Raw genomic sequence first — 1,140,327 nt, 5'->3', positions numbered from 1 at the left:
TAAAAAACACACACACACAGGAAATTCGGTTTTCCTTCAACAGGTCCTTGGTGAAGCAGTACAAATTATGACTTTTATTAAACCACAACCCTTGAATACATTTTTAAAATATTCTGTGATGAAACGGAAAGAAAGCAAAAGGACTTCTACTGTGAGCTGAAACATGATGGTTGTCTTGAGAAAAAGCTCTTGTGCAACTGAGTTATGAGTTGAACCAGCCGCTTTTTCATCAAACACCATGTTTTAGAGACTTTAAAAAAATGTTTATTTATTTATTCTTAGAGAGGGTGAGAGAGCAAGCAGGAGAAGGGTCAGAGAGAGAGAGAATCCCAAACAGGCTTCATACTGTCAGCACAGAGCCGGATGCGGGGCTCGAACTCAAACCATGAGACCACGACCTGAGCCAAAATCAAGAGTCAGACACTCAGTTGACTGAACCACCCAGGTGCCCCTCAAACACCATTTTTACTTTGTGAGTGGGGCTGGATTTTACAAACTATGGGTGTTCAGCAGACAAAGTCTTGAAAATAGATCACTTGGGGCGCCTGGGTAGCTCAGTCGGTTAAGCATCTTGACTTCGGCTCAGGTCACGGTGTCACAGTTCATGAGTTCAAGTTCCATTGGCTCTCTGCTGTCGGAGCAGAGGCCGCTTCAGAACCTCTGTCCCACTTTCTCTGTGCCCCTGCCCTGCTTGCACTTTCTCTCTCAAAAATAAGCAAACATTAAAAAAAAAAAAAAAAAAAAAAGAAAGCAGATCACTTAAGAGGCCACAAATGACAATATGTGGCTCCATGCAGGGTGTAAAGCCTACTTAAAAAAAAAAAAAAAAAAAAAGAAAAAAGAAAAGGACACTACCAATATGGTCAAGTTTTAGTGAGAAGTCAAAAAAGAATATCCATAATTATCCCAAAAGCTATTAAAATGTTCCTCCTTTTCCAACTAAATTTCCATCACATACTGTAGCAAAGAACCCAAAATCTTATTGTAACAGATTGAATGCTAGAAACAGACCTGAGAATCAGGTATCTTCAATAAGCCAGAAATTAAAGAGATTTGCAAAATTATAAAACAATGCCACTCTTCTCATTAATTTTTTTTTATTTTGGAAAGTACAGTTATTTTTCATGAAAGTGCATTATTTTTGTTAAATTTAATGGGTTATTTTTTTTTAATTTTTTTAAATGTTTATTTATTTTGAGAGAGAGAGACAGAGAGAGAGAGACAGAGCATGAGCAGGGGAGGGGTAGGGAGAGAGGAAGACAGAGAATCCAAAGCAGGTTTCAGGCTCCGAGCTGTCAGCACAGAGCCCGACACGAGGCTCGAACTCAGGAGACCATAACCTGAGCTGAAGTTAGATGCCTAACCCACTAAGCCACCCAGGTGCCCCTTCATTCACCATTTTTAAAAACACTTCTTGGGGCGCCTGGGTGGCGCAGTCGGTTGAGCGTCCGACTTCAGCCAGGTCACGATCTCGCGGTCCATGAGTTCGAGCCCCGCGTCGGGCTCTGGGCTGATGGCTCAGAGCCTGGAGCCTGTTTCCGATTCTGTGTCTCCCTCTCTCGCTGCCCCTCCCCCGTTCATGCTCTGTCTCTCTCTGTCCCAAAAATAAATAAAAAACGTTGAAAAAAAATTTTAAAAAAGACAAAAAAAAACAAAAAAACAAAAATACAAAACCCCCCACTAAATCCAATGAAGTAGCCACTATTGTATCTTGGAAACAAAAAATAGGACGCTCTTGGAAAAACTGGTGAAATCCAAATAAAATCTGGAATTTATTTATTAGTCATGTATTAGTGTTGATCTCTTAGCTTTGATAGCTGCGTCACGGTTATGTAAGATGCTAACAATGGGGGAAACTCAGTGAGGCGTATACAGAAACTGTATTATCTTTGCAACTTTTCTGTAAATCGAAATTCATCCAAAACAAAGGGTTTTGGTTTTTTTTTTTTAGATGTTTATTTATTTTTTAAAGAGAGAGAGAGGGAGACAGAGGATCCGAAGCAAGGATTCCAGTGGGGCTCGAACTCAAGAACCATGAGATCATGACCTGAGCTGCAGTGGAGGCTTAACCAACTAAGTCACCCAGGGCCCCCCCCCCCAAACAAAGTTTCTTTATGACAAAAATTGTTTTAATCAAAATACAAAAGTGAATTGTGCTTGTATATACCGGGACCAAATGGGTAGAAACTGATTTTGTAATTGTATGTTCGTAATCGAATATTTAAAAAATCAAGTTCTGGGGGCGTCTGGGTGGCGCAGTCGGTTAAGCGTCTGACTTCAGCCAGGTCACGATCTCGCGGTCCGTGAGTTCGAGCCCCGCGTCAGGCTCTGGGCTGATGGCTCAGAGCCTGGAGCCTGTTTACGATTCTGTGTCTCCCTCTCTCTCTGCCCCTCCCCCGTTCATGCTCTGTCTCTCTCTGTCCCAAAAAATAAATAAACGTTGAAAAAAAAATGTTAAAAAATCAAGTTCTGGGGCAAATAAAACAAATCGTGTACAAGACTTCTACAGAGAAAAGAAAGAACTTGTTTTCACTGTGAGCCACTAAAAAGGCCTAAAATAAAGATATAGCATGTTCATTGATTACAAGACTCAATAGCAATAAAGGTATCAATTCCTCCCAAATTGATTTATGATTCAGTGCAATCCAAATGAAAAACTACTACAGCTTTTTAAATTTCTTCCTTAATCCCTCCCTCCTGCCCTACATTCTCCTCTCTCCCTCCCTCTTTCTTTCTTTACATCTCTCTCTATCTATCTATCTCCCGGAAGAAATTAACCAGTTAACTCTAAATTTTATGGGGCGCCTGGGTGGCGCAGTCGGTTAAGCGTCCGACTTCAGCCAGGTCACGATCTTGCGGTCCGTGGGTTCGAGCCCCACGTCAGGCTCTGGGCTGATGGCTCAGAGCCTGGAGCCTGTTTCCGATTCTGTGTCTCCCTCTCTCTCTGCCCCTCCCCCGTTCATGCTCTGTCTCTCTCTGTCCCAAAAATAAATAAAAACGTTGAAAAAAATTTTTTTTTAATTTTATAAGGAAATTCAATGCATAAGATCCAGAATGACTAGGGCATTCTTAAGAAAAATGAGGAGAAGGAGGAGGAGAGATTTTTCCACCAAAAGGAACCTGTGGGAGACGAGGCAGGAAGAATGTGTCTTTTAAAAAATAGTTGACTTTTAACAAACGGCGTGCTACAGAAAATAGCTAACATTCACTGAGTGCTTATACGTGCCAGGCACTGTCCTGAGCCTTCTTTGGTGAACATACTCATTCTGTCTTTGCAACAAATCAGGGAGGTGGCTCCCATTATGGCCCCAGTGAATGTCTTTAGGGAGCCCCATGGAAGCTAAGGAACAATTGTGAGAACAAGGTCCCCAAAGAGCTCACACTGTGGAGAGATTCAGACATACCCTGAGCACCCCCTCTGAGCTCACCTGCTGTACAAACATCGTCTCCTGGGGAGGACCCGAGGGAGCCAGGGGACCTCTGGGACCTTCTTTCAGGTTCATATTATCCCCAAGCACCCACGAAGCTAGGGAGAGTCAGGAGGAAGGCAGAAGGTAGGGTGAAGACGATGGGGATGCAGAAGAGAAACTTCCACCCAGGGGTCAAGAGCAAACTGGGAATTCCCAAAATATTTCCTTTTGTTTTTTCCTCTCTAGCGTGTGTGTCCTTCATAAAACCCCTAACAAAAGCTGCCAAAATTCTGTTTCCAAATGTTATGCAAATCAGCCCTCCTGCCCCTGCCTCCTCTTGGGGCTAAGGGAGAAACTGATCTGACAAAGAGGACCGATGCCCTTGCTGAGCAGAGTCCAGAAGATACCGTGTCATGGCGGCAGTTGGGGGGCAGGGACAGTTACAGTGTCCCCCCCATGATAACCTACAACCTGGGCTACTGGGATTCCTGGAGAAGGGGTGACAGATCGGGCTCATTTGTTAGTAGGCACTCCTCCTGACAGTCATTAGCCCAGGGTGACACCACCTTTGGAAACCCACTTCCCCACTTCCCAGGACAAACTCAGGGGTCTGGGACTTCACATCAAGGTTTCTCCTTAGACTTCATCTTGTCCTGAAAGAATCTGGTTGCAGGGAGCCTGGATGGCTCAGTCGGTTAAGCGTCCGACTTCCGCTCAGGTCATGATCTGGTAGTTTGTGGGTTCGAGCTCCACGTTGGGCTCTGTGATGACAGCTCAGAGCCTGGAGCCTGCTTCATATTCTGTGTCTCCCTCTCGCTGCCCCTCCCCAGCTCATGCTCTGTCTCTCTCTCTCTCTCTCAAAATGAAATAAACATTAAAAAAAGAAAAAGAAAAGAAAAAATGTGGTTGCCCTTGAAACTAAGGAACAAGGGGAAATGGTATCTCCCAAAGAGTGTGAGACCTTCTGGAGCCACACAACCCCAAGGGCAATGATATTGACTGCTTACCATATTCTATATACCTTTTCAGCTAGGGGTGTCCTCCTAGAGCACCCCAAGAGAGATACTACTGTGCCTACTGTGCCCATTTTGTATTTGCAGAAACAGAGGTTAGGGTTTGCCCAAAGCCACCCTGTAGATAGAGAAGGAGCCTGGATTTGACCGTGGGGAGGACCCTAGAGCCCACACTCTGCAGCCCCTCATTACGTTGCCTTCCAACAGCAGAAGAGGGCAAGAAAGACAGAAGATCCCAGCCTGCTGTTCTCTGCAGCCTTCGGTCGCTCTCCAGTCTTTGCTTGAACCAGATAACAGAACCCCCACAGCCTTTGGGGTCACAAGGGGCTTCCTTGGGGCAACTGTGCCTCCACTGTCTTACGTGGACCCCTGCTCACTGGGCTCTGGGACCCCAAAGCAGGGGCTCAACGTCTTGCTGCTGATCTGGCAGTGTTGTGTGTGTTCACAGAAAGTCATGTGCTGTGAGTCAGACACACAACATCCTGACCTCCCTAGCCTGGCTTTATCACAGACGTCCCTGTGGGGGTAGTTCTAGAACCTTCCGCTTGGGTGAGTACAAGGTACAGAATTGATAGTGACAGTCGTTCTGTATTTGGGGTAGAGAGCGTCCCCTCCAATCTCTCTCTCTCTCTCTCTCTCTCTCTCTCTCTCACACACACACACACACACACACACACGCACGCACACACAAGCTTTTCATTTCCCGTGCACCACAATGGCTTTCCTTCTTCGACAGAAGAACAAAGCCTTTTAAAGCCCTAGCCTGTACAATCACCACCAGCCTATTTCCAGGGCACTTGTGAGGGTCCCTTCATTACCACTGGCTCCTCTTTCTGCCCTGCCAGTGTTTTAAGGCTTTTCTTTAACCATCCTATTCTCTCCGTGCAGCATGGAAGCGTGCCTCTCGGACCCCTGTCGCTCTTTTCTGCTTTGCGCTCCCCTCTTTCGTCCTTCCTTTCATGGTTCAGACTGATGTGTGCCCAGTAGGTTGTGTGAAGTTTCCCGCTATGACCCTTTCATCTTCAGCCTGCCGTATCTGCGGTGTTTTCATGGTTGCACCCTGCGGTGGGACCCATTCCCTCCTCATCCCCAGACCTGGAAAGTTGTAGCAGGCCTGCTCAATTTCTATAAATGCTGGCCCATAGGGTTCCCTCCCCCCCGCGACTATTTTTGTTGACTTTAACCTCGCTGGAACCAGAATGTCAACCCCATGAGGACAGTACCCTTCCCGCCATATTCCATACTACATCCCCGGTACCTAGGACAGCACCAAGCACCCAGTAGGATCTCCGTCAATATCTGAAGTTTGTTAAATGAACGACTCAACTCACCCACAACTATTCAAGTCATATCCCAACATACATGCATTCATGAGGGAAAGCATAAAGGAGTGGTTCAGAGAGCAAGATGTGAATGCTGTTGTGCCAACCACCAGCCAGATGACCACAGGCAAGACGCTTAGCCCCCTGTGCCTTGATTTCCTCATCTATAAAGTGGGGTTATCGGTAATACCTATCTCAGGGCATTGGGAGGAGTAAATGAATCAATACACGTTAAGCACCTAGAACCATCTGGTGTGAAGTGAATAAACGCTCAGTAAACGTTCGATAAACATTAGCTATGACTGTCATTATCCGCTCTATAAACCCAGTGTGTACAAGAGATAAAAAGATGTGTCCAGCATGTGGGACAGCTGGACAGTGTCACAGAGGCCAGAATGAGGGGCTGTAGGACCCTGGGGATGATAGCAACTATCCCCATGTGGGGCAGATTGGGAAAGGCTAAGCTGGGTCTTTATGGTTGACTTGGAGAAGGTCAGACACAGGGTGGGGCATGTGAGTAAGGTGTGAGGAGGGAGGTGGTCATAAGGCTGGAAGGGTAATTTCGGACCAACCTGTTAAAGACTAAGTACATTATAGTTAGTGTACAATTAAATAAAATGAAAGAAGTGGGCCATGTAGAACTCTGTCCTCAAAATATACCTAAACTAGGCTTTCCTTTTTATTTAATTAATTTATTTATTTTTAGTATTTATTTTGAGGGAGAGAGCATGTGATCAGGTGAGGGACAGAGAGCAAGAGAGAGGGAAAGAGAATCCCAAGCAGGCTCCATACTGTCAGTGCAGAGCCCAATGCAAGGCTTGAACTCACGAATCGGGAGATCATGACCTGAGCTGAAGTCAGACACTTAACCAACTGAGCCACCCAGGCGCCCCGGGGCTTTCCTTTTTTGGACCAATCCCAAAGTCCAGTAGAACTTGGCTGGTAAGTCACAAGGGAGGAGTCACTTTTTCCGAGCCCATTCTCCATGCCTGGTGCCTTTTCAACTCATTTTAAGGTATCTGTTGACATGACAGACCTTAAGACTTATTTTAAAAGACCTTAGAGGAAGCAAAAGGAAATCTACAATCCAACCATATGATCATATCACAGACCTCATTTCTTTTAATTTGCCAAACCTTCTGCTTTCAAACCAACAACAGCCTTTTAAGGCAAAGTCTCAATAATTTGCTCATTCAACACATATTTAATAAGTACCTACTATGTGCATGGCACTGTTCAAGAACTTGAGAATAAAATACTGTGAAAAACAACCAGAAATCCACACCCTCTGTGGAGCTTGATTCTGAGAAAGGATTTCTAAAAAAAAAAAATTTTTTTAGAAAGAGAGAACACAAGAGCGTGAGCAGGACAGAGGGTCAGAGGGAGAGAGAATTTTAATCAGGCTCGATGCTCAGTGCAGAGCCCGACGAGGGGCTCGATCCCACAATCCAGGGATCATGACCTGAGCCAAAACCAAGCATCAGACGCTCAACTGACTGAGCCACCCAGGTGCCCCCCAAGAAAGGATACTTTTAACTTACTACTGATGTAGGCAACGTGTGGCATTTGCCACAACAGTATATTGGATTCCCTATAAAGGGATTTTATGCATTCAAGCTCAGGTCAAGAGGTAGGTACAGTCACAGGTATTAGGGAAAGTCCAGTCGGAAGACAGTCATCAACCAGGCTTCTGACTTCCCACACCCTTGGTTCTTTCCAAGGTCAGTCTCTGGGATCCAACTTCCCACCTCCTTGTTCCTCACTGCCTCAGCCAAGCATAGGCAGACCATACATTAGGAACGTATTTGGCTGCACGTATCAGACAACTCAACGACAAAGGTTTAAATGATGCAGACATTTGTTGAAAGTGGTCTCACTGTTCATCTGGTAGCTGTGACATTCTAGCTCTCTGTATCTTTTTCTTCTTTTCTTCTTAGTGGGTTGCCTCTTCTTCCACATTCTTGCAACATCATGATCCCGGGATGGCCGTCCTAACTCTACGCCTCGCTTCTCTACCCAAGATGTATTAAGGAGGGAAAGACAAGACCATTGAGCTCTCGACTTGCCCCTTATATAAGGGAGACACATTTTCCCAGAAGCCTAAGAGGACACCCTCTTCTTATGAGTGGCCCAAACCAGACCACATCGAACTCCAGGAAGACGGGGACATTCTGCATTGGGATTTCCAGCTTCCATAGTGAGAGGCAGTGAGAGAAAGAGGAAGGCCAGGAATTTCTGGCCAACAACAGTGTTTGCTGGAAAAACCTTCACAGAGAAACCACAAGACATCAGAAACGGAAAGTTACTCAAGCCATTTTAGCCTGGGAAGTTTTTGAAAATGGAGAAAAATGAAACATTTTAGGCTGAGTTCAAAACATGGAGTTGGACAGAGCTAGACCCACCTTAGGAAAAACCTTAGGCTGGAAAGCCCTGTGCTGGAGGCAAAGCTTCTGTGTTCAGAGGCATGGCTCCCAGTTCTGTGGCCCAAGGAAAGTCAGTCCCACAAACCTAGATGATGGGTTACATTGTGGACTAGACAGAAATCAAAGACTTTGCCGCTGATAATACGGTTTCATTAGCTGTTAGGGATTAAAAGCCAGAAGGGGGGTGGGGGGGGATCTCCCACCTCATGCTGATCACACAAGCCCGTCAACCTAGGACATGATTTTGTCAGAAATAAGGAGCCAAAACCACTTTCCCATCAAGAATGTTCTTTTCCGGAGGGAGGAGCCAAGATGGCGGAACAGCATGGAAGTTTTTTGCGCGTTTCGTATCCATGAAATACAGCCAGACCAACACTAAACCATCCTGCACACCTAGAAAACTGATGGGAGGATTAACACAACAATCTTCACAACCTGAACCACAGAACTCAGCAGGTACCTGGCGCGGAGAGGTGAACTGGGGAGAGAGAAGTCGCGAGGGCAGGGAGCCGTTTTGCATGCGGAGAGAGGACGGAGACGGGCGGGGGCAGGGGAATAAGACGGGAAAAGCACCCCCCTCCCAAAGCAGCTGGAGAGAAAGTGGAAAAGTGGAAACAGCCGCAGGGACTGAACTAAAAAGGAGAGAGGAGAGAGGAGAGGGTTTAAATTCCATTCAGACTGTAAACAGGGGGAGGTCAGAGTCTGAAACTCCGCAGCTCGGTACCTGTTGGTGCTCTGGTGGGAAGGGCGAATCCCCAGGAGCAGAGTGGAGTCCGGGGGTCTTCAGGCCACACGGGGAGAGGTGGTTCCCCGGCTGGAAGGGCAGCTGGTAGAGGCTGTGTGGGTCCCCCAAAGGCAAGGCCCCAGTGGATCCGGGAGGACAACCACATTCGCCGGTGCTGGAACGAGGTCGCTGGGGGCGAAGCCTGGTGCCAGACGCATATTGTGATTTTCCATAATCCCAGAAATGCTGCTGCTACACGATCTCGCGGACTTTTTCTGGGGCGGGCTGGCACCCGGCCGCAGTCTCTGGGCATCAGCAGCAGCACAGTCCCGCAAACGTTCCCGGGTGCGGCCGGCACCGGCCATTGCTCGGTGAGACCCTCCCACAGGGGGGCAGAACGGGTCAAAGCCACAGTCCTTCAGAAGTAAGGGGTCGGGAAACACAGCCGCACCTGAGGCAAAACTCAGGAGGGAGGTGCTGCCTGGGGCTTGGTCACAGGTATCTTGCGATACTGGAGACCGGGTAGCTGGATGACCCCATTTTCACCGGCTCCCGCGCATGCGCCTACGCACCTACAAGGAGCACAACGATCAACCCCAGTAAGCCAAGCAGCGCCACCTAGTGGAGGACGGGGCCATTGCACTAGGCCCCGCCTGACTGGGCCAACCTCGCTCTTCAGGAGCTCCACCTGCTTAGTTTATGGACTATAAAGCGCTTCATAGTTTGACTTCTAGGGGAAAACAAAACAAAACAAAACAAAACAAAACAGAGTATTCTTTTCCCCAGGGGCGCCTGGCCGGCTCATTCGGTAAAGCATGTGACATTTGATCTCAGGGTTGTGAGTTCAAATCCCAGGTTGAGCATGGAGCCTACTTAAAATAATAATAATAATAATAATAATAATATCCTTAAAAATATTCTTTTCCCTATGGCCTTTTGTAGCAACGTGGATGGAACTGGAGAGTGTTCGCTAAGTGAAATAAGTCATACAGAGAAAGACAGATACCATATGTTTTCACTCTTATGTGGATCCTGAGAAACTTAACAGAAGACCATGGGGGAGGGGAAGGAAAAAAAAAAGTTAGAGAGGGAGGGAGCCAAACCATAGAAGACTCTTAAAAACTGAGAACAGGGGTGCCTGGGTGGCTCAGTCAGTTAAGCATCCGACTTCAGCTCAGGTCACGATCTTGCAGTCCATGAGTTCGAGCCCCGCGTCGGGCTCTGGGCTGATGGCTCAGAGCCTGGAGCCTGCTTGTGGTTCTGTGTCTCCCTCTCTCTCTGCCCCTCCCCCATTCATGCTCTGTCTCTCTCTGTCTCAAAAATAAATAAACGTTAAAAAAAAAATTAAAAAAAAACTGAGAACAATCTGAGGGTTGATGGGGGGTGGGAGGGAGGGAGGGTGGGTGATGGGTATTGAAGAGGGCACCTTTTGGGATGAGCACTGGGTGTTGTATGGAAACCAATTTGACAATAAATTTCATATTTAAAAAAATATCCTTTTCCCCAACCAGCTGAATTGGATCCTTTATCCAAGTTATGTAAATACTTGCTACCATCATTATTATGGGTCTAAGTATCTCATTTACACGGGACGGGGTCTTGGGCTCCCACGCAGGAGACCTTGGAAAGTGACAATTCAGTCAAAACAAAAGCTTGGCATAACACAGTAAAAAGGAAAAGAAAAACCCCAAAGTTTTATGTGTGTCTCTGCACATGTGTTTGTGAGAAAACACACCCACACAAAACGTTAAAAGGCCACACCGCCCTGATTACCTCCTAAGCCCAGGCATGTCCCTGTAGTTCTGACCACATTCGAATGTCTTAATTCAACATGATTTTGGACACCCACGATTCCTTTCGTTCAGCTGGACAAGAAAAGCCAGGTTGCTCTGCAAAAGGAATACAACTTATCATCATGCTTCTGTGTTGGGAGACATTCTCAGTAAAATTTGAGCCCAGCCTCTGAACTTGCAGATTTATCTGCCTATTCTTTATTCATTTATCTACCTATCCACACACCTATATTATCTATCTATCTTTCTATCTATCTATCTATCTATCTATCTATCTATCTATCTATCTCATCTAACCATCCATCCATCCATCCAACAAACACTAACTCATTTCTTTGGAGCTCATGAGTTTCTTTGGAGCTCATTTCAGTTCACTAGCCTCACTTCCTTGCCCAGAAAGCCTTCACTTTTCCACAGGGAATGCCTTACCTCTTTTCCATTTTGTGAAAGCCCACTGATCCTTAAAATTCAGGTCCAACTCTTTTTTTTTTTTATAATTTTTTTTTCAACGTTTTTTATTTATTTTTGGGACAGAGAGAGACAGAGCATGAACGGGGGAGGGGCAGAGAGAGAGGGAGACACAGAATCGGAAACAGGCTCCAGGCTCTGAGCCGTCAGCCCAGAGCCCGACGCGGGGCTCGAACCCACGGACCGCGAGATCGTGACCTGGCTGAAGTCGGACGCTTAACCGACTGCGCCACCCAGGCGCCCCAAGGTCCAACTCTTTTTATTTAAATAATCTCTACGCACAATGTGGGGCTCTAACTCATGACCCCACGATGAAGAGTTGCACGCCCTACCGACTGAGCCAGCCAGGCGCCCCCCGTTCAATTCTTTTTGGGAAGATCGTTCACAGACTCCTACTGTAAGCCCACACTTTAATCTTCCCTCTTAACTTTATGGTACTAAGGTTCTGTATCCCTCTTGTGTTATGTTATAAATTTTTGCCTTCAAGATCTCTCCAATGTTGAAGTGCATTGCTCTTGTATGTTGCAACTGAAACATTCTGACTTATTTCTTACCTCCCCACGAAAGTTGCAAACTCTTTTAATGGAGAGACTATGGTTTTTTGACCCCTTTGCAACCTCCTTCCACAGCTTGCCTCTCACATAACGTTATGCAAATGGTAGGCACTCAACAAATAGGTTTGGATTGGGTGTGCACTTTCCCCATCTGTTAAGTGGGGATAATACTGGTGTTATAGCGACAGGTGAGGATTAATTGAGACGGTGTCTGTTAAAGAGCTTCTTAAACTGCAAAATCCCGAAGACAGTATGATGGAGAATACTGCTTCATTTTTTAATAAAAAATGAACAACAATCAATAGCCACATGCCGGATTGTCTACAGTCTGAATGAACGAGAACTTTTCAGTAAAAAAATGTCATTAGTACATACGGAATCACTGGGTCTTGTGCAGGGTACCAAAGCTACAATGTGGATGAAAAAGCCCCTGTATTTAAGGAGCTCACTTTTTAGCAAAGGAGAAGAACTATAAGTGCCTATGACTGTGTATGAGGATGGGAAGAGCCCCATAACGCAGACACAAAGTGCTCACAGACACTCAAGCGATTCCTTAATTCTGCCTGGGGATTAGGAAACACTTCAAAGAGGAGCCACCATTTGAGCTGATCCTGGAAGGTGAAAAGAAATTCGGTAGATGGAGAAAGAGAAAAAGAACATTCTAGAGAAGAAAGAGCAGAGACGTTCTGGACGACTTGGGGTGGGGGGAGGGGGGAAAGAGGAATCAGGATGATCTAATCACAACCTAAACGCCAAGGGAAAAGGGTTGGGAGAGTCAGACCCAGGGGCTGATGCATGGATCATGTCCCCGGAAGGGGCTTCAAAAACCACGTTGAGGAGTGTGGACCTGATTCCAAAGGTAATACAAAGCCACAGAGGAGGGGGATTGATCAGTAGATTTGCATTGAGTAACGAATCCCTCAAAGACCCACAATCCCTTTCCATCTCCACTGTGTCAACGCTATCACTTTATTCTTGGGGTGCTTGCAAGATGGCCAAATGGCCAGTAACACAGCCAGGCACAAGCCCATCCTGAAGCATCCTCCCAGGAGATGCGCCTCTCCGGGTCTCTATGGGTCACAGGGCCTGGTCAGATGACACAGTCGTTCGCCATGGTTGGCTTGGACCAGTCTTCTGGGGTTGCATGATCATGGAGAGTCAACCGTGATGTCCACTGAAAAGACCCTGGCTGCCAGCATGCAGATGGGCTCCGGGGCAAGTGTGAAGGCAGGGAGACCACTTGATAAGACAGCGCAAGATGACTGGCATAAAGTAATCAGACCTGGACCAGGGATGCGGCTGTGGGTATGAGGGAGGAGAAGAACCAGAAGACACGTCTTGCGTGTGAAAAAGAACTTGCCAACTCATCATATGGGGAGTGAGAAGCCAGCAGTCACGGACGCTGCAAGCTTCCAATCTTAGGTGACAGATGGGTTTAGTGCACTATCGGCTGAGACGGAAGACTGGGGGGGGGGGGCTCAGCTGGGATGCCCCCCACACCTGCTTGACAAAGACTGAAAGCACGAGAAACAGAGGATTCATCCAACCTTTCACTTTCCCCAAGAAAGAGAGGCGGTTGATTGAAGGGCTGACTCTGATGTCATGCGACCAGTCTCCCATCACTTACAAACGGAGAACCTTGAGTAAGCTTCTATCTCCTCACCTGTGAAATGGCTGTCCCAATGCCTCGCTCGTGGAATCGTTGTGTCCAGGGCTCAACCTGGCTCCTGCCTGGCATGTAAGAGACATCGTGGCAGAATAGACGAGAAAGGACACCAGGGCACTAGCCCACTCACTGCCTGACCCCAGTCTAATTATCTGAACCTCCATTCATTCATCTGGAAGGTGGAGATACCCACTCATGGGGCTGCTGAGATAATCATATTAGAAGAAACGTCAAGGAGCGTCTGGGGGGTTCAGTGGGTTGAGCGTCTGACTTCGGCTCAGGTCATGATCTGACAGTTCATGGATTCAAGCCCCGCATCGGGCTCTGTGCTGACAACTCAGAGCCTGGAGCCTGCTTCGGGTTCTGTGTCTCCCTCTGTCTCTGCCCCTCTCCCGCTCTCTCTCTCTCTCTCTCTCAAAAATAAATAAACATTAAACATTTTTATAAAAAAATAAATGAAGGTGAAGAGAAGAATTGAGGCTAGGAAAGAGAAATAGGGTGGGGAGGAAGGGGGCCAACAGTGCAAACTCTGGCCTCTGGAATTTAATGGTGCTGACATCAACCTCTTTTCTTCCCTTTTCTTTTCTTTTCTTTTCTTTTCTTTTCTTCCTCTGAACCAATTCTGTGGCATGCTATTTGCTATTTTCTGACTGCAAAGCCCCATTTTGTTACTGCCTATTTGCTCTGCCTGGTTATCTAATCTTCCTGAGAATTCTGCGTGCTACCCCATGACCTCAAAATTATGGTTTTTCTGCTTCAATCTGTTTCCGTTGTTCTATGTGCTTCTCCCGGGGACCTGCCCACACAAGCACCCAGTAGGATGCCTGGCGTGGAGTGGGAATTTCAAATTGGTTCCTTTCTCCCTCCGGCCACTTAGTCTCCGTGTCTTTCCTTCCACTCGTGTTTTGTTCTAGTTACGTGATGCTCTGATGAGAGGGAGGAAAACCACTCTCATGTGAAGAAAACATGGAGTCCCTCCATCCCGTAACCACTCACCTCACTGTTGCCCAGAAAAGATCATCCCACGGGCTAACAAAACTGGGGTGGAGAATAGCCCTCTGTTTTTAAAATAAAAGCAGTTTTGAGGGCTAACATGAACTTGTTCACCAAACCCCAAGACATGACACTAGGGGACATCTGTCAATGCTTAGAAGCAGAATCTGGGGAAGTCAGAAGCAGAACTCATTGACATGATCATGGCCTTTCGGGTTTCAAATGCTGACAGATGTAATGAGGTAAGCAGAAGAGGTAGACTGTAACAAAAATATCCGGGCACACAAAAGGTTTGTTTAATTCATGGGTTGTGAAACCGTATCAGATGCCAAAGAGGACACTGGGGAGTTTTAAGAAGTACATCCTTAATATTCTTGGATGAAGACTGCCCCTGGTTTCTGCAAAACACCCTGCGTATGACTCAGAATATTCTTTCATTTTTCCAAGCCTGCTTCCCCAGGCTCTTCCCTATGAGACACTCCAAATCTTCCAATAATCTTTTCTTGCATATGTTAACTGGAGTCTGTTTCTATTATTTGCAACCAAGGAGCCCTGACTGTTTCAACTCATTATGGCAATAGTAACAATCCGTGGTTGTTAGAAAGTTTCTCCCTGTTAGCAAGCTACTGCTCTCTGCTCCCTTTTCTGTTTTCTGCAGCAACTTTGAGCCAATGTTCTCCATGCCATGGGCCTTCAATCATTTAAGGACAAGATACTTTCTCTGTCATTTATTTCCTGGGATAAATAGCCCTGATTTCTCAACAGTTACATAGAACATAATTTCCAGCTTGGTCAACATTTCTGGTACCACTCCTGTGAACCCTAAAAAATGCAACCCCCAACACAGGAGCGTGAAAGTTGTAATGTTTCTCCCGGTCTCCTCCCTAATTACATAAATGACCACTCTTTTTATTTTGTTTTTAAGTTTATTTATTTATGTTGAGAGAGAAAGAGAGAGGCAGAGAGAGAGAGCGAGCACAAGCGGGGGAGGGGCAGAAAGAGAGAGAGAGAATCCCCAGCAGGTTCTACAGAGCCAGATTCGGGGCTCAGTCTCACGAACCCTGAGATCATGACCTGAGCCGAAATCAAGAGTCTGATGCTCAGCCTACTGAGCCACCCGTGCGCCCCCAAATGACCACTCTTTTTAGCAGCAACATCACATTGTTGGATTACATTAAGTGTATTGTCAGCTAAAACTAATTTTTAAAGCTCATTGCTTCATCACATAGGCAACACATAATCTTTGAAAATTAGAAAATACAAATAAAGAAAAGATAAACTTTAAAAACTCACAACCCACCACCTAGTGATAATCACTATAAATACATTCATGTAAAATCTTCCAGATTATTCCCTATATTTATTATCTTGGATTTTCTATTGGTCATACACTACCCCCAATGTATACTATGTATTTAACTAGTACCCTCTTGATAGGTTCCTTAAACTTGTGTTTTGTATCACAATTGCAAACAATGCTTGGATTGACATCCTTAAATAACCGTCTCTGAGTGTTTCTCTGACAATTTTTCCCAGCTTTATCGAGATACAATTGACATTTAACATTGTATACGTTCAAGGTGTACCACGTGTTCATTTGACACATTTATATATTGCGAAATGATTGCCACTAGGGCATTAGCTAACACCTCCAGCTCATGACATAATTACTATTTATAAACGTACTCTCTACTCCCAACGGGGGATTTGAACTCACAACCCTAAGATCACAAGTTGCATGCTCTACTGACTAAGCCAGACCAGACGCCCCATTACCATTTCTTTTTTGCGGTAAGAACATTTAAGATCTACTCTCTCAGCAACTTTGAAATAATAGAGTATTATTAGCTATAGCCACCTTGTGGTAGGGTCCCCTCCCTAAGGAAGGAACCAAAAAACCCTCAAGGCAACCTGACTATATGGGTACATGACAACGTCCCTCACCACCTTGTAACATGAGACCACTTAATCAGACTACAGGTTTGTATGTTACCATACGTGGGAGACAAAGAAGTAAAAAATATATGGAAAGCTACGTCATGTGGCATTCAGGGCTCAGTTCTTCCGGTATGAACCCAACTGAGATGTTCCGGAAGAAATAAAGTTGCTTCCTGGAAAGAAAAACCTCAGTGTCACAACTCTCTGTGCGAGAATCCTGCTACAACCTTGCTGTACATGACATCTCCAGAACTTGTTAATCCTATAACTGGAAGTTTGCACCCTTTTGCCAACATCCCCCCATTCCCCCAACCCACAGTGCCTTACCATGAGGGAGAGAGAGAGAGAGGGAGAGAGAGAATCCCACACAGGCTCCTCTCTGCTAGCACGGAGTCTGGTGCGGGGCTCAAACCCACGAACCTCACCACGAACCCCGAGATCATGACCTGAGCCAGAATTGAACATCGGTTGCTCAACTGACTGAGCCACCAGGGGCACCCTGATTTCCTAAAAATCCCTAGAGGTTGAATTGCTAGTTCAAAAGATATGTGTTTTCTTGGGAGGCTTTTAATTATCTGTCACCAAATTACCCTCCAGAAACCAATTTATACTCCCACCAGCAGATTATAAAAGGCTTTAAGACTCCTGGAATTTTCACATGACAGCCTGCCATGCCGGGTGTCTGTAAGCAGTAAGTGATTTTAAGCTAGATGAAATACTGTATTTACACTTCTTTAATTTTGTTTAATTGGCTCTTGTGTCTCTTTGCCACCTGTTGGGATTATTATTACGTTAGAGATTCAGTCTTACCTCTTGAGAGTCAAGTAGGAGTTTGAAGAGTCTTAAGATTCAGTCAAGCATAGGAATACTCAGCCATTCTGGTTTTGCATCACCTGCAAATCTTACTTAATATCTCCATGGTTTTCATCCAAGTCACAGAGGACACTGTTGAAGAGAAGGTGGCCGTGGTGCCTGGGCGGCTCAGTTGGCTAAGCATCCGACTTCGGCTCAGGTCATGATCTCATGGTTCGTGGGTTCGAGCCCCGCGTCGGGCTCTGTGCTGACAGCTCAGAGCCTGGAGCTTGCTTGGGATTCTATGTCTCCCTCTCTTTCTGACTCTCCCTTGCTCATGCTCTGTTTCTCTCTCTCTCAAAAAAAATAAAAAATATTAAAAGAGAGAGAGAGAGAAGGCAGCTAAGAAGCGGGTCCCCTGGCAATCTACGAAGCACGCCTTCAGCCTGAGAGATAATTACCTATGAGCCTACCTAACAACCCTAGTCGCAGTTTACATGGCATCAGCTCTTTCTCAAGGACCCACCCATGATCCAGCAACTAATGTGGTGGCTGGCACCTCAGGATGGGGCTCCAACATTATGATCAGTGTCTGATCTGGCTGGTCGATACCCAGGGGACATCAGTGGTTAAGTATTTATTATTAATCTCATGCTTGTATCCATGGACCGACTACCCAGATGAGACATGTTAGTAGTTTGCCACATTGTCTTAGAGATCTTGGTTGTTTGTGGGTTTTATTTTTTTGTTTTGAGGAAACGCAGTTAAAAGCTCCCAACCCCTTCCCACCTCCTAAAGGAGGAGTAGTTACTGCTGTGGCTTTTGTGTTTTTAGTACGCTTATATGTATCCATGAACATTTCATCCATGTATCCATGTACATTATGGATGTTTTTAATTTGAAAATGTTGCATGAGTAACATTGCATGCATGTATCTTCCCAGGACTAGATATTGTGCTTTGAACTGTATCTATATTGATACATATAGATCTAATTCATTCGTTTTAACTCCTTTATAGTCTCACATTTATTTTTAAATTTTTAATGTTTATTTATTTTGGGGAGAGAGACAGAGTGTGAGCAGGGGAGGGGCAGAGAGAGAGAGAGAGGGAGACACAGAAGCTGAAGCAGGTCCAAGATCTAAGCTGTCAGCACAGAGCCCAGCGCGGGGCTCAAACTCACAGACCTCGAGATCATGACCAGAGCGGAAGTCAGAGGCTTAACCGACTGAGCCACCCAAGTGCCCCTGGATCCATGCTTTCCAAACCTTATTTTCAGTTTTTCTCTATGCATACACACTTCTTATGTATTTGAGATCATATTGTACATACTGTTGTGTAACTCCCTTTTTTTTTTCATTCCAACAATAGAAGTAAACATTTCCCCCATCCAAAGTATTGCACAATATGCTCTGCAAGAAAGGACATAGGATTCCAGCACGTCAAGCGCCATCATTGATTCAACTGACCCCTGCTATTTGACACATAGGTCGATTCAAAATTCTTCACTATTGCAAGCAACACTACCAACGTCTGATTCAACATGGCGCATGGTGACCCATTTCGATGATCGCCTCTCCAAATTCTCAAAACTTCATTCATGCAACAAATATTTCTGGAGTGTCTCGAATGGCTCCTGCACTGTTCTGGTTGGTAAGGATAAAAAAAAAAATGAACAAAATGGACACACAAAGATACATTACAGTAATAAATTACCAACAATAGAATAATAATGTCGGCAGCAACCACTTATTAAATGCTTGCTGTCTGCAGGACATCATGACCTTTGTGAGCTGTTCATCCACAGACGCTATTATCAGCCCCATTTCTGGGAGAAGGCCACTGGCATTTTTACTCTCTCCTGCCCCACCATTAATGCAGGCAGACTTGGTGCTGAATCAGTTGAATCTGACTTCGCTCCAAAGCCTATGAGAGGAGCAAGAGGAAGATGTCACCTGGTAAAGGTGGGGAGTCCCAAGTGAGAGCCTCTTTTCATCAACGAAGGAGACAACGATCTACTTGGAAGATCCTTGATGAGGAAGGACATGGAACCATGCTCCCCATGAGAATACAGGCAATTTGTCTTCTGCTCATTGACAAACATTAGATCCTATTTTGTTGAAGAGCAAATTAAGAGGTCAAACAGGGGCACCTGGGTGGCTCAGTCAGTGGAGTCCCCGACTCTTGATCTTGGCTCAGGTCATGATCTCGAGGTCTGTGGGATTGAGCCCCGTGTCTTGAGATTCTCTCGCTCTCAAAAATAAATAAATATGGGAATGGAAACTGTGCAGCCACTCTGGAAAACAGTGTGGAGCTTCTTCAGAAAATTAAAAATGGAGCTACCCTACAACCCAGCAATTGCATTACTAGGAATTCATCCACGGGATACAGGTGTGCTGTTTCCAAGGGGCACATGCACCCCGATGTTTATAGCAGTGCTATCAACAATAGCCAAAGTACGGAAAGAGCCCAAATGTCTATCCATGGGTGAATGTGGTGTATATATATATATATATATATATATATATATATATATATATAGAATGGAGTATTACTCAGCAATCAAAAAGAATGAAATCTTGCCATTTGCAAGAACGTGGATAGAACTGGAGGGCATTATGGTAAGTGAAATTAGTCGGAGAAAGACAAAAATCATATGACTTCACTCATATGAGAACTTTAAGAGACAAAACAGATGAACATAAGGGAAGGGAAGCAAAAATAACATAAAAACAGGGAGGGGGACAAAACATAGGAGATTATTAAATACGAGAACAAACTGAGGGTTGCTGGTGGGGCATGGGGTGGGGGGATGGGCTAAACGGGGGAGGGGCATTAAGGAGGGCACTTGTTGTGATGAGCACTGGGTGTTATACGTAGGCGATGAATCACTGGAATCTACTCCTGAAATCATTGTTGCACTATATGCTAACTAACTCAGATGTAAATTTGAAGAAATTATTAACTAATTAATTAAACTTTAAAAAAATATCGGACAAACAAACAAGCAGAAATACACCCATAAATACAGGGAACAAATTGGTGGTTTCCAGAGGGTAAGCATGGGCAAAATGGGGGGGGGGGAGAGGGGTCCAGGCTTCCAGATGTGCAACAAATAAGTCTCAGGGATGAAAAGTACGACATCAGGAATATAGCCAATGGTACTGTAACCGTGTCATGCGGTGACAGGTGGTAGGTATACTTGTGAGCACCGGGTAACGTGTAGCCTTGTCGAAGTCACATCAAACGGGCGATAAAGGAGGAGTATAAGGAAACTGGAAGCAGATTACCACTCTCAGCTCAGAACTGGTGCCACAAAGAAACTTTGTTGGGGCACCTGGGTGGCTGAGCCGGTTAAGGGTCAGACTTCAGCTCAGGTCACGATCTCGAGATGGGTGCATGGGATCGAGCCCCGCGTGGGGCTCTGTGCTGACAGCCCAGAGCCTGCTTGGGATTCTCTCTCTGCCCCTCCCCCACTTACATGTGCACACGTTTTCACCTGAGCGCACGCTCTCTCTCAAAACAAATAAAGGTTAAGGACAAATTTTTTTTTTTAAAGGTGAATATTCACATGTACGGACCGACTTGAAAAATTCTTTCAAACTTTAGAGGAAAAGAACAAAGAAACCAAAAACATGATGAAAGAAAAGCATAGTCATAGAGGGCACCGAATGGCCATAACTGTATCTTTTTTTTTTTTATTATGGTGCAAAGACAGTAGAAACTTAAAAAAAAAATCGTGCCACTTAAAATTAATTTAGGTAAACTCAGACGAGCATGAGAAACTTCTGGAATCAGAAACCATGAAGAAATATTTCTAAATATGAAATGCAAACAAATATAAAACATCAAGGTTATCAGATGAATATATTGGGTTAAATTGGTTGAAGTTTTGCTTTGCTCATGGACTTGAATATTTCCTGAAGCAAATCCTTAGGAATAGGATCACCAACAAATACAGATATTTACAAGATGCTGTTAGAAGCATGAGCCAACAAGGAAGAATCTGCAAAAGTAAACATTCATACAGAAGAAAATTCTATAAAACCGTTATGTCAAGGTTTGATTTTGAATAGTGAACTAAGACATGACTTTTGTCTGCTTTTTTACTTGTCTGTGTCTTTTTTTCCTTTTTTAACACTTAATATGTGTTACTTGTATCATAATAACAAAATGTAGATTTAAATTTTTTTAACGTTTATTTATTTTTGAGACAGAAAGAGACAGAGCATGAATGGGGGAGGGTCAAAGAGAGGGAGTCACAGAATCTGAAACAGGCTCCAGGCTCTGAGCTGTCAGCACAGAGCCTGACGCGGGGCTCGAACTCACGGACTGGGAGATCATGACCTGAGCCGAAGTCGGTCGCGTAACCGACTGAGCCACCCAGGCGCCCCACAAAATGTAATTTAATAAGCAGGTGTATGGAAGGTAATTGCAGCCAAACCATTACTGGGACTTTTCTGGAAAACCTCGTGCATGGTGAAAACAACTTGCTTAATTCTGAAGGGCTAAGTTAAAAGAGAGCTTGACTCCCAGCCAGACCCTCACAATCAATGAGCCTCATCATGGTGGCCAGCCTCCATCGACCCCCAATATCCCTGCCTCCTGGTGTTCTTGCCGTGAGATAGCTCTCCTCCCACACTGTAAGAGGGTTGGTCTGTGAGACCAACAGAATACGGCAGAAGATAATGTATGTCACTTCTGAGATTAAGTTATAAAAGACAACTTCATCTTGGTTATTCTCTTTCTTTCAGGTCAGTTGCTCTGGGAGAAGTCAGCTGCCATGTCATGAGCAATCCTCTGGAGAGGCCCATGCAGCAAGGAATTAAAGCTCTGGCCAATGGGCATGTGAGCACACCATCTTGGAAGTGGTTCCTCCAGCCCCACTCAAGCTTCATATGATGTGTGTCCAGCTGACATCCTGACTGAAACCACATGAGAAACCTTGAGCCAGAACCACCCAGTTAGACCACACTTGGGTTCCAGACCCTCAGAAACGATGTGAGATAATAATAGTTTGTTGCTTTAAGCTGCTAAGTTTGGGAGTAACTTGATCCACAGCAATAGATAACCAATATACCCTTTCAACCTGGATCATGAGCTTTAAGACACCAGGAAGAGGTAAGATAATGGGAAGGGGGGGCAAAGGAGGATGAGGGGGATGTCTTTGAGAGGGAGCAGAGTTCTTCAGGAAGTAATTATATCTTCAACCATCGCTCCCATGCCATGAAGTATGGGGACTCTTGACCTGTCTTCTCAAACTGGTGAGCTCCAAGGGAAATAGGTCTGTGAGGTAGGAGAGTCTGGAATGGGGACACGTAACCCCTTTTTTTCTGGAGTCACTTATTGGCAGTTGGCACCCCACTGGTGTATATGCAGTTGTGGGGTATTGCACTTGGCAGAAAGAGGATGGAGCCTCATGCCTGGCATTTCATACAAGAAGACCCTTAGGAGAAGTTCTGCCATCTTGGGTAAAGGTGGACTGAGTCAGGAAAGCCAGCCTCGGTGACCAAGGAGGGAGTCTCCCCCCTGACAGTCAGAGTGGCTGAGGGTCTGCAAGCTTGACCACCAGTCTTTGAAGGTCCACCCAGCCTGGGACTTTGGACAGACGTACTGTCAGGGTCATTGCCTACACCAAGGATGGCATCACAGCTGAAGCCTACCTGGATTCCCCACACAGGTGGATCCAGACAAGTGAGCCGGACACTGAGGGAGGGACTGGCCAAACAGAGAAGGCTGGCCTCGCAGAGAGAGGAGAGATCCTTGTCACTTCCCACAAGGGGACCCTTGGAGCAGACAGGAGGGGCTGTTAGGAGGAAGGGAAAGGGCACCAATGGACAAGGCTGTCTTCTGCTTCCCGAGCCCCGGGCAGGGGGTCTGAACCAGACTGCAATAGAAAATACCAATATCTGAATGTGCCAGAATGTTTTCTTGAAATGAAACTATTTAAAACTGGAAGTGGCTAGGGGCGCCTGGGTGGCGCAGTCGGTGAAGCGTCCGACTTCAGCCAGGTCACGATCTCGCGGTCGGTGAGTTCACGATCTCGCGAGATATCGAGTGATCTCGCGAGATCTCGAGTGATCTCGCGTGAGTTCGAGCCCCCCGTCGGCTCTGGGCTGATGGCTCCGAGCCTGGAGCCTGTTTCCGATTCTGGGTCTCCCTCTCTCTCTCTCGGCCCCTCCCCGGTTCATGCTCTGTCTCTCTCTGTCCCAAAAATAAATAAATAAATGTTGAAAAAAAAAATAAAAAATAAATAAATAAAACTGGAAGTGGCTGGACATAGCTGATATTTATAAGACTGGGCTAACTTCATGTTTTCCACTGCTGAGCAGGAATCGGTTTTTGTTTTTTGTTTTTTGGGTTTTTTTTTTTAGAGAAAAGGAAGTACGTTTAAAAATAAAGCAAACCTTTTGTTGGCACAGGGCTAGATGGAGACCATTCAATTAAAGCTATTAAATGAGCAGTGAGACCTGAGGCATATATCCGACTTCCTCTCGAATGTTAAGTTGGTCAAGTTCCCTATGCGGGCACGCTGCATTCTTCCAAGAACTTCCGCAATTATAAATGCAGATTTTTTAAAAAAATTGTTTAGAGTCTCTGGCCCCTTGTGAATACCATTCCTTCTCCGACTCTACACCAACTGTCCAACGGAAACTTTTGTGATGGTGTGGGAATGTCTTGTGTCTGCCCTGTCCAATATGACAACTGCTTACCGCACGTCCCTACTCAGTGCTGATGCCAAACAAGGGACTGACTTTAAAATTGTATTTTTTAAAAGATTCTTTTAAAGTTTTTATTTATTTATTTGAGAGAGAGAGAGAGAGAGAAGGATAGGGACAGAGACAGAGTGAGAGAGAGAGAATCCCAAGCAAGCTCCACACTGGCACAGAATCCAACATGGGGCTTGATTTCACAAACGTGCGATCATGACCTAAGCCAAAATCAAGAGTCGTATTAGCATAACCGACTAAGCCACCCAGCTTCCCCTAAAACTGTATTTTCACTAATATAAATGTACACAGCCAGATGTGGTTAGTGCTACCATATTGGACAGAGCAGTGAGAAACGGAGTCAGACATATTTCTTTCTACTGAACTTTTGGAAATCTGGTTTCCGACATCTGGGGAGCGTCTTTGTTTCTTTGCAATCTCGGATTCCACAGAGACAGGGACACATTGGCTCAAGAGTTCTGACACTTCCATACCGCCCACCAAAGTCTTCCCTATGTGTCCTCAGAATCAAATTAAGGAGAGCATTCACAGTAACGTTTACATGGGGAAAATCTGAGCACAGACTGGATTCCGACAACATTAAGAAATTACTTAGGTCATTTCAAAGAGGGATTCAGGGACTAAAACCAAGAGCTCTTCACTCTATGACCAAATATTGAAGTTTTCCATTGGATGTAATTGTTACGCGACCAACAGGGCTGTGGTTTCCTGAGGAGATGGAAGATAAAAAAGAAACAAATTACTAAAATTGCACGCTGCCATATTTACAGATAAAATAATGTGCTGTCTGCAATTTGCTTTAGATAATGGAGTGAGGCGTGGACAGAGGAAATAAGGTTGGTTGATGATTGTTGAAGCCTTGTGATGGGTTCATAGCTTCCCTTAGATTAGTCTCTCTCATTTGACATGTGTGTACTTTTTTTAATTAAAAAAGTTAAGAGCTTTAAACAAAATGGGAAAGTGCCTCTATTATGATATCAAGTAGAAGGGGTTAAAGAGGGGCGCCTGGCTGGCTCAGATGGTGGAGGGTGCAACTCTTGATCTCAGGGTTGTGAGTTCAAGCCTCATGTTGGGTGTGGAGCCTACTAAAACAAACAAACAAACAAACTACTAAGAAAAAGAAAAGAAAAAGAAAAGAAGGGTAATATGCAAGCCACAGAAGTCTAAGCACACAATAAAATGAGGAATTTACACAAATGAAAGGAAATACGCAGCATAATGTAGTGGTTAGGATCCAGATGGCTGAGTTCAAATCCTGGCTAGAACACTGACCTCATTTCGGGAATTTTTTTAGCTTTGCTCAACCTCCATCTCCTTATCCCTGGAATGAGGATCATTCTGGAATGTCCCTCTTAAAATTGCAGTGAAGAGTAAGTGAACCTATTTATGAAACACTTGGCCAGCATCTGGCACGAAAGTCCTATCCCTTATATCTGGGACATGGATTTATAAGTGACCCTGTATCGTGGCCTTTGGGACATGTGTTAGGAAAGCATCGTCTAGAAGCTTCCTCGGGCCCGGTGGGGAGGGGGGTGGGGCAGGTGGAGCGGGGTCTTGTGTCTGTGTTAGTCCTGACCCAAAAGCCTTCCACACTGATGGATAGACCTTCTTCTTTTTATTTATTTATTTTTAAGTTTTTTAATTAATTTATTTTTTGAGAGAGAGCACAAGTCGGGGAGGGGCAGAGAGAGAGGGAGAGAGAGAATCCCAAGCTGGAACTCACGAACCGTGAGATCACGACCTGAGCCGAAATCAAGAGTCGGACGCTTAACCGGCTGAGCCACCCAGGCACCCCTATCTGTTTAAGTAAACTCTACACCCAACATGGCGGGGTTGAACTCATGACCCTGAGATCAAGAACCACATGCTCTACCAATGGAGCCAGCCAGGCGCCCCTGACAGACTTTCTTTGCAGGAGCTGTTACACACTTTGCCCTTTCCATTAGATTTGCATCTTTTAAACAACATGTATCCTTCCGTTGGCCCTGCTAGTCATGAATCCCCTCCAAGTGGCAGTGATGTTTATGAAATTACATTTTGCTTCTTTCAGTAACATGAAAATCTTGCCTTATCCATTCCCTATGCCCTTTGCATTGGGAGATACACCTGTAAAACCATAAAGTTCTAGTCTCTATTTTTGCTCAGGAATAATGACACTGTCTCTGTTATCTGTTCTGGACTCTTGCACCAAGACTGTTTTCCATTTTCTCCTCAAGTATCCGTGGCAGTAAGTCGACTGAAACTACACTAAACCAGAGGGCTGGGAGGGAGAATATTGGCTTGTATAGTTGGAAAGTCCAAGCAATAGGATTAGCTTCAGGCACAGTTAAATCCAGGTGCTGTAATGTTTTAAGGTGTTTCTCTCTCTCCATCATCAGGCTCAGCTTTCTGCTATGTTGACCTCATTCTCAGTCTCCTTAAAGCAAGGTGTCATCCAGCAGCTCCAAACATATAATTGATCACCTTACCTCTCTAATAGAGAAAGAAAGAACACGTCACTGCCAGCCATTTGAGCAAAGTGCCAGTGACAACTCTCATTGGTCCAGATAGGGTCGTGGGGCCACCTCTGAATCAATCATTGAAATTCTGGTGACTTTTTTTGGTGCTAAAAGATGGGATGAAACCTGTTTGGCCACATAGACCATGAGAAAAAGACGGATGGTTTCCCTTCCAAGATAAAGAGGCCGTTGAAAGAAGACGGTAAGTGGATGCCGAACAGACCAAAGCAACAAGTGTCCGCTCCACATCCCATAACAACCTTTTTCGATGCCCTTTGATGCCATTGGGATATCTCCTGCCAAACGCATTCTTCTCTAACTTTATGGCCAGTGGTCCTGTATTCGCCTCTTGCCCAGGAAATGAAATCTTCTTCAACACCATTGACATCACCAGCTGCTCGCTTCCCATGTCCTCTTCTTTGTCTTCCAAAGTCCCAGCCATCCGCTGAGTGAAAAGATAGAATACCACCTGTATCCCCGCCCCTCCACCCATCCTTCGGAGTCCGTTCGGAACTGCAAACCTTCCCGAGACGTGGTTCAGAGTTCCTTTGGCCACACCGTTCCTCTACACGTGCATCAGAAGGAGTCCTGCCTGCACGTTCTGTGCAAATATTCCATTGTGCTCCAGAAACATGTGCCCCCGCCAGCGTGCTGCACCTGGTCTCAGAAGGGAATCTGCTTATTCTGGGAATGCACAAGTTTGTTTGTTTTTCACCCGGCCATGTCTGCTTCTCTGATATGTGTAATCCTACAGTACCTGGCATGGTGCTGAGGACACGCCATATATTCAAGGATTCATGCCCTGTTTTCCTTCTTGCCCTATCCAAGAGCCCTCAAAAAAACCCCAAACAGACCAAACAAAATAAACTAAGCTGAATTTGGAATCAGGAAAGAGATCCTGGGACTTCATCTGTAATGTATTTTTCAAGCGAGGCGGTGGGGTAGGTGACTGCTTATTGTATTATCAACGAGTCTTCTGAAATGTTTCATACATTTAAAAGTTTGCAGGTTGCAACTCAAGCTGACCAACCGAAAAGCTAATCCGATCATGTCACAACCCGCATGGCTCCCCACAGCTCACAGGAGGACAACAGACGTTGTTGGCATGTGAGGTCCAAGATGTGGTCCCGTCTTCCTTTTCCTTATCCATTAAGGATTGAATGTTTGTGTCCCGACCCCACTCCGCCACCAAAAATGTTACTATGTTGAAGCTCTAAGTCCTAATGAGATTTTTTTTTTAACGTTTCTTTATTCTTGAGAGAGAGAGAGAGAGAGAGAGAGAGAAAGAGAGAGAGAGAGAGAGAAAACGAGCAGGGGAAGGACAGAGACAGAGGGAGACACAGAATCTGAAGCAGGCTCCAGGCTCCGAGCTGTCAGCACAGAGCCCAACGTGGGGCTCAAATTCAAGAGCCCTGAGATCATGACCTGAGCCAAAGTTGGATGCTTACCCAACTGAACCACCCAGGTACCCCAAGGAGATTGTTTTTGAAGGTGACAGTGATGAGGATTTTTGAGGTGATGGTGGGGTTCGTGGGGTCTGGAGCCGACGGCCAAAAAAGAATTCTTGAAGACATCTTTGGTGCAAAAATGGTGATTTTATTAAAGCATGGAGACAGGACCCGTGGGCAGGAAGAGCTGTCCCAGACCCTGTGGAGAGAAGGGTTATACATTTGGGAGTTGGGGGAGGTCAGGTCCAAGGGAAGTTTCCAGTGAGATTTTCATATGCTAACGACTCTCAGGATTCTGGAGGCCTGGCTATGGTCAAGCTAAGGTGGAGTGTTAGCATTAAGACCACAGGGAGTTCCTGAGGAAACGTTTTACTCTGCCGGCCTCAAGTATTTGTCAATGGGCTGCAGGTTATAAGGACATTTAATTTAACCTGCCATTTCCTTCTGCCTTTGTCCCCACATCACTATGGAGGGTGATGTTGAGGCTCCAAGGAAACTGAGTCTACAGTTTTCTGGAGATGAGGCTATTGATAAGACTGGCTTTTTCTTGCGATTTACTAAGATGTTTGTAAACTGATGGAGACCCACCCATGTCCCTCAGGACTGTGCTCCCTATCAGTTAACCATGTGTTTTTCCCTTTTCCTTTTTCCTTATAGCACACACATCCCACTTGGGGGCCGGGGGGTGTTTCCGGCCTGTCAGCTTGCCTTATGCTCCCTCATCAATACGGTTAAATGGGGTCAGTCAAATGGAGTCCCCGTGATGGGATTTGTGTCCCTGTGAGAAGATGAAGGGACACCAAAGCGGGGACAGTGAGAAGGTGGCTGTCTGCAAGACGGGGGGGGTGGGGGGGGGGAAGCTCTCACCAGGCACCTTGATCTTAGACTTCCCAGCCTCCCGTGGGAAATAAGTATCTATTGTTTAAACACGCAGTCCAAGGTATTTGAGTAGAACATCCCTAGCCGACAAAGACCCCCACCCTCAGCTGGGGCTTCAGGCGTCTTGAATCATTCCCAGTTCCCTGCCTGAATGGACTATGTTCTCTCTCAACTGGGTGTTTTGGAGTCTGCCTTCTCTCCCTTTTCCCACATAGATACTTCCTATTTACTCATTGCATTTGTTTGAGGAGGCTAACAAAGAGGTCCCGGAATGCAGTAGCTTAAAATGCATTAAGTCTCTCAGATGGCTGGCTGGCTCAGTTGGTAAAGCACGAAACTCTTGATTGCAGGGCTGTGAGTTCAAGCCGCACATTGGGCATGGAGCCTACTTAAAATTAAAAATATATATATATATATATATTTTGTATAAATATATTTTTAATATATATGAATTTCCACAAGCAATTGAAGTTCAGACCTGGACTCCTGAATGGCCTGCTCCGTCCTGACCTCTTAGGGGCGCCTGGGTGGGTCCGTTGGTCAAGCAGCCAACTTCAGCTCAGGTCATGATCTCATGGTTCCTGAGTTCAAGCCCCACGTCAGGCTTTGTGCTGACAGCTCAGAGCTTGGAGCCTACTTTGGCTTCGGTCTCTCTCTCTCTCTCTCTCTCTGCCCCTCCCCCACTTGTGCTCTGTCTCTCAAAGGTGAATAAATGTCAAAAATTTTTTTTTAATATTTTAATTTGGAAAAAAAGAATATAACTTTCTTTTTGCTCCAGTAGTGGTTCGGAGATAAGCTTGTCCAGGTGAGCGGGAAGCTCTGTTCCTAGTGGTCATTCAGAGACCCAGGTTCCTTCCAGTCATTGCTCTGCCCGCCTCCAGGCCCTCTCGGTCCCCTGCATGATTGAAGCTGGGTCCCCTCCCCAGGCCGATTCCACCTGCAGGAAGAAGGCACACAGGGATGCTCTGAAGTCCAGACTCAGAAGTGGCCCCTGCCATTTCCACTCAATCGATTGGTGATAACTAGTCACATGATCACAGCTAACTGCCAGGGATGCTGGGAAATGTAGTCCTTAGGTAAGCAGCCATGTGCCGGCCTAGAGTTCTCCTGTAATGGAAAAATGAATTTCCACAAGCAATTGAAGTTCAGACCTGGACTCCTGAATGGCCTGCTCCGTCCTGACCTCCCTGTCTAAGTCAGAGGTCCCTCTTGCAAACACCTAGAGTTTTACATAGCAAATATTTCCATAGTGCCTACCTCTCCCCTTCGTCCGTTTCCCTGACTAGATTATGAGTGTGTTGTGTGAGGCTGTCTGCAAACTCAATGCCTTGGACTTTCCAGACATTTTGAGTAAAAGTATGGAGGACTGGCCACTTAACTTGTAGGGCCCAGTACAAAATGGAAGCGTGGGGCCCCTTGTCCAAAAGCGACTAAGAATTGTGGTTTTTTGAGATTTACTTATTTATTTTTGAAAGAGAGAGCGCAAGTAGAGGAGGGGCAGAGAGAGAGGACCCCAAGCAAGGTCTGCACTGATTTTCTGGAGCCCGACGCGGGGCTCGAACCCACAAACCTCCAGATCATGACCTGAGCCGAAGTCGGGCGCTTAGCCGCCTGAGCCACCCAGGCGCCCCAAAAGTGACTAGGAATTCTAAGATGACAGAAGAGTGATTACACCAGATGCAGCGACCTTCCGGAGGCAGGTCCCTGTGCACCTGCACAAATCGTGTCCCCATGTCACCGGCCCTGAAGGCCTGAACAAATAACTCAATTGCATCAAATAGCCTGCACCCTCCCCCATAAGAAAAGCCACACGTGTGTTGTGCAACCTCAAGCGGTGAGTCTGGAGATGAGTCGGATCATGCTTGTGAGCAACTAGAAAGTCCATCTTTGCCATCCAGACAGGCTAAGTTTAATAGAGGCCACGGGGATGGTGAGGGAATTTCCCAGGTTCCACTACCTTGTCCCCTGGAAGGTGGGGACACAGCGTCCTGCCTTCCCCTCCCCTGTGGGATCTCCTTGCAGGAAGTCAATGCTGCAGAAGTAGTCATTGTGGCAGTTTTCAAACAGCCTCAGAGACTTCCGGGGGCGGGGGGGAGACTCTGAAGTCATCGGCGAGCAGTTCTCCAGGATCTGCGCAAACACCTCCAGCAACGGAGAACTTCCTACCTCCCCGGCCAGCTCCTTCTGTTTTTGACAGCTCTGCGGATGGAGTTCTTCCTAGAGTTGAGCCAAAACCTCCTTCCTCGTGACTGCCCGCACCCCCCCTGCTGGCTCAGAGCCACGCCAGAATCGTAATACCAGCCCTGTGCCCTTGGGCGTCTAGAGGGCTCCCACGTTCGCCTGAAGGTAGAGGTTGTCAACCAGCAGCACGGAGACGGGATATGGGCCACAGATGTACTGCGTTTGGCGCAGGCAAGGTTAATTATTATTATTATTATTATTATTATTATTTTGTTGTTGCCAACGCTGAAAAATCTGGAGGGTTCATACAAAATGTAGAACCGAAGCCTCTAAAACTTGAAAGTTCTGGCAAGACTGGGCTCATAATCGCACAATGCTACTTGCCACTAAGATGCTAGAGAATGGATATGGACTGGGCCACTGTCACTGTCCATCACAGCCTGCGGCTTTGGTTACATGACACCCGTGCCTGTGCAGGTGACTTACCGTCAGAGACCTTATATTGACAAGGATGTTAATGTGCCCCTCCCCGCCATGGAAGTAGCCCATGGGTTGTAAACCCAGGTTTTTAAATTGGTTCCAGGAAAGGTTATTTAAAGACGTATGGCTCCTTTCCCACCCCCACCCCCATTTTTTTTCTTCTTCCTGCTCATAATGGAGAAGTGATGGCTGGTGTTCCAGCAACTACTTCCTGACCATGAGGCAACCTTGAGGATGGGGGCAACGTATAGGAATGTTGAAACAAACAGATGGCAAGATGTTGGTTCAAACCACATCAGCTGTACCTGCCTCCAAACTAAATAAGTAGAAACGCAAACATATCTTGTGGAAGCCACTCTTTGGTAGTGGTTATTAGCAACTACAGGCAGTTCCCATCTGCTGTATATATATATTTTTTTGTCATTGCCTTTTCTTAAGTTTTTATTGTGGAAAACTTTCAACATATACAAACATAGACTAATATCCACATGCAAAAAAATTAATGGAGATCCCTAACCTCACATCGCATCCCAAAATTAACTCAAAATAGATCATACACCTGAATATACAAACTAAAACTCTAAAACCCTTAGAAGAAAACATGCGAGAAAGTCTTCACGAAGTTGGCTCAGGCCATGATTTCTTAGATATCACACAAAAAACCATAAGCAATAGGAGGAAAAATAAATTACATGTCATTGGAATTTAAAACTTTTGTCCTTCAAACTACACCCTCCAGAAAGTGAAAAGACAATCCGCAAAATGGGGGTGAATATTGGCAAATCATTTGCCTGGCAAGGGACTTGCAACCCGGAATATATACAGAAGTATCACAACTCAATTAAAAGTATGTTTATGGGGCGCCTGGGTGGTGCAGTCGGTTAAGCGGCCGACTTCAGCCAGGTCACGATCTCGCGGTCCGGGAGTTCGAGCCCCGCGTCAGGCTCTGGGCTGATGGCTCAGAGCCTGGAGCCTGCTTCCGATTCTGTGTCTCCCTCTCTCTCTGCCCCTCGCCCGTTCATGCTCTGTATCTCTCTGTCCCAAAAATGAATAAACATTGTAAAAAATAATAAAAATTAAAAAAAAAGTATGTTTTAAAGGGCCATTTAAAAAATGTGCAAAGTGGGGCGCCTTAATGGCTCAGCTGGTTAAGCGTCTGACTTCGGCTCAGGTCATGATCTCACGGTTCGTGAGTTCGAGCCCCGCATCGGGCTTTCTGCTGTCAGTGCACAGCCTGCTTGGGGTCTTCTCTCTCTCTCTCTCTCTCTCTCTCTCAAGTAGATATATTTTTTTTAATGTGAGAAAGACTTGAGTGGACATTTCCCCAAGGAAAATAGATAAATGGCCAATACGCACACGAAAAGATGCTCAACATCATTAGCCCTCAGGGAAATGCAAGTCTCAACCACAAGAAGATATCACTTCACACCCACTAGGATGGCTAGAATCAGAAATAACAAGAGTTGGCAAGGGTGTGGAGAAATTGGAACCCTTGTACCCTGCCGGTGGGAATGAAAAATGGTGCAGCTGCTGTGAGAACCAGTTTGGCAGGTCCTCAAAAAGCTATACATAGAATTACCATATGATTCAGCAATTCCACTGCTAGGTATATACCCAAAAAAGCTGGAAGCAGGGGCTCAAACAGATACTCTTATACCAAGTTCACAGCAGCATTATTTACCAAATAGCCAAAAGGCGAAAACAGCCCAAGGGTCCATCCACGGAGGACTGGATAAACAAAACAGGATCCATCCACACAATGGAATGACATCCACAATAAGAACGAAGCACCGATACGAGCCACAATGTGGATGAACCTGGAAAACATTATGCTATAAGTGAAAGAAGCCAGTCATGAAAGATCACACCCGGTATAATTGCGTCTTTATGTGACGTGTCCAGAATAGGCAAATCGGTGGGGACAGAGCAGAGATTACTTGTTGCTGGGGTTCAGACAGAGTACGAATGGGGAGTAAGTGACTGCTGATGCGGACAGGGTTTCTTTGGGGGTTGATAAAAACATTCTAAATTTGGGGCGCCTGGGTGGCTCAGTCGGTTGGGTGGCCGACTTCGGCTCAGGTCATGATCTCGCTGTCTGTGAGTTCGAGCCCCGCGTCGGGCTCTGTGCTGACAGCTCAGAGCCTGGAGCTTGTTTCGGATTCTGTGTCTCTCTCTCTCTGACCCTCCCCCATTCATGCTCTGTCTCTCTCTCTATCTCAAAAATAAATAAACGTTAAAAAAATTAAAAAAAAACATTCTAAATTTAACTGGTGGTGATGGTGACTCAAATCTGTAAATAGACGAAAATTCATCGGATTGTATGAATATGACGGTATGTAAATCGTATCTCAATAAATCTGTCTTTAGGGGTGCCTGGCTGGCTCAGTGGGTAGAGCAGGCGACTCTTAAGCCCGGGGTCATGAGTTCGAGCCCCAGGTTGGGTGTATAGAGATTACTTAAAAAATAAAATCTTTTAAACAAAATCTGTTTTTAAAAAATAGACTAGTAAAAAGAACTCTCATTCACCTGCTCCAATTTCAACAATTGTTAACTTGAGTCTAGTTTCTTTTCATCTATACCACCACCCCCTCCCCCTGGCCCAGGGCTCTCCCCTCCTCATGTTATGTTGAAGCAGATCCCAGACACCGTTAATGCAGAATTGAAAACAGAAAAGTCCTGTGGTGCGGTTACCAGCTGTGTGGTTCGTGGCCGTGTGATGCCCACACTGGGTTCTCCAGCCTTGTTGGACACGTCGAATGGTACAATACCGTGGGGGTGAATCCCTTTCTGCTTAAACTTTGCTGCACCTAAGAACCTCGACTATTGAATCCAGAGTTGACACTGACCTTTAGCGCATCCTTATCCACAGAAGGAGTTCTGGTGGAGCTGTGGGGTATCTGAAAACCAGTGTTAGAAAATCTCTCATCCTTAATGAAAACCTCCCGGGAGGCTCAGAAGCCTTCTGGAGACCATGTGTGAATTTAAATCTGTTCTAGGTGAAGAAGGATTGCAGGAGGAGGTATTCCTTCCCAAGGGAGACCCCAACGCTATTGAACAGATGCCTAGGGGCACCTGGGTGGCTCAGTCGGTTAAGCTTCTGACTCTTAGTTTTGGCTCAGGTCATGATCTCATAGTTCGTGGGTTCGAGCCCTGCATAGGGCTCTGTGCACTGACAGCAATGAGCCTGCTTGAGACTCTCTCTCTTCCTCTCTCTATGCTCCTCCCCACTCAAAATAAATAAATAAACTTAAAAACAACAACAACAACACTTTAGGCATCTAATTCAATGCCTGACCTGAAACAGCCAATCACCCTTTATTAGTAAATGTGAACCTGGGTCAGATCTTATATTCTCAACCAGAGAACATCAGCTTCCTTAAATTGGTGTCGTTTGGGGATGCCTGGCTGGCTCATTCGGAAGAACATAAAACTCTTGATCTCGGGGATGTGAGTTCAAACCCCACGTTGGGTGTAGAGATTACTTAAATGAACAAAACTTAAAAAAATAAATAAATACATGGGTGTTGTTTCGATTTTAAAGAATGGACTCATTCTCCTTTCTAAATGTGCTACTTTTATATAACCATCTTGATAACATAATAAACCTTTACTGAATGCTATTCAGCAGAACATTGCATGGGTGGGCTTTTAGCATTTCGCCTCATTTTTCTCAGCCTCACTGTGGGTTAGGTATCATCTTAGAGAAGAGAAAACTCAGGTTTGAGGTCAATTCATTCGCCCAGGTTCCCACAACTAGCAAATGGTTGGGCCAGGATGCTAAGCCCACTTGCCTGGTTCCGGAACCTTCTCTGTGCTGCTTCCCTCCTTCCTAAAGAGGGACTCTGGTCCCACCTACAAGGTCCGGACTCATCAGGGTCTAGGATCAATCTTTGTCAGGGAGACCATGCCTAAGAAGCCTCCTGGCTCCGAGAGTCATTACCAAGTTTTAAAATTCTCCCACTCTCCTGACTCACCTCTGCCACCTGGGCTCTCAGAGTCCGGACCATCCTCCTTTACTCGATGCAACACCTTGTTGGAATTCTGAGTCCCACAGCTGCCTGATTCTGCAGTGTCCTCCTGGGCCTGGCCCATGGCATTGCCTTAATGACAGGTCCCCAGCTGCTGGCCTGACGGTCAAGGGGCCACCCTACCTAGACCTCCCCATGGCCTGACCGTTGTGACCTGTTCGCTGATTCAAGCTTGACCACTGCAGTAGGCAGCTTCCAAAATGACTCCCAAAGATCCTGCCTCCCGGTACCCACCCAGGGACTCTAAGGAATAGAGTACTACAAAGGTAACAGGAAGTTGGGGCACCACAGTGGCTCAGTCCGTTGTGTCCGACTTCAGCTCAGGTCGTGATCTCACGGTTGGTGAATTCGAGCCCCGCATCGGGCTCTGTGCTGACAGCTCAGAGCCCACTTTGGATCCTTCATCCTCCTCTCTCTTTGCCACTGTTTTGCTCCTGTTTTCTCTCTCTCTCTTTCAAAAATAAATAATCGTTTCCAAAGAAGGCATTCATATGGCTAACAGACACGTGAAAAAAATGCTCAACATCACTCATCACCAGGGAAATACATATCAAAACCACAATGAGGCACCACCTCACACCTGTCAGAATGGTCACGTTAACAACTCAGGCAACAACAGATGTTGGCAAGGATGCGGAGAAGAAGGAACCCTCTTGCTCTGCTGGTGGGAATGCAAACTGGTGCGGCCACTCTGGAAAACAGTCTGGAGGTTCCTCAAAAAACTAAAAATAGAACTACCCTACAACCCAGCAACTGCACTACTAGGCATTTATCCGAGGGATACAGGTGTGCTGTTTCGAAGGGACACATGCACCCCCATGTTTATAGCAGCACTATCGACAAGAGCCAAAGTATGGAAAGAGCCCACATGTCCATCGATGGATGAATGGATAAAGAAGATGTGGTATATATGTGTGTGTGTATGTGTGTGTGTATATATATGTGTGTGTGTGTGTGTGTGTGTGTGTGTGTGTATATGTGTGTGTGTGTATGTATATATATACATATATATACATATGTATATACATACATATATACATACATATATATACATATATATACATACACATATATATACACATACATATATACATACACACATATATACATATATACATATACATATACATATATACATACATATATACATATATATACATATATATACATACATATATATATACATATATATACATATGTATATACATACATATATATATATACATATATATACACATACACACACACACACAATGGAGTATTAGTTGGCAATCAAAAAGAATGAAATCTTGCCATTTGCAACTACGTGGATGGAAACGGAGGGTATTATGCTAAGCAAAATTAGTCAGTCAGAGAAAGACAAAAATCATATGACTTCACTCCTATGAGGATTTAAGATACAAAACAGGTGAACATAAAGGAAGGGAAGCAAAAATAATATAAAAACAGGGAGGTGGACGAAACATCAGAGACTCATAAATATGGAGAACAAACTGAGGGTTGCTGGAGGGGTTGTGGGAGGGGGGATGGGTTAAATGGGGGAGGGGCATTAAGGAATCTCCTCCTGGAATCACTGTTGCATTATATGCTAACTAATTTGGATGTAAATTTAAAAAAAAAACAAATTAAATAAAATTAAAAATAAAAATAAATAAATAAACAAACATTAAAAAAAAAAAAACCAAGGTAATTGGAAATCACTCCTGAGATTAGGCCACAGAAGACTATGACTTCTGTCCTGCTCACTCGGTACCTCTCCCTCACTCCCTCCCACCCTTTCTCTGTCTCCCTCCCTCTCTGATGAGGCAAGTTCCCCTGTTACAAGCAAGTGGAAAGGCCCGTGAAGCAAAGAACCCCGGGGGGCCTCCCTATAGCAGCCACCAAGGAACTGAGGTCCTTGGTCCAAAGCCCATAAGGAACTGACTCCTGCCAATGATCACGGAACGAGTTTGGAGCCTCAGATGGCCTCATCCCTGGCCAACATCTTGGTTGAAGCCTGTTGGACGCCCTGAGCCAGAGGATGACACAGCTTAGCTTTGCCGGGATTCCTCACCCACAGAAACTGAAATATAATGTGAGGCTTAAGTCGCTAAGTTTCAGAGTAATGGTTATGGAGCGATAGGTAACTTCTAGACCCACGGCTGTCCGTGCGCACCTTCACAGTGCCTTAACCTGCCAGCACCTGCTTAAAGGGTGCTGCTGAACACTCCTGGGCTCTGCTCTGCCCTGGGGTTGCCGAGGTTGCTTTTCTTCTCCAGATCGGTTTGGGCAAGAGGTTTCCCCCCTTGTGGTTCTGTTCCCTGGCGGGGTGGGGGGGTCATGCAGAGTCAGATCCTGTGCTAGGCCCTGAAACTTCAGGCTCTGTGGCCGCACCTAGAATCTCACACCAGGCTAGATTCTCTCCCCGTGGTCTGTGTTAAGGGTCTTCCTTCCTGTGGCAGCCAAAGCCCAGCTTGCTGCTTCCTTCTCTGGATGCGTGGGCATGTAAAGGGATGGGTGGCCAGCAAGACCTCAGAGGTGAGCCGAGCATCCTCTTGTGTGCTAACCTGGGGCCTCAGTCTCCTCCAACTCAGATCAAATGTCCCGTGGCCCCAGCAGGCACCGGGTACGCAGCCGTGGGCGAGTTTATTAACATCTCTGAGCCCCGAGTTCCACATCAGGGAAACAAGGCTAATAGTCACACCTCCTCCTAAGGTTCCTGAGGGGACGGGATGAGGTGGCGCATACAACCCCCTCAGAATGGTGGCTGGCATACAGTAAGTGCTCAATAAATATTACTTCCATTGACTGATGGGTCCCATCACGGTGGGCATTCTACGTACATTACAGCAGCAGGTCAGTGTCATTCTTCTCTCCCTTCTCCCTTCCTGTTAGAAGGGAGAGCTTCTCGTGTTAGCTTTTTGGATATTCCTTTCCCCAGGCTGCCTCCCGGCAAGAGATAGCCATGGCCCAGATCCGGCCAATGAGATATAAAAGGAAATCTGTGGGAGGTGTCTGAGAAATGTTTCCTCCTCGGTAAGAGAGAGGTTTGAAAAGATCCCTCTGCTTTCATGCTTTGGGTGCTCTGGTGTGAAGACGAGACGCTTGGAGCTGAAGCAGCCATCTTGCCACCATGAGGGAAGAGCCACATGGGCTGCAGAGACTGGCACTCAACGCCTGGGATGTTAGTGATCCCCGACACGTTGATCCTACCCTGTAGCCAATCACTGCTCTCTCATTGACTGGAACAATTCAATTCATTTCCTTTAAAGCTACTATAAGTCCTGCTTTCAGTTACTTACAACCACAAGTATCTTAAGTGCCTTAAAAGTCGCTTAGGGGGGCCTACGTGGTTCAGTCAGTTAAGCGTCCGACTTTGGCTCAGGTCATGATCTCACGGTTAGTGTGTTCGAGCCCCGTGTCGGGCTCTGTGGTGACAGCTCAGAGCCTGGAACTTGCTTCAGATTCTGTGTCTCCCTCTCTCTCTGCCCCTCCCCCCCACTGGCACTCTGTCTCTCTCAAAAATAAATAAAAACATTAAAAAAAATTGTTTAAAGTAGCTTAAACAATATCATAAACTAAAAAATCCTTACAGGGGTGCCTGGCTGCCTCAGTTGAGGGGAGCATGTGACTCTCAATCTCAGGGTTGTGAGTTCAAGCCCCACATTGGACACAGAGATTAATTTACTGGAAAGAAGGAAGGAAGGAAGGAAGGAAGGGAGGGGAGAATCCTTACAAAATAACAAACCCTATTTCACAGGGAAGAAGCCCAAAGCAACAACGTGGCAGGAACTCTGAAGGTACATTACCTATTTTAATCCCAGTAAAAACTCACTGAGGCAGGCTTTCTATTTTCAGATTTCTTCACAAGTTTAGAAGATTAAATAGCCAGTTTCACACAATTAAATGGGGGAGGCGGGACTTGAACCCAGGTCTCTCAAATCTAGACACAGCATTCTTCCAGCACCAGAATCCTCTTGGAAATGTCCCTACCCCGCCGCTGTTGAGTCAGTAAAAGTGCGGTAACCCTAATTCAGGTCGTGTCAACCTGAACGTAATTATGTTCATCGCTTAGGAAGTGCATTTGAGAAAGAAGTATTAGCCACAGTAAAAAAGAATAGTGGTGACAGCTGGGTGAAATTCACAGTCCTAAGACCCATGTGCTGATGTGTATTTCTGTCTTTAGGCTCTCAGAGAATTTATATTCCCGATCCGCACTTCAATTGATAATTGCCCTGCGTCTGTTCTTTTTAAATCTTTATTATTTTTTCATTCTCTCCCAGATGTTGAGTTGAGCGGCAGTGATTTCGGGATTTCAGCGAGAGGTCCAGCTGCTGGGTTTGGGAAGTGTCCATATTTTGTTTCTTTTCAGCCCTTCAACTTGAATTTATGATGAGGTTTTGATGAATGGTACCCTTCTCCCAGCCCTGCTCTCTTTGCCTGTGTCTGTGTCTGCAATATCTTTGGTCTAATTATGCGGATGTGTCTCTTGGTAGAAAATTTATGTGATGCCTGTTGCCAGGAACCCGGAGCCGGGACTAGGGATTTGTGGTCTAAACAGCCTTGACTCCACACCCTGCAGTATATCCAAAGTGAAGATGGGGAGACTGGGCCACTTGCTAATTTAGGGCGCCAGCAGGTTGAGAGTTTGGGCAAATGTCATCCCTGCACTAAACTGAAGACACACAACAGGAATCAAGGATTTGGAGAACCAATCAAAATTAGGGGCAGGAGGGAAGGGGTCGTGGAATTAAGGATTTGGGGGGAACCGATCAAAATTAGGGACAGAGAAAGGGATGTGGAATCAAGGATTGGGGAACTGATCAAAATTAGGGGCAGAGGAAGGGGGCATAGACTCAAGGATTGGGGGACAAATCAAAATTAGGAGCAGGGGTTTACAGAGAGGGAAGGAGGCAAACCATAAGAGACTCTTAAATACTGAGAACAAACTGAGGGTTGATTGGGGGAATGGGAGGGAGGGAAAAGTGGGTGATGGGCTTTGAGGAGGGCACCTGTTGAGATGAGCACTGGGTGTTGTATGGAAACCAATTGGACAATAAATTGTATTGAATATAAAAAAAAATTAGGAGCAGGGGAAGGGGGCATAGAATCAAGGATTTGGGGGTCCAAATGAAAATTAGGGGCCGGGGGAGGGGGTGTAGAATCAAGGATGGGGGGACCAATCAAATTTAGGAGCAGGGGGAAGGGGGTGTAGAATCAAGGATTGGGGGGGCCAATCAAAATTAGGGGCCAGGGAAGGGGGCATAGAATTAAGGATTTGGAGGTCCAAATGAAAATTAGGGACCGGAGAAGGGGGCCCAGAATCAAGGATTTGGGGGTCCAAATGAAAATTAGGGGCTGGGGAAGGGGGCGTAGAATCAAGGATTGGGGGGACCAATCAAAATTAGGAGCAGGGGGAAGGGGGCATAGAATCAAGGATTGGGGGCACCAATCAAAATTAGGGGCCGAAGAAGGGGGCATAGAATTAAGGATTTGGAGGTCCAAATGAAAATTAGGGGCTGGGGAAGGGGGCATAGAATCAAGGATGGGGGCGCCAATCAAAATTAGGGGCCGGAGAAGGGGGCATAGAATCAAGGATTTGGGGGTCCAAATGAAAATTAGGGGCCAGGGGAGGGGGCGTGGAGGGGAACAGATAGGACAAGGAGAATGGAGTACTTGGGTGGGGGGATTTATTTTATTCACCTAGGTGGGAACTTACCCGCCTCTAATAAACTTGGCTAAATTCACTCATTTCTTGGCTTTCCAATTTATTTTCAGTTCCTTGAGGTGGAGAGCTATTCTAGGGCTCTCTTGCTATGTAACAAATCACCCGGATTTTCGTTGGCTTAAAGTAACAGTAGTCATATGACTTATCACTCATATTTTCTGGGAGCCAGGAGTTCAGGAAGGTCTTGGCTGGGCAGGTCTGGCCTGGGGCTCGGGCACTTGCATCAAAACAGAGACTAGTGGGTGGAGCACGGGACACTTCATCTCGGGGATTGTGAGTTCGAGCCCCACCGTTGGGCGTAGAGATGGCTTAAAAATAAATTTTTTTTTTAATTTAATTTTATTTATTTTTTAAATAAAATCTTAAAAAAAAAAACAACTGTGACAGAACCGCTGGGGGCTGGTTGGGTAACTTTGTCTTTAAATGTTTTTTTAATGTTTATTTATTTTTGAGAGAGAGAGAGAGCAAATGGGGGAGGGGCAGAGAGCGAGGGAGACAGAGTTCGAAGCAGGCTTCAGGCTCCAAGCTGTCGTGGGGCTTGAACCCACAAACTGTGCGGTCATGACCGGAGCCAAAGGCAGATGCTCAACCCGCTGAGCCACCCAGGCGCCGCTCTTGTTTAGCCTCTCCCCCGCAGAGCTGCTGCTGGGCTGGTGCTGCCATAAGTCTTCTGTGGTGCTGACCCTTTGACACAATCCCAAGCAGCAGAGGATTTTTCCAGTACCTACTATGTATTCGTTTTGCAAATCGCTCCTTGCGAGCCACCAGCACCGGGCTGTGTTTGGGGCGCCGGATGCCGGAGCGCCTGCCTCGTGGGTGCTACCGTCTCCTCAGAGAGGCCAACGGCTACTGGATGACCAGACAGATGCCCTGGCAGGAACCGCATGGCCAGAAACAAACCGTGGAGTCAGGAGTTGACTGTTTAGCGGGGTGGAGGGTAGTGTGCGATGAAGGGCGAGCAGGGCCAGCGGAGGCTTCCCTGGGGACTCTGCTTGAGGAGGGTGACGAGGAGTCTGTGCAGGTGGGGGCACTTAGGGCAGGCGGCAGGCCTGGGGGCAGGTGGACCGAGCACAGGCCAATGCTCTTTTTTTTTTTTTTTAAGTTTATTTATTTCTGAGAGAGAGAGGGAGGAGGGAGAATCCCAAGCAGACTCCCCACTGTCAGCACAGAGCCCAACGCGGGGCTCGAACCCACCGCCCGTGAGATCAAGAGTCGGAGGCTTAACCGACTGAGCCACCCAGGTGCCCCCCCGAGCTGGTGCTCTTTCACGTGGCTCCTGCAGATCTCATTGTCTTCCTGGCGGGAGAGTGTGTCGGTGAGGGGTTCCACCTGGAAAGTAGAAGCCACTGGAGGCAGTTAGGGGGCCGTTTCTCAGAAAGACATGGAAATGTGGGGGGCGGGGGAGGCCGGGGAGGTTGCTTTAGGAAACAGCCCGGCGTGGCGGGGGGGAGTCTCCCTGTGGTCCCCAGCGGCCGCAGCCCTGCAGCGGATGAGCTCTGGAAGGTACCTCGGGAGTGAGGGGTGTTGCTGTGGATGAGCCTGGCCTGTGGGCTCAGTCCAATCCAGAGCCCCAGAGCCACACCCACAGGGATTTGCAGACATGATGTGCCAGGCCGTGGACGCCCCCTTGCCCTGCGGTCCCATGTATGGGTCCACGGCCAGGGCCGGTGCCGGGGGCGGCCAGGGGGGCTCTCAGGGTGCAGAATTTAAGGAGGCACACCCCCCAAGCCTCAACTACACTTGCAAGGCCGTGGGAGTAATGCCTCCTGAAAACTTACACCCCAGTCCCAGTCCCGTGTCGGGTGGCTTTTCCATTGGGAGAGGCACCCCATAAAGGCCTCTCCGTCAAGGATGCTCTGGAGAGAGCCATCCCTGCGCTGCGAAAGGGCTGGCCAGGAGGAGGGAAGACGTTGTCTAAGAGAATAAAGAGAATAGGACAGAGAACACCCTGGAGAGGGAGAGAGCCTGGCTCGTTCATTAGCAGGACTGAGTGAAGAGTAGCAGCTCCCCAGTCACACCGGGGTCTGGCATTTGCTTGCGCCTTCTAGCTGCTGCTCTGCAGAGCCCGTATGCTTCTGTGACCTCCCCTGCAGAAACACGAGCTACCTACAAAGATTGGGGGGTGGTTAACCCCTCCACGGAAAAGGAGAGAGAGACCCATCAACTCCTGGGGATGACGGCTTAGACTTAACTGCAACCAGGAACCTTTTCTTTCACGTTGTGTTGATGGTGAGAGCCACAGATCTCTACTTTATGGTCTCTGGCCTCGTGTGGGGAGCAGTGGCCAGGTTTGGAAAGCAGGCTCAAGAGAGGACAAGGGCCTGATGAAGGGGGGGGTGGAGGGTCTCAACAGCCCCGCTTGGCCCTCGTCTGGTGCTTGGCAGTGGCCGCTAGGGGGAGCTCACGGCCTCTTCCCCTCCTATCACACCTGGTCCTTCTCCACCCCTGGGCAGGAAACACACTGATGAAGCCAAAGCCATGGGCACCTGTGGCTGGAGGTGCCAAAGGGAGGTAGCCCTGCTGTGACAAGCAGAGAGGTCCATGGCTCTTGGGTCCGTGTGACCAGGCTCTTTGAATTTCTCCTGGCAATTCTCTCGAGCCCTTCCTGTACGGAAATCTTTCTGGCTCCTCTGGTCGGATTCCTGCCTGTCACCGTCACAAACCCAAGACTGCACAGCTGTTGAGTAGTGGGATTTGATTCAAAGTCATGGCTAATGCCAGAGCCCATGTTCAGTACTCCCCCCCCAGCCCCCCTCCCCACAGCTCTGCCCTCAAGGAGGGTGTAAGTGAATCAGAAATGCATCAGCCTTGTAGGACCAGAAGGGACCTTCACAATCTCTGAGTGCTGGGTACGTCACCCCATTCATTGGATTTGAGAGATTTCCTTGTTTTTTGGTTTGCTTTCAAATATGCTAAGACAGAAAATAGATCTATTTAATTTTTGCTTATTGTACACACGATGGCCAGTTTGGGGAACACCTATGAAAATTTTGAGGCAAATTCTATATGCCTCATGCATCATTTATAGGAAGATCAATCACCATTTATCATAAGACAATTATATCATATTCATTTTAAGCTTCTTTTTTTTCCCCCCTTGATTTAGTTTTTTGAGACCTTCTATATTTTTTTTCTTTTTTTTTTTTAATTTTTTTTCAACGTTTATTTATTTTTGGGACAGAGAGAGACAGAGCATGAACGGGGGAGGGGCAGAGAGAGAGGGAGACACAGAATCGGAAACAGGCTCCAGGCTCCGAGCCATCAGCCCAGAGCCCGACGCGGGGCTCGAACTCACGGACCGCGAGATCGTGACCTGGCTGAAGTCGGACGCTTAACCTACTGCGCCACCCAGGCGCCCCGAGACCTTCTATATTGATTTTAACTGTTAGTCACTAGGGAAAGGTCCTGTGAATAAAACCAGCAAGGTGTCCCTCCCCTTGTGTCTCTGACTGGCTCTGATTAGTACTTTGTAACTTACGACCCCAGCCTCTGTATGACTTCATCCTCTTTCCTCGAGAAGTTCCTCTCCGTGTTTGGCTGAAGCCTTCCTCTCTTCTCTAACAATGTGCCTTTTTATATAAAAGGAGCCCATTTAGGGAGAAGACCCCACACTGGGATCTGAACCCGGCTCCCTAGGAAGCAGGAGCCAAAGCATGAAAGTGATGAGGTTTTGTTGTTGTGGATCCCAGCCAGCATTTCTGCTTCACCCTGGTGAGCCCCCAGGAGAGGGGTGTCCAAGAAAGGTGGTCAGGTCACACGTTTAGGGGCCCTGACAAGGCTCTGGGGACTTTGCTCTGAGAAGGAGCTGACCTGTCCCTCTGGCTTCCTCTTCCTGTGGGGGCTGCAGACCGCCGTGCCTCTCCCGGAGAGCTTGCTGGCTCCTCTGGTCTGCTCTTGTCTGCTTGGGGCAAAGGAGACATCACATGCTGGTGCCACTGGAGTCAGAGCAGCCACAGGCCAGTGCAGATGTGCGGGTGGGTGGTGGGCAGGGGGGTGGAGAGCAGGCGGGCCTGATCAAAGCTGCTGGGGAGATGTCCCGCTTCTCCACCCGCCCCCACTTGCTGAATTACGTGAGTTCAGCTGATAAACCCTCCTTGCAGAAAGGCTCCCCGGAGAAAGCGGTTGCTGTGAATGCACTAATCAGATTGAGCGAGAAGTTGTTCCAGGCACCTTTCCCTGAAACGCGCGAGAATCCCGTTTCCAATTTACTGATTATGCGATAAGAAAATGTCTTCGTTAATTTCATAGGCAAAGCGCCTTAGCCTACTTCCAGATCTCATGCCTCCTTGTGAAATCACAGAAAATCTCGGTTCCCTTTAATAAACGGAGCCCATAAGAAAATCAAGAATAATTACTTTGTTTATTAACGTCCAGTGGTGAACGTTTCAAAAGCAGTTTAAATAAATACGGTGCAAATCTGAGCTGGGGCCCCAAGGTAGTAATCTGTATGGACGGACGGAGTAAAACAACGCTCATTTGAACCTGTGCAATTTTAAATTTCGCTTTTTCTAAGGTGGCTGTCGATCACCAATTTAGACACCAGAGAATCAAACCGTGTCCAAGAGTCTCAGGGTATGGTGAGCGAATGGGGTCCAGGCTCACTCCACAAGTCTGTCTTCCCCAAAGGCCCGGAGACCCCTGTCCTTCCCCCTGGATCCCACTCCTCCGGTATCTTTGGTGAGAAGATGGTGGGAGCAGAGGGCAAAATCCACTCCGCCAGAGGACGGGGATGCCCTCAGGTGTATGAGCTCTGCCAGTATGAGTCGTACTTCCTAGCCTGCTCTGTGCTTCCAAAACTTCTCGTGCCCCCTGGTGATAGGCTGAATAACACCCCCCCTCCCCCCAAAGATGGCCCACATCCTCATCATCCCCAATACTTGTGAATATGTTACCTTGTTTGGCCAAAACAAACGGACAATTGCCGATGTGATTCAACTAAGGATTTCGAGACAAAGGGATCATCCTGGATTGTCTGGGCGGGCCCGGAATGCTATCTGTCACAAGTATGCTCTTAAAAGGGAGGCAGAGGGAGATTTTACTGGACACAGAAGAGGAAGGAGAAGCCATGTGACCAGCGATGCTCGGATTGGGGTGATGTGAGCACCAGCCAACGATTATCAACGGCCACGAGAGAGGGGAAGAAGCAAGAAACAGATTGTCCCGCACAGCCCTAAGAGGAAGCAGGGCCTTGCCAACACTTTGACTGCAGCCCCGTAAAGCTGATCGTGGACTTCTGGCCTCCACAGCTCTAAGAGGATAAATGTGCATTGCTGTAAGTCAGGCTTGCTCATAATTGCCCCCAGCAGCCACAGGAAACTAACAGAGTCCCCTTCGTGACTCTTGCCAGTTTGCGTATTGATACCGTAATTGTTTGTTAACATTTTCCTATTTTTTAAAATGTTTTAACACATATTTATCTTTGAAAGACAGAAAGAGACAGAGCACGAGCAAGGGAGGGGCAGAGAGAGAGGGAAACACAGAACCCGAAGCAGGCCCCGATAACCACAGAGCCCGATATGGGGCTCGAACCCACGAAGTGCGAGATCATGACCTGAGCCAAAGTGGGACGCTTCACAGACTGAGCCACCCAGGATGCCCCGCTAACACTTTTCTTTAAATTGATTCTGAGCTGGGGTGTCTGGGTGCTTCAGTCGGTTGAGCTTGTGACTGTTGATTTCTGCTCAGGTCGCGATCTCGTGGTTCATGGGACTGAGCCCTGAACTGGGCTCTGCACTGACAGCTGGGAGCCTGCTTGGGATTCTCTCTCTCTCCCTTTCTCTCTGTCTTTTCCCCTCCCCTGTTCCCACACACACACACACACACACTCTCAAAATAAATAAACTTAAAACAATCAATCAGTTCTGAGCTAACATGGCTATTTACTTCCACTTTGTATCAGCCACGATATTCAAGAAATCACAAGTCTGGTACCTACCCAAATGTTTAACTTCACGTCACTTGAAATGCTCATCCCTGCGTGCTCTACAATTATCAAATGAGCCACCGGGACCACCGGTGGGAGTGCCCCTCACTTTGTGAAACACTGACCCAGTTCCATACACGGCTCGGGAAGCATCCATCGTGCAGCTGGGCTTTCAAAACCGCTTTGTTAAGTTCAGATTGCACTCGAAAACGATCAGAAAAAAAAAAGGAAAGAATCAGCCCCTTTAAAAATAGAAGCTGTTCCTCCTGCAAATTTTCACAGAGCCAGATTTTAAAATGCAGAATTTAGCAGAATCTTAAATCGTTCTTGGTAGAGTTACTGACATCTAGATAAGGACCCTCACAGGGGAAGAAGGAGGGAACCATGGCATGTGCTCGCAGGGAGCTGGATCCAGGAGCAGAAGCTTAGGTAACAGCCCCAACCAGAATGGCAGCTCTCCGTGTTTTTCTGTTTGTTCTCTCGCCTCTGCCTCTGGACAGAGGACCGCGGAGGTCAAGCAGGCATTGCTGTGCCAGAGGGGGATTTTTGGAGGCTGAGAGATGGGAGGTGATAGAGTTGGTAAGTCCCCCACCCGGAGGAGACGATGCCCATTATTAACTGGTTTCCCATGACTCAGACAGGGGGATGGACAAAGCCTCAGACCTCCATCTCAAAAGTTAGATCTCATAAAATGGACACAGCTGGGCGGGGGTAGAGGCAGGTGTCCAGCTCCGAAAAGGGGAGTCAGGCTAGTCCCACGTAAGCCTGGGAGTAGATTCTGCCAAACAGCGGGTACTGACGAGAAAGTTCTAGAAGAAGCCAGTCCTGGATTTGGGCTTCTTTCCCCTTCCCCCCGCCCCGCCCCCGCCTGTTTAAACATCGTTTTGTCACAAGCCATCACGCCTATGGGCAGCGCGTCAAACCTATCTGATGGAAAACCCCCGCTAGATGAATAGATTCTCTTTTAGTACATACATTGTTTCTGCTAATGAGAAAAGTAATCTGAAAGCGAAATCCCACTTTTTCTTTTCATTCCAAAAGCTCTAAGCTTAGGTCGCCAGCCTATGATCCGAGGGTCCACCAGCCACGCCTGGGGGCAAACCAAGCCTCTGACCGCACCTAAGCGAGCGGTCACATGGACCCCCTTTACCTCTGTCCCTCGGCATTGATCTAATTGGTGGTGGCACCCCAAGGCCCCAAGAGGACCGCTGTCCCTGCGGTCAGTGGAATGCTGGCCTGGGGCTGGTGGACTGCTGTGGTTTTTTACCTGCCCAGCGTCATCTTTCTTTTTCTGGCTCCGGTATCCCTTTGGTAAAACTTGTTCAGAATTGTTGCACGGAGTTGAGCCAGCAACCCCCCCCCCCCATCTTTCCTAGGGGTGGCCATACATCATGGGTGAAGCAAATCAGCATATCTCCTTGGCCACAGTAAATGTTGAAGGGAGGGGTCAGAGAGAGAGTCAGGCTCTGAACTTTTAGATCAAATGCTGGAAAAATGATTATCTGCACCCAGGCTGTACCCGGTAGTCAGTAAGACTGGTGCTTCTGCATGCCAGGGTAACCAGAGAGCTTTATGAGAGTAAAGCTCTCCCAGAGTTACACCAAATCAGAAGAAAGATTAAGACAGAGAGAGATGTCACAATATTGTTTGAGACCCTGGATCCAGCCTTACCTGAAGCTTCACTCCTTGCACCCTTCATTTATCTGAATCAATACATTATTGTTTCCTTTCTTCCTTCTTCTTCTTCTTCTCCTTCTCCTTCTCCTTCTTCTTCTCTCTCTCTTTTTTTTTAAGTGTTCTGTAGGGGCGCCTGCGTGGCTCAGTCAGTTAAGCGTCCGACTTTGGCTCAGGTCATAATCTCACGGTTTGTGAGCTAGAGCCCTGAGTCGGGCTCTGCACTGACAGCTCAGAGCCTGGAACCTGCTTCTGATTCTGTGTGTGTGTCTGTCTGTCTCTCTCTCTCTGCCCCTCCCCTGTTCATGTTCTGTCTGTCTCTCTCGAAAATAAATAAACATTTTTTAAAAAATCATAAAGCAGGGGCGCCTGGGTGGCTCAGTCGGTTAAGCGTCCGACTTTGGCTCAGGTCATGATCTCCTGGTTCACGGGTTTGAGCCCCACATCCGGCTCTGGGCTGACAGCTCAGAGCCTGGAGCCTGTTTGGGATTCTGTGTCTCCCTCTGCCTGCCCCTCTGCTGCTTGCACTCTGTGTCTCGCATTGTCTCAAAAACAAATAAACATAAAAAATTAAAAAAAAATCATAAAGCAAATACATAAAGTCCCTCCTAGCCCTATGCAGGGCTGACTGCACAACCAAGAAGATATTGTAGACCTGAGATGGGTAACTTCTGAAGCCAGGTCATTAAAGAGAGGGCAGCTCTCTCTTAAGGGCTCATGGGTCACTCCCTCTGGGGGAGACCAGCTGCCATGTCCTGGGGACGCCCAAGCTGCCCGATGGAAGGCACCACATGTTGAGGAACACAGTCCTCCTGCCAACAGCCTCCATGGGCTTACCAGCCACATGACGGAGCCACCTCGGAAACGGGTCCTCCAGCCCCGGTCAAGCCTTCAGATGATACGGGTCCTGCTGACACCTTGCCTGCAACCTCATGAGTGACCCTACGCCAAGAGCACCTGCTCCTGAATCCCTGACCTGCAGAAACTGTGAGATTATATTTAGTGTTGTGTGAAGTCACTACATTTTGCAGTCACTTCTTTCCATGACAGTGGGTAACTCGTACTCTCTCCCTCGTCAGCCTTTTCTTCCCTGGATCCATTTCCTCCTCCTGGCTGCCTTCCCTGACTTCTTTATCAGGCTACCCACCCCTGCTCCAGGCAGGGTGATCTCACCCTCTTTCTTCACCTGCTGTTTTCTCTCCAAGAATCACCCTTTGGTGCTGCCCCCATGCTTCCCCTCCTCTCTCCTTGTCCCTGCCCTCCTCCTCCACCTAAAGAAACGGCTTCACGGGGTGTCAGGGTAGCTCAGTAGGTTGAGCATCTGACTTCAGCTCAGGTCACGATCTCACAGCTCATGAGTTCGAGCCCCGCGTCGGGCTCTGTGCCGACAGCTCGGAGCCCGGAACCTGCTTCGGATTCTGTGTCTCCCCCTCTCTCTCTGCCCCTCCCCCACTTGCACTCTGTCTCTCTCTCAAAAATAAATAAACATTAAACGCTTTTTAAAGAAATGGCTCCCTCTCCTTCCCTCTTGACAAGCATCATGACAACAATTACAGTTGATAATCCTTGCTGTAAGGGAGTAGATTTCTTTAGTGTAGATTAGGAAAATTTTGGTTTTGTTTGAGGCTGCTAAGCTTCTCTCTCCACCACCCCCCCATCTTCCCAAAGCACAGAGGGGGAAAATCGCTCACATCCCCCTCCTGTGGAGAAGTCCAGGCAGCCTAGAAAGCCCCGTGAATGCTGATTTTTCACGGGGCTTTTGCAGTGGCAGAAGGGGGCTGGGGAGCAGTATGCCACGATCGTCATGGCAACACGCTCCCTGGTGGGTCCTGGGCTGCACTCCCAGGCAGGGGAAGTGGATCCCAAGTGTGCGTCCCTCATGGAGTGGGCATCAGAAAGCAAGACTGCCGGGAAACAGACGGGGCTATTAGCAGGTGTCCTATCTCCAGAGGCAGACAGCCAGGTGGGCAAAGCCAGTGAGCCCGGCACTCAGGAATGGGGTGAGCTGGACCCAGGCCCTAACCAGAGCCACCCGAGTGGGTAGCTCTTTGCCCTTACTGGGCTTGTTCTACTCCCTGGCGATGTGGTCGGTTTGGGGCCACAGGTGACTCCTGCCCTTGGAAAAGAAGGTCAGCAAATTCCATCATCCTTCACTGCATCTGTGTTTCTGTGTTCCCCAAACTCGGTGATACCCAGAGATCTTTATTTCTATTTATTACTATTGTTATTATTACTTATTTTGAGAGAGAGAGAGAGAGAGAGAGAGAGAGAGAAAGAGATAGTGCAAATGGAAGAGGAGCAGAGAGAGAGGGAGAGAAAATCCCAAGCAGGCTCTGAGCTGTCAGCTCGAACCCACAGACTGTGAGATCATGACCTGAGTCGAAACCAAGAGTTGGGGGCCACTGGGTGGCTCAGTTGATTAAGCGTCTGACTTCGGCTCAGGTCATGATCTCGACGTTCATGAGTTCGAACCCCGCGTCGGGCTCCGTGCGGACATCTCAGAGCCTAGAGCCTGCTTCCGATTCTGTGTCTCCCTCTCTCTCTGACCCTCCCCCATTCATGCTCTGCCTCTCTCTGTCTCAAAAATAAATAAACATTAAAAAAATTAAAAAAAAAAAAAAGAAAAGAAACCAAGACCTGGATGCTTAACCGAATGAGCCACCCAGGAGCCCCATTATCTTTTAAGATTTAATTTTTTAAAAACTAATCTCTACACCCAACGTGGAACTCGAACTTACAACCTGGAGATCAAGAGTCGCACACTCTACTGACCGAACCAGCCAGACACCCGTGTACCTGGACACCCCTGCACCTGGAGATTTAAAAAAAAAAAAATTTAATGTTTACTTATTTTGAGAGACTGAGAGAGACAGAGTACAAGTGGGGGGAGGGGCAGAGAGAGAGGGAGACACAGAATCGGAAGCAGGCTCCAGGCTCTGAGCCATCAGCCCAGAGCCCGACGCGGGGCTCGAACTCACGGACTGCGAGATCGTGACCTGGCTGAAGTCGGACGCTTAACCGACTGCGCCACCCAGGCGTCCCTGTCCCTAAACAAACAAACAAACATTTAAAACCAAAACAAACCAAAATACTGGTATTTGTAGAGACCAAAAATGATCTGGCGTAATTTTTGTATGTCTCAGTCTAATACCGACAACGGGCCCGGAGCTAAGATACATTTTACTTTCTGGAGTCTTTTTAATGATTCTTCCGGATCTCTGTGCTCCCATTTTCAAACTGTCCGCAGGCACCTCCTCCCGCTTTGCTGTCAAGATACCTTGTTCTATACACTGTAAACTTAAAAACTAGATGAAAAAAACTCGGTTGTTAGAATTATTTGAAAACCTCGAGTGAGTAGGTTCTTCTGAGGCTCTGAAGGACTGGAGCCTGGAGCCTGCTTTGGATTCTGTGTCTCCCTCTCTCCCTGCCCCTCTGAAGGACTTTCGTAAAGAGTTGGGCATACCGAGGGGCGCCTGGGTGGCTCAGTCGGTTAAGCGTCCGACTTCCGCTCAGGTCATGATCTCACGGCCCGTAAGTTCGAGCCCTGTGATGGGCTCTGTGCTGACAGCTCAGAGCCTGGAGCCTGTTTCGGATTCTGTGTCTCCCTCTCTCTCTGTCCTTCCCCCTCTCATGCTCTGTCTCCCTCTCTCTCTCTCTCAAAAAAAAATAAACATTAAAAAAAAGAGTGAGGCATACCAAGTAGGCACAGGTGTATATGCCAAGCCTACAGAAAGTGGGGAAAATAGAAGAATGAACCCCCCATCGTTGAGGTAGCCCAACTTTGACAGTTAGCATCGAACACGCCTTGCATCTTCCAAATTCCTTTTGCCTAGTTGTCGCTGAATTCTGGGTTCCTGAAGGGGCTGGATCTTGGGCTCCAGGAAATCACAGCTTTCCTCTATCCTTGGCATCAACCTTGAATAACCAGAGAGGACCCCCGTCACGTGCCCTTTCATTTCCTGGGGGGGGGTCATCAAGGTGTTCGCTGGCAGAGACAGCTTTGAAGGGCAGTTTGCTGGAAGGTTCTGGTGAAACACGTGCTACCCTGTCTCCAGAATGCCCCATGGGTCTGCGTGCAAGGCATGACCTTCAGGTGACCTTCAGAAGGGCTCTGGAAAGCCTCCTTTGCCTGACTGGGAGATCCTGCCGGGAAGTCGAGAGGAACGTAAAACCAGCATTCTATTTCCTCACTGTGGTTGTTCTGGAAGGTTCTGGCAGGAGTTTTTTTATTAGCCTAGAGAGCAAATAACCATTACTTTCACCTCCTTAGGATACCAGGCCTGGAGGTTTTCCCAAACCACTCTTCTGTGTTCTCAAACCTTCTAGAAGCGAAATCTCTTCTGGTCTGAACCCAGCCCTGTGCAGATGGGTAGAGCTGGGGCCTCGACCACAAACATTCCCCAGGCAGCCCCCTGCGACCGCTCCTTCTCACGGCCTCATGAATCAGGTATCACGGCCTCTTGCTTTGCAGACGACAGAGCTCTGCAGAGAAGTTTCCAGAGGTGAAGGCACTTGCTCTAGGCATGTAATTAGTAAGCAAAAATTTGGGACTCGGACGAGCCTAATAATTGGAGTCTTCGTTAATAAACGGAGAACTAATTATAGTCATCGAAGAGACTGTTCCTTTTCTGTTGTGATTAATTCCGAATTTATTTTTAGTCTTCAAAAGAACGGAGAGTCGTGGCGGGTTTTGTTCTGAGAAAGAAACGCTCCCGTCCTAACAGTCTTCCTTGGCCAGCATATCGTGCTCAACCCGGGTGGCTTCTGGCAAAGCTCAAGAGTCTCCGGGGATCTGGGTCAACCTGAGCTACTCAGAAGGAACATTCCAGAACTATTTTCACACTTTGATAAGAGGGACGAAGCTTAAGGATGAAAAAACTCTAGCTTCAGCCATGCTGTTGGGGAAAGAACTCAAGGTCTGTTTGGCTGGCCTTTGAGGTGAGAAAAGCAGGAATCCAAAGGCGATCCAGCTTTGGGTATGTTAATTGCAGCCCTCAAGCTGGAGGAGAGAACTTCTCTTTCCCTTGACTTTGTCTATTTCCCCTGGGCTCCTTGGTGGATATTTTGTTGTTATTTGCTCCCCAAAGGGCAGTCTTATTGGACTTCCCTGCTGTCTCCAGGGGCAGGAGGGAATGAGGCAGAAAGTTCTTTCTCCGCCCACGGGCCAACACCAGCAAAAAGATGCACGTCAATTTCTGCCTCATACATTGTACTTAGTTTCTCTGAAGCCCCTCTTTTCTTCTCTCCTCCTCTTTCTCTTTCCGGCCCTCCCTGCTTCTTTTGCAAATGGAGCCCCCCCAGTTTTCTCGGGGACTTGGGGTTGGGCCTCTCAGTACATGGGAGGGGGCTTGCCTGGGGGAAAGATCTGCCTGCTTCCCTCTTCCCTCTCTCTTCTAGCCCCAGAACATTTCTCTTACTTTTTTTTTTTTTTAATTTTTTAATTTTTTAAATGTTTATTTGTTTTTGAGATAGAGAGCAAGAGTGCATGAGTGGGGGAAGGGCAGAGAGAGAGAGAGAGAGACACAGAATCCGAAGCAGGCTCCAGGCTCTGAGCTGTCAGCACAGAGCCTGACGCGGGGCTCGAACCCACTAACCGTGAGATCATGACCTGAGCCGAAGTCGGACCCTTAACTGCCCCTGCCCCTGCCCCTGCCCCTGCCCTGGGGTGTCCAAAACCAAACTCTGCAAACTGAATTAAAACAAAGGAAAAAGATGAGTTTATTGCAGTGGTTTTGGTTGCTCACTGGGGAGCTCAGGGCTCCAGGAACAGTGAGTTCGGAGTCGCTCACAGACGAAGGGTGACTGGGGAGTAAATGTGCAAGTTGTTTGTTTGTGGTTTTTTTTGGCTCATTGGTTGCCCAGTGGTCTTCTTTCTTACGTGGGGGTGAGAGCAGCAGAGTCAGGGGAACAAGAAGTCAGGAGAGCACGTGAACAGACTTGGCATTCGGCGATCGGCTGGTGTTCTAAAAAACCAATAAATTCCTGCAAGGTTGGGTTGAGTTTTCCTTTACGCGCCTGCATTTGACGGGTTCCATTTTGCTCCGACAGAAGCGACTCCATTTTTAACTCGGTGCTACGATACTCAAGTTTCAGGATCTTTGGCTGGACCTGTCTCACATTCCAGATGGGAGAACTGGGAAGGAGGTGAACAGATCTTTCCGGCTCAGTGCCCGGTTTCTCCCAGACTCCAAGAGGAGATCTGGACCCAGTTATTTTCTCCAAAGTCATGATTCCAAAAAAGCTTATTTTCAGAATACTAAATTTCTTTTCCGTCCCACTGCCTTTTTTTTTAGTTTATTTATTTATTTATTTATTTATTTATTTAATCTATTTAGAGTCAGAGACAGAGGCAGAGAGAGAAACCCCAGCAGGCTCTGAGCTGTCAGTGCAGAGCCCGATGTGGGTCTCCATCCCATGAACTGTAAGATCATGACCTGAGCCTAAATCAAGAATCAACACTTAACCGACTGAGCCACCCAGGCACCCCACTTTTCTTTTCTTTTCTTTTCTTTTTTTGAATGTTGTTTTTAAGTAAGCTCTACGGCCCAATGTAGGGCTCGAACTCACGACCCAAAGATCAAGCATTACACACTCTACTGACCGATGCCAGCCAGGCGCCCTGTACTGTTTTCTTCGACAAACTGTACTGAAATACAACATCCCTACAGAAAAGTGCAGGAATAGGTATACGGCCTGGAGAACAGCCCTGTGTAACTTGCACCCAGATCAAGAAGCAGATTACCACAAGCATCCCAGATGCCCTGCTGTGGTTCCTCCTGACTTCTAAGAATTTCTTACCCTTCAGTGTCTGGGTTCCTTTCTTCTACGTTACATCTGTGGGGTTTACTCACCTGTAGCAATATTCTGTTCATTCTCCAAGAGTAGAGTTTCCCCCCACATAGGTCATCATTTATCCACTCTATTTTTTTTGTTTTTTTTAAGATTTAATTTTTACGTAATCTCTACACCCAACGTGGGGCTCGAACTCACAACCCTGAGATCAAGAGTTAAGAGCTCTCGCAACGGAACAAGTCAGGCACCCCTTATCCGCTCTACTGTTGATGGACGTTGGGCTGTTTTCAGCTTTGCGCTGTTATGAATATTGCGTCTACAAACATCGCGTAGGTCTTTTGGTGAACATGTGAACCATCTCAGTTGGGCGCATACCTACAAGGAGAATTGATGAGTCACGTGTGCTAAATAAATATCACATGTTCCAAAGGGCTCCAGCCAGCAATGGAGGAGAGCTCCAGGTGTACCCATCCTTATCAGTATGTGGCATTTTCTTTTTCTTTTTTTTAATGTTTGTTTATTTTTGACAGAGTGTGAGCGGGGGAGGGGCAGAGATAGAGAGGGAGACACAGACTCCGAAGCAGGCTCTGAGCTATCAGCACAGACCCCAACGCAGGGCTTGAAATCACGAACTGTGAGATCACGACCTGAGCCAAAGCCGGACGCTTTGGACCTCGTTAGGATTTCAATTTGCTTTTCTTGATGATTAACGAGGTTAAGCACCTTTTGATATGTTATTGGCCATTTGGGTTATCTTTTTTCAGTGAAATGTCTTTTGCCTTTTTCTTCTATGGAGTCACCCATATTTTTCTTACTGACCTACAGGAATTCTCTATTTATATCGCCACATATATCTCTCTAGCCCCAACCCCAGCACACTGTCCATTTCCTCGTCTTAACCATTCGGTTGTTCAAGTTGCTGTTGAATAAACTAGCAAGGAAAGGGAGGCGGGGACTCTTGTGGAATGAATGAAGCTTTTATATATTCTTGTTTACGTTTTGGTTTATGTAACAGCTTTATTGAAGTATAATTTACATACCAAAACTTCTACTTGTTTTAAGTGTACAGCTCAATGATTTCCTGAGTTGTGCAACCATGACCACAATTAAATTTTAGAACATTGTCATCACCCCAAAAAGAAACCTCGTGCCCATTTATTTATTCCCTATTCCCATCCCCAGCCTCAGGCAACCACTAATCTATTAACCGCCTCTTATAGATTTGCCCTTTCTGGAGTTTTCTCATACATGCAATCATACAACATGCAGCCTTTTGTATCTGGTTTCTTATTTATTTATTTGTTTGTTTAGGGAGAAGGAGTGGGGGAGGGGCAGCGAGAGAGATGGAAAGAGAGAAGGAATCCCAAGCAGGCTTCTCGTGGGGCATCATCTCACAAACTGTGAGATCATGACCTGAGCCGAGATCAAGAGTCAGACACTTAACTGACTGAGCCACCCAGGTGCCCCTCTCCACAAGGTTTTTGCTTTTAAATATTTTTTTAAATTTATTTTTGAGAGAGAGAGAGAAAGAGTGTGAGCTGGGGGGAGGGGCAGAGAGACAGGGAGACACAGAATCCGAAGCAGGCTCCAGGCTCTGAGCTGTCAGCACAGAGCCCGACGTGGGGCTCGAACTCACAAATGGTGAGGTCTTTACAGGAGCTGAAGGAAGGAGGACGATCAACGGACTGAGCCACCCAGGCGCCCTTCCTTCTCTGCAAGTTTTTGTGTAGCTGTTCGTTTTGATTTCTCTTACATAGATACCTAGGGTGGAATTGCTGGGTCATATGACAAATTTGTGTTTAACTTTTTAAGAAACTGAAGCCCTGTATTTCTCTGCCATCCATAGGCTGATGATGGAAAGGCACGTAAGACTGTCTTGGGTAGAAAAGAAATACTTGCCAGACCACCGCTATCAATTAAGTGCACAGTGTCAATAGAAGCTAAGAAAAAGACAGACTAAAGCCTGCTTTTCGGAATTTATTATTATTTTTTTAATTTTTAATGTTTATTTATTTTTGAGAGAGAGAGACAGAGAGAGAGAGGGGAAGGGCCAGAGAGAGAGAGGGAGACACAGAATCCAAAGCAGGCTCCAGACTCCGAGCTGACAGCACAGAGCCCAACGCGGGGGTCGAACTCACGAACCGCGAGATCATGACCTGAGCCGAAGTCGGATGCTCGACCGACTGAGCCACCCAGGCACCCCTGGCCTGGTTTTAGGAGTTTATAGCCTAATCCAGATGTTCTAACCCACGTGTTTATGGAGTAACTTGGCAGTATGGAAAATCTGAACACGAGCAGGGGCTCAAACCTGCTCATATTGCAAAATGAATTCGGAAAGTGCCAAATGCCTGCTTTTTGCAAGACTCAGTGTTAGCCTTTAAGAGGTAGAGCTAGAAATTAAAACACACGTGCTGTCCCTCCCCTGGGTTACGAAGAGTCTGCTCAGTGAAATAAGATTTATTGTGAAAAGAAGGTAAATAATCAAAGATTCAAATAAAAGTTCAAGACAGTAATACATCAGGGAGGAGGAAGGCAAAGGGATGGAAATAGATGAAGGAGAAAGTCATCTTCCCTTCGAGATCTTGTGAGAAAACAGAAACCCAGACGGTGTTTTTAAAAAATTTTTGGCATCCCAAAGATACACTTAATATTGCCTTGGAAATCTTAGTTCAAAAGGAAGTGTTAGATAATAAACAACCAGGACCATTGGACTAGATGGATAATAATTGCCAATATCTGAATACTTAATACGTTAGGTATTCCTTAACATTGTTTACATTTTTACTTATTTACTTCTCTTAATAACTAGGATACAAATGCTACTAACATCTTCTAACGATGAGGAAAATGAAGCCCAGCAGAGAGGTTAAGTAAATTGCCCAAGGGCACACAGCGAGAAAGTGGCTTGAGGTGGTTTGAATAGGAGGAATAGAGAGCCCACAAAGTGAGCCACTAAGTACATTTAACCCTCTCAAGTCCCAGATTCCAGCTACTGGATTCAGACTCCAATCACAGATGGGGAAAGAAGCCTGAAGGTGTTAGAGTGTTAGGTATTGTTGAAGTTCCGTCTTTAGTAAGGGTTCGAAGATAGGGGTTCCAGCAGTCAATTGTATACAGACTGGCGGTGGGTTTCCACCAGAGAACCTTTTCTTGAGATGCTATTTGTAGCTGGGCCTACAAGGATACACCTGTCTCCTGACTCAGGCAGGGCGGACAAGAGGAAGCAGCCCCTGGTGTACAAGAAGCCAGATCTGGGGGCGCCTGGGTGGCTCAGTTGGTTAAATGTCTGACTTCAGCTCAGGTCGTGATCTCGCATTTGTGGGTTCGAGCCCCACGTCGGGCTCTGTGCTGAGCAAGTCACTTGGAGTAGGGTGCATGGGACACTGAGTAGGCTGAGATTTCTCCAAGCCCAAACTGGATTATAGGTTGCTCACAAGGCACCCTGGAAGACTCGGGAGTTGCAAGAAGGCTCTGGACCTGTTGTCCTCACTTGAGCTGGGCCTTATCATCAGATATGAAACTTGAGGTCAGTCTGCAAACAGTCACACGTTCCCCCATACAAGGAATGTGAGGCCCTTTTAGCTGATTAGGTCAGTTACTTTTAGTGACTGTTGCCCACATCAAATTTGGTAGTTCTGCTTTAAGGGACTCTTAGTGGGGACTGTGGTCAAGAGGGTTTTTTTGTTTTTTTTTTTTTTTTTCCCCCGTCATGTTTTTAGCCAAGCAAGGGTTTGTGAATTTGCAATCGATGGAGCATTATAAGCAATCTGGATTTGTCAGCTTGCCCGTGGCCAGAGGCCAGACTGAGGGGTTTCAAGGTTAGATAGCTTAAAGGCAGACTATGGCTCAACAGTGATTTTCCAAAGCTAGGGCGGCCTGGGCCCAAGCATTTAAAAGTTACTCAGGGGGCACCTGGGTGGCTCAGTTGCTTAAGCGTCTGACAACGGTTCATGGGATCGAGCCCTGCCTCAGGCTCCGCGCCGACAGCTTGGATGGAGCCTGCTTGCCTGGAAAGCAGGCTGGAGTCCAGATGATCTTTGTAGGTACCCGGCTCATTGCATGGAACGTGGCGGCCTCCTGCTGTTTGTTGATTGAGTATGTGAGTGTAGACCTCTCCGCCTGGCCCACCTGGATTTCAGGAAGACTGGTACCCTGGGTGGGTTGGGGGTGGGGGGGGGGCAGGCAGTCCCTCTCACCTTCCCCGCTTCCTCCAAGTATCCTCATTGGCCTGCCTCCCATTCGACCAACTCCTAACCCCAGTCCTTCCAGTGTTGAACACATGGCCTCCCGGCTCGGGCGCCAGGCTGCAAACCCGTCTTGGTGAGTCAAGTTCAGCCCGAGGTTCAACCCCGACAGCGGCGGCCACAGTCACAGTCCCTCCCAGCGACCGCGGAGCCCGCCGGCGGCGGCCACCAGACCTACAAAGCCCGCACCGAAGGGCGTTGCTAGCGCCGCGGCTCGGGGCGGCGGGGGCGCGCGCGGGGAGACCCCTCCCCAGCGACCTGCCCCCTCGGCGGGCGTGGCCGCCCTGGCCCCGCCCCCGCCCCGCCCCCTCGCCTCCGCGCGAGCCCCAGCTCGGCCACCCCGGCCGCCAGCCCCTCTCCGCGGACCGCCCGGCCGCCCCCTCGCCGCGGAGCCGGGCCCTCGGCGATGCCCCGGATCCCACCACCTCCCCCGGGAGCTGCGCATTTCCGCGCGCCTGGGCGGCCCCCGCTCCGGCCGACCCCGGCGGCCGCAGCCCGCGCCCCGCGTCCCCGGGAAGTTGTCTCCGGAGCCCGCGGCGCCTGGGTCTCCTCCCCCTGAGCCCCGCCCCCCCCGCCCCGCGCCCGAGCTGCGAGCCGCCCGGCCCGGGGGCGTCGCCGCTTTTGCTCCGCGAAGCCAGCGAGTCTCCGCTGCCCTGCGCCGCGCGCGCGTCCCCCGCCTGCCCGGGGACCCCCCGCGCACCCCCCGAGACGGCGCGCGCCCAGAGCGCGGGAGCCCGGAGCGCCGGGCGCCTGGGACCCCGCGGAGCCGCTGCCCAGCCCGCGGGGCTCGGCCGGGATGCAGGCTGCGCTGTGAACCCCGGCGCCAAGGCCATGTCCGGCGCCCGCTGCCGGACCCTGTACCCCTTCTCCGGGGAGCGGCACGGCCAGGGGCTGCGCTTCGCCGCGGGCGAGCTCATCAGGCTGCTGCAGGTTCCGGACGGCGGCTGGTGGGAAGGCGAGAAGGAGGACGGGCTCCGCGGCTGGTTCCCCGCGAGCTACGTGCAGTTGCTGGAGGTAAAAGGGGCGAGGGCCGGGGGGCCGGGAGACCCGGGGCTGCGGGGCTCGGCGCGCTCGCGTACCTGTTGCCCGCACCGGGGACGCCCCAGCCGCTCCCCGTCCGAGGGGGCGCCGCGGGGCGGGCTGGGGGTGCAGCCGCTGCGCGCCCCGACTCTGGGGGCGGTGGAGACAGCGGGGCGCCCCTCCGGGCCGGGCGGCGCGGGGATCGCCCTCGGAGCGCCCCCCGTGCCGGGCCTCCCGAGTACATCGTGGCCGCCCTGAGGAAGGAGAACTTGTTGCCTGTGTGAGTTCTGGAGCGGGCGGGCGGGCGCGCTCCCGGCGGTGGCAGGGGGCCGGCCGAGGGCTGCGGAGTCCGGAGGTCTAGGCATAGAGGCTGGGAGGTTGGGGATCCGGAACAGCGGCGTCATCGGTTGGGCCCCGGAGCCCGGAGCCCGCCGACCCGAGGACGGTCGTGCTGCCCCGGGTCAGGCCGCCTGGGGGCCGCCCACTTGCCGGTCAACTGAGCCGCCCGCCCGATCCTGGGGTTCCTCCCCTGGTCCAGCGCCCCCCAGGCCAAGGTCCAGAACCTAAAAGTGGTCTGTTCCGGGGGTTCTGGCCTGACCCCAGGGCTGCACAGGACCTGCTGAGCCAAGTCGGCTGGCTGTTTATTGTCTGGGTGACAGTTGGGAGGTCTCCTCGTCCTCTAATCGCTGAGCTCTAGGTTACAGCCAGAGTGGCCTCCGAAGTTTCTGAAGTCCTTTGGTTGGGGCGGGGGGGGGGGGTGGGCTGGGGAGGAGTGACTTCATAGGCTATCCCCTTTCCCAAAGGGTTGCCAGATTGTTGCCTGGCCTTAAACAGGCGGTTACCCACAACCGTGTAAGTACATAGTATAAACGTTCTGCTGAAACACCTCCCCAAATCACTGGAGACTGCATTTATTTATAATTTGACCCCTGACCTACTCTGCAAAGAACAGAGTAGGAAGTTTTGAGAGAAATTGCTCCGTGGGACCCAAAGAAAGAAAGAGAAAGAAAGAGAAGGAAAGATGGATGGATGGATGGATGGATGGATGGATGGATGTGGTGAAATGGTTATGGGTGAGTTTGCTGAGAAATATCCTGTGGAAACATGATCAGAACCACGGCTGGATTCACAGAGCCTTCTTCCAGGGTCCAGAGGGCAAGGCAAAAATCCCCCCTCCTCCCGATGAATTAGGAGCATTTGAGCAAAATTTAGGCTGGAAGAGATTTCAGGGTCTGAGCAGAAGAGGACGTTCCAGGACGCTTTTGGTTCTGTATTCTGAGACACCTGTGTACTCAGGGAAGGCTCAGGTGTGTTCCTCAGATCTGTGCCGAGGTTCAGAAGTAAAAGAAAGCGGGTGTCACGGCCTCCCTGTTGGTGGCTCAAAAGCAGCCCTGGGAGAGCCTCCTCTTTTCGAGTTCCCCTGGTGACCACCTTCTCCAGGAAGCACTAATGTGGAAATTTGGCAGTTGTGGGTCTGTCCGGTCAGGAGCGTCCCTGGCTGGGTGCCCAAAAGGAGTGTTTTGGGGTGCGGGTGGGGCTGGTGGGGTTTTAGGCTGCTGTTAGCAAGAGTGGGGGCTCTGCGTTTCCCTCTGGGGAAAGGGAGGCTTGAGCCAGACCCAGGGGGCAAACAGAACGATCAGGCGGGTCGGCGCGGCCTGCGGGAAGATGTGCTGAGCAAATCTCTGGTGCGCGAGTGAGGGGCTTTTGGACAGCTGCCAACTGGTGACGCGCCAGGGGGGGGTGCCCATGTGTGGGAGCTGTACCGCCGAGAGGGGGGCCCGTTGGTGGAGCACCCACTAGGCGCCCGCTCTCCTGACCGCTCTGTGAAGGGGGAGGCGCTCTCCCCACATCCCAGGTGAGCAGAAGTGAAAGCAATTGCCCGAGGGAGTAATGCTTGTGTGTTTGCTTAGCGGCTAAGAGGGCTGAATATCACCTCTGTGCCGGTTTTCAACGTGACAGTGTGGGCTCAACTGCTAACAGGCGAGGGAGGGAATGGTCTGGATGCTGCGGGAAAGGACAAGAGCAGTCCCTGTAGGAAGGATCGGAGATCGGGCCCTTTGTGTCTGGGCACCTCATCGGTGAGCAGGCTGGACCTCAGGGCGGAGGGCTGGGTCGGGCTGCAGGATATGTGGGGAGAGTCCCTGGGGGCTGGGGTGAGCCCTCAAAGGCAGACCCGGTTCGTGGAGAACGCACAGCTCCCAGGGGACTGGCCGGTACACGAAACCACACGTGTGGGGAAGCAGCGGGTTCGTCAAGCCTGGACGTTAGTGCAGGAGCCAGGAGGCTGGAGACGGGGCCTGGAGGTGGGAATCCTCATGGGACGTGTGCCTGCTGGAGGCATGGAGATCAGGAGGCCAGGGGAGCCGCTGGGGAGACAGGTACAGACAGAACGGACGGCACCAGCCTCCTGGCGGAGGAGTGGGGAGGCGGGGGCACCACCGGGAGTGGTGGACAGAGTGATACCAAGAAGCCCCGTCTTGGCGGAAGGGTGCGGCAGGTTGAGAACAGCATATGCAAGATGGACGCTCCTCAAGGATTCCTTGCTTGCGCAGATAAAGAAAGTGGAACTGAGAGGCCCTTGGCTTTGCAAGCCGCACACCCCACGGAGGGGAGCTGGGAGCTAGCTGTGACACAGCTGAAAGATCTGTCCTGGAGGCCGGCCAGCCCCGGGGGAGAGGCCAGCTTGGGGAGATTCTTGTCCTGGTTCCTGGGGGGAGAATCTCTTTGGTCAGGCCATCAAGGAAATGGGAGAAGGGTACAGCACGTCCTTGGTTTCCAGAAAGCGGCCCCCAGGAAGGTGTCAGCCCAAGTGGAGAAGTGTGGGGGGCCAAGGGCTGGGCACAAGGGGATGGTGGAACCTTCTAGAGGAGGAGAGCACTGGAAGAGGGAACCTGTCTTTCCCAAGAACGATGTAAGGTGAGATGTAAGGGCCCTGAGATAAAAGCCGCCAGAATAATCTTTCTTGAGGGTCTCTTCAGCCTTGCATGAAGAAGGGGAGGAGCTGAGAAGTTTCCTGATATGTGGGAGACGCGGTCGAGGAGCTGAGACAGGGCCTGGAGACTTCAGGGGAATGTTCTGTCCGCTCCAAGCCAGGCCAGGATCCCCTGCATAGACTGGAGGCCCTGTGGGGGCAGAGGTTTCTGCCAGACTTGTGGGGTGCCTGGTGCCTGACAAACAGCTCCTGGGGGAGGCAGGCAGAGCCCAGATCCCCGTCCCTGGGGAAGCGCCCGAGAGTTGGACGTGGGCAGGTCCGGTGGCTGGAGGGCCAGGAATTCCCCACCATCTGCTCTTAACCTTGAATGGAGAGAACAAATTGGGGACCCGGAAGATACTGTAAGGCATCTGTGGAAACCCCCAGAGCTTTTGGGAAATAATTCTGGAGGGGGGTATAAGACTGGAACACAAACACCCCAGAGTTTTCCGTGACTGAAGTGCTGTTCTGAGAACCTGCCGTCTGGCCACGAGGTGCGGGCCTCAGGGGCCAGGGCGACGTGACGTTGTTGGCCAGCACAACGAGACGTCCCCTCCTTGAACCCGGTCACCTCTCCGCCTTCTGTTCTCTCGCTTTGGGTTCACGTGCTCCTGCCGGAGCTTCCAAGGTGTGGATGTGAGAGACGTGGAGCTGGGGAGGGGGGCTGTGCCGTGGATAATCGATGGCCGTGTAACAGGCCACCCCGGAACTCAGTACCGCGACACAAGCATTTACCATCACGTCACACATCGCTGGGGACCGACCGGGCTCCGCCGGGTGGCTCTTCTGCTGGTCTCTCTTGGCATCTGTCACGCCTCACGGTGGCCAGGGCTGGGGTCCCGGGGCAGGCAGAGCTGGGCAGGGACTCCAAAGTGGCATCTTCACTCTCTCGCTTGGCGTGTTGGTGTTTTTGCAAGTGACTTTCTTCTCTCCGCTTCGTGTCTCATCCTCCAGGGCCTTTCCGCATGGCCTTTCCCTCTAGCAGGGAGCTGGAGTCTTTCCAGGGTGGCTGGCTTCCAAGAACGCACGTTACAAATTGCCCGGCCCTCCTAAGGCTTGGGCTCAGGACTGGCAGCTCACTTCTGGCATATTCGATTGGTAAACCGAGTCACTGGAGCAGGAGATCCTGTGTGGGAAGGAAGTGCATACGGGGGTGGGTACGGGTATGGACACAGGTCCATTGAAGGCCGTTTTGCACACTGGCAACCTCAGGAGGGGAGGGAGAACACGTCTGGCACGGTGTGCCAGCCTAAACTGATGAGAGAGAGCGCCTCCCCAGAGCGAGGCAGGGTGCAGGAGTCTTAGCTGACTTGCTAGAAAATTCTCCACGGCCATCCTCAGACGAGATTTTCTCTTCTTTGAAAAAAAATTTTTTTTTTAAGGTGCCAGGGATTTCTTTATAAAGGCCACCTGATAAATGTTGCAGCTGAATTTGGAACCAGATTTTCCTGTCCCTAAAGCCTGAGTCTGTCCACTGGGGCATTGGCCGTCCAGCCTTCTTGGGTTGGGTTGGCTTTGTGCTGGTTATTAATAGACACCGTGTATCCTAGCTGCCCAGTATCTAGTGGATGCTTGCTTTGTTACACAAATTGATTTTATGTTATTTATTTTTATTTAAAAAAAATTTTTTTTCAACGTTTATTTATTTTTGGGACAGAGAGAGACAGAGCATGAACGGGGGAGGGGCAGAGAGAGAGGGAGACACAGAATCGGAAGCAGGTTCCAGGCTCCGAGCCATCAGCCCAGAGCCCGACGCGGGGCTCGAACTCACGGACCGCGAGATCGTGACCTGGCTGAAGTCGGACGCTTAACCGACTGCGCCACCCAGGCGCCCCTATGTTATTTATTTTTTAAAAAATTTTAAGTATATTTCTTTTGAGAGAGACAGAGTGAGGGGGGGGAGGGCGGGGAGAGAGAGGGAGAGAGAGAGAATCCCAACCAGGCTCCGTGCTGCCAGCACGAAGCCCGTTGCGGGCTCGAACTCCCGAACCGTGAGATCACGACCTGAGCCGAAACCAAGAGTCAGACACGCCCAACTGACTGAGCCACCCAGGGCGCCCCTACACAGATTGATTTCAATACACGGCTTTTTTTTTCTCTAACAGGAGCGGGAGCGTTACCTAAAGTGGGTGTGACCTTGTCAATTTTCTTTTTCTTTTTTTCTTAAGGCAGTTCATTATCCGGTCTGTTCCCAAAGCTGTAATTAGGGCTGGTGGCTCGCAGAGTATGGCACGGTGACCAAAAAAGACCAGCGTGCTTTGTGCGGTCGTCGCGGAGTCATTCTGCCCTTTGATTTGGGGGCTCGCGGTCCACGGTTGTAGCTCCCGCTGTTTGAAAAATCTACCTTGAGCTCATCCCTCTGTCCGCCTCTGTTCGGGAACCTACCCCCTCGTCCCCGCTGCGCACGGGGCTGGTCAAGTGCCCCCCGCCCCAGGACTTCAAAGCAGTGGGCAGGGCTTACGGATGCCAGGGATTCAGGGCATCTCTACAAAAGTTCCCTTAGCAACACGTCGGCAGGAATCCCTGACATCTGTTCACCATCACGTGGATCCCTGCTGCCCGTGACCACCTAGAAACGTGAATGAGATACTGACCTTCCTGGACTCTTGCAGCCTAGAAACAAACCCGTGTTTTATCTGGCCGTCTGAGTGACCTCCTCTATGAGCGTGGATGCCAGGTGGCACTTTGCTCGGGAGAGAGAATGTTCGGTACATGTCAGGCGTGGGGATTTTTGTGAGGCCGCTCCAGGGGACGTCGGTCTGTTGGGTTTTGCTCCCTTATTACTCACAGGAGCAAGGGAGCACATTTTCTCACAGAATGCCAGCACGGAGCCGCCTTGCAAAATTAGTAGATTCCTCTCTCCCTGCCCCGGCGAGGCTCCTGGGGTGGCGTTTCCACCTACGGAGAGAAGTAGCAATGGCGGCCGGCAGGTGGTCCCGCTTTGCCCTCTGGTTCATCGGATCCAACAGGTGTATGAATTTGTGAGAAGTTTTCGTGGATTCATGAGGACTCCCCTGCCTCCTCCCTGCACGGTTAGTATCTCCCCAGTCTGCTGTCTGATAAAGACGTGCTCTGTTATTTGGGGCGCCCGGGTGGCTCAGTTTGTGAAGCGTCCGACTTCGGCTCAGGTCACGATCTCACGGTTCGTGAGTTCGAGCCCCGCCTTGGGCTCTGTGCTGACAGCTCGGAGCCTGGAGCCTGCTTCGGATTCTGTGTCTCCCTCTCTCTCTGCCCCTCCCCCGCTTACTTTCTGTTTCAAAAGTAAATACACATTTAAAAGAAAAAAAAACAGATGTGCTTTATTAGGTTAGCCTTGGTCGACTGTATTTATCTCACTTGTTGAGCTGGGATTTAGACTCGACCCCCAGGTACTCAATTTCCTACGTCCGGGGTCGACTCCTCACCTGTCCGTCCTCCTCAATGCCTTCTGTCCCCTACCCACCAAACCACGGTGAATGTCCCTACCACCTCTCTCTCCTCCGCCTCGCCTGGCACTGTCTCCCCCCTCCCCCCTTCTTGTCACCCCCCTTACCTTCTCTATTCCTGTTCATTATGTTACCAAACCCAGCCTGCTCTCCGTTAGAAACATTGCTCAAAGACTTCTTCTTCCCTGGTGTCGGCACAATTTTTCTGTATAGGGTTAGGAAGCATTTTAGGTTTTGTGGCCAAGGGGCTGCGTCACCGGGATTTGTGAGCGCCAGAGGTGGTGAGCCAAGAGCGTGCCCCATATGGTCTCTGTCCCAGCTACTCAGCTGTGCCGTTCGACTGTGAAGCTGATATAGATGATCCGAAAACCGATGGGTGTGGTTCAGTGCCAATAAAACTTTATTTATAGATGCTGAGGTTTGACTTTGTTACAATTTTCACGGGCCGTTTGGCATTACTCTTCCTTTGCTTAAATTTTCAGCCATTTCATGGGGCACCTGGGGGGCTCAGTCGGTTGAACGTCGACTTCAGCTCAGGTCGCGATGGTGTGGTTCGCGAGCTCCAGCCCCACATCGGCTCTCTGCTGTGAGGCTGTCCGCGTAGAGCCCGCTTCAGACCCTCTGTCCCCCCTCTCTCCGCCCCTCCCCCACTTGCACTGTCTCTCAAAATAAATGATAAAAAAAAAAATAATAAAAGCCATCCTTAGTTTATAGGCTGAATGTAGTTTAGAAGTTCAGATACGCACAACTTGATTGTTCCGTAAAAGTCCGTATTCTGCACAGTAGAAGAAACGTGCTGTGAAATAATTTGGGGTTCCTTGCCCTTACCCCAGGTTTACATTTCGGTTCTGGGGGGCACTTCACTAAAGACAGCTCCATTGCAGGGGTCCAGCTGCTTCTTGATGTCATTCGGGCATCTCCTGGGCTGTCCTCCCCATGTGGGCCTTTGCGGTCTTTCTGTCCAGGCAGTTGCCAGAGACAATACAACTCTCTGCCGGGTCTCTCGTCTGGAGCTCTCTCCTTCTCAGCAGTTTTTGGGAGGACAGTATCGTTCTCGGACTCGGAGGCTTCTTCCCCGCTCCGCTGGTGCGGATGTAAACGTTTAAGACCAGCTCAGGCGGGGAGGTGCAAGGTCCTGATGAGGAAGCGTTTGCCAGTTTCTGGGGTATCCGAACTGCCACCGTGGCTGATCGCAGTGGACGATATCGGACACAGAACGTGGCGTGCAGTTAAGGCATACGACGTGCTGATTTGATTCGTTTATATGTTGTGTGCAGACGGTGTAGTTTCATTGTACTGGTACGCTGCCACCCGTCACGTGATTGTCCCTTCTTTCCGGCGGTGGTTGGTGGCTGCTTTTCTAAGTGCCGCAGAAAGCCTGTGGTTGGATCAGAGGGGAGGGCGCACTCTGGTGTGTTTTGGAGGGCTCATCTGGGCTGGCGAGTGCAGACTGGCTGTGAGGAGGGTAGGAAGGGAGGCTCGGTGGTGGCCGTGGGTGGTGGCCGCGTGGCTGTGGTAAGGGGGTGGACCTGGGGTGTGTTCTATAGGTGGCCCGAAAACACTTGTCGGTGGATTGACTCTGGGGGGTGCACGTCTCCCCTCTTGTATATTGCATGTGAGTTGTGATAACCCTTTCCTGACTGTATTTTCCTTTTTTTTTTTGAGAGAGAGAGAGATAGAGGGTGGGAGAGAGGGGCAGAGGGGCAGAGAGAGAGAATCTTAAGCAGGCTCCAGTCCGTGAGTTCGAGCCCCACGTCAGGCTCTGTGCCAACAGCTCAGAGCCTGGAGCCTCCTTCAGATTCTGTGCCTCCCTCTCTCTCTGCCCCTCCCCTGCTCACGCTCTGTCTCTCTCTGTCTCTCAAAAATGAATAAACATAGGGGCGCCTGGGTGGCTGAAGCGTCCCAACTTCAGCCAGGTCATGATCTCGCGGTCTGTGAGTTCGAGCCCCGCGTCGGGCTCTGGGCTGATGGCTCGGAGCCTGGAGCCTGTTTCCGATTCTGTGTCTCCCTCTCTCTCTGCCCCTCCCCCGTTCATGCTCTGTCTCTCTCTGTCCCAAAAATAAATAAACGTTGAAAAAAAAATTAAAAAAAAATGAACAAACAAAAAAAGAGTTGGACGCTTAACCGACTGAGCCACCCAGGTGCCCCTCCTGTGAATCATCCATCCATTCTGCCACCAGAGACTCCTTCCTTAAAGCACGAGGGAAAGGCAAATAAAAATTGGGAAGAAGTTAACGTCTTGAATGCAGAAAGCGCTTTTTATAAATTATGAAAACATGCACAAAGGAGCGCATCCGTACGAGAATGGGCAGAGAGCTTGGGTAGATGCTTGATGATAAAAGGTGTGCGAAGTCGTCATCAGCATATTCAGTCTCACTGGTAAGCAAAGAATGGCACGTTTTAAAAAACACACTTCCTTTAATGAAAACTGTCAACGTTAAAAAGGAACGAGCAGTGGCAGGGGTGTGGGAAGATCGTCCTGTGCTCCCTGGAGGGTAATTGGGCAATATACTCTAAAGGCCTTCATAACGTACATGTCCTCTGATCCAGCGGTTCCATTTCTAGAAATCTGGACCCCGGAAGCATCTGAGCGGCAAGCCCCGGGCATCAGGAAGCCCACCGTGGCACCGTGTCTAATGCTGGAGTGTGAATTGGCCACAGCCTCACCGTCCACCAGGAGGAGCTGGCTAAGATAAGGCTCACTTGGGCCGAGCACAAGGTCAGACGGGCAGAAGGGGCTCGACAGCTATATTGAAGCTGAATTTAAAAAAAAAAAATAAGGGATTTGGTCAGTGATGTTAAATATTTCATGGACTCGGTGTAGTTTAGATTCACCGTATGACGAGGCAAAGAGAGCTGGCATGTCCAGGAATGAATTGCTTTTTAAAAGCAGGGACCGTGTGTAGTGTGCATTCTGTAAGTGTCCTTTCGTGGAGTGAACAGGTTGAAGGGATACTTGGTGGCTCAGGACCCCGTTCTTTTAAAGATCCTTAGTTAGCAGCAAATCTCTGTCTTCTGGGGGAAGGGAGGTGGTTTTAATTTTTTTTTTTTTTTTGGAAACTGCCAAAATTCACTTGGAGCCACATCTGGTGTGTCTGTACATGTGACTATCTATCACCTTGTTGCAAAAAAGACTTAAAGCAGCTTACCAAAAAGCGTACGGCACGAAAAGATAGAAGCGTAAATGCGCAAGGAAATCTGGAAAGGAGAAAAGAAGGTAACAGGCACAGTGAAGTCTGAAGAGCAGGGAGGGAAGTTGGATTAAGTGATGCTGTTCAGGGGTTAAAAGAAGTCCTTTCCTGCAGGTAATGATGTGACAGAGCTGTTCTCAGCAGGAAGTAGCAGAAGGGTTGGGCACAGTGGGCTACGTGCTATATCAGTCAGGATGGGTTAGGATATGCTGCCGTAACAAAGAGCCCCCAGATCTCAGTGGGTAAAACAACCTAGGTTTGCCTCTTCCTCGGGCTGCAGGTCCGTTGCAAATTGGTTTGGGGCCGTAAGACCCTCTGGGACCCAGGATGAAGCAGCAACCACTGGAATCCTGCTGGTGAGCATGTCAGTGGCCCCTAAAGCTTCTGCCCGGAAGCGACTTACGATACTTGCTTGTGATCCTATTTCATTGACCAAAGCACACCCAATGTGCTAGGTAGCCGTCCCACCATGTGCGCAGAAGGAGGAAAGGAGCGAGCTGAATATATGTGGACAGCTCTGTTGACCACCACCTGTGTGTTCACTCGGGGGCGATGCCCCAGTTCTTGGCTCTTTAAGGCTCAGCATTGAATGGGCATCCTTACAGCCGTGCTTCTCAAACTGAATTCAGTGCTTCTAAAGAATTTTTTTTATGTTTGTTTATTTTTGAGAGAGAGAGAGAGAGAGAGAGAGAGAGAGAGACAGACAATGAGCGGAGGAGGAGCAGAGAGAGAGAGGGAAACAAAGAATGGGAAGCAGGCTCCAGGCTCTGAGCCATCAGCACAGAGCCCGATGCGAGGCTTGAACCCACGAACCGTGAGATCATAACCTGAGATGAGGTTGGATGCTCAACCAACTGAGCCACCCAGGTGCCCCTGAATTCAGTGCTTCTAGACAAGTTTCTCAAAATGAACTTCCTGGGTCTTGTTGGTTAGCTTCTGGCTCAGCAGACCTGGGATGGGGCCCCAGGTGCTGCGTGTCTGAAGAGCTCCCATTGACGCTAAGTCCTCAGCCACAGTGCAGACCTCCACGGGTCCCCCTAGCTCCTGAGAGCCAGGGTGAACTCTTACTGTTCTCAGGAAGCCGCTCTCCCCTTCCCCAAGCTGTCCCGGCATCTAGCACCCTCCTGGACCCAGGAATAGATATTTCATCTAGAAGTCTTGAACAGATGTAGTCGTTTTCTGACCCTAGACTTTCTGTGATTTTTTTCTCCCCTTTGTGGTCAATACATCTGTCACAACTTCTGGTTCAACCAAAAGCAGGCATTTGTATTTGAGCATCTACTATGTACCATCTCTCCACAAGGCTCAGTGAGCTACAGCCAAGACAGGGAGCTGAGGTTAGTGGCTGTTCTTTGGGGAGCCCTTAGGGATGCGCTGTCCCCTCCAGGGTGACTCTGGCAGGTGACCTAGGAGACTTGAGTTTCACACTTGTTCCTTTGGAATGAAAGCCTTTTTAGTGTCCAGGGCCTTAATCCCTCCTGTCTCCTTTGCTTCTCTGATGTATGGAGAACTCCAGGATCAGTCAATAACAAAAAAACTAATTAGATTATAAAAACTCCTTAGAAGTGGTATTTTAAAAATTCTACAGAAATGAGCCCTTGTCCTAATTTCATCATGACAGAGGATCTTTATTTTAGCAGTGGCTTGGGGAAGAATGTCACCGAGCCATTAGTTTCTGATTCCTAGTATAATTTAGAAATAGGAAATCTGAGTCTAGTGTTCTCATTAACAAGTTCCTTCTTCCTTCCGTTCTCTTCCTTCCTTCCTTCCTTCCTTCCTTCCTTCCTTCCTCTTCCTTCCTTCCTTCCTTCCTTCCTTCCTTCCTTCCATTCTCTTCCTTCCTTCCTTCCTTCCTTCCTCCCTCCCTCCCTCTTCCTTCCTTCCTCCCTTCCTTCCTTCCCTTTTCTTTCTTTTCTTTTCTTTTCTTTTCTTTTCTTTTCTTTCCTTTTCTTTTCTTTCCTTCCTTCCTTCCTTCCTTCCTTCCTTCCTTCCTTCCTTCCTTCCTTCCTTCCTTCCTTCTATACCTGCAAGCCTTTGTTGTGTTCAGAATGAAAAATGAACCTGGGTTGAGTTTTTGATAACCAAGGAAATGCCAAGCACAGACTCTCCTAATCTGATACTCAAGCCTAATACTGTCATTCATTTATTTTTATTTTATTTATGTATTTAAATATTTAAATGTTTATTAAAATTTTTTTAATGTTTATTCATGTTTTGAGAGACAGAGTGTGAGCGGGGGAGGGACAGAGAGAGGGGGAGACACAGAATCCGAAGCAGGCTCCAGGCTCTGAGCTGTCGGCACAGAGCCCCCATATGGGGCTCGAACCCATGACACATGAGATCATGATCCGAACTGAAGTTGGACACTTAACTAAGTCCCCGAATACTTTCATATTCTTAAGAAAGTTATGAGGGTCTGGGACTGTGTTCTGGGTGACGGCACATGCTTACAACCTGCCTGTATGACATGACATTACTGCAGGGCACTGAGACCATGCTTCTCACACACTAAGGCACATGCGGAGCACATGTGCGGAGCACGTGGGGACTTGATAAAATTCTGATTCTGATTCAGTAGGTCAGGGATAGGGCCCCAAGCTCTGCATTTTCTACCTCCAGCTCCCAAGCTAGGATCGTGTTGTTGGCTTTTGGGCTGCGATTAGAGGAGCAAAGCATCTAAATCACCTGAGGGGTTTTTAAATTTGCCTGTAAGTCATGATTAAGTCCTGAGATTAGATTGGATTTTATCTTTTTTTTTTATTTTAGTGGATTCTATGAGGCCACCCAGGGTAATAGAAAGAACACAGGCTTTGGAATTAGACTCCTCTTTGAATCTATTTAATCAGAGGACAGAGAGAGGGAGGTGGCCAAGAGGCAGGTTGGGGAGGGGGGTGGCTGGTGTCCTGTTTGCCCAGAGGGGTCCCTCTGTCACAGGGCGGGCGTGACGATCAGGAACGCTTTGCTGGGGACGGGAGCTGGCCGTGGACGAAGCAGGGCTGGGGAGCACAGTGGTGAGTGACGGGAGCGTGGCCGGCCGGGGTCTTGACTGCAGACTGAACCTCGATGGCAGAGAGCGAGCCAGGATGGTCTCTCGCCAGATCCCAGCAGGACAGTCTTGCAGCGGGGTGTGGCCTCCATATCTTGAAGCCCTTTATCAGTTCGGAGGGGACACTGGATGCCTGGCGTGGTTTGCTTTGTGAGCTGGAATGTGAGCCCTGTGTCTGCCCCGCATGTGGACTGCTCAGAACACACTCAAGGGCGGGGCGGGACTGTGTCCTCCCCCCCCCCCCCCCCACTGCGTCCCCCCACCCGTGTGGCAAGAGTGTGGCAGCTCTGGGTTCCAGTCCTGGCTCAGCCCTTGCTGCCTGTGGGACCCTGGGCAAGCTGCAGAACCTTATAAAGTTTTATGGGGCTCCTGTGAGGGTCGGGAGAGCCTGGAGGGGCTCTGGCACCTTGTATACACCCTGTAAATGGATTTGACACCCCGTGTGCTCTGGGCATCGTGCCAGGTTGCTTGCTGATAGCTGCCTGTTTCCTGGGGCTTCCACTGGGGGCGCTACTGGGGTGGGAGAAACCTTTTCCCAAGGGCCCCTCTGAGGTCACAGCGCAAGACTGTCCCACTGCAGTACTGTGGTCATGGCGTGTGGCCTGCGGGCATGATCGGCCTGGCATCTTACGTAAAAAAAAATTTTACGTTTATTTATTTTTGAGAGAGAGAGAGAGAGCACGCGAGCAGGGGAGGGGCAGAGAGAGAGAGACAGGCAGACAGACAGACGGAATCTGAAACAGGCTCCAGGCTCCGAGCTGTCAGCACAGAGCCCGACGCGGGGCTCGAACCCACGAACCGCGAGATCATGACCTGAGCCGAAGTCAGACGCTCAACCGACTGAGCCCCCCAGGCACCCCTCTGTTTTACTTTATTTTAAAAAAGATTTTATTTTTAAGTAATATTTGTACCCAACGTGGGGCTCAAACTTACAACCCTGGGATCGAGTCCCATGCTGTAATGACTGAGCCAGCTAAGTGCCCCTGTTTCTTTCTCTCGCTCTTTCTAAGAGAGAGCAAGCCAGTGAGTGCGAGCTGGGGGGAGGGGCAGAGGGAGAAAGAGAGAATCTTAAGCAGGTTCCACACCCAGTGCAGAGCCTGACTCGGGCTCCATCCCACAGCTCTGGGATCATAATCTGAGCCAAAATCAAGAGTTGGACGCTCAACCAACGGAGCCCCCACCAGGCACCCCTCTTTCTATTGCAATATTTCTATTGAGTTATAATTCATATCCCCTTGGAAGTGTACAATTCAGTGATTTTTTTTTTTTTTACCGTATTTATAGCATCCTGCAGTCATTACCATGATCAGTTTTGGGCCATTTCATCTGTACCCTTACTTATGAGCCGTCACTCTCCATTTCCCCCCAACATCCCAGCACTAGGCAGTGACTCATCTGTGTCTTAGAGATCTGCCGATTCTGGATAGATCCTATAAGTGGAATCCTACAGTTTATGGTCTTTGGTGTCTGGCTTCTTTCACTGAGCATAATGTTTTCAAGTTCATCCACATGGTAGTGTCAATCAGGACTGCGTTCCTTTTCATGGCTGAGTAATATTCCGCTGTATGGATGTACCATGTTTTATTTATCCATTCTTCCACTGTTGGACATTCGGGTTATTTCTTCTGTTTGGCTCGTATGAACATTACTCCTGCGAACGTTTGTGTACAAGTTTTTGCACGGACTTGGGGGCACCTGGCTGGCTTAGTGGGAAGAGCGTGTAACTCTTGATCTCGGGGCTGTGAGTTCGAGCCCCGTGTTGGGTGTGGAGATTACTAATAAATAAATAGACGTAATTCCCATCACCTATTATGTAAACAAAACCAAGTTTTTGTGTGGCTGTGTGTTTTTATTTCTTCTGGGTATATACTTTGGAGCGAAAGTGCTGGGTCCAGTGGTAGCTCTACATGGTGACCAGAGAAAGTGCTGGGTCCAGCAATTTGAGGAACTGCCTGACTGTTCTCCGGAAGGTGCATCTTACAATCCCAGCAGCGGTGGAGGAGAATGCCACTTTGTCTCCTTGCCGACGCTTATTATTATCTGTCCTTTTAATTATAGTTTGCTAATGGATGTGAAGTGGGGTCTCGTGGAGGTGGTGGTGTGTGTTTTACTGATGACTAAGGATGTTGAGCATCTTTTCGTGTGCTCATTGGCCATCAGTGTATCTTTTTTCATTTATTATTGTTCTTAACGTGTATTTATTTTTGAGAGACAGAGACAGAGCATGAATAGGGGAGGGGCAGAGAGAGAGGGAGACACAGAATCTGAAGCAGGCTCCAGGCTCCGAGACATCAGCACAGAGCCCGACGCGGGGCTCGAACCCATGAACCGTGAGATCATGACCTGAGCCAAAGTCGGATGCTCAACCGACTGAGCCACCCAGGCGCCCTGCCATGGGTATATCTTTAGAGAAACGTCTGTTGAGATTCTTTGACCATTTTTATTTTTATTATTTTTTAAACGTTTATTTACTTATTTTGAGAGAATGAGAGTGAGCAGAGGAGGGGCAGAGAGTGAGAGAGACAGAGAGAATCCCAAGCAGGCCCCACACTGTCAGCGCAGAGCCCGACGTGGGGCTCAGTGTCACGGACCTCGAGATCATGACCTGAGCCGAAACCAAGAGTGGGGTGCTCAACCGACTGAGCCACCCAGGCACCCCTTGGACCATTTTTTTAACTGGTGATTCACTTTTTGTGTTTTTGTTTCTGTTGCTATGGTCTCTTCTGTTTTTCTTTTCTTTTGTAGCCAGATTAACTTCCCATTTGTTGCCTTTGGGTGTTAGCATCCTGGGAAGACCCAGGCAGCACAGTTCCCCTGTGTTCTTCCAGACCTCTCAGCACTCACCCCCCTTATTGGAATTCTCTGTGCCCTTATCGTATTGTCGAGGTTTTGAGGTCAAGGATTGGTTCTCTGATCTTTATAGACTCATCTCTTATTGTACTATCAGGCATAGGCATTTGATTTAAAAACAAACAAACAAAAAAAAACCCCAAAAGAACCACGGTTCAGTCACTTCCACCAATGTATGCAAGATTCGGTTTGCTCTTCATGGGATCTGTGGGCTTCACCCGGGGGGAGAAAACAGTAAAAAGTTTACAGAGTGACGTTCTTACAGAATCTCTGTTCTCCATCCACACACCTTATGCCTAAGGACTGTGGGTGATAAGACCTTGGAGAGAGAGAGTGCACCATTCAGAGCACAGCATCCCCGCTGTGGGATCGAATACCTCGAGTACATGAAGTAGGCTTGTCACCTTGTATATAAAGGGCAACAAACCTTTATTATTTCCTGCTGGCGAGAGAAAACAGGTGTGGAGGAAATTGACCTCCTGCCAGACTGACTTGATTACTGGGTCGCTCGTAGAATCCCAGAATGGGAGTTTTCTTGGTTTTCGTAGTATGTGGGGGAGGCAGTCGGGCGTCACCGTGTTCGCAGCTGAACAGATCTGGGTGTGGGCGCTGGCTCTAGGAGACTTTGGGCACATGGATTACCTGACCTTGGACCTCAGTTTCCCTGTCTTTAAAATGGGGATAATGAGGCCGTCATCAGAGCATCCTTGAACGTTGGAACTGTCTCTTTTGGCATAAATGCCCCACGGACATCGGGGCACAGTGTGACCCTGGGTGTGACCAAGTGCAGCCTTACCTACAGATCAGTAACTAAGGGGAATCTTATCCTGGGGCATGTGACAGATAAAGCATCGTGTAAACACAGATTTTTCTGCAGAAGATTGCATCATCAGGTCCGGAGACATCTCCCTGACTGGTCAGGTTCCTTCTCAGAGTGAGGGTAGATGCCCTCCTCTCTGTTTTAAAGTTGATGGGTTGTGCGACACGGCAAACGGACATTGATTCCTTCTTTCAGCTAGCCAGCTGCAACTGTTAAACACCCTTGTGGGTTTTTTGAGGGGGGCAGAGGGGTACCACAATAGTGGGAAAATGCTGTGCCCCAGTTCCCATCTGCACTGGCTCTATAATCCAGTCCTTCAAGGTGGCACTTTTAGGACTTTTTTCTTTTCTTTTTAAATTTATTCATTTTTGAGAGACAGAGACAGAGTGCAGGCAGGGGAAGGGCAGAGAGAGAGGGGGACACAGAACCCGAAGCAGGCTCCAGGCTCCGAGCTGTCAGCACAGAGACCGACAGGGGGCTCGAACCCACGAACCGCGAGATCATGACCTGAGCTGAAGTCGGATGGTTAACCGACTGAGCCACCAAGGCACCCCTCTTTTCTTTTTTTTAACTTTATTTATATATTTTGAGATAGAGCACAAGTAGGTGAGGGGCAGAGAGAAAGAAAGACAGAATCTCAAGCAGGCTCCGTGCCATTAGCACAGAAACCAACGCGGGGCTCGAACCCATGAACCCGCGAGATCACGACCTGAGCCGAGATAGAGAGTCGGACGCTTAACCGACTCAGCCACCCAGGCGTCTCCACTTTTGGGGTTTTCTGATCATCCTTTCTTTCCGCTTTCCTCTGTTAATCAGGGAACAGAGGAAAAGTCTTTCCACCAGGCTCACAGCAGCCTACCCCGGGGAGAGGGCAGAGTCTTTGTGTGTCTGGCTCCCTGCTTTGAAAAGAGGAGGCGATCTTTGGTCTTTAGAGAAAAAAATAGTAGTGTCTGTTTACCACTGTGGCCAGATGATGCATGCCGATTGGGAGCTTGGGATCAGAGAGATGGTAGTTTGGGGTTTGTGGGTGCCCAGACGGAGACGAGACTGAGAGACCTGATCTGTGTGTGCCCTTGAGGAGCCCCGTGGTGGGGATGGCAGCAGAGATCCTGATAAGGCTTGAAATTTCACAGGGACTTGCTCAGCCTTGCCCGGGAGAAAGTAGCCAGGATGAAAAACCATGAACCAGGCTTCTTCCTCATTCCAAAGTGTGTATTTGGTGGGGGGAGAGCCCAGCCAGTGGGGACATGTGGAAATGGGGCTTGGCCACAGCATTGCCAGGCACTCCGGTGGGGCCACAGAGACCTCTCTGGCCTGAGTCCTTTGCCCTCTGGCCCTGACTAGGACCGTGGCCCCAGAAGAAAGCTATGCTCCAGCACGAATGGGAGGAAGGGGGAGTCGGAGCCTGTGTGAAAGTCTGTTTCCCAGACTCGGTGCTCATGGGCGCTGACTCATGGAGGTCTGTGTGCTGGGGCTGTGCTTCTGCCCACACCCCCCACTCAGTGGACTCCATCACTCCCTTTCCTCTTCGGGCACCTCCTCCAGGAAGCCCCTGGAGCTCTGCTGGGGATTCCGATGGAGAAGCCCAGGATTTTGTGCCTGTGAGGCAAACGCTAGCTCCTGTTCTGCAGTTCCTGGCGGGGCGGGGGGCAGGGGGGGCATTGTTCTAGGCTGCCAAACTCAAGTACAGCCTTCTGGTTCCATTTCCCCCACCCCCACCCCTCCTCCGGGCTTTCGGGGGCTGGCGGATGAGGGTGCTTTACTCTAGGTGGCCCGTCTGCTTTATTATGAGTCTTGGGGAAATGATTTCTCTGAGAGGCAGGAGAAAGTGTAAATTATGCTTCACTGCAAATTATCACGACTGTGTACGTATTCAGCTTCTGCTGTAAGTCTTGTAAATGAGGACCGATGTGAGACGCGGGGGAAGCTGGAGAGGGGAGCCCTGTGGATGCACGGCGGGCCTGATGGATAATCACGGAGCCCTCGGTCTTTGAAGTTCTCATAGTTTCGGGAAGAGGGAGGAGAGGAGGTTGTTCTCCCATGGGTGGCTGCGCCCCAGGTGAGAAGGCTGGAGGGAAGCAGTTTGAAGGTGACAGACACCCCCATCCCCCCCACCCCCGGGAGTGGGCAAGTTTTCTGTGAACTGCATCCTTAGCAAATATTTCTTCTTCTCCTTCTCCTTATTTTTGAGAGACAGAGAGAGACAGAGCACGAGCTGGGGAGGAGCAGAGAGAGGGGGAGACACAGATTCTGAAGTAGGCTCCAGGCTCCGAGCCGTCAGCACAGAGCCCCACGCGGGGCTCGAACCCACGAACAGTGAGATCATGACCTGAGCTGAAACCAAGAGTGACATGCTTAACTGAGTGAGCCACCCAGGTGCCCTGCAAAATTCATTCAAAATCTCTGACCAGGGTTTTGATGGGTCCGTGAGAGTGTGGTGACCCCCATCCCGTGCCTCTTAAGTTGCCTAGAAGGATTTTGAAGGTGACGGACGTGAACGTGGTTTGAGGTTCTGGGTGAAGCTGATGTCCATACGAGGTCTGTTCAGAGATTTTGTGCAGGAAGCTGTCAGCCTTGTCCTACCTGCTAAGCCCTGTGCTGGGTGGTTCGTCCCCCGCGGGCCCCTTGAACTTGCTCCTGAGGCTGCTTCCTGAGACCCCCCTTGTCTGCTGCTCAGGCCAGGGCAGTGGGGGCACTCGGGGCTGGTGAGGGGCTGAACTGTGAACGCCCCCCAATTCCTATGTTGAGTGATAACCCCAAGTACCCCAGAAAGTAACTATTCGGAGGTAGAGTCCTTAAAGTAGTAATTAAGTTAAAAAGAGGTCCTGCATGGGGCACCTGGGTGGCTCAGTCGGTTGAGCGTCCGACTTCGGCTCAGGTCACGATCTCGCGGTCCGTGAGTTCAAGCCCCGCGTCAGGCTCTGTGCTGACAGCTCAGAGCCTGGAGCTGCTTTGGATTCTGTGTCTTCCTCTGCTTCTGCCCCTGTCCCGCTCAGGCTCTCTCTCTCTCTCTCAAAAATAAGTAAACGCTAAAAAAAAAAAAAAAAAAAAAAAAAAAAAAAAAAAAAAAAAAAAAAATCAATGAAAAAATGAGGTCCTGTGGGCGTCCTTCTAAGAGGCGATGAGGACAGGGACACACAGCGGGAGACCACGCGAAGACGCAGGGAGAAGGCAGTGTCTGGAAGCCAAGGAGAGAGACCTCGGGAGAAACCAGCCTGGCCCCCAGCGCGATCTCAGACTTCTGGCCTCAGAATCGCGAGACCGTAGATTTCTCCCGTTGAAGGCTTTGGGCCTGTGGCCCTTTCTTCCGGCAGCCTCACCTGCATCCTGCGGGGCCCGTGCCCTGGATGTAGATATGAGAATCCGCTACGCAGTTCTCTGTGGGATCAAGACCTCGGCGTAAGCAGGGCCACTGTGCTTGTGCCCGCTTTTGTCCTTACCTGGGTCCCTAGTGAACATACTGTTTGCTCCACGGTCCCGTGTCTCCTTGATCAACACGTGAGCCCCACGAGGGTGGAGCCGTGTGTCCCTTTTGTTCCCTGCAGGGTCCCCACGACCGAGCACGAGGAAAGGCCCATCTGAGCATAGCTATGTGTCTTCTGCAAGAATTCGGTCAGAAACAATGGCCTGAAGTCAAATTCCTTAACTCTGGGCCTAAATCCAGAATTTGTAATTAAAAGAGCTGGTTTTCTGCGTGCGGGTCACCGCGTAGAGCTCATGCCATGTCGTGACGGGCTGGCGTTTCTACAGGCCACGTCCCATGTTCCGTCTGACCTCTGCTCGGCCACCAAATGTGATTAAACCACGTGAACGCCAGAGAAGAAAGCTTCATTTATTCATTTCTGGTTTGCACTTGGTGGACCGAGCCACGGATTATGTTAATCCGCCGATGAGGTCGTTAGCCAATGGGTCTGAATGTGGTTGCTTTCCAGGGGGTTAACTCTGTGAGGCCAGGGGTCTGACCTCCTCCTCAGTGTCCCTAACACCGGTGACAGGGGCTGGCCCAGAGATGGGGGCTCAGTCCTCTTTGGGGAACGAAGGATTCCTTCCTCATCAAGAACAGATGAGTCAAGGCTGAGCCTTTCCAGCTGGTCTTTCTGGAGAGATGTCAGCCCCCTGCCTCAGCGTTCTTTCCTTCTGCTTGCTGTTCCGTGTTCCTTTCCAGGCTGCCCTGGTTCTCTCTTTGTCTCCAGGATGGTTCAGTGTGAGAGGAGAGGCCTTCGGTACCCAGCAGACCTCCCCCTGGCCAGACTTGGGGGGGGTCCCCGATTTGGGGACGCTCTTTTCTTGCTTAAGAATCTTTGGCTACCCCCTAATTCTCTTACTCCGTATCCAGTTTTCTCTTCGTGTTTCTCTCTGTCCCCTCCGTTCTTAAAATCTGTGGCGAAGCTCATAGAACAAAACTTAGAGTTGTGACATTTTCAAGTACACAACCCAGTGACATGTTGGTACCCTTACGGCGTTGTGCGACCCAGTTGCAGGTCAGTTTTGTGCACCCCCTCCCCCAAAAGGAAACCCCAGGCCCGTGAAGCAGTCACACCCCGTTCTACCCCGTTTCTCCTCCCCGGCCCCTGCCAACCACGGATCTGTGTTCTGTGTCGATGAATTTGACAGTTCGAGGCATCATTTCATGTAAATGGAATCGCACAATCTGTGGTCCTTTGTGCCTGGTTTCTTCCACCTGGTGCGACCCTGCACCTGCTTGTTGGACGTCAGTCGACGGACGACTGTAGATTGGTTGCTTCCACATTTTGGCTCTTGTGAATCGTACCAGGTTCTTTTTCTGCGTCTCTGGTTCTGCCTCCAAACGCAGCACCTGGTCTCCTGTCCGGGCCGCGGTGGTTGCCGGCAGTGTTTGGAAAGCAACTCGAGAAACGAGAAGCAGGTTCACAGGGTCCATTTCTCTCTCTGTGTGTGAGATTTCCGTCTAGCCTCAGTTTGCTCATTGGAGAAATGGGCATAAAACTCTCTGCCCTCCTTACTCAGCCCTGCGGGGCATTGCACGAGCCACCCTCACCCTAGGACGTGACTGTGAGCCCTTTGCGAGCCGAGGCAGATGTCAGATGATGGTTATTCACGTTCTTCCTTTTTCCTTTGGTTTCTTCACTTTCTCTGCTTCCTCGCTTCTCCTTTTCTGAGTGACTGCGTTTGAATTCCCTCTGACCTGCTTCTCCCTTCCTCCCTCTTCAGCTGGCCTGGGGGATGCGGTGGGTGCTATTCTGTACGGCACCATGCTGCGCGAACTGGGTGATGGCACAGTGTGTGAGCATCTTTGCAGAGATCCGCGTCCGGCTTGGCTTGGGAGACTCAGTTGACACGCAACTTTGAGGCCTTTTGCGGTCCAGGAAGTAGCCAGATTGATGGATACTTAGGCAGATATTAGAATCCAAACAAGCAGACCCCGGGGACGCTTGGAGGAAAGTGGCAGATGGACGTGTGTGCTTTTTCTTGGTGCATTGCCCTGTAACTGCTGAATCTTCTACGGGCTGGTGTGTGTGGTCCCAGCTGAAGTTTCCTTTTTACTTATTTTTTTCTTTTTTATTTTTTTTTTAACGTTTATTCATTTTTGAGAGAGAGAGAGAGAGAGAGACAAAGCGTGAGTGGGGAGGGGCAGAGAGAGAGGGAGGCACAGAATCCGAAGCAGGCTCCAGGCTCCAAGCTGTCAGCACAGAGCCCGACGCGGGGCTTGAACTCACGAACTGTGAGGTCATGACCTGAGCCAGAGTCAGAGGCTCAACTGACTAAAGGCTCAGAGAGGTTAAGGAACCTCTCAGGACGCACAGCAGGCTCTCTGTCTTGGAACCCGTGCTTTTTTTTTTTACAGCCTCCCCCACCCTCTAAGGGGTTTTACAGCAGATAAAAACCATGTGGGCTCCACTTACTTGGGAAGATGAGAAATGAATCCGCGGGCAGTTGGACCTCATTTGTTTTGGAGAGTTTTGTTTTTCAACATCTTAGAATTTTCAAGCCCTAAATTCTGTAGGAGTTGCAGGTGGCCTTTGCTGTTTCTCAATCGGGACCGATTTCCTCTTTTTGCAACCAACTTCAGAGAAGCTTTAAGGAAAACCGATTTTTCTGCTAAATTGGTGTGTTCCTCATTTGCTACCAGAGGGTCTGATTTAAGGAACTGTTGTCATTCGTGGTGACAGGCACGGAGCCAGCTGGGGACGATGCCGGAGCTTGGGATCCGGATCTGGGTTCACTGCGAGAGCTCGGCGGCGTTGGATGGAGTCACTGAAAAGTCTGGCTCCCGCTGGGTCTGGTGGGAGGGGCGGGGGTGTCGGAGTGAGCGAGCCCGGGGAAAGCTTGCCCGGAGGAAATTCGGTCAAGATGTTCCGTTTTAACACCTCTGGTTTTCTTCCAGATCCGAAGAGGAAGCGATCCTGACTTCAGTTTTTAGGGTTTTCCGTGAATGGAGCGCAGAGATGGAAGGATCCTAGGTTCTTTGTGGCTCTCGTGAAGCTAGGGGGAGGAAAAAAAGGGTGCCTGGCAGTTAGGAGGGGCTTTTGCCCCTGGCTGGGCCCTCAGCGAATTGCTGAGCCTTGAAAACATATACAGCACGGCTGGTATGTGCTGGCTCAGCCCCAGAAAGCGGCTGCTAGCCTTTGTGTTGTTTAGGGATCCGTGGTGGCATTGTGTGTGTGTGTGTGTGTGTGTGTGTGTGTGTGTGTTGGGGGGATGGGGCAGGGAAGTGGCATTTCTGAGCTTAGAGACTTCTCGGAGGTGAGAGAAATTGTTGGAAGAAGATAGAAGGTTAACAGGGTACTTTGTCCTCAGTGGAGCTCTTTAGCACATTATCAGGATGAGGAGTTCCTTCACTGAATGAAAGCCGAGCCCCTGCCCTGTGCAAGGCACCGCCCCCAGGCCCGGAGACACAGCAGTGGACGAGATCCTTGTCTCGTAGAGTTCACGTCCTAGCTGAGGGCCAGAGACAGTAAGCAAGACTAAAGAAGGCTGTGTAATGGTTGAAGAGATTTGTAGTTGTAAATGGGATGGGCAGGAGAGGACATCTGAGCGAAGCCCTAGGAGATACGAGGGAACAAGTGTGTGGATTCTGGGACAGGAGCATTCCAGCCAGAAGGGAGAAGGCAGGTCAAGTGCAAAGGCCCTGTGGCCTGGGCATACCTGGAGACCAGGAACAGCAGCGAGGTTGGTGTGGCTGGGGAAAAGTGTGTGTGTGTGTGGCGGGGGGGGGGTTTGGATTGTTGTTCTTTGGGTCTTGGGGATGGTCCCAGGGCAGGAGGACATTGGAGACCCTCGCGGGGACCTGACTTTTACTCCATGTGCCCACAGAGTCATTGGAGAGGCCACTGAACAGAGGATTGATGTGACCTGACTTAGCATTGACAAGGACTTGCACTTTGTTAGGAAGGGATCTGGGGGCTGCTTAGAGCAGGGAGCAGGGATCGAAGGAGGAGGAATAAGGAGATTATCGCGGCAACGCAAATGAGGGGTGACAGCGACTCGACCAGGGCACTAGACGTCGATGTGGTTGACACAGTTGGGTTTTGGATACATCTCGAAGGTTAGACCAATGGGATTTGGTGATGCGTTGGACGTGTAAAGCTTGAGCGATAACTTGATGAGGGCCCCAAGGGTTTTGGCTTAGGGAACTGGAAAGGAGGAGCTGGTATTAATCAAATAATGATACAGAGTAGGCATTTGGAAAGATGAAGCTTGAGTTCAGGGGAGAAGTCGGCTGCAGGTATAATTTTGAAGTCACGTGGTGATTTGGCATTGGTCTTCAGGCTGCCATATTGGATGAGATCATCTGGGGAGACAGAGAAGAGAAGGGGGCCAGGGATGGGGCCCAGAGGCACCCCAGAGGGGGCAAAGGAGAAGGTTCAGCCAAGAGGCGGGAGGAGAACCAGGAGACCAGAACATTCTCGCGGGGCTCCGAGAGCGCAGCTCACAGTCACCGGGACCTGGGGGCTCTGGAGGACCGGAGGGACACTAAGGGACACTAGGTAACACCCCCCAGCAACATCTCAGGGAAGGTCTGCAGCCTCAGAGCGAGTCGAATTTTCTCTGCTGTCTGTATGCTTTCCGTATGAGTGCAGACATATCCGTGTGGCTGGATGCCATGTTTGCATTTCTGCGTAATCCCACCCGGCCTCACTGGCTGACCCATCCGTGGATGGTTTGGGGAAGGAGACACTGTCTTACTCGTTCTCGTGGTGCTGAGGGGGGAGTTTTTTAGCTTCTCCACTTTTAATCACATAAATAACTTATGAATTAAACACTGCGTCTGCAGCGGGGAGGAGTTGGTTCTTGGGCAGCAGAAATACCCCAGCTCTGACCAGCGATTGCCAGTGACCCTCCAGAGGGTCGCGACACACACACACACACACATATCAGCGATTTGTCTGTGGCATTAAAATTTCACGGTGGTCGGGGAGCGATGAGGAAAGACAGGTCTTCAGAGGCTCCTCAGAGAGCGTACTGAAAGAAAGGTTGAGAAGCCAGAATTAGACAAAACCCCTTTGCCCATCTTCCAAGCTCCTGTGAAAATCTATCCTAAGGATTGGTTGGTCACGGAAATAAATAACAAGAGTGTATTCTTCAAGGATTTTTATTTTTTTAACTTTTATTATTACTTATAAGTGTTTATTTTTGGGAGAGAGAGAGAGAGAGACAGAGTGTGAGCAGAGACCGAGGGAGACACAGAATGCGAACCAGGCTCCAGGCTCCGAGTGGTCAGCACAGAGCCCGACGTGGGGCTCGAACCCATGAACCGTGAGATCACGACCCGAGCCGAAGTCGGTTGCTGAAATCGCTGAGCCCCCCAGGTGCCCCTATTGATGGTAGTTCTCGCCCAGTGAAGGGATCATAGGAAGATACAGTTGCTGTTTTGGGCTTTCTGCACTTAACCCCTCTCCTCCATTTCCTTCAGATATTATGTATGAGTATTGTAACTAGAGAAACAAAATACACTATAAAAGGGAAGCATCGGCACATATTTCATTCAGAAGTAAAAGGAAGCTACGTCAAAGAGACGTGTGCATGCCCCGTGTGTGTTGTTCATTGCAGAAATACAGTGGCCAAGATATGGATGCAATCTTAAGTGTCCCCTGATGCATAGAAAAGTTGTGATTTATGTATATATACATATCTTATAAATATAGGAAAAATATTTATAACATTTATAACATATAATTGTTTTAATATTCTATATCAGCATTTTAATATTATTAAGCATTAGTATTGAATAATATAAATTAATATAAATAACATAAATTAATATAATAAAATAATAAGTAAATACATAAGATATAAAAATATGAAAACATATAAGTAAATAATAAATGAAACTATGAGTAATATAAATTAATAGTATAAATATAATATTAAAAATGTAATACTTAACGATATTTAATATTATATTTATAAATATTTTAATATTATATATAAGCTTATATTGTACATATTATATATCCTCCTTCTCCTTCCTAGATATATATATATATATATATATATATATATATATATGCACACGGTGAAGTATTCTTCAGCCGTGAGAAAGAAGGAAATCCCACCATTTGCACCCATAGGAATAAGTCTCCAGGGGATCATGTTATGTGAAGTAAGTTGGCCAGAGAAAGATAAACACAGTACAGATATACCGTATGAGCTCCTATGACTGTGGAATCTGAAAAAAGAAAAAACGAAATGGAACTCACAGGAAGAGTGATCAGATCTGTGGTTACCAGAGGTCCAGGGCATTGGAGGAGGGGGGCCAGAAGGTGTAAGCTTCCCGTTACACAACAGCTATGTACTGGGCCTGTGAGGTACCACTGCTGACCTGAGTTCACATTGCTGTATGGCGTATTTGAAAGTTAAGAAAGCATGGGGGGGCCCGGGGTGGCTCAGTCGGTTGAGCGTCCGACTGGGCGTCATGATCTCGTGGTTCGTGAGTTCGAGCCCCGCCTCGGGCTCTGTGCTGATGGCTCAGAGCCTGGAGCCTGCTTCGGATTCTGTGTCTCCCTCTCTCTTCTCCTCCCCTGCTCACACTCTGTTACTCTCTCAAAAATAAATAAAGATTAAAAAATTAAAAAAAAAAAAGTTAAGAAAGTATATCCTAAAAGTTCTCATTACAAGGCGGCGGGGGGGGGGGGGAATGTTTTCCTTTTTGTATTTGCATGAAATGATGGATGTCGACTAAACCTACCGTGGTGATCATTTTAACCGCCTATGTGCATCCGGTCACTGTGTTACAGACCTTAAACTTACATAGTGCTGCGTGTTAACTGAATCTCAGCAAAACTGGAAAAAGCGTTAAAAGTTAGAGGGATGCTAGAGAGGCGGGAGAGCTGTTTCCCCAGCTTGGTTGTAAATTCTGGTGCCCGTCTGTGCAGCTTACATTTTGCCAGGGAGCCAGATGGAGGGTCCCCCTGAGGGCTGCAGTGACTGGAAAGGAGCCAGTGGTCCTGGGTTTCTGGGTGCTTTTTTCTCTGAGGGCTGTGAGAAGCTGTCTGGGTGGAGGGAGGCAGGGGTGGGCAGGGTGGCCTTCCTGTGTAATAGCAGGGTGTCTGGAAACCCCCGCCGGGCAGATAATGTGGAAGGATGTGTGGCCAGGCCCACGCGGGGGTCCCCTGTCCAGGCCTGAGAGCCACAGAAATGGCACAGATTTTGCCCTCTGTGCACACTGTAGTGGGAGGTGCTGTGTTTGGGGGGCCCTGTGTGAGAGGGGCAGGGGCAGTACCAAGATGCAAGGAGGGAACCCTTCGGTTAGATGTACTTTGGGGGTACACTTCTGCTTGAAGACGTCCGGAGGGAAGAGGAAGAGGAGGGTTCGACCCTTTAGAGCACCCTTGGCAAAAAGCCAATGGTTTCAGACCGGTGGACAGAGCTGGCCTGTGTGGTAAGCCGCCTGTAGAATTTGATGGTAAGGGGCGTTGCTGCATCCAGAAGGGGCTGTGGATGTCAAGGAGGGCGCCATATTGGTATGACTGGCTCTTCAGGTAGGTGAGAACAAAGGCCCCCCCTGGGGGGCGGGTGATGATGGTCAGCCACGGAGCTCTCCTCCTCTGTTTTAGAAGTCACGGTGCAACCACAGGAAGGGCGAGCGAAATGTGTCTGAGGGCGGCTTCCTCCCAAGAGATAGACCAGTCTGTGGGCCATGCTTCTAATCCCCGCTGCGCATTGGGAAGTGTATCCAGGCCAGTGATGTCAGACCAGGTGAAGCTCCCCAGGGGTTTCCAGCGAGCACCCAAGAGTGAGAAGCTGAGACATTAAGGAGGTGGAAGGTGGGTGGCCGTGCTAATGGTTGTTAATGACATCCCTTATGTCCCAAGAACCTTCTTTGCCCCAGACAAGGGGCTAAGAGAACACTGTACCCTCCTTCTGTAATTTAATCCGACACGCAGTGGGGCGAGGGTCTTTAATTTGCTCATTGGACAGAGAGCGGAGGAACCTGCTTTTGGGCAAGTGGGGTCCCAGGTCTGTGCAGCTTAACATGAGCTCAGAGCCTCCCTGTAGAGCAGCAGCGACGTGGGGCCGGGGGGCCGGAGGGTTTGCTCACAGGGTGTAATGGAATGCCGGGACATCGGAGCCAGGGGCTTGTCTTTGCTCACTGCCCAGCCTTTGTGGCTAACCTGGGGTGGAGGGATTACAGCAGGATATGGAGTGATAAGGAACAGGCAGTTAGCAGGTGCTAAGTAAAATGTGGGAGAAAGCAGTCTTTTCCTTTCAACTCTGTTCGTGTCTCTGTATTCCTCTCCAAAGCATTTTTATACCCAGATATTATTTCTTAAAAACTTTTTTTAACGTTTATCTGTTTTGAGAGAGAGAGCATGAGCAGGGGAGGGGAAGAGAGACAGGGAGACACAAATCCGAAGCAGGCTCCAGGCTCCAAGCTGTCAGCACAGAGCCCGATGTGGGGCTCGAACTCACAGACCGTGAGATCATGACCTGAGCCGAAGTCGGACGCTTAACTGACTGAGCCACCCAGGCGCCTCAGCTTCTAAAACATTTGCAACAGGAAAATAATGTAGTCTGTTCTCTTATAACAAGTTGTGGATTCATAGAAGAATATGGACTGATCGTTATGGCTCTGGTTTTTCCTCACTTTATACCTGCCTGCAAAAGCAACGTGCCAAACAGCCACGTGAAACACTTGACTTTTTAAAAAATACCCACAGACCAACCTGGGAGCTTTGCAGTTCCTTGGTTTTTTGTTTTTTGTTTTTTGTTTTTTGTTTTTCCTTCCTCTTCCTTTTTCTTTCCTTTTTCCTCTTTTTCCTCATATCGGAAGATAGGAGGTCCCCCTGAGTGTTTGTGAAGAGTGAGGGTGATGGAGACCCCAGGAAACTTGAAGAATAAATTACGTTCTTCAAATAAATTCAGGAAGGGACAGCCAGGAGCAGTTCACAGCATTCATAAAATATGCAGTTCCCTGCTAGAGAGAGAGAGAGAGAGAGAGAAAGAGAGAGAGACAGGATTCGTGTGATTTTTTTCCCCCCTCTGAAATGAGTCCGTGAGCCCTCTGCACGCAGGCTGCATGAATTTTTTAAAAAAAACTTCAATGTTTATTTATTTTTGAGAGAAAGATGGAGTGTGAATGGGGGAGAGACAGAAAGAGATGGAGACACAGAGTCGAAAGCAGGCTCCAGGCTCCGAGACATCAGCACAGAGCCCGATGCGGGGCTCAGGCCCACGAGCCGCGAGATCATGACCTGAGCGGAAGTCAGACGCTCAACCGACTGAGCCACCCAGGCCTCCCAGGCTGTGTGATTCTAACACTGGGCAGCTCCTGCCGGCTCAGGCCTGGCTGCCAGAGCAGGGATGGTCCTGAGCCAAGACACTGCTCTTAACTGGCACCTCCAGAGGGACCCAGCATGTGCCTGAGATGTTAGCGCCTTCGGAGTGAGAGCCCCTTCGAGGATTCTGCTGGGATGCTGGAAGGGCGTCTGAGGAGCCAGACTGGCAGGTTGACATCTTGTCTTTGGCTTCTTCGTGGATCGTTGGGTGTTTTTGGCTGGGACCGGAGGGCGCGTTCCCTTTACATGTCATACCTAGTCACTGAGTGGAGTGACTGAGATCCGTCCAGATTAACTGTTGAGCGGTCAGCTGAAACGTGTGGGAATGTGAGTGGCAGGAAGCTCAAGTTCAGAGTCTGTGACCTTCCTTCCCGGTGACCTGGTGGCTTTCTGTTACAAAGCCAAAGTTAGGAGACAGGGAAGAAACCTATCGTAGTAGCTGTCTGTTGTTTGTGGTCTCTTATTCTCCTTGTTTTGGTGATAACACCTTGGCTTTTCTATGGAGGATCGAAGGTGCGGTGGGTTCATAGGAAAGGAATGCCTGGGTGGGGTCCGACTTCGGCTCAGGCCATGATCTCGTGGTTTGTGAGTTCGAGTCCCGTGTCAGGCTCTGTGCTGATGTCTCGGAGCCTGGAGCCTGCTTCGGATTCTGTGTCTCCCTCTCTCTCTGCTCCTCCCCCTCTTGTGCTCTGTCTCTCTCTCTCTCAAAAATAAATAAACATTAAAAAACAAAACCAGAAATGGGGTGCCTGGGTGGCTCAGTTGGTTGAGCGTCCGACTTCAGCTCTGGTCAAATCTCATGATTCGTGTGTTCGAGTCTCCCCTCCCCCCCCCCCCCCCCCGCCTCCACAAAACCCCCCACAAAAAACCAGAAACAGTTTGGTTGGCTCTCGTGCCATCGCTGAACTTGTACACACACGACCCAGGCTTGACCTGACTCCCCCTGGCCAGTGTGATCCAGGAATGGACACGTGCCTGCAGCCGGACCCGTGAGAGTCTTCCCTCCCTGGGAGCTTTTGCTGTGTACATTAGGGAAAGAGATGCTCTTTCCCCCGCTTGGGATTGTTAAGATAGTAGAATTATAAAGGTTGAGCTGCCGTGACCGCTTCTGCTAATACGTAGGGAGCATCTGAGAATGCATGTAGTGTGAAAGAAAACAGAACTGGCATTGTTTGAGCACCTGGATCCATCAGTACCTGAAGGCAGTGCACTCCTGAACTCCCAAGTTACAGAAGCTAGTAAATACTGTGCCTCCTCGGTTTTGTGTGTGTGTATGTGGGTGTGTGTGCATCTAAAGCAATTTGGTTTATGGTCTGTGGCTTGCACCCTCTTGTGTCCTGTGTAAAGCAACTACATCATGAACTTTCCACATCGTAGAGAGGGGTACCATACTGTGAACACAGATGTGCTTTGCCCGGTGGCGAAGGTGGACGCAGGTGGGCGGGAGAGGAGTTGGGGTTCACAGGTTCTCGGGGGCCTTTGCCCTCCCTGGCTGGATAACTCAGGTGAGTCTCTAAACCTGTTTGGGCCACAGCTCCTGACATCTGAAAGCCGGGGCGATAAACGAGTTGGTCTGTGAGTTCTCTTTCAGTTCGATAGGATCCTGTAACCGTTTTACTTAATGGATGTTTTCAACAGGCAGCGGGTTGCCAGCGGGGAGATGAGGGCAGGAAGGGGGAGATACAGGTTTCCAGCTATGAAATGAATAAGCCACAGGAATAAAGGGCACAGCATAAGGAATACAGGAATACGGAAATAGCAAAGTAACCAGACATATAGCAGCTACACTTGGGGTGAACATAGTATCATGTATAAACTTGTCAAGTCACTGACCTGTACACCTAAAGCGAATGCAACACCATGTGTCAACTCGACTATACAAATGAAACTCTTTAAAAAAAAAATTCTTTTAACGTTTATTTATTATGGAGAGACAGAGACAGAGCATGAGCAGGGGAGGGGCAGAGAGAGGGGGACACAGAATCCGAAGCAGGCTCCAGGCTCCGAGGTGTCAGGACAGATCCCGACGTAGGGCTCGAACCCACAAACCTTGAGATCGTGACCTGAGCTGAAGTCGGACGCTCAACCGACTGAGCCGCCCAGGAGCCCCTGAACAAATAAAACTCTTAAATAAAATCTTGCTCATGGCAAAAAGCACATTTACAAATCAATGGACAATTGAAATAAGTAAAAAAACCCCAAAGCCAGTCAATAAAAATACTCCCAAACTCCCAAAACTCTACACATTGTTTGAAGATGTGTGTTTTATTTTTTATATAGAGAGGGAGTGGGGGAGGGGCAGGGAGCGAGGGAGAGAGAGTTCTGCGCCTGACTCAGGGCTCCGTCTCAGGAGTTGTGAGATCATGACCTGAGCTGAAATCACCAGTCGGATGCTTAACCGACCAAGCCACTCCGGTGACCCCGTCTTTTGTTTTTATTTTTGATTTTAATTCCAGTATGGTTAACATAACAGTTAATATGTTATATGGGGTGACATGGTTTCAGATGCACAATACAGTGAGTGACTCAGCACTTCTATATATCACCCTGTAATCCTTTTTTTTTTCCAAAGATGAACTTTCAAATCATTAAAAAAAATTTTTTTACAAAGTTTTTTTTTTTGTTGTTTGTTTTTTTTTTTTTAAGTAGGCTCCACACCCAACTTGGGGGTTGAACTCACAACCCTGAGATCAAGAGTTGTACACTGTACTGAGCCAGCCAGGAACCCCCAGTTGTAAGAATTTTAGAGTGTGTGTCCTCGTTCTAGCATCTGGATCCTGCCGTTCACATACGACGCTTGATTCGTCACGTACCTGTCCTTCTAGGCACACATTGGACTTCTTTATTTTTAGGAAGCATTTCAGAGTGAGTTGAGAATATCCGTTCGCCTCACCCCAAATACTTCAACCTGCATACCGTTAACTACTGTACAATGTTTATACTTATTTTATTCTTTCGAGGTTTTAAAGGACAGACCATCAAGTGCCCAGACGTTATGTGTCCTCTGTCGACTTCTGACAAATGCTTACCTCTGGGAGTGGCTCTAACCCTATCAAGTTCTAGAACATGACCCTCACCCACCAGCCTTTTCCCTGTTCATCCCAGTCCCCACCGCCAACAGAAGCAACCATTGCTCTGACTTTTTTCCTGCTCTAGAATTGCCTGCTGATTTTTAAATTTTTTTATTTTTTAATTTTCCTAAGTTTTTTTTTTAAGTAATCTCTACACCTCACGTGGAGCCTGAACCCACAACCCCGAAACCAAGAGTCGTGCACTCTACTGCCAGAGAGTGTCTTCCTGGTGACTGATGATGCTGAGCACCTTTGAAGATGCTTATTGGCCGTTTGGCTTTCCTGTCCTGTAACCTGTCTAAGGATGACTTAAAATTCGGGGGGGCGGGGTGGGGTGAGGGGACGGGTCCAGCTGATTGCTGGGAGGGCCCAACTGTATATTCCTGTGGCCAGTATGTTATTCCAGGGTGCCTGCCGTTAACGGAGACCGCACCCTCAACACCCCGTAGGGCTGATGTGTTAAAAACATCCCCAGACTGGATACCCCAGGGCACTTAGGAAGCACGTCGGTTGAAGCCTTATCTTTTCATCGTTGGCAGCTCTGTAGCTTTCTTTCTCGTGAGTGTCAGTCTAGCAGAAGAACTCGGAATCGTTAGCAGATTGGCAAAGAGATGGGACCAGCAAGCTGCCGGGAAGCATGACTCTCTGGGCTCCCCTTCACATCAGACTTGCCCTCGTCCCAAGAGGCGAGGGCGCCAGAGCGAGGACGGATGTTCTCAGGGCGGTTGACAGAAGTGGATCTTTTAAAAAGGATTTCCCTGGCCAGCCAGGAGGTTGGCTGACCTTGCGTTTCAGGGGGTTAGACCCCTTCCCCAGCTGTCCCCAGCCCCGTTGGAGGTCTGGGACTGTGGGTTTGCAAGCAATGAGTATTTCCTCCTCCCCCCCTCCTCCCCTTCCTCCCCCCCTCCTCCCCCTCCTCCCCCTCCCTGGGGCCCTGTTTGTCTAATCCTGTGACTAGGCCCACGTGGCCTTGTCATGAAGAGTGGGCTCCAGGGAGGGGGGGGGGGCGTGGTGGGGATGATGCTATTGCCCAGGGCCACATTGATCTTTCTGTTTCTTATCAGATGTCATTTTGTGAAGGAGCTACTTGCTAGAGGGAGGTGGTCATCAGGGTGTGATGTCCCAGGTGCCCCCCCCCCCCTCCCGAGAGCCTGCCCTTAGTGGCGGTCGTGTCTGATTTCTGCCGTCGGGCGCACCCATTGGGGGGTGCATCTATTGAAGGGTGCATCCGTAAGGGTCCAGAGGGGAAAGAAACAGTAGTGGGGAGTTTTTAAGGAGGGACTGTTTGCACAGATGTGGGTGAGATGGGGAGGGGGGATCCTTAAGCTGGTGTTGGGGAGACAAGGGGAGGGAGCGGTGACAGGCAACTGGAGAGAGGTGGTGGGGGGGGGGTGTCAGTCACGGCCACACCACAGCCCAGCCTCCCTCTCCTGCTCTCACCTCCTCCCTACCTGCCCTCTGGCTGAACTGACCTGGCAGAAGGTGGACGAGGGAGTCCTCAGGGGCGGTCCATACAGGTCAGCCTTCGGTGCACAGAGCAGGCTGGCCAGGCGTAGACCCCAAATGTCTGCTCTGTGGGAATATATTCTAAAACCCCCTTCGTGAGTTCGAGGGGAGCTGTGGCTGACCTAGGAACTGAACTGAAATCAAGTGTGGGGTATGGACCTCAAAGTGGAGACCCTTCCTCTGCTTGCCTGAGTCAGGAAATGGGGAGAGGGGCCCTCGGGGGGAGGAGCAGAAAGATCTTGGGGGAATCGTGGGTCCGGGAGGTGGGGGAGGCCGGGATGAGCGCCCCGGGGTGGGGGTACCCGACGAGCCAAGAAGGAAAGTGAGCTCAGAGCTGGGAGAAGCAGGTGGTTAGAGGCTGGCTTGTGGGACCAGAAAAGGAGGCAGAGGCAGCCACAAGCCCAAGGCTGTGGAATGAGCTGGGTGTAAGCCAGTTGGTGGTGGCAGGAGAGGGGATGCCCTCCGAACTTGACCTCTGGTGATGCAGTGCTCCCTGACGGTGTGAGATGGGGGTTCAGGGTGTAGACGCTGGAGCTGAGTGGTTCTGCTACATACGAGCTGTGCATCTGTGTGGGCAGCTTACTTAACCTCTCTGTGTCTCAGATTTCTCCTCTGGAGATGGTACCATTATAACATCTGTCTCATGAGGGGCGCCTGGGTGGCTCAGGCAGTTAAGCGTCCGACTCTCCCGTTTCGGCTCAGGTCATGATCTCACGGTTTGTGAGTTCCAGCCCCGTGTCAGGCTTTGTGCTGACAGCTCAGAGCCTGGATCCTCCTTGGGATTCTCTCTCTCCAACCACCCCCCCACCCCCCTGCCGCCCCTCCTCTGCTTACACTCTGTCTCTTTCTCAAGATAAATAAATAGACTTAAAAAAATAGTATCTCTTTCATGGAGTTGTATTTAGACTCAAATGAATACATAAACAGACAAGCTTTAAAATAATGCTCAGCACAGAGGGACCAGCCAGTTGCTGTTATCTGTTAACGTGATCATTATTTTTTTTAAGTTTATTTATTTATTTTGAGAGAGAGAGAGAGTCGCTGAATCACCCAGGTGCCCCTAATATGATTGTTATTCAGGAAATACCCATTGGGGCACCTGGGTGGCTCAGTCCGGTTAAGCGACTCTTGGTTTTGGCTCAGGTCATGATCTCACAGTCTGTGGGTTCGAGCCCCACGTGGGGCTCTTGTGCTGACAGTGGGGAGCCTGCTTAGGATCTCTCTGTCTTCCTTCCCTGCTTATGCTCTCTTTCTCTCTCTCTCAAAATAAACAAAGTTAAAAGAAAATAAACAATACCCATTGCTTGAGCCCCAGGAATTAAACCAGCATCGCCTGGGGGGTGGACATAAATATTAACATATTGTTAAAAATTTTTTCCTTGATGTTTATTTTTTGAGAGAGTGAGACAGAGCATGAGTGGGGGAAGGGCAGAGAGAGAGAGGGAGACACAGAATCCGAAGCGGGCTCCAGGCTCCAAGCTGTCAGCACAGAGCTCAACACGGGGCTCAAACTCACAAATGGTGAGGTCTTGACAGGAGCTGAAGGAAGCAGGACGCTCCCATGAACCATGAGGTGTGACCTGAGCCCAAGTTGGACGTTTAACCGACTGAGCCACCCAGGCGCCCGACATTAGCGTATTTTTAAAGCTCACTGGGTGTTTCTAGGGTGTAGTTAGCGTGGAGAATCACTGCTTTATAGTTTCACCTTCTGACACTGGAAGGGACTTCATGAAGTGGTTTTGGGCGGGGGGCAGGTGGGAGGGAGAGAAGACTGCTCCCACCGGGAAGAGAAGAAGGGGAGGAAAGCCATGATCCAAACTGATCCTTGAGATAGCCATGGCCATTTGTCACAGAGACAGCTATTTGGAACTCACCAGTCATTTACACGTTAGTATGAATAAGTTTATTAGGACCTGTGCGTTCTCAGTAGGGCAGAGCTGGACGAGAGCCTGAGGACGTGGGTGTTGGGAAGGGAGAGTGTTGGTGGAAGGAGGGAGGTGGAGGGAGAAGAAGCCGTTTTATTTCCGCGTTTTGTTTCTCGTCCTGATGAGTCACTGGTGCTCTAGGACCCCGGAAGTGGAGGGTCCCAGGAAGCACTGTGTGGGACCTAGCATGTCTTCCTGTGAGCAGCTTGGGTTGGGGTTGATGGTGGCTCCACCTTTTATGACACGTTCGTCCAGGGCGGTTGTCCTAGAAAAGGGCACCGAACATGTCTTTTCAGCTGTGACAAAGGTGTCTGCTAACTGGCTTAGAGCATCACTGAGAGGCGGGACCGTGTGGTCATGCCATGGGGGACCCACGGGGCCTTGTCCCTGCCTGGTCCTCCTTGCCTCTCAGTGCATCAGTTGTCTCACCTGCAAAATGGGCATCACAGTGGGCCTTATCTCCTAATATGGCTGGAAGAATTAAATAAAAGAGTTAATAACACGTAAATAATTTAGAACAGTGGTTCATGGGGTTTCCCTTTTTTGTTTGTTTGTTTAAAAAATGGGGTGGCGGTGCCTGGGTGGCTCAGTCGGTTAAGCGTCCGACTTCAGCTCAGGTCATGATCTCGCGGTCTGTGGGTTCGAGCCCCGCGTCAGGCTCTGTGCTGACAGCTTGGAGCCTGTTGGGGATTCCCTCCCCCCCCCCCCCCGCCCCTCCTGTGTGCATGCACTCTCTCCCTCTCTCAAAATAAGTAAGTTAAAAAAATTAGTTATTACTAACTTTTTTTTTTTAATTTTTATATATGTCTGTAATCCTACACCCAATGTAGGGCTTGAATTCATGACCCTGAGATCAAGAGTCCTGTGTTTTACCCACTGAGCCAGCCACGTGCTTGGGTTTTCTTTTCTAATTGTCAGCCTCCCCCCACCCCGCGTGCCCCCTCCTCTGCCCCTGCTGATTCTTGTGGGGATTCCTGAAGGTGTCTAACAGATGGCCACCTGCGTACCCTGGCTTGGCCTTTCTGACCCTTCTCTTCCTGCATCCTGCGGAGGCCTCCCTCCAGGAGGTCCAGCTGGCCACCCAGCTCTTAGATTCTCCTTCCTTGGGAAACACCTAAGAGGCACCTGTCACACATTGCCCTGAATCGGTCAGGGTTTAACTGTATGTGTTAAGATAGGTCCTTTATTTTTTATTTTTTTTATTTAAAAATTTTTTTAAGTTTGTTTATTTATTCTGAGGGAGAGGGGAGAGAATCCCAAGCGGACTCTATGCCGATGGGGGGCTCAAACTCACGAACCGTGAGATCATGAGCTGAGCCGAAATCAAGAGTCAGACTCTTAACCGAGTGAGCCATCTGGGTGCCCCAAGGCAGAGAGGTCCACAGTATTGAACATGGTCCCTTGTCTCCTGTGTGGAGGGGAGTGTCCCCACGGGTCACATCTTGGCTGTGGGACCTTGCGTGAGTCACTCCATCTAGGTGGGCCTCACTTTGTCACGTGAGGCCCTTAAGCTGTCACCCTTACAGCTTAAGAGTTCAGTGTACATGATATCCATTTTCCCCTTGGAAGTGGTATTCTAGAAACTCAGCTTACTATTATAAATCCTCCCGTATCCCACCAGAACGCCTTAGCCAGTGCTGAGCCCGTGACAATGAGAGGGCATCGCTGCCTTCCAGGAGGGAAGGGAAAAGGGCAGGGCTTTTCAGTTGCGAGTGGCAGAAATCCAATCCACAAGTTTTAGCCAAGAGGAGAGGGGAGTTTTTAATTTGTGAGCTCAATCTACCGGGTGGAGTTCAGGGATGACCGGTTCCAGGGGCTCACATAATGTCAACAGGGCACCATTACCTCTAGCGGGCCACCCTCTGCAAGTGGATTCTTCCCAATTAAGAGATGACTAGTAACTTCCTCCTGGCTTAGCAACCTACCTCTGCTGGGGGGTGGGGAGGAGGGGGTCCTGCCAAAAATAGGCAGATCAAAACAAAAGCTACAGCAATTCACTTTAGGAGAGCAATCAGCACCCTCAACAGGAACCGTATACCCATGCTAGTCACTCCCCATTCTCCCTCCCTTACCCCCAGAGACCACTGAGCTACTGTCGATGGGTTTACGTGTTCTGGGCATTGTATTTAAATGGGATGATCCAGTATGTGGCCTTTTCTGCTTGGTGTCTTTCACTTAGCATGGTGTCTTCAAGGTTCACCCAGGCAGTAGCGTGGATCGGTGTTTCATTCCTTCTTAACGGCTGAATAATATTTTATTGTGTGGGTAGAACACGTCGGATTTAGCGTTCATCAGTCAGTGGCCAGTGGGGCTGTTTGCATCTTTTGGCTCTTCCGAATAACGCCACTGTGAATGTTTGTGTACAGGTTTTTGCGTGGACAGGTTCTCATTTCTCAGTGGAGTCGGAGGGTCACGTGGTGACCCCGTGCTTAGCTTTTTGAGGAAGTGCCACACTATTTGTGGCTCTTTAGCCGCTGATCCTTAAGTGTCATTTATGGAAGTTGCAAAACCGCTAACTCGATGTGCCTTCATTCCTTGGCCACAGTGTCCTAAAATGGTGTGAGACGGGCTGCGGGGCGCCGGGTGAAGCGTCCAGGCTGACTGAAACCAACGAGCCCCTCCGGTCCCTACAGAAGTGACGCCCAACACCAAAATGCAGTCAAGAAGTTAGAAGACACACACACACACACACACACGAAAGAAATTAGAAAACACAAAACCCGATGATTCTGACTGATCCTTCTTTCCCAGGCTCCTCCAGAAAAGATGCCTGTTCTAGGCAGTAATTAAGGTTTTGTGAATTTCAGGATGTATCAGATGTTCTCACGTGTGATGTGCCACGGGTCCTTACCACACCTCTGTGAGCTCGGGCGAGCGGTTACTTGTTCCCCCATCCCGATTTCATGGGCGAGGACACGGGAGGCTTGGGATTTGGGATTGGCTCTGGGTTAGGAAGGGCCGTTAGCTTCAGGACAGACTGAGCATTCAGAGCTTTTAACTTGGAGCTCTGTACTGTTTTGTTAGGAGATTTGGCAGTGTGTTCATACTAATTCTAAAATCTAGAAAAAGGTACACTGATTTTTTTTGTTAAGTGTATTTATTTTCAGAGAGAGAGTATGGGGCAGGATCAGAAAGACAGAAAAAGAGAGAGAATCCAAGGCAGGCTCCACATTGTCAGCCCAGAGCCTGACGAGGGGCTCACACTGAAGAACCTCGAGATCATGCCCTGAGCTGAAGTTGGACACTTAACGGACCGAGTCTCCCAGCTGCCCCTTATCATCATTATTTAAAAAAAAAAAAAAGTCATGTCAGAGAGTTTGAACTTGGTTTTGGGATGCTTTCATAAAATCACCATTGGATCTCTGGCATGAGAGAGAGGAACGGCCGTGTGACCCCCCCCCGATCGCATCCCGTGTGTACAAACACAATTACCCAGTATATTTTCACAGGTCTGTGATTCTGTGTGTATGCAAATGAAGTTCCTTACCGCGCTCGGCTGGTCTCACTTTGAGCTGGAAGAGGAAATGCAAGGATGTTCCTGTCACTTTAAATAGCGTGTAAAATTCCAAACTGGTAGCTAGGTTCAGCTGTGTGATCGGAAACCATTTACAGAAACTTTGGGGATGTTTCCTTTTGTTGGAGTGTTTTAAAAACCGAAACTTGGGGCGCCTGGGTGGCGCAGTCGGTTAAGCGTCCGACTTCAGCCAGGTCACGATCTCGCGGTCGGTGAGTTCACGATCTCGCGAGATCTCGAGTGATCTCGCGTGAGTTCGAGCCCCCCGTCGGCTCTGGGCTGATGGCTCGGAGCCTGGAGCCTGTTTCCGATTCTGTGTCTCCCTCTCTCTCTGCCCCTCCCCTGTTCATGCTCTGTCTCTCTCTGTCCCAAAAATAAATAAACGTTGAAAAAAAAAAATTAAAAAAAAAACAAAAAAAACCCGAAACTTACTTGAGGTTCCTCTGAGAGTTTTTGCCAGTTCAGAGAAGCAGGTATGTCGTTAACATTTCACTGGGTTGAAATACACGGACACGTACGTCTCTTTTCCACCAAGAAAATAAACACAAGCCGCAGTGCTGTGGCTTTGCCTGGAAATATGAAAACAACTAATTTATTCATAAGCCCAAACCCAGGCACATCCACTGAGTGGATATTATGCTGGTATGCTGAACAAAATACTTTAAGATGTTTCCGAGTGAATTGGGTAGGTGTGGATAAGTATTTTGTCATTAACACATTAAAAAAAACAACTATAACCCGGACGTCTTAACGTTGGTGGAAGATGTCTTTTTGGCTTCCCCGGTACTTATGGAAATTCCTGCCTTAATAGGCACATCTCAGCGTAGCACGCTCCAAGAAGCCTGGGTTCTGGAAGAACAGGTCCTACAGTAAGGAAATGTTACGGTCTCACTGCAGGAAAATTTGAGCTCTTTGAGCCGTTACCCCTTGACGACGGTGTATGCAGCCTGTCTAATATGGAGGTAGTCAGTTTCTAGCCACAGCTCACGAAGCCGACTGAGCCTCAGGGGTCCGCTGGAGGGCTGGTAAGTTCCCAGAGATGCTGGTCTGTGGCCCCCACTTTCAGAAGCAAAGCTCTGGAGAATTCACTCTCTGTCTCTTAAGAAGGTTTTGCTTCATAAGGATATGAAAATCCGTCCCAATTCTGAAGACTTGGCCCGGACCTGTTCCCAAGGCTCACTTTGGGACGTCTTCTCTAGCATTGCTTCTGGGAAGCGGGCTTGGTGGGCTGGGGTGGGCGAAACATCCCATTTCTGATCCGTTCTTTCCACTTAACGCTAGTTTTGGTCACAAAGACCTTATAAAAACCTGCGTTTGTCAGACTTGGTTCCCAGTGGTTTTAGGGTGTCCTGCTGTTGGACAGGGGCGAGTTTGTAAGTGGACTTCTTGAGTCTGGAGGGGGATCTGTCAGGTGCTTGAACATGGATGCTGTTTCGCAGTTGTCCTTTGTGGTCACCATGTCCCTGAGGGTCCCATTGGTACAGGTGCCAGGCTTCTGTGATGAATGCTGGGTAGGTGTGGATAAGTGGATAAGTGGATAAGACTTCTTGAGTCTGGAGGGGGATCTGTCAGGTGCTTGAACATGGATGCTGTTTCGCAGTTGTCCTTTGTGGTCACCATGTCCCTGAGGGTCCCATTGGTACAGGTGCCAGGCTTCTGTGATGAATGCCTGCTGGTTCAAAGGGCCTGGGTCTCGCACACTGGACCCTTTTTAGAATGACCCTGGATTTGGACCACTGTGCAAGGGCAAACTCTCTTCATTGAGATGTTGGTTCTTGCTCCCACGGGGACAGATGAATGTGCCTCTGCCCTTCCCTGAGCCCCAGGACTTTGCTCCAGTCCTTTGAAGCCTGGGAGAGGGCCCTCATTTCTGGGGGGCTCAGAAGGCATTGCTGTAAATGCCTGTCCCTGCCAGGTGCTGACTCTGGCTGCCCATCCTGACCCAGCCCCTCCATCTGCCCAGCAAAGGTGTGGTGGTGGTGTCCCTGGCAGGAACAGGACCCCCAGAGTGCCCCTCTTCTTCTCCAAGGCAGGATCAGGCCACCGATTGGGCTGGCACGCCGGTAATAACTCGGAGCGGGGTCCTGGGGGCCGTGGGCTCTGCTTAATCTCCGTGGTGTAACTGACAGCCCACTGGGCCCTGGGTGGGGCTTCAGTGTCAGGTTCTGAGCCTTGACGGTTTCTTCCAAACGTCTGTGGCTTCTTGCCTTAACCGACCTTTCAAATGAAGGGTCTGGGGTGTCGGGGGGGTCTCCAGTCTTGCAGGCTGCCCGAGCTTCCCTGGACACCATTCGCTTAGACTAACATGGGCGTGACTTACTCCACAGGAGCTGGGGGTTCTCTTTTTCTCTGTCCACATCCTTCCCCGTGCTATCTCTGATGTACAGATTGTTTTCCTTTCTGTTGGGTGTATCTTTGAGCATTCCTTACCAGTACCTGTCCCCGTGTCCCTGGCACACAGCCCCAGACAGAGCATGTTTGCAGCCCTGAGCTGAGTGAGGGGATCAATGCCAGCGATGGGCTGTGGGTTTCCTTTAGGCCTTCCCCCTCTGCCTGGGGGAACCAGCCTTTCTCGTACAATCTCAGTGGAATGGCCCGGCCATATATGTTCCTTTCCGGAAACTACCTTGGGCATCTCTAGAAAACACTCATGATCTTTGCTACCAAGTGGCTTCTGTCCTGTGCCTTCCCCCCCTTCCTCATCAAATTGGGCATCTCTGTTGAGGGGTTTGGTTTCTGGATCTGGCTACTTGTGTCTGCCATACCTTTTTTGGGGGGGGGCACCTGGGTGGCTCAGTCGGTTAAGCATCCGACTTCGGCTCAGGTCACGATCTTCCGGTTCGTGAGTTTGAGCCCCGCGTCGGGCTCTGTGCTGACAGCTCGGAACCTGGAGCCTGGTTCAGATTCTGTGTTTCCTTCTTTTTCTGCCCCTCCCCCGCTCGCACTCTGTCTCTCTCTCTCAAGAAATTAACATTAAAAAAAAAAGGCTATACTTTTTCTTAGAAATTCAACATCCATAGCCATTGATACACATACTCATTTCCAGAATCATTTCTGCAGAGATTGTCTGCCTTGGGCTGATCTCACAATTTTGCGTGCGGTTCACCGCGGTCTGGTAGACGGAGGCCCCCAGCAGCGCATCCTGGGGCCTCTCGTGCTGTGATCATTGTCCTTCCCTGCTGTCCTGGTCTATTCTGGCTGCCAGAATCAAGTAGCACAGACTGGGAGGCTTAAGCAAAACATGCTCAGGGCTCTGGAGGTGGGAAGTTCAAGATCAAAGCGTCGGCAGCCTTGGCTTCTTCTGAGGCTTGTCTCTGTGGCCTGTGAGAAGTGGCCGCCTTCTCCTTGAGTCTTCACGTGGCCTTCCCTCTGCGCCCGTGGGTCCTGACCTCCTTTTCTCGTGAGGACACCAGTCGTGTTGAGTTAGAGCCCACTCACTGTAAGGACTCCGTTTTGACTTAATCGCCTTTTTAAAGCTCTGTCTCCAAATACGGTCACATCCTGAGGGGTGTGTGTGTGGGGGGGGGAGGGTTAGGACTGCAACATACAGACTTTGTGGGGCGACACAGCTTGTATTACTCGGTTATTCTTGTCCGAACCCCTGTGAGTTCAGCCTGTGCCTGCACCCAGAGCTGTATGGCTTTTTTTATGTTTATTTTTTTGAGAGAGAGAGGGACAGAGCGCGAGCGGTGGAGGGGCAGAGAGAGAGGAAGACACAGAATCCGAAGCAGGCTCCAGGCTCTGAGCCGTCAGCATATGACCCGATGTGGGGCTTGAACTCACGAACCGTGAGATCATAACAACCTGAGCTGATGTCGGATGCTTAACCAACTGAGCCATGCAGGTGTCCCAATTTTATAAATTAAGTTTTTAAAAAAAATTTTTTTTTTCAACATTTATTTATTTTTGGGACAGAGAGAGACAGAGCATGAACGGGGGAGGGGCAGAGAGAGAGGGAGACACAGAATCGGAAACAGGCTCCAGGCTCCGAGCCATCAGCCCAGAGCCCGACGCGGGGCTCAAACTCACGGACCGCGAGATCGTGACCCGGCTGAAGTCGGACACTTAGCCGACTGCGCCACCCAGGCGCCCCTAAAAAACATTTTTAAAAAAGTAACAAAATTTATAGAAGTTTGGAGTACATTGGGGACATCCGAAAATCGTTTTCTATAAGAATTACGATTGCTTGTTAGGTTTTTGCTTTTAAACCTTTAAAAATATGTACTTGCCATACACTTACCGTATAGTCTGTTTTATTGACTTCATTTTGCTGCGTATGTTCGTACAGATAATTTGAAGAGTTTACAACCTGCCTGTAGTCTGGTAAGTAGTCGTCTTTGTGACCAGCATACGACTTCACAGTACGCACCATCCCGGTTTCTTTAGATAAACTTACTGACCTACTGCTGTGAGCTGTGAAAATGTTATTCTGCAGAGTGAAAATCTTTTTTTTTTTAAATTTTTTAAAATGTTTATTTATTTTTGGGGCGGCTGGCTGGCGCAGCCGGTTAAGCGTCCGACTTCAGCCAGGTCACGATCTCGCGGTCCGGGAGTTCGAGCCCCGCGTCGGGCTCTGGGCTGATGGCTCGGAGCCTGGAGCCTGTTTCCGATTCTGTGTCTCCCTCTCTCTCTGCCCCTCCCCCGTTCATGCTCTGTCTCTCTCTGTCCCAAAAATAAATAAACGTTGAAAAAAAAAATTAAAAAAAAATGTTTATTTATTTTTGACAGACAGAGCATGAGCGGGGGGTGGGGCAGAGAGAGAAAGGGAGAGAGAGAGCCCCAAGCAGGTGCCACGCTGTTAGCCCAATGAGGGGTTTGAACTCCCGAACCGTGGGATCATGACCTGAGCTGAAATCAAGAGTCAGACGCTTTAACCCACTGAGCCACCCAGGCGTTCCGCCCCCATCCATAGTAAAGGTGAGGAATTCTAGAGAGCTCTCCCAAGGTCACTTGGGTTCGTTCTCAGCAGAACTAACGTTGATGGGGAGCCTCCGTGATTACAAATAGCCCTGCCTCTGACCCTGTCTTGTTAGGCCTGCTTATCTGGCGTGACCACTCCACTGCCCTCTCTCCCTGCCCTTCATTTCCTTGGAGCTGGGCTCTCTGGAAGACAGATTTCAGAGCTTCAGGATGTGGACATGACCTGGGGTATCCACAGCGTCTGTTCAGGGCTCCCTGGATGCTCATTCAAACAGTGACTCTGATGTCCCCTGGATGTGGCCTCCCAAGGCAGGAAATTCCAGGGGTAAGTCAGGGCCAGGGCCCTGGGGCCACCTCTCTGGGTCTCCAGAGGGGCCCAGCTGGGTGCAGGCCAGGGTACGGTCAGTCCAGCCACCAGCAGTACTGACAGTGACCCCTCTGTGTGTGTCCACCCCCGCTTGGGGGACCCGTTATTCGTGTCTGAGCCCCTGTGATTTCAGCCTGTGCCTGCACACAGGGCTGTACTCGCCCAGGTTGCGTGGGATCTTTTTTACGCAGACATATACACGTGTGTAGACAGAAACACACGCACATGTACACACACACACGAGTGTAGACAGACACAGACACACACAGTGCACAAAGAAGTGCAGGTAGGCAGAGGGACATACGCACAAATACATTTGTAAAGAGAGTTTCACGGGGAGTTGGTCTTAGGCTGTTGGGTCCACGTCTGATGCTGGTGCCGGCAGCCCACGGGGTAGGCAGAGTCAGGAAGGGGGGATCAGGAGCTGGAGACCCAGGGGAACGGATTGAAACTGGCTCTGACCTTGGTGGTACGGGCGACCCGCAGAAGCCGGGCCTTGGTCGTGAATGAGCCATACGCACGTCTGGTCCACGAGTCGGAGAAGCTGAAGGAGGGTCTGAGGCACATCGACCGCGGCGTGCGTGAGCTCCGGTGCGGCTGCCGCCTCCCTTTTTCCCTCCAGAACTCCCTGGAACCTTCCTATGGCGCGCACTAACCCAGAACATGCGAGAAAATGAAGTTCGGCCTCGCTGAGCTGACGCCTTAGAAGTCCATCATGCTGCCCGCCAGAAGGTGGGAAGACCGTAGGTTGGAGAGTCAGAATGACCTAAAATTAGGGAGACCCATCTGATCTGTGCCTTTCCCATGAAGGGTGCAGATAATGACACTAATACTCTCTTTGTGCAGGGTTATTAATGGATGTCAAGCGTCCCACTTGACTCCTGGATGGAGGGTAAGAAATCTCAGACTTACACCATTCTTGATGCTCTCCAGGAACATCATATCTCCACATAATTAAGTTTCACTTTATCTCCCCCAATAAGTGGCTTCTTCACAGAGGGCTGGGGTACTCCCTCCATCAAGTTCCTCCCCAGGAAGTGGACCTTCCTTCTGGTGATTGTGAATAAAATTTAATTATGTTTTTAAATTGGTGATTGATGCTCTCGGGTTCCAGAAGGAGGTTCATGCAAGAGTTGTGTTCTGTCTTTAAGTGGGAATTCCCTTGGGGTTTCCTCATAACTCTCATCCTGGCTGTTGGTTTTAGATAGCATGTATGTTTTCTATTTAGCAGTTTAATACCCTTTTTATGTGTGTTTTTCTGGGTCTTTATGGGGAGTGTAAGAATACCAAGAAGAGGGGTTTTTGAAGCTGCGGATAGACATGGAATTTTATCGAAGGATGCCAGAATCTCTCAAGATGACTGTGTATATTTTCATTAAGGAAAATAATAACGAGGGATGCTCGGGCAGCTCGGTCCGTTGAGTGTCCCAGTCTTGATCTCGGCTCAGGTCTTGATCTCAAGGTCGTGAATTCAAGGCCTGTGTGGGGCTCCACGCTGGGCATGAAGCCTGCTTGAAAAAGTAATACAATTACCAATGTTAATAGGTTTTCTAGCAGGACAGAATGTTGACGTTAGAGGCAACTTGTTGGAAAGAGGAGAGGGCAGTGTGTCGGGAAACCTGGGAAACCTGGATGCTAGGTCTGGTTCGGGTTTCGGTTACGAGTTTGACCTTGGACAGCGCGCGGTACGTTTCGTCACTCCCCTTAACGATACCCCACACCCGCGTTCCTCATCTGGAAAATTGGCGAGTTGGAAGGATGGTTGATGAATCCATAGTCCCTTCTGCCACATTGATGTAAGTGCTTTCCTATCTGTAGAAGAACCATGAAAAAAGTGTAAAGTCAGGGGACACCGTGATCCTACTTACCATCAACCAGCAACTCGTTTTTCATTCATTCGCTCATTGACCCAACAGATATTGATTGAGCAGCTGTGATGGGCAATGTGTAGGCATTGTTCCAGACGCTGGGAACACAGCAGTAGACAAAGCAGATGAGTTCCCTGCACAGTGGAACTTACATTCTGATAAACAGGTAAGTGCTGGGAAGATCAGTAAAGCAGGGAGAGGCATGGAGAGGCATGGAGAGGAAGGCAGAGTCTGGGGAGGCCGAGTTTAAGCGGGATAGTCAGGGAAGACCTCAGTGAGGTGACATTTGAGCAGAGAACTACCCGGAGAGTGGGAATGAGCCAGATGGAGGTCTGGGGGAAGAGTCACAGCAAGTGCAAAGGCCCTGAGGTACAACAGCAGTGCCACTGCAGCTTGAGTCGGGCGAGCAGGCAGGAGCAGAGGGAAGGAGTTTGAGGTTTGAGAGGTTGAGCAGGGTCCGGTAATGCGGGACCTCGTGGGCTGTAAAAGGACTCTCCCTTTTTGAGGGGTAAAGGCAAGCCGTTTGGGCTCGCGAGGCGTGGGGGACATGACCCGGTTTCCTGTCTTACACCCGTGACTCTGGCTGCCTGTGGAGAGTGGATGGAAACCAGTGAAGGGTGGAGGCAGGCACACCCGAAGGGGTGCATGACAGCCGCACAGGTGGGGGGAGGTACCAGATTTGGGGTCCGGTTTGAAGAAGGCGCCTGGCAGGGGTCTGCTGACAAGTTGCACGTCTCATCTAGAGACGGCTGCTTGGCCCTTCCTGCCGAGAGAAAATGTGTCCGCCACCCTCCTTCCGGTCTGCGGCCATCTGGCCTGCGTTGCACTATGTCTGGGGAAACTGAGGACCCCAGCCCGTCTCCACAAACGGCTGGCTGGACGGAGAGATGAAACTCACCGTGGGGTTTGGGCATCTGCGGGAGACGTTCTGCCCTGCGGCCGAGCTCAGAAACTCAGGCCGTGGTGTGGCCTGCCCCAGCGCCCCCTGTCCCCGAGGGTCATTGTGGGGTTCGCTCGGCAAGGAAGACAAGCACGCTTCCTGCTTGCTGGGCACAGAGCTCACAAGGTGGTACCTGATAGGAGAGAAAACGAAGGGATTGTGCTACCCCACGTGGCTGGTTTCGACCACGTGGAGGCTGGAAAGCACACGTGAAAAATGACACTAAAAGGCGAAATCGGGACCATAAACGTGAAACAGCAGGGCTTGAAGGCCTGAGGCGCCTGTATTGGTTCGGGATGAGTCTTCCCTGTGGGGAGGCAGTCTGAGTGGTGGGCAGAGGGAGCAGTCTGGAAGGGCGGTTTCAGGAGGAGGAGAAAAAGGACTGATCTCTAGGATGTATGTATGAGGGTCTATCTGTCTTTTGGAGGAGGTTGCCTTCAGGGGAGAAAGACGCAAGCCGTGGGGGGGTGGGGGGGGTACTTGGGAGGAATTGAAACCCACTGGAGAAAGGGAGGAAGGCATTCATTGTGTTGCTGTCACTGCCTGTGAGTCAGACTGAAAGAGAGGGTAAGACTGAGTTGTTTTTTTTTTTTTTTTTTTGCTACGAGCTGGGAGTGAAGTCCTCACCTCCCCTCTCCCCTGCCACCTCCCATTTATTTATTTATTAAAAATTTTTTTTAATGTTTATTTAATTTTGAGAGAGGGAGAGAAAAAGAGAGTGAGAGAGAGAGAGGGTGGGGGAGGGGCAGAGAGAGAGGGAGGCACAGAATCAAAAGCAGGCTCCCGGCTCTGAGCTGTCAACACAGAGCCTGACGTGGGGCTTGAACTCACAAGCTGAGAGATCATGACCTTAACTGACTGAGCCACCCAGGTGCCCCTGCCACCTGCCTTTTAAAGAGACTTAATTTTTTTCTAAATTTATTTATTTTGAGAGAGAGAGAGAGAGAGAGAGAGTGCATATGAGCAGCAGAGGGACAGAGAGAGGGGGAGAGAGAATCCCAAGCAGGCTCCACATTGTGAGGGCAGAGCCCAGGGTGGGGCTCAAGCTCACAAACCACTACATCGTGACCTGAGCCAAAGTCAGCAGTTGGATGCTTAAGTAAGGCACCCCTAACGAGACTTTAAAGATAAAATTGCTTTTGGGGTGCCCGGCTGGCCCAGTCGGTGGGACGTGTGACTCTTGATCTTGGGGTCATGAGTTCGAGCCCCCGAATGGGTGTAGAGGTTACTTAAAAATAAAAAAAATCTTAAAAAAAAAAAAGATCAATCACTTTAAAAAAGTTTTTTTTTAATGTTTATTATTTATTTTTGAGAGGGGAGAGAGACAGAGGGAGACACAGAATCTGAAGCAGGGCTCCAGGCTCCAAGCTGTCAGCACAGAACCTTACGTGGGGCTTGAACTCATGAACAGTGAGATCATGACCTGAGCGGAAACCCAGAGTCGGATGCTTAACCGACTGAGCCACCCAGGCGCCCCTCGTTGTGGTTTTGATTTGCATTTTCCTGAAGTCTCATGATACCGAACATCTTTTCCAGTGCTTACTGGCTGTTCACGTTATCTTGGGAGAAAGGTCTTGTCAGAACCTATGTCCGTTTTTCTTTGAGTTAAATAACCGATGCCCTTTTATTACTGAGTTGTAGGTGTTCTTTATGTATTCCAGGTAAAAGTCCCTTATCAGATCTATGATTTGCAGAAACTTCCTTCTGTTCTCTGTGGGTTGTGTTTTCACTTTCTTTAAGGTGTCCTTTGAAGCACAAAAGTTTTCAATTTAGATGATGTCGACTTCACGTACTTTTTTTTCTTTCGCATGCGGCTTTTGTTATACCTAAGAAACTATTGCCAAATTGAGGCCATAAAGATTTTTACACCTGTTTTCTTCTAAGAGTTGTATATATAGTTTTGGCGCTTACATGTGGAACTTAGATCTGCTTTGCATTAAATTTTTTTTAAGTTTATTTTTGAGAGAGCGAGCGTGAGTGGGGTTGGCACAGAGAGAGGGAGAGGGAGCATCCCAAGCAGGCTCTGCACCATCAGCATGGAGCCCGATGTGGGGCTCGAACCCACGAACCATGAGATCACGGCCTGAGCCACAGTTTAACGCTTAACCGCCTGAGCCACCCAGGCGATGAAGGCTTCTTTTAAGTACGTTATTCATTTAAGTCACTGGGTGAGGAAGCATCCCCTTGTCAGTCTCCTGACCCACAGGGGGAGAGCAAATCAATCAAGGATCACTTACCCTTAAAAAAAAAGTGCTTTTGTTTGGGATTCACAACAAGATTTCAATGAAAACTTGCCCTGAAAATAGGCAACAGACAGGGCAGTTGAGTGGATGAAGTAATGATCTGGGAGTTGGTATTATTCTGGCCCTGTTGTGGGGGGAGCGGGGAAGGGACTTGGCCTCAGTCTGCTCTGGAGCTCCATACTGTCTAGCTTGCAAAGCCGAGCCCAGTGCATCAAGTCTGGGAGCCCCATGTCCTGCCTCCCCCCCTCCCCCAGTGCTTCCTTAGGGGCGGGAGGTCAGTGTGGGGACAGCCCGGGGGGCACAGGGAGCAGCCGTCTGTGGGACTCTGCACAAGTTGTTTCTTGGCCCTGATTCCAGAGACGGATTAGGGAGTTCTTTTTCTCCTAGAAGATTCCACTGCAGAACAGAATCCTGGAGCCCAGAGGCCTCTGCCTCCCACGCATGGGTGTGGGCCTGGAGGCTGCACCCACGGCCTCCCGTGTGACTTGGGGCCCCAGCCCGGGCAGGGCCGTGTGCTGGGCTCCCCAGGCCTGGCCTGGCTCCCGGGAGGCTGGACCCGCACCCCCGGGCCAAGCTGAACACCCAAGAGCGGAGCATTAGCTAAGCCCCAGATGTTTAGAACCCTGACTCTGTGTCTGCTTTCCTGCTCCTGGAGGTGGTTCTGGAATTGGCTCCGATCTTTGTGTGGTTCTGTCTCATCAGCCTTTCCGGGGAGAGGCTTGGGGTTCCAGGATTTCCTCAGAGCTTTCTGCCGGGGTCCACTCAGCCCGGGTTGGAACTTGACCGGTCTCAGGGGCTTATCGGGAGCGGGGGTGGGGGGCGGGGTTGGAGGCAGAGGCTCACTTCTTGGAGGGGAATCCCATAATTAGGACTCGGGGGAATTCTCTGTCCTGGTTCAGGTTCAAGCTTTTTAAAAAGTCAAGTTCTCAAGTTAAGAGTTGTAGCCTCGGGCTCTGAGTGTGTCCCTTGGTGAGCTCACAGTTGAAATGCTTTTAGGGAAGCTGGGTGCGGCTGTTGATGGTGAGGGTTCTGAAACAAAGAAAAAGTGAGCATTGCCTGCAGGACCAAAAAAACCCAGGTCTCTTCCAGACCAGGGAGCCAGCTAAGCAAAAGCCCAGGCCCCTGGCCGGCCACCCCCAGCTGGCCCAGCTTCACACTGCAGACTGTGCCACAGAGAGAGGGCCATGCGGTGACCCCCGCGAACCAGGGGTCTCTCTGATGTAAGCTGGAGCTGGGCCCAAGGAGGGGTTTGAGGTGGCAAAGCTGCCTCCTTCCCTGGTGCCTCCCTGACACCAAGTCACTATTTATTTTTAATTTTTTTTTAAGTTTATTTATTTATTGAGAGAGAGAGAGAGAGAGAGAAAGAGAGAGTCCCAAGCAGGCTCTGCACCATCAGCACGGAGTCCTGCATGGGGCTTGAACTCACGAACCGTGAGATCATGACCTGAGCCAAAACCAGGAGTCAGGCTCTTAACTGGCTGAGCCACTCAGGCGCCCCACCCACTCACCATTTATTAGTTAATTCCAGTGTCCAGAGTGGGGCCGATACCCACAATCACAGAATGTTGGATCGTCCCACGGATGGGGGTTCAGACAGGTTCAGATGTCAGGGGACAGGTAGGCTGCTGAGATCCCAGGGATTTTGGAAACAGCCCATAGTAGCCAAACGTAGGGAACGCATGTCCAGCCGGAAATCTGAAATCTCCCCATCTTATAATGCTGGTATTGATTCACGTTAAAAACAACGGCTGTGTGCTGCTCAGAACCTTCCAGCAGCCTCCTTGTAACCCTTTCTCTGCTTAGGAAATTGGGTCTTAGGGACAGGGGGTGACTCACCCAAGGTGGCCCAATCCAGTAAGCAGCCTGTATTCACTCCCGGGTTTCTAGACTCCTAGACTCTGGTGCTGTGTCCGGTCTACCTTCCCAGTACCCTCCAGTCAAGCAGACCAGAGACCCAATGAGATTAAGGGCAACCATCCAGCATAGGAAGGGGTGGAGTCGGGATTTGAACCCAGAACTGTCTGGCTCTGTCCGATCTGCTGTCGTTGGGAGGAGAATTGATTGGCATCTGCTTGGTTCTGAAACAGATTTTCTTTTTTTCCTTTATATGTATATATACGTGTATATATATATATATATTTGCTTATATATATGTGTATGTATATATATTTTTGCATATATGTATATGTTTACTTTTTGAGGGTGAGAGAGAGAGAGAGAGAGAGAGAGAGTATGAGCAGGGGAGGGGCAGAGAGAGGAAGACACAGAATCCAAAGCAGGCTCCAGGCTCCGAGCTGTCAGCACAGAGCCCGACGCGGGGCTCGAACCCGCGAACTGTGAGATCATGACCTGAGCCGAAGTCCCACACACAACCCACTGAGCCACCCAGGCACTCCCTGGAGCAGATTTTCTAACAGCTCTGCCCTGGGATTGGCTCTTAGCCCTCAAACCAGAGCTGTTGCTTGACTAGTGAACAGCTTCCCTGAATTCTGTGGAGGTTTGGGGAGAGCAGGGGATCCTGAGGGCCCCCGTGTGCATGTGAATTCTCTGTCCCTCTTCCTCACACCCATTCATTCTTCTCGGGTTTCCTCTCTGAGAGCTCTGAGGAGCCCCACAGAAGGAGGAGTCAGAATAGGGGCTTTTCCCTGCCTGAGATTCAGCGCCCCGCCCAGCAAGAAAGGCCCACTTAAACTGTGCCCTCCCTGAGCCACTGGCTCGGTCACTGCTGGGGAGTTGGTGTCCAGGGATCCTGCATAGTGTGTCCAGGCTCAGCCCCTGCTGTGGGTCCCCTGGGGATTGGGGGGCTCTCAGGGTGAGCCAGATGGCACAGGAGTCTGGACCGCCAACACTCTCTGTGTGCAGACCCCAGGAGCTCCCAGAGGACACCTTGTCCAAACTCCCCATGGCTTCATGATCGGAATCCAGCAGCAGAGGGTCCGGGGTGTGTGAAGGTTGGGGGGGGGGGGAGGCAGGAAGTGTTAATAAACAAAGCAGGGTGGAGGGGCTTCGACAAGATGTACTAGCTAAATATTTTCCGGATGTTTTCATAGTCGTTTAAGGCTGATCCGGACAAAACTAAGCGGGACTTAGCCTAACTTCTCCAGGAGCTCCCACCCTCCTGGACCTCTCAGCCCCTTGCACCCTGGCCTCATTCCCAGCACCATGGGGACCCTGCCCCCATCACCCTCTGTAGCACTCCCTCCTTTCATCCTGCTGGGAAAGAGAATAGTCTCCTTTCCCCCCCTCTTTTTAGTCCCATGAGACATGCAGTTGTGCAACCTGGTTTTTTCTTTATGCTCGATATTTATTGAATATCTTTCTACCTTAGTACGTGTATCTAACAGGTGATTTTTGGTTTCTGCTATCCGTTCATTATTTGGATGAACTCGTTATTATTTATAATTCCCTAGTGATGGACGCTGAGGTTGCTTCCTTTATTTGCTGTTAAAATCAGTGGCACATAGGGGGCACCTGGGTGGCTCAGTTGGTTAAGCCTCTGACTTCAAGTTCGTGAGTTCGAGCCACGCGTCGGGCTCTGTGCTGACCGCTCTGAGCCTGCTTCGGATTCTGTATCTCCATCTCTGTCTGTCCGCCCCTCCCTTCCTCGCACTGTCTGTCTGTCTCTCTCTGAAAAATGAATAAACATTACAAAAAAAAAATCACCGACACTGACGATCCTTGTGACGGCATCTCCTTGCACGGAGGCTGCTCTTCTGGGAAGAAAGAAGTGATCTTCTAGTTAACGTGTCTGCCTGCGGCATGCATCCTGACCCGTGCTGTCAGTTGCTGTTCAGAAAGCGTGCACCCGATCCACAGTCCTTGAGCGTGACTGATGCCCCATTTGCTGGCCCAAATGGGGATTTTCAGACCTACAGGAGCACCCTGCTTCTATCCCCCACCCCCCACTTATTTTTAGAGAGAAAAATGTAAACGAAAAACTGGTAGCAACAAATTCAACTGATGCTCTTATGGGTCACCGTGCCTGGGACACTCCCGTGCCTTGTTGCTGCCTGTCCTTCCAGACCCCATGAGCACTGAGATGTGGGCTGATATAACAAAAAGTGCGCTGGACCGAAGGCCTGTGTCCCCAACCCTTGGCTCTGTTAACGACCAAAGGGAAAGGGAAAAGCTCTTACCTCCTTGGTGGATCAGTTTTCTCACCTTTAAAATGGGCACAATGATCCTCGCGTCGCAGTAATTCTTTCAAATGGGAAGACACATGCTTGTACCTCGTACTTGGCGCATGGTGGGTGATGAGTCAATATTTATTTCAAGCCCTCCCCAGGTTACTCCAGCTTCCATAACTTCTCTTCCGTCTCCCCGACCTCCAGCTCTTCTCTGGAACCCCCACTTGTCCCTTAACCTGCCGCAGGGTACTTTCCTACTTGCAGACCCCAGAGGGGAGTGATGTGGGTCCCCAAGGATACGGTGGTAACCCAGGCTCTTATGTGGGTGGTCCCTTTGCCCTGGGACATCTAGAGGTGTTGGATGAACACACGTCCCATCACACGGGTCTCCTGTGGCTCCTTCCGTCAAGTTAAAGGGAGCGCTGGATGAGATCTGGCCAGTGCAGATGGTGATGGGGAGGTAGGTAGGGGGCCGTATCTGTCTCAGGGCCTTGTGCCAGTGTGGGGGGTGCGTAGCATCTCTGGGCTCCTTCCTTTGGGATGCGGTAAGGAGCTGTGCATGGAAGCTGTGTTTCCTCTAGGACCCTGTCCTCTGCGGGTCTCCCTTAGGCCCTGTGTGTGCGGCGGTGTGAGTGAGGGCCAGGCTGCCCGGGGCCGCCCGGTTCCTCGTCTGCCGCCGGCCTGGCCTCTCCTTGCTGGAGGCTGTGCAAGGCCCCGCCACGAGGGGCTGGTCGGAGCCGGGAGCCGCGTGGGGAGCCCTCTTGGGGCACAGTGATGGCTCTGTTTCCTCCTCCGTCTCACCGGGGGCCCCCATTCACTGCAAGGAGAGTCACACATTCCCCCTTGAGATAAGAATAGAGCCCGACTGTGCCCCAGGACAGAGTCCAGCTTCTTCTGCGGGCCCTCGGAGGCCTGGCAAGGGCTCCCAGATGGTACTGGCATGAGTAGACCCTGGCTGCCTGCCCCGCCGGCCCCTTGTGCATTGTGCGGCCAGGACACTGGGTGCAGTGTGCGTGTATGCCCCACCCCCACCCCCCCAGACCACCGTCTCCAGGCTCTGCTCCGCATGGAGGGGTTTGGCCTGGAGTCAGCTGCCCCAAGGCTGTGCCCTGCTCCTTCCCTTCCCTGGGGCCTCGGACTCCGCCCTCCCGGCCTTGAGACCTCCCCTGAGTAGCCACTCCTGTTTGTTCCTGGAAGGGAGGGAGGGATGGAGCCCGGGCTTGAGGGTATGGGTGTTGATGGCAGCTCGGTGGCCTCCCTCTACAGCCCCCCGCCCAGGGTAGAGGAGGCAGGAACCAGCAGGGGCCCCCAGCAGCCCCACCTGTGTCTGAGGTGCAGATGGAACAGCCTCGCGTCATTTTAATAGACCAGGCTCTCTTACCCGGGCGCCGGGTGGAGAGCATTGCTGGGCTCCCCTTGTGATCAGGTTGGGTGATCCTTAGTGTACTTTCTAGCCTTTGGTTCCCGAGGACGAGGCTTCCCATACCGTGGTCCCTGGACCAGCTTCGTGAGCGTCATCACCTGTGAGCTGGCTCGAGATGCCCATCCTCGGGGCGAACCCGGGATCTACTCAGTCGGGCACTGACGGCAGGGCCCGGAAATCTGTTTAACACGCTCTTCGGGGTGGGGGGGTTCTGATGCACGTGGAGCACCAGTGCCACTGCTCCGAGTAGGGTGTTTGAAGACAGATTTCCTGGGGCGCCTGGATGGCTCGGTCGGTTAAGCATCCAGCTTTCGGTTTCAGCTCAAGTCACGATCTCATGGTTTGTGAGTTGGAGCCCCTCATCGGGCTCTGCGCTGATGGCGTGGACCCCGCTTGGGGTTCTCCCTCTCCCCTCTCTCTGCCCCTCCCTGCTTGCAAGCTCTGTCTCTCTCTCCCTCTCAAACTTAAAAAAATTTTTTTCTAAAAAGAAAACAGACTTCCTTGGTTTCCCGGGTCTGTCAGGTGACTCAGAGGAGTGTTGAGCCCATGGCAGCCTGGTGGGGACACTTCCATTCACAGGCATTCAGATCAAGAGATCTAAAAATATTTGTGTGGCTGAACACGGAGTCTCTCATTCAACCTAAAAAAAAAAAAAAAAAATCTCAACATGCACATTTGTACGTATTTCAGTTAATTCTACAACTATGTGAGGCCGTGTTTGGGGTTTCTGGTTGAAAACGCTGAGCTGGGTGTTAGTAAGCTGCCCATGCAGTGGAGGTGGGATAGGAAGCCAGGGTTTTCCGCCGTGAGCTGGGGGAGCTTTCCACTAGCTGTGGGGTGAGGCTGCCCCTGCCAGGGGTTGACGGGGGGCTCCTGGTGAACCTTCCTGGTGGCTCCTTGCCTGTCCTGAGAATTGAGTATTTGAATGGGGCCACACGCATAAATGCAATGTGTTTGGGGAAATGCTTCAGTATCTGGGGCTCTGTCTCAACCTGCGAGGGTTTCTTTTTTTTTTTTTTCTTTTTTCTTCTTTTTCTTTTCTCTCTCTCTCTCTCTTTTTTTTTTTTTTTTTGTAATCTTAACTCCTACTTTTATTTATTTTTTTAAGTTTATTTTTGAGACAGAGACAGTGTGAGCAGGGGAGGGGCAGAGAGAGAGAGGGAGAGAGAGAATCCCAAGCAGGCTCTGCACTGTCAGCACAGAGCCCGAGGCGGGGCTCGAGCTCACAGACTGTGAGACCTGAGCTGAAACCAGGAGTCAGATGTTTAACCAAACTGAGCCACCCAGGTGCCTCTAAATAATGTCTTTTTTTTTTTTTTAAGTTTAGTTATTTATTTGGAAGGGGGGAGGGGCAGAGAGAGAGAATCCCATCCAGGCCCCACACTGCCAGCACAGAGCCCAGTGTGGGCTCCAAACTTACGAACCATGAGATCGTGACCTGAGCTGAAACCCAACAGTCAGATGCTTAACTGACTGAGCCACCCAGGTGCCTCAATATTAATTTTTTTTGAGAGAGAGAACCATGAGCATGAGCAGGGGAGGGGCAGAGAGAGAGGGGGGGACACAGAATCTGAAGCAGGCTCTGTGCTGACAGCAGAGAATCCGATGCAGGGCTCGAACTCACGAACCGTGAGATCATGACCTGAGCCGAAGTCGGATGCTTAACCGACTGAGCCACCCAGGCGCCCCTGTGAGAGTTTCTGAAAGACAGTGGCTTGGGCACCAGCCGCTCTTCCAGGAAGAAAGCACTAGAAGTGTAAGCCCCCCGCCCCCCCCCCCCCCCCCAGGGGAGGCCAGGATGAACGGAAACAGGGCTGACCGTTTTTGAGGCTCTCGGGGTTTCCGAAGCACGGTCCCCTGGGTGGGGTGGGAGAGCATCACCACCTCCATTTGCAGACGAGAAAGCAGACTCTCCAGAGAGAGAGTCCCATGTTTCACCACCTCCCATGTTTTCCCCCATGAGACCCAGTCTCAGTGGCTTCCAGACTTGGTTGGAAGGAAGGGGGTTTGGAGGTCTATGGCAGAGCTTGGCCAGGAACAGGTAAGCAACCTCCGTGGGACCAGATTAGCTCTTCAGTATGTCTGTACCCGCTCCTCACCGTATTTTCTCAACCAGCGAGTGGGCCTGTGGCCTCTCTGGTGGATAGAAGAACGTTCTCGAATAGATCTGTCGGTCCAGAGGTTCAGAGATCTATTATAACAACAGACAACATTTACCTAACAGGTAGCTTTTCTAAACACTGTGCCTTCATTTATTAGCTCATTGGATCCTTACAACACGCTCCAGGTATTACCAGGCCCGTTTTACAGATGGGGAAGCTGAGTCACGGAGAAGTTAAAGACTTTGTTCGGCGTCAGCCAGCAGGGGACGGGGCTTGTACCTGGACCATCCCTGTCAGGAGCCTATGATTGGAACCCCTGGTTGCTGTGTCCGTGGTAGTTCTGAAGCCACGCCCCGCAGAGGGGAGGGGGGACCCCTCAGCCCCTACACTTAACCCCATCCTGAAGGTATCTGCACACCCCGTTCGAAAGCTGTGTGTTCCCCAGCTTGGGGTCCCAGCAGGCCTTTGCTTTCGTGGGGCAGCTGAGTAGGGGAGGAAGTGGAGAGGCGGGGTGGGGTAGGGCTCCCTTTTCTTCACACCTCCTTCCCCCGCACCCAGATTCTGACCCCGAAGAGTATGATCCTTGTGCCTCTGGGACCTTCTGCAGGCGGTCTGGGGGTTGAGTCCCGGTCTATAGCTGGGAGGAGAGTCTGCAGTGGCACCCGAAGGGAAAGCCTGGGTGTTCCAACTTTTCAGGGCCTCACAACTTTGGGAGTAGAGGAGACCGGAAGAGTTTAGGGCAAGGGGCAGAGGGAGGTGGACGGCGGCTGGACCAGCTCCTGGTGGCTGTCTCTTCCGCTGGAGCCTGAGGCCAGCACCGGGCCAGCTGGCTCACAGCTGGATGCGTAGTGGGAGGCGATGGGAGGGTCCACGGGCCAAGACACTGCCAGGGACGTGCACCCAGAGTCAGCCTTGGCTGTCCTCCAAGCAGGAAGAGCCTTGGTGCTCAGCCCAACTCGCACTTCCCCCGTGGTGAGTGCCGCTGGTAAGAGAGTTCCAAGTTGTGGTCAGAGGCGTGGGGACCCTAAGCGTGACATCCTCTCCTGTCCATCCTTCGCCACCAGGCCCCGGGGAGGAGACCCGGTCAGGCAAGAGCAGCTACTCCCGCCTAACAGAGATGCTCAGCTGGGAGGAGATGGGAGCCCTCAGTCCTCAGTCCTCGGGTTGGCACTTCCCGTGGGGATGTTGCGTCTGAAGTGCGGACCTGACGGGTTGGCCGAGAAGGGGCCCCAAACCCAGGAGATGCTTTGGGTCGGTGACCGGGCCACCTGCAGGGACACCCCATTCAGTGGGTGGCTTCCAGAGTTGTGGTTTCTGCTGCACAGTTTTAACTAACCCGGGTCATGGTGGTCATGGTGGTGACGGGGGAAGGAGGCGGGCCGGGGACCAAGAACCAGACGTTCTTGGCAGGGTCCCCCAGTGCTGCCTTCCGGTAGGCTTCGTGTTCCCTCGTGATGGCCACACTTGCAGGAGTCCCAGAAGACACTGAGTTGCTGCTCCTTCACACCCTTCTAGAATCAGTTATCTTTCTTCTTAATGTTTATTTATTTTGAGGAGAGGGAGGGGCAGAGAGAGAGAGAGAGAGAGAGACAGACAGACAGACAGACAGAATCCGAAGCAGGCTCCAGGCTCTGAGCCGACAGCACAGAGCCCGACGCGGGGCGCAAACCCACGAATCGTGAGATCATGACCTGAGCCGAAGTTGGACACTCAGCCTACCCAGGTGCCCCCTTACTTATTTATTATTTTTATTGTCTGCCCCCTCCCCCCTGCTCTGCCGCATGCCGGAATGTGTGCTGTGTTGAACACAGAGGTTTTTGTGCCCCTTCTGTTTTGTTCACTGTTGTGCCCCGAGTGTCCAGAAGCAGGGCCTGGCACCTTAGGTGCTCACTAAACATCTGCGGAACGGACGCGTGGGCGGACGTGTCCGGGAAGCGCCTGGCTTGGGCCCGCCGTCCCTGGGAACACGCTTACCGTCGACACACTGCCGTCTGAGCACCTTGCTAGCGTCCGGCGGGAGGGGAGGACCCGCGTCCCCTGGGAGGTGCCCACACGGTCTGGCCGCCTGCCCTCGGCTCCGTTCTGTCCTCGTGATTTACTGGCCCCCCGAGTAGGGACCACGCGAGGGCTCCCCCGAATCCCCGCTGCGGGCGGTGAGGGCCCCAAGGGCTGGCCAGGTGGTGAGTGAGTGGAGCTGTTTGCAGCTACGGATTCCGGGGCCGTGGCAGGACCGCATTCCTGGATCCCGCCCGCCCCTCCCTGCCCCACAACTCCGTCCCGCCCTGTGGGCTGTGGGAAGTGGAAAAGCCTGGTTGAGCAACTGCGAGGGCTAAGGCGAAATCCCTGTTTACTCAGCCTCTGTCATCTCGCCTTGTAACTGATGCCCGACTCACAAACTTAATCCGGGACAGTCACCGCCGCCTCCGCACCCTGCGAGGTTCCCATCCCTCTCCGGGTCAAGGCCAGACCTGGATTCCCAGCCCAGACCGCCGGCGGGCTCCCCCCGTGGGAGCCTCCAGCTTAGGGTGGGCAAGCTCTGCTCACAGGTTTGCTCTTGACCTCCCGATTCAGCCGCCTGCTCGACATCTCCAGCCGTCACACCGGGTCCTTCCTCCGGGTCTGGGCCCCCTGCAGCCTTTCAGCAACGGGCAAGCCTGTCTTTCCAGCTGCGTGGCTCACAGCCCTCAAAAGCTTTGGCACCCCTGTTTCCTCCCCCTGCTTGGGTTTCGTTTGCCAGGTAAGGCTGTGGGCCCCTCCTTCCAAATAGACTTTTTAAAAAGGTGTAGTAGCCATTTCTCGCCATCCCCACCACCGCCCCCTCTGGGTGAGACGAAGCCATCACCCTTGTGTCCCTGGTTTCTTACAGGGGCTGCCCGGATGCTCTGCTAGGTCCTGGTCTGTTGTTCTTTTTTAAATTCATTTTTGAGAGAGAGAGAGAGAGAGAGAGAGACAGAGCATGAACGGGGGGAGGGACAGCGAGAGAAGGAGACACAAAATCTGAAGCAGGCTTCGAGCTGTCCTCATAGAGCCCGATGCTGGGCTCGAACCCACAAACTGTGACATAGGACCTGAGCCAAAGTTGGATGCTCAACCGACTGAGCCATCCAGGTGCTCCCTGCTCTGTTCTTACATAACAAGTCCTATTGTGTCATTTGGGTCCTCAGGACGTGGTGATGGGTCCCCACGATGGTGGAGTAGAGTTGAGGAAGCCCTCACGGTGGCCGGTGGGGCACTACGTGACCTCAGCGCCTGGACCCCACCCCCTCATCCCGCTCATCCTTCCCTTGTACACCAGCTTCCACCGTGTCCCTGCACACGTCCCAGGCATGCTTCCTCGTGAGGGTCTTTGTGGCCCATGTGGGTCCCCCAAAGATGTCCAGTCTAGAGCCTGGGACACAGCAATCAGGTTTTGCAGGTGCAGTTGAGGCTATCAGGATGGGGAGAGGGTCCTGGACTATCCGGACGAGCCCAGCACGATGACAAGGGTCCTTGTGAGATGAGGCAGGAGGGCCAGGTCAGCAGTAGATGTGACAACAGAAGCAGGAGGTTGAGCGATGCTCCGAAGGGAACATATGCCAGGGATGCGGCGGCCTCTGGGGACTGAACCGGGCGAGGTTCTGCCTGGGGGCTTCTAGCAAGAGCTGAACCTGCTAACACCTTGGCTTCGGCCCAGGGAGACCCCTCTAGGCTTCTGACCTCCAGATCCGTAAGACCATAAATCTGTGCCGGTTTGAGCCCCTTCGTTTGCGGTCATTTGTCACAGTAGCCCCCTCGAGAAGAGTAACCTACCGATTCATCTCAAAATCTTGTCACTCTTGCCATGCCTACTTTTTCCTGTTCTTCTTCCTCTTCTTCATCACTTACTGCCTTCCAGCAAAACCCGACCTCATACCTGTGTGCCGGGCTTGTTGTGGCTTGGGTGTCTGCCCTCATGAGGATGCAAGCCCCGCTGGGATGCGGACCTTTTGTCTTGTGACCAGTGCATCCCAGCACCTAAAACTGTGTCTGGTCTGTAAGAGGTGCTCAGGAAGTATTTGTCCAATGAATGAGTAAATGAATAGATAAATGGATGGATGGGTGAATGAATGAATTAATGGATGGAAGGAAGGAAGGAAGGGAGGATGGATGGATGGATGGATGGATGGATGGATGGATGGATGGATGGGTTAATGAATGGATAAATGAATGGATAGGTCAGTGAATGGATGGATGGATGGATGGATGGATGGATGGATGGAGGTGAGTGGATGGATGGATGGATGAGTGAATGGAAGGATGGATGGATGGATGGATGAGTGAATGGAAGGATGGATGGATGGATGGATGGATGGATGGATGGATGGGTGAATGAATGCATGGATGAGGGAGTGCATGGTTCCATGGCCTGGATTTCTCTCTTCTTCTACCTGGTTCTCTTTGCCACTTGTCCTCTAATAAGACCATTCCTGGGTCACCTCCTCACGAGGACTCTCCCCTCTCAGGGCTTTCTGTTGGTTGTTCTTACTGAGTGCCCAGCGATTGCAAATGGCCCAGCCGTTGGCCATGCTCTCTGGCGTAGACCGTACTGCAGCCAGGCACTTCAGGACTTTTTTTTCTGTGTGTTTCTTACAGGGGATTGTTGTCTGAGGACCCGTTTGTCCCCAACCCTCACCTCTTATTTCACCAGAGCAAGATGAAGATCCTTAGGGGGGTGGTCCTGCTCAGGCCGAAGGGGTCCGGCCCAGCTAATTTCCAGAGCCTTCTGGGCTCAGGCGTCCTGGTGCTACTATGCCCCAACTGAGTGACCTCTTTGGGGGCTCCTGTCACCAGTGTCACCCCCGGACACCAGTGCCTTGCTCACAGCTGACACTCAGAACTTGCGTAGTTGGTGGGTGAGGTGAGGTCTCACAGGAGGGTAAGAGGTTCTTCCCGGGGACGAGGGATGGGAGAGACTGAGGGGTTTGTCTCATCAACAGCAACTTGTGTGTGGAGGTTGGTGTGTTCGAAAGAAGGACAAGAAGCAGAGAGAAGAGATAGCAGTAAGGATGGGTGAGGGGATGGGGCAAGAATTGTGGGCGCCTTGGGCTTGGGGGCCCCCAAAGAGTATGGTGCATGGCAGGGAGGAACAGAGAAGGACAAGGGAGGTGCACGCTCTGGGCTGAGGGTCGCTTCCCCAGGAAGCAGCTGCAGGCTGTAGGGGGTGACCAGTTGGCTGTTAGGGAGACTCCTTCCCGCTGTCTTCCCTGGGGAGGACACATTTTGAAACACTTCCTGAGCCGGGGAGGGAGGTGATGCATTGCGCCCCCCCTGCCCCCAGATTGCTGATGAAGTGTGGTTAGTTAGAAACCTCCAGCTGTGTTTTTGCACCCCCCCCCACCTCCCTGGACACCCGCCCCGTCCCACTGGGGGCTCCCCTCCCTCCCCGGTCCTCCCCCTGCCGGCTGGTGACTCACTCGGCTCTTGTGCAACGGTGCGGGCTCTCGCTCCCCGAGAAGGGCTGTTTTCCTCTGTGCCATAGCTCCCGTTCCTGATTTATGTCTTTTCATTTGGGCTAATGCTTTCCACATTTAGGTCTGAGGATTAGTGCGTGGCTCATGGCTGCAACCACCAAGGTCCCAGTGCCCAGCTTGGGTCTGGCCCCAAGAGGGCAGGCAGCCAGCCAGACGGAGGAGGGACGGGGGTGGGGGGGTTGGGGGGGGCAGGAAGCTTGGAGCTTCACCCCCCCGCCCCGGGCTGTCCTGCCTCCAGCCTCCCTGCCTCCAAGAGGGAGGCAGAGGAAACCACACAGCCTGTTCTCCAGGCTTGCTTGGGACACATTCTTGTGCCTGGCTTTCCTGTGGAGGGCTCACATCTTGGAGTGGTGTTGAGAGGTAATTGTCCCTGAGCCTGGTGACTTCCTGCGGAGGAAGCCACATCTTTGGGAAGTGAGAGGGAGGTGCACGTGGCAGGGTGTGGAAAAAAACGTTATCTTTGTGGTTTTAAAAGCCATTGCACAACCGGGTGTGTGTGTGTGTGTGTGTGTGTGTGTGTGTGTGTGTGTGTGCTTTCTTCTTCTTCTTTTCTTCTTCTTCTTCTTCTTCTTCTTCTTCTTCGAACAATAATATTACCTTGGTTGCTATGGTATTGTTGTGGGGGTGGCTAATTGGACGCAGACCCGATAGAGGCTGGTTTCTGGTGTCCATAGTGATTATCAGACTGCAGCCGTGGCACTTACTTCTAGTTTCTTCCCTAGATTGAGAGGCTGGCAGGGGATCCCTGGGCAGTGGCTGTGGGCGACACGTTGGTTGGACATGGGACCCCGAAGCCCGGACTCAGTCCCGGGGAGCTCATCTCCGGTCATTTCCGTGGCTGGAATACAGCCCAGGTTTGCTGAGGGCTGGGAGCGTGGGAGCTCCTCCTTGGAGGTCCTGGACCACGGGGGAAGCGATGCCCACAGCAGGGAGAAAGAAGTGTCCCTGGTAGCCCCCGGGAGCCATAGCTGGTGTGAGGCTGGTAGCATGCACCCCACGCACCTGGCAAGTGCCGTTTGCGCTGAGATCGCAGCCTCAAAGCAGAAGGGTGTGCTTGGGGTGCGTTTTCGACTTTTTGTGGCGTATACGTACCAGAAGCGTCTATTTGTTAATTCCATGCTTACTGAATAGGTGACGGATAGATCAGGCCTGCTGTTCGAAAGGTACTGAAGAGTCTAAAGAAAAACACGTGGCCTCCTCGCCACACCGGACCTCCGCCTCCGCCTGTCAGTTCCCCTCCCCAGAGGCAAACGAGTTATCGGTTTCCTGCGGGCAGTTCCAGAAACCGAGGGCATTTACAAACACGTGCGCGTCTTTATTTTCCCTCGAGCAGGTGCTCGCTGCTCCTGACCCTCTGCACCTTGCCTCGGCCGCTGCTGTTTTGCAAACCCACAGCCGTATATCATGGAGTTTAGTCGGTAGCAAGGGTGTCCTTTTAGTTGATTGCCTCTCCCTGTCTGGCCCCGTATGTCCCACTATTGCTCTGGGCGGGAGGCGGGGGGCATGTGAGTGGATGGGGGCTCTCCAGGCTCCCGAGGGCCACAGGCAGAGGACCCTTCTGAGCAGTGGCCCAGGGCCTCTGCAGGCTGACAGGTTGTTGTACAGGCTCTCGGGTGTCCGGGTGAGGGGCCTCCTTTTGCCATCTGAATTTTCTGCTCCATTTCCAAGCTGCTCTCCTGGTCTCCCCCTGCTTCTCCCTCTCTAATCTCTACCTTTCTCCACCTCACCCCTGCACCAAGCAGTTTCCTCAACTTGCTGCTTCTGCTTTCTACTCTCCAAAGATGGCATCCTTTCAATGGACAGGTGGACCTGGCTGGGCAGAAATGCCCCTCGGTTTTACTTTTAATTAGTTCTATTTAAATAGTTCTGTGGGGGGGGCGGGCACCAGGGTGGCTCAGTTGGTTGAGCGTCTGATTTCAGCTCAGGTCACGAACTCATGGTTCGTGGGTTCGAGCCCCGCGTTGGGCTCTGTGCTTGACCGCTTGGAGCCCGGAGCCTGCTTCGGATTCTGTGTCTCCCTCTCTCTGCCCTTCCCCTGCTTGTGCTCATGCTCTGTCTCTCTCTCTTTCAAAAATACACATTACAAAAAATTAAAAAAAAAAAAAAGATTCTGTGCCTTCCTCTCTCTCTGCCCCTCCCCTGCTTGTGCTCTGTCTCTGTCTGTCTCTCTCTCTCAAAAATAAATAAACATTAAAAAAAATCTAAACAGTTCTGTGTGCACAGCGGTCACTTGTGTGTCCGCTTCTCAGGATGAGAATAAAAATCTGCGAAGCAGAGTGTATTTGCTATGTGTTGAATCAAGTCAAAATAGCTGGGGTTAGGGAGGGTCCCAAATTCAAACTTGGAATACTGGCCTTCCTCGAGGAATTTTGAAAAAAAATTTTTTTTTCTTTCTTAGGTTTATTTATTTATTTGTTTTGAGAGATACAGAGAGAGTGAGTAGGGAAGGGGCAGAGAAAGAGGGAGAGAAGGAGAATCCCAAGCGGGCTCCACACTGTCAGCACAGAGTCGGATGCGGGGCCTGAACTCACAAACCACAAGTTCGTGACCTGAGCCGAAACCGAGAGTCAGACACTTAACAGACTGAGCCGCCCAGGTGCCCCTCCTTGGGAATTTGATATCCTCGGCTGGACGCGGCAGGCCCTGAGCTCAGCACTGTGGGCACAGAGGTGAGCCGAGCAGGCCAGTCGTGTCCGGATGGGGCATCTCGTGCTGGGTCTCAGCACACGAGTTAAACCCAGATCCAGGAGTTCAGAAAACCATGGTCCTTGCACACGTAGAACTTCCTTGTCGTGTTAATGAAGACGAGGTGTATTTGTCTCCTGTCGCTTCTGTAATGAATTAACATAAACTTAGTATCTTAAACCACACATTTATTCTCCCCTGGTTGTGAAGGCCCAAAGCCTGGAATGAGTCTGTTTTTTTTTTTTTTTTTTTTTTTTTCAGGCTTATTATTTATTTTGAGAGAGAGAGAATGTGAGTGGGGTAGGGACAGAGAGAGAGAGGGAGAGAGAGAGTCCCAAGCAGGCTCTGTGTCATCAGCGCACAGCCGGATGAGGGTTGACCTCCTGAACCGCAAGATCATGACCTGAGCCGAAGGCAAGCGTTGGACGCTTATGTCCAATTGAGCCACCCAGGCGCCCCCCTGAAATGAGTCTTCTGCAGCTAAAATTAAGGCGTCAAAGGGCTGGTTCCTTCTGGAGGCTCTGGGATGCGGAGGGAGTAGACTCTGTTTCTATCCTTTTCCGTGTTCTAGAAACTTCTTCCTTGGCTCGTGGCTACATATCGTAATGCCTTATCTCCCCAACTCTGGCCTCACATAATGTCTTCCCTCTTTGCTCTGTGTCCCTCTTACAAGGACCCTTGTGATTATATTTAGGCCCCACCCGGACAATCCAGTGTGACCTCCCCATCTCAGGATCCTTAACCTCCTCACGCCCACCAAGTCCCTTTTGTCATATAAGGTTAATGCCTGCAGGTTCCCAGATTTGGGGTCTGCCTGTGTTTGGGGGGCCATCTTTGGCCTGTCATGAGGGGTGGCTTTCTTTCTTTCTTTTTTTTTTTAAATAAACTTTTTTAAACACTCATTTTTGAGAGAGCATGAGTGAGGGAGGGGCAGAGAGAGAGAGGGAGACAAAGAATCCGAAGCAGGCTCCAGGCTCCGAGCTGTCAGCACAGAGCCTGATGCGGGGCTCAAACCCATGAACTGCGAGATCATGACCTGAGCTGGTCAGACGCTTCACTGACTGAGCCACCCTGGCGCCCCAGGGGGGGACTTTCAGTACTTGAAAGAGGAAGTTTGGGTGACAGAAGGGCATTTGCTGAGTCGGTCACTTCCCCGGATGTTCTGAATTGGTGGGAAAGGGCAGAGCTTGAGCAAACCATCTTTGCAGGACTGATGTCCCAGAAGCAGTGGATCTCGAATTGGGTGGGTCCTCGAGTCTCCTAGGAAATGTGGGAAAGGGACAGAGGCCCAGACCCTGACCCACTTCAATGAGCCTGGCCCTTTGTGTTCTTTGTGAACTTTCCGGGTGACTCCGGTCCTCAGCAACGCCTGAAAACCGTCGCTCTGGGGAGTCCTCTCCGGGATCATCTGTGTGCGGGCCTGTGGGAGGTGGAACTTCCTGTTTTCTGTAAGCAGCCAGAGCCAGCCTGCAGACAGGAAGTGTGGGAGAAGACCAGAGGAGGGGCCTCCTGGCTGGCAGAGGAAATGCCACCTGTGTCACACCTGGGAGGCGAGACAAGGTGTGGCTTCGAGAAGCAAGAGAGAGAGAGAGCTAGGAGCAGAGAGAAAGGCCTTCCCGGCCGCACTGAGGTAGGAACCAGCAGGCCCCGCTTGGGGACACAGAGGCCATTTATGGGGCCAGATGGGGCAGGGGTGGGGAACTGATTTGACAAGAGGGGTGAAGGTGACCCATTTTGGGAGAGAGAAAGCAGAGGAGGGGCAGAGAGAAAGAGGGAGACAGAGAATCCCAAGCAGGCTCCACACTGTCAGTGCAGAGCCGGACGTGGGGCTCGATCCCGTGAACCGTGAGGTCATGACCTGAGCGGAAGTCAAGAGTCAGACGCTTCACCGACCGAGCCACCCAGGCGCCCCCATAATGCGTTTGTAGTAAGTGAGCAGAGGTGTCGGGCACTGTATGGGCACCGGGCAAGGGGCTGCAGTGCCATGGCAAGCAGGACCCACAGGGACGCTGGTGTCGTGAGTATACTTTGGGGTGAGGTGGCCTGGTGGAGTTAGACAGTCAGCGGGCAGACATAAATAATCAAGAGACATAGCCACAATCACGTGATTGCGCATGACTAACTGGTGGCTTCTTTAGGTGGAATGTTCCGGGAGGGCTTCTCTGAGGAGATGACTTAAAAAAAAAATTTTTTTTTAATGTTTATTTTATTTTTGAGAGAGAAAGATCACGAGCTGGGGAGGAGCAGAGAGAGAGAGAGAGAGAGGGAGACACGGAATCTGAAGCAGGCTCCAGGCTCTGAGCTGTCAACACAGAGCTCGACAGGGGGCTCGAACTCATGAGCCGTGAGATCATGACTTGAACTGAAGTTGGCAGCTTAACCGACTGAGCCACCCAGGCCCCCCTGAGGAGGTGGTGTTGAAGCTGACATGTAGACCAGCCATGGGAAGAGCTGGGAGAAGGGCTCTTTGGGCAGGAGTGACAGCGAGTGCCAAGGCCACGAGGAAGGGCCAAACCCGCCCCATCCAAGGAGCAGCTAGAACAGCACAGTCCGTAGAACTTTCCGCAGAGATGGGAATTCCGTATCTGGGCTGACCAATTGGCCACCAGCCGCACGGGATAGCCGATCACTTGAAACACGGTTAGTAAGACTTAGGAACAGAATTGCACGTTTTATTTTCATTTTGGCTGACTTAAATTTAACTTTCGGTAGCCACAGGAAGCTGGTGCCTTTTCTGTTGAACAGCACAGGGGCTAACGGTCCATGTGTCTGGAGAGAATCGTGTGAAGTAAGAGGAGATAGAGAGAGGCCAGACTTCATTGCTTCGTGCATTAGGCTACCTAGTCTGGGTTTCTTTTTTCTAACACGGCGCAAAGCCTTCGGATGGGCTTACTTGAAAGTTCACATGATGTGATTGATGTTTTAGAAGTTCACTCTGGCTGCCACGTTGAGAGTGAGTTGTAGGGGGGCGGGGTAAGGGTGGAACAGGAGGCCAGTTAGGTCCTCGTGAGGATCCGGGGAGAGCTGCTGGTACCTTGAACGGGGTGGCCACAGTGGAGCCGGAGAGACACGGACGGATTCCGTTGGAAGTGGATCCGGCAGGAGTGGACGGGGAGGGGATGGGGAAGGCGGGAGAATTTGCTAATCCTAGATTTGGGGCTCAAGCAGCCGGAGGGATCATGGCGCCATTTGTTAAAACGAGGTATGGAGAGCACGTGTTCTTTTGGTTTGCTTTGTTTTTGGAAGCGACGAATATAGGCTCTTTTAGGGGGTTGGTTAGAGGTGTCTCTTGAGCATCCGTGTAGAGACGGCAGGTAGCCAGGTGGTCATGGGGAGAGGTCAGAGCTAGAGAGAGGAAATCGAGGGTGGATAAAGCCAGGGGGGACAGACAGGGTCAGGCCACTGAAGAGAGTGCGTTTATGGAGAAGAGGGGGAGGGGCAGGAGACTCCTATCTCGTTTGAGCTGGAGCATCCGAGGAAGATCCAGAAAGACCACTTGAGAAATGTGAGGTGCCCATGGCAGCCAAGAGAAGTCATTCTCTTGGTTTCCAGAAGGAAGAAACGTCGAATGCTACTGATGGGCCAAGGACTCGAGAAGAATCCAAGGTCAGCAGCATGGAGGTCATGGGTGACCTTGGGAGAGCCGGCTCAGTGGAGGGAGTAGCAGAACATTGGGGCTAAGAAAGTAGAGGTCATGACCACAGGTACCTCTTTTGGGGAAAATATTTGCTGTGACCAGAAGCAAAGGAATGGGCGGGACCCGGAGGAGTGGGGATCAAGGGATATTTTTGTCTTTCTTTTTAAAGCTATGTGTTATGTGCTGATAGGTAGAAGGCAGGTAGTTTGCCTTTGATAGGAGGAGGGCCTTTTAGTCCCCATAATGGCGGGGTGGGGGGGAGGGACGGCTGCACATGTGAGCCCTGATGGAGTTTGGGCCAAGGGTTGATGAGCACTTACTGTCCAACTGCTCCTGTCTTTTTAAGTGAAGCGAGAGGCAAGACCGTTATCTGAGACAATAGGTAGTTGTCCCAGTGGTGGAAAACAGTCCACGGGGGTAGCTACAAGAGGACTGCCACATGGCCACATGGCTCGGATTGTGCTTCTCAAACTTGAACATGCAAATGGATCACCCAGGGATTTGTTACGATGCAGAGTCTGTTTTTTTCTTTTTTTTTTAATTAAAACATTTTTTTAATGTTTATTTTATTTTTGAGAGAGAGAGAGACAGAGCACAAGGGGAGGGGCAGACACACACACACACACACACACACACACACACACACACACACAGAATCTGAAGCAGGCTCTAGGCTCCAAGCTGTCGGGACAGAGCCTGACGCAGGGCTCGAACTCCCAAACAGTGAGATCATGACCTGAGCTGAAGTTGGAGGCTCAACCGACTGAGCCATCCAGGCGCCCCAGATTCTGGTTTCTGATGACGCTCCTAGGGCATGTTGATGACGCTGTCCTTGGGTCCCACTTTGAGTGAATGAGACTCCACAGTGCTTTTGCAATGAGAAGCTTAAGAAGACATGTGGTTCCCTGATGTGTCCCAGAGATGCCTAAGTCATTTGCCCATTGAACTTACACTTCAGGCAGAATTGAGCAAGAATTGAGTCCCTATTCGAGATTTGCGGCCGTCCATCGAAAGGCAGGTTCTTTTCAGCCTGCATGTCCATCAACCGATGATGGACAAAGAATACACGGTGTATGTACATATAATGGAATACTACTCAGAGATCAGAAAGAATGAAATCTTGTCATCTGCAATGACATGGATGGAACTAGAATGTATCACGCTAAGCGAAATAAGTCAGTCAGAGAAAGACAAATATCATATGATTTCACTCATATATGGAATTTAACGTACACAGCAGATGAACGTAATGGAAAATAATATAAAAACAGAGAGGGAGACAGACCATAAGAGACACTTAAATACAGAGAACAAACTGAGGATTAATGGAGGGGTGTTGGGTGCGGGGGGGATGGGCTAAATGGGTAAGGGGCATTAAGGAGGGCGCTTGTGGGGATGAGCACTGGGTGTTATATGTTAAGTGACGAATCACTAAAATTCTAATCCTGAAGTCATTATTATACTATATGTTAACTAACTTGGATGTAAATTAAAAAAAAAACAACAATAAATAAAAAATAAAAAGACACCTCACTGTAGATATAAAAAATAAATAAATAAATAAAAGGTTCTCCTCAATGTCAGACCTATCTGGGGGATCTTTTAAAAAAAGAACAGGGCCTGAGTATTTCGATTTTGATTGGGATTCTGAATTAAGGGATGTAGGGTAGATTCCCAGGGTTCCCTGTTTTTCAGAAGCTCCCCTGGTGATTCTAATGTTTATTCAGGCTTGAGAAACATAAAATACCAGGTCAAGGGGATGATCATGGGAGTAAGTGGCCAAGGTGGGGTGGAGGCGGGGAGGCCCCTAGGAGGTGCGGGCTCCTGTCTGTATAAACAACTTGAGTCACCCCAAGTCAGCATGCCGAGGCTGTTGTGGCTGTCTGATTTTACATAGTCCTTTGAAAGACATGCCGTGTCAGCCAGCAGGAGCAGTGTGCCCATCAGGCTCCCCTTCTGGAATCTTCATAGGATCCTGGGATGGCTCCTTGGGGCATCTGGTCTCCCTTACAGGGTTCGTGGGTTGGGGGACCCATTTGGGCGTGAGGAGGGAGTTGCTCAGATGGTTCTGCCAGTCCTTACTGGTCCTAGCCCTTTAGCCAGTTTCAGAGAAGATTCTCCAACAGAGGGGCCCCTTGAGTCCTACAGCCCGGTCATGAGCGAGGCTGGTTGCAAGGCTGAGAGCCCAAAATGTGATGAGGATGAATCGTCCCATTCAATTGCCCAAAGCGATGACAAGAATCACGATAGAAGCCAGGGCCCAAAGCATCTCTTCATGTGGCGAGGAACTAATGCCTCCACAGCCAGCAAAGGGCCTGAGGTCTTCCAACAGCTGTGCGATCAGATTTGGAAGTGGATCCTCTTCCAGTTGAGATGATCATGGGATCACGGGCACCTTGATCACGGCCGCGTGAGAAACCCCACTTGAGGCTCAGGGTCTGGGCAAACTGGACCCAGGTCTCTGATCTGCAGAAACCGAGGCGCTAAATGTTTGTTGTTTGAAGCCATTAAGTTTTGGATTGATTTGTTATGTGACGCTATATAACACACAGAAGGGGCCAAGGCCGCATCGCCAGAAGGTTCCGTCTCTTTACTTTCCTGTCTGCTGCTTCATTTTCTGCCTTAGCGACCTCTTCAGAAGGATTCTACACTCTTGGTGATCCTTAAAAAAATAATAATAAATTAATTTAAAAAGTAAGAAGAAGAAAGAAATCAATGAGTGGGTAGCTTTCAAATGGAGCCTGGGGTCGCCTGGTTGGGTGGCCGCGACAGCCCCATCCCAAAATGGTCACTGGCAGGATGTGGAAGTGAAGGGATCCTTGACGTCGGCCTGGGTGCGATTTGACGGGGAATCCAGATGGTCCGTGTCGTGGAAGTCAGTGGAAAAGCCTCGAGGCCTGAAGGCCAAGGCTTTGGGGAGACCAGAGGCAGCGAGGGCTGCAAAGAAACCGATGGGGAGGGGTGTTCCCGGTTTTACCTGCGTGTGAGAGCATTCGCATCCACATCCGAGCGGAGACAGTACCGAGGGATCACGCTGGCGAGGACATCAAAGCAGGCACGGGGACACCATCCTTTTGTGTAGGCTGGCGGCAAGATTTTGATCACGCGTGCTAATGGGAGGCAGGGTGGCGGGCTGGGCTAGGCAGACAATGAAATTAACCCTCGAAAAAGCCAAGGCTGCAAGGAGCCCCATAAATCACCGCGATTCAACTGTCTGTCAAACCTGAGTAATTCCTCCTGTAAGTCTTTTTTCCACCAGCAGTTTCCGGTTCCTCCTCCTGAGGCTTTAGGACTCCCCAGCGAGGAGGCAAATAAATGGATCTCCGCCTCCCGCTTTCTTCTCTCTCTTTGCCTTCTTGGTCTCCTGTGTAGGCGCTCAGGAGCTGGCCTCATGAGCTAAGAGCATTCCTCATGCCCAGCAGGAGAGAAGAGAAAACTCCTGGCCCTTCTCTGTCCCTGTCGTATGCTTCTTGAGGGGAAGTGGAGGTGGGCGGTCTCCAGTGAGTCTGGGGAGGAAGTGAGCTGATCGTGCTCTGGGGTTTGGGGTATGTTAGGTTTAAGAGAGTCCAGCACTGGGGAGGAGGGCCGGGCAAAGGGCCCTGTGTACCCTGGCATGCTTAGCTGGTGCGCCCAGGGTGGCCAGTTTTGCGGGAGTCACAGAGGCACAGCTCTCTTCCCGATTCAGTGTTGTGTGCATGGGCACATTTCCACTTTTGTACGGGGCTCCGCCCGTGTGGGATCACTCTCCCATCTCACCGGGCAGGCGGAGTGTTAGAGGATTCAGCTTGTGCGTGACCATCCCACTTGGCCGCTTCTGCAAGAATCCCGGCGGTGAGGGGTGGGGGGAATACGATGGAGGAGCAGGTCCGGAAGCGTCTCTTCCTCCGTGCCAGGCATAGAAAGCGATCTGCCACACCCACCCCAGGGCCTTGGAACATGCCTCTCGGATCACTTGACCCCGTGACCGTGTTTAAACTTTTCAGGCCAGACGGACGTACAGAGTGTCTGTCTGCTTGGCAGAGAAGCCAGCGTCGACGGCAGAGACCTCGCAGGGCCACACGGAATGAGTTCCTTCGTGGGGATGAGCGCATCCTGACTCTGTGGCCGGCTGGTCGGGCGGGTGCTGTTTGAAAACAGAGGTGCGGCAGAGGGAGGGCTGGACGGCGCATCCCCGGCTCCCGCTGGGTTTCCCATGACTCACCGAGGTGCTGGACAAGCTTCGGAGACTTGTTGCGCAAGCGCCAGGAGACATGCAGAGGAGGTCGTGGGAGCACTGTGCGGACAGGTGCACGTCCCGGACCTAGCGCTCGCCTTCACGCCCGTGGCCACAGCACGGTCCCTCAGCTTTTTTGGTCATTTGTATTCAGGAGGCGGTGAGTTGCTGGCACAGTGGCTGGCGGGGGAGGGGGACGAGTCTGTGTGACCCCGGTGCCTCCTCGAATGCCACCGTGTTCTCTTCCCCCCTCGGACCTTGGGGTGAGAAGGCCTGGCCCACCTTAGAAATCTTCCTTTCTGCTTGGTGCCTGGGTCACCTGATGGCCCTGCCCTCCTCTTGGGTCCATTCTTTGCAGGGAGGGCTGTCCTACCTGTGGGGGGTGGGTGGGGAGTTGTGGTTTTAGTGTCTGCCTCCCTGGCCAGCCTAGTCCTGGGGTGGGGGTGCGGGTGGGGGGGTCCCTGTGCGTCCCTCTCCTCCAGTTCACGTCTTCTAGCAGCTCTTTTGCCCAGTCACCCAGTGGAGCCCCCCAGGGAGGAGAAGGGGGCAGCGTGAGGTGAAGGGAAGCGTCCTGACGGGAGACGGGGACTCCCTAGGGTCTCGCTGGTGGCAGGAAGTGGGTCCAGTGCACGTTTGTATCCGCCTTCCTCCCTGCCCCGAGCGAGGGCTGGAGTTGCTAAGCACGGGCCTGCTGTGTCCGCCTGCAGATCCGACCTGAGGCACGGAGCCCGAGTGCGTTTTTACAGTGCTGAGGTCACGGGTTGGCAAAAACTTGGAAAGCAGAGCAGCCTGGACCACGGAGCTCGTGGAGCCCACGGCCTGGCGTTTGCACGTGTGCCCTGGACAGCCTTGAACCAGTTTCACCTGACTTACACGCCCGGCGGGTTCTGGGTATCCCAGGGAGCACAGCCTGTGGGGGATCGGGACCCGGCAGAGCCTGGGGTGTCTGAGCACCTGTGCTCTGCCCTCTCCCTCCGGTTCCGGGAAGGAAGTATTTATGGAGCACCTCGTGGGCACGATGCAGAGAGGACATTGGTGGCCGCTTTGGCTTGTGGGCCAGTGGGGGAGGCCAGCCGTAAGCAGGCATCTGCAGGCAATGTGTGCAGGGCATCACAGAGGCTCAGAATAGGGGGACGAGCAGGACGGGGGGGCACCTGGGTTGCCTCGAGTCGCTTGAGTGTCTGACTCCTCGTCTTGGCTCAGGTCGTGATCTCAGTCTGTGAGTTCAAGCCCCGCATTGGGCTCTGAGCTGACAGTGCAGAGTCTCCTTGAGATTCTCTCTCTCCCTTTCTCTCTCTCTTTCTCTCTCTGCCTCTTCCTCACTTTCTCTCTTTGGAACAGAGGTTCCAAAGGGATGCTCGGGAATCAAATCGGGGAGCTTGCTTCCGTACTGTTTGTTTTGTTTTGATTTAGAAGATGTTTGGTCTGGCCCGGCCGAGGGATGGGCAGAGAGGTAAGATGATGAGGGAAGGAAGTTGTTTCTTCTGATAGGACCTGTTCTATTGCCGGGGTTAAAAACCAGCTCAGCGCTGCTGAAGCAAAGGAGGGAACGTTGGGACTCCCCTGTCCCTCTCCATTAGCTCCGAAGGTGTCAGGATATGTGGTTTCTCACTGCACCTGCATTGCTGTTCCCACCCCTTAGGCCGACCTCGTGTTGAGGACTCCGGCAGGGGTGCCTGGGGGGCTCAGTCGGTTAAGCGTCCGACTCTTAGTTTTGTTTCAGGTCATGATCTCACGGTTTCATGAGTTCGAGCCTCGCATCGGGCTCTGCACTGACAGCATGGAATCGTGGAATCTGGTTGGGAGTCTCTGTCTCCCTCTCTCTTTGCTCCTCCCCTACTCACTCTCTCTCTCTGTCTCTCTCAAAATAAGTAAATAAGCTAAAGAAAAAAAGAAAAGACTCCCCTGAGAATGGAGAGGTGTGGCTCCCCTTGGGAAAACAATGGGGTGCCAGCACCCTAACAAGGAGACTGGGGGATGGGCAGGCAGGATCAACACGCGTTCACCACTGGTTCCCGAGAACGTGAAAGAGCCAGGAAGGATTTGTGGCTTTTGTTTTGCGTGACAGAGGTGGTTTTGAGTAGGTGGATGCCGTCCTGGCGAACGGAAGAGGGGCGACGTGGGGGGAGAAAGTTTGGAGAGATCTTAGCGGTTGAATAGATAGGACCTGGGAAGTCCCTTCCTCACCCTCCTCCCAGATGTGATGCTTTCTTTATTTTTACTTCCTCTGCTCCCCAGCCGGTCACTGACACCTGGGTGGTGGGAACCCAGCTGGGTGTGGGTACCGAAGGGATTGTTTCTCAAGGACTTGCTTCCCACCGAGGGTTAAAGTGAACAAGCCGTACGAAACTCATGGTCTCTAAAGGCCACGTTGGAGGTGATTGAGTATGGGGAGTCGGATATGAAATGGAAACATTGAAGAGGGCTGATTTGGGGTTGGGCTTCTGGGGGCTGGGAATACATACATACATAATATACGCATATATTTATATAGATGGGAGGGAGTGGTTGGGGAATGGAATTTGGTTTTGGACATGTTGCATTTGAGATGTCAGTGGCCTGTGTCTTTGAGGAAGAGTGTGGTTGATCCCATGAGTGGGGCCCGTGGAGGGACTGGGGAGTGATCCAGAGAGAGGGGGGCAGGCACAGAATCCGAAGGAGGCTCCAGGCTCCTGGCTGTCAGCACAGAGCCCCGTGCGGGGGCTCGAACTCATGAACCGCAAGATCATGACCTGAGCCGAAGTCGGATGCTTAACCGACGGAGCCCCCCAGGCGCCCCTACAGTGAGCATTTGCCCAAGTCAGCCTGCCAACACCTGCGTGTCACAGTGCCCCTTGGGATAAAAGTGACTCCCTGGTCAAATAATGTTGAACCTTGAACAAACGAATATTCGTTCGTTCTTTCACCACCTTTTTATTGAGCACCTGTTACACGTTAGGTTGGAGGTGCCCGGTGTTTCTAGCAAAAGCCTCTTCTTTCACCGCTCAGGTTCTCTGAGGGAAAGCAGACGATGAAATAACTAGGTGATGTGCTTTCGGGCTCGTGAGGTACTGTTTTCCCGTCGCAGAGCAGAGGGCAGTGGGAGGTGATGTTTTAGATGGTGTTGACAGGAAGGCTCTGTGGTCCCTGATATTTAAACAGACCCAAGTAAGATGAAGAAGACGCAAGGAAAGAGTGTTGCAGGGGGAGGAAAGGTCCACGCACATGGGCCGAGAGGCGGACATACGCTTGACCCCCCCGTCGTGTCTGGAATAGAGGGAGGGAGAGACGGGGAGATCATTCAGGTCGCTGTGGACACGGGCTTTTTACTCTGCGGAAGATGGGGATCCACTGTGGAGATTTGAAGCAGGACGTGATTTTTTTTTTTTAAATTTTTAATGTTTGTTTATTTTTGAGCGAGAGAGACAGAGTGCAAGCAGGGGAGGGGCAGAGAGAGAGAGAGACAGAGAGACAGAGAGAGAGAGAGAATCCGAAGCAGGCTCCAGGCTCCGAGCTGTCCGCACAGAGCCTGATGCGGGGCTCGAACTCACGGACCGGGAGATCGTGACCTGGCTGAAGTCGGACGCTTAACCGACTGCGCCACCCAGGCGCCCCTTTATTTATTTTTTTTAAAGATTTATCTTTCTTTAAGAAATATTTTTCCTTTTATTGAAGTACGGTTGGGACACGATGTTCCACGAGTTACGGCGAACAGCAGAGCGATCTGTCAGTGCCGTTAGAACACCACTGACTGCATTCCCCACGCAGTGGCTTTCATCCCCGGGACTTACTCGTTTCATAACTGGAAGCCGGGACCTGCCCCCCGCCCCCTTCCCCTTGCTTTCTCTGCCCTGTGTTCACTTCATTTGCCGCTCTAGGTGTCTGGTCCAGGAAGAGGGAGCGTGGGGACGTGGATTCTCTTTCTCCAGGCCTGGTGGTGACAGGGAAGCCTCATTTTGTGCTCCCTCCGTCCTGCCACCCTTTTTCCCTGCTCCAGTGTGGGGCCGGCTAGACTTGACTTTCCTCCTCTGGATTCGGTGCCCCCCTCCCTCCCAACTCGGGAAGCAGCCACTGCACGGGTCGGACGGCAGCTTGCCCCGCGTCATTAGGGATGATTTACTTCTCTGGCGGAGACCCCGGCCTGCCAGTCCACACGGACCGCACGCTGAACTTGTGGAACAGCGTTTTGCAGTGCGCGCTGCTGGAGCCGCCCTCTGGCTGGGCCCGCACAGGCGCTGGTGACGCAGCCAGGGGCCAAGGCACTTTGTGCAGCGGGGAGGTGCTTGGGCTGCCCCTTCCTGAACCCCTCATCGCCGCTCAGAGTCCTGCAAGGTCCGAACCAGGAGAGATGTTTGCCAGCAGCCGGGCGGCCTGGGGTCCTCATACTCCCCTTCCCTCCCTCGGGCAACTGTCCCCCCAGTGCTCCAGGCACTGTCTGTGGCCACACGGGCTCCCTAGTTTATTCTCTCCCTCCCTCCCTTCCCCTCTCCTCCCTCTCCCCTCCCGCATCTTTTCTGAAGCACCACAAGTGTTTTACCCCCTTTTGTGTACCGGAACCATCCCCGATGAGATCGTACCTTCCAGCTCTGCTGCTGGGGGGCTTCAGGGTTTCACCCTCCCTCCTCTTCCTGAACCCACGCCCCCCCCCCCCCCCCCCAACAGGCTGATGCCATTTTTAGTTTTCAGTAACTTTCTTTATGGAGGATTCTCAAGATCCCGTGGGTTTGAGCACCCGAAGGGCCCTGGAATCTAGCTCGGATTCCATTTCTCTGCAGCCAGAGGGCCGCAGGGTGAAATCTCCCCGCAGAGACCCCCTCATGGCCAGCCTGAGCCCTTGAGGCATGTGGAGTCTGTCTTCTTTATAATGGTGAAGGCTTCCCAAATGTTTGAGGAAGCTGTTCAGAAAGCCCTCTCCATTCATTCATTCATTCATTCATTCCACATGAGTCAGAGAAGCTTTATTGATTTTCTTCGGTATGTTTGCAAGGTGTGTCTGCTGGGACCTGTGGGTAGTGTAGACACCCAGTGTGGACACTTGGCCCTCTGCGTCCCAGGGGCTTACACGTTTGTGTCCTGGCTGGGACAGACACGGGCCATGTTCCAGCCTACACCGAGGTGGTGGTGGTGATGGGTGCCCCTCCGAACGCATCCTGGTCTGGCACCCAGTCACTGCCCCCATGCCCCGGGAGAGGGCTTCCTGCTTAGCAGAGATTGGGGTAGTTTGGGTGCACAGCCCTCTTGGGGACGCCAGGCTGAGCTCGCTCAGAACCCTGGGCAGGTGGCATATCTCCGTCCCCTGGAGTCTCCTTCTCTGACGGGTTTTCCCTTTTGGGTTTTCCCCATGCACACCCGAGCCTTGGGATCAACTCTCAAGAAACTAAGTGGGAACTCAGTGGGAACACAGGTTTCCCATTTGCTTAGAGGAAAAAAAAGGTAATGTTTTGCGTAACCGCTGGGATTTATGGGCCCTTAGCTGGTACCTGCTGATGCCCCACGGAGGTCCTCTGTGGAACTCATCTGGGAGCTTGGAAGCCACGTCTGGTGGTCCAGCGTGTTCTCGTGGATCTTCCTCTCGCTGGGGTCTCTCTGGCATCTGTGCTCTGTCCCTTACTGCCCTGTCAACCTTTGTCCTCTGACGGTGACTTGGCTAGCCCTGATGTGTTATTCCCAGGAACGAGTGGTCACGCAGTGTCCCAGAAGTCTCCTTTTTGCCCTCTCTACGGTTCTGTGTGATGGAGCCTGAGTCCAGCCGGGGTGATGCCTGGTCCACACAGCAGGATCTCTCAGGATTGTTTTCATCCACACTCCACTCTTCAGGATGTATTCACAAGCTTTGGTGTGAAGTCAGAACACTTAACCTGCCAGCGATTTGTGTGGGTTCCAACAGCCTCTGCAACCCACGTGCATCCCTTTTCCTGTCACCTTTAATTCCCTGTCCTCCGCTTTTGCTCAGACTCGGTCGCCATCCCCTCCGCCCGTGTCCAGAGCCCGGGACGAGCCCAGGTTCCTCACGATGGTTTCGTAGCAGGGGCCGCTCCGGGTAGCGTAAATTTTGTGCCAAGGCAGAAGAGACAGGATCGCTGCTCTCCCAGCCTCGCAGGGACCCTCGGAGACCCTGCCTCCCTCCCAGATAGTGTCAGTGCCAGAGTGCACACATTCCAGGCTGATTAGCTAATGACTTTGGACCGGGCTAGTGCGATGCCAAAAGTGTGATTCACTCAGTTGCAGGTAGGGACAACGGTGAGCATGCTCCGTTGCCATGGGGACGTGAACACCGATTCATCTCCAAGCAGAAAGAATTCACTGCCACTCCTCTGGGATGTGGACGTCTCCCACACCGCTCCCCTGGGCACTCTGCTCTCCCTCGGGCTGCGGTGCACCCCTTCCCCCTGCCCCCACCCCGTGTCCGCCATCCGCTGTCGCTCCCTCCTGGTGGGCGCCCTGGTCCCCCGGGTGCAGCAGACACCCCTCGCTGCTCTGTGGGTTCAGCCACCATCTAGCCACACCTCCGATGCCTCGTCTGAAGCCCCAGTGACCGGGTTGTACTCGACCGAATGCTTTCTTGAGGTGCGGCCCTGTGACGAGGTGACAAGGGCGAGGCTTTAAAGTTGGACAGATGTGGCTCAGGTTTCTGTCGTCATTCATGAGCTCTGTAGCCTTGGGAAAATGTTTTTCTTCCTCCTCCGTGTCCTCCTAGGGAAATTGGGGCAGTCCCTACCTTACCGGGCTGCAGGAGGACGAGACCGAAGCGTGTCAGAGCGCTTGGCCCATCGCTCCGCGTTCGCTTTCGTTCTGTCTCTTCTGTGTCTCAACAGCCCAGGGGGCTCCAGGGATCGGCGTTGGGACATCCTGTGAAGCCGGCTGGGAGGCCAGCACAACCAGGGACGGTTGTCCGGAATGCAGAACTCCGGGCCGCGCGCCCTGTCCGCCTTGCGCCGCTTGGGTGTTCTTGGGTCGCAGACTCCAGAAACGGATTCTGGCTGACATAAAAAGCAAAGCAGAAGCCATGGGAGAGATGCTGCGGCTCGCAGAGTGGGCAGGGGGCTGGGGGAGCCTGAACACCCAACAGACACCGAGGTGCTCGCTTGTTGGAGGCCCTGCAGGAAGGGGTGGCGGGGACGGTGTCAGAGCAGAAGTTAGCGTGGTTGGGTGTGCTTGGTGGTGACAGACGAAGCCCATCCATCTCTCAGGAGGTCGGCCCAGAGCCTGGTGGTGAGCGTGGGCCACACGCACCTGTGTCCCTTGAAAGACCCCTTCGGATTTGGAACGGATGAGCTGGTCCCGGGATTCCCAGTCTTGCAGAAAAAGCACCCGGTGCGTCGGGGGGTGGGGAGAGAACTCCCTACACGGAGCGGGGTGCTGTCCAGATGGGTCGTGACCTCACTGGACCCCGTGGTTTCTTGTTCCTTTTGGTTTTTTAGTGTTTGTTTATTTTTGAGAGGGAGAGGGAGAGAGAGAATCCTAAACAGGCTGCCTACTGTCAGCACAGAGCTGACAGTCGTGAGATCGCGACCTGAGCCCAAGTCAAGAGTCGGGCGCTTAACCGACGGAGCCCCCCCGGGCACCCCCGGACCCTGTGGTTTCTAATAGGACTTCTCTGATGACAGGGAGGAAATACGAATGAGTGTTACTGGGCTTTGTAGCCCTTATTCTCCCCCTGAAACCTGCTCACTGGTATGTGTCGTCAATAACCAAAGTTTCCTCAGATTCAGTCAATTTTGCATGAAATTTGTCCACAGAAAATTACGGAGATTCTAACAAACACGTAGTAGTTTTAAAATCAGCTTTACTGAGCGGTAATTTGCGGTCAAGAAGAATTTACCCATGTTACCTGTACAGGTCAGTGACTTGACAAATGTAAACAGTCATGTGACTGCCAAAGCATAGGGCATCTTTCCAGAATGTTCTCTCTTGTCCATGTGCAGGCAGTTTCTCTCCTGTCCTCCTCATCTCCTCGGGTCACTCTGGAATCTGGCTTCTTTTGCACAGGGTAATAGTTGAGATTTACCCATATTTTTGTATCAGTGGTTCGCGCCTTGGGATTTCCTAGTAGAATTGCATTCACTGGATATACTGTAATTTGCTTCATTTGTCAATTGATGGGCATTTGGGTTGTTCCCAGCGTTGAGCTGTGATGATTAATTCCGCTGTGAACGTTTGTGTTCTAGCCTCTTGGACGTGCTTTCCTCTCTCTTGCGTGAATACTTAGGCGCGAAGGTGCCAGCTCATATGGTGAGTGATGTGTGACTTTATGAGAAATGGCAAAACTATTACTTCCGTGAATTGTGCTTTTTAGGTCTTATAGAAAACTTTTCTTACGCTGAGGTCCTAAAGTAGTCTAAAACTCCTCTAAAAGTTTTATTTTTTAAAAATTAAAAAAATTTTAAAAATTCTTTGTTTTTGAGAGAGAGAGAGACAGAGAGAGAGGGAGACAGACAGACAGAATGCAAGTGGGAGAGGAACAGAGTGAGAGGGAGACACAGAATCCGAAGCAGGCTCCAGGCTCTGAGCTGTCAGCACAGAGCCCGACACGGGGCTCGAACCCACAAGCTGTGAGATCATGACCTGAGCTGAAGTCGGAGGCTTAACTGACTGAGTCACCCAGGTACCCCTATTGTAATTTTTTGATAGTTACAATTTATCAGAAAATTTCCCTTGTGGTCCTAGTTTGTGAGGAGTTTTAATGGTCAGATGCTTTTTCTGCATCTAAGTTATTTTTTTCTTATATAATCTTTTAATGTGGTGTGTTTAACTAATGAGTTTTTTTGATGTTTTAATATCCCTCTCTTCCTGAGATTAAATAATGTTTGTTTAGGATTTTTACAGTTATGCCCTGTGAGGTTAGGAGGTAGGCTTTTAAGTCTTTCATTGTTTTCTTCGAAGGTCAGTACAAGGTAGCGTAAGAGGAACTGAGTGTTTTTTCTCTCCGTTTCTGGAAGAGAGTTACATAAGATTAATGTCTTTTCTTTCAAGGTTTGAGAAAACTTGTCGCAGAACCACAGAGATGTGTTGTAGCTTTTTAAGGTGGAGTTTAGGCCACTGAATCGATTCCTTTGAAGGTTATAGATCTATCTAGGTTTTCTGTTTCCTCTTGAGTCAATTTGGAATTTTTAATTTTTCTGGAGAATGATCAGCGATCAGTGATGAGAGGTAGCAAATGACCGGTCAGTGCCAAGACTTGTGGGGAAAATAGGAGCTTAGTGATTCATGCTCCCAACACCCGAAAGGTAGTAGGGGGGAGATCAAAGTGACCGCGTCCCGGGGTTTTTGTATTATTCAGAAGGAGAAAAGAGCTATCGATTATCTTTATGCTTGGGAGTTGAGAGTACATGTTAAAAATGTCAGTATAACTGCCTAAGTCACCTGAGTAGTATATAAATAGACCAGAATTGCCAAACGTTCAGGGGCAGGAGGGAGAATAAAGAAAATGCATTCACGGGCGCCTGGGTGGCTCAATCGTTGGCACGTCCAACTTCTGCTCGGGTCGTGATCTCACGACGCACGAGTTCGAGCCCCGCGTCGGGCTCTCTGCTGGCAGCTGAGCCTGGAGCCCGCTTCCGATTCTGTGTCTCCCTCTCTCTCTGCCCCTCCCCTGCTCGTGCTCTGTCTCTCTGTCTTTCAAAAATAAACATTAAAAGAAAAATAAAGTAAAATGCAGTCAACCCGGTAGAAAGCAAGACGGGAGGAAGCCAACCAAAACGGCAAAGAGAAGAGTGTGCTAAAGAGAAAGCACGTCATGGCGATGACCTTTGGGTGTTTCTCCTTAGCGCTCCACACACGGGCCCCTGCACCGTGACCGCCTGTCTGCCGTCTCTCTCTTTCTCTCTCTGTCTCACGGGAAGCAGACTCTTCTGGCTTCTGAGCCACTCATCTGCTTATTCTGAGTGCCTGGCATACAGAACGTGCCTAGTAAGTTTGGATGAGTGTGGTGAGCAAATACACCCTGCAGACAGAGCCACTCTAGTAGGTTCTGTGGCTCCAGGGACATTTTAATCTGTGCTTGCCTTGGTTGATCCGTGAGTTAGGGACTGAGGAAGGAGCTACAGCCTTGAATTTGATGGGGGGAGGCAGCGGGGGGAAAGCCACTGAAACCACCATTAAATTCCTCTACTGTGCGTGTAGCTGTTATGTGCTTGGTGGGTACGAGGGGGGCCCCGGGGACCTCTCGTACAGGGGGTGAGGTGGCCCGAGTGCTTCTCAAACATTAACACACTCACGATTCATGGGGGGCTGGGGGCATTTGTGAGGGCACAGATTTTGATGCAGGAGTTCTGGGGCGGGCCCCGGATGCTGCATTTCTGACAAGCCCCGTGGACCGTGCTTTATGGAGTAGGGCTTCAGGTTATTACCTACGCTGATACTCTGCCTGGATGCTTGGGGACAGCACAGTGGCCCTGTACTTGGAGAATAGGCTCAGATGGAAATTATTCTAACTTCCGGGGCTGTTACTAGTGAACGTGAGGGCTCCAAGCCCCTGCCGGTGCAGGGAGGGGTACCCCTTGGCCTCATACTGTGCGACTCCAGCTCTGTGCAGGGCGGGGTGGGGGTGGGGGCTGGGATGGAAGGAGTTTGCCGAGCTCCCTGCACGGCGATCACACTCTTCCTCGGTTTTCTCGTTTCTCAAGCGGAGCCGCATGGCTTGTTCAGACATGTCGCCTCCTGGGAAGCTCTCATCTTGATGATTCACATGTCACTTGTCACTGTTCTCCAGTACCGTCACACTTTATCTGTGCAATCAAAATCCCATTTCCTTGTCTCATTCCTGCGAGCCTCCGCCTGCCTCTCCCTCTCGTCCTCGGATTCTGGTTTCTGTCGTGCTGTCCGCCCTGGGCAAGACAGGCAGCCCTCACTCCCCTCTCTTCAGAAGCACGACACGGGCCAGGGACAATGACGTCCTCACACCCACCTTTTTCTTCCCTTTTAGTCCGTCTGCTTTTAGAGAAATGCACAGACCCAGTGGGCAATGCCCCAAATCGCAGATAAGCCACTAATGCACTGATCCTGGGGCCAGACAGACCACGGGCGCCATCGGGGCTTCGGGTCTCTTTCCCCCGCTTGTCCCGTCACATCTTGGAAATGGTGCAGGCGAGCGGTCTGCCCTCTTCCTCCCCTATGTTCATATCAACTCCTGTGCACTGGAGTCTGGGAGGCTTGTGGATATAAAGATCTTCTATCAGTAAGTGACGGACCCTGGAGTTTTCTCTGTGGGTGTGGTCTGGCCAGCAGGACAGTCTGGAACTGGAATGTCTTCAGGACTGTCCCTAGATAGACCTTGGGCAGCGGAAGCCTGGCTGCGTGCTTCTCCGGCACACTCCCGGACCTCAGCGCGGTCCTTTGTCCCTTTGCTTTCTCTGGGATGGGCAGAGGTGACACAGGCCTACGGCATGGGGCTCATCACCTCCGGCGTAGCTGCTGTGAATGGACTGTAGTTAATGCAGGGGCCGCTGGTGGGGGTCTGCGTGCCAGCTCTGTGGGTTTTTTATTTTTTTTTATTTTTTTTACGTTTATTTATTTTTGAGACACAGAGACGGAGCATGAGCAGGGGAGGGGCAGAGAGAGAGGGAGACATAGAATCAATCAGAAGCAGGCTTCAGGCTCTGAGCTGTCAGCACAGAGCCCGACGTGGGGCTCGCTCGAATCCACAAACTGTGAGATCGTGACCTAAGCCGAAGTCGGACGCTCACCCCCCCCTTTTTTTTAAAATTTTTTTTTTGCCAGCTCTGTGTTAATACGACTCCAGCCTGTCCTTTTTTCTGAACCTTGCCTGAACAAACTGTTGGGCCAGGCAGGTAACGGTGCTGAGAGAGCAGGTGGAGACATCGGAGCCTTTATCAGCTGCCCATTAGAATCGCCTGGCAAGCTTGTAAGACGGCCGTCTCCTAGAGCTCTGTTGACTGGGTCCGGGGATTTCTGGGCATCAGGGTGATTTTTAAGGTCCCAGATGATTACCACGGGCAGCCAGGGTTGAAAGCCACCGCGTCAGAGAGTGGCGGAGAAGGCGGCCCCAATTCCCTTCATCCTGTCAGAGACGACTTTAGTATATGGCCTTCTTGATTTTTCAGGACACGCCTGAAACCTTGAGGTGTTCATGGGAAATTGCTCCGTTTTTATACATCAGCTCCTGGTCTCTGACACGTACTCGGACGGGCTGGGCTGCACCACATGGCCGAGTGTGTTTGTCTTCCCACAACCTGCCCCCCCTGCGTAGGCCAGTTTTCTGTTCTGGTTCTTGGCCCCGGCCTCTGAGCCCAGCTCTGTAAGAATGATGCTACTGAGCACAGACCCCTGGGCGATTCTGTTCTCTGGCCTGCTGCCCGGGGACACCCCACTGGTGGCCTCTGAGAAAGACCGTCTGACTAGGTGGCTCCCCAGAGTCCTGGCTGGGCCGGACCCGGGGGCTGTGAGGTGTTGGGTCGCGATGGGGGAGGTGGGAATCTGGAACCTAGTCCCCGTTTTCGAGAAATGGCAAACCTCAGACATCTGTGTGTTCTGCCCCCACTTCCCAGATTATGACCTGCCCACGAGGGAGCCTCCGCCCCTCTCTCTCTCGAGCAGCCTCCTGATTTTGGAATCGGGCCAGATAAACGGCCTCTTCGCTGGTATTTTCTCTCTCTGAGGTCAGGCCAGAAGCCTGGCGAGCTGGGTGCAGCCCGTGGAGGCAGAAACTGGGGACAGAGAGGGGGCATGGCCAGCTGATCCCGGCTGGCGTCGGGTAGTGACCCTTGGGGAAGAAGGAACTGTAGGCTTTGTGTCCTCGTACCTGACTTTTCCTAACAGACCTTGAGGCCTTAAGGCCCATATGAAAATGGGCCTCTCAAAACACCTGACAGGTCTTGCAGCCACCAAAGGGATCGTCTCGGGTGCTATATGTGTTATGGGAATGGCTGGGCTTTGGGGAACCCCCGTGTTGCCGCGTTGCTTCACGATCCAGGTCTGCAGACCACAGCGGAAGCTTCTGACTCTGGTTTTGGTCCCTGTGTGTCCCTAGAGCTGTCTGCCCTGCGTTGTGCACGTGTCCCGACAAAGCACTTCACGTGCCAGCCTCTTTTGGGGTTGTGGGCAGAGCGGGGAGGAGAGGACTTTCTCCCCACTGCTCCATTCTCTTTGGGGTGACTTATGGGCTGACACCTTTCGCTTGTGGCTGTCTGACTCTGACCCCTGCTTCCCCGATCAGACTCCTCTTTTTTTTTTTTTTTAACATTTATTTATTTTTGAGAGACAGAGAGAGAGAGAGAGAGAGAGACAGAGCGCGAATGGGGAAGGGGCAGAGAGAGAGGGAGACACAGAATCTGAAGCAGGCTCCAGGCTCTGAGCTGTCAGCACAGAACCTGATGTGGGGCTTGACTTGTGAACCATGAGATTATGACCTAGTTAAAGTCGGATACCCAACTGACTGAGCCCCCCCCCCAGGCGCCCCCAGACTCCTCTTCCACATGTAATAAAATCTCTCTCGGCCTCCTTCCTAGAAAGACCCTGGGGATTGCATTTAGGGTACACCTGGACACTGCAGGCTATACCCTCCTCATCTCAAAGCCCTTAATTACATCTGCGAAGACCCGTTGTCCAAATGACATAATATCCACTCCTGGCTGTGGTTCTCAAGCCTGGCAGGACGCCTTTGGAGCCCACGCGGTTTCTAGGCCACCGGATCGGCCACGGCGGGCTTAGAAATGCCAGACCACGCCATCGAGGCTCTCCTTGTGCCCCGGCCTCTGCCACAAGAATCCCAAGCATGGAAGCCAGACTCTCAGACCCCACGGCTCACAAAGCGGGCTCCCAGCGTGTGGAGGTTGAGTGAGAGGGCCGAGAAGCTCTGGTGTCTTTGAAAATCCCATTATCCAAGCATCTTTGGACTTCTGTTGGCATTTACATGACTACCTGGGCTCTGGCAAAAGCTGTGTTTGAGAAGTGAAAAAAGGGAGTGAGGATGAGCCCCTCCAGCCCCCCACTACAGCGGGGCTCTCTTTGGCGATATCTCTGGAGGGAGGTGACTCATTGGGGTCTGAGCGACAAAGAGACTGCTATGGCTCCAGGACAGAAGGCCCTTCCTCCGCCCCTGGCTGCCCGTCTAAAGTGGGAACCCGGGGCTGGGTGTCCTCAAAGAGGCATTTGGCCGAGCCTGGTGCTGCCTGCCATTCACAAGCCTATGAATGCCTGCACACACCTGGGGCACGCTGCCGACAGTTTGAACCTCAGTTTTACTCCCCTTTAAAATGGGTATAATTACAGAACCAACCTCACGGGGCAGAGCGAAGCTCGAACGTGTGTAAACGGATGAGAACAGTCAGGCCCGTGCTAAGCGTCACATAAGAGCTTCCTGCTGTGCTCGCGATGATCTGAAAATAGAGACGATTTCCAGTTACCCGCCTTCTATGTTGGTGTGGATATTAAATGAGATAATGCACGTCAGTGCTCACAGCAGGGTCATTCTTCCCACTTTGGATTTGAGCTCCCTGTGGGCAAGGCCTTCTGTCTTCCAGATCGCGAAAGTTATGCAGCGCGTTGTAAACGGGCAGCAGCGAGCACTGGCTGGACGGACGATTGAACAAATCCGTGTGCTCTGTGGGTGACATTTCGATGAGGTGGTCCCCGGGCCTGAAGTATCTTAGACATGGTTATCAGGGCTTCATGAGGGCATTGTGTCCCTGCTTTGGGGCAGGGATGTGGGTTTGGCAGAGCATCTGGATGGTTGCAGTTGAGGAGTTAAATAATAAATAAATACTTTGCTGTGTCAAGCAGAGAGGGCAGGATAGCAGGGGCTCGCCTGGGGTACAGGGCACAGGGACACACGTGGGTGCACATATAATCATGCCAGGTGCTTCCAAGCCTCTGCTCCTCACTTTGATGGCGGGCGTGGGGGGGAGAGGGGGAATCCTTTTGTCAGACAAAAGGAGGCCCTGCCTACCTGTCCCTGCAGGGAAACCCCTGTGAAACCACCAGAGTCACTCTCTGCTGCCCCTTCTGGATACCCCCTGGGAAACTCAGCCGGCAGAGGGAGCCTTGGGGTTAGGGGGAGGGCACCCTTCCTGGGGGACCATCCTCAGGGGAGCAGGGGACAGCCCTCTGCTGTCTGCAGGCCTCACCCCGAGAGTGCAGGACTGTCCTAGGGACCTGCAGGAGTCTGGGGCTCAAGAGGGCATTTGGTGTGGGGACTGAGGTCTGCAGGGTCATTGGGAATTCTCACCAGCTACTGGTGGGTCAGTTCTTCCGGCAGAAGGAAGAGTATGGGGATGTGAGTGGTGCTGGCTTGCTAATTCAGCAATTTTATTTTATTTTATTTTAGGTTTTATTTTATTTTATTTTATATTTTATTTTATTTTATTTTATTTTATTTATTTTTATATCTTATTTATTTTCTTTTATTTTTATTTTATATTTTATTTTTATTTATTTTATTTTAATTTTATATTTTATTTATTTTATTTTTATTTTGTCTTTTATTTTAGTATTTTATTTTTATTTTATTTTATATCTTATTTTGTCTTATTTTTATTTTATATTTTATTTTATTATTTTATTTATTTTTATTTTATTTTATTTTATATTTTATTATTTTATTTTTATTTTATTTTAGATTTTATTTTATTTATATTTTATATTTTATTTATTTTATTTTATTTTATTTTTATTTTGTATTTTATATTTTATTTTATTATTTTAGTTTTATTTTATATTTTATTTTTATTTTATGTTTTATTTTAGTATTTTATTTTTATTTTATGTTTATTTTATTTATGTTTATTTTATTTATTTAATATTTTATTTCATTTTATTTTATTTTATTTATATTTTATATTTTATTTTATCTTATTTTATTTTATTTTTTTATTTTATTTTAGTATTCTTTTATTTTGCAGGAGTATTCTCCTGAAAACAGTAGTATGTATCTATTTCAGGAGTAGAATTTAGCGATTCATCACTTAACCTATGACTCCCAGTGCTCATGCCAAGAAGTGCCCTCCTCCTTAATGTCCGTCCCCCATTTAGCCCATCCCCCCACCCAACACCCCAGTTCAGCAATTTCTGAGACCAAAAGGCAGCCCATCAGCAAAGCAGAATTAGCCGTGTTATTTGAAGTTAGTCACATAAAGAAGTTTATTAATTTTTTTATTGACTTCTGCCCAGCACACATTTCTGTGTTTCAGGTGCGTTTGATATTTTTATACGTTACAAAACGTTGGCTGCATCGGATTTGCCACCACACGCCATTATTACAGTATTAGTGCCATACTTTATATCCCCGTGACTTATTTATTTTATAAATGGAGGTTCGTACCTCTTAATGTCTTCGCATAAAGGGATTCAGATCATCTGTATCCACTGTGTCTATGTGCCTTCCGGAAGCAAGATGCATGTTATTGTTTTTAAAGTCTGTATTTTCTGTATATCAAATGAGAAGCATTTTGAGGATGATTCTGGAATAGTTACAGACTCTACATTAAAGTATTTAATAGAATGATAAAAACATTCCTCCTTAATTGTGGGTCACAGCTTCCCTGTGATCCCCCAAAACCCTATAGTTGACCTCTCTGTGGGAATAGACTTGAGTCAGCATCCCTGGGACCGGCTAAGGCCCAGTCAGCGTTAAGCTGTCCCAGGGTTTCTCAACCTCGGCACAATTGACATTTGGGGCAGATCGTTCTTTGTTGTGGGTGAATGGTCTTTTGCATGGTAGGCTGTTTAACAGGATCCCTTCCTTTCTCTTATTAGATGCCTAGAGCTCCCTGTGGTAAGCATAATCTTGACTGCCCCCACCCCCATGCACACACATCCAAGATGCCCACGTCTTAGTCCCTGCAACCTGTGAATATGTAGTTACATGGCGAGAGGGAATTGAGGTAGATCAGATGTCTGCATTATCCAAGCGGGCCCAGTATAATCTGAAATGTCCTTATAAGTGGAAGAGGAAGGGAGCAGAGGGAGAGAGAACCAGAGAGGCCTGGACAGACCATTGCTGGCTTTGAAGTTGGAGCAAGGGGGCCAGCCACCAAGGAGTGCACGCCTCCTCTAGAAGCTGACAAAGACCAGAGGACAGATTCTTCCCTGGATCCTCCACAAGGAACAGAGCCAAAGGGACGCCTTGGTTTTAGCCCAGTGAGATTCATCTCTGAGCTCTAGATAATAAATCTAGAACTCTCAGATAATCAATTTGTGTGGTCTTGAGCCACCAGGTCTGGGGTTACTTGTTTCAGTGGCGGCAGGAAACTGGCACACCACCCGCCTCTCCCACCCCCCAAGAGTCTCTGGAATACCCCTGGTTCAGAAACGCTGGCTCTGTGGAGCGCCATATTGTTTCTCTAGAAGCAGTGAGGGGAGAGGGTTTCTCTGTTCTGCAATGAGAATGAGGTTGGCAGTGAGGACGCCCAGCAGGATTAGCTCTGGGGGAAACCAGTGGTATTAAAGGGAGTGGGTGCCATGGCCGCTCCCCCAACTCACCCCCCAACTCACCCCCCAACCCCCCCCCCCCCCGCCCCCCACCCAGAGGCTCCTGGAGCTGTCACACTGTCATTAATGGCACAACGTTCATGTTGGTGCTTGTGCATATTTGGACAGAACTAGAAAAGAAGCTGAGCTGAAAACCATAAAAGAGAATATAAAAACTCCATAAAACATTGAAATGTCAGGCAAAGCAGCATTGCTAGCGGGGGCCTCGGCGAGGAGGGACGGCACGCTGGGCGCCTTTGGCTCTGTGTGTGGGAGTCGTGGGCGGGGAGGAGAGGCCGGGGAGCCCGGCCCACGCCAGGGGCCACCAAGCCCGGGCTCTGGGCCAGACACGCAGCCCCCTGGACCCAACCCTGATGCTATGATTCTGTTTATTTTGCTGAATATGACATTCATATGGTTCTGATTTCTTCTTTGTGATCCGTCATCTCTGTGTGGCTTTGGAGCCAGAAACCCAGAAAAAGCGGCTTTGAAGTTGTTGTTCTGGCCTAAGAAGGAAGTGGTGCCTTTCCAGGGTTCATCGGGACGACCACGAGGTCCCCTTTGATTTGCGAAGCGCTCCAGGAGCTGAGCGGGAAGGAGGCTGGCAAGGTCGGTTCTGGTCCTGGCCCGGGAGCTGGGCCGGGTGAGAAGGGAGGAGTGGATTTGCACGGCCACGGTAACAGCCACTCTTTCTCCCACCGGGAAGAAACAGCAGGTGGTTCCGTGTCACCTGCCGCTTCAGGTGGTCACATAGAGCTGTGGCCCCTTACGTCTTCCTTGCAGGTGCTTCCTTGCAGGTGTAATTTCAGAAAAGAAATTACAAAAAGGAAAAGTCCTGAAGCAAATAGGATGTGGAGAAAAGACATTGTCTGTTTCTACGGTGTTTTGATATTGAAGGGACGCGGGTCAGAGCATTCCGGGTTGGGCTGGCCTCGCTGGACCTAACCGGTATATAGAGGCCGGGGTTCCCAAATGTCAGCATGCGTTAGAATCTTTCAGCAGGAGGGCTTGTTAAAATGGGCAACAGGACCCCTACCCCCTGGAGTTTCTGACTCAGGAGGGCTAGGATGAGACCCAAGGGTTTATACTTCTCGACAAATTCCCAGGTGATGCTGACGTGGCTGGTCCAAGGTTGAGAACCGTTGTTCTAGGACAAGAAGAGGGTCTTTGTAATGGAAATTGGAACTGATAATGAACGGTTCTTAGGATCCTACGGTTTGTGCATGGGGACCCCACGTTTGATCTGAAGACTGCTACAAAGAGACTGTCATCTTCTGGAATTTTTTTTCCCCCCAAGGTGAAAGCAGCAAATTTTTTTTTCAGTTGTTATGCAGTAAAATTGACTATTTTGGGGGTGTTGGGTATTTTAGGGTCTTGGACAACCCCGAGCCTGCCTGAGATTCCTTCACACATTTTCAAATCAGGCATGTTCTCGGGGCGCCCGGGTGGCTCAGGCGGTTAAGCGTCCGGCTTCAGCTCAGGTCACGATCTGGGTGGTTCGTGTGTTCGAGCCCCATGTTGGGCCCTGTGCTGATGGTTCAGAGCCTGGAGCCTGCTTCGGATTCTGTGTCTTCCTCTCTCTCTGCTCCTCTCCCTCCCCCGCTCGCGTGCTCTCTCTCTTTCTCTTTCAAAAATAAACAAACAATAAATAAATACATAAATAAGTAAAATTGTTTTTGAGGGGTATAGTTCTACATATATATGGGTTCATGTAACCACACTCTTACCCAAGATATAGAATAATTCGTCCCCCCCAAGAACCTCCCTTGTGCTCTCCCTATGCTCTCATATCCCATCCCCCCCAACCCCTCATGAGCCATCCAGCCCTATAGCTCTTCTTTTTGAGTGTGTTGTGTAAACAGGATCGTACGGTATGTAACCTTTTGAGACTGACTTCTTAACAGACACCTGTGACATCATCCAGGTCACTGCACGGATCAGTAGTTGGTTCCTTTGTATTGGGAGCCGCGACGCATCGTATGGATGTACCGTGGCGGTTCATCATTCCCTGTTGATGGCCTCTGGGTTTCTTCCAGTTCGGGGTTATGACGAATAAAGCTGCCATATGTACGTTCCTGTATAAGACTTGGTGCGGACATATGTTTCCCTTTCTCCTGGGCGCGTACCTGAGAGCGGGATGGCTGGCTCGTATGGTGGGTGCAGGTTTTAACTTTATAGGAAACGGCCACACGACTGTCCAGAGGGGCGGGGTGCCATTTGGCGTTCCCACATTGGTGTGTAGGAGTTTCAGCCGCTCTGTGTCCTTGCTGGCACTTCGGGTTGTCATTCTTTTTATTTGTAGTCTTTCTAGATCATTCATAATTAAATTAAATTAATTATTTTTAAAAGTTTTACTAGTGTTTATTTTAGAGAGAGAGAGAGAGAGCGTGAGCGGGGGAGGCGCAGAGGGAGAGAGAGGAGACACAGAATCCGAAGCAGGCTCCAGGCTTCGAGCTGTCAGCGCAGAGCCTGACGCGAGGTTCAAACTCACGAACCGCGGGATGATGACCTGAGCCGAAGTCGGACGCTTAACCGACTGAGCCACCCGGGTGCCCCGAGATCATGCCTGATTTGAAAATGTGTGAAGGAATCTCAGGCAGGCTCGGAGTCCAAGGCCCCCCAGCCTCTTGGTGGCTTCTTGGATTCAGATCTTTTGCTTTGAAGGCTGTGCTGAGCAGGAGCTGGGAAGCCGGGGCTTCTGTATGTGATTGGAGCTCCAGCAACATCCAGGGCCCGTGCAGCCGAGCCAGGCTTGTGCCCCGGCACTAAGGAAACAAGACGGAAGTAGAAAGAAGAGATGACAGAGGAAAGGTGCACATCTTAGCATCACAGAGGCAGAAAGCGCTGGGCTGCTTCTCCATATCCCTCTGCCCCCGGCGCCCTTATTTGTAGGCTGAGGCCCCGAGGGGATGAAGCACCCCACCGCAATGAGCTTGTGGCGGGCCGTGGCCGGCCTGTGGGAGGAGCCACTTTTGTTTCCAGAAGCGTCCTTGCTGATGGCACCGCGGCCACAAGTTGCTTCCCCTCGGTGCTTGAGGAGTAGAGCTTTTGCAAATTGATATACCTGGTCAAGATCATCATACTCCCTGGGTGCCTTGGCCTCGGGTCTGCTCCAGGCAGGAGCCGGCTTTAGGAAGGAGCTTGTGCAGAGCGGGGGTCGTGGTCACTGCCGAAACCAGAGCGGGTGACTTAATGGGAAGGTCCTTTCTCGGGAGGCCGTCCCACCCGCCCTCGAGGGGACAGGGCGCAGCTGCCCTGGAAGGCTGTGGACATGCTTTCCCCATTGCAGAATACTTCTCTTTCATTTTGAATATCATTTGTTTGGTTGCCACGGCAACGCCAAGTCTCTATTTTAATGCTAACCTGCGTGGCTGCAACTTTCTATATATAAATGCTGCTTTGCACAGTGAATTAGCTGATGCCACAGGAAGCAGCGGATGCGGAGACGGTGGCAGAAAATGACCAGCGTGTCCGCTTTGCAAGAGGAAGGGCTGTGGGGCTGAGGTGAGTGGGAACCCCCGGGCAGGTGCTCGAAGCGCTCACTGGAGCCCCGTGAGAGCCAGGTGGCCCGCCACACCTGGGGAGAGAAGCCAGCGCTGGAGAGCCTCCGTGGGCAGGTGCTTGGTGCTGCTTTGGAGCGACCCAGGGTGATTCTGCTGTTTGCGCACCTGTCTGCTGTCCTCATGCCTTCCTAGAGTCCGGGTGGCTTGGGGACCCGAGGCTCTGGAAAGACCAAGCCACTTTGGGGCCGGGGTGGTATCTGAGGGTGAGCTCAGTGGAAAGCAAGTTTTTCCTGTTGCCTTCAACTCCCCTTGGCTCCCTGCCCTGGCTCTTTGCCGCCTCTGTTTTGCTTCTTCTTAATTCTTGAGTGTGGCCAGTCCTCGCTGGGGCGCAGTGGTTCCAGATGGCGCTGATAGAATCCTCAGCAGGGGCCCGGAAGGGGCTTCAGGAATCAGCGGGTTCAGCTCCCTCCAGCTCTAGATGAGGGGGAAGCCCAGAGAGGTGCTGTGAGCTGCCAGATGTCACACAGCCAGTCAGGCAGAGAGTGGGACGGCAGCCAGGTCCATGGGGATCTTCTGACTGGCGCACGTGTACCGTGTGGGGGCACATTCTGCCGTGGGGTCAGGGCGGCCGTGGGTATACACAACGGAGCTACAGGGGGTGCAGAGAGGGTGGCGTAAATCGCGGGGGGTGGGGCATGTAACAAACACAGGATTACATAACGGCGCCTGAACCCACTCAGGCTTCTGGAAAGTCCGTGCAGGCGGCAGTCGAGGAAACTCAGATTCACGTGGATGCAGCCACAGGTCTGACGGTCGTGCCAGCCTCTCTCGACTTCCCCACCCGGGCCCTGGGGATGTGCGATCTCTTCCCCAGCTCTGTTGTGGTTAAGTCACGGTCACGGCCGGCGTGAACCTGTCGGGGACCGTGTTCGGGCCCCGACGGGGGTGTCATGCATCTGGGCGCAGAGCTGTTTGGAAAAGAGAGGCATCCACACAGCTCCGTTACCCCCATGGCAGGGAGGTGGGCGGGGGTTGCTGCAGAGAGCAGAGGACTTCTCTGAAGATTGGGTTTCGTGGCAAAACGCAGCATCGTTATTAGAAAGTCTCATTCGGGCCCCCTCTTCTTTGACATCGCACGTTCGACACATATTTTAAGTGCACTGAATCCAGAGACTTGGTCCCTGTTCTCCAAAACAAAAGACTTGGAGGACTCTTAAGTTCTCGGGGGGAGCCCCGTGCAAGCATGGAAGTTTTGGTGCCACGTGCTGCGGGGTAGGTGAGAAAGTGTGAGGTCCGGGGACGGGGAGATCCTAGCTCTTCTCCCGGAGTCTGAGGTCAGGAGGAGAGCTCCCTGTGGCCAGATTGAGAAGGACACCGTGATTCCTGCAGTGACTGTCCCCATCACCGTGCATTCACCCCAGGGGGCCCCAGGACACATGTTTCCAGGCTCCGGAGCCCTGCAGATTTGGGTTGCTCGCTCCTTCCGCGAGGACGGATCCAGCCTTCCTCCCCGCCGGGCACCGACCGTGTCCCAAGGGTGCCGGGTCCCCAGGACTCGGTCTTGCTGCCCCAAGGGGAGTCTCTCTGCTCACGGGGGCAACTGTGTCGTCTTTGGACTCGTGGATGAGCGTCTGTGCTCCGCAAGGTGGCTGTGCCCGGCTCACTTTCTCCTGGGTTCCCCAAATCCCTGATCTTCTATCAGATTGCTCAGTGCACGACTGGTGGCACGTGCCTCACTCCGTAGGCTCTTTCTCTTCCCCACCCCCTCTCCTCCCCTTCCAAACCTTCTCATCAGCTGATGGGGTGCCACCTTCCCATAAACAGAGCAGGACAGACTTTCAGAGTCCCTCGTGCCCCAGAAATCTTGTCCTGTGCTTCCCTTCCAAGGAAGGTCGGACCCAGGCTGGGGGTGGGGGTGGGGGCGTGTAGCTCTGGGGCGAGAGGAAGTTGGCCACGCATTTGCAGCCCTTGGAAACCCCGGAAGCTGGCGGCCAGCTGCACCCAGCAGGGGGTGTTGGCGGTAACAGGTGGCAGCAGAGGGACGGTTAACGGAGGGTGAAAGCGTTGATTCCTACTCTTAGTCTAGGACGGTGCTACTCAATTCTTTAAAGCCAGAGAACCCTCTCTTCAATACGCCGCTTATGCAGATACCCAGCAATTAACGCGAGGAGCTGCGCCCTGGTGGCCAGCGGGCAGAATCAAGTTCAGGACCGTGGGAGGTTGTGTCGCTCTGTTTTGTTTTTGCCCACGGTTTCGTTTTAGAATCGTTGGGTTGGTTCGCCAAAGTCGACGAATCACCTTCACACCGGAAATTCAGATACCCGGCTGCTCTTGCCAAAAATGAGTAGCTTCGGTGACACCAAGCCTCGGCAGCCCGGCGTGGTGTCAACACCCTGGTGACGAGGGGTGGATTTTCCAGTGTGCCGCGGTCCCCACCCCCGGCTCCGCTGCTCACCAGCACTGTGACCGATGATGAAACGGTTGCCATTGTTCATTTTTAAAAACGGGGGTAAAATCGGGATATAGCATCATACAGGTTTTAGGTGCACGACATCGTAAGTCGATACCTGTATGCGCTACAGAGTAATCACCTCCCCCCAGCGTCTGGTTGACATTCATCACCACACACTGAGCCGTCCGCCCTTTTTGCCCACCCCAAACCCCCTTCCCCTCTGGTCAACATCAGTGGGTTTTCTGTATCTACGCGTTTGCTTATATATTGTTTTGTTTGTTCTTTGTTGGTTTGGTTGTTTTTGGCTTTTTAGGTTCCACGTATGACTGAAATGAGATGCTATTTGTCTTTTCTCCGTCTGACTCCTTCCACTTAGCGTAATACTCTCTAGGTCTGTTATTTCTGCTCTGAGCTTTATTACTTCTTTCCTTCTGCAAATGTGAGGCTTCATTTGTTCTTTGTCTAGTTCCTTCAGGTGCAAAATTAGATTGTTGGAGATTTTTCTTGCCTATCGAGGTAGGCCTGTATTGCTACGAATGTCCCTCTTGGAACTGCTTTTGCCGCATCCCATGGATTTTTTTTTTTTTTTTGTCTTGTATTTCTGTTTTTGTCTTCAGGCATTAACTTGCTTTCTCCTCTGTGTGATGACAAACAGGTCATACAGGGACATGTTGTTTCATTTCCTTGCATTTTTGTGCGTGTTTTTTCTGGTTTTCTCCTTCTAACGGATTTTTAGTTTCCTACCATTGTGGCAGAGCAGGAGGCTTGACAGGCTTTCAGTCTTCTGAAATTTATTGAGACTTATTTTGGAGCCTAACAGTTGATCTGTCCCGGAATATGTTTCATGTGCGTTCGAGAAGAATTGTGTGTTCTGCTGCCTTTGGAGGGAATGTTCTCCATATCTGAGGCTCAGGGTGTGGTTGGAATGCCTACACCTGTTACTGTCATTTTCCATCCTTTCAAGACCAAGAGAGGAGGAAAGGGGGGATCCCTAGCCAAAGAGAAGGAGTTAAGGGGTTCACCCCACACCACTCCAGAGTGAGGGCAGGAGGAGTTTTTCCGTTTTTAGGATCTCAGCAAATCTTGATCCCTTTTTGTCCAGCCACCCGCAATTCACTGCTTCCATCTTTGGGTCCCCTCGGTGCACATTGGTGAATAAGCCCTAATGCCTTGGACTGTCTTAGTGATTAAGATGTTCACTGGGTTCTGTTCCTATGGGAGAAGCGGCGTGTGACCCTAGCAGACAAGGCCAGCGGATTGAGTGATGAGAGAGAGAGAGAGAGAGATCAGCTTGGGCGCTCAAGCGTTATCAGAGGTGGCCAGGCATTCATGGGCTGGGAGTCCTTGGGTGAAAATAACATACCCGTTCTGTAAAAAGTATGAGTAAGAGCCAACCACATGCATACATTTCACATCAGGCATCGGTCGCTCAGACTGCTTGTCATAGATGATCATATCTGGCCCCTGTCCGCTTTCCCTCCGGCTAAAAAATCTTTAATTACACTGTGGCCAATTTCAGCGACTGAGAGAGCGCGTCTTTTCTGAATGTATTTATTTGGAGGACCCTAGGCCCTTGAGAGGCTGGTGTCAGAGACCCAGACAAGCCATTGATGACCCTTCCCCTCCCCCCGACCCCAGCCTGTCTGGTTCATTTGTGATGTGGGGGCCCTAGACAGCATTTCAGTATCTAAGTCCTCTCCTGGTGTAGAATAGATAAACACATGGGCTCTGCCTTTACCTTTTTGTCTTCCTCTCTTTCCATACTCTTGAATTGGTGCCCAGATAATCTCAGGAAGGTAAGACACCAGCTTTCTAGGGGGGTGCGCTGTTAAATCCTCCTCAGACACTCGGGGGGAGTCCTTTGATTCCACACGTATTCGTTGGGTGTGTTTTCTGTGTCTGGGGACACACGGGAGTAGGACCTCATTCTTGTTCTCAGGGAGTGAGGACCACTCGGCATAAGCCATGCCAAGAAGGGCGGCCATGGAGGTAGGAATGGACCAGCTCACACGAGAGGGAAGGTGGGGCTGGGGTCAGGGGGCTGCATCCCCAGGGGACGGCAAGAAGTGAGGCAAAGCAAGGTGGGTCCCCATCCCGGCTGGAGCTTTGAACCCAGGCTGAGCTTCCAGGCTGACTCTGCTTCTTTATGCTATTTGCCCTGGCCACGGTCAGGGCTCTTGTCCGTGGAGATGCTTATGTTAATGTTTTCCTTCCCTCTGGCGCCTCTCTCTCCGGTTAGCAAAGGAACCCCTCCCCCCACCCCCTTGGGCAGTCAGCCACCACCTTCCACCATGTGAAGTTGAGAGTTAGGGTCGTGGCTGGTCACGGCCTCACTGTAACTTCCCTCTGGAGTATCTGCCCTTGGATAGAGGATTCTTGGATTCTGCGGAGGAACCTGGGGGGAGCGAGGATCGCGCTGTTCTTGGACTCTGGGTTCTGTGTCTTGTTAGCTGTAAGACCTTGGGGAAGACTTCCGCTTACTCAGTTAGGAGGGGGAAAATAAGCACAGCTCTCTCCACCGTTCTCTTGAGGGTCAAATAGGCACCAATATGTATAAGTTCCCGACCGCACTTCGGCATCTAAGAATAAGGGAAAGGTAAGGTCTTACAGGTGGTGGGGTCGACTTTGGGGATGTAGAGTGGTGGGAAAAAGAAACCTGACCCTTGGCCCTTCCTGTCATCCAGTCTGTCCTGTGTTTTGGAGATTGAAGTTGCGGGGGGGTGGTGTTCTTATGTGGTGTCTTTGCCCATGGCAGCGGAGACACTCTCAGGCCACATCAGGAAGGTTGCCGGGGACTTGTGTGGCTGGGTTGCAGACCCCATCCAGGGCTGTGTTTGTTTCTTGGTCTCGTTGGCTGGGGTCGCCAGCTTTTCCCGCGGCTCTGGTGGACAAGCATGGCTTGGCTCCATGGGTTTTTCTGTCCCCTTGCTGGTGGTCCTCTAAACTCTAATCTCGTCCACTGAGCGTAGTAATTTCATCTCACACACTGTTCCTCGTGCTCTTTTGATGAGCTTGGTCTGTGTCAGGAATGGGAGAAGGTGTCAGCGCAGATCAGCCCAGGCTGTGGGGAGAACCCAGTCAGTGCCATGCGAGTGACTCAGCGCCGGGGACCTCAGCTGACGACTTTCTTCAAAGGTTGCTCGGTGATTTAACGGGGATGGGAAGGTGTGGGGCAAAGCCAACCTTTATGGAGTTGCTAACCGTTGTTTCGGTCGTCCGATCTTTACAAGAATTCTGTGAAGGAGATGGCGGTGTTTCCATTTTTACATGCAGAAAAGAAAAACATGAGGTTCAAAGAGGTGAAGTGTCTTGTCTGTGGTTACATGGCTGGAAAGCTATGGAGCACATACTGGGACTTCCTCTCTGCCTGGCTGACGGTTAGATGCTGGGTTTGGGGACAAGCCAGTGGATGCCTGTGGCTGGTTTCTGGGGGCTGTGTCTGCTTTTTATCCTCACCTACACACCAACACATCCATGCACACCTTCTTTTGGGAATCCCTGTTGCAGAGCGGGAGGTTGTGATTTCTAGAAGTTTCTGGAATGTTCCAGACCCCTTCATGGGAATGGAGCTTTGCATTTCAATGAGTGGAAAAATAGGCAGGAGAGGATTTGCCAAAGGGAAAATCAAGTGCTTTTATTCACTCCCCTCTACTCCCCTTGTGTGCACAGATGTTTCCTCCCTGTTCCCCCTCCCTTCACAGGGGGCTCACTGGTCACAAAGGGATGGGAAGTTATCGTTGTAGAGCAGACAGCTGGACTCTTTAGAGGTCGGCTTGCACAGAGCAGTGTTGGGGTCAGCCTGGGAGCCGACCTAGGTGGGGCTTTGGCTCTTGGTGTGCTGTCTGACTAGAAGAGCCTTCTAACCACGCCAGCAACATCAGCATCAAGATTTAGGGCAGCCAGAGAGCAGGAAGGAGGGGCCTGTGCACTGGGCTGGGGGAGACTTGGCATCCAATCCCCATCTGTCTCTGGGCTCAGTTTCCCAATCTGTAAAATGGTAGCATGGGGTCAAATGATTGGTGGGTTCCCTTCCACCTCTGATTTTCATGTCAGCCTTGCATTGGTTCAGAAAGTTCTTTACTGTTTGTCTTAATTCATTTTTCTCAAAAATAACCCCACCCCCATGTTTCTTTAGCATTTGAAAGGTAGTACAATGAATCCTAATCTGATAGTGTACATTTTAGGGATGGCAACTGAGAAGGGATATATCAAGGGGGGATTTTATTAACAAATACTATCTACCTATTTTAGATAAGGCTGTATTCGTACGTTAGTTCATAATGGAATAAAGATTTTTTTTAAAAAAATGGGTTAAAATCAATTTGCTCATTATGAAAACTTGGAAAATACAGAAAAGCTGAAACAAAAAATATTCAGCATGCTTTTCATTCCTCTTTTTTTTTTTTTTTGCTGTATATATTTGTCTACATAATTGGGATCATATGGTATATTTTAGAATTGTACATGCCGATTTTGGGGGAAGGCAGTGTTTTCCTGATTGTAAAAGTAAATTTATGGGCGCCTGGGTGGCTCAGTCGGTAAAGTGTCCGACTTCAGCTCAGGTCATGATCTCACGGTTTGTGAGTTCAAGTCCCGCGTCGGGCTCTGTGCTGACATCCTGGAGCCTGGTGCCTGGTTTGGATTCTGTGTCTCCCTCTCTCTCTCGGCCCACCCTCCACTCTCACTCTGTCTCTGTCTCTGTCTCTCTCTTGCAAAAATAAATGTTAAAAAATTTTAAAGTGAAAAATAAATTAACATTTTAAATGTGATAAAAGAAATACGATGAAAACATCCAGAGGAACCCCACAGCCCACAGATAACCTGGGGCCACATTTTCTGGGTGCTTCATTGGCAGAGGAAGGAGGGGGCTTGTGGGTCTTTCCTGATTTGGGCAGGAGAGAGGCTTGGTTCATTGAACGTGAGTTTTAAATATCTTCTAGCTCCTTGGCAGACAGAGTGGCCACTGTGATGCTTTACATGTGCTGCGTTGCTTGGGTGCTTGGGTGGAGGAGAGACAGAGACTGTTCAGTGATGCTTCCAGCCAGTGCCTCCAAAGCTCCAGTACCCACCCCAGGGTCAGCGTGTGCTTGGGGAGAAAAGACCGCCTCAGTGAGCGGTGCTCCCCACACGGAGTGGGAGGCTTCATCTGTGCTGGCCTTGCAGGATGTCTCGGGAGAAATATGGAGCCCGGTTCCAGGGTGGGCACAAAGCAGAGGAGGGCCGAGGGAGACACTGGGCACGAGCCGGAAAACTCGTTCGCCTGATTTCTGAATTGGGGGTCTGCACTGAGTAAGAGAGGCCTCACAGGTGCATCGATGTGGTGACTTCCCATCGTCATCGTCCTCATGTTGACTTTTCTCTCAGTGCCTGGAGGGTCTGGGGGGTGCATGCTTGGAGAACCTTTTCTGTCTCTTTCGTGTGAAATATTAATACAATCTGGCTGGACACGTGCATCTTGGAGCTCAGATGTTTGGAACAAAAAAAACTCCTATTTAAAAAAAAATTAATGTTTATTTATTTTTGAGAGAAATAGAGACAGAGCATGGGCAGGGGAGGGGCAGAGAGAGAGGGAGATACAGAATCAGAAGCAGGCTCCAGGCTCCGAGCTGTCGGCACAGAGCCTGACATGGAGTTCGAACTCACGAACTGTGAGATCATGACCTGAGCCAAAGTCAGATGCTTAACTGACTGAGCCACCCAGGTGCCCCCAAAAAACTCTTCCATTTGCAGCTCATTTTGTTTCATCATTCAAGAAAAGTTTATTGAACTCCCATAGTGATGAACAAAACGACCACCACCACCCCCCGAAGCTTTGACTTGGGTAGGATATGCCTTCTAGCATTTTCTAGCACTTTCTAGCACTTTCACAGGGCTGACGCCAGGCCCTGATCAGTCCCTGCCTTATGGAGCATGGGTTCCAGTGGGAAGTGCTCTTAGCAGGAGCAGAAGAAAAGTCTGAGGAGAAACGGATTTCCCAGGTAACCTTTCTCTTTGCTGCTTTGTGTGCATGACTTTTAAAATTATCAGGGCGCTTCGGTGGCTCAGTCAGTTGAGCATTGACTTTGGCTCAGGTCATGACCTCATGGTCCGTGAGTTCGAGCCCTGTGTCGGGCTGTGTGCTGACAGCTCAGAGCCTGGAGCCTGCTTCGGATTCTGCTCACACTCTGTCTCTGTCTCTCTCAAAAATAAATAAAACATTGAAAAGAAGTTTTAAATTATCTTTAGCTATTTGTGCATTTGATTATTGATTTTAGTCTATTTGGTCTTTTTTTTAAATTTTTTTTAATGTTTATTTTTGACAGAGAGAGACCGAGCATGAGCGGGGGAGGGTCAGAGAGAGAGGGAGACACAGAATCCGAAGCAGGTTCCATGCTCTGAGCTGTCAGCACAGAGCCTGACGCGGGGCTGGAACTCATGGACCGTGAGATCATGACCTGAGCCGAAGTCAGACGCTCAACCGACAGAGCCACCCAGGAGCCCCTGGTCTGGTCTTTTTTTAAGTGTTTATTTATTTATTTTGAGAGAGAAAGTGTGTGTGCATGCAGGGGAAGGGCAGAGAGAGGGGGGGGAGAGAGAATCCCAAGCAGGCTCCACCCTGTCAGCTCAGAGTTTGATGTGGGGCTTGAACCCACAAACTGTGAGATCATGACCTGAGCCAATGACAGACACTCAACCGGCTGAGCCACCCAGGCACCCCTGGTCTGGTCTTTTCTAACGAAATGCCTCTTACACTTAGTACATTGCCTTTTTTTTTTTTTTTTTTTAACTTTGCCATTGGGGGATTTTCTTTTCAGTGTAACCTGCACTTTATTGATTTAACTTTTTTTTTTTTTAAATCTTTTTTTGCCCACAAGCACTCATGTGGCTTTAGGTGAGCAATTTTGGCATAATCCTTACCCTCCTCTTCTTGCTTGTGTCATCCTTTCTATTTTGGCTGGCTTTTTCCGTTTATGATTTTCTGTTCCTCTTTCAAAGAGAGTTACGACTGCCTGCTTTCTAGCAGTTTCCCTGTGTTGTCTTCTGAATTGCCTTCTGAGATGTGCTCTTCCTCGAGCCCTTGGGTTCGGTGCTTCCTCACGCTTTTCCCCACGTTCCCGTGCCCCTTTCTAGTCTCAGACAAGGCCACATCTGTGCCCTAACCCTAACCCAGACACGGTACATGTGGCGTGTCGTTGGCCTTGACCCTGTGTGCACGCGGGGGAAGGTTGAATCCCTTCTGAGGTCCCCGTACGTTCGGTGATACGCGCATCTCGCAGCCCAGTTCTGGCTTTCAAACTGGGGGCCCCCCTGTGTCCTACTGTTGGCTGGCTGCCTCCCTCCCTGAGGTTCCCAAGCAGCGGCGTGCGTGAGCGAGCATAGCTTCCCCGGTTCCAGACCTGTGTGCTGCTGCTCGGCGAATTCACTGGGCCTGGCCTGTGGGATCCATGCCTTCAGAATGGTTACCACCACCCCCCCACCCCGAGCCCCCTGCTCACCTGCTTTCTGGAAGTCACTGCAGCTGGAATGGATGGTGGGGAGGGAAGAAGGGTTCTCGGGCAGCCTCAGTGCTCAGGTGGGGGCAGGTCCCACATCTCAAATTAGACACAGAGAGAGAGGAGGGTATAAAATGCTGGTCTTTTCCCACAACCAGTCTCTGGGTTGTAAGACTGTCCCCATTCGCTCCACTGGCCTAATGGTCCTCAAGGTTTCGGGGTTTTTTGTTTGTTTGTTTGTTTGTTTGTTTGTTTTTTGATTCTGATTGTCCACTATTTTTTAAAAAATTTTTTTTAGCGTTTTATTTTTATTTTTGAGACAGAGAGAGACAGAGCATGAACGAGGGAGGGGCAGAGAGAGAGGGAGACGCAGAATCGGAAGCAGGCTGCAGGCTCTGAGCCATCAGCCCAGAGCCCGACGCGGGGCTCGAACTCACAGACCGCGAGATCGTGACCTAAGCTGAAGTCACCGCTTAACCGACTGAGCCACCCAGGCACCCCTTGTTTTTTTTTTTTTTTTAAGCTTATTTATTTTGAGAGAGAGAGAGAGAGAGAACCCCAAGCAGACTCCACACTGTCAGCACAGAGCCCGACGTGGGGCTTGAACTCACAAACCATGAGATCAGGACCTGAGCCAAAAGCAAGAGTTGGACGCTTAACCGACTGAGCCATCCAAGCGCCCCCACCCTTTCCTTTTTTGAAGCTTATGCAAGTTTTATTTTTTCCTTCCCATTCTTTCCCCCTCCTTGCCTCCTTCAATAGGGAAGTGACAGAGGTGCCCGCAGCACTGTCACGTGGCCCTTAACAGGATGTCCTCTCTGCCTTGCCCTTGACGGTCCTCCTGGGCCTCCCAGCGGTGACTTGGGCACACACTCGGGACCTCGCTCCTGCCTTCGTGGGCCTGGGGTTAGCGGAGAACTTAAACTTGGCTTGCCAGGTTTCAAAAAAGAACTCCTATAAACCAACTCACGGCTGTAAAAATAGTAATTTTACACGTAGCCTGAGACGGTGTTTCGCCCAAGTGGGCTCATTGTACCCCCAAGGCTAGGCACGGGGGTCGTAGACCTGTTGTGGTGGCAGTTCTCGAGTGCTGTTTATTTAAGCACGTCATGGGGGGGGAAATCCCATGTTCTGTGGATGTTCTGGCTTAGGACCAGGTTAAAGTCAATCTCGTTATAAGACAGGTTAAAAAAAAAACAACTCTGGGTAAATAATAGTACAGCTGATACATAGCGAAGGCAGATCTGGGGCAGGGGGACGTTGAGCTGGAGTTTGGGAGACATAGAGCAAAGTATCTCTGGGGTCTCGATGCAGCCTGTTAGAGTGGGTGCCGTTTCTGATATGTCGGCTTGACCTTGGGAGTCTCTTATGGGATGGACACACGGAAACCGTTAGAGGGACCTCGGACCCACCCACGTGGAGTGCAGGCACCTCATAAGAGCCATCCGTGGGCCGAGTGGGCCTGGGCCAGCCACCGCATACAGCCCTGTCCTCTGTCCTCACCTTCCTCTACAGTGGCATCCGTCTCAGTCTCTTGCCTCCTGTCCCTGTGTGTCCTCAGGCTCACCAGCTCCTTGCATGCTCGGGACCAGATTTCCACACCCACCTCACTCCCATGCTCCTTTTTCTGGAATCGGCAGCGGGGGGACCATCCTCCCCATAGTCAGGGAGCGTTTTCTTCCGCGTCTCACGTGGACACAGCTACCTATTTCTTCTTCTGATCCCGACCTTATTTGCTTTCTGTGACTCATTCCCAGAACTCCCTTCCATTCGTTTTCCATCATGGGGCCAGCCCCTGAGTGTGAGGCACCGGGCTGCATTGGAGGGAAGAAAGGACGAAGGCCGTCCTTGCCTTGGAGGGTCTCGGAGAGGGGACCGAGGCATGCTGCATGTGCTAATGGAGGGCTCTAGGGAGGAGGGATCGGGCCCAAGGAGTGTCAGGGGGCAGTCTTTCTTTGTTGGTAGTGTTATTTCATTTTATATTTTATTTTATTTCACTTTATATTTAATTTTATATTTTATATTTTTTATTTCATTTTGTATTTTATTTTATTTTATGTTTTATTATTTCACTTTATATTTTATTTTATTTAATATTTTATTTTTTATTTAATATTTTATTTTTTATTTTATATTTTATTTTATTTTATATTTTATTTCATTTTACATTTTATTATTTCACTTTATATTTATTTTATTTTACATTTTTTTATTTTATTTTATTTTTATTTTTGGGAGAGAGAGAGAGAGAGAGAGAGAGGGAAAGAGAGAGAAGCTCAAGCAGGCTCCACGCTCAATTTGGAGCCCAGTGTGGGGCTCGATCCCCACATGACCCTGGGATCATGACCTGAGTCAAAATCAAGAGTCAAGATATTCAACCGACTGAGCCACACAGGCACCCCATGAAGGATCTAATAATTCTGCATAAGTGAGCCCACCTCAGGGCTCCGCGATCCATTCTTTCTTTATGAACTCTGAGTCCACCCGGAAGACTGCACCCCGTCTCTGGGCAGATAGCACAGCTCCGCATGTCAAGGGCCAGACTCAGCCCAGTTGTGCCCCGATCAAGCTCTTGGAACTTGAGTGTATAGGCAGTGAACTCTACCCATATCCCCAAAGTGGCTTCCACCGTGGCCGGATGGGTCTCCCCGGGGACCGGTTCCGGCTTCTCTCGTCCCCTTCAGAACTGACTTTTACTTCCTCCCACATCCCCCACGTCTGCCCAGTTCCCAAGGCCGATTCTACTTCTCACTTAACGTCCTTCTGTTCTGGTCAGGCCCTTCCTTTTCATCCCTGCTGTCAGGAAACTTCTGTGTCTTCTGAGAAGCCTTCTCTGACCGTCCCAGCCGAAAATGGTCCCTCCCTCCTCTGGATTCTGAAAGCTCTTATTGTCTGCCGGCTTCTTGTTTGGCACTTCTGATAGACTCCTTTGTGTAGTTCTTTCTGTTTTTCAGTCGTGTGTGTCTGTGCCGTATCTTCCACATTGCACAAGCCAAGTCCCTTTGTGTTACACCTGCCCTCATCTTCCACAACAGCAGCGGGGCAAAGATCGCCCGATTGATCCTGTGGCCGAGGGGGGCTGCCTCTCGGCGTGGGAGCGTCTTTGAGACCCCGCACCCCAGAGACCGCACAGTCTGGCGAAGGATTTTCCCCGTCATGGCTACAGCGCGTTTACAGAAAGTGAATCGTGGCCATAGCCAGTCTCCCGTATCCGTTATCATTATAAGATGACGAGATGTGTGCTGCAGAGGGTGGGGGACCACAGCGCACGCACGTGGCCTGTGTTGGTTGACAGTCTTCAGACTCGGCTGAAACAAAGAATGGTAACAAGGAGGTTGGCTGCATCTGACTCCGTGAAACTCGGGGAAATGGAGCTCGGTGGAAATGATTGTCGGTCTTTATGTTTGGGGATCATGGGTTTCCCACCATCTCTTATGGCTTCTCATGTAGAAACCTACCCATTTGCAGAGACCAGAAGGGGAAGAATGTTGTGTGCTTTTTATAAGTGACTCAATGATAGAAGACCATCGATAAAGCCAAACTCGAGGGGCCTCTGGTTGGAGACGCTAGGATAACCACAAACAGTAAACCCGTGAGAAGGTATTCATGAGTCTTACGCTCCCCGAGGTATCTCTTTCGGCGAACCCTCACAGAAGAAAACATCTGCAGGGCTCTGATTGGTCTCTGCTTAGCTCAGGTCAGAGCAGATTAGCCTCCTGTTTTATCATGGCCCAGAAAGGCCCCTCGCCATTGGCTGGAGGCCATCCCGGGAGCGGCGATGGCAATTTCTGCGTGTTGCCTATTGGGGTGCGTTATTGTCTGTGATCGTATCCTATTCACGTGTACGATGCAGTGTCAGAGAGGTGGCAGGGCTGAAGAACCTTAAAACTGCCCCCTCTTTGCTGCTATAAAACCAAAAAGTTACGGGCTGCGGGAGTGTGCGCGCGTATTTGAATTCCGCCAAACCTGAAGGAACGAAGAGGAGGGTCTCGGCTGTCTGGGTGCAGATGAAGTTTTTGACGTTAACCTTCTCCTGCGTGGCTGGGAGCCCGTTTCCAGGAGCAGAGAGGAGACAGGCTTCTATCCCTGCATTCTGACGGCAGGGGGCTGACCTCCAAGGTCAGGGTGTGGTCGCCACCAGGACCCGCCTCTCCCCTCTCACATCACAGAGGGGAGAGGCCCTCAGCCCTTGGAGGACTCTTTACTTCTTGGTTTACGAATGTAGACTTAAGCCTCCCATTTAAGAGAGACAGAAAGGAAGGGAGGGATCCCATAACCCCTTTTCTGCCTCTAGTCTCTCCCTGACATTTGATCTTTTTACACCCTGGTGTTCTCCAAAGCACAACATTGGTAGTGTTCCCCTTACTCAAGATGCGTCTGTGTTTTCTGGTTTATACAAGGGAGTCTGAATCCCTAGTCTTGGTGCCCTCATGGCCTCCCACAACTGGACTCCGTGCATAACTACTCCTGTCGCCTTCCATGGCCGTGAATCCTCAAGCCCGCCCACGCTGCTTTCTCTCTGGGCCTTCGCTCCTGTGGCCACGTGGCCTGGAGTATCATCCCCTTAGCTCAGTCTCCTACCCACCCTTCCTGGCCCATCCCAAGGGCCTCTGTTTTCTCCTCTATTAACTGGGGACGATACTGGAAATTTCCTCTTGATTTGTTGGACCGGTTATAGGACACAGGGCACTCGAAGCACTTAGGACGATGTCTGGCCCAGAGCAAGTACTCAAGAGAACTCATTATCATCCCTGCAGCGGATTAGAGCCTGACAAGCGGAGAGGAGATGTTGGGCCCCTGGAGCAGCCACCCTGGGCTTTGAGAAGGAAGGGGGGAGCTCTGTGTCTGGGGGTGTGTGTGTGGGGGGGAGAAGTCCAGAAAGGTGGAACACGGTCGCAGAAAGGAAGGAGTTGATGTGTCCGGGGAGAGGCACGTTGCCATTGGCCCTTGGGGGAGGGGGGGCTCTGAGTGTGCACACCCCTGAGCAAAGAAGCCAGTGATTGACATTAAGATGCTGGCCATGCTGCCTCAGTTTCCCCAAGATCGAACACCAGACGGACCACAGTGAGCCCTGCTTACAGATACCTGGGCCTTGTCTTCTTGTCGGGCTTCACCAACAGGCTGGGGCGGTTTCCCTTTCTGGACACACGTTTCACCTTCCCTGGAGGTTCTGTCCCCCCACCTGTGTCTCCTGTGATATGGCTGATGTCACACTGGCCGGGGTCCCTCGATCTAAATTATCTCTGTGGTACGCAGACGTGTGCGTGTGTGGTGGTAAAATATACATAACATTTTAGCCATTAAAAAACTTGTTTTAATATTTATTTATTTTTGAGAGAGAGAGAGAGAGAGGGAGAGAGAGAGAGAGAGAGAGAGAGAGAGAGAGAGAGAGATGGAATCTGAAGCAGGCTCCAGGCTCTGAGCTGTCAGCACAGAGCGCCACGTGGGGTTTGTCACCTTATTCACGGAAACTCTGTCCCCATTAAACACTAACTCCCAGTCCCCCCTTTGTCCCCTGGCCCTTGGCAACCACCATACTCTTTTCTCTCTCCGTGAATTTAACTATTCTCTTCTATACAAGTAGGATCCTACAGCATTTGCCTTTTCTTGACTAGCTTATCTCACTTAGCCTGCTGCTGGTAGGTCCATCCATACCAGAATCTCCTTTCTTTCTAAGATCGAATTAACATGTCACTGTCTATACACACCACGTTTGGGTTACCCATTCATCCATGAATGGACACTTGCGTCGTTTCCATGTTTGGGGCTGTTACGAACGGTGCCGCGGTACAGCGGGGTGTGCAGGTGTCGGAATCCCTGCTTTCCCGCCCTCTGGGGCGTATACCTGGGTGTGGAATTGCTGGGTCTTACGGTAATTCTGTGTTTCGCTCTTTGAGTTTTTGCTTGACTCTGTCCCGTTATGTCTGTGTCATTCTACGTTCCCTCCAGCAAGGATTTTTCCACCTGCCTGTTCTTTTCTGACCTTCCTGTTTTTATTTGTTGGTTTATAGTAGCCATCCTGATGGGTGTGAGGCGATCCCTCGTTGTGGGTTTTGCTGGCGCTTCCCCGGGGGTTAGTGATGCAGCACCTTCTCACGTGCCCTTAGTGCCGTTTGTCTGTCCCCTTTGGGGAAATGCCCTTTGCCCGTTTTGTTTTTGTTTTTGTTTTTTAATTGGGTTGTTTGGTCTTTGGTTTCATTCACTGTAAACGTCTTGTGGGTCCGGGGAAACCTCAGCTCCTGTTTTTCCAGCCACTGCCCATAGTAACAAAGACAGCAGCGGGCTTTTATCGGGTATCTTGGTCCTGTTTGCCGTGTGCTCCGTGTTTACGTGGATTTCCCCCCGAACCCTCCCAACGACCTTTTGAGAAAAACTCTGTAATTGTTTCCCCTTACACTTGAAGAAATCTGACGCCCTGGGCATCACAGAGAGAGAATAGGTGTGAACCCACAAGGGCTCCCCTGACTCTCTCCGTAGGTAAGCATTCTGATTTCTTCTCCCGCCCCCTGACCGAGGAGTTGGCATTGAAATCTCATCAGAAATACACCAAGTGTTTGAGGGAATGCTATTTCATAGGAGACCATCCAGACCTTGAGCCCTCTTGGTCCCTCTGGAAAACCATATTTACTCCGATATAAAGATTCCTTTCCTAAAATCACAAAGGTTTACATTTAAAGCAGACACAGAAATGTGTGGATTTCCGGGGCGCCAGGTGGCTCAGTCGGTTAAGCCTCTGACTCTTGGTTTCAGCTCAGGTCATGATCTCCTAGTTCGTGGGTTCGAGCCCCACATCGGGCTCTGCACTGACCGCATGGAGCCTGCTTTGGATCCTCTCTCTCTGCCTGTCTCTGCTCCTCCCCCACTCGAGTGTGATCGTGCCCTCTCTCTCTCTCTCTCTCTCTCTCTCTCTCTCTCTCAAAATAAGTAAATAAACTTTAACAATAACAACAAGAAAATTAAAAAAAAAGGAATGCGTGGATTTTAAGTGCTAAACCTTCAGCTGCTCCTAAAAGCTGTCTGAATGGAGTGATTTGATAGATCTACCCAGGATCCAAGTCTCTTGCCTGAACTCATTTAGTTGGTGGACGCCATATTGCACTCAGGGTCCAATCTTTCCTTCCCTCGTAGCTAACGATTCTGTGATCCTAGAGCCCCTTTCCTCTGAGATGCATGGCATTGCCCCTCTTTGTCACTTGCTGTCTGTCCAGGTTTGGAGACAGTGAGGACAGAGCGAAGGCAGGGGACCCTCGTCTTGGGGACACTGGCTTTTCAGCCCTGGAAGGGTCTGACACAATGGTTCTTTGGGGGAGCGTTCTCCATTCTTGTTATATTGGTTTTTATCTGGCCTTGGGTTCACTCACACAGCTGGGGCTTGGGGCCGAGGCCAGAGCCGTGACTTAGGGTTGGGAAGAAGTTGGCGGAACATTCCCCAGCAGGGCTTGGGCAGGCCCAGGGAGTCCTGCCCAAAATCCAGTGGACAAAGGAGGTCTTGTCTACGGGCCTAGGGGGGTGGGAGGCATCTGGTCAGTGACACAAGCTTGGCCATTGTATGTCGTGACCTTGGCCAACTTTTTTTTTTAGCTGAGAAAGGGGAAAAAAGAGAGTGGTGGGGGCGGGGGGGGGAGGGGGAAGCCTCCAGAAACTTTGCAACTGGAAAGTCCAGAATGCGCCCTCGATTTCCTCGCCGGACCTGGAGCAGATTTGGAAGGAGCTGTGGGATGTCGTGTGTTCTTTGTGAAAAAAGAGCAGAGCGCACAGCCACAGGCACACCCTCCGGGGTGCCCTGAGCAGTGACCCCGGGGAGGCCACTTGCATCAGTCTTAGTTCCTGCAGAGGGTACCATGGGGAGGAAGCTGGCAGGGGCCTGGCCTTGCGTCTGGGGACCTCGCATGGGACCCAGGACTCTCCTGTGAGCTAGCAGCCCCTCCGGGAAGATTCGCTCTTCTCTGATGGTAAGGATCAATTCGGCTCGCCCGCAGGTGTGACCTCAGCCTTTTCTGAGTGTTTCTGAAATAACTTTGATATCTTTAAAAAGCGGTTCTGAGAACCTCGGAGCGGGGGCTCTGACGGTAGAGCTTAGAAGGCCTGGGGGCCCCGTGTGCTCGGGGCCGTGCGGGGACCTGTGACGGGCCCAAGGCAGGAGCAGGGGGAGGAGAAGCCAGGGCCCTGGTGCGTGCGAGATGGGGAAGGGAGGAGGAGGAAGGTGCCCAAGGGACTGTTCACGGAGAGAGAGGGAGTCGGCTCCCTGGTTACCTGGCAAGCGGTGTGGTTGAGGCGTGTGACCCCGTGGTGGCATGGACTGTGGGGACTAGAGTCCACATCTTGCCTCCCTTGCTTCTCCCAAATGTGAAGCTTGGCTCTTCCCTGCCTGCCCACCCACCACGTACCCATGGCCACGTTCTAGGTGGGACGCTCTAAGGGGAAAACTCCCGCCAAGGTCATCGAGGATCGGCCCGGGGAACCTGGCGTCTGTGCTGTGGTTCCAGGCTGGTCTGGGCGCTTTCTGTCCTGTTTGCTCAAGGTGGCAGTGGTGGCCGTGCTTAGGGTCATGCACGGATGCTCTCCTGAGATGCAACAGTGGAATAGCCTTATTGCACCCACCTTCCTGCCTCTGGAAGTTAGACACCTGCCTTTCTTGGGAAGACGGACTTCACATCAGCCAAGACTCTAGTGGCCACTCTCTGGAGGCTTTGTGGACAGCTTGGGGGAGGGGGGCGTCCAGTTTGTAGGGGAAGGCTAGTCTGTCTCTGCACAGAGCCTTCTTCCAGGATATTCTCTCCTGCTGACAGGGTCAGACGGCATCTGGAATGTTGGTGTGGCTTCTGATGGAGGTCTGAACCTGTTCCAGGAAGAGGGAGATGGGACTTGTCATCCAGGGGCACCTGGGAAGTTCACGGCTGGGCTTCTCAAAGGTTAAAGTGCATCCGCATTGCCCAGGGACCTTTAAAATACAGAGTCTGGTGCTGGGGTGGAGCCTGGGACTCTGCATTTCTGGCCAGCTCCCAGAGGACAGCTGTGCTCCTGGTGCAGGGGCCCCACTTTGGGGATGATGTTTGTAAAGAATGCAGACTTGCCAGTCACCTTCTGATGGAATGTTGGGGAGCATTGGGGGTTCCGGGGGTCTGGCCCTGGCCGCAGGCCATGGCAGGGATGTTCCTGGGGAAGAAGGGATCAGTAAAGAAGGTGTACCCTAAGGGACCTCCAGGGAGCACGGGGAGAGCTCAGGTAAGCTCTCGGGCAGGGACTGAGGCCTGCGGTGCCCGAGCTGAGGTGGACAGTTCGAGTCCCGGCGTGTGTGGGGAACATCTATCTGCTACCAGGCTCAGAACAAGCCTGAGCTGGATGCGGGGTGAATCCCAGCTTCTGGGGAAAGTCCAGGATGTCAGGAATCTGGTCGCTGAGCACGTAGAACTCAATCGTGTGTGATTCTTGGAATGACTGGGAAGGCGCCGACAGGCCCATCAGGATGGAAGAACTCACCAGAATTCACTGTGCTCTGAGGTCGTGAGGCAGAATCGCAGGAGTTCGGGGCCCAGGCAGCGTGCTGGGTCCGCTCTCGTGCCCCTGAACCTGCGTCTGTACTTGAATGTGACTTTTTTTCCCTCTTGCAAAAGCTGTGTGTCCTTAAAGCAGACAGATTAAGACCAACATCCAGAATCATTGAGTATTAGGATATATAAAGAGAGGAAGGAAAGAAAGGGAAACCTGAGAAACCCTTGGAGACCATCTGGTCCAACTTCTGTATTTTCGAGATGAGGAAATTGAGGCCTCCCGGCAGAGAGGAATTGCTTGCTCAAGATCTCACAGCAAGGCAGCGGCCGCGGCCAGGCACTCGGGCCTCCCTGTGCACCTCTCACATTCTCCGCCCGGAGCTACAGAGCGGTGCAGGGTCGGGGGGGCGGGGGTCCCAGCCTTGGACGGCGATGTCCTCGGCTGTCGCCATCTATCTGGGACCCGTAGCAGAGTTCAGAAAGGTCGGCTGAGCTGGGTTGTTGCAAGGGTGCCCCTTGCTGACCCGTGGAGACCGTCGCCGCCTCTGTTAGCCTTCCTCTGCCTCCAGTGCCTGTGGTTCAGAACCAGCCAGGACTCGCTGGGAGCCAGCCCGCGGTCACAGGTTTTTGAGTGGAGCCACTTGGAGCGCCGTGCCACACGGTGGCTGAGATGAACCTCCTTGGTGACCACACGTGCTGCCCCTGGAGTTTTGGTGCCCGTGAACCTGCACCTGGCGGCCGCCAAGCTGAACCAGCTGGATCGCAGCCACAGGTGGGCCGTCAGACCCCCACCTTTGTGCCCCAATGGGTTCCAGCCTGCCATTTTTTAAAAAATGTTTATTTTTGAGAGAGAGAGAGACACAGAGTTGGGGAGGAGGGGAAGAGAGAGAGGGAGACACAGAATCCGAAGCAGGCTCCAGGCTCTGAGATGTCAGCACAGAGCCCAACGCGGGGCTCGAACTCAACGAGCCTTGAGATCATGACCCCAGCCGAAGTCGGACGCTCAACCGACTGAGCCACCCAGGCCTGCCATTCTTTATAGTGGCACTGACTCCCCGCAGAAGCCGGCTTGTGTCCCTGAGCATCTGGGGGCTACGGTGGTGGCCCCTGCCCTGGGATCCCCTTTGTGGCGGGCAGGCTGCTTTGCGTGAGCTATTGAGCCTGTGACTCCCTGAGCCAGCGGCTTTCAGCTCCTTTCCTCTCTTCTGAACTTCTGAAGTCCATTCTGAAGGCAACAGAATGCTTGGTAAATGTGGGTACGGGGTTTCCTGCAGGGGCAGAAGGACTTGAGAACGTACTAGAAACAGTGGCGTGAGGCCCTGGGGTTTTTGTACCCTAATACTAAAGGAAGGCTGGGGAGGGGGATTCAGTAGTATTTCCTTTTCTCCCCGCCCTGCCACCCCCCCCCCCCCCAATATCGAGTGTTGGCCAGGGGTCCTCTCCCTACCGGGAGCTGCACTGCTGGTGAACGATCGTCAAAATATCCTACGGAAGCATCTCCCAGGGCAGCATAATGGATATCGTTACTGGTGTTAACCAGTGTGGAAAATCTAGGTTACCTTTTGAGATCCTTTGCAACTAAGAGGAGTGCTAAACCCCAGCCCACCTACTTCTTGTGACACATAGGGACATGATCAGCCCTAAAGAGGCCCAGACAGTGACTTGGAATAAAGGGGAAGAGAAGATTGAGTTCGGCCCTCCCGTATGGGCTTGAGGTTCCCGTATGGGTTTAATACAAGTTAGTGTCCTGGTTTGGGCATAAATTTTCTTTCCTTTTCTTTTTTTTTTTTTTGAAACATTTTTTTAAAAGTTTATTTATTTATTTATTTATTTATTTTTTAATTTTTTGTTTTTTTTTTTTTTCAACGTGTATTTATTTTGGGGACAGAGAGAGACAGAGCATGAACGGGGGAGGGGCAGAGAGAGAGGGAGACACAGAATCGGAAGCAGGCTCCAGGCTCCGATCCATCAGCCCAGAGCCCGACGCGGGGCTCGAACTCCTGGACCGCGAGATCGTGACCTGGCTGAAGTCAGACGCTTAACCGACTGCGCCACCCAGGCGCCCCTTAAAAGTTTATTTTTTGAGAGAGAGAGAGAAAGTGCAAGTCAGGGAGGGGCAGAGACAGGGAGAGAGAGAGGATCCCAAACAGGCTCCATGCTGTCAGCACAGAGCCCGACGTGGTCTCGAACCCACGAGCCGCGAGATCATGACCTGAGCCGAAGTCGGATGCTTAACCGACTGAACCACCCAGGCGCCCCCGGGGCATACATGCTCGTGATTTCCGATTTTTGTAAAATCACTTTACTGGCATCTTAGATAGCACATCTTTTCCCCCCGAGTTCCGAGTAGGGTTTGGTTGAGCAAACTTTCCTTCTCTGGACCAAAAAACGTTTTGGGGAAACATGCCGGGGGTGTGTGGGAGGAAGGTAATATTTCATCTTGTTGGGAGGTCTCTGTCCTCTCTTGGGTATGTGCCTGACCCTTTTGCAAGCTCACGCTGGTCATTTAAATGCCTTGAAATTTCCCTTGTGGTGGTTTTGGGCCCCGTTACGAAATGTGTTCCTCGGGTCATAGGACCCTGGTGTTGGAGGGCCGGTTTTAACAGATGAGGAAACGGGGGCCCAGAGAGGCAAAGGGAACTGTGTAAATTACAACTCGCTGTCTGGGAACACGGTCTCCTTAGCCCAGGCCTGCATGCTTTCTAGAAGCTGAGGCTTTCTGTAAGTCCAGAGGTTGGAGGTAGGACATCAGAATGGCCCGTGCTGTTTTTATCTGCCAGCGAGGGGGTGGGAGGAACGGAGCCAGCATCCCTCGAAGTGGAGAGTTGGAATAAAATGGCCTTGTTTGTTACAAGCTGGTGAGCAGAATCATTCAGGTTTTCCTGCTTAGGGGCCAGAAGTTGGAACAGTCTGCCGGGATCATGCTGCCTCGCTCGCCCTTTATAGCTTTGAAACATCAGGGCCAAACAGATCGATCTTAGGAGTAGGGCAAGAAGTTAACGGGCTTTCTTTGGGGTTTCCCAAGCCCCTCCAGGCTCCATGGTACAGCCTCTCGTCTTATCCCTGGAACTGTTCCTTTTATTTTTTATTTTTGAGAGAGAGACAGAGTGTGAGCAGGGGAAGGGTAGAGAGAGAGGGAGACACAGAATCCGAAGCAGGCTCCAGGCTCTGACCTGTCAGCACAGAGCCTGACGCGGGGCTTGAACCCACCAACTGCGAGATGAACCATGGGACCAACGCGGGGCTCGAGCTCATGAACCATGGGACCAAGACCTGAGCCGAAACCGAGAGTCAGACGCTCCACTGGCTGAGCCACCCGGGGGCCCCATAGTGTTGTTTGGTCAGTGCGGAGATGGTTCTGAGAGATGGTGACGAGTGGGTATCTCTTGGATCCCTGTCATGATGTACGGTGTTGCTGGACGGATGGCCACCAGCAAAAAAGGACAAACCCTCTCAGAAAGGAGGTATTGGCCGACATCCAGGGTTCCTCGTTCCTTGCACCGTCTCCTCCAGAACCCTGTACCTCGGCCCCTCTGTCTTGTATCCGGACGGCAGGTGCAGCAGTCACGGAAATGTCTTTCTCCGGCATCAGTCAAGGAAGGGCTCACACAGGAATGTGCGTAAGACCCGAATAGAAGTCACTTCCTACATGATGGATTCCTTCCTGCCCTCCACTGCTTGACCCCAGGCACTTGAGGGCCATGACTTGGCTTCTGACACAGGAGGGGCCGCCTGACTCAGCCTTGGAGTTTTGCAGGATCGTTCGCAGACTTGCCCCACTGGGGACCCCATGTTTTCCAGCTTAGCAAGCTTTCCCGTGAGGGCTGACTTCCTGTACTCTTGCACAGACTAGATTGTAATTGTGTTAATCAAAATTCCTGGTTAACCAGATCACTCTGTTCCTTTTTAGGATCAGAAAATAGAGTGTATTGTTCTGTGTCCTCTCCCCGCCCAGTCCTGAAAAACAGGCCCAGGGAGGCACTGAGGGGCTTATGGATGGATATTCAGGGCGGCCAGGACCGTCGCTGAGTCTTTCAAAAGGATCCAGACACAAAGCGGGGCGGGCTCCAGGCATGTGGCTGGCAGCTTTGTGCTGGGAGAAAGCTCTTATGGCACTGATATCTACCTCTGTTAGTGGGTACCAGTGGCACAGGTGTAAGGCTCCCTCTAGCAGCTTTGTGGATGGAGGGCAGGGATGGGTGGGGTGGGGGGATGGGATGGAAGAAGGTAGCCCGTGCAGGCAAGGGTGAGTATGACAAACACTCCAGGGGGCCTGGAGCTGGGGAACCTGAGTGAGTCACCCTCCGGCCACTTGTAGATAGGATCCAGGAACGCTTCATGGGGGTGGAGGTGTGGCAGGAGTGAGTGAGAAATTCCAGCCACTGAGATGTGCATTACTGCTGCAGGCATGACCCCCCCCCCATCCATTCACCCTGAGCAGTGAGGCCAGAGGAAGAGTCCTGGGGACCTTCGCATCTAAATGATGAAAGCCCGATTTGGAAAGTTCCTTTAAGGGGCTCCAGGAAGCCATGTTAAAGGTGATTTCTTTGCTTTTTTAATGTGTGTTTATTTTTGAGAGAGAAAGAGTGGGGGGAAAGGGGCAGAGAGAGAAGGGGACAGATGATCCTCCGTGGGCCCTGTGATGTCACAGCACAGAACCCGACGCGGGGCTTGAACTCACAAGCCGCGAGATCATGATCTGAGCCAACGTCGGACGCTCAACCGACTGAGTCGCCCGGGCGTCCCCAGAGGTGATTTCTTTTTTTTTTTTTTTTTTAATTTTTTTTTAACGTTTTATTTATTTTTGAGACAGGGAGAGACAGAGCATGAACAGGGGAGGGTCAGAGAGAGGGAGACACAGAATCGGAAACAGGCTCCAGGCTCCGAGCCGTCAGCCCAGAGCCCGACGCGGGGCTCGAACTCACGGACCGCGAGATCGTGACCTGAGCCGAAGTCGGCCGCTTACCCGACTGAGCCCCCCAGGCGCCCCGAGGTGATTTCTTATAAGAGCAGTTTGAGTAGACACATGAAGAGGTCTGGCAAGGCCTTTGATGAGTGGGTCCCGTTCCCTGAGAGCTGGTGCACACGGAGAAGCAGAAGGAAGGAAGGCATCGTGCCAGACAATCTGGCTTCCCGAGCACGGCTTTGGCCTTGGCGATGCTCTGAGGGTGGTGCAGATCAGGACTCGGGGAAGCCTGGATTCCCACTGAGTTTTCCCTTAGCCAGCAAAGGGCTCTGGTGCCACTCTGTCCTCTTTAATGGATTCCGGAGCTCAGGACTCCCTGTGGAAGCCTGTTGCCCATGGGGCCAACGAAAGGTGGCTGGAGGTCAGACTCACGACCCCTGGAACCAAGAAAGGTCTGTGGTCCCCAACGAGTCCTGCCCTTCTGTCCCATTCCTTCTGGCTGGAAACCTGTCATTCCCCAGGAAAGCAGCGAGAGCAGATCCAGATGCTGGAGGATGGGAGCCAATGAGGCAGGTACCTGATGGCCTCGCCATGGGGACTAAGAGGAAGAAGGATGTTCTCTTGTTGGGGTGGGAAGAGAGGTTTGATTTCATGTCTCTAGGTGCCCTCGCTTTATTTTGTCCCACTCCTAGATCTTTTGCACTTTTTAAAAAAAATTTTTAATGTTTATTTTTGAGAGAGAGAGACAGACAGAGCATGAGTGGGGGAGGGGCAGAGAGAATCGAAGCAGGCTCCAGGCTCCGAGCCGTCGGCACAGAGCCCGACGCGGGGCTCAAACTCATGAACCATGAGATCAGGACCTCAGCCAAAGTTGGACACTCCACCACCTGAGAGCCACCCAGGTGCCCCTAAAAGGAGGCACCTTCTGAAATGCAGTTACAGAGAACCCGAAACCAGCTTTGTTTATGCTCCTTTACTGGGGACACCCTTCACCCACTTAAGCGTTGTCAGACTTTCTCTTTATCTTTGTTGTGAAAATACATCGTCCTCCACGCGTCCGCCATCAGGCTTGTAAAATCCATGTCGCCTTCAGCAGCGCAGGACCTTCCTTCCACGATGCACATCTATGTCTTCTTTTAGCTGAGGGATTTTTTTTTTCCTTTCCTCCTATCAACCATGGTTTATGGTTTCTTTTCTCCAGGAGCACCTAGCTCTCTACAAGTCTGCCTCTTGGCTTATTCTTCTGTCCCTCTGTTTCCATTTTTCCCCATTTCCTTTGCATACCAGGAAAAATTCTTAACATTGGCTTTGTGTATAACTGACTCTTTTTTTTTCCCCTTTTGTTGCGAGATTAATTCCATATTCTGTTGCAATCCATGTGGATGTTCCTCTGTCGCTACCTCGTAAATTTCCCTACCATTTTGTTAATTTCCTGTCTCCTTTTTATAGCCTTTGTTTCCTTTTTCCACCGACTTGCTTTGCATTAGTTTGTCCACTTCCTACGATGTGTTGTTGTTGTTGTTGTTGTTGTTGTTGTTGTTGTTTTGGCTCTTGTATTATGGATGCTATATCTTCCTGCCTTCTATCGAGGTTGCTAAACATTTTCCTGGAATCTTCCGTCTGGATACCATATGAGGTCATGATTAGAAGACCGTGCCTGTTCTGAGGCTTCTGGATACCGTTCCTCCATTTATTCTCTACAGCGAAAGAAACTATAGTATCTTGTGTCCTCCCACCTCCCTGGACTCAGGGTTGAATAGCCCGTTCACTGGGATCCGGGAAGAGCTGGGGTTTGTTACGGGTGGGGCACACACATTGCTTAGACCCCCCGGTCTGTCTACTTGGTTGGTGCAGTGGCCTCCTCCGATCTGTTTGGAACCAGTTTCAACTATGATTCCAAGTTTCCATTGCTCCATCCAGTGTTCTGGGCACGGTGCTGAGACTAAAGCTAGGGACAAGATGGACGTGGCTGTGTCTTTCTGAATCTTAGTCTGTTTCTCACTGTTGTATGGTCTCTTCCTCCTCCTCCTCTTCCTCTCTCTGGACAGGTCTCCAAATCCCTTCCTTTCAGAAGGACGGGAAGACACTGCCAGGGTCCATCCTCTCCCCACCAGCTTATAAATAAAACTACTCTCGAGGATTTCACTGTCCGGAATGCACTGATCCACTGGTAGGGGCCCCTTTCTTCCTCCCCAGCTGTTTTCTGTGAGCCGCGCTCAGACTGCATACAAAGGCCACCAGAGCTGGAGAGAGGACTATTTTTACCCGTAAGATTGCAAAGGTGCCCCCTGTTGTGGGTGCAGACCCTGGCAGCATAACTGTGGGAGCGGGTGGCCCTGCTTCACGCTTTGTGTCGCGACCCAAGGGCAGGGCGAAGAGCACCTTTCCTCCCGTAGCTGTCCCCAGCTTTGCGTAGGAGCCTCTCCATCCTCAACAGGTGTCCAGCAGAAAGGTCTGTAGCAGACAGGACTCTCCAGTCCCCGGCCCAGCTGGGGCTTGGTCTTCTTGGCTGCAGCCCCTGTCACTGCTGCTAATTGGTGGACATCCTGTTGACCTGGCCACCAGGTCCTGGACGGCTCAGGACGCACTAGTGACAAAGTGGTTCCTGGGGACCGGTGCCTCCCAGCCACACCCGGCCGTGGCCTGGCTGCTCCTGGGTGTCCCGGCTGGCCGTGTGTCTGGGAAGAGAGAACTTGCTGGAGAGTTCTTTGTGGGGGAGCCTTCAGCACTGCCAATCACAGCACCCAGCTCATTAGCAGTCATTGCCATGGCAACGGGTCTGCCAGAAAGTGGCTCGTTAGGCTGACAACTTGGGAGATGTTATATATAGATCTGGGTGTGGGGGGAGTGGGGGTGTGGGGCCCCGTGGATATGCCTTTCTCTGGAGTTCCTATTGCTTCTGGGCTTGGGGTGTGAGAAGACGCGGAACAGGGGGACCTTAAAACTGTCTGATCTGGCTGCTAGAGCAAATTGACGACCACCCATTACCGTCGCTTTGCTCACGTCTGCAGAAGGTAAGAGTCAGGTGCTCCCAGAAGCCTCCTGAGGGGGGGACTGAGTCCCAGGCTGAACTTGAGGAGGGGCGGAGGCTGTGGGGGGCTGAGGGTGGGGGCTGGCACTGCCTGGAGGCTGCTGCAGAGACCAGATCAAATCTTTCTTAAAATAGTCTTATTTGAACAAGGGTTTGGGCTAGGGGACCAAGCCTTTCTTGTACTAAGTAGCCATGCAGCTAAGCACTGTCTTTTTTTTTTTTTTTTTTTTTTTATAAATTGCACTTATTAAAATTTTATGTTCCAAGTCTTGATGTCAGAAGTGATGTTTTCTCTCTAGTGCTTTCTCTCAAGCTGCAGACCAGCCTGTTCTGAGCTCAGTAAGCATCAGGCTCACCTAGGATGCATGCGGAAAGGCTCCAGGTTGCCTTGGCGGTGGCATCAGGGCCCCGGAATCTGTGCCTTCACACACATCCCAGGGGACCGACTGGGTGTCCCCAGGACCATGCTTTGAGAAACGCTGCTGTAGCAGGGGTGAAGGGGGAGGGGGTGTTTTCAGTCTCTGGGTAACTTTGCTTGCTTGCTCTTTTTTTCCCCCCCAAGGAGGACCAGTAGCCATCGTTAAGAGGACGGTTTCCTTGGTTGCACTATTTTAAATAAGGAAACAAGGAAGTTAGCCTACAGCCGGGAACGTGACGGCGTGGGTGGGGGTGGTGGTATTTCTGCGCGTCTCCTGGGAAGGCATATGCTCATTTGGAGACTGTGAGACGGGCAGGAATAGCGGGTCTGAGTTGTGTCCGTGATGGGAGCTGGGGGGTCAGGTGGTCCAGGTGAACAAACAGCCGCCCGTGGCTAGCTGGGGAGAGATGGGCTGAGGGTAGCCTGGAGGCAGGTAGCTGGACAGAAGTCTCCAGGACAAAGCTAGTGTCTTAAAGTTTGCTTTAACCATTTGATCAGCCGTGCGGCGTAGGATGGGTTTTTTAATTCTCTCAGTCTCTGATTCCTCATTTTGAAATGGGAAACAATTTGTACCTAGTGGCAGGTTTAAATTGTAAAAACTAGAAATAAGTGCATAAAGCATCTGGCCCAGTCCTTGGAGCACTATAAACATTCGGTGCATGATGAAAGTCATTACCGATAGACGGAAATGGGATCTGAGCTCCTGTGTTTCTTGAGTACCGGCTAGATTAGGGCTCTAAAGTCATCTAGAAGCCTCTTGATACTCTATAGGAAATAGAGTGAGGGGGTATATGCACAAACGATTCCATGGTGCGGGGGAGGGGGGCAGAAGATCCATAGCTTCCTTCAGATTCTCCGAGGATGGTTTTCCATATACATTTGAGCAGGTTGTTGACTGAACAAAGGGACAAAAGGGAGGCTGCAATCCAGCCTTGCGCTCAGAGGGATGGCCCATCTGGAGGAAGAGGCAGCATTTTATAATTTCCACAAAGCCATGCTGTGCCTCAGGTTAAGAATTTCTGAGTTGGAGGAAATCGCTTTCACCTCCGATCTTGTTCATTGTAGGTAGGGCCCCAGCCCCCGGGCCTGTGTCACTTCCTCTGCTGGTTCCTATTCCCATGGGAAGGAGCTACCGGGAGGGAAGGGGAGAAGCCACAGGACTAACAAAAGGAAGGAAAGGATTTAACTTGAAGGAAATGAATTAGAAGAAGCAGCTTGAGAGAGACCATAATTATTGGGTAGTTCCTTGCACTACATCTGTCTGGATGGCTGTGGGGCGGCTCTCCCGGGAGGCCCGTCCCTCCATGGCCATGAGCGACGAGGTAATGTGGGTGGTTCGGGCCTCTTCGACCAGGGCCTGTAGGTGGGGAGTCCGACTTCTCCCTCCTCCACAGCTTGACAATGATTTTTTTTTTTAAGTTGTGAAATACACCTAACAAAGTGTATCATGGCTGGTATTTATACACCCATAGCATTGTGCGACCATCACCTCTGTCTGCTTCCAGAACATTTGCATCACCCCAAAAAAGAAACCCTGTACCCATCCTCCCCCCTTCCCTCCCGAGCCCCTGGCAACTGCTAATCTGCCTCCTGTTTCTATAGATTTCTCTATTCTGGGCATTTCATATAAATGGAAGCGGGCAGTATGTGGGCCCTTTTGTGTCTCTAGCTTACGGCACATAGCTTGGTTTCCGGGTTCCTCCGTGCTGGAGCGTGTATCAGCACCTCGTTCCTTTTGATGGCGGGTATTTCTTTGTTTGGAGGCACCCCATTTTGTTGACCCCCGCTCATCCGTCGATGGACCCTTGGGTGGTTTCTGCCTTCTGGCTGTTAGACCGTGCTGCTGTGAATACGGATTTACGGTAAGCGTTAGGTGCCATTTTCAATTCTCCTGGGTACATACCCAGTTGCGTCCGTGTCTTTTGACTCCCGATGTGGTTCAGGAGAGCAGGACTGTGGCTGCCCCGGTGAGCGGGGGCAGAGCACAGGGAGGTGACAGGCAGAGTGGGCAGCTGTGGCCGTGCTGGAGGGGGATAGGGGACAGACACCCTTTGCTACGTTGGCCCATTTTGGAAATAGGCTGAAGTTGGCCCTTCCTGGCTCAGAATCAGAGGTCCTCCCCGACAGGTGTCCTCTGTAGGGTCTAGGCAGGGAGAATCCTGCGTTTCCTAGATGGGTAAGACCTCAAGGCAGTCAGGGTACCTCTGTGGTCATCAGTGTCCTATAATGGAAGCCAAGGCTTAGTCTGATCCCACAGAGTTAGATAAATCCCCTAGAGTCATTCTTTTTTTTTTTTTTTAATGTTTGTTTATTTTTGAGGGAAGGGGAGGGGCAGAGAGAGGCAGACAGAGGATCCAAAGCGGGTTCTGCACTGACAGCAGTGAATCCGATGCAGGGCTGGAACTCAAGGCCCGCGAGATCATGACATTGAGCCAAACTCAGACACTTGACCTATTGAGCCACCCAGGTGGCCCCTAGAGTCATTCTGAAGACGAAAAGCACTGTGTAGCCATGGACACGGGACAGGTGTCATTGTTTGCTGTGTCACAGGTAGGCCATGGAGGGTCAGAAGTTCCCTCCACTCCCTCAACTGCCCCCCCACCCCAAGGAGCTAGCAGTCTGCTCACCACCCGGCCTCCGTGTTCGTCACCCTCTTAATGCGTTAACCTCCCCAGCGGGTGGGTCTTTGCCCTTTGAATTGCACAGTCTTGGACACAGAGGTCTGGGGAGGAGCGACAGTTAACGGTGACATTGTTTCAGACGTGGTAGAGTGCTAGGCTGGACTGTGGGCCCCTGAACTTCACATCCAGGGGGCAGAGGCTGCGTGAAACCGGGTCTCACTGGGCTCTTAAACGCGTCCCTCCCGCCGGGAACCCTCAGCTACGAGGCATCTTGGTGACAGGGACTCTCCTAGGTGCTGAGTGCGTTATCGTTCACGTCCATGGCGCCTTCCGCAGCAGGGCTCCTGTCTTCCCCCTCGGTTTTGTGGATGTACAGATAAAAGCAGTTGGCTGAGTCACTTCCCCAAGTCATGTGGCTGCTCAGGGGCTGAGTCAGGATTGAGCCCCAGGCCGGAGGGCCGTTTCCCCTTTGCTTCTGGGTCCCTCTCTCCTCTGTACCCTATTTCTGGCTGTGTCCGTCTCTGACCCTTGCTTAATACCCTTTAACAATTGCCCATTTCCTCCCCGGGGCTGCTAGGAGAAACACCAAATATGGCCTTCCCTTCTTGGATGCTCTAAGACACCTGACTCCACAGAAGCAGCCTGCCGTCTTACCCCCTGGGTTCTAGAATATTCCTCTCTTACGTGAAGCCTCATAGCCTTCTCATTCCTGTAATACTCCCAGCTCCACTCAGCCAAGATGCACATCTCCTGTATGTGGGATATTTTATCCACACACACGTGTGCACCTGCACACTGGACTCCTCATAAGACTGTTTGCTGTGTGTGTGTTTTGACCACATGCCGATGTGGGAGGAGCCACAGCAGGTGTCTGGAGGTCCAGGTAGATGTGATCAGGTGTGTGTTGGGATTCTGGACATGCCCTGCTGGGGAGGAGGCCGCCTGGCCGCTGTCCGGCACCCGGTGCTGGGACACCTGTCCATACTGAATCGAAGACGCACTGTGGGTTAAAAGCCGTGGAGACGGAAGTTGGCCATGGGGAGGCCGTGTTTACTCAGGGTCCCGGGAGCATCTAGGATTGACCGGGTCCCTGCTGAGGGCGTGCAGGGCACATGTACGCGGTTTTGCAGCCTTAAGAAAATACAGGAGCAGGAGAGCCAAGGAACCATGTGTCTGCACTGCTTGCTTTTTTTTTCTTTTTTAATGTTTATTTATTTTTGAGAGAGAGAGAGAGAGAGAGACAGAGCATGAGCACAGGAGGGGCAGACACAGAGGGAGACACAGAATCCAAAGCAGGCTCCAGGCTCCGAGCTGTCAGCACAGAGCCCAACGCGGGGCTTGAACTCACGAACCGTGAGATCATGACCTGAGCCAAAGTTGGGTGCTTAACCGACTGAGCCATGCAGCCTCCCCTCTCTGATTTTTATTCTTATTTATTTAAAAATTTTTTTTAAAAAACGTTTATTTATTTTTGAGAGAGACACAGGGTAAGCAGGGGAGGGGCAGAGAGAGAGGGAGACACAGAATTGGAAGCAGGTTCCGGGCTCTGAGCTGTCAGCACAGAGCCTGGCATGGGGCTCGAACTCACGAACTGCGAGATCATGACCTGAGCCAAAGTCAGACGCTGAACTGACTGAGCCACCCAGGCACACCTCTCCAATTTTTATTTTTAAGAACACTGCTCCCCCTGGTCAAAAGAATTAAACCCCACCGTAAGCGCACGTGAGCAAAAGGGAGTCGCGTTTTGGCCCGTGAGCCCGGTTCTCTCCAGATCTCCCCCAGAGAGATTTGGATGCAGGACCAGAAAAGCCCCCCCCTTGCCCTCCGTCCGTTCTCGGCGTTGTCTGAGAAGCTTTTGCATCGCGCTCTGCTGAGACTTGCGTTAATTACTTCTGCTAGGTTCACACAGCCGGCCTCGGGGCCTCGTCTGCTGCTGTCCTCGGGGGTCCCGAGGCGCTCTGGCTTCAGGTTCTGCAGCCGGGGGTGTGCAGAGTGATGGCGCCCCGGAGCAAGCACAGGTGCAGGCCCTGTGAGCGCCTGACCCCGACAGCCCCCCGTGCCCGCGGTGTGTGACCTTTTCTCTCCTCTTCCACAGAAACCTGGAATGGTCCCCCCACCGCCGGGAGAGGAGAGCCAGATTACCCTCCTTCCGCCTGGCTGGCAGAGTTACTTGTCTCCTCAGGGTCGGCGTTACTATGTCAACACGACCACCAATGGTGAGTCCTGCTCGGGGGGGGGGGGGGGGGGGGGGGCAGAGGGACCTTGCACCAGCCTCCCTCGGGGTTTCTGTCCTCCTCTGGCGTGTACCGACCGATGCTCAGACTGTTTCTTCGGAAACCTACCTCCGGGGCTGTGGGGGACTCTTGCTTTCCCCACGGTGCCGGGTGGTGGGGGTCCGTGCCGGATGGGGAGGGCCGCCCTTCAGGGTTGGGGGTCATCTCTGGAAACTCACAGCCACCCCCGGCATCTCCGTCGAACCCAGTCTCATGGTCTGGGACCAGTTCCCAAAGCGGGACCTCAGAAGGTTCTCAGGTCAACATCTGGTTTAAGCCGAGTAAGCAAGGTTTAGCTACTGTAGGATCCTCTGGGAGTGTGGCCTGTGCTAATAAGACAGAAGCTTCCACGAACAGGGGTTGCCGGTGTGGGGTTTCCCTAATTTGACTGCAACATCTTCCCCGAAGTATCCCACTGGCTCGTGTTTCTTGGGATGCTCATTGGGAAATTCTGGGGTTACTTGCGAATTATTTTTTTCTAATAGAGGACACGGGTCCCATGTGCAGTTCTGAGCTGAGTTGGGACCACACCTCCTTGCACTCGGTTGTTGTGGACTTCCTGGGCCTCACGGTGACTCCAGGACCCCCCCAGCATGCGGGCTGTAGAGTGGGGCTTGCAAGAAGGCTAGGGAAGGTGTATAGAAGGAGCAGCAGTAGGTTCTAGAACAGGGTGGTCTTGGGCAGGGCAGGGCAGAGCAAATGCAGCCAGAGGGCTCTGTCTCTTGGCCTCCACACCTCCCCAGAGGAGGGAAACACAGAAGGTTCGATGTGGGGCGAATCACAGATGTGCGTGTCAAGGCGGGATGTGAAATACAGTCTATGTCCACGTGTCGGCCCTGCCTTGGTCCTTCACCTCCCGTGTCTGTGCCCACCTGACTTAACGGTCACCTCTTCCGACCCAGTGGTACCGTTACTATGGTCGGTGATTGCAAGGCCACCCTCGGAGGGGTCCTGGTAACGGGGAGCCAGCCTTTCAGAGGGAGCAGCAGAGAAAGCAGCTGCCGCTAGGGGTCGCTGGTTTGTGTTCTCGTCCCCTGCGGGCTTGAGGGGCTTGTTCCAGCAGAGGCGGTAACTGGGGTTTCTAGGAAAAGGGAAGTGGAACTATTTCTGATCGTTCTAATCTCAAGCTTCCTCCAAACACACACTTGAATGGCCTTGCACCGTGGTCGGCCTTTGAGGTTTCAGAGGAAGTTCTAGGCACAGCATGATGCCGACCGAGGTCCTCAGGGTCTCGGATGGATTCTCGTCCTGAATCAGCCCACTCTGTTGCAAAGGGGCTGAGTGAGGGTGGGTGGTCAAGAGAGGCTTGGTAAAATCTGCATTTATTTTATTTTATTTTATTTTATTTTATTTTATTTATTTTATTTTATTTATTTTATTTTATTTATTTTATTTTATTTATTTTATTTTATTTATTTTATTTTATTTTATTTTATTTATTTTATTTATTTATTTTATTTTATTTTATTTATTTTATTTATTTTATTTTATTATTTTATTTTATTTTATTTTATTTTATTTTATTTTATTTTATTTCATTTCATTTCATTTCATTTCATTTTTTTAATTAGAGAGTAGAACGTTCCTGGTTAAGAAACTCACTGGGTGTGAAAAGAAATAAAAAGTAAAAATCTGTGGTTGCCTTCCCTAAAGCTGTTTATCCTGCACGTCGTTGCAGACGTTTGTATCCTCTTACCTTCTAACACATGCGTGCTCATTCTTCTTAACAAATCGGAAGAACGGTCCAGGTTCTGGGAACTGGTCAGACAGCGTCTTTCTGTATGTGTACATGTTACTGGAACTAATGTTGCAACACGGCTCCGTGATGCTCCACTGCGGGCATATGCTACTACTGTTAATGTAACTCTCCCGTCTTCGTTAAGGGGATATTAAAGTCCCATTTTAATTAACTGACAGTGTCTGGGGGCTATTTTTCTGAGGCCCAGGCTTTTCACCTGTGCCTGGCGGTCAGGGCTTTCTTGCGGGTCCGGGGATATACTGATCCCCCAGAGACTCTACACCAAGGGCGGGCAGACTGTCTTCTGTAAAGGGTCAGGCAGTGACACGTTTTTGTTCGTGAGTCTCCTGTGGTCTCCGTCACTGCTCCTCAGCTCTGTCCTCGTCACATGAAAGCTGCCACAGACGACACGGAAACCGCTGAGTGTAGCTGTGTTCCAATAGAACTTTGTTTATAGACACTGAAACGAGACAGAGCACCAGCGGGGGAGGGGCAGAGAGAGAGAGGGAGACACAGAATCCGAAGCAGGCTCCGGGCTCTGAGCTGTCAGGGCAGAGCCCGACGCGGGGCTCGAACCCACGAACCGCGAGATCATGACTTGAGCCACAGTCGGATGCCCCGGGAAATGCCTTTCTGACGGCAAAGAGATAGTCCTATTTGGAGAGATCGTGCGGACCCTGAACATCATAGTAAGGATTTTGTTCTTTAGCCAGAGGGAACAGAAGCCCAGCTATCTTTCTGATTCTGGCTGCTGGGCTTCCGATGACATTTTTGGATCTGATCGCCCTTCTGTGGGGGAAGCACCTGTCGGAACAGCCTCTTGCTCTCCTCCTGACCTCCTGACTCCCCGGGGGCATTTGACTTTGTGTCTCGTCCTGGCCTGGCCAGCCGCGTTCCCCCCTTTCTGCCCCAGCCCTGGGGCCTCTCCTGCCATGTGACCCGGGCCAGGGCCGTGCACCCTGCTCTGGCCCCCACACACCTTTCTTCTCGTCTTCCTGTTCATCTCCCTCTCTTCCAGATACTTCTGGTGTCCCTTAATCCCTGATGGCTTCTCAGAGGGCGCTTGGGCACGGTGGGTGTTCGGTCCCTGTTTCTACACCACATATTGACAGCCAAGTTTACATTTGTATTACCTTTCTCTGGCTCATCTGTTTATTTTGAAATCCATTGAGGATTTTAGGGACAGGCATCGTCACAGCGCTGGCGGCCGGGCTGGGCTGTGGGGATGCCGATTCGGACAGGAAGCCGTCTCCGCCTTGGAACACTGGCGTCCTAGACAGCACATGCCCACAGGCATTGTGAGTGTTAGTGTTGACATCTGGGGGCTCTGGGGTAGAGGGTCACCAGCTTTTGCTGGGTCTTGGAAGAGGGAGGGACCCTGGACTCGGGGATTCCATGCGGGGGTCACCGCGCCACAAGGGCGAGACGGCGGGGAAAAGTCTGACCCACCAATGACCCCACGAGACACCGGGAGGACCTGGGACTTTGCCCTGAGGGCAACAGACAGCTCTAGAAGGCATTCAAGCAGAGGCCTGACGTGATCAGAACAGCGTGGCAAGACTGCTTGGGTAGCAGAGGGGAGGAAGCAGGGGCGGTGAGCATGGGCCCACGCAAACAAAATGAGAATAGAAGGAATGAGGTCAGCGCCACACCTACAGCTGTAGCTGGGGAGGGAGGAGGTAGAATCCGTCGACAGGATGTAGCAGGTGAGGGAAAGAAGGACTCAAGGCTCCTCTGAGTTGTTTTGCTTTGTGTGATGGAGCCGTGCAGGGAGCACCTGGGACGCGAGGGAGGAACGGGTTTGGAGGGGAGAAGACAAAAATCCATGTTGCACGTAGGGTTCCTTGGAGAGCTGGCCAGCCTATGTTTAGACGGATGCGTCTGTGACATGGGGGGGGGGCACCTGGGCCGGAGATGAGGATCTGGGGATCCATGTGGGTGCCTGGCTTGGCAAGCAGAAAGCAGAATGGATTTCACCTCTTCTTACCCCTTTGGCCTGGCAGCATTATGCAGTGACCAACCTGTACGACCACAGAGGGCAGTCCAGAATTTTCATTTCATCGTGAACGGAGGAATGAAGCTGTGAAATTCAGGAGATCATCACCCAGGGCGAACCTCTAGGAGAGAGTCCTGCAGAGAAACATGGAAGGAGGGGCAAGGGAGACTTTGAAATAATTGTCAGAGATCGGAAGAATTCAGGAGAAATAAGGCAATATTGTGAAGGGCAAATGAGAAAAGATGGTTGAGAAAGACACTCAGAAACTGAAATATAGATCAAGTTTATGATAGAGGTGATTTATTTATTTATTTATTTTTATTAAAAAAATTTTTTTTTAATGTTTACTTTTGAGACAGAGACAGAGCATGAACGGGGGAGGGTCAGAGAGAGAGGGAGACACAGAATCCGAAGCAGGCTCCAGGCTCTGAGGTGTCAGCACAGAGCCCGACGCGGGGCTCGAACCCACAGACCGCGAGATCATGACCTGAGCCGAAGTCGGACGCTCAACCGACTGAGCCACCCAGGCACCCCAAAATAAAATTTATTTTTTTTTTAATTATTTTTTTTTCCAACGTTTTTATTTATTTTTGGGACAGAGAGAGACAGAGCATGAACGGGGGAGGGGCAGAGAGAGAGGGAGACACAGAATCGGAAACAGGCTCCAGGCTCCGAGCCATCAGCCCAGAGCCTGACGCGGGGCTCGAACTCACGGACCGCGAGATCGTGACCTGGCTGAAGTCGGACGCTCAACCGACTGCGCCACCCAGGCGCCCCTAAAATTTATTTTTAAGGGAAACACAACTATCTTCTTGGAGCCCCAGCCGAAGCCCAGAGGAGCTAGGAATTGTTTTTGCTTTTTTGATAAAGTATCCATACGTACAAATGTTTTATTATGTTTGTGAGTGAAGCTCGGAGGGCCTCACCAGGTTTTGAGCTTTTTGGATTCATTTGCCAAATGGCCGGTTGTTCTCTTGATTTCTTGTTTTAATTTTTCTTTAAATGAGTAGATTCCCATTTAACTTTATTACACCAGGAATTAATGTGAGTTTGTGGGTAAGTTTTCCAGTAGAACACTTTCAAAAGCATTGTTTGACCTCTTCTTTGTTACAAATAATTGGATGTTTTTCTCGTTCTCCAGATAGAACAGCCCTGATAATTCCCTGTTAATAACAGTTGCCCGGAGAAACTTCTACACTCAGAAACCTCTATGTGTTTTCTTCTGTCCATCTGTGTTGAACAAATGTGAGATGAGAATGTTGCTTTTTCTTGGCACGTTTAGTTGATTTGAGTTCGCTGTGTGTGCGCGCGCGTGTGTGTATGTGTGTTTGCATTCGTACACGTTTCTTGTTTTGGCTTTCTTATTTTTATCTAATGGACTCTTTGCGCAAAGCTGTTAGACCTTAGCACTTATTATTAATCTGTTTCTGTGTGGGTTTTGTTTTTCCTCGCAGAGAATCCATTTTAATTTGTAGCGTTAAGGTAGCATTTAAAGTGCACAACACATTCCTCGAATCTCAGCCTTTTTGAAGGGCAGTAATCTTGGAACTTTGGCAAATGCCGAGTGGGTTAGAGTCCTGCCCACAGCCAGGATATGGAAGACCCGTAAAAAACCAAGACAAAGGAGACAAAAAGGATTGTATTGTTTACTGTGTTCTAGGAAGTTGAGTTAATGTGGAAAAGGCAGCTGATTGGTCCAGAGTGTAAGAACTATCCTCATTGGCTGTTAGGCGGGGTCACCGATTAGCAGCAAATTATCCAGATATGTAAGTGACACATGAAGGAATGTGTGAGGGACGCCTGGGTGGCTCAGTCGATTGAGTGTCCAACTTCGGCTCAGGTCATGATCTTGCGGTTCGTGAGTTCAAGCCCCACATCGGTCTCACTGCTGTCAGTGAGGAGCCCACTTTGGATCCTGTGCCCCGCCCCTCCCCTGCTTGCACCCTCTCTCTCTCTCAAAAATAAACAAACGTTAAAGAAAAAAAAAAAGAAATGTGTGGGATATGACCCAGCAATTCTACTCCTAGATACATACCCAAGAGAATTGGTTATATACACGCGAAAACCTGTACGTGAATATTCATGATGGCATTCTTCATCGTGGCTGGAAACAACCAAAATGTCTGTCACACGATGAATGGATACACAAAATGAGCTGTATCCTTAAAAATGGGATCTTACTCAGGCATAAACAGGAAGGAAATACTTGTGGACACCTGCTGCAACACGGATGAACCTTGAAAACATCATGTTGAGCGCAAGAAGCCGATACAAAAATCATACACCATATGGTTCCATTTACGCAAAATACCCAGGATAGGCAATGACATAAATACAGAAAGTAGATGAGTGGTTTCCCAGGCAGGGAGAGGGGAGGATTAGAGACCTCGGATGGGTACGAGGGTTAGATGATGAAAGTGTTACAAAATTAGATAGTTGGTAATATCTGCACAATTGTGTGAACATAGTAGAAACTATTACGTGCTTTTAGAGAGGATTTTATGGTATATAAATTAACACAATAAAAAGAGGCATATGATGTCTTGGTTGGAGTTTCCTTCTGCCTGATTCCCAAACTTTGGTGGGCATTCGAAATACCTAGGGAGTTTGTTTAAAAATACCACAAACATTAAAGGGCACCCGGGTGGTTCAGTCGGTTAAGCGTCCAACTGGAGCCTGCTTCAGATTCTGTGTCCCCCCCCCCCCCCCGCCCCTCCCTGGCTTACACTCTGTGTGTCTCTCTCAAAAATAAACATTAAAAAATTTTTTTTTGCTACCATAAATATTAAAAAGAAAATTTTAAAAAGGTGGGTGCCTGCGTGGCTCAGTCAGCTAAGTAAGTGTCCGACTTCAGCTCAGGTCATGATCTCGCAGTTGGTGAGTTTGAGCCCCGCGTCGGGGTCTGACAGCTCGGAGCCTGGAGCCTGCTTTGGATTCTGTGTCTCCCTCTGTCTCTGCCCCTCCTCTGCTCTCTCTCTCTCTCTCTCTCTCTCTCTCTCAAAAATAAATAAACATTAAAAAAAATACCAATATGCAGGCAGGTCCCACCACAGACCTATTGAGTCAGAATCTGTTCTTTGGAAAGAGTAAAAACGTCTGCTTTATATTTTTAAGCGCTTTCTAATAGTTCCCACCCATTTTTGACTTGCAAGGAGACCGTGAGATTGATGAGGGCATAGTCAGCAGATCAAATAGCATGAGGTTGAAGAGTAAACTTAAATCCAATTTTCTTTAAAAGAGGTACAGTGGAAAAAACACAATTTTCTTCAAACAAGTAAACACATATTCTAGTCTCGAGGTTAAAGGTTGTATAACCGTAAGCTACTGTAGTTCAGGCGGAATCTCCAAGACGAGCCGCTTCCGAACAGATTACTCAATTTTACGCCGACAAGTCACAGATTGAGTATAAACCTGCCACGAAAGACCCTTCAGCCTGGCTAGCATTTATATTCTTCGGTGTTGTCAAGGTAACGGACTTGTGGACACCTTCCAGTCTTTATCCCGATACTTCTAACCAGGATGAGTGGCAGATCTTTTAATTTCAGAGCATTCGAGTCAAAAGTTCAAAAAAAAATTTTTTTTTTTAATCTCAGCATTTTTGCCACTAGAAAAACCCCTGTGAACGCTTGTGTCGACTTTGCTTCTGGCTGTGGTTAAGTCAGAGCATTTGGAGGCTTCTACGATTTTCATGTTCCCATCGTGACATCTGGACCGAACGAACACGATCCTTGTCTTCAAAGGGAACTTAAGAGTCTAGTGAAATCGTTCAAGCCTTTGATACGGCAAGAGGCCGTAAGGTTTCTACTTTTGTATTGCTCTTCTCTGGAGGTTTTTAGACGGGGCTTGCTAACTCGCCTCAGCTTTGCTCTGGAAGCAAGTGCCAGCGTAGAGTTACTGACCCCTCACCGCACATCACGCAGAGCCCCGTGACCCCGTGAGCGGAGTTTGGTGGCATCTGATGGGCTGGAGTGGCTGATCCATCCCTGTCAGGGTAAACCAACCATATCAGGTGGCGGGATCTCTATCGGTTATTAGCTTGAGCAATATTCATTCATTAAAGGCCAAAATAAGAGTACAATATGGCTGTGAGTTGTGGACCCATAGAAAATGGTGTTTGCTTGGCTTGAACTCATTAAAAAAAAATAAAATAAAACAGTGCTCATCCACGATGACTAAATTTCTAGGGCATCGGCATTAGGGTGCCTCTGTGTCTGTAGGAGACCTGACAGTCACAACAGGGTCAGCACCTCCAGATTCTGCTGAACTGCCCGGAAGAGGTGCAGGTGTGACGGAGGTCATGTGCTGGATTGTCTTGAGACCAGGGGTCGGCATTATTCTGCGTACGTAGCGAGTTAAAATGTTCAGTGACTTGACAACGTTGGCAAATTGGGACGTTTTCCATGAACATCGGTTAACTTGTCTTCTCTTGAAGAATCATGGGGTGTGGCCGCATTGGACCCACCTTCCTGCGTGCACATAAGCCGGGAGGAGCTGAGAAGGTTGCCTCACTCCCCCTGATTTTTCTTACCCTTCGTCGCATGCCTGCGTTTTGTGTGTCCAGTTCCTGTGGGTGTTGGAGTTTTGACCTGCGTTGAGACAGAGCCTCGTGGTTTTATACCAAGTAATGCGTAAGAGAGGTGACATTGGACACCCAGTCGGCAGGATTTATTTATATTTATGTATATTTATATATTCATTTTATAAATGCTCTTGGAAATCGGAGATTAAGAAAGGGGATCCGATCCGGTAAGAGAATCAAGAATCCAGGGAGTGAGGCACGTGGGTGGCTCAGTCAGTTGAGCGTCCAACTCTTGATTTTGGCTCAGGGCATGATCCCGGGGTTGTGGGATCGAGTCCTGTGTTGGACTTCGTGCTGACTATGGAGTCTGCTTAAGCTTTCTCTCTCTCTCTCTCTCTCTCTCTCTCTCTTCCCCTTTCCCTTGGTCAAACGCTCTCTCTCTCTCTGAAATAAAACATGGGGGTGCCTGGGTGGCTCAGTCAGTTGAGTGTCCGACTTCAGCTCAGGACATGATCTCACGGGTCCGTGAGTTCGAGCCCCGCATCGGGCTCTGTGCTGACAGCTCAGAGCCCGGAGCCTGCTTCCGATTCTGTGTCTCCCTCTCTCTCCGCCCCTCCCCCACTCACGCTCTGTCTCTATCAAAAAACGAATAAACGTTAAAAAATTTTTTTAAATAAAAATTAAAATAACTCAAAAGAGAATCCAGGGAGAAATGGCTGACTGGTATATAGTTACAAAGCATCTATTTCAGCAAGGACCTCCGGCTCATCTCATGTGCTGCCTTATTCCTGGAGGTTTTGGGTGCACCTGACTATCAGCGCAGGAAGCATTGCCTTTCCGGGGCTGGCGTGAAGTCTGTGTGTGTGTGTGTGTGTGTGTGTGTGTGTGTGTGTGTGTGTGTGTTGGGGCTCTGGGAACCTGTGGCTGCAGCAGGAAGTTGGGGTCCATCTGGAAGGGCAGTCTGGACAGTGGAAACCGGGTAGCTGCTTAAAGGGTGAGAGTCCACAGAGCCTTGGGAACCCCCTAGCAAAAATGGAAAGGATCTGTAGGTTGCATTCTGATCAGTGAGTGGGCGAGCGCCGCAAGAATTGATTATCAAGCAACAAGTGTTTGTTAATGCCTCTCTGTGCTCAGCTCCAATTATCCACTTGGATGGCTTCTTACGGGGGAGGGCGGTGTGGGCTCACAGTGCACACAGGCTACATGTTTACATGTTTGCAAAGACGGACTGCATCCTTCAGGTGGAGAGGGGATTGTTAAACGGGTCTTTTCCTCGTGGGTTGGATCTCAGGTTTTCTTTCCTGCTTGCATAGACCTCTCTGAAGATCCCTTCTGGCTCTAAGATTCTCTGAAACCAAAGAGTCGCAACACCAGCATGCCCATCACCCGCCACAGTTTGGGAACGCGCCTCCGTCCGTAAAGCTGGCGCGGGTTTCCCGATGATCAGATCTTTGTTATCGGAGGAAGATCTCGGAGTGGGGTAACAGCGTTTTTGTTACTTCAGTCCCAGTCGGATTCCAGAGTAGGCAGAGCTCATCCAAGAGGCGTGGGAGGAGAACAGGGTGAGAAGTTAGTCATGCAGGATGTGTTTACTTCATGCCGCCCCCTGGGAACAGCGTGCTGGGCCGAGCGCAGGGGCACTGAGACCCTGCGCTGGAAGGATCTTGTCCTTTGCACACACCATAAGCCGGGCCTTGCGTACGGCAGCCCCCCGGTCGTTGCTGTTGACTGAATCTCCCGACCAGCTGTGCTTAATGCTTCTCTGCACGCCCGAAGATGCCCTCAGCCCCGGAAGAAACAGCTCCTGTAATGGGGGAGAGTGGAAATGATCCTGCAGTCTGGAACAGGGAGGAGCTGTGGGAGCAATATGCCCGGGGGAGGGGGGAGGGGGTCCTGCCTCTCACTCCCACCCCCCAAATTAACCCTCACGTGGCCATTGTGGGGACCTCGTAGGGGTTCCAGGTGACTGGGGGCACTTGGGTTAGAGAAGTCAGAGCAGAAGCAGTTTGATAGCTCGTATGTTCACAGCCAGCCTGACTGGGCACATGTGGTCTGATCGGAGGCCCCCTGGGGTCTGCGTTAGACTTGGGCTTAGCTGTCTCCTGGTCCCTGGTGGTCGGTCCCCTTGCTGCCCCTCTGGGCGGTGCCACAGACCCAGACCCTCTGGACTTCTAGCCCAGGCTTCACAGCCAGCCCCAGCCCCAGCCCCTTGCTTCCTGATAGGGATTGATGTCTGTGCCCCTGCAAAAGATGTTGAAATCCTAACCCCCAGGAGCTGTGGACGTGACCTTGGATATAAGATCTTCACAGATACTCAAATTAAGATAAGGTCGTCCTGGAACACGGTGGGCCCGATCCAATCCACGGGGGTCTTTACAAAAAGGAGAATTTGGGGCATAGTGGCAAATACATGGCGGGGGAGGGGGAGGGGGAGGTGATACAAAGACCCAGATGACAGATGCTGGAACAGACTCTCCTTCACAGCCCTCAAAAGGAACCAGCCCCGCCAGACCTGGATCTCTGGCTCTTGGCCCCCAAAACTGGGGCGCAACACATTTCTGTTGTTTAAGCCCCCTGGTTGGTGGTGTTCTGTGGGGAAGCCCCGGAAAACCAACACGCTTCCCAGGCCCCGGCATGGCAGGCCACCGGTGATCTCTTTGGGCACTGTGAAGTCAGACGGGTGGCAGCATATCCTCCAGAAGGCCTTGGAGAGGTGTGACCTGTCACCTGTGTTTCTGACACCCGGCCCTCAGGTAAAGTAGCACCAGCAGCCGGAAGGTGGCCTCCTTTCCTGTTGCATTGACAGCCTGTCGGGGAATGCAGGGCGTGGGCTCTGGCTGAAAATAGTCGCCTGGGTCCCAGAATCCTGGTGCTTCCAGGAGAGGGACGTGCAGAAAAGCTTTTATGTAAGCTTCTGGAAAGAGACACATTAAGCAGCTGATTTCCAGATCCTTTGAATTGTTCTCATAACGGTTTTTGAGCGCATCAGAGAGGACCGGGCTGGGGGTCGGGCCCCCAGCTTTGCCCTTTCCTGCTCTGGTCAGTCCTTCGTGCGTCCCCGGCATCCTGAAGTCTTGATTTCCCTGTGTTTGCAACAGTGCATCCGGCTGGTTTCATGCTCCGAATTTCTCCCAGGGGATGAACCCTGGTGGCTGTGCAGATAGCCCTGAGCCCTGCCACCACCTTCCTTCTGTCCCTGATTCCTGCAGGTTGGGGTGGCCCCCTGGCCCCCATGCCACACCTTTGCCTCCAGGTGCTGGGGCGGGGGGCTGGGGGTTGGTCCGTGGTGGTTCTTTCCCAGCGACGGATCCGGGAGGACTTCTGTTTTCTCTCTGATTTTTCCGTGTTTTCCAGCGTTTCCTCTGGGGACCTGTATTAATTTTATAAGTAGGATAAAAGTTATGCCTCTGAGGTGCAAGAGAGGACAGGAGCTGAGAGCCCCAACGCTCTCTCTTTCTTCCCAATCTTCAGATCCCAGCCCACCCTCCTGGACTCCACATTGCTCTCTCAGATGCCATTTTCCCGTTGGAGTCTCTCGTCATATCTTGGGCACTGCTAAGCTTTGGGGTTTCTTCTGGGGTCAGGGTGCACAGTCGGGGAGCCTGGTCTCATTTATCTGGGGGTAAGGAGCACCCAAGGGGGCCGGGCCATGTGCTGTCTCCCGCCAAGGGAGGAGAATGTCGGGCTGAGAGTCAAGAGGGACTCCTGCCTTCTTTTCTTCACCCCTCTTCTTCCCTGGCCCCAGATAAAGACCTCACTTGCTTTCTGCCACTGGTATATAAAAATGACATCTGTTGGGGCGCCTGGGGGGCTCAGTCGGCGAAGCGTCTTGACTTCGGCTCAGGTCACGATCTCAAGGTCCGTGAGTTCGAGCCCTGTGTTGGGCTCTGTGCTGACAGCTCAGAGCCTGGAGCCTGCTTCCGATTCTGTGTCTCCCTCTCTCTCTGCCCCTCCCCTGCTCGCGTGCTGTCTCCTTCTCAAAAAAAAAAAAAAAAAAAAAACCACATTAAAAAAAAATGATATGTGTTGATATGGAGGCCAGTACAGGAAGGGTGCACGGCGGGCAGCAGGAGCAGACCCTTGGGAGCCAGAACAGAATGGGTGAGGGACCACCCAGCGCTTTGGCCTCCCACGTCCCCCCCTCCCCACCCCCTACCCCCCAGCTCAGCTGTTCCCTACAAAGAGTGCGTTCCAGTGACCGGGTGTACAAATGCAGTCTTCTTGGCTGGCGGACTTTCGACATGGAGATGAGGCCCTCACGGGGATTCCACGGCAGCCTGAATATTGGTGGTGCCGGTGGGTTCTTTTTTTGCTCTCACAGCACCTGCCTCTGGGGGGGTTCACTTTTTTTTTTCCTGGATCTCTGGGGCCAAATGGACTCTTTGCTACAATTTTTAACAGCACCACCTGCTTGGAGGGAATACCGGTCAACAGTGGGTCCTTTCAAGTCAGGAGTAATTTGTGGGTTGCTTTGATGGTTGTACCTTTAAAAATTTTTTTGGTTGGGGGTTGGTGCCTGGGTGAGTCAGTCAGCTAACATCCGACGCTTGATTTTGGCTCAGGTCATGATCTCACGGTTCGGAAGATCGAGCCCAGTGATATTTGGGATTCTGTCTCCCTCTCTCTCTGCCCCTCCCCTGCTTGTGCTCTCTCTCTCTCTCTCCCTTTCTCTCTCAAAGTAAATAAATATTTTTTTAAAAAACCCAAAATTTTCCCCTAATACCTGGAGACAGGAGGAAGCAGTTTTATTTTTTAATTTGGTCTTTTTTGTATTTTTAAAAATTCAATCCAAGTTAGTTAACATATAGCGTAGTAATGATTTCAGGAAAAGAATTTAGTGATTCATCACTTAATATGACACTCAATGCTCATCCCGACAAATGCCCTCCTTAACGCCCATCCCCCATTTAGCCCAGCCCCCCACCCACATCCCCTCTAACAACCCTCAGTTTATTCTCTGTATTTGAGAGTCTCTTCTGGTTTGCCCCCCCTCCCTGTTTTTATCTTAATTTTCCTTCCCTTCCCCTGTGTTCTTCTGTTTTGTTTCTTAAGTTCCACATATGAGAGAAATCATATGATATTTGTGTTTCTGTCACTAATTTTGCCTAGCAGAATATACTCCATCCTTGTTGTTTTAAATAGCAAGATTTCCTTCTTTTTGATCGCCGAGGAATGTTCCACTATATAGACATACTATATCTCCTTTACCAGGAGGAAGCACTTCTGCGGAGAGAACTCTGCCCTTCCTTGGCCCCCTCTAGGCCTGTGGTTCTCAAAGTCGGGTTCCTGGGCCAGCAGCATTACCTGGAGGTGGGCGGGGGGGCTTGTCAGAAATGCAGTCTCTCAGCCCAGACCTCCTGACTCCGAAACTCGGTGCCTTTACCAGCCCTCCAGGTGATGGAGAAGCATTACAGCAGTTTAGGCCCACCCTGCAGGCTGCCCCTGTTTGCAGCATTCTAGAATTTCCCTTAGTGGGTGAGGCTGGCAGGCCTCTTGGCAGAGAGGTTTTTTTCCAACCTGCTCGTGCTGTTTCCCAAGGAAATCTTACTTCATCAACTCTCAAGTGCTGCCTGTTTCTTCCCCAGCTTGTGTGGTCCTGTCTATCGTGCACAGCCTTTCTTGATGTTGGAGAGAGGTGGTGATGTCCAGAATCGCTGACTGTACATGTTTTGCACTGTTGGCTCCTGATAAGGACTTCGGTGTGCCCAAAGGAGCGGCCGGGGTCCTTTGTGATTCGGGGGCCGGATGGTCTTCCAGCAGGGCTCAGAAAGTGCCTTGGCGGTCGCCTCTCAGGAGGGAGGATGGCTTATTCCTGTTCCCAAAATAACCATAGCTCTTTCTGACAGTTTCCTGTGTCTTTGTGAAAAGCAGCACTCCGTGATTTCGAGCATTATTTATAAACATAAAGTCACACCTTTTACTGGAAAGTCTTCTAAATAAGGATCAGCTGTGCCGAGCGACTGAGGTTCATAAAGGCTGACTTTCTCAGAAAACAAATCAGAAAGGTGATGTATGGGTGGAAAATCCCACTTGGTGAGAAGAGAAGCTTCTGAACGGTTGAGCGGTGTGATTTCTCCATGGACAGGCTGTGGAGGTCCTCCTGGGGCTGTGTTAAGAGGCCCCAGTGCAGCATGACCACAGAAGAATATTCCAGATGTGGATCTGATGGCCTCAGGGCTGGCCTTGGCTGTTTACCGGGCAGTTTCTGTGGGCAGGAGAATAGAAGCCCGTTCAAACTGGCTTGTGGGGAAAAAAGGGGGCATTGATGAGAAGGATATATGGTGTCTCATAGAAGCTCCAGCTTAAGGACCAGAAATCAGGTGCTGAGCTGTTTGGCCTGTCTCTGGGACCTCGCGGTGTTATGCCTACTTGTTTCTCTGGGCTCGCTTTCCTTCCTACGTATTTCTCTCTGCAGACTTGCTTCTTCTCCTTAGCAGCCTTTTAGCAGAAACTGGCCGCTGACGGTCGAAGATACCCACCCAAGCCGTTCTGTGCTGTGTCCACTGGTCCAGGGAGTGGTGGCTAAGCAGGCAGGTGGGTCTACAAAGAGCGAGCTCTGGTGTTTGCACCCTTCTTAGAGAAGGGCCTTGATGATGTGTAACAAATAGTTCCATTTTGCAAAATGACGTTTCAAGGTTCTGATGATGATTTTTATGGAGAGTAGGGACAGTCTCTAGCTTTTTCCATTCCTTCCTTTTGAGGTCACACTTGAAAAGGGCTTTGCCAGCAAAAGAGGCGAATATATTCTAGTACACTCTCATGGACTGTTTTTTTCCTCCCTTAAAAATTTTATTTTATTTTATTTTATTTTATTTTATTTTATTTTATTTTATTTATTTTTGAGAAAGAGAGAGAGCGTGCATGCAAGCAGAGGAGGGGCAGAGAGAGAGGGAGACACAGACTCCGAAGCAGGCTCCAGGCTCTGAGCCATCAGCACAGAGCCCGATGCGGGGCTCGAACCCACGAACCGTGAGATCATGACCTGAGCCGAAGTCGGATGCCCAACCGACTGAGCCACCCAGGCGCCCCTACGTAGGCCCCTTTCGGAAATGCATCTGAGAACCTTTTGTACCCTTCTGTGCATTTTTGTACACTTCGCCATGTGTTTTGGACACGCCCCGCACCCCAGCACACCCTCATCCGCTTCATACCCTGGAACAACGGCATCATGTCCCCTGGGCATTCCCAGCGTGTCCCTGGAGTTTTCCTCCTCTAACAAAACATGCCCCCAAACATATCTTCGTCCTGATGCCATCACTACACCCCCAAAACTGTTGTTAAGTCAAAAGGCATGTGCATTTGGGATTTTGATCAATATTGCCATACTGCCTCTCCAAGACACTCCCAGCCTGTTTTTCCAGATCCTTGGTAACGAGGGGTTGTCAGTCTTAAAAGACATTATGTGTCCGGTGGGTAAGAAAACAGTGTCTTGCTGTCATCTCTGTTTGGGTTTCTCCAGTTTTGAGTGAGACCGGACGTCTCTTCCGCTTGGTAATCTGCCATTATGTTTCTTTAACACCACCCCCCCCACCCCAGCCACCGTGTATTCTTTGCTCGTTTTAGGTTGGACTGCTTGCGGGATTTGTAATTCATGCTATGTGAAGGGAATGGGAAGTCTGTCCGTTCTGCCTGATCCTTCTTTGTCTTTCCATCCACTCGTCTGTCTTTTCATCTAGACACACACACACACACACACACACACACAGACACACACACACACTTTGTGAAAAGCAGCCTTTGGCCACATAGCCAAACTGAGTTCTCATGTTTGCTCTGAGCTGAGTCTGCGTTCATTCCTCCAACACCGAATGCCCACTCTACCTGGTGCCTGGGAGACAGGGATACATTTATTTGACCCAGTCCCTGCCCTCAGGATACATCCATTGGGAGGGCTGGACTTGAGGGCAGGTGCTGTAGCTGAGGGACGAGGAGGTCATCCGTGCTCCCCATCCAGACCGTCAGCTGCCTGAGAGCAGGACAAAATTGTGGGCTCCTGGATCCCCTCCCCAGGCTTGGCACCTGTTCGTAGCTAGTACTCGGAAAGTCTGAATGGTGTGGACGAGGAGCACGCAGGACCGTGAGGTCACCTGGGCTCTCCCCGTGTCTGAACCGTTGGCCCTGATCTGCCTTCCGCCCTCTGCCAGCTCTGTCCCCATCAAGCAGCCACTGGCACCTTCCCTTGGTGCCTTTTCCCTCTCGGCTTCCTTCACCGCACACTTTCTCCTCTCCATCTCATGGTCCCCTATTCTAGGAAGAGTCTAAGGACTGAGCCGTGCGAAAGGGTTTGTGACAGTCCTACTCTAATTCGTGAGTCTGCCCCTGGAACTAGAATAGATGACAAAGTGCCTCACGTCAAAGCCGTGGCTCTCTGGAGACAGGTGTCGTGAGCCTGATAGTTTTAGAAGGTCGGGTAATGATGATGGGCGTTTGGGGAGTTCCTTAAATTACCCTACATTCCCGCCATGCGTCTTGCTTCAAACCTTGCCTGATCCTAACCCTCAAGTTTTGTCTCATTTATGTGTCTTCTGGTCTGTGGCTGGTTCTTGGGATAGATTACTATGGACTCTACCACTTGCCCCGCCTCCCCCCCCCCCCCCGCAAAATCTGGTTAATCACGGAGACTGGAGAATTTTCAGGTCCCAGGTCTGGGAATCTGTGTTTTTACCAAGTGGTCCCAATGACCCCGATGAGTCACCAGGTTTTGGGGAGACAGGATGGGAGCTCTGGCAGGTACCTGTGCGTAAGTCCCGGATTCCGAGGGTCCAGGCTTCGGTTTTGATAAGGTTTCTTTCTCAGGACCTACCTCCTGTTTGCTCAACCATTAAGTTGGGGGTCATAATATCTGTGAGCTGCTACCACCTGTTTTTTTCCTGCATTGCAGTCAACCCTGGTTATCCCTCGACTCAAGGTCAGGGATTCCTGGTGTGTCTGCCCGGGTGTGCACTCTTTAAGGGGGCTGACACACACCAGGGACCCTAAAGGGTTTAAAGGACAGGCTCAGAGAGTTCCAGGCGCCCCACTGGTGCCCCACGTCTCCACTAGAATTTCTCTGGCCATGGCTGGTCCTCCTTTTCTAGGGCCTCTACGTAGCCTGGAGCCAGCCACTGGTTCAGGCTAATGTCAAAGGGCCAGGGCGCTAAAGGGACTGCTGCTTTATTGCGACGACATCGCCAGCTTCTGTACGGTCTGTGAACCAGGCGTGAGGGTCCCTGTCCTGCCTGGATCACAGGCTTTGCTGAAAGGATCCTTTGAGCTGCTGGAAAGTGGTAGACCACTGATAGTGATGTTTCTTTGGCTGAGGGACACCCTCTACAGCTCAGACGTGCTAAGGAAGGCATTCTAGAACCTTCTTCTCCCTAGCATCAGAGAGGGAGCCCTACCCTCCCTCTCCCTTTGGGAGATGTGCTCTGGGAGAGCATGAACAGGGTCGAAAGCAGGGAGGAGGCTTTTGGGGTGGGAGGCTGGGAAGCAGAGAGAAGGAAGGAACGGAGAGGGTTTTGTTTTATTAATACTGTCGTTGTCGTTACGGGGCTTTGAGGGTTTCCTCTGTGTCAGGCTGTGTGTGGCCCACTGACTGCTCATCCAGCACCCCCGGACTCCTGCAATGTTATCCCTGCTTTGCAGTGAGGAAGCAGGCCGGGTGCCACGCCATTCATTGCCAAGGGGTTGACTTGGGATTTGAACATCTGTCTGGAGGACACCAATGCCTGACCTCTGAGGTGCATAACAGCAACTCTGGGTTGAGGACGGCGTTTGAAGCACCAGGGCAGGTGGACCGTCCATTCCTTTTTTCTCCTGAACAGCAGAGTCTTGGTATCACCCTGTCCTCAGAGCACGGGGGCTCTCAGAGCTCAGGGGAGCAGCCCCGGAGGCCACCGTGGTCACACGTGCACTGCCTGCGGCTCGTAGACACTGCAAATTGGGGGCCATTAGCTAACACGTCCCCACGTCTGCTCCGGGTCTCCTCGGGCTCGACTCCTGCCACGCATTTCTGGCTGCAACTCAAGATGCGGACTCGGGGGCCCCAGTGGTCCACGCTGCCTGAAAGTAAGGGTCTGGCCCAGGCTCAGGAGCCCTCCCTCTGGCGATCAGACGTAGGCGATCGATCCCACAGAACACAGTCCTGCTGACGTGCCCACTGATGGCAGTTTGCAAAAAGACTTTGCATGTTTCCGTTTGCTGAGAGGCCGCCTGATCCGTCCCTGCCGCTGGGAATCCGTGCTGTGTGAGCCGAGTTGAGGGTCGTTGGGGAAGCCCCCGTGGGAGGCGGATCGAGATAAAGCTTCTCATGCCAGAATCTCTTCCGTCAAGTGGCCCTTCCTGGGGGCCGTTAGATCGTCCAGGAACTGCCTTTTCACCCACAGGGTCTGAAACCGGCACGGAAGGGTCTGGTTCTAGAGCTGCGAGTAGGGGTCGTTACCTGGGCACCCCTTCTTGACCCTTCCCGAGTGGGACATCCCCGGATCCCTCCGGCATCCTAGCTGATGGCGGTGGTGCTGGCCGTGCTGTCCTCACTTGCATGGGCCCTGCCCCACTCACGCCACACTCCCCAGCTCCCACTGCTCCTTCTGGAGGGAGTTCTGGAAGAGCCCAAGCTTGTCTCAGTCTCTGGAGGACTGATAGGGTGGACACAGAGAGGCAGAACTCACAGATGACACATCTAGGGCACCAGAGGTGCTGAGGGGCGTGAGCCCAGGAAGCCTGCTCGGAGGCAGGGCCTGGCAGAGTGGCCACCATTGGATCATGTCCCTTCTCTGCCTCAAGCCCCACAGTGGCTGCCCCCACACGTCCAATGTTGCTGATTCCGCAGGTCTGTGACGGGGCCCGAGGGTTTGCATTTCTAGCCGGTTCCCAGGAGACACTCATGCTGCTGGTCCAGGACCCGACTCTGAGAGCCAGTGCCCTGGGTGATCGAGTCTGGCCCTGTGACCTCTGACTCTGGCCCTCCGCCTCCACCCCCACTTTTCAGCCATATAATCTTCCTTGCAGCTCTTTGAAAGGTGACAGATGTGTGCTTGCCTCTCAACCTTCTCACTTTCGGTTCCCTCCACCTGCAGTTCTGTTCCCTCACATACTACGTGCATGGCTTGTTACTTTTCTTTGGCGCTAGCCGGCTTGCAAAAGGGCCCCCAACATACCCAGTGCCTGTCACTCACGCTGCTCTGTGTCCCTCCCACATTCTGTCAGCGTTGCAAGCAGTAGAATCTGGTCGTTGTGATGGAGAGTCACTTCTACGGCTAGGTGATAAAAGACATCATGGTTTCTCCCTGCTCTCTCGGATCTCACGCTTTGGGGGCAAGGAACTTTGGCCCATCCATGTGAGCGGATCCAGCCCTGCTCAAGCCTTCGGATGATGCAGCCCCAGCTAAGATCACACTGTAACCTCATGGGAGGGCCTGAGCCAGAACCGCCCCACTAAGCCCCTTCTGGATTCCTGACCCTCCAGAACAGTATGACGTCGTAAATGCTCATTGATTGCAGCTGCTGCTGAGTCTGGGATGGTTTCTGATGCAGCAATGGAAACTTGCTAAACTACTTTCCAAACTTTACTCAACTGTGCATTTCTCGGGGAGAACTTCCTTGGCTATTCTTATAAATATTTATTTATTTATTTTTGAGAGAGAGAGAGAGAGAGAGAATGAGAGACAGCATCAGAAGCAGGCTCCAGGCTCCGAGCTGTCAGCCCAGAGCCCGACGTGGGGCTCGCACCCACGAACCATGAGATCATGACCTGAGCCAAAGTCCGACGCTTAACCGACTGAGCCACCCGGGGGCCCCTTGGATATTCTTCTAAAATTAAATCCCTTTCTAATACAATTTTTTTATCCCCCTTCCCTGCTTTATTGTCTTTAGCATGTCCTGCCATCTAACCTGAGAGCCTCACATCAGGCTCTGTGCTGACAGCGCGGAGCCTGGAGCCTGCTGCGGATTCTGTGTCTCCCTCTGTCTCTGCCCCTCCCCTGCTCCCACTCTGCCTCTCTCGTCTCTCAGAAATGAATAAACGTTAAAAAAAATGATTCTCAAACAGAGTGGTGCATAGACTAAAACAGGACTGTTTTGTGTAGCTCCTTGCACAGAGCTCAGGGAAGTTGGCATAGCGGGCACTTGGTGGTTCTTGCTGGCAGAGCGAGTCCTAGCTCTGCTGGTTCTCAACCGAGGCCTCAGTTTCTTTAGAAAGAAGGATTTCGTTTCTTAGAAAGTGGAAACGGTTGCACCCATTTCGTAGGTATTTGGGGACCGGGGAAGGAGATGCACAAGTAGATGTGCAGAGAGTTGGTAGTTCATTTCCTGCAGAGAGTGTGTGGTTGGAAGTCAGATTTTATTTAATTTTAAGAAGGGGTTGGGAATGCCCTCATGGGCCAGAGGCCCGTCACTGGGGTGATTACAAAGCCAAGGACCACGGAAACATGGGTGCATGGGAGGGAACCAGAGCGTCTGCTGCTGAGTCCCCGAGGGGGGAGAGAGGTGAGCGGGACCCTCTGGACGCTGACCTGGGTTCTGTGACTTGCTGCAGCTTGCCTTTGTGGGGGTGGCCTGATGGCAGAGGCCAGCCAGGACCCCAAAGGACCCAATTCCCTCTGGGCTGGTACCTGTGGTTATTTCACCTGGTAGCCACTGGGGGCAGCAGAGAGCCACCACCATAGCCAAGCAAGTGGACCGATGGGGAACAGGTGTCCACTGGGGCTGGACAGGGAGTAGGGGTTGGGGTGTAAGGGTGGGACCAAGCGGGACAGGGAGGGTAGGGCTCACACCTTCCCCAAAAGGCAAATCACCAGGACCAGTGGCCTCGATCCAGGGGGTCCTTGTGGCTTTCCCACCGGAAGCCGGTATTTCTAATGCAAGCAGGATGCAGTCTTAACAAGGGCAATGAAGTCCAGAAGTGACTGTTTAAAGTCACTAAGTCGTGCCTCGCTTCCTGTTTTATTATTAGCATTAGGGTTATTCTTGTAAGGAGGGGCCATCTGTGCTTTGAAACCCAGATTTACGTCTCTGTCCTCCTTTGAACTAGACTTTTCTCTGAAGGTTTTATTCTACATGGCAGCAACTGTCATCCACTGACAGGGAAATTAAAACCTCTAGCTCGTAGCATTGATGGCTTAGAGAGCGACTTCCCTGGGCCGGTTTGATCCACAGTCAGTCGATCTGTGTGTGTGGCTCTTCCTGGCTTTCGTGGAGGAGGTCCGAATTGAGTGAGGGCCGCCGTTAGGAAAAGCGTGTTTCTCGTGAATTGCGTTGGACGGACAGTCTCTCCAAGAACACGTCTCACTTCTCCAGGCTGACCTCCCCATATTCCCTAGAGCCTCTGGGGGCTGCGTGGTGACGATTCTGGTAGCAGGAGGAGTCTGGCTGTTTCTGGAACCACCTAAAGCCCCAGGGATAGGTCCCCAGAGAATATAGAAGAGCCTTAATCCAGGGTGACTCGGGCCCCCAACTCCCGCTTCAGTTTTGCTTTGACTTGGTCGATGAGCTCGGTGTGCTGTAAATAGATTAAGGAATCTTATTGGAAAAGATCTAGAAATGGCTTCCTCCCTGTGGGCGGTATGGTCATCTGGGGTGATGTTTCCTGCTGCTGGTGAGGTCACTCAGCCACAGTCCCCGTGGCTCTCTCCAGACATCTGCCAGGCCCGGCCTGGCCACCTACCCGCCTCAGACTTGCAGTGAGTGGCTTTGGGTTTTGGGCTAAGTCACAGCCAGCCAAGGCGAGCATCCTTTAGAAAGCATCCTCTAGAAGTTATGGTGCCCTGATGGCGTTTGGCCGGACAGATGTGGTTCACATGGGAACGAGGGACTCCAGCCTCTGGGGGGGCCTGTATATGACCCAGCCAGCGAGCCTTCTGGCGAGTGGGGCTCAGACTGCAAGCCTGCACCTGCCTGCGATCTCGGGGCCTCCTGCAGACCCTCCAAGCACATGATGCCACGCTGGCTTCTCTGCTCCGTCCTTAGGATTCCCAGTGGGGAGGCGAAGGGGACCCACAGGGGCAGCTGTACCCTGCTCTTTGCTCTCGGCGCATTTTCTCTTGTTGCCCGAGGGTCTCTGCCGCTTGTCGCCCCCTTTCCTGGAGAGCCCCAGGCTGGGGGGAGGAGGGACAAGAAACCGAGGCTTCTCTGCTAAAAGGGCCTTCAAGTCAGGCTGCTTTGTCTCCCCCAAGCTTGGTGGTGTCTCTCAGGTCCCAGCACACAGGTGGATGAATGTAAGAGGACGGAGGGGGCGAGTCAAGTCCTCGTGTCTGTTGCCGTGTCCTCTCTCTTTCCCTCTCTTTCCTCCCTCCCCCCAAGGCCACCAGGTCACATTTTCATGTATTTACTTTTCAGTAAGTTTCAATCCTTGAGGGGTCCCGAATCCCGCAGATTCAGTGGCCTCAGTGGGAAGGTTGCTCCGAGTCTGGCCCGACAACCCCCCCCCCCCCCCCCCCCGCCACCATTCCCGTGCCACGAGTCGCCTCCCCCTGCCGCCCTCTGGGATTCCTCCATTTGCCGCCAGGAGTCATTTGCCACTGTGTTCTTTTCTCCGTGCATGTGTGCTCAGCTCTCGTCCTGCTAGAATCCGAGTTTCATCTTGAGCGTGACCAGCTTCAGCTTTAAGAGGAGCTGGCCCTCCGTCATAGGCCCCACGTGGAGGCGGCCTGGTGAGCTTACAGAGGCGGCCCAGTGACCTTGCCGCCCTGCTCCCAGCCGACTTTCACGAGCCCCGATGTGGCTGCAGGGCCTTCTCTGAAATCAGGTCCATGGCATCAGCCACCAAAGGGGTAGAGGCCACGGTGCAGAGTGGACAGTTCCCTGGGGGACCTTTCCCACATGTAGGAAGAACAGGGCTTGTCTATCCCTAGAGACTGGAAGGGCATATCACATGGGAACCTACATTGTGCCGTCACGGTGTCCGTCCTTCCGTTTGCCCATCTGTCCGGGCACATAGACCCGGCTCTCAGGGAGGTAAGACAGGGGTCAAGGTCTGTGCTGTCTGAGAGGTGGGACAGAGTGCTGATTCCTTCAGAGGAGCTAGATGGAAGGTATGTGGGGGGGGCGGGGGTATGTGGCTGTCGGGGATTCTCAGGCCTGGTTCTCCGATGAACCTGAGACAGACTTAAGTGCAGGAGGCTCGGGGGCAGGGGTATACTCTTGGGAGGAACCCCCCGGGGAAGGGAAGGAAGCAGTAATGTAGTAAAGTCACAGGAAGGGCCCCTGCCAGCCCCTGAGAGCTCTGAGCTGGGTGGAATTGTCTGCCTCGAGGCAAGGGAATTGGTGGGCTTTTTACCCCCCAGCATGGGCCAGCCATTGTGTGGGCAACACCCCCTGCCCCCGATCCCAGATACAGCCTTGTGCCCCAAGAGGGACTCCACTGTGAGCCTCTGCAGCTGGGCAGCATTTGCTCTAGAGAGTTTGGGCATTTGACACCAGAGCAGAAACGCAGTCTGGGAAGGCTGCCTGGTGGAAGCGGCATTTTCGTTGAGACTTGACTAGTGCATGAGATTCTGGCATCCGGGGGGAGGGAACCATGATAGCAAAAAGGCATGTTGCGAGATCGGCAAATGGGCTGGGGTGAAGTGAGAGTTCAATCTGGACAGACAGACAGGGGCGCCCTTTTGCAGGGGGCTACAGGGTTTGGACGTTATTCTGTGTGCCCTGTGGGAGAGGAGCCAGCAAAGGATTGTCCCTGTTCGTGACCTGCAGCCAGAGATGGGCTCTGGGCTGAGCCCACCCACCGGGAAAACGCTGAGCCTGGTCTGCCCGTCCCTCCTTGTTCCTGGTGGCTGTTTCCCTGCTCCTCCTCTCCCTCAACCTCCCCTCTGTATTCTCTCCCTTAAGACATGAAGGGACCATATTCCCACCCGACTGACTCCTGGAGCCATAAACTCCTTAAACCCAAACAATGGGTTTAAAGTTTTAAGACCCCTGATTTGGAGCTGGAGTCGGGAGTTTGGGGGCCTGAAAGACCAGTTAGCTCAACCCTTTCATTTTGGGCGGAGAAGCCGAGGACCAGAGAGGCAGAGTGACTTGGCCAGGGCTGGACAGCAGATAGGCAGCAGAGCCCAGGCAGAAACCCAGTTCTCTCGAATCCTAATTGAGAGAAGCCAGTGGAAAGCTGTGCTTAATTTTGCTTTTGGCATTGGAGACCATTGAGTTCTTAGTAATAGAAATTTTCCTTAAATAATGTCATGTCCGTATATTCCACTGGCTAAAAATAACTCCACGTGGGCATTGGGCACGAATACAATGATTGCCTCGGTGGATCCCATTTTGATCTCATTTTGCAGAGGAGACTCTTGGAAGACCGTTAGCTTGGCCAAGCTTCCACTGGTGGTGGGAAGAGGGCGAGCCGGGATTCAAAGCCGGGCCATCTGGCCCCAGAACCACCACTGTTCATAGATGCTAACCACTGTACTTCCCAGCCGCTTTAATACGTTGGGAAAGATCCAAAAGTCGATACGTGGCAAGAAAGTACCGTATGATGTTTGTTTCATCTTTTATTTTTTATTCTTTAGTAGTTTTTTAATGTTGGTTTATTTTTGAGAGAGAGACAGAGCGCTTGCAGGGGAGGGGCAGAGAGGGAGGGGGACACAGAATCCGAAGCAGGCTCCAGGCTCCAGGCTCCGAGCGGTCAGCACAGAGCCAGATGCAGGGCTCGAACTCACAAACCATGAGGTCATAACCTGAGCTGAAGTTGGACACTTAACCAACTGAGCCACCCTGGTGCCCCTTGTTTCTTTTTAAAGATGTGTATATGGCTTGAAAATAAGTCTCCAGGGGCGCCTGGGTGGCTCAGTCGGTTAAGCGTCCGACTTCAGCCAGGTCACGATCTCGCGGTCCGGGAGTTCACGATCTCGCGAGATCTCGAGTGATCTCGCGTGAGTTCGAGCCCCCCGTCGGCTCTGGGCTGACGGCTCAGAGCCTGGAGCCTGCTTCCGATTCTGTGTCTCCCTCTCTCTCTGCCCCTCCCCCGTTCATGCTCTGTCTCTCTCTCTGTCTGAAAAATAAATAAACTTAAAAAAAAAAAAAGAAAGAAAATAAATCTCCAGAGATACCAAAATGTTGACTTAGAGCTGTGGGATTATGGGTGTCTACTCTTTTCTTTGTGTTTTTCTATGTCATCATATTGTACAGAGTGAGAAGGCATTCTTTTTGTCACTAGGTAACTTTAGGAGAAGTCGCTGCTTACAGTGGCAATGTGGCTCGTGTCGAGTTCAGGGGGCCATCACACGGCTGCAGTGTTAGCTCTGTTCCTGGCTGGGCATCCGGAGAAGGGGCAGGGGGCAGGGGCCAGGCCGACGTAGTGGTTGGAATTCAGACAAGACGTAGGCCTGGAGAGCCGGGAAGGACTTGGGAAATCAGCCTCACTTGACAGGGGACCCGTGTCTCTGCACAGACCCCAGGCCAGGGCTCCTTCCTCTGGCTTTGGGGTTTCAGGTGACAGTGGGCACTTGGGAGAAACACCTAGTTAGCGTCTGGGTTCCAGGGCACGAGACCGAAATGGAGGTACATGGGTCGGCAGCCTTGGGGGATCAGTGGGGGCTGGGTAGGGGGCCAGCGAGGGACGGTTCCAAGGATCCCAGCCGGAAGGCTGCCTCCTGTTCACAGCTGCGTGGAGAAGGGTCCCCAGCAGAGAGGCTCGGTTGTCGTGGCAGGTGGGGAGGGGATGACGTGGGAGCAGAAAGCCAGCTCCCGCCTCCCGGGCTTGGGCAGGACGGTGGCCCGGCCAGGTCCCTATTTTTTCCAGCTCTGCCATCTAGCTCTGCTCTGCGACCCTCTGGGGTTCTGCCCTATGACAATCTCAAAGTGACCGTGTTTCTCTCTTTGACCAGAGACCACCTGGGAACGCCCCAGCAGTTCTTCTGGGATTCCAGCCAGCCCTGGCCCTCACAGGAGCTCTCTGCCTCCGACAGGTACAGTCCACCCACTACTTTGGGGCAGCCGGGAGGGGCCACACACCCGCCTTCATCGGAAAGGCCAAGGCTGTGGGTTCTGGGGTCTGGAGCCTGGCGGGGGATCTTACTGGCCGATCCCAGGGAGCGGTCGGAGGATGGGCTCTCCCTGGCGATCCCGGCAGGACACTCCCCGAGGGTGGGGACCTCGTCTCCCCTTTTCTTCTGTGGGATCATCAGTCCCCAGACACGGCCTGGCTGCAACGAATGTCTCCACAGCCACAGAGGGTGTGAACCTCATTTGATGGTTTTCCAACCTTAAGCATCAACCCAGAGGCCAAAGTCCAGAAGGTGTGGTTGTGGTGGCAGCCTGGAATTTCAAGTTGGCAGCTTTGAAAAAACATGGGGTGTAGCTGGACGGAGGGGAAGGGTGGGGAGGGGGCTGGGGGAGGAACAGCAGCTTATGTGCAGGGTAGTGAGGGCCTGCACTGTCTTCACGGTGGCCCCAGATCAGAGGTCTGAGTAGCTTCCCTAACACATCACAGGTGACCCACGGAAAAGCTGAAATAATGAATGAATGAATGAATGAATGAATGAGTGGCTGTGTGAATGAATGAATGCGTGTGTGCAGACAGGCATAGTAAGTAGAAAGAAGACCCTTAAACCTTGGAACAGAGGAAGGGTCTTGGGTGCAGAGAGTGGGCTGAACACAGCCTGCCTTTCATAGTGGAGAGTCTTTGGACTTGATCGCTGGTGCACTGAGAAGTCAGAACACGATCAAAGTACGTTATTTAGGGAAATGAAAATGGACTACACAGGAAGCTCTGGACAGTCAGCCGAGGCGTGGGATGTTCCGGGCTTTTGAAATGTTTTTACGTACATCTTTTACCTACATTAAAAAAAAAAAAAAAAAAAAAAAAGGATTCAAACAGAAAGGAACCCTTTCTGTTTAGGTTTATGTATTTGTTTTGAGAGAGACAGAGACAGCGGGAGGAGGGGAGGGGCAGAGAGAATCCCAAGCAGGCTCTGCACTGTCAGGACAGAACCCGACGTGGGGCTCGAACCCACGAACCGTGAGACCGTGACCTGAGCCAAACTCGAGAGTCGGACACTTGACCGACTGGGCCGCCCGGGAGCCCCGGAAGGGAGCCCTCTCGGGAAGGAGGGCGATGGGGCATTTACTCCTGCTTTTCTAGGGCTGGGCTGAGGGCTCCCTGATGAGAGCCTGTCTCCAGAACCGGGCTCTCATTCAGCCTTGCGACCTGTTGTAGACGACAGGCTTTTCGGGCACGCTGCCTTCTCCGTTGTCGTTCTCGTGGTTTTGTTCTTGTTCTTTATAACAGGAGAAATGCCAGCGTGCAGAAAGTGAGGTGTGGCCCCTGATCCTGGCCAGCCAAGACGCTAGAAAGGAAACCCAGCTGTCTTTTCTGGCCAGAGCAGTTGGTCTGCGGCCATTGTGGCCTGCAGAGAGTGCTGGTGGGGCGGGTTGGGGGACTTGCCTTTTGAGTCTGTGGGCCCACCTCACTGGGGCCTGTTCTCCCTTGCACGGTCCCTAGCATCCTTCTGTCCCCTCTGTGCGGTTCGGGGGCCGTCTCCCAGGAGAGGGGCTGGCAGGAGCTGGCTCAGGGCCCTGCTCAGGTGACAAGTTCCTGCCTTCCCCTGATCAGCACAACCCCGAGCGCAGAGCTGGGTGCTGGGACTCTGGAGCTGAGAAGGGAGGGGGAGCCGGGAGGGAGAGGGTCAGACCCAATGACGAGAACTGCCAAAGCGTTTAGACAGAACGCGTGGACACCGACTCGCCCTCCTCTGCCCCCACCCGCCGGGGACCAGAGACACTTGTTCCCAAGGCCCCAGGATGCGAGGTCTGTCGACTTCTCTGCATTTGTGGGTGAATGCAGGTGGAAATTCTGCCTACCCTATTGCCCTTTGGCGACTCAGCAGGTGCATCGGCATTCCGAAGGCTCGGGGTCTCGAGTGAAGACCCTGTTTGATTCCGTGCTTCTGTTCTTTTGTCTGTCTACAACACCTGCACGGACTTTTTAAGCTGCTCTGCCCCCAGCAGGGTGGTTCTGAACTCTGAGGGTGATTTTGCCTACCGGTGGGCGTTTGGCAACATCTGGAGATAATTTTCGGGGTGGCCATTCAGTGCACAGAGGCTAGGGATGCTGCTAGACCTCTGCATTGCCCAGCGCAGCCACCCCCCAAAGGGCTATAAGGCCCACCTGTCAGTAGTACCAGAGTTGAGGGGCTCTGTCCTGGGGTGACTCAGAACACGGGTCGTGCACTGTTGGAGGGTCGCTCAACACACCGTGGCCCGTCGACATGAGAAGCCGCGGCGAAATCTGCAGAACCGTGGCTCACGGGCTCTGAGACCCACCTTTTGCAAATACCATGGAAGCCAGAAGGGGCGTCTGCTCGTTCAGTTAGAGGCCCCTTTGTTTCCTTCCCTGGTCGTCACGGCATCTTAGATTTAGAAATCACAGCTTGTCAGATTGGGGCCTCGGGCACGTCGCGTCTCCGTGCCAGGCCTGCTTCTGCCCATTTATACACGAGGGCCTGGAGGAGGAAGGTTGTAGCTCGGGTCCCGTCCAGCCCTCTGTGGATTATGACTCTTGATTCTCTCCCCCTTCCCGGGGCGTGAACGCCGGTCAAGTCTGCATCGTCCCTCTGGGGGACGGGAAGGATCCTACCAGGGAGGCTCCAGGAGCATCTGTGAGGTTTTGACCCCTTTTCTAGCTTTCGCAGGAAACCTCTGATCAAAAGAATAGAAGAGCAGCCACATTGACATTTCTTTCTACGGGGAGCACTAGGGTTTTTTTTTTTCCCCCAGGCATTCTCTCATTCGGTTTTAGAACAGTCAGCTTTCAGGAGGTTGAATTTCATTGTGGGAGAGAAACGGACCCGGCGAGGACACGAGGTTGCTTCAAAGCTTAACCGTCCCCACCCCCCCACGCTCCTGGGGTTGTTGACTCCTCTCCTGGCCACCACTCAAGGTCCTCTTCTTGTGCTCGTGCTTTGGAGAACGCAGCCGTGATAGACTTTCAAACCTTTCCTTCGAAGAATATGCCGGATGCTGTTCTCGGTGCTGGGGACTGCGCCAGAGATAAGCCACACCTCTGTGGTCCCTGCTCCCAAGGACCCGCATTCCGGTGGGGAATTTGGGCAAATAAGCCCAAATGTGAAATGTGTCGGATTGTTCTTGCATGTTCTCTTGGAAGGGGTTAAAGTGAGGGCCGCGGGGCAGCGTGGGACTGGAGAGTCAGGGACGGCCCCAGTGAGGAGAAGATGGTATGTGTGTGGGGTCGTGATGATGTGTTCTGGGTCAGGGAACGGCAGGTGCAAAGGTCCTGAGGCAGGAGTGACCTTGGCGTGTTTGAGCTCACAGAGCAGGCCAGTATGGCTGGAGGGTGGGCAGTGAAGGGTGGGGGGAGTGGTAGGTGATGAGGGGAAGAGCAATCAGCAGGGGCGGAGCCTGCCTCCCCCCACCAGCAAGCCAGAGGAAGGGGTCAGAACTTCATTCTGAGTGCGGTGGTTGGAGGTGAGGGTGACAGTGAAATGCGGCAGAGTTGTCTTCATGAGACATTGCCTCTTTTTCTTTAAGTGGATGGATTTTTTGAGAGAGCGAGCACGAGTGGGGGAGGGGGCAGGGAGCAAGGGAGAGAGAGAATTCCCCAAGCATGGTCACTGCAGAGCCCCACGCGGGGCTCAAACTCCAGAACCGTGAAATCATGACCTGAGCTGGAATCGAGAGTCAGACGCTCTACTGACTACCCAAGACACCGCCTCCTTGAAGCAGCCAGGCAGTACTCAGCTTAATCAGAATTGCTCTCGTTTGGCAGGGACGGGCAGGTCCGTCAGATGCCGTTAGCACAGCCAGCCGGGTTACCCCCCGGGGGGGAGCAAGGCCCAGTGCACCCCCAAAAATGGGATTCCACTCTTTGTGGGGTGTCACGTAGGGTCGGCACTGAGCTGGGGGCTTTTCCTTCACTGCCTCCTTTACGACCACCAGACTTGGGAGGTGTGTTCATTCCGTAGGTTTCCTGGAGACCTTTCGTGCCAGGCTTTCTGGGCAAGGTCCGCGTCGGTAATAAAGTTTAAACCCAAACAGAAGCACCAAAGGCTCCATTCAGTAACTGCTGCAAATATTAAAAACGATCCTTGGGCTGGTTTCATACCCTGTGTGGAGGCAGTGATTTATGGAGAGAGAAATTGTCACAGTGAGACGGAAGGAAAATACCGGGTGAAAAATGAGGTTCTGGGAGTTTCACGGATGAGTCCCTGGGCAGAACGAATGATGCCATAGAGCAGTGTCATCCATGAGAAGTTTCTGTGATAACGGAAATGCGTGTATCTACGCTGTGCACTGTAGTAACACTAGGCATGTGGCTAATGGATACACTGTGTCCAATGTAGCTGAGGAACTGAATGGTTACGTATTTTTACTTTATTTAATATATGTGTTTTTTGTTTTGGAATAATTAAAAAAATGTTTTAATGTTTAATCTTGGTAGAGAGAGACAGAGCGTGAGCAGGGGAGGGTTAGAGAGAGTGGGAGACACAGAATCCAAGCAGGCTCCGGGCTCCGAGCCATCAGCACAGAGCCCGATGCGGGGCTCAAACCCACGAACCGTGAGATCGTGACCTGAGCCACAGTCAGATGCTTAACTGACTGAGCCCCCCAGGCGCCCCTAATTGGCAATAATTTTAGGTTTACAGAAATATTACAAAGCCAGTACAGAGAGTTCTTACAAACCCTTTGCTGACTTCCCCTTGCTGTTAACATCACGTAACTGGGTGCATTTGTCAAAAGTAAGAGATTAATGTCATACGTTACTATTAACTAAATTTTATTCAGCTGTCACCAGTTTTGCCACTAATGTCATTTTTCTGTTCTGGGATCCAGTCCTGGATACCACGTGGCATTTATGTTTTAGTAAAAGAAAAATTTATTGTTTTTATTTATTTTGGGGGGGGAGGGAAGGGGCGGGGGGGGGGGCGGACAGAGGAAGTGGACTCCGAGCCGTCAGCACAGATCCCGACGCGGGGCTCGAACTCACGAACCGTGAGATCATGACCTGAGCTGAAGTCGGACGCACAACTGACTGAGCCACCCAGGAGCCCCTTGTGTGTGTGTTTTTTTTAAGGTTGGAGGTAATCGGTCTTTTACGGACTTGCGGTGGCGGTGAGGGGGTGGGAGTTGTCGGGAAACCCAGGTTCAGATTCGGGCTCTGTCCAGCCTGGGGGATTGCACCCATTAAGGGATCATCCTTGGGTGAAGAGCCTCCCTCCGTCAGCCCCCGGGGGAGCCCGATCAAAGGGCAATGAGCTGGTTCCCTTGCCGATCAGGGAGGGCCTGCCTTTGAGCTGGTGGAACCAGGCAGGAGCACTGTGCCCACAGACAGCTGTCCTTCCCCTGAGCAGGGGCCCCTGGGAAGGGGGCTCCCCCTCACCCACACCCTCTCCAGATCAGGAATCCCTAGCAGCTGTCCTCCCCAGCGTCGCTGCAAAGCAGGACCCTCCATTCACTGCAGAATTAGCAAGTTACCAGGCCTAGAGAGGCCTCCGTGGCGGCCCTCAGCTAGACCTCGCCATCGACTTCAAGGAAGGCGGTTCACACTTCCGGTAGGCAGGAGGGCTCGAGTGTGGTTCCTAACTCCGTGATTTTGTCAGCTCAGGCAAACCAGTTGAACCTTTGGTGCCCTGGAGAATAGCCACAGGCTTTCAGCCATTTACAACCCCGGGGACGGATGTGTTGTGAGTTCTGTTTTGGGGGAATACAGTTTTCATTCTAGACAGTCGGTGAAGACAGTGAGGCCCAGGTGGGCAGACAGATGTTTCCAGACCAGAAGGCCGTCATGTGAAACTGCTCCCCCGGACAGAGCTGGGTAGATGCAGCCTCCCTCCACCTTACAGGGTGTGGTGAGGGTGGGAGGCAGGGGCATGGTGAGGGTGGGAGGCAGGGGTGTGCTGAGGGTGGGAGGCAGGGGGGTGCCTTCAGAGGTGCTGAGCACAAAACTGGCCCCCCGAGTCTGCCTGGGTTGGCCTGCCCTCAAAACCTGCCTTCCTGCAGCCACAGCTCTTCCCAAAGTGGGTTCCATGGTATTCTTGCTTTTTGGCCCAGAATGGGTTCTTCGGCGCCCATGTAAGTGTAGGAATGCCACGCACCGTTGCCTTGTGTGAGGTTCACGGAACACGTCAGCGTCCAGGAGCACACGTGGCGGCTTCACGGATGGGGGAGGTTTCTCCAAATGGAAGGTTTGTGCAAGCCCTGTGTTGAGAAAGCCCGTCAGCGCCATTTTGTTCCAACAGCATTTACTCACTTCGTGTCTCTGAGTCACGTTTTGGTAATTCTCTCAATATTTCCAACTCTTTCACTACAATGATATATGTTACAGTGATTTGCTTTGTGATCGGCGATCTTTGATGTTATTGTTGTGATTGCGTTTGGGGCATCACAAGCCGTGTGCGTATAGGTCAGTGAACTTCACTGATAAATGTTGTGTGTGTTCTGACTGTTCCAACTGGCCACTCCCCTGTCTCTCCTGCTCCTCAGGCCTCCCTCTTCCCCGAGACACAGCAAAATTGAAATTAGCCAGTTGAAAACCTGTTATGTGTTCAAGGGGAAGGAAGAGTTGAATGTCTCTCGTTGTAAGTCAAAAGCTAGACATGATTGAACTCTATAAGGAGAACATGTTGAAAGCTGAAATGGGCCAAAACTTGGGCTAAAGTTGGCCAGGTTGTGAACGCCAAGGAGAAGTTCTGGAAGGAAATGGAAAGTGCTTCTCCAGTGGACACAGGAAGGATGAGAGAAACAGCCTTATTGCCGATGGGGAGAAAGTTTGGGTGGTCCGGATGGAAGGTCACACCAGCCCCACCATTCCCTGAGGCCAAAGCCCAATCCAGAGCAAGGCTCTAACTCTCTTCAATGCCATGAAGGCTGAGAGAGGTGAGGAAGCTGCAGAAGAAAAGCCTGAAGCTAGCAGGGGTTGGTTCAGGAGGTTTGAGGGAAGAAGCCGCCTCCACAACGTCAAAGTGCAAGGTCAGGCAACAGGTGCTGATGCAGAAGCGACAGCAGGTTCTCCAGAAGGTCGAGCCAAGAGAGTTCATGAAGGTGGCTCCCCTAAGCAATAGACTTCAAGGTGGACCACACAGTGTTCTGTTGGAAGAAGATGCCATCTAGAACTTTCAGAGCTGGTGAAGAGAAGTCAACGCCTGGCTTCAAAGCTTCAAAGGACTGGCTGACTCTCTCCTTAGGGCCTAATGCAGCTGGTGACTTCAAGGTGAAGCCGGTGCTCGTTGGCCATTCCAGAAATCCCAGGGCCCTTCAGAATGATGCTCCTCTACTCCATCTGGGCTCTATCAGTGGAACAACAGAGACTGCCTGACTACGCGTCTGTTTACATCCTGGTTTACTGAATATTTTAAGCCCACTGTTGAGACCCACTGCTGAGAAGAAGGGATTCTTTTCAAAATACGACTGTTCGTTGATGATACACCTGCTCACCCAAGAGCTGTGATGGAAATGGACGGTGAGATACATGTTGTTTTCAGGCCCGCTAATGCAACATCTACTTTGCAGCCGTTGGGTCAGTGAGCCATTTTGACTTTCAAGTCTTACTATTCAAGAGATACATTTTGGAAGGCTCTAGCTGCCATAGATAGTGATTCCTCTGATGCAAACGGAAAACCTTCTGGAAAGGGTCCACCATTCTAGGTGCCGTTAAGAACATTCGCAATTCACGGGAAGAGGTCGAAACACCAACACGAACAGGAGTTTGGAGGAAGTTGATTCCAACCCTCATGGAGGACTTTGAGGGGTTCAAGACTTGAGTGGAGGACGTTACTACAGATGTGGCGGAAACAGCAAGAGAGCTAGAATCAGAAGTGGGGCCCGAAGATGTGACCGAATGGCTACAATCTCATGATGAAACTTCATTGGCTAAGGAGTTGGTTCTTACGGATGAGCAAAGAAAGTGATTTCTTAGATGGAATCCAGTCCTGGCGAAGATGCTGTGAAGATTGTTGACATGACAACAAAGGATTGAGAATATTCCATGAACTTGAGTTGATAAAGCAGCAGCAGGGTTGGAGAGGACGGACTCTGATTCTGAAAGAAGTTCTTCTGTGGGTCAGATGCTCTCAAACAGCATCACCTGTTATAGGGAGATTGTTCGTGAAAAGAGTCCACTGATGCAGGAAACTTTACTGTTGTCTTATTTCAAGAAATTGCCACTGTCCCTCCAGCCACCACCCTGCAGAGTCCGCAGCCATCAACGCTGACCCTCGACCAGCACAGAGATGAGGGTTCGCTGAAAGCTCAGATGATGCCTGATGTTTCTTGGCAATAAAGTGATTTTTTAATTTTTTAAATGTTATTTATTTTTGAGAGAGAGACAGAGTGTGAGTGGGGGAGGGTCAGAGAGAGAGGGAGACACAGAATCCGAAGCAGGCTCCAGGCTCCGAGCTGTCGGCATAGAGCCTGACGTGGGGCTCGAGCTCACAAGCTGTGAGATCACGACCTGAGCTGAAGTCACTTAACTGACTGAGCCACCCAGGTGCTCTGCAATAAAGTATTTTTATTTTTTTAATTTTTTTAACGTTTTTTCCTTTATTATTGAGAGCAAGAGGGACAGAGCATGGGTATGGAAGGGGCCGAGAGACGGAGAGACACAGAATCCGAAGCAGGCTCCAGGCTCTGAGCTGTCAGCACAAAGCCCGATATGGGGCTCGAACTCACAAACCACGAGACCGTGACCTGGGGCCGAAGTCTGATGCTTAACCGACTGAGCCACCCAGGTGCCCCAATAAAGTATTTTTAAATGAAGTATATGCATTTTTTTTTGACATACTGCCCTTAGGCTACTCTTAATAGAGTAGGATGTAAACATAACTTTCACGTACATCTGAGAAACCAAAGCATGCGTTTGACCCACTACATGGTGACGTTTGCTTATTGTGGTGGTCCGGAACCCAACCCGCAATATCTCTGAGGTGTGCCTGTATTTAAACAGGCCTCGGGTAATAAAGCAGTGAATAATGGGGGCCACTTGTCCCAAACTCCTTGGACCATAAGACACTTCCCTTTCCCTTCATTGCCTCACATTTAGAACAAATGCCGCCGAGTTGCATGCCTGGGGAAACCCTGCGTTCCGCCATGTTGACTGTGTGAGGAGGGGTGGGTGTGCGGGGGTCATGAACAAGACCCCGGGGCTCCTGGGTTCCTTAAACTTGAGGAGAGAACTCAAGGGAGTTAGAAAGAAAGGGAGGGAGATTAGAAGGGGGGCTGTCCAGGGCTGAGTTTCTCACTTGGAAGGGGTAAGTCTACTCGTTGGGGTGCTCTAAGGGAACAGTGAGGCATGGAGGAGGGAACTTCCTCTGCTGGGGGTTGGAGCTGGAGGGAAGCAGGGCCACTGACCCCATGGATTCTGGGCGACGGATGTTGCGGACTCTTTTCTGTTGCTTGGCGTCTCTCGGGAACTCTTGTCATGCCCCTCCTTTCTGTCTTTATCCACTTCCTCTCCGACGCCCCTGAAGGCCTCTTTCTTTCCCTTTCTACCCAAACACCCTCTTCTAATGCATCCCTCAAGCCCCCCTCTTTGTTTTTAACCGCCCACAACGAGGGATGAAACCTATACGTGCGTGTGTTTATATCTGTGCTGGAAATTATGAAAGTTACTACATAAGAGCTTCTGTTCCCTTTTTCTTCTCTTAAAAACAGCTGAAATGGGCATTTTCCTTTTTTCTTGTATCCCCAGAACGAATTGTGTCCCTTATGGTTATGAGTGATCATTGACCAATTTTATTTTATTCCACCTGCCCCCTGCTGCCCGGAGGCTGGAGGCCTCAAAAGCACCCACTTCTGGCCTCTAACTCTTGGTCAGCTGAGAGCCCAGAGGACTGGGAATAATCAGGAATGCTCGTGGGTAAGCCGTAACCGTTCAGATCTCCACCAAGCACTTTTTCTGAGTGTGCCTGGGACTGGGGGCCTGAAACATAGCAACACCAGGTCAGGGCAGAGCTGCCGGATGGAGAGAAATGGTTGGATGCAAAATTATTTTTTCTTTCCCGGTAATTGTTTTGACATGGGGAGTAATTAGCCAGCAGCTGACAGCTCAGAACCGAAGTGAGAACAAGAGAATGGATTAGGGACAGAATGCCCCTGCGTTAGGCAGTTCCTGGCTGGCGTTAATGTGGCAGACGGGGTGCCTGGGGGATGCTGGAAGCAGAAGACAGACGTATACTGAGGGTGCACGTTTAGGTGCTGTGAGGGGGTCAGTGGGGGTCAGAAGGGCAGCCCCTGGCCTCCAGGAGGCCCCCTGTAGGGACCCAACATCGTCAGAGGTGGTGACTGCTTCCAGGCTAAGACCTGCTCAGGTAAGAGTATACATATTTCGTGTTTGTAGTCAAACTGAACTGTGGCTCAGTTCTTCTGTTGTTTTAGGGTCAGGGTAATGCTGGCTTTGTGCACTAAACTGGGAAATTTGCCCCATGTTCCTAAAGCCAGGTGCGTTTTTTTTCTAGGATTTTCTTTGTCGAGCGTTTGAATGCATTTGCCCGTAAAACCATCTGGGTCCAGTGCCTTTTGGAGGGAGGTCATTTTTCAAAAGTTTTACTCATTTTGGTGTTTCTAGGGTCCTTTGAAGCCATTTTTAATCATTTGGGTGTTATGGAAGGTCGTGTATTTATTAGCACATAATTACAAATCATATGCTCTTGTATTTATAAAAAAATCTCTTACGAGATCTGCTTATGTATTCTTTCTAATTCCACCTTCTGAGCATTCGTGCTCTCTCTCTGTCTCAAATTAGATGGGCTGACCTGCTTTTTTATTGCTGTGATTCCTCCCCCAGGCGCACACAAAGAGAACTTGCCTGAGTTGTGAATGTCATCCTGCTTCCTAACCAATTCATTTCTGTTGCTGTATTTACACCCCCTCCTCATGTTTTCCTTTGGTTAATTTTACTGGCTTTAAAAATTTTTTCTAAATTATTATTTTTTTATTTTTTTAATGTTTATTTTATTTTTGAGAAAAAGCACGAGCAGGAAAAAGGCAGAGAGAGAGAGAGAGACTCTGAGGCAGGCTCCAGTCTCTGAGCTGTCGGCACAGAGCCCGACGCGGGGCTCGAACCCACAAACCTTGAGATCATGACCTGAGCTGAAGTCAGATGCTTAACTGACTGAGCCACCCAGGCGCCCCTGGAAGGCATTTACTTAAATTTCCAAGTGTTTGGGAGTTAGAGGGATGGGGAATTTGATATTTGTTCTTTTGCTATTATCTGCTTTTACTCCTTTCTGGTCAAAGAATGTGGCCAACGTTCTTTATGCCTTTTGCGATTTACTGACACTTTATTTGTGGCTTAAATATGCCCAAATCATCTTTTTTTTAAGTTTCTGTGGCTTGTTGGCAAAAGACGGTGCCTTTCTTTGTAGCGCATGATGTTTAATATCTAGTTGATTAAATTGCTGGGATAGCCTCACTTTTGTCCACTGCTCAGTTGCATACGGAAAGCGGTCCAGTTTTCCCCTGTTGTCTTAGTTTCTTTTTTTTTTTTTTTTTTTAATTTTTTTTTTTCAACGTTTATTTATTTTTGGGACAGAGAGAGACAGAGCATGAACGGGGGAGAGGCAGAGAGAGAGGGAGACACAGAATCAGAAACAGGCTCCAGGCTGTGAGCCATCAGCCCAGAGCCCGACGCAGGGCTCGAACTCCCGGACCGCGAGATCGTGACCTGGCTGAAGTCGGATGCTTAACCGACTGCGCCACCCAGGCGCCCCTCCCCTGTTGTCTTTAGATGCTGTGCCACGTGAGTTTTATCCATTTCAGTCCTGTGCTGTTTGATAAGTAATAGTTCTCAAATGTTATGCCTTCATCGTGGGTTATATTTATCAGGGTAGGGACCTTCTTGGCATGGCTTATGCCAACTCGAGTGGATTCTCCTCGACGGCCCCCCAGCACCCTCCGATGCTCTTGGAAGCCCACCCCTTTAAGCTGGGGACTCATGGATAGCATCAGCATGTAACTAGCTGCCGAGGGGCATGTGTGCAGACCAGGACTGTGGCTGGCCCAGCGGGTTAATTTGTTTCTTGCTTCCCCAAGCCACCTCCCTGGGGGCCACCTCCGTGCCCAGTTTTCGGTAGCCTTCCTGTGTCCGTGCCCAGCATTCTTCCAGGGGATCAGACCACCCTGCAGATCAGAGAGAAGCCTAGCTGTCCACGGGGGTCTGCCGAGTGGTCTGTGTTTCTGGTCGCAGGGGGTTATGGATTTGTTTTGTTTCTTACTGCAAATGTTAGAGAATGGGAGGCATCCCCCAGCGTGAAAAGGTCCTGCTTGGGGGCAGCCTCCATCACCCCATTGCTTGCTTCCAGCAAATCAGTAGGTGTCAGTGGCTTTCTGCCAGTCTCTCTCTTGCTTCTGGCCACATTCCAGGGCTCTCTCCACAAGAACCACGTGTTGGACCCCACTTTGTAGGTCTTTGGTTCGACCCGCATGGTGGATATGTTGTTCCAAGCCCAGGGCGTAAGGGAGGCACGCTTCTCTGGTCTCCAGAGATCACACAGGCTTGGGGTTCAGGGTGACTGGATTCGGGGACAGAAGCAGTGACCTGCTGTCTCTCCATCTATACCCCTCTCTCCTTTTCACAAGTTACTCCATAACACACAGCTCCTTTCGGCAAATACTGTCTCATTTGATTTTCTTTTTTAAAAACTATTTTGAAAATGTTTATTCATTTTTGAGAGAGAGAGAGAGAGAGAGAGAGAGAGACAGAGCACGAGCGGGGGAGGGGCAGAGAGCGAGGGAGACACAGAATCGGAAGCAGGCTCCAGGCTCCGAGCCATCAGCCCAGAGCCCGACGCGGGGCTCGAACCCACGGACCGCGAGATCATGACCTGAGCCAAAGTCGGACGCCCAACCGACTGAGCCACCCAGGCGGCCTGTGTCTTGTGTGATTTTCATGCCAACAGGGTAGGTTTGGAGATTGGGGAGAATTGTCCCGATTTTCCAGATCCAGAAACTGAGGCTCACCGAGCTCAGTAAGCTCCACGTAACCACGAACCGCAGGCAGGTAGTGGACGGGCCACCTGACTCTGTGGAAGGAGGCTGGACCCTTGATGGGCACCAGTGGCCACAACTGATGCGGCACTTTCGGTGACGGCTGTTAGACTCTCGTGACCCCACCTCCCATTTCAGCACATCCCCTGCTGGTTCAGGAAGAAATGTGGTTACCCCAAGAGTTCCGCCATTGGGTGCTGGGGATTAGAGAGATGTGTGTCAGCCTTTTCTGGCTCCGTGAATACCGGTAAGATCCCGAGAGATGGTCCCAGCCGTGCGAGACGTCTCAGAGCCAGGCAGGAGAAGGAAGGGGCTGTGGCTACAGGCAGCCGGTGTTGCCCGCCTGTGGCCAGCGCAGCTTCTGAGCCGTGTTTCTCTCCCGCAGTGAATGGATACCACGCGGCAGGGACCCCAGCGCACCCTCCCGAGACTGCCCACATGAGTGTCCGAAAATCCACCGGTGATTCCCAGGTAAGGGGTCCTGTGACGGGAGGTAGTGGGGGGGGGGGGTCAGTCATGCAGGGCCAGGGGGCTGTCGTCAAGACGGTGCGTCCCGGGGGTCCGGGGGACGGCAGTGCAGGTCTGGTTGGTATAGAAAGCGGTTGGTGTATCTGGGTCGTTCCCACGTGCCATGATTGGAGGAAAGCGGGTGATTGTGCCTTGCTGGTTTTCTCTAGGACTTGCAGGCGGCTGGGGGCGGGGGGTGATTTTGGTGGATCGTAGGGCACAGGGTTCCATCCTGCCGTCTGGATTCCTGTTACGTAGAGTCTAGGTTTCCGTCGCTTTGCGAGTATGGATGGGGCCGGGCGATTTCCCTTCCCCACCCCTACGTGAAATTTGTTCTCATACTTAATAATCTAGCACAGAGACCACAGTAGGATGGGAGCACATGGGGGAAAGGCTTAAGATTCCCATCCTGGCTTCTCCATCACCACATCCGTTGGCATTTATGCAGACACACGTCTGTACCTTTCCCGTGTCACAGGTGAGGCCACGGAGTCTTAGACCGCTCAGGTGACTCAGGCAGGTTCACACGGTTACCAAGTGATCAGACCGGACTCTGACGCCGAGCCCCGGGGTGCTCCTAGTTTGCGTTAAGCTGTGTCCGAGGAACGAAGGATTGGCTTGTTCTAATCTGTCCGTAAGTTCTGTCCAGAAGATGTTCTGAGTGAAGGCCCCAGGGTCCACCAGTCCTTTCCAGGAGCTCCTCTGCCAGGCCCCAGGGGTGAAGATGGCAGTGGTGATACCTGTGTTGGCTGCTGTGCGGGATGACCGTGGCCGCTTACCCCAACAGCGGGTGCCACGTGCCCTTCCGAGCAAGGCCTTGTGATCTGTTGCTGAGCTCAGCCGAGCTGTGACACTTGGCAGTCACACAGACAGGAGTGTTCATTTTTGGAAACTTTGTTCGGTCGGGCCCAGGTTAATTCAGCTAACGCTCTGGGAAAGAAATCGGACGTCCGTCTGGGCCAAGGCTTCTCCCCTTTTGACGGACTTCCTCATCACCCAGGCCTCTTGTTAAAAATGTAGGTTCTGGGGCGCCTGGGTGGCTCAGTCGACTTCGGCTCAGGTCATGATCTCGCGGTTCGTGGGTTCGAGCCCTGCGTCGGGCTCTGTGCTGATGTCTCAGAGCCCAGAGCCTGCTTCGGATTCTGTGTCTCCCTCTCTCTCTGCCCCTCCCCGGCTCGCGCTCTCTCTCTCTCTCTCAAAAATGAATAAACATTTTTAAAAATGTAGATTCTGATTCAGAAGGTCTAGGAGGGACCCTGAAGTTCTGTGTTTCCAACCAGTCCCCGGATGATGCTGATGATGTAGGTCAGGGGACCGCGACTTTAGCCGCGAGGACCCGGGCACAGACGATAGGACACAGCATGTGAACGTAACCGCTTTGCTCCCCTGCTCACGGCACACGTCCCTCCCAGCCCTGGCACTGTGTGTTTTCTGCTGAGCCCCCAAACTGCCTCTGCCGATCTATGTGGGACGAACCTGACTTTTACCACCCGGCTGCATGGTGATTTCTGAAGACCTCAGCTTAGGTCCTTCTCCGCTGTAACAGAACGGAAAAAGCTGGTGTTGGCTTGGGTGCATCAAGAAGAATATTGGAAACATCCCCCCCCCCCCGTCATTCTTGCTTCTTTCTCTGACAGAACATAGTACCCCCCACCCCCAAATACAGTGACGTTATTACTAAACCTTTTTGTTTTTTAACGTATATGGATATAACCATCTCAGAAGCTGACTTTTGACCCAGGAATTTCCCCCTCCAGTATCTGTGCTCGGAACACATCCCGGGATTCTGATTTGTGTGCAAAGCATCATTTACGGCACTACCCGTGTTGGGCCCAACCTAACTATCTAACAACACGGGACGGGTAAAAATGGATTTTGGCACTGAATATCCATCCATCCTGCTATGTCATGCAGACATGAGAAAGCCCTTTTCTGAAGAATATATAATGATTCAGGGAAATGCAGAGAGAACATGATAGTTGGGGGGGGGGGGGAAGCACGCACACGTCTCAAAAATAAATAACTAATAACTAATAACTAATAACTTTAAAAAAAATTTTTTTTAATTTTTTTTTTTTTAACGTTTATTTATTTTTGGGACAGAGAGAGAGAGACAGAGCATGAACGGGGGAGGCGCAGAGAGAGAGGGAGACACAGAATCAGAAACAGGCTCCAGGCTCCGAGCCATCAGCCCAGAGCCCGACGCGGGGCTCGAACTCACGGACCGCGAGATCGTGACCTGAGCCGAAGTCGGACGCTTAACCGACTGCGCCACCCAGGCGCCCCCCAAAATTTTTTTTTTTAAAGGGGCCCCTGGGTGTCTGTCGGTTAAGCGTCCAACTTCAGCTCCGGTCATGATCTCGCACTCACAAGTCCGAGCTCTGTGCCGACAGCTCGGAGCCTGGAGCCTGCTTGGGATTCACTCTCTCCCTCTCTCTCTGCCCCTCCCCCCGCTTGCATATGCACACACATGCTGTCTCTCGAAATAAATAAATAAAGTTAAAAGAAAAGAAAAGAAAAAGAAATGTCCAGTTAGAAAATACACATGGTGTTGAGGTTGAGAAAGCCTAAGGTACTTTTTGTTTTCTCTGCACTTTGCAGTATTTTTCGCATTGCCTAGAATGAGTATGTTTTACTTTAATGGAAGGCAGACACAGTGAGCAGTGGTAGAAACCAGGTTCTGGTCCCTGGGGACGCAGAGCAGGCCAGCTCTGGAGACCCCGGCCTGGACGGGCCGTGACTGCTGAGGGGCAGGTGGAAATTGAGTGTGTATTCTTTTTTGGACGGTAACGTTGAGCGTTGATGTGTCATCAGAGTAACAAAAATAGGGGGCGCCTGGGTGGCTCAGTCGGTTAAGCGTCTGACTCCATTTTGGCTCGGGTCATGATCTCACGGTTCATGAGATCGAGTCCCGTGGAGGGCTCTGCACTGACCGCACAGAGCGCTTGGGATTCTCTCTCTCCCGCTCTCTCTGCCCTTCCGCGCCCCCCCCCTTCAAAAATGTTAAAAAAATGTCTTTAAGTAACAAAAATAAAAGTGCGTGGAGAGAGCAAATACGCAGTGGTTCACCGCTTCCCACGACTGGAATGTAGCGTGTTGGTTTTTTTTTTTAGGCAGTGGAAGGATTCTAGAAGGCGCTGGTTTCCCACAAAGGTGCTTGGGGCCAATCACAGAAAGAGGATGAGTTTTATTGTTTACAGAGCCAGCAAGCTATCCCCAAAGTAAACAGGGCGCTCTTTGACATGCAAAGTATTACTCACGCTATCCCTGTGAATTATAATGAACAGCAATTAGGACTTTGTAATACCTGGAGAGTGAATGAATGAGCAAAGGAACGCATGGCTGGTGGAGATACAGGGTAGGGGGCTGGGCCAAGCAGCTTGCCCAGGGTTTGCTCAAAGCCCTCTATGGTTTGGTTTTGTTTTGTTTTGTTTTGTTTTGTTTTTTCTGTTCTCTGCTCCTCCTTAAGCAGGCTAATCAGGGAGATTAGCATGTTGGGGGTGGGGAGTGCATACCTGATCTTCCCAGGCCACCAGGAATGTGTCCCCCACCGTGCCCCCGTCGTGGACAGGACTGATGCAGGCTGGGTGCCTGCCTGGTCCTCCCCAAGTCCTGGGAGACCAGATGGCCCGGCACAGGTGGTGGTGGCCTGGTGCCACCTAGTGGAAGTTTTCCAGCCTGCAGCCTTGGGATGGGCTGCCGGGGTATTGGATAAATGGGGTCCACCTGATTGCGAGGCTGGGGTGTCAGAGGCTGATAGTCTTACTGGCCTTTGTTGGAAGCACATCCTGGTCTGTCCCCTGCCTGCCCGCCTGTGATGGGCTCCCTCTCGGATCCCTGTGCAGGTGGGGTGGGGGTCACACAAGGGATCTGCCCCTGGAGCCCAGGCCCTTTGGTGGCCAAAGTTGTTCTGGCTTCCCATGAGCATCCCCCAGGAAGACCCAGGAGAGGAGACAGGGGCTGGGACCAAAGGCTTGGAAACTGAAGGGTCCCACCAGAGAAGGGAGTTTGAGGTAGACTCCTCTACCCGGTGGGGCTTCCCTTGAGCCCAGCAACACATGTTGCATTGAGTGTCTCCTCCTTGGCCAGGCATTGACTCGCAGGCACATAGCCCAGCCCCTGCCTTGCTGGAGAAGGCACGAGATAAACAAGTGTTTCGTGTCAGCAGTGGTACGGGCTGGAGGGAAGTGTGTGTCCCTGGGACCTGGCCGGTGGCGGTCAGTGATGGCAGAAACGTCAGTGATGGGCTTTGTAGGAAAAGGTGCGTAAGCTAAGACTGGGCAGATGAGTGAGGGTTTAGCCTGGCACAGGGTGGTGGTGGGAACAGCCTTCCAGGTGGAGGGAACAGCACATGCGGATAGCCGGAAGGGGAAGGAGGGCAGTGGTTTCAGAGAATCCACAGCGGCCGAGTGGGGCTGTGGTTTACAGGCTCAGCAGGTGTCAGGAGGGCGGAAGGTGGGGCCGGCCGAGTCTGCACAGGCCTACTGTGAGGGGCTTGGGTTTTATTCTGACGGTACAGGGAAGCCATCGAGAGGCTTCATTCTGGATCCCGCCTGCCGAGGAGGTAGGGCTGGGAGACGGGGTCAGAAGACGTGCAAAGTCTGGGTTTGCATGGCAGTTGTGAACGTACAATGCAGTCCACCCAGCTCTACCTTTGTGGGTGACCACCCTTGTGGGTCCTCACCGCATGGTAACAGCAGAGTGGCCCCGGGCCAGAGAGGAGGAAACCAGGCTGGGGAGGGACTCTTAAAAAAGGAGAGAAACTTTCCAGAATCCTAGGCAAAGGACATTTAAAAACAAACACACTTTTATTGGAGTGCCTGGGTGGTTCAGTCGGTTAAGCATCCGTCCCTTGATTTCGGCTCAGGTCATGATCTCGTGGTTCGCAGGCGCTGAGCCTGCTTGGGATTCTCTGTCTGTCTGTCTCTCTCTGCCCCTCCCCTGATCTCTCTCTCAAAATAAATAAACTTTAAAAATAAATAAATAAATAAATAAATAAATAAATAAATAAACTTTTATTATGGACACTGGTAACATCCCAAGGCTAAAGTCCATTCCACTTTTACAGGTGGATACATTGGTTGCTGTATCTTTTTACTCTGTTCCTCTCTCTCCGGAGATGTAATTCATCCAGTCATTTACAACGTACAGTGTTGCGCGACCATCAGTAACAATCCATTTGAGAGCCCTTTGATCACCCTGGAAAGAATCCCCAAAAGTCTTGGGCACCCACTAATCTGCTTTCTGCCTGTCTCTCTGTAGGTGAGCCCCTTTTCTTCTGGACATTTCATAGAAGTGAAAAGGCACCATGCAGGGCCTCCATGTGTCTGGCTTCTTTCACTCACAACAATGTTTCAAGGTCTGCGAATGTTGCAAATGGAGTGACACTGTGTTCCTTTCCCCGGGGCCACGTAGTATCCCATCCTGTGGACTCACCATTTTATCTCATCTACGGCTTTAGCTCCTTTTAATCTAGACTCTATTTTCCCCACACATTTGTTCTTTCTCTCTTGGCCCACGGTAGCTGTTTGTGGGAAGAGCCCAGGTCAGTTGCAGAGTGACCCTGATGCATTATCTACTTCCTTTCTTCTGCTTAGATTCAGGGTTAGCAGTTTTGGCAAAGGTTTCTACCTCCTGGGGCTTCTCAGGTTAGCACCCCTCCAGCGATGCTGAGTTTGGGCTCCCGGTGAATGCGATGGCCCCTTTGCAAGGGCGCATTTTCCCTTTCTGATTAGCCAGTAATCTGGGGGTGGGGGGACGGTAAGGGCGATACTGTTCCTCAGTGCTTCAGCATCCTTGGTGACCGTGGCCTGGATCCGTTTTGGCTTTGGGGTTTGCAAATGGTAATTTTCTGATTCCTTAACCATTTTTAGGGGCATTCTTCCATAAAGAAATACCGCATACACCCCCCGCCCCCTTTGCTGCCTTTTAAGTTACTCGTTTTCGGTCGTTATTCACAATCATGCCCAAACTGTCCCAAATTTGGCTTGTTGGACCCTCTCTCTGCTGGCACCTGGGTCCTTTGGTGAGACCACATTGTTCTTTGCCCTGTTTCTTCCCTCCCAGAACGACTGAATGTGCCAGATGTGTCTGGCATCTGGAATGAGCCATTTCTCCAAGGGACTCGTTTCCTTTTAGTATGGAATAGTATTTAGAAGCCAGCTTCTGGCTAGTAGGTGTTCTCCCTGTGATGGAGGTGTAATTCCTTCCGGGCCCTTTTGTGAAGTGCTACAGGTGTGTGTGTGTGGATGTGTGTGATGTGTGGATGTGTGGACACGTATGTGTATATAGTGCGTGTATATGATGCATGTGTATGTAGGTGATGTTGGGACAGTAGGCACAGACCACTGGCAGCAAGGACAGAGCCTGAGCTGCCTGGAAGGGCTTGGCGTCACCCTGCTCAGCCCTGGCTGAGACTGAGTATCCAGGAGGGCAGAGAGGGCGGGGGAGGGGGGGCAGAGGACCCCTCCCCCCCATTGTCAATGCCATTACTTGCACTCCTGTCCTGGTCCCAGTTACAGGGAGGAGGGCCACCTCTGTGTCCGGCTCCATTCCACAGAGCCTTGGACACGGTGGTCCCCAGGTCAGTGACTGTGGATGATGATCTTTCTTGACCCCTGTGGAGCCACCTGGAAAACAAGAGATTGTCCCTGGTCTCAAAGTGGGGAGCCGGCAGAATATCGAGAAAAGCGAGACTCAGCCGTAGGCTCCAGTGTCACTTGCCTTGTGACCCTAGACAAATGAGTTCGTTTCTGCAAGCCTCAGTATCCCCATCTGTGCAACGGAGGTGGTGCCTCTGAATTCGCGGGGTCTGGGAGGATTACGCAGGTTTGAGTATGTCTGATGCCTAGGCTGGTGTCTCCCTCCTTCTGAGTTTCCCCCCTCGTCCCCGTCGTCAGCATCGATACGGAGACTGGTTGCTAGTGCATTAGCTGACATCCTGGTGGGTGAGAGCTCGGAGTGTGGTGGCAGTTGTGTGTCGATGGTGGGGAGAATCCATGCTGGGGTGTCCCCTTCCCCTTTCCCCTCCCCGGCATGGGTTTGTTTGGCCAGTGCCTCTGCGTGGATGAACCTGCGAGAGACCCCCGCACCTGCCCCAGGATAGTGGCACTCGAGCTCCAGCCACGTGGCCTCGGTCTTCCTCCCAATTTGGGCACATGCCCTGGGCGACCACTGATGGCTGGAGACGATTCGGGGGAAGGTCGTGCATCGTTGCTCTGGAAATGTCTGGGGAAGCTGTGGCTGGTCACACGCTTGAGCCTGTGCGGCTGCCATAGTGAGGGAGCCTGGATGAATGACACCACGTAGATCAGTGTGTCCCCAGGGGAGGCCCCCAGACTCTGCTTCAGAGGCGCTGGCCCACCTAATTGCTGCCGGCTCAGCTCCGGGGGGTGCGGCCGGGATCCAATTTGGGGCCAATGCCTGTTAATTCTGATGTCCTCCAAAGCTTGTGGACCGTCGATAGCAACCGGTGAAATCGAGGCTCAGAGGAGGCCCGTGGCTTGGCAGGGTGTCCAGACTACTGAGTTTATTTCCTCGCCCGGGACATGACCGATCTATAGAGTTCTTTTAGCTGGACGGTCAGAGGGCATCCGCTTCCATTAACGGACTTCCCTTACCAGCCCGGGTCGATCTGGACGGGAGTAAAGGAATGAGGGAACCACAAACAGGGACTAAGTCAAGCTCCCTGTTTTGTGTGGTGAGCAGCTGAGATCCTGAGGCAGAGCTGACCCCTACCCCCGCCCCGCCACCCCACCGATGCTCATCCTTGCCGGTGGTCCGGGCTTCGCTGGCCCGGGATGGGGGGCTGCTGGTTCCCTGAGGCTGCGTGGAGGGACCTCTCTCTCTGAGCCTTTTCTAGGAAGTGTCAACAACCACGTCCTTAAGTTTCACTAGAGAAAGAAAGCCGTGGGTCCCACATCATGCGTGCACCCCACGCACCGTGTGGCTCAGGACAGTCTGGGACCCTGTTGACTCGTTAATGTAACTGCTGATCGTGGGGCAGTGACGACCCAGGATCGACCTGCCCCTTTAGGCTCCTGTGTGACCCATGTCGTGTTTTCAGCTTAGGAATCCTTAATTTTCTGCACCAGGACCATCCTAGGACCGGGGCAAGATGTTGAGGACCTGGGGACGGAGGCATTTGGGACCCTAGTTTGCTTGCAGGCAACAGGAAAACATAAAGAGGCAATCCAGAGCCTGAATGAATAAGAGCCTCAACTCGCCTCTGCCGAGAAATCCCTCCTGCCTCCCTCCCACGTCACGGAGGTGGCCGAGCCCGCCCCCCCTCACCCCGCCAGCCATGCACGTTCCGCGGCTTGAGGATTGGACATGTCGGACCCTGGGGATTCAGAATAAGATGTCATGGAGGTGGTGGCCTGCTTTAACTCTCTGTTCTCGGGTGGCTTCTGCGGGTTCGGGCAGCAGGCGGACCGGTCTGCCAGCAGAGGGCAGCTGAGGGGTTAACTGCCCGAATCAGGAACTGGGAGAAGAGGAGGGAGACCTGGTTTGGAGCTGTGCGGGAGGCTTCCTCCTGTTTGCCTTCAAAGCAGGGGGGCCCCCCCGGAGCAGTGTGGGGTCCGGGCCACCCCTGCCTGCCCTCTTCCAGAACATGGTGACTTAAGGGTTAATGGCAGCTTGAGCATCCGCCCCCCCCCACAACTTCCCCAGCAAGGGGCCTCCACTCACCGCCCCCCTGCCTTCGGGGAGCCCGAACAGAAAGCGCAAACGTCCAGGATGGAGAACAGCTTTGATGATGTTTCTTGCCTCTCTCCCCAGAACCTGGGATCCTCGTCACCAGGCAAAAAGCAGAACAAGGAGAACACCATCACGGTAAGTGACTCCCCGCTGGGTGCTGCTCCCAGGTTGGGCAGGTTGGGCGAGCTCTGGGGCTTTCTGCCATGCTGGGTGGTTGCCATGGCAATGTGGACCGCTGAGCTGAGCGGAAGCCCAGCCTGGAAACTGGGGAGTTCCAGAGCTTGGATGTAGCCGAAATGCCCCCCTGCCTCCCCCACCCCCGCCCTCCACCCTGACCCTTCTGTTGATTTCACTCCGGATGACCGATGATGACCGAGCGCAGGCGTGGTGGGATCGATGCAGAAGCCGTGGCGGGCGGGGCGGGGGGGTGGTTGGAAGGGGAGTGGGCCATACTCCGCCTAAGTGACATGACATGTAAATTACACCCACTGGGGCTTGCTTTCACGCAGGGTGACTTTTAGGAGGTACCAAAGTTAAAAACAAGAGAAAGCACCCTAAGAATAGAGTTCCTGATGGGAGCAGGCGGCTCCTGCCTGGGGTGGCCAGACCGACTCTTGGGGCTCTTGCAGAAGCCCACCAAGCTCCCACGTGCAGGCTGAGGAGGGCACCCCTCTACACACACACACACACACACACACACACACACACACACACCAGCCGCATGTTGGGGGCAGATGCATCGTCTGGCTGCTCAGACAGCCAAGGGCTCGGAGACGTGAGAAGTGTGGTCCTGGGTTTGCTGTTTGGACACAGGTGCCCCGGAGCCGGGAATGGGGACCTGCTCTCCTGGGCTCCGTCTGTCACAGGCAGCTCTGAGCCGTTCTGACCACCCCCACGGAGATGACCCCGACAGTGGGTATGCCTTCCCTGGCTGGTGGAGGCTGCAAATCCTGCTTTGGAGGAAAGAGAGGTTTGCATGCACAACGACATCAGTAGCAACAGTTGCTGCCCCTTTGGTGTGCACTTACTATGCACCAGTAGTGTTCCGAGCGGCTCATTTCGCTCTCCGCTCACTGTGTGAGGGGGAGGGGACAGAACCAGTGTTGTGAACAAGGGGTCTGAAGCCAGAGGGTCCGTTACAGCACCTGCGAGCTGCACGGCAGCCCGGGACAAGTGTCTCTGCCCCTTTGGGTCTCAGTGTCCACGTCTGTACAATGGGGAGATGGTGGGTGTCTGAGCCTCGGGGATCGTGTGCAGACTAAATGAGTCTGTACACAGAAAGCACTTAGAACAGAGCTTGTAGTCAGTGCTCTGTGTCCAGTCGCCTTCTCGACCCGGTTTACAGATGAGGAAACTGAGGCACACAGCCATATACCTCTCCCGGCTGGGAAGCATCGGGATTCGAGACCTGTGCTGTCACCTCCTGAGAGCGGGGCCTGAGTCCAGGGCAGATCTCCTGAGGGTATCTTCCTGCCACTTTAGGGTGCCATCAAGTGCCCCAGAGCAAGGCAGAAGCCCCTAAAGTTCCCTGAAACGGGGAAAGAGGAAGAAGGCGGGGAGCGTATGTGGGAATTGTGGGAGAAAATTCCAAAGCAGAAATGGAAAGCGGAAAGCAGTTGCCTGGAAGGGGGAGACAGTCTCAGGCCCCAGGGTGGGGCCCCCGTCACCCACCTGCTGTGCCTTGCCTTTGAGCCTTTGAGCCTTTGAGCCGGAGCGTGGGGCATCCCCTGAGCGCCCTGGGCCTCGCCCCAGGGTCTCCTCTCCAGCACACCTTGTTCACCGGCCCTCCCAGCCCGTGTCCTCCCTCCTCCTTCCACTGACCTACATCGGTGCCTCTCCGAGCTAGCCTGCAAAGTGCAGTCGGCCGCCACAGCCTCCGGGGAGCTTACTTAAAACGCGGGTTCCTCAAAGGATTCCTGGACCTACGACCTGGTTGGTCTGGGACCCCAGCCGGAGTCTGCCAGTTTTTGCTGGAGAACCTGAGGATGGGAGGGATTGGCCAGAGGGTGCAGAGCAGCTCCCCGGTCTTGGGGCTGGGTCTGCCGGCTGCGTGCCCCCAGGTGTCCAGATGGGTGAAGGCCTGTGTGCCTCCCCTCTTCCCTGTCCCTACAGCACTCGCTCCCTCCCTGCCCCGTCCCCAGCCCTTCCTCTGGGCTCTGATCCTCCAGAGCTCATGGTTTTCCAGGGAGGAGACCCGCAGGGCCACTGGGACGGGGTGGGGGCAGGGGGTACGGTCCAGCTCCCGGGGTGCAGGAAGCCCCTCCTGGTGAGTGGGGATGATGGGGTGAGCAGTCTCCCACCCTGTCACCCTGTCGGGGTGCAGATCCCATGGAGCAGACACTTAGAGCGATTTACCCGGATGCTTGCTGGGGAGCAAAGGGTCGTGCGTCCAGGTCCTGGTCCGGGTCTGCGTCTTCGTGGGGGCTACGGAGCCAGGATTGAGCTCGATTCTGAGATTCCAGCCTCCCCCTCCCGCTGGTGGCCCGGAGCACGCCTTGGGCAGGGCCAGCTGTGGACCGGATTGCTTGATGAGGAATGACAGGCACTAAGGGCAGCTCGCAGCCCTCGGCACAAACACGATGTGTCAGAATCTAGACGATTCCAGAGAAGATGACAATTACACCACCACACTCCCGTCTTGGAAGGAAGGTTCTGGGGACTCCTGTGGTCCTCAGCCTCCGCTTCCTGATGTGACCTGGCGGGCACCCTGGAACCCTGGGTGGGAGCCCGAGGGCGGGAGGTGAGCCCTCCGGGTCACTTCTTCTCTGCTCCCACAGACCTCGGCTCTGACTTTCCCCCTTCCACGCCCTCCCAGATCAGCCTCCCTCCAGAAGCACAGTCAGAGCCAGCTGCCCAGATGGGTGGGTGAGGGACCGTGGCCTCTGCCCTCCAGCGCAGCCTCCGCATGGGGCCGGGACTGGGGGCCGCGGGGGATGCGCTCAGGGACTCCCCGCATCGGGGCCCGGGCGCCGGTCGAACCTGTGCTCAGCAGGGAGGGGAACGGCTTCCTCCATTTATCTGAGGGTTGGAGAAAACGGGGTTGGTGTCAGCATAAAGATGCTGCAGGTCGAGGATGGTGATTTCAGGAGGAGCGAGGGTGGGGGGAGGTGGCTCCCAGAACTTCTCGCAAACAGTATTCATGGAGAGGCAGACCCCCGGTCCTCCATGTTGAGCACCCCTTCCTGCCCGAGCCCCTGCCTTGGATAGGAGCGTAGAAGGCGGTGCGACTAACGTGGAAAGCCAGACCGTCTGACTTCAGACCGTGACGGCACCGTCAGTTACACACAAGCTGTGTGATCTTGCATAACTTACCTAACCTCTCTGTGCCTTTGTTTCCTGCTCTGTAGCATGGGGATAATAATAGCACCCGCCTTCCAGGGTTGCCGTGACAACTGAGTGAGGCGATAGGTGTAAAGCAGTCAGAACGAGTTACTAGCTCTTAGCAGGGGATGGTTCCTTAGGACGCCCCCCCCCCCCACCCCGCGCCCCGTGTCTGCTGGGAGGAAGACGATCCGTGGAGCTCTGGCGGTGCCCGAGAGGCCTTGGGAGGAGGGCTGGTCCCTGGGGAGCCTCACCTGGTGGGTGTTCTCCCTCCAGTGCGCCCCCTCTGCCGCGGCCAGTGTGTACACCCCGCGAGTAGCCCAGTCAGGTCACTGTGCTTCAGGGCACTTTCCGGGCTGCCGTGCCTGCAGGGTGCCCCTCCGGCCTCAGTTTTGACTGCTCCCTGCCTCCCCAACTGTGGGGCGCATCCTGAGACCTCGGGCCTTCCCCCCACCTACAACTCTCTGTACCTCCCACCCCCTGTCTGCCAAACCCTAACCCTCTCATTACCTAAATCTCTCTCTCTCTGATTCCTCCCCCAGTCCCTCGCTCTTCCTGCAGTCCCAGCACCCATGTTTAAGCCCAGTGGTCTATTTATCCCAAAGTGGTGCCATTACTTTCTCACTTGTCTGCCTTCCTCGTGAGGCTATAAGACCGTTGAGGACAGAGAGCATTCTGTCCGTCTCTGGCCCTTGAGTCATTGCACCAAGAGACCCTTCCTGAGCTCCTGTCGGGGGCTGTGCTTGCCAGGCAATAGGGCAACAGCGGGGAAAGGGTCTCCCTCCCCTCGTGGGGCGGACTGTCTGGCAAGAAAAGAGATGCTAATTAAGCAGTCATGAGAAGTGTAATTACAAATGCGTGTGTGCAAAGGGCTGGAAGCATCTAGCAGGGTAGCCACTCAGCAGATGTTTGCATGGGAAATGGCCGAGCAAGGGGTCCGCCGAATGAACGGCTCTGGGTGGAGGCCTTGAGCTCTGTGGTCAGCCCAGCTCTGATTCGGATTCTTGCTTTCTGTGACCCTCGGGTTTTCTTCTTGCAAAAATGAGACCCGTGTTAACCCAGCTGGCGGGGTTGCTGGGATGACGACCTGGGAGTGAATGCATGCAAGGCCCCTGGTGGGGTGTCCGAGTGAGGGCTGTCCACTGATTCCCCCCCCCCGCCCGTCCCCCCAGGGGTGGAGGGGGGTGTTAACAGCTGCCTCCTGGGGCGGTGGTTGGGGGGGAGGGAGGCCGGCAGGGTGCAGTTCTCCAGTCGCCCACCAGGAGGCGCAGGGCTCTGTGAGCATTGGGGAAATGCACCCCCCCCCCCCCCCCGGAAAGCTGGGAGCCAGCCTGTCCCCAAACCAGAGTTGGTACAGGCGGGGGACAGGCACCCTGGGGTCCCCAACCAGTCTGTCCAAGGACCTGTGTCCTCACCGAGTGGTAAGAGCAACAACAGGGATGAGCCCTTACCCGCCCCTCCTGTCTCCCCCAGCCCAGACAGCTCCCTTTCAGTGGTTGTGATGGGGCCACGTGTGGGACCCCTTGCCTCTACACGCCAACAGGACACCCTAGAAGACACTTGTGTCCACTTCTGGGTACCACCATGCCCCCCCCTCCCCTCCTGGTTCCGTGATCCTTAAGGCCCAGTCTAATGTCACAGTTAATTTGTCATTAGATTTGTTTGAAATTTTCACGGACCACATTATTAAGCAAGACAAAATGCCTCGCGATCGCTGTTATCTTTGGACATAGGAGTAGCCAGAACATGAAATAAGGAACACGTGAAGCTTTGCAGTCCAGCCCCCCGTTTCCACGATTCGACGGGAGATGCGTGTGGCCGTCGGTCATTGAAGCCCCGGAAGGAGACTCCCCTCTGGACACGCCTTGAGCGGCAGCCTGGAGAGAGGGTGTGGGGAGACCGTTGTCTGCTGTGGGGATTGAGAGGTGGCCCTCCCTCACCGCCCACAGCAGGCTCCTGCAGGCCAGGGACACCTTGGGGCGGAAATTCCCCACCCCAGGGGGTCCCTCGCACCTGCACTTTGACCTTGGTGGAAATCCGTGCTCCCTGTTTCTGGGGTTCTCTGGGTCATTCCTGCCACTCTGTCTTTTCCTTCAGAATGGGAATCTCAGCCCTTCCTTCCACCAGATGTCAGGGTCCGGGAGGAGGGGGCTCCTGTCCTCGGCTGGGACTTCTCCCCTGCTCTCCTCCCAAGACTACAAGGAAGACCTGTGCCCCTGGCAGCAGAGGGTGGGGGCCCCGAACCCCAGGACACGGCTGGGGGCCCGTGAGCCCGACTCAGCTGGCAGAGGAATTTGGTCGTCCTTAACTTTGAATCACTTGCCAGCATTTAAACATTGAGACGCTTCGCCTAAGAGTCCTGATTTTTGGCTTCTCTTGAGTCGGCTCTTTGTGCCGGCTTGACACCAGTCGGGAGGAGCTAGGAGGAATCCGCTGGCTACCCGCATCTCCGCAGACCCCACCTCTTCCCAAGGGGGAGGTTGCTCGCCCCCCCCTCCCCTCTGCCCCCACGCTAAAGTTTCTGACCAAGTGGCGCCTGTACCTTGTTTGTTTGCATGGCTGCTTGGCTTTGGAGTTGATGGCCTCTCTCCAGAACCCCTGGGGTTTTCTTTTTCTTTTAATTTTTTTAAAGTTTATTTATTTTGAGAGCGAAAGAAAGAGAGAGAGAGAGAGAATGCTAGCAGGGCAGGGGCAGAGAGAGAGGGAGAGAGAGAATCCCAAGCAGGCTCCGTGCTGTCAGCGTAGACCCTGACATGGGGCTCGAACTCACGAACCGGGAGATCATGACCTGAGCCGGAACCAAGAGTCAGACGCTTAAGCGACTGAGTCCCCCCAAGCAACCCCAGGACCCCTGGGTTTTCTGCACAGCTCTTGCCTTGATCATCAGACGGCCCCCAATGCAGCAGCTCCATGCTCCGTGGTGAGAGTTAAAGTCTGCAGGGTGAGGCTCTGTGGCTCCCACAAAGGACACAAACGAGCAGGTTCCCCAGGAGCGGATCCCGGGCTGGAAACAGGCCCGGCAAAAGCAGTGGTAAAACCACTTCCCCCTGGCGGACAAGCTTGGGCAGGAAAAGTGTGAGACAGGTCCCAGGAATGTCTGCACTGCCCTCTCCTGGGCGAGGGCCAACCCCGAGCACACATCCCGGACCATCTTTTCAGACGCTCTTTGTTCGTAGAATAAATATTGTGAAATGAAACGCACAAGGTAACCTGTCGCCCTGACCCTCAACCACAGAATTCCTTTCTCTGGAAGCAAACGATGTTATCGGCTTCCAGAAGTATTCCGTACGTAAATAACCAAATGTGTGCGTATTTTCTCTCTCTCTCTCTCTCTCTTTCTTGTTTTTTTTTTTCCCTATGCAAATGGTAGCATACTCTTAAGTACCGTTTTGCAGCTCATGTTTTTCTTCCCCACTTAATAACATGACCCGGCACAACATCTGTAGCCACACGTTAGAACTTTCTCCCCGTGTCCTCTGCTCTCGATGCACACCCCACAGATGCCCCTCTGCCCCAAGCTTTGTGTAGCCGCTCCCCTGCTGGAGGACAGTGGAGTTGTGTTTTTGCTGCTACAAACCTGTGTGCTGGCAGACAAGAGGGTTTAGACACACGCGATCCATCCGTAGGGGGTGGTCTTAGACGAACAAGTCGCCGGGTCAGAGGCTCACGCTGTGTGTGGTTTTGGTGGATGCTGTTACTGTACTGCCTTCCAGAGAGTTCCGGCCGATTCCAGCCCCTCTGGGGGCGTGGGTGTCCTTTGCCCCTCATTCGAAAAACACGTGCCTCCCAGGATTGCCACGCACGCTCTATTGAGCGGGCGCTGAAGGGAGGCCTCTGTAATGCTGTGTCCCAGGCGCAAAGCCTTCCCGTCCAGGCAAGTCACTTCCTGCCTTGTCCTGTGCCCTGCAGATAAACTGCGTGACGTTTCCTCATCCGGACACGATGCCAGAGCAGCAACTGCTGAAACCTACAGAGTGGAGCTATTGTGACTACTTCTGGGTAAGTGGTGCCTCGGTTTCCCCTGCTCTGTGACCGCCCCTCTCCCCCCCCCCCCCGACCCCCCACCAAAGGATCAGGAGTGGACAGCCGGAAGGGGCATGAGGGGCCTCGAGCTCGAAGAAGGAGGGTTCTCTCTTTAGGTCTCAACAGGAGATTTAGCATCCGAGGCAGGAATTTAAGCCCCTCTTGGGAGTCCAGATGATTCCGTAAATCTCAGAGAATCCACAGGATTTTCCTTCAGGGCCACATGGAAACAAACCCCTGGACAGAATGCAGATAAGCCCGAGTCACTCCTTTGCTGCTCCGTAAGGGCAGGGGACTGGAAGCACCTTTAGTGGAGGAATCTGCTCTCACGACTTGGTGGGGCACACTTGAAAGGGACACCTTGTACAAACGCTTTACCTCTTTGGGCCTCCCTGCTTCCATCAGTGATGAGGTTGGGGGCAGGGATCGGTAGAGAATTCACCTTTAGTAACTGTGGTTCTAGAACTTGCCGCATCCTGTTTACTGAGTGCAGAGTTTCAATTTTGCAAGATTAAAAAAAAACGGTTCTGGAGAAGGACACTGATGATGGTTGCATATGCCCAGGGACTTGTTACCACCGGGTGGCACCCTTAACAGTGGGTAAGGTGGTGAATTTTATGCTAAGTGTGTTTTCCCACAATTAAATAAATATCTTTTGACAAATGCACATCCCACCTGCTCAGAAACTCTGGGAATAGCCGTTGGCATTTGCATCTGAAAATCAGCAATGACTTTCACACCGAGAGGGCCTCATTCTGGATTCACATAGTGGTGATGGGTGCACGACCTTGGGAACATATTAAAAAACCACGGAATCGTATACTTTGGGGGAAAAAAAAGGTGCAGAGACCCCGAGGAACAATAAATAAACAGAATACCGTGCAGAATGGATTACTGCCCTTTTTTCAGATTTGCTGATAACCAAGAGCTAGACGAAAGCACTTCTGTTGTGTTAATAAGTCACTTGCACTCTCGAAGACACCCAGTGAGTCGTCTTGGCCCAGCTGTGTTTCTCCCAGATGCTGGGGGTGCGTGCAGGGGCAGCAGACATTGTGGGGAGGGCTCCGTGGGGCATCAGAGGCCTGGGGGGGCGGTGAGCTCAGAGGTGACTCACGGTGAGCAGGGGACAGAGTGTATGAGACTCCTTAGGCGCTGGGAGCCCGGCGGTTTTTATTCCAACTGTGTTCGGAAGACATTGGGGGGCTGCGTGGTCTGGTTTAGAAGCATCGCTCGGGAAGGACTGTGAGTGGGCAAGGGCAGGGGTCAGTGGCAGGTGCGGGAGCCCCAGGGACATGAGGACAAATGGCTGAGTTTATGGACGCCAGCCCTAAAGAGGGACTCGGGAAGCAGAGCATTCAGGGGAGACCCTAGGAGCGGAGGTCAGCCTGCGTGGGGTACCATGTGGGGGCCTCAGGGAGCCCTGGGGAGCCAGAGGGGAGTGTGTGGACCTGCCCCTGGCCAGCATCCAAGAGCAAAAGTTGCATGTTCTCATCCTCCTTCAGGCTCTGCTGGGACTCTGTTCCTTACTCTAGGGCTTTCTTTCTCCAACGATCATCTCTCCCTCTAACGGAAATTTCCCTGCTGTGAACGGCCGCTAAAGCCCCCCTCTTCTGGCCGGTTTTCCCGAGTGTGGACGGATCGGTCGGCACACCCACCTTATGTGGGAGGCACACGGAGGCCTGGTATTTGGGGGGGATTTTTCTTTTCCTTTTTCTTTAATCATTAAGTTTATTTATTTACTTTGAGAGAAAGCGTGCATACATGTGTGAGCGGGGGAGGGGCAGAGAGCGAGAGGGAGAGAGAGAATCCCAAGCAGACTCGGTGCTCCAGCCCACGAACCCCGAGATCGTGACCCGAGCTGAAATCAAAGAGTCAGATGCTCAGCTGACTCGGCCACCCAGGCACCCCTCTTTTGCTTCTTTATCAGGGTGTAACATTCAAACCACAAAGTACTCGAATCTTAAACATACCTGGAGAAGGGGCGCCTGGGGGGTTAAGCGTCTGACTTCGGCTCAGGTCATGATCTCACAGTTTGTGGGTTCGAGCCCGTGTCGGGCTCTGTGCTGACAGCTCGGAGCCTGGAGCCTGCTTCGGGTTCTGTGTCTCCCTCTCTTTGCCCCGCCCCCCACCCCGCTCCTCCTCTCTCTTTGAAAAATAAATAAACGTGAAAAAAAGCAAAGAAACAAACCTGATGTACCTGGAGAAGCTTTTAAAGGTCAGAGCCACTCTGCTGTGATGTGGTGCGTTTTGCGTGGTAGTGATCTCCCTGTCACAAGAGGTATTAGCAATGTGGCCCAGAACGCTTCAGTTGAGGGTGGGAGAATCCCGCATTGGGAGAGAGTTCTAGGGGAGGGGGCGTCCGTAAACTTTTCGAATGCTTGACGATGGGAGGTGGGGTCTCTCCAGGCGTCACCCACCCCTTTCTGAAATTCCCTTCCCCTAAAACGTGTGCTCTGGACTGGGTGTTGTATGGAAACCAATTTGACAATACATTTCATATTTAAAAAAAATAAACATTTAAAAAAGAAAAAAAAAGTCTGCTCTGGAAGGGATCTTAGAGATGCAGCCCAGTCCTATTGCAAAGTTAGGGGTGTGGGTGCGGGGGGACAGAGCCCAGGATTGGAAAGACCTGGCCGTGTCACCCGGTGGCTGAGCTGAGACAAGGACCAGGTCTTTAGGAACTTGGGACACGGTCCTCATCGATGCACCTGTCTGATATCAAAGGATGTGGTTTTCGCTCCTTCCATGAAGTACCAAAGCACTGAAGTCTGGATTCCTGGTGGGGAAAGGCTGTAACAGCAGAGGACACGGGTTTAGGTGTGGTGCCGGCCAGGGCCCGAGAAGTTTCTTGGGCTAAGGTCTGCTTGCCACGCACACCCGGTCCCTTCCGGGGCTCCCTTCCCTGCACCCGGGACACCCTTGTCACCTAAGCTCTCTCGTGCTTCTGTATCCTTTTTAGGCTGATAAGAAGGACCCCCAAGGCAACGGCACCATGGCTGGGTTTGAACTGCTCCTTCAGAAACAACTAAAGGGCAAACAGATGCAGAAGGAAATGTCAGAATTCATCCGGGAGAGGTGAGACCCGGGCCCCTCCCAGCTCCCAGGACCAGTCCCAGCGCCACCTCGGCCCCTGAGCCCTAGGTCGGTGGCTAGCAGCTGGGATGCACTGGTCAGCAGCAGGGAGCCAGAGGCCCCCGCTGCGGCTCTTGGGACAACTATAGCTTGCATGGCTTTGGCCCGTGTGGGGTTTTTCAGGTTTGGACTGTGAACGTTTTTCGTTTTTGTTTTTGAATTGGTAGATTTTACGTTACAAGCTGGCTCTCTGGCTTGTCTGGAGAAGGCAGAAAGGTCTGGTCTGCTGGAATCTTCCTTCCCCGCGGCATCTGCACATAGACCGCTGGGCCCCTGTACTGACCTGCGTGGCCCTCATTTGACGCTCTGTCCCTATCGTAACGAGAAAGGAGAATGTTACCTTGTTATTTCATCCTTGAACCAAAGCTGTGTCCCAGACCTGGGCAGGTAGAACCCGTTCCCCCATCCCTTTCGGGGGGGGGGGGCTCAGTCCGACGAAAGAGTCAGGTGGGGTCATTATGACAGGTGTAGGGATTATAATAGTGGTTTTGCTGAAGGATGGTTTGTGTGAACAGAAACGAAGAAACGATAAATTCAGCCGGGACAGATTATAAGAAGCTCCTTCTCCACCTCCTGCCTTTTCAGTTCCTCCAAGGTCTGAGCACCCACTCACATGCACACGAGTTTCCATCTGGACTTTCCAGGGCACGCTGGAAATACAATAAATAGCAATGTATTTTAAAAAATCTTTACTAATCATTTAATAATCATTCTTGGGCATTTTAAAACACCTCTTTTCCTTCCGAGGTATGCTTTCGATTTGTTTCATCAAATCTTTGGGGTTTTTTTGTTTTTGTTATTTATTTATTTATTTATTTATTTATTTATTTGAGACAGAGAGAGACAGAGCATGAGCAGGGGAGGGGCAGAGAGAGAGAGGGAGACAGAGAATCCAAAGCAGGCTCTAGGCTCCGAGCTGTCAACACAGAGCCTGACGCGGGGCTTGAACTCACAGACCGTGAGATCATGACCTGAGCTGAAGTCGGATGCTTAACCGACTGAGCCACCCAGGCGCCCCTCAAATCTTTGTTTTATGACCCATGAAGCTGGTAGGGAATGAGCAGAGCTCATAGCTCAGGTGCGAAGAAACAATGGTATAAAATACAGGAAAAGGCCGGGCACCTGGTGACTCAGGTGGCAAAGCACCTGACTTTGGCTCAGGTCACGATCTCATGGTCTGTGAGTTCGAGCCCCGCATCGGGCTCTGGGCTGACTGCTCGGAGCCTGGAGCCTGCCTCGGATTCTGTGTCTCCCTCTCTCTCTCTCTTCCCCTCCCCCACTCATGCTCTCTCTCTCTCTGTCTCTCAAAAAATGAATAAACGTTAAAAAGAAAATTAAAAAACAACACCACCACTGTGTTGGCAGATAGGCGGGATCTGCCCTTTGAGAACACCCCGGTCTTCCGCGGGGAGTGCAGACTTTTCTCGGCCCGCCGGGGTCTGCTAGGGAGACGAGCGAGAGTGGAGGTGCCCGGGTAGAGCGTGCTGGGCCGGGTGGTTTGCCGTGGCCGCGGCCTGGGGCGGATGGGCGGGGGGAGCCGGGGCCCCTGCCTGGTGTGTGCCATTGACCTCGAGGAATCTTTGGAGACATGAAGCTAGGAGTGTGCCGTGGTCAGATCTGCTTTCGGGAGAGATGTGTTGACCGCCGGCTGGGGGCTGCAGACTGGCCCCCCGCCCCGGGTCACCCTGGGGAGGGCAGAGCGAAGGCCAGGAAGTGACGAACCAGGAGATAGACTCCAGCCGGCCCCCGGAGGTGGCCGGAGGTGGAGGTGAGAGCAGAGCCTGGAGAGGAGGAACATGGCTATGGGGTCTCTCAGGCCAAAGCAGAAAAGGGTTCTTGCTCAGAATGATGCCACGGGGCTCAGTCAGGCCCCCCGTTTCCACATCGCCACACCCTTGGGCCATCAGCTTCGAAGCCGCTGGGAACGAGTGCCCCAGCCCCTCAGAGCATCACCCGGGGGTTCCTGTTTGCCCAGCGACGGGCCCGGGGCTCCTGAGTGGTGGCCCCTGTCCCCACATGGCCCAGAGGACCACTCAGGCGGTGAACAGTGCCTTTGACGACACTTTAACACCAGGTGCCAGATAATACGGAACACTCCCCAGAGAGTTGCCTTGAAAGTGTGTCAAGGGCCCGCCCTGCCGAAAGCAAAAACCGAGGCAACTTCCCTCTCTAGGGAACTGGAATCAGCCACATGCTCTGGGCACTGCCTGGTTTCCATGGAAATCCCTGTGCCCTGCAGCTTGACGGTTAGAGGCACTGGGGGCTGGACGGGAGGTGAGGACCACCGGGCATCACAAGTTACATTCACCCATCTGAAGGCCTCCCGAGTGCCCAGTCCTGGGTTGGGAGCTGTGTGAACGACAGCCCAGCAGACAGCTGGGAACATCCCATCTCACAGAAGAAGAGACGGAGGGAGGTTCAGAGAAGTTCGTTCCTTCAGCAGATAGTTGGGGAACCCCTGCCGTGTGTCAGCGGAGGGACAAGAGCCCCGAACTGTCAGAGCGTCTGGTCTAGTGGGTTCCTTTACAGAGTTCACAAGCGGCCGGTCAGCGGGTCAGACCCGCAGTCTCGCACCGGGGAGCTGACGGGTTGGGTTTTCTCCGTTTTGCAGGATAAAGATTGAAGAGGAGTATGCGAAGAACTTAGCTAAGCTCTCTCAGAACTCCTTGGCTGCACAGGAGGAAGGGTGAGTGGGGAGGGACAGGGGGCAGGAAGTGGGGGGTGGATTCCTCTTTGCATCGCTGCCGTGGCCTCCCCTAAATGGGGAAGTCTGCCAGGCCTGGCTCAGGCCGGGCACCCGTAACCCCCGGTGTGCACATCCATACTTAGGATGGGCCCTTCCACACTCCCCCGTGACCGAGGGCCTCCCACCAGATGCTGGAGTATATCAGCACCCGCTTGCCCCCGAACCGAATCCCATCTCTGAGGACAGGCTGAGAAGAAACAAGGGGGTGGGGGAGACGATTCTGTACCCGGCCCCTTGGTTAGAGTTCTCTCTGGCGGGCTCCCCTCCCTCTCCAGTTTTGACAGTCCTGCCCTCTTTGGGCGGGGCCTGGGCTGGGGGAGGCTCACCCACACCCTCCAGGCCCCAGAAGCGTCCCTCCTGAAGGAAGAGAGTAGTCTACTCTTTGTGTCCCTCAACAAAGAGTTTCAGCCCGCGGGTGGGAACGTGAAACGGTGCAGCCGCCATGGAAAACTGTTCGCGCCTCAAAACACCGAACAGAATGGCCCCATGACCCAGCAGTTGCACTCATGGGTTTATACCCAATAGAACTGGAAACAGATCCTCAAGACGAATCTGTGTATGTGTGCATGTCCATACATATGGGCGGATCCGTACGTGGACGATTAGCACATTGGGTACATCCCCATTGTATATATGGATAAGTGATGGAATGTTATTTAGCCACAGGAAGGGATCAAGTCCTGATCTGTGTGCTGCCTCGTGGATGAACCTGAAAAACATTATCCTCAGTGGAAGAAGCTGGACAAAAAGGTTGCATGTTGTAGGATTCTGTTTATGTGAAATGTCCAGAATAGGGACATCCACAGAGACAGAAGGAATGTGGCTGGTTGCCAGGGAGTCCCTGTTTAATGGGTACGGGTTTGGGTTTTTTTTTTTTTTTAATTGTTTTAAATGTCTACTTTTGAGAGACAGAGAATGCGATTGGGGGAGGGGCAGGCAGCAAGGGTGACACAGAATCGGAAGCAGGCTCCAGGCTCTGAGCCATCAGCACAAAGCCCGACGTGGGGTTCGAACTCACGAACCGTGAGATCATGACCTGAGCCGAAGTCGGATGGTTAACCAATTGAGCCCCCCCAGACCCCCCAGGTACGGGGTTTCTTTTGGGGGTGTGCGTTCATTTGCTTGGACTGCTCTCACAGAATACCAGAGACCTGGCAGCTTAAACAATAGAAATTTAATTTACTGTGGTTCTGGAGGCTGGGAAGTCCAAGATCAGGGTGCCAGCAGCTTTGGTGAGACCTCTTCTCTAGAGTTCTAAATATGGCCTTTTCTGGGTGTTGAGGCTTTCTGGTGACTCTTCCTACAAGGACAGGAACCCAACTGGGCCAGGGCCCGACCCCTTACGACCTCCCGTAACCTTAATTACTTCCTTAGAGGCCCCCATCTACAAATAACAGCCCCGCTGTGGGTAGGGAGCTTAGGGCCCCAACATACGAATTTGGGGGCGGGGGGGGTCCACAAACAGTGCATAACAGGGGGATACAGATGTTTTGGAACAAGGTAGAGGGTAGTGGTTGAACAATGTGGTCACCGTACGAAATGCCCCATAGGACCGTTCTCTCTAAGATGGTTAATTTCACATGATGTGACTTTCGCCTCGGGAATAAAGAACACCAGGCTCGGGAGGTTAGAGGCAAAAGGTTCCCCCCGAGGTCTCTCCCGCCGGTGAGGTCTGTGTCGGGGCCCCTTCTGCAAGGGGAGGTGAGCCCCGAGGAAGGGGGACGCTGTGTCATGTGTGGTTGTGGTCGGCAGACGACTGCAATGTTGAACAAGTCCAGATCTGCCTGTGTGGCTTAAGGCCTTCAGGGGATGGGCCGTGCCAACCAAAGGCGGCTTTGATTGCGGTCTCTGCGTGGGCTCGTGGTGCAGCCAAGAGGCCGCCTCTACAGGCCTGTCACTGGCCTGGTGGGCACAGGGTGGCCCTGGGGGGTCAGGGGCTCCTCTGCAGACAGAAATGAGCTTGCCCCGGTGGCCCCCTCCTGGCCCAGGCACTGGGCTCGAGACGGCATCGTTGGGGGGAGTGGGGAGTCGCCCCTCCGGCCTGGCAGGGAGGTTTTCCTTGACATCCCTGTGCCCTGCAAACCACAGTGCCGATCCGGAACCTTCCGGCTGCCGCCTCCTCGGCCTGGGCTAGTGCCAAGGACACTCCATCCTGCCAACACGCTCAGCAGCATATGCTCCCAGCTGCATGAGCCAGGCCCTCACCACCACCCCTTACACACACTCGCTCACACACATGGATGCTGCACCCCTGCCCACGGGCATGACCGCGTGCCCTGTCCCCGTGCACGCACACGCACACACTCCTTCCGGCAGGCACCGTGGGGTTGTGGCGGGGTGGTGAACACGTGGGCCCCGTCCTAGGAATTTGGGGCAGGCCAGGAAGGTGCTGGCCCCCATTAGACTCCAAGAGGGTACGTGCACGTTGGTAGACAGACAAGATCGGATTGTTTATTCTGCCTGCAGTTTGTTTTTATTTTTTCTTTCCCCTCTCGCCTGTGTGGAAAGGAAATGGGATTTGTGTCTTTTCTGGTTGGTAATTGCACCAGTAACCTGCGTTCCGATTTGGCATATGCCTCGGACTGGATATTGCAATGGAAACACATCTCAGGTTTGATTTCTTTCATTAACCTCTCATCAGATGGAAAACTCGGTCTTCAAGTGAGAGCATTTTCTAAATTGCTTTTTTCTCGATTGTGAAGGTGGCTCCGGATGGCGGGCGGGAGCGGGGGGTGTCTGGGGGAGGGTATCTGCTCAGACGGGCCCAGCCGCGTGTTCACGGGGCGACCGCCCAGCTTTGGGTGCCCAGCCTGGAGGTGGGGCCGAGGACCTTGTCCTTCCCCACAGCCGGTGACCTTCGCAGGCCACTAAAGCCGTCACCGGCCAGTGACTGACCTCACGCTCTGCCCACGGTAGACTTACAAACTCCGCACCAGCCAGGGCCTTTGTGGCTTCTCTCGTTTGTAGGCCCGTGAGCAGCTTGGTGCAGGGACGGCTCCTGTCTGTCAGCCTGTCTTTGAGTTCCTGCTCCCCCTGGGCCTGCTTTTGTGCAGTCCCAGCTTTCACTGTAGATGTGCTGCGTCCTGACTTCATTCGCATGCGTGGTGTCGGGTCAGGGTCGACATTTCTTCTTTTCCCCGTGGCTCTACAGTGGTCTCCACACCATTTATTGAAAAGACCATCCGTTCCCCACTGAGATGCTGTGTCTGCTTCTGGACCTCGCGGTCTGTTCCCCTACCCGCCAGCAGCTCGGACCGTCATTTCTCACCCCTGCTCTTCCCTGGGGGGGCTCCGCTCCCCAGCCAGGACCACCCGAGGGACTCCTAGATAAGATTGGTCGATCGTTTCCCGTCACGCCCGCTCGGCCTGAGCCCGTGCCACAACCACACAGGCCTGGGCTGTGACCAGAGGGACTCGTTCTCAGCTGCCGCTGGCCCCGCTCAAAAGCCGGGAGCCGCGTGCCGTGTCACTCGAGCTCAGTTCTTTGGAGGAAAATGGCTCTTTGATGCAGTTAAGTGACCTGAACAGTCTGGGGCGGGCGGGGGGAGGTCTCCAGCAAGGACGCAGGGGCATCACCTGAAGGCCGGCAAGGCTCAGGAGCTCCAAGGAGTGGAGAGTGGGGCCTGGGGGCCACACGTGAAAGCCCTGAGGACTTGGGGAGATACTTCTGTTTGAAACATCTCCTTGGAGCGGAAAAGGGATTCTGCCGTTCTCCGGGAAGGTGTGGGCGGCACCAGAGGTCACAGCCCGCAATCAGGACCGGCAGGAGCCACGCCTCTTGAGGATGGGGACGGAGAGCCTTCCCTGCTGTGTGGGCGTCCGTGAGCCGTCCCTCGGCACAGGGGTCCGTCTCTGCCCCCCTTGGAAGTCAGGCCGCTGGAGGCTTGCCCGCAGGCAGGGCTGTGTGGCACCTTGTGTTTGAGATCCACTTCTCCCTGAGAACGTGGCTGGTCTCCCCTGGCTGACCGGCAGGCCTTTGCACCGCCCGTTAGTGAACCAGGGATGGGCACTGGGGGGACGCACGGGGGGCAGTAACAGGCAGGTGTCAGGGCCCACCCTGCAGCTGTGCCCCACCTTCCTCTCTCATCTCCCCCCGATTCTCTGAGCTCCCGGGTGTTTCCCGGCTTCACCGGGCCCCCAGGCTGGAGCGCGCTGCTCAATGGGCGTTTTCTGCCCCATCCACGTGCCGTCTCGGGCGGGCTCCACGTTGAGACCCGCCGTCCCCGCCGCCCAGGAGGGGTCGAGATCTCCGATCCGAGGGCAGCGTGGCCGTCCGGGGTCTGGGTCTGACAGTCGTCTTTGGGTTGCAGCTCCCTGGGAGAAGCGTGGGCCCAGGTGAAGAAGAGCCTCGCGGACGAGGCGGAAGTTCACCTCAAGTTCTCCGCCAAGGTAAGCTGTCTGTCCACGTGGCCCCTCTGGGCTGGCGGTCTGCGGCCGTGTGCTGCCGAATGGCTCACAGTAGCCTCTCCAGCGTGTGTTCTCGGCCCCTTTCCGTGGTGTAGATTTCCAGTGGGGGGGAAGAGAGTCCCCAGAGTTGACCATCATCAGCCAGTGTGTCCATTGTCCCCGTGCAATGGCGTCGGTAGCCGTTAGCACCCGTCAGGAGCATGGAGAAGACTAAAAGGTTCATAAACGCGAAGTATTTGGTTGGTGCCTTTGTTTCTATTTTGTTTTTTTGTTTTTTTGTTTTTTTTATTCTTGCAACTCTTATTTTTTATTTCGTATTTTCTTTTTTTAACTAATTTATTTTTTAATTTACATCTAAGTTTATTTATTAAGAACATTTTTTTTAATCTTTTTTTGCGGGGGAGGGGAGGGAGAGACAGAGCACGAGTGGGGAAGGGGCAGAGAGAGGGAGAGACACAGAATCCGAAGCAGGCTCCAGGCTCCGAGCTGTTGGCTCAGAGCCTCACGTGGGGCTCGAACTCAACAGACTGTGAGATCACGACTTGAACCAAAGTCGGACGCTTAACCGACCGAGTCAACCAGACTCCCTGTTACCTTTGTTTTCAATATGATTTGTTAAGTGTAGATCATGTTTAATTTTTAACACCGGCCATCTTTAACAAGTGGCTCACAAAATTTCTACAAATTCTGCCGAACTGCCCAGCACACCTCTGTGACGTGTGAGAGTGGGTGCCCCAAAGTTCCTCAGGGGACCCCCCCCACTCTCACTTTGCTGGGCTGTCAGAGGAACATGTGTGCATGTTCTTGCTGTCAGGAGAGGCTAGACTGCGCCACGGGGAGGATTTTTTGGTTTTTTGTTGTCACACTAGGTGGCTGACCCTGCTTTTGTTTGGTCCTACAGAATCTAGCACCATGACCTTGAGGGCAGTATGGTTTCTGCCCTCAGTACTCAGGGTGGTGTCGGGTACACAGTAGATGCTTAATAAATATTTTCTGAAAGTAGTGAATGAACAGGGACAACTGACTTGCTCCTTCTGACACCCCCCCCCATCTTTTTAAGCCCTACTTTCTCTCTGGATTTCTCCGTGTTTCCAAATGACCCTGTCCCCCACCACCATGCCATCCCCCCTCACCCCCAGCTCATATCTCCAATTCCTTTTAAGGCTCTCACCTACTCTTCAGGGGAAAAGTAAACCAAATGTCTGAAGTGAAATAATTCATACTGAAGTGTGCATGACTGATAGGGCTACCCACTAACATGGTTGCCTTTTATTTTTTTATTTTTAACATGGTTGCCTTTTAAAGTGTTTATCTTTGAGAGAGAGAGAGAGACACAGAGAGAGAGAGAGAATCCCAAGCAGGCTTCACATTGATAATATGGAGCCCAACGTGGAGCTTGAACCCACAAACCATGAGATCGTGACCTGAGCCAAAACCAAGAGTGGGACACTTGACTGAGCCACCCAGGTACCCTGGATGGTTACCTTTTAAGGGAAGAGAGGCTGTTCAGAGTGGCACTGTTCCCAGTGACCTCTGCCTCCTGGGGTCCACACCCTTCCCAGTTACCAGTCAGACACGGCAGCCCCGTGAGGACCTCACACAACGCATTTAAACTCTGAGCCCCTGAACATGAAGGGCACGCTGCCTCCTTTACTGTAACGTGAAGATAGCATCTCCCTAAGGCGACTGTTCTTTGACTTCCACACTCAGCACTTGATTGCATCTGTTCTCCAGCGCTCTCCTCATAGGAATTGGGGTCCCCCAGGGATGCGTGCTGTTGCAGGACAGAAATCGGCTTTGTACACACCTCGCCACCCCACCCCGTGATGGTCCCCTGCACACACAGGGCAGAATTCATGGCTCAAAACGGCGAGGACACACGCAGGGGCTTTATAAAGAGCTGGGGCGGGAGGAAGAAACTGTTACCAGACTCCCCACTTCTGAAGGATGTTAGCGCCCTGAGACTGGGTTGACCCCAGCTGTGAGTGAGACCTTCTGGGCTCCCAGCGAGTAACACCCTAACGCATCGCACCGAGCGCTTTGCGGGAAATTTGCCCGGCGAGCGTGGGGGAGGGGGCTCCACCAAGTACCTTTTTTTTCTGCCTTGCGTGCAAAGCAGTGAGTTCTGTTCAACCTGCTGATCCTGGGGAGTGTTCCCTTCGGGGGCCTCCCTTCTCGTGTCCCGGCCCCAGGGGCTCTGTCCTCTTTCTGCAGCCGGCTCCACAAGCTCTGAACGGTCACCTGCTGGGTTCCCCAGGAACCCTGGTGGCATCTACTCCCCATCAGCAGGACCCTTGAGTCTTGATCGTCTATAGAGCGCTTAGCAGGTGACAAAATGCTCTCCGAGGCACCATTTTCTTCTGCTTATTTATTTTTACTACTGCTGTTATATTAATAACGCTGTCACACCCTCCAGCACCACTGTTTGCCACCCAATGTGGGGTGTCCCCACCCCCACCACTGCTCTGACACCAGCCGGGCGCCCCGCAGTTCACCTCAATTCCAACACTACACGTGATGCTGGTGTCCCATTCCACGGGGCAACAGCTCCATCCCACAAGACTCTGTCACGATTCAGATGTCCGTTGCAAGTAGGAGGCTTGGAGGTTACCCACACCTCCGTCTGAACGGCGGCTGCGAGATGGGGTTCCCACCGCACCCTCCTCGGGTTTGATAATTTGCTAGGAATTCCAAAACATGTACTTAGCTTTCCTGGTTTGTTACATGTTAAAAGACGTCATAAGGGATACAGACGGACAGCCGGATGAAGAGGTGCGTGTAGGGCGAGGTCCGGAGGAGTCCCGAACCCAGGAGCTTCTGTCCCCGTGGAGTTGGGCTGTGCCACCGGCCCGGCACGTGGGCGTGCTCACCAACCCCAAAGGTCTCCAAACCCTGTCATTTACAGATTATTTTGGAAGGGTGATCACTCAGGCAGGATCGCTCATTAGCTGAATCTCCAGGCCCCCTTCCCTCCCCAGGGGATGGTCGGGATGTTTTAAGTCAGGAGTTGACGAAGCAAGGCTGACTTCACTCCGTGCACCCGATGGGGGGGGGGGGGGGGGGGGTTGTGAAGAATGCCCACAAAACGCACATTTTCTATGAGAGCCGCTGGTGGCCTTAGGCAATCACAGTAGCAGCCACATGGTCGTATGGTTATATCCAAGAGGCTCCAAGGATTTATCTATCTGCCATGGGTCGTATGGCTTGAAATGCCCAAAACCCATTTTGCCGTCTGCTCCAGAGGGCTCATTGAAATTCCGCTCTGAATATTCCATGTCAGGGGCAAGAGCTCTTTAAAAAATGCAATTTTATCTCTGTCTCAAAATAAATAAACGTTAAAAAAAATTTTTTTAAAGGGGCACCTGGGTGGATCAGTCGGTTAAGCGTCCCGACTTCAGCTCAGGTCATGACCTCGCAGTCCGTGGGTTCGAGCCCCGCGTCGGGCTCTGTGCTGACAGCTCAGAGCCTGGAGCCTGTTTCAGATTCTGTGTCTCCCTCTCTCTCTGACCCTCCCCCGTTCATGCTCTGTCTCTCTCTGTCTCAAAAACAAATAAACGTTAAAAAAAAATGCAATTTTGTTATGGCAGTCTCTCAGGCTTTGCTAGTCTGCCGGCTTAAGCCACAGCTGATAGCAACAGGCCTCGAAAGAAAGATTACTGTGTACAAAAGGAAGTTAGACCTGGCTTCAGCCGAAGAAGGGAAAATAGAAAAGTTCCTTCTGATGGAAGAAAATCTAATCATGCAGCAGAGGCCGTGCACTTAGGCGGGGGACAGTGGGAGTCAAGAGACATGAGTCTTACGTCCGTGCCATCGCTCACAAGCGTTGTGACCTTGGGCGAGTCTTAGCGTCTCTGGGCTTCCCTTTTTTTTCACGTGTGACCTGAAAAGTTTGGACCAGCTCAGTGGCTTGAAACGTACTTGAAACTTGTTGGAACTTACTCCCGCGGGAATGCATTTTACACGGGCAGCCAAAACGCACAGGCACCCGTACCCAGCTAGCCACACACGTGCGTGGCTGAGACCAATGTTTCACAAAGGCGCACTTGTCCTGTCTGAAATGCACGGATGTGTCCTGTTCCTGTCTGGTCTGTCCTCGTCAGAAAGCTGGTCCTGACGCTAAACTGATCTCACAAGTCTCAGGAACCCACCATTCGAAAAGCACAGGACCAGAGATAGTCTGTGACGTCCCTTCCGACTTGTGATTTCTGTGATTGTCTTCCAATGTGGAGGCGAAAGACAGGAGGGGCTGGCCAAGAGTTCCAGGGTTCCGGAAAGACAGACAGTGGCTCCAGGGGCCTGTCCCACCCGAGACGGCAGGGAGGTCGTGAGGACAAATGTCCAGGAAGGCCTTCCACCATCTGGATAGACAGAGATGCTCAACAGTTAAGAGGGAGTATAAGAGGGCACTCAACCAGAGTTCTTAAAGAAAGAATAAGCCTTTTTTTTTTAATGTTTGTTTATTTATTTTGAGAGAGAGAGTTGGAGGGGCATAAACAGAGAGAGACAGAGAGAGAATCCCAAGCAGGCTCCACACTCAGTGTGGAGCCCACTGTGGGTTCGATCCCACGAACCATGAGATCATGACCCGAGCTGAAATCAAGAATCAGATGCTTAACCGACTGAGCCACCCAGGGGGCCCCCCAAAAGTTAGTTTTTTAGGGGCCCTTGAGTGGCTCAGTCGGGTTAAACGTCTGTCTGACATCCGCCCAGGTCGTGATCTCACGGTTTGTGAGTTTGAGCCCCACATCGGGCTCTGTGCTGACAGCTCAGAGCCTGGACCTTGCCTCGGATTCTGTGTCTCCCTCTTTCTCTGCCCCTCTCCTGCTCATGCTCTGTCTCTCAGTCTCTCAAAAATAAATAAATGTTAAAAAAAAAAACATTTTTTAATTAGTTTTTTTAAAAGCATTTAAAATACAGGAGAATCCATGGGTCTCTATGGGATTGCCTATGGATGACAACCAGTGGCCTTATGTTTCCAGAAAGTCCTTCGAAATCTGGGGAACGGATTTTGCTGTATTGGCAGGTTCTTGGGCCCCTCCCCCAGACCACAGAACTGGGGGGACTGGAGCCCAGGATGAAATGTTGAAAACACCCTCAGGGGGTCGCTCCTGGGCACATGGAAATCTGGAAATCAATTCCCTTTGTAGGCCCTGGGAAAGAGACCCCAGAGTTACCGAGTGAGCAGGCTGAGTTATCCCTCACAGACCCCCCAGTCAGGTTCCTACGAAAGCTAAGTTTGGCTACTCCTCCCCTGATCTGTATGGGAAAGGGACCTACGCAGTCCTCAGTGGCTGCTCTCAGGCCTGAAGCATCTTACAAGCTGCCACCAGATGGGGGTGTTTTCCTCTGCAAGGCAACTTCAAGGGGCGCAGAAAATTCATAGGAAGCCTTTACAACTCACAGCAGGGGGAGAGGGCTATTCGGATGGCCTGCCCTCTATTAGCCTTTAAAGGTCATCTGACCACAAAGGTGTCACCTTCTGCCCCTGGGTATTGGGCACTGAAGATTTTGCCATTCTCCCGGGTAGTAAAGGGGCACCTGGCCCGCATGGGCTCCGACCAGACCCTGCGGACACAGTGGGGGCAAAGCCAGCAGGGCCTCTGCCCTCTTGGAGGTCACAGTCCCGAGTATGTGGTGGCTTAGAGCTGCAAACGCCCAAGTCCTGAGGTCTCCAGAGAAAGAGACAATGTAGCCAGAGCCTGGTGAAGAGGAAGAGAGAGAAGTCACAGATGTCCAGTGTTGGGAGGTCCTGTGACCAGGATGGTTCAGCTGTGCTTTTCAAAGGCACTTCTGGGACAGGTGCAGGCCGAGGGACCCTGGAAGGCCATCGGGGGCCCATCAGAGGTTGAGTCAGGGGCTTCTGGGAGGCTGAGTGCTGAATCTGGGGGGAGGACTGCTCTGGGAGGCTGAGCCTGGGGTGGGGAGCTCCAGGAGGCTGAGTGGGGGGGCAGAGGAATGAGCTTGGGGGGGCTCCGGGAGACTGAGTGGAGGGGTGAATGAGACTCTGAGAGTGTGAGTCCTCTGGGCTGTGGCTGTGGCTGCAACAGACCCACACTGTTCACATCAAACTCCCTCATCAAACATAACCTATGTTCACACACACACACACACACACACACACACACTTAAGTAAAATCTCTCCTGAAGAGAGTGGAGTAGGGAAAAGGGAAGGAATAAAAGAGAAAGAAAAAGCTCGAAATACCCCCGTCACCCAGCGCCTCTCTGGCCCTTGAAGGGCGAGGCCGGCCCCTTCTGGCGGGAGAGTCCGTGCACCTGTCCCCATGCAGGCGGGAGCGGTGAGGAAAGCCTTCCTGGGCGCAGCTGTGAGCTTCTCCCGGCCTCCAGCGGCTCCCACCAGGGCTTCCTCGGGCTCTGAACTGTGTCCAGACCACCTTTGCGGTCCCAGCGCCTGGCACGTAGCAGATGTTCAACAAAGAGAGCTGACTTGAGTTCCTCTAATTAAATGGCATCTGTGTGGCAGTCGCTGTGCGAAGTGCTTGGGGACACAGAGGTGGGCTTTTGGTTTCTGCCCCCAGGAGGTTCCCAGTGGGGAAGGGAAGGGTGACGGGCACCTGAGCAAAACCCAACCGGCTGCTCTAGGAATCTAGAGGAGGCAGGAGGTAGGAGGCAGCGGATGAAGGGCCCAGAAAGCCTCGGACACTAACCAACCCCTCAGTCCGTTGGCATGAACCCCGGGGCCTCACCAGCTGAGGGGACCTCCTCTCACCGGAGACCTGACACCTGGCCCCTTCTGTCTGCCTTCCTGTCGGGTGGCCCAGGCCACTGTCCCCGAGTCCACCTTCCCCTGTGGAGTTGGGGAGAGCGCCCCCCTCCTCCTCCCGCGGCGGCCGTCCCAGGGCCCTGAGCGCGTCCCCCCTCCTGTCCTTGACAGCTTCACAGCGAGGTCGAGAAGCCCCTGATGAACTTCCGGGAGAACTTTAAGAAGGACATGAAAAAGTGTGAACACCACATCACCGACCTCCGTAAGCAGCTTGCCAGCCGTCACGCCGCAGTGGAGAAGGTGAGCGGCCTGGGAGGCCGGACCTGCTGGGAGCTGGTGGGCTGGCTCCCCCATGGCAGGGGTGGGGGGCGGGGAGCGCCAGCCTCCAGCCCCGTCCCGGCCAAAGGGGCAGGGAGGAGCCGCTTCCCCGTGGCACTCGGGTCACTGCCACAGGGCCAGTGGGAGACACAGTGGGGCTCACTCAGGCACATGCACCTTGCTTTTGTGGGATGCCCCCCGCTGGCTCGTGTACTGGTCCACAGGCCCTTACCCGGGCCTCCCGGGGCCGATTCTCTCCTGAGTGCATCGCTCCCCTGCCAAGGCCTGAGAGGTTCAACCTCACTGGGAGCTGTTGACCCCAGTGCTGTGGGGAGGGGTGCAGGACAAGGGATGCGTACTCCTGTGGGCACCCCCGAGTTTGCCAGCTGTTGCTGGCAAAGGACCCATCCGGCCCCCAAATGGGCTGGCTGGTGCTTGCGGCCACTAAGCATTGCTGGGAAAAAAACATCACGAACCAGGGAGAAGAGAGGACTCTTATCTGGCAAGGGGGAGGGGGGCCACATAACCTGTGGGGCCCTGTGAGCAGCGTCCCCGTGTCTTTGAACCCCAGGCCCGGAAGGCCCTCACGGAGAGGCAGAGAGACCTGGAGATAAAGACCCAGCAGCTGGAGATCAAGCTGAGCAACAAGACAGAGGAGGATATCAAGAAGGCGCGGAGGAAGTCCACGCAGGCTGGTGAGTGCGGCCAGCCCCGCCCCCTGCCTCTCCTGCCCTCCCCCGACCTTGGCCTTGGCCGCACAGAAAGGCCAGGCTGGGGTGGGGGCCGTGACACTGTGTCCTGTCCCTGCGAGGAGCCCATAGCAGAAGTAAAGACCCCCCACGTCCCCAGGGAGTGATACTCCAAGGGCTCGCCCGTGGCGATCAGGGCTCTCCTGCCCCAGAACGGAGGCACACGTCTTGTTCAGTGAAATAACCAGATTTCACCTCCTCTCGTGAAGATTCTCCCAGTTGAGTCGGTTTCTGCTTCCACCTTGTGGCAAAAATTAGCCGATGCACAGGAAGGGTAAACCAGTAAAAAACTTAGTAAATATTCTTTCAGAAAGCCAGAGTTGTTGGTTTTTTTTTAAGGTTTATTTTTTAGAGAGAGAGAGAGAGAGAGAGAGAGAGAGAGAGAGAGAGACTGCGAGCAGGGGAGGGGCAGAGAGAGAGAGGGAGACACAGAATCCAAAGCGGGCTCCAGGCTCCGAGCTGTCAGCACAGAGCCCCATGCGGGGCTCGAACCCACGAACCATGAGATCGTGACCTGAGATCGGTTGTTTAACCGACTGAGCCACCCAGGAGCCCCTAGAGACCCAGAGTTTAACCACCTGCAAGGACAGTGCGTGTTGCCCTCCGGGATTAAAGCGTGTGCTGTGATTAGGGTTTGGATCAGATGGCTTCTGAGTCTTTCCCACCTCAACTGCTGGTGAGCTCAGGACAGTTCATTCATCATAGAACAAAGCAGCCACCGTCTGGACGTTACGAGATACAGTGGCATAGGAAGAGCAGATAGCAAAGCAATGTCACGTAAACACAACATTCGATGGAAAGATCTTACAACGCGTGGTGGTAATTGGATCCAGAAATAGAAGGCGTAATGTACTTAACCGGGGATTGAGAAGGGAAACCCAGGACAGGGAGAGGCTATTTAAATTCGTTTAATTTATTAAGTTATTTTAAAAATAAAATTCTGTCGCTGCTTGGCAAAACATTGTAATCAGCACCTAAGAACATAAACTCTTCTCCACTGGATATAATCACTATGAACACTTACGAGTGTTCGAATTTAAAAATAAAAATTTCTTTAATGTTTATTTTTGAGAGAGAGTGAGAGAGGACAGAGTCGAGCGGGGGAGGAACAGAGAGAGAGGGAGACACAGAATCCGAAGCAGGCTCCAGGCTCCGAGCTGTCAGAACGGAGTCCAACATGGGGCTCGAACTCACAAACCATGAGATCGTGACCTGAGCCGAAGTTGGATGCTTAACTGACTGAGCCACCCGGGTGTCCCCTGTATATCGGGCTTCTTAAATGGTTGAATAGTGTCCAAGTGTGTGAGTGGCCCCGAATTTATTTCATGAGTTCACCTGGTTGACGTTTGCAGGACTTTCAGATTCGTCAGCGGCCGAGATGGTTGTTAGTGTCCCGGGGTCTGTGTATATGTGAGACTCAGTCCTCGGATAGAGAGAACACAGATGTGGATTTTCTGGGTCAAAGCGTTGTGTGGATTTGGGTGGGCATTTCCAAATCGCTTTCCAGAGAGGTGTGCGTGTTACCGAAAGTAGGGATGTCCGTTCCCTAAACTCTGGTCAGTGCTGTGTGCGATCCGACTTCGACACCATAACTGTCTACTGAGCATCCATATTGTGTGGGTAACTCAATTTTACATTTCTTTTTGAGTGAGTTTGAGCATTTTATTTTATTTTATTTTTTTAAATTTTTTTTAACGTTTATTTATTTTTGAGACAGAGAGAGACAGAGCATGAACAGGGGAGGGTCAGAGAGAGGGAGACACAGAATCCAAAACAGGCTCCAGGCTCCGAGCTGTCAGCACAGAGCCTGACGCGGGGCTCGAACCCACGGACCGCGAGATCATGACCCGAGCCGAAGTCAGCCGCTTAACTGACTGAGCCACCCAGGTGCCCCGAGTTTGAGCATTTTAAAAACAGACTTGTAGAGGTCACGTGTGACTTTTTCTTGTGAACTGATGAACTCCTGTCCTGTCCCCAGTTTCTTGTCGATGTAGCTGGTGTTTTTCTGACAGATTGGTTGACGAGGATTGCGTTTCTGTGTCAGGAAAATTAACCTTCTGTGGTTTGAATTGGAAATATTTTTCCGGGGTTGCCCTCGATCATTTAATTTTGGTCTTTGTGTTTCTTTCTTTTCTTCTCTCTCTGGCTTGTTTTGTTGAATTTCTTTGTACAGCGGTCTTTTCCCTTGTAAATTCTGGGTTTTGTGACTGACTTAGACCTTTCCTTTCTGAATATTTTTTTAATCCCTTTTTTTGCCTTTGACCCCAGGTTTAAAAAATAAATACGTAAATATTTGCCCCGGTGGGCGTTTATTTTTCCTCACACCACTGCTCCTTACCATGTTCCTCAAGTCCTGATTTCTCGTGTTTTCCTTTCTCTTGTGTTCTAGATGAATCTTGCGATTTGCTACTTCTACTAAATTTAAGCCAAATTTAGAAAATGTTACATTTTCACAAGCCGGGGGCTCGGTTACTTTGGCTCTCTGGTTTTGCTGTGTCTCCGTTGGGGGCATTGCCATCAGACAATACGTCTCTTATCCCTAAAGTTTGGAATTATTTTGTGATGGAAGTGACTTGTCCTTGTCCTTGGATCTGATTGTGAAAAAGTCTACCGTTCCCAAACCTTTTCTGTGTGCAGGTGCCCAGCACCGCGTGTCATAGCCTCCGCATTGAACCCCCCATTCCTGCAGGGAGGTATTTCTATGCCCTTTACAGGCGAGAAAGCAGATGGCAGGTGACAAACATTCCCCAGGATCACAGTCATGGAGCCCTGTTCCCCAGAATCCCACCGTCTTTTCTTCCAAAGACTCCTTGTCTCCGTTTCACTGGACAGCGCGTTACCCAGAAGATGCCTGCTTTTCTTCTCTCCTTTCTTTTCCTTCCCTCCCTCATCCTTTCGAAGGCTGCTGGAAGGGCGCACCTCTGGGTCCTCAGGGGGCTTGACCTCATTTGTCACCGTCGCCCCCTTAGCTCGCGTTACGGTCACACTGACTCTGCCTGTGTCCATTCCAAACACCAGACGGGTGTCGGGTGACTTAACTGTCCACATGACCCTGTGAAGGTACTGTTGTCTTATAGATGTTTGCATAGATGAGGAAACTGAGGCTTAAGCAGGTTCGTTGATTTGTCCAAGTTCCCACAGCTCCTACACAGGGATGCCCGTAAGACAGCCCAGATACTCTGGTTCCAGAATCCACGTTTTCCCACTCAACTTGTTCAGAAGGGTACCCTTGGGCTGGCTACTTGGAGAGAAGACACAGTCTCCTTCAGCTACCCTATTTCCTGGGGTCGGAGAAGTTTTCCGAAGCATGTTCTCGAAATCGGGATCGACAAAGAGGGCTTTGGGAGTTTTATCATTGTACGTTTGTAGGGTGATATGCTGACCCCCCTCGGCCAGGTGGCGGGCGGGGGCTGGTGGGAATGTGTTTGCAGTGAAGCATACACTTCCTTCTCTCCTGGTCATTCCGTCTTGGGATCGGGGACCCATTCGCTGGCCATAGATCAAAAGCAAAATGAACACAGCCCTTGACTGGGTTCTGTCACTCAGCCCCGTCTCCCAGCTGGCTAGGTATAGTTCAGTAGAGGGGGTACTGAGCTGGGCCCTGGGTCACGTGGACACGAGTCTCCCTGATTTCTTTCACCTCCCTTTCAGAGTACCTGCGAGCCAGGGGATATTATTAAATAACTTTGAATTTGCTGGAAGTACCATACTAGACCTAAAGAGTGAGCTTCGGGTTGGCTCATGAGGTTTTCCCACCGCAAACAAAGACCACGATGCCTTCCTGTCTCTGGCACCCTGCGATGATCAGAAAACCACACTGAGACGGAGCCGCGTGCTCTGGTGGTACCCCAGCTGCTAGGTGCACGCCGCTCACCCGAGGTTCTTCTGAAAATGCAGTTTCCTGTTCGGCAGGCCTCCTCTGTGCCCCGAGATCTGCATTTCTAGCAAGCTCTCAGCGCACGTAGATGCTACAGGTCCAGGAATTGTGTTTCGGGTGATGAGTTTCTTGGTGCCTGTATACTTAGTAACGTTTGCAATTGTTTTTACATAAAGCGTGTTTTCTTTCTGGTTAACGAAAGGCTTCAAATGTACCTGCCGTTACAGAAGGTAGTAACATGCCAGCCATCGAGATTGAGTAGTTACGTTGGTTTCCCGTCTTTCTTTTATGAAATAAAATGCTGTGGGAAGAGCTCATTCCCTCCCACCTACCCTGTTTCCCTCTCTTTGTCACCCCTGTCCTGGAATTGGTATATAGCTGCCAGTGCATGTTTTTGTACCCTTGCTGCACATGAACGAGCCACAAACCATCAGGCACGTTATTTTGTGTTTCAGAATTCTATTCTGGGGCGCACACACACACACACACACACACACAATTTGCAGACTTTTCCTTTTGAACTCTTGGCTGCTTCCAGGTTGCTGTGACACGTTTTAAAACCAAGAAGGACCCTCCAATCTCAAATGAAACTGGCATCTTTAGAGAAGGAAGCTTTCCTTGGGCTCATGGTAGGATTGGGGGCGCCCTGGGAGCACCGCACACGTTCGCACGTACACACCCTCATCCTGAGTTCTTGGTTATCTGGGGTCAAGTTCCGATGGGCACTCTGAAGCTGTTCTCTCGTGATGCTGGGTGGCCCCTTTCCTTTGCTCTGCTTTCCATCTGTCCGCTTTCCAGTGGCTTCCACGACCCAGGGACACAAGAGGGCAGCCATGGTGAGGACAAGACAGAGTGTGATGGTGGCTGATGGTCTCTTCCAGGAGATGACCTCATGCGCTGCGTGGATCTCTACAACCAGGCCCAGTCCAAGTGGTTTGAAGAGATGGTGACCACCACACTGGTGAGTGAGCAGAGATGTGAAGCGTGTTGGCACAGGGACCCGTGCTCAGAAAGTCCTGGAGGTGGGGGGGGTGGGGGGGGGATGCTGGCATCCGTGAGGATGATGGAGTGGAGGTGGCCGTCGAGGTGGTCATTAGATCCGCTCTACTGCCAAGGTCAAGACCTCGACCCTGAGCCAGTCTATGTGGATTCAGATCCTGCTTGGGCACTTCCTAGCCATGTGGACACGGGAGAGGGTTGAGTCTTACTGTGTCCTCCTTGGCTGTCCTCTGAGGGGTCAGGGTCATCCAAGGATGCCCTCAACCAAACGTACAGTGGTGCTTTTAGGACAAATAGCCAGGTTGTAGGAATCATGACCCTTCCCACCCCCAGAAGGATAAGAAGCGCGTATAGAGTGGGATGGGGGGTAGTAGGTACTTAGGGAGAATGGGAGGGGAGGTCCCTGCCCAAAGGGCACAGGGAATAGGCATCAGACCCTTTTTCTTTTGCCTTCCTAAGTATTTCTTGTGAAGGGAGAGCATCTCCTCCCCAGCACCCGTTGGATTGGACAGTGAAGCGTGGTTGGTACTTGGGCCATCGGGTCGGACGAGAAGGGAGGTCTTGGGCCAGGCATTATTGTCCCCACCGCCCAAAGCTATCCTCGTCCATCCAGCACAGGACAGAAGGACTCTCTGCCTTCCCCACGTGTCAGCCCCCCAGAGCAGATTAGAGGCCTCCCCCAGGGACAGCGACCCAGTTTTCCTCCTGGTTAATCCCCTAATTAAGCCCCCTTGACTTACCCTCCTTCCCGGTTAATCACTTAGGCAGTGACCTAGTTGTGCCCAGAACAGCAGTCTGATCCCCTAAGTTCCCAAGGTGCAGAACCCTCTAGAAGCCAGAGGACAAACCCTTTCTCTTCTGTTTCCCAATGGCCATCCCCCCTGCTCCCTGCTTCCCCTGACCTGGTCTCTGGTCTGCACCTCAGCACCCGGAATGGACAGAGGAGGGGAGGCTGTTCCGCAGAGGCCCAGGGACAGAGTCCCAAGAGTCGGAGGCACAGAACCTCCACACGTGACCTATTTGTCCACCTCATCGGGGAACTAGGGCTGGATATGCACTGGTGCAGAATCAGGAGTCCGAGCCCAACAGACCCTGCTTCAAACCCCACTGCTCCCCCATAATGCCGCGCGCTTCGGGCAAGCGATGCTTGTGTGTTAAAATCATCGAGGACAATGAAGTCGCGTGTCTTGCGTACAGGGCGGGCTGGGACCTGCATGGTGGGAAGGTCCCCCGAGGGGAGGGCGCACGCTCAGGGCTGTGCGGTCTCCTCCTCGGCAGGAGCTAGAGCGGCTGGAGGCGGAGAGGGTAGAGATGATTCGACAGCATCTATGCCAGTACACACAGCTGCGGCACGAGACAGACATGTTCAACCAAAGCGTGAGTTCCCTGCCCGGAGCCGGTAGGACCCACGGGGCGGGGCGAGAGGAGAGCCACCCTGCGCTGGGCTGGTGAAGGTGGTCCGTGGCAGGTGCTGGAACCCACGGGCCACCCCTTGGGAGGGGCTCACGGTCTGTTCTGCACGTCCGTGTGAATCCATCCCAAGCACGTGACTTGGAGACACACGTGGGCTGTTCCCTTGAGGAGAGAGAAGGTCATGACCATTGAAGTACTGAAGGCCTTATTGCCTCCCCTGGCAAATGTCTTTTTTTGTTTGTTTATTCACTTATTTATTTTTTAAATGTTTGTTTATTTTTGAGACAGAGAGACAGAGCACAAGCAGGGGGAGGGCAGAGAGAGAGAGGGAAACACAGACTCTCAGGCTGCAGGTTCTGAGCCATCAGCACAGAGCCTGACGCGGGGCTCGAACCCACGAACCATGAGATCACGACCTGAGCTAAAGTCGGACGCTTAACCGACTGAGTCCCCCCCAGGCGCCCCGAGTTTGTTTATTTATTTCGAGAGAGAGAGAGAGAGAAAGTCAGAGAGAGAGAATCCCAACCAGGCTCCGTGCTGTCGGCACAGAGCCCAACACGGGGCTTGAACCCACCAACTGTGAGATCATGACCTGAGCTGAAATCAAGACTCAGGCACTTAACCGACTGAGCCACCCAGGCACCACCTCCCCTGGCAAATTTCTTACCACCTGCCTGCTCACCCCCAAAATAATAAATAACCCGGAAGTATTGTTCAAAATCTCTAAAGCTGAAGTTCTATCTGCCATGTTCTTGGATGGTTAAGGTGGGGACAGATGGAGGAGTTCCCGGACTGGTGGCCCTGGGCCACCCTGCCTGGTCACGCAGGCCTGTGGACTGGAGGGCAGAAGGGGGACAGGAGCCTGGGGCTCCCTGCTCTTGCAACCCTGCATACGGCCGTCCCTCCCCAGGGCCTCCCTTGGGGCCCCCACGACCTTCTAGAAAGGCTACTCCAAAGGCCAAAAGGCATAAGCAACGTGGCCCAATGGTGCTGTCCCCAGCCGCCACCTCTGACCACGTCCCTTTCTCTGTCCCTTACAGACAGTCGAGCCTGTGGACCAACTGCTTCGGAAAGTGGACCCAGCCAAAGACAGGGAGCTGTGGGTCAGAGAGCACAAGACAGGCAACATCCGCCCCGTGGACATGGAGATTTAGACGGGCAGGCACGGCCCCGGGGGTCCTGCCGAGGAGAGGGGCCGGGGGGTCCCATGGAGAGCAGGTGGCCAGGGGGCCGCTGCTGAGTGCAGCTGTCCTCCCGCCCACTGTCCGGGTCTGCTGAGCTGGTGATTCCAGAAAGGCGGCCCCGCTGGGAGCTGCCCGTGTCCCCAGGCCAAGAAGACCGATCCACAGCCCTGCCCTTGTCTCCAAGGCTGAAGCCCCCCGATTCCTGTCCTGTGCTTGCTGCTCCGAGAACAGACTGAGGCTGGAACTTTATGGTCCCTGCTGCACCCTGTAGGGGTCACGTCCCCACCCAGAGCTGGCTGCGTCGCACGCTTGTGTCCCCGGAAGCCCCAAGGCCCTGCCTCCGGCTGTGTCGTGGGCTTTGGAGGGTCATGGGAGAAAGGTCCCTGTCTCCAACCCAGGATGAGGGTCGGAATCGTGGATAGAAGGCACCGTTCAGCTCAACAGCCTGTACCCAGAACCTCTTGCGGCCCGCCCTCTTAGTTTTTTTCCCCCCCGTTGCATTCTGGGAACCCACATCCTGGCTCTTCCTTTGCCACTTTTCATCGTCTGGGGTCTTGGGAATAAGGCCTGGTTCCTCTCTACCCAGATTGACCCTGCCTGGAGAGGTCAGGACGGAACTACCTCATTCAGCACATCGGCCCCAAGTCAGAGTGTTGAGTCGTGTTTTATATTCGGTCAGGCATCTCCTGTCAGGTCTCTGGGGCTGGAAACCTTCCTCCAACCCAGCCCTCGGCTGTTTCCTCAAGGAAGCTCCCGCCCCCACCCCCTCCCGGGCTCTTACTGGAGCTGGGTCGGTCCCCTGTGGGAGATGGGTTGGGATGGGTCTTTGCCACCCCCAGAAGAGGGCTCCCCCTGCTTGTGCGTGGGGGGTGGGGGGGGTGACTCTCCAACCCCCCCCCAACCCCCATGAGGCTTTCCCTCCCTGGTGGACACCGTGCGGGCCTGGCAGACGGTCCTGGCTTCCAGGCAGTGTCCTGTCACCTTGACCTCCGCTTCTGCACAATCCAGAGCCCTGCTTGGTGCTGGTGCCCCCTTCCCCTTTCGCCACCCCCCCCCCCCCCGAATTCCTGGGAAAGCCGGGTTAGTGCGTGACTTGGGAAGCTTTCAGCCCGTCCCATTGGGTCCTAGCTCATCAGTCTCTCCCTTTATAGAAACACGGCAAACAACCTTGTGCAGCATCTAACCCTGAGAATTGGCTCCGGGGGACCCGTAGAAGTGCCCCCTGAAGGTGGGCGTGGTCACACGGCCAGCAGGGGGCAGAGTCTAGCCCAGAACCCGTGCCCTGAGAGCCCATCCTTCTTAGTTCGTCTTTCCCTTCGATTACTTTGGACGTGCAGGGTCCATACCCCACCCCCAACACACACAAGGTCATGATTCTAAGAGCACAACTCGCTGGTCCCTGGGTCTCACGTGCCGGGAGTTGATGACTTCGAGTCTTTCGGCCCCTCTTTCACTGATTCAGAATTCCCACCTCACAGCTTCTAGTAGAAAGATGCTGAGTATTCTAGAGCAAGCCAGACGTCGTCACTTTTCTTCTTGAACCATCCCCGACCCAGACAGGTCAGCGTGAAAGCCTTCCCCAGCACGAGAGTGTGAGAATGGGTGCGTCCCTGCCACGGAGGACCACAGCTTCCAGATCTGGGGTTGGCGCCCATGACACCAGCGACCAATTTTAGGATGTTATTTCTGGGTTTCTCTATTCAAAATGGGTGCTCCAGTCATCGCTTTGTGGCTTAGTAAACTAATTTGTGGGTGATTTTCAAATGTTCAAAGCCAGTAAGTAGCCTTGTTACTAACACAGATATTTTGAGTGCGATACGGCTCGTTGATTTTGTTTTCTCCTTCCCGTGTGAGGATTCTTGAGTCTTCCTTTGCTCCCTGGGACAGGAGGAGCTCTCTTGCCTTTCCCAGGGGAGCCTGGATTGGGCCCCGTGTGGGCCGGTCTATTTTCCAGAATCATTCTTCCCGCCCCCCCCCCTCCCCCACATTAGTACACACTTCTTTTCTTTGCTTTTCGTTGTTCTCTCCTCCTCCGTTCATTGAGAATTTAGAGAAGGCTGAGCAGTGCGCTGAGATCTGGGGACCAGACCGGGCACGGGATCTCTTCGTTTGTGTAGACTTAGACTTTTTTCACCGGGGCTCTTGCAATTCGGCGACCTTGGCATTCACACCCAAGTACTCTCCGCAGCATTGAGGTTTCCTGAGATCCTGTTATGCTGGTAGATCCGCGTTCATTCATTCACTCGCTCACTCGTTCACTTATCGAGCGATACTGGGCATGAGCCAGGCGGGGTGCTGGAAACGTAGCCCCATGTGAGACCGGCAGTCTCTCCCCATCCCCTTTGTTCTCCATGCAGACAAGGGGCTCTTGGGAGGTCTTTCTGGACAGTGAGAGCATTGCATCTGTCCCACATTCGACCCACCTGGAGCCTGTCATGAGAACACAAACCACCGCCAGTGCTGGGTCCACCATTGGATGGCAGGTGGACAGGTGGACAGTCAACAAGAGTGTAATCACCTGGTCACCAGAGCTCGCAGCCCGTATCCAACTGGGATCTCAGAGATCTCTCTTGTTTCTTGTAAATAACTCTCCTCTCGTCACAAAGAGGAATAACGAAGCCCAAGGCCGGCCAGCGAGCCCAGTGAATGAAGAGCGTGGTCTGTTCACGGGACTCCTGCCCTGGGGGGGGAACTGAGCTTAGGGTGAAGTCTAGAATGTCCCAAAGCGAGCTTTGGGAGTAGCGCTCTGTCTCGTTGTTGCTGTTTTCTTTTGTTCTTGCGTTCGGGTTAGAAGAGGGTTGGCCGGGCATATTCCGGAGTGTGTCTGGAACGTTCCTGAGCACCTCCATTGTTCTCTTTCTCGGAACAGGTGGGTCCTTCTCCCTGCCCCCCGGGAAACATGGACGCACCTCGTTTGGTCAGTGAAAGCCAGATCGTTGAGAAAAGAAATGTAAGACAAATGGTGTGCAGAGTAAGTTGGTTTCCACGACAGTGTCTGGGAGAAATCTCTTGTTCCTTCCTTTTTTTTTTTTTTTTTCCTGTCGCCTTCAATCACTATTGCAAAGCACCGGCCAGCAGAGCCATAGGGTAGCTGCGATCAAGACCACCTTGGGTCTCCTTTCTACCCTCCACCCACCTCCTGTCGAGCCAGGAGCATTTCTGCAGTAGGAGGCCCCCCTCATCGGGGCTGGTTAGCGACTGAAGCAGACGGGAACGCTGTGCATGTGCACAAAGCAGGGCTTTCTAATCCCTTTGTGAGAACCAATCGATTACTGGATGAGTGGATGGGTGCATGAACATCTCGGGCTGAGCCAAACTCCCTTCTTGGAAACACAAGCCATAAACTTCAAAGGACGGCAAAGACTTTGGCTCGTTTTAAGTGATTTTGCTTCTAGCCATGCGTGGCCTTGACAGGGAGATCTTAAACAGGACCCTGTGCTGGTGGTCGTGTAGACAGAGAAAGCACTTTAAAGATGTGAAGTGAGGTACAGATCTGCATATTCCCCCCCCCAACCCCCTCGCCCCTCCAAGACCTACTGCCTTTTCTTTTCTTCAGGTTTATCGAGAGGTATTTGACGTAACCGTATCGGGGCTCATTGATGTGCAGTGAGAGTCCCCCCGGCCCGTGAGTTTTGACAAATGCACCACCAAAATCAACATAGTATTTCCATCACTCCTGAAAATTCCCTGCGGTTCCCTCACGGTCGATCCACTCCTGTCTCCCTGCCCCCCGCTCCCGCTGGTGGGTTTTCTGATGCTGTGGTGTTTGCCTCGTCTAGAAGGTCGGGGAAACGGAGTTGCTGATGCGGCCCTCGCGCCTTCTTCCTCTCGGCTTAATGCTTTGGGTCACCCACGTTGTGCGTGTGTCACCAGCGTGTCCCCTTGTCTCGCAGAGTAGCGCTCCGTTGCACGGGTGGGTGACCCACGGCCGCTTCCCCGCTTTTTGAAGTGAGTTGTTCACGCCCGTGAGTGGTTCCTGGCCCGGGGTCTCCGGCTTGTTTGCACGGCTGCTTCCTGTGTCTCCCGAGGCTCCCTCTCCAGATGCCAGCTGTGCCCACAGTGGTTCTTTGTGGTCCATTTGAGGCTTTTGTGCAGAAAGGGGCCAGGGAAGGGGGGGAAAGGGGGCCTCCCACTTGTGTTGCACTGTTGGCTGGCAAATCCACGCACTCCTGGGGACCCTGGCTTCAACCCCCCACCGTGGCCCCGGGCAGGCACTGAGCATTAGGGGGTGTGGAAAGTGAACGGACAAAGCGGAGGGTGAGAACACGGGGCTGGCTCGTTAGCGGCCTTCCCCTGGATCTGTGTCGCTTCGTTGGCGGGCTGCCGGTGTCCATTCTGGTCTCCCCAGGCTCCTCCAGCTACTTCGAACGCTGTCCCCTTCTTGTTTCCAGTCCCTCACCTGACACCCAGTTGTGCCTGGCCTGGGCCCCATGGGCACCGTCGTGCACGCTGGGGTCTGGAACCTGCCCGAGAGGGGTACCCTGGCACTTCTCTGTGTAGACGCAAAGCGGAGCTAAAATTAAAGAGTTTCCTGAGCCGGTGAGAATGAGGCAGTTCCTCCCGGGCCCCTGAAGGAAGCAGAAGTCATTACCTTTTGGGTCTCGTCCGCCGATCTTTGAGCCCGTGTGCTGAGGTCTTTGGGCGTGAAGAACGCGTCTCTTCCCGTGAGGTTCCTGTCCCTGCCGGAGCCTCGTTCAGCCTCGTCACATCGAGCCAGGCGTGTGCCTGCGGCCCACTGGGTAGTGGCCAGTGGTGACGGAGATAGGACCAAACCCCACTAACGCCGGGCAGGCTATGGGCGTGACCCCCAAGGTAATGACTCCACCAACCGTGTCTCGCTTAGGTCCTGCTCAGTGGAAGGTGAGCCCTTGAAGGCAACCAGGCACCCCCCGCCCCGCCCCCAGCAAACAGAAGACATTCCTGGGTCCAGGCCAGGTGAAGGTGTTGGCCGTGGAGCCCAAGTCTGCAGGGTCCCATGCTTCGTGGGCGCCTCTGGGTCGAGATGTGCCAGGAAGAACATCCCCCACCCCCACCCCCGCGGGAGAATTTTTTTTGTGGACGGTGAAGGACCCAATCCTGTTGCAACAGGCTTGGGTGGGAATAAGACCGGTGACCAGAACCCATGGTCCGTTTTCCTTGACCCTTTAGATGCTGGCGCGTGGCTCTGTCTGGAGTCTTTCCGTTGGGAGGGGCCTCTGAGGGAGACGGGTGGCGGTGCCCCTCGGATCTCTCTGTGTGCCGTTCCGGGGACATTGACCCTTGGTGTTTGAGAGACGTTTCTAGTAGAATTGCAGTGGTGGAATGCAAAAGGTCTGGGCTCGCGGGTGCTGTAATGGGGACGGTGTGACGTGGGGACAGAGAAGGAAAGCATATGGCGTCAGGGCAAGAGCACTGGACTGGCCCCACTCTGCTGCCTCATTCGTCCTGTAACCCAAAGTTAAGTCACATTCCCTCCCGAGACCTCTGTACTCCCCTGTCAAGCGGAGACGGGCCCTTTCTGGCATCGCGCTCAGCAGACTGGCTCTTAGCAGCCACGTGGACCCAGGAACAGACATATAAAGGGACGCCAGCCGTCCTTGGTGACAGGGGGTCCCAAATTGGCATCCCTTCCCTTCCCTTCCCTTCGGAAGAGGAGATGGGGGCCGGGGGCGGGGGCAGCCCTTTCACAGACGAGCACATCAGCAAAGCCCGTGACAGTGGAATTTTCTAACGGAATAAACTTGCTTATTTGGTCTGTTTTCTGTAACTTTTGCTAAATACTTTATACATTTTTAATGTTAAAAAGCTGCGTCTCCTGCCAGCATTGCTCATCCTGGTATGAATGTGTTTACCCCACATTGTATATCCTTCCTTCCTCTGGCTGCCTAGATCAGTAAATAACATCGATGTACCATAATTTATAAGTAACACTGTTGAAACTCTGATCCCTATGGAGGCTGTAACTCGCCCTTTCCTCCGGTCCCCCGGCTGCCCCCCGCCCCGTCCCCCGTAATAGCATTTGTGTGTATTAATGCTAAAGAACTAATGTTTAAAGGGTTTAAATTTTGAAGGCGTTTGCTATATATAATTGTTCTGCATTATTATAAAGCGTTTTCAGGAAGTTAAATGCTCTCTCTCTCTTTCTTCCCCCCCCCCCCCTTTGGCTCTGTGTATACACTCGAGATGCTTACATTCATCCCATGTAAAATAAACTGTCCAGAGACACTGGGTCCTGCTGGGTGACCCTCCTTCCTGGAGCCCGCTGTCACCCTCTCCTTTGTATAAATGGGCTCAGCATAACCACAGGGCGCCCAGGGGTGGTGATCATTTTATGCCTGATGTCTTAGCAGAGGGCATCTAGGCACTGACCGCCCCCCCCCCCAGATGGGTACCATGATGCCAGACCCACGCACTTGGCCTTGCTCGGCCCCCTCCCCTGGTGCCTAAAAGCTGCGTCTGTCCATCCCTGTGGACAGAAGTGGCTCCTGGCTTTTGTTTCTCCCCCCATCCATCCATCCATCCAACCATTCATCCATGTGGTAGTTATCGAGCACGTACTCTATCCCAAACACCACTTTAGGTCATGGGGACGCATCGGCGAGTGAGCCCTGCCCTCGTGGACCTGGCTTTCCAGCAGGGAGAGGCAAACAAAGAAGGTCGACATAATAACGAATCTAGCATGGCTGTGGAAGGTGCTAGGTGTTCGGGAGAAAGAAGCACAGGGCAGGGTGTGAGGCTGACCGTGGGTACATCGCAGTATTAAAGAGGGCAGTTGGGGCGGCCTCCTTGAGAAGGCGGCATTGGCTCGAAGGCAAGGAGACCCGGGTGGTGGGGGAGGCAGGTGCGGGATGGTGGTCGGGGACAGCTTCTGTGGGGCTTTGCTGGTCCTTGAAGGACTCTGGCTTTCACGCCGGGGAGGGGTCTCTGAGCCAAGGAGCACACGGCCTACTTCATGGCTGTGGGGCTGGCTTCACAGCCTGCTGGGGACAAGGGCAGAAGCAGGGACCAGACCGGTGACAGTGCCTGCAGGAGGTGGTATCGTGGAAGTCAGGGAAGTCGTCAGGGGCCGGATGTGCCGGCACACTGGGGTGGGGTGTGACAGGTGCTGACGGGACAGGACGGCCCCAGGACTCCAGTCCAAGCCACCGAAAGATGGACAGCCATTGAGTGCAACGGGAGCCGTGGGAGGGCCGCCCGGACACCCTCTCCACACCCCCTTTCCGGGCACCAGTGCGGATGGGGGTGCCGGCTCCGGTTCCAGGACGAGTGAGGGGAGGCCATCTTGTCCTTCGGCTCCGAGGAAGGGAAGGTAGGAGTTGGGGGTGGCGTGAGTGTGGCGGCCAGGCCCCCGTGAGCGGCCAAGATAGAGCTCCTGGCTCCGGGAGGGACGGACCCGGCCTCTGGGAAGAGACCGCTTCTTTCCGTGGAGGCAAGCCCGGGATGGGGAGACACAAACGGAGGTCCTCTGGTTGGGGGGCCGGCCTCCTCCCCAGCACCCTCTGGGGTTCGAGGAGAGTTTATGGCCCCAGCTCAGACTTAACAAACCCATTCACAATACATCATCTCCAACAACTTGTTTGACTAAGGCGCATACGCATAAACTCTCCCTCTGATAGAAGATGTTTATACAGGTTTTCAAACAAACCCCCCAGGTCATGACCCCTCTCCCAACAGCATCAACACAGCTGCCTGTGGTCCTTTCCACGCGGCGGGGCCCTCCTGGGTACGACAACCTGAGGAATGTGGACCCGAAGTACCAGGCTGCTTCCCACCTGGTTCTGGCTCCTTCCTCCTTGACTTTGGCCAGGGCAGAAGGCCCCAGGGTGGGGGGCGGGGGGGAGAGTCTCTGCCTCCTGCGTTAACCCAGGGCCCTGTCTCCTTGCCCTCCACCTCTTCTGCCAGGGCAACCCCAGCTCTTGCAAAAATGGAGCGTCTTAGCCCCTCACTCAGGCCTCCTCGGGAAAGGAGGTAGTTGCAATATAACAGACCCCGAACAGAGAGCCTGGCAGACCAGGGCTTTCCTTCCGGCTTTGCCGTTTAGCAACGTGTGACCCAGGCAGGCTACATGCCCTTCAGGGCTCCATTTCCTCCCTATAATATTGCCTCTCCTGATCCGCAGGCCCCACGCGGACAGGCCCAGCACGAGCAGGCATTTCTAATCACCTCCCCCATCTGGTTCAAGGGCAAGAGGTGAAGCCTGTGGCCTCACTTTCATGGGCTGGGGTGGATTGGTTTGTTGGTTGGTTGGTTTTTGAGTTTGGTGACTGTCTTATTCCCAACTGCTCTTGAGAACAAACACCTCGCTACGGGATAGTGAAGTTCTAGGAAAAAAAAGAAAGGCCTTCCATTACGAAATCATATGCGCTCACAAACTGGTGGGAAAAAATAGTAAGTAAACACAGAGACACACAGAAACACCCCCAACATTAAGGCCTCCTGAGAAATCCTCTGGAACCCCAGGGGTCAGCACTGAAAAATCTGGTAACACTGGGCCGTCATCTCGGATGACCACACTCACATGGCTTTGACCACAGGCAGCCCCTTCTGTGTGTGGTACAGGCCTCACCACCTGTCTTGTCCCTGATTCACCTGCTTCGCTCACTTCCTCCACCTGCTGGCCCCTGAAGGCAGTCTAGATTTTGATCCCTGTTGCAGATGAATAAGTAACATGAATTTAGCACTGTGTGCCAGGCTCTAACTGCATTGCATGTATTAACTCATTTTAGCCTCAAAATAACAATGAGATAGATACTGTTTTTATGCCTTTTCACTCAAGGAATATTCACCGAGAGCCCAAACCTGCCAGGCACCATTCGGGCAATGGCAATGTGGCTGAGAACAAAACAGAGAGACTCCCTGCCTTCACGGAGCTTTCGTTCTGGTACAGGCATAGCACACGAGATCATTAAAAGTGAATCAGGAGCTGTACCTGCAAGGGAGGAAAATAAAGCAGGGTTTGGGGCATGCAGACAGCTGGCAGTGGGGTGTGTTGTTGTAAATAGAGTAGTCAGTCCAGCTTGCTGAGAAGGTGACATTTGAGGAAAGCCCTGAAGGAGGTGAAGAATTTGAGGAGCACTGTAGGCACAGAGAGGTTAAGAAACACGCCTAGGGTCACACAGCTACTAAGTTGCAAAGCTGGGGTTTGAACCGGGGCTGGCTCCAGAGCCTGGCTTTTAAGGGTTGCGGTATAGGGCCCAATGCAAGATGCCACTCCTGTCCCTGGGACCTTCAGAGTTTGGGGGCGGGGGGGAAGACAGGCCATGAGCCCCATGGCTTCTGGAAAGCTAGAGTCGAAGAGGAGGAGGAGGGACGGACAAGGGGCAGCAGGGAAGGCCAAGGCTTTGGCTCTGAAGTTTCTGACCTCCTGCCCTGTCCTCCCAGAAGGCCGAGATGGATTGGCCACCTGCTGTCAGCTCTTTATTTTAATCTTGGTGGGGGGGGGGGGGGGTCTTGGAGCTTGCACCCCGCCCCCACCCGATCCCGGCCCCTCCTCCCTCCCAGTGCTGGGGTGAACCTGCCACACGGCCTCTCATCTGCCAGCACCTTCTCCTCTGCCTCCAGCAGCACCCGCCTCTGCAGCCAGGAGACCACCCCAGCCGCCCGGCCTCACCCATGGGGAACAGCAAAAGCGGGGCCCTGTCCAAGGAGATCCTGGAGGAACTGCAGCTGAACACCAAGTTCACAGAGGAGGAGCTGTGTGCCTGGTACCAGTCCTTCCTGAAGGACTGTCCCAGCGGCCGCATCACGCGACAGGAGTTCCAGAGCATCTACGCCAAGTTCTTCCCCGAAGCCGACCCCAAGGCCTACGCCCAGCATGTGTTCCGAAGCTTCGACGCCAACAGCGACGGCACCCTGGACTTCAAGGAGTATGTCATCGCCCTGCACATGACCTCCGCGGGCAAGACCAACCAGAAGCTGGAGTGGGCCTTCTCCCTCTACGACGTGGACGGCAACGGAGCCATCAGCAAGAACGAAGTGCTGGAAATCGTCATGGTCGGTCTCCAGCGCCCCGTGGTGGGACCGGGGTCACGGGCCTGGGGGGCGGGGTCCGGGCCCCCGCCACCACTGCCGCCCCCGGGGTGTGGGGGTGCCCCGATGGGGCCGGGCTGGCAGGTGGAGCGGGGATCCCAGCTCTGGGGCTCAGGGGTGCTGAGTGCACGGGAGGAGGGGTCTCCAGGGTTTCTTCTCTCCCTTCCTTCCTTCCTTCCTTCCTTCCCTGCCTCCTTCCCTCCCTCCTTCTTTCTTCTTTCCTTCCTTCCCTCCCTCCTTCTTTCTTTCCTTCCTTCCTTCCCTCCTTCTGTCCTTCCTTCCATCTGCCCTTCTGTCCACGTGTCCTTCCATTCATCCTTCCAACCTCCATTAAAATGTGTTTCCAAACCTTCCACAGTACATATTCAGCTTCTTCCACAATTAGTTTTAAGTCCGTAACATGTTTCCAATACACAGCAGAAGGAGGCCAGCTTTGAGGGACGTGAAATCTGGGTTCCAGTGCTCATGGTCTTTCGTAGCCTGGGACAGGCCACTTCACCCCGGGCTGTTGGGCGGGGGGGCTCTGCTTTCACACCCACCGCCCCCCTCCCCAACCGTGTGCTCTGGACTGAGCGAGGGGTCTTCGGGCTCCTTGCTGGCCAGCGCTTCCGAAAACACACTCACTCTCCTTCCTGCCCGCACTGGCCCAGCATCACATCATTTGCTGTAAAGAATTTAGGTGTCTCGAGAATAGTCCTACTTAATAGGTGAAACTTAAAAGCAATTGCAATTGCCTTTAATTCCATCATCCAGAGGGAGAGACCGTCAGCATATTGGTATATGCCTTCCCAGCCCTTCATCTCTATATATTTAAAAATAATTTTAGGAACTATGGCATCGCCATGTAGGATTTCTATCAGAACTTTCTTCAGTTACGATTTTGTTATGTTTTCTCTCCCCATGGATCCTCTTCAAAGCCATTTTAAATAGTTGCTTAAAATTCCATCTTAATGGAAGTGCCATAAAAAATATATAAGTAGCCCCATATTTTTGGGCAATTCGGATGCTTCTATTTTTTCCGTATGATGTCATTTGAGGTGCTCTTCACTTGGTGTCTTTTCCCTAAATCTTTTTAGTCCCCCCTCACTTACCCCACATCCTTGCTTTATTTCCCTAATTCCGTGCCTGGCGAGAGGGGAGAATGTCTCCATCTTTTATTTCATTTTTTTGGTGCATTTGTAACCTTGTTTTCGTTTGCACGGCCCACCCCCTGATTAGGGAGAGACCATAGACCAAGTAGCCAAGAGGGCGGCCCGCGGGCAGCAGACTCTGCTTGGGCCTCCCGTTCAGGGCGGGAACCTCACTGGCACCCGGGCACCACCCACAGATAGCTCCCCTGGGTTGGCAGGTGGCCTGGGACAGGGACCGCGTCCTCAGAACCACCTAAAGGGGGTCAGGCCCAGCCGTGGCCTGCAAATTGGTTGCTCCTTGAGGAAGAGGAGGAGGAAGGGGAGGGAGAGGGGGGAAGGGGAAGAAAGAAGGGAGGGAAAAAGGGAGAGGGGGAGGGGTAGCAGCCAGCTGCTGAGGTTGTGCAAGGTGGTGCCCGGGTTCTGCAATTCACTCGATCGCGCGGCCGCTGCCCTGGGAGACCCAAGTTATGGGTTCTAATCCCAGCTCTCGTGGCCTTGGAAAAAATCTCTGGGGCCCGGGGTAAGGCCTGTTCCTTCACTGAGCCCCTGGCGGTCTGTCCTCGGAGTTAGAAGCAGGATGGGGCAGACAGGCATCGTGGCCGGTGTTTAGCAGTTGGGCCTGCACATGGTCGCCCCGGCTCAGGACAGAGAGAGGCGTTCAGGGAGCCCCCACCCACACTTGCTGGGCCCCCCAGGCCCTGAGTGCTGCCAGCCAGGCTCCTGCCTGGAGTGGATTTTTGCTTCGCTTGCTACAGCTTGCGGGGGGAGGGACGGGGGGAGAGGGGGGACTCGAGAGGAGACTTCCCAAAGCTTTTGACCTTCCCTCCAGGCTAGTTTCACAAGCTTACTGCCCCTGCCTCGGTGTCTCCAAGGTGCCCCCCACTCCCACCCAACACGCCTGCCTGCCCTCCAGGCCTGGGTTTACTGAGCTGGTGGAATCCTAGTAACCCGGAGCTGGCAGAGCCCAGGGAGACCTGCCCAGGTCTCCCCTCCCTGTCACGGGCCCTGCTTTGTCCTACGTCACACACCGAGCTCCTTTACTAGCGTGAGTAGAGAGAGGCGAGAAGGATCCTGGAGCCTAAATCTAAATCTTTCTCTGGATCCCCCCCCTGAGCGGAAGCATAAATGAGAGGCTTCCTGTGTCCTGGGTGGGGTGGGGGTGGGGGTCGGGGTGGGGGCTTTGGAATGTTCTCGTTGATACTCCCCTCTCCCTTCCCCAGCCTCTGGGATGCCCTCCAAGTGGAGGTTCTAGAACCAAACTGCTGGGTTAGAATCTCTGCTTCTCTGCTTCTAGCCGGGAGACTTTTAGCACACTAGTTTATCTCAGTTTTTTCACCCATAAAATGGGGCCAGTGACACCCACCTCGCTGAGGTTGTCGCGAAGGTAACATACGAAGATGTTTGGAAATGTGGCACAGGAAATGTTCAACACTTCTCACCAGTTCCTACCATGCGGCCAGCCCGGCTGGGTCACCGAGGTACCACATGGACCCGGAAGAAGCCGTTTGGTATCCTAAAACTTCCGGGCATCAGGCTCAAGGTAGCGGATCCCAGACTGCAACCTGGGGGCTGCTGTGGGCTTATCATCACAACGCTTTTAAGTTCTTCCTCTCATATTTTCATAAAATGAAAGTAATGTGCCTACATGGTCGGGAAATGCAAAAGGCACAGGAGGGAGAAAATAACCGACAGCCTCTTCACTTCTCCACCATGTTCCCTGTCCCTCCTGAGGATCTCGGAGGTGGAGACGCCCCGACCCCACTCCCGTGAATTCTGGTTCAGCAGGGCAGCCCGGGGCCTGGACATCTGCCTTTCAGTCTCTGCCATAGAGGATGCTTGGCCCCAGGTCGGGGTTGGGGGGGGGGGGGGGCGGCACACAGGCTTCTGCTTCTCCTTCTGATGAGAACTTCATCTTTATTTGCTGCAGGCTATTTTCAAAATGATCAGTCCCGAGGATGCGAAGAACCTTCCAGAGGATGAAAACACCCCAGAGAAGCGAACCGAGAAGATCTGGGGGTTCTTTGGAAAGAAAGATGATGGTGAATTCCCTCCCCTTTATAGCCTGTGGTTTTACAGTCATGGGTTGTTTCCTGGAGACCCCGAGAGTGATCCTTCCGGGGGCCAGTGCCCAGACAGGACGAGGGACATCTCATCCCAGTACACATTGCATGGCAGTCTGGGGGCTTGGAGTTGCGGGCAGGGGACACCCCATCCCAGCATGCACTACGGGGCCGTCTGGGGGCCTGGGGTCGGGGCCGGGGGACACTCATCCCAGCATGCACTGCAGGGCTGTCTGGGGGCCTGGGGTCGGGGCCGGGGGACACTCATCCCAGCATGCACTGCAGGGCTGTCTGAGGGCTTGGGGACAGGGGCAGGGGACACCCCATCCCAGCATGCACTGCAGGGCTGACTGAGGGCCTGGGGTCGGGGCCGGGGCACACTCATCCCAGCATGCATTGCAGGGCAGTCTGGGGGCCTGGGGTCGGGGGCAGGGGACACCCCATCCCAGCATGCACTGCAGGGCTGACTGAGGGCCTGGGGTCGGGGCCGGGGGACACTCATCCCAGCATGCACTGCAGGGCAGTCTGGGGGCCTGGGGTCGGGGGCAGGGGACACCCCATCCCAGCATGCACTGCAGGGCCGTCTGGGGGCCTGGGGTCGGGGGCAGGGGACACCCCATCCCAGCATGCACTGCAGGGCCGTCTGGGGGCCTGGGGGGGGGCCTGGAGGGGGGTCAGCAGAGCAGTCAGCAGGGCCCAGCTCTGCTCCCGCCCTGGAACAGACTGCTGATGGGGAATGCCACCACACGCCCCTGGCTCGCCCAGCTCCATCGCTGCCTGAGCCTCTGGGGCCAAGGGAAGGCTCTGGGTGGTGGGGCGTCTGTGAAGGACATATTCCGTCGCCAGCCTCAGCCGCCCTCGGAGTGGTGGAGAGTAAGGCCAGCAGCTCCTAAGCCGAGCGGACGCAGTGGCGGGTTTAGAGGAACTACAAAGCAGCTTTTTCTGTTTAAACGGGCTGCTTATCCGCCTTAGACGCTTGGGCGTGCTTTACTCGGTCTTAAGGATGCTCTCTGCAAGGTTAGGACAGGGCCGGCTGACTTCGGCTCAGTCTCAGGCCGAATTAGCATCGAGTCCCTGGTAAATGGGATCTCGGCTTACCTGGTTTTACTCTAGGGAGTCAGTCTGGGTCCCGGAGAAGATGGAATTCGATTTAGAGTAGCTTGCAAGGGATTTACTGAGGAAGGGCCCAGGGAGGCCGGGCTCGGGGAGGAGGGACGCGGAGGAGGTCGGGAATGCCACCAGACTGCAGAGAAGGTGGGACCCGCAGAGGAAGGTGCGGCAGAGAGTGGCGTCAGGCGGGGGCTGCAAAGTCATGTGGCCACGGGGGCCCGGATGGTGAAGGGACAGAAGGGGACAGTAGGCCTACTACGTGACAGGGACTGGCAAATAGTGGTCTGATGGCTTCCTGCTGATTGCTGCAGGCCCACTGGGACCTCATCACCTGATTTTCTTTCTTTCTTTTTTGGTAAATTTTTTGTTTACTTATTTATTTTTTTTTTAAATTTTTTTAAATTTTTTTTTCAACGTTTATTTATTTTTGGGACAGAGAGAGACAGAGCATGAACGGGGGAGGGGCAAAGAGAGAGGGAGACACAGAATCGGAAACTGGCTCCAGGCTCCGAGCCATCAGCCCAGAGCCTGACGTGGGGCTCGAACTCCCGGACCGCGAGATCGTGACCTGGCTGAAGTCGGACGCTTAACCGACTGCGCCACCCAGGCGCCCCTGTTTACTTATTTTTGAGAGAGAGAGAGCACAAGCGGGGGAGAGGCAGAGAGAGAGAGAGGGAGACACAGAATCCAAAACAGGCTCCAGGCTCCGAGCTGTCAGCCCGACACGGGGCTCGAACCCACAATCCATGAGATCACGACCTAAGCCAAAGTCGAGGTTCAACCGACTGGGCCGTCCAGGCACCCCACCCCCACCGGCTCTTTAACCCCGTCTGGCACATCGCTCAGGTCTGCCTCGTGTGGGGTCCCCTGTTCTACCTGAAAACTGACCCAGGTGAACATCACGGTCACAGGAGGCGGTGGTGTTCGGGGGCTGGTTCCGGATGACCCCACTGGAGACAATGAATGCCTCACTCCACAGCTGGGCTCTGTGGAAGTTTCAAGCTCTGTGTGAGGCTGATGGGGCAGCTGAGCCTTTACAACCCAAATTTCACGACCCAGACCTGTGCAGGGAATCACCCTGAATCCTAACCTGGGAAGGCACTAAGGATTTCCAGAAGGCGCGGAACATAGGCCAATGGAAACCCAGTTCAGTTCAGCCGAGCTTTGCATGTAGCAGGTGCTGTGCACAGAACCGTAAGCAGAAAGAAGCTCCTCTTTCCAGAGGTTTTTCAACATGGGACTGCCTTCCCCATCAGACCAGGAGCTGCAGCGACCTCAGCCCCAAGCACAGTGGCACTGCCACAGCCCGAGCACTGGGAGGGGGACAGAGAGCCCTCTCCGCAAGCCAGGCTCTCCCGGGGAACCACGTTTGGACCCCTCGTCACTCCTCACTCCCTGGGTGGATGCTGTTTCCTGCTTCTGACAGGGATTCTGTTTGCTTTGCTCAGTCTCCCAGAAGTCCCCCCCAGGGCTTGAAGCTTGGGGGCTAGGGCAATATTCTAAATATTTAATAACCAGCAAGGCAAAGGCTTGCTATGAAATGTTCTAAATATTTAATAACCCGCCAGAAAAGTCGAGGCACCAGAATGCACCCTGGAAGATCACCGAGAGGCCCAGGGCGCCCCGGGGAGGAGCTGGGTCTCTGGGGGGCGGAAGCCTCGGGGGGCGCAGATACTCCGTGTTTTCATATTGGATAACGTCCGCACGGGGCGCGCTGGCCGGCCTCAGCTCGGCCGCAGCTTGAAACAGCCGAGCCTGACGGCGCTCTTTTTCCCCCTTCGCGCACAGACAAACTCACGGAGGAAGAGTTCATCGAGGGGACCCTGGCCAATAAGGAAATCCTGCGACTGATCCAATTTGAGCCTCAAAAAGTGAAGGAAAAGTTAAAGGAGAAGAAACCCTGATGCCAACTGCGCAGCCCTGTCCCCCTCACCCCTTCCCCCCGCCGCGCACAGAAACCCAGGCATGCGCACACCTCCCCAGGGGCCAAGGGGGTTTCCCAGGCCTTAGCGTCCCTCCCGTTCCTCCCAGCCACCTCCTCTCTCTTGCCCGCCCCTTGGGGCCTCCGTGATAATCCCAGGATTGGGTCGCTGGAGTCTTACCAACCCTCCCCCCCCCCCCCCCCCCCCACCGTGTAAGCTCCTTTGTGGTTTGCTGGGTAAGCAGGTTCCAATAAATTCGAGAGGAGCTGGGCACACAGCTGACTGGTCGTTCTTGAACTGGGAGAAGGAATGATTTCTGTCGTCTCAGCCTCCGGGACCAGGACGTATGGCTGTTGCAGACACCCGCCAGGGTGGGGAGGGGTGAGGGGAAGGGAGCAAGCATTGCCCTGCTCTCTGGCAGATGGAGGGCTGCAGGGGGTGCCCTGTGGGCCTCCAACAAGCTGTTCCGGGTGGTGAGGTTACCGTGGAGACCTGCACAGCATGGGCAGGAGGGGCCGCTGCTCCAGAGGGTCAGGGAAGGCGTTATTGTTACAATCACCTGCCTAAGACACCCCTCCAGTATCAGACAAGTAGGAGCCAGCTCAGGGGGAGAAGAAGGACCTTGGGTCCAGCTCAGGGTAGCCCAAGGGTACAGCCAAAGGGCTTCAGGGTTCCTTCGCCAACCCCCACCCCGCCCCCCAGCCCTCCACGAGTGAATCTGATTTGTTGGGGAGTCCGGTTGGGGGCTTTTCACTTCTCTCTGAAGTCAGGGCACCCATGTCACTTGAGTTGAAAAGGAGATAGGGCACCTGGGTGGCTCTGTTGGTTAAGTGTCCACCCAGGACATCGATTTCGGCTCAGGTCATGATCTCATGGTTGTGAGATCAAGCCCCGGGTGGGGCTCTGTGTTGAGTGTAGAGCCTACATGAGATTCTCTCTTTGCCCCTTCCCCCCACTCACATGTGCTCGCACACTCTCTCTCTCAAAAAAAAAAAAAAAAAATTAAAAAATGCAAAGCCACCCTAGCTACCACCCCATACCTGTTAGGATGGCAATTATCAAAAAAGTAGAAAGTAGGTGTTGGCAAGGATGTGGATAAATTGGAACCCTTGTGCTTGGTTGGTGGGAATATAAAATAGTGCAGTTTCGGAGAACAGCTTGGCCATTCCTCAGCTTGGTTAAACAGAATGATCGTGTGATCCAGCCGTTCTCCTAAGCATCTATCCAAAGAATTGAAAACAGAGACCCAAGCAGACCCCTTCACACTGCCATGCTGACACAGCATGATTCGACAGTGGCTAAAATGGGGAAGCAACCCAGGCGTCCATCAACCGATGAATGGATCAAAAAAATAGCCGTCCAATGGAATATTATTCTGTCATAAGAAAGAATGAAATTTGGGGCGCCCGGGTAGCTCAGTCGGTTCAGTGTCCAACTTCGGCTCAGGTCATGATCTCACGGTCCGTGAGTTCGAGCCCCACATTGGGCTCTGTGCTGAGGGCTCAGAGCCTGGAGCCTGCTTTGGATTCTGTGTCTCCCTATCTCTCTGTTCCTCCCCTGCTCTCTCGCACTCTCTCTGTCTCAAAAATAAACAAAAAAGAATGAATGAAATTCTTTTTTTTTTTTTTTAATTTATTTTTGGGACAGAGAGAGACAGAGCATGAACAGGGGAGGGGCAGAGAGAGAGGGAGACGCAGAATCGGAAACAGGCTCCAGGCTCCGAGCCATCAGCCCAGAGCCTGACGCGGGGCTCGAACTCACGGACCGCGAGATCGTGACCTGGCTGAAGTCGGACGCTTAACCGACTGCGCCACCCAGGCGCCCTAAGAATGAATGAAATTCTAGTACATGCTGCAACATGGATGAACCTTGAGGACATTATGCTGAGCGAGATAAGCCAGTCACCAAAAGACAAATACCGTGATTCCGCTGATATAATTAACGTGCCTAGAATCGTCACGTTCAGAGACAGGAGGTAGAATGGTTGTGCCAGGGGCTGGGGTGGGAAGATGGGGGGTTATTGTTTAATGGGGGCAGAGTTTCCGTTTGGGAAGGTGAGAAAGTTCTGGAGACGGACGGTAGGGATGGTTGGACAATGCACTTAATGTCACTTAATGCACTTAGTGTGAATGCACTTAATGTCACTGAACTATAGACTTAAAAGTGGTTAGAGTGGCAAATTCAGTGTTATATATATTTAACCACAGTAAAAAACAGAATCACTCAAGAACTTCTAAAAATACCTATGTCCAGGCTCATTCAGACCAATTTCGTCAGAATCTCTGGCTCAGGCCCCGGCCATCAGTGTTTCTAGAAATTTCCTCAGGTAATTGTCATGCCAGGATTGAGACCCACTAGGCCAGACCTTCAAAGCAACAAGCAAAGTGAATGACCTACGGGGTGGTCTAGATGAGGGAAGACACTTGCTCCCCACCCTCTTGACCGCTGACCTCTGACCTCTGTCCCCTACCCTTCTGCCCACTCCTCTTGGTCCCCGAGGAGGCTTAATGCCACAGCCCTTTCTTCTACTTCTTTTTTTTTTTTAATTTTTTTTTAACGTTTATTCATTTTTGAGAGACAGAATGCAAGCAAGGGAGGGGCAGAGAGAGAGGGAGACACAGAATCTGAAACAGGCTCTAGGCTCTGAGCTGTCAGCACAGAGCCCGACGCGGGGCTTGAACTCACGAACCGCGAGATCGTGACCTGAGCCGAAGCCGGCTGCCTAACCGACTGAGCCACCCGGGTGCCCCCTGTTTCTTCCACTTCTACCCAAGAACAGCTCACTGGGTCCTTCAAGGCACCAGTAAGAAACACATGTCAAAGAATCGACCACATACAAACCAAATTAAATAAACTTGTTATTTTAATGTTTAGCAAGACAAGAGCAAGCTGTGTGTGTGTGTGTGTGTGAGTGTGCGTGCACGCGCCCACATGCACGCCATTTGCGGAGTGAAGACAGGGCAGGACATATTTACAGATGCTTTGGGGAAAGAAAAGTTCCCTCTATTCGAGGCCGGATCCCGGGTGACTCACCCGCATCTGATGATCCCAGGACATTTCTGTCCTGTGTCACCGATGAACGTGTGCTGAGTGCCTACTCTGGTCCAGCTGTGCTGGGACCCCAGCTTTCTAGGACGAGGAAAGTCAGGAACATTGAGAGCAAGGAGAAATTAGAAGGATGTGTATTTTAATGACTGAACTCTGGAAAATCTGGACCCCGCCCCCCCCCCCCCAAATACCCCTTTGCTTTGTTATGCCCTCGTCTGTCCTGGGGAAAGTGCCAAGAAAACCTCAATCACCAAGATAAATAATATTTTGGGGCAATTGTTAAAAAATAGAAACGAATATTAAAAAGTCCGTGATGAGCAGAATAGTCAATAAAGTCAGGATCAGACTCTGCCTTTGTAGGAACTGACCTCACTCTCAGCCTGGCCCTGGTTCTGGTAAAAAGTTATGTTTATAAAGGGCCCATCCGCTGTAGCTTGCGGATTATAGTTTATTTTTTTAATGTGTTAAAAATATCACTTATCGTGACAATCGAGGTGTTTTTCCCAGGACTGTCCGAAATCTTGTACCCAAACTGCGTTCCTCACCTGCCTCACCCTTGTCCCCACCCGTGTTGCAAAGCATCCTTGACAATGGAGTTGCCAAATAAAATACAGGATGCAGGACTTCATCTGAGTTGCAGATAAAGGGGAATACTGCTACAATACGATTAGTCATGTATCTGAAATGCAAATGTAACTGACTGTTATGTATTTGAACTCCTAAGTCTGGCAACCCGCCTTGATAAATACCATACCGTCCCTCCCCCTGTTGCGTGGCTCTATCTGGTCCCCTGGCAACGTACCCGCCCACGTACACATGCATTTTGCACTCCCTAAAAGCGACACTCCAGGGAATGAACACGCGTTTCTCTAGGCCGTTCCTCCTGTGGTTCTCCTTCAGCCCCTTGACTTATGCATTCAGTCGCTGAGCCTGACTCTAATGGCCCGGACCCCGCTCAGCCTCCGGATCACGCTCCCCTCAGGGTCTCCAGCATGCAAGACTGGGACGTGAACTGGATGCCAAAGTGGCCGGGGTGCGTGGGGAAGACCGGTGACTCTGAACCGTGCTCTCGGGGAGCAGAGCCAGGGCGGTGGGCCTCCAGCCTAGATCTCGCTCTCTTCCAGAATCTCCTCCATGGTGTGGGTCAGGGTGAAGTCTCCCTCGCTGCTCTCGGACAGGCTGCTGCCCCGGGGCCAGGCCCCGTGTCCCCGCGGCGGCCGAGCGCCCAGCCCCCCCAGGCCCTGCATGGCCAGGTGCAGGAGCTGCCCACCGCCCGGCGAGGGCTGCGGCTTCTGGAGCGTCCCCTTGCCGTCTGCCTGGGACAGCTTCTTGGGACATTTCCCCAGGAATCGGAAGTTCTTCTCCAGGACCCAGGCCATGCAGCCGGAGTGGCGGGCGAGCAGGAAGCGGACCCAGTGCTTGTGCAGTTCAGCCTTCACCTGCCGGGGTGGGGGTGGAGGGGAGAGAGGGCGGGTCACTGCCCTGGAGTCACTCTGCCGTGTGTGTGTGTGTGTGTGTCCTCTCGGTGATTATTTACTGCGTGGCTCCTACGTGTCGCCGCTGGGACACTTACCTCCTAACTGGGGATGATGAGCAGACAGAAGCAACTGAGAAGCACAGGACGCTGAGCAGGACAGTGGGGCGAGGGGGCAGAACTTTGAGATACGGTGTTCTGGAAAGGACTGTGTCAAGGCAGCACAGGACACGTGCCTGGCGGGCAAGGTGCCCCCTCGCGAAGACAGAGGCAGCAGCAATGAACAGGGAGGGGGAAGCGGGTTTTGCTGTCGAGAAGCTCCCATTCTAGTGGGTGAAAGGGGGCCTGGAAATTCCACCAACTCCTAAAGCCGAGAGAGAACCGTCTGGCCCCTGCCCTCCTCCTTTCGAGCCTCTTTCCAAGGTTTGCAATAATATTAATAAGAAAAGTCATCATAGTTACCAGGTGTGGGGCTTTTACCAGGAGCTCAGCAAGCCCAGGGCAATACTATAGGGCAGGGACAGATATTATTCCCAATGTACAGATGAGAAAACTGAGGCTCAAATAGCTACAGTGCCCTGATTGACTCAGGGTTGGGTTCTGAGCTTTTCACTCATCCCAACACCTTTTCCCACTGGTCTCAGCTGCCTCCTGCTCCCCCTGCTGGGTGCTCAGGATACAAATTTGTCCCAATACGTGCCTGGCACTGCACACTCCCCCCCCCCCCCCCCCCCACGGCACCATCACACGACCAGCCACCTCCAGGGGGGACAGCAGGAGGCCAACCCCGGCCTCACCGGAACCTGGCTGGCCGCTCCGGAGACGTACCTCTCCATTGGCAAAGCAGTACTGCAAGGCCACGAGCAATCCCTGTAACAAAAGGAGGAGGCGGTGAGAGGTTTGACTCGGTCAAAGGTGTCCGAGAGTCCCCTGGAAAGCCCAAGGGCCCGCCAGTCCTGGTAGCGTCCAGAAGAGGCAGACAATTACAATGCTAGCACTAACCAGAGGTCGTCATCCGGGTTATGTTAACCTGGATTTCGTGGGGGTCTCTTCTCACTTTGACCCCCACCCCCCACATCAGCCCAGTTGTTCGCTTAGATGCTTACAGGTGAATGGCGATGGAATCCCAAAGACCCTATATTCTTCATCCAGTTATACAAATATTGTACAAGACCACCGTCCCACGTCTACTTGCCCACAGTGAGCCTTGGCTAACTGTTTTGGGCCTGAATTTCATTCTTTGCTTTTGGGAGCTCACCCTCCCCTATTCCCCGGGCTTCTGGGAAGGCTGCCAGTCACGGTCCCCATGTTCCAGGATGGTCATCACCACAATAAACCAGCCCAAATGGGCATAGGGCCCAAACAGGGCCAACTGAGTTCTTTTCACTGGGAACGGAAAAAAAGGTTCAACTCTCTTCCCTGTGTTTGCCAACTGTATCCTGTCCAAGGAAGCCTGGAGATGCTCATGAGCATCTACCCAGCTGCGTGGAGGGGGCCTGTCCAAGGATGATGCCAACAGAGAGACAAGCAGAGGCTGGAGATGGTAAGATTTACAATTTTTGTTGGAGTACCTGGATCCAGCTATGCCTGATGCTGAAACTTTCACTTATGTGAGATAAGAAATATCCCCTTCTCTTGTCAGAACATTTGTTTTCGAAAGGTAGATCGGGGCGCCTGGGTGGCTCAGTGGGTTGGGCATCCAACTTCAGCTCAGGTCATGATCTCAACGTTTGTGAGTTTGAGCCCCATGTCGGGCTCTGGGCTGACAGTTCAGAGCCTGGAGCCTTCTTCAGATTGTCTCTCTCTCTCTCTCTCTCTCTGCCCCTCCCCCACTCACACTCTTGTGTCTCTCACTCAAAACTAAATAAACATTAAAATTTTTTTTTAAAAAAAGAAAAGTTAGGGGCGCCTGGGTGGCTCAGTCAGTTAAGCGTCCAACTTCAGCTCTGGTCATGATCTCACGGTTTGTGGGTTCAAACCCCGCGTCGGGCTCTGTGCTGACAGCTCAGAGCCTGGAGCCTGCTTCGGATTCTGTGTCTCCCTCTCTCTCTATCCCTCCCTGACTAGTCCTCTGTCTCTCAAAAATAATAAATGTAAAAAAAAAATTAAAAAATAAAGAAATTTCATGCCAGTAATTTCTCATCACGCTTAGATAAAATAATGTCTCCTCACCACAGAAGGGACTAAAGGCGACCTGGGCTCTGTGTCTGTGTCGCTGACTTGATCTTTGTGCCCTGTTTACCCTTAACCACTGTTTTCCAGCCACACCGGCCTTCTGGTTCCCTCCAGCATCTCAAACTAATGTATTCGTTACCTGTTGCCATATAACTTGGTGGATCAAAACAGTAAAGATTTATCACCTCACATACTTACTATGGGCCAAGAATCTGGCAGTGGCTAAGCTGGGTATTTTGGCTCAGGATCACCGTTCAAGTTACGGTCAAGATGTTGGATGGAGCCTTAGTCTTCTGAAGGCTTGACTTGCTTCCAAGATGGCTCACACGCCTGGCACGTTGGTGCCGGTGGGTGGTAGGAGGCCTTGGTCTCCCCCACAGAGCTGCTTGAATGTCCTCATGACACGGGGGCTGGCTTCCCCCAGAGCGGGGGTTGATCCAAGGGAGCAAAATGGAAGCTACAACCCCTTGATGAGGTGGCCTCCAAAGCCACACACCTTCATGTCCAAAGTACGGTCACACAGGTCAACCCTATTCCATATGAACGGGGACTCTGCGGGGCCGTGAGCACCAGGAGGAGACGATCCTTGGGGGCCATATTGGAGACTGACTAGCATGACTCATTCCTTACTGAGGTCCTTTCACACTTTCTGTCTTCTGGACCCTTCTTCTCTCAACTCTCTGCCTAACTGGCTTCTCAAAATCCAGGTCTTGGCTCAAATATCACCAGAGCTGTGGGCTCTCTCGTTTATATTCTTTGTGGCCCGAGAATTATATTGTTACTTGCCAGTCAACTTGGCTATTATCTGTCCTTCCCTGCCCCTGCCCCAGCAAGCCTCGCATCTTTTCACGGCCAGATCCCCAGCACCAGAAACGAATGTCTGGCACATGAGAGGAGCTCAGTCATATCCATAAAAGGAATACGGGAATGAGTGAATGAGTGAATGAATGAATGAGTTGGATTTCTGTAACTTACTCCTACAGGAGTCTTGCCTTGTACTATGTCGGACGATTTCTAAAATAGGACAGGACAGTTTCCTTTCTGTTGTCTCCCTAGTCATTTGTAAAGAATTGTGGGGGCCCCTGGGTGGCTCCGTTGGTTAAGCATCTGAGTCTTGACTTCGGCTTAGGTCATGATCTCACGGTTCATGGGTTCGAGCCCTGCATTGGGCTCTGTGCTGACAGTGCAGAGCCTGCTTGGGATTCTCTCTCTCTCCCTATCTCTCTGTTCCTCCCCCTCTCAAAATAAATAAGTAAACATTAAAGGAAAAAAAGAATGGTGGACACAAGGGTCCCAGTAAAAACAATAGGCCACCTTCACACAGCACTTCCCTTTCCAGAACTTCTCTGTTGGGGAATTCTCAGTACAGGGATACTGACTTGATATTGGAAAATTTTTCTGGATTCACTGCTCAACTGCCAGAGTTCTGGAATCAAGGCTACTCTAGCTCATGTTGGTCTCCCAGCATTTTCTGACTCTTATGCTTCCTCATGTGATAACCACCCGAGCTGAGCTCCATGCCACGGCTTCCCGCCCACCATGACATGAGGGCCTAGGGGGCCTGGACTGTGTGCCTGAAATACTGGACCTCCATACGTGTGCAGGACCCAAGCACTTGAGTGTTTATGGGAGGAACCTCGTAAAAAGCCAGGACTCACAAGCAAAGGACACATTTCCAACTGAAGAGTGAAGGTCACAGGGAAGGCTGACTCTACCATCTCTGTTGAGAACATTTCTCTTACCCCTAGTGGCTGGTAAGGGGGGTCTGGTACTGGGAAAGGAGCTGACATTGTAAAGGAATTATAACATGTTGCCCTGGGGGGGGGGGAGGGGAAGTTTTTATGTTTTCTTATGGAAGCTAAAAGTCTAGCATGCTGGCTATCCTGATGTCACTTTGGAATCTGCCCGTCAGTGCGGGATTTTTCTTTCTCTTATGCACCCCATATTCCATGGCTATAGCTCCTAAACAGGGGCACAGTGGGACCATTTTATCACTGTCAAACACACAAGTTCATTGGAGGCTCACAGCCACCCGGTGCAGTTAGTGGGGCTGGTCACGCTTGCCTCTGGACATATGATATCAGAAAGGTGTCAGAATTCTCACAAATGACTTGGCTAAAATAGGATTCCACATCACAAACGTGTCCTTCATGTCTTCGGGTTCTTGGGTCACCATTTTAGGAGCCTCCTGGCGTCCAGTTAACTCTGCTTCCAGATAAAGCAAGTGAGAAGGGAGTGGTCCCACAGAAGAGACGACACTCACTCCCAACGTGACCACCACTGGGCAGTCTTCCCAAAGATCCCTTGAAGGTGAAACTCCCTAAGAGATGGACGCTTGGGGGCGCCTAGATGGCTCGGTTGGTTGAGCTTCCGACTTCGGCTCAGGTCATGATCTCGCGGTCCATGGGTTCGAGCCCCACGTCGGGCTCTGTGCTGACAGCTCAGAGCCTGGAGCCTGCTTCCGATTCTGTGTCTCTGTCTCTTCCCGCCCCTCCCTCACTCCCTCTCTCTCTCTCTCCCCCTACTCTCTCTGTCTCTCAAAAATAGATAAACATTAAAAAATTTTTAAAAAGAAAAGAAATAAGCACTCGGAAGAGTGAAGGACCCTCCAAGCAGCTGCTAGGTTCATGCCAATTCCTGCCGATGCACTGAGATGGGACCCACCGGATTTGCTCCCGCACCTCTGCCCACCCACACTCTCACTTCTGCCTGGCCACATGGAGGGGAGCCGTGCAGGGGTGCTCAGAAGGAGGGAAGCCTCTGCGCATGCACAGACCCTCTCAGTGTGCTTCCTGCCCCAGTCTGCAGGGCCACCCTGGTTCCTCACGTCCTTCAGCAGGTGCAGGGTGAAGGGCAGAGCTCCAGCTGCAGGACCAAAGGATCCAGCGTGGTGGCCAGTGTCTAGAAATGGTCCCAAAGATCTCTCCCCTCCCTGTAGGCATATGCTACCGCTCACAGGAAGTGTTAGACCTGGTTTGTCCCCTCCCCTCGAATCTGGGATGGACCTTGTGACTCTTTCTGCCAGTACAACATGGTGGAAGAGATATCCTGGGATTTCCAAGCCTACACCTTAGGAGGGTTGGAAGTGTCTACTTTCTCCCTCTTAGAACATTTGCTTTGGGGATGCTCTGAGAGGCCAGCTGCCCGGTTAGGAGATGCCCAAGATACATGGAGGAGAGCTGAAGTTCTGTGATTAAGAGCTTCCGCGGAGCCCCAGCCAACAGACCATGTCAATGTCCAGCCACGCGAATGGGTCATTTTGGATGTTCTGACCCAACCGAGCTTTCAGATGTGCTCAGCCCCATTCAAAAGTTGCATGTATCCAAAGTATCACCCTCCTGAGCCCAGGTGGCCCAGCTTATAGATTCATTAAAGATAACACGGTTCCTTGCTTTAAGCCATGAAGTTTTGGGGTAGTTTGCCACATAGCAAATGATGGCTCCCTTGCCAGACGGGTCTGATAGGCTGATTCTTCCTCAAAATCTTCCATAGCTCCCCATGGCTGTCTGGTCTTCAGACGACCTTGAGTGTGTAAGATCCCTGGTTCGTATGACCAATCAAGCCCTCAGAGGAAGAAAGACCATCAAATACTAACTGACAGAACAGCTGTCGCTTCTTGCTTTGTTGTTGGTGTTTCTAATTTGGGATTAACTTTTTTAAAAAATTATTTTATTTATTTTTGAGAGACAGAGACCGAGTGCAAGCAGGGGAGGGGCAGAGAGAGAGAGGAAGACACAGAATCCGAAGCAGGCTCCAGGCTCCGAGCTGTCAGCACAGAGCCCGACGCGGGGCTCGAACCCACGAATTGCAAGATCATGCCCTGAGCTGAAGTCGGATGCTTTAACAGACTGAGCCACCCAGGCGCCCCTGGGATTACCTTTTAAAGAAGATTAAACTGAACAACATAAAACCCCAAATTATTAAAGCTTAGCCATTGAAATCCCCCAAAAGATTGAAATAACTTAAACATGGTTTCATAATGAAAAAAAAAAAAAAGGTTAGCAATGGGTCCTGTCTCAGCTCAGAGCCACAGCTCTAACAGGAGAGAGGAGCCATCATCCAGCTGCCCAGACCGCATGCCCCAGGCTGTGTCCCTGGCCTTTGGTGAGCCTGCAGTGGGCAGGCACATTCTCGCTGCTCCGTCCTGGCTTAGCACCTGGCTCCACCTGGTGGCAGTGGCTTTAAGACTGCGATGCAGAGGGGTGCCTCAGTGGTTCAGCTGGTTCAGCGTCCGACTTCGGCTCAGATCATGATCTCGCGGTTCGTGGGTTCGAGCCCCGTGTCGGGCTCTGGGCTGACAGCTCGGAGCCTGGAGCCCGCTTCGGGTTCTGTGTCTCCCTCTCTTTCTGCCCCTAGCCCACTCACACTCTGTCTCTGTCTCTGAAAAATGAATAAACCTTAAAAAAAGTAAAAAAAAAAAAAAAAAGACTGTGATGCAGGGATTGGGGGGGCGTCTGAATCTGACATCAAGCCTCTCAAGTGAAATTTCCATTATTGTACTTTTCAACTCCAAAATTTTTCCAGATTGGTTCTTTTTTAATATATATATGTTATATATATTAATACATATATATAATTTTTTTATTATTAAAAAATTTTTTTAACGTTTATTCATTTTTGAGAGACAGACAGAGTTAGAGTGTGAGTGGGGGAGGGGCAGAGCGAGAGGGAGACACAGAATCTGAAGCAGGCTCCAGGCTCCAAGCTGTCAGCACAGAGCCTGACGCGGGGCTCGAACCCACAGACTGTGAGATCATGACCTGAGCGGAGATCAAGAGTCAGACACTCCCTCAACTGCGCCACCCAGGGGCCCCCCGATTGGTTCTTATCATTTCTCTCTCTGTGCTGAGATTTCCTGATCGATACATCTTTGTCATCATACATACATGTTTCTTCCAATCCTTTGAACATATATTTTTTAAAGATACTATTTTTAATTAATCGCTAGCCCCAACGTGGGGCTCAAACGCACAACCCTGAGACTGAGAGTTGCATGCTCTACGAACTGAGCCAGCCAGTCACCCCCGAACATATTTATAATAGCTTCTTTGAAGTCTTTGTCTAAGAGAATTCTCAGCGAGTTGCTATGGACTGATTTTCTTTTCCCTGAGTACGTGTCATACTTTCCTGTTTCCATACTTTCCTTTTTGTGTTCAAAACTGGAAGTTTTAGATCATATATTGTAGCAGCTCAGGAATCTGGTTCCCTACTCCCCGCTCCCTGGGTGGTTGCTGGTGTTTTGCTTGTTTAGTAATTTGCCTGGACCGCCAGTTCTGTGACATCTTTCTCCCCTGGGGCACACAGCCACTGATGTCTGTGCTCCTTTCAAAAACTTTTGGTTTTGTGTGTAAGCCTGGCCTCCTGGCCCCGACTACTCACTGATTGGTCAGAAGTTGTGCTCACCCACCTTAAGCCAAGAAAGCTTCCACACCCTTTGACAACGGATCTGTGCGTGGCCTGGGGGGCCAGTTCCAAGTTTAGACAGTTTATAAGTCTTCTGTGGCTTTTATTTTCCACCTCCTGTGTCTACTGGGTGTGTGTGGGGGGGAACTCAGCCAGCAACGTGTCGATATCCTCTCTGGTCTCTCCCGAGTGTGTGTGCAACCTTGTCCATGTACACAAGCCTCCAGCCCCCCAGAGAGATATGTAGAAGCTGATCAAGGCTCATGACAGCTGTCTCATTCCTCAGATCCCCCTATTAGAATTCTGGCTAGCTCACCAGGCTGTTTCTCGTCCCAGTTAGGACCACCATGTCAGCCTATGACATTGTCATTCCTCGATCGTTTGCCACTGAGATCACTGCTGTATCTGACAATGGCCAGGGGTGTGGGCTTTTTCTGCTTTCCAATTGATCTACATTGGGTCAGCCCCTCTCTGCAGTGAAGTTCCTTACTGACGGAGACGAGGTCGGAGAACAAACACACTCGAGGCTAAACCAACAGACCCCACTGTTCTCACTCAGCTTCAGTCATTTTTCTTGAGTAAACCCTTCCCAACCTTTTGTATGCCTTTGGCTGGATTCCACGGTGCTCCAATTTTATTGTTGCTTTTGGGGGAGGGTATGTGCCACGAGCCTCTCTTCTCCATTCCAGAAGTCCTGCCCTATATTAGCATTTTAGAATGATTAGTCCTGAGGTTACCACTCTATGGGACCTCTGCTGCCTACACTACTTATGGTGGTCACTTGCATTCATGGCCTTGGCTACCGAGCTATGCCTCTCAGTATCGGTGCCCCTGCGTGGTCTCCTCCCCTTCAGTCCAGGCTGGGTCTGGGATTTGCTTTAAATGTTAAAACGCACTGGAAGTATCACTGCTAAGTGTCAGGCTTAGGCATATAAAAGGCCTGGAAGTCCCTGTTTTTGTGCCCTTGGGAGCCCTGAACTGCCACATAAGAAGTTCCAGCTTTCCTGCAAGGAGGACCACGGAAAAAGAACATGTAGTGAGAGAGAAGCCCTAAGACGATACGGAACTGAGGAATGTAGCTGGCAGTGAGAAATGAAGCCCCAGAAATTCGACCCAAATGAAGCCACTCCAGCCACGTGAGCCTTCCCAGTTCAGGCACCAGACATATGAGTGGCAAAGCATCTTGGAAGTTCCAGCCCCGGGAGGCACGCACGGAGCAGAGGTGAGCCATCCCAACTGTGCCCCACCTGGAATCCTGGTCCCCAGAATAATGAGAAATAATAAAAATCATCACTGTTGCGAGCTACAGGGTAATGAATAGCCCATTTAAGGAATGGATACCCAAAATATCCAGGTGAAGGAACCACGGCTGGCCTTTTGGCTCTCGTTTCAGCCCCATCTGACACATCTTGACATGTCTGTCTAGGTTCAAGAGCCTCCTGGTCTCAACTCGCTGGTTCCTACCAAGTGGTGTTATATTCTGAGTGTGCCACCTGAAGCATAAACAACGTTCGTTTCGTACAGTGCCCTGCGGAGAATCCAGCAAAAATAGACACTTAATGAAAGGCTTTACGTTGATACTCACGGTTAATATGGTTGTGAGATACACCAACTCTTACCGCCCAGGAAACAGAGCACTTTTCGCTTCTTAGTCACTGAGTCATGCTGGCAGGATCAAGGCAATGCTTTTGGTCCGCCCACTCTTCTAGTGCCAAAGGCCCTCTCATAGAGCCCGCTGGCACTACGGCTTCATTTACATCCGTGGGCTTTCTCAATTCTGAGGCTGCTGGGGTCAAGAGCATTTTGTTTTCACCACAGCACAGGAATCCTGTTTCAGATGCCTACTTACATGGAAGGAGCTCAGAGTCAACTGAATGAAGAGTCGTATAAGTTTTGAAAATCCTTCGACTTGATCGTCAGTGATGAAAGAGAAGAGAATCTCGTGAACGCCCAACAAAGGAATGAGGACCAGCGTTGACTTTGCCAATCTGCAAACGAAAACCAACAACACTGTCACGAGGACCACATTGGGAAGAGGCAACGTTTCCCCCTCTTCTGTGTGTGACTTTATGGTAGCTCTTATCCTACTGATAAATAGTTGACCTTCCAGTTTGTCTCGTTGGCTACACATGGGATGTCTTGAGGGCCAGTGTGGTCTTGGTTACTGATGAACCCCTCCACCTGACTCGTGGCCAGATGTTCAGAAAACAAACATGAATTGAGGGAATGGATGAATGGATGGATGAATTCTCCTATATAGATTATGATGTGTCTATCATCATCTATAAGCATCAGATTATGTTTTGCCTGATGGATAGATTTCCACGTGCATGGCTGTCACCTTGGGACACTACAGCACTACCACATTTGACAGATTTCCTATTACCCGATTACCTGGCTAGCAGGTGCCTCTATTCCTTTCTCTATTCAGGACTTGGAACGTCAGTGCTTTACTGAACCTGAGAAGGGAAAGAAACTGACATGTCTGGGGTCCCATAGCTACTAAGTGACAAATCCAGGCCTGGAAGTAAGATTTCTGACTTCACACTCACACCCTTCACATTCCATGGAGGGCTTGACCGTTAGCCTCCACGCTGCCCTTCAGCCCCAAGACGGCAAGGGCTGCAGGAAATGAGAGACTGATCCTCCTCATAAAAAGTGCTGTGTGGAAGCTCCTGTTGTATATACTCTACGTAAAAAAGACAAACATTCCTTTGTACCACCCACGTGCAAAGTGCACAGCTGGGGCCCAAACATTCCATACCGCATACCGGTGGTTCCCAAACATGGTTTACCGTTAGAATTCCTTAAGGAACTTAAAAAGGTAGATGACAGATGGATGGATGGATGGATGGATGGATACACAGATGGATAGACAGATAGATAGATGGATAGGCAGATAGATGGTAGATAGATAGATAAATAGATACATTGATGATAGGAAGATAGATAAATGGATAGATATATAAGAAGATAGATGATAGATGGATGGATGGATAGATGGATGGATAGACAGATAGATAGGTGGATAGGCAGATAGATGGTAGATAGATAGATAAATGGATACATTGAAGATAGGAAGATAGATAAATGGATAGATATATAAGAAGATAGGTGATAGATAGACATATAGATAGATAAATGGATGGATGGATAGATAGATAAATGGATGGATAGATAGATAGATGATAGATAATAGATAATAGATAGAGCCAGCTAGCTTCCTAGGCCCCAGTATCGACCTCCTGAGTCAAAACCTCTGGATGTCCGGTCCTGGGAATGTGAATTTTTAAGGCATTCCTCATGGGATTCTGATAAGCAGCCACATTTGGGAACAACTGCTTTTCAGTACTGAGATTAATTTAAAACTAACTACATTAGCAAAAGTGACTCATATTCAGGGTACAAACAGAGCTACTGTCTTGTATATACACATTGGAAAAAAAGAGTTTCATCGTAATGACTTTTAGCCCGAATCACTTGTCTTAAAGGGCCAGACTTGGAGAAATCTCTCCCCTGCCGAAGGCCGTGGACTTAAACATGTTGGAGTGTCAGCAGCTCCTGGGCAGTATCCTCAGGAAGGTTTAACTGTGCCCAAGAGAAAGTGCTTAGTATGGATCCTGTACCCGTGAGAGCCATTCAAGTGTAATGTTATCAAGGAAACAAGAAAACCCTCACCTTTGTGCCCCGAAACGACCTAAAGCCCATTAAAGAGCAGAGGGGACTCCCCCCGGGCCCGTGGTCAAGAGATATTTGTGTTTTAAATTCCAGGAGTATTTTTAAAATGCTTGGGTCAGACAATGGCGAAATGGTGGCCACAGGGTGTATTTTTCCTGCAGACGGACGGTTTTTACTTATACGAAGAGGGTGATTTTTGTTATCGGAGCCATCTTTAAGTAATAAGTAAGGAGAGTTTGAGCAGAGGTCCAGATTTCCGGCTTCTTTTGAAAAGCGGGACAAGCTGGCTCTACGGGGCCCAAATTCTTGCTTGGTGACCGTCAGCTCCGGCCTGAGGGTGGCTGTTTCTTTCTAGAGGGAACACGTGTTCCAGGACACGCAGCCGGTCTGCCCCACTCACCCACAGTTCCTCGCCTGGCCCCCGAAAGTGTCTCAGTTTGCCACCCTCGCTCCGGTCATCTGGGTTTCGAGGACACATACTTACATACTGAGTGCAGATCCGCGTCTCGCTCTCAAGTCATTCTCGGGGCCTCGCTATGCCATTACGTGCTTTGAATAAGCTCCTTATTTTGGAATAATCTTGGATGTGTGGAAAAGTAGCAAAAATAGTACAGAGAGCGCCCACATACAACTTCACTGTTTCCACTAACGTTAGTCTTGTATTAACCACAGCCCATTTGTCCAACATCGGTATGTGACTAACAACTATACATCCGGATTCCACTCGGGTTTCACCAATTTTTCCCACGGATGTCCTCTGCACGTGCCAGAATCCTGCATTTAGAACGGGATGATCTTTTAAAAAATGACATCTTTTTTATGAGGTTTTGGTAACGACCAGATCCATGGATGTCAAGGGATTTCCCGTTCCTCACCTTGCTCTGACTTCTGCTTAGACAGAACCCCGTGTGTGTCCTTGGTCGAATGGAAATCCGTAAATGTCTTTCGCCGTTTACGCTTGTGAACCATATTTATGCTTATTTTTTCATCTACGGCCAATTGTTTATTTAAATTGTTTGGCTTATTGCAGTCCGTTAGCCATCCAACAAATATTTATTGAGCATGAGTCAGCGCAGTGAGAGAGGAGGAGTCGCCATCAAAGAGAGCACAGGCCAGCATCCGGGCCTGGGTTCAAATCCCGGCACCGTCAACGACTGGCCATGTAGCTCTGGGCAGACTATTTCACCTCTCGTCTGTAAAAACAAGGGTTCTACGGCTGATAATAAGAAGTGTTGAAACCATAATAAGATATTATTTATTAATAATAATATAGTCATTTTAAAAGACGAAATGACATGTAAACCCTCAAAATTATGGTATCTGACACTCTCAGAGAGAGGAACCTTCTTGCACTGTTGCTGGGAATGCAAACTGGTGCAGCCACTCTGGAAAACGGTGTGGAGGGTCCTCAACGAATTACAAATCGAGCTACCCTACGAGCCAGCAATTGCACTAGTAGGTATTTATCCAAGGGTACAAAAATGCTGATTCGAAGGGGCACATACACGCCGATATTTATAGCAGCGCTATTGACAATAGTCAAAGGATGGAAAGAGCCCAAGTGTCCATTGACTGATGAATGGATAAAGAAAACGTGGTGTATACATACAATGGAATACTACTCGGCGATCAAAAACAATGAAATCTTGCCATTTGCAACAACATGGATGGAACTAGAGTGTATTCTGCTAAGCGAAATGATTTCACGCATATGTGGAATTTGAGACAAGATAGCTGAACATAAGGGAAGGGAAGCAAAAATAAAGTAAAAACACAGAGGGAGACAAACCCTAAGAGACTCTTAAATACAGAGAACAAACTGTATTTTTGTTGCTGAGGGGGTGTTGGGTGGGGGGACGGGCTAAATGGGGGATGGGCATTAGGGGGACGCTTGTTGGGATGAGCACCGGGTGTTATATATAGGGGATGAATCACTAAATTCTATTCCTGAAGCCATTATTAAACTAAACATTAACCAACTTGGATTTAAATTAAAAAAAATAAAGAAGCCACCCCTGCCCTGGGGTGCCTTTGTAGCCTCAACAATCAATTTTACTTCCATTTGTGACTTTTTTTTTTTGTCTTTGGTTGCCTGCTAGAAAGTGTTTTAAGAGAGGGCTCTGGAGTCCAGCAGGTTAAGAAATAATTCTCCTTTATAAATTCGTCAAGAGCTCTGCCCACACACAGAGTTAAGACGGGTCCTCCAGGGGGACAGTCGCCTGAAGACTGGGAGCCACACAGATCAGAGACCGCGCTGATCGTCGGCAGGTGTCTGTCCACATTCAGGGGGCCTGGGTCAGCTCTCCTGCTCCAGGCCAGGCAGGGGGACCCCGTAATGTTCCTCCGCCTGAATGGTGGGAGCCCAGAGACAGAGCTAGGGCTACAAAAGTTCCTCCACCGCCTAGCCACTTGCCTTTTTGGCAAGACCTAAATATATTTAATTTAAACCTTCCTAAAATATACTCCTGGAGGGGGGCCAAATCTTGAGAGCCACGTTCTGAAAGTTCTCAAAATCTGGGAGAGGTGGAGGCAGACCCGTTTCTACCAGAGTTTGGACAAAATGCCCTGGGCCCCTCTGCCTCTCCCTCCCCACCCTGGCAGAGGATGACAAAAGAAAACAAAGCTGGAGGGGGACCTGGAGGGGGAGGGGGAGACCCCTCCAATGTAGGAAGAGGGCAGTGTGAGCTGGGGGTGCTGATGACTCACCGTGGGTGACAGAACTTAGAAATGAGGGTGTTAGCGCTGTTGGGAGAGAAAAATGGGCAATTGCCTCATCGACGTTGGAGGATTCTCCAGCCCAGGCGGTAAAGTAAGGTGGCCCAGTGTGTCCTGAGAGACAGGGCCTGGATTTTTGCTCATTAATGAGCACAAGCTACTTAATTGTACTGTACTCTGCACGGAGACAGGGTAAGTAAAGAGAAATTGATGGCCAACCAAAATGATGGAGAAAATCACCGAGAAGTGAGAAGTCCCCTGGACTTACCCAGCCCTACGCGTGGAGACCCTGGGGAATGAACCCTGCTCTCGCCAGGCAGGTGGCTGTGTCAGGCAAGGGTGGCTGCTCACAGTCAGTGATCCTTCCCACCAACCACCCTACTCACACCGGCGAGACTCTGGTGACCGCTTTGGATTTCTGGATCGTTTGTTGCCAATGGAGCTAGGAGTGCCGGCACCAGAAGGGAGCTACAGCCCACCCCTGCCTTCCACGGTCTCTTAAGAATGAACAGTTGTAGAGTCCGGTTTATGTATCTGTCTCTTGTGAGTTCAGTTGGTGTGTGAGTCGGCCCTCTAAAGTCTCAGCCACGTGGGGACACTGATAGGTCCCCAGCTCAGCTGCCAGGTGGTACAGCTCAACTTGCCAAGGTGAGGTGGCTCACCCTGGGGGGCCTCCAGTTGGCCCTGCACCCCGGTTCCTCTTTTCAAGCTTTATCCTTGAACGAGAGTTGGGAAAGGAAAAGAGAACCTTCCAGATAGATTGTGTATGTCAGACAGGTTACCCCTTCTTCCCCCAAAATAGCTGTCCTGAATCATTGCTCGGCCATGAGGGTCTCCCCGGTATCTTGATTTACGATTCCCTAGATCACTGGTTCCCAATCGGTCATGTACGCTTCAGGGATATTCAAGACAATCCATTTGGTATTAGGAGAAAATATAAGAAGGAAAGATAATGGGAGTTCTGTGTGCTAATATTTAATCTATCTTTTATAATTTTCTCTCTTTTTTGTGTTTTATAATGTCCGTATTAGTTCAGCAGACCATGTGTACGTATGATGAGAGGCATGCTCAAAATTTCTTTACTGAAAAAGATGCATGATCAGGAAAGTTTAGAGACCGCCATCTTGGATAACTCCAAAGGAGACCTTGCAAAAAGGGGTATTGAGGCTGCTTAGAAACACATCTGCCACGGCCCCACCAGAAAATTCCACGCATTATTTCACTAGGGCATCTGAGGCAGAGGTCCTGCACTCTGTGTATCAAAATCTCTTGGGGAGCTCCATAAGGAGTCCACATTGGGGGGGGGGGGCCCATGTCGCACTTACTGAGTCCGAATATCCAGTGGGGAGACTCACGAGTCTATCCTTTAGGCTGGCTGTCAGGTGACACTTACAAGCAGCCAGAATGGAAAGTTACTGCAGGGGCACTGTGGGTCTGGAGCACGGGGAGAGCCCCAGTGGTACATGGCAGGCTTTGGGGCCACCAAATAGCAGGGTGCAGGCTCTCAGTCTGCATGGAGAGTGGTGTCTTGGGATCTGTCTGCTCCCTGATCTGTCTGTGGGGAACGATGTTCTCTTTCCAGTTTCCCGGATGCCCCAGTGTCCCTTGCACCTGGTTGGTGAGAGGGCTGCCCTCCCTGAATGGACCCTCAGTGGGCGGACTAGAACAGCTCTGACTATGCTTTTGGACCTCCACCCTCACAGAACAGTTGGAGGCTGAGCCTTGGGAAAGGGCCAAAGAAACTTTGAGCCACTTAGAGTCTCCACCAGAGGCGCCAAGAGAGTCGGCGTGGCTCTGTGTTGTCCAAGCGAGCCCAAGTGCTCTGGGGATAAGGGTGTTTGCAAAATATTTGGGCCAATTATAGCATATATTTTGCCAGTGTGGAACCATGCGTGTTTACCCTTCGGGACCTCCTGGAAGAAGGGTTTTAAGCAGATAGGACTTGGGGTCTGGATCCTGGGCAAACACCACTCGCCACATCTGATTAGACTGAGAACCCACATCTATGACCTTCTTCGGTCCTCCAAGCAGGCAAGAGATGGGTCTCGTGTGACATTCCCATTCTCCACACCAGAAATCAGACCCAGAGAGGCCAAGTGACTTGCCCAAGGTCACTCAGAGAATCCGGAGCCGTGGCCAGCACCAGCCTCCCTGATGCACGTTCACACCAATATACTAGTCCTTGGGGTTGGAATGTGTGGTCTTTGCAGACCGGGTCTGCATAGTACCTTTCTTTTGTTCCAAGCTCAGTGCCAGGCACATGGTAGGCATTCATTAAATGTTTGTCAGCTAAACAGGAAAACCACCTTCCCAGCACGTGTGGGTTAGGCCCGATTCTAGCCTTAGAGAGAAACAGAGCTCTGGCTGTCCCCACTCACATGTCTGCCTATGACCTGCCACGGGGACTAAAATCCTTACCATTAGAGCCCCTCCTTTGGCTCAACCAAATGGCTCAACCACCCATTCTTAGGTGCACTTTAAGCTTCCTGCTACGGGAAATGTGTACTCTTGACTACTCACTTCATTTCCACGGGGCCAGAAGGTCCTCATCAGTGGCAAAAACCCCACATGACACCATGACACCTTTTAAGAGGGTCTCTTCCAGATACTCTTATCTTAGGAGATAGACATACTGATGTAACTCATGCTCCTCTTCCCAGAGTATTAACCAGGACAGCCCGAAGGGGTCAAAATAATCTTGGAGCATTGGGTACTGACCTCAGGCCACTCACCTGTATTTATAATCTCTGAAGCACATTTGATGGGCTTTGAGCTTAGAAATGAGAAGCTTGACAATTTTCAGGAAGATGAAGAAATTGACCTTGGGGAAAAATAAAAGCAGATATGGGTAAATACGTGATGGAGTCCATGTGGTTATGAATATCGAGGTCATCTGGGGCCTGGCCATTGGATCCTCATCCAGATAAACCAGGGGAAACTTGGCAATTGACCATTCGGGTAGTATGTGCCTGTGGTCATCCACACTCTTCCTAGGGCCATCTTGATACATCCATAGATTATTTTATTTAATCCTTATAAGAATCCTCTGAGAAAGCCACACTATTTTTATGTTGTGATACAATGAGAAAACAGAGGCACAGAGGAGACCATTACAATTACCAAGTTCGCACAGCAGGTAAGTGATGGAGCTGGTACTTACACACAGCTTTACCCGATAATTACCTTTCCTTCCGTGAAACAGAAAACTCACTGCCTCCCTTCTGTAAAGAACTCCAGCCCTATTGGTATCTAACCTGAGATCTTGTTGCTGCCATGGAATTTATTGGAAAGTACATGTTCCCCACTCCCTAGACTATATTCCACACCTGTCATGGGTTGGGAAAGTTCATCCCTTTGTTGTCAGCCTTGGTAGAGATTTTAAACTATGTGTGCCAATTCTTCAACACTGCTCCCTTCAAAAGGCAGAGCCTAATTTCTCCCTTCCCTCTGGTATGTGAGCTAGACTTAGCTGTGTGCATCTAATGAAAAGAATACGGCGGACAATTCTTCAACAGTGCTCCCTTCGAAAGGCAGAGCCTAATTTCTCCCTTCCCTCTGGTACGTGAGCTAGACTTAGCTGTGTGCATCTAATAAAAAGAATATGGCGGAAGGGATGCTATGTGACTTCTGAAGTTAGGTCCTCAGGAGCATGGTATCCACCTGGTTCTGTCTCTCTTGCTCTCTCTTTCCCTCTGGGGAAAGTTAACCACCATGTTGTGAGGACACTTCAGCAGGCTGTGGAGAAACCCACATGGCAGAACTGAGTCTTCCTACCAACAACCAGCACCGCTTACCAACCACGTGTATGAGCCACTGGGAAGCTGATTCTCCAGCCCCAGTCAAGCCATCTGACGGCCACAGCCCTGGCCAACACCTTGACAGCAACCACGTGAGACATTGTGGGGCTCTTGGAGAGGTAGAAGGGCAAATATTTGAGTGTGGGTAGGGCTTGGAGAATGAGAACAAGAACTGTGAAAAGTGAGGCTGGAGTAGGGGTGGGGAACCAGCTCCTGCACAGTCTTCTCACGGTTAGAGGAAGGAGTTTAGGCTTTCTTCTGAGAGCAATGGAAAGCCGGTGATGAATCTCAAGCAGGTAAGTTACCCGATGAGATGTATATTTCTGAACTTCAGAAAGATCATTTTAGAAGCTGTGGGGAGAATGCATTGGATGAAGGCAAAATCAGAGGAGGGGAGACTAACGGAGAATCAGAGGAGGGGACACTAATCAGAGGAAGATGAAGGAGAGATGAGGTAAAGCCACAGCCATGGTGCATCAGTGATGGGAAGTAGGAGAGGGATTCGAACTTTCTAAGGAGTTTGAGTCAAATGGCCTTTGTTAGTGGTTGGATGTGAGGTCAGAGATGACCCCAACATTTCTCGGCTGATCTCAGATGTACAGTATTACCATTCACTGAGAATAAGCACATGGAAGAAGAAGAACGGTGTGGGGAGAAGAGGGATGATTCCAGCTGTTTTGGACACAAGCGATGTCCCAAGGCAGTGACATATTTATGTCTGCATCTCAGCAGAGAGGTCCCAGCTGGAGCATGGAGCCAGCGATGGCTGGCTCCAGCCAGAAAAGCTGTGCAGACTGGGAGAAAAAGAGGGTAAGAGACTCACCTTGTAATGAAGGGAATGGCGGAAGCAGAGACGGCAAAGGAGATTGAGAAAGAACAGGCCCGGGCAGTTGGAGCGAACCACAAGGAAGTGGTGTCCTGGAAACTCATGTCTGTAAGAACTTTGAGGAGGCTTAAATGCTACCCGAAATTTCAGCAAAATAAGACTGCATTTAGCAACAAAGAGCTGAGAGAAGGTGCAGTTCACAGGTGGGAGCCCAAGGTAGATTGCAATGCTTTGTTTTGTGAGCTAGATGTAAAGAGGGAGACAGCCAGTGTAGACCACATTGAAGAGGCTTGGCTGTGAAGGAAAGCAGAAGAATAAAAAGAGTAATTGACAAGAGATACAGAAGGAAATCACTTTTCTGTGCAGGGCTGGAAGAGGTTTGGGGTTACAGGTTTTTGGTTTTTTTTTTTTTAATGGAAAAGACAAAACTGCCTCTATGCAATGAAAAAAGAGCCAGTGGAGACACTGATTGGGTAACAATTAATGGAGTCTACAAACTAGAGATCAAAGTCTCTATGAACTTTGAGCCAGTGCAGTACTAATCCCCCACCCCTGTCTGGAAACAAATCCCTTGAACCATATATTGAAACACAAGCTCCAGAATCCAATGTGTACCTACTGAGACTTGCCTTATTGGCCTCAGGAGAGTCAGTGCTCAAAGCTAGCAGTCTACAGTTCCAGGCAAGAGGCTATTTATCCCAACCCACTAGCCAACAGGAATGATGGAGCTTCCTAGCCAAGGAATATTTAGCAACAGGACACTTAAATACAAACTAAATGCAACCAAGTAATTTATTTCTTTAATGGGATATCTGCTTTTCCTCATAAAGAGAAAACGTTGTGTCCTTGGCTTAGTGATTTGTTGAACTCAAGCATTTTTTCTTGTAAAGTAAGCTTAACTGGGGAAAGGCACATATTTCAGCAAGTTAATTTCGATCAGGACTGTTTCCTAGGATACGAAGGGTTGTGATGGAGAGGATGTGGATTTGCTGTTGTTTGTGCCATCCAGGGACCAGACATGAGAAAATGGGCGTCAACCAATGGGCCATGCAGAGGAAGTGCTTCTTCAGTGCCACGGGATGAAACACCAGCCTGGTTGACCATGGAGCTTGGGTTCATGGTCAAGACACAAGACAAGAGTCAGTAGGCATGTTGGGTAGTACTGTTCTTCATATGTACAGAAGTAGGAAAAGGAGCAGAAGGAGGAAATCTTCCAAGAACCCAGCCAATTCCTCTTAGATGCTGTGATCAGAATAGAGGTGCTTAGGACCCCAGATATATAACGTTCCCTTTCAGGTCCTAGACAATGCAGAATGCATTATCAGATATAAGATTCTTGGTGACACTTCCTTGGCATTGCAGCTCCTGTGTTTAGGTCCTGTGCTAGAAGAGGTGATGGCTAACATAGTAGGGGGCTCAGAAGTAGGCTTCATCTACCCTTAAGCTTCTCCACCTACCCCCAACCCCTCCTCCTCTGGCCTGCTGTGTGGACTAAAATGCCTACCATTAGAGTTGCTCCTTTGGTTTAAAATAGTTCATCCCTAGAATGCCGCTGACGTGTACACATCACATAGAAGATAAAGAACACTTGGGGTGGGGTGGGGGGGACTTTCTCCAACTCTTATTCATTCATGTGTCCATTTTCACAATGGATAATTCAATCGCTTACTTATGATCTGACCTACTTTCACCATGGGAAGCAGAAGATGGGATGCGTCAAAACTAAGTTTTAATGGGGTGGGAAAATACAGGGTATGGAGAGATTCCCACTGTAACTCTTAGAGGAGGGGATATGGAAATTAGGAGATGTTTTGAGGACACAGCACGCCCCTGGGTTCCTGGTGAGGTGGAAGACCTAAAAAGGAACAAGACCAGTGAAGACTAATTTTACTGATTTCTCAGCTTTGCCAAGTCCTGAGGCTGCTAGAGAAGATCCAGTAAGAACAAATGAAGGCATTGGACTAAATAACTTCATAAAGTCAACAGATGGTCCATTCAGTCATTGGCTCAAAACAGCTATTCAACTGGCTGTTTAATTTGGTTGTTCCGTTATCTCCAGGAATTATGATATGGATAGAACAATCTTGCACAATGTATGTATTTTGTAAACCCTGAAGGTTTGGACTAATTAAAGCTTTATGGATTTTCTACTGGGAGCAGAGAGACTGGGATATAAGAATATTCCATATTTCAGGATGGTTCTATTCTTTTTTTTTAATGTTTATTTTATTTTGAAAGAAAAAAAGAGAGAGAGATCAAGTGGGGAGAGGATCAGAGAGAGAGGGAAAGAGAGAATCCCAAGCATGCTCTGTACTGTCAGTGCAGAGTCCGACATGGGGTTCGGTGCCACGAACTGTGAGATCGTGACCTGAGCTGAAATCAAGAGTTGGACGCTTAACCAACTGAACCACCCAGGTGCCCCAGAATGGTTCTATTCTTAATGTACACTCAGGAGTAACAGCTTAATTTAAGTAGTGGAGTCTTTCATCCTGAAGAAGATGGGAATTGGGAAGTCTCCAATTTCTATGTCTCATGAAAGACCTACAGAGCACCTGAATTGTTCAGGCTGTCATAATATGTTATTCTGAAACACAGAGAATCCAGAAGGCAGTAGATAAAGTCAGGTGAGAGGTCTGAAAACCCAGCATGACATTCATTCACTTAGCCCAGATGCTGATCTGTAGACACAGACCCAATCTGGAGGTGGTGGGGGAAGCCCAGCTATGGCAACAAGGATGCTGCCTGGGGGGGCTGAGTTGGCCTGGGGGTTTCCCAGAAACCTCTGATCCATCCTCTAGAGAATAGGAACCAGCCTCAGATTTGGACAAGGTGAAATAAGATTGCAAAGTGCCCTGAAATGCCAAATGCTATGAGCAACATCTTGATTATTATGTTATTTTTAGTATTTCAGCTTAGCTAGAAAATATGTGGTCAAGAAACTCTTTTTGTTCCCCCAAACACAATAAAGGTTTATTATTATTATTATTAATTATTTTGGTTACTAAATACTCTATTTCAATGGGAGAAGCTCTGCTCTATGAAGACATTCAGGGGCCCTGGTTCCTTCCATGTGTGGTTCAAGGAATTCTATTTTGGAGTTTGGGTTACATTCACTCAGGTCAGAAGAAAACTGTAACATGTGGTCTTCTAAGTAAGCATGAAGGCAATTATTGGCTCAGTCGTAATCTGATGAGTCTCAAAATCACAACTATTAGATTTAAACTGACTGAGGGCAAAAACTATGGGGAATTCATCTTTTTTCTCCCAGAAAGAAATTAGCACTGAGCTAAGCACACAGCTGGTGCTCCATAAATGTTAAATGAAGGTGCAAGAGAGTGAATGCGTGTGATTCCAAAGCTAAGGAAGCCCAACCTGGCAGTCTGTTTCCATCAATCTAGGGTAGAGTCCAGTTTGGGAGTAGTTATGGCTTTTTCCTTATCCTCCTGAGCTATAATGTACAGCCAACTGTCTAGTCCTGGGTTCCTCAACCTCAGTACTCTTGACCATAATTCTTTGTGGTGGGGGCTGTTTTGTGCACCAGCACCCTTGGCCTCTATGCATTGGCTGCCAGCAGCACCCCCACTCCAGTTGAGATGATTAGAAATATCTCCAGAGTTGCCCAAATGAGGGGGTAGAATCACCTTCAGTTGAGAACCATTGGTCTGGGCCAACTCTGATTTTATAGATGAAACAGCAGCCTAGAGAGGTCAGCACACCATAGATTAACCATGAAGCCTGCACTTCATGTAGGGCATGCAAATCCCACTGTCCTTGGAGTGTATAGGATCCTAGAGCTGGTGGGGGGTGGGGGGAGGGAGAGGAAGACATGAGGTGGGGTGGGGAGAGGGAGAGGAAGACATCGGTTAGGGGGGAGGGAGAGGAAGACATGAGGTGGGGTGGGGGAGGGAGAGGAAGACATGAGGAAGGGGAGGGAAAGGAAGACATCAGGTGGGAGGGGGAGGGAGAGGAAGACATCAGGTGGGGTGGGGGGAGGGAGAGGAAGACATGAGTTTCTGCAGCCTCCTTCTCAGGACAGAGTCTCTCCTCTTGGAAATGGACAGAGATAAACAACCCAAAGCCTTTCTCTGTGGTCCACACCAATGTTTTACCAGTTTAGATTCTGACGTTCTTCCTTGTGTCCAAAGGGAAGTTTTCCCATTTCTATTTAAGCCCCTTCCTCTTGTCCAAGACCTTGTACGCAGACAACCATAGTTCAGCAAGGTCCTCTGTAAGATCTTCAGAGACCTGAGGACGATTATGAACGTGTTCCTTTCAGGCATGCCTGTCGACTCTTCCTTAATTTGAGAGGTAGAGAGATTCGTAAAGAGCTTAGTCTCCAAGCAAGAAGTTAAGTGTTCACCAGTCGCGGGGCCATCCGATGGGCATTGGGGGCAGGAAGGCAGCGTGTGCAAAATGTGGGACTAGCGAAACAGCAGCGAGGATACGGGGAACAGTGAATTTCTCCATATAAATAAAGCGTGGGGTGCTTGCGGTTGGATGAGTAGACCAGGAGTAACAACACTTTCCACACTAAGGAGTTTGGAAGGCACGCCCGAGGGCAACAGTGCGCCACGAGAAAGACATACGTAGAAGACAGACGTAACCAAAGTTTGCTCAAGAAAGACCACTCTGGCCGCAATGCGGAGGGTGGATTGTCAGAGGGCGAGAAGGAAGAAGGGAGACCAAGCAGGTGGCATTTGCATAAGTGTGCACGAGAAATCCCCAGAGGCTGAAGAACAATGGAGACGGGGGTGGGCGGGTGGGGGGGGGAAGGGACAGCTTGGAGAGATCTTTGGAGAGAGAACTGATGACTTAAGTCTGAGTGCATGTTGCAGGGAGGAAGGGAGAGCAGGCAGGAGGGCACCCAGGTTTGGGGCTTGGGTAGCTGGTAGATGGATGGCGGTGTCATTCGCTGGGCAGGGGGAGTGGGCGGGGGGGAGCGGGAGGTGTGGATGGGAGAGCAAGGAGCCACCGTGAGCTAAGGTGACTCTGGCCACTTCTGCGTAGCTGATGACAGCAAGAGTGCGCAAAGGTCACTTTATCGGAGATGAGCCGATAAAGCACATTGTCTGCTCCCCTGCGGGGAGAGAATATGGCTACGGGAACAAGGAGGGACCAGGAGAAGTCCATTCGAACCACCTGCGAGCTTGTAAGACTACAACCGCCCGGGCCCCACCTCCAGAATTTCTGATGTAATTCTCTACAATACGAGTCACTAAGTTTCTAACGCATGGCCAGCTTGGAGAACCACTGGTGTGTGGGCAAAGAGCTCCCCAGACTTCGATGTGCACCCCAAACCTGGGGATCTTGTTGCAGTGCAGATTCGGATCCAGCAGGGCTGGGGTGGGGCCTGAGAACCTGAAGCCACAAGAGTTTGGGTGGCCACACTTGGAGCACTGAGCGTGTGTCACAAGATGTTCTTCAACCCTGGCAGCACCTTGGAATCCCTGGGTCACACCTGAGATCAACGCAACACAAATCTCTGGGTGTGAGACCCAAGCACAGAAGAATCTTTAAAGACGCCCCGATGGGGCGCCCGGGGGACTCAGTCGGTGACGCATCTGACTTCGGCTCAGGTCATGATCTCGCGGTTCGTGAGTTTGAGCCTTGCGTTGGGCTCTGGGCTGACAGCTCGGAGCCCGGAGCCTGCTTCGGATTCTGTGTCTCCTTGTCTCTCTGCCCTTCCCCTGCTCTCTCTCTCTCTCTCAAAAATAAATAAACATTAAAAAAAAAAAAAGAGACACCCTGGTGCTTCTAAGAGCAGCCAAGGGAATCAATCAAGAGCATCAATAACAAGCATGGATGTCTCCTCTAGAAGGACTGCAGAGTAAACACTGGGGTTCCAGCTGCACCAAGCCTGAGCTCCATCCCGGGGAGGGCCTGGCTGGTTAGCGAGAATGTTCTAGTGCCGGGGAGCGTGGGTCCCAGGCGTTCGCTGAGTAAGCCCATGTGGACAGCCATTTGTCCGGACTGGCTGCCAGGATGAAGAACACAGGGCTCACGGGGGCAGCGGACAGGTTTTAGACACATACATGTAAGGAAACATCGCCGGGACCGTAACTTCTGGTACGGAAGTAGCAGATCTGGAAGGACACAAGGCGGGGTGTGACCATCTACTTTTCGGTGGAAATGTCTGGGGACAGCAGCTGGGTGGGGGGGAGTGGGTGGATAAAGTGGCAAATCTCAGGATGGTCCAAAGCGAGGTACTAATGCGTGACAGGTCTGCATCAGGCACGTAGGCAGGAGTCAATAAATATTTGGGGGGGGGCAGCAGCACAGGGCTGTGGCGACAAGTGCCAGTGCCCCCAGTCAGTCCCTTTGGGCTGAGATCCAGCGCCCCCACTTACTGGGACTTGAGGCAAGTCTCTTGCCATCTTCTCCGTGTCCTCGTGGGTAGAAGAAACAGAACAATGACACCTACCCACGTACAAATCACAGCCCCCAATACGGGGTCGCCGAGCAGGTGATAGATAGGTTGCTATACATAGTTTGTGGACCCAGAGAGAAGGAGGCGTGTGTACAAGCCTGCATTTGAGCCCAGAGCCAGAACAAGGAGAAGTTTCCAAGTTGTTCCTTCTCATTCAACACATCCTACTCACAGCTCGGCGACTCCTTCTCCAAGGAACTGGTCCAGGCTCGTTTGGAGCCCGAGAATTTGGTGGGGGGCAGGTGCAGGGGTGCGGGGTGCCCCACAGCTGCCAAGTTCAGAGAGGAAAAAGAGGGGCCGGGATGGTCCTTACCATGACACAAAGCAGCATGGGCCCCCGGATGATCCACCAGATTTTCTTGTTCCTGTTGGTTCCCCAGCACCTACGGCAAAGAGCAGGCAGGACAAGGTTGAGTGTGACGGCCTCAGACCCTCCGGAAGAAGGACTGACTTCCCACCCACGATTCTCCCGGGGGGGGGGGGGGAGAGGGAAAAAACAGGATTAAAACCCCTTCCTTGGTGTGTGACCCTCTACACTTTTCCCCACGTTTGCACAAAAATAAATTCTTTTTTTCCCCTCCAAAAGTAAATTCTTAATTATGCATAGGGGACTTTTGGTAATGATTATTTGGAGGGAAAAGAATATGATCACACGACATACATTATTCACAACAGGCTTGGCAATGTGCTGCTGGGAGTCAGCCCGAGAAGCCGAAAGATACGGAACCAACCTGTTTTTTTCAGTATTCCCCATAATATTCCGCAATATAGGTATGCCACAGTTTGTTCATGGCTTCTCATTTTTGTGCATGATCAGGCACTTTTTTGTTTGTTTGGTTGGGGTTATTTTTTAATTGAGGTATAATGGATACATAACATTATATTAGTTTCAGGTGTATAACATGACTCGCTATTTGTATATATTTCAGAATGACTGCCACAATAAATCCAATTAACGTCTATCACCACACATAGTTACAAATATTTTTTCTTGCAACAGGGACCTTTAAAATAGACCCATTTGGGGGCGCCTGGGTGGCTCAGTCCGTTGAGCGTCCGACTTCGGCTCGGGTCGTGATCTCACAGTTCGAGAATTCGAGCTCCACGTTGGGCTCTGTGCTGACAGCTCGGAGCCTGGAGCCTGCTTCGGATTCTGTGTCCCCCCACCCTCTCTCTCTGTCTGCCCCTCCCCTGCTCACACTCTGTCTCTGTCTCTCTTTCTTTCTCAAAAATAAATTTAAAAAAATGTAAATAAATCAATAAACAAAACAGACTTGCTTAGCAACTTTCAAATATACAATATAGTATTATCAACTCACCATGCTGACTCCATATTGCACTTCATATCCCTGGGCTTTAATTATTTTATAAGGAAGTTTGTACCTTTTGACCCCCTTCACTCATTTCAGTTCGCTTTTTTTGCCCCCCTCCACTGTGAACAATGACACCATAACCAATTTTGTACCCATATCCTTACATATTGAGGGTCACTGCTAACCTAGGCAGCCAATTTTTGCAGTAATTTGAGCAGACTTTGTGCTAATTTGCGTGTATACCGAAGCTAACAAACTCATTACTGTAAGAAAGGTCTTTGATTTTTTAATCTACATTCCTAAGCGTATTCTAGATAGCCAAAATGGAAGGGGGTAGATACGCTCTTTGGGAAAATGGCATAAATCCTTGCATCTAGGCATATCTTAGAATTCCTGGCTGCGAGCAGGTGAAAGCAGGTGTGAAAGCGGGCGTGAATTTCCTACCCGGTGTTCTCCAGCTGTGCACGAGCAATACTCCAGGGTACCACAAACAGCAGCGGGAAGGCTGGGGAGACAACAGGGAAATGCAGTTAGGGGCCGGGTGACTCAATTTGCCTGCGTCCCACCCCAGCCTGATGGGCCAAACACATCCGGTTAAAAGCCCAACTATTAGAGAATTGCAGGCTGAGATCTGGAGAGACCTGGGGTGGCACAGAGCCCATCTGTTGTTTTACTGTTCCACAAACCAGGAAGCAGAGAGGAGAAAACATTTGCCACATGTTGCAAAGCAGCTCAGAGTGAATCCAAGGCATTAACCAAAGTCTCCCAAGTTGTCAGTCAAGGGCATTTCCTCTGAATCCTGCAGCGTCACGTTCTCTAAGAGTTTGTGACAATGGGGTTTCAGGGTCTAGATCCCATCTTTTTTTTTTTTTTGTAATTTTTAAAAATCTTTATTTATTTTTGAGAGAGAGAGGGAAACAGAGTGCGAGAGGGGGAGGAACAGAAAGAGAGGGCGACACAGAATCTTAACTGACTGAGCCACTCAGGAGTCCCTTTCTAGAAAAATTTTTTAATGTTTATTTATTTGTGTGTGTGTGTGTGTGTGTGAGAGAGAGAGAGAGAGAGAGAGAGAGAGAGAGAGAATGGGGGAGGGGCAGAGACAGAGGGAGAAACAGAATCTGAAGCGGGTTCCAGGCTCCAGGCTGACAGCAGCGGGCCCAACATGGGGCTCGAACTCATGAACTGTGAGATCATGACCTGACCTGAAGCTGGATGCCCAACCAACTGAGCCACCCAGATGCCCCTCTAAATCTTGTCTTGAAGACTCAGTTGGTGTTATGGGTTGAAAGTTTGTGTCCCCTTCCATCCCATGTTGAAGCTCCAACCCTCAGTGTGATGGTAATTGGAGGTGGGACCTTTGGAGGTAGTTAGGTTTGGAGGGAGGGGTAAGCATCATGATGGGATTAATGTCCTTGTAGGAAGAGACCAGAGAGCTTGCTTTCTCTCGGTCTCTGTCTCTGTCTCTGTCTCTGTCTCTGTCTCTCTCCACCATGTGAGGCTACAGTCAGAATCCAGCTGTCTACAAGCCAGGAAGAGGCCCTTGCCAGAACTGGGCCACCCTGGCATCCTGATCTCAAACTTCCCAGACTCCACAACTATGAGAAATAAATGTCTGTTGGTTAAGCCATAAAGTCTATGCATTTTATTATGGTGGCCCAAGCAGGTGACTACAGCTGAGGACGGGGTGGGAGGAATGGTATCTGATTCTCCCAAAACCTTGTCAGTTTTTTAACATAAGCATTGGGTCTACAGCACCTGTGCGTCTCTGTGCGTGTGTGCACCCCACCCCCCGCTCTCTTCAGTCTCTCGTCCCTGAGGAGTTATCCATCCCAGATGGTCCCTCCAGTTGGGAAACCAAAGGATCTGTTGGGTTCATATGTTCCGATGGCCCCTAGGAGAAGAGGTTGGGGGCTCGGGTCACTCACCCCAACCCACCAGCATGTATCTGGGCCACAGCCGCCTCTCAGAGAGCACTGTGGGCTCCAGCAACGTGTGGAGGTAAAGGCCTTCGACCAGCAGCCACGAGTAATTGGCTCCCACAAAGTAGTGCAGCAGGAACTGGGCAGAGCGGCAGGAGACAGATATCTGAGGAGGACAGAGCACCCAAGGGTGAGGCCAGGCATTCCCGCGTGGACCCAAGATGGTGAAGAAGGGCCCCCCCACCCACAGCCCTCCCTCTTCACCCCCTCACTCCCGAATCTGCTGACAATCTCAGAGAGGCTGGTGACAATACCAAAATGGGAAGGGGGGCTTCCTGTAGGTTTCAAAGCCCAGTCTCTTCTTTTAACGTTCTAGGCATTTGTAGACAAACAAAAACAGAGAGAATTCCCTGGCGCCATTTCCCTAAAGGAAACCCTGAAAGGTATGTTCTCTGGTCTTGGTTCAATTAAGCTAGAAACCAAAAATCTAAAAAACAAAACAAACCAAAACAAACAAACAAACAAACAAAGAAAAAACAACTTCAGATGATTGGAAAGGAGGAAAGAAATTTCTAAATAACCCAGGAATCAAAAAAGAAATAATATAAATTAGAACTTATTTCTGACCCAGATGAATGGAAAATACCGCTTATCAAAATGTGTGGTATGCAGCTAATACCACACCTGGAGTGAAGCCTATAATCTTAAAAGCCTTAGTTAAAAAAGAAAAAGGCTGAAAGTCCACTATCCTAACTATCATGTCAGAGAAAGAGCAGCAAAATCTAACCTAAAGAAAGGATGTGGAAGGAAAGCATAAAGGTAAAAGCAGAAACTAATGAAATAGGGAACATAAAGCAAAGAGAATCAGCAATGCCAAAATTTCATTCTATGGAAAATCCAGTAAAACCGAAAAACATCTGGTAAGGATGATCAAGAGGGAAGAGAGTCAGTATCAGGGACACAGAAAGCAATACTGCTCTAACTATGATGGTAAGACCTTAAAAGATCTTCAGAAACTACGAACAACATGATGGCAAGAAATTTGAAAAGTTAGATGAAACGTACAAATCCCTAGAAAAACACCAGGTACTAAAGCTGACACAAGAAGAAATAGAAAATCTGAATATAAGAGCTGAAAACAGTCCCCAGTTAAAAGCCTTCCAACAAAGCAAACTTTGGACCCAAGTGGCTTCACTGGAATGATCTATCAAACATTTAAAGAAGAAAAATACTCATCTTAAATAAGTTCTTCCAGAGAACAGAGAAAGAGGTAACAAGTCCGCTTTGTTTGACGTAAGTGTAAATTTTAGCTTCTTTATCACAAGAAAATTACTCACTGAGGCAGATGAGAGAATTCTAAACAAAACACAGCCTCAGCAAACAAATCCAGAAATATAGGAAAAAGAGTAATATATCAGAACCTAGTTGGGTTTATTCCAGGGGTGCAAGGTTAATTTAACAAGTTACTACAACCAGTATTAATAGGATAAAAGAAAAAGCATCCCAACAGAGGCAGATTTCAATTTGGAAAGTGTTGCCTCTTTAAAAATTAGTAATAATAATTTTTTTAAAAAGAATGATCTTGTTCAGGTCTTTGGTTCACAGATGAAGAAATTTCCCACCCACGGGCACACAGCAGCCCGTGGCTGATTTCCTTTACCTGCCTCACTCTCGGGAGGTTTGGGGTTTTTTTGGGGGGTTTGGTTTTGGGGTTTTGTTTTTAGTCCGATGATACTTCTCTCACCAGAGGCCTTTGACACCCCTTCATGTCCTTCTTGCCTTTCCCCGTCCTACCTTCCCACCCCACGGTTCCCAGCCCTGATCTTCTGGGTGGGAGGCTATGGTAGGGAGGCACATACCTCTGACACGAAGGACAGCCACTTGTTGTCGCTGTTGGGCCTCCTGGAGTAAGAGTTGTAGAAGATGGCATCCTTCACCAGCACGGCCAGGGCTCTCAGGATGAAAGAAGCAAACAGGTTCATGTGGATATAGTTGCGTGTGCAGTGGAGTTTTCTGCGCAGGGAAAAAACCAAGTGTCTCCCCTCAGGAAAGAACAGCTCAGACCAACAGGCATGTGCCGGAAACACCTGTGTACCTATCACTAGAGGACAAACATTCATCCTGTAGGCTCCAGAGCCACGCGGCCGGGTTATGTGATTTTCTCTGTGCCTCATTTCCCTCAACTGGAAAATGAGGAAAACATGTACACGTGGAGGACAAATTGGGAAATTGAGGCAGAAGGGTTAAGTCAGCTGTCCAAAGTCCTAGAGAAGTAAGTGGTGGAGGTGAGATTCAGACCCAGACACTCTGAGGCCAAAGCACAGCTCTCCAAGGCTCTACTGCCTGTCAGGACGGGAGCACTTCCTTCAAGGATTGCCGTAGCAACAATCTGGTTTGGGGTGCAAAGTACTCACACAGTACCTACACCTAGTAAGTGCCCAGAAAATGTCAGCTCTCATTACCTCCCTCTCACCCACATGAAGCCTCCCGCAGGCTCTTTTTCTTGTACTGGCTGGCGTAAAACTGTGTGTCCTTAGTGTCTCTAGACAAAAGGACCCTTTTCCATCACTGTGCCTTCACAGCCTTGCCTGTGCCCCCATGCAGCACACACACCTGCCTGGCTTTAGAGCTATTATTACTTTTTAAATTCCTAAACAGTACTGGAGGCAGGTGTTTTATTATTTATGCATCCTTCTCCCTAATTAGACTGGGTGCCACTCAAGGGCAGGCGCTGGATCTTGTTCTTTCCAGCACTAGGGGCAAAATGGATATCTGGTCAACCTAGGCTTCACTAAAGCAGTTGCTTAGCTGGGCAGTTACTTTCTCCTGGCTTGCTTCTGGGACTTTGGGAAGGCGAGTGTAGGAGGTCATGGATAGCAGGGGGTACAGGCTATGGAATGCTCCCACTGCTCAAGAATTGCTCTCTAGATGGGGTATGTGGTCGTGACTGTGCTCTGGGGAGCCACAGAACATCCTGGGATTGAGGGGCCAGACCTGGTGCTACAGGAGCCTATGTGGGGACCTGTTCTGGAGCTAGCATCCAGGCCTCCACAGTGCCCATCTAGGTCTCCTGCATCTGTATCGAATGTTCATTCGGTCACATCATACTCAGTTATGTTCCTGAAGGGGTGAGGCCAAGACGCAGGCTTGGAGGGCCCCTTAGGACGTCCATAAATAAATCACTTGGTTGATGTCTGAAAACATGGTTTAGTAAAATGCACTCAGGCTCTGGGATTCTGAAAGGCAACGTAAGGGAATGGAAATGCTCAGGCTCTGAACTGCCTGGTTGTGAACCTGTCCCCAGCACTCACCAGCTGTGTGACATTGGGCAAGTTCCTTGATCTCTCCATATTTCTGTCAACTCGTTTATAAAATGGGGCTAATAATAATGCTAATCTAGGATTAGAATTTACCTTAATTCTAATTAGGGAAGAAATTTAAAGGGCTCAATGCATGTAACGTGGTTAGAACAATGCTTGGCACCAAGGAAGCATTCAAATGATTAATAGCTAATTGGAGTCTGAGGGCCATGGATTAAAATCACAGCTCTACCGCTCACTAATTTGCTTTGGAGAAGTTTCTTCATCTCTTCTGTAAAAATCATGCCTCCAGTAGGGCAGGGCACACAGGAGGCTCTCCAATCCCAAAGTGGCTAAATCAGAGTTCGGACTCCCAGATTCCAGTTCTAGCAGTGCCCCGTGACCTGCAGTGACCCAGTGCTTCTCACTGGACCATCGTTATCCCTTTCCCTCTGCCTGCACAATGGGGTTGATGGGCTGGAGACTCTCAGATCCCTTCCAGCTCTGGTGGACCATGATGTCATTCAGCCCAGTCTTCTGCCTTCTAGAGGGAGCCAGGAAGCAAATCCCAGGGTGCCAGCAGAAGTTCCACTCACCGAAGAAACAAGAGGATGGTGAGAGCCAAGAGGAGGGAGACGACGGAGAGAGAGTACCCCACGGTGTACAACAGCTGCAAGGTCGACAGCAAGGCGTGGTTTTCCACCTGAGCACAGACAAGGGGTAGAGCTGACCACCAAGCCCGGAAGCTATGACCTCCAACCCCCAGCTCCATTCCCAGGATGACCAAGGTTCTAGGCAGGCACTGTAGCCTTGTTGACAGCCAAGTAGGGTAGCTTAGACTGCTCTCTGGCACACTTAGAGGTCACAGAGTCTTGATGAATTGAAGAGCCCACTGGGGGTCTCATCCTCCTGGCTTGTCCCATAGCCCAGCATTGATGCACCAAGATTCTCAGTATCATGGAAGTATTGTGCCCAGAACACCAGAGGGTGGCTTAGAAATGAGGACAGGTTCTTTGTCCCTGGGCATGCTGTTCCTAGAGTATAGAAGTCCCTTTCTCTGGAAGATGGGGTCCTCCTAAAACAACTTTTCATTCATGACCCCTTAGATGGACACCCAATAAAATAGTGGAATATTTTCCCTGAGTCTCTGGATAGCCTGATTGTGAACAGGGCATAATTTACCGGAAAGTCTATTGTTGTGATTTTCCAGTGGAATCCCACCTTCTCACTGAATCCATCATACTAATCGCCATAAAAATTATGTTTCTTAATACATTTTTGTACAAGAACCCACAGAGAATATGTATTACCTGCTAAATCATGCCTTAAACGTCTCCACATAACACTTTTATCAGCTTCGTTGAAGCATGCCTGGTGGACCATAAACTGTACATATTTGAAGAATTAACCTTGATGAACTTAGGTATGAATATGTTGGTGATCTCATCACCACACTCAAGATAATGAACATTTCTATAACCTCCCAAAGGTTTCCTTGTGACCCTTTACAATACATTCCCGCCTACCATCTTATGCCCAAGTAAACCCTGGTCTGCTTTCTGTCATTCGAGATGAATTTCCATTTTTTAAAAATTTTATATAAGAATCCTATGATATGTACTCTTTATTTATTATTTTTTTGATCAGCCTTATTTCCCTCGGAATAATTACTTTGAGATTCCCCCCATGTCATAGCATGTATCAATAGTCTTTTTTATTGTTGAGTGGTATTCCATTGCGAATATACCACAATTTATTTATCCATTCACCTATTGACGGACATTTGAGTTGTTTTCAGAGTTTGCCTTTCACCAATAAAGTTGCTATGAAAATTTCTGTACAAGTCTTTATGTAGACATAGGTTTTTATTTCTCTCAGATAAATATGCGGAAATAAAATGGTGGGAGTAGCATGATGTATGTTTTAACTTCTTCAGAAACTGTCGAACTATTTTCTAAATAAGTTGTATCAATTCACATTTCCACCAGCAGTGGCTATCTAGTTCCAGTGGCTCCAGATTCTACTAACACTTCATATCATCCGTATTTAAAATTTTAGCCATTCTAATGGGTATGTAGTGGGATTCTTACTGGGGTTTTAACATGAATTCCTCTAATGATTAATGATGTTAAGAATCATTTCATGTGCTGATTTGCCATCTGTGTATCTTATTTGATAAAGTATCTGTTCAAATATTTGGCCATCTTTTAAGTTGGATTGTTTGTCTGAATGTTGAATTGTGAATGTTCTTTATATATTGTAGATATAAATCTCTTGTCAGGTAAGTGTTTTGCAAGCATTTTCTCCCATCCTGTGGCTTGCCTTTGTATTTTTTTTAACAGTGTCTTCAGAAGAGCAGAAGTGGTTCTTATTTTTATTGTGATGAAGTTCAATTTATCAACTTTTTTATATAGTTGTGCTTTTTGTGTCCTGTTTAAAAAGTCCTAGGGCACCTGGATGGCTCAGTCAGTTAAACATCTGACTCTTGAATTAAGCTCAGGTCATGAGTTCAGGGTAGTGAGATCGAGCCCTATGTCAGGCTCCATGCTTAAGATTCTCTCTTTCCCTCTCCCTCTGCCTCTCTCCTGCTTGCACTTGAGTTCTCCCTGAAAAAAATATTGACCTGACCAAGGGCCTTAATATTTTCAGCTATTTTTTCCCTAGAAGTTTAATAGAATGAGGTCTTAAATTTAGGTATATGATCCATTTCTAGTTCATTCTTATTCATGGTGTAAAGCAAGGGTTGAAATTTAGGGTTGTTTGCTTTTTTGTTTGTTCGCTTTCTTTTTTTTCCCATCCCATTGTTCTGGTGCTCTTTTTTGGTAGGATCATTCTTTCCCGCACTGAATTGCCTTGACGCTTTTGTCAAAAATCAATTGCCTGGGTCTTGTAGACAGAACATAGTTGGATTTTATGTTGTTTTGTTTTATCTTCTTAATCTAACCTGAGAGTTTCTGTCTTTTAATGAGGGTTTAGACCATTTACATTTAATGGGGTTATTTATCTGGCTGAGTTTTTAGATCTTCGTCCCGTCTTGTCCTTGTTCTCTGTCCTTATTTTGGTTTGAGTGTATTTTTTTAACTCAATTTTTTCTTCAACGACCTACTAGCCATACCTCTTTGTTTTGCTTTTTAGTGGTTGCTCTCATGTTTACAGTACACATCTTTAACTTATCATACTGCTACGTCCCTCATCCCGGCCTTTGTGCAACTGCTGAACATTTTACTTGTATGTATATTAGAGCCCATAATACATTGTTACTATTTTCACTTTAACTGATCACTTATCTTTTGAAAAAGTTTTTAATGTTTATTTATTTTTGAGAGAGACAGATAGGGTGTGAGCAGGGGAGGGGCAGAGAGAGAGGGAGACACAGAATCGGAAGCAGGCTCCAGGCTCTGAGCCGTCAGCACAGAGCCCAATGAGGGGCTCAAACACACGAACCATGAGATCATGACCTGAGTCGAGGTCAGATGCTTAACCGACTGAGCCACCCAGGCGCCCCTATTCACTTATCTTTTAAGAGATTTAAAAAATAAGATTAAAAATTTTGCCTTCCTAGTTACCATTTCTGGTGCTCTGCATTCCTTTATGTTGATACAAATTCCATTTGGCATATATGCCTTTCTATGTTAAGGATTTTCTTAAACGTTTCTTATAGTGGTGGTCTGGATGCAGAAATCGCTACGTAACTTTTGAGTCTTTCCAAATCAAGCCCAACCATATTTCTATCTAGAATTAGTTTCTACGGACCCCATCAAGATCTCCATAATCCTGTCCTGTCCCTAACTGTTTTCGTGGGTTTCTCCTCTCCTCAAAACTAAATCTATCCTTCTAAAACCAGCACCAACCTACCTCTTACAAGAAGTCCTCCTTGAATGCCTCTCTGTGTATTGTCAACTCTGAACTTCGAAGACACTTGTGGTCTGTTTCACAAAGAGGGGCCTCAGTTATATTATTCATTAATGTGTTATTTGCATTTGTTTTGGATTTCTAGATAGGCTATAAACCAAGAACCAGAGAACCAGCAAAGAAACGCATGTGTTAACGCTAAGAAGTTAGACAATTGTGTACTGAATTGGTTAGGGCAAGGGGATGTACGTAAGTACCAAGAGCACCTAGACAATTGGTTTAACTGCACCCCTTCAGAGGAGTTTCTTAAACTGTCCTCTACATGCAGCTCTGCAGTAAAACCTGGCTACTTCCCTAGTGACCCCAGAACACCCAGGTCACTCTCAGTACCAACAGGTGAGTCTTAAGTCACTCAGACATCTTTACGAAATGCTTCGTAATCATGGTGTGCAATATGCATACACTGAGGTATGCATATTGAAGGCAGGTATTCTCGGACATTGAAGGGAGGGCAAAATGGCACAACTCCTATGGGGGGGGGCGGGACTCTGGCAATATTTAACACAGCTGTATATGCATCTACTTTTTAATCTAGCAGCCCCATTTCTGGGAATCTTTCCAGGGATACACCATCACAAATACGAACTAACATAGGCATACAAGGTTATTCGAGGTGGCATCATTAGCAATAAAATGTTGGAAATAATCCCAGTGGCCACAGCAGAGTGGCTGAATGGACAATGGTAGATACACAGCGTAGACAGAGTACTATGCAACTGTGAAAGGAAAAAAGGGAGAAATGCTTCTAGAACATGCTGTTAAGTGAAAAAGGCAAAATGCAGAATGCCTATCAGGCTTCAGATGTAGTGCCTTTTACGTAAGAAAAATGGTAACACAACATATTTAGATTTTGGCTTAGTTTTGCAAAAAGAAACATAAGCTGTACGTGATAATCTGACAAAAAGGGAAGGAGAAGAAAAGAAAAAAAAAGGACGCAAAGATAAACCGAAAAATCTTTAAAATGGTTAGTTATGTAGAGGAGATAGGCAGAAACGGTAAAGACAGCGATAGGAGTGTGGTTTCTCCGACCAAATGTTTTGTATCTAGTCTTGGCTTTCAAACCCTGTCAATATTGTATTTATTAAAAATAAGAGAGAAGAGGAGAGAAGGAAAGAGAGAAGAAAAAGGCAAATCCTTAACACTAATAGGAACAATTGAATAAAACCGTGTCTCCAATCAGTAACATGACCACGTAGAGAAAATAATTATTTCCAATAATTATGAACACTGTACTCTGAACATATAGCCTAAGGAAAAAACATCCTGCAAATGTGATTTTTTTTTCCTTAAATCTGTATACTACAAAGGTCCCAGTTGTAGTGACAGTGAACACACCTAGCAATCAGATTTTGGTTTCTAATAACATTCCTCCACGTAGAGAATCCAGAACTCTTTGGAGAACTCGCTGATTTGGGCCCGGGACGGGGAAAACGTGAGATGATCTTGGACCATCGTCTTGTGCCAGAAAATAAGGAAACGCTCCAAGACTAACGAGACTATCACAAAAGGACACAAGAGCCAGTTTGGAGGGATTTCACTAGCTAAATTTAGAAAAACACTGATCATCAAAATCGTCATCACAATAAGTGAATAAAGCAATTAGTGAGCTCAGAGCCACGCTCAAAGCCAGAGGGAAGGGGAAGGGCCCTCCTCAGAAGAATGCCAGCTAGTAAATGCAGAAGAAAGGACAGAGCTCGAATCAATTCAAGCAAACATCATCAATGAAGGTTGAAACACTGATAAAGGCTTCTTAGGGATTAAGATCCAAGGTTCCAAACTATTGTCCTACCAATGACTGACCATATACAAAAGGAAAAAGCGCCTTTACCGTGGAGAGATCTGGCTGTCACCCCCTAGATCAAATGATCGCATGGAACATCACTGTGGAATGACACCCGATATTCTGGTCTCCCGATGTAATGCTATACAAAGTACCCAGCACCTGTGTGGATCAGCTTGAGTCTTCCCAAGTCTCTAAATCCAACTTCCAGATTACAGGAAATACAGAAGACAAGAGAGTGCATCTAATAACATCCGGAGGAAACAAACAAATCCAGCTTGTGTGACATTCTAGAACAAAGTTCTTTGGGCGGGGGGGTCTTCTAAAAGCCGGTGTTGTAGTATCATACGATTTCGCTCATACGTGGAATTTGAGAAACAAAACAGACGGACGTACGGGAAGGGAAGCCAAAATAAGATGAAAATACAGAGAGAGACAAGCCACAAGAGACTCTTAAATGCAGAGAACAAACTGAGGGGTGGGCTAATAGGGGATGGGCATTAAGGAGGGCACTTGTCGGGATGAGCACTGGGTGTCATACGTAAGTGATGAATCACCAGATTGTATTCCTGAAATCATTATTACACTATATGTTAACTAACTTGAATTTAAAATTTTTGAAAAAGCCAGCATCATGGGCCAGGGTGGGGAGATTACAGACGAAAAGATACGAAAGTGATATAGAATGAAATGCTCTATATAAACCTGGACAAGACTCTAGTCCATGGAAGAAAAGCTATAAAAATTGGAGGGGAAAACGGGGGATATTTGAATGTGGATAAAACATCAGCTGATATGCAGTTAATTGCTGGTTTGTACTCATGAGGGATAATGTCTTTGCTTAGAAAGGACCTGATGAATATTTAAGAGTGAAATCTCATGATGCCTACAAATTATTGTCAGACATTTCACGAGAAGAGAGGCAAAGCAAAAGCAAATCCGGGGAAATGTTAAGACAGTTTGAATTTTAGATAATGGGTCTATGAGTGTTTATTATTCTTGTAACTTTTCTGTATGTTTGGCTATTTCAAAATACAATGCTGAAAAACACATATAGTTGATATATCTTGTGTTATATGGAAACCAAATGTCATCACTAAAATTATAAATTAAAATTATACACACACACATACACATATACACACGTGCACTAACACAATCTCTGTAAAAAGTACCATTTATCGTACATAAGGACCCCCAACTGATGAGATTTTTGTTTACCAACACTCTGAAAAGCAAAGATCTAATATCACTCGCCTTTTGTGGGCAAAATGTCAACACAGGCAAACAGAAGTTGGTTTTTATGTGTTTTGGAGTTTTTGCGTTTTTTGTGGATTTTGTTTTTTGTTTTTTGTTTTTTGTTTGTTTGTTTGTTTTTTTGAGTATTTGAATTCCTGGAAATATGGTCATTTGCAGAGGGGAGAAGGCCATACCCTGGTCGTCACCTTCCTAAAGAGAGAAATCTTTACTTGCAATCTTGGAGAGTGCAGTTTTCAACTCTTGTTTTGTGTCCCTGCCCCCTGCCTCCAAGGGGGCCCCTGCAGACCTGAGCCCAGAGGAAGCAGGAGGCTGTCATGTCAGCCCTGCTGGTGAGTCCCCGGGATCACCTCTGCCCCAGCCTCAGCTGCCCGTTGGCTTCCCCTGGGGAACTAGGTACCCGTCTGATGCCCAGACCCCATCACAGACCCACCGACTCAGAATCTGTGAAACCAGGGGTGCCTGGATGGCTCAGTCGGTTAAGCGTCCGACTTTGGCTCAGGTCATGATCTCGAGGTTCGTGAGTTTGAGCCCCGCGTCGGGCTCTGTGCTGACATCTTGGAGCTTGGAGCCTGGAGCCTGCTTTGGATTCTGTCTCCCTCTCTCTCTCTCTCTTTCTCTGCTCATGCTCTGCCCCTCTCTCTCCCCAAAATAAATAAACATTAAAAAAAGAATCTGTGAAACCATCCCTTCGGTATTTATTAAGTGCCCACGGTGTGAAAACGTTTCTGGGCACCCCAGTACTAGGCCAGGGGTGAGAAGCGGAGGGTCCTTGGGGGTCCACACGTCACCCTGAGCTGCAAAAGAAATTCAGCCAGAAAAACAGCCGGAGGTTGGCTGTTGTGTGACTGTGGACCTTCCCCAGGTGAGTCTGGGGCAGACTGGCTTCAGAGGAAGCCTCTCTGTGTGGCCCCAAAAGCCAACCGGGGGGGTGGGGGTGGAGGGGGACCCTGGTGGAGGGTGGGGGGAGGGGAGGACCCCATCGTCACCGGGCCAAGCAGACTCACTTTCTGTTCGGAACTGTGCTTCTTGGAGCATTCAGAATCATCTTGCCAAATATTTGTGGAGTTCTCCAGTGTCTGCCAGGTGCCCTGAGCCAGGCAGCGTCTGTAGGCCCTTCCAGAGTTTTCTGCAAAAGTAAACAGAGCTCTGGGAGAAAGGTCAGGGGCCACAGCCCATTCCCCAGTACGTGGTGAGGTCCTCACCGCAAAGCTGTGGAAAATCCCAGGGAAAAGGGATTTGCATTTCCCTCAGGAAAACACGGAAGCTTCTGCGTTTCATAACAAACCACGACCCGCTCACGTCTGCTGTGTTTACCCAAAGTCCCGGGAGCCAGAATAGTCCCTCTGAGTCCCTGACTCGGAGATGCACAGCCCAACTGGGAGACTCGCGGACCTGGGGTGCGATCGGAGGGCCATCGTGTCCTGGTGCTTAAGGGGCGATGTCGTGAGGAAGAGACAGGGGTGGACCCAGCCTGCTGGGCCACCTCCAAGCTCGGTGGCCTGGAGCTCGTGGTCTCTCCGCTCCCTGAGATGCTCTGCCCGCTATGATGATAGATGTGGCCCAGCCACATCCATTCCCGGGACCCTTCCTTCCCCAACGGGGTCTCCCCCTCCCTGGGCCACTGGCAACTGGACTTGCAAATGAGAAATGGAAAATGTCCGAACTTTCCCGCCCCGAGCCTGTTGGCCGCAGGCTGATGGTGACGCTTCGCTGGCTTTAATGGACAGACACCCAGAGGGAGCTCCCATCTGCCACCCAAAGGGCCCCTTGGAGCCTGTCCGACTGACCCCTCCAGCACCATTCTCCCAACACCTGCTCCCCAGACCTGCGCCCCCTGCCCACTTCCTGCCTCTGATGATGGCAGACCCTATTTCCCAGGCCTGGGGCCCCAAACCTTGGAGCCTTCCTTGATTTTTCTCTGTGTCTCTTATGCTTCATCCGGCCCATCAACCAAGCCTGTCAGCTGCCGGGCTTCCAACCTACCCGAGTCTGAGCACAGCCTTTCACCTTTCACCTTCTGTTCCCCCTCCCTGGAGCTACCCTTCTCCCTTTCCCTCTCTCCCTCTCTCGGTTTATTGCAAATGCCTCCAATACTCCTGACCCTCCTCATGGTCTATGGGTAACACGACAGTCACACCATGTCATGCCTTGTCCCAAATCTTCCCAGGGCCGTCTGAAAACAAGTCAGGGTCCTTCCCTGGCCCCCACAAAGCCCTGGAAGGTCTGGCTCCTAGTACTCTCTGACCTGACCTCCCGGTGGCTCTCTTTCCCCTTCAGGGCTGTCACCGTTACAGTCCCCCGTCACACCCTCCCCACCCTCCGATTGGAGTTCTTGTTCCCCTGGTCTTTTCCCACCAGAACTGTTCTCCTTCTTCCTTCTCTAACCCTCTCCTTTGCCTCCATATTTTCTTCTCACTTGCAAGAACCCGTCTGGATTCTAAGATTTAACGCACAGGATGTCGAGCAGAAGAGTAACTTGCCACCTTCTGCGAATCACACTCCCTCTGGGACGCTCCAGAAGCCCAGATCCCATTTTTAAAAAAAGCCTTGAACTCAACTTCTTTGCAAGTTTAGATTTTGGACCACGTTTCCCCCCCCGCCCCCCAAGTGGAATGTACCCGTGTCTTTAGCTCTTGGGAAAAACAGGTGGACGGAGGGGCCGGGTGGTGATGGTCCGTTTCATGTGCCCTTGAGACCCGTGGACACTCGGGGTCTTAAAGACCTTCAGGGATCCAAGGGCTTGACCTCGGTCTCAGCCTCAGTTCCGTTTACGAAGCACCTACCGTGCGGCTGACTCCGTGCCTGCCTTTTTGTTCATTCCTCTGCGTGGCCTTAAAAGTAGTCACTGTTTGCTTCACTTTGCAGACAAGAAAACCACAGCTCGGAGGGCTTGGACACTTGCCCAAAGTCCCAGAGGGTAAAAGCAAGGGGCAGGCTCTGGACCCCACATGCAGGGCTCTTTCCACCCCACTACGCTGGCTTGCCCCAACTATCCAGACTCTCTGGTCCAGCAGACTCTGGTATCTTCCTTTAAACGTCACGTCCTCATGCCTTCTGGGTCACCTCCAGCTGGATTTGACCAGAGCACAGTTCCACAGAATATGCTACTAGCTTTCCCATCGAGACATGCATCTCTCTTCCTTGGAAACTCTCTCTTAATCGAAACCAGGTTTTAACTGATGATGAGTTAGTGAGCTGAAATTAAACACAAAGTATCACCATCTCGCCTGCACAGAAACCCGTTCTCACTTGGTTTTGCCTAGAACTTTGTAACCGCTTATGTTTTTTGAGAATAATTTTTGTTTTACTTGCTCTCTGATGGTCTGTGATCAAAGGCAAAAGAGTTCTAACCAGTAATTGCTTCTGTCCCCTTCCAGAATAAACCCACCAAGAGGCTGGGCTGCTGGGGCCGGTGGGGGGCAGGATAATCATCCTGGAGTCCTACGTAATAGCCACTTCCTTCAGGCAGGGTGGGGGCGAGCTGAGTGGTTAAAGATTCCATCCAAGTCCCATGGGGCTTAAAAGCACCATCCACCAGCACCACCTTCCAATGTTATTGCAAGGGTAATTTTTTTTAAGGTTAAAAAATTGGGGGGCACCTGGGTGGCTCAGTCGGTTAAGCATCCGACTTCAGCTCAGGTCATGATCTCACAGTCCATGAGTTCGAGCTCCGCATCAGGCTCTGTGATGACAGCTCGGAGCCTGGAGCCTGCTTCGGATTCTGTCTTCCTCTCTCTCTGCCCCTGCCCCCCTCTGTCTCTCTCTCTGTCAAAAATAAAACAAACATTTTTTTTTTAATTATAAAAAAAAGATTAAAACTTTTTTTTAAATGTTCATTTTATTTTTGACAGAGAGAGAGGGAGAGAGCATGCATGCGAGTAGGGGAGAGGCCGAGAGAGGGAGAGGGAGACACAGATTCAGAAGCAGGCTCCAGGCTCTGAGCTGTCAGCACAAGGCCCAACGTGGGGCTTGAACCTATGAACTGTGAGATCATGACCTGAGCCGAAGTCAGGCACTTAACCGACCGAGCCACCCAGGTGCCCCAAGATTTTATTTTTAAGTAATCTGTGCACCCAACACGGGGCTCGAACTCACAACCCTGAGATCAAGAGTTGCGTGCTTTACTGACTGAGCCAGCCAGACACCCATTGCGAGGATAGTTTTGATGCCCTTCTTTTCCATCTGACAAGCCCAAAGTTGGGGATGTGAGCATCCCAATCTCTCCCCCACCTCTCACTCCTCTCCACGATGACCCTGCAGTAAATTCAGTGATAGCTGGGCCTAGACTCTCCAGTCTTCAAAGAAAAGAGGACTATTGCATTAATGGAGCATCCAGGTGCAGAAGACAAGCGGAGGCACACAGAGAAGAAGGAAAGTGTGTTACTGACAGTGTAGGAGACCTTCTGTGGGGAGCAGGACTTCAGAAGACCACAAGATTGGAGCGCGCTCTCTCTCTCTCTAGTTGCTCCCTGACTGGCCTACCCAGGAGGGAGCAGCCCTTAAGGAAACTGCCAGAAAATGGCAAAATAAGACTTACTACCTTCATGCCACCAAGGTAAGTAGGAAGGGCAGGGAACAGAGACATTTCCTGGAGAAGAATGAGGCCAGCACACGTATCGATCAAAGGTCCCGTTACAAAAGGTCCCTGTGGAGAGAAAAGGTCCAGAATGAATGGAAGTGTTGGAGCATCCAAGCCACTGATGGAGGCAGAGGTGCCCAGGAGCCCAGAGCTGGCATGGGAAGCTGGTGCATCTTGCTCAGGAACTAGCATGGGTATCCCACTGTCCAGACGGTCAAGGTTGCGGAATGGTGTGGGGAGGAAGGAATCAGCTTAGCGCATCCCCAAGCACTGTGACTCTGTCTACCCAACCTGACCTCTGGCCCTGGTCCCATCAGCTATGTCAGTGTGTACATCATGCTGATGTTGGTTTGTTTTAACATGGACTGAACTCTCACACAAACTCGGGGTCAAGAGGACACTTGGGGATTCAGCCAGGGCCTTCTGTTCCATAATTAACTAAAGAATCATCAAACCTTCATTAGTTAGATCCTGGAACACCCATACTGTGAAATGTGCAAGATGGCCAGTGGGTAGACAGGGAGAATTGAGGTTCTTGGTTACATGTATCTGACCCAACCCCTATTTGGTCATATTTCTCCATTCGAAGACCAAGCCAACAATCATTATGAGATATCTGCACCATCTCAAATTCAAGGGATGATTTACACCCTGGCACTTGGCAATGAGAAGATAAAAACCTACGATGCAGCCTTATGGGCCTCCTGGAATGGAGTGAAGGGGTTTCAGGCCAGATCCCAAATGTCCATATTGCAAGCGGCTCACTCCTGGGAGCCAAGCATCGTTCCTATCTGCTTCCTATTGGGTCTGGAACACAAGGGCCACTCAGGTTGAACAGCCACGTTCCTGGCGTCAGGACCCCACAGACACAGATCTGCCAGGTTATGAGCTGGCTCGGGCGTCTCGCGGACCCAACTGCCAAGTGTCGGCACATGGTCTATGTGAAGCAGTGCTCACCTGGCCGAGCTGCTCACGGCATGACTTCAAATAAAGAGGACTTGTCCTACTTTGATTTCAGAAAGCAAAGTATTTCAGCATTCCCCAAAGTGAGGGGTGGTTCTTGTAACAGATGTCAAGCATCGATTGCTACCAGTCCGGGCTGAAAAAAATATTCAGAGGGAGAGGGGTATGGCTTGAAGGCTGGCACTGGTTTGGGGTCCAGAAAAAGAAGAGAGAGTTCATGATGTCCTGTCTTCTTGTGGGCCCTTAAATGAAATACTCTGAAAGCAGCCAGAAGGATAAGGAGGGGCCGGCTTTCATCATTACAAAAGTTAAAAAAAAAAAAAAAAGAGTCTAGATGCACTCAAAGAGTCGGTATGAGGGCAGGAGAGGCCATGGACTGATCAAACTATTAGCATAGTTGCTAGAACACTCTAAATCTACTGTAGATCTGGATAAGAGAAATGTTAAGACTCAGATTCAGATAATACCCTGGGGGACTGAGGACTTCCTCCCACCCACCTACCCAATAGAGTCCCAGGTTAATCTATGGCAGTTGCTCACGTCATGGTGGTGAGTGTGCTGTGACCGATGGCTTTAATAAATAGTCACATCTATGAACATCTTGTCTCATATTCTCTTTTATAATAAGAGGTGGGAGTCTCTCTTCCCTTCCCTTGAACCTGGGTAGGCCTTGGTAACCATCTGACCCAATTAAACATGGAGGAAGTAGCTTCTGAGGCTAGATCATAAAAGGCAACATGGCCTCTGGTCACCCGCCATGCTGTGAGGAGCCCAGGCGGTGTAGACAGGCTGTGGGGAAGTGTTATGGCCAACGGACTCTCAGCTGGGAGCCATCATCAACCAGCAGACGTAAGTGTGAACAAACCTTCAGATGATTCCAGCCCCAGTCATCGATACTTCCAGCTAAACTTCAGATACTAAAGAGCAAAAACAAGCCATCCTCGCTGTGCCTGGTCTGAATTCCTCACCCACAGAAACTGTGAGAGATCATAAATGATGATGATGATGATGATGATGATTGCTTTAAGCCACTAACCTTTGGAGCTATTTGTTACACAGCCATGGGTAGCTCATACATGTGCTTACCAGGAGGTTCCTTGAGTAAGTCTCTCAGACACTTCTCTTTGTATTGAGCCCACTTGCGAGTTGTGTCCTCAAGGAGGGATCCTGTAACCTGGGCAGAAAACACCACGGTGACCCCCAGGTTAGCCACAAACACAGAGGAGGCCTCATTAGCATTTTGCCATGACTCTCAAACCGTCCCACTGAAGGGACCTTCCTGCCCTGCACTGAGAAGCAGAACTTCTTCAACATCTCATGTCCCATCTTACAGATGCACATGGATTTCGCATTCACTCCCTGATCTAATCACACTGGTTTTAGTACAAATATGGAAGATTTTTCTTCCGCCACAAAATCTTCAACTGGGGTTGACGTTTCAAGAGGAGGCAACCCGCTCACCCTGAATGGCACGCCCTGGTATATGAATATTTGCACGTTCCTAAGATTATGTGCATCTCAAAGAGAGAAGCATTGTACCAAGAAGGGCCCGATACTGTCGGGGAAAGGCTACGAATTTTAGGGACCTGTGCCATCCCACCTAGCGGCCCATGGGTCCAGAGTCAAAGATTGGGTAGACAGATGCTCTGCTACTAAACTGAGGCCTTGGGAGTTTTTTCTTTCTGACATGAACTGTCTCCTCCCATAGAGTCTTAAAAATACAGCACATCTTTTTGGGCTTTGCGGACAACAGAGTTGTCCAACAACATCTAATTGCATATCCGTACCACTGTTTTTGTCTTTTGAACAAAACAAGGGGTTTAAAGGGGTTTTCTCTTCTTTAACTTAACTCATCTTTATTGAGCACCTGTTGTGTGCTAGGCTTTGCATTAAGGAGGGACCGAAAGGGTGCAGTGATGAGCAAGATACAGCTTCTGCCCCAAAGGACTTAGAATCTGCGAAAGATAAGACAACTGTGTAATTGGCTGGCATCCAAAGTCAAGTGACATTCTTATGCCATCGTCCTCTGCTTCTAAAGAGCCTCATCTCCTAGTGGCTCAGTATTGGCACCATTGGTCATGAACCAGAAATGAGGAGTTTTCCTTGGCTCAACTAAGCACCAGATTCTGTCCTAAGCCTCTCTCCTGCCTAACCCTGCCTCCCACTTCTTCTGCCTCTGACCTGGTCCACACTGCCCCCAAAGGGATAGGTCCACAGGGCTCTCCTGCGTAAGGTCTTCCCCTCGCAGCCTGTTGACTTGACTTCACATCTCAACCACCCCCAGCTCAAGCCTCTCGACCCCAGTCATGCTTTTCTACGACTTTGGAAAACGTCCTCTCGTCCACCCTCGTCGTCAACCTGGCTCACTCCTTGTTCGCCCCTGTTCACTCGAGACTAATGACCCCTGATCATGCTTGACCACCTCTGTCACTCAAGTCTTGAGCTAATGACCCTTCTCCCCAGTGACCCCACACATAAACAAGTCCTATGGCCCATTGTGTTGTATTGTCATTGGGGCTTGAATTGTCCAACCCCTTCACTATCCCATATATTCCTTGAGGGCTGACATACGTCTTTTCATCTCTGAATACAAGCCCCTAGCACAGGGCAGGAGCTATTGTCCTCAGTTTCCCCCAAATTCCAGCTAAAGAAACAGAAGCACAGGTGTGGGGCAGAGTTGGGGTGGGGCTGAACACAGGAGGGGTTAAATATGTGATCTCACACACACACACACACACACACACACACACACACACACACACACACAGCCAGCACCACCATCACCCTCACCCCCCACGAAAAAACCCCAACCACCTATGAGCCCAATGGGGCAGCCAGTTTCCACCTTCTGAGTAATTAGTCCAATCTACCTTCTCCCTCCTCTGCCCTGCGTGGCCCACCCCCCAGTGCTATGGAATTCATGACGGGGTCTGGGAATAGTTCCTTCACATTTTTTTCCCAAAGAATCACACGGCTAGCTTATTGAAGAAGAATTGGTATAGTCATTGTTAGACTAGGGGTTCCCAAACTTTCTCAACTCATGGCGCCCTCAGTGGCTCCATCATTTCCCCCACAGCACCCCTAAGCCAAAAGAAATGCCTAAAGTCCCATTCGTTTAGTAGGTGGGGCCAAACAACTTAAGAAACTTTTGCATCCTAGCAACTGTGTGCCCACCGGAGATTGGACAACCTCCCAAATCTGGGAATCAGATCGGACACAGCCATGTTTGCACCTGTTCCATACTGATGTTTGGGTGGTCCTTGCTTTTTATGACAGCATCTGCAAAACACTCCCAGCTTTGTAGAGATCCAACATCATCAAAGGGAGAGGAGTGTTACCGAATACTGAAACTATGAACTACCCCGAGCCAGGTCCGGCAGATGTCATGTAGAGCTGGACTTCCCTTGAAAAATTAAAATGTCTTACAGCAGCCCGGTGAACTCACAGCGGTGCCTCGAGGCACCTTAGCACACAATTTAGAAACCATGGGATTAGCCAACAAGTAACAATGATAATGATAATGAGGAGGAAATAGTTGGCATTTATCCCTAGGCAATAGGCTTTCAGTCTCCCCTTAATATTTTCTGTCTCTGAGTTGTGGCAAGAATCAAGATGGAAGTTTATTAACACATTAAGGAAATAAACATCCTAACTGGACCATAGAGGAGTCTATGTTATTTTCCACAAGTTCAGCACATAAATTGATAGCCAAATTGTCAGCTTCCAGAATCCTGCAGGCCGTCAAAGTAAGACCCTTTCTTAGATAAGGTGCTGTTTATGTCCTCAGGGACTTCCCTGGAACTGGCCAAGGAAAAGACAATAAAGTCAGTCAGGCACGTGAACTGTCCCTGGATGGACATGACCCTCTCCTCCTGCCCTATGCCATGACTGATGGCCATGGCTAAAAGTGCAAGAAGACGGGGGAGGAGGCGGTGGAGGGGGGTGGGGGGAGAAGGAGAAGGACAAAGAAGAGAAGAAAAAGAAGGAGAAGAAATCTACAAAGCACTGAATTTGGTCAATGTAGGGGAGCTGGAGAAACTCAGACTGCCTTCCCAAGCACCTGTCCTAAAGACACAAGGAACACAAGACGCAAATCCAAGTTCAATCACAGCCGGATTCAAACAAAATAGAGGCAAGGCAAGAACACGGATGGATGTTTTCTAACTGGAAAAATGGACTGGATCTCGATTCTTCTTTCCCTCTTCCCTTTCTCACAGGCAACCAGCATCAGCGACTAACTTGGCTGAAAAGAGAGGAAAAGGAAAAAAAGACCTTCTGTTGACGGCTTTAAATACATTTTATTGTATTCTTGGTTCAAGAAGGCATCTGCCTCTCTGTCAATCAAACAAAAATTACAGGAAAGCAAAAAGGGGAGAAAGTGGAATCAGAATCTTATATCAGAAATTACCATCTCCTTCCGGACTCTGCTGTCTGTGCACATGCTTCCGTTTACTTTCTTCTTTTTCTTTCCCTTTTTATTTTAACCAAAAAAGGAAATCATCTTGCTTTGTGTTTTCACCGGAAGATATAGGGTGACTATGTATCCATTTCAAGACCCATACTTCTAAAATGCCATTTGAACAGCTACATAATGTTCTATGAACACATGTGATATAATTTTAAATCTTCCAGCATGAAACACTTGCACTGGCTTAGAGGATTGTTAATAGAAATGATGCTGCACTGAAAATATTCACAGTTAAATGTTTGAGCACATCTTCATTTTCTTAGGAGAAATTCCTTCAATTGGAATTTCTGGCCCAGAGAGGATACACATTTTTAAAGGGTTCTGGTAACATAGCGCCAAACTGTCCTCGTCAAACTTTTTTTAATTTAAAAATATGCACCTTTTTACACTCTCATCGGCAATGCACGAAAGAGTCACAGATTTGTTTCTCCAAGAGCCTTCGATAGAGAGTTCATGTTTTTTAAAGCCAGAGCAACTGCTAATTCACTTAAATGAGCTGGGGTGGGGGGTGGGGGGTGGAACCTGCTTGGATTTCGAAACTAAACCATCCCTGAGAATTTCTCATGAAGTGAATTTTATGAAGACTTTCTGCCAGAAAACATGCCATAGTCATTAATATTCCAGGCAGGGAAAGCATCTGTGAGCAAAATCCATCATGAAAGTCTACGCAAAGCCTCGTCGTGTAAACATCTGGAGGGAAAATATGGGTTTTTAAGACTGAGAACCAAGAGCGGGGCGGGGGGGTGGGGGGGACATTGGGGCTATAGATGCACACTGGAGGACAGACAGAGGAAAGAGCTTCTAGAAATAGATGCGGATGGCAGACCAGGGACACTGCTCGCTTGGGAAGAGTATTGATTGTGAGAATGCCAAATGATAGAGCTGAGGTGTGGCTCTTTCAGTGTCATAAGCTGGCCTGACACATTGCAAATTTCGCTGCCGTAACATATATACGTATATATTCCGTATGTCGACAGCTCCCAAAGGAATGCCAGGGAAGCGAGAACACTTCAGACACCACGGGCTGACTTGATTCCCTGGTGCCACTGTTCACGAGCCACGTGATCTCAGGTGACCGTCTAACTCCCACCGACCTTAATTTCCCCGACTGCAAAATGGGCTCGCTAATAACACCTCCGTCCGAGGCTCGTGGCGGGGACCTAGCGGGACGATGCTACAGCCGTGGTGGGCACTTAGGGGACGATCGACGCGTGATCGTGTGTAAGAAGGGGAGCGAGGCTAGACAGTTCTGTGTTCAGTTTTAATGTGCCGCGTACAGAAGATTGAAGCCAGGATGCGCGTTCCGTAGGGACTCGCCCGGCAACCCGCTGGGTCTCAGGAGCACGATGGTGGCCCGCCCAGAGGCTGCCACCATGGCAGGGATTCCACGAGACCATCCATCGGGCTCACATCCACGGTCCGTGAGGGCTTGAAGGCAGTCTCGGGGAGGAGTCGGATGCAGAGAATTTGGTGGGTGTTTTCTGCCTGTCTGGTCCCGGGTTAGCGCCAAAGAAAGCCCGATGAGGTGCACACTTACGAGATCAGGGACACGGCCCTCCCTGTTATGGGGGCAGAGGAGGCATTTCTACCAGGAGGGCCTCCCTCTCGGGGTTGCTGAGAGCACGAAATGAGTTAGTACACAGGACGTGCCAGGCACCGGCCCTGGAGAACATCGTGAGTGTTCCATCCAAGGGTTAGCTTGTGTTAGCTCTTACTGTATTTCGTTAGGACGAAAGCAGGTTGCAATACAATATTTATAGTCCGAGCCTATGTTAAAAAAAAAAAAAAACAACTATATGGAAATAAATGGCAGAAAAATGTCTGAAATTACGAGACCCCCAAAGCGAACGAGGGTGATTTCTGGGGGATGGGAACCCAGTGATTTATAGCTGGTGGTTGTACTTCTTCAGATTGCATACGTTTAATTTTTTAACCAATGCTCATTCTATATTTTCATACTGAGAAGGAGGGAAAAGGAGAAAGGAAAGGAGGAAAAAAAAAAAACAACCCACTGTCCATCAACCTAAATACTCAGGCCTGAGAAAACTGTACAGCAGATAAGAGGACCTATGTGACTAGTTTAAATGCTATTTACAAAAAAATTTTTAAGTTGATTTTTGAGAGAGAGAGAGAGAGAGAGAGAGGGAGACAGAGTGTAAGCGGGGGAGGGGCAGAGAGAGAGGGAGACACAGAATGGGAAGCAGGCTCCAGGCTCCAAGCTGTCAGCACAGGGCCCGAGGTGGGTGTCGAACCCCCGAACCGCCAGATCGTGACCTGAGCCGAAGTCGGACACCCAACTGATTGAGCCACCCAGGCGCCCCTTGAACATTATTGACAGAGTTCACACGGCCCCTGGGAAATGCTTATATAAATGATGTCAAGGGGGAAGTGGGATTCAAAACGCTTTATACATCACGATTTCAGCTGCCTAGAAGCATGCATAGGATTTGCAGAAAACATGCCAAAATTCGAACAGCGATGGCCTCCGAATACCGGGATTGTGGTTTCTCGCTGCTTCCCTCTTAACGTTTTTCCAAATTGCCTACCAGAGCCCCACACGGCTTCTCGGATCAGAAAAGATACAAAAGTGGTCCTAACGGCAATCATTGTAACAATAACAGTGAGAACGCGCTCTTACTTGCTTGATGAAGACCAGGAGCAGCAGGCCGAGGACCGGGGGAGAGCGCTTCCCGGAGGCGGGGAGAGGCCTGGCCCCCCGGGCAACGGGGGTGCCCATGGGCAGCGCGTGGACTCCAGGTGGGGGACCCCGCTTCCTTCTCCGGGGCGCCGCCCCGCTCGGTGCCGGCCTCCCCTTCCCTTGCCGCGACTTCACAAGTGCGGGCACGCTTCTAGAAAGGTCCGAGATGTACCACAGGCGGCCTCCCGCTGCATTCTTCCCTGCACGGGGCGGGGGGAATGTTTGCACAAACCCAGTGCGCGCACACGGGGAGGAGAGCCTCCGAACCGGTCTAGAGCCACCTACCGAATGTGCAGGGTTTCTCAGAAGCCGGCGGCTCATCCCCCGCCCCGGCCGCCACCCCGAGGGCAGGGAGATTTTTCCCAGACCTTCCCCAAGTCGGCTGTGCTCCCAGGGACTTCCTCAGCAGAGGCCGCCCCGGGAGGAAAAGCCGGGCAGGCAATGGGCCCCGCTTCCGAAGCCCCCGCTGAGCGCACAAGGCCACCTCCGGTTCCAGCTGCCCTTCAGCAGGACAGGGTGGGCCCGGTTCCAGCTGTGCGGTGGGCGTCTTGGTGAGGGGGTTGCGTTTCTTACTAAGGCAGCAGCTCGTCCTGGCCGCGAGGGCAGGGTCTCCTCCTGGGGGCCCCCGTCTATGTTAACACTTCCAGGGAGAGCTCAGGTCCGGACCCAGGTCCTGAAGCAAAGCCCCCAGTCCGGGACCCGGGCCCCGTCTACACCAGAGCACAAGGACGAGGGGAGAAGGCAACTAACATGTTTGTAGTTTCACACACGTGCATTTGCACACGAGCTTTCGGCCCACCGCCTGCTTCCTTTGCCCTCACGATGGTCCGGTGAGGGCGTGATCATTTCCCCACCTGACAGATGAGCAGGTGAGGTCCAGAGAGGTTAGGATGCTTGCTCAAGGCCACACAGCAGTAAATGGGAGAGCCGGGGTTACCCAGAATCACCTGCCACGGTTACTTGGCCACGTGCTCTATCTCACCTTAGGTCTGCAGGCCTTGTTCCTTTGTGCTGGCGGGTTCCTCGCGGGGCCTCTGAAAGGCTCCATTCGGCCCTTCTCACCTCACCTCTCCCCGTCCAGCCCAGAGAGGCCCAGGAGGAAGAGGTCCTGACTGGATGAAACGCAGTCTGCAAGAGACAAAAAGATTGTGTTTTCATTTAGTTTACTCTTGCTTTTGTCTCCATTCAAGTTCGAACAGGGGGGCTCACCTGAGCTCACTTATCTGAGTAAATGATTGCTGAACCGTGGGGGAGAAACAGGCAAACATTGCTTAATAGAAATCCTTGCAGATCTTGGGGCTCCCAGGGGGGCTCAGTCGGTTGAGCATCCGACTCATGACCTCAGCTCAGGTCGCGATCTTATGGTTCGGGGGTTCAAGCCCCACGTTGGGCTCTTTGCTGGAAGCACAGAGCCTGCTGGGGATTCTCTCTCTCTCTGCCCCTCCCCTGCTTGCATTTTCTTTCTCTCTCTCTCTCACAATAAATAAATACACTAAAAAAAAATTAATTAATTAAAAAAAAAAGAACAAGCATCCTTTTTTCCCTGAAGGGACAGGAGTCCGGGCCACGCACGAGCTCTCGGCTGCTGGACAGATGCCATCTAGTGATGAAACATGGTAACTCCTCTTCCCAAGACACGGTGGCCAACCCCACAAATGCAGGGCTCACAGGAGGAGCCAGCAGGAGGCAGAGAGTGACAGTGACCCACAGGGCACTGCCTTCTCCCCTGCCCGCCCAGCCCGGTGATTCTCTGGTACATCTGGGGGTACATCTGAGGGGTCATACCGTCTAGGACCCGTGTGTTTCCATGTAGGACCACGTGGAATCTTCTGTGATGTTTTTCCTGTTCTTATTCCTGCATCAGTGTCCTCCGCCTGAGAAGTGACTGTAGTGCCCTCTGTGTCACCACTCCCGGAGAGCCCCCATGACAAGGACAGGACTGAGGGTGCCAACGGGTGTGCCTGCCGGCTTTGGAGACCCCAGGACGGTGCTGGGTGCCACACCCCTGCTCTACACAGCCCCGAGGCCCCAGAGGAGGCTGCCTGAACCTTGAGTCTCTCCGTCCCCGAAGCAGGACGTTGTCTTTGGCAGTCCCTGTCTCTGTAGGGTTGGGCACGGAGCAGGCTGGGGCAGGCTGCAGGATTCCAAATTTCTGGAACCCAACCCTGAGCACCCCAATGGATGCAAAAGGCAAGCGGGGGGTGGTCCAGACTCACCCAGACACCTGCCCATACGCCCCTGGTCTTCATCAAGCACCGACCTCCTCCATACAAACCAAAGTGTGGAAGCAACCCAAGTGTCCGTGGACAGATCAACAAACAAAATGTGGTCTATCCACACCAGGGATGCCACAGAACCTTCCAAAGGAAGGAAATTCTGGGGGCGCCTAGGGGGGCTCAATTGGTGGATTGTGCAACTTTTGATCTTGGGGTCATGAGTTTGAGCCCCACGTTTGCTATAAAGATGACTTAAAAATATCTGGGATGCCTTGGGGGGGCTCAGTCGGTTGAGCGTCTGACTCTTGGTTTCGACTCAGGTCATGATCTCACGGTTTGTGAGTTCCAGCCCCTACACTGGGCTCTATGCTCACAGCATAAAGCCCGCTTGGGATTCTGTCTCTCTATCGCTCTCTGCCCCTCCCCCATTCACTATCTCTCTAAAGAAATAAAAGGAAACTTAAAAAATACATAAAAACGAAGGAAACTATGACCCCTGCTATGACACCAGTGAACCTTGAGGACATTACACTGAGTGAAAGAAGCCGGTCAGGAAGAGGAGGTACTGCATGACCCCACCCGTGTGAGGTCCCCGGAGTGGCCGAGTTGGTAGAGACAGGAAGTGGAGTGGCAGGTGCCCGGGCCGGGGACAGGGAAGGGGAGCTCCGCCCCCGGGGTCCCAAGATGAAGAGGGGACTAGAGACTGGGGCACAGCAGTATGAAAGTAGAAAATGGTCACCATGGTGAATTTTGTCTTGTGCGTATTTTACCCCGGGTTTAAAAAGACAAAAACAGAGCCGGCATGGTCCTACACACCCACACCCTGGGGAGGGTGGGGGCGCGAACGCAGCTGATGGGAACACGTCGGCTTCGTGCTTTCTTTCTCCCGCGGCTTCTCAGGCCACAGGCGCGCACACGGGCGTCACACGCTGGGGGGCCCCCGGGGATGGGAGAGAAGCCCGTAAGGGTGCCAGATGGCAGGGCTGAGAGGGGCGGGCAGCACGCGGAGGCAGGGAGGCGGCCCGCTGCTCATCCCGAGGCCGCACGCCTCCTCCAGCCATGGACGGGGCCGGGAGACAGCAGGTGCACACCCTACTGCCCGTCTGCCTCGCCCTGGCCTTCTCCCTCGCCGCCCTGGGCAGCAGCCACTGGTGCGAGGGGACCCGCAGGGTGGCAAAGCCTCTGTGCCAGGACCTTCCGGGAGGGCTGGGATGCATTCATCTCAACAGGGGCCACGGCAGTGGCAGGAGGGACGACGAGAGCCAGGCCGTCCAGTACATTTGGGAGACGGGAGACGACAGGTTCATCCAGAGCCGGTTCCACGTGGGGCTCTGGCAGTCCTGTGAGGAAAACCTCGGCAGCGCAGGTGAGCGAGCGTGGCCGCAGGTGCTGGGGGTGGGGGCGACAGAGGCAGGGGCTCGGGAGCCAGGCTGCCTGGGTTTGAATCCCAGTGCTGCTGCTGACAGCCTCTGTATCCTTGGGTGAGCTTCTTCACCTCTCTGGGCCTCCGTTTTCTCATCTGTGAAATAGGATGACAGCAGTATGTCAGCAAGAGTTATTATAAGGCGTAAATGACTGGCTTCCCTGCCTTGCAACAGTGCCTGATGTGGGGTGTTTGTAAGAATGCGCTTTGACCATTTGCTAGTGTCTACCCAATCCCCCGAGAACCCAAAGTGGCCCCGTCTGACCCTAAACCGCATCCTTGCGCTTTTTAGGGGGTCTTGAAATGTCAGGTTCTCAGGGGCACCTGGGGGGCTCTGTCGGTTAAGCGTCTGACTCTTGATTTCAGCTCAGGTCATGATCTCACGGTTCGTGGGTTCGAGCCCCGCATCAGGCCCCACACTGATAATGTGGAGCCTTCTTGGGATTCTTTCTGTCTGCCCCTTACTCTATCTCTCCCTCAAAATAAATAAATAAACTTAAAAATAAAATTTAAAAACTTACAAAAAAAAAAAAAGAAATGGCAAGTTCTCTTGGAAAATTGACTTTTATCATCATCGGTGGGAAAGGATCCTCCCTCTTGGGGGGCACCTTCAAGAAGTAAGAATCCTTAACAAGCTAGACCTTTGTCTCTGGAAATCCTTGCAATAACCCTGCATGGGTACTCTATACCCATAGAGTAGGTATTATTTCCTCAGCTCACAAGTGAGGAAACTGAGGCTCAGAGTTTCAGGTCATATGGCTGGCGAGCCCAACCCTGCTTTTGCCATATTACTCAGCCCCGGTTCCATATCTTTTGAACTTCTGCCAGTTGGTAAGGGAAATGGGAGAGGAAGACAAGAGAGAAGAGGGAAGGGAATGGTTGGTATTTGGAACATCTATTTCAGAAAAAAAAAATTTTTTTGTTTTACATCCTAAGGAACTAAGGAGGGAGGAGCTGAACTCTGCAGTGTCATAGAGCCTGAGGGCAAACCCAAGTCCATGCTTGGGGCCACAATGCTCTGCCCTTCCTGCTAGAAAAGCACACCCCTCAAGGTGGAAAGGAGAGGACCTCCCCCCCTTTTTTCTCTTGACCTCAGGCTTAACACATTAAATTTCTTGACCAGCTTTTTGTTTTCCCTGGAGTTTCTAATTGCCTTTTTTCATCCTTATAGCATTAGAGGTTTCTTCTGAGGTCTAAGTAAAAGGCTCCAAGTAGGAACCCTCTCAATGCTGCTTACCCCTCTCCATCCTGCCCCATTGGGGGCCACCAAGGGGCAGTGCCTAGTCTTACCCTTCCATGTGTCTCTGTCAGTACATATGGCCTTTGCTTTAAGTGTGGTACACATGATACAACAGTACCTAGAGCTAAAGCTACTGGAGGGGCCTCCTGCCGCTCTCCTCTGGGGGGTGCCACTATCTTCCTATACGTCCTCTCTCTTTACCCCCACAGACACAGGAGGCTCATGATCCTGCATTCTGGAGGGCACTGAAGGCAGTCTCAGATTTTTAGTTTGTAAAATATAGTCACCAAACCCATAGGCAAGTTGCTTGGGAATTTCCACTCCCCTTCCAAGTCCCCACGTGAGGTCTGCCTACTTCTATTTCCATAGCTGCATATAAGCACCACTCCGGTTATCAAATGTTTGTTGTGCATGAGAATCGCCCAGCAAGTTAATACAAGTCCAGGTGCCCAGTGCAGGAGATTCTGATTCGATAGATCTAAATGGGGTCTAGATATCCACAGTCTTTTTTAAAATATGTATGTATATTTAAGTAAGGTAATATTTATACATAGATAAGAGATCAAATCATTTAAAAACACTTATAAGAGAAACCAACAGTTGCCTGCTGCCTTCCTGTTCTATAACCTGGTCCCACCCTTCAGAGAAACCACTTTTAGCTCAGTTGTTTCTTCTGGTATTTGCCTCCATGTTTCAAAAACCATATGCTGTCTTCATGTTAGACGTGATTTATTGACTTCCTGTCATGACAGATAAGGATAAATCTCTCATACCACCACATCCTATGTTCTCCCATCTTCCTAATATACTTATATTGTTGTTTTCTATAAATCAATAAACCAATAATTATTTAGACTGTATAAATATTGTTCATTACAGAATCAAGGAGGTGCTACCAGTACATTAAATTTCTTGTACAGCCTTTTGCTTTCCCTGGAGTTCCTAATTGCCTTTTCTTTTCCCATCCTCATAGCATTGTTTTTTATTCCCCTCAGCTCTCTTTTCTATCTGGTGTTATCTGTATCTCTAATAAGTTCCCCTGGTGATTAAGACACACACCAGAGTTAGAGAAGCATGCCCTGGGGTATAGCAAAGCCCTCTGGAAAGGGCATTCCGAGCAGCATGGAACAAATTCGCTAAAAAGCATTTCCTTGTCAAGCACAAGATGAGGGGAATGGGGGAATACAAAGGTGAGTGGACCACAGTGGTGAGGATCGAGATGAAACTAAAACAAGGAAAAATATGACCATGGTTACCGCAAAGATTCACATATGATATTGGAATAGAAAGGAGAAAGAGGTTATTCATAGCTCTGGGCATGGCGAAGGCTTCATAAAGGAGGTGGCCACTGTACCTCCAAGCAGGACAGTGGCTTTAATAGGTGGAGATTAGGATATTCCAGGCAGACAGGACAGAGTGTCTGAGGCAGAACAGTCCAGGTATTTGCATTAGAACACAAAGCAGGGTGGAAGGGGAAGCCTCACTACAGAAGAACTTAACCCACGTGTCTCTTCAGTGTCACCCGAGGCAACTCTCCTCCCCTGCCACGCAAGGTCATGGTCACTCCAGGACAAGGATCTGGGCAAGACAGCAAGACAGTCTTCCCTAGAAAGAAACACCTAAATGAACAAGATGAGAAGCACTGCTTCTCAGGAGCCAGGAAATTAGACACCTGTCCCTGAGCTTTCTGATAAAAACCTGTGACCCAGGTGGGAGGAGGGGGGCTTTCTCGACCTAAGCAGAGGCCGACAGCAGAGTTATGGTGCCGTGAGAAGACCTTTCATACTTCTTCCTCCAGAAACCTGGAATCTCCTTGACATTCTACCAACACACACACACACACACACACACACACACACACACACACACACACACACTGCCTTCTTGTGGATCACACCTCTGCAAGGTTTTTAAATATATTGTCAGGAACACAGGCTGAATTCTAAGGAGGGTTGATGTTCTCAACATTTCATGGACAAAGCCAAGTAGAAATAAAGAGTGGAATTCTTGATTCCTTTCTGATTTATGTGCATCTTATATACTTTTTTTTAAATTTTCTTTTTTTTTAATGTTTTTATTTATTTTAGGGACAGAGAGAGACAGAGCATGAGCAGGGGAAGGGCAGAGAGAGAGGGAGACACAGAATCCGGAGCAGGCTCCAGGCTCTGAGCTGTCAGCACAGAGCCCAACGCGGGGCTCGAACCCACAAACCATAAGATCGTGACCTGAGCTGAAGTCAGACTCTCAACCGACTGAGCCACCCAGATGCCCCTCATTCTTTGTAAAAGTCTTACCCAGTCTCCCTCTTTCCCCCCACAGTGTCCAAAACTCAAGAGAAGTTGTCTTATAATTGCCAACGAATAATTTTGTGTCTATCAATCCAAAAAAACCCTCTGCTCACATTTTTTATGCTTCCTAAGATAATAAGTTCATCCAAGTAAACCACAGTCTCTAAATACCGTCATCACTTTATTAAGAGCCAAGAAGAAGCATGTTCTCCAGAACACCTTTTTTTCCCTCGTGTGTTATGAGACGCTCCCAGAGCAAAAAGCTTAGAATGCAATTTTTACTAAAGAGTAACTGAATTAACAGCAAACACACAAAGGAATAAAACAAAAGATACATGCCACAGGTCGCAAACCAATGCCCACAGAAGGTGGTAACAAAAGCAAATGAAGCAAGGTCATCAGGGAATACCAATGACCTTGAAACCTCATCCCCAGATAAAGAGGCAGCCCCTGGCTCAGCTCAACTTTATGGTCACGAGGGCTTACGTGCTCAATGTTGTCAGATCCTCCGAGTTTTCCATAAAAGTAAAATACTTGGAGTTCCCCGTGAAAATCCCCAATTTCAAAGCATCTCGAAAACATTGCATAGGCCCAGGAAAACACACTGGCCGCGGAATATAGCCTGGGGCCCCCAGTTGAAGATCAGTCCCCATAAACATCTGCTTGTAAGTCTCATTTATCACAAGTGTCTGGGAGATTTGGGGTAGACGACAGAAAAGGATTACTCCCCTACTCACGCATACTCTCTCCCAAAAATAAATACACATTAAAAAAAAAAGAGAGAGAGAAGGATTACAGCTGGAGGTGAATGGGAGGGCACCCAAACTGCTCAAAGAGAGAGTCCCGGAGGAGGGGGGAGCTCAGGACACCTGACAGTAAGGACTCCATCCTGGGGAGGCTGCCCCTTGATCTGAGAAAGCCCAGGAAAGGGGTCTCGGGAAGTCCAACACCCCCTCCCCAGCTCTGATGTCCCCAGGGGCATCCCTGGATCTTTTCCTTCTGAATCAGCTCCGTCCTTGCAAAAGCTGACCTTCCAGGGGAGGCTTATCCGGAGTGTGATTTTAGGACATCCTCTGCGCAAGCCACCTCCTCCCATTCCTTTATGCCATTGTCTAAAGTGCCTTTAAATTTTTTTTTTAATGTGTTTATTATTGAGAGACAGAGACAGAGTATGAGCAGGAGAGGGGGAGAAAGAGAAGGAGAGACACAGAATCGGAAGCAGGCTCCAGGCTCCGAGCCGTCAGCACAGAGCCCGACGCGGGGCTCGAACCCACAGACGGAGAGATCATGACCTGAGCCGAAGTCGGACGCTTAGCCGACTGAGCCCCCTGGGGGCCCCTGCCTAACGTGCCTTTAAAGGGGTGCAGCGCCTCTGATCCCACACTCTGAAATGGAGATTTGAAATGAAAGCGTCCAATCAATGAGCCAAGAAAAGGTGTCTGTTTCCAATTCTTTGCCGTTGCACTAAACCCCAAAGGTCAAGGACCGAGGGGCCTGGGCACCCCATAGAGGGGAGGGGGTGAGGAACAAGCAGAGAGAGATGCCCGAGTCCAGCACCGGGGACCCGGACACCAGTTCCCAAGCTGGCATGTTGCCCTGCTTGGCTGGTGAAACTGTATCGCCAAGCTCCGTTAACACCCGCCTCTCTGGCTTCGTGGGATTTATGAAGATTTTTCCTTTTAATCCCGCTGGCCTCATTCAAAAGGAACACCATTTCTGAGGATTCAGATTAATCAAGGGGTCACGACGGCCTGACATCTGGCCCAGGCTGACCTCAGCCTTCTAAGCTATTGTGAATTCTCCTAATCTCCTTGGCCGGCCTCTGCTTTCTTTTCTGCCCTGCCCCTGGCTCTGCACCTGGCCTCCATTTTATTCCTGAGAGAAAGGGCGGCCCTCCAGGGAAGGCAAGAGAGAGAATTCGTCCTCCGTGCATTATGGAGAAAGACAGCAGGTGGGTGATGTGCATAAGGCACTGGGTCTCAGGTGTTTCGATTCCTGACTCTACCCACCTGTTTGTGCCTGGCCTCCAGATCTGTCAAATGTGGCTGTGTGCACTTGTCTTTATCGATAACAAAACACTCAAAAAAAAAAAAAAACAAATAAAAACATAAGGCAGTTCACAGAATCCTTTCGCAACTTTGTCATTGGAGGACTTCTATCACACCCACTTCACAGATGAAGAGACCGAGGTTCAGAGTGGTCCGATTACTGAATGGCAGAACCAGGCACAGAGGCCAGGCCTTGAGGATTTACGTGCCCCATTCTGTCCTTGACACGCACTTGTTCCCCCCTGCCGGCCTCACTCATTGGGTCTCGTGGGGATGACGCGGGGGCTTACGTGAAGAAGCACTCCTCGGCCCCAAAAGGGCTCTCTGAGAGCAGCGTGTGAGTGTGGAGATGTCCCCAGTGCAATGGCGACTTCCTTGGTACAACCAGGAAAAACTGGCCGATGTTTTGCTGCTGCGACCCTAACACCGTGCCCACTGCCAAAATCGGAGAATCTTCAGGAAAACGGTTGCATCCATCCAAAGTGGGCTTAATTCAAAAGCTGAATGGGCCACCGCGGCTACAGATTGGCAGACGGGTCCCCAGTGCTGTCATCCTCACCCCCAGGCTGTGTAAGTGCCCTCCCTCGGGTCATGTGACGGGTAAAGCCTGCGACACGTTCGCCAGAAAGAATCCCATCAGGGCAGCTCAACCAAGTGGCTGTATCATAAACCCAGCCTTTGTTCCTCTTCTTCCCGGAGCCCAGCAGAGGCGCAGGGCAGACGTGGGAAGCAATGAGGCCCCAGGGCGCTTGGTGTTTCGTGAGGACAAGCGTGGCCAATCTGAAGGTCTGTGGCATTTAGACGTGCACCACCGTGAGCGTGCACCTGTTCGTGCGGACGGTCCTTCCCGCATGAGCCTGACGCCATAGAAGGTGAACCAAAGGGAAGGGCTGTGTGTTGAGGAAGCAAGGCCATCAAAGAAGAGGAACCTTGACTCAGCACTGGAGGAATAGGGAGCCACTGCAGGTTCTTGAGTAGGAGAGTTACCTGGGGTTTTCTCTCCTACAAAGGAGAAATAATTTCTGCGGTCTAAAGATGCTCCCCCAAGCTTCCTTCTGTCCCTGAAAACTTCCAGGAAAGGTAGGTGACGTGACCCTGGCCCTCAGGATACTTACAGTGTGCTATATTTAATAACAATCTGTGCCCTAACCACATGCAAACAGCCCCCAGTACAACTCATTTTATTTCAGGGAGATTTCGGTGCGTAGGAACTGAGAGCGGCTTTCCTGTCCATTATTTCATTAAATCCTTGACGCGAGGCCAACGCGGGGACCACTAAGTTTGGTTTAGGGCTGAGAAAGCCATTCCTTTGGAGAGGCAGTGATCTGTGCCCCAACTGGCCCTGTTTTAGTTCCCACCAGCCCAGATGGGGAGCAGCTCCGGGGCTCAGGCTTGTCTGCATCCTCCGGCACCTTCCGGGCTGTGCACCAGATTGCATCCAGTCAGTGATGCAGCAGGGGCGGTGTCCTAATGCGGCCCGAGTCCTAATGCTCCTGTACCGGTCACTTACCCTCAGGGGTCCTTGGAGCCACTCCCCTGAACTCTGCAGGGAAGAAGCAGGTGATTGTGCAGGCATCTGGGCATCTGTCATGGCAGACGATACTCCCAGGCTTCCGGGACCCTTCCGGAACACGAAATAAGCAGCCTCTGGTGCACACGCAGTAACTCCCCCCGTCCTTCCACGCTCCAGAAAGCTCGATGGGATGCCAACAGCAAGGTCACTTGGTAACAGCTCTGAATCTGCTCCAGTGTGTTTTTTAAAATCATTACAGGGGCGCCCGGGTGGCTCAGTCGGTTAAGCGTCTGACTTCAGCTCAGGTCATGATCTCACCGTTCATGAGTTCGAGCCCCACGTTGGGCTCTGTGCTGACAGCTCAGAGCCTGGAGCCTCTTCCGATTCTGTGTCTCCCTCTCTCTCTGCTTCACTCCCCTGCTTGCACTCTGTTTCTCTCTCTCTCTCTCTCTCACAAAAATAAACATTAAAAATTAAAAAAAAAAAAAACAATACAAACTTTGTTCCTTTCCCTCTAACCAGAGACAAACTGAGACTCATACCATAACGGAAGCTGTTTGGGAAGGTGAGAACCTGTGGTCTAAGGCTCACAGTATCAGCCCAGACCGGCTGGATTATGCCTCAGTAACAAACAACCCCCAAATCCCAGGGGTTTAAATCAACAAGTTCATCCCTAGTTCATTCCACATGTATTTTTTAGGTTGGCGAAGGGTGACTCCTCCCTACAGCTATCCAGGGACCCAGGCTGATGGGGACTCCATTGGGACAGGCGCTTCTGTGATCACAGAGACAGGGGAACAAGAACCAGAACATTGGCTCTTAAAGCTTCTGACCAGAAGTGGCCCACCCCATGCCAGCTCCCAGTTCATTGGCCAAAGGAAGTCCTATGGCCAAGCCTGGATTCACCACGATGGGATTGAATCATGTTCCTATTGGGGGGTGGGTGGGGTGGGTAGGGGGGCCAGCACATGTCTGTGAACAGTAAAGCCATCTGCCACATCCCCCAATCCTTGTTTGAAATGACCTGGGATAGGGGTGCCCGGGCGGCTCAGTCGGTTGTGCGTCTGACTTCGGCTCAGATCATGATATCACGGTTCCCGAGTTCGAGCCCCGCATCGGGCTCTGTGCTGACAGCTCGGAGCCTGGAGCCTGCTTGGGATTCTGCGTCTCCCTCTCTCTCTGCCCCTCCTCCACTCATGCTCTGTCTCTCTCTCCCCATTAAAATGACCCTGGATAGTCTGTCCCTAAGAGAGTGAGGGTGCTAGAAACACAGTTACTCCTCCTTATGAGTATATTCTCTTTGTGTTCTAGGTGAAAAGTGTAGAAGTTTCCAGAGTATAATACCAGCTGAAGAACACGGTAAATACCCATGTTCTGTCCACCAGGGCGCCTCACAGCTTGGGTCACTTTGATTGTGTGTGTTGGGGGAGACGGGGGGAGGGGCGGAGACACGAGAGAGCTCTTTGTGGTTTTTCCACAAAGTCAAGTCTAAGCGCTGGAACCACTTGCCCCCTGCATGTGCCCTGTAGTCGTCAGGGGTGCTGGAAAAGGTGGTACAACCGAACTTGCCGGTGGGGAGGGGCGAGAAGCCCTGACCGGTAGTGTTTACCGGGTCCCAGGGCATGCATACGCCCACGGTGGCCCACGGCGGACACAGGGCTGGGAAGAGATGGGCTCCCGCACGCTTCGTCTTCTCTGTGCCGCTCATCAAATCCGTGATGGTTTCGCGGGGTCTGTTTCCCTAGCGGGAGTGCAGGTTTTGTGAAGGCTGGATCTACACCTGTTTCGCCCATTGCTGGGGCCCCAGGACGCAGCTCACAGACACCAGCTTCCCTCCCTGTTCCTCGGTCTTCTTACCTCCACCTGCAGCACAGTGTCTCCTAGAAGCGGGTGGGATGCCCTCCGGAGGGCAAAGGATCAGCCCACACAGATACAAACAAGGTTTCGGGATCTCTAACCAGGGCTCCTAAACGCTCAGCCGCCTCTGCCTTCTTCCTTAAGTTTGGTGTCTTCTTTAAAAAACCAAGATTGGGGCGCCTGGGTGGCTCAGTCGGTTGAGCGTCCGACTTCGGTTCAGGTCACGGTCTCACGGTCTGTGGGTTTGAGCCCCGCGTCCGGCTCTGTGCTGACAGCTTGGAGCCTGGAGCCCGCTTCGGATTCTGCATCTCCCTCTCTCTCTGCCCCAACCCACTCGCATCCTGTCTCTCTCTCAAAAATAAATAAAACATTATAAAAAAATAAAAAATAAATAAAAGGACCAAGATAAAGTCTTCTGGTCAAATCCAAACAACGTACTAACTTCCGAACTGGGGAATAGAGAGGCCCCCCCCCCCCAGCCTCTGTCCTGTCCCCACATCAGACTCCTGCTTTATTGTTGTTGTTTTTATTTTTTTCCCCCTCCCAGCGAAGGACAATCTGTTTTAAAAAATATTTTTAATGTTTATTTATTTTTGAGAGAGAGAGAGAGAGAGAGAGAGACAGAGACAGAGCATGAGCAGGGGAGGGGCAGAGAGAGAGGGAGACAATCCGAAGCAGGGTCCAGGCTCTGAGCTGTCAGCACAGAGCCCGACGCGGGGCTCGAACTCACAAACAGTGAGATCATGACCTGAGCCAAAGTCGGATGCTCAACCGACTGAGCCATCCAGGCCACCCTGTTTTTGTGTCTTAGAAGGGAACAGGATCAAAGGGTTCGACATCACGGTGCTTCTGAACTCTCCAGGCTCAGTGTCTCTATCACCCTCACACTTTGCAGGACTTTTGTGGCTGTCCATTGGGGCCGAGATCCTGAACATCCTTCTGGTGTTGACGAGTGCCGTCCTCCTGGGCTCCGGAGTGAGTTCTCAGAGCGCTGGTTTCCGCTGGCTCAATGTGGATGCTTCTGTAGCCATCCTCACGGTGCTCGCAGGTACTTGTCGACAGCAACCAACAGGTGATTCCCCACAGCCTGTCCCAGCGGGAGGGACAAAGCTCCGGGCTGTCTGTCCCCACTGCCAAAGTGCAGGCTGGCTCTTCTCCTGTCAACGGCCCGTTCAGCAGGATGGCTGGCTGGTCCACCGGAGAAGTCACTGAATAAATCCCACTGGAGGGGCAGGGGGCGGGGGAAAGCAATGATGCTTTGGCTGACGGATGAAAAGAAAGAGGATGGAAAATAAAATGTATTACTGGGTCTTTATCACAACCCTAGGAAGGAGACACATTGGCTCTGAGAACAGAAATTGCCTAATGTAGCACAGTAGTTTGTCAGGAAATCCTACCTGGGTGTCAGTTCTCTGCTACGTGAGTGCTGTGTGACCCCAGGCAAGTTACTCAACCTCTCTAAGCCAGCTACCTCCAGTGGCTATAGTGATGACTAAGTAAATGCACCTACTCTGTGGGAAGAATGCAAGAAATGGTTGCTTGCTGAAAGTCATTATCAAGCTCGATGTACGTGTAAGAATAAAGAACTCCCTTTCTTTGGGGTGGCGGTCTTCCTTCTGTATCCTCCTCTGTATCAGAGCAGCTTCATTTGGTCTCCTGAGTGGCCTTTCCATCAAGAAAAGGACCCCCAACACATGACTTCCTTTGTTTCTCTGTCCCCATACTCCAAGCCCTGCTAACAGTGCATCAGTCCAGCTGGGAGCTCACTTCTGTGCGTGATAAGTATCAGGAGTCTTTCCCAAGCTTTATCATCAGCGAATAGGGTGATAAAATCCAATTTCTGGATCTTCATAACAAAGAGGTAGGCCATGGGCTCTTGGAGACTCCTCCCCAGGTCCTGGCACCCTCCAGTGCTCCCCCCGACCCCTACCAAGGTCATGAGTAAGCCTCTTTCTGGATGTCTGTTCAGTTCAAGTGTGCAAACACAGTTTCAGGTAGACTGTTGGAGGGTTTACATCACAAGGACTTTAGATGGCCCATTAATATATAAATAATTGCCCCCACCAATTAAAACTCATTTCTAGGGGCGCCTGGGTGGCGCAGTCGGTTAAGCGTCCGACTTCGGCCAGGTCACGATCTCGCGGTCCGTGAGTTCGAGCCCCGCGTCGGGCTCTGGGCTGATGGCTCGGAGCCTGGAGCCTGTTTCTGATTCTGTGTCTCCCTCTCTCTCTGCCCCTCCCCCGTTCATGCTCTGTCTCTCTCTGTCCCAAAAATAAATAAACGTTGAAAAAAAAATTTTATAAAAAAAAAATAAAAAAAAAAAAATAAAATAAAACTCATTTCTATTTGGGCCCCTGAAGCTGATCCCTACCTGGCCACCATTGGCCATACATTTATCCAATGAAAACACGCCTGAGATTAGACTCCCAGCAAAAGAAAGACACAACGAAACAGCCAGCATTTAAAAATGAAATCCAAGGCAACTTCCTTGGGTTTTTTAATGTTTATTTATTTCGAGAGAGAGAGAAAGAGCTCGAGCAGGGGAGGGGCAGAGAGAAAGGGAGAGAAAGAATCCCAAGCAGTCTCCATGCCATCAGCACAGAGCTCGAGGTGAGGCTCGAACTCACAAAATGTGAGATCATGACCTGATCCGAAATCAAGAGTTGGATGCTCAACCGACTGAGCCACCCAGGCTTGCCCCCCGTACTCAGATTTTTCCCTAAAGTATCCCAGAGTTAGCAAACCATCCACACGCAAAACAAGTAACAGAACAGAACCCCGTGGAGTGTGGCTTCAGGCCAAATGTGGTCCAAGGACCCCTCCGCTGCACAGGGAAGGAGAGACTGGAGCATCGGTGCCTCTGAGCACAGGGACACAGGGGCATGACACACGGGGAGAGGTGGCCACGGGAGGAACGACACGTCAGAGGAACACACGCCATATGCATTCACGACAACGAGGAACTGGTGTGAATGTGAGACGGGGGACCTGCTTGGAAGGGCTCAAGAAGGACGCTCCTGGGGTTTACATCCAACTCGCGCAAGGTAGGGAAACCCCATCCCCACCTGTGGCTCACAAAGCTTTCCTCGTGCAGGGCTCCTCGGGATGGTGGCCCACATGATGTACACAACCATCTTTCAAATCGCTGTGAACCTTGGTCCCGAAGACTGGAAGCCTCAGACATGGGACTACGGCTGGTCATACTGGTAAGTTGCTGGCCGTGGTGCCCAAGCCCCGACGGACCCGCAGGGTTACACGCAGGTTCTGTAAGACTACCGACCTTGGCCATCGCTCTGCCGTCTGACTTTGGGTTGATTTCTTAACCTTTCTGGAGCCCAGCTCTCTCATCTGGAAGGTGATGAGACCTGTCTCATGTGTCCCTAGGCATTCAAAGAGATTATGTTTGTGAAATCCTTGGCAAAGAGTGAAGCCCTCAAGAAATGGGGATACTGGGGGCTCCTGGGTGGCTCAGTTGGTTGAGTGTCCGACTTTGGCTCAGGTCATGATCTCACGGTTCATGGGTTCGAGCCCCGCATTGGGCTCTGTCCTGATAGCTCAGAGCCTGGAGCCCGGTTCAGCTTCTGTGTCTCCCTCTCTCTCTTCCCCTCCCCCACTCATGTTCTGTCTCTCTCTGTGTCAAAAGTAAACAAACATTAAAAAAAATAATAATAATAAAAATAAAAATAATAAATAAATAAATGGGGATACTGATGTTATCCCATTCTTAAACATGGCTTACGGGGAAGAGTCCTGAGTTATAATGCTGCCTAATAAATACTTCAATCATGAGAGACCCTGCCCCTGCTTCTAATGGACAGATAAGTTGTGTTCCTAACAGAAAGTCTCAGTCATGTCACATTATACAGGGGCGCCTGGGTGGCTCAGTCAGTTAAGCGTCTGACTCTTGATTTCAGCTCAGGTCATGATCCCAGGGTCGTGGGATTGAGCCCCGCGTTGGGCTCCACACTGAGCTTGGGATTCTCTCTCGCTCTCTCTCTCCTCCTCCCCCCACCCCTGCTCGTGATCTCTCTCAAAAAATGGTATTGGTTCCAATATCATTTTGTTTTGTTTTGTTTCCTATTACTTGTAATTACTTAACTTCTAATCAAAGAAGTACATACAAATAGCTTTTAAAACTCAAATACTATTGAACAGGGGTTCCTGGCTATCTCAGTCAGTAGAGTGTATGACTTTTGAACTTGGGGCTGTAAGTCTGAACCCAACATGAGGTGTAGGGATTGCTTAAAAATAATATCTTTTTAAAAAATCATGGGTTGGGGGCGCCTGGGTGGCGCAGTCGGTTAAGCGTCCGACTTCAGCCAGCTCACGATCTCGCGGTCTGTGAGTTCGAGCCCCGCGTCGGGCTCTGGGCTGATGGCTCAGAGCCTGGAGCCTGTTTCCGATTCTGTGTCTCCCTCTCTCTCTGACCCTCCCCCGTTCATGCTCTGTCTCTCTCTGTCCCAAAAATAAATAAATGTTGAAAAAAAAATTAAAAAAAAAATCATGGGTTGGTTAAGCGTCCAACTTCCACTCAGGTTGTGATCTCACCACTCGTGGGTTCGAGCCCTGCGTCGGGCTCTGTGCTGACAGCTCAGAGCCTGAAGCCTGCTTGGGATTCTGCGTCTCCGTCTCTCTCTGCCCCTCCCCTTGCTCTCTTTCTCTCTCAAATATAAATAAAAACATTTAAAGATGTTTAAAAATTGAAAATAAAATGGCATTAAACATAGCAATCTCTCAATTCTGTCTCCCCCTATCCCACTCTTCCAGCTCCAACCAAAACCCTCCACATTCCTCTCCGCTCTGGACCCCCTGCCCGGAGGTTTGCCACGGTGCTGTGAGCAGAGAGCTGTTTCTGGGCCCCATGTCATTATCTAACTTAGTTCACATTCACATTTTGTGGGAGCACATCCCCCAGTAGCTTTCTAAGAAAGGGTTCGAGGAGCAAAGATATGATTTTATTTCATGCATATTTGGAAATGTATTTATCCAATGCTCTATATTTGATAGTTTAGCAGCGTGCGTAATCCTTTGTTGGAAATCATTTTCCCTTAAAATGTTGAAGGTGTGGCTCCATTTCCTTCTAGAATTGACTGCTTCTGGCACGAGTTCCGTACTATTCTGATTCATGTTCCTTTATAGGTAAGCTGCTGCTTTCTACTCTTTATTATTGGTATTCTGAAATGTCAGGATGATGCACCTTGGAGGGAAAATCTCTCATTCACACTCATTCTCCCTTTCCTGTGCTTGACGGGCCCTTCAATCGGAATATTCACATCCTAGAATTCTGGGTTTTTTTTCTGGTGTTATTTCTTTGATTATTTCCATTTCTTAGCTTTCTGTTCCTTCTTTTTTACATTCTTTAAAAATGTCTTTATTATTTATTTTTGATAGTGAGCGTGAGTGGGGGAGGGGCAGAGAGAGAGAGAGAGAGAGAGAGAGAGAGAGAGAGAGACACAGAATCCGAAGCAGGCTCCGGGCTCTGAGCTGTCAGCACAGAGCCTGATGTGGAGCTCAAACCCACAAACTGTGAAATCATCTCCTGAGCCAAAGTCAGATGCTTAACCGACCGAGACACCCAGGCACCCCATGTTTGTTTGTTTTTTAATGTTTATGTATTTTTTAGAGACAGAGTGTGAGCAGGGGAGGGGCAGAGAGAGAGGGAGACACAGAATCAGAAGCAGGCTCCAGGCTCTGAGCTGTCAGCACAGAGCCCAACACGGGGCTTGAACCCATGAACCAGGAGATCGTGACCTGAGCCGAACTCGGATGCTTAACCTACTGAGCCACCCAGGTGCCCTAGGTCTTTCTTGTTTTCTAATTATTCCTTTTCTAAATATCCTGATCTTGCTTTGTTCATGCAATAGCTTCTCATATGTCTCTGTAGATAGTAATCAAAAGGTTTTCTTCTTGGTGTTTTCTTCTGTTCTTAGCTCTTTTCTTTGGATTTTTTTTTCTGTTTGTTGTTGGGCTTTCCCCCTAGATGTTGGTGTCCTTGAGGGTCAAGTCATGTTTAGGGATGATTGGAAACTCTGGAGCGAGTTTAGAACTTAGCTACAGTAGGCTTCTTTGTAGGTAATTGGAGGTGGAGGCTTCTCTTCTAGCTGGGAATTTCGTCCCCCGAAAACACACACTCGTCACTTGGCAGAGGTTCTTTCTCTTTCATTCCTCCTTGTTCTGTGGAAGATGAAAAGTGTAGCTGGACCATCATCTCGGAATGCAACAGGTTTCCAGAGGGTGGGGATATAAAGTAACAACACCCAGGGCTGGTGTCCCGCGTTAGAGCCAAGAGCAACAATAACAAAAAAGCAACACTTCTGTATCAGCAGATCCCATGCTGAGTATTTCCCACACATTAGTTCATTAAATTCCTCACCACCGCCCTGTGTGCAGTGTTACTATCCGTCAAGTTTTGCAGACGAGGAAACTGATACAGAGAGGTGAAGTCATCAGCTCAAGGGTGCACAGTTCCTAAGAGATGGGCGTAAACCTGCAGTGCACACTGGGCACAATGACTCCGAAATCTTTTCCCTTAACAACACTGTTGGCTGGTGTCCGAAACTTGTGATCCAAAGTCCGGGTCCGAGCTCAGTGGAACTACGAGATGGATTTTCATCAGACTGACCTCCCGCAGGAAGGAAACCACAGCCCCACACTCTTCCCTAACTGTGCCTTTTGTTGACAGCCTCGCGTGGGGTTCTTTCGCGCTCTGCATGGCTGTGTCGGTCATGGCCGTGAACAGATACACGGCAGCCCGCCTGGAGTTCATAGAGAAGCAGAGGGTACGGAAAGGCAGTAAGCACTCTCAACACAAATTCCCGGAACCCAAGGCTTCGGAAAGTGTTCGGGAAATGGAAGCTGCTCCCAGCCCTGCCGGGCATGCCCTTGTGAGTGCATCTGAGCACCTGCCACCAAATGCCCCAGGGAAGGTGTCCATGTGCTAGCCACAACCTACCAGCTCTGCAGAGGCAGACCAGCCAGGCACTTACGTCCACAACGAACATCTCTGGGGTGGACTTCAGAAGGCTGTGGTCCGGGTAAACTTTCTACCCATCATCTTACCCTTCATTAAACACCTTTGGCTTCAGCTACTGATTCCCGGTAAAATGCCAGTATCTTTAAGTGAGATCACTCTTACAGAAGATATCAACCATTGACACTCTAGTATAAATCAGCATCTCAGGCTTTCCTGACAGTGAGTTTAATCAACGTAACCAAAGGAGATGGGACACGTGAACACTTAGGGTAAGAAGTTTTGAAGACAGGGGAAAGCAAGGTTCTAACTACCAAAAGTATAAAATGTGCTGCCCGCACATGTTTGTTGACGGAAGAGTATCCAGAAATGTTTTCCCTTAATTAACAGACAAAGATTGATAGCATGCGTGACTATCCCATACTTCCTTTTTTTATTTTCATCAAGAAGCCACGAATTTAAATTTAAAAAATTAGTTTTGTGTTACTTTAAATATATATTCTCTTCGAAATTTCCTAATTTCTACCTATAGTAAAATCTACTTAGAAGCATAATCAAATGATAAAACAAAATGAGAACAGCCGGATGGAATGACACCTTATCGCAACTAAGTAGAACAAATGTTGCAAATGTTGTACTTACATTGCTAGGCACTTTTGCTTCTGAAAATGAACATTGCTATGGGGCTTCCTGGTGGCTCAGTTGGCTGAGCGTTCAACTTTGGCTCAGGTCATGATCTCATGGTTTGTGGGTTCGAGCCCCGCGTCGGGCTCTGTGCTGACAGCTCGGAGCCTGGAGCCCGCTTCGGATTCTGTGTCTCCCTCTCTCTCTGCCCCTCTCCCACTCATGTGCTCTGTCTCTGTCTCTCTCTCAAAAATAAACATTTAAAAAAAAATAAAAAATAAACATTGCTAAACGTGCAAGTTTTGTTTAAAGCAGTGGTGTTCTGCATGGTTCCTAGTGTGTTGTTATAATATTATATAAACTTATCTTATATTTTAAACTAACATATCATCGAGGCCACAGGTTGCTGAATACATAATTTAGGTTGCTGTTTTTGTTTTTAAAATAAGCTGCTAAAGTATAACAACCCTAATTATGCCCTAACTTAGATTCATCTAAAGAAAGTATTCATGTGTTTAGTGAACGTGTCATTTCTGGAAAAATGAACAAACCATCCCTGAATGTTACAAATAAAATCACTTGATCTGCTTATGCCGAATGGTAGCCACAGAATAAGGAGAAGTCAGCTAAGTTCTTCATGTTTGGGGCTCTAGTCAGGTATGTGCCCAATGAATGATGGTCGCATGGAATTTTGTGGTTTGTTGAGCCAGGCATATTTGGAGAGATGTCGGATGGATTTTTGCCAGAATAAGCCCAACCAGGAGGGCGTGCTGAGGTCTCCTGCACTGTTTCCTCGCCTAGAGCAGGGGGGTCCGTACCCAGTGGCCTCTGCCCTCCACAGTGTACAGGGTCCTTTGTATGGTTCATAACCCCTGTGTGTCCATGTAGGAAAGGTTCACAAAGAGACACTCAGTTCGCTTTTAAAAAGCAAAGCAAGGGGCACCTGGGTGGCTCAGTTGGTTAAGCATCAGACTCTTGATTTCGGCTCAGGTCATGATCTCGTGGTTCCTGGTTCCAGCCCCCATCAGGCTCTGTACCGACAGCTCAGAGCCTGCTTGGGATTCTCTCTCCCTCTCTCTGGCCCTCCCCTGCACGCTCTCTCTCCCCCCTCCCCCAAAATAAATAAGATAAACTTAAAAAAATGCAAAAAGCAAAGCAAAACAAGACATATCTGTGCAGAATGCAGGAGAAGGTGCCAGAGAGAAAAACGCATTTTCTGGAGCCACATGAGAGAAGCTGATGTCATCGGAGGGCCCAGGTGGCACTTTGAGAGACAAGCAGTGATCAGATGCTGGGGCAGGACACAGGGTGCTTGATCCCTGAGGCTCCGGCCAAAACTGAATCTTTGCTATATCCTCTGAGCTCCCAAGACACTTTTCTTCCTTTCAAGTGTTTTAAAGTGTTGATTATATTAAAGTATATAACCCACATAACCCTAAATGCATCGCTTAGTGAATTTTCAGGCAGTGAACGTAACCTGTACCCACCACCCACATCAAGAAACAGGGGCGCCTGGGTTGGCGGGGGGCGGGGGTGCTCAGTCTGTTAAGCGTCCAACTTTGGCTCAGGTCTTGGTCTTGTGGTTTGTGAGTTCGAGCCCCACATCAAGCTCTCTGCTCTCAGCACAGAGCCCGCTTCAGATCCTCTGTCCCCCTTTCTCTGTGCCCCTCCACCCCACTCTCTCTCTCTCTCATCCTCAAAATAAATAAATAAATAAATAAAAACATTTAAAAAAAAAAGGGAGGGGCGCCTGGGTGGCGCAGTCGGTTAGGCGTCCGACTTCAGCCAGCTCACGATCTCGTGGTCTGTGAGTTCGAGCCCCGCGTCGGGCTCTGGGCTGATGGCTCGGAGCCTGGAGCCTGTTTCCGATTCTGTGTCTCCCTCTCTCTCTGCCCCCCCCCCCCCCGTTCATGCTCTGTCTCTCTCTGTCCCAAAAATAAATGAATGTTGAAAAAAAAAAATTAAAAAAAAAAAGGGAAAAGAGCCAAGGTGTCTCAGTTTCATATAGCTTTGCTCTAAGACAGACCCCGGTGGATTTTAATTCCTCGGTATATTGAAATGATCTATTTATATACCTGTTTCCCTCTTACAGATTGTAAATTACTTCTCTAGGGCAAGGACTGTTCTCTGCATTCCCCGACATCTAAGACCATGGTGCACAAGTAGAAAATCCTCAGACACACAGACATATTTGTATATATGCGTATATGTGATGTGTGCCTTGGGAGAATATCTATCAATGAATATATATATGTAATATATACATATATAAATATATATATATATATATATATACACATGCACACATATGTTCTATCAAATAGACCATTTTATTTTTTAGAATTTTGAAGGAATTAATATAGATTGTGATTGAGGGCACAGATTCTGGAGCCAGACTGCCTCAACAGAAACCTCAGCTCCCCCCACCTTGACCTTGGGTGAGTCACTTGTCTGTGCCTCAGTTTTCTCATCTGTAAAATGAGAGAATAGCCCCCCCCCTTTTTCGGGGATTGTGAGGACTAAGTGGGTTAATGTGTGTGAAGATCTTAGAATAATACTTGGCATTTAGCGAACAAAACAGAAGGATTAACTGCTAAGATCTGCCATGTGCAAAGCACTGTGTCGGGTCCTCTGGGTATTTAAGGAAACCAGATGGAGTCTGAGCCCCTGCCAGCGAGGTGGGGACACAAGAGTGAAATCTCAGTGGCCGTGCTGGGGAGAAAGCCAGGATCCAATGAATGCCAATCCACCAACCATTTTTAGCCTGGACACTATCCACCCTGAGTTAACCATTCAGTGACTTTCCTCAGGTGTCTACAATGCTCCAGGCATGACACCATTCCTCCTAGAAGTAAGGACTCAACCTTTGCCCTTTTCTGGCATGAGCTGAATGCCCGTTTGGGGTCCGTTGATACAGAACTGGTCCATGACTACGGTCTACTTACTTCAACAACAGATGAGTCAGTCTCCAAGCTGCTGGCATTCAGTTGTTCTGACTAAGGAATCCATCACGAGAAGCAGCCAGCAGGGCCTCCCGATGGCCTCCTCCAACCAGGCTCGGAGGACTGGAGGGCAAAGGGTCCATGTCTCCTCTTACGAGGTAGGTGGCAAAAAAAAAAAAAAAAAAAAAGATGGCGGCTGACTCAAAATATTCTGACTCTACACAACAGCATGCTTATGAAGGTGGTAGTATTGGGGTCTCCATTTCCAGAAGATGGCCATGAGATTCAGGTTTAACTGTATGCCTGAGACTGTACAAAAAGTCAGGAGCGGAACGGAGATTCAGACTCAGGGCTAGAAGGCTCCTGGAGGCAGAGTGGGAGACAAATCCCCTCCTCTCCTTCCTCCCTAGGTGAGACTGTCCAAGGGCAGGGCCCTGGGCATCTTGTGGGAGGAGTCAAGGGGTTGAAAACGCCAGGAGGAAGCCATTGAGGGAGCCCTTCTCTCTGATCCAGAGATGGGTCAGGGCAATTTGAAGCTACACTCAATTCAAAACATGGCTTCTGCTTGGGACCAAGGATACTGAAGAGGCTCCAGGTAAGAAGACAGGCGGGGGGCTTGCTCTGCGTTAGACTGCGGCTTTCATGCCCTGGGTTTCCCGGAATGGCCCCCAATCCCACAGATGCATTCACACTGCTCAGTCTGAGTTCTCAATTCTTGGACTAGAAAATACCTTTATTTCAGGGTCAGGCCAATCTTTAGGCTTCTCTCCTAAAGTAGGGCTATAAAGTAGACTGGGATTTGGAGCCAGAATCTCTTTGTAGACTAAGCAACATGCTTTGGGTTGGAATATCCCTTGTCTATGGCAGTCAAGCCATAAACAGAAAAAGGAAACCACCCCCCACCCTTAGTGGATGTGAGTTTTCACTGTTCCCCCTGAGAGCTGCATCTGAGCCCAAACATAGGTCCATGCCAGAGATTCTGCCGCCCTGTCCTGCTTTTCTGCATCTCCAGGGCCATGGGGAAAAGTGGAAGCTGCCTAACATTATTCAACCAAGCTCCGAGGGCCGGTGTCCCCAAGCATCTCGCAGACATAGCGAGGCTCTCATCCAAATGTCAAGGTATGCAGAAGACCATGTTTTCAAAGCGTCAGGTGCAGGGGGCTTGGATGGACAGTAAGACTGAAGGAGAACTGAACTCATGATAATCTTCACACAGGAGTTCCTGTCAATGTCTCCACTGGCTCCACATGACTAAAGTCAAGGTCACCACTCAGACCTTATCTCACTTTTCCAACCAGCAGTATCAGATGCAGGCGGTCACCTCCTGCTTCAAATACTGTCTTCACCAGGCTCCTGGACACTGCTCTCTTACGTCTCCCCCACCACACTGGCCACATCTATTCAGTCTCCTTTGAGGACACTACTTCAAGTCCCCAGTCTCTGGATGATGGGAGTACCAAAGAGCATAGCCCTCCAATATCCCCCCTGTCTACACTCAAGTCTTAGGAGAGCTTGCATGTCATTGCATGTCTAGAAATACCACCTACCTGTGATAACTCCCAAATGTATAACCTGAGCCTAGACCTCTCTCAGCTGGACATACCTCCAGAATGGCTTACCCAACTTCCCACTCAACACCTCCACTTAGATTTAACTGGGTTTCAAAATTAACATAGAACGCAACATGGAATTCACCCACATCCCCAATCTCTGCCTCCTGCAGTCTTCCCCATCTCAAAAGAAAAAAAAAGAAAATAAATAAAGAAGGAAGGAAGGAAGGAAGGGAGGGAGGGAGGGAGGGAGGAAGGAAGGAGGAAGAATAGATGGGAGGGAGGGAGGGAGGGAGGGAGGAAGAAAGGAAGGAAGGAAGGAAGGAAAGATGGGAGGGAAGGAGGAAGGAAGGAAGGAAGGAAGGAAGGAAGGAAGGAAGGAAGGAAAGTGAAGAGTAACTCTATCCTATTAGTCATTCAAGTCAAAATTTAAAAATCTGGGAGTAATCTTGACTCTTCTCTTTCCTTTATTCCCCTCCGTCCAACCCATGAGCAAATCCTGTCTGCTCTACCTTCAAATCTGTCTGAATCCAGGCACTTCTCACCACCTTGACTTCTACCCAATGAAGCCAAGCCAAGGCCACCATTACTGCTTCCCTGGGTTACTGTCACAAAAGTCTCCAGCTGCCTCTCCACTTCCATCCTTGTCCCCACACAACCTAGTCCCAGTACAACAGGTGTATGTGAAAGTCAAATCACATCTTTTCTCTCCTCTGGACACTCCAAGGATTACCATCTCATTTAGAGCAAAAGCCAAACATTGAACCATGTCCTACAAGATATGTAGGCCCTCCAACAGACACATGAAAAGATGCTCAGCATCACTCATCATCAGGGAAATGCAAATCAAAACCACAATGGAAAAGGAACCCTTGTGCTCTGTTGATGGGAATGTAACTTGGTACAGCCACTCTGGAAAACATTATGTAGGGCCTCAAAACATTAAAAATAGGAATACCGGGGCACCTGGATGGCTCAGTTGGTTAAGCACTGACTTCAGCTCAGGTCATGATCTCACAGTTCAAACCCCCAGGTCGAGCTCTGTGTGGAGGGCTCAGAGACTGGGTCTCCCCCTCTCTCTCTGCCCCTCCCCAACTTGTGCTCTGTTTCTGTCTCTTAAAAATAAATAAACGTTAAAAAATAATAAAAAAATAAAAACTAAAAATAGAAATACCATATGATCCAGTAATTTCAGTACTGGGTATTTACCCAAAGAAAACAAAACACTATCTTGAAAAGATATATACAGCCCTATACTTACTGCAGCATTTACAACAGCCACGCTACAGAAGCATTCCAAATGTCCATCAATACATAAGTGGATAAAGAAGATATATGTATGCAATGGAGTATTATTCAGCCATTAAAAATGACATCTTGCCGTTTGTGACAACATGGACATATCCTGAGGGTATTAAGCTAAGTAAACTAAGTCAGAGAAAAACAAATACTGCATGAAAACCCAAAATAAACAAACAAAAACTAGACGCTTAAATACAGAGAACAAACTGGTGGTTTCCAGAGGGGTGTGGTTGGGAGATGGGTGAAATAGAGAAAAGAGACTAAGAGGTACAAATTTCTGGTTATAAAATAAATAAATCATAAAGATGAAAAGCACAGAATAGAGAATAAAGTCAATAATATTGTAATAACATCATACAGGACAGATGATGACCACACTTATCAAGGTGAGCATTGAAAATGTATAGAATTTTCAAATCAGTATGTTGCACACCTGAAATTACTATAAGGTTACATGTTAATTATGCTTCAGTAAAAAACTGGGGTGCCTGGGTGGCTCAGTCAGTTGAGTGTCTGACTCTTGATTTCAGCCCAGGGTCATGATCCCAGAGTTGTGGGATCGAGCCCCACATTGGGTTTGGAGCTGAGTGTGGAGCCTTCTTAATATTCCAAGCACATTCTGCCTCAGGGCTTTTGCACTTTGCTGGTCCCTTTGCCTAGAACATCTGTCCGGCACAGATCCCCATCACTTCCTCAGGCATCCATCAGTTCCTCATCGTCTTTTTACCAACACTCTCTGATCACCCATGAAATCAGAGGGACTTATTCTCAGTTTGCCTCTTCCCCTCTCCTGTGATAGATGCTGTGATGTGTCACTCAGGTTCCTCTTCACTGATGGATTTGTTGCCCCAGCTGTTGGTAGTGCGGTCAGCGGACAGCCAGCTCTCAGCGCCTTCAGGGATCACCTCAGTTAGAGAGAACTGACCTTTGGCCCAAGCAGGTAGAGAAGGCACTAGTACGTTGCATTAAAACTCCGTGATACCACCTGTGCTCATTGATGGCCTTTGCTTTCCATTAAAGGAAAATGGTAGGTAGGGATGGTTTACAGATGAGTCTGTCTGATACATTGGCATCAGCTAGAGGCAGATGATCCCGTTCAAGAGTGGCTCTGACACACGGTAGAGAAGGAAGACCTTCTGTGCACAGAACTCGAGCCGTACCTATTGTCCACTTCCTTTGGGTGGAAAGAGGGCCTGAGTTACAGATCTACACAGTCATATTGGTAGTTGGGTTGGCCAACAGGTTGGAGACTATGGAAAAAGAATTGGTGACAAGGAAATTTGGGGAAGAGATGTGTGGACATTCGCCTTGTAATGACACTTGAGTATGAATGAGTATGAAGGTATTTGGTCCTGTGAGCATGTCCTCAAGAGACTAATCATTGTACAGGCTGTTGTTAATCAGGTGGGCAAGATACCCTTGCTGTTTCTGTTGGTCTGCTTCCCTTCCCAGCCAGCTCCATGCTTGTTCAAACACACCATGGTGTCAGAGACTGGAAAGATGGCCATCAAGGTATTTCTTCCTGCTTTGGCCCGTTTTCACAGACAGTAGCAGCTAGTTTCCATGGCTATAGAATATGCTAGATGCAACCCCCCCCGCCACCGACCCTGACCCCAAGTTCTACTTCCTCTCATTGGGCTGCAGTAATTCTTTTTCTATCCCTTGTCTGAAGGGGTGCTAACAGCTTTTCACTGTTGCTGGTCTCTGGGTGCCTCAGTGGCCCTGGTGTACGTATCCTTAATCCTTTCACAGCCCTGCAAATGACCCTCCCATTAAAGTCTCTTGAACCATCTAGGGAGATTTTGTTTCCTGCCTGGACACCCAGGGATTCCCTGGGTTTTGTTTTCCTCTTAGAGGACTTACCACCTTCTGACATACTACAGGATTACTTCCTTGTGGATTCACTGTCCGCTTCCCAACACGAGGTGGTCAGAAAGCTCCGTGAGGGTGAGTAGTCTCTCTCTGTCATTCAGCGCTGTGTTCCTCACACATAGATCCCTTCTTGGCTCATGATAGCTGAGCAATAAATAATGGTTGAGAAATAAATGACAGAATCAATGAATGACATTTCTGGACATTCTGGAAACATTAAGCTCCACATCTGAGGATGTTTGCTAGTCTTTAGGTGGATGGTTGGTCAATGATCACTGTTTACAGCAGCGTAGAAACTATACCTGGAACATCCTTACGATGGCGTGGAAGAGGCAGATAATTCTGCTAGCGCACCTGATCATGGATAACCACCGTCATCCACATCTACTTAAACAGAAAGACTGCCATGAACCATTACAGGAGACCCAGATAGTTACCCTTTCATAAAGGACCTTGTACTGCTGTGAGGCTTGCCATCAAATACAGGTGTGAATTGTCCAACCACAGCAGTGGCCACACTTGAACAAGGGAACTGAAGAACTTGTATGTTGACTAAGCCAACCTTGGCAAGTAGACATTATACCACTCATAATATTTTCAGCCTCCCAACGTAGGCAGGTCCTCTAAAAGAATGCTCATTAGAAATTTCCTCGTTCTTAATTTCAAAGAACAGTTCTATTAAAAAAAAAAACACACACCTCCATCCCAAGTGGCACTGTCAGGGGAACGAAGTAAAAATGCGAGGTATATTCACACACCGAATGAGTAATCTCCAACTTCACACAACAATACGGATAAATCTTCAGCAAAACAGTAACAACTTCATGAATCTATTTTTTTAATAACATTTATTTATTTTTGAGAGACAGAGCATGAGCAGGGGAGGGACAGAGAGAGAGGGAGACACAGAATCTGAAACAGGCTCCAGGCTCCGAGCTGTCAGCACAGAGACCGACGCGGGGCTCGAACTCACGAACCGCGAAATCCTGAGCTGAGCTGAAGTCAGACGCTCAACCGACTGAGCTACCCAGGTGCCCCAAGATGGCCACCTTTAAAGGCATTTATTAAACTTTTTTATAACAATAAAATTATATAGATATTATAAAAATATATTTATATTTATACTTATAAATATAAAATAAAATAAAATATTAATAAATCTATTTTTTTAAGTTTATTTATTTATTTTGAGAGAGAGAGAGAGAGAGAGAGAAAATGAGCATGGGAGGGGCAGAGAGAGAGGAGAGAGAAGATCCCAAGCAGGCTTCACATTGTCAGCACAGAGCCCGACTGGGCACTTGAACTCATGAACCCTGAGATCGTGACCTAAGCCAAAACCAAGAGTCAGATGCTTAACCCCACTGAGCTAGCCAGGTGCCCTTAGGGCATCATTATGACTGGTCTTCTGGTTTCTGGAGGTTTGAATGCGTGAACTGGTTCTTAGCTTTTAATGTGTCTTCATTTCTAATCCTATCATGTTCCCTTATGTAATTAAGATATTTCACATTTGGGATAAATTCTTACTATTCTTTTTTTAAGACTTCATTTGTTCTTTTTTATAAATTTGTTTATTTATTTTTGAGAGGGAGAGGGGGACAGAGTGCAAGCAGGGGAGGGGAGAGAGGGAGACACAGAATCCCAAGTAGGCTCCAGGCTCCAAGCTGTCAGCCCAGAGCCCGACACGGGCCTGGAACCCATGAACCGCAAGATCATGACCTGATCAAGCCTGATCTAGTCAGACGCTTAACCAACTGAGCCACCCAGGCGCCCCCAAGACTTTATTTTTAAGTAACCTCTACGCCCAACACGGGGCTTGAATCCACGACCTTGAGATCGAGAGTCATGCACTCCATCGACTGAACCAGCCAGGCACCACAAATTCTTAGCGTTCTTAATCATTCCGGAGGATAATAGTTATCTTCTTAGACATAGTATCTTAGTCCGTCCTCCCAAGAGGCCTGCAAGATGACTATGTTACGCCCACTTTATAGATAAGGAAGCTAAGGCCCAGGGAGGTGAAAGAGCCTGACTAGGAAGAAACACCCCCACACTCTGTTCAGGTCACACCTACCAGGGGTTCATTCTGCAACAGGCTCCATTCTTCTTAACGGTTCTTCTATGCTTTTCGTCACCTGATCCAAGGGTTACAGGGAACAGAGCACAGGGATGTTTGCCTGAAAATCCCAGGTCCCGATCCCTGATGCCCAGCCCCGAACAGCAGAGGAAACCCGTAACAGTCAGGCAAGCCAGAGAGCTTTAGAAGCCCTGGCAAGAGCTCTGAAATCAGACCCGGCCAGCATGTGTCCCTGAATATCAGAATAGACACTATATTTACCCTGAAAAGCCCTTCAGTGTGCTGAGAGCTATAAATAGTCATTAGGGCCCAAGCAAGTGGCCTTAACACAAGGATTTCCTTCCAAAAATGCAGACCCACTTTAATTAAATTTGTAACTAACCTTTGGGAGGGCAGGCCCCGGATTCCGTTTGCTTTTGGACACACCGTGAGTAATTTCCTATTCATTGAGCGTTTGGGGATTAACATGGTCGCTTGGGTGTTTAGCTCGGAAGGAGCCCTCCGGGAGCTTGCACAGAGCCCGGCTCCCTGGAGAAGACACGTGGGTGCATGGCGAGTGCACCTGTAGCCTTGGGCCGCCTCCCTGCTCCGGGGGGTCTCATCAGAGTCTCTTTGCAAAGCCAAGTCCTTTCCCTGCCCCCCACTGCCCCCAGAACAAGATGGGAGTCACGGCTGTGTTTATCCTGCCTCTGCTGCTCCTGGGAATCAGTGGCCTTCTCTTCATCTACCAAGAGGTGTCCCGGCTGTGGTCAAAGTCAGCCGTGCAGAACAAAGTGGTGGTGCTCACCGATGCCATCTCAGGACTGGGCAAGGGTAAGCCAGCTCTGTCCCCACTGCGCCCAGTCCTGACGTGAAGGACGAGAGGTGGCAGGATGGCGTGTGGCCATCTGCTAGGCGGGGGGCGGGGGAAATCGAGGCTGTGTCCTCTCCCAGGGTCCGTGGCTAACCAGCGAGTGTCTTCTCTTTTGGGGGCTATAGCTCCCTGTGCCCGAGAAACAAGGGGATCGGGAGAGCTGGGTTGGTTGCAAACTCACAGCCTGGGAGAGCTGGGTTGCAAACTCACAGCCTGGGAGAGCTGGGTTGCAAACTCACAGCCTCAGGGCCAAAACTGATCAGCAGATGTCACTTGTTTTTGCGCTCATGGGGTTCCAGAAAATTTGAAATGCAAAGCCCTTGGATGGGGCGGCATATCAACTATGAGCCCAGACTTGGGTGCTGGGTGAAGTTCCAGGCTCTGTCACCTACTAGCTGGTGATTGCACTTCTCTGCTTTGGATTTCTCATCCAGGAAAGCGAGGACACTGGTAATGTCTACCTCACAGGGTTGTTGGGAGGAATGAATGAATTCCTCGATGGAAAGCACGTAGAAGCCGTCAGGTGACCGTGACGGTCATAACGATGAGCAAATTCAGGCAGAGTGTGCCCAATGTGGTACACACCCCACCGATCCCCGCTGTATCGCAGTCGGGCTGATGACCTCAACCATATTACCTCCTGGCCTTGAAGGCAGTTAGGTTTGTGACCCCTGATTTAGACGGTCTCAGGGCGCTTTTCTGCTGGTGGCATCTGTGACATGAGGGTAATAACTGTCCTTAGGTTTGTGAGACTCTGACCCTATCACTCCTAGCAATGTTTGTGTAGCCGCGTTTGGGATAACTTGGGCATCATTTTTGCTGTTGTTTGTGTTGTTTTTAATCAAGCATAGAACCCACATTGACAAACATTCATTAAGTCACTCAACAGGTATCCAAGGAGTCCATTATGTGCTGGGTATTGAGATGAACACTGTCCCTACTTTGAAGATGGGTTCTGTTCCAGGGGGTGATTGCCCCAGGCTCACCATGTGACATAAAAAACAAAGCATGGGGGCGCCTGGGTGGCTCAGTCAGTTAAGCGTCCGAATTCAGCCCTAGTCATGGTCTCTTGCTTCGTGGGTTTGAACCCCGTATCGGGCTCTGTGCTGACAGCTCGGAGCCTGGAGCCTACTTCAGATTCTGTGTCTCCCCCTCTCTCTGACCCTCCCCTGCTCATGATCCATATCTCTCAAAAATAAGTAAACATTAAAAAAAAAAAAAATAAACCAAGCATGAGGCAGGTAAACTGGCCCTCCATGGGGCCCAGAAGCAATTCCCGAGGAGAACATTTTGCTGCATTATACTCCATGCTCAAAACAGAGGAGGGATACAAGCTCCAGCTTCTACAGGGACAAGTCAGAGCACACACATTTGTCAATGAGATCAGATACAAGATGATGGGGACCAGTTGTTGCCCTGGGGAAATGGAACAGAAAGACTCACCTAGAGACAGTCAGAGTCCGTGTTGGGGCAAACCTGTCCTTCAAACAGAATATGTCCGCATAGCATCAGGCCGGCCGCCAACAAGAGACCCCTTCATCAGGAAGCCTTCCTTGCCCCCTGCTCTTTCTTCTTGGGTGCTCCCCGAGGAACCAGCCTCTGGGCTCCCATGGCTCCTCATATGAACACCCCGCTATTCCCACACTCCTCACGCTGTTCCCTACATGTGTCCTTCTCAGCTGATCGACCAGACCCAAGCTCCCTTATGGTGGAACCTGTGTGTGTTCCTAACCCCAGTGTCCCAGCACCCAGATCAAAGCTTGGTGTATAATTAAGCACTCAAAAAAAAAAAAGTTTATTTAATAACTGCCTTTAAAAGTGGCCATCTTGGGGCACCTGGGCGGCTCAGTTGGTTAAGCGTCTGGCTTCGGCTCAGGTCATGATCTCGCAGTTCATGGGTTTGAGGCCCGTGTTGGGCTCTGTGCTGACAGCTCAGAGCCTGGAGTCTACTTCAGGTTCTGTGTCTCCTTCTCTCTCTCTCTGCCCATCCCCTGGCTCATGCTGTCTCTCAAAAATAAATAAAACATTGAAAAAAAATTAAAAAAAAAAAAAGTAACCACCTTACGGGAAAGCACTCATTTGGATATGAGTATGTTGTCGTAGATTTGTCTTGTTGATTTCGGACTAGATTCCAACATGATCAGAGAACATATTTTGTATGATTTCAATTCTTTTAAATTTGTTGAGGTGTGCTTTACCACCCAAGACACGGCCCGTCTCCGTGAATGATACGCGGGTGTTTGAAAACGGTGTGCATTCTGCCGTGGTTGGGAGGAGACTCCCACAAAACGTCGATCAGACGTTGGTTGGTTGGTTGGTTGGTTGGTTGGTTGGTTGGTTGAGAGGGCTGTTCAGTCCTGTATCCTCCGAGAGGTACCTGTTTCAGTTGTCTTTTTAATTTGTTTTTTTGTTTTTTTTTTTTTTTTGAGTCTCATTCGGGTTATAGTGACCCCGTGTTCAACTCAGGCAGCCAGGAAATACATCTCTGGGGGGTGGGGGTAGGGAATGGCATTTTCAGAGGAATTTGGTCTAGTCTCTGCCCTAACATCGGTGTCCTCTTGTGCTGTGTCTTAACGGACCCACCCTGGAAAGAAATGCAAAGCTGGAAGAAAAAAAAGCAAGTCCAAATATTCAGAAGTAACCTGAGAAGCTGGGTGTGCGTAGCCTCAAATAACACGCAGCTGACCGCAGCGGTTATGGGTTCGGACTGCTCTGCTTTTCAGGTCCGAGGCAACAAAAATGTGACGGGCCCTGAGCGGACAGTGCAGGCTTTACGTGGCCCACAGCACAGCCTCAATCCCCTGGAACCCGACCAAGCCCGGCAGGTAGCCCCGGAGAGTTGCAAGACCCAGTGCCACGCTGTGGACCAGGGAAATCGGACGAAGATCAGGACATGTGAACCTGCCCCAAACCCCCACACGACTCAGCCAAGCTGGGAATCGGGTCACTTTGTGTGTGTGCGTTTTTTAATGTTTATTTATTTTTGAGAGAGTAAATGAGAGCATGGGTGGTGGAGGGACAGAGAGGGAGAGAGAGAGAGAATCCCAAGCAGGCTCTGTGCTGTCATCACAGAGCCTGATGCAGGGCTTGAAGCCACAAACTGTGAGATCATGACCTGAGCTGAAATCAAGAGTCTGACTGAGCCACCCAGGCACCCCATGGGTCACTTTGTACCCACTGTGTCTTTGGCAAGAAGGACTCTCGAAATCCTCACACTCTCTGTGCCTCGAAGAGCTCGGCGCCCTGTCTGTGTTTCAGCATCTCTGAGGCGCGCCCCAAACGCTTCCGAAACTGAGCCTGCTTGCCTGTCGGTTGATAGCCCGTTCTGACGGTCACAGGCCACCCTTTGGCATTTTCATCTCCCTGAAATCAGAAAGCATCTCCGCCCGGTGGCACCTTAGAGTCAAGGAGATGTGGAAGGAAAGGTGTGGCTCATATTTGCTGCGTGAAAAAGGAAAAGCCTGGAGAAACGTTGTGCTGAGCTGAGCTGATCCAGAATCAAAGCAAGAGAGCCTGAGCATAGCAGCACCTGCGTTGGCAGAAATGACTTGTTTGGAAGGATGCCTTCGGGCTCGCTGTTCCGCAGTGATGAATGCATCCCTGGGCTGCAGCCTCCCCGGGCGCACTTGCGAGAGGCGAGGTTCCCTTGGAGGAGAGTGGGTGGGTGATAGTGAGGGCCCCTGGCCGCCTCTCCCAAGGAGGTCAAGGTCACAGGCCCCTCACCTGCCCCCATGCTCAGCTTGTAGATGTAGAGTGTGAGTGGGTGACAGAACCCTCCCCCCGGCCACATGCTCCTTTCTGGGAGGTGGGACAAGAGGTGGAGAACAGGGCGCCCCCCCGCCCCGCCCCAGGCATGTCCCTGGCTTCACCGCTTACCTGCTGCGGGACTGTGGGTGAATCATTTCTACTCACTAAATGTCACCTCTCAGGTTTGCAAAACACGGCCATCGTGGCTGCCCCACACGTGGGGGAGAGACGGACCCTTCCCCGTGGTCCCAGCAACTCAAGGTGACATTGTCCACACAGTTATTTCTTGATTCAGGTTTCCACCAGTCAGAACTGCCCACCTCCTCCCCCTCCCCCTTGCCCGCTCTCCGCCACACCCAGCACACCTGTTTCTAGACCTCACTGGGACCTCCATCTGTCCTACGTCCGTGCGTCTCTCCCGCTGAGACTGAAGGGTCCAGCACCGCAGCTGTCCTCCTCCAATACCACAATCCCCCTGCCCACGTGCCCGCCGATCAAACCCCGGCCAGCCCCCTTCTCTGCACCTGCACGCAACCCCAAAACCGCTTGGAGCCATTGCATTCCAGAAGCCAGTCTCCCGTGGGCACCCGGGGCACCCAGGTATCCTCTGTCATGATCGCTCGGTCCAGGCTCACCGCTGTGTGGTGTAAAACAGGGCGATAAGAGGTACTGAGCACCGCTAGTGGGTGTTTGGCGATGCCCTTCCAGGTCCCTGTACGTGGCCAGGCTCTGTGAGTGTTGGCTGCCCGGCTCACACACTTGGCCTCTGCCTCCCCGGGGCCTTCCATGCCCTCTGCACCCAGCCCTGGAGGGAAGCTCGATCAGCACACTGAGTAGACACGAGCGTATAAAAGGCCGGCCCCTTGCCTCCAGGTGGGACAGCTCAGCAGTGGGGTGTACCCTCCAGAACTTTCCTCGGATCCAGCCAAGACTACGCTTTACCTGAGACCTTACTCCCCGATGGATTTTTCTCTGACGGGCACTCCTGGATGCCTGAGTCCCTGTCTCTGATTCTGCTTCTGGGAGACCCACGCAGGAGCCTTTCCAATATCTTTAGGTTAAGATCGGTCAAGGGCTTTGATCCTGGAGGGCTAGGTGGATAGGGTCACCTTTCTGTCCAGCTTAGGGAACAATCTTCTCCTAATCAGAACCATCCCACAAAGGACAGGCTATTTCACTCCACTCCAAGCTCCCCTTCACGGGAGGTAACCATGCTGAGGCCGGAAAAGGAAGATAAAAAATTCCAGCCCTGGGAGGAAGTTGAATGAAATGACCTCCAAAGGATTTCAATGGCCCACGGACTTTGGAATCCTTTGAAATCCTGAATTCGTGAGAGAGACGCTCATCATCAGTGGCTCCATCCACACAGTGCGCCCTGCCCTCTTTCCTTCTTCCCCACAGAGTGTGCTCGGGTGTTCCACGCTGGTGGGGCGAGGCTGGTGCTGTGTGGGAAGAACTGGGAGAGGCTAGAGACCCTGTATGATGCCCTGATCAGCGTGGCTGACCCCAGCAAGGTAAGGGCTTCTAGCAGCTGGCTTGGGGATGCCCTTGGGCACCCTTAACCTTCACTGGTTTTTGTTGTTGTTGTTGTTGTTGTTGTTGTTGTTTTTAGCAGCTCTTTGACCAGGTGGGTGAAATTTGGTGATTGCTTTGGGAGGCAGCAGTCTCACTAACCTTGACACAGGTTGTCTGCCACTCGTCTTGACCATTCTTGCCAAGGATTTGCTCACCCTCCCCACCCCCTGTTATATTGAAGCCAGAGTCCACGAGGACCCAGAAGCTAGAGCATGACACCCGTATGGGAGTGATTATAAACTCTTAGGGCTGATTTTTCTAAATAAAATCTCGGGGGCGCCCGGCTTGCTCAGTCTGCGGAGCGTGGGACTCCTGATCTCGGGGTTCTGAACTCAAGCCCCATGTTGGGTGTAGAGATTACTTAAAAATAAAATCTTTAGGGGTGCCTGGGTGGCTCAGTCAGTGAAGCGTCCGACTTTGGCTCAGGTCATGATCTCAGTTTGTGGGTTTGAGCCCTGCGTTGGTCGGGCTCTGTGCTGACAGCTGGGAGCCCGGAGCCTGTTTCGGATTCTGTGTCTCCCTCTCTCTCTGCCCCTCCCCTGCTTGCGCTCCGTCTCTCTCAAAAATAAACATTAAAAACATAAAATCTTTAAAAATGGAAATAATACCTCAAATGATATTTCTGTCAAAGAAATCAGGGAAGTGAAGTCACCTTCTAAGAAGCCACCGGGAGGTGAACGCTTTCCAGGAGGCTGTGGTTTTCAAAGTGTTTCTGGAACACTGCCTTCAGTGCTGTCTTCATGGTTTGTGTTTTTTTGTTTTGTTTTGTTTTGTGGGGTTTTTTTGTTTTTGTCTTTGTTTTTTGTTTCTTTGGATTTTTGGGTTTTTTTTTTGCCCTTGATATTGAATTACTTTTTGGAAAAAAACAAAAATAATTCAGAAAGAAGCCTGGCATTTGGGGGGATGGAACACACTGGACAACACAGCATTCCAGTTCTGTTTTGGGGGATGTTACCAGGTATTGAATTAAAAAGAGGTACTGACATCAATTGTGTGGAAAATACCCAGTGATGGTTTCTTTACTGCAGGACTTTTCAGAACCTTTTATATGCTACCGTGCATTGTGTATCCCCAAGAACAACATATAATAAATAAATATTATTTCCCAAATAAATTTGACCAAGGAACCCTCTCTTCAGGACTAATGTTTGTCAAACACAGGGATCGGGGTCGCATTTATCACATGGTGTCATCAATTTTCCAACCTGTTCCCTGCTCTCCAGCACGAGAGTCTTTTTTTTTTTTTAATGTTTATTTTTGAGAGAGAAAGAGAGACAGAGTGCAAGCAGGAGAGTGTCAGAGAGAGAAGGAGACACAGAATCCCAAGCAGGCTCCAGGCTCTGAGCTGTCCGCACAGAGCCCGACGCGGGGCTCGAACTCCCAAACCGCGAGATCATGACCCGAGCCGAAGTCGGACGCTTAACCGACTGAGCCACTCAGGTGCCCCTAGACCATGAGAGTCTTGATGGCAGTGAGTGTGTAGGTCTGGCACACAGATGGTGCTCCAAAACTATTGTGTGTAAGACTTGGGTCAAAAAGGAAATGTAGCTCCAAAAGCACTATGATAAATTCTCCTTGGTTCGTAAGTGAGCTTGGCAAGCCGTTTGCAAAAAGGAACTCATAAGATGTTATAAGGATGTCACCACTGGAATCCATGCACGGCCTCCTCTGTAAAGGGTGGTATTCATTTGGATTCATCAGTTCTGGCCCCTTGGCCAAAAGTTCAGACTGATGACTGCATATTTGCACCTTTGGACTCCACTACCCAAGAAAGGAATCTCTATCAGCTTCCTTCCTCCCAGAGCCATGCCTGCTTTTTCCTCCTCATTTTTCTCCCCCTGTGGTCATTCCATGAGCTCTGAATTTCAAAAGGGGGGCGGGGGCCCCCAAGGTATTCCCACACATGCCTTGACTCTTTCATTGGTTCAGCAGACATTCACCCCAAAGCTGGTCCTCTTGGACCTCTCGGACGTCAGCTGTGTCCCAGATGTGGCCAAAGAGATCCTCGACTGCTATGGCTGTGTGGACATCCTCATCAACAATGCCAGCATGAAGGTGAAGGGGCCTGCCCATAAGATTTCTCTGGAGCTCGACAAGAAGATCATGAATGCCAATTACTTTGGACCCATCACACTGACCAAAGGTCTCGTGAGTTTGACCTTCCTGCAGATTTCGGGGCCACCGGCTGCTAGGGAGGGCTCTGTCACATAGCCAGATGGACGGTCACCCAACTGTGGATGGAATCTCCAGCCCCCTCAGAAAAACTCCTACCAATTTGGTGAAAGCTTTCACCATTCTGACGATAAATGTTGATAAAAGAAAAGGGATTTGGGAAGTATCTTACTAGTATATTCCAACCTCCCTCTGTGGGAAACCCCCTCCCCATCTAAGCTCTCCCTTCATCCCCTTTCTTCTTACTCTTGTCCATGGCTCTCCCACCAATCTCATCCCACATCACTGGACCACTGTCTTCATGCTTCACATATATTTTCATATATCACGCTTGCCCTTGATCTGTCCCTACATGACAGTTGGTCAAGGGTAGAGATTCTGTCCTCAGAAATATAGAAGAGAAAGGTTTATCCCAAACTACAAGGGACCCAATGTGGTGTCAATCCCTTTGCAGAAACAGGGAGAACAGAAACCCTTTTGAGGGCAAAATGGCAGCTCCTGTGTGAAGATATCTCACAGCCAAAGGTCAAATGCAGGTCTGGATCCTGGGGAGTTGGGGCTGGAGATGACACGTAATAGAGCCAAGAGTTGAAACAACAAGCCCCGGCCCCCCCCATTCCCCCACCAAATTTATCAAAGCAGAATCCCAAAAGGGAGGATGTATGAGTTGAGACTTTCTGAATTTAGCATGTGGGGTTCCCTGGCTGAGGAAGCGTGATCTTAGAACTGCCTCCTCCATGGCCCCAGTCCCCATGATCATGGGGACTGGGGCACTAGGATAGATGAAGGGAAACTTATCTGAAGCAGAAAGATGACTTTCCAGAGCTTCTGAAATGATGCCCCAGAGATAATAGTTTTCTCCAGTCCAGTCCCAATGGACACACCGTGCTTCTGAGAGTTCAGGGTTCACTGGCATCGAAGTGAAGGATGCAGACAGTGGAAGGGGAAATCCAGGGCTGGTGTATCTTCCTGGCTGGGCCTCTCACTTGCTTACAGACCTGAAGTCCAGTCACTAGATCTGGGCCTCAGTTTACCCATCTGAAGCATGCAAGGGCTTGATGTCAATGGCCATTCTGAAAGTTGAGTCTCTTGACTTTTTTTTTTTTTTTTGCCATATCCCCATTCCACCTGTAACTATTATTTATTTCATTCTCTAAAGTTCTGCATTTTCAAATCAGTTCTTTTCAGGGGAAGTCTTCATAATATCACCATAAATTAAAGACCATTTTCTCACTCAATAAATAGGAGAACCCTGGGGCGCCTGGGTGGCTCAGTTGGTTAAGCATCTGGCTCCGGCTCAGGTCATGATCTCACGGTTCGTGAGTTTGAGCCCCGCATTGGGCTCTGTGCTGACAGCTCGGAGCCTGGAGCCTCTTCGGAGTCTGTGTCTCCCTCTCTCTCTCAGCCCCTCCCCCGCGTGCACTCTGTCTCTCTCTCTCTCTCTCTCTCTCTCTCTCTCTCCCAAAAAAAACATTTAAAAAAAATTAAAAACATTAAAAAAAACATTTAAAAAAAATTAAAAAAAATAGGAGAACCCTGAAAATAGAACAAAGTGGTAGGTTCTCCCAAGACACAGGGCTGAGGCCTGTCCTCTCTTTGTTGAAAGATTTGCACCTGCAAGAGAGGTGTTGAAGACACATTAGGACCAATATGAGCCTTCCTGCTGAAGGCAAGACTTGGGTTGAAATAGGATGACCTATGACCTTTCTCACCACTGAGATCCGTGTCCCTTCATGCACATGGGTGGGTCACGGAAAACCACCCAGCACTCGCAATCACCAGTTGAGCCAAGCCCACTCTTGGGAAACACAGGAGAGGGGATGTGCTTGCTCCTGTCCACCTGTGTCTTGGGGTAATCGAATGACCGGGGAGGTAGTGGGGTCCTGTGTGATGAAAGGGGTCTGGGGAAGGGGTCTCCCCACTGCTGTCTGCCTTGGTTTCTGATGCGTAACCGTGACTCTGTCCTGTGCTTTCTAGCCCTGCTCCCCGACATGATCACCCGGAGGACAGGCCAGATCGTGTTAGTGAATAACATCCAAGGGAAGCTTGGAATCCCATTCCGTACAGCTTGTAAGTTGCTACGACAAAAACGTTTGGCCATATGTTATGTGTCTTCGTAGACCACAGATGTCATGTCCTGCACTAGGCATGCAGTTATAAGGTGGGGGTGGGGGAGGGAAGTGTCCGGATGTGAAATGGTCTATTGGCTTTTCTTTTATGCCTTCGGTTCCTATTTTCGAGCACCTATGGCTTGCAGGTGACTGGGTCCCTCTCCCCCAGAAGTTCACATCCCACAGGTGGTCAGGTCATGCCCTGGCTGAACACAATCAAGGCCGGACGAAGGGCCCCCTCCTGGCAGGGGCACATGGCCCCAGCTCAAGTGACCCTTCCTCTGTAAGGACAGGAAAGGTTACAACTGAGAAGGGCGCATATCACACAAGGGGAAAAGGGCGGAAGGTTCTGAGGGAGGAGGGAGGGGAAAGTGAAAGGCGCAGAATCCAAGGAGAGGTGAAGAGAAAATTCCAAAGGCAGGTGTCCTTTAAAAAGTCCAGGTGGGGGCGCCTGGGTGGCGCAGTCGGTTAAGCGTCCGACTTCAGCCAGGTCACGATCTCACGGTCTGTGAGTTCGAGCCCCGCATCGGGCTCTGGGCTGATGGCTCAGAGCCTGGAGCCTGTTTCCGATTCTGTGTTTCCTTCTCTCTCTGCCCCTCCCCCGTTCATGCTCTGTCTCTCTCTGTCCCAAAAATAAATAAATGTTGAAAAAAAAAATTAAAAAAAAAAAAATTAAAAAGTCCAGGTGGGGCGCCTGGGTGGCGCAGTCGGTTAAGCGTCCGACTTCAGCCAGGTCACGATCTCGCGGTCCGTGAGTTCGAGCCCCGCGTCGGGCTCTGGGCTGATGGCTCAGAGCCTGGAGCCTGTTTCCAATTCTGTGTCTCCCTCTCTCTCTGCCTCTCCCCCGTTCATGCTCTGTCTCTCTCTGTCCCAAAAATAAATAAACGTTGAAAAAAAAATTAAAAAAAAAAAAAGTCCAGCGAAGAGGGGGACTTCTCGGCATATATTCATGGGATCCAGCTGGGGGATGTCTGCCTCCCTCACGGTAGGATGCTGGAGGGCAGAACGCATACCGTATACATTTCTCTATGGCCCACAGCATCCCGCACAAAATGAGAACCCAGTAAATGGCTGGTGGGCAGGGGGCGGGAGGGAGGAAAGAAAATCGGGTGGGTCTCCTGTCTGAGCCTCCTCCGGCTGCCGTGACAAAACACCACAGACCGAGGGGCTTCTACAACGCGGTTCTGGAGGCTGAGGTCCAGTGTCAAGGTGTCGGTGGCTTTGGCTTCTCCCAAGGCCCCTCTCCTCAGCTTGCGGACAGCCGCCTTCTCCCTTCACATGGCTTCTCTTCTGTACATCCCTCGGGTCCTTCTCTGTGTCCAAATTTCCTTTTCTTTGAGGACGCCAGTTGGATTGGATGAGGACCAGTCCTGACGGCCTCATTTAAAGTAAATCACTGTATCTTCAAATCCAGTCCCATTCTGAGACACCAGGGTTAGAACTTCCCACATACGAGCTGGGAGTGGTGGGAGACACAATTCAGCTCATAATATCCCCCCCCAGTAGAGTTTTCTTTTCCCATCTGTTCTAGTTAGATTAAGCCCAGGACAGCGGGCTCCTCACTGTCACTCAGGGACCCCGAATTGCACCAGATCACTGTTTTGCCATCATTTCCCACATGGCCAAAGCTGGTGCCCACCTTGTCTGGGTTCTGGCTGTGAGAAGAAGGCAGAGAGCCTTCGGGAGCCATGCCCAGGGTCTACAGCCCCAGGCCAGGAGCTAGCAAACATCTCCGCTCATATCCTGCTGGCGAGAACTCAGGTGCACACTTAACACCCAGCTGCCAGGGATGCTGGGAAGCACCTGTCTACCTGTGGGCCCAGGAGGGAGAGAAGAATGGAGTTTGCTTCACACACAGCTGTCTTGGCCACATCCCTCATTTTCCTTTCTTTCCAACCCACTGATAAACATCACCACTATTCCTCGGATTTGTGAACTCTCCACGCATGTTATTCCCAGGAACCGGATTACTTTTCACTTCCCTTGATCTATGCCTTCATTCGTTCAACAAACAGCAATCGAGGCCCTAAAGCCAGGTGCTGGGGACACAGACAGCAGGGACATGACATTTGCAGTATTGGGACAGACCCTTTGGCCACCAACCCAAAACACGGGGCCAGTGCATGGGTTTTTCTGGAGCATTTCTGAAACACGGCATTGAGGGTGGGGCAGTCTAATGAGGCTCTCCACCCCCACCCCCCATCCCCCATCAGCTCTCTGATGTCCAGCTTCTCTGAAGCGGAGGAATGGAGGGGTGCAGAGTTTCCCACATAAATGTCACAAACTACAGAGGGGCCACCCTGGGCAGGCCCCAAGTTCTCTCCTTCCTCCAGATCTGACCATGACTGGGGTCGTCTGACTGTGGTGGGTCTCCTTCCACACCCACAGAAAATGTAGCATCCCTGATGCCACAGCACTGGGTAGGGAGATGGGGCTCTGAGGCTCAGCCCAGAAGCACAGCGGAGATAACCCAGCCCGCCTCTGCCTCCAGCTCCTCGCCCGGGGCCCCACCCAAGGAGAAGCTTCCTTGTTGAATGATCGGAGGAACTGACAAGTCAGTGAATGAACAGCAAGCTGATAACCCTTCTTTGGAAGTAACAGCTCTATTGACATAGAGCTTACAGACCATATAGTTCTCCCATTTGAAGTATAAACTTTGGTGGTTTTGAGTATATCTCGATATACTAAAATCCATCACAATTGCTTAAATCCATCACAACTCTTGCTATTATCCATCTGTTTGATTCTAGCCGCGCTAGTGGCATGAAGTGGCATCTCGCTGTGGTTTTGGCATGAACTGTCCCAATGGCGATGATGAGCTTTCCATGCAGGCAGAGTTGGAGTGACCATGAACCACGAGGGGAGTCCTGATGGGGTTCTTCTCTCGTCATTAAGTGGGGATAATAGCCTCTGTCTCTCTTCGTTCAGTAGATTCCATTAGGGAGACCGAGTCTCACCCAGGTCCGGACGAGGTCAAACGAGCAGATATACAGAAATTCATTTTATGAACCAGGGAAGGGCAGCCCGGGAGCCCCACGGCATTTGGTTTTGGCCAGCATGCTGGCAAACCTCTTTCTAATTAGCGATGTAGTGTTGTGATATGATGTTTTATAATAAGAAATATATATTTGGTCTTCATCCCATTTCTGGCACAGACCTTTAAAAACCCTTGAATTCCCTACGTGATGAGTGGTCAGTGTCTCTTGTTACATTAATGAGGTGACTTTTGGACGCCACCTAAAGATGGGGGCGCTGCTGGCCAGGGGCACCAACCAGGTGATCAGGGGGTGGGAGCTTCCAGTCTACCCCTACCGCTGAGGAGCAGAGAGGATCAGGGGATTTTTCTAGCACCAAAGGCCCATGGTTTAATCAATTGTGCCTATAACAAAGCCTCCATAAAATTCCAGAAGGTCGGCTTTGGAGAGCTCCGAGGTTGGAGAGCTCGTGGGGAGTCAGGGAGAGTGGTGCACCCAGAGAGGGTGTGAACCTCTGAACCCATTCCCACACACCTCACCCACTACACCTCTTCCATCTGGCCGTTCTGAGTTAGGTCTTTTTTTTTTTTTTTTAGTTTATTTATTTATTTTTGAGAGAGAGAGAGAGAGAGAGGCAGGGAGGGGCAGAGAGAGAGGGAGGGAGAATCCTAAGCAGGCTCCATGCCGTCAGCTCAGAGCCCCATGCAGGGCTCAAACTCACGAACTGTGAGATCATGACCTGAGCCAAAATCAAGAGTCGGACGCCTAACCGACTGAGCCACCCAGGTGCCCCGAGTTATGTCCTTTTATAATAAACCCGTGATCTACTAAGCAAAACATTTCTCTGAGTTCTACGAGCTGCTCTAACAAGTTAATCTGTCTCGAGGAGGGGATCATCGGAACGCTTCGATCTCCAGCCACTCCATCAGAAGCGCAGGTGACCATCAGGACTCATGCTTGGTCTGAATTGAGTGGGGACAGGGGACAGTCATGGGACAGAACCCTTACCCTGAGGGATCTGACTTTATCTCCAGGTAGACAGTGTCAGAATTAGGTCGTAGGAGCCCCAGCTGGTGTCGGGGACTTGGTGCTGTGGGCCAGAGCCCGGTGTTGGAATTAGGTGCAGAACTGGTCAGTATTTAACTATTTGAATATGAGGACATTTCCGTCAAAATCAGGATTTCCAGCTCCCTGAACGATAATAGATCTGGCGCCACGGGGCCCACCTGCTAGAGGCAATAGTTGGCGGAGCCCAGTGCAGACCAAGCGCGACTTTCCCTTGCCCCATGCCCCCCCACCCAGGGCACCCGCATTCTTCCCCCTGCATGGTGAGGGGGCCGGTGGCTTGCAAGGGCCATCTGGGGACCATGCATCCCGTAGGTATCAGCATGATGGCAGAGATCCCAGTACACCCACCCCCGGCCTGTTTCAGCCTCCAGGTGACACCCCCGAAATGGGAAGTTGGGGTTTATCATACCCCAGATGGGGCTCTGACTCCCCAAGGCTTTAAGGAGCGTCTTCTCCACTCTTTTTGGAATTCCCGGAAAGGTTCTTGTTAGCCCAAGCATTTGGCCCGACCATTTGGAGTGAATCTGGTGAGTGGCTCAGATGGACAGGACCTCGGAGGAAAAGGCCGGGAAGTGGGAGGGGAGACTTGTGCTTTGGGCTCATTGAGACCTCCAGCTGGCCCTGGGACCCTGGAGAAATCGCTCGGTGCCAGCCTTACTGGGAAGGAATGGGAACTCGTGCCTGGGCCGTCACAACAACTTGCCAAGGGTGATATTATCCCCATCTTAAAGATAAGAAAACTGGGACACCCGGGTGGGCTTAATCGGTTTAGCGTCTGACTCGATTCCAGCTCTGCCTCCATCCGCCATTTCACGGGGTCTGTCTGTCCTCATCTACGAAGGGAGGGGCAGGGTGAGGCCACGGCGGAGGCCCCTTCCAGCTGACCTCTAGGATTGGGCACGCAGGCCTCTGTCTCCACTGCTCCTGCTGGGGAGCAGGGCTGCTCCCCCCCACCCGCCCCTGCCCGGTCTCTCTTCCAGATGCTGCCTCCAAGCACGCGGCTCTAGGCTTCTTTGACTGCCTCCGAGCCGAAGTGGAAGAATACGACGTAGTCGTCAGCACGGTGAGCCCCACTTTCGTCCGGTCATACCACATTGACCCAGGCCAAGGAAACTGGGAAGCCTCCATGTGGAAATGTGAGCTTTCAGGGGGGAAGCTGGGGTCTGGGAGGGCATCTGGACGGGGCGGTGGGGGGAGGGGGTGCTCTGGGGCAGCCGGGTTTCACCGGGCCTGCAGGGGAGTGGCTGCTCCTGAAGTCTGAGACTAGAGGTGGTGGGGACCCGCACCCAGCTAACAGCAGGGAGGGGAACCCCAAATTTCAGTCCCGAGGCACCAGGTGGAAAGAATCCTAACCCACAACCAGCAGACCAAGTCCCAGCTAGGCTTTGGCCCTCACACAGCTCTGTGACCTCGCACACGTGACTGTCTGTCTCTGGGCCTCAGTTTCCCTTGTGGAAGAGCCAGATTTGGCCTTTAAGAACTTGCTACCCCCCTGACCCCCCCCCCCCCCCCTTTTCCTAGGAGGCGGCACAGAGTAGAGGCTGAGAGTCTGGTACCAGATTGCCTACACTTGAAGCTTGTGCCTGGTATGCATTCAGTGTTCGAACGCAGGCGGGTCCCTTGATCTCTGTGCCTCAGCTTTCCCTTTAAGAAACTGAGGATTGTAGGAGCACCTGGGTGGTTCGGTCGGTTAAGCGTCCGACTTCGCCTCAGGTCATGATCTCACGGTTTATGGGTTCGAGCCCCGCGTCGGGCTCTGTGCTGACAACTCAGAGCCTGGAGCCTGCTTTGGATTCTGTGTCTCCCCCTCTCTCTATGCCCCTCCCCCATTTGTGCTCTGTCTCACTCTGTCTCTCAAAAATAAATAAATGTAAAATAAAAAAAATTTTTATGAAATTGAGGACCGTGGTAATACCTGCCTTGCGGAGGCACTGGGAGGACTGAAGGCCCATAAATGGTTTACAACAGCAACCAGCACAAAGCAAGCTCTCTGTAAACATACCGTATTATTACTGCTATTCTAGAATGCTCTAAACAGAGAGCTGCTACGTCCTGCCCAAGGCTCTGTCTACATTAGGGAATCAAGATGAACCAAGATGTGGGCAAACGGTCCCAGGAGGTTCTTGATAAGCATGGCTTTGCAACAGTTGTCAACAACAGCTCCTTAATTCATCTGGTGCCTTCTTTCTTCTTAAATTTGTGTTAATGTTTATTTATTTTTGAGAGACAGAGAGAGACAGAATGCAAGTGGGGGAGGGGCAGAGAGTAAGGGAGACACAGAATCGGAAGCAGGCTCCAGGCTCCTAGCTGTCAGCACAGAGCCCCACGAGGGGCTGGAACCCACAAACCGTGAGATCATGACCTGATCGAAGTCGGACGCTCAACTCACTGAGCCACCCAGGCGTCCCTGGTACCTTCTTTCTCAATTAAGCTCTTTCTCGTCCCTGCAATGACTCATAACCACCCTGAAAAGTTAATAGGGCAGGAAACTATGCCCACTTTATGGATGAAGAAGCTGAGGCTCAGGGGGTCAAGAGTCGGCCCCCCCAGGGCCTCACAACCAGCAGAGGGCGGAGCTGGTCGGGGAGCCCACGACCCCAGGCCCAGCCCACGCTTCCCTCTCTTTGGGCATCAGGGGCCGTAACCCCTGCCCCTACTGGGGGCTTTTCAGTCTTTTTCAGGAAGCTGACCTACGGGGTGCACCCTGTGGACGTAGCGGAGGAGGTGATGCGCACCGTGAGACGGAAGAAACAAGAGGTCTTCATGGCCAACCCCATCCCCAAGGCCGCCATGTACATCCGCACCTTCTTCCCCGAGTTCTTTTTCGCCGTGGTGGCCTGCGGGGTGAAGGAGAAACTCAACGTCCCAGAGGAGAGCTAACCACAGAGGCTATGTGGGTCCCCTCGATGGGAATAAAGGCTTTCCTGGCAAGTGCCGGTCCTCTGTCCTCTCAACACTGGGGCCCAATACAAGCCATATCTCCCTAACCCACACCCACCTATGGGAGATTTTCTTCATCCCAGTGAGGATGGTTTGGATGCCAGCTCAGCCACTTACAGGCCCTCAACATTCCCAGGACGCACTTCCAGAAGCTTCTCTGCAGGGTGGCAGCAAGTAGAAAAATAGGAACCATAATGGGTCTGACCCCCACAGACACACACATACACACACACACACTCTATGGCCATCCACCTGCTCAGGAACCTAGAAAACCACCTGCATTTTATACAGGACTGACCTGCCCTTGTCAGCCTCCAACAACAGAAGCAGGACTCGGCAACCCTCTAGGGCAGCCACACGGAACTTTCTGTGATGGTGGACATAGTCTATAAGCCACATTGTCCAGTGTGGCAGCCACTAGCCACATATGGCCATTGAGTACTGGAAATACGGCCTGTGCAATGGAGAGTCTGAGCTCTGAATTTTATCTCACTTGAAATAATGTGAATTTCAGCAGCCACACGCGGCTAGCGGCTCCCAGGCTTGCAGAACATCAGAATCAGCCTCGTCCCTGGAATTAACTGGTCTGAGGAGGCCCCGGGCCCAGCTGCTCTTAGAATATTTCTCAGTTGACTCTAAGGTGCCCTGGGAGCTATCTACCTTTTTCATGCATTCTCAAAGCAAAATTCACTTCAAACTGCCTCTCTTGTTATTGGTGGGCATCTCTCTGATTTTCGTTTTTCTTACGCCCAACAGCGAATGATTCTTGGGATCTTGGAAAGTACAGGGTACGGTTTTTGGCACTCATATTGTAACTACTGATTCAAACTACTGATTCGAACTGTTCTAATACTTATGGGTGAAAAAGGGCTCAAATTTCCAGCCTGAATCCAAGCCACTTACAAAATCTGCATATGTACTGTATTCATATGCACACGTATAAATCTTAACCTCGAGAGCAAAATGGCCAGGGTCATGTGATCACCACGGGACCCGGCCCACCCCGGGATGACGCTGGTGGTCAAGATGTGGTGTCAGAATGTAGGAGGGTGAGCTAAGCAGCATGCAGGGCAGGCCGAGGGTCAGCAAGATTGCCTTCTGTCTTTGGCAGGGGGTATTACTATCAGTGGGGAGACAGGTTGCTATAGTGATGCTCAGGCTAGAACCAGTGGGGGCCGGTGGGGCGTGGGGGCATGACAGCAACAGGAAATGCCCAAAACCTGACTGGTGGTCAGAGACAGAGATGCAGCTTCGGGACAGGAAGGGCTGGAGACAGGGCCACGGGCGGCTGGTCCTGGGACGCGTCAGAGCTGGGCTCCAGGCCAAGCTTGGCCACAACCCAGACCCGGGCTGTGTGGTTCCCGACCTGCTCCTTTTAGGGGTTCTGCCTCCTCTCAGGGGAGTTCTCTGGAATGGGGCAGAGGGGGCCATCTTTTGGTGAGAGGGCAGGTGGGGACAGGATGGACAGGGAGGGAGTGTCCACATTTACAACTCCTTTGAGTTCAAGGTCGTTGACTGACAAGTAGGCTACTAAGAGTTAGAAGAGATTTGGACAAGAAAATAAATTGTTGGGATAACATGGAATCAATGAGGGTTAGTGCAAATATTTAATTAGCCTTTCTTCCAATATGCACTGGACAGGAAAGTTTTGTATGTTCCTTGCCTCTATCCAGGCATCTCGCCTTCCTCCTATGGAGCATCACAACAAGTTAAGACCTGACATGGCCTCAGGTAGCCCCCAAAGATGACCAAGTGGTGAAGGGAGCTAGTGGGCCAAGGAGGTTCTGATGGAGGGCTATTCCTGTGATCAGTCTTCTGATTCTGGAAAGAGAAAGGATACAACTCTAACCCTCAGTGCCCCCTCTGGGCACCCTTATCTCTGATCTCCCCTGGAAAGTCAAAGACCACACAGTCGACCAAATGACCATAAGGGAGAAGGGCTTGAGTGCACCAAAATCAATCCTTTTGAACCCAGCTTCCCATGGCTAGAATTTTCTGTTGTGTCATTTGTCGGGCAATTGCTTTGTACCACAAATACAGTTCAGAGACCGTTTTGATGCAGGGTATTTGCATCTTACATTGACACACAACCCTACACTTTTGGGAAGACTTTCACACACATTTGTGGAAAGGCCACTGAACTAGATGTCCCAAACCCTGTTGGTGGGGTTGTTGAGTTATTGCTACAGGGGACTACAGGAGATCACTTAATTCTTGTTCCCTCGTCCGAATTATGGCCCTAACTAGCTCCCTGACGTAGGTCCCATCACCCTCCAGGGTGTTACAAGATTATGCCCTGTGTGTTGCTCTTTAAGTTCACCAACACCCACCATTATTGCCCCTTGGTGTGAAGACGATCACATCTGCTGAGAGCACAAGTGTGCAAACCCACACCATCCCTGGACAGCCACATCCAAAGCAAGCAGATGGACACTTGAAGAATGACACATAAATGGCAAATACACTTCACGGACACCCACTACTGAACCAGCCAATTCCTCAGTTCCATGCAAAATAAGGAACTGGTTAAGTTTGCATTTTCTCCTTTCTGACTGTATTCTTGTGTTGTGGAGACACACCCAGGTAGTTTAAAGGGTGTCTCAAGGGAGAGCCTATTTTCACGGGGAATGAAGACAATGCGTAGTCAAGGGAAAAGAACTCATTCTGTTGTAGGGAGGTGATGCATCCGACTTCCACTGTATTTTTAAAAACTCACATTTGGAAATCATTGTAAACAAAAGAGACAGATAAACGGGCAGGTGACAGATAATCCTCCAATCATGTGAAACTTGCTTAACTAGCTCAAAACAGTTCTTACATCCTGAGAAAGGCTTAGTCAATCCTCTAAAAAAACAAACAAACAAATGCTTGAAGTGAGTTATTAGGTGAGTGCGTACCTTGGACCTCAGCCATCATCAATAAGATCAATCCCCAAAATGCTCAGCTGCTCTTCTGCAGAGGATGAAATGCTCATCTATTCTTACTCTGCTGAGGAGTAAGCTGAGAGGGGCCGTCCAGCTAAACCCACTAAGACGAGGCTCTGGTTAAGACACCCAGTCACCATCCAACCCTTGCTTATTTGGTGTTTTCTTTATGAAAAGTACATTTAAGTCACTTATCTTTGTCAAAGTGCATGAGCGTTGTGTTTCGATATGGTTGCCCGTAGAACACTCTGGCTCCAAAGGACAGTGGGGCTGTTACATGAGGTCCCGCCACGCTCTTGTGCAAGGATCTCAGGTAAGCAAAACAACCAGCGAGGACATGAAATCCTTTAGAACCACCTAAAGAGGTCAAAAGTCACATAACCAGAAAGTGTCTCACCTAGCCCCTCCGATTTCAAATCTAAGATTCTCCCCCTCCCCAAATAACACATTGCCTCTCCGTACAAATCAAATAAGTATGTTTCCCACGGTATTGTGAGAAGGTAGCCCATATTGATGAAAAGTGCCCAGTCCAAGCTCAAGTCAGGAAAGCATCCCAGGATGTTCTGACTGTATGTGGCTGGGTGTAGAGACACATATATCAACCGACTGTATAGGAAGAGACAGGTTTTCCCAAGACCATGTGCCCTTTTCCAAGACACCACTTTAAGCCTGAGAACAGGCTCCATTTGGCATGTCAGGGACCATAGAAAGGTTTCCATCGCCCGGAACGTGCTTCTGGATTTTTCAAAGTAGCCCACAGCTGCGCTCAGGCTCCTTGCTGCCCAGGTGGAGGCGGCAGGGAGCTCGGTCCCCAGTGGGATCCAGTGCAGGGGTTGTGCTGTAGGGCCGTTCTCACTGCCCGGAAAGTGAAAAGAGACTGGAAGCCTTGGGCCTGCAGAGAACTCAGGCTGGCCTCTGCAGGGTGGGAGGGGGTGCTCTCTCTTCCCCGGCCGCCTGGGATTGACTCAGCGGCAGCTCCAGAAAGAGAGGTGCCACGCTGCCGGCCGGGGTTTCAGGAGGGCTTCCCAGGTGAGGTGATGGGTGAATGGAGACTGGAAGGGTGTGTGGAAATTTGCCAGGAGGAAAAGGAAAAGTACGTTCCAGGAAGAGAGACGGTCAAAGGTCAGGGGCCATGCCAGAGAGACTCTGTGTTTGGGAACCGGGGAGGTGGAGGGAGGAGGGGTGGCTTCCAAAATGTGGGTCTTTGCCCTGCCCACCCTGGTTGTATTACTTGCAACTTAGGGCTCTTTCTTGTCTGTTCCCAATGGTTTCTTGTTCCTTTATGATCAAATAGTACAAAGCCCCTCGAGACTCTACATTTACCTATAAGAAAATGCTAAGAGGTGATCCTACCTGCTTTTGTCTTTACAAAACCACATGGCGGATTTGCAAATTAAAGTTTAACATATTCTGCCCCCGGGGCGCCTGCGTGGCTCAGTCTGTTAAGCCTCCGGCTCTTGATTGTGGCTCAGGCCACGATCTCAAGTTTGTGGGTTCGAGCCCCGCGTCCAGGTCCGTGCTGTCAGTGCAGAGCCTGCTTGAGATTCTCTCTCTCTCCTTCTCTCTCTGCCCCTTCCCCATGAGTGCTCTCTCCCTCTCTCTCTCTCTCCCCCCCTTCTCTCTCTGCCCCTTCCCCATGTGTGCACTCTCTCCCTCTCAAAATAAATAAACCTTAAAATAAAATAAAATGTCCTACCCCCACCTCTGTGGACGTGTGCAAAATGTTTCTGTGCCTGGCAGTTCCGGGTCAACTCCCAGGCAACATGGCGGGCTGGACTGGAAGAATGACTTCCTCGTGCCCAGTATGGGTGGTAGCCAGCGGCACCCAGCAGCCGGCGCCTTCCCCAGCCTCCCCTCCGGGGGACTGCACGGGTGTGCTCCTGGGGGACAGTTCCCGAGGACAACTCTCCCCAACCCTTGAGGGCAGGCGCCCCGAAAATGTTGCCAGTGCATCACTACATGGACAACACCTCCACCCTTCCCTGGGCCACCCTGGTGCTCCATCTAGGCACGTGCCTCAGCCCTAGGGAGGTGGGGGCTCTTGCTTGAATGCTCTACCTTCGTCCTGGGGGTGGGGGCTGCTTCTGGTAACTGAAAGTCCTGTTCTCTTTACTCCTCACGGGCCAGCCAGTTCCTGCAATCATGTTCTAGTTAACAGAGTATATGCTTCTTTATATTAAACTTGCCCAAATTCCCATGTGGTGTCTGTCTCCCGATCGGACACTGACTGACACGCACGGTGACAATATCGGGAAGAAGCGGAGGAAGGCAAAGAAAACGTCTCACTGGAGACCCAGGCTCCTGATGGGGGAAATATACCAGAGCTGAAGAGTAGAGCTCTCTCAATTTTAAGGGAAAATCAAATGCTTCCTGTGTCCTCACCACAACAGAACCTTCTCCACTCATGACCTGTTCGCAGGTGAACGACTTCCTTCGTCCTGTTCCCTTCCCTGTTCCCTTCGTCCTGTTCCCTTCCCTTACAAAGCCCACCTCGATGAGAAGGTAATAGACATGATAAAAAACAAACACCGATTGAGCATTTTTATGTGCGAGGAGCCATCGTGAATATTTCAAATACATATATGATCCTTACAATAACTCAGCGAGGTGGGTTCTGCCCCTAACCTCCTTCGACAGAGGAGGAATGTGCCCAAATTGCAAATCTAGTAAATAACGGATCGGGTCATTGACTCCAGAAAGTCTGGCTCCAGAACCACTTTCCAGTACAAAGAATTACCAGAGCTAGAAAGACCCCTCTAGTTGCAAGAATCTCTCTCTCTCTTTTTTTTAATGTTTATTTTTGCAAGAGAGAGAGACAGAGCATGAGCAGGGGAGGGGCAGAGAGAGAGGGAAACACAGAATACGAAGCAGGCTCTGGGCTCTGAGAGGTCAGCACAGAGCCCCACGCGGGGCTCGAACTCATGGACCACGAAGTCACGACCTGAGCCCAAGTTGGACTCCAAACCGACTGAACCACCCAGGTACCCCAAAAGCTCCAAACACTTTCATTAAAAGAGAACACGAGTACAAAAGTACCAACTTGTAACTAGCAGATAAGTCCAGGGTATCTAACACACAACATAGTGATTATAGATGGCCATACTCCAAAGCTGCTAAGAGTCTAGATGTTAGTTGTCACCACCACGAACAGAAATAATCATGTGGGGAGGAGCCAAGATGGCGGAACAGCATGGAAGTTTTTTGTGCCTCGCCTCCGTGAAATACAGCCAGACCAACACTAAACCGTCCTACACACCTAGAAAACTGATGGGAGGATTAACACAACAATCTTCACAACCTGAGCCACAGAATTCAGCAGGTATGTGGCGCGGAGAGGTGAATTTGGGGAGCAAGAAGCCGTGGAAGGTAGGGAACCTCTTTTGCGGTCGGAGACAGGATGGAGACTGGGGAGGGGGGGAGAAGGCGGGAAAAGCACCCCTCCCCAAAAGCAGCTGGAGAGAAAGTGGAAAATGGGAAACAGCCGCAGGGACGAAACTAAAAAGGGAGAAAGGAGAAAGGAGAGGGTTTCAATTCCATTAAGACTGTAAACAAGGGAAGCGCAAAGGCTGCAACTCTGCAGCTCCCTACCTGGCGGTGCTCTGCTGGGAAGGGCGAATCCCCGGGAACAGAGTGGGGACCGGGAGGTTCTCTGGCCACACGGGGAAAAGCGGTTCCACTGCCGGAAGGACATTTGGTAGAGACTGTTGAAGCCACCTGGTCCCAGCAGATCCCGGAAGGCGGCCACATTCTCTGGTGCTGGGGCAAGGTGGTTGAGGGCTAACCCTGGTGCTAGATGTGTGTTGCGATTTTCCACGGTCCCTGAAACGCTGAGGCCACACTGTCTCGCGATCTTTTTGGGGGGTGGGCTGGCCCCTGGCCGCAGTCTCGGGGCACCGGCGACAACAGAGTCCAGCGGGCGTTCCTGGGTGCAGCCGACACTCGACCATTGCTCATTCGGCCATTGATCAGTGAGACCCTCCGGCAGAGGGGCGGAGCGGGTGAAAGCCGCAGTCCTTCGGAAGCAAGGGGCCGGGGAAACAGCCGCGTCTGAGACAAAACTCGGGAGAGAGGTACTACCTTGGGGCCTGGTCACGGAGAGAGGAAAAGCGGGGAGTGCATGAGACCTGAAGACCGAGGACCGGTGCGCGACTGCTGATCCGGGAGAACAGACTGGGTGGCTGGGTGGCGTCGTTTTTCACCGCTCCCGCGCATGCGCGTGCGCACCGATGAGCACCGCAACCATCCACCCCGGTAGGCTAGCAGCGCCATCTAGGGGAGAGCGGAGCCGTTACACCGAGCCCCGCCCAACTGGGCCAACTTCGCTCTTCAAGAACACGAATCTCACCGCGGCTTAATCTATGGACTATAAAGAGCTACGTGGACTGACCCGAGGAGAAAACGAAGCAATTTCAGTCCTACTTCAATCTGTTAGCAGGTTCATCTATTCAATTTTTTTTCTTTTCTCTTTTTTCTTTTTCTCTCTCACAATTCTTTTTCTTGAATACAGAAACAGAAAAAAGCTCATTTTTATTTTCAATTTTTATTAAAAATATCTGTCTTTAATTTATTACTATATTTTTTGCTTTTATGTAAATTTTTTCAAATTCTCTCTTACTCCCATCATTTTGTTTCAGTCTACTACAGTGTATTCACTTTTTCAAATTTTCAAACGATTTCTTTTTTTATCTTTTTTCTTTTTCGTTTCTTTTTTCTTAAATATAGAAAATGAAAAAAAATCATATTTATTTTTAATTTTTGTTAAAAATATTTTTCTATAATTTTTTCTACTATATTCTCTACGTTTGTGTATTTTAGTCTACTTTAGTGTTTTTTTTCAAATTCTCAATTTCCTTTTTTCTCTCCCCCCCTTTTGTGTGTGTGTGTGTGTGTGTGTGTGTGTTTCTCTAATGTGTCAAACCACATTCTACACCCAGACCAAAACACACCTAGGATCTAGCATCATCTATTCGATTTGTGTGTGTGTGTAATTTTTATTTTAATATTTTGTTAATTTTAATTTTTTTAATTTCAATTTTTCTACCTCATTAATTCCCTTTCTCCCTTCAAAATGACAAAATGAAGGAATTCACCCCCAAAAGTAAGAGCACAAAGAAACAACAGCCAGGGATTTAACCAACACAGACACAAGCAAGATGTCTGAACCAGAATTTAGAATCATGATAATAAGAATACTAGCTGGAGTCAAAAATAGATTAGAATCCCTTTCTGCAGAGATTAAAGAAGTAAAAAATAGCCAGATGAAATTAAAAATGCTATAACTGAGCTTCAATCACAGATGGATGCAGCGGTGGCAAGGATGAGGAGGCAGAACAGAGAATCAGCGATATAGAAGACAAATTTATAGAGAATAACAAAGCAGGAAAAAAGAGGGAGATTAAGGCAAAAGAGCACGATTTAAGAATTAGAGAAATCAGTGACTCATTAAAAAGGAACAACATCAGAATCATAGGGGTCCCAGAGGAAGAAGAGAGAGAAATGGGGGTAGAAGGGTTATGTGAGCAAATCATAGTGGAAAACTTTCCTAACCTGGGGAAAGACACAGATATCAAATCCAGGAAGCACAGAGGATTCCCATTAGATTCAACAAAAACCGACTATCAATGAGGCATATCATAGTCAAAATCACAAAATACTCAGGCAAGGAGAGAATCATGAAAGCAGCAAGGGAAAAAAGTCCTTAACCTACAAGGGAAGACAGATCAGGTTTAAAGCAGACGTATCCACAGAAACTTGGCAGGCCAGAAAGGAGTGGCAGGATATATTCAATGTGCTGAATCAGAAAAATATGCAGCCAAGAATTCTTTATCCAGCAAGGCTGTCATTCAAAATAGAAGGAGAGATTAAAAGTTTCCCAGACAAACAAAAATTAAAGGAATTTGTGACCACTAAACCAGCCCTGCAAGAAATTTTAAGGGGGACTCTCTGAGGGGAGAAAAAAATGAAAAAAAAAACCATAAATACATAAATAAATAAATACCAAAAGCAACAACAGATTAGAAAGGACCAGAGAACACCACCAGAAACTCCAACTCTACAAGCATCATTATGGCAATAAATTCATATCTTTCAGTACTCACTCTAAACGTCAATGGACTCAATCCTCCAATCAAAAGACATAGGGTAACAGAATGGATAAGAAAACAAGACCCATCTATATGCTGTTTACAAGAGACCCACTTTAGACCTAAAGACACCTACAGATTGAAAATAAGGGGATGGAGAACCATCTATCATGCAACAAAAGAAAGCCAGAGTAGCCATACTTATATCAGACAATCTTGACTTTAAAATAAAGACTGTATCAAGAGATGCAGAAGGGCATTATATCATAATCAAGGGGCCTATAGACCAAGAAGACCTAACAATTGTAAACATTTATGCGCCAAATGTGGAAGGACCCAAATATATAAATCAATTAATCACAAACATTAAGAAGCTCATCGATAGTAATACCATAATAGTAGGAGACTTCAATACCCCACTCACAACAATGGACAGATCATCTAATCAAAAAATCAACAAGGAAAAAATGGCTTTGAATGACACATTGGACCAGATGGGCTTAATAGATACATTCAGAACACTTCATCCTAAAGCAGCAGAATATACATTCTTCTCCAGTGCACATGGAACGTTCTCCAGAATAGACCATATACTGGGACACATATCAGCCCTAAGTAAGTACAAAAAGATCGAGATCATACCGTACATATTTTCAGACCACAATGCTATGAAACTCAAAATCAACCACAAGAAAAAATTTGGAAAGGTAACAAATACTTGGAGACTGAAGAACATCCTACTAAAGAATGAATGGGCTAACCAAGCAGTTAAAGAAGAAATTAAAAAGTATATGGATGTCAATGAAAATGATAGCACCACAACCCAAAACCTCTGGGACGCAGCAAAGGCAGCCATAAGAGGAAAGTATATAGCAATCCAGGCATTCCTAAAGAAGGAAGAAAGATCTCAGATACACAACCTAACTTTACACCTTAAGGAGCTGGAAAAAGAACAGCAAACAAAACCCAGAATCAGCAGACTACAGGAAATAATAAAGATTAGAGCAGAAATTAATGCTATCAAAACCAAAAAAAACCAGTAGAACAGATCAATGAAACCAGAAGCTGGTTCTTTGAAAGAATTAACAAAATTGATAAACCACTAGCCAGTTTAATTAAGAAGAAAAAGGAAAGGACCCAAATAAGTAAAATCAAGAATGAAAGAGGAGAAATCACAACCAACACAACAGAAATAAAAACAATAATAAGAAAATATTATGAGCAATTATATGCCAATAAAATGGGCAATCTGGAAGAAATGGACAAATTCCTAGAAACATATACACTACCAAAACTGAAACAGGAAGAAATAGAAAATTTGAAAAGACCCATAACCAGTAAGGAAATCGAATTAGTAATAAAAAATCTGCCAAAAAACAAGAGTCCAGGGCCAGATGGCTTTCCAGGGGAATTCTACCAAATATTTAAGGAAGAGTTAACACCTATTCTCTTGAAACTGTTCCAAAAAATAGAATTGGAAGGAAAACTTCCAAACTCCTTCTATGAAGCCAGCATTACCCCGATTCCAAAACCAGACAGAGACCCCACTAAAAAGGAGAACTATAGACCAATTTCCCTGATGAACATGGATGCAAAAATCCTCAACAAGATATTAACCAACCGGATCCAACAATACATTAAAAAAATTATTCACCATGACCAAGTGGGATTTATACCTGGGATGCAGGGCTGGTTCAATATCTGCAAAACAATTAATGTGATTCATCACATCAATAAAAGAAAGGACAAGAACCATATGATCCTCTCAATAGATGCAGAGAAAGTATTTGACAAAATACAGCATCCTTTATTGATAAAAACCTTTAAGAAAGTAGGGATACAAGGATAATACCTCGAGATGATAAAAGCCATATATGAGCAACCCAATGCTAATATCATCCTCAATGGGGAAAAACTGAGAGCTTTCCCCCTAAGGTCAGGAACAAAACAGGGATGTCCACTCTTGCCACTGTTATTCAACATAGTATTGGAAGACTTAAGCCTCTGCAATCAGACAACACAAAGAAATAAAAGGGACCCAAATTGGCCAGGAGGAGGTCAAACTTTCATTCTTCGCAGATAGCATGATATTCTATATGGAAAACCCAAAAGATTCCACCAAAAAACTGCTAGAACTGATTCAGGAATTCATCCAAGTTGCAGGATATAAAATCAATGCACAGAAATCGGTTGCATTCCTATACACCAACAATGAAGCAACAGAAAGAGAAATCAAGGAATCAATCCCATTTCCAGTTGCACCAAAAAACATAAAATACCTAGGAATAAATCTAACCAAAGAGGGGAAAAATCTATACACTGAAAACTATAGGAAGCTTATGAAAGAAATTGAAGAAGACACAAAGAAATGGAGAAAGATTCCATGCTCCTGGATAGGAAGAACAAATATTGTTAAAAGGTTAGTACTACCCAAAGCAATCTACATATTCAACACAATCCCTATCAAAGTAACACCAGCATTCTTCACAGAACTAGAACAAATAATCCTAAAATTTGTATGGAACCAGAAAAGACCCCGAATAGCCAAAGCAATCTTGAAAAAGAAAACCAAAGCAGGAGGCATCACAATCCCAGATCTCAAGCTATACTACAAAGCTGTAATCATCAAGACAGTATGGGACTGGCACAAGAACAGACACTCAGATCAATGGAATAGAATAGAGAACCCAGAAATGGACCCACAAACGTATGGTCAACTCATCTTTGACAAAGCAGGAAAGAATATCCAATGGAATAAAGACAGTCTCTTCAGCAAGTGGTACTGGGAAAACTGGACAGCGACATGCAGAAGAATGAACCTGGACCACTTTCTTACATCATACACAAAAATAAACTCAAAATGGATGAAAGACCGCAATGTAAGACAGGAAGCCATCAAAATCCTTGAGGAGAAAGCAGGCAAAAACCTCTTTGATCTTGCCCGCAGCAATTTCTTACTCAACACGTCTCTGGAGGCAAGGGAAACAAAAGCAAAAATGAACTACTGAGACCTCATCAAAATAAAAAGCTTCTGCACAGTGAAGGAAACAATCAGCAAAACTAAAAGGCAACCGTCGGAATGGGAGAAGATATTTGCAAATGACATGTCAGATAAAGGTTAGTATCCAAAATCTACAAAGAACTTATCAAACTCAACACCCAAAAAACAAATAATCCAGTGAAGAAATGGGCAAAAGACATGAATAGACACTTCTCCAAAGAAGACATCCAGATGGCCAACCAACACATGAGAAAATGCTCAACATCTCTCATCATCAGGGAAATACAAATCAAAACCACAATGAGATACCACCTTATACCTGTCAGAATGGCTAACATTAACAACTTAGGCAACAACAGATGTTGGCGAGGATGTGGAGAAAGAGGATCTCTTTTGCATTGTTCATGGCAATGCAAGCTGGCGCAGCCACTCTGGAGAACAATATGGAGGTTCCTCAAGAAAACTAAAAATAGAACTATCCTACGACCCAGCAGTTGCACTACTAGGCATTTATCCAAGGGATACAGTTGTGCTGCTTTGAAGGGACACACGCACCCCCATGTTTATAACAGCACTATCAACAATAGCCAAAGTATGGAAAGAGCCCAAATGTCCATCGATGGATGAATGGATAAAGAAGATGGGGTATATATATATATATATATATATATATACACACACACACACACAATGGAGTATTACTCGGCAATCAAAAAGAATGAAATCTTGCCATTTGCAACTACATGGATGAAACTGGAGGGTATTATGCTAAGTGAAATTAGTCAGAGAAAGACAAAAATCATATGATTTCACTCATATGAGGACTTTAAGAGACAAAACAGATGAACATAAGGAAAGGGAAACAAAAATAATATAAAAAGAGGGAGGGGGACAAAAGAGACTCATAAATATGGAGAACAAACTGAGGGTTGCTGGAGGGGTTGTGGGAGGGGGTATGGGTTAAATGGGTAAAGGGCATTCAGGAATCTACTGAAATCATTGCTTCACTATATACTAACTAATTTGGATGTAAATTTTAAAAAATAAAAAATAGGGGCACCTGGGTGGCTCAGTTGGTTAAGCGGTGGACTTTGGCTCAGGTCATGATCTCTCGGTCTGTGAGTTCGAGCTCCACGTCGGGCTCTGTGCTGACAGCTCAGAGCCTGGAGCCTGTTTCAGATTCTGTGTCTCCCTCTCCCTGACCCTCCCCTGTTCATGCTCTGTCTCTCCCTGTCCCAGAAATAAATAAAACGTTAAAAAAATAAAATAAAATAAATAAAAAATAAAGTTAAATTACAAAAAAAAATCATGTGACACGCTAGAGGCATTAGCTCACACTGCAAATGGCGATCACATTGCAACGTATAGATGTATCAAATCAGCACATTGTACACCTTCAAGTTACACAATGGTATATGCCAATGATGTCTCAATAAATTTAATAAATAAAGGGAAGTTTGAATAAAAAAAGGAAGCAGCAGGTGCCTGGGTGGCTCAGTAGGTTGAGTGTCTGACTCTTGATGTCGGCTCAGGTCATGATCTCATGGTTCGTGAGTTCAAGCCCTGCATTGGGCTCTGTGCTGACAGCACGGAACCTGCTTGGAATTCTCTCTCTCTCCTCTCTCTCTGTCCTTCTCCTACTTGTGCTGCCTCTGTCTCTCTCAAAATAAATGAATAAGTGGCAAAACGCCACTATATGCTCGTATATAATATTTTTTTTAATTACGAAAGAAGGCAGAGAGTTTCTATGATAGAGTGGGGAGTGTCCGTTGAGAGTGGTCCTTCCAGCCTGGAAACAGCCTCAGAGCCCTTCTTCGTCTGGAAGCCATATTGAGATTCATTGACTATTCACTGAAAGCGAATTGAAAATCAAGAGCCACTCCTTAAGAGGGCTTAACTCAGATCACTACCCCAATCAGGGAAAGTAAAGAGAGAAACGTGTCAGGAGCTTGATCTGCTTCCCCAAAAGGACACTGTGTGACATTGCTGAGAGGATCCAAAATGTTTATGTTCAATTTATTATTAGCTTTTTCTCTGTGTTCATATCACATCGGTTTCAAAAAAAAATCCTTATTTTAGATAATTTTTAGCATATTTTAAATTCATACTGAATTTTATCTCGATGTAAGACTATAAATTATGAGATTCATCACTCTTCGTGTTTCCTTGTCCTCTTCATCTTTTGTGGCATCTGCTAGAATTCTGCAGTCACTTGCTTGGAAAACTGTCTCCAGAGAGAGCAGATTCTAGCTCTCCTACAAGCCGGCAGGTGGCCTTGGTCATTAGGTTGGACCCCGTGAAACTGCCCTTTTTGGTAGGTCAGAAATGGTTGAATGGGATCCAAACTACGTATTTAAACTATGTCTTAGACTCGACATCTGCAAAATGGGTATGATATCATTTCCATCACAGGAATGTTTAAAGAGTACGTGAGCCCTGGCATGCAGTAGGAAATGTTAGGTGGTGGGCGTAGTGGTAGTGCTTTACCTTCTGAAGTCTTTCAGAAGATGGGAAAGAACCAGATGGCTAGACCTGTCAGCCTACACCCAGGGAGGCTGGAAGCCAAAGAAGGCGACAGATCCAGGCGAATTTCTGAAAGACTGTAACTTGCCCTCTAATAAGTATGTGTCTTGGAATCTGACCCAATCCAATATGTATTTCTTCCTTTGGGGAATGAGCCTTAGAAGAGAGGCTGGGAAATAGGGGGTCTTCTCTCTCCCCAAAAGTCATATAACTCTACACACCCAGAACCAGAACCAGACTGAAGGCTTATTTCCCAGCCCTGCAGATTTCCAGTCTCTGATGCATCTGAGTACAGTACCAGAAAGGAGAGATCTGCCTAGGAGCCTCGCTGGAGGCACCCAACCAGACTGGAATGTATCCAAAAAGTGGCACCAGCTTACATGAGAGTAGGTGATCGGTTCTGACAGTCTATGAAACCCTTAATGTAAACCAGATAAGGTTATTAAAAACTATGCTGGTTAACCTCTATTCTAAAAGAACGATGCTCAATCCCTTGCAAAAGTCAACAACTGTTATTTGTCTGACGTTACTGGTGCCTGTTGTTAATGAATCCAGTTCTCACATCAACACAGCAAGATGGGTATTCTTATCCCCGCACATGATGCTGTGGCTCAGACCAAGGAAGCAAGTGGCCCAAGGTAGTAGAGTTTTGAGGCCACGTTTGGCTGGTTCCAAAGCATAGACTCATAGCCACTTTGTAAACACTGATTTTGCAGCTTTAAGATGTTTCCCTAAATAATCTCATGAAGTAACAAGTGACAGTATCATCATTCCAGTGATATGCTGGCACACTGGCTCTCCGGGGTAGAAACCCTGATTGGAGCATCTGCTGAATTCTATGCTATAAATAATTGCACCCCATGGCCGATTTCGACATAGCGATGCCTGGTGACATTAGGGGATATTTAACGGTGGGCTCCTAGGAGCTGGTGGGAGCTCACCCCAGCCACTGCAGGGTTCCCATTACACCGATGATCAGACCAAAGCTCCAAGACATCAATGTACTTGTCACAAGGCCACATCATTAATAGCTAATCCTGAATTTGAACGTGTAGCCTCTACAAAAAGGCCTTCGGTTGTTTCTACTTCTCCACCTGTACTTACCATCCTAGGGGAGGGAAAAAGAAAGCGTCACTGCCTAACACATGGTTCAGACCATCTTCTTGACGAGAGGAGTGTTCTTGAAATTTGATTCCCCCCTCCAATATTTTGACACTGATGGGGGTTCTTCATCTGCTGGGTGGGCTGAATTGGAGGGCCCTAGATCAATGAGCTAAGGAATGGGAGGACGGTGGCAGAATTCGAGAATAAGCAGAATTGTCAGCGTGTGTGACACAGCCCTAGCCACAGCGATGTCCCAGGCCCCTGTGTGCCAATCCATTCAAATAGAGCCTATTGGGGAGAGTTCTGGGACGTGGCCAGAATTACAGGAAATGGGCTCTATGTCTGGAAATCCTTTGCTACTCCAGAGGGAGAGCCCTGCTTGGATGTGAAGCCAACGATAAAGAATGTAGAGCCAACACATAGAGAAAAACCAAATCCTGACACCATCATTGGAGACTGGACACAGGGTCCAAGCCCTGCATGGAGTTAATGCTACCTCTCGACTTTTCAGGTATGTGAACCAGTAAGTTCACTTTGGCCTTAAACTAATTGGATTTAGTGTCCGCAATGTGTGTGTAAAAGGGTTCTCATTAATGCGGCTTCTTTGGGGAGTCAGGTTCTGGTTGAGATAAACTAGGATTTGGGTTAACATCAAAATGATCTCATGAGCACCACTCTTAGTATTTTGTACAGAATTTCCAGTTGACTTGTCAACGTTTCAGTTCAGAACATTTCCTGGGTAGGAGCCTCTTGGGTTCAGCCAGGGACAAAAATAAATACAGCCCCTAAATGGGCTGGACGGCAGACAAATGAAGTTACAGGATCTCTAAAAATGGAGTCAACTTTAGTCCATTTCTAAGGCAGTGGAACAGAAGGTTTTTAAACCTCCAGAATCAATGATATGTCAGCAAAAGTATTTAGTCAGCTTCCAATGAATGCATCTCACTAGCAGCTCTCTTGGGATCCACCCTATGTCCCCCTACGATACTCTAAGCCAACTTGTACCAAGAACTGGAAGACCTTGAGTTCACAGAGCAACACTGACTTGAATTTGAATCCTCTCCTGGCAGCTCAGAGTCCTGGTAACAGCGATAATTGATGTTTGCTAATTAGCTCACTTCATACTCTCAGCAACCCATTGAATCGGGTCTATTATCCCCACTTCACAGACAAGGCAAGAGAGCCACGGGGGGGGGGGGGCGGGGGGGGCGGGGTAGGTAACTTCCCAAACTCAAACAGCTGGACAGTGGCAGGTTGGGCTCTGAGCCCCAGGCGGTCTGGCTCCAGAGTCTGGTCTCTCAATGTGTGTGCGAGGCAATATGTCAAGACTCGGGGCCCAGGTGGAGTTGAGGGAGGATCTGGTCCAATGTCAAGACCAGACAGATGAAATGACTTCACAAGGTCATTCAGCTACTTCATGGCAACCTCTCCCAGGTTCTTGGCTGTCTAGTTCAAGGTGCTTCTTTGTGGCAAGAGGGATGACAGGGATGTGTTTAGGGCAGGTATGTGGCTACCCCAAGGCCAGGCCAACCAGGACCTTGGAAAGCCTTCCCTTCAGACCCGAAATTTAGACAGGGGTGAGGGTCTGTCCACAGAACCCCAGGTTGGGCCCCCCAACATGCCCAGAGAAACTCAGCTCCATGGGGCTCCACCTGGGGCTCCCGAGTGGCTGTTCAGACCACAGCCACCCCCTGTACACAATCACTCCTTGGGTCCAGTCCAAGGACTTTGGTTCTCCCAAAGTCTTGTGTTCTCCAAGCGAGAATTCCGACAGGAGTGCCGACGATCTGAGGAATAGAATTACTCTTGATTTCCATGCTCCACCTTGTGAACAGAGGCTCTGTCTTGGCCCTTGACCACTGCATGTATGTCTGTATCCAATCCTGAGGTCCTCCTTTGCAGGACAAGTGTGGACGCAGAAACCTTCAGGGACAACAGCCCAGGCCCTATTGTGGTGTCATCATGCTGTGACATGAAGTTTTGCTGAGGATGACTTTGGGGGTATTTGGGGCCCATAAGGGTCATGAAAATGAAATTTAATCTATGGCACAATAATATATATCCAGAGGGAGGGAGGGAGGACATTACAGAATTTAACTATAGAAAGCCAGAAGTGCATCATCTTGGGGGATCATTTGTAATTCTCTCACACCCAGGTTTAAAGTGGGGTAGGTAAGAAGCAGCACTGCTCACACCTAATGTTTCTCTGACCACTTTGGTGTGGTTCTTTTCAGGTTGACTTGCCACAGGCCAGTGTCAGTCCAAAGAGCGGCTCTTCTGCACAACACGGAGACCAGGACTTGGAGGTGAGTGTGAGTAACTGCTTTCCACCACAAATGCAGTGATTGCACACAGCTTTTTAGCTTCTTCAGGGTAAGGTTCTCACTGGAGACCCTTTTCTTCCATTGTCCATTCAGGGAGAAAAATGGAGACGGAGGTGGGGGATGTTTGGGGGACTGATAGAGCTTGCAGGAAGCCATCAACAGATGTCAATGCCTCAAACGTGGTCCAGTTCATATTGACCGTGACTTCCAAAGGAGAGCGCTAGAGCTATTTCCCTCTGAAATGTTGCATACTTGTCAGAAAATAAGAACAGACCAATTTTCCTAGAGGCAGAATCATCAAATGAAGATTCATTCTGGAAAGATCAAAATCCTTCCCCAGACTCTTGTTTGTCCAGCCTTTCCTGCCAGGTCCCTGCAGAGGGGGAAGCAGTCTCATGGAAGGCAGACACCAAGGGGCCTTGGGCATCCCTGGTAAAGACCTGGGATGGCAGATATAGCCACCAGGGTCCATGTATTGACTCTTAGTAAGCCTCCCAAGTCCAGTGCCCAGGGAAGATCTCCAGCCCATGGTGCAGTATGGAGAATACCGCTAACACTTGGGACTCGTTCATGGTGTCCAACAGTATACCAAAGGCCGAAGTCTTCTAGGGAAGAAGCCTGGGGGTGCACATCTGAGTCCCAACCCAATCCTTTAGAGGACAAAGGAAGGGAGGCTAGGCTCAGAAGGGCATGGGAGCCCAATATGACAAAAGAGCACAAACAGGAGAAAGATCCGGAGGAAACAGGATTCCTAGACTCCGAGAAGAACCCAAGGCAGCACGGACAGCTGTGTCTTCCACATCCAGCTTGAGATTTTGTCAGTTCACACTTGAGAACCTGGATGTCTTCTGAAATGCAGCCACACGGGTCTACGGGTATACATGTGGCCCTCTGGGGCCATGTGGCTGGGCTGCAGGAGTTGGATGTCTTGAACAAATGGTTCCCATCAGAAAGGAAGTATTTCTAGAACACAGACTAAGTATAGACCCAGGTCTACTAGGGTCAGACGTAGCAGCTTCCCAGTACGAAGTGACAGGATATTTGTCAGAACAGCTACTAAGGAAAAAATAAAGTTCTAGGAAACCGGACAGTCAACTAATGGTCTGTGGGGACAGGCTCAGACTCTCGAGCCTCGTAAGCACAAACCCTCCAGAGACAGACCTGAAGGGACTGCTGTTTCCTTAGAAGATGGCAAGTCGTTTTATTTAAAAACACTTTAAAATTTTGGAAACAACTCATTTTTTGTGTTTTTTTTTTTTTTTTTTTTTTTTTTTAATTTTTTTTTCAACGTTTATTTATTTTTGGGACAGAGAGAGACAGAGCATGAACGGGGGAGGGGCAGAGAGAGAGGGAAACACAGATTCAGAAACAGGCTCCAGGCTCTGAGCCATCAGCCCAGAGCCCGACGCGGGGCTCGAACTCACGGACCGTGAGATCGTGACCTGGCTGAAGTCGGACGCTTAACCGACTGCGCCACCCAGGCGCCCCATTTTTTGTGTTATTTTTGAGAGAGAGAGAGACAGAGCATGAGTGGGGGAGGATCAGGGAGAGAGGAATCTGAAGCAGGCTCCAGGCTTCAGGCTCCGAGCTATCAGCACAGAGCCTGACGCAGGGCTCGAACTCATGAACCGCAAGTTCATGACCTGAGCTGAAGTCGGACACTTAATCGACTGAGCCACCCAGGGGCCCTGGCTCAGGCAGCTCTTGATCTCGGGGTTGTGAGTTCGAGCCCCATGTTGGGTACAGGGATTACTTAAAAAATAAAATCTTTGAGGGGTGCCTGAGTGGCTCAGTCAGTTAAGCGTCCGACTTCAGCTCAGGTCATGATCTCAGGGTCGTGAGTTCAAGCCCCATACTGGGCTCCGTGCTGAATGTGAAGTGTATTTAAAAAATAAACATAAAGTCTTTGAAAAAAAAAAAGATCATTTGTTAGACTTGAATAACTCAGAGAGCCATTCACATGTTTCACTGATGGGCTTTTATTAAAATTGCATATAGGTCTCATACTTACACATTTTTTTTTTTAAAGAACTTCCTTTATGCCTAGTATCAAAATACTACAATTATTTTGTTATATATTAAATATCTTCCTAAAGTCTCAATCATTTCTGTTCCATCCCTCCCCTAGAATCCTTCTTTATCGTGTGTTGGGCGTCTTGAACGTTTCATCTCAGGAAGCGCGTAGAGGTTTGAAAACGAGAAGCCAATGACAAGAATTGACTCGATGTTGCAGACTCTTCTCTACTGGGCTGTCGAGCTGGCCCACACCCAAATCACTCTCGAGTGTAGGGACTCATGCCCTGGAATTGTTGAAACCAATCAGGTCTTGCCCTGAAATAGTAAGGCTGACCCAACAGCACCCTCTGGTGGCTTGCACGGATAAAAGCACCGAACGGTTCAGGAAAGTATTTGGACATGCTATCTTGGAAATCCAGATGCGGACACCAAAACAAAAAAACAAAACAAAACTAAACTTATTTTCCGGGGTCCCAAGACAACTGGCTTCCCGGAAGCCCATTCTCCACACACTCGAGCTTCTTACAAGCTGCTCAGTCATGAGAATGCCAGCTTCACACCAAGCTGGAACACGCCATCAAAAGCTGGACTCGGGTAACGTTTTCTTCCGACTCAAGGAAAGAGTGTGGTATTTCACCTTTTGCAAGGTGCCCAAAGGAGTGTGTTCCCCTGGGACAGTCCTCTGGGACGTGCCCAGGGCACTGGCCCTCGTGGACCTGACGGCTTTGCGAGGGAGGCGGAGAGAGCTGGGAGCCGACCATACATCCCTCTCCAAGTGGATGATGGGGGCTCTGGCCAGGCTCTCCTGAATCCGGGGGGAAGGAGAGGAGCCCCGAGAGTGCTCATCCACAGCCGGGCTCAGCCTGCCACTCACCAGGGACACTGGGGACGCCTGGGGGGCCACCTCTGGCCTCTCAGATTTGTTCTCCTTCTTGGAAAACACGGACCTCAGAAGGGTGAGGGTCCCCTGTGGGACGTCCCTGCCGTCCACATTAGCCCTCATTCTGATGCGGGTATTCTGGCGGCTCTCTGCACTGTTTCTAGATAATTCCGTGCTGCTCAGTGCCTCTGTGGGGGAGGGTGCTGTGCTGAGGCTTCCTGCCTGGCCACTTCCCTTGCAGTTCGCTGTCTTCTGGCCCTCCGGCCGGGCTCGTTTCTCATTCGGCACTGAGGGCATCACCGTGAGGGGCAGGTCAAACCGTCTGGGGAGCCTGATATCCTGACTCGCATTTTCCTTGGCTTTCCTGGCTGTATTCAGGCCATCTGAGGTTCCAGGGGCTGCACAGGGACTGGGGTGGCCTGAGGGGCAGGGCGCCCGGGCCACCACTGTCTCACTGGCTGGCCTGCCGTCTTCACCCTCAGCGGACTTCCCGTCCTCACAGGCAGCGCCCGTCAACAGCGGCACGATGGACTGGCTGGTGGATCGGGGCCTCCGCCTGGACTCCAAGTACTCCACCAACTCGACAGATGTACCGGGCGGTTTCTCCCTGGGTCTGAAAGACCAGCGGAGGGGCAAGGTCTTGAAGGCTCCCTGCTTGGCTCTGGAAGGCGTAGGCTCCTTCATGCTGATGCTTCGGCCTCGTACGCCCCGTACCAGACGCCTGGACTCCAGCTCTCCTGTAAGAGACACCAATAGCATCAGTGCCCAAATCCCCCTCCCAGCTGCAAGGCGTGACCATGCCCGCCATCGAACAGACCATGGCTGAGCACCCCTGATGTATCGGGCACTGTGCTGGCCGTTGGGGACACAGCAGTGAGCAGGACACTGAGGTCCCAGCCCTCGGAAGCATCAATGTTTGCAAACGCTCAGCAAAAGTCCTTCCTTTTCCAGGTTAAATTAGGTGCCTGTACCTTTCAAATGCAAGATTCTCAGATACCCTATCCTGGGCCAAAAGGAAAAATTAATAAATTGTGTGTTTAATTTTATCAGAGCTCCCACTTACATTTTCCTTCTGTGTTCTGCAACACCTGTGTATGGTTGGAAAGACACATTTCATGTGTAAGAGTTAAACGAGAAACGGAGTCTAGAAAAACAGTGTAATCCAACCTGCAAAAATACATACTTGTGTGCGTGACACATGCATGTGAAAACATACAAACAAGTTTGTAGAAATAAACACTAAGATGACAAGGTGTCGAGGGGGCCATGGGATGCTGTGTGACTGATTTTCTTCTTAATTCTTTCCTAAATCTTAACATTTCTAAAGGGAATACACACATAACCAAGGATGTGTGTTTTTTCTTAAGAAACATCAGTTACTAAAACATTTCTATTTACAATAGCATCAGGGGTGCCTGGGTGGCTCAGTCCGTTAAATGTCAGACTTTGGCTCAGGTCATGATCTCCAGATCCATGAGTTGGAGACCCGCATCAGGCCCCCGCACTGATAATGCAGAGCCTGCTTGGAATTCCCTCTCTCCCCTTCCCTCCCCCACTTATGCTGTCTCTATCTCTCCAAAATAAATAATTTAAAAAAATTTTTTAAAAAAAGAATAAAATACTTAGGAATTAACCAAGGAGGTAAAAGATTTATATAACAAAAACTACAAAACATTAAGAAGAAATTAAAGATGACATAAATGGAAAGACATCCCATGTTCATGGATTGGAAGGCTTAAATATTGTTAAAATGGCAACGTTACCCAGAGTGATCGATCTCCAGCTTCAATGCAAATCCCTATCAAAATCCCAACGGGGCTTTTTGCAGAGATGGAAAAATCCATCCTGAAATTCATATGGAATCTCAAGAGACCTCCACAGGCAGTCACAAAAAGACAAATACTGCATGATTCCACCACACAAGGTACCCAGAGTGGTCGTAACCAGAGAGACAGAAAGTACAGAGACGGTTGCCAGGGGCTTGGGGACGAGGAGGGTGCGGTGTTATTGTGAACTGGGCAGAGGCTTTCAGATTTACAAGATGAAAAGAGTTATAGCGATGGACGGTGGCGATGGCTACGATACGATGGGAATGTATGGAATACCACTGAAATGTGCACTTGAAAAAGCTTCAAGTGATAAACTTTGTTATAAGTATTTTCACGCAATAATAAAAGTGAAAATAAAAAGAAAATAAAAAAGAAAATAAAAAAAAGAAAATAAAAATAAAAAGTGAAAATAAAAGAAAAGCAACTTGCAGCGTCTGCCTTCATTTATAAGATGTCTGTAATCACAGAGGGAAAAAACCTTCACCTGAAACACACAACCCACACGGTGGAGAGACAGTCTCGTGCGTTTAGAGAAAGACCCGAGGTCAACCCAACAAGCCTTCTGCCCCCAGATGACCGCTTGTATCATGGAGTAGGAGAGCAAGCCCTATACGAGCGAGGACCGTACCACAAATACAGCCCCGGTAAGCAGCACAGCCACCTGGGACGAGCCATGTGCAAAGGGACTTGGGATTGTCAGGGGACAGGCAACAGCTCAGTGTACTCTGGTGGAGAAAGCACAGCGCCGGACACATCAGCCAGGCCCCCGGGGAAGAAATGACCAGGAGGCAGAGTCCCAATGCCCAGCAATGACTGGAGGGGTCGGACAGCATCTCCGAGGTTCCTGGGGAATTTTACCTTTCACGGATTATTCCCGGTAGTTTTTAATCGCCTACATTTTTCCCCCCAACTCGGTATTGTCTTCTTCAAAGCATTTCCGTAGCTAGCAATAGACACAGTTTTACCCCAAATATTTTGTAATTTCACTGTCCATGACCCACCATTAAATCCCCATACCTCGGGGGAATAAAAGGTGCTGGGGTCTGAGACACATAAGCAGTTTTTTTGTTTTTCCCTCTTTGCAACCCTGGGAAGGGCAGAAAGCACTGCTCTTCTTGGGAGGATAAAGCTGTGACTTTCGGCTTTTCGAAATGAGGTAACACAGCCGGCGGCCTGGCAGGTGGCGAGGTGGCTTGGCAGTGCGTCCCCTCTTCCCGGATGAAAGGCCTGGGGCCCGGGCCCACGCCACCCCTGCAGCTCCCTTTCACGGGGGCCGCAGATGCCCATGCAAGCCCTTCCTTCCGCCTCTTCCTCGAGATGGCAGCAAGGAGGCACCTTGGCCGCCAGTGTGAGAGCAGAAGGGACGAGTAAGTGCCCACACTGATGCAGTGTCACCATTCACAAACGTCTCCCTTCCAAGGGGAGGGGAAAGTGCTCCCCTTGCTCCTCCCCAGGGGGACCTCCTGGAAGCTGGGAGTCAGAGGCAGAGGTGGCGTTCAGAGATGCCTGAGGGAGGGTACTTCCCTGCCCTGCATGGAATCTGTGGCCTTGCTCATGCCCAGTTGGCTGGAGAACCAGGAAGGAAGGGTCTAGAGCCTTGGGCCACATGGAGGACATGAATGGTCAAGTCCTTCCTGAAGGTTATGAGTCCCAGAGCCTGCAGGACAGGCTTCCCAGGTCCTGCGAGGCCTCCTCACACAGATGGCGCCCATGCGGCTGGTGGGCATGGCCCCCACCCAAGGCCCCACCCATGAGTGACTGCAAAGACAGCAGATGCTACCCTGAGAAATGCCCCATCTGTTCCTATGTGGCTTTTTATCCTAGCTAATGAAACCAGGCATCGATCTGACCTCACGATGTGTGCTGTGAGCAAGGGGCAGGCCCCTTCAACCCTTAGGACAAGACTCCTGGTCCAGTGCTCTCAGCTCTCAGGCTGTACAAGGGTTTCCTCTGACAGCCACCCACTCATGCATTTGACAGACATGTAATGAGAGCCCACTGTGTGCCTAGGACGTGTTTTCACCGCTGGGGATAGAGCTGTGGAAAAAAACCACAAAGTGCTGTGGAAAAAAATCACAAAGCAACAACATGTGATGTCATGGGATATAGTGCTAAGAGCTATGACAAAGAACGAGGCAGGGTAAGGGGGGTGGGATACAGTGTGGTGACTGTGGAGTGAGGAGAGTGAAAGGGAGAAGGAAGCCATGTGGAGATGGGGGAAAACAGCTGCCAGGTAGAGGAAACAGCAAGTGCAAAGGCCCTGAGGCACAAGTGAGCTTGGTGGGTCAGGGAAGCAGCAGAGAGACCACCGTGGCTGTAACCAAGGGAGAAGAGGTTCCCCAAGAGGCTCTTCATCTGCTGACTCCTTCTCTGTATTTGGAGGCATCTCTTTCTCTGGTTGAAGTCTGACCCCCTGACTTTCCTCTGGACCCTAGAGGGTAAGGACAAGCTCTTCATCTGGGTTGAGCTTTGTCCACCTCTGAGAGTAAGCCAGTAGGACGAGGCTGGTGAGGGGAAAGGCTGCCTCGGGGGCCAAGGCCACCGCCCCTTCTATCGCTCCAAGAATCACCTCCACTCAGGAGGGCGTGGAGGGGAGCCCCAATGGGCAAACGCAGAAGAAGACGACAGCACACATATTCTCTGATCCAATAGAAGAAATGGACAAAAGATAAGCTCTCAGGGAGATTCAAATACAGAGCAGGAGAGGACCGAAAAACGTCTTCCGGGTCTTACAATTCAGTAAATGCATTGGAGGCACGGAGGGTCATATTTGAGACTCAAATTAATGGCCGAAAAGATAAAGGGAAAGGCAGTATCTCGCACCTGAGAGCCAAGTGACAGAGAGAAGTCACAGGGAAAAGCGAGAAGACACAGAGAACGGACCCAGGGGAGCCACCAGGCAAATGACAGAAATCTGAACAGTCAGAGAGACGATAAACCAAACAACACCACCCTGAAGAAAAGCCTGCATCACATAATCAACAATAGCCAAAGTATGGGAAGAGCCCAAACGTCCATCCACGGATGAGTGGGTAAAGAAAATGTGGTCTATATATACAATGGAGCATTACTTGGCGATCATAAAGAATGAAATCTTGCCATTTGCCAACAACGTGGATGGAACTGGAGTGTATTATGCTGAGCCAAGTAAGGCATAGGAAGATAAATATAGTATGATTTCACTCATATATGGAATTAAAAAAATTTTTTTTAACGTTTATTTTAGAGAGAGACAGAGTGTGAGCAGGGGAAGGGACAGAGACAGGAGACACAGAATCCGAAGCAGGATCCAGGCTCTGAGCTGTCAGCACAGAGCCCGACGCGGGGCTCGAACCCATGAACTGTGAGATCATGACCTGAGCCGAGGTCGGATGCTTAACCGACTGAGCCATCCAGGGGCCCCTCGTACATGGAATTTAAGAAACAAAACAGATGAACATAGGGGATGGAAGGAAAAATAAGATAAAAATAGAGAGGGAGGCAAACCATAAGAGACTCTTAAATACAGAGAACAAAACTGAGGATCGCTGGAGGGGAGGCGGGTGGGGGGCTGGGTAGTAAAGAGGGCACTTGTTGGGATGAGCACAGGGTGTCATATGTAAGTGATGAATCACTAAATTCTACTCCTGAAATCATTATTATACTGTATGTTAACTAACTTGGATTTAAACCAAATTTTTAAATTAAAAATAAATAGGAAGGAGGAAGGAAGGAAGGAAGGAAGGAAGGAGAGAAAGAAAAAGGAAAGGAGAGAGGAAGGAAAGAAGGAAGAAAGGAAGAAAGGAAGAAAGGAAGAAAGGAAGAAAGAAAAGAAAAGAAAAAAGAAAAGAAAAGAAAAGAAAAGAAAAGAAAAGAAAAGAAAAGAAATGAAGCCTGCATCTGTAGCCTGAAAGGTTCTGGGGGTTCTAGGAAGGGTTGATGAACAAAAACACAGACCCAGGCATATACTAGTGTTGTTTCTAAATTCCAAGGTCAACCACAAATTCTCAAAAGCTTCCAGACAGAAAGGACAAGTGACTCTCACATGAAAAAAAAGGAAAAAAAAAAAAAAAAAAAAGCACTTCTCACCTGCAACCCTGGGGCTTGGCAGACCGTGGGAAAACATCTACAGACACCGGAGAGAGAAGGAAGGACTTCAGTCCAAGAGCCCTCCAACCAGCCAAGCTGCCATTCGCTCCCCGGTGAAAGAAAATATTTGTGGCCACGCATCCCCCATCCCCGAAAAGAACTCTGACCAGACACTAAAGAATCAGAACCCAGACCTCAAGACAGAGGGGGACAGAAAGAAGACAGACGGGGGGTGTTCAATGGAGGCTGCCATAGGGGGACCATCCACCTGCAACAGGGCAGGTGGTCCCAGGATAGGGAATATGCAGTGACGTGAGCATGTTTGGGATCTGGAAAGGCACGGCACTCAGAGCCTGAAACCCTCTCAGAGAGGCTGAGAGCTTGGGATCCAGGTGGGGGGAGGGGAGGTTCTAAAACAGACCAGGGGGCACCCGTGGGGCTCAGTCAGTCAAGCGTCCAAATTTGGCTCAGGTCATCTCACGGTTTGCGAGTTCGAGCCCCGGGTCGGGCTCAGCGCTGACTAGTGCAGAGCATGCTTGGGATTCTCTCTCTCTGCCCAACCCCACCTCCCCCGACCCCCCCCCCCCCCCCCACCACTGCCCAACTCACGCTTTCTCTCTCTCTCTCTCAAAATAAATAAACTTTAAAAAAAATAAATACGGGCTCCTGGGTGGCTCAGTTAGTTAAGCATCCAACTTCTGCTCAGGTCATGATCTCACGGTTTGTGGGCTCGAGCCCCGCATTGGGCTCTGTGCTGACAGCTCAGAGCCTGGAGCCTGCTTCGGATTCTGTGTCTCCCTCTCTTTCTGCCCCTCCCCTGCTTGTGCTCTGTCTCTCTCAAAAATAAATAATAGGAAGGAAGGAAGGAAGGAAGGAAGGAAGGAAGGAAGGAAGGAAGGAAGATAGATTAAAAAATAAAACAGACCAGAGGGACACTAAAAGCATTTCAAAGCACTCGCTTTGCAGGGGTGGGGGTGGGAGGGATAACGTGGAGACATCTTGCTGGGGGGAAGGACAGCAGGCAGGCAGAAGGGAATAGTCTGGCTTCTTGTATCCATATAATAGGAAAATGCATTTACACACTGGGAAGGATAAGTAACAATTAATGCTAAGCTAGTCCGTCAGAGAAAGACAAATACCACAGGACTTCACTCACAGGTGGAATTTAAAATACAAAACAGACAGGGGTGCCTGGGTGGCTTAGTGGTTGACCGTCTGACTTCAGCTCAGGTCATGATCTCACTGTTCATGAGTTTGAGCCCCGCGTCGGGCTGTGTGCTGACAGCTCAGAGCCTGGAGCCTGCTTCGGATTCTGCATCTCCCTCTCTCTCTAACCCTCTCCCGCTCACACCCTGTGTCTCTCTCTCTCGAAAATAAATAAACATTAAAATAAATAAGTAAATAAAATACAAAGCAGATGAACATAGGGGAAGGGAAGCAAAAATAATATAAAAACAGGGAGGGGGACAAAACATAAGAGACTCCTAAATACAGAGAACAAACTGAGGGTTGCTGGGGTGGCTGTGGGTGGGGGGATGGGCTAGATGGGGGAGGGGCGTTGAGGAGGGCAATTGTCGGGATGAGCCCTGGGTGTTATACGTAGGGGGATGAATCACTGGAATCTACTCCTGAAACCATTATTGCACTCATTATATGCTATCTAACTTGGATGCAAATTTAAAAAATTAATTAAAAAAACCCAAAAAAACCCAAGATGGAAAAGAACACAACTTCCAAACAAAGGGGGAAAAAAAGAGAGAGCAGAGACCAACGAGATCGACTCAGTAAAAAACAAGGACAAAGGAAAAAAAGAAACAATAATAAAAAGTGTTTTTACGAAACAAAATCAAGTTTAGGGTTGTTACTGATGAGGGAGGCTGAGGTGCGCTGAGGACAAAATACAAGCTAGCAACCCCCACCCCCACCCCCACCCTCCATCAGCCCTCCTGGCAGGTGGGATGTGTGAGATATTCCCCAGGCTCTGCTAGAGGCAAAAACCACCTTAGCTTGACCATAGCCAGGCCTCCAGGATCCAGAGAGTCGTTAGCATATGAAAATCTCACCGGAAACTTCCCTTGGACCTGACCTCCCCCAACTCCCAAATGTATAACCCTTCTCTCCACAGGGTCTGGGACAGCTCTTCCTGCCCAAGGGTCCTGTCTCCATGCTTTAATAAAATCACTATTTTGCACCAGAGAGGTCTTCAAGAATTCTTTCCTGGCCATCAGCTCCGGATGCCCTATCACCCCAAAACCTCATCAGTTACATTAAAAACGGATGGGCTGGGGTGCCTGGGTGGCTCAGTAGGTTAAGCGTCCTACTTCGAACTAGGTCATGATCTCGCTGTTCCTGAGTTCCAGCCCCACATCGGGCTCTGTGCTGACAGCTCAGAGCCTGGAGCCTGTTTCAGATTCTATGTCTCCCTCTCTCTCTGCCCCTTCCCCACTCACACTCTGTCTCTTTCAAAAATAAATATAAAAAAAAAAAATTAAAAAAAAAAACAGATGGGCTGAATGCTCCCCTTGTTAAGACAGGCTCTTGATTTTGACATTCAATAATAATAATAATAATACCACAACATATTGGGGTGCCTGGGTGGCTCAGTCGGTTGAGTGTCCGACTTCAGCTCAGGTCATGATCTCACAGTCTGTGGGTTCGAGCCCCGCGTTGGGCTCTGGGCTGATGGCTCGGAGCCTGGAAACTGCTTCCGATTCTGTGTCTCCCTATCTCTCTGCCCCTCCCCCGTTCATGCTCTCTCTCTCTCTGTCTCATAAATAAATAAACGTTAAAAAAAAAAAACAAAAAAAAACAAAAAAACCAAAACATAGTGTTTACCAGAAACCACTTAAAAGTAACTGTAAGAGAAAAATTCATAAAGCAAAAGAGAACAACAAAATGATACTGAAAGGGCGGGCCTACGCCAGTCGACTCCATCTTGTTCTGTGTCCTTCACCTTGACCACACCTCCTCCCCTTGAGTAAATCCTCCCTCACCTGCTGGACCCTTCCCCAGGACCCCTCCCCAGCCAATCGGCTGAGGCCATAGCCATTACCTCACCAACTGCCCCCAGGCCCCAATAAAACCTTTGTCCTTTTGAAACTCGCTCTCTTTCCCTGGTATCTCACCGCTGCGTCGGTGCAGGTAGGGGATTGAGCTCTAGCCAGCTCGAATAAAGGCTCTTTGCTTTTGCATCGGACTCGGCTCCCTAGTGGTCTTTGGGGATCACGAATTCTGGGCATAACAATACCAGGCCAGTGCCAACAAAAAGAAAGGAGGAAGGGGTGGAATGATTAATCTTGAACAAGGTAGAATTTAAGATTAAAAGAACTTAAGATAAAGAGCCACATTACAAGGAGGACAGACAATTTATAAAGAAGACCTAACAGTCGTCAGCTTCAGACATCTATTAACAAGGCAGCAAACCATATAAAGCAGATATTACTGAAGTCCGTGGCATAAAAATACAGCCATACAGAGGGTGCCAAATATGCCTCCTTCCTAGCGAGGCGGTCCTCGATAAGGTCAACGTAGAGACAAAGTGAACTGAATCCAAAAAACGACTCACCTGATTTAAGAGCTACGACCTCACAAAGGCACAGTCGACATGATTCCACGCGTGCAAAGAACATCGACAAAATAATCATGTACTTACTGTATCACAAAAAGGGAATGCTTTTGGAAAACCACATTCTTGGCTCACCATCCGCAAAATTAGAGAGAGTTACAGGGAGACCCCCAAATCATAAACGCTGGAAACTCCCAGATAACTTTTAAAGAGGAAATAAAAGCGGAAATAATGTAGTACCTGGAAAGCACTTCAAGTGAGAAGGAAAGCCTGGAAGGCCCAATAAAAGCCGTAGAGAAAATCAATCATCAAAAGCACCTCGATCGTAAAGCTGAAGTCCCGGGACCCCTTATCCACCTGAGGGGAGCCCTTATTCACCTGAGGGGCTTCTGCATAAGACCCCAGCAATTTTTTCACATGGTCTTGCTTTCTTTGTTTCCTATTTAACAGAGAGACACAGAGAGAGACAGAGAGAGAGAGAGAGAGAGAGAGAGAGCGCGTGCCCACGAGACAGAGCGAGCAGGGGAGGGGCAGAGGGAGAGAGAGAATCTGAAGCAGGCTCCATATATTCAGCACGGAGCCCAACGTGGGGCTCAATCCCACAACTCAGGGATCATGACCTGAGCCGAAATCAAGAGTCTGATGCTCCACTGACTGAGCCACCCAGGTGCCCCATCACATACATGGTTTTATTTTTATAAAACTTGCAGGGGTGCCTGGGTGGCTCAGTCGGTTAAGCGTCCGACTTCAGCTCAGGTCACGATTTCCAGGTCCGTGAGTTTGAGCCCGGCCTAGGGCTCTGGGCTGATGGCTCAGAGCCTGGAGCCTGCTTCCGATTCTGTGTCTCCCTCTCTCTCTGCCCCTCCCCTGTTCATGCTCTGTCTCTCTCTGTCTCAAAAATAAATAAACGTTAAAAAAAAAATTAAAAACTTGCAGAAGTAAGGTGTTTTTACATCCTTCTCCTTGGAGAGCTTCTCCTGACACCTGTCCCCGATTACAGAAGATGCAGTCCCCTTCAATATTCCTTGGATCCAGCCCTTTTGGTCCAAATGCCTTCCCCATTCCCACATCCCATAACTAGGGCTACTGGAAGGATGAAGTCCCCAAGCTGTCAGGGTTTCTCTCCAGAGGCCTGCTTGGCATTTGGGAGGGACAATTCTGTCCTGAAACGACACCGTCTCTGGTCCTGCCCGCTGGGGACTACGTGCTACTTAGTCCCCTGTACTCGTGTTGACGGTGACAAAACTCTCCCCCAAACCCAGGGGGAGATTGGGTGGTACCCACCCCCCATGGAGACCTATATGCTGGAGCCGGATGTTGCCCAGGCTGACCGCTAACAAGAAAATGAGGCTGGGTTTTCAACCACCTCAACAGGCTCCAAAGCCCACCACCGTTTTAGTCAAATGTCAAGAGGGAACGCTCCTTTGCAAGCAAGGCTCTTGCGGGGTCCGCACGGCATGATCTCCAGTTTGGAATTTATAGCTAGCAGCCAGAGGCAGGATGCCTGCAGCCAGAGGGAGTGGGGTCTGTCTGCACCCCTTGCTTCTCCAAGGAGGTGAGCTTGCACCTGGGGACTTCCCAGCCTCGGCTTTCTCCTCTTCAAAAGGGCTTTTTGTTTCACCCTCTTGGAGATGCTGATGACCAGACGGAGAAGTAAAATGCCGGCCAGGGGCTGGGATAAAGTTATTTGTCCATATTCCTTCCCCTCCTGCCCTAGTGCTGTCTCTTGGGGAGTGGTGGCAGGGAGGGGGGTGGTTCTCTGAAGCTGTGCCTGACTCCGGGCTGAGTACCATGTTGAAAAGCCGGGCCATCTTTTAAAGTTGCCTCCCAGTTGGGGCGCCTGGGTGGCTCAGTCGGTTGGGCGTCTGACTTCGGCTCAGGTCATGATCTCGCAGTTTGTGAGTTCAAGCCCACGTCGGGCTCTGTGCTGACGGCTCGGAGCCTGGACTCTGCTTCGGATTCTGTGTCTCCCTCTCCCTCTGCCCCTCCCCTGCTCATGCTCTGACTCTGTCTTTCGATAATAAATATTAAAAAAAAATTTTTTAAGTTGCCTCCCAGTGGAGGCGTGAAATACACTTCCCCCCGGGAGAACTGAGACGTGGCCTAAGGTTCCAGGCCAAGGTTCCAGGCCACTGGAACAGAACTGGGATGATTTATGAGCGCATCAGAGGCTCATGCTGATGGGGTGGACAAGCTTGGGAAAGAATGCCTTTGGTGTGTGTGTGTGTTCACCAGACATTGCCTCAATGTGCATCACGAGAGGGGAAAAGGAAAGTCCAGAGACAGGGTGGATCAGAACATAACACGTTAAACACTTGGCTTCCACAAAAAACAAAAAAACAAAAAAACAAAAAAAAAAACGCACTCTAAGGAAATCAGACACATGTCATAGGCACATAGAGATGCTCCGATCAGTATTCTTTCTAACTGTGAAATACTGGGAGCCAAGATGCCAAACCCTAAGGAACAGTTAACCCAACTGGGACACATAAACCATCCTGAAACAGAGTGTTGGATTCAAAGATGCTCTAAAACCACCTGTAGCCTCACGATTGTATCATCACATGCATTCACTCACAAAAACGTAACAAGAGCCTGCTACATGTCAGGTGCCCTGTTGGCCACTTTGATACAACGGTGACAGAACGTATAAAGATGTAAATAGCTGATGAATGAGCACATAGGCTATGCCCAGGTACAATCTCACTCCCGGATACCCACGTGTAGACGTATGCACGACAAAAACACGTGAGCAAAGATGCGCACAGCAGGACCACTGGTGACAGCCCACACCAGAAACTACCCCAGTATCCAACCACAAGAGAATACGTAAATAAAATATGAACTCTTCTTATAACGTGGGGGCAGTCTTACAGGGATTTCTACAGCATCACCAAGGAACTTAAGAATCTGTAAATCGAGGGGCACCTGGGTGGCTCAGTCGGTTAAGCGGCCGACTTCAGCTCAGGTCATGATCTCGCGGTCTGTGAGTTTGAGCCCCGCGTCGGGCTCTGTGCTGACAGCTCAGAGCCTGGAGCCTGTTTCGGATTCTGTGTCTCCCTCTCTCTCTGACCCTCCCCCAGTCATGCTCTGTCTCTCTCTGTCTCAAAAATAAATAAATGTTAACAAAAAAAAATTAAAAAAAAAAAAGAATCTGTAAATTGAGCCCCACATCGGGCAGTACACTGACAGCTCAGAGCCTGGAGCTTGCTTCGGGTTCTGTGTGTGTCTCTCCCTCCCTCTCTGCTCCTCCCCCACTTGCTCTCTCTCCGAATCTCAAAAAAAAAAATGAACGTTAAAAAAAAAAAAAAGAATCCGTAAATTTGTAACTCAAGGCGCTTCCCCTGATGATCAAGCCAAACTTTTCCAGATCGGCCTCTGAGATCGATTTCAGCCCATCCACGAGCCCACAGGAAAAAAGGAAGTGGTTCTTCCCACCCCACCCACCGTGCTTTCTTTCCCAAATCCCTGCTTTTGGTGTTTACTGACCATCATCAACATTCAACAGACGACAATGTCTCTGTCTGTCTATCTGCCTCTGTCTCTCATGGGAACTTAGACGTCTGTGCAGAGAACTTTAGGTGGCTGAGTAATTTCCAGGGCTGCTTTTTTTTTTTTTTTTATACCAATGGAATAAAGCCACACACAACATACATTAATTTAAACAGATATGGTGCTGAGCAAAGGAAACCAAACAGGAAAATATATGTACTGTATGACTCCGTTTACATCAAGTTCTGACACAGGCAAGACTGATCTATGGCATCAGAAGTCAGAATAATAGTCCCCCCTCTGGAAAGGAGGGAAACAGTAATGACTGAGAGAGATACAGGGGGGTAGGGAGGGCCCGCAACGTCCTATTTCGTAATCTGGGTGACGGTTATGTGGATGTGTACATTTTAGGATAATTCATTAGATGTGCATTTGTGATTAACACACTTCTCTGTGTGTGTGTGTGTATATATATATCATACCTACATTAAAAAGATCTTTTTTTTTTTTTTGAGAGAGAGAGAGAGAGAGAGAGAGAGAGAGAGAGAGAGAGAATGAGCAGGGGAGGGGTAGAGAGAGAGAGAGAATCCCAAGCAGGCTCCGCACTGTCATTGCAGAGCCCGATGTGGGGCTCGATCTCACGAACCCTGAAATTATGACCTGAACTGAAATCAAGAGCTGGATGCTTAACCGACTGAGCCACCCGGGCGCCACTGAAAAATCTTATTTTAAAAGCTAATTCAGGAGCTAAGAGGACACACGGAAACTGTAAGTAATTAGTACGTGCTGGTGCTTTCTGAGCAAAGGGGCGCACAGGCATGCACACGCATGCTCCGAGATTTTCCGGACGGACTGTTTCTGTGGTTATCCCCTGCCTTTCTTGCACCACCATTATTTTCTCCCTCTAGGGAGAGGATCACCTGAATCCTAACGGGATCGTCTGGATGCCAACGTGCTCTATGTCCCAGAAGAAAATATAAACACGTGCTGCTGTCATCTGGGCCTCTCTCTGGCTCAGATGACCACAGTCAGCACTCCAACCTGGCCTCCCACCCTTGTCCCTCCCCCTTGTGGCGGAGTCGAAGAGCAGACTTGGTGAAAATATAAATCCCAGCTCAGAATTCCCCAAGAGCTACTCACTGCCCTGGGGGCCAAAAGCCAACTTTGTGCCACGAGCCAAAGGCGCGCTGAGCCCCGGCCCGTCGATCTCTAGCCGTCTTCTCTGGCCACCGCTCCCGTCCCTCTGCCTCTCACACGCATCCCACACTCACCCCCAGCTCGGAGCTCCCCTGCCCGGAGCACGTGCCCAACCTTCTCCACCAGTCCCTCTCTCTGTCTCTCAGGTGTCTGCTCCAAAGCTGTCATTGCAGAAGGACCTTCCCCACCCGGCCCGTTCTAACGGGGCCCCTGCGTCCTTTCTCTCCCACCCCCAGCCCGGATTCCTCTGATGATCTACCTCCCCTTGTCCCTGCTTTATACCAGGTCGTTACACGCATCTACTGGTTTACATGTTATCTTCCCCATTAGACGGCACGCTCCAGGCAGCAGAGAGAGAATGTACCTGCGGCTGGAGGGCAGCGGGCAGGGGAGGAGGCGGAGGGAGAGGGCTGGTCACAGAAGACCCCATAGGAGACATGGATGTCTCTCCTAACGACGGGTACTTTTTTTGAAAAATTTTAATGCTTATTTATTTTTTGAGAGAGAGAGAGCATGAGTGGGAGAGGAGCAGAGAGAGAGGGAGACACAGAATCCGAAGCAGGCTCCAGGTTCTGGGCTGTCGGCACAGAGCCCAACACGGGGCTCGAACTCATGAGCCGTGAGATCATGACCTGAGCCGAAGTCGGACGCTTAACCGACTGAGCCCCCCAGGCGCCCCTGACGGACACCTTCACGCTCAAAGCCGAGGAGCAGAGGCCGTTAAGGCAAGTGAAAATAGAATCGGCCAATCTTACCGACACGATAGGACATACCCTTTTCCTGATCGGAGAGGCCGTTGGTGAAGACAGGAGGGTCAGGCGCCGGGGGCCGGGAGGGGCCGGGGCTGGAGCTCCAGGACAGCAGGCTCCCCCTCGCACTGCTGTTACTGCTCCCGAGTCGAAGGAGCCAGTGATCGGAGAAGGAGGAGCTGGTGGAACCTGCGGGACACAGAGAGGAAAGGCTGGACCCAGCCCCACCCCGTCGGGGGTCCCCATAGGAGCTTCCGGAAGCCAGAGGGGAGGCTGGACCCAGCCCCACCCCGTCGGGGGTCCACAAAGGAGCTTCCGGAAGCCAGAGGGGAGGCTGGACCCAGCCCCTCCCCGTCGGGGGTCCACAAAGGAGCTTCCGGAAGCCAGAGGGGAGGCTGGACCCAGCCCCACCCCGTCGGGGGTCCCCAAAGGAGCTTCCGGAAGCCAGAGGGGAGGCTGGACCCAGCCCCTCCCCGTCGGGGGTCCCCAAAGGAGCTTCCGGAAGCCAGAGGGGAGGCTGGACCCAGCCCCACCCCGTCGGGGGTCCCCAAAGGAGCTTCCGGAAGCCAGAGGGAAGGCTGGACCCAGCCCTACCCTGTCGGGGGTCCCCAAAGGAGCTTCTGGAAGCCAGGCTCCCACCCCCCCCCCCCCAAGCCCCGGGATGGTACAACCCAAGCAGAATCACACAAGCCAGTCATGACCAAAGGAGAAACCCGCTACAGATTAGCCACGTGACCAAGCTGAAAATTTAGGGAAAGGCATTTGGGCACAGAAAGGTCAGCGTGTTGATGAATTCTGAAATGGTTTTCCTGGGGTGCCTGGGGGGCTCAGTCCGTGGGGCGGCCAACTCTTGGTTTCAGCTCAGGTCGTGATCTCACAGAGCATCCAGCTCTGTATTGACAGTGCAGAGCCTGCTAGGGATTCATTCTCTCTCTCTCTCTCTCTCTCTCTCTCTCTCTCTCTCCTCCCCTTCATTCCCCAAAAAATAAAATAAAAATAAAAATAAAAATAAAAACTTAAAAAAAAAAAAAGTTTTTCCTGACATTACTTGCCATCATGTCTAGTTTTCTAAACAGGCTAGGTTTTCCACTCGTTCTATCTTCTTTAAGAGAAAGGCAGGCAGGGCGCCTGGGGGGCTCAGTCAGTTAAGCGGCTGACTTCGGTCGAGATCAGGTCATGATCTCACGGTCCCTGCGTTCGAGCCCCGCGTCGGGCTCTGTGCGGACAGCTCAGAGCCTGGATCCTGTTTCGGATTCTGTGTCTCCCTCTCTCTGACCCTCCCCCGTTCATGCTCTGTCTCTCTCTGTCTCAAAAATAAATAAATGTTAAAAAAAATTAAAAAAAAAAAAAAAGAGAAAGGCAGGCTTCGCATTAGGATTGATTTAGACCTCCTGGGGCATTTTGGTTTAATTTGCCTACCTTCCAATAATTATTAGGAAGAACATAGAGGCAATTAAAACGAACAAACAAAAAAAGCCCTCCCATCCCAAAGATAAGGATAGGATTGCAGAGTGAAACAAATTACATTAAAAAGGTCAACTTTGATCCTTGTTAAAAATTTCCTGCAGACTTCCAAGTCTGAGGTTGTTTACTAGATGTGTCTCTGGAGGGGGTTAAGCAGCTACCTTTCCCGCTGAGACCCGGAGTCCCTAATAACCGCCCCGCCCTTTCTAATAGGACGGACACAGGAATATGTCGCACAAGCTTAATTATAAAGGCTGGCTCGACACGAGGGAGACTGGAAACCTGAAATCCCAAAACCACCAAGAGTCACCTGCTGCGAAATTATTATTCGTATTCTTTTCCCAACGTCTCCAAGCAGCAGTCAGATCTCCCCCTTCCAGACCTGTGCCTACCTCTCCTGGTCCTTGATGTGTGACAGGGAACCTCCCCAGTGCCCCTCTCCTTGCGGGGGGACAGCACGTACCTCTCATGGAACCGCTGGCTGACCAGGGGGGGATGCTGTTCCGTTTCTGATAAAACAGGATGTAAGCCCCTCGCGTACTGACCTCATCTTCCGGGAGCGGTTCCACTGTGCTGTCATCAAAACTGTACCACTGGCCGTCCAGAGAGTTCCGGCAGTAGGCTGCAAAAGTCCAAAACCCCCGTGCCAGTTATTGGACCCCCTTCAAAACAGAAAGGCGTTTCTCGCCAGCACAGCTGAAAAACGGACGTGTTTGTAACAGAGTGGAAAAGATCGGTCCGTTTCGGGCCAGAAGTGAGTTCTGTGGAATCAGAAAGATCAGTTACACACCCAGCTGCTCACCGATAAAAAGCGTGCCGTTACTTTGAGTTTGAATCCTTACATTAGAACCCCTGCTCGGGCAAAAGCTCCGGTAACAGGGAGCCCCGAATTATTTAGCCAGACGATAATGTCCCCATTCGCCCTGCTCCTTGAGAAGTTTCGAGATGCACATCTCTGATTCAGTATGCCACTGAAAACAATGCTTTTGGGATTATGGTATGCTTCTTTCCTGCCTAAGAACTAAAGCAAAACATTTAGGAAAATGTCCATAAGTAAGATTCTTACCACCTTTGAAACAATTGTGACAAAACATTCTTTTCCTTTCCCTCCACCTCTCAGTGAAAGGTACCATCACCCAAGAATATAGGGTCCGCCCACTTTTCTGTAATGAGCCACACAGCAAATAGCTTAGGCTTTACAGAACACATATGGCCAGTCTCTGCGTGCATATATATATATATATATGTATGTATACACACATATATAATATATACATACACACACGTATATATACACACATATATATATACACACATATATATACACACATACATAATATATATACACACACATATAATATATATACACACACACGTGTATATATATACACATATACTTTACCACTTTTTGAAATGTAAAAATCATATTTTAACTCGCAGGCTATGCAAAATCAGGTACTGGACTGGATTGGGCCGGCAGGCCATCATTAGCTGAGCCCTGCACCAACCCAAACCAGGCACCTAGGGGCTCATCTTTGCCCTCCCCTTCCCTGCCACCCCACACCCAGTCCAAAAGCCAATCTTGCTGATTCGACTTCCAAAATGCATCTCGAATACCCCAACTGTCACCTCCTGAGTCCCCCGAGTCCCGGCCAACACCATCTCTGATTTGAGCCCCAGAAATTCCTAACCGGAACTCCCAACTTCTACTCTACCTGTTTTCCACAGGGCAGAGCTACACCCTCAACTTGCGAACTAGATTAAGTCTTTATTATTCTTTTGCCTAAAACCTTGTAATGGCTTCCCGTTACGCTTTGGAAAAAATGCAAACTCTCGTCCACGGCCTGCACGTAGTGCCCACCTCTCCAGCCTCATTTGTGTTACTTACCCCTGGGTCGCTACGCTTCAGCCATGATGGGCTTTCATCAGTTCTTAAACACACCAAACTCTGCCTCAGGGCCTTTGCCCATGCTAGTAGCCCATAATGAATGGTCTTCCTCCCATTAGCCCATTATTCACACAGCTCATTCCTTTAGCTCTTGGAGAGCAGGCGCTATCCTCAGAGGGGCCTTACCTCTATCACAGAAACAATCAATCAAACCCTTTCATAATGCCAGGCATTGAATGCCTGTTTACTGGCTGTGTCTGAAGTTTGACTTAAGAAAGAATGAGTGATGGTCCCAGATTTTCCACCCAGCCCGGTGCTTTCCAAATCGAAGCTACCTTGGAACCTTAGAAACAGTGCACTTCCCAAGAACGAAAATGAAACATCGTAAAGCGTCTTCTCCCGTGACAGAGTCTGTTGTTCTGGAATAGCACAGGCCATGGTGCCTGATCGTGAACTAGTCACCCAGCCGTCTGTCTCTGTCTTTGCTGCTGTCCACCCCTCTCAAGCTCCTCTGAGGGAGGGCAGTTAAACGTACGCCCCAGAAATAAAAAACACCAGACCTGATAAATAAGACACCGTGTGTTGAACCACAGATGAGGATTAACGCGCCTCTCTCGGGCTCCAACGGTGGCCCTCCCATATTTGCTGGGGCCAAACGCTCAGGCTGCAGCTAAGCTGATGTTCCAACCACCATCCCAACTCAACGTTACGGCTTGGACCCGGTGCCCTGCTCTCTGGCAGGTGCCTGATGTGCGGCGGCCGAGGGGTCTGCGTATGCCCGGTGCCGGAGTAAGCTCGGCCTCGCGGGGGCACCTCTTCCCGGGGCATCCTGGAGCTCGGGCCGCAGTCACGGACACGTGACCACGGCCGCCACGAACCGGGAGGCGAGGCTCACCTGTGTAATGCCCACCTTGCAGACCGCCGTGGTGGTTGCAGACGGCATACAAGTCGTACAGGAAGTCCCACGGGCAGCTGGCGGGCAGGCAGGCCGGCTGCTCCCAGGAAGGCCAGGGGCCTGTCGCGGGCTTGGGGCCCGCGTTTCTCTGGGCCACGTGGGGGGCCATGTTGAGGCCGGAGAGCGGAAACTTCACCAGCGTGGACAGCTTGTTTCTCCTCTCGCCCACCTGACAGAACCTTTTCAGGTGGATGATGAGGATGTCAGGCAGGGTCCAGAGACTCAGCTTCACCGTGCCCTGCTGGAGGGCCTTGCAGTGTGGACACTTCCACGCATCGTCCTGAGCCAGCTGGAAAGGAAACCACCGGGACCGTGAGGCACCCCGCTCCGCCGCACCGCGGCCACCCGCCCCCTTCGCAGCCCCGGGCGTGCACCCTCCCTCCGGGAGACACCTGCTCCTCCTTGGTGTAGAACTGAAAGCACTCGTCCAGGGTGCAGCTGGGTTGCTGGTGCGCCTCCTGCTGCCGCCACACGCTCTCCGCGTCCTGGACCCGCTCCTCCTGGGGGCTCCCGAACAGGCTGCCGGGAGAGGAAGCTGGCGGCATTGGGGCTTCTCACCTGTCGCTACTCACGGCACCCACCAGGGGAGGCCAAGCGGCCCCAGCTGGCGCTCACTCTCTTTGACGAGAATTGCCGGGGTCTCCCCTACCAGCTCCAGCTGGTAGCCAGCTCCACAACCGATCTCACGGTTTGTGAGTTCGAGACCCGCGTCGGGCTCTGTGCTGACAGCTCGGAGCCTGGAGCCTGATTCGGATTCTGTGTCTCCCTCTCTCTCTGCCCCTCCTCCACTCACGCTCTGTCTCTCTCTCTCTCTGTCTCTCTCTCAAAAGTAAATAAACATTAACAAAATTAAAAACTAAAATAAAAAATAAAAAAATTTCTAAAAAACAAACAAACAAAAAACACATGTCCTAGAAGCTGCTGGTTGCCCCACAATTTTTGTTTTCCTCTCTTTCCTCAATAAAAAAGTGATGTATGAACCTTCTGGTAAGTGCCCTTTAAGAAAAGGAAGCATCTCTTGGCCCTCTCCCTTCTCCTTCCTGCTAACTGGCATGCAGACTTATAGGATACACCTGGAATAGTCCTCTTGGACCACAAGGTTCACTTGACCAACACAGGGCATGCTCAAAAAAAACCAGAAACTTAGGGGGCACCTGGGTGGCTCAGTCAGTTAAGCACCCAGCTACGGCTCAGGTCACGATCTCACAGTTCGTGAGTTGGAGCCCCACATCGGGCTCTGTGCTGACAACTCAGAGCCTGGAGCCTGCTTCAGATTCTGTGTCTCCCTCTCCCTCTGCCCCTCCCCTGCTTGTGCTCGCTCTCTCTCTCTCTCTCTCTCTCAAAAATAAATAAACATTAAAAAAAATTTTTTTAATGCACACAATTGTCATTAGCATTTTCTCAGAGGCCTGGATCACGTGGCATTAAGGAGGTGTGTGCACTGCCTTCAGTCACATTGGGGGGAACCGGGCACAGGCAGACTTATGTGTACAGCCAGGCCTTTCTCTCCTCCCCGCTGGAGCCCAGTGCTGTTGAACTCACCGCCCCTTGGCATCACTATCCCACTCCACGGCCAGTTTGACGTGCGGGGGGCCTCCTGGTCTCCTGGGGTGCAGAGCCCTGAGGAGAGAACGGGGAGCCCATCAGAAAGCACGGGGCCTCCTTCCCACACCTCTGCCTCCAACCCCAGGACCCGCTGTCCCAAACAGAAGCAGCAAAACTGAGGGTAACCGAGGCTGGGCATCTGGGGAGTTGGGTCTGCTGAAGGCTTCGTCCAGAACCCACCACCCCTGACCGTTCTCCACTGGCTCCCTTGTGAGCAAGGACACAGATCCACTCTCCCACTGAAGCCTCGGCCATCTTCTCAGTGTCTAGAGGGCAGTGCCACCTGGGTGTCCTATGTGACGCCCCAATTCCGACGACGCCTCCTACAGGCCTCTAACTTTGCTTCTACCGCAATGCGGAACAGGCACCTCTCATCCGCGTCCACGCCCTCAAAGACCTTTCCCTTCCAGACCCTCAAAGATGCAGAAACTCTCAGGGTAAACCACCCCGTAAGCTCTTCCCAGCTGCTTGGGCTCAGCCCGTTTCAGACGAGTCAAGGAGCGAGCGGAGAGGGAGAAGCTTTGTCCCGAAATCCACAAGACACAGACGAGTGACAACAACGTCCGTCTGTACCCGAGCGTTTAGAATGTATCACAAGAGGGGCGCCTGGGGGGCTCAGTCGGTTAAGCGTCCGACTTCGGCTCAGCTCATGATCTCACGGTTCGTGAGTTCGAGCCCAGCGTCGGGCTCTGTGCTGACAGCTCAGAGCCCGGAGCCTGCTTTGGGTTCTGTGTCTCCCTCTCTGTCTACTCCTCCTCCACTTGTGTTCTGTCTATCTCTCTCTCTCAAAATAAGTAAATAGTAAAAAATAAGTAAATAATGTATCACGAGAAAAAAGTGGGGGTGTCACATGCGTCCCTAACTGTCACCAGGAGCATTCTAAAACAGGCTTTGAGCTCACGGAAGGTACAAAATCCTGTAGGCGAGCACTGCCAGGTCTGGGCTGGAATTGTGTCAACAGCGTGCTGAGCAAGAGGGGGTGGGGGGGCACGGAACGAGGTGTGTCTGGGGCGAGCCCTCCCAGTTCAGCGAGCCCTGCTGACAGGAGACAATGACATTCCATTCTGGGGAAACAGTCGACAGACAGGATACGCTGTCATCTGAGCCATATCCTCGACTCAGCCTCATGGATAAACCCAACGTACTGAGCTCCCTCTGCCTCAACCCTCAGTCTACTTTTCGGTTGGCATCTACACTGGGAGGGCAGAAAGAGCTGGTAGCTTCAGGCCCTAATTCTGTCCTACAAAACCCCTGGGGGCGCAAAAAAGGGAGAGGTATGGGTCTAACAACGTGGAGTTTGCCCCTCGCGTGGAAACACCGTTCAGGAGACAGCACAATCTCCCCTCCTGATCCCGGCCTGGACTCAAAGGAAAGAGGGCATCACTCGGGGTTTATGGAGGGAGGGTGAGATTCCAAGCATCACATGGACACGATCCCTACCCTCTACCCTCTCTGACGGAGCTCAGCGTCTAACGGGAGAGACGCGCATAAGCGATGGCTGCGAGTGCCCAGAGCGTTTATAGGGACTCGGAGGAAGGACACCAGGGCTGCCGTGAGCCCAGAGATTTCCTGCATAGGATGAGCAGGAGACAGCCAGGCGAGTGGAGAGTGGTGGGGAGAACGGCCCTGCAGGCAGAGGGCTCAGCGGGAGCAGAGGGCAGGGCTTGCGCTGGAATGACCTCAGCCCGGTGAGGGGCAGGCCACACAGGGAGATAGGGGCGGGTGGCGAGCTCTGCCACCGGAAGCGTGGACCGTATCCCCGTGGGCCACCGGAGGGTTTCAGACACACAGGGAGGGAAGGGGCCCTGGTCTGGAGGCTCCCGGGGCATCGAGCCAAGAGGCTCCATGGGCCCAAACCCAGGCGTTGGCGGTGAACGTGGACACAGGGAGCAGAGCTGAGTAGCTGCCAGGGTTCGGAACAAGAAGGCTTGAGGATGGGCTGAAGGTGAGGGAAAATGAGGAAGAGAACTCAAGAATGGCTCTCAGGTTTCCAGCTTGGGTCCCTCAGTAGACACATGGCCACCATTTTGATACAGGAGACAGGAGGAGGAGAGGCTTGAGCAGGAAGAGCTCCGAGCAGCAAACGTTTGGATGGCACATCTGAGAGATGGTTAAGCAGGACACGGGTGGGGGGGGGGGGGGGCGGGCTGTATCTCAGGGATAAATTTAGGCTGGAGATACGGGTCTCTAATGGGGGAGAGGCAAATAGGCCTTTAATTTTTTTAATTTTTAAAAAAAAAATTTTTAACGTTTATTTCTGAGAGAGAGACAGAGCGCAAGCAGGGGAGGAGCAGAGAGAGAGAGCGGGAGACACAATCTGAAACAGGCTCCAGGCTCTGAGCTGTCAGCACAGAGCCCAACGCGGGGCTCGAACCCACAGACCGCGAGATCATGACCTGAGCCGAAGCCGGACGCTCAACCGGCTGAGCCACCCAGGCGCCCCTTTAATTTTTTTTTTAAGGTTTATTCATTTTTCAGAGAGAGAGACACAGAGCATGAGCGGGGTGGGACAGAGAAAGAGAGAGAGATTCTGAAACAGGCTCCAGGCTCCAAGCTATCAGCCCAGAGCCCAACGCCGGGCTCGAAATCACGGACTGGGAGATCATGATCTGAGCCGAAGTCAGACGCTTAACTGACTGAGCCATCCAGGCACCTCAGGCCTTTATTTACTTATTTTTTTTAATGTTTATTTTTGACAGAGTGTGAGTGGGGGAGGGGCAGAGAGAGAGAGGGAGACACAGAATCTCAAACAGGCTCCAGGCTCTGAGCTGTCAGCATGGAGCCCAATGTGGGGGCTCGAACCCACGAACCGCGAGATCATAACCTGGGTCAAAGTCAAATGCTTAACCGAATGAGCCACCCCAAGTGCCCCTAGGCCTTTCATGTTTTAAAAAAATATCACATGGGGCACCTGGATGGCTCAGTTAAGCGTCCGACTCTTGATTTCTGCTCAGGTCATGATCTTTCGGCTTCGATCATGCCTATGATTGATTAATCATTGGCTCTTGGGGACTGAATTCCATCTCCAGCCCCTCTTGGCTCTCCGGAGGTCTGGGGATGGGACTGGTAGTTCCAACCTTTAATCACATGATTGGCTATCCTGGCAACCAGGCCCCATCCTTAGGTTCTTTCCAGAAGACACCTCAATCATATAAACTCAGGTGTGGTTGAAAGGGGCCGTTACCACCAAAAGCATCCCAAGGGTCTTCTGTGCTCTGTGTCGCGAGACCCAATACTATTTCTTATTGGAAACCACAATATCACGTCTACGTTATAGATTCGTGCATCTTTTGCGGACCGAGCCAGGAAGTTAAAGATGGGATGGACCGCGTTGTGTCTGTGGGAAAAGGAGCAAACGCGCTAGAAAAGTCGTAGAGTGAAACCGCCTCTCCGGTATCACGGTGCCCATGGGTGCTGCCTGGCACGGCCGTGGGGGTGGGCACACCGGCTTTATGCCTCAGTCGCAGCCAGAGTGTTCTTTGGTTTGAGCAGAATTCTCCTCTACCCCAGACGGGACATCCAGGCTCAATTCAGAAGCATGACCTAACTGAACGCATTTGGGTTTCTCGCTCAGGGGGAAATGGGTTCCAGTTCAGGCTCGGCCATTAGCTCCACACATAGGAGCGAGTCAACTAATCCCTAAGAACCTCGGTGACCCCTCATCTTCAAAGTGGCCATCACAGCCCTTCTCTAGACCTATGGGTTGAAGACACAGAATGTGTCTAAGGGCCTAACACGAGTGGCCGGGACTGGAAGACAAGTTATCAAGAGCAGCTAAGATTACAACCAATTTACTAACCCAGAACCTCAAAGGAGTCCGGTCAAATACAACTGTACTCATTCTCTCACCAAATCTGGAACAGTCCTCTTACCTGTCAACTGCCCAGTGACTGAGGGGATGGCTGTCCTGGGGGGATAAGTAGCTGCAGGCCAGAGAAAGCCCCACCACCCGGATGGAGAACAGAGACCCCGGGTTCTGCTGAGACAAAAACACAGCCACCGGCTCATCGTCACGTTGATTTCGCTGAGACTCTCAGGTGCAAATAAATTACTCAAAGACCGTAACCCTTTTTGTTTATAGTCTATATTGTGTATTCCCTTCAAAATTAGTATTCAAGGGGTGCCTGGGTGGCTCAGCCGGTTAAGCATCCGACTCTTGATTTCAGCTCAGGTCATGATCTCATGGCCGTGGGATCGAGCCCCATGTCAGGCTCTGTGCTGAGTGTGGACTCTGCTTGGGATTCTCTCCCTCCCTCTGTGTCTGCCCCTCCCGGACTCACAAGCACACATTCTCTCTCTCTCAAAATAAATAAACATTAAAAAAAAAAATCAGTATTCAAAACCTAGAGATACAAAGGTCTTTGTTTTTTCCAGAAGATACACACTGTACCTTTTAACGTGGTGATCTAACACCGTGTAATACGTTAAATCTTCCAAAACCATGAACCGTGTTTTATTTATTAGTTTTTTTTTTTTCAACGTTTTTTATTTATTTTCGGGACAGAGAGAGACAGAGCATGAACGGGGGAGGGGCAGAGAGAGAGGGAGACACAGAATCGGAAGCAGGCTCCAGGCTCTGAGCCATCAGCCCAGAGCCTGATGCGGGGCTTGAACTCACGGACCGTGAGATGGTGACCTGGCTGAAGTCGGACGCTTAACCGACTGCACCACCCAGGCGCCCCTATTTATTAGTTTTTAACGTTTATTCATTTTTGAGAGAGAGTGACAGAGTGTGAGCAGGGGAGGGACACAGAATCCCAAGCAGGCACCAGGCTCCAAGCTGTCAGCACAGAGCCCGATGCGGGGCTCGAACTCATGGACAGTGAGATCAGGACCTGTGCTGAAGTTGGACGCTCAACCAACGGAGACACCCAGGTGCCCCAGTTAGCATCTGTTTTACATAGGAAATGCTTAGTGAGTATTTACACACTTCAAAACAAGCCACATAGGGAAACACTACATCTGTTTTTATTCTAAGGTGCGTGGGTGTTTTTTTCCATATTCTAACATTTCTGAAATTGAAGGCAGTCTTAACACATTCATGAAACACAACATTATTCACAAAAGTCAAAAGGTGAAAACAACCCAAGCGTCCATCAACAGATGAGTGCATAAACACCCTGTGGTCTACACACGCAATGGAATATTACTCAGCCTTAAAAAGGAAGGAAATCTTGACATCTGCTGCAGCATGTGTGGACCTTGGAAAGGCTCTACGCCAGACACGGAAGGACAAATACTGCATGATTCTGCTTTATGAGATAGGTAGAGTAGGCAAATTCATAGGGACAGAAAGCAGGGTGGAAGCTGCCCGGGGCGAAGGGCTGGGGGCTTGGGGAGTCATTACATGGGCGCAGAGTTTTTGTAGGGATGACGAAAATTTGGGGTGAGGATAATGGTGATGGTCTTACAACATCATGAATATAACGAATGCACGTTCATGAATGGTTAAAATGTTCTGTATATTTTACCATTAAAAATAATCAACGGGGGGTGGGTGGTGGCACCTGAGTGGCTCAGTCTGTTGAGCACCTGACTTTGGTTCAGGTCATGATCTCGCAGTTTGTATGTTCGAGCCCCTCATCGGGCTCTGTGCTGACAGCTTGGAGCCTGGAGCCTGCTTTGGCTTCTGTGTCTCCCTCCCTCTCTCTCTCTCTCTGCCCCTCCCTACTCATGGTCTGTCTCTCTCTCTCAAAAATAAACATTAAAAACAAATTACAAACAAAATCTATGGAGTGTCCAAGTAAAGCAAATACAGTTCTTAAAATGGTCACAGATGACCTCAGCTGTAACTAGAAAAACAAAGAAATTTCCCTCCCAACAAATTCATTCTGTCCACCAGATCGGTTATTTCTGTAAGACATTCTCCTGTCCTTCATTCGTAGCTAGGGAAATTCATTTTAGAACCCTCATTATTTCCTTTTTTTTTTTAGTTCTCTTTTTAAAGTTTATTTTATCTATTTTTTGACAGAGAGAGCACATGGGAGGGGCAGGGAGAGAGAAAGGGGGAGAGACAGGGAGAGAGACACCCAAGCAGGCTCTGCACTGTCACCTCGGAGACTGATGCAGGGTTCGAACCAACAAACCGTGAGATCATGACCTGAGCCTCAATCAAGGGTCGGACGCTCAACCGACCGAGCCACCCAGGCGCCCCGAACCTTCACTACTTTTAATCTCTTTGGCTCAAGGTTAAGAATTCTCAATGTGTTCTTTTCAAATGATCACCATCCCGAGCCAGGATTTCATATGGTGCTGAAACGTGGTCAAACGGATGGGCTCTCCTAGGAGCCTCACAACCATTCAGAACACATCATTCCTACAGAAAATCAGGCCCATCCACACATGTACCAATGAGTCTGTAAAAAAGCATCCATAGTGCGAGGCTGCCTCTATTAGCATTTTGCTGGCTCCGCTGATTGCCCCAGGGGCTTCTGAAAACTAACTGGCCGGAGAGGTGCGGAAGCAAAGTGCGGGTATGACCAGGTGGAGAAGGAAGACAGCAGAGTTCAACCGTCACATAAACGTGGTCTCACACTTGCAAAAATCAGGAGCATAGGGTTCGGGGAAACCTGGAGCTATTACAAGAGATTCTGACCTACTTAGAGAGAAGTTAGAATCTCTAATTTGGGCACCACGGCAGATCTGCTGGGCAGTCTGTAGAGCAAAAAAAAAAAAACAAAAAAACAAAAAAAAATCCTTTAAGAGATAAAGGTGGGTATGGATGCAGAGAAGGTCTTTGACAAAGTGTTATTTCACGTAAATCCTGAATTAAATGTATGGTCTTCCCTGAGCAGGAAGGAGCACAGATTATGAAGTCCTGACATACAGAATAGTCAGAGGGAATTGACATTCTGGGGCTCCTGGCCTGTCCCTCAAAATTTTGACATTGTCTGTTGCAAGCAGCCATCGGAATATTGTCTGATACTCTAGGGGCTAAAAGGAATGGTTTCAGCGCATATCGTTTTTATTTGGAAACTACCAATCTGAGAATAAATAAATGAGCAGGGCCAAAAGGGGTTTTGCCTTTGAGTTTGTTATTTAAAAAAATTTTTTTTTAATGTTTATTTTTGTGAGAGAGACAGAGAGAGACAGAGCATGAGCAGAGGAGGGTCAGAGAGAGAGAGGGAGACACAGAATCCGAAGCAGGCTCCGGGCTCCGAGCTGTCAGCACAGAGCCTGATGCAGGGCTCGAACCCATGAACTGTGAGATAGTGACCTGAGCCGAAGTCGGATGCTCAACCGACTGAGCCACCTAGGTGCCCCTGAACGCTCTCATTAACAGCAAATTCTTGTCTGTCCCGAGCTACTCCTAGATGCCTACCCACCGTCTCTAGCCACCACAACACATGCACACACACTGACCTGGAGGGGGGCCTCACTCTTCATGAGATAGCGGACCTTACTGAGAATGCATTGTTGGAGCTGGACCCAGGAAATGGCTCTGTCTTCCCGTATCAGGAAAGGTGGCCCAAACCTGAAAAATTCAAGGTCATCGGGTTATCTCAGCAAAGGAAAAACCAACAATACTCAACAATCAAGAGCGTTTGCTCTGCTCAAGACCACCGCTCCCCCGGGTAAGAGTTAAGCACCCAGCATAATACAAAACTGCCCGTCCGAGAACCGTCGCTGCGAATGGACGCACTGGGTTAAACAGTAGGCCCAGAAATGCAAAGCCACAGAGAGACACAGTAGTGGCAACAGGTGCCTGCAAAGGATCACCCAGCTGGGGCTCTCTTCCCCATGGCAGAGTAAGAGAACCCCGGAGCCAGAGGGAGGCGAGGCAGGGGTTAAGCCAGAGGGAGCCCAGTGCAGCCGACGCACCGATGGTTTTGCGTATCAGGGGCATTCTCATCAATGGGAATCTCTTCCGTATCCCCAGCTGATGAACACAACGCGGAAGGCCTGGAGTGCCAAGAATGCCAGACGTGGCTGCGGCCACAGTTCCGTGGCTCGGCCGTGGGTACCGCTGGACAAATCACCAACCACTGACTGTCCCGTGGCCACATCACGCAAGGTTGTATGAAGGTCCAATGGGATAGGAAATATCACACTGTTGAACAAACTTTGCTGAAACACAGCACAAATCTGAGGTGGTGTGTCCGGAAGGACAGAGGCACTGTGTGCCGTCTTCTGGGTTTATTGACCTTATTCTCTACTGTTGGGCATTTGGGCTGCTTCCCACTTTTTAATTTGAGCGATGCTTGCCTACGGCAGGAGCAACATATGTTCTTGTACATATACCTATGGGTGCACGTGACTGACTGTTTCTTTGGGATAACATTCCAGAAGCGGATATGCAAGACCAAAGCTATTCATACCCAAGCTGCTCTCCACAAAAGCCACACCATCCACACCACACCATGGGCCCCATTCTCTTGACACTGGCCCAGGATGAGTATTGTCAGGTTTTAAAAGTCCTTTACCAAGGTGAAAGGTGAACAGCATCTTTCTATTGCAATTAGAACTTCTTCTGCTACTAACAAAGCTATTTTCATCTGTGCTTGTATTTCTTCCGTGAGCTAACATTAATCTCTGTGCCTTGTTTTACTAAGGGTATTTCTCTCGCTAATTTCAGAGCTAGGTTTTACACGATGGATTATGAGCCCTTCACCTGTCATCTGATGTAAATATTTTCTTCTTGTTTGTGCTTAAAATGTTAAATGCATCTAAAACGTTAGCCTTTTTCTTTACAGCCTCCTGCCTTAGGTGTTAAAATAGTCCCCCACCCAAAGATATACATATTTCCCTACATGATTTTCAAGTTATTTTATGGATTCCTTTTCTATAATTAGTTCTTCAATTAATCTAGAACATATACATGCAAATCTATGGTGGGAGTAAAAAAATTGATTATATCAAATGAAAAGAAATAAATTTGCCCCCCCTTACATATTGAATAATTCATTCATTAATAATATGAAATATACCATTTTTTATCATATAATACTTAATTACACTTTGGCCTATTCTGTTACAATGATTTCAATGTATATTCTTCTGTCTATACTACAATTTTTTGGCTTCAAAAAAAATTTTTTTTTTACTTATAGCCTATATCATAATTAAAAAAAATTTTTTTTAACATTTATTCATTTTTTGGGAAGCAGAGAGAGACAGAGCATGAGCAGGGAAGGGGCAGAGAGGGAGACACAGAATCTGAAGCAGGCTCCAGGCTCCAAGCTGTCAGCACAGAGCCTGACGTGGGACTTGAACCCATGAACTGCGAGATCATGACCTGAACCGAAGTCAGACATTTAACCAACTGAGCCACCCAGGCACCCCTGCTATTGTCTTTTCTTTTTTTCTTTCTTTTTTTTCTTTAAATTTTTTTTTAGGTTAATTCATTTCTCAGAGACAGAGCATGAGTGGGGGAGGGGCAGAGAGAGAGGGAGACACAGAATCGGAAGCAGGATCCAGGCTCTGAGCTGTCAGCACAGAGCCCAACATGGGGCTTGGACTCACGAACTGCAAGATCACGACCTGAGCCAAAGTCGGACGCTCAACCAACTGAGCCACCCAAGCACAACCTATGTCATAATTTTTAATAATTAAAACTTTGTTCTGTTTTTTTTTTTAATGTTTTTTGTATTTTTGAAAGAGAGAAAGATCATGGGAAGGGGAGAGGCAGAGAGAGAGGGAGACACAGAATTGGAAGCAGGCTCCAGGCTCTGAGCTGTCAGCATGGAGCCCGACGCGGGGCTCAAATCCACGAATTGCGAGACCATGACCTGAAGTTGGACGCTTAAGTAACTGAGCCACCAGGAGCCCCTCGTTCGCCATCTGCTTAAGGCAGTTACTGATGATCCTCATGATAAGAAAGTACCTTACTCCCAGTTGATTAACCTTGAGAATGGATGTTTGATTTTATTAAATTCGAATTACTCTAGACAGAATTCCAAGTCCATGCCTACACATCCCAGGCATCACATAAAAAGAAGATGGAATGAAACATACCTGCTGGCCTGCTGCCCGGACCCCGCCAAGTTACAGAGGAGGATCAGCACCTTGTTCTCACTCTGGACAGGCGGGGGTAACCGTTGACCCCCATGGGCTGCCAAGCGCGGGGAGATGGAAAGACCAGGTGGGTGAGCTAAAGAGAGAGAATTACGGTGCATTCTTAAAGAATTTGCTGGGGCACAGCCCCGGCTTCTCCTGCCCCTCTTCTCTTTTGAGCATCTATCAACCACCCCTGGGAGACTCCAGAGCACTTTAAGGAAAGAGATATTAAGATATGTGACCCCTGTGCCATCTGATACCTGGTATACAAAGGTCATATACGTGGTAGTGAATTTGCCATTGTGTTCAGCCCGTAATATTAAAACGTGGGCAGGGATTTTAGTGAACACTTCCCAAAACCAATCTGAAAAATACTCCAAAATGATTCGGGCTGCTTTTATGCCTTGATCAGAGAGCCATGAGTTGGCTCTGGCTTTCTCAGCCAATGAAAGAAGAACACATAGAAGGTAAGAATCTTCACCCTTGAGGATGTGGAAGACTTAGACAATCTTCAATTTCCACTCCGGTCTGAAAATTTGACTTTCAAAGCACAGGTGTGTTACCTTTGACTGAACCTGACATGAAGGCCTTTTCATTGAACTATAACATAATCAGGGCCAGTCAATGCCCTGTTCCAGATTCCAGGCACAGGGGCTCCCTGTTGACTCAGAGAAACCAGACATCTGGTTCCCATGGCCTGCCACCTAGGCTGGCTGAGGTTATGACCAAGGGCACAGGATTCACTTGGGCTATATGGCAACGTTGGCCCAGGCTCCTCCAAATACAGGCCTTCTTGACTAGCTAATTGGGCCAGAATGTATAATGAACTGCCACGGAAGACTGTCGGATACTGACCTTCTAGGCCAGTGCAAAGTTCAGGAAAAGCAAGCATCAGGAAGTGGGGTTGTTAACAAAAGTCATTTAATAACCTTTCTGGCCATCTACTGCTCCAATCTGTAACCATTTTACTTCAAGCAAACACAGGCCTTGAACTACAAGAGTCCTAAAGACAAAGATCATCTGGGCACCTATTCTGAATAGTGATTCTCAAAGGGTGGTCCCAGGACCAGCAGGAGCAGCACCCCTGGGAACCCGTCAGACATGCAAGTTCTCGGGTCCTACCCCAGACCTACCCAACCAGAAACTGTGTGTGTAGGACTCACACCTCTGCCTCAACAAGCTTTCCATGTGACTCTGATACTCATCAAGGTTTTGAGAACCCCTGAGTGATTAGATAATTCTTGATAATCAACCATCTGTACAGCAAATATCAGAGAAAATAAGCCTGACAGGTCCAAATTCAAAAAGTAAATGTCTTATGCCTTAGCATGCAAGGAGTACACTCTCAAATGTATAACTCATAATATCCAAATACGGTTACGCAAACCAACATCGTACCCGAGAGCATCTCCTGGCCAGGTGGTGGAGGGGCGTGGAAGGCATATACATTATCTCCCTCTGCAATGGTATTCAGGTCCTCTTCATCAAAGAAAGACCGCTGGAATCCACTGGGACACAGTTCAACTAAGATCACCTGGAATAAGGAAGATAATTTTCCCTCTTGATTTCTCAAAGGAAACTTAAGCAAGAAATCTAAAAGCCACTGATAGTCTCAAACATCTCTTTTACTCTTTTAGGTGAAAAATACTACTTATTTTTCATAATAAAACAGAATAGGTATAACAATTAGATTGGCCACAGATACCCCAATGGCAACAATCTCTTCCCTCAAACTGCTGAGGGAAGAGATGGGGGAATAAAATTGGAGAGGGGGGGGATTTGTTTTTAAATTTTATACCCAGTTAAACTATCATGCAGGCAATGACAATACAATAAAGCTCTCTTCAGATGAAAAGTTAAGAGTGTTTACTGTTAACAGATCTCCAGTGAAAGAACTTCTAAATAGTTTTGCCAACTTTTTTCACATCACGGTAAATGTGGAGTTTATTTTGATGGAACACCGGGATAAGCAGAAGTTGGTCTTGTAGCAAAGAAAAGGGGTGACCACCTTGAGGGTCCTGTCACCTCGAGAGCTGAAGGAATCAACATCTCAACACATCTAACCCATTCAAGTCACACTAGCTACAAAATTCTCTTGTAAGAGATGCATTTCAGGGTTCAAACAAACAAACAAACAGAATCCAGAAAAAAAACTTGAGTTTTAAGAAGAAATGATGAGCCAAAGAAAAGGGTAGACATTAGTAAATGTAAACATGCGCTGACTACATAAATCCACAATAATAACAACTAGTACCATTACTACATCTGGAGAAAGGGGAGGAGAGATTAAAATACCGGACAATCAGGGGGCGCCTGGGTGGCTCAGTCGGTTGAGCACTGGACTCTTTTTTTTTTTAATTTTTTTTTTTAACATTTATTTATTTTTGAGACAGAGAGAGACAGAGCATGAACGGGGGAGGGTCAGAGAGAGTGGGAGACACAGAATCTGAAACAGGCTCCAGGCTCTGAGCAGTCAGCACAGAGCCTGATGCGGGGCTCGAACTCACGGACCGTGAGATCGTGACCTGAGCGAAGTCGGACGCTCAACTGACTGAGCCACCCAGGCGCCCCTGGACTCTTGATATCAGGACTCTTGATGATCTCAGGTCAGGGGATCAAGCCCCACATTGGGCTCCATGCTGAGTGCAGAGACTGCTTGGGATTCTCTCTCCCTCTCTCTCTGGCCCTCCCCTGCTCATGCACTCATGTTCTCTTTCTCTCTCAAAATAAATAAATATTGAAAAAAATACTGGACAATAATATCCACAGTAATAAAATGGCGGAAGGGAGATTGAAGCACGCCAAGATCCTTGTGCTGTTTGGGAAGATTAACATAAGACTTTGCTAAATTATGCATGTTGGCGTTTTAAGGACAACCACTAAAGAAGCATAGAAATAGCATATATATGTTCCAAAGCAGAAGAGATGAAATAAAAATTGCTCAATAGGAAAGAAGCAGTAAAGGAGAGGGAAAGGAATCAAAGAGAAAGCAGGGTAAACAGAAAGCATAAAAAGAAAATACAAATAAATCCAAGTATATCCATGATCATAGATAATGTAAGGGGAATAAACCCGCCAGTTAAAATCAAGCAGAGTTGAAGTTCCAATCAAAATGCCTGCCTGTGCACTTAGGAATCCCAAGTGATTCCTACCCCCCTACGCACCACACTTCTCAAATTTCTGACAATTATTTTACTCTTTGAATTGTGCCAACTCCACCTCACAGACATCCCCCTTTGGGCATCATTTCCCCTTGTGGTTTTTCTCCCAAGACTGTCACCCCCTATCCTATTTTCTCTTTCTCTCTCAATATATCCCCAAAGAGCACTTTGAGTTCACCAAGCAAGATACATGCTTTCCCCCCACGTGATACCCCGGTAAAAACGTTGATAAGATCAGAGGCACTGATTGGGTGGGAGCAGGAAGGAGCCCACAGAGTGAGTAATCTTGGAGGTTACATGGATGGATGTGCACAGAAGAACTCAACAAACCATACCCTCAAGGTGCGCATCCTTTAGAGCACGTGTGTTATTCCTAAACAGAAAGGCTAAACATTAAAAATTTTTTTTATTTATTTTTGACAGGGAGAGAGAGAGACAGAGCATGAGCGGGGGAGAGGCAGAGAGAGAGGGAGACACAGAATCTGAAACAGGCTCCAGGCTCCGAGCCCTCAGCACAGAGCCCGACACGGGGCCCGAACTCATGGACCGCGAGATCATGACCTGAGCCGAAGTCGGATGCTCAACCGACTGAGCCACCCAGGTGCCCCAACACTTTTTTTTTTTAATTTGAAAAAAAAAAAAAAAAATGCTGCGAGGTCGTGGGGGGGGGGGGGATGTAAAATTTGCATTTTACAGTTAAAGACGCAGAGGACCAAGGTTGCTTACTTTGTCCAAGGTCAGAAAAGTAGAGATTGACTGAATCCTAAGAAGGACCCTATTCCAAACCCTTCCCATCATGCCACATGGCTGTTGACCACCGTCACCTCCACCCTGCCCTCTCATGGGGGTCCCTGTTGCGAGTTCTGCCCTCAAAGTCACAGTAAATCCAACCTCCTTACCAAGACCCCTTAAAAAAAAAAAAAGGCAGTGCACAGCCCTCCCAGTCTCCCCTAAACCTCCTCTCTCACACATCCTCAGTAGCTGCTCGTTTGTCACTTATCGCCCCTTCAGTGTCCTGGTTCCTATTCTCAGGAGCGGAAGTACACAGCTCAGGCTGTGAGGTCAAACCACCTGCATGCAAATCCTGGGTCAGCTGCTTACCAGCTGTGTGACCTCAGGCGGGTCACTTAACCTCTCAGGGCCCCCTCTCGGCTCACCGGTAGGAGGAGAACTGTGGTACTGACTTCGCAAGGTGATGACAATGAAAGCGGCTACGAATGAAGTTCATAAAATGGCGCCCAGCACTTGGGAAACACCACGGAGGGTTTGCTGGCGTCACAATTACTAGGGTCGCAGTTATGACGATTTTGCTCATCCTTTTCTGGCAATTCTGAGTAAACGCAGGGAGAGGTCAAGGCTCGGTCACCCCAGACAGACACCAGGGACTGTCACCAATCAAACAGAAACTCACGCGTCACCAGGGGGTCACCTGGGAACCAGAAATTAGCCTAAACAGCCCTGGTCAGCGGGCCCAGTTAGCATTCCAGTCATTCGGTCACCGGGCCCCCCATGCAATTCCGTCGCACCTCATCCGCAGGGACACCGCCTTCCTCTGCGACCATCTTCCTCAGGGATGCCACTGTGCTGAGGATTGGCACGGCCAGGCCAACCCGCAGGAACCGCTGGCTCTTCGAGGGGAAGGCCAACGTGACGCTCAAGAATCTGGAAAACACGAAGGTATCCACATCCTTACAGGATGGACATGAACTGCCAACACCACTGACATTGGGTCGAAGTCCAACACTTAGGCTAATCTCTGCTTCAGGGTCAAGCCAACTGTACTTTACGTATACCGTCACCAGGTGGCAGTGGAGAGCCAAATCCCCGAGGGTCTCCGCTCCCCGCATAGTTTTCTAAAGCTAGTTCAAAGTAAAAGGCATCTGATTGACAATCACAGTACAGATCTGAGATCTCAAGGTTCCGTTTGTTAAATCCATTGCCTTCAGCAAAAGCAAACTTTGAAATCTGTTATGTAAAATGGTCAAGCTTCTTCCACTACGATTCAAGACCACTGGACAGAGCTGGGATTTGAACCCCGGACAGACGAGCCCCGGAGTCAGCGTTCCCAAGCACCGTGCGATGCTGCGTCAGGCCGGGAATCTGAGCTCACAACCATCAGTAGGCATCACCGGTGACGGACAAGCCGGTGGTACATTTGCAGCACAGAGGGGCAGAAATGGGGATCGAGTGGCCAGGAGAGGCCGTGTGGAGCTCCGTATCTTCAGCTGCACCCTAGAGATGGAGGTCAGCAGCGGAGGGCACGAGAGATGATATTTTCGGAGAAAACGCGGGAGAGAGCCGTCTCAGTGCCAATGCAGTGCTCACCAAACGGCCACGAAGCCGACATTGGCCAGGTGTCTTAGCGGTCACATGCCAAGACCCGGCCTTCTAGAACTCCTACACTACGTGCCTCTTACTTGTAAAGGCCCAGCCCACCATGCCTCTTACTGAACCCTACCCTCCCTCCTCTCTTCTGTTTTTCTCCTCTCCTTCGACACCCCCTTCCCTTTTTCTCTGCTCCTGAAAGAAACCGTCTTCCTACACCTTCACAAAGAGCAAAAACGATTTGGAAGCAAAGCAGGGAGAAGCAGGTGGTGACAATTTTTTTTTTTTTTTATAGGTTGGCCCCTGGTCTGCCGGGAGGTAGTGACAGGCCCGTGCCAGCTTCCCAGCAGGCCAGAGACGAAAGCCTGGCTACGGTGCCGACAGACAGAAGCGCTGTGGATAGTTCCTTCTGCGGCCAAAGAAGGGACGCGGTAGACTTTCACGGTATCAACATTCAACAACTGACCATCACCAGCTTTGCAAGGCTGGTTTCTAGAGAGACGCTGGCTGAGAAGCCAGACAGATAGAACTGTAGGTGCAAGGCGGAAGGTACCCAGGAGGGCCTAAGGACGGGATTCAAGTTCACGTACCTCGTCTGGCGCAAGGGGATAGGTAGTGACACACACAGGAAAGGATCGAAGGTGTTGCTCTGTTTCAGGCAGTGGGGACAGGTCAAGGAAGATCTGTGAGGGCCAAAAACAGAGTTTCAAGGTCAATCACGTGCGGTCAAGAAGATCCTCAAGAAGTGAAATAAAGAATTATCGTACGATCCAGCAATTCCCCTGGTAGGAACATTCCCCAAAAGAGTTGAAAAGAGGTACTCAGGGGCACCTGGGTGGCTCAGTCGGTTAAGTGTCCGACTTCAGCTCAGGCCATGATCCCACGGTTCGTGAGTTTGAGTCCCACATCGGACTCTGTGCTGATAGTTCAGAGCCTGGAGCCTACTTCAGACAGTGTATGTGTCTCTCTCTCTGCCCCTCCCTTGCTCATGCTCTGTGTCTCTGCATCCCTCAAAAAATAAAATGTTGAAAGAAAGAAAGAAAGAAAGAAAGAAAGAAAGAAAGAAAGAAAACAGGTGCTCATACAAATACTTGTGCACAAATGTTCACAGCAGCATTATTCACAATAGCCAAAAGGTGGAAACAACCCAAATGCCCATCAGTGGCTAAATGGATAAATCCAGAATAGGTAAAGCCACAGAGACAGAAAACAGATTGGAGGATGCCAGGGGTGGGGAGGAAGGCTTAACGGGGTATCCAGTTTTCTCTCTGGTGATGAAAATGGCGAGGAGCTAGACAGAGGTGGTGGTTACACAGGACTGTGAACGTCCATGCGGTGAAACTGTACCCTTTTATTTTTAATTTTTTTAATGTTTATTTATTTTTAATAGAGAAAGAGCGCAAGCAGGCGAGGGGCAGAGACAGAGGGAGACGCAGAATCCGAAGCAGGCTCCAGGCTCCGAGCTGTCAGCACAGAGCCCCACGCAGGGCCTCGAACCCACGGACCTCGAGATCATGACCCGAGCCGAAGTCGGCCGCTTCACTGACTGAGCCACCCAGATGTTCCCAAGAAGTACGCTTTTAAATTGTTGATTTCACGTTATGGAACTTTCACCTCAATTTTTCAAAGGAAAAAAAGTTTAATTGCACATGTTAGCGCACTGAGAACGGGAAGGGAAGCGAACACCCCTCGAGAGAGAAACGGCATGATGGCTCGCAACCTGGAGGGCATCTCAGCACCATCTCCTCCCCTGGTTCTCAGCCTCACTGTGTCCCAGAATCACAGAGGAAGCTTTCCTAAAAACGCAAATGTCTCGGCCCTTTTCCCATAGATTTTGTTTCAAGGGAGGCAGGGAGAGAGGCTCAGGCATCAGGATGTCAACAGCTCTCCCGGGGACACTAGTGTTCAGCCAGAACGTGGAACCAGTGAGGAAACAGAGTTCAGAAAAAGCGCCTAATAGCTAAATAGCTAATATTGTAACAGGGTTTACTATGAATTGGGCATTGTTCCAACCACTGTGAGTATAATAACTCACTCACTACCCATAGCCGCCAGTATTATTCCCATTTTGCAGATGAGAAGACTAAGCACAGAGAAGTTAAGCAACAGTCCCAAGGACACACAGCTCTTAAGTGGCAGAGCAAAGCTCAGGTTCCAGGGTCCAAGTTCATCACCATTTCTGCGGTCTTTAGTGTAAACGAATGAGGGACATCAACTGTTTCAGAGAAGTTATGGGGCGCCTGAGTGGCTCAGTGTCCGACTTCGGCTCAGGTCATGATCTCGCGGTTTGTGAGTTCGAGCCCCATGTCGAGCTCTATGCTGACAGCTCAGAGCCTGGAGCCTGCTTCATGGATTCTGTATCTCTCTCTCTCTCTCTACCCCTCCCCCACTCACGCTCTGTCTCTGTCCCTCAAAAATGAATAGACAATAAAAAAAATTGTTTCAGAGAAGTTATACACACAGTATGCTTATATTCTTTAAACTTTTTCAAACTAAACACTCCCTCACTTAAGCATGTGGTCCCTGAAAATCAAGTGCAACTTTTATATTCCCCACGGGTACTCCAGTTTTATTTCCTTAATTTTGTGATGCATTCTTCCAAGATGTAAGGGATTTCTGGATGCTGCGTGCCTTGTCCTAAAATCTACACTGCCTTCTTCCTTGGGAACAAGGAACACCACCCAGCTGACGGCTGTGCTCTTATACCGGTCAGCAAGGAAACCGGGGCTGGGATCACGGGCTGGTTTCCAGAGTGTCTGCACAGAGCACCAGCCCAGCTTGAGTGGTTTCCCTGGGAGCAGACCAAATGGGAAAAACCAGGGACAAGCAAGACAGCCTGAGGATTTCAGGGTGCGGGCGCAGGTGACCCTGAGTGAGCTGGCCAGAGCAGGTCAGCTCTCCTGGCTACAAGTTAACAGCCATCCATGACTTCTGAAAACAGACCTGAGACTTTAACGTCCTATAACTCTGGGAAACTTCCCTTTGGGAAAACCACGCTAACGTCCTGGTAAAAAACGGTGCATACCAGGCATCGAGCTCCAGAGAGAAGGGGGACCTGTCGTTTGTGGGGTCTCCTCTGCCACCCTGTTTCTCCGGATCCTTCTCCCACCTTTACCCATCATGTACCTAGATTGAAGTAAGCCCGGAGGATGTATTTTTGTCACTGGGAAATTTCCAAATCCCTGTTTTTGCACTTAAGCAAACAAATGAAAAAGAATATTTTTCTTTGAGTTATCCACTGTGTTAAGTCTACAAAAGCTAAGCGAAGCAAAATGTATGGTCTTCACAATAGACTGCGGAAGGGATGTGAAATACACCTGTTTTTCAAAGACGAGTAATGACAACAGAGTGAATGGGACCCACAGATCAGGGAGAGAGAAGACTCTGGACGTTTCCAGGCTTCAGCCACCCCGACACGTGACCTCAGGAGACCTTCTAACCTCACCATGTCCCCACCATCCCTGCCGGCCATTTGCAGCCCCGTCCTATTGTCGAACCCCAAGCTCTCACGGGGTAGGGAGTGGGGGAGGGGGCAGAAAACCACCCTGCTGCCCTTCACGGCTCCCTCAGGGCTAGAACCCAGGGTTTCATCACTTACATATAAGTCCCAGTGCTCATCCTCACAAATGGCCTCCTTAATGCCCATCCCCCTTCTAGCCCCCCCCAACCCTGTTTGTTCTCTATCTTTAAGAGTCTCGTGGTTTGTTTCCCTCTCCCCGCTACCCGCCCCCCCCCCCAGCCTCTTCCCATATATTCATCTATTTTGTGTCTTAAATTCCATCAAATTGCTTCCAACGCAAAAGCCAACAGAACTGCCCTTGGCTTTCCGCCAAGTATAAATGCCCAGAAGTGAGCCCCGGGCCCTTGATGATGCCCTACCCCGACCTCTCCCTGCGGCCGCAGACACACCCTACCCCTCACGCCCGCCCTGCGCCACCTGCTCCCAGGACAGAGGACCCGATGTCTCCACCGGCAATGGTGACTCTGAGGACACACAGGTAAGATGTCACCTCTCGGAGATCGGCTGTGAGAAAGCCTTCACAAACACGCTCGGCCATAGGGGAAATGCTGCCTGTTACGGGGACCAGGTAAGACTTCTCTGCGAATAAAAGCCAGGAGCCCCGAAGAAACGAATCAGGTGCGCATGCGCATACCCACAGGCGCGCATGCGCACGCACACACCCCCTGCAGGTGCACTCCCACGGCCTCCCCTCCTGTGGGCCAAACTCCAACACAGGGGAGCTCCGCGGTTATGAAGCTCACGGAGGTTTTTTTAGGTTGTGGTACGAACCATGTGGAATAACTGATTATTTTCCCTGTAGCCCGTAACCTCCAGCACCCTGAGGCCAAAGCCAAAGCCAAAGCCGAAAACCCAACACCCTAAAAGGGAGGCGGCACCCTCACTGCACGGGGGTCTCTGAATTCACCCACAGTGAATCCTCTCTTAAAGAAGGCCAATACCGCGGCGACTTTCCATCCCCAGCAAGCCCTCCCTGAAGAGTGCCCAGGGCCTCAGGAAACACCACCAGCTTGGAGCTGGTATCCATTGGCCACTCTAGAAAATCGCTTCGCAGAGCTCAAAAGCCCTCGCCCAGACAGACATCCCTAACTGTATTTTTTTTCTTTGCTACAGACTATCAGGCACAAAGCAGGTATTTTCAGCTGTCACTGGTCCCCCCTTTTTTTTTTCTTTTTAGCTTGAACACCTCAGTTGTTACTCTTCATCCTACAGTAATCTACCCAGAGAGTGCTTGCGGTCTTGAATATGTCTGATCGGCTTGAAGTCAGTTGCTCAGGAATCATGCCCTGACTCAGCCCACGCCGATCACAGACCGTGTGATCACGTGATTTATAATAAGAAAATACATATTTGGTTTTGGTCCTGGTTCCTGGCACAGGGCTCCTAAAACTCTTGGAATTACCTAAAAGATGGGAGCCAGAAGGACAAAAGGGCCACCTTTCAACCACACCTGAGTTATATTACTGAGGGGACTCGGGGATAGCCCCAGACACCTGAGGATGAGGGCCGGGGGCCAGGGGAAACAGTTGGGGGCGGGGGAGGGGGTTGGAAGTTTCAGTCCCGCCCCTCCACTTCCAAGGGAGGAAAGGAGGACCAGAGGTTGAATGAATCACTAGGGATCAATGGTGTAATCAATCACACCAAGGTAAGGAGGCCTACAGAAAAAAACGCTCCCAGGAGAGGTCTGGAGAGCTTCCAGACTGGTGAACACGTGGGGGTCCTGGGGCAACGGCGCACCCGGAGAGGGCAGGGAAACCCTGCACCGGCTGCCACACACCTTGCCGGAAGCATCTTTTCCGTCTGGCTGTTCAGAGTTGTATCCTTTTACAATGAGTTGCTGATCTAGTGAGTTAACTGTTTGCCTGAGTCCTGTGAGCAGCTCTAGCAAGTGACCGAACGTGAGGAGGGGGCCCTGGGGCCCTCTGATCTGTAGCCGGCCAGTCAAAGCACAGGTGACAGCTCGGGACTTGGGGCAGCGGGGGGGGGGGGGGGGGACGACTCTTGCCCGGTGGGGGGAGCAGTCTCGTGGGACTGAGCTCTTAAACTGTGGGATCGGACGCTGTGTCCAGGTAAACAGTGTCCGGAACGGAGTCACCCTGGAGGACACTCAGGTGGTGTCCGCAGAGAACTGCAGAATTGCCTGGTGTGGGGAAAACGCCCACGCGCCTGGTGCAGAGGGTCTGTAGGCGGGGTAGGAGGAGAGAGGGGTGTAAAGAAAACAAGACCTTTTTCCTTTCACACCTGTAACACGCATCTCAAAGCACCTGCCAGTGATAACGCCCCATAAAATCCCAGGAGGCACCCTAGATTCCTCCCTTGCTCTCAGGCCCTCCCCCTGCACTCTTAGAGTCATGAATGAGACCTGTTGAGTCTACATCCAGAACACGTTCCAGCCCGTGCACTCCTCTCCATATTCCCTGCTACACCCCCCCCCCGGGGGGTCTCATGCACCATCACTCTCCCACCATAGTCCCTCAGCCACACCCCGCTTCAAATGTTGCAGTGGCTTCCTGTGCCCTTCAGACAGAAGCCCACACTTGGACAGGACACGTTAGACACGTCCCCCGTCCACCTCTCCAGCCTCACCTCCCGCCCCTCCCCACCTGGCTGCTCCCTTGGCCTTTCTGTCCCTCGATGTGCCAACATCATTCCAACCCCGGGCCCTTTGCCTCTGCATTTTCCTCTGCCTGCATGACCTTGTCCTCAGAGATGCGAATAGCTGATTCACTGTCTCTTGGTTCTCAGCTCAAATGTCCCCTCTATTGAGAAGCCTTCCCAGACCTTTCTGATTACCTTATCTAGAGCTGGCCGCCTCCCACCCCCCACATCCCAAGCTGTGTCTTATCATTTCAATTATCACTACCTCAAAGAGCTGCTGTGACGTGTGTGAGCGTTACCCAACACCTCCCCCAGCAGAACGTGAGCTCCTTGAGAACAGGGGCTGTGCCTGGTTCACAGCTGGACTCTGGCACCGAGAAGGAAGGGGCTCGCAGCAGGTTAAACAGTAAATATCTCGGGCATCTCTAGAATCGAATAGCTAGAGTGCATGTGGGGTCTTTGGTTGGAATTTCTCTCTCGTGGCCAAGGAGTGATGCTCCTGGCTGTAACCGGTGGACCATGCACCACAGCCAACTCTCAGATACTTGAAAGAAGGGAAGAAAGAGAGCATGCGTGCACAAGAGAGGAAGAGGGAAGAGAGAACGCTATGAGCCAAGAAATAAGTAAATTGGTTGTGCAAAGACACCAACGAGGGGTACCTGGTGTCTCTTCCCCGTAGTCTAACCGACCCTGGCCTTAGGTTCCCCTTTCCCTCCTTCTAGCTGTTCTTTTCTCCTCCTCTCTTCTTCTTTTCCTGTCCCATTTTTGTTTCAAGCAGCCTCTGCTCTGGGCACCTGAAGATAAATAAGGCAGACACCCTGCACGTAGCTTTCATGGCTAGCCATGAAATCTAGGTTCCCTCCAGTACGCACACCGCATCTCTCGGGAAATAAACGGGCCTTACTTCATGCACAACAATAAAACGTAGACTCGTTTCGGAGCGTTTTTAAGTACCCAGTAGGCTAAGCAACCAAGGACTGTGTCACCAAGAGGAGGTTGTCTGTAACCGATGGTTTCCCCTGCATCCTGATTATCTGTTCTTGCTGAATATGCTCCCGCCCATTCGATCCTATTCAGCCTTTGGAGCCCCCATCAAAAGGCACACCTCCTCCAAGAAAGCCCAGGGAGGTTTCTTCCCCACTTTAGGCTGCTTACTGCAATCAATGTCTCATGAAAACATTATAGTACTTGGAAATACGCTGTCTTATAGGAATCTCTCAGCTGTCACAGATAGAAGAGCCCAAGGAGAAGTTTTCTGAAGGCAAAGCCTGCATAATTATATATATACATATACATATATACATATATATATATGTATATATATTTTACATCCTCCACGCTGATGGGAAATCTCGAACTTGAAATTACTTGGTAAACTGAACAACCTCTCAGTGATCGCCTGCGGGCAAAACCCTGGCCTCCGCATTCACACTCTGTTAGAACCCCCTTCAAGAGGAGACGGGGGACCCAGGAGCCAGCAAGAAGGGAAGGAAGAAATCCTAATGGCCAGAGACAACAAGGAGTGAGGGGCTGCCTGGGATTTCCAATGGGAGAGAGAAGGGTTGTCTTGTGTTCCTGTTGTTTTGCAATCTCGGGGCAGCGTGGCGATGGGAGGCCAGTTACCAGCAGCTAAGTCTGGGCGATCCCTGCTAAGCACACCCCACCCTTACCTAGATTCTTACCTATACTGGGCTTGAAAGTGGCTTTGCACAAAGCTTTGGCCTAGGGGAAGCTGAGCCGATGGGGACAGGAGGTGCTCAGGGGTTCTGCTGGCTTCAGGCTGAGGCTGCAAAGAAATGAGGGAAGGAAGCAAGATTAGGCACAGACCAGTGAGCCCTGGCCTCCTCCTGGGCCCGCTTCACCCCTCCCTGGGCCAGGACTCTGTAGGACCTGACCCCTCTGGGGAGTCCCCCACAATTTACTGCTCTGCCAGTCTCTAGACCTCCCAGACCCCCTCACGCACAGAAGGTGCTGAATGAGCAGAGCCGAGGCGTGAGCCCTGGGAGCTCCCACGCGCTCAGCCAGACTCAGCTCCGATCTCTGGAGCGACTGCCCCGTTCTTCTCTCCATCCTGCTGGGCCCCGTGTGTCTATGCCTCCTGCACCTTTTGCTGGGCATGCTGCCACCACTCAATGCGTCCACACCACATCTCCCATCTTCCGGCTGCTAAACCGCCCCATCCGCCTCTCCGCGGGAGCCAGTCTTCATGCGAGCCCCAGACAAACCAGGCTTCGTGCCCTGGCATCATGTGGAAGCTCCCTTCACCCCACATCGATCCTACCACGCCCCTCCGTGCTGCCCCTTATGTGTTCACTTGTTACTGCTGATGGCTGCAGGAGCAAATTCCCACACGCTGCGGGCTGAAAACAGCAGAAATGTATTCTCTCACAGTTCCGGAGGCCAGACAGCCAAGATCAGCATCCCCAGGCCCCAGAGCAGGCGTCAGCAAGGCCACGCTCCCCGCAGAGGCTCTAGGGGAAGCCTTGCCTCTCACGGCCTCTGGTGGCTGCAGAATCGTGGCTTGTGGCCCCATCACCCCAGGCTGTAAGCCCAGCATTTTGGAAGAGCCAAGGAAAGAGCCGAGGAAAAAGGAACACGTGTGAAGTGTTCGGAGGGAAGTATACCAAGGTCCAAAATTTAATTTCAAATGCATCAAGGGGCGCCTGGGTGGCTCAGTCGGTTGAGCGTCCGACCTCGGCTCAGGTCATGATCTCGCGGTTTGTGAGTTCGAGCCCTGCGTCGGGCTCTGTGCTGACAGCTCGGAGCCTGGAGCCTGCTTCCCATTCAATGTCTCCCCTTTTCAATGCCCTACCCAGTTCAGTGAACAGCACACAAGCAGGATTAAGAATCAGCCTCCAGGGGGCGCCTGGGTGGCTCAGTAGGTTGAGCCTCTGACTTCAGCTCATGACATGATCTTGAGGTTCATGAGTTCAAGCCCCAGATCGGGCTCTCTGCTGTCAGCACAGAGCCTGCTTCGGATCCTCTGCCCTCCTCTCTCTGCCCCTCTCCCACTTGCGCTCTCTCTCTCTCTCTCAAAAAAAAAAAAAAAGATAGCCTCTAGGCTCTGGCTGCCTGGATTCCAATCTCTGCCCTGGTACTTTGCTGGGAGAGCTGCAAAAAAAAAAAAAAAACCTCTAACACGGCTCACCGGGACGGCGGTGGGCAGGATCGCCCAGGGTGGGGTCCGGAAGGAGAAAATCCTGAGCGAGGCTGGGCCGAGAGGCAGCAGAGTGGTTCCAGAAGTGTGGACCTGGAGGTCAGAGCAGGCTGGCTCTACTCTGCTAACCAAGCGACCCTGAGCATCTCTCTGAGCCTCATTCCACATCTAAAAGAGTCACACATCCACCTCACCTCACTATGCCACCATTCAAATAGAAAAACTGATGTGTGTAACTGATGTGTGTGTCCCGCAGGGCGCATAGTAGGTGCTTAATAAACGGTACCTTCTTGGGCCTTTTCCTTGCCCCGTCCCGTTCCTAATTCTGAAAGAGTGCAAGTGTTATAAAATGAATTGCCAAAAGACGGTCTGTGCGAAAGTGTCTACAGGACGGTAAAAATAAGCCCTTTTCGCCGGATTCGAGCATCATTCCGATGACAGAGAAGAAAGCGGTCCCTGTGTTTTCTATTCCAGTTTCAAATAAACCTAGCTTCTATGGCCTTCACAGGTCTTGAAACAGAAATAACCTCAAAAAGAAAAAAAGAATTGCTCTGGCCCTCTCCTTGCAAGAGGGAAAATGAAGTTTCGTGTCAGCTCGCTCCTGACCTTCAAGCGTCCCCAGCCGGGCCTCCACAGGCAGCCCAATTTTCCGAGCGAGCAAATTTCAGGATTTTAACCCCACCGACCCCCCACCCCTGGGGCACATGTGGCAATATCTAGAGACATCTTTGGTTGTGAGTCAAGACCTGTGGGGAGAAGAATGCTTACAAATGCGTATCGCCCAGGGCAGCCCCCACAGCAAAGGGTTATCTGGCCCCAGTGCAGAAGTTGACAAACCCTGAGTCTCATTTCCCAGATGTGGACGCTGACTCTCCTACGTACTTGCTGTGTGGCCTGGGGCAAGTTACTTAACCTCTCTGTGATCTTCTCCGCCCTTAAGCCCAGTGCCTTTTCCAACCATCAAAGGACAGAAGAGGGAGACTGAAAGGCAACTGTCTAGCTAGCCCTGGACTTTCCAGGTAGGACGAGCCGCCAGGCACGGCCAGGGAGGGGGTAGCGGTGGCGAGGGGGACACAGGACAAGACGCCTTCCCTGTGCAGCCAGAAGGAAGCCGGTCTTGTGGTGTCCTCTCATCCCTGCTGGGGAACTGAGGAGGCACGAGACACCGTGATAAGGAAAGAGATCCTGTGCACTTTGAAACGGACCCGGGTTCCATTCTGTTTCCCCCAAGTAAAAGTTAGGTGACCTTGGGCAACTTCCTTGACCTAAGTCTTCATTCACTATAAAACCCGAGCCACCCTTACAAACGGTAGAGGCTGACACCTACATAACCGATTCAACCACTCAGGAGTTTGCTGAATGTCTCTTATGTGCCAGTAGTGGAATAAGCACAAAAGGCATCAAGTTAGAGGCACGACAGGAACAAATTATTCACAACCCAGGCGTGTCCAATCAGAATATTCCATTCTGCGGGCCACCTGCCCAGCAATGGACATGTGAACCTCACTGGGACAATCAGATCCTTCCCTGAGTGTTTTTCTGAATCTCTAAAGACTACGTGACCCTCTTGCCATCACAAGAGCACAGCTGGTCTGAGAATGAAGCCCACAAGGCATGGAGAGCCAAAGACCCAGTGACATCATCTGAGTCCCTGGATCTAGCCTTACCTGAAGCAGGTACAAGCCTGGGATCACAAGTTTATAACATACCGTTGGCATTTATAAAGCCAATAAATGCCCTTTCCTTAAGTTGGATCCAGTTAAATTCCTGTCACTTGCAACTAAAAGGGTCTTAATAAGATGAACAGAAAATCACTGTGCATAAAAGAATAAACAGCCATAATCCCACAACCCAGAAACACAATCCCCCAAAACACTGTAACTTTGGAGTGTGTGGTCCTCCTAGGTTTTGCGGTGGTGATGTTTTTGCTTTCCTTTATGTGTTTAGGGGTGGCTGGGGTGGCTTTTGTTAAGATAAGAACACAGGCTTTCAAGCCGGACCCCCTTGTGCTTGAACCCTGACTCTGTCCCTTCTTCAGCTGTGTTGCTTTGGGAAGGTTACTCAACCTGATTCTTGGTTTACTCCTACATGCGATGGAGATAATGATCCTAGCAGCACTCCATCAACGACAAGTTACTCAGTATATAAGGCACCCAAGACGTGATCTGAGGGGCACCGTGCAATCACTACTTCCCTTGTTCCCTGTATTTGGCAACCTGTTGTCCTGAGCAGAAGGGACGGATTTTCCAGCTCTGACAAACTCTTAGCTTTTAATGACATTACACTGCTTAAAATAGGTCTAATCTTGTTTGAGACATCTATGGTTATGCCCTCCTTTTCTTAAAGTTCCAACTCGTTGTCTTAAAAGAGAAAGGAACATGGGGCGCCTGGGTGGCTCAGTTGGTTAAGCATCTGACTTCAGCTCAGATCACGATCTCGTGGTTCATGAGTTCGAGCCCCACGTTGGGCTCTGTGCTGACAGCCGAGAGCCTGCTTCAGATTCTATATCTCCCTGTCTCTCTGTCCCTTCCCCCCCCCACTCTCTCTCTCTCTCTCTTTCTCAACAATAAACAAACATTAAAAAAATTTTTTTTAACAGTAGTTAAGGTATACAACATGATGCCTTGGTATATACATACATAGCAGAACGATGCCATAGTCCAAGTAGTTCACATATTCGTCTCCTTGGTTACCGTTCTGTGTGCGGTGAGAGCCCCTGAAATCTAGTCTCTTAGCAAATTTCCAGTATTTGAGACAGGATGATTAACTATAGCCATCAGGAGTGCGTTAGACATCTAGACTTTCATTCTACAAGGCTGTGACCTCTATTCCTTCACTATTACTCTAATATGATGGGCTCCAAGCAAATAACAAAGGGGTGGGAAGGGGACAGCCCGAAAGACCCACTTCCAGGGTTATTTATTTTTTTTTTTTAAATGATTCATGAGAAGCATGGGAACTTAAAACAAAGTTTTAAAAAGTTCTTGTGACCACATCTGGATCAGTGTTGAGACACATCCCAAGGAACCTGTGCCTGATTAACTACCAAAGCTTGTGAAACCTTTGTAAATTACAGCAGATTCTTCATAGACATTGTTTTTTTTTCATTATTATTAGTTTTATTTTTTTTAATTTACATCCAAATTAGTTAGCATATATCTTCATGGACATTGTTAAAATAACTTTGTTGGGGCGCCTGAGCGGCTCTGTCGGTTATGCGTCCGACTTCAGCTCAGGTCATGATCTCACGGTTCGTGGGTTTCAACCCCGCATTGGGCTCTGCGCTGACGGTTCAAAGCCTGGAGGCTGCTTTGGATTCTGTGTTTCCCTCTCTCTGCCCCTCCCCCACTCATGCTCTCAATCTCTCTCTCTCTCTCTCTCTCTCTCTCCCTCTCTCCCTCTCTCAAAAATAAACATTTTTTAAAAATTAAAAAAAGAACTTTGCTCACTTGCTTTGACTTTTTTTTCCCCCTAATGTTTATTTATTTATTTTTGAGAGAAGGAGAGAGACAAAGCATGAGGAGAGGAAGGGCAGAGAGAGAGAGAAGGAGAGAGAGAATCCCAAGCAGGCTCTGTGCTACCAGGGTAGAGCCCCGTGTGGGGCTCGATCTCACGGACCATGAGACCATGACCTGAGCCGAAATCAAGAGTCGGAGGCTTAACTGACTGAGCCACCCAGGTGCCCCCTCTTGCTTTGACTTTCTTAAGTGAGAAATAAAAGACCATTACAGCAGAACCTATCATTAATCTTCATTCAGCAAAGCCTACAGAGAATACAGCTGATACATCAACTGTGAGATATAGATATAGATATAGATATATAGATATCTCTCTCTCTATGTATATATATAAACTGTGGCTGTTAGAAATAATTTAGTGCTTTCTTACTCCCAAAGGTTGGGGGTTCCATTAAAATGTGGGAATGCTAAGTATACACGTGCAGTCATCCATCCTGTCTTGAGAAGAAAGGTTGAGAAATCCTGTTCTGTGGGGTACATCACCCAGGAAGCAGTGATAGACATAAAACGGTATCTTCTCAAAATAATAAGGAACGGCATTCAGGGCCTCAGACGGCCATACTAATGCACAGAATATAGACAAAAAGGAGATGTTTCAAACTTCATAATTTTAATTTTATGTTGGAGAGAGAAAAAGAATCTTAACCGGGCTCACACTCAGTGCAGAACCTGACGTGGGGCTCGATCCCATGACCCTGGGATCATGACCTGAGCTGAAACCAAGAGTCGGACACTGAGCCACCCAGGCGCCCCGAGATTTTGTGAACTTTAAAATGAAAGGAGGGGCACCTGGCTGGCTCAGTCGGTTGAGCGTCCGACTTCGGTTCAGGTCATGATCTTGCGGTCCGTGAGTTAGAGCCCCGCGTCGGGCTCTGTGCTGACGGCTCAGAGCCTGGAGCCTGCTTCGGATTCTGTGTCTCCCTCTCTCTCTGCCCCTCCCCCACTCATGCGCTGTCTCTGTTTCTCTCAACAATAAATAAACATTTAAAAAAAAAAAAGGGAAGAAAAGAAAGAGTGGCCAACCTTCTCGGACCCGGGCCCTCGGGAGGAGACTTCCAAGTCCTCGTGCACACGGTCCAGAAGCCAGAGCAAGAACTCCAGGGCGTCGTGCTGGGCATTGCCTTGGAACTGAGAGCCGTACTTGGAAACAGCATTCTGACAAGAAAGTAGAAAACCAGAGGGTCAGTTTAGCCCCGTAGTCACCCAAGTCAGGGCCTAGAGGCACCAAGTCTAGCAGCCGTCACTATTCAGCCCTGAGCAGGGCTGACAACCTGGGAAACGGTATAGGGGGACTGGGCGCCTGGGTGGCTCAGTCGGTTAAGCATCCAACTTCAGCTCAGGTCATGATCTCAGTCTGTGAGCTGGAGCCCTGCTCTGTGCTGACACTTCAGAGCCTGGATCCTGCTTTGGATTCTGTGTCTCCCTCTCTCTGCCCCTCCCCGTTTGCACTGTCTCTCTCAAAAATAAATAAACATTAACAAAAAATAAAATTGTAAAATTTAAAAGAAATGGCATGGGGTAAGAACTTTCCCACCAAAGCCTGCCCTTGGGGGGCAGTGTCCCCAAATGCTAGAAGGGTGTTCTGTATACAAGGCACCTTGTTCCCACCCCCCGGCCCCCCGGAAAAACTACTAACAGACATCCCATCCTTTGAAAAGCCACAGGGCTGTCTTGGCTGAGTATTTGGATGCTGTTGGCCATCTGTCCTTCCGGAAGCTCTTGTCCCTTGCTGGCGAGGGCACACGTTCCCCTGGCCGCCTCCATCAGTCTGTTTCCACCCTGCCCCTCTGTGCCCCCACCCCCGCTGGGGAAAGCACCTTGCCCTCCTCTCTTCGTCGGTGATAAATTCGCTCCCAAGGCTTCAGCTATGTCTCGTGAATGACCGCAGGGCGTGCTGAAGGACGTGGCCCTGAACACCGTGCACACGGCTCCCTTACCGCCTCTTTCTAGCAGGTGTGAAATTAAACTTCTGTGCTTAGATCACACGATGGCTGGACCAGCCCCTCGCCCCTTTCACAAATACTGATTTAGTGCCTACCATGTGCCAGATACTATCGTAGGGACCACAACAGTGAACAAGGTACATGAGCGCCACGGGCACTGACGTTCCTCTGCCCTTCTGGGAAACTGTGTCACAACCTCATCACTTTCTCCTATTTTTTTAATTCTTTTTTTTTTTTATGTTTATTTATTTAGAGATTCAGAATGTAAGCGGGGGAGGGGCAGAGAGAGCAGGAGAGAGAGAATCCCAAGCTGACGGTGCAGAGCCCGATGCGGGGCTTGAACTCGCAAAACGCAATCAACTTGAACTTCAGCTGAGATCAAGAGACGTTTAACCGACTGAGCCACCCAGGTGCCCCACAACTTAAATCATTTTCTATGTGAATGCGTATTCCAGTCGTTTTAAAGGTTTATTTCAAAGGGTAATATATGCACATACTTAAAGAAAAGGATGATAATGAAAAGTCTTACCTCCACCCAGCCCCCATCTCTGGGTGCCTGTCCCCAGAGGGAGGCCACCCTTAGCATTTTTTTTTTAAAGCATCTTTCCAAGGAAATTAAAAAAGAATTTTTTTAAGTTTGGGTTGAGAGAGAGAGAGAGAGAGAGAGAGCACACGAGAGCAGGAGAGGGGCAGAGAAAGAAGGGAATTCCAAGCAAGATTTGACACAGCTCAGAGCCCGATGTGGGGCTTGAACCCACAAACTGTGAGATCATGACCTGAGCTCAAATCAAGAGTCAGATGCTTAACAGACTGAGCCCCCCAGGTCCCCCTCCACCCGGGGCATTTTTCTAAATGCGTGTGCAAGCATGAGCATCCGAGAGTAGCAAATCCCCGTGTCTGAGTGTGTGCACATATACAGGTGCACATGTATACTGTAGCTGTTTGTTCTGCCCTTAGACGCAGCCAGGCATCAGGCGCTTGTCCCACACAGGGGTGTCCTCAGTTCCCGCCCGCCGAAGGGAGCGGTCTGAGAACCGTGGCCCCGGCCGATTCTCACCACTGCCAATCAAATCAAGTAGGCTGGGCTTTTTCCTTTCTCTTTCTTTAATCCTTCCACAAACTTTAGGCTATGACAAAGCAAAATGCCAAGATTGAATGAGCTGAAATACGGGCGGTCAGTCTTCATTCCAGACGTGCTAGTTTTGCATCTAGTTTGATTTCTTCCTCCGCCAGATTTAGCAAATAAAAATGCAAGGTAGGGGGTGCCTGGGTGGCTCAGTCAGTTCAGTGTCCGAATTAGGCTCAGGTCATGATTCATGGTTCATGGGTTTGAGCCCCGCATTGGGCTCTGTGCTGACAGCTCAGAGCCTGGAGCCTGCTTCGGATTCTGTGTCTCCCTCTCTCTCTGACCCTCCCCTGTTCATGCTCTCTCTCTTTCTCCATCTCTCAAAATAAATAAACATAAGAAAAAATGCAAGGTGCTCAGTTTAGTTCGAATTTCAGATAAACAATGATTGTTTTTAGTATACGTATACCGTATGCGATATCTGGGATGTATTTACACTACAAAGTTACTCATTGTTTATCTGAAAGTCAAATTTAACTGTGCATTGCATATTGCATGTGGTGACCCAATGCCTAGCCACCCTCAATATCCCACGATATCCTTAGATCCAACATCGTCTCTAAAGTGAGCAGTGCCTCCAACTCAGAATCTCTGAAACCGGGTCTTCCTTTATATATTTTTTTAATATTTATTTATTTTGAGAGCGAGTGCGCACATGTGTGCACGAGCAGGAGAGGGGCAGAGAGAGGGAGAGAGAGAATCCCAAGCAGGCTCCCCGCAGTCGGCACAGAGCCTGATGCAAGGCTGGAACTCACGAACCGTGAGATCGTGACCTGAATGAACTGCAATCAAGAGTTGGAGGCTTAACTGAATGAACCACCCAGGTGCCCCTAAAACCAGCCCTTCTTCCTCTTAACATCGGTGGCCCCTCTCGGATTCTCTCTTGTACCCCCATTGGTCAGGGTCAATCAAGGCTTCTGGAATCTGGTTCCCAATGTGTCTCTGCCCTGCCCCTTCAGTAGAGAGCCATTCCTGCCACTGAGTCCTAACCGCTGCTGATCCAGAGGACGGTGCCCATGCCCAGCCCAGAGCCTCCCTCCGTGGCCAGCCCTCCCCCTCTGCCGCAGCACAGCCCAGTTGGGTAACGTCATGCCTCTACTCAAATCCTCCCTGACTCACCACCCAACAATCTACCGTCCTCCAACTGGCCTGGACCAATCCTTCACCACACTCCCACGTGTTTGAAAACTCCAGGTCACCGAGCCACTCAGGTGCCCCAGACATATTTTTCCAGTCCTGCAGTCTACGCCTTGACATTTCCTTCCTTCCATGGGAAACCCAGTCCCTTCGTGCTAACCATGCTGAGCCTTTGAGATGGACACTCTTCATCTCTGCCTGACTGGAAAGCCAGACAACCTTTCCAGAAAGGATCCTGGAATTCTGTCAAATTCTTTCGACAACTTCAAAAAGATAGACGAGATAGGGCCTTAGAAACGTCCCTACGGGGGCGCCTGGGTGGCTAAGTCGGTTGAGCGGCCGGCTCTTGATTTCGGCTCAGGTCGTGATCTCGTGGGTTCATGAGTTGGAGCCCTGCGTCAGGCTCTGCACTGACAGCTCGGATCCTGTTCGGGATTCTCTCTCTCTGCTCTTCCCCTGCTTGTGCACGTGTGCGCGTGCTCTCTTTCTCTCTCTCTCTCAAAATAGAGTAAACTTAAAAATAAAAAAATAAAATAAGGGTCCTTCAATGTATACACAGTAATTCCACTTTGGAGGATTTAGCATAAGGAAATGACAGTAGAGAAACTGTATGCATTGAACTCTCCTGGGGAAGCCTTACAGCACACTCAGCTGGCCTTAAAAACTATGCTGGAGGAAATAATGAGAATAAATGATCCTATCTTTTTTTTTTTAAGTGCAAAAATACCTATTTGAGATTGTTTGACATCTATTTGTAGCTAGGCAAAGACCAGAACTACATGGCAAAATATTAACCACTGGTTATCACAGAAGGAAGGATGGGACCATAAGTGATTTCTTCCTTTGGACGCTGCAAATTTTTTTACAGTGAGTTTTGTTCTTCCGTTGTGTTTGTTTTGTTTTGTTTTCCCCGAAAAACCAGGTATTTTACAGACTTGGGGCTTTTTTCAAAATAACTTGACCTATTGATCCCTACAGAAGAAGACACAGAAAGTCTATTAAAATGTGACCAGAACTGTATTAAAGCGAAACCCTCACTTGGGAGAGATGGACGGAAATCTTTAGTATGTTTACCCCACAACACAGCATAGCCCTACCTGCGTGTGTGTGGGGGTCTCTCTCTCAACACTGATTTTTTATTTTTATTTTATCATTTTTAATTTTTTTAATGTTTATTTATTTTTGAGAGAGAGAGAGAGAGAGAGAGAGAGAGAGAGAGAGAGAGAGAGAAAGCATGAGTGGGGAAGGGGCAGAGACAGGGGGAGACACAGAATCTGGAGCAGGCTCCAGTCTCCGAGCTGTCAGCACAGAGCCTGATGCGGGGCTCGAACCCACAAACTGTGACATTATGACTGAGCCTAAGTCTGGCCACCCAGGTGCCCCAAAACACTGATAATTTTTAACGCATCCCTTAACAAAATTATTCCTAGTTATTTCATACTTCTGGTGGGTTTTGTGAACGAAATCTAATTTTCATACGTTCTAAATGGTTATTGCTTTTGTTTTCTATCTTGTTTCTGACCTCTTTAGTGACCGCAATAACTCTACAATATGGATTTCTAGACCCATCCAGTAATTTCCTTTCTGCTCAATATTTTTTACTCAGTTTCCACATCGTGTCTTACTGTTTTTTCCAGAACTTCCAAAATAAAAGAGCAACGAAGGAGACATCCTTGCTTTTAAAAAGCAATGCCTCTAGTGCATCATTTGAGGCATACTGTATGTCTAAAACTGTAGGTCTAAAATTGATGCTTAAGTACATAAGCTACGATAAACTCCAGATGGCTAGAATCCTGAATATAGCCATGGGAAAACTAGAAATACATAAAATAGAATATTTATCAAAAGGTACGATGTAAATAAATCTACACCTTCCAGCACTGGGGACAGGAAGGAGTTTGGAGAAGACATCTGTGGCATGTATAAGGGTTGAGGAATTCGCAGAAACAAGTAAAAAGAGCACTGAAACCCGGGCAGAATGGGCAACCAACATGAACAGGTAGTTCCAAGAGCCTCCTTACAACTAGTAAAGAACCATAAAAATCCTGTGCCTCACTCTTAAAGAAATAAAAAGAAAACGAGATGCTATTTCTTTTTGTGCAATAAATAAAAGAGAAAATTAAGTATCTGACTTTTTTTTTAATGTTCATTTATTTTTGAGAGAGAAAGACAGTGTGAGTGGGGAGGGGCAGAGAGAGAGGGAGACACAGAATCCGAAGCAGGCTCCGGGCTCCGAGCTGACAGCACAGAGCCGGATGTGGGGTTCGAACCCACCGACCGTGAGATCATGACCTGAGCCGAAGTTAGATGCTAAACCAACTGAGCCGCCCAGGCACCCCTAAGTGTCTGACTCTTGATTTCAGCTCAGGTTATGATCTCACGGTTCGTGAGTTCGAGCCCTGCATGAGCTCTGCGCTGACAGCTTGGAGCCTGGAGCCTGCTTCGGATTCTCTGTCTCCCTCTCTCTCTCTGCCCCTCCCCTATTCAGTCTCTGTCTCTCTCTCCCTCTCCCTCCCCCCCCCCTCAAAATAAATAAACATTATAAAATAAATAGATAGACCATGTGAAACTTGGTGTCATTATTTGGAAAGAAATTTGTGGATGCTAAAAATGGATGCTAAAAATAGCCAAGCCCAATAAAGTCGATTTAAAAAGTAAAAAAAAAAAGAAAAAAAAATTTAACTGGTGGTGATCATACAGGTATACCCATGTCAAAACCCATCAAATTCTACCTTGACAACGGGTGCGTTTTTATCCAGCCATGACACAAAACGTCATCCTACCACAACATGGATGGATCTGGAGGACATTACACTAAGTGAGATAAGTCAGACAGAGAAGGAGAAATACCAATGCTGTATCTTACATGTGGAATCTAAAGAAGTCAAACCTCCTAAGAGCAGCCAGTAAAGTGGTGGTTTCCAGGGGCTGGGCGGTCAGAGATCGGGGTACATGCTGTCGAACGGTACAAACGTGCAACTGATAAATAAGTAAGACCTGGAAACGCACTACGGTAGTTAGAGACAACAAAACTGTACAATAAACATTACACTTGCTAAGTGATTGGCTTTTAACTGTCCCCAACCCTAGAAAAAATGGTCACCCTGTGACGCACCGCACGGATGGTTGCTAATGCTATCCACAGCGATCATACTGCAACATAGATGTATCAGATCGATCCCTTGATGCCTTAAACTTTACACAGTGTTGTGTCAGGTATAGCTCAATGTTTTAAAAAGGATGCATTGTGCCATATATAAATTATACCTCAACCACGTTGATTTAAAAAGGAAAAAAGAAACAGGGGCTCCTGGGTGGCTGGGTCAGTTGAGTGTCTGTCGGCTCAAGTCATGATCTCACAGTTCGTGCGATTGAGCCCCATGCTGGGCTCCACGTGGAGTCTGCTTGGGATTCTCTCTCCCTCGAAGTAAATAAACTTAAAAAAATGAAAAAAACATAAAAATGGGGGCATCTGGGTAGTTCAGTCAGTTAAGCATCCAACTTTGGCTCAGGTCATGATCTCACGGTTCATGGGTTCAAGCCCTGCATCAGGCTCTGTGCTGATGGCTCGGATCCTGGAGCCTGCTTTGGATTCTGTGTCTCCTTCTCTCTCTGCCCCTCCTCCCTCGTGCTCTGTCTCTCTCTCAAAAATAAACATTAAAAAATGTTTAAAAAACACATAAAAATAAAATAGTCAAGTCTTTGGCCATGCAAGTTCACTTCAAGGGATTAAATTCAGGAAATGGTCAGGGCTGAGGACAATGATTTCAGCACAAGCATTTTTGATTACAGTGTGATAACTGGAAACTTGTACAGCATGTAAATGTCTCTGCAGGGACTGGTTCATTTAATGAAATATAAAATCATTTAAAATTGAGTTTTACCAAATATTGTAATGACCAGGAGAAAGTCTCATGATGATATTTACATGAAAAAAGCCGGACACAAAACTAGAATTTCCAACGTGTAGATGCTTGGAAACACATCAGCGTTTATGAAGGGTGTCTCTAGCGGGCAGAGTTTCAAACCATTATTTACGCTTTGACACCTTCCCGATATTTTATACGATACACACCTTTGATTACATCATTATTAAAGCAAGGCATCCTAGATAATGCCACGGACAGGATTTGTTTTTTTTTTTTTTTTTTAATTTTTTTTTTTTTCCAATGTTTATTTTATTTTCGGGACAGAGAGAGACAGAGCATGAACGGGGGAGGGGCAGAGAGAGAGGGAGACACAGAATCAGAAACAGGCTCCAGGCTCTGAGCCATCAGCCCAGAGCCTGATGCGGGGCTCGAACCCACGGACCGCGAGATCGTGACCTGGCTGAAGTCGGACGCCCAACCGACTGCGCCACCCAGGCGCCCCCAGGATTTGTTTTAATGTACGTATTCATTAGCTGTTAAAATAAAGAGCAGTCCTATTGTCTGTGGGAGGCTGGGTGCCTCGGAGGGCAGGACAGAGGAACACTGTACAACCATCCCATTTTCATGGCTGGGGTTGGGGTTGCTCACTCCAGTATGCCGGTCCCTTCATGACTCCCCCTTTCCTCAAGACCAAACTCCTTGAGAAAACCTTATGTGGCTTGTCCCCAACCCATTCTCCATCCAGCATCCTTGGCCTGGGGACACAGGCTTCCATTAATTCACTTAATCTTCCATTCATTCTGCAGAGCCAGCGAGAGGGCCCTCAGCCCCGCCTGCCTTGGCGATTGGCAGGGAATGCACGTCCCCACCCTCCCCTGTCCTTAGTTGACCTCTCCGGATGGTTCCTTGTCCTGGGACACCCCTCCTCCCCGGGTCCCCCCATCAATCACATCTTCCTGCCAGAACCGCCACAGCGCCCTGTATTTTTATTTTCGGGCACTCATCACCAGCTCTGACCATATGTCTGTGCGGTTACTTCAAAACATCCGCCTCTCCCGCTGGACAGGGAACTCCTGGGGAGCAGCCCCTAGAGGTCTTGTACTCCTGGTTTCTTGTGCCTTCCATGTTCCTGGGACAGTGCTGGGACACTCCAGACATAAGTGTTGGGTGAAGGGATGTTTGCTCATCTGAAAAAATAAGAGGAGCCCACCTAGATTCTAATCAGCAAGGTTTATTAATAAGTCCAGATACTGGAATCCTCTGCTCCCTTCAAGCCTGGCTACCCCTAAAAGTCCCAGGAAACCTCAGATGACAACACCCTCGTTAACAATTAACAAGGTGACTCCCTTCCAGGCCCCCTCCCCCCCCCCCCCCCCCCCCCAGGCTCACAGGGAGCTTCTAGGCTTTGGGGATTTGAGAGCAGGAGTGAGATGGGAAATCCTGGTGCATCACTGAGAGTGGTTACTAATTTGGAGGATTTTTCCGAGGTACTCCTGTCTCTCCCACCTGCGCAGGAACTGCATGAAAATGTACCCAGCAGGAGAAAAGGTGCATAAACATGACCTCCTCCCTCCTCCAGGTCTCTGTAGGTGAGGAGACAGAATGGTAGGAATGAGGGGTGCCTGGGTGGCTCAGTCAGCTAAGCATCTGACTTCAGCTCAGGTCATGATCTTATGGTTCATGGGTTCGAGCCCCGCGTCGGACTCTGTGCTGACAGCTCAGAGTCTGGAGCCTGCTTTGGATTTTGTCTCTCTCTCTCTCTCTCTCTCTCTCTCTCTCAAAAATAAACATTAAAAAAGGAAAAAGAATGATAGAAATGACAGAAGCTTCCCAGAGTCAGGCACGGCCCTAAGCGCTGTACATGGGACCCAGTGAATCCTTCCAACAACTGATAAGAAGGTAGATACCAGCATGATCCCATTTCATAGATGGGCAAAGTAGAGGCAGATTTGCTAACCTGCTCAAAGTCACAAAGCTCCAGAGACCTTGCTCTTAACCACCATACCCTGGAGTAATCCCTGTATCCTAAATTTTGCTTGTTTTCTGCGGTTCCAGTTAACAGGTGGTCAACCTCGCGCAGGAAGCAGATGGTCCTCCGGAGTTGGGTCAAGAGGTCAACTGTGCGGCCGGGCCTATGTCAGTGACCTCACTTCATCTCGTCACGTAGGCACTGCATCATCTCACATCTTGGCAAGACGGGTGAGTACAGTTTATCATATTTGAGAGACACCACATTCCCATAACTTTTATTACAGCATATTGTTATAACTGTTCTATTTTATTAGGACTTATTGTTGTTAATGTCTTACCGTACCTAACGTATAAATTAAAGTGCCCTCAGTTAAAGTGCCCTCAGTACGTATGTATAGGAAGAAACATTGTACATGTAGGGTTTGGTACAACCTGTGGTTCTAAGCACACCCTGGGGGTCTTGGGATGTATCCCCAAAGTATTATGGGGGGCGGGGGGGGGGAAATTACTGTACTGCCTCATCATTTCCAACGCGAAGGTTGTCAAAAGGGGATATTAATGACACCCATTTGACCCACTGACACCTGCCCAACAATGCTTCAGTACTGGAAGCTAGAGAGAGGAAGAGGGGAGAGTGGCACCCTGTGGGTCACATGGCAAGGACTGCTTTTTCAGGCTGAAACTCAAGAGCCGTGATGCCTGTGGAATGAACACTGACAGGTTCCCCCTCCCCCAAGAACAATCGCTAGTCTATGGGGAGCTCCAGTTCTCTGCCCAGAGCTGTGGTTTTTTAGCAGGAAGCAAGTCATGCGCATCAATGATCGGGAACTCTACAATCCAACTGAGATCCCCAACAGCCCGCTGAACCCTGGGGGGGGGGGGGGGGGGGGGCGGGGGGAAGGCTTGATGTGATATACAGAACTTCCAAAGCCTCATGACCCTACGGCACAGGGTAAGTAGAACGTGACCCTGGGGCCAGTGAATGCAACCCCAAACCAAGGCATGACGGGCGATTTAACAAGGATGCAACTCCAATATACCGCATCCATTGCCTCCCAGAAGGATGGGGGGGCACTCGGGTTCCATTGGGTTTAGAATAAAACACAAACAGAGGCCTCTGGGTGGCTTGGTGGGTTCAGCGTCTGGCTTCGGCTGGGGTCCTGATCTCGTGGTTCATCTCATGGTTCATGGGTTCGAGCCCCGCGTCAGGCTCTGTGCTGACAGCTCAGAGCCTGGAACCTGCTTCGGATTCTGTCTCCCTCTCTCTCTCCCTGCCCCTCCCCTGCTCACACCCTGTCTCTTTCTATCTCCCCAAAATAAATAAACATCAAAAAAAATTTTTTTAGAACAAAACCCAAACGCCTTACCATTGCTTCCAAGACCTTACGTGATCTGACCAACCTCATCCATGCCCCACACTACCCTCCCGGGCTCCGGCCGGTAGTTTTCGTTCCGCGTCCCCGATTCTCAGCTCCTTTGGGTCTGTGGGGCTTGTTCTTGCTGTTTCCTCCACCAGAATTACCCCTAGACCTCGACCCGGCCTCGTCCTGCTCATTGCGATCGCCCCCTCCTTCCTCCGAGGCCCTGGCCTTGGGTGTCAGGCTGCCCACCCCGCCCCCCTGCAGGCTGGAAAGCGTCCGCGGGCCTTCACCACTTCAACAAATGTTGGTTGAGCGCACAAATGCCGAATAGACTCAAATCGACTCACCAGCCCCCTCCCCCCCCCCCAAAGAAACACCTGGGAGAAATTCTCAGAGAAGACGTTTGCAAGCTGTGGCACAAGTCACCTCGAAACAAAGGCGGTAAGCCGCGCTGCGGGGCTGCGTTGTCACCCCAAGAGGGCCCCCGGAGGACCCTTCCGTGACGGGGCGCGCGCCTGGGCAGCCAGACGCGGCCGCCGCCCAGCGGCGGGAGGCGGGCGCGCTGCCTACCTTGAACTCGGCGGAAAGTTGGGGCGTGTACTCGCGCGTCCAGAGCGCGCGCACCAGCGCCGCCAGCTGCTCGGTGACCTCGGCGCGGCCCGGCGCCGCCCGGTAGCGCCCCAGCGCCAGGAACTCGGCCAGCAGGTCGGTGTTGCTGAGACACTGCACCACGGCGTTCATGAAACAGGTGTTGCCGTGGTTCTTCAAGCCCTGCGCGCCCGGGGGCCGCGCGCCGTCGCCGGCGGGGGCCTGGGGCTGGGGGCCGGCCGCGCGCCGCTCCCTGGGGCTCCCGCGCGCGGCTGGGGCGGGGCCCGGGGGCGCGAAGCCCCCCTCGCCGTCGCCTTCGCGGGGTCCCGGCCGGGGCCGGGGCGGCGAGGCCCCCGGGCGGGAGCGGCTGCTCAGCGCCAGCAGGAAGCGGCCGAGCAGGCGACGCAGGGAGCGGCGGCGGCGGCGGGGCCGGGGCGCGGGCGGCCCCTCTCCCGCCGCGGCCCCCGCGCCCGGCTCCATGGCTCCCGCCCGCGCGCCCCCTCCCCGGAGCCGAGCCCCCTCCCCTCGGCCGCGAGGCCGACGCGCCGCCGACCCGCCCTGACGGCTCCGGAAAGGCGGCGGGCGCCGGCTACCTGCGGGCCAGGTGTGCCCGGACCGGGCGGGGGCGGAGCCAAGGGCGGGGCCGCCCCGCCCCGCGCGGGAATCCGGCCGCCGGGCCCGCCCAGGGCAGCGCCGCCGCCCAGCGAGCCGAGGCGCCGCGCGTCGCCGGCTCCGGGTCCCACCCCCCTCCGCCCCCCGCCCTCACCTCTTGCGAACCGACGCCCCGAATTTCCCTCCCGTTCCCCGCCAGCCTGCAGGCTGTGACAACAGTGGAGGGGCGGTAAGTTCGCCAGCGCCTAGTGCGCGGCGAAGCCCGGCTGGCCTGAGTTTCTGGAAACTACGTGCGGGTGAAGATGGAAGAACGGGGAGAGGGAGACTCTCCGAAGGGCAGCCTTTTCTGGCGCGCCGGGAGCCGTGACGGGCTGGGGAGTGCACCGCGGGGTGCTCCCACCTGCGGGCGCCACCGCCTCCCGGCCCGTCTGCCCCCTAGGAGAGGCCACCGTGGGACGAGAACCGGGAGCCGCGTGTTGCCCTGTGAAGACCCCACCCGGGACGGTTGTGGTTTGCTTGTTTCAACTACCAGGTCAGAGTCGCTTCCCCAAACCTGGCGAGACCTCCCCCGCCTCGCTTCAGCTGGTGGGGAAGCGGGCGCAGGGAGGTTGACACCTGTCCGGAGGCCGCAAGCCCCGTGGGCGGGGACGCCGGGACGCGACCCGGCTCTGCACCGGCTGGCGCTTTGCAACCTCCGTATTTGCTTATCCAGGAAGTTTTCCGGCTCTGGGGCGCGCCCCCTGTGCGGCCCCCGGTTCACTCCGAAAGCAAAACTCCTCGCTGAATTGATGCCCAATCAGAGCTGTCTTGGCCTTGACCCGCCCTTGGTTCCCTGGGTGACTCTGGGGGCCTCCGTTCACTTGATCCTGTGACTCAGGTTTATAATTAATCGAAGTCTTACAGACGAATTTCTCATCAGTTTCTGGCTCAGAAAGAGATCAGCGGGATGCATTATTACATCGACGCCCTGAAATGTTACTCATTTGATAAAGTGATCATTTATTAAATATCCACCTTGATATGTCAAAGAGGGCCCCAGCAGGTTACCTGGGTTTTTGCCCAGCAGGCAAAAAAAGAAAAAGAAAAAAAGGCTTAGAATAAAATACTGTACTGTGAATTGGAGACTTGAAGTGTTTCTGGAAAAATGCCATGATTTACCCTTTCTGGAAAAAGATACCCGGTTGGATGATTCATATACAAGGTCCTTCCCTTGCCTAGAAAAGCATCTATGAGGGGGTGCCTGGGTGGCTCAGTCGGTTGAGCATCTAACTCCACCTCAACTCAGGTCATGATCTCAGGGTTCATGAATTTGAGCCCCGCCTAGGACTCTGTGCTGACAGCTCAGAGCCTGGAGCCTGCTTCAGATTCTGTCTCCCTCTCTGCCCTCCCCTGCTCTCTCTTCTCTCTCTCTCTCTCTCTCTCAAAAAGAAATAAACATTAAAAAAAATTTGAAAAGCATCTATGAAATTTCACCTTTGATAATCACCCCAAAATCTCCAAGAACACATGGTTTCTTTGAGAAAGCACTGTAATTCATGTTTAACTGTCTACTCTGTCAGGAATTCTGTCTATGCTTAAACACCTTATTTCACTTAATTCTCAACCTTTTAAGCAGTCTGAAAAGACCAAACAGAGGCTCAGATAGTTGGAAGGAAGGAGGGAAGGAATGGAAGAAAGGAAAGGAGGGAGGGAAGGAAGGAAGGGAGAGAAAGAGGGAGTGTAGGAGGAAGGAAGGAAGGAAGGAAGGAAGGAAAGAAGGAAGGAAGGAAGGAAGGAAAGAAGGAAAGAAAAAAATCCTAAAATCCTACTGAAGATCTGGACTCAAACCAAGTCTTGCCCCATTGCAGCTTGACCAATGAAATGCTGATTAAGAAGGTAAGCTGGCCCTCCTAATTTTTAAGAATAACAGCAGTGCTATCTGTGGGCAAATTATGCAGAAGGGCCGTGGGCTTCGCAGTCTTAGAACAGAGATTCTGACAGGAAACCAACAACTGGGCATTTATTCATCATAAAAAAGAAACTTTTAATGTACAGTCCGGACAACGTATTCTTGAACACGTTCCAATTTTAACATGCAATTTAATAAGATAAAATGCATTCTATAAAGAAAAGTTTAAAACTTAAAACATTTTGACTAAAGAACAAAATCACAGACGTGAGAAGTCAGGACCCGTCTTGTAGTTGTGTGAGGTCAACCTTCCAGATCCCGGAAGTCTCGGCAGCTCTCAGGAGGTGAATGGGTACTTCCATCTCAAAACGGCTCCGTCAGCACTAACGCTAACAATGTACTGATTTCCTGGACTTATCCGGATGCGGGTGATGTTGCCACTGTGCCCCACCCCAACATGAGTCACCTCACCTCCGTTATAATCCCAAACTTTGACCAAATGGTCATTCCCACCTGGAAAAGACAAACAGATCTATGTCCTGCTGCATGAAAACACGGAGAGGGGCACCTGGGGGGCTCAGTTGGTCCGAGTGTCCGACTTTGGCTCGGGTCATGATCTCACGGTTCGTGGGTCTGAGCCCCACAACAGGCTCTGTGCTGACAGCTCAGAGCCCGGAGCCTACTTCGGATTCTGTGTCTCCCTCTCTCTCTCTCTGCCCCTCCCTCACTTGCACGTGCGCTCTCTCTCTCTCTCTCTCTCTCTCTCTCAAAAATAAAGATTAAAATAAAAAAATAAAAAAATAGGGAGAAACAGCCCTGATTTCAAGTAACTGCCTAATTTTCAACACATTCCCCATGTTCCAATTTCAAGGAAGAAAAAAAAAAATCTATATAGTAACTCTTTTCCTTGATTATGAAAGTCTAGGTCTGTTGTAGTAAATCTGGGGGAAAGAAATACAAAGAGGTGACATTCCCCCCTTATCCCACCACCCAGAAATAATCACTAACAACAACATCTTTGGTTTGGCTTCTTCCAGGCTTTTCTCTGATAAGTACACAGGTTTACAGATACACCCATAGATGTGGTTGGAATCACACCACGTGTGTTTTTATGTTATTTGTTTTTTTTTTAATTTTTTTAAAATTTATTTATTATTTTTGAGACAGAGAGAGACAGAGCATGAACGGGGGAGGGGCAGAGAGAAAGGGAGACACAGAATCGGAAACAGGCTCCAGGCTCTGAGCCATCAGCCTAGATTCCGACGTGGGGCTCGAACTCCCGGACCGCGAGATCGTGTCCTGAGCTGAAGTCGGATGCTTAACCGACTGAGCCACCCAGGCGCCCCTGTTATTTGTTTTTAAAGTGTATTTATTTTGAGAGAGAGAGAGAGAGAGAATCCCAAGCAGAGCCCGCGCGGGGCTTGAACTCAAGAACCGCGAGATTGTGACCTGAGCTTGAAGTCAGATGCTTAACCCCCTGAGCCACCCAGACCCCCCACACCAGGTGTAATTTTATATCACACTCTAAGTAAATGTGTTTGTGAAATTTTAATTCATTTTGCAGCGTGCATTTGTTAATGTCCTGAAGAATCAGGGCCTGGCAGGAAATGATCACGGATGGTGTTCCAGTAGGCATGTTGTATGGAGGCTGAATGCCTCCCCCGCCCCCGGAAATGCTGGTGTAAAAGCTTGGCAGTTAGGAGACTTCACTAGGGAATTGCAGTGCAAGGCATGCTGCATAACCCGGACCATTTAAAGTCCCGTTTCTGTCATCAATGCCGCCACAAAAAAAGGGAGCCATATAAGGTTTAGCCTTTATGTGTGCCCCAAAGGCCCATGGGCAGACATTTCCTCCCCCTGCAGCGTGACTACTGGATCTTTCTCTTCCAGCCGCGCTGGCTGCCGTGTGCAGGCCTGAATCTAACCACGTTGCCCTGCAGACACTTTTGTCTTCACTCCCTGTTGCCTCCCACCTGCCAGTTCTGTATTCCCATTTAAATAAGCAGGGCTCGGCTTTCTGTTCCCATCCCATGACTAACCTGTGACAAAGTGCACTCCTTGCATGGTGATATCCATTCCGTTGATTGACCCGGACAAGGAACCTTCCAACTCTCTGATCACTGACCCATCAAATACTTCCCAGTAAGCAATCTGGAATTCAGAAAAAAAGCAGCATTAGGCAGGACTCAGCTCGGTGGAAGCATCCGTGTGCGTGCTAAGAAAAAGATAAGAAAAAGACGATTCTACTTTATATAGAAGGCGGCAAAAATACACCCTGGGATGATATATCGGCTGAAATTATAAATAGGCTCAAGCAGGGGGTGGAGAAGCCATTTTAATATTTTCAGCGTTGGTTTTTAAATTTGCATTCTATTTAGAGGGATGTGGATCTGCCAGGAGGCCCGGATTGTGACAGAAAGTGCTTTTGGTGAGAGTAAGCACTTGGGGGTCCGAAGCATAAGCTGTAAAAGAAGGAAGAAAACAGCCATCATGTCCACTCCCCCACTTCGGCTCTTAGAGGAGGACCACACGTCAGGTGTGGTGGAAGGCAGGCCCCCTCTCCAGCTGCTTGGGGAATGGGGGGTCCAGAGAGTTCTGCAGGCACCGGTCCCTGTGGCTGATGCCCCGCGCCGCCCCCCCCCCCCCGCCCCCCCCGATTTGCAACTTTCTCTTCTGCCTCAAAGCAGTGAAACATCCCACAGGGTGGGGTCCAGAGGCAAACTGGTAATATGGCCTCCTCCTGGGGAGGCGAACTAGGTCAGGGGGGTCGGGGGTGGGGGGCTCAAGGGAGGGAGATTTTTCTCTGAATATATTGCTTTTATAGTCTTTGAACTTTGAAACTTGTAAACGTACAACCGATTCAAAAAGAGAATTTCTTTCCGGGCACCTGGATGGATCCATCGGTTAAGCATCTGACTCCTGATTTCAGCTCAGGTCATGATCTCATGGTTGGTTGTGAGATCGAGCCCTGCTTTCGGATCCATCCTGGGCATGGAGACTGCTTAAGATTCTCTCTGTCCCTCAGCCTCTGCCCCTCTCCTGCGTGCTCTTTCTCCCTCTCAAAGAAAGAAAGAAGGAAAGAAAGAAAGAAAGAAAGAAAGAAAGAAAGAAAGAAAGAAAGAAAGAAAAGGAAAGAAAGAAGGAAAGAAGGAAAGAAAGAAGGAAAGAAGGAAGGAAAGAAAGAAAGGAAAAATTCTTTCTTTTTTAAAATTTTTTTTTTCAACGTTTTATTTTATTTTTGGGACAGAGAGAGACAGAGCATGAACGGGGGAGGGGCAGAGAGAGAGGGAGACACAGAATCGGAAACAGGCTCCAGGCTCCAAGCCATCAGCCCAGAGCCTGACACAGGGCTCGAACTCACAGACCGCGAGATCGTGACCTGGCTGAAGTCGGACGCTTAACCGACTGCGCCACCCAGGTGCCCCGGAAAAATTCTTTCTAAACAAAGCACTTGACCAGGATTTAGGAGTGTGAACCTAGACATGCATTTCACCTCTTTCTCTTGTCTCGTGTTGACAGAAATTTGCTATATTCTAGTCATTACTCCAGGAATCTATATTCCTCTGAATTTAGCTAGAAATTGTGTATGCTATTTTAAAAAGGTTTTTTTTTTTTTTTTGGCTAATTTATTAATTTCTATTGATGCTTGATTGCTTTCACAAAAAGTCATTTTTGTAGGAATAGCATAAAGGGGTGTAGAAACATGCCCAGATCCTCATTTCTCGGGAATCACATCCACGTAGGTGGCTAGCTGGTGTTTGCTTACCTGCTCTCTTGGCCAAAGCCAAAGTGGCCGTCTTCCAGGCAGCCTTATGGCACCTCGGGATTTCTCTCTACCTGGGATGGTCTTCCCTGAGAGCTAAGCATGGTGAGGTCTCAACTCAAATGTCACCTCCTTAAAGGAGGCCTTCACCGACCATCCTAGCGAAAGCAGCTTCTGTCCACCCAGCCGGGATTCCGTAACCTATTGTTTCCTTTTTATCCCTTTCACCATCTGATGTCATCTTTGTTCACAGATTGCCCACTGTTCATGGACATGTTCGTTTACACGTGTCCTGGCCAATCTATCCCCTCCCGCCCGCCATAGCTGCATAAAGGTGGCTGGCTCCATGATGGCAGGGACCTTGTCATGTCCCCAGCCCTGATGGCGGTTGTACTGATTTGTGATTTATGCTTGGAATATTCTGGTGAAAATTCCCCAATGAGGACGGTAAAGTGTTTCAAGTCTCATAACCTGAACCCTGGAATATGGGAAATATGACAAGAATCTAGAAACTTTCTGAACCACATATAATAGCATTTATGGTGACGTCATGATTAACTTCCTAATATCCTTCTGCCCCAGTTCCAAGAGGAAGGCTACTTAAATCAGAAGTGAAACACAGGGTTGACGGGGCGGGCAGACATAGCCCAGTTTGGGTGGACAGACACAAAGAAACTAGCAAGGCCAACCTACAGAGACCAGAGTGAGGCAGAGCTCCGGGCCCCCCACAACATTCTGTCTGCATCAGACAAATCCTGGCCGGCACCGGGTGGCATTTCTTGGATTTTTTATGACACAATGTCTTCAGGACAGTAGTTCCCAATCATCTGGGAATGGGAAAAAGCCCCATTCCTAGATTCTGTCTCTCACACTGGGGGAGCAGAGAGAGGGAAACACAAAATGTTGTATTTTTCCTACAATATTTATATACTTTTAACTCAACTTTTTCTGTAGCTGGTAAAAAAGATAACTACACAATCTCTTCTTCAATGATCTCAAAGTCATCTCAAAGTCTGAATTAGGCGAACCCAAATCCAGTAATTGAAGGTGCAGTTAGACAAAGACCTGGCTGATCAGACATGGTGGTGGGGGGGGGTAGATGACACAACAGCCTTTTGCTTGCTCTAAGAGGGAAGGTTCTCCCCAAAAGAGACACCAGTCTCTACCCAAGGACGTGGACTCCCCAGCTAATGATGACGCAGAGGGGATGAGCAACAAGGAGCTCTATTATCATTCAGTTTGAATGTAGCCCAAGGACAACTGGTTTGGGCAATGCCATCCTGGCCTCAGAAATCCCCTAACAATAATTAGCAATGCTTACCGAGTAGCTACCATGTGCCAGGCCCCCTGCTATTGGCCTTACATGGCCTTACGTGGCCTTAAAGTCACGCTCACCGCAAGTGTGAACTGAGTGGTGTCATTTCCACGCTACAGACAAAGAAGCAAAGGCACCAAGAGCTGATGCGGCATCTCCAAAGTGGCGCCGCTGATCGACAGCAAAACCATGTCTGAACTCGTGGGGCTCGACTCCAGAGCCTGCACCCTCAGCCGCAACACTTCGCTGCTTCTCTCACGTGCCAGAAGGACCCCGACTCTTGTTGGGAGGACTTACCTTTCTGTCTGTGCCACTGGTGATGATCTGGAACTCTTCGGGGTGGTAACAAACACACTGGAATAAGGTGTTTGCCAGGATCATCTGATTCCTCCGAAGACGCCTGAAAACAATTAGACGCAAAAGCTGCGAAGCTTGACTTTCCCTTCCCTAGAAAATGCATTTACTCTTCAGCCTGGATTTGGCACAAGCTTGGATTGGGTTGGTTTATCTAACCCAGAGATACTTCCTGCTACTCTGCCTGCTCCACTCTGGAGTCCTCCCAATGCACCTACGGGGCCTCAGAAGATACCGGGCAGGCCCTTTTCCAAAGACAAAGCACAGAACTCCGGGGGAAGCCTCAAGTTCCAATGAGAACAGAAGAGGCTGAATTCGGAGTCAACCTGCTGTCTTGCACACAAGCCACCATATTCTTGAGGCCGCCATTTTGAAGCCAAGTTTCCCACCACCTGAGTGGCAGCGTGGGGGGCAGCTTTTTCAACACGGATATTCTTGAGCCTTCCCTGTGGGGATTTGGATCTAGCAGGCTGGGAAGAGGCCACAGATGGGCAATTTCCGTCAGCGTGCCAGTTGACTGTCATGTGCGAAACAGTTTGGGAGCCACTGCCTGAGACACCGTGCTGACAAACACGTAAATGTTGCTTCTCCTTCCCTGGGAGATGGGTGGCCATCTCCCAGGCTGGGCTCTACAGGCTAAAAAGAAATGCACGCCCTGCATAGTTCCTTCTCACTATGGAACTTTTCAAATATGGTATCTGGGCTGACTGTTCTTTAGAGATTTTGGCACAAATTAACCAAATAGTCCCGCCATACAACAGGAAGGCTTCAGCAATTTGAGGTGGTCACAAACAATCCATGGAAATATGTTTAGACACATCCTCCCTTCTAGTTCCGTATTTTCCCAGGGGGGAGTTCGGGTGTAGGCTAAGAACCCCTGCAAGCGTGGTCCTTGAACCAGGGGCATCCCTGGGGAGCTGGTTAGAAATGCGGGATCTTGGGGCGCCTGGGTGGTTCAGTCGGTTAAATGACCGACTTCAGCTCAGGTCTTGATCTCACGGTTCATGGGTGTGAGCCCCGTGTGGGGCTCTGTGCTGACAGCTCAGAGCCTGGAGCCTGCTTGGGATTCTGTGTCTCCCTCTCTCTCTGCCCCTCCCCAGCTTGTTCTCTGTCTCTCCCTCTCTCCAAATAAATAAATAAACTAAAAAAAAAAGAAAAATGCAGAATCTGAGGCATCCCCTCTGGACCTTCTGAATACAAATCTACATTTTCACAAGAGCTCCAGGGACTTCAAATGCACATCAAAGTGAGGAGACACAAAGGAGACAGAGGTTTTGTTTTTGTTTTTTTTCTTTAAGATTTTTAAAATGTTTGTTTATTTTGAAAGAGAGAGAGAGAGAGAGCATGAGAGGCAGAGAGAGAGGGAGACACAGAACCCAAAGCAGACTCCAGGCTCTGAGCTGTCAGCACAGAGCCCGATGTGGGGCTTGAACCCATAAACCATGAGATCATGACCTGAGCTGAAGTCGGACAGCTAACCGACTGAGCCACACAAGCACCCCTGGTTTTTGTTTTTTAATATATGAAACAAAAAGTGTTCTGCCTTTGCCTTAATTCCCACTCTCTTCTCTGCAATCTAGAATGTTCCATATTCTTTTGCAATATCTATATCCATATCTCCATTTAGGTCTCTTTTCTCCCACTTCTGGACTTATTCAAGTCTCTCTAATGCAGTCAGATACAGAGGCAAGGCATCTTAGGAGTAGTAGAGGTGTGTTGGGTGAGGGGAGGGTTAGGGGAAGAGGGTCTAATTCTAAATAAAAACACAGGGGCGCCTGGGTGGCTCAGTCGGTTAAGCGTCTGACTTTGGCTCAGGTCACGATCTCCCAGTTCATGAGTTTGGGCCCCGCGTTGGGCTCTGTGCTGATAGCTCGGAGCCTGGAGCCTGCTTTGGAGTCTGTGTCTCCCTCTTTCTCCGACCCTCCCCTGTTCACACTCTGTCTCTCTGTCTCTCTGTCTCTCTCAGGAAATGAATAAACATTTTTTTAAAAATCTAAATAAAAACACACAGCCAAATGCTTATAGTTAAAAAAAAAAAAAAATTGCCCTTGAAAATCCTTTGCGTGGCTCCAATAGTAAGAGTTCACATGCTTTGGTCTAGTCATCTTGGAGTCGGGTGCTCTTACGGGGGCTGTGTCAGGCTCCCAGCATCAAGAGGGCCCTGGGAACGGGGCTGGCTCAGGGGAGGGGCTAGACTCACACCACCCCCCCTCTTCCACCTCTCACGGCAAGCTCATTCTGGGTTCCACTGCACAGAACAAGAGAAACTGCCTGCCTCATTACTTCCCTTCTCCCTTTTTGGGGGAGAGGGGATGCTTAGAATTGTATTTGCATACGTTAAATCATGCTTCGCCGTATGTGTCCAGGAAGCTACTTCCCCATGCATCCAGAATCTTCCAACATCCAGCTTGTCCGGGACACTGCACCCTTTCTACCAGCATCTGTAAACCCTCAGCAGGCACAGAGGAAAATGGCTTCAGATGAACATCCCCTTCCTGTTGCCTCAAAGGAGATCTCTACCCTTTGTTCAGATCTTCTCTCAGTGAAATGCTGGAATCACTGGGTTTTGGGTCAGATTGTCCTGTCACAGCTACTTACACAAGGTCCCAAATGATGCAAGTGCCATCCGTGCTGGCTGTGACACACTCCAGGTTGTTGTTCTTCACCCTGATGCAGGACACAGAGGATTTGTGCTCCTTCAGGGCCTCCTCCAGCTTCTGGGTCTGGCAGCCTATCTGCCACACCCTCACCTGAAAGCCACAAAGCACAGGCTTTCAACACAAACTTGGGACTTCGGGAGGGATTAAAAACAAACAAACAAGCAAACAAACACTCCGTGAGCTTTTCCACCTCTGCTGTGCTTGACTTGTTTTTGTAAATTCCCTGCTCTGATCTCAGTTGAGTGGGGTGGGACTGCTGGGAGCAGGAAAGTCCTTCCACGGAGCCAGGAGAACACTACCAATGATCCTACACTTGGATCTACTTTCAAGGCTGAGAAATTTACCAGACACCTGCTGCTACACCAAGTGAAATAACAGGTCTGCTCATTTGTGCTGAGCACCGCTCTCAGACATCTGGTGCCCCCAGGAAATCTCCCGGGGGCCCAGAGCCGTATTTAAAGTTCACATCAGCTGCTCAGGGTTAATCATTTCAAATCGATGGGTCTCAGCCTCATCGGAGCCAACGCCCACTTTCTACGGCAAATATTTTCCGACCCTCCCCCCCCCCCACACTCTACTATCCTGAAGTGAAATTCATAGGTCATAGGTCCTACACACAAAATTTCAAAACAGTCCATATGATGCCCTACCTGTAATAAAAAGAATACGTAAGAGGAAAGCTATTGTATGTCCTGTGATAAACATTCTGTCACAACTGTACCAGAAAGCACAATAGTGTAGCCGGATGCTTATACTTTCTTACAGTGAGTATGTTGGACTTGTAAAAAAAAAAAAAAAAAAAAAGACAGAGAGAGCAGAGGTTATCTTGTGTAAGTAATATGAGATAACACAAGAATAGTAAGTCCTGGTGAACCCCCGTCCAGAAACTAGCGTCAGGGTAAGTCATAACAGATTTATTTGTACCTGAAAGAGGAAAATAACCATAAACAAAGCAAGAGAAACATTCTAAGATACTTCCTTAGTAAGGCAGATGAGGAGGCATGAGGTTTTCCCAAATGAGCTGTGCCATATTCATTTCTCTGGTGTCCAAATAATTGCCCGTGTCCTGACACAGGATGAGATAATGATTACTGCCAGAGAAAATGAATCTCTAACTTTGTGATCCCACTACATCGGGAGGCACACATTCGGTCTTTAGCAAGAGTAATACTCAAATTTTCCAACTACTATGGTGGGGGCACCGGCCAAACAGCACCCAGGCCTGGAATGTGGGGTGTTCTGAGTATTAGCCCTTTGGTTAGGGGATTGCAGGGGGGTTGGGGTATGTTTGGGCCAGGGGAGGAGCTAAGTGGTGGGACTGGGGTCTTTGCAACTCAGCCAAGGCCATTTGCCAATGAAAATGGAATTATAGGTGCTTGAGAATTTCAGGAACTACTGAACTCATAGCACTGCACACCCACTGACCAGCAGCCCTGGTCTCCAGCACTTGACAAAGACCTTGGAGACTATGTCTTCTGGAAGGAGGGTCTGTAAGAGCTGAGGAGGGGATGGGAGCAAGGGCTGACATGGTGTTCTGAAAAGATTTCTGAACAGGGACAAAGGCAATGAATTTGTCATGTGTGATTTCCTCCGGCAGCTCTCCACAGCTCGGGCTCAGGCACCTAGAAGCTGATGGTCTGGCACAAGCCAAGTTTGGGCATCAGCAGGGCAGGTGCCCCCAAAGGCTGAGGGATCAAGCAGGATGCTGATAGTGTCAGCAACAGCGTGGTTGAAGAGATGGGGGAAGGGATCAAAGCCCTTGCGGGACTGGTGGGCAGACAGCTGGGGAGGCTCCAGGGCCAGATGCGTCTATGGAGCACCTGCCCCGTGGCTAGCCCACACGGAGATGTGCTTGGAATGTAAAATATGCATCAGATTTCAAAGACTTGGTGCAAAATAGTGTGAAACATCTCATTGATTGGAGTATTGTTATCTTCCCTTTACATGTAAGAAACCAAAGCACAGAGAGGTTCAAGAGCATGCCCCAGGTCATACAGTGGGGATGGGGCAGAAGTGAAACACGACTCTCGAACTCAAACGCTCAGCCACAAGTCTGCTTGGCCCAAACTCTGCGAAAGGCCACATCAAGATGCTGTCTCTTTCTTCTCCCTGACAAGTTATTCCTACATTAGCATGAAGAAAGGAAAGGAAATGTCCTATGTTGAGAAAGGAAGGCTTTGGGGGCAGGAGACAAGTTGGGGAGTGGGGAGGGGGTGCACTGAGGTGAACGTGTGGGTGGAAGGTATTTAAGGCTCGTCCAAAGGATGGAAGGGAAGGTCAAGTGTACCAACTTTAAAATAACAGTCAAATATCTGGGTAGATGAAAGAAGTGATTCTAAAAATAGCATCTCCTTAAAAGATAAGATGAAGACAATTTATGTAACTATAGTCTTTGAAGGAAAAGAACAAGTATTCCAAAACTCTGGCCAAACACCAACTTGGATTCGTGGCTTCATGCCATACAGAACGCTTCATGTCTGTATCTTAAATGTTCTTTTGTGACTAAATATAGCTCTCTGTGTGTTTGTATTATTAGAACTTTCGTTTATGATGTATCTGATAGGGTTTCTTCAAAAATCTTAATTTGGTCCTGCCTGACTCCTACTATAGGTCAAAAAAAAAAAAAAATCAAGTCCGTGGCCTCTTACAAGGAAGGCTGTTGGTCGGTCTACACCTAGGGCCCCTGTAAAAACATTCTGCTTTCAAGAAAAATACCTCCCCTTCCCCACCGCCGCTGATGACCCTTTTACAGTCACTGGTGGTAGCGATAGCTGTCACTCCGATCCTGTGGGCGTTGTTAATGACATACATCAACCGGCCCGTCTCTGGGGCGAAGGCTCGGATTCTACCGTCGTCCCACGCTGGCGTGGAAGGGGAACAAAAAGCAGGCAGCATCAGTATACTCCTACTCTCTGTGAAGACTGTAGCTCTCATAATCACAAAGGAGTCAGGACTGGGGAGCAGTGGTGGTGACGGAGGAAAGAGACCAGTCTCCCACAACTCCCTGGAATCGTATCCCTCTTTCCACTGACTCCCCAAACCGGCCACACCTGGCTGGAGGAAATGGCTGGCTTGCCTTAGTTGAATCTGCCTCTAGCTGCACCCCATCCCAGGAGAAAACATTTTTATGGGGGGGGGGGGAGAAGAAGGAGGCCATTTCCCACCTCTCCCAGCTCTCCCAGAGCTGCAGATCTTGTACATTTGATTGGCTAGCTGATACTGCACCTGGGGTGGGGAATTTAATATCTCCAAACACATGTTGGCTTCCTACCCTTCCCTCTTTAAACCCGATGCTCCTTCCCCAACTCCTGCCATCTTTCCCATCTCAATAGAAGTTGCCACCATCCATCCAGTTGTTTAAGCCAAGAGTTTCAGTCATCCTTGATTCCTCTCTATTCCATCCACCCAACTCCACCCAACGCAACCCAACATCCAGCAGCAAGCTCCACCAACTCTAGACCTAAAAAACATCCTGAATCTGGCCACTTCTCAACCCTTCCGCTGGGCCTACCCTCATCCAAGCCACCAGCATCTCTCTCCTGGGTTGTTGTAACAGCTTCCTCCTTGGCCTCAGACTCTTGCTCCCTTCAAGGAATGACCTATGCAGGGGCCTGGGTGCACTTCTTAAAATCACGTAGACTCCCTGATCAAGAAAGTTCAAAAGGTTTTCTCACTACACTTAACAATTCAACTCCTTTATCCTCCTTTATCCTTTATCCTACTCTCCACTCCCTACCTAGCTCCCCACCTTCTCCTACCTCTCCCTCAACCGTGACCCCCACCCTACCCACTGAGCTCCAGGCACACTGGCTTCTTTCTGTTCCTCAAATACTCTAAGTGATTTCCCCCCTCAGGGCCTCTGCCCTTGCTGTTCCCTCTGCCTGGAATGCTCTTCCCCCAGGTCTTCATGCGGCTGGCTCCTTCTCATCAGCCTTAGTGTCACCTCTGGATCTTTGCAATTTTCAATAAAATGTCCAAGGTAAATCCCATTTCGGCAAAGACTTGAGAAGAGAGGGGGTGAAGGGAGTGAGTCACAGGGCTCCCCCGGTGAAAGAACAACCCAGGCAGATGGAATGTCCAGAGCGAAGGCCCTGTGCACCTTGTGCCTGAGGGATAGCAAAAAAGCAAGCGTGGCCAGAAGGGGTGAATGGTAAGAGACAGAGTCAGTGTTAAAAAGGTGGAGGTGGGGAAGGAGAGAAGGTCACAGAGGGGCCTTGGAGGCATCTGCAGGGATGTAGGAGTGAACCCTAGAAATGGCACGATCGGACTCACATCTTAAAAAGAATTTACTGGCTTCTGTGTTGACTGCAGACTGGGGGAGAGGGGTGGTGGGGAAGAACAGAGGTCGGGAGCCGTGGAAGAAAGCTGCTCGGATAATCTAGGGGATGGTGGTGGCTGAGACAAGGGAGGAGATGAGAAGCAGTCTGAAGTGAAGGCCATTAGAGGGAAATGCTGTAAGCCCGGAGCTCCCGGTGGTGGCTGCTGTGTGGGAAGACATGCCCGAAGGAGAAGACAATGGAGAGGAAACAGAACCAGGAAAAGAGGGGCTGAGATGGGCTCCTGATATCACCACTACAACAGCTACTCCTAAAGATACTTTTAACTCTTCCCTGATGTGAACACACGAACTTAACGTTTTGGCCACTGGGGAAATTTGCTTAGGATGTGAACATAAGATGATATTGAGAAATTATTATTTCATGGCAAAATATTATTTTTAGGGATGTACGCCAAAGTATTTAGAGGTGGAATATCATGGTGTCCGTGCTCTATGTTAAAATGCTTTGGCGTGGAAGGATCAGCTGAGTGAAAAACGAATTCCCTTTGAGGCATAACACAGTTTAAGTCAGGTTTTTAATCTCTCAAATAACCAAAGGGGTTGTTAACATAGGTGCCCGCGACTCGCCAAGGCCTCAGATCCGTTTGGTAACCGAATTGCCAAATCCCCCTACTGGAGAGAAGGCTGCACGCTATATGCAGACATTTTGGGGGAAGAGAGATTGCTCTTTGGTCATTCTGAGCTCAGAAAGCCTCCCGGCGGGAAGGGAACTCTAAGGAGGGGCTGGATTAGAAGCAAGGAGGGGCAGGCTAGACCACGGGGCGCTGCTCCCGGGTATCCACCCGGAGAAACCGGCGTTGAACGAGAAGGCCAACTCCCAAAGCCACAGCCGGCACCCGCGCCAAAGCCTGACAAGGACTACATTGCCAGAAACGATGTCGACGGTGCCAGAAATAATGTCAACTGTGCCGGAAATGACGTCAACGTTACCGGAAATGATGCTCTTGCCGTCTCTCATGAAGTCGATGCCGTGGCAGGTCATGTTGGGCACGGTGATCCGCAGCAGCTCCCGGTTGGATAGCGTGTGCCACACCCTGATGTCTTTCTTGGCACAGGTGGCAAACAGCTCGGCGGTGCCACTGCAAAGGAGCCACGGCGAGAATAAAGAGGTGCAGCCTTACGCGACGCATACTGTTTCTTAGAGGCGCGTTTGACTCGCCAATGTATTGCACGAGGATATAGGGAAGGTCGCCTTTTAGGCTCCACATATCTCAAAGTCTGATGGCCTTACAGAAACCTCGTGTAAAATGGCATTCAATGCCCACACATCACCTGTGGGCCATCTTTTGTAGCCCTTTCCCCGGGAGGATGGGTTGGGAGGAAGTTGCCCAAAAGGAAAATGTCAATTTCCAAGTCTTTAAATGTCCTGGTGGACAGGAGATCAAATGGGTCTGTGGAATATTGATATTAAGACAAGCTAAACAAAACTTCTCCTGTAAAGCAGATAATCGTTAACAATTTCAAAGACAAAAATGACACGTGTGCTAGACTGCACGCCTGCAGATAACCTAAAGCATTACTTTGCTTGGTTGTGAGAAAATATGGGGCTCTGGACAAGGACGTGAACCCAGAGCGATTGGTTTGTCCGCATTTTTTTTTTTTAAAGGACAACTTGTAAATATAGTGAAAAACACCATGATGTCAAAAATTACAGGTTATTCCAATTTGGATCAGAAAAAGAATACTGGGGTAAAGCCCACCTGCTTTATAGATATGAATTTATAGCTACAGCCTCTGTGGGGGCTGAGCTAACTTCTAGATACAAGGGCTTCTCAAGAAATCTCTACATTTCATCAAAGGCACATTCAGGAAAAGAGAGTCCCTCTCCCATACACTTTGGAATTAATAAAAAGTGGATCTTTTCTGTATACTTAGCTTTGGGGCTTGGAGAAAAACAATTATAATGTGGGCTAGAAACAATTATAATGTGGGCTAGTTACTTAGAAAGAGTGACTGCTGGAGGGGTGCCTGAGTGGCTCAGTTGGTTAAGCATCTGACTCTTGATTTTGGCTCAGGTCTTGATCCCAGGGTTGTGGGATCAAGCCCCTCATGGAGCCCCACATTGGGCTCTGCACCGCGTGTGGAGTCTGCTTAAGATTCTCTCTCACTCTTCCTCTGCCCCTCTTCCCCTGCTCGCATGTGCTCTCTCTCTCTCTCTCTCTCTCTCTCAAAACCCAACAAATAAATAATAATAAAATAAACTAGAGAGGCTTTATATAGGACACTGCCTTCAGTGAACGACCCCCTCCTGTGAGGAAAGTGAGGTTTTAAAGAGGCATATGGACTCCTTGTGAAAATCAAATATCACAGAATGGGCACACCTAGAGAACTTTCCAAACTCTTCCTACCCTTGATGGACAGTCTACTTTTTCAGGAGTCTAGTCAAGACATTAGCTCTTCAAGGAGCAGACTGTCCCTAGTTTAGGATCTGAAAGGTTAAGTTCCAGAAGGAAACTGGGTGGATCGAGATGGCGTATCAGGCCCGGGTGCCTCCCGTCTACAAGCCCCTAAAATAAAGACACAGATAAAGATGACAGAGAGAGGGGTAGAGGTAGAAGATGCAGAAGTAGATATGGGAAAGCAGGAGAGATTACCGTCGAATAGGCCAGAAATATTGAGGACAACGAGAAATCAGCCAGATAGAATCTGCGAAGAAACAGAACTGGAGAGAGATACGGAATATTAAAATCACGAACAAACGGTACTTCTTGTAATGTTGGGAGCAGTGAAGCCACACTAACCTTCCCACAGACAACAGTTACGAACACTGGATTGAATTCATGACAACAGGGACCCCGAATCCTAAAGACAATGAAGACATTTGAAAGTAAACAGAAATCAAGGAGTGTTCGCTCTTGTAAAAGGGCAACCGGAAAGGGTTCAGAATCATTACTGTGTTGCTGGCTAATTCGAAGGTTAGCCAGCGGTAGCCACACAAAAAAGTGGCAGAGAAACCGGAGCCTCACCAGCTACAGATATGCAGAGATCAGAGTTAAGGCCTAGAAAATTAAAAGGGGAAATCATGGCAGCAAGAGACCCACCGGGATAAAACCTAAACTCAGATTATCAACACTGCCCAAATTCCCATCTGATAGCTAAATTCTGCGTGCATAGGAGAACCCCCAAGAGGAAGAAAAAGCAGAGACCAGAAGGAACTCTACTTTTCTTTTCTTTTCTTTTTAATTCTATTGATTTTTTTTTTTTAAGGATTCTATTTTTGAAGACAGAGCTATATGGGATCAACCTAGGAGGGTTTTTTTTTTTTCCCCCTTTTTAACTGATACATTCACCAACTGTGTTCAGCTTGAGTGGCAGAAAGATGGACCTTACAGGCTTAACATATCAGAAGCCAGGGCCTGAGGTCATAAGAACACCTGGAAACTAGGGGAAAATCCCCAGAAGCAAGGAAACCATGGAGAGTATGAGTTTCATCTCTGCACAAATCCTTGGGAGGATGCTAAATTACACAAGCCCACGGGCTTGCCCAGAACCTGTACAAAAAAGTAGCCGTGGGAAGCCATGAAAATGTCAGCTGCTGCATTCTATGAGAAAGATAAAGTTTGCAGTTTCAGTCCAGGCCAAGAATCCTCAGAGAATACTACAGAATTCAGAGTTACTGCATTATATGTAGATGTAGATATGTATGCGGATATACATGTACATAGATAATATGTCTGTAGATAATACATATATGTAGATAATATGTATTACCAATTATGCTGAGTTTTCAACAACAAGTAATTAGACATGCAGAAAAATAGGAAAATATGAGTCAAGAAAAAGGCAGTCAAAAGAAACTGACTCCAAGTAGATCAAGGTATTGGATTAACAGGCAAAGACTTTAAAGCAACTATTTAAATTGCATTCAAAGTATTAAAGGAAACTATGATACCAATAAATTAACAGATAGGTAATATCAACAAAGAACTAAAAACTATATTTTATTATACTTATAAATTATTATAATATATATTTATGACAAAGATTTATGACTGTTTTAAAACAAAAATTATAATTTTGTATCAATGGGTTAATAATATGAATAGGTAGGCATACATGAAAACAAAAGCACCAAGAATAAGAATGGGGGTAAGAGAAGTTGTCGCAAAGTTCCCAGACTGCATTTTACTTGAAGTAATTCAACATTAACTCTAAGCAGACTGTGATATGTTAAAAATGTACATCATCATCCTTAGAGCAGCCATTAAAAAAAATTAATGCAAAGATGTATAGGTAGAAAGCCAATAGAGCAATTAAAATGTAACACTAACAACATTTGATTAAAGCAAAAGGTGGAGGGCGCCTCGGGGGGCTCAGTCGGTCGAGCGCCCGACTTCGACTCACGTCATGATCTCACAGTTCGTGGGTTTGAGCCCTGCGCTGGGCCCTGTGCTGATGGCTCAGAGCCTGGAGCCTGCTTCGGATTCTGTGTCTCCCCATCTCTTGGGCCCTCCCATGCTCACGCTCTGTCTCTCAATAATAAATAAACGTTAACAAAATTAAAAAAAAAAAAGCAAAAGGTGGAAGGAAAGAATAGAAGAACAAAGAACAGATGAGACAAAAGAAAAATAACAAAGGAAGATTTAATACTACTAGATCAAAAATTACATTAAGAGTAAATGGACTAAGCATTCTATATAAAATGTAGAGATTTTTAGACTGGATAGAAAAGCAATAACTAATTACATGCCGTTTCAAAAGAAGAACTTTAAAGATACACTATATTGAAAGTAAAAGTATTTTGTAAAATATATACGAAGAACAACAAAGCTGGGATGAATACATTAATATCTTATTTCAAATCAAAGAGAATTACTGGAAATGAAGAGGGTACACTTAATAATGATTAAAATGTCAATACATTAGATGTGCATATATATATATATATATATGCTAATGTGCACACACACACACACACACACACACACACACACACACACCCTTCAAAAATACATGAAGCAAAAACTGACAGAAATAAAGGAAGAAATCAATGTTCATTGCTTGAGGCTTTAACACACTTCTCTCAGTTAAATGATAAAACTATTGACAAAAAAACTACTAAGGATAAGCTATGTATGACAGTCACATTAAAAGGTTCCATAGAGAAAAAAATATGACCTCCAAAATACATAATGAATTGTTCCATTTACATGAAGGTCAAAAGCAGGTAAAATGAATCTATGGGGCTAGAAGCCCAGGTAGTGATTCTCTTTAAGGAAAAGGGTAAGGGTAGTGATTGAAAGGGGTGTTTTGGGTGATGGAAATATTCTATCGTTTGACCAGGTGGTAGTCATATAGGTGTGATATTTCATTGAGGCGGTTACTTATGATTTATATACTTTCTGTAAGTATATTTCAATACAATGTTCATTAAAATACTTTTTATACCTAGCCACATTATCACTGAAATCCGAGGGTAAAACAAAAATATATTCAGATTAGTAAGGACCAAATTTTCTATACACAGACTATCTCTGAAAGAATTACCATCCCCCACCCCTTCCGCCATGAACAACATAGAAAAAAATCAAATAGGGAGATGTGTGAAAGAAAAAGAGGGTGATAAAAGCAAAAAACAAAAGTTATAGATAAAGCTAAAAGTAATTGTTTGTAAAAGATAATAACTATATAATCTGAGTCTAATTCTAAACAATGTTATCATCAGAGACGGTGAGAGGGAAATAAAATATGCCGAGCCTCTTGCTCCTTTGGAAAATATGATATAAATGTTGGTTAACTCTAGTGTTTCAAAGAAAAATAATTTATATTAGAAATTCAAGGGTAAATCACTAAGTGAATAAAAACAAAGTGAATAGTTTCCAAGTCATGGGGAGCAGGGGAGGGGAAGGGAGGACCGAAAAACATGATGGCCACACAGCAAAAGACAAGAAAAGTAAACAAGAAAAAAAGAAACTTTGTTAAATAGAAAATATAAACTCATTTGACATAAATAAGTACGAACAGATCGAATTCTACGGAAGACCAAGACTTACCTAAAATTGAACAATACCAATAGGTTGAAAAAAAGAGACAGTTTCTTTTGCTACAATGCATGTTTCTGTAATGTGTATTAGCTCATATGCAATTGGCAAAGAGGCACGTGATAGCAGAATATTGCAGAAGTTGCTTTGGTTCATACATATTTTCCCCCAATATATCAATGCTTTGGCGTACAAAGTAATAGCAGCTGAAAACAATGTACATTAACACAGATGAATCAGCAAGGAGAGGAAGCGTGTGTTCCCTTAACATGATGCTCATTTACCCCACGTCCTTCCTCTGGGCTCAGTTTTCTCCACAGCTTGGCGGGGGGAGGGGGGAGGGAGCAAAGCAGGAAGAGGGTAGTGACTCTTGATAGGTTTCTTTTGGGGATAATTCGACGTTCTACAATTAGATTACGGTGATGGTTGCACAACTCTGTAATATGCAAGAATGATTGAACTGCACACTCTAAATGGGTAAACTTTATGGTAGGTGAATTATATTTCAATAAAGTGTTTAAAAAAAAAGGAGGTGGGGAGAAAAAGAAGAGTTACAAATCCTGTATTTGAAAAGATAGTTGAAAATCTGCTCTTATAAAAGGCCCCAGGGGCCAAATAATTTTTACCAATTGATTCTACCAAGCTCCTTAGAAAAAAGAGGAAAACAGTGAGATGGAAAGAAAATGACCAATCAGTTTTTTTTTTTAATTTTTTAAAATTTTTAAATGTTTATTTTTGAGAGAGAGAGAGAGAGAGAGAGAGAAAGGGAGAGAGAGAGATCGACCTGCAAGGGGCAGAGAGAGAGGGAGACACAGAATCCGAAGCAGGCTCCAGGCTCTGAGCTGTCATGACAGCCCAATGTGGGGCTCCAACCCATGAATGTGGGGCTCCAACCCATGAACTGGGAGATCATGACCTGAGCTGAAGTCAGATGTTTAACTGACTGAGCCACCCAGGCGCCCCTGACTAACCAGTTTTCCAAAAAGATCCCCCTGGTAGATAGCACGAGCCATTTTCACTCTTAGAAACATTTAGAAGAACCCACTTTCAAGGACTCAGGGAACCCAAAGCACATTTCATGATCGTGAGCAACGATTTTGAGTTTTGCAAATTCAAGTTCATGCTGAGGAAGGTCAGAGCAAAACCTGTCTGATCAGCTTTGTGGGATGAATGTTGCCAGAGACAAAATGTATTTCAAAAGCAAATCATGGCAAACGACTTTTTTTTGATGTCACAGCTGCTAATGGTTGTTTGTTTCACTTGTTTTGTGTGGGATTTACCAAGAAATCCAGAAGATCACCAAGAGGTCCAGGAGACCTCCTGAGGCCACCACCGTTAAGTATGCCCAATCTGAAAGACCCAGGTGAAAGAAGTTTGAAAAAAGGCACTACTAAGGTTTCTCCAGACAGCATTGCGAAAACAGAAATGTTTCCCTGATGGGCTTATTAGAAAAGCCAACATTCAAAAGAAGCCCAAATTTCAATTGTGAAAACTAATGTAGCGACGTGGTGAAGGCAATAGAAATAACTATTGTTAAGAATTCTTATTAAATAATAAGAAAATACCAGTATTATATTTATAATTATTACTGTAATTAATGATATTAAATTACAATTGCTATTAAGATAACTGACTCTAATCGAAAACCTTAAGGACAAAAAAAAAATCACAATTATGTTAATGGATGTTGAAAATGCATTAACGTGATAAAACTACATTTCCTGGCACACTGTGTCAGACCTCCACGTTTTCATTGATGTTAGGAGCAAAAGTCCTTTGCTCTTCTACTTACAATGGAAAGACAACGTCCTGGACAGCTTCAAAGTGACAGGTTGCAATGAGAGTCTCTTTGAAATCCGTGAAGTTGACCCGATAAATGTGGGATTCTTCCGTTCCTACAAAAAAGTGGTGTCCTTCCCCTCGAAGGGTGATAGAAGTGATGCCACCTTGTAACTGGATTTTCCTTTCAGGAGAAGCAAGAAGGTGGAGTCACTCAATCAGGGAGTATTTATTACAGAGGATACAAATCAGGCATATGACCTGGGACATCACTTCAGGGAGGTGACGCGATCGGAGAGGCAGGAGTGACTCACAATATTGGGTGCCCGTGGTCAGCAGAGGGAGAGGCCAGCATGGTTTATGATAGTCGGGGGCAGGGGAGGGGGCTTCCTCAGCGACAGAGAGTCTAAAATGGGTTGTGAAACACTGGCAGGATCTGGATAGAGGGAACATTCCAGGCAGGCAATGCGCACAAACCACCATGGCAGTCGAATACTTTATTAATGCCATTTCTGGGAAGTGATCCTAAAACTGGGGGAGGAGAGAAGCCTTGATGTCAAAGGATGTTATTATAACCTTAACGAAAAGAGAAAAAAGTTGGAACTATTTAATAATAACGGAATGGTTAAATCATCTATGGGACGGCAACTTCTCAAAGATATTTGCCTAGCCAGTAAAGCCATGTTGAAGAGTTTATGGAGTATATGTATATTTTACCACAGTTTTTAAAAAAAACAGTAATATTGGAAATGTTGATGATGCTCGCCTTAAGTAAAAATAAACCAGAAAATAGAATTTCATACACAAAATAAGTACAATTATTTCAAAATGTGTATGAAGGACGCAGACCAGGAGAAATAACAAGATGTTAGCGGTGACTATCTTCACCAGAACTTTCAGGGACTGTTTTCTCTTCTTCCCCATTTCAGATCCTTCTGTTTCCCAAATGTTTAACAAGTATGAACTTTAAAAAAAAAAAAAAGAGCAGAAAAATGAATGAGGCTCTAAAAACCCAATCTTGCTCTGCAACCGATTTAGTTTTAACAATCAGAATGTAACAGGGGTTCTTGTGCAAGGGATCAGCGTGGGAAACGCAGTGTTTCACAAAGATCCATTTGTTGGTGGGATGCAGGACGGTTAATGAAGAAAGGATTGACCCCAAGTCACATGCCGGATTCTTCACTAACTAGATAGAGCTCTGCGACTCTGGATACATCGCCAGAAATCCCCGGGCCTCAGTCCATTCAACCGCAGAATAATTTCTCCTCTGCAGGGTCTCAGTGAGGATTAGAGATAATGGAGGTCATGTACATGAGGCCATGGAGGGCAGCCAATAGAAATACTGGCTATTGGCATGTGGGCTCCCCAGAAGACAAGGTGAAGGCCAGGGCTATGTGGGGCGAGGCCAGGGGTCCCTGAACTCCGGCAGTCTGCTTCATCATAATACCTTCCTGACTTCTCACAGGAGCTACTTTCTTAACCCACGAAAACCCAAGGAGGTAGAAATCACGGCATCCAAGGGGAGGCTATCCTGTCACCCAAGGTTAGTTTGGAGGCTTACACAGCACAGACCCTGTAATAAGTGCCTTGAATCTAACCATCTTCGTTACAATGGGGACATCACGTCTGTGTATTCAAAACAAGGTGTTAGAAAACTAGGGGGTTCATTTGTTTACACTCACTCCACGTATCCAGAGTCTAGCCAACGCTGCCCTGGAGTAGCCTCCCTCTCTTAGTCCCCTTCACACAAACATAAAACCGGTCCCCATATATTCTCAAGAAGACCTATCCGGGGGGCACTGAATTTAAAATTGCTACCTGTCCCCTCTCTCTTCAAACCCTCGTCCCCCCTTCCTGTATCTCCAACTCCATTTGTCTCCACGGTTCTCACCAGCCTTCAATACGATGTGATTCCTTGTTTACTGTGTTACTGACCGTCTTTTTCCCTCCTGCCGCAACGCCAGCTCCATGAGAGCAGGGACTTTTCGCTTCATTTCTGTTTGCTTTGTTCGTTGCCGTACCCCAAGCGCACCCGGAATAGCACCGGGTACCTAGTGAATGCTCGGCACGGATCTGTCCGAATGAAGACAGCTGATGCACTTCCTACAATCCTGTAGCTCCCTTGGGGCTGTGCCGAGGCCACAGGGAGCGTATCTAGGGCCATCTGATTTGGCTGAAACTCCGTTCAAGTTCTGCCTCTGCCCCTCTGCCCACTACCCCCGTGGGATCGCCCCCTTCTCTGACGTCCTTTGTAACATATCTATAATACGTTTTACTTTATCTGGACTATGAGATTTGTGTATACGTATTATCTTGTATTCCGAGGACTTTTTCGTACGTGTAGAACTTATCCCCAAACCAGACTCTAAGTTCTGGAAGGACAAAGACCATATCTTACTTTCTTTATGTTTTAATAGCATCTGGAACACTGGTTTGGACACAGGGGCTCAATGAACACTTACTAAGGACAATGGATAAAGTTTTCTTGCGTTTCATTTTAATTGGATAATCCATAAAGAGTACATGGTGGAGTATCTACTACAAAGAAGTAGCTGGTGAAGGTTGGCTATTTGTATCAAGACTTGTATTCAAACGAATAGTAGTCGTACCAGCAGAGTGCCTGACGCATAATAGGTACGCATGGCATCAGAAATTCTACTGAATACGCAAATTTTCAAAGTTTGAAATTTGAGGTTATTGGCTGGGTATCTTTATAACCGCGTCTTATCTGCCGTCATGGCTCCATGTATCGAGTGAAATCATAATTTATGTGTTTATTAGAAGGGCAGTATCCCCCTTTGGGTCATCGGGGGCTACTTTGTCTCGATTCAACACGAGCTATTGTCTTTTCACCGGCAACGAAATCATCGGTTGTGATTCCAACCGCTCGTTTTCACAGTAAGATGCAACTCTTTTACCAGATACGACTTTGCCAATATCTCACAGCCCCTGGCTTTACGCAGACCTCCCGCTGGTGGGTCTTTCCCCATCCCAACCCCACGGAGTCTGAAACTTACTTGATGGGTTTGTAGCTGGGGCTTTTACAGAAGACCAGCAATCCGGCTCCGGAACCCACCAACAACCCCCCCATCTTCAGGCACTTGATGGTGGACACTCCCTGTTGGGGGAGAAACAGCATTGAGAGAAAGGCCAAATGGTTTCATCGGGAAGAGTCAGCGTGTGGCCTGGGACGAGGGATGGCCAGGGGGTTATGTCAGTGCTGGCACGTGTTGTCTAGAGAAAGCTCATGAAGGGATCGCCTGGGATGCACCCCTGGGCTGGACACAAGGGCCCAGTGCCAACAACGAGCCTCCGTGCCGGAAGTAGCCTTCCCGGTCCGGCAAGGACCAAGCACGCTTCACCAAACTTCCTCCCTGTAAAGCCAGCTGTGCGTTTTGAATGCATCAAACATAAATACTTTACATCCACTCACATGGAGTGAGAGCAGGAGATGGAAAGACAGCCACACAAGCAGCCACTGTTTTCACCAGAATTTAATTCTTTTTTTTTTAATGTTTATTTAATTTTGTGTGAGAGGGAGAGAGAGAATGTGTGAGTGGGAGAGGGGCAGAGAGGGAAGGAGAGAGAGAATCCCAAGCGGGCTCCACACTGTCAGCGCAGAGCCCGACGCGGGGCCCGAACCCACAAACTGTGAGATCGTGACCCGAGCAGAAGTCGGACGCTCAACCGACTGAGCCACTCAGGTGCCCCCAGAACTTAATTCCTACACTTATAACTCTTATAACCCCTCATTGTTTGGTGACTATATTTTCTGAACTAAAGCATGCAGTATATAACCTTACCAACGATAGGACGTATTTAAACTCAAAGCCATCTTCGAAGTTTGGGGAGATTGGATGGTTATTTTACAGCACCCACTGTGAAGTTCTGATTTTAAAATGTGCATGACCAATATTTCATGGTAAAGCTTTCGGTAATAGTACAGCTAGTGACTTTTTTCAGGCTTGTCTTAACAAACTTTGACCATCATAAAACAAATATCATGTCCCTTCGAGTTACATTACGTTGAGTTCTGCCTGTTCTGGTTCAAAAAGCATTTCATGTTGGAGAGGAAAAAGCAAGGTTCCAGAATATGAAGGCATGGAGCAGAATTATGTGGCTCCCCCTCCCCCTGTCTGGCTGCCCCAGTTCCAGAAGCACTGTGGGAGGACAAGTCAATAAATGCCTGGCCCGTTGTCCAGGGAGATGACCCAGGAGTGAATATTCTTAGCATGTGTCTGGGGACTTGGGGAAGCAAGAGATAAAGTGTTCAACAGGGCCTCAAAGTGTGATTTCTTTTTTCTTTTTTTATATTTTTAATTTTTTAATGTTTATTTTTGAGAGAGAGAGAGAGAGAGAGAGCGTGAGCAGGGGAGGGGCAGAGGCGGAGACACAGAATCCGAAACAGGCTCCAGGCTCCGAGCTGTCAGCATGGAGCCCCACATGGGGCTGGAATCCATGAGGCTGAAGATCATGACCCAAGCCAAAGTCAGATGCCTAACTGATTGAGCCACCCAGACGCCCCTAAGTAGATTTTCAAAATGGGTTACTGCCCAAGATCACGTAATATTCCAAACAAATGTGTTCAGTGATACTTCCTATCCCTTCATCCCGTAAGATTATGTAAGAGTTCCGGGATGCCTGGGTGGCTCGGCCGGTTGGCTGAGCATCCGACTCTTGATTTTTGGCTCAGGTCATAATACCAGGGTCGTGGGATCGAGCCCCACATGGGGCTCTGTACTGACAGCGTGGAGAGCCTGCTTGGGATTCTTCCTCTCCCTCTCTCTCTGCCCCTCCCCTGCTCTCTCTCTCTAAAATAAAAAACAAAAAGAATTACTTTCTTTCTACTTGTATAAGAGGCATCTTAGAATCATTTCTTTATGGAATTTACCGTCAGGCTTAAATGGTTAGGAGTAAACCATCCACAGTGCACTATGCAAGGCACGTAGGTACCAAAAGCTTGAGAAACATGAAGACGGCCAACAATTTTTTTTGGGGGGGGGGCGGAAATGTGGTTAGATCCCAAGTGCTGGGGGAAGAGGGTGCAAAAAATATCCCGATCAGTACTTTTCACACGTTTTATGGGGCCCTCTGGCAGTATCTCAGGAGTTGGAAACAGCAGGGTTCTGAGCCTTGCTCTCCTTGAACTGATCTGCGTTGGCTTTTATCTGTTTAACATACTGGAATCTGCCTCCTAAAAATAACTTGGACAACATTATCGAGACTACATCTCGATCTCCTGTGGCATTATTTCTAAACCCTTCTCTACCCGTACTATAGCTTTTTCTCACTCTTAGGCATGTCCTTGGAAACTTGAGTATTATTAAAAAAACAACAACAACAACAAAACTTGAGTATTATTAAATGGCTGCATGATTAAGGAAACCCTAACATCTTCCCAGAACATGGTTCAGGATTCCAAGTCTTCTCGGGAATATCTGCTGAGTGGATAAGTATCTAAGCTTAGTTAGGACCATCTGCTCTCAAATGCAAAGATTAGTGGAAACAGCCCTTGTAACTTTCCGGGGGTACTGAAAACAGCCGCGCTTGCTCTGTGAAACTCTCCTTTGATCGCATTATATTTTATTTTGGTTTAGATATCAAAGTCTTTCTGGACTTTCAGCCAGAATTGTTAGGAATCCTGCAAATATAAAAATCGACAGCTTCTAGGGGCGCCTGGGTGGCTCAGTCGGTTAAGCGTCCGACTTCGGCTCAGGTCGTGATCTCGTGGTTGGTGAGTTCGAGCCCCGCTGTGCTGACAGCTTGGAGCCTGCAGCCTGCTGCGAATTCTCGTGTCTCCCTCTCTCTCTGCCCCTCCCCTGCTCATATTCTGTCTCTCTCTGTCTCTCAAAAATAAATAAATGTTTTAAAAATTTTTTTAGGGGCGCCTGGGTGGCTTGGTCGGTTAAGCGTCTGACTTCGGCTCGGGTCATGATCTCAGTCCGTGAGTTCGAGCCCCGCGTCGGGCTCTGTGCTGACAGCTCAGAGCCTGGAGCCTGTTTCAGATTCTGTGTCTCCCTCTCTCTCTGCCCCTCCCCTGTTCATGCTGTCTCTCTCTGTCTCAAAAATAAATAAACGTTAAAAAAATTAAAAAAATAAAATAAAATAAAAAATTTTTTAAAAATCGACAACTTCTAGGTCTTGCTTATGACTTACGGTGCTGGCTGGAGTTAAAATCTAAGACTAGTTATTAGATTGGGACAAAAATTACACGCACATGCATGTCTATATGTGGTATTATAGATCAAAAAGCACATTTCTCTTATATATGGTAACAGGGCTGTCGAAATGTTGGCAGCAACGTGGTTATAAATCACAGAGCCGCAGGCCCTGTGCTTGGAAGGTCTGATTCCCTGAGGATGCTGACAAATACGTTTGCTCAGGGAAGAAGTTTACGCACCTTGCAAATTTCGGCGTGGCCTTGGGTACAACATACACTTTTTCTTTTGAACGCAGACTCTTAATGTAGGTCCGTGCTACCAGTGGAGGGAGGAAATCACCGGAAAAGAGCAGGGCAGAGCAGATTCTGGGGGTCTCTACTCACCAGGCTGAATTTGTCCTTCGCCGGCCCAGTGTCTGCCAGCAGCTTGGTCCTTGGGTTCATTTTCAGAATATCTCCAGTTGTGGTACCAAGGTAGAAAAAGCTATCATCGACGGCAATCTGATCAGAGAGGAGGAGGGACGTAAAGACCGGTGTTTTTTTCTCAGCGATGCCCGTGGGCCCTGATCAGGGATGGGACGAACTTTCTCTGAGGCCCCATAAAGACCTCCAAAGGTGCTCACGGCTACTTCAATTTCTGTAGACTCTACGATGGGTAAGAACAGCCTCGGGGGGGTGGGGGGGTGGGGGGCAGAATTAGGGCCAGACTCAGAAATGGAGGAAATATGTGAGTCCAGTTAGCCTGTGCGTTTCCAGGGGAAGCCTATAGTGTCTGGCGTTAGATCCACATGCGTAGATATCCCGCCAGCTCCGGTTCTGGAGATGCCTCTGTAGGGCTCCTGGGATGAAGGTTTGCTCCTCCAAAGAGGATGTGTATTTGCTTTATCTCATATTTTCCAAAGTCTGTCTGTATTAAATGAGGACGCATTGCCTAAAGAGAAATAAGTCCATGGGGAAGGGAGTCATCTGTGTGAACGCATATGCGTCCACATTAAAACCATAGGAATAATTCCTCTTTATAGAAGAGACTGCGTTTCAACCATGAGTGTCACTGTTGGGGACTTTCTTTCCGGTGGTGGAAGCAAGAAACAGTGGCATGGGAGTGTGCTGCGGCCTCTGAATGCCTCCTGGCCACACGGCTTCTGTCTAGGTGGGGCGGGTTTCTGGGGTCTGATGGAAGCCCCAGTCCCGGCAAAACGAGACCTTCCCGGAGCTGTGTCTGGGCAGTGAGTCTCTCCCTCACCTGTGCTTCCTCAATCAGCATCCCGTATGTCCAGATCTCACCTGCCTACCCCCAGCCCAAGGTACACACACTTACGTATGTGTGCACGTGAGCTGGCACACACACACACACACACACACACACACGCACACACACCCCTTGGAATGTGTACCAATGGTTACAGACAGTAACACTTAAGAGTCATACTTACAGTAATACACATGACTATTCTTTTCATCTGACCGGTCTGGCACTCCGTTGGCCAGATTTTTCTATTTGGGAGGTCCAGTTCCCATACTCGAATTGTCCCGCTGTGGAAGAGAACCCCAAGCAAATGGATACCCATGCAACAGCCTCTTCATATCTTCTCTGTTTTCTGTATTCCCCCTGAAGAGGCAGCTAAGGGGGACAGAACGGGGTATTGCTGAGGGTTTGCTAGGCCCAGGGTTCTCCTTAAAATCTTCCACTCGACCCTTCCAGCCACCCTCTGAGTAGTTTTTCGGATCCCGCCGCTGTCCAAATGAGAAAAGGCAGAGCCCGAACACCAGCAGAGCAAGGATTCACACCCAGCGAGCGCTCTGTCCACTGCAGTGAGAGCGAACAGAAATGCCAAAAACTAAACAAATGAAGAGCAAACCAGGGGCGCCTGGGCGGCTCGGTCGGTTCAGCGTCTGACTCCTGATTGCGGCTCAGGTTGTGATCTCGTGGCTCGTGGGTTCGAGCCCCCTCTGGGTTCATAGTGCAAGGCCTGCTTGGGATTCTCTCTCTCTTTCTCTCTCTGCTCTGTTCATGCTTTCTCTCTCAAAATAAATAAATAAATAAATAAAGTAAAAAGAGAGGGCAAACCAGAGTTCCCTAAGTATGTTTCTTTTTTTTTAAGTTTATTTATTAAAAAAAATTTTAAGTTTATTTATTTTTGAGAGAGAGAGAAAGAGAGAGAGAGAGAGCAGGGAAGGGGCAGAAAGAGGGAATCCCAAGCAGGCTCCACGTGGTCAGCATAGAGCCTGATGCGGGGCTTGATCCCACGAACCGTGACATCATGACCTGAGCCAAAATCAAGAGTCGAATGTTTAACCGACTAAGCCACCCAGGCGCCCCACTAAGTATGTTTCTTTCAAGGTCTGCAGTTGTGAGGAAATATTTTCAAGAGCAAGCACGTCATTAGGGAGAATCCTGTCTTCATGAGAAAGGAGACTAAGTAACCGAAGGCCAAACGAAATCAGTACCTGACACGAGATTTGGCATATAACTGGCATTTACTCATTACATATTGAGCTAATCTGAATTTGTAACTGTAGAAACATATTGCGGTCAACATCAGAGCTGAAGCTAACAGTTGAAGGCAGGAAAGATTAATTTAAAAATAGATTGATCGGGGGGGGGTGGGGGTGGGGGCACCTGGGTGGCTCTGTCGGTTGAGCGTCCGTCTTCGGCTCAGGTCACAATGTCATAATTCGTGAGCTTGGGTCCCTCATCGGGCTGTGTGCTGACAGCTTGGAGCCTGGAGCCTGCTTCAGATTCTGTGTCTCCCTTTCTCTCTCTGCCTCTCCCCTACTCACACTCAGTCTCTCTCTCTCTCTCTCTCTCAAAAATAAACAAGCATTTAAAAAAAAAAAAAAAGATGGATCAGGGCGCCTGACTGGCCGCATCAGTACAGCATGTGACTCTTGATCTCAGGGTTGTGAATTTGAGCCGCACATTGGGCGTAGAGATTACTTAAGTAAGTCAACTTTAAAAGAAAATAAAAATAAAAAAACAAAAAAAGATCAAGTTCAGCTTTCCTTTTTTTTTTTTTTAGCTTCCAGAGTTAGGCACATAGTAAGTGCTTAAGAAGTATTTTGAATGCTTTCTTATTTGAATACAAATCTATTTCTTGTTCCAATACATATTTTGCGTACTTTCAAAATTAAAAAAAAAAATCAGCTTTTCCATGGCCTTCCTGGTAGACGTCACTTGGACGTCAAATTGGAATTTGCAGGATCTCTCATGAGGGATGATATAGTGGAGTATCTGAAATAGGGACCATCATGGAGGATATCATGGGTGCCATACCAGAAATCTTAACGCAGGAGTTCTTACTTGTTCTCGGCTATCACTGTCACATGCAACCAAAGCAGACTTAGAATACAGATTGTCCTTAAAAAATTTGCCGGGGGTGGGGCGGGGGTGGCGCCTGGGTGGCTCAGTCGGTAAGCCTCCCACCCTTGATTTAGGCTCAGGTCATGATCTCACGGTTTGTGAGTTTGAGCCCCACTGACAGTGCAGAGCCTGCTTCGGAGTCTCTCTCTCTTTCTCCCTCTCTCTCTGTCCCTTCCCCTCTCAGGTGTCTCTGTCTCTCTGAAAATAAATAAATAAACTTAAAAAAATATATATATTTTTTTCATTTGCAGGGCAGGGAGAGAGGGAGAAGAAGGGGGAGGAGGGGGACAGGGAGAAACGGGGAGAGGGAGAAAGGTGGAGGGGAGGATGGGGGGGAAGGAGGAGGAGGGAGGGAGAGGAGGGGCAGGGGAAGGAAGGACGAGGGGGAGGGGAAGGGGGGAAAGGGGCTTCAATTCAAGTTTAGGCTCCTGGAGTAAGGGTGTCCATGGACACCAGCAGCTGGACCCTCAGGAAACAAGGACCCCAACGAAGAAGCCCTGTGTGGCAGTGAGTCGCCTCTGAAGACAGGGGTAGGACACGGGCAGCTGCTTCAGGCTCAGGGCGCTCTCCTAGTGAGATTCACTCCCTAGGGGCTGGCTTCCATTTGGCCAGGCAGTTTCATGGCCAGGAAGTAAACGCGTGCACACACATAATTACCCCCGAACAAAGGCGGGCTGCATACCCCAGGGTGGGGGCTGGAAATGGCTGAGACGTAGGGCAGGACCACTTCTTTGATCTGGCTGAAAAGTAGCCAGTGACGTCACAGATGGGAGCTGACAGAGGGGTTGAAAAAGATAGTTCCGCCCAACAGGTACCTCGACCCCACTGTGTTCAGAGGTTTTTTTTTTTTTTTTTTTTTTTAATTGGTTGTTTATTTTTAAAATTTTTTTTTTAATGTTTATTTATTTTTGAGACAGAGAGAGACAGAGCATGAACAGGGGAGTGTCAGAGAGAGGGAGACACAGAATCTGAAACAGGCTCCAGGCTCTGAGCTGTCAGCACAGAGCCCGACGCGGGGCTCGAACTCACGGACCGCGAGATCATGACCTGAGCCGAAGTCGGCCGCTTAACCGACTGAGCCACCCAGGCGCCCCGGTTGTTTATTTTTGAGAGAGAGAGAGACACAGCATGAGCAGGGGAGGGGCAGAGAGGGAGACACACAGAATCTGAAGCAGGCTCCAGGCTCTGAGCTGTCAGTGCAGAGCCCCACGCGGGGCTCGAACTCACGAACCGCAAGATCGTGACCTGAGCCAAAGTCGAATGCTTAACCAACTGAGCCACCAGGCGCCCGACAGCTTTTCGACCTCTGAACTGACACACCACATTAGAGAGGATGCTTTTGTGCGGACTTCACCTCAAACTCCAAGCAGGGCCCTGTTGGTGAATCTGTAAATTAACTTCTTCTGTTAGACAGATGCTGGCCTCTGGCTTGGTCCCCATTGGCTGGTGACAAGCTTCACTGCTGGAAATGATCTCACGTGGCTAAAAATCAAACACCTGAGGGCTCCTGGCACGGTTCATTCGCAAACTCTCCTTTCAGGAGGCCTAACTCGAGAACAGGTGCTAAGAAACGTCAACCTGTAAGCCAATCTGTGCATTCCGGCACATTCCCCTGGGAGCATGCATCGTAGGGCGTGTGTTATCAGTGACAAGTAACCGGAACCTGAAATCAATTCAGCGGGAAAGCAGACCCTTCTCAGGCGGAAGCACGGAATGCTCAACTAACCGGTATTTGAAAGACTTTCAGTTCGAAGGATGTTTAAGGACTGCAGCGTCACGCAAATTTACGACGGGAGGGAATTTGCCGGGACGAATACTATGTTCCCCCCCAAACTCGAGTGGCCGTGCTTTCTGCACAAGCAAACGCAGCCGTTTACGAGTTCTGAAAACGCCGACCGCAGACACGTACTTTCCGGCGGTAACGAACATCTCGTCTCGGCACCTCGAGAAGATCACTGTCGTGGCATTCCCCACGTTGAGGCCGGCCGCCGGGCTGCCGCAGATGGCTTCTCTCTTGGCTATGTTCCACACCACCACACTGCCAAAACGAGAGGGACGGAAAAAGTCAGGGGAAGACAGGCTCTCACGGTAAGAAACAGTTTTTTGTTTTCTTTTGTTTTTGTTTTTGTTTTTTAATTTTATGTATTTTTATTTATTATTATTATTTTTTAGTGGTTGTAGAAAGGAAAAAAAAAAGGTTACTTACAAAGGAACAAAAGAATTGACCCCCTTCCCCCACTAGATGTCTCCTCCATCATGCTGGGTATTAGAAGATTAGCGGGTGACACTGAAAATGTTTTGAAGGAAGATGGTAACGAGGCTAGAAACCAGTGATCCCATCAGTCAAGTCTGATGCTAAAATAAAGACATTTTCAGGGGCGCCTGGAAGCATCCGACTGCAGCTCAGGCCATGATCTCACCGTTCATGAGTTCGAGCCCTACATCGGGCTCTGTGCTGACAACCCAAAGCCTGGAGCTTGCTTCAGATTCTGTGTCTCCCTCTCTGTCTCTGCCCCTTTCCCGCTCCACTCTCTCTTTCTGTCAAAAATAAACATTAAAAAAACAACAGACATTTGCAGAGAGCCAAGGCATAAACGTTTACCACCCATTTGTCTCATGTAAAACAAAAGTTCCTAGGAGAAGTATTCCAGAACAGAATAATGCGATGAAGAGGACAGATGACATAAGGCACTGTTCCCACACTTGAACGTGCATCAGAATCACTCGGAGGGCTTGTTCAGACAGAGGCTGCCGGGACTCACCCCGAGAGCTTCTGATTCAGCAGGTCTGGGGTGGGGCCTGAGGTCTCGCTTTTCTAAAAATTTTTTTTTTCAACGTTTATTTATTTTTGGGACAGAGAGAGACAGAGCTTGAACGGGGGAGGGGCAGAGAGAGAGGGAGACACAGAATCGGAAACAGGCTCCAGGCTCTGAGCCATCAGCCCAGAGCCCGACGCGGGGCTCGAACTCCCGGACCGCGAGATCGTGACCTGGCTGAAGTCGGACGCTTAACCGACTGCGCCACCCAGGCGCCCCAAGGTCTCGCTTTTCTAAAAGGTCCCCAGTGATGTCGATGTTGCTGGTCTGGGGACCACACTGTGAGAAGCACCGCTTTGGATCCCAGCTCCTTCTTTCTGGGTGTAATCACACAACTTAGTCCTAAACTGAATGTGTTCAGACAATAATACTAAAAATGCTGGGGAACACCGGAATCAAAATATTAAAGAAAAAGAAGGCTAACGTTACAAACTCTGTTAACGCAAAAGTATGTCTAGCTATGCTTCCACAATTTTCTACGTGTAGAAGGTATTATCACAGGCGCTCTAAAATCAAGGTATAACCAAGATTGGTAGGAATGAGGAGGTAGGAGGTGGTGTAAGAGCCATAATTTTTTTTTCTTGGTAGGAAATCGATAGATAACCATCTGAAGTGGAAAACTCAAGAGAAATATCACTTAAAAAGTCAAAAAGTTATAATGATAAGTAGGTAATCTTCTCCAAAAAGACTCTTAAAACCAAGTACATCATACCTAAAAGAAATGAAAACATACGTCTACATCAAATCTTGTACACGAGTCTTCATAGCCGCATTATTACCAATAGTCCAAAAGTGGGGAAGACCCAAAGCCCCACCCACTAGGAGCGCCTGAGTGGTTCAGTCAGCTAAGCGTCCGACTTCAGCCCGGGTCACGATCTCACGGTTCGTGAGTTCGAGCCCCGCATCAGGCTCTGTGCTGACAGCTCGGAGTCTGGAGCCTGCTTTGCATTCTGTGGCTTCCACTCTCTCTGCCCCTCCCCCTGCCACCCTCCGTCTCTGTCCCTCTCTCAAAAATAAATAAACATAAAAAAATAAAACAAAATAAACAAAGCCCCATCCACTGATGGATGAAGAAAATGTGAAGAAAATAATACAATGGAATATTATTTGACAATAAAGAGGGTGAAGGATCGACACATGCCACAGCATGGATGGACCTTGAAAACATTATGCTTAATAAAAAAAATCAGCTACAAAAGGCCACATATTATATTATCCCATTCATGTGAAACACGGAGAACGGGCAAATCTCTGGAGACAGAAAGTGGATCAGTGTTTGCCTGGGGCTGAGAGGGTAGTGGAGGAGCGGCACCGGGGAGTGACTGCTAGCGGGTGTAGGGTCTCTTTTTGGAGTGTTTAAAAATGCCCTAAAACTTTATGAAACTCTTGGTTTCGGTTCAGGTTGTTACCTCACAGTTTGTGAGTTCGAGCCCCTCGTTGGGCTCTACGGTGACGGTGTGGAGCCTGCTTGGGATTCTCTCTCTCAATTAGCCTATGATAAAGGAAACAAGACTACACAATGGATAAAAGACAGTCTCTTCAACAAATGGTGTTGGGAAAACCGGACAGCTACGCGACACGCGAAAGAACGAAACTGGACCACCTTCTTACGCCATGCACAAAAATAAATTCAAAATATATTAAAGACCTAACTGTGAGTCCTGAAACCATAAAACTCCTTCCTAGAAGAAAACACAGGCAATAGTCTCTTTGACAGCGACCATGGAAACGTTTTTCTAGATCTGTCTCCTCTAGCAAGGAAATAAAGGCAGAATTAAAACTACTGGGACTAAAGCACCAAAGCAAAAAGCTTTTGCACAGTGAAACCATCAACAAAACAACAAAGCAACCTACTGAATGGAAGAAGGTATTTGCAAATGACGTATCCAGTAAGGGGTCCAAATATGTAAAAAATTTATACAACTCAACACCAAAACAACAACAACAACAACAAAAACAAATTTAAAAATGGGCAGAGAATCTGAATAGACATTTTTCCAAAGAAGACATAAAGATGGCCAACAGGGGCACCTGGGTGGCTCAGTTGGTTAATTGGCCGACTTCGGCTCAGGTCATGATCTCACAGTCTGTGAGTTCTAGCCCTGCGTTGGGCTCTGTGCTGACAGCTCAGAGCCTGGAGCCTGTTTCGGATTCTGTGTCTCCCTCTCTCTGACCCTCCCCCGTTCATGCTCTGTCTCTCTCTGTCTCAAAAATAAATAAATGTTAAAAAAAAAAAAAAAGATGGCCAACAAACACATGAACAATGTTCAACGTCACTCAACATCAGGAAAATGAGAATCAAAACCATAATGAGATATCACCTCACACCTGTCAGAATGGCTATAATCAAAAACATAAGAAACAACAAATGTTGCAAGGATGTGGAGAGAAAGGCACCCTCGTGCACTGTTGGTGGGAATGCAAACTGGTGTGGCCAGTGTGGAAATAGTAGGGAGGTTCTCCCAAAAAAATTAAAAATAGAACTACCCTATGATCCAGTAATTTCACTCCTGGGTATTTACCCAAAGAAAATGAAAACGCTAATTCAAAAAGATAGATATTATTGCTGTAGCATTATTTATAATAGCCAAGATATGGAAGCAATCCAAGCGTCCATCAACAAGTGAATGCACAAAAAAGACGTGGGATACATAAGAACATTCCTCAGCCACCAAAAAGAATGAAATCTTGCCATTTGCAACAACACGGATGGAACTAGAGGGTATGATGCTAAGTGAAGTAAGTCAGGGAAACACAATTACTGTATGATTTCACTCACATGTGGAAATTAAGAAACAAACGAATGTAGAAAACACACACACACACACACACACACACACACACCAGACTCTTAAGTACTGACCACAGACTGATGGTTGCCAGAGGGGAGGTGGGTGGGGAGAAGGTAGAGACAGATAGAAGTCCACCTCAAAAGTCCATCTATCTCGATGACCACTGAGTAATACCTAGAATTGTTGAATCATTGTTTTGTGCACCTGAAACTAATATAACCTTGTTTATTATACTTGAAAAAAATTCTTTTAAGTTTATTTATTTACTTTGAGAGAGAGAGAGAGAGAGAGAGAGAGAGCAAGGGAGTCACAGAGAGGGAGGGAGACAGGGAGAGAATCCCAAGCAGGCTCCACACTGTCGTCACGGAGCCCGACTCGGGGGCTCAAACTCACGAACCGTGAGATCATGACCTGAGCCGAAACCGGATTCTCAACTGAATGAGGCCCCCCCAGGCGCCCCCCCAGGCATCAGTGATTTTTCTGAAGCTCCCCAGTGGGCTTCAGCATGCAGCTAAGGTCGAGAAGAGGTGCACTACCGTATTTTCCCCGTAGGCTTTTCATATGAGACACACACATGAATGTGGACAGGCCGACAGAGAACATCGGAGGGGAGAGAGAGGATGACATAACTAGAAATATGCCCGGTGAAAAATAAGTAAACGTATTGAGTTCATTACCTTCCGTCGTCTGGGCCTCCTAGTGATACCAAATACAAATCATTTGGTGAAAAGGCCAGTGCTTCGATTTTGCCCTTGTGAAGTGACAGCCGGGCAATCAGCTCCCTTTTCTTATAATCCCACAGAATGATATCTGCCTGGGGGCGAGAAGACACTGTCAGATCGCAGACCGGCTTCAGAAGAGTCCCAGCACAGAGCTACCTCTCTTGGTGAAAAACAATCAGTAAGAGCACTTTTCTGGAGATTAGACTGCGTCTCACAAACATTAAGGGCAAGAGGGAGTAAACCATTTTATTCATTTTTTTTTTTAATTTTTTTTCAACATTTTTTATTTATTTTTGGGACAGAGAGAGACAGAGCATGAACGGGGGAGGGGCAGAGAGAGAGGGAGACACAGAATCAGAAACAGGCTCCAGGCTCCGAGCCATCAGCCCAGAGCCTGACGCGGGGCTCGAACTCACGGACTGCGAGATCGTGACCTGGCTGAAGTCGGACGCTTAACCGACTGCGCCACCCAGGCGCCCCGGGAGGAAACCATTTTAAATTAAGCAGAGGGGGCGCCTGGGTGGCTGAGTCGATTGAGCGTCTGACTTTGGCTCAGGTCATGATCTCACTGTTCTGGGGTCAAGCCCCTCGTCAGGCTCTGTGCTGACAACGTGGAGCCTGCTTGGGATTCTCTCTCTCCGCCCCTCCCCTGCTCGCACACTTGCTCTCTCTCTCTCTCTCAAAATAAACAAACATTAAAAAAAAATTTAAAAAAATTTATTAATTAAGCAAAGGGGCACTTGGGTGGCTCAGTTGGTTGAGCATCTGACTTCGGCTCAGGGCATGATCTCGTGGTTCACGAGTTCGAGCCCTGCATCAGGCTCTGTGCTGACAGCTGGAAGCCTGGAGCCTGCTTCGGATTCGGTTTCCCTCTCTCTCTGCCATTCCCCCACTCAAGCTCTGTCTGTCTCTCTCTCAAAATAAATAAGCATTAAAACATTTTTTTTAAAATAAATAAATTAAGCAGGGACTTTTTGTTCCTGAGCATTATCAGTCCACTCTCTGCGGAGTCAGGTGTAAACACCAGAGTGCTTACTCTCAGCTGGAGGGAATAAAAATGAGCTGAAAGAGGAGGCCATGAGGAAGAAGAGGGGAAAACCAGGGACCATCGCAGAGCTGCCCTGAAGTTGGGGGGGGGGGGGTTCTAGGGAGTCACCTCCGCCGTATCGATTTACAAGGAACTATTTTTTCAGTTCATTCACCTTGAAACCCATGAACGTGACTTGCCCGGAGGCAAGGTACAGCCCACTCTTGGAGATAGCCACACAGGAGACGTTGTTACTGTGGCCGTGCAGGAAGTTCTGTTCCTGAGTATTTATTGCCTGGATCAGGACTGTGCAGCCCAGGGGGAAAATCAAATGTTCCTGGTCAGGATGGCATTTCAGACCAGTGGGCACGTGTCCTAGAAGAGAGAGATTAAAAATAGTAATGATTAAAGGAAGAAAGAAAGAAAAAACAAAGATGGTGATAATTAGGGGTGCCTGGCTGGCTCAGTGAGAACAGTGTGTGACTCTTGATCTCTCTGAATTCAGGCCCTGTGTTGAGTGTGGAGCTTACTTAAAAATAATAATAATAATTTTAAAAAATAGTAATAATTAGGTGCACAAGTAGCCTATATATGTATATACATATATATACAAATGTATATATACATATATATATATATATATATATATTTTTTTTTTTTTTTTTTTTTTTTTGATACAGGGGTGTCCGGGTGGCTCAGTCAGTTGAGAGTCCGACTTCGGCTCAGGTCATGATCTCACAGTTCGTGAGTTCAAGCCCCGCGTCGGGCTCTGTGCTAACAGCTCGGAGCCTGGAGCCTGCTTTGGATTCTGTGTCTCCCTCTCTCTCTGCCCTCCCCTGTTTGCGCTCTGTCTGTCTGCCTGTCTCTCTCTCTCAAAAATAAATAAACATTAAAAAAATAAATAAAACAAAATTGAATACAAATTTTGAAATAAAAAAAATCTGAGTTCAACTAAAACAAGTGGGTTAGTGGGGGGGGTAGTAATATATGTAATTTTATTCCACTGACAAGGTCGGTCTAGTATACCACTTCTCAGACTTCAATGCATAAAATTGCCAGGGGATCTGGTTAAAATGCAGATTCTGATTTCAGGTCTGGAAGGGGAGCTGAGATTCTGAATTTCTTTTTTTTTTTTTTTTAAATGTTTATTTATTTCCGAGAGAGAGAGACAGAGTGCAAGCCGGGGAGGACAGAGGGAGAGGGAGACACAGAATCCGAAGCAGGCTCCAGGCTCTGAGCTGTCAGCACAGAGCCCGACGCGGGGCTCGATCCCACGGACCGCGAGATCATGACCTGAGCTGAAGTCAGACGCTGAACCCAGACGCTGAACCCACTGAGCCACCCGGGGCTCCTTGAGGTTCTGAATTTCTGACAAGTTCTTAGGAGATGCTGATGGTGGTCCAGGAACCTCACTCTGGAGAGCAAGGCCAATTCTTGGAATCCTGAGAAGCAGGAAATACCAACAGCCAGTCTGGGTGAGTGGGAAGCACAGTACGAACGTGAATTCACTGCCCCCACTGCCCCCAAGTAAAGATAATTTGGTTCTGAGTCACCACCAGGCGCTCGCTCTAAGGAAGCCCAGACCTCTCACAGTGAGACCCCATCCTCCAGCTCTGTGGCAAGAACCATCACCCCAACTATAAACCTTTGCAATATGCTTTATTGTGAAAGAGAGGTCCTCCCTTATCACTCAATTTTGGCCAGAATTTGGGGGGCTAGGCTTGATACTATTTTACAGTACAAACCGTAAAGTCAACTTGATTAGTTAAAAATCATTTTTGGTGGCATGGTATTAAATGTGTAGATTAAGGAAAAATAATTTTTATAATAATACATTCAATCTCCTTTCTAAAAACAGGATATGTTTTTCTACGAAATCTCCTTTTAGGGCTTCCATTTTCGATTTTTCTCCATAAAGATCTCACACATTTCTTAGTACATTTATTCCAGGGTATTTTAAAACCATTCTATGGCTATCTCCTACTCCATCAAAAGAGTCATAAATATTTATTAATGTCATGTTCTCATCTTTTAATGAATTCATCTTTTACATTTAACTCCCTCTAGAATTTATTTTGGTACAGAATGTGATTCCAGTAGCTAAATAGATCACAGATTTTTCTTTCTTTCTTTTTTTTTTTTTCTTTTGCTCAAACTGTCAAATGTATTTATTGACTAAATGATTTCTTTCGCTTTACTTGAGATTGTTCCTTTTTCCTGTCGTAGGTTCTCCAAAGCCTAAGGTTTCTGTCTTCGGGGGTGATCTGTCTGATGAGGTTTTGGGGTGATGGTGGGGTTCGGAGCTGACAGCCAAGAAAGAATTCTTAAAGACGTCTTTGGGGCAAAAAAAGATGATTTTGTTAAAGCACGGGGACAGGACCTGTGGCAGGAAGAGCTTCACTGGGGCTGTGAAGAATGACTGGTTATATACCATGGTGTTGGGGGAGGTAAAGTCAAGAGGACGTTTCTTAAAGGGATTTCCACATGCGAAAAAGACTCTCAGGGTACTGGAGGCCTAGCTATTGTCAGGCCAAGGTTGGTTTTCACTCTAGCAAAACACTATCCTTAAGACAGTAGGGAGTTCCTGGACATTAGGCTATTGATAAGATTGCCCCCCTTTTTTTCCCCTAATTTTTAAAAAACATTTATTTATTTTTGAGAGACAGAGCGAGACAGAGCAGAGTGGGCGATGCATAGAGAGGAGGGGGGGGGGTACACAGAATCCAAAGCAGGCTGCAGGCTCTGAGCTGTCAGCACAGAGCCCAAAGCGGGGCTTGAACTCACTGACCGTGAGATCACGACCTGAGCTGAAGTTGGATGCTTAACTGACTGAGCCACCCAGGTGCCCCTAGATTGCCCTTTTCTTGCAGTTGTGCTAAGATATTTGTAAACCGATGGTGACTCTATCAGTTTAACCATTTGTTGTCTGTCTTCTCCTTTGTTCTTGGGCAGCCAGGAATGTCACACATCCTACCTGCGGGGGACACACATCCCACCTGCGGGGAGGGGGGTGGGGCATGGGTATGCTAGTTTGTGCTTTGCCCTCAGCTTGCCCTATGCTCCCTCGTCATGTTCATATATACTTTTCAATTGCAGTTACCTAATAAGCAATCATTTGACTATCCATATGGAAAAAGCAAAATCAGATCCTACCTCACACCACCCACAAACAATACAATAGGGAGATCAAGGACCTAACTGTGACAAACAAGACTTCATGTGTACACAAGTTGTAGGAGATGACTTCTTAAACGTGCCCCAAAGAGAGCAAATCCTCACAGAGAAGGCCACCCTAGTCATCCAGTTATGTTACGAACCTAAGACTTCTGATGACAAATGACAAAATGAAAAGAAAAACCCAAACCAGGAGAAGATGTTTGCAATGTACGTAATAGATAAGGATTATATCCAGAACATACAAAGAGCTACCACAAACAAATAAGAAAGCACAAACTGCTCCAATGGAAAAATGAGCAAAGGCTATGAACAGGCAATGCAGGAGGGAGGAAATTAAAAAAAAAAAACAAACAATAATAAACATGTGAAACTATAGCCATCAAAGTAATGAGAATTGCATCCCAAATGAGACACTGTTTCATTTCCATCATAACAGCTAAAATTAAAACGGCCGATAATAGCAAGCGTTAGCGGTGATGTGAACAAAAGGAAACGCTCATACAACTGCGTTGTGGGAAGGTACTTCGGTGGAATAGCTTTGGAAAACAACACAGCCACGTTCAGAATGGTTGAGCACGCACACACCCTAGGACCCAGGTGTTCCACTCTTTGGTACGTGACCTAGAGAAATACTTGCAATTGTGTCTACAGGCCACTACAAAGGTGTTCACTGCAGCCTGGCAGCCTTGTAGTAGCAGAAAGTTGCAAATAAATTAAAAGACCATCTACGGGGAATAGATAACTAATGTTGGTGTATTTACACAAGGGAGTAGCGGAGTTAAATTAATCGACACGAGAAGATTGCATAAATGCTGGGTGGAAAAAAAAGCAGGCTTCAGAATGTGTGCAGGATGAAACCATTTCTATAAAATATAAAAACTTGCACATTTACAGTATAAATTATTTATAGATAGCATATTTAATATTTTACACACACCGTAAGCTTTGAAAGCATGGCTGGGAAGGGTACACATTAACTTCAGGGTAGTGGTTGTCTCTACAGAGGGAGAAAGGATAGGATAGTGTGATAGAAGAGAGGACTTAAAATGTGTATTTTTTTCTCAAAAATATTAACTCAAGGGGCGCCCGGGTGGCTCAGTCAGTTGAGCTTGACTCTTGATTTTGTCTCAGGTCACGATCTCACGGTTTGTTGGATTGAGCCCCACATCAGGCTCTGTGCTATTAGCACAGAGCCTGCTTGGGATTCTGCCTCTGTCTCTCTGTCTCTCTCTCTCTCAAAATAAAGACAAGACATAAACTCAAAAAAATTAACTCAAATGAGAAACAGTATCAAAACTTGCTAATCCTGTGTGCAATACTTGGTATTTATTATGGCATTCTAAATTTCTGTTGCACTATTTTGTGATAAAAATAAAAGAGCCCTATAGTAACCCCTGCACAGGAGCACCTGAGTGGCTCCGTTGGTTAAGCTTCGGACTTTGGCTCAGGTCATGATCTCACAGTTCATGGGTTGGAGCCCTGAGTCAGGCTCTCTGCTAACAGCTCAGTGCCTGGAGCCCACTTTGGAGTCTGTTTCTCCCTCTCTCTCTGTCCCTCCCCGACTCAAACTCTGTGCTAGGGGAAAATGTACATGGCATAGTGCTAAGTGGAGTTAAGTAGGAAAAAAAAGTCTAAAATTATACAGTATGAGCCCCCGTTCATTTAAAAAAGGTTTAGGGGTGCCTGGGTGACTCAGTCAGTTAAACACTGACTTCAGCTCAGGTCATGATCTTGTGGTTCGTGAGTTCGAGCCCTGTGTTGGGCTGGGAGCCTAGAGACTGTTTTGGATTCTGTGTCTCCCTCTCTCTCTCTCTCTCTTCCCCTCACCCCCTGCATCACTCTCAAAAATAAAATAAACATTAAAAATTGTTTTTAAAAAGGGGCACCTGGGTGGCTCAGTTGGCTAAGCATCCCACTTCAGGTCAGGTCATGATCTTGCCGTTCGGGAGTTCGAGCCCTGCGTTGGGCTCTGTGCTGACAGCTCAGAGCCTGGAGCCTGCTTCCGATTCTCTGTCTCCCTTTCTCTCTGTGCCCCTCCCTCGCTGGTGCTCTGGCTCTCAAAAATGAATAAATGTAAAAGAATAAAAAATGAAAATGAAAAAAAATTTTTAAAAAGTTTATATGTAAATATATATTTGAAAGGATCACACCAAACCTTTAACAGCACTATCTTTGCAAAATGTAACGATGGCTGATTTTTCCTTGGGCTTCACTGTATTTTTCCAGTTTCCTAAACTCTTCTTCTTAAGTGCGGCTATGGATTTATCCCTGTATTCTCAGAACACAGCATACTATTTGGCATATAGTGGTTCTAGAAAAATGTGTATTTGACTACAGGAAAGAATATAATATAAATTGTCACAAAACCAGCAAAGTAAAAATAATTCCATTAATTTGGGCCATTTTAAAAGGCCAAGATAACTAGTAATGGCCATGGAAGGCACTGGAATATAGTGTACCATCTATTTACTCTTTTTTTATAACTTTTTTTTATGTTTAAAGTTTATTTTAGCTAAAGAGAGAGACAGAAGGAGAGAGAGAGAATCCCCAGAAGACACAGCACCGGCATTGCAGAGCCGGGTACCGCGGCTTGAACTCACGAACCCGGAAATAAATCATGATGTGAGCCAATGTAGGAGGCTTAACTGAGCCACCAGGTCGCCCCCATATATTTACTCTTAGGGCTCCATAAACCATCATGAATTCAGTTGCAGAGCGCTGTATTCGAGGTTCTGCACTGACCCCCTGCACTCACCAGCGGTCACTCACTTCCTTTACCAATGACCTTGCCACCAGCTCTAAAGATGGCCGATATCTCAGATGTACTAAGAAGTGTCCACTATCTATAAGAGACTGTTAAACTAACACGAAGAGTCAAGCTCTAGGCTCCAGAATGTGCCTAAAGCTTTAGCCATTGACAGTTCTGGTGTGCAATATTACAATTTTAAAACTTTCGGGCAGCACAACACACTTTAAAAAAAAAGTTTGCTTTTTCTAAATGTAACACGCTTGTTTCCTTCCTTCACACACAAAAACAAAGAGCATTACCCCCCTTCATGTTCAAACTATCAGGCAGTCATAAATAAGGTGTGAGCAGAACCGCCAGGCCTCCAGGACAGAAGCATCTCCCCGCCTCCACAGCCTCCCCTGACACCCTCAGTGTTAGGGTCCTTCTCCGGGTTAGGGGACAAGATCATCCCCTAAAACGGCTGCTCACTGCCACGTTCGGTCCCCAGCCCATTCTCATGGGCACATCAGCTGGGGTGCTGGTAGTTGTGCCCAGGGGCCGAACAGGACTCAGCCACCCCGCGGTTACCCAGGGGCAGGCAGCTGCGGGGGCTCGCGGGGTCACAGGGCCAGGGCAGAGCTGACCAGGGGGAGATGGGTTACGACCACCCTTACTCATGCATGCTTCTGTCCCGTGAGCAGGCACTTGTCCCTCTTAGGTGCTGTGAAACCATCCCGGTCTTTGAGGTCTGGGGCGAGGATGTGATTCCCCAGGGCCTTGGGGGCGGGAGAGAATTTGGCCCTTGCCAGGGTCCCGCTGCCTTCCAGGTGCCACCCGGTGTCCCACGGTCCCTGTTTGCGCTACTCGTCCCCAGGGCTTGCAACCCCCCGCCCAGACACTCCGAGGCCTCACCATTGAAGCCGATCGCGGCCTCAAGCTCCAGCTCGGCCACCTCGGCCACCTCGGCCACCTCGGCCTTGGGAGGAATTTGGTTCTCCATTCCCTGGACACCAGGCGCTCCCTCTCTCTGCCTCGGGCCGCGCAGCGTCTCCTGGTCGGTATGGTAACGGACGCGCGCATGCGCGCCGGGCCCAGGCCCGCGCACGCTCCCGGCTGCTGAGCCCTGAGCTCCCGCTGCGGAAGCAGAGAGGGCTCCTTTTCCTCCCAATTTCCCTGAAAATTTAGGGGCACTGGCTGCACGTTTGCCCCTACGGACTCTTTTCGTAACCGCATAACCAATCACCGAGTGTCATTTAGGGAAGGGTGCTATAAGACAATCTATAATTGCCATTCTTTGGGTCCTTTGTTTGAAGCAGGATTAACAATTTTTTTTTTAAGTTTTAGTGAGGTATAACTTTACGTATAAAACTCACTCTGAGGTTTAGTTAATGTACACAGCTGTGCAACTATGCCCACAGTCCAGTTTTTGTGTGTTTTTTGTTTGAAGCGGGTTGCAACTTCGGGTAACTGCCGGAGGGCTTGAGATGCTTCCACCTTCCCGGGAAAATGCTTCGATTTTTGTCCAAAAGTTTTATTTTAATTGCGCTGGGCTGTTCGCGCCGACCTAAGGGTTGCTGGGGGGGTGGCTTCCCTACCTTGGAGGCCGCAGCGCACACGCACCGGGGGAAACGGCAGGTTCCGGTCGCGCCCGGGCCGAACCGCGGGGTGTGAGCCGCGCGGGCCGCCGTAGTCAGCTGCCGCGAGCAGGAAGTGTCCGAAGGCGGGCGGAGACAGCGCGATGGCCCCGGACCCCTGGTGAGCCCGGGGTGAGGGCGGCCGCGCGGAGGGGTTCGCGAGGGAGGCCGGGATTCCGGGGAGCCGGCGGTCGCCAGGCTCTGGGGCCGGGGAACGTTCGGGAAGAGGGGAGGGGCAGCGGGGCCCCTTCCCCTGCCGAGGGAGACCCTGCCGTGTCCCGCCACCCTCGGTGTTCGCAGGGGCGGCCCCGGACGGGGCGGCGGGGGGGGGGGGGGGGAACCCCGGGGAGCTGCGGGCTTGTGCCGAACCCCGGAACATGCCTTCAGCCCTTCTCGGCTGCATCTGGGGAGATTTCCCGCCCGTCCTGGCTGTGGAGGTGGCTGGTGCTGGCTTCCCTGGGCTCTCGGGAAAGTGAAGTCCAAGTAACCTTTTCGTGCAATGCCGGTCCATCTGGTGACCCCCACCCCCGGCCCCTTCACAGGCGGAGAAGCCGAGGTTCAGAATGCATGGTCACCCGCCAGTTAAGTCACCAGCTGGCTCTAGGACTTAGATCTTGTGGGCCCTTCAAAAAAACTTACCGGAATCAGGGAGGGAAATTACGCATTTGTTTATAAGGCATTTAACCCTTAAATGAGTCAGAGTCACGAAGGCTGTTTTCCTCTGCTGCAACTTCTGCAGCAGAACAATAGCTGGTAAGGGTCATTCCCTCCACAATTGAGTCCCAAGGACTCAATGACGACAGACACAAGTACTGACCCCAAGGAACATATTGCTATGGCATATCGGACTTGACTTTTTTTTGTTTCATAATGAAAAGCGTGTTATATAGCTCTGTAAAGTTCTTGTTGGACTTTATGTTTTAGGTTAATATTTCTGGTAGAATTTACAATTGTTGAAGTTGTAGGCAGGATGGCTACCAGGAGAATGGTGTGCAAGATCAAAGTTAGCACGCTCTGGGATCTGGGTGACCTGGCCAATGGCTTACTTGATTTAACGCTAATTTTTTCCCACCAAGTTTTAACAATTGTATACACCCTGATAGAAAATTTCGGAAGTACTGAATATTTGCAGAGGGGAGAAACATCTTCAACTTTGTCATATGGAATGATAGCCATTATTGATTTTTAAAATGAATACGTTAGTTTATATAATATGCGTGTGTATGTACATATAATGATACATATACAAGCGTCCGTGGCTTTTTGAAACTTCACCTTATGCCACTTTGCTTTTAGGAAAGACCTACCTTAGTTCCTGTTTTCTCTAACCAAAAGAAATCTGAAGGGGGTTTTTGCTTTTATGAAAAAAATGTGGAAAGCGAAAATAGCATTCAGCGTTTATTTTGCAGCAAGCTGTCTTAGGGGCATCGTGCACCCCAACCAGCAGAGTGACCCCCCCCCCCCAAGCTCCTTCCCTGGGAGCTATACTCAGCATGACAGCATCAGACTGCGATAGCTTTGAGCTGTGTCTGTGAAAACCTGTGTGCTTTTTTTTGGTTTATTTTGTGCACCTGTTAGCAAGATGTGCCTTAAGGTATCAGAAAAAACCAAGAGAGGTCATTTTTGGGGGTCTGAGAAAGCTCAAAAATTTTTCTGTATAAATTAGTGGTCACTGCCCTTTTGCTTTATACCCCATTTTGCCTTATGAAAGGTTTCATTGGAAGACTACTTTTGGATAGTGAGGGAAACCTGCATGTTTGACAAAGCAGGGAACGTTTCCCTGTGTCATTAAGTATTTACTAAAAACAGGATTTAAAAAAAAAAAAATTTTTTTTAACGTTTATTTATTTTTGAGACAGAGAGAGAGACAGAGCATGAACGGGGGAGGAGCAGAGAGAGAGGGAGACACAGAATCAGAAGCAGGCTCCAGGCTCTGAGCCATCCGCCCAGAGCCCGACACAGGGCTCAAACTCATGGACCGCGAGATCGCGACCTGAGCTGAAGTCGGACGCTTAACCGACTGAGCCACCCAGGCGCCCCCAAACAGGAATTTTTTAATGGTACATAATAGTACATCATATGAATAACCATAATTATTTCCCTCTTTTGTACCTCTTTGTAATATTAGAGTTTGTTTTGTTTAACTGTTGCAGAGACAGCCCCTTTGTTCCATCTCTTACTTCCTCGGCTCACTTCCTGGAAGTGAACTGTTGGGTTCAAGGATATGAACATTTTTAAGGCCCTTGATAACGTTTTGCTAAGTTGCCCTCCACTTCCTGGAAGCTGACCCCCTCACTTTACACATAAGGTAGGAAATAGAGCTCAGAGGTGATAATCCATTTAGATTGATGGAAGCTGTCCTTGGGCCCCAAGCCCCTTCCCCAGTTCATGCTGAAAACGCATTTATGACTTTTCCCGTTGCTCTCAGGTAGTTTGATTCCGTGGCTTTCTCATTTGTCCGCTGACTATGAAACAGGTGGAAGCTGTGCTGTGCTGGTAACTTAGCTCTGTTGCAAAGTGGGTTGCTGGTCAGGAGGGTAGGAGGGAGTATGGAACGGGACTTTGAAAACCTTATAAAAACAGACTTGGCTACATACAGCCTTCTGTTCGTGCTGTTGACAATCGTACATCAATGATGCTTTACTCCTGAATGGTATTCGGCTGGTCAGTCATGGCATAGAGCCGTGACTGCTTTACCGGCGCATCAAAGCAAGCAGTAGGCTCCCTTTTTAATAGAAGGATGACTGTCTATGAACAGGTTCTTTGCTGAAGCTAATTAGCTTTCCTGCCAGGGCAACCTGTGTGTTGGCGATGCACCCTTCCTGGAAGAGTTAGAGTTAAACAGAACTTAACGGTTTTGTATTCTGGTCGGTCTTTTCTTTTTTCTTTTTGGTCTATTCTCAAAAATGTTGTGGAAGGAAAAATAATATACAGAGAGGGATAGTCTAACAACCCCCTTTGTACTCCTCACCCAGGTCCTATAATTACCAGCCTTCTGCCATACTTCTATCATTTCTGCCTTCCACATCATTTTTCCCCAGGTTTTTGTTTTTTTTAAGTAAATCTTACGTGTGTATGAATTTAACTGTGCATTCAGTGTTTTTGTGGTAGAACAGGGGACTTCCTGCATGTTCCCCTTTTCAGGTCTTCGGTCTGTGCTGTGGCATCACCATCCTCTGTGTCCCTTGGTCCTGAAAACTCCAATCATCCACTTTTTCTTGCCCTCCTCCTATCTGATTATTGAATATTTGGTTTTTCTTTCAAATGCCTCTGGCATCTCTTTAAAACATTTTTTTTTTTTTTTGGTAACGTTTAATTTTTTGAGAGAGATAGAGGGAGAGTGAGTGTGAGTAGAGAAGGGGCAGAGAGAGAGAGAGAGAGAGAGAGAGAGAGACAGGATCCGAAGCAGGCTCCAGGCTCCCAGCTGTCAGCACAGAGCCCGACGCGGGGCTCGAACTCACCAACTGCGAGATCATGACCTGAGCCGAAGTCGGACGCTTAACCGATGGAGCCCCCCCTGGCGCCCCTGGCAGTTCTTTCATGCTGTCTGTTTCTGCCTTGGCCCCCCCATGTTTTTAGTTGTGTGCCTTGCAGACAGAAGATACTGGTGACCAGTTATGGAATGGGAGTCTTCTGGGCTCCTGCCACTCCTCTCTCGTTCCCAGCCATTTATGTAAATGAGTGCAGGTTAGTTTTCCTAAAGTAGTACTTTATTTATTTATTTAAATGTTTATTTATTTTGAGAGAGAGAGTGTGTGTGCACAAGTGGGGTAGGGGCACAGAGAGAGGGGGAGAGCCAAGAATCCCAGCAGGTTCTGTGCCATTAGTGCAGAGCTCGACACGGGGCTGGACTCATGAGCCACGACATCATGGCCTGAGCTGAAATCAAGAGTCAGAGGCCCTGCTGACTAAGCCACCCAGGTGCCCCTCAACTACTACGTTAGGTACTCGTGTGTTTGATACTGTGATGAGGCTGCCCATGACCTCTGTGCTTGTGGTTCTCAAACTTTGCTCCAGGTAGGAACACCAGGGGGAGTTTTGACAACTCCTCGCGTTCAGGTCAAACACCATTCCCAGGGCGCCTGAGTGGCTCAGTCGGTTAAGCGTCCAACTTCGGCTCAGGTCACCGTCTCGTGGTTTGTGAGTTCGAGCCCCGCGTCGGCCTCTTTGCTGACGGCTTGGAGCCTGGAGCTTGCTTTAGATTCTGTGTCCCCCTCTCTCTCTGTCCCTCCTCTGCTCACAATATGTCTGTCTCTGTCTCAAAAATAAACATTAAAAAAAAAAACAAAAAACCATTCCTGTTTAAGCAGGATGCTTGGGTTTGGGAGCCAGGAATCGGTTGTGTTGTTGTTTCAAGATTCCCTGCTGATCCCAGCATGTAGCAGAGTTTCAGAACTAGCACTCTCCAAGGCTAATGTGGGAACGTAAAGATTGGGAGCAAAACATCTGGGATTTTGGCCTTGTGCATTTCCTAGAACCTCTTCAGGGGCTCAGTCGGTATGCCAGAGTATCCCCTACAGCTCCAACGTCCTCTTTTTTCAAAAGCCTCCCCTGATAATTCTGGTGTTCAAGGCTCCGCAGAAACTAGCTTCCACGCATCTGTCCTCTTTTATACCTTACCCTCTTACCCAGGGCTGCTCAGCCGAATGTGCCCCTCCCTCCTGCTTCAACCTCGCTCTTCAGCCCAGGGTGTCACCTCGTGGCCCAGCCCTGTCCAGTCCGAGTGCCTCGGCCGACACTACTTTCTCTCCCTCCCAAACTCCAGGAGTACTTACCATTTAGGCTCTGTGGTTGTTAGGCAGTGTATCATACCTTATTATCGATTTCCATAGGTCTGGTCTGGGACCACAGAGCCAGACCTGTCTGTGCTCCTCTCTTTTCAGAGGTGACAGTATGGAGGGGAAAAGGAGAAATGTGGTAAAGCTGGGAATCAGGACCCTGTTTTCCTTATCAGCTCCCCTCCTATTTTCTTAACTATGTGTCGTGTTACTTGCTCTTTTCTTGGACGCATGAACATACACACACTTCCACAGGCATACACGCGTGATGCTCCTTCAGCGTAGAGTGGGGCATTGTCAGAGATCCCACCTCATGAGATTAGAAGTAGGACCTGGCCCAGATCAGGTACTCAGTTTGTTACCCATCGCCGTAATTACTCTAGTAAGATTGCTAAGGGAAGTGACGTGAGATTGGTTTTTTTTTTTTTTTTTTTTTTTTTGTTTTTTTTTTGCCGTTACTGAAAAACACATTTGCTGAGTTCCCTCAGTGGATGAGTAATGTGTGGGAGTTCAAAGATTTTTAAGAAACGGATCATTTACTATTTCAAGCAGAAATGGGGACATGGGGGCAAACAGCAGTTTTCCCTAGTTTGTGCTAGGACAGCCCTAGTCCCTCCTCTGCAGAGCAGGGCCACCTGGTGGGAGAGATACAAGGTGTACTTAGCTGTTCTCTGTAGAACAAATAGGAAGCGAAAAGGCTGTCCCAGAAGGAAAAAATAAGGGACCCCGGGGAATTTATTGTGGATTTTTCAAAGCCTCCCGACACTCTGAATAACAAATAGAAGCTCGGCAAATGTTTCCAGAGAGTTCTTGTGAGCTTAGATGTCCGGAGGGGGTGTCCTGCGTCCCCAGCGCATTTTGTTGGAGGATAAACAGTACCTGCTGTTCCTGTTTTGTGAAGCTCTTCCCCAGATACCTGCCTGGCTGGCTTGCTCACCTTGCCCCTCACTCTCTGTTCTTTTATCCTGCTTTATTTTTCTTGTTAGCGCCTACCAGCCCTGGACATACTGTGTCTTTATTTATTTTATGCTCCTTGAGCATAAGGGACTTTGTCCATTCGGTTCGCTGCCCTGCTGTCCAGTGCCTGGAACCGTGCTCAGCCCAGAGGAGCCCTTGCATAAATGTTTGCCAGATGTTCTGTGAGTGCATGAATTCGAACAAGTGGTTGGGGACGTAGTTTGCAGTGGGCGGTACCACTTGGCCAAGTGGACCTGCTACCTGTTTGTGCTGATTTTCTCACTTGTAAGATGGAGATGGGAGTGGTACCCGTCTCCTGGTGTTTTTGTGCGGATGAAGCGAATTGTTACAAACAGAGCATTCAGAACGGAGCCCGGCTCACACAGTATTTCCTATGACAGCAACACGCGTCGCTGTATTCACTATTCTCATCCTCCCCGTTTGACTTGGTGGCTAGAACTGACAAATGGCGCGCAAGTCATGCAGAAAGTTGCTTTCAAAGAGCCTGAAGCATTCTTCTCCTTTATGCCTTCGATGCAGGTTCTCCACGTACGATGCCACCTGCCAAATTGCACAAGACATCGCCGAGAAAATCCAACAGCAAAATCAGCATGGAAGAAGTGGTGAAAATACAATCAGGGTGAGAGCAGGAGAGAATTAGGACCCGGAATGGTTTGTCTGAGCTCTGAGCTCTGCAAACCCTCCTACTGCTGAGACTCTGTGTGTGTGTGTGTGTGTGTGTGTGTGTGTGTGTGTGTGTGTGTGGCTGCGAAGCTTACGGGCGGGCGTTGCATTGACCTTACAGTCAATCAGTGAATCGTTATAACTGAGACGAAACGAAGCATGACACCCGTTTAATTTCTCCCGTTTAACCGTAAAAGTGTCTAACAATTTCCTGGTCCAGCTCAGGCCCCAGGTAGTAAATCTTTCGGGCTCTGCAGGACAAGAGGCCTTCACCTCTCTGAGAATCTGTTCTTGCCAAATGGCCTTTTTGACATTTTACATTTATTCTATGTAATACATGTAATAATTTGCATTTTATATAGCTTGCAGGCTGTATAAAAGCAGTGGTTGGATTTGGCTGGGGAACTGTGTTTTCCAGACCCTCATGGGTTCACTCTAACTGCTTCGATTCAGATCCCAACACCACGGGTTTCTCTCTAACCTTTCCCCTTCCAAGTTGGTATTTTTCTTTTCTGGCAATCAGAACAGGGAGATCTTTTTGCTCATGGGGTCTGTCTTAGGGGTTGCAGAACACAGTCTCAGACACTGTACCACCACAGGCACCACCACAGACACTTAAGTCTGAGTTTGTCTTTCCTTTTTTTTTTTTTTTTAACGTTTTTATTTATTTTTGAGAGAGAGAGAGACAGAGACAGAGCACGAGCCGGGGAGGGGCAGAGAGAGAGGGAGACCCAGAATCCGAAGCAGGCTCCAGGCTCTGAGCTGTCCGCGTAGAGCCCAATGCGGGGCTCGAACCCATGAGTGTGAGATCATGACCTGAGCCACAGTCGGATGCTCAACCGACTGAGCCACCCGGATGCCCCAAGATTTCGTACTTTTTTATGGCTGAGTAATATTCCATTGCATGTCCACTGCATCTGCTTTCTCTATTCAGCTATCGGTGGGCATGTGGGCTCTTTCCATAATTTGATTATTGTAGACAAAGCTGCAATAAACATAGGGGCGCACGTATCCCTTTGAATTAGTGTGTTTATATTGGGTTAAATACCCAGTAGTGCAATTACTGGATCGTACGGTGGTTCTCTTTTCACCTTTTGAGGAAGCTCCATACTGTTTCCACAGTGGCTACACCAGTTTGCATTCCCACCAACAGTGCACGAGGGTTCCTTTTCCTCCACGTCCTCGCCAACACCTGTTGTTTCTCGTGTTGTTGGTTTTAGCCATTCTGACAGGTGTGAGGCGATATCTCATCATGGCTTTGATTTGTAGTTCCCTGAGGAGGAGTGACGATGAACATCTTTTCACGTGTATGTCGGCCATCTGGATGTCTTCTTTGGAAAAGTGTCTATTCGTGTCTTCTGCCCATTTAAAAAAAATTTTTTTTAATGTTTTATTTATTTTTGAGACAGAGAGAGACAGAGCATGAACGGGGGAGGGTCAGAGAGAGAGGGAGACACAGAATCTGAAGCAGGCTGCAGGCTCTGAGCTGTCGGCACAGAGCCCGACGCGGGGCTCGAACTCACGGACCGTGAGATCATGACCTGACCTGAAGTCGGATGCTCAACAGACTGAGCCACCCAGGCGCCCCTCTTCTGCCCATTTTTAAATTGGATTACAGTAAAACCTTGGTTTGCGAGCATGATTCGTTATGGAAACAAGCTTGTCATCCAAAGCACTTGTATATCAAAGCAAATTTCCCCATAAGAAATAGTGGAAACTCAGATGATTCATTCTACAAAATATAAAGAAAAATAAACAACATGCACTTTTAAAAACCTTCGTGGTGGTGTGAGGGAGATAAGAGAGGAGGGTTACTGTGTGGGACGACTTTCACTATCACTGACGGATGTTGACTACAGTACGGTATTAATAAAGTCTTATACTGTATTTAGCATAACTGGCAATAAGGAGGCAGAGGAAAGGGTCTGTATCTGCAGGCAGCCTGACCTAGAATGGAGCAAAGCGTTCCTAAGCTCACTCTTGGATGGAAAAGCAAAGGACTGTCCAGAGATGCTTGGAAGTGACAAAAAATACACTAATGCCTGTCGTGGGCACCTTCCAACATTCTGAAAAATCACTGATTTCTGCCAAACACTCCAGCCTGAGACCGAGCATCCGAGTGTGGGAGCCAGTGACCCACAATCCCACAGCGAGAGAGAACCATTGGCTCAGTTGTGATCATGCGACATTCAGCATCACATCCTACTCGTATTGTGAGACGTTGCTCGTTTATCAAGTTAAATTTCATTAGAAATGTCTGCTCGTCTTGCGGATCACTTGTAGAACGAGTTACTCACAATCCAAGGTTTTACTGTATTTGGTTTTTGGGTGTTGAGTTGTATCAGTTCTTTATAGAACTTGATAGAACTGATTTTGGATACTGACTCTTTATCGGATATGTCCTTTGCAAGTATCTTCTCCCATTCAGTAGGTTGCCTTTTAGGTTTCTTGATTGTTTACTTTGCTGTGCAGAAGCTTTTTATTTTGATGTAGTCCCAATAGTTTATTTTTGCTTTTGTTTCCCTTGCCTCGGGAGACATATCTAGAGAAAGGTTGCTATGGCCTGTGTTCTCTTCTAGGGTTTTTCTGGTTTCAGGTCTCACATTTAGGTCTTTCATCCATTTCGAGTTTGTTTTTGTGTTTGGTGTAAGAAAATGGACCAGTTTCATTCTTTTGCATGTTGCCATTCGGTTTTCCCAACACCGCTTGTTGAAGAGACTGTCTTTTTCCCATTGGATATTCTTTCCTGCTTTGTAGAAGATAAAGTGACCATATAATTGTGGGCTTATTATATTAATTTTTAGTACTTCTCCATGTAATCATTTTCATTAATTTCTGGCTTCCTCTTCCTCTGTTACTTTTTGCAGAAATGAGCGTGTGTGTGTGTTCTCATTTCTCTTTCTTTTCCATAAGATACTCCTTTGTATCTCGCTCTGTTTATTTACCACCGTGTTGTAGTAATCTCTCCATATTGATTCTTCGAGATCTTCGCTGTTCTTTAGGGCTACGTAGTTGTGCTACTGCACGGATACGCTGTAGTCCATTTAACCTGCCTAAGGATGGGAGTTTAGATAATTTCTCCTGTTTTGCCGTTATGAACAATGCCACAATAAATGGCTTTATGTTCTTCCTCCCCTTGGTATTTGCGGAGGTGTCTTTTAAGGGTGAATTGTCAGAACCTGGGTGGATGTGATTTTTTTCACCTGCCACCAAATTCCTGTCCACAGGGGTGTGCTTACTCACCCTTTGACCAGCAGTGCACGAGTTTCTGTTTCTTCACAGGCTGGCCAACAAGAGGGTGTCATCTGATAAGTGCGATATGGTATTTCAGTGTCGTTTCAAGTGTGCATCTTTCACGTGTGAATCAAGTGAAGTGTGTTTGCACATGTTTAAGCATCATTTACATTTTTCTGAGAAGTTCTTCTTTTGTTAAAAAAACCCTTTATTAAAGATTGGATTTTTGGTCTTTTTAGTCTTCAAGAGTTTCTTATCTAGTATGGAGATTAGTTCTTGGTGACATATTATAATTTATTTTCTTTATTATGTGTTGTTTGGCTTTGCTTAGGATATCATCTGCCATGTGAAAGCATTATTTTAAAAAAATTTTTTTTAACGTTTATTTATTTTTGAGACAGAGACAGAGCATGAAAAGGGGAGGGGCAGAGAGAGAGGGAGACACAGAATCTGAAACAGGCTCCAGGCTCTGAGCTGTCAGCACAGAGCCCGACGCGGGGCTCGAACTCACGGACCGTGAGATCATGACCTGAGCCGAAGTCGGACGCTTAACTGACCGAGCCACCCAGGCGCCCCGAAAGCATTATTTTTTAAACAGAGTTGGCTAGCGATCTTTAATTGCTTCTGTATTTTCACTCATACCTTTTGCTATTTCTGGGATGTAAGGGAATTCATTTCTGTTTTCTTCTAATAAACGTATGGTTTCACTTTTTTACATTTAGACCTCTGATTCATTTAAGTGGTATAATCTTCTTGGGTACTTAATTTCTAATTATAAATGAGTTTTCAGTGTGGCCAAATTATTGCCCATGGTAGAAAAGTTTCCCAATGTAGACTTTCTGGATTTAGGTTGTATAAAATTTTAAGCCTCTTCAACATATAATTCTGTCCCAATTCCAATTATCTTTTAAAAATCTTACTCATTCTGTTAGGCGCAAGTATATAATAGTTTAATATGCTTTTTTTGTTATTTATGCCATTGAACCTGTTTTCATATATTTATTGGATACTTATATTTCTTCCTTTGTGAATTGCCAGTATATGTCCTTAACCTAACTTATTATTTCTTTTGTTTTTAATTTATTTATTATTTTGAAAGAGAGAGCAAATGTGAGCAGGGGAGGGGCAGAGAGAGGAAGAGAGAAAATCCTAGGCAGGCTCCATGCTATCAGAGCAGAACCCATCATGGGCTCAATCCCACAAACCGTGAGCTCATCACCTGAGTCGAAGCGTCAACCAGTCAACTGACGAACCACTCAGGTGCCCCTGAGAGAGGTCTTTCATACCCAGAGATTATCTAAATATTTCATCTAATCTTCCAAATTTTCTTTAATCTTTCCTTCTGTTTTTATTTTATTTTATTTTTTAATGTTTATTTTATTTTTGAGAGAGACAGACAGAATGTGAGTGGGTTAGGGGCAGAGAGAGAGGGAGACACAGAATCCAAAGCAGGCTCCAGGCTCCAAGCTGTCAGCACAGAGCCCCACACGGGGCTCAAATTCACGGGCTGTGAGATCATGACCTGAGCCAAAGTCGGACGCTCAACCAACTGAGCCACCCAGGCGTCCCTGTTTTTATTTTATTTTTAAACATGTATCTTTAAAATATTTGAAGTTTATTTTGGTACGTTGTAGGCATCAAATTTTATTTTTTCCCATTTGCTGAATTATTCTTTACCTCATCCCCCCCAAGATATGAAATATCCACAGGACGCCTGGGTGACTCAGTGGGTTGAGCATCCAGCTTTGGCTCAGGCCATGATCTTGTGGTTCATGAGTTCGAGCCCTGTATTGGGCTCTGTGCTGACAGCTCAGAGCCCAGAGCCTGCTTCGGATTCTGTGTCTTCCTCTCTCTCTCTGCCTCTCCCCCACTTGCCGTCTTTCTGTCTCTCTCTCAAAAATAAACATAAAAAAAAAGATATGAAATAATCCTGTATTTCATTCACTGAATTTATTTTTGCACAGCCATACTGCGCCTGGACCTCCTGTTCTGTCACACTAGTGAAGCTTTCACTAACTGCCAGCATCATATTCTTGTAGTTTTTATGAAGATTTAATATCTCATTGTTGAAGTGCCCCTCTATCACACATATTCCTTGTCTTTTAAATTTCTCTTTATCTATGTTTTAGAATAATTTCGCATGGCTTCATTACAATTCATTTGTCCTGTGCCTCTGTTACCCTCTTTTCTAGTAAGAGAACTCCACATGGGACTTTGAATAGATGTGTAGTTTATTCATAGATTAATTGGGGAATGCTTACATTTTTACAATATCGAGTGTTTCCTTTTATTCATTCCTCCATCAGTATTGACTACATGGTTGCAATGTGCCAGGCAGGTGCTAGATGTTTTTTAGGTTTTGTTGGTGTTGTTAATGATGTTTAAAAATAATGATGAAAAGAAATGCTCCCTACCTAGTACTTAAATTTAGAAATGCCCTGGATTTTTTTTTTTTTTTTTCCATTTTAAGATTGATTACCAGACTGACTTCTTCTCTGGTTTCTAGTAATTTGTCAGTGGATTCACTTAACTTTCCCAAATAGACTTATCCATTTATATATCATGATGATTTCATCTCCTTCTTTCCAGCCCTTGTGTATTTCTTTAACTTGTCTTATTGCATTGGTTACAACTTCTAGACCAATGTTGGAAAATATTACGGTTAAGGTAGTAATGTTCCGTTTTTAGTTTTCTTTCTTTCTTTTTGTTTTGTTTTTAATTAATTTCCCCTGTGCTGTATCAATCATACATTTGTTCTGTTTGTAACCATTAACACTGTCAGATTTAGTATTAGATTTTCTAACATCAAACTGTTCTTAAATTACTAGGATAAATTCTACTTGGTGATGGTATGTTGTCATTTTAACGTAATTCTGAATTTGTTTTGCTAATATTTTTAAAGACTTTTGCATTTTATACTCCTTACAGGAGATTAGCGTGTGGTTTCTTTTTTCTTTTTTTCTCTCCCCCGTCCCCTCTCCACCCCCCCCCCCCCACTCCCCAGTATCTCTGTCAGTGATTGTTATCAGGGTTGTGTTAGCTTAAAATATGAGTTAGGCTCTCCATCTTTTTCTGTGCTTTGGAAGGTTTCTTGCAGATTATGATGATGGAAAACTTTTCCTGGTTTTAAAAGTAACCATTTTTCTTATAAAATATTAAAAAAATCCACTACTTAGAGATAATCACCCTTGGCATTTTGAAGTATTTAGTTCTTAGATTGATTTTTTTTTCTCTGTGGGTGACATTTCATTTTAGGACTTGATTTTTTTCTCTTTTAATAAATTATGCTGGCTATCTTTCTATGTCGACAAATCGAGGTTTCCGTCATACTTTTTAATGGCCACATACTCTTTGATCTCTTGCATGCTTTTGAGCTTTAATTTCGTAGACTGCTCTTCAGTTTGGGGCGTGTGTGTGTGTGTGTGTGTGTGTGTGTGTGTGTGTATTGTGCTATGTTTGTTTGTTTTACTCTTCTTGAACGAGGGGCGATCTCCTCTCCGTGGTATTTCCTCATAAACACTGTGGGTGGTTTCTCCGTGGTTCCCAGAGGTATTAGAATAGTTAAGGTTAGACTTTTCTTGGCTGCTGATACCTTTGGGGGTTGCTTGATGTGTGTGAGCCCTCAGCCAGCCTCTACTGTTCTGCTGTTTTTCCCTTAGTGTGTGTGACCCTGCTAATCCTAGGGAGGGAGTCCTGCCTTCCCCTGAAGTTATGTAATTGCTACTTCGAACAAGGTAGCAGATGAAATCTGCGCTAGTCTGTCTTTTCACACCTATCTCTGATTTCCTGCGTGGCTGGCTGTATTTAATTTACATGGGCAGTTTCAGTTTTCATATTTTCTCAGTTCCCCAGAGGTTCTCTCCCTACCTTCCTCCATCCTTTAACATAGCACTCAAGAGTCACAAACAGCAGTTTCCTCTGGGTTTGTAGAATGACTAAGAAAATCTATACACTCCTGGAAAAAGAGTCACGGGTCGTGAGCATCGTTATAAGAACACACTGCTACAAAACTTTTAAATGGGTTTTAAGTAAACCAGTGTGTTCAGAGCAGACTGGCAGGATTGCAGTGAGACTTGACGTCTTGTCATTTGAAGCGGGGTTGAAGACACTTGGGTTTTTCACTGGCGAATGGGGTAGATGCTCAGGGGACAGGATTCAGACTGTGAGGGCCAGGGGTTGGTTTCCCGTCACTGTCTACTCAGGTATGGGCTGGTTCTCCAGTTGGTCACCTTATACAGCGGATGCAAGCATCAGGTGGGCGGCTGGACCCAAATTTGGATACCTTAGAACCCTGAAGGTGTCCTTGGGAAGTTAAGCATCTGCCAGCTGGTCCTTGAAGGAATCATAATGTGTTTACGTGATGTTTTTAGTAGCTCCCCCACCTCTGGACTAGCATACTTAGGATGTGTTCTTTTCTTTCCAGCTGACCGTGACAATCAGAGCTTTGTTGCAGAGTCTGAAGGAAAAGATCGCCCTTTTGAAGGACTTATTGCTAAGAGCTGTGTCAACACATCAGATGTATCCATGTAAACATTTCCACCTCTTCTCTAGAGTGGGAGGAAAAAGCAGTCTTATTTGGAGAAAGGAAGGAATCCGGGCCACCCAGATTTTTTTCCATAGCTCGAGGAAGACCTGGTTTCCCAAATATTGCCTATGATCTCGATTTCTATTTTAAGTGTCTGTTGCCCTGCTCTACCCTGAAAACGCTGGCGAGGCGAGCATATACTGATGGAATTAAGTACTGTGGCCGTTCTTGGGTGTGACCTTGACAGTGTAGAGAGCTAGTGCTCTCGTCGGTGCTGTCCTTGCCCAGAGCCCTGCGCTGCCACGTGCCCCGAAGATGGTGAGCCACTGCTCCCACAGGAGGCCTTCCGTGATCATCCCGGGCTGGGATCATGCTGGACTTTCCAGAGCTCTGAGTGATCCATTTTCTTTTCTGAGAGGCCAATGCCAATAGCCACCATAGACCTTTGGGGTTCTTTCTTTCTTTCTCTCTTCTTTCTTTCTTTCTTTCTTTCTTTCTTTCTTTCTTTCTTTCTTTCTTTCTTTTCTGTTTATGTAGATTACTGAGATGTGACTCCTTTGCTTTAACGTTCTTTGGAAAGCACAGATCCCGCCCCTGGTTTTGGGAGGTTTGGGAGTGTGGGCGGGGAACAGAGCATTTACTTGAAGCAACTTGGGCCATCACCCCCACCTCCCACCGACCCTGCCAAGTATTGAAGCTTTTTTTTTTTGTTGTTAGAAGTTCATCATTTGATCAATTTAAAATCCATGTGACCCATTCCCTAAACCAGTCCTTTATTTTTTATTTATTTTTTAAGCCTTTTTTTTTTAATGTTTATTGATTTATATATTTTGAGAGAGAGACAGAGTGTGAGCAAGAGGGGGGAGGAACAGAGACAGGGAGACACAGAATCCAAAGCAGCTCCAGGCTCTGAGCCGTCAGCACAGAGCCTGACGCAGGGCTCGAACTCACAGACCGTGAGATCATGACCTGAGCTGAAGTCGGACGCTCAACCGACTGAGCCACCCAGGTGCCCCTAGAATTTTTTTCAAATCTTTTTTTAACTTTTATTTATTTTTGAGAGACAGAGACAGAGCATGAGCGGGGAAGGGGACAGAGAGAGAGGGAGACAAAGAATCCAAAGCAGGCTCCAGGCTCTGAGCTGTCAGCACAGAGCCCGACGCAGGGCTCGAACTCACGAACCGCAAGATTGTGACCTGAGCCCAAGTCGGATGCTTAACCGACTGAGCCACCCAGGCGCCCCTAAACCAGTCCTTTAAACCTGAGTTTTTTGGGCTTGAAAACTAGTCTCAAAGTGGTCTTCTCTCATCATTTCTTCAATTGTCAGCTCATACAAAAAAGCCAGATGTTGGTAGCTCAAGAAATGGTGATTATTGCCTGATTTTAAATGGGAGAAGGTAGGAATATTGCTTTTCAGACAAAATCATAGAAAATGTTTTAACAATTATTTTCTTGAAGGGCAACCCCCTTTATGCTACCAAGGCGGTTCATTTAGATTAATCTCGTGATTTTCCAAATATTATTAACACGCTAAGGTTACAAGTAGAAGTTTAATTTCAATAAACAACAGGGGCCTTATTTTTTAACACAGGGAGGTTCGTTTAGATTAATCTCGTGATTTTCCAAATATTCAATTATTAACACGCTAAGGTTACAAGTAGAAGTTTAATTTCAATAAACAACAGGGGCCTTTTTTTTTTTTCAATTTTTTTTTTTTTTAACGTTTGTTCATTTTTGAGACAGAGAGAGACAGAGCATGAATGGGGGAAGGTCAGAGAGAGAGGGAGACACAGAATCTGAAACAGGCTCCAGGCTTTGAGCTGTCAGCATAGAGCTTGACTCTATGGGGCTTGAACTCACGGACCACAAGATCATGACCTGAGCCGAAGTCGGACGTCCAACTGACTGAGCCACCCAGGCGGACAGGGGCCTTATTTTTTAACATGGTTGGAATGTTCTTTAAAAAATTTTTCTTAATGTTTATTTATTTTTGAAAGGGGGAGAGAGAGAGACAGACAGACTGTGAATGAGGGAGGGGCAGAGGGAGAGGGAGACACAGAATCCAAAGCAGACTCCAGGCTCTGAGCTGTCAGCACAGAGCCCAACGTGGGGCTCAAACTCGCAAAGTGTGAGATCATGACCTGAGCCCAGGCGCCCCAACACAGTTGGAATAGTCTGATACATTTACTTTGTAACTTTACCCTCTATCTGGTATCGTTTATTACTGCACAGTATTATAAAAAAAGTTTTTATTTTATCAAAATCAACGAGTCCTGTTATGTAGACCTCAGGTAGTTTCCAATCAGCTTGGCTCTTTTCTCTACTTTGAGTACCAAGTGTCAGGAAGTCTGCATGTGAGGTAAGGTGTGCAAACTCATTTTGCTGTTACCTAAAGCATGTGTGTTAAAAAGGTAACTAAATCACTGCTTCACGGTATAATATTAACAACTATTGACTTGGTAACTTCCATAAACATAACTTATTATTATTCATTTTATAATATTTATGTGCTCAACTATAGGGCAAAAAAAGAAACAAATTAAGAACCCCTCCTTTTTCACTGTTAGTAATTCCTGCTGGTTATTAGTTATGGAGAAGCATGTGGCAGTAATAATGGACTTGACTTTGTTCTAAATGCCTTCAGCCAGACCATCTTTTGAAATCCCTTAGACTTTGGTTTTGTGGTCATCTCACAATTTGCTGAATGAAGCACTAAAAATCTCTAAAAATATTTTAAAATATTGAACAGAGTTATTAAATACGTTATGAAAGTACTTAAGGATGTTAATGCAGATAATTTAGAATTTTGTAGGACAAAGCAAAAACCCAACTGGACTGTAACAGTATTCTTTCTTAGGTATTTTTTCCAATGATTGGGTCTGTTTCTACTCGAAACACAACCCTTACTAGGACAGAATTCAGATCACCCGCCTCATGGGGGCGCTCAAGACCTCTGTATTTTCAGGGAGACCGTTTCTGCTGATGGAATGGAAAGGAAGTAGTTTCTCTAGTATGAAGGCCTCTTGTTAACTCTTTTTCTGTTCCTCACATCTTCCCTTCCCTTGACCTTTCTGTTCGCAACTATTTCAAATAATTCCATAGCAGTTATCCTCAGATTTAAGATGTGTCAGGTGGCCACTTGTGAGTCCTAATAACCTCATATTATTAGTCTGTGTTGGTGAATCCTTATTTTCTTTACAAAAAAAAAAAAAAAAAAGGTAGTGAGGCCAGGCCAACCTTTGCACTCCAAGTCAGGGACGGAGCTGGAAAAAAAAAACCCGCATCCCAGCAGGGGAGTGTTTTACACTGAGGAGAGGAATCTGAGAGCTTAAGTAACTTGCCCCAGACCCCACAGCCGGGGAGTGGAAGAACTTGGACTCAGATGCAGGGCCGTCTGGCCCCAAAGCCGGTTGTTTAAAAGCTGAATTCTACCGTAGTAGAAATAACACAGTCATCTGTCACCTGGCCTGTCTTCAGCTAGAATTCCCTATTAATTGGCATGTTGCTGTAGTGCCAAAACAAATCCTGTTTATAATGCAAATCCTCAGGGCCCTCCTTAATCATCAGAAAGATTAAACAGTGTTCACTGCGCTTTATTAGGTATACTTTATGATGTTGTAATTCTTAGAAAATTTTTTGTCCGTAAATCGCCAACAGAGTGACAGTTTAAGCCTTTCTTTTCTTGAGGCATAATTAATGCCGGGTGACTTTTTTAATGTGAATATTCGAATACCACATTCCCTTACCGCGTTGGGTAGTTGAGAGTTTACGGCACTTTACTTCGTAAATTTATGCGTTTGTGAAGTTTTCCAAAGAACACCAGGGATTGCCAGAAAGATAAGTCCTAAGCACATGCCTTCCAAACAGCTAAATTCATGGAGTTAAGGCCTGAGACATTGTTGCTCTTTCTTGGAAAAGTATTTTCTCCTGGCAAGAAGAGATGCGAAGTTAAAATGAAAGTCCTGTGCTTTTGAATCGGTTCGTTTGCGATTCATAAACTAAAGTCCTGCAGCCAGAGAGTTTCAAATTGCTGAAAACCATTCATTTCTATTCACAGTGCTTCTTGGAGACAGGAGCGATTCATTGCTTCTCTGGTTGAGAAAAGTCGTGTGCCACGGGAGGCTTGTGTGTGAAATGTCAGGTGGTAGCAAAATTATTCTTAGACTTGGCCTTACGCGAGCTCGTCTTTTTGTTGGGTTTTCAAAGGCAGCATCTTTACTAAGTTGAGGAGAATTTAAAAATCTCTTTACAAAGGGGTTCAATATAAAAAGGTATTCTGGTGTCTTGGGAGAAGTCCTATAGAAATAGTTTTTCAAAAGTATAAATAACTTTTTAATTTATTTGGAGAGAGAGGGAGTGAGCAGGGGAGGGGCAGAGAGAGGGATGGGGAGAAACCAAATCCCAAGCAGGCTCTTCTGCACTGGTAGTGGGGGGCTTGCACTCACCAACTGTGAGATCACAACTTGAGCCGAAATCCAGAGTCGGATGCTTAACCGACTGAGCCACCTAGCACTCCTAAATAGCTTTTCTCTGCTTTGTCTTTTTTTGGGGGGGAAAAAAAAACTAGGAAGATAGGTAGATGGATAGACGGTTGCAGTGATCACCATAACTGAATGCGGATGTTGGGGGGCTAGCCTGGTAGATTTTAGGGAGAGCCCCTTGTGGTTCTCACACGCTCTACTTGTCCGTGACAGTTTTCACCGAGAAGAGCGAGGGTAAGATCGTGTTTACGGCGGTAGGGGTTTTCTTCTTTAGGCTCTCTTACGTCCTTTCTAGTCTTCCGTGTTAAAAAGCTCCTTGCTTTGTCACCACGATAATAAAAATAGGTGGTAGTTTGGTCTGCTGTGTTTTTTTTTGAATATCCATACCTGGCAAAGTGTATAATTGGCAACTTTTACGTAAGTCTCCCGCCACCCCCGATTTGTTTGGACACTTTTCTGCTCCATGAAGTCCAAACATCTGGGCACCGTTGGTGTGGCGGGAAGAACGCTGGCTTTGGAACCAGACGGAACTGAGGCTGAGGGCCAGCTCTGCCCCTTCCTCAAGGCCAGAGAGCAATTTAGCCTGTCTAGACCCTCTACTCTAATCTAGAGTAGAATTAAATATGCTCACCTTGCAAGGTTTGTGTAGAAGCTGGAGGAAATCTATTTATAAAGCACCCCACTGGACTGGCCCCTCATCTTGGTGGGTGTTGAATAAAAGGTAGCTTTCAACATTGACTGTGTGACCTTGGACAAGTTACTTAATCTCTCGGTGCCTTGGTTTTTGTTTTTTTTTGTTTGTCTTCTTCTGTGAAATAGGGGTAACGAAAGTACACCTGGATTACAGAATGGCTGCTGAGGGTTAAAGAACATTCACAGAAGGTGCTTTGCACGTAGTAAGCCCTCCTTGGAGATTAACTGCTGCTTAGTCTTTTGTTGCTGTTGTAAGAAGTCCAGCTACCGTGGGGAATTCACAGGTGGTCCTTACAGAGTCTATATTCATGTAACGAGGTCCTATCGAAGCACACAGATAATGCTAGTATTAAAATATTACTTGCAACCTGTGATCGGTGCTTCGAGAAAGCTAAGGACCCAGCCTGGAACATAATAAATACTCAGTAGAGTTTGTCAACTTTAAAAGGAAAGAGAAAAGGAAGAAGTAGTACGGGGACCAGAAAAGTCTGGCCTCGAGGACTGTAGACCGTCCTCTTGGGGATCCGCCGTTATGGCACCAAAAAATAATTCCCTGCACATTTCTCCCTTCCCCAGAGCCATTAATTCGCAAGCAAAACTTGCCAACGTTCTTTTTTTTTTTTTTTTTTGAGTTTGTTTTTATTTATTTTGAGATACAGAGCGGGAAAGGGGCAGAGAGAGAGAGAGAGAGAGAGAGAGAGAGAGAGAGAATCCCAAGGAGGCTCCGTGCTGTCAGCACAGAGCTCGACATCGGGCTTGAACTCATGAATCGTGAGATCATGACCTGAGCTGAAGTCAGACGCTTACCTGACTGAGCCACCCCAGGTACCCCAAAACTGGCCAAAATTCTTAAGCCTTCTATCAAATAAAGAGAAAATCAGGGTGCCGGAGTGGGGGCGGGGCACCCAGTGGGACCAGCAACACCTCTGCTAAACCTCATCTTAGATTTAAAGTCCTTATCAAGAGCTGGAGCCTTGCTCCAGGAAACATAAGCCCCGCTTTGGGGGAAGCCCGCTTCTCTCCCTCCCCCTCGCTCACTTGCACCCTCTCTCTAAAATAAATTAAATAAATAGATGAAGGACTTATCAAGTTTCTGCAGAGAAGCTGGGCTTCAGCCTTCGGTAGTTAGTGAGTACCGGTAATATGAAGTCCGCGTCTGATTTCATAGAGTCTGACATCTCCATGACGGGGCTTTAGTTACATGTAAAAAACCAGCCTAGCCGTTGACAAGGAACTATGGTTTTGTCTGTTCTCTGACCTTCCTTCCTTGGTTATACTCCTCAGACTGGTGGAAAAGGAGGTCCCAGCTGTGGCCACCGACCGTGTGCCCTCTTTCCTACCCTCACTCCTCCCAGCTGCCATCAGTCTGCTTACATGTAGTATGGTCATTTCTGGACGATTCTCAGACCTCTTGTTAACAACAACCCCTATATAAGAAGCGTGCTATGCAGAAGGGCTATTAATCTCTTCTTTTACTTCCATCCCCCCCCCCCCCTTATGCCGCATTCTCTCAGTAGATTAAAATAAAAATGAAACAAAGAAGGAGGGTGTTCCTAATTGGTGAATTTTCCAGCTTTTCCAGATTAGCAGGAGGTCCCCGGGAAAATTCTGAATGAGTACTACTAGTGCTGTTAATGCTTTCAACAGGATGCTGGGAGGTGCCTAGGTTAAGTGGGGACAGTACTGGGAGCGCCAGGGTAGAGAAGCCCCCGGGAGGTGTGGTGGTCAGGCCCAGCATGATGTGGTGGAAAAGCCCTGACCTAAAGCGGAAAGAGCTGGGCTGTAGGCCTGCATGGTCATGAACCAGCCAGGTGACAGCCACACGGGGCCGGTTTCCTGGTCAGGAGAAGCCGGAGAACCCTCACTGGCTTAGGGGAGCTCTGAGGGTTCCTGTAGCATTAACTGTGACTCCTTTCTTCAGCTGCTAACCCACAAAACACAGTCACCGACTTCTACGGCTCTTGGAATTGATGTTCCTTAATGAAGCCCATTCTTAACCAGCTTAATTCTGTAGCCAGTGTCTGCCAGGTTTTAAAACCTGTCTTTCCTGTGTTTATTGTAAACAGCACCTTCTACCTGTATACTTCTCATTGTTGGTTTTTCCCAGTGACACTTCCCACTGCCCCCTCCCACCCCCACCCCCAGCCCCCAATCCTCTCCAGCATCTTGTTGTTCATGGTCAATGATGTCGATGGTCAGTGCCTGTCATCCCAGACTTTTCTAGTTTCTAGGCATGAACAAATATACGTACATGTAAATATCAATTCTTTTGACTAGCGAGGGATCATACCATATATATGGTTCTGAAACTTGTGTTTTTATTAGCATGTGACAGGCAAACATTACAAAATGAGATTCCATGAAAAGTTAAGTCCCCCTCACATCCTGAATCCCCCAGCTCCCCCCTCCTCACAGGCAGTTGTCTGTGTATCCTTCCAGAAGGTTTCTGAGTATATACAAATGTATATGTGTCCAGCTGAGTGTTTTTTAATTTTTTTAAAATGTTTACTTATTTTTGAGAGACAGAGAGAGAGTGCGAGGGAGCAGGGGAGGGGCGGAGAGAGAGGGAGACACGGAATCCGAAGCAGGCTCCAGGCCCCGAGACGGTGGGGCTCGAACCCACGAAACGCGAGATCATGACCTGAGCCAAAGTCGGGCGCTTAACCGACTGAGCCCCGCCCCAGGCACCCCTACATTTTGTTATTTAGAAGGCGGTCTGGTAAGTGGTTGGACCTATTTACAGCCCCACCAGGAATAGCAGAGAGTGGTGCCTGTTTCCTCTGCCCTTTCCACAACTTCCCGGTCACAATTCCTCATCTGATAGGCGGAGGTGACATTACGTTTGTTTGCACTTCTCTTACGTAAAACTGAATGGTTTTCAATGGGATGAGAATTGCTACTGTTTCTTTGTTCTGTGCTCCGTTATGTCTTTGCCTTTCTGTCTCGTTGTTCGCCACTGTGAGTTTGTCACTTGCAAATTTATTTCGCAGACGTTTAAAGTTTCTGTATAGTCAGATGGGTCTTTTCCTTTCGCGGCCTCTGTGTTTTCACTCTTGACGAGAAAGATTTTTCCTACTCCGAGATGATTGAAAAGTTCCCCTATGTTTTCTCTACTGATACTTTTATAATTTGTTTTTTATCTTTTAATCCCTGAGCCAGGGGAATCTGTGCTCAATCGTAAGAATGAACTGTAGTTCAGCTTCCGTTTGCCTGGGTGGCTGGACGCTGAAAACCACAGATTGCCGGAGAACGGAACCCAGGACAAGGCGAGTTAGCATTGGGATATAATTCACAATTCCACAAATTAAAATGCCCGGTCTGCCGTGTACAATTCATGCCCACAGCTTCTGTTTCCCTCTCCCTCCCCCCACCACACACTTCTTTGGGACAGAAGAAAAGCCTTCCGCTTTGTTGCCAATTTGCCACTAATTGAAACACATTGATATTTATTCTTGGTATTGAGATGATCAAAAGGCTCATGTTTGGCCTTCTTATTGGCACGGAGGAGGTGTTTCAGCCCGCTGTTTCTTAGTTACAGTTGCTACTTGATGGTGTGCAAGTGGGGGTGACTGCAGGCAAGCAGGAAACGGAAAAGCCGTGGTAGCGATTTTCCTTGGGGAAGCCTGAATTCTGGAATGTTGAGAGAATTCATTTACTTATTTATTTATTGTTATTTTTTTTTAAATATCTAAAGCCGTGGAGGCTGCTCCACGTAGCCTTGGGGACTTACGATTTTACTGACTACTATCTTACTGGGGAACTTCTTCAAGCGTTTTCTAAAAAAACTTTTTTAAAAATTAATGATGATTATTTTAGCAAGCTAGCCCCTTCTATCCACAATAGCAACCAGGGTTATAGATTCCCTGGGCCATGGTTTCACTACGCCAGCCTCCCCCACCCCAGGAAACGATGATGCTATCATTTGATTCTGCCAACTTCCTTAGAAATATTTTGGGCCTACGTGCAGGGTTTGATGCCCCTGTTTGAAGTAGGAAAGTGTCACTGAATCTAAAGCAGCCGCCTAATGCCTTACTGTCACCAGAACTAGGTAATGTGGCCCCGGCGGCTCTGAATTACCAGTTTCAGGTCTAATAAAACAAAAGCCACCCAATAAAAAAAACCCTCAAAGCCAGATAAAATCCACTGTCCGGGGGATGGCTTATTTTTGTACTTACTCTTTATGTCTTGTGTCAGGTGTGTCCTTACAGAAGCATCCGTTGGGGTGCCGAGTGGCTCAGTCAGTTAAGCCTCCGACTTCGGCTCGGGTCACTACCTCACGGTTCGTGGGCTCGAGCCCCACATCAGTCTCTGCCCTGATAGTGCGGAACCTGCTTGGGATTCTCTTTCTCTTCCTCTCTCTGCTTCTCCCTCGCTCTCTCTCTCTCTCAAAATAAATAAACTTCAAAAAAAAGGATCTGTTAGCTTTCTCCCATTGTTCTTTTGATAGCTGAAGTCTTCCCCATCAACGTTTTTTTTTGCTTTTAAACGCACGCACACGCTCACTGACACTCAGCCTAGAAGAACTCGCTTAACTTGCTTCAAGAAAGCTAGTACAGAAAACTCTGGATGTAGCCCTGACTCATTTTTTTTAGCCATAACTTGTGAGTTGTGCCGGAAGAGGTGTTAGCGATAATCTGGCGTTCCATACAAAGAGACAGAGATCCGCAAAAGAGAGATAACTGCTTCAAGGTTGCAGATAACGGTCAACACAAGACTAATAAGCTTTGGACTCCCGGCTTAACCCGCTCGCTAGGATAACGCAGTGAAATCCGAATCTTTCCTTGTAGTTTTCTTTAGAGTTTAAGGCTCATGCGGTGTGCTTAAATAATGAGCTGATGGGGGCACCCTTTAGAGCAAATCTGTCACATAGAGTAGCACTTTTCAAAAAGGATTCCACGTGTGTGAAGACACATTCACACGGAAGAAAGAAGGCAGTATTGAGAACCCGGCTCATTTTTTACAGGGCGTCTTGGGGGTGCTAATGTCTAGGCAAACACCCTTGAACGCTGACACCTATAACTCAACACCCGAGGAATTGCTGACTCAGATCGCTCTGTTGACGGGAAGAATCATTCCGGCGTTGGTCACTGGGAGGAAAAATAATCTCTACCTGCCGCGTTGCTCAGCGGCGGCTCGGTGTCCGTGGCCGCAAGTCCGCGGCTATGGTTCTGTCGAGGGCCTTTACTTGGGAAGTCTGTGGTGTCGAAGGTCAGAGCGGGAGGAGGAGGAGAACGGTTCAGGTCTCTTCTGGCCAGTACCGGTCAGAGTCTGTAATCGTCACACCTGGCCTGGGAGAGCTCGCTTAATAACACGATAGGTAAACTGAGGTAATTCACCCACCGTTGGACCTTAACGAGATGTGTGCAGAACACAGCTTGAAGGAGACCGGAGACAGAACCTTCTGGATGAACTCATAACCCGGGAGAGGCTACTTCTGGCATCCTTTAAGAACGAGGGGGCAGAGCCCGATCTCATCAGGTATGACATTTTCCTTCACGGGGATTACGTGGTTGGGTGAAAAGCGTTCTTGGCCGAGATCACGGATGTGTTTCCCGAACGGCTCGATTTAACTAGTAAAATCTATCCCGCCCCTTTACAGCGTTTGCCATGTCATGGTCTCTCTCTTTAGCGTTCTTTAATTTTCTGGATTGAGTAAGCCGGGTATGTTGGGCGGAATCTCATCCTGAGGGAAGACGGTTTGCGTGGAATACGGACTGGGTCGGAAAAGTTCCTTTGCATCCTCTGGTTGTGCTTTCTGCCACGTGAGCTGTCTTTTCGGCTCCTGAAGTCACGTGTTCACCTGGGTGGGGAAAAGGCTTCCCCGTGTGTGTGTTTTCACTGGCCCGTTTGGGAAACTGTGTCCTAGCGAGACTGTGGTCCGTGCTCACGAAGGTAGGGGAGCACGGCCGTTGGATCCTGGCCCGTTCTGTGCCGGTGAGTGATTCCCACTCTGTGGAGGGGACAGCCGCTGTCCGCCCAGCTCTGTTGGAACACCCGGAGGAGCGGGCCAGCTCTCCAGCCCCCTTCCAGAACTCCTGTAACTTCATCGTGGGAACCATCACGATGGTTCGAGGAAATGAACTTCACGTAGAAACTCGCCTCTCTCCCTCTTTGCCACGAGGGACGATGCTTTCGTTCTGCAGAGTGGCTTGCTTCTGCTTAGTTCCTGGGTAGGAATGACATGGCTTCTCAAGGGCAGTGGTTTTTGACCTTTGGCCACGAGTTACTGGGCCCTGCGTCAGACAGTTAAATCGAGGGGGCGCATGGAGGGTCCCAGGTAAGTACGATATGCAGTCAGGATTGCAGACCACTGCCCTGGGGTAAGCAGAGGAGAAGGAAACAGTGTCCTGTTGGCCCCAGGCCTTGGGAGCCTGTGACCCAGGGATGCAAGAAAGAAACGAAAGACAGGAAGCCGAATGGAATCCTGAGTTGTTTCTGTGGTGAAATAAAGCCCAGGAGTCAGGGAGGGAGGAGTCATGTCCCGGGCAGGGTGTGTAAGAAGCCAGAAGTGGGCCAGAAAGCTCTCTGGCTGTTTGCGGTGACGAAGGCGGTAATCCAGGGCTGGCGAGACAGAAACACACGAGCTGGGGATCCGTGGCGCACAGTCAGGGCCACCTGTCAAGAAGCGCGTCTACGTTGGAGTCCAGAAAGTAAACAAAGGTGCAGTTGGCAGAGCCAACCGGAGAGGCGATGGGCGGCATCTAAATACCTCTGCTTGGTGGTCCAGCAGGTGGACCTTCTAGGTCTGCGTTTCTTTCTTTCTTTCTTTTTCTTTCTTTTTTTTTTTTTTAACATTTGTTTATTTTTGAGAGACAGAGAGAGATAGAGCACAAGCAGGGGAGGAGCAGAGAGAAAAGGAGACACAGAATCCAAATCAGGCTCCAGGCTCTGAGCTGTCAGCACAGAGCCCGACGCGAGGCTCGAACTCCTGAACCGTGAGATCATGACCTGAGCCAAAGTTGGATGCTCAACCGAGTGAGCCACCCAGGCACCCCTAAAAAATTTTTAAGTAGGCTCCACCCCCAACATGGGGCTTGAACTCACAACCCTGAGATTAAGAGTTGCATGCTCTACTAACTAGAGCCAGCCAGGCGCCCCTGAATCTGCATTTAAATTTAAAAAAAAGTCAGAGAGAGGGAGAGGGAGAGAGAATGAGTGGGGGAGGGGCAGAGTGAGAGGGAGAGAGAGGATCCCAAGCAGGCTTTGCACTGTCAATGTGGAGCCCGATGCGGGGGCTTGAACTCACAGACTAGACTGTGAGATATGTATGACCTGAGCTGCAATCAAGAGTTGGACACTGAACCGACTGAGCTACCCAGGCCCCCGGTGCAGAATCTGCATTTTAACAAGATCCTGGGGATTTGAATGTACCTTACAATTTGAGAAATATAGCTCTATATCTTTTTTTTCTCTCTTTTTTTTAATGTTTATTTAATTTTGAGAGAGAGGGAGAGACAGAGCATGAGCAGGGGAGGGGCAGAGAGAGAGGGAGACACAGAATCGGAAGCAGGCTCCAGGCTCTGAGCCGTCAGCCCAGAGCCCGATGCGGGGCTCGAACCCACGAACTGCGAGATCATGACGTGAGCCAAAGTCGGATGCTTAAAGCGACTGAGCCACCCAGGCGCCCCTATCCTTTGTTCCTAATGGTGGCACTGGGCATCTAAGTTACCCAAAGGGCTTGTAAAAACAATAAAGAAGAGAGAGACAGAGAAAGAAGAGGAAGGAAATACAGGTGGCAGGACCGAATCCTTGCAGAGAATGAGTGAGTAGCCTGGCCTGAGGCCTGGGTAGCCGTGATGGGGGGCGCACTTCTCAGGTGCGTCTAACAGGTGGCGGGGGAGGCCGCTGCCCCGTGTCCACCCGCAGTGCCAGCTGAAAGCTCGAGTCTGCCGCACACTTCCCGGGTGCCGGGCACGGGCTGAGCACCTCTTGGGCGTTTGCTCAGGAGGTCCTCGTGACGTCCATTTTACAACGGAGAAACTGAGTTTGGAGGGGTCAGGGAGCTCGCACAAGACTCTGAAGCTGACGGGTCTCGGAGCGTGGATTTCACCCAGACGCGAGCGCCGTCACACGTGAACTCGCAGCCACCGCAGCGCGAGAAGTGCTGGGCCCGGCCCTGTTGCTCGCTGGTCTCCCGGCCATCTGGGCTTCGAAGTCATTGACCTTGGGGTGCAGGTATGCGTGCTGCCTCTTTCACTGCTGTTAGGACAAGGTGAGGCGATCGGTATGTGAAGGGCTTAGTGACGCAAGATGTTCCTCCTGGCGAATCGTGCCGCCATCAGGCCTGGAGGAAGCACCTGCTGCTGCCTCCTTCCCTCCCCCTCGGGAGCTCCTGGCACCCCCCCCCTACCCCTCCCAGGCCTCCCCGACTGACCGGTCTTGTTCCAGGGAGCCCGCCCCTTCTCCCCTTGCAGATCTCGCTCTGTGTCCCCTTCCTCGGTGCCCGGCTTGCTGCCGTCTTACCCGCAGACAGTTGCAGGTTAACTCTCGCAGCGGAATCCATGGCTGCAGGGGCTTCCCCTCCGGGGGCCTGTCCGCGGAAGCCTCCTGGAGCCCAAAGCAGATTGACTGTCGGGAGAATTTTAGCAAAGCTGGTGGATTAGCGTAGAGGCGATGGGTCTCAGAGGCCTTCCCCGAGCGACCAGTGCCTCTTCCCCATCCTGTGGTTCAGGCTGAGCCACATGCTGGGCCCACCCGTGTGGCTCGGAGGGGAACGGTTGGGGTGGCTTGGGGACAGGGAGGCCACACCAAGGTGGAACCGTGAAGCAACGAAGGCCGAAGTCCTCGGGGCTTGAAGTCACTGAGGCTTATTTACACGCTCTCGAGATGGAACCGAGGGAAGTGTAGATGCTGTTGTGTCGTCGTAGCTCAAGGAACGGAAGTCCGGAATAGCTTGGAGTAAGCTTCCAGAAGCATTCTGTTGAAAGGTGCGCCAGAGCCGTGGGGTAGAAGGGACTCCTGAGGAGCGATGTGAGGAAGGTGCGAATGGATAGGACGTTCCGTGCCGGGTGGCATGGGGGCTAGCCAAGAGAAGGAGGCAGTGTGGCCCTGCTGACCTCCGGGAGAAAGTCAGTCAGTACAGGTAAAGAGAGGGAAGCTTACGGTGGGTCGCTGGGGAATCCCTACGGAGCCCAGATTGCTGTCGACCCGCCTGCAGGCGCTTGCTAGGGCTGCTGCGGGCACAACACCAGGGGGCTCAGCTACCAGAAACGTCCTTCCTCACGGTTCTGGAGGCTGGAAGGCCAGACCAGCGTGTCACTGGCAGTGTCATGCCCCCTGACGGCTGTGACGGAGGGTCTGTTCTAGGCGTCTCTCCTGGCCTTTTAGGTGGCCGACTTCTGTCTGAGTCTTCACGCGGTCGTTCCCCTGTGCGCACACGTCCCCCTGACGTGTCTGAGGTCTGTGTGTCCAGCATCCCCTCTTCTCATAAAGATAACCCGGGGCATGTTGGATGATGGGCCACCCCAACGACCCCATTGTAACTTAATGACCTCGTTAACGAACCTGTCTCCAGATACTGTCGCGTTCTGAGGTACGTACCAGGGGTTAGCACTTCAACCCCGAATGCACAGGAATTTTTTGCGAAAATGCACGTCCTGTGACATCCCAGGAGAACCTGGTCGATGAGAGGATGCGTGCTGGGTGAAAGCATTGTCAAATATTATGTAGGAAAATCCTTGGGAAATCTGCTTTCGGGCCACGAAATGGACACGAGACAGCGCTGACCCGACCCGCTGGGAAGACAGCGCCGCCGGGGACTTACTGGAGACAAGAAATGGGTCTGTTGGCGAGCGGAGGAGCGAATGACTGTCACGGTCGGGTGCTGGCAGCAGATTGTCATCACCCGGAAGTCAGAGTTTCTGGTCTTTGATTTCACTCGCCTGGCGACATCAGAGTGTTATTTTTGCCCTCTGTACCCCTAGTCCCCACGCTTGAGGCCTCCCCTTCCACCCCCGACTTCTCGTACCCCGGGAACTCCTTCACTGGCCTTCGGAGGCTCTGAATTCACAAGTAGACGTAACCAGGCTGGAATCACAGTTCAACTTGTCCTCTTGCGTCCTGACTGTCAAGGCCGCCTGGTCCTTTCTGACACCAGCCGTCAGGGACCTTTCGGCTCTGTCTTTGGAGGGACCTCGTTCCCTTCCCCGCCGGTCCGTTTCTGTGACACACGGCGTCCTCAGGCCTCCCCGCGGTTAATTCCCGGTCCTGGGCTCCCCGGCGTCCTTTCCTACTTCTCTGATCTCTGGACTCCTCTGGCATTTTTGTTTGCTTCTGTCATTCTTGAATAAACCAGCGTGAGTTGCTTTGTTACCTGGCGGGGGCGGGGGTGGAGGCTCCGTGGCACATGTCTTTGCCTTGGGTCACGACCTACGGAGATGCGCTGGCCGGAAAGCCTTATCAGAACCTTCAAATGTGATAGACACGCTCTCTGCGGCACGCGTTGTCATGAATGCCAGACTGCCAGCACGGCGCATTCCCTGTCGCAGACCTGGGGCTAATCGGCTTGCTAATCAGTGTTTCAAAGCCCCGTGATGACCGGCAGCCAGAGTGCGGCTTGGGTTTGTCCCATCAGGACTCACCGGGAGCCCGTGGAGCCCCTGCCTCTCCCTCTCCTTCCTGTTTCCTTTGTGTGACCCCGCTCCTCTCCTGCCTGCACCCGAACCCTCAGCCTCCTCTCTCCCGGGGGCCCCCCCACCCCTCCCTCTCCTCCTCTTCCCCCTTCCTCCTCATATGTGGCCTTATTAAGGAGAGAAGAGTATTGTCAGACCGCGGTTGGGATTAGCATTCCCCTTACACAGACATTGATGTGGCGATCACGCTGTTGAATGTGCGGCTGTCATGTGATGCGATCTTAGCTGCACCTTACGGATTACGGATCATTATTTTAAAGCAGTAAACCTTGATGGGAGACGGCGGGCTAAATAAGCGATGGTTGACTGACTTAGGGCCTTTGGAAACTTGTTAAAGAAGTTTCCGCGTAACAACGTCTCCTAGAAGATAAGCCTCGACTTAGAAGGACGCTGCTTTAAAATCCTCCTGCCCTTTATACTCGAGAGCATTGCCGAGTCTCACCATTAGTTAAATCTTTGTCTGTAGAGAGAGAGAAAAACAATCATTGCATACTCCACTGCTCGGTGAGCATCTCAGAGATTATGTGATTAACTCGGCTGTAGTGGGTGGCTAATTGGCTAAGCTTTAGTCGTTACACCAGCAGCTATGTTGAGGATTATAGGAAGTAGGAAGTTATTTAGACGTCGGGATGGTAGCTGTGTGTCAGGAATGGCGTATTAGGAAGGAGACCAGTTGCTAAAGTCAAAAGGATGACGGTGGAATGTTCCCATTTTCTTAGAGTGTCGACGTTAGGCATTTGATGTCAGGTATCTTCCTTTGAGCTATTAAAAAAAAGAAAGAAAAGTATGTTATTTCCAGTGTGTATTTCATGTCACTGTATCAGAAACCACAGTGGACAAAAGAAAAATCTACATTCAGTTTTACATGAAAAGCACCCCTCCCCCATTTTAAGCCATTGAATGTTGGGTTTTTATTATTATTATTTTTAATGTTTTTATTTATTTTTGAGACAGAGAGAGACAGAGCACGAGCAGGGGAGGGGCAGAGAGGGAGGGAGACACAGAATCCGAAGCAGGCTCCAGGCTCTGAGCAGTCAGCACAGAGCCTGACGCGGGGCTCGAACTCATGTACCGTGAGATCGTGACCTGAGCTGAAGTCAGACGCCCAACCGACTGAGCCAGCCAGGCACCCCTATAACTTAATTTATTCTTTTAAAAAAAAAATTTTTTTTTAATGTTTATTTTTGACAGAGAGAGAGAGAGAGAGAGAGAGAGACAGAGCATGAGCGGGGGAGGGGCAGAGAGAGGGAGACACAGAATCCGAAGCAGGCTCCAGGCTCTGAGCAGTCAGCACAGAGCCTGACGCGGGGCTCGAACTCATGTACTGTGAGATCGTGACCTGAGCTGAAGTCAGACGCCCAACCAACTGAGCCAGCCAGGCACCCCTATAACTTAATTTATTCTTTAAAAAAAATTTTTTTTAATGTTTATTTATTTTTGACAGAGAGAGAGAGAGAGAGAGAGACAGACAGAGCATGAGCAGGGGAGGGGCAGACAGAGAGGGAGACACAGAATCGGAAGCAGGCTCCAGGCTCTGAGCTGTCAGCACAGAGCCCGACGCAGGGCTTGAACCCACATACCACGAGATCGTGACCTGAGCTGAAGTCGGACGCCCAACCGACTGAGCCACCCAGGCGCCCCAAGATGTTTCATTCCAAATTACAGCTTGAGTTATAAGAAGGATGATTCATATCTGATTCCACTTAGATTTCCTAAAGAATCATTGCTTGATATTTTATGTTGCCTAAAGTTATTAACACATGAGCAACCCCTACTTTCCTAAAAGTAGGAATAGCTAAAGAATGCATAAGTAATATATTCACACGGATGAGGAATTTAAAAAGCTTTTGACAGTATTTGGTGACAAGCCTCCCTCCCCGCTTCTGGACATAAATATCAGTGTTAAAAATCATTGGCATATCAGGGCTCCTGGGTGGCTCAGTCAGTTGAGTGTCCGACTTCGGCTCAGGTCATGATCTCACGGTTCATGAGTTCAAGCCCCGCATCTGGCTCTGTGCTGACAGCTCGGAGCCTGGAGCCTGCTTTGGATTCGGGTCTCCCTCTCTCTCTGCCCCTCCCCTATTTACCCTCTGTTTCTCTTTCTCTCTCGAAAATAAATAAACATTAAAAAAAAGTCATTGGCATATGCTTCTGAAGTTCTCTGAAGCATCTACCAGCAAATATGAATATTCCTTATTTCCCTCCGTCTTTAACGCAAATGGTACATACCATTCTGCAACATTTTTTGGTCACCTGATCAGATGTATTAGAGAGCTTCCCAAGGTAGCAGGTTTTTGTCATTCATTTTGATAGTCTTATAATATCTCGTTATATGCATGTACCATGATTTCTCTAACTAGCTTTCTATTAACAGACGTGTGTTGTTTCCAGTCTGTTACGCATATATTTTATATGTGTGCATATATGCTTAGTACATAGATTTCTTCTACAAAAAAATGGTGGTGAATAACATTACATATAAGGGAGTTCCCCCGTGTGAACATCTGCCTCTAGATAGGTTCTTAGAAGGAGGAGGGCGGGGGGGATGGGATGGGGTGTGCCTGGGTGGCACAGTCGGTTAAGTGTCTGACTCTGTCTCAGCTCAGGTCGCGATCTCACAGTTTGTGAGTTTGAGCCCCGCATTGGGCTCTACACTGACAGCACGGAGCCTGCTTGGGATTCGGTCTCTCCTTCTCTCTGCCCCTCCCCAGCTTGTGCGCACGCTCTCTCTCTCTCTCTAAAAATAAATAAATAAACTAAAAAAATAAAATAAAATAAAATAAAATAAAATAAAATAGTAAAGAAGTAGGATGGGCTGGGTCCAAGTATACGCACTGTGACTCTCACAGAACCAGCGTAGACTTTTATGTGAGTGCCTGTTTCCATCCAGTTTTCCCCAAAGACAGTGTCACTAACCTTGGTTTCCTAGGCCAGTCTCCGATATGAGGATTGTTACTTCCTAGTAGAGTTTTATGGCGCTCCTGTATAAAATCGTAACGAACCAAGGTTATCAGGAAATTCTCCTGTGTTTCTTTTTAGTGCTCTCACGATTTTATTTTATAACTGTTAAATATCTGATCCATCTGGAATTTAATTTGGTGAAGAATATGAATCTCACTTTTTTCCTACTTGGCTACCCTATTTTTTTTTTTTTTTGGACTGTGTTTTTTCCTGAATGATCCATTTTCGCAAATTTTGAGATGGTGAGCATTATACTATTGCACTGTGTGTGTGTGTGTGTGTGTGTGTGTGTATTTGGATCTGTTTCTGGACTTTGTGATGTGTTCTGTGGTCTCTCTGACTACTCATGTGTTAGTACCTTTTGAGGCTCTATTGTTGTAGGGTTTAATACATGATAGTCTTCTGTCATTATACTTCTTTTTTTTTTTAATTTTATTTATTTTAAAGAGGGAGAGAGAGAGAGGGAATATCTCAAGCAGCTGTTAGCACAGAGCCTGATGTGGGGCTCTATCCCATAACCCTGGGATCATGACCTAAGCTGAAAGCAAGAGTCAGATGCTCAACCGAATGAGCCACCCAGGCACCCTTATGCTTTTTTTTTTTTTTTAAGAGTTTTGGTTTTTTTTTTTTTTAAACGTGAATTCTAGAACCAGCTAGCCTAATTTTTGAAAAGGAAAAGTAGCTTTTTTTTTTAAATTGGCATTCCGTTAAATCTTGAAACCTTTTATCGTATTGAATCTTTCTCTCCAGGAACATGGGGTGTCTCTCCACTTGGTCAAGACGCCGTTCAGGGCTCTCAGGGTGAGCTGTGCGCATTTGTGGCTTAATGTATTTTTAGGTATTTTACGTTTTTGGTGGTTTCGAATTCAGTATTTCATGCCATGGTGCTTTTCGGTCATTGTTTATAGGAAGCTGTTCGCATCTGATGCCTGCTAATTAGTATTCTAACCACTTTCTTAAAGCTCTGATTGTTTCCAGTCTTCCTGTTGGTCCCCTTGTCTTTGCCGGTTGTTATTTGTTTGTTTCCTAAGAGAAAGGAGCTCCTGAGCTTCCCAGTGAGTAGACTGGCTCAAAATAGAGCTAGGCTGGGCTCGCATCACATGCCGTGTTATGCAGAAAACCGTGGAAGGATAGAGTTGCCATGATTGGCTTGGGTCTGCTCAGGAGAGATGCATCCTTGAACCTAAATGGGGGATGGGCTCGTGCGCCCTGAGCAGTGGAGCCCTGAGCAGAATCAAGGTTCCGTTCACGAGGGAGAAGAGACTTGCTGAAGTCAGGTAGGCCCCCTGTAGTGACTACATCGGCCCTCCCCTACAGCTCTTCCCTGGCGGTCACTTGCCACATCCTGAAGTCTCTTCTGACACCAGATGAGGAAGGTTGTGGAGCTCTGTGACCTCGAGTAGAACCGTCATCTCCTGTCCCTTCTCTTGTTCCTGACGTCCCAGGGAAGTGGTACCTCACAGGCCTTCTGGGTGATGTTAGTTAGGTTCACGTGGAGCTTAGATAATCGCCTTGAATCTGCAGTTCACTTTTTAAGGGAGCTGGGAAAGCCATCACTACCACCCGTCTGCCCAAAGAGGATTGGGAGATAGGCTTTTGGAGTTCAACCCGTTTTCAAGAGTGACCCACTTACGCAGTGTCACAGAGCGGGTTTCTTCTGTGGGCAGAGGATCCCGTGCATTTCACGTTAGGTATCATTTAACTCTAGTTTGGACGCTCGTAGCTTCTGACCTTGTCTCCACGTTCCTGACAAAGGCAGTGGGCTAATTTCATGCACGGACTGATACTTCATATGACAAGAGGGAGTATTTGCAGTAGGGACTGGCCTGAAAAATCCGGACTGTATGTTGCCTTAGTATATATTTTCCCCCTCTGTTAACTACTGAAATGACAGCAGCCGTGCAGCGTGCACCTTGATCACGTTTCCTTGGGGAGAAAAACTGGGTACGTCATAGGACAGAGTAGATTTGTGACTCCCTTTGTGGTGGAGGCAGGCTGGTTGAAGGCTTCGGCCAGATTTTTGACCCTTTGGATATTCTAGTGGTTTATGGGAACGGATAGAATTTTAAAAATAAAGATTTAATCTAAAAGTGGTGCATTACGGGGGCACCTGGGGGGCTCAGTCGGTTGAGCGTCCGACTTCGGCTCAGGTCATGATCTCCCAGTTGGTGGGTTCAAGCCCTGGGTCGGGCTCTGTGCTGACAGCTCGGAGCCCGGAGCCTGCTTTGGATTCTGTGTCTCCCTCTCTCTCTGCCCCTCCCCTGCTCGTGCTCTCTCTTGCTCTCAAAAATAAACATTTAAAAAATTGAAAAAAAAATTTTAAAAAATACAAGTGGTATATTGTGTCATAACCACATTGTACAAAAAGAGTAATCACGGAAAATTAGAGCTTCCTTCTACTTCAACAGACGTGAGTTTCCTCATTTCTTCCCCAGAGGCAACCACTTCGAACAGTTTTTCACGTGTCCTTCGAGAGAGACTCTACACGTAATAGAAAAGCATGCACACACCTCCAGTCTCCCTCCCCCCTCTTTTATTTTTAACATGAATGATAGTATAATACGCCCTCTTGCCTCTGCATTGTCTCTTCAGTTTCGCCGGATATCTTGGACAGTCTGCAGCAGAATGTTTAAACCAGTACTCTTAATCAGGGTGCCTGGTGGCTCAGTCAGTTCAGCACCCGACTTCGGCTCAGGTCATGATCTCACGGTTCGTGAGTTCGAGCCCCGCGTCAGGCCGTGTGCTGACAGCTCGGAGCCTGGAGCCTGCTTCCGATTCTGTGTCTCCCTCTCTCTCTGCCTCTGTTCTGCTTGCTCTCTGTCTCTGTCTCTCTCAAAAAACTTTTTAAACTAGTACTCTTAAATGTTTCGACGGTGTCTCAGAAGTTGACACAGCAGCTCTTTTGAGATTTTTTTTGTGATGAATGGCAAGACTGGCGATCACTTGAGGGAATCTCTGCAGTCACGTTAGGACAGATTTTTGTTTCTCTCTCGGTGGGATAGGAAAGGAAGCTCTATCAGCAGCCCGACTTCCAAATAGGCACTGAGTGTAAAGAAAGGTTGTCCATTTGGATGACTGATCAAGCAACTGAAACCGAAGACCTTGAGATGTGCATAAATAGCAGTGATCGCAATCCCGTGCCATTGGTCCCATTGACAAGGCTACCCAGTGATACCGTGCGAGACGTAATGAGGTGTAGTCCCCCCACAAACAGGTTTGCAGCAGTAACCTGGTAGCTTCTGTTCTCAGGTTTGGAAAGCTGGACAACAAAGAAATACCAAATGAGAAAAAAATTTCAAAGATGCCGTTTATTCTTGCATTAAAAACTTGAAATATGTAGGAGTAAGTCAAATGAAAGGTGTATGTGACCTCTACAGTCAAAACTGTAACATTATTGGGACGCCTGGATGGCTCAGTCGGGTGAGCGTCCGACTTCAGCTAGGGTCATGATCTCACGATTCATAGGTTCAAGCACCATGTCAGGCTCTGTGCTGACAGCTCGGAGCCTGGAGCCTGCTTCCGATGCTGTCTCTCTCTCCATCTCACTGCCCCTCTGCCCCTTGCGTGCGCTCTCTCTCTCTCTCTCTCAAAAATAAATAAATACTAAAAAAAATTAGAAACTATAACATTATTTAAAGAAATTAAGGAGGGGCGCCTGGGTGGCGCAGTCGGTTAAGCGTCCGACTTCAGCCAGGTCACGATCTCGCGGTCCGTGAGTTCGAGTCCCGTGTCGGGCTCTGGGCTGACGGCTCAGAGCCTGGAGCCTGTTTCCGATTCTGTGTCTCCCTCTCTCTCTGCCCCTCCCCCGTTCATGCTCTGTCTCTCTCTGTCCCCAAAATAAATAAAAAACGTTGAAAAAAAATTAAAAAAAAATAAAGAAATTAAGGAAAGACGAAACGATATGCTATGTTCAAGATGGGAACACTCAGTACTGTAAAGACATCAGCTCTCTCCAAATTCACCTGTAGGTTCAGAACAAATCCACTTAGAGTCCTCAGCCAGTTTTTTATTTTGTCCCTTAAGAAGCTGATTCTGATGTGGTGTTTAATAATTCTTATGTGGCATTTAAAAGAGCCAAGGCAATTTTGAAGAACAAAGGGGCCAAGCACTCACATCAGCGAACGGGACTCTTACCATAAAGCTGCATTGTGGTGTCGCCCCAAAAGTAGGCAAACCACCCCGGTGGGAACAGTCCCGCGTACACAGTGTCACTTGATTCTTGACAAGGGTGTGCTGCAGTGGAGTGGAGAAAAGGCAGTCTCTACAGTAAATAAGGTTATATCAGCTGGGTATACATATGGGAAATAAAAGAATTTCAGCCTCTGCTGTCATTCTGCATAAAAATCTGTGCCAAGAGGATTGCAAATCTCAATGTGACAGCTGAAATGAGAGCTTGTGGAGGAAAACATAGGAGAATGTCTTTACGACCTCGGGATGCACAAGCCTTTCTTACAGGACGCAGAGACTACCTGTGAAAGAAACACACGGTAGGTGGGGCTTCCTTAAAATAAGAAATTCTGTTCATCATGGGGCGCCTGGGTGGCTCAGTCAGTTAAGCGTCCGACTTCGGCTCAGGTCACGATCTCACTGTCCGTCGGTTCGAGCCCCGCGTCGGGCTCTGTACTGACAGCTCAGAGCCTGGAGCCTGTTTCAGATTCTGTGTCTCCCTCTCTCTCTGCCCCTCCCCCGTTCATGCTCTGTCTCTCTCTGTCCCCAAAATAAATAAAAAACGTTGAAAAAAAATTAAAAAAAAATAAAGAAATTAAGGAAAGACGAAACGATATGCTATGTTCAAGATGGGAACACTCAGTACTGTAAAGACATCAGCTCTCTCCAAATTCACCTGTAGGTTCAGAACAAATCCACTTAGAGTCCTCAGCCAGTTTTTTATTTTGTCCCTTAAGAAGCTGATTCTGATGTGGTGTTTAATAATTCTTATGTGGCATTTAAAAGAGCCAAGGCAATTTTGAAGAACAAAGGGGCCAAGCACTCACATCAGCGAACGGGACTCTTACCATAAAGCTGCATTGTGGTGTCGCCCCAAAAGTAGGCAAACCACCCCGGTGGGAACAGTCCCGCGTACACAGTGTCACTTGATTCTTGACAAGGGTGTGCTGCAGTGGAGTGGAGAAAAGGCAGTCTCTACAGTAAATAAGGTTATATCAGCTGGGTATACATATGGGAAATAAAAGAATTTCAGCCTCTGCTGTCATTCTGCATAAAAATCTGTGCCAAGAGGATTGCAAATCTCAATGTGACAGCTGAAATGAGAGCTTGTGGAGGAAAACATAGGAGAATGTCTTTACGACCTCGGGATGCACAAGCCTTTCTTACAGGACGCAGAGACTACCTGTGAAAGAAACACACGGTAGGTGGGGCTTCCTTAAAATAAGAAATTCTGTTCATCATGGGGCGCCTGGGTGGCTCAGTCAGTTAAGCGTCCGACTTCGGCTCAGGTCACGATCTCACTGTCCGTCGGTTCGAGCCCCGCGTCGGGCTCTGTACTGACAGCTCAGAGCCTGGAGCCTGTTTCAGATTCTGTGTCTCCCTCTCTCTCTGACCCTCCCCTGTTCATGCTCTGTCTCTCTCTGTCTCGAAAATAAATAAATGTTAAAAAAAAATTAAAAAAAAAAAAAAGAAATTCTGTTCATCAGAAGATACCACAAAGCACGAAAGATAAGCCAGAGAATGAGAATCTGTATTTGCTGCGCATACATCGGACCCAGGAGCTGTATCCAGAGTACATAAAGAACGCCTATAACTTAAGAAAATGGCTGACAACCCATTAGAAAGAAAGAGGCAGAAGGCCTAGAATTTGGACTTCCCAGAAGAGGATAGCTGGTTGCTGGTGAGCATCTGAAAAGATGTGCCGCTTAAGTAGTCATCAGGAGATTGCGCAGCAAAACCACGATTGTCGTACCATCACACCCACCGGAATGGCGGAGGTTGAAATGGCAGGCGTGGCCGGTGTTACTGGACGTGCACTGGCTGGATTTCTCACATACTGCTGGCAAGACTATCAGTTCTGTAACCACTTTTCAAAAAATTTTTTTCATGTTTATTCATTTTTGACAGAGAGAGACAGAGCATGAGCGGGGGAGGGGCAGAGAGAGGGAGACACAGAATCCGAAACAGGCTCCAGGCTCTGAGCTGTCAGCACAGAGCCCGACGCGGGGCTCGAACTCACAGACTGTGAGATCCTGACCTGAGCCGAAGTCAGACACTTAACCGACTGAGCCACCCAGGCGCCCCTCTGTAACCACGTTGGAAAACTGACCGTGTCTCCTAAAACTGAGCTGCACAGAAGCATGTATAAGACCGTTTCTAGCAGCATTATTCCGAATATTCCCACCTGGAAACAACCCTGTGAGCATCTACCCTGCAGCGGGTAAATACGTCACGGCGTCTTCATACGGCGATACAACAGGAAACGAGAACAAGTGATCTATGGCTACTCACTGCACGCCACGGAGGATCTCACAAACACGTCGAGCAAAAGGAGTCTGACATAAGAGGACGTGCTGTCAGATGGTCAGATGGCGTTCCGGTAAAGGCAGAACTTACTCACGGTGTTACAGCTCACTAAACAAAGTGGGGCCCTTTGCGGGAAGCCGTGAGGGAGCAGGGGGCACGAGGGATCCTGGTGTTCTGCCAGTCCTGTTTCTTGCTAGGTAGTGACTACCGGGGTATTCACCTTGCAGACCATCTCTGAGCTGTGCAGCTACGACTTTTCTGTTTCTGTGTTCTACTTGGATTGAAGACTACGTGTAGGGGCGCCTGGGCGGCTCAGCCGGTGGAGTGTCCGACTCTTGGTATCAGCTCAGGTCACGATCTCACAGTTTGTGGGATTGAGCCCGTGCTCAGCGTGCGATTCTTTCTCTCCCTCTGTCTCTCTCTTCACCCTCTCCCCCACTTGCACTCTCTCTAAAAAAAATAAAAGTATGTGTATAACTACATATATACACACCTACATTTGTATATAACGTGTATGCAGGCAAGTGTGTATATACCTGTATAGATGTGTAATTGTGTATGTAAATGTACTTTTTTATATAACATAATAAGTGTAAGAAGTGATACTATATACGCCTTTATAAATGTATGTGTATACCACTCATATTTATGTATGAGTACATATAAATGTACACACACACACACACACACACACACACACACTGAGAACTCTGTCCTGAACAGACCACAAGACGGAGATGTAAGTCAGGAGAACTCGGGGGACACTTAACTCAGCCCTTCCCAGTTTCTAGGTTTTGAAAAGTTAAGATTTTTCTCCCTTGAAAGTGAGGGGGAGGGCCAGGGTTCTGGGCCGCCCACCTTCACAAAAGGGACCCTGTCCCCCTTCCGTTCTCTCCCTCATCCTTCTTCCCTCCCCTTCCTCTGTGTAACAGCCTCTGTGTCACTTGAAAACTTGCCCTCGGTGTCTGTGGACCCCTGCCCAGCCTGTCTGTTCCCTTTTTCTTTCTCCCCCCCTTCGTCTTTCTTCCTTGCCTTTAGATCTTTCTCTTCCATTTCTCTTCCCCACCCCCCCCCCCGGGAAAAAAATTAATGTTTGAATCTGGCATTTCTTCATTTTAGGTATTTTTTTTTTCCTACCCTTAATTTTAAAAGCAGAAGGATGCTTTCGATAACGCTTTCTGTCAGTCGACACCAACATTGTACGTCTTCATTCCCCCGACGCCTCCCCTCCCGTGGCCCCCCTCCCCTGAGGAAATGACTCATCCTTAATTGGATTTGAAACAAATTATCAACACGGCACAGGCTCATTGTAAGAAGTCAAACCGCGCTGGGGTGTAGCGGAAAATTAATTCTCTCCTTTCTTTCCCTCCAGTGCCTCTGTCCTCCAGTAACTAGTGTGAACCAGCTCCGTGGTTTTCCTCCAGACGTTTACCTGTATGTAGACAAATATTTAGAAATATATTTACGTACATACGTGTTTTCCTCCTTTTTTTTTTTTAATGAAGACAGGGTTGTAACTCTACATATTACTCTGTGATTTACCTTGTTCATTTAAATTTGGCAAGTCTTCCAAATCAATAGATCTAACAAATTCTTTGTTTTTATTTTTTAAGAGAGAGAAAGAGAGAGCAGAGTGAGCGCGAGTTGGGGAGGGGCAAAGGGAGAGGAAGAGAGAATCGTAAGCAGGCTCTGCGCTGAGTGTGGAGCCTGACGTGGGGCTCGATCTCTCGACCCCGGGTCACGACCTGGGCGGAAATCAAGAGTCAGACGCTCAACTGACTGAGCCACGCGGGCGCCCCTAACCCATTCTTTTGAATGGCCGCTACCTTGTGCCACAATAGACATGTGCAGTGGTTCCCCCAACCACTTCCCCACTTGATGGTTCCTGGTTGCCTCGTACTTCGCCATGATAGGGAAGCACAGCAGCCAGTATCCATAGTGAACGTGGCTTTCGTTTCGGTAGGACGGAGGCCCCGAAGTGGGGCTGCTGGCCTGACGGATGGGAGTCCATGCTAGTTAGCATGCTGGGTCTGTTTCTGAAAGCCCCAGTGCCTCCCATGTCCCTCCCATGTTTCCCTAGAACTGGTTGGGTTTTATTGATCTGATGGGTGAAAAGTGGGATCTTGTTTTGAATTGCAGTCCTTGGGGCGCCTGGGGGGCTCAGTCGGTTAAGCATCCGACTTTGGCTCGGGTCATGATCTCACTGTTTGTGGGTTCAAGCCCCCCGTTGGGCTCTATGCTGACAGCTCAGAGCCTGGAGCCTGCCTCGGATTCTGTGTCTCCCTCTCTCTCTCTGCCTCCCTCTCCCTGCTCGTGTTCTGTCTCTCTCTCTCTCTTTCTGTCTCTGTCTCTCTCTCAAAAGTAAGTAAGCATAGGGGTGCCCGGGTGGCTCAGTCGGTTGAGCGTCCGACTTCAGCTCAGGTCATGATCTCGCAGTCCGTGGGTTCGAGCCCCGCGTCGGTCTCTGGGCTAATGGCTCGGAGCCTGGAGCCCCCTTCCGATTCTGTGTCTCCCTCTCTGTCTGCCCCTCCCCCGTTCATGCTCTGTCTCTCTCTGTCTCAAAAAATAAAAATAAACGTTAAAAAAAAGTAAGCATTAAAAAAATTTTTTTTTAAAATTTTTGAATTGCAGTCCTCAACCTCTGGTATATTGGTGACTTTTGGTGGAAACTTAAAAAGATTCCCTAGCCCTGCTTGTATTCATTTCAAATTATAACAGCTGTGTGGGAATTGAAAAAAGAGGAAATTCCAGTCTATGAAGAAGCTGGGGGTGGGGGCAGGGAGAAAGCAAGAGTCACCTACACATACTGTATCCTAACTTACTTCCATTGATTTTTCTTTTAAAAAGCTGATTAAATAGTTTCCAACTTGGACTTTTTAGAAGCGCAAATGTGTAAGAAACTGAAGTATGTTCTCGTTTATTGAAAAGGGTTTTTGGCACCTGGGTGACTCTGTGGGTCGAGCGTCTGACTTTTTCTTGACTTTGGCTCAGGTCATGATCCCAGGGTCATGAGATTAAGCCCCACATCGGGCTCTGCACTGAGCTCAGAGCCTGCTTAAGATTCTCTTTTTCTTTCTCTCTCCCTCTGTTCTTTTACCCTGCTTGTTTGCACTCTCTCTCTCTAAACATTAAAAAAATATATATTAAAAAAAAGGGGTTTTCTATTTCTCCCTCCCTTCCCTGTTTCAAACACTTGGAGATATTATTTGAGCCTGAAGAGAATCTTCAGGGGTAAGAGAGGAGAAGCCAGTGCCAGTTTGCAGATGGGGAGACATCCTTAGAGAATCCGTCGTGCCCGAAGGGAATGAATGGGAGAGAAGGAGCTAGAACTCAGGTCTCCTTGTCCTCTGCTGTAGGTTTTGTCTCTTGGGCCTTTTCTCTCTTGATTTTGGTATGCTACCATGGCTGCCTTGTAGAGACCCCTCATTCGTTTGTTTCTCACTGGCCTTGGGTACTTTGTCCTTCTTCTGGACCCCTGTACGTAACACGCAGCGTTCCCTCCGTACGTTCAAGCCATGTATTGCTAACTCTGCTTGTGGTAGGAACGAAGGGTTTGGTATTCCAAAACCTGGGTTTGAATTTTGACTCCCACTCGTGGTTTGTAAAAATGCAGACCACCCCAACTCCACAAAATATTGTGAGGTCCACATGAGGTAAATGCGGGTGAACGCGTATGTTTACGCCTTTGTTACGTGCCTTTGTGAACATTACTGACCACGTGCTGCCACTGCTCTCAGCGGAGGGGAATCCAAAAATGGCATGCCCTTTGGAGAGGCCTTTCTATCCTGCACGAGGCAATGAGAGAACAGTACCATGGTAGTTGATAAGTAAGTGCTGAATCGTGTGCTGTGAGCCATAAATGGTGTAGGAGATAAGAACAGAGAGAGACCGGTGGGGGAGGTTGAGAAGAAGGTGGAAAAAAGGAGCCCTGAGACAGCAGTTGCAGAGTTCGTAGACTTCACGTATTTTCTCTCAGACTTGGGTCTTTTCTCAAGCCCTCCCCTCTTGGGCTGATAATTTCCGTATGAGCCTCCAGATTGGTGCCCAGCTGGTTGTAGAGATACCTACCTGAGGGTGCTTATGGATTTGTGGGCCCCGTCCCCAGAGAGAAAGTGAAAAGCAGCATTAAAAGCACGGGTGCCCATCTGGAGAATTTGAGCTTTTAGATGGGAACGAGATGAATCGCTCCAATTAAAAGCAAGATTATTGAGGTGGGGATGATAACTATGCAGGTGGTTCTTGGCTTTTGTGCGTCTTGGGCATATACACATTTTCATTGCCACGCTTAGATGTTCTTTTAATGCCAGATTAGCATTTTTGCCCATCAGCGGACAAGTACAGATTTCCACTACTGTCGGTGGTCCTCCTGCCAGCTAAGAACTCCATGGTATTACGCCTGTGCTTTGTCGTGGAACAGCGTTCATTGACAGCATTAAGGGGCAACATAGTAGAGTTGAGACGAAGATGGGCATCAGTGTCTGTGCCAAATGCCTCAGTGCAAATCGTTAACCTCCGTGGGGCGCCCGTCGGGTTCGTCCTTGAAGGGTGCTTGGTCGTGAAGAACAAAGTGGGGGATGTAGGGCCCTTGTTATGGAAACAACAGTGTCGAGAGGGCTCAGTTCTCACAACAGAATCCACCCCCCTCCCCCCATAATACGTAAGCATATGTTGACTTCTGCTCATTCTGTTTGTAAACATGTGTTCACGAGTGCTTTGTGTGATCGCCGAAGGAGCTACTTCTAAATACATGGTGGTCATCGCATTACTGAACATTTTGTAGTTGAATTGTAAGCACTAACCAGCAGGTGGCTCTCGGTCACCAGACATTTGGCCAGGCAGCTAATTCGTCTCACTTGGAATTCTTCTGTTTTATGTGCCACCCTCCGTCCCCCCTCTTCTACTCCTCAGGAGCTCTGACAATCAAACACGGAGGGTAAAGGACTGTTCCCCTTTGGTTTTATTTTCTAGATTTGGGGTTGCTTAGATGACTCTTAGGAAGAGCACCCTAGGGTTTCTGAAATTTGGTTTGGAGGTCAGAATAATGACTTGTGATGACCTTTTCCACCCTGCATGTCTGTTCTTCTGCAGACTGTTTCATCAAGTTTTTAACTTGACGTTAAAACTTTTTATTGCTCAGTGTGCCCGCAGCGAGGAAGGAGAAAACGAGACTGGTTTAGGACTAGAAAAATCTTTGACTGCAGTAGATTTTAAAAATGCCATGGCAGGAACCTCCTAGGACGCTAGGTAAGAAGATACTTTCCTTGTTTGAGGTCTTATTTGTTCTGGACTCCTACTCCAGAAAGACCGTTCGCTCAACTTCACAAAAACAATTGTTGTGTATTTGCAGAAGGCGCGGTGTGAGGCATTTATTGTCCCCAGAGTATCCGCTCCATGAGGTCAGATATCTCTTTGTGTGTCTTGTTCCCTTCCGAGCCCCAAGATTAGAGCCCGACGCATAGAAAGTGCGCTCAGTGAGTGTTTGTAGGAAGGATGGACGGAGAGGGGCACGGGATACAGGAAAAGAACAGGACAGTCTCGGACCTAGAGAGACCGGCCATCTAGCAAATATGGCTGATGAAGTAGACGTGGGTGCATAGCCGTAGATCCTGCAGGAGCAGTTTCACTTCGGGGTTGGTCTTAGGAACTATGTGGAAGTTTGAGAACATTCTGGAAGGAAATAAAAACTTTCCCTTTCCCTAGGCTGTGTCACTTCTCCAAGTCCCACTACTCCCTGCCCCCCCAAACCCCGGCCCCACGTTTGAAAATCTTTGTCCCCTGTATCCAGTCTGTTCACCAACACTTGGGGGGTTTTCCTTTGACTCAGTGTGGGAATTGTCCTGCTCTTCCCGTTCCCTCTTGTCATTTCCCTCACCCAGACCCCCGCCACCTTCCGCCTAAATTACACCAGCCTCCTGGCCCACCTCCCTGGCTGCGGCCTCTCCTCAGCGTAATCCAGTCTGCATATTGTTGCCAGATTTTGCCTCCCAAGAATTTATGTCAAAGAATCTATTTCTGATTGAAATTTGAGCCCCCAGGCATCTTTATATGCACAGAGAGAAACTACCAAGAAAAGTTCCAAGAAAGGAATTACACTTTTCATCCCCTGGTAGCGTTTTCTCATCTTTTTAGACAAGCCTAATTGCAAAGACTTGCGGACTGTGTGTTTCACTGACACCCTAGAAATGGGGTCTCTGGGCCTACCTGCCAGCCTCTCTCTGCCCTGTGCATACACAGACACTGACACATACATGTATTTTTAGACAAAACCAACATTTTATATAGTCACTCTGATGTCTTTCTGAGATGCTAAGAAAAGCTAAGGAAGACTACTTCTTAGAATTCACTGCTTTTCAATTCTGTTTGGTCCATAAGAGTGCCCTCCCCTATGATTTTCCAGCAAGCTTCAGCCCCTTCGACTTGTCAGCAGAAAAACGTGAGTTATCTGCACACCCCCCCCCCCATAGTATCATTTAATCCAAAGCATCATTTACTTTGGGGGATGGAAATGAAGTATTTTCATATCTTCAGAAGCAACTGTGAAACGTTTTGCTAAAATCTTTATAAGACAGATTCCCAACCTATTTATTAATGTGGTTTTTATCTCAGAAGTTCTAGATAAGTTCTATCTTGAAAGAATATGGGCAAAAATTAACCAATTTATTAAAAAAAAAAATTTCAGTTCTGTCCCAGACTCAGAGATGTCGTATTTAGCACTTGGTTTCATTAACTTTTCGGAGGAGAAACGCTCCCTCGGTGTAATTCCGAAAGTGGGGTTGAGCTGGAAGGTGTCTTCGTGAAAGAATTCTCTTTCAAGTGATATCCTCTCCATCTGCTTGAACAAAATCAAAATCAGTCTTTGCTCTGGAGTCTTGGAGGCCCACAGCAGTAGATGAAGTTTTGTTGTGGTTCTCTTTCCTTTTTTTAATCTCTCAAGATAGAGATGTTAAATGCTCCTCTCATTTTGTCTCTCTCTGGCCTAAAAAGCTCAGTGGTTTCCTAGTTCTGTTTCATAAACATGTACTGAATGCCTGTTCTCTGGTATATTCCAAAGCCCTGTGTTTTTTTTTGTTTTGTTTTGGTTTGGTTTTTTTTTTTTTTTTTTGCTACTAGGGATATAAACATGACTGTCATGTGGCCTCTTTCCTCGCAGAGCTCATAATTTAGGAAGGGAGGCATATGAGTAAATAGCTAACTACAATCCTGCTTGATAAATGCCACGTTAGAGGTTTTGAACAAAGTGCCATGGGAGCTCCAGTGAGTGATTGATTCAAGGGAAGGGGGGGGATGGGGATCAGGAAAGACCAAACAGGAGAAGTGACATTTGAGTTGAGCCTTAGGGGATGAATAGAATTTTGCCAGATGGACAAAGCGGTGGGGGTGGGGACACTCCAGACTCATACAAAAACATGAGAGTGTGGAAGTTTGTGCCTTTGTCTGAGCAGCGGTGAGCGGTCTGTAGGGCTGAAGGAAGAGTAAGGGTATGGAAGGGGGTGTTGGGAGATGACGTGGCACAGATCCCTGGGGCCATCTTGTCGAGCTGAAACGTCCTCCCTGGCTTCTAGGGAGCCGGGATCGTTTGAAACAGGGAAACGTCATGGCCAGATCTCTGGTTTAGAAAGAGAGATTCCAGCGGCAGAGCCCAAGGCGATTTGGATGCTGGTGACTGGGAACACGGGGACCAGTCACAAGCCTGAGGCCATGCTCCCAGGAGAGGTGATGAGGGTCAGAGGCAGGCAGTGCCCACGAAGGGGGGTGGGATGGGGGCGCGGACGCCTTGGTAATCGATGAGATGGGGGAGAGAAGGGGCAAAAAACAAACGGGGAAGGGGCTGCAGGACTTGGCATACGGGGCGGTGGGGTGGGGGCGGTGCTCACTAAATAGCGTGCCCAGGAGAACACGGGTTACGGGGTGAAGGTCATGGATTCAATTTTGGACATATGGGGTTCGCCGTGGAGGAGTCCCAAACAAAAAGGCGTAAATGCACGTAGAGCGCCTGCAGGAAAGTCGCAGAGGTGGAGGGGGGTCTGGAAGTCTTGAACACAGTGATTTTCAATCAGGACGAGCGTGGAGCGGGTCTCAAAATCCCCTGGATTTTGATAACCTGGGGTCTCGGCTGGGAATGTGCTGTTCCTCCCAGATCCACCCCCGGCTTCTGACCTTGCCCTGCTAGGGAGCAGAGCGAGTCCCGCTCCCAGCCCCAGTTAAGAACCCAGCACCATGATGACCCCAGAGAACGCATCCTGTTTCTTTCATACCGGGGCGCGCAGAGCGCGGGAGCACCTGTTACTTCCTGTTCTTACAGCCCACAGCCCCAGGGACAGACGTCATGGCCCGGAGAGAGACCACGCAGCAGGGGGAGAAGGACCAGACAGAGTGGCTGACGAGCAGTAGTGTGTAAGGGAGGGGCAGGTAGAGGAAGAGGCACCTGCAGGTTACGGAGAGGCAGCTGCCAGTGGGAGAGAGTGGCCTGGAGGAGGCCAAGGGAGGGTCGCCGGTGACAAAGGAGGCCCAGCACGGGGCAGAGTGGCGGCGGGGCACGTTTGGGCAGCAGGGTCACGGGTGAGGAGAGTTTTGTAGGGCGGGAGCAGCAGTGGGACTGCAGTGGTGGTCGGGCCACCAAGTTCAGTTGGTTTTTTTTAAGGAAACTTGGCTGTGGACCGGTGGATTTCCAGGACGGGGACAGTTAGTGCAGCCCGAAAATGACAGGATCCTGCAGGAGTGGGGATGAAAGGAGTGAGGACAGAGGCAGATGCATCACGGCTGCCTGCCCTGGAAGGAGTTGTGCGAGACGCGGCCTTCCAGATTCCACCCTCTCCCCTCCCGCCCCCTGCACACGGGCGGCTCACATCCCATCGGCGTGTTCAGTCTCTCTTCCGGTGCCTTCCATCCCTCCCTCCCCGTATCGCGGGCCCTCACCCACTCTGCAAGGCCTTCTCGAGTCTCCCTACCCTCAGGAAGCCTTTTCCGCGACAGTGCAGAGGACAGTCCCGGGGCTCAGAGCACGAAGTGATGGGTCGCACCTTTAGCTCTGCCACTACGCGCCCTCCAGACAGTCACTGGACGTCTCTTTTCCTTGGTCTTCCTGTCAGTAACACCTGCGCTGACCTATACCCAGGCTCGCGTATGACTGGAAGGGGACTGTGGATGTAAAACGCCCCTGAAATCGCAGAGGACAGCACCAGTGTGCAACGTTACCGTTTCCGGGCTATGCTTACTGATCTCCTGCATTCAGGGATGGTTTTGGCTGAATAAGTTAGTTCCCTCGACTTCGTTTTTTAAGTCACGGCCCGTTAGGCCAGAACACTGAGGACAGTGTGACAAGCAAGCTCGTCCCTCCCCGGGGGAGCTTATAGTCCAGTGTGGGAGGGCAGAAAATAACCCACTGTATCGTATCTGATAGATAGGTGTCTAAGTGCTGTAGAGAAAAATCAGGCAAAATGACTAGGTGGGCTAAGGACTTACAGGGAAGGGTCAGGGTTACTATTTTAGATGCAGTCGTCAGGGGAGACTCTCTGAGGAGGTAGCACTTCAGCAGAGTCAAATGAAGTGAGGGGCCAAGGCCACGTCTCGGTCTGGAGGACAGCAGGTGCCGAGGGCCTGAGAAGGGAATGTGTTCGTTGTGTTCTGGAAGCAGCAAGGAGGCTAGTGTGGCTTGTAGCTTGTAGTGAAGACACTGCATTTTATGTGGAGGATGGTGGAGGGTGGGAACAGAAGCAGGAGACAGGGAGGGATACGGGGCAGAAGCAGTGACCAGACTTTAGACATGTTTTATTTATTTATTTATTTAAAAATGTTTTTTTTTATATTTATTTTTGAGAGAGAGAGAGCAGAGAAGGGGCAGAGAGAGAGAGACAGACAGAGGGAGACACAGAATCGGAAGCCGGCTCCAGGCTCCGAGCTGTCAGCACAGAGCCCGACGCGGGGCTCTAGCTCAAGGACCGCGAGATCATGACCTGAGCTGAAGTTGGACTGAGCCACCCCAGGCGCCCCTTAGATACATTTTAAAGGATTCGCTAATGCAGTAGATGCCGTAGGGTGCGAAAGAAAAGAGTCAAAGTGGATGCCGAGGTTTTGGGCCTGAGCCAATGGGTCAGGAGTGGTCTTGAACTGAAATGGGGAAAATCGGTGGCGGGCGGGGCGGGGGAAGGAGAATGGGTGTGTGTGGGAAAGTGTTGTCTTCTTCTGGTTAACAGTGCCTTCGTGTGTGGTTTGTTTCTTTTTTTCAATCTGATTTTAAGTGCTTTGAAGGCAAGAATCCTGTCGGAAACTCTTTCATGTTTTCCTTCTGGCCCAGGAGAGTACTGAGTAAAAGTAGGCATTGTTCCAAACGTCAAGTTGAACATAAAATCTCACGAAAAGGAGGTCAGGTCTTCCACGTACAGTGACACCTGTGATCTTACCTGCTCTTGTTGGTAAAGGCTGAGTTTCCCGTTGGACTTGGGGTATCAACACAGTATAAACGCCAAGGGGAGAGACAAAGTTCAGACTTGAACTTCCAAACTGAAACTTACCAAACTTCCAGAACTTTGGAATCAGATAACCCGGGAAGGAGGGCATCAGGGAAGAATTTTTACTTCGGCGCACCTTGGCCAATGGCGCTGCCGTTGACGGTTGCTTTTGTCAAACTGTGTGAGATCGAGGCCAACACCGGTCTTCCAGTGCTCAGCGCTTCATAGGTCAGCATTTGGCCCCGGGAGATCTTTCCTGTACGTGTGCTGGCTGATCTGAGTTCGATATTAATGTTGAATTGGGCCCATGTCATGCTGTATTCTCTAATACATGCCAAGATATATTATATAAATATAATTAGAGGCTATAGCTCTAATTCGTTGTTTTTGAGATTGCTACGTCAGTTTGATGACATCTCTTTTATTTTCTCCTTTAGTAATCTTTTTAATCTTTTTTTTTTTTTTCAACGTTTATTTATTTTTGGGACAGAGAGAGACAGAGCATGAACGGGGGAGGGGCAGAGAGAGAGGGAGACACAGAATCGGAAACAGGCTCCAGGCTCTGAGCCATCAGCCCAGAGCCCGACGCGGGGCTCGAACTCACGGACCGCGAGATCATGACCTGGCTGAAGTCGGACGCTTAACCGACTGCGCCACCCAGGCGCCCCTCTTTTTAATCTTTAAAAAAATGTTTATTATTTTAAAAATTTGTTTAAATGTTTATTTTTGAGAGAGAGAGAGAGAGCACGAGCAGAGGAGGGGCAGAGAGAGAGGGAGACAGAGGATATGAAGCAGGCTCCAGGCTCTGAGCTGTCAGCACAGAGCCCAACTTGGGGCTCGAACTTACAGAGCTGTGAGATCATGACCTGAGCCGAAGTCGGGCACTCAAGCGACTGAGCCACCCAGGTGCCCCTCTCCTTTGATAATTTGTAAAAATGTGCTCTCGGTGTGGCATGGGCCACCAGTGGGACATTCCAGCTTTAACTTTGGAGGAGCCATGTTCTCCTATCAAGGCAGGTGCAGTGTACTGATCTGAGTGAGTGGATGCTTGTAGCTGGTGATAGATGCATTGCGAGGTCACTGTGTGTGTGTCTGGCCCGTTGTCCTGGTCGTCAGTACTTGCTTTTCCCCAGGGATCCGCACACGACATCCCGCATGAATCCTGTTGTGATCCAGAGCTGGTGCTGGTGCACGAATCGGGGAGTGTGCTTTGTAAACTCACTCTTCTTCTCCATCGCTTTCGTTACGCCATCTCCAGTTAGGCGAGATGAGTGATTACTCCAGGGAATAAATCCAGAATCTTGACGTCTTAGATACTTGGGGCCAACCAGGTAAACAAAGTAAGGCTTTAAGGGGACACACCTGCTCTTTGAGAAGGTGGAAGCAAGTTGTCCTTGGGCTCGGCATGTTTGTGCCCTTGAGCAGAGAGGCCAGCTCTGTGTTTAAGATCTTAGTCCAAGGCCAGTGGTGGGGGAGTGGGGGAGACAGTGTCTGGATGGCTCAGTTGGTTAAGCATTCAACTTCGGCTCAGGTCATGATTTCACGACTTTGGCTCAGGTCGTGATCTCACGGTTCGTGGGTTCAAGCCCCGTGTTGGGCTCTTTGCTGGACAGCTTGGAGTCTGAAGCCTGTTTCTGATTCTGCGTCTCCTTCTTTCTCTTTGACCCTCGTCCGCTCTCCACACCCCCCCTCAAAACAATAAATATACATTAAAAAAAAAAAAAGAAAAAAAATCTCTTCTTGGGTGCCCAGGTGGCACAGTTGGTTAAGTGTCCAACTCTTGATCTCGGCTCAGGTCATGATCTCATGGTCCGTGAGTTCGAGCCTTGCATCGGGCTCTGTGCTGACAGCTCAGAGCCTGGAGCCTCCTTCAGATTCTATGTCTTCCTCTCTCTCTCTGCCCCTCCCCCACTCACCTCTGTCTCCAATATAAGTAAACATTTAAAATAAGATTAAAACTTAGTGCAAGGAATCAAAACTTTTCTTCCAGTTTTGCCTCGGTTTGTTTCCCATAACATACCATCATCTTCTCTAGGTTTCAGAGTGCTCAACTAAAACTGAAGGGGAGGTAGGCTTTTGGGGGTCCACTCTTTTGTTCAGAAATCATCCTTCCGTGTGCCCTGTGTATGCAGCTCATTAAGTGGTAACATGACACTTGTTACCACATGTTGAGTGACTGTTATCTTCCAAGAACAGCGTTATACACTTTCCGCACATTTCACACTTGGTCTCCCCCCAACCCCTCCCCCCCCCCACCAGAATGGAAGCTGCACCCATAACAAGAATTTCTGCTTTGTAAGAGCAGAGATTTTGGTCTGTTTTTCCTATATTCTATTTTTCCTTCATTCCCATGAGCAAGAACAATGCCTATGCCATAGTTGAGTACAGAATAAGTGTTTGGTAAGTGGATTTTTAAAAATTGTTTTAATGTTTATTTATTTTTGAGAGGAGAGACAGAGAAAGAGCACGAGCAGGGGAGAGGCAGAGAGAGAGAGAAGGAGAGAAGGAGACACAGAATCGGAAGCAGGCTCTGAGTTCCGAGCTGTCAGCACAGAGCCTGACGCGGGCCTTGAACCCACGAACTGTGAGATCATGAGCTGAGCCGAAATCGGACGCTTAACCAACTGAGCCACCCAGGCGCCCCAAACGGATTGTTTTATATACTCCCCAGCAGGCCTCTGAGGTGGAAATTGCTGTCTGTATCTGCTGGTAGATGGTGAAGCCGAGATCTGATTATCTGGTACTCGCTCTGTGCTGGAGAGCAGCCTGCTGTCCGGTCAAGGGTGCGACTTCCGGTTCCTGCCTTGTACCTAGTAGGCAGGAGGCTTACCCACCTCAAAGGTTATGGGGTAGCAGTGATTTCCAGACAAGAGGAGAAACGTGAGACGTGACGGAGAAGCCAGTGGCCGCACGCACGTCGTCCGGGGTTACGATCGCACGTGGCAGGTCCTCGCTGCCCGTTAACCACCATCGCGACTGCTAGTTCGGTTATATCACCATCGTCGTGACCATCAGTTTTCATAAATCCCAGGAACCCAACTCCCAGATGAATGACTGTTCACGTCTGGGTTGAAATGGTCACAGGTGGTTCCACGAACAGCACCGTCCTCATGGCTTGGACAGAATGTGGGGACAGGGAAGGCGAGCCTTGGGGTGAAAATCCTACAAACATGGGGACCGAGGCTGAGAATGTGGGTTCCCTGTTCCCGGATGGCAGGGTGACCGATATGTCTGGTTTGGCAGGGGTGCATGGGCTTTCTAGGGCAAGTAAAGATTAAGATCGATAATTCAGGATTTGTTCTGTTGTGAGTGCTATCATACGTTCGTAAGCTTGGATTTGAAACCCTCTGTGTGTTTCTATCTGTGAGCAACCACACACCCTTGAATAAGAATCCTGTGGCCCTGTTTTAATGCCATCATCTGTGGTGGTGGCAACATTTGCACCTTCTTGAGAAATAGCATCTGTGCCTTTGGTGTCGCGTAGCCTGGGAGACAAACTTTGTCCTAATCAAAAGGCCACTTCTATGTGGCCTTGTGTTTTGGAAATTTAAGACCCTCGTTTACGATTATTGACTCAAACGTGTGTTGGAAGATTGGTAAGGGTATTATGTGCTGCTTTGGTCTCCTTAACGGGCTCTAATTTTCCGGGGGACCAGGCCTGTGCCTTAATTCATCCTCAGACTTCGTCCAGCAGTGAACACAGTTGCTGGCATTGAACTAAGGACGCAGTAAATTGTGGTCGAATTGCATTTTCAAAGCACGTGAGGCTCACGTCTGCGCTCGTGGGAGTAATCTGCAGCAAAGCTGTGTTTTTTGAGTTACGTAACGCATTTGATCTTGTTCCTAGGTCCAGCCTGATGACTGGAGGGGCTAAGCGAGGGGTACCCAACCCTTGGCTCTTCGAGGAGCCAGAGGAGACCAGAGGCCTGGGTTTTGATGAAATCCGGCAACAGCAGCAGAAAATTATTCAAGGTACTGGACACCCCAAGAGCGTGGGCTCGGAAACCTGGTCAGAATTTTACCCCTGCCTTGAATGTTCCTTACAGCCATTGACGATCACAGGGGAATCAATGCTGGTCTTTTAAAGCTCTTGGCAATTTTGTGCCTCAGGACACCCAAGGAACAGACAGATGGCGTCATCCATCAAGGTAGCCCAGGGAAATAATGATTCTCCACTGGGAGAGAGCGTGCACGGAGCTCTGAATCTGATAAAACCGGGTGAATCAGAGACATGTGCCCACCTCCCTTTACTCTGTGATGGGACTCGTTCTCCAAACACAACATTCCCATCTTCTTTTTGCTTTGCTTTTCTTTTTTTTTCTTTTCTTTTCTCTTCCTGTCTTCTCTTTCTTCCTTCCTTCCTTCCTTCCTTCCTTCCTTTCTTTCTTCCTTTCTTTCTCTCTTTCTTTCTTTCTTTCTTTCTTTCTTTTCCTTCCTCCTTCCTTCCTTCCTTCCTTCCTTCCTTCCTTCCTTCCTTCCTTCTTTCAATTTGAGACAGAGAGAGAGAGAATCTCAGGTGCAGAGCCTATGCAGGACTGGACCCCATGATCCTGGGATCATGACTTGAGCTGAAGTCAAGAGTCGGATGCTCAACCGACCGAGCCGCCCAGGCGCCCTTCCCATCTTTTTCTTACACAGAATGCGTCCATCTGGCTTCGTCTTCAAGTTCATCTCACCCAGTGGCTTTTAAGCCTCATTATTTTTTTACGTTCTTCTATTTTTTTTTTTTTTTAATTTCAGAAGTAATGCATGATCGTTGTAGAAATTTCAAACAAGCCTGGGATGTATAAAATGGAAAGCTTTCTTTATTTCTTCTCCAATCTCAAAACTGTAAACAGATGAGCATGTATTTCCTCAGGCTTACTTGGTATAAGCACACACATATTTTTACGTAAGTGAGATCATGATGGGGTAATGCCATAGCTCTTACTCTCTTATTTAATGTGTGCAGTAGACCTTTTCCATGTTCCTGTTTTTGTACATGGTTTTTCTGTATTCAGATATGCTATTCTTTCTAATTCCTTTTAAGAACAGTTTTATCGAGGTATACATGACCTGTCCCAGATAGCACCTATTGAAAATGTATGATTCAGCAAATTTTGACACACATATGGCACTGTGCACATCCTGCACATCTTTTATCACATTTCTCCCCAAGTATTTCATGTTTTCTATTCTTATTAATGGTATTTTAACATTTCTATTTCTGATTGTTGCTAGTGTATAAAAGTACAACCGATTACCTACATCGATCTTGGATCAGTCAACTTTGCCCAACTCACTACTTTGTTAAAAAGCTCTCTCGTAGAGCGTGTGGGATTTTCTATACTAATGGTCATGTCTGAATCAAGAAATTTGACTTCTTTCTTTTCAAAGACTTTGGTTTTTTTCGAGCAGTTTCAGGGACATAACAGAAATGAGATGAAGGTACAGAGAGTTTCCATGTAACCCCTGCCCCCAGCCATGCAGTCTTCCCCCACATCAGCACCCCCCCACCCCGCCCCGCTAGAGTGGTGCGTTTGTTACAATTAAGCTACATTGACACACCGTCGTCGCCCAAAGTTCATGGTTTATCTTAGGGTTCACGCTCGGTTTTTTGCATTCGGTGGGTTGGGACAAGGCTATGGTGACATGTATTCATCATTAGAATATTTATAGAGTATTTACACTTCCCTAAAAATCCTCTGTGCTGTACTTACTGATCCCCCCCTCCCTCCTCAACCCTTAGCAACCTCCAATCTTTTTACTCTCTCCATATTTTGCCTTTTCCAGAATATCATATATTTGGAATCTTACAGTATGTAGACTTTTCGGACTGTCTCCTTCATTTAGTAATATGCATTTAAGTTTCCTCTGTGCCTTTTCATGGCTTGATAGCTATTTCTTCTTAGTGCTAAATAATATTCCACCGCTAATGGACTCTAATGGGTACACAGCGTTGAAATACAGGTGGGCAATGTTAAGCAGAGAGAAAGAACCAAAAAGAAATCCTAGAGATCAAAAACACTGTAACAGAAATGAAGAAATGCCTTTGATGGGTTTTTAGTAGACTGGCCATGGCCGAGGAAGGAATCTCTGAGCTTGAGAATATCTCAACAGAAACCCTCCTAAAGTGAAAAGCAAAGATAACAAACACTGAAAAAAGAAAAAGATGAAAATATCCAAGGACTATGGGAGGACTATAAAAGCTATAGCACCAGAAGGAGAAGAAAGTGAAAAGGGAGCAGAAAAATATTTGAAACATCACTGAGATTTTTTCCAAAATTAAGGTCAGGCCCCAAACGACAGATCTAGGAAGCTCAGAGAGTGCCAACTAGGACAAATACCAAAAAAAACTACCCATAGTCAGTCCCTTTCCAAACTACAGAAAGTCAGAGATAAAGGAAAAATTCTAAAAGAAAACAGGAGAAAAAATACCTCACCCATAGAGGAACAAAAGTAAAAATTACATCTGCCTCATCTACAGAGACAATGCAGGCACAAAGAGAGTGGGGTGAAATATTTATTTTATTTTATTTTACATTTATTTTTGAGAGACAAAGAGAGCCAGAGCAAAAATCGGGGAGGAGCAGAGAGAGAGAAGGAGACACAGAATCCAAAGCAGGTTCCAGGCTCTGAGACATCAGCACAGAGCCCGACGCGGGGCTCAAACTCACGAGCTGTGAGATCATGACCTAAGCCGAAGTCGGATGCTCAACCAACTGAGCCACCCAGGTGCCCCATGGGGTGAAGTATTTAAAGTGTTGCGAGAAAAAACCCACAACCTAGAATTTTGTACCTTGTGAAATTATCCTTCAAAACTGAAGGAGAAATCAAACAAAAGTGGAGGGGATTTGTTGCCAGTAGACCTGCCTTACAAGAAATGATTTAAAGTTTCTTTAAAGAGAAGGAAAATGATACAGATCTGAAACTTGGGTCTACATAACGAAAAGAAGAACACTGAAGAAGGAATAAGTGAATTCTTTAAAAAAAAAATCATTGCCATACCCACGGGCCATGTAGGTTTTCTCCTATGTAACCTTGGAGTTTTCTAGTTTTGTGTTTTACATTTAAATCTGTGATCCTTTCTAATTTGTGTTGAAAAGTGTAAGGTCTGTGTATAGATTCACTTTTCTTTTGCGTGTGAATGTCCAGTTATTCCAGCACTGTTTGCTGAAAAGACTATCCTCGTGCCATTGTATTACCTTTACTGCTTTGTCAAAGGTCATTGACTATGTGGGTCCATTTCTGGGCTGTGTGTGCTGTTCCATTGATCTATTTGTGTATTCTTTCACCCAGACCACAGTATCTTGATTATTATGGCTTTAGAGTAAATCTCGTGGTCAGGTAGTGTCAGTTTTCTTGTTTTGTTCTTCTCCTTCTTCTCCTTTTGAGTCTTTTGCCTTACCATATGCGTTTTAGAGTCAGTTTGTCAATACCCACAAAATAACCTGCTGGGATTTTGATTGAAATTGTATTGGACCTATAATGTTGAGGGAAACTGACATCTTGACAATATTGAGTCTTTCTGTCCACATCCATGGAATGTGTCTCCTTTGGTTCTTTTTTGATTCCATTCATCAGTTTTGTAGCTTTCCTCATACAGATCTTGTCCATATTTGGTTAGATTGTACATAAGTACTTCATTTTGAGGGATGCTAACGTAAATGGTATTGTGTTTTTAATTTCAAATTCCACCTCTTTGTTGCTGGTTTATAGTAAAGTAAATGGCTTTTGTATATTAACCTTGTATCCTGCAACCTTGCCATAGTTGCTTATTAGTTCCAAGAGATTTTTGTCAGTTCTTTTGGATCTTCTGCATGCATGATCATACCATCTGCAAACAAAGTTTTATTTCTTTCTTTCCAACCTGTACATATTTTCTTTTTTTTTTTATTTAAAAAAAATTTTTTTTTCAACGTTTATTTATTTTTGGGACAGAGAGAGACAGAGCATGAACGGGGCAGGGGCAGAGAGAGAGGGAGACACAGAATCGGAAACAGGCTCCAGGCTCTGAGCCATCAGCCCAGAGCCCGACGCGGGGCTCGAACTCACGGACCGTGAGATCGTGACCTGGCCGAAGTCGGACGCTTAACCGACTGCGCCACCCAGGCGCCCCAACCTGTACATATTTTCATGTGTTGTCTTGTGTCATCTGATGCATTAGCTAGAACTTATAGCATAGTGTTGAAAAGGAGTGGTTGCCGGGGGAGGGGAGGGTGTGGACATCCTTGCCTTGTACCTGATATTAGTGGGAAAGCTTCAGGTTTCACACCATCAAGTGTGATGTTAGCTCTGGGGATTTTGGAGGTATTCTATATCAAGTTGAGGAAATTCTCCTCTGTTCCTGGTTTACTGAGAGTTTTTTTATCATTAGTGAATGTTGGATTTTGTGAAGTACTGTTTCTGCATCTAGTGATATGATCATGTGATTTTTCTTTTTTAGCCTGTGGATATAATGGATTACATTAATTGATTTTTAAATTTTTTTAATGTTTATTTATTTTTTTTGAGAGAGAGAGAGGTGAGGGGTTGGGGCAGAGAAAGACGGAGACACAGAATCCGAAGCAGCTCTAGGCTCTGAGCTGTCAGCACAGAGCCTGCCGGGGGGCTCGAACTCATAAACCATGAGATCATGACCTAAGCTGAAGTCGGATACTCAACTGACTTAGCCACCCAGGCACCCCACATGAATTGATTTTTAAATGTTGAACCAGGCATGCATACCTAGGATAAATCTCACTGATTGTGGTGTATTATACATTCTTGGATTTGATTTGCTAAGATTTTTTTGAGGATTTTTATATCTGTGCACATGAGTGATACTGGTCTGTGTTTTTCTTTTCTTGTAATGTCTTTGTCTAGGACAAACGGTGGCCTCAGAAAATTCTCTTTAGTATTCCTAAAGAGAATACTTTAGGAAGTATTCTCTCTGCTTCTGTCCCCTGAAAGAGATTGTAGAGAATTGGTATAATTTCTTCCTTAAATGTTTAGTAGAATTCACCAGTGAACCCAGGTGTGAAACCTGTTTTCTGTTTGGGGAGGTTATTGTTAATTCCGTTTCTTTAATAGATACAGGCCCATTCAGATCATCTGTTCTTCTTGTGTGAATTTTGTCAGCTGTGTCTGGCAAGGAATTGGGCCATTTTGTCCAGGTTATCCAGTTTGTGGCATAGAGTTGTTCATAATATTCCTTTATTATCCTTTTAATGTGCGTGAGATCTGTAGTGATGTCTGCTTTTTTTCATTTCTGATATTAGTCATTTGTGTTCTCTTTTAGTTACAGGCCTATTGATTTTATGGATCTTCCAGCAAAAACCAGCTTTGGTTTCAATGGTTTTTCTGTTACTTCCTATTGAAATTTCATTGATTTCTCTTCCTTTATTGTTTCTTTTCTTCTGCCTACTTGGGATTTAATTTGTTCTTCTTTTTCTAGTTTTCTGAGGTGTGGAAACTTAGACTGTTGATCTTAGATAGATAGATATATCTTTTTTCTAACATATGCATTCAGTGCTATAAATTTCACTCTATGCACTGCTTTTGACATATCCCTTTAATATGTAAGTTGTGTTTTCATTTTTATTTAGTTCAAAATATGCTTAAAGTTCCCTTGAGATTTCTTTTTGATCGTGTGTTATTTAGAAGCATTTATTTAATCTCCATGTATTTTGGGGTTTTTCCAGTAATCTTTCTTAAAAAAAATTTTTTTTAATGTTTATTTATTTTTGAAAGAGGAAGAGACAGAGCGTAAGCAGGGGAGGGGTGGAGAGAGAGGGAGACACAGATCTGAAGCAGGCTCCAGGCTCTGAGCTGTCAGCACAGAGCCTAGCCCAGGGCTTGAACTCATGAACCTGAGATCATGACTTGAGCCAAAGTTAGATGCTTAATGGACTAAGCCACCCAGGCATCCCCTTTTCTTTTAATTTTTGTGGTTTTACTTTTTCATTTCAGTCTGGACGCCTTTTATTTCTTTTTCTTGTCTCATTGCACTTGCTACAGCCCCTGGTACAATGTCAACTAGAAATGGTGACAACAGATTTCCTTTGGCTTGTTTCTTTTTTTTCAACATTTATTTATTTTTTTGGGGACAGAGAGAGACAGAGCATGAACGGGGGAGGGGCAGAGAGAGAGGGAGACACAGAATCGGAAACAGGCTCCAGGCTCCGAGCCATCAGCCCAGAGCCCGACGCAGGGCTCGAACTCATAGACCGCGAGATCGTGACCTGGCTGAAGTCGGACGCTTAACCGACTGTGCCACCCAGGCGCCCCTCCTTTGGCTTGTTTCTAATCTTAGGGGGGAAACATTTGTTTGGAAGCTAGGTGTGAATTTTTCTGTATTTGGTACTAAGTATTTTTGTATTTCTAGGAATATTCTTGAGGTTTTTTGTTTATTTTGTTTTTTTCCCAGGATGCAGTTCAGTTATTTGGGTATTGTTTTGTAAGGTGGACCAGGAAGAGTTTATTTTAGAGGAGGGGTCAGCAAACCATGACGTGTGAACCACATCTCACCCACCATCTGATTTTGTGTGCTCTGCAAGCTAAAAATGGTTTTTCCACTGTCCATAGTCAAAAGAAGACGATTTCATGACTCGCCAAAATCATATAAAATTCAAAGGTCATGCCGTGTCCATAAATAAAGTTTTATAGGAGCACAACCATGTTCATTTATTTATGTATCATCTATGGATGCTTTCCTGCTACAGGGGCAGAGTTGAATAGCTGCACTGGAGACCATATAAACCACAGAGCCCCAAATGTTGACTCTCTGGCCCTTTATAGAAGATGTTTGCGGACTCCAGTGTAGAGGCGGTCTAGCCCACCACAGAGCTGAAAGCACTCTGAGTCCCCCGATGCCCCGTAAATCATGAGGCCACCTGGTCGGTGGGAATAGGGACTGTGTTCCAACCCAGCGTGAGCTCAGAGGATCATCCCCTCTCACCCTTTCAGGCGGTTCTTTCCCCAGCCTTGGATAGTCTCCTCACGCGCATGTCCTGGTTACTGCTCAGCTGAAGCCTTGAGGTGGACCCCGTGCAAACCTCCGGAGATTCTGTTTGCGCCGCTCTCTCCCCTCTGTGCTGTGCCTCGCGCGCACTTACCACCTTGGCCTTGTTGGATGCTTCTCCGTGGAGAGATGCCGCCGGGTTCCCTCCGGATGCCCTCCTCCCCACGCCGGGCGATGTCTGGGGCAGTCCTAGACCTCCTCTCATTTGCTTCGTCCCTCAGGGATCACTGTCCTTCATTCCCTGATGGCCGTGTCTCTCCTGAAACTGTTGTTTTGTGTATTTTGCCTGTGGTTTGGTGTTTGTTTGTTTTTTTTTTTTTTTGTTTTCTTTTTTTTCCCCCCAAGTTGTTTCAGGCCAGAAGTAAATCAGGTCCCTGTCAGCCCCTCTTGGCCAGAAGCAGAAGTCTCCTTCCGTCTTGAACTCCCTTTCCACAGTGAGTTTATCTAGCAAAAGGAACTCTGAGCCTCCCCGATGCCTTTAATTCCCTGTACTTCACCCACTATCATGTTTGGAAGCAAAATGAACGGTGCAGGGCGGTGTGGCCTTGCGCGCAGCAGGGCCATTCATTCGGAGTGCTTTATCCTTCGGGATTGACGGTCCCTGAAAGGGGTGTCTTGCAAGCCAACAGGAATGGGTTTTCCGTCATTGTTGCCTCTTTGTCGAGGAAAGCTGCTTCCAGCCAGGAGAAGTGTCCCCTGTCACTGCGAAGGTGCCACGTGCAGAGATGGTGGGAGGTCGGGCGGGAGAGGATGCTACCTGCAGGTTTTTGTGTTGGTCCCCGAAGCGGAGAACACCCTTACTGAGATGCCCGCCCTTTGAAAGCCCGCTGGCCTTTGGGATATGTTGGAGGGGTAGGGACGGGCCGGGCAGAAAGAGTCGAGGAGACATCTCCTACCCTTACCTTGGGGTTTGGGAAATGCTGTCTTCCTCTTTGCTTTCCTAGCAAGCGGTTTTACAAGGAGAAGCACAAAGACTGAAAGCGATCTTTACATAAAACCCTGCTTCGCCTTTTCTCTGCCCGAAGAATCTTGGGGATGCGCTGAGGTTGCCATGGTTTTGCTTCCTTGCCAGGTCCTGCACCAGATAGAAATAAGGGACCATGAAGGGTCATTTCTAACTTCCTTCCGCCCACGGAATCCGTTAGCCTTTCTGTACTTTTGTCGACCCTTAGAAACACTTTGAAACGCATCCCACAATAACAGTTTATCGGTAGAACTGAGACTCAAGCAATGAATGCTTTCCTTTCCTAACCTAGATCCGAGGCCTCATTACAACCGGTTAGCCAGGCTTGGCTTCTGTGCTGCATAAGCAGTAATTTAAGGCACAAATAGATGTCAGGCAGAAGATGGGTGAGGGGCTGACAATAACCAAATCACCTCGAAAACCCGTGAGATGAAACAAAGGAAGGCGACCTCTCGGCTAGCTGAGACCCTTGTCTCTGAGTCACATGGCAGACCTTGAGGAGGTATGAAGGCTCATTCTACTTTACTCAGGGGCTCTCGTTGTGCGGGTTTCTGAATCCCGTCTCTTCTTACCTTTGTTCTGTAGATGTTCTTTCTAGATTCTAGCAGGAGAATTGTGCACTCCTTCTGGACGTCTGTGTTCTTAGGTCTCCAGGTATCGTCATGTGAAATAGCAGTGGGGAACGTGGCTAGCCGGACTGGCAAGCCTTGGTAGCTGATCTTTGAACCCTTGCAACCACAGCTTCAACAAAACTAAAAATATCTACTCTTTGGGGCGCCTTGGTGGCTCAGTCGGTTGAGCGTCTGACTCTTGACCTAGGCCCGGGTCGTGATCTCACGGTTCCTGAGTTCCAGCCCTGCGTCGGGCTCTGCGCTGACAGTGTAGAGCCTGCTTGGGATTCTCTCTCTCTCTCTCTCTCTCTCTCTCTCTCTCTCTGCCGCTACCCTACTTGCTCTCTCTCTCAAAATAAATAAATAGCGGCCCCCGGGTGGCTCAGTCGGTTGAGCGTCCAACTTCGGCTCAGGTCACGATCTCACAGTTCGTGGGTTCAAGCCCCATGTCAGGCTCTGTGCTGACAGCTGGGAGCCTGGAGCCTGCTTCGGATTCTGTGTCTCCCCTCTTCTCTGCCCCTCCCCTGCTCACATGCTCTCTCTCTCTTTCAAAAATAAACATTAAAAATAAATAAATAAGTAAATAAACAAACAAACAAACATCTACTCTTAGGACTTGCTCTGGGAGTTTTCCCAATGTAGTAATTAACTTTCTGCAGCGTATCCACTATCCCCGTCTGTCCCTTACTTCCCCTTATCCAGGGACAGTACCTCCTTGCATCAAATGTGGGAATCCCCAGTGCCTCTCTCTGGGCCCTGGACAACCCAACATCAGCTACCTTTCCTACTACCTAAACTCAAGAGGACTACCTCGTATTGCCCGCAAGCCTTTGCGCATGTCCAGTAGAGACTAGCGCCTCCTTGTGCAAGCCTAGTGGGCCCTCTGTGTCGTTCCTTGCTTTAAGCATATTTATTAAGTATGCTCTGTGCCACCAGTTGGGCTCAGAACTGGGGCAAAAGTACAGGATAAAGAAGACATAGCCCCAGCCCTTGGGCCCTTGTCACGCGCTCGGGCGGGGGGCCTGAGATTGCAGCTCCTAGGAACATCCCTCTGTTTTATTTACTTGTTAAAGTATCGGTAACTTTTTGCCGTGGACGATTGCAAAACTATGTAAGTAGAGAGAGTAAGACAATGATTCCATTCTGCCCATCAATTGCTTCAGTAGTTAACGCATAACCAATCTCGTTTCATCTATATGTCTACCCTCCTCCCTCTCCTGCCCGTCACCTGGATTTTTCTTTTAATTCTTTAAATTTTATGTTTTTTTGAATGTTTAGTCATTTTTGAGAGACAGAGAGAGACAGAGCACAAGGCACCCCATCACCTGAATTACTTTTGAAGCAAATCCTAGGCATCGTATCATTTCGACCGTGGATATTCTGGAACATATCCCTAAAGTATGCTTGCAGAAGATAAGGGCCGTTTTTTAAAGAACGTAACTGCAATGCTACTATCGCCCTTAATAAGTTAGTTGTAATTCCTTAATATAATCAGATATCCAGTGTTCAGACCTCCCGGATTGTCCCATGATGGTTTTGTGTGTGGGTGTGGGTTTTTTTTTTGTTTGTTTTGTTTTGTTTTTTAGATCGTTCGATTCAGGATCTGAATCGTATACGTATGGACATTGCAACTAATTGATGTGTCTGTTAAGTTTCTTTAATAGATAGGTACTTTTGCCAGCTCTCTCTTCCTCCCCGTGCAATTTCTTTGCTGGAGAAGTAGGGTCATTCGCCCTGGACTTTCCCAGTATCTAGACCTGCTATTTGTAACCCCATATATTGTTTAACGTCCTCCTCTGCCCCACATATTTTCTGTAAATTGGTAGTTAGGTTCAGCGGGCTTGATCAGAATCGGGTTTGTTATTTTTGGCAAGAATTCATCATGCTGATTGTCCCTCTCCGACCTACAGCCACCAGATAGTCCTCCCACAATTACAAGATGTTCCGTTAGAGGATGGTTTTTCAGAATGTCTAAAGATAGGAAGCATCCAAACACCTAATTATTCCAGAGGGATTTTCAAAACAATGAGTGTATTAGTTTTCTGTTGCTGCTGCAATAAATTTGCACAGACTTCGTGACTCGGTGTACCAATTTGTCAGTTTATGGTTCTAAAGGTCAGGCGTTCAGAACAGATCTTACTGGGCAAGATGAAGGCATTGGCTGGGCTGCTTCCTTTCTGGGGGCTCCAGGGAAGAATTCATTCCCTCACCTTTTCTGGCTTCTAGAGGCCACCCATGTCCCTTGGCTGACAGTCCCCTTCCTTGGTGTTCAAAGCCTACACTTTGCAACCCTCCGACCCTTCTTCACAGCTCCCTCTGAGCGCAGCTGGGAAAGATTCTCTGTTTTTAAGGACTCACGATTACATTGAGCCCACCTGGATAATCCAGAACATTCTCCCATCTCAAATTCCTTAGCCTTATTCACATCTGCAGAGTTACTTTAGCCATGTAAGGTCACGTATTTTCAGGTTCCAGGGATTGGGATGAAGACATCTTCAGGGGGCCATTATCATATGGAGCCCAGTGCTCCTTCATTTTTAAAAATTCACACCATTGTAATGCTGACAGATGACTGGGAGAGTGTGGCATGTTGCAAGTGATCACGGTATCAGGGTGACTTGGGCTATGTGATGGGGGGCAGATTACGGTAATGAGCTATGAGCATGACGTTAGCGTAGGTTTGCACGCCTCTGCATCATTGCGTGGGTCTTGATTGTATAAGATGAGCAGCAGCATTTTATCTTGGCTCACTGTCTCTCGGGTAACTGTGCCACATCCCCTTAGAAATGCTGTGGTAAGCCCGGAGATGCTCGGGTCATCAGGATGGTCAGTGACACATACACAACCATCTCCATTACCTGGACCTTCTGTGTCTGGGGAGTATGGACAGCACTCTAACATAGTGAGGAGGTGCTAAGTTCTTGCACAAATGATCCGAGTGGCGCAGAATTTTTAGCCCTCGTTCTGTTTTGTGTCAGCGAGATAACCTTTCTGCGGTTAAGTCAGACGGTGGGTGAAGGTTGAAAGAAAAGAGGGAGGAATAGGTTTTTTCGTTCACAATCCGTGTCTCTACTAGATAAAGAGACTTCAGGACTTTAATGATTCTTTTCCTAATTGGAACCGTGGAGGAATCTCCTTTCCTCTCTTTAATTGTTTTCCCTTTTAATTCAGGCTGACACTTGACCCTTGGTCCTTCATATAGATTATTCTTGGGATGCATTTGGAATCTTACCATAACATCGGTCATCCTATAGTGGCGCTAGGCCGATGATAGATTTAACTTGGAGGCCATCCAAAAGGTTGTTACTTAAGACCAAAAGGACCTCATCGTAAAGTGATTTTTGCTATAAAATGGTCCCTTGGAACAGTCCCTGGAGATGGCAGGTCATTTGTATAGTTAAAAACATACATAGTGTCAAAAAATGTTACTAAGGGGTCCTTACCTCACACCATTAGTTCAAATAAATTCCAGATGAATTAACAAGTTAAGTGTCATGGCTTAATTCCCTGAAAAGACTAGGAAAAAAAATAAGTAAATGTCAATCTGATCTTGGGTGAGAAAAGACCTTCGTGATTCCTGCTTTTGTAGATCACGCTTCTCTGTGAAGCAGTCGTTGAAAAATCCCCCTCAGCAAGTCAGGCCGCACATGGCACGTTGCCCTCATCTGGCATATTGCTAGGGTAGAAAGCCATGAGGCTCAGCCCCAGAATGTTCTTCCCAAGGCACCCGAAAGCAAAGTAAAAAAGCTCAAAGAGATGGCTGAAATTGCCTAGTTAAAAAACAAAACAAAAGAAAACAAAGAAACGACATCACATTTTAAAGACAATATCTAGAGTGACTCGAATTCTTTTATCTTTAAAATTTCAGAATCTAGAAAAGTAATACATCTTTACGTTTAACACAAACCATTTTTTTACTATTTTGCTCTGCATCGTTTTGCTATATATTTTGCTATTTTCCTCTATATCGTTTAGCATCCTGCTTTTTTTTTTTTTTACTTACTGACATATCATGAACTTCTTTTAACATCAAAATATTCCTGTATAATATCATTTTTAGTAGCTATTAGTGTTTTCCTTATGAATATACTGTATGTTTTTAAACAAATCCCCATGTCTGGGCATTCAGTAGTTTCCAGGGTTTCACTATTAGAAACGTTATCAGTCTGGATCCAATCAGGAAAAAGAAAGTTGAACATTTTATTAACCAAAGGGGATCAGGGTAATGAGGGATTGGTAGCAAGTAGCAAGGAGGCAGAAACAGCAGGCGTAAGGTGCAATCACAAACTCTCGGACTGAAATCGAGTGTCCTAGGAAGCACCCCACACCCCCGGGACTGAGGTGGGGGGGTCGCTGCGGTGCTGAGCTGGTGGAACTTGCCGGAAATCTGCCCTCTGGGGCGCCAGGGAATACTGTCCTCATGGCAGTGTTGAGCCTGAGGTGTTCTGTTACGAAACGGCCCAAGGTGGGGGTGTGTCGTAAGAAGTTGCAGGTCTCTTGGTGTTGCTGTGCACGGGCTCATGGCACAGAGTGGGCTGGAGCCAGGAAGCCGAACGTTGTCTTCCCGCGGTGCCTCCGCAGTCCTGTCTATTGACAAAGCTGGCAAAGGAAAAGCTACTTAAAGGACCCCAGGTGTATTTTCGCTGCACAGTCAGAAAGGGTGAGGTTGGGGTTCAGAGGCAATAAAACTGAAAACCAGCACAGGAAATGTGTCCAGGAATATCCTTGTACGTACTTCACTGCATACTAGCTGAATGTTTTCTCACATTCCTACACATGGAATTGATCGATGAAAAGACAGGCCCAATCTGCTCTCCAGAAAGGTATGTCACCTGTACTCCCGTGATAGTACATAGGAGCTTCTCCGTCACACTGGTGAACCCTGGGCATCGGCATGCCTTTAACTCCTTGCATATCCGATAATCCCAAAAACAAAACAAAACAAAACTCATCGTTATTACTTTCATTGGAATTTTTTAAAAAAAAGTAGTGATGTCAAAGCTTTTATTTATTTTTCCGTTTTTATTCTTTTGTGAAATTCATGTCTGTATCCTTTGCCCATTTACAAAATTGGAAAATTGTCTTAACTAAGCTGTAAATGCTCTTTGTGTATTAAGCATCAGAAAGTTTAAATGTTGATGTAGTCAAAACTTCTGTTATTTCATTTGCAATCTTAAAATTTAATTTATCTGGAAATCGTTTTAGGGGCGCCTGGGTGGCTCAGTCAGTTGAGTGTCCGACTTCGGCTCAGGTCATGATCTCGTGGTTTGTGGGTTCAAGCCCTGCCTCAGGCTCTGTGCTGACAGCTCGGAGCCTGGAGCCTGCTTCGGATTCTGTGCCTCCCTCTCTCTCTGCCCCTCCCCTACTCACTCTCTGTCTCTCTCTGTGTCTCTCTCTCAAAAATAAATAAACTTAAAAAGAATTAAAATAAAAAAAGAAATCATTTTAGCTTAAGGTATGAAATAAGTATTTAATAGTTTGTTTTCTTTATTTTCTCTTAATATTAACTGTTTTTTTGTTTCTTTTCCTTATATTGCTTTTACTGTATATTGAATTGCACTACATGCCTAGGTATGGACGTCAAATTGTTTTCCTTTGGTTTTTAGTGGCCTGTTTTGCTTTTTCTTTCAGAACAGGATGCAGGCCTCGATGCCCTGTCCTCTATCATAAGTCGCCAGAAACAGATGGGAAAGGAGATTGGGAATGAACTAGATGAACAAAATGGTAAGAACACGTCTGGGGTCAACCGTGTTTGCCGTTTAGTATAAATACTCAAGGCTCTAATGTTCGTTAAATGATTTTGGTACTACAAAACACGTAAAGTAGTTTAATGTCGACAGATTATTACAGTTGGGCGCCGTTGAGGGTGGTTTGTGGTAGATTCAGATAGTGGTTAACTAAACCACGCGAAGAAATTTGATAAGAAATTGCCAGTCCCTTGTCACTGCTTTAAAAAATTCGTCGTATTCTTGGGGGTGCCTGGGTGGCTCAGTCGGTTGAGCGTCCAACTTCGGCTCAGGTCATGATCTCGTGGTCTGTGAGTTTAAGCCCCGCGTTGGGCTCTGTGCTGACAGCTCAGAGCCTGGAGCCTGCTTCAGAGTCTGTCTGTCTGTCTGTCTGTCTCTCTCTCTCTGCCCCTCCCCCGCTCATGCTCTGTCTCTCTCTCTCAAAAACTAAAAAAAAAAAAAAATTAAAAAAAAATTCGTCGTATTTCGAGCCATGCAAGGCTTCCAGGAGCGTGTCCTTTATGTGGTGACGTGATAAATGGCTCAGAGCGCTGGGCGTGATGTGAGGCTCACCGGGCCGCGGGGACCCCGCGTGGTCCACATCCCCGGTGGAGCTGGCCCCTCCCTCATCAGCAGTACCAGGCTGCAGGGCAGAGAAGTCCTTGAAGATCTCCGTTCTGGACTCGAGGTGACAGATCTGGTGGAGCCAGACTGGTTCCCACACCGCAGGATGGCCGGGGAGAAACCGAGCTTTGCCGGGGGCCCACCTGCCAGGCTCCTGTGCTGGGGGCGGGGCGTGTGCTGGGGGCGGGGCGTGTGACGTGAGGGGCGGGGCCTGACGGAGAGCCTCGGTGGAGGTGGGGAGGGTGGGGAGGAGGGCGGATGCAGGTGACTGACCGGTGACACCTGTACTGTGGTGGACGGTCGGGGGCGGGAGGGCCACTGGTTTGTGAGTGGAGACCCTGAGCGCAGTGGGGACGTGTCCAGGCAGAGATGCCAGTGAGCCATCCGAGTGGAAAGGTCAAGTGGGCCCATGGAGGCGTGCTCCCGGGGCTCAGTGACAGCACGGGGCCACAGAGGAGGGACGTCCGAAGCTTGTGCATGGAGGTGAGGTGTGAAAGCATAGCAACGGTGGGGTGTCCGTGCAGCCGGCATTTAGCAAGAGCCCCTCCTGTGCGTGCAGCTTGTTCATCACTGTCATTGCATCGGATCCGTACGCAGCATCGCAAAGGCAGCGTTAACCCCGTTTGCTAGAGACGGAGCTCGGAGTGGCTGACGGGCCTCCTAACGTCACGTCACTTGGAAGTGACAGCACCGAAGTTCCAGCACGGGCCACCCGATGCTCGTGACTGCCTTTTCTACTACCCTGCCCTTCCTCTCTGAGGAAGACGACATAGGGAGAGAAGGGTGGAAGGTTCTAAGACCTTAGCTTTGGTGATGGTGTCATGGAGGCTGGTGATGGCGTGGGGTTCAAGGAACTGCCCACTCACCCGCGAGCGCGGCAGCCTGGGAAGGGACGAATCCTTGCCCCGAAGGCAGGGCTGTGCCTGTCAGAACCACGCAGCAAGCTCTTTTCTCCATGGCCACTGAGAACGAGCTAATTTCTTCCCGTAGTGCTGTTGCATTTATCATAAAGTCCATCTGGCTATCATCTGTCGTAAATAAGTAGGTTGCTAAAGCAAAGGGACAGATCCTCTAAATTTATCATCCCAGTAGTGGTTTGTAAACAGTTCAAACACGCGGAACGCCTGGTGGCTCAGTCGGTTACGTCTGACTCTTGATCTCGGCTCGGGTCACGATCTCACGGTTCGTGGACTAGAGCCCCACATCCGGCTCTGCGCTGACAAAGCAGAGCGGCGCCTCCTTGGGATTCCCTCCCTCCCTCTCGCTCTCTGCCCCTCCCCCACTCACGCGTGCATGCACACCTGCGCTCGCTCTGAAAAAATAAGCACACAAACGTTAAAACAAAAAATGAAAAAAAATAGTTCAAACGCAGAGCGGAAGACATTTGAGTCCTTATCCCGATGGCGCTAACATGAATGTGCTCGATTATATATTTGCATATAATTCAGTCATCGGACAGTTCCTTCCCCCGAAAGAGCGTCGGTAAGAAAGCAAGCTCTAGAGAAAATCTGTTCGCAGGGATAACTGTTCTTTATCTACAGGAAACAGGGCCTGTTCAGGGGGTCAGACTAGGAAGGATTCTAGCCACCAAAACGGTGAAGCACGCCCATGCTGTGATGTGGCTCCGTCCGCCACGTGTGGTCATCTCTGGGCAGGTGGCTGCGAACTGGTGGTGGATTTCTTGGCAGGAGGGGGGTTGGAACTTGCTCACCTCCCAGGCGTGATCACCAGGCGTCTCTGTGGCATAAGCAATCCTGCCGGCTCGCCCTTGTCTTCCCTGCAGTCCCGTGGTTCTTATACTTTGCTGCCTGTTAGAATCACCTGGGGAGCCGTTAACCGCCCCCCAAACCCCCAAAGCCCAGGCCACGCCAGTGTTCGTTTTCTCTTGTTGCCGTAACAAATTCCCATAAACTTAGTGGCTTAGAAACAATGCACACCTGCCATCTTAACAGTTCTGGAGGTCAGAGGTCTGGCCCGCACCTCCCTGGGCTGAAAAGGCGAGGCGTCCACAGAGCTGCATTCCTTTCTGGAGGCTCCAGGGATGAATTCATTTCTTTGCCTTTTCTGGCTTCTAGAGGCTTCCTCCATTCCTTGGCTCGCGGCCCCCTCTTCCGTCTTCAAAGCCGACAATAGCGGATCGAGTCCGTCTAACATCACATCACTCTGACCTCTAACTTCTGTCTCCTTCTCCTGCCTTTAAGGACCTTTGTGATTCTGTGTGGCCCACCCAGGTAATCTGGGATGATTTCCCCCCCTTTAAGAGCAGTTGATTAGCCACCTGAATGCCCCTTGGCCGTGCGTGGTGATATGTTCATAGGTTCCGGGGACTGGAATAGTAGACGCCGTCCAGGGGCCATTGTTCTGCTCACCACAGTACTCTATACCAGTTCGACAAGAATCTCCAGGGGTGGGGCCAGGGCCAGCGTCTTTAAGGCTCCCCAGATGGTCTCAGTGTCCTGCAAAGCGTGAGAGCCAGCACCCCCAGCAAACGTCCTGAGAGAACTGACTCAGCGCTCTCCTTTCGTGCGGTCTCCTCTGTGCTCGCTCTGTAGATGCAAATCGCGCACGCGCACAGACGTGCATTCGGAGTCACACAGACACGCGGGTACCGTCCTTGGCCCGGCCGGAGGCTCTTCCTTCTGAGCCCACGTTTTGCCCCCATCGTCCTCCGTTCTTCCTCCGTACCTCCCACTCCTCGTCTCCATTCAGGACCCGGACACACACGTGTGTATATAGATAAACACGAGGCAGTTTTCCACTTAGTTGCCAAAATAAGCTGGGTTTTCTCTGTGGCGGCCTCCCAGAGAGATTGCTGTTATGCTGGTGGTTTTCTAATGTGCACATTCACTCCTCAGAAATAGGGCAGAGTCAGCCATTTTCCTTCGTAGGAACGGAGAGACTCTCTGAGGATAAAAAATTCTGTCCCTGCCAAGACTACAATCAGCCTTTCTTTCCTTTGTCCAAATCAGAAAGGCCATTATATCTGTAGGTATTGAGAACAGGGTGGCAGCCCCATCTGGATTTTTATTGTGATCTGAGTGCGTAACGAGGCGTCGGGGACCCTGGAGCAGGATACCACTTTTGTTGTAAATATCTCTATTTGATTTACTGACCTGCTGGATTATTCTTTTGGGTTTTCATTAGATGAGAAAAACAATAGGCCAGCCAGGCCATTTTGGAATCAACTGTCAAGACCTTCCTAACAAAATACGTTGTACTTAGAACATAACCCGCAAAGCCGACGGGCTGAATTATCGTCAGTTTAGGAATTCAGGTTCTAATCTTCTCACGTAGAGTTAAAAAGGGCCAGACCAACACCAGTAACTGCCCTGTTTGTGGGCCGATGACTAGGCCTAATGAGGAAAAGGATTAGGGGTTAAGTGAAAGTCCCAGTATGGGGGGGAAGGAGGGGAGAACCTAACCACACCCTGGATGTGGGGGTGGGGAGCAGGTGAAGGTAGGGGTGGCAGGTGAGTAGGGTGGGGAACCGAGCCAATGAGATCACTTAGGGAGCTACAGAGTTTAGTGCCCTTTAGTTCAAGCTGAGATGTACGGATAGCTGGCCACAAAGGGCTCATGTCTGACTACCCAGATGCTGTTCCAGAAGGGAAGTCATGGCACTGGCTTACCGAGCAGCTCCTTAAAGTTCATGCTCAAGAAGACAGGGCGTTTTGAAAAGAGCACTAACACAAGCAAATGAACGAGATTGACTCGATCAATGTAGGTCTTTTTGAGACCTGATTTTGGCATTGGCCAAGCCTTAAAGTCAGCACCAAGAAGACGAGCCGTGGAGGCACAGTTCCGATGGCAGAAAGGGCACCAGAAGCAGGCCGATACACCAGTTTCTGCTAATATGTGCCAGTCCTCATCATTCTTTTTGATGTTCAGATACCCCAAATTTGGCCCAATCCTTCTGATGCTTCTCTGTTAATCTCTGAGCACTGCCTTGTTTTCTAAAAGAAACCAAAGTGACAAAGGAGGGAAACTGCCTCCATAGTGTCAATACTGAGGTTGATGAGACCGGTGTGTCCTTTCAAAGAGCTAGACTAATAGTGTGACTAATGTCATTGAAGGACACACAAAGGCGGGAATTGCCATCGCAAAGGTCTTTAGAACCCCTCAACTGAATTTTCACGTTGAAAGTCTAGGAAGGTAATGTGGTAGGCTGGAGAGTGACCCCCCCCCCCCAAAAAATATGCACATCCTGATCCCTGGAATGGCAGGGGGGACGTTGCTGATTTGTTAAGGAATTAAGGGTATTGAGGCAGGAAGATCACCCTGGATTATGTGGTTGGGTCCTAAATATCACAAGTGTCCTTTATAAAAGGGAGGCAGAGATATGAGAAAGAAGACGGTAAGGTAGTGACTGAAAAGATGTTATTCTGCTGGCTTTGAAGATGGAGGAGGAGGGTATAAGCCAAGGGATACAGGAAACATAGCTCTAAAAGCTGGAAAAGGCCAGGAAATGAATTCTTCCCTGCAGCCCCTGGAGGGACAATAACTTCGGTCCAGTGAAACTGACTTTGGACTTCTGATCTCCAGGACTGTAAAGGAATGAGTTGGTGGTGGGAGTGGTTTCTTTTCTGGGTCTTAGATCACGCTTTATTCAAGAACATGCATAGATGTCTATTGACTCCTGGAAAACATGGTGTGTACTGTTGGGGAGGAAGAATTTTCATCTGTCCTTCAAGATCCTTCCACCTGGACTGGAAATCGAATTGGCATGAGACGGTTTTGCAGGAGAAAATCAAATTTAGTTTCATACGTACTGGGAATTCACATGGACGTGAAATTCGAATGTATGTCGTTTTAAGCCCCTAAGTTTGTGATAATTTGTTAGCGCAGCAACAGGCAGCAAATACAAGAATTAACGGTGGTTTTTATTTAATCAGTTGTCAGTAAATTCTGGTTAACCACCCTCATGCTAAAAAATGCGTTTTGATATTTTGAGCCTTCCAGGTGTTTGTAGCTCCTCTTCTTGAAGAAATTCTTCAAAGCAGCCTTCACAGAAGGAAGTTTGCATTGCCAGTGCCCCAGGCGATCTCTACCGGAAGCTTCCCATACCGTTTATTTAGCACTTTGATAATCGAATTTAGTTTTGTATTAATGAAATGCGTGGACAGTTCGGTGACAGAATGTTTGGTGGGGTATTCAGGATGAGGATTTCCCAAAGTGTGTTATTAGGCAAGGTGGTTTTAGAAAATATGTGGAGAAACACTTTACATCTTAATAGTTGCATAGTTCAACGTGTGACAGAAATAAAAACGGCTAACATTCGAAACCTGTGATTTCACAGCAATATAAAGTTTCCTTATTCAATTAAACTGTATAAGCAGAAAAATAAGCATAATATGTACCATAATAAGCGTAATATTTATGTAATAATATATTATTATAAAAGCATAATAGCGAGTTGATACAAAGGAAAACATTGAGCGTGTATGGTGTGGATGAAATACGAACACGGCAAAGAATTCTAAAGGTGGTACTTGAAAAGCTGACGTTTGGGAAACACCGCCGTAAGAAGACTCTTTGTGTTGCAGGGCTACAGAGTACTTACCTGGTTTTCCGCCTCGACCTAGTACAGCACTCTGTGATTTAGTAAGTGCCCCCTGCCCATGCGGCCCTCCTGGCGAGCAGTGGGGTTGGGAGACCAGCTGGAAGGATGCTTCCCAGCCCTGCTCGAGCCTGTAACCCTGGAAGGCCATGACTGTGGTAGGAGCCATGTTGTCTGGTGCTCCCCACCCCCCACCTACACCCCCAGCCCCCACTTGGAGGGAAGCAAATCAGGCAGAAACCACCTTTTTTTTTTTCAGGGTAATATAAAATGTTGTTGTTGTTTTGAACACTTATTTGTTTTTGAGAGAGAGAGCACGAGCAGAGGAGGGACAGAGAGAGAGGGAGACACAGAATCTGAAACAGGCTCCAGGCTCCAAGCTGTCAGCGCAGAGCCTGACGCGGGACTTGAACTCAAAACTGCAAGATCATGACCTGAGCCGAAGTCGGACGCTTCACCGACCGAGCCACCCAGGCGCCCCTTCCAGGGAAATATAAAATGGCCCAAGGTGCAGGGAGTTCCTGTCACTGCTTGGCAGGTGGCATGTGAGCAGTGGGACACCGGATCCACCACCCAGAGCTGTGACCCAGGAGAGCCGGGTCCAGACTCTGTGAGCATTTCCCTGTGGCATCAGGCCCTTCACCCGTCAAGCGGGCTTTTGTGAACCGACACGGAATCTCCCACCCCTCCCCACTCCCCGAGCCCCCGGCTTTGGAATGCAGACACGTAAACGTCAGGTGCAGGAACAGTTTTCTGTAAATGGCTGTGCGGACCTGGCTTCAAGTTTCCTTTACTGGGATTTCATTCAGCGCACTTGCCCAGCTGCTAGGATTAGCACAGCTAATTAGCAGGGTTCTGACGCCCACACTTCATTCATAAAAAAAAAAAAACAAAAAAAAAACTTGTAGGGCACCTGGGTGACTCAGTTGGCTGAGCATCCAACTTCAGCTCTGGTCATGATCTCACGGTTCGTGGGTTCGAGCCCCGCGTCGGGCTCTGTGCTGACAGCCTGGAGCCTGGAGCCTGTTTCAGATTCTGCGTCTCCCTCTCTCTCTGCCCCTCCCCCGTTCATGCTCTGTCTCTCAAAAAAAATAAATATTGAAAGAAGAAAAGAAACTTGTGAGTTACTTCCATCTCAGAAATTCTGAGGGTGGGAAGGAGTCTGAGGTCATCTCTCCCCCAACCCCCAGCCGCCTGCCATCTTCCTATCTGTGCTGGAATGTGGGCCTCCAGCTATGGCTGAAGACAGGGCCTCTGCCCTCATGGAGCTTCTGCTCTGGTGCGGGAGGCTGAGATTAGACAGATCACCGCATAGGTCCCCAGTTAGAGACCCTGGTAAGCAGCATACAGCGTACCACAAGGGCAACAGAACAGCCTGATGCAGTTGGAGGCCCAGGAAAGCCTTCCCTGAGGAAATGACCACTGTACTGAGATTTAAAGGAAAGAACATGTCAAACAGAGGGAACAGCATATGCAAAGCTCCTTATGTGCAGAGGAGCACAGCACGTTGAGGAACGAACGTGCGAGAAGGCCAGTGTCCCCAGAGTCCAGAGAGCCCGGTGAAGAGGAGAAGGGAGAGCAGGCGGAGGGGAAGGCAGGCAGGGGTCGTGTAGGGGTGACCTTCGACCTCCCCTGGGCAGTGCCCTGACCATCCATCAGGTTTGTGCTCTCCGTTATGGGGAATCGCCCAACTTCCCACTTACTCCTGTCATTTGTTTAATTTGTTTAATTTGTCATTTGTCATTTGTTTAATTTGCTCAGAATAAGGGAGCCAGGTCTATAAATCTGCGTCTGTGCCCTTTGCAGTGTTCATAGTAGTTCGCGCATCTAAACCGAGAGTACTCGGCCGCTTTGGGGGACAGGAAATCAACATACTGCAGTGGGGGCATTTGCTCGTTTTTCCAACCATGGGCCTTTGTATCATGAAAAACAGCACTGAGAAACCAGGGTCGCCCCCCCCCCCTTTTTTTTTTTTTACTGCGCTTACTGTCTGGGTGGGGGAGACAGACACTGAACAAGTACTCGCCCACATCAGGGTACCTTCTCTGATCATGGTGAGTGCTGTCAGAGAAGAGGCCAGCCGCCGCAGCCGGGATGACACAGAGCCCCACGGCCAGGTGGCGGCTGAGGTCTCAGGGATGGGCCGGACTTGGCTGCGGGCAGCTGCCGCATCCCGGGAGCGGCCGGACATCCCATGTGAGGTCCCAGAGGCTGGAGAGAACCCTGGAAGTCCAAGAAGGCTTTTGTGGCCGGGAAAGAGTGAGTAACGTAGGTGCGTGGACCCGGATGAAGTTGTGCAAGGATCTGGAGCCAGGATTGTTCACAGCGTGAACACCTAGTAAGCCCTGAAAATTACAGAGAATTTATATTTTCCTGGGAGGGACTCTGGTTTCTTTTAGCCACAATCAACAGTCCTAGTCAGGAAACGGTTATGTTCACAGCAGTTTTGAGCAGGGCTGCGGCTCCAGACTAGTTTATACTATTTCTTCTTTGGAAATCTACTAAAAACTTGTACATCTTCCTGCAAATAGCAGTCCTACAGCCACAGATACTGCCGTTCAGTATTTTTAATTCCATTGAGCCCATTAGATTTTATAATTGCTGTCAGTTTTCCTTTTTTTTTTTTTTCAACGTTTATTTATTTTTTTTGGGACAGAGAGAGACAGAGCATGAACGGGGGAGGGGCAGAGAGAGAGGGAGACACAGAATCGGAAACAGGCTCCAGGCTCTGAGCCATCAGCCCAGAGCCCGACGCGGGGCTCGAACTCACGGACCGCGAGATTGTGACCTGGCTGAAGTCGGATGCTTAACCGACTGCGCCACCCAGGCGCCCCTGTCAGTTTTCCTTTTTAACTCCTTGTTTCTAAATTTCCAGGTGTTGTTAAACCATCTTTTTTTTAATTGTTGATTTTCTCGTTGAGTTGCAGAGGGGTCAGAGAATCACGTCCTGTCTCATACTGGTCCTTCTCCACTCATCACGATCTCCTCTGGGAGGGTGAGAGCATGACCTGAGCTGAAATCAAAAAGTCAGACACTTAACTGACTGAGCCACCCAGGCACCCCTGGCCGGTTTTTTATTTTATATATTTCAAGGAGAGGCTTTTAGGCATATATGTGTACAGGGCTATTTTATTTTATTTTGGTGGTTGTGTCTTTTTATCATTATGGAAATATCTGCCTTTATCTCTGATGCATTTGCCCTTTAGACCTATTAATCGGTATTAATATCACTACCTAGGCTTTCTTTCATTTGGTTATGGTGACATTACCTAGTATAGCAATTGTCCAACTTTGTGGTCTAGGACCCCTTTGTATTCTTTTTTTTTTTTTTTTTTTTTACCATTTATTTATTTTTGAGAGACAGAGAGAGGCAGAGCATGAGCAGGGGAGGGGGAGAGAGAGAGAGAGAAAGAGATAGATAGATAGATAGAATCCGAAGCAGGCTCCAGGCTCTGAGCTGTCGGCACAGAGCCCGACGCAGGGCTCGAGCTCATGAACTACGAGACCATGACCTGAGCCAAAGTCGGACGCTCAACCGACTGAGCCACCCAGGTGCCCCTGTATTCTTAAAAATTATTGACAGTTCCTCAGAGCTTTTGTTTATGTGGATTAACTGTCAGTACTAACTGCATTTGAAATTAAAAGGAGACATTTAAAAAAACATTGATGAATTAATGTCTCCTTTTAAAAACAAAAACAAACTATTACATGTTAACATAATAAACTTAATTTTTATGAACAATAATCCTCAAATATAAGCAGCCTCAACTAGAGAATGCTTATTATATTTTTTATCTTTCAGTGCCTGTCCATTGTAGATCATTGGTGGGCATAGTTCATTGAGATCCCCGGCTGATGGAGTCATCACCATTTCAGACATTTCGGGACAGTGTGTTGGAGATCGAGATCTCGAGGGTCTTGTTCCTACAATTAAATGCTCTGGGCCAGAAGTTACTGGTCAAATTTTTTTTATTATTACTATTTTTAATGTTTATTTATTTTTGAGAGAGAGAGAGCAGAGCATGAGCAGAGGAGGGGCAGAGAGAGAGAGGGAGACACAGAATCCGAAGCAGGCTCCAGGCTCCCAGCTGTCAGCACAGAGCCCGACGCGGGGCTCGAACTCACAGACCTCGAGATCATGACCTGAGCCGAAGTCGGACGCTTCACCGACTGAGCCGCCTCAGGCGTCCCTTGACTGGTCAACTTCTTTCGCAACTCATTGGTCAGAGCTAATCATGTGCCAGGAAGTGTAATCCTACCAATATGTCTGGTTGAGTGATGCGGGGGTGGGGGGTTGCAGAAGGTACTGGCTGAATGGCACAAATGAGTATCATGGGGATAGTATTTAGCAGTGAAGAGCCAAACTGCCTCGGATACTTATTAGCTCTGTGACCCTGAGCAAGTTACTTACTCCTCTCCTGATCTTCTCATCTCTAATATGGGGATTTCAGTGCCTGTTTTATAGCATTGTTTGTGAAGCTCTTAGAATAGTGCCTCACACGTAGTAAATGCTGTAAGAGTGTTTTCCGTTGTTAACTGCTTTATTATTCACAGTACAGACTTCCGGGTCAAAATGGCAGGCTGAGCTGATGGGGGAGCCCTCTCACTTCCTCTTCCAAACACACGGAAACGTTAGATGAAACATTTTTTAAAATTGGTTTCTACTTCTTAGCTGACCTTGAAAGCAAGCAAGGGAGTCCCCTGGGTGTCAGAAATGAGGGCACTTACCCCAGCGGTGAGAGGAATGGATGTCCCGTGGCCTCAGAGGTGGCTGAACCAGATATGTCCCTTGGGGACCGGCGTGTAAACCCCCGCGCATGCGGATGGGAATTGAGGCTCTGGGCCCTGTGCCTTGTAAGGGGGGCTGCAAGCGGGCCCTGCGTGTAAAGCCAGGAGCTGGGAAATGACACGTTTATGGGAAAGCCAGTGTCCCCCACCTGCCACCCAAGAATGAGATGCTCAGTTAGGCCACCCACCTTGGGCCGCAGCCACCCTTATATTTTTAACAGGCATACCTAAGTTTACATTTTTTCTAAGAAAGTCTAAAGCAAATAAATATCTCGGAATAAATCAAGTTGAGAATGCTTACACTTGCCTTCAAAGTCCTCATCTTTCAAGCTGTTTTCCACAGAAGCTGCTCCCCCTCCCCCACTTCTTTTTTTCCTACAGTCAGTATTTTATTCGGATTTATTAGCATATTTTACTGATTTCTGTTAAAATTGTAGTAGCCATTCTGTTGCTCAGCTCTTCTGGTTGAGTTTGTTTTTTTTTTCCTTTCTAATTTTTGAGAAATAGACTTTTGAAACACTCAATACGCTTTAATGCCCACCGTTGCCTTTTTTCCACAAAAGTGTGTTTTTAAGGTGGCAAAATCTTTGACACCTTCGAATGGTACACCAGTGAGAACTGAAAAATTTTTTCCTTTTGCTCCCCGCATCCTTTCTGTTTCCTCCGAGTGAGTTTTGGTTTATTGATCTCCGTCTTCGGCTTTCACGCCGTCACGGGCTGAATTGCGTCCCCTCAAAACCCCTATGTTGACGTCCTAACTCCTGCAGCCTGAGAATGTGACTGTAATTGGAACTCGGGTCTTTGGAGAGGTGTTTGAGCCAAAATGAAGTCGTTAGGATGGGTCCCCATCCCCTGTGATCGATGTTCTGTGATAAGAGGAAATGAAAATGCAGACACACCCAGGAAGGGACCACCACGTGAAGAAGACTCAGGGAGAAGGTGGTCACCTGCAAGCGAAGGAGAGAGGCCTCAGGAGACATCAGCCCTGTCAACACCTTGATCTTGTACTTCCAAAGCCTGTAGAACTGTGAGACACTAAGTTTCTGCTGTTTGGGATACCCGGTCTTGGTACTTCATCGCGGCAACCCCAGCAGACCAGCACCCATCGCACGGAATTCCTTATTGACGGCATATTAACGAATTAAGGGCCAGGTCAACGAGTATGGGTAGCTAACATAGGCTTTCTTTGTACTTAGGTGGGTTTATTTACCAAAAAAAAACCCACCCCGCTTTTGTTGAGTGGGGGGATTAGCTATGCACTGTGTTTAAATGGGCGGGGTATACCAGTAGGCGGGGTTCCCTGTAGGGTAAGCGGTCAGCTAGAAGAGAACCAGGACCCTTTGCTGTAACCCTTTATCCCCAAATTACTAAGGTAAGGAGAACTTTAACCTTTGGGGGCAGAGGGGGGACACCAACACCATGGGTACTCCCCAGGCAAACGTTCCTCTCTAGAGAGAGCTGTTCTGGGAGCTCCAGCTGGGACCCAATACTGCAGACTGTGGTTTACACAGGACAAGCCTAAGAGCCAACGGGCTCAGCTTTTCTGTAGACAATTCTCCCCTCAGATGCCCCGATTCCTGCCCGACAGCCACTTCTTTGTAGGCCATTCTTTGGCTCCCAATAGCCATTGACTCACTCCGAGCTTGGAGTCTCTCCAGGGTTCTAGCAGGAAGAAAGAGCTCCTATCTGTAGCTCTGATGATGTATTTCAGGTTGCCTGCCCCCCGCCACCCCCCACCCTCAGTTTTGGCTGATTCGTCAATACAGTCCCGACTATCTTCTTTTTAGGAGAAAGCCTTTAAAATGACTTATTCACTGATAGCGCTCTGTGTTTTCAGTGCCACCATGGATTTATTCTTTCAAAAAATATTTTTACTGGCCTTTCATTGTGCTCTTGGGAAGAAAGGGGGCAGCATGTATGTTTACTCTACTGTCTTGAGCTCAGAGTCTCTCTTTTATATCCTGTACGAGGTCACACTATCTGTAGAAATTGTCTTGCTGAAACAACTAGTGTTCTGGAAGCTTCAATTAAACAAGTTTTTAATACGGTCTGTGAAAGTTGTTTTCTAGGGCTTCTTTGATTTGAGTGATACCCCCAAGTTATCCCTGATGTGTTTATAGATGAATATTCCAAAAGAAAAGACAATTAGAGAAGGTGATTCTTTTCCATGCACTTAGGGTATTAAATACTCAGTGAAAGTAAGATCAGTTCTTTATCGGAGCATTTGTTACTCATCTCTAGGGAGGGGCTAGTTTATAGTAATGGGGTCTGGAACGGGGGGACAGAGGGCGAGAGAGAAAGAGTGAGTGACCTAGTGAGAGCAAACGTGTTGTTCCAACAATAATTGACATCAACTGGGTGTCCGATAATTTAACTCGGTTATGACACTATTTACCTGGAGATAATGTCAGAGTCCGAAGGTTTAGGGGCTTAGTCTCATGACTGCCCTCACCTCGGATACCAGCTTCAAGTCCTGAGTATCCTGAGGTCTTTATGGCTCACTGGCTGCAAACACAGGGTTCCCACGACACCCCTCTGGGATCCAGTAGTTTGCTAGAAGCACTCCCAGAACTCAGGAAAAGGCTATACTTACGGTCCCAGTTTTTTATAAAGGATACAAATCAGGAAGGCCAAATGGAAGAGGCCCATAGGGCAAGGTCTTGGGGTGGGGGTGCCCACAGAGCTTTCATACCTTCTCCGGGCACACCACCCTCCTAGCACATCCTATCACCAGCCGAGAAGCTCCCCAAACCTCATCGCTGGGGAATTCTTATCGAGGCTGCATTGCATAGGCATGGTCGATGAAATCTTTGGTCATGCGGGGAAACCCAGATTCTTTGAATTTGCTGACTCTGCAAAAAAGATACCCAGACACACGCATGAGTGGTGTTTATCAACTAGCTTTAACTCTGATGATGAACTGGGTTGGATCCGTTTTGGGTCCCAAGCTTTTATTTGCCCATCTGGTCTAGGGCCTCCTTTATCCCTTCCTTCTAGGTCCACCCCTTGGCCTCTACTCTGGCCACGAAGCCAGTCTGAGAGGCCGTCTAATGAGAGAGAGTGGCAAGAATTTTCCAAAGGAAGAGCTGTGGAAACAGTTGTCAAGGGAAAGGGCATTTATCCTCAGGCCCTAGGGTAGCTGGCCTGGGTGATTCATCAGGCTTCCTCTCCCCAGGCTTTACCACAGCTCCTCCTTGACTTCTAAGAGGGAGACTGTGAGGCCAACCGTAGCAGCTGAACTGGAGAACGGATGACAGGAAAGCAAGCCAAAGTGAGAGATCAAAGAGAGGAAAGGCCAAAGCAATCGCAGATGGAAAGAGGTCAAGCTAGAAGCTCCCCGTCCAACCACTTGAGCCCAGTGATAACACTGTTACTGTTCCTTGGCGCGTTTGCAGGAAGGGGGAACCTGGGGTGCTCCTTGGAGGCTGCGTCGGGGGTCCCCAGGACCACTGTGGTTTCACTGTTGTGCTGGAAGGACTCATAGGACTCAGCATATACGTGCCTGCTCACTAAAATTTGTTTATAACCCTCAAATCCATGCTCACAGTGTTTTCGCAGGTCCTCACAGACGTGGGTGAAGAGGTGAGAACTTTGAGGCATCCAATGGCTACTTTCTCAGCCAAGGTCAAAGCAGGCGATGCTCTGCCTTTTCATTTTCCCTCTTACACAGAGATAACCAGAGCATGGAGACCCCAGCTCTGAGGCCAGGTGGACGGGATTGGAACCCCCACTCTGAGCCCTGTTGGGAGGGTGGCCTCAGGCAAGTCACAGAACACTTGTGAACTTCGTTTTTCTTTTGAAAACTAAAGAAAATAGAATCTACCAGGATGAGTTGTTTTTAGGATTTAAGATACAATCTGTGTGAGATCTCTCTCTCTCTCTCTCTCTCTCTCTTTCACACACACGTACCCTTCACTATCCAAAATTAGAGCATTCCTGTGATATCTTCCATAAGCCGAAATGGCATAGAGCAAAGAAGCAGTTACCATTAATTTACCTGAAAACAATTTTGAGCCTTCCCAGACCCAAAAAATAACAATCTTTAGGCTTTTCTGGTACCTTAGGACACATCTTGCTAACGGATGCACAGAGCGAATCCAGATAAAACACAGATGTTCACAGAGCACGGTTCCTGAGTGTGGCAGTGTAATGCTGGGATGCTGAGTGTAATTGTTTCCTGGGGAAGGAGCCTGGGGAGGTCACTTGCGCTACATCCGGTGCGGGCCGCCTCTGTAATGGCTCTCTGCAAAACGAACACTCAATGCTATTTTTGCTTTTTTTTTTTTTTTTTTTGTAAAAGGGAAAAATCTTCTTTGGATTTCTTTTGGTTAGTGAAAACGAGTACTCTTGTAGGCCTTTCGTAAAGGTGGAGGGGCATAATGCGAACTTTCGAAAAAGTGTGGGGGAGGGGGTACTTGTCTGATGTCCACACAGCATGCACACATACGTGTCCTTTAGGAACAATGGTTCAGTATCTGCTAAGTCAGCGTTCATGATGACTTTATAGAACTACCACGAATAACAAGAATTGACTCTGGTTATACTCACAGTTACGATTTATCACAGTGAAAAAACACAAAGGACAGTCAGGGAAAAAAGGTGCATGGGGCGAAGTCCAGGGAAAACAGGCGTGAGCTTTTAACCGGCCCCTTCCGGTGAACTCACACAGCATTTGTGTGAACAGCCCAACCGTGAGTTGTGACGGCATCTCCAAGCGTTGCCAACCGGGAAGCTCATTAGAGACTCAGGGCCCCGCGTTTTTGGAGGGTATTGGTCACGAAGGCCCTCTCTACTTGGCTCGTTCCCCAGTTTCAGACTTCCGGAAGGAAAGCAGGTGTTCAGCACAAACCGTATTATTTATACAGTTTAGGAGCAGAGATGAGCACTCGTTATCAGTTAATGGTGGGAACCCTCTGAAAATCCAGCTTTCCAAACGCGAGCCAAGAGCCAACTTCGTAAAGTAGGCTTTTCTAAGAAAAGCGCTTACGCCTTGCTGTGTCGACTCTTTTTTGCAAAGAGGCCGCCCCCGAGTATGATTTATTCGTCCTAGTGCGTCTGTCTGTGATTGGAGGATTTGTGGAAGAATGAGAGAAGTAGGGTGTGCTCTTCTGAAAATAGGGGTACAGACAGAAAGCGCAAGACTGAAGACAGACGTGAGCCCTTCCCCGTGTTTTCTGGGATATTACACGTCCAGTTCCATCCCCGAGGGTCTCGAGCTGAGTTCGGCGGCTCTTTAGGGCCCTCAGAGAATGTGCGTTCCTAAGTGGAAGTTGTTTAGGATATGGGGAGGTGAAAAAGATGAAGAACTTTGGTAACAAGACCCACAGCAGTAGGAAGGAAGTGGTCTGATCAGAAGCAGGTGTTCAGGCAGGGAAAGACAACGTAAGAAAGGAATGGGAGGGCCGAGCGGTAGTTTTAGCCGACTTACAGTCCTTAAAGGAGCTTGAGCAGGAAGGTGCCGGGTCTTGACCATTCATTTTGGGGTGAGACACACTGCTCTCTTTCCATCTGGCCAGTCCTGCCAAGAGAGAGAAATCTTTAGAGACTTTTCATTTGATTTCTAGTCTTACTTAAAACCGTTGTAACCGTTTCAAGTGGTAGTGTAGGAACCAGATTGGTACCACACATGAGACAATTCTGCCAGCCAGTTTGGTTGGTTTGAAATCCATAAACACAGGTTAGTACTAAAGAACTAGCAGCTCGTTGTTTAGAGTATGTTTATCACCATCCCTTGAATACATTGAGTATATGTACCTCCTGAGCGTCTGTACTTCCGAATAAGTGAACTTCAGGAGATCCCATTGTGCCTCTGCGTCCCTTGGAGTCATTCGGCTAAGAAAATTTGAGGCTCTGTATACAGAAGGGACCCTTAGGATTCACTCCTAGCTCATGTTGGATTTGTGCCACTTCCCGCCTTCCAAGCCTGGCCAGTCCCTGGGGGTGGAGGTGAGTATCCACTTACTGTTTTCAGTCAAAGGGTATGAGAGTAGCCATCTTTGTTTTGCTTTGCTTTCAAAAATAATACTTTCTCTTATACATGCTTTTGCCAGAAATGGGCAGAGGGCCTAGGAAGAAGTAAGTCGTTGTTTTTATGGGAGATGTGTTTCGGGTGGGCTCGTGAAGAGATCAGGCTTTAAGTAGTGGCTTGGGGCATAAAATAATGAGATGATTGTATCGTTTTTTCATCTTTCTGTGTACTTGTGTATGTATAACCTGACTCCTACTGCTGTAAGTCAGGCCTCAGTTTCCCCTGCGAAGGAAGAGGAAAAGACAGTGCATGTGTGTGTCTGGGGGGGGGTGGGGAGCGGGGAAGAGACGGGCAGGTGTGGGCTTATGCTTACATTTGGAATGGAGTATATTTCATAGTCTAGGAGTTCACAGTACGTGAAACTACCAGGTGGCAATACTGTTCTCCTTCTCAAAGGGCACTGTGGGCTGGCCAGGTTCCTCAGCTTCCTCACTGAGAGTCCTGTTTGCTCCTTTATCTGGTTGGAATAACTAACACCACGTGGGTCGCACAGACGGGGAAGATTGCCAAGAGGGGAAGGGAAATTTTGTTTCCACATCCTTGCTTAACTTGTGACTCTTACCTTGAAAATCAAGTGTCTTCTCTTTTTTTTTTTAAGTTTATTTATTTACTTAGAGAGAAAGAGAGAGAGGGAGGAGGAGGAGGGACAGAGAGAGAGAAAGAGAGAGAGAGAGAATTCCAAGCAGGCTCTGCACTGTTAGCATGGAGCCTGATGGGGCTCAAACTCATGACCATGAGATCATGACCTGAGCTGAGAGTAAGAGCCAGATGCTTAACCAGCTGAGCCACCCATGCGCCCTCACGTGTCCTTTTCTTATCCATAAAGGCATTGAGCCACATGGTGGATTCTCTTGGGAGAAGACTCAGGAGGGAGTTTAATTTATTTCTATTTTTATTCATTGTTTTGCTCTTTCTACCGTTTCTTTTCATTTACAGCCCATGTGCCAGGGAAATCAATTCCATAACATGAGACATTTCTATGAATCAAAGCACAAATACGCAAACACAATAGACAATCCAAAATGGATGGACTGCGTTCAGGCATGACACAAAAAGGAATGTTCGTTCACACACACAGTAGCTTGTGATCTGTTGTTCCGAGGCCGTATTTTTTCTAAAGATGGCGAAAAAAAGACTTTGGTTATCAAGACTGCCGTGGCCATGTTAGATATCGGAATACCTGAGCACTGGCGCATGACCATGCAAACAAAAGTCCTGTCTGTTTTCAAAAACCTTTCCATGCATCGAGGCAGCTGTGAAAGATTTGCTTTCCAGAGTCAAGCCCAGATTAGGCTCGGGACCAGGTCCTAACTATCTAAATATATTGACTGAGAACAGAAAATGTTCCAAATATGGCTATTCTGATTCAGAGTTAAAAAAAAAAAGTGTTTACAGAAAAGAATTTTTCTGCCTTCAACATTAGTAAGCTTTCAGTGTTCACGTTTCAACTACTTGATTTATGATTTTGGCTTCCGCACATATTTTGCCTTTTTAATTGGAAGATTTGTCAATTTTACCTTCAAAACGGATCATGTTTTAAATTGTAAAAAATGGGGCACCTAGGTGGCTCAGTCAGTTAAGCGTCTGACTCTCCATTTCGGCTCAGGTCACAATCTCACGGTGCGTGAGACCGAGTCCCCCATCAGGCTCTGCGTTGACAATGGAGAGCCTGCTTGGGATTCTCTCTCTCCCTCTCTCTCTCTGCCCCTCCCCTCCCACATATGTGCATGCTTTTTCTCTCTCCCTCAAAATAAATAAACATTTAAAAATTGTAAAAAGCGTTCAACATACGTAGAAACGAAAAGCATTTTGAAATTAGTTGAGGTCAGCGTACTTCTGCTCTCTGTCATCAGTTTAGCTAAATAATCTGGCACTCGTTTTGATTTGGAATAGGTGATAAAGTATACATAAGCAAGATTTACCCATTAGGCGTCAGTTGAGGGTAGATGCCAATCCAGCATTGCCCTGACACATGTCAGTTACTATACAAAAAAATCAAATGCAAGGTCAAATCCAAAGCCTCAGGGGAAAGTGTTCAGTTCCCAAGAAACAGTGATAGGTGAACAGTGGAAAACTTTATCCAGAGTACCTATGTCATTAAACAGCGCATTGAGGATTTCCATTGGAAATTCCTTCTAATGTACATGTATATAGAATCATGGAAGCTTTTTGTATTACCTGTTTTATGGCCTTAAAGATTTAATGAACCAAATGAAAGCTGAACCAGTTCATATCCCATCCTTCAGATGTAGGTAGGATCTAAAATCCTTTCTCACGTTCAAGGTAGAATTTTACGTGTCCACACGTCTTAAGCTACGTTTAAAGAAATCATCTCTTAATTGATCTTGGATGTTGTCTCGTTCTCTTGTATATGAAACGCCGGTAAAGTTAACAGACGTCATCTGGTCAAATGTTTCACACGTTCTTCAAGCCAATCAAATCTGGGATCCTCAACATTTTCTATGTCAAGAAAATATCACGTTGAATTAGCAGATTCAGCGAAGACCTGTTTTTCCCTTGTCACGCTGAATGTCTAGAGGGTGTTTGGATTGGGTCTAGAAGACGGGGCGTTTGGATTGGGCCTAGAAGACGGGGCAGGACAGATGCTTCTTGCCCTGAGTCTCTTAACAGTAGAGATGTAGAAGGGAGAACGAGATCGCGAAGAGACTGGCTTTTGACTCGCAGAGCACCGCCAGTTGCCATGGTGGTGGCGTTAGCTGGACTTAGGGCAGACGAGGTATTCTGGAAGGAGGTACTCGAAAGTGTTAAACAGTTGTTTGGCTTGAATAAATCTGCATGGGTAGGAGCAGTGCCAGAATCAGGAGCCAGCCCAGTCGGAGCCTGGCCACCATCGCTCTGCCCACGTCCTCTCCGTCAGTGTCCACATGCAGCACGTTGCCCTAGATGCAGGATGGGTGGAGAACACTGGCTCGGGGTGGGCTCAAGCCAGGTTCTCAGGAGGGAGTTTGGTGTGTAGGTGTTGACTAGGGAGTACCTATGGGACCAGCTTCCTGCGAGAGGGAGGCCACGTAAGCAGGATGGGCAGAGAAAGAAGCTGAGCTTGAAGACAACCTCACCCAATGCCATTGGGAGGCTCTGGAGCCCAAATCACCTGTCAGTAGCCATGTTGGATTCACAGGGCCGAGCCTTTGTACCCCCATCTCGAGCACCCCCACGGATGTAGAACACCCTGGGAAGAACACATCCTTGTGCGAGACGGCTCTGTGCCCTGGCGACAATCCCTCAGGAGGCTGATGGCTGAAGGCCAGCTGCTCACAGCACCCCCCCCCCCCCCCCAAGGAGCTGGGGCAAAAAGTCCTTCCTTGACGGGGGAACCAGGCGGTGCATCTGCTTCGGGTCCACCACACATCGGATCTGGTTTAAGCGTTTGAAATGTGTTGGGTCTCTAGAGTCAGAAATCAACAGGTCCCATGGGACGTGCGTTCATGGAGCGCAAGCTTGACCCATATCTAACCGTTTCGAAAGATGTTTGTAAACCCTTGAAGTGGAACCAGAATATCCCACCTGATTTCTAACCACAGCTTTCTTAGTAGCCAGGATAAAAACATGGAACATTGTGTTTTCACCTTTACCTTTTATACTTAAATGTGTATTATTATGGGAGTTGTATGTTTGAGGGCTTTCTGTGTTTCAAAACTGTTATCCTGCGAAAGTGTGTTCAAAAACAACTGGAACCTGTCAGCAGGTAGAAAGGGTTCTTTTCAGGACTCTGGGAAACGAGAATAAAAACCCCAGGCCCGACAGAAATGATTATTTGCTCTATTTTATAGCACCAGTGACTTGCACACTGTATCTTCACATCACACCCCTTTTACTTTAAAAAAAGAAAACGAGGGGCACCTGGGTGGCGCAGTCGGTTGAGCATCCGACTTCGGCTCAGGTCATGATCTCGCGGTTCGTGAGTTCGAGCCCCGCGTCGGGCTCTGTGCTGACGGCTCAGAGCCTGGAGCCTGCTTCGGATTCTGTGTCTCCCTCTCTCTCTGCCCCTCCCCCATTCATGCTCTATCTCTCTCTGTCTCAAAAATAAATAATAAAACATTTCAAAAAATTAAAAAAAAAAGAAATATGTTTATATTGGGGCGCCTGGGTGGCTCAGTCAGTTAAGCGTCCGACTTCAGCCAGGTCACGATCTCACGGTCCGTGAGTTCAAGCCCCGCGTCAGGCTCTGTGCTGACGGCTCAGAGCCTGGAGCCTGCTTCAGACTCTGTGTCTCCCTCTCTCTCTGACCCTCCCCCATTCGTGCTCTGTCTCTCTCTGTCTCAAAAATAAATAAACGTTAAAAAAAAATTAAAAAAATATAAAAAGAAAACGAGACTTTATGGTTTTATCCTTTGAAGAAGTTCACACTTCATTGGTAATTCTTACTATTATCTAAGTAGTTGAGGGAAAGATTAAATGGGCAGATTTTTATCTGGAGACCCGTGAACTTCCCACAAGAAACCATTTACAGAACCCAACTCTCTCAGCTCAGTTGGAAATAAGATGGTTTTCCTTAAGGATTAGCTTTTCTGCTTTTTTTTTTTACCTTAAAAACTGTTTTTTATGTTTATTTTATTTTTGAGAGAGAGACAGAGTGCAAGCAGGGGAAGGGCAGAGCGAGAAGGAGACAGAGAATCCGAAGCAGGCTCCAGGCTCCGAGCTGTCAGTGCAGAGCCTGACTCCGGGCTTGAACTCACGAACCACGAGATCGTGACCTGAGCTGAAGTCAGATCCTCAACTGACTGACCCACCCAGTTCCTTTCCATGGAAAAGTGTCTTCCTGTATCTAACGTCCACTCAGGATCCGTTTTCAGTTGACGTTTGTTAAAATAGCGAGGGACGGTCACTGCCGTGTTGGATAAGGGCCCTTGACAAGACGGGAACGACAGGGAGGGTCCAAGCAGGTGGCCCCGGACTCTGCAGCCTGGTGTCTCTCCCTGGAGGCTTCCCGTCCCATGAGCGGCCCTGTGGAGTGGGGGGAGCACCACGGTTTTCCCCCCTTCTCAGGGGAGAGGGAGGTCCTGCATTTCCGGGAAGCAGGGACACGTGAAGTCGTGGTTGGGGACGCCTCCTCTTGCACGTTTCCTCTTCCTCTTCCCGCGTGAGCCCTTCCCCAGGAAACCCTCCCCCCAGGATGAACAGAGCACACTTCCTCCTTCTCAAGGAGGAGAGAAGGATCATTGTCACCGATTTCCTCCAGTTACTGTGTTGTCAGCGCGGGAGGGAGTGGATGGGTGTTGGCTCTGCCCCTTCCCCGTGGAGGAGGCGGGGGAACGGTCTTTCTCTACAGTATTGCCAAAGGGGAAGGGCAGGTGTCGCCCCACAACGCCTGCAGGGTGGCCTCGGTGACGAAGCCCGAGACTCCGGCAGATTCCTTAACTCCTCTGTACGGCACAGCCATCTCGCTTTTAAAGTAGGATGACAGGGGCGCCTGGGTGGCTCAGTCGGTTAAGCGGCCGACTCTCGATGGCGGCTCAGGTCATGACCTCACGGTTTCGTGAGTTCGAGCCCCGTGTCGGGCTCTGCGCTGGCAGTACAGAGCTTGCTTGGGATTCTCTTTCTCCCTCTCTCTCTGCCCCTCCTCCACTTGTGCTCTGTCTCTCTCTCAAAATAAACGGATAAAGTTGAAAAAAACATAGAGTAGGACGACAAAGCGCCCACCTCACAGGGCTTTTGCGAGGATGAAAAGCGATAAAACGTATCAAGGGCACACTGTCTCACACACTAGTGACTTGTGAGCGTCCTCTCGACGCCTTGTGCTCCGTAGGTGGTTGGTGATGTTTTGTGGAGCTGAGATCCTGTTGAAGAGATCCTGAGATCCTCTTCTGGAGCCGCTGGGCCACCACCACGGGCCCGGTTCAGCCTGTCGGGCTGAGGGAGGAGGGACAAGGGCATTTTGGACACAGGTCTGTGTCCCTTCGTTGTTGGAAACAAGCGTGGGAATTGACTATCACTCTTCCTTTTAGGATGAAACCGGCTGGGAATCTGTAGTATACTCCTTGAGTTTTTCGTGTTTTACGCAGAATTGGAAGATGTAGCCGATGTCCCCCCCCCCCCCACCCCCCGCCACTGCTTATTTCTTCGTTGTGTTGTTGAACCATTCAAAATGTTGGTCCTTCCCGGCAGCCAAAATGCCTTTCGTCTTGGAAACGCTCCTTAATCTATCTCCGAAGGCAATTAATGAATTTCGTCCACTCTCTAGAAGTCGGCGCCCCACGACGTATTTTCCAAGACCGTCCTGCCCAACCTGTACCTGTTCACATTTTAATATTTCTTCTAATTTTCCCAGGTGTTTTTTTTTTTTTTACCCTTTTCTATGAAACGGGGGAAGCGTACTGAGGAGTATGGTGGTTAAGAACAAAGGCTTTGGAATTGGAGCCGACCCCCCACCCCCACCCCCTCCCTGGCCCCGTCCTCTAGCCGCGTGACCGAGAGCAATTTCCTTAATCTTTCCAAGGCTCCTTCCCCATATGTAGACGGTGGGGTGATAACACCTACCTTATGGGCTGTGAGGATTACCCCAAATAGGATCATGCAGACTCAGAGCTTAGCCCAGTGAGTGCCCCAGGTTAAGCCCCGTGAGTCCTCCGCCCCCGGCGCGCCCAGACCCCGTGGAGCGCCGTTGGGTCTCGAGGACCCCGTGATGACATGCGTGCCGCTTGAAGAAACGTTTGAACTCGCCCTTCTGAAAGTCCCGTTCCTCCAGGTGATCCCGCACACCTGTGATACGGCTGCTCTCAGGGTATAAATTTCTGCAGCACGCACAATTTCCTTTTCACCACGCTCGGTTCACTTTGGGGCTTAGTCCCTGAACTTGGAACTTTTCTGGTTTTGATTGGCCAGTCGGGGTTCACACCGAGGCAGATTCTTGCCCGATTTTGCTCCATATGTTCGGGAAGAGGGAGTGTTTGTAAGCTGCCCAGGCGGAGCTGGAGCCCTGAAGCCAGCAGGCAGCATCCCGTTGCCTGTTTGCAGCTACTCCCAGCGGACGACGGGGCAGGATGATTGATACTTTAGCATCTTTGTTCTTTCTGTGTAGTTGTAACGCTAGAGCTGTTTAAATCACTCTGAAAAGAACATGCCTGACATTTCTCTGGTTTGGAAAACACACACACACACACACACACACACACACACACACATACACACATGAAGCAATAATCCTCTGCCTGTTACCAACGAACTGTTTTTGGTGAGAATAGAGAGAAAACTTGGATGACTTAGGGGAGAATAATTGAATAATTCTGAATAACTTCATGGCGGAGAATACATTAAAACCTAAAACAGCTCAGAGGCGTGCCCAAAAACGTGCATGTAAGAGGCGGAGATTGGCATCACAGGGCACTTAAAGTCCCGAGCCTGGTCCCCGGGTCTGGCCGCTCCCCTGGCTTGGAATGTTTATTCTGTGCCCACTTCTGACACTCTTCACTTACGACACACACTTGACATTTTTCATCACACGGGGCCCTCCAGGAATTTCAGTGTTTTGCTTAACAAGTGCTGGAGACCAGCGATCACAGTTTGATTTCGTGTTTCAATGCTTCTCTTTCCTTCTCGTGGCCTTTCGCACCAATCTAAGAGGTTGTTCAGCAGACACTTGTTCAGCCCACTCTGTGTAAGGTGTGCACCTGACTTTGAGACGCGATTAAGGGTCAGACGGAGCAGTAGACTTGCAATATAGGCATAAACACTTGCCTGGTGTCGTGGCTGTGTTCCTAAAATAATTGCATATCCTAATGGAGAGATCAGAATCACAGGCCATAATTTAAATCCCTCAGCACACCTTTCTATTTACAGGAGCGCCGTGTAAAATCTCTTTCTAAAGCACCTGTTCTTTTCGGTAATCACCTCTTATAGCTGCTGAGTTTTTTTTTTAATGTTTATTTATTTTTGAGAGACAGAGTGCAAGCTGGGGAGGGGCAGAGAGAGAGGGAGACACAGAATCCGAAGCAGGCTCCAGGCTCTGAGCCATCAGCACAGAGCCTGATGCAGGGCTCAAACCCATGAACTGTGAGATCATGACCTGAGCCGAAATCTAGAGTTGAACGCTTAACCAACTGAGCCACTCGGGCGCCCGTCCTGTGCTCCTTATTAAGCCACGACCTCTCAGCTCCAGGCCCCCCTCGATGCCCCCCACCTGCTAGGCTGTGGCTGGCACCCTGCAGGCCACATTTCCGCCTTGCCGGCACCTTCTGTGGAGCCGGCTGGAGCACTGGAAGGACGTGGCAAGGCCAGAGGCTGAGGACGAAAAGGGACGCGCACCTTCCCCCCTGCTTCCCACCTGCCTGGGTCACACGCTGCCCCATCCCTGCAGCGGCTGGACCCCACGGGGAGTTTCCCAGCACGTGCAGGGTCTGCCTCACCGGGTGCCTTCCCAAAACCAGCTCCAGCAGAGAAACACCTTTTCCTCAGAAGGCTGAGTTTCCTTTTTCACAGCGCCCACCTCCAGGCTTCTAATTTTTTTTTTTTTAAGATTTTTATTTTTAAGTAATCTCTGCACCCAACGTGGGGCTCGAACTCACGACCCTGAGATCAAGAGTTGCATGCTGCACTGCCTGTTGAGCCAGCCAGCTGCCCCTCCCGGCTTCTTATGGATTCTTTCTGCTCCCTGTACAGCTTCCACGACACCGCAGGGTTTTCCGTCCACCCTTTTGGTCACCCTAGTCCACAGCTTTCTATCTTTTAACAGTCGTCTATGTTAAACTCTCACCGCTAAGAGAACTGCTATGGTACATGTCTCCTGATCAGGCCTTGACTGATACACCCAGAAAATTCAGACTTCTGGCGCTTTGCTTCAGCAATTCCTTTCCTCGCGTGTCAGTGCGTCCATCTGGGAGAGCGGGCCTGTGAGCCGCCACTGAGGCAGGCTCCCACGTCTCAGGGTCTGCTGGCCTTCTGATGGCCCCTGAGGAGCGAGAGCATGACCACAGACCGAAAGGTGGGACCTCTCGTGTCCTCTAGGAAGCTGTAAGGCCAGCTTCCCAGAGTCATGGCTGTTGATAGCACTGCCTAGCGTCAAAAGGCCTTTTAGGGCCACCTGGGTGGCTCATTTGGTTGAGCGTCTGATTCGGCTCAGGTCACGATCTCACAGTTTGTGGGTTCGAGCCCCTCATGTCGGGCTCTGTGCTGTCAGCTCAGAGCCTGGAGCCTGCTTCGGATTCCGTGTCTCCCTCTCTCTCTGCCCCTCCCCTGCTCACGCTCTGTCTCTCTCTCTCTCTCTGTCTCTCTAAAAAATAAACAAACATTAAAAAAAAATTTTTTTTTTTAAAAAAGGCCTTCTTTTGGTAGAAAACAATGGATTTCAACCCAGTTCTCCTGTCCTTAAGAGCCGCACGCCTACATTTACATCTCTGTGTACAACTCTGTATACAACAGTGTGTACAAAAGTATCTGTAACCGGAAGAGACAGTAAAATTCAAACCGAGCCTCGGTTTTCTTGGTAAAACATGTGTAGTATCCACCCCTCAGGGCCGACGTGAGCGGAGCGGCACGTAAGACATCCATTTGCCACAAGACAGAGGATTTGACGGCTGACTCTGACAGCCATCCCAAATTATTAGTCTATCCCAGTTACAGCCAACCCTGTCTCCTTGTCAAAAGTTGGATTGATAACGGGCAGGTGACCCATCCTAGACGATGAAACACGAAGGAGAATCCGTTCTTGGGCCCCTGGCAAAGCTTCCTTTTCCTTCTAAGGAAGAGATGCAAGAAAGAGGTGGCTCCCCCTTTTCTTTTTCTAGAAGGTACATCTGGACAGGACCCTCGTTTCTACTGTCATTGCCGTTTCATGTCTGTGAGAGGAGCCAGCCTGCGGACAAAGCCCTCACTGAGGCTGGAGGGACAGAGCTTGTGGGTGGCCGATCAGCGGGCCCGGAGATCCCAGGCCCCGGTCCCTGGCACCTCTGTGTTATGGGACCTGGCAGGTGTGATTAAAGGTGTGGGCCTTTACTGGGGAGATTACGGTGGATTGTCTGGATGGGCCCAGTGTAATCAGAAGTGTTCCCCAAAGTGGAAGAGGCAGGAGGGAGAGCCTAGAGCGGTCATTGCTGGCTCCGAATGTGGGCTGGACCGCGCACCAGGGAGCGCCGGTGGCTTCTGGAAGCCGGGCACAGGCAAGGAGACACGTCGTCCCCTGCAGCCTCCAGAAAGGGACGCGGTCCTGCCGACGCACTGAATTTAGCCCTGGGAGACCCGCGTCAGACTCCTGACCCCCAGAACCGTGAGACAGATGGTGTGTGTTGTTCCAAGACCCTGACCTGTGGTCATTTGTTGCAGCCGCAGGGGCCAAGGAGCGCAAAGGTGAGAAGGCCTGACTACTAGATGGCTTCTCTGCGCTTCTGCATCGGCCGAGCCCGGAGCGCCCCCTGAAGGTCTCAGCACATGAGACAAGCCTTTCCTCTCACTCCGTCCAGTTCGACTTGGGTTTTCTCCTACGTGCTTGAAACCCAAGCTGTCCTAATGGATACACACACGCTTCGTGGGATACCGCATATAAATCAGGCAGACTCTAAATGAGCGTTTGTTGAACTGTGACAAAATGTTGGAGAAGACCGCCCTCCACCCGCCCTGAATCCACGTCTGAGGAAGCAGGGCTGTTTTCTGGATCATACTAAGTGTAATAACTTAGAACTCTTTTTTTTCACCCCCCATAAAAGACACAAAAGATGTTTGGAAGGATGGACACATTGTTTGAGTAGTGAGGTGGCCTGGACCTTCAGCAGGTGCGTTTTCCAGTTGCCAGATTCATTTCCTATTGTGACCTGCAGGCATCCAGGGTCTCCTTTCCGAAATAACATTTCAGCAGACCCTGAGGACATGCCAAGAAGTGATTATTTGTACAAATCCAGATGATTTCCTAATTTCGGATAGCTCAAGCCGGCAGGGTGGGGGGGGAGGGAGAAATGAAGGGAGATGTAGGCCCTTTTTCCATCCCCACAGAGCAGGAACAGCCCCAGCACTGGCTTTAAGCAAATGTTGCCGACAGCTATGAAAGCGGTTATCACCGGACAGCTGCTCCGTGGCCCCCGTGAACTCAGCCGGAGGCTCAGCCCAGGTTGAGATCAGAGAGGCCAAAGGTCAAATGCTGTTTCGGTTGCTTTCCAAGCCTTTTCTCCACCACTCCTGGGTTTCCACTTAGCGTTTATAATTTCTGCTCCAAAGACCATCCTGGGCCCCGCAGTCCCTCTCTGCACTCCCCAGATACCCTGGCTCAGTCTGGCCGCCTCCGCCCCTTCGCCAGCAGACAATTTTCCCAAAGGAGACAGAGATCACATCCGGGGGAAACAGTACTTTCCTTCACATGGCTTCCAGCCCTGCCTGTCCAGTGAGGGCCTCCTCTAAAGGTTGCATATTTAGGGGCGCCTGGGTGGCTCAGTCAGCTGAGCGTCCAACTCTTCATCTCAGCTCAGGTCATGGTCTCACAGGTTCGTGAGTTCGAGCCCTGCATCAGGCTCTGCGCTGACAGTGCGGAGCCTGCTTGGGATTCTGTCTCCCTCTCTCTCTCTCCGCCTCTCTCCCATTCTCTCTCTCTCTCTCTCTCTCTCTCTCTCTCAAAAATAAATACATAAACTTTAAAAAATTTTAAAGCTTGCATATTTAATATACTTAACATCCCTGGTCATGATGGTCCGTCCCAGGATCTGGATCCTTGCGAACCACAGTTGTATTGTGAGGGCGGTGAGGCATGTGCTGGAGGCAGTAAACCGTACCCCTAAATCCCAGAGTATGCCACAGAGGATTTGTTGGTCCGAGTTTTTCATATGAGAAATGGTTGGATCCCTAATTAGACTTACTGGTTGCAGGTTTCCCCTTACTGTTGTAAGTTATAAAAATTTTATAAATGACTCTGAGGGTCTTAGATGGAAGACAGCGCGTGTGTGGCCAGCCCGCTTTGTGAATGACATAACATGCCGTCTGCAAGGCCCGTGACATTACTGGAGTGTCTGCATTCTTGTCCATGTTTGGGGTTCCTCTTTCTCTACGCTTCCCTTTCCGATACCATAGTAAAAATCTTACTTTTCATTCAACTGCTAATTACTGGCTACGTTGTACAGGTTTCGTTTGTGCTTTTTTTCCACACCAATATGCCAAATTATTTTCCTTGCTATGCATTCCCTGGTATCGCCCAGTGCCTTTGCTGTCACTTATCTACTCTTGTAAAAATGCGCACCCAAAGGGTGCCCCTGGCTGGCTCCGTCGGTTGAGAGTCCGACTCTTGGTTTCGGCTCAGGTCACAATCTCACGGTTCATGGGATCAAGCCCAACACTGGGCTCTGTGCTAACAGGGCACAGCCTGCTTGGGATTCTCGTCTCTCCCTCTCTCTGCCCCTCCCCTGCTTGTTCTGCCTCTTTCTCTCTCTCTTTCAAAATAAATAAGTAAACTTTCAAAAAAGAATGCATACCTGGGGCGCCTGGGTGGCTCAGTCGGTTAAGCGTCCGACTTTGGCTCAGGTCTTGATCTCGCAGTTCATGAGTTCAAGCTCCGAGTCGGGCTCTGTGCTGACAGCTCAGAGCCTGGAGCCTGCTTCAGATTCTGTGTCTCCCTCTCTCTGCCCCTCCCCTGTCTCCCTCTCTCTCTCAAAAATAAAGATTAAAATAAATAAATAAATAAATAAGAAATGAATGCATACCTAAATATAAGATAATCCTGTATTTCCAAAGAGAAGCAGCCCCCCGCCCCCTACAAAATTTCTTGCCCAACTTGGAATGTATATACTCTGAGGGCTATAGTTGAGATAATCAATGAACTACTTATGATCTTCGATTGGTCGTTTAATCATACATATTTAAAATGACTCTGAAAAATATCTAGAAATATAGCCTTTCCACTTTCATTTTATGCAATAATTTTCTCAACACCACCTCTGCATTGTGGACATCAGTGTTTTTGTCACCCAAACCGAGGTACAGCATGTCCCCCCACAGCCTACCTTCTCTCTAATTCAGCTACAGTCCACATCTCCCTGTCACCCCCCCCAGCAGGGACGGGAGGGCCTTAACGGTAGGTCATGTCCAGAGAGCAGGAGACTCACGGCACATTTTATTTACTAATTCGACAAATATATCCAACATCCACTCACTGCAGTGTTCCAAGTGCCAGGAATGAAGATAAGTCGGAACTTGACCTCCTGGCCTTCTCTCCCTTCCACCCCCTTCCCCCCCACTTCAAGGAATTTACCCTCTGGTGGTAAAGGCAGCTTTGGGGGAACAGGGAATTACAGGGAACAGGGAATTACAACATTTTAACATTAAAAAAATTTACAGTATTTTTGGGGGCACCTGGGTGGCTCAGTCAGTTGAACGTCTGACTTCGGCTCACGTCATGATCTCATAGTTTGTGAGTTTGAGCCCCATGTGGGGCTCTGTGCTGACAGCTCAGATCCTGGAGCCTGCTTCCAAATCTGTGTCTCCCTCTCTCTCTGCCCCTTCCACCTCTTGCTCTCTCTCTCTCTCTCTCTCTTAAAAATAAAGAAATGTTAAAAAACATTTATAATATTTTATAAGAAAAAAATGAGTAATTGGGGTTTTGGAGTGTTTTTGGAAGGTTCTACATGGTGCCTGTGCTCAGAACTGAGCATGTGGGTTTTTCACGATCTGCACAACCGTGGAGCACATTGTTGATAACAACACTGTTTTCTCCATGGAATAAACGCATTTTCACTACAGCTGTGGCAACGAAGCTCATTCATACTTATCTTTCTCAGTTTTCCCGGAGTTTTACAATGGATTGGATGAACCTACAGTGTGAGCCAGTATCAGGGAGTTTGGGGGCCTAGGAAATTCACCTTTTGGATTCTCACACCAATCACTGGCCAGGTTCGGCCCTAGAAATGAGAAGGACCTAAAAGAAGATTGAGGTCAGCGCATCCCATTGGGACACCCAGTTATAAGCATTATAATTGACTAAGAACCAGTGTTGAGAAATAAAAACGCTTTGTATTTGTATTTACCTTCTTTTTTTTTTAAAGTGGGTTTTCTCAGTTGATTTTTAACAAATCAAACTTTTATTTTTTAATTATTTTCTTAAGAAAATTTATTTTTGAGAGAGAGGGAGAGAGTGAATCCCAAGCGGGCTCCACGCCGTCAGCAAAGAGCCCGACGCGGGGCTCCATCCCATGAACCGCGAGATCACGACCTGAGCAGAAATCAAGATTCGGACGCTTAACCGACTGTGCCACCCAGGCACCCCTATGTTTATTTAACTTCTAGGTGAGCAAAAAAAAAAAAAAAAATTTTTTTTTTTTTCTGTATTTGGTGTCTAAATTACATGAAAGGTTGAAGAGCGTTGTTTTTCCCTCTGACCGGCCTTTCTCCACCAGTTTTCCTCTTACAAGCACTCAAGTGTTTGAAGAAAGGGAAAGTACGGCGAATTGTTTCAGACAGGCTCCACCGGGAAGCTTTGGGGTGTTGGGAATGTCTGGAGTGAAGATCAGTTACAGTACGTAGAGTGAAACGTCAACGGTGGTACCCGATTATGTTAGGGTTACTACCGAGGAACCAGAATTTTGAGTCTCCCACCAGCCCAGTGGTAATGACGATGGAATCGCCCTGGGGACATATCTTCTCTGTTACATCTTGTTATTGTCACTCATTATTGTTGGACCCCAGCGGGGCAATTCACATACTTTATATTTAAATCACCAAGGCAATTTAATTGGATTAAGAAAGAACAGTATGCATCAGCTACACCTTGAATTAAACCGAATCAGAAAAAAAAAGAAGCAAACTGTCAAACTCCCGACTTCCTAAGCGGCGAGACTCTGGTTCGGTTGTCTAAGAATCCCGGGACTGCGTGTAGGTACGTGTGTGTTTGTATAAGATTTAAACTAACCCGTTTGTTTCTTCTGAGGTGTCCAAAAGTCAGCAATCATTTGGGGGAAAACCCAACACCTCTGTTTTTTTTTTTTTTTTAATTTTTTTTTAATGTTTATTTGTGAGAGAGAGAGAAACAGAGTGTGAGTGGGGGAGGGGCAGAGAGAGAGAGGGAGACACAGAATCCGAAGCAGGCTCTAGGCTCCAAGTTGTCAGCACAGAGGCCAACGCAGGGCTCGAACTCACAAACCGTGAGATCATGACCTGAGCCGAAGTCAGACGCTTACCCGACTGAGCCACCCAGGCACCCCCCAACACCTCTGGTTATATTCCCGCTCTTAAATACTCATTTTTCATTGGAAGAAAAACTTAATAGATGGGTGTATTTATAAAATTACAAAGATAATTTGGACATACATGTTATAGGAACTAAATTATAACTCTTGGAAGAGAGATTCTAGTTGCTTTGAGCTGACACAGAGTATATGGTATTTTAAGTCCTGTAAATCATCGGAAACCATGAACTCTAGCAGAGGCCACGTCTATGTCAGAGGCGCCATTTTATTTAGAAAAACTATGAAAACCGTCATACCCAAAGGGAACTTGTACTTATTTTGGAAGATTACATTAAACATTGAAATGATCCCTCATGTTAAGTTCCCAACTGGGACTGTCCGTCTCCGTAGATCACACACAGTTGGTAAGAGAGCATGAGCAGAAAAGGTGTGACAGCATTGACATGTGTGGCCCTGGTTTTCCTCCATAAGGAGAGGAGTTTAAGCACCATCAGCTCCAACTACCCTCTGAGTCAAACGTTCAGACATTAATGGGATTACGGTGAGACTGGGCCTGGGGAAAGGGAATCATTCCGAAGATAAATGCAGGAAGGGAGAGAGAGTATAAACAAAGGAGAGAATTGTGGAGTGGAACTCATGCCAGAGGTTTCGAGGGGTCAAGTTCATGCCGGCACTCCTGCCTTACGACGGAGGAGGTGAGATGAGGCAGGCTGTCCAGTTCATTTTTGGGTTTGCAGTGCTGCTCGTGGGGCTTGGTTCACAGTCTGTGCTCCGCACACAATGGTTCTGATGTTGGAAGTGGGAGAGGGTTCCTCTCATGCAGCAGGGCCCCAAAGGGGTCTCTTTTCAGGACACCAGTTGTTTGTCCTCCACTGGCAGGGGCAGATATGTGCACAAACACTGAGAAGACCCCCCCTCCTCCCCCCCCCCCCCCCCCCCCGGAAACAAAACCATTTCTGCACAAGGGCAAGAAAGATGCCAGTTGGAAGCTGACTGGTGCGTCTTACCAACCACGTTATTGTGCTAGTCTGTGCCTGCTTAACTGGAATTTAAAAAAAAAATGTTTTTTTAATGTTTATTTTTTGAGAGAGAGAGCAATGGGGGAGGGGCAGAGAGAGAGGGAGACACAGAATCCGAAGCAGGCTCCAGGCTCTAAGTTGTCAGCACAGAGCCCGACACGGGGCTCGAACCTGTGAACCACGAGATCATGACCTGAGCCAAAGTCGGACACTTAACCGACGGAGCCAGCCAGGAGCCCCTTAACTAGAATTTTGAAAACACAGATCATCCGTTTATGTGATGCTAGTTAAATGCGTGCCTGTGAGCATTGGCAAAAATCAGAGGAAAATTTGAAGGCATGGCAGTCGTTAATGCATCATTGTCCTTTGTTACCGTGTGTGTGTGTGTATGTGTGTGTGTGTGTGTGTGTGTGTGTGTGTGTGTGTGTGTGTGTTTGCATGTGTAGTGGTTTTATTGAGATACAATTTGCCTATAGTAAATTTTGTCCTGTTTTGGGGGAATTGTTCGATGCGTTTTGATAAACAGGAGCAACCAGATATGGAACAGGTCCATCGCACCAGAAACTTCCCTCGCACCCTGTTGTGGCCAGCTCCTTCTTCCATCCCCAGCCCCCAGGGGTCATGGATTTGTTCCCTCTCCTTATGGCTCTGCCTTTTCCAAAATGGAATATAAACGGGATCGTGCGCGGTGTAGCTTTTGTGTCTGGCTGCTTTCACTAAAGCGTGGGCGTGTCTGAGCTTCCCCCCCACCCCATCATTGCCTGCTTGTTCCTTTCTATTGCTGAAGACTTCCCCCACTGCATCGCTGTCGATTCCTTCACCGGTCCAAGGACACTGGCTTGTTTCCGATTTGCGGCACTCTGGAATAATGCCGCTGCAAACACTTGTGTTTGGGTTTTTGTGTGAACCAGCGTTTTCATTTCTCTTGCGTGTTTCCCAGGAGTAGGATTGCCGGTGTGTATGATGAGCGTATGTTTAGTGCTCAAAGACACTGATGGACTATTTTCCAAATCGCATTCCCACCAGTAGGGTATCGAGTTCCAATTGTGTCTCATTCTCTCCAGCACTTGCTAGCGTCATTTAAAAGAAGGTTTCAAAGAAACTGAGTGAAGTTAAAGAGTCTGTAATACTTTTCTAGTTTTTCTGTAAATCTAAAATTTTTCTCAATAAAATTTAAAGCATTTATTAAATACATAAATAAGTAAATAAATAATAAATAAATAGTTAAAAAAAAAAAAGGTTCCAAGCCATTTTTAGCACCTCTTTAAAAATTTGTTCCATTAATATTTTTTATAACGTGGAGGGCTTATCCCTTCCCCTCCAAAAGTCAAATCTCTTTTTCTCTGAATAGTGAAAGTTTTATTTATATGAAGGTCACTTAAAAAATAATTGGACCTGGTTCTCATTATTTATTGTATGTATGGTCTATAAAATCACTGTGACCTCTGAATTAGTGAGTACTGAACCATTGATCCCAGGGGAAATTCAAGATTAGGTTCCCAGGAGAGTTTGGTCACAGCCTTTTGTCAGCTGATCAATATGTAATCTTCTTTTAAGTGTGTTTCTGTTTAAAGACACACCGTTTAATCTCTTTCATTGATTCATTAACATTGAACTCATGCCCACCAGCCCTAGCAAAACTTATCTAAAAATGCATGCGTTTTCTCCATCAGGCACATCGCAGCCTGTGCTTGGGGGCCATGCCTAATCACCCGCAAAAGGCACAACAGTGTGAAAATCATGGCACTAAATATAGACCAGGAAACAGACACTCGGTGGTTACAGTGCAAGGGCCCAAACAGGAAGACGCCACCACAGCTGGGAGGGTGCACGTCAGACGACTCAAATTCCTCTCCGCTCCGTGCGTGTCCAGGGATGACCACACAAGGGTCACGGATATCACTGTGGGGGTTACCGATACATTTTAGCGTGTGGGCAAATTCGCCTATATTTTGATGTTTTAGAAAATGCTTAAATTTTGCTTAATTTAAAATTTTTTTTTTTTCCAACGTTTTATTTATTTTTGGGACAGAGAGAGACAGAGCATGAACAGGGGAGGGGTAGAGAGAGAGGGAGACACAGAATCGGAAACAGGCTCCAGGCTCTGAGCCATTAGCCCAGAGCCCGACGCGGGGCTCGAACTCACGGACCGCGAGATCGTGACCTGGCTGAAGTCGGACGCTTAACCGACTGCGCCACCCAGGCGCCCCAAATTTTGCTTAATTTAAACCGCCATTCGTAGTGATTTGGTTTAATGCCAGGTGTAATAAAATACGTTTATTCCAATCAATTGATGAGAATACTAAGTGGCCAAACCAGGATCACTTGGCATGAAGGTTGCTTTAAAAACACCTCGAGACCTTCCCAAGAGTTCACCCCCATTGCAAAGACAGGCTCTTGATTTATGTTAGAAGATCTCGTGCACCATTCAAACATATTAAGCACACACTTCATTCTTAAAAAGTAATATAAAATGTTGAACTCTGAATTTTATCCTAGTAATGGCTATCGGGTATGTGTTTAAATTCACAGAGACAGATTAATGCACTTCCCAAACCCCCATTGCCTCAAAGTAATTATAAGTTTTCTAGATTGGCTGCCAGTGTGATATAGGCCCCAAAGAAATCACCCCTCTTTACCGAGACAGAACAATAAATTGGTTTTCCTGAATACAGTGGGTAAAGAATCCAAGTTCCTGACCTTGAATATTTCACTGGTAGTGTTCTGTGCAGTAGGGAACAATCAGGATGACATTTGCTGAAATGTTTGAGATTTATAACATAATAGCTTGAGCATATGTGCCAAAAAATAAAAATCTTAAATCCTATCACATCAAGATTAATCGCCTATTAAAATACTAACAAATAGTACAGTACAGGTGGTGTAATAAGCTGTCTCCCTTCATATATTGTTACAAGACAAACTATTTTGGCGGTGACGTGACATACCGTGTATCTTCCGTGTTGGGAAAACGGAAAAAAGGAAAAAAAAAACCCGGCTACTCCGTCATTCTCGGTGTGGATTTTGGCATTTCATTAGGAAGTGCTATCACAAGCCCTTTCGCTGAAAAGCGTATGCGGCTTTCTGGAAACTGCTAAACTTCCTGGCTTTGTACTGCTGCCACAAAACTGTAGCGTCTCCCCGTCATTAACTAGTACATATTTATTCCTCTTGTATCTTTGTAGCGAGTAACCCATAGAGCACTCCCGTGAAAAGGAAAACAGTAGTCCGCTTCCTCCCTCTCGCTAGGCGTGCGGAAATTAATCCCACGGGCAAGCATCTTCTTCGCATCCGGCTTTCATGTGATACCTTAGGCTGTGGACCGAGGCGCGAGCGCAGCAGGAACGGTAGGGTTGTTGACCGCGTCTCTTGGTCGAGACGGTTCGCGGAGCCTGTGGGAAGACGGCTCTCGAGATTTCGACATTAGCCTCCTCGTAGGCTAGAATAACAAGTAACGGTGTTGCCACGCCGGCTTCCAGCGAACGGCCAGGCCGTCCGCGAACATTTAGTGAGGATCCACCCTGCGCCAGGCTTTCTCGTAAGCTCTAGCAAGATCGTCCCCGACGCCCGAGTTGATTACCCCCTTTTCTTGTGCTCGGCGTCTTTGGTGAAAATGTCTTAACCGCAAGACAAGTGTAGAAGACAGCTTTTGCGATATTACTGCACCTAAAGTATCATCACAGTTTGTTTTTTTGTTACTAGTTTTTGTTTGGGGGAGAGAGAGCGCGTGCGCGCACGCGTACGTGCGTGAGAGCAGGGGAGAGGGGCAGAGGGAAAGAGAGAGAGGGTCTTAAGCAGGGTCTCCATCCCACGCCTGGGAGATCATGACCTGAGCCGAAATCAAGAGTCAGATGCTTAACCGACGGAACCACCGAGGTGCCCCATTATCATCATGGCTTCAAAAAGTAAATCCTAGCTTGGAAGCGTGTCACGCTTTTTTAAAAAGTGCAAAAGTTTGGAAAATGTAACAACTCAGACGCGGACGACATAAAGCCCATCAACAGGTTGACCCATTTTTCAAATTTTGTGACTCAGGTCCCAGTTTCCCTAAGTGACTGTTGCCTTGCCTGCTTGCGTGGTGCCCTAAAGCTCTTCCTTTCGAGAGGTTCGCTCTCCTCCCCGGCCCCAGAGACACCCAGCGACATGCCGTTCTTTTCCCGAGATCGTGGCCTGGCTTGCCGGACTTCATCTGGTTTTACAAAACCGACTCTTTTAGCAGCGGCATGAAATATCATGTCTCTTCTCTCCCACTCGCAGTGGGAAAAGGAAAAAAAAAAACACGCTCCGTGGTCGTTTCTCTTTGTGGATCTTGGCATGTCATTGGAAAGTGCCAATAGGTACTCATTTTTTATGCCTCTCTGGAAGGCTGGGAGCAGCCTTCCAAGTCACAAAGCAAACTCGGTCCCTGACGGTTCTCCAAACTCAGGTCAGAAAGGTGGGAAGCTTTTATTTTTCTAGGCAGGGAGTGCATGAATAATATACTTACAACCTGCTTAGCTGCCCCAAGTTCTCCCGTGCAGCCAGCGTCCCCGCGCAAAGAACTGCACATCAATCTGTCACTGATGGTCAGCCGAGCAGCAAAGAGCCAGTGTTATTGTGAACCTACAGCGAATGCCTTGCTTCCCAGCTGGTGATCGGTCTGTGTTAGACAGCAACATGTTCGCCTCGACAAATGAGCTGGACCTCCGTGCCGCACATCTCTGCCAACTTTTGAAAGAAAGAGTCTGTCTCAGTTCTTTTCGGGGGTGAAGACAAAAAGTCTGTCTGCCTTGACACGACCAGCTATTGAAACATCCACGGACATATCCACGGCCCGTACCCTAAGGAAATGGCTTTGAGGGTCAGGAAGTTGCATCAAAGAGAAAAAGAGAGAGAGAGAATGTGTGTTAAGTGTGTAATCACACACACACACACACACACACACACACACACACACTATTCGCTGTTTTTCTTTTGGAAAGACGACGTGCTCACGACACTCTTGCACATGAAAAGGCCCTGGGGTTTAGCATCTTAGATCACTTCTCTAAGCTCCAGGTGTTACTGCCATGAACAGTGCTTCCCAACTTTGCACGGAGGGCTATTGTGATGAGTTACGGTCGAATGGCCGGGTCGAGGCAGGAAATAACTCCTCGGAGCCATTGCCGATTGGACACGGAGTGTCTTACGCTTCTGAAAGTTCACTAGGGCCGGAAGGTGCCGGTGCAGTCCAGAAAGCCTGGCCCAGCCAAAGGACTCCGTTGGTAGAGCTGAAGAGCCGAGTAAGAGAAGAACGTGTGAAAGTTTTGTGAATGAGGGATGGAGGGAGCCCCTATGGATGGGAGCGGACGTGTAAGGAAGATCTTTTTTGTGTGGAACTTGATGTGGCACGCTGCTGTGGCCTGGGGCAGGGGCGGGGGGTGGGGGAGGGAGGTGTGAATGAATGAGTGATGATAGGGATGAAGAAGTCACTCACGCACAGGGGAAGGCAGAGTGCACAGCCTTGAAGGAGGGTCAAAAAGAAAAGTTGTGTATCATTCGGTGGGAGTTTAATAATTTAGTAACCACCCCAGCCCACTGGATAAGCAGGTTCTGTTATCTTTAAGTACAGAGCTGTAAAGGAGCCTTGGGGATGGGGCTCTCCAGACTCCAGGCGGAGCTAGTAAACATAAGGTAGATGAAACAGAAAGAAAAGAGCTCTGGAAGGAGAGGGTGGGAATCGCTTTGGTGTCAAATTGCTGCAGAGCTGGGCCATTCTTCCCTGAAGGAGGAGTGGGCGAAAGCTTTGGGAACTTGGGGCTAGTGACTTCAGTGTTGGGAAGCTACTGAGGATTGTTGAGAGTGTCCGTGGCAGTAAAAAGAAAAAAAAAAAGAAAAAGAAAAAAAGTGGTTCATGTGGATTTCGTTGGGCAGTGACGTCGAGGATCACGGATGTCCGAGGCCCGATAGATTTCGATGGAAGCATTCACTAGGACGCTGACATTAAGGGAGAGTGGGGCATGTCAGAGAGAGGGAAAGGAAGAGTCTGCAAGCTTTGGGGAGGGATGGAACGGGAGGGCTGAGGGCCTGGGGTGATAAGAGATGGCTCCCAGCCCCAGTAAGTAATGGTACCAGTCGGTTAAGCATCCAGCTTTGGCTCAGGTCACGATCTCGCTGTTTGAGGGTTCGAGCCCCGCGTCGGGCTCTGTGCTGAAGGCCTAGAGCCTAGAGCCTGCTTCGGATTCTGTGTCTCCCTCTCTCTCTCTCTGCCCCTCCCCTGCCTGTGCTCTGTCTCTCTCTCTCTCTCTTTCAAAAATAAATAAACATTAAAAAAATATTTTTTTTTTTTAAATAAGGAAGTAAAATCATCTCATTCAGTGATTCTCCCTGTGGGATCTAATGGAGTAACTCAGATCGGAAGTCATTAGACTCTGAAAGTAATTCTCAGCTGTTTTCTCTACGGCTTCTCTTTTCCTGCCTTTCCTGGTGAGACCTTCCGGGGTTGTGGAAATGGGCTGGGTTATGCCATCACCACGCAGCTTTCCCTTATCCGTCTTGACCAAGGTTTGAAAAATCCCACGTGGAGAGGACTTACTTTGCTTCGTGTCTTTTTATCTTTCCTGTATGCCAGGGGATATTCTGGTGAGAACTTTTCCAGTGGTTAAAAAAAAAACAAGAAGAAGAGGAATGGCAGGGTGTTCCAGCTCTAGACTTACCCCTTCCCCTGTCAGGAAGGAATATCAGCGGTACCTTCCTGATGAAAACTTACCGCATTTACATGGAGGAAAGTGTAGTAGCAGTTAGTGTAGTCAGTGGCCATCAGTTATCCCAGTGTGCAGATACGGCTCCTGAAGATAAAAGTTCATTCTGCAACATGAGTAACAAAAGGAAAGAAAGAAAACAACTTTTAATGGTTCACAGATATATCATCCCACTGTGTTATATATATATATATATATACATATATATATATATATACTGCCATCCTAAAAACAAGTGTTGTGTTAAGCACCCATCTGCATCAGAAGAAATGCTGTGTTAGAGTCAAAAGGAATAATGGTCTCGCATTACTGAAAAATCATCCTTTGTGTTTGATTCAGTTATGCATGCCGGGTTAAGGAAGCGGAATACATAATGTAGAGTTGAGGACCAAGCCCCAGGGGAATTGGTAGTGTTATGAGGCAGAGCAGGGCTCAGCAACCCGGGGGCCCCCGCTGCCTGCCCGTCCCCTGGACGATACACAAGCTAAGATTATAGGCTTCTGTATTTTTAAGTGGTTGGGAAAGCCAAAAGCGGTAATGCTGCTTCGTGACATGTGAACGTTACATGAAATTCAAACGTCAGTGTCCATAAAGTTTTTTTTTTTTTAATTTTTAATACAGCCATGCTTGTTCGATTACCTATTATCTATGGTTGCTCTTGGCGCTAATTGCCACAGAGACATACGGCCTGCAAAGCCTAAAATATTTACCATCTGGCCCATTGCGGAAAATGTTTACCAGCGTCTGGTCCCAAGCTCTCACGTGCGTTTGAATTACCTGGGAATCTTGTGACAGTGCAGATTCCCGGTCAGGAGGCCGGAGGTGGCGCCTGGGAGTCTGCATTTCTGACTGCTTCCAGCCAGTGCCCAAACCACTGGTCCCTGGATCACACTTGGATCTGCAAAGTGGCCTAGGTACTTGAGGGAAAAAACAAACAAACAAACAAAAAAAGAGGTATTGTTGTAAAGGAGAGGTTATCAAATGTTTCAAGCAGAAATCAACGTGTTCTACTTGACCCAAGGGGCCAGAGCTGGGACCCGGGGGTGTGGTGTCGGATTTTACTCCAGGAAGCACTTTGTAACCGTGAAAGGGAATCATAGAATCATCGCGGTGGCCCCACAAGTACACGTGACGCTGACAGACAAGGTTCCTACCTTGGGCAGTGGCTGGACTTCGCCAGAGGGGAAAGCAGCCATGGAGATCTCTCCCAGCCTAGTGCCTTTGACATGAAAATCTGCAGGGGGGGGGGGGGGGGGGCGGGTAGGGGGAAGGCAGAAGGGTGTTGCTGGTGGGGAGGAGAGGCCTCATCTCACTCAACAGGGGTGATGTCTGTTGCCTTAATGTCTCCCAGCTGGCACAACAGCTACTTGGTGCCCCTCTGTGACCAGCTCTCGAGGCCTGCCGTTCACCACACTCGTAAAAATCAGCTGTGGCTTCTATCATTTAATTTGTACTTAACGTTACTAGAGTCGCTCCTTGTGTGCATCGAGAGCCCGCAGCCGTCTGACTCCGTTTTCCTTGCTCACGTACACAAAGCGGTGAGCCGTAATCCCTGCCCCTGCTCCTCTCCCACTTGGATTCATCTCTCCCACACCCCTTCTCTGAAATCTCTTACTACCAGACTGGGGAAAGCCTCCATGCTTGTAGCGGGGTCCCCCAGCCACAGGCTGTCGTCGGCCCTCAGGAGGGAACCCTCCTGTTAATGGCTCCGTCAAGAAGTCCTTTAAAAAAAAAAAAAAAGGAAAGGAAAAACCAGCTGTTTTGAGCAAGACGATAAATGTTGGAGACTGTAGCCCATTGGGACAGATGTGCAAGCCATAGAGCGTTTAAGCAATCTGATAGTTAGCTATTGATGAATACTTTCAGACCGTAAAACTCACGAAGTTAATAGCACAGCGATCTGCACAAAACAACCCAGTGAGCGGCCGTAGTCGCGGGCTCGTGGCGTTTCCTACTTTGAATGCTTTTCATTTCAGCTCGTCACGGGCCTTTAAAGACATGATTTATGCTCCCTAATACCCCAGGGAGGTTAAGTATTTTCATATTTATTGCACGGAAGAGCATTGTGTGATTGCTTGCCTGTCCTGAAATCAGTTTGGCTGGAAAAGGACACAAGAATTCTGACCTCAGCTCTGCGGCCGGAGCGGGCGTCAGCACTTGAAAAATGTGAATCAATATCTTGCCCAGAGAGTTTATTTCATTCCGCTAACCTGGGGGAAGAACAGATGGTGGGAGGCAGTGCACACACAATGCGGCCTTTTCTTTTGTAAATCTGCCTTGTATTCCGCCCCCCCCACCCCCACCCCCTTCCCCCATCTCAGAGCTCGGATGTTGATGCAGGCCAAACATCTCTCAGCTCGCCCGGGCTTTTCGGACGGTTCATCATCCTCTGTTATGTCCATCGCCATCAAATTGTTATCCGGATTATTAAAACCCGAGTAGCCTGGAGTCCAGATTCCGTCCTAAGCGTGGTGGCGATCCCGCGGAACCTCAACAGATGGCTTTTTTGGTGCGGCACGGACGGAGATCAGGGGCTCGGTTCCCACAGTTACTTCCTCGTGGGCTCCCTCGTGGAGGAGACTCCCCCGTTGTCTTCCTCCCTGCACACCACTCACATCAGTCTTTTTAAAAATACCACTTCAGTCACAGGACTTCAATGCTCAGAAAGCTTCGGGTGTTTTCTTATTACCTAACGGATGATGCTGGAATCCCTTAGGTCAGTCCTTAAGGCCCTTTTTCAGTCCACTTCTAAGTTTCTTCAACGCCGTGTAAGTTTCTTGTGCTTCGATTCCAAAGATGCCTTTTTTACATACGGGATAGTGTTCTGGTGCTCTCTACGCGGTGGGAATAAAGCATTACATCGTTTTCAGCTCCTGAATCCCGGGCCGTCCGGGGCCCTGTCCTCTGTGTCTGCCTACAGTACGTGCCCTCCCGGGTCGTGTCCCATCCCCGACGGATGAGCGGTACCCTGACCCATCCCTGTGGCCCCAGCCTCATATAGGTGCTGGTCAGGTTTCACTCTGTCTCCCCGCAACGCCAGGTGCGCCTTTCCTCAGCGCCCTCACCTGGAGAGGGACCTCCCCCACAAACGCGGTGCGCTCCTTACCTTCTTTCTTGGTCATTGGTGTCCCCATCCCGCTTGCTTCCAGGTCAGGCCTGCTGCAGCGTGTCACCAAATGCAGTTCCTCTCACCTCTGAGACGTCTCCCCCATCTTTCCTCCGCCTGGTCCCGAGGCCCGTCTTCTGGGGGAAGAAGTGCCGAAACCGGCACCACCGTTTCAGTGCCCCAGTCTATCTGCCCCTCTGCTGACAGATCCAGCTTCTCTAAACAAAGATGATGGTGTTATTTCCATGCTAGAAACCTCTAGTGGCTCCTTGTCCCCTTTAGGGCAAAATAACAGCTCTCAGAGGCTGGCACACGAAAGCCCTAGGCGGCCTCACCTACTGGTGGCCACGCCGACCACAACGACCCATTCCAGTCCTGTGCCTTCTCACATATCGTCCCCTCGCCCGGGGATGCTCTTCCTGCCTTTCCTATCTAACAGACACAGTCAAAGCTCAGACGTCATCTTCTCCATAAGCCTCTTCCCCATCGGCCCCTTTCGTTGGGTTCTTGCTACACTCCGTGAAGCCAGGCTAGTGGCCCCCATGTTGGATTTCTTCCCCCTCCTCATTTCGATATCTGCTGTCCCCAGAAGTGCTGTGTGTGTGCCCCTAAAGACAAGGAACTGCTTCAGTCTTGTCTTTCAGTAGAGACAGTAGACGTTTTCGACGGAGTGACTGAATGTGCCATGAGTGACAGTTGCGGGCTGACACACTGGGGACGTCCTTGTGACGGAGGTTCTTTGGCTCCATCGAAACCACCAATTGAACTTCTGTTCAGTGCAAGTGATCACAATAAAGTTACAAGGAGGGAGTAATTCTTCCCCATTTCGCAGGGTTAGACATCAAGACTTGGGTTAAATTATTGGGGCAAGACTATACCGCTAATAAACGAAAGAGTCACGATTTGCAAGCAGGTTGGCCTGGGGTCCCAGCTCACGCCTTGTCTACTGTGTCCAAATGCTGGTATTAAAGAATCAATCTTAAGACTGCGTCACCGGGCCCTCCACCGGGATAGTGATTTCGTGATTATAAAGCACTTGGGATGCGCAGAGGAAGCCCGTGTTTTTGCAGAGGACCAGAACCCTTTTCACAACCGCCTCTGGGCCTGCGTCTGCATCTGTGCACCCTTCATATTGTTTGACTCACGAAGGAAAATTGTTGATCCAGAGTGAACCAATGCAACCTTCCTCCTCCTCGATCTCCAAAGTATCCCCACAGACGAAGAAAATGTTTTAAGCCGCACCTGAGCTATAAACAATTTATTCTGAAGGTAACAGTGTTAGTATTTCAGTATGTAAACCTTTAGCTAATAAAAGTCAAAGTAGCCTAATTTGGAACGTGCACCCAAGGTTAGAGGGAAAGCTTGTAAATGTTTTCAAAGACTCGGTATTTAATTCTATCACCAGCTAGCAAAATAAATCGTCCAGCTGCTAGCCCTGAAACAGACACGGGTTGGAAATGAAATGTTAGTTTAAACGCGTTGGTCATTAGAAATCAAAAGGAACGTGAAGTGTACTTTCTAGTTTATGAGAAACAAGGTGAAAGTTCCCCAAACACATTTGAGGCAACAGGGTTTAAAATTGCTTCCTCAGCTTTTCTTTTAGTGGCTGATACTCAGCATGGTATACGTGTGACTACGGGGGCATTTTCTTCCTTCCTTTTCTTTCCTGTTGAGAGGCAAAGGTTTGGAAATAAACGGGAAAGTGGGCATCAGGAAATGTTAAATTCCGCTTCTCTACGTGTCCAAGCTGCTTGTCGGGGACTGCAAGCTGCGTGCCAGACTCTTCTGGGGGAGGAGAGGTTACTTTCAATAATGTGCTAAGACCGACCCGGAATATTTAGCCCGCACATCTGCTCACAAGCTCCGGCCTCATGTAAGGAGGTGATGCTGGAATTAATTAAGTCCGGTCGGTGCTCCGAGATGTTTTCTCCACATCTTGTTTCATCCTCATAAAACTCATAAAGGCAGTCGGAACTTCTTGTATTTTTCCTTGAGAACTGTTTAGGAAAAAAAAAAAAAGAGGAAAAGGAAAGTATGTGAAAGGAAGACGCTCTGGTGGAGCAGCATTCTCTTGTTTCGAAACAAATGTTCGAGAAAAGCACAAGAGTTTTATTTCTTCAGAGGTGCGTCTGTAACTTCAGGTGCTAGTCGGGTTGTAGCTCTTTCCTCCATTATGGTGATGTCATTTGAAAGAACATGGGAGTGTATGGGGCACCTAGGTGGCTCAGTCGGTTGAGCAAGCGTCCCACTTCGGCTCAGCTCATGATCTCACAGTCTGTGGGTTCGAGCCCCGCGTCGGGCTCTGTGCTGACGGCTCGGAGCCTGGAGCCTGCTTCAGATTCTGTGTCTCCCTCTCTCTCTGCCCCTCCGCTGCTCACACCGTCTCTCAAAAATTAATAAAAGTTAAAAAAAAAAAAGAAAAGAAAAGAACATGGGATTGTATCCTCAGAAAACCCGGAGACTGAGTGCAGGGGAGCAGACGGGGTGCCGAGCCACTCAAAGATTTATTGCAAAACGTTTTGCGAAGCTAGATGATATCCCAAAACTTACCAGCTTCAGAAAGGGGGGAAGAGAGGGTTCTGGGAAGTGTCTGTAGGCACAGCACAGCGTTCCTGGTCCCGACACCGTGATGCTAACACCAAGATCACTGCTGTTGGCCTGTTGATCTTACACAGGTGCACTTTACCCTATCAGTGGAGAGGACGCCTGCTTTCTAGATGCAGGGTTTCTGTTTGCGGTCATGACAGCATTTTGGAATAAACCCATACCATTGTATACTTTGCATGGGTGAATTTATATGAATTATATCTTGCTAAAGCTGTTTAAAGAAAACCAGAACGAGTGTAGTTACGGATTGGGATGTCCTGATAAACTGAATGTTCTGGGTGACTAACGGCTAATACATTCACACTGAAACTGACAAGTGAAAGGGACTCTTTCATGGGATGAGAATATGAGCTTGAAAAACATTTTTTTGTGCTTCAGTGGGTTTTGTAGTCCGTTAATTATATATCTTCAGAAATATGACACTTGGCTGTCTACGGAGTATCTGTCTAGATCTGTTGTCCAGCCCGATGGTCACTGGCCACACCTGGCCGTTGAACACTTGAAATGTAGCCGGTCTGAATTGAGATGTGCTGTGTGTGGAAAATAACACTGAATTTTGAAGATTTGGGATGAAGAACACAAAGTATCTTGTTAATAATTTTTATGTTGTTTCCATGTTGAAATGATAATATTTGGTATATACTAGCTTATATAAAATATACTCTTAGATGGATTTGATTCTTTTTACTTTTTTAATGTAGCGTCTAATTTTTTTTAAATTTATTTAGAGAGAAGAAGGAGAGTGAGTAGGGGAGAGGCAGAGAGAGAGAGAAGGAGAGAGAGAATCTCAAGCCGACTCCACATTGTCAGCACAGAGCCTGACGCGGGGAGCCGGACGTGGGGCTTAAACTCACAAAACCACGAGATCGTGACCTGAGCCGAGATCAAGAGTCACATGCTTAACCAACCGAGCCACCTAGGCGCCCCATGGCGACTAATTTTTTAATTGCATATGTGCTTATATTACGTTTCAGTGGGACAGTCTGGTCTAGAAAATCAGACTGACTCACCCAGGATTCTTGGACTTTGAGGGAAACGAAGAATCACTTCTGATGACTAAGTAGAACACAGCAGAGTTTCCTGCATTGGCCCGGATGTTAAGAGAATTAGCCTCCCATCGGCGGCCGCCCCTTCGTCTCTAATCCAGAGCTGTCACAAAGGGCAAGACCTAGGAAAGGTCCTTCTCTAGCCGAGTCAAGGGCTCTGAGGAGCCAGCTCGCCTCTGGTCCCCGGAACACAGTTTGATGTGCTGGGGCGTGTGGTTCCGTAACACGGAGTAGCGATCAAGAAGTCCAAGGAATATGGTGTCAGGAGATCCCGGGGGTCGGACTGGTGGAGAGGCAGTTTCTTTTTGGCAAGAGGAGCAGACTCACAGCAGGACTAGAATTACAGCAAGGAGAGAGCCCTCACAGGCAACACATGCCCTTTCGACTCTATTTTAAGAAAATTAAAAAAGAGCGCCTCTGCCCGGGGCGTCCCTCCCCGGAGAAGGCGCCCCCAGCCGTGCATGCAGGACCCTGGGCTCCCAGCAGGGGTCCTCCCTGTGGCTCCGAACCTCACCCCGTCTGCAGGCCAGCCTTGCGGTTCTGGTTCTGTGCACGTGTAACCCCCCCAGCCCCCCCCCCCCCGAGATAGCCACAGCCTGTAAGTCATCTCCCCTGGTGTTAATTATTCTTTGAGTTAGTGCTCTGGTTGCAAAGTTACAGAGGTTTCAAGTGGTCTGGCCCTAACGGTGTTTTCACCATAGATCCTGTTACTTTTAGAGCGTGATGTTGCAGGATGTGAGGATTTTCAGGAACGCATCGCTCCTAGTGTGGCCAAAATACCCCCGTGAACTGTGTCCTGCGCCTTCGGTAGGCAAGTCGCAGGAGGTCAGGGTGACTCCGCTGCCACACTGAGAAGGTGTTCGCTGTGGATGCAGGTTAGGACTGTTGTCTGTATTGATCGGGTAGGGCTGGGTTGGGTTAGCGCGGTTCCCCTTAGCGACAATGCGGGCTGCCTGGGGACCCGTCTTCTGTACACACAGCGTCGTTCCTACGGGCAGGTGTCCCAGTCCGCTCACTAACACACTTTTGGAATTCATCCTCTTTGCACGTTGGCGAATGTCTACAAACCTTTAGGAAACAACTCTCCCGCCTCCACCACCACTTAGTAAGGAGAAAACAGGCACTGTGAACTTGAAGGAGCTGAAGGTACTGGTGAAAATCGTAGAAATTGGAGAATCGTTAGTGGTAAAATAGGAATTTCAGACCGCCTTTCCCTGCTAACTAAAAAATAGGTACATCTAGGCATAACTTACATTTTCTCGGGGCCGAACCTCTGAAAATCTTCAGAGAATACATTTTTCCACCCCTGTTCCTTATTAACAGCGAAGTCCTGGGGCACCTGGGTGGCTCAGTCGGTTGAGCGTCTGACTTCGGCTCAGGTCACGATCTCGCGGTTCGTGGGTTCGAGCCCCGCATCGGGCTCTGTGCTGACAGCTCGGAGCCTGGAGCCTGCTTCGGATTCTGTGTCTCCCTCTCTCTCTGCCTCTTCCCTATTCGCACGCGTGCTCTCTCTCTCTCTCAAAAATAAATAAACGTTAAAAAAAAGTTTAAAAAAAAACACAGAGAAGTCCTTCAGAATGTCAAAACTCAGGATTTGGGGGCAGCCTTGGCACTTTATCTAATTAAAAAGCAGATTGAGTTCTAATTAGCAGGGTGCTTTTTAGTGTCTGGCTGATACTACTTGAGAAGAGAGAGAGCAAGTATTACAGGATCAAGGAGGTGACCTTGAAGCCATGTTTCAGGTGTGTGTGTGTGTGCGTGTGTGTGTGCGCGTGCCTGTGTGTGCATGAGAGAGGGGTAGGGATGGAGTCTGACTTGTCTGTAGAAGTCCTGGCCGTAAGGTGTGTGTATCCAGCCCTCCTTTGCGAGGACAGACCTGCACAGCCCCAGCGAGGGAGCAGAGAGGAACAGCATTAGCAGACCATGTCAGACTGACTCGACTGTCTCAGGGACCCTTCCACACTTACGAGAGCGCACAGTTACCCCATTATTAATAATGACACCCGCCCGTTTTAATGACATGCTGAGGAATCATGTCATTTGTCACGCAGATATTGATAGTACACCTGCTTTAAATTTTTTTTAACGTTAGTTTATTTTTGAGAGAGAGAGCGAGTGAGGGAGGGGCAGAGAGAGAGGGAGACCCAGAATCTGAAAGCAGGCTCCAGGCTCTGAGCTGTCAGCACAGAGCCCGACGCGGGGCTTGAACCCACAGACCGTGAGATCGTGACCTGAGCCAAAGTTGGACACTTAACCGGCTAAGCCGCCCAGGCGCCCCAATTGTATACCTGATTTTAAATGACAGTGACTATATGTAATACCACTAGTTAGGCTATTGAAAAGAAAGAACCTGGTCGGCGGGGGGGGGGGGATGTGTGATAAAAGTTTTCGAGATTCCATAGAGGGTTGAATGATGATTCCCTGAAAGATATATATATTTTTTCCCCTGCACAATTTTGGAGGCCGTAGTATCGTGTTTCAGACAAAAAAAACCCCAGCTGATTAGAAAGAACATACAGACAGGAGGCCACATTTGTTCATTATTTATACACAGGGTTTGAAAAATAGCCTTTCTCCTCATCAGAAACTATGGCCTGCATCCCACCCAGCAGAAATCCTGTTCATCCATCAGCATCAACCACAAAGGCTGCCTCACTCATGGACCTCTTCCTGTCCTTCCCAGGCGGGGATGATCTCTTCATCCTCTTACTCCCGGAGCCCCTGGTACGTCTCCTGCGTCCCGCAGGGTCCTTTGTGTCAGATGATTTGTCATTGTTTCTGAATTTCTTTTCTCAAACTTCAGACTCCCTGACGGAAGAGCAGCGCCCTGTCTCTGCAGCCTGGGAGGATGTACAGGGTGCCTGGCACACAGGCAACTTTGAGAAAGATATTAGTTCCAGTTTCCAGCCAGGATTCAGGCACAAGCTGGGTGGGGACGAAAGGCAGGGCCCCTGTGATGCAGGGGCCCAGGACCAAGTGGTCGCTGGAGCCCCAGGGTGCAGGAGTGGGCAGGCCTTTGGCACAGGGGCACAGCCCAAGAGGGTCACCCCGGGCGGTTGCCATGGTTGAGCGATGGGAAAAACACAGCGAGGGAGCAATTCTTTCACAGCTTGTGGTGGGTGGCAGTTTTATGAGGTCAGCACATCTGGAACATGTGTGGGGATCATCAGCAAACATCGATAAAGCCCACAAGCCGACCTGTCGTGGCTGACTTGTGTGCTGGGGCCCAGGTCCCTGCCCTACCGAGCTCTGTAGCCGGAGGGACTCCCAGGGTCCTGTGTCTGATGGATGCGGTATGCTTTTCAGTAATAATCAGCGGAAAACTAGGGTAGAAGCCTTGTCTGTGACTGACAGGGACCAGCATCTGAAAAATTCGTCTGGCAGTGTCTGGTCTCCTGGCAGATAAAAATCTAACCTGCAGTAGGTTTTTTTTTTTTTTTTCCTTTCCTTTTTTCTTTAGAGGATCACTGACCTGCAGAGGTTAAAGGAAAAAAAAAAAGTAAAAAAATGGAAGGTCACGAAAGCATATAACATATCAGCTTTTAACGTAGCATTTTGTTTTGAATTTTTCCTTCTTCTTTACAAACGTGTATTAGGTTGGTTTTTCTTTATTCCATGTAGTACAGAGATCTCTAAAGAAGAAAAATCAACAGACCATGATTTTGTCATTTAGTTAGCACTGGTAAAGGCACGTACAGGGTTAGAAATTTCAGACAGTACAGGGGCGCCTGAGTGGCTGAGTCGGTTAAGCATCCAACTTCCGCTCAGGTCATGATCTCACGGCTAGTGAGTTCGAGCCCCACGTGGGGCTCTGTGCTGACAGCTCGGAGCCCGGAGCCTGCTTCGGATTCTGTGTCTCCCTTTCTCTCTGCCCCACCCCCACTTGCACTCTGTCTCTCAAAAATGAATAACTGTTAAAAAAAATCAAGAAAAAAAGAAATTTCCGACAGTACAGAAAGGCACAGTATGGTAAGGGAAGGTTTGTGATTCTCTGGGAGGTTTTATGCACAGATGTATACAGGTACTTTCTTATGGGTAATTATTATTTAAGGAAAACGAAATACACATATTGTATGCCTTTGCTTTTTTTCTTTTTTTTAAATATATATTTAAAAAAATTTTTTTTAAATATATATTTAAAAAATTTTTTTTTAATTTTTATTTTTGAGAGAGAGACAGCATGTGAGCAGGGGAGGAGCCGAGAGAGAGGGAGACACAGAATCCGAAGCAGGCTCCAGGCTCCAAGCTGTCAGCACAGAGCCCGACACGGGGCTCGAACTCACAAACTGTGAGATCATGACCTGAGCCGAAGTTGGATGCTTAACTGACTCAGCCACCCAGTCGCCCCTGCTTCTTTTTCTTAATGTTTATTTTTGAGAGAGAGAGAAAGAGAGTGTGCGCGCATGTGAGCAGGGGAGGGACAGAGAAGCAGGGGACAGAGGATCCAAAGCGGGCTCTGCATGGATAGCAGAGAGCCCGATGGGGGGGGGGGGGCTCAAACTCACAAACCGTGAGATCATGACCTGAGCCGAAATGGAGAGTCAGACGCTCAGCTGACTGAGCTGCCCCTGAAAAACACTTGTGATAGTACCATGAAGGCTGGCTCAGGTAGGAACTAGGCAGGTGGAAGGTTTGGGTAGATGCCAGCACTTGAGGCTATTACAGTAGTCACCTAGTGTTCCTTTCCTTTCCGGGAGGCCACAGACCCTTCGGAGAAGCTGCTGAAACTGTGGACCCTTTGCCCCCTAAAGCTTATGTATGTGCACGTGTATACATTTTGCCCACACAGATGCCTGCCAATGTGAGTAGCCATTGGCATTCTTGGATAGAGTGTTCTGGATACTGAACATCTACCCCCTATTTGCTGTCCTTGTCCATTCAACTCCCTCCTTCCATGTTTCTCCTATGAGTGATCCCAGCGGATGCCACATGTTTTCTGGAATACATGGTACACCCCCATTGTTAAAAAGGTGATTGATTGGGATGCCTGGGTGGCTCAGTCCATAGAGCATGCAACCCCTGATCTCAGGGTTGTGAGTTTGAGCCTCACGTTGGGTGTAGAGACTACTTTAAAAAAATTCAAAAGTCTTTACAACATAAAGGTGATTGATTATTAACAGTCTTTTATAAAGTAAGTTAGAGACTGTTAATAATTAAGATAATTATTAAAACATTTTCCCATTTTTCAGAACACTGGGAAGAGCTTGGCAAATGGGCCAGCTCTGAGCAGAAAACGGTCCATGGTATTTTGTTTCTTGAATAAATCCTCTTGGGTTTGTCTTTATGGGACGTCTCTAGAACCATCTCCTGATAGAGATTGATCCTATCCTTGATTTCGGTGCCTCACTGTTTTTTGGATTTGTTTTGTTTTGTTTTTTTAGAATAATATTTGTAATACTGACTCACTTCTTAGAAATCTCTGAAAAAGTTCTTGCTACTTAGTGGAGGAAGATCAATTTAATCAGTGGTGATGTGAAAACTATTTTTCTTTTTCAAAAGAAACACTTTCAAGATGTCACATTTCTCCCTGGGAGGAAAACAAATGTCTGCATTAGGACTGCTATTTTGGGGCACCTGGCTGGCTCCGTCGGTTAAGGGTCCGACTTCAGCTCGGGTTACGATCTCGCGGTCTGTGAGTTCGAGCCCCACGTCGGGGCTCTGTGCTGACAGCTCAGAGCCTGGAGCCTGTTTCAGATTCTGTGTCTCCCTCTCTCTCTGCCCCCCCCCCCCCCCCGTTCATGCTCTGTCTCTCTCTGTCTCAAAAATAAAGAAACGTTAAAAAAATTTTTTAAAAAAATAAAATCTTAAGAAAAAACCTTGCTATTCTAGATTCTGTGGCCACAAGTAAATAAATCTTTAATACAAAGACCCGCACTAGCCGTCACAGGAGATAAAAAGAAGTGTACACTTCATTTCTTCTCCTTCAAGGATTTGGTGTTATCCTTGCAGTGATACTGCCTAAAAAGCAATTTTGAATCAGTCGTATATGCTGAATACCTGCCGTATGCCTAGCAGCGTAGTTGACAACGTGAACTAAGAGAGGTATGAAGTATTGCCAGAATCTTCAGAGAGCCTGCATTGTATCCGGGCAGGGAAGACGCATGAAACAATCAGCAAACAATGCAGGACTGTGCGATCGAGCACTGAGTTGCACTGGGACATTAATTTTAGAAACCTAGTTCACTGTGGCTGGGAAGTGAGGACAAGAAGGAAGATCTTGCTCGGAGTGAAAGGCAAGTTCAAATGTGTGCACATGGTCTTGGGCAGTGGTTCTCAGCTTTTGCTGCAGATTAAAATCACCCGGGGAATTTTTAGCGTCCTGATGTCCAGCCTCCACCCCATACCAGCTCGGGGGTTTTCCTATGTGTTTCCACAAATCTGTGGTGCCTTCCCAACACCAATTCTCAGACCCTCTGACACCAGCTGGGTGTCCTTCAATTCAACCCGGTCCAATCCAATCCAGTTCGGTTCTGATGCTAGTTAGCATCCGATCCCACACGTTTAAGGGCTCAGTCCCGTAAGACTGTCCCTACCTCAGACACTAGTCACAGGCATCGGGTACCTGCGTTTCCGTCCAACTTGACTCCAAATTCAGGGATTCCCACCCTCCCCACTCCCATTGGATAGTTTGCTAGAATGACTCACAGAACTCAGGAAAATGGCAACAGCCAGATGCAGGGAGAGATCTGGAAGGGTCCCTAGTGCAGGAGCCTCTGTCCCCTCGGAGCTAGAGGGTACCACCCTCCCAGCATGTGGATGCTTTCACCAATATGGAAGTTCTCTGAATCCCATCCCTTAGGAACTTTTATGGCGATTCCATCACACAAGCAAGGTTGATGAAGTCATTGGCCTTTGCTGATTGAACTTAATCTCCAGCCCTTTTCTCTGTCCCGAGGCCCAGGGGTGGGACTGAAAGTTCCAATCCTCTGATCACATTGTTTTCTGGTGACCATCCGCAATCCTGGAGGTGACAAGAGTCACCTCCTTACCGTAAACTCAGGTACGATTGAAAGGGCCTTGTTATGAATGACAAAGGACACTTGTTTCACGAGGGAAATTCCACCGGGTTTCAGGAGCTCGGTGCCAGGGACAGAGACCGAATATGCTTTTTATTCTACCTCAACCAATTCAGTTAGAATGGGAGTAGGAACCAGGCATCTGTATTTTAGAGCTTCCTGAGATGATTCCAGAGTGTAGCCAGGTTTGAGAAGCATTCTTCTTGGGCAGTGGCTTTAAATGCTTAGTATTAAAGAAAAAAAAAACAAACTACTAGAGCCATAGCCCTACCTGCAGTCCCATTAAAGCCAGAATCTCGGGGCGCCTGGGTGGCACAGTGGGTTGAGCGTCTGACTTCGGCTCAGGTCATGATCTCGTGGTTCACGGGTTCGAGCCCCGCGTCGGGCTCTGCACTGACAGCTCGGAGCCTGGAGCCCGCTTCGGATGCTGTGTCTCCCTCTCTCTCTGCCCCTCCCCCATTAGCACTCTGTCCGTCTGTCTCTCAAAGATAAATAAACATTAAAAAAAAAAAAAGCCAGAATTGCTGAGTGTGAGGAAGCGATTGCCTGGACTCATCCACTTGGGGGTCACTGTCAAGGTATAAATAAATGCAGGAGAGCTCATGACAAACAAGACGGGCCCGGGACAAAGGCTTGGGGGAACCCCAGAGGAAGGCAAGGTGCCAGCATAGAAATCAGAGGTGGAAGAAACAGGTTCGTGAGCCTTGATGGTGGTTGTGGAAGAGGGTTTCAAGGTGAGGCCGAGGGCCTGTTTGAAAAGCCCTGGAGGGGTCGTGTAAGGTGATCTGGAAGAAAAGCCATTGCTTTGGTAATGGTTGTGTTCCCCAAGGGATTGACAACGGGAGTGGCTTCACCCGAGTGTGAGTGTGCCGGGGTGGACCCTGGGCCGGGTCCTAGGACCTCACCCGCGGAGGCCACAGACGCCACAGAGGTGAACTCCCAGCACCGGGACCCTGTCAGTGGAAGGAAGGTGAAAACCAGACCAGAGGGCATCAAGGTCAGTGAAGGAATTTGAGGTTTTGTTTTATTTTATTTTTTTAGTGTTTATTTATTTTGGAGAGAGAGAGAGAGAGAGACAGAGACAGAGTGTGAGCTGGAGAGGGACAGAGAGAGAGGGGGAGACACAGAATCCGAAGCAGGCTCCCGGCTCCGAGCTACCAGCGCCCGAAGTGGGGCTCAAGCTCACGAACCGTGAGATCGTGACTTGAGCCGAAGTCGGAGGCTTAACAGACTGAGCCACCCAGGTGCCCCTGAGGTTTTGTTTTAGAAAAATGTTAAAACACAGCAGAGGAAGCAGACCGAAGTGAGTGTTCAGAGGTGGAAGGAGAGGTGCTTGGGGAAGGGAAAGGAAGATAGAAGATGCCAGAAAAAGAGACGATCATCCCCCAGCCCTGTCACACGTGTATACTGGGGCCCCTTGTCCTTCTGTGGGAATGGGGGTCGGGGGGGCTGGAAGGAAGGAAAGAAGGAAGGAAGGAGAGAAGGAAGGAAGGAGGAAGGAAGGACAATGGAAAGAAGGAAGGAAGGACGGACAAAGGAAAGAAGGAAGGAAGGAAGAAGGAAGAAAGGCATCTGGTAGCAAATCAGAACAAGTGTCAAAAGCCATGTCTTGGGGCCCTTAGGTGGCTCAGTCAGTCAAGTGTCCAGCTCTTGACTTTGGCTCAGGTCATGATCTCACAGTTTGTGAGATTGAGCCCCGCATCGGGCTCTGCACTGACAGCGCAGAGCCTGCTTGGGATTCTCTCTCTCTCTCTCTCTCTCTCTCTCTCTCTCTCTCTCTCTGTCTCTCCGTCTCTCTCTCTCAAAATAAAAAAAATAAAAAAATAAAGGAAGGAAGATCTGAAAAAGACAGGAAGTGATGTGTGCATTTCTGGCTCTTGTGGTGAGCACTGTCTGCCCCACGATGGTCATCGAGCACTTTAGAAGAGCCAGTAGTGTGCTTGTGGGTGAATTCGGGCTTCGAGCAAGCCCCACAGCCCCCGCCGTGCCCACGGGACCAGAGCCTGGCCTCTCCAGCTGTTTGTTACCAGCGCCCAGCGAAGCCAGTACCAAAGTTTGAGAGTAAGAGTTCAGGCTTCTGTCTACCATTTTGTCATTGCCGTGACATCCAGATGCAGTGGTGGTGGGCTTGCATTTTGTGGGTTTTTGAAAGATTTGCATTTTTCTAGTAACTCATTTTTATTGTATTTTGTGAAAGCCTTGCTCTGTGACAGACTGGAAATTGAAAAGAAAAAAAAATCCTACACTGCAGGGAGCTGGAGAAGCAGGGTTCATACCCCTCTTCTCCGGGCCACCTGCTCTTCTGCCTCTATTGTGGCAGCTACATAGCCATCACTTACCTCTAGGAGGCTGTGCTGGATTTTCACCACTTCTTGGGTGTTGGCATTTGCTTCTGTAGATGGATGGATGGATGGGAGAAAGGAAAGAAGGAAGGAGGAAGGAAGGAAGGAAGGAAGGACGGACAAAGGAAAGGAAGGAAGGAGGAAGGAAGGTCAAAGGAAATAAGGAAGGAAGAGCATTCACGATTATTCTGGCAAGTTCTTTCTTTCTAGATGAGCATAAACACAGCCCTCTGTCCATGTTGGCAGTCCCCTTCCTATCACTGCCCCCCAGCCCCACCTTCACTCAGGTGCTCTTGCCTTTTGACTTCTCTGTATCATCTATCCATTCAGCGAATATTTCATGGGCAGAGGTGGTGTTGGGGTAGTTTGAAACTTGGTGGTTTCTCTGGGATCGAGGCTTGGGTTTCTTTAGGCCTGGAGAGTGCCCTGGCTGAGGCAGGTAAGAACAGAAAGGAAAACATTGGGGGCGCCTGGCTGGACCAGTCAGTAGAGTATGCAGCTCTTGATCTCAGGGTTGTGAGTTCAAGCCCCACATTGGGTGTAGAGATTACTTAAATAAATAAAATGTTAAAGAAAGAGATAGAAAGAAAAAAAAGGAAGAAAGAGGAAGGAATAGAGGGAGGGAGGGAGGAAGGAAGGAAGGAAGGAAGGAAGGAAGAAGGAAGGAAGGAAGGAAGGTAGGTAGGAAGGAAACCCTCAGCTCCTGCCCGGGGAATCACAGTTTGATGTTCAGGGAGCCCCTGTCTGGGTGCTCAGATACCGGAGCTCTAGAAGCCTGCCTCCTTTGTGACATTGACAGTCCGCCCCCCACCCCAGAGACTCGCAGCTCCAGAGCCCATTGCCAGCGATCCGTGGGTCCACACCTCACCTCCGGACAGCGCTGACCGATTTCTGTGCAGGGCTTTGGCCAGCCCTCTGTGTCCCAAGGGAAAAGAGCCACTTAGCGCTAGTCAGTTTGCCTGCGCACCAAGGATTTTCTTCTCTTGTGACACCCTGGCCGAGTTCAGCTCTCCGTTTCTTCCCAGTGCTACCGCTGAGCCTCCCCGCTGGGCCGTTTCCCCGTAGTCTAGACTGTAAACTTCCTGGGGGCAGGGGTTGTGTCCGCCCCAAACACTCTGGCGTCCTTAGAGCCCAGCCCAGTGCCTGATGCACAGCTCGTCTCCAACGCTGACTTTGTCTTGTTGGCTCTTTCCTTCCCAAAGCAAGCGTCTAACCATATCCTGAAACTTCCCTCACCTTTTCCTTTGGCGACACCTTTTCCCTCCTTTTCCTCTCCTCTACACCTCCATCTGTGGTGTATGGGAGTTCTCAGCCTGTGTTTGCCATCTTCTGTCAGAACTCCAGAGGCGGATCATGCGTACGTGCAAAGAGCACTCTATTTTGACGAAAGTGCTCATGGTACCGCCGGGAGGTGGGCCCGGACGTAACCCCGAATTGCTTCTGTAAGTGCATCAGTTACAGCGATCTATGGCATAGAGGGGCGAGGCAGGGGGTGGGGGAGGAGTTAGATAATGTGAGTATATGTGCCATTTTAGTGTTTACCTCCCCTCTGCTTTATTTAAAATAATTTGTGGGGTGCCTGGGCCTGGTTAAGCATCCGACTTCAGCTCAGGTCATGATCTCATGGCTCGTGAGTTCGAGCCCCGCGTCGGGCTCTGTGCTGACAGCTCGGAGCCCGGAGCCTGCTTCGGATTCTGTGTCTCCCTCCCTCTCTCTCTGCCCCTCTCCTGCTCGTGCTCTGTCTCTTTCTGTCTTTCTCAAAAACAAACATTTAAAAAAATTAAAAAATAAAATAATTTGCAAACTTTGGTGCTGTGATCAGTTACAAAGTACTTTTTTTTTTAAGTTTATTTATTTATTTTGAGAGACTGAAAGCGCACGTGCAGGCATGAGTAGGGGAGGGACAGAGGGAGAGAGAGAGAATCCCAAGCTGACTCTGCACTGTCAGCACAGAGTCCGACTAGGAACTCGAACTCACGAACCATGAGATCATGACCCGAGCCAGTCAAGAGTCAGACGCTCAACTGACTGAGCCACCCAGATGCGCCAGTTACGAATCGCTTCTAAGTGTTTTATTTTGACCTAAGTTTAAATTTATTTAAAAAAACTTGCGGAAGTAAGAAAGCTTCCCTATATCCCGCACTCTGCTTTCCTTAATACAAACATCTTAGCACTACATTGCTTGGATTGTGAGTTTGTGTGGTCTTTAACCCTCCCCCAAGTCAAGCTGACTAAGCACAACTCTTACTTGTAAGACTCATGTAATGTTTTCTTGAACAACGACAAAGATAATTCGAGATGCTTGGGCTGCATGTACTTTTATTTCTTTTTACAGATAAGCTGTACCGCTTCTAACACATGGCCTCCAGTCTTAGTTCATGCATCACATTAGTAAAAAGACAATCAACCCTCTAGAATTTAAAAAAAAAATAATAATTGTCTTTATAAATTTATGTGTCTCACCGTATTCTGTGTTATGGGCTCCAAAAATTAGAAATGGTTGAGAGTAAAAAATAAACACAGCAAATTCATAGAAGGTTTTTTTTTTTTCTTGCCACATTTCAGTGAATCTCCTTGGACACCCCAGTTTATAGATTATTGGCTTAAATTATCATCTCGGTTTAAATTTCTCTCTCCTTTCCCAACAGAAACGGAACCTAGTGAGGAAACGATCCTACTTTGTATATTGTTTTAACGCCGATTATCCTGGACCGTGTAACGTAGGAATTTTCCAATGTGTGATTTGGAAACAGCTGAACTGTTTCTGAGAATCTCACAAAACAGGGTTCCCTTGAACACTTTGTGATTAATAAGGTACAACTATTTCTCTGAAGACAAAGCTACGGATCACTTTTTTTCTTTTCTTAGGGTTTAAGAGAACGTTGTATAACCAGGGATTTCATTGTGTCCACACTGGAACAAATGCTTTTTTCAGATCTAGACACACTATGAAAAATAAGACTGTTTGCAAGGTGCTTGGGAAAGTTCTGAGTAGCTCCCAAGTGGGGAGGCCTTTGTTCTGGGGTTAATCAGAGGGACACTGGGCACATCATTCACTGCTGGTACAGGTCAGAGAGAAAAGTTCACATCTGGGTGTTACTGACCACCAGGCCCTTTCTCGTGGTGCTTTCAGAAATGATATATTGTTAAGCACCCCAAGAGCAGAAACCTTTAGGGCAGATTTATTGGGGGGAAATGCTCCTTGTGCATATGATGAAGTTGTGTATTTGTTTACTTTGAAACTCACGTAGGTAACAACGAAGGAACTTGGGGTAGTTATTTAGGCGAATATGTTAGTAGGCAAAACCTGCCAAAGCGTTTACATTTGCACATAACACAGCGCCTGGCACCCAGTTTGCTGATTGCCTGGTCGAGTAAGCGAGTTTAGATAGATTTTTGCCGGGGTTGATTGGTGTAGCAAAGCATGCAGTGAGTTACACAGTTTTTGCTTTGTAAACTCTTTGTCAAACTGCGTGTACAAGCCTTGTGCTTTTCTCCTTGCATGTTACATTCCACGATAAAAGTGTTTTTAAGCGTTTTAGGGAAAAGCATGAATGCCAAACATGGACTTTGTTTCCATAAGAGGTTTCTGGGTAATATGCTTAAATTCCCTTTGTCAAGTTGAAGCATAAACAGTAGAGTGTTTGCTTATCAACACACGGAGTTTGGTAATTAATTTATATTTAGACAAACGCTTTGCAATTTTGAACATCTTAGGGAACGAGGTTTCCAAGCGTATCTTGCTAACGGCCAGGAACAGCTGCATTTTTGCATCGTTTTTCAGATGGCTTCTCTGTGACATCTGTGAAAATAGACAAGTCCAGGAACGAGGCATGCTGGGATTGCACAGCACGTTACATGCAGCCTTTTTATGATGTATGAGGCCCAGAGTCTCCTCTGTAACTGAACAGGGTGCCAGTTGGCATAAAAAATACTTACTTGACTTACACCTGAATTTCTAAAAGGACATTTGTTAAGAAAACAGTAAGGATGAAAACTTCAATTTTCGGCAAACAGTGTAGCCCGCCCTGCTTACTTGTTCACACGTGCTCGAATCAGGGAACAAAAAGGTGGTCCCAAATCTGCAGATTGAGTGTGGGATGCAGGTTAACAAACCGGCGGTAAACGGTGATGGTTTAACCTGGCAGCGTGGTGAGGACCGTCACTGGTCAGGAATCAAAGAGAACTTCAGAATCTGGGCTGTTGGTGCCAGCAAGAAACAGGATCGAAGGTATTTGGGTGGGATGGGGGCGGGGGGAAACAGCACCTGTGCACCGACTGCTTCACCAAAGTGTTTTTTGGACTTCTTTCACTTGAGTTCATTTCTCCCCTTCCCCCTCCCCAACCCCAGCCCTCCGTATTTACGACTTATAGGAAAAGACGAGATCGATCTTTTAAAATAAATCAGCTAGTTCATTACAGGTGACCGCGGGGCCGTTTCTAAGTTTATAGATGTTCAGATGATTCAATGTGGGGCAACGGAGATTTCTTTTACTCTCGGACAGACCCTCTGAGTTTTTACTAATGAAAAGCGTTCGCTAGGGAGAAATAGACTGCTCTCCACCCCTGCCCCCAGTGCTTCCAATTAGGGATGTGTTATCTCATTGCAGATAATTGGAAAAGGATATTCAAAATACTGCTTCGCATAAATATGGTTTTTGCCTGCATTATATTACTAGGAGTTCTGAACACATCTGGAGCGAGGGCGGCCCCAGGGACGTTGAAGCGGGCTGTTTGGGTTGGCACGGTGACATTATAATATATGCCAATTTGTAATGGCTTTTGGAAACAGGCAGTTTTAAACTCTCCCTGAACTATTCCCCCGAGAAATTATTCAATTAAGTACAACTAAAATTAATGTTTAGCATTTTTTGTTTAAATAAAATAGGCAGCTATAAAGGGAAATCTGTGGTTCATGCCTGAGCTCTTACTGGAGTCTAAAATCAAGCTCCTAAGAAATAATGGAGTGTCCCGGAATGAGTGCCTTTTCTAGAAGGGTCATGGCTGCCTGCCCCTCCTCCCCACTTTCACGCTGTACACATGTCTCTGTTGCTGCTTCGGCAGTTTTGGACACCCGGGTGCCCTGTCCAGTTTCCAGCCCCTTCCAGCACCAGCTGGTGAACCACTGGGGATCACAGAGCCAGAAGGACTCCGTTCTCTCTCTTCGAAGTCAGTGCTTCTCAACCCTTAATGAGCACAAATATCACCCCGAGATCTTGTTAAAATGCAGATTTTGATTCATTAGGTCTGGAGTGGGGCCCGAGATCCACCCCCCCAATCTAATAAGCTCCCTGGGGGTGCTGCCTCTGCAGGTGAGGACCACACTAGGAGCTGGGGGGTTCTAAGCGGGTGTGGCATGGGGGTGGGGGGGGGTGTTGGGGGCGGAGTCCCAGGGCTTAATTTTGACTTCCGCTTTGTGGCTTGGCCCCCAGTGCCTTTGGGTAGGTATGACTCTTACCTCCTAGTACACCCTAGTACTTACTTCTCAGAATCCCTGATTCTCACAGGGCCCCCAGTGGACTGTTCTGTGAGCTAGGACACGATTCTGATTGATTAACCATAGGAGATAACACCTTCGGTTCTCTTGTCGCTGCGTCTTCCTAAAAGCCAGACACAGTCTGTCTCTTTTTCTTCGATGCGTCTTTTCGTAGCTATGCAATAAAGGAAAAAAGTTGACCAATGTTCCTTAGTCTCTGTTCCTAAACATGTAGGCCAGAGCCCTGGTGAGCGGAAGGATGTGTGAGTAAGTGTGGCTTTGCGGTGTTTAACCAAGCATCCTTACTTTTAAGGTTTGGCCTCTCCGCTCTGGGATCCAGGTCTTTGATGGTCAGCCTATTCAAGGGTGGTCGGGTTGGGACGTGGTTAAAATCCACACTAGGTGATAGCTCTTGAATGACTGATTCATAACCCAGGGTGGTGCTTTATCCATATGCGAGAGGCTGTTTTGCCAGAAAGACTGTAGTTTCTACCGGACCGGCCGTCCCCTTCCTTGTATCGAATACTCACTCACCGACAGAGAGCTACCAGACTGATAGAGATCGAGACATCCTTGTGGCGGCCGCCATGTCTGGCCTTCCGATATCCCTACTACAGACGGGGTCCGGGGGGCTCATTGGGTGTCCTCTAGAACTTTGTAACTATTTCCCTCAACTCTCCGTCTTTCGGCCCATCCTTTTGTTTCTTCCCATCTCAGTAATTGTCTTTGTCAAATGCAGTTCCGTGCATGTAGCTCACCCGCCAAAACCCTTTGGTGGGTTCTCACTGCCTACACTGGCTTTCTAAGACCTCTTCCCCTGTTCCCCTGTACTGTTACTCATTGAAAGTTCTTCTGTGGACTTAAGTTTTTTCATTTGTATTTCCATCAGAATCCTACCTCTACAGAGTTTGACAAATCAGAGTTTTAGAAAGGTTAGGAGAAGCAGGGGCTCTCCACCCCCCCCCCCACCATCAGCCCTCCTTACCTCAAAATCCTCCCCTGCTGAAGCAGGGCTCCTGAATCTTTGTGGTTTACATGGCAGTCTACACCACGTGCTGCCGATTTCTTGATGTTTTGCATCTTAGGCTCTGTTGACCTCCTTTCCCGAGGAAGATGTTAATGGAACGGATAGCAGTCCTACCTATACATACACGCGTCTCCTCTCCCCCGTGCTCACACATTTTCGTTAAGTCAGTGTTTACAGAATTACGACTATGTAAATATTGCCCCCAGCTGAGTCACAGTGCATACCACAATCCGATATTATTTCATCACACCCTTTTTCCTAAAGTTGGTAATTGTACCTGTCTCTTCTTCTTCTTCTCTTTTTTTTCACTTGCTTAGTTGTCTTTACCGATACTTTTTCATTCTTTCCCCACCCCCATCTTACTACCTCTGACAGCAGTGTGGAATCCCTTTCAGTACACACAAATCCTGGTGGAAGCTATCCTGGTCTGTTCTGGCTGCTGTAACAAAAGGGCACAGGCTCAGAGGCTGATGACTGACAGACGGCTGGGAGTCCGAGACCACGGTGCCAGCGTGGTCAGGGGCGGGCCTTCCTAGGTCGCAGACTCGTGTCTCTTGGGGTAGAAGGAGCGGGGAAGCTCTGTGGGGTCTGTTTAGAGGGGCCGCCCTCATGGCGTGAGCACCTCCCAAAGGCCTCAGCCCCTAATACCATCGCCTTGGGGGTTAGGATTCCAACATACGAGTCTGGGGGCTGGCTGGTGGGGAGAAGGACGCACATTCAGACCAGAGCAGTAGCCCGCCGTTTTCCTCTTCTTGGAGGCCTCTCTGTCCCTGTCCAATTTGGACTGACCGCAGCCTGGCGACTGGCTCCCTGTCTGGGATGTCTGACATCACCACAGGGGGAACGCCCTGCCCTTTGTCTCTCTCTGATGGGCACACCCTGCTTTCTGGACCTCAGGTCTTCCGCTTTCTTCCCCTCTCCCCTTTTTGGTGGAACACGTTCTCCAGGAACTTCCAAGAAAGGTTGCAGGGGAAGTAAAAACAATCTAGGACCTTCAGCATTTGAGAATCACTTTATTATCCCCTCGTGTTTGATTGAAGAATGACCGCGTCGTGGGTCGGAGTTAATTCTCTCGGACTTTTGACGGCATTCCTCCATTTGCTCCCAGCATTCAGGGGTGTTCTAGACAGAGCTGCTGTGCCGGTTTCCGTTACGGATGAGCTATGTGTTTCTCCCATCTTTCTGAAAGCTTTTGGAACACTTTCATCTCTAGTGTTCCGAAATTTCATAATGGTCTGGGTGTGACATTTTTGTCCCCTCAACTCATTGCTCTTAGCACTTGGTACTTCCTTTTCATCTGGAAACTCGTGTCCTTAAATTCTGGGAAACTTTCTTGTATTATTTTATTGTTAATTTCCTCCACATGATGTTTCTCTTTTTCCTCTCTCTTTGTAGTTCTGTTGTCAGCGTTGGGACTCGAGAATGAAATCCTCCATTTAATTAAATTTTTTTTCCTCTCTTCGTTCTCACTGATTTGTCATATTGCTTTCTTTTTTTTTTTTTTTTTTAAATTTTTTTTCAACGTTTTTATTTATTTTTGGGACAGAGAGAGGCAGAGCATGAACGGGGGAGGGGCAGAGAGAGAGGGAGACACAGAATCGGAAACAGGCTCCAGGCTCTGAGCCATCAGCCCAGAGCCCGACGCGGGGCTCGAACTCACACACCGCGAGATCGTGACCTGGCTGAAGTCGGACGCTTAACCGACTGCGCCACCCAGGCGCCCCTGCTTTCTTTTTTTTTAAGATTTAAAAATTTTTAGGTAATCTCTACACTCACCGTGGGGCTCAAACTCACAGCCCTGAGATCAAGAGTCATGTGCTCTACCGACAGCCAGCCAGATGCCCCGTATTGCTTTATTTCTTAAATGATGTCCTCAACTCTATCTTACAATTCTTTCCTTTCCCCCATCTCTTTCACTATCCTATCTTTAAAAAAAAAAATTGTGGGGCGCCTGGGTGGCGCAGTCGGTTAAGCGTCCGACTTCAGCCAGGTCACGATCTCGCGGTCCGTGAGTTCGAGCCCCGCGTCGGGCTCTGGGCTGATGGCTCAGAGCCTGGAGCCTGTTTCCGATTCTGTGTCTCCCTCTCTCTCTGCCCCTCCCCCGTTTATGCTCTGTCTCTCTCTGTCCCAAAAAAATAAATAAAAATGTTGAAAAAAAAAATTAAAAAAAAAATTGTTTCATTTTGAACTAATTACAGATTCACAGGAAGCCGTAAAGATAGTACAGAGGTCCCACGTACTGTTCACCCAGTTTGTCTCAAGGATTGTATCTCCTGTAACTACAATACAATATCAAAACCAGGGACTTGACCTTGGCATAGTGTCTGCGTGTCCAGTTCTGTATTGTTTTATCACATGGGTAAGATTCATGTCACCATTACCACAAAAAAACTCAGAACTATTATTGCTGTCCTAATTTCTAGGAACTCATTCTGGTTCCTTTCTCATCCCTTTGTTACCATTTTGTGGGTATATTGTCTTCTATCTCTGAAGGTGTGTGTGTGTGTGTGTGTGTGTGTGTGTGTGTGTGTGTGTGTGTGTGTGTTACGTGTCTATAGCTGCAAAAAAAGGCTTGTTTGGAACTCTGTTACAAATGTCTGTTGATTCTAAATGCTCACATTTAAAAGGGAGATACCAAAAGTTGATTGGAAGGACTTTATGTTGGCTAACCTTGAACTGGTAGACCTCACTGTGGAGAGGGAGACTCAACCATGTCATTGTACGAGTTTCAGGTATCAGGATATACATATCTTCCCTCTTGGGCTAGTCTGTTCATGGAAAATAACCCACCAGTCCCCTCTCAGGGCGTTATGTGCAGCTAGCATTCTGGATTCTGACTGGAAAGAGATTCAGGAGGAGGGTTACTGAGCTGGGGCTCATATACCTTACAGGCACACTTGTATTTTTACTGCACCAAACCCGCTTCCTCAGTGGTGCCCAGTGTCCCCGTCAAGGAGCTTCCCAGCTGGGATTCAGCCCTCATTGGAGAAGGTATGGATGGGAGGGCAGAGTTCCCTGGGTTTCCCGGGCCAGAGCTGGTCCACAGAAAACACCGTTTTGGGGGTGAAGATGCACGGAGGCCAACGGACGAAAGAGCCACAACCAGGATTGGCGCAGGAAGCACCCCCCGGGCTGAAGGCAGGCGGAGGCTGGCGGGCAGGGGCATGCACACGGTGGGAGTTGGATGGTGAGTGTCCATGTGTGCAGGACAGTGGCAAGGCGGTCACCAGGCCGGGGCTCTGAGCCCACTGAGGGGTTGTCCACCCTGGGCTGGCGGCTGGGACCCGGCACCACCGGATGTGATGCGTATCCATAGTTACTGGAGCAGGCACAACAGCAGGAAGAGGCAAACACACCAGCACACCTGGTCCTGGAACCTCCCTCTCCTCTTGCCTTGTCCCGCCAGCGCCCTCTGCCCGGAAGCCATCACATCAGGCTCACCGCAAAGGAGAGCCGCTTAGCGCCCCCATCTGTTGGTGCCCAGTCAGTGCTAGGGGGTGAACTGGGAGCTGAGAGGCGGTAAAATGACAGTTGGCACAAAGGAGCAAAATATAACGCAAAGTGTCTGTCTGTGGATGCATTTTATAAAATGGGGACGTTGTCAGGTCAGTGGTTCTTCAGTTGACGGGGCTCCCCCCGATTCTGTGGTTCGTTTGGCACTTTGTGTTTGGGTTTCTTTTCTGTGCTCGGAGAGTTTAAAAACACCTGTCAGAGCAAAACAAAAGGAGTATTAAAAATGTATATAGAGTCAAAAAGGCAAAGACACGCATGTGATCTATGACTCTGAGACCTGCCTGGAAATTCCTGCCTCAGGATAGATGTTGGCCTAGATCCCGTTCCTCTGTGCACCCTTTCTAGGATGGGAGACATGCCTAAAATACGTCTGACGTGTGGAAACTCGGAGAAAAAGGCAGGTAACTTTTCTGCAAAGGAGGAGTGTTCTCTTCTCAAGCGGAGAAATGTTTCTTCTTCAAGTCCTTTGTTGTTTTTTTTTAAAGCCAGGGTGCACGTTTCACATCAGCCTTCTGACAGATAGATGTCCCGAATCCGAATCTCTCAGAATCCAAGTCTTAACCAGCTGTCTGGGCTTCATCAGAGGTCTTCAGTCCCTTCTAAAAAAAAAGGGGGGGTATGGAGAAATCAAGGTGATGCTCCTATGGAATGGGAAAAATGCAGACTGTATTTAGTCTGCAGTCAGACACACAGCCGTAATTAGAGACCTAAGAGGCACGTGCTTCCGAGGAAAACTCTTGGATGGAAACCCAGAGATGCTTCTTCCCGTGCCCTACTACTAACTCCTGAGGGACTTGGGCAAGTTACATGATCTGCGTGGGCCCGTTTTAAACGCCATGACAGTCTCCCTGTCTGCCTTTCAGGGCCGTCAGGGGGATCGGGTGAAATAAACGGTGGCAGGGCTTTAAAACGATATTATCACCATCTTGAGTATTTTTAAAGCTCTTCATTTATAGGGCCTCAAACTGAAACAGGGAGGGTAAGGCCTGACTTAGGAAGGACCCCATTTTGTGCATTTCACAAAAAAGCTTGTCTTGTTGAGATCTAAGAGGAAGAACCCAGAAATAATGATCTAGACTCTCTCCATTCCTAACGTTCTCTCCTTGGTTTTATACATTTTGTTCTACGTTATAAGTATTGGAACAGGCTTTGAATATTCAATAGCAGAAGCAGAGATGGAAATAAAAGGCTGTGGTTCTTGGGGCACCTGGGGGACTCCGTCGGTTAAGCGTCCAACTTCGGCTCAGGTCATGATCTCACGGTTTGTGAGTTCGAGGCTCGTGTCAGGCTCTGTGCTGACAGCTCAGAGCCTGGAGCCTGCTTCGGATTCTGTGTCTTCCTCTCTCTCTTTCTATCTCTGCCCCTCTCCACTCATGCTGTGTCTCTCTGTCCCTCAAAAATAAACATTAAAATTTTTTTTTAAAAAGGCTGTGATTCTATTAGCATTTTTTGGTCCCGTAGTAAAGAAAGTTACTCAGGCAGACAGATCCAGTTGGCTCTGAGATGTAGGTGATTTTTCAAAGGAAGTACAGATCTACTGGTTTGAGTCCAGATACTTCATGAGAGATTCTAGAAATTTAAGTGATAAAATGGAGGTGAATTTCCCATAATCGGTTGTGAGAGGGGAAAATACTAGAAAATGACTTTGGCTCACCTTTGGGGATTGTATCCTTGACCAAAGTCATGACAGTAGATAATCATTATTATGACCAACAAGGTATCACATAACAAGTAACAACTGTACATTTATATAACAATCAAAAAATGTTTTTAATTGCATTTATATTTTTAACTTTATAGCATTTAAAGAATTCCACTGCCAACGCACAAAGGTCGAAGTTTCTACAACACAGATTCAACAACATACAGAAACACTCAACTAGATCGGCTCTAAATTAATATGTTTATTGTAGTAGATGGTAATTAAACATTTACTTAACAGTCGTTTAGAAGACATTTATGGGGGAAACTTGAAGGGTCTCATCTTTCAAACCAACCAAAACAAAACAGAACAAACAAGGCAGTCTTGAGGTGTTTGATCAGATGCCTTCTTTCCTTTCTGAATGTTACGGAAAAGCCTCTGGAATCTGACGATTGCAGAGTCAGACCCGCTCTGCCTCCTGCCAACTGTGTGCCTTTAGACAAATAACCTCTTCAGGCTTCACCTCTAGTATCATGTAATAGTTTCTTGCTCACAGGAGCCACTCGTGGGGAACTGATACATTCCCTTATTGTGTTCTCACTCTTGCATCTGAAAAGGGATCTCATGAAAATTGAGGGAATGGGCCTGCTGACATTCCTTATGGAACCTGAGGGTTGAATGGATATCCTTGGTGGAAACCCATTTCTCTATATTTGTGAGTCTACTTTGGACTCCCTTCTGTCCCGTTGACTTTTTGTCCATACCATACTGTCTTGATTACTGTAGCTTTATAGGAAGTTGTGTTTGTTTGTTTGTTTGTTTTTTAGGGAGAGAGAGAGAGAGAGAGAGAGAGAGAGAGAGAGAGAGAGAGAGAGAATCTAATCAGGCTCCACACTCAGCATGGAACCCAGCCTGGGGTTTGATCCCACAACCCTGGGCTCATGACCTGAACTGAAATCAAAGAGTTGGACACTCAACCAGCTGAGCCACCCAGATGCCCCAGGACGTCTTGAGATTGGATAGTATTACTTTTCCAACTCTAGGCTTATTTTTCCAAAGTATTGATTAGAAGTGGGGAGAGTAAACATTTTTGCCTTGTTCTGATCAGGGGAAAGTGTTTAATGTGCCATCTTTAAATACGATGTTAGCGAAACAGGTTTTTTTTTAAATAATAGACTTTATTCTTTAGAACAGTTTTAGATTTGCAGAAAAATTGAGCAGGTAGTTTAAGAGGGATCCCATAACACCCCACACCTAGTTTCATCTGTTATTAACATCTTACATTAGCATTTTATGTACGTCGAATGAACCAGTATGCATATATTATTATTAACTGAAGTCCATAGTTCATTCAGGTTTTCTTAGTTTTTACTGAATTGACTTTTTTTTTTTTGTTCCAGGATCCCATCCTGGACACCACATTACCTTTCATGATTATGTCTCTTTAGGCTCCTCTTAGCTACGGTGGTTTCTCAGACTCTCCTTGTTTTTGGTGATATTGGTAGTTTTGAGGGACACTGGTCAGGGGTGGTGTGGGATAAACCAGACTTGGTCTGATGTCTTTCTCATGACAAGACTGGGGTTACGGGTTTCTGGGATAAAGACCGTAGAGTTGTGGTCCCCTCTTTCTTTGTATCGTATCAAGGGTACATGCTATCAACATGATTTGTGACTACGGATGTTGACCTTGGTCATCCGGCTGAAGCAGTGTTTGTCAGGCTTCTCCACTGTAAAGTTACAGCTTACCCACCCCCAATTCATACTCTACAACTTGGAAGGGAGTCACTACTTGCAGCCCACAGCCCCTCATTGAAGACGGAGTATCTCTGCAAACTATTTGGGATTCTGCGTGAGAGTTTTGTGTCTTCTCTCCCATTTATGAGTTTGTGCAATCATGTGTTTATATCTGTATGGATGCATGGATATTATTTTATTGGCTATGATCTGGAACTACTTTATTTGTTTTGTTGCTCAAACTTTTCCTGTGTTGGCCCCTGGCAGTTCTGTCTGTTGGTTCCTGTATTCCTTTGACATACCTGAGCCAAAGTCAGACACTTAACCAACTGAACCACCCAGGTGCCCCTTGTTTTTTTGTTTCTTAAAGAAATTCCTTAGTTTCTGGTGCCACCAGATACTTCAGGCTCGTGTTGTGTATTTCCAGCCCCAGTCCGAGAACTAGCCATTTCTCCATAGAGCCCCTGGCTCTTTTTGTTGGAGAATGGGATTAGAAACCAAGGTGTGGGTGCTGAGTGTGCTCATTGCTACTATGATGCTGTTTTAAGTGTCTTCTCCGTTGAGGAAGCACAGAGATCTAGGTGTGTTTACTTATCTACATGTAGCCATTTGTATCTATCGTAAGCTAAGCTCGATCATTATCACATGGATTGTCCTAGCCTCATCCTCCTGCTTATCCTTAAATTCCCACCCCAACAGTGAGAATTCGGCTGCAGCCATCTGTCATTCATCTCCTTTTTTAAAATAAAGTTTATTTTTTTATTTTGGGGGGTGAGGGGCAGAGGGGAAGGGAGAGAGAATCCCAAGCAGGCTCTGTGCTGTCAGCACAGAGCCCGACACAGGGCTGGATCCCACGAACCATGAGATTGTGTCCTGAGCCGAAACCAAGAGTCAGATGCCTAACCGACCGAGCCACCCAGGTGCCCACGTTCATTTTCTTAATTGTACATAGATAAGCAGTATCTGAATTGTGAACTCCTATCCTCACAGAAAACAACTTTCTCAACTAGAATTTTGTTCTGATATGCAGTTGCTTTTGCCTTGAGTCTTACAGATTCTGCTCATTTCCGGCATAACTTAGATCATCACCTTTTCTCTCTACCCCTTTCAGGGATGTTGTTTTGTACATTTGTTAGTACAGCTAGATTCTCTTATCACAGTCTGTATTCCTTCCTGGAATCTTCAGCCTCCTAAATGATTTTTTTTTTTTATAATTTATATTCATTAAGGTTCACTTTTTGTGCCATAAAATTCTTTGGGTTTTGACAGTTGCGTAATGTTACGTATCACGCAGAATATTTTTACTGCGCTAAAAATCCCCTGTGATTGACCTATTCATCCCTCCCCTCTTCCTTCCCAACTCCTGGCAACCACTGATCATTGTATTCTCTCGACAGTTTGGCCTTTTCCAGAATGTCATATAATTGGATTCATACAGTATGTAGCCTTTTTATGCATGCAGGGTGCCAGGAAACACATGTTGATCATGTATAAATCATTCAGTCAGCACCGAGCACATTATCACCAGGATTCTGGCTTTTCAAAAATAATGGGAGGTGTATTTTATTCAGCAAGCGTTCTGACGTAGCTTACATTTTTAAAAAATAAATTCTTTATTGAGGGTCCAGAAAAACTGGTGAGGTCTTCATTTCTGTTCCTATCACGGGGTTGTTTAATGCCTAACCTAAGTATGTTATGCTTTTAGATTCTGTCTTCAAATTAGGGCTCATGGCACCTTCTCTGAGCTCTGTGATTTTTTTTTTTTAACGACTTTTTAAATTTTGTGTTTCTTGTGCTGATGAGAATGTTTAGAAATTTTAAAAAACTTTTTCCTTTTTAATGTTTATTTATTTTTGAGAGAGAAAGATACAGAGTCCAAGCAGGGGAGGGGCAGAGAGAGGGAGACACAGAATCTGAAGCAGGCTCCAGGCTCCGAGCTGTCCGCACAGAGCCCGACGCGGGGCCTGAACCCATGAACCGCGAGATCATGACTTGAGCCAGAGTCAGACGCTTAACCAACTGAGCCACTCAGGCACCCCGAGAATGTTTAGAAATTTTTAAAGTATCTGGATCATCAGTATTACCGCTGTATTGTGTCTCGGCATGCAGTTCCAGCCCACTCTTGTGTTTGTGTGTCTAATGTCCTGGATCTTGGGATATATAGTATATAATATACTATGTATACTTAGTATATAATGATGTCTTGGCTTCCGTGGGAAGGCCAAAGTCTATCACTGTGCACAGTGCAAAGGGTGTCTCCACAATCAGACTAGACAATAGGAGGACAACCCGGAAGGACCTGTACTGAAGTCTGTGCATAGTCACGTTTCAGTGAATTAACTAATTTAGTATTCACTACACAAGCTTTATCTGTCAACATTAAATTATTGCTGTTAAGTAGGATCTGAGTTTTGTAGTTTTTATTTATTTTTATTTTTAACTCTTTTTATTTTTTAAAATGTTTTATTTATTCTTGAAAGAGAGAGCACGAATGGGAGAGGGGCAGAGAGAGAGGGAGACACAGACCCTGAAGCAGGCTCCACGTTCTGAGCTGTCAGCACAGAGCCCGATGCGGGGCTCGGACCCACAAGCTGTGAGATCGTGACCTGAGCTGAAGTCGGACGCTTTACTCACTGAGCTACCCAGGCGCCCCTGTAGTTTTTATTTTCAATATGAATATTCATGTTTAGAACTACGGAATAAGGAACCATGTAAACAAAGAATGGGTATCCACATGGATGGTTACATTTAATTATATAATTTACATAAAATGATTAATGCTGAGGGGTGTCGAAGAATTTTTTTTTTTTTTCACTTTCCAACTCTGTGCAACAGTATGGGAAAACAATGACTTAGCACATGGCAAGTTTTCAGTAAATATTAGTAGCTGTTGTTATGGTTTTACCGAATAAGCTAGTCTAGCCTGGCTGTCTTCCCTCCCGCACATTTCGGCGTGCTCTCTGTCCTGCAGCTCCAGCAAATTGCTCTCTCCCTCCCCTCACACCCCTCCGCTGAAGCAGCTCTTAGCACGGTCCACACTGGCTCCCCAGCCACCACTCCACTAGCCGAGGTCTGTCCCGCACCCCCTTTCCTTCCAGCTTTTTGCTCTTACTCTTTTTTTATTTATTTACTTTTGAGAGACAGAGCACGAGCGGGGGAGGAGCAGAGAGAGCGGGAGGCACAGAATCTTAAGCAGCTCCAGGCTCCGAGCTGTCAGCACAGAGCCCGGTGCGGGGCTCGAACCCACAAACCGCGAGATCATGAGCTGAGCCGAAGTTGGATGCTTAACCGACTGAGCCCCCCGGGCACCCCTTGGTCTTACTCTTTAAACACTAGTGTTCCTGAGGTTCCCCTTTTCCTGTACTTCTTTTTGTTCACTCTGTCTTTCTTAACTCAGATTTTTAAATTAGCACACAGAGGGGCGCCTGGGTGGCTCAGTCGGTTAAGCATCCCACGTCAGCTCAGGTCATGATCTTGCGTTTTGTGGATTCGAGGGTCACGTCGGGCTCTGTGCTGACAGGGCAGAGCCAGCCTGGGATTCTCTCTCTCCCTCTCTCTCTCTGCCCCTCCCCTGCTCGCACCCTCTCTCAGAATAAATAAGTAACCTTTAAAAAAATTAATTAATTAGTTAACACACAGCAACATTGACTTGGTGTGTGTATGTGTAGCATGAATTTTAACCCATGTATAGCTTGATGTAACTGCTACCACAAACGGGACACAGGACAGTGCTGTGCTGTCCCTCCAAAGACTCCCTCATGCTGTCGTTTTGTAGCCATACTGTCCCCCATCCCTAACCCACAGCAGCCACCCCCACTGACTGCTCTGTTCATCACTCTGGTTTTTTGGAGAACATCACACAAATAGGATCATACGTAGGAACTTCTTTAGTATTCCATTTTCATTTTTCTGTTGTGTGTGTGTTTTTTTTAAGTTTATTTATATTTGAGAGAGACAGCACCAGTGAGGGAGGGGCAGAGAGAGAGGGAGAGAGAATCCCAAGCAGGCTCTGCCCTGTCAATGCAGAGCCTGACACGGGGCTCAATCTCACAAACCATGAGATCATGATCTAAGGCGAAATCAGGAGCCAGAAGCTCAACCAACGAAGCCACCCAGCCGCCCCTGTGTTTTTTTACCCTATCTCCCAGTACTCACTGTCTTTGTCGTTACTAGGGATGGTGATATATGTACGTAACATTCTACCGTTGACTTAGAACTGGTATTTTACCTCGTGAAATAGGGCAGAGAAACCTTCCCAGCATGCAGCCCCTCTGCCCCGCCCCCTGTAAAGTGCCCTTGTCTGTGTATTACCCTTCCGTGCACTGAGCACCAGATATTGTGAGTTTTACTTTCAACTGCCAAACGGATACTTAAAAGCTTAACCAGAGGAGTATCTATTCTGTTTAGCCAGATATTTAAGATTTCCGTTGCTTTCCCTTCGTTTCTGACATTCTAGATCGCCCCCTGGTGTGATTTCCCGTCTGTCTGAAGAACTTAATTTATTGACAGCAAGGTCTCTTAGCACTTCTTCATCTGAGAATGAATGTCTCTCTTTCTCCTTCACTCCCCAAGGGGACTTTCACCGGATATGGAATTCTGTGCTGGTAGTTCTTGTCTTTCAGCGGGTTAAAATTGTTCTTACCCTTCCTTCTGGCCTCCCTGATCTCTGGCAAGAACTACGCAGTCTTTCAAATCTTTGCTCCCCTATGGGGCTTTGCTTTTTTCTTTCCTTTCCTTTTCTTTCCTTTCCTTTTCTTTTCTTTTTTCTTTTCTTTTCTTTCTTCAGTGTCCAGCAGCTTGGGTGTGTGTCTAGGCATGGATTTCTCTGTGTTTATCCTGCTTGAGGTTTGCTGAGCTTCCTGAACGTGCAGGTTTACGGGTTGTTGTTTTGTTTGGCAAAGTTTAAGACAGCCTCAGCCCTTCCTTCTTCAAATATTTCTGCTGCCACACCCCCTTTTCCTCTTCTTCTGGGACTCTGATGATCGGAATGTTTGACCTCTTGCCATTGCCCCATTCCCTGAGTCTGTGTTCATCAACCTCCACCCTGCCCCCACGGAGGCTCTTTCTTTCTTGTGCAGATTAGAAAATTTCTACTGACCTGTCTTGCAGTTCACTGCTTCTTTCCTCTGTCATCTCCATACTGTTGCTCGGCCCACCCAGTGAGTTTTTCTGATTCATTTATTCTGTTTTTCAGTTTCGGAATTTGCATTTGGTTCTTTTCCATATCTTCTATTTCTTTGCCGAAGTTTTTCTTTTTTTTGTTTTCCTGCCTTGTCCTTTGTTTGACGAGTATTCGCTTTTACTTACTGGGGCGTGCTCGCTCTAGCAGCTCGAAAGTCCTTGCCAAGTAACTCCCAACACCTATGTCCCCTCAACGTTGGCATCTGTTGGCAGCACTGGCATCGTCTTGTATCATGAGGCTGGAAACCTTCTGGCTCTTCATAGGCTGAGTGATTTGGGGTTGTATCCTGGACATTTTGATTATGATGTTATGATGTTATGTTTTCTATTCTTTTTTATTCTTTTGGGTTTTTTTGTATTTAAAATTTTTCTCAAACCTGGGGCGCCTGGGTGGCTCAGTCGGTTGAGCATCCGACTTCTATTCAGGTCGTGATCTCACCATTGGTGGGTTCAAGCCCCGTGTCGGGCTCTGTGCTGACAGCTCAGAGCCCGGAACACCTGCTTCGGATTCTGTGTCTCCCTCTCTCTCTGCCCCTCCCCTCCTCACTCTGTGTCTCTTTCAAAAATAAATAAAAACATTTAAAAAATTTTTTTAATTAAAAAAATATATAAGATTTTTCTCAAACCAGCGGCAAAGTTGAGAATGTGTTTTTCCCACACACCTGGTCACTGTTCATCTAGAGTTACTGATTATTACCATTTTACGTCTGTTTTCTTTCTTTTATGTATACTTTGTTTTCCAGCAAACCATATAAAAGTCGAGTGAATACTAAATACTTCAATGGGTATTTCCCAAGAATTAGTGTGTTCTCCTATATAACCATGGTGTCATTATCAGAGGCAAGAGACCTAACTCTCACATGGTGTTATTGCTTTATATGGAGCCCATGTTTAAATTTCTTCAGCTGCCCCAGCAATGTCTTTTAATTACTTTCTTTTGTTTTGAGGTGTTTCTCCAGCATTCATTCATGATTGTCTCTAACATGTATTTTCTGGGGCCCCTGGGTGGCTCAACTGGTTGAGCGTCCAATTCTTGATTTAGCCTCAGGTCATGATCCCGGGGTCACGGAATCGAGCCTCATGTCGGGCTCTGCGCTGAGTGTGGAGCCTGCATAAGATTCTCTCTCTCTCCTTCTGCTCCTCTCCCCACTCTCACACACATACACACACCCTCTCCCTCTCTCCCTCTCTCTCACTTTCAAATAAATAAATAAATAAATACACAGATAAATATGTAAATAAAATGTTTTTCTTTTTAAAAAAATTTTTTTAGGGGCGCCTGGGTGGCGCAGTCGGTTAAGCGTCTGACTTCAGCCAGGTCACGATCTCGCGGTCCGTGAGTTCGAGCCCCGCGTCGGGCTCTGGGCTGATGGCTCAGAGCCTGGAGCCTGTTTCCGATTCTGTGTCTCCCTCTCTCTCTGCCTCTCCCCCATTCATGCTCTGTCTCTCTCTGTCCCAAAAATAAATAAACGTTGAAAAAAAAAATTAAAAAAAAAAAGTTATTTAATGTTTATTTATTTCTGAGAGAGAGAGAGAGACAGAGTGCGAGCCGGGGAGGGGCAGAGAGAGAGGGAGACACAGAATCTGAAACAGGCTCCAGGCCCTGAGCTGTCAGCACAGGGCCTGATGCGGGGCTCGAACTCACAAACTGTGAGATCATGACCTGAGCTGAAGTCGGACGCCTAACTGACTGAGCCACCCAGGCACCCCAAATAAAAAGTTTTTCTAAGATACATGTACCATTCTTAGAAAAATGAAAGGTAAAATATATCTCTTAAGATACATGTATATAGGTACATATATATACATGCATATAGATATATAGATATATGTGTACGTATAAACATACAAAAGCATCTGTATACGTATATCCATACATACGTACATGCATACACATATGACATTTAACCACCCATTTTTGCACACCATTCATTTATGTTTTTCTCTAGCTCTGAATTCTTCCGCATGCTTTTTTTCTACAAATGGAAGCTAGCGCTACAGATTATACCCCCAGGCAGTGAATATTAGCACAGCATGGGGCAGATGGTCTCGGCCATTTAGCCCTCTTAAACTGAATGCGATTTTGCATACGTGCTTCACTCCGCGTGGTCTTTCTGCCACTGATTTTGTGCTCTGACAGTTTGGAGCTAGGACGGTTGACAAAAGCCTCCGAGGGATACTGCCGTGTGACGATGCTCTTGCTGGATTTTGAAACAGACGTCTTTGGGCAGCTCAGGTGCTTTTGCAATGCACTGAGGTTAAAGATGGGCGGGCAGGTAAGGATTTGGAGCAGGTTCTGTGCTGCCCTGAAGGGGAGCACGTCACTGCAACCTGGGAAGAGGGAGCTGGAGGAGGACTGAGTGGTAGCTGGGTGAAACCCTAGCCAAAGGCTTGGGGTGACTCCGGGGCCCCAAAGACCTGATTGGTAACTTTGTAGACTACTCCAAGAATTACTGTCACATGCTTTATACATTAGCTAGACTTTGAATCCGTAGGTCACAGCCTGTATCCCTCAACACCTTTTTACTAAGATATTCCGTGTTTTACAGGAACAGCCCGATGCCAGTTTAATTTTCTCTCATTTTCTCAATTTCGGAAGCTGGTAATCTTCCCTGCCTACCATTCGAGTGCCTCAGAATTTTTTTTTTTCTGAAGTTCAGAAATTTCATGAGATATTTCCAGACCCTTTTGAAGAATGTCGGTCAGAGCTCAGTGAGTTTCTTTGATACGAAGACTCCAATGTTTTCTCAGCTCAAGGAAAATTGATTATATTCTATTATATTATTTATTTACTTAATGTCTATTTTTGAGAGCAAGAGAGAGACAGAGCGTGAGCAGGGGAGGGGCAGAGACAGAGGGAGACGCAGAATCCGAAGCAGGCTCCAGGCTCCGAGCCATCAGCACAGAGCCCGACGCGGGCCTTGAACCCACAAACCTTGAGATCATGACCTGTGCCGAAGTCGGACGCTCAACGGATTGAGCCACTCAGGCACCTCATCATTATTTATTTGGTCATTGTTGGTCCTTCTGTTTTCCTGGATCTCTGTCCCTGTCTTTTTGGTCTTTCCCCTCCCATATTTTGTCCTCTCTGCCCTTTTCCTTTGACATCTGGGAGGCTATTCAAACCTGTTGTCTAAATCTTTTATGTAGATTACCGTCTGTTTCATTTGTGCCTTCGCTGTGGTTTTTAATTTGACAGTTGTGATTCTGCCTGGATGCAGTGTATCCAGTAACCCTGACTTGTTCCCCTTGTCATGGCTGTGTGTTCCAGTGGCCACCCACTCACGGTCCTCTTGAATCTTGTGTTTAAGAAATCTTGTGTTTGAGAAACCGCTTTCTCAAGACCTCTCCTTTTCCAGAAGGAATTGTCTTTTCTCCGGCAGACGAGGTGAGGGAGGGAGAGGACGGGCCCTCATTTGGGGCTCTTTGTTTACACCTGCTGCCGTTTGGTTGCTCTTCGCACAAGGAGACGCGTCTACTGCTGGAAGCAGGGAAGGTTCTTGTAGCTTAGGCGGCCTTTGGCTGCGCAGTCTTAGGCCCAGATGAGGGAAGAATGGAAGGCCCCGCTTGATGGTGGGAAGGAAGAAGGAAAGGAGCCTGGGCTTTCGTTCACCTGCCCCCGCTTAAGATGTGAGCAGGTGCAGCCAAGGGGATTTCTCCAAGGCCTCCAAAGCCTGGGTGCGTCCCAGAGGCTCAGCTTGGGGGTGGTGGAGTTCCCCACCAGCTGCCCTGTCACGGAGTGCCCTCAGTGTTACTGCTTCTCCTGGTTTCTGTCACGTATTTGACATCGTCACCTAGTGCCGGGTAATGTTAAAGTCCCACCCCCACTCCTAATTTTATTTGTTTATTTGTTTTTTTAATTTTAATTTTTTTTTTAACGTTTATTTTACTTTTGAGACAGAAACAGAGCATGAACGGGGGAGGGTCAGAGAGAGAGGGAGACACAGCATCGGAAGCAGGCTCCAGGCTCTGAGCCATCAGCCCAGAGCCCGACGTGGGGCTCGAACTCACGGACCGTGAGATCGCGACCTGGGCCGAAGTCGGACGCTCAACCGACTGAGCCACCCAGGCGCCCCCCCCCCACTCCTAATTTTAAATTTCCATTACAGGGAGTGGAGGCGGTTAAACAAATGCCCTCAAGAAGGGCTGTTTATTCACTCCTGGTTTGTCCTAGCATTTGTCTTCAAATGTTACTGGCAGTATAAGCCAGAGGCACAGAAGCATAACGACTTCACAACTGCCACCTTCCACTGTGAGCACAAAGAAAAAAAAAAAAAGAAAATGAAAAAGCACCAAACTTATCCTGGAAACATGCAGCACGCGGTCTGCCTTAATATGGAATATAATTGGCAATGTCCTTGAGAGCGGGAAGAAGTGACAAGTATAATTGGAGTCAGTGCGATGCGGTGTGTTTCTTACTGCTTTTGATTCTGCCGGTTTTGTGTCACGCTTTACCTTGACCGTTGTTCCGCCCCGTGTCGGAATGGCACACGGTGTCCCAAATCCACGCACGATGGACATACAGCCTCCTTCTCCGAACCCAAATGCAAACACTTAACCAGGAAGCAAAAGATCAGTCTCTCTCGAGAGGCCGGGACTGCCCGGAATCTGCAAGAGGCAGCGGGTCGTTTCTCGACCTGTGCTCGGAAACCTGTGTTTAATTCGCTGGTAAGAGACTCTGGTTGGGGGACTTCCCAGCTTGCGGGTTGCAGGGTGGGAATCCCCCTGGACTCCCTGCCCCTGGAACTCTGGGGAGTTCAGAGCAGCTGTGACACAGTGGGGCAAACCCACAGTGGCAGTATAAACCTTTGAAAAACTGATGTGGCAATGTGTTTCCAAGTCCACGCGGCCATTAGAACCCCAGGGTGTTAACATAAGGAAATGAGACAAAAGGAAGAAAATGATAATGGAGGAAAGAATTTGTTGACTCATTATGTATAAATATAGAAACATTCTAAGTCCCTGACAGTGGGCTATTTTTAATGAATGTTTATTTAATGGAAGGAATATTTTGTAACCATTAGAAATTATAACTGTGAAGGGAGACTGTGTAGCAACATGAAAGATCATAAAAGAGCTCATGTTAATGGGGCAAAAGGCTTCTGTGTTGCAATTATATAAAAATATATGTTTATGTCAAATCTGAGAAGAGAACACATAGAAGTGATTACCGGGGTGTTGGGACAACTTTTGTATTTTTTTTTTTTTGGCCCCCCTGTCATTCATAAACTGCTATTAAATAATTGTGTCACTCAAAAAAAAAAATAGAGTTGGTTTTGTAAACAAACAAACAACACATCAGTAATCAGAAGAGGTTTAGCAACCCAATGAAAAACTTTGTGTTTGGTCTGAGATTAAAAACAAGAACCCTCTCGGGGCGCCTGGCCGGTTCAGTCAGAAGAGCGTCCGGCCCTTGATCTCAGGGTCGTGGGTACAAGCCCCACTCTGGGTGTAGAGATTACTAAAAAAATAAATAAACTTAAAACAAAAAATCAACACCCTCAGCGTTGACTACTGATCTTGGCTGAGCTAATCTGCTACACACAAAGTCCTGATCTACCTCTCAGTTGTAAATATTTATAAAGTTTAAAAGGAATCTATCTAGAAACCCAGTTAACCTTTAACGACTGACAAATGTTTAGTGTCAGACAAGGAGTATTTTACATTGACTTTGTTTTAGTGATGGAGGCTGATGACGCCTGAGTTTCGTATTACGTACTACAGCATTAAAACATAATCATTAGACTGTGATCGGTTGTGTGGACCAATCGCATTGTGCCAAGTAACGGTACGGAGCACATTACTGTGGAATATCCTGATAGGACACGGAGAGCGGGTGATAAAAAACATTCGCTTTGGGGTGCCTGGGTGGCTCCGTCAGTTAAGCATCCGACTTCGGCTCAGGTCACGATTTCACGGTTCATGGGGGCAAGCCCCACGTCGGGCTCTGTGCTGACAGCTCAGACCTTGGAGCCTGCTTCGGATTCTGGGTCTCCCTCTCTCTCTGTCTGCTCCCCCCAAAATAAATAAATAGACTTAAAAAAAAAACCAAACCATATGCTTTTACATATGCTCCAGTATATAAGCCCATCTGGGTTCTGTGCTCACCTCACCAGACCAAAACCGAGGTGGCATGTCCAGCCCACAGATGGCACTGTAGGATGAACACTATGCCCAAAGCGCCAAGATGGCACAAGATTTTGAACCTGCTTCCTCTCAGGATCTGTCAAAGTTTCCAGCTCAGCATCTTTACCCCCAACGAGAAGACTAAGGAGGGAGAGAAGTGTCTTGTGGAAGAAGGAACACTTGTGTTGTGTTCTAGAAATAACTCTGGCAGACCGTGAAAGCGGGCAGGTGTTCAGCTCAATGGGTAGAACCTTCTAATAATGAGAGTCACCCTCCAGCTCAGCCATGGAAGTGATTTTTCTCGCGAGTTTCCATGTCACCAGTGGCTGGGAGCATTCAGCAAAATGTTCATCAGCCTGCTCCTGCTGCCAGGGATGCTGGAGAAAAGGGGAGGAACCGTGGCATGGTCACATGACCTCTGCGGTCTGGTAGTTTTGTTGTTCTAAAGCATTCGCCCTGTCTTCCCAGAATGCATGCCTGCCTGCCTTCCTGGAAAACCTTAGGAGTATCTGAATATTGTAAACTTAATTTTTGTCTAGTTTACCTTTTTTTTAAGTGTATTTATTTATTTTGGGGGAGAGAGAGAGAGAATGAGCAGGAAAGGGGTAGAGAGAGAGAGGGAGACAGAGAATCCCAAGCAGTCTCTGACCCAGGGCTCGATCTCACAAACTCACTGTGAGATCATGACCTGAGCCGCAATCAAGAGTCAGACACTCAACCAGCTGAACCACCCAGGCGCCCCTGGTTTGGTCCACATAGAACAAATCTGTTTGTCCTCCTGCCAATACCACACTGTCCTGATTGCTATGTATTTATAATAAATCTGGGATTTGGGTAGTATAGTACCTCCAACTTTTTTCCTTTTTTTTTTTGGCAAGATTATTTTGGCTATTCTAAACCATTACCTTTCCATGTACATTTTTTTTTATAAATTTTTTTTAACGTTTTATTTATTTTTGAGACAGGGAGAGACAGAGCATGAACAGGGGAGGGTCAGAGAGAGGGAGACACAGAATCTGAAACAGGCTCCAGGCTCTGAGCCGTCAGCCCAGAGCCCGACGCGGGGCTCGAACTCACGGACCGCGAGATCATGACCTGAGCCGAAGTCGGCCGCCTAACCGACTGAGCCACCCAGGCGCCCCTCCATGTACATTTTAAAATTAGCTTGCCAGTGTTATTTTTTTTTTATGCTAGGATTTTTTAAATTAATGAATGAATTAATGAATTTTTTATTTCAATTCCAGCGTGGTTCACAGTGTAATATTAGTTTCAGGGGTACAGGGTAAGTCGTTCAACACTTGCACACATCACCCAGCGCTGGGCACAGCCAGTGCCCTCCTTGATCCCCATCGCCTGTTTCACCCATCCCCCACCCCCACCTCCCCTCTGGGAACCATCAGTTTGTTCTCTGCAGTCAAGAGTGTTTCTTGGCTTCTCTCTCTCTTTTTTTTTTTCCTTTGTTCATTTGTTTTGTTTCTTAAATTCCACATGTGAATGAAAAACCTGCCAGGATTTTGACTGGGGCTACACTGAGTCTATAGATCAGTTGAGAGACAGCAGGTGTCTTTAAAACATGGAGTCTTTTCAGTCCGCGAATGCAGTACAGCACTCCCGTCTCTTTAATTTCTCAACCAGCTCTCAACCAGCGGTGGTTTACGGTTTTCAGTGTACAAGGCTTGCACGTCTTTTGTTAGATTTATTTCTAAGTGTCGCTGGGTGGACAGGGGAGACCCAGGGTCCCGGGGGCCACAACCCAGCCCATCCCAAAGGTGTTGCTGGAGGTTCTTGGTCTTGTTACGAGAAGGAATTCAAGGACAGACATGCAACACAGGCAAGTGACTTAAGCAGGAAAGCTTATTAAAATGAAAAACACACTCTTGAGATGTGAGAGTAGATGAGCCCTGGGGATTGGGTTTCTATTTTTTACTGACAGTTGGGTTTTTTTAATTTTTTTTAATGTTTTTTTTTTTTTTTTGAGAGAGAGAAAGAGAGAGAGAGCATGAGTGGGGGAGGGGCAGAGAGCAAGGGAGACACAGAATCGGAAGCAGGCTCCAGGCTCCTAGCTGTCAGCACAGAGCCCAACATGGGGCTTGAACCCACAAACCGTGAGATCATGACCTGTGCTGAAGTCGGACGCTCAACCGACTGAGCCACCCAGGAGCCCCTCCCTCTGTTTTTTTTTTTTTTTTGTTTAAATCTCTATATATTGATGTATGGCTTTCTTTCTTTTTTTTTTTTTTTGTGATTGCTTTAGAGATATGTTGTTTGATATAGTAGTCACCACCCACAAGTGGCTTTAAATTTGAGTTTTAACTAGTTAAAATATGAAAAAAATCAGAATGCGTCCCTGGCTATAGTGTGGAGGGTGGAATGAGAAAATGCAGAACTGGAAACAGGAAGATAAGTTTGGACATTGTTCGAGAAACACTGGCACAACTTTGTGAGATATTAGTAGCAGAGTTGAAGAGAAAGCATGAGATTGAGAGAACCCCGGGAGGCAGGGTCAAGTCGAGTGGCTTCAAGTGGCATGACCAGGGGAGGGGGAGGCCGAGTGACTGAAGATTTCTAGCGTGGGCCAGCAGGCGAACGTTGGTGCCATGGATGGGGACAGGGAATGTCGGAGGGGGGGTCAGGCGTAGGGGAAGATGAACAGTTTAGTTCAGAGACCCTGAGACTCAGCAATTTGTAGGAATTTCCAGGTACAGATAAACAGTAGGCACTTGGCTGCCTGGGTCAAGAATTTTGGGGAGCTATATACAGCAGAGATTTTCAGGTTTTTAATTTACATACTGAGGAAACTGAAAGGTACAAAAAAAAAAACCATGGTAGTGTTACAGCGTAAAAATATACAGAAGGGTGGGACTGCGGGCATTGAAGAGGAAGAAGACACTTCGCAGAGCTTGGAGAGGGGAAGAACTCTGTCAATGCAGAAAAAATTACTTAATATCAAACAATAGCTCCCAGAGCAAATACTGAAGGATGAAAGTAAGAATCATGAACTGAGGATTTGATGCTCACAAAGGAAGAAACCTTTCGGATGACACTTATGCAAGCTGTTGCTTGAGATCTGCTCGTCAGGTCTACAAGGAAGACTCATAAATGCCTCAGCAAACCCCAAATGATTATCAGATTGGTGTTTCCTAATAGTATCATACACCAGTGGTTACACATGAAGTTTTCAGACAAAAACTAAGAAAAAGGTCATAACCGAAATGCCACAAACAAATGTGGCACATGTGAGTCCTACACAAAGCCAGTCACAACGGCTGCTTTGCTGTGACTCTCCTGTACAGTACAGGAGGAAAACGGGAAGACTGTCACTGACTGGAGAGTCCCGAGCGCACTGTTGGGGCGCCTGGGTGGCTCGGTTGGTTGAGTGTCCAGCTCTTGGTTTCGGCTCAGGTCATGATCTCACAGTTCCTGAGTCGGAGCCCCACGTCAGGCTCTGCACTGTGCACACAGTGTATAAGGACAGTGCAGAGCCTGCTTGGGATTCTCTCTCTCCCTCTGTCTTTGCCCCTTCCCCCGTCCCAAATAAATAAATAAACTTAAAAACAAAATGAACAAAAAAACCCTCAAATGCACTGTTAAATGGTAGCGAAAAGTTTTCCGGGCAGCCCGTATACAGATACCATTTGACAGTTTTGGCCTAGATCTGCTGGCCTAAGAAACAGAAAAGCACTTTGAAATTCTGTCTCTCTTTTAGACTCCGTCCATTCATTGCCTCCATCGCTTTGTGTTTATTTTATCTGGCTGTGTACTAGACATTCCACTGGGCATCACAGGTAGAGCAATGAAGGAAAGTGAGCCTCTCTGTCCTATTCTTCCCACCAAAGAAAGGCAGGCAAGCAAGAAATTAGAATACGAAACACACGGGTCTGCAAGGAAATGGAGGTTGTCCCAAGGGCTGCAGGAGCCCAGGAGGAGCGGCCGCCTCTTCCGTGCCTTCCGCATGCTGTTTCTTCCCGCGAGCAGTGCTGTCTTCCTGCTTCTTTACGCCCACGGCCTTTAAAACTCAGCTCCAGGGGCACCTGGGTGGCTCACTCAGTTGAGCGACCCACCCTTGATTTCGACTCTGGTCATAATCTCCCAGTTCACAAGATCAAGCCCTGTGTTGAACGATGTGCTGACCCTGTGGAGCCTCCTTGAGTTTCTCTCTCTCCTTCTTTCTCTGCCCCTCCCCTGCCCACGCTGGCTCTCTTCTCTCTGTCTCTGTCTCTCTCTCTCTCTCAAAATGGATAAGTAAACAAACAAAAATTAAAACACAGCTCCAGCATCATTCTGAAAACTTTCTTTGATTACCTTGTTTTATTTAATTCTTTAACAGAAGCAGTGACTCATATTGGACAATGGATCTCTAAAGCACTCACTGAAAAGAAAGAAAAAAAAAAAAAGAGGAAGGGAGGGAAGGAGGGAGGAAAGGGAACCAAAATTGAAAAAGTACTATGTGGGGGGCCTGGGTGGCTCAGTTGGTTAAGCCTCTGACTTCGGCTCAGGTCATGATCTCACGGTTTGTGGGTTCAAGCCCCGCGTTGGGCTCTGTGCTGACAGCTCAGAGCCTGGAGCCTGCTTCAGACTCTGTGTCTCCCTCTCTCTCTGCCCCTCCCCTACTCATGCTCTGTCTCTCAAAAATAAATGTAAAAAAAAAATTAAAAAAAAGAAAAAAGTACTATGTACTCATTAGAGGAAATTCAAACAATACAGAAAACACAAGGAAGCTCACCCAGGATCCCACCACCTAGAAATAATCATCCTTCCCATCATCCAGATATATCCTTGTAGGTTTGTCCATATGAAAGGGCGGCTAGAAGTAATTTTGCATCATTAGGATTATGCTATATGTCCTATTTTAAGTGTTACTAAGTGCTTAATTTCACTTTAAGGAGATTACCATAGTCAACTCTAATAATTCAATCTTTTTTTAATTTTTTTTTCAACGTTTATTTATTTTTGGGACAGAGAGAGACAGAGCATGAACGGGGGAGGGGCAGAGAGAGAGGGAGACACAGAATCGGAAACAGGCTCCAGGCTCTGCAGAGCCTGACGCGGGGCTCGAACTCACGGACCGCGAGATCGTGACCTGGCTGAAGTCGGACGCTCAACCGACTGCGCCACCCAGGCGCCCCTCTAATAATTCAATCTTAAAAGAAGACAATTAGCGTAAAAAAAACTCAACTTCACGTAGAGGATTCTTTACAAGAGATGGTAATTACTAAAAGATCTAAGGTTAACAAAAAAAAATTACCTAAAGCACTGAAGCTTTGGTGATTTTGAAAAGCCATAGGTCTATGTTTTGCTTTTCCGCAGCTTGATGGGACTCCGCTGTGCATGATGGGGAAATTAACACCTTCAAATTCTTTCCACCTTTCTCCCACCACGCAGACTCCCAACTGCTTCCTGATTTCGGTTATAATTACATCGTCGCTGTTTACAACATTTATCTACCTTTTTGTAACGTAATCCCTGTATCTGCTGATTCCCAACGCAGTATTTAGATGGCTCCAGCTGTCTCCACCATCTCTTAGGTCATGGTCTCTGGCTTCTTCTATCCTAGAGTTCTTTATTTCTTTTCACCCCTTGGTTGGCCAGATTTCGTCATCAAGCAGTTTTCTCGAGAAGGACCCTGTCCTACTCTTCCCACCAAAGAAAGCATGCAAGAAAATAATTAGAATACAAACATAAGAAACAAGAAGTGATCTCCTGTAGTCCATCTGCCATAAAGCTGGCATGACAGTGTGGCTGGGCATAACTTTGCTGGGTCCTGCTTTTCTTCCCCGGAACTTCTGACATTCCTCCTCTGTGTTCCAGACTTGCATTCAATCGGTTTTTCCCTTTGCTACGACTCCCACAGCCCTGCACCACCACCACCACCACCTCTTACAAATCAGGATTGCAGTTTCCAAAGAACACACATGAGCTCTTTACCTTTCCCCTCACTGCACGTGAGAGAATTATCAGTAGGGACTAGGCCGGCCTCCGCTGTGATACTTTGATGTGAGCCTGGGTGTTTCTAGAGTCTTAACCATGCATCTCTGCCTTCCTCTCTAGAGATAATTGATGACCTCGCCAACCTGGTGGAGAACACAGACGGGAAACTCCGCACGGAGACCAGGCGTATGAACATAGTGGACAGAAAGTCAACGTCTTGCGGTAAGGCATCTCTATTACCGTTCTGCCTCCCACCATCACTTGTGCATTGACTCAGCTCTCAGTTGCCTGCGTTTCTCTAGTTACCACAGGGATTTGGTTGCTCTTCTGTTGCAGACAGTCCCTTTTGATGAAGCATTGAAATCGCTAAAAGAGCCCCAAATCTTGTGAAAATGAAGGATTACGAGCGTAGGAGAAGTATAATGCACTGTTAATTTTTTTTTTTTTAATTTAAAATAGGATCTGTCTCTGTATGCTTACAGAGAAAACCAGTTTGGGAAATCGTGTGACAGTAGGCAGGTCGCTGCTGGTAGATGATCGCAGGTGTTGAAGGCGATCTTGCTTACTTTGTGCCTTTTTTCTACTTGGAAGCTTCATGGTTGAAGCTTGAACTCCAGAGCGGTTAAGAGCCCTGGTTCTGAAGTCTGGTGGAGTTCGCGTCCTATATTCAGTGATGTTATTCTTTGGCAGTCACTTTACTGCTTGATACCTTGTGCATAAAATGGGGCTATCCGTGCCAAGACAAAAATCAGTTGGCGTGGCTCTCGAAACACTGACCCGTTGGCCTTGCCCTAGAGATTCTGATTAAGTAGGGCTGGAACGGATGTTCATTATTTGACAAGGACAGCAGGCAATTCGGACATAGGTACTTACCATTCACCCGAAGCTCCAGTGCCGATTTTTGTGAGGTTTGAATTCCGTGTTGCCTGTGCATGGTGCTTCGCCCAAAGGTAAGTGATGATAAACGGTAGTGAACAGTGGTACTGACCAAAGCGACAGTTACTGGGTGCTTCCTCCCACAAAGGTGCACCAGGTTTATAAAGCTAATACCTTTATTGGAAACAAAAGTATAATAGCACTCAGAACACTGGTGATCGGAGCACACGCTTTGCCTCTTAGCCCTTTCGATGTGAAAAATACAATGGATCCCTCTGATCCGTACCCAGTTTTAGAACGAGGATCCTCTGTGCGAAGGTCACCGGAGATGTGTAGCTTGAGAAGCATTACCTTCTTTACCTGGTGTGCTGGTTCGACAGACGTCTAGAACAACAGGGTGACTGAGGAGGTAGCTAAGGCCTCTGGAACCTCAGGAAGTAGAAGTCTGAGGGACCTCCCTGCTCCCCTGTGATCACGTGCCTGCATTCCCCAGCCCCGGAATTCTCATCCACCAGATAGCAGACACCCTGTGCCTCTGCATCCTGCAAAAGCAACACATCCTTGCTTTTCACTTTACCAACCTTCTCATGTGACCTTAATCCACGGGGTCTTCATTCGGTGCTAGATCCTGAAACTTCGGAGACAGGGAGATGCAGGCTTACTCCCACCTCCAACTCCAACTGCCTTGATCTCTGTAGGAACTTAGTCTTGCTGAGCCTCACTTCCCTCACGTGTAAAAGAGTGGGTAACCTGGTTATCAACATTAAACCGTGTAGAACAGGTGAAGTGTCTAATGCTGGCCATCTTCCCTGACTGTCCATATTTACGCGGAGAGGCCCTGCAGTGGGGTGGTTAAGAGTGGGGGCCCTAGAGCCTGGACTTGCCTCCCAGCAGCACCCCTCACCGACTATGCGACCTTGGAGAAGCCCAAGCTCCCCTTTGCCTCGGTTTTCCCGTCTTTGAAATGGGAATGCTAATGGTAAACACCCGACAGGGTTGTTGTAAGGAATAAATGAATTAATATAAAGATAAAGATACGGGTTTAGTTACAGATGATATAGATGTAGATACATACACAGAGACAGATTTGTAGCACTTAGTGCGGTATTGGCACATAGTAAACTGTGAGCAAGGATTAGCTCTCATCTCTGTGCTTCTAAAGTAGGAACAGTCGTCCCGATTCAGGGACAGCTTTCTTGAAGTCTCTTTTATGTGCAAAGCAGTCATGTTGCTGTTAGTTTGGAATGACCGTGTATATGGATGTGTGGGTAAGCTTTTTGTATTTGCGACGCAGTGGCCCTCGGCACGTGTTACTCATGAAGTCACAGCGAGGAATGTTACTTCTAGCTGCCGGTTTCTTATTTTATGGGATTGCTTGGTATTGGTGTTTACACCCAGAAATGTGCTTCAAATCATCTGACTTGAACTCTAAGTATCTCTTTTTAACAGAAGAAATTTAGAAACTCCCACAATTACTAAAATACATGCTTCTAAAACTTGGTATTTTAAAAACAAGTTAACTGTAAATTTGTCTCGTGCCATTTATATTTAGTTATACATAATCTGTAGTAGAATTACTGTTGGCTCTTGAACAGTGCAGAGGTCAGGGGTGTTGACCCCCCTGTGCAGGCAGAAATCTACATATACATTTTTTTTTTAAGTCTGTTTATTTTTGAAGGAGTCAGAGAGCGCAAGCAGGGAAGGGGCAGAGAGAGCAGGGGACTGAGGATCCGAAGCGGGCTCTGTGCTGACGGCAGAGAGCCTGACACAGGGCTCGATCTCGCACACGGTGAGATCATGACCTGAGCCGGAGTCAGATGCTTAACTGACTGAGCTACCCAGATGCCCCCTGCGTATCACGTTTGACTCCCCCCAAAACTTAACTACTAATAGCCTGCTGTTGACCTGGAGCCTTCCTGATACCATAAACAGTTAACACATATTTTGTACCTTACATGTATTTTGTGCTCCTTTCTTACAATAAAGTATGCCGGAGAAGAGATGTTAAACTCATAAGGATGAGAAAGCACATTTACGGTCCTGCACTGTATTTTTGACAAAAATCCACGCATAAGTCAATTTGCACAGTTCAAACCTGTGTTGGGTCAACCGTATATGTAGGGACTCAGAAGGGAGAAGTCCAGTAATACAGCATTGTTAAATAGACATTTCTTTATTCTTTCGGTGGAACTACTCTAAAGAGAATTCTTTCCCTTATCCCATCAATTTTTTGCCCCTAATCTTTTCTAGGCAGTGTCCTAAGTATTGTCAATCCACACCCAAATAACTAACCTTATAGTATTTCCAATGCCTGATACCTTTAAAGGAAAATTATTGCATTTACATTTTTTACAGGGAAATCTATCGTTACATCTCTGTTTGTTGGCAATCAGCACTAGTTTTGCATGTTGATCGAGGTTTATCCCGTGGCCTCCAAAGCTCTAGAGAGGCCAGACTGGTTTAATGACCCCTGCAATTAACTTCTGAGTCTCCCACTGACCAATATGAAGCCTGTGAAATTACGACACCCTGTGGAATTTACCGAGTGGCTCTAGCAGCCCTCGCCCAAACTAACCTAACTTAAAATATCATGGTAAAAGGTACATGACACAAAATTTGCCTTCGTAACCATTTTTAAGCGTGCAGCTCCGTGGCTTTGAGTACATTCACGTTGTCCTGAAACTGTCTCCAACGTCTGTCTCCAGAACTTTTTCATCTTTCCCAACTGTGACCCTGCCACCGTTCGACACTAGCTCCCCATTCTTCTCCAGCCGGCCCCCATCAGCTGCAATTCTACTTTCTTTTTCTATGAATTGGATGCCACCAGGTATCTCACTTGAGTAAATTCATACAGTATTTGTCCTTTTGTGTCTGGCTTATTTCACTCAGCATAATGTCTTCAGGAGTCCTCTATGCTCTAGTGTGTGTCACAAATTCCTTCCTTTTTTAGGCTGAATAATATTCCAGTGTGTGTGTGTGTGTGTGTGTGTGTGTGTGTGTGTGTCTGTGTAGACGTGTGTGTGTATATGTATATATGTGTATTTGTACACATACATACGTATACACACCACATTTTACCTGTTAGCGTTTATCTGTTTATCTGTCCGTGGACTTTTTTGGCTAATGTGGTGAATGAGGTCACTATGGACAGGTGTACAAGCATCAATTCAAGTCCTGCTCAGAAGTCACATTGCTGAATCAAATAGTAATTCAGTGTTTAATTTTTTAAGGGACCACCATATTAACCTGTCCTTTTGTTTTGCTTCCAGTCCTTAAACTCTTAGTACTTTCTAGTAGTTTGATTATTTTCCTGATAAAGCCCATTTGTGGGCAGGAGTCAGGGACTTCTGTAGCCTGAGAGGGGCAGGCAAGTGGGGTAGAAGTTACAGCCCTGGACCCACCCCAGTTGAAGAGTGTAGTAGGGGTGGGTCCCCAGAGAGATATACCCTTAGGGTAAAAGTGAACCAGAAGTAAGGTGCCCTTGGCACTGAAAAGACTGAGAAGGACAAGGACAAAACCATAGTTCTGACAAGTTGTGGGCATAGAAAGGAATTACATCATGGGCATCTACACTCAGGATGGGCCGGAAACCCCATACTCTGCATTTGGTTTGGGGCAGATTCATGTGCTAGAGTGACAGGTGCCTGGTGAAAACAATGAAACGCCTGTCTGGAGGAGGGTGTATTTATCAGGTCTCTAAGAATCAGCCAAACCAAATTTTCAGGGCGGTGACCAGCACGCAGTCAAAGATAACCTAGCAGACATGGAAACAACACAACGTGAGCCAGAACCAGCAACAGACCACAGAAATCAATCTGCACTGACTCTCAGTATTAGAATTATCAGGCACAGATGATAAAATTAACTATGCTTATTATATTTAAAGAAAGAAATGACAGGCTTGAAAGGATCTTCAGAAAATAGGAAACTATAAAAAGTAACAGAAAATTTGAAAAGGGACCAAAATCTAGCTCCTAGGAAAAAAATAAAATAAAAACCTGAAATTCAAAACCCAGTGGACATATTTGGTAGCACAGAAGCAGAGAGAATCAACCAGGGGATGGGTACAAAAAAAGTAAACCATATTGCCTTTATGTAAGCTTTAGCTAGCATTTACAGGAGGATATCCAGATGCTACGGAGGTTATGTTAGGATCTTTGTAAGAAAGGTTTGGGGCACCTGGGTGACTCATTTGGTTAAGCATCCAACTCTTTGATTTCAGCTCAGGTCCTGATCCAAGGGTCATGGGATCGAGCCCCACATCAGGCTCCACGCTCAGCGAGGAGATTTCTCTCTCCCTCCCTCTGCCCTTCTCCTGCTCACGCTCTCTCTCTAAGAAAGAGAGAGAGAAAGAAAAAAAGAAAAGAAAAAAGAAAGAGGGGAGGGAGGAAGGAAGGGAGGAAGGAAGGAAGGAGGGAGGGAGGGAGGGAGGAAGGAAGGAAGAAAGAAAGGTTTGGCGGGGGGGTGGGGGGTGGGCGAGGGCTTGTTCCAGGTGCCTGGGACATGTAGCAAAGAGTTGATCCCCTGCACTTCCCACGTGCAAGGCTCGATTGATCGTTTCCACATAAGCAGACATGCACATGAAGCTTCAGGCGGGTGTGTTTTAACTGTTTGTGGGGTAGGGAGTTAAGTGAGTCCCTCAAGTGTCCCTGGGTTACTGTTCACATGGCACTCCATTTGTTTAACTCTGGGGACTCGAGCGAGCTGAGGGTGGCGGCCAGCACATCATCATTTGAGTGCAGAAGGTTGTGAACCGTGAAACGGTCTTTTGTTTCCCTACCCTTAGTGTGTCTTCCTTGCCAATCTGATACATGTATAAGTCATAGATGCTTCCGCAGTGAGGAAATTTCCAGTTCTTCATCCAGACCGAATTGCCAGGGGGCCACACAGAAGGGCCTGGTGATGAATTTGTCTGTGTGCTTGTTAACAAAGGATTCAAGCACCTCTTTGTGAACCTTTCACTCAGGAGCCCGGGCTGTAAAAATTTTACTGAGATCTTTGTGTGGCTCTTCCTCCCTTTCCCTTGCCCCTCCTCCCGCCCCCCAAATCGCGTCCAGTCGAAAGCAATACTGTCTTTTTCCCGCCTCCAAACACAAATCAGCCTGGTGTTTTCCACCGGTACCTACGCGTACTTTCCGATCTGTTACTTGTATCAGGACGTCTCCACGAAAGCAAGATCTTTGTGATCGCGGTTAAATATTCAGAGTGCCTCGTCCTCATTAGAATTCAAAATAGAGCCTCGTCTGAGTCTGACGGACAGAGCCAATTGTGAGAGGCCAGACTGAGTGTTCTGAATGACTTGGGCTGAGGGGCTCGGTTGCTTCTCAGCATATTGACTATTACGTAATGTTGTGCAAGCACACCGATTGTGATTTGAGCAGCATTTCGGCGACGCGGTGAGCAATCAGCCCGGCCGACCCTGCGTTAGCACCGTCTCAGCCCGGACCCCTTGGGGGTTACCCTTCCGCGTTTGGGAACCTGCTGGCTGGTCTTAGGGAAGCCACAGCATGGGTGTGGAGCCACAGCTGGGTCACAGCGTGGGCTTGGCCGCTTAGGCCCCGGGGTGACTCAGAGGGCATGCCCTCTGTGAGGCCCCGCTTCCTTCTTTATGAAACAAGGGGAATAATGACCAGTCTGCATGGCTGTTGTGCAGACGGAGTGAGAGCCAGCTGGGCGGCGTCGGGACTGGTTGTAGTGCCTCCTCAGTAGACGCCAGCGCCGCGAAAGCGTGGGTTTCGAGCGGTGGCCGAGAGCCGCCTTCGTGAACTAAGACTCAGAGGAAGCCGGTGTGCAGAAGGGCTTTTAAGGAGAACAGTGCTGGCCTGAGTAAGTTGGGCAGCGATGTTCTGAAGCTAGGTTTTTATGTCCTCACTGGATGAGAAAGAGCTGCTTTCTCTCAAATAAACTGAAATTTGTGATCTTGTGGCGGAAGCCATTCCCGGGCATGAGTCGGTAGGTGCCACCCGTAGTGGGGCGCGGAAGGTGCCGCCATCCCTTTGGGTGGCTTGAACGTACTTTTTCTTCCATTAGCTCTTCGGAAGCTAACACATCGTAGGTAGAAAACCGAGTTCTGAGTTGTCTGGTTTATTTAACCGACCTCGGAGACAATGTAATCTCCCAAGGAATGGTTTTTAAAACCCTACTGCAAACACAGATAATTAGAGATCTGATTATGGAGCTTTTCTTTCTCTCGCTGCTTCTCAAGAATACTCTTCTGGGGCGCCTGGGTGGCGCAGTCGGTTAAGCGTCCGACTTCAGCCAGGTCACGATCTCACGGTCCGTGAGTTCGAGCCCCGCGTCGGGCTCTGGGCTGATGGCTCAGAGCCTGGAGCCTGTTTCCGATTCTGTGTCTCCCTCTCTCTCTGCCCCTCCCCCATTCATGCTCTGTCTCTCTCTGTCCCCAAAATAAATAAACGTTGAAAAAAAAAATTAAAAAAGAATACTCTTCTGGCCTTTCTCCTGCTTCTTCCTTTTATCCTCCTTCTTTGGGATAATCCAGTTACATTCTTGAGCTCCCGTCTTCTTGACACACACGTGTGTCCGTGTCTGTTCCCCAGTGTCGTCTTTCGCTCAGTGCCCATGGAGAAATGCCAGCTCCTCCGCTAAGGGATGTCAGCCTTCAAAGCCCCCTGGGGGGGGCAGCTGGGTGGCTCCATTGGTTTCTGCTCAGGTCATGGATCTCACAGTTTCGTGAGTTCATACCACGCATCGGGCTCTAGGGAGACAGCGCGGAGCCTGCTTGGGATTTCTTGGTCTCCCTCTTTCTTTGCCCCTCCCCCGTTCATGCTGTCTCTCTCAAAATAAATAAATAAACTTAGAAATGGAAAAAAAAAGGCCACCTTGTCCTCAAGCTGCATTTCCTTCTGTGTATTCTTTCCTTCTTCCCTGTTAACAGTGACTGTCATCCATATGCCAGGTGCTGGGCTCAGTTACTGAAGCAGAAAGGTGGGTGGGCTCACGCCCTTCCTGTCCCGGGCACCATAGAGTGGAGGAGAAGGACCCAGGGACTGCAGGGAGCCCCGGCGGAGAAGGATCACAGTCAGCTTAGGGGCTCCCGGGTTTAAGAGGACACAACGCGGGGGCAGAGGTCTGAGGAGTGAGGGGGGATAGACGTCCCCAGGGTCTGGTGAAGTGAAAACCCAAAGTGAGCAGGATGCATCTTCTGTGATCCCGTGTGAGGGAGGGAAGAAAGGAAGGAGGGAGGGGCAGAGGGAAGGTGGGAAGACGCGTGTCAGATCTGTAGAGGGGTGTTTGCTAGAACATCTGTAGCCAACAGTGTTCCCGCAGAGCGGTGTGAGCGGGCCAGGCTCGGAGCCGGGTGGCCAGAGATGATCTGTGCCTGTAGTACTTCTGTAATTTAAATATTATTTGACATTTCAAGGAAAATGTATTTCTGTCTTAATATTTTAGCGTCTTCAGTCATTTTTTCTACCCATAGCATTGTTATAAGGGTGATGGCAATACTCTATTTTAACCTTTCTTTCTAACATTTTATTATAAGCCCTTTTTCCTTTTGGTAGCATTGGTAACATTCTATCAAACATTCTATTACTTAGGACGGTCTTGTTTGGGGCTTTTAGATTGTTTCCTCATTTTTGCTATATACGTAATGCTGTGTTACATCAAGCTTCTTTCCATATGTAGGACTTTTCCCTGTCATGTAGGGTCTCGGTTAGGATGCTTCCAGGACCAGAATCACAGACTGGGTCTGGCTGTCTTATCTCGAGGAGGCCCCGACTGGGAGGTTGTCTGAGCCTAGAGAAGGGACGGGAGGCCACAGACAGGGGAGGAATCTGGCCGTGTTGAACTCCGTGTGATAGGAGTGCCCTCAAAATGGAACCAGAGGTTGGATCTGGACAGCCAGGAAAAAAGAAAACAAAACAAAACATGCCCATTACTTATTATAACAACGTTACTTATTTCCCAAGCAGATTGACCGAGGCCCAGGGTGGGAGCCATGTTGATAGGTAATCGTCAAATTATTTTCCAGTCCCCCACTCGGACTTCTCAGCGACGGCATGTTGCTAAGATCCAGTGCCACTCTCCCCCCACCCCCGCTCTTCTTGAATAACTTCTGGTATTCCAGAAGGTTCTGTCCACCGGAAGTCCCTCTTCTTCCTTGATTCCCGTGGCACGGCGTCATCCCAAAGTCCGCGCTGCCGCCCCAGCTGCTCAGCCCTTCCCTTCCTTTTTTCTCGTACTTGCCGGGCACCGAGAAGGAGAAGCCGGCAAGGCCTGGTGGCCCGCCTTGGGGAGCTCTCAGCCGGAGAGGGAGGCAGCAAGCTTGGGGCCCCACGATGAAGACTCCTGGGTGTTCGCAGGACGCCGTGGAAGCGGCCTCATGGGGCCCCTCGTTCTGGAAAGCTGAGTGGGAATCTAACAGAGGTGGGTTAGCATCCCAGGCAGTAGGTTTGCAGGAGGCACAAAGCCCCGAGACAACCCTCGGTTTCCCAAGCAAGAAATGGGGCCGGCCAGCTGGGCCCAAGGGTGCCTGCCAGAGAGGCATGGTTGTGAGGCCGGGGCCAGCTCAGGGGGGGCCCAGGCTGCAAACCCGGCCCCCTTTAGGCTTGCGTTGCTTGTCCTCTTCCCGCCTCTCCCGAAGACAACACTTTGGGCTCAGCCCTCTGCCCTTTTGCCCCTGACACTTCTTTAAGCTTCTTGACCTGCTCTCTTGGACAGCTTCATGGTCAACTAGCTGCTGTGCGTCTCAGACCCGGGCTCACCCGGAGCTCAAGGTCTGTGTGATCACCTCCTGACACTCAGTTTCTCTTTCCTGCCCCCCCCCCCCCGCCCCGATCTGTGCTGGGTCTCGGTACATCCGTCACCTTTCACCCCCCAAGCAGCTTCCTCTTCTCTGCTTGCTCCTGATTTTTTTTTTCCCGCCCAAAGTTTCCTTCATCCCGTCAGATGCTTTCGGAGGCCAGACGGGAACCCTCATAATGAAGCCGGCCGCCGTGATGACCTCCGGTGGCCGACGGGAGAGTAAAGAGCAGATGGTGGCCAAGTCGGGGGATGCCGTGCCACATTACCCGTCTGCTTCTCTTCTTGGGAGAAGCCTGAAACCTGGATCTTCAAGCGAAATCTCCCCATATTTCCACGTTGACAGTAAATTAGCATTTAAAAAAATTCCCACGCGGGCCAAATAAAACATGTCCCAACGTACTCCACGGGGCCCCCTTGTTCCCATCCGTCCCGTCAGCCCCTGGGCCTGTTGGGGAATAACACCACAATCTCTCTCTCTCCCCTGTTCAGTCACTTCGTGTTCTCACCACTGTGTTTCTGGCTCTTGTCCCGTTTATGTAGCCGTTCAAAGTCCTCACGACGAAGTCTGTCGATAGGCACAGAGAAACGCGCGTGAGTGTCATCTTGATTGCTTTTGTGCACCCGGTGGCCCCGCGTCTTCTGGTTCTGGTGTCCGAACGCAGCAAAACTCCACCCAGCTGTTAGCGTTACAGACAGAAACAAGAGGAGCCCCTCTGCTGAAGGCGCCCTTATTTCTTAAACGTGCTCTTCTCGGTTGATTTAAAACTTGTTCCCCTTCCTTTTCCCCATCTGCTGCGTGTTAGACGGAGTGACTTTTCTCCGTCACGGAGATGGCGGATGCCAAGCAGTAAAACCGTAGAGCGCAAAACTCACAGGACACCTGCCTCTAAAACCCAAGAGAAAACCCCAGCACTCCATGAATATATTGCGATCGCCCCCAGATTCATTTTAGGGGCTAACGTGTTTGGCTCACAGACCCCTCCTTCGCCGGGCACCCTTCAACCCTTCCTGCCCCTCCGGAGCCCTGTGGTCAGTCATGAAACGTGTCTAATGCACGCCTGAGGCGTCTGCGGTCAGATGTCTTGTGTATGCGACCGCATCGCTGTTGTCTGCTTTGATTTTGAGTCCCGACTGTGGAAAAGCCCATTTTTCTGCTAACAGCATTTATTCTGGAAGCGGGAACAGGAGCAGTGAGTTGAAATGTTGATGCTTCGGCTTAATCCAGGCAAAATGAAGCCTTTGAGAGAAGCGCAAAATTGGAAAACCTTTACTTAATGGAAGGTGATTGATAGGAGCTGACAGCCTCCGAGCAATCGCCACGGCCTCAGAGGCCTCCACGCTTCTGTAATCTGCCGCGAGGCTATCATCAAGGGGTCAGAAATGATCATAGAGTAGAATCACTTTTTGATTATTGTTTTTGCTTGGTGTGGTTTGGAAAGATAAGGTGTGATTTCCAAGAGCGGCTTCTGTTGTCACGGGAGTAATAATTACACCGCACTGGCCTCGGTGGGTGCCACTCCTGACGTGCGTGTTTGTGCGTGTTTTCCGGTAATGTTTGTTTGCCCAGGATCTCATGTGCTTTCAGCTGGCCCTGTGGGGCCAGCAAGTGCTGGCCGGGCTTAGAAGGACCCCCTGGGACGTGTATGTTTTGCATACTCAAGGTATACTTTACCTCTATCATTTTGTCTACTGCCCAAGGTGGGGAAGAGTGCCCCCAACACCTGTTCCACATGTCTTGCCAATCCAACCTAGCCCTTCAGGAGTCTGCCATTACACCCAAGTGTCCTCATTCATACACTGATTTTCTTTTATATTTGTAAATTGAGAGGAAACGAAGATTTGGATTCTGGGGACACCTGGGTGGCTCAGTCGGTTACGTGTCCGACTTCAGCTCGGGTCATGGTCTCACGGTCCCTGAGTTCAAGCGCCGCGTCGGGCTCTGGTGCTGACAGCTCGGAGCCTGGAACCTGCTTCGGATTCTGTGTCTCCTTCTCTCTCTCTGCCCCTCCCCTGTTCACACTCTGTCTCTTAAAAATAAATAATTTTTTTTTTTAATTAAAAATTTTTAAAATTAAACAAAGGGTTGCATTCTGGTTGTGACTGAAGTCACCCACACGTCTTTGAACACGTAAAATCAGTGGCTGAGACTGGATGCTCTTTGAGGTTCATCCAATTCTGTCATCCTATTTTCACACCCCTTTGAAAAGAATCAGGCACCCTGCCCCAACCCCGCTGTACCCTACAACACACACACAGAGACCAGCCAGGGGTCTAGGCCAGAACCCGACGCTGCAGGGTGGCCAGCACCAGGTTAGATACTCACAGAATCAGGGGCGCCTGGGTGGCTCAGTCAGTTAAGCGTCCGACTCTCACTTTCGGCTCAGGTCATGATCTCATGGCTCGTGGGTTCAAGCCCCACTTTGGGCTCTGTGCTGACCGCTGTGAAGCTTGATTGGGACTCTCTCTCTCCGTCTCTCTCTTTCTCTCTCCCTCAAAATAAATAAATTAATATTTTTTTTTAAAAAAAAGATGCAGAATTGGGGCATCTGAGTGGCTCAGTCTGTTGAGCATCCGACTTCAGCTCAGGTCATGATCTCACGGTTCGTGAGTTCAAGCCCCACGTCGGGCTCCTTGCTGACAGCTCAGAGCCTGGAGCCTGCTTCAGATTCTGTGTCTCCCTCTTTCTCTCTGCCCCTCCCCCACTTGCACACTGTCTCTCTCAAAAATAAATGAACATTACCAAAAAAAAAAAAAAAAAAAAGAGACAGAATTATATCCTACCTGAACAGGGACTTTGGCCTGCATTGTCGCGTGTTGCCTATCTTGGCTGTAAATGTTGTTAACCAACGTCTGTAATTTTTCTCATCAGAACAAAACAAGAAAGATAGGGGAAAATTTTTAATGGAAGATCCAGAGAAAAGTTTAGCAGATTTTAGTCTGTATCCAAATTGGAAAATAAAGGGATGGGATTATGGGAGTGACTCCTGGGTTTTGTGTTCAAAAAGTTGTTGCCAGGAACAGATTCCTAACATTTTTCTCTCAAGTTTGGCCATTTTCTTTCTTTCTTTCTTTCTTTTTTTTTTTTTTTTTTAATGTTTACTTATTTTGAGATTGGAAGAGAGAGAGAAAGCAAGCTGAGGAACAGAGAGAGAGAGAGATAGAGGGAGAGAATCCCAAGCAGGACCCACGCTGTCAGCACAGAGCCTGACATGGGGCTCGAACTCACAAACTCTGAGATCATGACCCGAGCCGAAATCAAGAGTCAGACGCTCAACTGACTGAGCCACCCAGGCGCCCCAAGTTCGGCCATTTTCAGTTATGGTTTTAGGAGTGAGTTAGTAGGCATTTTTAAAAAATTTTTTGAAAAATAAGTCTTTCTAAGATTTAAGTTTTTAGTACAGGTTTTCATGCCTCTCCTCTCTTAAATATTATACCCATAAAAAGGACTAAGTGAACATGTAGCTGGGTTTAGGGTTGTTAAGTCACAGTCATTCACAGATCATCCTTTTCATGTGTTATCAAAACAGAAATTCAAATATCAAATTACCGTGGCGCCTGGGTGGCTGAATCGGTTGAGCATCCGACTCTTGGTTTCGACTCAGGTCATGATCACAGGGTCATGGAGTCGAGCCTTGCGTAGGGCTCTGCAATGAGTGTAGACTCTGCTTGGGATTCTCTCTCTCTTTCCCTCTGCCCCTCTTACCCACTCATGCACGTGTGCACTCGCTCTTTCTCTCTCTCTCTCTCTCTCTCTCTCTCGACAAAGAACTCAAATTACCTTCCTGATTTCCAGTGTCCACTCCATTTAGGGGTCCCCCTAGCCCCGGCCAATTTTTGGTGTGTGCTTAGAGAATGGGGCGGTTTTACTTGAATATTAGCTGTGAGAAGCAGTAACCATCGATAAATGCACGCTCCATAGCGGTGGCCGTGTGCAAAACAGGTCAGGACAAAGCAGAGCTTAAGGTGCAGAGAATCTGCCCTTGTGACTTCCTCTTGATCCTAAGGCAGCATGCCCACTTGGAACCGCACGTGTTTGAAGGAAGTAGGAGGGTAGCTTAAGGGAATTTGTAGTATTCAAAAAGTAAAATAGGTCATTCTCCCTTCCCAAGCCCTTTGGCGAAGCAGTGCTATCAACCAGATACGAAGCTTGAAAGAACTCGACTCTACATGTTGTTACATTAATGAAGCCTTTAGAGATCCCTTCAGCTGTTCCAGCAGACCTCACCAGGGACCCCGTGTTTATTTTTTTGGCTCACCTTTTCTTTCTGTCTCAGAGCCAAGCAGTCGTGACGATTTCCAGCCGTTGAATGAGCGTTAAATTCCTAAGAAAAATTGATTTGGGGCTCATTTTCAATCACTGATGAGTTCTCTCTGCCCGTGAGTGTGAACAGTGAGATCAATTTCTCCGGATTAGCAGCAGAACGATCTTGGTATTGGACTTGAGTCTCAGTGGTCCGTGACACAGGTGTCCTCCCATGGCAGGCACCTCGGGCCTCTGCTCATCCCTGCACATCAGGCCTGCGCCTGGATCGGCCTTATATGTCTCCAGAACAGCCTCTGTGTGTTCTTTCACACGCCCGTTCCTGCTCCTCAGGGACTTTGGCCCTCGAAGCAATAGTCCCTTTCAAAATGACTTTTGGATTTCCGAAAAGTGTTATATATTTTTAAAGTTTCTTGTAGATATGGATCTAAGAGTTTCCATGGTTGCGTTGGCATTTGTCTGGCATGGCTTCTTCCCTGTAAGTATACAGAGAAATGAAAAGAAACCCGAGAAGGGTCACTTTTAAGAGTGAATGAATATGGTGGCCTCGCACCACGATGAATGCAGTTAGTGCCACCGAACCGCACGCTTAAAGATGGCTCGTGTGGCGAGCTTCATGGTATGTGCATTTAACCACAATAAACTTTTCTTATTTAAAACACGAGTAAAATTTGATTTCATGAAGTTATGGCAAAAGTAAAGTCGTGTAATTTCTGAAATTCCTTGGCACCTTTATAAAGTAATGAACAATACTGTTCCGTACGACCATTTTTCATGTGATGTGGTAACAGAATCTTCATTATATCTATACAGATTTGCCTAAGCAGAATAGAAAAAGGAACAAAAATGCCTTCAAAAACTAGAGAACATGTCACAAATAAAACGTAGATGAATTAAGCATTGTTGTTGCTGAATCTTAACTTCCGTCACTCCTGTTAATATTAGTAAAGCACAGTTATCTGATCACTGATCTATTCCTATGTCCAAAATATTGGCAGTTTGTTTTTTGAAACCTGGAAGGAAAGTTTTACGCCTGGAACGTTTGATTTACAGAGACTTCTCTATTCTTGTTATCAGCCCTCTGGCGTTACACTTTTCATGTAACTTCAGTAACATGATATAATATAATATAATATAATATAATATAATATAATATAATATAATATCAGTAACACGACTTTTTTAGCATGTCTACAGGGATGCTTTTGACCCGCCTTGCTGCTCTGACTTCCGATTTGTTTAGAGGCAATGGAGGCCCTAAGAGTCAGGGGACATGCTTCCTCCCTTTGGTCAGGCAGCAGGCACCCCTTAACTGTGACACTGAGTCTGTTTAATTCATACTAACCACGCCTTAGCAAAGTTAGACTTCCAGTGTTGCCAAACAATGGTTGTCCTCATTGTGATCCAGACTCACCTCTCTTCTGCCTGTCTTTTCAACTCTGCTTCTCGTTCCTTCGTCCTGTTTTTTAATGTGAGCTGGACCTACTTCTGTGGTGTTCCTCATTCTGTGAGTATTTCTTCGCCGTGTCTCGTATTTTTGGTGGCATGTGCTGGCTTCAGTCAATTTAATACCCAGATGTGCTAGACTTTAAATATTCCTGCTTCATTCTCCCCCTCCCCGCAAAGCACCTTTATTGCCAGTGGCGAAAATTCTAGACCTCAGGCAAATTTTTCAGAACAAGAGCCCTTTTAGCCCTTCAGTACTAAATAAATATTTCTAAGCACTTTGCAAAGTGGAGACCATAATTGCGATACATTTTCATATGTGAAGGGAGACGGAAAGGAGAGCCATCTAGAAGGAGTTTCTCTGGCCTGTGGCAAATTAGAAGATCTAGGTATTTAAAGGCATATATTTTTTGGGGGGTGGGGGGGAAAGGGGATAAAATGATCACCGATTATACCAATAGTAATCCTCAGAATGAGCACAGAAGTTTTACTATCTGAGTTTTTCTGTCCCAGCATCACACAACCTTGTTTATCTACACTGCTCATTTCAAAGAAGCCAGATCAGGGGTCTCTGGCATTGCCGAATGCCAACAACACTGCCTGGTTTTAGGCAATGAAAGGTAGGGAGAAGCCTTTGGAGAATTTTTGCCCACAGATTCAAGGCTCTGTATTCAAACTTTCCTCCCTGGGCGGATGGGTTTATTCCGAGGGTAGTAACTCCCACAGGCGATAATATCTCTTCTCCTTGCTAATGTTCCAAGTCAGGCTCAGGTTCCTGATTTCCACCAGGAGGATGCCATAAACACACTTGACCCTTGAGTAGCATGGATTTGAACTATGGAGGTCCACTCATGTGTAGATTTTTTTTTTCAATAGATGTAGTACAGTATAGTAAACGTATTTTTCTCTTCCTTAGGATTTTATTTAAGTTTATTTATTTTGAGAGACAGAGAGAGTGTGTGAGCTGGGGAGGGGCAGAGAGAGAAGGAGAAAGAGAATTCCAAGCAGGCTCCACACTATCAACGCAGAGCCCTACTCAGGGCTCCATCTCATGATCCGTGAGATCATGACCTGAGCCGAATTCAAGAGTTAGACCCTTAACCAGCTGAGCCACCCCCCCCCCCACTTCCTTGTGATTTTTTAAATAACGTTTTCTTCCCCGTAGCTTTACTTCACTGTAAGAATACAGTATAGAGTGCATACGACATACAGAACATGGGTTAACGGACTATGTTGTCAGTGAGGCTTCTGGTCAGCAGCAATCGATTAGTAGTTAAGTTTTGGGGGAGTCAGAGGGCTCCTCCAACCCCTCATTGTTCAAGGATCCAGTGTCATTCTAAGTAGGTCTCTCTGAGCTCACAGCCCTGTAGCCTGGGCATTCCCCAAGGGGCTCACCTTGATGGGCTCTGCACTGTGACAATCAGTGGCGCCTTAATCCGTTGGGCTTAAAAGCGCATCTCCGGCTCTCGGTGCTGGGTTCTCCTTGTGCGCCCTACACTGTCCTCTCTCATCTCTTTCTAGCCCTTTCTTTTTTCTCCTTTCCTGTTTTCTTTCAGGGAAGTTTTCAGACTTCCAGTCTTTTTCTCCCCACTGCTCATCTCTATTCATCACCTCAGTCAAGAGCATACCCTCCAGAGGCGTCCCTCTCAGCCTCCTCCTACCCTCTCAGCCAGCTTCCGCAAAGCCCTGTCCTCCTCTGCTCTGTTTTGTGTGTCCCAGCCAGCCACTTTCTCCCTTCGCTGTGCCATAGAGTATGGAGCCATCTGGAAGTGTGCCACCAAATAGAACAGAAGACAGGAATAGTCCAAGCAATACATTTTTTAAATTATTTTTTAATGCTCATTTATTTCTGAGAGAGAGAGAGAGAGCAGGGGAGGGGCAGAGAGAGAGAGGGAGACACAGAATCCGAAGCAGGCTCCAGGCTCCGAACTGTCAGCACAGAGCCCGATACGGGGCTCGAACTCAGGAGCCGTGAGATCGTGACCTGAGCCGAAGTCGGACACTCAACCGACTGAGCCACCCAGGCACCCCAAGAAGTACATTTTTAAAAACATTATTGTATCATGGCTTTATGATATACTCTACAAATTAATTTGTAAAAATATCTTCTGTATACGTTTTCTTGCCATTTCCATGACCCATTTTCAAGTGCATCGAAGCTAGTGAATTAGCACCTGTGTGGCTGCGTTCTCACAAATTGAAGACCAGAGCCACCTTCTCCCAACCCAGTTTCATCTCCTCATAGAAGATGTTTTGGGTTTTGTTCCTTGGTCATCTCAGCAGGATGCCAGCCATTTTGGAGTCAGTCAGGCTCTATGGAGAACGGTCTTTCACACATTTGGCTACTTAGTTTGGAAACTGATGGATATCCTCTTTCACTTGGAGTATGCAGAGGGTCGCTTCGCCCTCTTCTAGACATGGCTGACTTTGTCAAAACAGTTAAAGTCAGACTGTACTTTTGCGATCATAACCATGGATGAGGCATTGTGCCCTTAGCTCGTTCTGGTAATGAGGACTTACAGAGGCTTAAAACCCTTTTTTTAATCCCCTAGAGAGGCTCTGTCCATCAGGGGCCAATCAAGAAAAAGAGTAACCATACTAGGTGTTTTACACAGAGGAGACGTAATACAGAGAACTTGTTGCAACACTGTGGGAAGGACTGAGAGAATAAAAAAGGGGAGGGTGGAGTAATCCAGAAGGTAGTACCTGTGCGAGGCAGCTACCACACAGACATGGGAGAAGGATGGTTAGAAGTGTGTTCCAGAGCCCAGGAGCATCCTCACCGCTGCCCTCCCAGGACTGCTGCCCAACCAGAACAGCAGGACCATGAGAGGATGACACCAGACCAGAGAAGGGCCACCTTGCTGGTGCTGGGGCCGCAAGGGAGGCTGCGTGGCTGCAACTGGGGTCACTGAGGAAACTCACAGAGACACTGCTAGAAGCAGATGGGGAAAAAGAGGAAGAAAGACAGCTTCTATCCTTCTCCTTCTTGCTTTCTGAACTCCTTCCAGTACCTAATATTGGCAGAATGCAACAGGAAGCTAGCTGGCAAGGGAATCCAGGGAAAAGTGGGGTTTGCAGACTCCAAGCCCCAAAATGCCAGCACAGGGTGAAGAAGGTCAGGTGTAGAGCTAAGAGACAACAGGTCATTCCTGGCCCGCAGGCTCTCTACGTGGGGACCATTGAGATATTCTCTGTATCTATCTCACTGAAATCATCTGAAGTGCTTTCCCAGCCTTTCATGTTTCCTTCAGAATTGTGAGGTTCCTCATGGACCTGTTGAATTGGAAAAAGGTTTATATGTATTCTAGAGGACTGTTTGATCAGAGCCATTGATTCCCAGCAACATAAATTTCAGAAAACCCTAAAAATATATACATTGTCATCAACAGAAGAAAGTGTTGTTGTCACATTGAGCACCTGGAAGAAATGATACCATTTCCAGTGCCTGGCAAGTGGACCTACTATGTTAGATAATCATAGACATGAATGAATGCACAACAGTTGCACTTCATGTCTTATCATGCTATTGGCTTATATCTTTCAGTTATTTCCTTTCTATCTCTTTGTGAAAGGAAGAACCGTGAGAAGTTATCTGTGAAAAAAGCAACAAACAGAAAGGACCGTTGGCCACCCTCTGCACTCTTAGAGATTGGAAGGTAAAGCTGAAGAGACCTTCCAGAAGTTAGAACCAAAGACAAGGGAGGATATATTAATTAGAGGCTTAGTCAAGATCCAAATGATGGGAATGTCACAATGAGAAAATGGGAGCAAGGAAATTTTCAAAGAGAAGAATGCAAGAAATTTCCCCAAAACTGAGGAACAGGAGTGACCATATTGAAAGAATCCACTAGGTTCCCAGCTTAATAAATGGAAAAAAGGCCCATGTCAAGGCACAGAGTAATGAAATTTCAAAACCTATAGATAAAGAGAAATTCCTGTAACTTCTCAGAGTAAGTGGAAGGGGGCACAGGGTGGTGGTGGGAGGATCTGAAATCAGAAAGGCATCCAGTATCTCATCAAAAACACTGGAGGGCAGTGAAGTATTGCAGCAAGCTCCTGGCAGATGTACTTTCCCTAATGAGAAAGTTAACTCTAAAAAGGAGATATCTGATGCCAGAAGTGAAGGAGAAAAGTAAGGAGAATTCCCTGGATGATGGCAGTGGGAAGACCCAGGTCTGTGCAACAGACCAAGAGACTCACCATTCAAGAACAGATCTAGAAGTCAGGGGGAAAATAGAATGATATGTTTTCCTAGATGAAAAAAGTACCCTTAGGGGTGCCTGGGTGGCTCAGTCAGTTAAGCGTCCAACTTTTGATCTCAGCTCGGGTCATGATGGCATGGTTCATGAGATTGAACCCAGTGTTGGGTTCTGTGCTGATAGCATGGAGCCTACTTGGGATTCTCTCTCTCCCTCTCTCTTCGCCCCTCCCTGCTCATGCACATGCTCTCTCTCTCTCAAAATAAATGAATAAACTTTAAAAAAAGAAGAAGAAGAAAAATGCACTGAGAGGCTGCTGGAGAATATGCGATTTGGTAGCAGGGAATCGAAGCAATTGAAAAAGAAAGGCAATTATTAACTACAGGAAAATGAAAAGTAATACCAAAAAAAGGAAACATAGTTATAATGTATCACTTAAGAGTGAATGTGAACATAGCCATAATAATTTAGACATTTGCTGTTAAAATAACCTAAACATATGATATAAGTATACAGAAGATGGGAAAGAGAAGAAGTGAAATGTAAGAGAGCTAAATCCTACAATGAAGGAAGAAATGACTATGTAATATCTAAAACTGATAGAATTTAGAGATTATAGTCTAAGCATATTATTTTAAACGGTGGAGACTAAAAATAAATTGTGGGAACTAATGGTGGAGTAGTCAGAAGGGAAGGCAGAAATTGCCCTTTTTTAAATAAACCTTTTTAGAATTATTTGAATTTTTAAGTTTGTGGCATAAATCATTTTGATGTAATCATTTTCTTTAATATTGAGATCTTCGTAGGTTCTGTTATATTGAGGGATAAGCTTCTAAATAGCAAACAAATCTGTTAATTAAAAAGAGTTTATTAAGTAGAAAAACATTCAAGTAACTTTTGAATAGATTTCTTTGTATACCTTTAGTTGCACATATTCCCAAAATGATAAGCTGCAGAAATCTCAGACTCTAAGTAGGTTTGTCATTGGGCACTAGTGGTATTCGTAGAGTAATTCTGAACCTACTTTGTGTGCCTAGTAGAAGAGAATGAGTAAATAAATATATTGGTGTACTTAGTAACCAGCGTGATGCAAATACCAAATGGGGGAAGTAAGAACGAACTCTGTGGTGTTAGATTGGAATTATAAGTATCATTGTAGACTCATGATTGAAAAGTAATAAATATCCTGCTTTTAATCAGTGAAAGAGCCTCGAAGCAATGACATTCCAGTAGCAGTGAGCATAATTAGTGCCCAGATCTTGGTTTCCAAATACTGTTTACCACGAAGAGGAACCAAACTCCTTGCAGCAACAGCTAATTCTAGGCTAGGGGAGAGAAATATAAGACAACCCTACAATATCTCATGGCAGAAGTTAAGGAAATGCACAAACTATGATGAAGGCATTTCAAAAGTATATAGGAGCTGCGTTAAAGGAATTCCCCATGGTCAAATTTGGAGCAATTGAAGCAATAAAAATAATAATGATGGTAATAAACACTGGATTTTTTAAAAATGCATTCATAAGTTCACATCAATAGTAAAAAAAAAAAAGGCAGAGGTGAGCCTGGGGAGAGGGTCTTCTTGCCAGCTAATAAATGTAGGAGAGGGGCATCTGGGTGCTTCAGTTGGTTAAGCGTCCAGCTTCAGCTCAGGTCATGATCTCATGGTTGGTGGGTTCGAGCCCTGCATCGGGCTCTGTGCTGACAGCTCAGGGCCTGGAGCCTGCTTCGGATTCTGTGTCTCCCTCTCTCTCTGCCCCTCTCCCACTCACACTTTCTCTCTCTGTCTCTCAAAATAAATAAATAAACTTTAAAAAAATGTAGGAGAATGATAAAATTATGAAATCACCATTTTGCAAGTGCCAATGTAATTGTTTCAGAATCATCAGTGGATGCTGAACCAACTGGTGAAAGGTGATGGGAAATAGGATATTCAGTCTCAAATTATGACCCCACAGATTATTTATTAGTTGTAAAGGAGGAAAGATACTTGAACATCACCAGTATTAGAGACAAGCTAGCCTTACACAGCTCCAAATGCGACACAGCAGGAAGTAAATGCATCGTTATTTACGTCAAATTGTTAACTCAGGTCTGATCAAGAGAAATAATGAGAGTGGTGTAGACTGTCCTCGGCCCTTTGAAAGTGTCATTGCCATGGAAGAAAGAGAAAGATGGGATAACTGTTGTAGATTAAAGGAGACAGAAGAGGGGCACCTGGGTGACTCAATTGGTTCAGTGTCCGACTTTGGCTCAGGTCATGATCTCATAGTTCATGGGTTTGAGCCCCATGTTGGGCTGTGTGCTGACAGCTCGGAGCCTGGAGCCTGCTTAGGATTCTGTGTCTCCCTCTTTCTCTCTGCCTCTCCCCCACTTGTGCATGCTTTCTCTCTCTCTCTCTCTCAAAAATAAATAAACATTAAAAAAAATAAAGGAGACAGAAGATGCACCTTGTGATTTTGATTAGGTTCTGGATCAAAAACACACAGCTGAAAGAACATTATTGGGATCTCAAGGGGGATTTAAACGTGGACTGTGTATTAGGTAAAGTCATTGCATCGATGTTAAAAGTTTTGGTTGTAACATTGGTTTTATGCTTTGTTGGAGAATTTTCCTTGTTCTTGAAAGATGCATGCTGAAGCTTTGGGGAATGAAGGGTTATGTGTTTGGGGCTTGCTTTCCAAAGCTTCAGCAAAACACACACACACATAATACAAAAACACAGAAAACAGATCCGCTAAGTATGATTTCATTATTAGGTAATGATATATAACAGTTATTCACCAGTGTTACTTGGTCAGTCTCAGTGAGAGCTACACAGATTTTAATTCTTCCAAAATTACAACATTGGGGAGGGGAGGGAAAATATAAACAGTGAAGTTTCCCATGGATTTCTGTCTTTGTTCACATTTAAAAAAATTTTTTTTAATATTTAATTTTGAGAGAGAGAGGGGGAGAGAGAATGTGAGTGGGGAGGGGCAGAGAGAGAGGGAGACACAGAATCCGAAGCAGGCTCCAGGGTCTGAGCTGCCAACACAGAGCCCGATGCGGGTCTTGAACCCACGAGCCGTGAGATCATGACTTGAGACGGAGTCGGACGCTTGACTGACGGAACCACCCAGGCGCCCCTTAGTTCACATTCTGATACATTGTCTGAGGAAGGAATGAGCACCTGGTGAAGTTCTAGGTGTGCCACGTGTATGCCCTTTCAGATCGGGCTTAAACTGTAGGAGGACCTCTAGAGATGACTCCACTTTAGTGTGAGCGAGGTGAGACATTAAGCAAACTTTGTAGATGCTGCTCATATAGGGTTGAAAGGCTCCAGCTACTCAGGAAGGCAACACCAGTCTCACTGCAGGCTTGTCCCTGAAGACCTTGGCTATCTTCTTTTTTTTTTTTTTTAATTTTTTTTTTCAACATTTATTTTTGGGACAGAGAGAGACAGAGCATGAACGGGGGAGGGGCAGAGAGAGAGGGAGACACAGAATCAGAAACAGGCTCCAGGCTCTGAGCCATCAGCCCAGAGCCCGACGCGGGGCTCGAACTCCCGGACCGCGAGATCGTGACCTGGCTGAAGTCGGACGCTTAACCGACTGCGCCACCCAGGCGCCCCAAGACCTTGGCTATCAAGAAGGCAAGGTGCAAACCCTAAGCATTGTCTACCCAGATAGTGAGCTTAATGGGCTCCCTCAGGGGGAATTCTTTATGAACTTGACTTTATGAACCTGAAGACCTTGGCCATCAAGAAGGCAAGGTGCAAACCCTAAGCATTATCTGCCCAGATAGTGAGCTTAATGGGCTCCCTCAGGGGGAATTCTTTATGAACTTGACTCAGTTTAGTTTCCCATCCTAAAAGGCATCACTCTGTGGTGAAATTGTTTGTATGTTTATCTTTTCACTCCACCGTGAGCTTCCTGAGGGGTTTCGACTGGATCTGTCATTCTGGTTCCTAGCAACTAGCAAGATGACTGGCTTGGAGTTGGGTTTATTTGAAAGGCAACTGAACTAATGTGGGTGAGGATTCTCTGGGTCTTCAAGTCAGGCTGGAAAGGTGAGATTTGAGTAGGTGAAGAACATTTGTTAGATTACGAATGGTATGAATTGGGTACACTTGGCTTTGGTCCAGTATACCAATGTCTAGGACCATCAAAAAGAAATACCACCTGTCACGTAGGTAACTTCCTCAAGTCTGGTAGCTTGCGGCCACGTACTGCCCATCATTCACTTTGCAAAAACGTCCACACGTGCCCTATGGTGGAATATCCCTCAACCAGAAAAGAGAATGAAGTCCTGATACATGCTGCAATATGGATGAACTCTGAAACGTTCTATTAAGCGAAAGAAGCCAGATTCAAAAGGTCACACCCTGTATGATTCGTCTACACAAAATATCTAGAGTAGTTAAATCCATAGAGACCGAGGGCATATCAGTGGTTGCCGAGAGGTAGGGCTTGGGGAGGAATGGGGAGAGATTGCTTAGTGGGCAGAGGGTTTCCTTCTAGGCTGGTAAAGACGCTCTGGAGTTAGGTCGTACCAGTGGTCCTACAACACTGTGGGTGAAATTAATGGCAATGGACTTGCATGTTAAAATGGTAAATTTTAGGGGCGCCTGGGTGGCTCAGTCATTTGTGCCTGCGACTTCGGCTCAGGTCTTGATCTTACGGTTCGTAGGTTCGAGCCCCGTGTCGGGCTCCGTGCTGACAGCTCAGAGCCTAGAGCCTGCTTCGGATTCTGTGTCTCCCTCTCTCTCTGTCTTTCTCCCGCCGTCTCTCCCGAAAATAAACATTTAAAGAAAAATTTTAATGGTAAATTTTACATTATCTGTATTTTACGCCAATTTTTAAAAAGCCACTAAAAATAAGGACTAATTCTTAGGAAGACTAATTTCTCTAGGGTCCTGTGGTTTCAGGCAGCACAAGCAATTTGGGAAGGCTGGGGGTTCCTGGTTTAAAAGTTCCAGTTTCGTATAGAATGACAGTAGGTTATTCAAGCAAACTAGGATAAGCCGGGGGCACATCTAGCTTTTAACATGTTGCTCATGAGGAGAGGCATTTCTTTCTGATCTTTCTGAGTATGTCCCCCTTGTCACTGTCAGAAAAGTGGCAAGGATAGGACACTGGATCTGACTCAGCGCGGCCACTCTTCTCTCTGGCATCACGGTTGCCAGTCAGCAAGTTAGAAGCTCCAGGGAGGCTGTTCCCTTCCTGGCCTCCCAGCTTCTGACTTTGTTTTCTTTTTCCTCAAATACTTGATTTGGATGCCTGTGAAATCAGCCCCTAGATTTGCACAGTATGGAAGGCCCCCCATTGAGTGTTTGATAAAGTTTTCGAGTTTTGTAAAGAACAGCGACCAGATGTGGCCAGCATCCGTGGTTTGTGGCCAGCCCTCTGCTGAACTTTTTCTTCCCATGGAACCCTCTCTGAAGTTCTTAACTTTCTATGACACGCCAGAGCCTTGAGGGTCGGGGTGAGGTGGGATGGCCCGGCAGACCGTGGGGAGATCTGTGTTCCTGTGGTTGTACGTGGCTGGTCGCGGGTGAGATGGGAGGAGAGGGGGAAGGAAGGAAATGTAAGAAATGAGCCGGGAGGAGACGGAGGAGGGGTACTGAGGTCGAGGAGGAGAGACCCCCATCCTCCGCAGCCCCCCTGGTGACAAGTGCCTCTGTGTCCCTAAGGGAATCTGCTTCCTGTGCTGTGATTCCTTTTCTTGGGTCTAACAAATGAAGTAACCAACAGTGACTTATTTCTAGAAGATTTCCTGAATTGATGAGAGGTGAAAACTACGGACTTTTGGGTTAAGGCCTGCAGACGGCCAGATCTGTAGCCGAAAGCTCGCAATGACATACCTCGAAATATTTCTTCTCCTCGCTTCTGTGAAATTCTGTGTTGATGTGTGCCATCGTTTCGAGGCCCGTAGGCCAGGGCTCACGTTTTCAAATGCCCATCAGGTAAAGAAAATGAGAACTGCAGTCCAGGTTTGCAGAGTTTGGGGGTGCTGGGTACATCACACGCCCATCTGGACGGGATGCCTGCCTGTCAGGTGCTGGGACTCACTGCCCCCTGGGAATCTGGGCCCTGGGTTTACCGGATCAGCTGCTACCTTTCCTTTCCTTTTTTTTTTTCTTTCTTGAGAAAAAGAGAAACCACCTGATTTTATGTGAAATTTGTGAGTCTTTGAAATTCTGTCCAAATCAGAACACAACTGCAAACTAGACCTGGCTGTTTTGGCTGTCAAGTTAAGGCCAGTGATTGAAGTTAGCCAGTCAGTTCTATAGACACAAAGGCTGGATATGATGTGGGGGGTCATGCAGAGGCCAAAGAGTTTACTTTTAAGAGTAACACAATTTCGGGCACCCGGGTGGCTCAGTCGGTTAAGCGTCCCAGCTCTTGGTTTCAGCTCAGGTCATGATCTCACGGTTCGTGGGTTCGAGCCCCGAATCAGGCTCTGTGCTGATGCGTGGAGCCTGCTTGGGATTCTCTCTTTCCATCTCTCTCTCTCTCTCAAGAATAAATAAATAAACTTTTTAAAAAATGTAGATAGAAATATGTGCGTGTGTGTGTGTGTGTGTGTGTGTGTAAATATAAAGCCAGGAAATCCTCCATATTAAGGAAATTTGAGCTTTGATGAGAAATAATTTTATACCCTGGTTGGGGGTGGAGTGGATAAGAGGAGACACTGTGGGTCTTGGTAGGTGGGGACAGGGGCATGAGGGTCTCTGGTGCTGGGCAGGGAGAACCAGGCGGCGGATGCAGAGCACAAAAAGAAATAAATTACCTTGGCATCAAAGACAGGACTTCCACATTTACCTGAAGCCTCCTGGTCGTGTGTGGGCCCAGCTCCCCCTTCCCCAAATGCAATGGGAAATGCACCCCCCCCATTACTTAAAGGTGAAACCTACAGGTAAAAGCAAGGAAGAGCCCCATGCCAATGTAGCAGAAATCCTGGGCCATGAACAAGGTAGATGAATGTTGCCTTCCGCTGTTATTTTCTGTTTGTAACTTATTTCCTTGTACTGCTAATCAGTTCTTGTGCGGCCTGGGCTGTACTCACTGTTTGTTACTTGGGTGTGTTCATTTGCTCTTAAAAAAATAAGGAAGGAAGGAAGGAAGGAAGGAAGGAAGGAAGGAAGGAAGGAAGGGGAAGGGAAGGAAAAGAAAAAAGAGAAGAGAAAATAAAAGAAAAAAGAAAAGAAAATTTAAAAAAGTTAAGGGAACCCCGGTGAACTTTCTTTTTTAATTAGGTAGGATCAATGAACATGCCATTTCTCCAAGAAGAACCTTATCCAAGATGAAATGGGAACGCAGGCATCATCCCCTGGGGCAGGAGTGGCCATGGCCAGGAGCGAGTGGAAGAGGAAAATGGCAGGAGGGGAGGGCCTAGGATGGGGAAGGAGGGCTGGTGGCCAGTGGAGTCGGAACTAGAACATTCTGTGAGAAACCTGCGAGCCGCTCTGGCCGGTGTGCCCGCCCGTCTGTCCCCAGTTGGGACGTGCCCTTGGCCTTCCCCACCCCTGGCCCGCCATCCATCACCACCGTGCCTGCCTCCCCTGCGCTGATGGCAGAATTTATAGTCAGGTTCTGGAAAGGATGGAAAGGCATGGCAAGCGGGGTGGGGCGCCTGGGAACCAGTTGCGAAATGATAAATCAAGGCCTCTTTCAAGTCTACGATTATTTTGGCATCTTCCACTTTTGGGTTCTTTATACGAGAGGCTTTGAGAAGCAGGGCCACGGCTTACAGTGTATGAGTTTTGTTGGGTTTTTTTTTTTTCTTTTTTAAGAGGGGAAAAAAAAAACCAGTTACAGTGATCAATTTGCCGGCTTAAATAGCCGTTGGCTTCTTCGTGGCTGTTTTGCACCTAGGAGTAGAGATCAGAGCTGCAATTAACCCCGTTCCTCTGATTTTACTGTCTCTGGGTAAACTGAGCCCCATCCATCATGCCAAGGGCCCGGGAGAAAGTTGGAGTGGCTGGGGGTATCCGGGACGACAGTGTGGGCGGGTTTCTAAGGCTACCCAGGGAACAATTAAACCGCCACCGTTCCTTGCTCCTCGCAGTGGAGCAGAGACCTTTGCCTCTCATTTGCTGGTGCAGAGACATCAGACCCCCGCTCTTCCTTCTCTGGAATCAACCCCACCCCTGGGTTCCAGCTGTCCGTGCCACTCAGTGCTCCCTGCGTGCCACACCCCCCCCCCCCCCGTCTGCACATCTGTCTCTTAGGACTGCCCCTTGTTCCCTGTTACCTCCTGTGTCTCAAACCAAATTCATCATTTACAACAGCCCCCCTTCCCCGCCCGCCCAGACACACATACCATATATCTAACCTCCACGCCCTTGAAACCAAAACAGACAGCGAGCCTCCCTCGCTCCCTCGGGTATATGTGTGTGTGGCACGACCTTCCCAGTCCCTCCTCCTCCCCCTCCACTGATTCTCCCCCGCCCCCACCAGGCCACGGTGGTTCTCACGCACCCACCCCCGGCCTCTCCCTCTGCGTTCCTGCTGCCACCACTCAGGCCGGCTGCTGCTACTGTCCTTTCCTGAGAGGCTCCCCAGCATCCCCATCTCCGGTCTCACCTTTCTCCTGTGCATCTCGGACACGGCCACCCACTCGATCACGCTGAAACCCCACGCCCCATTGCCAAGCCGCTGGCCGTAATCCTGCCAGAAGTGCAGCCTGGCCCTGCGACACAGCACCCAGCCCTTGGCTCTGGGTCCGAGGCCCCGTGCAGCCCCTCTGCCCTTCCTCTCCGCTGCCACCTTCGTCCTGTGCCCCTGTGGGAACCCCCCCTCCCTGCCGAACTGGGCATCCCCAGTCTACTGCTGCTGCTGCGCGCACGCCCACGCTGGCCTTCTTCCCCCGGTTGCTGTCCCACTTTACGTCTGCTTCAGCTCTGCTTTGCAGTTGGGTCTTGTGGCTAATCCTCCACTTTCTCCCCACTCGAGCATGTCTTTTTACTCTTTATTAACGAAACACGAACGGGGGCGCCTGGCTGCCTCGGTCGTTTGAGCGTCCGACTCTCGATTTCAGCTCAGGTCGTGATCCCAGGGTCGTGGGATCGAGTCCCCTGTCAGGCTCCACACTAGGCGTGGAGTCTGCTTAAGAGTCTCTCTCTCTCCGTCTGCCCCTCTCCCCCCACCCCCTGCCTCAAATTAAAAAAAAAAATTATATTAAAAAAACAACAATACACAAACATAAAGGGACCATGCCTCTTCCTGTGTGGTCACCACAGGGCAGCAAAGTCAGGCAGGCCAGCGAGCCTGGTGGGGAGAGTCACTGGTTTAGCCTCCCTCTCTTGACTGGGCCGGGGGGGGGGGGGGGGGGCGGGTAGGAGGGGGCGGTCAACCCCGAGTGATTGCTGCCATGTGGGTCCACCTTGATTTTTCAAGGAAAGCCGGAAGTCTTAATTTCTGGGTGAAATTGCTTAATTTAATTTCTTTTCACATCATACTTATAAGGTACCACCTACCAGGGAAACATAGTCCCTTGCAGTTACAAGTTAAAGACGACTACAACGTGGGGCGCCTGGCTGGCCCAGTTGGCGGAGCGTGGGACTCTTGATCTCAGTGTTGTGAGTTCGAGCCCTGCGTTGGGTGTAGAGATTACTTAAATATAGGATCTCAGGGGTCCCTGGGTGGCTCAGTCGGTTGAGCATCCAGCTTCGACCCAGGTCGTGATCTCACAGTTCGAGAATTCGAGCCCCGCGTCGGGCTCTGTGCCGACAGCTCAGAGCCTGGATCCTGCTTCGGATTCTGTGTCTCCCTCTCTGCCTCTCCCCCACTCATGCTCTGTCTCTCTCTGTCTCTCAAAAATAAATAAAATGTAAAAAAAAAATTTTTTTTTAAATATATAAGATCTTTAAAAAAAAATAAAGTCTACTACACGTGCACCATGGGTACGAAATAACAGTGGATTCTGTGTTCAGATACAAAACAGGGTAATAATTCTGCTCTTCAGGATGGGTCTGTGATCCATAAAAGTACGTGGCGTGGAGATTTGGGAATTGGAGGTTTAGCCTACGAATTTGGGATTCAAATGACAGGGGAAAAATATGGCAGTGTTGGCCACTTTGCCTTTTACAGATGACCTCAGTAAGACAACATCTCCCTTAACCAGCATAACCAGATGCCTTTAATGTCTCCTGGTTATTTTCATTTGGGAAAACGTTCCAATGAAACAACTCTTACATAGAATTTTACTAGATTGACGTTAAAGGGCAGGCCCTTTGGGCGGGGGGGGGGGGGGCGGGGGGAGAGGGCGCGGCTTTTACAGGTTGAGAGTGTCTGTATGTTGGGGAAGTTGGGGGAGATCGCAGCCCGGTCCAGGCAGATGAATGACAGAAGGTCACGGGAGGGAATTCAGCAGCTGTCTGCTTTGATAGGCTGAGAAAACAGGAGGCACTGGCCTCAGCAGGTGCACGGGAATCCCTACACAGGTGCAGATTCCAAGTAAACTCTTCTGTGTGGCATTTGGGTCTCTGTGACATTCATCAGACTTTTACAGAGTCCCCGCCACGATGCTGAGCATTCGAGAGGATCCCGAGGTGCACGGTGCATGGGCCAATGTCCCTCCTGCACGTTGCCTCCAATCTAGGGGGAGGGATAAAGAAACCTCACAACCACAGTGTTAAGAGAGAGAGAGAGAGCATGTGATTCATGTCCCTGAGGCCCTACATGACCCATCTAGGAAGTTAATAGTAATTAAGAGGCAGAATTTTCCACGGTGCTCTCAGAGCTTCATGATACTCTTGGGATCCTCAACTCACCTTCGTGGGAGAGTTTGATTTGAATTGTGTCCATCTTAAAAAACTTCTTTAATGTTTATTTATTTTTGAGACAGAGACAGAGTATGAGCAGGGGAGGGGCAGAGAGAGGGGGAGACACAGAACCCAAACCAGGTTCCAGGCTCCGAGCCGTCAGCAAAGAGCCCGATATGGGGCTCGAACCCATGAACCGTGAGATCATGACCTGAGCCGAAGTCGAATGCTTAACCGACTGAGCCCCCCAGGCGCCCCGAGTCTTGTGCATCTTAAATCCACACTGAGGGAAACCAGACCCAGTCCCGGTTTTTATGGAAAAAGCCCTTTCTGAGCATAGACCAGGACTCTGAGTACAAGCTTTCTTGGTTTGTTTTTGGAAGCACCTTGTTGCTTGATCACGGATGGGTCGAGAGAAAAAGGAGAAACGCTTCACTTACTAGCCTGCGTGACCCACGTTGTGCCACGTTGTACTACATGGAGGGGGAGTGGTGGATGCTGGGATTTCTGAGATGCCCAGATCTCAGCGATTCTGACTGCGGTCTTGGCTCCCTGAATCTCTAGCTTCAGTGCAGACATCTGGGCCCCACACGCAGCGAAACCCATTCGGGACGTCCTGGGTTTTGACGTCCGGCAGGCACCCTCGAATGTCCTGAAGGGGTGGTCCTTAGAAACTCGTCTTTGAAAAGCCTTGGTCTAGAAGCCGGAGAGAGAAGATCGCGGGCAAAATACACCCGTGGAAATAGAGCAGCCGCGTGAGGGCCGCTTGGTGGCCCATCCCAAGTGCTGCAGACGTTTGGGGTTGACAGGGAGCTCATTTCCGGCCTCGGGACCTGGGAGGCACCTGAGTTAGTGCAGAAGAGATGCGTGGGATTTTGATCGTGTGGAAGGAGGAAGGCACGTGAGGCTAAGAATGGAACGAACAGAAGCATGGAAGCGAGAGAGCCGTGTGTCTTTAAGGGAGCTGAGCCAGTGGCTCCCGGCCTGAAAGCCCTTCGGGGGGACCCAGGGCCTCAGGACAGGGTCCAGACTCCACAGCATGGTTTCTGTAGCCTAGAAGGACCTAGTTCCCCAGTGCTCCCTCCCACGCCCCGGGCACTACGACCCAGCTGTCCTGACTCGTTGACATCCCTCTTGGTGCCCTTGGTTTTGCACCTTCACCCGGAACACCTCCTCCTTTCTGTCCCTCGTTCCCCTTTGCAAACTTGTCAGTTCTTAGGATTCAGTATAAACGGCACGTCCTCTGGAGCAGCCCGTACACGGCCCCCGGGAAGCTTCGCAGAATGCTCATCCTGATGCAGCAGGTCTGGAGTAGGGCTTGGGGTTCCGCGTGTCTAACCGGCTCCCGGGTGAGCCGCTTCAAGCCGCTCCGCTTCAAGGCCCACACGAGGGGTGGAAAGGACGCAGGGCAGCGATTGCGTCCTCAGGCTACCCATCAGAATCGCCTGGAGTCCCCTCCCTATAAATTCGGATTGAGTTCCTCTGGAGCGTAGCACGTTGGGATGTTGAGATGGACACCGGCTCGTCCTCAGTCGCGGACCGACTCTTTGCCTGTGCCCCGCACTGGACTCTTAGCCTCCCAAGAGCAGAGGCTGCGTCTCGTTCATGTGTTCATTCATTCGAGAAGAGGTTACGGGGCATCTGTTCTGTGCCACACACTGTGCGAGGTCCTAAAGAGACAAAACAGACCTGGTCCCTGGACTCCCCCAATTTACAGCTTAGAAGGAGAACCATCATTTAGCACAGTGCCTGGCATGGTGGGCCCTTAGTGAGTATTTACTGAATGAATGAAGGAGGGGGCGGGGGAGGGTAATGGTTGTCATCAGAGCACTTTGAGCACAGAGTCACCTGTGTCCCTGGATCGCCTGGAAGCTCGGAGGCGGTGTCAGCCAACCTTAGAGCATCGAATTAGCCGGGTCAGCATTTGGAGAGAGGGGACACCGCAGTAGGAAACAAATGGTGCTCAGCATACTTATCTGGGAGCGCGGTGAATTGGCCTGGCACCTGGATGGGAGGGACATTCCAGAAGGTCTTGTGAGCAGGTTTGGTGATTGGAAGGTCCCTGCTGGCCCCAGGTATACATACTTACCTCCAATACGTACAGCACCCTCGATCGTGTCAGTATTCAGAGTTCTGTCCCTTGTGTTTTCTTCTATACGAGCCTTTTAAGGTTCATTTAAACCCGCTTCCCCCATAACAGTTTTAAGTTCTGGAACTGAATTCTCTCCAGCCTTGGGGGCTTTGAGGAACTTGAGCCCTCATATTCAGGGAGACAGTGCTGCACCTGAATTTTTATACCATGCTTGAAAAATTAAGAGTAAAGGGCTTGGGGGGAAAAAAAAAGAGAGTGAAGGGCTTGAAAACCCTATCGATAAATAAAACAAATAATAAAAAGGAGGGAGGAGCCTGTAGAAGACGTGAGATGCCTGGTGGAAAATGAACAGTCACAGGGAAAGAGAAGCCGATGTAGAGCCGGGGAGGGGGCAGGAGAGGGGACAGCAAGTGGTCCATGGGGTTTTGAGTGGCTGGCCTCTAGCTGTCATCACCTTCCATTGAAATCCTGATGAGTTCTTTTTCTCCCACACCTTCATCAGTGGTTTGTACTCTGGGAAACTGCTTTTCCTCTTAAATTTTTGTACACCCAACTTTCTTTTTTCAAGAACGTGTGTTATGTTCTTAGGGGTTTTTTTGTTTGGGGTTTTTTTTGTGTGTGTGTGGATCTTTTGGACTTGTGCTTTCTGTGGTTCTTTCATAATTCCTAGATTCCTTCTGGCTGATTTGAGTCTTGACTTCCTTGCTCCCCACTTTCTGTATTAGGTAATAATAATATCTCTAATTGAGGGGTGCCTGGTGGCTCAGTTGGTTGAGCATCCAAGTCTTGATTTCCATTCAGGTCATAATCCCTGGGTCATGAGATCGAGCCCCATGTCAGGCTTCATGCTGAACATGAAGCCTGCTTAGGATTCTCTCTCTCTCTCTCTCTCTCTCTCCCTCTCCCTCTCCCTCTCTCCCTCTCTCTCCCCCCTTTCTCTCCCCCCTCTCTTCCTCTCCCTCTCTCTCTCTCTTGCCCTCTGCCCTTCTCCCCCACTCTTACACTGTCTCTCTCTCTAAAATAAAATAAAACAAAAATAATAATATCTCTAATTGCATATTGATGGAGAAAGGGATTTAAAAATAAATTTGCCCACTGAGATAATATGTCTGACATGAAATGTATGCATTATGTGTTAAAGGTATAAATAAATGTGTGTGTGTATGCACACAACTATTACAGAGGGTTCACATAGCACCGATTGTTTAAAAGGCAGAGACAGAGAGAGAGAGAGAGCTCACCTGCTGATCACTCATGCTGTCATGTCAAGGGAAGCACTTAAAAGTGACAAATCTGAGGCCAAAGCTCCAGGTGCGGAGAAGCTATTTTGAGCAAGGAGCTCATCAACAAAGCTGGTGTCGCGATTCAAATTCAACACAATAGTGGATTCTACGAAAGAGACTCAGGGAAGTGAAAGGCAAAAACATCAGGACCCATTTTTCAAATGGATGGATGGGTGGATGGGTGGATGGGTGGATGAGTGTGGATGGATGAGTAGATGGATGGATGAGTGGATGGATGGATGGATGGATGGATGGGTGGATGTGTGGATGGATGGATGGATAATGGAGAGATGGATGGATGGAAGGATGATGTGGATGGATGGATGGATGGGTAGATGGATGGATGAGCAGATGGATGGATGGCTGAGTGAGTGGGTGGACGGATGAGTGGATGGATGGATGGATGGATGGATGGATGGATGGATGGATGGATGGCTGAGTGAGTGGGTGGATGGATGGATGAGTGGGTGGGTGGATGGATGGATGTGTGGATGGATGGATGGATGGATGGATGGATGGATGTGTGGATGGATGGATGGATGATGGGTGGATGGGTGGTGGATGGATGGATGGATGGATGGATGCGCATTTTTCCTGCGGAACCTTCAGGATGTATTTTGCATGCACGTGAAGGGATACATGTTTCAGAAATGTACTTCCAGCCCTCTCAGGCATCATCTGGAGGTTCTCTGATGTGAAGAAGCTCTCAGTTCCCCTGGATAGTTTTCTGAGCGGTTCAGACTACCTACTTTTCTGTCACATTAAAATGATATTCTCCAGGCACCTGGATGGCTCAGTGGATTGCACGTCCAGCTCTTGACTTCAGCTCAGGTGACGATCTCATGGTTCATGAGTTTAAGCCTCAAGTCGGGCTCTATGTTCACTTTACAGAGCCAGCTTCAGACCCTTTGTCTCCCTCTTTCTGGCCCTCTCCTGCTCTTGCTATCTCTCTCAAAAATAAATAAACGTCAAAAAAAATTTTTAAACAAAGAATATTTTAATTTTTTTTAAATGTTTATTTATTATTTTGAGAGAGAGAGACAGAGCACAAGCAGGGAAGGGGCAGAGACAGGGAGACACAGAATCTGAAGCAGCCTCCAGGCTCTGAGCTGTCAGCACAGAGCTCGATGTGGGGCTGGAACCCACAGACCACAGACTATGAGATCATGACCTGAACTGAAGTCAGAGGCTTAACCAACTGACCCACCTAGGTGCCCCAAGAATAAAAAATTTTTAAAAATGCCATTCTCGAGGCAACGTTTTGGTTTGAAATAGGTATTGGATTGTTGTGAACTCCATTCATTTCTCCTTTCCCTTTTCTAGCCAGGGCTTTGTAGGAACTATGTGAAAGCGAACAAAAAACTAGCTATGCTAACATGGGGGGGTGGGGGGGGGGAGGGCAGGGAGTAAATGTCACAAGTACCCCACATCACCTTACACATTTTCCTCAGGGACAATCACTACCCACCCACCCACCGCAAGTACCCGATTATCAACTTAAGGCAACGTTCTTATTCCTAACTCCTGACGTGGTAATGTTGGACCCGTAATTCTGGAAGCTGTGGCTGTGTCAGGCAGTTGGGTCTGGAAGATTCCTTTTGGTTACTACCCCCCAACAGAAAGGGTTTTCACCCCGGGCACTCAGCCTTTGCTTTTCTGCAAAGTGCTGAATCCTCAGCCTGGAAAAGTTCCTAAGTCTCTTCTTGGCAGAAGGGTTTTGAAATGCTAATACACAGCTGTAGGCAGGTATGAATACCCATCAGAATGGAATGTCGCACCTATTCAGAGTAATCGAGCATCCTTGAATATAATCTCCTTTAAAACATTGGAAATGTGAAACCAAGTTGCTTCAAGCTGAGAGAGAGACTTCCTCCAGACTCCTGCGGCATTTCGTCTCAATTAAACTGGAAAATAAATAAATAGCCACAGACACCCCCTACCCCCCCCCATACACACACACACACACACACACACACACACACACACACACACAATGTTTGTGCTTAAGCTTCAGGCTGGTATATGGAAAGAGCACATGTGTGTGTGGCTCCAGGCTGTGAGCTGTCAGCACAGAGCCCTACGCACGGGGGGCTCGAACTCAAGGACTGCGAGAGACCGTGGCCTGAGCTGAAGTCTCTTTCGGGGCATACACATATGTCTATGTGCGTTACCTTTTTAACACCATTTTGGGATCGTATCTCCTATATGAGGTAACTCCCCTTTCTCACTTCCTGGAGTCTGACAAATGTCTTCACCAACACAGTGCTTCTCACGACTATAACTTTTTGGGGGAAAAAATGTGTGTATTAGATCTTTTTTACACGGCCTCCTGCTTTAAGCAAGAGTGAACATTTCTAGAGTTTATTTTAAGGTATATTTTAATTGGAAAGTTCAGGGCCACAGCAAACTTAAAGTTGTATGCTCATTTTCAATGGAGAAATACCACACAAAAGGGACGCCTGTGTGGCTCTCGTCGGTTGAGCGTCCGACTTCGGCTCAGGTCATGATCTCACAGTCCTTGGGTTCGAGTCCCCTGTTGGGCCCTGTGCTGACGGCTCTGAGCCTGGAGCCTGCTTCGGATTGTGTCTCCCTCTCTCTCTGCCCTTCGCCCATGCTCTCTCTCTCTGTCTCTCTCTCTCTCTCAAAAATAAAAGAACATGTAAACAATTAGAAATCTCACACGAAAAAGGAGATATTGCCTCTCATTCCTATTGGCTGGGGGGGGGGGGGGGGGGGATCGCGTATCGCGTCCTTAGGCAGGCAGGCCAGTCTTGGGTGCTGTGCTAGGTGAGTGAGACCGGCAGTGTCTGTAGTCCTTGCTCTCTGGGAGCTTCTATCGCAGTGGGGGCTGGAGAGGAGAGACAGTAAACTTAAACAGACATCCAAATGTCACACTCACCCGTATTGTGATAGTCTAGACAGCCAGAAGGCCTTCTGGATCCAAAAAGAATCCAGTTCTGCAAAAACTTCCGTCATTAACATCATCAGGATTGTCACCAGAGAGCGGCTTGGATAACCTAAGCGCGGTTCAGTAATCACGACAGATTATTGCAATACAATACCGTCAGCTCCTTTTGAACATTGCCAAATAGCTCATAAACTTGAGGTGGGTGAGACACCATGGAAGATCTAGATCTTTAGGGGAAGACAGTTGCTATTTTCACTCTTTGCCTTGGTGCGCCTTCACCTGCCTTCCTCACTTTGCGGACGATGTTGGCTAAGTTACCCAGAGCCAGCACACCGATTTGATGATCTGTTAAAAAAACAAAACACCAGGGGCGCCTGGGTGGCACAGTTGGTTAAGCGTCCGACTTCAGGCAGGTCACGATCTCGCGGTCCGTGAGTTCGAGCCCCGCGTCGGGCTCTGGGCTGATGGCTCAGAGCCTGGAGCCTGTTTCCGATTCTGTGTCTCCCTCTCTCTCTGCCCCTCCCCCGTTCATGCTCTGTCTCTCTCTGTCCCAAAAATAAATAAAAATGTTGAAAAAAAAAATAAAAATAAAAAATAAAAAAAATAAAAAACTTGTTCTTGGGGCGCCTGGGTGGCGCAGTCGGTTAAGCGTCCGACTTCAGCCAGGTCACGATCTCGCGGTCCGTGAGTTCGAGCCCCACGTCAGGCTCTGGGCTGATGGCTCAGAGCCTGGAGCCTGTTTCCGATTCTGTGTCTCCCTCTCTCTCTGCCCCCCCCCCCCCGTTCATGCTCTGTCTCTCTCTGTCCCAAAAATAAATTAAAAAAAACAAAACAACAAAAAAAAACCCAAAAACACCTGTCCTCATCATCGTCCGCTGGTGCTGTGGATGGAGGAAAAATGATGACATCTCTGGTTCTTAGCCATTCTCTCTGACTCCACATCCAGCCCTCATTTCCCATTCACCCGGTCGGTCCCCCATTATGAAGCCAAAAGCACTGCTTAGGGCCTGGTTTATTTACCTAATAAACTGGCTCTTGTATTGCCTGGGAAATGCTAGGATTTTTTCAGCCAAGCGATCCTAGTAACAGGCAAACAGAGGTCCAGCAGTCAGGTCTGAAGAGACAACAAAATGAAGGTCAACTAATATCGCCATTATTCTGCTTCCTGGTGGCCATGACAGCTCGGGGGGTTATTTGAAGATCCCAGACTCCGAATCATTGCACGCATTGTTAGCTGCCCCAGTATTTTAGGCTGTGCCAACAGTCTCAGATATTAATGTATTCTAGAGATCAGTGAATGAAGAATTCCTCCGCACTTTTTTTCCTGTTTAATTTTTTTTTTCCCCCCTTTCCATACACTTTGTAGCGTCTTTGTCCGCCAGACGTTGCTGGGCATTTCTAATGAGAAAGCGAAGAATTGCAGAAGGAAAAAGGCAAAGGCGGGGGCGGGGGTGGGGGGGTGGGGGGGGTGGTGGCGGTGTGGAGTAGGGAGAAGAGAACAGGCAGGGAAAGCCAGGGCGTGTGTAGCACTTTAACAGTCAGGTGACATTTTTACAAGCTAGTCAGGTACACAGGACCCATTGGGGACGGTGGCGTTGGCCATGCAGATTCAGAGCGGAAAGCGCGCTTTTCGGAAACGTCTGACTCATTGATTAGCCCCCTCGCAACAAAAAAACGCACTCTTATTTATTTATTTATTTTTTGAACATCATTTTCCCTGCAGGGCGCCCGGCCTTGGTGCTTGCTTTAGCATTCATTTCGCTCCATTATCACTGCCCCCCTTCCCAACCCACCCCGGGCAGCTGCTAAAAGGGGGAAAAAAAATTAAAGCAATTCATACTCCTGGTGACTTTATTGCTGCAGAATAATTGGTTTCTGTTCGCAAAGAACATGATCACTCCAAAGGCCAGAAAACAGAAAGGTCTGTCTGAGAGAGGGGTTACGGAGGCTAGGGTAGGAAGGGGTGTGCGTAGGGGGCGGGGCGGGGGTGTGTGTGCAAATCACGTTCTTGGAGAGGTAATTAGCTAGCAATTAATTTCTTTAATATCATTCCATACTGGGGTTCGTCCTTCTGTGATATACGTACGCCTGCTGGTTTCTAGCACGCCCTTTGCTACCTCCCGGAGATGGTAATGAGACCGAGCCCGTTAAAGGGCTCTTTAGACAGCGCGGTGCTTTGGGGAAGGCCCGGGGTGAAATGCAGACCCTCTGAGGGCTTCTCCCACACACAAGCAGTCCCTTTGTTTCCTGTTTTATAAACCAGAGGCATGTCTAAAATTGCAGGGAAAGTGAGAGGGGCTGAAGGGTTTGCGCCGGAGGCTTGGCTCTCCGTATTTAAAAAGAGAAAAAATTGTTCGCTAGTTATTCGTGCCCGGATTTGATAGGCAGTCTAGGGTGTTTTTGAAGTTCTGAAGGAAGGTTCTCTGAAGATGTAAGCGGGATCTGTCTTTCACTTAGACTTAATTAAGAAACTTGCTGGCTTTGTCTGTAGGGAGCCCATTACGCGCCAGCCGCGGCCCCCTCTGAATAGGGGCTCAGCCTGGAAAGTGTATACATGCCACACCGCCTTTGTGTCGTGTTGCCAAACTGGAGGCAGGAGCGGGCGCAGACAAGGCCCTGCCAGAGGCCATCCCTTGTTGTTCATCGATGTGAGCCCCCCGGCCCAAACAGAATGCTCCGGCAAGTGGAGGACATTCCTTAGGGGCCTAGAACTAATGAACCTTTTATAAAATGAATATAGTAAACAAAAAAAGTGGCAGGGGAGTGGGGGTGGGGGGGGTGGTGGAAGAGAGCCTGTCTGTTCTCCCCAGCGGCCTGTTCCGAGATCCTGAGGACGGGCCCGAGGGGGCTCACAAGAGAGGTGAGCAGGGGTCCCCCCCGCCCCAGCCCTTTGTAAGGAAACCGGGAGGTGGGCGGCCGGAGCCCGGCCTGGGGCACAGCCTCGGCCGCAACTTGCTTCCACCCGGCCGGCCCGAGGGGACGGAGTTTGCTGTGGTCACTGTTCGTAACCTTGAGAATAATTTCCCCCTGGTGGGCCGCTGTGGCCTACCCTATTTAGAAGCGAGTCGCTGAATGCGGGAGGATAAAGAACAGTGGGAAGGCTGTGAGCAGTGGTTAATCAGCTAATTCGCATTTCAAAAGGCACTAATAAGAGGTGATAAATTCAAATAAAGCCCCGGGTATGAGTACTTTACTCGCTCTGGAAAGCCTTGGGAGAGCCTCACCGGTCTCTCTCCCCCTCCCCCTCCCCCTCCCCCTCCCCCTCCCCCTCTCCCTCTCCCTCTCTCTCGGCCCCTGCCCGGCGTTCTTCCTTTCCCTTTGAAGCAGCGGGACCTCCCGGGGTACCTGCTCCTGGGCCCGCCCCTCCCTCCGAGCACGTGGCCAGCTGCACCTTGCTGGAGCCCGCGCCCTTGGGGATCCGCCGCGCCTGGCCACCCCGGCCCTGGCCCCTGTTTGCCCGGACCCTCCGAGCACCCGCTGCCCGCCACCTTACCGACTTTATGAGATCCAGCCCCTTCCCTCCCACGTAGATGGCAACTGCCTTCTTCCTTCACCTCGGCCCCTCTCTTCTCTGATCGCTGGCAGCGCTCGGCCAACACCATCCGGGCGCCATCTGCTCGCTGTGACGGGAGGGATCCTGCCCTACATCCCCCCACCCCCCCACCCCCCCCCCACCACCACCACATCTCTGTCGTGGGAGCCTTGCTGTCGGGGCTCACGCGCCTGCCGTTGGGACAGAGCGGGGTGCGCCGCGTCTCAGGATTTCTAGGGGGGCTTCTGGAGATTGGGTCTTTCTGCTGTTGCAGGCGCTCACAAGGGTCACTCACCCAGTGACCGGAAGGTCACCCAGCCAGCCAGCCCAGTGACACCGTAGGTACACAGCTGTGATGCCAGCGATCAGTGATTTTGTTTCCACCGGGAGTTCAGTTCAAGTGTTGGAAACTGAGCTCGTCTGAACTCTTTTCCCCCAAGTCTCCGGACCCTTGGCAAAATGGAGAATATTGTGGTCCGTGATGGGACTTGCCCGTACAAGGAAAAGGAAATTTCCCGTAGCATCCTTGACCCGGATGCCAGAAACAGCATCACCCGTTTGACACTTCCTGGTTTTTCTGGGGCCATCATATGCCTGTGCGATCTTTCCCAGGTGGTCCCTGCTTTCATAACCTCAGAGCACCTTAGCCGCATCGTGTCTGGAAACCCATCAGGAACCGAGCTACCACCCTAATTATGTACTCGAAGGAATGACGTTCCATCTTCTGGCCATGCACGATGTGCAGTTTCCCCGGACTTTGTCACGGACAACTTGATGATAGTTGGGGATATCCTCACAAGCCCTAAGACAACCACTGACCTGTCAGGGTGTAACTGGGAGCTGGCCGGCCTTTGTCAAAGGTTTGTCGCCGATGACAGAGGCTTTCTGCTTATTAGCATACATACCCTCTGGTCTAAGTCTGACTTAGACTCTGAATTATTCTAGAAGGACTCCTGCTTTCAGAAGGCGTGTGGACCAGATGACCTCCAAGGTCCCTTCCATGTGAGCACACGCCAACACTCCTGTCCATCGCCAAGGGCGCATGACCCATCAGGTTCTGCCTCGGGACACGGGACTCCTTGGCTGTCAGTTAGCTGAGAGGTTCTCAGGGTAGAAACCCCACAACGGAGTCCAGCTTTATATCAGAAGAAACTCGGCTGTAGGCGACAGAAACCGTCTCTGAGCACTTAAGTGCAAAAGGAATTTATTGAAAGGATATTGAGAAGTTTGAAAAAGAAATCGTCAAGAAGGCCGGCGAACCAGGCCACAACATGGAGAGAAACCCAACGGTGCCTGCAACCTCACCACAGAACCTTCTGGAAGAGTCCTCCACACTGGCTGGCCCTGCCGCTGATGTTCCTGGAGATGGGGGCCACTGATGTTCCTGGAGAATTGACGTTCCTGTGGCCATGACCAGAGTGAATGTCCCACGGTCCTTAGTCATAGCACCCGAGTGGCAGGGAGCCAGGGGATGCCAACGGTGGGCCGTTTGCCCCTCCCCCCCACCAAAGCCCACAGAGCAAAGAATTCCTCAAATATAACAAGTGGATCCAGATGCCGAGCCGCCGAAAACCCAGCACGTGTCCACTGTAACTCTGCTGGGAGTTCTTTGCCGGAGATGCGGATGTCTTCTTGGGCTCCTCTCACTGACCCAGGCAGCTTTACCCAAGACGAGTTACCTAATTTGGGGGCCCCAGTGACCAACGACAATGCAGGGCCCCTCGTTCAGAACTTATTAAAAATGTCAAGAGGGCTACAGCAGAGCATTAAACCAAGCAAAGGCCCCCTTCTCACCATGGGACCCGTGTGACTGCTCAGCCTTGGCTTTACCTCGGGCCCTCGGTTGGGTCTTGGGGCCTCTTTAGAAAGCTGTGCAAATGATTTCCGATCTATCAGTGTTATTTCATTTTATGTCCTGCTCACAACTTGGGGCGTGATTATAATTATCCCCATTTGACAGTTAGAGCCAGTGAGGCTGCCACTCCCACCCAGGCCTTCCCCACACCGTGCCGCTGTGCACCAGGAGCGGCCAGAGCAGACAGCCGTGCGGCGCCCCCTGGGAGGTACACGGCGCTCTCGGGGCACCGTCCTCCAGAGTTGGTGCTGCTGTAGAAAAGAGACAGTTCAACTCACTTTAAGGGCTCACCTGCATTGCCAGAAGGAGGGAGCCCAGTGCTCACCAGCCAGTAGAGGGACCACCCCCACCCTCCAGCTCCTCCATTAAAACCAAACAAACAGGGGGGCGCCTGGGTGGCTCAGTCGATTAAGCATCCAACTCTTTAATTTCTGCTCAGGTCATGATCTCACGGTTTGTGAGTTTGAGTCCTGCGTGGGGCTCTGCGTTGACAGTGCGGAACCTACTTAGGATCCTCTCTCTCTCTCTCTCTCTCTCTCTTTTCTTCTTCTTCTTCCTCCTCCTCCTCCTCCTCCTCCTCCATTGTGCGCTCTCTCTCTCTCTGTCTCTCTCTCTCTCTCTGTCTCTCTCTCTCCCCCAAAATAAATAAACTTAAAAAAATTTTTTAAACACACAAAAACAGACTTTGTTTGCAGTTCAAGTACAACCACACACGAGTGTAATGCCATGTGACCTTGAGCAAGTCATGTCCTCGCCTCCCCTTGCTTCCGGTTTCTCATCTCTTCAAATCCTTGACCTTCTCCCGTAACAGATGTGCCTTTCTGCCCTGCCGCGCATGCCCATGCTTCTAACACCTGCTCTAGCCTTCAGTGTCCCCCTCGCATGGAACCCCGCGAATGCCCAACCTGTCCTGCCTGCCAGCTCCCTCCACCCCCGACCCTCCTTCCATCCACAAGGCTCAGTACGGGCTTTCTCTCTCTTTATGGTCCCTCTCATGCATCCTGGAGTAACAGCCTCTCTCCTTCTCTGCCCTGTGCACACCCTTGGTGTCCCTGTGGTTCCCAGAGAGCCCACGACAGTACCTTCCGCTTGCTGGGACCTTCCCCTGTACCTGCCTCTTTCTCTTCCTCCCCTTTCCTTCCTCATTCCCTTCCCTCGACGGGACACAAAATGAGGTTGGGATATTTATGATGTTTTATAAAATACAAGGTTACGCGACGTGGTTTTAATTTAAAAAAATCACAGCTCTCGAACAAAATACAGCTCCCTTAAAAAAAAAAAAAAGCTGTAATGAATTTCGTTGTTTTTATTGCTCTGTGGTCTTTCATTGATTTTTTTTTCCTTCCCCCTAAAGTTTTTTTTTTTTTTCCTATTTTAAACCCAGGGAAGGAAAATTTTCCAAGGGTTATTAGTTCATTAGCTGTTAGAAGGAATAATTGATCTGTCAACTCAGAGGATTTATAAGGATTTGGCTCACAGAATTCATGCAAGCAGTGGCCCACGTTTAAGTTCTGCCTCAAAAGGAAACATTTCAGTTGGGGCTTCCCTTTACTTTTTGCAAGAAAGAAATTAGCATCCCCCTAGTGACGAAAAGGTCTCCCATGTTTTTTAAGATCCTCCTAGGCTTAAGGAGCCATGGCTACAATATTTGCACCTACACCTCAAATAACTGGATACGTGTGCATCACAACCTAAGGAATGGATTATAAATATTCTATGGTTTTTGCTTTCTTTTCTTTTTCTTTTCTTTTCTTTTTTTTTTTTTAAGCAAATGCACCCAAATTGGGTTGGGTTCACAAAGGAAAGACTGACTGCAAAGCTAACAGACCCATCATTACCCACCCTGCCCTCTGAAATGGCCTGTCCATTCCGCTGCTCACAATATAGGACTAAGGCCGTAAACAAGGGATCCAAGAGAACTCTGGACAAGGAACATACAATGGAGTGGATAAATTTCTTTAGCATAAATAGCAGTCTCCAAGGGTGACTGGTGTGAATGGATCCCTGCTGTGAGGGTCTCTGTGCCTACAGAGGAGATCTGTGGCTTTAAGAGCTGTGGTCCCACCCCCTGGGCTGTGGAAATGCTCTGTCTCCCCTGCTGGGCTTGGTCCACGGACCCCCGTGGGCCTCCTCTTTCCTTTCAAGCTGTGAGTCCTAAGGAACTCGGTGACAGCTCCTTTTTCATTCTGCTGTGCAAATCCTTGAGCCGTTCCTCGGGCTTTCAAAAGGGAAAATATAAGACATTTTACTCTTTCTGTCCAGCAGGAGCATGGAAGTCTTGTAAGATCCAGGGTTATTCCGGCAGTAAGCCCTGCGATCTTCCTCTTTGTAATGACTTGCAGCAGAAATTCCCTAAGAAGGCTGGTCACCCACAGTTTCTACTTCCTACAGCCTTTACATCATGCCCCGTGGGGCGCTGCCAGGGGACTCGGACAAGCCCCTCAGGACTTGGGTACTCGTAGCCAACGTCTGGATAACCCAAGACAGCAACTACGCCGGTAGAAATAAGTATATCCACCAGTACGTGTCAAAGGTTAATTTCTTAGCACTTGTGAGCCAAAATGTGCAGGTTCCAGAGTAAATATTTACTTTCAAAAGAATTAAATAATGCATGTACACGGTGAAAAAAAAAAAAATCAACCAATACCCTGTCCCGACCCAGAATCAATCCCTATTTACACGCTATTTATAATTGCTCAACTTTGATTTTTTTTTTTCAACGTTTATTTATTTTGGGGACAGAGAGAGACAGAGCACGAACGGGAGAGGGGCAGAGAGAGAGGGAGACACAGAATTGGAAACAGGCTCCAGGCTCTGAGCCATCAGCCCAGAGCCGACGCGGGGCTCGAACTCACGGACCGCAAGATCGTGACCTGGCTGAAGTCGGACGCTTAACCGACTGCGCCACCCAGGCGCCCCTAATTGCTCAACTTTGAATATTACCTGTTGGTATCCCGATCTGATGTATAGGGTTTTACCCATACTCTCACACCTCTCTTCTCTTTCCAGTATCCTCTGTATATTACTATTGTAGCTTTAAATAACTTACTTAAACCTCTATTTCCTGTTACCTTGATTGCACAGTACGCCTGCCTCACCACCTTTCTGCTACTTCCTCTCTCATGTCTCTACCCTTCATTTCTATCAGCTGTTGATCATGTTTACTTTCCATTTTGACCACCATGAATATTTCTGCACTGTGATTTTAGGTCGATGCCAATAAATAGTCTTCATATTATTATAGCAATATGAATATTATATACTGCAAAACCAAGAAGTGCACTGTGGTTGATTATATTTCCTTCTCTGTAACCCTAAATCATAATCCCTGTTGAAATCTTTCTTATTTTCTCACATTCCATCACTGCTTTAAAACTCTGCTACTTATTTGCTTAAACAAAATATCAAGATCTTTTGTTTGTTTGTTTCTTGGGTTTTTTTGTTTGTTTCCTGATTTTTCCTCCTTTTTCTTGTTGGGAAAAGAAACCTGTCTTTTTCACCCTACATCTGATATCTTCCAGCTTCTAACTCACTCTATTATTTTGAAACCATTCCGTTCTTCTGGAAGCCTGCCAACTTTCTGTTCTAATTTGCTTGTTCTAAGTTGCTTTCCATATATACCAAAAAACAGAGTTGATGCTGCCATTTTTATATCCTGGAGTTTCCAATTGCCTTTCTTTTTTTCCCTACATTCCTTGCTTTTTTTTTTTTGTCTTGAAGTTGTGTGTTGTTGTTTTTTTTAACCAACTCCCCCTTTTTCTCCAGGAAACCTAAATTCTCTAGCCTTCAGGCTTCCTTTTCCAATCTGGATAGGATTATGACTCCGTAAATATTGTCTACTGCTGAACCAAGCGGTATGCCACTGTGGTATTTTCTATCTTAATATAATTTTTAAATTTTCCAGATGTTGATAATTCCCTTTTTGCTTTTGTTCAGTTTTCCATGCACTTGTAGTTTTCTCCAGTACATTAACATCTCTTTAGAATGCCTACCAATACTAATTTGCACATGGGAAAATCCGTCAGTTAATCCCTTTAGGTTTTTATGTATTTATTTTGGTTGGCTTGTTGTTTACTTCTTGTTTGTTGGTTTGTGGTTTCTCCTGGAGGTTTTACCTTCTAGACCCTTTGTGGTCCAATCTAAATGAGGTTGGTTTGGGTTTGGCGGGAAGCTTTTTGCATTGTTTGTCATCCTGGTGTTTCTCTTTGTTGTTATCCTATACTTATCCGGTTTCTCTGTTCACATATCTTACTTTTTCTGAAAAACGTTCACCCTTATTTTGCTGAACAATATCCTCAACTTTCTGCAAAAGGGGATAAGAGCAGTATGCATAATACGTGCATTCTCATGAATTCTCATGTGTGGAAATGCTTTGTTCCATCCTCGTCCTCAGTTGGTAGTTTGACAGAGTGTAGAATTCTAAAGTGCAAATTCTGTTCCTTCACAACTTGCTTCAGTGTCTAGTAATACCCAGTATTGCTGCTGAGAAGTCCGTGCCAATATGATGTTAGTTCCTTTGTGTGTGACCTGTTCTTACTTATCTTGTCATTGTCACATTGTTTGTTTTTCACACTGGAACATTTTAGGGTCTTTTTATTGTTGCTGTTTTTGAAATGTCAAAACAAAATGTCTTTTAATTTTTAAAACTCTTTCTTATTCTTGATTGTTCCTTTTTTTAAAAATGTTTATTCATTGTTGAGAGACAGAGCGTGAGTGGGGAGGGGTAGAAAAAGGGAAACACAGAATCTGAAGCAGACTGCACACTCTGAGCTGTCAGCACAGAGCCTGACGTGGGGCTCGAACTCACAAACTGTGAGATCATGACCTGAGCTGAAGTCGGATGCTTAACCGACTGAGCCACCCAGGCGCCCCATTGGTTGTTCCTTTTTTATTGGATTTGTCCTTATTTTTATGGGGGCGATATTTTTTCCAAATCCCTTTGAGAATACCAAGTTGATTTTTGTTGTAATGCTGTGGCTTTGTTTTTAGGTTCTCTTCTCTGTTATCGGAATTATTTCTGTATCCTCTAGGGTCAGTTCTTCTATTTGTTTTCTATGTCATGCTGTGGGCTTTACTTCAGTGCTTGATAAATCTTGGGGATGAGCGCAGATTTTTGAATCTGGAAGTAGAAAGGCTGATAAGAAGCTCTTTGTAAATGGATGGATTGGGTTGATTGATGGGCCTCACCCCCCACCCCCCACCCCATATGCCAAAAAGCAGAGGACTCTACACTAGGACAGAGCACCCACACTAGCAGCTCTAATGTTCCAGAGGTGGTTTGCCAGATTTCTTTAGAGAAGATACCCCAGCTTTTTATGTAGGTGCAAACACTTGGCTGCCTGGTGGTTTCATCCCTTGGTAAGTGGAGGACGGTCCATGCAAAGATCTTCAGTGAGTCCTGTTTTTTGTTCCATTTCTCACTCTCTTGCTTACTGTGCATCTGGAGCCTCTCAAGAGTTGTGTTTGGCAGGTTAGTGCCCTGTTCAGTTATGGCTCTTGCTTGTGTGTTTTCCATGCCACAGTGTCCTCCTCACTTTCGGTGATCAGCCCTACCCCATTTGTCTTCTGTCTCCAAGAAATTGGCAGGGATCTCTCTTAACAGACAGTGCCTCTCCAGTTCTCCTCATTGTTGCAGAGCTATGCCTCTTTCTCATCCTCTTTGTCTCCTCTTAAACCATATTTTTTTCCCAACGTGAAGCTAACCTGATATCTGTTACTGCTGTCCAAATATACAGAATTTTCATAGATATCCTTAGTGAGATATAATTCAGGACCCGCCCACATGTCCCCACTAGCCTCTGGGGCTTAGACAAGTCAACAAGTGTTCTTCCAGTGTGTACCGCCATAGGCATTACTGGGACTATAAAGATGTAACAGACATATTCCTAATCCCATAATCCAGTGGGAAGCCCATGGTCTAGGTAGAACAAGGCCCAGGATTATGGGCATTTTTAGAGACTTAGCATTTTTTTTAAGTTTATTTAATTTGAGAGAGAGATAATGTGCACAAGGGAGGGGCAGAGAGAGGGAGAGAGAGAGAATCCCAGGCAGGCTCTGCACTGTCAGCACAGAGCCCAATGTGGGGCTTGAATTCATGATATCGCAAGATCATGACCTGAGCCGAAACTGAGAGTCAGACACTTAACCAACTGAGCCACCCAGGCACCCCATAGACTCACCATTTTGGTTAGAATGATCCTCAGAACAGATTGGTGAGGTATCTGGCAGGCTTTCTCCTCACCGAATTTGGACACCATCCCATGATACAGTGAAGAGTTTATGACGGATATAATTTATTCATTCATCACCCACCATCACATTTTAGACCACAAGGGATTGTACCAGGAGCTGAAAAGGACCCAGAAGTCTGTCTGATTAGTCACGCTGCCTCCAGAAGGAGAGATGACAGCTGTCTAAGTAACTCCCAAATACAAGGCAAAATGAGATCAATGGTGTAAGAGGAGTGTAGGTAAAATGTTATGGGAATTTCAAGTAAAGGGAGAGATTACGTCCGGCCACTGTCTGCATGGTGTAAGGGAAATTAAAACAGGCTCATTGCAAAATGGCTCACTGAAAGAGGATTTGGATAAATGGAGATGAAGGTGAGAAATTAACTCAAGGTGAGTCCAGGGTACAAAGAGAAATTCATCTTGACTGGAGCCAGAATTTTGAAGATGCTCATAACGTGTATTCATGAAGTAATCCCTTTTCCTGGAACATTGCTTGTAGCACTGCCTTATTAAAGCGTAGATTTTCTCCGATAGCACCTTGTTCAATCGAGGGTCTTTGTCCTCCCCTCACTTTGATGTCTCAGAACCACAGAAATACAACTCCCTATCGCCCTCCCTCCCAGCACTCTGTCCTCCTATCAGCCCCTCCAGGGAGGCTCATGCCATGTCGTGCCATAGGCTCCTTTCCATCCCCCTCGCTGCCATTGCCAGCCCCTCCCACCTCTCCTCCCTGAATTACACGGGCAGGAAAGTTGGAAGGCACACTCCTCCGGCTCCTTGCCATGAGAGCTCCACATGTGGTTGGTTTCCACCTTAGAAGATGTGGAGACAGGAGAGACCAGTGCGAGGTGTTAGCGATGCCCAGGGAGATCGGATCTTCTGATGGGCTTGGGGGTGGAGCATATTGGGCTCTTGGACGAGCTCAGAGAAGATTCTGGCATCTAGTTCCTCTTGTCCTACAAGATGTGGGCAGGCAGCTGCAGCAGTGGTGTGGAAGGGTCTGGCTCTTTTGGTCCTGGTCGTGTGTCCCCCAGATCTGGTTTTCTGGTTGTCCTAAAGGTTCCACAAGTGCCAGTGCCCCCCCCCCCCTTTTTTTTCTTTTTTTCCTAAACTAGCTAGAGTGGATGCAGCCACAACAGCCCAAACCCCTGCTGGTATAATTTGGTTGGACTTCCCAGTCACCCACCTGTGTTCCTTGAGGTTTTTGACTCTCGATTCACAGTTACCTCTTTCTCCATTTTTCTGCCATCCTGCTAAGGGGCAGAAGATTCTACATGGTGGTCTCTGTGACACTGTAGTCTCATCATCTCTCCCTCCCCGTGATTGTGGCCTGGAGGGAGTGTGTCTGGAGCTGTATCACTTCTAAAAGTTCCTCTCTCTGGCCCAGCCTCCTAGCATTGCACAGTCTCCACATACACCCATGCTCTAACCTCAGAGTACCCCTCAGGGTCCTTCTCTGCTGTCCTAACAGACGGTTCAGCTTTCTTCCTCCGTGAGCCATAGCTGGACGTGTTCCACCAGACTCACCTAAATTTTGGGCCCAGCTGTGCATTTACTGCCTCTTATTGTAACCCCTAAAACACTCCATGCTGGTGTAGGTACCCCCCATATTTTGTTATTAAGAATATAATATTAGCTAATGCTTATAAAGTGCCTACCACATTCCAGGCACTGTTCTGAACATATTTCAGTGTGCTCACATTGAATCTTCACAACGATTCGATGAGGTAGAGACATTTAATGTCTATATTTTATAGGTGAAAAAACTAAAGAACAGTAAGGTTAAGTGATTTGCCCAAGGTGACACAGCTAGTAAGTGGCTGAGCCGGGATTCAAGCTGTCCGCGTTCTCAATAGCTGTACTCTGTTTGCATTCCCTAAACCTATTTTAAGGGATGCCAAGATACCTTTGTATCTTTAGTTTGTTATTTTTTTTTAATGTTTTTATGTATTTATTTTGAGAGAGAGAGAGAGAGAGAGAGAGAGAGAGAGAGAGAGAGAGCCTGAGTAGGGGAGGGGCAGAGAGGGAGGGAGAGAGAGAATCCCAAGCGGGCTCCGTGCTGTCAGTGCAGAGCCCGACACGGGGCTCAGTCTTGCAAACTGTGAGATCATGACCCGAGCTGAAGTCAAGAGTCAGACGCTTGACCGCCTGAGCCACCCAGGTGCCCCTCCTTGTGTCTCTACATGGATATCAAAGACATGTTTTCCTTTTTAACAGGAAGCTTTCTTCTTTTTCCCTCCCATACGACTTCTTTTCTGTGCATTCTGGTTTGAATCTCAATTCTGTCTTGGAAGATAGCGTCACGCTATTGCAGATAAATGTTTCAGGCAGTTGTTGACGAGCTATGGTGATGGATCTTCCGTATTACCCTGCGGACGCCTTCTCTTCCAAAATACCAGTTCTGTTCCATGCAGAAATGTGCACTCTGATAAATGAAGTGTGGCCATTTGGGGCATCAGCTAGCATTTGTTTCTCTGCCGTCCTCCAGGATAAATCCTGTGTAGTATTTATACTTTGGGTTCCAAAACCAGACCGTAGATCTGAATCCCAGCTCAAGCACGGAGACTTTTGGTCAAGTTACGGAACCTCTGTAGGCTTCAGGCATTTCATCCGGAAAACTGGGAGTGGGGGTAGCCTATTATAAATTGAATGTGAACAGATCCATCCCCTCCCCACAGGGTTAATTCCAGCACATCATATCACGCTCGCCTCCCCCAAACAAGCACGTACCTGTTGCCCGTGCACAAAAACAGCTTCAAGAAACGTGATAAATTAGAGAGTTTACTGAAGGTTTCGTATGGAGGCAGAAGAACAGGTTATATTGTGCCCCGCAAAGCAAACCTTCCTTTTCAAGAGGCCCTGCTCGGTCATCCACTTGTCTCCCCAGCAGCCCCCTTCGGCCTCATTGGCCCTCACCCTCCTGGCCCATCCTGGCTCAGGCCACACTTGGTCTGTTGCTCTGCTTTGTTGGACAGGTGGGAAGAAGCCTCAGCTCCCGGGAGCCGGTGAATATTCATCTATAAGAAAAGAAGCAGGGGCTCTCAGTCCCCTCTCTTAAATTATTTTCCTCTGAGCTCGACAGAGTTGACAATTCCTCGAGCACAGCCGGGGTGACGCGGGGGCAGTGATTGCGCTGCTCTGTTCCCGATGCCTGCGTGGCCGCCTCGCGGCTCAGGGGGAAGGGTCACGCTCGTCATACCCTCTGCTCACAGTTCCGCTGCTGTGGCACACACAGCGTGGACACTCAGCCTCCACCACCAAGTTCTCTTATTCTGAGTTGGGTTATCAGAGCTCCCGTTGGTTTAGTAGGGCTGTTGGGTTTTCCCTCTTGCCAGAAACGGTTCACCTTCTGTCTCCAGCGCGTGGTTACATTTAAGTTATTTTCCTACGTTCCTGGACGTTCTTTTTTCCCCGCAACATCGTTTCAGGCTGTTCATGAACTTCGCTAGTAATAGCCCATTTAATTACGGTGTGCTATAAGGAAGTACTTCTTCCGGAGAAGATACAGCGTGGCAGTGGCCTTGACCGTGCCTATTAATCGAATACGAAACAGTTTCTACTGATGTGGACTTCATGAAGTTGATGCAGAGAGGTCGGGAAGACCGTATTTTCCTAGACAAACCACTTTATTGGCTTTCATGTCCGTGCTTCTGGTTTAGAAATTCAAAAAAACATAATTACAAGTCCGATAACTCCCCCCGCCCCGCCTTTCCTTTCATGTCACCCGTAAAACCACAGAGCTCACTGTTTGAAAAGTTAAATGAAAATTCAGCGGGATGGGAGTCCTTCTTGCTTCCCAAAGAAGGTTCTTCATTGTAGATTATCCAGGAGCCAGTAATGAGTGTGTACTGTCAGGGGCCAGGGACTTCGGGGGATGAATTTCCCAGGGTTTAATCATTTCGTAAGGCCTCCAGAGTGTGACTTTTTCCCCAATAATCTACTTATCTCAGTAATTTACCCCTCCTACTGCATTGCCAGGAAAATGAGTCCCCCAGGTTGTTTGCATGATAAGTGGCTGGGAATTGTGTGAGCCTTTCGAGCAGCAGCCCTGAGTTAATTGTGGCGGCCTGGGCTGATGGTTTCCCATGGTGGCTGGCAGGTTACGGGAAGAAGAGGCTTGAAAACGCCCTTTATCACGAGTACCACGCCTCTGAAAAGCTGAAAGCTTAAAAAGTGTTTGCTTCACGGAAGATATTTTCCCTTGCGGTATAAACGGGTGAGGGAAAAAAAAAAAAAAGTCCTTCCAGGGATGGGACGGGCCATTCTGCAAATAGCTGTGAACCTTGGCTACTTGAAGGAGTTGGGGAAGGTTTCTGTTTTTGCCACTGGTTCACACTCATTTGCCCCCACCCCTTCTTTTTCCTTCTTCTTTTTTTAAGTGTTTTTATTTATTTTTGAGAGGGAGAGACAGAGACAGAGTGTGGGCGGGAAAGGAGCGTAGAGAGAGGGAGACACAGAATCGGAAGCAGGCTCCAGGCTCCGAGCTGTCAGCACAGGGCCCCGACGCGGGGCTCGAACTCACAGACCGCGAGATCACGACCTGAGCAGAAGTCGGACGCTTAACCCGCCCGAGCCACCCAGGTGCCCCCAAAACCTCTTTTTCTTGTTAAGTCAAGTCTGCATGGAAGAATAAAGTGTTCCCTGCAAACCAACAGCTAGAAATATTACTTTAGGAAAAGTACAATCTGCTTCCTCAAATTTTCCAATTGTACTGTTTTCAGGCTCACGTCACATCGATCCTGGAGTTTGTCAACGCAGTAACACGTCAGCCAACAAGTGCAAAATGGGTTTTCTGTTGAGGAGAAAGATCATTGGAATACAGTCCACTTTGGAGGGAGGGCACTAGAACGTTCTGCACTGTGCCAGTGGAAGACGGAGAGGGTCGCATGAGATCTTACCTAGACACGAGAGCACAGAAACGGGCTCGGAGCAGGTCACAAGCGGGTCAGAACAAAGATACTCTCTTTCCCGCATGACATGGCCAGCGGTGGGGGTAGGGAGGCAGGGAGCAAGTTCCTGTTGGAAAGAAGGCTGGGCAAGGAGGAAGAAGCAGAAATACCAGCTTCCCTTCCTCCCTGCTTGGCCGAGGCCCTCCTGTCCTTCTGATCCATCAAAACCACCAACTGCCCCTCAAAGGTCACTTTCTCCGGGAAGCCTTTCTGTTTCCCATCCCAGGGAGCCTTGGGCTCTCTTGCATCTTTGTTTCATAGCGTTTTCCTTCTTTTTCATGTTTATTTACTTTGAGAGAGACAGAGCGCAAGCAGGGGAGAGACAGAGAGGGAGAGAGAGAGAATCCCAAGCAGGCTCCACACTGTCAGCGCAGAGCCCGACACGGGGCTCAATCCCATGAACCATGAGATCACGACCCAAGCTGAAATCAAGAGTCAGATGCTCACCCGATTGAGCCACCCAGGCACCACCACTCAGTTCATAACATTTTCACGGTTATAATTCTGCATTTTCTGTATGGTCAGATGATTTATCTCCCTCCCCACGAAAATTGGATGTCCTATGATTTCGTAAGCATCTTGTCTGCTTTTGACACACCACCACGGGAATCTCAGCAACTCAGTTCTCAAAAAGTACGTGTCGAATGGGTGGATAGATGACAGCACGATCGTTGAAGGTATTTCTGGCGAGGGACGTCGGGATGAGGGCCTGGGTTGACGGATGGCTACGCAGAAAGAATCTGAAGGCTTGTGATAGAAGAAACTAATCGTGAGCCTGGAAAGTAAAGATACATGGGAGCAGAATGTGTGTGTGTGTAATAGCCCATGAATTCACCGGCCTTAGGATATAAAACTAAGAAAAGAAACAGATGCCTGAATAGATGGGCCAGGTTTCCAGCATACAATAGGTGGCGTCCTGAGTTGGGTGGTGTCCAGGGGAGGGGAAGACCCACCAGGCACTAGGGACCAGCAACCGGAGGAAACTATTACCCACACCCGCCCACCGCCCCACCCCAAAGGAGCAAGGGAGGAAAGCCGTGCTCCTGAAACTTAGTAAGAGCTCAAACTATAGCAGGGGCAGCAGATGGGAAGTGTGGAAGTGTGGCTGTAAGGGTAGTGCCGAAGCAAAGAGGAAGCCCGAGGAGAAACCCACCAGCCTCCCTGTCTCCAGACCTCTAAGCTGAAGCGAGTGCCTCCACCGGGAGGCTGGAAACCAAACCAAGAGGAAGCCAGAAGGCAGGGGAGCCGCAGTGAGGCAGATGAGCCCCCCTGCCCTGCAAACCAGCGGGCAGAAAGGACCCAGAGAGGCAGACGGAAAATATTCTGCCCCAGTGAGGGAATTCAGATTCATGGGGTTTTTGTTTATTTTGTTGCTAGCGGTAAAAAATCTTTATAAATACATGGGGTGCCCGGGTGGCTCAGTCAGTTAAGCATCCGGCTTCAGCTCAGGTCATGATCTCGCAATTTGTGGGTTCGAGCCCCACGTCAGGCTCTGTGCTGACCGCTCAGAGCCTGGAGCCTGTTTCAGATTCTGTGTCTCCCTCTCTCTCTACCCCTCCCCGTTCACACTCTGTATTTCTCTCTCTCAAAAATAAATAAACATTACAAAATATTTTTAAAAAATCTTTGTGGGGCGCCTGGGTGGCACAGTCGGTTAAGCGTCCGACTTCAACCAGGTCACGATCTCGCGGTCCGTGAGTTCGAGCCCCACGTCAGGCTCTGGGCTGACGGCTCGGAGCCTGGAGCCTGTTTCCGATTCTGTGTCTCCCTCTCTCTCTGCCCCTCCCCCGTTCATGCTCTGTCTCTCTCTGTCCCAAAAATAAATAAACGTTGAAAAAAATAAATAAATAAAAAAATAAAAAATAAAAAATAAATAAAAAATCTTTGTAAGTACATAAATTATATATTGTAGTGACATTGACTAGTTAGGACCAAGACAGAGCAGTCATTTTAATGGTCATTTTTTTTTTAATACCTGCAATGTTACTTTTTAATTTTTCTCTTTACTTTTTATTTTGAATATGTATTTTAACTGCCAATACAACCCACCCTGTGTACCCTGAGAAATTCTACCCCTCTCCTCTTCTCTCCTTCTCTCCCTTCCCCATACAGGTAACTACTTTTGTCTCCTAGATGCAGGTGTGTGCGTGAGTGCGTGTGTGTGTGTGTGTGTGTGTGTGTGTGTGTGTGTATCACATCCCTGTATATATATGCCATATCCCTATTCCCCCATATGGAAGATGGTGTATCACATATATACGTATTTTTCTACACCTTGTCCTTTATTATATACATGTATAGGTATGTCTGTAGGAGAAATTCCCAGAGGTGGATATTTTGATAAGTTTTTCTGGATCGCCCTCTGTAGGGACAGCACGGGTTGGTACCTCCAGCAATAAGAGCATTTCACCACAGCCTTGCCGAAAGAGTTTGCCGCTAAGGTTTTAGAGTTTTGCCTGTCTGATAGTTTAAAAATATCATTTCATTGTATTAGGTTAAACCACATGAAATCATAATTGATGTGGGCTAGAAATGGTACTTTCCTATGGTTCAACCTAACACCTTTGTTTTGTATTTTTCTTGTGAGTGAAACAAAATACCTTTTGAAAGATCTTTGCTACCATTTCTGTTTCTGGTCTGAACATTCTGTTGACGTTGGTGCATTTTTCTATGGCTGGTCATTTTCTTAACAATTTTGAGGAGCCCTTTATACATTCAGGAGAAGTCTCTTGCGATAGTGAGTTCCAAATATTTTTTTCCCCTAATTTATTTGTCTAACTTTGCTTATGATGACTTTTTGCCACTAAAAGTCTCTAATTTTTATGTGATTGTTATGATCGGTCTCTTCTTTTATGACATGCAGATTTTTAAGTTGTGGTAAGTTTGTCCCCACTCCAAAGACATCAAGGAATTCTTCTGTGGATTTGTTTCCTACAACTTAAATGGTTTTGTTTGTTGCTTTAAAATTTTTGATCCATTTGGAGTTTACCCTGGTGTATGCAGTGTAGACACGACTTTTTCTCTTTGCAGATGGCTGCTTGTTTGTTCGAACACCATTTGTAACATAAATCCCCCCTTAGCCCTACTGATTATGGCTGATCACGTACTAATTGGCAAGATTAATTTTTAAGTCCCGACAATTTATTTGAACTTTTTGGCTGGAAATATATATAACTTACGTGACGTTCCTTAAAATATCTTTTTATGTGTTGTAAAATTATTTGAGATTTGAAAGAGTTACTACACATTCACCGAACAAAATAGAGATGAACAAAACTTGGACAATGAAATGACCCTAATTCTTCTCTTTACCAGTGTTAGTATTTTCTGTGTGTATAAGAGACACATGCGCACACGTCAGGACAATATAGTGGCTTATACAGCAGAGAACTGTATTCCTGGGGGCACCTGGATGGCTCCGTCGGTCAAGTGGCCGTCTCTTGATCTCGGCTCAGCTCGTGATCTCACGGTTCATGGGATTGAGCCCCGTGTCAGGCTCTGTGCTGACAGCGCGGAGCCTGCTTGGGATTCTCTCTGTCCTTCTCTCTGCCCCTCCCCTGCTAACACTCTTTCTCAAAATAAATAAATAAACATTTTTTAAAAATCTTAAAAACAACCAAACTGTATTTCTGTCTCATAAAAACAGCCCTTAAGTGAGCATTTGAGGTGGGAAAAAGGGAGGTCTCTTCTCCATGGGGGTCACTCTTTTTTTTTCTCTTTAAGTTTTAAGGTTTAATTCACATACAGTAAAATACAACTTTTTTATTTGAGCTCTGTGAGTTTTGACAACATATATTGTGTAACCACCATCACCATCAAAATATTGAATATTCCCACCACCCCAAATAGTTCCCTCCTGCTCCTGTCAGTCCCGCCCCACCCCCCCCCACCCCCAAACACACACCTAGTCCCTGACAATCGCTGATCTGAATTCTGTTCCTAATGGTTTTGCCTCTTCCTGGGAACATTCTTGGCCCTCTCTTTCTCCCTCTCTGTCTTGTCTCTGCCCTGTGCTGTACGGATCCTCGTCACCACGGTCAAAGCCAGGGCACGGGCACATCCGTGGCTGTACCTCAGGAAGAAGAGTGTGAACACCCGCTGCTGATGTTTTCGGAGCCAGAGATGGGACACACCCCTTGGGCTCACTTTCCTTAGTGAGGATTCAGCTACGTGCCCACCTAGCTGGAAAATGGGCTCTGTTAGTGTTGAGGAAAGAGAAGGTGAATTCTGGCGGATTCGTCTACCGTCGCCCCCTCCCTCCACCTACCCCCGCAGCCTGGCCACCCACATATCTGAGGCCGACTTATGTCTACCCAGAGAACATGCCCTCTCCCCATGGGAGCAGGCCCAAGCCCCGTCTAGTTTCTACATCTGACTCAAAGGCCAGGGTTTCTGACAGACGGAAAGTCTTCCCCAGTAGATTCTGAGGTGGCTCCCCGTGGACTCGTGACCTCAAAGCTGAAACACAAGCTATTTGTATCTCCCTTGCCCATCTCTTCCCCAGGATTATGGTTTCTTTAAGAATGTCAGGAACCACAGCCAAGTTCCGTTTCTGCACATAGTTCTGGCTGATTCTCTGACTTCCAGCTAGACTCTTACTTTCTTCCCCATTTCAAAAACAGCTACTTTAGGGAGGGGGTCCCCGAAAAGGTGGCTTTAGGAGGAATGGCAGTAACCCTGAGGCTGAACCTCTTTCTTTGGCCTCCTGGGAGGCTGCTAAGGAAGGCTCTGAACAGCCACAGTCTTACCTCCTGCTCTTCAGGGTGTGGCAGTGCTTGGTTTTTCCACCCAATTTTCTAGACCTTTTCTTTCCACCTCTGCTCCTGAACTGGCCGATTCTTACATGAGCTCATCTCCTTCTTGTAATGACTTGCTAAAAGTTAGCAAATTATGTCTAAGCACTTATCTCCTTACTGCGTGTGTATTATCCCTAAATATATCTCGTTATATTATTACAGCTATTTTAATAGAAAACTGTTAAGTCACCTCCTACCACCTAATGTTCGGGATTAAGCTGGGTGGGTGTGAGTAAAATCCTTAGAAAAGCAGACCTGTAAAATCAAGCATGTAAAGAAATGTCATGAGCAGCCCACAAAGGCAGCATTGTGACACCACCGACAAGGCAGAGGGACAGAGGGTCCTGCCTGGGGACTGTGAGCGTGCTGGAGGCTTGAGGAGATACACAGAGGGTCCAGCATTTGCCAAGTCTTCTTGATGAGAGATACTATTCTAATAGCTCAGATGAGATACGCCAACACGGAGGATGTAAGTGTAATAATGGTCAGGTGGAAAGAAATCATTGAAAGCTTTTAGAGGGGTGACCATTCATTGCGTGTGGAAACATACATATAGTAGACTTACTCGTAAATATCAAAGCTGTCTATCTGAAAAGGCTAAATAGATAAACGTGTGCCCAGCCCAGTGGCAAAAACAAGGAAAAAAAAAAACGAAGCACATATCTTTCCCAAAACGCTCTGGTGATGGGCAGTTTTACAGGAAAATTCTTTTAAACTTCCCAGGAAAAACAACTCCTGTGTTATATAGACTATTTCAGGATACCGAGAAGAAGGAAAATTTCCCGTTTCACCGTATGAAATTGGAATAACTCTGATATCAAAACCCAATAAAGATGACATATATACCGAATCTCAGAATGAAAAAGGCTTTTAGTAAGATTCAGTATCTCTTTTTAGTTTAAAATAAAAAAGCACACAGGGGCGCCTGGGTGGCTCAGTGGGTTAAGCATCCGACTCTTGGTTTCCTCTCAGGTCGTGATCTCATGGTTCGTGAGTTGGGATTCTCTCTCTCTCTCCCTCTCTCTCTCTGCCTTTCCCCTGCTGATGCTGTCTCTCAAAATAAAATAAACTTAAAGAATTTTTTAAAATGAACTACCATATGACCAGCATATTCTGGGTATTTATCAGAATAAAACAAAAACACTAATTCAAAAAGATATCTAGGGGCGCCTGGGTGGCGCAGTCGGTTAAGCGCCCGACTTCAGCCAGGTCACGATCTCGCGGTCCATGAGTTCGAGCCCCGCGTCGGGCTCTGGGCTGATGGCTCGGAGCCTGGAGCCTGTTTCCGATTCTGTGTCTCCCTCTCTCTCTGCCCCTCCCCCGTTCATGCTCTGTCTCTCTCTGTCCCAAAAATAAATAAACGTTGAAAAAAAATTTTTTTAAAGATATCTGCACCCCATGTTCATTGCAGCATTATTTATAATAGCCAACGTATGGAAACAATCTAAGTATCTTGACAGATGAATGAATAAAGACCTATATATGGTATGTGTGTGCGCTCACACACACACACGTGCGCGCACGCGCACACAAATGGTATAGTATTCAGCCATAAAAAAGATGGAAATCATGACATTTGTGACAACATGGATGGACCTGGAGGGCATTATGCTAAGTGAAATAAGTCACGGAAGACAGATACCATATGATCTCTCATGTGTGTGGAATCTTAAACAAACAAAAAAAATAAACTCACAGATACAGAGAACAGATTGGTAGTTGCAAGAGGCAAGGGTTGGGAGAAATGGGCGAACTGTTTTTGTTTTTGCTTGTTTTCTTTTTTCAGTTTAAATTAGTTGCGACTAAAAATTTTAAAACTAAGAAATACTCTTGAAAGTCATGAAAGAAGAATAATTCACTTGAGACAGGTTTCTTGTTCATGACCAGAAGGCACAGTATTATTAAGATATCGGTTCCTCTTCCATTGATTTGAAGGTCCGGTGCAATCCCCATAAAGATCTCAGCAAGCTCTTTTGTAAATATCGACAGACTTGATTTAAACATTGAGTAGCCTAGACCAGGACTGATGAAGAACAGGTCCGTAAACTCACACTCCTAATTTCAGGATTTACTGTAAAGCTGTGATAACTAGGAGAGAGCATGACATGCTACGATATATGATAAGTAGACACACAGACAAACGGAACGGGACAGAGAGTCCGTGAACAGACCTATGCAGATACAGACAGCCTGAGCTGGGTCAAAGGAATAAAGGCACACCAGCGCAGAAAAGACACTTTATTTCGTGTTTCGTCTCGGTCGTTGTCACCAAACGAGAGCACAAGTGGACATCGACAAAGACGTGAGTGAACAAAGACATAAACTTTGCACCTTCGACGTAAATTCACTGAAAAGTATTCGCTGCCTGAAACAGAAAATGCAAAACTATGCTTAAAAAAAAAAAAAAGAAAGAAAGAAGAGAATTTAGGAGAAAATCTACGCGGGTTAGAGTTTGGTGATTCGTTTTCATGTACAACCCAAAACGCATGATCCGTGAAGAGAATGATAATGTGGACTTTATTAAATTTGCAGTGTCCACTCTGTGAAAGACAGCAATCTAAGAATGGAAAGACAAGCCCCTGGCTAGGAGACTGTATCTTCAAAACACATATCTGAAGAACGATTTGTGTGAAAAGGGGCTGGTAGAACACCACAAGAAGACACCAGACTTCCCAAATTAAAATACACAGGTCAAGACTGGTAGAGACCAAGTAATATATATAAATGGGGGAAAAAGCATATATAAATTGCCCAGCGTTGGGGAGTTATTGGAGAATAATATATGTTGAGCATTGGGGGAGACAAAAAACTAAAAATGAAAAAAAAAAAACCCAGCAGCTCTTCAAACTAGGAAATAAAGGATATTTCATTCTGCTCAGTAACAACTGTCACAAACTAAATGCTACCATTTTGCTTGATGGTAAAAACTTAGAAGATCAGATCAGGGACAAAATAAGGATGTCCCCTCTCACTGCTGACACCCGTCATTAACTTGAAAGACTTGGCTTCTGGGGCCCCTGGGTGGCTCAGTCGGTTAAGTGTCCAACTTCCACTCAGGTCATGATCTCACAGTCCACGAGTTCGAGCCCCACGTCGGGCTCTGTGCTGACAGCTCAGAGCAAAGGAGGAATCAAAATTACCAGGTTCGTAAACATTTACAGTGAACTACCTGGAAAATTTAAGAGAATCAACTAAAAACCACAAAGAAAGCCCAGTCTTTTGCCAGTTACGAGACGAAGATACAAAGATTGGCGTCTCACAAAGCACCTGTAACCAGTTAGAAAATGTCACACAGGGGCGCCTGGGTGGCACAGTCGGTTAAGCGTCCGACTTCAGCCAGGTCACGATCTCGCGGTCCGTGAGTTCGAGCCCCGCGTCAGGCTCTGGGCTGATGGCTCAGAGCCTGGAGCCTGTTTCCAATTCTGTGTCTCCCTCTCTCTCTGCCCCTCCCCCGTTCATGCTCTGTCTCTCTCTGTCCCAAAAATAAATAAACGTTGAAAAAAAAATTAAAAAAAAAAAGAAAATGTCACACAGAGGGGTGCCTCGGTGGCTCAGTTGGTCAAAGATCTGACTTTGGCTCAGGTTATGATCTTGCAGTTCGTGAGCTCGAGCCCCACGTCGGGCTCTCTGCTGTCGGCATGGAGCCTGCTTGGAACTCTCTGTCTCCTTCTCTCTGTCCCTGCCTCGCTTGCGTTCTCTCTCTCTCTCTCTCTCTCTCTCTCTCTCTCTCAAAAATAGACAAAGGAAGAAAATATCACACAGAGAAGGGGCACAGTAACAACAGCTACAAAAACTCAACGAGAAGTTGAGTTCTATAGAAAACTATAGAACACTACTCAGGTTCAAGACCCAGCTGTAGCTGAAGAAAAGCCAAAGGAGGAGTGCTCAGCATGGTTCCCTGGGGGAACTGCAGGGATCTGAGGCCTCAGGGAGCAGAACGTGATTCTTGAAGCTCCCAGGACAGTCTGTGTTAGGACTGCAGGGCCCAGTTGTTGGGAGTGTGCACAACTCCAGACCCACAGGCTTGCCAGTCGGGGCCACAGCCCTCACACATTTATATGTCTAGGGCAATCGTTTTATGACATGCGAGGAAGAAGTACTTGCTTCTAATGCACACAAAGACACCCTTGGGGTCAGTGGTAGGGCTGTGTTCCATCCCTCCATTACCATCTCTAGGCTGGCTTCACACTTTGCTGCCACAGACTGGCTTTCTTCTCATGGTGGAGAACATGGCCACTGGCAGCCCCACGTTCAAGTCCTTCTTCCTCTCTGGAAGCACGCCTTCCTTACAGCAATCAGGACAGTCATGGGAAAGGGTTCTCTGGGTCCCGGCTGGGACCTTGTGTGTCTGTCTCTGAAACATGAGTGTCTGTGTTTGGCTAAACGTGTGGTCAAGGGCGCAGGCAGGCTGTTTTTGTTTTTTAAATAAATGTTCGTTTATTCTGAGAGAGGGGGAGCATGAGCAGGGGAGGAGCGGAGAGAAGGAGAGAATCCCAAGCAGGCTCCACACTGTTGGTGCAGAGCCTGATGTGGGGCCTGATCCCAGGAACCATGAGATCATGAGCCAAGATCGAGAGTCAGACACTGACTTAACCGACTGAGCCACCCAGGCACCCTTATTTTATCAGGAGGGCATGCGAGTTGGTTGGGGTGACAGTCAGTAGGAAAAATTACAGCTACAGAGAGAGGATTTGAATAAATATAGGGATATGCCATTTTCCTAGATGGACTGGCTTCAAGTGTAGAGATGTAGATTTCCCCCAAATCAGTTGATAAATTTCACACAGTCTGAATCAGAAATCCAAAGGGTGTTCGGGGGCTCCTTGGCATCACGATGCTGAAGTTCATCTGCAGTAGCAGACATGGGTAGTGAGAGTAGCTAGAAAAATTCTGCCCAGTGTCAGGGAGCCAGCTTAAATTTGTGTCTTTTTCATTTCGCTATTATTTTATCATCTGTCCTAGGCTTAAAAAAATGACCCAATGTTGACACCTAATTTTTAAAGCCTTTCTCCCTCAACAATTTTTCATATAAGCCAGGGAACTGGGAGTTAGGTATTCGGAGATCCAACATCCGATACTCTAAGGTCGCTCCAATTATCTTGGATGCCAGCTCTACACCAGGTGCTGTGGGGTTTCATGAGACATGGAAGGTGTACCTCCTTCCCACCTATTACTTAGGGTTCTAGGCTTTTCCAACCAAAATGGGTGTTAGACATTGTGAGTTTGTTGTCACTGCCTATGACTCAGGGAATGAGTTTGCCCAAATGAAAAGAGCCAGAAGAAGGTACAAAATCTGTACCTTCTGTACAGATCTGTAGATCTGATCCGAAACTACAAGAGTCCAGAAGAATTTAGGGGTTGGCTGGGGACAAGCTGTAGCTACACCACATCACTGCAGGGCAGGGAGTGGATGACACAGGTTTTCAATGTTAGCATCTCTCTGAGGTGCCTGCGGGGCTCGGTCGGTTAAGCGTCTGACTTCAGCTCAGGTCATGATCTCATGGTTAAATGAGTTCGAGTGCCACATCGGACTCTGATGACAGCTCAGAGCCTGGAGCCTGCTTCAGATCCTCTGTCCCCCCCTCCCCTCCCCTGCTCACACCCTCTCAAAAATGAACAAACATTTAAAACAAAAACGTAAGCGTCTCCGTGCAGTCATAGTAAGAGCCTGAAGTTGTGCAGAATTTTCAAAGACTCCGGAGATGGCTTAAGAGAGGGCATGTGCTGACCACCTCACCTGAATTGTCAGTTAAAGAAAAAAAAAATGGTTGCATCAGAAGTAACTGCAGGTCAGGAAAACTGACATTTGTGATTTGGGTTTGGGTTTGTAAATGGCTCTCTACTTGGGAAAGTGACCTCATGCCTGAAAAGGAAAGCGATTGTGTCATGTGTGGTGATGCTTTTGCCAATAGGTATTCTGTCCAATTCCTTTGCATTTGGAAACGATGGGGGAATTTTTGACCCTGGAAATATGTAAAAAAAAATAAAAATAAAAATAAAAAAATAGGTGAGATAAATGTTTATCTTCTTTTTGAAAAAAGGAAACTTTTTTTTAAGTTTATTGATTTATTTTGAGAGACAGTGGGGGAGGGGCAGAGAGAGAGAATCCCAAGCAGGCTCCACATTGTCAGACCCCTACACGGAGCTCGATCCCATGAACCGTGAGATCATGACTTGAGCCCAAGTCAAGAGTTGGACGCTTAACCGATGGAGCCACCCGGGCGCCCCTGAATGTTCATCTTCTGTGATTTACATTCATACCATGCTTCAGCTCCGAGATCTCAGCTAGAGAACCACCTACCTGCAGTCTCTTCATCTGCAAGTGTTAGGAAAGCTGGTTGACTGAGGCAAACCCAGACTCAAAGTAAAGGGGTTTACATACATTCACAGTGAGAAAGAACTTGCAAGCATGGCCTCTAACCAGAGGAGTGGCCCAGCTCCCCCGACTGGAGGCCAGAAGTACTGTGATCACATTAACCAGTGTAAGAACGATGCCCTAGACTCATTCATTGCTTTGTTCAGTCCATAAAGTTACTAGATGCTTGCTACCAGCCCGAACTAGGCATATAAAGTTGAATGAAACCGTCTCTTCTTTCAAGGGGCTCGGAGTCTAGTAGGGGTAGTAGGGGCCGGTAGACTTATGTTTTTAGGTGAGAGTATTACGGGTCAAAGTATTATGGGTTTGGAGACAAAGTCTCTTCGTGTACCGCGGGAGTGTCCAGCAGGAAGTGGCGAGGGTCGATGAGAAAGGTCTCGCGGAAGAGGTAACTCAGCGTGTCAAGAGAAGAGTGAGTGCTGGCCAAGGGCTGGGGGGTAGCAAGGCTGCGGCTCGCTGTGCGAGTCTGCTGGGGCTGATGTAAAAAGATACCATGGACTAGGGGCGCCTGGGTGGCTGAGTCAGTTAAGCATCTGACTCTTGGTTTCAGGTCAGGTCACGATCTCAACAGTTCCTGAGTTCGAGCCCCGTGTCGGGCTCTACGCTGACAGCACGGAGCCTGGTTGGGATTCTGTCTCTCTTCCTCTCTCTCTGCCCCTCCTCTGCTTGTGTGCATGCTCTCTCTCTCAAAATGAGTAAGAAAACTTTAAAAAGAAAACAAAATACCATGGACTAGGTGACTAGTACGGCAGAAATGTATGGTTTCACTGTCCTGGAGGCTGGGAAGTCCAGGATCAAGGTGCTGGTGGGGTTCATTTCTGGTGAGGCCTCTCCTTGCTTTATCTTCCCTTGGCCTTCCCTCTTCCCTCTGCTTGGAGGAGAGTGGAGGAGGGAGTGGAGGAGGGAGACAGAGCTCTCCAGTGTCTCCTCTCCTTATAAGGACACCAGCCCTACCAGATTAGGACCCTGCACTTATGACCTTATTTAACCTTTGTTACCCCCTTAATCAGTCCATATTATGAGTTAGAGCTTCAATTTATGAATTTTGGGGGGTGACATAATTCAGTCCACAATGCACACCGACACCTAGCATTCCCCACCTCCCCAGTTCCTCCTGATGCCCCCTCACTGAGGCACCGCACATTCCCTCTTTTTAGGCTTTTTCTAAGAGTTCCTTCCCTGTGCACCCGGCCTGCCCCCAGAAGTCTTAGCCTAGTGATTCAGTGTTTCCAGCCTGTTCCTTGATGTCCATTCCAAAGAGCACAAGGCTGACAAAGCCCTGACTTCCAAAACACCCGGCTTCAGATGTTCCGTCATCCACAGCTGCCCATGATGGGGAAAGAGCCGTTCCTTCCCCGCTCCAGAAGTTTCCTCTTCTCGGGAGTCTTCCTCTTCTGTTTCTGGCTCTCCTGAACCATCAGGGCGCAGCATAGAGCTTTGCACATCGTGAAAAAAAAAATGTGACTTGTCTTCTCCCATTTCCCGTGTAGCAAGTGACTGCAGAACTCAGAACAGGTAGTATGTGTCAAAGGTTCTTTGCAAAGTGAAGCGGGCAGTGTTCATTCCAAAAATCATTGTAATATTTAACAATCATGGTTTCCGGACAGATGATCAGACCCTCTCCCCTCTCCTGTGTCACTGCAGTGGGAGACCCAAAGGGCCTTCACCAGGTCTTTGAGAATTCTCTGGAGTCGCCTCACTGCTTACGCCCACCCTTCTCGTGGGCACGAGTTATGATGTGTTCATTTTCAAGACTCGTCTCTAAATTCTAGCCCTTCCGTGAAGCCTGCCTGGCCTAACTGGGGAGGAATAAACGACTTCCCTCGGTGGGGTGGGGGTGGGGGGCTTGTAATGTAGGGGGTCTAGCGGACGGCTGGGGATTTGAACCCCCTCCATTCCTCACCAGCTGTGTGACCTTGAACGCCCCTTTGCCCTCCTTCCTTACCTGGAAACTGAGGGTTTGGGTCCTCTGGCCCCCAAAACAGTGCTGTTGGCCACTGAGCCTTGCTAACTTGACTGCAAGGCCAACAAAGAACTCCTAGTGAGAAGGATGGCACAACGCAAGAAACGAGGGTGAGAAATCCCTCCGGCGTCAGACATATAATGATTAAATCAGTCGAGGCACAGATAGGCCCTTAGATCCGTGCTTGGCACGCAGTAAGCGATCCATAGTTGTTCTTTGCTCTCATCCGTCAGTAGACGTGGACATACATGGCTACTGAGGTGTGCGGTCATGTAGCGATTCGACTCGGTTCCGTGATGTCAGTGGACCGAATGTAAATTTGCCCAACCAACCAATACCCATAACGAACGCTAGGAAGCCTTCGTGTGATGCTTCCTCTTTATTGTGTCTGCTGCACGGTTATCTTTCCGAAGCCTGTGTTGTGTTACGAAAAGAGACAAGTTTAATAAACAGATGCTATTTTTATTCCGAGCCATGGCTTGGGAAAGCGTTCTGTCTCCGAACCGGGAACCAGGAGCCCCCCTGGCCTGGCGTGCCTGTTACTCTAGATGCCAGCACACGGTGGTGACATACCTTAGCTGGCGGGGCGGGTCTCGAGAGCCAGTTAGCTATGGAAGCCCCAGCGCCCAGCACCACGCTCCAGACCGTGTCCCGGGCTTTGAGGATGCCTCTGCGCTCACCCTCCCGAGATCCATGTGTAGTGACCGCTTGCTGTCTCCCTTTGACCACGTGCAGCAGCGGCTTGTGCCCGAGTCCCGGCAGCTTCCGACACCCGGGAACACAGAGGCGTAGGAGAAAAACAATCCTGCTTCTCCTTAGTTCAACTAAGGCAAGGCTGGGGAATGTCAAACAGAACTTTTCCTTGGAAACAACAGCAAATATACACAGCGGCATAAGTAAGTGGATAAGCTTGCAGAGTTTTTGGCCCGCCAACCAGGACTTAAGTATGAGGACTTGCCCGGCCGGCAAGCCTTCCACGCTGGCCAAAGCCTACTTTCTTCTCCCACCTTAGAATCTAAGAATCTCGTAGAGCAAACTTGAGCGAGGACAGCCCAGCTTCTATCCCAGGACAGATCTTGTTTATAATTTGTAACCTCTGTATTCCAAAGAACATATGGGGCTGTTTACAATAAAGTGTGTGTGTACGTGTATGTGTGTGTGTGTGTGTTTAAAATCAAAGCTGCTGAAGAATTAGGAAATGTTTACATGGGGCCAAGAGCATAAATAGAGTAGATCAAACCACCAAGTAATGCCATGCTTGAACATCAAATTTAGCACCAAGAGGGGCACCCGGATGGCTAAGTCGAAGGTTAAATGTCCAGCTCTTGATCTCAGGTCAGGTTGTGATCTCACGGTTCATGGGCTCGAGCCCCGAGTGGGGCTCTGGACTGATGGCACGGAGCCTGTTTGGGATTCTCTGTCTCTTTTTTTCTCTCTCTCTGCCCCTCAAAAATAAAGAAACTTAACAGGGCGCCCGGGGGGCTCAGTCGGTTGAACATCCAACTTCAGTTCAGGTCATGATCTCACGGTTCGTGAGTTCGAGCCCCGCGTCGGGCTCTGTGCTGACAGCTCGGAGCCTGCAGCCTGCTTCGGATTCTGTGTCTCCCTCTCTGCCCCTCCCCTGCTCACGCTCTGTCTCTGTCTCTCAAAAATAAATAAATGTAAAAAAAATTTTTTTTTTCAATAAAAAAAAAAAAGAAAGAAACTTAAAAAATTTAGCACCAAGAACAGAATCCTGGAAAACCAACGTGAAAAGAGAACTGCAAAGTGTCACACGATGATAATACCTAACAGAAAAGAGACATACTTTTTTAAGAAAGGCAAGCATTTTCCCAGTACTGAATATTTATCACAGTACTGGAGCGTATAATTCAACAGTGATTTCATAGAACACCCAGAAACTGTGCATTTGGCTGATTAGCAGTGTTTGTGTAGATACTACTTTTGGACCCGATGGACTCCTCCTTTCTTCCCAGAATTTGCTCACCACAGCTGTTCAGCATCCCCTGCTTACAGCTGACCTTTGGTCAAGTGGGAAAGGCCAAGGAGCCGGGCGCCTGGGTGGCTCAGTCGGTTGAGTGTCCAACTTCGGCTCCGGTCATGATGTCACAGCTCAGGAGTTCAAGCCCCGCGTCGGGCTCTGTGATGACAGCTCGGAGCCTGGAGCCTGCTTCGGATTCTGTGTCTCCTCTCTCTGCCCCTCCCCACGCCCCCGCCTCTCTCTCTCAAAAATCAGCAAACATTAAAAAAATTTTTTTAAAAAGGCCAAGGAACATTCTCCCCAGCAGAGGACCCTAGACAGGGATGAACCCCCCGCCCCCCCATGCGGGGGATGGTCAGCACAGCCTCGTGAGAAGGTGTGTGCTAGACAGGTGACCAGTGTGGGTCTCTATTTCCCCCCCTTTCCAAACAGGAGCTTTTGAGTGGCATGGTCAGAATTGTCATCTACGAGTATATACGGGACGTATGGAAGGTGAGCAAATCGTTAGTCAGGATATGGACAACTCTACGTGGACTGGATTGAAAAGAACACACATCAGCCAGAGAGACCCGGGACTCGTACAACAGAGGCTTCTTTCCACGTACAGTGGCACAACGTGATCCGAGATTTTTCTCCCTCTGGGAAGGAACTGAACGCAGTCTTGGCTGTGCCTGAAAGTCACGTTATGATAAAACATATCGATCGCTTATTGACATTTTTTACGCGTGTGCAGTGTGCTTGCTGGGCAACCAAGCGGAAGCTGTCATGGGCCTGTGTTTCTCTTCTGTCTCTTGCACCCAGTACCTGCTTATTCCACATGGTCCACATGGAGGTGGCGTTCGCTCCCCTCCTGCTGCGTTCCTGCCCTTGACCCCCATGGCGAGCAGCAGGGGTAGGCATTGAGCACAGAATCCGGCCTGGTGAGGAGTCAAAATAACGTCTAGGCATCGTTCGCAAAGACAGAGAGAAGTACAGAGTCCATTCCAAACCAGGAAACAGAAAGCAGCAGTGACCTCCCTTCCCCCTGGTGCCCAGCCCCCCAGAGAAGACTGCTTTCAGCGCCTCCTTCCTGTTTCTTCTGGAATGTCCTTTCTCCTCCTCCTCTCCCTCCTCCTCCTCCTCCTCCTTCTTCTTTTAATGTTTATTTATTTTTGACAGAGAGAGACAGAGTGCGAGCAGGGGAGGGGCAGAGAGAGAGGGAGACACAGAATCCGAAGCAGGCTCCAGGCTCCGAGGCATCAGCACAGAGCCCGATGCGGGGCTCGAACCCACAAACCCTGAGATCATGACCTGAGCTGAAGTCGGACGCTCAACCAACAGAGCCACCCAGGCGCCCCAGGAATGTCCTTTCTTCTAAATAACATGCTTGTACCAATAGGATTGGATTGCAATTTGAGATGTCATCCGCTAACTTCTACTGTTTTAGCTCTTTCACTGCCTGCTCCCCGCACCCCCTCACGCACTCACACTCCTCCGTTCGTGCCACCAACAGAGGGTAATCACGGTTGTTAGGTAAATTGTGATTCAGTATTTTCATTTTTTCTTCAAAAAAAAAGATTTCTTTTTAAATTTTAGAGAGTGAGCGCGAGTGGGGCAGAAGGAGAGAGAGAGAGAGAGAGAGAAAGAGAGAGAGAGAGAGAGAGAGAGAGAGAGAGAGAGAGAGTTTCAAGCGGGCTCCACCCTCGGCATGGAGGCCGACGCTGGGCTCGATCCCACAAACCATGAGAGCATGACCTGAGCCCAAATCAAGAGTTGTTCGCTCAACCAAATGAGCCACCCAAGCGCCCCCCAGCATTTTCGTTTTGACAGTATCGGTGTTTGTCAACATTTTGTTTGTCCTGGACTTATGCCGTCTTTCCCCTTTGCTCATCCTGATTCTGGCCCTGTGTTACTACCGAGCTAAAAAATACTCATGGATCTGGTGCAAACGCACACCAGATAACCCGTCTTTCCTGCATGTTGCTTGGGAGTCGGCCTTCCTGAGCCCCCTGCTTCTGTTCCAGCCCAGACCGCTAGCCCTCCAGGCCCCGTGCACCTCCGCTGCCCCATGGCTTCTCTTCAGCGTCTCCTAGAGACTCCGTCCCCCCTCTCTCCCATTGGAGCCCCCCTTTCCCGGAGCTCGTATCTTCCTTGGTTTTATCTCCTTCACACACCCTCCGCCAGCTCTCTGAGGAAGACGGCCTGGGAAGTACGTTTCTCAAGATGGTGCATGTCTGGAGCGCTTAACTGATTGACTGCACGTAGAATTTTCTGTGAAGAACGCTTTGTGCTCCCAAAGCTGAAGGCATCGGTCATTGTCTGCTAGCATCCAGTGCGGCTGTCAAGAAGTCCAGTGTCATTTTGATTCCTGAACCTTGTCATACGTCCTGTTTTGCTTTTAAGAGCTTCTCCTTAGCATCAGTAGTCTAACTTTCATGCAGGAGGACTCTGGGTACCTTCCTTCCACCCCCGCCCCCATTACGGTGTTGGGAACTTCATGGACCCTTCAGTCTGGAATTCATGTCCCTCTGCTCAGGACATTTTTTCTTCTATTGGAGCTTTGACAAGTACCTCCTCTCTCTTCTTCCTTTCCTTCCTTCTGGTACATTCTACGTTCCTTGCTGGATATTGGGCCTCCTGGCTTAATTTATTGATTTCCTTCTTTCCTCTCCTGTTTTTCATTTCTTTGTCTTTTCGTTCCTTTCTGGGACCTTTCTTCAACTGCTTCTTCAGATCCTTCCCTTGAATTTCTTTATTGCTGCTGTCTTAGTTTTGTAGCTCGGCTTTTCTGATTTTAAATGCTGCTCAGTTCTGGTTTCATAGACACAAAATATTTTGATACGTGTTATAGCTCGGAGGATATTAATTAGTGTTTCTTGGGCACTGACTTTTGTTCTTTGCTTTTATCTTCTCAATTCCTTCTTCTGGTTTTTTAGGGGGTGGGGGTTTGGCAGAGAGAACGGGGGGTGATTTGGGGGTTCTGTTCCCTTTTTCTGTCTTGTCAGATGTCTAGTGATGCTTGGCGACCTGCTCATGTTTGAGAATGCGGCACCAAAGGGGCGCCTGAGTGGCTCAGTTGGTTAATCATCCGACTTCAGCTCAAGTCAGTGATCTATCTCCTGGTTCGTGGGTTCGAGCCCTGCGTGGGGCTCTGTGCTGACAGCTCGTATGAGGGGGGTGGGGTCTGTTGAGTTGCAGGTCTCTCCAGAGGATTATCAGAGTGGGAAGGACCTCATCATTTTATTGGGGCCCCCAAATGTTAGTATCCATTCTCTTTTCTCTTTGGTTGACCCCTTTCTGCTGAGAGGAAACCTATGGTCTCTGGCCTGGAGAGTAGAAATTTAGCAGGTGGCACTTGGGAGCCTGACAGAGGCGGGGGAAAGTCAGCTCACCGTTCTGCATGAACCTTTTATTTAGTTTCCCTATTTTCAGCCTCTCCTCTAATGTGTTCTTTCTCGTGGGCCTGCTGCCCCCGTGTTCACAACTCCCGTGGTCCACTCTCCACTGCACCTTTCCCAAGAGCATAGTGGGGGGGGTGGCTGCCTGGTTGTGTGGGGTGACACAAGGGATCTGGGGTGTCACGGTGCTCAAGTTTGTTTAACCAGCCCCTCTATTGCTAGCTCTGCCTTCGGCACCACCTGGCACGTCCCATCCCTGAGCCTTTCCAGGGACCCCGTGCACCACTCGGCTCCCCGCCTGGGCACCGTTCAGTTTGCTGTTCAGCAAAATCAGCACACCGCATACCTCATCCTCCCCAGTCCTCACCACGTCCCCTCGAGGTAGTGGGTCGTGTTATTCCCATATTGCAGATAAGCAGTGAAGACCCCAAGAGGTCAAGGCCCTTTGTCGAGGTCACGTAGCTAATCAGTGGCAGAGCTGAGATTTGAGCCCAGGTATGCTTCTGAAACCCTCTCTTTTGACCACATCACACTTTTTCTGACGCTCTGGGATCGCTCAGGGATTCCTTTTGACCACACTGCACAATATTAATCAGGAACACATACCACACACACTCCCAAGGGGCCGTGTAGTTCAGCTAACGGGGCTTTTTTTTTTTCTCCTCCCTTTGTTCCCCGAAGCAATTATTTCTTTATTTCATTTAAAGACTCGGCCTCTGCAGCTGCTGCGGACAGCTTAGAGTTGTCTGAAGGCTGAAGACCAGAACCAAAGCCGTGAGCTTACAAGCCATCAGACTTGAAAGATGTGTTGAGGTGAAATACCACAGCAAAGCCTCCCCACCAAACCTTTTTTTTTTTTTTTTTTTAGGCGCTTTCTCTTTCCAAACTGAAAAAGAACCATTTGTCCTATTCACACATAAGAATCTTCAGCTCTGGCGGTGTTCAAGAGGATATATATATATTTTTTAATTTTTTCTAATGTTTATTTAGTTTTGAGAGAGACAGAGACAGAATGCAACTGGGTTAGGGGCAGAGAGAGAGGGAGACACAGAATCCAAAGCAGGCTCCAGGCTCTGAGCTGTCAGCACAGAGCCCGACACGGGGCTTGAACTCACGAGCTGTGAGATCATGACCTGAGCCGAAGTCGGATGCTCAACCGACTGAGCCACCCAGGCACCCCTATATATATATATTTTTTGTAACTGCCCACCCTAACGCAGCAGACAATATCGTCTTCCTGTGTCCTGCAAGGATATTTACAAGTCAGAGATCAGTGCGTGGGGGGCGGGGGCGAAACATGTACCTTGCCTTCTCTCTTTCGGAGAAGCCTGTGCTCACAGGTACACAACTTTGTCTTCATACTGAATAGTTAAGTTGCAGACTCGATCCAGGCTGGCAGAGGTTCGAAATCAGGACAGCTGAATTGCTAGGGTGCTTCTGCAGTTTGACCGCTTGGATGAAACGCAGACTGACTTCACAGGGAAGCATTCGAGTGGAGTTGTTCACCCCATTTATGATCTTGCCCTATTTTTTTTTTTTTTTAGCCCTACCAAGTCTGATATTTCCCTTGGCATTCCCAGAGAGGTCCATGCCGTGACTAGCAAGTGTGAGATGCAGGAGGATGGGGATTCCAGAAAAATTTCGTTACGGCGTCTCACAAGTTTCTAGTACATTAGTCATTTTTTTGAAGGGAAAATGTGAAGGTATTGTTTGTCTTTAAAGTATTTATTTTTCTAAGCACAAATGCCTTAGCAACTGTACGTGAAGACAGGTTTATTTCAGCAGAATTTGTAGTAAACAGTGTGCTCATTTATGACCAGGCAGTGGGATGTGTCATCGTTTCATTTGTGACTTTGAGGCATGATATAACCAAGCTGTGACCATTCCAAAAGACATTTTGCCACTTTTCCCCAAGGCGGTCACTACTTCAGTCTACTAGAGTTGCACCCATTGGCCTCCTAGGTCTGCCCCTGTATGGGGACAGACAAGCATCTTGTTGTCTGTGATGCTTTGGGCTTAACCCGGGCTGGTGGAGGCGGGCCTTGGAGAAATGGCTCATAGAGGTCAGATCAGGAACTGCAGGAAGCAGGAAGAGCCCCGGGTGGACCTGGACATTCCGGATGCAGACGGGGACGTTCCGGATGCCCACGCTTTGTATCAGTGCTTTGGACCTCTACAGGGCTTTCTCCTGATTCTGGTTGGGTTTTTTTTGTTTGTTTTAATTTTTTTTTTAACATTTATTTATTTTTGAGACAGAGAGAGACAGAGCATGAACAGGGGAGGGTCAGAGAGAGGGAGACACAGAATCTGAAACAGGCTCCAGGCTCTGAGCTGTCTGCACAGAGCCCGACGCGGGGCTCGAACTCACGGACCGTGAAATCATGACCTGAGCCGAAGTCGGACGCTTAACCGACTGAGCCACCCAGGCGCCCCTGATTCTGGTTGTTTTGTGTCCAACACTAGCAGGACAGGGTTTGGCAAAGTCTTTAGCACCAAGGGCAATGTTTCTGGCAACCGTTTGTATGAGACATGCATGAGAATTGCATGTTGAAATTTGCAAATACTGATTGCAGAGCCCCACCGCAGGCTTACTGAACCTGATTCTCCAGGTCTTGGAGCCTGGGAATCTGCTCTTCCCTCCCAGCACCCCCTCCCCCCTGCCCCCTCCCCCCTTCCCCACCCCCAAATATCTTGGGCAAATGATGTTACCCAGGGGCATATTTTCCAAATTTCCTTAAGGATAAGAATCCCATGATAATCTCACTAAAAATACAAATTTCTGAGCCCCATCCCGGAACCCCTGGCTCTTGCCTGCTGGAAATCATCTGAGGAAAGAAACCAAGCCCCACCCATGACTTTGAATGACTTTGCATCTGTTAATTAAAAGACAGCCACAGACTTCAGAAACTAGCGAGACTGAGGACAGCCAGGGGTCTCTGGGCCCCGGGCAAGTCAAACTAGAAAGTTCTTTCCATTCCTTTTCTCCACTTACCTGTTACATTTCTAAGACCCTTTGAAGCTTTCCAATTCTGCTAAGCTCAAGTCCAGATATAAAACCAGTCCTTATTTTCTGCTGGTGAAAAGATCTAGGGGCAACCTTAAATTTATTTTCTTTTCACTAATTATTACCAAGAGAACGTTTCATTTGCCGTGACTTTTCAAAAGCAAGAGTAGCTTTTTATGCTTTTAAAGGAAAAAAAATGTTTAAACACTTGGCATTTCTCGTATCTTCTGAAGTTCTCAACTTCTTCTACATATAAACTGTGAGCCTCCAAGGCCCAAAAAAACATGTATTGTTTATCTCTGTGTCCCCCGGGTGCACACTGATGCCTAGCATGTGAAAATGAACACTACCGTGGATTGAGAGGAATATATTTTATTTTCCTCCCTCCGTTTATTTTCTTTATCTGGAGACTATCAGTGTTAAATTTAACCTTTTTTTTTTTTTTTTTGGTGAGGTCTCTCACATGTGCTTGATTATTGGTTTATTAATGCGAAGATTTATGAAGGGGGGGAAATGCCGCTTTTTTTTTTTCTTCTAAAAAAAAAATGTCAAACCAAGAGACAAAACATAACAGTTGTCCATACCTGAAAAGAGATGTCCAGATCCCCCATATCCCGCGGAGGAAATTTCATTGCGTATAAATGGGTTACTATTAGTTGATGGAAAAATTAAGTTAACTGGAATCCCCAGTTCGCCAATCTTGCCAGCTAACTGAGGTATTAGTGTCCTGTGTAAACTCTCAGAGCTATTAAATTAAATGGTCATGACACGAGACCTCAGAAAAAGTCTTATTGTTGTCTACAAAGATTGTGTACAGGTGTTGCTGGCCTGCTTTAGAATAAAAAAGGCTTCAGTATTCTCAAAAATCATTTCCTCTCCTGAAGAAATGCGCCGTCGTAAAACAGCCTTTTCCAGTACGGTAATTGCCAGAGTTCAGCTTCAAAAGAAAACCCTCGAATGTTATTCAGGGTACCGTTTCCACCAGGCTTCGCCGAAGGGACCGCCATTTTGCGTTTGATTAAGAAAATGATTCCAGAAAATGAACTAGAATGTAATCCCCACAGACAGAAGTTACTGGAAACACGTCGTTGCTTAAGAAAATTGTTTTTAATTTTAAAAGGCGCGTACAGGTCAAGCTTACAGAATGAAGAGGGCCATTCAAAGCAAAACCTCTACATTTAGGTCACCGTGGTGAACGCTCTGCTTGAGTTTATATTTTAACCCCATGAAATGAAAACTCTGAGAATTTTATTGCAAACACAGAAGGTTAAATATTTATAGAAAGGAAGAAAACTCCTTCTTAATATAAGAAAAGCCATTTCTAACGATCCACAACGTTTTGTCGGAGTAAAAGATAGTCTGTGACGGTGAAGGGGTTCAGAAGTTACTACGGGCCATTCCGTGAGCTTCATAAAATCCATATTCTTTCAGATGCTCATCACCTGGGGTCACAGTCAGTTTGGGGAATCCGTACTTGTGAACACCCCCAGTTTTCCCTGTTGAGGATACCTGTCTGATTTCCTGGACTGCCTTCCCCCGACTAGAGCCCCTACCTAGTTTCTACGTCCACCTGTGCTGGTGTCTTGGATCCCCATTTGCCAGAGGACAGACAGACACATGCCTTTCTGTAGTTTGGGCACAGAAAAACAAAGTTCATCCCCGTAAAGTGACTCTCTCAGTTCACGTGTTCAAATTCGCAAGTGCAATTCTTGCCTGGATAGCCCCTCCAGATTCTTTCAGTTGGAAATTCCGCCATAGATGAGCGAGAGCGTCTCAATTGTGCTCTTCCTGGCCGATAGGTTGGCCAAAAGAGTGTCAAATAGAGAAGCTAGCTTTCCTTTGGCTGACCTTTTTTTCTGTACACTGTGATAAACGGCTAAGTCTAAGGATCAGGGCGATGAAGATGGTTATAAGTTAAGAAAACAGACGCCTGGAGACAGTAATGTGTCATTGGTTAAAAGCGTGGCTTCCAATCACGTGCCTCGCTGTTGACAACTGTCTTACCATACGTTGAAACCATATAATGTCTGAAGGACTATAATGAATGAGGAGACACACTAGGACGTCCAAGAGGAGGGACTGTAGTAAGAAAGTGGCGTCAAGCACCAGCGAAAACCTTCGCAAATGTATAGAAACATACAGTGACGACCTGGGAGTCTTGGGGTAGAGGGAGGGAAATGGAGAAGTGGTATTGGACTCCGCCTCCGCAGGAGCATGGGAAGAAGACCCCAAAGACTCCCCTTGCCTGGGAGGCCTTTACCAGCTGTTGAGGCTGGACCCACCCCCAAGGCCTTTTATCACTTTTAGAGCTACTCCAAAGTATATGCATCTGTGTCACGCTTGGGATATTTAAAGTAGATAGAGGCCTGCCCCCAACCCCCAACCCCCAACCCAAATAGGAAATTTCCCTCCAGTGACTTGCTAGCTCAAAAGACATGTTCTCTACAATCCCGGTGGAAGAAAAGCAATACTGTGCTGTTAAAACTTGCTGGACATAATACCCAAGATGTCCAGATTTGGGCCTGTGATCCTCACCAGCCCTGATTTTCCTCCTCTGTTTTCTATTTTGATGAACAAGCCTGCTGACCGTTCCGTTTCTCAAGCCAAACCCTCAGGAGTTGCACCTGGCTCGTCCCTCTCGCCCAGCGTCCAATGTGACGCAAACTTGTGATGGTTCTCCTCCCTCGTCAGTGTCTGTGGAAGCCGTGTGCCCCCTTCCTTCTATCCTCAGACTCCTGTCATCCCTTCTCGATCCTTCTGTTTCCTGACTCACCTCCTTGTCTGCAGTTCTGCCCCCTTCAGTGCCTTCCCCACACAGGCACCAGGGTGAGCTTTGAAAATCATGGACTCGTTCTCATTGGCCCTTCCCTCCACCACCACCACTCTCTGCTCAACCTTCCAGAGACTCCCCAGGACCCAAGTTCCAATTATCGTTTTGTGCCTCCATGTGAATTTCCTTCGAATACTTTCCACCTTCCTTCACCCGAGCCCCGGGTGCCTTATCTGCAAAATGGGAACAGACAGTGTATCTGAGACTGTGAGTTGGTTGCTCACAGTATTTTGGCAGGTTCCTGAAACATTCCGTTGCTATTTTTATTATAACCAAATTGAAGGTTGATGTTAGTTTGGAAAGGATGGGCACACACCCCTCCAGGAATATGGGATCTCTCTCTCTCTCTCTCTCTCTCTCTCTCTCTCTCTCTCTCTCTATTTGGATTTCCCTTTATGGCCCTCAGTGAGGTTACGGAATTTCCAAAATATCAGCCCTGTCCATTTTTGTGAATTCCTTTGTTCTCCATTCACGAGTATGGTTATTAGTAAATTTTTCTCATCGTGTTTTCTGTGGTTTGTGACTGGTTTGTAAGAAAGGGGTCGGGGTCTATCAGTGTATTTGTTAACTGGCCTCTTTAGTTCAGATAGGTCTTCCGTTGGTTATTTTGTTATTTCCAGGTTGGTGCTCCATCATCTGCAAGTAACTAATTTTGTCTCTTCTGGTTCTTGAAGGGAAAGCAAGGAACACATATGGTTAGGCTTGGAGTTGACATTTGGGAAGAGGGTTGACCTGGCCACCAGAAGTGGGACACTGGATTGTTCTGCGGCAGGGAGAGGGTGAGAAGTCCATAGTTGTTTGTCTAGAATGAGACAGCCGGCAGCGGAAGCAGAGAAGATGGCTTGGAAGGTGTGTCATTGGTATTTGTAGTCACGTACAGTCTCGACGTTATTGTATGGTCTTCAGGACTATGACCATTGGAGCTAGTCAGACCTGCATTCAGTCCCCAACACTGAGGAGCTTTGAAACCTTAGATAAGTCGCTTAACTGTTCTGAGCGTTGGGTTCCACCGTTGTCCTTCTCCTCCTCATCATCATGGTCATGGTCACCATCGTCCTCATCATCTTGACGATAGCAGTTTGCAGGACTCTTATGGTGACAGAAATGGCGTATCTGAGACGGTGGGCACAGTGCTTGGCACACAGTGGACCCTCGGTAGTTGGTGCTACTGCTGCTGTGCTCAGCGGGTAGTGGCACGGCCCTCCCTCCACCCACCCCTGGCCCTAGTCTCCAAAGTCCCTAATGAGCTCGGCGTCCCCTCGCTCCGCCATCTGCCCTAACTTCCTCCTGCTGGCTGCTCCTCTTCTGTCCCTGCTGCTCTGCACCTCCTGTGACCTTTCCCCCCAAAGCTCTTTGGCCTTTCCATCTGTCACCATCACCGCCGCCATCACCAACCAAGACCTGTCTTCTGAGCTCCAGATTTCCACTGCACGCCCAAAGGTTTATTTGAGATCTCAACTGAAATCCCTCGCAGCCTACCCAGAAGCCCCTGGTTTTCTCCGTGTCAGTAAATGGCACCCCACTGACCAGTTATTCAAGATAGAAATCGTTTCCTCTCCTTTCACCACGGCCCCCTTTCTTACCCAAAAGGAAGGCCTGGAAATTGTCTTCTAAACTGCCTTTCAGGTCCCTCCATTTCCACAGCCACCACCCGCTTCCACTCTCCCGCCTGGATGCTGTGTTGGGTCTCTCAGAATGGTCTTGTTGACTTGACTTGTACACAGAGACTGGACCCAAACGACTGTATCACATAAATGAGATGCTGCCACTCCCTACATAAACCTAGCAGTGGCTTCCCTTGTACTCAGAATAGAACCCAGCTCCTTCCCGTGACCCCCGAGGCCCTGCAGACCTTGGCCCCTGGCTTTCTTACCAAACACATCCTCATTTCTCTCCTTCCCGTTGGCCCGTTGCAACCACAGTGTCTTTCTTGCCATGCTGTGAAATCCCCAGGTGTCCTGTGGCCTTTGCCCACCTTTTCTGGTGACTGGATCCTTCGCCTGACCACTCCGTTAAGATACTTCTTATCATAGTACCTTGTTTGTTTCTATTCTTAACATCCATCATGATTTGTGGGATTATTTGAATGTCTGTCTGCCTCCCCCATTAGCATATAAAAAATCCCCTGGGGTCACGTATCGGGTCCATCTTGACCACTGCCCTATTCCCAGTGTCTAGCATGGTACCCAGCATACAGTGGGTTAATGATGGATGGATGTTATTTCCACCCACATCGGGTGCTCCAGAAAGCTCCACTTCGTCATTTGAGAAATGGTGGTAGGGACGTTTCTCCAGAGTGATGGAGAAGTTAACCAGAAAGGAGTTGGCTCTGGACTCACCTTAACTCATAAAGACTTTATGCTGTCAACTATCCATCAATTAAAAAAAAAAAAAAAAGACTTTTATCCAATTAAACCTACAGGCATTGTAGGATCTGGATTTGAAATAGGAGTCAATTAAACCGATTTCATTCATGTCCTAGATATCTCACTGATGGCCTAAAAGGTCTAGTGTCAAAAGTGACAGAAAACTTTCCGGCCATCTTGCCAGTGACCCCAAATTTTGCAACAAGAAATGTATCTCTTTCGTCAAAATCTGTCTTTTAAGTGCATGGACCTGCGGTGGGACATATGTGAGAGATACAGTAGTTAAGCTTTTGTCCTTTGGGGGTGCTTTTGGCCGGGGAGAAAAAGAGAAGAGAACCACTCACATCATCTAGGTGCATTTATCATGAGGACGCACGACACCATTTGGAAGCAAGAAGGACCTAGCAAGTCTGGGTTGCCCCATGTTTCCTAGTTCAGAAGGAGAAAAGAATCTTTTTTCTTAACTCAGCTTCACGTGCTGGGTCAGAAGCTGCTGGCCAGGCTGTGGATTAGCTAACCTCTGTATGCCCAAGTCACCGTGGCTTGATGGGCGTGATCATGGCGTATAAACTGTGACCGCCAGGGCTCACCCCCAACCACAGCCTGGGTCGAAACAGAGCCCGTTTGAAGGGGCTGGAGGCACACCATGAAACGTGTCTGGTAAAGCCTTAATAATGAGAAAGACAGATGTTTACTGAGCACTTACTGCGTTACCGAAACCACAGCCGGTGCAATATACATTCTATTATCCCCATTTTATGGGCGAGGCACGGACAGGGTAAGTAGCTTGTCCACAGCCACGCAGATGGGAAGTGGGGCAGTCAGGATTTGAACCCAGGCAGTCTGGTTCTAAAGCCATGGGCCTAACCGTACGTGTCCCCGACACCACGTGAGTAAAGGCAAGAAGATAGCGTGTGTAAACGGTTGTAGGTGGGAAAGGCAGAGAGCAGTGGCTCCTAGACCAGCCCTCCATTTAGGGATGGGGAGGCGGGCAGGTCTGCGGGTAGAAAAGTCTGGCCTGGGAGGCAACACCCAAGGGAGAGAAGAGGAAGAGACCCGAGAGGTCTGGGTCAGCCCCTCGGGCCGGACGGGCTGGAGAGGCGGAGGGTGTCTGTGTCATCGGGAGCAAAGGAAGTGGACACTGTGAACAGATCATTGACTGTCACGGTCACGGAATAAAGACTTCGGTGGTTCCTGTGCCCTAGGGAGGTCACAAAGAAAACGTATTTTAGAAGACTTTCTTAAAGCACATATGGAAATCATCCATAAATTTGGGGGTTTTTTTTGGACACTTCCTGGTACAAGTGACGAACAAGGCCACGCCAGTGCTGAACCTTCTAGAACATTGCTCGCAACCTTACGGCCACCAAGTCCGGCAAGCAGGTGACTGACCTGAACAGGACGGCCCGTCGGTCTTACAGCAAGGCCAGACGAGGTGGAAATGCAAAGCGGTGGGCTGGTGGGGCTAAACTGGTTGGCACGTTTGACCGTTTTCGGAAGAAGAGTTGCTTCCCTGCGGAGAAGTCCCGTGACCCGCCGGTTATGGTCATTTCCCCAGAACCAGCATGAGAGCCTGGTGACACGGCGTGGGCTGTGACTCAGCAACTCCGGTCTCACATTCAGAACCACCGCCCAAGGATGGAGAGGCAGGAAACCGTCAGAAGGGGACCACTGACGGCGGATTGCAGAGCCCGTCTGACTCCACAGTCGCAGAGCCGCGAAGTTGAGGTCTGGCCACGTAAACACACGCCTGGTCGGCGGCAAGGCCGGGCGGCTTGGATTTCCAGCGCGAGACGTTCGGAACGAGTGGGAAATCGCCCAGGCAGCAAGGCCTCAGGCCAATTACGCAATTAGCCAATAGCCTCCGCTGGCCGCCACGTTTGTTTAGATAAATTTTGAAATCATCGGCGAGCTCTCCAGCCAGATGCTGCCTCTGTGAGAAGGGCAGACTGTGTAAACCTGCCTAGCGCCATGCAGTATGAGTGTGGGACAGGTTCCGCCCCCCACCGCCGGCCAGGAGCAGAATCCTTCCAGGGACAGGCCTCTGGCTGCATGTGGCCTGGCTTGGTCCCCACCGGTGGGGGCGGGGGAGCGTGGTGGGGGGTCGGGGGTGGCGCCCCGAGGGTGGCCACCCGAGCCGGGCCCTAGTGCCCAGGCCGCCATTAACACATCACCTGCTCAGCTGCGCCCCCAAGGCCCCCCCCCCCCCGCTTCAGGGCTCCCCCCTATGGCATCTGAACCTGTGGCGGGGATGGTAACTAGCCAGGACTGGAGCCCCAGGAGAGGAGGAGGGCTTTCAGCCTCTTCATTCCAAGAAGATGACCTCTCGGACCCAGAAAGGAGTGCTTCCCACGTATCTCATTTATCCCCACGACACCCCCGAGAGGTAGGTTTGTTTGAGATTTATACAAAGTGACGATTACGCCTATAGATTCGAGTTCCTGCCTCCATGTCATTCTAAACCCCGAGTCTCATCCCCATCTCGGTTTTCCTAACATAACCAAGCCCTTCGGGGAATGAGGCGGCTCAGGCTTTAGCCTCGCCAAAGGGTGATCCCCACCCCCCAAACCTTCCTTTTTTTGTTGTTGCTAAGTTTGATTTATTGCTTAGCGGTTCTGGCCAGGCTCGATGGATGTTCAGAATATTATAAATAATGTGGATTGAAAAGATCGTGCTGAAATGTTTATTGCATTCTTAGAAAGAGAACAAGGCACGGCGGGCGTGGAGAGAGCACGGCCATGGCGAAGGAGGGGCGCACGCGGAGGGAGGGGAGGCCGGTCCTGCTCCTGTGTCCTTTTAGCGGCGTGTCAATACAAGACAGTGCCCTGAAAGGGAAGGAAGGACTCAAGAATGCAGCAGCGTTCCAGCGGGTGTAGGGAATATACTTGAAGAATGTGAGGGCCATAAGGAAGTAATCATCGGACGTTCCCTCTCTCATTCCCTCGCCCACCGCGGCTGGAAGAGAGCTGCTAACAGAGGGGCTGTCTGCTTTGAAAGCTTCTCCGGGGCACCCTCTGGGAGGGCCGGGGGCCGTGGCGAGCTGCGTGTGACCAAGCGCCTCCTGGGACCTCCCTGGCCCCCAGTGCATTCGTGCGGGTGAACCTTCGTTGCTCAGCCGCGCCGGCCGATACGGGCGTCGTCCGACATCGGGACCCCCCGACGGCAGGGACGCGGCCGTCACACCGGCCCGTCCGCGTCCGAGGCTGAAATCACACCAGCTTCGTCCTGCTGTCGCCACCATCGAAGGGGCTTTCTCGGGGCCCCTGGGAGGAAGAAGAGTCAAAGTTTCCCAGCGGCCACGACCATCTTGGGTCAACGTGGCGCTAAACAGAAAGGCTGGCCGTCGGTGGAGATGATTCTTGGAGTCGGTGATTCTAATAAGCAGGGCGGGTCAGCTGTTACACCCGCTGCTGGCCCCGCAGACTTTCTCCAAACAGAGCTATCTCTGTGGAGAGGAAATGAGGCGGGGGTAATATTGGCGTGGGACGGGGACCGGGGCGGGCGGGGGGGGGGGGTGGTGTTGTGACAGCCAATGAGTTTTGTGCGTCAGACACATCCCGAGCTGCGCCTCTTCCTCACGAGGCTAGAAGTCCCTGGGTGCCTCCTTTGTGCCCCGGAACAGTGGCCCTCCTGTCGGCTGGGGACCCCCGGCCCTATATGTTCATAGTGCCCTCCCCTAGCGTGTTAACAGTTGACATTTTACTTTATGGACTGGAGAACTTCTACTGAGCTTTGGATTCTGCCTGCAGAGACATTGCTCTCGAATGTTAGCGCCGGAAGGATCGCGTGGAGGCCTTGCTGACACCCACCTTCCCAAGCCCCCACCCCTAGAGGTCCGGACTCCGCAGGGGTGAGGCGGGGCCTGGAAGCTGTGTTTCTAAACCTCTCTTGTATGGTACTGACCCACCAGAGATCACGCTGGGATAGCGCTGCCCCAAACGCCAATGCAACTGTTCTGTTGTTAGGTGACCATTACTTATTTCCTTCTTGGGAAGGTCTGGGAATAGAGGGCGACCAGAAGTTACGGAGAATGAGTGAAATGTCGAATGGTCTGTGCGTTCAATACAGAGGGTCCGCTTTGCTGAAAACTCTGAATCCAAATCATCTGTGCTAAAAAGAAACCCATGAGCATCTGGTAAAATCCCAGCATTTCACTAAAATGTGATTCTGTCGGGGGCGCCTGGTTGGCTCAGTCGGTTGAGCCTCTGACTCTTGATTTCAGCTCAGGTCATGATCCCAGGGTCGTGGGATCGAGCCCCAGATTGTCTCTGTCTTCCCTTGGCCCCTCTCCTCCTTGCGCGCTCTCTCTCTCTCTCTCAAATTAAAAAAAAAAAAAAAATGTGACTGTTGATGTATTTGAAGGATACTTGTAGAATATGTTCTCCTGGAATTTTATATTGATATTAACTTATGGGTAATATATTGATTTTGACTTTGTCAGTACCAACTGTATTTACATGTATTCCTCACAGTTCCTTTTTTAACATTTTTCATTGTTTAATGTTTATTTTTGAGAGAGAGAGAGAGAGAGAGAGCATGAGTAGGAGAGGGACAGAGAGAGAGACACATAGAATCCGAAGCAGGCTCCAGGCTCTGAGCCATCAGCACAGAGCCCGACGCAGGGCTCGAACTCACAAACCGCGAGATCATGACCTGAGCAGAAGTAGGACGCTTAACGGACTGGGCCACCCCGGCGCCCCATCCCTCACAGTTCGTCAGAACTAACACTCCATAACAACCTGTGTTGTTGATAGTTTACACTTATTCATTCATTCAACACATGCTCGTGGAGCACTTGCTACGTATCAAGTACTGTTCTAGCTGCTAGAACATCTTCCACATTATCCCCAAGTGCAAGTATCATTTGAGATCCACACCGTTGATTGTTATGTGCCCCCAGACAATCGATATTTGAGTCTAAACGATGAGCAGCTTTCCAATCGACCAAAACCCAAGTACATAACACAGTGACACATAGCACAGTTCTAGGACACCTGTGCTGGGCACCCATGCGTAACATTGCTGGGGGACACAGTCATGGGAGAGCATGGTCTGTCCTCTTAAGAATTTATGGACTATCGGGAGGTCCTCCGTGAACCCAGTCGGCTGTCAATTTACCCAAGTAACGAGCTGATGTCTGTAACGCATGTGTTCAGGGTAGAGAAGCCAAGGAAAGCAGCCCCGGGGTGCCTTGGGCACGGGAGGGAAGGTGTCGCCAGGGAGGGAGCGTTTCTGAGCAGAGTGCCTGCGTGCCGGGTGTGCGGAAGCCACAGAGGGCTCTGGAACAGTGTGAACAACACGTGCCAAGGCGCGGAGGTGTAAGAGAACGTGGCACACTCCGAGTGAGAGGCCAGGGTGGGAAAACTGGATCCTTTCGTGGGGAATGTGTCAAAATTCAACTCTGCCGTTTTGCTTTGACATGATTTCTGAAATCTCTGACAGACCCAGTTCAGTGTGAGTCCACAAACGCCTCCAAGCCAAGTCTGACGTTTTGGACGGCCGGTTCTCCTCTTTCCCGAAAGAGTGGATGAGGAGACGTTGATGACATCTTTCTAATATCATCCCCAAACACCTTTTATTATTTGCGCCAATAACGTATATTTGAAAGGCAGATACGTGTCGTGGGTGACATGTGATGGGCAACACCGGGTTGTCTTGGACAGGCTGACGGGTGGCCTGTGACACTCAGCTGTGGGCATCCATATGCCTTTCTCTGACTATATCTTTAGGGTCTCATTAAGCCCCTTCCACCCTGACCACCTTCAGGGCAAGAGAGAGGAGGACTTCCACCTGGGTTACCTTATCCCTGAAAGTGATGTCAGCCCCACCTCTTATGGGGAACCCCAGGCAGGTTCCCTCAGACGCACCTGCTTCCCAGATTCCCTGCTCTGCTACAGTGACTCCGTGGGCCTCAAATACTACGTCCATCCTTCTGACCAATAAGATCGTTGCTTGGCGGCTTTTAGGCTGACCGTATTCTAGAATGTCTGACTTGGGGTCTTGTCCGTTTGTTTTCAGACAGCTCACTGGTGATATCATTGAAGCCCACTGGTGATGTCGTTGAATCTGGGCATGGCTTCTGTGGGTCTGGGCCTCAGAGCCACAGAGGGCTTTGGGGACACCAGCTCCGGGTCCATGTTTTCACTTAGGAATGCTCTGAAAGTGGCAGTCACCCTCTGCAAGGGATCCTTGGATGCTTTGCTGGCCGTGGAAGGACGTCTTTGGGGCTGGGAAAAAACATTTAAGAACAGTATGAATAGGGGCGCCTGGGGGGCTCAGTCGGTTGAGCATCTGACTTCGGCTCAGGCCATGATCTCACGGTTCGTGGGTTCGAGCCCCACGTCGGGCTCTGTGCTGACAGCTCAGAGCCTGCTTCGGATTCTGTGTCTCCCTCTCTCTCTGCCCCTCCCCTGCTTGCTTGCTCTCTCTCTCTCTCTCTCTCTCTCTCTCTCAAAAGTAAACATGAGGGCACACAGGCTCTTGGGGAACTCTGCAGGAGCGTAAATTTCCAAGTCTGTGTTCACGGCAGAAGCAAGGAAGGGTAGTCCTGTCCTCCTCCGGGGTCCCCTCCTCCTGGGTGTTGGCGACATGCTGTGGGCGGCTGCTGCAGCCTTGAAGGCCAGAGGGACTTACGCACAGGGTGCGGACCACAGCATCTTCTGTCCAAAGAGTGCACATCGTCACGGCCACTTCTGTAGCCAGAACCACTTCCAGCAGGACTTACGGCAGCTGATGTTGACTGAGAACGTGCCGCGTCCCCAGCACTGAGCATGCTGCCTCATTTCGTGTCCGTGACACCTGTGGGGGCTAAGAGCTAGCACGGCCCCGGTTTTAGGCTCAGGAGACTGGGCACCCTGCCCCAACGACAGAGGCGTGGCCCTAATGTAGGCAGTCTGATTATCCGACCCCCGCTGCTGCTCCTGGTGCCATGCCGTATGACCCCTCGTGTACGGCCTCGCCCTCTGTCCTTTGGCGGCACGCTTGGGAAGTGACCGGCATGGTGCTGGAAGTTGGTGGGCCAGACAGCTTCCCATTGCTTGCTGGTGACCATTTGAAAGCGGGGGTGACCGTTTGAGCACAGAGCTAATGTTTCTGCCTCAGTGTGGGGACAGGCTTCCCAGCCCAACCGAGTGATTGTGGCGTATGTTCTGGCTCTTTGGGAAAAGATTGAGCTGTTCATTGGGTGGGGGGGGGGGGGAGAGAGAGAGAGTGTGTGTGTGTGTGTGTGTGTGTGTGTGTGTGTGCAAACAAGTGGTGAGGGACAGAGAGAGGGAGGGAGGGAGGGAGGGAGGGAGGGAGAGAATCCCAAGCAGGCTCCACACTGTCAGCACAGAGCCCAGTGCAGGGCTCGAACCCACAAGTTCTGAGATCATGAGCTGAGCTGAGGTCAGACACGGAGCCTCCCCCCGAGCGCCCTGAGACTCAGCTCTTCAAGCGAAAGGACCATGTCCGGCTGCTCTGTGCAGCTCTTGTTTCTTTTTTCTCCCAATGCTCTTACCGGTCGTGTTTCTTGTCTGTGGCTCTTGGCCAGTGTCACGTCGGAGGCTAAGGGAGCACTGAGATCGGGGAGGGGTTGGGGGGGGGGGCGGCCTCCACAGTGGCTTCCCCACAAAGCACCAGAAGCAGCAACGGCAACGCATTCACCCCGACTCTTCCAGATGTTCGAGGACACCCTGTGCCTCCCATTCCCTCCTCGTCCTGCCACCAGAGCCTGGCTTCCTTGGGATTTCAGCAACCAGCCGGTGGCCAGCACTATTCACTGTAAAGTGAAACGGCCCCTAAGAACGGCCACAGCCATCCGTTTTGGGAGCACGCCATTCATTCGGGCCCCAAGCTGTCAAAACAGGCCACATGAGCACTCGCTGTAATCCGAGAAGCTGCTCCCACAGATCGGACCACGTGTCCAGCCACACGTCCCCCCGGCCAGGGTGCCCCGTCCTGGAGGGTGCCGGGGACCCGCGGACAAGTTCTTCCTCGCCAGCCCGCCGTTTTCCGCGCCTCGTAATTAGTCCCTTTTCTGTTTCCACTTGTCATTACGTCACCCGTCATTCCAGCCGGCTTTCGTAATGTGTTCTTGCTGGGCTTACGTATTGTTAACCTTCACGGATGGCAGTTTCCTGATGCCCCGTAGGAAGGCACCCTAATCTTACCCGCAGCGTGTTTCCAGATCCCGCCGCGGGACGGCCGGTTTCTGGAAAGTATTAGTACTCCCTGCCCCTTCTGCCCCTGGAACCTAAGGGAGGGGCGTCCGAGCAGCCAGCTCGCAGGCACGGCAGGAGGAGAGAAGCCCTTTGCACCGTCTTGCACATGGTGTAATTTACTTAGTTGGATTTCGTCTCCACCCGCCGTGCGTGCGCACGCACGCACAAGTAGCAACCCAGCGAGGGCAAGGATTTTTGTCCTTTTGTTCACTGCTGTAGCCCCAGTGCCTGGAACGGTGCCGGTGGAGACGCTCAGTCGGTATTCGGGACGTCAATCGAAAGCCATCACAGAGACGCGGGATCCAGAGGCTGTCCGATGTGTTTGCTTTCCTAACCGCATCAGGGGTGGGGCCCTTCTGTTTCATCGGGGAGCATCTCCACGCATAACGTACGTGATGGATATAAAGTGCCCACTGCCGCTCACGGTGGTGGGCGTGGCTCTTGTTAGAAGCACGTGGTGGCTGGAACGGTGTGAGTCCGCCTGGGACCTGCTTGACCCACACCCTCGATGATGGGCCCCTCCACGGCGTGCTCTGGGGAAGGAGGGGTCCCCAAGGGGAAGTCTCCAGGCAGCTTGCTCACCCCATCCAAGGGGTCCCTGTGAGCCTTGCTTATAGAGAGGGGGACTCTCCTGCCCTGATCTTTGCTCCAAATACCTTTGCTCCAGGACGGCATCTGGCGCATTACTAGATTATTACTGTGGTAATAATATTACTACAGTGCAGGAGGATTTGTAATGTGATAGGAGACGCGTAGTTAGGTTTTCTGATGGTGTCTTTACTGCAAGGTCTCAGTTACAAGTCAGAGGAAATGACTCTGGCACGTTTAGGTTAAAGAGTGTGTCATTTTTTTTTTTTTAATGTTTATGTTTTGAGAGAGAAAGAGAGAGTGAGAGAGCAAGCAGGGGAGGGGCAGAGAGAGAGGGAGACACAGGATCAGAAGCAGGCTCCCCGTTCTGAGCTGTCAGCACAGAGCCCGACGCGGGGCTCGGACCCACGAACCGTGAGCTGAAGTCGGACGCTCAACCCACGGAGCCACCCAGGCACCACAAGAACGTGTCATTTGTTTGAATGATGTCGGGTGACTCGAGAGACCCCGAGGGATCACCGAGCCACCCACGTGTCAGGAAGAGTCAGAACTAAGGCACATCCTGGGACCTCCGGGCCCATTTTGTCGGCCGCCTCTCTGGAGTGTCACCGTTACCGTGACCGAGCCCCAACTCCGCTCGGTCTGAGCTCCACGATTCCTGGGGAAGGGAGCCCGGTGGCCTCACGCGGACTCCACCACTGGGCCCCTCAGCTGTGCCTGTGGGAGGGTCAAGTGGAACAGACACAGCCGCTGCCCCCACCCCACCTGCCAGGAAGATGTTTTCTTGAGGTTCGGATTCAAATATACCACCCGGTGGGCTTCTGTATCTCAGTGAAATGATTTGCTTTAAAAAAAGAAAATTCAGGGGCGCCTGGGTGGCGCAGTCGGTTAAGCGTCCGACTTCAGCCAGGTCACGATCTCGCGGTCCGTGAGTTCGAGCCCCGCGTCAGGCTCTGGGCTGATGGCTCAGAGCCTGGAGCCTGTTTCCGATTCTGTGTCTCCCTCTCTCTCTGCCCCTCCCCCGTTCATGCTCTGTCTCTCTCTGTCCCAAAAATAAATAAACGTTGAAAAAAAATTTTTTTTTTAAATAATAATAAAAAAGGAAATTGAAAATCAGAAGGATGAGCATCTGATGTATCAAAAAAGTATCCTCTCGATCCCCCTGCCCTCCCTTTCTGTACCCGACTCCGGGCTTTGGCAGAGGCTCCGTCCTGTCACCCTGCGTGGGGTCCCTAATTGGTGCCAGGTGACGTGGCCCGGTCCAAACGCCACAACTGAAAGGGATGTGTGATGGCGAATCCGTAGCCTGACTGGAGCCATCCAGAAATCCTCTGACACTTAGTCAGGAGGGAATTGTCAAAACAAGAGATCCGTAACAGAGTTCCTGACTGTCTTTTCGAAGACACTTGAATCTCTGCCACGTTCCAGACAGATTCCCATTCCCCGGGGTTACGCCCAGCTCAGCGAGGGGATGTTTCTTCACCAAAATCGATGCACCAGAGAACGGGCATTAAATGACTGAGCTGAAGTGTCACCCTAAGCCGCTTTTGGTTGCTGATACGAAGGATCGGCCGGCCGTTCAGGGCGCAGTCGCGCTGTGGGATTGCGGAGCGTTGCCGGGGCGGGCCTACTTCGGGGAAGGGAAGTGAGTAACACGCGAGGCACACAGACGGGGCCCAGAAACTAGTCAGCACCTTCTGCGCAGGAAACAACAGCGATGGCCGAGTTCTTACATCCTCCCTCTAAGGATCGGTATCATCCGCAGAGCGTTTTTGTGGTGTTTTGCGGAGGCAGGGACGCGCGGATTCCCTGCCTCTCTGGGGAGGCCGGGAGGCCCCGAAGAGCCAAACGCGGATGTTCGCACCCGCCTAGATTCTGGTGTGGTTCACTCTGACCCTTCTGGGCTGCGACCGGGTTTGGCCTGGCCGGTGACGTGGGCTCTCACGTCTCATCGCCACTGACCCAGTGTCAAGTGTGGGCCTCATCGGGGCCCCGTGGCCGAGACAGAGCCACTCGACGCCCAACGGGGCAGGCCCTCGTCCCCGGAGCCCAGAGCCCTGGAACGTGCCTTTCTCCGGGCCCACATCCGGTTCCTCACCCGGCTTCTGCAGTCTTAATTCCTTTTAATTTCCTGTTTCTGGGCAAGCCCCTCCTCTCGTCCCATCCCCCACCCTCGGGTCAGGCCACCTTCCCCTATTCCTGCTTCCTGCGCTCTCTCTCTCTCTCTGGCCCCCAGATGTCTCCCCACGCAGACCTCCTTCCCCACAGGCGCCGCCTTCTCTCCAGAGTTGACTTTTTTCCAGAGTCTCTGTGACGCAGTGTTGCCTCTTGTCGGCCCTGGGCTGTCGTGCCAGCCCAGGGACGGGGGGCCGATTGTCCCCAGATGGGGCCTGGGCCTTCAGAGGACGGTGCGTGAGGGAGAGGCCCCCCTCCTCTCCCCGCGTCACCCCGGCACAAACCCAGCGTGGGCACGGCCACTCTGCAGAAGAGCACAGCCCTTACCCCTCAGGAAGCTTGTTCCTTCCCAGACGAGCCAGGGTTGGGTGGGCCATGCGTGCTGTCCCTCCGCCGTGGCCCCAAGGACGCTGGCTTCCCGCGCTGTGGCCGTCTCACTCCGGCAGGCTGGCAAGGGGCCAGGCCCGCGCTTGTCCCCGGGCTGTGGTCCTGTCCAAAGGCAGAGACAGACGCACTCAGCACGACCTCAGGCCGAAGCAGTAAACTCTGTTTAATCTCAGTTTTCTCTGTGTTCGGTCAGAACCAAGCCAACTGGGCAGTTCTTTGCCTTGTCATGTGTGTCTCTGAGGGGGTCTCTCAGTGTCACAGACCACGGCTCCCACCGTCACCCGGCCGGCCTTCAGTGGTCGCTGCCCCTCCTGAGCCCGCTCCCTCCCAGGGAACGCGGCCCGAGGGCCCAGAACCAGCTCTGCTGTTGACTTGTTCCCTTCCTAGGGCTCTCCGAAGGGCAGCGTGGGGCCAGCCTCTGAGCCCCGTTTTCCTCTGTGCAAATTGGGGGAAGTCGTTGCTTTGCCAGCCTCCCCCCCCCGCCCCAGCCCTGCCAACTTTTGGGGATTTGAGCAGAGAACATTCTGAGCACACATACATCCAATAGCATCACAGCAGCTCTTTTCTTTTCTTTTTTTTTTTTTACTGTTAATTTATTTTTGAGAGACAGAAAGTGTACAAGTGCCTGTGAGCCTCAGAGGGCCAGAGAGAGAGGGACTCAGAGGTTCCAAAGCAGGCTCCGCGAGCTGTCAGCACAAAGCCCGATGCGGGGCTCGAACTCACCAACCATGAGATCGTGACCTGAGCCGAAGTCGAACGTTCAAGTGACTGAGCCACCCAGCCTCCCCTGACTTTTTTTTTTTTTTTTTTTTTTTTACTTCTGTTCTCTTTATGCTTCTATCACTTGCATCGACGGTCCCGCGATTATGCCGGACTGGCTGGCACCCTCCCGCAGGGCTGACCGTGCTCCAGGGCTGGGCACAACTTCAGAGCCCCCACCAGGCTTTCCGTGGTTCTTCTAGACTCCCCTTGGGTTTGCTTCACGCTTCTCCCCCCGCCCGCGAGCCCGTCCTCCGCACTGGCCCTGCTCTGACCTTGCCTTCCTCGCGGGGCCCACATCCTGGGCCACCGGCCCCTCTCACCCGGCGTCCACTTGGCTTCCGACGGCAGCCAGCGCCCGCCCGGCCCAGCCGCCCCTCCTGTGGCCAGTGACCCAGACAGATGCTGCCAGACATATTCCTCCCCGAACTTCCAACCTTCGCTGGACGCCCGTCACCCCGGCTGGGCTGCGGCTGGAACCGGGCTCCGTTTCTGAACTGGGTGCCACCCGGCTGTTCCCGGGTTCGCCCCTCTTCCTTCACTTCTGGGACGAGTGACATCTTAGTTCCGTCGTCAGGCCGTGAGCCCAAGTCCCTCGCGGGACATCATGCGGCATGTGCCGCACACGGGCGCCTTCTTAGCAGCAGGCCGTGCACGCGGGGGTAATCCGTGTCGTCGTAGCTGCCGTTCACGGGGCCCCGGATTCGCCCCGGGAGCCTCGGGCACCTCATTGTACTGAATCCTCACGGCACAACTACGAAGTCGGTGTCTGGGGGCTTTTACTGATGGCGGGACCGGCCTCAGACGGAAGGAACTTCGCCAGTGCCTCCTATATACCACTGGCAGCTCGGAGGTCGGGTCTCCCTGACCCCCAAACCCAGCGCCCGGGCCACCACGCCCGACTGCACGCTCCCTGCTGCTGGAGCCCCCCTGGCCTGAGGAAAGGAATGTCTGTAAGCGATAGGGGCCCGTAGGGGCAGAGGACGGTCATTTAAGGCACGAACCTGGCCGCAGGCAGCCTGGAGGGAGCGCAGTCCCAGCCCAGCGGCCCAGGAGGTGGCCCCGTGTAGGGTGACGGAGGGCGGAGGGTCCGAGCAGACGGGTGAGAGGGCGTGAGGTCTGGTGAGCGGAGGGAACCCACCAGGGCTGCCCAGGAGTGCTCACCCCTGAGCAGAGAAAAAGAAAGCCTGAGGATGGATCGCGTGCCAGGTCAGAACAGAACCAAACTCAGAAGGTCAGAGAAGACTCCCGTTCAGTTCTGGACGAAGGCAGCGCTGTCGGTGGGAGACGGTGGCACAGAGCGGTGGCGTGAAGCCGATGCCACGGGGGCCCGGGGAGGCCGTGGGTGCCCCTGTCCCCAGCCGCTGAGCTCCAGGCTGGTGGGAGCAGGGCTCCGGGGGCCCGCTCCCCGCTGCCCAGCAGAGCCCCCCCCCCAGCTCCGGCCGGGAACCCGCGGGTAACCGCGGTTCTCCGGCCCTGCAGCCTGAGAATCAATCAGAATGTAAATACGTTCCCCTTCTCCGCCGGCCGTCGACTCTTGCCTTCGCTTATTTGCCCAGTAATGGGATTACAGGGGACATTTACATGAACTTTGGAAAACAAATATTCCAGTTTTGCCTTCTCTCCTGCTTCTTGCTCACCTCAGCTCAGGACTCCGCCGCGAGAGAGCTGTTTGATCCGTGAGAGCCAACTGCATAATGCGTGAGCAAATGTCACCTGTTCACAGGCACAACTGGGGGAAAAGCCCCCCAGCCGACTATAGGTGGGTTTCATAAATGCCTGCCGTGGACCCTCAGAGTTATCAGCGGCACGAGAGGTGCTCGCGGGCGCGGACTCGAACAGGTTGGGCACGAGCGTATGTATTTTGGTCCCAAGCAACCGGCGATCACGGAGCAGCCAGTACAGCTCTCCTGGGCTAAGCAGAACCGGATGAAAAGACTTTAGATAAAATTGCCCTCCAAACCCCCCACCTCCTGCCCCATCACCCCTGCACCCTCTCCTCTCCCGCCGCGCTTCGCTCCGCACCCCTACAGCTGAGGGCGGAAGTGTCCGGAAGTGCCCCAAAGCGCCTGTGCTGAGATCTGCTCTCCCTCTCTCAAGGAAGGCCAGACTTTGTAATCCTCCTCCCCTTCCTCCTCCCCTCCTTCCTCCTCCTCTCCCTCTCCCTTCTTCCCCTCCTCCCCTTCCTCCTCCATAAGCACAAAGAGCCGTTACCTATGCCCGACTACGGCAGACACATCGGCAGCACCGGCCCCGTTAATTCGCAGGTTTCCAGCGTCTCACTGGGGAAAAATAGGGACCGTGAATCCGGGTGAACAGACTTTCAGAAAACGCAGCGCTGTCCCGGAGAGACTGTGTTTCAGGTCCCTTCCCTGTCTGAAAAGGAGTTTGTTTTCTTAGATCTTTGTTTAATGGCTGTAAATATTGCGAGTGGTGAAGGAATCCTCATCTGGTGAACTGACCAAAGGAAGTGGACATTTTTTTCCCACTCCCTAACTCTGGCATGCCCCCCCCACCTGCCCCCCCTCCCCCGCAGGGGGCACTGGGTGTCGGGAGGGAGACCCCGCGTCGCCAGGTGCCCGCAGCAGCAGGGCCCGGAGCCGAGCGAGGCTCAGTGGGGGAAGCGATCCCGATCCAGGGGCCTCGCCAGGTGTTCCCGTGCTGGGGCCGGGGGCAAAGAGCGTTCATTGTTTGAGAAGTTGGCAGGTTCCCAGAAGTTCAACTGTCTTGCCTCGTTCTGAAATGTCAAACATTTCCTTAGCTGGGGGATGGACGAGCCGACCCCTGAGGTTTCAACACCACTCGGAGGCAAAAGAAAGGAGTTCTCTCTGTCCCACGTGACCGACTACGAGTCACAGTCTTCCCGTGACCCTCCGGCCGCGTGGTCTCCTGTGACCTCCGGGCTGGGGCCACTTTCCCATCTCTGTCTTCAAGAAAAAGCAAATCGTCGGGGCTTACGCATGGTGGGGACTTTTTTTTTTTTTTTTTTTTTAGCGATGGCTTATCTTGGAGGGGTTCTCACTGAAGTCTCGGGAGATGAAGTATGTCTGTCTGGGGGTTCACTTCAAAAGAATACACCCGGACAGGGCACGGGGGAGGGTACAGGCGAAGCCAGACTGGTCATGAATCGAGCCTCGCGCATCACGGGGCATCATTACTCGCCCATCTACTTCTGCGCCTGTTTCAAAGTTGCCACCGTAGACGGTGGGAAGGAGGGAAGGAGGAAGGAAAAAGAGAAGAGGGGGCCAGAATGAGTGGAAACTCTGTATCCCAGATTCTCAGCCCAGAGCAGTCTGGGACCTGTCCCTGGTAAACCCCACATCATGTCGGGAACCAGGATCCCCCCTGCACGGGCCCCCCTGGTGCAGAGAAAGGGGAAGAGGTGGAACAGGGGTGAGTTCCACCCCTGGAAGGGCAGGGCCTTCGGTAAGAGCTTTCCCTCGTGGATGAGGTGGAGGAGATAGGATTTCTCTCAGGCTAAGAAGCAAGTAAGCAAGGAGATCACACGGATCCCCGAGCACAGGAAATATTCCACGCACGGCACCGCTCAGCCCCCCCTGGCTTTAGAACGAGCCTTGGTGACTCTTCCCGAAACATCCTTTAGAGGAGAGACACTCCCTTCAAGAAAGGTGCCAGAGCCGTGACCACGTTCCAAGAAGGCCAGACTCTTAAAGAGAAAGGATCACCGGGTGGCAACATATATAAACACCTGCTCTTTGGCCCAAAGAATCCAAAAGGCTGCAGCTGGCTTTGCTGGTCATCGTCCCTTGCCGTCTTGAAGTGACTTCGTCAGTGGACCCTCCGCCCATACCAGTTCACTGAAACCTGTTGAAAATGTCCTAGCCAGAGGGCCCCTGTTTGCCCCGAGACGCCTTAAAATGTAAAAGACCTAGTTTCATTGCTCTTAAAGTCGCCTTTGCATCGTTGCGCGGGGACCCGCCTGACCACATGGCATCAGGTGACCACTGTCTGTGGCACCAGGAGCTCAAGGGCATCTTCGGTTTTCACGGGCATCAGGTGCCCTGGGTCACCTCTGCTGTGGTGCGTTCGTAAGACTCACAGTTTCTGTGATAGAAAAATTAGCAGCTGGAAGAGGAATTGCTGTATTTTTTTTTTAATTTTAATGTCTATTTATCTTTGAGAGACAGAGAGCACTAGCGGGGGAGGGGCAGAGAGAGAGAGGGAGACACAGAATCCGAAGCAGGCTCCAGGCTCCGAGCTGCCAGCACAGAGCCCGACGCGGGGCTCGAATCCACGGACGGGGAGATCGTGCCCTGAGCCGAAGTCGGACGCTCAGCCGACTGAGCCCCCCGGACGCCCCAAGGAATTGCCGTGTGATAGCAGTTCCGAGAGGCGCAGCCACCTGTCCGCTAATCGGTCCCATTAAAGGCGTCAGCCCAGGAGCTTCTGTCTGGCCCCCTGGCGTCTGTGTGGCACTTGTTGACGGGGGCTGACCACTTTGTGAATCTTCTCTTTCTTTGGCTTCCTTGACACATGTTCTCAGCTTCTCTCTCTCTCTTTCTCTCTGTCCACTGTTCCTCCTTTGTCTTTCTTACCGGTTCCTCTTGTCCCTTCCAGTGACTCAGTGCGTTTATTCATTTCTATAAAAAAGGACGCGCGGTGCCTGTTCCGTGGGTGAGGCTCTGTGCTCGGTCCTGGGGAGACGGCGGTCAGCTAGACGGGCTCAGTCCCTGCCTCGGACACTCAGGGGCCAGTAACCGCCGGTGCCTGGGGCCTCTTCCCTTGGATCGTGAGCTTTGTGTGTGTGCAGGCTGACCCCGGGCGTATGGTGCCTGCTTCCCAGCCGGTCACGGTTCTCCATGTCTCACTCTCCTCTCCCATTCTGCTATTCTTATCACCACCCTGACGTGAAGACGCAGGGTCACTTGTGTCGGCCTCTCTCCCTCAGTCCAGGACCCCCACCACACGGCGAGCCTCGCGGCCTCGAGTGCCCTCCCGGCTCCGACCCTGCCCGAGCGTCGGCAACAGCTGCCTGAGACGGCATGCCTCGTCTCCCACCTTTCCTCAACACCCGGGCTTCCCCCCCTTGTCTTCAGGGGACGCCTGGGCTCTGGAGGCCTAGCAGCCACCCCCGACGCTCCTCAGGCCATCTGCGCCCTCCAGTTGAGGATTGTTCCCTAGACGTTGGAGGGCGACGTCTCCGCCCCGCCAGGAACTAGTGGGATTCCTGCCCAGGTGGAACTTTTGGTCAACCTGAAGATGTTTCTGGAGGCAGAAATGCACAAAAAGGAGACTTGTTCTTCTGGTCCTGGCAAGAATATGGACCGAGATAATGTTGACACACACGTGCCCACACACACACGCGCACACCTTCCTACAAGCATCTGGAAAGGCAAGATAAAATATTACAGCCTCTCCCCTAAAATGCTAACCCACGGCGGAATTTACAAGGAAGAGAGGAAATCCCCAGATGAAGGAAGTGGAGGGAGAACTGGAAACCAGGGCCTGAATGGATGAACCGAGGCCACGGCTAGGTCGTTATCGGCCGCAGTGATGCAGAGCAGGGATCGACTCGGTTCTGTGAAAAGCCAGACAGGAAATAGTTTAGGCTTTGCAGACCACCGGCCGCGTGTCACATCTACTTCTTTGTCTTTTTTGACAACCCTTAAAAAATAGAAAAACCATTTCTTGGCTCAGGGGCTGCACGAAAACAGACCGCCAGCCAGGTTTGGTGCAGAGGTCCACAGTTTGCCGACCCTTGATGTAGAGACTTGGGTCTATGTCCGTATGAAATCAGGGGGAGAACTCTTAGGTCCCCAACAGGGGGTAGGTCTCTCAGAAGATCAGATCATCAGAGAAAGAGGGTGTCTTGGGAAAAAAATCGCCTACTCTCACAGGGAGATGATAAGGAGGCTGGCCACGTGGCTTTAAGTCCCTTCCTTCTTAATGTTTAAAATGATGGGCGTGTTCTGCCTTACATGGGTTGAGTTGAAAATACATACTACTTGGACTGCATTGGACCCTGGAGGTCTGTGGAGAGGATTCAGGGTGTCTGTGAACTTGGGTGGGAAAGCAAATTGCATTCTTCTGCTAACCTCTAACGGAGATGCAGCCTTTTCCTCAGTTAAGATCCTAGGCAGGTAACCACAGTGGCTTTGTCACCAGTGGAACTCACAGGCATTTCCACATCAAAATAGAGTGTGTTATTATGATCTCAAAATTTTTAAACGTATGTCTGATATGCATGTTTCGTTACAACCGGGAATTTTAAAACATGCTTCTGAGTTAACTGTTGGGCCAAAGAAGTTGCCTAAAATTTTGAAAGACGTGGAGTTTAGAAACGAAGCACAGTGCGGCTTTTTCATATGAGAAGTTGTAGGCTTACAGGGGCCCGTACTTGGAAGAAAGATGGCAAATGAATGAGTTGACTTTCTGTTCAAGAGGTTAGAGACAAAACAGCAGGGTGAAGCCAAAGAAAGTCTAGGAACAGAAGGATTAATGAAAATAGATGCAGAAATTCAGTAAAACACAAAGTAAATGATAGGTGGTCAGCAAAGTCAGGACTTATCCTCGGGGGTGGGGGGGTGGGGCGCCTGGGTGCCTCAGCCGGTTAAGCGTCCAAGTCTCGGTTTCGGCTCAGGTCATGATCTCACAGGTCATGGGTTCGAGCCCGGTGTTGGGCTCTGTGCGGACAGCGCGGAGCCTGCTTGGGATCCTTTCTCTCTGCCCCTCCCCCACTCACGCTGTCTCCGTCTTCCTCAAAATAAATAAATAAATAAGCTTAAAAAAAACTAATTCTTGGGAAAGTTGAACAAGAGGCATCTTGAGGCTAATCAGGAAAAAGACTGCTCAACTACGTGGTGTCAGAGACGAAAAGAAGGACGCGGATAGAGCACGGTGTTGAAATTATAAGAGAACGTCACGAACGGTTTTACGCCAGTACTTTCGAGCACTCAGGAAAAAATGGGCAGTTCCCCAGGAAAATATAACTTAACAAAACCGGCTCAAGAAGAAGGGAGAGCGGGGCTCCCACGTCAGAAACCGCCCAAGCCTGTCGGGTGAGTGTTGAGGACACGCCTCGTAACGGTTCGTCTGTTTGCTCAACAAATATGTGTGGAGCCTCTGCTCCAGGAGCCATCAGAGAAGCTGGGGTGTGAGCAGCAGGGGAAGTCATCACAGCTCGAGACCTTACGTCAGTTCTGCCCAGGAGGACTTCCTGTGCTGAAGGAAGTCTCTGTTGTCTCTGGCCAGCACGGTGGCCATTGGCCACAGGTGGCTCTTGAGCGCTTGACATATGGTGAGTGTAAATGAGAAACTGAGTCCTTTAATTTTATTTATCTTTTGAATTTTATTTTTTTTATTTGAGAGAGTACATGCAAGAGCAGGGGTGGGGTGGAGAGAGAGAGAGAGAGAGAGAGAGAGAGAGAGAATGAGAATCCCAAGCAGGCTCCATGTCCTGCACAGAGCCCGAAGGGGGGCTCGATCCCACCACCCTGGGATCGTGACCTGAGCCGAAATCAAGAGTACGACACTCAACTGACTGAGCCACCCAGGCGCCCCTATTTGATTTTAACATTTATTCGTTTTTGAGACAGACAGAGACAGAGCATGAACAGGGGAGGGGCAGAGAGAGAGGGAGACACAGAATCGGAAACGGGCTCCAGGCTCCGAGCTGTCAGCACAGAGCCCGACGCGGGGCTCGAACTCACGGACCGCGAGATCATGACCTGAGCCGAAGTCGGACGCCTAACCGACTGAGCCCCCCAGGCGCCCCACCCCTATTTAATTTTAATCAATTGCAATTTAAATAGCCCCACGCGGCCAGCCAGCAGCTAGTTAATAACACCAGCAGGATGTTCGTGACTTCCCCGTAAGAGCATAGGGAGTGTGGACTCCCGGGACTGACCTCTCTGGAAACAGCTTCTCAGTCTGAGGTGGGCAGTCCTGGTGGCCAAACCACCATGTGACCCCGTGGGCTTGACCCCCCACCTCCCCCCCCCCCCCCCGTTACTTCCCAGACGCGTCCCCGCGCTTTATCTCCTCGCTTCCCTCTGGGGGCCTCTGGCAAGTGGACGTTTTTGGAGCCCTGACTTTTTTTTTTAAATTTTTTTTTTTCAACGTTTATTTATTTTTGGGACAGAGAGAGACAGAGCATGAACGGGGGAGGGGCAGAGAGAGAGGGAGACACAGAATCGGAAGCAGGCTCCAGGCTCTGAGCCATCAGCCCAGAGCCCGACGCGGGGCTCGAACTCACGGACCGCGAGATCGTGACCTGGCTGAAGTCGGACGCTTAACCGACTGCGCCACCCAGGCGCCCCTGGAGCCCTGACTTTGCAGTAGTCCGTCCATTGGCTGTTCTGACAGATGACTGACACAAGCGTCTCGGGCTCCAGAAGAAAAGGCCAAGCCACGTGGAGACAGTGGAGAAAGTGGATCCGAGACTGAATACTGCCGTTCGAACCCCAGAGCCCTCTGCGTTATCGATGCTCCCCCAGCGCAAACCGAAAACGGAGCCACGCTGCCCACGGAGAAGCCAGGGGCTGGGCGCGTGCTCCCCTCCTCGCCCGAGGCCCCACCCAGAGCCCCCAGTCTGGCTGGCACTTTGCTGGCACAGCTCTCGAGGTAGCGAGGCGGACAGTCTCCAGCGTCCCCGGGGCAGCTGACCACCCCCGCCCCCCGCGCGCACGCGCGCACACACACACACACACTGAAGGCCGGGGGTGGGGGCACAGACGTGTCTATCCGCCGTCCCCTGGGAAGGTAGTTAACCGGCTGTGTGACGCCCTTCTGAGACAGATAGCTAAAGGGGTCTCTCATGCTTCTGTTTTCCAGGGATGGTCATGGTGATTTTACTGCTGCTCGTGGCCATTGTGGTCGTGGCGGTCTGGCCCACCAACTAGCGGCAGTGAAGGGCCCCCCCAGCTGTGACACCCGCCAGCGACGGACAAAAGCTCGGCACCCCGTTGGTACGCGAAAAAGCTGCTCTCAATAAATTCCCTCCGACGCTCTGAACGTCCGCTGTGCGTTGCTTTAGTAAAGCCAAGAGTGTGACGGCTCTGGAGGGCTGCCTGGAGCCGCGGGCCCGGCATGACCCTATCGGTTTCGACATGGGGCACTGGCCCGAGGTCCCGCCGGGGGTTGCGCCCTGTGCCTGCCAGGTGGTTCCGGCCACCCCGCGGTGTGCTGGGTATCCTGGGGGCACCAACAGAACAGGCAGTTTGAGGCCACGAATGTCTGTCTCCCTGGGGAAGTCATGTGCCCACGGAGGAAACAGTGAGTCCCTGTGTGTGCAGGTGGGCGGGGGGGGGGGGGGGTGGCCGCACAGGCATGTGTCTGTGCACCTGTCACCCCGCCACCCTGCCCCAGTCCCCACTCCCAAGCTTGCTGCTGTCACTCAGAAACATTGCCGGACTCTACTTGGGGAGTCGAGCCAGAAGCCAGGAGCACATCCCTTTCCCTCTGCGACCGTAAACCCATTTTCCAAGGCTGAAGCCTGATGATAAGTAACGTTGAGTCAAGTGGGTGCCGCGGGACGTGGTCAGGCTGGAAAGCACCGGTTAGGGCTCAGCGAAAGGTGTGGTTACGACGTCAGGAGGGCAGTGCCTTTATGTGGTGCCCGAACAGGCTCTGACCACCGTGTGTGTGTGCGTGTGTGTGTGTGTGTGTGTGCACGAGTGCGTGTGTGAATAAGGACACAGAGGACATCTCCCGTGGGAGCATCAGTGAGTTCCAGGTTCAAAGGCGCCCAGGTTCAAAAGCAGGACGGCCGGCCGGCCTGGCTTTTCTTTATCCATGGCAAAGGAGGAAAGGGTTAGGGTTGCTGATGGGGCGGTTTCCAAAGGCACAGGGATTCGCTGAGGAGGAGGAGAGAGTGGGTCAGTGGGAGGGGACCCCAGGGTCTCCCGTGGATCTCCCACATACTGCAGGCGACTGCCCTCGAGAGGGACGGGCTCGGGACCCACGACCGCACCGTGCTGGGCGGACCCGAGGTCCCGACACCTCGTCCTCAGTCAGAGAGCTTGGTGACGACCGTGCTCGGGGAGCGGGAAATCGCGGCAGGGGGCGGGGCCTCTTCCTGGTGGCTCTTCCCTGGGGGCGTGGGCTCCCTTCAGGCTCCCGCCACGTGGGGTGAGCACACGTCATCACATGCCTGCCTCTCTCCCGCGAGGTGATGCGGCCCTGGGCCCTCCTGGCTTCACCACCCGACTCTGCCCCGTGACAGCCATCAGACGGGCCGGCACCGGGCCCGCGACCCGCCAAACCCGAAGGGCCCGGGTCCGTCCCAGATGTGGGGCCGCCGTCCCGTCCACTTGGACCCTGCTCCCCACTGGCCTCGGGGTCGGCCACCCCATCAGAGCTCGGCTAGGCCTCGGGGTGAGAGGGGGGTGGAGAGGGGGCGTGAGCAGGGACCGCGCCGTCGGGCACCTGGGCCGGGAGGCAGGGGAGAGGAGGCAGAGGCAGGCTCCGTTCGAGGTGGGTGTGCTCCCGAAGGACAAGGGCCGTGCCGGACGGGGGCCAAGGGCTTGCGGCCGGCCAGGCACCCTAGACTGCTTTTCCCTCGTTGCGGGGGGTGGGGTGGGGAGGCGGGTGGTTGCTCCTGGATCACCTAAAGGAAGATCAAGAATCCGCAAAGCCACGTCGTCCGGCCTTGTCGTGCGAAACCCCGAGTCCGTATAAACAGCGTCTCCTTGGAACGCCCCCCCCCCCCACCGCTTCGGGGCTCCCGGGAGGCGGCATTGAAGGTCTGTTTGACTTTCTCACCTCCTCTTGACTTGCTCAGCACGGAGCCCCGGCAACTTGTGGGGCGTCTTTGAACCCGAGCCACGGCGTCCTGGCTCAGTCACACGGAAAGGCCTTTTCAAGCCGAACACTGAGCCGATGTCTGCATACAGCCGCTTCTGTTCTTTTGACTGAGCGGGCTCCGGGCCCGGCCCCGGCGCTGCTAGCTGGGTGACCTGGACAAGTGACTTCACTTCTCTGGACCCGCAGGCAGGGGAGGGGGTAGAAAGCCGGCCTGCCAGAACGTGAGGACCTGCCATGTGAGCCTCGGGCAGCGCCGGGGGCGGGGTGGGGGGAGGGGGGTGCAGTGTGGTGCAGGGCAGGGTGGTGCCGGGCAGGAAGGATCCCCCCCTCCTCCGCATCCTCAGGGCTGGGCTTCTCGCGGGAGACACCCACCCCTCTGAAGCAAAGGGCACCTGGCTGCGCTGAGCCGCTTTCAGGCACCTGTGGCCTGGGGACCCACCCTGGAGTCAAGTGGCTTAACATAAAGGTGGCTTGTCCCAGCGTGGTCCGACAAGGCCTGGCTTTCCCCTGCGAGCCGTCAGGCCTGCATTCCCACAGGCCCGCGGCACCGAATCGGCCGTGTGGGCGGTGAGACCTCGCCCTAAGCATAAGGAGAGGGGAGACGGGGCCTTAGCACCCGTCCGCTCGAGAGCCTTCTCCGCGAAAGTAACCTGTATTGAAATAACAGGACAAGTATTGTTTAACTTAGGCGATTATTAATTGTAAGCACTTAAAGGCTGGATTCCATATAAAGAAATCCAGATACCTGCTTATAGCCGGTACTCGGGATCTGTTGAAACTTCATTAATAACTGTAACTAAGCCTTAGTCTTAATTAGCCTCAGGACCATCTGCTCCTTGCAGGGTCCCCGGGGCCCCAGCAGCGCCCTGGAACTGTGCGTGCACAGGGCCGCTGCAGAATTCCCCCGACTGCCCCTCTGCTTCCAGAACCGCCGGCCCGCCTCCGGCTGGGTCCTTCCTCCCAGGCCTCAGCTTCCTCGGAGCCCGTCCGTCCCGCTTCCTGGGCCCCAGGTGACAACTGGGGGCTCTCCGCAGAGGACCGAAGACGCTCTTTTACCTACTGGGTTTTCTAGCCTAGCCCAGCTCAAGTTCAATGCGGGTATTTTCCCTCCCTTATTTCAGAAAGTGAGCCGAGACTCGTCTTTCCTCTAATTGCCTCGTACAATGTCAGACGTCCCCCCAGGTTCACGCCAAAAGCATTCACCGCTTCCCAGCAGTGGCTCGAGGTCCTGGGGCGTGTCCGGTTCGATACGGCCGTGAGCTCACCCCGTCCACCTACCGCGTGTCTCACTGGCTCTTTCGCTCCCCATTTTTCTTGGCATGGTCCTCATATGTCTTTATTTAGTCTTAAGAGAGCGTGGAAAGAGAGGTCTATTCAACAAAATCCGAAGCCTAGGCTGTGTCTGCCGGGAGCGGGCGGCCCGCACGCCATCTCGCTGTCCCGGGAGGGGACGGCTTTATGAATGCGGGGGGCCTGGCGTCCCTGAAAGTGGGGCAGACGCTGGGAAGCATCCTCGCTCAGGAGGGGTTGGGCCTTTGCCTGGCCCGTAACCGCACCGGACCCCAAGTCCCGGACGGGGCAGCCCGGCTTCCTTGTGCATCAGGGCCGCCTCCAAATGGGCCGGTCGGCCACCTCGGGCTTACGTCCTGCACTGACTTTGGCAGGTGGCCGTGCGTCCCCTCCCCGGCTGCATGAGGCCCCGGGCGGGGCTGGGGTGGGGGGCGGGCAGCGGGGCCGCTTCCTTCTGGCCTGGGGCCCGGGGCCTGGCCATGGCGGGATCCCGAAGGAGTAACAGCACTCTTCAGGCACAGATGCCTTTTTTACGAAGGACAGAAAAAAAGCCATGTCACGAAAGCCCTTGAGAACTGGACCCTTGACCTAGGATGACCCACGGTGAGCCTCCGACCCCCGCGTGCAGCTGCAGCACACGCCTCTCGGCCTGGCGACTTAGCAGGTCTCCGGTCCTCAGATACCCCACCCCCGCCCCCCGCTATGAACTGGCCGGCTCCTCTCTCCTCGGCCCGTCCAGCCAGCCGAGACCTGGATCCTGTCCCTGTACCCGGTGTCAGGCATCGTCATTCCAGCAGGGAGCTGGCTCCCCAACGGATGGGGACCCCGGAGACCCCCCTGGTCTGGCCCTGGTTGTTCGTGCACCTCCGTCACCTCCCCGTGCAGCCAGGCGGGGCCTTTCCCCGCCTTCCGGGGCCAGACCAGCCCGGCTGCGGAGACCCGTCCTCAAAAACAGCTGGGTGCAGAAGTGACAGCTTCCTGGTGACGATGGGCCCGGCTCCATGCTGAGTGGCAACACAACATGTTCCTAATGACCGGATTATTTAATAAAGAAAGCACAACCACTCAAGAGTTTAAACATAGCCTCTGAGAAAGCCAGCGAGCTCAGCTCCTGGTGGCCGCGTGGCACCGGCCCCAGCCCAGCGCCTGCACCGCGTGAAGCCTTTAGAAACGGTGGCCTGAAAACCCCTCCAGGTGTCACAGACCCTGTCTGTTGTCTTTCCTCATGAGTCTCTTCTCGGCTTTGAGCAGAAGAAACTACGTGAAAGGCGAGAATGCTGCTTTGCAGGTTCTCAATCGGAAGGTGAAGTTCAAAGGTGCGCTGTGTCCTGCTGTTGAATCTGGGCCAGGTGACACCTCTTCCTGCTGTTTCCTGGGGCTCCCCCTGACCTGGAGGCCCAGGGAGTGGCAAGGATGGATCCCAGGGATGTCTTTGTGGGGACTGAAACACCCATTGTCCCATCTGGGAGCGTTTTGGCTCCAAATCGTGCTCGGAGGCAGCAAACCTTAGGACTCTCTCCTAGCCAAGTTGCCCTTTTCTGGTCTTTTCTGGGGTGGGTAGGGCCCTGTCTTGGCGCGTTCTAAGACCAGAAGCCATATTCCTTAAGAGTTGCCTGAAGACTCCCCAGCTTTCCGCCCCCCCCCAACATGCTCAAGCCGCCAATAAAGACCAGGAGACAGCGAAACAGTGTACAAGAGTTTATTTAATTGATATCTGAACTTAGTTCTATCATGTAGGGCCCATGTTACAAGTTCCGCCTGGGTCCATTACAACTCTAACAAAAAACAAAAACCAGAAACAAAAAAAGAAACTTAAAAAAAAAAAAAAAGAAAATCCACAACTTTGTCCATGTCATTAAATATATTCATATATAATAACCATAATATATTAGTATGCATTGGAAAGGAACACTGACCCAAACAATATGTCATGGTCAAACTAAACATTTACAATTCCGAGCGAACAGAACTCAGAACGCAGGAGGGATCTGGCGGGGGGGGGGGGGGGGGGGGGGGGGGGGAGGGGTAGGGAGATGGGAGTGCCTTGAGAAGAGCAGTCCGATGACGTAAGTGGGGGTGGGGCCAGCTTGGTTTGGGCTGGGGGGCGAGGCCCCACGAGAACACATTTGGACACCCCTAGCGTATGGCGTGGCCGTGGCCCGTGGCCCAGCGACCCCGTCCACGGGTCTGGTTCACCCGCTCGCCATTCTCTCTCTGGGAGGGGCTGGGGGCTTCCTTTAAGTATTGACACCCTGACATTTTCCAGTGCCCCCAAGGGGCCATTTCCTGCTCCCTTGGGGACTCCTTGATCTCAGCCTTATTCCAATGTGGGGCAAACCCAAGGAAGTGTGTCCCCTTTTCCCGCGTGCTGCTGCGGAGGCTGAGGTCCAGGAGGACACGAAGGGCCTTGGGGTGCCACAGCCGTCCCTCCCGGGAGGCATCGTTCCCATCCCTGGGCGCCTGGGGCTGCTCTCAGGACAGAAGCCACCCCTGCAGGCGAGTCCAGGGACAGCACCGCATCCCTCCCCCCCCCAACCCCCACATCGTTAGTGTTCCCGGGTGTCGGTAAAGCAGGCACTCTGCTGTCAGGGGCTCCAGACCATCCAGCAGGTGAGAAAAAGGGCAGGTGGGCGACCTGTTTTTGTTTTAAAAACTAATCAGGCATGTTTTTCTTCGAACACCTACATAGCACAACTCTGGTTAATACACTCTTCAAAGTCTAGTTCCATTTTACATCCCTTCCTAACTGTACAAACCGGAACGCCTCAGTTCCTACTTTCCTCTCCTCCCAGGGAGGCGGGCGGCCGGCAGAGGCTGCTTTCCCGAGGACGGGGCCCTCGCTGCCGGAGTCGGTGGCTGGAATCAGAGCAGCGGAGGGCCGGGTTCTGGCCCGGTCCTCGAGATGGGGAACACAGGCTGGGAGGACCGAAGTCCCCAGCCCCTCACCCCCACGGGTGACCGGGGTGGGGAGGGCCAGGCCACGGGTGGATGGGGCGGCTCCTACCCTGGGGGTGCTGGGCAGAGGCCGAGGCCGGAGGCTGGTTGAATTTCCAGCAGGCCGCTGTCGCCTGAGGCCTCCAGGGCAGAGGGGGCCTCGGAGACCAGCAGGGCCAGCCCCTCTGTGGACATGGTGGGGACACTGAGACCCAGGAAGGCACAGCCCTTCTGGGCAGGGTGAAGAAGCCAGGCCAGCGGGAACAGAAACAAGACAGGGCCCTGGTGGCAGCGTGGTGCCTTCCAGGGACCGGGCGCAGCAAGTGCGGAGGCCCCAGAGGCCCAGAGAGGCTGACGGCGCTCAGCGAAGCAGGCTGGGCCTCGAGGAGGGCCGGCTGCCTGCAGGGGACGTCCCTATGCACCCGGCCTTGGGCCTCGCTCTTCCTTCCCAAGCAGCTCTGCCTTCTCCCTGCCCTCTTAGGCTCCTCTCCCAGTCTCTCCTGGGATCCCTCCAAACACCCCCAGGCGGCCAAACGTCCTTTCCGATAAGTCTCAGGATTCGCCAAGGCCTGCCTCCTGGGACCCGGCGCGGCCTCCCCCATTCTTGCCACCACCTCTCAAGAGGTTACCGTGCCCGTCCCTCCCTTCCCCTTCTGTTCCCCAGGCTGCGTGCAGTGACCAGGGCCAGGGTCTCAGCCAGGAGCGCCCCGTCACAGCCTGCTCCGGAAACCGGGTGCATCGGCCACAGGGTGGCGTGCACCGAGGGGCAGCGTGGCCAGGAGGCCTGGTTCTGGAGCCTGAACCCGGCCCTGCCTCTTCCTCGCTGGCAAAGTGGGGTGAGAATCCCTCCCTGTCTCGGGGCTGTCATGAGGGAAATGTGACAGCACGTGGGTAAAGTGCCTGGCACGGAGCAGGTGCTCAGTAGAAGGCGGCCGCGACGCGGGCCAAAGCGGGGGAGGCAGAGGAGACCCAGACCGCGAGGGGCCCAGCTTCAGACTCGGTAGGACCCTTCTGAGCAGGGAAAATGAAACCGATTTCCTGACGGAGAGGGGAGCCGGGTCCGGAACTCGGTTTGGCAGGGGCGAGGACATGGGCCGGAGCCGCTGGGCAGTGCAGAGAGCTCCAGGGCAGGGCGGCAGAAGGCCCCAGGGCTCAGGAACGGGCTCTGCGTGAGGCGAGCGGAGGGTCCGGGTGCTGCGGGGCTAGGCCAAGAAGGCTATGGAGGGCAGCCCGGGGCCGGGGGGCGGGAAGGGGGGCCGCAGCAGGCATTCTTGGTCCAGCAGCCTCTGTCCCTTCCCCCGGGGAGAGGGGGAGGACCCGGGAGTGAGGGCAGTCACACGAAGTGGTCACGGCTTCCTTGGCCCACGGGAACCTGGTCATCCCTGCCCCGGCCCGCCCGAGGCTCGCGCACCCTGGCACCTCGCTGAGCCTGCAAACCCTGGCTGGCCTCGGGCAAGCCCCCTCCCCCCAGCCAGGCCCAACTGCCTGTGCAAACCTGCATTCCACGCCGTCCAGGCCCTTCCCAGCAGCTGACGTCATTACACAAATAGTGTCACTGCCCCTTCTCCCTCCCCTGGAAAATGTCATAAAGGGGCTGGTTCCAAGTTTCCAGAAAGGAAACTCTCTGGGAGGTTTTGCCTCCGCAGTGCCTCCTCCAACAGGCAGCTCTAACGTGAGGCGGTGACCACCCGGCTGGGGCTGCTCAGGGGTGTCCTTGGGCCCACTGCCCTCGGCACGGGCCAGAATTCCGGGCCGGCACCCATCGCGCAGCTGGGCGGTGACAGGCGCGAACCCCGCGCTCCGCTCCTCTGGCTCCGCGAACTAGAACCCTCACCCCACCCCACGACCCCCCTGGAGGACCGACTCAGCAGGTGGCAGCGGAGGCCACAGGCCGCCCGGGGACTGCTGGGAGGACACACCGCTCCGGCCGCCCCCAAGTGCCTGCAGGCCCCTTCAGACGGGGGCCCAAGTTGTCGCAGCCAGGGGTCCCGTGTGGGGATCCCCAGACAAAGGAGGGTCAGGGGGAAGCAGGGGCGTCTCGGTCTTCTGTGTCCCGGGTGGTGGGCGGCCGGGCTCGCTCGGCCCCCGGCCCCGGGTTCACAGTTCTCACGTCCCCTTCTCCGGGGGCCACCCCACCTGCGCGGCTGTGCGCCCGCCCTCCGCCCCCCCCCCCCCCGTCCCGCCCCGCCCCGCCCCGCCCCGCCCCGGCCGGGACCAGGCGGCCCCGCCCCCTCGTCGGCCCCGCCCCTCCCGGGGAGCGCGCCGCTGCTCTGGAAGGAGCCCGTGAGGTAGCTAAGTCTCGTCCTCATCTCTCCCGCCCCGGGGGCGCGGCGGGGGCGGGGCGGGGGGGCGGGGCCGCGGCCGGAGCCCCGCCCCGCTACGGCCCCGCCCCGCCCCCGCCCCCCTCGCCCGGGAAAGCGCGCTCGCGCTCGGCCCCGCCCGCCCGCCCTCCCGGCGCGCCGCTGCCTCCGCGCTAGGCCTTCTTGCACTTGCCCTTCTTCTCGCGCTGCTGGAACTTGCGCAGCCGCCGCGCCCACGTGTCCCGCCACTGGATCACCAGGCTGCTCTTGTCCGCCACGATGCCGCTCTGGTCGGGCGAGTCCTCCGCGTTGCCCAGGAGCAGGTACTTCTTGAGGGGCTTGATTTTGGGACACTTGCAGGCGATGTCCCGCGAGCGGATCCACAGGCTCTGGTCACCGCGGCGGATGCGGCTCGTGCCCTGCTTGTACACGGAGATGATGTTCACCGTGAACTTCCACCAGTCCCCCGCTTTATCCGCCTTCAGGATGTGGATCTGGACCGCTGCAAGGAAGCACAGGCGGGCTAGTGCGCCACGGGCCGAGAGTGCCACCTGGGCCCCCCATTCCACCCCCTGGTTCCTGTGACCCACCCCCCCCCCCACCCTCCTCGAGCCGAGGATGGGGCAGCCCACCTGACGGCGAAGGAAGACGAGACCCACAGTTGGAAAGTGCACAGGGTACCCCACTGGGGAACGCGTGGGTGGTGCGGGAGGCTGTGGAAACCCACCTGCTGACGCCTGGACCGGGGCCGCTGCTCCAAAGAGCCTCACCCGGTGCCCAGCTTGAAGCTGCCACCCAGCAATGCCTTTGAGCACAAGCCCCCTCTGGGTCCAGGAAGGCCAGGAGAAGCTTACAGGAACTGACCGCCCGTCCTCCCAGCCCTCTGAGCAGAGTCCGCCTGCCCAGGACAGGTGTCCTCTGTGAGAGCAGTGGGGGCCACTCCTCACAGGCTGGGCAGGAACCCCTCTCGACCTTCTGCCATGGCTTTTCCAAAGGCTCCAGTCATTTAACATGGAGCCTCAGGACCAGATGCACCACCTTGCCCTCGACCCAATCGCAGAAAACCATAATGGGATCTCGGTGCCAGTGCCGAGTGAACCTGTCCTTCCAGGTGGCCGTAGTCCCCTTCCAGAGTCCAGGGTCCTCTGGATGCCCACCTCCCATGCCCGCCAAGCTGCCTCCCCCCTCCTGACCCTTCCCAATTACCCCCCGCTCCTGATTCTCTGCCAGTATTTCCTCCTCCGGTACAGGGGTGCCCCACCAGAGCCTGCAGCAGAATCCCCTGGAGGGCCTGTCAAACACACAGTGCCTCGCCCCAGAGTGTCTGATTCCATGGAACTGTTCCAGCCCCCCCAGAGCCTGCCTCTCTCACAAAATGCCAGCTGGTGCTGACACTGCTGCTGCAGGAAATACACTTGACCCTAGGAAGTGTTAATAAAGGTCATTTCTGCACGACATTAGGTATTATAAAAGTAGGAAGAAATGCTTTGTAAAGAAAAAGTGGGCAGGGGAGAGCTGGGTTTAAACACGTTGGTGAAATTCTGGGTTAACCAAAGTCAAGAGGTTTCCTGACTGCGGGACTTTTCAGAGCCTTCAATCTACAAAGTGTGTGTGTGTGTGTGTGTGTGTGTGTGTGTGCGCGCGCATGTGTGTTGGTTTCCCAAACAAAGGTGATGGCAGACCTCTCTGGCTAGCACATCTCAGGTTAGCAGAGCCCCGTGGGGTCCATCTGGGGAACTACTGGGGGGACGTACAATCATTCCAGGGGATAAAGGGAGGGGGTCTCTGTGCACTAACCCATCAAGGAAAACCTGGTCATCTTCCCCATCCCCATGGTCAGAACAGAGGACATCCCCCTTGCCGAGCCCACTGGGCACCCCTACACCCTTCACCTTTGGACCAGGCTGAAAACTTTCCTGGCAGGTGAGTGGGCCTGAGCCGTTCTGGAAAAGAAGCAGCAGATGACAGCTGAGGAAACCGAGTCACCGGCAGGCTCAGCCGCTCCGGCAGCCACGAGGACATGTCCCCAGGGAATACCGATCGGTCACCCCCTGCCCACCTACGGCTCGGCCGGGCGTCCCGTGCTGGCCAGCCTCTCTCCGGGTCTGCCACCGTCACCCCCGGGGGCCCCATGCCCCCCTTCCATCCCCGCGCTCAGCCCAGGACGACGGGCAGGTTCAGGGACGGCTGGGCTCAGGGGAGCAGCGAACACCACCCCACTCATCTTCTGGGGCGAGGGAAGTGGCAGATTTTCCCAGATTTTCATTTCAGCTGTTCCTGGACATCCTGAACTTTGCACTCCAGTGTGAGGGCTCCAAAGAATGGCTGCCATGGCAACCGTTTCCATGTTTTCGTCACCAAGGGACTCAACACTCAGTGTGAACTCCGAGGTGGGGTGGGGAGCCCTCCAGCCTGCAGAAGTGGCTGGGCCGTGTGTTTGACTGTGCAGACGGGGGTCACCGTGGCAACTGAGTGCCCCTCGGCTAAGCGACGGGGGAGCCAGCGTCCCTGAGAACCCCGGTTTCCTCTCCGTAGGACTGAGCTGAATACACAATGAGCCTCCCTCAGGATGCCACTGTTTCCCTGTGTGTGACTGCAGACCCCTGGCCCGTCCACGCTGGCCCCCGCCACCACCCCCCGCCAGCCGGGGGACCCTGGAGAACGCGGCTGTGATCCCAGGCACTGAGCGTCTGCTGGTGTTACAGGCTGAGCTGTGTCTCCCAGATTCATATGATGCAGTGCTAACCCCCACCCCCGTTTGTCGGAGAGGGATGGTGCTCGGAGACAAGGTCTTAACGGAGGTAATTAAGACAGAGTTATTGGGGGCGGGGGGACGGCTAATCCAGTATGACCGGTGTCCTCGTGAGGAGAGGAGATCAGGACACAGACGCACGAAGAGGGACCCCACGAGGACACAGTGGGAAGACGGCCGCCAGCCGGCCAAGGAGAGAGGCCTCAGGAGAGGCCAGGCCTGCAGACTCCCTGGATGTCTGGCTCCCGGCCTCCAGAACCGTGAGACGATACATTTCCGTTGTTTAAGCTCAGTCCGTGGTACTCGCTTCTGCAGCCCTGATGAGGGGTCCCAGCTGTGCTAAGGAGAGGCCGGAGAGAGCTGGCTGGACAAGGTCAGGCCTCGGGCTGGCCCTCCAGGCCCCCAGGGGCCCTTCTTTGTCCCCAGAGCTGCAACAATGCGGTCCTTCACGAAGCAGGAGACCCTGCCCCACCTCTCCTGGTCTGGAGTCTCCCTCCCCTCAAGGAATTCCCTGGAACCACGGGCAGGGCTTCCAAAGCGGCTGCCCACCCCACCCGTACTGGCCGGGCCTGAAGGGGATCTGCTTAGCACTGAGGACACAGCCCAAAGCGGGACCCAGCCCCGGACACCTTGCCGTCCCCGAGAATCCGGGGGCCAAAGCAGTGGACGTGGGTCCTCCTCCGACCCCAGTAGCTCCCTGGCCTTGCGGTGGGACGGCACGGGGCGGGGGCGGGGGAGGGTGGCGGGAGGATGCATGTGATTATGCTGGAAAACATCCACAGTTCCGCTGCCCTTGGCGACGCCTCCGCACATTACACAGCCCACCAAGTATGAGCCGCACACGCAGCGCACGGGCCAAGTCCCTGCAGCACATATACAGCTGAAAATATTCAAAATACACACTGAAACGGTGACCTCAGGCAGACCTGCTCCGCACGCCCGGGAGCGCACCAGGCACAGCCCAGCGCCAGGCCCACGGGCCCTGCTGGCCGGGAGCCCAGAAAGACTGGGGTCTCCCAGCACCCCCCCCCACCCGCCCCCGCCGAGGCACTGCCCCACCGGGACGCCAGGCACAGTGGCCAAGGGCAGCCCTGCCCGCCCAAGGACCTCGGTCCCTGAGGCTGTGCCCCTGATGCGCACATGACACTCACTCCCGGCCAATTAGCCTCAGCCCTCAGGACGCCTAAGCCCCCGCCGTCTGTGCACCGATGTCCTCAACTGACCTCAATGAGGACAGGATGGGGGGGGATCCGGTGAGGATCCCTCATCGTGCAGTCAGGAATGAGAGAGATGGGATTAGCCCCGGAAAGGCAGACCGTGAGATCAGTCTGGGACACTAAGAGGCGTGCTGGGACCAGCCGGCAGGAAGAGGGACCCAGCCACAAAGCCACAGTGGTCCTTCACGGAGGCAGATGCTGGCTGGGAGGGGGAGCCTAGCCCCCACGCTGCTGGTGCCTCGGGCCCCTCTGTAATTGATGTGGGGCCGCATCCCTGGGTCCACACCGCCAACGCCCTCCCTTACTCTGTGAGCTACACCCACAGAATGCGGGCTGAGGCTGGGCAACAGTTGCTAGTAAGCTGCTGTGCTCGTCGCTTGGAGCCCTGCTCTCCGCGCAGACAAAAGCAGGCATCGGGGTGTGGGACCCGGAGCCCGCGAGGCGGGATGGGTGAGGGCGGCTCTGGAAAGCCCAACCGAGCTGGGGCACCCGCGGGCTGCAGAGTGGAACAGATGCCCGTGGAAAAGCAAGGAGAGAGCTCACAGGGTCCGGGGAGCCGGGAGCTGGCCCCCCACGCCCCGGGCCTACAGGCCGGGCTGCAGTTTGTCTCCCGGCCTTGGAGTCCCGGAGTGCCCCACGTCTGCAGCCAGCAGCCGAGCTCCGTGAGCAAGGCCGCGAGCAAGGCGGGGCCGCGGCCACCCCAAGAGCAATGCTGGGGCTCACAGGAAGGACCTAGTAGCCACCGGGGCCGGGCTGTGATGACTGACTTCTCTTCTAATTCAAGCCTGTTGCTGGGCAGGCAGGGGCACGCACCTCCCCATCCCGTGACTCCAAGGGGCGAGAGGGGGACTGAGGGCCAGGCCGGGCCCCTTGGCCGGAGTCAGTAGTAATGGCCGTGGCCGGAGTCGAGCTGGTCTGGCCAAGGGGCGGGGGGCCAGCCCTGGGGGTCCTCTCGGCTGGGTGGGGGCATCCAGGCCGCGGTGCTGGCTGTCCACGTGTCCTTCTATAGGAGCAGACCTCGGCCGTCCTTCCCAGAGCTCCCCGACCTCCGCAGGGTCCCAACGCGAGGAGACTCTCAGGCCACCAGAAGCAATCTACGAAGTAGGACGCTCCAGGTCCTGTGCTTGGGTTCCTCCAAAGGGGGCCCCGCTGCCCTAGGGCAGGCAGCCTTGTTCGTCATCCCAAGCCTCGCTCCCCGGCTCCAGTCCTGGCCCAGGAGACTCACAGCCTGTCAGCTCTGGACCCTCGGAGGACCCGTCCTCCGGGCATAGCAGGAAGTAGCTCCAAGCTGACTTATGTCCCTGCTTGCAGGTTTGGGGGACCTCCTGCTGGCATTAAAGCTCCCTCCCGGCCTGGGCCAGGTTCTAGGAAAGCTCTTCCCTCAGCACAGGGCATATAGTAGTTGCTCATTCGTCTGCTGGGGGAAGGGCTCTGGGGGAGGGCTCCAGGGGAGGGGCTTTGGTGGAGGGCTCTGGGGGATGGGGCTTGGGGGGAGGGGCTCTGGTGGAGGGCTCTGGGGGATGGGGTTCCAGGGCAGGGGGCTCTGGGGGAGGGGCTCCAGGGGATGGGTCTGGGGGAGGGGCTCCGGGGGATGGAGCTTTGGTGGAGGGGCTCTGGGGGATGGGGTTCCAGGGCAGGGGGCTCTGGGGGATGGGGTTCCAGGGCAGGGGGCTCCGGGGGGAGGGGCTCCAGGGGAGGGGCTCCGGGGATGGGGCTCTGGGGGATGGGGCTCTGGGGGAGGGCGTCTGGGGGAAGGGCTCCGGGAGAGGGGTTCTGGGGCAGGGGTGCTGGGGGATGGGGCTCTGGGGGATGGGGCTCCGGGGGATGGGTCTCTGGGGGATGAGGCTCTGGGGGATGGGGCTCTGGGGGAGGGGCTCCGGGGGATGGAGCTTTGGTGGAGGGGCTCTGGGGGAGGGGGTTCCAGGGCACGGGGCTCTGGGGGAGGGGCTCCGGGGGATTGGACTTGGGGGAAGGGGCTCCGGGGGAGGGGCTCCGGGGATGGGGCTCTGGGGGATGGCCTCTGGGGGAAGGGCTCTGGGAGAGGGGTCCTGGGGCAGGGGCGCTGGGGGATGGGGCTCTGGGGGATGGGGCTCCGGGGGTTGGGGCTCTGGGGGAGAGGGCTGTCAGCCATATTTCTCTACCCACCAGCCTTGAGCCCTGGGACACCTCTGCGGGGAGGCTTCCTGCCGGCTGGAGGTCTCCTGGATTTATGGACTGCTCAGGGTGGGCCCCCAAGGGCGTCTCAGCAGCTGCCCCTCCCAGGGAGGCTTGGGTGGCCAGCCCCGGCCTCCCCCCCTCCCAGCCATACCTTCCTGTTGGGCCAGTCCAGCCAGGGAAGGCTTGTCACCCATCTGTCTCCGAGACAGCAGCCAGGACGAACGGGGGAGGACACTAACCCCACAGAAACCATTAAAACCATGCAGCCCCATAAATCTCCTGGTATAGAAAGTGTGTCATGAGCTGCAGCTGCTTTTATAAAATGCAGCTCTGACCACATGTTTCCCAGGCCCCCGTGAAGGTAAGAAGCAGCCAAGTACAGCCAAGTCCTGTTCTCGGAGATGCTGACCTGCCAGCGGGGGCCGGAGCAAGCATGCGGGGTCGGGGGCGCGGGGCATCTGGGCGGGCCGACGCACCCTCGATGAGGTGTCACCGCCTCCCCCATGAAATGAGGTGGAGAGCTGGAGGCTGGCTGTGGCCAGGGCAGGTCACCAGCCACAGCCACCCACAGGGGTCCTCAGGCTTCCCGGGGCTGCCCCCTCCTGCGGCATCCGCACATTGACGTGAAGGCTGCCTCGGTTTTCCCTGCCTGCCCTGGTGCTGAGGCTCCATTCTTGGGAGAGGAGAGGGGGTCAGGTGCCTGGGACCATCTGATTGCACAGGGGTCCCCGGAGGGGGAGGGAACGTCCGGAGATCTGGGAATCGGAGAGCCAAAATCTGGGAGCCCCGTTCCCTGGGAAGCGGTCCCAGTCTTGCCTGGCCATCTGCACCAACCCCCCCCCCCCCCACACACACACCCCACCCTCACAAGTGTGAAGGGGTCGGGAGACTGGCTGCCCTGTCTGGAGAGAGGCTCAGGCAGGAGAGTGGACCTGAGCCTGCCTGCTCGGTGGGGCCCCCTCTCCCAGGCAGGAGGAACCCCCCGTCCCCCATCCCCTACCCCTCACCCGCGGCGTGGCCACAGCTCCAGAGTCATCCGGAAGGATGGCCTCACACAGCCTTGGGAGACGCCCAACTCACCAAACGCACCTCCCAGCGCCCCCTGAGGGCAATGGTGAGGGGGGGCCTAGCGCTGGGAAACCCCCCCCCCCGAAAGGCCCGGCAGTGAGCACCGCCCCGGCCAGTGCGTCTGTGGGACCCTGGCCTCCGAAGCAGGGGAAGGCAAGAGGGCCGACCTCCCCTAATCTGGCCTCTGTCCAGGCCCCTCATCACCCCCTGGTCCCTCCGGGACCTGCGGCCTCCAGGACTCACAGAAAACTTGGCGCACAGGGTGCTTCTGGCCACAGACTGACAGCCGCCCCACAGTGGGGGTGTGGCCTATAAGGCCCCCCAACACAGCCCAGTTCCCCATTAAGCCCTCTGCCTCCAGCAAGCCCCTCCTCAAGAGCGGGAGCTCAAAGGGCAGCCCCCGCCCCCCACCCAGCTGGAGCCCTGGAGCGGGGCATCCAGCAATCACTGGGCCTGTCGTGCACTTGCACACCGGGCACCCTTGGCACACCACGCCGGGCTCCCGCTCCTAAGTCACCCCACGCCTGAAGGACGGAACCTGCTTCCCCAAGAAAACCGGAAGACGGGGCCTCGGGCCCTGAAACAGCAAGCAGGCAGGGCCCAGCACAACACCAGGGTCCCGGGGCTGCTCCCGAGCCGGCCAAGTTCGCCTCGGGGAGTCGAGCGGGCGTCTGTGAGCTTGGAAGGGTGTTCCCTGTCCCACGCCTCGCGTCCCGCAGCCGGCCCTCGGGGCTGGTGGCTGGTGGCTGGGGCCTGGCTCCACCTCCCATCCCGGCCGGGCCGTACACAGGCAGGTGCTGGAAGATGACAGGGCAGGCCTTGGGCAGGAAGCCCCAGGACGGTGACCGGCGTGCTGGGGACCTCAGTGCCAAAGGCACTAAGCCCAGCGGAGGGGCAGTGTCAGGACCACCAGAGCCACCCCGCGGCGGGGAAATGCCCAGCTGAGACGAACACTGGTTGCGGGAAATGCTCTGTGACCCTGGAGACAGGCCCCTGGTGACCAGAAGACGGGTCTACCCCTCGAGGGTGTCCCCGGCCCCAACGCGGCCCCAGCAATCCAGGCACCTTGGACAGATCCCTCCTCCCACCCCTCCGAGCCTCCGCATCCCCATCTGCATCTGTGAAATGGGAGGAGAGAGGAGACACCTTACATTAACCAGCCTTCCCCAGCCAGCCCTCCTTCCTAAAAACCGGTGCTCAGAGGAGAAGAGACTGTGAGAAGAGAAAACGGAAGGAAGCTCCAGGGAGGGCGAGACGCGGCTGGGAGCAGCCCCAGCCGCCCAGAGGCCCCTCTGGAGCTCAGCACCCTGCGGGCGGCTGCGGGGGCGGGGAGGGTAGTGCTGGGAGCCCAGAGCTGGGGACTCCCTGGGGATAGAGAGTCACCTTGCTGGGAAGGGCCGCAGGAGACCAGGCATTGCGGCACCCTGCGGGATCAGGGCCTCCTCTCAAGCTGTCCCTGGGGCCCGTGGGCCCTCCCTGCCCAACCTGGTGGTCACCCGCATTCCTCGACCTCCGCCTGCCTCACGCGGACCCCGCTCTGCATCTGGCCTCCATATGGGGCTGGCGCTCTGGGGGTGGGGAGGAGAGGAGGTCACATCTGGCTGGGGAAATCGGAGGATGCCCACGGGGCCAGTGACCCCCAGGGAAGGGTCAGTGAGCCTCTGAAACACCAGGCCACGTGCGGCCAGCATCTGTGTCCCGCTCCCTGGAACGGCGGGTGATGCCTTGGGGGCCGGAGTGGCGTCTCCCAGCCTCAGCCGGGGGCCCTGCCAACTGCCTGGCTCCCCAGGAAGCTCTCCCTTTGGGGATCAGCCCCCCGGGTGCTCCTCTAACACGTGTACCCACACCCAAGCCCCGAGATCACAGGACGTTGCAGACACAGGAACTCCGGTTCTAGGACGGGGTCGGTAACCCGTCCGGCTCTCTGAACTTCAAGGGTTTGACCCCGATCACGGGAACAGCTACTGAACTCAAGGTCGAGAAAAGGAAGGGGAAGGGGTGTAAAGAGACAGAGATGCCATCATTTGCTGAGGGGCCCCGTGTCGCTGGAACTGGTCAGGCAAACAGAAGCCCGAGGTGGGAGACTCGTCCCCGACCCCATCTGATTTCCAGCCTGAGCAGCTAGACCGGAGCCAGGCTCAGCCACAGTGTCCCCGGCGTCCCACCCCCAGCGTCCCCCCTACACACGCCTTCGTGGCCAGCTTGGGCGCCCCCCCACCCCATCACGGATCCGCCCGTGACCTCCCTCCCCGACACCGCCATGCCCATCACCGGCACCCCCTGCCCACCCCGCCGTGTCCATCACACCGGCTCCGTCATCTCCAACAGTCACCCCAACACCACTGTGACGCCTCCCGCTTGCTTCCCCGGGAGCGGAGAGTCAAGGATCCTGTGGGGAATCAGTTCTAGAGCCTTCGAAGGGACTGCTGCGCCCACTCCGGGCCGCCCAAGGCTCAGCGCCCCGGCAGCACAGGGGACAAACCTCTCGGGCTCTGGAGTCCCTGGCCTCCAGCATCTTACCTCGTTGCGACTCAGCGTATCAGGGCGGGGAATGAAATTCCCTCCGTCCCAGGTGTTCAGTGAGGACGGGAGAGGGGAGGTGTGAGGTGTCCCATCGGGGGCCTGGCGAGGCCGCTCCCCTCCTGGGCTTCCGTGTCCCCCGGGGGACCCAGGGCACACCTGGGGGTGCTGATGCCAGTCAGAGGCCCACTGAGGTCCCAGACCCTCTTCGGCCACGGGGCCCCCGAGAAAGCAGGAGTGCGGACAGGCACGCGCACGCGCACGACCCGAGAGCCTGGTCCCTCCCCACAGGTGCCAACGGTGTCCCCTTTGGAGCCGTACCTCAGAAGCCATCCTTGCGGGATCTCAGGAGGAATCCTGGACCCAAACCGTCTTGTGGGAAGCATTCTGATTTTTCCATCTGCTGGTGCCAAACGTCTTTCAACAAAGGGGGTGACTAATAAACACTTCTGGGAACGAATAATTTTTCCAAGAACTGGCAAAAGTGAGATGATCTCACCTTTCAGAATGTGAGCTGTCTGTCTCCCCCTCCCCCCCCCCCCGCCCCACTAGCCTCTCCCCTGCCTCCCCGGCCCCCACCCCTGCCCCCAGCCTGTTTCCACTTCTGTGCCCGACGCCTTTCTCCCTCTGCCCGGGAGCCTTGCTCTGCCCTGTGAGCGCCAGCTACCGGGGCTCCCTCCTCCAGGAAGCCCTCCTGGAGAACGGGCCACGCCCCGCTTGTGCCCACCTCAGGCTGGACGCTGCCCACACGTCCACCCTCCGTGCTCTCATCTGTGTGCCCGTCTCCCCTCCTCGACTGCAAGCTCCTTGAGGGCTGAGCCTGGGTCTCTTCCCCGTTAAGCTCAGTGCCCAGGACAGGACAGGGCACGCAGGAGGTGCTCGGTGGGTGTGCAAAGAGGGGACGGTGGCGGGACTTCCTGGGCTGCGGTGAGCACACGTACGCACGGGAGCCTTCTCGCACACACACCACGCTGTCAGAGGAGCGCACATACTCTCGCACACACGGTCGCACAGGCACTCGCGCGAGCAAACCCACATGCTGTCACACACGCACCCTTTCACGTGCACACTCATACATGCCTGCTCACATGCACCGTGCGCTCACACCGATGTGCACACGCATATGAGCACACCCACGCACGCTATCACACATACACTCACACACGCGCACACGCGGGGATACACGTGCACGTGCGCATATACGGTCATACTTGCACACCTACACACCCACATGCTGTCACACACTCATGCGTGCACTCACAGGAGCCCACTCACACACATGCCCACACTCACACTCACACACACACACACAAGCATACACGCACATGCTCAGTCGCACGAGCACACCCACAATGCTATCGCACATGTACTCACGTGTGCACACTCACAGGCTGTCACACACACTTTTGCACACATGTATGCCCACTCGCACCACACATGCACACCGACATGTGTGATCACATGAGCACACACGCTCACACACTATCACATAAACAGCCACAAAGCTCTCACGCAAACACACACGTGTCCACCCACAGGAAAACACACCCACATGCTGTCACACGGGTGCACTTGTACTTGCCACTTGCACACCCACATGCTGTCACACACTCGTGTGCACTCACAGAAGCACACTCACACATGCCCACACACGCCTGCACACATGCACACCCGCATACACGCACGGTCACACGAGCACACCTGCACACACACACCCTCACGTGCACACTCACATGCCGTCTCGCGTGCACACTCACCCACGGTGTCATACGAGCACGCTCACACCGTCACATGCACACTCACAGTCCCGCGTGCACTCGCACACACGGCGTCACACATGCCCACACACGCACTGTCACAGTGCACACACATGCTGTCCCACGTGCGCACACACGGTGTCACGCGAGCACGCTCACACAAAGGCCCGTCCCACCCGCGCTGGGTGGGGCTGGGTGGTCCCGGGGACCCGGCAGGGATGCCAAGACACCGGACGATAACGGAAACTGTCTTCTGCGAACCGAACCACCGTCCCTCACCGAGCCGCGCGCTGGCGCCTTCTCAAGCATTTGCAAGGTGAGCCGGATCCCCCCAGAGGGCGGCAGAGGGCTGGGGTGGCCCAGGAGAGGTGGGCGGAGGTGACCCCTGCCCCGAGGAGATGGCACCTGGCGCAGCGGGCCGCCATCTGGTCTCATCTAGAAGGGCGTCATGTCCCCCTGACGACACCTGCATCTGACAGACTTGGAGCCTGAGGCCCAGGCTGCCGAGACTCCTGTCCAAAGTCCCCCAGCAAGTCGGGAACCGGTGCCTCCGGATCCCGGGCGGGTGCCCCCTTCCGTGCCCGGATGTGAGGGGCGTGGCTGGCGGACTCAGCCCCGAGGCCCGACCCGACCCCACGCCTTCTCGCTTTTCGCGGCGCCCACCCCAGCCCTACCCACGTGGGGCCCCCTCGTGTCAGGAACCGGCCCGAGAAGACACAGGGCAGGGCCGGCACAGCCCAAGCCAGCCACTGATCATTTCTCACCGCCCTGCTCCCCCCCCTCACCCCCCCCCCCCCCCGCCCTCTGTCCGCTGCCCAGGTCAGCGGGGTCCCAGATCCACGACCTCTGGCACGAAGAAGGGGGTCTGGGGCCTGCTGGTCACCTGGCGGGGGCGGCAAACCCGAGGTACTAATTAGCAGCTTCTGGAACACCCCGTGCGCTGGCTGGAAGCGAAGGAAACGCGTTTTCTAATTGGCTCCCTGCCGGGTGTCAGTCCGAGAGGACGCGGCCCCTCCGAGGCCCGCTCCCCAGTCCTCCCCGGCCCCCGCGGCTGCTCTGCTGGCCTCACCTAGCCGCCCATCCCAGGCCGGGTCCCTCCTGCTCCTCGTGACCCCGGGCTGGCCCAGGTCTGCCCCGGGTAGGGGAGGGATGCCCCCCACTCGCACTTTATCCGGGGCTCTACGGTCCCAGCAGAATACAAGGAAGATTCTCTACAGAAGTCCTGCGATCCAATCACGAGACCTACCCACAGCCTCAGAGCACCCGTGCGCCCCCTGCACCCACCCCTGTGGGCACCACTCACTGCTTCCGGAACAAGCCTCTCCCCGACGGCCTGACGCCCACCCTGCTGGGCTCTTGGAGACCCTCCCCCTGCAATTCCGTCTCCTGACACACCTTTGTCCTGCCTGCTGCCTGACCACGCAGGCCTGGATGCTAAGCTGGGGTGGGGACTGCTCCCCAGCTTTTAGGTGACCCCAAGGGAATCAGGGTCAGTCTTGGGGACCAGAAGCCCTCCAGGATCTTTGGGGAACAGGAGGGGACAGTGCCAGTCCGGGCCTCGAGCCAACAGGCTCTGGGGAACGGTCAGGAGGACGTAAAGGCAGGCGGCACGACAGCGTCAGAGCTCGTCGGCTCCCCGAGGGGACGCCCCACTTCTCTCCTGCCTCTGCTGCCCCTCAGATGTCACCCAGCGGCAGAACCGCGGGTCCCCGGGCAGCGAGTGTGGGGCAGGAGCTGGGGTGGCCTCCGTGAAGTCTTGCGAGGGTGGGCCCGCTGGGCTGTTCCTCACCCCTCCCGGCCTTGGGGCAGGACCCGGGTGAGGCTAAAGGTGATTCGAGAGCGGCTGCCCAGGGCAGGCCATTGTGGACCGAGCAGGACAGGCCTCCGTGGGCAAGACACCCGCCAGCTGGGTGACACGAGGGGACTGAAGCCAGCCGCCTTTGACACCGCTGCTCTCGGATGATCCATGAGGAGCCAGGGGCTGGCAGGAAGGCGAGGGCCGGGCGGAGGGGTGGGGGGCGGATGGCAGAAGGAATCCCACCTTCCACACCCCCCAGAAAAGATGTCCCTGCCGCCCGGGTGCCACGGCAGGTGCGGGGCTTCTGGAGTGGGGGGTGGGGCCCTCTGGGTTTAGAAAAAGAGGCTGTGTGGCCTGCCTGCTGGTAGGGGACAGGAGACCACTGAGGGGGACCAGGGTCCCTTGGAACATCACAGGTCAGGGAGGCAGAATCCAACATAGTAAGAAGAGAACAAAATGGGGCCGAGTCACATAAAACCAGGTGGAAAACAGGAGCTGCCCCGGGAATGTTTTTAAAAAGTCTAATTGTTCTTCCTTTACTTTGCGGCGAGAACAGGGGCTGTGGGCCAACACCTCACGGGACCGCCTGGCCCTTCCCTTCCTCCCTGTCCAGTTCTGGGCAGGTGCGGGGGCACAAGGCTCTTCTCTATGACCCCGGGCTCTCTGGGCCTGCGGAGATAGCCCGTGCTTGTCCCCAAGCCTGGGAACACGACGGAACCCTTGGGCCTTCCGGCCTGAGGCCTCATCCTTCAGAAGAGTGCCTGGAACCCAGCAGAGGCAGGATGCTTCTGGTGGAGAGGACGCAACATTACCCGGGGCCCCTCCTTGTGGTCATCACCAGGGCTCAGAGACGACTCAGGGCCCAGATCCTTTACCTTTAAACCATCTCAAAGTCTGTTATTTTCTGGTGGAAGGCAGACGTTCCTGCGGGCACTGTCGAGGGGCTTTGGGGAAGGTACTGTGGGCCCCAGAAGGGTCTGGAACGGGGATCCCCACGGCCTGATCACGTCTGAGCCAGGCGGCCTGAGTCACTGGGATCATGCTCTGGGCTCCAGTGTGGGGTGTGCACGCGTGTGCGTGTGGGCGTGTGGACAGACGCTCTCTCGGAGGAAAATGAGCAACTTTTACGAGTTCTCAAAATTCCTTTGGGTTCCTCGGGCCTCCTTGTTCATTCGTTATGCTAAAAGGTCCCGACCACCATCCTTATCAAAGAAGAAAAAAACCACAAAAACGTGTTTGGTTCAAATGGCCGACCCAGGTTAAGACCCAGGTAAGACCCAGGTAAGACCCGGCTGGACGCCCTTGGGTCGGGGAGGGACAGACCAAGGTTCTCTCCCACCTGCTCTGCTCCCTTCCTCCCCTCCCCTCCTGCCCAACTGCCTGCCGACCAGCAGACGACACCCCTCCCGGGGAGCCCGTCAGGCACCCGGCCCTGTGCTGGCTGCTTGTAGACACAGCCAGCAGGTGCACGGCCTTCATGCTGCACACAAGGAAACGGAGGCTCAGAGAAGCAAGTGACGCGTCCCGGGTTCTACGGAAGGATTGGGGGCAGACCTGGGAAGCTGCACAGACATGAGAAGCCAGAGCAGGGCTGGGGGCCGGGGGGACAGGGCTGCCGAGGCCTCGGATGGGGAACTCGCCTCTGAGAGGCCGACTGCGGAGGGACAGACGGGACTGGGCAACACCCAGCGGGAGCGGGGAGGCGGCGCACGGGGGTGGGCAGGGTGGACCGTCCGTGCAGGAGGAGGCGGCCCAGCCCCCGTCCAAATCGGCAGGGCCCACCAGCCTGGGGGGAGGCCCGGACGGTGGAAGCCACACCGGGCCCGGGTTCAGGACCCCTCGGTCCCGCATCCAGGTGGCAGTGACCTCCCGGCCGGGTGACGGGGGCCTCGGCTGCCCACACGGATGCCCGGCTCTCCGCACAGGGGCCTTCCCCAGCTGTGCCCGCAGATGCTCCTGGGACTTCTGTCCACCGGGCCGGCTCTGAAGTGCCCCCCAGCTCACTGTGCACATCTGCCCGGGGGCCCTGGGGGCTTCCTCACCTCCCGCGGCCTCCCCGACTGCTTCCCACCCACCGTGACCGCAGTCAGGCCTTGCCCCTGCATCACGTGATGTCTGGCCAGCGCAGGCCCCCAGCCAGCACAGACGCTCAGGTAGCGGAAACCACAAACCCGGCTCCCGACCACAGGGAGAGGGGGTGCGGGGAGCATGGCCTGGAGTGAGTGACGGGCTGAGTCGCCCCTTCCCGCCAAAAGGGGCCTGACGGCTCGAGTGACAGGGCACCTGCACGGGGCTCCCGGGGCCGCCAGCCCCAAAGCTCCCGGCTGCAAAACCCCTTTGGTGACCCCCACAGCTGCGTTCAAAGTTCAGGTACATCAGAATTGTCAGCACGCCCTTTAAATGCAGATTCCCAGGTCCATCTCAGCCCTGCAGGGTCGACCTCTGGAAGGAAGAGGCTTCAGAAATACGAGTTTTAGGGGCACCTGGGTGGCTCCGTCGGCTCAGCGTCAAGACTCTTGATCTCGGCTCAGGTCACGCTCTCACGGTTCATGAGTTCAAGCCCCACATTGGGCTCTGTGCTGACAGTGCACAGCCTGCTTTGGATTCTCTCTCTCTCCCTCTCTCTCTGACCCTGCCCCACTCTCTCTCTCTCTCTCTCTCTCTCTCTCTCTCTCTCTCTCAAAATAAATAAATAAAAATATAATTTAAAAAAAAAGGAATATGAGTTTTAAACCCTTGGAGCTCCCACCGCCTTTCCTGAAGAACCCCACTTTGAGCACCGGAGGGAGACTCAAGTTGGAAGCCCATAGAATGGATGAGGGCACCGAAAACCAGAGAGGTAGAGCGACTAGTCTGAGGCCACACAGCAGCCCCCCCTTCCCCATCTCCGGGACAGAGTGAAGACCAGAGGCCAGACTGGGCCTCCCAGCCGCAGGGGAGCCCCACTGGCCCGGATGCCAGATTCTCCTCCCTGCCAGGGAGAGAACCCAGCCCTCGCACCCCGCGGCCCCTCCCGCCCCACGGCCCCTTGCCTCCGAGGACCCAAGTGGAAGAGGTGACAAGCCCGTTGGGCGTGGGATGCCACCAGCCGGGCCCCTGGCCGGTCACAGGGACTCCACAACCAGCACGCAGCCTGGACCACGTGCAACCGAGCCCCACTCCCGGCTGGTCACGTGGCCCCGCTGTCCCCGCCAGACAAGGGGACTCACGCTCACCATAGTCCTTTCTGCAGTACTTTTTCATGTTAATCTTCAGCTTCCCTTTCGAGGCCTTGCAGTAGGAATCGCAGTCTGCAGGGGAGGGAGAGCACAGACAAAACCTAATTAGGCTGGCAATGAATAGGCTGCAGGCCGAGTGGGAGGCCTGCCTCCCCAGATACCCAGAGGCCTGTGATACCCTCGGGCCGAGCGGGCGGCCATTCAGGGCAGGCCTGGCCTTCTGAAGAGGCGCCTGGGACAAAGGCCCCCCCCCCCCCCCCCCGGCCGACCCACCCCCCTGGGGCCTGACGAATCCCTCCTCCGCTGCCCGCAGCCCCCCTCGGCCTCCGTGAGGGATGCGGGGGGCTCTCGTATTGTGCCACCCAGGGCTTCTGAGCGCCACACAGATTCCCCCCACCCGGTTCTTCAGACACAACTGGAGCCTGATTAAAGCCGATAGAGGCCTCATTGTCACCCCGTGCCCTGGGCCTGTGTCAGGCGCTGGCTTTCATGGCGCAGGGCCTCTGGCTGGGGTCAGACCCCAACAAAAGAGGTCACGGAGGAAATTAGCAGCCCATGAAGCATTAGAAAGCCCCTTTGGTGTCCACTCTACTGGAGTGTGCAAATAGAATGTTCCACGAAGAAGAGTTCAGTTCTAATGGGCCCTACTGCTGAGAGCCAGGGCTGCTGGGCCTGCGTCCGCCGGGTATCACTTCGGGGGCTTCCCGGAGCCGGAGCGCGAGCCAGGCGCGACGTGCGGGGCCCCGGGGCCTGCCGAGATCCAGCCTGCTTCCCCGGGGGGCGGCCTCTGTCCACCCGAAGCAAACCTCCAGCCTCGGCCCAACCACGCCCTCTCCCCCACCAGCTCTTCCCGCTCCGGTGATGCGATTCCTTTGCTGGGTCCGTGTGTGATGTGACACCCTCATTAGCGCGATGGCCAGCCCAGCCCAGAGGGGCCCTAGAAGTCGCCCCGGCCCGCCCTGCACCACCGCCCGACGGGTCTCGCTCAGTTCTTTGATACGTGGGTGATACTCCCTTCCGGCAGATAAGAAACCCGGGACTACCTGCCCGGTGCATCTTGGAGAGCCGGTGCCCCGGCTGGGCCTCAGACGCAGATCTGAGATGCTGCTCGATTACTGCACTAGGTTATGCCGAGCAGTGTCTCTGCAAACCAACGGATTCCCTCAAAAGTGGGCCGTTACGCTCAGAGCTGGGGACGCACACACCGCTGGTGGGGAAGCGGGCTGGGGGCTTGGACGGCCCAGCCTGGTCTAGGAGCAGACACAGCATCGGGCAGTGGATGTGAGCTGGGCACGTGTCCTGGTGACGGGCGAGGAGAAGGGGCTACAAAGGTCACATACACACAAAGAGGTGACCGCCCCAGGAACAGGTGCCATCCCTCACTCTGCAGAGGGGAACACCAAGGCCAAGGTGGGGGTGAGCAATGATTTGTGTGGGGGCACAGGACAAAGCGAGAGCAGCAAATCAGGCCTCCCAGTGCATCTGCCCCCCTGCCCCCATCATGGCTCCGATAGGCAGAAGAGAATATTCAGAGATTTCCCGAAATTTCCTGAGATTTCGCTAAAGTCAGCCCCTGGCCCCATGGGAGGTCGATGCCTCCTTCCAAGTTCTGGAATTCACTGACTGGTGCCTCGGTTGAAGGAAAAACAGCTCCATCCCACTGCCTTGAGGACCATGGGCCTGGCAGCCCCCTGCCCCCTCCTGAAACAACTTCCTGGGGCACCTGGTTGGGTACCAGTCTCAGGAAATGGGGGAGAAAAGCAGCCCCTCCTCCTGCTGCCCTGCGGTCTGAGCCCTTGGACCTGAGCCCTCGCCCACACGCTGGGAGGCCCCACCCACCCCCAGGAGGCCCCGCCCACCTGCCAGGAGGCCCCCCCCCCCCCACCGGCCAGAAGGCACCTGTCAGGATGCCCCGCCCACTCTCCAGGAGGCCCCCCCCCCCTTAACCGGCCAGAGGGCACCTGTCAGGATGCTCCGCCCACTCTCCAGGAGGCCCCGCCCACCTGCCAGGAGGCCCCGCCCAGGAGCACCAGCGGCCCTAAGGGCTGGCTGGCTGGTGACCGCAGCAGGGGCCTCTCGGGACGCAGGATCTGGGCTGTCCAGACACAGCAGCCTGCATTCTGTGGCCAAGCCCGAGAGGTCAATGTGAGGTGATGGTGGCCCGAACGCACACATCAGTGGCACTGGCACCATGACCACCACAGCGCGCTTCACCCGTGGGAACGGCTGCTCTTGGCCACATCTCCGCCAGCTCAGGGACAGATGACGCTCACAGCAAAGCCACCACTGCGTCTGAACCCGGGTTGTGCGTAAGTCCTTGCGGTCCTGAGCGGGCTGGCTCGAGTCCCTCCCTGCCGTCTCCACTGAGGGAAGCGAATTGGAATACGAGCAGGGCTGGGTGACGTTATTCCTGGGGCAGCCTTGAATCCACTCTCGTCGCTTCCTTATTATTTTTACGAAGGTCGAACATCGTTGGCCCGCGTCAGGACTTGCATTCCAGTCTGCAGGAAATGCCCCACACCCTGCCTCCCCGGCACCAGGGCCAGACACACCCCCTCCGTCTCAGCCCGGGGCACACAGCCCAGGCAGTCAGTGCTAGTCCCACCTGAAAGCCAGGAAGGTTCCAGAGCATCCGCCACAAGTCAGCCCGGCACTGTGGGGCTGGAGGGACGGTGGCTGGACCCCGTGACACCTTCGGCCCTGGCACCCTCCTTTCCCTCCTCCTTCCGGGGCCAAGAATCCACCTGGCACAGAAACCGTCTTAGAACGTGTGGCGTGCATCCCTGCCTAGTGAGACCCTGCTTGACAAAGCCTCGGTGGGTCCCCGTGACTATCGAGACCCAGCACCTCAATGGCAGCCCCTCAACATTACCAACGAGGCACGAGGTGTGAGCCTTCGGCCCTGACAATTAGCCGCCTTTTAGAGATGAGGCAGTCTGGCTGGAAAACTCCTGCTAGTCACACCCCGGTGGTTCCCCACCCGGGGCCCTAGGGGATGGAATTACCCAGAAGCTTTAAGAAACACTGATGTCTGAGTCCCACTCCCAAGACGTGCTGATTTCACTGGTTTAGGGGGCATGTCCCGATTTTAAGTTTTTATTTATTTATTTATTTATTTATTTAGAGCGAGCGAGCAGGGGAGGAGCAGAGAGAGAAGGAGAAAGAGAAGAATCCCAAGCAGGCTCCTAGCTGTCAATGCAGAGCCGGATGCGGGGCTTGAACTCATGACCTGTGAGATCGTGACCGGAGCTGAAATCAAGAGTCGGGTGCTTAGCCAACGAAGCCACCTAGGTGCCCCTTCATGTCCTGAGTTTTAATTTTTTTAATGTTTATTTTATTTTTGAGAGAGACAGAGAGACAGAGCATGAGTGGGAGAAGGATAGAGAGAGAGAGACGGAGACACAGAATCCAAAGTAGGCTCCAGGCTCCGGGCTGTCAGCACAGCCCCCGACGTGGGGCTCGAACCCACGAACCATGAGATCATGACCTGAGCTGAAGTCGGACACGTAACTGACTGAACCACCCAGGTGCCCCTGTCCTGATTTTTTAAGTTCCCCAGGTGAGTCTGATGCGCGGCCAGGGTCCTAGGAGTCACTCCTGGAACTAACTATAGGTGTGGAAGGTAGGGCCAGGGTGCCCAGGGCACCCAGACTGGCAGAGGAAGGGCCCAGAGACGTGGTTGTTGACTCAAAGTGGAGGGCGCTCACGTAGAGCGCCTGCCCTTACCAGGCACTGGTAAGCATTTACAGTTGTATCTGTTTTCACTTTGGTGTGTGAGTTGTGGGGTGAGAGCAGGGGTCCTATGTCTTTCCTTCTGGTCCACCAGAAACACCTCTTTTTTTTTTTAATTTTTAAAAAATTTATTATTTTTGAGAGAGAGAGAATATGCACGTGTGAGCAGGGAAGGGGGAGACAGAGAATCTGAAGCGGGCCCCCTGCTGTCGTCAGCATAGAGCCTGACATGGGGCTCGAACTCACGAACCGCGAGATCACGACCTGAGCTGAAGCCAGACGCTTAACCGACTGGGCCACCCCAGTGCCCCCATCAGAAACACTTCTTAGGTCAGTGTGCCCATTGTCAAAAAACGTTCCCTATCCCCTTCAGAGTTGCCGGTTCCGATTTGGTTGTGGGCTAGGAATGCAAAGACCAAGACCGTTAGAAGTGTGCAGAAAACACGGGTCACCCGGCTTCGAATGAGGGAAACGGAAACACTCTCCTTTGGGTAAAGTGAATAACGCCCGGAACACGGACACCATGGCAGCTCTCTGGCTGCTTGTGCACTCTTTGTTTGGGTTGTATTCCAGAGAACTGAGGTCACTGGACAAGTGGTCCCTGGATAGGGAAAATGTGCCTGCACTTCCTTCTTTGATCAGATGCACACACAGCTAAGGAGCCTGCTGCGGGACGGACAAGCCACAGCTTTTACACGACGCAGTCCCGACTCCTTCAAAATGGCACATCTACTGGGCAGCTCCCGTGGAGCCTCTCTCCTTGTTTTGTTCCAAAATAGCTGTAAAGACGATGGGGGGGGGGGGGGGGGAGAAGAAATTCACGCTAACGCCAAAAACTAAACTGATAGATGACCCAATGTTGGAATCTGGGAGCAATCTTTATTAATTAAAGGCAGATGGTGGTCAAACAAGCAAAACCTGTCCCAGGTTTTACCTCGAGACGCAGCCTTTTGTCTGATGAACAGAAAAGATCTTGAAAAAAAGAGAGGACACAGAGGCAAAACCACCAGAAAACAAAGGGGCAGGAAGTGGGTGGGGGCATCGGCGGTGGTTCCCTCCTCCAGGGAGAGGATTCTTTTTTTTTTTTTTTTTTTAATGTTTTATACATTTTTGAGAGAGAGTGCGCACGCGCGCGGCTGAGGGGCAGGGAGAGAGAGGGAGAGAGAATCCCAACCAGACTCCACACTGTCAGTGCAGAGCCCCATGTGGAGCTCGAACTCATGATCCGTGAGATCACGACTGGACCCAAAGTCAAGAGTGGGATGACCAACCGACTGAGCCGCCCAGGCACCTCTGAACTTGCATTTTTTTTTTAATTTTTGTTTTCAACGTTTATTTATTTTTGGGACAGAGAGAGACAGAGCATGAACGGGGGTGGGGGGCAGAGAGAGAGGGAGACACAGAATCAGAAACAGGCTCCAGGCTCCGAGCCGTCAGCCCAGAGCCCGACGCGGGGCTCGAACTCCCGGACCGCGAGATCGCGACCTGGCTGAAGTCGGACGCTTAACCGACGGCGCCACCCGGGCGCCCCTGAACTTGCATTTTTATCAAGATCACTAGTGCAGAGAATGAGGAGACCAGGCAGTGCAGACAGAAGGAGACCATCTCTGCAGAGCAAAAGTGAATTGAGGGAAAATGCTGGTAGGACCCGGGGAGCAGGGAGGGAGCTGCACGCATTCCCCCTGCCATCCAGCGTGGAGCTGAGATGAGAATCCGTCTGTCACGCCAGTAGAGGGATCTGCAAATTTTTCCTTTTTGCAAAGTGCCAAACAGCAAATATCTTCGGCTTTGCAGGCCATACGGTCTCTCTCACACGTATTCAAACTCTGTCACCACGGCTTGAAAACAGACACAGATGACATGTAACTGAATGGGCATGGCAGGCTAAAAAAGATCTAAAAAGGCACCACCTCTATGCAATTGGACAAGAAAGCCGTAAGGGAAGACCACTTGAGCTGAAGAGACTGTACCATACAATAGTACACAGAGTGTGACACAGGAGAGAAAGAACTGGGAAAACCAAAACCAAAGCCAAAACCTAAAAACTCAGGAGCACCGTTAAAACCCACTTTGGCGGTTGGTGAGATCGAGTCCCATGTCGGACTCTGTGCTGATGGCACGGAGCCTGCTTCGGATTCTCCCTCTCCTTCTCTCTGCTGTGCTCCCCTGCTTGTGCTCTCTCTCTCAATAAATAAACAAACAAACAAACATAAAAAACCCTCCTTTGGAAGCAGGAAAAAGAAATGATACTGGAGAAACCTGATTCAGACACAGAGAGAATAAACTGGAGAGACACTCGTGAATTCTAGAGGAAAAGGATAAAGACACAGAAACCACAAAAGAGAAAGTGGTAAGGATATAAGAGAGACAGTGGAGGGGGAGACAATGCAGCAGAAGTCAAGTGGAACAGAAACAAGAATCAAAGATTGGGCTCTTGAGCTAAAGGCAGACCTACATACACACAGGGAGAAGGTTCATGGATGTTTTGGAAAAACACCAAGGAAAAGACACCAACACTCAGACATGTCTCTGCACGACATACAAAATACCAGGATGAGAGAAAAATCTATATGGATGAAAAATCAACAAAAAGAAGCCGGCCAGATGACCATGGAACAATGCTCATAGGAGGAGGGAAAAGTCTGTTGGTCTAGGATTTTTATACCCAGCTAGACTGTCTCATATGTGTGTGCACACCGCAAAGAACAGAAGGCGTTCTTCAGTGTGAAAGATCCCAGACAATATTCCAATCATGTATCCTTTTTTGAGGGAGATACTCAAGAATGTTTTCCAAACAACCATGAAATGAATCAAAAGTAAGAGTTTAAGAGGGGGAAGTCTTGGTGAGCCTTGATGAGATTCTACAGTATGAATGCGCCGGTGATGGGCTCTGAAACCAGCCCTTGTGGACATTTCATATTTGGTTCTAAAACTGAAGGCAAATATCAAAATAATTAAAAAAATTTTTTTAATGGTTATTATTTATTTTTGAGAGAGAGAGACCGAGTGCAAGCAGGGGAGAGGCTGGGACAGAGGGAGACACAGAATCCAAAGCAGGCTCTAGGCTCTGAGCTGTTAGCACAGAACTGGATGTGGGGCTTGAACTCACAAACTACAAGATCATGACCTGAGCCAAAGTCAGATGCTTAACCAACTGAGGCACCCAGGCACCCCTCAAAATAATTTTTAAATTTTTGAAAGAGAACATCAGGGAATGAGTATATCTAAGGACATATACGTATGAATAACGATAAAACGTAGCCTGAAATTTTAGATCATATTAACAAAGACTAAGCAGTAGAATGGGGTGGGGATACAATTCTTAGTCTTAAGTAGGTAAAAATTAAGAGATGCTGTTTCATGTTTGACTCTAACAAATAAAAGCCATTAGATCAAACAGTGCTTTCAAAAAACTCAAAGGCAACCACAAAACACCAGAGAATACGGGACATATGTTATAGGTAATATGGGGGCGCCTGTCTGGTGAGGTCAGTAGAGCATGTGACTTTTTTTTTAATTTATTTTGAGAAAGAGAGAGACCAAGCAGGGGAGGGTCAGAGAGAGAGGGAGAGAGAATCCCAAGCAGGCGCTGCACTGTCAATGCAGAGCCCGATGAGGAGCTCAATTTTACGAACGATGAGACCGTGACCTAAGCTGAAATCAAGAGTTGGACGTTTAACCAACCGAACCACCCGGGTGTACCAAGCACGAGGCTCTTGATCTCATGGTTGTGAGTTCGAGCACCACATCGGGTGCAGAGATTACTTAAAAAAAATTTTTTTTAATAATTATAGGAGGGGGGGGGCAGAAAGAGAGAGTCCCAAGCAGGCTCTGCACCATCAGCACAGAGAGAGATGAGGGGCTCGAACTCCCAAACCATGAGATTCTGACCTGAGCTGAAATCAAAAGTCAGTCACTCAACTGACTGAGCCACCCAGGCACCCCTGAAGCAGTTTGTTTTCAAAGCTTACAACACTGAAAGAAGAAGCTGTAAGCTTCTTTACGGAAGTTACGTTCATCACGAAGTAACAAAGAAGTTCGCCCAGTAATAAAAATGGAGAGAATGTTCTGTGTGGAATAATATCTTATTGAAATATATTAACAAAAAGGTATTAGCAACACACAAAGGAACGGACAGACACATAAGCAGTAAAAGGATGCTAAATTAATTCCAAAAGAGCTGGAAATGTACAGGCCACATTTCCCAACCGCATCGTAATAAACAGGATTTATTCTTAAACAGAAAACAATGAAAACAAATGCACTCGATTCTAGAAGTTAGAAAGTGAGCAAAACAACATCTGAAGGGAGCTGGGGGAAAAGATTAACAACAGAAGTAGAAAGCAGGGGGACAGAATAGCAGAAAAACTCACAAGATGCAAACACTCCCAAGAAATGACTCTCAGGAAAGCCCCCGAACCAATAAACTCCAGCAAAAAACAAAAACAACAAAAAACAAAACAAACAAACAAAAACCCAAAACAACAACAACAACAACAATAAACCAAGCAAACGAAGACCAGACAAAACACTGTCAGGTCTAATTATGAATTAAGAGAGAAACCTCAGGGGCGCCTGGGTGGCGCAGTCGGTTAAGCGTCTGACTTCAGCCAGGTCACGATCTCGCGGTCCGTGAGTTCGAGCTCGAGGTCCGTGAGTTCGAGCCCCGCGTCAGGCTCTGGGCTGATGGCTCGGAGCCTGGAGCCTATTTCCGATTCTGTGTCTCCCTCTCTCTCTGCCCCTCCCCCGTTCATGCTCTGTCTCTCTCTGTCCCAAAAATAAAGAAACGTTGAAAAAAAAAAATTTAAAAAAAAAAAAAAGAAGAGAGAACTCATCTTCAGAAAACCCTGGATCCGATGCTACTTGATCTGGGGCAGAAACACAGAAAAAGGTGGAAATTGGTGAGCAGGACTGTGTGGAAGTCCCTAAAATCGATCATTTTTCAACTCAAAAAAAAAAAAAAAAGGGGGAAAGCAGTGTCCTACTCTTCGACGCTGAAATAAAAACCAGCAGGGGCGCGTGCACCCACAGACCCTGCAGACCAGCTGACTGATCTCATTCAGCAGCCAACCCCGCGTTTTGTGCCCGGCACAAATGACTCTCAGGAAAGAGGGTCCCATCCTCGCCGGACCAGTGGCCGGGCCCCCGGGCGTCTCCGCACAGGAGCAGAGAGTGAGGGGTGGGCCCCCGCTCTCTCGGGGGACGCCCCGGGGCTCGAACTGAGGGTACGGATCAGTACAGTGAGATCCGCAGGGGCCCCTACGCCAGGGTCACCTGCCAGTCCGATCCTCCTCCCCGGAAAGACGGGGACGGCCAGGGACGGACGCGGGGACCGGAGAGAGCCGCCGAGGCCCGGAGGCTGCCGTCTGCAGCTCGCAGCAGGCCCATCCTGGCCGGCTGGCGTCCTGGCTCCTCCTGGGAGCAGCCGACCTCCCTTTTATTCCCCCCACCTGCTCCCCGGACCAGCCCACAGCCAAGAGCCAAGAGGGGGCCCTACAGGCCCAATCCCAGCGGCTGAGCCGCTCCCGTCCTCTCCCACCACCTCGGGTAGCTCGCCCCTCTGGTCTGCCTCCGGTGCCCCAGGTGCCAAAAATCCTGCTGGGCAGGCCTGCTCGCCAGATCGAGGCTCATCTCCGAGCATATGGCAGGCGGGGCCCAGCGTCCCCCGGTTGGAACCAGGGGCACTGCATCTGGCACCTCCCTCGGAGCAGGGCGGGGAGCTGGCCAAGGTCTCGCTCTGAGCAGCACCCCTGCCTCTCTGCTTTTGGGCTGTCAGGCTCGGGAAGGCGGGGGTGACGAGCAAGGGACACCAGCCACCGCGGTCCATCCCCAGGCTGAGACCTGCAGGGCTGGGTGAGCTGCTGGGCGCAGGGGAGGGGGCTCCTGGTCCCCCCCCACCCCCCCTCCACCGCCACCTGGCCAGGGTGGAAAAGTTCAGGGGGCAGGGCTAGGAGGGACACCTGGCTGGCTCCATCCACTTCGACTGGGCCACTCCGTCCACCAGCAGCTGACAAAAGGCAGGTGAGGCCAGTCTGTCCGGAGAAAGTGTGTTTGGGCTCCACCCGACCTAGAGCCACAAAGCCACTCAGACCTCCTCAGGCCAGAGTCCCATTGGCACACGGTGGGCGCCCGGGGGCTTCATAAATTAGGCCATTGTAGGGGAGGCGTGGGGAGGGTGCAGGAAGCACTCCTCATGAAGCCAACTCCCCCCTTCTCCGTCCAAGGCTGCAGGTGATTTAAAGACTCTCCCCGAAGTAAGACCACCTTCCTAGTATCTCCACCCACAAGCCCTTTACCCAGGGTACAGCCACCTCTCGGGGACAGCCAGGGTCACAGGCCGGACATCTCTCTAAGCCTGTGCTGGTCTCGCCCATCTACTCTATCAGCCCTACCTGCCTCTACAACGTAATGCCCTTCTGACTTTGGGCTCGGGAGCAGAAATGCCTAGGACTCCCCCAAATAAGGCAGCCCCCAGGAACGGCCTGGCAGAGGAGCTAGGCACCAGGTGCCTGTGACCTTTGAAGCAAACGACTAGAAAAAAGCCAAAAGTGTTTGCGACATAGATAGCAAAGGATGGGGGTCTTTAATATGTAAAGAACTCTTGGGAATCAATAAGACAAGCAAGCTAAAATTCAAAAGAGAGAAACAGGCAATTCACAAGAGAGGGGGATAAAAGGGACAAGGAGATGTAAAAATGGGCAATCTCAAGAGATCAGAGAAATGCAACTTAAATCCACGGGAATATAGGACTTCTGGCTCATGAACTCGCATACGGACACACGCACAAGGTGTGCAAGCTAAGCTAAGGGTGCAAGCTAATGTTCCTCGCGTGCAACCGGCATCGAAATGTCAAAACCCTGGAAAAATGCACACCCTTTGACGTGGCACCCCCGCTTCTACGGATTTATCATCCATGCACTCACTTAAAGAGCTTGCTGAGCAATTTCCATGTGGCCAGCTCTGGGAGGCGCTGGGTGGACAGTGAGGCTCACGAAACGCTGGGGAGGCTTCACGGCGGGAGGAGACAGGTCAACAACATGAGTGTAATCACGCCTGTCAAAGAGTGACACTCATAAAGGGGAGGGAGACGTGAGCAGCGCGTGTCGGTAGAGAACGGGGGCGGGGATGGAGACCTACTCAGATATGAAGGTCAGTCCGCGGGCGGTGGCATTTAGGAGGACAAGGACTCAGCTCTGTGAGGCACACACAGTGGCAAAGGGCCAGGCGGGACACAGACACAGAAAGGAGGAGGGGAACCTGGAGCTGGTGAAGGGGGTGGGACTGCGTCGCTCGCAGGGGGGTCCCTGGGGGCTTGTCGACCTGGGCAAGGGTTTGAATTCTATTCTAGCAGAGAATCTTATGCACCAAAACGTTGCCTGGCGGGACTAGGGTTGGTTTTTACGCTCTCGCTTTGGCTTATCTGTATCTTTAGTTTTACCGTAATGAGTATACAACTCTCGTGTTCAGAAGAAAGGAACACTGAAAGTATTCTGAAGCGAGTCCCTTCTTCGGTGAGGATGGGGACCACTTATTTATGGGATAAAACAACCCGGAGACCTAAACAGTGCAAAGGAGGCGGGGCATGAAGATCTGAGGGCAGAGGGTTCCAAGTCGGAAGAAAGGCCTGTGCAAAGGCCCTGAGGCAGGATCAAGTGCCTGGCACAGCCCAGGGACTGAATGCAGGCTGGGGTGCCCTGCACAGGATGCATGAAGACAGAGGCAGAGATGCGACTCACACAGTCTGACAGGCGGTGTGCCGCCAGATACAGTTTGGGTTCTATTTTCAATGTCACGCAAAGCCACCAGGGGCTTCTGGCCCAGCCTCGGTGGCTGGGGGCTGCTGGGTGCAGGGTCTCAAGTTGCACCGACGGAGGCCGGCTCTCACCCTCTCACTAGCAGGGATGGGATGGGCACCCCCCCTGCCCCGCCCCGCCCCGCCCTGCCCCGGGCTGCCCAGACAGCAGTTCACAGCTGAGGCCACCGCAACGTGATCGCCACTCTGGACCGTCCCCACGAAGAGCCAGTTCCCAAGCCTTCTCATTCCGCCCCACAAGCCTCATCCCTCGTCAAAGACCGCAGAGACACGTTCCGGTGAGGAAGTGTGGACACGGGTGTGTGCTCCACGGTGGGGTGAACTGGATCGTCCTCCTGCGTGAAGCTGGGGGCCCGGGGCTCAGCGGGTTAGAGCCGAGGCTGGTGCTCCGGACCCTTCTCCGTGCTCCAAGGTAAGCCCTGCCCTGCCTTTCTGCCCCTTCCCCGGCTCCGGCCACCGGCGCCCAGGGCTTCCCGGATGGTCCCCTTGCTGCACCCGCGTGGGTGGAGACATGTGCACTGTGCCAAGCCCAGCCAGGACCCTGTTTTCCCGTACTTTCCCCTAGAGAGGCTCAACCGTCAGACCCGGGTCTGACGGATCCAGCGCAGCCTCCCTGGTACCCACCCTCCTTTCTTCCCAGACAGCAAACCCTGACGTTTGCAACTTCAGATACTCCCCTTCCGAGACCCCCCTGCAGCCCACCACGGGCCCGGCCCCACTTCTGGCCCCAGAGAGGAGCTCCAGGGGAAGCAGCTGCTTCTTGTAAAACGAAATCACATGCCCAGCCCAGTGATCTGGGGCCCTCAACCGCTCCGAGCCTCAGTCTCCCCATCAGTGAAATAGGGGCACGGCAATGACAATAACCGTCCTGCCCACGCGCGGGATTTAGGAGGAAGTGACGGTGGTGCGGCGTCAGAGACGGCGTCTCTGGGACGGGACCTCGTGGCTGGGACCTCGGGGAGGAGAGGGTGCTGCGGAGTGGGCGTGGCCCTCGGAGCACCCCCTAAGCGGGTCCCCGGCTGAACGACAGTGAATGACTGACGAGCAGGGGGAAAGGTGGGGCCGCACCAGTAGGGTGACTGCACCTGGGCTTCAGCAGAGACTATAAAACTGACCCCCACCGAGCAGCAGGTGGCACGGTGGGGTCTGGGCACCCGAGCGCGTCCGCCCCCACCATCTTTCTGGACCCAGAGCGGGCAGCCAGCGTTCCGAGCGCCTATCTCACAGTCCAGAACAGCCTGTCCGCCACGTCTCCTGGCGGTGCACCGGACCTCGGTCCCAGCACCGGGCACAGTGCTGGCTGAACCCGCCGGCCGTGGCACCGTAACACCAGCCGAATGCAGGTGCCCCTGTGAGATGCTGCTGGGACACACAAACCCGCAGATACAGGGTCCCCAAGCAAGAGACACGGTCAGCCCCCTTTGCAATGATCCACGTGACACCCTGAGAAAGGCTGGGGCGTCCCTTAAACCGGCTAAGCTCTGCGACAACAGCACGAGCTGGGCTGGAGAGGGCTTGAGGGGCACCCGAAATCAAGGGGCCCTACTGCCCGTATTGAGATGCGCCGCTGGGATCTGAACAGCAGCCCCCTCGAGCCCCGCACCCGGGGGCTCCTCTGCGGGTCCTGGCCTGTTCCCTTTGGAGTGTCTGTCTCTACCCGAACCCCGGGGTTCAGTCCACTGGGAACGGTCCACCCCAGAATCTGATGGACTGAGGGGCACTTAGCAGGTGGCTGTCGAGGAACCCAGAGGACTGGCTCCATGACTTTCAAGCTGTGTGTCTTTGGGTGTGTCACTGCATGTCTCTGAACCTCAGGTTGCTCGTGTATTAAATGCACGGAACCCTCCGAAGATCTAACGACACGCTAAGCTCTAAAACACGTAAGCTACTCTTATTTTTTCACTATGGTTCAAGGACCAGGACAAGAAAACGAATCTCGGTCTATTGTTGGCGCACCCAATGAAAAGAATTTCTTTTTCTTTTTTTCTTTTTTTAAATTGCTCACTCGAACAGGTACTGACTGACCTCTGGTTGCTCCAAAAAGCAAACCCCTCTCTGGGGGATCTGGTTTCTCCCCAGTACTTGTCACAGAGGGCTAGAAGCTACACACGATGCAATTCGGTGTGTTGATTTTCTGCCCTGCCTCCCGGAGGACGAGGGGCCGCTGCCTTGTTCGCCGCCCTCTCCCCGGGGCCTGGGACACATGTAAGCCCTCGATAAATATTTGCTGAGTGAGTTGAATAAAAGGGGGGCTCAGCTGACACCACGGCTCCGTGCAATTTCGGCACTCCCCTGTCCAAGGGCGGGAGGCACCAGGCCCTACAAGGGACCCCGCCCCAAAACGCAAGTCTGTGTAAAAACGCAGGCCCGAAGCGGGCTGCTGCAGGGAGGCTGGAGAAAGACAATTTGGGGAAAATGCCGCGAAACACAAAAGCTGAGCCTCGACGAGTGGAGGCTCCAGGCCTGGGGAGTAGACTGGAGCTGATAAATCTTCCCTCTCCGGGGAGGGAGGAAGGACGCCGGTGTTTTGTTTAGACTTTAGGCACGCAGGTCCTGGGGCGCCTGGCGGGACTCAGTCAGTTAAGCGTCCGACTTCTGCTCAGGTCGTGATCTCTCTCGCAGTTCGTGAGTTCGAGCCCGGCATCGGGCTCTGGGCTGACAGCTCGGAGCCTGGAACCTGCTTCGGATTCTGTGTCTCCCCCTTTCTCTGCCCCTCCCCTGCTCTCTCTCTCTCTCTCTCTCTCTCTCTCTCAAAAATAAATAAACATAAAAAAAATAACACAGATCCTAAGGCTGCTGCTTTAATACGAAAATATAATTGCAGATTTGAAGTCCTGGGCCTGGGATGCTGAGGGCAGCCCTCGCAGGAGGAGGCCAGGAAGGTTCCGGGCCGGACCGACCCCACGGGAACAAGCATTCCCCTCCCGCACCGCCCGCCCAGAAGCCTGTCCTGCTTCGGTCAGCCTGGCGCAAAAAGCGGGCGCACTGGAGTCCCGGAAGAGGGGACCCGCAAGCGGGCTCTCTCTCCCTCCCTGGGCTGAGGAAAGAGGTGGCCAGCCCCCAGCCCCTCCCTGCAAGGCGGCCCGGTTTGGGGGTGGGGTGGCCGGGCTGGGGGAGGGTCAGGGGCTGCACTGGCCCACGTGAGGCAAGAGAGCAGCCCCTCTTCTCCCCTCGGAACAAGAGGGTGCCATGAGTCCCCAGCGCGCTCTTTCTTCTTGCTGAACAAGATGGATTGGAAAACAAATTGGCTCAAATAAAGCATGTAATTAGATTAAAGCCTCTTGCCCAGAGCCCTCGGGGCTGCAAAAAGCGCTCCTGACTGGAGGCAGGAGAGCTCGGCACGCCGAACCAGCTCCTGGACATCCAGAATTTTCTCTTGACCCCTGGCCACCCACCCCCAGTCCTCCCCAGCTGGCGTGAACTACGCCGAGGGGATTAATTCTACGGCAAAGATGGCCCCAGACCCTGCTCCGCCACCAGCCCCACGGGCCTTGGGGTCACCCGGCTCCCCGCCTGCGGATCCTGCCCGGGCCTCAGACGGCTGCTGAGTGCGGTCCACGGGGCGCAGCTGGGGCCCGGTCCATGTCCAGCCAGAACACCTGGGATGGCGCTAAGTCTCCACTTGGGCAGCCCTCCCTCATCCCCGTCTGAGCTAGGTAACGGCCTTTACGGGCATTTCGCCTCTGCTAACACCAGCTGCCTCTCCCCCTGCGTCGGAGGAGCCTCTGTCCCCAAAGCCAAGGACAACCCGATGACCACTGAGCTATGCCCCTTCCCCTGCCCCCACCCCGAGCCAGGGGCTGCCCCTTCTCCAGGGCCCATCCTCTCAGCTTCCGGTTCTCAGGCAGAACCACACCCTCTTCCAGAGTGTCACCTTCCACCGGCGTGCCCCTGCCCCTCGTCCCAGCAGCCAAGGCCTTCGAACATGCAGCTGTGGCCTCAGAGGCTGCCAGGGAGAGGAAGGGGCAGGCGGGCCACATTCAAGGAGGGAGGAGGCTCATCCTCCTCTTGCCGCAGCTGTTTCGGGAGTAGTTCCTTCCCCCAACGAGTTGGCAGATGAGCTCCCGGGCAGTGCAAAGGAGAAAAAGAGGAAAGCAGGTATGAAACTTGGGGCTCCTAGACGAAAGGCTTGACGATCAACAACCTGTCTCCGGAAAAAAAAAAGACAACGAGGGCTGCCGGGGGAGACACAGGTGGAGCACAAGCCTGGGTGGGGCAGGGAAGCCACCAGGCAGCAGGTGGACCAACAGTCTCCCCGGCTGAGCTCACGGCAGACATCACTAATCAACCTCAGAACTCAACCAAGGCGTTCCGGTCGCCCTGTGGGAAAGCCGACACATTCTCTCGCTTGCCACTGACTGGACGTAGGCCATGGGGGGGCCACCTGCTTGAAGGTCGGCCCACCCTGGCACCTCCCCGTGGCCATCCTGAAGTCTGAATCTGCCTCAGCGCTGATCCTGGGGCTGCACGGGACTTCTGTGAGCTGAGCCTCACCTGTTTCTGTCTCTCCCCCCGGTGGTCTCAGCTCCAGCCCGTACGTGCCCACCACCTGTGTAACCAACAGATCAGCCCGCAAGACCTTCGAAGAAAGCGCCCCCTCCCTTCCAAGCCTCCCTGGGTCCTTCAAGCTCCAAAAGCGTGGCTTTCAGGTGCCCCACCACACTGGTCTCTGTGCTGAACCTGCCTGTTCCTCAGTTCTCCAAAGTGAGAACCAAGGGGGCTCTTCCTGTCTCCAATTCCTGGGCGTCTGGGTTGGGTGTGGAAATGCTTCCTGGCTACGAAATCCCTCTCAAGTGGAGGCCACCTGTCTCTTTATCCCAGTCCTCTGGAATATAGGGGAGAACCAGGAAGGGACAGGTCTGGATGGCCCAACCGCCTTACAAAGGCAATCCCTTTGGGTCTTTGCTATACTTCAGAGCTTATTCATTTATTCGGAGAGAGAGAGAGAGCACACATGCACATGTGCGTGTGCACGTTGGGGGGGGGGCATAGAGAGAGAGGGAGAGAGAGCATCCCAAGGAGGCATCAGCACGGAGCCCGATACAGGGCTTGAACTCACGAACCTCGAGATCATGACCTGAGCCCAAGTCGGATGCTTAACCCACTGAGCCACCCAGGGGCCCCCGCTCATAGTTTAATTATCCTTCCTTTACGGACTCTGGTGATAAGTGTTGTTAGCATTGCTCCTTGAACACGGTATGGAAGGATGCATATATTTAAATGGTGGGGGACCCTCTAGAGATGGGCCCACTGGCGAGAAGAAGGAACAGGTGGCCAAGAGAAGGAGAAGACGACGCACAAAAGTAGGAGAGCGAGACAAGCAGATGTGGGATACCTAAGGGCCACTTTGAACAGAGGCAAACAGTCCCTACCACGGCCCAGAAGCTTCGGGATTGTGGCCGCATCACAGCACGACCCCTTCTTGCAACCCCTGCATCATCCTGCAAGGTGAAATCACGTTCAACGGGTAGTGCTCACTGAGCAGGAAAGTCGGCGACGCGTCTGGGAAAGATCTGCCTCCAAGATGATCAAACGCAGAAGAGTTGCATGGCATTAGCTGTCTGCAAACCGTATTTATGGGGGCCGCTCGCTCCCCAGCAGGGCAAGACCCGTGGCAAACACTGAGATCCGCCCTGTCGAGACCCAGCCCTGCTAACCTTCCCACGTGGAGAAGGAAGGTTGTGTGTCTGCTCTGGGGAAGAAATGAAATCTCGAAAGACTCCGGGAATTCAGAGACACAGATGCTTCTCCCGCAGAAAGTTCTAGGAGTCTGCATGTTCCAGGGGGAGGCACAGCTACTCTCCCCTGAGCCACTGCAGGGCCTAGAGGTTGGACGTCACCAAGGGGCCAGCGGACAACTTGGACTTATCCCCACCCTGCCCTTGCCACCTGGACACGTCTAGGCTTGCACAAGACAGTCGAGTTTTTTTTATATCGGTCTTTCAGGTCGTAACCACCTCTTCGGGCTCCAGGAACTCCCAGATTTCCAGCGGGTGCTCCACATCCATCCCCCAGTCCTGGAGGGCCTCCTGACTCCCACCCGTCACCCACAGACCTAAGGGAACCAGAGGCCTGGCTGTGCATTCCACAGATCGCCAAGAGTTGCACCCAACGTGCCTGCTGGAGAGGCGGCCGGGACAATTCTGGTGCAGAGAGACCAGCCAGCCTTCACCCCTGGGTTTGGGGGGCATACGTGTGGCACATACCATTTAGCTCTGTTCCTGGCACCCACAAGCACCAGCTCCTGTTAGAAACCGGGCAACAGCTACCTGTGCCCCCGCCAAGGAGAATTCCTCAGAGCCCACTGATTTCATGAGCCTCTGCCCTGGGGAGAGCAGGCTTTACGGTGGGCCTGAGGTCCAAGCCACCCCCTTCACCCCCCACCCCCACTATTACATGCTCATCTAAACCCTGAGCCACTGAGCAAGTTCCAATATCTCGTCCGAATCAAAGATCAAAATTCTTGCACCAGAGATGAGCTCTGGAAAGCCGCTCGAGAGTATAGACAGAGATGTCTTCTCGCTGCGGAGAGCTGAGCTGCCTCGCCTAATGAGGGGGCTGCCTGGCTGGGGCAGATGGCGGGGGTCCCGTCTCTACATGAGGGAAAGACACGGAGACCGAATCTGCCTCAGAGCCAGAGGAATACGGCTCCCTAAGCTTTCTTCAAGGTATAAAGTCCGCCACATTAGATGGACTTTCCAGAAGTTTCGCTGGAGGACCCCAAATTTCTAGCCTTGCCCCTGATTCTCTTTATCTGCCATTAGGAAACAAAAGCCCGCCTGGAGGGATGACAGGCACCTTGGACTTGAGGCTTTGGACGAGGTAGAACAGACCCAGCAGGCTCTTGGCGCAGCCTGACATCGGGAGGCCCACGCAAGGCCACGCGGGACGCCTGGTTCTACCGTGACCGGCAACAGCCTGAATCAGATTCACCGATCTATGCCTCTTTCTCACACAGTAAACCACGGTCCCCTGAACTCAGGGCCCCGCGTTCCATCCTCCCCGTAACCCCAGCACAGGCCCTAATACAGGCCCTCGGTGAACGTGCCACGGATGGATGAATGAACAGACAAGCGCACCAACCCTCGGACTAGAATTCCCAAGGAATGTTGGGGATGGGGGGGGACTCCAAAGAGATCCCCATTTTCAGCCTGCAGCCCAGATGAGGTCGAGGGAAGGATTTATAGAGCAGGGGATCAGTATTTCATAAACCCTTCCAAATTGCAGGCAAGGCTGCACCTGTCTCCGTCAGTCTGCGGCTGCTAATCCGCTGTAACAGCTCTGTGCCCCCCATTCTGGCTCCCGCCTGGAGGGCAGAGTTATCCTGTGTATCCGCCTTTAATAAGCGGCCGCCTTTCGGGCGCTGCATTCACCGGAATCTGCTCCCACAGGGCCAGCCCCACGGGGTCTCCTTGTCGGCTCTCTGAATGAACAGGGGATTTTGTGTTCGGCAGGGAAAACAAAGCTGTCCCAATGGGGATCCAGTTGGCTGTCGATACACCCGTCCAGCCAGAGCCAATGGTGGACACGGCCTGGAGCGGCCGTCAACACTGAAGGGTGGTTCGGGGGGAGCAGGGGAGGGGGAGGCTAAGCCGGGGCTCCCTGGGAAGGTCATGAATGAGGGATGCTTGTAGCCCCGTAGCATCCACCCGCTGCCTGGTTGGCCGTTTGGCCCAGCTGGCGAAGCCACTGCCAATGAGGCCATGCCGTGGAACCCAGCGTCGCCTCTGTGTACTTTCCCGGGTGCGTCTGCACCCCAAATCCGGGCAGCTGTCGGGCGGCACGCAGGTCCCTTGTCCTTCCCACACAGAGAAAAGGCCCTCACGTTTTTAACCGTTTCCTTCCAGTGCCAATAACTGGATGGCTGCAGATGCCCCTGAGGCCAGGACAGTAAACAAAGGTCTGTGGCAAAGAGCGTGAGCCATTCCTGCTCCTCCTGGGCTTACAGACTACATTAACCGGCATCCCTTGCAGCAGGTGTGGTCAGGTGACTCAGTTCTGGCCAATGGGACACAGGTGGAAGGGCCGCCCTTCTGAGCCTCCTTCCTGCTGCCCTAAGCTCTCTCTTGCCAAACCAGTGATGACCCCAAGGCCCTAGGGGAGGGCAGAACCTCCTGACCGAAGGAGCCTAGACCCCAGACTCACTGCTTGGGACGGAGCCGCCCCGCCAGGAACACCTGCGTTGGGTCGCTGGGGCTTCTTGCTGAAGCACAAGGCCCACCCTAAGCAACACTGTCATTACTGAGTGACTGGCTGGGTACCAGAGCGGCGACACGGGGCCCCAGGGGATAACCACCAGGTCTTTATACAGTGTGGGGTGGCTGGAGTAGCCACAGAGGGTCCCCAAGTCCCAGTAAAACATGTTTTCCCCTCAAATAACTTACCCAGTAGAACAGATGTGGTTGGTACCCTGCCCAGAGCCCCCTTACGGGGCCAGCACACCCACCTCTGGCCGCTGCAGGTGCTGAAGCCTAATGGCTCCCGCTCGCGCTTTCTCTGAAGGCCTGCCCTGGGCTGATGGAAACTCTACTGGAAATATCTGGAAGGTGGCACGCCCCCTCCCGGGGCGGGGGGGGGGGGGGGGGGAGGGGAGGCAGTCCCCAGCCTATGGCTAGCTACATGGGCAGGTATAACCGTCTAGCCCTTTAACCTTTCTTCAAGCAGGACAGCTGTGGTATGAGCCACAGTCCAGGGCTCCCTGTGGGAGCAGCTGGAGGGAAGAGGGCAGTGGTGGAAGCCTAACCCAGCTGGGCTGGAAGGAGAAATTTCCAAGCTGTTCTCACCAAACCTCCTGCCCCAAAGTTCACGAGTGTCGAACCCGTCTCCAGCAGAAGGAATCTCTTCCGAGCCCCAATGTCAGATTTCTCCCGACGGCTCACTCCTCGGAAGGACGCTTGCTTGAGGCACCTCAGTAAATGAAAAGTTGGCAGACCCGGATCCGCCCCTGGGGTCCTGCCGTCAACCTGCTGTGTGACCTGGGGCAAGTCACTGTCCCCCTCTGGGCCTCAGCCCCCCACCCCACCCCCCCACCTGTCAAATGTGGACGCCAGACCGGGTATCGAGATCCAAACTTCCATGCCCGGGATGCCCTTCGGAGAAAATGCGGAGAAAAATGTAACAACCAGCGCTCTGGGGAGAAAAACCCTCGATCTGTTGCATGTGCCAACTGCCAAGGTGTTAGTATTCCCACCAGGGCCAATTCCCAACCACCAGCATGGCGCCCTGAAGGAGGCGGGAAGAGGGGCGCCCCGGGATTGTCAGCTGGGAGGGGTCGGATAGATCACGCAGCTCATTTGGCTTCATTTCATTGAGAAGACTGAGCCCCAAACCATCAAGTGGCCCGGAAGACACTTTCATTGGGGGCGGTGGGGGGAAGGGTCACGAAATCCATGCTCTTAAGTAAATAACTGTGGGTTTAAAGTTGTGGCTACAGACTACAACCTGCTACAGCCTGCACGGTATCCCACCAAGATTCCCACAGTGGGATCAGGACCCTTATGGGAAGAGACGCCGGAGAGCTCTCTCCTGGCCGGGTGCATCGGGTGAGGGCACAGCAGGTCAAGCGGTCTGCAAGCAAGGAAGAGGGTCCACACCAGAACCCGACCACGCCGGCGGCCTGATCTTGGGCTTCCAGCTTCCGGAAACAGTGAGAAAGTACACTTCTGTGGTTTAGGCCGCACGGTCTCCGGTGTTTTCTTGGGACGGTGCTGGCAGACTAATCCATTACTACGATTACGATTAGTTTCGGTCTGGAGTGGCTTTAAACCTGGCAAGGTATTTAAGAAATCGGAGGGACGGCTTTGGGGGCTGCCTAACGCCCACCTCTGGGGCGGGGAGGCTTACTTTGCTCCGGGTCACTGGTTGTGGAGGTTGTGAGGGGCCAAGCCCGACCGCGATCCTGACCAGAGAGGACGGACCGTGAGCTCAGGGGTTTGGCCAGGGAGCCCCGCACAGCCCAGCTACGGTGCGCCCCGCCCCCCCCCCCCCAGCACCCAGCCCCAGGCCTCGAGAGGAACCCCCCAGGGAGGCTTAGGCCTCTGCCCCCACCCTGCCCCTGCCAACAAGGACCCTGTGATATCTGTGACACAGGGGCGGGCCCCCGGGATTCCGATCGCCTCTCTCCCTGACACCTGTCACTTGTCCCATTTCTCATCGGCCATCCCCTTGAGTCTCCAGTGGGAAGAGCTCCCGGGAAGGGCTAAATATTCCGCCCCCGCTTGCTCCTCTGGCCTCCCAGGCTATCCCTTTATCCTCTTCCACCTGCAGAGGCCAGCCATGGGGAGACAATGGGGTCCTGGGACCCGCTATGCAAATGGCTTCCTTTGTGCTTCCTGGGGCGACTGAGGCCCCAAGCAGGGGGTGGGGGGTGGCAGTGCTCTCTGGGCCCTGCTCACCCCCAGCCTGACCTCTGCCCCAGCCCTTTGTGCAGACCCCCAATGGGGGAGAGCAAAGGGGGAGGGGGAGGAGACCGGGAAAGAGAAGGAATAAGAAAGGTGGTGGAGAGGGGTGATGAAGAGAGACAGAAGTAAAGGCAGAGAAACACAGAGACGGACAGACAGAGAAGGAAGGAAAGAGGACAGCTTCACAAAGGCTGCCCAGAGCAGGGCCTCCTGGCCCAGAGGAGCCAAACAGTAAGCTGGACCCTCCAAAGTGGCCGTTTCTGTGGGTCACCAGTGGTCAAAGAAAATGGCAACACCATTCGTTCCAACAGATTCGGTGTGGGATGAGTCTGGTCCCCAGCCAGGGTGCAGAGAGCAGGTCCCGCACACGGGCCCCATGTCCCTTGAGCTCAGCCTCTGGCCTCCTTTCCTGGGGTGTTCTGGGGGTTGTTTCATCCCCCAGCGACATTTGATTATCACAACTATCTAGAAGGTGGAGGCCAGGACAGCCCCCCATCCACCCCAACTAAGAATTTTCCAGGCCCTCTGTCAGCCATGCTGGGATTGAGAAACCCTGCTTTACACCCTCCTCCTTGATGGACACCTTAGGTCACTGCACAATGTCTCCACACTCCCACCATGGAGACACATAGCAAGGATTTACGATGTTGTCCCATTCCCTTGTCCCCTCCACTGTGAAGGTGCCCTCTCTTCAGGGACATTCCCCTGAAGGAAGCTCAGAGCTCTTGCCCCCTACCCCCACCCCAAGTGACAGGCCGGACATAGCCTCGCCCCTTGCCCTGCGCTGACAGCACAGAACCTGCTCAGGATCTCTCTCTCTCTCTCCCCTCTCTCTGCCCCCCTGCATGCATACTCTCTCCCTTCCTCTCTCTCAAGACAGATAGATAGATGATAGATGATAGATAGATATAGATAGATAGATAATAGAAGATTAGATAGATAGATAGATAGATAGATAGATAGATAGATAGATAGATAAAACTATTTCAGGAAAACATGTTGAAGCAAATGGGACAACACGTTCATTGTTAAGTCTAGGCAATAGGAATTTGGGTGTCCCCCCTCTGTTCTCTCTGTGTCTCTGAGGTTTTCACAGAAGTTTAAAAACTGGGGGTGCCCGGGTGGCTCAGTCAGTTGAGCATCTGATTCTTGATTTCAGCTCAGGTCACGATCGCAGGGTTGTGGGATCGAGCTCTGTGCCAGGCTCTGCACTGAGTGTGGAGCCTGCTTGGGATTTTCTCTCTCTCTCTGCCCCTCCCTCTCTCTGTCTCTCTCAAAAACAAAAACAAAAACAAAAACAAAAACAAAAAAACAAAAAACAAAAAACAAAAAACGTGTAGCAACTGGTTAAGCCACGTTAATTCCAAAATATAGTAATTTATAGTAAAACTGAGAATTCGAGATAAATTTTATTCTAGATTCGGCTAAATTTTCCATGGAAAACGGATTAGCAAACCTTTCCTGGGTGAACACAGGATCTCCTTGCTGAGGTGAGAAAACCCGCTTTTTAAAGGCTCCAATGCACCCATTTCTTTTTTTTATTTTTCTATTTTTTTTAACGTTTATTTATTTTTGAGACAGACAGAGACAGACCATGAGTGAAGGAGGAGCAGAGACAGAGGGAGACACAGAATCAGAAGCAGGTTCCAGGCTCTGAGCTGTCAGCACCGAGCCTGATATGGGGCTCAAACTCACAAACTGAGAGATTATGACCTGAGCTGAAGTCAGACGTTTAATCGACTGAGCCACCCAGGCGCCCCCAGAATCGATTTATCTTTAATCAGGCGTCTGGTCCAATTCTTCACCAGAGTTGACCCTCCCTGTGTAATGTGCTTTGGCAATATACTATATTTTTCCATTTCATATCTGAATATTCTCCTGCAACATAATTACACGGATATCCCATAATTGAGTAACTAAAACTCTACTGAAAGACAGCTGGTTATTCCCCTATTTTATTATAAACAAGGCTGTAATAACAACCTTATAGCTAAATCTTGGCATGCATCACTATTTCCTTAGGCTAAATTCCTAGAAACGAAGGGATGGGTCAAAGATACATTTTGATACACGATGCCAAATCATCCTTCCCCAAAGTAGTACCGAGTTGCCATAACCACAGTGGACGCATCTGTTTCTCCAACCCGTTCAACACAGGGAATTACTTTTTGTTTTGGAAACAGTTATCAATTTAATACCTTTTGAAATGCCATTCCTGTTAATGTTGTTTTTTTAATTACTAGCTAAGTATAATATTTCAGATGCTTACTGCCATTTGCTCAAATGCTCTGAATTGCTAGTTCATTTTGTCAGCCCAATTTTGTATTAGAATCTCTCTCCCCACCCTTTCTTATTGAATTGTAAGAACTCTTTATTTATTGAAGATATTCATCTTTGGCCCTCTATGTCACAAATATTTTTCTCAGCTTTTAGTTTGCCTTTCTGTTGCTTCTAGAGAGTTCTGATGTACCAAAGTTTTCATTGTTAGCCACTTAAAATCTTTCCTCTTATGATGTCTGACTTTTATATCATATTTAGAAAGGCTTTCCTCACCCCCAAGATTACACTGACATGGATATGTTTTATTCTAGAACTTTTAAGGATTCATTAAAAATACAGAAATTTTTAACCCTGGGATTTATGTTGGTTTATAGCATGAAGCAGAAATCTCATTTATTGTTATTTAAAAAAAAAAAATAGGCAGTTTTCCCAGCACTGATTCCTTTCCTCACGGAGAAATAATCATAGCTTTACCACCTACTAAGTTCTTATGTTTACATTTGAGTCTATTTCTGGACTTTCTACTCAGCTTTTGTAATTTCTCTATCACACTAATTTAAATATCCTGGTTACGATATTGTAAAAATCTGGGAGGGCACATCACCCTTCGCTACTCTTCTTTTCAAAAAACTCTCGACTGTTAGTACTCATTTATTTTTCTAGCCGAACTTAAGGACCATGTCCTATCCCATTAGGATTTTGACTAGAATCACGTTAAACTTACTTAGGGGACAGTGACATTTTACAGTGTTCAGTCTCCCCCACCCAGAGCACAGTAAGACCTTCCTTTTTTTTTTTTTTCCTGGTCTTCCATAATGTCCCTTGGAAAAGTTTTACCCTCTTTAAAAATATACATTCTGAGGATGCCCGGGTGGCTCAGTCGGTTAAGCATCCAACTCTTGATCTTGGCTAGGCTCAGGTCACGATCTCACGGTTCATAGGTCCGAGCCTATGAACCCATCAGGCTCTGTGCTGACAGTGTACAGCCTGCTTGGGATATTCTGTCTCTTTCTCTCTCCCTCTCTCTCTGCCTCTCCCCGACCCCTGCATGTGCGTGCGTGCGTGCTCGCTCTCTCTCTCAAAGTAAATAAATAAACATTAAAAAAAAATTTTTTTTAATTTTTTTTTCAACGTTTTTATTTATTTTTTGGGACAGAGAGAGACAGAGCATGAACGGGGCAGGGTCAGAGAGAGAGAGAGACACAGAATCCGAAACAGGCTCCAGGCTCTGAGCCATCAGCCCAGAGCCGACGGGGGGCTCGAACTCACGCGAGATCACTCGAGATCTCGCGAGATCGTGAACTCACCGACCGGGAGATCGTGACCTGGCTGAAGTCGGACGCTTCACCGACTGCGCCACCCAGGCGCCCCTAAAGATTTTTTTTAAATACACTGTACTTTTAATGCTACGTTTATTTCCGCGTATTTGATATTTTGGCTACTGTTCTAATTGGGATTCTGTTTCCATTATACGAATGCTGTGTATTCACCCAGTAACACTACAGGCCAGACATCCCCTTAACATTTCACTCACTGGAACACTGTTTGTAAGTAGTTCCTGTTGATAAATAAGAAAAGTTCCTGCCCTCTGAATGTTAATTTTGCAGTGGCCTCCCTGCCCTCCTCCTACCAGTGGCAGAGGGTTTTTTTTTTTTCGATTTTGGAAAAGGCATGTTTTTATAATGCAAATTTCATCCTGGGTGCACACGTGTGTGTGTGTGTGTGTGTGTGTGTGTGTGTGTGAAATGCACCTGCTCCCCTATCCAAACTGTTCTCTCATCTAAGCTCACCCATCTGCCCTGTCTCACTCGGGGCTGCCTTGTGACCAAAGGGACCGAGTCGTGCATGGTCCTCCACACCCGCAACCAGTGGCTTCAGCCACGCCAGCCCCACATGCCAACCGGCCACACGCTCCCAAGAGCCGCTGTAACTGGCACCTGCAAAGGACAGAAGCTTTTCGCTGCCTGCCCCTCCACCTCCACCTCCGTCCTCCGACCTCGCTGCTGCACGGGTTTGTCTCCTCTCTTGGCAGGATGCTACCACGCCGTCAGGAATTACCAGAAAAGTACCCGAAACTGACCAACCAGCATAACTACCGGAGGCAGAATGACACAGAGGTCAACGCCACTCGCAGACTCGGAGGCCGGGGGACCTTGGCTGGAATGTGGCTGCAGCTGCACTGCTTCCTGGGACTTCTTAACCTCTCTATGACTCAGTGTCTCCTGCTTACAACGGGGGCTCAACGCAGTACCTACCTCATCCGGGTGGAAGGGCTGGTTAATGGTTAATGACTGAAAAGAGTGCCCGGCACCGAGTAAGCATTACATAAATGCTGTCTCCTTCCCCTGCTTCATGCAGCCAAAATCTACTCCTCATTACCTGGTCCAACCTCTTCTGGGGATGATGTTTGTCTGATGGCAAATTCACCTACACAGCTGATTCCGGACAGCCTAACATCCTGTTCCAGGGCAGCTTGGAAAACCAGGGCCTCAGTCAATTCGCCGACCCTCTTCTTCCAGGTGACATGGGCTGCCCACGTGGTCCACGCTCTCAGCTCCTTCCAGGAGTCCTCCCCTCCACCCCCATTGGATCCACGGGTCCCTTTCCCCTGTACCAGGAATACTCAGGGCCCCGGGAACACATCCTTTCCTGGTGGCTCCAAAGGGAGAAAGACGATGCAGGCAACGTGGCCAGACTTTTTCTATATAACGCGAGGGGATATGGTCGCTGCCACACATCTGGAAAGCGACAGATGGACGTCTGCCATCAACCCGTGTTGGCTGAGCCACGCCAGCTGGGAGATAAAGTGTGGAGGTGCCAGAAGGCACCCCTTGACCTTCAAATTCTCCCAGTGAGCAAGGGGACTGGAGGGCAAGCATGTCCCCCATGGCTGTTCAGGCCCCAGAGCCCTGTCCCCATGGCTCCCGCTCTCCACTCAGCCCGCCCCAAACCAACTAGGTTCACTTCACTCTTGACTGTGACCTTTAAACATTTGACTTTTTTTTTTTTTGAATTGTGGTAAAATACACATAACATAAAATTTTACCACATCACCCGTTTTTAAATTGGGGCAATTCGGTGGCATCGAGCACATCCACAATATTGCCCGTCACCACCATGTAGTTCCAGAACCTTCCCGTCACCCCAAAAGGAAAACCTGTACCCGTCAAGCGTCACTCCCTGTTCCTCCCCACTCTCAGTCCCTGGCAACCACTAATCTGCTTTCGGTGCATGGATTTGCTCATTCTGGGCATTTCACGTAAGTGGGATCATACGCCATGTGGCCGTGTGTCTCCCGCATCTTCCACTCCGCACACCATCTTCACGGTATTCCGTTCCTTTTTCTGACGGAACGCTAGTCCAGGCCTGGGTAAGCCGCGCTGCGTTGAGCCACTTTTGCGACGATGGGCATCTGGGCTGTCTCCACCTTTTGGTTATCGTGAAGCCAAGCGCTTGGCCCTTAACTGACTTCCAGTTTCAGGCTCCCTGCTAGGTTTAGGGTCCAACAGCAGCTGCTGGGAAGGCTGTGCGACGAGGGCACCCAGCAGTCCCCCGCCTGTCTTGGGCAGCACCACCCGTTCCCTCCCAAGGTCTTCTCAAGAGCCCTACCCCCAGCAAGCTGACCCCGTACACCTGTCCTCATGCCAACAGCCCACACGGTAATCCTGCCTTCCCCATGAGCCATCGGGAGACCCTGCATTGTCCCTGCCGTCCTACTGGGTTTTTACTGAGCATATGACAAGCCCACCGCTGAACCAGAGCCGTCACCCGGATTCATCTCACGCAGCCCCCCACGGCGACCGTACGAGGCAGGGCTATTATCACAGCAGGGCCCCCTTATCCGCGGTTTTGGTCACCCACGGTCCGGAAGCAGGCGATCCCCCTTCTGATGTGTCATCGGGTCAGCAGTGTCACGTCACCCTTATGCCCACCTCCTTCGTCCCATCCCGGGGGCATTTTATCATCTCCCAGCCTCACAAGACAAAGGCTGAGCACAGGACGGTAAGATTATTTTGAGAGAGAGACCGACCGCATTCACGTGTCTTGCATTAACATACCGCCACAGCTGTTCTGTTTTATTATGAGTTATGTTGTTCGTCTCTTACTGTGCCTGGTTGATTACTCAAACTCTAACACAGGTATGCACGTAGGGGGCAAAGCAGAGTACGTACAGGGTTCCGTACTGTCTGTGGGTGCAAGCATCCACTGGGGGTCTTGAAACGTGTCCTGTGTGGATAAGGTTGGGGTTGGGGCGGCACGGGAGGCGGGACTACTGTCTCAGGAAACCAGATCAGGCACAACTCAGGGTCTCAGGCTCCTGATTCGGTCAGTGCTCCGTCAGCCCCCTGTCCCGCCCCCCAACACCTGGCCAATACCCGCATTCAAGTGTTACCAGGTGGTTTTTTCCACACTCACCCAAGCTATTCCTTCACTTGGAAAACAAAGACCCCAAAAGGAGGAAGACCCAGGCTCATCCAGACGGCAGGTCTATATAAACCCAATTTCCTTCCATGAAAAAAAAAAAACAGAAGTATCAAGAGGCAACCAGATGAGACACATCTAAGGTCACCCCCTTGCCCAACACCCACACCTGGGGGTGGAGTCCTTCCTCCAGCCACTGGGCTCCGTGGACGGGATGTCTCTGCAGGGCTGGTTGCCCGGATCCGGGGCCTTGGGAGCAGGAGGCAGGGTGCAGGCCCCCAAAAGGGTGAGCCACAGAGCAAAAGTGGCAAACGTGAAGACCAGGCCTTCCCCAGCCGTCGTCAACTCTTCACCCCAGTACCTCTGCCCACACCAAGTTCTGCAAGGGGCTGGGGAAGAAGCCCGTCACCAGAGGCAAGGAGACAGCCAGCAGGCGTGATCTGAAGGTCACTGCCACCGGGAGAGGCAGGGCAGGGAGGGCCCCAGTGGCCCCAGCTCGCCTTCACTCTTCAGGGGAGGCAGACAGGAGAAGTCTGAGTGCCTTCGGAGGCCTCACAGCCAGTGGAGACTCAACCCCAGATCTCCCAGCTCCAAACCACAAACCAAACAAACAGATCAACAACCACCCCGGAGGCGGAGGTGATGGAGGGCAAGGGGAGGCAGGCGGTCCCTTTTTAGCCCCGGGATGGAGGTGTCTAGGACCGTAAGTAGGCAGGTTTGGGGCGGGTAGTCTGTATCCCCTTCCTATCGGGTTCCCCGCTGGGCCCCGGGTCCCCGGACCTCCCACGGGCAAGGCATCCTTCACCTCCCGGCCCGGGAGAGGGTCCCAGCCCGCTCCGTGAGCAGGTGGTCAGTGTTCCCTGAGGGAGCTGGCCCTTCAATAGGAATGGGTTCAGGGCGAGGTTATGTCCATCAGCTTCCAGGACAAATTCTCCGTTTATTAATTCTCCTCCATTACGCAGGCAAAAGTAAACACGCTTTTCTCAGGCAGGCTGGCACAGAGGCCTTCCCTATTCAAACACTGCAAGAGTCTTGGACGTATGAGCTCCCAGGCCTGCTTCCCAGGGGGCCCCCTGGCCTCCTGCCCGCGACATCCCAGCCTGCCGAGACAGGCGAGGGGAGCTTTGTGCGGTGGCCGGCTCCAGGGTCCGGCGCTCAGGGCCTGGGAATGGCCTCGGGTCTGCAGGAAGCACGGGAGATGCCGGTCGCCCGGGGCACAACAAGGTCAGAAAGGGTCTGGCCAAAGCTGTGGGCGTCACACCTGCCCACTTAACCCCTCCACGAGGAAAGCGCTCTGCAAAGGCGTGGAATGCCTGCTTCCATTTAAATCATGCTTTTAAAGGTGCGGGGAGAAGAAAGGAAATACACAATAAGGAAATCAAAAGAAATGCTAAATGCAGGCTTTGCAAAGGCGGATGCTGCAGGTGTTTCTAAGTACTTGCTCAGGAATCGTTTACCTGTGGAGCAGAGATGATTGCATGCTTTTTTTAAGTTTATTTATTTCTTTTTGAGAGAGAGAGAATCCCAAGCAGGCTCCGCACTGTCAGTGCAGAGCCCGATACGGGGCTCGAACTCACAAACCACAAGATCGTGATCGGAGCCGAAGTCAGATGCTTAACCAACTGAGCCACCCAGGCGCCCCAATGGTCGCCTGTTTTATACCAGCTTCTTGCAGCCTGGGCAGGAATCTCACAATTTGTTTTTTCCTTCTATTTCCGCCCCTCCTCCCCCCCCCCCCCATTTCTGATTGGGAAGGAAAAAAAAAGCCTCAAACCACACTGCATGAGGCATAAAGTCAAGCTGCAAGCACCAGAAAAAGGGAGGCGAGACAGAGAGAAAGAGAGAGAGAGAGAGAGAGAGAGAGAGAGAGAGAGGGAGGTCACCATCCACCTTGCCCTTGGATGAGCCGTGTCCAAAGCCCCCAGGAGCTTGCCCAGGTGACTTCTCCTGTGACCAATGTCACATGGAGGAAGCAAGAATCAAGACTCCATTAAATGTAAGCATCTTTTGGCTGCAAAACTGCTCTCCCCCAGAGCTAGACTAATTGGGAGGTGCCTTTACGTTATGTTTTTACTTATTTTTTTATGTTTTCTTTATTTTGGGGAGAGCGCCAGCAGGGGAGGAGCAGAGAGAAGGGAACAGGGCATGTGAAGCGGGTTCTGCGCTCGCAATCTGACAGCGGCAAGCCCGATGCGGGGCTCGAACCCACGAACCGTGAGATCATGACCTGAGCCGAAGTCGGACGCTCAACCGACTGAGCCCCCGGGCGCCCCGCATTATGTCTTTACAGAAAGAGCCTCATCCCACCTCCCAGGTCATGCTACCTCCCCTCAACGCTTTCCCATTACTGTTTCTCCTGGAAGTGTCCCCTGCAGCTCAACCAAAGGGGACTGAAGACTATCCGGCAACTCAAGACTGAGATCTTTTTGGTTTTCGGTGGAGTGTGGCCACAGGCACTTTCTAGAATGTTCCTCTATCCTTTCCGATTTGAGGGCTGTTGACCAGGGTGGCTGGTCCCCACCTGGCACCCCCTCCAGCCAGGCTATGAGCCCAAAGCCAGGGCTGTGTAACTCCTACCCGGACCAGGGACTGGTGACTCCTGGGGACCCTTTCTTGCAGCAATATTTCTAATTTTTTTAATGTTTATTGTTGAGAGAGAGACAGAGCGCTGGGGGCGGGGGGGGGGGGGGGGGGAAGGGGGCAGAGAGTGAGGGAAACACGGAATCTGAAGCAGGCTCCAGGCTCTGAGCTGTCAGCACAGAGCCCGACGTGGGGCTCAAACCCATGAACCGGGAGATCACGACCTGAGCCGAAGTCAGACCCTTAACTGACGGAGCCACCTAGGCACCCCTCAACAGCAATATTTCTAAATGCAAACACAAAATACCCAGAACTCCAAAGGAGACTGATCGTACTGAAATACGCTTACCCAAATATTTTACAAAAACCCAGCTTTACGGTACAGTGACGGAATAGACGGGCTTCTTTAGTAATGATTACAAATCACAATCTCGCAGCGGGTTCTGTCACTTCCGTCATGTCGAGGCAACAGACGACATGTGACATCTGCACCGCCTCTCACGTGGTGTGAAAGGAAAGGAGCTGCGATTTCCGTGGGCTGCCCACTCTGCCGCAGCTCGGGGCCGAGCTTCCCGGCGGAGAGAATGCCCGATTCCGGGCGGAGGGGAGGGACAGTGAGGGTGTGACCTTCTTCCGGTCCGGGTTCCCGGTCCCCCTGAGTCCTGTGCTCGAGGTGCCTTTTCCAGCCCCACCCCCACCTCCTTCCTTCTCTGCAGCCCCAGCTGGGCGTGCAGGCAGCTTGTGACCCTGGGACCGGCAGGCGGGGTGCAGCTCTGAGGGCCTCAGGCCTGGGCGAGAAGCTGGTTCACAGGCACCAGGAAGCCCCCCTCCCTTTAATCTTGGGGGGGAGCATCACGGGAAAATGCCCTGTGTTTCCATCCTCCTTGATCCAGGCCAGGGGTACCCCTCACACCCAGCGGCGCCCCGATGGTGATTCTGAGGCCTGTGGCAGCCCCCTCCCCTCCCCTCCCCACGGCGAAGCAGGACACGCCTACCTTCCGGTTCCTCCACGCTGCTGGCTGCGGTGGTCGGGGGTGCCACGGGGATCTCTGTGGGGTTCGGGATGGGAGGAAGAGAAAACCAGGTGAGAAGATGTTACTTTTGGCCTTAGAAAAAGACGAGCACAGCACAGACTCCTCCCTGGGCCCTCCTCCCTTCCCCACTCCAGAAGAGGAGGGCCAGGGAGGAGGACGAAGCTGATATGGGTGCCCGGAATGTGGCCTTGTTCTCCTTCGGGGAGGCACGTGAAGGGCCGGGGCGGGGGGATCTGTGCCCCTGGCCCGGGCTCCCGCAGGCTCACAAACTAAGGCATTTTCTCTGTGGCCAGAACAGACCGGCCACGGAAGATCCAAGGGCCTCAGAGACGCATGCGCTTTCCGGGGGTCGCTCCCTTTGTACCTCGAATGGCAATTCTTTCATACTAGCTCCTGACTCCGCCCTGTGCCCAGGAAAGGGGAGGAGGTTCAGCCAGTCTCCAGGGGGGAAACCACAGACCAACGGTCCCTGAGGGGAGGGACTGGCCTCCCCTGGTGAACAGAAGGGTCACAAAGGTCTCCACGAATCCCCCAGACTCTGGCCACCAGCTGACTGTTGGGGGCAAGACCTCCCTCAACCTCAAGACTCTGGATCAGCTGGGGCCTGAGGCTTGGTGGGTCGAGATGGAACACTCAGGCCTGGGGGCCTGCCCGAGAGTCACCTTCAGAAGGAATGGGCAGGGGACCCAGCTCTCAATTCGGAGTCAGATCCTGCTCTCGGGGGACTTTTCTCTTGGCCCTCATGAGCTACGCGGTCCCAGCAGAGTTTCCGGAGGGAACATCGATGGCCCACGTACGTCCAGCAATGGGGGCTCCCCAACCCCAGTGCCTGGGCCAGTACTGGGCCATGTGCAGAGGGCCCAGCTCCCAGACCTGCGACAAGTCAGGCACCAGCCCCCAGGGAACACTGTCTGGGCGTCTGTAGCCAGCGGGCGGCTGCAGGAACACACGGGAATCCCGTGGGAATGCCTGGGCCCAGCATCGGCCCGCCCTTTGTGAGGGGAAGGGAGAGAAGGCACAGAGTGGGTCGGAAAGTGAGGGTTCCGCTTCCCGAGGTTTCTGTCTCTTTCTGTCCCCGGACCGTGGACCATCAGCTCCATTTCAAAGGCTTTGAAATGATGTTTCCAGCCATTTCTGAGCTCGACCCCCAGCCCCACCTCCCCGTGGCAGCCCTGGGTTCCCCCCAGCGTTCTACAAAGGTTCACTTTGCAGCTTTTTGGACAGATGGAGGAGAAGGGTTTTTGCCAATACTAAGACTCTGACAGCTATATGTAGTGGTGAAAACCATTTCTCCCCTGGATGGATACTGAGCTCAATTTCCCGAAGGCCGGGGTCCGGGTTATCAGCTGTTACCGGACCCCTGGGAACATCCCGGGTCAATGGACTCTCCTGCAAAGAGCCAGCCAGTAGATACATTCGGGGCTCCGCAGGTCGTCCGGTCTCCACTGCAGCTACTCAGTTATCCTACAGCTCAAAGCAGCCACAGACAAGCAGATAAACCAGTGGGCGTGGCCGTGTCCCCATAAAACTTGATGGATACTTCACTTTTCATTGCCTATCATTCCACACGTCATAAAACATTAGTCTTCTGACTTTGCCTTCAAGCATTAACAAATTATCAAAAGAAAACATCGAGCCACACTAAAACAGGTGACGGGTCAAATCCCCAGGGCCAGAGTGGGCTCACCCCTGCTCTGGAGAAACAGACCTCATCCCTCGTGTCGGCCTGCTTAGCCGGGACCCGATATTTTTCTGCTCTCCCTTCTGGGTTAAGTTGGCCTTGTACAAGGAGTCGAGAAGGCCAAGGCCAGGGGCCGGCTCCCAGCCAGGCTGGACGTCCAGCCAAGGCTAAGTCTCCATCATGACACCTGGTATCATCCTACCAGTGGCAGAACAGTAAGCCCCTTCTGAGCCGGGGCCACTGCTGAGTGACCCCTGCCGTCTTGCTCATCCCTTCCCCTGGTTTCAGCGACTGAGGAGTTAACAGCTGGGCCGAGGGGCCCCCAAGACGCTAAGGGGTGCTGTCATCCATCATGGCCCCGGGGCGGGAGGGTCACGCATGGGAACCTGTAGTGTCAGTCCCTTGTGAACCTGCCAGGGCAGGGGGGAAACTGGAACCCCGCAGCAGCCACAACGGCAACCCCCAGGACAAAGCCACCCCAGGTCCAGCGCCAAGGCAGAATACAGGAACAGGCCCTGGGTGGAGGAAAGGGGCTCGCTTTCCTCTGGGGGCAGGAGACTCAGTCACTGTCAGGACGGAAAACAGCAGACTGGCTCTGCTGAGCTCCCAGCTGCTTCTGCAAGAACCCCACAGGTATGGCGGGGGGGTGGGGGAGGCTCGTATGGGGTCCCACCGAGTACAGCGCATCGAACACAGAGACCCCACGTCCAGCAGCGCTCAACCCGCTGGACGTCAGCAGTCAGGGTTGAGGAAGGGTTTCCCTCCCACGCAGCCAGGGGCGGGGGGGGGGGGGAGGGGAGGAGGCTCGCACGTACTTATGCAGGGGGCGATGGGGGAGCGGCTCTGCTGGTAGCCTTTGGCACAACGGTTGCAGGTAATGCCGGTCACGCCGTCCTTGCAGGGACACTGGCCGGTGGTCTGGTTGCAGGTCTTGCCAGCAGCACCCACGGGGTGGCAATCACAGGCTGCGGAGGACACAGGACAGGAGGGTCAGAGGGCGGGCAGTGGCCAGCCCCTCCCTTGGGGCTCCCCTTTGAATCCCATCCCGGACGAAGAGCGGGCCAAACCCACACACACACACACACACACACATTCCAGAGGCTCTGAGAACTGGCCACCTGCCTACCTGGAAATGGGCAATGAAAATCAAAATGGACCACCTTTTTTTTTTTTTTAATGTTTTATTCATTTTTTGAGACAGAGACAGAGCGTGAGCAGGTGAGGGGCAGAGAGAGGAGGAGACACAGAATCCGAAGCAGGCTCCAGGCTCCGAGCTGTCAGCACAGATCCCGACGCGGGGCTCCTGGACCACGAGGTCATGACCTGAGCTGAAGTCGGACGCTCAACCGATTGAGCGACCCAGGCGCCCCTCAAAATGGACCACCTTGAAAGGCTGTTTCAGCAGCAGGGAAGCAAAGCAGGGGAGCCCCTCCAGAGCCCCGAGAGGAAGGCTGGCCCGAGCTCGAGGATGTTTTGGCAAAGGCCAAGCCCACAGGCTGACCACAGGTGGGAGTCTGTGCCCCTCACTCCTCCACCCCCAGCCAGTTCCCGGCCCCCAGGTGTCCTTCCCTACCCTCCAGGTGGGAGGAATGGAGTTGGGGGCCCGACACAGCCGTGGGGCTGGCCAGGTCTGAGGTGGGACTCTCCAGGCTGCTGTGCCCGCCTTGACTGGCAGCCAGGTGGCCCGAGACCCAGGCTTCCGGATGGCACAACCCATAAGCTGTCACACCAGGAAGGGACACAGGGGTCACCTAAACACCCTGACTGGATGTGCCAAGACTGGAGAGGGGAAGAAACATCCCGGGGCCTCGCAGAAAGGGAGTGGCCTTGCTGGGAGGTGGAGGCCCCACTGGGCAGGTCAGACAGCAGAGACAACGGGGGGTGGGGGGGCCACCTGAGTCCCTGGCTGAACGTGATGGGTTAGGAGGTAGGGGGGGAGGGGAGCTGTCTGCAGGAAGCTGGTGTTTCTGCCCCAAATGGGGAAAGAGACATCCAAGAAAATAAGGGCGAGCAGAGGGTCCCCTCCAGGGAAGGGAGGCCCTGGCTGTCATGTGGGCAGCCTGGGGTGCGGGGTGGCGGGGGAGGTTGTCGGTGGCTTTCTCTCATTGAAGGATCCACGGGAGCAAAATGGAACCGTCCCAATCTCTCCCGTGTATACAGCAGTAACATCCCCGCTAGGAGCAGGTCTTCTTAAATCGGCTCTACGTTCATGTTCATTCCCTGTTGGTCTTGTCTTCCTTTGTCCCCTCTTCCTTAGTAAGAAAGGACTCAGCCTGACACAAGCTGGGGCTTGTGCTGTGAGGGGGAGATGGCTGGAGCAAACCTCTGGCCTCTCCCTGGGCCCTTCAGTCCCCTCCTGCGGCGGGAAGGGTGACCGAGCACGAGCAGCATCTCTAAGACGGCCACGTGGAAGCTGAGGGCCCCAGCACGGCCCCACCCCCACACCGTCCCGAGCCTGATGGGGGCACAGGCACCGGGTGGGTGTGGCCTCCCGAGGCTCATGCCAGCTGACCTCCGGTGGCCTGCCTTGCAAGCTTGCTGGTAATGCAAAGATTCCTGCCAAACTTCCTCCCCTCCGTGCTGACGGAACACAGCTGCGTGCCAGTAACTTCTGGATCCCGGCACTTGGCTGCAAGGAGGTCACCAAAGGTTGCTCGGGCACTGAAGGGCCAGAGCCGAGCCACCGTGGGCACGGGGCGCCTCTCCCGAGGCAGGAGCTGTCCAGAGCAGAATCTGGGCCAGGGGTGGGGGTGGGGGGTGCATCAGGAAGGCGGCAACAGTCCTCACCTCACCTCACCCCCTGCCCACCTCTAGTCTTTGCTGCCCCTCGCGGCTGGTGACCTGTCGGCTGCCTGGGCGGGAGCCAGGCACCGGCTGACAGCGGTCGGGGCCGAGGGCCATCCTCAGTGAGGGCAGGCCCGTCCTTGGATCAGAGAAAGGGGCTGCCTCCTGCTGGGTTTCCAATCTACCTGCCCCGACTCTGCCAACACTTTGAGCCACTGGCCCCTTTCACCTGGTCCGACAGAGGCAGCAGGCTGGCTGTGCTTCCGTGAAAATCGCTATTCCAGGAAGAGACGCCACCGAGGTCCCAAAACGTGGGGGCCTCAGAAGGCTTGCTCGGGTCCCTTCTAGGGCAGTGGGACCAGCATCCCTCCAGCTCAGCACCACCGCCCGGATACCTGTGAACACCTGAGCGCACCCACAAGCTCTCACACGCCGTCCCCTCGGCTCCTCATGCCAGCCTGTGGAATCGGCACGGCCACAGAGGAGGGGACTGCGCGCTGGCCCGGAAAACCACAGGGGAAGGGAGGCAGACGGGGCCTGATCGCGGAGGGCCTCAGCGTCTCCGGACAGCCCCCTCCAGAGTTCCTGTTCTACAAGGAGAAAGACCTGCTTACCTGTTGAGACCAAGACTTGGCAGGATTGCTGTTACAGGCGGCCAAGTGCAATCCTAGCAGCCTCGCCCGGAGCTCATTCTCAAGTCCAAGCACAACAGCCCCAAAGTAAGGACCTTCCCCCAAAACCCACAGACAGAGAAAGCCCAAGTTCTCCCCTCCGTGCAAAGAAGGGTGAGCTTCAAGGTGTGAGAAGAAGTGACAGGTGACAGTGCCCCACAGTGGCTTCCTCTGTAGCCCGGGACAAGACAATCTGCTAGCAACGTCTGAGGGAGGGAGTCTGAGCCCACAAAGGAGGCCCCAGGCCCTGGCCCCTGGGGAGAGAAAACCAAAGGGAGCTTGCCGTGTCCCCTCAACCCTGAAGCACGGCCACACACACACCCAGATTTCTACAAACTCACGTGCACACACACTTAGACCCCACAGCTACAAACACACACAGACTCCTACAAACTCACACGCACTGGCTCAAGGGGCACCACAGCGGGAAGGGCAGTGGAGGGGTGGGGCGGGGCTGAGCAGGGGTGTGGGGTGGGGGTGGGTGGGAGATACAGAAGTGAAGAGAGCGGAGGTCTTTCCTTTTGCGAGGGGTCCGGGGAGGGGACGAGGACAGAGCTTCCCTAATTCTTCCGAGAACGGGGCCTGGGGCAGGGCGCGTTCCGCCCCTGGGAGCCCATCTGGTGACTCCAGTTTCCCTGGAAGTCAGCCACTTTTTCGAGGAGGTCAATCCCCTCCATGGCAGGTCACCCTGTCTGCATGGGCCAGGCAGCACCTGGTCATGGGAAACAATGTACCCGAGGTTTTTCCACAAAGAGGAAGGTGAGACCAGACGGAAGCCCAGGGCCCTGAGAAGGCGGGAGGATTAGGTTTCTCACGCACTCGGCGGGCTGGAGTGCCTCCCGGTGCAGAGGGGAGCCCGGGCCGTCTCTGCCCAAGGCCATCAGTCAGGGCCAGCAGCTCGGGGCACACAGGCGCTTTCACATGAGCCTCAGGAGGCCCAGGTCCGGGCCTGTTCCTGCCAGTACTGCTGTGTGACTCTGGGTTAGTGCCTCGCCCCCTCTGGACCACAAGGGGCTCATCTGTAAGGACGGAGGTCTGCACGGCCACTAGAGTCACTTCCAACTTAACAGTGTACTGCTTGTCTCCACGGCTCCAAGGACCCAGCCGGCACCCCCGCCGTCACTGCGGTCCTGGCCCAGAGGACGGCGCCCAGTGCACCCGGCCTTCCGTCCACACCCTCTGACCATCCTGCCCCGACACTGTCGCCCGCTGAGCTGCGCCGGGATCTCACGGAGATTCGGTCTGTCGGCTAAGAGAAGCTCACCAGGCGTTTCTGGGTGCCCTGGCAAGGCTGACCCGAAAGGCAGACCGTCCCGACCCCGGGCCGCCTGTCCCGAGCTCTGCCTCTCCCAGCACCTTCTGATGTGCTCTGTCCCGGGTCCCTGAGGCCCCACAGCCAGCATCAGGACGGGGCGCACGTCTGAGGCCGGCCGCCTCCACCGCGGCTCACACCGTGGCTTTTATAAATCCATCCTGGGCTCCTATCAGGGGATCTGGTTCCTTTTCCCGCAGACCTGGCCCCAGGGGGCCCTCCAGGGGGCATGCTTGCAGAGGACAGGTGAGCTGGCTCGGCACCCGGACCCTCTGAAGCTTCTCCAGGCAGAAGGGGTGAGAGGGAACGACCACAGCGCTGACCCCGGCTTCAGAGGTCATCGCGGCCGCCACCCGGGCTTCCGGCCAGTCGGGAAGGACAGCTTTGGACCTGAGCTCACGCACAGGCTCAACTGTGTCCCCCCAGCATCCACGTTCCTAACCCCAGGTACCTCAGAGCGTGACCGTCTTTGGAGAGACGTGAGTAGGGTAAAATGAGGTCACCGATGTGACTGGTGTCCCTCTGAGAAGAGATGAGGACACAGACACACACAGAGGTAAGACCGTGTGAAGGCAGGGGGTGAAGGTGGCCGTGTGTAAGCCACAGAGAGAGGCCCCAGAAGAGGCTCCTTCACCTCACACTTCCAGCCTCCAGGCCTGTGGGGAATAAACGTCTACTGTTTAAGCCCCGCGCCTTCCCAGGCCTATTGCTGGCCTCGAGAGAAGGCAGACAAGCAGCCTGGGGGTCCTGGCTCATGCTGTCAGTGAATGTGGCTGCTCCCCCAAGGGCCGTGTGTGCCTGTGGTGCTGGGTGGGGGTGAAACACTCTCCTCTGCGTTGATGAGACTGGTCTGTGTGCCTGGATGCCATCCACAACGAAGGCAGAAGCAGGCAGGGCCCTCCATGCGGGCCAGGGTGAGCTCCAGCTGCTGTGGGAGATCAGGTAGGGAGGAGGGAGAGGAAGGAAGGAAGAGGAAGGAGGAGGAGGGAAGAGGGTTGAGAAGAGAGGAGGATGGGGGGAGAGAGATGAGGAAGGGGAGGAGGGGGGAGGGGAAAGCTGAAGGAGGAATAGGAAAGAGGAGGAGGAAGGGGAGGAGGGAGAGGAGGGAGGAAGTGGGAGGACGGGAGGACCAGGAGAAGGGGGAGGAGGACTGGAGCACGCTCAGTGCAGGTGACGGTAGCACAGGAAGACAGAAAAGGCCAGCATCGTCAGAAAATCAGGTTCAGATCCAAAGCGTGCCCACGTCTCTTGTATGTGTGTCAGGCCTTGTGGGGGAAGCCTGGTGGGAAGCCCCTCACCCAGAGGTGGTGCTGGGAGAGGACAATTTCAGGCGCTAAGGGGTATCCAAGAACCTGCTTTTTCTCCATTCCCCAAAACAAGGTGAGGACTGGCCACCAAAAAGAGAAATGTGAAAGCTGGCTAGGGCTGATGGGGTGTTCCAGAACGGAGGGGACCTGGTACAAGGTGGGAGACCGGCGAGGTGGGGCTCAGGGAGGCTGGGCAGGAGGAGGAGTGTGTGCTGACCCAAGAACAACAGGTGACCAAGTGAGTTCAGGGCTGTGAGGAATGGGAGATGGGGAACAGGGAGGTCCAAAGACACAGTGTCAGAGAGTCCTATGGAAGCAGCTTCCTACCATCACTATCACCCAATCAGGATACAGAACATTCCAACTCTCCCAAGAAGCCACTCTTGTTCCTCTGTGGTCAGCCCCCCATCCCAACTCCTGGCAACAACAGATCTGTTCTGTCCCTATAGCTTTGCCTTTTCAGAACATTGTATTCTGGGACCATACAGTACGTACAATGTATAGATGTATGGCATGTAGCCTTTGGTACCGGCGTCCTTTACTCAGCCAAATGCACCTGAGCTGTGTTTGTGCTGCTGTGTCGATCAAAAGCCCATTCATTTTCATTGCTGCATAGTATTCCACGGTGTGGATTACAGGGGTTTACGGGAGACCTATAATTTTGTATGAAACTGCCAAAATGTTTTGCAGAGTGGCTGTGCCATTTTGAGTTCCCACCAGTGGTGTATGAGTTCCAGTCATTACACAGCCTCGCCAATGCTTGGAATTGTCAGTATTTCTTATTTTTGATGTTCTAACAGGTATGTGGTGGTGTCTCAAGGTTTTACTCTGTATCTCCTTAATGACTATGAGGGTTCACGTATTTAATTACCATCTGCGCATCTCTGTTAAGTACCTGTTCAAGTATTTTGCCCATTTCTAACTGAATGGTCTGTTTTCTTACTGTTGCATTTTGGAAGTTCTTTACATATTGTGAATCTCGTCCTTTGTCGGATCTGTGATTTGCAAACATTTCCTCTCATCTGTGGCACAAGGAACATTTTAAAAGCTAAGCCAGACATATCACTCAAGTCTCTCTCCTCTCCTGACTGCTCCACCTCGTGGCTTCCACTGCTCTTGGAATGGGGCCCATCTCCCGTCCATGCTCCCAGGAGCTGGCCCTGCCCTCTGCCTTGGCTCACTTTCTTTCCACCCTGTGTATTTCCTCCATGTGACTCACCACAATCTATAATAATCCGCTACTTACTTTTTCTCATTTGCTTGCCATCAACCTCCCTCCAGAAAGTGAGCTCCAAGGGAATGTGTCTGCCTCAGTCACCTCTGTAACTACCCTGGCTTCTGCATGTAGCAGGTGTTCAGTAAATACTTGCTCAATCAGTGCACAAACTTGGGCCAAATCCCGGCCCCAGAGGGGGGCAGCAGGAAAGATAATCCCCTCACATCCTAGATCATCAGCAACCCCAATGTGGAACACCCCCCACTCCTAAATTCTCCATGCTCATGAGGGAGCGAGGATAATTTACATCCACAAAGTGCATCTCAGCTGTCTGCGTCCACCTCCTCCCTAGCTGTGTTTTCCTTTCTCCCAGCAGTTGCTAACAAGGCACAAAAGAATAAATGTTTCAAGTCGCACTACCTCGCCTTTCCCCTGCCACCTTCGGATCAAGGTGCAGACAGCAGGAAGCGAAAGGGGAGCAGAGCCCTGTAATCCCGAGCTGGGTTATTTGACCCTCCGTGATCTAGTTAACCATAGCCTTCGTGCACCTGATTTACAGCCGAGGCGGAAGGCACGGGTCCTACAGATGGTTCCCAGAGAGAGGCTGAGGGTGTGTGTGTGTGTCTGTGTGTGTGTGTGTGTGTGTGTGTGTGTGTGTGTGCGCACAGGCTCAGGGCAGGTGGCCAGGGGCTGGACAGCAGAGTGGGGAGGCGCCGGAGGGCCTGGGTCCTGTGTAGTGGGGTAGTGGGGGCCAGCTGGGGCCTGGCATCCCCCTCCCAGCCCCAGGCCAGTCAGGAGCCCCCAAGAGGCTGCCAGGCCTTCCTTAGTAGCCCTGAGATGTACTTGGGCACACATGCGGCCCGTCTCCACCTCTCCGCAAGCAGCTGCCCGGCACCCATCTCTGCCGTTCAACTCATTTGTCATTTTTGCTCCCAAGGCGTGTCAATCCTTGATGGAGAGTGTGCAACGGCATTGGGGCAAACCCCCGGGGCCCTGCCCAGTCCTGTGGGAATCAGCCTCCGAGTCCACACCCGGGCCGAGCCCTTCCCGTGAGAGGGGCCGTTCCACTCACTGAACACACTAAGGCAACCTGAGGTTCTCTGCTCTGTGTGCGTGCTGGCGGGGGCAGGGACCCCTAGTTATTCATCTCCACCCCCCCACAACCCCGTCGCCTAACGGCTAACAGGTACGGAGCACAGGCCTTGTGCCGGGACCTCCTCTACATCATCTGGTTTCCTCGATACCCCCAAGCAAAATGCTCTCCATCAACTGGGGAAGCTCAGATATCAAAGTTTGAGCTTTTCTGCTCAAGAGCAGGGCCTCTGGGGACTCCCCAGGAATGTCCAGGATGGGTGGGCTTCAGAGAGGAGGTGGCTGACACCCGGGGTGCCAGGGAATGAGACACAGAGTAGAGCCTGGAAGGCCCCGCAGGGCACTGTGTGGGCCGGTCCCGGAAGCCAGGACTCTCTTCACTTGTAAAGACCCTGGGACCCAACCACCTGCACCCGATTTCCTGGCTCCGCCAGCTTTTCCAAGTTCCCGGGCCGCAAACTTCACTGACACAGGACACTGTCCCATTGTTATGGGGTGGGGGGGGGGAACCCGTAAAATTTTGAACATTTAAAAAGAGCATGCGGGATGCAGAATGTGGAAGTTGGCTGGGACTCAGAGATCATAAATCTGGACGCGATTTCACAGAGAAGGATACTAAGGTCTAGGGAGGTCACATGACTTGCCTGCCGCTGCAGGCTTTGAACCCGGAGCCAAAGCCAGAGACCGGGATTTCTGACCTCCACGTTCCCCCGGGAACAGGGAGAGGATGCGCCCACAGTGGCCACAGTCGGAGCTGGCTCTTCCATGGGGGATTTTCTCTCTCTCCATGGGTGCTGGGCCATAATAGCACCCTGATAGCACCCACCCCCTCGTGCGGTGGTCTCTGTCCTCTAAGCTGGGCGCTGCTGTGGCCGCCGAGTGCCTTCCTGCCTGAGACAACCATCCTTTCCCCTGCAGTCCCGGCATAACGGACAGGAAAAGGAAAGGTCACAAGGGACCCACAGAAAGAAAGGGCGCTCCCAAGGCTATTAGGCTTTTGTAGGCTGGATGGACACCACCTTAGAGTCAGGAAGGACTATGGGGTCCCAGGCTCCTAGCTGTGCTGTGACTAAACCCTCAAATGATCCAATCTCACATGCGCGTGCGCACACACACAATCTAGCTGTGATAACCAGCTGATCCAATGCCTTCCTCCGGACACAAGCACCATAGCACGCACCAGCTAAGCTCCAAACCTTGCCCGGCAAAATTTAATTTTTTCTTTTTCTTTAAATTTTAAACACAACCCCCTCCCACCCAGTTTTCATCAAGAGGGCCATAAAAAAAAAACACTTGAATTCACTGATAAATCTCTCCTCTCAAAAGAATAAATCCTGGGGATCCCTGTGAGCGCCTCCTTTCTCAACGCCAGCACAGCCCCCCAACTCCCCACCTCACTCCTATCCCCCAGCGCTCAGGTCTCATCTGACTCGTTAAATAAACCAGAATCCCCCCGGGGCGGGGTGGGTAGGACTCAGGCGTCAGCATTTTCAAATCTCCAGGTGATTCCAAATTGCAACCAAGGGTGAGAACAAGTTAGAGAGAAATCTACTGAGGGTGCCCTGGAGTGATGGTCGAGAACCGAGGGTAGGAAAGACCAGGGGAGCCGCACTCATGGTCAGGGAGCCAAAGGGGGTGGCTCGGGGAGCCCACTTCCTCCCCAGGCTCTCGCAGAGCTGAGGGAAGAAACAGGGGGTCGGGGGGGGGGGCAGCGGCGAGGACTGCGCGCGCTGCCCCATGACGGCCCGCATATTCCAAGGACCCGGACACCTTCTTGGTGACCTGCACCGGCCCACGCTGACCGTGGCTTTGAAGGGGGCAGCGCATCCAGCGAAAGAAACCCTGCTGCTCAGCGACGTGGGACTCAAGCCCTTTTGTGCGGGGGCGCTAGATGCAGCGGTTAATTTCTTAATTCTCTTCGCGACTCGGTTCGCGGGAGACTCCCGGAACGTCTTTATCCGTCACAGATGGTTCGGGAAGATGATAAATTAATATCGTTTAAATGGAGACACGGCTGGCATGGTTAAAAGGCGGCGTCTTCTCTGCCGGCCCCAAAGAGAAAAGAGCCCCCAAGTCCATAAAGAAGACAAACGATAAACAAAACCGCCTATCTTTTGACAGATTCCAGGATGAGAGTATCTTTCACAAACCATTCTGCGGAGAAAAGGGAGAAATTCATCTCATCTGACTTTGTATAGGACAACAGCCCACGCCATAATGAGGCCTTCCCAGTGCTGTGAAATTGCACTGAATAGCCGAGAGTGCAGCCGCCTGTTCCCTGGGCATGTTTATTACAGCCCTTTGTATGCACCAGCCCGGCCAGCCAGCCCCGGGCTTGGTTCTAAACCAGGGGAGGGGAGAAAGAACCCAACGAATTTGTTGCTATGTAACTTCCCAAATGGGACGACTGCATAATAACGTTTGGAATCTAATGCCCTCGCTCCAAGCTGTTCTTGTCTGGGTCCAGCCCTGCTCCAACCGATCAAGGTCGAGAGCCAGCCAATCATCAGCAGTGCCTGGGTGGCCTCAGCCCCCTGCCTGGGGCTCCTCCCAGGCCCTGGGAAGTCAGGGGTAAAGAGGGCCCCAGTGGCCATTCCCAAGCACCCTCAGGTCAACTGTTGATTGGAGTCAAGAGCCTCTGTCAGTTGTCCCAGTGCCCCCCACCCCCACCCCAGTGCAATGCTTCCAAAACAGAGTGAAAGAGCACAGAACGTGAGGCCGTGACGGGGCTCCCCGAGGTGAGCCCCGGGAGGCCGGGGCCTGGCCAGGCTGCACATCTCCAGGACTTGGGAGACTTCAGCAGCCTCTGAGAGCAACCCATCACAGAGCAAAATGCTGGGACCATTTCCTTAAACCGTCCCGCCCTGCAAAGACAAGACGGTGGACAGACTCCGTGGGGTGGGAATTGGGGAGGGACAGAGAGACTCCCGTCTGAACACCTCAAGGGTACACAGTCCCCTGCCGGCGTCTGACCTCCTGCAGCCGGTTCCCCCCAAGAGCTCAGGGTCTCAGTCTGGTGGGAAACGTCCCAAGGGGGAACAGAGGATTCAAAGATTCAGCCCCTCCGTGGAGGGGGAAGGGGAAAGATCAGGAACTTCCGAGAGACGCCTTTTCTCACCGATGAAAAGGTGGGACCTTTCAGGTCACATTCCTCTTGTTCACCAATCAGGGAAGGGATCTTCTTCGCGGTTGTCTTTCCTCCCCAATCATGAGGCAGGATCCCTGAAGCCTTGTCTTCTCCTGCAGTCAGGAGACACCTTGTCCCACCTCTGCCTGCCTGTCACGTTTCCCTGGCAGGATCCGCAGGCGTCCTTCTGGGCAGAATAGGTTCTTACATTTGTCCTCTTCCTTGGGCTCTTCTCCCAGGGTCCCACCAAACCTGGAGGCAGCTGCTGTCCAAGGCTCAGAGGGAAGACAGAGCCACCGAGGCCAGCCACAGTGCTCGAAATAACGAGACAGGAGCACCGGGTGTGTCCACGCCACTTAACCGGAGTGGCAGGGCCCCAGAGGATAATCTGCAGGTTCCCAGGAGCCTGTGGCTTCCGGACATCTCACCCTGAGCCACGAGAGGCCACACGGGGCTCTTGCACCTTCCCACGTCAAGCGGGAGAGGAGGCAAATGGTAAGATGACGGAGGCCCCCGCTCCCAACTGCCTCTGCAGGGGACACAACTTTCCTTCACGAAAGGCAGAAAGAAACTGGCATCACAGTACATAACCACTGCCCTTCAGTGCAGAGCTGAGACCTTCTCCACAACGGGCACGGGGCTGTCCACCTGAGTGCCTCCCGGTGATTAAAATTTCCCCCAAGGAATCTATGCCTACCAATTGTTTCCAAGACTTTGGCTTTGATTTCTGTAAACAAAAGACAAGAAGCAAAGGGGCTGAATACCTTCCAACTATGGTCTCAAAACCCAAAGCCCTCTCTCCCTGGTCATGCCTTCCCGCCATGGTAGACGTTTCTGGGGTCCTTCTCCCAGGCCACCTCAGTTGCTACTCAAAAGTCTCCTGGGGGAGCCTCACCTTGATTGGCTGTTTTGGGGAGGCGGAAGTAGCCCAGCTGCCTTTAGGCGTAAACTTCTCTTGACTACCACTAGAGGCAGCCTTGAGCCCACACATCTGGAAGGACAGCTTGCTGGTGTCTTGGGAGCCACCGGATTCATCCGTGTTCCTGGGGAACCGAAGGGATTTCTCCTGGAGGAGACAGACCGGGAGGCTGTTTTGTTTTGGAGAAAAGTAATTCTCCACAAGCAGGGCTGGCTTCATGGGCCCGGGGCTCACAAGGGCACGTGCTTGGTTAAGGATCTGCTGCTGCTGCTGCTGCTGCCATTTTTTAAATTCTTAGCAATTCCAGAACAAGAAGCCCCATGGTTTCATTCCGCACTGAGGCCCACAACTCTGGTGATCGGTCCTGCACACAAGTACCCAACATCTGGCAGACTTCCTGATAAGACGCTCTGGCTTCATCCAAAGGCTAAGCCGTGGCCACTGAGGGGTTTCTCGACCGCAACTCATCATCTTGAGCCTGACAAGGCTGGGGTCTTGCCCGTGTGGGAGTCTACGCAGGTCCACGTCAGGACCCCGTCCACGCTGGATGGTGGCCACGAGCCCTCAGGCATAAAGATCTTCTTGGGAAGCCCTGCTCACGGCAAGCTCTGGCCCTAGACCCCAAGTTTTGGGCCTGGACAGCTCAGTTTCCTGGAATTCCCAAAAGCAAGTGTGGAGTCGGGGGGTGGAGCGGGGAGGGGGCCACGTCTCCCCATCCCCTATGTCACTAAGTTCCCTGGCATGTCATCAGCTCCTCTGAGTCATCTGTCCATTGCTTTTCTGCGAGGGGAGAAAAACACCTCGCAGAAAGTTAAAACATTCGAGCTCGCCTCCGTGACCGAAAATAGTCTCCGGTCTCCCTTTAACTTCGTGTCCTGAGAAGCAAAGCTATTTGCAGGTAGATTAAATGTTCCTTCAGAGACCCTGCCCCTGAAGCGGGCCGACCTCACCGCGACGGTGACCGTGTGTGTCTGGGCGAGGGCCGGGGGGCCGGGGGAAGGGGGGCGCGCACACATCCAAAGGAATAGGTCCGCGTGGCTTCGGTAAAAGAGGGCCCTTTGTGCCGCCGCCGGTAAGCCTGGCGAACTTGACCCCAGGCCTGTGGTATGCGGCGCACCTGTGCAGCCGGAGGAGCAGCCGGGCGGGGGCGGGGCCGGCACCCTCACCGGGGTCCCACCTCCTTTCTTCTCCTCGGAGCCACTTCTCCATCGCCCCTTTGTTCTGGCTTCCACCTCCGAAGGCCGGGGGCCCGTGTGCGCATGCGTCAGGGCGCGCACGTGTGCGTGCGCACGCGTGTGCGCATGCGTGCAGATGACCCGCTCCCTTTCCAGGCAGGCCCGTACCCGGGACCAGGAAACGGAAGAGCAGAGGGAGGGGACGGTGTTCGCGAGGCCCCGGGGCCCTGCCTACCTTTGCAGGCCTTCCGGTGGGTGACGGGCTTGCCCATGTCGCGGTAGTAGCCCTCCTTGCAGTAGTGGCAGTGGCGGCCGGCGGTGTTGTGGCGACAGTTGAGGCAGACGCCCCCGCTCTTGCGCCCCGACAGCTTGTACAGCTCCGTGTTGAAGCGGCAGCGCCGGGCGTGCAGGTTACAGTTACAGGCTGCGGGGAGGCAGGGAGAGGCGTCAGGGCAGGGGCGCGGGAGAGCCTGTCCCCAACATCCCCCCACTCCATTGCTGAACCGCAGGGGAGACTGTCCCCAGCTTCCCCGGCCGGACCGCAGTCCTTCGGCTGGAGCTTCTCCTTGGCTTCCCTCTTTGCATCCAAAACTGGATCCAGAAGCACCCACCGGCCACCCAGCAGTACCTGAACCGCGGCCGTGGCTCCTGCTTCCCTCTCAATCGGAGTCTGTTCATTTCTACCCAGCAACCTGCAATCCCCAACCCTCCCATCACACATACACACCCCTCAAAGCTGGGAGGTGGAGCTGGCATCCGCCTCATCTCACGCCCCGATCCTGCCTATTGGGGGGGGGGGAGGGAAGAGGCCGAATGATGCCCCTCTGTCCATTTGTACGCAGAAGCCCTAACCCTACACCCGAGAACAGGTCTGTGTTTGGAGATGTGGCCTTTCCAGAGGTGATGACATCAAAATGAGGCCCCGAGGGTGGGCCGTCAGCGAATGCAACTGGAGTCCTGATAGGGAGAGGCAGTTTGGACCCACCGGGTGCACATGCACAGGAGAGAGGCCCCAGGAGAAACCAACCCTCTGGACACCTTGACCTTGGACTTGGAGTCTCCGGAACCCTGAGACATGCATGTCTGTTGGTTAAGCGCCCAGCCTGAGGTTTTCTGTTAGAGCAGCCAGAGCGGACCCCTGCGTTGCTTCCAGGGCTTTCGGCTCTGGCCAAGCACACTGCCCACCCCCTTGAGCTCCAGCCACCAGGCTGTCCTCTGTCTTGGGCTGCTCTGAGTGCACTGAGGGCTGGGGGGGGGGGGGGGGGGGGATGCTACACTGTCATCCTTCCCGCCTTCCCCTCGGGAAGCTTCGCACGGCCCTGGGCACCCTCTTATCTGCTTTGCCTCCTGCCCAGCCCCTGCTTGCCTCTGCCTGCTCCCTGCACACCCCTCAGGACTCAGCACCCTCTCCCCTCTGCTCAGATGTCACTGCCTCGTACTCCTGGCTCCCAAATGCGCATTCCAGCATCCCGTGTGGGGCCTCCACTTGGGCCCAGAGGCACCTCCCCCAAACCCATCCCTTCCTCACCACCCCATCCATCGCCCAAGCTGGGCCCTCCAGGCTGCCTCAACACCACGCGCAATTCAGCGGCTCTGAGCTGCAATCTAAGGATGTCCACTGCCAACTGAGAATCTCTCAATGGCCCTGCCGATGTTCCTCTGGGTAAAATCTAAATCAGATGTCACAGCCCTCGGAGCTCCGAATAAGCCGGTCCTGCTTCTCTCCCCACTGCAGCTCTGCTCACCCGCTCTCATTCTTATGTTTCAGCTGTCCCAAATCTTTTGCAGTTTCTAGAGCATTCCATGCATGAGGACCCCTTGCCTGCCCCCTCCGTGACCCTCTTCTCCCCAGGCTCCGCCTCATCTGTCTGCATCCTTCTTATCCTCCAAGCCTTGGCTTCAACGTCTGTCCCTGGCCCATCTTCCCCCCACCCCCAACCCCCTGGCATCCAGTGTGGCCCCCTCAGACCACCCCATGACGCCCATGACCTGCTTCTGTAGGCTCGTACCTCCAGGATAACTCCAGCTTACGTCTTGCCCACTCTTGCTTCAATACACTTTGCCTGCTTTTGTGCTAAGCATGTTTCAAATCACATTTTACATAACATCTAAAGAAATGCGTGGGGCCAGACACTTGATAAACAAAAGCAAAAAAAGAGGAAAAAAATGCACTCAGATTTCCAGCGACCGCTGTTAATGCAGGGGTCTCTCCTTGCAGGCTTGAATTAACCTTTGCTCAGCTGTGGAGCTATTTTATTCTTTCCCATGGACATGGACCATACTGTACATTTCACTTCGTGGCCCATTTTCTCACAATGATGGCCACTATTTAATGCCAGATACGGCTCATCGTGATTTTGAAAGGTTGTCTAATCCTCTCCTGCACGCATATATGTCATTGGCTCCCTGGAATCCCCAATAGGTGCATTTAGAGGCGGGTTTGGATGTATATTTGTGCCCTGCCCTGATGGCTGCTGTGCAGTGAATTTCTCAAGACAGCACAACCGGGTTAACTTTCGAATCTACATGTTTTTAACTCAGGATCCAAATTGCCCTGAAGAAAGGCTGTCCTAGCTTCCACTCCCTTCCAGCAGGATATGAGAGCTACTATTTCGCCACACCCTTGAAAAAAAAAATAACAACACACATTTAGTATCAGAATTCTTTTTTTTTTTTTTAACGTTCGCCAGTTCGTCTGGAAAACACACACACACACATGATTTTAATTTGCATGTCTTTGATTCCCAGTAAGGTTGGACATTTCGCCATGTGTTTGTTTTTCTATTTATATTTCTTTTGTGTGTGTGTGTGTGTGTGTGTGTATGTACGTTGCCTGTTCATGCCATTTGCCCAGTTTTCAAATAAGGTGGGGTTGTTTTTTTTTCTTACCACGTCCAGTGCTCTTACATACGATGGATTAAAAACTATGTGTCTTTTCTACCACACAAGTGGCACAAATTTGTACCAGCTTCTTATTCATTTATTACTTTTGTGATTTAAAAAAATTTTGCCTCTTTAATTTGGTCTCTCTGACAGTACACGTTTCTTTAAATGTTCTCGCTAAAGACACGCCCATTAGTCACTCAACTGACAAGAAGGATGGGGCTCAAGGGGAGGCACTGTGGGGCCACAAGGGGGAAAGCCTCAGTTTATGCCTGAGTGTGGAAGCAATCAGAAGGCAAATGAGGCCAGAGAATGATTCCTGAGAGTCTTACCAAGGGTCCCTCAGCCCCTTCAGTGTCTGGGACTGAGCTCGGCCTCACCTGCCCACCAGCACAAGGGACCATTGTGCATGTGTATGCATGTCCACTGTCCCTTTGGACTCAGCCAGATGAGGGTGCTGAGGGCTACTCAGAGGGGTTAAGTGACCTACCATTTATTGCACCAAGGCAATAAATGGGGGCCCAGGACCAGAACCTGGGTCTTCTGGCTCTTGGCCCAGTGCCTCAGAGGAAAGGACCCACATCACTGGAAGGAACAGCGGGGACTATAGTACAGAATCTGGAGCTTTCCTACTGGCACAGAAGTCAAAGGACCTGGCACCCCTGCCCAGGGACAGGGATCTGGGAAGAGCACCCAGGTCTGGCTTCCTCAAGGCCCTCTCGTACTGGGAAAAGCCCCACCAGCAGTATCTTCTGATCCTTCTTGGAGGCAGATGCTACTCCTGTGTCTTCCTCCATAAAGACAGTGCTAGCTGTCCCCCACTTCCCCAGTGGGGTTGCCTGAACCTCTGAGCCCCTCCAGGGAGCTCAGCAACCCCCCTTCCCCACCCCAAGGGGAGCCCCAGGTGGTATCCGTCTCCCATAGGCACCTTACACCAACAAAAGGTTCTTCCCAAACAACCGGTCACACAAAAGCAAACTCAGAGGCCGGACATCAAAAGGCAGGGCTCCCCTCCCTCCCACCTCTTGGAGCTGTCAGGGGACATCAAGTGGCAATTGCCCACGCTCAGACTTCTGCAAAGTATTTTACGGCTTGTTTTCTTTTCTCTGTGTTTTATTTTCTCTACACAAATGGAAAAATGCATCAGGCAGAGCGGCCCCCATCTGGGTCCCTCAGCTCCACACAGAGATGTCACCCCACTCCCAGCCAGGCCCTCAGAAAGACACCTTAATCCCTCAGGCCTTCCTGTTTATCTCCTGCCTCTCTTGGAGGCAAAAATATTGGGTATTAGTTTCATTATCAGATTTCAAGGCTTCAAGGGAAGGAAAGGGTAGCTTTGTGAGAACAGAGAGGTCAGCCTGGGGGAGAAGGGGGCAGGGGGGCAGCACAACCTCTGATGAACCTCGGTGAGCCAGGGCCAGGAGCCCTGCGAGGCACTGCATCTTATCCAGGGGTCCCCCAGCCACCCAGAGAGAGCTGGTCTGGTCTAGACCCCAAGCCCCATGCCCTCCTTCAGCTGTCATGTAGGGATCCCCAAGGACACATCACGTGTGGCTGCGTTTCAGACCCAGGGGCATAACACGAAGCAGGAGGTAGGAGCAGGAGTCCACCCCCCCTCCATCTCCGCCTCCTGAAACCTGATGGGGAAAGGGGCCCAAGAGGTGGTCCCATCAAAATATCCTCTAAGTCCTGTTTTAACATATGCCTGTCACCACCATTCCTTAAGCTTTTCCAAACCTGTCCCACCAAGATGGGTTGTCTGATCCCTCATCAACCCCCAGGCCCATTCAATTCAACACACATTTGAGTGCTCCAGCTACATGCCAGGCCCTATGCCATTGGCCATGAGGGAGACAGGGATGGATGATGCCTCCTCAACTATCCAGGGCTCCCTGTTTGACAGAAGGAGGGGGCAGACGAGGGCTCTCGGCAACAAGCTCTCAGATAAAGCGGGACAAATGCTCTGAGCTGTGCTGGTTCCTAGAGGACAAGGCAAGTGTTTGCCCTTACATTCTCTAGCCCAGAGCAGATCTCGACATGTTTTCATTGTATAGACAAGAGCGAGCCAAAGTGGGCAAGTCAGAAGGAAGACAGATAATAAATAGCTGAGTGGGTGGTGGATGGATGGATGGATGGATGGATGGATGGATGGATGGTTGGCTGACTGCATGGATGGATGGATGGATGGATGGATGGATGGATGGATGGACGGATGGATGGCTGAGTGAGTGGGTGGGCAGATGAGTGGATGGATGGATGGATGGATGGATGGATGGATGGATGGGTCAGTGGGTGGATGGATGGATGGATGGACACATGGCTGGATGGATGAGTCAGTGGGTGGATGATGGATGGATGGATGGATGGATGGATGGATGGATGGATGGATGGATGGATGAGTCAGTGGGTGGATGGATGGATGGATGGATGGATGGACAGACGGACAGACAGACGGATGGACAGATGGACAGATGGACAGATGGATGAGTGGATGGATGGGTGAGCTGGGTGGACAGGCGCATGAGTGGATAGATCAATAGGTGGGCGGGTGAATGGATGAATGGATAGAAGGGTGGGTAAGTGGATGGACGCATGCATGAATGGGCAGACAGGTATGTACGTGGATGGGTGCATGGGTGGATGGATGAATGGGTGCATGGGCAGATAGACAGGACAGATGGAGAACTGTGTGTTCTGCCTGGGCCACATTCTGACAAGACATGGCTTTGTGACATTTGTGACACTTCCTTTATTGTTGCTTTGAGCTACTTAAAACTTGTCTTGCTGTTTTAACTCACCAATTTATCTCCCATCTGCTCAAGTAAGACTGCAGCACTTTAAGGAGAAAAACCCACATTTAGAATGCCCTCGATTCCTCCCAGAACCCCCAACGAGGACCTTACAATAGAGACTGAATCTGCATCTACTGGTTTGATGAGTTTACCAAACGTGGGTAAACTCTCCCAGAAGACCTTGATAAACTTAACTTCCAGTCCCCCGCCTGGGCTCTCCCAGGCCCAGAAAGGATCCTGAAGACACTGTTAAGCTGTATCCTGGCCCTGTGTCTCAGGGACTCTGGCCCTGGGTCCCCCAAACTTCACACGGCTCAGGGGCTCTCTCAGTGGAACAGTGAGGCCATTTGACAATGGGCCCCCTCAGAGCTCTGGGCTGAAGCCAGGGGCCCTCCTGTGCCCTCCCAGGACTCTGGATCCCTCTTAATTCTTCCCTCCCTTCCAGGGCAGTTCTCTTAAGAAGGAGACCCCATGTTGTTTCTCTAGCACAATAGGAATCTTAGATTTACATATCCGCAGCTACACTTTCCAAAATAACTGACCTACGTATGCACTGTCCACAGGCTGGGGGCTTTGTACGCAAGAAAATGCTCCCCAGCCCTCGGTTACCCTCACCGCCGGGTAAGCTCAGCCCTCGGATCTACCGTGATCATCAACAAATTTCTACACATCCAGGCCAACAGGGGCAGTGTGGGGCATGATAGGCACCTGCAGGCTGGGGGCGGGTGCCGCTTTCCTCACCAGCTCCTTCGCCAATGTTGTCTGTGACTACTGGGTAGGGACCACGGGACTCAGCAGGTGCAGAGCTGATCGAGTGCCGGGGGTTCGACAGCAAACAGGACAGAGTCCTGCCCTCAGCATGCTTCTGCCTCCAAGGAGAAGAACGATTGGCTGTCTAGCAACCGCACAGGAGATCAGGAATGTCCAACTGTCCCAAGTGCCGTCAGGACTGACACTCATGCGGGGCATTCTGCTCAGTGGACAGCACAGGCCCTGAGAACTGGGACACAGACGCCAGGTTCCCACCAGCCAGAGCTGCCCAACTGCACCGGGCACAGGGGCCACCTGGGCACCTGTTCAAATGCAGATTCAGCTTCAGGAGGTCTGGGGCCGGCCTGGGAGTTTGCATTCCTGACAGGCTCCCCGGTGCTGCTGCCGCCGGTCCGGTCTGCAGCCCTGTCGCAGGCTAGTGCACGGGCAACGAAAGCGAAAGAAATGGGTTGGAATGTGAGCCGCTCCCTGGAGAGAGAGCTCAAAGGGAGATAAGGGGTAGAGTTTACAGCCGAGAATCCTCTGAGGCAGCAGGCAAAGTTTCAAAAGAAACTACTCTGTAAGTGATTGGTTCAGAACGATGCAAATATTTGAATTATTTTTAAGAGTTTGAGGCAGCTTGTATTTCCTTTTATCTGTTACTTCGCTACTCTATGTGGTATCCTATTTATTTAGAAACGGTCTGACCCTTGTTTATAAATCTTACGCTTTCCGCCCCCACGTGGCCTGTTGTCTGAGCCCAGATGTCAGCTCCCCGCAGAAGGCGACCAGGCCGAGTAGCGGCCGCTCCCCGCACCTGGCTCCCGCCAGCACCTGGGGACACCCTGAGCTGGGTTTCCCCACGGGCTCCTTCCTGGAGCGGGGCCGAGCGACGCAAGCCTGGGGCCCAGACACTCTCGTGCCTAGTAGTGAGCTGGGCGTAAGTGAGAGACGACCATGCATTTAGATGCATTGACAACACGATCACAGCCCAGACCGCAGGGTTCACTTAATACTCGTGGTAAGTGCGGTAGCTTGTGGATTTATTTATTCAGTCCACAGATCCTGCCTGAGCCCCTACGGCGTCCCAGGCGTGAGGCAAGGTGCTGGGGATATAACAGTGAGCCAGACACCTTACTCCAAGGTCTGCCCCTATCTCCCAAACAGAGGGCTTCAAGCTCATCACCAGAGGCGTCAACCAGCCAGATTCTGCGAGCGGTGACCGGCTGGGGTGGGCCAGACAGACTGAGCAATCGCCCAGACACTAGAAGCAAGAGCAGTCTGCTTCCAGGCAGGGTACTAGGGTTTGCGATCATCTGAGGGTGCCGTGTATCGATGTTAATTGAAGGGCCGTCGGAAAGCATCGCCTAGACACGGACCAGGAGAACTGGCAAATTCGCTTGTTTGAAAGAAGCGAGTGAAGGGTCCGCGTCGGACGTGACAGAGCCCAGGGGAGGTGAGGATTGTTCTGTGGGATCCCCTGGGTTCCAGAGAGCACGTGTGGGAAGACTGAGCACCACTCCAAGTCGTGGGAGGGGGCCACACTGGCGTCCCCGACAGGACCCGCCTCTGCAGGACTGCTGGTTCGTTTCTTCATTCAACAAACACCGACGGAGCCCCCTGGACGACACGTCAGCCTCTGAGTCGGGAAGGACTGCTGCTGTAGGGTTGACACCTGTGCACGTCCCACTCTCAAGACTATGCCCCCCTCCTCCTCTCGAGTTCTGATTGGCAATTCAAGTAGCCACTAACTCCCCCTCCAAGACCCCAACGTGCAACGGTTCTCAAACGTGGGTGCAGAGAATCACGGAAGCTGCCTGCCAAGACCCAGAGGACTGAGCCCCAGCCCTGGAAGTTTCTGATTCGCCAGGTTAAGGCTGTAGGCGGGGCGAGACGGTCCGCACCGTTAACCGGTTCCCAGGGGATGGAACTCCGCCCACTCAAGGACCACACTTTGAGAACCACTGGTGCAGATGATGCAGAGGTGAAAAAAGCTGTGTGAAGACAAAGTCCTTGGCGCTAACGTGCAAGCATAATTATCATTTATTTTTAAGTTTATTTATTTATTTTAAGAGAGAGAGAGAGAGCAAGCCGGGGAGGGACAGAGAAAGAGAGAGGGAGAGAGAGAGAGAATCCCAAGCAGGCTCCGTGCTGTCAGAGTGGAGCCCGGTGCGGGGCTCAAACTCACAAACCGTGAGATCGCGACCTGAGCTGAAGCCGAGAGTCGGAGGCTGAACCGACTGAGCCACCCAAGCACCAGTCGACAGAGTATCACAAGGCAACAAGGGCCAGAGGAAAGGCCGCTGGAGGGGATTTGGGAGACCTGGACCCCGGGGGCTGGTGCCGGCTCTGAGGCTCACCCAGGTGGGCACCCCTAGAAAGCCTGCTTGGCCTGCCTGAGCTTTCGTGTTCTTGGCTGGGAAATGAGAACCCCGGGTGTGAGGATTTCTGGCCCTCGAAGTCTAGAGCCACAGGATACCATAGCTCCTGGGAGGTAAGGGGCAAATTTTCGTGGGGAGGGTACGTGGGAGTTCAGGAGGGGTCTGCTCCAGGTGTGAACAAGCCTGGGGGCTGGGACTTCAGGGGACAAGAGGTGGGGCTGTAGGAAGGGCAGAATAGACCAGCCCCAGCTGACAGGCAAATCGCAGGTGGGCATGGCCCAGGGGGGGGGGGGGAGGGGGGGGGAGGGGGGGAGGGGGTATCCTGCAGCTTCCACATGCTTGTCCAGGGTTGGGGGGGAGGTGGCCAACAGGACAGTGCCCACCTGGGTCTTCCAGAAGGGCCAGGCATGGCAAGGATACTCACCAGGTTATCGACTGGAAGCCATTCTAAGGAAAAGAAAAGGAATCCACTTTGGGGCATGTGAGGGTCGGTAGGGGGTGGCTTGGTGGTTAGAAGCAGCGAATTGGCCAGTGGGTTCAGGAGCCCCAGCCCCCAAAGCCACGTTCTCACAAGGAGGAGCCCGGACCCCTCCCCAAGTCTCTCTGCCGTGCCCCCCCCCCCCCCGCCTCGGTGGACATAAGGCCTGGGAAGCCACAAGGGTATCCTTCTTTAAAAAAAAAAGTTCCAACTTGAAAACCGAAACTCTGACCCCCGGACCTGTGCTTTCTCTCTGATATCAGAAACAGAATCTACAAGAAGTGGACCAAGGTGGTCGGAAAAATGAACCATAAAAACCCACCAGGAAACCCAGTCCCCGGTGTCAGTCAAGGAGGCTGGGAGCTGGCTTTAGATGGTTCCTGATAAAGTCCCGGGAGATAAGTGGCCTGTGTTTGTCGAGGGCTTAGAGAGCTTTAGCGCACAAAGGGGTCCTCTGTCAACAGTCCCTCAGACCACTAATAGGGCTGAACAAACACTGAGGGTAACAAACTTTTCACACCTGTGGGGCTTGGGAAAGGCCGGCCCCTTTGTAGGGATGTCAGACAAAGGAGCGGCTGGGAGCTGTCCCCGCACCCAGCCAGACCCTCTCCAGCTACTGCCGGAGAAGGAAGGTGCGGGGGAGACAGATCTGAGGTCTGCGGGGGCTTGCCTCCTTTCTCCAGCAGCACCGTGAACTTCAGCTGGGCAGAGGGGGCGTCCCCGATATCAGGCTGATGGCGAACTGGGGCTGGGGTCAAGGGTACCGGGGTCAGCGGCCCTGCTCTCCCCCTGTGCACAGCCGTGGCCCTGCTGGGGCGGCCGGCCCCCCTCCTCAGTGGACCGTGCAGGGCCACCCCCGAATCGGCTTGACCTCGCCGTCACTTTTTCCACTGATTTTTTTTTTCTTCTTCTTCTTCTCTGTAAACATCTTAGCGTTTTCTTCCCTCTGCCCTTTTTTGGCTGCTCTCTGCCTCCCCTAAGGCTTTGAAACCATAGCTCCTTTCTCGCGGCTGCTAAGGAACAACTCAGGGCTCCCACCGCACAAACACCCTCCTCGTCGCAGGGCGGGGAGGCCCCTCTCCGTGGAGGAAATGCCAAGGAGGCTTTGGTGAGCCGGGAGCGGTCATCAATTCTTTGCAGCCTATTCCTCAGATCCTCCCTGTGGGCCTTTCCAGAGCCCCGCCCCAGGCAGCTGGGCAGAGGGGACCCTGCCCTGTCACCTCTCCCCGCCTCCCCCTCAGCCCTGGGACTCCAGTCCCCGTCCGCCCCAACTCCAACGGCCCTCCTCCCCAAATCCCCCTTGAAGCTCCTCTCACCTTGTCACCTCCCTGTTCCGGAAACTTCCAGGGGGGAGGGGGCAGCCCACTAACTACAAGATGCAAACTCTCTTGCCCGCAAGGGCACTTGGTTGCCAAGCAGAGGTCCAGAGTCCAGGGGTCTTACTTCTTCCTTCCAACAGGACCCCGTATGAACACAGCTCCCCCCGACCCCAGCCTCACGCCAGATCTATCTGCCGAGCACGGCAAGACGATATTGTCCCCCCAAGGGCAAAAACAGGATCTGGGAGCTGGTGCGGGGCTTTCAGCTCTTCCCAGTTCACCCTGGAAGACGAGAGGAGACAAATGCGGCCCCAGGGCAGGCAGAGAGACTTTGCCAAGGACCTGGAACTAGTTAGGGGCGCTCCTGATCCAGGGCCCTTTCCGGACCCCCAGCACGCGAGAATGGCATGGCCGGGGGCAGGACAGGGCTTGGTACGCACCCCCGTGGCTGCCGGGAGCCATTCCTGAAGCCCCAGAAGTTTCGAAGTAGAAGAGGTTGTCCGAAGAGAGCCTCCTCCCCCCACGGCTTTGGTCCCCACGAAACCCTCCTTGCCCCGTGTGGCTCGGCCACGCTGCCCAGATGCCTGTCTGGCAGCCCTGGGGCTTCCTTCCAAACCCTCCTCCCCAGAGGTGATGCCCACGCTCCCCCGGCTTTCTTAAACGGACACAGGAAGGCGGATTTGCCAGCCGCTCCGGCCAAGCCTGGCCCCTGGCTCCCTGGAGTCATTTCCCATCTGTAATGGGTCCCATCACCGGACCTGGCACATGCCGGGCTGGAGACACGAGGCCGGACTCCAGCGGCCACGGGAGAGGCTGGCGGTGAGGGGGGACTTAATGACTTGCGGCGGATTCCGCCCTCCTTGACACCCCCCTTGACACCGAGAAGGGAAAACATGCAATTCCCAGGACACCTTTCCCTTCCCGCCACCGCCGACCCACGGGCGGTACCCCTCGTCCGCTGGACCTGTTACTTATGTCAACTCCGCGGTTAACTCTGACTCAGGCTGGCGGCTGCAGAGACCGGCCGAACCTGGGGCCCAAACTGCTCCGGGGATCCGACCCGGTACACAGGACCTTGTGAGCCCCAGGGTCGGGACACACAGTTCCCTGCCCTTGGGACGGCCACAGCCCGAAACCGGGCTCCCGGCGGGTCACTCCAGGTCAGCCTGCCTTTCCGTTTTCCTCATTCGCTCTACGACAGGATGCCCAGTAAAACTGGAACGTCAACGAATACTTTGCAGTGAGAAGAAAAGAATGCCCGGAGAATCGCACAGCTACTCTATCTCCGACACCTTCCAGATCCCCATCAGACGTGTGCTTTGCCTAAAATGTGTGATTTTACGTAACAGCTTTTTTTTTTTTTTTTTTTTTAAATCAAAGGCAGCTGTAATCTTGTCGGCATCCACAAGTCCCGCAAAAGGGGAGGATGGCCGGGGGCGGGAGGGTCCCTGAATCCCACGGGAGCCTCGTGGAATCACACGGAGAAAGGGGAGGGGGAAGGCAATTTGATCGGAATGGCCCCCACTCTCCAGGCAGAAAAGGCCATTTTCGTCAGGACATGCTTGGCAGTGGAATGGACCAACGACTCTGTGCCCCTCCTCTGAATCCTGTTTATTTTCATCACACCAGCAGGCCTCCTTCGTTTAGATATCAGGAAAGCGTTTCTGAGAGCACAGTTAAAGGCTTTAATTACACGTCACGTCACTGAAGAACGTAGGGGGCCTAGCGCAGGACAGAGGGAGTGACAAGGAATGGCAGATCCCAGGCGACCAAGAGTAAGATGGGCCGCCCCCTGGAGAGAGAGTGATCTTGCCGCTTCCGGAAGCATTCAAGCGGGGGGACACAGTACAGGAGAGTCTAGCTCCAAGGAGGAGGCAGAAGGAGACTGGTGAAGTCCCTGCCACCTCAGCCTTGGAGAGGACACCGTTCTGCCTCTGGGCTGGGAGATCCTTCCCAGTTTGATCTCATACGCGCACAGGTAGAAGGGATGTCTCGAGACATCTTCCAGTCTGGAAATGACCCTGAGCCCTTGGGGCCAGGGACCGTGCATGTCTGAAGGAGACAGCAGAAGAATCGGTCTACCTGTGGACAAGCGTGGGGGGTTAATCTGCAGGAAATAAACCCACTGGTCCCTCTGCAACGACGTTCTAGTTATCCGGGGGAAATGGCCTGGGGACTACGGTCACCTGCTCCTCGTGGACAGATGATCACTCTGTAGCCCAAGCATTTGCTGGACGTTGGCCTTTAGAATCCGTGCAGGGACAGCGGGACAGTGGGGGCTTAGTTAAAAACAAACGAACGAACAAACAAACAAAACACCAGCCACTCTTTCAGAGTTTCAAAGGCTTTAGGGCAGACCAGTCCTCCGTGGAAACGTCCCAGGACCGCTCCGTGCGGCTGGCATGTCCTCGACGGGTGGTGCTGGGAAGTGTGGGGCATTTTGCACAGATCCCGAGGACATAGGACAATAAGCCACACCAGGGTCTTGCTGGTTCTATCAGGCCGAAACTCCCAGGCAGGAACCACAAACAAGGGACCGGCCCTGGGGGGGAATGAGGAGGGTCCCTTAACGAACAACCCCTCCAGCCTCCTCGTCCAAACTGTTTTCAGGGCCAACGTGGCCGAACGCCTCCCTCCCTAACAACCAGAGAGAGCAGGGGTCCCCCAGCCCCAAAGCCGGCCGGCGACCGCAGGAACAGCTCTCCGTCCCCTGTCCCCTTCCTCTCCGCACAGAGGGAACGCCAGCACAGACAGACACATTTGCTCTCCCACACGCCCCGCGCTGGACGACTTTCCTCTCATCTCCCCAGAGGAAGCCATAAAACAAAAGTGCCGAAGGACCAAGGAGGCTTAATTTCATCTGCCTTGTCCACCGAACAGCCTCACAAACAGCCCATCTTCCAGGCCGGGACGTCGAGGCCCCGCGCGGAGCCCACGAGGCCTCCGCTGGGCTCCAGCTCGGAATTTGGCACCTTCCCCCCGTCTCGGCTGCAAACGGTGGGGCTGAGCCCTTCCCCCTGGACCTCCGCTGGCTTTGAAACCAGAAGAGAACTCTTTCAGGCACAAGCCGAGCTGGACGGGGGCTGGCTTGTAACAACAGTGCCCCTCAGGTAACGTCTTTGGAAGTGTTTTTTTCTTGCCCTAAAATTAGGGGGTTTGGGAACCAGACAGGTTCCTTGTACGAGGGGCCGGGGGCAGGGAGGGGGAGACCCGCATGTGAACGCCCCACATTTCTTGGCCCTGGTGCTCTGGCTGCTTTGGATTTTGGCTAATTCCCTGGGCGCCCTCGGTAATTCCACAGTAATGTGGCTTTAATTGTCCCCAAAGCGGGCCATTCTTTCTTTATTGTGCAGTAAATTTCCCTCCAGAGTTCGGATTTCATGCGCCTGCCCCGGCTCCTAGGCCGGGAGCCCAGGGCCAGCCTCAGGGGGAGGCACCGCCGTCCTCACGGCCGCCCGGGGCCCTTCTCCCCCATCCTTGGCCCTCAGTGGGACCCTAGATGGCCGTGCGGCTGTCGGACCCCCGGGGGTGGGGGGAGTACGTGGTGGGCAGGAGGCAGGGACACTGGTCTGTGGTTCTGTCTGGAAAACCAATTAACTTCACAAATTCAAACAAGCTGCAATTCCGGGACTCATTAGGCCGCAGTCGGGGCGAGGGACCAGGTTCCACCGTCTGCCTCCTCGGCAATCGCCACGGAGGCAGGAGGGGAGGTCCTGAGACCGGGTTTAGGGGCCTGTCGGCCTCTTCCACCTGTGCGCCCGGGGACCCATCACCCGACCCCCTGCCTGTAAAGGGGCAGTAATCCTGAGCACTCCCTTATCCGATGAGATAAGGCTCGTAAAACACAGCGAAGAAGGTGAACCTCGAGCCGGATGCCCTTGAATCCTGCCCTTCCCACCAGCACGGTGTACTTAACCTTGGGTGCGTTTTGGTTACCTCTCTGCGCCTCAGTTCCCTTATCTGGAAATGAGGACAATGGTGGTGACCACCTGTTAGCAGCAGCTGAGCGCCGATGGTCGTTCTGACCATGCTGTTGCGGGTGCCCGTGGAAAATCTGCTGCTCGAGGGGGACACAAGCCTAAGAGGGGGGCCACCCTTAAGAGCCAGCCCCCGTCCAGCCCCGGCCGGCTTTGTGCCCAGGGCTTCAAGGGCTTCTCTCTGGAACAGTCTTTCCTTTCCAGGACGATGCGGAAGGAAGAAAATCTCCGAGCGGCCACACCGATGCTCCCCGGTTTCCCCCACTGAGACGGATGTTATCGCGCCCACCAGGCCCCTGTGGCAGGTGCGTAAGAGAACTGGGGTCTACATACGGCAGGGCTCATAGGACCCCCAGAGGTGATCCCACGCACCCCTCCCGTCTCCGCTGAGGAGACCCCCCCCCCCGCCCCCCACCGGGTCTCCAGGCCATCTACTTCCCCGGCAGATGGTCAGGCCCGGCCACCCGCTTGGGTCACACCAGCATCCGCGTGAACAAGTCAATCAGTGCCTGTGAAGGGGCCCCTTCAAGGTCATGACCTCCTCCTCTCCCCTCTACTCTGGCCCACACCGGCCCACACAGCCGGCCCTTCTAGGAAACTCACACCACAGGGAAGAGGGACTCCCCATACATCCGAGGCCACCGGCCTCCCCAGACAGCCACTCCTCTCCCCTCACCACTCAGCTGTCCCTTCCCAGGCAGGCCTGCCCTGGCCACACTCCTGAAAACCACACGCTCACTGGTGGCCCTCCCACGCCCCTGCTCTGCCCGTAGCACACATCATGTCTAGCACACGCACGGCACACGTGGATTTCTGCCCGTCGCGTCATCTTAACAGCAGTCGTGGACCTCACACATCCACTGATTTACTGGGCTTCCCCTGTCCCAAATGGAAGCTCCGTGAGGTCAGGAAGGTATTCTGCTGTCTCTTTTGTTCATGGCCGTACTCCCAGGGTCAAGGACACAGGGCCTGATACACAGTAGGTCCCCAATAATACCTGCCGGGTCAAGAATGCATGAATGGGGCACCTGGGTGGCTCGGTCGGTTGGGCGACCAACTCTTGGTTTCGGCTCAGGTCATGATTTCGTGGTTTGTGAGTTCTGTGCTGACAGCTTGGAGCCTGCTTGGGATTCTCTCTCTCCCTCTCTCTCTCTGCTCCTCCCCTGCTCACTCTCTCTCTCTCTCTCTCTCTCTCTCTCTAATAAAGAATGAATGAATGAATGAATGAATGAAGGGGTCCTCAAGACCTGTCTCCCTCTCCCTGGAATGACCCCCCACTTCAAGCTCTCCACCCTCGTTAAACCTCCGGCCACCCCCTCCTCGTCCCCACCCACCCCTGCCACCTTAGCCTCACCTCCTACTGCTCAGAGGAGACAAGAACGCCTCAATCCTGCGGCTCCCACGTTGAAGCCACCTTCTCAGGGGCCGCCCCTTCCTCCCCTGCAAAGCCCGTATCCCCGCTGAGTTCCGGACCTCACCCCTGTGCCTCCTCAGAAAGCACAGCATCACCTCTCCCCTCCTTCAGACACCTGGCCTCTCCCTTTCCTCCCCCTCGCACCGGCAGGACCCCCAGCTTACTCCCCTCTGTATGAGCCCTCCGTGCAGCCCACAGCTCCCGGGAGCTGCCCTCTGTCCCGGCCTCCCCATCTCGGCTCCCCGGCTGCCTCACCTCCAGCTCACCTCCACCCACCCCGCTCTGCCTGCCCCGTCCCACAGTCCCAGCAGGACACCGTGCTAAGGCCACCTCGATGCTGCGGACACCACCGATGGCCACCACCGCTCCTGCGGAGCCCGTCCATGGCTCTTCTGCAAGCCCCGCTTCCTCCAAAGCGGCACCCCACCTGGCTTTCCTCCGCTGCCCTGTGTCCTCTCCTACTCACTCTAATCAAAGCCGGGTCTCTTCCAGAAGCTGTGCTCCTCTCCTCCCACTCCACTGCCCTCCCTGAGCATCTCGCCTGAATCAATTATCATCCTGTATCTCCAGAAATCCTCTCTGGGCCTCTGACGTGTGTGTCCCACCGCCCGGCCCCCGACTCCAGTCTCCCAGGGGCCCAAATCCAGCCGTCCTCCAGGACACCTGCCAGCACGTGCAGGCTGGACACAGAGGGGTCACCCTGGTCACCCCTGCTTCCTGACCCCGACACCTGTTCCATCACCAAGTCCCAAGTCCCATTGACTCTTGAATTCTCAAATCTCCCCCAAATCCCTTGGTTCCCTTCCTTTGGTCCGAGTCAACCCTTCGCTGACCTGGGATCTGAGCCCCACCGTGCCGGGGCGGGGAGTGGGGGAGCTGGGGGGCTTCCGGTCGCAAGGGTGGGACAGACACCGTCCCGTCCAAAGCCAGCTCCCCGGCTTGCTCACCTCCAAAATTCCATTTGCAATCTGTGGACCTCGGCACATGCCTCGTTTAGCAATTTTGTTTGTTCACCTCTTTTTTAATTTTTTTTAACGTTTATTTATTTTTAACAGAGAGACAGAGTGCAAGCGGGGGAGGGGCAGAGAGAGAGAGGGACACACAGAATCCGAAGCGGGCTCCAGGCTCCGAGCTGTCGGCACAGAGCCCGACGCGGGGCTCGAACCCACGAACCGCGAGATCACGACCTGAGCTGAAGTCGGATGCTTAAACAACTGAGCCACCCAGGCGCCCCTGTTTGTTCATCTTTAAATTACTTCATGCCGTAGTTTGTTTCTGTGGCTTTCAGAGACGGGGTATCCGTTCGCCACACAGCCGGGAGGAGGGGTGTGGACACACAGCCGGGAGTGGGGGAACCAGTACTGCTCAGCCCCGCTCTTCATCACTGTCCCCACAATGACCTCTCCTTTCCTGGTGACCCACGGCACACACAGCCCCCCGAATCTGCCAGACAGATTCTCCCAGACTGCCCGCTAACTGGTATTCAGCATGACGGTTTCAGCTCTCCAGGGTGGTCGGTGCCTAACAAGCTGAAGGTAACCACCCGTTAGCAAGCAGGTCACGGGATGGGGGTAATGGGTTCTGGGACAGCGCTAAAAATAAAGAAGTGAATGGGAGGTATCGGGGTGGGCCACACATAGCAAGGGTTCATTCAACTTGGATGAAGGGATGGACGGACGGATGGATGATGATGGATACATAGACAGACGTACTAGGTCAAGATTCATAACGGTAAATATATTTCTACTGTGTGTCTGGTCCAAAAATTTAACTGAAGTTCCACCGAATGTGGTTGTGGTTAGTTCTCGAGGGCCAAGGACATGTTTTCTCTCTTTTCTATTCCCTCGCCGGACAGAGAAGCGTGCTGGGCCCCCAGAAGGCTCTCTTGGCCAAACACTGGGAGACAGGGGGTCAAGTGAGTGTCCGGGACAGTGAGGGCGAGCCCGGAGGGGTAGCCTGGGCCACCTCTCTTGGAACTGAGGTCCGTGAGGTACCAGCGAGCTCTCCACGCGGCTCCCCCTGCAACAGCCTCACCGTCGACCCTGAAGCCAGGCTTCGGGGGAAACTGGTTTCCCTCAGCGCGCTGCCACGGGGAGACTGATACATGTGGGTGGCAGGCACCAGGGCCTGAGACGCCCGGGCTGCCCGCTGGGGCCTCCCCCTGCCCTCATCTTGCCCATTCCCTGCCCACGTGGGGTCCTGCCCCACACTCCCTCCTCAGCACCCATGCCACTGCTGGATCTCAAGCGTCTCCTCCCCCAGGCGCTTAGTCTGTTGAAAACATGCCCTGGGTCCGCAGAGCCCGAGGGACGAACCTAGACCCCTCAGCTTGGCACGTGTGCTCCCCACGACCTCTCCGATCACCATTGCTCGTGTCACCCCACGTCCCGCCACTGCCCCGCCCACTCAGTCACTCCCCCTCGCCCCTGGCAGCCACAGACTTGGCCGGAACACCTGTCCCAACCTTCTCTGCCACACTCACATCAAGCAACAGCACGCAGCAGGAGGCTGGCCTGGGACTCCCAGACACAAGCGACCTGGGGCTCATCTGGTGGGAGTTCAGCCCCAGAGGACTCCTGGCCAACCTTCAAGACCCTCTTTTTGTTTTTTTTTTTTTTAACGTTTACGTATTTTTTGAGAGACAGAGAGAGACAGAGCATGAGTGGGGGAGGGGCAGAGAAACAGGGACACACAGAATCCGAAGCAGGCTCCAGGCTCTGAGCCATCAGCACAGAGCCCGATGCGGGGCTCAAACTCACAAACTGCGAGATCATGACCCGAGCCAAAGTCGGACGCTTAACCTCCCCTTCAAGGCCCTCTTAAAGTCTCCATCTCCAGCGCTTGGGTCCCCGGTCTCGTCTCCGTCCCCCTCCTCCTCCCCCACCCCCGTTCCCCCAGAGCTGTGACAGCCAGTCCGCCCTGGCCTGGCACCTAACACAGCCGCCTTGTCTTGTGCACACTGCCCCCCACAAGCTCTTATCTCCTGGCGTCTTTCACTTCTTCGTGTCCCCAGGGCGGCACCCCGCCTGGCCGTCAGGATGCCGGTGCACGCATTCAATAAGTTGGTGCGGACTGATTGACTGATGGCAAGGCGATGCCAGAAACCCAGGTGGAAGCCGGGGCCCGTCGGGCCTCTGTCTCCCGCCTTTGGTGACCACGTGAGGAGAGAAGGGGAGACACCGAGGTCACGGACGGGCAGGTCTGGGTCCGACACAGAGCCCCCACAGGGCACGGAGGGTCCCGGACGCCTCGTGGTCTCGTCTTCCTCCCACGGCCGCTCCTGCTCTCGAAGGAGCTTCTGCAGAGGACAGAGCCCAAGAGAGTCGCAGATGCACGTGCCGGGGCCAGACTGAGGCCCCGCCACTCGTCTCCGCGGCCCTGTTACGAGGTCCATTTGAGCTTCCTAGGCCTGGGGCAGTATCTCACCACGAAAATTTATGCAAATGAAATAATGAGCAATTTGGGGAGAGGAATGAAGTGCTGAGCAGGGTCCAAACCACCCCAGACACCCGCCTGCAGGGGTTTTCGAGTTGAGCAATCATTTTAAAGTTGATTGAAAGTCACTCGCTGGGAAAAAACACACCAGGGCCTGCAAACCAGCAGGCCCTGTGGCTGTGGGAGGCTGCTGGCCTCACCGGGGGCAGCAGGGGAGGCCGGGCTGGGGAGGGGACGTGGGGCCCACCCTGTTTGTTGCTCACTGTTCCCTGCGGCTGGACCAGACGGGCTTCAGGGGGGGCCCTCCTGGGCAAGGCCTCTGGCCGGGGCACCCCGAAACACCCACCTCATTCCCGGAATCAGACACGGACGGGGAAAGCTCCGGGTGCAGCCAGGAACGCCCCAAACGGGCATCAACTCTTACTAGCAGAGACATGACTGCCCCAGACACGGGGCACTCGGCGTCTTTGTTCGTTCATTCCTTCATTCACTCAGCAAACCTTCCCGGAGCGACCACAACCTAGAGGTTCTGCCCTACGACACAGCAGCAAACAACTACTCGCTCAGCGAACGTTCACTGCATTCCCCCTTCTTCTTAACATAACTGACCGGGGTCGGGGCAGGGTGGAGGGGGTGGGCAGGAATACCGAAATGAACAGGAGACCAGGTAGCCGGCCTCTGCGAGTTTACAGCGTGACGGGAGGGGAAAGAAAGCGGACAAGACTCAAATTCCAGGCACAGAGAGTGTGTGAGGAGGGTTTTTAGAAAATGCAGAGACCGCTTCGGACAGGGCAGCAGAGAAACCATAAGGGAGAGGCCATGCGAGCCAGACCCTTGAAGAACACACAGGAGCCGGACGCACGGGAGAGGGGAGAAAAGCATTCTGGGCAGAGGAAATGGCACGGGAAAAATCCAGAATGACATGGGGAGTCCCGGGCCATCAGCCTCTCTCCGGATCCCTGAAGCCGAGAATTAGCCTGAGTAAGTAAGCAGTCCACCTTGTTTATTTTTTTCCTACCATTCACGTACATTCCACTAAAGAGCTCCTAGGGGTTCATCAAGACCAATTTCCTTAAAAAATAAAAAAAGGATGAAGCAAAAGAAAGTATAACATTTTTGAGAGAGACAGAGTGTGAGTGGGGGAGGGGCAGAGAGAGAGGGAGACACAGAATCCGAAGCAGCTCCAGGCTCGGAGCCGTCAGCACGGAGCCTGACGCGGGGCTCGAACCCACAGGCTGTGAGATCATGACCTCAACCGACTGAGCCCCCCAGGGACCCCCGTAGTATCCTCTTCTCTTAACTACTTCAAAATAAAACGAATTTTGGTTTGCTTTGGTTTCGTAAAGATGGCAGAGGGGCCTTGAGTGCCGGTTCTGTGGACCCCAAGCACTGGCCTGGGGCTGGAAAGCATCCTGTCCACTGCTTCCAGGGAAAGAAGCCCGTGACAGCTTCCGCTCAGCGGGGACGGACTCTAGGACGATTCCAGAAAGCAGCAAGTGGTCAGAGCAACAGGAAGGCGCCAGGAAGAAAGCTCAGGGCTTGCAGGGAGGCAGGTGCGTGTGTGCACAGGTGCTTGCAGGAAGGCAGGTGCGTGTGTTTGCAGGGGGCTCCGGCCCAGAGCGCTCTGGGCTGGGAGCGTTCGCACTGCGCTCTGGGCCTGGGCCGGGCTCCGTCGGGGCGGGGCGGGCCCAGGGCCGGCACTCTGTGGTCTCCTGAGATGCAAAGCCAGTCCGATGCTCTGTGAACTCTGGACGCCAAATCCTACTGCCGGGGCGTGATCCCAGGGCAAGGCCTCCAGCGGGGCTACCCCAGGGAGCCGCATGACCCCAATCCACGGACGAGACAATGGTGCCAGAACGCATCAGAGTCCAGTATCTGCAGGGAGAACAGGCTTTGCAAACACCCACTGAACCCACCAGCGCCACGGGCTTCAGAACTCAGGAGGGCGTCCGTGGGCTCCACAGAGCACGGACTTGGGCTAATCCTCTCCTTCTGGGGTCAGGAGAGAGCCTGAGGGTCACAAAGGGCTAAGCGGTTGACCCCGAGACTGTCTGGGGGCGGCGGGCAGGAGACCGGCTGAGTCTTCGAAAACCAGGGGGCAGGACGGGCAAAGAGGGCAACCAGCACGAGAACGACTTCAACGCGGTTTGGCTGGCGCGACAGGGCCTGGAGACGGGAAAGGAGTCGGGCAAACGTGTGCCGGGGGACCTGGAATATTCAGACCCAGGTGGCAGTTGCTCTCAGACACAACCCGCACAGCAGGGAGCTGCTGGGAGCAAGGAGAGACCAGGCCAGGCAGATGATGGGGGTGGAGACGCACAGACCTGGCAAAGGTGAGCAGGGGCGGAGGCCTGAGCTAGCGGCATAGCGACAGAGAAGACGGGCTCGCCCAGGGACAGCCCGGAGTTGGGGGGCATCGTGCCCGACTGGGCCCGGAACAGATGGGGACACCAATTTCTGCGGACAGAGCTCAGAGGGTTTGGTGCAGGGTATGCGGGTTAGAGACACTGGGGGAGTATAGACGGGGTGTCTATTTGGAAGGCAGCACTCCCTGGGCCTGGAACCCAGACAGGCCTCCCAAACTAGACTGTCAAGTCCTGGAACAAGTTTGCTCACCTCTCTCGGGACCCAGGACTGAGGAATCCTGGCTCGGTTCACTTCGGGCCTGCAAATACCTAACAGGCAACCACCATGGAAAAGACCCCAGGCCTCAGGTGGCAACTCCACGCACTGTGGCACGGGGGCTGTGTCCGCACGCTCCCCCTGCGCTTGGAACGGTCCCAGCAGGGCAATATGTATGAGCAGCTGTGCCCAGAACGACACCCCTGGGACCACGGGGCTGCCCGGAAGGACTAATTTGTTTTTAGAGAACTTGTTCTGGGGGTTCACCATTCTTGCCGCAGATCAGACTCCCCAGGAAAGTACAGAAGAAAGAGCGGCTTCCCCGCCACTAGATGGGGAATTGATTAATCCGATTAACGAGTCCAAGTGAGGCTCTGATGGGTAGTTTTTAAAAGCTCCCCAGGTAATTCGAACCTAGAAGGTGTGAGATACTAGACCCAAGGGGCACAAAGGTGAACAGGTGGCTGGGCAGGTGGCTTGAAAAGTTCATATTCCAGCCAAGGAGGCAGGCACGGTCGAGGGAGTGGGGTCCCTGCTGGAGGGGTGCATATACGTAAGGGTGTGCACTGGGAGGAAGGGTTCAAAGCAGGCAAGGGATGAATAGGAGTTTTCCACAAGGCCAAAGGTAAGGGCATCCTGGAACAGCAGGAGCAAAGTCGCCGAGGTGGAATGGATGGTGTTCGCAAAAGCACATGGCTCGTCACTGCACAGAGGGAGAAATGAACCCAGGGTGAGTGTGGGCGGTTGGGGGAGGGGACAGAAAGCAGGATGTGGGCTGTGTGGCCAGGTGGTAAGGGATTAGGCGAGAGCTACAGAGAAGCCACCCGGGGAGCCAGCCTCTCAAAGTCCGAAGTGACGTGCTCAGATTTATACTCGGAAAATTCAGATGGAGGCCGAGATATTCACTCAACACAAAGGAATCAAGGAAATACTATGGCCCAAACTAAGACAAACGCAACACGGCCCTACCCTCAAGAAGGCCGGGGTCTAGTGGAAGAGAGGCCAAAATAGACCATTTAAAAAATGGGGTAATGCACTTCATTCATTCATTCATTCATTCATTCATTCATTCGCTCATTCATTCAGCAGATGATTTGTTGAAAGTCTTTGTGCTGGGCCCAGGGCATTCAGCAGCGGACAGACAAAAGTCCCTGTCGCTAGTGACTGAGGAGAGACAATCAACAGGGCAGGTAAGGAAATCGTCCGACACGTAAGAGGATAAATATCGTGAAGAAGAATCAGGCAGGAAAGGACAGGGTATGCTGGGTGTCAGAGAGGAGCGTTGTGATTTTAAATGGTGGTCACAGAAGCCTCATGAGAAGTGACAGTGTGAGCCATGCTGATACACAGGGGGAGAACGTTTCAGAAGAAGAAACAGCCAGTGCAAAGGCCCTGAGGCAGAGTGTGTCTAGCAGGTTAGGGAAGAACAAGAGGCCATAATTAGAAGACACACAGATAATCAGGGCTGGGACCGAGGAGGGGTATCTAACCCAGCTCCAACCACAGGAAGGGCGGAGAAAACCACCTGGAAGATGTAAGCCCAGCCTCAACATTAGTGAACGAATAGAGTCTAAGACACTGAGATAATCAGGATACGCGGCTCACGATAGGTAAGAACAACCATCACGTCACAAGGCCTTGCACACTTGGGCGGGACTTGGGCTGGGGGCCTGAATCAATGGGAATAGGGCAGAAAGCCCACTATGGAAGTAGTTAGGCAGACCTGGGGTTGCACACCAGCGTGTGAAGATTGGGGGGGTGGGTATCTGGGTGACCCTGAGGTCCTTAGGGTCCAAGAGACTTCAGGGACCAAAGGTGGAATCCAGAGCAGGGACAGGTCTGGGGTGGAGGGCAGGGTGGATTCAGCCCTGGGTGGTAGAGTTTGAGGGGCAGCCAGTGAGAGGGAGCTGGCCACCCGAGCTGCAGCTATGGGGCACAGAGAGGTCTCTGACCGGCATCGGGAACTCCTGGAGGACAGGCACTGAACCACCCACCTGCTCTCTGATGGAATCCCCCAGCACCCGGGGGAGGGAGGAGGGGAGGGGAGGAGTCTCTGAGCAACTATCCCGGGTCTCCATGCCACCGCCCTTAATCCTTGGGATCATCTCCATCTTCTAGCCAAGAGAACAGGTGCATGGAGGGCTGACATACAGGAAGGGCAGACCTGGGAAGGAATCCATGTCTAACTCAACCCAAAGGCTCTGCCCTTCCCTACCTCCCAGAGGTGAGAAATTCAAAGTTGCTGCTGACTCCCATCAAGGGAGAGAGCCGGAAAGACAGGCATCGACCACCCTGATGCCCTGATGCGGGAGTCACGGCTCGCAGAGCGGGTGTCCGAGCAAGCCCTTAATGGCTTTTGGGCACAAAAGAGACTTAACTTCTCACACCCTGAGCACCAGCACAGCACAAATAAGGCACCTTCTTCTGGAACCAATGTCCAAACACCTGGGTCACCGGAGAAGGTCTGGACACAATCGCTGGCCCCGTGACGTCGTAGCTTTCAAACTCTTTTGTTGGACTGAGATATTTAGGATCTCATCCATCCGAGATGCACGCTTTTCTGCCTTTTGCCACCTCTGGGGCCACTGCAGACCAGGTGGCAGGGGGGCTCAATAGTCCCTTGGCTGCACAGGAACGTCCGATCCCGCAGGGTGGGAGGCGACAGCATAGCTAATGGGGCACCTGTGATTCAGAGTCCACAGAGACTGGGTGTGACGTGTGACAGGCTACAGGGGGGCTCCTGGGCTCATCTACAGTTTCCTTTAAACACATGCACAAGCCTTAGGCTAGAAAGAACCCTAGGCGTGATAGGATTCACTAGGCCAGTGGCTGAGGGCTGGGGCTGGAGGGGCTGGTTCCTCCCAGAGAGGAAAAATCCATCAGGGGAATAATCAATCAGGGAAAATCCATCAGGGGAATAAAAGTAATTCCAGAGTAACAGCATTCAGCCCAGAGGCACCACAGACTCAGCAGGACATTCGGCTCAGGACTCCGCCTCCATTTCAGACTGCCCTTCCCTGGGCAGGGAAGGCAGGGCTCTCCAGGGTGGAGCCTTCCGGGCAAAGTGCCTCTTAAAAAAATTTTTTTTAATGTTTATTTATTCTTGAGAGAGGGAGAGAGAGAGACAGAGAGCCAGCAGGGGAGAAGCAGAGAGAAAGGGAGACACAGAGTCCGAAGCAGGCTCCAGGCTCCGAGCTGGCAGCACAGAGCCCGACGCGGGGCTCGAACCCACAACCGCGAGGTCATGACCTGAGCCGAAGTCAGACGCTTAACTGACTGAGCCACCCAGGCGCCCCTAAAGTGCCTCCATTGTGAGGCCAGACTCGCCGGTGGCTCTGCAGGCTTGCAAGATGGCCCTGAACGGCGTCTCCAATGGCGACCGCATGCACGTTTTACCAATTTCTGCAAAGACGTAACTGAGAGTGTCCATCTCAATCCTCGTGTTTTGCCGGACTAGGCAATGAAAATTATCGCTGCATCAGACAGTGTTGCTGCCGGAAGGGGCCTGGGGATCACAGAGCCAGCACCCTGACTTTGCAGGTGAAGAATGAGCCCCCGGCCCGGGTCACACAGGACAGTGTCCAAGATGGGGCTGCAGGGCCCTTGGTTCATGTAAATATCTCTTTCTTCTTCTCCCCAGCACCTCAGAGAAAGTCACATGGGATTTCTTTTTTTTTTTTCTTTTCTTTTTTTGATCCTAGGGACCATGTCTTTCTGTTCTCAGTGCCCAGGAACTCCAGGAAGATTCTGATGTTGGTTCCGACTCTGCACTCGGTTTAGGTGAACATCAACAACGTAGCCCTGGGAATCCGGCAGGGTGGAACTTACTAGAGGCCCCGCGGTTTGGGGGAGACGCCCTGGGGGTACGCCCAGGGATCAGGCATGCGGAGGACCCTGGGTTTCTGGCTCCTCTGAAGATGTGAATGCAAGGAAAACATCCAGGTACGGTGTTAGGTTCCGATGGAGAAAAGTAGTCCAAAAACGAGAGTCTGAGGCAAGGGTGAGGCACAGGAGGCGATGAGGGGCATTTCCTCTGCTTTGCTCTAGGGATTAATAAAGAACAGGTGCCAGGCTGGGGAGCCACCCCCCACCTCCCGCCAGCAGGCTCCCTGGGTCTTGGGGTGACGTCCAGGAGCGTCAAGTTCACGGCCCATCCTTCGAAACCCTTCCGCATCGCCGGTGAACCACAGAAATGGCTCTGGAGAGGGCTGGTCGGATCAGAAGCTCCCGCTCCAGGGCCACAGGGGCCAAGGTGGCCTGCGATACCCTTAGATGAACCTGAGCTTTCTCTTCAGCGTCCCAGGATCAACTCCACCCAAGCCACTCACGCCTCACTCATTAACAAGGTCACTGAGGGTGGCACATTTCCTGAGGAGACTTCCCACCATTCCCAGGGCAGGAAGTCTGGGGCACCTGGTACTTGCCTCCCCACCCCGCTGAGCCCACACTGGTTTATAAGGTCAGGAGTGCCCAGGGAAGGCTGAGCTCAGCCAGGGAAACCAGGAGATGAGTCTGGCCCCTTCTCTCCTGAACCTGCCTCTTCTGCTCTGAGCCTCTGGGTCTGCACCCCACTCCCGGGGCCACAAACTGGGGACGAAGAAACCTTTCCCGCTCAGCCACGTGCCAAGTCCTTCTCCAAGGGGAACATGGGACGGAACAGGACAGGACGCATGCAGCCTTCTCCCCAGCCCCACCCCTAGGGGAAGAGGGGCTCATCAGTCCTTCACGCAAACACCCATTCTGGCCGCCTAAACACAAGCCTCCTACAGCACAGATCTGTGCCCCCCTCCAACAGCGTGACGCCCTCGAGGCCGCGACTCCCCGGTGTGCTTGCCTCCTGTGGCTCCCGTCCGGTCCCCGCAGACCACGGACCTCCTCGCAGTGTCCCAGCCCAAGGCCAAGCTGGCCCCTCCTGGCCGCCCATCCCCTGCAGCTGAAGCACTGAGCCAGGGAGAGCAGCGTAGCCGGGCACCGACGAGGCAGGCAAGCTGAGAGTCTACCCCCCCAACACTTCCCACACCCCTCGCTTTTCATTTCCCTCACAAACCCGGAGGCAGGGAATCCGCTGTCTCCCCTCCTGACGCCCATTAACTCTTCACCTTTAGGACACCGGCTTCCCTAGATCCTAGGAAATCCCTTCAATGTTCTCCCGCTCTCCAAGCCTTTCAAATACTGTCCCTCGTGTCCACCCCACTTGTCCTGGCTGTGCTCCAGAGCCAGGCCGACTGTGCGTGGCTGGCCTTGACACCTGTCCGCTGGCAATCTCTGGCTAGCGACTCGGACTCCCCGAGCTCCGGGTTTCTTATGGTAAAACAGACATGACACCCTGTCCAAAGGCTTCGCGAAGGTTCCATCAGACAATGTGATACGGAAGCCAGCACGATGCGGGGCAGTGAGGATTCCATCAGTATCGTCATCATATGTTTACTGAGCATCGACTCGGCGGACAGAAGGCGCTCACGGAGCTTGCAGTACCAGAAGCCTAGGGGACATGTGCACGCACACACACGCACACACAGCTGCACACACACACACGCATGCACACACATGCACATGAACACACGCGCACACAGCTGCAAACATGCACATGAACGCATGCACGCACACACAACCGCACGCACATGCACATCAACACGCGCGCGCACAACTGCACACATGCACACACGTGCACATGAATGCACGTGTGCACACAACTGCATGCACACATGCACGCACACACACACGCACATGAACGCACGCACACATGCATGCACATACACAGGAACGCACACACATGTACACACATGCACAGGAACACACGTGCATGCACAGCTGCATACACGCACACACATGCACAGGAAGGCACGCACACATGCACACAAGGAATGCACACACACACACAGCTGCATGCACACGTGCACACATGCACATGAACGCATGTGCACACACAATTGAACACATGCAGGCACACGTGCACAACTGCAAGCACACGCATGCACGCACACACAACTACACACACATGCACATCAACACGCACGCACACAACTGCACACATGCACACATGTGCACATGAATGCACGTGTGTGCACACAGCTGCATGCACACACGCACGCACACACAGCTACATGCACGCACACACACGCACATGAACGCACGCACACATGCACGCACATACACAGGAACGCACACACACATGTACACACATGCACAGGAACACACGTGCATGCACAGCTGCACACACATGCACAGGAAGGCACACACACATGCACACAAGGAATGCACACACACACAGCTGCATGCACACGTGCACACATGCACATGAACGCATGTGCACACACAATTGAACACATGCACATGCATGTACACACACAACGGCACACATGCAGGCACACGTGCACAACTGCAAGCACACGCACGCACACACACAGCTGCACACACACATGAACACATGTGCACACATGCATACACATGCACACGGACACGTGCACACACAACTGCACGCACACACCCCCACACGACTGCACACACATGCACACACACGACTGCACAGACACACATGCACATGAACTCACACATACACACACGTGTGCACACGTGCACACACACAGCTGCAAACACGCAGCATGTACGAGGCACCGCCAAACGTCCTAACTCATGTAACCCTCACATCACCCCCTGTGAAGCATCATGCCCATTCTATAGATGAAGAGAGTGAGGCACAGAAAAGTTAGGTCGTTTGTCCACATGACACAGCAGGGCCAGAGTCAGGACTCAAGCCCACGCATTCAGGTCCCGGGTCCGAGAGCCGCCCCCCCCCCCACCTGGCCCTACTGCCATAGCAAAGAGGACGGGGACCAGCACTGACAGGGCAGGTTCCCCTGCTCCCCCCACAGACCCCCGGCCGCTGTTCGGGGCACAGAGCAGGTAGACGCTCAGCCACTGAACACTGACCTGTGAACCTAAGGCCTCTGCAGGATTTCCACCGCGTCATCCGGCTACTGCCCGGTCATCGCCGAGCTCCCCCTCCTCCTCATATCACAGGCGGCCCCGTCATCGGAAAAGAAAGCACGGCTGAGCGTGGTCTGAATGTGGCCCAGGCCCGTATTAGGCCCTGCACGAGGTGTGGCCGAGGATCACTTGGAAGTCTGGGCAGACCACCCAGCAGGCTTCCCACCCACAAGCTGCCTCCGAGTTCAGGAAGTGGGATCCGGAGAGAAGCCGGAGGGAGGAGGGCACGGGAGGACGTGTCTGTCCGACCACTGTCATGGCAACAGCCCCTACGGGGGTGGGGAGGGGAAGGGGCGCCCCTCACCCGCTGACACTCCATGGCCCCCACGTTTCCACCCCTGAGGTCCCCACCTCGGCAAGGAAAAAGCAAGGACTGTGCCCGGCACACCCAATGACGGAAGGGGAGCGTCTAGGACTCAGAGAACATGAGTCAGCAGAGTGGGGTTGCTGATTTTTAAGAAAAACGGATGTGATTATGAGACGCAGAGGAGCTAAGGGGCCCCGGCTAATGCGGACCCGCCTTTCCCGGGCATCAGGACCCTGGTGGGGCTTAGTGGCAGGGGACAAGCCTCGGGCTGCGAATAGCCCTGAGCGTTCGCTGCTTCGGGGGAATCCCTGAAGGAAAGCTCTAAAATAATACAGATGGTTTACTTTCACCAGGGAAGACGGTATCTGAACATACGGATATGCAACCTCATGAACAACTCTTTGCTTTCTGCGTGCTGTCCTGCCATTGACGAAGCCTCCCGGAGTCTTGAAAGTGTAGCGTGAGCCTCAAGAATCAAAACAGCGTGAACCAGCATAGAAGAATAGAGAGAAAAATGTAATCAAATGGAAAGTCTAAAACAAGACCTGTTTGTATCATAGAAGGGGCCGGGGGGGGGGGGGGGCATCAGGCAGACAACTGGTCTACCATTCGCACCCACCCCCCCCATAATAGTTATGCTCTACCTTCTACCAAGATATTTCAGACATATGGAAAGTTTACTAAAAAGTGAACCGGTGGGGGTGCCTGGGGGGGCTCAGTCGGTGAAGCGTCTGACTTCGGCTCAGGTCATGATCTCACAGCTTGTGAGTTCGAGTCCCGCGTCAGGCTCCGCGTGAGCCCAGAGCCCGCTTCGGATTCTGTGTCTCCCTCTCTGTGCCCTTCCCCCACTTGTGCTCACTCTCTCTCTCTTCTCTCTCTCTCTCTCAAAAATAAACACTAAAAAAGGGGCGCCTGGGTGGCGCAGTCGGTTAAGCGTCCGACTTCAGCCAGGTCACGATCTCGCGGTCCGTGAGTTCGAGCCCCGCGTCGGGCTCTGGGCTGATGGCTCAGAGCCTGGAGCCTGTTTCGGATTCTGTGTCTCCTTCTCTCTCTGACCCTCCCCCGTTCATGCTCTGTCTCTCTCTGTCCCCCAAAAAATAAACGTTGAAAAAAATATTAAAAAAAAAAAAATTTAAAAAAAAAAAATAAACACTAAAAAAAATAAAAAGCAAATAAAAATAAAAAGGGAACCTGCAAAAAAGAAAACAATAAGACATAATCCCATGTTCAAGAAGGCCTGTCTAAAGTAGGGCACCAGAAGTGAAAGCTGGAAAACACACGATGACACTTATAAACACATCCTATGTCAAAAGCAGCACACGCTTCAAAATTTCAATAATAAAATACATTAACCTGAAAGACATATCTGTAAGACAAAAGATGGGCCAAAAGCTATGATCTTTAATATATAAAGAGTTCACTCAGAAAAAAAAAAAATGAACGTTTACTAGAACAAAAATGTATGAATGCCCCAATTGGTAATCCACAAAATACAAATTCAAGGAGTCCTGTTCAACCTTTCCCGTTGGCTTTGAGAGACACACAAATTAAAATAATCGAATGCCACTTTTTTGTCTTCCAGGTTGGCCAGTATTTTTCAAAGTAATTTGTGCCCAGAACACATAAGGAAGTAGGGACAAGCACGCCTTGTGCTGTCAATCGGGGTAATTCTAGGGACAGCAATGACACAACACGGATCAAAGGTCTTAAGCCTGGTCTCACTCTCTCACCTGGAAACTCCACAGCTAGGAATCCATCCATCCTAAGGGAACACTTGAGATGGCAGAGAGAGAGAAACAGGAGCGTCTGAGCAACCCAGAAGGACAGTCAGGACAGCAAAGCTCAGAGGGAAATGGGCCAAACGTCCAAACTTAAATGCCTGATGAACAGAGTCATGGTAGTGCCCCACTGATCCCACACTAGGCAGCCACTCGAAACTACAGGAAAGAAGACCATCCAACAGCGTGGGAAGACGAGTAAAAAGTTCTAAGACTGCCAGAAACACACACACAAGGAGAAAGAAAGGTCTACAAGGTGACAGGCCCTCTCTCCAGCAACCGCATGGTCGCCAGAGCTCGAGGCATTAACTACCACCTACATTTTTATTTATTTAGCCATTTTATTCCTAGCCTGTATCTTGTAGCTGTTTTGTTTTGTTTTGTTTGCAATGAATAGGTACTGACTTGTCACATGGAACACAAACCAGTAAAATAGCTTCATCAGAAAGAAGAGCCCAAGGGGCGCCTGGGTGGCTCAGTCGGTTGAGCGTCGGACTTTGGCTTAGGCATGATCTCGCGGTTCATGGGTTCGAGCCCCGTGTTGGGCTCTGTGCCGACAGCTCGGAGCGTGGAGCCTGCTTCAGATTCTCTCTCTCTCTCTCTCTCTCTCTCTCTCTCTCTCTCCCTCTCTCTCCCTCTCCCCACCTCAAAAATGAATAAAAACATTTTTAAAAAGGAAAAAGAAATGCCGAGAGGTCCCGGGGAGAAAAATAAGCATCTTGAGCTGAGCACAGGGAGGGAAATCGCAGAGGAAGTGCGCTTGGAGGAGGCCAGATTAGCAGAGAAGCTGGGGGAGGAAATCAGATATAGGATGAGGTACAATGGCCAGATATGCTGCTTCGGAAGGAAGAAGGATTACTCCTGATGGAGGGGAGGGAGGGAGTGGCCCGGAGGTGCTAGCTCTCAAGGGCAAACAGAAAGCCACGGGGGGAGCCTGAAGCTGAATTGAAATGGCCTTTGGGAAAGGGCGAGAAGCGTCCTTCCGGGAGGAGACAGGACCTCTGTCACCAGTGGGTCATTAACAAGCTGGCTGTGGGGACGCGGTTCATCCTGTGAGCAGCTCAGCCCCCACGGGTTCATCCTGTGAGCAGCTCAGCCCCCATCATTCTAAAGATGACACCCAGCTATCTGCCCGGCGTGTCCATCTGGGCCACCTGCGGGTCCCCGGCCCGGCCCTGCACTGACACAGGGCCAACCTCCTTCCTCCTTCCTGGTCCCACCATGTGGGCCCGCCTGGTGCCTTACCCCTCAAGGTCCCCGTGCGTCCCCTTCCTTGAAGCTCGGGACGGGACCCCAGGGAGGGCCGGAGACGTGCTTGAAACGCCGAGGTCAAACCGAACCTGAGTTCAATCCTCGCCAAAGACTATTAACTCTCAGAACAACTGGGATTATTTTTTTTTAAATTTTTTTTCAACGTTTTTATTTATTTTTGGGATGGAGAGAGACAGAGCATGAACGGGGGAGGGGCAGAGAGAGAGGGAGACACAGAATCCGAAACAGGCTCCAGGCTCCGAGCCATCAGCCCAGAGCCCGACGCGGGGCTCGAACTCCCGGACCGCGAGATCGTGACCTGGCTGAAGTCGGACGCTTAACCGACTGCGCCACCCAGGCGCCCCACAACCGGGATATTTTTAAAAGCAGGAAGAAAACGAACGGGAAGGCTCATACAGAGCCAAACGGCCACCTGAGCCGCAAGCAGCTGGTGCCAGACAATTCGGGCTGACGTAAGCGCAAGCGAACGGCCCAAGACCAAGGCGCCGTGACGAAACGGGCGGGCGGGGGGTGCGAGGGCAGGACGTGGGGCGTCTTGATGGGGCCCCCATCGACACCGTGCGTGCTGGCCAACGGGGCTGCCGGCCGTCTCCGGGGGGCCTGCAGGCGAACAGAACCCAAGTCCCGAGCGGCGCTGAAGTCATTGCCAGGTGTGGGAGGCACGTGCCCGCCACTGGGGACTCGGGGAAAACCAAGCTGGAAAGTGTCAGGCGGGCGTGGGGGCAGCAAACGTCCCAGCCCCTCCCTGCATGCGGGAAGATTTGAAGAAAGTGCAAAGCTGACCACTGGCCATTTGTGCCGTACCCTCCGCCCCCATTCCCTGGCACAGGTAGCCCAGAAGTCTGCACGGCCAGTTCTGGCCAATCTCCCTAGCGGTGACCTCCAGGGGTGCTTCCCCCGGGGCTAGACATTCCTCCAGCCCTTCTAAGGACTAACTTATTCATTAAAATGGACAAAGAACCTGAGGGGCGCCTGGGTGGCTCAGTCGGCTGAGCGTCTGACTTCGGCTCAGGTCGTGATCTTAAGGTTCGTGGGTCCGAGCCCCTCATCGGGCTCCGAGCTAAAGGCCTGGAGCCTGCTTGCGAATCTGTCTCTCTCCCCCTCTCTCGGCCCCTCCCCCGCTGGCGGGTGCGCTCTCTCTCTTTCAAAATAAAGAAACTTAAAAATACATAAATAAATATATACACGTGTAAACATATGGTATATCCATAACACTGGAATATTACCCAGCCGCTGAAAGGAAAGACGTTCTGTGATACGTATTAACCACATGGATGGATCTGGAAGTCAGTATGCTAAATGAAAGAAGCCGGTCACAAAAGACTGAACCGTATACTTTGAAATGGGTGCATTATATGGTATGGGAATTATACGTCAGTAAGGCTGCTTTCAAAAAGCTATTTAACTTGGGGCGCCTGGGTGGCTCAGTCGGTTGAGATCTGACTCCTGATTTCGGCTCAGGTCGCGATCCCACGGTTTGTGGGTTGGAGCCCCGCATCAGGCTCTGCACTGACAACGCAGAGCCTGCTTGGGATTCTCCCCCTCCCCCTCTCTCCCTCCCTCTCTCTCTCTGCCCCTCCCCTGCTCGCTCTGTCTTTCTCAAAATAACAAAATTTAAATTAAAAAAAAAAAGCAATTTAACTTAATCCTCCTGTTCATTTGGGGTAGGTGCTGACATGAATCCTGGTTTACTGGTGAAGGATCAGAGGCTCAGAGAATAAGGTGGCCCCAGGTCACTTGGAAAATGACAGAGCCAGGATGTGCCCCCCCCCCCCACCCATGCACACACACTCTCAAGCACCAATGGCAACTGCCTGCAGCCTGATTTATGCATTCGTCCCTCTTATGCACCCGTGCCTCTTTATTTGCTCCCTCTTTACTTGCAATGCGGAGGGGACAAAGCGGGCACGTCACACCCCTCTCGCTCCTTCCCCTTGGGGTCTCAGGCAAGGTGGCTCTCTTGCCCCTACTGTGGACCTTGCCCCCTACCCCAAAAGTTTGGGTGTCAAGAGTGGGGACGCGAGCCCCGTCCAGACAAGGCTCCTCCAGGCAACAGCTCACTCCGCTGGGCACAGACCGGAGGCTGGTGGCTCTGTCTGTCCTCATGCTTCAGAAATGCCCAAGCCCGGGGGGGCGCCTGGGGGGCTCCGTGGGTTCAACGTCTGTCTGACTTCAGCTCAGGCCGCCATCTCACAGCTCATGAGTTCGAGCCCCACGACGGGCTCTGTGCTGACAGCTCGGATCCCAGAGCCTGCTACGGATTCTGTGTGTGTGTGTGTGTGTCTCTCTGCCCCTCCCCACCCCTCTGGAAACTAAATAAATATTTTTAAAAAACACAAAGAAAGAAAAGCAAATGCAGAAGCCTGACTTCTGCCATCAGCCGCCAAGTGTTGGGCCCTCGCACTCGACCTTCCCTGGGGGGGCAGAACATCCTTGCCACACTCCCCGTGGCCAGCAGCACGGCCCCTGCTACCAGGCAGCCCCTTCCCCCCAGCTTCCCGGACAATCTGTGTCTGTGCCGAGTCCTCTCGGCCTCCCTGCCCTGTCTCAGCTTTCTCTCTATTCGCGCGCTGTTCCCTTAGACGCTGCATTTTTTCCTATAACATCATGTCTGATCCAGACTTTCCTAAAAGCACCCTTCTAGGGCTCCCAGCTTCCCCGGTGTCGCTGGGGGGGGGCGGGGGGGGCGGGACCGCACAGAGGCCCCCCCCACCACCACCTTCGCTGTCAGCCCAGCCCAGCCCAGCCCAGTGGGGGGCGGGGCGGGGTGGGGGGAGGGGCGTGTAGGTCCTCCCAGCCCCTCCCCCACGCCCCTTTCAGGGAGCCACAATACACATTTTCATATCAAAAGCCACCCCTAGGCCACAAATCCTTCCTGAAGGCAGACAAGATAGCCTCAATCAAAGATAAAATAAACAGGATGTCCCCCGACGCTAAAAAATATTTCCTCCCCAGACTCTGTATTTTCACGTATCAGAATATTCTCCCCCCCTTCCAAGTAATACGTTCTTCTCACCTTTTCTGGGCAGGACAAGGGGTAGTTTTCCACGGTTCTGAGGAAGGCCAGTCCCCAGGCAATACAAGCAAGACCCTGTACCGAGAGGCCCCTGGAGGCGGACCTTCTGGGACCTTCCAAAGTCACAACGAGAAGTGGGTGGATGGGAGAGAAGTGGGTGGATGGGAGCGTTTGCTGGCCCCCATGTTCAAGTTCCTCAGCTCCACAGAGAGGCTGCTATCTCCGCTTTGGAAATAAAACAGGGGAGGATCTGTGCACGAGAGAAGGAGGCAGGGGAGGGGAGAGGAGGGCCTGGGGGGGAGGGGAAGTCCCCTCCATCCCAGCGGGTGCTTCAGCGGTTCACGCAACCAGACCGACAGCAGAAGGTCCAGAAACCTTCCAGCTTGACCTTCGGGAGCAAGAGACGGGACACTCGGGCCCAGTGAAGGGAAGAACTTGCCGGAAGCCACACAGCTAGTCCGTGGGGGGTGGGGGGTCACCCTGGGGCCGCTTCCCGGCCCCGTGGGGGCTCTGCCCTCCCCCTCCCCCCCCCCCCACACACACACTGCCGGCTCCTTGGCCCAGGAGCACCTGCTCCATCCCTCGGCGTTCTGCAGACACTTGCCTGTGTGGACAAGGGTCTGAAAGGCCCACAGCCTCCTCTCCAAGAACAACAGAGCCCTCGCCAGCACCACGAGGCCATGTGCTCGGTTAACCAAATATGATGAGACCCACAGGCGGCTTTCCCAGGAAAGCTCGTCCTCGGAGAAGCTTCCCCAACCTGCCCCCCAGGAGAAACCGACGTAGAGAGGCTGGAGAAAGGGCCAGCCGGCCCGTCCCCGGGGCCTCCAGCCCGTCAGCTCGTGTTTATTTGGTGCGAGAGGAAGATTCTCAGACTGGCCACCGAGGGAGGTGTGACGTGGGTCCCTTCCTCCCGGGCTGGGGCCCCAGGAGACGGCGAGGCCCGCGCTCCAACAGGCGTCCACGGCACACGGGGAGAGAGGCTCCCTGGGCTCCCCCCACCCCAGGCCTGTTGTCTCTGGAGGCTGCGGCCGAGGGAAATGTCAGAGACGTGTGTCACCGCCCCAGGGGGAAAGATGAGTCAGTGTGCAGACCTCGCTCCCGCCTGCCTTCTTTCCTTCTGAGGCCTCCTGATTGTGTCTGTGAAGCTGGTTTTTAAATTAACTCCGGCATACACGCGTGGGGGCGTGTACAGCATTTATCAAACCCTTCTCCAGACGGCAGGCAGCCGGGATCTGTCCAGCTCCGGGGCCTCTGTGGACCGGGGCACGGTCGCAGCACAGACGGCTCAGGAGGGAGACGGTCGGAGGGTCAGGGGGATGACTGCGTGCCCCAGCCCGACCCCGGGGGGGACACGGGCCAAGCTGAGGCCAACGCAGTGGGGTCACTCTGGAGACCCGCTGGGAGCTGTCTCCAGTTCCTACACCCCCACCCGAAACCCCAAAGGTTTTCTCAAAAGCCTGGAACTTGCCAGTTGGGTCTCAACACACCTTCTAGTCCCTCCCCAGTGAATGAGCCCCGGGCCAACCTCTTCATTCCCCCACCTCCCTCCCTGAAGAAGTTTGGGCCGGGGTCGGGAAGAGCCCCCCGGCAGACCCCAGGGACAGAGCTCTGTGGGGTACCCAGGCCCTGAGTGCCCACTCCCTGATGCGAGCCCACGACCTGCCCCGGGAAGGATGCCCCACGCATCTTTCATGGGCACCCACTCTGTCAGTTTCCAGAAATACTAAGACTAGGGCGCCAGGGTGGCTCAGTCGGTTAAGCGTCCGACTTCAGCTCAGGTCATGATCTCGCGGTCCGTGAGTTCGAGCCCCGCGTCGGGCTCTGTGCTGACAGCTCAGAGCCTGGAGCCTGTTTCGGATTCTGTGTCTCCCTCTCTCTCTGCCCCTCCCCCGTTCATGCTCTGTCTCTCTCTGTCCCAAAAATAAATAAAAACGTTGGAAAAAAAAATTAAAAATACTTTAAAAAAAAATTTTTTTTAATGTTTATTAATTTTTGAGAGAGAGAGAAAGAGAGAGAGACAGAGCATGGGCAGAGAGAGAGGGAGACACAGAACCCGAAGCAGGCTGCAGGCTCTGAGCGGTCAGCATGCAGGGCTGGAACCCACAAACCATGAGATCATGACCTGAGCCAAAGTCGGATGCTTAACCAACTGAGCCACCCGGGCACCCCACTTTAATTTTTTTTTAACTCAAGTAATACATCCATACATTGTTTTGCAAAAAAAAAAAAAAAAAAAATCAAACCGTACAGAAACATGTGTGGTATACAGGAAAAATAACTTTTCTCCCACCCTAAATAACATAGGCATCCAAACCTTCCTCTAAGTAAGCATTTTCTTAAAAGGGGAAATAAAAAAACTTACCATGTGCTCATACTATTTTATTTTTATTTTTTATTTTAGACAGAGAGAGAGTGTGAGCAGGGAGAGCGGCAGAGAGAGAGAGAGAAAGAGAGAGAATCCCAAGCAGGTTCCACACTGTCTGCACAGAGCCTGACATGGGACTTGAACTCACAAACCGTGAGATCATAAGCTGAGCTGAAGTCAAGAGTCGGATGTTTAACCGACTGAGCCACCCAGGCGCCTTCATACTATTTTAAATCCTGCTTTTGTCCTAATTCTTTGCAAGTCAATGAATAATACACAACACTTTAACAGCTGAATTATACATATTTTGCTTTATGGCTATATCAGAGCTTACTTTCCCAGTCTATCATTGGAGACATTTTTTGTTCCTCACTGCAAGGTGTACGGATGTCGATCCTGTGATTAACTCTTTACGTTTCTTGTAATCTTTCTCTATATGCCATCTTATCCTGCCTTTTAATGTCAGTCTATCCTCTACCGAGGAATGTTGGCTTAGGTTACACAGAGAACGCGTCTGCTCGCAATTTGAGGCTGCCGATGTCCGGACATTCGCGCCTGGATTTTTGCGGTCTAGTCATTTTCAGAGGTGGGAACTTTCAGATACAGTTGACTCTCATTATTCAGGGTGGTTGTATTCTTTTTTTCAAATTTTATTTTAATTCCAGTGTAGTTAGCCTACAGTGCCATGTCTGTGTGGGTACAGTCTATAAAGTTGCTGGAAAGACTCAGCTGGCAAATACCGAACCATTGCTCCTAAGAGAAACACAGGATCAGGTTCCCGTGAGCCTGTGCTCACAGCCTTTTCACAAACCCTTTAATATGAACCTTGTTTCATGCATGTTTCTGTTTAAAGACACCTTATTTAGTATATATATTGTTGATTGGTTAGCATTGAACCCATGGCCATCATCACAGGAACTTGTGCTCATCTAAACACACATATTTTCTAAATCACCAACCAAAAGCACAAAAATTCAAAAAATGTGGCACCAAGTAGACTGCCAAAAGGACACTTGTTTACAGAATGAGAGCTGCCACAGGAGGTCGAAGAGTCACTTTGTTCGACCTCCGCTGGGATGTGCACGTAAGGTGACTCACATTCTTCACTGTTGTGCTCATGCCATGGGGACCTGGAAAAGGCCATGAAACTGCTGTTCTTGGGGCCACAGATAAATTTCAGCGAGTAGGTAGATTTGCACATACAGAGATCACAAAGAATGAGGCGTGACGATTCTATTCTTTTTCCTTGACTCTGCTCTGCATTTTTTATGGGTCCTGCTTGTTTCCCCTTTACTTATCTTCAAAAGGGCAAGACCCACACAAGATTAGTATCTGTTAAGGGTCACAGGAGCCCACCCTTGGTCCTGTCCTAACCCGCTTTTTGCTGGGGGACAGTCGCTTGCTCAGCTGAACAGTGGAGCGACAGATTGACGGCCACTTCCAAGGTTCTACCTGGCTTATACCTGCTCACCCAAGGAGACACCTTCCTTTTTATCCGTTTCCTGTTTTCTGGGACTCTGAATAAATAGAAAAAACGTGATAAATTACAATGCCCAACATGTACGGCCCCTCCTCTCTTGGGGAATAACACCTGTTAGAATATACTGCCTCTCGCAGAATGTACTTTTCCTCCTCTACTTGGTACCCCCCTCATACACACACACACACACACACACACACACACACACACACACACACACGCACACCCTGCTTTTAGCATAGCTATTCTCTGGGATTTGTGGAGTTTGCCGAATGTAGTAGATCAAATAGCCCCCAAAAGATATGTCTATGTCTCAAACCTGGTGTCTGCAAATGTGACCTTATTTAGAAACAGGGTCTTTGCAGATGTAATTAAGGTAAGGATCTTGATACGAGGTTTTTCCTGGATTTAGGGTGGGCCCTAAACCCAACAGTGGGTGTCCTCCTGAAGAAGGGAAAGATAGAAGAAACAGAGTCACACAGAAGGGAAGGCCGTGTCAAGACAGAGGTGGAAACCACCATGATGTGCGTACAAGTCAAGGAAGGACAGGCGTCCCCAGCAGCCACCATCACTTAGGAGCAAGGCAGGGACAGATTGTCCCTTGGAGCCTCCAGGGTGGAACAATCCTGCAAACGCCCTGATTTCAGGCTTCTGGATTCCTGAACTGTGACAAAACACATTTCTGTTGTTTTGAGCCATCTGACTGGGGCTATTTTGTTACAGCAGCTGCAGGGAACTCATACACATGGAGAGACACAGACGCAGGAGGTGGGAAGACAGGAAAGGAATTCTGCTCTTTCCATCTCAAAGGGCAACACCTGAAGGGATTTTGGGTTTTCACACTGATACAGACACTGAGGTTCTGTGTCGGGGTAGGGGGTGGGCATCCAGTGGGGCAGCATTGTTTTGCTCTCACCCAAATAGTTCATGAAGCAAAACCAGGTCAGAGGATACAAAAAAAACAAAACAAAACAAAACAGAATGGAAGAACAACAATAGACTGGGTAAAAAGAATGGCACCACATATAACACGGGATTGGCATCTAGAATCTATAAAGAACTCCAACAAATAAATAAGAAAAAGACAACCCAATAGAACATACACACACACACACACACACACACACACACACACACACACACACGAACACAATAGCTATGAATATGCACGCTACAGAAAAGGGAATGTAGACAGCCAATAAGCACGAAAAGACGCTCAACCTCACTAATCATCAGGCATATGCAAATTAAAGCGATGTGTATGCAAATCAAAACCAAAGCATATGCAAATTAAAACAATGCATATGCAAATGCAGGCTTAAACAATACACCCATCAGACTGGCAAAAAATATACAAGTGTGATAAGATCAAGTCTTAGCTAAAGCAGAGGGAAATGAAAACTTCCAGGCAGAACTGGGGGGATTGGGGCAATCATCTTGGGCAGCAATCTGACAGTATCTGATAGTGTTGGAGATAGCCAAACAGTTACAGTTCTTGACGTCTATGATAGAGAAATCGCACACATGACCCCAGGAAGGACAAACGGATCTGTCCGCTGCAGCAACGTCCATAATAAGAAAAAGCTGGGGGGAAAGAGTGGATGGCCATCAGTAGGAAATGGATCAATGAATTGCAGCTTGTTTATGAGATGGCATGTGGTAAAAGCCTTAAAATGAAGGAAGTACACAACGCAAAAACACAGCAAATCACAGGGGTGCCTGGGTGGCTCAGTCTGACTTTGGTTCAGGTCACGGTCTCACGGTTTGTGGGTTCGAGCCCCACGTCAGGCTCTGTGCTGACAGCTCAGAGCCTGGAGCCTGCTTCGGATTCTGTCTCCCTCTCTCTGCCCCACCCCCTGCTTGCTCTCTCTCTCTCTCTCTCTCTTTGTCTCTCAAAAATAAATACACATTAAAAAAAATTCAAAACACAGCAAATTACAAAATGATCCACCTGGTACAAAAGAATTCAGATAAACTCTAAACTCATTAGCTCAAAAAAAACCAACACTCTATATTGTGCATAGATACACATATGCAGTAAACGTTGCAAAAAAATATAGAAAGAGAAGTTGTATGATTGGTCCCTGGGAAGAAGGGAGTTTAATGGAATTAAATGGGAGAACAAGTTTAATGGAATTAAATTATATCAACAGTGTTCTCCTGGGGCACCTGGGTGGCGCAGTCGGTTAAGCGTCCGACTTCAGCCAGGCCACGATCTCGCGGTCCGTGAGTTCGAGCCCCGCGTCAGGCTCTGGGCTGATGGCTCAGAGCCTGGAGCCTGTTTCCGATTCTGTGTCTCCCTCTCTCTCTGCCCCTCCTCCGTTCATGCTCTGTCTCTCTCTGTCCCAAAAATAAATAAACGTTGAAAAACAGTGTTCTCCTACTCAACGCAAGTCACGAAGACATGGAAGAGAAAACGTGAAAGCCCGTAACTATCATACGAAGGAGAATATCATAGCTTCCTGGAGAGTGAGAGAGAAAGTGCTCCCAGAATGCAGAGGACACAGACTTCCACCTGGGGACAGCTTCCTGGAGGAGGTGGCCCCTGAGCCTTGAAAGACAGAGAGGTGGAATTTGGAGATGGGTCTGAGAACCTCTTCCACAGCTCCCTAGGCCAGCTCTCTCGACACTCTGGGCAGGTCTCGTTTGCCGTGTTTACTGAATAATGTCTTAAGTTCTCGAGTTTCAATATAAAAAGTGAAATACAGTAAAACCTTGGGTTGTGAGTAACTTGTTCGGCGAGTATTCCACAAGACGAGCAAGCATGGCTAATAAATTTTAACTTGATAAATGAGCCATGTCTTGCAATATGAGGAGTACGTGACCCTGAATGTCACATGATCACAACTGAGCCAATGGTTCTTCTCTCTCTCTCTGTCTCTCTCTCTCCCCCTGGAATTGTGGGTGATCGTCTCCCATGCTCAGAGGCTCCGTCTCAGGCCAAGGTGTTTGGCAGAAATCAGTGATTTTTCGGAATGTTGGAAGGTGCCCACAACAGGCATTAGTGCATTTTTTGTCACTTCGAAGCACCTATGGACAGTCCTTGGCTTCTCCATCCAAGAGTGAGCTTAGGAACGCTTTGCTTCATTCTAGGTCGGGCTGCCTGCAGATACAGACCCTTTCCTCTGCCTCCTTATTGCCAGTTATGCTAAATACAGTATAAGACTTTATTAATACCGTACTGTAGTCAACATCCGTTAGTGATAGTGAAAGTCGTCCTACGCAGTAACCCTCCTCTCTTGTCTCCAAAAGTTTTCGGAGGTACGTGCAGGTGAATTTTTCTTGATATTTTGTATTTTCTTTATTACCTTATACTATATAACAGTACTATAATCATTTTTACATGAACGTTTTTGGGTTATAGAATGAATCATCTGAGTTTCCATTATTTCTTAGGGGGAAATTCACCGTGAAATACAAGTGCTCTGGATGACAAGCATGTTTCCAGAACGAATTATGCTCTGCAGAACCAAGGTTTGACTGCATCTACCTTTCAAGGCAAAACTACCATCTCGAGATGGTGCCGTGTGGCGGTGGCCTGTCTGATCAGCGTCCAGGGGCTGGAGGGCAAGAAACCCCTCTCAGGCTCCCTTGCAGCTGGGCTCTGTGCACAATTTGGTTCTGCCAGTTAGGCTTTTGTGTGAATCAGCAAGGAGGGAGCCAGGGCGAGAGCATCCTTTCACAGGGCGGGCTGTGCCAGGAAGGTGTGGTCCTGGAGCTGGCAGAAGGGCTCCACTAGTGGTGCACCCGGGGGGGGAGGGTCGGGGGGGGGGGGGTGGGAGGGTTGGGGACTTTGCTCCCGTGAGTCCGCACACAGTCTTCCCTTCAGCCCTCCTGGCAAGTCTGAGAGTTACCGAACTCTTTAACAAATCCCCTTCTGCTTGAGGTCATAGATTCTGTTATTTGCAGCTAAGGACCGTGACCCGTGCAAGTTCACTGAACGTTTCTTTCTCAAGCCTCTGGTCCTCGATTACATTTTTCTCGTGGGCCCACAGCCCCTGAGCTAAGGTCTCTCACCGCTGTGATCAAACCACGTTTGCGAGATCTGTGAACTCGGCGCATGAGGGAGTTTCAAGCCTTTGTGACACGCAGCGGAAAGAAAATTCGGAGGAGACATCCAACATGTTAACACGAGACCGGGGTCTGGCAGACTTTCTTGCCGTGAAGGACCAGACAGTAGATATTTTTGGCTCTGCCGGCCACGCGGTTTCTGTCACAATGACGCAACTCAGGCGTCGCCGTGTGAAAGCAGCCGCGGACAGGACGTAAACAAGTGCGTGTGGCTATTTTCCAGTAAAACTTTATTGACAAAAAGAGGGGGCTGGCTGGAGTTTGCCCATCGACCACAGTTTGCCGACCACCCCCACCATAGGCTAAACGTTCGTTAAACCAATCACCAAAGCGACCTCGATCTGTGCAGAAGTTGGGACAAGTCACACCCCAGGCATCTACGTCCCTGTCCCCACTGAACGAGCCATAAACATGATCTCATGACTCCATGTTCATACAGGGTCCTCTGCCCCCACCTCCACCTTCCTCTTTCCCTTAAAATCTATGATCTGGAAACAGTCATAACTAGGAAGATAGCATACATGTGTCCTTCCCAATTATTTTTGTAACACTGTAAGTCATTTATTTATTTTTGAGAGAGAGAGAGACAGTGTGTGAGTGGGGGGAGGGGGGGCAGAGAGGAAGGGAGACACAGAATCCGAAGCGGGCTCCAGGCTCCGAGCCATCAGCACAGAGCCCGATGTGGGGCTCAAACTCACAAACTGAGAGATCATGACCCGAGCCGACTCGGACGCTTGACCGACTGAGCCACCCAGGCACCCCTCCACTTTGGTCTTCAATTAAAACACAATTATAATGCACATGGAAACCAAAAGCAATACAGACATTAGTGTTTATAAGATGGTTTGGCTCCCTTTAACACATGATCATAATAACTAAGCAAATTTTGGCACTTACAGAACTCCTGCCCCACAGTTGTGGAACTCGGGGACCGTCACAAGTGCACTACAGTTCTGCCTGGCCTCCAGAGCATAAGAAAGTGTGGTGTTCCAGTCACATGTGCCTCGGCCCAAATCCCATCTCTTCTGTTACCAAGATGAATGACCGTGAGCGCATTATTTTCCTTCTGAGCCTCGGTTTCCTCAGTTCTAAGTGAGACTGGTACTGGGTAGATGTGACAAGCCCAGGCAGGGATCCCAGGGAGCCCTTGATAAAGGGTCAGCCCTATGATGATGGTGGCAACGATGACAGAAAAAGCTGGTTTTAGGGGCGCCTGGGGGGGGGGTGCTCAGTCGGTTGAGCGTCTGACTTCAGCTCAGGTCAGGATCTCGAAGTTCATGGATTCGAGCCCCACGTCGGGCTCTGTGCTGACGGCTCAGAGCCTGGAGCCTGCTTCGGATTCTGTGTCTCCCTCTCTCTCTGCCCCTCCCCTGCTCATGCCCTGTCTCTCTCTCTCCCTCAAAAATAAATAAACATTAAAAAAAATTTTTTTTTAATTTTTTTTTTTAAGTTTAAAAAGAAAAAGCTTGCTTTGAAATATCTGTGATCAGAGAGCAACCTGGCGATATGAGCCGGGCCCGCAGCATTTGGGGCCCTCAGCTCTGGGTGTTAACTCTTGGGCCACCAACCGACCTCACAGCTCTACCCGCCCTCCGTGATAACAGCTCGTGCAAAACTTCGGTCCCCGAGACACGAAACGCAAGTGGATTCGCCCAGGCACAAACTCTCAGTCCCAAGAGTTAGGTGTGGCTGCCCCGTCTCACCTACACAGTGGGCAGGGAGCCCCCCACCCCAGGCAGTTAACCCTCTGGGGCCACAGACGCCCACTTCACCCTCTGGGCCAGGATGCGTGGCCCGGTTCGCGCTTTCCAAACTTCAAGGTGCATGTGAACCGTGGGGGATCTTGTTGAAATGCCAGCTGGCCGTGACTCGGGGGTGTGAGGCGGGGCCCAGTAACGTGCATCGCCCACAAGTTCCCGTGTGATGCCCAGACATCCTGAGAGCACGCTTTGGGGACCGCTGGCCTAGAAGATTCCCGGTTTCCCACAGCCCCAGCCTAGCACACTTCGATCCGAACACTAGGGCGTGTCTGCTCACCATCCATCGCCTTCTTTTTCCTTCCCTTCCACCCACTCCTCTCTGTCTTTGGGCCGCCTCCTTTTCTGCCCCAGGCCCTGGGTTCTGGGGGTGAGGAGGAATCTCATAGTTGCTAAAGGGCCAGACATAGGTTGCCTGTTCTCCATCAACAGCACAAAGAGGCACCTGAGTGGCTCAGTCGAGGTTAAAGGGTTGGACTCCTGGTTTCGGCTCAGATCACGATCTCGCGACTTGTGAGTTCGAGCCCCGCATCGGGCTCTGTGCTGACCGCGCAGAGCCTGCTTGGGATTCTCTCTTGCGCCCCCTCTCTCTCTGCCCCTCCCCTTGCTCACTCTCTCTCTCTCCCTCTCAAGATAAATATTTAAAAAAAAAAAAAAAGGGCACAAAGACACAGAGTGCGTGCACAGATCGCAGGGAATTCAAGACAACCTTTTAGGGGCAAATTCCCCTTCTCTCTAGCGTGGAGCCCTCACCCCCACCCCACTCTCCACGCAGATGCCAGGGTTAATATCACAAGTACTGAAGAACTCCCACGTCTCCACAGATTTCTAACAAAACTGTCTCAGCAGGAAAAATTATTCTGGATTAATGCCTCCTACATTCACCTGCCAGCCGGGGAGCATTCTTTTCTGAGCCCCCCAAAATGTTCCTAAGGCGTTCCGGGGCCACCATGCAAACACGCCAGGCTCCAGATACCTCCAGAAAAGGCCCCGATCGGCAGCTGGCTGCCGGGGAGGACGGGCCTGGGGTGGGGAGGGAAGAGCCCAGACCCAAGACTGGGCAGACGGAGTGGCCCCAGCTGACCGGCCGGGGCTGGCCCTGAAGTCCAGGTGTCAGAAGGCGGCTTTTCTGGGAACCGTGTCCCTGCTGGTAAGAGTGTTAACAACATGCCTTCCCGTCCCAAAGCGGACGTTCAAAACCAAACACCTGACCACACAGCTGCCCAGGGTTCTGGCACATTCAGGAAGCATGAATTCTGCCCCCACAGGCCCTGAGGACAGGTCAGTAGGGCTGCTATTCCCACAGCCCCCCCCCCCCCCCCGCTGCCAACCCTGCCCCCTTGGAGGCTCTCACTGCCACCCGGCCGGTGGTATTCAGGCATCTGCCTCTGACTTTGCATGTCCTGTGGGCAGCAGGCCCTGCCTGGCAGGCGGGCCCACGGTTCCAACTACCCAGAAGAAAGCCCACAGAGGAAATCCCGCCAGTCCTCAGGCCAAGGCGCCCGTCTGAAGTCTCCCGTCCCCAGGACCTGACAGAGGTCCTGCTGCTCCAAGTTCACACGAAGGCCAGGCCGGGTGCTGCGGGGCGAGGGAAGTTTCTTTCCGGCCAGCACGCCTGCCCTCCACCGAGCCGGTTTCGACACGTCGGCCGCGGGCCCGCTGGCTCTGACCTTAGTGCCGCCTCCCAGGTCTGTGGGCCACTCTCCACCCTTCAGAACCTCCCTCCAGAGCCCTCCCTGTGCTCTGGGCTCGGCCGCAGCACCCCCGGCCCGGGGTTCACCCCCGTCGGGAGACGGGGCAGAGCCAGCTTCGTGCCGTCCATCCTTACGTGCATCTAGGGTTTTTTTTATTGTCGTAAAACATACATGACATAAAACCCACCGCCCTGCCGGCTTTCAGTGCACTGCTCGGTGGCATTGAGTTAGCTTCACGCGTCGCCAATCGTCACCACTGTCCGTCTCAACGAGTTCTTCATCTTCGCCGACTCAAACTCTGTCCCCACCGACCACCACCTCCCCCTCTCCCCCAGGCCCTGGAGTCCACCATTCTGCTTCCCGTCTCTGTGACCTTGACCGCTCTACGCACCTGCTGTTAGCACAGTCACACAGTATCTGTCCTCAGGGGTCTGGCTCATTGCCCTCAGCATAATGCCTCCAAGATGCCAACGTATCGTAGCTGGTGTCAGAACGCCTTTCCTTTTTAAGGCCCAATCGTGCATATCCCATTATGTACAGCCCGCGTTGTGTTTATCCATCCACCCATCAACGGACGGCTCAAGACCCTGCCTCCAACTCTTTTGGGGTGCGTACCCCACTGATTACTTTCTTTGAAAAAAATTTTAATGTTTAATTTTGAGAGAGAGAGACAGAGACAGAGCCTGAGCAGGGGAGGGTCAGAGAGAGAGAGGGAGACACGGAATCCGAAGCAGGCTCCGGGCTCTGCGCTGTCAGCACAGAGCCTGACACGGGGCTCGAACCCATGAACCGTGAGATCATGACCTGAGCCGAAGTTGGAGCCACCTAGGCACTCCCCCCACCGCCACCAATTACTTTTCAACTTCTTCTTAACATAGAATATTGGCCCAAGGGGCGCCTGGGTGGCTCAGTCGGTTGAGCATCCGACTTCAGCTCACGGATCGTGGGTTCGAGCCCCGCGTCGGGCTCTGTGCTGACAGCTCGGAGCCTGGAGCCTGCTTCCGATTCTGTGTCTCCCTCTCTCTCTGCCCCTCCCCTCTCTCAAACACAAATAGATGTTAAAAAAAAAAAAAAGATTTATAACACAAAATGCTTGCACCAGTTTATACTCCTGCCTGCACGGTATCTGACCAAAACCTCATATTCTCTTTTTCATCGCAGCCATCCTAGTGGCTGTGCAGTGGTCGTGCCCTGGGCCCTTCATTTGCATTTCCCAGAGGACCCATGAAGGTATTATTTCCTCTCTCGTCTTAGCGACAGGTCGCAAGCCCCCAAGAAGAAGGCGCAGCAGGGATCTCAGTGTCTTTCGGGGCTGGATCTTCAGCCTCCCACGCAGCCGCACAGGATGAAATCCAAGGCCGAGCTGTGTTACACGAGACGAGGCTAAGCCTTCTGCTCACCTGGCCAGGCTGTCGGGGGTGGCCCCGGGCAGCGTCAGGTGTGGCCAGCCCGCCGCCCCTCAGTACCTCTTTGCCCATAACGGTGTCCCAAGGGCCAGGCCTAAAGGCTAAAGCCAAGAGTGCCCGGATGTCACTGGGCTGCACTGGCTCATGTCAACAAACACAAGCGTGCAATTCATAGAACAACAAGTTCCTCTCTGGAACACACGCACCGCAAATAACAGGGCATTCCGCAACGGGAAATGGACGGAAAGTAACCCGGGTCTGGTCTTAAGGGTCAGGCCAACCAACTCCCTGAGCCAGACCTGATCCCTTGGTCCTCCCAAATTCAACACAGTTCCATCTAGCAGGCATCTCCGGAGGTCTCTACTAGGAGCCACATATTGGGCTGATGATGCTAGGGTCACAGACGTGGAAGATGGTCCTCGCCTCCGGCGAGCTTTACGGCCTCCAGGAACATACCTGATATGAGAGCAGGATCCGATAAAAGTAGGAAGGTATGGACATAGCACAGGCAGGACATCAAGACTATAAGGGAGAGAAAATGTCTGGTTACAGAGAACCAATGGGGGTAGGGAGGCAGGGGGTTTCAACGGCCTCTGAACAACAAATAGGGCATCTCAACCCCTGGAAATTAGCAGGAAAGGCCCTCCAGATGGGGAACAGCACACGCTTAAAGACACGGGGAAGTCGAGGTTGGTAGAGAAAGTTTCAGAACTCTCGAAGAGTTGGATGTTAGTGGTGATTATTTCTAGGTAGAAGAGGGGTTACTCAGTTACTTTTTCTTCTTCACGCTTTTTTGCTCTGTTGTGTAATTTTTTATTTTTATTTTTATTTTGAGTGAGAGAGAAAGAGAGAGAGAGAGAGCAGGGGAGGGGCAGAGAGAATCCCAAGCAGGTTCCACACTGTCAGCACAAAGCCCGATGTGGGGCTTGAACCCACAAACTGTGAGATCATGACCTGAGCCAAAATCTAGAGTCGGACCCTCAACCGACCGAGCTACCCAGGTGCCCCGTTTCATTTTTTTTTAAAATAACATTGATTATGGGGTGCCTGGGTGGCTCAGTCGGTTAAGCGTCCGACTTCAACTCAGGTCACGATCTCACGTTCCGTGAGTTTGAGCCCCGCGTCGGGCTCTGGGCTGATGGCTCAGAGCCTGGAGCCTGCTTCCGGTTCTGTGCCTCCCTCTCTCTCTGCCCCTCCCCCGTTCATGCTCTGTCTCTCTCTGTCTCAAAATAAATAAACGTTAAAAAAAATTTTTTTTTAAATAAATAAATAACATTGATTAAAATTCAGGAAAGAAACAATTCAACTTTAAAAAATATGATACGCATGGGGCACCTGGCCTACTTCAGTCGGTAGAGCGGGCGACTCTTGATCCTGGGGTCATGAGTTCGAGCCCCACGCCAGGCGTAGAGACTGCTTAAAAGTAGATATATGGTATATGATAATTATTCGCCTGGTACATAGGCAAAGATTTTTTTTTTTAATAATAACTATTGGGCAAGAATTTAAGGCATTCTCCTATGTTTCTGGTGGAACAGGATTGCTTTAATCTTTTTGGAGAGCAAATTTAAATTTAAAATATGCTTATCCTTTGACCCGAGAATTTCACCTCTAGGAATCTATTATACGGAAAGTCTGAATTTACACAAATATACATCTAGGGCGTTCGTCGTAGAATTTTTTTAAGGGGAAGGAAGGAGGGACGGAGGGAGGAAAGGAAGCAAGAAACAGAGAAACCAAAACAGCCTGAGTTTCTAACGACAGCAACTTGGTCTTAAATAAATGATTCTATACCCGTAAGGTAAGACTGTATGTGACTATTGAAATGATGCTATAGAATATTTAATAACGTGGAAAAAAACATTTCGAAGGAGGCGCATAAAAAGCCTAGGTTACAAAAAGTACGTGCAATTCTATTGCACCTAAAGATTCAGGTGCAAAAAAAGGAATAGGAAAAAATACCAGAAGAACGTATGCCAAAAATGTTATTGGTGTTTTCTCTGGATCGTTAGGACTTCAGATCGCTCTGTCCTTTGCAGTTTTCCCTATTTCCTTGGATCTCTCAACTAACACGCCTGGCTGTCGGAATCAGAAAGAAAACGAACATCAGCCTAAGTTAACACTGAGGGGCAAGCGAGCGAAAAATCGCTCATCCCACCCGAGCACCCTAAGCTCCCTCATACCCACATTCTCAGCAGCATCCCACCAACCCTCCTGGCCCACATCCCAGTTACGGATGGTGGTTGGTCTCTTCCTGCGCTGGGGTGGCTGGAAATGCCCCGCAGCATCCCACGGCCTGCTCCAGCCCAGGTCCCGCAATGACAGCATCGGGACCCGTGGATGAGGTTCCTGCCTGGTGCTGTGTCTCTGCCAGAGTCTCTCTGCAATGACAGCCCCCCGCCCCCGGCCCCCACATCCTTGAAGACCTATTGCACAGCAACACCTTCATGTCCCATTGTTTGCGTTTCAGCTCACTGTGATGGCAAGACCACACAGGTGCCCCCCTGATGGCATCGCTGGGGATGCCGCATGGCCAGGTAAGACTCGCCTGGCCCATACGTGATGCTGAGGAAACGAACAGAGAATCAAGGACAGCCCTGGTGGCTACAGGTCACATGACCAAGTAGTGTCAGCCTCGTCTCCAGGGACGGAGGCGGGAGGGATCATTTATCTGGCAAACTCATTAGTAAAGAAGGCCAGGTGACAATAAAGAAATGAGTCAAGGGGCGCCTGGGTGGCTCAGTCGGTTAAGCGTCCGACTTCAACTCAGGTCACGATCTCGCGGTCCGTGAGTTCGAGCCCCGCATCGGGCTCTGGGCTGATGGCTCTGAGCCTGGAGCCTGCTTCGGATTCTGTGTCTCCCTCTCTCTCTCTGCCCCTCCCCTGTTCATGCTCTGTCTCTCTCTGTCTCAAAAATAAATAAACGTTAAAAAAAATTAAAAAAAAAAAAAAGAAATGAGTCAAGGCCCCACTTTAGAGCTGCAATAAACAATGTAAAGTCCTTGACTAAACTCCATTCACTCTGCTCGAGGGAATCATCAGACCCTTGTTCAGAACCTGTTTATTCCCAGTTTACATTCAGCGTCCAGTGGTTCACCTGTTCCCCTTCTCACAGAAAATCAGAAAAGGGGAGCCAAGGCTTCTATTTATACAGACGTTCACTGTAGCTGTTTTTGTCATAGCAAAACACTGGGAGAACTTAAGTTTTCGGTACTTATCGGTAACTGTGCGAATAAATTAACCTGCATTCGACCGCATAATGAGGGATTCATAGGTGCTGATTGAAAAAGACTGGGGCGCCTGGGTGGCTCAGTTGGTTAAGCGTCTGACTCTTGATTTCGGCTCAGGTCATGATCTCGCAGTTCACGAGATAGAGCCCTTCGTGGAGCTTAGCCCAGAGCCTGCTTGGGATTCTCTCTCTCTGCTTTTCCCCTCCCCTTAAAATAAATAAATCAATAAAAGACTCACAATATAACAAGTGGGAAAAAAAACATTTAATCATGTGACAGTGTGTTTCAATTTGTATTAAAAAAATACAAAGATGTATATTTAACACGAGTCCTGGTACAAGCATCAAACCTGTCTGGAAGGATACAAAGTTGCCTTTTTCAGAATGAATAAATAGTCCGTGTGAGAGAAGACACTTTTTATTACAATGTTTGAATTTTCGGCTTTTTAATTTTTACTTTTGTTGTGCTTGAAAGGTTTTCCATGCTCGTGGATTATGACTTCAATTAAAATAACAATTTAAAAAAGAAAGAGAGGAGAGGGAAGTACTCTTTTGGAAGCAGACTCAGTGACAGCAGAAATAATTGATAACAGACAGCTTGGGAACAAGACAGAAGATACAAGGAAAATTTAAGAAAGTCAATCCTGTGAGAGAGAGAGAGAGAATGAAGGTAAGAGTAAAATAGAATTCTGGGACCTACAAGTCAAATAGATACACAAGACCCTGCATTGATCCCTGGTGATGTTACTGTATGATAGAATAATTTTTAATTATGAACTAACAATTCCTCTGACAGATCAAAATTAGATTGCACTGAGCACTCTTTAAATAGAAAAGTTTGAAACACTAGAGATATTCCCTCTTAAGGCAGAATTAAGATAAGGATGTCTGCTGTCTTCCTTGCTATCCTATTGCCTTAAAGTTGTTCTGAAGAGTGTAGCCAATGCAATAAGACAAGAAAAGAGAATGAACAGCAGATATGCTGGAAAGAGACAGAACACTCTATCAAGGTGCTATGACGGTCTACAATTAAACCCAGGAAGACAGCCCTACAGTTAAGTGAGCAGGCCTATTCCTAAACAAATGCATGAAAATCGGCTTCTTTTATATATGCCAACAGCAAACAATTAGAAAGGATAGTGGGAAATGCCATTCACCTTTGTTGCAAATATCTCAAAATGCCCAAGTATAAACTTAAGAAACCTACACAAGAAAACCACGTGAACAACATCCACTGAAGTTTCAGGTGAGAAGATCCAATATTATAAAGATTCCAATGCCCTCTACATTCATCTAGAAATGTAATGCAATTTCAATCAGAATCACAGAGGAATTTTTTTTTCCAAGTTGACCAAATCATTCTAAAGTTCATCTGGAAATAAAATGCAAGAGAACAGCCAAGGAATTTTGTAATCATGGGATTCATGCCCTAAAAATAATTAAAATATTAAAACAGTGTGGAACTGGCAACGGAAAATAGATTCATATCATTGGACAGAGAAAAAAAAAAAAACCTCCAGAAACAGAACCAAAAGTATGTGAGAATTAACACATGGCAAAGGGAGCGTTTTGAACCAGTAGGAAAAGGACAGTCAGGAAGGGGTAAGGTTGGATTCTCTACTTCACAGGAGACATCCGATCATTTTAGGAATGCATTCGAGATTTAAGTGTGAAAAGTGTAGCTACAAATGTGTTAGGATAAACTAAAATGTAGACAAATATCTATAACATCTTAGAGAATCACGAGTCACTAAGAATGATACCAAATGCAGACATTTAGAAGAAAACATCTAGAAATGTCTCCACATGAAAACCAAGCTTTTTTTTCTTTTCTATTCTTTCTTTCTTCTTTCTTTCTTTCTTTATTGTTTCTTTCTCTTTTTCTTTTTTCTTTCTTTCTTTCTCTTTCTTTCTTTCTTTCTTTCTTTCTTTCTTTCTTTCTTTCCCTTCCTTCCTTCCTTCCTTCCTTCCTTCCTTCCTTCCTTCCTTTTTAACATCAACAAGCACTAAAAGCAAAACTGAGGAGTAAAGGGCAAACCGGGATAAAATTGTTTGCGGTCGATATGACAAACAATTTATATCTTTGATACACAAAGATTTTTTACAAATTCATTTTTACAAAAATATGAAATCCCCCCAAGGAAAAAATACACCAAAGGTCACGAATAAGCAATTCCCCAAAGAAGGAACACAAACAATTAAAAAAAAATTTTTTTAACGTTTATTCATTTTTGAGAGACAGAGCGTGAGCAGGGGAAGGGCAGAGAGAGGAGACACAGAATCCAAAGCAGGCTCCAAGCTCTGAGCTGTCAGCACAGAGCCCGACGCGGGGCTCAAACCCAGGAACTGTGAGATCATGACCTGAGCCGAAGTCAGATGCTCAACCAACGGAGCCACTCAGGTGCCCCAAAACAATTTTTTTTTAAAATGACAATATGCAGTTCATCAGTGAGGGGATGGGAAACCACTACTCTTTTGGGCCGCTGAGGAAAAGAAGTAAAACTCATCGGACAAGCAATTTGCCAATATGTATAAAAGATCCAAAAGATTGACAAATGGACATATACCCTCTAACCCACTGACCGTGGTTCTAAAAATCTGTTCCAGAGAAATAAACAAACATGTGCACAGAGGCTTCACTCCAAGGATGTGCCCTGCATGCTGCTGGGAATAGAGGAAAACTGGAAACTAGTGGGAAATGGGCCGGAACTTGTGGTACATTCATGCACCGAAATGCTAAGCAATCATCAAAATTATGTTGCAGCCCAGGAGTCAAGGTATCAGCAAGTTTCAAAAAGCAAGATACAAAATAGTGAATGTGTTCGAATATGAAATCCCCATTATTAGAAGCAGGATGTATATACACATTCATCAGTGAAACACGGGCGCCTGGGTGGCTCAGCTGGTTGAGCGACTGACTCTTGATTTTGACTCAGGTTAGGATCTCACGGTTCGGTTGGTGGCTCCAAGCCCTGCATCAGGCTCGGCACTGACAGCTTGGAATTCTCTCTCTCCCTCTCCCTCTCTCTGCCTCTTCCGCACTTGTGCTCTCTCTTTCTCAAAAAATAAATAAATAGGGGCACCTGGTTGGCTCAGTCGGTTGAGCGTCCGACTTCTGCTCAGGTCATGATCCCACGGTTCGTGAGTTCAAGCCCCGCGTGGGGCTCTGTGCTCACAGCTCAGAGCCTGGAGCCCACGTCCGATTCTGGGTCTCCCTCTCTCTCTCTCTCTGCCCCTCCCCCACTCGTGCCCTGTCTCTCTCCCTCAAAAATAAATAAACATTAAAAAATATTTCTAAATAAATAAATAAATAAATAAATAAATAAATAAATAAATAAATCTTAAAGAAAATAAGCAAAACACAAGGGCATATACCGAAATTTAAATACATATACACCAAAAGTTTCCCCGGATGATAGGATTAGGGATGATTCGTGTTCTTTCAACTTGCCTGCCTTTTAAAAACGCTCTTTAATGACCACACCTCTGAAATAAGAGAAAGCATTTTTCAAAAGGCACTTGCAAAAGACACCCCCATTCATAGCAGCACTGTTCGCGACGGCCCAAAGGCAGAAGCGACCCGAGTGCCCAGCGACGGATGCGGAAACACAAGGTAGTCCGTGTGCATCGTGGGATATTATTCAGCCTTAAAAAGGAAGGCAGTTCGGACACCTGCTCCAACACGGATGAACCCTGAGAGCATTCTGCTGAGTGAAAATCAGCCAGACACGGAAGGACAAACACTGTACAAATACTCCACTTCTACGAGGCTCCTAGAAGAGTCAGATTCGTGGACACAGACAGGAGCACGGTGTTGCAAGGGCCTGGCGGGGAGGGGCACGGGGAGCTGGCGCTTGCTGGGGACACAGTTTCGGTCGGGAAGGACGGAAGTTCTAGAGACGGACGGGGACGACGTAGCACAACGATTTAAAACGCGTACGTTTAAACGCACAAATTTAAGATGGTAAATTTTACGTTATGTCTGTTGACCACAATTTTTTTTAAAAAGGCTCGATTCACAAAATAGTTCGGTGGTTAAAGCTTGGGGAGGGAGCCTCAGTTCTTTAGCAAAGTCGCTTAGAAGAACAGTTCCGTCTCCAATAATGCCAAATAAATTAGGTGTTATTATAGACAAGGAGACGTGACCAACACGACAGTTCGGAGAACTTTCTCCTCTGCCCGGCACCCAGGAGGCCCCCTCTCGAGCTGGCACTTTTTCAGCCCTTCTTCCTCCGGGCAGCTGTGCCCGCCAGGCTCGGGGCCGAAGGGTCCCACGGGGGAATGGTGGGGGCAGCAGGGTCCCCCCTCCCTGGCCGCCCCCCTCCTCCCTCCCCTGCAGCAGCCTCAGAGCGGGGCAGGCGCCCGAGTGGGGCTGAGCCTCCGTCAGCCCCGCCAGCCTCCCTGCTCCCTTCTCTTGGCTCCCAGTCCAGAGGAATATTTGACTTTCTTCTGCTTCTCCCCCTGCTCACAAAAAAGGCCGAACGTTCCCCAGGCACTTGGCCTGGTTTCTGTGCCGGAGCAGAGATGGCCGGGAAAGGCAGGCAGTGAGAAGTCAGCCCCAGTCAGTTCTCGAGGGCAACTGCCTGGCACGCCACCCGCTTTGCAAGCCAGCATCGACGTGCCCGTCTTTCTGCTCCTCGGTGGCCAGAGGTATGAAAGGACTTTCTCGCTCAGGGTCGCAGATGGGAGTCCCTAACTGCCGGGGGTGGGGGGGAATGAGAAAAATCCAGATCGGGGCGCCGGCCCCTGGTTCCGCACCAAAAGACGGTCAGTGTCTCAAGCAGCAACCTCTGTTGACAACCCGTGGCCTGTCCCGTGGCCTCGGCCATGTCCCCCCCCCCCCCGCCGTGTCCTCAAATGCCCATCTCCCCGCGGGGCCTCAAAAGGACGGGCAGGGACGTGAGTCTTGGGATTTCCCGGCCCAGAAGAGAGCCGTGTTAATTTTGCTGCTGTGTCCGGATAGCTTTGTTAGTGTTTAAAAAAACAACCCTGGCCACTCTAACAAGTGCTGGCCAGAAACGGCAGGAGGCTGGCGGCAGGAGCCAGGTTAGAGAAGGGAGAGGGGACCCCCCCCACCCCCACTCCTTAACCCCAGGAAAAAGACGGTCATGTGCAAGCGGCTACAGCTGTGAACACAAGCCCGGTCTCCAGCCCGGTGATGTTCAGGGTGAGCGGAGGGAGGAGGCCCCAGGGGGGCTGGCGACGGTCGCCCAGGCTCAGGGGGGGCCTGTGCCGGCAGGGGGGTGGCAGGGCTGGGGTCCTCGAGGAGGGAAGGGGGCGATTGCCACTCAGGGTCTACCAGCAGCGAGAAACCTACCAGGAAGGGGTACGTCTGAGAAAGACTCGGCCAACTTTCATCACAGCGTGTGCTCTGCCCGAGAAACGATCGCCATCCAGAACGTGGCTCCCGCGTGTGCCTCAAGGCATGACAAGGGAAAACTGCAGGGCAACCAAAATAGGTACGCCGATGTAATGACCCCAGCTCCTCCTGCCTGGTTTTTTTCTCAGATGTTCACGACAGAGGAGAACCTGTCCCCCGGCTGGGAGCACTGACTCCCCAAACGTCACCACCCTTCACACGGCCGCCACCCAAGGTCCGGGCATGGGGCCGCAGAGAGATTCATCAATCGACCCCACCACTTAAATTTTTCAGCCACGTCACGCTTTGCAGGGTGGACGGGCGCGCGAGAGGTTTTGGTGACGGTTGGCCACAAGGAACCCGGAGAGAGGCCGTTTCTCTGGATTCGGAGTCGTTCAAACTCTTGGTACTGGAAGGAGAACAGATTTTCAACCCCGAGGTCCCCCGTGTCTGCTCCCGGCCAGCTCGGAAAATAGTTACCGTGACTCAGCCAAGCTGCCAGCCCCGTCTGAAAACCCAAAACCTGCAAGGAAGATAATTGAAGCAGAAAAACCCTCCATCTGGGACGACTGAACATGTTCCAAGCTTCCGGGTCTGCCCTGAGGTCTCGGGCTTCAAATATGCTCAACCCACCCAGGAGTAGCGCAGCGGCCGACGCGGGGCCGGCCCACCCATCTGTCTGGGGCGCCTACTGAGCCTGGGTCGCTGGGGTTCTAGGAGCTCCAGAGAACTGTACGGGACCTCAGAGGATTCCTGAGGCCAACCCCTTGTTTCTTAACAAGCCCCAGAGAAGGGCCGGGCTGGCCCAACGTCACCCAGGGAGCTGGTGCTAAGGCCAGTCCTGGGACGCAGAACTCCTGACCCCAGCTCAACAGGGATCCCTCCACATCTCGCCGTAGAACAGGTGGCCCAAGACCCCTGAGGCTGGCCTGCAGATAGACCCCCTACGGGGGCACGGCCCCCCAGCCCAGACCTCAGCTGTTGTTCTTTCCTCCAGCCTCCTGCCTGTTCACCCCCAACACCAGCTTGGTGGAACCGGGGTTCTGGCAGTGGTGTGGCCCCCCCAGCTCTGGACACAGCAGCCCCATTCTCCAGGACAGTCACTAAGAGCCGTGCCGCGGACTCAGGGAAGGGAGGGGACAGCAGCAGGGAGCGCGGGGCTGGAAGGGCTGGTGGGGCGACACCTGCTTCTGAGCAGACTGTGAGCTCCCTGGGGGGCAGGACGGCCAAGGGGCAGCCTGCTGAGAAAGGAGAGTGATGGGTGTCCCTGGGGGGAACACCTGAGGGGACCTGGAGGGGACCGCACACGCACTGGGGCATCCTGTCCTTCTTCTTCTGGCCCCGTACCTCTCAAATGTGGGGGGTCTACTTCTACTTCCGACTCCCCCCAACTGCTATCTCCCTGCCTCAGTCTCCCCTCTTAGCTCCTGTGTCCACCTGGACAGTGGATCCTTCCACAGCACAACTGAGTTGTGCCTGCCTCTCCTCCACTGCCTTCCTCCCGCTGCCGTCACAGCATCCAAATGCCAGAAACGGCCAACAGGGGCTTACGGGGTGGACTCTGCCCCCCGTCATCTCTCACCCCTCACACACAGGTGCCGACCACGCAGCCTTTTTGGGTCCTCAACTGCTACCGCTGGGCCCTGTGCCTATGACCCTCTCTCCCTGAAATGCTCGTGACCCCCACCTGCCTGGCCGACCCCCACCCGTCCTTCTAATGTGGTCCGTAAGACAAGGTTCCGGAGCATACATCAGCAGAAATGTACCTCACTTGGACTCTATCACTAACCACAAGAAGCCACCTGGAAGGCTCCCGCTTACAAAGTGCCCCAACTTGGAAATCCCACATTTGGTAACCCTGAGAGCTGGGGCTGGGGGAGGGGGGAGAGTGGTCAGAAGAGGTGACAGTTCTCCCCGAGCAGGCACTGCTGTCCTCTCCACTAGGATACAAGCCGTCTGAGAACGGGGACTTCGGTTCAGTTTGCTCCCTGCGGAATCTCCAGCACCGTGAACACACAGTGGGCACTCGAGCCCTATTTGTTGATTGGCTGAATGAAAACAGCCATCACGGCAGCTCCCATCTGAGTACCCGACTCTGTGTGGACGGAGGGCAAAGTCCTTTCTCATGTGTCATTGAGGTCGGCACTTTTGTCGTTTCACTTTCACAGACGAAGGTACTGAGGCTCAGGGGGGTTGAAGCAAGGGCCAGAGGGACTGGAAGCGGTCCTGTGGACCCTGTTCTGTAGATGCAGAAGGAAAGTGAGGCTCTGTAGCAGAGAAGCTAACTGTCCCCCTGCCCATCCCACCCCTTCCTCTTAGTCATGGGGTTTTGTGGCCACCCGTCTAGAGACCATACTTCCCAGGATGACTTGCATCTAGGTGTGGCCACATGGCCAAGACTGAGGCACATGGGGTATGACCAGAAATGGTAACGTGCACCTCCCATGCCACTTCCTTAAAGAAACTGCTCTCTCTCCACTCTCCTGGCAGGGCTGGAATGAAGACAGGGTGCTGGGGGACCAGCTTTCACCACGACATCGAAGACAACACCCACGGGGCCGGTGGAACAACAAGACAGAGGGCTGGGTCCTGCCCGGGTGACGTCATGGAGAGAGACGCCCACCTCCCAGCTATTAAGTGGAAGAGAAATAAACATCCACTTTGTCTGAGCCCGTGTGTTCTGAGGCCTCTGTGTTCCAGAAGCCAAGCCTACCGCTAACCAGGGTTCCCTGCCCAAGTCCCACAGCTCATTCCATTTGTCTGTTTCCGTAGCATCCTGGTACAAGGGAGCGGAGCTGCTGGTCTCACGCGTGCTGCTTTAAGTACCAGAAGGAAGTGGTAAAGCTCCAAAATACAAAAACAAAACAAAACAAAAAAACCCGAAGCTAAGAAGCCCCCAGGACTGCCACGGAGGGAGCTGTGACATGTCCAGAGGTCTCCCACCAGTGCTCTGCAGAGAGGCAGGACAGAGGAGCCCGCGCTCAAAGGCGTATGGCTCCCCGGATGGAAATCTCCCGGACAAGCCACTCCACGCTCCCTCGAGGGCCACCCGGTGACAGCATCTTGTGAAAACCTCACTCGGGTGGCTGTTTCTACACTGGAATGACAACAGCCGGTGGAACTCGCGTCTTCCTCCCCCAAAATGACTAGACAAAACGGCTTTTGAGTCACATCATCCTGGGCCTTTGTGAAAATGTTCTCTTGCTATTCCCAGCATGTCCGTGGCAGCTACAGGACACGTTATCTCATGCAAAACACGTGCTCCTCCGAAGTTAACAACTCCGCGTCTCCGTGAAACCTTATCCTTTTAAGAAGGTATGTGGTGAGCTCTCCACTGAAAGGGCTGTTGGGCATCCAGACTTAAAAGCGATCATCACCCTCACTGGAGATGCTTTTTAAACCTGGGTCCCACGTGCTTGGCCAGCCTAACAGCTATTCAAGGGACACCCTGCAATCTCTCAAGATGCCTCTAAAAGACCAGGGCCCAGAAGCAAATGCAATGTTCAAGGCTTCTGTGTCTCTCCCCAAGCGAGCAAGGTCTCTTATCCCTGTGGCCAACGAGACCCTCCATGTGCCAGGGAATGGAAAACTCAAGCCAAAATGGCTGAAGAGAGTTTTGCGGGTCTGGGTCACTGAAAGGTCTAGCGGTAGAGCTGGGTTCGCCCAGGGAGGTCCTCAAGGACTTGGCTTCTTCCATCTGTCCTGGCCCTTGTGGCATCAGTATCATCCTAGTGTGGGTGTCAAAATGGATGCAGCAGGTCCAGGCTTTGTATCCACATGCCACACCATATGGGGTAAGAGAGAAAGGGCTGGCTTCCGGCATCTCCTCCAGAAGAGTGAGGTACCTCATCACGAAAGCCTCCAGCCAATGTGCTCTTAGGAATCTAGCCCAAACTGGGTCACACATCCATTTGTGAACCGACTCCTGTAGCCAGGGAAATGCTGTGTGTTGACCAACCATGTGGCACGAGGAATGGAGTCATCCTGATGGGATCAGACAAATCATAGACAAAACCCACGAGGACCACAGCCCGCCAGGCTGTAAAAGGGAGAAGAAGGGATGGTGGAGGCATTGGGCAGATGATCAGCGGCCAAAGACTGCACCGGCTTCCTCTGGCGGCCGCATCCCACATCCGACACCTACAAATGTTCCCTTCCCCTAAAATCCTTAAGTCTCTCCGATAATAGGGGGACCCCCCCCTTAAAACAGCGAGTAAAGGGCTGCTGTTTCTATGAAAACCAAACTGGAAAGACAGCACGAGTAAGTGACTACATTTACAAAACTGCTGTCAACTGAGATGTGGAGGAGGTCTCTGGGAAAAAAAAAACTGGGGAGACGTCGTAAGAAAGAAAAGATTCTGAACTCAGATAACTTCACAAGCTTCTCCACGGGAGTCATTTCACTTTGATAAAAACTGGAGACCAGAGACCATGCATTGTAGGCAGGGTTTCTGCAAGAAAGAATACAGAACCCAACCGGCAGACCCAGACTCAAAGAAAATGCCTTGGCCCTTCATCAAAAGCTTGGCAAGTGGATGTCCATTCACATGTCTTAAAGTCAAATATTTAAATGTTTATCTGACTTATTTGATTATTTGGCCAACTATTGCCTTCAGCCGGGAAACATTAAAGGGCTCCCCCCGCAACGGCTCTCCCAGCCCACACACACCCAACTTCCGGCCATTCAGAACTTTACTGGCCAGTCATCAATCTCTTCCTCAAAGGAATAAAAATGTTGACAAGGGCAGGCCTGAGCCTACAACTCCCTCTGTGCCAACAGGTCTGCTTTCTCGTTGACGCTGATGATGGAAAGAGGTACTTTATGACAGCAAGTGTGGATCTGTGAGGCAGGTGGGAGGACCAGCTGGGAGGGTAGTCAAGTCTCTGGGCAGAGAAAACTTTTTGCATGTTGGCAATAAGAATGGAAAGAAGCAGGTATAAACAGGGCAATACAAATCAACAAGACTGGGTGATCAGTTGACGAGTCAAGGGCTCCCGGGTGCCTCTCGTTGGCCCACACGGAGGAAGTACATTTTGGTTTATGGGCGAGATTTCAAATGTTCTAAGCCTGAGATGACACTATTTGAAGTTTCAAGAAAGACTAGAACATGGATGGATAACTTGGAACTATTTACATCTCCATGCTAAGGATGAATGGAGTCATTGAGATAAGGGGTCTAGAAGGCTAAGTGAATACCAGGGCTTACCCCAGAACCAGGGCACCCACATCTCAGGAGCTGGAAGAGGCAAAAGCCAAGGAAGGAGAGAGACAAGGCCTGAGCAGAGACATGGGAACACACACCATGGCCATGAAGCCAAGGGTGAAGAGAGTTCAGTAGGGAAAGAGAGGTCCATTTAGCCAAACGTTCCAAAGAGATCAAGCAGGGCCACCGGATTTTGCTATCAAGGTCAGTGGTTACCTCACTTAAAAAAAAAAATTCAACTGTGTGGGGTCCCACAAGAATCCAGGAATCATGGCTGCCTGGGGGCCAGAAGCAGTTAGGAGGGGTGTTAGGGGGAGGGGATGGAATTCAAGGGGAAAGAAACAAAGTTGACCCCTGAAGCCATCAATACAAGGGGAAGAGATTAGCTCCAGGCCCACCCTGTTAGGCAAGACACGTTCTCAGGAGGGCAAGGAAGGAGCCAAAAGCTCAGGAAGCAGTGTTTCAGTCGCTGATGAAGTGGCCAGGCTGGAGAAGGTGGAGCACAAGCCACCACACTCTCCCCCTGGGGACCTGTCACGCAGTGACAATCTACCATTCTCCAGAAGGGCTCCTCTCCCACAGCACGGTGATGGGAGTCTGCAGAGGAAGGCTATCTGCAGGGAAAGAGGAGCTGAGGTCTAGTGGGACCTCAGTTCCAGGATGCACAGAGAACTCCAGGAGCAACGTACCGTTGAACTTCTGCTCCTTTGCCATTTCAGGTCCTGCTTCCTGCAGTGGGTCTCCACTCCCAGGGCCCAAGGCTGGTGTGTGGAGGGGAGAAGCTGGGGAGTCATGAGGACCACAGAAGCCAGCAGGAACCTCCTTTCCAACGGATGTGGCCCAGACTCCTAAGTCAGTTTCTACATACCCCCAAGAGTGGGTTCAAAATAAAGCAGAAGGAGGGAGGGAGGGCGGGGAGGGTAAAAGAACAATCAGCATACTGAGTGTTGACAAGGAGACCTGAACCACCATCTGGGAAGGGGGGGACACATGAGCAATAGAACGTGTTATGGAAAACATCTTCTTTGGGATGACCTTCACGCTCCCAACATGGAGCCCAGGGCCCCAGAAGCCTCCACAAATACTGATGACCAACAGATGATAACTGAGCTTCAGCCCGGCCACACCCACTCAGATGGATTCTTGGCTCTCCGGTATGACTCAGGCTTGGATCACTTGTCTGACATTAGATGAAAGGGCGGCTTATACACCATCTCCTCTGTCTTAAATTCCCTCCAATGGCCTCTCCACCATCTTGCCAATCTTCCCGGATGTTTTACTAGCCGTTAAAGTTCATCCTCCCCAACTCTCCCCACTTTGTTTCTACCGGATACATCAGGTCGACGATGATGGTGATGACATTGATGGTGGTGATGATGACGGTGCAACACCCAAAAAACAAAGTGTGTCATCTCTGTCTCAGCTCATTTGGTCTTCACAACTACCCTGGGGGGTGGGAGTTGGGGATTATTGCCTCCATTTTGCAGGTGAGGACACTGAGGCTCAGAAAGGTGAAGCGACTTGCTCCAAGTGCTGAAAAGAACCGATGGTACCTCCGGCCTCAGAAACCTGGCCTTTTTCCCTCCCGGCCCAGTGCCCCACCTCCAATATCCTGTTGCCTCTGGATGCCTTCCCTCTCACCTCTACCGCATCCGACCTTATGTTCTCCTGGGTCCGCTCCTCAAACAGTGTAGCCCCAAACCTTGTCCCTCTTCCTGGCCAAAACCCACATCGTTTCTTCCATTTCTTTTCTTTTTCTTTTTCTTTTTTTATTTTTCCATTTCCAGCTGGACAGTTGGGGCTGGCTGTCCACACTTTGGAGACATTTCATCTCCAGCTGTTATCAGGTCTTTCCGTTCTCCCTTCCTTTGTTAATTCCAAGATGCCCCAAACAGGAAAGACAGCAATAGCATGGTCAATCCTACATTCACCCAACCGTGTGACCATGACCTGCCACAGAACAGGGCAGGGTGCTTCTCCAGGAAAGAGAGGGGGGACATCAGCAGTGTGGCTGTTTCGGCTTCAAAAATGAATCCCCTCCCCTCTGACTTCTTCTATGCAAGGTGAGCAAGACGCTGGAACCCACACTCACGACTCAAAGCTCAGAGTCGAGGCACTCTGTATCGTCACGATTTAGGAATGTGCCAATGGTCTACACTGGATTTCCTCCAGTAGATACAGGGGTGCTCCCCCAGCAAGAAAGCACCTCTAGCACCATGGAGCCAGGAACACCCTGGGTGGTGGCAGGTGGTTGATAAAGGCACCCAGGAGGTGAAAATAACTGATGGTCAAGATACACAAATCGGTAACCGCACAAAATGCATGGCTCTTGTGTATTCATTTTGGACTCTGTTTGTTAGACATGCTGAAGGCTGAGAAACTATAGGAAAGGGGACGTGTCCAAGCATCCCCATCGCTGTGCCCTGAAGCAATCCCCAACTGTGGCCAGTTTGTGTGCAGAGGATGGGGAAGACAAGGGACTCCGCAGGCCACTCCTCCAAGGTTGACTCCATTCCACTTCGATTCTGGGGCCCCCTTTTGGCAGCAGAGGTGGTGGCTGTCTCGAGTGTCAAAGGGCACCCCGTGGGCATACACCTTGCAAAGAGGGGAGGCTCCCATGAGTGATGCCAGCCGGCCTTGGGCAACCACTTCTCCTCTTTGACCAGCAATTTCTAAAATACCTCAAGGGGCCCCAGGATTTGGTGGCATCACTTCAAGGGCAACTCTGGGGCTGCAGGGTGGCTCAGCCTGCGGCACCTCCCTCCCTTCAACACAAGCAACTCTTTCTTCTGTTCTACGTACTTGGGGTCCACACAGGATCCTGTCAACTAGACGAGTGTTTGCCAACCACTGACTAGTTACCCCATCGCCGCCCCCTAGGGTGGCGCATTCTCCCCCTGACTTCTGTCCTGCCTCCTGCCCTCAGTGCAGGAGGGTCTGTCGTGGGGCCACACCTCCAGACGGCTGCAGGCTGATACCGGGCCACACATCCCCCCCGGCCTCAGACCACAGGGCTAACATCCCTGAGGTTCCTAAGGTCCTTCCCAAGGCGGACAAGGGAAGCAGTAACGTGGAAAAACTGACCCACAGAAGTAGGTAACTCGCCCAAGGTCGTACCAACGATGAACAGGTGGGGCCCGGATCTGAACCCAGAGAGCCTGGCTCCAGAGTTCACACCCTTAGTCAAGCCCACCAGGCCTGACCACAACATTGGTGAGGTTGACTTTCGAACGTGCCAGACCGTTCCACACCCGCACGCACGCACGTTCCACTGAGTAAGACCCTGGCGTGTCGGGGAAGGCAGGCTGAGTACTTGTCTTAAGGACCTGCCCCCCGGGGGCTTCTGAGTATCCCAGGTGGCGGCAACTGCTCGAGCCCCTGGCTCCGTTTAAGACGTTTACATCCAGCCCCAAACCTTGGGTGTCAAGTCTGGCGAACAGGCGCAGAGAGCAAGCTTGGGTGATGTTGTTGTTGGACGAAAACTAACTGTATCGACAAGGCAACAAAACCAGTTCTCCCCCATGGGGCTGGTAAAAGGGCTGCACAGGCCAGTGGAAGATGTGTTTTTCCTCCCAAGGTGGCTACTAAAGAGGACAGGACACTCATCTGGGCCTGTCGACCCGGGGCTGTTTGGGGAAAAACAAAGAAGTCGGTTCCGTGTTTTACAGTCACACCTCCAAAGCCAAGGAGTCGTGAACTTGGAGTTGTTTTTCCAACGGTGGAGACGACTTTCCACTGATCCGCACGCCCGCTCACCCGCTCCACGGCTCTCCTCCGTAAGGAATGACACACATTTTCGAGAAGGCCGGCCAGGTGAGGAGTTCAGCCCAAGGCCGCGTGCAGACACACACTCGCTGACCCTTGACGAGCATGAGTCACAAGCACCGAGCTCCAACCAGAGCGAGCTGGCCGCGTCCCATCCCTAATCCCTCTGAAAAATGCAACTGCTGAACTCACCCACCACCGCTGTCGCCAACCTGTTTGGCGTTGGTTGGATCTCAGCGCCGTGAGCGGCCAGGACCACTGCCTGCTTCCGGATGCCCCCTGTGATGCCTGAGTGGTGCCTTTGGCTCGAGGTCCCCTGACGGCCTCATTCAACGCATCCACCGATCCCTGGGCCTCTTGGGCTGGGCACCGTCCCCAGAGAGCTCAGGGCACTGCGATACTGATAAGAACTACGCGCCATCCAGGCTCTGTCTCCAAACAGCTTCCCTCTTCCCCGTGTCCCTCCCAAGACCACTGCAAGTGGTAGGGAACCAGCTCAGGGGTGCTGACCTCCCTGCACCCGGGAGAGCTGGGAATCCCAACGGGCAGCCACACCAAAGAGAAGAAAGACCACAGCCACCTTCACGGCGAGCACTTTCCAAGCACCTGTTACGTGCCAGGCACTGACCAAGCCGGATGCTGCTGTCTGTGTCCCCAGAAGGCACCAGCGAGATCAACAGGTGCCACTTCCGGAATCCTTCTCCGAGGACTGACCTTGCGAGGGAGTAAGCACCTGTCACCGGAGGGGACAATGGAGGTTAAGTGGGGGGGATCAGATGTCGGATAATCTCTAAGGTCCTCTGGACGTCTTACATTCAAGTCTAGGGGCGCCCGGGGGGCTCAGTCGGTCGAGCGTCTGACTCTTGACTTCGGCTCAGGTCATGATCTCACGGTTCATGGGATCGAGCCGTGCATGAGGCTCTCTGTTGAGTGTGGAGCCTGCTTGGGATTCTCTCTCTCTCTCTCTCTCTCTCTCTCTCTCTGCCCCTCCCCCACTCTCAAAATCAATAAATAAACTTAAAATCTTTTTCAGTAAGTCTACAAAAATCTGATGCAAAGAAAGATGTACACACACACACCCCCAGCCTACCACGGATGCTAGTGCCCCTTCATTGGTAGAGATGGAAAAACTTCACCCCAGGCTCTTCCAGGGACAGAGCTGCCCCAAGATGCAGGCCCCCGGCCTGATGAACTCTCCGGGCAGGAGGCGACAGAAAACTGTCACAGGCACTTGGTTGAGTTCAATTTCTTCCCAAATGACTCGCTTTCAGGCTCCGGAGACCACCCCACAGGCACCTTCCCCCTGTTCTGCCCCTATTCTCTGCACGCAGGAGGCAGGTGTCTGGGCCCAGGTGGGAGAGCCGACCCCCAAGAGCCACCGCTGGCAAAGCCGGGCCCCCGTGGGCCCTGCCTCCTCCTCGCGGGCCCTCCACCGTGCAAACCAAAGCGTGCTGCCAGCCTGCTTCCAATATCCGCTCGTCCCTCGCTGGCCTACCAGCCAGACGGTCCCCCCACCCCTTTCTCTTTGAAGAAAAGTGATTTAATTTCATGAGACTTTGGGGTAATCATGTTATGATCTTCAACATTAACCAGAACCAACTCCCTGCTACAGGAGGGTGGGGAAGGAAAGGGGAAGAAAAAAGTAAACAGTCCCATTCGGGATTGCCAGAAATGAGAGGAAAAAGAAAGTCACAGCAGCTGCTTTGCTGGTTCCCCTGTTGAGGACGGGCCTCTGCCAGAAACGGGGGCCTCTGTGCCAAGGTTTCTGGAAATAAGGAAGTTGGGCTTGGCAGGGCCTCCATTTCTACAGGTTAATCAGCTCAATTCAGGGGAGGGGGGGATACTGGTTTTCAGTCTTCAGCCTCCCTCTTCTTCCCACCCCACCCCCACCTGCACTCCCTTCCCCAGAGCTCCGCGCCCCCCACCCCCAGCTGAGATGACCCAACATCCTTCTAGTGGGGGGGGGCCCGGAGCTCGGGCCTCCCTGCCTCCTCTCCGAGGCCGGGATGCAGGGCTGCTCTGGAGACCAGGTCAAGTGGCCACCTTGGCCCTCCGGGAAGGGCTTCCCTTCCACTCCCCCGCCCACCTCTCCCAGCTCTTCAGGCGACAAAGTGAGGCTTGGTGAGAAGGTTGGGTTGAGGGGAGGCACGGAGGAGTCAGGAAGAGGGGGGCTTCAAAACCAGAGAAGGAATCATTCAGGGCACAACCCCAGAACAGTGCATGTAAGGGTTAGCTGCAGCCAGTGAGGAATTCTCATGAACAATGGTCCTTCCTGGCAGAGAGTCCAAGGGTGTGGTGCTAGCTTGAAAAAAAAAACAGCAAATAACCCAGGCTCCAGGGCCACCGGGGAGGGGGCTGGTGTGAAGCTGGAACGCTGGGGCCAGGGCCTTCCCGCCGGGTCACACGGCCCCAGAGACACCTTGGCAGACCTCAGCTCTGTTCCCCGGCCCTGGCTCCCCTCCCGTCTCTCTCAGGGTAGCCGGTCTGCTCAGACCCCACAGAGGCCTCTGCCGGTTCCCCGGCCCCTGCCCACGGATGCCGAAAGCATAGCGCCCACTAGAGGCTGTGGCGAGCGGGGACCACACCGCCGCCATCCGCCCGGACCCCCCCCCCCCCCCCCCGTGTCCATCCAGGTTTCACGGTGGGACCCCGAGTGTCTGGAGAATCCTGGCAGGGAACAAAGACCCCAGACGTGACTCTGGAGACATATTCTCGTGGTTTCAGTCCCTCTCTAGGATGGCATGTTGCCCCCCGCCCCCCACCCTCCACACCAGGCTGCTGGCAAAGGGCACGCGTGGGGCCTTTCCCTCCGCCGGGCAGGCAGGTGGACCACCCCCCGGACCCAGGGTCCGGTCTAAGCCAAGTGCGCTGGCCTCCGGGGGGCACGACGGTGCTGGCTGGAGAAAACTGTAACTCCTTTTAATAACATTTTTTGTCTTTGCAAACACGTTTCGGGTCTTTTGTTTGTTTGCTTTTCGACTTCATATAAAAAAAATTTAATTTAAGATAAAGGTCAAACAGAGTAGAACGGAGGAATTATAAAGTTTAATTACCAAGAACGTGAAGAGATACCATTAAACTAGAAAAGTGATCAAAACAGGCTTAGAGCAAGCCGTCGACCACGTCAGGAGCTTAATGTGGCCTTTCCAGAGACGGCCCTTGAAACGCTCGAGAAATACTGAAGAAAATCATCTCTGTCCAAGGGTATCGGTGTTCATTCCGTGTTATATCAAAACTAGATCTGTGTCCCCCGAGACAGCAGACTCCTTCGGGCAGCTGACGAAGGTGGAAAAGAGCTGTGGGCTGTTCCTGCAATACGGAAAGTTCTAGGAGGCTGGAGGAACTGAGGTCTGTAGGGAGGGGGGACCAGAGAAGGGCTCTTTGGGAGGCACCGTGGTGGTCACTCGGGGCAGGAACATTCTGGAACAGAGTAGCCCAGAAGTCTTGGGAAGCCCCAGTTGGAGGTCTAGCCGCCCCAAAGCAATCCATAAAACACTTATCTCTCTCTCTCTCTCTCTCTCTCTCTCTCTCTCTTTAATGTTTATTTATTCATTTTGAAAGAGAAAGAGAGATAGAGAGTGAGCAGGGGAGGGGCAGGGAGAGAGGAAGAGAGAGAATCCCAGCCCAACGCGGGGCTCGAACCGACGAACCGTGAGATCGTGACCTGAGCCGAAACCAAGAGTGGGACACCTAACCGACTCAGCCACCCAGGTGCCCTAAGCACGCGTCTCTTAAAAGGGAGCTGCAAGTCAGAGGCCGCTTGGACGAGTGGGGACAGCGCTGAACAAAGAAGAGGTAAGAGACTTAGCTTCTAATTCCACATACGCTTGTCCAAGGTCTGGGGTGGGGGGTGGGGTAGCCACGTTCCAGGAACACAGAGACTGGCTCGCCCTCTCCTCTCAAAGGGCTGCCCGCTTATATCCAGGCTCCCCACTGACCCCTTCCCAGGAGGGTGGTCCCCAGGTGGTTCATTTGACCTGTGGCAAAACATGGGGCCTCGGTCCATTCACCAAGGGAGACAAAGGTGGTACCTATTAGGGCCACAAATAGAGGGTCAAAACCTCAAACATTTTTTTCTGCAATGTTTGCTTATTTTTCAGAGACAGAAAGAGACAGCGTGTGAGCGGGGGAGGGGCAAACAGAGAGGGAGACACAGACTCCGAAGCAGGCTCCAGGCTCTGAGCTGTGAGCACAGAGCCCAACGTGGGGCTCAAACCCACAGACCTCAAGATCATGACCCGAGCCAAAGTCGGACGCTTAACCGACTGAGCCACCCAGGCGCCCCTTAACCTCAAACATTTTCTTAACATGTCGATCAACCTCACAGTCCTTCTTCCTTAGAAACAGCTGGGAGCCCCGTGAAACACCCCTGCTTGAGCTCTGCACATCCATTCTCCAAGTTGCCTTTTGGCCCTTCTGTCCCCAGATCCGAAAGTTAGGTCCCTGAGAAGCAGACGAGGCAAGACCTCTGAGGTGAGGGACAGGGGCCCGGGGAAGATGGCACTCAGAAGACAAATTCTCCTTGAGCAAGAAATGACCTCCTTGGCCCTACCATTCTGTTTCTCCCAAGGTGAAAGTGGATTAATCCACATGCAGACCAAGAGTTTACATGCAGAGTCTGCTGAGGGCTTTTAAAGTATGAAATATGAAAGGGAAAAAAAAGTTCATTCTTCTGCTTTGCAATAACAACCAATATTTAAAGACCAGAAGGAAATGTCCCTAAAACTTAATTCCTACTCATTTTTTTTTTAATTCCCATAACTATAAACTAGCTGAAGAGACCTTTCAAATGTTTTAATAGGAAAATTCCTGGGAGGGGAAGTGAGATCTTGGTGTCTAAGAGGTTCAAATTTAACAGCGAAGAAAAACATCTCAGCAGCCCGCAGTCCCCACAAGATTGTGAAATTCACCAACACGAGGCTCCTGGTGCTTCCTATGAACGGTGGAAGAAGCCAGGCTGGTTAAAAAGCAGATGAGCCTATTCCTATACGCGTGGAGGGGTGGATGCGTGTCCAGAACGCAGGGCGCCAGGCGAGGAGAGAGCTGAGGGGTCAGTTTGTATTGGTTGGCATGACTTGGGAACCTGTCACTCTCTATCCTTCCCCCTGGATCCCCTGCTAAAAACTTGAGGTTGAGTCGATACACTGTTCCCTCCCAAGGATCTAAAGTGAGAAAAGATCGAGCGATCGATTGATGGGTCGGTAGATAGAAGATCGGAAGCAGGGAACATAATCTGACTCTCTGTTCACACCAGAGAGGTACTTCGTAAGCTCATCGATCCCCGCTGAGCTCAGCCATTTATCTGTACATCTATCCAGCCCATAAACCTTTTTTAAGCGTCTCCAGCGAGACACTAAGCACCACGCAGGGAGGCACGACCTGAGCTCTACAGGAGCAGAACCCAATGTGCGTGTTTGTGCCAGAGGGCATGTGGGAGCGTCCCGGCTGCGGAGGGATGCACCTGGCATTCGTCACCTGACCCCCACCCCCCTCACCTGTGGGCTGGACCCACGGACACGCCTGCAAGAACCCCACACCCAGGCGCAGGGTACCAGCACTGCACAAACCTAACAGGGCAGAGGTGGGGAGGTGGGGAAAGAGGTTGGAAGCGGGCAGCTGGGAAGGGGCGGGGCAGAGCCTTGAATTCCCTGCGGAGTTTCGGACTTGACCGTGTAGGAGACAGGGGTGGAGACTCAGAACCACGGGGAGGCAGCTCGGAGGGCGGTGTGCCCACGAACAATGGGTGTGTGAGTGGATCCATCGAGAGAGCGGGGGGCTAATAAAATGCGCCTTATTTCAGTGGTTTGTGTACTTGTTATCATGGAAATTATGGTTCCACGGCAAGGCTCAAAGACACTAAGACTCAAAATCTCTGTGTTCTTCTATGGCTTGCTCTAAAACTCAGAGCACAGATTCCTTCTCCGTCCCCATGTCCACAGCCTCCCGACGACGTATCCAACAACCTTAGGAGTCGCTGCCACGTGCACATCCCTACCGACAGTGCCACGTTCAATACCAATTACTCAACGGCACCTGTGAGTTCAATCCGACCATTCCGGTCATCCATCATTGGATTTGCTGTTTGGGCCACACAGAAGGCAACCGAAACTAGTGTATTATTTTATTTTATCTTTAATTTAAAGCTCTTCTCTTTTTAATGTTTATTTATTTGAGACAGAGAGAGAGAGAGAGGGAGGGAGAGAGTGTGAGCAGGGGAGGGGCAGACACACACACACACACACACACACACAGAATCCAAAGCAGGCTCCAGGCTCTGAGCTGTCAGCACAGAGTCCGATAAGGGGCTCGAACCCCACGATCCTTGAGATCACGACCTGAGTCGAAGTCGGACGCTTAGCCGACTGAGCCACCCAGACGTTCCTTATTTTATTTTAGGGAGACACAGAGAGCATGCAAGAGGGAGAGAGAGAGAGAGAGAGAGAGAGGGAATTTTAACTCCACGCTGAGTGTGGAGCCTAACTGGGGGTTCGATCCCACGACCCTGGGAGCATGGCCTGAGCCAAAATCAAGAGTCAGAGGCTCACCTGACTCAGACACCCAACCCAGGCGCCCCTCTAATGTCTTTAATACAACCGGTGACTTTCTTAATCCGGCAAGAAGATATGTTCTTGCATTGTATCCATTTTCCAATGTATTATGGACACATCCACGTGGGGGTGTCTACTCTATTGCATTTTGGGCCGGCGTTGTATACCTTTTCCCAGATGCGGATGTGTGTGTATAATCTCAAGCTGAAGATAAGTATCCTAGCAGAGAGACGAGGACTACCAAAACGACAAATGAGGAGTGTGTGCCTTGACGGTCAAGTCTGTTCATTATTACAATTTGTTCAGATCAGGCTTTCCTCCTCCTTTTCTAGGAACTTGTCAGTAAGTGGTAAAGTGTTTAAGGGTCCACATACCTCGCTGACCCCACAGCACAGGCCACCCCGTGATAGGCCAAGGCGCCCAACAGTATCCTGCTCGTGGTCATTCACACCTTCCTTTCTTTTTTTTTTTTTATCGTTTATTTATTTTTGAGACAGAGACAGAGCATGAATGGGGGAGGGGCAGAGAGAGAGGGAGACACAGAATCGGAAGCAGGCTCCAGGCTCTGAGCCATCAGCTCAGAGCCCGACACGGGGCTCGAACTCACGGACCGCGAGATCGTGACCTGAGCTGAAGTCAGAGGCTTAACCGACTGAGCCACCCAGGCGCCCCCACACCTTCCTTTCTTCACTCACTGCAGACTATTCCTGAGCTCACAGGCTGTCCCCCGAACAGTCCCAGGCCTGGGGCACAGGGGTCTCAAAGCAGACTCTGTCCTAATGGCACCTTCACTGTGGTGCCGGGAGACAGGCATGAAATGCACACTTATGTAAACCAGACGATTTCAGATGGTGAAAACAAGACCCCATGGCGGCACGGTGTGAGGCCACTACCTGGGACCGGGTGGTCAGGAAAGGCCGCTGGAGCCTGGGCTGCAGGAAGAGGAGGGCAGGTGGGAGCCCCTGGGTCGGGTGGGGAAGGAGGGGGAGGCTGACGGGGCGGGGGGGGGAGACAGGGCAGCACAGCGGGAGCCGCGCGGGGTTTAGAGCAGTGGGTTTGCGATCTAATGAGACCACAGTGCTGCCTTGTGCAAATGCACCAAAGACGGGGACGAGCAGAAGCAGGAGAGCAAGGAAGAGGCAGCGATGGTGGCCCAAAAGAGGACGTGGGACAGACGGGGGAGAAATATTCTGGATGGTACTGGCCAGACTCAGTGATGAACTAACTGGGGGCGGGCGCGGGGACAGAGGAAGAGGTGAGGTGTCCTCTCCTGGGTGTCTAGCCTGAGCAGTGCGCCCACAAGACCCCCAAGTGAGGCGAGAAATCGGGAGTTGGGGGTTTAGAGCTCAGAGGAGCGCCGGGGCCAGAGGATTTCACAAGGCTTCCTGCAAGGTCAAGGAAAAGGTGAGGTCACCTACAGAGAGACCATGTACAAGGAAGGGAGGAGGTAACTTGGGTTTGACTCCCTGACCTGCTGGTCAGATGGAGGAGGAGGGGTCAGGAGAGAAGGCTGGGCAGGAAATGGACAGATGGACGCATGCGTGGACGGATTTACACGCGAAGAGCCCCAACCACCTACCCTAATCAGCCACATAAAGAGAATTATTTCCTTGATACACTCATTATCCTCCCCACTGGCTTATGGTTTCTACATCCCTATAAGACAATACAACCCCTCTTTCCTCCCCCTCCAAAGACAGCAACAAACCATAACTGCCCACTGGACCTCGACCAAGCAAGAGCCAAACAAGGAACCTGTAACCAGGAGACTCTGTGTTGCTCACTTAATGCTTGAAAAATACATAAATCATATTGGAAAACGCTGGGTAAAGAAATCAACATGGATTTCTCTCCTTCCTGCACGACAATAAGGCTATGACAGTGGCTCCTTCCTTGAGGCAGGCATCGGTCGTGGCTAAAAGCGACTCATTCCTCTGCTAAACGCACATGATAACCTCATCCGTAGCAAGGTGTGGGGTCTTCAGATTACAGCGAGAGCCTGCCTTTGAGCTCAGACCACACGGAGAAACTGATCGTCGTTAATAAGGATATCTACAAAAGGCTATGGGATACAGGATGGATGGAAATTAGAATCTTTCCTTAAAAAAAAAAAATAATAATAATAAGGGTATTATAGTCTCATCTCCAGGGTGGGATTTCTCAGTAGAGGAAAAGGAGAAGTTGGGAAGATGTGTTTTCGGATTTTAAATAGGCATACAACAATTTCTAAAAATGTTTGCCACAATGCTGTATTTTTTTTTTCCTCCCTTAACAGCTGGCAAAGGCTGTTCGATTTCTACTACGAGTTGACATTGTCACACCTACAGATACACTGGGCGTCAGATATCCTGATCACATGATACATGAAATCTAATGCCTGAACATAATGTTAACGTGCTATTTCTCTGAGCTCGCTCTCTCTTGAAAAGCCGGGTGACTTCTTGGATAGCAGCAACTTACGGTTCACACTCCGGTAATAATCAAGGTGCCTGATTGCCCTGAATAACATTCCAGGCTGTCAGAATATTTCACGGCTGTGAATTAGCATTTCAAAACCTTTTGAAACCAAGGGTAGGAGGGCTCTTTCCCCTTCGCTAAAGACTTCTGGCTGCAAAGAAGTGAGCGTTCAGGGAACACCTGGAGAAGCCGTATTTCTGTCGGGGGAGGAACCGGAGAGAGCTTTCAAAACAAAACCAAAAAAATATGTCAAAAGGCACATACATACATACGGCACCTGAAATTCCCCAAAACTGTCTAAGTTCCAACATTTTGTTCCATGTCTCCTATAAAGCATTAACCCATCCTGAAAATCTAAGGGGCGCCTGGGGGGCTCGGTCGGTTGAGTATCTGACTTTAGCTCAGATCATGATCTCGAGGTTTGTGAGTTCGAGCCTCGCGTGGGGCTCTGTGCCGACAGCTCGGAGCCTGGAGCCTGCTTCAGATTCTGTGTCTCCCCCTCTCTCTGCCCTTCCCCTGCTCACGCTCTTTCTCTCTCTCAGAAATAAACACAAAAAGAAAAATTTTTCAGCATCCTGAAAATCTCAGCACTTAGGCAGAAACATTCTTCTGCATTGTTTCTCCAGCCTGGGAATAGACCTAAGTCTTCCGGTAGCCACAGTCTCTAATCTCAAATTGCGAAAAACATACCAGGAGAGCCTGGGGTCATCAAATTATAACAGTGGTCTCAAATTATTTTTTGCTAGCAGGTGATCTATGCATCCAGGTGGAAGGATCCACCAAGATATGACCCTGACTGGGGGATGCGACCACCTGATTCCACAAGTGGCTGCTCTCACGGCCACCATCTGTATCTTTCCATCAAGCTTGTCCCCTATTAAAAACCGGTCCTGGTTTCCCATGGCCTATGAGTGGTTCCACTGTGGCCTCCGGGCCAGCAGCACCAGCGCCATCGGGGAACTTGTCAGAAATGCAAATTCTGCGGACCTTCTCCCAGACCTACTGAGTCTCTGGGGGAGGACGCGGCCATCTGGGGCTCCGACCACCGCCTGCCTATGTAAAGCCCACGTGGCACAACCCGCCCGCCATCTTGCCCGTGCTATCCCCTCCACTCCCCCACTCCAAGCCCAGGTCCTGCCAAACTCCTTCACTGACTGGACACCCTCTGAAAAAATGTCAGCCCCACCCATTCCCTCCGGACCATTGCTCACCTGGAGTGTGCTCTATCCTTCACTCCCTTGTCCCACTGCCACTCAACTAACCCAGGTAGAGCCCTCCGCCCCTCTTCCACCAAGCCTTCTCTACCTCCCTGGCCACCTAGGGGCTCTACTGGTGGGACCAGAGGGTTCTACCATGACAACAGAGCACAGCGGTCTCCCCCCAGCGCAAAGCAAGCTACCTAAGGAGACTCACTTAAGGGCGCTGTGGCAGAGTAGCTAGCTGTAATTTCATCAATGTATGCTTTGCAAATTACGCCTTTCTCCTAAACCTTTGCTGCCTCCTCCTTGCTCTCCCGTTAGCTAAAGAAAACACAGATGAACAAGCTGCAAAAAGCATGATGACTTTCTATGCTCTGCATAGAGTTGCACCTGTTCCAAAGCCCACTGGTGGGAAGTTCCAGTCATGTGGCAGGTAACGTACCTTCTGGGATCAAAAGTACTTCTCTTATGTATCCTTCCCTAATCATAAGGACCAGTGTTTGGGTAATGTTTGCACGCATGCACCCTGATCCCAGTGTGCCCAGCTTCCTCTGCCCCGGTCCATCTTTCCACGCTATTACTCCCCTCCCTCACCCCCAGGGCTCAAAGACACGCACACTCGGCTGTACATGGCCTTGGTGGCTTGGACCTACCCTCTGGTGTCTTCTCATCTCCATGGGTCTTTTTTGTTTTTAATTATACTTCCTTTGCTTGTTAATTTACTTTGAGAGAGACAGAGACAGCACATGAGAGACAGGGAGAGAGAGAGAGAGAGAGAGAGGGAAAGAGAGAATCCCAAGCAGGCTCCAAACTGTCAGCACAGAGCCCGACACGGGGCTCAATCCCATGCACAGCGAGATCACGACCTGAGCCGAAGTCGGACGCTTAACCGACTGAGCTACCCAGGCGCCCCTTTTCCATCTTTTTTTAAAAAATTTATTTTTGAGAGAGAGAGAGAGAGAGTGCGGGGGAGGGACAGAGAGAGGCGAGGGATCGGAGGATCTGAAGCGGGCTCTGCACTGAAAAAGGGGAGCCCAATGCGGGGCTCAAATTCACGAACCACAAGATCATGACCCAAGTCAGACATTCAACCAACTGAGCCATCCAGAGGCTTCTTTTCCTTCTTGTCTTTAAGCTGTCTGGTTTTGTTGCTGTTGTTGTTGTTGTTGTTGTTGTTGTTGTTGTTGTTGTTTGAGTGCCTATCGTGGGTCATGGGTCAAGAATCCTATGTAGGCCCTAATGCTCACAAAACTCCTATAAGATAGGTATAATTGCCGGGGCGCCTGGGTGGCTCAGTCCGTTAAGTGTCCGACTTCGGCTCAGGTCATGATCTCACGGTTCATGGGTTCGAGCCCTGCGTCAGGCTCTGTGCTGACAGATCGGAGCCTGGAGCCCGCTTCTGATTCTGTGTCTCCCTCTCTCTCTGCCCCTTTTCCACTCATGCTCTCTTTCTCTCTCTCAAAAATAAACAAACATTTTAAAAAACAGAAGCTCGATTATGTTTGGGGTGCTCTGTTTAAGAAGGCAGGTAAGTATAGGGGCGCCTAGGTGGCTCAGTCGGTTAAACATCCGACTTGATTTCAGCTCAGGTCATGATCTCATGGTTCATGGGATCAAGCCCCGTGTGTCCAGCTCTGCACTGACCATGTGGAGCCTGCCTGGGATTCTCTCTCTCTCTCTCTCTCTCTCTCTCTCTCTCTCTCTCTGTCAAAAATAAATAAAAACATTGTTTTTTTTTTAAAAAAGAAAGCAGGTAAATATAAAATGCGTTACAGAAAGATGCTATTCCAAATTACTAAGGTAATATAAAAGTATTGCATTTAGAGGAGATGGGTGTAATTTTCCAGAAAATTCTTTTATGTAGGGCCTGTCAAACCTGATCATGGCCTCCAGTCAGTGACCTTGCATAGTGGGTCAACAATACCACCTTCCCACCTGCGGCCTTTACCGAGGTGTTTTGTAAACTGCGATCAGCAACTGAATTATAAAAACAAGGAAGAAACAGCAGCAATGGAAAATACCGAGAACTCAGTCCAAACAGAGAGATGGGGGAACGGTCAGCAGAGTGAGAAGTGTCACCAAGAAAGCGCCGGACAGGTCATGCTATCGCCCCGGGAAACAGATCAGCAGGAAGGGCAAAAAGCAAAGAAGCGAAAGGCAGCCCTGGCCAATCGCTAGGAAACAGACTCGGGGTCACCACGGGATCTCTGTGCAATCAACCGGCCGCACGTCAAATGGAGGATTAAGTGAAAATGAAATTATTTCGGCCAACAGACCCGTCCACCTGCTGTTTACACAGTAAATTGACTGAGGTCAAAAATAAGAGGTTGTGGAAGTTGGTACCAGGGTTCTCCTTACAAACCATGTCCCCTGGGGCCCTAAGGGTCCTTTGGTCATGGGGAAGTGGGGGGGGGCAGTAAGACAGGGCGTGGGGTGGCTGGTGGGGGGTGCAGACAAGGATGATACATTCCAGTCACCCCCCCCCACCCTTTCATAAATGCCTCTTTCAACCAGAGCAGCTCAACGTTGACCAGTTCTCCCACTGAGTTTCCATGCGAAATTTTTTTTTAAGATTTTATGTTTAAGTCATCTCTACACCCAACGTGGGGCTCAGACTCACAACCCTGAGATCAAGAGTTGTGTGAGATCAAGAGTTGCTGGCTGAGTGAGCCAGGGAGGGGGACACGTGAGTGAATGCATGAAAGAATGAGGAAAGGAGTAAGTGAATGAATGGAATGAATGGAATGAATGTGTGAGTGAATGAGTGGGTGGGTGAATGGATGGATGGATGGATGGATGGATGGATGGATGGATGGACGGATGGATGGATGGACAGATGACAGGAAAAGGAATAAGTGAATCAATGGGATGAATGTGTGCATGCTTAAGTGGATGGAAGGATAGATGGATGGATGGATGGATAGATGGATGGATGGATGGATAGATGGATGGATGGATGGATGGATGGATGGATGGATGGATGGATGTGTGGATGGATGGATGGACGGACGGATGGATGGATGGATGGATGGATGGATACATGGATACACGGATGCATGGATGGATGTGTGGATGGATGGATGTGTGGATGGATGGATGGATGGATGGATGGATGGATGGACGGATGCATGGATGCATGGATGGATGTGTGGATGGTTGGATGTGTGGATGGATGGATGGATGGATGGATGCATGGGTGGATGGATGGATGGATGGGTGGGTGGCAAGAGGAATAAGCAAATGAATGGGATGAATGTGTTACGAATGAGTGACTGGAGGGAGATGGCGAATGAATGAGTGAATGAGAAAAGGAACAAGTGAATGACCGAGGGAATGAGTGTATGAACGCGTGAACAGCTGAATGAAGGTAGCAAGGCCTGCGGAAGTGTCTGGCTCAGACAGGCACCCACCTAGTGATCCTCAGCCCCGCCCACAGCCCTTTGCCCAGGGGAAGGCTGAACCCAGCAGAGTCCCGCCCAGCCTCGGCGGATCCGCTCCGGTGCCCACATCGCCCAACCGAGATGCTGCCGAGAGGGCATGTGCACTTTGTTCTGCTTTTTCGGAACCCAGATAAAACTTTCACTCTGTCCATTTGCACCGCCATTGTTCGGCCCTCCCCTCAGGAAGGGCCAAAACTAAAATTCCTTTCTCCACTCATTTTCCCCTTTGTTGCAACAGAAATGCTCCATTTAGCATTCCTAAAGGCCCATTAGCAATCCCAAAGCTCTTGTGCAGCCCGGCTGGAGGCTGTTCCCGAAGGGAAGGGCTGTGGGCCGATGCCACCCGGCCAGGCAGCGCTCGAGCTGAAACTTGGGCCCCTCACCCCCCACCCCCGCCCCGAGCCCAAGCCCCCTGCCACTTGGCAGGGTCTCCTGCCTCGCCCGCCAAACCCACCCAGCCCTCTCATTCCAGATATTTAGCGTGGATTCCCGTCCCCGACTCCTGTTCTGAAGCATCCCCCCCCCCACCCCACCCCCGCCGCCCCTTTCTTGCGGCCTCATGAGGGCACCTTTTGACAAATACCGCACGGGGGATCTTTTTCATTCCAAAGAAAGACCCCCTCTACAAGGCAAGATGAATATCCCCATTATAGAACAAATGGGGGTGGGGGGTTAATCCGTCCCTCGCCACCTGCCCCCCCTCCCTGCCCTCCAGCCCTGCTCGGAGAGAAAGCAGAAACCAGTTCCCCGAGAGCGAGGCAGGTCGGACAAACCTGGGAAGGCAGCCGGCCACAGGACCACGGGACGGCTGGTGTTTTTCTAGGCTTTTCCCCAGGCCTGAATGAGCGAGATTTCCTCCCGGAGTTAACATCTGGGCTTGTCAGGGACGTCACTCTGTGTGGCACATTGTTCTAGATAATCACCCTGCTGCTGAAATTAGCCTGTGAATCAGACAAAACCCCTTCTGGAAACGCTAACCCAGTTGCCTGATTCTCTGGGACACAGACTCTCCTTTCCCATGGCGACCTGGTGGGTCCCACACACAGCCTAAAAACTTAGATGTCAGGTACCCGATAGGGATCCCTCTGCCGAAGCACACGGCTGAGCGCCCAGTCCCGGGGAAGAGCCTCTCTCTGCAGCCTTAAAGCAAATCACGGGCACCAGGAGGGGCCAACGCAGTCACGGCAAGACAGATCTGCTCCCCACGGCACCCAGAGCCCCGACCATCGTCACCGGGTCCCCAGTGAAGGGAGGCAAAACACTCCGTTTCCAACCGCGGTGCGCTAGACCCATTTGCTAACCATTTGTCCAGCTTGTGGCTTCCTGAAGGCCAATAAATTTCCTTAATTTCTGGTGAATGCCCTCTGGATAGGCTGCCCAAAGCGAACGAATGAGGCAACTCTATTTTCTTTTCAACACTTTTCATCCGTGTATTTCTCCCCCACCGCATGTTTATTTAAGCACCTGTTCTGCACCAGCATTCGGGGAGGCCTTAAGGACATAAAGACAAAGGCCAGAGGACTGTCCTTGGAGGCCGGGACATAGGGGTGGAGGGGGCGGGAAGGGAGGGGACTCAGGTCTGCGGAGGAGGGGGCTTACTTAAGAAACAAGGCATTTCAGAAGTTCTGTGGCTAACTCCTACAGAGAGCTACACGGGGAGGACGTGGCTGCAGGACAGTGTGTTGGTGAAGCAAAGGGACGTGGTGACTTTCTTAATGATTAATTTATAATAAAGCAAGCATATCTGGGCTTTTACAGACAAACCCCACTGAGCCGCACAGCAGCAGCAGGGAAGGGCCGGCTCTTCTGAACAGCCCCCGGGTATTGGAAGCGATGGGGCTGGGGGCGCCTGGGTGGCTCAGTCAGCTAAGCGTCTGACTCTCGAACTCGGCTCGGGTCATGATCTCATGGTTCGTGAGTTCGAGCCCCACGAGAGCCTGCTTGGGATTCTCTCTCTCTTTTTCTCTGCCCCTCCCCTGCTCATGATCTCTCAAAATAAATAAATAAACCTTTAAAAAAAAAAAAAAGGAAAGAAACGGGGCTGGTCTGGGAGAAGGGATGAGGACAAGGTTCAACAACCTTTTTCTGGAAAAGGCCGGATAGTCACTATGTGAGGCTGTGCAGGCCACACAGTGTCTGTCGCAACCACAGGGCCCTGCCATTATACGGAAAGCAGCCACACACAATCCATAAACAAGTGGGTGTGGCTGCGTGCCAATGTGAGTTTACTTACAAACCAGGCAACAGGCAGAATTTGGCCCACAGGCCGATTTTGTCAATTACATACAGGGCCCACCTCAGGGCTCAGACAGACCAACCCCCTGGCTCTTCGTTAATTTAATGAAGTGAATTAATAACCCACGCGTTATCAGCGAGGCCAGTGAGGTCACCAAGTTCCCGAAACCAGATGCTATTCTGAAAAGCGCCTACTGTGCGCCAGAGCTGAAAAGCAGGGGTGCGGGGATGAGGGGAGACCCCTCAGGGGAGCACTGCGCATCAGTGGTAGACGAGGCATGGGATTTCGTTTCGATGCATCAGTGGTTTCATACTATCCATCACGGCATCCTGCCCAGGGGCACACACGTTAAGTTTACGGTTTTCACCTGCAGCGTTAGATTGTATGTTAACAGTTTACATAGCCATTTCTTGCCACGCACATTCAGGCTGTGTTTCTTTCTGCGTGTGCACGTGGAGACAGGTATGTGGGTATTACAGACGCAGGTTATAGCTACACAGAGACTGGGGCACCTGGGTGGCTCCGTCGGTTGAGCGTCTGACTTCGGCTCAGGTCAAGATCTCGCGGTTTGTGAGTTCGAGCCCTGCATCGGGCTCTGTGCTGATGGCTCAGAGCCTGGAGCTTGCTTCCGATTCTGTGTCTCCCTCTCTTTCTGTTCCTCCCCTGCTCATGCTCTGTCTCTCTCTCAAAAATAAGTAAACATTAAAAAATTTAAAAAAAAAACACACACACTGATTTCTGGGTGACTGGGTAGCTCAGTTGGTTAAGCGTCTAATTTCAGCTCAGGTCAAGATCTCGCGGTTTGTGAGTTCGAGCCCTGCATCGGGCTCTGTGCTGATGGCTCAGAGCCTGAAGCCTGCTTCGGATTCTGTGTCTCCCTCTCTCTCTCTGCCCCTCCCCCGCTCATGCTCTGTCTCTCTCTCTCTCTCTCTCTCTCAAAAATAAATAAATGTTTTTTAAAAATGTATAGTTATAGAGAGATAAAAGGAAGAGAAGACAGACAGGTAGACAGATCTCGATCCACAGAAATCCGGGACACTCCCAGGGTATCTTTCTGTGCACCTGTGTGTTTCTCTAGGGTGGGCGCTGACAGGTGAGGCCGCCATATCACAGGGAAAGCAGGCTTGAAACGCACTCGGGCATTCCGACGTCCTATGACTGTGCCTTTTTAACTTTGGCTCATTCTCCTGCAACCCTCTGCTCACGTGGGAGACCCAAGTGACAGAACACGGAGGAGGCTATGTGAAAACACACCCTGAAAAACTACCTAAGGTACCTGGCCTGCTTTGTACACTACCTGCTTTGTTTGACTTCAAGATAATCCATTAAGAACACCAGCCGGGCACATGTATCCACATGCCGCAAAGTTGGGGGAGGAGTCAGAAGGGGAGGCAGGTGGACGGAAGGGCCACCTTCGGGCCCGTCGCCCGGTCTCAGCTGTCAGCAGAATACACACCATGGGGGAACTGGCTCTTATTTAAGTCTAATTAATTTGTCCGCAGAGTCAACAATCAGAAAGAGCCCAGGAGAGGAGCTGTGCCCCCGGATCCTTGGCATTTCTGCAAATGGGAGCCAGGATGGTCTGGTCTGTCTGCAAGCTCTGAGGACTTGGATTTCTGCATTCAAATGCCAAGCCAGGCCTGGCACTGGCCAGGTTGAGCCTTCCTTTGTGTCTGAAAACCCTTTTTGTTTGAAGTTGGTATGACTTGAAGCAGCCTGCCAACAAGAGAAAGCTCTTGTGAGAAAGCTCCCAGGCCGGCGGCTTCTCCCCTTCCCTCTCCCGTGATGCCCCTTTCCTCGGCTGCCAGGCCCAAAGAGCCCAGCCCAGAGGACTGATCCCCTCCCTCCGAGGTGAGAGGTGGAGGGGAGACTGGCGTTTCCCAGAGCCCCTGCTTCGTGAAGGTGTCGCACTTGGCATTTTACGTGCATCACTTCATTCAACCCTCCAACCATCCTAGAACGCCGACGTGATTAAACCCATTTCCCAGATGAGGAACTGAGGCTGGGAAGCCCGAGGTCTGGCTGGGGGTCCGGCTGAGGGCCGTCTGATCCCGAAGCCGGGGCTCTTCCTGCTAACCCAGTGGTTTTCAGGTTGGGAATCGTGACGCTCTAGGAGAGTGATTTCTTTGTCATTTTTCAATTTGAATTTTTGACTCACAAAAAAGGTGCAAAGGGCTGCAAAGAATTCCTGGGTACCCTTTACTCAGCTTTCCCCCACTGTTAATGTCTCAACATACCCATCCCACAATGACCACAACCCAGGAAACTGAAATCTAATCTATAACACTCATAAGCTGTGACAACTGTCCCACCAATGTCCTTTCCTGGTCCAGGGCGGATCCGACCCAGGGGCTGATGTTGTATTTACGTATCTTGTTTCTGCTTTCCTCTCCCGTCTGGGCCAGTCGCCCCAGACTTTCCTTGCCTTCCTTTGCTACTCCGGAAGAGTACGGGCCAGTTACGTGGTAGAATGTCTCTCGTTTGGTTTTAGCTGACGTTTTGTCACGATTAAGTGCAGGCTATGTATTTTCAGCAAGATCCCACAGAAGGGATGTCACATCTCCAGCACCTCCTATCAGGTGGCACACAGCGGCAATATGTCCTGTTGCTAGTTATGTTAGTTCTGATCACGTGGTTAAGGTGACGTCTGCCTGGTATCTTCACTGTAGAGTGACTCCTCTTCCATTGGAAATTGGGGCAAGATACTCTGACGCCGTGGAAGCTTTCTGTCTCTGGTACCTTCACTTGCTAACTTTAGCACACATTGTGATTCTCTGCAACAACTATCACTGGGATTTTTTTTTTTCCCCAAATAGTGATTTTCTATACCCATCACTTTTGACATTGATTAATTGGATTTCTCTTCTTTTTTTAAACTTAGTTTAGAGAGTGCGCACAAACCGCGGAGAGGGGCAGAGGGAGAGAGAACCTTAAGCAGGTGGGGGCTCGATCCCATGACTCCGGGATCACGACCTGGGCTGAAATCAAGAGTCAGGCGCCCAACTGCCTGAGCCACGCAGGCGCCCCATAAGTGGACGGAGATTCCTAAACCTCTCTGCACGCTGGTTTCATTGAAAGTGTTAGCCAATCTGCAGATTTCTAGGCTGTACCCCCAGAGAAGTGACTTCGTGAAACCAGGGAAAGGCTCAGAAATACACATTTCAATAAGTATTTCCTGCTCCCCCCAAAAGTTTTTTTTATTGATATAATTTGCATACCATGCAATTTACCCTTGAAAAGTGTACAATTCCACAGTTTTTAGCACAATCACGCAGTTGTGCTAAAACCATGCACATCACCACCATTATTTCATCCCCAACAAGAAACCCCAAATAGTCATTCACCCTTCCCTTCAGTCTCTGGTAACCACTAATCTACATCCTGTATGAATTTGCCCATTCCGGACATTCCACATAAGCAGAATCATATAGTAAATGGTCTTACGTGACTGGCTTTCAATTATCGTGAAATGTTTAAGATCCGTCCACGTTTAAGCATGGCTCGGTACTCCGTTCCTTTACATGGCTGAGTACTATTCCATTGAATGGATATACCACACTTTATTCATCCATTCGTCTGTTGGTGGATATTTGGGCTGTTTCCACTTTCCAGCTGTTATGAATAATGTCCCTGTGAGCATCTGTGCACAGGTTTTTGCATGCATATGTACTTCTGTTTCTCTCGAGTGTACACCTGGGAACAGGACTGTGGGTCACCTGGTAACTCTGTGTTTAACCCTTCGAGAAACTCTTTCCTAAAGCGACTACCTCGCTTGTCATTCCCACCAGCAGTGTATGCACGAGGGTTCCAATTTCGCCAGATTCTTTTCAACACCTGCTATCGTCTTTTTGATTACGAACCATCCCGGTGGGTGTTAAGTGGCATCTCAGTGTGACGTTGATTCACATTTACTCTGGTGAATGAGGGGAGGTCTTTTCACATGCTTTACCGGCCACGCATATGTCTCCTTTTCAGTTTGTTTGCCTTCATATCGTGGAATTGTAAGATTTTTTTTTTATGGATGATATTCTTTAAATCTTCTGGGTCCTTATCAGACATATAATTTGCAAATATTTTCTCCCATTCTAAGGGTTGTCTTTTCACTCTCTCAGTAGTGTCCTTGGAAGCACAAGTTTTAAATTCTGACGAGGTTCAATTTGTCTGTGTTCTCACGGGTTCCACGTTAGATTTTACGTACATCATCTATGGGCAGCTGTCTGGGAAACACTCCAGGGTTTGATTGAGAAACTAGGTTACACTTTCAAATCTATTCGCATAAAATTATTCATGGTATTACCTTTTCTTTGTCTCTGCCAGATCTCTAGTTATGTCTTTTTTTCTTTCCTCATGTTTTTCTTTGTGCCTTCTCTTTTTCTCTTGACCAGTCTTTCCAGATATTTGTTTATTCATCTTTCCAAATAACCAACTTTTGGCTCTGGCTGATCATCTCTGTTGGGGTCTAGTTCATTGACTCCCGATCTTATTTTGATCTCTCCCCTCCCCCCCCACCCACCCCTTTTTTCCTGGCTTATTCTGGTAATTTTTTCCTCCAATTTCTTAAATTGGATACTTAGCTCGTTAACTTTAAGCCTCGCTTATGGTTCTGGTGTATTCTACGAAATACATGCCTGTCTTCAGCATCCCCCTCTTCCTCCCATGAATCAATCACCCCTCGGCAGGAAAAGGAGGAGAAACAGAGGCAGGCATGTGCGGGCTCTCCTGCCCGTTCCCGCAGGAAGCCGCCTATGGAACACTGTTTCGGGGAGCTCAGGGCTCCTGGGGGTGGGGCAGGGGGCATATTCCAGAACCAAACTAAGCCTTCGGGGTCATACGTCATTACGGGAGGTGGCGCCCCCCCATGTCAGTGAGTTCTTGCGGCCTCACCATCTTGTCCGTGTAGACAGACTTGTGTTTCAACAAACCTCCTTTGCCCGGACGAAAGACAATGATGCTCATGTAAGGACAGGAATGAGCCCAAGTAATAAACTCAGCCCAGCTGTCAGCTCAAACCGCCCTCACTTCGACCAGGAATCAGCCCATTTTTTGTGCTGCTTCTTCTCATTCTAGGTTCATTCCCTCCCTGGCACCACTTAGTGGGGAACCCCAAAACCACCATCATGGAACAGGAGCACTGGAAGAGACTGAGGAACCATCTGCCAACTCCCTGTTTCCGCTAAGGAGGAGCCCAAGGCCCAGGTGACACTCACTGAAGTTCACGGTATGGTGCGTGCGTTTTTCCTGGTATCAGTATACAAGAACCAGCTTTGCCCTGGGCACAGCATTCTGCTCGGAACTTGACCTTTCAGATACGACCCCATGACACCCCCGCTTTTACTTGGAGTTCACGTGCCATATACACCTTTGCACGTCCCCAGTTTTTTAAAAGGTTGGACGACTCTGCCTCCTAATTGGTTAAATACTGAGAGCGAGGGATAATGTTAGCGTCTCCCACTAAGATTGTGTTTTTGCTCCCTGTAGGCGAACACAAAAACAAACATACAGAGTATCTGGAGAAAAAGAAAAATCAGTAGAGATCAATTTAACTAATATGTTGAAGTCTGCCCTAACACAGAGTTCTCCTTCAGTTCCTATGGAATATCAACAGAACTGATCTTACACACACACACACACACACACACACGAGATTACTAATAACTATACAGGCTGCAATAAAGTTGGCCATTAATAATGAATCCTATATTTTAAGGACCCACTTGCCTGGAAATGAAAATCCAATTCATAAATAACTCCAGGAGCAGAAAGAAGGTGAAAGTCACAATGACACACTGTCATTGTCAAAGCAGTGACAGTGGCAGGATCAGACTGAATGGAAACGAAGGGCGGGTACTGAGAACCGCGCTGGAGACAAAAGTCACGGCCTCGGATGGTTTCGCTGTCAAGCAGGAATCAGAAAACTGCGATATTAGCTGAACTGAGTATTTAACGAAAAATATCTCGAGGGCCACAAAAACAAGAAATGAATAGAAATGAAACGGAAATTAGAAAATTGGAAATAAGGGCACCTGGGCGGCTCAGTGGGTTAAGCGTCTGACTCTTGGTTTCAGCTCAGGTCATGATCTCATGGTTTGTGGGTTCGAGCCCTGCATCAGGCTCTGCACTGACATCTCGGAACCTGCTTGGGATTCTCTCTCTTCACCCCCCTCTCTCTCTCTGTTTCTCTCTCTCCCACTCTCTCTGCCCCTCCCTCGCTCTCTCTCTCTCAAAATAAATAAACATTAAAAAAAAGAAAATTGGAAACAATATATAACATTCAAAACCAAGGGACAGCACCAAGCAGTAAGTTAAGAGCCCTGCTTCTGAGAGCAGGTGGGTCCTGTTGGCCTAACACCCTGGGTTTTGTCACCGTGTGACATCAGGCAAGTTCAAGGTCTTTTTTTTTAAGGTTTATTTATTTTTTTAAGTCTATTTATTTGGGGAGACAGACAGAGAGAGCACACAGGGGAGTTGCAGAGAGAGAGGGAGAGAGACAGAATCCCAAGGAGGCTCCAAGCTGTCAGCACAGAGCCTGACGCGGGACTCAAACTCACGAACTGTGACATCATGACCTGAGCTGAAAGGAAACCAAGAGTCAGATGCCCAACCGACTGAGCTGCCCAGGGACCCCAAGATTTTAAAACCGAGTGCACACACAGTACTCAGCACGGGGCCTGGCACACAGAGAGCGTTTAATAGACATTATTAGGTGTTACCACCGTCGCTCTCAAAAATATCAAGAAAACAATAAACCTAGGCAAGAAGAGAGTGAGAATAAATATGCAGTGTCAGAAATCAGAAAGGTGATATAGACACACATGGAAATTTTCAAAAATAGTTTTAGCGATTGCTATATTTACAACTATGGTAAAAATCTGGGTAAGTGAGGGGCGCCTGGGTGGCTCAGTCAGTTGGGCGTCCAACTTCAGCTCGGGTCGTGATGTCAGGATGTCATAGTCTGTGAGTTCGAGCCCTGCGTCGGGCCTTGTGCTGACAGCTCAGAGCCTGGAGCCCGCTTCCGATTCTGTGTCTTCCTCTGTCTCTGCTCCTCCCCCACTCGTGCTCTGTCTCTCTCAAAAATAAACATTAAAAAAAAAAAACTTTTTTTTTAATCTGGGTAAGTGATAATTTTCTTGGAAAACAAATTGCCAGATTTGACTCAAAAAGCAGATGAAAAATTCCTGAATAAACATATAAGCACGGAAGAGACTGAAATGGTTATCGAATAAGTACTTCCACAATGGCACAGGGCCCAGATGGGCTAATTCGGGCAAATCGTCAAGGGACAGCTATTTCTCATGCTACTTAAATTATTCCAGAGCACAGAAAAGTCTGGAAACTTCTCATTTCAGAATGTAAAGTTAGAATCGCCCTGATACAAAAGGCAATGTAAAGAGAAAAAAAGTTCAGGCAAATCTCACTTTTGAAGAGATCTAAAAAAAACAAAAATAAAATATTATCAAAGAACAACCTGTCACCAAATAAACGTCTTCCAAAATGCTAGAACAGTTCAAATTTAGAAAATCATGAAACCGGGGTGCCTGGGTGGCGCAGTCGGTTAAGCGTCCGACTTCAGCCAGGTCACGATCTCGCGGTCTGTGAGTTCGAGCCCCGTGTCGGGCTCTGGGCTGATGGCTCGGAGCCTGGAGCCTGTTTCCGATTCTGTGTCTCCCTCTCTCTCTGCCCCTCCCCCGTTCATGCTCTGTCTCTCTCTGTCCCAAAAATAAATAAATGTTGAAAAAAAAAATTTTTTTTAAAAGAAAATCATGAAACCACAATGATATACCACTTCCTACCCACCGGAATGGTTATAATCAGAAAGAGAATAAGTATTCACAAGAAGAACATGGTGAAGGGGTGTCTGGGTGGCTCAGTCAGTTGAGCGTCAGACTCTTGATTAAGCTCAGGTCATGATCCCTGGGTCATGGGATCGAACCCCACATCAGTCTCCATGCCGAGCATGGAGCCTGCCTAAGATTCTCTCTCTCTCTCTCTCTCTCTCTCTCTCTCAAATAAAATGTTTTAAAAAGCAAAAGAAGAAGAACGTGGAGAAAACGAAACCCTCATCTGTTGCGTGTGGGAATGTAAAATGGCGCAGCTTCTTTGGAAAATGGTCTGGCAGTGCTCCGAAAAGTTAAACAAAGAGTTACCATGTGACCCAGCAAGTCCCTCTTAGGTATAAGCCATGAGAAACAGGAACACACATCCACATACACATATCCACCTGAACATCAGTTCTCATAGCGGCATCATTCCTAACAACCAAAAAGTGGAAACAACCCGAATGTTCGCCAACCGATAAACATGTCAATAAAATGTGGCATATGTATACAATGGAGTACTCTTCAGCCATACAAAGGGATGACGTACTGACACGCTACAACATGGAGAAGCAGGAAAACATTACACTAAATGAAAGTAGTCAGTCAGAAGGGCCACATGTGGTATGATTCTCTCTGTGTGAAATGTCTAAAACAGGCAAATCTGTAGGGATTAAAAATGGATTACTGGCTGCCTAGGGTTGGGGTGGTTGTGGGTTAAGTGGGTTAGGAGGGAATGGAGAATGATGGTCAGTGGGTACAAGATTCTCTTGTTGAGAGAAAGAATGTTCTGGAATTACCTTTAATGATGGTTGCACCACTCCATAAACATGCTCAAAAACATTGAATTGTATACTTTAAATGGGTGAATTGTATGGTATATGAATTATATCTCAATAAAACTATTCTAAAAAATTTAGGAATGCAAGTAATGAAATTCATTACATTAATAGTCAAAGCAAAAGTATATGATCATTTTGATTAATATCCAAAGGATTAATATTCCACATATTCTTATTTAATTAATTAATTTATTTTGAAAGACAGAACCAGTGGGGGGGGTGGGGGTGGAGAAAGAAGGGGACCGAGGATCCAAAGCAGACTCCGAGTTGACAGCAGAGAGCCCAATGCGGGGCCCAAACCCACAAACCACAAGATCATGACCTGAGTTGAAGTCTAACACTCAACTGACTGAGCCACCCAGATGCCCCAATATTCCACATATTCTTAATTTAAAACAACAACAACAAAAAGGAGCAAACTTCCCAGTAAATCAGGAACAGAAATAATTTCTTTAAGCACAAAAAAAATCGATATTAAAACTAGTAACAAAAACATATCCAGTGATAAAACTCTAGGAACATTCTTACTCGGGTCAGAATCAACACACGGGTATATGCCAGCATTCCTATAAACCGTTATTTTGAATTCTATCCAATGCCATAAGACAAGAAAAACAAAAGTACAGGTATTAGGGGGAAAAAAAACTAAAACAGTCATGATTTGAGGATTATAGTTGAATATGAAAAAATCCAAGAACAGAGAATTAACTGAAACACTATGAATTTAAAGACCTACAGGTTGCAAAATACTTATATAAAAATCATCAACCTTTCTATATGTCAGCAATATCCAGTTAGGAAATAAAAGGAGAAGGAAAAAATCTTTGTCCTAATAGTAATCAGAATTCTAAACACATGAAAACCAACTTTCTTTTAAGAAGTGTGAGGCTAGGGGTGACTTCATGGATCAGTCGGTTGACCATCCAACTCTTGATTTCTACTCAGGTCATGTTCCCAGGGTTGTGGGATCGAGCCCCACATCAAGCTCTGTACTGAGGGTAGAACCTGCTTGGGATTCTCTCTCCCCCTCTCTCTCTTTCTCTATCTCTCTCCTTAAAATTAAAAAGAAATGTTTTAAATGTGAGGCTAAGGTTTAAAATTGTAAACGTATCTACCATATACCTCTTAGAATGCCTAAAATTAAAAGTCTGACCATATCACCGTGTATACTGAAAAGACTGACGATATCAAACGCTGGTGAGGAACGAAACTGGAGAAACTGGAACGCTCATACACTGCTGGTATAAATGGAAAGTGGCAGTACAACCATTCTGGAAACCAGTTTGGCAGCTACTTAGAAACTTAAATATACCCCTACCGTATTATACAGTCACTCCACTCCCAAGAGAGATGAAAGTGTCTCTGCCTGCAAAAACATGCCCCGGAATGTTCATACCTGCTTTATCTGTAATAGCCAGAAATAGGACATGACGCCAATGTCCATCCACAGGTGCATGGCCAAATTGGGGTGTGTCCACACAACAGAATACTACCAGTGACAAAAAGCAGTGAACCACCGATGCTCATAGCATCATGAATGAAGCTCCAAATAATCATGCAGACTAAAAGAAACCAGACAAGGAAGAAGACATACCATATGACTCCATTTATATAAAACTCTAGAAAGGCAAACTAATATAAAATGACAGAAAGTGCTCTGGTGGAAAGGGGCAGGAAGTGTGGGAGGAATTACCAAGTAGCATTAGGAAACATTTGAGGCTGATGGATATGTCCTATATCTTGATCGTGGTGATGCTTTCATAGGTACACACACATGTCAAACTTAACCAAAGTACACTCTTCAAATATGTGCAGTTTATTGATTTCAATTATAACTCAATAAAACTTTTTTTATTAAAGAAACATTTTTTGGGGCGCCTGGGTGGCGCAGTCGGTTAAGCGTCCGACTTCAGCCAGGTCACGATCTCGCGGTCCGTGGGTTCGAGCCCCGTGAAGGGCTCTGGGCTGATGGCTCAGAGCCTGGAGCCTGTTTCCGATTCTGCGTCTCCCTCTCTCTCTGCCCCTCCCCCGTTCATGCTCTGTCTCTCTCTGTCCCAAAAATAAATAAAAAAACGTTGAAAAAAAAATTAAAAAAAAAAAAAAAACATTTTTTAATGTTTATTTTTGGGAGAGAGAGAGACAGAAACAGAGACAGAGAGACAGAGAGTGAGCAGGGGAGGGGCAGAGAGAGAGGGAAACACAGAATCCGAAGTAGGCTCCAGGCTCCGAGAGGCCGGCAGCACAGAGCCCGACGCAGGGCTCGAACCCACAGACCGCAAGATCACGACCTGAGCCAAAGTCATATGCTCAGTTGACTGAGCCACCCAGGTGCCCCTCAATAAAACTTTTTAAAAACTTATCTAGAAGAAACAAAGGGAAACACAAAATTTGTGATTTTGACCAGATTTATATCGTACCCATTTCTTATCCTTACAACCCTAATAGAGACATTTCGATAATCTAATCTATTAAGCACAACAGTCGAGTTGATACAGTTACAATTTAAAAAGTGTAAAGCTATCCGTTGTCACCAAGTTCAGTTTAAGAACAGAGTCATCAAATTATCAATGGCATGCGTACCAAAGTTTGACAAACTCAACTAAAGCCCACGTGTGCATACATACGTAAGAACAGCAATGAGAATAAATGAAAAAGAACCAATGTGAAAAGAATAAGTCAGTAAATACTGAAGCCACCAGGCACCAAAATGCACTATCCAAACAGATAGGAAGTGGCAGGAAAACAGATCAGTGAAACAAAATGGAAAATCCAGAAAACCGATCCAAGTGTATAGAATACTTAAGCATTTAATAAATATGGCATCTCAAATCACTGAGAAAGAATGATTTTTTTCCAACAATTGTCACTGAATAACTGGCTACATATTTGATGAAAAAAAATATAGAGATCCTTACCTCACACCATATGTCACAATTAATTCCAGATGGATGAAAGATTAAAATATATGACTTCGAGTTCTGGCAACAAGGGGGACTGAGCTCATGCAGAACCCCTACCGCTGCTAACATCTAGAAATGCTAGATGAAATGTACTTTTAAAAAATATTTAATCCACAGCAGATCTCACAAGAAATAAAAGGAAATCCCCAGGTGCTGGAGGAAATAAGAATCTGAAAGCCAAAGTATTAGGAGAAACATTGAGACCGTGGTGACCAAGGGATGTGTGTGAGTGGAGCTGGAAGAGAGGGAGAAGAGATCAAAGGAAAGAAAGCCTGGTTATTTGACCTGGAAACAGGCCTTCGTGGCTTTGGACTCGGGTTTTAGGACCCATACACAAAAAGGAAATGAGACCTTGGGTCTTACAAGGCCAGGAAGGAGTTAGAAATGAGACCCTGAATTCTTTCCTCTAACATACTTTAGTGAGTACCTACTATAGGCCAGGCCTCTTGTGAACAACTCAGACCGGACTCCTGCCCTTGCATAATCTTGCTTTCTTTTTTTTTTTTTTAATTTTTTAATGTTTTTATTATTTATTTTTGAGAGAGAGAGAGCATGCGCAAGTGGGGGGAGGGGCAGAGAGAGAGGGAGACACAGAATCCGAAGCAGGCTCCAGGCTCTGAGCTGTCAGCACAGAGCCCTACGCGGGGTTCGAACTCACGAACCACGAGATCACGACCTGAGCCAGGGTTGGACGCTTAACCGACTGAGCCACCCAGGCGCCCCATAATCTTACCTTCTAACAAGCGTTACAACAGAACAAGTGGGAGAATGGAAAGACAGTTCATAAACATAATAAAGGAGTAAATTAAGTAGCATGTTAGCAGGTAGGTTAAGTGTTATGGGGGGAAGAGGAGAAAACAGAGGAAGGTAATGATGCGATCAAGGTATGATCAGGAACGTGTGCGTGCACGCGCGCGCAGGAGACAAACACAGATGGGTGATGAAGTGTTTTAGGATATTATTTATTTTTTATAGTTTATTTGCTTATTTGAGAGAGAGAGAGCATGCACAAACAGGGGAGGGGCAGAGAGAGAGGGAGACACAGAATGTGAAGCAGGCTCCCTGCTCTGAGCTGAGAGCAGAGAGCCCAATGCAGGGCTCGAGCCCACGAAGGGCAAGGTGAAGACCTGAGCCAAAGTTGGACACCCAACAGACTGAGCCATCTAGTTCCCCTGATTTAGAATATTACTAAGAAGGATAGTCAAGGCAGGCTTCACTGAGAAGTGACAACAGATCAAGGGACTGAGGAAGCCATCCATTTGAGTGTTGGGCAGCAGAAACTACCAGTAAGAATAGTTCAGGGGCCTGGAGGACAGAGTAGACAGGAGAGGGAGACCAATCAGAAGACTAGCCGTGATCCAGGCCTGGAAGGGACTGGAGGAAAATGCATACTCCTCACTTAATGGAAAAATCAGTCCCGGGCCCATGATAAACTCTAAGACGTCTGGTAAAATCACTCAGTAGGGATACTCCAGAACTAAGACCGGTGGGATTTCCACAAAATTTCCCAAAAAGATAAGCTCACAGTCAGACATTACAAAACACACGAGGAAATCATTTGCATGAGCAAAGGTCAGGAGACGGAGCAAACAGGATGATCGGTCCCCCCAAGAAGCTGAGCTCATCCCATCAAACAAAAAAGGACTCCAGGCTTACGTTATGTTTCAGACTACTTACAAGGAAATAACGCTGAGCAAAAGGCAGGTACCTGAAGGGAACATATGGGATGATTTCATTTATATGGAGTTCAAGAGCAGTCAAAACCAAATCAAGGGTTCTAGAAGCCAAGATGGCGGCATACGGTGGGGTGGGTGATTTGAAGGACATACGGAGGCCTTCTGGCAATATTTTATTTCTTGATGGCTGAGCTAGTTACACAGGTGAGTTGATTCTGTCAACACCCATCCAGCTGCACACGCGCGATCTGAAGAGAGGAGCCCAGCCAGCTGACACGCCAGAGGGCCAAGAAGGAACACATCCCACGTCTTCCCCTCCCCAAGTGGAACAGAGGAGGAGAAATCCCTGGTGGTCTGGAGGGGCGGGCCCAAGTGAGGTCCTTCGCTCTCAGAGCCTCACCAGTCTTTGGAGGGACCCCCCCCCCCACCAATGGAATAGAGAGGGGGTGGGTAATACAGACCAGGAAGGAGGTGCATTCTGCAGGAACACAGACTATCAGAACTGAAGACGGTCTTCGTGCCCCAACCCCTCACTTTACAGAAGAGGAAACTGAGGTCTAGAGAAGCCAAGGGCACCTTTGCCCCCCCCCCCAAGTATCATCGGTTTTAGATCTGGATATATGCGGGTGAAAGACGAGAGGCAGCCAGACACAGCGGTGAAAAGCAAGACTCTGGGGCCCACCCCGCCTGGATTCTAATTCCAGCCCCACCGCCTGCTCCATGCGTGACCCCGGGCAAGCTCTGTTTCTGCCGTGTGCCTCTGTTTCTTCACCTGTAACGTTATGCACAAATGTGAATCTGTACGGCCGCCTTCTGCAAAATGTTGGGCCGGTGTATAACCACCTTGTCCTGGGGCTGAGCTGACACCTCCCTCAGGGTCCAGGGATGCTGCCTCTGGACGCACGCCCAACAGAAACGCATTCGCATGTGCGCGTGGCAAAGACGAGAGAGGAATTTCCCGAAGAGTAATAATAACATAACCCACGTCATAGTCTGCTGTGGGGAGCAAATGAGGTAATATCCGTACGGTGTTTAGAACAGAGCGCAGCAGTAGGGAGGCTGACGGACGTGTGTGTGGTGATAAAAGCCCAAAGTCTAGGACGAGCACTCTGTCTCTGGGTCTCCTTCCTATGCAGAGGCTCCTCTCTTTCCCCGGCCCCCCATCTACCACGGGGGTCTTGCACGGGCCCCCAGGACGCCAAGGATATGGAAGGCACAGAGAGCTTCAGCGACGTACCCAAAAGTCCCAAGCAGTGTGAGGCTGGACGTGGGTTCTTTCAACCATTACCCCTAACGCATACACCTTGACAGTCCATATATATGTTTTTCATGTTTATTTATTAAGGGGGAGGGGCAGAGAGAGAGAGGGAGACACAGAATCCGAAGCAGCTCCAGGCTCCGAGCTGTCAGCACAGCACCTGACGCGGGGCTCGAACTCTGCGAACCGTGAGATCATGACCTGAGCTGAAACCAAGAGTCGGACGCTTGACCAACTGAGCCACCCAGGCGCCCCGATAGTCCATATATTCTTAGACAGAAAGCCGTGCTCTCTGATCTTCATTCCTACGGAGCAGGAAAATAGCACGTGCCTGTCACTTACATGTGGCTCATATTCTTCTGCGGGCATCCTGGACTTAAGAAAAACCACCAGCCCTCCCACCCTGGTTCTAACAGTAAACAGGGCTGAGAAACACAGAGAAATGCCCCATCTCATTCTTCCCTAGCATTTCTCGCTATCGTGGTGGCCCATCGGCCCGGGAACACGGCTTCAGAAGGGCTGGAGAGAGCAGTGCTTTGCGCCCTTCTCAGCCGGGCACTCTCTCTCCCTGAGTTCTCGCATGGTCTGAGCCAGGAAGGGAGACAGGGCCGGGTCTGGGAAGGAAGAGTTGGCTGGGAGCACCCTGTCCACCTCTGAGGGCTGACTTTGGGCAGAGGAAGCAAGCTGGCCGTGGGACTCGGGGCAGGGTGTCCAACAGCCCTGCCCTGGGGCGTCCAACTCAAAGGTACTTTCAAGTTTCTGATGCCAAATCCTGTATCTGTAAACACAATGTGTTTCCTTTTTCATGCTGGGGTTGGAGCCGTTATTGTCTGGCACTTTCTACGCCGGCCGGAGCGTAAGCAGAGCACCGGGGGAAGTGGCCCCGGGCAGAGTCTCTCAATGCCACACAGATGTGTCTTGGGGGGGGGGGTACGAAGGTCCCGCTTCTCAGGTGGGAAGGGCCCCCCCCAACCCGGGAAGCCTCACCGCACCGGAGTCCTGAGCCCCGTCAGGATAGCTCTGGAGTTGTCCCCATCCAGTCCAGGGGAACCTGCCTGGGAGGGGCAGACACTGTGGGAGGGCACTCTTTTCAGAGAACCTGGTCTCCCACGCTCTTGGCGAGAACAGAAAACACAGCAACAGAGCAAAAATGCACGCGGAAAATGTGTCGCAGTGGACTGTGACCCAGTCCTGCCATGTGACAGGAGCCAAAGCCAGACCCTGCTTCCTCTGCAGAGCCTCAGAGCCTCCCCCGATCCGCGGCGTTGGGCCAAATTCCTCCCTTTGAACCGTGTTCACGGTTTAAAGTACAGGTGTACAAGAATTCGCCCTTCTCATGCACAGCCTCCCCCGCCTCAATGAGCGTACATCCCACCTGCAGGGAGGGCACCCACTTCACATGTCTTTACATCCCAGACCCAACAGAGCCCCCTGACCCCTGATGGCTCTAGAAACGTCCACTCCCGAGGGACTTCTTTGTCTGCTGGCTCGGGGAGCTGGGGCAGGTCTTCTGGGGCCAAAGATGTCATACAGTTTTCATCTCCTAGGCTAATCCTAAGTAAGACCAGCTGCCTCGCGTGTTATAATGTAAAGGACTCCAATACCCGATAACCATTTCTGGCCTTAAAGGAAAAGAGTGCTGTGATCGATTAGCAATGTCTGCCCTGGTGTCAGAACGGGAGGAGGGCTTTTGCTGAGTCCTCACCCCGGCCACTCCAAGCAGGAAACAGATCAAATCAGAAGCCCTGGCCAGTGATAATCAGACGGGCCGAGGGGGTCCATCTACTTGAGATGCTCTGCCAAGTATCGAACGCAGGGCAACACACAGGTGCTCTGGGAAACTACGAGAGATCTAGTCTCACTTCCCGGTTACCTAAGTAAGACTCGGTTATTCAAACCCAGCCCATTTAAAGGTCCCTACGGCCCTACAGATTGTTGAACTCAGGCGTGGAATTTTTGGAACGTGGAACAGACAACTGCTCGTGACAACCAATACTCTCCCCCCCCCCCCCACCCGATCAGCCTGGACGTCCGCCACACCTACAGATATATGGGTCTTCTGGATCTCCTCTACACCCATGAACGCACTGCAACACGAATTCATTTCACCCTAACGACAGCTAATACACCAGTCCCAATGGCAGAAGACCTGGGGACCTCCAGGGAATGCCTCGAACACGGGCAAAGGCAGAGCCTGCTTCTGGGGCAGTCACTGAAGCGTCGGAAGAGAAAGTCCCAGATGAGAGGCATCCCACATTTCATCCATCCCGTGACCACAGCCCCTTCTTGTCTCTGTCAGAGCGCAGAACCCGCACAAAAGAACAGGGGGGAGGCGGGGAGAGGGGGGAGGTGAGGAGGGGGGGGATTCACACACGTTATACAACATTTTGAAGGCCAATTAAAAGCCAATTCTGAGTTTCCAATAGGAATGCATTTTTGGAACAAGAATACAACGATGCAATACTGAACTCACTATGTTGTCCGACACAGGTCAAGCCTCAGGACGACAGACAGCGTGGAGGCGAAGAGATAGACTGTGTCTGGAGGATTGTCTCAGGGCAGCTCAGATATTTCAGGTGTCGTTCAGAAAAACCGCCCCTCGGAGCTGGTTACAACAGGATGCAGTTCTTAGGTGATCAGCCTTATTATTAGTGTTATTATTAAGGGGTATTTTTAATTTATTTTTGAGAGAGAGAGAGAGAGAGACAGAGAGACAGAGCATGAGTGGGTAAGGGGCAGAGAGAGAAACACACACAGAATCCAAAGCAGACCCCAGGCTCTAAGCTGTCAGCGCAGAGCCCGACGCGGGGCTCGAACTCACGAACTACGAGATCATGACTGAGCCACCCAGGCGCCCCCATGTGACCAGCCTTTGAAACGAGCATGATCGATACTCCCCCTTGCTCTCCGCGCATGCAACGGCCTCACTGAATAAGCCACCATGTGCCCCGCAGACCGCTCCACACTTCGTTGTGTCTGTGAAACACTGCCCTTTGGTGGCGGGGACGTCCGTCTTTGGAAAGCTCCCATTCCGTGCGGTAACCCGATTCATCAAAACAAGGCACACGGGAAGCATCCGGTACGATGCCTGGCACTCAGTAGGGATCTGTGGTCTGTCCCCTTGGACCGCCACCGGAACCTCTGCCATTCCCCTCGGCCGCCCAAACCGATCGATGCCCCATCTTCCAAGGCTGCGGAGACCACAAGGGCACTGTGTCTTTCCAGACGGCAGGCAAAATACTGTGGGCCACTCTGTAAGTATTAGGCTTAAATCCTGAGCGTTTCAAAAGCCCTCTGAGACCTGCAGTCTCCCTCTAATGAAAGGCATTGTAGAAACCCAAGGTATGATTATCACTTCTGAAAGGAAGAAAAAAAAAAAAAACCTACTGACTCACAAAATCTCCTTACTGGTGCATCGACAGCTAAGGCTGTTTTATAATCCAGTTCCCTAGAGAGCCATGTATTTTGGTGAGGCCAATGTGCATAGCAGACACTATAGAAGCCATCGAGATAACACGAAGAACAACCCAGTGGACATCTGAAGTGTAAACATAAAAGTCTATTAAGAATACAATGTTGGTTTAATCCCAAGACAAAAAATTTACTTAATGAAAAGCACAACTCATTTCAAGAAGGAAATATCGATACCAGCTGTGAGCAGAAAATGGGGGGATTCCTTCCAGGGAACATCTGAATTTCAACCCACTGCCTTTCCAATATTTACTCTGGACATAAAGTCTCAAATACTTTTCCGAGGATCTCATTTTTCTAAGGGAGGAGGAGGTCAGAGAGGAGTCTGGGCAGGGCCAAAAAGGCCTCTTGGCAAAGCCTGGAAATGCACAGACCCACCCTCGAAGGTTTACCCAGACACAAGTCTGTCTCCCGTCTCTCAGCAGAGGAGGGAGCAGCCTCCTTGCCCACCAGGTGCTCAGGAGAAGCCCAGCGGAGACCCTCCCTCCAGCTGCCGCGGGGCCCACCGAGATAAATGTCGGCCCTGCGTTACCAACATACGTGAGCCGCACCCGATGCGCCAGTAAACTCCCCTCTCCAGCAACACTCCTTGGCCCCTTCCTTGGTTTTTTTCCATATGTTCCAGAGAAGCAAGGGAGATAATGAGCACTAGGGAAAAGGAAGAGGCCTTATTAAAGAGGATTTTCTGATCACGAGCTCCGTTCCACCACCTCCGAGAGAGCTCGCGGGCCCTGGAGATCAAGAAAACGCTTGGCCATCACCAACGCTTGTGGATGTCAAGACCCACCAGAAAGCATCTAAAGTCTCTTCCCTTATATTCCTAACAGCCAGCTCCCATTCGTCCTGATAGCTAAAATGAAGGACAATTTCTTCCATGCAACTTCACATTTCAATATGTATGAGCACAATTAATGCAGCACGACATAATCAACATAGCCACGGAACCATCTCCACTTCCGGAAGTAACAGGTCGTTCCATCTTCTCTCCTGTATATGGATACATAACGGCCCCCCACCCAACCACCGACCCAACTAACTATCCATGCATCATCCATCCGTCCGTCCATCCGTCCATCCTATGTGGAGTCAGCACAAAGGGTCCGATGCGATAAACGTCAGGTCAAAAAGTTTCTAGCTCCGCCATCTATTAACCACATGGCTTTAGGTAAACCATTTTAGTGTCTCTAGGTCATGGTTTTCTCATCTGTGAAATAAGTGCCATCATCCTGCTTATTATTAGCACAGCCTCAATGATTAAATGACTAATACGAGTGCTTGGCAAAAAATAAGCTCTCAACCGTTAACCACCATAATGACGGTAATTATGATAATTACGAAGACTGTAAAAACATTCACTGATCTACAGCTCTGTGCCAGGCTCTAGCCTAAGCGGCACATAATTTTAGCCTTCTGATTTTGCAAGAGTCTTTAGTGGGGCATTGGATTTCTCACAGCAACACCTCCAATATAACACCCCTCTCCTGCTGGGGATGATGGTGGGCCAAAGTGCGAGAGCCATTTACAGCATGAGGGACCCCCCCCCGCCCCACCGCCGCCAGCCAAAGCCATGTTTAAACAATTACCAGCATTATGTTGCAGGTACCCATGACCATAGGAGGCTAGCCCAGCACGGTGCTCATCTTGCAGAGACCTCTTTTGTGTGGGTTTTGGGTTTCAGCTGGGCAACGCAAAGCCATAGAGTGAGTCGCAAAACAAGTTTTCATAAGCTTACCCTGTCACAAACCAGGCAGGGGTTCACAGTGACATTCCCACAGTAAGATTAAACAGCATGCTTCGTCAGGCACTAAATACTAACACAGCTCCGATGTCAGGGGGACACTGATTAAAACTGATGTCAATAATTTATGAAACACAATATGGTCTTCAGATGCTCTTTTGAAAAAAAAAAAAAAAAAGGAGGAAAAAGGGCCTAGCAACCCAGGTGGTTTAAAACTGTTCATGCATTTTCCCTTGAACGTACACACACCCCCACCATGCATGGATGCTTCTTTACGCAGTGAATGTAAATGCACATGTGTATAAGACCATGTGAATGCTGCCGATACATATGGGCGGAAGAAAGTATTTAGTTATCCCACTGAGGGCTGTCGAGGCTGTAACGTTATACATGGTCTTGTCTTTCATATTGTTTTGAGGGGTTTCTTTCCTCCAGAAGAAATCCAAAATTGGATTTAAAATAAAATGGGGCTTTACAAAGTTCACATTGATTCCGGAGAGAACTCAACCTTGAAACACCAGAAAGAAAGCTGACCAAAGGAGACCTATAGGACATACGCATTTCTTTTTCTTTCTTTCTTTTTTTTTTTTTTTTTAACGTTTATTTATTTTTGAGACAGAGAGAGACAGAGCATGAATGGGGGCAGGTCAGAGAGAGAGGGAGACACAGAATCTGAAACAGGCTCCAGGCTCTGAGCGGTCAGCACAGAGCCCGACGCGGGGCTCGAACTCACGCGAGATCACTCGAGATCTCGCGAGATCGTGAACTCACCGACCGCGAGACCGTGACCTGGCCGAAGTCGGACGCCCAACCGACTGCGCCACCCAGGCGCCCCAGGACATACGCATTTCTTAGCAACCAGAAATTACTGCGGCCCCATCTAGAACCATGTAGTCAAATAATAACATCCATGGGTCTTTTTCTTAAGTTTTAGGGGTTTGGGGGGGGGGGCGGGGAGCAGGGGGGCTAACCTAGGGAAGGATGCCATTTTAGTCTATTATAAATCACTGCCTCATTATTTCATAAAGGCAAAGACAGAATAACACAGTGATGCTTCATTTTTTTTTTTTTGTCAATACCGATTTTTGAAATTAAAAAACAACCTTCTTTACTTTGGCTTCGTTGTAAATAATCGGGGTAGCTTGACTTGATATGTCAACAGTGTGAAATTCACAAGATGGGATTAGGTTGGGGAAAAAAATCTGAGCCGCTGATAGTACAAAAGTTAGTGTTTGAAGGATTTATTAATGCTTTTTTTTTCCCCCTAGCACAGTGCCCTGTAGTGTCTCAGAACACCTGTCAAATACTAATTCATTCACATATCTCCACTATAGGGCCTTTTCATAAAAAGCTCGACCTCTAATTGTAAATCACTTCTAAATTGTCTTTCCTGGCTTTCTCTTCTGTGGAATGATGGAAAAATCACCAAGATTTCAATTAAGACTTTATGGGAACTTCAACCTGACACTCCCGGGGCTATAACTACAAGATATCAGAACATCTATTCAAAAAGGAAACTATAAATAACTTGAACTTCGTTGAATTGGCTTTGCTTTTATGAGGTGACTGAATAATCGGCGAGATTTAAAGATACTTTAACTACTGAGAATTAAAATAACCTCAGTTAAAAACCAGAAAATATTGTCAGCTGATTGTTTGTCATGCAGATGATGTCCTTACCAGGCCTAATTAAACTTTTTGAACAAAAACACTTACTAATTACATTAGTTCATATGTTGATTGCTCAATTTGGCTTAAAGGAAAAAAAAAAAAAAAAGCAGTCAATCCAATTTGTGCACATAGTCAAGGCTCTGGTCAAAAGACAAAATCCTAAACTACAGAGACTATTCCAAAAGCATGACCATTGTTAACAAATGCGGTTTGTGTCTCCACATCCGAAGCGACTGGCAGAGAGCTGGGGGTAGGTGATGACTGTGAACGCCACGGGCTAAGAGGAATCTTCAGGCCAGTACAATGTTACCACAAGACCCAGTTTACTGGCCTCAGTGTAGCGAGCTGCTTTTGTCCAATTTCCACCCTGCCCACTGACAACTGGAAGGTGTCTTTCCTTTGCACGTAGGAACTCAAACTGATAGCAAAACCGTGGGAGGCCCTTTAAATGTCAATAAAGGGTTTTTACGCACAAAAGGAAGAAAAGAAAAGAGGGAGGGGGAAAGAGAAGGGATGGGAAAAACCAACATTTCTGAAGGAACTGAGCAGATCAAAGGAATTTTATTCTCAAAGACCACTAAGTCAGGGTGTAACTACTAGCTGGCTGTGGGATCCTGCCTGAGCACTCTCTTCAATCTGGCAACCAGTCCCAAGTCCCTTAAATGAGGGGCATGAACAATCGGGTCTGCAAAAGCGGGACGCAATGCAAAAAATGGAGGCCGTGCCTGTGCAACAGGAGGCGAGACCCTCCGCAGACCAGGGCGCCTGACTGGGCCTCGGTGCCCACCCGGCTCTCCGAGACCTGTTTTGCGCCGGCTTGCTCAAAAATCTGCATCCACAAGGCACGAGGCACAAACTATGCGACAACAACATGACAATTAATCAGAACCAGACTCCGAAACGTGTGTTTGTGGGGACGAGCAAACTTAGCAATGTGCCACAGTGGCAGCTGGGGGGTGCGGGTGGGGGAGGGCGCATAACTATAGGTTCACAAAAGATGCACACCCCATGGCACGTTGAGGGGCGAAATAATTTTCATTAAAATAGAATGTGGAAATTGGAAATTTATATCTCATACTACAGTCCTCTGACATTCTTCTCCTCCTCCCCCCTCCCTTTTTTTTTCTTTTTTTTTTTTTTTTTGCTGGGGAGAAACTGACTTTCTACTGCAGCAAAGCTGTACAATTCAGAAATAGAACGGATCTCTCTCTCTCTCTCTCTCTCTCTCTCTCTTTTAGCCTCATTTCTGACCCAACAGTGTTCACCAGTGCAAGCCTTGTCAGATTTCTTTCAGGACTTAAAACCCCATTACAAAGAGAGAAGCTGGATCCTTGGTTAATTCAAATCTGTTTCATTTCACCTAATTGTGACGCTAACAACACACACACACACACACACACACACACACACACACACACACACACATTTTGGTACACTTTTCTGGACCAGGATTGAATTATTTTAAAATCATTACTGAACTCTCCTGTGTAACCTGTGGATAGTAATTAATTTAAATCTCATCTTTAAATCCCAGCTAACACACATACGCTGTTCAAAAGGGGCAGAAAAATATTTTTTTGCCCCAAACTATGAAAGGCAAATGGAGGACGCAGGAGTGATATAACTCGCCCCAAACTGCAAATCCCTTTGCCATCTCCCAAGGGATCTGTGATTGCCGAGTCGGAACCCCCCCCCCCCCCCCCCCCGGGGAACAGGGCCGGGGTTCCCAACAGGGTGCCCAGCTGCAGCCCTGGGAAAGGGGGAGGGGGGGGCGTACAGCGGAGGCGGATCCCAGCGTCCCGCCACACTGAGGTTAAAGACAGTGGATGCTTTGCATTTGAGCCCGGGGTTAGGGGGACCGGTCGGCAAGCTTCCTGCAAAACCCTCTCCCCCCGAAGCACTTCTCAGCCTTCCTGGCTTCCAGAGCCCGCCGGGCGCAAATCCGAGAGTCCCCGGCCAGCGCCACGCGCGCCCGTGAGCCGGCTCTCGGCCCTCCCGGGCCCAGGACTTCCCGGCACGCGCCTCCCACGGCCCGCCCGCGTCCCCGCGGCGCCCCCACTCACCCACGCACTCGTTGGCCTCGCGGGCCGTGGCGCGCTGCCAGGGCCGGTCGTAGTGGAACGGCTTGCAGCGGTCGCATTCCGGGCCGGCCGTGTTGTGCCGGCAGTCGCACACCAGGCTGTCGTCGCGGTCGCGCACGCAGCGGGCCGCGTGGCCGTTGCACTTGCAGCGGCCGCCCACCTGCAGGTCGGACACGGCGTAGAAGTACGAGTCGCGCGCCAGCTCCGAGTCGTCCTCGTTCTCGTCGCCGAACGTGTGCAGGCGGCTGAAGGCCACGCGGATGTCGGTGGCCGTGACCCAGTCCTGGAGCACCGGCGAGTTGTCGAAGTCGTGCGCCGAGGGCCGCCCGTCCAGCGTGCTGAAGGCGATGAGGCCGCCGGAGAGCGGGCGCATGTCGGTGTGCGAGTCGGTGCACACGGCCTCCTGCTCGTTCTGCTTGGTGATGGGCGCGCGGTGCGGCCGGTTGTACATCTTGCGGCACTGCGTGGAGTAGAACTGGAAGGGCACCCACGTGCGCCCGTAGTCCATGGACTTGTAGATGGCCATGGACTCGGGCCGCGGCGAGCAGAACTGCAGGCTCACGTAGGTCACCTCGAACTTCTTGCCGAGCGACAGCGTGAGCGTGACGTTGTGCGGGAACTGCAGGTAGTTCTCGGACTGCCAGCACGTCAGGTTGTGCGGGTTGTTGAGGTCGGTCAGGAAGGCGGGCGGGTGCGCCTTCTTGGGGTCGGACGCGTTGCAAAGGTGGCAGGAGCGCAGCCGCTCCTCGCCGCGCTCGCTCACCACGCAGTAGCGCGCCGGGGGCCGGCCGCAGGTGCTGGACACGCGCACGTCCTTGCCGAAGGCCGCGTTGACGAAGTCGGGGATGCAGCGGCGCGGGTGGCCGTTCTCGTCCGAGCAGGGGTCGGGCTGCGCCGCCTGGCCGGAGAACATGCTGAGCCCGGGCCCGCCGCGCACCGCGCCCACCAGGCACGCCACCGCCGCCAGCGCCGCCAGCGCCTCCCACACTGCGCGCATCATGCCGCGTCCAGCCTGCCCCGGCCCCGCCGCGCCGAGGAGTCGGTCCGCCCGCCGCAGAAGGCGCCTGCGGAGAGAGGGGAGCCGCGCTCAGCCAGCCCGCCCCGCGCCCTCCACCCCGCGGCGGGCGGCGAGCCCGGCTTCCCCGGCACCATCCCCGCCGGCCGCCCGCCCGCCCGCCCGCCTCGCCGCCCGCGGTCCCCGGAGGAGCGGGGGGGGGGGGGGAGGCTCCCCCCGACACACACACACCCCACCCCCGCGCCCCCCGAGCCCGTTCTCCCCCGGCCCGGGCGGCGAGCCGGGGCCGCGGGCTGAACGCTCGGCTCCCCGGGCCACCGCCGCCTCCACGCCGCCCGAGGGGGGCACGCCCGCGCCCGCCCGCACCCTCGGCGGCCGGCCCGCCCGGCGCCCCGAGCCCCGGCGCCGCCGCACAGCGCGGGGGACCCGCACGGCCCGCGCGCCCCCTTTTTCCGCCCGCAGCCCCCGGGGTCCCTCCGGGCCGGCCCGGGTCGCGTCCCCGCCGCTCAGTCCGCGCTCGGGACTTTACCTCCGGAGAGGGCAAAAGAGAAAGAAAAGTTTGCCCGGCCCCGGCCCGGAGCCCGCGCGCCGCACGGCGGAGAGCCTCTCGCTCGCGGCCAGCAGGCGCGTCCCGCCTCAGCGCGGGCTTGCGAGCTCCATGCCCGGCGCGGCCGCCGCTGCCCCGGCCCCGGTCCCGGCCCCGGCCCCGGCCGCCTCGCTCGCCCGAGTGACGCCGCGGCCGCCCGGCTCCCGCCGCTCCCGCCGCGCTCCGAGTGCCGCCCAGCCCGCGCCCGGGGCGCACACACACTCACGCTCGCTGGCGCGCACTCACACACACGCACGCACGCCCCCGAAGGCTCCGCCGCCGCCGCCGCCGCCGCTGCCGCCGCCGCCGCCGCCGCCGCCGCTGCCGGGAGTGGGGGGCGGAGGGGAGCGCGGGGGCGGGGGGCGGGGCCGCCGGGCGGGGCGCCGGCCAATAACGTCGGCGAGCAGCCGCCCGCTCGCGAGCAAAGTTTTAACCCCGGGAAAGAAGAAAGTTAAAGGGAAGCGGCCCGGGGCGCGGGGCGAGCGCGAGCGCCAGCGGGTGGGAACCGGGGCGCCCGGGGAAGGGCCGCGGAGACAAAGAGAAAGCGAGGCGGCGAGCGCCCGGGGAAACCCCGGAGAGGGGGCTGGGCCCGGCGAGCACCCCGGGGAGGGGAGGAGGGGCGGGCCGGGGACTGTCAGCCTCAACCCCGGGCCCCGCGCCGCCCCGGGGAGCCCCGCGGGTTTCCGCCGGCCCCACGCCCCGGGGGAGCGCGCCGGCGGGAGGGCGGGGAAGGGGGGGGAGGGAGGGGACGCTGTGCTCCCTCCTGGTCCCAGCCAAACACATCTGTGTTTGTTTTCTTTGCTGCGCCGAGGTCGGGCCTTCCTCCAAGCCGGCCCGATGGCCCCCGGTGGCACCGCGCACAGGGCCGTGCCCCTGTGGGCAGACAGCCGGGAATGGAGAGGAGGAGGAGGAGGAGGAGGAGGAGGAGGTCACCTCTGCCTGCTCACCCCTTCTTCCTGAAGCCCACCGGGGGCAGGTGAGAAGGGGCTACTGGCGTGTGCCGCCCCCCCCCCTCCCCACCACAGTTGTCACCCTGCGGTTGGTTGGCCTATCTGCCGGAACGGGAACGCGGCTCCTCGCATGCCAGGGATGCGGTGCTGGGCTGGAGGCCGGAGGGGAAGGCCCCTTCCAGGCGGGTCTGCCGGCCTCAGGCTGGGGACAGCCCAGGCCGCCCCAGGTCCCCCCGCCACAGGCTTGTATTTTCAAGGGTGCTGTATACCCTGTTCTATCTCACGGGAGCCTCGCAACAGCTTTGCAAAGTAGGTCTGAACTCCATTTCGCAGATGAGGAAACCGAGGTCAAGAAGCTTGCCCCACGTCTCCCAGCTGGTAAACATCAATCAAATCCACGAATAGACACCGGGGGCTCCTGCCTCTCCTCCTTGTCAAATAAGCCCGCCCAATTATCCTCTCACGAGGCATCCTTGGGGCCACCCAGCTTCTCCTTGCCTCATCCTCTGCCACCTTACCAAAAGGACCGAGGACAGTGAGAGCCTCCTTTGACACTCTCGCAGCGGTAACTTTGAGGGAAAGAATACACCAGGCTGAGAGTTTCGAACTCAGTCGCAGTTGGTTTGTTACTTTTGGATGAATGATCTAGCAATAAATCTGGACTTTTGAGAGCCCAGGGTCCTGGTTCCGGCCCAAGAGCTGGCTTCCTGGATCCTCTCCATCGAGTGTCACGTTCGGTCTTATTGGCATTTTCATAAACTGTGAGAATCGAAGAAGGGGCCTCGGGGCTCATTTGGCCCAGCTCAGTCTCCTTGGGAAAAAACCGCCTTCCCCAGCCTCCCTGAGAGAGGGCCACCCAGGCCAGCTCTTCCAGGGATGGGACTTCACCCACAGCCCAGGGACATAAATGCGTTCCCTTGCCCGGGGTTCATCCTCTGCCCTCGGGGAACGCTTTAGTCCTGCCTTCTCCCCGTGCCACTGACCACTCCCTACGCTGTTTATTTCTGCCTTGCCTTGTGGCAGAGAGGATTCTCGGTGACTTATGAGGGTACTTACAACATGACAAAATAACATAAATTAGACAGTGGGGTGGGAGGAGAGAAAGGAGAGGTTTAATGCTTGTGGGCTGGGAGATCCCAGTGCCGTTCTGAAAGGCAACATAGCGATGAGGAGCAGCCCTTTGAAACCCGAGCGTGTGGCCTTGGCAAAGTTAGCATCCTTCTGTGTTTTGCTTTCTTCGTTTGTAAACAGGGGACAAGAATATCCATCTCATAGGGTTAGGAGCATCAAATGAGTTAACGCATACGAAGATTGTCGCTTATAATACGTGCACGTACACATTGTACTCCCGTAATGTACGTGAGTAAAAGCGTCTGTGTGAATATACCTAAAGCGAGGCGCATGGTGAGCGGATGTAACAATGTTCGTCGTTACTATTAAGCTGGTAGATCCTTACAGACGTTGGCAGTAACTTAAAGCAGAGCCTTTTAATTACACGGAGAGATGTTCATGACATATTATAAAATGGGGGGGAAGCAAATTATAACACACTATGCCCCCAAAAGACACTATGCACAGTACAAGCTCATTTTTATTTTTATTTCTTAAGGATGCATAAAAAGACAACGCGGTTCACTGCCATCATCTCAGGATAGTGAGATTCCAGGTGGTTTGCATTGAGTTTTGCCTGCAGGTTCTCAAGGTTGAGTGGTAACTAAGAAGGGGAGCTAAGAGAAGGAAGAAAAACCGGGAGGAGTAGAAACGGGAATAGAGCTAAACTCCTCCCTGGAAGGCCCTGTTCACCTCCGGTGGGTGGGCCACAAATGTGTCCCTAAGCTTTCTTGCAACCAAAATTAAAAGGAGACCGTGTCGGTTAGACAATGCCCAGCGTCCTGAGATTAAAAACAGACCCATTACTCCAAGAGAATTATAATTATTCGTGGTGCTAACGTCAGACAGGCATTTCTCCTGGGGGGGGGGGGGGGAGGGCGGTGCATAAAGGAAACACAGTATGTGATAGTGAGCACACATCCTCGACGGCATCACCATGGTGGTCATAGCGGCAAGCTCTGTGGGACAGTTTCTGTGATGGCCCATGACAGAAGCCGGTGGCGTCACACCAAAACACGAGTCGGGAAAAGGCAGTCCGGCCAGGACGGGTCTGAAAGAGGCACGTCGGGGAGCCCAGCTCACTGCCCACCCTACTTGGGTCTATTTTGGGGTTATCTACTGGGCTGGCTCACGGAGCTGGCTCCGAGCCTTCCTCCTGCTGTGCTGTTTCTGTCCGCAGAGTTTGTTTTTCTTTTTTTTTAATTTTGTATTTTTTAAGTAATCTCTACACCCCATGTGGGACTCGAACGCATGACCCCAAGATCAAGAGTCACAAGCTCTACCCACAGAGCCAGCCGGGCACCCTCGTCTGCAGAGCTCTTGATGGATCCTGCATGGCAGCAAGTTTGGAAATGGAGCGTAGCTATTCTGTGTTGATAGCTGGGCTCGCGCCGTGGTCTTGGGGTGGGGGGAGAGGGGCACTTTGATCTTTTATTGTGGTCACTTGGGTACTAAGTGACTAAGTACTAGGTGACTTAGTACTAAGTGACTAAGTGACTAGGTACTGAGCATATCTTCCTTAATAGTTCCTGGTGGGCAGGACTGTCTGTATCCTGGAGGTCCAGAACATTCTGGGACACAGTAGAACTCATCTCCCTCTGATCAAAACCCGCCTCCCTGCCACTAATACACTTGATTCCATTCCAGCCCCACACGGAAGCCCAAACCAAGGCTCTCTGCCTCCTCAGAGTTTTGAAGTCAGCCCTCTATCATCCTTCCTTTTTATCTGTTCGGCACGATGTTTCCAGTTTGCTTCACGATTTCCCACGGGACAGTTTTCTGGCCACTCGGCAGCCTCTCCCAATGCCTCTAATTTGTCAGTGTCCCTCCCTAAAGTATACTGCCCTCCGAGGGGACAAATGAAAAAAACAGATGTCCAAGTGTTGTGCGAGCTTCTCACAGTGGGGGTTATAAATACACACCCGAAAAGGCATGTTGGGCTTGAGCAGCAGGGTCCGGAGCACACACAGGAGTTCAAAACACAACAGTGCAGCTCTTGGGTGAGAAAGCAAATCCCCAGGTGTTTCTGGAAGGAATGCATCGGGAGGGGGAACGCCATTCTTGGTGCCCAGCCTCACCTGGGAAGCCTAAGGATCCTTCTAGGAAGAGGAGAATGTGGCCGTTTTACAAGAAAATTTAGAAATAGAGGAGGAGGAGCAGGAGGGGGAGGAGGAGGAGGAGGAAAGCCAGAAGGCTCAGGCACCCTAGAAATCAACAGGGGTGTTTCAAGGAAGGAAGGGTGGTGAGCCGTGTCCACATGCCTTCACGGTCAAGATAAGACCTGAAACGAGTCCTTTGGGTTGACTGAACGGCCAGGAAGTCGTGGGTGACCTTGGCTGTTTGGCTGGCAGTGGCAGAGGAGTGGTGGGGACAGAAGCCAGGCTGCCTCAGGTCATGAAAGCGGGGACAGCAAGGGTAGACAACGTTCACGAAGTGCGCAAACACGAGGAAGGAAAGAGAAAGGGTGATAGGAAGGAACAGACGCAGAGAGGTTGAAGACGGATAGAATCAGCCTTGGAGAAACGGCCATCAGGTGTCCTGAGAGCACCTCTTGGTTCAGCGGAACAGAGAGTGACAGCATCTCCTAAGGGCACGGGAGCAAGTTGAAATATTAGAGGTTTAACAATAGGTAAAAGCTTGATTGGGTCATTACGTAACACAGGCTGATGCTTGCTGGCCAGAACTCAAGGTCCTGCTGAGGCTGGCGGCCATCTGCGAGAAAGAAAGCCCCAACCGGCAAAGCCACCCCCCATCCCACCCCGCTCAGCAGCCCTTGTGTAGACCTAGAAAAAGCAGAACCACTGAATTAATCTGGAGTAGCAGGTCTTTTCCAGGAGGTAGGACAGAAGGGGAAGAAGGTGGCTGCTGGGATGGGCCACAGAAGTAAAGTTAAAGAGAGAAAAAGTGAAGACAGGCCATGGACGGAGGAACTGGAGGCCAGGGTTCTAGAGCCGTGCTGTCCAATACGGTAGCCAGGAACCACATGGAGCTATTTCGATTCCAGCTTGAGTGATTTAAAATGAAATAACGGGGGCGCCTGGGGGGCTCAGTCGGTTAAGCATCCGACTTCGGCACAGGTCACGATCTCACGGTGCGTGGGTTCGAGCCCCGCGTCAGGCTCTGTGCTGACAGCTCAGAGCCTGGAGCCTGCTTTGGATTCTGTCTCCCTCTCTCTCTCTCAAAAATAATTAAACACTGCAAAAAAATTTTTAGTAATAAAAAATAAATAATGAAAGATATAAAATGAAATGAGGTTAAAGCTTCTTCAATTGACCCTCATTTGGACGGAGGCAATAAAGGTCCCTTCTATCATTGCAGAAAGTCCTATTGGACAGAGCTGGTCTAGAAGATTCAGGAAGACAGAAGAGGTGTGGTGAGTAGCTGGAGTCTGAATGAAAGATTCCAGAGGTGGGTGATAACAAGGCCCGCTGAGGACAAGAGGGGGCTTTCTGCTGGGAGGCAGAGGGGAAGGTGACTGGAGATAAGGAGGTCAAGGTGCTGGATGAGCATCTTTTTTTTTTTAATGTTTTTATTTATTTTAGGGACAGAGAGAGACAGAGCATGAGCAGGGAAGGGGCAGAGAGAGAAAGGGAGACACAGAATCCGAAGCAGGCTCCAGCCTCCGAGCTGTCAGCACAGAGCCCAACATGGGGCTCGAACCCACGAATCGTGAGACCATGACCTGAGCTGAAGTCAGACGCTCAACCGACGGAGCCACCTAGGTGCCCCTGTCCACCTGTGTCTTAAAGACGCGCTGGGCCAGCCTCAGGACTTGGGGCAGAGATGAAGGCTGAACCAGGGTCTGGTGTCTTCAAAGAAAGAGGAGCGTGCCCTGGATTGTGGGGCGGAGGCGGGCGGATTCCAAGAAGGAGCTGTAGAAGCTAGAACAGGTGCGTGTGGTTCTGGCCTTAAAGGAGCAGGGGGTCGTTTCTCCGAAGAAGCTGGAAAGAACTTTGCAGGTGGAGGAGGACAGTGGCCCCCTGTCCTGGGCGTTGGGCAGTATGGTGTGGGAGAATCGTCCCACTGAAGAGGCCCGTGGTGTGAGTGAGGGCCAGGCTGGGGGGGTAAGCGTGAAGGTTGGGGGGGGGAGCCATCAGTGAACATGGTGAGGATGCAGGGGAGGGCACAGGAGATGGGGGGCACTGGATGGCCCAGGCTGATGGTTTGAGAGTAAAGGCTCAGGAGAAGTGAGATGACCAAGGACCTTCATCCTGGGCATGACCGCGGGTCCTACTTTCTAAATCAAGCATTTATTGAATGCTTACTGTGTGCCAAGCCGTCTTCTAAGCATTCCATCAACGGCTAACTCGGAATACTGGTAACAGCCTTGCAGGATGGATGCAGATAGCCTCATCATCTCCTCTTTACGGAGGAGGAAGCTGAACTACAGAAAATTACTGTGCTGAAGTAGACGGCATCACCGGTAAGCAGACGAGCAGGGATGTGAACCAACACGGGGCGGTGGCAGTGTCCGGAGGTCTCAGTCACCACCCACGGGCAAGACAGGCTTGGCTGACAATAAGCTTTTGACACATACGGGCCTCAACTACGGCTGGACAGCGGAAGGGATGTGTGTCTGCCTGAACTATGAGCTGGGACCTGACTCGACTGAGCTTCTGAGTGTGTCTGGTTGTGTTAGGCGGGCAGACACGAAACGATTGGGTCCCCGGGACCCCCAACGGAGGCTGGACACTGCAGCAACGGAAGAGTCTGATGCAGGCATCCAGGCTCCCCACAAAGGTCAGGGTGGCCTGCTTCGACAGTGTTTCCCTCAGAAACAGGAAGAAACGGAGGCAGGCAAACCTTGAGTTCTGGCCACCCCTGACCAGCTGTATGACCTTGCTTTGCCCATCTCGCGGTGAAATGGGGGTCATGGCGGGTACCATACAGGCTTTGGAGGCTGATTGAAAAGACGGCTGTGAAAAGAAAGAAGCTGGCCCGAGAGATGACAATGTAGGGGTTTTCTGGCTTTTGACTCTCGACATCCCCAGATCTGGTTCCCGGATCCCTCACCCTGGAAGAATTAGGGGCATCCCCGTATTTCTAGAGCCCAGCTCTCCCGGTGGGCCTCCTGGAGGGTTGCTCAAGGGATCCCCTTTCCTCGGCAGAATTTCGGGAGATACGACTGTTCTGGAAACAGTTTTGGAGCATAGAAGAACAGGCCTGCAGAGAGTGTAGGGTTCCTGGAGATTTAGCCATTTCCTCAGCGGTATGGATGATTCTCATCTTGAGCTCGGGCCTCCCCTATTGCCTGGCTTCTTGGCTGAGGATTCAGCAGTTGGGCACAGAAGCCCGTACAAACCCCAAATCCCCCAAATCCTTTAATCTACCAGAGCTCTTTGAAGGGGTGAAAATGCCCCGGGGATAAGGGGACCGAGTCCCTGTCGTTTATTTTCATTTGCGAGAAGCTTTTGACAAGGTCCCACCCTGAACGCTATTAAGATAAGGAAAATGGTTCGTGGTGGGAAGCTTTGTCACGGGTGGAAGGAAACAAAGAATGAAAATAAGAGGAGAGTCCTGTGGGTGGAGAAAGTTGTTGGGGGAGGGGGTTCTCTTGAGTCCAGAGTTGGGGTTCAGTTCATTCAACACTGACACACACTCTGGAGGACATCCCCTCAGGGAAACCTCAAAGTCCAGAGGTGACATTGCAGTGATTATCCAGAGGAAGGGAATGAGTGGGAGGCTCTCAAGAGATAGTGCAGGCAGGGGCATCTGGGTAGCTCAGTCGGTTGAATGGCTGACTCTTGATTTTGACTCAGGTCATGATCCCAGGGTCGTAGGATTGAGCCCCACATTGGGCTCCACGCTGAGTCTGGAGCCTGCTTGGCATTCTCTCTGCTTCTCCCTCTGCCTCTCTCTCTCTCTCTCCTCCTCTTTCTCTCTCTCTCAAATAAAACTTTAAAAAATTAAAAAATGGAAAGTATAAATGGGCCGGGGACATATGGTTAGCAGAAGGTGATGTATTTGGGGGAGAAATAGCCTGAAAAACTATTATAGGGCTAAAGGTTTTTAGTCACAGTTGAAAAATGCTATTTTAGGGCCAGAATACAGACTGTTTCCTTAAAATTGTTTCCCCACAGGGGTGCTGTTCACCTTTAGGGCCAGAAAATTCCTCACTGGGCAGAACGGTCTTATGCCACTGCTGGACATTTAGCATCCCGGACCCCTGCCCGTTAAATGACAGTAGGTCCCACCTCCCTGCACACACCAGTCATTTCAACCACTGAAAAAATGGCTCCTCACATCCCTCCCTAGAAGAGCCTCCTATTCTCCCACACCGTTCTGACCCACTTGAAATTTAGCCCAATGTGTCACTAAGCACAGCCTTCCCCGCAAAAGCTAAATAAATTCTCAGAAAAGGAGTTGGAAATGAAACAGGATGCATTTAAGGTTAGGATCTTCTGGAAAGTTCTAGTCATCACATCTCAAAATGCCCTTGGAGATGGAGATGGCCTGGGCCAGAGAAACATGATTGTGATAAGATCAGTAACATGAATAAAGCAGAGGACGGGATGGAGAGTGTCAGGAAGGAAGACGCATTTTACACAAGGTACTGGAGTCGGGGAAGGGGATTGCCTCTCTGAGAAGGATCCAGTAGAGGAGAGTTAAGTGAGGAAGGGAGCGGAGGGGGTATGGGGAGGGGGGGAGGAAAACGTGTGCTCCAAGCAGAGAAAACAAGTGCGGAAGTCCTGAGGCACAGCTTGGCTTGCATGAGGAACAAGAAGGAGGCCAGCTTGGTGGGGGCTTGGGCAGTGAGATGGAGAGTGGTAGGAGATGAGGTCAGAGAGGTGAGGGCAGGCCAGGGTACGCATGGTCTTGCAGACCTTGATAAGGAATCTGAACACTTTGGGACCCATCCTGGGTACCTCTAGGGCCTTGGAGTTGTTTTTCCCATGGTTCTTAACACCACATCGTTGCCCTGACTTGACTAATCCATGGGCGTCTTGAGGGAGGGGGACCCACTGTTTCACACGCTGCCAGCCACAGACTAGGAATGCACTACAAATTCATTAAAATTAAGCAACTAAAACCCACAGAATTATGGAAAAATGCCCCCCCCCCCCAAGAAGCCACTTGTGTCGTAATCCCTGGGACCTGTGAACGTGACCTTATATGGCAAAACAAGGTCTTTGCTGACGTGACTCAGTTAGAGACTATGAGATGGGAAGATCACTGTGGATTATCTGGGTGGACCCTAAATGCCATCCCAAATGTCCTAAGAGAGAAGCAGAGGGAGAGCTGACAAGACGCAAGAGGAGAAGCCACGTGAAGTCAGAGGCAGAAATGACAGTGACGCAGTCACAAGCCAAGAATGCCAGCGGCCACCAGAAGCTGAAAAAGACAAGGAACTTGTTCTCCTCCAGAGCCTCTGGAGGGAGCACAGCCCTTTATTTCAATCCAGCGATACTGATTTCAAACCTCCAGCCTCTAGAATTGTGAAAGGATAGATGTCTGTTGTGGAAAGCCACCAAGGCTATGGGAGTTTGTTATCGTGGCCATTTGCCTGCAAATCCTAGGGCTGCCAGAATGAAGAGGGTCCCCGTCAAATCTTAAAGGGTGAGCTTGGGGTAAATGAAAGGAACAAAGAGAGGGATCACTAATAGTCTGATCCTGAAATGTTCCTGAAGTCTTGCTTTCGGTCTTCTCCTCATGAGCAGTGACAGAATCTCGCTGTCCGTTCCCTCCCACAATGCTGAGTTGAGCATTTTCTGCATAGGCTTGCCGAGAGCTCGCTGTGTGTTGGGGTATCATTAGCCCCCTTTTCTGGAAGCCAGGATTCCAGCCCCTTTATGATTCAGGACCCAGTCCGGAAGAAGTTTCGATAGTCTCCTGAGCATTTGAGAGAAAAGGAGCCACAATATGAGGGGTCTTAGCCCACGGGTAAGCCAGAAGCTCTTCACTTCGAGGTGTTGATACACTGAGGTCAGGCACCTTCGGTTCTTCTGGAACCACAGATTAGGATGCTTGAAAGAATGGGAGACCACTGGACGTTGTGACTCTACGAAGTCTATCCCAGTCACCACTGAGGGACTCAGAACAGGTCCCACTCAACTTCCCAAGGGTGCCGCTGTATTGGAGCCCAGCGGAGCTGGAGAAGGATGGGAAGAGCCCTCGGAGAGCATCTTCTTCCAAGGGAAGAAACTGAGGCAGGGAGGTTGAGCGAACTGCCCAGGAGATGATGTTCCTAAAGATGGCTGGGAGTCATCAAAGTAGGTTATGGGTCACCCACTCGACCACACCTAGGGAAAACCTGCTACATTCAATCCTGCTAACTTAGGTGGGGGGGAAATAGCATGATTTGAGGAAAAAAACGTTTTTCATGACAAATGATTACATAAAAAGTTTCTATATATAAAGGAGTAAGCTTCTGTTTCTTGCCAAAATCAACTACGTAGAATAGCTTATTCCCCCCCCCCCCCCCAATGTCGGTGAAATAAGGTATTGCTGGTCTACACGTCACACAGGGAGAAAGTTTAGGGGACTTGATTCCAAGAGGTAGTACAGGGTGAAAACAGACATGGACCATTGATTCGGATTGGGTGAGTGCACGGATTATTCGACCACAACAAGGTGTTAAAGGAACGTAGGATTGGGGGAGGAAGAGAACCTCTCTCTCTCTCACTGATGTTGCCCTTCAGGCAAGGAGGAGCCAGCACGCTAGCCCCCCGAATGTTGCCGGAAAGTAGACACAGGGCTGCATAGACGCAACCCACCCTGCAGAGCGACCTCCTAGCCTCTCGCTGCGCGTGTGGCTTGTGGGGTCTGTGCGGGCACCCAGCTTCCCGCTGCTGCTTTCGAGGAGCTCCTTGAGGGGTCAGCAGGGCAGGGCAGGCCCGAGAAGATCACTAGGATCGTGCTCCAGTCACACCTTCAGCTCTACACCCCTGTGACAGTAGGTGCTTGGACTACGCAATTATGTCCCTCCCGAAGTCATGTGTTGAAGCCCTAATCCCCAGTGTGATGGTATCTGGAGGTAGGGCCTTTAGGGGATAATCAGGTCATGAAGGCGGTGTCCTTATGAGAGACATGATCTCTCTCCTGGCCGTGTGAGGACGCAGCGCAAAGGCAGTCATCTACAGACCAGGAAGAGAGCCTTCACCAGGAACCACACTGGCCGGCACCTTGGTCTTGGGCTTCCCAGCCTCCAACTTGTGAGAAGTAGACGTCTATTGCTCAAGCCTTCCCGGCCGGTGGTGCTCTGTTACAGCAGCCTGGGCTGACTGAGTCAGCGGGCAAGTCGTTTCGCCTCCGGGAGCGGCAGTCACCTCTCCTGAGAAACGGGGATGGAAGCATTCTCGGTCTCCTCCCTGCCTGCCGCCCTCCCTCCCTTCCTCCCTCCCATCTCTTCCGTGGGTATATCAGGAGTACCTAGTACAAAAGACCGCGAGATGTCCCGAGCTCCAAACGAATACACTTTTTATAAAGAACCCTGTACAACTGCCCTCGCCATGGTTACCACAGGGCCACCCCCCTCTAGAGAGGATGACGAACTGCCCTGGGCCACTGGAGATCAAGTAGGGGATGGTGACACTGGTACCACAAAAGTCTGGACTTGGTGTTAACAATACTTTACTAATTACTGGTAAGTCAATGAGCACAAACGATAAGTGTTGTTAAAAGAAACCACTTCATCTTGGGGTTGGGGAGATCCCAGCTTGGGGTTGGTGGAGTCCGTAATCATGATCACAGCCACAACGACCCGGCCACCATCACAGTCACCGTCACCATCACAACCACAGTCACATCACTGTCACCATCACAAACATAATCAGTCACCATCACATAATCACCATAATCACAGTCACCACCAGAATCACCACCAGAGTCACCATCACTGTTGTAATCACTGTCACCATCACAGTCACCGTCACCATCACAGTCACCCTCACAACCATAGTTACTGTCACCATCACCATCATGACCATAGTCACCACCACCATCACTGTCACCATCACAGTCACTGTCACCATCATGACCATAGTCACCACCACCATCACTGTCACCATCACAGTCACTGTCACCATCACAACCATAGTCACATCAGTCACCATCACAAACATAATCAGACACCATCACAACCATAATCACAATCACTGCCAGAGTCATCACAGTCACAGTCACCATCACAACCACAGTCACATCACTGTCACCATCACAACCATAATCACAGTCACCGCCAGAGTCACCATCATAGTCACCATCACAGTCACTGTCACCATTACAGTCACCCTCACAACCATAGTCATAATCACCATCACACCATCACTATCACAGTCATTGTCACCACCACAGTCACTGTCACCATCACAACCATAATCACAGTCACCGCCAGAGTCACCATCATAGTCACCATCACTGTCACCATCACAGTCACCATCACAGTCACCCTCACAACCCTAACCACAGTCACCACCCCAACATAGTCACAGTCACCATCACAACCATAGTCACTGTCAGAGGCAGAATCACAACCACAGCCACAGCCACAGCCACGAGCACAACCACAGTCTGCATCGCCATCGCAGTCACAGTGACAATCCCGGCGGCAGCTCACGCGTGTGGAGCCCCGCACTTGCTGTCGGGCTGGTCCGGGAGCTGGCGCCCTGGGTCTCCGCCAGGGGGCTCGTGGCCGCGATGGTGGTGGCCGTAGGGCGGCTGGAAGGGAAATCGCGAGAAGCTTCTCTTCTTAGGGAGGCCCGGGGGAGGGGGGCGTAGCAGACCCTGACCCACGACGGCTCGCGTCGTCCCCCGTGCTCACTGCTACACGCCCGACGCCTAGCGCGGAGCTCGACACAGGGCAGGCACGGAAAACCTGCTTGCTGAGTGAACAGAGGGGGGCCCAGACGGAGCATCGGCACGTGGAGAGCAGGGATTCTTCGTGTCCAGAGCGTGTCCGGGCTCCCAGGCTAGCGGGTCCCATTTGACACCGCGTCCGTGAACACTTGTTTTCCATGAATCCTTCACCCGCCTGAGGCTTTGCAGGTCATGTTGGGCTCGCTCTAGGACTCGGATGATCCTTGGCAGAATCAAAATTCCATAATCTGTCACACACACACACACACACACACACACACACACACACCACGTCTCCTGGCTCCAGAGCGGGAATCAGCCCTTTTCAACGGCAGCCAAGCACCCTCCCTGGGCTGGGTGCCCTCACCCTGGGTCCAAAGGACTCAGGAGACAGCTGTCTCCTGCCTGGGCCCCCTCAGCTAAGATCTGATTTTCTCATCATCTGGATAGTCTCAGAGACTCGCAGCGAAGGGATGAACCAGGCTGACCTTTCTGGAGGTTTGTTTAAAGCAGAACAATGTTTGTCTTGTCCAAACACTATGAATTACTCCAAAGAATGCTGCCCAGTTTTACAATCCACAGCTACAAACGGCTTACATAAATAGGGACTCGTCCCCTCCTCTCCCCCCCCAGCCCCGTTTTTAACAGCTTCTCCTATTCCCCCCCCCCAGCTTTCTCCCACTCTTCTGGGCCTTCCCCCTTCCCCCCCTCACGCCTACTCTCCTCTGAGCCCCAGCCTGGTGAAGGGGCAGGTGTCGGGTGTTGCGGGCCACAGCTCACACCTGGGTTATTCCTGGCACGGATCCCCTATGGGGGGCAGCTTCTCTGTCCCTAGTGTGGACAGGGTTTGCCTTGCCAAGGGCGGGACGGGGGGCTCTGGGCACATTTGTACTGGTGGGGGGCGGGGCTGCTGTGTTAAGTCCTGCCGTAAAAGCATGTTCGTAAGAAAAGGCCCCTAGGTTTGGGGGTTCAACGTCCAGTCGGCCTGCAGCCCACATCGACCGTCCTCGTTTGGTGGGGTGCTCAGCTCACCCACAGTCCTTCCCTCGCAGGCTGCACATTCAGAGGATCCCCAGGTATCTCCTAGGAGTAGACGCCCCCCCCCACTTCGGGCCTCCAGTGGGGGTAGGAGGAAGCAATTTTACTGCTGATCAGATATAAAGAACACCACACAACCGTGGGTCCCAGGAAGGGAGGGGCAGCCGGGGACAGAGCCCAGTTTCCTAAACTATGTCCCTAAAAATAGTCCCTACACCACCTGCATCAAAAATGCTTCGGGAAGCTTGTTTTCAAAAATGCAGATTTCCGGGCCCCTCCCCAGGCCTAGGGACGTTCTCTCTGGGGTTCCGGCCCAAGGCCGATGCCAGAGTCTGACAAATGCACTGTAACCCGGCTCCTCTGACCAACTGGGACAGACGTCAGCTGGTTGGTGGCTGGGGGTGTGAGTGGTCTGTGGGATCCTTCCACTGAGGGTCCCCGCTTGGAGTCAAGCCTGTTCCCATTTCCTCTTTGCTCTGCAGACAAGGAAACTGAGTCAGAGTAGGGAAGAGTGACTTCCACTCAGAAGCGGGTGAGGAGACATGAGATCCGTCGGCTATAAGCTCTGGGACACGCATCTGGCCATTCCAGAAAGGCCCCCTCCCCCCCCCTCCGCCCCCCCCACTCCCAGCTGCTTCCCTGGTCATTCCAGCGTCTCCACGGAGCTGAAGTTGGATCTTAAGAGGGGTCACTGCTCCTTCTCTTCCCTTGATGGGAGGGTCCCGCCGGGCAGAGGTGACCAGAGCCAAATCTGTCCCTCGGGGGGGACACACGGCGAGCCCCAGCAGCAGGAAAACCAAGCGCCTGGAGCCTCTCACCCTGGATAGAGCCAAGCCAGCCCTGCCCACCCGGAGGCTCGGCAGCCGGGCTGGGGGCGCTGTCGGCGCGCGGTCCGCGGGGTTAGGGCCGCGGCTGCGGCGCGCGATCCCGCTTCGCCAGAGGGCAGAGGGCGCCCCCACGGAGAGGACCCCGCTTTCAGAGCTCGAAGGCGGTTGGTGCCCAACACTCGCGGCGACCCCGGGTCGAGAAGAGGTCAGAGGATAAAGCCGCTGGAACTCAGCCCATGCACCGAGGCCGACCGTAGGGTCCGGGCAAGGAGCGGCGAGCTGGAGGCCAAGGCGGGCCCCGGGGCTAAAGAGCTGATCTCGCGGGGACCCCAGAGTGAAGCGTCTGGGGAGGGTCGGGATTGCACCAGCAGGCCCTGTCCCTACGATCTAAGGCTTGTGCGTTGGATTCCATTCACAATTTGGGAGATCCAGAAGCTCGCTGCGTGACCCCGGGCACGCTACGGGCGCCTCTGGGCCGCGGGGTCCTTCTCTCCTGCGAACCGCGCGGGCTTTGGGACGGATGCTCCCCAAGGCCCCGCTCCAACGTCCGCGCCTTGAATTAGCAGCGCCTCCTTCTAGTTTAGTTTAGCATTTGATTTTCTAATCAAGCTCTTTGTCCCCTGCGGCCTTAACCCGAGCCCCCCGGCTTCCCCGTTTCCCCTCGACCCCCGCCCGGGTCTCGCCCTCGCCCGACTTTTCCCGTCGAAGGCCCTCGAGGGAGATTCCCGGGAGCCGAGGCCGAGGCCGGCGGGTCCGCGGCGCGGGGCCGGGGCTGTATGGAAATGGCCAGAGAAGCCGGCGGGCGCGGCGGCGATTTATTCTGGGAGTGACAGCCCCTTTGAGCGCTCAGCGAATGGCATTTTCTGTCTGTGAAAGCCTTTCTTCCCACCTCTGTTCAGATTAGCCCGGGGGATGAATGCGCCCATTATCCAGCCCGCTGACCATTCTGAAACGCCAAATTAATTACTAAGCACTGAATCGGGCGCCGGGGCCGGGGCACCGGGAGGTGTGAAAATAGCGAGCGGCTGGAGATGGGGAAGGCGAGGGGCGCAGCGCCGAGAGGCCGGGCGGGGTGGCCCGGGGCGCGGGCGCGGGCGCGGCGGGGCCCGGGCGGGCTTGGCCGGCGGCCGAGCGCGACCTGCCGGCGTGACCCGGCGCGACCGCGGGGCGAGCGGGCCGCGGGGACCCGGCGGGCGGGGTGGCGCGGCGCGGGGGTCGCGGCTGCGGCCGGCTGGGGGCTCGCCCGGGACCGCGGGCCGAGCGCGCCAAGTGCGCAGAGCGCGGGGCGGAGGCTCGGCCGTGCGCCGCGCGCGGGTGCGGGTCCCCGAGGCGGCGCGGGGGGCCGGGTCGCCCCCGGACGGCCCCAGCCGCCCGCCACCCGCGCCCGTCCCCGGCCCCGGCGCTGCGCCGCTGGCGCTGCCCTCCGAGGCCTTCCCCAAACTTGGGCGCCGCCTCCCCCACCCCCCACCCCCCACCCCCCACCGACCGCAGCCCGGGCCGCAGCTTCCCGAGCGCGGGGCAGCCCCGGGCCGCCCCCCCGGGGCCCCGACTCCGGCTGGGCGGACGGCACTTACCTCCCGAGGCGCCGGGCGGGAGAGGGAGGCGAGCTCTCGGCGGCTCCCGCTGGAGTGCGAGGGGCGCGGAGGAGCGCGCGCCTTTAAGACTCTTCCCCGAGACTCCGCCAGGTGGTGTCAGGCCGGCCGGGCCCGGGCGGCTCCTCACCCCCGCGGCCACCCTGCTCCCGGCCCGCCCCGGGCACGGCCCCGGCCGCGCGCTCCCACTCCGCGCCCTGCGGCGCCCGCTCCTGCCGCGCGCAGCCCGGAGCACGCGAGGGCAGGATGGGGACAGCTGGGGACCCCCGGATGCCCCAGAGGGAGCCACTCATCCTACGCACTCTGGCTTAGGATGGCCTGGGGGTCGGCGGAAGCTATTTTTGGACCGGGTGCTGGGGCCGCGCGGGGGAGGGGGGCGCGGAGGAGAGGGTTGGAAAGTCTTGTCCAAGGACGTGCGACTCCGTCCCCCACTGTCATCACCTCGGGACGCGCCTTAGGTCCGCGCGAAACCGGTACTGTCGCCCTTGATCCAAGATGGCGAGCTGACACGCCTCCCCCAATCACCGCGGACAGGACCCGGGGCGATAAAACAGAGGCAGAGCCGTCGCCACTTAAAACCGAGGGGGGGGGAGTGTCATTCACACTCCTGAAACAGGAAAGTTTAAGAGGACCCGAGGGAAGGCTGAAGGAACGCCAGTTCCTCAGGCGAGAAGCAGGAGTCGGCCTGGAAAGAGCCTAGAGCAACTCTCCCGCGTTACCTCCTCCAAGTTCAGGGTCGTGACCGCGTTCACGCGCGGCCGGCACCTGGGGGACCCCGCGCAGAGCTCCCCGCGGCCGCCGGGCCCCGGCTGGCGGGCACAAGCCATCCTTTTAGCTCCAGGCCGTGATCAAAATGGTAAAATCCTGTGTCTTCCCTTTCAAAAAAATTATTTTTTTTTGACATTTATATTGGGATTTCAAGCTGCATTAATAATTAACTCAGGTTTTGTTTTCACTGTTCACTATTTCTTTTATACAAACGCCTTCCTTGTTCCTGAGTTTCCTACTGTAGTTTCTGGCACAACTGCGATGTTGCTTTGAGAAAGCCTGAGGGAAGGACAGGTGGACGGTGTCCTTTCTGAGTCTTTGCCTGTCCAAGAATGTCTCTGTTCACGTCTACGCAGGCAGGAGGTAGATGTAGGATATAGCACCCATAACCCTTCATTTACACGTCCAACTTTGCAAGAAAGGGATGTTGTTAAGAGTAAACAGGGGAGGGGCGCCTGGGTGACTCAGTTGGTTGAGTGACCCACTTCAGCTCAGGTCATGATCTCACCATTCCTGGGTGGGTTCGAGCCCCGGGTCGGGCTCTGCGCTGACAGCTCAGAGCCTGGAGCCTGCTTCGGATTCTGTCTCTAGCATTTCACACCAAGTAGGAAGGCTATAGTGAAAAAGACAGGCAATAACAAGTTTGGGCGAGGATGTAAAGAAATTGGACCCCTCGTGCATTCCTGATGGGAATGGGGGGGGGGAGGGGGAGGAAGGGCGCAGCCATTGGAAGACAGCCTGGCAATTCCTCAAGAGGTTAAACATAACAGTTGTCATATGACCTAGCAATTCTACTCTTAGGTATACACCCAAGAGCAATGACAGTGCAAGTCCGCACCAAAACTTGTACACAAATATTTAGAGCAGCCATTGTTCATGATAACCCCAAAGGAATAATAGCCGAAATCAGCCATTAACTGATGAAGGGGTAAATAAAATGCGGCAGATTCACGTAATGCAATGTTATTCGGCCACGGAAAGGAACGAAGTCCCCATCCATGCTGAAAATTGGATGAACCTTGGCGGACGGGATGCTGAGTGAAAGAAACCAGGTACCAAGGGCCGTGTGTCATAGGGTTCCATTTATGAGGACACGCCCAGAATAGAGAAATCCATACAGACAGCAAGGAGGTTGGTGGTTGTTTAGGGCTGGGGGTTGGCGGGGGTTGGGGGGCCATGGGGAATGAATGGGAAAAAGAGTAAGCTTTCTTTGGGGGGGCGATATAAACTGATGATGGTTGCAACCGCCCCGGGAAAATACTCAAAACCATCGTATACATTTAATCTTTTTTTTTTTAAGCTTATTTATTTTTGAGAGAGGCAGAGACAGTGCCAGCGGGGGAGTGGCAGAGAGAGAGAGAGGGAGGGAGAGAGAGAGAGAATCCCAAGCAGGCTCTGCACGGCCAGTGCTGAGCCACCCAGGCGCGCCCTGAAAAACCACCTCACTCTTTAACTGGATGAATTGGAGGGTATGCAAATTATACCTCAATTACAGAGGGTATATCAAAAGGACGTACTGAGCACAGGGTACGGATCAGGTGCTGGGGTAAGTACTGGTGACGCGGGAGTGAATGAGGAAATGCGGGCTCTGCACTCATGAAGCTTACGGGCATAGCGGGGGGCGGGGGGGGGGGCGGGGTTAGCTATTTCAGGGGCCCAGGATCTGCCACAAGAATGAAGCCAACTCTTTGCCCCACGCACGAAGATTTCCACAACCCCTACAAAGGCAACACTAGCGTATTAACATCTTTTTCTCGGCCATGAAAGCGGAGAGCAACCACTGGCAGGGCCGTGGCATGTGGTGATTACGAGCGGCAACCGTGGAACCAGACGTCCGGGGTCCGAATCCCAGCCCTGGCTCTGGCCAGCCGCTTGGACGCAGTGAAGGCCTGGTTCACAGACCTGCTGTTTTTTCATGTCCCACCAGGTGGCGCAGACGTACCACCCGGCTTGGTTAACTCCGGGCTTTGATAAACCCAGCAAATAGTTTGCTCCTGCTGTGTTTGTGCCTTTATCCGCGAGCTACGGAGAGCCACGTCACCTATAATGCGGCAAATTTCTCTAGTCACTGGGAAAAGTTTTCTCCAACCTGGAGAAACCAGTGCATGCGTACAAGCGAAGTGCAGGGTCTTGGGTAAAATGTTCGCTGGGTGTCTGAGCTCATATCCAGCCACCGAACTAAGGCTGTGAAGCATCCTCCCCCTTTTTATTACAAAGAGTTCATGACATCCTCCCTGATCATCCTGAAATGACACTTATAATGATATAGTTTTCCCCCACACACAGCTTCCTCCCCCAACATAAGACCCTGAGACTAACATGAGGGAGAAATAAAAATGAAGTCACGTGAAGTAAAGTAACACACATTTCGATGTGTCAGTGCTCGGGCACAGCGACATTAGACGACCTAGTGGAAGAATTTGAATGTTGCGGTCTAAGAGTAGAATTACCAGGAAACTTCGGGAACAAATGCGGTCTGGTCAAGATGTGTAGCTCGGGTAACTCAAACAACCTTAGGCACCAAGATGCCGCAGACGATACGATTTTCCAAAGCGGCCAATGTTTTTTGATCAAGTTGCCTTCCTGGAAATGTTAGTGTGTGTTAAAAACGCTTAACCGACTGAGCCACCGAGGTGCCTCCTCCCTCTTTTTAAATGTTTTTATTTCTATTTGGAAAAGAGAGAGAGACAGAGCGTGAGCGGGGGAGGGGCAGAGAGAGGGAGACACAGAATCCGAAGCAGGTTCCAGGCTCTGAGCTGTCAGCGCAGAGCCTGACATGGGGCTGGAACCCACGAACCGCGAGATCATGACCTGAGCCAAAGTGGGACACTTAACCCACAGTGCATGTTAACACGGTGAATCAAGACAAAACAAAACAAATCCTTTGTGTTCGTTGACAAAATACAACTGGACTCGGCACGGATTATTATTATTTTTTTTCGTCTTTACGAATGTTCCGTGGGACACTTAAACGTTGGGCGGGACTGTCCCCTAGGTACATCGCAGCTGTCTGCTACCTGTGGTCCCCGATCACTCACAAGTGGTAGTGTCCTCCGATCACCATGATGGCCAAACTGCTTCCCCACAAACCTTCAGCTCAACAGTAACATCTGCATCCAGGACCATTGGTCCAGGGTCAAAATGGCTTTGGGCATTGTTGGCGAGGCTGACACTCGGTCAGCCTGGGGCTTAACCTGTAAAAGGCATTTGTTTTCCTCTAGTCCATGCAAATCCACTTGTCTGGGACAAGAGCTGGGACTCAGGGAGAGGACCAGAGAGAGGGAGGCTGTGGGATGGGGCCTTTCCCCCTGGGACCTCCCTACATGTAGCTCTTTGTGCAGAAGAGGGGAGGGGGGGCAGCCGAGGGAGGCTGGCCTCCCCTGCCAATCTCAGGCACAGCCCAGGGGTCTTTTTGAGGCGTTTCCTAAAACCCAGCTGTGAAGTCAATCAGCACAGACATAATCCTGATTTTAGCCACGGGGGCCAGAGCCTTGGAGCAGACCCCTGGCTTAGGAGAATTTCCTGCCGCTGGTTTGCTTGGCTGGTCAGTCTCCAGCTATCTTTGCTCTGCTCTCTCAGGGATGGGGCCAGGAGACCAGGGCGCTTTGCAACAAAGTTTCGACATGTTGGCCTGTACAGGCTTGTTGGCTGGGCTCCATTAATTATGTCCCCCTCCACCTGCTCTGGGGCTTTTTCCGGTCTGTGCATCTGGCCTCTCCTTTCTCCCCACGGTTATGGCACCTCTCCCCGCCCCCACCCTCCCCCCAACTCTCAGCTTGTCTGTCTTGAGAGGCAGGTATGACATGACCCAATCTCTCCGCTGGTATTCCTGGAATTCGGCTAAGTTTAGCAAACCCAGACCGGATCTCTCCCCAGCGGGGCAGCCGTTTCCACCCCTTCTGCCGATCGGTATCTTGGGGCCAGCTGGTCGGCTAGGACACAGGTTTTGACACCTCGGGAATTTCCTTGCAGACTCTCTGGTCGCAAAAGGAGGGCAGCCGAAGGGTCCAGAATGCGTCCCGCCATCAAACAAGAGTCAGAAGCCTTTAACTCTGTATTTCTGCTCTTCAGACAACAGTCCAAATGTCTCCTCACTCAGACATCCATACACCTGCAGCTGTAAGCCTATGTGGCTTATCTAATGCACAGACATGCATTGACCGCCTCCTGTATGCCATGCACCACGGTGCAGTGGGAACTGGGCACACACAGTCCCTGTTCCCATAGGTGGAAAAGACAGTCAATCACACGGTTATGCGACTGCAGCTAGGGGGAGCGTTACAAGAAATACGGAAACCAGGTAAGGGACCATAGCAAAGACTAGGGTGAACAGAGCTGGGCGTCTGGCATCGCCGAGGAAGTGACATTCATGCTGAGACTTGATTGGTGAGGTGACAGCCAGGTGAAGAGACTGGTGAGGACAGCACAGGGAAGGTCCCGAGACCAGGAGGCAGCTTGGCGTGATCAAGAAATTGTAATAGTCAACATTTCTTGATCCCGCACTGCGGGCCCAGCCTGTTCGAAGAGCTTTATGGGGATCAGTGCTCCTGTTCACAGTGGTATGAAATCAAATACTATAAGCCCCGTTTTACAAATGAGGAAACTAAGGGGTGCCTGGGTGGCTCCGTCGGTTGAGCGTCCGACCCCAGCTCAGGTCATGATCTCAAGGTTCAGCTCACGATCTCGAGGTTCGTGGGTTCAAGCCCCGCGTCGGGCTCTGTGCCGACAGCTCGGAGCCTGGAGCCTGCTTCCGATTCTGTGTCTCCCTCTCTCTCTGCCCCTCCCCTGCTCACGCCCCTGTCTCTGTCTCTCAAAAATAAACAAACATTAAAAAAATTTTTTTTTAATAAAAAATAAGTGAGGAAACTGAGGCATGGAGAGGCAACGTAATTGTCCCCAAGTCCCCAGCTACAAAGTGACAGAGCAGTCATTGAATCCAAGTCCTCTTACTCCAGAGACTGTATCCTTCTTTTTGTTTTTGTTGTTATCCCCCTCCCCCGAAGCTTTACCGAGATATAATTGACCTACAACACGGTAGAAATTTAAGGAAGGCGTACTATGCCGGGCTTTGATACACATATATATTGCGAAAATGATTACAGTGAGGTTAATTATCACGCCTTTGACCTCGCGGTGGTCGTTATTAGCGGCGTGACCTCACATTGTTACTATTTTGCGGTGGTCGTTATTAGCATGAGAACAGTAAACAGTCTGCTCCTGGAGCAACTTCCAAGCCTGTGGTGCAAGATTGTTACCTCTACTCACCAGGCTGCACCTTAGATCCCAGGAACGTATTCATCCTATAACTGAAACTTTGTACCCTTGGACCTACATCTCCCCGTTTCCCCCATCCTCCCCCTCCTCCCCTGGCGACCACCGCTCTGTTCTCTGTATCTGCAAGTTTGATGCTTTTAGATTCCACACTTGCTGGTGAGACCAAACGATATTCGTTTTCCTCCGTCTGCCGCATCTCACTTGACGTAATGGCCTCATGGCCCATCCGTGCTGTTGCAAATGGCAGGATCTCCTTTTTTTTTTTATGGCTGAATAATAGTCCATTGTATATATAGACCACCTTTTATTTATCCGTTTGTCTGTCCATGGCTACAGTAGTTATTTCTATGACTTCGCTATTGTGAATTACACTGATGCCAACATGGCAGTGTGTATATATCTCTTCAAGCTGGTGATTTCCTTCCCTTTGGATGTATCCCTAGAAGCGAGGTTACTGGGTCATAGGGTAGTTCTATTTTTAATTTTTTTGAGGAGCCTCCATACTGCTTTCCACAGTGGCTGCACCAATTTACATTCCCACCGACAGTGCCTGTCCTGGACAGAATTTATTCTCTTTTCTGCTTTTCTGTTAACATCCATGCTAACAGGTTAGTATGAGGTTGCTTGTGGGTGTTTTTTAAAGATTTATTTTTAAGTTTATTTATTTATTTTGAGAGGAAGAGAGAGTAAGAAGGGGAGGGGCAGAGAGAGAGAGAGAGGGAAAGAGAGAGAGGATCCCAAGCAGGTTCTGGGCTCCCAGCGTAGAGCTCAGTGCACAGCTTGAACCCACGAACCGTGAAATCGTGACCTGAGCTGAAACCAAGAGTCGGATGCTCAACTGACTGAGCCAGCCAAGCACCCGCTGGCCGTGAGGTTTTGATGTGCATTTCCTTGTTGATAGGTGATGTTGAGAACCCTTTCATGTACTTGTTGGACTCCTGCACATCTCTGGAGAAATGTCTATTCGAGTCCTCTGCCTATTTTTACATCTGAGTGTTTGTTTTTCTATTTCATTATATGAGTTCTTTATATATTTTGGATATTAACCCCCTATCAGTCGATGGTATCCAAATATGTTCTCCCATTCTGTAGGCTGCCTTTTCATTTGGTTCTTGGTCTCTTTCGCTGTGTAAAAGCTTTTTAGTTTGATGTAGTCCCATTTGTTGAATTTGCCTTTTGTTGTTTGTGTTTTCAGTATCTATATGCAAAAAACACTTGCCAAGGCCAATGTCAAGGAGCTTTCCTCCCTACGCTTTCTTCTAGCATTTTTATAGCTTCAGGTCTTATATTTAAGTCAACCCACTTCGGGTTAACTTTTGTGAGTGGTATAAGAAAAGAGAGACACCTTCACCTGTGGGTGGGGGCATGCTGGCACATTCTGTGACCCTGGGTCTAGTGGTGAGGGGGTGTGGCCGCTCTGGGTTCGTGATGCCTTGCCGGCTCAGGCTACGGGAGTCTCCAATCGCAACTGTGTGGTCCTCGGAGGTGGTGGCACCTGCAGTCAGGTGCCGCGCACACCCTCAGCCCCAGGTGCCTGTGCGGTGGCTGGGGCCAGCTGCAATCATACCCGTGGTGGTGGGTGCCCGGGACGGCGGGGCACACTGGCCATCGGTGGGGGCCCAGGCTGTCGGCGTGCACTCCTGTGGCTGCAGGCTCTCTCACCTTGAGCAGGTGCACGGCAGTGACACCCATGGCCGGAGTCAGGCGGGCAGAAGGCAGGCGCACCGCTTAGAGGGGCTAGCTGCAAGCAGATCCTGCAGACTCCGTGTATACACAGCAGGCGTGCACATGGCCGCAGAGGCTGGTGACAGGACAGGGGTCACGCCAGCGGCCTGCAGGTGCACGGCTAGAGAGGCCAATCCCGAGGGCACGCACAGTGGCGAGGATCCCCGGTCGGGGTCCGGGCTGGCGTCTTGCACTCGCAGGGCTGCGGAGACCTGGGCCAGCTGCCCGTGCAGACCCCGGGCTCCGGCGGGAGCCCGGTGGAGAAAAGAGTGGAAAGGGACTCAGGCGACTGGGGTCCATAAATGTGAATACCCGTGGGGTGAATGGTGGTATCCACAGGGGTCTGTGGCCGCGGGGCTGGCTGTTCACTTCTTCAGCGGGGCAGCCACTGGGTCATCTGCATGGCCGTTCCCGCTGCGTGGCTCATACTGGCAGTCCCTGCTTTTGTCCCCAGTTCCTAGCCATCTCTGCTCGTCTCAGCCTTACCGGTCTCTCTGAAGCGGGCCCTCCATGCAGTGCCCTGAAAGGCTGGGCAAGCTGGTGGCTCTCCCCTCTCTCCCTTCCCCGGTCAAGGGGAGCTCTGTCTCGGCGGGATGTCCCCTCCTGGCTCTGAGCAGGGCCCGCCCAAGGGATGGGGTCATGCAGCCAAAACGAAGCCCTTCTTCCTGCCCTCTTTTGAGTGGTTGTTCTCCGGCTTTTTGTCCCCCCGTGTTGCTGAAGCTTCTTAAGCAGACTCCTGAGCTCTCCCAGAGCTGTGTTTGTTTGTGGACAGCTGCCCAGTTGTGGATTTTCATCAGGGGAGTCTGAGCCCGGGGTCTCCTATTTTGCCACCTTGGTGACGTCACTCGCAGAGACTGTCCCCTTAACGTCTCTGTCAGAGTCCCCAGAGAAGAGAAAAAGACACAGTCATGACAGGAACACACAGGTTGGACGTGTGTCAAGAGACTGATGAAAGCACATTGACAGTTATGGGAAGGATCAGCTATATTTTCTTATTTTCTGGACTCTCGATGCTCTGGCCTCTGGGGTTTGGCGGATGGGGGAGGGCCTGCCTGTCCCAGGGCTCGATAATTCTAGAGCTAGCAAAGGACCCTCCCCCCCACCGCCCCGCACCGGTCCTCACCACCCCAGACCTAGCATCAGACAATTAGGGACACCCCCTAAACACCAGAACCTACTGGAACGGTTCAAACTAGCCAGTCCTGAGCCTGCGTACCCTGCCCAACCTGGCCAGTTCTGTCCCACAGGAACCACAACAAAGCTTCTGCCTCGAGGTTGGCTTCCCCAGGAGACCCTGCATGGTGTGGGAAGTGTAACAGCCTGTCTCTTCGGTGACAGTCACCTTCAGCTCTCCTGCCTCGCCACACTTGCATAATAACCAATCCTACCTCTTAAGACAAAGGGACCCTGGACGTTTAGCTGAGGCTTCAAGGAGGAGAAACACAGAAGTAGGTCTCTGGGCTCTGTCCCCAGTTTGTTCCTCTTCTGTCCAGGGAAGGTCGTGGGACGGGGGGAGGGACAGGGAGAGGCAAGTGTGGGGGGCAGAGGAAAAAGCTGTTCAGAAAGGGAAAAGAGACCTATTTCTCAGGTAAAAACAGAGTCGCGAAGGGGGGGAAGGCATTGGAGGGGACATCTGGGTAAGTGGAGGCAAGGAAGAAAGGAACAGTCGAAATATTTTGTCTTGTTTATTAAATCCGTGCTGATTATCGGTGACAGCCAACTCTCCTCTGACATTTCCCGTGAGCCGGGAGCTCTTTTAAGTGCTTTCTGGGTAACGGGGCATTGAATCTATCTAACACTTAATAAGGTCAGTATTGCTATTATCCCCATTTCGGAGAGAGGGAAAGGGATGCCGGGGGAGGGCCTCGGGTGTCTCAGCCCTGCGGTCTGGAGTCTGTCTGCTTCTCAATCACTGTGCCACATGGCCTCTCAAATGATCTCAAGGCAGGCTCGCCTATCAGTGGGAGCCCACGGCGGGGAGAGCGGCCCGTGTCCTCTGCTGTGCATAGATGGAGGAGAGAACTTTCCGGAAGGCTAGCGGCCCTCCTCACATTGCCTCGGAAGCTGTGAGCCCCGGCTGCCCGCCAGGTGCAGGAGAGAGGATGGCAGGGCCCCAAGCCGTCGGCCTGGAAGCAGACCCGGCGATATCTCTGCGGGTTCTTGCTGGCCTGGACTATCCCCACAGCCATTGACCCAGAGCTGGGGGGCCATGTCGGCAGAAGCCTCTCAGGGCTGCTTGACAGTGGATTCACCCACCCCGGGAGGGCTCTGCGTGAGTCTGGGGTGGTCACACCAAGAGTTGCACCCGCACGGTCAATGGGGTGCGTGCGCGTGAGGGTGTGGAGGAAGGAGAGGAGGAGATAGTTTGGGGTGATGACATCTGAGCCCTGCCAGGGACAGTCATGGGCACCTGACTCTCTCTTGGCGGGAGGAGCCAACTCCTCTTTCTTAAATACCAGCACCCCCTGGTGGGAGCAAGCTTCCACTCACCCTTCTGGCGCCTTCATCTGGAGCGCGGGACTTCAGAGGGCAAAATACACGTCTTAATTTCCACTCGCCTCAGCCCCCGGTCAGGGAGCAGGTATTTCACAGCCCGTTAGAGTTTTGACAGAGAACTTGAAATACGGTCCGTGTTGATCGCCACGTCGACATGATGCCAGCTACTAGACCTGCTACTGGGTCATGTTATTTCGCACGTTCGTAAGGAAGCACGTGTTCCTGGATTTCTGATTTGTTTCTATTTACGTTGAAACTGGAATATGGTAAGGCGCCTGGGTGGCTCAGTCGGTTGTGTCCGCTTGAGGGTCTGACTCTTGATTTTGGCTCAAGTCACAGTCTCGCGGTTTGTGGGATCAATCCCCTCGTGGGGGCTCTGCTCAGCGTGGAGCCTCCTTGGGATCCTTTCTCTCTCTCTCTCTCTCTCTCTCTCTCTTTCAAATTAAATAAATAAACTTTTAAAAAAACCTGTAATACAATAGAATTGTTTTCCTTTTTTTTTTTTTAGTGTTTTTTTTTTAATTTTTTTTTCAACGTTTATTTATTTTTGGGACAGAGAGAGACAGAGCATGAACGGATGAGGGGCAGAGAGAGAGGGAGACACAGAATCGGAAACAGGCTCCAGGCTCTGAGCCATCAGCCCAGAGCCCGACGCGGGGCTCGGACTCCCGGACCGCGAGATCGTGACCTGGCTGAAGTCGGACGCTTAACCGACTGCACCACCCAGGCACCCCCTTTTTTTTTTCAACGTTTATTTATTTTTGGGACAGAGAGAGACAGAGCATGAACGGGGGAGGAGGTTGCATTTTAAGACAAACTCATGACAGCACGATGAGATAGTCTAGCGTCAAACAGAATGAGGCAGAATTACCTTCAGGAGAGACAATGGCTTCCAGGTCCCAGAAGCACATGACATTGCCTCGAATGTTGATGTAAAGAAAAACGAAAAAACAGATCCCTACCTGTAAAGAGCTTTTAAAACTTGTAAAATTGTGAAATGCCGTGTGCATGCATCGAGCGTACGTACACAGCTTAATACATAATTACAAAATGTGTGATGACCCCCAGGAAATAAAATATTAGCCTCTCCCCTAACACGCCTGCCACAGGCTTCTCTCTGATCATAACTTGCTTTCCCATAGAGGTAACCACTATCCCCACTTTGGTGGTTTTAATTTGCTGATTACTAATGAGATTATGCAGCTTATATGTCTATTAGCCACGTGGTTTTTTTGGTTTTTTTTTTTTCCGTCAAGGGCAAGTTCATGTCGTTTGCCCATTTTCTACTCAGATGCTGTCTTTAATTTGCCGATGAAAGTGTCTTACATATTCTGGTTGTTACATGTCAGTTACACGCATTGGAAATACATTCTCCAAGTCTGGGGTTTGTCTTTTCGCTTTCCTTATGGTATCTGTTCATTAACAGAAACTATCAATTTTAAAGTGATTTAAATATTTTTTGTTATAAAAAAATGTTAATGTTTATTTATTTTTTGTGTGTGAGAGAGAGAGAGAGAGTCAGGAAAAAAATCTGTGGGTTTTTTCTTCCTTCCCGATGCCTTCGCATTGTGCTGTTGTTATCCTAATGCTTGGACTTCGGTCTCTAATACCATGGGGAATGTAATGGGGATGTAATGAATGAATGGGGAGGTAATATTGTACCTCCTTGTCTTGTACTTGATTTCTTTTTTGAATCCAGATGTCTTTTTATTCCAAACTGACTGCTCGTGTCAACATCCCTCAGTTCATTCTCTGCTCTTTCAAAAAGAGTTTTTTGGAGGTAAAATGCATGGCTGGACAACTCACCCATTTGAAGCGCGCCGTCAAATGGTTTTTAGCATATTCAGCGACCTGCAGCCATTACTGTAATCAACATTTTCATCACCCCAAAGAGAAACCCATACCCTCCAGCAGCCCCCCTCCTCCGCCATTTCCCCCAACCGCCCCACCCCCATGCAACCACTTACTGGGTTGCTTGGTTACTACATTGGTTACTAAAACCAATTTACTTTCTGTCTCCATGGATTTGTCGCCCATTCTCGATATTTCATAATAAATGGAACCACACGGTGTGTGGTCCTTTGTGACTTGCTTCTCTCACGGCGTAGTCACCAAGGTGTCAACACAGTTGTTCCTGACTTTACGACCCCTTACAAGAAGAGCAACCAACATCTATTCAAGAGTAAGACATCGCTGAGAGCATTCTAGAACATGGGAATAGGGCTGAAGCATTCCCCCCTGTGCCTCAGAGAGCAAGACATTCTTAGAATAAAATTTTCAGGGTTCATCTATGCTGTAGTTTGTGCTTGATTTTAAGGATACTTCTAATATTTCCTCACTAAAATTGTTTATGATAGGTATTTGGTAGAGGTTCTATCTCAGATTAAGGAAGTTCTTTTTTTTTTTTTTAATGTTTGTTTAGTTTTGAGAGACAGAGAGAGACAGAGCGTGAGCAGGGGAGGGGCAGAGAGAGAGAGGGAGACACAGAATCCGAAGCAGGCTCCAGGCTCTGAGCACAGAGCCTGATGCGGGGCTCGAACCCACAAGCCATGAGGTCATGAACTGAGCCAAAGTCAGATGCTTAACCAACTGAGCCACGCAGGCGCCCCTTTGATTAAGGAAGTTCTATTTCTAGTTTTCTAAAAGTTTTTGGCTTTTTTTCATAAATTGAGGACTTTACCAAATGCCTTCTCAGCATCCAACCAGATAATTACATGATGTTTCTCCTTTTTCACTGTTCATACGATGAGTGACATCATAGAATTTTCTAATGGATTCCTGGGATAAACCCAAGTGGCCATAATGTATAATCTATTTTGGCCTCTTAATATCCCTGCATCTAGATTCACAAATAAATTGGCCTATAATTTTTCTTTTCTTCTCCTGTCTTTCTCAAAGGTGAATATGTAGCTTATGGTGGTCTCATAGAATGAGTTGTGGACAACTTCTCCCTTCGGTTGTCTAAAGAGGTTCATATAATATTAGAATGATCTGTTCTTTGGAAGTTAGCTGGGATTGTCTTTGTGAAAAGATTTTAAGTTGTCACTTTGATGTTTTACTGCAGTGGGACTGTAGGCATTCCATTTCTTCTCGAGTTTGCTTTATTAAGTTATTTTTTCTAGGAAAAAAAAAATCCCCTTTCATCTAAGTTTTAAAATGTGTTATCATAAAGTTGTTTGTTGTGTTATATTATTTTCATAATCTTCACTATATCTGTGATTACGTCTCCTTTTTTCATCCCTAATGAATACGTATCCTTGTCAGATATGTATTTGTCTTTCTTAAGAACCATCTATTGGCTTTATTTTGTTCTCTCGGTTGACTATTTGTTTTCTATTTCATTGATTTGGGCAGTTATTTTTATAATCTCCCCTTTTTTGCCGGGGGGGGGGGGGGTTAGGGTAGAGACTTATCCTGTTTTCTTTTTCTAACTTCTAAAAGTAGGCACTTAGCTAATTAATTTCAGCCTTTGTTCCTTTCTTAGACTAAAATTTAAGAGGCTATAAATTTCCTTCCACTATTTTTATTGCATCACACGAGTTTTGATATGTAATATTTTCATCACCGTTCAGCTCTAAATATTAAAAATTTTTTTTCCATTGTGGTTTTTTTTCTTTGAGCCAGGGGCTATTCAGAAGTGTCAAATTTTATGGTAATTTTTAAGTTTTTTTGTTATTGATACCTAATGTAATGGCGCCACGGGCAGGAATGTAGTCTGTATGACATCAGTTCTTTGATATTTATTAAGACTTGGTTTGTGACCTTGCACATGACTAATTTCCATGATTGTTGCATGTGTGCTCATACGAACATGATATTTTCCAATTATTGGGTGTAGGGTTCTATATACATTCATCAAGGGCAATTTAATTGGTTTCAATCAAAATTTCTATAGGTTTACTACGCTCTGTTTTTTGCGGTCTTAACCAGAGAGGCTTGTTCAAAGCTACTACAATGATGGTAGGTTTCTCCATTTCTTCATGTAGTTCCATTAATATTGCTTTATATATTTTTTAGATTTTTTAAAAAATATATATATTTATTTATTTAATTTATATTTTAGAGAGAGAGAGACAGCATTAGCAGAGGAGAGGGGCAGAGGGAGAGAGAATCTCAAGCATGTTCCACATTCAGCACAGAGTCCGATGCGGGGCTCAATCGCACGATCCTGGGATCATGACCTGAGCCAAAATCAAGAGTCTGATGTTCAACGGACCAAGCCACCCAGGCGTGGCTGTATTTTTTAGATTTTGAAAAATTAGTTTTGTGCAAGTGTAGATACGTTCTATCTGCTGGTGAATTAAACCTGTATCACTACATAACGACTATCTCTACCTTTAATAGTACTTTTGTCTATTTTAATATGAAACTAACACAACCAACTGCCTTTATTTTAGTTAGTATTTGCTTGGTGTTTATTTTTTCGGCCTTTTACTTTCAACCCTTTTGGGTCTTCATACCTCAGATTTACCTCTTCTAAACTGCAACTACTTGGATTTGATCCAATCCAGCAATCTCTGACAGTTAAGAGGTCATTTTGTTTCACTTACATTCATTATGATAATTGATACAGTTTGGCTTGTTTCTACCATTTTAGCTTGGTTTCTGTATTTCTCACTTTTTCTGTTTCTTTTTCCCTCCTTTCTTGCTGTTTGTGTGTGTGTGTGTGTGTGTGTGTGTGTGCGTGTGCATGTGTGTATGACTAGAACTTACATTATGTATGTACACACACACACACACGCACATACACACACGCACTCACATACATGCCTGTTGTAAGATTGATTCCCAGAAATGGAATCTGTAGGTCAAAAAGTTATATACTGGTTTGAAACTATATTTTAAACCTCCTAGGTCATGGATACCTTTCCATTTTATTAAATGTTCTTCTGTAATATTAGTATTTAGTTGTTCATAACATTTTAGTATTGCACAGACTAAGCATATTTTAAAACTAATTCTCTGTGTTTACATATTCACGTTACTTATAAATTTTTCACTGCTTTAAATTATAAGCAAACTGGTGATGAATATTCTTGTGCGGACAAAATTGATTTATTTTTCCTTCAGAGAAGTGTTTAGAAGTAGCATTATTGGATTAAATAGTACATGTATTTTGATGTTTCCATACACAAAACCAAATTTATACTTAATCGTACAGTTTATGAGAAGTAGGTCTCCACATGTTTGGAAACTGTGGGTAATATAATTTCTCATATCTTTGCCTAGTTTTCAGATGGAAGTTTACATCTCATTGTTTTAATTTACCTTTCCCCTGATAGTTGAACATTTTTTCATACACTTATGGCTACTTGTATATGTTTGGTGAATTGTCAACTTCTCTGCTCAGGTCACTTTTCTTTTGGGTATGTAATTTTTTTAATGTAAAATATATTTTATATTAAGAATGGAATCCTCTGTTATTTGAAACATCTCGCCCTCGTGTACCATCTACCCTTTGATTTAACGTTCATGGTCATGTTTCACGTACAGAAGTTATTTTGCTTTAAAATATTCAAATCGGGGCGCCTGGGTGGTTCAGTCGGTTAAGCGTCCGACTTCGGCTCAGGTCGTGATCTTCTGGTTTGTGAGTTCGAGCCCCGCGTCGGGCTCTGTGCTGACAGCTCAGAGCCTGGAGCCTGCTTCGGATTCCGTGTCTCTCTCTCTCTCTGCCCCTCCCCTGTTCACGCTCTGTCTCTCAATCATAAATAAACATTAAAAAAAAATTTTTTAAATACTCAAATCAATCTTTTTTTTTTTCATGAGTTCTGATTTTGGCATCATGCTTTGAAAAGCCAGCTAAAATTCCAGCATTATGTACACACTTCCTTTTCCCTTCTGACTTCTCTTGTTCTATTTTCATTTTTACACGTGGATCTTTAATTCGTTTTTTTGTGTATAAGATTTGAGGTCAGAGCCACGTTAATTTTTTTCTTTCCACGGTTGGTCCTGATCCGTTTCTTCTTTATCACATACTACATTCATTCAGATACTTGTGTTTGTGTCCGAAAGATCAGTTTGTCCCCACTGGTCTTATACTTTCTATATGCCGTACTATAGTGATTTTATGGAACTCCGATTTTTTTATAGAACATCTTCCTATCTCATATGGCAACTCCTCTCATCACCAAACCTTTGAAAAAGTTTCTTGGCTATTCAACGTAAGATCATCTTGTCAATCTCCTTGCCCCCTCACCCAAAGCCTTATTTGGCTTTTGACTGAAGCTGTGTTACATGTACATATTCAACCGGGAAAGAATAAATATCTTTTATAACGTTGTTTTCCAATTCAAGAACACGAGGGGTTTTTCCATTTATGCAAGGCTTCTTTTGTATCCTATAATAAAGTTTATAGTTTCTTAAATAACAGCTTTATTGAGCTATAATTCACCTGCCATACAATTCACCCACTTAAAATGTACTATTAAACGGTTCGATCATATCCAGAGTTGTACAATTGTCATTTTGAGCGTTTTCATCACCCCAAAAAGAAACCCCATGCCCGTTAATATATCCCTCCTTCTTTTATTCCAACCATCTCAGCCCTGGGCAACTGCCAATCTACTTTTTGTCTCTATGGATTTGCCTATTCTGAACATTTCAGATAAACGGATAATTCCATAGTATGTGGTCCTTTGTAACTGGCTTCTTGCACTTAACAAAATGTTTTCAAGGTTTATCCATCTTGTGGCATGAATCAGTACCTCATTTCTCTTTGTGGCCAAATAATGGTCCACTGAATGAATATACCCCATTCTATTTACCGCTCATCAGTTGACAGACATCTGTGTTGTTTCTGCTTTTTGGCTATTGTGAATAAACCTGCTACGAACGTTCACGTACAAGCTCTTGCGTGCACATGTTTTTACTTGTCTTGGGCATATACCCAGAGTGGAATGAAGGGATCATAGGGAAACTCTATGTTTAACCTTTTGAGGGCCTTTCAAAGCAGCTGTGCCATTTTATATTCCCATCAGCAGTGTTCCAATTCGTCCACATTCTTGTCAATACTCGTTATTAACCGTCTTTTTGATTACAGCAGGTATGAAGTGGTATTTCACCGTGACTTTGATTTGTGACTCCCTGATGGCCGACGGTGTTAAGCATTCATTTCTTCACATGCCTGTTGGTCATTTGTTTATTTTCGCTGGAGAAATAGGTAGTCATATCTTTTGACCATTTTTCCATCGGGTTACTTGTCTTTTTATTGTTGAGTTATAGGAGTTCTTTACACATTCTGGATTCAAGCCCCTGATGTATATGATCTGCAAACATTTTCTCCCGTTTGGTGGGTTGTCTTTTGTCTCTTGATGGTGTCCCTGAAGCACAAAAGCTGTTAATTTTGGTGATGCCCACCGTATCTAATTTTGTCTTCTGTTGCCTTTTTTTGCTTTTGGTGTCAGATCTAAAAATCCATCATGTACTCCAGGGGTCACCAAGATTCACCCCTGCTTTCTGCCAAGGGTTTTGCAGTTTCAACTCTGACAAGTAGGTCTTTGCTCTATCTTGAGTTAATTTCTGTGTGCGGTGTGAGGGAATAGACCCAGTCTCTCCATAGGGACAGCCAATTGTCCCAACATCGTTTTTGAAGAAACAATTCTCTCCTCCTTTGAATTTTCTTGCACCTTCGTCAAAAATCAATTGATTGTACCGGCGGCAGGGTAGCTTAGTCGGTTAAGCATCCGACTTCGGCTCAGGTCATGATCTCACGGTTTGTGAGTTCGAGCCTCACATCAGGCTCTGTGCTGACATCTCGGAGCCTGGAGCCTGCTTCGGATTCTGTGTGCCTCTCTCTCTGCCCCTCCCCTGCTCACACTCTGTCTGTCTCTCTCCCTCTCAAAAATAAATAAACATTAAAAAATTTTTTTAAATCTATTGATTGTAAATGCGTGGGTTTATTTCTGAACTCTCAATTTTATTCCACTGATCTCTATGTCTACCTGGATAGCTTTGTGGTCAGTTTTGAAATCAGGGAGTTTAGGTCTTCCAACTTCTTTTCAACATTGTTTTGGCTATTCTGGGTCCCTTGGATTTCCAAATCCCAGGTGTTCTTCTTGTTAGGGTGAATGAGATCTATTTTCTCTTTGGTCATTGCTGAGTGGCCAAAACTACCGAATGTCATGGATTCATTTTTGTGTCCAGCTACTTAGCGAACTCTCTCATAGCCTCTAAACATCGCTCAGTTCATCAGGTAGACAATCGCGTCTTTTACAAATAGCGATAAGCTTGATGTTTCCTTCGCGAGTTTATTTATCTTATTCATTTTTCTACCCGCTGATTTCCCTTGAATTTCAGAATATTGTTGACATCATCCACAGGGTGACATCCTTGCTTTTTGGCCCTCATTCTTGCAGGAATGCTTTTGTTATGTAGGACTATATTTGCTCCCTATTCCAGATCCTCATCTGTCTTTGGACAGAGATAGACACATTTACCATCTCGACAAAGTCTTTTCATTCCCAGTCACTACTCATTTTCAAGAGGGTGCATCTTATTAGGATAATTACATGGTTTTACTCCTGTGTCCTATTCGTGTGATGAACAACATCAATAAAATGTTAACGGTGACCCTCCTTCCATAAAGGAAGTGTCTCCCGAGCCAGTGGGAACAAATTAGCTCACATTAACAGAAACAACTCCGGTCTTATTATGCAGGTGTATCTCCTACCTGCATAATATAAAACAAATGTCACAAACTGGAAGTCAGTAGTGACCTGTCTGGTTTGGCCTGCAAGGGGTTTTAAAAATACTGTTGTGGGGGAACATGGGTGGCTCAGTCAGTGAAGCGTCCAGCTTCGGCTCAGGTCATGATCTCACGGTTGGTGGGTTTGAGCCCCACGTCGGTCTCTGTGCCGACAGCTCGGAGCCTGGAACCTGCTTCAGATTCTGTGTCTCCCTCTCTCTCTGACCCTCCCCTGCTCATGCTCTGTCTCTCTCTCTTTCTCTGTCTCTCAAAAATAAATAACCATTAAACAAAAACACTGTTTTGGATTAGCTTCCAGCACTTAAAAAATCAAGAGATTTTAGATTAATCATTCCAACTTCAGATTTCTCTTTAAAAATTATAAAATCTGGGGCGCCTGGGTGGCTCAGTCGGTTGAGCGTCCGACTTTGGCTCAGGTCATGATCTCACAGTCCGTGAGTTCGAGCCCCGTGCCGGGCTCTGTGCTGACAGCTCAGAGTCTGGAGCCCGTTTCGGATTCTGTGTCTCCCTCTCTCTCTGCTCCTCCCCTGCTCGTGCTCTGTCTCTCTCTGTCTTAAAGTAAATAAAAACATTAAAAAAAATTTTTTTTAACTGAGAACAAACTGAGCGTTGATGGGGGGTGGGAGGGAGGGGAAGGTGGGTGATGGGTATTGAGGAGGGCACCTTTTGGGATGAGCACTGGGTGTTGTATGGAAACCAATTTGACAATAAATTTCATATATTGAAAAAAAATTTTTTTAATTATAAAATCTAACCACACTGGTCCTGTATTCCCACATGGCCACAGTGGGCTATGACTGCCCCCACCCCCCTGGGGTGGGGGAGGGGAGGTCCTTTAACATTCTTTTTTTTTTTTTTTTTTTTAAGTTTATTTATTTTGAGAGAGTGAGGGAGGGGGAGGAGGGGGCAGAGAGAGAGGGAGAGAGAGAGAATCCCAGGCAGGTTCTGCGCTGCCAGCATGGAGCCCAATACAGGGCTCAAACCCACGAACTTCAAGATCACGACCTGAGCAGAGACCAAGAGTGGGACACCTAACCGACTGAGCCACCCAGGCGCCCCTAGTGGTCTTATTCGCATGCTTTCCACACCCTGTTTTCTCCACACCCTATTGTTGCCCAGACATCAAGGTCAAAGGTCAGTTGCCAGGTTTTGTATTTGTGCAATTCTTCTTCTTATAACGGAATTAGGCGAGAGTGAAATGTTTCTTGCAATCACGTCTCTAGCAAATGTGGGAAAAAGGGAAGCAAAGAATATTCCTATAGGTTTAGCACGCAAAGTGTGCCTGTTGGGAGAAGACAGCGTGAGATGCCCCCAGGGAAAGAAACCGTAAGAAGGATACTTTGTGTGTGGTGGGGGGGGGGGGGGGGGGGAGGAAGGAATTACCAAACTGGGCGAAACGAATGAACTGTCCACTGGGTTTGTTTCAGGAGGCATGGAGTATAAACAAGGCTGTTAGGAAATGCCCTTGGATAGTAAATGAACCCCTCACCGGTTCTGTCCATAAGTTTGAGCTCTTGGCTCTCGAAGACACTCGAGTTTCAGTCCCCTGTGCTAGTCTTCTAGCTCCCTTCCAAGCTGCCTTTCTAGAATGCTTCTCCCCAGTCCCTCCCATCTAGCTCCCCCATTAGGTTGGAAGACCCTAATGGAAACAGACCCTTTGCTTCTGCCTGAGACTTTCCCCATAAGGTTCAGATGCTACGTCCCCATGAGGCTGACCGGGTACAGCGGCCACACTCCCGTCGGTGGCAACACCAAAGGACAGTCTTGGAAGGAGTCGGGGGTGAAGGTTGCCTCCACCTCCACCAGCTGCTCCCAAAATGTCTGATCTCAATTTTAAAATGGCGGCCAATCCAACAGACACTCAGCTTCTCCTATGTTGACCTTCTGGAACTTTCCCTGGAGTCCACTCTTCCCGGCGCCACCCACAAACCCCTCTTGGCAGACCAGAGATGCTTGTTGGCAAACCAGTCCACCTGAGGCATCAAATATGTCTGAATCCCTTGGGTTCCTCAAGGATGTTGGCATTTCCCTAACGAACCCTACTTTGTTGTGGCATATTACTGTTTTCATTAAAGGCTGACTACAGTTTGCTGTTTCTTTCGGATTCTTACATCTGTGTCATGGAGAAGAGTGGTCGAGTTTCCTTTTTAAGCTTTAAAAACAGGGAAAATGAAAGGGGAAGTTTTTTCAAAGTGTGTAAGATTTGCAACGTTTCTTTTTTTGCTGTTTTAAGTTTATATATTGATAGGATTTTTGAATGACAAGAAAAAGTTGCAACCATCGAGTTCCCATAAAACTTTCACCCAGTTTCCCCAAATATTAGTCAAGAACATAATACAGTATGATTATTAAAATCGGGAAATTAATATTGATACGGTACTATTAATGAATCTACAGACTTTATTCAAATGGTGCCAATTGTCCCACTACTGCCCTTTTTTCTGGTCCAGGATTCCATCCAGAATCCCTCACTGTATTTTTTTAAAGTTTATTTATTTTGAGAGAGAGAGAGAGAGAGAGAGCAGGGGAGAGACAGAGAGAGACAGAGAGAGAGAATCCCAAGCAGACTCTGCACGGTCAGTGCAGAGCCCCACGTGTGCAGGGGCTCGAACTCACCAATGCGTGAGATCACGACCTGAGCCCAAACCAAGAGTCGGATGTTTACCCCGACTGAACCACCCACGCGCCCTCCTCATTTCATTTCATTGTGGTGTGATGATCTGTGAGCCCCTCAATCTTCTGTTTCCTGACCTTTACGCTGTTGAAGATTTTGTAGAATGTCCCTCAATTTGGGTTCGTCTGTTTTCTCACGGTTAGATTGAGGTAAGGCATCTTTGACCAGAATGCCGCGGAAATGATGTGTTTTTTCTCAGCGCATCAAATCAAGAGGTAAATGATGTTGCTATGCCTTGCAATGATACTGTCAGGATTTCTCGCTTGGCTAAGGTAGAGGCTCCCTGCTGTCTCTGCTTCAAGTTACTGTTCTTTCCTTTGTAGCTAACAGGTGTCTCGTGGGGAGCTATTTTAAGCCGAAGCAAATAACCCACTCATCATCACACGTCTGCCCACCGTTCTGAGAGTGCATCGATGATTCTCGCCCGCAAAAATTATTACGGTGATGTCTGCCACGTGGTGATTTTCTAATCCCATCATTCCTGCTACATTTAGTCATTGGGATTCTCCCTGTTAAGGAAGCATTGTTTCTCCTCCATTAGCGTACTTACTTACTCTCTTTTAATGTTTCCTTGGTGATTTTTTTTTTTTTGAGAGCACTAGGGATAAATGTAAAAAGAGACAGGGGTAGACTCTTTGAAAACGGAAGGCAGCAAAAAGAAGGGGAGAGATTACAGATAGACATATATTTTTTTGAATGGGGCTACAATAAAGAGCGGTACAAAGTCGTACCTAACCAGGTGCCTCGTGAGTGACAGGGACACCTTGAGTCTTACCAGCTGCCTTGGGGAAGTATAGTTCTTTTTTTCTTTTTCTTTCTTTTCTAAATATAATTTATTGTCAAGTCAGCTAACGTGCAGCTTATATACAGTGCGCTCTTGGTTTGGGGAATAGATTCCCATGATTCATCGCTTACATACAACACCCAGTGCTCATCCCAACAAGTGACCTCCTCCATGCCCATCACCCATTTTCCCCATCCCGCGCCCCCCCCCCATCAACCCTCAGTTTGTTCTCTGTATTTAAGAGTCTCTTTTGGTTTGCCTCCCTCTCTGTCTGGAATTACTTTTTTCCCGTTCCCTGCCCCCATGGTCCTCCGTTAAGTTTCTCAAATTCCACATATGCGTGAAAACATACATCTGTCTCCTTCTGACTGACTTATTTCACTCAGCATACTACCCTCCAGTTCCATCCACGTTGTTGCAAATGGCAAGGTTTCATTCTTTCTCGTTGCCAAGTAGTATTCCATTGTGGATATAAACCACATCTTCTTTATCCATTCACCAGTTGATGGACATTTGGGCTCTTTCCATAATTTGGCTATTGTTGAAATGGTGCTCTAAACATTGGGGTACAAGTGCCCCTGTGCATCAGCACTCCTGTATCCCTTGGGTAAATTCCTAGCAGTGCTATTGCTGGGTCAGAGGGTAGATCTATTTTTAACGTTTTGAGGAGCCTCCACAGTTTTCCAGAGCGGCTGCACCAGTTTGCATTCCCACCAACAGCGCAAGAGGGTGGGAAGGTGTAGTTCTAAGTTCTGGCCAATAGGTGTCAGGTGTTGATCAGATCTCCTGGTCAGTGGCTTGCCCTTTGGGCACAGGAAGACAGGTGGAGCTCGGGAGGGGTGGGATAACAGGAGAGCCCGGTGGGGGGGGGGGGGGGGGGGGGAGGCAGGAAGGGACTAAGTGGTCCTCACAGGATGCTCAGCTCCCTGGCAGTGAACTCTCACAGGCTACCCTGCTTCAGCTTTCCACCTTCAGTTTTAGGACATGGGCCAAGTCAGGGATGCCCTAACTTTCAGAGTGATCTCACAGTTTCACCATGTCAATCTGGCATACATCGTGTCATTCTTACTACTCGGTTCCTGATTCCAGAGCAGTTCCAAGCCATCCTGCCCCCCCCTCACCTGGCCACCTCTGGGTTGTCTCCATATTCCCCCTTCTCCTGTTTGGTGGTGGGGAAAAAGTAGGGATTGGGGAAACCAGAGTCCTCGCCCACCCTTATCAAGACGCCCACCCTTACCAAGTCATATGACTCCAAGCATGTCCTCTCTGTCTTTCCTGGTTCTGGTTCCTGTGTGTGTGTGTGTGTGTGTGTGTGAGACTAGGTGGTATGAGGGGGTTGGGGTGGAGGATGAGACATAGAACTACCAGACAGGTTCTGAGCGCCTTTCTGGAACCCGACCTCCGTGTTCGCCCAAGGGTACTTTCTGTTTCTATGTCTTTGGGGAAGTTGCTTTTTCTTGGTATTTAGGGAGTCAGGAAAAGAAAAGTCATTGGTGTGTTCGCGTCTCTCAAAGCCTCAGGTAGGGTTGTGGCTTTGGACCAACAGTAACGTACGAGCTTGTGGCCAATTTCAAACGCCTTTAACAGCTATTGTGACACGGAGTCCCATTCAATAGTGGAAGTGGGAATTTCAGCCTTGCCCTTTGTTAATTCCGAAACGAAGGGCCCATTCTTTCCTCGCCAGGACGGCCTGCACCGTAGCCAACGTTCCTACCCTCATTTTGTAAGTGGGGAAACTGAGGCACGGGGGAGTGCAGTGACTCCCGGGATTCCGCGATGCGTTTTTCCTGCCAGCGTCGTCTAGGGGGAAAAGGGAGGAGGCAAAAAGAGGGCCTTGACTCCGGAGACGACCCCTCCCCACTTCATGGGCTGAGAAATGGCCGAAGTGGCAGCCACTGGCGAAGGAAAGGGGGGGGGTCAGCCCGGAGACTGGAGGTGCGAGGCAGAAAGCCTGCCTTCTCGCAGAGGAGGGGAAGGCCCGGGGGGGAGGGTCCGGGCGCCCGTCTGCGCACCAGGGGTGCAGGCATTTTAAAGGTTAAGAGCACCCAGAGAAAATAGAAGTAGCAGGAGGAAGTGGGGCGCTGGGTCGCAGCGAGAGAAGGAAGCAGCTCTTCGGAGCTTCCCTTTTCTCCTCCTTCCCCGAAGCCCCCACCCCAAGCCCTCCCCTCCTGCTCCGCCCACCCCTCCTGCAGGGCCGAGGCCCGCTTCCGCTCCCCGGGACCGGCCGCACCTGCCTCCCGGGGGATCGCGGGCCCTCGGGGGTGCCCCTCCGGCCGTGGCCGCCCGCCCGCGGGGCCTGTCCCTTCCAGGGCAGACGCGCGCGTCGCTGGCACCGCGGCTCCTGCGCGCTGCGCGGGGTTCAGGAGGGGACTCAGGCTGCGGGGGCCCACCGGCCCCTCGCCCGCCCGGCCGCCAGGGGGCGCTAGAGGCCAGCTGGGCGCCCCGCCCCGCCCCCCCCGGAGTGGCCCCGCCCCCGGACCGCCCCGCCGTCGGAGCGCTGCTGGGGCCGATGCTGGGACTCGCCGCGCGGCTGCTGCCCGGCGCCGTGGTCCCGACAGCACGCGAGCCGCGGGGAGTCGCCGCTGGAGAGGGGCTCGGCGCCCGGCGGGGACTGCAGGTGCGTGGCCGGCCGGCCGGGCGGCGAGGGCGCGAGAGGGGGCGGCCCGCGCACCGTCGGGGAGCCGTGCGCTCGGGCCGCGGCGGCGGGCGGGCTGGGCAGTCGGGGTGTCTCTCCGTGGGCACGGGGTCCGCGCACCTGCCGCCCCGGTAATCCCGGAGACAGAAGGGGCGTCCCGGGGTGGGGTGCGTCCGCCGGGTAGCCACTGTGGAAGGCCGGGGCGGTGCGTGTGGCCGCGGCCTCCTGCCTCCGTTGCGGGCCGGCGCGAGGAGGGGGTCGCGGAGCCCGCGCGCCTCTCCGCCTGGGGACTGTCGCGGTGAATGCGGGCACCGCCGTCAGGACCCGGGGGGTCGCGGAGGTGCCCGGGCGCCGGCCGCTCTCCTGGAGCACCGCCCGTCGGCGCGGTGGCTCCAGCCGTGTTTACACCCGGGTGTCCCTGCGTGGCTCCGCGGGTGCGTGCGTGCAGGTGTGTGTGCGCGTGCGCGCGCGCGCGCTGGCCCATCCCAGGGCTCCGGGTACATCGGCAAGAGGTTCGGGTCAGGAGGAGGAAGGAGATGGTTCGGAGGGAAGAAGGAAGGCGAGTTGAAAGCAGCAGGATGTGGTATGAAGAGTTTAACAAGCCTCTGCGCCGAGAGGAGGTTTGGCGAAATGAGGGCTAAAAGTAGGCCAGGTCTGCCGGGGCCCGGAAGGCCCCTTCTGGGCTGCCCTTCGCTTCCTCCCACCGCTCGTCGCTGCAACTTCTGATCCGCCCCCTTGCTCCTGGCCTAGACCACCTGGTAAGGGCCCGGGTTCCCAGAACTTGTAAAAGCACACCTGCCCCAGGCCCCAGCCCCAGCTTTGGGGGGCGCGGGGGGGGGGGGTCCGCTGGGGGCAGGTCTGGAATCTGTCTTTTTCTAAAATTTGAGCAAGCTCCTTGAAGGATGCCGCTGGAGCCATTGCTTGAGAGCCCCGTGCGATGTGGAAGGGAGACCTGAGTTGCCGGCCAGGCCCTGCCGTGCGACCGGAGTATCTTACCACCCCTCTCCCAGACTGGTTGTCCTGTCTCTAAAATGGGCTCTAATAGCGACCTCACGGGGCTTGGGGGAAATAGATGAGAAAAGCGTGAGGAGAGTAGCCGCGCACGGAAGCTGCTTCCTGGGTATTTATCTGTAGCAACGAGCGTGGGGATCAGAGGCTCCCCTCCTTCCCCAGCCTGCCCCGCCGCCGTGTGGGTCCAGGAAGACAAAAGAAGGTTTCAGATAGTCAGGCCCTCTCTTCCTGCTTCAGGATACCGTTCCTTGCTTTTTGGAGCATAAGCCGCCAGGACTGTGGGGTCTTAAGACACCCCCTCCCTCCTGACCTCCAGCTTAAGTGAGGCGTGGTCATGCTCTCTCCCCATCTCTGCCTCTCCTTCCTGCCTCCCGTGCAGCTCTGGTTGTCTCAAGAATAATCAGGGGAAGCTGAGTGGGGGGACTGCATGAAAAGCATGTTTGGGGGTCCTGGAGGGGTAACGATGCTAAGACCACACGTGGATCGTGGGCCTCCTGGCCGAGGAGTGTCGGAGGAGGAGAGCCAGCGTGGCCCGGACAGCCTGGGGGCCCCAGCTTGGGTTCAGCAGAGTATTTGAGCCTTTCTGACTCTGCCCTCGTTCCAAGAGGCTCACCCCAGCGGGATCCCTGTGAACCAGAAGTCTTGTTTGGCTCAGCTGTGGGTGGACTGAAAGCCTCTGGATCAGCTCCTTAAGAGAGGAAGCTTCTGGAGGGGCAAGATGGTGATGAGCTGTCACTCGGGGTTGGGGGGGAGAGAGGTGGTCAGTTTGCTTTTTGGGCCTCTGGTATAGATGTGTGCAAGGGAACAAAGGAGAGGTTGCACTTGATTTCTGCAGATGAGACATCCCCACAGCAAACATATATGACCTATGAGGATATCCCATTAATTTGAAGACGTAACTATATATGTTCACGTTTTAACAGCTTGGAAATCAACATCCGTCTTACCTTCTATGGCATCGTACCATCATAGCCGACGGCAATATTTCTTTCTTAGTGGCATGCAAAATAACAGCTCACCTTACGATTGAGGGCATCTTAGGGGCGCCTGGGTGGCTCGGTCGGTTGGGCGTCCAACTCTTGATTTCGGCTCAGGTCATGATCCCGGGGTGGTGGGATCGAGCCCCGTGTCGGGCTCTGCACTGAGTGTGGAGCCTGCTTGGGATTCTCTCTCTCTCCCTCTGCCCCTCTCTCCTGCTTGTGCTCTCTCTCTATTATTATTATTATTATTATTATTTTAAAAAACCGTTGAAGTCATCTTAGATCCTGTTAAATGCAATGTACGTTTTACAGATTTGGGTTGGGGGAATGCTGTAGAAATACCCAGGTACGCACAGAATTATGTCATTCCCCTGAGTGAATCTGCGTGGATTTTTCCAGTAGCTTGACCTCATGGACACCAAAACTTTTCACTGTACCCACCTGTAGAGGAAATCCTTGTCACTTGTGTGGCTCGCCCTCATACATATAGTAAGTACAGCGAAGGCTACGTAATAACGTCTTAGGAATCATCAGCTCGTTCTGTCTCCCCTTTGTACCTTGGCTCCGCTCGGGACAGCGTGTCTGCCCCTTCTCGCTCATCTGGCTCTCGGCTCCTGTCTCCTCCCGCTGTACGTTCGCGGTGTTGGGCGCTGGACTGAGTATTTCACGTTCTTTGGTCCTTCACGGCCGCACTCCGAGGTAGCAAAAACTACGATCCGAACGTGACGGATGCGGACACGGAGGACCAAGGCCACGCTGCTGGAACGTGCCAGGGCTGGGCTGACTCTCTGAGATGACCAGGCCCCAGTGGCAGCCTGGATGTGCTTGCGGGTGTGAAGTTCGTGCCCTCCAGGGCGTGACTTTTGGGGCATGAACCGTGGCCAACCACAGGGCCTCCAGACCGGCGGTGGGGCTCTGGATGATGGGGCTTTTCAGTCCAGTGCCTTCTGGATAAGCGAGACACAGCTGTGACAAGTGCACCCAGGGAGGAGGGTGGGGGCTGAGGAATCGGAAGCAGGGGGTGACTGGTGGTGGCACCGAGCAGACGCTGGGCCCTTCTTGGGTCTGGTGGGTCTACCAGTTGGGGTTCTAGGCTTTGGGCTCTGGAGTCTGGCCTCAGTGGGAGACCCCAGCCTCCGGCCTTCCCCGGCTCCCGGCCCAGACTTTCTCCTGCGGCCATGGTCACTGCGAACCCTTCAGAGCGGCCGTTGCCCCCTCCCCCCCACCCCCCGGGGAAGGCTCATACCACTTGGCATGGTAGCCAGGCCTCCCACCAGCCAGCTCCGGCCCACCCTGCCGCTTTATGTCCTGAAGCTCAGGCAGGCCCCTGTACCTTTGCACGTGCTAGTCCCTCTCGCCACGTTTCCCTTCTTTGCTTCCTCTACTGCCCAGTGGACTATGACTCCTTCCCCTCCGCGTTCAGACCTCATCATCCTGGGAGCCTTTCCCAACCCCCGCCTCGCCCCGCGGCACCGGCCCCACCTCCAGCCCCCCCCTCCCGCACCTCGGGCGCCCTCCTGACGGAGCACTGACCACTCTGGCCCACGGGGTCTGACCAGTAGCTCATGGGCTGGCTCGCCTGAGCCCCCTGTGCTCGGCGTGGCTGTTCAGCTGTCACCGTGGAACTCACTCCCCGGGGTGTCACAGGCAAGAAATCCACGCACGCCCGACAGTGGGAGTTGCCTGCCCGCCGGAGGGTGTAGGGGGGCAGGAGGGTGGGGTGTGCTTTTCATTTTCGTGTCCTCCCGAGTCTCGTCAGCGCTGTTATTGACCTAGGCAAATGACTCTGTGTGGTTTCCTTGTTGGGGGCAGGGCTGGGGTGTGAGGGCCGAGGGTGGCTCCTGACCTGCCCCCCATGGAGTCGACTGGCCTTGTGTCTGCCCGCCTCCTCCTCCACTGCTAGGCACGTGACCTTGGGTCGGTCCGTGCATGTCCTCCCAGTGTCAGATGGTTTCCTGGGACTCGTCAGCTGGTTCTACCTGCCACTCCCCTTTCGTACCTTGGCTCCGCTCGGGACAGCGTGTCTGCCCCTTCTCGCTCATCTGGCTCTCGGCTCCTGTCTCCTCCCGCTGTACGTTCGCGGTGTTGGGCGCTGGACTGAGTATTTCGCGTTCTTTGGTCCTTCACGGCCGCACTCCGAGGTAGCAAAAACTACGATCCGAACGTGACGGATGCGGACACGGAGGACCAAGGCCACGCTGCTGGAACGTGCCAGGGCTGGGCTGACTCTCTGAGATGACCAGGCCCCAGTGGCAGCCTGGATGTGCTTGCGGGTGTGAAGTTCGTGCCCTCCAGGGCGTGACTTTTGGGGCATGAACCGTGGCCAACCACAGGGCCTCCAGACCGGCGGTGGGGCTCTGGATGATGGGGCTTTTCAGTCCAGTGCCTTCTGGATAAATGAGACACGGCTGTGGCAAAGCTCCGGGCTCTGGGGACCCCTGAACAACACAATGTTCTTGCGCTTGGGAAATTAGTCTGGCGGGCACGACACTAGACACACACATCGTGTAATCGCAATGGTGAGAATGGGGGCGGCGGGGGTTGGGCTGTGAGATTACATAAAGGTTGATCCACACATTTGGGGGGTGAAGGCAAGGTTTCCCTAACGATGTCATTTTCAAGTTGACACTTGAGAGATACAAGATGGAAAGAGGGATGCTGAGAACAGTAGTACCTAATGTTAGCGGATGCATGCTAAGTGCTCCTGGGTGCATCCTCTTGGGTGTTCCTTTTTTTTCTTTTTTTTTTTTTACATTTTCTTTTTTTCTTTTTTATTTTTTTTTCAACATTTATTTATTTTTGGGACAGAGAGAGACAGAGCATGAACGGGGGAGGGGCAGAGAGAGAGGGAGACACAGAATCGGAAACAGGCTCCAGGCTCTGAGCCGTCAGCCCAGAGCCCGACGCGGGGCTCGAACTCACAGGCCGCGAGATCGTGACCTGGCTGAAGTCAGACGCTTAACCGACTGCGCCACCCAGGCGCCCCAGCATTTTATTTATTTTTGAGAGAGAGACAGAGCGCAAGTGGGGGAGAGGCAGAGAGAGAGGGAGGCACAGAATCCGAAGCAGGCTCCAGGCTCCGAGGCATCAGCACAGAGCCCGACACGGGGCTCGAACTCACAGACCACGAGATCATGACCTGAGCCGAAGTTGGACGCTTAGCTTAACCGACTGAGCCCTGCAGGCGTTCCTTTTAACTGTCCCGAGGGCTGCGGGGGCTCCTCTCCTGGGGGCATCAGTGAGGCACCTGCTGTCAGGCACCCCACCCAAGGTCTGGCGTAGACCAGGGCCTCAAGCCCTCAGTCCTATCTCTTCCTCCCTTGCCCCCGCCCCAGACTCCGAGTCCGGCTCAAGGACGTGAAGGCCATCAGTTCTATTACTGGCGCTTCCCTTTTCCTTGGGCACCGGTCATCAGCGGGGAGCATGGTTTGCGGATGTCCCCGGGGGCTCCTGCAAGAGTCCTCTGCATCCGCGGCAGAGGAAGCCTCCACGCTTGGAAAACAAGCACGCTGTCCGCCGGGCCTCCGCTCCGCCCCTCTCCAAACCTGCTCACTTACAGGGTTAGGAACCCCTGATTGTCTGCCGTCCGTTCACTCTCCGCACCCTTCGTCCCCATCCAAACTCGTCTTCCCGGAACCACGAAGCCTGCACAGGCGCTTGGGGTCTGGGCTTGGTCGTTTTGACCCTTGGCAGGAGAATTGTCACTCACACTCACACACACACACACACACACACACACACACACACACGCACGGTCTCTCTCCCCCTCTCTTCCAGAGTTCTGCGTAAAAGGTCAGGGTGTTCTCAGAGCTCTGCAGTTGACCGGCAAAGCCAGGGTATTCACCCCTGTTCTCAAAAACAGGACTTTCTCTCCGCCGATTTCTTGGGGTAACCCCCCAGCATCGCTGCACACGGGGAGTCAGCCGTGGCTAGAGGCCAGCAGGGGGTGGTGACTGATGATTGAAACTTGCAAACTGCACGGGAGGTCACCGGTGACTCACTGGTGAGGTGTCAAGGTGGCCCGTGCAGGGTGGGGGGTGGGAGGGTGAGCTCCCTGACCGTTCACTGAGCCCCAGCCACGCTTATCACTTTCTGAATGTCTCATCAAGTCTTGCATTCAAGCCATCTTCGAGACGATGAAATTCAAGACCATCTGCGAGCAAAAGTATTACTTTTGCTCATGGTGTCCTTACAAGAAGCTCTGCTGTTCCCTCCACGGCTGTTTCGTTACCACAGATGCTCCCAGCGTCTCGAGCTTCCAAGGGCTGGAATGAGCCGGGGGCTTGGTCTCTGTGATACGTGGTCCCCATCAAGTGCCACGTGGGAAGGGGGTTTTCTCCGGTTCCTCATTTTGCTAAGGATTTTTTAAAGCATGAATGGAAGTTACGCCTGCCAAATACTTCTCTTTTTAAATTTTTTTTAAAGTTTATTCATTTTTGAGAGAGAGAGAGAGAGAGAGAGAGAGAGAGTCCAGGTGAGGGAGGGGCAGAGAGAGAGGGAGACACAGAATCGGAAACAGGCTCCAGGCTCTGGGCCATCAGCACAGAGCCTGACGCGGGGCTTGAACCCACGAACTGCGAGGTCATGACCTGAGCCGAAGTCGGATGCTTAATGACTGAGCCACCCACGCGCCCCTGCGAAATACTCCTTTAAGCCTCTACCAGGAGATCCTCGTGTCCTTTTGCCTGGCCTTAGATTTGCATGACGCCTCATATCCTTAACTTGAGCCCTCCCTGCACTTCTAGAATGAGCTCCAGTTGGCCAAGGTGGTTTTTTCTTTTAGTACAGTGCTAGGTCTGGCCTGCTGGGATTCTCTTTTGGATTTTTTGCATCCATACTCGCAAGTAAGGCTGGCCTGCACTTTCCTTTGCTGTCCTGCTGTTGTCGGGGTTTTAACGCGCTGGCGATACCCTGGAGGCGTTTCGTCTTCTCCTGCACCCTGGGACCCCCAGGGAGAGCGGCCAGAGCAAGGGAGTGATCTGCTCCCGGAAAGTCGGGAGAAAGGCTCTGGTTTTTAGTTCCTCTGCTGCTCATTCCTGGCTTCCCGGCCCCCAGGCCTTCCTCCCCTCTTGTTGTCCCTTCCCCGGCCTTCCAGGCATAGACCTGCTGCCTCAGTGTCCCCAGCTGGAGCCTGGGAGCCATCTTTGATTCTTGGCCTCCGCCAGGCCGCCACTAATTCCCATGAGTCCTTGCTTTCCGTGCCCTTTGGCTACGGGATGGCCTGTTTCCACACGGAGCTGCTCTGGTCCGGCGAGGATGCTGATATAACGAATTCACACACAGAGAAAGGTCACCAGAGGTGGTGATGACATAATACAAAATGAGAAAAGAGGCCTGGAGGTTTTCCTCCAAGAAGAAGACACAAGGGAGAAGTAATGTCTATCTTCAGATGTTTGGAGGGTGGTGTTTTTTGGAGAAGGTGGAGACTACCTGCTCGGGGCGGGGGGTAGGGGGGGTGTCATACTCCAGGAAGGAGAAAGAGGGACCTCAGGAGACCTCAGCCTGTGACAAGGAAGATCTTGGACAAATTCAGAACATATCAACCATGGAACAGGTGGTCTTGTGATAATGAGTTCCCCATCAGGGGAAGCATTCAAGGGAAATACATGTCATACGTAGACGCGATTGCCGTGAGAATGGAGACCGAGGATGCTCCGTTCCCAAGTCTGCAGTTCTCCAAATCACAGTGGCCGTGTCCGACGGGTTGTAGACAGATTGGTTGTTCTGAGAACATAATTTGAATTTAAGAAGTTCAGTGGCCTCGAGTAGACAAATCCCAAAGCTGGACAGTTCCTCCGCAAACCCCACAGCCCTGCCTCCCAGCTCTTCCCCCGGAGCAGGGGCGCTTCTGTGGTCAGGAGAGTGTAGCCTGCCACGGTAGGAGACCCCGGAGCCACCGCGGGAGCCCGGGATCCTCGGCCACATCCCGAGCTGGAGCCTGAGCTTTTGGTGGTATCTCGTGTTCTTGGACTTCTTCTGACACCCGGTGTCATACATACACCGGGTCCCACCGCGAGGATCACCTTCCTGCGCGGCTGACCCAGATCCGCTCTTGGGGCCAGCCCGCCCCGTCTCTGGGTTGGCCTGGGGAGTGATGGCCCCTTGTGTGGGGGGTTTTTCGGGGCCTGTGTTTCATAGGCCTGTGAGTTTTGCATTCACTTCTGTGCTGACATCTTGGGAGTTTCATTCTGAGAAAACGAAAAGTCAAGAGTTTTCCTTGGTCTGTGATTGTGCTTAGGAGAACACGGGGGGAGGGGGGGTGGGGGCGGGGGACTGTGGCGTGATGTTCATACCCCAGGGTGGGGGGAGGAGATGACCCCTCCCCGTTCCGGCCTCTGTCCACGGGTCTGAGCCTGTTCCCTTCTGGATCAAACGGGCTGTGAGATTCCGACAGCCTGTGCGTTGTCCCCAGTCCGCCCTCCGACACGGGACTTGTGGGAGTTCTTCCTTCGTCACGGTGCCCATTTCACGGCAGGACTCCAAGCGGCTGCGAATCCTCTGGACTACAATGGCACTGTGTTGTCGCCCTCCACCCAGTCTCCTCCGTAGGCTGGCTTCCTCCAAGGCCGCTGGCGGCTTTGCAGCGATAAACCCAGTGTTCCTCTCCTACCCAACGTCTCTCTTTGGAGGCTCTGTAGCATGTGATGCAACAAAGCCAAATTCAGAACACATCAACCATGGAGCGGGTGACCTTGTGGTCATGAGTTCCCCGTCCAGGGAAGCATTCAAGAGAAGTACGTGTCATACGTAGACGCGACTGCCGTGAGAATGGAGACCGAGGATGCTCCGCTCCCAAGTCTGCAGTTCTCCAAATCACAGTGGCCGTGTCCGACGGGTCGGAGGCAGATTGGTTGTTCTGAGCACGTAATTTGAACTTAAGAAGTTCAGTGGCCTCGAGGAGACAGATCCCAAAGCTGGGCGGTCCCCCCCGCAAACCCCACAGAGGCTCACCTGGATCTCTTTCTCCGCCGCCTGCGCCTCCCCTTCTGGCCACCCCTCGGGTGCGTTCACCTCCCTTACCTTTGTGTCGAAGCCCACGCGGGCCGTTGGCTCTGTTCCCACCTCAGCCCCTGTTCAGAGCCCAGCGCCTCGCCCACAAAGCAGGCTTCCTCTACAGACTTCCCCATTCGTGGTTCTGGTGACAATACACTCCTAGACTTGAAACCTTGGAGTCACCACCCCCGGACCCCCCCTCCACCTTCCTGTTCTCCGCTCTCCAGCCAGTGCCATGGTGCGGCTGGCCCCTCTCACTTCCCCAGCGTTCTCTGTGCCAGGCCACTCAGCTGTCATCACCTTTTACGCCCGCCCGTGGGCCTCCGGGCCACGGCCTGCCTTCTGCTCTTCCTCTCTCTCTGCCTCTCCCCCACTCATGCTCTCTCTCAGTCTTAAAAAAAAAAAAATAAATAAATAAATAACACATTAAAAAGGAAAAAAAAACCCTGTGGCCTTGTCTTTGTTATGGGACAGGGCACGCGTCTCCCTTTGGGCCCTTCAGGCCCCAGGAGCCCCTGGCCAACTCCGCGTGCCCAGACCCCACCCCCTGGGAGCCCTCTGCTCACCCTCCAGGTCAGTCAGAAGTCTGACAGTGGGGAGGCCCTGGGGAGCCGCCGCCACCCCCCCCCCCCCCAACAGGGGCCTGAGGAAGTAAGTGTGTGTTTGCAACATGATGTTTACACGTTTACTAGGCAGAGGGGATGCCTGTCCTGGCTGTCCGGCGGGCTGTGGGGCAATCCGGAGCCCTGCTTTCCCGGGGAGGGAGGCAGAGAGATGCCTGGAGTTTTTCTGGGGATTCTTTAAACATCCCCAAGGGTGCCTGGCCCTGCTGACCCTGGAGGAGGCCGAGGGAAGTGTAGAAGTCAAGTTTTGGGTTGTTTTTTTTTTTTCAACGTTTATTTATTTTTGGGACAGAGAGAGACAGAGCATGAACGGGCGAGGGGCAGAGAGAGAGGGAGACACAGAATCGGAAACAGGCTCCAGGCTCCGAGCCATCAGCCCAGAGCCGACGGGGGGGCTCGAACTCACGCGAGATCACTCGAGATCTCGCGAGATCGTGAACTCCCGGACCGCGAGATCGTGACCTGGCTGAAGTCGGACGCTTAACCGACTGCGCCACCCAGGCGCCCCTGGGTTTTTTTTTTAATATTTTGGGGAGAGGGCAAGCAGGGGAGGGGCACAGAGAGGGGGACAGTGGATCCGAAGCAGGCTCTGCCTTGACAGGCTGGCGGCAGGAAGCCCGACGCGGGGCTCGAACTCACGAACCGCGAGATCATGGCCTGAGCCGAAGTCGGACGCTCAGCCGACGGAGCCGCCCAGGCGCCCCGAGAAGTCACGTTTTTAAACTGGGAGAAAGTAAAGTGTCACCAGTAAGCGTTATTAACTTGCATATTCACGAATGTGGCTCTGGTAGCCTAATGGGAACCTTCAGAGTGACGGGCGACTCCCTTCTGTCACTTGTTGTCACTCACAAGCAGGGTGACGGGTCAGGGTAAGCAAGGACGAGGGTCTTTTTTTTCTTCCTTTTCTCTTTTTTCCCCTTCGGGAGTAATGCTTTGGAGAGGAAAGGGGACCTTCTGGGGGGAGGAGAGAGCAGTGGGGAAGACGCCCCAGGAGCCAGAACCCTCCTGTCCTGATTCATCCAAGGTGGAGCCCTCTCTGTGCCCACCTGAAAAATGGGCCAAGGAGGCTGACACTGGCCTCCCGCCTCCTCAGACAGTTGTGGCAGCCCTGGGGTCCCCCCTACCCCCCGCCAGCCTGGGGGGCCCCTTACTATCTCTGGGACCCAACACGACCGTCCGGACGGGTAAAGTGCCCCAGGCTCTGGTGGCCCCGGGGACGGGAATCCTGTAGCTCCCCCTCCGCAGCAAGCGGGTGACCCAGGCGTGGGGCTCACCGTCGCCACCTGACTTCTCTTGCCCCGAGGCTGTTTTCTGTGGTGAGCTGGCCCTCTGAAGCCATCAGAGAGAGGTCGCAAGATGCAAGCTGCCCAGCCACAGGGCACAGGTGCAGAGGACTGCCGTGGCATCCACGCACGAGCCCGCGGGTCAGAGTGCCCTCACGGCGGTTTGTCTGCATGTAAGGTGCCGTAAGATGTGAAGGGGGGGGGGGGGGGAATCTAGGTGCCTTTAAAGAAGTCGGTCATCAAACCTCCTAGTGTAGAGAGGCAGACGTGGGCTCGGGTGGGGACGGACTAGCCTTGGGTGGCATCTAGAATCTAGACACACATTTCTGAACTAGTGAGGCTAAGGCATGCGAGCCGTTTGGGCTTCTAGAAGGTACCCGAGTCAGGTGGAAAAACACGGCACCCGGGGGACCCGTGGGAAATGTCGGAAGCGAGCCCTCAAGGCCGCATGGCCGTGTACTGGAGGCCGTGGATGAAGAAGGAGGGGCCAACAGCGCCCCATTCCCCTGTCGTCCTGCCCCCTCCCGAGGCCGCGTGCTGTCACCGTCCAGCCACTGTCCCGAGAGGCATGGAGAACGCCCTTCCATGGGCCACGGCTCTGTGCTGCTGGGTCCCCATCAACGCTGCCGTATGGAGGGTGTGGAAGGGATGGGGTGGGGGCCGCGGTTCAGTCCGCCTCGGGTGTTGCCCCTCCCCCTCCCCATTCGGTGAGTTTGAAGATAAGGGATTCCTTCCCGCTGTCACTCCTGCGACCCGCTCAGTGGACGGAGATGGCAACACGATTATTATTATTTTTAGTAAAGACTTCACGGGGCGCCTGGGCGGCTCAGGCGGTTGAGCGTCCGGCTCTTGGTTTCGGCTTAGAGCATGATCCCGGGGTCACGGGATCGGGCCCCGGGTCCGGCTCCACATTGAGTGTGGAGCCTGCTTGGGATTCTCTCTCTTGCTCTGCCCCTCTTCCCTGCTCTCTCTCTCTCTCTCTCTCTTAAAATAGACTTAATTCCTTTAAAGCAATTTTAAGGTTGCAACAAAATTGGTTGGAAGGTACAGAGTTTTCCCATATACCCCCGACCCCATGCATAGCCTCCCCCGTTCTGAACACCACCTGCCAGAATGGAACATTTCTAACCAAGGATGAACCTGTATTGACATATCGTCACCCGCCCCGGATGCATAGTTTACCTTAGGGTTCGCTGTTGGCGTTGCACATTCTGTGAGTTTTCGGCAAATGTGTGATGACCTGCGTCCATCATTATAATATTACGCAGAGCATTTTGAACGCTCTGGAATTCCTCTGTGCTCTTGTTTATCTCTCCCTTTCCCCTGCCCCCCACCCCTGGCGGTCACCGATCATTTTGTTGTCTTCATAGCTTCGCCTTGGAGACATCGCTGTTCATGAAACGGTTTGGGAGGGACGGTTTTCTAATGCCTGTACTGCATTTGCACTCTGCTGTCTACGCAACCAGCGAGAGATCATCTCTACTAACGTTTATCAAAACCGTGCCCACTCCACTTGAATTGCTTCCGTACTAGCTGGCCAACCCCGTTTGCTCCGAAGAATATCCGGATAACTAATTTAAAGAATTCAGCCCCTGCTGTCGCTCCCCCAAAGTGGGGTACCCAGAGGCGGGCACGCCATATAGAAGATGTATACCTCTTCTCTGGGAGGATGACTTCAGCTTTTCTGATGTGTCTCCTTGTAAGGGAATTGGGAGGTATGCTTTGCGGCCTCCGTTTCAGGTCAGTTCATAAACCATGCTCCACAGATTGGGGGAAAATCCTACCAGCTGTATCTAAATGATGTAGTAACAGCCCTCCCCCCACTCCCAAAATCTAACGTTGCTTCTTCGGCAACTCCGTATTGATGGAAACAGTTAGTATATTGGTTTGCCTGTTGTTGTATCAGAGAAGCACAACAGGGCGGTGGTGTAGATGAGAGGGGTTTATTTCTCTCTCCACATGTGGCTCTCATCTCATGGTGCAAAATGGCTGCTCTAGCAATTGCCATCATATCTGCATTCCAGCTAGCAGGAGGAGGGAAGAGAAAGAAGGCATGCCTCGGAAATTGTACTCATCAACATTTACTTCTATTCCACGGGCCAGAATGTAGCCGCATGGCCACGCTGGGCTAAGAAGAGAATCCTGAGCAATGTAATCTGAAATTTCTGAACATCGTGTTATTATAGAAGAAAGGAGAATTGTGGGAGGACAATCAGGAGTCTCATCCGTGTTTGAACTCTATCGGTTTGAGATCTTTCTGAATCGACACTGTCCCATAAAGGTGCCTTATCCCTTCTGTCGTGCGGCTCACATGCCTTCTGAGCTCCGTTGGAAACCGTTCATAAAAAATGGCACTCTGTATCAAAAGGTGGAATCAATAATGTCTACCTACAGATGAACGGGCAGACGAAATGCGGCATATGCATGCAGTGGAATATTATTTGACCCGAAAAAGGAGTAGAATTCTGACCTGTCACGACAGAATGAACCTTAAAGACTTCATGTTAAGTGAAATGAGGCAGTCACAAGGGACACATCCAGTATGATCTCACGTATATGAGGTTCCTAGAGTCATCAGACTCAAAGAGACGGCAGGAAGGGTAGGGACTAGAGGGGCTGGGGAATAGGAAGAGGGGAATGAGGACTGAGCGTTTGTTTCATGGGTATGGAGCTTCAGCTTGGGAGGATAAAGATCTGGAGACAGGAGGCGGTAGTGGCTATGGGACAACGTGAATGTTCTTAATGCCACTGAGCTGCGTATTTTAAAATGATTAAAATGATACATTTTATGCTATTCACATTAACATTACACCACAGTTTTTAAAATGGCATGCCCTGGGGACGCCTGTGTGGCTCAGTTGGTTGATCGTCCTAGATTTCGGCACAGGTCGTGATCTCATGGCTTGGGAGATCAATCCCTGCATCAGGCTCTGCGCTGACAGTGCAGAGCCTGCTTAGGAGAGCAGGTGGGGGGGAGGGGCAGAGAGAGAGGGAGACATAGAATCCGAAACAGGCTCCAGGCTTTGGGCTGTCGGCCCAGAGCCCGACGTGGGGCTCAAACCCATGGACCGTGAGGTCACGACTTGAGCCGAAGTCAGATGCTTAACCCGTTGAGCCACCCAGGCGCCCCTAAAAAAGTAATTTTTAAAAAATGACATGCTTTGAAGGGCCAAAGACAGAGCTCTCTGGCATTTTAAGAGAGCCGTCCCTGCAGATAAAGACCCTCAAGGCCCTTTTGGGGACAGTCATGGAGCCAGGGCTGAAGCCACCCGTCTGTGTCACCCGCAGTTCGTGCTTCTCCACGTTGTCATGAGGCTCTCACAGGACTCGCTCAAACCCAGATACGCCACTTCTGTGCGTTTTCATGTCTTCTGTTCGTGAAGCCATTCTAGCCCCTGGCGGTCTCTGGATCCTTCCCTGAGTACCCTCAAACTGCCTTGATGGCATGGGGGCTGCCCGGCTCAGAGACTGTGGCTTCCGAGAGTCTGCGACTTTGCTCGTCTCTAAAACTGGGACGGCCTTTTCTAGCGTCCGTCTCCGCCTTGGTCTGTCTGTCTCACTCTCCATCTTTCCCATGTCCATCTTTCATTTTCTCCAGTTCTTCAAAGGCGATTAGCCGCGGTTCCCTTTGACGGACTCAGGTTTCCTTATGACTCTGAGATGTATTTATCGGCATCTGCAATCTTCAGCGCGTTTTAAGCAGCAAACTCTCTATTTGACTCCAGAACCCTGTTCCCTCGGTGGTGGTCCTTTCTCCCCTGGTCTCCCCCGCCCCCTTGTTGGTGGGATCTTCTGAATCCCAAGGCTGAAAATTCTGCTGTGGAGTTACCGTCTTGGGCAACTGCCGCTGGTTGACCTTCTTCCTCCTCCAGGTTCTTATTGCGCCTTGCCCTTATTCACCTCCCCTGGGACGCCTCACTCACTGGGTAGGGTCTAGTTTGAAAGGTGCTGCTCCGGACTCTGTGGTGCACGTCTTTCGAGTGTGCATCTGGGAGTGGGATTGCTGTGTCGCGGGGCACGCACGGGTTGCGCTTCAGTGGGTACTGCCAAACGGTTTTCCACTTGGAAAAAGACCGTACTGGGTTGCGCTCGAGCGCACTTGCAGTCACGAGGGTTCAAGGTGCTTCACGTCCTCACGAACAGGGTTTTCTGTGTTTTCCATTTGGGCCATCCTGGTGGGTGGGTCGTGGTTTGAATTTGCATTTCCCTTCGGACTAACAAAACTGAGCACCTCTGGGGCGCCTGGGTGGCTCTGTCGGTTGAGCATCCGACTTCGGCTCAGGTCACGATCTCGCGGTTCGTGGGTCCGAGCCCTGCGTCGGGCTCTGTGCTGACAGCTCGGAGCCTGGAGCCCGCTTCGGTTTCTGTGTCTCCCTCTCTCTCTCTGACCCTCCCCTGCTCAGGCTGTGTCTCTCAAAAATAAATAAAATGTTTAAAAAAATTGTTTTTTAATTGAGCGCCTTTTCGTGTTTATTGGCCATTTGGAGAGCCTCCTTCATGAAGGATTTATTCAGGTCTTTTGCGTATTTTTCTAGTGATCTCTGTTTTGTGTTTGTCGTTGGTAGTGATGATTTTGCCGCTGTGCATAGACCTCTCAGAAGCCCGTCTTCCCCTCTGACCCTGAGCTCCTGGAGATTTTTGGACCCCCCTCCCCCAAATGTGCTTGCTGTTGATTAAATGAATCCTCTTTAAAATTTTTTTAATGTTGGGGCGCCTGGGTGGCGCAGTCGGTTAAGCGTCCGACTTCAGCCAGGTCACGATCTTGCGGTCCATGAGTTCGAGCCCCGCGTCAGGCTCTGGGCTGATGGCTCGGAGCCTGGAGCCTGTTTCCGATTCTGTGTCTCCCTCTCTCTCTGCCCCTCCCCCGTTCATGCTCTGTCTCTCTCTGTCGCAAAAATAAATAAACGTTGAAAAAAAAAATTTAAAATTTTTTTAATGTTTATTTATTTTTGAGAGAGAGAGACAGAGACAGAGGGAAAGCAGGGGGAGGGGCAGAGAGAGAGGAAGACACCGAATGGGAAGCAGCCTCCAGGCTCCCAGCTGTCAGCACAGAGCCCGACGCAGGGCTCAAACTCACAAACCGTGAGATCATGACCTGAGCAGAAGTCAGATGCTTAACTAACTGAGCCACCCAGGAGCCCGTATTTATCTTTTTTAAGTTTATTTATTTTTGAAAGAGAGAGGGCAAACAGGAGGAGGGGCAGAGAGAGAGGGAGACACAGAATCTGAAGCAGGTTCCGGGTCCCGAGACATCAGCACAGAGCCCGATGCGGGGCTTGAACCCACGAACCCTGAGATTGTGACCTGAGCTGAAGTCGGACTACTCAACTGACTCAGCCCCCCAGGCGCCCCGAAATCCTCTTTCATCCATACTTTCCAGGACGCTACCCATTCTCTTTGAGAAAAAAGTCGGAGGAAATAGCTGTGGAGCAGTTCTGCCTTCTCTGGAGCATCTGTGATGATAGCTCCGTCTGCCCTGAGTGTCTAGCCTCATCTCCAGCTTGGGATCTGAAAATAACTCCACAAGCCCTTTTTGAAGGCTTCCGGGTTGTTCTCAAGCTTTCCTTTCCTGACTTGCTCACTTCTGCTCTTTTGTGTTCATTCTTTTTGGGGGCGGGGGGGACCTCCCTTCTGTCTTTGGCATGTATCCCAGGAATCGTGCCGGCCCCTTCATGTTCTCCCCCTTTCCTCCTTCGTGAGACTCTCTGATTTGGCTCCACTGTTTACCCTTTTCATGTTAAGCCCCGCTCTCTGATCCCTGATCCCTTAGACATCCGCTTTCTTAACATCCGAGACGTGTGCCTGGGTGTGCCTAGTGCCTTCTCCCACCATCCGTCCAGACTTTGGGGCGACGTGGTCGTTTTTTTCCTCCCCGTGTTTCTCCGGCTCCTGTTTTACAAACATTTTTGTTGTTGTTGTTTAATTTTTGGTCAGAATTAAAGACACAAGATGAAACAGTAGTTTTCCTCATTGCTTCCTTGACTTTTCTACGACGCGAGTCGATCCGAGGAACAACGATTTGGCAGATGGCTTGATTTGAACCCAGGGATGCCTCCCGGCCGCCGTCCAGGTCAAGCAGCCGACCGTCCCGAGGGCTCACTGTGGGTCAGTTTGATGATTCGTAGGAGAAAAGCAGCACCTGTATCTCAGTCGAGCTAGGTGTGTGCAATCCTATGCCTGTCTCCTTTTATCATCCTTGAACTCCCTTTCTTGTTCCCTCTTTCATTCATTATCCATTCATTCAGCCTCGTGGCCTTACATTCGAATGGAGCTGGAGGAAGAGGACGGGCAGTGAGCGCGACCAGTAAGTAACATGAACAGGGGCGCCTGGGGGGCTCGGTCAGTTAAGCATCGACTTCGGCTCAGGTCATGATCTCGCGGTTCGTGAGTTCGAGCCCTGCGTCGGGCTCTGTGCGGACAGCTCGGAGCCTGGAACCTGCTTTGGATTCCGTGCCTCCCTCTCTCTCTGCCCCACCCCACTTGCTCTCTCTCTCTCTCTCGCTCTCTCTCAAAAATAATAAGTAAACATTAAAAAAAAAAAAGTATCATGAACAGTGTGTCAGTTGGTGGTAAGAGGTGGAAAAAAGAAAACAGGATGTGCTAAAGGTGGCGTTTTCCAGAAGTCCTCATTGAGAATATAGCATTAAGTCTGCAGGAGGCGAGGGAGTGAACCTAGCAGACATCTGGGAGAAGAGCACGCCCAGCAGAGAGAACAGCGAGTGCAAAGGTCCTGAGGCAGGAGCATGCCTGATGTGCTGCCGTGGTCATTCTAGTCCCCAGAATGTGGCACCTTCCATGCTGGCATCCGCAAAGCTCAGCATCTGGGATGCAGGGCGGTATATTAGTCCTGGTTGTTTCTTCCACAGCATCCAGCAAAATACCTTGTGGTCACATCCACTTGATACGAAGAGTTTGTATTTGAGTAGATGAATTCAGGTTGGACGCCCTCTCCAAGGGCCTTTTCGTCTCCGAATTGCTTGCGATGGTCTCGGTTGCCCGGTGGATGGCACCCGTCTCTGAGCAGCTTGCTTTTTAGCTGTTCCATCCGGGCTCTTCTGACCACGTGGTCCAGCGGCTCCCAGTCTCTGTGACCGTGTGGGCCCTACCGGATGATGTATGGTTCCAGACGCTATGGCCGTGTGACAGACGACCCCAACACGTAGTGGTCTGCTCATGGATTCTGCGGGCCAGGACTTTGGGCAGGGCCCGATGGGGATGGTCCAGTGTCTGGGGCCTCGGCTGGGAAGACATGCGCAGCCGGGGGACTGGACTGTAAATCAGAGAATTCTCATTTTGTGTTGGTCACCGGGCTGCGCAGGAATTTCACACGTTTGCTTTGCAGCCTGTCCAGAGAAAACTCCCAGCGTGGGGTGGTCCCCCAGCTGCCCCCGCCCCCAGCCCCAGCCCCAGCCACGGGGATGGTGGGCGGTCAGGCACAGAGCAGGTGTTCTGCAAAGTGTGGACATCCCTGGGGCACCGCAGACATCACTGCACAACCTTATTCTTTTGCTCAGTGTGATTATAGCATCTTCAGATTGGAGAATGTCCTTGTTTGTGTTTTTTTTTTTTTTTTTAATGTTTATTTTGAGAGCGAGAAAGTACAAGCAGGGGAGGGGCAGAGAGAGAGGCAGACAGGGGATCCGAGGCGGGCCCCTTGCTGACCGCAGAGAGCCCCGATGCCGGGCTCGAGCTCGTGAACCGCGAGATCGTGCCCTGAGCCAGGGTCGGGCACTCAGCGCCCTGAGCCCCCCGGGCGCCCCAAGAATGCCCTTGCTGTTAAGGGATGCGCGCTGAGGTAGCGGACTGAACCTCTTGCTCAGTAGATACTCGCTGCTGTTTGATACAGTTCAGTCTAGTATTTGGTAGTGACTCATCGTGTGTGCAAACAGGAGCGCACTTGCGGGTGGTTCAGCAAAAGATACGCCTGTGTGCCTGGTGTTAGCCTGATGATTGCTCTGCCTCCCTTCCATCCACCACTCTGCCCGCCCCTGGGGGGCGGGGGGGGAGCAGGGGGGCCCTGCGGGCCTTGCCCTCAGCCTGAATGGGTGAAGCGAGGTCGCTCCATTTCTGCGCCTGCAAACCCTTGGTCCCCCCCCCCCCCCCGCCCCCTCCTCGATGGAAAGGCTGGCAGGGAAGGGGTCATGTGCTCAGTTCCTGGGGCCTCGGGCCATGCAGGAGTCCCTGAGGAGGCTCTGGTTCCTGATGAGGAGGGAAGAGGGCTGGGGTCGGCAGGGGCAGGGGGCGCTTCCCCGGCGGGGAGGGAGGTGAGAAGGGGCGAGCGTCAGGGGCTGGGGAGACGGACCCTCAGCCCAGCCGCAGGGCCTGCGCATCCCTCCAGGGGCTTCGGAAAGCGCCCCGGACCTTGTGTGTGTTGGGGGGGGCGGGGGGCGCTTGCGAGGACTCGCGGGGCGCCCCGCCCTGCTCTCGGGAAAGCTGGCCCCACGGGGTCTCCCTGGAGCCCCTGCGCCGCGAAATCGACGGGCCTGGGGCAGCCCACCCACGTGACCCCGGGGAGGGTCCGCGAGGCCCCGGGGCGCTCCTGGCCCGCGCCCCCGTGCACCCCGGAGCTGCAGACCTCCCGGGCTCCGCCACATCCTGTGCCAGGGGGGTACGCGGCGCTCTCGAAGCACAGGCCAGATGTGCAAATTCTGCGGCTGTGCCCGGGGCCCGAGCGCAGCGCGGCTTGCTTTTCTTGGAAATCATTGGTGATTTGTTAGAAAAACAGGAAACCCTGGGGCTGCTGGTGTACATTTTGGCTTTTCTGTTTTTGTTTTTGACTGTCTTTCATCAGGCCCAGGCCGCTTGAAGGGTATTTCTAGGCAACCCTGCCCTTCAAGCCCCCTGCTTACCATTCCTCCTCCGCCGCCCATCCTCTCTTGTCTCTGTCACTCCCTCCCGCCTTCTGTCCCCTGCCCTCCCACCCCCAGTCCCTGCTGTGGGGAGCCGGCAGGTCTCGGGAACCATGGAAACAGGTGCCCTGTCTTGCTGACATGTAGGTCACTGTGGGCATGTGCTCCTGTGGAGTCGGCCTTCCCTGCACCTGTCCTCCCCCTGCCTGTGGTCCCCCCACCTCCATCACCGTGGTCAGACCAGCACGCAGAATGGTCTCTGGGCCCTGGACCACTGCCGCTGAGGCCGCTGCTCTTGGCTGGCGAAGAGGGGGGCGGTGATGTGGCTGGGAGGGCAAATGCTTTATCCCTCTTGGCCCAGACTGGAGCTGCAGTGCCCTCAGAAGTCCCTTTTTCCATGGAGACACCGGGGCTGAGACAAGAGGGAGCCCTCCAAGGGCACCTTGATTATAGAGGAGGAAAGGGAAGGGGGTGAGGAGGTCTGGTCCCGGCTCTGGCTGTGCCCCAATACATCCCCTCCCTGGCCGAGTTTCAGAAAGGCAGGAGGTTTTGGGGGGGGTGGGGGGTGGGAAGCTGTGACCATTTTGTGCCCTGAGCCTTTAGTAAAGCACCGGAAAGCAGCACCACTCTGGTGCTCGCCACTTGGTGACTTTTCCCTGGGACTCGTCTTGTGAGGGGCCAACTCTGAACATGCCTGGCGGTTGGTTTGGGGGCGCACTCAAGCATCCCCGTTGTCCGGCCCCCACCCCGTGATCTGCCACCGTGAAGATGCCCGTCTCCCCTTTTATGGGTGAAGAAACTGAGGTTCAGGGAGGTTATGTGGCTTCTCCCGTCGTTCTCCACTCCCCACGAGGAGGGAGGACGGGCGGCTCTCTGCACAGGGAACCGCTGGGCCCCCATGCCCCCCCTCCCCTTGCCGGGCCGGCCCTGGGTTTTCATTCAGTGCTTCTGTAGCACACGTTCAGCCGGGGCTTCCCCCTCTCCCAAGGGACCCGTGCTCAGGGGCTGCCCTTCTGAAGTCATACAAGAAGTCTGAAATGAGAGATTCGAAATTCCCCAGACCTCTCTAGGGTGTTGTTTTAAGAAGGCATTCAACTGTCTTGAGAGAGAGAGGCTCGGGGAGACCAAGATAAGAGGGGAACCAGCAGGAGAAACAGAAACGCTACCTAGGGAGGTTCCCAGAAGAGGAGAGGACTGGAGGAATTCTAGACCGGAGAAGGAGAGTGAGCAAGGAGCGTGACCCCTCCCCACGGCAGGCCCCCTTGGATACGGTGACCAGCCAGAGACGACAACGGGTCCCAGAGGGGGACAGGACCTCACTGCTCCCTTGGCCCATATTTCTCTTCCTGTGGGTCCCACAGCCTCTGGGGAGCAGAGACTCTCGCCCAGGGGTCCAAGGACTTGGATGGGAAACGGGTACCATCTTTGATTTCACTCCCCTCTAACTGAAGTTCGGCGTCTCTTTCCGTTATGAAGACGGACAACAAGCCATAGTCATATTGGTAGCCCCTGGGACGGGGTCACCAGGAGGGATCCAGATGTGTTCGTATCACTTTGCAGTTCGTGTTGGAAGTCCCTCAGATGTCATGTATGCTTTTTGCTACTTTCAGGTGATGACGGTCCTCCGACCCACGGCTGGATTTTGTCACTTAATGCGTTGAGAAAAATATAAATTACCGTTTCGCAAGTCTGATTATCACGCACAAAACATTGGTCATTGCAACTCGGTGCAATTCGTTTCCTTTGCAGTCCCGTGCGTTTTGTTTGGTGCATTCGAAACGTCATTCGGAAGAGGGGTCTGTGGACTTTTCCGGATTGCCAGCGGGTCTAGGGCACGAAAAGGTTAGGAACTCCCAGTGCTAGAGCAATCAGGTAGAGAGTTCGACATGTCACATGACAGCCAAGGAGGGCTTTGACGTTGGGCAGACCTGAGCTGGCATCCTTCCAGCAGACCTTGAGAAAGTGGCTTTATTTCTCAGCCGTAGTTTCCGTATGTGCAAATGGAGGGAAAAGGAGGTCTGCCTTGAAGGCATGCGCACATGCCTGCCTGGTCAGGCGCCTGGTGGGCAGAGGGGACTCCATCATGGGAAGGACCTAACGGTGGTGGCAATGGTTTATTTAAGCTTCAAGCAGGATTCTTTTATATTACAGAGGAGACTCCAGGCTAGGTTGATTTCTTACTGGCCTTCCTGCAGAAGGGAAAACTACCTACCTGGAAAATGCCTCTCATCTTTTTCTTTTGCTCTGGGCTGGGAGCAGGTCGCCTTCAGGTATCCAATATGAATGTTGGTCCATAAACTGAAGTATTTAATAAACGGCCATGACATGTCCCTACTGTGGAATACCATTCAGCCATAAAAAGGAATAACTACTGTTATGTGCTACGACATGGATAAACCTAGAAAACACACTAAGTGAAGAAAGCTAGATGCCAAAGATGATGTATTGTGATTCCATTTATATGAAATGTCCAGAAAAAGGAAATTCATAGAAACAGTAGATTAGCGGTTGCCAGATGATAAGGGGAGGGAGAAGTCATTGCTAGTAAGTATGAGGTTTCTTTCTGGAGTGATGGACATGTTCTGGATTTAGATCACGGTCATGGATGTACAACATAGTGAATATGTTAAAAACCACTCGGGGCCCCTGGGTGGCTCAGTCGGTTAAGCAACTGACTTCAGCTTAGGTCATGATCTCGTGGTTCGTGGGTTTAAGCCCCACATCGGGCTCTGTGTTGACAACTCAGAGCCTGGAGCCTGCCTCGGATTCTGTGTCTCCCTCTCACTCTGCCCCTCCCCTACTCACACTCTGTCTCTCTCTCTCAGAAATAAAATAAAAACATTTAAAAAATTTTTAAAAACCCATTGACGTATGCACCTTAAAGTGGTGGATTTTCTGTTATGTGGATTATATCTGAATTTTAAAAAGTTGAAAGCACTACCAATCCTGTGGGCATTAAAAAGATAATAAAGGAACGCTATGAAAAACTCTATACCCGCAAATTTGATAACTTAGACAAAATGCACCAATTCCTGAAAGACACAATCTACCAAAGGTCACACAAGGATTGGCCATTGGAATAGAACTGTATCTATTAAAGAAATTTAATCAATAAATAATACCTTTCCAAAACTAAAAGCACCAGGCCCAGACGGTTTCACTGGTGAATTTACCAAACACTTAAAGAACAAATGATATCAATTCTCTATAATATGTTCCAGATTATCTGTGTAGAAAATCTTAAAGAAATGACAGGAAAAAAAATAAACAAACTAATAAGTGATTATGGGAAGATTGCAAGATGCAAGATTAATACAAAGAAATCTGTTGTTTTTTATATACCAGCAATAAGCTATTGGAATTTGAAATAAAAAATACACACCATTTACATGAGCACTAAAAAAAAAAAGTACTCAGGAATAAATCTAATAAAATATGTACAGGATCTATATTAGGAAAACTACAAAACCCTGGTGAATGAAGTCAAAGAAGATCTAAATAAATTGAAAGATATTCCATGTTCATGGATAGGCAGACTCAATACTGTTAATATGGCAGTTCTTCCAACTTGGTCTGTAGATTTTATGCCATTCCAATGAAAATCCCAGCAAATTACTTTGTCTGCGTCAACAGATTGATTCTAAAGTTTATATGGAAAGGAAAAAGATCAGAATAGCTAACGTAATGTTGAAGAAAAAGAACAAAGTTGAAGAACTGACTTCAAGACTTACTATAAAGCTGTAGGGGCGCCTGGGTGGCTCAGTCGGTTACACGTCCGACTTTGACCCAGGTCATAATCTTGTCATTCACGAGTTTGAGCCCTGTATCGGGCTCTGTGCTGATGGCTCAGAGCCTGGAGCCTGCTTCGGATTCTGTGTCTCCCTCTCTCTCCTTCCCCACTCGCATTCTGTCTCCATCTCTCTCAAAAATAAATAAACATTAAAAAAAAAAAAAGACTTACTATACAGGTATGGTAACCAAAACGCTGTGATATAGGTGAAAGAATATACAAATAGATGAATGGAATGGAATAGAGAGCCCAGAAACAGGCCCACACAGATGTTATCAACTGATCTTTGGCAAAGAACAAAGGAGAAATGGATAGCCTTTCTAACAGGTGGTGCTGGCACACAGGATCCACAGCAAAAAGTGAATTGAGACGTTAAGCTTAAACCTTTCACAAAATTAATTCAAAACAGATCATATACCTAAAGGTAAAATGCAAAACTGTGAAGCTCCTAGAAGATAATAGGAAAAAATCCAGATGACCTTGGATTTGGCAATGAGCCTGATGCACAGTTGGAACTCACGAGCCGTGAGATCATGACCTGAGCCAAAGTCGGAGGCTTAACCTGCTGAGCCACCCAGGCGCCCCTGAGTCTTTAGAGGTGACATCAAAACTGTGATCGATGAAAGAAAAATGTGAGGAGTTGGACTCAAAATGAAAACTTCTGCTCTGGTAAAGACATTGTAAAGAGAATGAAAAGACAAGCCATAGGCTGGAAGAAAGTCTTTGCAAAGCGTTTCTCTGATAAAGAACTTGTATCAAAAATATGCAAAGAATTCTTCAAACTCAACAATAAGAAAATAAACAACCCAATTAAAAAATAGGCAATGGTGTAGTGACCAGAGGAGGCACGGGTGGAGGTGGGGTCCCTAAGGATACCTATAGTGGTCTGCTTTTTTTTTTAAATGTTTATTTATTTTAGAGAGAGCACGAGTAGGGGAGGGGCAGAGAGAGAGGGAGACACAGAATCCGAAGCAGGCTCCAGGCTCTGAGCTGTCGGCACAGAGCCCGACACGGGGCTCGAACCCACAGACCGCGAGATCATGACCTGAGCTGAAGTCGGACGCTGCACTGACTGAGCCACCCGCCTGCCCCAATGGTGGTAGTCTGGTTCTTGATCCAGGTGCTGGTTTTGTGGGTGGGATCACTTTGCGAAAGCCCATCAAACTGCACTCCGATGATCTGTGTACGTATGTCCATGATGTTATACTTGAATGAAAAGTTCACTTTAAAAATAAATAGGTGTGAGTTCTGCACTGCTCACCAAGGAAGATACACACATGGCAAATAAGCATATAAAAAGATGGCCCCCCTCATACGTCACTAGGGAAATTGGAAGTTAAAATGAGATACCACCATCCATGTGTTAGAATGGCTAAAATCCAAAACACTGACAACACCAAATGCTGGTGAGGATGTGGAACAGCAGGAACTCGGACTCATTGGTGGTAGAAAAGCAAAATGGTGTAGCCACTTTGGAAGACTAGTCTGGCGGTTTCTTGGAAAGTTAAGAAGTCTTGCCATATGATCTGACAGTTGGCCTTCTGGGTATTTACCAAAACGAGTTGAAAACTTATTCCCACACGAAAACCTGCCCGTGAAATGGTTTATAGCACCGTTATTCATACTCGCCAACAGTTGGAAACAGCCGAGATACCCTTCAGCAGGTGAGCGGATAAACGAACGATAGTACATCCACAGAAGGGACTATTATTTAGTGTCGGAAAGAAATAAGACAGGAAACAACAGGGAGGGACCTTCGATGCATATTACTAAGTGAAAGCAGCGAGTCTGAAGACATGAGTCTACTCATGTATAATGCCAACTGTGTGACATTCTGGAAAAGGCAAGACTGTAGAGACAGTAAAAAAGACCAGTGGTTGCGGGGGGTTGGAGAGAGGAGAAGGGATGAATAGATAGAGCACAGAGGAACTTGAGGCCAGTAAAACTATTCTTTATGACGCTGGCATGGTAGATACATGACATTTTTTATTTTAGCGACTGTATCACACTGTAGAACTCTATAACACCAAGACGAAACCCTCATATAAACAGTGGACTTGGGTTAATGCTGTTGTTCCAATACGGGTTCATCGGTTTTAATAAATGTACCACAGTGATGAAAGGTGTTCATAATGGGGGGAAACGGTCGCGGGAGAGATGAGGGGGTCGGAGGGACTATGTGGCAACTCTGTACTCTCTGATCAACTTTTCTCTAAGCCTACAACCGCTCTACAAATCAAAGTTTATGAAAAGAAAAAGAAAATAACCATTGCTTTACTCTCCTTACATCAGCTGAAATCCAGCTCTGAGGTCCAACCTTCCTGCCAGGAGCTGTCCAGGAGCCCAGAGGTCTTTTTTCCTTTCTGCCACCAACCTTCCCCGAGGTGGTTGCCTCAGTAGTGAGGGGAGGGAACAGCGTACAGAAAGAAACATACTAATAGCACCATATGTTGTCCTGTGCTCTGTGGCCATAGGAACAGCTTCTGGAAAGCTTGGGTTCTGACCTCGATCTCTTCCTTCAGACCCTGGCCGAGGAACCGCAGGAGGAAGCAGGTCTCTGAGATAGCCTGCCACACCGTGGGTGGCCCAGAATGACCTGTTCGACACTTCCGAGGACTGACTCACTGGGAGGTGACAGATGTGATTTCCCCCAAAGCCTGAGGAAGATCCCCTGTTGCTCGTATGGTCACAACATCATGGCCGCATGCCTGGGTGGGGCTTTTGGTTTGCGGAGCGCATTTACACGCTCACATAGCTGTCCAGGAAGAATCTGCCTGGGCCCTACACCAGATACTGGGGTTAGAACCATATGTATAATGCATGGACCATTGTTGCCATTGAAAAGACTGGTAGGGGAAGCAGTTACAACATAGGTGTCGGGGAAGTGGGGGACACCCAACCCAGCCTGGGAGTCAGGAAGCCTTCCCTGAAGAAGCGACCTTATAAACGAAGACAGATGAATGCGTATTAGCCACGGCAGAAGCGGGGGAAGGTGGTGGAAATGTTCCAGGCAGAGGGAGCACAGGCAGAAAGACACTCGTTGCAGAGAGGGAACATGAGGGTGTAAGACTGGCTGGGGAGGGAGGGCCCAGACCCCTCAGGGTCTCACAATCCAGGTTGGGGGTTGAACTTTGTCCTAAGGCAACGAAAAGGCCATTAGCTTTGAGGGGCGAGGAGGGAGTGACCATCAGATGCACTTTTTGGGAGACAACTCTAGGTGCGTTATGTGGACATATCAAGGCATTGAAAAGGATCGGACGTGTAACAGGCCAGACGGGTGGCCAATGCCCGTGTGTTTGAAAAAGGAAAATGGGGTGCAGATAAATGGGCAGGCTAAGAGAAACTAAAGATTTGGTTTGTATTACATGAGTCTTTAAGAACATCTTTATCGAGGTATGGTTTTCGTACAGTGGGGCACACAGGTTTTACTGTACAGTGGGATGAGTTACCAACAAATGTGTGTACCCATTTAGCCTGTGCTCTTTTCAAGCTAGAGAATCTTTCCATCATCCCAGAAAGTTCCCTCGTGCTCATTCCTGGTTGGCTCTCCCCGTACCGTCCAGAGGCAACGGCCATTTTTATTTACTGTACCATAGATCGGTTTTGCCTGTTCATTCTGGAACTTCTTGTAAAGGCAGCCCTTAGAGCATCCAACTTTTTGCGTCCAGCTTCGTAGACATACCGTGTTTTTTGGTCTTCGTCCATACTGTTGCTCGTGTCAGCACGTGGTGTTTTGGTTTCTTGCATTACTGAGTAGTCTATACCACCTATGTTTACCCCTTCCCCTGTGGACGGACCAGATTGTTTCCGGTCTGAGGCCATGATAAACAAAGCTGCCATGAACATTTTTGTACAAGTCTTTCTGTCAATATATATTCTCATTTATTTTAGGTAAACAAGTGGCATTCTTGGGTCACTTCTTGGTGGGTATCTGTTAACCTTACAAAGCTGCCGAACCAGTTTTCAAAGTGGTTGCACCATTATGATGATAGCACCAAGAATGCACGGTGGTTCCTGTTTGCTGGCCCCCTTGTTATAATTAATCTTGGTAATTTTAGCTATTCTGGTGTAGTGTAATCTCATCGTGGTTTCAGCTCTCCATTTTCCTGATAAGCAGCGATGGTGAGCGTATTTTCATGTGTTTATCGATCATTTGCCTATCTTTTGTGAAGTATCCGTTCCTATTTGTTTCAATTTCATTTGTCAGATAGGTGTATTGTGAACATCTTAATGCCAGGCTGTGGCCGCTCTATACTTTCTGTCATTTCAAAAATGTTATGTACATTGAGTCGTACTGTAGATGATCCTTGGGGATTGGCTTTTCAATTCAGCGTAATCTTCTAGAGATTTCATCCAGTGTGTGCTGTATATCAACACTTATTTCCTTTTTATTGCTGACTAGTATTCCATGGTGTAGATGTACCATAGTTTGTTAACCTCTTCACCCACCGAAGGACACCTGACTTGTTTCGAGGTTGGGGCTATTATGGATAAAGCCTCTTATATAAGCATTCACGTACAGGTTTTTGGATGAACATAACTTATCATTTCTCTGGGATAAATGCCCAGGGGTATAAACCTCTGGGCCATGTGCCAGCTCTAAAGTGTGTATTTCATACAGGCTCCTGGGTGGCTCAGTCAGTTAAGCATCTGACTCTTGGCTTCGGCTCAGGCCTTGATCTCATGATTTTGTGAGTTCAAGCCCCACATCAGGCTCTGTGCTGACAGCACGGAGCCTGCTTTGGATTCTCTCTCTCTCTCTCTCTCTCTCTCTCTCTCTCTCTCTCTGCCCCTCCCCCACTCACATGATCTCTGTCTCTCTCAAAATACGTAAACTTAAAAAATAAATAAAGTGTGTGTTTCATGCTATAAATTTCTCCCTCAGAATCGCTTTCGCTGTGTCCTGCCACCTTTAATATGTTGTTTATTTCTTTTCTTTCTGTTCAATGTATTTTTGGATTTCCCCTGAGACTTCCTCTCTGGCCAATGGAGTCTTTAGATATGTGTTTAGTTTCTTTTTTTTTTTTAATGTTTTTATTTATTTTTGAGACAGATAGAGACAGATCATGAGCAGGGGAGGGGCAGAGAGAGAGAGACACACACACAGAATCTGAAGCAGGCTCCGGGCTCTGAGCTGTCAGCACAGAGCCCGACACGGGGCTCGAACTCACGGGCTGTGAGATCATGACTTCGGCTGGAGTCGGGCGCTTAACCGACTGAGCCACCCAAGCACCCCTTGATGTGTGTTTAGTTTCTAAGTGTTTGGAGATTGTCGTGTTATCTTTCTGTTTGCTTTCTAGTTTGATTCCATTGTGGTCAGAGAACACGCTCTGTATGATTTCAGTTCTCTTACATGTGTTGAGGTTGGTCTTATGCCCCAGGATATATGATCTGTCCCGTGGGTACTTGAAAAGACTGTGTATGTGTTTTGCTGTCGTTGGGTGTGTAAGTGTTATTAGATCCTAGTGGTTGATGGTGTTACTGAGTTTTTCTGTGTTCTTGCTGATATTCTGCATCGTTGCTCAGAAACGATACAGAAGGTTGACATCTCCAGTTATAATCATGGGTTTGCCTAGTTCTCCTTCCTGTTTTACTAGTTTTTACCTCACATAGTTTGCAGTGTCGTTGTTGGGGGGAAAACATTTAGGATTGCTGTGTCTTCTTGGTGGCTTGATCTTCTTGTCATTCTGTAATGTCACTTTCGGTCCCTGGTAACTCTCTTTGCTCTGAAGTCTACTTCATCTGATATGTTAAAAAAAAATTTTTTTTAATGTTTATTCACTTTTTTTGAGAGAGAGACAAAGACAGTGTGAGTGAGTCAGGGAGGGGCAGAGAGAGAGGGAGACCCAGAATCCGAAGCTCCAGGCTCCGAGCTGTCAGCACGGAGTCCGACGTGGGGCTCGAACCCACGAACCACGAGATCATGACCTGAGCCGAAGTCAGACGCTTAAGCGACTGAGCCACCCAGAAGCCCCCTCTTTTTTCTTTTAAATCATATTCTTTCTGTTTAGAGAATTTCCATCAGCCATTCTTTTAGGGTAAATATGCCAGTTGTCTTAATTTCTTTTTCATTCCCGAAACATATTTTCTCTGGATGTGGGGTTCCGGATTGGCCATTCGTTGCGCACTTAAAAAATGCCGTTCCGTTCCTTTTGGCTCTCGTGACTGCTGACAAGAAATCCGCTGTGCTTTAAATGTTTTCCTTCTCAGGGAAAATGCTATTCCTCTCTTGCTGCTTTCAAGACTTTTTTCCTTGTCTCTAGTTTCCAGAAGCTTGACTACGATGTGTTTTGGTGCGTATTTCTTGGCCTTATCCTGTTTAGGGTTCACATAGCTTCTCGAATCTGTAGTTTTGGGTTTTTTTTTTAATTTTTAAAAAATGTTTTTATTTATTTTTGAGACAGAGAGAGACAGAGCATGAGCAGGGGAGAGGCAGAGAGAGAGGGAGACACAGAATCCGAAGCAGGCTCCAGGCCCTGAGCTGTCAGCACAGAAGCCGACGCGGGGCTCAAACTCACGGACCATGAGATCATGACCTGAGCCGAAGTCAGACGCTCAACCGACTGAGCCACCCAGGCGCCCCTCGAATCTGTAGTTTTATGTATTTTGCCAAATTTGCAAGTTTTCTGCCATTTGAGTACTTTTCCATCTCTGCCCTCTGCCACTGGGATTCCAGACGACATGCGTGTTGGACCATAGGTCCCTGAGGCTCTCTGTTCATCTTTCTCTGGCTGGTTTTCTCTCTGTTGTTCGGGTTGGGTAATGTTACTGTTCTGGACTCAAGCTCATTGATTTTTCCCTCTGTCCCCTCCACCTGCTGTGGAGCCCATCCACTGAGGATTTTATTTCAGTTATTCTGTCTTTCAAAAGTTCTAGAACTTCCACGACTGTGTATTCATATCTTCTATTTCTTTGCCAAGACGTTCTTCCTTTTTATTTGTTCATAATTGGCCCTTGAAGTATTTTTTATTACTTTTAATTATTTTTAATTTCTTTTAAATTTATTTTTTTAAACTTACATCCAAGTTAGTTAGCATATAGTGCAGCAATGATTTCAGGAGTAGATTCCTTAATGTCCCTCCCTCATTTAGCTCATCCCCCTCCACAACCCCTCCAGTAACTCTGTGTTTATTCTCCATATTTAAGAGTCTCTTATGTTTTGTCCCCCTCCCTATATTTATATTATTTTTGTTTCCCTTCCCTTAGGGTCACCTGTTTTGTCTCTTGAAGTCCTCATATGAGTGAAGTCATATGATTTTTGTCTTTCTCTGACTAATTTCACTTAGCATAAGACCCTCCAGTTCCATCCACGTAGTTGCAAATGGCAAGATTTCCTTCTTTTTGATTGCCGAGTAATACTCCATCGTTTATTTATACCACACCTTCTTTATCCATTCATCCATCGATGGACATGTGGGCTCTTTCCATACTTTGGCTATTGTCGATAGCACTGTTATAAACATTGGGGTGCATATGTGCCTTCCATCGAAGTATTTTTAACAAAGCTGCTTTAAAATCTTTGTCAGATGGGACGCCTGGGTGGCTCAGTCGGTTAAGCGTCCGACTTCGGCTCAGGTCATGATCTTGTGGCTCGTGAGTTCGAGCCTCGCGTCGAGCTCTGTGCTGACAGCTCGGAGCCTGGAGCCTCCTTCGGATTCTGTGACTCCCTCTCTCTCTGTCCCTCCCCTGCTCATGCCCTGTCTCTGTCTCTCTCAAAAATAAATGTTAAAAAAAGTTTTTTTTAAAGTCTTTGTCAGATAATTTTAACATCTGTGGGTTTAGCGTTGGCACCTACCGATTGCCTTTTTTCACTCGGTTTATGTAATCCGTTTCATTTCATTCCTTGTTGTTGGTATGACAAGTTATTTTCCACTGAAACCTGGCATTGTGGGTATTATGAGAGTTATGAGGCTCTGGATCTTATTTAAACCTCTGTTTTCGCTGGCTTCCTCTAACACTTCCCTGGAAGCGGGGAGCACTGCCTCATTATTACCAGGTGAGGACATAAGTTTCTGCTCGCAGCTTCCATTGACAAAAAGAGGCGCCCTTGTTACTGCTGGGTGGAGTGGGAATTCTGGCTGCCATTGACCTCTCCCTGCCTGGGAGGCACGAGAGAGCCCCATTGCTCCATTGACAGTCATGGGGTGGAGGAAGTGACCTCATCCCCCTGGGCAGCAGCGAAAGTCCTGGCTCTCCCACTGGGCTTCCTCCGACACCACCCCAGTCAAGGGAGTGGAGGGGGCACTCTTGACTGTCTGCTGGGGCAGGAAGTCCAGGACCCCTGGTGGTCCTCACTGACACTGTGGGGTCGTAGGCGGGGTTGTGATGGCAGAGAAGATTAAAGGGCTGGCTTTCTCAGACACCACTGGTGGTTGAGGGAGGAGTGGGGCACCTCGTTAGAGCCTGGCTAGAGGCAGTTCAGCCTCCCCGTTTGGCCTTTGCTAGTGGCTATGGTGCCACACTTCTTTCTGTCATGTTTGGTGGAAGCAGAATGGTTATTATCTAAAAGTTTTGTGCCTTTCTAGGCTGCCCCTCTCCTGGTCCTTGGCTGGAAAGAGCGGGCTCTCCTTGGGGCTTTTTCTGTCTGTGCCCATTGGTGTTTCCGGGTTGTGGGTTCTTCAAGTCCAAGGCTGGGATACAAGAGGCAACAAGAAGACCCGGGGCACCCACCACCATGTCCCTTCTTTTTCTCAAGGTCCTTAGCTCATCTCCCTTCTCTCTGCTTTCAGGGTCTCGAATATTAGTTTTGAATATAATATCCAGAGTTTGTAGCTTTACTTAGAGGAGGAACATCTACTCCTCTTTGCCAGAACCACTGTCTGTTTTTTCATATACTTAACACCTACTCTTTGTGTGATTAAAAAATAATGTCTAAAAACAATGTGTTATCATAAAAATGTTTTTCGAAAAAAGTAAACAATGATACCTCTCTTGCCCCTCAGAGATAACCTCTGTTAACACTTTGGCAGGTAACCCTATCTCATTTTTTTTTTAGATGTAGATACAGGACGTTAAGACTCATCATTGGAAGCATCTTAGTGTCCTTTTGGTCACATTTGGCAGAAAGGAATTTGTGCTAGGTAAATAAAAAATAAAAGAACTTCGCGGAAGGATACTGGGGCATCTCCTAAAACTCAGCCAAGCAAAGCTTCTCAAAGGAGTCGGCTCTCTCTCACCTCCTCTTCTCTCCTCATCCTATTCCTTTGGGTCTTCCTGCCCTCCCAGTATTTATTCTAGGTCGCCAAGACCTCCATGTCACCAAGTCCAGGGGCCACTTTTCGGTCCTGATTTTATGGATGTTGCAGCCGTATTCTGCTCTCCCTGTTTGAACCACTCTTGAGTTTCTTGACATCATATTCTCTTATTTCATGGTTCCATGGGTCTCACCTTCCCAGCGTCCTTTTGCTAATCCTTCGTGGACCCACCTCTTAACCCTGGATGCTCAAAATGTGATATTACATGGGCAAAGTGGGACTCTGGTTTTCTCCTCCCAAATCGTCTCCTGTCCACACTTCCCCATGTCAGCGAACGTGACCCACCAGTCTTCATTAATGGAGAAGACAGAAGGCATTCAAGCCTCCAGAAGGGGGTCATATCCACTTGGTGGGGCCGGGGGGCAAACTTTAATTAGCCATGATACAAGCCCTGCCCACTTTCCATAGAGATTTTGGCCAGAGCTGAAGCCTGGGTTTTCCCAATCCATTTCCATCTGAATTGGACACAGTGCCAGACCATATTAAACCATATTAAATATTGGTTTTCAGTGTGGGCTGTGTGTATATGTCTTCCTTTTCCTGTGTCTTCGTGAGCGTATTTAGTAAGACTAGAGAAAGACTTGGGGCGCTCGGGTGGCTCAGTCGGTTGAGCGACCGACTTCGGCTCAGGCCCTGATCTCACAGTTCATGGGTTCGAGCCCCACATCGGGCTCTGTGCGGACAGCTCGGAGCCCGGAACCCGCTTCAGATTCTGTGTTTCCCTCTCTCTCTGCCCCTCCCCCACTCATGCTCTGTCTCCCTGTCTCAGAAATAAATAAACATAAAAAAAAGAGACTAGTTAAAGGCTGTATCTGTGCCTGCTGCTCTAATGTCAGTAAATAGCCCCTTAGAGTCCTAGAGAGTTCTAGACTCAGCTCACTGGGACTCTCGAAATCAGTGTCTGTTTCATAAAAAGTTGTAAAAACCACACCTGGCCAAGTATCGGGACGAGTTTCTGATTTCAGTTCTGTCCACAAACCTTGTTGATTTCTTTTCTTGTGAGAGAAGTTTCTCTTGTGCCAATAAGCCATATTCATGAATGGGATGGAAAGGGAGGAGGTGACAGATTCTTCTAATATAATTGGCAAGAGTTTAAATTTTTTTTTTTCAACGTTTATTTATTTTTGGGACAGAGAGAGACAGAGCATGAACGGGGGAGGGGCAGAGAGAGAGGGAGACACAGAATTGGAAACAGGCTCCAGGCTCTGAGCCATCAGCCCAGAGCCTGACACGGGGCTCGAACTCACGGACCGCGAGATCGTGACCTGGCTGATGTCGGACGCTTAACCGACTGCGCCACCCAGGCGCCCCGGCAAGAGTTTAAAAAGAGGGGGAAGAAGAAGACTAAAGAAGGTGGATGTGCCAATGGCCGAGAGCAGTCACCTGCTGTTGGGTTAATGGAGAGAAGATGGGGCTGGGGACCCTGGGGGGGGAAGGAAAACATCGTCAAGGGAAGAGAGAACAGGTGAGACCACTGTGTGCCGAGTCTATCCCAGTGATAAAGGCAGTCACAGGGCCCCATCCAGTCTTTTCGCCCCCGACGATAAAACGTTCGTTCGCTCCGTCTTACAAACTGGAAGGATCCTGCCAAGAGTGAGCAGCCCGTAACGAGTGCGGTTTGTCACGACCACCGTGTTTCGCCACACCCAGAGAAATCAGAAAGCTGCCAAGACACGTGTAATTGGCCTTCTCTTGCGTTTTTCCACTTACCTGTTGATCTGTCACTTTGTCACCGTGCGAGCGTTTGCTGGCAAACCAGGCAGGCTCTGCGTTTGACAGATGGCGGGACGGAAACAGTCTGTGGCGCCAAGGGCCCAGAGGTCAGCCTGGGAGTGGATACCTTGGCGAATTCCGACACTCTCTCTCGTTGCCCATCTCTTGCGTCCCCTTCAGTGTGCCAAGAAGCTGAGTCGCTTGGGGGATGCCAAGAAAGGCCACGCATCCTTTGCCAGCCGAGAGAGCGCTGTATGCCTTCCTCCTTTCATCCATAAAATGGGGACAAGAACGTATCTACCTCATATGAATTCAATGAGTCAATTCGTAGAAAGAGCCTAGAACAGTGCCCAGCACATAGTAAGCCCTCAATTAGCGTCGGCTGCTATTATCTAACTATTATATGCAAAGACAGCATCATGCATCCTGTTTTCTTCTCTGTATTCTTCTAGATGATTACCTGGGTAGAAAGGAGTCAGATAAGGGCACCTGGGTGGCTCAGTCGGTTAAGCATCCGACTTCAGCTCAGATCACGATCTCACAGCCTGTGAGTTCGAGCCCCGCGTCAGGCTCCGTGCCGACAGCTCAGAGCCTGGAGCCTGCTTCAGATTCTGTGTCTCCCTCTCTCTCTGCCCCTCCCCTGCTCACACTCCGTCTGTCTGTCTCTCTCTCTCAAAAATAAATAAACATTAAAAAAAAAAAAAAAGAAAGGAGTCAGATAGAACTGGGTTCAAATGAGTTCAGATGAGTCCTGCCTATGCTACTGGCTAGTTGTGCGACCTTGGGAAAGTCGTATAGCCACCAGGATGTTTCTCGTCTTTGTAAGTTCAGAGTTTCACAAGATTGTTCAGAATAAATGAGATCGTGGGCTTCAAGCCCCGAGCAGTGTCTGTCATAGAGTTAGTGCTGCACACGTGTTACCAAAGGCGCTAAGACTCCTTCCCTTCCCTCCTCTTATTTCCTTTTGGTCTTAACCGCACCTTTGGTCTTCCCAAGCATTCCCGTGCCCTTTCCTTGGTAAAGAAGGTCACGGGCAAAGTTGGGAAGTCAGCCAAGGCTTATCTATGTTTCCTTGATGGTTCTCCCTTTTCCTGCACGTCTGCTCCAGCCCTGCTCCCTCCCTGTTCCCTCTCCGTTCCTTGCACACACCTCCACCCTCCATCACCACCTACCATTTCTCAGGTTTTCCCTTTCCTGGCCCTGGAGTCCTTCCAGTATCTGCTCGCCCCTGCCGCTGCCGTGGTAGACACGTGTGTTAGCCACACGCCCCTCCACTAATCCTAAGTCTTGAAAAGTAGGCTAGGGACAGACGAAGTGGGCAGTCCTAACCCGTGGAGAATGAATCACTGGCCGCAAGAATTTGGGCAATTTGTGTGCAAGATGTCTTCTCTGAAAAGCCTCAAATTATAACACAGAGGCAAAACCACATTCTTAGCCCTTCGAGTGTCTAGAAAATGATAGGGATGATTTCCTGTGAACGTGGCATAGAAAAGAATGTGGGCTTTGAGAGTCCGGCCGCCTGGGATGTACCTCTGGCTCAGGTTGTAGGAACTGTGACCACAGGAACTTGGGCAAAGACACGGTCGACTCTCCGTGAACTGCAGAAATCGTGGATAACTGTGATTATGTCATGGGGTGATCTTGACCGTTAAACTAGGCAATCACGTGGAAGTGCCCAGCATGGTCTCTGACGCAGAACAGCTGCTCTGTAATAGCCAACCTGTCTCCCTGCCTGCTTTCCCTCTTTCCTTCCTTCCTGTTCTCTAGGCGAAAAGGTAGAGAGAATTGACCTCCCTATGCAATACTGTGAAGATGTCAGTTAATTACCTCTTTCCTCCTTTTTAAACGTTGTGGTAGGAGATGCATGTCAGGAAAGGTTACCATCGTGACCAGTCGTAAGTGTGTGGTTCGCCAATGCTAAGCACGTCCACCTTGTTGTGCAATATCCCACGGCACGCTTCATCTTGCAGAACTAAAACTCCGTACCCGTGTCCCCTCCCCCAGCCCCTGACAACCGCCATTCAACTTTCTGTCTCTGTGAATTTCACTACTCTGGGCACCTCATCTGAGTGGGATTGTACAGTTTTCTTTTCGTGACGGGCTTATTTCACTTAGCCCAGTGCCCTCAAGATTCATCCACGTTGGAGCACATGGCACGATTTCCTTCCTTTTTGAGGCTGAATAACATCCCATTTTTGCCTAGACCATATTTTGTGGGTCCGTTCACCTGTTGATGGACGCTTGGGTTACTCCTACCTTTTCGCCGCTGTGCACATGGCCGTACAAACATCTGTTCAAGTCTCTGCTTTCAGTTCTTTTGGATATATGTAAGAAGTGGGATTGCTGCTCATATGGTAATTCTATTTTTAATTTTTCGAGAAATCACCAGCACCATTTCTCATCCCCACCCCACCCCCCGCCCCGTCCCTGCCAACGGTGGCTCAGTGTCCCCATTTCTCCTCACTAACAATTTTGTTTCGTTTTGTTTATAATAGCCATCTTAATGGGTGTGAGGTGGGGTCTCATTGTGGTTTGGATTTGCATTTCCCTGTTGATTGATGATGTGGAACATCTTTTCATGTGCTCTTGGCTATTTGTATGTCTTCTTTGGAGTAATGTTTTTTCACGTCCTTTGTCCATTGTTAAATGTTTTTGTGGTTGTTGTTGTTGCTGTTCCTGAGTTAGTTGTAGGAGTTCTTTATATATTCTGGATAATAACTCCTTATCAGGTATATGATTTGCAAATATTTCCTCCCATTCTCTAGGTTTACCTCTTCACTCTGTTGACTTTAATGCACAGAGTTTTAGATTTTGGTGTACATCCACTTTATTTTTATTTCATTCCTTGTACTTTTGTTGTCATATCCAAGAAATTATTGACATATCCAGCATGATGAGGCCATTCTCCTTTGTTTTCTTCTGAGACTTTTACAGTTTAAGCTGTTTACATTGAGGCTCTGATCCATTTCGAAGTAATTCTTTGACATTGAATCGTCCCGTCTCGTAACAGGGTATGCATTTACGTTTATTTGCCTTCTTTTGTGTCCCCTCAAAGTTTTATTTCATTAAAATCTTGCATATTTGTAAAGCCTATTGTCTCTCATTTTTTTTTCTTGTGACTATAGGTGGGATCTTTTTCCTAATGCAGTTTACGTTTTTTTTATTTATCTTCTTGAACAATATTAATTTCTATCTTGACTTGTACCAGACCACCTTACCTAATTCTCTTTGTTGTAGCCATTTTTTACAGTCAATAATTTGGGGGGTTTATAAACACTTTGAAGGCGAAAAGATTATGAATTATGCCACCTCTTTAATTGGCAAAGGTAGAATTCATTGTGAGCCTCAATGAATGAATGAAATGACCGTGACATCTAAAGTCTCAGAAACTACCTTACCCACACACTCATCCTGAAGTTACTCAAAGTACTCAAGCTGAACAAGAAATGAATCAAAATAAAGAACTCATAACTAGAGATGATATGATATGAAAACAAAGAAATAAAAAAAATAAACAGCAATGAAGTAAATCACACTTAAAGCTGCTGCCTCCCCCCCCCCCGAAAATACTGCTATTTTCATAGTTATGACATTTATTATAAATGTCCAAAAAGGATTATTGAAAGAATGGTGATACAGTATAAAAATATTTAAAATAAATCCAATCCAGGTTTGTATCTTAAAACCTGATTTTACAACGTTTAGATTAAGAAAGGGGCTAAAATCACAGGTTCATAAACAATTTTTTAAATCACATAGAAATTCTAGGCCTAAATCTTTTCTCGTAAAATTTCCAATCTTGATTAAGATGAATGGTATTGTCAGAAAACCTAAATGCGCAGAGTTGACACATGAAGGAGTTCGATACCTACACAATAACTCTGAAAGAAATTGACGAAAGGATTCCAAAAATAACCTTGAGGAAACGAGCTGAGGTCACTCAGAGATCGGCAATGGAAGCGGATTCCCACCGAAGCAAGAGGGTGTCATGACTCTCCTGGGTTCTAGGCTCAGATTTTAGCTATAGATTTGCCACTTTATGATCCGAGGAAGACTCCTCACTGCTCAGAGCCTCTGTCTTCCCATTTGTAGAATGGGAAGGTTGCACCACCTCATCTCCAGGATGCTTTCCTAGTCATATAGTCTAGAATGTGTGTGACTTTGAAAACCAGAAAACGTTACTTTCCAAGCCTGACCATGCATCAGAATCATCCAGGGGGTGTTTCGTTTCTTGGCCCAATCTCAACCCCGTCTGGAATTGGGCCATAGAATTGTCTGTGTGAGGAAAGCATGCTGATAGCTAATAGATAGCCGTTGCTGAGCACTTATTATGTGCCAGGCACTTCTCTAAATATTTTCCATTAATTTATCTTCTGGTTTCTCTTCAGATCATGTAAATTTTTCTCCTCTTACCAAACATTTTCTGTCAACTCATTGGGTTCAACCTTGAGCTCTAGTAGATCCCAAGAACACATCTGGCATGCCCTGTCCTTTTAGGCGACACCAAATTGGTGATAGACACAAATGCAAACGGGGCACCAAATTTTTATGGCAACATTCGCTCATAGGTGACATCCAAGTGGTCCAAAATATACTGACTTCTGGATTGCCATCAAAATGCATCCTCTCTGAGGACTTTCGGTCCTCCAAGAGCCCCAGAGATTCTCCACCCCAGCTTAGGAACATTGAGTCAGGGGTGAGGGCTGGCCGACCAACCAATGACTAGGACGTGCGACTACATATGAAGTAGCAACTTCAAACAAGATCACGAAGGACAGCAAAACATTGAATAACCATCCGGAAGGATATTCGAAGGATCCGTCAGGCTATGTAACTACATAAAGGGTCTTAGAACCGTGGAGACCCTTCACCCCTCCCCTAATGTTAACAACTTACATGACAAGGTGAAGTTACCAAAACTTGGAAATGATCATTGGTACAATACTGTTCGCTAAACTGTGGACCTCATTTGGATTTTAGCCATCCCCCCCCCCCCCCGCAATGTTGTCTTTTAATTCCAGATTCCCTTCCAGGATCTCACATTGTGTCTAGTTTTTTTGTGTCCTCAATTTCCTCCGATCTGTGGCAGTTCCTCTGGCTTCCTTATCTTTTATGACCTTGACATTCTGGTGAGTACTAGTCGGTGATGTTACAGAATTTCTCTCAGTTGGGTTGTGAATGATATTTTTCTCATGATTCGATTGTGTGTATGCATTTTTGGTAAGAATCCCACAGAAGTGACCTATGTCCCTCTCAGTGCATCGTATCAGGGGATGCATGGTCTTCATATGTCTTATTATTGATAATGTTAACTTGGATCATGAGGTTAAGGCAGTGCTGGGTTTCTCCACTGTGAAATTATTATTTTTCCCTTGCAATCAATTAATTTCTCGGAGGAGATACTTTGAGACTATGCAGATATCCTGTCTCCTCTCAGATTTTCATGCACGGATTTTAGCATCCATACTGAGGGCAGTTATTACTGTGGTGTTTGCCTAATGGTGGTTTTGCGTTTCTCTCCCTCTATCCACATTAATTGGAATTCTTTTGTAAAGAGGACCTGTTCCTTCCCCTCCATATTCTCTTATTTATAACATTAGTATACACTCATGGGTATTTATTTCATTCTACGAATTGTAATCCAACACTGTCCTTGTTTATTCTGTTGTTCACATTGCCCTGGCTTTGGCCGTTGGAAGCTCCTTTGAGCTGGCTCCCGTATCCTTCTGACACTCCCGTCCTTTTTCAAGGAATGACTTATATTCTGGCACCGTAAGATGTGCCAGGTTGATCTTGTGTACTTCCTGCCCTGCTCCTAGAATTGGCCATTTCTCTAAGGAGCCCTGGTTCCTTTGAGTGAAGAATGGTATTTAGAAACCAAGACCTGGGTACTGGATGCGCTCATTGTTATTGGGATGTCGTTTCCTGGCTCTCTCAGCAGAGCTAGAAAATATATGTATGCATTTTCCTTTTTTTAAGGTTTATTTATTTATTTATTTTGAGAGAGAGAGAGAGAGAGAGTGGGGGAGGGACAGGGAGCAAGGGAGAGAGCGAATCCCAAGCAGGCTCCATGCTGTCGGCACAGAGCCCAGTGTGGGGCTCGATCTCCTGAACCGTGAGATCATGACCTGAGATGAAACCCAAGAGTCGGATGCTAACCCAGACACCCGTATGTCAGTATGTATGCACTGCAGTGTGAATAATGCAAACATACACACATCTTTTTCACTTCTGTATGTATCTCTGTGTTAATACATTAAAAACCACAAGTTCATGCTGATTTCTCCAACTCCGGTCCAGTAAGATTGACTCACCCTAGATTTCCCTCCTTCCTTATTTGTAACTTCTTTCTCCAATAGTGAGAAGCTGGCTCTCATTATCTATGATAGATTTACTTATTTGTTTGGTCACAGCACACACATAAAAGAAGTCTCAGGGTTTTAAACACACGTCCCTACGACAAACAGATTGAATACTTAGAAAACTATGTGCATAGTTCTTTTTGTCTTTAGCCTTACAGCATCCAGTCAAAATACTATTTTCTAACGTTCCTCGGTTTAATTCTTTCATCCCCCACCCTTTCAATGCAGTTACATTACTCACTTATAATGTAGTCCGGTTAATTTGTTTTGTTTGTGTTTTTCACCCCACCTGCCCCCCGCCCTTGCAATCCTAGTTGACTAGAGTTATTTATTTAATTTGGTGTATGTGGACTATCGCTCTGGTTCTAAGAGTCAAAGTGGTACCTAAAAGTACCCCCAGAGAAGTATTGTCCTTCCTCATCCCCCCTCCCCAGTATTGTTAGTTTCAGGTGTATCCTTCCTGCTTTGGAGACGGGAGGTTTTAAAATTAGGTCACGGATGGGGCGCCTGGGTGGCTCAGTTGGTTGAGCGTCCGACTTCGGCTCAGGTCATGATCTCACGGTCCGTGAGTTCGAGCCCCGCGTCGGGCTCTGTGCTGACAGCTCAGAGCCTGGAGCCTGCTTCCGATTCTGTGTCTCCCTCTCTCTCTGACCCTCCCCCATTCATGCTCTGTCTCTCTCTGTCTCAAAAATAAATAAACATTAAAAAAAAATTAAAAAGAATAAAATTAGGTCACGGAAGAGATTCTGCCTTCAACAGTCACGTGGAGGAGAGTGGGGCTAGAGAAGGGAGGTCAAACCCCAGGGATTGAGAGGAAAGGAAGGAGGGAGGAGAGACGCAGGACCGAAGTGGGTGGGGTCAGTGCAGGACCACATGCCTTGGTGCCTCTCTTATTCCCACCTGTGGAACTAAGGCTTCAAAGCACAGGCCTAGAATGTTCCAGAACACCAGGGAAGCAGTGTGGGGTGCCCACCACTGCCTGCAGGTGCCTGCCTATCTCCCAGTGAGACGCAGGCCCTCTGCCTGTGCTATTCCACTCCGTTTGAGGCATCCCCCCGGGAAAAGGAGCCGTCCTCCCTGCCCCGTGTGGGGGCTGCCCCGGGAACGTTGGACCCAGGCAGCACCTTTGACTAGGTCCCCCACATGAGGGAAGATGACCTGTGTCTTGCGTCATCGGATCAGGTCAGCATGTGAAGATGAGTTCTTCCTCTGTGCCCTCTGAGGTCACCCCCCACCCCCAACTCCAGGCTTCTCTGTCCTCTCCGGGGTCTCCAGTAGAGACTCATCCTTACCGGCTCAGAAGAGGAACTTGGAGATGGTAGCTGAAGGTTTCAACACCACCCCCCCCCCCCCCCCCCCCCGCCGGCGGGCGAGCGGACATTCCCTTTACTGGCAGCAGCTGGAATTTCACAACAGATGCTCCTCTCAGCAAGGTGCCAGGGGAAGCCAGGCCTTGCCTGCCAAGTCTCTGAAACAAAGAGGCATCGTCCTTGGGGAGGGAGGGGGGAACCACCTTCCTCCCTCTTAATCTCCACCCCAAAGCCACTGGGGTTCTGCTGACAAGTCAGAAGAAACGGCTGACGGCTGACTCATCGGACGGAAATGAGTGTGCTGACGGTCCAGGTGGCCAGCCACCGTGTGCTGGGTCAACCCCCAGGGCAACTCGGCTGAGGATCCCCGGGGCCGAGCTCACACCTCCCTTGACCCCCAGCACCCAGTGCCCCGGGCAAGTCCTGCCTCTTAGAGCAGCGTGGGGCAAGCCCTAGATGGCGTCAGGGTGCCAGGGAGACAGGCACACCGGGAGATCTGCCAGATGCCTCTGGGGACGTCTGGCTCACCCGTGGAGAAGGCCTTGATGGCCTCCAGTGAACAGCCAGGGACACTGAGGCCAGGAGGTGGGAGTGTCGGGCCTGGAGGAGGGAGGCGGCGTGGGCCAGCAGGCGTCGGAGGGGTGCAGCGAGGGCCCCGGGACCCGGGGTGCCGACCCCTGAGGGTAGGTGTGTGTGCAACAGAAGCGGCGTTGGCCGAGAATGTTCATTTACGTCTCGTGTTTGCATCGTCACAGTGGGACACAACAGGGCAGGGTGACTCATTCCTGCCTCGTGACACAACCCAGCCGTCCCTTGCGGCAGGGACTGGGCGGAGGGGACTTTAAACCCGGTTGGTGTGGTTCGGCCCTTCTCCAGGCTAGAGATCGCTGGCCCCAGTTCAGTGGAACAGGGACAGTGTACCTCTGTGAGTTCTGATCCCCTCTCCAGAGGGTGAGCAGCTGGTGTAGACAGACATGGTGGGCTCGAGATTCCCAGCAACTGGAAATGTAGGTTTCTTTTTTTTTTTTTTAATGTTTATTTACTTTTGAGAGAGAGAGACAGAATGTGAATATGGGAGGGGCGGAGGGGCAGAGAGAGAGACACAGAATCGGAAGCAGGCTCCAGGCTCCGAGCTGTCGGCACAGAGCCCGACGCGGGGCTCGAACCCGCAGACCGTGAGATCATGACCTGAGCCGAAGTCGGACGCTTAACCAACTAAGCCACCCAGGGACCCCGGGAATGTAGGTTTCTTAAAGCAAGATCGTGTTACAGTTCACAGAATCTTCACTTCTGGGTGTAGAAACATGAATTGAGTTTATTTTTCTTCCGGCGACTGGCATCTGACATTGCCGAGGGGGCGGTGCACTTTAGCGGTCAAGGCCAGGCTCCCTGGGTTCGCATCCTGGCTTTGCCACCTCCTAACTTTGTGACCTTAGGCAAGTTGTCTAACTTCTCTGGGCCACAGATGAGCCATTTCTCCATCCCCCCTCCCTCCAGTCTCCCCCAAAGGTGGTCCAGCCTTCAGCCTCTTACCCCTAAGTTGCCCTCACCCCGGTGGGAGCCCTCCAGGGTCAAGGATCAACAAAACAGCTGAAGTCCAGCTTTTGTTGCTGGTACCTCCCTATCCCCACCCCCAAGGAGCTCACGTCTTCTCTCAGCCCTGGTGGGGCTCGCAGGGAGCAGGTGTGCTGGCCGAGTAGGGTGACAGGAGAACACAACAGCACATCCCCACCTGGCAAGCATCCAGTCTGAATAAGGGATTCTCTTAACGCCCCTCTGCCCTTGGCCCTGGGCGGCAAAGGAGAGCCGTCTGGGATGCTGGATAAGCCCCTCGTGTCCTCAGTCTTCCCGTGTTGGCAGGGGCAGGTAGGCAGCTGTGTTAGTTCTGGACGGACCCCTCCCGGCAAGGCCCCCAAGGTGGTGGCTGGGCGCCGTCCCCGCCATTCACCGTGACTCTTATTACAGGAGCGGGTAGGTCATGGATCACCTTTTGTCCCCACAATTCGGGAATACAGAAGTCCCGCCTGACGCCGTGGTCTGTTGATATCCACATTGGTTCTTCAAGCTTTGGCTCCCGCCCCCCCCCCCCCCCCCGGCTGCCCCTTACTTACCCTCTCTGGGTGTCAGCTTCCCCTTTTGTGGAATGAAGGGCGTGAGGGGGGTGACCTCTGAACTCCCTCCAAGAACCCACCCTGGCGCTAACGGGAAGAGATTATCCTTCGGGCAAAGGGTCCCTTGCGGACATGTGGGCCAGCCAGCCATGCCCCCAAAGTCATCCTCTGGAAGGTGCCTGATTTTCCAGCTCCTGCGGCAGGTTCTGTCAGCTCTGAATCCGAAGAGCTCTGAGCTGGACGGGGTGTTGCAGTGGGGCTGGAGGTAGAAGGCTGAGGGTGTATGACAAGTACTCGTCCCCAGGAGGCACATCCACGCCGGGGACCAGCACATCGAGGCGAGGGAGGGGCCTGACAGCCTGGAATCGGCCCGGTCAGGCCCAGTGTCAGTGGATCCGCTGCCTGGGCTACCCGTAGAGGAGTCAGCAGACAAAGGGCCCAAAGGTGACTGGGAAAGTTGCCCTGGGAGGGCCCGGGGACAACTTTGGGCTTCCAGATGCTGCTAAGGGAAGCACCCAGTGTCCATGGTCCTGAATCACCCGTGGCAGTTTTTCTGAACTCGGTCGGCTGCCTCAACAGCCAGGAGGTGGTGGCACCTGGCCCTCGGCTCCGGGGTCTCAGTCCTTGGCAGGCTCCTTCCTGCACCCAGATGCTGTCTCTTCTTTCTGGAATGTTCTTCCCCTCACTTCTCTCCCAGCTCCCTCATCCGGTTTAAGTGTCCCTTCCGGGAGGCTTCCCAGTGACCCAGAGTGGGCTCCCCCTTTGGCCTGATGCCAGTACCAATCCTTGTTTTGGGGTTTTTTTTTTATTTTTATTTTTTAACGTTTGTTTATTTTTGAGACAGAGAGAGACAGAGCATGAACAGGGAGGGGCAGAGAGAGGGAGACAGCCCCATGGTGCGTGGCCCACCGGGGACCTCACTGAGGTGAGGTGACGCTGGACAGCTCACAAAGGGACTATGTTCCCTTTGGCCGGCGTGTGGTTCCTCCCAGGCTGGGGCAGTAGGGGGATTATTTGCCTACGCGGGGCCTCCACGCACCTAGTGTTCTGGTCATGCAGCCGGGTCCGCGTTAGGACTTCACAGTTTTGCATCTCGTTTGCATGGCTCAGCTCTGAGCTCTGTGCTTCTGCTTGTGGTTTCCTGGTCCGTCCCCAGTTCCACAGAGCCGGACCTCTGCTTCCTCGGCTTCCCTCCAGGACCTGGCCTGACGGGCCAGCTACGGGGTCCGCCCTGAGAGGGGTGAACACGGGAGAGTGTGAGTGTGGCCAAGGCTAGAGCAGGATAGCCTTCGTGTCTCGAAGGCTTCCTTGGCACATCCACCGTGGCATTCTTCCCGACAGCCCTACAGGGTCAGTGCCGTGTTATCTCCATTTTACAGAGAAGTAAACTGAGGTTGGGAAAAGGTGACAAAAGTCTGCCTAGGGGCGCCTGGGTGGCGCAGTCGGTTAAGCGTCCGACTTCAGCCAGGTCACGATCTCGCGGCCCGTGAGTTCGAGCCCCGCGTCAGGCTCTGGGCTGATGGCTCAGAGCCTGGAGCCTGTTTCCGATTCTGTGTCTCCCTCTCTCTCTGCCCCTCCCCTGTTCATGCTCTGTCTCTCTCTCTGTCCCAAAAATAAATAAATGTTGAAAAAAAAAAAAAAAAAAAGTCTGCCTAAAGTGCGCTGCTAAACAGCAGAGTCATGCTCTGAGTCCGAGTCTGTTGCTGCCAGAAACCGGGTTTATTCACCGGGCTAAACCACCTGCTGTGTCTTCCCGGGGCCCCAGGAGCCCCCACACATTAGCCAAGAAGCCGCGCTGGCTCCGCTGAGGCTCTCAGCGTTTGGCGCTTCTCATGGCTCTCCACCTGTTGCTAATCAACCTTTTCTTAAAGCCCCTCCTCAATGGCTTTAAGATTCTGATTTTTCTCAAGGAGTCCCCCTGCCCGCTGGGGTCTGGCTGCTCCCGGGCACTCGTGGGGATGCTCGCCACTGCCCGGTGGGCCAGGCGGGCCTCCGTCTCAGCTCCCCGCCCCTGGCAGCCTGCATCTCTGTGCTGTTGGGCTCCAACAGCTGTAGGCTCTCTGCCTCCACACTGCGCCCTTGGCATTGGGGCCACAGCAAGGCTGATCGGGCCGGGCTGGGAGTGCCTGTGGACTGCCGTCTGCTTTGCTAGGCCATTTGCTCCCTAAGCCTGGGGCTCTCCAGACTGACCGGTGTCTGTCCCGCCCCCCCGCATGCAGGCGATGACTCAGGATGCAGCCAGGGGCCACGACGTGCACGGAGGACCGTATCCAGCATGCCCTGGAGCGCTGCCTGCATGGCCTCAGCCTCAGCCGCTGCTCTACCTCCTGGTCAGGTAGGTCTGGAGGAGCAGGGGTGGGGTCCGCGGGGCCCGAGAAAGCCTCAGGGGCTATGGCGAGCACTGGGCAGCTCACAGAAGCCGGCAGGTTGTGGTTCCGAGCCCCTGGACCTCCCGTGGGCTGGTGCTCGGCACAGCACCCGATGGAGAGTAGGCCCTCGGTATATGGCAGTTTGTCTGTGCTCCTGTAACATACTCCTTCTCCCGGGACCGTATCTTGCTTTCTTCCCATGTGCCGATGTACAACCTTGAAGAAGCTATCAAACCTGCTTAGAAATACAACTACTGATTCCAACAGAGCAGCTAGGCTTTCTCAGATAGCTCTTGCCGGAATGGTTCCCTTGGTTTCTAGATCTTTCCACATACAGGCTGGGGCAATTGTATCTCTGAAGACCGGGGCCTGCCTGTAATAATTTCTCATGCTTCTAAGATTTTTCACGTCTCGTATCTCACTTGCCTCGCAAACTACGCCATGAGATAGATATCTACTGCTCCTTGAACACACCTGGTTCCTCCCTCCCTCAGGACCTTTGCACCTGCTGCCTGGAACTCTTCCCTCAGAACTGCCCGTAGCTGGCTCCTTCTCACCCAGGTCTCAGCTCTAATGCCACCGCCTTTGAGAGGCTTTCCTCGGTCTTTGGAATTCAACAGATCTGTATTAAAACTGCCTCTCACTGGCTGCTGTAACCTCACCCCAGTCACTGAACCTCTCACAACTCCACCTGCCTTGTCCGTGAAATAGCAACCACGGGAACCTCTTCCAGAAGGGAGGATAGGAGACTCAGTGGAGATCACGTGAGAACCTAGCATCCTATTGGCCACACACTAGGTGGTCAGTAGATGGCAGTTTGCTCCCTGTTCACTTCCTACCTAGGTGTTGACGAAGCCTAAGCGTATAGAATTGAGGTAGGGGGACGACGTCATTAAAGAAAAGAACACAAAAAAGATCCGACTTTTGCAAATTTTCTGAGAACCGATGTCCGCACGAAAGCACCATTTGCGCCCCCCCGACCTTGGAAGGAGCCCCTGCACATGAAGGCTCCCGGAGCTTGGGCTCCGAGAAATTCGTGGTCGATCCGTTTCCGCGCTTACTCCTCTCCCCTCCACTGCACGCATGCGCCCGTGTGCGCGTGCACACACAGGCCTCTAGGACAGCGCCTTTAATCTCTAGGGGTTTACCCTGGCCGAGTGTGGGGAAACAGAGCCTGACAGAGTGCAAAAGTCTGGGGAAGTTACAGAATGACCAAGTGCTCACTGTAGCTTTCAAAAGGTAGATGGATGTAGCTTCCGCCTTCCTCGGCTCCGCGGCCAGGCGGTCCTGGGAAGTCCCAGGGCTGTGGTAGCCTTGGTCTTGCTTCCTGGGGCGGGGCTTGCTGTGGCTCCTCCCCTTATTCGTCCAGCGCCCTCTGCCTCTGCCCTCCTTCCCTGCACCTTGCGTGCTCCGGCACCCCCTACAGGAAACCAGGGGAGCCGGGTTGGTGGAAGAACCGTAGCTCTCCAGAGGCAAGGGGTGCAGACTCATGGCCCCTAAGGGGGATCCCAGCCCATCTCTGTCTCTTGAGCCATTATCTGCAGGAATAAAAAGCTTGTCATTGTGTCTTGGTGAGGAAGGAGAGAGTTGACTGTTGATTCAGAGCTTTCTCAGACTCTTTAGAAAGGAATACCCCAGGGGTGCCCCTAGGGATTCCCACTTCTCTCCAGACGTAAGCTGAACACCTGCCTCTCTCTCTGCCTTTCCAGCCGGGCTGTGTCTCAACTGCTGGAGCCTGCAGGAGCTGGTCAGCAGGGATCCGGGCCACTTCCTTATCCTCCTGGAGCAGATCTTGCAGAAGACTCGAGAGGTGAGGGCCGGCCTGCGACTGAAGAGTCAAGGGAAAGGTCCCCAAGGAGTGTCAGTTCTGGGGTGCCTGGCCCACCGAGGAGCTTGGCAAAGGCGCTGGGAGCCCCTGGGCTTTCTGTTCCAGTGGTGCTTGTGAGTTGAAGGCTTCTAGGAAGGGCTGTGGTCCTTTCACCAGGAAGATGAGGGCTCGTGAGCCACGGATCTGAGTTTAATTAAGCTGCTTCTTAAGACAGACATGGCTGTAAGTCCAAGTGTTGACTAGAAAGGAGAGAGGAAGCTCTCCCGAGTTCCTTTCCTCGAAAAGATCCGTAAAAACAGACACAGAGGAGAAAACTGACTAGAAAGGGAAACTGAGACCTTGTCTCACGGCCGGTCCGTAAGAAATAGGCTTTGATGACTTAGAACAGCAGTGTGTTTAAGGGCTCGGCTGGGCTGGGGTTCCAGAATAATTGTGAGTCCCTAAAGAGGATTCTGGCTCTTTTATAAAGAATTCTGTGCTTAATTTTTTTTTTTCATTTTTGTTTTAAATATGTAACTGTGTTGGAAAACGTGACTTTCTCAAGCTGTCCCTTGGGAAGTCTTGGCTTACCAAGACACTCAAGGTTCCAATTCTGGCACCATCATTTACCGGGTACCGTTATACCCTGATCCACAAGCACACCAACTCAGAAGAGCCTAAGCCACCTTGGAGTGTTTAACTTATAAGCCCAAATATCAACTACCGTGTGACAAGAGGGGAGGGTCTTGTAGAAGAGGCCCAGCAGCAGGTGTATCAGGCACCTGGTCTGTTCGGGGCCAAGAGAAGGAGAATTCTGTTTGAGCCTGCTGAGGCCACCAGGCACAGCACAGTGGTGGGGTCCTCTCTGCATCTTCAACCCCCACGAGTTCCGGAAGGGGCCGAGACCTTTACCATTTGGACCAAAGAATTCTTTTTTATTTTTTTTATTTTTTATTTTTTTTTAATTTTTTTTTTAACGTTTATTTATTTTTGAGACAGAGAGAGACAGAGCATGAACGGGGGAGGGGCAGAGAGAGAGGGAGACACAGAATCGGAAGCAGGCTCCAGGCTCTGAGCCGTCAGCCCAGAGCCCGACGCGGGGCTCAAACTCACGGACCGCGAGATCATGACCTGAGCCGAAGTCGGCCGCTTAACCGACTGAGCCACCCAGGTGCCCCTGGACCAAAGAATTCTAAATCACATGGGTCTGTAGCGTGGTCAAAAACTGTAATAAGCAGTGAGGGGAAGGCTATAGTGAGACTCGTACTTTCATACACGCAGGGTATTATAACTGGCACAGTCCTTTCGGAAAGCAACTTGGCAACACGTTTCAGAGGTCAGAAAGAGGCTTATAGTCTTTGGTCCATCGACTCCACTTCCTGAACCCTAACCTAGATAAATAATCCAAATTACAGAAAAAGTAACGTGCACCAAGTTTTTCATTGCAAAAGTATTTAGGGTAGCAAGAAAATAATGTCATGTGTCCAAAATAATAAATTACGGAGATCTATCAGAAGGAATAGTATTACAGGTAATAAAAAGATGGATACTATCCAAAGGTATAAACAGATTTTAATATACAAAAAAATTGCATCAGTAAGGTTTATTAGATGATTTAGCGAACATTTACCAAACATTTGGAAAAATACAGAGTGAGATTCCTAGCACATACCATACAGCATACGGAATTCTAAGTGGATTGAAGATTTAAATTTAAGAAAATGAAGCTTCAAAAAAGGAAGAAAATATGAATTTTACATGGTGTTTGCACACAAAAGCAAAAATCCATAAAAGACAAATAAACATTTCTAATATCAGGACATCAGAAGAAAATCTATACAAGTAAGACACACAACAAATTTGAAAGAAGATTTACCACACAAATGAAAAGGAAATGTGTAACCAGGAGCACCAGGGGTGGGGGAAAGGTGGTCTTAGAGGTGATGCAACAAAACGAATTCATTTATAACATTATAGGGTAAAAACATTAGGAGTAAAAACATACACGCTATGATTTCCAAGTACAAAGAGAAAAATGGTGTCAGGATAAGCATTGTCACGTTAGCTGTGGTTGCGTTCATTTGGAGGGGGGATATTGTGAGTGTTTGGTTTTTTTTAAGTTGTATTTCCCCCATTGTTTCCTTGTGGTTACGTTGCCTTTCACGTAAGAAAAAAAAGAAAGTGCAGAAAAAGAAAGCGCTGCTCTGTTCTGCACCTGTGATGAGCCTCACGCTGCTTTCCTGTCCCGTCCACAGGTCCAGGAGAAGGGCACCTATGACCTTCTCGCCCCCCTGGCTCTGCTTTTCTACTCCACTGTTCTCTGCGTAAGTTCCGGGGCAGGCTAGCTTGGGGAAGTGAGAGGGGACAGGGAGGGACGGTCTCCATGGGGACAGAGCCCTCACACCTCCGGAGACAACTTAGGGTATCTGTCAAGCCACACCCTTGAAATGGGTATCAACCCTCTGGCATCAGAGCAGCCCCCATAACTCCCTGAATGGCTAGAAACAGGCTAAATACACAAAGCCTCTGATGGCATCAGAGCGGCCATCTTGAAAGGCCTCCATAAGTCTGTGCGGATGCCATGGCGCCTGGTATATCCAGGCTCCCGTGGAGGGGACTGCTGTCGACAGCCTGTTCACGAGCCAGGAAACAGATCCTGCTGAGAGATCTTAGGTCCACCTTATTCTGTACCCCAGGAGTCCGTGTCCCCCGGTGTGATCATCCCGTATTCACCAGACCGGTGGCATCATCAGATGACCGTACGTACATGGAACCAATCCATGCAAAGCATAAACGTTTGCCTCAACGAGAGTATTGAAAGAAAGGTAGTTTAGGCATCGGAGACCATTACCCCAGATGAGTTGCGGCAACGGCACCATTTAGGATGACCCCCAAGGTGACAGCTTTTCAGAGGGGGGCTCTCGTGCATTAGATATTACGTGTGGTAAAGTCACGGCCCTTACAGTAGAGGTGCCTCTGGGTGCCATTTTTACCGTCTGTCAGTCACGCCCTGTGGGTAACTTCCGGTTCTTTCTGCCCTCGTCCTTGGACACACTGCTGCCAGGAGCAGTGTGCCTTCTGCGGAACGTATCAGAAAGGAGCAGGGTATGTTCTAGAATATCGGTGAGCTCTCTCTTACCCAGACGTCTCTGCTTGCCTCTCCCTTTCCATCCCAGACACCACACTTCCCGCCAGATTCAGATCTCCTTCTGAAAGCAGCCAGAACCTACCACCGCTTCCTGACCTGGCCTGTTCCCTACTGCAGTATCTGCCAGGAGCTGCTCACCTTCATTGATGCTGAACTCAAGGCCCCAGGTGAGTGTTGAGGGGGGCAGGTGCACAGGGCCGGGATCTCCCCTTCCTGGTGCACACAGCATCGGATGGCTGAGAGCAGTGAACACAGGAGGTAACTCAAGGAGGAATCCTTAGGGTTTCAAGGCCAGGAGACCCCACTACGTGGTCTTTGCCTGTGCTCTGCTTTGCCAAAGGGTCTCTGAGACTGCCCGGGCCAGACAGAGAAGCCCCCACAATGCTGACGACAGGCCCTTGCTTGTTCTCTTTGCCTCAGGATCAAATAGGGAAATGATGTGTGCATAGATTGGGTCCTGGCCAGGGAAGTGGGGGGTGACAGAAACAGGTAGGTTGATGGGTGCCCTGACAAGTGTGGACAAGGGCCTCGTGCTAAGTTTTCACCTGTGGGGTCTGAGAAGTAAGTAGGCATCCTCGCAAAATTGCAAGTGCTATAATAGACATGAAAACGAGGTCCTAGAAAACGGTTACAGAGCAAGAGAAAACCAATTGGTAAGATTTACTGTGAGGTGGCCTGATAAAGTAATTCATCAACAGCAGTCGCTCAAAACACTGACGTCACATAAACATCTCAATAGATGCCCCTAAAACGTTTGATAGAATTTGACATTCGTTCCTAATATTTAAAACCCCTCTAATACATGGAAACTAGTAATACACGGGAGTGTTCTTAATAAGGTAACAGCCCGCAGCGAAATACTAGAGGCATTTCCATTTAAGTCGATAACCTTTATCTTTGTGCTTACAAGTATTTTTGCCTATGCAAAAAGGCAAAAATAAAGACTACTTCCTCTTTCGGGAAGATAATTTAATTATGCAGAAATCAAACAATTGCTTATCTGTCAAGGCCAAGAGAATCACCTAAAGAACTGTCCGAACTAGTAAACAGGTAGCTAAGAGCTTTTCCGTATAATGTCATTAACCAGTAAGGAAAACATAGTTGAGGGGGAAAAAAAGAAAGCAATTTATAATAGCAACTAAAAATACAAAAGAAGAGAGATGTGAGTAACCTACATAGAGAAACAAACTTAACTGAAGGATAAGTAATTCAAGAGACATGTTGCCAGATTGAATCAATATTGTAGTAACAGCAGGTGTCGTGGAAATAAATGTAACAGTGATTAAAAGAAATACCAACAATATCTTTTAAGATTTGACAAAGTAAAATCTATCTGAAAGAATAAATGCTCTCTGGTAGCATTTATTCATGCATTTATCATGTATTTATGTATTCTTAACAGTATAAGAATGGAGTATTTCCTTTACTAGGTCTGTTACAACTATAACTATAAGGCTTAAATTATTAAAATAGTGCGCTATTGGTATAAGAATAGATAAGTTAACGGAACAACGTAGAATGGCTAGAAACAGGCTAAATATAGAAAGATTTGTTCTATGACAAAGCGGCATCCTGAAACCAGTGATGAATAAAATCAGTCATTTAATAAATATTATTATTAAAAATGAGTTCTAATTCTATCTCAAAAAAATGTAATAATTCTCTTTCAAACATAAAATCAGTTGCAGGTAGACGAAAGGTTGAAGTGTGGAAAACAAAACCATGAATATCATAGAAGAAAACTAGGTTACATGAACCACCTAGAGTGAATAGATACCAAACATGCCTGCCCCCAAGGAAAAAAATTAGAAAAGGCTGACAGATTTGAGAGCATAAAATTCAAAGTTTTTATTATTCAAAGTTTTCTTCAGCCACTAAAGACGTAGATACAGAGTTACCCAGGGCAAAAGACGTTGAGTAACTTGTTGAGTAAAAATGCTGGCCCCCCGAAAACTGTATGTTATAATCCCATTTTTGTTTTTTTCTTTTCTTTTAAGAGAAAATGCATCAGGCCCTATTTAATGCTCGCAGCGTTTAATTCTTTTCCTACACATTAAACACACACAGGACAAGAGTACTACGTCTTATTCCCCAGCAATCCGTGGACCCTAGAAAGCTCAGGACTGCAGCTTTGTGTGTAAATTCCTTTGGAGGGACTCCTGACTTCTTTCTGGAATCATCTGATTCGTCTTCTCCTAATCAAGTAGCAGAGCTGTCCTCCCCGAACCAATCAGCTTATCTGTCTTCTTAACCAATCGGTGTATCTCTCTCCTCCCAGCCAGTCAGCTGGGCGGTCTTCTCCCAACCAATCAGCTTGTCTGTCTCCTGCCAGCCAATCACCTGACCTCCCTGCCCAACCAGTCAGCTGTCTGTGGTTACCAAGGCTCGGAGCAGGCACTGGTTAGGCTTGGCCAATGCCAAAGCCCACCTGTTCCTGGGACCTTGGGGCATGCCAGAGGCTTGGGTGGAGGGACGAAGAAATCAGGGAGGCCTCAAGGAGAAGGTGCTGTAGGAGGAAAGGTAGTCAGGCACACGAGGAATAGACAGCTTGCCAATCTGACTTTCCAAGGCACCCTAAGTGAACAAGCCAGTTTAGGGTCATTCTCTTTCATTCCCTTCTTTCCAACAGCTCCCCCAGACCAACAGATCTGTATTGCTTCTGGGCGTCTTGCCGACGGCCAGAATTCCTTCAACAAGAATGTTGAGCTTTTCTTCCCTTCTCTAATTTAGACAGAAAGGATTTAAAATGCAAACACCTTGGCCGGGCCTTCAGTCGCTAATCAAAGATCTAAGTGACTCTTACTTTGAAATGGATAAGGGAGATGGAGGGCTGTGTCACTTGCACGCTGGAAGACCAGACCGCTTCCCAGTTTCAGGTAGAACCAGCTGACTCTTCTCCCCTGAATGCACGCTATGCCTTGAGATGTTTTGGGGACGCCGCTGAGCAGAGACTGTGTTCTGGGCAGCCCAGCGAGCAGAGGTGGCGTGGAGGGCTGGCTGGGAAGGGTGAAGGCCGGATGCTGGGGACGGCGGGGTTCTACGCCTAGGGGACGAGAGCCAGGCAGAGGAGGAGCTGGAGGCAGAGATGGAATGAGGGTTCTTGGACTCCAAGCAAGAGGACCCTGGGAACCCCAGTCACTCACTGCTGAGCACCTTGCCCTCAACAGTGCCCGGGGACCGTGTGATGCCTCCGATGTCCTGGTGATGGCAGAGAAGGCAGATGCCTGGAGAGGCAGTTTATGCCAGGCCGCCTGGGCTCACAACTTGTCCCCCTTCTGGGAAAGCAGAACCGAAATAGGAAATCAAGAACTCTTTCTCACGGCAGAGAGTCGTTTTCAAGTTTAAAAAAACAAAAAAACAAAACAAAACAAAAACCTAATTTGCGCAAATGTATATGTATGTAAGCCTTCGTGGAAGACACATTGCGCTAGTTACTGAGGGAACCAGCAAGATGGCAGAACTCGTTTAAAGGAGGGTATGAGACCCTTGATTGAGGGAGTTGCTCACAGGGGGCGCCCGGGTGGCTCAGTCGGTGGAGCATCCAACTCTTGATTTTGGCTCAGGTCCTGATCTCACAGTTTGTGAGTTCGAGCCCCGCGTCAGGCTCCGTGCTATCCGCCCTGCTCTCTCTCTGACTCTCTGCCTCTCATAAATAAATAAATAAATAAATAAATAAATAAATAAATAAATAAATAAAATAGATGATAGATAGATAGATAGATAGGTAAAGTTTTGAAGACAAGTTCCTCATAGAAGCGAGAATACGTTTGCAAAATTAGATACGAAATTAGTTGAGATGATAGGGGAGGATAACGCCATACCCTGCGGGGTTCTCTTTTCTACCGAACAAAAGCCAGTTCCCTCATCTGACGTCCCCGGGTTCGCCTCTCGTTTCCAGAACCTGAGCCCTGCCTGATTCATCAGTAGTGAAGAGTAAATTAAGCTAAATTACCCTTCTCTGCATGACCCTTCAGTGGGCTTCTTAGAAAGTGCTTTAGTGAGATTTTCGTTTCGGCCTGTGGGACTATCGTTGCCTGATTCCTGAGTGCCCCCACCCGCAATCCCCCCCCCCCCACCACCGCCCCCAGCTGAGGGAGGCAGTGGGGCGGAGGCCGGAGTGGAGGCCACGGGAGAAGCTGAGGCTGAACCACTCAGCAGAGTCACCAGTACTTGGTCTGAGGCCACCGTGGCCTCACATCCTGGAGCTGTGAGGCCTTTGGCAAGACATTTCTTTAATTTACAGGAGCTTTTTTCTTTTTTTTTTTTTTTTAACCTCATCTGTAAAGTGGGAGTAAAATGATGCCTCCTCCCTTAGAGCAATTTGAAGGTGAATGCTGGCCTCCATGGATCTCACGTTGCTGGGGACAGTAAGGATGGGGCAGCGGTACCTTGAGAGACAGGTCCTGATCAGGTTACGGGGAGAAGATGACAGGGGACCATGGGCCCTTCACCCAAGGAGCCGTATGGAGCCAGTTGCCATGGCGATGAGTGAAACAGCCGATCCTGCTTTGATGTGGCTGGGTGGTGGAGGAAGTGGGCAGGTTATCAAGCCTTCGGGCCTCCCCCTTCTTCCTGACTCCACCCCAGTAGGGTGGCCTGGCTGCCTCCACTCTGGGGGTGGCAGGAAACCTCACGTCAGTGCCACCGGGTCCTGCCCACCGCAGCCCCTTGGATTCAGCCCACATGTTTGTCAAATATTTACTCCAAGCCCCCGCCAGCTGTGTAGACCACACCGCTCGCCTGCAAAGGATGTATCTGTAATCCCGAGGGGCGACAGGGGGCATCATATGTGTGAGTCACTGTGCGGCTTTCAAAGCCCACAGACCTCCGTGGCTGCACCTCCCCTCCCCCGATCACAGCCCTAGGGGGTGCAGGGAATAGTAGTACTATTCCCACGTCAGACCTGAGAAAACGGAGACTCAGAAGTTTCATGTTTCTTGCTGTAAAGTCGGGTGTGAGGGAAGGAGGAACATGGGCGGGCTGTGGTATGACCTACGCTTTGTCACTTACTAGCTGGTTTCCTCGGACAGGTGACGGGAGCTCTCCGAGCCTCCTGGTCAAAAGTAGGATCGTGGGGCGCCCGGGCGGCTCAGGCTCAGTCGGTTCAGCGTCTGATTCTTGGTTTTGGCTCAGGTCATGATCTCACGGGTCGTGGGATCGAGCCCCGTGTCGGGCTCTGCACAGACAGCTCGGAGCCTGCTTGCAATTCTCTCTCTCTCCCTCTCTCTCTGCCCCTCCCCTGCTCAAGAACATTCTCTCTCTCTCTCAAAATAAATCAACACTAAAAAAAAAGTAGGGCCATCATTGTCGATGGTGATGATGATGATGGCGATGGTTGGATTGGTCTCATCCTCAGGAACCTCCCCCCCACCCCGACCTGGGTATTTACTATTATTCCCACCTTCCAGAGGATGAACCTGAACTCCAGACATTGCCTACGCTCACGTAGCTGACAAGAGCTCTACTCCCTTGAAGCTATGTCTGTTTGATTCCCAAAACCATATCCTTCGATGCCAGCAATGTATTCTCACATCTGCATAGAGCTATTTCTATGCCAAGAGGCACAGGCAGACCATTGTGTGTGACTGGAAAATCCTGGGCTGTCCCAGCTGCCATTTTTTTTTAATGTGTATTTACTTTTGAGAGAGAGAGAAACAGCACACGAGCAGGGGAGGGGCGGAGAGAGAGGGAGACACAGAATCAGAAGCAGGCTCCAGGCTCCGAGCTGTCAGCACAGAGCCCGATGTGGGGCTTGAACCTGTGACCACGAGATCATGACCTGAGCCAAAGTCGGACACTTAACCGACTGAGCTGCCCAGGTGCCCCATCCCAGCCACCGTTCTGTAAGCACTTTCCTCCCTGGGCCATTTCTCCTGCTGCCTTTGACCTTCTATCAAAGCAGGTACAAACCTGGGCTCGATCACCTCTGCCCAACAACTGGTAGCAGGTGAATTCTGAATATTCTTCAGTGGCAGTAAGTCTCCCTTGGGATCTTAGTGATCATGGACATTTACATTTCATACTTTTTTTTAAGTCTCTGATGATGGAATAAAAGGCATAGATTCCTTGAAGCAAAGTCAAACATCGTTGACTAGCGGGTGGGGGTTTTAGTCACAGAACATCTCACCCCAAATGCACAGGTGTCCCAGGAGAAACTGAGGAACCATTACAGGGTAGAGGAGGCTAGGCTACAGGCAGTGTGGGACTCTGGATAGGATCCTGGAACCGAAAGACAACATCATGGCCAAAGATAGACTCACGGGGAGTCTATCACAGAGTCACGGGGGAGAGATGTTGGGAAAGGAGGGAGCAGCTGTTCCAGAAACCACAGGGCGTGATGAGTTAGAAGTAAGCTGGTTGCCCAAAACAGAAACCCCAGAATAATAGTTGTGGCAACTCAAAGGGGTTTATTTTTTTTTCTTACATTAAAAAAAAAAAAAAAATCCCAGTGGAAGGCTGCCCAGGGTTGGCATAGGGCTGAACATTCCAGAATCATTTCTTTTTTTCTGTTTCACCATCCTTAGCAGGAAACACTGCCCTCGGTGTCACTTCTTGGTCTAATGACCGCAGGAGCTGTGGCCATCATGTCCCCATTCCAGTTAACAGAAAGGAGGAAAGGGAGGTTGCAAAATGGGGTCCTCCAGAAGCCCCCACCCAACACCTGCAAGGGAGGTCAAAAAATGTGATCTATCAACCTGTGCCCTTTGGTGAAGAAGAGGGAAGGGTGTTGGGGAGATGCGAACAGGTCCCCGCCATGTGTGACCCACGAGTAAGAGTGGCCCGGCGGAGCCGGACTGGGCCTGTCGGGGGGCAGGGACCACCGGCTGGGGCAGCAGGGTCACCACGCCTCACTCCCCCCAGGCCTGGTGGCCCTGCAGAGCTGGAGGCCATCCCGCAGGCATCTCCGTGGGTTCCTCCAGACTCTCTATAGAACGAACCAAGGACCTGAGTCCCGGTGACCCCGTGAAACCAGGTGGGGCTTGCTCAGGGGCTCCTTGTATGCAGGCAAGGCCTTTGAGCTTTCTTCCATAGCAAAAGGAATGTGTACGGAAGGGTCAAGAGACCTCACTTGGCTGTGTGTTCTGAGGTCTGGTGGGGGGGGGGGGGTACTGTCCGGGGGGGTGAGTGATGTCTCCACTACAGCATTTCACTAGGGGGCCTGCAGGGGGCCAGGAGGGGAGCTGGCCTCTGTCACTCACCCAAGTGGCCACCAGATGGTGTCCCAGGTCCCGATGGCGGTAGCCACCGTTTCAGGGACTTTCCCATCAAAATAAGCATAACTTCAACCTCTGAACATGTGACAGTTACCTAAGAGAAACATCAAACAAAAGGCCCCAAATCAAAACAGTTAGGTCCTAAATTAGAATAGCATGAACTAGTAATTTTCCACCATTGATGACACAAAAATCGTGGCCTTTCTGTTTACAGCTGTCTCTGACCCCGGTCTTGGCTTTGCACCTATCCAGGGGGATTGCCTTCCTCCTCCCGGCCCACACCCAGTCGCAGAGGGGCCTTGCCCCCTGACAGGGGCCCCCTTGAGGCTGCCTGCCCCCCTGAATCCCAGCCCCTGCTTCTGGTGCCCTTGTCTGTGAGGAGGGCCAGTGTTGTTTAACCTTACTGTGGTGGATACACAACCGAATCCTTACTCTCAAGGCTCTGTTTTCCAGCCGCGGACCTGGGTCAGGTCGCAGGAGAAAAGGAGGGACTTTGGGCTGACGAGGCAGATGAGGCTGGAGAGAAAGGCTTGGGGGTGGGGGTGTTGTGGCCAGGGGCAGGGACAGGACCCAGCCTGGGAGGGACAGGGTGAGGGAGACCCAGCTGTCCTAAGAGCCCGTGGGAAGCCAGGCAGGGGCGCGGAGGGCCATTGGAGACCCAGCTGGGGGCCTGCACACCCTTGGGAGGGCCCCCGTGCCTCCAGATGGCCAGAGAACTCCTAGGTGACAGCAGGCCGGCCGCCTCGCAGCCTCGGACCCTGTGCCCACCGTCTCAGAGGAGCGGATCTGCGCGGGGCCTGAGTCTCGTCCCCAGGCCCCCGACCTCCTTGGCCAGTGCGGGGTCACAGCGAGGCACGATAAACCTACCGACTCTCGTTTGTTTTGGCAACAGGAATCTCCTACCAGCGGCTGGTGAGGGCCGAGCAGGGCCTGTCCATCAGGAGTCACCGCAGTTCTACCGTGTGAGTGCTCTCGAGGGGGGTCCCACATTCCCACACCCATGCCACCCCCCCCGTGCATCTGGCTTTCCCTCCATCACTGCACCCCCAAATCCCCAGCCACCAACAAAGCCTTCAAGAGGACCAGGAACCCCTTGGGATAGCTGGTGACGTTTGGTACATAGGTTTGTTTCTCTGGGCTGAGAGGCTTTCCTCAGATTGCTAAACGGCTCTGAGACTTAAAAATGAAACAAACATTAAAAACCACCCGCATCGATCATGCCAGGTACAGGGCAAGGATAACCTCGCTCTACCCCCCGTTTTCAGATGAGGAAACTGGAGGTCAGAGAGGCCAAGTGACTTCCCGAAGGTCACACAGCTACTGAGTGTCTGAGCCAGGATTTAAACCTCGGTCCTACTCAAAAGCCCATGAATTTTCTACGATGTATTTCCGCCTGTTACTAAAATAGCATTTTCTGGGGCGCCTGGGTGGCTCAGTCGGTCAAGTGTCTGACTCTTGATCTCGGCTCAGGTCATGATCTCACGGTTCCAAGAGTTCGAGCCCTGCGTGGGGCTCTGCACTGACAGCACGGAGCCTGTGTAGAATTCTGTCTCTGTCTCTCTCTCTCTCAAAATAAATACACTTTTAAAAAAATTAATAAATAGCATAGCATTTTCCAAACCATTTTGACTAGGACCTACCATAAAAAAAAATGCATTTTATTTATTTATTTATTTATTTAAGTCATCTCCACACCCAACGTGGGGCTTGAACTCACAACCCTGAGATCAAGAGTGTCATGCTCCACTAACTGAGCCAGCTGGGCGCCCCTAAAAAAATGCATTTTATATGAAAGCCTGCTGTACACACACACATACACACACACACACACACACACACACACACACACACACTGAAACAAGCTTTAAAAAGTGAAACTCACAAGGCGCCTGGGTGACTCAGTCGGTTGAGCGTCCGACTTCAGCTCAGGTCACCATCTCGCGGTCCGTGAGTTCAAGCCCCATGTCAGGCTCTGGGCTGATGGCTCAGAGCCTGGAGCCTGCTTCCGGTTCTGTGTCTCCCTCTCCCTCTGCTCCTCCCCCGTTCATGCTCTGTCTCTCTCTGTCTCAAAAATAAATAAATGTTAAAGAGTGAAACTCACCCCTACCCCCTAGGATGGGCTGTGTCTCAGTCTATTCTATTTTATTTAAAAGGCAGCTGTGATTGTGATCCCCCAGAATGATTCCATTATCCACTCATGGGTCCCGGCCGGCCAAGCATGTGGCTGCTGTTTCACCCGAATGCTCGAGAGCCCAGAGACCCCGGCCCTCTCACCCCCAGCGCCAGGGGCTCGCTGCACATTCACACCGTAGAGCAAACACCTATGAGTTCCTTCTAATAAAAACAAACAAAGCAAGCCCGAGGCAGGCTTTGGGAGAGGCAGAAAGGGTACAAAAATGCTTCCGTGTCGTGAGTAAACAACGCTTACCCGGGGCTGATCACCAACCCCTCTGCACTTACCGAGCTCCGGGCATTGCGGGAAGTAAAGCATACTGTGATGTCCAAGTGTCACATCGGCCCCTGGAGAAAGGGATTTGTCAGATCTGGGGCCCAAAGAGGTTAGCAGGAGGAGCTTAGAACAGAGTGGTGGTCTCGCCGTCGGCAGGAGGGAACAAGCGGGCGGAGAGAGCGCGTGCCCGGCTGGTCCCGTCCGAGGACTCAGCACGGGTCTCTGGAAGGAGTGATCAAGCGCTCAGTGAAGGAGGGTGGCCCAGTCACTCATGCAGGCCTGCCCCCTTCTCCTTACAAACAGAGAAACCGACATTAGTTTCCCCCTTGCACGATGGGTCCTCTGGCAGAGCCCGGTCCCGACGGCACCTGCTTCTCTGAGCCAGGTTTAAACACTGCGCAGGCCAGTGAGGACGGGAGCCGTGCGGGCAGGCCATCCTGAAGCATCTACAGCTGGGACAACCGGGATGGCTCCAACACACTTGGAGAAAATGCAGCGGCGGGCGGTTGGTGCGGGTGAAGTGAGAGCAGTCACCTGCAGTAAACTGTTAACTGAGTGACTGACACCTTGGGGGTTCGCCTGGGTGTGGCTGAGATTTTCCATGACGAGCAAACGTAAATGCCGGCTCGGACCAGGGTCAGGCGACGGGACACGCACAGGTGGCTGGGCACACGCTCCCCTCCCATCCCCGTGAGACCCTGGGACGTGGCTCTCCCAAGTTCAAGAAGAAGTTCCACTTGCAAAGGGTCTTTGAAAATACTGGCTGCAAACTATCAAAAGCAGACCGTAAGCTTTCCCCTCGGAACTGGGACCCTTGAGCCCCCGGCCCGGCTCCTGGCCGCAGGCCCTGCCGGGCGAGCTCTGAGGACCGCCAGACGCCAGACGTGAGGTGCGTGGCTGTGCTGCCCTCCCCACAGCCCTGTCTCTGTGTCCCCAGCACCGTGCTGTTGTTGAACCCGGTGGAGGTTCAGGCCGAGTTCCTCGCCGTGGCCAATAGGCTGAGTGCACCTGGCCACTCGCCCCACAGCGCCTACACCACGCTGCTCCTTCACGCCTTCCAGGCCACCTTCGGGGCCCACTGCGACCTCCCAGGCCTGCACTGCAGGCTGCAGGTATGTGCCTGGGGCCCCTGGGGTTTATTTAGCATCACTCCCCTCCCATCAGAGCAGAATCCCTCTCTGGCTCTGTCCCGGTGCTGCCGTCTCCCCGGTACGCCGGCCTCCCCCCACCTGGGCCAGCCCGGCCCCTTCCCCTCTCTGGGCCGCAGCGACGAGCTCGGGACTAGCACTCCCTGCCCGCCCAAGTTGGCGGTGCTCTGGCCCTGGTCTGGGCCTTTCTCTGGCGCCCGTGTCCCGAGAAGAGGGGCCCCGGGCAGGAGGCCCGGCCCCCTGGCAAGCTGTGAGTGGAGGTGGGTGACGAGGCAGGGAGGAGGCCGGTGGGTGCTGTCGTCGGCGAGACCCCGGGACCTGGAGGAGTGGGGCCGGCGAGCCGCGGTTCGGCAGCAAGCCCGTCTGCCCCTGGGGTTTCAGTCCAAGAGCCTGGCCGAGCTGGAAGACATCTTCACGGAGACCGCGGAGGCACAGGAGCTGGCGTCCAGCATCGGGGACGCGGCCGAGGCCCGGCAGTGGCTCAGGACCAAGCTGCAGGCGGTGGGAGAGAAAGCCGGCTTCCCTGGAGTCTTAGGTGAGGCTCTTGGGAGAGCCAGGCGCGTCTTCCCCACGGCCAAGTGAGCATCCAAGCCGGCCAGTGGGTCTGCTCCATACAGTCCTTCGGGGACCCCCGGCTGTCATTACCCTGGTGTTAGGGCTGGCCGTGGCAAGAGAGAAAGAGAGTGCTACCTGGGGGCGGGCGGCTTCGTTTTCCCACCAGAGATCGTGCAGAAGGATGCAGTCCTCACGGGTCCCTTTGGAGGCCACGCCTCGCCCCCAAGGAGCCTGGAAAACATCCTTTCTGCAGCTCCGCCCCTTCCAGGAGAAGGGACGCGGTCTTCCGTCACCCACGCCCGATGAGACAGTGCCCTTGTGCTCCCGTTCGGGCCCTGTCAGGGGAGGCTCGGAGGCTGAGTTGGCCGCATCCGCACAGCCTGTAAAAAGGCCTGGCACCTACCTGGGCTGCTTGAACGGAGGGTCCTCGGGCTGCGAGCCAGGTGTCCCAGCTTCCCACTGAGTCTCGTGTGGCCCATGCTGGCGTCTTGTCTGAGACCCTTGCAGCCCTCACCGCCTGTCCCCCTGTCGTTACAGACACGGCCAAACCCGGCAAACTCTGCACCATCCCCATCCCGGTGGCCAGGTGCCACACCTACAACTGGAACCAGGACAGCTTCGGTGAGCCCCCGGTTGGGGCCCTCGCGGTGCCCGCTCCCGTCCCCCAAAGCGGCCAGGGCGCTTCCTGTTCCCGGGTCTGTGCACCCGCCTCCCCGCGGCCCCGCCCGCTGAGCAGAGCACGGGGAAGCGCTGAAGCCCCGGGCTGGCCTTTGACCTCCCTTCCGCCCTCTTCTCCTCTGGGCCAGTCGGCCTGAGCCTGTCGCCCGTCCCCAGGGTGTACGAGAGGGCTTGCAAGGGCCCAGACACCCAGACGGTGCCTCCCCTTGCAGACGTCCTGCAGGAAATCCTGCTCCAAGAACAGGAGCTGCTCCAGCCAGGGATCTTGGGGGACGAGGAGGAGGAAGAGGAGGAGGAGGAGGACGACGACGACTTGGAAACGGAAGGGCGTTGTGCCCAGAGGGACTCCCTGCTCTCCACCAGCTCCGCGGTCTTCCACGACTCCACCCTGTCCCTTGCCTCGCCCCAGGCCTCAGGGCCCACCCTGTCCCGCCAGCTGCTGACCTCCTTCGTGTCAGGCCTCTCGGACGGCGTGGACAGCGGCTACGTGGAGGACAGCGAGGACAGCTCCTCCTCGGAGTGGCCCAAGAGGCCTGGCGGCCAGGGGCGCCGGCTCCACCGCCGGCCGGGGCAGAAGTTCAACAGGATCTATAAACTGTTCAAGAGCACGAGCCAGCTGGTGCTGCGGCGGGACTCCCGGGGCGCGGAGGGCGGTGTGGACGCAGCCCTGCCCCTGCGGCGGGCGGGGAGCCTCTGCGGCCCCCTGGACGGCGCGGCCCCGCCGCCGGCCTCCCGGCCCCAGCGCTCCCGCTCTCTGCCGCAGCCCAAGCTCAGCGCCCAGCTGCCCAGCTGGCTCCTGGCCCCCGCCTCCCGCCACCAGCGCCGGCGCCCCTTCCTGAGCGGGGATGAGGACCCCAAGGCGTCCACGCTCCGCGTCGTGGTCTTCGGCTCCGATCGGATTTCGGGGAAGGTGGCTCGGGCCTACAGCAATCTGCGGTGAGAGCGGGGGCGGGGGTGCGGGCGCCGGGACGGGGAGGTGGTGGGGGGTGGGGGGGCCCGGGCTGCGTGCTTAGGGCCCTTAGGGTCCCCGCTTCTTACCACCTTCTTCCTCTGCCAGGCGGCTGGAGAACAACCGCCCCCTCCTCACGCGGTTGTTCAAACTCCAGTTCTTCTACGTGCCCGTCAAGCGGGGCTCCGGCGCCTGCCCCAGCCCTGCGAGCCAGACGCCCCCACTCCCCGCGGACTCCCCCAGGCAACCCAGCCCTGCAGTACGTCCCCAGCCCCGCGCCACGCGCCGTGGGGGCGCCGAGTGGGCGCCATCCATCGCCTGTGCCTCGAGGGGCACCTCGTTCTGCGCCAGCCTCGCTCCCAGGAGCGGCCCCTGCCCTGCGCTTGGGGGCGGCCCTTCGCTGCGAGACGTAGACTAGAAGCTGTTAGACTTCTCTCAGGGCCGCTGGGGGGAGGCTCCGCTTGGGGCCGCGGAGGGCGTGGGGGGTGCGCAGGGCCCGGGGCGCAGGGACTGACCCTGGACCCTCCCCCAGGAGCTGGAGAGCACCAACGATATCTCCCACTACCTCGGCATGCTCGACCCCTGGTACGAGCGCAACGTGCTGGGTCTCATGCACCTGCCGCCGGAGGTCCTGTGCCAGGTCGGTGGCCCCCGCGGGGCGGGGGGAGAGGGGACACCTGCTGGAGGCCCCTGGTTTGCGGGGGGTGGGGGGGGAATCCAGCCTGGAGCCTCCAGGGAGGACCAGGAGGTCCTTGGAATTGAGCGGGAAGGGTGGGACGGAGGCCGGGCTGTGGGTGTGTTCCCCGCCCCCCCCCAGCATTCTGTGTCCTGCCGGCCACCTGCCACTCTGGCTCCGCCCCCCACCCGCAGCAGTCTCTGAAGGCTGAATCCCGGCCCCTGGACGGCTCCTCTGCCCAGCTGCCCATCCTGGCGGACATGCTGCTCTACTACTGCCGATTCGCCGCCCGGCCCGTGTTGCTGCAGGTCTATCAGACCGAGGTGAGCCCCGCCCCCCGACGCCGGCGCCCCCGCCCCGCCCCCTGCCCTTGCAGCCTGCTGCCTCGAGCAGAGGGGGGCGGGGGCTGCCCTCTGATGCCGCCGCTGCCCTCTGATGCCGCCCCCGCCCTCCGCAGCTGACCTTCGTCACCGGGGAGAAGACGACAGAGATCTTCCTCCACTCCCTGGAGCTGGGTCACTCTGCCGCCACACGTGCCATCAAGGCTTCCGGTGGGTGCCGCCTGGGCCCCAGGGGGGACACGGGGTCGGTGAGGGGCCCCCCCGAGACGAGAGGGAGTGACGGTCTGTCTGTGTGTCACAGGTCCTGGCAGCAAGCGCCTGGGCATCGATGGTGACCGGGAGGCCATCCCTCTAACACTACAGATTATTTACAGCAAGGTGAGGCCGGTGCTGGGGGCTCCGGGCCCGCTGGGGCCTGCTCCTGCCCCTGCTTCACCCAGAGGCAGCCCCCTGTGTTCCTGGGCCCCAGTCTTTCAGCGGGGAGAAGGGGAGGGGGTGGACATCCTTCTCCCCTCCAGTGTTCTCTCCCCCCACCCCCCGCCCCCACCCCCCAGATGTGCTCAGCAGCTCCCAGCTGCAGAGCTGAGGGCGAGAGGGGCAAGGGTACAGTGTCCAGAGGGAGAACCCAGGGTCTGCAGGGCTGGGGTGCCCCGTGGGGTATATGGGAGCTGGGACCCGTGTCGGAAGGGAACCATAGGATTTGTGGGGTGCAGGTGGGAGGGGTGGCATGGGTCTCTGAGCATCACACCCGGGGTACAGGCCACGAGAACCTTGACCTCAAAGTGGGGACACCCCCCCCCCACCCCCTTTCCTTCCTTCTTTCTTTCCTTTCTCCATTCGAAAGATACTCATTTAGCCCCTACTCATGCTGAGCTCTGCTGGGGAGGGGAGACAGTGGTGAGCAGAGAAGGCTAGGCCTTCTCTGCGACTTTCCTGGAGGAGCAAGACAGGAAACAACAGAAATGGCCAGGAGAGTATCAAAGAGCGGTGAGGGGTGACAAGGCAGTAAAAGGGTTGATGGAACAGTGATGCTGAGGCCGCTTACGTGTGGCGGCCAGGGAAGCGGGCAGGAAGGACTGACTAACAGAGCACTGCATGTTGGGTTTTGGGGAATACCTCCCATGTCCCAGACCGGGGGATTCCCAAGAGTCAAGTGCTTACAGTCTAGAGGGAGCAGTGGATATTGCTTAGATGATCCCACATGATACATAATTACAACTGTGACAGGTGAAGGAGAGGTTCATGGTCCCCTGAGAACCTTTAAGAGGATCATTCAACCTGGTCAGGAAGGCTACACAAGGCTTCCCTGAGAAGGGACATTGAGTCAGCACTGGAAAGAAAACGAGGAGTTAGTTAATTAGGCTAAGAAGAGAGGGATATGCTCTCCAGGCAGAGAGAACGGCATGTGCAAAGGTCCTGTGGTGAGAGGGAACATGTCATCACAGGGCACTGAGGCAGGCCAGAGGGGCCAGAGCAGAGACGGTGCATGGGTGAGGCTAAAGGAGCTGGCAGGGCCACAATACCAAGGGCCTTGATTTTTGTCCTTGTCCCAAGAGCCGTGGACACCCTTTGAAGGGGCTCAAGTTGGGGGTGGGGCTGGGGGATGTGTGCCATGATTAGATTTGAGGTCTGGAAGCTCCCTCGGTTTGGAGGCGTCCACAGGGGATGCGGGAAGGCCAGTTAGGAGGCTCCGGAGTTGGTTGTCCGGGGGGAAATGGGGGTGGCCTGCATGGGGGTGGTGGTGGGTTCTGTGAGCAGCAGGGCGTAGGGGCGGATCAGAAAACGGGAGGCCCAAACTCCTGGCTCTCAATGTTCTGGGACCAGAAGCGGCCCAGGTCCAGTGCGGGGAGGCCGTGAGTTGGGGGCAGGTCGAGTTTGGGTGCCCTTGAGAGACAGGAGGAAGTGAGAAGTGCAGTTCACGGATGGGCCTGGCCTCAGGTGCAGGGGGGAGTTGGGTGTGTAGGTGGCCTCGGGGGAGGAGCACGGGAGGCTCGTGCTTGGAGAGACTAGTGGGGCGGAGAGTGGGGGGCCGGGAGGAGGCACCCCGAGCCCCGTGCCGTGTGATGGCAGGCAGACAGGCCTCGGCCAGGGGCAGGTGGGTGAGGCAGGGGGTGCAGACAGCAGTGAGCACAGCCAGGCACTCCTATGAGGTCAGGGGAGCCGAGGACTGAGAAACGCACTTGCATCTGGCAATGCGGAGGTCCCGGTGAAAGAGACGTCCAGACCCCAAGAGGGGGCTCCAGCCTGGCTGCGGCCGGGACCTCATGCCCGTGGGCCCCTCTCCTCCTCCGTTGGGGCTCAGCCGTCACGGAGATAACCCTTTGAGATGCTCTGAGCTCTGGAGCCCTCCGATCCGTGGACCAGGCCGGGCACCCGACGCTCCTTCTTGGAGTCGTCGAGGTCTATACGGGGTCGGACAGCTCTTGGTGCACGAGCTAGCAGACTCGGGTGAACGCGTGCCACCGGTGGGTCTGGAGCCACCTCTTCCGAGAGCAAGTAGCGGGCCCCGGGGGACCCCGGCTGAGAGGGTGCGGCCCCGCTGTGTTCCCAGGGGGCCATCAGTGGCCGAAGCCGCTGGAGCAGCATGGAGAAGGTGTGCACGTCCGTGAACCTCAGCAAGGCCTGCCGGAAGCCGGAGGAGCTAGGTGAGCGGACGGCGGGGTGCAGGTGGCGGCGGGGCGGGGCCCCGAGCCTGGCCTGAGCCGCCCCCTGCCCCTCAGACTCCAGCATGGAGGCCCTGACGCTAAACCTGACCGAAGTGGTGAAGAGGCAGAACCCCAAGTCCAAGAAGGGCTTCAACCAGGTAAGGGCACCCCTCTCTTCGCAGCCACGTGGCCCGCGGCCACGGCCCGGGCGTGTGCAGGTGCCTGAGGATGTGCGCATGCGCGAATGGATGGGGTGCGGTTTGGGGTGTGCACTCCGTGGGTATCAGGGGAGGAAGGAGGGCCCTGTGGGAGGACGTGTCTGCGTGCAAAGGCTCCCGTGTCAGGGACCCTGGGCCTCGCGAGGGGGTCAGTGGGCTTTGTCGGGGGGGGGGGGGGGGGGCGGGGTTGTTTCTTCCAGACTCGGGGAGGGTGGAGGCCGGGAGGAGGCAGGCAGGGCCTGATGGAGGCCGTCAGCCCCTGAGAGCTGCTGCCGGGCTTGGGGACAGGCCTGAGGGACAGAGCTGCCAAGGGCTGGAGTTCGAGGGGGCCGGCGATCAGGGCTGACGGGGGCCTTGCTTCCAGATCAGCATGTCACAAATCAAAGTGGACAAGATACAGATCATCGGCTCCAACGGCTGCTCCTTCGCGGTGTGTCTGGACCAGGACGAGAGGAAGATCGTGCAGAGTGTGGTCCGGTAGGAAGGGGGCGTCCAGGGAAGGGGCGCACTCCTGCACCACCCCCTGGGACCCCGGAAGGAGCTGCAGGGATGCGGAGGTGGGGGCTGCCCTTACCTCCCGCCTGCCCCACAGGTGTGAGGTCTCGCCCTGCTACAAGCCGGAGAAGAGCGGCCTCCGCCCCCAACCCCAGAGGACCCCCGACCAGCCGGCCCAGGCCGTGCCCGACCTCTGCTCCCTCCTCTGCCTGCCAATCATGACGTTCAGCGGAGCTCTGCCTTAGTGGGGCCCTCACCAGTGGGTGGGGAAGCCTCCTCGGAGCCCCTCCCCACACAAGGGGGGCGGCCGTGAGGGTCTCGCTCCCTGTGGGGAACTGAACGGCCCTCTGTTGCATTGGGTCCTGCTGTGGGTCCCTGCGGCTGGCAGGGGCTTGGCGGTTTCTGGGTCCTCGGGGCTCTGTTTAGGAAGGACACAGGGATGAGGGAGGGCGCGGCTGGCCACGCAGCCCCTCAGATCCCTCACGTAGACAGGAGAGGGATGGAGGGGCTGACCTCCAAAGGCACCGGCCACTAGTGTGGTCTGGGATCCTTTCTGGAAAGATCTGAGCCTCTGGTGCTCTGGGGTGTGGCTTAGGCCTCCTCTCCCAACGTTGGCCAGGTCCCCCCTCACTTTGTCAAAGACTTGGGGAAGCCTTTATATCTGTGGTTCAGAGTCCCCTCTACTCTGCGGTTCAGGTGGGAGAAACAAGGATAAGAATTTCTTTCCAGACCTTCAGTACCCCACCCCCACTTCTCTCTCTCTCTCTCTCTCTCTCTCTCTCTCTCTCTCTCACACACACACACACGCACACATGCACACACACATGCACGCACGCAAATTCCCCGGGTATTCTGAAAAACAGCACTAATCCTTTACCTGCCTGCTGTCAGGACATAGAAGACATTCTCTTGCGAGCCCCTTTCTGGGTCTGAGAGCTGGGGGGACAGGACAGGCACAGATTCAGGAGCAGCTCGATTACCTTCTAGCTGAATGACCAGAAGGAAGTTAATTAGCCTCTTCCAGCCTCCACCTCCTCGGCTCTACGACCTTCGACCTTCGGGGGTTGAAAAGAAATTGTCCGCAAGGTGCCTGGCCCGTGGCTGTCTCATGGCCAGTGCTCAGGGAAGATTAGCAGCCTCACCCTTAGGCGCTGACTCCCCTTGTGTGGTGCTGGGACACTCTCACGGCCCCTGGGACAGTCCTCATTCACACCTTTCCGATTCATCATTGAAGCAGGACCAAGACTAGGAGGTGGGGAGGGGTCAGTTTTACCCTCCGAAGGAGGAACGACCTTGACGGGGACAAGAGGAGGGTGGCACGGGAGTCCCCAGCCTTTGCCGACTTCTCTCCCAGATGGGACCCCGTGACCCCCGCTCCCGTGTCACTCCTCAGGCTGGTGCACATTATGTGCGGAGTCCTGCAGCCCAGAAGGTTCACGGGCACCGTTCTGGTGCCTGGGCGACATCCCAGAGCGGGTAGATCAAGAGCCTGGCTTTGCGGGGCTTCGTGCCTGGCTGGGGGCAGGGCGGGGCGGGGGGAGGGGGTGGCGAAACTCGAGAGCCAAATATGTTAAAGCCGCCAGGTCGGAGCGGTTTGGAAGGGCAAGTGTGCGCTAGGGTCATGGGGTGGAGGGCAGGGCTGAGGACCGGGATTTGGACGCTGGGGGTGGAGGAAGGTGACTGTATCCCGCCCAGAGCCCCTCCTTCAGGGAGCCCCTGAAACGCCAGCCAAGACAGCCTGATGGAAGTGAACAGAGCTGTCCCCCCCGCCCCCGCCACCTGCCCCCAACCAGCCACCTGTCCATGTTCCAGGCTCCAGAGAGCAGCCGACCATATACCCTTGATAGTTTGTTGTTGCATGAACAAGTTCTACTACAGGATAAACAGATATCCAAGAATGAAAACAGTTTAATATTATTTTCGAATAAAACTTGGTTAGTCTTGTACGCGATGACCCGTGGTTATCTCGCCGCACGACGATTAACTTGCTTCGTTCGCATAAACCGCTTCACAGGCAGCAACGATCAGGTTTCTTGGGGGGCTGTTGCGTGTAGCTTTTTGGAGCTGGAGAAAATGTGTTTGTGCTGTCATTTTCTCTGACGCTGTTCCGTCGAAGCCTCATCGTCCTGCTGAGAGGAAGAAGGTGAGCTCATCGCTGGTCGCGGGAAGACACCTGTTATTTGGGAGGAATACGTAGGCATCAGGCTCGCAGCCTAACCCCCGGGGAGGGAGGAAGGAGGAACCATGAGATGCTCTAGGTTTGCCCCAGCTAGCTACTGCAAACAATAAAACACGCCTAGCACACCCAACATGCATCCACGGGACATCCAGGGATCCCTTGATCCAGGTGGGGCTCCCCTAACGGCCTGGGAGGTGTCTGTGCTGCCGAAATTAAATCGGCCCAAATCCACGACACCCATTAACCCAGGGATCCCAATAAACTCAGCAGCCCTCACTCCATCTGGAGGCTGGGACTTCACTTCTGATACTCTTTCCAGAGTCCCATAGCCCCATTCTAATCGCGAGGAGAATATCAGACAAACCCAGACTGTGGGACCTTCCTCTATGGGCTAATCTGACTAGTACCCTTCCAGGAGGTCATGAAAACAAGGTAGGACCAAGAAACTCCTAGAGCAAGGAGAAAGGGAACCTGAACACTAAATGCAATGTGGTACCCTGGATTGGATCCAGAAACAGAGAAAGGTTAATGAAAGAACTGGTGAAATCCCATAAAGGCTGGAGTTTTAGTTTTTCAATTTTTTTTAAAGTTTATTTATTTTGAGAGGGAGAGAAAAATGTGAGTGGAGAGAGGAGATCCCAAGCAGGTTCCTCACTGTGAAGGCAGAGCCCGACACAGGGCTTGAACCCACGAACTTGTGAGATTGTGACTTGAGCCAAAGTTGGGTGCTTAACCACCAGAACCACCCAGGTGCCCCTGGAGTGTAGTTTTCAAAAATCAAAAAGCAAACAAAACCCAAACACACACACACATGAAACACACAGGCACCTCATTGTAAGACTCCTGGGGAAGAAAAAGGTAATGTGAGAATCTTAAAGACAACCAAAGGCAGCAGTGGGGGGGTATATTTTATCTTCAAAGGATCAACAAACAGCTCCCTTCTCAACAGAAACATTGGAAGCCAGAAGACAATGAAATGACATCTTTAAAATGCTGGAAAAAATTCAATCTAGACTTGTTCAATTCTTTTTTTTAATTATACGCTGCTCACAAGAGACACATGTTAAGTATACAAACAAAGTCTGAAAGCAAAAGATCAAAAGGGTGTTGTTATTCTAATGTCAGACAGAGATTTTAAGGCAAGAAGCATTTTAAAAAATGATGAGGGACAGTTTATAAAGGTCAAAAAGTCAATCCAACGAAGTTATCATGATCATAAATCTGTATGCATGCAATAACATCAACGTAAACTGTAAAGCAAAAATTGACGGAATTAATGCCTCCACAACCAGAATGAAGGATTTTATCACACTTCTCTCAGTGGCTTAAGAAAGACAAGAAAGAATAGAGATACAGAGGATCTGGACAACACAATTCACACGTTTGATCTTGTTGAAATAGAATACCGCCCAGCAACAGAACTCACATTATTTCAAGCACAAGTAGAGTATCAAATTTCAAATGATTGAAGCCAAAGGGAGTATCTTCATCTCAAGAAGATACAGAAAGAAAGGTATAAATCCTAAAGTAGGAAAAAGAAAGTGTAAAAGCAGAAATCTATGAATTAGAAAAGCAATGTACTAGTGGATAAGGCTCTAGCGAACAAATCAGCAATATCGCGTGTGTAAAAGAGGACGTCTCTACAGATCCTATGCACGCTAAAAATATAATGAAAGGATACTATACATTGACCAATAAATTTGGCGATTTGGATAAGATGGAGAAGTTTCTCAGAAATACCACTGTGAAAGAAATGGATTTCCCAGGTAGGCAAATATATGTTAAAGAAATTGAAACCATTCTTTTTTTTTTTAATTTTTAAAGTTTATTGATTTATTTTGAGAGACAGAGACAGTACAAGTAGGAAAAGGGCATAGAGAGAGGGAGAGAGAGAATCCTAAGCAGGCAACGTGCTGCTACCACAGAGCCCGACATGGGGTCCAAACTCACGAAACCTGGTCAGATCATGACCAGAGCTGAAACCAAGAGTTGGACGCTTAACCAACTGAGCCATCGAGGCGCCCCCCAAACCATTCTTTTCTTAATTAGACTGGCAACCAATTATATTTTGTTGTTTTTGCCTCCATACTTCATACATATTTCAGAATATTGTAGAGTTGGAACCGTACCGTCACCAGCCTTTTCAGATTGGTTTCATTCGCTTAGCAATATGGATTTAAGGTTCCTCTTTGTCTTTTCATGGCTTCACAGCTCATTTCCTTTTGTTGCCAAATAATATTCCATTTTATTGATGTACCCAAGTTCATTTCTTTACTCACAGTCTGGAGGACATCTTGGTTGATGCCAATGTTTGGCAATTACGAATAAAGCTGATGTAAACATTTATGTGCTGGTTTTTGTGTGGACATATGTTTTCAGCTCCTTTGGGTAAACACCAAGGAGCACAATTGCTCGATCATTTAGTTTAGTTTTTTTTGTGTTTTTTAAAAATTTTTTAACATTTATTTATTACTGAAAGACAGCTCTGGGGTCCAGTACGGGGGGCTTCTCTCTCCCTTCCCATCTCTGAATGCCTCTATGGCCTCAACCCCTCCCCCCCCCCCAGTAAAATCAGGGTAAAGGAAGCCGGCTCTCCTGGAAGAGGGTGTCCTCCCCATCCCTCTGGGGGCAGAGACAGGCAGGTGCCAGACTGTCCCCTACCTGTGCCACCTTATTTCTCTGTTCCTTGCAGCAGGGGCACCTGCATCCTGGCTCAGACCACAACACAGTCCCCCTGTGTCTCAGGCTGCTCAGGCCGCCCATAGAGTGGGGCTGCTTAAACAACAGACACTCATTTCTCCCAGTCTGGAGGCTGTGACATCCAAGGTCAAGGTGCTGGCAGATTCCGTGTCTGGTGAGAGCCCACTTCCTGCTTTGCACACGCTCACCTTCCCACGGTGCCTCTGCCTGTCTAGTGTCTCTTCCTCCCCTTGGGACGCTGGGGCTCCACCCTCCTTACGACGTCCTCCAACCCCAGTTACCTCCGAAAGTCCCCACCTCCCGATGACCATCAGGTTGGAGGGTCAACACACGAATTTTGGGTGGACACAAACATTCAGTCCATAACACCCAGCAGCCCTGAGCGTGTGGTCCCTGGAAAGGCGACTGTGACCACACGTGTGCCTCTGGCAAAGGGCGAGTGGGAAGAAACAGTTCCCGTTCAGGGGACTCGCAGAAATTTAGGGCAGGAAGGCCCAGCCTCGTGGTCATTGCAATCTGGCCCGGAAATCGCCACTGGATGTCAAGTGAACACAAAGGGAGGTATCAGCAAACACTTTTTTTTTTTAAATATTTTTTAATATTTATTTTTAAGGGGGAGAGAGAGAGAGCAAGTGGGGGAGGGGCAGAGAGAGAGAGAGAGAGAGAGAGACAGAATCTGAAGCAGGCTCCAGGCTCCGAGCTGTCAGCACAGAGTCCCACGCGGGGCTCGAACTCTCCGACCGTGAGATCATGACCTGAGCCGAAGTCCGACGCTTAACCGACTGAGCGAGCCACTCAGGCGCCCCTATCAGTCAACACTTTATAGCACTTACTGTATATATACCCGCCAAGCACTACCCATGTGCGTTTCATACTTTTTTTTTAATGTTTGTTTATTTTTGAGAGAGAGAGGGAGACAGAGCGCGAGTGGGGGAGGAGCAGAGAAAGAGAGGGAGACACAAAATCTGAAGCAGGTTCCAGGCTCCCAGCTGTCAGCACAGAGCCAGATGCGGGGCTCAAACTCCCAAACCGCGAGATCATGACCTGAGCCGAAAGTCAGACGCTTAACGGATTGAGCCACTCAGGCACCCCTACACACTTCTGTTACCAAGCTTCTGTCTCCCAACAGCCCCATGAGGCGGGTACTATTATATCCATTTTACAGAGGAAGAAACTGAGACAGAGAAGTTAAGGAACTTGCCCAAGGTCACAGAGACCTGGGAAAGGGGAAGCCAGGCTTCAAGCCCACGTCCACGGGCCCCAGAGTCCCTGCTCTTAACCACTAAGCTATGCTACTCCCCCAAGCCACTCATGTCTGAGGCCCAGAAAAATTAAGTTTAGGCAGATATCCCAGAGGGTTGGCTTCATTGTAATGGAATTTTGGAGGAGCTCTGGCGCTTTCAGCATGGAAGCCACGGTCTGCAGGCACCCCCGCCAATGGGGGTGGGTGGGGTTGGGGAGCAGGAGAGGGAAGCTGAGGTCTGAGCAGGTGGGCGGGGCCCCGGGCCAGTCTGTGCCTTCCCCTGCGCAGGGAGGGGGAGGCAGTCAGGAGGGAGGCCTTATGTGAATGCCCTCCAGGCCAAAGGGCTGTCTCAAGGGGGTCCTCAGAGACCTCTGGAGAGGGGGAGTTGGGAGGGGAGGGAGAGGAGGGAGCAGCCCTACCCCACCAGGATTGTCGGGGGTCGTTGGGTTGGGGGGGGGGGGGGCGGTGAGGAAGCTGGCAAGGGCCTTGCAAATGCGCGCTGCAATCCCTCGGTTACAGAGGAGGAAACTGAGACCCAGGCAGGAGAAGGGGCCCGTGCAGCTACAGCAATGTTACCACAGAGCCCAGCCAGGTCCCCATTTGGGGGTGTATCTGTGCGCCCGGGTGCGACTACGGGTGCGCGCGTGGGTGCCAGGCAGTTTGCATGAGTAATGAAGGGAGTCTTCGAGTTTTCTCAACGATCCTGGTCACCCCCAGCCTTCTTGACGCCCCCAGGTTTCTCGACCTGCCAGCCAGTCCTTGTTCCTAGTGGGAATTCTTTTGTGAGAAGACACAGCGACTGTGCTAAGTATCTCATACATTGAAGAGGCTCCACGCCGCCCCCCTCACGTTCCGGGGAGCTTGCAGACCTGCTCCCCAGCTAGGCTCCCCCAGCCCCCACCGGAGAACAGGGAAGGGGAGGTGCGCGGAGAGCAGGCCCCGCCCCCACGGCAGGGTCTCCCTGCCCCTCCCCCTGCCCCAGAGGAGTCTGGGAGGGGCGACCGGTGCACCTGCCAAGAGAATCCTGGGGAGGGAAGTTTTCTTCCCCAAATGGCTTGCCCGAGAGGGAGTGGGCAGGTTTTCCTCTGAACGTTGACCCATGTCAATATGTTACTGGGGCCAGAAAGTACAGACACTTAAATTTAAGAAAAGAAAGCGGCTGATCCTTGGGTCCACACCTCTCATGATCTCCAAGTAAACAAAGCCAGTGGAAGATCAGTTTGTGCAATCACCCCAGGCCTTCAACAGCGATTATCACCGGGTGGAGAGGAAAAGGATACTGGGAAGACGGGGCCCGGAGCTCTTTTTCTGCTAATCGTCCCCCCACTATCCTAACTCCCCCTGATTCTTCCTGATTCTTCCTCCCTCTCTGCCCCCACAGCAGATGCTACTAGGTGCTCACAAGCTCCCGGGGGATACCGATGCTGCTGGTTCAGGGACCACGCTCGGCGAACCACTCCTTCAGAGCACGAGGTCGTCCCGCAGTCCCTGTTTCCCAGTGAGGGCTGGAGGGAATCCACTAGAAGCAGAGGTACCCGTCAAGTGGGCACCAGCCACGCCGATGCCTGGGTCTTCCTTGAGGAGGGATGGAAGGCGAGGACCGTGGGCCAGGCTTCCAGTTGACTCGGCCCGCAGTGCTCCCTGGAGCTGGACTGGGCTCCCCCTGGCTCAAGCGCCCTCCCGACCACTTAGGTGAGCCCCCTCCCGAACCGCGCTAGATCCAACACGTGGGGTTGGAAGTGCTCTGAAAGCACTTCCTTTTTTTTTTTTTTTAATGTTTATCTATTTTTGAGAGAAAGCACGAGTGGGGGGGGGGTTGGGGGAGAGAGAGAGCGCACCGTCAGCACAGAGCCTGATGCAGGGCTCGAACCCACAAACGGTGAGATCACGACCTGAGCCGAAATCAAGAGCCGGTCGCTTAACCAACTGAGCCACCCAGGCACCCCTCTCCGAATCCAACCCTGAGAGGACTTCCCTTTGTGAAAAAGTCTGGGCGGGAGAAACCAGCAATGCATGACTCTGACTCAGAGTCACTTGGGGAGAGAGGAGAAAGCAGAAGAGCCCTTCTGATCCCACCCCAGCCCACCAGTCCGGCGGCTTGGTGTGGACAAAGGGTGTCTGGACGACAGAAATATCCACAGAAGTTTTTTCAATCGTTTGCTAAGAGACGCGTAACGTACATGCCTCTCCTATCTCCCCCCACCCTGCCCCTGTGATCCTCAGTGAGATTTACTTCGCTCATTAGGATTTTCTGTGGGTGGATTCCTTAGAAAAGGGCAAGATGGTGGGGCGCCTGGGTGGCTCAGTCGGTTGAGCGTCCGACTTCGGCTCAGGTCATGATCTCACGGTCCGTGAGTTCGAGCCCCGCGTCGGGCTCTGTGCTGACAGCTCGGAGCCTGGAGCCTGTTTCAGATTCTGTGTCTCCCTCTCTCTCTGACCCTCCCCCGTTCATGCTCTGGCTCTCTCTGTCTCAAAAATAAATAAACGTTAAAAAAATTACACCCAAAAATAAATAAACGTTGAAAAAAAAATTTAAAAAAAATTACAAAAAAAAGAAAGAAAAGGGCAAGATGGTGAATTCTGCATTTGCTGCTGGAGGCTCCCGAGACCATTCCCCCGGAAGGTGGGGCGAGGGCACAAGCGACCTGGGCTTCTTGCGTCCGAAGCCAATAATCTCACCTGACTCCCATACCCTTGGTCCTCCAGGGCGCCCTGATCCCGGGGCCGGTGCCTCTGCTGCCAGTGTCAGGAGGGTTTCTTTGAATTTGTTTACGGGTTAAAATTTTAATTTGTGTAAAGGTCTTGGCTGCTTAGTAATGGGTGGGAAAATAACAGGAAGTGTCTGCCTGAACAGAAGGGACTGGAAGGGCTCTTCCGGGGACATTGGTGCAGATGGGAAGCCTGGCCTCAGCACCTGGAAAGCAGAATCCCCCCCTAAGAGGCAAGGCGTCCCTGGGATCAAAGGGGCAGTCCCCCCCACCCCGCCCGCCCCTGCCTTGGGGATGGTAGGATGGTTCAGGGGGCAGCTAGCGACCCTCAGTCTTTCGTCTCTCCCTTCTCTTCCTTCTTTCCTGTTCCTGGATGTCCATGACCCATGAAGAAGCCTCAGCCCATCCTTGCAGGGGACAGCTCTGGGGCCGTCCATGGTCGCCAAGCAACCCGTGGCTGCCACACCCAGTGTGGCTGCCGAGACAGCAGCTGTGGAAAGAGGAGGGTGCAACCAGCCACAACGTCGACTTGTGATTTCCGATTCAGTTAGGCCAAAGCTGATAAGACGAGGAGGCTGCCCACTGTGGCCACCACACTGCCTGGCTGCTGCTGAGTACCAGACCTGCAGGGGCAGAGTCCCTGGTCCTTTATCCTACCCTGGACTTACCCATTTCTCTTATGCATCCCCCCATCCAACATCCATCCACTCATCCATCTATCCATCCATCTATCCATCCATCCATCCATTTGTTGTATTTAATGAGCCAAACATTCTCTTAACACTCTCTTATCCCGTGATGGGTAAGATAATGCATAAGACCTAGCCTCTGCTTCCCCAGAACTTGTGGGGGAAGGGTAGACAGATGGGGCAGACACATGACCTAAGAACTCAAATACAAAGATAGGAGATAGACTATCACTCCAGACACGGGAGTGGGTGCAGAAAAACAACAGATAGGGCAGGAAGATTGAGTCGTGGAGTAGATGATCGAAACGTCTGGGCTCTTTTTTGGTGTTGCTGTTTTTCAAATGCTCTCTTCTGCAAAGTGAGGGTGATGGAGCAGAGGCCATGCAAACCCTTGCAGAAAAAAATATCAGTGACTTCTTTGGCTGCAAAGGAGGAACCCAAGTAATAGAATCCAAGTCAAACCGTCTTACTCAAAAAGGGGAGGAGGGAGAATTTATTGGATCACATAGTCCAACAATCAGCAGTAGATCTAGGCATGAGGGTTGCAGGCACGGCTGAATCCAGGTGTTCAGGCCATGCTGTCTGCGATCTGTCTCTCTCCAGAGACATTTACCATTAGGCCAAACCAGATGATAGCAGAGCATCTGTGAGCTTTTCGAAGGTCTAGAAATGTGTGGATTTCCCAAAATACGGCTTGGCTTCAAATTGTGAGAAAAAGAAAGACTACAACGGGCCAGCCAGCAAGTCCACACCTTGGAGGTGATCCGCTCCCCCACGCTGCTCTCTCCTAAGTGCCCAGGTCAGCAGCTGCTTTTGTCGCTCCCTTCATCCGCGTCCTCTCTGCAGGCTTTGACACCGCTGACCACCATGTCCTGGACCCCATCTCCTTTCCCAGCTGCCAGGCACCCCACTTTCCTCCTTCCTCTCTGACCTACGTTTTTCCTCTTCTCTGCTGGAGCCAGGAGGAGGACAGAAGGGGAGCCCACAGCACACGTGCAGGCCTGGAGCCCAGGGGCCACCTGGACCATCACAGAACTGCCGGCGATCAGGACTCCTGGGAGGGGTCACAGCCTGGGCTTGGGGATCAAGGAGCCACCGGGTCAAGAGGAGCCGTGCAAATCGCGAGGTGGAGTCTGGCCTTTCTCCTAAAGGTAACAGGGAGCCATTGAAGGCTGTACTGTGGGCGTAATGTGATCCGATTTGTGTTTCAGCACCAGAGAGGGGCTCTTGGCTGTGATGCGGTTGTGGATCAGGCTTCTATGGTCACTCGGGAGGAGGGCGATGGTGGCAGTCATGGGGGCGGGAAAAGGGGACAGTTTATGACATGGGACTTGGTTGCATTTAGATGGAACAGGGGAGAGAGAGGGAGGCGTTGGGGATGCCCCCCCCCCAAGTTTCTGATTCTGAGGTGAGGAGCAGACAGGTGGGCTTGGTGGGGGCGGGGGAGGAAGGCTCGGTTCATGCACCTTGAACTGAAAGTGTTAGGTGGCCCTCTGGCTGCCAGTCTCCAGGCGTGGACGGCGGCTGGCGTGTCTGGAGCTCTGGAGGGAGCTCAGGGTCCCCGGCATCACAGCCCAGTCCGCACCACAGGGGGACTCTATGGAGGCTCCCCCCTCCTGCCCCATCGAAAGGAAGAGCCTCCAGTGACCGCGGGGGACCACAAAGCTTCTGCAGAAAGCAGCCTCACAGCAGGATGTGTTCTGGGAGGAGCTTTGAGGGCCACGGGGAAGGGGAAGGAAGAGGAGGGACAGAGTCGGGCCTGTGCCACACTGGGCCTTTCTCTGCAGATCTGCAGGCTGCAGCGGGGACCAGAGACACCCGTTGGAGCCCCTCTGAGCCACCAGGGCCAGCAGCCTCCCTGCACAGACGGTGGGGAGCCAGTCGGCAGAAAGACTTAGGGAACCGAGCTCCAGCCGAGCTAAGGTAGGTGCTGGCTGGGGTAAGGTGTCCAGGGAGGAAGCCGGGAGAGGCAGATCCGGGCAGAGCAGGTGGAGGGGCCAGGAGGAAGGAGGAGGAAGGCAGGGAGCCCTGGAGGGGCCGAGACGCCCCTGGCTCTTCTGTACGTGAGGCCCAGCCTTGCTGAGAAGGGTTACCAGAGGCGGTGGCCCCCAGGATCACTCTGCCAAGTTAAGATCCTTTCACCCAGGACCCGGCGAGGGGACCCCTCCTTTCTTCTCTGGATCCTGTAAGTATCAATATTATAACTGGTTACACACGCCCGGGGCAGGAGAGCACACGCATCGTCCCACCGGATTCTCGTGTGCCGTCAGAGGTGGGCTGGATACGTATTTTAATGCCCGTTTTATAGCTCAGAGAGATGCGGCGTCTTGCCAAAGACAACAGGGCAGGTGAGCATCGTGTGTCTGTCCCTCCTGGGGAGCCAGGTGACGATCATGCTGGTCCGGTTGCTTCTGTCCACACGCACGACCGAGCGTCTTCTAGGTGTGCAGTCGGGGCCAGAGGCCGAGCAAGGCCAGGTCCCGGTGCTCAAGAAGCTGGCCAGCTGGTGGGGCCTTAAGACGCAGCTCAAGTAAGTGACCAACAGAAAGCAAAGTGCGCAAGGTCCCGAGGCGAGCGGAGGCACGTACGCGGGTGACCTCGGGGCAGGGGCTCCAGGGGGCTTTACAGGAGGCCGCACCCGAGCCTTGAGCGGCAGGGAGGGTCTGTGTGCAGAGGTGAGGCAGCAGGCATCCCGGTTGAGAACAAAGTGTGCAAACCCATAGCAGGAGAGCAGGTGCAAAGCAGGGGGTTTTACGGCGCAACACAGCTGGTGAGTCCATTTGGCTGCTGAAGAGAAGAGTTCATAGAGGGTCAGTTTTTAAATGTTTATTTATTTATTTTGAGAGAGAGAGAGGCACAGCATGAGCAGGGAAGGGACAGAGAGAGAGACACACACAGAATGTGAAGCAGGCTCCAGGCTCTGAGCTGTCAGCCCAGAGCCCGATGCGGGGCTCGAACTCACGGACCGCGAGATCGTGACCTGAGCCGAAACCAAGAGTCGGATGCTCCACCGACCGAGCCCCCCGGGCGCCCCGAGGATCATCTTATTTCCTCCTTGCAGTAATCCGATGAGGCAGGTGCTATGCCTAGCTCTCTCCTCTAAAGACAGGGAGACTGAGGCACAAAGGTTCTAAGCAGGCAGCCCAAGTTGTGACAGCCAGAGAGAGGACTGGGATCCAGGCAGTCCGGCACCAAGTGCCACCAGCCCAGCCACACTGCCACATAGCCCCTCACCAGGACCTGCTTCTTGGCCGACATGGTGGGCGTGAATCTGGCCCCCAGGGGTTTCCTGGTCTACACCCACGCCCCGTCAGACTCCTCCCGGGCTCCCTGCCCTCCCCCCAGAACAATACTCTCCTCCCCGCCTCCTCCAGACTGTCTCTCTCACATCCAGGTGTTTCCTCCCCGGCCAGTGGCAGACACAGCAAGGGAAACAGGCCTGCCCCATCCCCAGGGAACAGCAGAGCGCAGGGCCCCCATGTCCCCGGCGCCTCGGGAACCTGGACAGCCCGAGTGGGCCTCGTAGGATGAGGGTTGAGGGTCGAGGGGTCCCCTCAGAGCTCGGCATTCCTACTGTGAGCCCACGAATCACGTGCTCTAAACCAAAGAGCCGGGCAAGTATGACTGTCTCCATGGAGAACACTGGAAATAGCATCTGCCCCCAAAACTCAGGGGTTTGTGAGTCAGCGCTGGCAGGAGGAGGGGGAAGTGGGTCAGTGGCAGAGGGAGGGGGTCCCTTGTCCCTGTGCCAGAGTGGGGGGGGGGGCAGACGACAGGTGGGGGGCAGAGCCGCGACCTTGGGAAACTCTGTGTCTTTGTTCTTGGCCTTTAAGCCCGAAGGGATGGCCGCAGGGAGGGCTGGGTGGAGGGTTCTGTGCAAACGGTCTGGACGAGGAGCCCGCAGGGCGGGGTTGGGGCGCAGGGGTGGGCAGGTCAGCAGCCGGGATCTTCACTGCTGGGAACACTGACCCCCCAGCCGGGCCTGTTCCTGGAAGTCTCCCCCTCCTTGCCTGGCACCAGTCTCGAGCAGTAACAGCGGCAGGAAACGGGGTCCCGCTGACTTATCCCTGTGGCCACCTCTGCGGTTCTGTGGTTGGTCCCCAGACGTGTTTTTACCCCATGGCAGTGACCAGCTGTGTGTCTGCACCTGGCCTGGGGACCGTTTATTGCTGAAGTTCTACGTTTAAGGACGAGTACGCTCTGAATCCCACGTCATTCATCCATTCGTCCATTCACCCATTCATTCCTTCTTTGCCTCTGATCTTGTCCCTACGTCGCCGAGCCCCGTGAAGCGTCCAAGATTTCACCCTCCTCGTAACTGTTTAAGTCAGCCTGTCGCGCTGTCACTGGCAGGAAACGGGAGACTCTGGAGTCTGAGGCGAAGGCCTCGATTACTTGTGGCCCCACAAGCACATGAGCGTCAGGTTGATGGGTCCCCCTCGTCCCCCAAGTCCCAGAGGGGGCAGCATGGAAGGGGGTGCTGTGCACCATCAGCCAAGGAGCCCTGACCTTAGGGAACCCCGGCTTTCACAGCGGGCAGCAGGCAAAGTGCCAGTTCTGCCCGGGAAGGGGACATTGCTGCTACCCTGCTGGACGGCAAGTAAATCTGCCCCGTGTCCCCAGCAGGGAGACACTGCCGCGGCCCTCCCAGGCTGTGCACGATACGTACCTTCTCGGATGACCCGGCACAAAAGCTCACAAGGCGTGTGCACAAAAACACGCCCGTGAAGGGTTGCCTCCCAGCCCCCTCCCGCCGTCCCCTTCCCGCCACGCTGTGGCCACACTGTCCCCGCGCCTCGGCACCTGGCCTGGCTTATCCCGTCACCTGGACCCTGTCTTGGGCAGATATGGCCCCACTCGCTCCCATCCATCCTCCCCCCTCCCCGCACCCAGGTTTCTTCTGCCCAGAAGTCACCTCCTCAGTGAGACCTCTCCGGTCAACCTTGTAGAAACCAGTCCCCCCAGCTCTGGAACCGCACATCCCCCCCCTTCCCGGCCTTATCCTTACAGCAGTGGCCACCTGCTAATATCCAGCTTAGTTTTCGAGTTTCCTGGGTGTCCCCTTGCACACTCCCTACACGCCCATTAGATTGTAGCCTTTACGACAGCAGGTGTTTTTGTCTATCTGAAATTATTGCCAAATCCCCAGGATCTGGAACCGGGTCTAACGTACAGAAGGGGCTGAATGAATGAATGAGTGAGCGAATGAAGGCACCCGTTTATTGGGTCTCCCGCTGAAGGCCTGGCTTTCTTACCTTGTGTCTGTAGGACGCTATCTGGCACGCTGCTGGTCTCCATAACGATGGAGCAAAAGAAATAATGAATGAAATGAATGAACGCTGTGTGCAGGGCAGGGTGGGAGGGCCTGCAGGGATGGGGTGGGGAGGCTCCTCCCAGGTGGTCGGGATCCACCCCTCGGCCACTTTCCATGCTGCCCACGCCAGCTGCTGGGAATCTTCCTGACTGGTTTCAGGGCGCTGAGCCTGGGTCCCCCTTCCCACTGGTTTCAGGGCGCTGAGCCTGGGTCCCCCCTCCCACTGGTTTCAGGGCGCTGAGCCTGGGTCCCCCCTCCCACTGGTTTCAGGGTGCTGAGCCTGGGTCCCCCTTCCCACTGGTTTCAGGGCGCTGAGCCTGGGTCCCCCTTCCCACTGGTTTCAGGGCACTGAGCCTGGGTCCCCCTTCCCACTGGTTTCAGGGCGCTGAGCCTGCGTCCCCCTTCCCACTGGTTTCAGGGTGCTGAACCTGGGTCCCCCTTCCCACTGGTTTCAGGGCGCTGAGCCTGGGTCCCCCTTCCCACTGGTTTCAGGGCGCTGAGCCTGGGCCCCCCTTCCCACTGGGTTCAGGGCGCTGAGCCTGGGTCCCCCTTCCCACTGGTTTCAGGGCTCTGAGCCTGGGTCCCGCTTCCCACTGGTTTCAGGGCGCTGAGCCTGGGTCCCCCTTCCCACTGGTTTCAGGGCGCTGAGCCTGGGCCCCCCTTCCCACTGGTTTCAGGGCGCTGAGCCTGCATCCCCCTTCCCACTGGTTTCAGGGCACTGAGCCTGCATCCCCCTTCCCACTGGTTTCAGGGCGCTGAGCCTGGGTCTCTTTGGCCAGCATCCTAAGCATCATCTTCATTTCCTGTACCCTTTGTCCAACCAGCCGGTCCCCACAGACTAGTTTCTGCTCCCTAGCCTGAGAGAGGTTGGGGACGGTGACCCTGTCCTACGAGTGCCTTGATGGTCTGTCATTCAAGAATATTTAGCAAGGGCTTCCTATTGGTAGAAGCAGCGTCAGGTAAAGGGGACCCAGCACTAAAGGAAACAGGATGTAATGTATGGTGCTTGGCACCGTGGATGTTTGTTGACTGACTCACAGGGGCACCGTGGGCAACCCCGGTGCCCAGATCACATAATAACTCCTCTTGGAGCGTTAGGACTGGAGCCACAGCAAAGCTGGGGGATTGCTCACTGCCCGCCTCCAGGGGCCAGGCAGGGGCACGAATGATGCCCCAGACAAGCTCACGGGCACGGCGGAGGGGGTGGGGGGAGGGCCCTGGCCCTCTGCACGGGGACAGCAGCCATTCGACACCCATGAGTAGCTGCCCTGGAGAACTGTGGGCTGGCTGTGGCCAGATCTCCAAGTTATTCCTTTTATGTAAAAGCTGGGCATCTCAAGGGGCGCCTGGGTGGCTCCATTGGTTAAGTGTCCGAACTCGGCTCAGGTCACGATCGCACGGTTTATGGGCTCGAGCCCCGCGTCGGGCTCTGTGCTGACGGCTCAGAGCCTGGAGCCTGCTTCAGATCCTGTGTCTCCCTCTCTCTCTGCCCCTCTCCCACTTGGGCTCTGCCTCTATGGAAAGCTGAGAATCTCGATTTTTATGTGAAATACGGCCTTTTTTTGAAAAAGTTGGCCACAGATGCAAATTTTCTAGAGCTATGGTTTCTTCTGGGGAGCGGGTGAGAGGAGCCGGTGGCCCAGAGGAGGAGTGAGGATGTTTGCTTTTCACTGGAGAGCGGTTTGTACCTTTTGGATTTACCATTGGCGTGGTTTTTACTTGAAAGGTGAATTGTATTGATATAGTAGGTAGGGCATGCCTCCAGGGCCCCAGTGCGAATCTGTGAAATGGGTTCCTTGTCAGGCGTGTTGTGAATACGGGTCCGTGAGGGTGTCAGTGTGCTGGTGGTGGGCCAGGAGTGTGGTGGCCAGGGCCACACTACTGTCCTTAAGAAGTCACGGAGTGGCAGGGCCCCACAGTCTGACGGGCAAGGACCTCGTCTCCTTCATTCATCTCTGAAATCCCCGGCCCTTGTCCAATTGCTGTTGCCCGGACAGGACACGTGGGTGTTCCATAGATGCTCTTTGATTTGCTCAGCAATGCCATCACTCCAGACCCTGCCAGGAACTAGGAAGACAGCCAAGAGGGCCTCTGAGCCGCCCAAATAGAGGTTCCATGTCTGTGGTTGGAAGCTTCGCTCTCTGTTCACAGATCTGTTTCTCAGGCTTTGTTTTTGTGTTTTACCTCCAAAACCATCGCCTGTGCTTATATGGCGTCCCAGCCTTCTGGAAGGGTGCAGAGGGCCGGGACAGGTTGCTGCCAACACAGGGGACCCTTTGCTGGGAATTCGAAAGAAACATCGTTGGGGCGCCTGGGTGGCTCTGTCGATTAAGCGTCCGACTTTGGCTCAGGGCATGATCTCACAGTTGGTGGGTTCGAGCCCCACGTCGGGCTCTGTGCTGACAGCTCAGAGCCTGGAGCCTGCTTCGGATTCTGTGTCTCCCACTCTCTCTGTGCCCCCCCACACACACCCCTTTGCACGCTGTCTCTCTCTCTCTCTCAAAAATAAATAAACACTAAAAAAATTAAAGATGAATTGCAAACCCTCGCCCTCCCTGGTGGGGTAAATTACCCAAAGCCCAGTGGGCCGGTGGGCCGGATAACAGCCCCCACTCACCCACTAGGAGCAAAGAACAGCCCCCAGTGCTGAGACAGAATCATATCTGAGGAGTCAGAAAGTATGAGCCATTCAGGACGGGGTGGAGGCTTCTGTCGTCCGCCGACAGCTCCCGAAATCTCCACCATGTGACCATATGCAATGAGCTCCCGTGAGATGCATCTAGAAAACCTTCAGAGGCATGTTTGGGGGCTAAAAGGGGCAAGCCTCATTTCCTAAGAAATGCATGTCGGCCCAAGTGAAGACAAAGGTGATGTTGATGCATTTTGAGAATGACCTGGGTTCTGCATATTTCCATTTCCTGTCTGGTCGCCTGTCCCCTGAGGGCTCCCCCCCCCCACTATGGTCAACAGCCCCCAAAGGACAGGAAATCCATTACAGAGACACAAAACCTCTCCAGCGCCTGCAGGAGGACATATAAGCCCCGAATAGATGTGTGGTGAATGAGTCAGCAAATGAGCGAATAAGAAAATGGATAAGGCGGTTTTCTGGCACCCATTGGTCACACTTCTTCCAAGTTCATTTTCCATTAAAAGTCAGCCCAGAATAGCCCCGGCTTCGCACCGTGAGTCCTGAGACACACATACCCCCTTGTCGTCTCTATCTCTGGGATGTCTTTTCCTTCCAGGCTGCCCCGTATTCCTTCCCCGCTGACGCCATCTGGACAGAAGCTTGTCTGTGTGTTCATTCTACCTTCCCTGGGGCGGCAGGTGTCCTGCGAGGGGTGGGGGTGGGGGGGGAAGGGGTGGAGAGTGGAAGGGGGGGTGGCCCGTGACCTCACACCCCCAGCTGAGATCTCGGCTCTAGTCCTGGTTTCATCATTCATTAGCCATGTGACTTTTGGCACGATACCTCACCTTTGCTCCCCAAAATATTTATGCCTTGTCTCCCGGGTGCCAGCACGGCCCCGAGGTGCTGGGCCTGTGGCAGGGGATAGATACGGCAGCACATTCCAACGAGTAGCCGAGAAAATTAATCATTACATGGGAAGACGCCTGATACCGATAAATGCTGTGAATGAAATGAGAGTGCGCTGGGGTATCGCCTGGTGTGGGGAGAGGAGTTTAGTTTAGATAGAGCGACCTCCCTCTCTAAGGAGGTGACATTTAAAACGAGATCTAGGGGCGCCTGGAGGGCTCCGTCGGATGAGCGTCTGATTTCAGCTCAGGTCACGATCTCACGGTTCGTGGGGTCGAGCCCCGCGTCGGGCTCCGTGCTGACGGCTCGGAGCCTGGAGCCTTGCTTCGGATTCTGTGTCTCCCTCTCTCTCTGCCCTCCCCCACTCACGCTCTGTCTCTCAAAAATGAATAAATGTTAAAAAAAATTTTTTTTAGGGAGACCTGAATATTGAGAAGTACCTAGCTGTGGGGAAAGGCGTTCTAGGCAGAGGTGTGCAAAGGCCCTGAGGTAGGTCTGGGTCTGGCAGGTGCAAGGAACATAATGAGCCACGAAGTGAGAGCCGGGTGAGCCAGAGGGAGAGATAAAGGTGGAGAGGTGCACGGGGGCCAGATGAGGCCAGATTTAGGCAGGGCGAGGGGTGTGGGGTGTTCTAAGATCTAAGAGATGCCACTGGAGGGCTTTATTCACGGACTGGGTTGTAGGGGAGAGCAGGGAAGCACGGGGACTTTTTGGGGGCATGGCCACAATCTCAGCATGCGGTGACGGTAGCTTGGACCCGGTGGGTTGGGGCAGAGGTCATCATGGTCAGTTTTCACCACTAACAGAGGGCGACCTGGGAATCCAGCTCCCCGGGTCCCACTTGGGAAGCCTCCCTCGGCTTCCCTGCATCAGTGGCTTTGGGGGCAGGGTCCGCCCCGTCCCCCACCGGGCAGCGCCTCAGGCCACCCCAGCTCCGCCACCCCCTCCCCAGACTGCAGACACCCCGGGATCAGCCACACGCTTAGATTCACGACTGGATCTTCAGGTCTGATATTTCACATTCCCTCCAGACTGCGACGTCTCCTGTCGCCCACAAAAACATGCCACAGACCATCTTCAGAAAGAACGAACGACATGACTGGTCGACACACCCAGCGTTTATCAAAATGTTGTCACGAAAGAGCTGGACATTTCTGGCATTTTTGGGCACAAAGGAGGCTGAAGTCAGAGCAGTCAGGGATGGGTCACACGGGCACCCAGGAAGGGACGGGCCAGAGGAGCAATTATTTTAGGAGTCTTACCATTTTGTTGTTACCCTGCTTTTGCGTTACGCGCAGGGCAATGTGATAGCAGGTCTTCCCGAGTTGGGTGGCGGGCTCACGGGTGACCGTTTTTCTCGTTAGGGATCACAACGTGCGTGTACGTTAGCTCGCTCCTGTGCACCAGCTCTTACGTAATACCAATAAAGTCAAAGATAGTACGGTAAAACCTTGGTTTGCGAGCATAACTCGTTCTGGAAACACGCTTGTAATCCAAAGCACTTGTATATCAAAACGAATGTCTTTTTTGTAATTAAAAAAAAATTTAATGTTTATTGATCTTTGAGAAATAGAGAAAGACAGAGCACGAGCAGGGGAGGGGCAGAGAGAGAGAGGGAGACACAGAATCGGAAGCAGCTCCAGGCTCTGAGACATCAGCACAGAGCCCGACGCGGGACTCGAACTCACAGACCGTGAGATCGTGACCTGAGCCGAAGTTGGACGCTCAACCGACTGAGCCCCCCCACCCGCGCCGCCGGGCGCCCCTATTCTCCAGCGCTTTGTATTGCCTGTGACTAAATTGTAGCCATTCCAATGGTGTATGTTTGTGTCTCCCAGTTTTAATCTGCGTTCCCTGATGACTAGTAACATGATTTTTGTGTTGTTTTGTTGTGCTTTCTTGCCATCCCCATAACTTTTTGGATGAACTGCCTGTTTACATATTTTTCCCTTTCGGGGGTATCATTTGTTTTCCTACTGTCGAGGTTTGAAAGTTCTTTATACATCCCGGATACAAATTCTTTGTCAGATATGCGATCTGAAAACATCTTCTCCAACTGTATACTTTGTCTTTTCGTTTTCTTAAAGGCCCTTTTCGCAAAGCCAAAGTTTTTAATTTTGGCCAAGTCCAGTTTATCAGTTTTTTCCTTTACGGATCATGCTTTTGGTATCCTATCGCAGAATTCTCTCTAACCCAAGGGCACAAAGACTTCTCCCTATGTTTTCTTCTGAACCTTTATAGTTTTGCCTTTTACATTCAGATCTGTGAAACATTTTGAGTTTACCTTGGTTTGAGTTGTGAGATTTAAGTTGAGATACCTTTTTTTTTTTTTTTTTTGCCTATTGATGATCAATTGTTCCAGATCATTTGTTGAAAAGACTTAGCCTTCCCCCGTTGACTTGGCTTTGCAACTTTGATTTTTTTTTTCAACGTTTATTTATTTTTGGGACAGAGAGAGACAGAGCATGAACGGGGGAGGGGCAGAGAGAGAGGGAGACACAGAATCGGAAACAGGCTCCAGGCTCTGAGCCATCAGCCCAGAGCCCGACGCGGGGCTCAAACTCACGGACCGCGAGATCGTGACCTGGCTGAAGTCGGACGCTTAACCGACTGCGCCACCCAGGCGCCCCTGCAACTTTGTAAAAAATCAATTGGCTCTTTTTACGTGGGTCTATTTCTGGAGGCTGGATTCTGTTCCTTCCATCTGTGTCTACTTCTTCACTTACAACTTCGTAGTACTTCTTAAAATAGAGAGATGGGTCCTCAAACTTTTTTTTCTCAAAATTGTTTGGCTAGTTCAGTTCTTTATCAATTTTAGAATCTGCTTATCTTCTATCTACAAAAGAAATCTGCTGAGAGGCACGGAGGTGGCTTAGTCAGCTGAGTCTGACTCTTGGTTTCAGCTTGGGTCATGATCTCATGGTTCGTCGGTTCGAGCCCCGCGTCGGGCTCTGTGCTGACAGCTCAGAACCTGGAGCCTGCTTTGGATTCTGTGTCTCCTTCTCTCTCTGCCCCTCCCCCACTTGCGCTCTGTTTCTTTCAAAAATAAATAAACATTAAAAATTTTGTTTTTAAGAAATATGGTATTTTTATTGGAATTACATTAAATCTAAAAATCAATTGGGGAGAATGGACATCTCAACTATACTGGATGTTCCACATCATAAACCGTGTGTGTCTGTATTTATTTTCAGTGTTCTTCGATTTCTTTCTTCAGCATTTTGTGATTTTCACCATACAGATCCTATATGTGTTTTGTTAGCTTTATACCTAAGTATTTCTCTTTCTTTTTTTTTTTTTTTTTCCTTTGGGAGCTATTTTAAAAAATTTTTTTTCAACGTTTATTTATTTTTGGAACAGAGAGAGACAGAGCATGAACGGGGGAGGGGCAGAGAGAGAGGGAGACACAGAATCGGAAACAGGCTCCAGGCTCTGAGCCATCAGCCCAGAGCCCGACGCGGGGCTCGAACTCCCGGACTGTGAGATCGTGACCTGGCTGAAGTCGGACGCTTAACCGACTGCGCCACCCAGGCGCCCCTTGGGAGCTATTTTAAATGGCATTGTTCAAATTTTGGTTTCTAATTGTTTTTAGTATACATACATTGCCCGAGGTTGTATGCTGACATTATATCCTGTGATCCTGGCAAACCCACTTATTAGTTCTAGGAGATTTCCGCGTAGATTCTTAGGGTGTTCTTTGTACACCTGTTACCTGTGAGTAGGGTCGTATTGTTTGCAAATAGTTTTATCTCTTCCTTTCCAATCTGTATACCTCTTTTCCTACCTTCTTCTACTTCGTTTTCTTTTTCCTTTGTCTTATTACACTGGCTTCCAGTATTGTGTTGATTTGTCGAATAGAAGTGGTGAGAGTGTCCTTGCCTTTTCCTAACCTTTCACGGAAAACATTCACTTTTTTTTTTTTTTTTACTATTACGTATGTTTGCTGTGGGGTTTTTTGGTTAAAGGCTCTTTGTCAGATTAAGGAAGTTCCCTTAAATTCCTAATTTACTCTTAAGTTTTAATCATAAATGTTAAGATCTGTCAAATGTTTTTACTGCATCCATTAACAGAAGCATATGGTTATTCTTTTTAAACCTTTAATATAGTATATTACACTGATTGATTTTCAAATATTGAATCAGTCTTGCCTTCCTGGGACAAACCCCATCAGGTTGTTATGCATTATTCTTTTTATATATTGCCAGTCTCAGTGTGCTAATATTTTGTTGAGAATTTTCTTCATATATGTTTATAAGGATATTGGTCTGTTTCCATTTCTTTGGTTCTGATATCAGGAGAGCACTAGACTCCTAAAATGAGTTGCAAAGTAGTCCCTCATATTTTTGGGGGGGGGGGAATATGGGTTATTTAGAAATGTGTTGTTTAATATCTCAATATTTAGATATTTTCTAGTTATCTTCATGTTAGTGATTTCAAGTTTAATTTCATTATGATCAGCAAACTTACTTTATATAGTTCAATTATTTTCAAGTTGTTAAGGTTTGTTTAATGACCAAGGGTATTGTCTATCTGGGTGAATATTTCACATGCACTTGAAAGGAATTCATATTCTGCTATTGTTGTGTATACTGTTCTATAAATGCTGGTTATATTCAGTTGGTTGATAGTATTATTTGCTCTTTCTGTGTCCTTCCTGATTTTCCATGTGCTTGTGCTATCAATTACTGAGAAAGGATTGTTAACATCTCCCACTAATTGTGGATTTGCCTACTTATCCTTTAGTTTTATTTGTTTTTCCTTTATGTATTTTGAAGCCCTGTTTTTAGGTGCAAACATATTTAGCATTGTTATATCTTCTTCATGAACTGACCCTTTTATCATTATGTGTCTTTTATCATTGTGTTTTTATCATTATGATTTTCCTTGCTCTGAAATTGACTTTGTCTCATATTAATTCAGCTACTTCAGTGTTCTTTTCATTAATAGTCAGGTAGTATTTTTTGTATTCTTTTGCTTTTAGCTTACCTATGACATTATATTTGGAGTGAACTTTGCAAACAGCATAGAGTTGTTTCTTTTTTTTAAATTTTATTTTTATTTATTTATTATTTATTATTATTTACTTTATTTTATTTCTTTTTGAGACAGAGATAGCAAGGGAGAGACAGAGAGAGAAGAGAGGGAGACACAGAATCCAAAGTAGACTCCAGTCTCTGAGCTGTCAGCACGGAGCCTGATGTGGGGCTCGAACCCACGAACCATGAGATCATGACCTGAGCTGAAGTTGGAGGCTTAACTGACTAAGCCACCCAGGAGCCCCTGTTTTCTGTTTCTTTTTAAATGCTGACAATCTCTGTCTTTTATTTTTTAATTTTTAAAAAATTTTTAATATTTATTTTTTGAGAGAGAGACAGAGAGTGAACGGGAGAGGGGCAGAGAGAGAGGGAGACACAGAATCCGAAGCAGGCTCCAGGCTCCGAGCTGTCAGCACAGAGCCCGACGCGGGGCTCGAACTCACAAACCGTGAAATCATGACCTGAGCTGAAGTCAGACACTTAACCAACTGAGCCTCCAAGGCGCCCCCCAGATAATCTCTGTCTTTTAATTGGTGTGTTTAGACCATTTACATCTAATATAACTATTGATATATTTTTATTCACGTCTACCATTTTATTATTTATCTTCTATTTGTTATTTCTGGGTTTTGTTCCTGTGATAGAGGGGGGAACAAAAGTACTAAGGATTCTTCCCATGCCCTTGGAACTATAGTTCCTCTAGTCAGAGGGAATAATTTCCCTTTTTCAGAATTTTAGGCATCTGCACGGCCCCCACTGCCATCACTGTTGCTGCTACTGCTATTTCGAGATTTCCTGGGGGCTATCGCAGAACAAAATGCAAAAGAAAAAGTAAATTCCCCCATCTCTCCAATCCTTTGGGGACCCTTTCTCTGCTCCTCACAGCAGGAAGGGAGGCTTCCTTCCAGCTCTTTCTGTCTGCCCTAAGTGTGCACTTGTGAGCTTTAGGAGGCCTTTGTGTCTAGGCCAGTATATAATGGGAAGGGTGGGGGGAGTGCAGGAAACTCATTGCCAGATTATTCTTGCTTCAAGTACTGGTTTTCTTCCCCATTCTGCTGCTACCGTTTACCTTTCAGAATCCTCAGATAGCGATCGCACGCATACTATTCAGAGTTCTTAGTTGTATTGAGTTGGAGAGTTACAGGGGAGTGTACTTACTCCGTGTTTAACCAGAACGAGGACCTCCAATGTCACATTTTGATGTTTACTTTTTCTTGACTTCTTACCATACGTCTGAGCAAATTTAGAAGTATTCTTTTTAAAATTAATGTGTTAGGAATGTGTTAACTGTTTTGTTACCTGGTGTTTAAAACAAGTACTTCCAGGGGCCCCTGGGTGGCTCAGTCAGTGGAGCATCCGACCCTTGATTTTGACTCAGGTCATGATCTCATGGTTTGTAAGATTGAGCCCCCGTGTCGGGCTCTGTGCTGACAGCTCGGAGCCTGCTTGGGATTCTCTCAAAAATAAATAAATAAACATGAAAAAAAATTCAATGGATACTTCTGAAAATCTTTTCAAGTAAGTAAATGTAGATATGCACCATCATTTTTATGTCTGCTCTGTATTCCATTGCACAGACTACTTTAATTTGCTTAATTGATACTCTGTAGTCGGGCCTCTAAGTTTCTTCTCTTTTTCTCCCTTATAAACAATGTTTCAATGACCATTGTTGTACACAATCCTTATTCACCCACCCAGTTATTTCCTTAGGATAATTCCTAGTGGTGGAGTGGCTTAGGCAAAGAGTGTGCACATTTTGAATTTTGATACTTATTAGCCAGCTACCCTCCAGAGAAGCTGTACCAATTTCCATTCTCACCAACTCCCTAAGGCAGAGCAAAATTTTTCCACATCCTCATCAAGAGTTGATATTTTTATCTTTTCCAATCATTGCCAATGTTTAATCTTTTCTAATTGTTGCCAATATGTAATCACATTTTAATATTCCTTTCTAGGCTAGAATTATTCAGAATACATTATAATTTGAATTCATTGAATTCATTAGCAATATTTATATTTTTGATATCTGTTTATTGTAGTGAAATATACATACCATAAAATTTTCCATTGTAACCATTTTAAAGTGTACAATTCAGTGTCATTAAGTACATTCACAATGTTGTACAATGACCACTGTCCATTTCCAGAACTTTTTCAACATCCCAAACAGATACTCTGTACCCATTGAATAATAGTTCCTCCTTCCCCATAGCTCCTGATAACCTCCATTACACTTTCTGTCTCTGTAGATTTCCCTATTGTGGGTGCCTCATGTAAACAGAATCATATAATATTTGTCCTTTTGGCCTGACTTATTGCACCTAGGATGATATTTTCAAGGCTCATCTATGTTGTAGCATGTATACAAATTGCATTCCATTTTAAGGTTGAATAGTTTTCCATTGTATGGATAGACCACATTTTGTTTACCCGGTCACCTGTTGACGGACATTTAAAGTGTATCCAATTTTTGGCTATTTTGAATGATGCTGCTATGAACGTTGGTGTGCAAGTATCTGTTACAATCCCTATTTTCAATTCTTTTGGGTATTTACCTAGAAGTGGAATTTGTGGGGCGTATGGTAAATCTGTGTTTAACTTTTTGAGGAATCACTGTACTGTTTTCTACCACAGCTGTACTATTTTGAATTCCAACCTGCAGTGCACCAGGGGTTCTAATCCCTCCACGTCCTTACTGACACTTGATAGTATCAGTTATTTTCTTTTTTAATAATGTTTATTTATTTTTGAGAGACAGCGTGAGTGGAGGAGGGGCAGAGAGAGAGGGAGAAGCAGGCTCCGGGCTCTGAGCTGTCAGCACAGAGCCCGACGTGGGGCTTGAACCCACGAACCATGAGATCATGACCTGAGCCAAAGTCTGACGCTTAACCGACTGAGCCACCCACACCCAGGCACCCCTAAATAGCTATCCCAGTGGGTGTGGAGTGCTTCGTCTACTTTTTAAACTATCTTTATTAGATTTTGCTATCAGGGATAACTTGGCTTTTTCAGAGACTCTTTCCTTCTTTCTCTATGCTTTCAAACAGTTGTAATGGCATAACATTTTTCTTTGCTGGTTTGAGAGAACTTATCAGAGGAACCATCTGAGACATGTATCACTTTTTAAGAACTGGTTCTTTGACAACTTTCTTTATTTGCTCACTGATCACTAACATAAGTAGTTTTCCTAATTCTTCTGGAGCCTTTGGGTCATTTTTATTTTCCTAGAAAACCAGGTGTGATATATAGGGTTCAGAATTTTGTTTTGCCACATATATATATATATATATATATGTGTGATATATGTATACATCATATACATGTATGATATATGTATATGATATACATCATGATATGTATGACATATGTATATGATATACACCATACATATGTAGAAAACACACATACATATGTAGAAAACACACATGCATATCATATATGCATATGTATATGATATATGTATATGATATACATATGCATATCATATACATCATATACATGTATGATATACATCATGATGTATGATATATGTATATGATATACATCGTACATATGTACATTATATACATATATATATGCATATATGACATGTATGTGTGTTTTCTTTCTAAACATTGCCAATGGTATAACACCTTTTAATACTCATTCTGTGATTATCAGTAGGCTAAAATTATTCAGAGTGCATTATAATTTTATTTCATTGTATATATATGGCCTTTACCATTCCTAATATTTACTTATTGTTCTCTCTCTCCAAATTAGCTTTCCCAGGTATGTTTTCATTCATTTATTGTGGAGTTCACTTAGTTGTGGAGTTTGTTGCTCTGGGAAGCAGGGTTTGGGGGGGTCTCCCACTGCGGTCACGGTGGGGCGAGCGGGGGTCGTGACTGAGGGCACAGGCTCGAGCCGGATAGTCTGAGTCCAGTGCTCAGTCCTTTACTGAGCTGGTAAAGCTATTTGACCTTCTGTAGTCTCTCTTTTTTTGAGAGAGAGAGAGAGTGCTAGCTGGGGAGGGGCAGAGAGAGAGGGAGACAGAGGACCCAAAGCGGGCTCTGTCCTGACAGCGGAGGGCCCGATGTGGGGCTCAAACTCATGAACCGTGAAATCGCGACCTGAGCAGAAGTCGGATGCTTAACCGACTGAGCCACCCAGGCGCCCAAACCTTCCATAGTTACTTAACCTCACTGTGCTTCAACGCCCTGCCTGTAGAATGGAGAGAAAATAGTACCCACCTCCTAAGGTCAATGCAGATGTTTAAACGTTGGTCATTTTTCAGTGTTTAGAAGAGTGCCAGGCTCAGAGCCAGCACCGCAGAGGAATTTCTGAAATAAATGTAGCCGTTCCTCCGACGTGCTGGGAGCCTGGGTCCCCCAGGAGCCCCTCCATTCCCCCAGACGCACTTTCTGTCCCTTCCAACCACTTACGCTAACTGCCTCTTAGTTTGCAGAACCACGTCTGTGCGGAAAAACAACCACTTTACTTTCCATTCTGTTGCTGAGACGACCACATCCTCTTCACACGTACCCCGGGCTCCCATGGAGAGCTCAGGTCAGTATGACCGGGTTGTGGGGGGGGGGGGGGGGAGGGGACAGAGGGGTCGAGTGCGTCCGGCTGCCTCGCAGGGGAAGGCCTCCCTGGCAGGTGACAGTGCCCCCCTGGGGCTGCCATCTCAGACCCCCATCTCAGCCGCCCCAGTGTGAGAACATCTTGAGAAGCGGACCTCCACGCCCTTGTACGAGCCCCGGCTCCTTGCAGGTCACTGAGCTGGACACTGAGGAGGAGGATGACGATAGCCAAGATCTATCGCCAGATGCTTGGGCTCATTTACCAAACGCCTCGGTAGCAGTTACAATCTATCAGGTCGTGATAAAAGCCCTTGACAAGTATTCACTCACGGAGTCCTCATAAAGGCCCCCTGAGATGGATGTTATCGCTACCTCCATTTTACAGAAAGAGAAAGTGAGGCCCAGCAGGGACAGGTATTGCTCCCAAGGCCACATAGTTTTGTACAGTCAAACCAGGACTTGACCCCAGCAGGCTAGCTCCAGCGCCGTGCCCTTAACGATTTCGCTGTGGCTTTCCCCGGGCAGTCGTCAGAAGGGTTCTGTGTGGGACAATATCAATGCCCTTGTCCCTGTTTTATGGAAAAGGGGAACAGAGGCTCAGAGAGGTGAGGTCATCTACTCAAAGCTGCACAGCTAATATCGGAACCAAGGTCTAGCTCATGGCAAAGCCCACGCTCTTCACACTTTGTCAACCTGGGACGAGGGATGACCTTTCCCTCAAGATGCGGATCCCCTAATGGTCACCCAGGAAGTCACAGAGCACTTCTCACGAGGCTTAGGCGCTAATGCCCCGGAAGACCCCTACCCCAGGGAAGGGGAAGGCACAGCCAAGGCAAGTGAAACTCCACGGGTCGTTATTATCCCTAAGACACGCATCCTTTCCACACCCCGTCACCGTCAGAGCCTCCCACAGCCGGAAGAGGCTCGGGCTGAATCAAGCAAGCCCGCAAATCCCTGTGTTGCGATATTCCGGGTTATCTTTCACCAGCTGGGGTTTGCCCGGTCCAGAGGGTGGCAGAGTGGGGCCAGCAGTGTGAAAATCTGAATATTACTTTTTAAAAAAAATTTTTTAAATGTTCACCTATTTTTGAGAGAGACAGGGACAGAATGCAAGTGGGTCAGGGGCAGAGAGAGAAGGAGACACAGAAGCAGAAGCAGGCTCCAGGCTCCGAGCTGTCAGCCCGGAGCCCGACGCGGGGCTCGAACTCCCGAGCTGTGAGATCATGACCTGAGCCGAGGTCGGACGCTCAAACGACTGAGCCGCACAGGCGCCCCGAAAAATCTCAACCTTTCAAAACCAACTTACTTGGCGCTGGCTTTACGTAGAACATTAGATGCACGCCATGCTGCGTTTTAGGAAGAGAGGCATGCCAGTGAAGTTCCTTTGGATACAAGCAGCAGAAACGCATGTGGCTGGTTCCATTTCCCAAACACAAAGAGTGCCCTTCCCGCGTTCCTGCCTGCCGGCCATCACCTGCGCGGGGCTCGCCCAGAGGGAGAGAGAGTCCACTGGCCAGCTTGGTTTTGTGTCTGCTCCAGGCCAAGGCAAAGCAGGGCGCCTGGACTACAATGAGCAGAGAGGGCTGCTGGGCGGGCGAGACCACCGGCAGCCTCCACCGAAGATGTGACAGAGGGCCTCCCCCAAAACAAATGGGGGAAAGAAAACATCCCCCAACTAGGATGCTGGCCCCGGGAGCTCCCCAGGGGCGTCTCGCCATCACGATCAGAACTGAAGTTGTCCCGGCTGTCTTCCCAAATTACAGATGCCTAGAACTGGCCCCACCATCCTGTAGCCCTAAGGGGTTCTCTCATCCTAGCGTTCAGAAGAGGGGCCCCTGAAAAGGAAGGTATTTCTTTAGAGGCATGCAAAAGGCAACGCTCCAAGGCGCCCGAGTTACTGTCATTTGGCCATCCCTGCAAACAGGGCCAAGAAGGCAAACCATTTTTGAACGACCTGAGCCCTTGTTCCACGTGGGGGTCAGGGGGCCCCGGGCATGGGCATAAAAGAGAAGTGGAAGCCACATGACTCCAGCCAATGGTGCGTCTGGGTGCTGAGGGCAGATTTCAGTAAGCTGAGATGTCGGGACGGAGCTGTGGGAGCACCGGGGCTTTTCAGGCGAGTCCTGAGTCCCCGGTTGGGAGGCCGGTCCACGACGTCCACATGTGGTCAGCGTGCGGGGACTCGTGGGATCTGGGAGAACGGACCCCAGCTCCGGGGTCCAGGTGGGGGAAAAGTCACCCTCTGAAATGGGAACCAAGCTGCTAAGTGACATTCCCCTGCACGGAACTAACCTGCCTTAGGAGTCCCCCGTCTGAACAGGGCCACAGGTGACCTGTGCTGTCCTCGACTGTTTTATGGCTCACCCGACGTGAAGTAACGGGCCCTGGGGTTAGTTTTCAAAGAGAGGGGACCAGAAAGAGTCTGTTGGTGCGTTCTCCCTCTCCGTTCAGGGAGGGGGTGCTGATTCTGGCGGCTGATGCCCAGAAGGCAGAATAGGGCAATTCTTTCCAGCGCCCTAGTTGGAGGAAACGTCCCTTGGGAGTCGCAAATTCAACCTCTTGGGTGATAATTTTGTGTGTCCCAAGTGACCTGAGGTTGCCTGTCACCCTTTCGTCTGGAGGGACATGTCCACTCCTCCTGATGTGGATGGATGCCGTGGTCCTCTGTGGCTGTGTTAGCGAGGTTTTCTCCACAGAAACAGCCCCCGTAGAATATACACACATATATGGGATGAGATTTATTTCTTTTAACATTTATTTATCTATTTATTTATTTGTTTGTTTAGAGAGGGGAGAGGGACAGAGAGAGAGAGGGGGGGAGAGAGAGAGAGTCCCAAGCAGACTCCATGCTGTCAGTACAGAACCCGCCACGGGGCTCAGTCCCATGAACCATGAGATCACGACCTGAGCCAAAATCCAGAGTCAGATGCTTAACCCACTGAGCCACCCAGGCACCTCTAGCATGAGATTTATTATAAGATTTATTATATTTATTATATGAGAGTTATGATATATATTTATTATAAGGAGATTTATTATATTTATTATGAAGATTTATTCACGTTACCATGAAGGCTATTTGGGGGCGGGTGGAGGGTGTCAGCCTTTTGTTCTATTCAGGCCTTCTACTGATCGGACGAGGCCCACCCACGTTGGGGAGAGCCACCTGCCGACTCAGTCTACTGATTTAAATGTTTGCCTCATCCAAAAACACCCTCGTAGAGACACCCAGAAGAATGTTTGACCAGATATCTGGGCCCCTTGTGGCCCTAGTCAAGTTGACACATAAAATTAACCATGACAAGTAGGTGTGGGCTAACTTGCAGAAGACAAAGACTGGTCTGCTTGGAAAAATCTTGGAAGATTTTCTTCATGTCATGGCTGGACCTTGAGCACTGATGTCTACTGCCCAGCTCCCAGGGTTATGTTTCTTCTCTTTTTATTTTTTATTTTTTTAATGTTTATTTATTTTTGAGAGAGAGACAGAGACAGAGCATGAGTGGGGGGAGGGGCAGAGAGAGAGGGAGACACAGAATCTGAAACAGGCTCCAGGCTCTGAGCTGTCAGCACAGAGCCCGACGCGGGGCTCGAACTCACGGACCGTGAGATCATGACCTGAGCTGAAGTCGGACGCTTAACAGACTGAGCCTTCCAGGCGCGCCCCCCCCCCCCCCGCCACCACAGTTACATTTCTGAACAGACACCACACCTATTGCAAAACAAGCTAACAAACAATGACAACTTTCAACTTTCTCCAATTATTTCCTTTGCATCTCCTTCTGCCACCGTGACAGCCAGGAAGGAGCCATTCTGACCCTGTGACCTTCATTCTTATGCAGGGATGATTGTCCTCTGTGAAGCCTGAGCATTTTAGCACTTGACTCCTTTCTTGACTAACAGGTCGATTACCCAGAACTCTAAGCTTATCACTTAAGACAGTAATTCACATCCTGATGATACATTAGACTGTCCTGGGGAGCTATTAAAAAACAAACAAACAGGGGCGCCTGGGTGGCGCAGTCGGTTAAGCGTCCGACTTTAGCCAGGTCACGATCTCGCGGTCCGTGAGTTTGAGCCCCGCGTCAGGCTCTGGGCTGATGGCTCAGAGCCTGGAGCCTGTTTCCGATTCTGTATCTCCCTCTCTCTCTGCCCCTCCCCCGTTCATGCTCTGTCTCTCTCTGTCCAAAAATAAATAAATGTTGAAAAAATTTAAGAAACAAACAAACAAACAAACATTAGTTCTCATACTCTGATATCTGATTTAAATTGGTTTCGGGTGAGCTGTATATTAGTGAGGTTGTTTTTTTTTTTATTTTTTTTTTTCAAAATTTTGTTTTTCAAAAAACATTAGTGTTTTTTAAAGCTTTCTGAGTGATTCTCCTGTGAAGCCTAGATTGGGAAGGGGGGGAAAGGAAAACATTCTAGGAAGCGTTTGGGAGAGATGTGATTCTGTCTGGGATCACAGAAGCCTGGAATGGCCAGAAATTGAAGAGTGGACCTTGAGCTAAGGGAGTCCTACTGTGGTCAGGACCCTGAAACCCTACTTCTCCATCCCTCCCTATTGGCTCCTTAGCCTCACAACACCTACCCTGGTTTGAGAGCTGGGAATCTTTGTGCGGGCGACTTTATCCAGCATATTGATTTTCAGCACTCAAAGCCCAGACGCTCATAGGTAAGACATATGTTCATAGTCTCACCTGGGAATTTCCTCCTCTCCCTTTTCCGGGTAAGCAGGTGGATGGACACATGTAAGAGTGCAGCTTTAGAAGAAGAGGCTTTGCCGAAGAGAAAGCTCTCTTCCCGCATTTCTGTGGCCTTATGTAAATCACGTCTCCCCTCAGAGCCTCATTTTCCCATCTGTAAAATGGAATGAGGGCCTCTCCGATCCCTCTGGGCCTGACCTCTGTGCTTGGAGAGGCAATATGGGGCAAGGGTAAGAGCTCTCGACCTGGAATCTAAAAAACAGAGAGAAGAGTATTTGGAGGGCAAACCCCCAGGGCTCTGCTGAGAATTCAATGAGGTAATATGCCAGAAAATGCTCTGCAAGTACACGGGTCAGTCAGAGAATGCTAGCCGCCGTAACAAATAACCCCAATGTCAGTGGATTAGCACAACAAATGCTTATTTTGCACACTGCCATCCAGTGTGGGCTCCAGTCTTCCGGGGACTGAGTTCTCCCCCCTTCTTGTGGTACCGCCATCTTGAACATGTCTTCCAAGGTCACCACGGGATGGGAAGAGAGAGGTGGAGGCTAGTGCAGGGGATTTTAGGACCGGGCATGAATGTGTCATATGTTGTGTCTACCGTATTCCATTGGACAGGACTCAGCACATGGCTCCCATAACTGCAGGGGAGTCTGGGAAATGTAGTCTTCCCGTCTACCCGTGACAACCGTGAGATTGGTTTGATGAACACATGACATTGTCTTGCCATGCCTGCGTACGACTTTCTGTGTGTATTCCTTTCAAGTGCTATTTAAATGTCAGATATTAATAGTAACGTGACAATATCCCACATTCCTGGATGGAGGGGAGGATAATAATTGGAATGTTTATTTATTTATTGGCCGTTCTGAGTCAAGAATGATGGTAGACGTGCAGGTCGTATATGAACAACTTTGAGACACTTGAGGCACAAGAAATACTCCATTTCTTTCTTTTGCTTCATGCAATCAAATCCAGCTTCAAGCTCTCCTTTGCCACAGCCAGTACAAATTCCAATGTCATTCACTTGGGGGTGGTTCCCCCTCTCTGTGATCTTGTAAGCCCAGGGGTTACAAAGTGTTCATGATGGAAAAGTCCGTGGTCTTCAGTCCTCTGTAGCTGCAGCCCCCTGAACAGGTTGGCTAGGCTTGCATGGTGCATAGGGAGAGAGGGGGTTCCTTTGGGGACATTCTTGAGTGCTGGCAAAGGTGACCCAGGAGACCACAGCAGTGACCCTCAAGGTCAGAGGTTCGTGCTCACCTGCCTTCAGCCGAGATCTTTGCCACCCCCGGTGAGCTGTGTCCCAGCCAGCCCTGGTCTGGGCTCTCCCAATCCAGGGGACTCTAGCCTCTCTGCTTCCCTTTGGGTTATCACTCTCCTCTAGAACTAAAAGCATCAGCCTTCACCCCCACCCCTCTGAGATAATCCAGCTCATTGTCTCCGTCCCCTTGAAAGGGGTCTCAAACTCAGGGGCCGGGTAGAGGGTGTGGATGGGGGAAACCAGGAGGGGAGCACTGTGAGGAACCAGAATAGCTGTGCCCCATCGATTGCCCCCATGTGAGGAGAATGCGTGCCCAATGTCAACGGACTTTCAAGAGATGCCAGAAACCCAACTTTTATGCAAAATCTCCTGATTTGTCAATGTTGGCAGCTGATTCCTTTTTTCTTCTTTCCTTTCGAGACACTCTGCAAGCCCAAACAAAACACGTCTGCAAGCCAGATGTGGACCAAAGCCCGAGAGTTTGTTCTGGCTGCCCAGACTTTCGAAAACACACTTTATTTGGGGTTGTCTCCTGGGGCTCCTGGCAACTTCTCTATTTTTTCTCTGAAACATAAAAGCTGAACTCCCTTTGCAAAGCGGAGGAACCCAGGGCTCAGAAGACAAAGGCTTGACTGCCCTTTGAGTGAGGGGGCAGGGGGGAGATCACCGCGTTCACGGTTCCCAGCCTGTGTGGTCCTTGGTGAGGCGGGTGGAGAAGGAGGAGGAAGGAAGGAGGAAAGAAGAAATAACATAATGTTTTCATAACTCAGCCTGCACTGACTCCTTAAATCTTCATGCAAGGTGGAGACAGGTAGATGGGAAGACAGCTCGCGGCCAGCCTTCGTGCCAGGCTTCGTGATCCTGGCCAGTGTGGGGGGATGCTTCAGTGCCCAGCAGGGTGGCTGGGTGGCCAGACGTGGGGTGTAACAGCCAGTGCCCATTCTCAGCCTCAGGGAAGGCTCCAGAACAGGCCTCGATGTGCCCCAGGGCGACAGGGGAGGGGCAGGTAGAAGATGAGGGTTTTGGAGAAACCAGGTGGCCGACTTAACAGAGCTCACGCCAGAGCCTTGGAGGGGCCGGTCCCCAAGCCCCGGCTCACCCCGGGTCCTCGGCTAACCCCATTCTAACTCCTGAACTGCACCCCGCTGGTTTCTGAAAATTGTGATCTCGATCCTGCTTGCTTCCCAAGGCGCTCGAGGCAATTAAGATCTATGTTCAGTAGGATGTAAACCAAGAGCAGGAAGAGGATGCGGGAGGAGAGGTCCCTGACCCCTGAGATGAGCTGATTTGTGACGCTGGGTCCCAGTCTGACCGTAAGTTTCCTGACAAGCAAGCGAAAGAGGAACCCCAGACACGCGTGTGGTTTGCAGCGTCCGAGAACCCAAGAACGCACACGCTTGCCTGTAAATTCGATCTCTTGTCGGGAGCTGGTGGTAAAGAGGGGTCTGTGGTGTGGACAGCGTCTCCCGGGCTTCCTGTGTTAGTCCGGAGCCTTCGAGAAGCAGGGTGGCCACGCGGGGACCGAGGTGGGGGGCACACCTTGGGGGCAGGAAAGGGAGAGGGGCGGACCGACATCTGGCTCCGAGGGAAGGAGAAAGAGAAGGGCTCAGCTGGGCGGCTGGGGGACCCCTGCGCGGAAGTCAGGCACGGAGAAGGGCCCCAGTGGCCGAGGAGGAGACTGTGAGGGCCCACGGCTCCCCATAGTGGCCCCACAGCGGGCGACGGGCTGCCCGCACAGAGCCCAGCTAACCTCCCCGTAGTGGGAGATGGGCCAGGGGCCTCCTCCCCGTTACCAGTGAACCTCACTTGTTCAGATGGTGAGGACTGGATGTGAGGCCATTTCAACAGGGGACGGAGATTGGGCTCGGCCCCCAAAGAGACAGACGGCTGGGGGGGGTTGTAGCCAGTGGAGGGCGAGGGGGCCAGCGGATGGGAGATCCCTGGGAGGAGACACCGAGGCTGTAGGTTCCTGCTGAGAGGGTTCTGCTAAAACCAGTCCACAGGCAGGCGGAAGGCAGGACCGGGGCCAAGATGGGGGGTGGGGGTGGGAAGGGTGACTTAGAGCCTGAGTTCACTTGATCAGGGCACGGTCACCTCCTGCCCCAGCATTTATCTGACCCGTTTCTTTCGGTTGGCTTTAAATTTTCACTTCATGTATCAATTGAGGAACCCCTTAGAAATATTGTTTTTCAGGGGCGCCTGGGTATCTCGGTCGGTTGAGAGTCTGAGTCTCGATTCCGGCTCCGGTCATGATCTCGTGGTTTGTAGGTTCGAGCCCCATGTCGGGCTCTGCACTGGCCTGCTTGGGGTTCTCTCTCTCTCCTCTCTCTCTCTCTCTCTCTCTCTCTCTGCCCCTCCCCTGCTCGCTCACACTTCTCTGTCTCTCAAAATAAAGAAACATTAAAAAAAATTTTTTTTCGAGCACACATTAAAATAACAGCCTAGTGATTCGATTGTTTTAGGACCTTTTAAGGCCCTATAAAACCATCCCGTGTACCGCCGGGGGCACACTGACAGCACTCTGGTTTTACGGAGCACACGGAGATGGTGACTGGAAGGCTGTGTTTCGGGCCCTGTGTGCCCGCTGTCTGCTCCGAGCTGGCCACTTTGGGGCACCTCTCGGGGCTTGGAGAAGGGGGGCTGAAGACGGTCTCAGGGAGTGCAGGGGTGGGGGGGGAGGGGGACGCCGGGGGCCCCAAAGCTCCTGGCCTCAATGCTCGCCCGCCCCTGCCGCCCAGATGCTGAGCTGGATCTCCAACGGAGTGTGCAGGCCGTGCTCCGGGAGCTCGGCGCCCAGGCCCCGTCCCTGCAGAGCAACCAAGGTAAAAGCCAGCAGGCAGCCTCTGCCACGATCTCTCCCAACCACCATCCCAACCCCCCCGGCGAACCAAATTCCCCTCGACCCTCTGGCCCGCCAGACTCCCAGAAACGTGGCCCCGGGCGCAGACCTACAAACATCGCCGGTCCCTAAGCCACAGGCATACACCTGTGTCCCCCTAGTGTCCCTCTGCCTGCCTTTCCGCCCTGAGCACCCCCTGTCCTCAAAAATCAGCAGAGCAGAATTCCACGGGTGAGAAGTCCAGCCATGTGGCCCCAGAGCCAGATGCCCAGCTGAGGGGTCAGACTCGTGGCTGCTCAGAGTCACGGTCTGGGGGCTCCAGGGCGCAGGGCCCCGCTCCAGGGGTCCCCCGCTAAGAGCCCCCTGCCCCACCTACGTGTGCCGGGCTCCCCTTTCTCCCGGCCAGGCATGTGGAGATGGTCCCTGCATAAGAAGGTGGAGCGAGATCCTGGAAAGAGTCCGGCTCTGGTCCGCATTCTGCTCAGAGAACTGGAGAAGGTGGGTTCTGGGGCTTCGGGGAGGCGGGCGGGGGTAGGAGAGAGGGAGAGGGGGAGAGAGACCCAGCCAGCTGGGGCCTCGGGGCCATCAGAGCCGCGTCCCCCAGACTCCAGTCACTTGTGGGCTGTCAGCATGATGTTTGCCAGCCGTGTCTCCCTCCTGCACGCTTCTGTCAGTGAGATTTTCTTGATCCTGACTCTCTTTACTTCACTTGACTTAGCCCGTTCCCCCAGGACCGTAAATGGAAAAGCCCCCACTGGCAGAGAGACAGAATATGGATAAACATAAGTGCCTATTTCTTATGACCTTTTCTTTCTTCTTTTTTTTTTTTTGACGTGATTTTTTATTAACATTGAATAAAAAAATAATATCCACTCTGGCTCTCTCCTGCATTGCAAGGGGAAGAGTGGGGGGGGGGGGGCTGGCACTTCCCGCCCCCGCCCCCAGGCGCAGGGCAAGCCCCGCCTCCGGGGGGTCCCCTCCTTCCCTTAGGGTGACGTTTTCAAAATCTTTCTTGGACCGCCGAAAGTGACCCTCCACACCACCCCATGCCCCCTCCCCCGGGCCTGCAGACCAGTAAAATGCCCTGTGATCTCCTGTTTTCCAGGCAGAGAGCGAGGACATCCGGCATGTGATCATTCCTTTGCTGCACACGCTAATGTATGTGCTCACTAAGGTGAGTGTGACGCCGAGGGTCAGGGCAGTCGTGGCAACCCACACGTGGCAGGGCCAGACACTGTCCTCTCCCGCAGGAGACACGCAGTCTCTGCCTGGGCACGCCTAGGAGAACTCTTGGGTGGCCTGCCCCAAACCGTCTTCTCCACACTCGCGGTGCCCTGCCCCTAATACACAAAGCGGGCTACTGGGGAGGAAGTTGGGAAAGCAGTGCGTGGGAGGCATGAGAGCCTCGAATGCCGGAATGGGGTCCTCGGGATTGCTCCCATGCGCCCCGGGGGCCATCACTGATCCCTGCTTGGGAAAGGGACAAGTCACGGAGAAAATGTCTCAACAACAGCGATCAGGAGCTGTGTATGATCGCAGGGGGTGGGAGAGGGCAGCGAGGGAGATGAGGGGCAGAGAGAACAGTTCGGGGGCTGCCGGGATCCAGGGGCAGGAGGGGGCTGGGCTCGGGCCAAGGCAGAAGGCGCAGGAGGAAGCTGACCCCGTGGCCACTGCACTGGGAGCGTCATGCCTGCGGGATATCGCGCCCAGCAGGCTGGAGAGGAGACTCCAAGTTTTCAGCCTAGAGCCCCACAGGAATGTGCTGCCCGGACAAACAGAGGGGAGGGGAGGGGAGTGGATTTGCTAGCAGGACAGGGTGAGATGGATCCCCTTTGGGGCGAGTTTGAGTGGGGTGTCCGAGAGGTGTCTTTCAGGTGCCGGGCGAAGAGACTAGGGGTGTACGTTTGGGAGGGAGGTGTGAGCCCAGGTCTGGCTGTCAGCCCTGCCTTTCCTCCTCTCCACCCCACCCTCCCACCCACCCAGCACCCTTTGTGACCTAGGGCTCTGGGCACCCAACTCCTCCCTCCCACCCAGGCCACGGGCATCACGGAGGAGCTCTACCGGAGAACCTACACCTTTTGCACAAGGTTGCTAACCCTGCCCGCCCCCTACTGCACGGTCGCCTTGGACTGCGCCATAAGGCTGAAAACCGAGACCGCTGTCCCAGGTGAGAGCTGTCCCAGGTAGGAGCTGTCCCAGGTGAGACCTGTCCCAGGTAGGAGCTGTCCCAGGTGAGGCCTGTCCCAGGTGAGAACTGTCCCAGGTAGGAGCTGTCCCAGGTGAGACCTGTCCCAGGTAAGAGCTGTCCCAGGTAGGAGCTGTCCCAGGTGAGGTCTGTCCCAGGTGAGACCTGTCCCAGGTAGGAGCTGTCCCATGTGAGAACTGTCCCAGGTAGGAACTGTCCCAGGTGAGACCTGTCCCAGGTAGCAGCTGTCCCAGGTGAGACCTGTCCCAGGTAGGAGCTGTCCCAGGTGAGACCTGTCCCAGGTAGGCGCTGTCCCAGGTAGGCGCTGTCCCAGGTAGGAGCTGTCCCAGGTGAGACCTGTCCCAGGTGAGAGCCGTCTCAGATAAGAGCTGCAGTGCACCTACATCCACGGTCTTGCTTTTCCTCCGAGGTTCCTGGAGCTCAAAAGTCCCAGCACCTTCTGTGGAGGGTGCGAAATGGGGGTCAGAGACCAGAAGCCAGTTGGCTGATGCGGTCTGCTTTGCAGGGACACTGTACCAAAGGCTGGTCATTGCCGAGCAGAACCTGACGAGTGAGCTGTACCCCTACCAGGAGAGGTGAGTGACCCCTGACAGCATGCTGGCTTCCGCCCCCTCCAGGTGTTGGGACGCCATGACTGCTCACTGAGGGGGACAAGGCTGGGTGGAGAGGAACCCCAGCAGAGTTTCCTGTCCATGGCATTTGTCCCGGGGCAGAGTGTATTTGCAAGGGTGGGCGGGGCCTGCCTTCTCTGGAGATCACAGGAAGCAGGGTGGTGGGTCTGTCCTCTGGGGCTGGCTCAGAGCCCTCCCGCTCACATGCAGAAGGTGATACCAGCACTGGGCCAGTCTGGAGTTCTGTCGTTCCACCTCCGTCCCGCCCTTGGCCATGATGCAGCATCAGCCGGCCAGCCTGCTGGCCAGAGGTGGCTCCCGGCTGCTTACGGTCCAGGCCACAGTCACACCGTGAAATCTGGGGCTTTCGTCTGTGTGTGCCTGGCCCTTCAGATAAGATTGAGGAAATGTCTGCTCTTGGTGTGGGGAAGAGGGGCCGGTGAAGTTGGGGGTGCCGCTGTTGAACCGGCCCTGGAAGGTGTGGCTTGAGGCTGTGTTCATGGGGGGTGCAGGGAGGTGGGGTGGAGAGACCCAGAGGAGCCGGGAGCCAGGAAGGAGAGCAGGGGTGGGAGGGAGAGGAGGCGCTGGCATGATAGGGTGATGGGAGGAGGCGGGGTTTCACTCAGGGTCCAGAGTCCTCTTGGGCAGGAAGGAATTAGGGTCCCTCCTGGAGGGCGATGTCATCAGTGGACCACAGAGCTGAGGGGGTGGGGGACAGGATTTAGCTTGGGACTTGCCTGGACGCGAGACTAGGGGGCACCCAACGGGGGCCAGCTGTTCCTGCCTGCTCTCTGATTTGCCACAGTCCCCACTCCTCCCTATTGCTGTCCCCCCAGAGACTTTTTTTTTAAGTTTATTTATTTTTGAGAGAGGGCAGCGCAGAGAGAGAGAGAGGGAGAGAGAGAATCCCAAGCCGTCAGCGCAGAGCCCGAGGCGGGGCGCCACCCCACCAACCGCGAGATCATGACCTGAGCCCACATCAAGAGTCTGACCCTCAACCGACTGAGCCACCCAGGCGCCCCAACCTCCATAGACTTTGGAATCCGAGGCTCCTGTTTTTGGAGGAACAAAATACTCGGGGGCTGCAGGGCTCCACGCTGCCCTTCCAGGCGCTCTCCCCCCCGCAGCCATCCTCTGCAGCAACCCCCCCCCCCCCACCTCTGCCCTCAGAGCATTCCTCTTCGTGGACCCCGAGCTGGTGTCCCCGTCCGTGTGCAGCGCGCTGCTGCTGGAGCTCGAGGCGGCGCAGGCGCAGCAGACGCCCGAGGCCTGCATGCGCCACGTGGTCGCCCACGCCCTGCAGGCCGCCCTGGGGGACGCCTGCCACGCAGGCGCTCTGCAGAGGAAGCTGCAGGTAACCGCCCCGCCCCAGCCCTCCTTGGCTGCGCCCGGGGCCCTGCACGCACACGCCAGCTCTCCTCCCCGGCTGCTCTCCTTCTCCCCGGTTCAGACCACCCTTGCCCCCTCGATGCGGAAGAAGTACGCACTCATTAAGGAAAATCCGGGGCGGGAATGCACGCAGGCCGAAAGAGGAAAGAAAAATCGCCCACCCCCGCCCACCCAGATGTATTCCCAATCAACGTTTTGGTCTATTTCCTTAATAATACAGACGACGGTAACCCGGACAGGTGCTGTCGGCTGAATGTCTGTGGTGTCCCAGGCACGGCGTTAGACACTTTTACATGTATCACATTTAAAAAAGGCTCACCACGTGTCAACAACATTGTGAAATGGGTATAATCATTAAAACTGGGGCACAGAGAGGTTGATAACCTGCCCGTGGTCACACAGGTACTAAGTGACTGGGTCAGGATTTGAACCCAGATCTCTCCGACCTCAAACTTATGTTCCACCGCCTCCCGGCCCCACAGCCCCACCACCCCTTTTTAGCAGGAGATACCGAACTCTGCATACAGTTGTCCCGAATTAGGGTGAGAGGCCGGGCCTCGATACTCCCGCACCTATTAATTATTGGACGTGGACGGTCCTCGGGAAGGGACATGACCGTGGAGAGTGGCCTTTTTTTTTTTTTTTTTTTTTTTTTTTTTTTTGCCGGAGGCTGACTATGGAAAGGGACTCAGCTGACAGCTGACGGTTGCTAATACTCCCAGCAGCAGGGCTAACGAGTGCCTCAGTCTTGAAGGTGGGAATCCGGGGAGCCACCATGGCATTTATCACACTGTTGCACATGGAGTCAAAGCCAAAGACATCTCAATGGCCTACAAGACCCTCGAGATCTGTCCCACCTGCTCGCTTCCTCTCTGATTCCATCTGATTCCATCTGATTCCAACTTCTGTACTTTCCCTCTCTTCCTCTCTGCTCCAGCTACATAGGTCTCCCTATTGTCCCTCAAACATGCCAGGCATGCTTACACCCCAGGGCCTTTGCACATGCCGTTTCCGATGCTTGGAACATTCTCTCAGATATCCACATGGCTCGCTCTCTCACTTCCTTTAGGACTTTACTCAAAAGTCACCTGTCGGTGAGACCTCCCTGATCACATTATCTAAAACGTCAGCCCCTGCCCCCAATTTCACATCCTTCTTCTCTGCAATTTATCGTACTATAAATTTTACTTCTCTTGTTTATTATCATGGGGGGGGGGGTGGAGAGAGAGAGACATACACTATAATATAAACTCCCTGGGAACAGGAATTTTTATCCGTTTTGTTCACAGCTGTATCCCAGCATCTAGAACAGGGTCTGGCACGTCGTGGGTGCTCAATAAATATTAGTGTATTTATAAATTAAGCAACGAGATGAAATGGACCCGATGGCCCCTTCTAACTCTGATTCGGTCATCTTCTCGGTGCATTATCTGTTCGCTCCACAAGTGTTTATCGGGGCCCCAGCCACCCAGAATGACCCTCCCTCCCTTAATCAGGAAGTTAGGATCCCGCTCAGCAGACCCCCCCCCACCCCCAGCACAGACCAGAGAGGAAAACAATCCCTGGTGTGCAGACAACATAATGCGGGGCTCTTCTCAGGGTTTCGGATCTGCACCACGGGAGGGGGGAGCTGAAGAGCATGGGATTGCCCAGTGAGAAGCTTTCGAAACCTGTTGCCATCCATTCCCATTAAGGAGAAAGGCTCAGCTTGGTGTTCTACCCCTAACTTCTTTAACAGTCACTTCCCTTTTTCTTTTTTTTAAGTTTATTTATTTTTGAGAGGGAGAGAGAGAGAGAGAGAGAGAGAGAGAGAGAGAGCGCGAGCAGGGGAGGGGCAGAGAGGGAGACACAGAATTGGAGGCAGGCTCCAGGAGCCCGACACAGGGCTCGAACCCACAAGCCGCGAGATCATGACCTGAGCTGAAGTCGGAGGCTTAAACCGACTGAGCCCCCCGGGCGCCCCTAACTTCTCTTTTTAAAAAGAGAAGGCAAGCTTCCAGCCATAAAGCCTTGGCAGGCTGGCACTTAAAAATAGGGGTTTGTGAGGATTATATTCATCTTGGTTATTTTTCTAAGTGGGACGTGTGACTCTAGCCTTTTTACATAGATTACCAACATAAATTGTCCTTCTGAAATAGCTGGGAACCAAAGTGAACTGATTGAAAGAACAAGGGTGAGAAAATTATCATACAGCAACTATTTAGGGAGCACCCACCATGCGCCAGGGCGTGTTCTAGGCGCTGCGGATGCCGCTGTAAACAGACTGCCTTCCTGGAGTTTACATCCAGGCGGGGGCAGAAGACTGACCCAAGGGAGGCCCTCCCTGCCCCTCTGGGGTCCCGCGGTTCCGGGGCAGCCCCGTGTGGGGGACAGAGAGGACGCTCAGGTGTGGGCAGCATCGGGCAACCTCGGAGCCCGGGGGGGTGGGGGTGGGGCGGTGGGAGTGGGGGGCTGGGCCGGGACCCAGGCTCTGGCGCCCCTCCCCGACAGGCCAGCCCTCGCCAGGCCCTGGAGCGCTATTTCCACGCCGTGGTGGCAGCCGTGGAGCAGATGGCCAGCGAGCCCAGCCCGAGCCGGGAGGGACACCTGGAGAGGCTGGAGGAGATTTACTGCTCGCTGCTGGGGCCGGAGGCGGCCGCCAGGGGGCGCTGCGGCGGTAAGCGGGCGGCGGCGGCGAGGCCCGGCGAGGGCCCGCAGGGGGGCGCCGGAGAGCAGCGCTGCACCTGAGGCGGGCGGGCCTGCGCGGCTCCTGGGGGGCCTGGGGACCGAGGGCCGCCCGGGGAACTTGGACGGTCCCGGGCTAAGCAGGCAGAGAGGAAGCCTGGACGGGACCATATGGGGGAGAGAGGGTCTCTGCACGCCCCCCGCGCCCTCCAGGAGCCGCAGGGGAGGGCAGAGGAGAATCCCACAGCCCGCCCCCCCCCTTCTTTCAGGTGACCCCCTGCAGTCCCCGCAGCCAAACATCCCTCTGCCCAGCCCCCACATCACCTTCCACCTGTGGACGGATGAAGAACAGCTCTGTAAGTGCCTCACACCTCCTCCCTGCAGAGCTGAAGGGAAGTGTGTGTGTGTGTGTGTGTGTGTGTGTGTGTGTGTGTTTCTCACTGTGTGTGTGTGCATTCGCGTGTCTGTGTGTGTGTGCATGCAACTGTGCTTTCATGGGCCTAGAGGTCTGTGTCTGCGTGACTGCGTGTATCACGTGTGTGTATCTATTTATGTCCTTGCGTGTGTGTGTGCACATCTGTGTGTGTGTGTGTTCACGTGTGTGCGCCTTGCTCCCTGAGCTGTTCGGCACGTCTGGAGGAACGCATTTTCTCTATGCCAGAAGAGCTCGGTGCCTTAGCCACTGGCCTCACCTAGAAAGGGCCACATGCCCAAGCTGATGCCGACAGACAATGAATGTCCCCAAGAAGGAGGCAGTCACACAGAAGTTACAGTTCCAGGAGCTGGAGGGGTCTTTCCAGAGAGATCTGCTTGCCTCACACTTCTGTCCACACTGGCCTTCCCCTCACACTGTCCCTGGCTCTTCCCAAGAGAGGTGGGGGTGGGGGGAAGTGCTGGCTGGTGAACTAGGCCCAAGTCCCTCCTTGCATGGGCTGGGTCATCCTAGACTGACTCTGTGTTCTCTCTGGGCCTCAGTTTCCTCATGAGTAATAAAATGAAAGTAGATGAGAAAAGCCTAGGGGCACCTGCGTGGCTCAGCGGTTAAGCGTCAGACTTCAGCTGAGATCATGATCTCACCGTTTGTGAGTTCGAGCCCCGCGTGGGGCTCTGTGCTGACAGCTCAGAGACTGGAGCCTGCTTTAGATTCTGTGTCTCCCTCTCTCTCTTCCCCTCCCCTGCTCATGCTCTGTCTCTCTCTCTCTGTCAAAAATAAATAAGCATTTAAAAAAATAATAAAAATAAAAAAACATTTCTCGAAAGAAAGAAGGAAAGAAAGAAAGAAAAGCCTAGAAGTCTTTCCTGGAGTAGGCAGGGTCTGCTCTCTGTGTCCCAGGGGGAGCCACAGACAATAAGAGGATAGGAGGAAGCTAATAAAGAGGGCTCCAGAGTCAGCGAAGGGGAAGGTACCGAATGTTGCTGACTACTGCAGGACTTCTCAGAGCCTTGAGTACATGTACTCAACACGAGGTGTCAGGAATATGCGGGCTTCGCCATCTCTGTTCACCGCAGGACCTTTGTTCCTTCGCGGGGCATCTTATGGGGCTTCTGTCCAGCTGAACGGTGTTTGAGAAACACGGGAGCCCAGGCCTTGCAGGGGTGAGGCCCTGCCAGCCTCCTCTGACCTCTCCTCCCCGCTCCTCGCATCCCAGGGAAGGAACTGGTGCTCTTCCTGCGCCCGCGATCCCAGCTGTGCCTCAGCGCCGACTTGGAGGCCTTGGATCTGCAGGGCCTCTGGCCGGACCGGGAGCTGGCCCGGGTGTCCATGCTGTCCACCGACAGCGGCATCGAGCGGGACCTTCCTCCGGGGGCTGACGAGCTGCCCCTACCCGGCAGCCCCGAGATGGAGCGCGCCAGGCTGCAGCGCAAAGGCGGCGTCAAGAAGCGGGTGCGGCTCCCGGACGTCTTGATGCCCGCGTGCTGGGACGGGCCCCCGGGTCTACACCGCAGGACGGGCAGGCCCAGTGGGGACGGGGAGCTACTGCCTGGTGTGTCGCGGCTTCACACGGCCAGGGTGCTGGTGCTGGGGGACGACAGGATGCTGGGGCGCCTGGCCCAGGCCTACCACAGCCTCAGGTAGGGCCCGGAGGGGGGCGGGGCGGGGCGGGGGGCGGGGCTGCGTCAGACCCAGCTCGCCGCCGCCGCCAGGGGGCACTGCGCTCACCCGCTCGGCGCTTTACGTTCTGGCGAGTCCAGCAGTCCTCGGCACCACACTGCGCCCATTCTGCAGATGAGAAAACGGGTGCCGAGAGATTGAGCAGGTCGCTCACAGGCAAGAGAGAATACAGAGCAGAACCAGGATGTGGAACCGTTGGAAGCGCAAACCCCTGCCCTGACGCCTGTGTTCCGCCCTCTTTGCTAGGAAACGAGAGATCCAGAAGTGCTGCCTCACCCCCAGGCTCAGTCTACAGCTGTACTACATCCCCGTGCTGGCACCCGAGGTGGCTGGGCAGGGGAGGGGGGAGGCACGTCGGGGAGGACGTGGGAGGGGCGTCCCCTGCCTCAGGGGCTGGGCAGGGGGCACGCTTTAGCCCCATCCCTGGCCCCAGGGACTAGGATCACCCTTCCTTAGTTTGCGGGGCTGGGGGAGCCCTTGTGGGTCTGTGTCCCGGAAGCCACAGACGCAGGCCCCCGAGGCTCAGTGTCCCCTCGTGGGGGGGGGGGGGGCAGCCTGCCCAGTGCTGAATTTTGTTTTGCTTTCCTGGTGGAATTTATTACAAGCCTCTCCTCAAACAGGGGCTCGCACGCACGCACGCACAGCATGCTTCCTGGGATCCCATGAAAAGAAGTTTCGGGCAGTGGGAGCCCTTTGATCTGTTGGGGGCCAGACTCCCCTCGGCGGCTTTTCGATTATTCGATTGCCCCGCTCTGCTTGCTTAGTGGGGAGCATTCAGTTCCAAGCAGTATTTGTCTCTCTACTTCCAAGGCTGAAGATCGTCGTTCAATGTCCCCAGCAAGCGGTCCTCAGTTAAGGGTTTACCAGCTTCATCTGAGGTATAAGACCTAATAGGCTTCACGTGGCAGAGAAAGCGAGGCCCCAAGAGGTTCAGTGATCGGCCCATAATCCCAAGGCCAGTTTGCGGAGGGGACCCTCTGGCCAGAGACCCGGCCTGATGGGTCTGCCCCGTCCCCTTGTCCCCAGAAACAGGCATCATGCAGACGTTCGGAGCTCAGAGAGCTGGCCACATTCCTGGGCCGCGCAGACCCATGGTATGAGAACACCGTGAACACACTGTGCCCGGCCATCCACAAGCTGGCAGAGATGGTAAGGGGGCTGCGAGGGCGGGAGGGGGGGCATTTCAGATGTTACCCTTGACCCTTGACCTCAAGGGTCAACCCCAGAGCGCCACCCCCCCCCCCCCCCCCGGGGTGGGATGAGGCCAGAAGGAAGCATGGAAGCTGGTGGTCGAAATTCCCCCAGGCACCTGCTTTGGGTGGAACACCGGGCAGACCATCGAGCAAAACATTCTTTCCTTAGTGTGTAGGCCAAGGTGCTTCCTGGGACGGCCTCTCCATGAGTGTAATAGCCCGTGTTTCCTGAGCACTTACGGGTGCCAGGCGCTGTTCAAGGGCACTCGCACTCCACGGCCCTACCAAGTAGGCACTCTTGTCGGCAGGTGCGAGTGTAGCCATCTCCCCACTTTACAGACCAAACTACTGAGGCGCGAGATTAGGGAACTTGTCCAAAGTAAAAAGGCGAGAGGTGGACTCCCACCCGGAACCGGACAGCTTGATTCCAGGTAGGCGGCTCGTGAGTTCATCTTCCAGTGACTTGAAAAGATCTTCATATATTAAGAGAATCTCTTTTTTTTTTTTCCCAAGTAAACGCCACCCCCCCCCAACGTGGGGCTCGAACTCACAACCCTGAGATTAAGGGTCGCTGGCTCTACGCGCTGAGTGAGCCAGGCAGGTGCCCCCACTACTAAGAGAATCTTAACCTTTTAGCCGTCAGGTGTTGCCGACGTATTTTTCCACTCTGTTATTTGCCTGTGAATTTCATCAGCAGTGTTTTCTGACTTACAGAAATTTGATATATTTTTTCTTTTTTTTCTTTACTGATTTTTTTAATGTTTATTTATTTATGAGAGACAGAGAGAGCATGAGCAGGAGAGGGGCAGAGAGAGAGGGAGACACAGAGTCCGAAGCAGGCTCCAGGCTCCGAGCTGTCAGCACAGAGCCCAATGCGGGGCTCGAACTCACAAACCGTGAGCTACGACCTGAGCCGAAACCAAGAGGCGGACGCTCCACTGACTGAGCGCCCCGGGCGTCCCCAGAAGTTTTGTATTTTTATGTCACACTCAGAACTTTTATCCTTTGAGAGACCTGCCTTTGGAGTCCTGCTTTGAAGGTTCTCCTCTGCTGATTAAATTACATCCAAGAGTAGATAAATATTCCCTGATGATTTGCTGTAACTCTTTTAGTGCCTCGGTTTTCACATTTAAATTAACGTGCCTGCGACTGGTTTCAGTGCTTTGTGTGAAGCATGCGAATGTCTTTTTTCCAAATGTGTAGCCAGTTGTCCTAAAGCTATTTATAGCACAAGCCATCTTGCCCCATCAGTCTGAAAAGCCACTTTTCTCGTTTACTAAATTTTTATTCTTTCTTGTTGATCCATCCATTTCCGGACCCATTGGTACTTTCATATTTTAATAGCAGGCAGAATAAACCGACTTCATTACTGTTCTTCCGGAAAATGTTTCAGACTGTATCTGTTTCCAGATAAATATTAGAATTTTGTCAAGTTTTTTTTAATTTTTTTTTAACGTTTTTATTTATTTTTGAGACAGAGAGAGACAGAGCATGAACGGGGGAGGGTCAGAGAGAGAGGGAGACACAGAATCCGAAACAGGCTCCAGGCTCTGAGCTGTCAGCACAGAGCCCGACGCGGGGCTTGAACTCACCGACCGCGAGATCATGACCTGAGCCGAAGTCGGGCGCTCAACCGACTGAGCCACCCAGGCGCCCCTGTCAAGTTTTTTTTTTTTAATCCACCCCACCCCCCCCACCACCTTGGGATTTTGATTGAAATTTGGAAGAGACTTAGCCTCTTTAGCGTGTTAAGTTACTCCCTGTGGGAACACGGGATTTATCTTTATTTACAAAAGTCTTGTACATCCCTCAGGATAGCTACACTTTTAGCATGTTTTTCTTGCTGAATCTGCTCCTTACGTTTGATGGCTTTTTTTTTTGTAGTTGTGGGTGGTGTCTCTTTCCCCTTATATTTGGGTAGCACTTGCTGTTGTATGAAGGAGTCTATTGAGTTTAGCTACCTTATTTTCTTTAAGTTTTTGTTTAATGTTCATTTATTTTTGAAAGAGAGTGCAAACAGGGGAGGGGCAGAGAGAGAGGGAGGCACAGAATCCGAAGCAGGCTCCAAGCTCCGAGCCATCAGCACAGAGCCCGATGCGGTGCTCGAACCCACGAACTGCGAGAGCATGACCTGAGCTGAAGTTTGACACTTAACTGACTGAGCACCCCCCCAAACACTCCTAGGTACCTTATATTCTAAGTTGACACTTTACTGAGATCTTTGTGTCATTTTATTGCCTGATTGTTTGGGGTTCTTTCTTATACCTTCTAATAAAAATGTAGGGGGGGGGCCTGTTTCCTGAATTATTGCTTACCCGAAAAGTGTCTTTGTGCATACACAGAAGACTGGTTAGCCGAGTATTGAAATACCTTTTCCTCAAAACTTGGAGGTTATCAGGGGCACCTGGGTGGCTCAGTCGGTTGAGCATCTGACTCTTGATTTTGGCTCAGGTCATGATCTCATGGTTTGTGGGTTCGAGCCCTGCATCGGGCTCTGTGCTTACAGTGCAGAGCCTGCTTGGGATTCTCTCTCTCTCTCTCTCTCTCTCTCTCTCTCTCTCTCACGCTTTCTCTCCGCCCCTGCTTTGCTCCTGCTCATTCTATCTCCCCCAAAATAAAAACACTTGGGGCACCTGGGTGGCTCAGTCGGTTGAGCGTCCAACTTCAGCTCAGGTCATGATCTCACGGCTTGTGAGTTCGAGCCCCGCGTCGGGCTCTGTGCTGACAGCTTGGAGCCTGGAGCCTGCTTCCGATTCTGCGTCTCCCTCTCTCTCTTCCCCTCCCCTGCTTATGCTTTCTCTCTCTCTCTCTCTCTCTCTCTCTCTCTCTCTCTCTCTCTCTCTCAGAAATAAATAAACATTAAAACATTTTTTAATCAATAAATAAGACTTGGAGGCTATTAGGGGAGGAACATCTGGTGCGGGTCTCACTTCTGCTCTTTGGTTGGTACCTTTTTCCCCCGCCCCTAAGCCGGGACACGTGTAGAAATCAGGGTTCCCCCTGCTTGCTTTGCCCTAATAATTAGCAGTTTGTATGGCCCCCACACTTAGTCCAAACGCAGTTTCCACATGAAGAGACTGGAAACAGTGTGAGAGATACATAGATCGATAGACAGATCGATCGATCGATAGATAATGATATAATACTTGAACACGACAAGAGCTAAAGGAGACCGCAAATCACCTCGCCTCTCGGGCCCAAGGTCACCTGGCCAGTGAACGCCTAATCCAAACCTGGAACTCAGTTCAGCCCCTGTGATCATTGGCTATGTTCTCAAGCATCTGGTCCTTACCCCAAGCGTCCAGCTCCTTCCCTTCCAGCTAGAGGCGCCCCCTGTGTCTTTGTGCAAAATGGAATGCATCGGAGGCCCTGGGGGGCCGGGACCCTGGACAGGTATATTTGCCTGAGGAGTAGACGTCAGGCGGTCAGCAGGGCCTGGACTGCGTTGAGGGACCAGTTGGGTTTAGTGCCTCACGGAGGGGGCACGGGAGCCTTGGAGTTTCTCCATTCCGGAAACAGCACCTCCCACCATAGCCCGGAGGGTGGTGGCTGAAGGCCTTCCCTGCCCCCCGCACAGCCTCCCTCCCTGGACACATCCCGGACCGTGGACCCCTTCATCCTCGATGTCACCACCTACTACCTTCGCATGGGCACCCAACCCGTCTACTTCCAGATCTACACAGTCAAGGTAAGCATGGCCCTCCCCCTGCCCCCCGGGACCCCACCGCCAAAACACCCCGGCTCTGGGGAGACACGGGTTAGCAGGGCACATGTCACAGACCCACCCAGACGCTCCGGGTTGCTAACCGTGTCTTTCCAATCTTCGGACGAATCGGATAATCATGAACTTCACAGGCATCCGGCCTGAGCAGATAGTACATCTTCGCGTGGAAAGATGCTTTGGGCCTTGACCCCGCGGAGGGCTGGCAATAGGGCTGCTGCGAAAGTTCTCACCAGCAATCGCTTCATCTCAGAAATCCTCAACGCTCACTGTCCAGTCTCTGATCACACAGTGCCGCCCCTGCAAGCCCCCCTCCCCTTCTCCCCCCCACCCCTCCGCCCCTGCGTCCTCGATTCCCCTCTGTCTCCCCTCCCAGCAAAACCCGAGCCCAGGGCAGCGCTGAAGTGCACCTCAGCTTTTGCTAAGCTCGGGGCCCCTGAGCACCTGCTAAAAAATAAGCCGAAGCCCTCTGGCCGGACACGGACACACCCGCGGTGTCCAGCCTGCTTTCCCTGCTGCAGTGGCTGTTCCCACCTTCTCTGCTTTCCTTGAGTCCTCACTCTCGGCAAGTGGCTTGGCCACCCACTCCACTGGGGGGAAAGTGGAGACCATTAGGTGTCCCCAAAGCTTCTGTCCATGCCTACACATTCATGCACACCTCCCCAGCAGACATGAAGCCCCCCCCCCCCCCACCAGTTCAGGCAAAACCCCATGATGCATGCCCTTCCGGTCTGTTCCCGCCTCCTCCGGGACCGTCCCCCTCAACCTGAGATTTCAGGAGGCGGCCTCTGCTGCTTCCTCTCTCGTTCCGGATTCTTGTCCCTCACTCTGCATCCCGTGGTGGAAATTTTCTTCATGACCTTCCCCCTTTTTGACCTAAATGAGGCAATTAGCTCCTGTCGCTGGTTTCCAAAAGGCAAAACGAAACAACCCAAGTCAAACAAACGGATGGGAGTAAACCTCTCAGGCTGGTAAAGGGAATAAACATCTCAGCCGCGCAAATAAATTGAAAGGTTAGGCATCCTGTCGCTGCCGTTTGGCCAGAGGCCCCTGGAGCAGACCTGGGTTTGCTGGTTCTGGCCAGGCAGGCGGCGTGAAACAGTGCACAGCATGGACAACCGTGGGCAGAGGCTGTTAGAAGGCACTTATAACGTGGCTTTGGGCTCAAGTCAGGTGATTTGGGGGAGAAGCCCCCAAAGCAGGGCTGTGCCCTGGCTCAGAAGCTGTCAGGAGGCCGGGAGTGGTTCTGTGGTTGGGCATCTGGATCGTTCTTAGTTCTGAGTAATCCTTTGATTGGAAAAATGTCGGGATGGGGCCCGCACACGGTCCTGTGTTTTCCTGTGTTTGTGACGGTGGCAGGGTCTGCTTCCTGTCTTGACCCATCAGGGTCCCAGAGACCCCCCTCCAGCCCCAGATTTCCAGCCCCAACCCAGAATGGCTCAGCTCCCTCGAGCCCTTCCGTCCTGGCTGGTCTCGCCTTGCAAGTCAGGAATGGGGTCCCCCTCTCTGGCCCTTCTGGCGTCCACAAGAGATTTTCTCACACGGCCCCGCCCCTGTGTGAATTGTGTGCCCTGTTCCTTCCGCGTTAGACCGTCGTGGTTGCAGACCGTCGAGGACGGCTTGGGTTCTGATACCAGTGGCTTCCCCTATTTGTAAATATATTACATCACTGGACACCTGTGGACAGGCAGGCCCGGGAAGTCACTGCCTGGACGGTGGGGGCCCCAGCCCTGCTTCCTTCCAGAAGCTCTCCAACAGTCTACACCTCCTCCCTCCCTCCAGATCTTCAGGGACCTGAGCCAACACCCTGCAGAGGACATTTTTCTCACTGAGCTCAAGGTGAAGATTCAAGACACCAAGCCCCCCAAAGGTGAGCATCCTCCCTTCCCAGAGCTCACTGACGCATCTCCGGCCGAGCCCTGTTTCCGGAACGTCCTCCCGCCTCTCACCTAATGCCCCCCCCCCAACTCCACCAAATACCGGGGTGCCCTTGGCTCCTCCAAGCTTGCCTGGACTGGAACCCTCGAGATACTTCCTTTCCATCCAAGGAGAGATGCTGTCACAATTCAGCAGCTCCGCTCGGCCTGGGTGAGGCGGGAGGGGCAGGAGCCTCCTACGCGATTCAGCCTCTTCCCTCCTCCTCCCTCAGATGGCTTTTCACCCAGGAGGAGGGGCGCAGCCGAGGGCCCAGGGGCTGAGCTCAACATTTGCTACCAGAAGGTGAGTGGTTCGTGGGGGGCGGGGGGCTGCTCAGGAGGAGGTGGGAGGCACAGGGTTGGAAGCAGGCATCAGGGACAGGCTGGTGGGAGCAGACAGAGCCAGAACCTCCTGCCCCAGTTTCCCCAGCCTTTGGAGAGTTTTGCAGGGATGAGCAAATTACCACCGGCCTTGCACGCAGCCGAGGAGGCCACGTGATTTAAGGGACAAGGGGCCTGTCCTGTTGCTGGAGGATGCCTTCCTCCCTAGCTGGCCAGATGCTTGAACTGATGGCATGGGAGACGCGTCCCTTCGGGCCTAGGAGGCTGACCGTGCTCCCTGGGGCCAAGAGTGCTCTCCGCCTCTCCCCGCCAGCCCCGCCTTGGACATTGGTGGCTCGGACAAGAATCTCAGGGCAGGGGTGGGAAGCAGGACTGTTGACACGAGGGTGCCCGGGGGGACAGGGATGTTCTGAGGACCCCCTTGGTGCCCGCATCCCCTCTCCAGGCCCTGCTCAGCCACCGGGCCCAAGAGGTCGCCGTTTCCTTGCGGGCCACTGGGCTGGTCCTGAAGACCTTTGCAGCCAGTGACACTGAAGGTAAGGAGCTGGAGAGAGAAGGCACGAGAAGGGGAGGGGTGGGGGGAGAAGGAAAAAGGGGCGAGTGACGGCAGATGAGGTGACCCGGAGGAATCGGGCCTCCCACCCAATCCTGAGGTCGTGCAGGGCTGGGCACCGGGTGCCCGGGTGCGGCGTGGTATCTGCCCTCACCATCGGGGGGACGTGCGACAGTATTGGCCTCCGTCCTGACCTGCAGCTGGAAGGCAGAGGGGCCACACGGAGGGGGTCCTGCCGCCCTCCTGCCTCTGTTGCGTCTGGAGATGTTTTCTTCTGAATGTCACTCCACCGGGGGCAGGTAATCCCCAGTTCACCAAAGGCACCACCGGCCCAAACTCTCTAATTGTAGCTAATTACCTAATAATAGCTATGTATCTAATAGATAATAAGATAGTTTATCTAACGCTCCAAATCTAAAATAGAGATGTTAAAAAGATACCAATGTAAATGCCGAGAGTGAAGGATAATCGTGAGCTGTTCCGTTAGCCCCCTGGTCTTCTGGAAGAAAGAAAAGTTCGGTGATGTGAGTGAGGACGTCACCGAACCCATTGATCAGAGGCCGGGCAATGTTCTGTGTCAAACACATGGACTCTCCGAATCCTGTGAGATCAGCGTCATTAATACCAGGCGCTTTTTACCGGAGACGTAACTGAAGGCGGAGAAATGCTGGAGGCCAGGTCATGTCCATGAGGAAGGGTCAGAGCCCGGATTCACACCCAGGCCATCCGGGTGCTCGCTTTCAGGCAAAGGAAGCAGGGGACCCAGCAAGACCACCTTTATTTGTGCATCTTTTTTTTCTTTAACGTTTAGTTTATTTTTGAGAAAGAGACAGAGACAGAGTGTGAGCAGGGGAGGGGCAGAGAGAGAGGGAGACACAGAATCCGAAGCAGGCTCCGGGCTCCGAGCCATCAGCACAGAGCCCGATGCCGGGCTCCAACTCATGAACCGTGAGATCGTGACCTGAGCTGAAGTCGGACATTCAAGCGACTGAGCCCCCCAGGCGCCCCCCACTCGTGCACCTTTAACACCGCAAGGGAGACACGTGACCCTGGGGATAGCTCTTAGCCGAGAGGTGGGTCAAGAGCACAGGTTCTGGGTCGGGATGGGGGCTGGCCTCAAGGTCCGGCTTTGCCATTTACCATCTGTGTGACCTTGGGCGGGTTCCTCGTGACCTCTCTACCGGTCCTTTCGTTTCTCAAGTGAAGATGGAGTCCTCACTCACGTGCGTCTAGAAAACTACCGTGTTCGCTCTAATTGTTAAGTTGTATTTTCCTCATTTCCTCCGCCAGCATCCCCCCACCCGCCCACCCCCACGCTAACTTGCGCTCCTCCCATTGATCGCGTGCCGGGGGCTTCAAGAAGGGTCCACCGCACCTTCTTCCACGGAAAAGGGGTGCGGGAGGGGGTACAGAAAGGCATGGGGAGGTGGCTGCCGTGACAGAGGATACCCTGTGGGTCCCCCAGGGAAAGGCAGTGGATGTTCAGGGAGGAACTGAAACGCGGTCGGGACCAAGGCGCAGTCAGGAAGTTGGGGGGCCCGTTACAGCCACCTGCTTCCCATCTTGTTCCCTCCAGTTTCTGGGCCCACCCCCGCCCCGCCACCTGCTGTCCCCGTGACAGACCACACGTGCCTGAACGTCAGCGTGACGGAGGTCATCAAGTCCTCCAACTTGGCGGGAAGGTCCTTCTCTGTAAGTACTGGGCAGCATGGGGTACTCGAACGAGGTAGGTGGCCCGGGCCGGGGTGTTCGGAGGAGGGGAGATGGCTTCTGAGCCTTTGCTGTCGGATTGGGTCTTCCCCTTGGAGAGAATTTGCTCTCCCCTGGTGTGTGGAGTACCGGGGAGCACCGGCTGGTGTAACTGAGGCCCGGGGAGAGTCAAGCCCCCCCTCCCCCCGCTGGCCCTTGAAGGACCGAGGACGGGCCCAGGTCTGGCCTCCCGAGCCCTCCCCAGCAGCCAGACTCCTAAGCGGCAACAGCCCAACCTTGAACCACATCGAGCCGGCTCCTTAACCTCATCGCCCCGACCGCTGCCCTTTGCCCTGATTGATACTTATTGATTTGGACTCCCTTATTGATAGAGACCCAGCACCCACCCACTCTCCCCCGTCTCGTGGCCTCTCTGGACTTCACTTCCCCACTCAGCTGGGCTGTGGATCCCAGGATTACGCCTGAACCCTGTTCTCAGCCCCACTCCGCTCCCAGGCATCAAGTTGCTACTCAGTCCGTATGCTCAGTGGCTGAGTGCTTCTGGAATAAATCCTGCGTCCATGGGAGCGGACCCGACGCCCTTCTCTTGCCTGTCTTCTGGGCTTTTATTCGCTATTCATCTATGCTAGTTCCTTTCCTCCAGCGTGGACCTTCTCTACCGCTCCTCCCTCGTGGCCTGGAGACGTGCTCTGGTCTTTTCCATCTTAGTTTTCGGTCTCCCGCCAAAAACTCTCCTCCCCGCTATCATCTGGGTAACACCCTCCCCACTGTGGCAAAGTCGCCTCCATGGTCGCTGAGACCAAAGCGGTCTTTCTGGTCCTCAATGTTTATCTTCCCCTTTAAACATAACGTTTTAGGGGCGCCTGAGGGGCTCAGTCCGTGAAGCGTCAGACTTCGGCTCGGGTCCTGATCTCAGGGTTTGAGATCCCGCGTCGGGCTCTGTGCTGACAGTGGGGAGCCTGCTTGGGATTCTCTGTCTCTCTCTACCCTCTCCCCTGCTTGCTCGCTCTCTCTCTCTCTCTCTCTCTCTCTCTCTCAAAATAAGTCAATAAACTAAAAAAAAAAAAGTAATGTTTTAACCTGTAAAGAAAAGTTCAGTGATTTGGGGGAAATGCAAAAAACAAACGAACAAAAAACAAAACACCCCACAAAGAAGCAAATCTACTTCTATTCTAGTCCCATTTTCTAGAAAGGAATGACTGTTACTATTTCGAGGTGCAAGCACCCAGCCGGTTTTCTGTATGTCTTTACGTAATTGATCGCTACATACTATCAAAGTACGGAGTAAAAACTTGATGTTTCTCTTCCAAAATATACTAAGGCTTTGTGAGTCTGCCTGGGCGAGATCTTGTTCATGTCACTAAATATGTTACGGTCGATATTTCTCCTATGATGGCTGTGTTGGTCCATGTGGTTATTTAACTGATTGCTTATAATACATTTAGGTGAGTTCTCATGTTTGCGTATTATAAGCAATAATTATATAGTTATTATAATTATATAATTATAATAATTGTAAGCAATACCGCAAGGAACATGCATAGGGATAAATAGGTACTAAAAATCACAGTTAAACCTTTTTTAAAAATGTCTAAAAGTGAGCTCACTCAGTCAAATGGCATCCATATGTTAGGACTTTTGATATATTTTGATGTGTTGCCCTCCATAATGTTTGAGAGGGTCAATTTTGTTGCACAATTAACACGTGGACTAATTTTTTCCTCCTTGTAAATTTGTCAGGATTTTCATTATTTCCATTTGTGTGTCTTTGACTACCAATTAAGTTGAAGAGTTTCTTCTACACAGTGATAATTTCTATTTCTTCATTTGTGTATTGTCTGTTTATGTTCTCATGTGATGTTACTATTGTGGTCTCTATTTTATGATATGAGAATATTAATCCTTTATGTCATATTTTTGTAAATATTTATTTTGAGAGAGAGAGAGAGAGAGAGAGCAAGGGAGGGGCAGAGAGAAGGAGAGAGAGAATCCCAAGCTGACAGTGCGGAGCCTGATGCAGGGGTCGATCTCAGAAACCATGAGGTCATGACCTGAGTGGACAGGAGTCGGGTGCTTAACTGACTGAGCCACCAAACGCCCTTGTCATGTGGGGTCAAGCCCCACATCAGGCTCTCTGCTGTTAGCACAGATCCTCTCTCTCTCCCTCTCTCTCTCTCTCTGCCCTTACCCTTTCCCACCCTCTTTCTCAAAATAAATAAATAAACATTGAAAAAATAAGAATCAAAATGACACGCTTATTCCTGTAATAATACAGCTTTTTTCCTTCTTATGTTTCTTTGCTCATTTTATTTATTTTTTTCTTTGCTCATTTTAAAGATTTTCACTTTATAGTCTGATGTATATAATTACATTATCTGTACTCATCGGGAGTTTAATCCCTGCGTTTACTGGGTCCACTGAACCCGTGGCAGCTTAATTCTTTGTATGTTTCCTCAACTGGAGGTGTGTTTTCCAGGTGTGTTTCCTACCTGTTGGGGCTTTGTCTGTGGGAAATCTGGGTGGAAAACGCGACCTTCTAGAAAAATTCTGTATTTGCCTTAGCCGCGGGCCCCCCGGGATATTATCAGCCCAAGCCCATATTTTGAGTTAATTTCTTGGCTCAGAAATTCCCAGACCCCAGATCCACCTAAGGACAGACTTGTGGCTAAGAATTCCCAGGGAATATTTGTCCTCCTCATTCATAGCACAGGCTGCAATTTTTTTTTTTTCTAATAGAGTGTTTTGCTGAGAGCATAGTGTTCAAGAGTCCTTGGGCAGGGGGCGGGGGGGATCTCAGTTCCCACTCCCTGCCTCATATGAGCCCATGGTTGTCCCCCGCACCCATGGCTATTGACACCCAAGCCCCTTGATTCCTGAGATTACTAAATTCCCCCGAGACAACCAAAGCCTCTGACCCACACAACTTCAACTTTAGAATTTATGGCATTAGCCTCACTGCCCGGTCCATGATAAATTTTTAAATATCCTGTGATAACTGAAGGGAGACACGTGTGTTTTTTTTGTCTACAGAATGCAAAATATGGCATATAATTATTAGGTCAGATACACCATATTACTCTAATCTGCAATTAAACATTTTTTTTGTCTACTTCATCTATCCAAAATAGGAAAGGTTGGTCCACATTCCCAGTATGGCTTTGATTTTGTCAATGGGATCTCAGTTTGTTCAAACCTGAATGTTCTAGTTTCTGGCACTGCTGCTGAAAAATATGATAACTTCTTGTGCTGTTCCTTTCTCTCCCTTTCTAGAAGCTTCTGAGGCTTCATTTCATAAAAGGTTCTGGAATATCACAAGCATATGCCTTGGTGGAATCGTTTTCATTCATTATTGTGGATCTTTAAATTTTTTTTAATGTTTTTATTTATTTTTGAAAGAGAGAGACAGAGCATGAGTTGGGGAGGAGTAGAGAGAGAGGGAGACACAGAACCAGAAGCAGGTTCCAGGCTCTGAGCTGTCAGCACAGAGCCCAGTGCGGGGCTCGAACTCATAAACTGTGAGATCATGACCTGAGCTGAAGCCAGACGCTCAACCGACTGAGCCACCCAGGTGCCCTGTTATTGTGGATCTTTAAAAGACATCATCTAGGGGCACCTGGGTGGCTCGGTCGGTTAAGCATCCGACTTTGGCTCAGGTCATGATCTCACAGCTTGTGAGTTCGAGCCCCGTCTGCGTCAGGCTCTTTGCTAGCACCTCAGAGCCTTGGGCCTGCTTCATGTTCTATGTCTCCCTCTCTCTCTGCCCCTCCCCTGCTCATGCTGTCTCTCTCTGTCTCTCAAAAATAAACAAACATTAAAAAAATTTAAAAAAAAAGACATCATCTAATCTGGAGACACATCTTTTGGTGCTAACATATTTTCTAATGTAGTTTTAAAAAATTATTTCCTTCCTCTGTTTCTTTGTTATTTCTTTCTGGAACTACAGAGAGCTGGGTGTTAGATCTCCTAGAGGGATACTCTGACTTTCTAATCTTTTCTGTCTCACCATCCTTCTCTTCCTTTCTTCAAGTTTTGAGAGTTTTCTTCAAACTCACTTACTGAATGTTTAAACTTCAAGATTTTTTTCTTGTTTTCTGATTCTTCTTTTTTTTTAAAGATTTTATTTTGAAGTAATTTCTATACCCAACGTGGGGCTCAGGCTCAAACTCACAACCCTAAGATCAAGAGTCGCACTCTCTACCAGCTGAGCCGGCCAGGCGCCCCTCTGGTTATTCATTTTTTAATATCATTTGATTCTTGTGTCATCGATGCAGTATCTGCTTTCTCTGAAGATAATAATTAACTGTGGTTTATTTGAAATTTTCCTTCTGCCCCCTACATTGTATTTATTTCCTGTAAATTCCTTCTGTTTGTTTGGGTCTCTCTTCTTTCTTTCTTCATTTTATTAGTATTCTTTTTAACATTAAGTGCTGTCTCCAAAAATCTGGTGATCCTTGGCTGATGTTCAAATTTAAGAGTGGGGCACTAGGGGAACCTGGCTGGGTCAGTCAGAAGACCCTACAACTCTTGGTCTCTGGATCATGAGTTCAAGCCCCACGTTGGGTGTAGAGATTGCTAAAAATAAATAAACTTCAAAAAAAAGATGGGGGGGGGGAAGACTGAGGTACTAAAAAGTTGAGTCAACGGTGGGCATTCCGAAGGCCATAGACCTTTCCATGGAGAAACCCAAATGTCAGTATGTTAAAGTCTCATTGTTAGGACAGTCTTGTTTTCCCAGAAAAGGGTCCTTCAGACTCTTGCCTTGGGGGCTAAAGGGGAGTAGGCCTGCTGGTGTCTTTACTCTGGGGCTGGGCCAGGCAAGGGGATTAGGGGTCTCACCATTCAGTGAGCAGACATTCATGTAGCCCATCTACCCAGACAACAGTACATGGATGGTATTCACACCGTCCTCCTCCAACTGTGGTGTCCCCAAGTCCAGAGTCTCTCTGGTCCATCTTCTGTAGTGTCTGTGGCAGGGGGAGAGTTTCATTGCTTGGCTGCTCAGGCTGGAAGTGGGCACTTGAAACTATCTAACCGTTCCTTGTAGGACTTACAGTGCTTTCCCTTTATTCGGGCTCTATCTCATCACCACTATCTGAGGGATATGCGGCCTCCCGTTCAGAAGCTTTCCAGAGTTTTGATCCTTGTGTTGGACCTTCCTCCCTCTGTCCTTAAATGTCATGCTTTAGGGCTTTGGGTGTCTTCTAGTTTCATGAAAAACACACCTGTTTGTTTGCTTGTTTGTTTTTTAATTTACATCCAAGTTAGTTAGCATGTAGTACTATAATGATTTCAGAAGTAGAATCCAGTGATTCACCCTCTATGTATAACAGTCAGTGCTCATCCCAACAAGTGTCTTCCCTAATGCTCCTCCCCCATTTAGCCCATCCCCCCACCCACAACTCCGCCAGCAACCCTCAGTTTGTTCGCTTTTTGTAAGAGTCTCTTATGTTTTGTCCCCCTCCTTGTTTTTATATTATTTTTGCTTCCCTTCCCTTATGTTCATCTGTTTTGTGTCTTATCACAAAATAGGAGTGAAGTCCTATGATATTTGTCTTTCTCTGACTGACTGATTTCACTTAGCATAATACCCTCTAGTTACATCCATGTAGTTGCAAATGGCAAGATTTCATTCTTTTTGATCACCAAGTAATATTCCATTGTATGTATATACCACATCTTCTTTATCCATTCATTCATCGATGGACATTCTGCAGCTCCTTGTTTTGGGGCAAATTATAAGAGGAAAGGAAGAAGAAAGTATACACTCTGCCATTTTGAAATCAGAAATCCTCATCCCTTTATTTAAAAAAAAATTTTAAAGTTTACTTGTTTACTTTGAGAGCACAAGAGAGTGAGCAGAGGAGGGGTAGAGAGGGAAGGAGAGAGAGGATCCCAAGCAACCTCCACACTGTCAGCACAGAGCCTGATGTGGGGTTTGAACCCATGCGTGAGATCATGACCTGAGCCAAAATCTAGAGCTGGATGCTTAACGGACTGAGCCATCCAGGCACCCCATCCTTCACTTTTATTTTTTTATTATTTTTTTTCATCCTTCACTTTTAAAACATTTTTATTTTATTTTAGATATGCCTCTTGTAAATAGCATACAGTTGGATTTTGTTCTGACTCAGTCTGAAAGTCTGTGCTTTTTACCAATTTATAGTTTAATCCATCGACACTAATTTTATGCACTATTTGATCTTTTTCTGCTGTCTTATGTTGTGCTTTCTGATTTTTGTAATGCTTTTGCTGTTTGGGGGGAGGGAGGGACTTAAGCTCTGTTAGCTTATATTCCCCCTCTGACAATTTGCAAGCTATATATGCTATTTTTTCTGTCATGATTACCTTTAAATTGAAAAAATATATATTTAAAGTCCCACTTATATGTTGATATGCCAATAAAGCTGGCTTCCAACACTGTCATAGGCAATTTTTCTAGGTTTTTATTCCTTTGATCAATTATTTAAATTAATTACTTAATTTATCTATTGGAGAGGAGAGAAAGAGAAAGAGAGAGCATGAGCAGGGGAGAGGCAGAGAGAGAGAGAATCCTAAGCAGACTCCACATATCAGTGCAGAGCTCAACGTGGGGCTGGAACCCATGAACCATTGCGATCACGACCTGAGCCGAAACCATGAGTCGGGCGCTCAACCAACTGAGCCACCCAGTTGCCCCCCACTTTGATCAATTTTTAATGAGTTCCACCACCAGAACTGATGCCCTGTTCTCCGAGTCTTTAAATTCCCTAAATCTGTGAATTTGGAGACACCACTTTCTCAAAGTTCTACATATCTGACCATGACTTTTTGGCCTCTTTCCCTGGGCTCTTTTTCCTAAACCAGTTTCTTAAATAGCTACTGTTCTCAACTTCCATCCATGGCCCACTTCTTTTCTCATTCCCTGGACCAGCTAACCCACATGTGTGGTCTGAGTCCGATGCATTAAGGACTCCCAAATATGTATCTCCTGTTCTGATAGTCACGCCCTGAGTTTCCGACCCTACACTCAACTCAGCATGAACTGGATGTCCCACAACTCCCCAAACACAAGATATTCAAAACCAAAGCCAGGGGGTGCCTGGGTGGCTCAGTTGGTTGAGCATCCGACTTTGGCTCAGGTCTTGACCTCGCGGTCCATGAGTTAGAGCCCCGCGTCGGGCTCTGTGCTGACAGCTCAGAGCCTGGAACCTGCTTCGGATTCTGTGTCTCCCTCTCTCTCTGACCTCCCCCGGTCATCCGGTCATGCTCTGTCTCTCTCTCTGTCAAAAATAAATAAACATTAAAAAAATTTAAAAAAAACAAAAACAAAGCCAGGACTTTGGCTAAGAGCTCTCCAGAGCCGGACCAAGGCTGCTTGGGTACAGAACTCGGTTCTGCCATTTACCAGCTATGTGACTTCAGGCAAGTTAATCAGGCTGCGTATGTCTCAATCTCATCATCTGTAAATGGGGACGATAATAATAGTATTGATAATAGATTATAGATACTATAATAGATAGGTAATAATAAGAGTAGATAATATAATAATAACATAAAATAGACCTTACCCAGTTGTTGTGGGGAAGGAATCATTGTCACATGTAAAGCTCTCAAAACAGTGTGTGACCAAGAAAGAGCTGTATATGTGCTAAGAATGATTTTCATGTCATTTCTCCCCGCTATGGCCGGCCTCTCATTTAATGGTACCGTCATTAACCCATCACCTCTGCCAGGATTCTGGGAGTCCCCTCAGATGCCTCGTCTCCCTCGCTTTCCCCTGTCCTGCTGGTTTTCTCTCTTAACACTTCTCGAACTTTCTCCTCCTCATCTCCCTCCTTTGGAGCCACTTAGGTTGACAAACCACGCGAATTTGCCCGGGACTCAGGACTGCTTCCTGGGGTGCGCGGCCTGCTGCGCTAACTCCCGGAGAGCCCCGGGCACACCAGGACAGGTTTGGTCACCCTCGGTCCAGACCTCCACCATCCCCTTTTGCGGGACAAACACAGTAGCCTCCTAGCTGATGCCACTGCAATGCTCCTTAAGTCCACCTCCGCATCTCTGCCTGAGCGGTATTTCTAAACGAGGGGCACCTGGGTGGCTCCACTGGTTAAGCGACCAACTCTTTGATTTTAGCTCCGATCATCGCCTCACCGTTGTGAGTTCAAGCCCCAAGTGGGGCTCTGCGCTGACAGCACGGAGCCTGCTGGGGATGCTCTCCCTCCCTCTCTCTGCCCCTCCCCTGTTCATGCTCTCTCTCTCTCTCTCAAGATAAAGAAATAAACTTAAAAGAAATCAATAAAATAAAACTCGGACCTGCCTATGCTTAAAACCCCTCTGTCATTTCCCAGGCTGTATGACTGAAGGGCAGGAAAGTTCTTCAGTGTTGCATAGCATGGCTCCCTTCGGCTCCATAAGCAACTCCGGCCTGTGTCTGCGGACCCTTTGCCGCACAGCACGTGCGAAAGTCCCTGCAGACACACCTCTGTGTCCTGCTCGTGCGCCGTGCCTGGTCCGAAACCTGTTCCTACCTTTCTCTTCCCCGTCCTCTTTCCATAGCTCGTATTTCTCCTTCAAAAGGAAACTCAGGGGTCCTCTCCCCCAGGAGGCCCTCCCTGACGCTCACCCCTCCCCCCCCCCACTCCTGGGTAAGCTAGGTGCCCCTTCTCTGTGCGCCCACACGGCCCTGGGGTCACAGCCATGGGGGCATGGGCAACACTGTAAGGGGCATGATCTCTGTACAGCCATGGACTGTGAGTGCCCTGGTCTCGATCCTCCCCATCCTCCCCAGCACTCAGTGCAGCTGTCTGGCCCTCGGTAGGTGCTCTCTGCTGAGCCCTTTAGTCTGTCCCCGCGTCTCCAGGACCTCATCCCTAACCCGCATGCGCGCATTTTCTCTGCGCCAACAGGTCTACCGTAGGAGAGCTCTGATTGGCTGAGAGGTCACGTGTGCTGAGGGGACACCTCCTTTCTATTGGACAGCTCTGTACCTAAGCCTCAAGTAGGCTGCAAGGTGGCCCCGTTTACACTCCTGTATTTCCTCTTCCCAAGTCCGTTCCCTACAAGGGTTTCTTTTTCTTTAAGTTTTGTTTTTGTTTTTGTTTTTGTTTTTGTTTTTGTTTTTGTTTTTTTAAGAGAGAGCAGGCGAGGGAGGAACAGAGAGAGAATCCCAAGCAGGCTCTGAGCTGTCAGTGCAGAGCCCCACTCGGGGTTTGGACTCACAAACAGTGACATCATGACCTGAGCTGAAATCGGAAGTCCCACACTTAACCGACCGAGCCACCCAGGCACCCCTAACAGTTCCTATGTCTCGTGACCTCTTGAAACAACCTGCCTGGAGGCTTTTTGAGACTCTAAACTTACCACCCCTTCGTGTTTCCTTTTACCCCCGCACTGACTTGCTGGAGGAAGCGCCAGGTGCTTTGTTTTGCTCTTGGAACCCAGGCCGGTCAGTTATGTGTTCTGCACCAACGGCTAGACGAACACCGCGTGGTAGGGGCGCTTCGCGGTGAGCTGGAGTCAGGGTGTTCTCCGCTTGGAGAACAGCAGGGCAAAGGCACTGTGGCTGGATTGGTGAGTTTAAGGGGCAGCAACGAGGCTCATTGGGCTGGCTGGGAAGTTTGATAGAGGAAAGCGGTGGGAAATAAGGCAGGAATGGTAGAATTGGGGCTTTGGGGGCACGGGAGGCAGGAAGCCCCTGACAGTGAACCGTGAATAGCAGCATTTTGCTCAGCCCCTAACGAGCTGAGGCTGAGACCTTTTGCAATACGGAGTCTCGCCCTTTCAACGCATCCATAGAATGAAATCCAAAAGCCCCGTGGTCGTCACAGGGCCAAAGCCAGGCAGGGTCGGGTGTGGGGAGGCACGCAGACCACAAGGGGGACATGAAGGCCTCTGTGTGCACGGCGGGCAGGTGGAAGGAGGCCCGGAGACCGCCACTGGCTATCTGGGGGGCAAGGTCAGGCAGGCCCAGATCCTGCTGGGAGATACCTAGAACAGCCTGACGCAGAGAAAGAGCACTGAGTGGGGAGTCAGGGAGCTGGTTCCCACGCCTACTACTGTGAAAGCTTCAGAAGGTCACGGTCAATCCCTCCAGACCTCAGTCTTCTCCCTCACCAGCTGGGGTCAGTTCAAGCGGGGTCCCCTAAGCCATCGCAATGCATCTGGCTTTCCCCACCCCCCGGCCCACGCAGGAATTTAGCCTCCCTGCAGTCTCTCCAGATACTTCTGGAAGGTCACGGATGACATCCCAATGCTCATGGTTGTGCAACTAGCATCCTGGTCAGTGTCCTACCCCCACTCCGACGAATGTTCGGCCGAAATGCCCAGACGTGCCTGACTCCCCACCCCCATCCCCACCCCCACCCAGTTTCGGCTGCTGCTTGTACCTCTGCTCTAACACAGGGAAAAGCTGGATTAGCTCCGTGGTCCCCATCCTGCCTGCAAAAGGGAGTTTGTTAAAGATGCCTGTGCCTGGGCTCAAGTCCAGACCACGTCAGTAGGAATCTCTAATTTTGTTTTGGAAAGGTGATTTCCAGGGTTGAGAGTTCTTGAGCAAGATGAACTCTAGAGGTCCAGAATGTTGGAGGGGGGGACAAGCCCCCCAAAGCTGCTGTCTGCATGTAGAGTGGGCCAGCCACCCGGAAAGTCCCTCTGAAGGCCCCACCTGGAACGCAAGATGCTCCCAATCCTCTCCCGAGAGGTCCCCTCCCTCCGGGCAGCCCCTCGGGTCAGGGGATTGGAGCCTGCTGGCTGCTTTCCTTTGGTCCTGGGTACTTTCTAGAGAAGCCACGCAGGGCTTTGGAGCATAGAAGGCAGGAAGCCCTTTGCCCCAGGTTTCCTGTGCAGGGAATAGATGCCTTCCCACCTGTGCCTGGTCCCTAGACAGTTCCATGGTGCAAACAGATACAGGGCTGGTCTGCGTCATGAGGGTAGGTGGCTGCTTCCTAGACCCTCTATCTCGGCCCCAGGGAAATCATTTCGTATGTAATTCAACTCTGAGGACAGCAGTCAGGACTCCTAAAATCCCTGAAATATTCCCCACCCCCACCCCCACCCGCCAAAATTGCACATGTAATATACACACCCGTTCTATGGAGGTCTCAGGTACCTTGATAACTTGGCAAGATCTAGGTTGTCGAAATTTAGGACAACTGCAGAAATGACGAGACACCTGGGGGCCGGGGCAGCCCAGACACAGTTTCTGCAGAATACTGTCACTGCTCCAAGTCACTTACAGGAAGAGAGTTGGGGACCCCGTGCACTGAACAAAGACACCGGAGAGGGTAGGAGGTGTTGGCAAGGCCATCTGTCACAAAGGTGACACTCACACGAGCTCTCTTTGTTTGCAGATGGTGACAAACACCTTCCGGACGGCCAACATCCAGATCCAGAGCCAGGACCAGAGGCTCCTGACGCTGCTCCTGGACAAGGACAGTCGGCGAACGTTCAAGGACGTGGTCAGGTGAGGCCGGGCCTCGCCACCCCTGCATGCCCCACGGGGCACACGTGAGCGGCAGCTGGCCCCTCCTATCTCCTGCCTCTAGCCCGGGACACCTGTCGCAGGCAGACCCTGTGGCCGGGCAGGTGTCCCTGGTGGGATGGACTTAGGCCACTGCCCTGTGACTTCCTATGAATCCAGGGAGAAGAACTAATGAATGGCTGACTCTGGCCAGCCCCTGCCATTTAAGTTTCCGGAGATTCCTCTACATACACTCGGCCCGTGGCCACAGATCTGACCCCCTGTGTTGGCACAGTCCCTCCCACAAAGGTTAACCTGGGGCTGCTTAGAGGTTTCCCCTGGGGCGGTGTATTTGGGTAAGGAAGGCATACACTGAGTGACTGCGCAGGCACGCCTCCTCTCTCGGTGTCCACCCCCCCCCAACCCCGCCCAGGATGCTCTTTCCTTGTCCTGACTCCCTCCTCTCTCCATGAGGCCTCCTCTGTATAATCTATAATAGAGGGTCTACCTTCAAAACCCCCCCGGGGAAGATTTGACCCAGAGATGGGTCTCCTGAGCTGGCCTCTCTCCACCCACAGATTCGAGGTCTCTCCTTGCCCAGAGCCATGTTCCGAGGCCCACAAGTCCGAGGCGTCACAGCTCAGTTCACACGGGCAGGAGGTGGAAGGGACCAAAGCCAAGCCCAAGCCCCTTCTAATGCCCATCAACACGTTCTCCGGCATCGTCCAGTGAGCCCGCAGGGGCAGCAGAAGCGCCGGGTCTGAGAGCCCAGGCTCAAGAGTACGGATACACTACCCCACCAGCCTCCAAACACTCACACCGGCCGCCGGAACGAGGCCTGGCTGCCCTGGGTGGCTTCTGGCTGTGAGTAGGAGCCAGCGAGTGACCGGAGCATAGGGCGCTTACTGGGCCGTGGCAGGTGATGGAGCAGGGCCCACACACAGGCCCCAGGAAGGTCCCAGCAAAGCTGCACACACGCAAGCAAGACCCGGCTCCGTGCACAAATGTCCACGCCTCCACTGATCTTCAATTCCCAAGATCCCCCCTCGGCCCTTAAACCGCCCCCAGTGAGAGATGCTCTGTCGGCCAGGGCTCTGTGGCCTGGGGGGGAGGGTGGGGGGTGGGAAGCAGGCAAAGATAATTGCAGCCTCTCCCTTCCGAGAGTCTGTTCCTTTTCTTCCTTCCAGCCACCTCCTCGTCCTGCATTCCCAGGCAGGTGTCTCTCCCGAGTGAGAGGAAATCGTCAGTTCCAATAAACACACTAAAGTATTTTTGCTTTTATCTAATACCTAGCGACATCTGGATTCAAAAAAAAATGTTTTCACTGTTTATATTTTAGAGAGAGGGAGCATGAGCGGGGGAGGAGCAGAGAGAGAGACACACACACAATCCCAAGCAGGCTCCGGGCTCTGAGCTCAGCACAGAGCCCCATGTGGGGCTCCAACTGACAAACCACAAGATCATGACCTGAGCAGAAGTCGGACGCTTAACCGACGGAGCCACCCAGGCGCCCTGAGTTCTAAAACGTGTATCCAGATGCAACATAGGGACGTTCGGTGACACAGACCAGTTTCTTCACCCTCGGGACTAGGTGTAGGGTGGAAAGAAAAGTAACAGAGAAAACATAAAAGCATGGACTTGAGGTCATGTCTCTTGCCTGGGCAGGGCCCCAGGGGATGGTGGGAGGAGGGGGTCCAAGAGTAGAGAGGGAGGCACTTTACCTTTGGCCTCATCGCCCCAGCAGTGGGGGGCAAGTCTGCGAGACCCCTTGCAAGAGGGGCTGCCTGGGGGTCTAGGCAGGTGGGCCCAAGGGACACCAGCATGACAGGGTGCCTTCCAGCTCTGGATCGATGAAGACCAAGGAGTGGATGGATGTGAGCTCTTCCACTGTAGTTGCCCCCCGGCAGAACCCGGGGAGAGAGGGATTAGGGGCAAGCCTGAGACTGAGGGGGTTTCAAACCAGAAATGACCGATATCACTGGATTTGAGTGGGTTTACCTGGAGGTGGCTACATTTAGTTTCCTGCCGTTGGCGTGACGGATGCTGATTTGTATCAGTTTTGGCATTCGCAATTACTAGGATCTTTAAGTAAACATTTGCGAGTTTACCAGCTGTTTGAATTGGGTGAGATCTCTGGGCCCCTCCTGCAAGAATCCACCAGCTCACAACGAAAGCAAGTCATAGACCAAAGTCCCCTACACATTCTGACCTGTGTGGGCAAATCGCCACCCCCTCAACCCCCACCCCAGCCAAATTAGGTGCTCTGAGCAAACCTTGCATGAAAGGGTCACCGAATCAGCAGGCGGACATTGGACCACTTGGGAGTAAAGCCCACAACACCATTTCAAAGGGCCGGACAACCTGACTCTCTAGATTCTTATAAATGCTTGCCCAGAGACGAAAGGCCTCCAGCAAAATGGTAACCAGTCCATGGGACTCAGACACCACGAATGTCATCAGTGAAATTCTGCCAGTATCTATCAGGCCAATTAATGAAAACACTTCTGTTGATCTAAGATTGTTGACCTGTTTGTATTTGCTGCCCCAAATGTTAGCTCACCGCCTCTGGGAGGTGTGCCCTCAAATTGGACAACTGAGCTCCCTGAGATGTGGATTGAAACTAACCACTAAGTACATACTGTTCCAGGGGCCGGGACAGCTGCCTGCGTGGGGGGCAGGGGGCTACCCCAAGACCCAGCCCTGCTCTCTGGGGGTTGTCCCCACTGAAGAGACCCGTGTCACCAATAGTGTCTGTCCCCCGGGGGCAGCTGGCATCCAAGGAAACAGCTCTGTGCCCTGGGGACGAAAATAGCTGCCTTCCTGGAGTTCTGCCTCTGATGGACCCAGACAAGAAACGAGAGAAACACGCGAAATAGAAACCGGTAGTGCGCCGGGTGGTGATGCGTGCTGCGGAGAAAAATAAAGCAGGGGAGGGGAGCGCGAGTCTGCGGAGCGGGGGGGATTTGTCAGTGAGGGTGGACAGGGACGGTCCCTGAGGGTAACAGGTAGGTCCTATCGTGAATCGCATCCCCGCTCCCCGCCCCCCCACCGGCCCTCAGTTTTCCTCGCCTGAAGCGACTCAGAGAACTGACTCAGGTTCTCGGGGGACCCGGGGCCGGCCACCGGCCGCCACCCTCGCTCGCGCGCGCACGGCCGGGGGAGCTGCGGGCCCGGCAGGTGCGGCGCGCAGGTGCGCCGGCCCCGCCCCCCAGGTGCGGCGTCAGGGGGCGGGGCTACTTCCGGGGCGGCGGCCGGACGTGGAGGGGGTGGGTGGGCGTGGCGGCCGTTGACCCGGTGACCGCGGCCCGAGGCCGGAGGGGGCTCCCCGCTCGCCCCGCGCCCCGCGCCCCGCTCCCGGCCCATGGCCGTGACCCCGCGCCCGCCCCGCGCCCAGCTCCGCCCCCCGCCCGCCCGGGACTGACGGAGCCGGGCAGCCATGAGCGCCAACCCCCAGTGGGACGTCAGCCGGGCTCTGGGGGTGGCCAGGCTCTTCCACCTGGTGTGCGGGGTCCGGGACGCCTGCGTGACTCCGTTCCTGACCCTCTACCTGAGGCAGCTGGGCCTGGCCGCGCCCTGGGTGGGCATCCTGATGGGGACCAAGCACCTGATCGCAGCCTTCTGGGGTCCCTTCTGTGCCTTCCTGGCCAAAAGCTACCAGAAGAGGAGGGTGCTTCTGATGGGCTCGCTGCTCGGCTCGGTGGGGGCCAGCCTGCTGCTGGTCCTGGTGCCGCCGCTGGACAGAGATCTGCGGTCGGGTTCCTGTAACGCCAGCGACGGCGCCACCCCCACCGCGCCGCCACCGGGGGCCGCGCTGACCCGGACCTTCGCCTCGAACCAGCCGCCGGGGGCGCCCAGCCCCGCATCCAAGAGCAGTCCTGGGACCGTGGAGGCCTCTGGCGTGGGGAAAGGACCCGCGGGAAGTGTCCACGAGCCGTCCGGTCATCCTCCTGGCCACGCCGTGGGCTCCGTGGAGGGAGCCAGGACCACGTCCCTAGCTGTCCATCCTGTCACTTCGGGGGTGAAAGCTCCCTCTCGGGAAGGGGCTTTTAAGGTGGGCGGGACCGCCCTCCCTTTGCTTGCTGGAGGTACAGCGCTGGGAAGCCCAGCCAACTGGTCGGCAGCCGAGGGCCACGCCCGGGCCCTTGGCCTGTCCTCGGAAGGGCTGCGGTGGACCTTCTTCCTCTCCCTGGGGTCCATGGTGTTCTGGGAGCTGCTGACGGCCCCTCTGGAGCAGGTGGCAGACGACAGCCTTTATGAGTACCTGGATTGTGTGGACGCCACGGACCGCTACAGAAGCCTGTGGATCTGGAGGCTGCTGGGCATGTCCACGGGGGCGTGTGGCATCGCAGCCTTGGCGGGACGGCTGGAATGCTCCCTGGTGACAAATGGCCCCCGGGGTGTGTTGCACTTCTATGGCTACTCACTGGTCAGCACGCTGGCTTTACTGGTGAGCATCGCCTTTCCCGTCCCCACGTGCAGGCGGCGGGAGCCCAGCTACAAAACCGTCAAGGCGCTGTCTCTGGTGGCCGGCGACCCCCGCCTCACCCTCCTGGCCCTCACTGTCTTCCTGATAGGAGCCGCCACCAGCACGGTACAGAACTTTCTGTTCTGGCACATGAAGGACCGCGGGAGCAGCGAGCTGGTCATGGGTTTCTCGGTGGCGCTGGGCTGGCTGGGGGAGATTGCGGTCCATCCGTTCAGAGCGACATTGCTTAGGAAACTGACCAGGGTGGGCACCGTGGGGCTGGGGCTGGGCTGTCTGGCCGGGCAGCTACTCTACTATGCTTTCCTCTGGAACTGGTGGTCCGTCCTCCCCGCTCAGACCTTGAGCGCCATCAGCAGCGGGGCTCTGGGCTGGGCGGTGAAGGCCTCGGTCGAGCACCTGGCCTCTCCCGGAATGGAGAGGCCCCTGAGTGCCATGTTCCAAGGCCACTTTTACGGGGGCGGGTCCAGCCTGGGCAGCTTTGTGGGGGGCTTCGTGGTGATGTCCTTCAGCCTGGCCGTTCTGTACCAGGCCTGCTGCGCGGGCCTGTTGCTCTGGCTGGCCCTGTTCCTGTCCGTCCAGTGGATACTGCCCCAGGAGCAGAGAATCAGCTATTCGAAACTGCTGGTCGTGGAGGCCAGCGACACGAGCGACTCTGAGCAGGGGTCGGAACGGGACTGGCTCGTGAAGGCCATGAGGGAGGAGCATTCAGGCTAGGAGGAAGGAGAGGCAGGTCACGATGCCCTGATCGGGGAAGGTGCCCAAGGCTGGGGGGCGGGGGGGGGGGGGTGGGTGGTGGTGGACAAAACTCACCTGCGGAGGACAAGGTCCTGGGGCTGCAGGGTGCCTGGAGGGAGAAAAGGAGTGTGTGTGCAGAAGTCCCACAGGATCACCTCGATGCATGATTCTCTTTACTTTTGTGGTAAGGGGAGATTTAACTTTTGGCCGTTCAATCTTTTTTTAAATAATGGAGGAAGAATACATTTGCTAAAAAAAAAAAAACAAAAAAAAACCAACCAAACAAAAAAAACCTCACAAAAATGTGCCCTTAGTGTTCATTTATTCGTTGTATTTTGGTGTGTAAGGTTAGCAAAGAGCTTTACTGGTACTGACCCCAGTGCCATTGATTTCAGCCACACTGGCGTGCTCAAACTGGCAGGTGCCAGGAAAAGCTAAGGGGACCCGCAGGATTCAGGTGGCGGAGGGGGGCTGCTGGCTTTCGTGAGTCACGTGTGTTCCCGTGGGTCCGGAAAGCACGAGCCTGCGTCCACACAGAGGCTGAGTGATGTGATGGTTTAAGGATCTAGAAGATTATTCGGCGAGGGCGCTAAAAGCAGGTAAGAACGAGAACAAAAAACAGAAGTCCGCATCCAGACACAGGCGCCCACACTCACAGCCAGGCCCTTAGGTTTCCGATAAGGGGAGGTGATGGGAAACGTAATATGTGCTGGGGGAGAGCGGACGCAGGTTAGTCCGTTTTCATCCTTACTCTCAAACGTGTGTGTCCCCAGGGGGTAGGATCCCTAGAATTGCCTTCCAGACTTCCATCAGAGCAAGGGCAATGTCACGTCTTCGGACGCCTCTCTTAACGTGCTGCACCTCGCGAGAGTCCACGGAGATTGTCGGCATGTGGAAACAGGTGCGGCAGCCCCTGTAGGGTGAGGGTGCCACGGATGGTCCACGCTGTGCCCGTGGGTAGCCACTAGATGGGGTACCTTCTCAAACCCTCCCAGCCCCCCAGGATAGGGCCCCTTATTCCAGAAGCCAGACGCCAGAGACCGATTCTTCCACCTTATATAATCAGGTAAGTGCGGGATATCAGATTTACAAGCATCCCATTTTGCAAATGCAAACAAACAAACAAAAAAATGTCTCATAGCTGGAGAAGGGGGGAGACACACGAAGGTTCACTGGGTCAGACATGGTTCCAGGGAATTTATTCTCTTCAAATGTTCCCTAAAAAGCTTTAGGGTATCAATAACCAGCAAAAAGTTACCTCTGCCCGGGGCGCCTGGGTGGCTCAGTGGGTTGGGCGTCCGACTTCGGCTCAGGTCATGATCTCGCGGTCCGTGAGTTCGGGCCCCGCGTCCGTCCCTCAGGGCCTGGAGCCTTTTTCGGATTCTGTGTCTCCCTCTCTCTCTCTCTCTCTGCCCCTCCCCTGCTCATGCTCTGTCTCTCTCTGTCTCAAAAATAAATAAAAACATTTAAAAAATTTTTTAAAAAGGTGGGGGAAAGGAGGGACATTCAATGTGAAGATTGAAGGCAGATATCACTTGAAATCTGGGCAGTAGACGGAACTTACTCCATAGACAGAACACACAGTAATACCAAAATAAAAACTTGACAGGTTTGTTCTCCCTAATGTAAACAAAAGGTGAGGAACCAGGACCTGGCTTAAGAAAGGAGTTAAGTTAGTTAAGTGTGGCTTAGCCTGAAGAAAGAAGGAGGAGGAAAGAGGAGAGGAGGAGGCTGAGTGATGTGATGGTTTATTAAGGATCTAAAAGATTACACGGGGAGGGTGGTAACTCAGGGAAGGGCATTCTAGGCAGAGGGAACAAAGTGACCGAGGTGGCAAATGCATGGGGTCTACTTGGGGGGAATAGCAAGAAATAATATCATTTGTGTAGCACGGAGCTGACAGGCGAGGCTGGGAAGATATCTTAGGGCCGGGTCACAGAAGGTCTGGATTCTGTACACTTGGGTAAACCATGGAAGGTTCTGGAGAGGGTCATGACAGGTGAGGACTATGCTGAGCTTTTTTTTTTTTTAATCAGCTTTATTAAAGTATTATTTACATATAATTAAATGCACACATTTAAATGGTACAATCTGATACATGTTGACATATATGCATATATACACCTATGAAACCATCACCACATTCAAGATAGCATATCCATCACCCCCAAAATTTCCTCCATCCTGGTCCTAAATAGCCACTGAGCTGTTTTCCATCACTATATATTGGTTTGTGTTTTTAATTTTTTTCAATGAACTGGTAATGGCACTTTTAATTTTTTTTAATGTTTGTTAATTTTTGAGAGAGTGAGCAGGGGAGGGGCAGAGAGAGAAGGAGACACAGAATCCACAGCAGGCTCCAGGCTCTGAGCTGCCAGCACAGAGCCCGGCACGGGGCTTGAACCTAGGAGCCCCGAGATCATAGCTTGAGCCAAAGTCGGACACTCGCTCAACCGACTGAGCCACCCAGGCGCCCCTGGTTTGCATTTTTAAAGACTATGGGATGCATTATTTTACGTCTAGTATCTTCCACTCAGCACCATTGCAGAGACTTCTGACACCGGCTTCCCCCAAGTCAGGCCAAATTTCACCGGTTAAGGGCACACCGCTGCCCCCAATTCACTTCAGACCCCCCCAAGGCCACCCTCACTTCCGACCAACTGGCTGCGAATTTGGGGCTTCCCACCGCCCCCCCCCCTCCGCCATGTTCAATATTTCACTAGAACGATTCTTGGAACTCAGGACCAAGTGCCATACTTCATGACTATAGTCTTATAGCCAAAGAATGCAACTCAGAATCATCCAGAAGAGAAGATGTATGGGGTGAGTTCTGGAAGGCTCCTAACATGGAGGGTCACGTCCTTCCCCCAGCTCCGTCTGTGGTTTTTACTGGGGCTTCTTTACGGAGGTATGATTCTTTGAATCTTGGTCTTCAGTTCTCCTCTCGTCCCCAGAAGTCAGGCTGACATCATATAGCCCAAAGCCCCAAACTCCTAACCACGCGGTTGGTCTTTCTGGCATGGCCTGCCCCTGTCCTGGTGCACCCCGTTAGCATAAACACAGGTGCATTCTGAGCAGCCCGTCATGAGGAACAGAGGCACGACTATAACCAGGAAAATTCCAAGGACTTAAGTCCACCTCCCAGGAACCAGGGACAAGGCCAGCCAGAAGGTCTAACAGAACACACGTGCACGAGCAGAGCAAGGTAGGACACGTTAGATACGATACCAAGTGAGAAGTTCAAGTGGTACCTCGGAAGTCTGGGGCAGATGGGATAGTTGAGTGCTGGGGCCACTCAGAAGGAACCCTCGTGGGGACCATGAAGCAGGCGTGAGTCACCCCGAAGGTGACTCACACCCTCACGGCGTGAGGCACACCGAAGGAAGGACCGAGTCCCAAAGACTCGAGTCATGGCTTTTACTCCATCAACTCTCCAGTAGGCCAGTGAAGCTTCCTAAAGCCAACAGAAAATGAACTTCTTAGCTCCCAGACTTATGGCTGCCACAGCCACTGACTTCTAACGTATCCTGTTTCCATCAAAGAGGAAAGCAAATATTGAATGAGCCATTAACCTTTACGCTCAGGCTTACGTCGACCATTGTGTTCCAAGCGAGTTTTGCAGAACACTTAATCCTAGTGTGGGGGGCCCGGGTGAGCATTCAAAAGCATTCAGTAGCTACCTAGTTGAGAAAATGATGGAAATTAGTATCACCCTTTAGAAACTCGCAATACACATTAGCAATCAAGGCTCCGGAGAGCCCTGTAGTCAACAAACTCGTTTCGCTCTGTCGGGCCTGTAATTCCCCTTACCCACGTGGTATCGCAACCTTCTTCCAGGTAACGCCAATCACTATCTTACAGAACTAGTATTTCCCGGAAGATGCTTTGGAAAATACCAACGTTGGTAGTTTTCTGCGTGACCTTTGCAACGCAGCCGAGGGGGGTGCTCAGGGACAAATCTGGGCTCCCACCCCCAGACTGGCAAGTGTCCTGAGAATCTGTGCTAAGAGCTCAGCAGAGATTTTCCCGTTGAGTCAGAGCATTAACTCATTTTACAGGTGAAGTTAACTAAGGTTCCGAAAGGCGAGAGTTCAAAGCTAGGTCTGTTTGAGCCGCCCTCTCAATCTCGATGCTGGCTCAGAGAAGTGGAGAGTTCATTCCCTGCCGGGGAGCAAGGACGCGACGGGAATCCAGGTGGATTTTGCATGAAGAGTCATGGAAAATAAGGTTGGAGATATGGGTGGGATCCAGATTGTGGGTGCCCTGAATGCCTACCTGAGGGAACTGTGCCTTCTCTCTCTGGGCTCTCTCTGCACATGGTAATGCTTGTAATTCTCACAACACTGATGCCCATTTCACAGCAGGGGAAACCGAGGCTGGGAGAGGTTAGCTGATTTAGCTGCCTGGCGTCAGGACTATTAGATGGCGAAGCACGGAGTGAGTGCGGACCCAACCACGGCAAATCCCATGGTCCTTTCTCTGGACATCATGCTCTTTCTAGGAAGGTTTTACCAGCCACGGGGGGTGCGCTGAAAGTTTTTGACCCTCTCTTGTCAGTTGCATTGTGAACAGTGGGTCTGAGTTGGGGGAGCTTTTGGGGTCTGGGCTGTCTGTTTTGGACAGACCATTGCAACTGTCTAGGCAGGAAGTGTGTGGACTTAGAACCAAGGACTTCTAATACCATATTGGACAGTAATGGGAAAGGAACCATGTTTGCATCTTGAAAAAAAATGCGTCTAAAGTTTTAAGTATGATTACTGAAGGTTTTACTAAGTTGAAAAAAAAAACAACTTCCCTCTTCTTCCTGGTGTTTGTAACATTTTCATCGCAAACTTTATCAAGAATTTCCCGCATCTCCTGAGAAGGTCATGTGATTTTTTTCATCTCTAGTCCATTTGTGTGGTGAATTTTACATCAAAATACTCTTGATTTTTAACTAACCATGAATTATTATTTTTTTGGCTGATTTATTTATTTTGAGAGAGACAGAGTGAGCAAAGGAGGTGCAGAGAGAGTGAGAAGGGAGAGAGAATCCCAAACAGACTCCATGCTGTCAGCACAGGGCCCGATGCAGGGCTTGAACTCACAAACCATGAGATCATGACCTGAGCCCAAACCAAGAGCCAGACACTTCACCAACTGAGCCACCCAGACACCCCTAACTAACCCATGAACTCTTAGATGAGCCCTATTTGATCCTGAGAAATTATGTTTTTTTTTTTAAAAAATACAGTCTTGGATTTGGCTGACCAATACTTTAAGACTTTTGCATTAATGTTCCCTTTGCTTTTCTTCTCTTTCACTTTTCTTGGCCAGTTTTGTCCTTATGGTCATCCCAGCCTCACCTTTTATATTTCCCATTTTATGGAACAACTTGTATAAGACTTGTCTGGGCAACAAATGGTAGAACTGTAGCCAGCAGTCAGGAGAACGAGTTTTCCTATAAACGAGCATTGATACGGTTCTCTATTAGCTCATATGCCGTTTTATGTTTTCCTGTATCCTTTTTACCAAAGTTTTCAAGTGACTGCAGTTTGCCTACTCACCGCCCATTCCTCTCTCTCCTCCACCCAAACCGTGTTCCTGGCAGCAGCTGTGTTCAAGTGAAACGCTTACCTTCCCAGATTTCCTTGCAGGTGGAAATCTGCTTGGGAAGTCTGGGCAAGTATTTGCTTTCCTGGGCATAGGCTCCGCCTCCTCTGTAGGCTCCACCTCCTCTGTAGGCTCCACCTCCTCTGTAGGCTCCACCTCCTCTGTAGGCTCCTCCTCTTCTGTAGGCTCCACCCCCTCTATAGGCTCCACCTCCTCTAGGGGCTCCACCTCCTTTATGGGCTCCACCTCTTTTATGGGCTCTACCTCCTCTATAGGCTCCTCCTCTTCTGTAGGCTCCACCTCCTCCTCTTCTTTCCTTAGAGTAGAAACAACTGTCTGGCAACCATAAGTTGACAAGCATGAACAAGCCATACTTAGCTGAGCACAGTGCTTTTTGCTTAGCTACTCTTATCAGAAATTTGTGTTTAGACTTTTCAAAGGACCTGCTTTAGGTTTTGCTAATTTTCTCCATTGTTTCTGTTCTCTCCTTTCATCACTGCCATTAGCTTTGTTGCTTCCTTTCTTCTCATCTCTGTAGGTTTGCTCTGTTGCTTTTTGCCGCCTTGAGTTACACACTCACCTCTTTTGTTCTCCGTATTTCTTGTTTTCCGATAAATGTCAAAAATTTTAATTTCCCTTAGGTATTGCTTTAGTACAAATGTTGACATTGCAACTCAGCACAAACCTTGACATCGTAATTTAGTTCTAAGTATTTCACGATTTCCCTTGTCATTTCCCCTTCAGCCTAAAGGCAGTTTTCATTTTTTCCTAGGAACATGGGATTTGTAATTGTTCTATTTTTACTAAATTGTAAATTTA

At 50.8% G+C, this 1,140,327-nt stretch overlaps 12 protein-coding genes, 2 long non-coding RNA genes and 1 other non-coding gene across 47 annotated transcripts; 10 read left to right on the top strand and 5 right to left on the bottom strand.

Annotated features, from left to right (window-relative positions):
• Nucleotides 1–7,681: 7,681 nt before the first annotated feature.
• On the top strand, nucleotides 7,682–27,579 carry LOC125151654 (uncharacterized). The gene is made up of 3 exons (XR_007146899.1): nucleotides 7,682–8,624; nucleotides 21,850–22,216; nucleotides 26,205–27,579. It is a non-coding gene; the product is annotated as an uncharacterized LOC125151654 (long non-coding RNA).
• On the top strand, nucleotides 24,420–24,550 carry LOC125152247 (small nucleolar RNA SNORA25). Its single transcript, XR_007147103.1, has one exon. It is a non-coding gene; the product is annotated as a small nucleolar RNA SNORA25 (small nucleolar RNA).
• Nucleotides 27,580–60,018: 32,439 nt separating the features above from the next.
• On the top strand, nucleotides 60,019–274,723 carry GAS7 (growth arrest specific 7). 8 transcript variants are annotated; one of them, XM_047831877.1, is made up of 14 exons: nucleotides 60,023–60,694; nucleotides 187,184–187,304; nucleotides 213,413–213,493; nucleotides 226,909–226,994; nucleotides 235,809–235,862; nucleotides 242,958–243,047; nucleotides 246,031–246,146; nucleotides 248,815–248,889; nucleotides 253,260–253,338; nucleotides 260,249–260,377; nucleotides 260,967–261,090; nucleotides 265,903–265,982; nucleotides 267,299–267,397; nucleotides 268,474–274,723. In XM_047831877.1, the coding sequence occupies exons 1-14, from the start codon at nucleotides 60,512–60,514 to the stop codon at nucleotides 268,585–268,587; spliced, it is 1,431 nt and encodes a 476-aa protein (XP_047687833.1). In that variant the 5' UTR covers nucleotides 60,023–60,511; the 3' UTR covers nucleotides 268,588–274,723. The 8 variants fall into 8 exon arrangements, with proteins under 8 accessions (XP_047687835.1, XP_047687833.1, XP_047687841.1 ...); XM_047831885.1 differs by lacking the exon at nucleotides 60,023–60,694 and adding an exon at nucleotides 120,323–120,504; XM_047831884.1 differs by lacking the exon at nucleotides 60,023–60,694 and adding an exon at nucleotides 127,549–127,571.
• Nucleotides 232,031–241,772, bottom strand: LOC125151237 (uncharacterized). 4 transcript variants are annotated; one of them, XR_007146693.1, is made up of 5 exons: nucleotides 239,040–241,772; nucleotides 238,083–238,745; nucleotides 235,719–237,706; nucleotides 235,323–235,512; nucleotides 232,031–234,922 (listed from the first exon to the last, which is right to left on the bottom strand). It is a non-coding gene; the product is annotated as an uncharacterized LOC125151237 (long non-coding RNA). The 4 variants fall into 4 exon arrangements; XR_007146694.1 differs by having other exon boundaries at nucleotides 238,083–240,925; nucleotides 241,062–241,772; XR_007146691.1 differs by having other exon boundaries at nucleotides 238,083–241,772.
• Nucleotides 274,724–277,285: 2,562 nt separating the features above from the next.
• On the top strand, nucleotides 277,286–285,086 carry RCVRN (recoverin). The gene is made up of 3 exons (XM_047832875.1): nucleotides 277,286–278,589; nucleotides 281,683–281,794; nucleotides 284,714–285,086. The coding sequence occupies exons 1-3, from the start codon at nucleotides 278,209–278,211 to the stop codon at nucleotides 284,827–284,829; spliced, it is 609 nt and encodes a 202-aa protein (XP_047688831.1). The 5' UTR covers nucleotides 277,286–278,208; the 3' UTR covers nucleotides 284,830–285,086.
• A 3,912-nt stretch (nucleotides 285,087–288,998) lies between these two features.
• GLP2R (glucagon like peptide 2 receptor) lies at nucleotides 288,999–340,620 on the bottom strand. Its single transcript, XM_047833304.1, has 13 exons — nucleotides 340,522–340,620; nucleotides 334,502–334,589; nucleotides 332,414–332,518; nucleotides 328,878–328,999; nucleotides 321,518–321,624; nucleotides 319,482–319,635; nucleotides 317,629–317,788; nucleotides 316,148–316,208; nucleotides 314,704–314,773; nucleotides 306,073–306,161; nucleotides 298,797–298,935; nucleotides 290,198–290,239; nucleotides 288,999–289,334 (listed from the first exon to the last, which is right to left on the bottom strand). Exons 1-13 carry the CDS (start codon nucleotides 340,618–340,620, stop codon nucleotides 288,999–289,001), a joined length of 1,572 nt encoding a protein of 523 aa, XP_047689260.1.
• A 3,236-nt stretch (nucleotides 340,621–343,856) lies between these two features.
• Nucleotides 343,857–360,107, top strand: GSG1L2 (GSG1 like 2). The gene is made up of 5 exons (XM_047834107.1): nucleotides 343,857–344,163; nucleotides 352,621–352,668; nucleotides 354,062–354,214; nucleotides 356,261–356,372; nucleotides 359,849–360,107. Exons 1-5 carry the CDS (start codon nucleotides 343,857–343,859, stop codon nucleotides 360,105–360,107), a joined length of 879 nt encoding a protein of 292 aa, XP_047690063.1.
• Nucleotides 360,108–371,159: 11,052 nt separating this feature from the next.
• On the top strand, nucleotides 371,160–387,881 carry DHRS7C (dehydrogenase/reductase 7C). The gene is made up of 6 exons (XM_047833898.1): nucleotides 371,160–371,313; nucleotides 376,502–376,614; nucleotides 378,605–378,818; nucleotides 380,825–380,917; nucleotides 385,982–386,137; nucleotides 387,673–387,881. Exons 1-6 carry the CDS (start codon nucleotides 371,160–371,162, stop codon nucleotides 387,879–387,881), a joined length of 939 nt encoding a protein of 312 aa, XP_047689854.1.
• A 19,978-nt stretch (nucleotides 387,882–407,859) lies between these two features.
• Nucleotides 407,860–470,482, bottom strand: USP43 (ubiquitin specific peptidase 43). Of its 3 annotated transcripts, none has more exons than XM_047833795.1 (15): nucleotides 469,861–470,482; nucleotides 458,907–459,038; nucleotides 452,891–452,994; nucleotides 445,681–445,773; nucleotides 444,292–444,427; nucleotides 441,003–441,138; nucleotides 439,563–439,698; nucleotides 436,971–437,082; nucleotides 433,481–433,587; nucleotides 429,546–429,623; nucleotides 428,396–428,522; nucleotides 427,944–428,292; nucleotides 425,624–425,782; nucleotides 423,721–423,885; nucleotides 407,860–409,533 (listed from the first exon to the last, which is right to left on the bottom strand). In XM_047833795.1, exons 1-15 carry the CDS (start codon nucleotides 470,356–470,358, stop codon nucleotides 408,494–408,496), a joined length of 3,372 nt encoding a protein of 1,123 aa, XP_047689751.1. In that variant the 5' UTR covers nucleotides 470,359–470,482; the 3' UTR covers nucleotides 407,860–408,493. The 3 variants fall into 3 exon arrangements, with proteins under 3 accessions (XP_047689751.1, XP_047689752.1, XP_047689753.1); XM_047833796.1 differs by having other exon boundaries at nucleotides 433,481–433,584; XM_047833797.1 differs by having other exon boundaries at nucleotides 427,959–428,292; nucleotides 433,481–433,584.
• A 2,070-nt stretch (nucleotides 470,483–472,552) lies between these two features.
• On the bottom strand, nucleotides 472,553–517,694 carry CFAP52 (cilia and flagella associated protein 52). Of its 7 annotated transcripts, none has more exons than XM_047831704.1 (14): nucleotides 516,948–517,666; nucleotides 509,623–509,822; nucleotides 508,376–508,512; nucleotides 504,000–504,128; nucleotides 500,163–500,262; nucleotides 499,114–499,230; nucleotides 495,587–495,687; nucleotides 492,583–492,753; nucleotides 485,740–485,888; nucleotides 483,186–483,331; nucleotides 480,409–480,560; nucleotides 477,754–477,856; nucleotides 474,418–474,529; nucleotides 472,553–472,891 (listed from the first exon to the last, which is right to left on the bottom strand). In XM_047831704.1, the coding sequence occupies exons 1-14, from the start codon at nucleotides 517,495–517,497 to the stop codon at nucleotides 472,716–472,718; spliced, it is 2,343 nt and encodes a 780-aa protein (XP_047687660.1). In that variant the 5' UTR covers nucleotides 517,498–517,666; the 3' UTR covers nucleotides 472,553–472,715. The 7 variants fall into 7 exon arrangements, 5 of the variants coding, with proteins under 5 accessions (XP_047687660.1, XP_047687663.1, XP_047687661.1 ...); XM_047831707.1 differs by lacking the exon at nucleotides 516,948–517,666 and adding an exon at nucleotides 516,265–516,398; XR_007146655.1 differs by having other exon boundaries at nucleotides 472,761–472,891; nucleotides 483,221–483,331; nucleotides 516,948–517,688.
• Nucleotides 516,959–772,643, top strand: STX8 (syntaxin 8). The gene is made up of 8 exons (XM_047831709.1): nucleotides 516,959–517,107; nucleotides 523,262–523,361; nucleotides 531,063–531,157; nucleotides 541,706–541,816; nucleotides 570,700–570,824; nucleotides 585,040–585,132; nucleotides 671,841–671,942; nucleotides 772,464–772,643. Exons 1-8 carry the CDS (start codon nucleotides 517,091–517,093, stop codon nucleotides 772,529–772,531), a joined length of 711 nt encoding a protein of 236 aa, XP_047687665.1. The 5' UTR covers nucleotides 516,959–517,090; the 3' UTR covers nucleotides 772,532–772,643.
• Nucleotides 772,644–781,079: 8,436 nt separating this feature from the next.
• NTN1 (netrin 1) lies at nucleotides 781,080–968,061 on the bottom strand. 5 transcript variants are annotated; one of them, XM_047833912.1, is made up of 7 exons: nucleotides 968,020–968,061; nucleotides 950,108–951,189; nucleotides 845,226–845,414; nucleotides 832,203–832,352; nucleotides 829,668–829,721; nucleotides 797,443–797,517; nucleotides 781,080–781,460 (listed from the first exon to the last, which is right to left on the bottom strand). In XM_047833912.1, the coding sequence occupies exons 2-7, from the start codon at nucleotides 951,123–951,125 to the stop codon at nucleotides 781,132–781,134; spliced, it is 1,815 nt and encodes a 604-aa protein (XP_047689868.1). In that variant the 5' UTR covers nucleotides 951,126–951,189; nucleotides 968,020–968,061; the 3' UTR covers nucleotides 781,080–781,131. The 5 variants fall into 5 exon arrangements, with proteins under 5 accessions (XP_047689868.1, XP_047689869.1, XP_047689865.1 ...); XM_047833913.1 differs by lacking the exon at nucleotides 968,020–968,061 and adding an exon at nucleotides 951,973–952,018; XM_047833909.1 differs by lacking the exon at nucleotides 968,020–968,061 and adding an exon at nucleotides 951,953–952,001.
• Nucleotides 968,062–992,701: 24,640 nt separating this feature from the next.
• PIK3R5 (phosphoinositide-3-kinase regulatory subunit 5) lies at nucleotides 992,702–1,064,014 on the top strand. 3 transcript variants are annotated; one of them, XM_047832570.1, is made up of 19 exons: nucleotides 992,702–993,079; nucleotides 1,039,596–1,039,711; nucleotides 1,041,455–1,041,555; nucleotides 1,043,808–1,043,876; nucleotides 1,044,729–1,044,867; nucleotides 1,052,807–1,052,876; nucleotides 1,055,301–1,055,475; nucleotides 1,055,893–1,056,046; nucleotides 1,056,604–1,056,687; nucleotides 1,056,957–1,057,680; nucleotides 1,057,802–1,057,952; nucleotides 1,058,226–1,058,333; nucleotides 1,058,567–1,058,692; nucleotides 1,058,827–1,058,920; nucleotides 1,059,012–1,059,088; nucleotides 1,061,262–1,061,355; nucleotides 1,061,431–1,061,513; nucleotides 1,061,938–1,062,050; nucleotides 1,062,166–1,064,014. In XM_047832570.1, exons 2-19 carry the CDS (start codon nucleotides 1,039,609–1,039,611, stop codon nucleotides 1,062,311–1,062,313), a joined length of 2,613 nt encoding a protein of 870 aa, XP_047688526.1. In that variant the 5' UTR covers nucleotides 992,702–993,079; nucleotides 1,039,596–1,039,608; the 3' UTR covers nucleotides 1,062,314–1,064,014. The 3 variants fall into 3 exon arrangements, with proteins under 3 accessions (XP_047688526.1, XP_047688525.1, XP_047688527.1); XM_047832569.1 differs by having other exon boundaries at nucleotides 992,704–993,079; nucleotides 1,058,564–1,058,692; XM_047832571.1 differs by lacking the exons at nucleotides 992,702–993,079; nucleotides 1,039,596–1,039,711; nucleotides 1,041,455–1,041,555; nucleotides 1,043,808–1,043,876 and adding an exon at nucleotides 1,044,268–1,044,311 and having other exon boundaries at nucleotides 1,058,564–1,058,692.
• A 5,768-nt stretch (nucleotides 1,064,015–1,069,782) lies between these two features.
• PIK3R6 (phosphoinositide-3-kinase regulatory subunit 6) lies at nucleotides 1,069,783–1,129,964 on the top strand. Of its 9 annotated transcripts, none has more exons than XM_047833341.1 (24): nucleotides 1,069,783–1,069,882; nucleotides 1,072,550–1,072,738; nucleotides 1,073,375–1,073,510; nucleotides 1,073,734–1,073,772; nucleotides 1,089,913–1,090,020; nucleotides 1,097,191–1,097,314; nucleotides 1,098,740–1,098,823; nucleotides 1,099,247–1,099,338; nucleotides 1,099,946–1,100,014; nucleotides 1,100,875–1,101,007; nucleotides 1,101,552–1,101,621; nucleotides 1,102,828–1,103,011; nucleotides 1,105,537–1,105,702; nucleotides 1,105,980–1,106,066; nucleotides 1,107,360–1,107,783; nucleotides 1,108,070–1,108,148; nucleotides 1,108,850–1,108,972; nucleotides 1,112,594–1,112,704; nucleotides 1,114,520–1,114,607; nucleotides 1,114,887–1,114,957; nucleotides 1,115,441–1,115,531; nucleotides 1,117,125–1,117,240; nucleotides 1,128,586–1,128,698; nucleotides 1,129,274–1,129,964. In XM_047833341.1, exons 8-24 carry the CDS (start codon nucleotides 1,099,249–1,099,251, stop codon nucleotides 1,129,425–1,129,427), a joined length of 2,169 nt encoding a protein of 722 aa, XP_047689297.1. In that variant the 5' UTR covers nucleotides 1,069,783–1,069,882; nucleotides 1,072,550–1,072,738; nucleotides 1,073,375–1,073,510; nucleotides 1,073,734–1,073,772; nucleotides 1,089,913–1,090,020; nucleotides 1,097,191–1,097,314; nucleotides 1,098,740–1,098,823; nucleotides 1,099,247–1,099,248; the 3' UTR covers nucleotides 1,129,428–1,129,964. The 9 variants fall into 9 exon arrangements, with proteins under 9 accessions (XP_047689297.1, XP_047689296.1, XP_047689295.1 ...); XM_047833340.1 differs by having other exon boundaries at nucleotides 1,097,191–1,097,527; XM_047833339.1 differs by lacking the exon at nucleotides 1,097,191–1,097,314.
• Nucleotides 1,129,965–1,131,959: 1,995 nt separating this feature from the next.
• Nucleotides 1,131,960–1,134,195, top strand: MFSD6L (major facilitator superfamily domain containing 6 like). Its single transcript, XM_047831624.1, has one exon. The coding sequence runs from the start codon at nucleotides 1,132,132–1,132,134 to the stop codon at nucleotides 1,133,893–1,133,895; it is 1,764 nt and encodes a 587-aa protein (XP_047687580.1). The 5' UTR covers nucleotides 1,131,960–1,132,131; the 3' UTR covers nucleotides 1,133,896–1,134,195.
• The last annotated feature ends 6,132 nt before the right edge of the window (nucleotides 1,134,196–1,140,327 follow it).

The sequence above is a fragment of the Prionailurus viverrinus genome, chromosome E1 (genome assembly GCF_022837055.1).
Source record: "Prionailurus viverrinus isolate Anna chromosome E1, UM_Priviv_1.0, whole genome shotgun sequence".
NCBI lineage: Eukaryota > Metazoa > Chordata > Mammalia > Carnivora > Felidae > Prionailurus > Prionailurus viverrinus.
The sequence above is the reverse complement of the archived record's forward strand: the minus strand, read 5'-3'. Positions and strand labels throughout refer to the sequence as shown.

Excerpts from the sequence above, each read along its gene's own strand:
- USP43 (XM_047833795.1), bottom strand. The coding sequence starts at position 470,358 with ATGGAGCCGGGCGCGGGGGCCGCGGCGGGAGAGGGGCCGCCCGCGCCC. Across the intron at positions 423,886-425,623 it reads AGCCAGCGGTTCCATGAGAG|GTTCCACCAGCTCCTCCTTC; the intron begins GTACGTGCTGTC and ends TGTGTCCCGCAG. Across the intron at positions 409,534-423,720 it reads CCTCTCCGATCAGGAAAAGG|GAGAGCTGGAGTCCAGGCGT; the intron begins GTATGTCCTATC and ends TGTCTCTTACAG.
- GLP2R (XM_047833304.1), bottom strand. The coding sequence starts at position 340,620 with ATGGGCACCCCCGTTGCCCGGGGGGCCAGGCCTCTCCCCGCCTCCGGG. Across the intron at positions 332,519-334,501 it reads CTTACTCAAGGAACCTCCTG|GGACCTTTTGTAACGGGACC; the intron begins GTAAGCACATGT and ends TTCTCTCCACAG. Across the intron at positions 319,636-321,517 it reads ACCATCCTCTTGTTTCTTCG|AAAACTCCACTGCACACGCA; the intron begins GTGAGTGGAACT and ends TTCCCTGCGCAG.
- CFAP52 (XM_047831704.1), bottom strand. The coding sequence starts at position 517,497 with ATGGACCGGCATTGCACGAAAAGGTTACTTGGACTTCACTTTCCCGAG. Across the intron at positions 509,823-516,947 it reads TGTGCGCTGCGGCCTCCAAG|GACACGTGCCCACTGGTCTG; the intron begins GTAGGGAAGCCA and ends TCTCTCTTCTAG. Across the intron at positions 499,231-500,162 it reads GAATAGTCATGTGTATTACT|ATTGCCGTCGATGATAGCTT; the intron begins GTAAGTATGACT and ends CTCTCTGATCAG.
- DHRS7C (XM_047833898.1), top strand. The coding sequence starts at position 371,160 with ATGGGAGTCACGGCTGTGTTTATCCTGCCTCTGCTGCTCCTGGGAATC. Across the intron at positions 371,314-376,501 it reads CATCTCAGGACTGGGCAAGG|AGTGTGCTCGGGTGTTCCAC; the intron begins GTAAGCCAGCTC and ends TCTTCCCCACAG. Across the intron at positions 376,615-378,604 it reads GCGTGGCTGACCCCAGCAAG|CAGACATTCACCCCAAAGCT; the intron begins GTAAGGGCTTCT and ends TCATTGGTTCAG.
- GAS7 (XM_047831877.1), top strand. The coding sequence starts at position 60,512 with ATGTCCGGCGCCCGCTGCCGGACCCTGTACCCCTTCTCCGGGGAGCGG. Across the intron at positions 60,695-187,183 it reads GCTACGTGCAGTTGCTGGAG|AAACCTGGAATGGTCCCCCC; the intron begins GTAAAAGGGGCG and ends CCTCTTCCACAG. Across the intron at positions 235,863-242,957 it reads ACAAGGAGAACACCATCACG|ATAAACTGCGTGACGTTTCC; the intron begins GTAAGTGACTCC and ends TGTGCCCTGCAG.
- GSG1L2 (XM_047834107.1), top strand. The coding sequence starts at position 343,857 with ATGGACGGGGCCGGGAGACAGCAGGTGCACACCCTACTGCCCGTCTGC. Across the intron at positions 344,164-352,620 it reads GGAAAACCTCGGCAGCGCAG|GTGAAAAGTGTAGAAGTTTC; the intron begins GTGAGCGAGCGT and ends TTTGTGTTCTAG. Across the intron at positions 354,215-356,260 it reads CATCCTCACGGTGCTCGCAG|GGCTCCTCGGGATGGTGGCC; the intron begins GTACTTGTCGAC and ends TTCCTCGTGCAG.
- RCVRN (XM_047832875.1), top strand. The coding sequence starts at position 278,209 with ATGGGGAACAGCAAAAGCGGGGCCCTGTCCAAGGAGATCCTGGAGGAA. Across the intron at positions 278,590-281,682 it reads AAGTGCTGGAAATCGTCATG|GCTATTTTCAAAATGATCAG; the intron begins GTCGGTCTCCAG and ends TATTTGCTGCAG. Across the intron at positions 281,795-284,713 it reads CTTTGGAAAGAAAGATGATG|ACAAACTCACGGAGGAAGAG; the intron begins GTGAATTCCCTC and ends CTTCGCGCACAG.
- PIK3R6 (XM_047833337.1), top strand. Across the intron at positions 1,108,973-1,112,593 it reads TCCACAAGCTGGCAGAGATG|CCTCCCTCCCTGGACACATC; the intron begins GTAAGGGGGCTG and ends CCCCCCGCACAG. Across the intron at positions 1,117,241-1,128,585 it reads TGGCGGGAAGGTCCTTCTCT|ATGGTGACAAACACCTTCCG; the intron begins GTAAGTACTGGG and ends CTTTGTTTGCAG.
- NTN1 (XM_047833912.1), bottom strand. The coding sequence starts at position 951,125 with ATGATGCGCGCAGTGTGGGAGGCGCTGGCGGCGCTGGCGGCGGTGGCG. Across the intron at positions 845,415-950,107 it reads CGAGGCCAACGAGTGCGTGG|CCTGTAACTGTAACCTGCAC; the intron begins GTGAGTGGGGGC and ends GCCTCCCCGCAG. Across the intron at positions 781,461-797,442 it reads GTACTGCAGAAAGGACTATG|CGGTCCAGATCCACATCCTG; the intron begins GTGAGCGTGAGT and ends GCTTCCTTGCAG.
- MFSD6L (XM_047831624.1), top strand. The coding sequence starts at position 1,132,132 with ATGAGCGCCAACCCCCAGTGGGACGTCAGCCGGGCTCTGGGGGTGGCC.
- STX8 (XM_047831709.1), top strand. Across the intron at positions 531,158-541,705 it reads GCTGTGTCAACACATCAGAT|AACACAGCTTGAAGGAGACC; the intron begins GTATCCATGTAA and ends AGATGTGTGCAG. Across the intron at positions 570,825-585,039 it reads GCAGCAGAAAATTATTCAAG|AACAGGATGCAGGCCTCGAT; the intron begins GTACTGGACACC and ends TTTTTCTTTCAG.
- PIK3R5 (XM_047832569.1), top strand. The coding sequence starts at position 1,039,609 with ATGCAGCCAGGGGCCACGACGTGCACGGAGGACCGTATCCAGCATGCC. Across the intron at positions 1,056,047-1,056,603 it reads CGGCTTCCCTGGAGTCTTAG|ACACGGCCAAACCCGGCAAA; the intron begins GTGAGGCTCTTG and ends CTGTCGTTACAG. Across the intron at positions 1,061,356-1,061,430 it reads CCGGAAGCCGGAGGAGCTAG|ACTCCAGCATGGAGGCCCTG; the intron begins GTGAGCGGACGG and ends CCTGCCCCTCAG.